At 44.8% G+C, this 882439-nt stretch overlaps 3 protein-coding genes, 5 long non-coding RNA genes, 1 other non-coding gene and 2 pseudogenes across 33 annotated transcripts; 5 read left to right on the top strand and 6 right to left on the bottom strand.

Moving 5' to 3' along the window:
• Positions 1 to 50917: 50917 nt before the first annotated feature.
• LOC129136054 (uncharacterized) lies at positions 50918 to 54314 on the bottom strand. The gene is made up of 2 exons (XR_008537329.1): positions 53326 to 54314; positions 50918 to 52650 (listed from the first exon to the last, which is right to left on the bottom strand). It is a non-coding gene; the product is annotated as an uncharacterized LOC129136054 (long non-coding RNA).
• Positions 54315 to 69148: 14834 nt separating this feature from the next.
• On the top strand, positions 69149 to 94401 carry CRB2 (crumbs cell polarity complex component 2). Of its 4 annotated transcripts, XR_008537330.2 has the most exons (14): positions 70222 to 70405; positions 76914 to 77237; positions 80004 to 80199; positions 80314 to 80453; positions 81261 to 81446; positions 81660 to 81773; positions 84188 to 85060; positions 85150 to 85658; positions 86257 to 86422; positions 87212 to 87998; positions 88659 to 88775; positions 89297 to 89423; positions 90937 to 93050; positions 93662 to 94401. XR_008537330.2 is itself a non-coding variant. In XM_009457262.5 (13 exons), exons 2-13 carry the CDS (start codon positions 77015 to 77017, stop codon positions 91159 to 91161), a joined length of 3663 nt encoding a protein of 1220 aa, XP_009455537.4. In that variant the 5' UTR covers positions 69149 to 69332; positions 76914 to 77014; the 3' UTR covers positions 91162 to 94401. The 4 variants fall into 4 exon arrangements, 3 of the variants coding, with proteins under 3 accessions (XP_009455537.4, XP_024201641.2, XP_528426.5); XM_009457262.5 differs by lacking the exon at positions 70222 to 70405 and adding an exon at positions 69149 to 69332 and having other exon boundaries at positions 90937 to 94401; XM_024345873.2 differs by having other exon boundaries at positions 86257 to 86395; positions 90937 to 94401.
• DENND1A (DENN domain containing 1A) lies at positions 93740 to 636710 on the bottom strand. Of its 20 annotated transcripts, none has more exons than XM_009457264.5 (24): positions 636473 to 636710; positions 591964 to 592034; positions 505614 to 505657; positions 482473 to 482522; positions 470660 to 470779; positions 389644 to 389713; positions 384225 to 384305; positions 379959 to 380012; positions 364956 to 365066; positions 343353 to 343453; positions 322103 to 322148; positions 295896 to 295997; positions 270277 to 270402; positions 170679 to 170783; positions 170234 to 170321; positions 167660 to 167700; positions 165199 to 165270; positions 163613 to 163669; positions 153276 to 153407; positions 124684 to 124737; positions 117796 to 117884; positions 102102 to 102230; positions 97957 to 98215; positions 93740 to 96718 (listed from the first exon to the last, which is right to left on the bottom strand). In XM_009457264.5, the coding sequence occupies exons 1-24, from the start codon at positions 636487 to 636489 to the stop codon at positions 95525 to 95527; spliced, it is 3213 nt and encodes a 1070-aa protein (XP_009455539.1). In that variant the 5' UTR covers positions 636490 to 636710; the 3' UTR covers positions 93740 to 95524. The 20 variants fall into 20 exon arrangements, 19 of the variants coding, with proteins under 19 accessions (XP_009455539.1, XP_063644409.1, XP_054515045.1 ...); XM_063788339.1 differs by lacking the exon at positions 636473 to 636710 and adding an exon at positions 629767 to 630492; XR_010148858.1 differs by lacking the exons at positions 102102 to 102230; positions 124684 to 124737 and adding an exon at positions 165749 to 165831 and having other exon boundaries at positions 636473 to 636604.
• Positions 116921 to 116998, bottom strand: MIR601 (microRNA mir-601). The gene has a single exon (NR_035937.1). It is a non-coding gene; the product is annotated as a microRNA mir-601 (primary transcript).
• On the top strand, positions 555483 to 555539 carry LOC112204455 (U7 small nuclear RNA; annotated as a pseudogene).
• LOC107976770 (phosphatidylinositol-glycan biosynthesis class F protein-like) lies at positions 556096 to 556746 on the top strand (annotated as a pseudogene).
• Positions 636711 to 699978: 63268 nt separating the features above from the next.
• Positions 699979 to 704563, bottom strand: LOC107976771 (uncharacterized). Of its 3 annotated transcripts, none has more exons than XR_001721001.4 (3): positions 704120 to 704563; positions 702522 to 703173; positions 699979 to 700410 (listed from the first exon to the last, which is right to left on the bottom strand). It is a non-coding gene; the product is annotated as an uncharacterized LOC107976771 (long non-coding RNA). The 3 variants fall into 3 exon arrangements; XR_001721002.4 differs by having other exon boundaries at positions 702522 to 703133; positions 704120 to 704562; XR_001721000.4 differs by lacking the exon at positions 704120 to 704563 and having other exon boundaries at positions 702522 to 703453.
• Positions 704564 to 711566: 7003 nt separating this feature from the next.
• On the bottom strand, positions 711567 to 713356 carry LOC134807629 (uncharacterized). Its single transcript, XR_010148569.1, has 2 exons — positions 712958 to 713356; positions 711567 to 711983 (listed from the first exon to the last, which is right to left on the bottom strand). It is a non-coding gene; the product is annotated as an uncharacterized LOC134807629 (long non-coding RNA).
• Positions 713357 to 715496: 2140 nt separating this feature from the next.
• Positions 715497 to 737204, top strand: LHX2 (LIM homeobox 2). The gene is made up of 5 exons (XM_016961627.3): positions 715497 to 716360; positions 717854 to 718056; positions 719012 to 719415; positions 724991 to 725196; positions 736318 to 737204. Exons 1-5 carry the CDS (start codon positions 716241 to 716243, stop codon positions 736603 to 736605), a joined length of 1221 nt encoding a protein of 406 aa, XP_016817116.1. The 5' UTR covers positions 715497 to 716240; the 3' UTR covers positions 736606 to 737204.
• On the bottom strand, positions 735520 to 736319 carry LOC129136055 (uncharacterized). Its single transcript, XR_008537331.2, has 2 exons — positions 736188 to 736319; positions 735520 to 735967 (listed from the first exon to the last, which is right to left on the bottom strand). It is a non-coding gene; the product is annotated as an uncharacterized LOC129136055 (long non-coding RNA).
• Positions 737205 to 829406: 92202 nt separating the features above from the next.
• Positions 829407 to 831638, top strand: LOC134807599 (uncharacterized). The gene is made up of 3 exons (XR_010148486.1): positions 829407 to 829585; positions 831218 to 831429; positions 831533 to 831638. It is a non-coding gene; the product is annotated as an uncharacterized LOC134807599 (long non-coding RNA).
• Positions 831639 to 882439: the final 50801 nt, after the last annotated feature.

Raw genomic sequence — 882439 nt, 5'->3', positions numbered from 1 at the left:
TCTTTCTGAGTCTAGTTCTTAGTCTGTCCCTTTAATTCAGTCATCTACACCACAGACTTGCTATTAATCCCCCTTTTGACTCATGAGGCTGAGTAGGTTTCTGTTGCTGGTGACTACAAAACCCTAAATAATTAAAGTCTTGTTATGCCTGCTTGCAGGTGAGAGGTCTGATGCTCTGGAGAGGTGAACAGATGAAAATCACTAGCTACTAATAGTAATAATAATAATAGCAACGGTAATAATGATAGTAACAGATAACATTTATTTGAGTTACTTAGCATTTAATGAGTTCTTACTACAAGGCAGGCTCTGTGCTAGGGAATTTTTATAAATTATCTCACTTAAACTTCCCGATAACCCTAAAAGGTAAAACTTTTTAAATTGAGATATAATTCACTTACCACAAAAATCACTCCGTGAAAGTGTACACTTCAGTGGATTTTAGAATATTCACAGGATTGAGCAACTATCACCACTATTTAATTCCAGAATATTTTCATCACCCCATATAGAAATCCTGTGCCCGTTAATTAGCCTTCAATCAGCCAGGCGCGGTGGCTCACACCTGTAATCCCAGCACTCTGGGAGGCCAAGGCGGGCGGATCATGAGATCAGGAGATCGAGACCATCCTGGCTAACATGGTGAAACCCCGACTCTACTAAAAAAAATTTTTTTTAATAAAAAAATTAGCCGGGCGTGGTGGCGGGCGCCTGTAATCCCAGCTACTCGGGAGGCTGAGGCAGGAGAATGGCGTGAACCCGGGAGGTGGAGCTTGCAGTGAGCTGATGTTGTGCCACAGCACTCCAGCCTGGGCGACAGAACGAGACTCCTCCATCTCAAAAAAAAAAAAAAAAAAAAATTAGCCTTCATTCTCCATTCTCCCCTACCCCCAACCCCTTGGCAACCGTGAATCTACTTTCTGTTTCTATGGATTTGCCTATTCCGGACATTTTATATAAATGGAATTATAAAATATGTGGTCTTTTATGACTGTCCTTTTTTCGCTCAGAACAATGTTTTCAAGGTTCATCCATGTTGTAATATTTTTTTTTTTTTTTTTTTTTTTGAGACGGAGTCTCACTCTGTCGCCCAGGCTGGAGTGCAGTGGCATGATCTTGGCTTACTGCAACCTCCACCTACCTGGTTCTAGCAATTCCCTTGACTCAGCCTCCTGAGTAGCTGGGATTATAGGCGCACACCACCACACCTGGCTAATTTTTTTTTTTTTTTTTGTATTTTTAGTAGAGACAGGGTTTCACCATGTTGGCCAGACTGGTCTTGAACTCCTGACCTCAGGCAACCCACCCGCCTCAGCCTCCCAAAATGTTGTGATTACATGCGTGAGCCACCGCGCCCAGCCCATTTTTTTTTAATTGTGGTAAATTATACAAAGTATTCATCATTTTAATCATTTGTAAATATAGAATTCAGCAGCATTAAACACATTTACAATGTTATGTAACCATCACCACTATTCATACCCAAAACTTTTTCAGACTCTCTAACATAAACTCAGTAACAATTAAACAAATAACTCCCCATCCCTCTCTCCCCACTGCCCCTGGTAACATCTGTACGATTTTCTGTCCCTAGGAAGTTGCCTATTCTTTTTTTTTTTTTCTTTTCTTTTTTTCCCGAGATGGAGTTTTGCTCTTGTTGCCCAGGCTGGAGTGCAATGGCAAAATCTTGGCTCACTGCAACCTCCACCTCCCAGGTTCAAATGATTCTCCTGCCTCAGCCTCCCAAGTAGCTGGGATTACAGGCAGGCACCACCATGCCTGGCTAATTTTGTATTTTTAGTAGAGACGGGGTTTCACCATGTTGGTCAGGCTGGTCTCAAACTCCTGATCTCAGGTGATCCACCTGCCTCGGCCTCCCAAAGTGCTGGGATTACAGGCATGAGCCACCGTGCCTGGCCAGAAGTTGCCTATTCTAAGTACTTCATACAAATGAAATCATACCACACTTGCATGTTCTTTGGGTTTAGTTTATTTCACTTCATATAATGTTTTCAAGGCCTATCCACATTGTAGCAAGTGTCAAAATGTCATTTGTTTTTGTGGCTGAATAATATTCCCTTGCATGCCTGTGACACATTTTGTTTTATCTACTCACCTGCTGATGGATGCTTTGGTCATTTCCATATTTTGGCTCCTGTGAGTAATGCTGCTGTGAACATCGGTGACACTTATCTGTTCAAGTCCCTGATTTTAATTCTTCTGGATGTACGTCTAGGCGTGGAACTGCTGGGTCATATGGTAGTTCTATCCTTAACTTCTGGAGGAGCTGCCACACTGTCTTCCACAGTGGCTGCACCAGTTTACATTCCCACCAGCAACACATGGGGGTTCTGTTTTCTGTCTTTTCAAGACTGAGTCTCGCTCTGTCACCCAGGTTGGAGTGCAGTGGTGCAATCTCGGCTCACTTCAACCTCCGCCTCCTGGGTTCAAGCAATTCTCTTGCCTCAGCCTCCTGAGTAGCTGGGATTACAGGTACCCGCCACCATGCCCAGCTAATTTTTTGTATTTTTAGTAGAGACAGGGTTTCACCATGATGGCCAGGCTGGTCTCGAACTCCTGACCTCAGGTGACCCACCTACCTCAGCCTCCCAAAGAGCTAGGATTACAGGCATGAGCCACTGCCCCCAGCCAGCGATTCTTGTGCCTCAGCCCTCTGAGTAAGTGAGACCACGGGCATGTGCCACCACTCCTGGCTAATTTTTGTATTTTTTGGTAGAGATGGGGTTTTACTATGTTGACCAGGCTGATCTCAAACTCCTGACCTCAAGCGATCTGCCCACCTCAGCCTCCCAAAGTGCTGGGATTTCAGGTATGAGCCAATGTGCCCAGCCCGCATGAGCATTCTGATTTCTCTACATGCTCACCATTATTTTTCCATTAAAAAAAAATTATAGCCATATCAATAGGTATAAGGTGGTATCTCATTGTGGGTTTGACAGACTTCATTCCTTTTAATGGCTGGATAATATTTCATTGTGTGGACATGCCACATTTTCTTATTCATTCGTCAGTTGGTAGAGATTTGGACTGTTCCCACTTTTTGGCTGTTATGAATGATGCTGCTATTATGAATGATGCATTTGAGGGCAAGTTTTTGTGGGGGCCTGTGTTTTCAATTTTCTAGAGACTGTAACTAGAAGTAGGATTGCCAGGTCATGTGGTAACTCCGTGTTTAACCTTTTGAGGAACTGGGTAGAACCATTTTTCTCCTCATGTTATATATAAAGAAATGAGGCCCTGAGAAGTTAGGTTGCCCAGAGCCATCCAACTAAAAAGTGGTTGCTGGCCGGGCACAGTGGCTCATGCCTGTAATCCCAGCACTTTGGGGGGCCAAGGCAGGTGGATCACAAGGTCAGGAGATCAAGACCATCCTGGCTAACACAGTGAAACCCCGTCTCTACTAAAAGTACAAAAAATTAGCTAGGCATGGTGGTGGGCACCTGTAGTCCCAGCTACTCGGGAGGCTGAGGCCAGAGAATGGCGTGAACCCGGGAGGTGGAGCTTGCAGTGAGCCGAGATCACGCCACTGCACTCCAGCCTGGGCGACAGAGTGAGACTCTGTCTCAAAAAAAAAAAAAAGAAAGAAAGAAAGAAAGAAAAAAGTGGTTGCTGGGCTTTGAGTCTGGTTGGCTGTCTCAGGAGATCAAAAACAGACAACACCATCCTTCCTGAGGAAAGCAACACTTGTTCTAAAAACAGTCACTAACAGTGTGGGATTTACCAGCAATTTTGACACCTGAAGAATTAATGCTACCATAACCCTCAGTAAAACAATTTAATTAAAATTAAAACGTTTTCATTTTTATTACCTTATTATTATTATTAGCTATTATTTGTGGGATGTCTGCTATGTGCCTAGTATTTTACACACTCTAAACCTTAAAACAGGGAAGGCTCGGGGGGCTTTGGAGTTAGACAGCCTCCAGGTTTGTGTCCTGCTCTGCCACTTGGGCAAGGAATGTAACCACTCTGAGTCTCACTGTCCTCATGTGGGGACAACAATATTAACTATCTTATAGAGTTATCATAAAGCTACATGAGTCAGCACCATAAGAAATCCACAAATACTACTTTTAACAATAAGCTTGTAAAAAAGCACTACCTCCCTGCACATTTTACAGATGAGAAAACTGAGGCTTGGCCGTTGATATGATCTGTCCATGGTTCTGAAGACAGAGGTGACAATGATGACGCTTTTTCATCTCTGCTGTTTCTGCTCCTGGTTCATCCCTTGTTCTGCCCATTCCATTTGTGGACAACACAAAACACCTGGGATTTCTCTACCCTATTCTTCTTATGAAAATCGAGCGAGTACAATCCTCTGGGGTCTCTACTGATTCCCTGCTCGCATCCCCTTTCCCTCCACATCAGACTGTCTGCATCTCCCAGGACAGAACTCCCGCATCTCCCAGGAGCTCCGGCTGCAGCTTCAACTTTCAGTACCTAGCAGCTGGGCTTACTCCAGGAAGACACTGGTGGAATGGAGAGAGAAGAGACTTCCAGTTCAAATTCTGACTCCATCACTCAGGCAAATAGCTAATCCCCCTGATCACCAGCTTCCTCAAAGGTCAAGTGAGGACAACTGTTATACTTCGCAGGATTGCTGCGAAGATGTGAGAGTGTATGGAAAGTATCTGGTTCAGGTACCTGATGCAATGTGGGTGCTCAATAAATGCTCATTACCCTTTTATAGCCCTGTTCCCCTTGTGGGGTGGCAAGGAGAGGTGGAGGCTTCTGGAAGACAAAGCTCAAAGATGGAGTCCACCAGGCTAGGAAATAGCTTGGCAGCTGGAGTGAGAGCAAGGGAGGATTCAGGGGTGGCAGAGATCAAAGGCTAAATTATGCAGATTATTCCTTTGTTCCTTGTAGTTTGCACTTGCTTTGGTGCCTCCTGGGGTGTGAGGAAAGACAAGCTCACATCATATGCACACAGATACACAAAAGTACACAGGGACAAACATACACATGAACCTAAATGCACATGAAAATAAACCCCACCACAAGACACACAAACACACATATGCATGCTCACAAGTGTGTGTATGCACTCTGAACACAAATTTATCTACGTGTTCAGGCAGTTGTTCAGAAGCTCATGTGCTCATGAACATGTGTAAATGCACAATCTTGTGTGTTCATGCAAGCACATATACAAACACACATGTTCACAACCACTAGTCCACACAGGCATGCATAAATGCTTGTCCACATGTGTGCACACTCCCTTTTCAAATCCCCAACTCAAAATAGAAGCATAAGGTGCAACATTTGTGCCTCTCTGTCGTTGAGAGAGAGGAGGCTTTAGAAAGACAGCTTTGCAAAAGAATGTAGAGAAATCGACAGGGATTCCATGCATTTCAGGAAAGGTTAAGAGGTGGAGGGTGTCCAATAGCAATAGCTGGATGAAAGGGTACAGAGGAAACTAGTTCAACCAATGTGGAAGTCAGTGTGGCGATTCCTCAGGGATCTAGAACTAGAAACACCATTTGACCCAGACATCCCATTACCAGGTATATACCCAAAGGACTATAAATCATGCTGCTATAAAGACACATGCACACATATGTTTATTGCGGCACTATTCACAATAGCAAAGACTTGGAACCAACCCAAATGTCCAACAATGATAGACTGGATTAAGAAAATGTGGCACATATACACCATGGAATACTATGCAGCCATAAAAAATGATGAGTTCATGTCCTTTGTAGGGACATGGATGAAATTGGAAATCATCATTCTCAGCAAACTATGGCAAGGACAAAAACCAAACACTGCATGTTCTCACTCATAGGTGGGAATTGAACAATGAGAACACATGGACACAGGAAGGGAACCATCACACTCTGGGGATTGTTGTGGGGTGGGGGGAGGGGGGAGGGATAGCATTAGGAGATATACCTAATGCTAAATGACGAGTTAATGGGTGCAGCACACCAGCATGGCACATGTATACATATGTAACTAACCTGCACATTGTGCACATGGTACCCTAAAACTTAAAGTATAATAATAATAAAAAAAAAAGAAAAAAAAAAAGAAAGGGTACAGAGGATAAGGTGGGTCTATTAGGGGGAGGGGATAACCCAAGGCATCCACTATCAACCTGAACCCAAATTAACCAAAGGTTTATGCCAGAGTCCCCCAACCAATTGATCACCATACTAGTCACAGCCAAATAAGGCTCAATTATGAACACGTAGCACCTCTGATAGGTCAAGCACTGTTTGAAGCCCTTTACACGTATTAACTTATTTAATCCTCAACAATAATATGGTAGTTTTTTTCTTTCAATTTTCAGACTGGGGAAACTGAGTCAGGGTACCTGGCCTCTCCAAAAGTTGAGACACCCAGATTCAAGCTTGACTTCCAACTTTTGACTCCTTCCCTAAACTTGTTCAGATGCCATCTCCAGATTCCCTACAGACTGGTCCCCTTCTCACTCCTGGAGTTTCTATGGCTCTTTACTTGGTCTGTAACCAGGGGTCATTGTTCTCTGTCCATAGACTGAACATCCTCTGTCCTCACTTATTCATTCATCACCATGCCGGACATCAATCATTTACTCGTTCTCATGGTTTATATTAGAGAAAGCTAACAAGGTTTTGAGGGTTTGGGAACAGGGATAGGGGAGCTCAAGACCTGTCTCACTGGGCAAGTGATTTCTTTTTACAGCTTCATTGAAGTAAAATTAATACGCAATAAACTGCACATTTATTGAATGTGTACAGTGTGATATATTTTGACATATGTATACACCCATAAAACCATCACCACAATCAAGTAAATAAGCGTAACCACCATCTCCAAAAGTAGGAAGTGACCTGTAAGATGAAACATGAAGCAGAAGTGGGCAGGTGAAGAGGGATCAGAAAGGGAAGAATATTTTAGGGAGAAGGGACCCTTTAGCTAAGGCTCTGGGGCAAGAGTGCAAATTTCAACTGAGAAACTGAAAGAAGCTCTGAATTCTAGAATGCAGTGTTGGGGCGGGGGCAGAGACAGGGAGAAGGGGGCTGAGTGATTTCAAGGGGTCCTATTATGACAGTCTGCACTGGGCCCAGCCTCTAGCCTCAGGCCAGCCCTTGTGGTCTAGGCCTCTTCCAGCCTCCCCCTCCTGCTACAGAACCGTTGGTCTGGTTGGGCTGGTACCCAGGATGCAGGCAAATGAAGTGTTTTTCGCATGGACCAAGAGAGAAGGGCTCTCAGGCATCCAGGGAAGCTCTTGTAGCCCATTCCTGGAGGCCAATCCTGCAAAACCTGTAATAGCACTCACTCTTGAGTCTGAGCACTCAGTCAGCCTGTTAACTGGTGGGTGGCTTTTAAAAAAAAATCTTGGCTGGGCACAGTGGCTCACGCCTGTAATCCCGGCACTTTGGGAGGCTGAGGCAGGCAGATCACGAGGTCAGGAGATGGAGACCATCCTGGCCAACATGGTGAAACCCCTTCATGCCTGCCTGTAGTCCCAGCTACTCAGGAGGCTGAGGCAGGAGAATTGCTTGAACCCAGGAGGCGGAGACTGCAGTGAGCCGAGATCGCTCCACTGCACTCCAGCCTGGGTGACAGAGTGAGATTCTGTCTCAAAAAAAAAAAAAACAAAAAACCTCTATTTAATTTTTTTTATTGCCTTTTTTTTTTTTTGAGACAGGGTCTCACTCTGTCATGTAGGCTGAAGTGCAGTGGCATGATCACAGCTCACTGCAGCCTCAACTTCCAGGGCTCAAGAGATCCTCCCCACCTTAGCCTCCCGAGTAGCTGGGACCACAGATGGGCACCACTACACCCGGCTAATTTTAAAATTTTTTTGTAGCAATAGGGGCTCCCTATGTTGCCCAGGCTGGTCTCAAACTCCTGGGCTCAAGCAATCTTCCCACCTCAGCCTCCCAAAGTGCTGAGATTACAGGTGTGAATCACCTTGTCTGGCCTTAAATTGGTTTTGAGATGATTATTTTGGAGGTATTTTAAAATAGCAATAATCCCATCTAATCAGATATGACCAATATTAGCACTTAGATGTATCTTGGAAATCTGTTTTGTATAGCTAATTATTCTCTCTCTCTCTGACTCTATTCACATATATTTATATATGTACCTGCATTTGGTATATATAAAAAAGGAATAAATTTTAAAGGGATTACCAAATGCAAGTTATCTGTATTTTAAAATTTAGTAATATATTAAACACATGTTTACACATCCATAAATGTAATTCCATAATATCAAACAATTTTTTCCAGTGTGTTAAGAAAATGCAGTGATAGGCTTTCTTGCTCATGTACCTGTACACAATTCTTTAGTATTTTCCTTAAAATATCTGAAGAATAGAATTATATATCTTTAAAATAAACTTCATTGAGAAATTACACATTTTAAAGCATTTTGATATATATCGCCAAAATGCTCTTCAGAAAGTCTTAACAGAATTGTACTCACATTTGCAGTATACAAATGTTTCTCTTACCATACTGTTGCTAGTACATATTGCGTATTAGCAGGTTTTATTATTCTAAAGTTCACGGACTAAAACATATCATCACAATCTGATTTAATTTACATTGTAATAATTAACAAGGTTGTACTTTTTTATGTTTAATACCCATTTGTATCATTTCTACATTCATGGATTTCCTTTGCTTTTTTTAAACTTAAAATATAATCTCATTGCTTTGTTTAGCTTTTTAACACTACATGTTAATTGCAGAAAATTTAGAAAATAACAATATAAGAAATAAAACAAAATTTAGCCAGATACTCAGCCATATTGTAGATATTTTTTAGAAAGAGAGATTTAGAAACAGAAATCACATACTTATCACATATACCAAATAATATTATGCCCTTTGTAGCTTTATAGACTGCTTTTGAATTATAGAACAGTTATTTTCCTATGTTATTAGGTATTGTTTTTAAAACACGATTTTTATATGTGCACAAATGTATTTATATCTTAATTTACTTGATAATCGTCCTAACTTGGACACATAGGTTTCTTCCAAGTTTTGCTTTCATAAATAACAGAGTAATAAACATCTTTATCCTCAAGTTTTTTTCATCTTTTACTATTATCCTCAGGATAAATTCCTGGAGGCAACATTTCTATATAAAAAGTCATGAAGAGGTTTTTTTTTGAGGCTTTTGATATATATCGTCAAACCCTATTCCAGCGTACACGGTCACCACCAAGCGGAAAAGTGTCTGTTTTGCGGCACTCTTGCCAAACTGGGTATTAAAATGTTAGGTGAAATTTGGCACCTCATTGTTATTTTCATGTTTGTTTCTTTGCTTACAATGAGCCTGACCACGCGTCTTCTGTTTCCAATCTAACAGGCCGCAGCGGGGAGTGGAGAAAGTGGGTTTTCTATGCTTGGCTTTTTCCTCCACCACTTGTTACAGAGTTGGGCAAAATGTTTTTAAACCATGTTTGTTAGTTAATTAGAATTTTAAAATAATTTTAGTAATGTTAATAGCTTTCACTAAAAACCTACCATTCTTTTCTGCCTTCAGCCTTACCCTCTTATAAGTCACTCTCCACATATCATCAGAGTGGTCTTTCCAAAACACAGACCTGATTGTTTCACCCCCTCTGCCTACAACCTTCAGTGGCTCACTATTACCTACAGGATAGAGTTCAAGCTCCTTGTCCTGACATTTGAAGCCTTCACGGTTTTACCTCAACGTTCCTTTCCAGCCTCATCTCCTACAGATGCCCCAGACCTCCCCTTCCTGATGCCATGACTAATGTGTTACCCACATTACTCCTACTTGCTGTTTTTATTTCAGATGTAAGGCCTTTGTTCACACTGTTCCCCTTGCCTGAAATACCTTCTCTCTTTTTCACCTGGCAAAGGCTTTCTGAGCCTTTGAGATTTAGCTCAATGTCTGCTTTCCTGCTTCCCCGCTTCCCCGAAGAGAGAGCACTTTGGTCCTGTCCCTGTGTCTCATAACACAATGTTCACATCTCGTCATTATTTGTGCGTGTTCCCAGCTCCTCCACTACACTTTGAGTCCTTAAGGGCAGGAACTTAGCACACACATTTACCTCCCCGGTGCATAGACTAGCGCCTGGCAGAGAGTAAGGGCCTTGGAAATGTTTGCTGTTGGAGAACTGTGTCTCTCAGATAATTTAATATTTGATTATAAAGCTCACACTCTGACACAAAAGCTGTCATTGAAGACATATAAATTAAAACACAAAATTCTTCATCAAAATGTCTCCCAGGAATGGCTGGGTCAGAGCAGTTGGCTAGCTGCTAAGGTGTTTAATAAAACCCCAGTTAATTAACAAGAAAAAGATTCCTTTGTGGTTTGCTTCACGGCGGAGGACAGCAAGAAGCTTATGCTGGAGACAGGTCTGGGTTTCATTTCAGGTTTCTTTCAGAAATTTTAGGGATAGAAGAGTAAAGGGGAGATAGGAGCTGTTTTTGACCCAGGCCAAGCTACTGAAGGGTTGCCCTAATTCCCCTGAGTCTGCAGTTCCCAGTCTGCCACACACTCTTGTTTCCCTGATGCTGGGAGAATAAATTAGTGCAATCTCTTTGAAGAGCAATGTGACAGTATGACAATGTGTACCCACTTTGACCTAGCATTCTACTGCTAGGAATCCAAGCTACAGAAATAACAGCTCAAATATGAAAGGAAATGGGTGTGATGATGTGTTGTTATTTCATTGCTTGGGGTAAGAATAAGCAATCTAAGGCCGGGTGTGGTGGTTCACGCCTGTAATCCCAGCACTTTGGGAGGCTGAGGCGGGTGGATCACGAGGTCAGGAGATCAAGACCATCCTGGCTAACACGGTGAAGCCCTGTCTCTACTAAAAATACAAAAAAATTTGCCAGGCGTGGCGGTGGGCGCCTGTAGTCCCAGCTACTCGGGAGGCTGAGGCAGGAGAATGGCGTGGACCTGGGAGGCGGAGCTGGCAGTGAGCCGAGATCGCGCCACTGCACTCCAGCCAGGATGACAGAGCAAGACTCCGTCTCAAAAAAAAAAAAAAAAAAAAAGAAAAAAGAAAAGAAAAAGAAAAAAAGAATAAGCAATCTAAGCTTTATCCAACTACAGAATCCACGGAAATGTTAAAAAGAATAAGGTAGATTTGTATGTTCTGAGATGAAAGTGACAGCAGATACAGGATTCCATTTTGCAAAACAACAACAAAACTTTGTACATGAACACACACACACACATACACACACACACATACACATACACACAGAGTTTGCCAAGCTATTAAGAAAGATCTAGTAGGATACACATCTAACTTCTAGGGAGCACATTATGGAAGAATCAAAGGAATACTTTCATTGTTTATTCTCACAAATATGTATTGTTTCAATTTTTACAAGCATTTATTAATTTTGAAGTTAAAGAGAAAATAAAGCACTTTATAAAGCTGGTTCCCAACTATCTTTTCAATTCTGACTCACATGGCTTCCGAATCGTGTTTTCTTTTTAAGCATATCCTATCTATTATGTGGTTTGATTGTCACAACAGACCCATGGTACATATCATTATTATCATTTCCATTTTACACATCAGGAAACTTGAATTCATGAATTCTGGTCTTTAATGCATCAAATTCACGATGAGAAAAGACCATAGCCAATGGTAGTACAAATGCTAAGAAAATAGCACCCTCTATTCTGCTAGTGAGAGAATAAATCCATACAAGCCTTCTAGGGAGCAATATGACAATAACATATCAACATTCTTTAAAATCTGCATATCCTTTATCCTAGCAATTCCTTTTCTGGAAATTTATCCGAAGGACATAATTAAGGATGTGCACAGAGTTTCTGCTACAAGGATGTTCATTTAAGAAGATGCTTACGATACTAAAAAATTGGAAACCACTGAAGTATCCAAGAATAGAAAATTACTTAAATAAATTATGTTCCATTCATACAAGAGAATACTATAAAGTCATTAAGTAGCAGTGAAAAGGCATATTTAATGGCAGGGAACACAATTCATGATACATTTTTAAAAGTAGGTCACAAACAGGCCTAGTGCAGTGGCACATGCCTATAATCCCAGTACTTTGGGAGGCCGAGGCAGGAGGATCACTTGAGCCTAGGCATTCGAGGCTGCAGTGAGCTATTATTACGGCACTGCACTCTGGCCTGGGTGACAGAGTAAAACTCTGTCTCTGGGAAAAAAAAAAAAAAGTAGGTCACAAACAGTCCATATTACATGAGTCCATTTTTGTTTTTGTTTTTTAACATATTTAGGCCGGGTGCAGTGGCTCATGCCTGCAATCCCAGCACTTTGGGAGGCCAAGGCAGGCAGATCACTTGAGGTTGGGAGTTCAAGACCAGCCTGGCCAACATGGCGAAACACCGTCTCTACTAAAAACACAAAAATTAGCCGGGCGTGGTGACACGTGCCTGTAGTCCCACCTACTTGGGAGGCTGAGGCAGGAGAATTGCTTGAACCCAGGAGGCAGGGGTTGCAGTGAGCCAAGATCACACCACTGCACTCTAGCCTGGATGACAGAGAGATCCTGTCTCAAAAACAAACAACAAAAACAAAAACATATGTAATATGCTTTTTTAAAAAATGGAAGAAAAACACACCAAAATGTTCATACTAATTACCCCTAGCGACTGAGAATATAGGAGATTTTTTTTTTCATTTTCTCCTTTTCTTAGCTGTATTTTCACGACTCCCTCCGGCTAAATTTCTTACAATGAAAATGCATCGCTTTGAATAAGACAAAAATTGTATTGATTTGTTTTCAAGAAGATGCATCTTCTTATTCCTCCCCCGAAGCAAGTTTTGTAGTCTTGCCTATGTGCCTCCTTTCCTCCTAGATCAATGACCTATCCATAGCTACCCCGGCATTCTATAAAGCCAGCTCCTCCAGGAAGTCTGCCATGATCTCTGTGGCTGCTGGGCTTCCTAGCTTACATTCAGCTTTCTGTCTGCTTGCACGGTAGTGTGACACTTACTGCCAAAGCCTGCTGGGATATGGCTTATCAGCCCAGGAAGCTTAAGGCATCCCCAAAGCGGCTGCTCAGTCCCTGTTTCTTTAAATAGATCTGGCTGCTTACAAAGCAGGTATTGGAGTGCCTAAAAGCCCAGTGGCCTTCAGAAGCCCCTGCCTCTGGCATTCGCTGGAGACTTTCCCACTCAACTGGTGTCACTCTGTTCTTCATGCTCAGCTTACAGAAGCCTTGGCTCGGTCTCAATGCTTCCCGCACCCTGTGGCTCCCCTTGCCCCGGCCACTGGTCTACATGTGCTTTGGAGTTCACCTTCCGGTCGCATTGATGCTCCAGATAATAATCAAAGCCATCTCCCCCAGGCCCTCAAACCCTGCGCCACTCACCCACACAAAGACAGGGGATGATAAAAACCATAGTTCTTGTGTGCTAAGCACCTGCTATATGCTTGGCACTTTACATGCCTATCTCCTTTACTCTGTAAAAATAATAACCGTAGCTATCATTGAGTCCTTTTTCTGTGCCAGCTACTGTACTCTTTATATGCATCTGCATTTCCCAGAGTATGAAAGAGAGGCTCAGAGGAGTAAAGTGAGTTGTCCAAGGTCACAGAGCTAGTAAGGAAGTGGTGGTGCCTCATTTCAAACCAACCCTTGTCTGACTGCCAGCCTCATGCCCCTAATCCCTACCCTGTGCTGCTCTTATAACCACCCTGTGGGATAGGCAGGAAAGATGAGAAAACTGGGTTTCAGCAAGGTTAAATCTCAGTTCAGGGTCATTTTAACACAGCGTCAGAGGGGCCTGAGAGCTTGCAGTGAGAAGATGCTGGTCTGGGTAAGGAACTGGGTGAATAGGAAGGTCACAGAAGGTGAGAGTCTGGTGTGGGTGAGGAATGGGGCTAGGTCCTCCACCAGGGAGGCAGGGATCCAAGGCTGGGCTCTAATCCTGGCAGGAGAAGTGCAGGCTGGGAAGGCAGCTTCCCAGGGCTCCCCTCCACCCCGGAAACACTACCCACCCATCTGGGACAGCATAGCCATTTCTCGATCATATCTGCCATTGTCCTTTGTCCCGGGGCTCAGGGACCATGTGGGGTTGTGTGTGCTGACAGAGGTGGAGGAGGGGGACTCAGGGCCTCTGGTGTCTGGGAGGCTCAGATAGGCCAGGGTGTTCTCTGTTCACCTGCTGGACACTGGGCTGCTATGCTCAGGGACAATGGCTCATACCACATCTCCTCTATCTGGAGTGTAATAAAAAGATTCAGGTGCCTAAGGCAGCAAGGTGAATCTGGGCCCCAAAGTTCTTGGCTCAAGTCCTGGTCTACCACTGACTTGCCTGGGACTCCAGGTACATCACTTTCTGTCTTGGCATTGTAACAGCTCCTGTTGGGGCTGTGGAGCACTGGTGTGTGGGAAAGTGTTGTGAGAAGTAGAGTCAAGAGTAGCTGGTGTCAGCTGCCACGGTAGCTGCGATCCTAGCACTTTGGGAGGCCAAGGCAAGTGAATCTCTTGAACCCAGAAGTTCAAGACCAGCTGGAACAACATGGCAAAACTCTGTCTCTACAGAAAATACTAAAAATTAGCCAGGTGTGTTGGTGTGCACCTACAGCCCCAGCCACTCTGGAGACTGAGGCTGGAGGATTGCTTGAACCCAAGAAGTTGAGGCTGCAGTAAGCTGTGATTGTGCCACTGCACATTCCAGCCTGGGTAACAGAGTGAGACCCTGTCAAAAAAAAAAAAAAAAAAAAAAAAAAAAAAAAAAAAAAAAGCAGGTGTGTGACTTTGGAAAACAGTCTGGCAGTTCATCTAAAAGTTAAACATAGCATCTCCGTGTGGCCCAGCGGTTGCACTCCTAGGTATACACCCAACAGAAATGAAAACACATGTTCACACAAAAACTTTTACACGACTGTTCATAGCAGCATTATTCACAGTAGTCAAAAAGTAGAAATAACCCAAAGCCACCAACCAATGAATGGATACACAAAATGCAGTATTTCCATATAATAGAATATTATTCAGCCATAAAAAAGAATGAAGTACTGATGTGTGTTATGACATGGAAGAATCTTGAAAACAGAAGCTAGGCACGAAAGGTCACATACTGTATGATTCCATTTTTATGACTGGCCAGAATAGGCCAATCCACAGAGACAGAAAGTAGGAGCAGGGGAAATTGGGAGGAGGGACAGCTAATGGGTACAAGGTTTCTTTTGGGGTATTGAAAATGTTCTGGAAATAGTGATGATGGGTGCACAACCTTATGAATAGAATAAAAACCACTGAATTGTACACTTTAAGGAAGAATTTAAATGACAGGAGAATGGTTTTTGTTTTAGAGACAAAGTCTTTCTCTGTCACCCGGGCTGCTGTGCAGTGGCGTGATCTCAGCTCGCTGCAACTTCCACCTCCCGGGTTCAAGTGATTCTCCTGCCTTAGTCTCCTGCAGAGCTGGGACTACAGGCACCCACCACCACGCCTGGCTAATTTTTGTATTTTAGTAGAGACAGGGTTTCACCATGTTGGCCAGGCTGATCTTGAACTCCTGACCTCAAGTGATCTGCCTGCCTCGGCCTCCAAAGTGCTGGGAGAATGTTTTTAAAAGAGAGAATAGGGAGCATTTCCTTCTCCAGATTCCATGCTAAGCACTTCCCATGTGCCTTGTGTAATCCCCACATCAAGCCTAGAAGAGAAGAACCCTCATTATGCTTATTTCATAGGTGAGGAAACTGAGGCAGGGAGCGGTTCAATAGCTTCCCCAAGGTGGCACAGCTCTGGTGCCACATGCAAATGCAAGGTCAGTGTGGACGGCATTGCACCTCCACTGAGACAACAGGGTACTTTGTACAAGCTTTTCATGGGGACAGTCTCCTTGTTCATCTTCCCTATCAGCCCATGCGGGCCTGGAGAGCAGACACCTTATTCAGCGACTCCCTACAACACAGCTCAAGGCCTAGCTCATAGACGTCTGTTGAATGGAAGGAGCACTGCACTATCTTTGCCCTCTCGGCTGGTTTGCAGAGAAATCGACTTTTCACAAAAGCACAGCATCCGCTGTGAAATCTTCAGGCTGCCAGAGGCTGCTTCACGCTCACCCTGAGGTTGCTGAGATGAGAGGCAAGAACCACCTCAAGTCGAGACAAAATGCATTTGTGGTTTTGAAGGAAAGTCGTTAGAAGACAAAGTCTGTCTTCCAAGGCCAAGGTTGCTCCAATTCCGTTTACTTAAAGTAGAAAGAAGACAATCCCTGCCCCGATGGGTCTGCGCTGGCTTGTAGGAAGGAGAGATTTTGCTGAGTATCCAACACTAACCGCAGGAGAGAGCAGAGGGGAGACAGTGGGAGCCAAAGCAAACATTCTGAAGTCAGAGATAATGGGAGAAGGTAAGAGGAAGAATAGGCTTGGAGGCCAAGCAGGAAGCAGGTCTGAAAGGAAGGGTGGGAAGGCAGGAAGCGTCCCGAGCACTTATGAGAAGACGGCCCTCCAGAGTCTGAGGGGGAGGTCCTGGAGGAACCTGGGCTGGCTGAGCTGGAGTCACAGCTGGCCTGGCCAAGACTCCTCCAACAGTCTGCTCCTGGGCCTCCCTGACTTGGGCCTCGCCCTGTCCTGTCATCCTCCATTTGAACCCAAAGTGTCCTTTCAACACACAGATTGTTCCTGTCCCAAAACCCTTCCATGGCTCCCCACTGAGAAGCATTCACATGAGGCACTCCAGGCTTCAGGGTCCAAATGAAGTCGCAGGCCAGGCGCGGTGGCTCATGCCTGTAATCCCAGCACTTTGGGAGGCCAAGGCAGGAGAATTACTTGAGTCCAGGAGTTTGAGACCAGCCTGGTCAATATGGTGAAACCCCATCTCTACTAAAAATACAAAAATTAGCCTGGCGTGGTGGCGCACGCCTATAATCCCAGCTACACAGGAGGCTGAGGCATGAGAATCACTTGAACCCGGGAGGCAGAGGTTGCAGTGGGCCGAGATCATGCCATTGCACTCCAGCCAGGGTGACAGAGCGAGAGCCTCCCTTTGTCCTTTCAGCTTCCCTTCCCCACTTCTCTCTGTGGCAATCCCCTAGGATCTCATGCACCAACCTTCTTATTCTTCCCCAAGTGAACTCCGCCTTTCCTACTTTTTCCGTATTTTCTCTTTTTCCCAGATATGTCTCATCTCCTCCAATAGCCCCTTGTGGGACTATTTTCTCCACTTCTTTGAATCTCCCTCAATGTCTAATCTGGGGCTGGCCATGGACGCATGCTCAGTAACTACCAGAAAAACGAATCCAGTAGCCAGAAGGATGGAACACAGAAGGATCCTGGGCAATTGACCTGCCTAGTCCACGCTTATAGAGCTTGATGTGTTAGGCTGGGTTCACAGGTTTGCCAGGAAACAGACCCTGAGGAAAGGGTGGGGTCTAAATGGCATATCTGGGAGGTGGACGCTAACACAGAGTACGTTTGAGGGTAGCCACCTTTCTGAGCACCTCGGGCTCCATCCTGCTGAGGTCCTCTAGGAAATGGGAGAAAGCACAACTTCTAGTTGTCCCACCTGGTAAGTAAAGGATGCTGAAGTATTTACCTCCCATCTCCCACTCACCTGGCTCAGGGCAGTTCCTGGGGTGTTTACACCTGTGGCCTGCTCCTGGCTCAGGCTGAAGGACACCTGTGGTGTGAGAGTCAGATGCTTGCAGCAGGACCCCATAGGCAGGCTCCAGATGAGTGGGAGGGGATCAGACAGGCCCCCACTCTCCCAGCCTCTGTGCCTTTGCTGTACTATTCCATCCCTGAACTGCCCTCTTCCAGGTCTCTTCTCCACTAGCAGTGAGCTCCTACACCTCCTTCGAGGCCCAGCTAAACGTTCTCCCTCTGGGAGGCTTCGCCTGACCACCCCAGAAGAGTTAGGGCCTCTCTCCTGTGGACTCCCACCAGCACCCTTCCTCTCTCTTTTTAAATTTTATTTTATCATCATTATTATTTTTTTTGAGATGGGGTCTCATTCTGTTGTCAGGCTGGAGTGCAGTGGCACGATCTTGGCTCACTGCAGCCTTGAATTCCTGGGCTCAAGCGATCCTCCCACTTCACCCTTCTTCTCTTATCACTTTGTGCAGTGGCTCCCACGACAGCCACCCGCTGTTATCACCTTGCAACCGTGGTCTTGTCTGCCTGCCTCCCGGACTGCGAACTCCGCAAGGGTGAGGTCTCCGTCTGATTCATTGTGCCCCTAGCAGCAGCAGAGAGAAGGTGTCCTGTGAGTGACTGCATGAGAACAGCTGAATGAATAAGCGACAATAATAACCAACTATGTGCCGGACTCTGAGCTAACTTCCTTACACGTGACGCTTGTTTAATCTACCCAGACACTTACAAGGTAGGTGCTACTGTCACTGTTGACTTACAGATGCGGCGGCAGAAGCACAGAGGGCAAAAGGAACTTGCCCCAGGGCCCCCGCCCCACCAAAAAAACAAGCAGCTGAGTGAGGAATGATGGAGAGGCCCCTCCCAGTCCCTTGGGAGAGCTGTACTCACCCCCTGCAAGTCGAGGATAGGAGACTATTAGCTCCGCCCCTTGGCTCACGATGGCTCTTCAAAGCTGCTTTGGGCTAGGAAAGGATCTGCTGAGTCTGCTGGGAGGATGTAGAGAAAGGAAGATAAATGGGGCAGCAGAGAGGGAGGGTCCTGGAGCCTGCCCACCTGTGAGCAGTGAGTTTGAGGAGCTGGGTGGGGGGTGCTGTAGGAGCAGCCGGGGGTGAAGTGCTGGATGAGGGTTGTTGGGCCACACAGTCACTGGGAGGGCAGGCGTGACAGTAGACACTCCCAGCCACACAGCCCCTTCCAGAGTTCTTTCTTCCTTTCCTTTCCTTCCTTTTCCTTTCCCTTTCCCTTTCCCCTTCCCCTTCCCTTCTTTTCCTTTCCTTTCTTTTTTGAGACGGAGTTCCACTCTGTCGCCCAGGCTGGAGTGCAATGGCGTGATCTCGGCTCACTGCAACCGAGAAAAGGAGATAACTATCCTTTTCTTATAAGGTGTGATAAGGATAGAATGAATTTTTTTTTTTTGAGGCAGAGTCTCACTCACTCTGTTGTTGTAATAAACTCTGCCTCCCAGGTTCAAATGATGCTCCTGCCTCAGCCTCCTGAGTAGCTGGGATTACAGGCACCCACCACCATGCCTGGCTAATTTTTGTATTTTTAGTAGAGACAGGGTTTCACCACATTGGCCAGGCTGGTCTCGAACTCCTGACCTCAGGTGATCCACCTGCCTCGGCCTCCCAAAATGTTGGGATTACAGGCGTGAGCCACTGCACCTGGCTGCCTTCCAGATTTCTAAGCAGTTTCTTACCCATAATCCCATGTGCTCCTCACTTCACCCCAGCCTGGGTGGCATGGGAAGGTGTGGGTTAGATGAGTCTGCACAAGATCACGAGCCAGAGCTGGGACTTCAAATTAGGTCACTTGGTCTGACCCCAAGTGCAGTATTCTTTCCACTGCCTCGTAGCTCTCAGTCCAGCCAGGATGGACCTTGTGGGTCAGAATCTTGCTTTCCTGGAGGGACATTTGGGATCATGGGGAGAGAGAGCCAACATTAGTGCATACCAGACAAATTTCATTCCATCCTTGCCAGGAGCGGTGGCTCACACCTAATCCCAGCACTTTGGGAGGCCAACGTGGGTGGATCACTAGAGGCCAGGAGTTGAAGACCAATCTGGCCAAAATAGTGAAACCCTGTCTCTACTAAAAATACAAAAACTAGCTGGGCATGGTGGTGCACGCCTGCAATCCCAGCTACTTGGGTGGCTGAGGCAGGAGAATCTCTTGAACCTGGGAGGTGGAGGTTGCAGTGAGCTAAGATGATGCCACTGCACTCCAGCCTGGGCAACAGAGTGAGTGAGACTCTGTCTCAAAAAAAAAAAAATTAATTCCATCCTTATCACACCTTATGAGAAAAGGATCATTATCTCCTTTTCACAGTTGGAGAACCTGAGGCCCAGAGAGGTTCAGCAACTCAGCCAAAGACACAGCAAGCGATTAGAGGGCTAGGATGGGGACCCAGTTTGAACAGGCCCCAGAGCGGTTCAGCAACTCAGCAAGCGATTAGAGGGCTAGGATGGGGACCCAGTTTGAACAGGCCCCAGAGCATAGGGTCTAACAGGCAGATGGGAGAAGAGGGCATTGGAAGGATTCATAAATTAGGATTTTTCCAGCTGGGTTTGGCAACTGCACAGTTTACCTACAATCTACTCACCTTGATGGAGTTTATACCTAGAGATCCCTCACCCTGCAGAACAGGAGACAGACTCCCTGAGAGACCTGCAACTCACAGTTCACCCAAGAGCAGGCATGAGACACCCAGCCAAGGTCACAAGTAAGAGGCGGGTACTCATTGCTTCTGTGGCCACAGGCAACTGAGTGGACTAGCCACAAACACAGTGGTCACTAAGGGTTACACCTCAGGAGCTAGGGGGCCTCTGTCTGCTTCCTCTGAGGCCCAGGGATGGACAGAGGTGCACAGCGGTGCCTCAGAGGGCGAGCAAGGATTTTGTTAGCCTCTATCTAGATCCCGACTGTTTTATGAAATTTGATTTGGCCTCTGGGGAAAAACTAGCTGTGATCCAACAAGGGCAAAAGCACAGATGCCGGGGGGGAAAAACTTGTCTCTTAAAATGCAAAAGCTTGAAGGTGCTTTCTGAAGATTGCAGTGAGATAATTCAATGGTAAAAGAGACATCCGTTCAGAACGGATAAAAATTTTGCAGGAATCACAGGGCAGGTTTAGGAAAGATGTTTTTGTAAGTAATATGAGACTAAGCTTGCAGGGACTGTTGAAGTTAGCTTTTAAGGAGAGGTGGAATTTTCCTTATTACATTAGGAAGATTTGGAATGAATAGAGAATCCTCCATGCAGTTAGGGTGGAAGGCACATAGGAAATACCAAAAGTATTGAAAAATTAAAAACCAAAAGCTACAATTGTTTTTGTCTTTGCAGAGTTGTCCAAACACATTCATTTCCCTGGTATTATGTGATCTGCGTGACCTTATTATGGCAAAAGAATAGTAAACATTACACCCTTTAAAAAAAAAAGCAGCTTCAATGAGGTGTAATTCACAGACCATACCGTTCAACCATTTAAAGTGTGTAATTTGCCGGGCGCAGTGGCTCCCACCTGTAATCCCAGTACTTTGGGAGGCCAAGGCAGGAGGATCACTTGAGGTTAGGAGTTTGAGACCAGCCTGGCCAACATGGTGAAACCCCGTCTCTACTAAAAATACAAAAATTAGTCGGGCGTGGCAGTGGGTGCCTGTAATCCCAGCTAGTCTGGAGGCTGAGGCAGGAGAATGGCTTGAGTCCAAGAGGCGGAAATTGCAGTGAGTCGAGATTGGGCCGCTGCACACCAGTTTGGGCAACAGAGCAAGACTCTATCTCAAAACAAAAACAAAAACAGGGTGTAATTCATTGAATTTTAGTATCGTAGTCCCCCTTATCTGTAGAGAATATGTTCCAAGACCCTCAGTGGATGACTGAAACTGTAGATACCACTAGACTTGCTTGTTCTGTTTTTTCCTCTTTGTACATACCTAGAAAAAGTTTAATTTATAAATGAGGGATGGCAAGAGGTTAACAACAGTAACTAATAATAAAATAGAACAATTTTAACAATAAGCCAGCATCACTACTCTTGCATTCTGCGGGCATTATTAAGTAAAATAAGGGGTTACTTAAACATAAGCACTGCAGTATCAATACTGGCACTGATAACCAAGGCGGCTATTAAGTGACTTAAGGTGGGTGTTCATACAGCATGGAGATGCTGGACAAAGGAATGATTTGCATGCCAAGTGGGATGGGCTGAGACGACACAGGATTTCATCACACCACTCAGAACGGAATACAATGTAAAACTTATGAATTGTTTCTTTCTGGAACTTTTTTTTTTTTTTTTCGGATGGAGTCTCTCTCTGTCACCCAGGCTGGAGTGCAGTGGCGCGATCTTGGCTCACTGCAACCTCCACCTCCTGGGTTCAAGGGATTCTCCTGCCTCAGTCTCCCGAATAGCTGGGACTACAAGCGACCGCCACCATGCCTGGCTAATTTTTGTATTATTAGTAGAGATGGGCTTTCACCATGTTGGCCAGGCTGGTCTCGAACTCCTCACCTCAGGTGATCTGCCCACCTCAGCCTCCCAAAGTGCTGGGATTACAGGTGTGAGCCACCACGCCTGGCCTGGAATTTTTTATTTAATATTTTTGGGCCACAGTTGACTATGGGTAACTGAAACCACAGAAAATAAAGCCACTTGCCCTGTTTTGTGTTTGCTTACACTCTTATTGCTCCCTGAGTTTTTTTTTTTTTTTTTTTTTTTGAGGCAGGATCTCCCTCTTTCACCCAGGCTGGAGTGCAGTGGTGCAGTCATGACTTACTGCAGCGTCAACCTCCCAGGGTCAAGTGTTCCTCCCACCTCAGCCTCCTGAGTATCTGGGACTACAGGCGTGTACCATCACACTCAGCTAATATTTAAATGCTTTAAATAGAGACAGGGTATCACTTTGTTGCCCAGGCTGGTCTCAAACTCCTGGGCTCAAGTGATCCTCCCACCTCAGCCTCCCAAAGTGCTGAGATTACAGACGTGAGCCCCACGCCCAGCCTCCCTGAACATATTTTATGAGTGTATTGCTTACTTGCCAGACTGTATTCACATAGGTGTTCTAATTTCGGAACATTTTTAAAAAATGAACTCTGTATCCATTAGCAGTCATTCCCAATTTCCTTTTTTTCCCAGCCACTGGCAAGCACTAATCTTCTTTCTATCTCTCTGGATTTACCTATTCTGGACATTTTATACAAATGGAATCTTACAACATGTGGTATTATGGGTTGAATCATGTCTCCCCCACCCCTACCAAATTCATAAATTGAAGTCTTAACACCAGTATCTCGGAATGTGGCCTTATTTGAAAACAGGGTCATTGCAGATGCAATTAGTTTAAGAGAGGGTCATTAGAATGGGCCTTAATCCAGTATGTCTGGTGTCCTTATAAAAAGGGGAAATTTAGATATGAAGATACACACAGGGAGAACATCACGTGAAGATGAAAGCAGAGATTGAGGTTATGTTTCTCTACACCAAGGAACACCAAAGATTGCCAGCAAACACCAGAAATTAGGCGTGAGTCATAGAACATGTCTCCTTCACAGTCCTCAGGGGAAAGCAACTCTGCATACCTTGATCTTAGACTTTCAGCCTCCAGGACTGTGACACAATAAATTTCTGTTTCTTAAGCCAGCCAGTTTGTGCTACTTTGTTATGGCAGCCCTGGGAAACTAATACATAATGGTCTTTTGTGTCTGGCTTTTTTCACTTAGCATAATGTTTTTTTTTTTCTTTACTTTTCTTTTCTTTTTTTTTGAGATGGAGTCTTGCTCCATGGCCCAGACTGGAGTGCAGTGGCGCGATCTCTGCTTACTGCAACCTCCACCTCCTGGGTTCAAGCGATTCTCCTGCCTCAGCCTCCTGAGTAGCTGGGACTACAGGCGTGCACCAGCATGCCTGGCAAATCCTTGTATTTTTAGTAGAGATGGGGTTTTGCCATGTTGGCCAGGCTGGTCTCGAACTCATGACCTCAGGTGATCTGCCCACCTCAGCCTCCCAAAGCACTGGGATTACAGGCGCAAACACCGTGCCCAGCTAGCATAATGTTTATAAGGCTTTTTTCACTTAGCATAATGTTGTAGCCTATATTAATTCTTCATCCCTTTTTATGAATTAATAACATTCCACGGTATGGATGTAACACCTTTTATTTATCCATTCATCAGTCAATGAACATTTAATTGGTTTCCAGCTTTGGTTTATAATTTTAAAAGCCGGTTGCGCATGGTGGCTCATGCCTGTAATCCCAACACTTTGGGAGGCCAAGGCAGGAGGATCACTTAAGCCCAGGAGTTCAAGGCTGCAATGAGCTATTATTACATCACTGCACTCCAGCCTGGGTGACAGAGAGAGACCCCACTCCTAAAAAAAAAAAAAAAACTGCCATGAATATTCATGTACAAGTTTTATTAAATTATTATTAGAGACAGGGTCTTGCTATGTTGCCCAGGCTGGTCTCAAACTCCTGCGCTCAAGTGATCCCCCTGCCTCAGCCTCAGTCCCCTGAAGTGCTGGGATTATAGGTGAGAGCCACTGCACTTGGCCCATGTACAAGTTTTTGCTGTATGTACATATGTTTACATGTCTCTTGGATATATACCTATATTTTTGCTTTATGGGTGTGGAAACTGAGGCCCCAAGAGGTCACTTACTCAAAGTTACCAGCTAGAACTCAAACGAACTGTCCCTTTAACCTAAATGTGTTTGATTTCCAACTCAGAGCTCTTTCAACTATATCACACACACACACACACACACACGCACTCACATGCATGTAAATTCATTCACATGCATGTAAATTCATTCACACATACACACACCAGCACCAGTCAACAAACGCTCCTTTGAGCCCTTTGCTTTGTCCAGAGTGCAAAAGTTCAAGAGAGGCAAACAGAAGTGGCACGATGCTGAGAGAGATAAATGAGGCTTCCAAAGAATAAATAAGTCAGAACATTGATTTGAATATTACCAAGGGATAGACCAGAAACATTTAACGGATTATAAAGAGGTTAGTGAAGAGCGAATGGCCCAAATTTGGCCTTAGGAGCATGCACACCACTCCTATTGATTGCGATGAGATTTCTGGAAGTGAACGCACTTTACCAGAAAAATAGTATGCAAGTCAAAGATGTTGCTGTGGAGAGAGCCGCACTGGAAATCAGGACATGGCCCTGCTCATGGAAGGCTGTGACCACCCAGTTATTTACTCCCAGAGAGCGGGGGCAGCTTACATCAGGAAAGTTGCTTACTCTCAGGGTTAGTACAGGAAGATTTGATTTCACCGTTTCTGTGAGTGAGCCGGATCAGAAGCTATTCTGAGCGTCCTCAAAGGAAATGTGCCAGAAATCATAAATAAAGAAGTCAAGCGCATCCAGTGGCCATATCAAATGTGACATTCCTGAAGAATATGGGAACATGCTATCTTTCAAGCTGCTGATTCTTAAAAAAGGAAAAAGTAGAAAATACCTTAGTCCCAGGGAACAAGAGAAGCCTCTAGAGTTAAAATCTAAACCGAGACAACATAATTCAGGATGTAAAGAGAAAAGCAGTGTTTATCAAAGTGCGAGACTCAGCCATTCGTTGAACATATCTTTATTTTTGACAGTCTCTGCACCAGTCACTCTGTCCCCACTGTTCTCTAGCCCCCGGCTCTGCTTTATTTTTTCTTTCTTACAGTAGTATTTTGTACAGGTTTATTGTTCCCTGGACACATTGTATAAGTGTATTGTTGACTTGCTTATTGTTTATCTCCCAGGCAGGAACTAAAAGTTCTAGGACAGAAACCTGTTTCTTCTTACTCACCTCACTTCCAGATGTTGATTCCAATTTCCTAATTCACCCCCCTGGCTCTTTTGACCTCTTTCCAATCCATTTTCCTGAAACCAGGCTTGTCATTTCCCTGCTAAAAGTCTTCAGGGTGTCCCCTGGCCTGTGGGACCTTGAGGTTGCATGCTGAAAGGGGCCTGGGCTCCCCATTCTTGGCTACCTGACATCAGGAGGTTCCAGATGAAAACACTTTTTGACCCCCATCTCTGGCTTAGGGCATTTGACATTTTTCCAGGAGCTCTCACCTCTCAGGGCTACTCTCCCCTGATTTCAGCATACTCCCTTGGGTGAGAAGGAAGGAAGGAAGGAAGGAAGGAAGGAAGGAAGGAAGGAAGGAAGGAAGGAAGGAAGGAAGGAAAGAAGGAAGGGAGGGAGGGAGGGAGGGAGGGGAGAGGGAGGGAGGATTTTTTCACCATGCTTTGATTTAATTTGCTCAGCTACTAATCAAGGTGTTGCTCATCTCTCCTGGGACATATCCCTGAACTGTCCAGGCTGAAGGCAGATGACGCCTCGACTGATGCCATTGCATTGCAGAAGGGTCCTTCCTGCAGTCAGCCCCTGACAGTGCCCCCTCTGGGGAAGAGTGGGTCCAGGGACAGACGAGAGGAAGCACCTTGCTGAGTTGTGCTGACACTGGCCAGGAGTGGCCTCGCTCTGCTGAGTCATTGTATGGGGTATGTGTGGCTGCATTAAGGAATAGAGACCACTCTGGTGGCTGCTGTTGAGGATGGCCAAGATCATCAGAGGACAGGAAGCTAAGCCACCTGGCTACTCTCTCTGGAGCTCAGAATGGTGTTCAGGACCAGGAACATCCTTCAGGGGCCAGTGCTGTTCTAGTGTCCTCCAGGCTTTGGGGTGCCACCTGCCAGAGGCATTCTCTGCTCTAAGGCCCCTCCATCAGCTCCTCCACCTCCATGGCCCAGATGGGGCCATGGGTCCTTCCCCTGTCCACTAATGTCTCTCTCCTACCTTCATCCCTGACTTCTGCTTCTACTTCTCATTTATTCTTAGCTTCCTCTTGCTACCTTCTGTATGTGTCATTTGGCTTCTGCCTTTGGGAAACCAGAGTCCTGCCTCTCTCCAGAGGCTCACTCTCAAACTCTGCCACAGAGGCTGTGTGGGCTCAGCTGGTCACCCATACACCTGCAGTGCTGCCCCAGAAGTCACTACCCTGTTCGTGGGGTGGCTGCCTTTGCAACAAGCCCCTACCTTAATCCAGTGTGCAAGGGGTGGGTACATGGGTAGCTTTTTTCTAGAAGGGGCTTTGGGCATGGCAATTCCTTTTTTTTTTTGAGACGGAGTTTTGCTCTTGTTGCCCAGGCTGGAGTGCAATGGCATGATCTCTTCTCACTGCAACCTCTGCCTCCCGGGTTCAAGCAATTCTCCTGCCTCAGCCTCCCGAGTAGCTGGAATTACAGGCAGGCGCCACCATGCCCGGCTGATTTTGTATTTTTAGTAAAGACAGGGTTTCTCCATGTTCGTCAGGCTGGTCTCGAACTCCCAACCTCAGGTGATCCGCCCGCCTCAGCCTCCCAAAGTGCTGGGATTACAGACCTGAGCCACCACACCTGGCCCCCATGGCAACTCTTAGAACATAATACGTCTTTCTCACAGCCAGCTGCTGCGGCTCATGCCTGCAATCCCAGCACTTCAGGAGGCCAAGGTGGGAGGATAGCTTGAGCCCAGAAGTTCGAGCCCAGCCTGGGCAACATAGGGAGACCCCCCATCTCCACAAAAAATACAAAATTAGCTAGGTGTGGTGGTGTGTGTCTGTGGTCCCAGCTACTTGGGAGGCTTAGGCAGGAAGATCACTTGAGCCTGAGAGGTCGAGGCTGCAGTGAACTGTGATCGCACCACTGCATTCCAGCCTGGGTGACAGAGCGAGACTCTGTCTCTAAACAAAATTTAAAAATTAAAAAAAACACATCTTTTCCCAATATAGATGGCAAAGGAGCAAATGAGATGGTGGAGGTGGATATGCTTTGGAAGGTATAACAGGCTGTATTGGTACAAAATAATATTAATTGTTGATAATTATTGATAATTAACGTAGCCATTATTGTGGCTACTAATGAAAGTTTTGCTTCCCTGGAACTTGTGGACCAAGGGCAGTGGTTACCAATGGCCATGGTCTTTGATTCCCAAACTCTTGCCAGGAAAGTTGCTGGGACACCAGCCTCCCTCTGCCACCCTGCATTAAAGCTGCTTCATCTAGAATCCTCTGAACCTGCCTCCCCGTCTCACTGTTGCTCCTCTGGTGGCTCAGGGCTCCCCCCATCCCAAAGTACACAGATCTTCAGGCCCCAAAGATTCCCAGGTGCTTTCATTTCAGAGCTACTTCCACCAAGGACCCACAACCTTCCAAAGGGCTGGGACCAGCTTGCTCTTCTTCTCAGCCCTGCCCAGGGGATGGGCAAATGGGTCATGGCTGCCCACAACCCCTAGTCCACATACTCCAGCCCCATGGAGAGAAGGACTCTTCCTCTATCGAAGTCTTAAATTCCAGATACGTGACAATGGCTGATTGAGCTTGAATCAGAGGTCCACACTGGGTAATCAGCTACAACCAAGGGCCATGTTGTACAAACATAGCTGCCAGGAGCCCACCTCTGAGACAGGGAGTGGGCAATGGTTGAGGGAGTCATTCAGGGCCAAGCAGATACCCCTGATGAGGTCCTTTACACCAAGGAAGCTGGCGTACATCAGAGGGCTTGGAGCCTGTCGCAGTAACACGCTGCCACTAGATCTCTCCTAGCGCCTTGGGTTTTCTCTACTGTGGAGCTCACAGCTCACAGCAGGACCTGTGTAGGAGACAGTATTCCGTGTAATGGAATTCCCCACAAAAAAATTCATGTAATGTGGCATTTACAACTCAAATGATGCCACAGAAGGGTTGCATGTTATGGTCAAAGTCAAAACCGGTTTCCCTCTGGCAATGTGGTGTGATTGGTGAAGATTATTTTTAATTTTTATTTTATGTATTCATTTATTTTTGAGACAGAGTCTCGCTCTGTCGCCAGGCTGGAGTGCAGTGGCACAATCTCAGCTCACTGCAACCTCCGTCTCCTGGAGTGCAGTGGCACAATCTCGGCTCACTGCAACCTCCGTCTCCTGGAGTGCAGTGGCACAATCTCGGCTCACCGCAACCTCCGCCTCCTGGGTCAAGCGATTCTCCTGCCTCAGCCTCCCGAGTAGCTGGGACTACAGGCGTGCACCACCACACCTGGCTATTTTTTGTATTTTTAGTAGAGATGGGATTTCACCATATTGGTCTCGATCTGTTGACCTCGTGATCCACCTGCCTCGGCCTCCCAAAGTGCTGGGATTACAGGCGTGAACCACCACGCCCGGCCGATTGACGATGATATTAAAGAAAGCCTAAGCAAAACCAGCTCCCAGGACCTGTTGCCACCGGAGCCACTCCCCTGGTTCCAGGTGCTGGGCCTGTGCTTAGTCAGGGCTTGGTTAGTCATAAAACAGAAATTCACTGAACTCCTGGGAGTGATCGCCTGTTGCTTTTGCCTATTTGGATTCTTTTCCCATTATTCTGAAAACGGGCGCTGTGATTTCTTTTTTTAAAGGATTCTTCACCCTATCTTAGTCTGTTTGGCTTAGGTGGGCCTGACCCCAATCCTCAGATACAGAGGTAAGTACATGGATTGCAATAGGTCAAGGGGGTCGTGTGACCCAGTCTGGGCCAAAGACAGTCAGCCCTGTGACCTTTTCCAGATGAGCCAATGGGTCAGCAGAAACCCTGGTCTGCAGAGTAAAAGGACCAGATATGCAGAGAAAAGCAGAAATGGGATATTGTGTGGAGGAAGAACGAGAGAGAGAGAGAGAGAGAGAGAAATGGAGGCAGAAGCAACCTTCTCATTCCTGTGATTTCTGGTTATTCTTTCTATAGCAGGAGTCCATGTGACTTTCCCCTTTGCTTTCTAATGACCTCCATTTTTAGTTGAAATTCTCTATTAGTCAAGATTCATTCAATTTTTACACTACAGGAACTCAGATTAAATTAGTTTAAACAAGAAAACGGGAATGTATTGGTTCATATAATTGGAAATCTCAAGGTATGAATTCAGGTATGGCTGGATCTAGGGCTTCAAATGATATCACCAAGATACTGTCTTTTAGCTGAATGCGGTGGTGACTCATGACTGTAGTTCCAGGTACTTGGGAGGCTGAGGCAGGAGGGTCACTTGAGCCCAGGAGTTCGAGGCTGCAAAGAGCTATGATCTTGCCACTGCACTCCAGTGTGAGTGACAGAATGAGACCCCATCTCAAAAAAAACAAAACAAAACAAAACAAAACAAAAGACACTTCTTTTTCTTTTTCTTTGCGTTGGCTTCATTATTTGTTAGGTTTTCCCCATGAGGTAGAAAAGATGGCCCCCAGTAACTCCAGGCTTACATAAAAACCCCTGAAAGACAACACCTCTTTCCTAATAGTTTGGCAAAGTCCAGGCTGACTCCCCTGCTGTTGGTCATGGCTGTTTGCTTTCAACGCAGTGGGGATGGGGGTTGGAAGGTGCAGAGAAAGAGGAAGGAAGGGCATGACATGTTTTTAGTGTCCACGAATATGAAGTCCCTGTCAAGCCCATTTACATGTGACAGTGACAGAGCCCATTTACAACCTCAACAAGGAGGGCCAGTCTTGTGCAATGAAACCTCCTCTTTCTGAGCTCTTCATGGGCTTGTATTTTAAAATAACATATATATTTATATATTATAAAATTATATTAAATATGTTTTATATAGATAACATATTAATATAATATATAATATATAATATATAATATATAACATATCTAGTATAATTTTATTATATTAATAATTATTAATATATAATTATACATTATAATTATATAAATATATAAAATATAAAATATAAACATTATATATAATATAATTATAATATAAATATTATATAATATAATTATAAATATTATATATAATATAATTATAAATATTATATAAGTATAATATAAATATTATATATATTTATATTATAAATATATTATATATAATATTTATAATATAAATATTATATATTTATATATTATATATAATATATTTATAATATAAATATATATAATATAATTATAATATAAATATAATATAAATATTATATATAATATATATAATTATATATTACATATATAATTTGAGAGAGACAGAGAGAGGCATGTCTCGCAATGTTGCCTAGGCTGGTCTTGAACTTCTGGCCTTAAATGATCCTCTTGCCTTGGCCTCGCAAAGTGCTGGGATTACAAGTGTGAGCCACCACACCCTGCCTCTTCATTCGAATAGGCAAAGACGGGCAGGATTTGGGAAAGGGTATGGGAAGAATTTGAAGGGGTGAACAACAGCAGCAACAGCTAACATGGTGGAGCTGGCGCTGTGCTAAGTGTTTCTCATAACTGATGAAATCCTCACCACCAACCTACTATCTTCAACTTTTATTATCCTCACTTGCAGATGCGATTAAGGTTCAGAGAGGTTAGGTAACTCTGCTATGATCACACAGCTGATAAAATGCAGAGCCAGGCCGGGCACGATGGCTCATGCCTGTAATCCCAACACTTTGGGAGGCTGAGATGGGCGGATCACGAGGTCAGGAGTTCAAGATCAGCCTGGCCAACATAGTGAAACCCCGTCTCTACTAAAAATACAAAAAATTAGCTGGGTGTCGTGGCGGGTGACTGTAATGCCAGCTACTCAGGAGTCTGAGGCAGGAGAATCACTTGAACCTAGGAGGAGCGGGGGTTGCAGTGAGCGGAGATTGCGTCACTGCACTCCAGCCTGGGCGACAGTGAGACTCTGTCTCAAAAAAAAAAAGCAGAGCCAGGTTCACAGTCAGGCCATGTGGGAGCAGAACGCTTGCATTTAACCACGGCACTGTCTTGCCTCTCAAGGGAGAGAGATGCACAAAGGATGAAGGAAAAAGCCTGAGGAGGCTGGGAGTTGTGGCGCCATGGGAGGTAAAGGTGCCAGGGAAAACTTCCTGAAGGGGGAGTTAACAAAAGAACTTTTATTTATTTTTTATTTTAATTTTTTTTGAGATGGAGTCTCGCTCTGTTGCCCAGGCTGGAGTGCAGTGGCTTGATCTCAGATCACTGCAACCTCTGCCTCCTGGGTCCAAGCGATTCTCCTGCCTCCACCTCCTGAGTAGCTGGGATTACAGGCACCTGCCACCACACCCAGCTAATTTTTGTATTTTTAGTGGAGATGGGGTTTCGCCATGTTGGCCTGGCTGGTCTCGAACTCCTGACCTCAGGTGATCTGCCCACCTTGGCCTCCCAAAGTGTTGGGATTATAGGCGTGAGCCACCACGCCCGGCCACAAAAGAACTTTTAAGAACAGGATTGTACAGTGTTCATTGGAAGGTATATGAATTGCAGCACTTCTTAAAACCATCCTTCTGACCTCCCTAAATCTCCCTCTGCCTGCTTTGTACACAAATACCTTCTGAGATGGGTTTCTGGTGAAATAGAGGAAGGTGCTGGCTGAGTTCCACGTCTCAGTCAGAGCTGTGTCAAAATGAAACAGCAGGCCTGGGTCAGCGGCCCAAGCCAGACACTAAACGAATTTAGCAGAAGCTGCAGCTCTGATGCAGAGGGGAGTATGAAAAGGCAAGCCATTCCAGAACTCTCCGAAATATTGGGGACAGCGTTGCACTTCCATAGGGTGTGAAATATGCATTTGAACTGATATTTTTGAAATAGTCAAGAGGAAGGGAGGCCCCAGCTGACAAATGGATTACACAAAGATGGTAAACTGATGCCCCAAACCCTGGGAACATCAGCTACCTCTCTACGCCCCCATGCCTCCTCTTGGGCTGGAGTTGGAGGATGAAGACTCTGGGGTATGTTTGGCATGGGGTGGGCTGATGATATATGCAAGAAAAAGGCCAGAGAGCGGCTTGGAGTCCTTGGGTCTCCGTTTCTGGAGGCAAAAACCTTCTTATTGGTACTGGGGCATAAGGACAGTCAAATGAACTTCTAAGGGGAGGGTCCTTGATGCTGGCTCCCAGATCCTGGGCTGACTTTGCTGCCATTAATGGAAGGGTCCCAGGGCTTGGCGTGGAGCTGACTCTGAAGGCAGGCCTCAATTGGCTCCTGTTCTAAGGAGAAGGGAAGAGAGGGGCAGGGAGCCAGGCAGAACTTGGCAAGGGACAGGGAGGAGGGAATGAGACCAGGCTGGTAAACTCTGATGAGAAAGTCTGGAGCGCTGGGCCTGGAATGGGAGGGCAGCATGGGCCTGGAGGGGCTGCCTCAGAAGCAGCCGAAGCAGCAGCCAGAGCCGGCGAGAGGGAGATGGCAGGAAGCAGGGAGGTAAACTTGTCCCGCTGCCCACCTGGGCAGACTCAAAAGCCATTAGGTTTCCCAGAGCAGCAGGCTTGGTGAGAGATGCATCTTGTCTGCTGCCAGAGGGGAGGTCTGGCCAGGAAGACAGCCAGGAGCCAGATCTCCCAGCTGCAGAGCTCTTAGGTGAGTTCCTAGCTTTGCTCCCTTCCCTCGGTGTCAGCTTCTCCCAGGCTCCGTTTGTTCTTCTTGCTGCCGCTTCTCTCCCTCTATGCTCTCCCTCCGAGGCTTGCAGTGTCACCTGCATCCTGACAACTACCAGAGTTCCAGCTTCTTCCCTGAGTTCTCTCCTGGGAGCCCCTGATCTGGCATCCTTCACCCCATGCTGTGCCACAGACCCTCAAATTCAGGGGGTACCAAATTGAATTCTTCTGCCTCCCTGGGGATAGGGAGCAAAAGGTGACAAGTGCTCTTTTCTTCGTCCCCCAACCCCCACCCGCAAAGGGGAGAGCTACGCGCCAGACCTCAAGCCCCCTGGCGGAGCCAGCTTCCCAGGAATCCGACCCCACCCTTGGCCTCGCGCCTCTCTGCCTCATGCTGGTGCTCTCCTTCCTTTCCATCCAATCTGGGCTCTCCCTCTCGGCTGCCTTCGCACCGTGCTGTGGAAGCCACGGCCCCCGCTCCCCGGGAAAACGCAAGGTGAGGGGATCCTGAGATTTGGTTTGGCCTTGGAGGGAGAGGCCATCCTGAGCTTTAAGTCAACCTAGGAAGGGCATGGGACAGAGGACAGAAACCCAACCGACAGCACAGGGACCTGTTTCCTTCAATTCTCTGTTCCCTGCAGAGATGGCTCCTTGGGGACTGCGCAGAGAAGAGTGAAGGGAAAGACGGTGTCAGACCTTCCTGGGTCCCTCTGTCTAAAACCTCTCAATAAAACCTCATTCCACCCTTATCTCCAACAATCTTTCCCCCTTCAAATCCACTCTTGCTTTTGTATTTACTTTGTAAACAGCTGAGGACCTTCAGCTCTTAGGTTTCCAATTATGACACAATTTTATTTTTCTAGTAACTGCCAACAACAGGACTCCAAGAAGCCCTCTGCCTGGCTGGGAGTTATGTGTCTTTGACCACACCTGGGTTCCATTTCTTTCAGATGGTTTTGGCTATAAGAACAGTCTTATTCTAGTTAAGACCTGGTAATTTTAAAACTTCAGGCTCAGGCCGGGCATGGTGGCTCACACCTGCAATCTCAGCACTTTGGGAGGCCGAGGCAGGCAAATCACCTGAGGTCAGGAGTTCGAGACCAGCCTGGTCAACATGGTGAAACCCCGTTTCTACTAAAAATACAAAAATTAGCTGGGCGTGGTGGCGGGCACCTGTAATCCCAGCTACTCGGGAGGCTGAGGCAGGAGAATCGCAGACCCAGGAGGCAGAGGTTGCAATGAGCCGAGATCATGCCATTGCACTCCAGCCTGGGCAACAAGAGCGAAACTCTGCCTCAAAAACAAATAAACAAAACAAAACAAACAACAACGAAAAACCTTCAGGCTCAGATCTGTCTCAAAATTTAGTTCTTCCTCTGCAAGGCAAGCTGGGCTGGGAGCTCTAAGGGCTTGAAGTGTGAGTGTGTGTGTGTTTTGGGGAGTTCAGAGGTCACACGCACACACATTCACACCCCTTCTCTGGGCTCACCCCTAGGGTTGGGGCTTGAGGAGAAGAAAGAAGGATACAGCTGTCTCTGGACTGACCCTTGGCTAGAAGATTGTGTGGTGCCCCTTCTGTAACCCATGGCTGTGGTGGGCTGAGCTCAAAGCCTGACACCTGGCGGTTGTAGGTGAAGGCCCCTATAGGCCCCACTGATCAGGGACTCAATTCCAGGCCCCTTCCTCAGGCACTGGTGGTTTCTCCCCAGAGAAGTGACACCTTCCAGTTAATCTTTGGCCGGCCCCTGTGCCACACCCCTCCCTTATGTTGAGATTCTTGGACCCGTGCTGAGAGGGTCCAAGCATGGGTTCAAGAATCTGCAGCCCCCGAGTCTTACCTTCCATAGCCTCTGCTCCCAGACCCCCGTGTCTCCCAGGAACCGGAAGCCCAGGGGCCTTTCCCTGGCACTGCTCTCCACAACCCCATCTGATGGCCCTGGGGCTGAGCAGATGTCCGGCCAGGGAATGACACGTGAGTCCCCCCGCTTCTTACAGTCACCCCCAGACTTGATCAGCAGATCAAGTCTCCCCTCCTCTGCAGAGTTCTGAGGGGTAGAGAAGACATTTTTATGTCTGAAAAGGTGTATATGTTCAAATTCTGGTGTCTCTCAGGGTAAAGCTCAACCAGACCGATTTGGCCTTTCTCCCCCTGGGGGACAGAGTCTCAGGGTGGCTCTCACTGGTGACCTCTGGAACACAAGATTCCTATCAGGACCTCCCATGGTGCCTTTACACCAGCCTTGCCCACAGCATCTTCCCAGACACAGGGCTAGACATCCGGAAGTCAGGGCATCATCCTAACTGCCCTCTCCTCTTTCCTGCCCCACAACATCTCCTCGGTCACCAGACCTACTTCTCTGCTCCTGGTTCAGGTTCAGGTTCATGGCCTGGATGTCGGCACGGGTTTCACTAGTTTCCCTGCCCAAGTTCCTCCCCTCCACTGGCAGTGACCTTCCTAAGCCTTAGTCTTAGTTTCATCACTTCCCTTCACATCTGATGGCTCCCTATTACCCAGAGAATCATATTTCAACTTCTTACTTTCAAATTCTAGGCTTCTCTTGATGTGATCTTCACCCTCATCTCCAGCCAGGTACACACAGTGTGACAGTTGGTAATGACTGGCCCCAGAGCACTGTGTTGAGGGCTGTGAGGGTTGAATCAGGGTTCAGTGGGAAGGAGAGTGCGGTGATCAATTAGTGATGCCTGCCATGGACGCAGGGGCGGCAGAACTGCAAGGTTTTTGCCACCCTGTGCTAGTCATATTAAACTGTCCACATTTTCCCACCTGGAATCCAGCTGGACTCTCCTTCTTTCCTTTCTCCATGGCTCAGGATTGGGGTATGAAGACCCATGTCTCAGGTTATTGCCACCATGAACTCACCATTCTCCCCCAAACTTGCCAAATATTTACACATGCTGTTCCCCGCTGCTGAGACTCCCTTCCATTTGTCCTCCATTGGACAAATCTCTCCTCATTTTTCTGTCCTAATGAACTCAGGTGACCATGTTTCTCAGTTGCCTGGGCTTGCACTGTGGTGCTGGCATTATTAATAACCAATCATTATTAATAGCACCGCTTTCACTTTCACACGTGTCTCAGTTTGCACTATGAATCATCCATGCTTACCTGGATTCTAGCACACATGATGCCAAAGACCCTTGTGTCATTTAGGTCTGTCTTGTCAACACTCATCCCAGTGTCTGGCACAGATAGGATCGTTGGAGTGGAGTGGAATTGAGCTGATGGGAAGAAGGAGAGAAAGCAGGCAGAAGGGTGAGGTGGGGAGACCCAGTGGCCCCAGTCAGAGGAGTGGAATAGTCAATAACAACATCAGAGAAGAAACCAGGGCTTCCAATCAGGCCTGCAGATCATGCCTGGGAGGGGAGGGGCCGTGATAGAGACACCGATGGGGTAGAACATAAACAATCTGATGAGGAAGGCCCAGACCTTGCTGGCTCACTCATGGCATCGGAAAGTAAGAGATCTAAAAATAAAGCTGGCAGACAGAGAGGAAGTGGGCCCAGCTGAGGCGCAGCCCTGTGCCTCTGGCTGCCGGCTCCCTGTGGCCAGGCTCCGAGGGGGTCCTGGTGACAGGGCTGAAGCCTCAGGGTCTCTACACATGCAGTTCTCACTGCTTGGAATGCGCCTTTCCTGAGCCCTTCCCCCAGCAAACTCCTCTTCCTGAAGACTTCAGCTTAAAGGACCCTTCTAATCATTCTCTGACTCTCACCCCCTCCTGCAACCCACATCCTGGATAGATCAGTCCTCCCTGTTATACTCCCCGCGATCTTTCCTCCATGGTTCTGTCATTAGATCTTACTTACGTGATCATCTACCTAACGTCTACCGAACTCCTTCACACGACTTTGAGCAGAGGCTGAGAGCAGGGGCTTGAAATCCAATGCCTGGGCTCAAATTCTGCTCTGTTTACACAGCCTGTGTGACCTTGGGCATCTCTTTGTACCTCTCTGTGCCTCATCTGTAAAATCTTTCCTTGTCTAAAATGGAGATAACACTCTGGGCATGGTGGCTCATACCTGTAATCCCAGCACTTTGGGAGGCCGAGGCGGACAGATCACTTGAGCCCAGGAGTTCAAGACCAGCCTGGGCAACCTGGTGAAACCCCATGTCTACTAAATATACAAAAACTAGCCAGACATGATGGCACATACCTGTGGTCCCAGCTACTCAGGAGGCTGAGGCTGGAGGATCACTTGAGCCTGGGAGGTCGGCACTGCAGTGAGCCATGATTGCATCACTTCATTCTAGCCTAGGCGACAGAGTGAGACCTAGTGTCAAAAATAAAAAAAAATAAAATAAAATAAAATAAAAATGGAGACAATGCCAGCAGCTGCTTGTCAGCATTGTTGTAAGGATAATGTGTGTTGAAGCACATGGGGTATTTAGAACCTGCCATCCCTGACACATGGCAGGCCCCTTTACTAGTGGCGTTCAGTACTGTTATCACCGGAGGCCAGGGTCAAATCTGTATTCTTACCTCACTTTGCAGCACCTAGCAAAGTGCCTGGCAAGCTCAGTAATGACTGCTGAATGAATGTGTCTTTATTTATGCACCACCTTGTTCCAAAAAAGACTTGAGGCTGCAAGATGACATATGTCATTGAGAGCATTGTGATTTTTTTTTTTTTTTTTTAGACAGGGTCTCACTCTGTCACCCAGGCTGGAGTACAGTGGCATGATCATAGCTTACTTCAGCCTCAACCTCCTGGGTTCAAGCTATCCTCCCACCTCAGCCTCCTAAGTAGCCGGGACCACAGCCATGCGCCACCACATCCAGCTAGTTTTTAAATATTTTTATAGAGATGGGGTCCTGCTATGTTGCCCACGCTGGTCTTGAACTCTTGGGCTCAAGCCATCCACCCACCTCAGCCTCCCAAATTGTTGGGATTACAGGCGTGAGCCAAAATGCCCCACTAGCACTGTGAATTGTAAAGCACATTCAAAAATCTAGTTGTTACCATCAATAGCCCTTGACTCTCCCCATGGATAGTCTTCCTAATGAGTCTGTCCGGAGTGTCACACACCTGTGTGGTTGACTAGCTCCCTGCCTCCCAGAGTGTCTGTTTTTGTCTGGTGATAAGAAAAGTCTGGGTCTCAACTGCTCATGAGGCTGACGCAGGAGAATCGCTTGAACCTGGGACGTTGTAACACTGCATCACAGCCTGGGCAACAGAGACTCTATCTCAAAAAAAAAAAAAAAAAAAAAAGAGGAAAGAAAAGTCTGGGTCTTGCAGAACAGCAGAACGGAACCGAAACCTGCCTCAGGTAACTTCTGGTGGCCGGTCCCAGTTCTGCCCTCAGGGCTTCAGCCCTTTCAGCCCAGGACCTCCTCCAAGGGATTTGAGGACCAGTAAGCTCCAGTCTGATCTGTGAGCTAGAAAGGGGAGTGAGGGGCTGGGGCAGATGTGTGCTTGGCCGCCCGGGGAGGTGCCCTGGCTGTCCACCCGCACCCAGGCCTCTGAGGGCAAGTTGGGGGTGTGAGGACAATGGAGCTGTGTTTTAGTTAAACCATAGCTCTTGGTGAAATCCCAGGGAGCCTGAATAATTGACAGTGCGGTCAGCAGCTGACCGCTGACTTCCAGGCGTGGCGGAAATCGATCTGGTCAACATTTACTGCCCTGGCCCCGGGAGGCCTGGGGGTCGGAGGTGAAAAGTATTGCCCCATCCTGAGTCCTAATCAAACGGTGTGGAGTTGGAGTTAGGTGGACTCACCTGCGTGACTGCGAGCTGCCCTTCTCTGAGCCTGTTTCCTTCTACCTTCAATGTGGCTAGGAATCCGGTCCTCACGGGGAGACTGAATGGGAAAGAGCTGTGTGCATCGTAATGAGGGGAAGAGGATAAATCTGGTTTGGGATGTGTCTGAGTCTAAGGGCCCATGGGGAAGCCTGGAGGTGAAGGTTCAGCCACTGGATAACTGGGTCTGGAGCTGGCGGGAAGCAGAAGGTTAGAAGTCCCATCTCTAAGTGGTCTCTGCAGCCACAAGAATGGATGAAGTTGTACAGCATGGACATCGAGCCAGGAGAGGACCCAGCACAGACACTGGGAGGCCACCCACTTCTAAGGTACAGTTGTGGCCCCAGGAAGGGGAGACACACAGAGGGGCAGAGGAGCCACTGGGAAGGAACAGTGTGGGTCAAGTCAGAATGTGGAAGGCGGCAGAAAGGTCAGGAAGAATCAGGACTGAAAAGGGTTGGCTGGACTCAGCCACAGGGAGGCTTCGCAGTGCACTCTGTGAGGGCAATTTCAGGAGAGTTGTTGGGACTGTGGGAGGAGAACCGGGTTTTCTCAATAGCAGGATTTCTAGGGGTGAGGAGACACGGGGAGCATACAGGCACCCACGTCTTCACTTCCATGGATGACGTTCTGCATGGACCTCTGGCCATTTTGTGTTTTTGTTTTTGAAACAGAGTCTTGCTCTGTTGCCCAGGCTGGAGTGCAGCTGCGTGATCTCAGCTCACTGCAACGTCTGCCTCCCGGGTTCAAGCAATTCTACCTCAGTCTCCCGAGTAGCTCAGATTACAGGCACCTGCCACCACACCTGGCTTTTTAAAGTAGCAATGGAGTTTCACCATGTTGGTCAGGCTGGTCTCAAACTCCTGACCTCAGGTGATCTGCCCACCTCCCAAAGTGCTGGGATTACAGGCATGAGCCACCGTGCCCAACCCGAGCTCTGGCCATTTTTAGGAACACCCAGGCTTTAGACCTAGCTCAGCCACAAGTTGTAAAGTCATTTCCAGTCTGATAGTTAAGCCTTTTTTCAATCTAGTCTCAGCTGTTTTCTTTAGCCTCAATTACCGTCCCTCCCCATCTCCCCCACCATAGCCATCCAGAAACCTCCTCTCACCTTTGAATGTCACCTCCCACCCCAGCAGTTCCTGACATCCCCCCATGGAGACTTAATTCCTCTCTTCTCTGGACCTTGTACACTTTTTCCAATGCCTGTGTTTGTACAGTCACTTGTTCACAGATGTTAGCTGTACACCTACTATGTGTCTGGCTCTGTGCAGACTCTGGGATTCAGCAGAACAAGACAGGCAGTGGCAAACTCCATCTCTAACTAACTGGGGCAAGAAGGGGTGAAATTAAGGAGGCAATAAATAACCATACTGCCAGAAGGGCAGGGCCACGGCCAGACCCCGGACGGATGGACGGACTGCGAATGCAGCCAGCTCCCTCCCCTCCCCACTCTCCTCTCTTCTCCCCACCTCTCCTCTCCCTGTCAGCATCAGCGTCCTTCTGCTACTCATTTGGCTTCCCCAACTTTGTGGAAAACAAGAGAGCTCTCAGCTCCAAAGGCCTCACCAGGGAGAGTATAACTGTTTCACCCCAAGTTCCAGTTTAAAACGAAACCAAAAACAACTGCGGGAAAGGACCTGGTTGGCCTGGCTTGGGCCAGCAGCCCACTCCTCCTGAGCCAGTAGCTATGGCTGGAGGGTGAGGTCATGTGCCAGCTCCTGTAACATGAGGTCATATGGCAACATGAGGCCATGTGACAACTGCAGGGCCCACCTGCCTAGACAGGGTGGGGAGAGGAGCTGGGCTCAAAAAGGAGGAAGTGCTTTTGACAAGGAATGGTGTGGGGAGGGTGGGTTGGCCCTCAAACCAGTAGGGATCTCACAAGGCCAGCGGGGTGCTTGTTGTGGAGCCTTTGGGAGGCTGCAGTCCCAAGCGATCCTTATCTTTTTGGTGCCCTCGACCCCTTTGGCATCGAGTGAAGCCTCTGGACCCTTTCTCAGGATTTTTTGTTTGTTTATTTTGTTTTTGAGACAGAGTTTTGCTCTTGCTGCCCAGGCTGGAGTGCAGTAGCACGATCTTAGCTCACTGCAATCTCTGCCTCCCAGGTTCAAGCAATTCTCCTGCCTCAGCCTCCTGAGTAGCTGGGATTACAGGCAAGCACCACCATGCCCAGCTAATTTTTGTGTTTTTAGTAGAGACTGGGTTTCGCCATGTTGGCCAGTCTGGTCTTGAGTTCCTGACCTCAGGTGATCCACCTGCCTTGGCCTTCCAAAGTGCTGGGATTAGAGGCATGAGCCACCACACCAAGCCACTCAGGATCATATTTTCAAATGCATCAAATAAAATATCTAGCATCGTAGAGTAAACCAATTACATTGGTTCTGTCCACAGCCCCCTTGAGGACTCAATATTGAAGGAGTGTGAAAAGACAGGTTAATTAGAGATTTGCTCAGACATCTCCTGGAGGAAGGTGGTGGGAGCTGTGGCCTTTCCCTTGAGGGTGGAAGTTGGTGGACCCGTCTGGGTCTGGGGTGGCCCTGGGGAAGCTGGTAGTGAAGGGAAATGGGAGTGGGTTGACTGCTAAGACAAAGGTGACACCAGTCAGGGAGCTTGGCTGCTGGTGGCAAGCACAGACTCCAGCTAACCTGAAGGAGTGGTTTGTAAAAGTATCGGACTCCAGCTAACCTGAAGGAGTGGTTTGTAAAAGTATCAGGTAGCTCATGCAATTGACAGAGAAACTAGAGAAACAGGCTTGACGAGAACCCAGAGAGTTAAGATCTGCCAAGCTGCCACCTGGGAGCTGACTGCTGGCCAGCTGGTCACTGTGGCCCCATCTGACACCTCCAGCCATGGAGATGATGCCCACACAGCACGAGATGTCCTTCTATGGCGGCACCCTTTAAATGGCAGACTGACTCTGTGCCTCAATGTCACTCTACAGAGTCCTGGGAGGGCATGTCCAGCTGGCCACACTCTAGGCTGCACGTCCATATTCTAGTCACTGGAAGCACAGAAGATCTGTCCCAGGCAGCTTCTGTGGGGAGAGGCAGGGGGGTCCTTCCACTAGCTTGGGATTCTCCTAATAGATGCTGGTCAACCAAAGGGGTGAATGTCTGATGGCTGGTTCTGAGGTGTGTGTGTATGTATACACAGAGAATATGTGTGTATGTGTACATCGGGCCAGGTGTCATGGCTCACGCCTATAATCCAAGCCAGGAGTTCAAGACCAGCCTGGGCAATATGGTGAAATCCCATTTCTACTAAAAATACAAAAATTAGGTGTGGTGGTACATGCTTGTAATCCCAGCTACTTGGGTGGCTGAGGCATGAGAATTGCTTGAACCTGGAGGTGGAGGTTGCAGTGAGCCAAGATTGTGCCACTGCACTCCAGCCAGCCTGGGGGACAGGGTGAGACTGTCTTTAAAAAAAAAAAAAAAAAAAGCGTACGTGAACTAAGCTATGTCCCCTCTTAAGTGCTGTTTTGTTGGGATTTCAGGCCTGTGGCATTATCTAATGACGTGAATCTCAGGATACAGGCTCCTACCTTTCCCCTCGAAAAGGAAATACTGCTGGGCTTGAGACAGAGAATAGGATGAATAGGACCTTTCAGGAAATAAACCAGACCTTCCAGCTTTTTCTCTGCAATCTTTTAGAAACCAGGACTGCTGGCTGGGCGTGGTGGCTCATGCCTGTAATCCCAACACTTTGGGAGGCTGAGGTGGACAGATCACGAGGTCAGGAGTTCAAGACCAGCCTGGCCAACTTGGTGAAACCCCATCTCTACTAAAAATACAAAATTAGCCAGGCGTGGTGGTGGGCACCTGTAATCCCAGCTACTCAGGAGGCTGAGGCAAGAGAATAGCTTGAACCCAGGAGGCAGAGGTTGCAGTGAGCAGAGATTGCGCCACTGCACTCTAGCCTGGGTGACAGTGCGAGACTCTGTCTGAAAGAAAACAAACAAACAAACAAAAAACAGGACTGCTGACTTCTTTTGGACTGACCTAGGAAGGACACTGGGAGTCTTGAACTTACCCTGGCATGGGACTTCTCTCTTGTGAGAAGTAAATGGACTTCTGGTGATCAATGGGACGAGGGTGCAAAAAGATGGTCCTTATTCTGAACCTCAAGCTGGGGACATGGGACATAAGTGACCTGTGTTTGCTGTTGCTCCCCCATCCCCATCTCACAACACTGGACTGTGAGCTCTGGGAGGGCAGGTCTGCTGTCTCATTCCTCTGCTCATGCATCTTCCAGCCCAGGCACCAAGACGTGGCCAGTTGTTCACCAGCCTTTCTCTTCCTCCTGGGCACAGAGCCAGGTGACACCTCCCGGCTTCCCTGTGGTTAGGCATGACATGTGACTGAGGCTTGACTAGTGGGACATGGATGGAAGTGACATGGGCCACTTCTGGCCTGGACCATAAAAACCTTCAATGTGTAATCCTCCAAATTCTTCCCTCATCCAGATGAAAGCAGGTGATTCTGAGTTCTAGGAAAAGGTGTCACCACAATAAGGAGGGAGGCTGGGTCCCTGAATCACGTAGTGGAAGGCTCATTGACCAACCAGGAACTCTGTCCTGTGAGCAAGAAAAGTCTATTGTGTTACTGGGGTGGGGGTGTTTATTAGAGCAGCTAAGGTGATACTAATATGCTCAGAAAATAGTTGCTGAACCGAGTTGTTCTGTGGTCCTGGATAAAGCACTGCCCTGTCTGGGCCTCAGTTTCCTCAACTATATGAGAAGGCTGGACCAGGTAATCCCTAGGCACCCTTGCTCCTGGGAAAAAGGAGGACTTTAGCTACACACACACACACACACACACACACACACACTCGCACTCACACTGTCACGCACACTCCTGCAGTGGGGCTGTTTCCATAGGGACAGGTCCTGAAATGCCTTTCTGGATACAATTTCTCACGAGCACCCAAACAAGGACAACGTTCCAGAACCTTGTTTCTAACAAATGTCGGTAAAACAAAAACACCCGCTACAGACCCATAAAATGTGAAGACCAACTCCAGTGATAAAATATGTTCGTTTCTATGTATTTTTATAGCTTTCCGGATAATAAAAGGAACCGCGTTCTAATCGGATGCTTTTGTTAAATCAGTGTGCAGTGCCTCTACCCTCCTCTTCATGCACAGAGAGCGCTGCAGGGAGACAGGAAGTAGCAGCTTTTGTTATTACCTTGGGAACCTTTGGGACCAAAGGCCATCCTTATTGCTGTTTTCCCAACTCCTCCAGGAATGGTGGGAAGCAGTGTGCATCAGGGAAGGTAGGAACAGCAGAAGTTGTCAAAGATGCTTCTTCCCTAGCTTCTAGGACAGTTTCTCTCTATATTCTCATGGGGAGAGAGGTACCAGGGTTGCTGCAGAGATGGGCTGGGGCTTGGTCAGGTAGGCTCTGGGATCACGACGGGGGTTCACACATACGTGCCAGGCACCGTTCTAAATGCTTTGGATATATAATACTAACGTTAAAAAAATAACTTCAGCTTTTATTTTAGATACAGGAGGTACATGTGCAGGTTTGTTACATGGGTATATTGACTAGTCTAAACTTCATGATAACCTTTGTGTAGGCCCTCATTTTACAGAGAGGGAAACTGAGGCATAAGGAGGTTGACAACTTGGCCAAGGTCACACAGCCAGTGAGTAGAGAAGTTGGTATTCCCACGCAGCCAGCTTTGTCTCCAGATCTGCCTCTCTACGCTAAGGCTAAGGGTTTTCTTGTTTGTTTGTTTGTTAGTTTTTTTGAGACGGAGTCTCACTCTGTCATCCAGGCTGGAGTGCAGTGGTGCAATCTCTGTTGCAGAGACCACAATCTCTGTCTCCTGGGTTCAAGTGATTCTCATGTCTCAATCTCCTAAGTAGCTAGGATTACAGGCACATGCCACCATGCCCAGCTAATTTTTAAAATATTTTTAGTAGAGATGGGGTTTCTCTATGTTGGGCAGACTCCGGACGTCAGGTGATCTGCCCACCTCAGCCTCCCAAAGTGTTGGGATTACAGGTGTGAGCCACCATGCCTGGCCTAAGAGAAGGGTTTTAATCCATATCCTAAAAGCAGAGGAAGACAGCAGCAAAGTGAACACAGACTGTATACTGTGGTCTGTGATTCTGCCCCACAGGTGACACTGGGCAACATCTTGAGACATGTTTGGTTGTCACAAGTGGGGATGAGGTGCTACTGGCATCTGGTACATAGAGGCCAGGGATGCTACAAAACACCTGGCACTGCACAGAACAGCTCCCGACACAAAGAATGCTCCAGCCCCAAATGTCAGTAACCCAAGACTGAGAAACCCTGCTCAGAGGTCAGACGGGCTGCAGCCTCTGCCACTCTCCAGCTGTGTGGCCCTGGGCAACTGACTTCCCCTCTCTGAACCTCAATGACTTTAGGAGAACTTTGGGTAAGGCAATCATGAGACAAAGCCTGACACATAGGAAGTACCCAATAAATAACAACAATGACTGTTTTCCTCTGATTCTCCCCTGCCCATCGCCATCTCTCACCCTGCCCCAGGCCCTGCCACATTTCTTGACCAAAAAACAGAACCAAGCTCTTAACAGTGAACTTGGGAGAGTTATGAGTTTATATTCCCCTGCTCCCTTCTAGCTCTGCCGACGTCTTCAGCTCCTCTAATTACTTATTTAAAGACTATCGATTCCTTGGGCTGCTGCTGGGAGGCCTCGCAGAATTGCATGTCTCGCAAATAGCAAGAGAGCCGTGGCCTAGCGACTGGGGCTGCAGCCTGACATAACCAGGCAGGGGGTTATTTTCGCCCGGGATGCTTGTGAAATATTCATGTGCTGATTTAAATACTGAGGATGTCAGAGCTGGAAAGGGCCAGAGAGATCATATCGGCAGAGTTTGCCCTCACTGGAGACTAGGCAGCTAGATGGGGTAGGGAGGGTGCCTGGCAGAGATGGGCACTGGCAGAAGCAGGTTCAAGATGGATACCAAGGCCTCAGACTCAGTGCGTTGTGACCTTGGGCAGGTCACTTGCCCTTTCTGGGCCGTTGATCCCTCATCTGTAATGAAAGGGAGTTGTGAGGCTGAAATGGGATGGATATGTAAGAATAACTCAGTATAGAGTGGGCCTGCAAAATGTAATTGCATTTGAAGTCAGCAAGCCTGTCTGAGCCTGGATTTCCTCCTCTGGAAACTTCCTGGGGCTGATCAAGTTATATAAGATGACAGATGTGTGAACACTTTATACCAAGCAAAGTGATGGCTGACAAATGTTAAGTGTGTTTAATTAGCATGTGTGAGTGCCCACTATGTCCCAGGTGTTGTGCTAAGTGCTTAAAAAAACAGGCAATAGCTTTCTGAAACTCCCAACACGCATGGCGGAAGGTATCATTATCTGAGTTCCAGTGGTGTGCTGGTAAACTGCTGGGGGAAGGTGAGGGGGGATTCCTGATGTGTAATGTTTGCCAATTTCCTTGGTGTAAATACTCCCACTATGGTTGATTTCAAGCTACCAATATGATATCACTGAACACAGAATTGGGAAGAATCTGCACCAATGGATCTCTATCTTACAGAGGAGGAAACTGAGGTCCAAAGAGGTAGGTTGAGTGCCTTGCCCCAGATAATTGGCTGAACCAGGTCAATCTCCCCCTAAATCTCACCTCTTAACTACCTCCTAGGGTTGAGTCAAATGGGGTCGCTGAGCCTCAGAGATGGGAGTGACTTGGCCAAGGTCACACCTCATGATGGTCTAGAACTAGGACAGGGCCACACCTCCTTTCTCCCAGTCCAGTGTTCTTCCCATCAAGGGCTCAGGCCAATGTGGGGGCCACACTTGCCCTCCCCTCCTACCCCAAGCTTGCTCAGGAAGGCAACAGAACCTCACTTTACAAAGCGCCAACCCTAGGCTGGGCCCTGTGCCAGATAATTACATACGACATTCTCTCATTGATTATTCCCAGCCGACCTGTGAGGCAGGAATTCTGATTGCTAATTGATGGAGGAGGAAGCCCAGGCTCAGATTGGTGAAGTGACTTTCCCAAGGCTACAGAGCTAGGACGTTGTAAAATTCAAACCCACATCTACAGTCACTCCAAAGCCCACATGCTTTCCTCTCCAGCATTCAGCCGGGCCCTCATCCAGCCCACAGACTGCCTGACTCATGGAGGGCTTCAGATGGAAAGCCCGCAGGCATTCATAGACCCATTTGTTAAAAAACAAAACAAAACAAAAAAAAAACAGTACCTTTCTCTGCCTCAGTGATTTTTTTTCTTTTTCTTTATTCTTTCTTTCTTTTTTGAGATGGAATCTTGCTTTGTCATCCAGGCTGGAGTGCAATGGCACAATCTCGGCTCACTGCAACCTCCACCTCCTGGGTTCAAGCAATTCTCCTGCCTCAGCCTCCTGTGTAGCTGGGATTACAGGCACGTACCACCATGCCCAGCTAATTTTTGTGTTTTTAGTAGAGGCAGGGTTTCACCATGTTGGCCAGGCTGGTCTCAAACTCCCGACCTCAGGTGATCCACCTGCCTCAGCCTCCCAAAGTGCTGGGATTATAGGCATGAGCCACCACACCTGGCCGTCAGTGATATAATTTTGAATCAGCTATGATTTTTAAACAAATCAGTTATCAGGCCCCACACCAGACCATTTGAATCAGGATCTCGGGGGAACCTGACCTCCAAGTGGCTCTGGTGTTCCAAAGCTTCCCAGGGGCTTCTGATGTGCAGCTGGTTTGGGGAACCACTGTCCTGTGTCTTAGTCACTCTTGGTGGCAATTGCTGATGGGAAAGCATCAGACCTGAGGGTGAAGAAGGATCCCCAAGTGTTAATAGGCACATGACCCTTGAAAAGGCCAAGACTGTATTGGGCAGGTAGTTATTTCTGAGGTCTGAAATGGACATACATCAGTATCAGCCTCTTCCTGACTGCAGTGGGGACCAAATCAGTCCTCTTGCCACAGAACTGACCTGAGAGCTGAGGGCACTGGACAACCACATGATTCTTCCCCAGCTCAAGAGCGTCTTTCCCTGTCGTGTATTAATTTACTCACCGCGTGTTTCAGATCTGCCTCTTGGGGGCCAGATATTGCACTGGGTGTTGGGGAAGCAACAGTGAACAAGGCACATAGCCGCATCCCTCAAGGGGTATACAGACTCATGGTTGTAACTGGACGAAGATGACTATGTTCACCACAATTCCTGGGAAGAGAGGCTGCAGTGTAGACCCCTCTCCCGTTAATGAAATCTATAGCAGAGGGTGTATTGTTCATGCCTGGCTTGTGACAGGCTCAAGAAGGAGTTGAGTTTCACATTGAGGTTGACATCTTGCAGATAGAGATATGAGTAGAGGAGAGGGAGCTGTGGAAAAGGGGTCTCAGGGGGGTTTGCAGAAATAGCAGGGGTGGCAGGTTCTGGCTGGGTCCAGAAGCTTTTAATCTATTACTTGCAAGCATGAGGAAACACCAGAAGGAGACGTGTGTGATATGATGGAATACAATGAGACTGTCAAACTAGCCTGGGGAGGTGGGGGAATCATCGTGACCATTCATTGAGCCGTGATTGTGTGCCAGGTTTTGTGCCACACATGCCATATGCATCATGTCTCAAGTCCTTGTAAATACTTTACAAGATAGACTATTATGCTCATCCTATGGGTCGAGGAAATAGAGGCTCAGAAAGGTAATATGACCTGCCTAAAGACACACAGCTGGTTTGTTGCACAGCCAGAAGTTTTGTTTGTTTTATTTTTTGTTTTGAGACAGGGTCTCACTCTGTCACTCAGGCTGGAGTGCAGTGGTGTGATCTTGGCTCATGGCAAACTTCGTCTCCTGGGCTCAAGCGATCCTCCCTGCTACTCTGGGATTGTAGGCGTTAATCCTTAACCTCCAGAGTAGCTGGGACTATAGGAGTGTGCCACCATGCCCAACTAATTTTTAAATTTTTTATAGAGACTAGGTTTTGCCATGTTGTCCAGGCTAGTCTGGAACTCCTGGGCTTAAGTGATCTGATCTGCCTGCCTCAGCCTCCCCAAATGCTGAGATTACAGGCGTGAACCACCGGGCCTGGCCAGAGCCAGGATTTGAACCCAAGTTTTTATGATTTGAAAACTCATGCTCAAAGCCCCTACACTGTAGAAGCTGCCTTGGTATCTATTTCTCCCTTACTAGAAGGCCCTCATGCCTACAGTTAGAGGAAGGGACAGAACTTGCATGCACACCAGGCCACCTAACGATGACATACAAGATGAGCATTGTCAACCCCATGTTATGGCTGAGGGACTCAGCCTCAGAGAAGTAAATGAACTTGCCCAAGGTCATAGATGAGAAATAGCAGAACTGGGATTGGAGCCCAGGGTCTTTGCCTGGCCCCACCTGCCCTCTGCCCTCACAGCCCTATTACTCCTTCCATGATGGGGGTGGCAGACATCCCAGGCTGGGTCTCCAGAGCAGGCCCAAGTCTGGGCCTCAGGGCAAGGTCATCAGGAGGCCAAAGAGGGAAATCTTTAAATGGTGTCAGGTTCATTGCCTTTGTGGCAGAAGGAAGAAAAAAGAAGAGGCACAGAAGCAAGGAAGATGGAGCTGATTCCTGCTTAACTCACACCCTCTCGTTTGGCTGAGTCAGCGATGCAGGGAGGCCTCCCTGGCCTCAGCACAGAATTGCAGGAATCTGCAGATCTGCTGGAATTTCTCTGCACTGGCTGGCACGGGAGGTGACGAGAGCAGAGGAAAACGACTGCTGTTTTTATTCTCTGGGGCTGGTTTCTTTCTCTCCCCACTCCCCTCCGGCTTCTTGCTCATGTCTTTGAAAGGCCACTTGTCTCTGACTTGCACAGCACTCAACAGTCTAGAAAGCCCCTACAAAGAGCTCTTCGGTCCCCAAAGTGATTTATGATTTTGAAGTGCTTTTTGGATTATGAAAGGCTAACCTACAATAGCCTCCTCACTGCGGCAACATTTACAAAGTGCTTTGCAAGTCACAGGGCATTTTATAGTTTGCAACATTCTTTGCAGCCAAAAGGTGCTTACCTCTCCAGAGGGGACTTCAGAGTTTGCAAACCCTGGTCACACCTCTTCCTTTATTTAAACTGCAGTACAGCTCTGTGATAAAGGCTGATAATAATATCTATCACTCATATGGTGTTCACAGTGTCCTAGATATTCTTATGAGCGCTTTACATACGTTCACACATTAATGGTTCGACAACCCTGCAAGGTTGCCACTATTATGATACCCATTTATAAATAAGGATGTTGAGGCACAGCCAGGTAAACCTTGCCCAAGATCACAGGGCTGTTAAGTAGTGGAGCTTGGATTTGAGGCATTGATGTTTGATAGGATGACGACACATTTTGTATCTATTTTTCAGATGAGAAAAACAGAGGTCTAGGGCAGTAGCCAGTTCTGTCATGCCCCCCGTGTGACCTCAGACTGGTCTTGGCATGTCTCTTGGTCTCTTTTATCCTTCTCTGCAGAACTGAAAGGATAAGCCCCGCCCTGCTCTCTTCTCAACTCTGAACAAATGTGAGGTGTGGGGGTGATGATGCTGGAGGGAGGAGGCCAAGCCTCAGCACCCCCACCCTGGTCTTGCTGCCTGTGCCAAGGTACCAAGCCTTGCCTCAGCTTTCCCCTCTTGGGTGTGGCTCCACTCTGTACAGAAGGCCACCTGGAGGCCTTTCCTGAGACCTCCTGTCTTACAGGTGGAGGGAGAGTAGGGTGATAGGGTGGCATGGAGGAGGGAACTTCACCGAGGGCCCAACTCCCATCTTCTGGGTAAAGTCCTCTAGTGAGAGCCCAGAAAAATCACAAGAGTCCAGCCCCCCAGCCATTGACCAGATGGAGAAACTGAGGCCCCAAAAGTGGAGGTACTCACAGTCACTCAGAGAAGTGGGTGCAGAGGTGGGGCTGGAATTCATCTCCATGCCCTTCCCATGGCCTGTGCTGGGAGTGTGGCTTCAGATCTGAGAAGGCCTTAGGTCATTTGTTCATTCCTTCATTCATTTGTTCATTCATTCTTTCATTCAGCTAGTCAGTCAACAAACATTTCTTGAGTGTCCACTCTGTGTCAGATGCTAGATTTAATAATTGTGGGTATGGCTTGGTCCCTGCCCTCACGGAGTTTATAGTCTAGCACTGTGCTGCCCAGTGCAGTAGCCTCTGGCCATATGTGGCTGTTGAGCAGTTGAAATGCAGCTGTTCCAAACTGAGATGTGTTACAAGTGTGAAATACACACTGGATTTTGAAGACTTAGTATGGAAGAAAAAAGTAAGATATCTCAATGATTATTTATTTATTATTATTATTTTTTTAGACAGAGTGTTGCTCTGTTGCCCAGGCTAGAGTGCAGCAGTGCAATCTTGGCTCACTGTAGACTCTGCCTCCTAAGATCAATCAATTCTCCTGTCTCAGCCTTTTGAGTAGCTGGGACTACAGGCACACGCCACCAAGCCTGGCTAATTTTTGTATTTTTAGTAGAGACAGGGTTTCACCACGTTGGTCAGGCTGGTCTTGAACTCCTGACCCTAGGTGATCTGCCTGCCTCGGCCTCTCAAAATGCTGGGATTACAGGCGTGAGCCATGGCACCCAGCCATTAATAATTTTTTTATCTTGATTACATGTAGGAATGATATTTGGAGTATAGTGGGTTAAACAAAATATTAGATTAACTTCTTCTGCATCTTTTTACTTTCTTAAACAGTGGTTACAGGGGACGGTGGTTCATGTCTGTAATCCCAGCACTTTGGAAGGCTGAGGCAGGAGGATTGCTTAAGTCCAGGAGTTTGAGACCAGCCTAAGCTATATAGGAAGACTCCACCTCTACAAGAAATAGAAAAAATTAGCTAGGTGTGGTGGCACACGACTGTAGTCCCAGCTACTCAGGAGGCTGAGGTGGGAGGATTGCTTGAGCCGGGGAGTTCGAGACTGCAGTGAGCAGTGATTGTGCCACTGTACTCTAGCTCTGCTCATTCTTCCGAGAGGAGGTGGCTTCTTCCTCTTGCCAGTGAGGAGGTCTCTTGGGGCCCATGTGAGCAGCCGAGTACTTGGGGGCACCAGCTCTGTGGCTGTACCACCTGGACCTGGTCTTGATTCTGCCACTCACCAGCTGTGACTCACCACCCCACAATGACCCACATGATTACAATTGTGCTATGGGTCTTTTTTTTTTTTTTTTTTTGAGACAGGGTCTTGCTCTGTTACCCAGGCGGGAGTGCAGTGGTGTGATCACAGCTCACTGCAGCCTCGAACTCCTGGGCTCAAGCTACCCCCTCGCCTTAAGCTCCCGAGTAGCTGGGACTACAGGTGTGCTCCACTACGCCCGGCTAATTTTTTAAAAAATAGAGACAGGATCTCACTTTGTTGCCCAGGCTGGTTTTGAACTCCTGGGCTCGAACAGTCGTCCTACCTTGGCCTCCCAAAGTGCTGGGATTACAGGCATGAGCCACTGTGCCCGGCCTGTGCTGAGTTTTGCAGGGAGAGCACTCGAGCAGGTTAATGGCAGCGTCCGGCCAGTGGAGGAGGTGGCATTTGAGTGGAGGCCCCCAGGGTAAGGAGAAGCAACTAGAGGGGAACAGCATGCTGGACCAAGGGAACAGCAGGGATGGAGATCGGCCCTGTTGAGGCCCTGAGAGAAGCAGGTCAGCGTGGCCGAGGCTCAGAGATCTGGCAGGAGGGGGGCCCTGGTGGTGGACAGAGGCCAGATCACAGGACCTCAAGGGCCACACTGAGGAGTTTGTTCTTTATCTGGAGGGCAGCTGGGAGCCATGGAAGGTGTGTAAGCATAGGAGTGCCTGGAAGCCTCAAGCGCTCTCTGGCCTTGTATAAGGATTGAGAGAGGCAGAGTCTGAAGCTGGCTTTCTCTTCCTCCAGAGAGGTGGCCCATGGCAGGGCTTGAATTCTCGCCAGGTGGAGCTTGCTGGAACTCCGGCTTCACTGCTCTCTCGCCGCGTGGCTGTGTGACCTCAGCCAGATGACCTGCCTCTCTGTGCTTCGGTTTCCTTATCTGTAAAACAGGAATAACGGTGGTGAGTCACTCGAGGGTTCTGCGAAGACTTGGTGACGTAACGCTTGCGAAGTGCTTGGCACAGGGCAGGTCCACGAATAGTTGTCCCTTTTCCTTTTCCCTTCCTGAGTCCCCCCACCCCACCTGTCAAACACCATGCCCCCGCTCCTCAGGCGGCAGGAAGCAGGATCGGAGGAGCGTTTCTGCACCCGTCAGAGTATTTATAGCTGTGTGCTGTCAGCCCGATGTTGTTTTTCGGTTGCATATATATTTTTACATTTTCCACCGTCACACATGGTTTCTCAGTGTGGTTGAGAAGCAGCGGGGGTGGAGGGTGGTGGATGCAGAGAGTGGAGAGTGTAGGAGGCGGAGCCGGATGGCCCAGGACAGTACCGAGGGACGGCCTGGGTCACTTCTGTCTCAGCTCAGAAGCCATCGATGGTGCCCTCTTACCCTCTGCCCGCAGCCCGGGCTCTTTCGCCATGGGTCCAGGCCCTCTCGAGAAGGATTACATGTAGGAATGATACTGCGCACCGTAGCTGCGTTTCTCCCCACTGGCTCTCTCCACTCCCCGCGTCTGAGCCACTTTCTTCCCCGAGTGCATAACCAGGGGAAAGCGAACCGGACGTAGCTCTGCTACTCACCAGCTGCGTGACCTCAAGCAAGTTTCTTTACCTTTCTGAGCCAACGTTTCCTTTCCTGTGAGACAGGAGCACTGACTCCAGTGTCCTGGAGCTGCCGTGAGGATTGAGTGTACAGGCGCCTGCCCGTGAATCCATGGTAGCCATTGTTAGGCGCGCCTCAGTCGCGTGTCTCCAGGCCTTTGCACAGGCCGTTCCCTCTGCCAGGAATCCCCAGGCCACCTCTTCAGGGAGTCCTCCAGGCCTACTGCTCCCCCGCACCTCAGCCCATCCACTCTGGGAGGGGACTAGGAGAGTTCTTTGTAACGAAATTCTTTCTCCTCTAAAAATAGATGTCACACTCCTTGCTTATAAAAATAATCCGTACCCTCCCAGTACCAAGCCTTCCCGTGTTCCTGCTCTATCCTCACACACTTCCCCGGGAAGTGGGTACCATGTCTCCATTCTACAGGTGTGGGAAGTGGATTCGGGAAGGGAAGTGACTCATCCCAGCTCTACTCAAACTCAGACTTCAGACTCAAGGCCCCGTGGTTCTTGCTACGCGCAGCCTGACATGGCCTCCCTCCCCTACACAAGGCAGAGTTGTCTTCAGAATCTGTCACGTGGATGATCATGCGACCCCACGGGGTGTTCTGAGGAAGCAGAGGGGCCCTGAACTAGATGCCATGGCTTGGTGCCCAGGGCACACTCCCTTTCCTCGCAGGTCACTGCCTCCAGTCTCAGAACCCACCCAGGCTCCTCTCTGCTCTCTGACCTCCTTCTCCCAACTTGGGAGCCCAGGGCCCCCCACTCCCTGCCTGCCAAAGGCCGGGCCCTCAGAGCTGGCTGTGTACCCCTAGCCTTGGCGTCTGAAGTGGGTGGAGCTGGCCGTAGAGGGCACTGTTGCTAGGCAACAGTCTGGCAAAGAGTATCAGGCGCCCTGAGAGGAAATGAAAAGGGGCCTTTCCTTGGGGGCTGGAGGGGAACAAGTTGGGGATGGAAAGAAGAAGGGCCTCCACCTTTTCTCCATGCTGCCAAGACCTATACCTCATCTTCACCCTCTCCATCCCCACTTCAACCTCTCACTTATTATTATTATTTTTTGAGATGGAGTTTCATTCTTGTTGCCCAGGCTGGAGTGCAGTGGTGCAATCTCGGCTCACTGCAACCTCTGCCTCCTAGGTTCAAGCAATTCTCCTGCCTCAGCCTCCCAAGTAGCTGAGATTACAGGCACCACGCCTGGCTAATTTTTTTGTATGTGGTAGAGACAGGGTTTCACCATGTTGGTCAGGCTGGTCTTGAACTCCTGACCTCAGGTGATCCACCCGTCTTGGCCTCCCAAAGTGCTGGGATTACAGGCTTGAGCCACTTTGCCTGGCCTCAACCCCTCACTTATTTACTCATCTCTACTCTCATTCATTCATTCATCATTACACTCACTCGTTAATTAGCTTGTTAATTTATTTACTTGCTGTCTGGTGAATCACGGCTTCACTACTTGCTGCGACTCCGTTACCCCATCTGTGAAATGGGAATAATGACTGTATAGATTTCATAGGGTTGTGTTTACATCGCCCATGGTGAGCACATTATAAATGTTTGTTCTTATGATGATGAGTTATTCACAATACTTCCTAAGCACCAGTTCTGTGCCTAGCGTCACGCGGGGCTCTGCGGTGACGGAGGTAAATGAGCTCTCAGCTCAGTGGGAGAGACAGATAAGACCACAGGTGGAGCTGGCATGGGCCTTGCCCATCACCTCCAGATTTCCTCCGATTGTTTTGTGGGCACATAGGGGAGTGTTAAGGGCAGGGGCTGTGGAGCCCTGCACCATGGAATTGTAGGCTGACCCTTTACTTACTAATGCTGCACTCTTGGGTGACAGATTTAACCCCTCTGACCTTGGTTTTCCATCTGCAAAGTGGGACCTGGCAGTAAACATCTTCCTGGATCTAGAGAGGATGCAATGAGATCATGTGTGACCCTTTCTGGGCACTGGGTCAGCTTGCAACAGGGCAGCAATTATTGTTATTGGTGCACGGTGGGAACCGGGTCTCCCCAGGGTGCCGTGAAGTCTCTGAGGGCCGGGACCCAGTTTCTCCTCCTTTTTCTCTCTTTGCTCCACCTTTCTGGGTCTGCCTACTGTTTTCCACCTCCAGCCGTATGCTCATGCCGTTCCCTCTTCCTGAAATAATCTTTCTCGTTATTTCTCCTAAAGCTCTAATATAGTTCTTGGAGGCTTCAGGCCCCAGCTGGGACGACTCACAAAGTGAATCTGGGGTAGATTTTCAATAAACTCCTCACTTATCTCCTGCTGCAGCCAAGCCCCCAGGACCCCATCTCCTTGGAGGAGCCAAGTGGGGTGGCTGCAGCCTCTGCAAGTGAGCTGACTCCTTTGGGGCATAATTCACCCTTTCTCGTAGCCTCTGTCCCCCGAGGCTAAGCCTACACGGTCCATCTCTGCAGATTTTCTGCCCACGAGTTCCCTGGAATCCAGAGAACACTCCCAAGAGAGACAGTCCTTGTCACACCACTCATGATCTCCCAGGCTGCTTCTCCCCAGTGCTTAGCACATGGAGATGCATTCATTTCTTGTGAGCACGTTGATTGACTGTGTGGCTCCCCTGCCAGCCTGAACACTCCGCAAGGTCAGGCTCTGCCTCTGGTTCCCCACTCAGTCCCCAGCACCCAGCCCAGACCTGGTGCATAGAAGATGCTTGTCACACAGATGCTGTGTGGGTGGATGGACAGATGCATGAAGAATCCGTGGTGTGGAGCACATGGGGAAGTGGCCTTTGTTCTTCCATATAGAACGGCAGAGGCTGGAAGACCAAGGATCAGAAATTCCAGAGGTGAGTTTCAACTCTGTGAGCCCAGACAAGTGGGATCCCCTTTTGGGGGGCTCGGTTTCCTTACCTGTGCCATGTCTGCATAATAGTGCCTACCTTATGGAGATGACTCTGAGCATCCAATGATAGGAACTGGGACACCCAGAAGGGAATGATGGCCTGCCAGAATTTGGGGCTGGATCAGTTGCACAGATTCATGTGCCACTCACTACCCTTCCCCGACACCCCTGCTGCCCTGGGCAAGACTTAGGAACTTGGTGACTAGCTAGTTCAGGTGACAGAGGGGCCTGGATGCTCCTTATGAGTCTCCCTTTGGGAGATGAGCCTCTGATTGAGCCTAGATCCTATAGAAATACAGTGTGGGCCAGAGGCCAAGTCATGCATGCCTCTCAGCCTTGGCCACTTTGTCTATAAAAGGCACCATAATATAGGATGAGTGTGGTGGCTTATGCCTGTAATCCTAGCACTCTGGGAGGCCAAGGTGGGAGGATCGCTTGAGCCCAGGAGTTTGAGAACAGCCTGGGCCACATACGGAGACTGTGTCTCTACAAAAAATAATAAAACTGATGATGTGTGGTGGCACATGCCTGTGGTCCCAGATACTTGGGAGGCTGAGGCAGGAGGGTCGCTTGAGCCTGGGAGTTAGAAGTTGCAGTGAGCTGTGATTGCACCACTGCACTCCAGCCTGGGTGACAGAGCAAGACCCTGTCTCAAAATAAATACAATATAACACAATAATAAAGCACTGAAATAAAATGAAATGGGTGATAATAGAACTCTACAGGGTTGTCCCGAGGAAGCAGAGGGACCTGGAAGTAGATCCCATGGCTTGGTGCCCACAGCTATTAGGATTTTTCTTGTCAGTCGTGGTAGATTTTGGTTCTTCCATAAAGAGGAACCCATTTAGGTGTTTTTTAGAAATACCTCTCTGTGAATTGAGATTCCGTGACTCTGACTTCCTGGCTGACCGGGTGAGTCTGGCTCAGTTCTCAGTGTAAGCCACACCCCAGTCTTCTACCTCCCACGCAGCCTCTCTTCATTTTGTCTCAAATGGCCCTCTGCTTTCCATGGGAGGCCTGGGCTCAGTCTGGGACTAGGATCTGAGCTTAGACTGGGGTGGAAACTAGGCTCCGTCTGTAAGCAGTATTGAGGTTCAGTCTGCCTGGGAACGACGAGTCTGCGGATGACCTGGGTTGGGTCTCATTCAATGCCAGGATTGTCTGTGACAAGTATTTCAGCCTGGGTTCCTGGAAACAGATTCTGGACTGCACGTGTGTTTCTTGGGGCATGTCCTTGGGAGATCCACCTGGAAGGAAGGAGCAAGGCTGACTGGGCAGAAGGAGACTGACCCACCGTGAGGTTGCAACTGAGGTCCCTACGAGGACCCCTGGAGCTGACGATCCCCTAGGGTTTCCTAGTTGAGAAGGAGCCGTGCCTCTGCAGCCACACATGGGTCAGGCACTGGCCACAGGCTGTCCCTGGCATGGGGTATAACCCAGTGAGGTAACAGCAGTCCCAGCAGCTTGGCCCTGAAGAGGGGCTCTGGAGCACAGAGTAGTCCCCACAACCCACCCCAAAGCTCAGGCTCACACCAGTGTTTCAGTCAGACGCTGGATGTCCCCACAGGACAGGATCTTTGTCCCCAGCATCTAGCACAGGGCCTGGAGGGGCAGCACAAGCCTCAGCCTGCAAATGGAGGAAGAAGAGGAAGTGTGAAGTGGTGCCCTGTGCCGCATTGTGTGGGCCAGCTGCTCAGCCTCCCCCAGAGGTTCAGAGAGGGCTGGCCACCTGCCTAAGGTCACACAGCTGCTCAGGGCAGAGCCAGGATTGGAACCCAGGACTGGCTGAGTCCAGAGCTTATGGTCTCCCAGCAACATCAGACTGTGAGCTTATTAGAAAGCAAGGGCCGGGGGAAAGGAAAAGAGAGCCGCTCCTCCCAGTTCCCGGAGCAGGGCACTGGAGCGGGGCCCACCAACTCTGGCCGCCTCTGGCCAACCTGCCAGGACCCATGGCCAGGGGAGGGAGTGGCATCTTGCGGGCGGGCAGCCTTTCTTGGGTAATGAGGCCCAGCCGGCGGTTTGCAGGCCTTACCATGTGAATAATTCATTTGCAACCAAGTCTGGGAATTAGAAACCGTTACTGGATGATTTATTTAACAGGGGCTGCTGCTGGGGAGAGGGGAGGAGGATTTTGAACTATAAAAGGGAAGTGCATACCTTGTAGATAGATTCAGAGAGTCCCACAGACCTGGGTTTCAGTCCAGGTCTGCCTTCTACCAGTTGTGTGACCTTGAATAAGTGACTGGACCTCTCTGTGCCTCAGTTTTCTTTGTTGCAAAAAGGGGATAATAATAGAGTTGCTAAAAGGATTGAATGAGGTAGAATTTGGAGAGCACTTAGAATCATGCCTGGTTCATAGTAAGTGCTCAGTGTTTGATGTATGAATACATGAGAGCCTATATAGAATAGGAGCTTAATTGAGCATGTACTTTGTGACAGGCCCAGTTCTTTTTTTTTTTTTTTTTTTTTTTTTTGAGACAGAGTCGCTCTGACGCCAAGGCTGGAGTGCAGTGCTGCAATCTCGGCTCACTGCAAACTCTGCCTCCAGGGTTCACGCTATTGCCTCAGCCTTCCAAGTAGCTGGGACTACAGGCACCCGCCACCACGCCTGGCTAATTTTTTGTATTTTTAGTAGAGACCGTGTTAGCCAGGATGATCTCGATCTCCTGACCTTGTGATCCGCCCGCCTCGGGCTCCTAAAGTGCTGGGATTACAGGCGTGAGCCATGGCGCCTGGCCGGCAGGCCCTGTTCTAAGAGCTTAACATGCGTTATCTCATAGCACTCATGTAAATTGGATATTATTATTATTGCATCTATATTAGAGATGAGAAAATAGAAGCTCAAGCTGGAGCTCAGACAGCTAGTCCTGGCAAAGCAGGGATCTGAACCCAGCCAAGACTCCCTGACTCCAGGGCCCATGCAGTTAACCACATTCCCATATCACAGATCTGATGCACAGCCTAGCACAGACCTGGCTCTCATTTTAAGAAAAATGTCCCTGTCCCCGCTAAGCGTTGCCACTTTCATCATGACATTTGATTCTATTAACAAACCCGACAGGTGGTCAGGGAGCATGTGGTCTCTCTCAGCTGAGGAAGCTGAGGCTCAGAGAAGGACGTGAATCGTTCAATGTCCCACAGCCCCAGATGAAAGCCAGGCCTCCCTGAGGCCTCCTAGCAATGATCACAATGTGTCTTATAACAGCTCAACCCCAGGCGTGTCTGCTCACGCCAAGACTGCACTCCTGGAAGGCAGAGGCTGTGTCTTGGTTTTGCCCGATTCACTAAAGGTCCTTATTAAATAGCAGAGGAAGGAAGGAAGAGAGGGAGAGAGGCAGGAAGGGAAGGAGGGAGCAAGGGAGGGAGGTAAGCAGGCTGATATAGCAGGTAAACTGTCTCTTGTCATCTTTATGCTGCTCCTGCCATAGCTCCCCACACACCCCCCCACCCAGTAAAACACACACTGGAACACATGCTCACACGCTCCTGTCCAGGGTGAGGTCAGTGTGGCCCCTGAGCCAGGCTGCCTGGCACGTGGCTGTGAATCGACCCAGGCGCTTCTGAGGGGCCAGGTGTCCTTGGCCTCCCACAGGAGGTGGCACTTTGCCAGACCCTTGCAGAGGGTGGCGGGGTCTCCAGGCCTGTCCCTGGATGTGAGCACAGGGACACGGCAGCTCTGCCCTGTCCACCGGCTGCTGGCGGGCCTCCCGGGCTGTGCGGTGCGCTGGGTACACAGGTGTTTGGGCTTTTATGATTGCATAGGGGTCTGTGTGTCTGTGGATGTGGGACTGGTGTGTTTGTAGATGTGTACTGAGGATATTTTTGAATCTTGTAGGTGTGTTGTGTATCTCTGCACATATTTGCATTTGTGTGGGGGGTGTGTTCTGTGAGGGTTCTGTATCTGGGTATTTCGATTTCGAGTGTTGGGATAGGTGTGTGCATGTGGATGTGAATATGTTTGTGTGTATTTGGGTGCTCTGGGGGGCATTGTGTGGATGTACACACACATCTATCCAGACTAGTGCATGTCTGTGTTAGCCAGTCTGTGTGTGTTTGTAGAATCTTGCATGTATACAGATATTTGCGTATCTGAATTTGGAGAGCATTTCCGGCATGTGGGAGGGTGTGTGTGTGTGTGTGTGTGTGTGTGTGTGTGTGTGCGCGTGTGTGCGCGCGCGCGCGCTACGTGATGCGTGTGTGATGTCGGATGTCTGTGGGGGTGTATGTGTCATATGTGTGGTTTGTAAGGTGTGGAGTGCTGTGTGTATGGTGTGTATGTGGTCTGTGATGTGTAGGGGTTATGATTGTGTGCGTGTGCATGCTGTGATGTGTGTGGCATGTGATGAATGTGTGTGGCATGTGATGTGTGTGCTTATGCGATATATATGGTGTGTGATGTGTGGGGGTTGTGTGGTGTGTATAGGTGGTGTGTGATGTGTGGGTATTGTGTGTGATGTATGTGTTGTGATGTATGTGTACACTGTGTGATGTGTGGGGGTGTGATGTGTGCAGGTGTGTAGTGTATGCTGTGTGTTAGGTGTGTGTGTATGGTGTGTGCGGTGTGATGTGTGTGGGTTGTTTGTAGTGTGTTGAGGTGTGTGTTGGTGTGTGTATGAGGGTGTGTGGTGTGTGTGTTGTGATGTGTGCAGGTGTGTGGTGTGTGATGCACCTGTGTGGGTGTGTTATGTGTGCAGGTGTATATTGTGTGTGATGTGTGTGGGTTGCATATGTGTAGTATGTGTGTTATGTGTATGCTGGTGTGTGTGTGTGATGTGTGTGGAGGGTGTGGTGTGTGTGTGGGTTGTATGTTGTGTAGTGATGTATGTAATGTATGTTGTGTATGATGTGTGTGTTGTGTGATATGTATGGGAGTGTGTGTTGCATATTATGTATGTGTTGGTGTATGAGTGTGGTGTGTGTGGGTATGTGTATATGATGTGTGTGTTGTGTGATGTGTGTGTGTTGTGTACAGGTGTATGGTGTGTGATGTCTGCAGGTGTGTGTTGTGTGTTATGTGTATGGTGTGTGTGAAGTGTGGGGGTTGTATGTGTTGTGATGTATGTGGATGTGAAATGTGTGTGTTATGTGCAGGTGTGTGTTATGTGTGTTGTGTGTGTGGTGTGTGATGTGTGGGGGTTGTATGTAGTGTGTGTGTTGTGTGATGTGTGGGTATGTGTGTAGTGTATGTTGTATGTGTTGGTGTGTGTATAAGTGTGGGGGTTGTATGTGTGTGGTGTGATGTATGTGGGTGTGTAATGTGTGGGTGTGTGTTGTGATATGTGCAGGTGTGATGTGTGTTGTGTGATGTGTGGGGCTTGTATATGTGTAGTGTGTGTTATGTATGTGTGGTGTGTGATGCATGTGTGGGTGTGATATGTGCAGGTGTGTGTTATGTGTGTTATGTGTGTGTGGTGTGTGATGTGTGGGGTTATATGTGTGTAGTGTGTGTGTTGTGATGTATGTGGGTGGTGTATGTGATGTGCAGGGGTTGCGTGTGTGGTGTGTGGGTGTTGTGATATGTGCAGGTGTGTGTTATACATGTGTGTTTGTGTGGTGTGTGATGTCTGGGGGTTGTATATGTGTAGTGTGTGTTGTGATGTATGTGGGTGTGTGATGCGTGCGTGGGTGTGTGTGATATGTGCAGGTGTGTGTGTTGTGTGTGTGGCGTGTGATGTGTGGGGTTGTATGCATGTAGTGTGTGTGCGTTGTGATGTATGTGTGTGACGTGTGGGGGTGTGGACGGGCATGACGTGTACAGAGAGAGGTCCAAGCATGAAGATCAGGAGTCTTTGTTCCAACTTTGGCATGTGACGTGGGTCAGCCCCTGCCCCTACCAAGCCTCAGTTTCCCTGTCTGGGCAGTGAGCGCCATGTTGTTCAAGGGGGCCTGCATTTCGGGGTGCTCAGCCGCACAGAGAAGGCAGCTTCCAGGGAGCTCTGCCACGTCGCGGGCATGTCTCCTTGCAGGTTGTAAAATCCTTTTGGCAGGATTTGGGCTTGGGCTTGCTCTTTCCATCAGATTTTAATAGGAAAAGGGTTTCCTGTTTCGGTGTCTCCGTTTGTTATTCATTTCTTGTTTTCATAAAATGTTAAAAGACTGTGCCATTTAGACAAGTAGAGATGCCAGTCACTTTCCCTAAAATTGTCATCCTGTCACTCCCTGCTCTGCAGCTGGGGTGATCCTTCCCAAATGCCAAGCTGCCATGACACCGCCCTGCGGAGATTCTTCCCAGGATCCCCTCCTCTCCGGTGGCCGTGGACTCCCAGTGGCCCCCTCCTCTCCAGCTGCCTCCCTGCTCTCTGCACCGCAGCCTTGCCACTCTCTGTCCCCTTCTATCCGTGTCTCTGCCAGCCTCCCCTGCCTCCAGCCTCTGTCCAGGGATATTCCCTTGTCCTGGAATGCTGCTCTCCTGACTCCCATCTCTCCCCTCATTTCCTCTGGCTAACTCCTCTCCATCCTTCCCCCTCTGGATGCTCTGAGGAGGATCAAGTCTGACTGTGAGCTCCCCAAGGACGGGCAATCTGGTTCTCCCTAGTAATCTCAGCACCTACCATGTTGCCCAGCACACAGGAGGTGTTTAATAAACACTTGGTGAGTGAACGAATGCATTATGAATGAACGGATGATGTCCTGTCCAGCTTTAGCTCCAGTGGCCGGAAGACCCGAACCCAGGGTGAGGACTCAGATGGCATCTCCATCAGAAGCAACTGCCTCCAGCTTCAAACTGTCCTGAGCCCTGACCCTGGGCTGACTGAGCCCTGATCCTGGACTCAGACTAAGCCCTGACTTCAGCCCCAGACTGAGTCCTGACCTGAGACATTTAGCTTTGACTCCAGACACAGACCGAGTTTAACCCCTTCCATGAAATCATTGCTGGGGAGAGTTCTGGGCTGGGAGTTAGAGGTCTCAGTTTGAGCCTTAGCTCTGCCACAGTTCTCTGGGTGACCCCAGAAGGTCCTAACCCCCTGGACCTCAGCCTCACAGCAAAATAGGTGCATCTCCAGAAAGTACAGAACACGATTGAAATATGGCAGCCAGTCCGAGCGTGGGGGCCCCTTCCTGTAATCCCAACACTTTGGGAGGCCAAGGTAGGAGGATCACTTGAATCCAGGGGTTTGAGACTGACCTGGACAACATAGCAAGAACCCATCTCTACAAAAATAAAAATGAAAAAATTAGCTGGGCATGGTGGCACACACCTGTAGTCCCAACTGCCTGGGAGGCTGAGGCAGGAGGATCCCTTGAGCCTGGGAAGTTGAACCTGCAGTGAGCCAAGATCATGCCACCGCACTCCAGCTTGGGTGGCAGCAGAGACCCTGTTTCTAAAAAATAAAGTTTAAAAAATGTGGCAGCCATTCATGCTCGGGCCCCACCCACGAAGTTGCTGTTAATCCCAACCCCAGAACATTCCTGCGGGGTAAAGGTGTCCCAGGATTCTGGGGCGGGGGGTGGCTCACAGGAATCCCCCCTTACCTTGGTTTTTGTAGGAAGGCTCAGGAAGGGGTTTGGAAGGGCTGCTGTGCTCTTTCCGCTCAAGAGTCCATTCCATCCCACCTGGGGTGCTCTGTCCATGCGACCTTGGGTGAGTCACTCCCCTTCTCCCGTAGGGGCAGGGGGCGGGAACAGGGTTAGAAGGGTCCAGCCTGGCTGTACTTGTCTGCAGTTCCTAAAGTCTGCCCCCGCCTGCTCCCGCCTCAAAAAGACCCCTCTCCGCTGCCAATTTGGTGGCTGAAGGAGGAGGTGGCCCAGAGACAGTGAGGCCACTGGACTTAGGCGAGGCTCCGATAGGACCCCCAGGACCTGCATCTGAACGGTGAGCTGGGTTCAATCCCCCTCCCAGAGCGGGTGGAAGCTAAGCTGGTTGGAGAGGGGAGCCTGGGCCTATCCTGGAGCTCCCTCTAGTGTCTGAAAAGGGGCCTGCAGCCTAACCTTCATCCAGGGGAGGACTGGGGGTTGTTTGTCCTGGCCACCCTCCCCACGGTGTTTTGCCAGCCCCCAGTCTCTACCCTCACTCCTGGGGGTTCACCAAGCTGAGATCCTGGGGATACACTAGGGCTATTTCCCTTGTTTCAACCCCAGCGGACACCAAATTCTATTGTTCCTGATGCCCAAATGCCCACTCCTGCTCTCTGTGACTCCACCCAACCCCGTCCTGATTCAAGCTTCGTGGCCTCTCCCTGGGTGATTTCAACGCATGCACTCCTTCAGTGCAGCTTTCACTCTTCCCAGAGGGAACTCTGCCACATGCAAACCTGGCCACGTCGTTCCTCTTCTTTCACCTCTTCTATGGTTCCCCAGTGCCCTCAGGACACAATCCAAATCCTTAGCACCTTACAAAGACTGTGCCATCTGTCCTCTGCCGACCCACCAGCCTCACTTCTAATCATTGCTGTTTTGCATCCTGACCCCGGGTAACAATGACCTGTCTGCAGTTCTTGCAGGTACAGTGCCCTCTCTCACACCTGACCTTGGACCATCCTTGGTTTTCAGCCAGGTATGCCTTCTGCCTCTTCTCCACTTGGAAACTCCTGTTCTTACTCCATGGTGGTACCTCCCCTGGGGAATTGCCCTTTTGCAGCTGGCTTTCTCTTGGGCTTCCCACTGGGCTCTAAGCCAGCCCCTCTCTGCCTTGTCCTTGAGTCTGTTCCTCTAGACATGAGCTCCCCAGTGGTGAGGGCTGAGTGAGTCTCATCTGTGTATTCATCACCCTACCACATGCCTGCCTTAGGATGGGTACGGATGTCTACACTGGTGAGGAGAACAGGGCAGGATCAGTGCTGGGGGCCTTACAGGAAGCCCAGGGGTCTGTCGGAGCCTAGAAGAGGCCCCGACCAAGCCTGGGGATGGGGGGAGGAGCAGAGAAGTCTTCTCTGAGGAGATGATGCCAGAGTTGGAGTCTTCAAGGATCAGTGCAGTGTCAAGAGGCACTCAGTCAGGTGGGGGCAGGGCGGGCATTCCAGGGAGCAGACCCTGGCATCAAAGACTTGTCGGCAAAACCTGGCCACTGGCCCAGGGGTGTGTGTGCATGTGTGTGTGTATGTGTGTGTGAGAGAGAGAGATTTTAGTAGGGGCAGAGGGAGAGACGCTGAACGGTAGAGAGGTGGGCAGAGGAGCTGGGGGCTGAGGATATTGATTTGTGTTTGTGCCAGGGACTGACTGAGTTATGAAGCATTCTGGGCATGAGTCTCAGGAATTTAGACTTGGCCTTCGTGCAACTGGGGGTCATCAGGCAAGAGACACATTTGAGATTTGAAAAAAATCCCTCTGGCAATTGGTGTAGAACCCAGGGGCCTCCTGGGCATCGTTTTGGGCATTTGTGGGGTGCTTTCAGTTATCACGATGACTGGGGGGCACTACTGTGAGTTAGTGGATGGGGCCTGGGATGCCAAACACCCTGTGATGTTGGGAACAGTCCACATCATGAAGGGTTGGCCCATGTGCCATTTGATTTTGCATTTCCCGCCAGGCACGCGTGCAGAGGGAAAACACCTGTCTGTAATTGTCTAAGATTAGAGCATATGTCTGGCTTGCATAGAAACGGAGAGCATCTTTGCGTGGTTTTTAGCGAAGACTGATTTGCCAGAACTACGCCTTCCATGCACATTTTAGGAAGATTGCGCCTTATCTTGTTTGGAGCCTTACCCAGATTCGCCACCATTTTGAAAAACTACATACTTCATGGCAGATCTTCTCATGGGATTTGAGCGGCCAACGGGACCTTCCCCACATTGGTGTGCATCTGTGGCTGTCACCTTCAGTGGAGTTCTGTGTAGGCACACACTTCTCATTGTTTTATTGTGTCTGCTAGCTTAGCGTACTCAACAAGAGCATTTACAATTTGAAATAATGGATCACCTTAAATTACCCTTGTTATGTATTCTTTTTTTTTTTTTTTTTTTTTTTTTTTTTCGAGACGGAGTCTCACTCTGTCTCCCAGGCTGGAATGCAGTGGCACAATCTCAGCTCACTGCAACCTCTGCCTCCCGGGTTCAAGCGATTCTCCTGCCTCAGCCTCCTGAGTAGCTGGGATTGCAGGTGCCCGCCACCATGCCTGGATAAGTTTTGTATTTTTAGTAGAGACGGGGTTTTGCCATGTTGGCCAGGCTGGTCTCGAACTCCTGACCTCAGGTGATCCACCCACCTCGGCTTCCAAAGTGCTGGGATTACAGGCATGAGACACAGCGCCCAGCCCTTTATGTATTAATTTAACCAACACTCATTTAACTCTTGACATTGCCAGACACTTTTCTAAATGCTTGATGAGTAATTATTTAATCCTCAAGACAAGTTTATGCAGTAAGGTGCAGTTGCTGTCTCTTTTTTTACCAGGGAGCTAACTGAGGCACAGAGAGGTGACTTACCCAAGGCTGGAGTCGGGGAGACCCAACTCGAATCCTGCCAGGCACTGGTGCTGGGCCAACCTCACTTCTCTGTGCCTTGGTTTCCTCATCCGTAGAATGGGGCCAGTGCTGACCTTGCAGTGCTGCTGGGAAGTGGACAAGCCGGGATTTGAATCAGCATCTGTGCACCTCACCACTGGCCTATAGTGTCTGCCTCTGATGTTTCAGTTAGGGCTTTGGGTTGGTTTTCTTTTGGAAGTTACAAACATACATATGTTGAGACAAGGTTAAGTGCCACTGGTGGAGAGCCCGTGAGAGCTGGGCTGGGAGGGAGTGGAGGTCTGGTCACTGAAGCTGGGGCATGGACACGCTTGCCCAGGGAGGAATGTGGAGTGAGGAGGGCAGGGGGCTGGAGACAGACCCGGACGGGTCCCAACATTCTGGGAGGAGGAGTGAGGAATGGTTAACAAGGTAGAGAGACCAGGGTAGCAGGGGTTGGGGAGCCCACAGGGACAGAGTTCCAAGAAAGAGGGCATGGGTGACAATGGAGAAGGCCTTAGAGAAACCCAGTGAGGTCAGGGCTGATGGTGGCCCCAGACTTAGACACAGAGGGAGCAGGGGGACCTGGGCCGTGAGAGCCGAAGGGGCCTCAGCTGGAGCTGCAGTCACTCTGACCCCAATACCCAATGCAGGGAAAAGGAGGGGAAGAAACACCCCAACCTCCATCTCCTCTCTCCCTGGCATCTCTGGCCTGTGCCTCCCACTGGCCCACCTTTCCAGGAAGCAGATGGAAGGAAGCCAGCATGACACAGCCCACAGGTGCCAGCAGGGCAAGGGTGGCTCTGGGTGGGGAGTAGGGACAAACAGAACAACCAGTGAGACCCTGAGAAGGGAGATGTGAGACCCTGGGGGATGATCCAGAGCAGGAGTCACCTGGAAGGGTCTGAAGGGGTTCCTTCTGGTGGGCTCCTCAGTGGGGAGGGTCACTATCCTCCCACGACGAGGCTCGGGCAGCAGCCGCCCAGTCCTTGCAATGTTCTCAGGCAGATGCTGTGATGATCCCATTTACAGATGGGAGAACTAAGACGCAGAAAAGGAACAGACCAACAAAAGCTCACCTAAGGGCAGAGAGCAGGAACCGGATTCAAACCCAGGTCTGCCTGATGCCAAAGCTGGGACTCCCAACCACTGAACTTTGCTGTCGCATGTGCCCATCAGCTTGAGAGTTGGTGGGAATCCCGGCCCAGGACAGCGTCCCCTCAGCCAGGGAGGTGGCAGCAAGTCATGCTCAGGCTAGTGGAGGGGCACTTAGTAACCTGCAGTCGGAGGTTCATCAGTGGAAAGGCTGGAGTCGGGCAGACCCAACTCGAATCCTGCCAGGCACTGGTGCTGGGCTGCTCACCTCTCTGTGCCTCGGTTTCCTCATCCATAGAATGGGGCCGATGCTGACTTTGCAGTGCTGCTGGTGGGGGGGGGGGGGTAAACTGAGGTTATGTCGATTCCCTTCCCAGGTGGGTAGGACAGGGGAAGTGGATGCACCTGGGGGACCGTCTCAGAGGAGCTGGCCCACTCTTACTGCCTTCTCCAGATCCGGACCAGGGAGCGGTCAAGATGGTGTGCCCTTGTCTGACCTCCGTCCTGCCTGCTGTCCAGCGACTCCCTGGCTTCCTCCCCGTCACGTGGGACTCATGTACCCGGTGCTGTCGGGGGAGCCCCCCTCCATACCCTCCAGACCTCACAAGACACTTCCAGGTCTGGCCACAAGGTGGAGTGTGGCGGCTGCAGGACAGTGCTGGGGGCCGGGCTGCAGAGGAGACTGGACCTGCGCCGGGTGACCTCCCCGCTCTGTGAAAGTGTGGGAGGTTGTGTCTGTGCATCCAGAGAACCAGAGGGTGGTGGTTGACTTGCCATGCTCCCCCCAGCCCCCCACTGGGATTGCCTGGGTCTCTGGGGGATCACTGAGAAGCTGGATAAAGAGAGCTGGCACTGTCGCCTTGGCTCACTAACGCCACCATTTTACAGGTGAGGAGACTGAGGCCCAGAGAAGGAAGTCACGTGCTGAGGTCACTGGCTAATCAGTGGCTGAGCTGGGCTCGAACCCAGATCTCTTAAGCTGTGACGCCTCTGCATTTCCTGTGGCATGGAGAGGGGCTTCTCCCACCTGGGAGAGGGATCCTGTTGTATTGGAGAGGCAGGGGATTAAAGATGGACTGAGAGAGGTTAGTGTCCCAGAAACCAAGGGGCAATCCCTGCCCTGGAGAGAATAGGCCTCAAGGGCAGGGATGGGGCAGGGGCAGTGGATAAGGAGTCTACCCAGGCCTTTTTGGGTTCCCTCCTTTGGTCCCTGGGGACCCAGGGCTGTGGCACTTGCCCCGGGCTAGAGGGTCGGCCGGGGCCTGTGTGGTGCCCACTGCTCCCTCCCCTGCACTGCAGGGGACCCTTGCCCATCCCTCTAGCTCGTCTGGACCTCCCTCAATGGCTCCTGCTGTCTTTCCAGGCTGTGTCCTCCCGTGTCAGGGACACATCCCAGAGCCCAGGGCCTGCGTGGGCTGTATCCACGGTTACGGAATAGGGACAAACAGGCATGTATTGGCAGGGGCCGGTGGCTCATTTCAGGAAAGTCCCTTCAGCAAGAGGATTCTCTCCCCACTGGGGCTGAGGGCAGTAGAAGAAAGGAATGTTGTTCTATGTTGTAGTGTCTCTGAGATGACCTGGCTTCCTGAACCAGGTCCCCCTGAAGAGCTCCTCCTGTCCACCCCAACAAGAGGCCAGCTGGAGAGCAAGCAAACATCGAGTGCAGCAGGAGACTATAAGGTTAGACAACAAGAAGGACTTCCTGGCAGGGGAGAGCAATGCTTGCTTGGTTAGAGCTGCCGTTCAGTAGAATGGGCTGCTTTGGATTGCAGTGAGGTCGCTGGAGTTGCAAACAGCAGAGCCAGAGATCAAGGTCAAGTGGAAGAAAGCTGGGAAAGGTTCAGTTTGGCTGGTGAAGGGTGGAGAGGGTAAAGGGAGGCAGGGGCCACCGTGGTGCAGGGGTGAGGTGCCCTGCAGGGAGCTGATCCTGAGGCCGATGGTGGGAGGAGCTGTGTGTGGCAGGGTGGGATGGGGTGGGGACAGCAGGAGACACTGAGAAGGTGGCATGGCCAGGAGCTAGAGGCTGACCGAGTGTGGGGAGTGGGGAGGGGGAGGTGGGAGTGGGGAGGGGCGTTGGGCTGCCCGATGGGAGGTGCCTTGGCTCCGTTGGGAGCACTGGGGAGCAGCAGGTGGGTGGGAGGGGCCGCAGCTTCCCAGCAGAGACAGGGTCTGGGAGGCGACTGGACTTGAAGGCCTGGGCTTGGGAGAGAGGCCCGGGCTGGAGAAGTGGGGAGGGGGGATCCAGGAGAGGGGATAACTAAGGACTTGGGAGTAGCTGGCATCACCTGGTGAGACGAGAGTCCTGAACAGCCCCCTCTCCAAGGACAGAAATTTCTCCAAGGAGGCTGACCTGAGAGGTGGGAGGAGAGTGGGGCAGAGAGTCAGGAGGGAGAAACCAGTGGGTGCCAAGACCAGGTCGGCCCCACAGGCTGGGGGGCTTGAGGACTTGGGGCTGATGTCTAGGGACGTCCACGAGGTGGAGCAGCCCAGGAGGCCTGGGTGGGAGGAGGAGGCGGTGGCGGGGAGGGGAGGGAGGGGCTGGGCCTCTGTCCACAGCATTAGTGCTGGTTGGAGGGACGAGGGGGGTGCGGAGCCAGCCAGGCCGCCCTCCCGTTCCCACAGCAGCCGAGCAGAGCGGGCTGCCATGGCGCTGGCCAGGCCTGGGACCCCGGACCCCCAGGCCCTGGCCTCCCAGGCCCTGGCCTCTGTCCTGCTGCTGCTGCTCTGGGCCCCTGCCCTTTCCCTCCTGGCTGGTGAGTTGGGGCCTATGTCTGGGGGGGCCTGGGAGAGGGTCTGTCCCCCAAGACAGTTACCCCAAGCCTTGGCTGCTGGGGTGGTGGGTGGGCTGGTCCGCGTGGGTGCAGGCCTGAGCTGTGGGGTGCACAGGAGTGCGCGGCTGTGGCCCCCAGACTCTGTGGGGCTCCACGGAGGTGAGTGTGTTCTGAGGCTCGGGGCTGTTTCATGTTGAGGGGGGTTGTAAGTTTCAGGGTTGGGGGATCGGGGGCTGGGCATGATTTGAGGGAGCTGATGCGGGTGAGGGATGGGGTGCGTGTTTTGGGAGGTGCTGTGTTGCATCCCGTAAAGGGCTGGGGTTTGGGGCTGGGGGACTTCTGGGTTTCTAGGGGCTGAGTTTGGGGAGTTGCAGGTGGCATAAGCCTCACCCCAGAGCCTGTTCTGTGTCGCATGCTGGGTTGTGGGGCACAGGTTGTGGGTGTGTTAGAGTTGGGAGGTGGATGAGCTGTCTGGGGTGAGCCGTGAGTTGTGTCTGAGGAGTTGGGTGTGGTGAGCTGTGTCCTAGCACACGCTGTGGGGTGTAGGTTGTCCAGGGTTGAACTAGGTCTTTGCTCTCAACATGAGGGGTGTGGGATGTGCACAGCCGACCCCAACTGAGGGGACTGAGTGGAGAAGCGTGAGGGAGACTCAGGGAGCTGGGTGCCTGCCCGCACCCCTCCATTTGTGCGGTAGCCCTGCCTGTGCTGGGGGCTGCTGGGGATGCTCTGGGTCCCTGTGGGGTGGCTGGGGATTTGGGAACATGTGTGTGTCCCCTGCTGCCTCCTCCCCAGCATTCCAAGGCCAATCTGAAAGGGCTCCCTGAAGCCAGACCACGTTTGCCAAGCCCTTTTTGCTTTTGTCCAAGCTCTCGGAGCCTGGAATTCCTCCTGGGGGGTCCAAGGGAACGCTTGGTGTTAGTTACTATAGTTACAGGGGCCGGGCCTGGGAAGTCCCCTGCCCCCACCACCACAGGCTGGGGAGGGAGCCAAGGAGGGCCTGGGCTCTCCTGAGGCTGGGGGAGCCCTCCCTGCCCCAGAGCTCCACAGGCTATAGGGTGTGGGGGCCAAGTGTCTCCCAGTCCCACCTGGGGACCCTCTGTCTCCCTGCACTCACAAAGCTTTCATTTCCTATCCTCTCTATGGGGCCCTAGGGAGGATGAGGACCCCATTTTGCAGTGAAGGAAACCAAGGCTCAGAGAGGGACGGGGACTTATGAGCTGGGCTCTGCTGGCAGGCGACTTGGGCTCCGTAGAGGGGCGGGGCATGGTGGCGGGGGGGCGGGGTGGCTGCTCCTCTCTGTTCTCTGCATGCAAAGCACGTGAGATCCCGGTCTGCGGATCAGTGCTCTGTCCCCTGCCCTGTGATGCTCACACACCCACAGTCCGCACACCCGTGTGGCACGCCCAAGGGCACACAGCACCACAGGGACAGGTGCCACAGACACATGTGGATCTACCAGCACATGCACCTACCTACACACATGGCATGTGCCTGCACACCAATGTGCACACCCCAACACGCATGTGTGGACATGTGTGCATTCACACTCAGTGTGCACTCACAGGAGACCTGGAGGCACAGAGTGGTTGGAGGCTGTGGGGGGTCTGGATACTGGTGTGTACACTCACCCCATCAGGCCTGCTGGGGTGCCCAGGGGCAGCCTTTCCTCTGCCATTTCTGTGCTGGGAGCGCCATCCCTGGGGATCCCTAAAAGTTGGGGGACACTGCAGGCATGACCATTTCTGCATGCTGGTACCCTAGACTGCCTGCCGGGAGGGGAGGGACTGGGGATTTTGTCACTTGAAAACCAATTTCCATCCTGGAGGGGATGGGGGCTTCTGGAGGCCACAGGCCCCTGGCTTTTCTCCCCACCCCTGCCAGGCCCTGAGCTGGGCCCCTCCATCCTGGGCCCAATTTGCCACAAAGGCCCGGCTGGTTGCCATGGAGAGGACCAAGCATCTTGGAGTACAATGGGGCACGTTGGGCTCTCATATCCACCCTCCCTTCCCCAAACACCCAGGGAGCCCAGCAGACAAAGGGGCAGTGAGTCCAGGCCCCAAGTCCGGCCCCTCCTCCAGCCAGAAGGGGGTGGGGGCCTGCAGGACAGAAGCAGAGATGGAGCAGAAAGCCACACACATTCAACCCAATGTCAGGATCCTTTGGACAGTGGGTGTCTGCCTCAAGTAAAGAATTGTTAATGAGTAAGATCAGCCACTCCATGGCAGGCACTGTGCTATTATTAACGAGGTCTAATTTAATTCTCCCAACAGCCTATGAAGTCAGCTCTGACACCCCCAGTTTACAGAGGAGTTAAACGAGGCCCAGAGATGGCCAGTCCCAGAGCCAGGCAGCCCCAGAGCCAGTGCTGGGATTTCATAGTACACTGTGCTACTTGCCTAGGCAAAGTCATGTCTCTTCTCTGTCTCTACAAAACGAGGACAGACTGGCTCACTCCGAGCGCTGGTATAAGGATTCGAAGAGAATGCAGTGAGCGGTTCCCCACCCCAGGTTTTGGCATGGAACCCCCAATTTCAAGGGAAATTTTAGATGGAAGCCCATGAATAGTTAAAATTGTTAAAAGTGGCCTGTTTGGGTGGCAGGTGGGGAACCCCAGCTGCTCTGTCTCCCCCTCACTTCAGGAGGTAACTCCCTGGAACTGTGCTCTAAGCCCAAACTCTCAAGGGTTGGTCAGTGCCAGGCACAGGGTAGGTGCTCCGTCCCTGACAGCTATTGTTGCAATTACTGTTATCAAAATTATGTCTTTTTAACCTCAGAAGGTAAACATTTTTGAAAAAGAGTATGCCAAATTATTCTGCCCAAAAGAGAATTTCACCCTTTCCTGATGACTGAGTGAGTGTCTGCAAGCCTCCATGGTTATTCAGCCCTACCCTTGTAGGGTAGAGCCTTGGGGCCCAGGGATATTAGATGAACAATTTCTTCCCCTATGCTAGAAGTTCCCACGCCTTATGAGATCTTAGGTCGCTTCTTAGAAATATTCTGTCTCTTGATTTGTTGGGACAGGAAGCTTCCCCAGTAAATGCTTCTTTTTTTGTTTGTGGTTTTTCGTTTTTGTTTTGTTTTGTTTTTGTTTTTTTAAGAAAGGGTCTCACCCTGTTGCCCTGGCTGCAGTGCAGTGGCAAAATCATAGCCCACTGTAGCCTTGACATCCTGGGCTCAAGCCATCCTCCCACCTCAGCCTCCCAAGCAGCTGGGACTACAGGGACCCACCCCATGCTTGGCTCATTTTGTTTTGTTTTCATAGAGCCAGCGTCTCACTATGTTTGCACAGGCTGGTCTTGAGCTCCTGGCCTGAAGTGATCCTCCCACCTCAGCTTCCCAAAGTGCTGGGATTACAGGTGTGAGCCACTGCACCTGGCTTCAGTAAAACACTTCTCATCAGTTGTTGGCTGTTATAAACAGGCCCATTCTAAGTGCATGAAAGGTAGGAGTTACTAATGAGTGAGGCCTGAGACACAGTGGGATTACTGACAGCTGGGTTCTGGATAGATGGGGAAGATTGCCTGCTCTGCCCAGGCTGATATTGGAAGCTGTATTCCTGTGAAAACCTTTAGAGATTTTTTTTTTTCCTGGGTGAGGCAGCTGTAATGTACTAAAGCGACAATATGTGAGTGGCAATTTAGGGTTTGTAAAGTGGAAATTTCATATGCATTGTGAGATGTGGACCTCTGGGAAATCAGGAGCTGATCCGATTCTTCGTCTCAACCTGGGCAAAATTATCAACCTCTCTGAGTTACAAAAACAGAAATTTTCTTAATGGCACCCACCTTTTCTGGTCTGAATCAAGTATAACAATGTAATAATAGATGCACAGGCCCAAGCACATAGTACACACTCAGTAAACAGCTGGGTCCTCCTGCCCCTCCCCAGGACAGGGCAGCAGGTCGAAGGGGAGGGGCGGGCGTCGGTTAATCCCTCCCTGCCAGGTCGGCCCAGGCAGCCTGAGGTCAGGAGGGATTTGTAAAGATAAGCACAGGCCCCTCGTTGCCCTGGCAACAGGCCCCGCCCCTCCAGCCTGGCCCGGGGAGGGGGGACAGCCCCTCCTCCGCCCTGCTGCCCTCCACACCCCGCCCCTCCTTGCCTCTCCTGTCTGGCCTGGGCTATCGTGGCCTCCTAGGCTCACTTCTGGAAGACAGAGACAATCTGAGGTCAGCGGTTCCCACACCTAAAAGTGAAAGGAATCCCCCAGGAGCAGGTTGCGATGCAGATTCTCAGGCTCAGGGCCCAGTGGTTCTAAATTTGGGGTCTGGAGTGGGTTCCCGGAATCTGTATTCTTAATGTGGGCCCGTGATTCCGGGAAGCTTGGAGTGAGGCCCTGGGTTTGGATTCCAGCCTCCCTCGGGCTGTGGACTGTGAGGCTGCTTCCAGTCTCCTTTTCCTGAGCTGTAAAACAGGCATCATGGTCCTATCCACCTCGGAGGTAAATGCCAAGATCAACCGAGATGACACATGAAAGATGGCTGTCCCTCCCAGGCAGGACTGTGGCACTATTGCATGCCTCCCAGGACGGGCAGCTCCTTCCCTTCCTGCCTGGCTCTGACTGGAGAAATTCCTTCCTCCCATGGGGTTGGACTCTGTCTCCCGGGCTCTGTCATTTAGAGCCCATCTGCTCCCACGGTCCTGGGAAGATCCCTTGTGACAAGGCACCTCCCCCGCCCCCCAGGATCCTTTCCCCGGTGCTGCCTCCCCAGCGTGGTCCCAGCTGCTCCGAGACAGGGGGCAAAGCTTCAGATTGGATGGGCGGGGGGGGGGGGGTTCCTTGCACTGCACAGGTGAGGGACAGTGCTCTGTGGGAATTAAGCGAGGGACCTGTGGGCACAGGTGCTGGCAGCCGGGGCCCTTTACCATGGGTTATGAGTGCTGCACCCTCCTGAGCAGTGCTGGCCACACCCAGTCCCAGGGCTGTGCCCTGCATCACCTTGGTGAATCCTTTCAACACCTCCACGAGATGGGCACTTTTTGCACCCCAGATACAAACCAGGACTGCCCGATGCCCCAAACCTGTGCCCTTTCCTGGGGTAGCTGGAAGGATGCGGGTCAGGCCACAGGACAGCCCTGCCTGGAATGCGGATGACGCCTGAGAGGCTGCCAGCCTTATCTGGGGGGCTTCACCAGAGTGGGGGAGGGAAGGGTGCAGGGTCTGAGCTGTTCTGGGGTCTGGTGAGTGTCTAGATGACAACCTGGGTGGGGGAGGGGCACCTTTGGGAGCTCTGGGTGGGGGTGGGGGGAGGAATGGAGGCTGTGTCTTCTGGAGGCTCTCCTCCCCCATCCCTTACCGAGTTCTTACCAAAAGCAGCCCTTGACTGCGGTGCTGAGGAGTTGAATAGTTCGGCATTTGATGAGGGGATTCTTTTATGATCTAATTTTCAGACTGGGAAACGGAGGCTCTGTAGGAGAAATGACTTACCCAGGGTCTCATAGCTAGGAACTTTCTGAGCTGAAATTGAACCCAGGTCTGTTTCACTTCAAAGCCCAAGTTATCACCGGGGCATTGTGGTGACAAGGCTCTCAGGAAGGCAGGAGGAGAGGAAGGGGGATGAGGATCTCTGGGCGTGGCTTCCAAGCCAGTTGGTGACCCTCTGTTAGAGCTCCGGTGCTGGAAGCATCATGGTGGCCAGGGGCAGGTGTCCGTGAGCCATCTCAATACCTGCTCTGTACCACGTGACCTTGGCCAGGCCAGCCACTCAGGTGTTTGCTGATGGGGGATGAAATTAGGGCCAGGGACCCTCTAGAAGTTCCTAGGCCAGTGGCTGGCAGGGGGTGGGTAGTGATGTGGAGAAGGGGTAGGAATGAGACCAGCGGAGCACACGATCCCTGCCTTTGAAGTTGTCCACCCAACCTCCCGAGGTTGAGGTCGGGCCCATCTCCAGTTTCACCCAGGGATGGAGTTACCAGACCCCTGGCAGAAGAGGTGGAGGGGGCAGTGGGAGGAGCCTCACCCTCTGGGGCCTCCTTGGATGGATGGGGCCTGCAGGAGGGAGACCCCTCCCCAGGTGGAGCTGAAATAATCCAGATAGACCTTGAAGCCTGTCCCAGCGAACACTAACTTGCTGTGTGAAGTGGGCAGGGCTGGGCAGGCTCAGCAAGCCTTCACTTTCTTTCCTGGGCCTCCTTTTGCTGTCTGGTGCAATGGGCATGACGGATACTGCCTCAAAGGGGGACTGCAGGGACAAGACAGTGGAGGGAAGCTCACGGGGCTCAGGGAACCTCTGCCCACTAATCCTGCCCAGAAGCCAGACATCCTTGGTGCTATTTCTCTGCTATATAGGCTCTCCTAAAACCGTTCCCAGTTCTGGGTGCAGATGTGTGCAGCTTACTGGGACCTGGCTTGCAGACCCCCGGCCCTCTGTCCATACTGTGCAGGCAGAGACCCACGTTGCTTTTGGGGTCTGGGGTGGGCCTGAGAGGGTGGGGAGGAGATTGTCCTTGTAACCTCTGCCCACCCTGCCCAGCCAGTTTCTTCTTTCTACAGGGACGGTGCCTTCAGAGCCCCCCAGTGCCTGTGCCTCAGACCCGTGCGCTCCAGGGACCGAGTGCCAGGCTACCGAGAGTGGTGGCTATACCTGTGGGCCCATGGAGCCCCGGGGCTGTGCCACCCAGCCATGCCACCACGGCGCTCTGTGTGTGCCCCAGGGTCCAGATCCCAACGGCTTCCGCTGCTACTGCGTGCCGGGTTTCCAGGGCCCACGCTGCGAGCTGGACATCGATGAGTGTGCATCCCGGCCATGCCACCATGGGGCCACCTGCCGCAACCTGGCCGATCGCTACGAGTGCCATTGCCCCCTTGGCTATGCAGGTAACAGCCTGGGCCGCCCTGGGAGGAGGTCTGTAATGCAGATCGCATCAGCTGCTCAGAGTGTAAGCATCATGGCTTCAGCTTTGCCTTTCGTGTAGGGACGCCCCCAGGCATCCGGGCAGCTCTAGGGTATATCCACTTGGTCTGACTACAGAACTGATGCCTGGCAGCTCTGGGTGAGAGTATGTATGTGCGGGTGCTGGCGTGGTGTGTGGCGCATCTCAGGCACTCGGTAAATGTGATTTCAGTCCAGCCTAGAGTCCAGTTTGGCTGCGGGGGTGGAATACCCCTCATTCATCTCTGGCAGTGTGAACCTGCCTGGCATGACTTTAATGAGGATGCCCAGATAGTCTTTCTAGCACTTCAGGCCTGTGCCAAGCTGTGCCAAGCTGTCATGTAGACACTGTCTACATGACAGTCACCATCAGCTCATCTGAACACTCCTGATGTGGTCTGGAGTGCAATGTGGTCCCCTGGCCCCTGGGTCTCCCCCAGAGTTCTAGCATAGACATACAAGGTCTCGTTCAAACTGTAGTGTTGACGTACCCCAGGGATCGCTGCTGTCTGGAGTGGGGTAATATATATGGAGGTGCTCAGAAAAGTGACTGGCACTGAGGGTACCTTCTCCAGAGTGTGGCCCGTCCCAGGCCCACCCATGGTCTGAGCCGAGAGCATCCTGGAGCGGCTTCCCAGAGAGGCCTGAAGTCGGGAAGGAGGGCGCAGCTGGGGACAGATCTGGGAGCGAAGCTGAGTCCAGGGCAGAGTCTGAGTCTGTGGTCTAGATGCTCTGGATCCTACTTCAATCCTGAATTCAGACAACTGTACTCTGAGGGCAGAGGGCAGTTTGAAGTCACTTCAGAGCAAGAGGTACAGATTGTGGGGCTGGGTTCCAGGGCAGGGGGCCTACAGCGAAGAGATGGCAGCTGATGAAGAGAGATTTGGGAAGCTGGTTCCATGCATCTTTCTCATCGTTCCAGTGTCTCAGCGTCTGGCTGTATTAGTGTACATGCCAGTGCAGGTCACATTCGTCCATGTGTCTCCTAGTTCCAAGTTCTGTTTTGCATCTGTAAAGATCTGCCAGTACCTGGGGGTGTCTGCAGTCTGAGTGCATGTGTGGGCAGTGGGTTGTTCGGGCAGTGGGTTGTGTGGGCAGTGGGTTGTGTGGGCAGTGGGTTGTGCGGGCAGTGAGTTGTTCGGGCAGTGGGTTGTGTGGGCAGTGGGTTGTGCGGGCAGTGGATTGTGCATCCGGATGTGTAGCACTCACACACTTCGGGTGACTCTTCCTGGGTAAGCTGTGGATGTGAGTGGGGGCAGCATCTGCCGTGACTCATTCTCTCCTCTTTCCATTCCAAGCCGGGTGGGGGAGTTTGGGATTTCCAGACAAGGCCTGGCTCCCCCTGGCACAGAGGGTGGGAGTGGGGATGGGGAGGGAGGAGAGAAGGGTCATGGGAAGGTGGGGCCATGTTTTGTGCTCAATGAACTGAGAAGGGGGAGGGGTCCAGCTGGAGTCAGCTGGGCCTCTGGCCCCCCTTGACCAAACCCACTTAGGGAGTGTACAGTGACACGTGAGTCCAGGATGATCTCAGGCAGCGTATCTGAAACCCTGGGACTCCCCATCTCCCTTCCTCTTCACCCTCACCCTGGGAGAGCCACTCAGCTGTCTTGATTCGCCCAGGACTGTGAGGGTTCCGGGGACTTGGTACTTTCAGTTCTAAAACCAGGACAGTGCAGGGACACTGGGAGGAGTGATTACCCTACTCAAGCATCTCCTGCCTCTCTGGGATCTGAAAGCCACCAGAGTGGGCCTTCTAAAAAGTAGGTAGGGCCAGGTGTGGTGGCTCACGCCTGTAATCCCAGCACTTCGGGAGGCTGAGGTGGGTGGATCACTTGAGGCCAGGAGTTGGAGACCAACCTAGCCAACATGGTGAAACCCCTTTTCTACAAAAAAATACAAAAATTAGCCGGGTGAGGTGGCATGCACCTGTAATCCCAGCTACTCTGCAGGCTGAGGCACAAGAATCACTTGAACCCGGTGGGCAGAGATTGCAGTGGGCTAAGATTGCACCACTGCACTCCAGCCTGGGCGACAGAGTGAGACTCTGTCTCAAAAAAATAAAAAACAAAAACAAAAACAAACCCAAAACAACTAACTAAAATGTAGGTGGGACCAAGTCACTTACCTGTCTGAAACTTTCAGGATGGACCCAGAGGTTACCTGGTCCCCAAGGCACTGACACCTCCCACCGGACTCACCTCCACCACCCTCTCCCTTGCTTCCAACCCTCCAATAACCCCGCCTAGGGCATCATGGCCCTGCCCCTAGTGGAACTTGCCTCCTGCTGCAGTCTCTTTGGAATCCACCTGCTGCCCACAGTCCCCTATCTGAATCCTTCAAAAGCCTCTTCTTCTAAGAAGCCTTCCCTGAACAGAGCAGACCCCGGCTATTGCTTTCCCAAGACCCAACCCCTTTCCTTGTTGAACTTGGCAACATCACCTAGCTCATTTAGGTAATTACTGGCTGAATCACCCCCCACCATGTCCTGGCCTAGACTGCTGTGAGCCCCATGAGGGCAGGGCTGTCTGTCTCGTTTCTCTCCCTGCGGTTGCTGGCGTGACCCGTCCCCCACCCCCCAACCACCACCACCACCACCCGGCTCTGAATGAATGAATCCACGAGTCTCTAACTCTGGAGCAGGCCTGGCGCGACCTCTTCCGCCCTGCTCTGGGTGTCCATCCTGCACCCTGTGTGTCCCCTGCCCTGTCCAGGCGTGACCTGCGAGACGGAGGTGGACGAGTGCGCCTCAGCGCCCTGCCTGCACGGGGGCTCGTGCCTGGACGGCGTGGGCTCCTTCCGCTGTGTGTGCGCGCCAGGCTACGGGGGCACCCGTTGCCAGCTGGACCTCGACGAGTGCCAGAGCCAGCCGTGCGCACATGGGGGCACGTGCCACGACCTGGTCAACGGGTGAGCGAGCGGCAGGGCAGGCGGCCGGGGCGCCGGGTGCCCGAGGGCGGGGAGGCCAGGCGCGGGGCAGAAGGGGCAGGCGCGCGCTCAGCTCCGCCGGTGCGCCCTCCCCAGGTTCCGGTGCGACTGCGCGGGCACCGGCTACGAGGGCGCGCACTGCGAGCGGGAGGTGCTGGAGTGCGCATCGGCGCCCTGCGCGCACAACGCGTCCTGCCTCGAGGGCCTCGGGAGCTTCCGCTGCCTCTGTTGGCCAGGTGTGTGCGTGCAGGTGCGCGGCCTGCGGGGGGAGGGGTAGGTGTGCGCCTGTGCGGCCTGGGGAGGTGGGGCAGGTGTGTGGCTGTGCGCGAGTGAGTGCCCGCTGGGTCCTCGGGACCAGAGTGTGTGTGTGATTGCAACCTGTCGGAGCCTCAGTTTCCTGATCAACAAAATAGGGCTGATCGTAGCGCCTGCTCCTGGGGTTGCTGCAGGGAGCTCGAAGGTGCGACACCTGGGAAGCCCTTGGGGAGGGCCTGACAGCTGCAAAGGGCTCAGTAATTAATGCTAGTAATAGTAGTAAGACTAGGCCGGGCGCGGTGGCTCGAGCCTGTAATCCCAGCACTTTGGGAGGCTGAGGCGGGCGGATCACGAGGTCAGGAGTTCGAGACCAGCCTGGCCAACATTGTGAAACCCCATCTCTACTAAAAATACAAAAATTAGCCGAGCATGGTGGCATGTGCCTGTAGTCCCAGCTACTCGGGAAGCTGAGGCAGGAGAATCGCTTGAACCTGGGAGGTGGAGGTGAGCGGAGATCATGCCGCTGCACTCCAGCCTGGGCAACAGAGTGAGATTCTATCTCAAAAAAAAAAAAAAAAATTAGTAGTAAGACTAGTAATAGCAGTAATAGGCCACTGCTGCTGAAGGCTGCCGTGGTCATTCCTGCTGCCCTTAGTGTGTCCCTCCCTCGCCATTCGTGGCTTATTCCGAGCTGCGGTCCCTTGCTGGCCCTCGCTAGCCTGGTCACAGTGAAGAGGTGCTGCCCGGCAACCCCGTGAGACCTGATGTCCGTGTGTGTGTGCCCCCAGGCTACAGCGGCGAGCTGTGCGAGGTGGACGAGGACGAGTGTGCATCGAGCCCCTGCCAGCATGGGGGCCGATGCCTGCAGCGCTCTGACCCGGCCCTCTACGGGGGTGTCCAGGCCACCTTCCCTGGCGCCTTCAGCTTCCGCCATGCTGTGGGTTTCCTGTGCCACTGCCCTCCTGGCTTTGAGGGTAAGCCCCTGCTGGGGAAGCGGTCAGCCCATGTCCAGATGCCCAGGGAAGGATCTTGTGCCCACCACCCCACCCCCCCACCCCACACCCCACACCCCACACCCGAGTCTGCCCTCTCCCTTGGACTCAGTCTCTCTAGCTATAGAATGGACCCTCTCAGCCCCTGCCTGGCTCTGAGGGTGCAGGTGGGACCCACAGCTGGGCCTCTTACAGGAGCCAACTGCGGTGTGGAGGTGGACGAGTGTGCCTCACGGCCATGCCTCAACGGAGGCCACTGCCAGGACCTGCCCAATGGCTTCCAGTGTCACTGCCCAGATGGCTACGCAGGTGTCTGGGGTGGGGTGGGCCCTGGGACCATCAGAATTGGTGGTCCTCAGGTGAGAAGGTCCCTTCTGTCTGGATGTGTGGATTGATGGGGTCAAGGAGATCAGGGAGGAGGTGGGTATGGGGGCCCAGGTGACCGCTGAGGGTGGCTGAACTGGGACTCGCTTTGGAGGTGAGACTGGGGCTCAGGAGTGTAGTCCCGGCAGCTGGGGCCATAGTGGGCTGAGGTTGTCTGGGAGAACGTGTGGAGGGATGGTCTTCAGGGAAGACGGAGGTGGTTCAGCCAGGACAGAGAAGGAAAGGGGGGCTATTGCAGAGAGTTAGGGGGCAGCATCTGTAGAAGGATGACTCTGACCTTTGGGGAGCTGGGGCCTGTCAGGAGTTGGGGGTTCAGAAGTCTGCCTCTGCCTTGGGTACACGCAGATGCACAGACACAGGACCCCGGTGAGCCCAGGGAGCTCCACCGCCAACACTGAACGTCCCTGCCCCCTCTGGAATGCCTGCGACACCTCCCTCACACCCGCCCGCATTCCTGCTGGGGCACACTGCCTCCTCCCCCTGGCAGGCTCCTGGGCACAGGCTCCTCCACCAGGGGAAAGAGATGGTGGTCACCTCTTCCCCTCTCTCACTCACCTGAAGATGGTGGGACTCAGTGTCCCCTAGCCCGGGACGGCTGACACTCCTGGGGGTCCCGAAGGCCCATCCACTGCCTCCATGGGCCGAGGTTCCCCAAGTCCTGCTCTAAGAGCCATGGCCTCCTGGGTACCTGGCACACAGTGGGCCCACACAGCACGTCTGGCCTCTGGGAAGCATTTGCTCTGCATTTTGTTTTTTCCTTGCCACAGCCCCTTGAGGCAGGGGTTTAAAACCCCATCTTACAGCTGAGAGGATGAGGGGGTGTCATCCCCCAGGTTCACCACTATCAGCGGGAACCCGGCTCCTCTCCCAGTTGAGCTCACTGTTGGGTGACAGGGAGGGCAGACCTCTGAGGTCAGAGCCAGGGAGGGGGGACCCCAGCTGCAGGGCTGGGCTTTTTGCCCATCCTCCCTCCCTTTAGGCCATGCTGGGCATGGGGGAGGCCAGTGCCTGGCATTCCTGAGCAGGCTCCGAAGGAGGCAGCTGGGCCAGGCAGGGAGCTCTGCCCCCTCCCCACTTCCCCAGCCTCAGTGCCCGCCCACCACTCTCAACCTGTCTGGAGGGCATGGCAATGGAGCCGGGGGCTCTGTGGACCTTCCTGGGCCACCTGTGGCTCCTGGCAGGTATGGAGGAATGTGGGCCCTGGGCAGGGGGAGGTTGGTGGGTGGTGGTTCCTAGGAAGAGGCTGTGGTGTTTGTGAGCTGATCGAGGCTGGGCTTCAAACCCTGGTGACTTCTCTGGGCCTGGGTTCCTCCAGCTGGGATGTGGCTCTGGCTGAGCTACAGTGGGCTATGGCTTCTGGACCCAAGCTGGGGCCTGAGCACTTGAAGGGATCCCTAGAGGGAGGATGAGGCAGCCCCTTCACAGCCAGTGTGGGGGCGCTGGGGCAGAGGGACTGAGGGGTTAGAGCCTGGGGGGCCACTCAGAGTGCCTTGGGTACGTGCACTACCCCACTAGCTCCTCCATGCCATCACTCTGTCCATAAAAGCCATGCCAGGCCCTTTGCTGGGCACCAAGGACATATTCAGGTCCCTGAAGATCTCAGCTGAGTAAACACTTTTAATACAGGGTTCTGGGGAGCTGTGCCTGGGACTGCAGAGTGACACAGTAGTTTGAGGTTGGGAGTTAGGGAAAGCCTCTGGGCCCTTTGAGTTTGGGCTTTGCAGGATGAGTAGGAGTTTGAAAGGAAGGGTAAGGGTGAATGAGGCATTCCAAGCAGACAGAACAGTATGAGCAAAGCCCCAGAGTCAGGACTTTGCAGGAAATGCTTGGAGGAATGGGAAGTTCAAGATTTGTGGGAAGTAGGATTGAGGCTTGAGAGCCTGGTAGGACCCAGCCCATGAGGTTGTCTTAAATGTCAGGGTGAGTGATTGGACTTTAGGCGGCAGAGGAACCCGGCCTGGCGAGGCTTTAGAAATGGACCTCTGGCTACTGGTGGAGATGGATGGGAGAGGGCTTCTGAAGGCTGGCGAACTGGGGGATGCGGGATGGTAGCCCAGACAGCTGGTAAGGCAGGAGATGGGGGGTGGGAGAAAGGGGGCATTGGAGAATGTTTAGGAGATTAAATCTACAGGGCCTGGACACTCACCAGACATGAGAAGGGAAGGGGCATCTTGGCTTCTGGCCTACGGGGGGACTTGAGGGGACCATGAGAAATCCTTTGGGAATTGGTTTGGCTGATAGGTACTGAGGTCCCCATCGTAAGAGGCATGTAAGTTCTGGGTCAGTACTGTGATTCTGGCCCCAGACATTACTGAACCTTGGCTTTGTCTCTCCCAAAGGGCCGACATGTGAGGAAGACGTGGAGGAATGCCTGTCGGATCCCTGCCTGCACGGCGGAACCTGCAGTGACACTGTGGCAGGCTATATCTGCAGGTGCCCAGAGACCTGGGGCGGGCGCGACTGTTCTGTGCAGCTCACTGGCTGCCAGGGCCACACCTGCCCGCTGGCTGCCACCTGCATCCCTACCTTCGAGTCTGGGGTCCACAGTTATGTCTGCCACTGCCCACCTGGTACCCATGGACCGTTCTGTGGCCAGAATACCACCTTCTCTGTGATGGCTGGGAGCCCCATTCAGGCATCAGTGCCAGCTGGTGGCCCCCTGGGTCTGGCACTGAGGTTTCGCACCACACTGCCCGCTGGGACCTTGGCCACTCGCAATGACACCAAGGAAAGCTTGGAGCTGGCATTGGTGGCAGCCACACTTCAGGCCACACTCTGGAGCTACAGCACCACTGTGCTTGTCCTGAGACTGCCGGACCTGGCCCTAAACGATGGCCATTGGCACCAGGTGGAGGTTGTGCTCCATCTAGCGACCCTGGAGCTACGGCTCTGGCATGAGGGCTGCCCTGCCCGGCTCTGTGTGGCCTCTGGTCCTGTGGCCCTGGCTTCCACGGCTTCGGCAACTCCGCTGCCTGCCGGGATCTCCTCTGCCCAGCTGGGAGACGCGACCTTTGCAGGCTGCCTCCAGGACGTGCGTGTGGATGGCCACCTCCTGCTGCCTGAGGATCTCGGTGAGAACGTCCTCCTGGGCTGTGAGCGCCGAGAGCAGTGCCAGCCTCTGCCTTGTGTCCACGGAGGGTCCTGTGTGGATCTGTGGACTCATTTCCGTTGCGACTGTGCCCGGCCCCATAGAGGTCCCACGTGCGCTGATGGTGAGGAATAAGCCAGGTGGGAAGGCAGCACCTAAGATCTGCCTCCCTCAGCCTGCAGGCCTCACACCTGGCACCTTCTCTCCCTGCAGAGATTCCTGCTGCCACCTTTGGCTTGGGAGGCGCCCCAAGCTCTGCCTCCTTTCTGCTCCAAGAGCTGCCAGGTCCCAACCTCACAGTGTCTTTCCTTCTCCGCACTCGGGAGCCCGCTGGCCTGTTGCTCCAGTTTGCCAATGACTCCGCAGCTGGCCTAACAGTATTCCTGAGTGAGGGTCGGATCCGGGCTGAGGCGCCGGGCAGTCCTGCGGTAGTGCTCCCTGGGCGCTGGGATGATGGGCTCCGTCACCTGGTGATGCTCAGCTTCGGGCCTGACCAGCTGCAGGACCTGGGGCAGCACGTGCACGTGGGTGGGAGGCTCCTTGCTGCAGACAGCCAGCCCTGGGGTGGGCCCTTCCGAGGCTGCCTCCAGGACCTGCGACTCGATGGCTGCCACCTCCCCTTCTTTCCTCTGCCACTGGATAACTCAAGCCAGCCCAGCGAGCTCGGTGGCAGGCAGTCCTGGAACCTCACTGCGGGCTGCGTCTCCGAGGACATGTGCAGTGTAAGTGTCTGGTGGCGGTGGTGGTGGTGGGGTGGGGGGTCCTTTTCCCAGGATCTGTCCTGTGTCACCGGGGCTTAGTGTGTCCTTTTGCTGATGAGGAAACTGAGGCTCAGGAGGTGAAGTGACCTGCCCAGGGTCCCACTACAGGAGGGTGGCAGGGCAGATTTACATCTGTCTCTTCAGCCCAGCTGCTCCTACCCTCTGGCGGTCCCCATGTCTCCCCGAGCTAGTCCTGGTGTGAGAGAGACACCCTGACCGAGATAGAGAGCTGCCTGAGCCTTTCTGCAGGAGCTACTTGGGGAGCAGGACACGCTTTTGATCATAAACAGAATTCCACCAACCCTGGAGTTAGAACAACTTGGGCATGAATTCTGGTTCCTCTCTTTACTGGCTGGGTGACTCAGGCAAGTGGCTTTGCATCACTGAGCCTCAGTTTTCTCATCTGTAAAATGGGGATCTTAGCGACTTCCTCTCCCCTCGTTTGTGAGGAGATACTGTGTCTGTAGTAGGTGCTCAGCGAAGAAGCACTGCAATGCCAGTTATGGTGGGTGATGCTCACTGCAGTCCTGAGCCAACCCCTGCCCTGCCTCTCCCACAGCCTGACCCCTGTTTCAATGGTGGGACTTGCCTCGTCACCTGGAATGACTTCCACTGTACCTGCCCTGCCAATTTCACGGGGCCTACGTGTGCCCAGCAGCTGTGGTGTCCCGGCCAGCCCTGTCTCCCACCTGCCACGTGTGAGGAGGTCCCTGATGGCTTTGTGTGTGAGTGTGTGTCCTGGGCAGCTCCCGTGCTGGGTGCTGGACACCTAAGCTGGTTAGATCCCATCTGCACTCTCAGGGCTTGTAGGATACTGGTGGACCAGGCATGCCAAGCCCCAGGGCAGTGTGGCGGGGCCACCGCATGTAGAGGGACAGAATTTCTGGAGAAGGTGAGCCTGTACTGGGCTTCAGGGCCAGACTCAGAGCCACAGGGGGAAGGATATTTTATGGAGTGGCATAGCATGTGCCAAGTCCCTGAGGTCTGCAAGGACAGTGGAAGTTCAAGGGGGTGAGCAGGAATGGGGTGGGAAAGTTGGTAGGGGCTTTGAGGACACACAGCTAGGCGGCTCTGACTTTATTCCAAGGACAGCGGGGAGCCTCTGGAGGGTTTTAAACAGGAGAGGGGCATGACCAGATCTGCATTTTACAAAGATGACTGGCTGCAGTGAAGGGCAAGCTTCAGCCATGAGGTGGGGCAGCTTCACGGAGAAGGGAAGGGGCCAGATTCTGCCAGGAGTTGCTGTTGCCTGGCTTGTGACCTGGAGGGTCGCCTAGGCATCACGCCCCACCCTCCAGCACTGGCCGGGAACTGCTCCTCCATGGGTAGGAAATACATTGGGAGTAGAAGTGAGGGTGGTGGGGGCGGCTGCAGTTTCCAGGATTAGATGATAGGTGGGTACGTGTGCCCCACCCCAAGTAAGTGGCTGTCTGCCACTCGCTGGGGGAAGTGGGGAGGTGGCATTTCTGGAGAAGGCTCCGTGGGCTATTCCCTGAGGCTCCTTCTCTCCGCAGGTGTGGCGGAGGCCACGTTCCGCGAGGGTCCCCCCGCCGCGTTCAGCGGGCACAACGCGTCGTCAGGGCGCTTGCTCGGCGGCCTGTCGCTGGCCTTTCGCACGCGAGACTCCGAGGCCTGGCTGCTGCGTGCCGCGGCGGGCGCCCTGGAAGGCGTGTGGCTGGCGGTGCGCAATGGCTCGCTGGCGGGGGGCGTGCGCGGAGGCCACGGCCTGCCCGGCGCTGTGCTGCCCATACCGGGGCCGCGCGTGGCCGATGGTGCCTGGCACCGCGTGCGTCTGGCCATGGAGCGCCCGGCGGCTGCCACCTCGCGCTGGCTGCTGTGGCTGGATGGTGCCGCCACCCCGGTGGCGCTGCGCGGTCTGGCCAGTGACCTGGGCTTCCTGCAGGGCCCGGGTGCTGTGCGCATCCTGCTGGCCGAGAACTTCACCGGCTGCTTGGGCCGCGTGGCGCTGGGCGGCCTGCCCCTGCCCTTGGCGCGGCCCCGGCCCGGCGCGGCCCCCGGCGCCCGAGAGCACTTCGCGTCTTGGCCTGGGACGCCGGCCCCGATCCTCGGCTGCCGCGGCGCGCCCGTGTGTGCGCCCTCGCCCTGTCTGCACGACGGTGCCTGCCGTGACCTCTTCGACGCCTTTGCCTGCGCCTGCGGCCCGGGGTGGGAGGGCCCGCGCTGCGAAGCCCACGTCGACCCCTGTCACTCCGCCCCCTGCGCCCGTGGCCGCTGTCACACCCACCCCGACGGCCGCTTCGAGTGCCGCTGCCCGCCTGGCTTCGGGGGCCCGCGCTGCAGGTGGGACGGCTGGGCAGGCGGGTGGGCTGCGAATGCCCCCTGGGGCTGTGGTGGGGCAGAGAAGTCTGCCAGGTCTGTTGGACGAGTCGCTTCCCTTCCCTGGTCCTCATGTCCTTATCTGTGACATGAGGAGAACAGTTTAATTTGATAAATTTCCTGATAAAATACAGATCAAAACACAACCAGTTAGCCTGGAATTTCAGATAAACAGCGCTGTGGTCTGGGGCTGGGAGCTGCCTGCCGCTTACACGGAGGTTCATCCCTATTGGTGGCTGGTTGGGGTGGAGGGAGGGGGTCAGGCTTTGGCGCTTCCCTTATTCATCTCGCAGTGGCTCTCCCGGGAGCCCAGCGTGTGGAAGGGGATCTGGCTGTGGCCTGACCCCTCCCTCTCCCCTCAAGGAATGTCCAGGCGTTGTGTTTAGGAGCTGCTTTTGTTCAGAGTCCTTACACTTTGTTGTCCTGAGTCCTCTGAGACTCTGGAAAGCGAGTGACAACCCTGTGTCCCTTCCCTCCCATCAGGGACCTCAATCCCATGACCGATAGAAGAAGGCCCTGAATTCCATACATGAGAACAGAAGCTCAGGTGGCCCACGGTCACAGCGCTGGGGAGGGCAGGTCCCAGGTGTCCTGCACCCACTCCAGCCTCTGCTCTCTCCCCAGGTTGCCTGTCCCATCCAAGGAGTGCGGCCTGAATGTCACCTGCCTCGATGGCAGCCCATGTGAGGGTGGCTCTCCCGCTGCCAACTGCAGCTGCCTGGAGGGTCTTGCTGGCCAGAGGTGGGTCTGGGGGCCTGGGAACTGTGAGGAGGTCCAATGAATGTGGAGGGCTGTTCCTCCAGCCAGGGTGGGGCGGGGGTCCTCGCCCACCTTCTCACCCCTCCCTGGTATCACAGTCACCATTGTCACTTGAGTTTCCTTCCATGACTCGCAAGACCATCCTCTGTGATACAGACTGCTGCTGGGCGGTGGTTGCCTGGTGGCAGTTCTGGAAACCCAGCCTCAGCCCGCCTGTGGGAGACCATAAAAGTGCAGATTCTGGGCCCTGCAGACAGTGGCGTCAGCGTCTGGGGCACCTGCCTTCACACAGGCTCCCGTCACCCTAATGGGATGAGAGTCCTTCTCAGTGATGGCTGCTCAGGTGGTCACCTGGCAGGGCCCAGCTGGGCAGGAGCAGTGCATGGGGACAGTGGATGGATAAGCTCTGATGCTTGCTGAAGTGGGGATGGGCAGCAGAGCAGCTGGGAGCACAGGAGGCAGCCATGGGGGAAGCCGCTTTCTCAGCCCCCCTCCCTCTCCAGGTGTCAGGTCCCCACTCTCCCCTGTGAAGCCAACCCCTGCTTGAATGGGGGCACCTGCCGGGCAGCTGGAGGGGTGTCTGAATGTATCTGCAATGCCAGATTCTCCGGCCAGTTCTGTGAAGTGGCGGTGAGTGTTGTCAGGGGTGAGGGGCCGTGGACGTGGCCTGCTGGGCCCTTGGTGAGATGCTGCTGGGGAGAGAGTGCAGCACCATGGGGCTGTTCCTGGGCCACTCTGTCATGGGGTGGGGCAGTGAGAGGAGCCTCAGGTCCCTTCCACACCCCCCACACAAGAGGCATTTCCACTGCAGGGAGAGCTTTGGGGGCTATCACCGTCTATTGACAAGAGCACAAGGCTCCTAGCTTGGGTCAGGGGCTTCCCCAGAGTGCCCAGGGCAGTGGCAGTGAGGACAGATGGTCTCTGCCAATCCAACCAGGACTCAGGGCCAAGAGGATGTTGGTGTTCTGGGATTTAGGTTGGTGAATCCAGGAGACTCATCTCCAGGGGTTTCTGAGCCAGTGTCCTGAGTAGGAAGACACGGAGGGGCAGGGGGCCTGGGAGTCTGCACGGGGCCTGGGAGTCTGCACTGGAGCAGGCTCGGCCTGCTGTGCAGGCTGGCCCCAGCCCCGGGTGGCTCAGCCCAGGAGGAGCCTGGACAGACGAAGGCAGCAGGCGCTGGAGCTGTGAACCTCCCCGCCACACCCCTTCCTGGGGCCGGGTGGGGGGAGTGGGTGCTGGCGAGGAGAGGCTTGGAAGGGAAGTCTGGGGAGCAGCCTTGATCTCCACAGGCTTCTGGCAGCCTGGGTCATAAACCACAGATCCCCTCCGCTTACGGGGAATGTTTCCTTTCAAGTTGAACTTTTACAGCCTCTGGCTTCCCCACCCAGCCACCTCCCAGGGCAGGGGGAGGAAATGGCTTTACAGCTCCTCCCTCAAAATGTCCAGCGGTGGAGGCTGGCAGGACCCTCTCAGGACCAGAGGAACTTTCCTGTCTAGTTTTAGGACCCAGGTCACAGTGGGCTGAGAAGCCTGGAGGTACAGAGGGAGGCTGGTGAGTCCCAGAGCCCATGCCTCTGGAATCCTCGCATCCTGGGACTTCAGAGTCCCAGGCATGTAGAGGCTTTGATGGGGAATCCTGGGAGCCTGTGACTGGAGACACCAGGGAGGTTTGCTGGGCTCCCCGAAGCCTGGGCCGAGGTTCGCAGGGACAAGCTGTCATAACAGCCCCTCGGCACCCCTGCCACCCTGCCCCCGCAGGTGGGCCCCAGTGGATTCTGACCTTGCTATTGTGGCAGGGGGCCGCTCAGCCTGCCCCTGCTCCGCCTCATCAGACCCTTGTAGGCTTCTGTGAAACCCACGCACCCTGCTTTGCTCCTGCCGGGTGTTCAATAAATGCCCATCTCTGTCCTTCTAGCCAGAACTCCTTTGTTGTACAGGACTCCTCGAGCAGTGGCTGTGACAGGTGGTTTCCTGGCACTTGCCTGCACACCCCTGGGGCTAGGTCTTCACCGCTCCCAGGGCAGCCTGCTCCCAGCTCTGATTTTCTCTGAGTAGGTCCTTGTGCTGCGCTCTCTGCTCTCTGAGGGCCCCGGCGTCCTCCCCTTCTCTGCGGTCTTAGGACTCGGTGTCGTGTCTCTTGCAGAAGGGCCTGCCCCTGCCGCTGCCATTCCCACTGCTGGAGGTGGCCGTGCCTGCAGCCTGTGCCTGCCTCCTCCTGCTCCTCCTGGGCCTCCTTTCAGGGATCCTGGCAGCCCGAAAGCGCCGCCAGTCTGAGGGCACCTACAGCCCAAGCCAGCAGGAGGTGGCTGGGGCCCGGCTGGAGATGGACAGTGTCCTCAAGGTGCCACCGGAGGAGAGACTCATCTAGGCCGGCCTGGCTGCCGGCACCAGCACCTGGAGGTCCTGAATGGTTTCTACCTGGAGACCCAAGGAAGCTGCTTCCAGGGCTCGGGACATTGCTATGGAAGTGTCCCCTTGGCTGGCAGCCTCTGCCTCTGCCCCATCCTGGATGGAGGACGAGGGGAGCAACTCAGGGAAACAGAGGCCTAGAGAGGCTGCGGACTTCTCCATCCCACCCTCGGGGTTCCGCCTTGGCAGGTGTACGGCTGTGCGTGGGAGGGCACACGTGGGTTCACATAGTGTGTTCAGGAGTGTGTGTATCTGGAGGAGTGTGTGTGTGTGTGTGTGTGTGTACCTGGGCCTGTGTTAGTCTGCAGATGCTAGTGTGAGTGTGTCCTGACATGGCTCCAGGGCGTGTCTGCTGTGTTTACTGTGTGTCTATGACTGTGATGGGTGTAGCTGATCCCAGGAGGTGGCGGCTGCGCCATGGGGTCAACCATTACAGTCCTAGGGCAGGGGCGGCCCAAGGCTGCATGTTCTCCAGGAGGCCAGGCCGGGGTTGCCCAGGCACCTCCTTCCCCGCCTCTGGGGGCTGCTCCTGCTGTGGAGGCAGCTAGGAAGTCAGGGAAGGCCACTAGCAGAGGCTGAGTGGGCTTCTGGCTCCTAGAACAAATGTCCCTTCAGGCAGGTCTGTCTGCCAGAAGCCAGAGCCAGTCATGCGAGGGAACCACAGACCCACCCGCCCCCTCAGCCGGAGCAGCCCGAGGGAGCAGAGGAGGGGCTGCCTGGAGCTTCCCACCCTGCTGTGGTCATTTGTCAAAGGGAGAAGGCACCCACTGCCTACCTCACAGGGCTGTTGTGAGGATCAGAGAGGACGACAGTGGGGAAAGAATCTGGAAGTCTTCAACTGCCGTCTGATGGGAAGGACGGTCTGGGTGTCCTCCTGGGATGAGGATGACAGAGCAACCCTTCTCCTGCCCTGAACCCCCCCAGCTCACCTGACCACCTCTGGTTCTCCAGCTCCGGTCCTCCCTAGCAGCCTGGTGAGCTCACTCCTTCCCCTGATGACTGGTTGCCTCTACACAGACTCGGCGAGAGGACTTGAAGGAAGCCCTCTGGGTTGTCTGCTGAGTACAGGGGCTCAGTGAACACTGGCGCTGCCTCTGAGTCGGGGCTGGGCCTGCAGAGGCCGACTCAGAGGAGACTCTGCTGCTTGCTCCCAGCCCCTTCCCCGGCGATGCCCATCACACTGTGACCTCCCATCCCTGAAGGGCACCTGCCTGAGGGCCTGGCCTCCTTCCAGCTTCATGGACCTGGAGATGTGCCCTTTCGTCCTTCCTGCTTCCCAGGCCAGTAGATCCGTTTACACTTTTGGGTCGACAGTCAGCTTTTCCTTTCGGTTTTGGCGGGTCCCAGAGGCATGGGTGTCCAGTCCAATGTGGGGAGCCACGTGACAACGTGGGGGACTGGGACATGGGACTGGGAAGTCAGCAGACGCTGGGATAGAGAGGGCCCTGAACACCAGGCTCAGGGGCTTGCTTGGTCCTTATCCTGTAGGAGGTGGGACCACCTTTCCCTGAACTTTCTCTACAACCCTTGGGAACGTGGGGAGGAGGCGGCTGGTTCCAGGGTCAATTTACTAAGTTAGAGATTTGGAAAACCTGTGTCAGCTGTAACTCCTAGGATATTTTATGTGGAACCTAACATGCAGATGAAAGCTGGCTATCCCCTGTCCTCTTCCTGGCTCCTGTGGGTTCGGGTGCCTGTTTTATTTTTTTGGTTTTTTTTTTTTTGAGATGGAGTCTAGCTCTGTCACCCAGGCTGGAGTGCCGTGGCGAGATCTCGGCTCACTGCAACCTCCGCCTCCCAGGTTCAAGCAATTCCCTGCCTCAGCCTCTGGAGTAGCTGGGATTACAGGTGCCTGCTTTTAGTAGAGACGGGGCTTCACCATCTTGGCCAGGCTGGTCTTGAACTCCTGACCTCGTGATCCACCTGCCCCGGCCTCCCAAAGTGTTGGGATTGTAGGTGTGGGATGACAGGTGTGAGCCACCGCGCCCGGCCCGCGTGCCTGTTGTTTTCAGCCTGTCAGTCCTGCAAGTGGGGGCATGGTCAGATGATGGGCGAGTCGGAGGGGGTGGGTGGTGTGACTGGGCATGTTCCACGCTCACTATGGGTGGTCGATTGGTCTGCATTCCCCCGCCCGCCTCCCCGCAAACACACACCAGCGTCCAACAGAGGCAGAGTCCCAGGCTCTGTTCTTGCTAATGAGAGACCTGTGGGGGCGACTTGCCAGGTGTCCCCTTGAACTCTTTCCTGGCTCCTGGGTGCCCTCAACGTCGTTGGTGGCCTGCATTCTGCCCCATGGCCCCCGCAGGGCTGAGCAGGCCTGTTGCCAGCCCAACCCCGTGCCTGGTCTGTGAGGGGCAGAGCATGAGCTGGCTTAGAGCCCTGAGTGGGCACCGGCTTGGGAGGGTGCGGGGAGTTGACTCCTTCCCTAACTGCTCTGCGCCTGGCCCCTGCCTCTACAGGAGCAGGTGGTGAGGATGGCTCCGGGCCCATGTGGGGCCTCCCTGACCCAAAAGCTTCAAGGACACGGGGATGCCAGCCTCTTCCCCAAGATGATTTTATTGAATGCACACAAAGTTCATCCTTGGGTTTGCAAAGTCCCACAAGTGAAGAGGCAGCAGTGCTCATGTGAACATGGAGCGCTCACCCCAGCCCCTCAGCACAGCCAGGGGGCCTTGGGGTACACACCCTCCTTCCCTGGGGCCACCAGCACCTCCTCTGCCCTATCCCGGATGGGGCCTGGGGGTCTGCCCAGGGAGTGAAACTGGAATCTATGCTGAAACACCTAAGTGCCCGCGAGGTGCCCCCATGGCCCAGGAGTGACACGGCTCCCCCAGCAGCCAGAGCCCATTCCTGAGCCAGACAGGTCACGGTTGACCCAGGAAGAGCCATGTGCCAGGACGGCCGCCAAGCCTCACTGAGCATGTGCAGCAGTGGCGGCCTCTCAGACATAGAGGGGGCTCCCTGGGTGACATCTCCAGAGACCCCTCAGATACCCCTGGGTAGACTGTGTTTGACCCTTCACAAATAGGAAATGAGAGCTTGGGTCGAAATGCTCACAATTTCCTGCGTGTCTCAGATGGTTGTTTTCTTAAATGGTCGGGCCATACTTTAACTTGGTTTATGGAAATGAATCCATTTCAAGATTCATCAAATCAATAAGGTAAAAAGGAAAAAGATAATAAACATTCAATCTAACTAACTTTGGTGACGTTGGCCTCAGGAATTTCTGTGCTGGCCTGGAGCTCTGGGCAGGTGGGGAGGGACTGGCTTCTAGCCCTCCTCCTGCTTCTCCGAGGCAGAGACCAAGTTTGTCCTTTCTACCTGGCCCTGGAGCCTTCTCCAGGGCCTGGAGGGCCACTGCCTCGTTCCAACCCAGGAAGGCCAGCTGCCTTCCACATCAGTCTGAGGCATTCAGCTTGACCTTTTTGGGTTGAAATCTGGGTCGCAGCTTCTCAGCTTTGCCCACAAAGCTCCAGATGACAAGAGGCTGAGCCCCAGCTTTGACAGTGAGGGGAGTACCTGGAGGTATCAGCGTGCCGTGCCAGAGCTGGATGAGGGCTGGGGGCTCCTCCCAAAATACTCAGATGGGGGTTTCCATTTTCCTTCTATAAATCAAAGTTGCTGGTGCTCGCAGCCCCCGTGCAGGGTGGCTGGGGCTGTGTATCACAAGGCAGCCCAAGACCCCCTGGTCCCCAGATCCTCCCAGGTCAGAATCAACTGAAGTTTTGGGGTGAAGACACAGGAAAGAACGTGTGCTGTATATTGCTAGAAACAGTCTGGAAGTGCCCCACCAGGTAAATCCTCCAGCCCAGGAGGAGTCCTAACTTCAACCCCAAGCCACCCGTGTCTCATGCAGATGAGCTCAAACTGGAGAGTAACCCTGTCACCTGTGTCCGAGGAGGTGGGCGTGCAGGGCCTGGCTGTGGAGGAGACAGGAGAGCTGGGCTCGGAGGGGAGGCCTTCGGAGCCTCTCGGGACACTTCCAGGGGGAAGGTGGGTAGGACTCGGTCTGGAGCAGTATCATCATTGGCCCAGCTGACCTCTTTAGTGCAAAACCTAATCAAGGGTGCCGAGGAGGGGCAACCGCGGGGTGGGATGGGCACTCAGGAACTGGGTTGATTCCCAGGCTGGAACTGGTGCCATTCCCCAGGGCCAGACCTCAGAGATGGGCAGTGTGGAGGGGAGGAGGGGGCAGCAGAGAGGGGTCCCATCCCTTCCCACCAGCAGAACCTGGGCAGAGAGAGAGTGGCGGGGGAGCCTTGGAACCGCAGCAGTGGACGGACCCTCGGGCCTCGGTGCATCCCCCACCCTCAGGGCCCGGCTCACTCGAAGGTCTCCCACTGCTTCCTGAGCTGCTCCACCGAGTCTGGGGCCGGGGCCAGGGCCGGACTCGGGCTCACGTCTTGCTTGGTTTTCTGTAACAAATCCTCAAAGGGGTCTCTGGCCTGTTGAGGAGCAGAGGGCTGCAGTGTTGGCTCCAGGCCTTGAGGGGGCCTGGGAGGCAGAAGCGGGGGGTCTCCAGGCCTCAGGGCCAGCCCCTGCTTGGTCTCAGCAGCCCTGGCACTTGAGCGGGCCAGGGGCAACGTTCGGATCCTCGACGGGGCAACTGCTGGGGGACCCAGCGGCTGTAGGGGGCTCGTGTGGGTGCCCATGGGCATCTGGCCAAAGAGGTTGGGCATGGAGAGGGCGGAGAGGTTGGGCTGAGACCTGTGAGGGGCACAGAAGCCAGCACTGGACAGCAGGAGGCCGGATGCAAAAGCCGGCCCCAGGGAAGCTGGAGGGGCCCCGAAAGGCCCGGCTGGTGTGGAGACCAGGGGCAGGGTGGGTGGGGCTGCTGGCATGGATGGGACAAAGGGGTTGAGTGGTGGCTGTGGGAATGGGGTGGGTGTCCCCGCAGGGGGGAAGCTGAATTGGGGGGTGAATGGGGTGGCTACATTCGGGGTGGCGGGGCGTGGCGGGAGGGTGCTGCCTGACCAGGCTGTGCTGAGCGGGTCCAGGAGGGCGAGCAGGGCGTCACTGCTCGTGCCTGCAGCCCCGGGGCCAGGGCTGAGCGGCTGGAGCAGTTCAGTGGGGCCTTGGGAGACAACGCCAGGCGGGAGCCCTGGACTCAGGGCGGCTCGCCTGTCCCGATCCGTCTGCAGCCGCTCTGAGAAGTCACCAAGTGCGGCGCCGGCAGCCTGGAGCTTGGCCGGGCGGGGAATGGGCGGTGGAGGCACGATGCCCAGCTCTGGGGTCTTCCTGCCTTGGGGCCGGGGGATGGTGATGCTGCCCAGAGTAGGGGTGGGCACCTCCTCCTTGTCACTGGGGTTCAGGATGCTGTCCCGGTTCTGGGGCCTTCGAGGCAGGGCCAGGGAGTTCCCGAGCAGGGCCGAGGGCTTCTCAGGGGAGGCAGCTGGGGGCTTGCTGGGGATGGCCATGTCGTCCTGGCCCAGGCTCCAGAGCTTGTTGTACGGGTGGGTAAGCTTCAAGGCCACTGTCACCCCGCGGCTCCTCTCACTCCCGCCCAGATCCAGCCTCTGTTGGGAGGGAAGGAGGGCGGCAGTGGCCACGGGCTGAGTTGGGACGTGTGTGTGCCCATTCCCACGCCACTTCTGCGTGCTGATGTGTGCCCATTCCCACGCCACTTCTGCGTGCTGATGTGTGCCCATTCCCACGCCACTTCTGCGTGCTGATGTGTGCCCATTCCCACGCCACTTCTACGTGCTGATGTGTGCCCATTCCCACGCCACTTCTGTGTGCTGATGTGTGCCCATTCCCACGCCACTTCTGTGTGCTGATGTGTGCCCATTCCCACGCCACTTCTGTGTGCTGAATGTGTGCTGGGCCTAGTTGTGTGGCTGATCAGCTCCTCGGACTTGGAACAGCTGGGGGCTCCCCCAGGTTACCAGCAGAGGACCCACGTGTGCTGGGACTCCAAGCCTGTGCTCCGGGAACTCAAGACAAAGCTCTCGTCCCTTTACGCCAGTGGCGGTTGCCAAGGAGTTTTAGGAAAGTGACTCCAGCTACCGGCTGGCCCTTTTTACTTTTTAGATCGCAGGCACCCGCAATCACCTGTAAGCCCGGGAGGGCGAGTGAGACTCAGGGCCTGGTAGGAGGCACCTTGGCTGGGGAGGAAGGAGGAGGCCAAGTTGGAGTCCTGGCTCTGCCACTTGCAAGCCACACGGCCCGGGCGCCAGTCCCTTTCTCCTGGCCCAGGTCCTCGTTCCCAGCAGGGAACACTCATGAATGACTGGAGCTCTGTGAACCCCACGGTGTGACCCAGTGATGCAAAGTCAGAAGCCCCCACTTGCAAGTGAGGAAACTGAGGCACCGAGCGGGGATGTGATAGATTAGACGTCACAGTGGAATTACACACTGATTTGCATTCATAATGCAGAGCCAAGAACTTGCATCCACAGGCTCTGCCAAGGAGCCCTGGCAGGGATGGACGCAATCCCGGTTCCAGCAGGGGCTGCAGCCCTGCCTGGGGGTGCGAGGAGAGTGGCTGGCAGCACCCGCCCCCCCGTCTGATGCACACACAGAGTGGGGCAAGTTTCCATCGGGCTCTAGCATCTTCTCCTACCGTCACTGTTAGGGTGGTGTGGGCCCCGGCACCCTGGGAGGTGTTTACAGTCACACTGACCCTGAGCATTGGCTGAGGGTCTTGGAAAGTCACTGTTTCTCCCTTAGTCTCTTCCACTGTCACATGGGGGTCCCACCTCGTGTGTGGACAGTGCCGGCCCCCGGCAGATACCCTCCCTTGCCCATGCCATACCTGATAGTCAAAGGTCCCTGGCTGCTCCCTCAGGTCTTTGGGGGCACGAAGGTCCTCCAAGCTCTTGGCCTGGCCCAGTGGCTGCAGTGCGGCCTCCATGTCCAGGTTGCTGAAGACGTCTTCCAGAAGGTCGATGCTGGCAGCCCGGTCAGGGGGAGCTGGGACAGGGCCTGTGGGCTTCCGCACTTGCTGCTCTGGACTCTCTGTCTCGTCGCCTTCCGCGCTGTCTGACTCCCTGAGTGTCCGATATGGCTGCGGCCTGTGGGGGACAGAGCAGGCTGCACTCTCCCACCCAGGCCTTCAGGGGAGGAGCAAGCAGCCTCCAGCCCAAGCACATTGAGGGCTTGAGGGGTGCACGCAGGGGCCTGCAGGACAGGAGAGTGTCCCGGGGTCTCCGTGAGGGCAGGAGTCTGGGAGGCTGCGAGGGTGCAAGCTGGGCATGCCGATGGGCCTGGGGCTGTGAACCAGGGCAACTCGCTTTGGCTCTCACTTGCACTCAGGGGACCCAATTAGTGCCCCCCAAACTATAGGTCCTTTCATAAAACTGGCTAGTGGGCTTGTGAGCCATTCAGACAAGGTGTGAGGAACAGACAGGACTGGAAGGGGGCTCACAGGCCAGCAGTCATGCTCCTCTTGCTCCCGCCCTGCTCTGCTGTTTGTTTGGTGGCCTAGGCACAGCCACAGTCAGGTTCTGTGAACAGCCCATGGGGAACTGGGCTGGGGAAGCTCTCCAGGGGAGCTGCCTGGGCCTAAGCTTGCCCTGCTAACCTTGGTTCCACCTCTGGTCATGCTATTTCTTGCTGTGGGACCTTTGGCAGGTCACTTAACTCTCTGAGCCTCAGGTGCTCAGGTGGTGGTGGTGGTTACATGAGCAAATGCGGTGCCCGGCACACAGCAGACACGCACGGGTTGGTTACAGCATCCATCGCCCACCAGTGAGCACGGCTGTCACACAGGCTCTTCTGCTAGCAGCTTTCGGTACTTTTACACATCAAAACCTTGCAGTCATTGGCTGGGCATGGTGGCTCACGCCTGTAATCCCAGCACTTTGGGAGGCCGAGGCGGGCGGATCACTTGAGTTCAGGAGTTCGAGACCAGCCTGGCCAACATGGTGAAACCCTGTCTCTATTAAAAACACAAAAATTTGCGGGGTGTGGTGGTGCGTGCCTATAGTCTCAGCTACTCGGGTGGCTGAGGCATGGGAATTGCTTGAACCTGGGAGGTGGAGGTTGCAGTGAGCCAAGATCACAACACTGCACTCCAGCCTAGGCGACAGAGCGAGACCCTGTCTCAAAACAAAAAAGCAAAAAACAAAACAAAACAAAAACCCAAAAAACCCTACACCACTACTTTGCAGCTGATCCAAGTATAGGTAACAAAGGGTTCCACTTGCCTTCCCTTCCCATGGACCTGAGTCCCAGGGCACCACTGGGTAGATGGAGAGGCAGCGCTTGGGTCAACCCTTACCTCTAGTGGAGCCCCAGTGGGAAGTGCATCTCGAAGTGCATCTCGCCTTTTTTATATTTTTATTTTTCAGACGGAGTTTCACTCTTGTCTCCCAGGCTGGAGTGCAATGGCACAGTCTCGGCTCACTGCAACCTCCGCCTCCCAGGTTCAAGCAATTCTCTTGCCTTAGCCTCCTGAGTAGATGGAATTACAGGCTCCTGCCGTTTGCCCGGCTAATTTTTTGTATTTTTAGTAGAGACGGGGTTTCACTATGTTGGCCAGGCTGGTCTCGAACTCCTGACCTCGTGATCCGCCCGCCTCAGCCTCCCAAAGTGCTGAGATTACAGGTGTGAGCCACTGCGCCTGGCCACATCTCGCCTCTTCTAACCCCAAGTCTGGGGCTGGTGGTGGCCCTACGTCAGGCGGAGATGGGGCCCGTGGCACTGGTAAAGTGGGGGAAGGGCACCACCTGGCGGTCAAGGGTAGAATCACAGTGAAGGCACCAGGGTGGGGGACATGGGAGGGCTCATCAAACAGTCCCAGTGATGGGCAGGGACTCCATCATGTACTCTCTCGCTGAAGCAATGCAAGCAGGCCAGGAAGTCGGACTTACACCCCCACCTTATGGATGAGGAATGAAGCTCAGAGATGTTAAATAACTCACCTATGTCACACAGCACCCGCAAGAGGTGGAAATGGAAGCCAAGCTTGAGAGGCTTCAAACGTCCCTCACTCACCCTGACCAAGGAATTAGAGACCCTTTAATAAAGATGAGCACAATGAAAGGGTTTAATAAAGGGTTTAATAAAGGGTTTAATTAAAGGGTTTAATAAACCCTTTAATAAAGATGAGCACAATGAAGTCAGTCAGTGTGCTTCTGGAACTTCAGGAAATAGTGTTCTTTTGAGACCATTTTGAGTTTCTTTTCAAACACACACACAAAGGCCTGTACTGACTTCTGAGGTCATGGGCTAAGGAAGCGAGCCCTCGCCGTTATTTAAATAATTAAGGCATCAGTTAGTTCAGAGACGATATGATGGAGCTGGGCCTTGGACATGACCTGGTGGACTCCTGGCTGGGAGCAGGGTGCCTTTTCCCAAAAGGTGTTTTAAGTTGACACATAGATGAACATTTCTTATGCTAAAGGTTCTATTTTTGTTCTAATTAGCAACAGAAATAATAACTAATACATTAAGCCTATGATATCATAGATATTATTGCTTAGGAGAAGGCTAATTTTAAAATCTTTTGAAAAAAAATCGAAACAAAGATTTGACATACAGCAAAAGTCACGTGTGATGCTAGGATGACACCAGCTTAGGCCACTACTTTCTTTTCTTTTCTTTTCTTTTTTTTTTTTTAAAGGCAGAGTCTCGTTCTGTCACCCAGGTTGGAGTACAGCAGTGTGATCTCGGCTCACTGCAACCTCCGCCTCCCGGGTTCCAGTGATTCTCGTGCCTCGGCCTCCTGAGTAGCTGGGATTACAGGTGTGCGCCACCATGCCCAGCTCATTTTTGTATTTTTTAAGTAGTGATGGGGTTTCACCATGTTGGCCAGGCTGGTCTCGAACTCCTGGCTTCAAGTGATCCACCCGCTTTGGCCTCCCAAAGTGCTGGGATTACAGGTGTGAGCCACTGCGCTCGGCAAGGCCACTACTTTCTAAGTGAGGACACTGGGAGGGGAGTGACTTGTCTGGGTCCCCAGTGACCTGCTGGCAGGAAAGGATCAGGACCCTCTGACCCTGTGGGGTCAATGACAGAGGGCCGAGCAGCCTGGGGTTTATAAGGTCCCCAGAGGAACCCACAGGCCATCCTAGGGAGAGGGACCTGATGCTGGGGTTTGGGAACAGGGAGAGGGTGCAGGGGACATGAGGGAGAGGGAGGGAAAGGCATCTCCTCTTCTGTGCAATGACCAAAACGATTAACGTGCCCCCTGGAAGGTTGCTGTGGGCACCATGGGCATCCCGCAAAGGGCAGTTTCCATTTCCTTAAAGGCTCCCATTAAAAACACACAACCGTGTTAACAAGGGCAAACAGACAAAAGCTGTCTCTCTGCTCAATGCCAGCTCTGAAACACTTGTGGGTGGAGGGGCAAGAACAGGTAAAGAAAGGAGGGCGACAGCAGCTTAACTTTAGGGGTGGCTGGATGGTGGGTGAAACTTTTAAAAATCGCTACTTGTAATTGGTATGAGGCTGAGGCTATAAATAATAATGATTAAATTATCTTTAAAAAGTCAGGCAGATCAGAACACTTGGATAGGCTGGCATTTAATATACACATTTCATATGAGGAACGTTTTCTTTTTTAACTTAAACTCTGATTCCCATCTCTATGGCTTTCCAAGACGTGCTGAGATAAAGAAGGACTTGGAGATCAACAACAACTTGGTGACTAATTGTAGTCACCAGTTCCACTAGCAATCAAGCACATTTCATCTCTAAGGGGACCAATGCTCGCGTATCACCCTGTCACCTCTCTATTGTCACAGCCTCTGTGGAGCTGGCAGAACGGATGCCCTGAGAGGTGGCACGCAGAGGTGGTGTCCACCCTGCATGTTGGCACTGGGGCACCGGCAGGCAGCAGCTCCAGACACCCTCCCCCCGACACAAAGGCAAGCAGCACCAGCCCCCCGCTTTCCCCATGCAGCCCCGCAGAGTCACCAAGCCGAGCTCAGGGAAATGGAAGAAGGAAGGAGAGACCATTCAAAGGGAGCGGAGAAGAAAAAGCTCTCGGTGAAGCCAGAGCTCGGGCCCTCTTCCCGCTGGCATTCATCATCAGAGGAGTCTTCGGAGAGGAAGACCGCATAGTGTCGCAAGGGCTTTACCAGGCTGGGGCAGAGGAAGACAAAAGAGAAGAGAACAGGCAGTTAGGGGTGCCCTCAGAACTTCACGTGCAGGCGGGAAGCAGGCCTCTGGGCTCCACGCCTGGCCCTGCCTCTGTGTGCCAGCCTGGGGTGGGGGCTCCCAGGAGAGGAAGCTCGTTCCAGATAGAAAAGAAACTAAATTTGCCATGTGTCCAGAGCCTTAAACTCATGATCCATCACATAGGACCTAGTAATTCCCCTTCCATTTGGTTAACCCTCAAAGTTGGCAAAGAATCACACTGGAAGATAGTCATCACTGCTGTTTATAATATTAAAACATGGAACAACCTACACTGTCAGCAACAACTAGCTGGTGCAGTGGCTGAATCTTGTCCTCCCATGAAACGTCATGCTTATGAAGACAAATTTAAAGATCAGGATGCAGAACTGCAATCACACCGCATTCGCTGTCATCTGCTTATGGAAAAATTCATAGAAAAAAGACTGGAAAGGTTCATGGCTAAACGTCAATAACAGCCAGTGGAATCATGGGTGATTTCTTTCCCCTCTGCTGCTTTTTATTTTTCTGTGTCTTATACATTTTCTACAATGAGCATATCTATTCCAATAATCAGGAAGAAATAAAAAATAAAAAAGTTCAAGAAAAAAGTGAGCCGTGCGGAAAAGCTCTCGCGAGAAGGCCCTTTTCTGATTAGCGGCTGCTCTCTGGAGTTTCCCTCAGATGCCTCTTCAGAGAGTCTTTTTCATCTGTGATGTGGAAATTAAATATTCATTGTTATAAAAAATGCATCTCCCTTGTCAGCCACCTGTGAGCTCTACCTCTATAAACACCAACACATACACAGCCTGGAGAAACTCCACGCCCGGCTCCCATGAATTATATACTGACCAGGGCCCACCAGAGGCCATGTGCTCAGCAGGGGCGAGCTGGACCAGGCAGATCTGGGTTCAAATCCCGGCCCTTGTGCTGGGGAGTAGGTGTCTCTGTGCACCCCACCAAGAGGCACTTTGAGCCTGCTTGGTGTGAGCAGACCCGGGGTGTTCCACACCCCTGCCCCATTCTGTGGGCTGGCTTGCTCTGAGGCGAGTGAAGTCTGGGGAGAATGTGGGGTACGGGGGCTGGCATGGGCTACCTCCTCTTCCCTCACCCCGCAGCTAAAGCCGTCTCCCTTCTCTGCTCTGTATGCTAGAATTCTTTTGAGGGTTTATTTTAGGAAAGGGCAACGTGTCCAAAAAAAAGGACATGAGAACCACAGCTGGAGGGTGAGTGAGAGACAGTGGCTGCGCAGGGGGACGGGGCAAGTGGCCTGTGCCTGCACTTTGCTGCAATCCGCCAGGGCTGGTGCCCATCCCAGCACTTGCACATCAGAACCCTCACTTCCTCCCAGAGGCTGGCCAGGCAAAGAGTTTTGTCCTCGAACTACAGTGGAGGTTGAGGCTCAGGAGGGGAAGCCAGTAGCCCAGGGTTACACAACAGGAGGCAGCGAGTCCCAGTGCTGGGCTCTTCTCTGCTCCCAGGCTGCCTTGCTGGCTGTTGGGGCAAGACACAACTCAGCCCTTCCTGGACTCGAGGGGGCTCCTGGTCCAGGGGGCATTTCCCCGCCTCAGTGGAGAGGTCAGGAAGACCTGACTTGCAGGAATCTCAGGGCCAGGGCACCACCTGGCTCCTGCCACTTCCATAGCAAAGAAGACAGAGCAGAAAGGCTACTCTCCATACAGCCACCAGAGTCTCTTTCAATCACAAACCCACACTTGTCACTCTCCTGCTAAAACCTATAAATCTGCCATTCTGAATTGTGATCTTGCTGCAGTTGGTGGTATGGTGAGTAAATAAATCTGTGGAGCAAAGGGTTAGGAATAATAATGTTCAGACATTTGCAGGGACTTGTTTCAAAGTGAGGGGGAGCCCACTCTCACTCTGCAGCACTGACTGCTCTCCTGAGCAGGTGAGGGGCAGAGGGTGGGCAGGCCGTGGGCTTCTGCTGCACTCTGGGGAGCTCGTGGGATGCACTGCTGAGCGGCCATGCCGAGCTCCGAGCAGGGCAGTCTCCATGCTGTGTGTTGGCTCTGCCTACCTCTGTGGCCCTCTCCTGGCCTCCCCTGCGGCCATGCTTACCATCTCTGACCACACTGGGCCCTGGATATTCCCCCTCCCTGTCACCTTTGCTTGGAGCACTGACTGCTCTTCCGTCTTGAAGACTCAGCTCAGCGGGACTTCTATGAAGCCCACTGGAGGCTAGGAGAGCTCCCTGGCTGTGCCTCTTCGCACTTCATAGATACCATTTAACCTCTTGCCACTCTGTTTCTGAGTCAAGTTCCTCAAGGGCAGGGCCTGCCTTGTTCTTCTCTTTCTCCCCAGCTGGGGTACAGCATGAATGCTGTGGAAGTTTGCGAATGAATGAAAGCCAGCCTGCTGGGGGAACCCCCACTTTACCATCTTCCTGGAGCTGCACCACACTGTCCCCTTTCCCCAGACTGTGGCTGTGGTACAAAAGTGCTCCCCCTCTGGGCTCCCATCTGTTCTGAGATGCTAAGACGTGAAGAATGGGACGACGTTTGAAGGTGAGGGTGTCAGGTAGGTAGGGGCAGGCAGAAAGTGTTTAAAATGATATCAACAAGCAGGTACCGTGCTTTATAGAGGCCATTTCTACCCCTCACAAGAGCCTAACAAGAAGGTGTCGCCATACTGATTTTCTAGAGGGTGAGGGCTTCATGAGTCCACCCATCCATCTGTCCATCTGTGCACCCAACCAAGAGGCGCTTTGAGCCTACTTGGTGTGAGCAGACCCAGGCTAGCTGTGCACTGGGGCATCACTGGTGAAGAGGTGACCATGTGGCCAAGAAGTGGAGAACGGGGACTGCAGCCCGGATGGTCCACCCCCAGGGGCCTCACCCTCTCCTGTGAGCGGGGCTCGGAGTAGATGCACATGAGGGGACACCAGCCCCGGCTCGGGCCAAATGGAGGGAGGCTCTCCAGTCGCCCTCACGTCCACCTTGGTTGCCTTTCCGACACCTATCCAAGCACGGGCCCCCACCTCTGGCTCTGACAAGAGAGCACAGATCACAGCTTGACATGTTGGTGCAACGCCACTCAACCTGCCAGGAATTTCCGGCTTCACCCAGGAGCAAGGAACCTCTGTGCCGGGCTGTGCCCTGGCTTTGCTAAATCCAACTGCCGCAGTTCAGGCCACTGTCGCAATCCAGCGCTGCCCACACTGCTGTGATGGTGGAGGGGGCTGGGGGCTTCCACACTGGCGTGACTGTGGTGGGCGGGGCAAGAGAGGGAACCGCAGTTTCCAGTTCAGGAGCCACTTTCCTTCTCCAGTTGGATGTACTGGCTGGGCCAGGCTGGTTGGGCAGTGATTTCCACAGGAGGCCTAGCTGTCTCCAGAATATACCACCTGTCTCTTGAAAGTGGCAGGGTACATCCAGGTGAGAAGTTTGTCATCTGATGTGGTCAGATCAGAGCTTTGTCAAGTCCAGGCCACATGGATGGCGATAACACTAGCAGTAATTACAAGCCTTGGGCGAAATGCTGTCCATACAATTTCTCATGAATTCTTTATTGCAACCCCATTTTGCAGACAAAGTAGCCAAGGCTCAGAGAGGGGGAGTCACTTGCCCGGGGTCACACAGCAGCTAAAGGTAGAGCTAGGAACTGAATGTGGATTTGCCAACTTTCAACCACTACGGGATCTTGCCTCTTCAGTTTCCTGGGTCGGAAACAACGAAATAAGAGATAGGGTGTTTCCTCTTTTACTTTTAATGAAAGGTGAGGTTTCAAAATAAACTTACTTAAATTCAGCTGCCCATGTTCTCCCATGAAACACACAGTCAGATATTTGTCAGAGATAAAGGATGAACCATTGAAAACGTCCAGGCTTAAATTTTTTATTAGCTTAAGGCAGAATATGAAAAAAAAAAAAAAAAAAAAAAGCACCTTTTCCCTCATTAACCCAATTCAGCTACTCCCCTGCGGTCTGCCACCCACCACTTGCCTGGATTTTATTACACACAAAGAGCTGTCTGTGAAAAGGCAGTTTGCGGCAAACTTGGCTGCCCAGTGAGGGCTGCCAGAGTCTTGGTGCAGAAGAAAGGCTGGCCGTCCGTCATGGATCAGACCCCATCATCCCCCACGGCTGCTCCCGCCTCTGCCCACCTTGTCTCCGCATGGAGTTCCCATGCAGATGACTTCCCGAACCCCTTCTAATGTTTGGTTTAACGTGTTGCCGGTTAACGCGCGCGTGTGACAGTGGTGACAGGCGAGGCTGTTCCTTTTTAAATACCATGTCAGAGACACGGCGTCAGGAAGCGGGGACGTGCTCCATGCTCTCTGCCGTGCCGGGATCGCACCGGCTTATTTTTTAATGAGGAAGATCTGCATCTCGGGAGTTTTTTTCATGTGTCACATCGCGTGGACAAATCAGCAGCACGTCACGCTGGCCCAAAATGAAATGCTGACAAATGTAGATATTTCAAATTTAATTGACATTTAAATGTACTTGAGATAAAGACGGGGAAAAATCAGCCAGGACTTGGTCTCCGGAGGTGGTGAAGGGGAGCTGGTGATCATTTTTGAAAGGATCACTTCACTCAGGCACAAAGGATCCTCGCTTTGTAAATGTCTTGGCTACGCTGTGTCCCTCTGTCACGTGGCTCCAGTGGGCAGGTGCTGATGAGCAGGGACAGCCCCCAGGGTGAGGCCAGGTCCTGCCTGTCCGGTGGGTGCCAGTCTGTCTAACCGTCCACTACCCTCCCCTTCCTAGTCAGGCTACCTTGGAAAAGTCACTTCATCTCCCTGAACCTAACTTTCTTGTTTAATTTTCTATTTCCATAGGTTTTTGGGGAACAGGTGGTATTCGGATACATGAGTAATTTCTTTAGCTGTGATTTGTGAGATTTTGGTGCACCCATCACCCGAGCAGTATACACTGAACCTAATTTGTAATCTTTTATCCCTCACCCCCTTCCTACCCTTTCCCTGCCGAGGCCCCAGAGTTCCTTGTATCATTCTTATGCCTTTGCATCCTCAAAGCTTAGTTCCCACTTATGAGTGAGAACATATGATGTTTGGTTTTCCATTCCTGAGTTACTTCACTGAGAATAAGAGTCTCCAATCCCATCCAGGTTGCTGTGGATGCCATTAATTCATTCCTTTTTATGACTGAGTAGTATTCCATCATAGATATACCACAGTTTCTTTATCCACTTGCTGATTGATGGGCCTTTGGGCTGGTTCCACATCTTTGCAACCTTATTTTCTTATCTGTAAAATGGAGATTCTGTAGCCCTCCTGAGAGTCTTATGGGAAAACTTAAATGCACGTATTCGTAAAGGGCTTTGCATGGTGCTGAGCACACAGTGACTAATCCACTACTGTCCACATGCCACATTCACCTGCCAACAAGTAGATTCTGGGCATCTGTATCCTGTGCGGGGTCTTTCCTAGGTGTTCAAGGATGAGTAAGGCAGTCCCTGCCTTCCCAGAACTTTCCAGGCATGGTTAGTGGTCCTCAGCTGAACGTATCTCAGCACATCAGAACCATCTGGGAACCCCCGTCTCCTGCCAGAGATTCCACAGCAAAGGAATCTCTGAAGTTCCAGCTACTCAAGAGGCAGAGGTGGGAGGATTGCTTCAGCCCAGGAGTTCTAGGCCAGCCTGGGCAACACAGCTAGACCTCATCTTAAAAAAAAAAAAAAAAAAAAAAAAAAAAAAAAGTAGGTGGCTCTGAACCAAGACTGCAGGGTCTCTGGGGGTACACAGTGGCACACGCCCCATAGAGGAAACTCTGGAATTAGACTGGAGCTGTTCTCTGAGCGACCCAGGATAAGGGCTAGGACTGTTCTCAGGGAGGAAGCAATGGAGACAGAGGAAGCTACTGTACATAGGAACCTGTAAACTCAGTTGCAGGTGAATATCTACTTAAAAGCAACGACGATAAGAATTATTGTTGCCACAAGTCACGATCACCAGCATGCTCTGCCTGTTCTGCCTGTCCAGTGAACTGGTTTAGGGGAGGTGGGAGAGATGGGTGAGTGTGAGATACCAGGTCCTTCCTGCCCCACTGGGGACTTGCTTTGCCGGAGGACAGTGGTGGGGGCGTGCCTGGCTCAAGGGCTCTTGGACAAGGCTCCATTTGGGAGGTGATGTGGGAGCCGGACTTTTTTTTTTTTTGAGACGGAGTCTCACTCTGTTGCCCAGGCTGGAGTGCAGTGGCACAATCTCGGCTCACTGCAACCTCCGACTCATGTGTTCAAGCGATTCTCCTGCCTCAGCCTCCAGAGTAGCTGGGACTATAGGCATGTGCTACCATGCCTGGCTATTTTTTTTATTTTTTATTTTAGTAGAGATGGGGTTTCACCATGTTGCCTAGGCTGGTCTTGAACTCCTAAACTTAGGCAATCCATCCGCCTCGGCCTCCCAAAGTGCCTGGCCAGAGCTGGACTTTTAATCCTGAGTATGGGAGAGGATCATAATGACCTGGAGGCATCTCCGAGAGGGGCAGGCACAGGGAACTCCATGTCCGGGTGGGGAGTTCAAGAGAAGAGGCTGGAGGTTGGCAGGGACCAGGTCGTGGAGGGCCTGGAGCCAGCGCAAGGATGAGAGGTGACGTGCAAGTCTGGGGGTGGTGCAAGGCCTTGGGGTGGCTGCAGTCAAGCAGGAAGCATGCCTGGCTGCCCATCCCCCTCTCTTGGGTTATGCCCTTGGCTTCTTCAGCCTTTATTCGGGCATTTATTTGATTACTTCTCAGTCTGTAGGTTCACTCCTTCCTTCTTTCAACAAAAATCATGAATGCCAATTTCACACATCCATACCCGTGCCCCAGCATGCCCCGAGAAGCCCTTCCACGGCCACTGGCTGGACACTCACATAGGCAGTGGCCCCAGCACAGGATGTGGGCTTCAGGCTCTGCGGTGGAGGGAAGATGGGGCTGGGAATGCCTTGGGGGCACTTTCCTCTGCAGGGAAGAGGCACTGTGCAGAACACCTGCCCCTCACCCTGAGGACAGCCTCTGCATCCTGGAGCCCAGATCTGGAGACTGAGTTCTGGGAACTGTGGGAGCAGTGGTGGGGGCAAGAAAGTAGTGGCTGTGGGACCTGGCTGCCCGGATGCACATCCTGGACTGAGGGTGCGTCATTCCACTGGCTACAGCCGTGGCTCCCTCATGGCTGAATGCCCAGGCTGCGAAGATTTTTTGGGGAGCAGGGAGCTTAGCCAAGACAACACGTGTGAAATTGCTGGGCACAAAAAAGGCAGTTGAGAAATGGCGATGTGGCATCTGGAAGAGGCAGAGGGCTAGGTGGGAAGGCAAAGCCTTTCAGGGGTGACTGAAATCAGTCATGTCTTGAGGATGAGGCCCCTGTTCCTAAAGCATCCCCAAGGCTTGGTTTCCAGTTAACTCCCCGTGGTGACAGCTCCTGGGAAAAGTCCTTCCCTCCGATTTGCCAGGCAGAAGAGGCGACAAATGGGTCCTGTGTCTTCCGGGGCTGCTGCAGATCCTTGGGGGGATCCTGGGTGGGCAGAGGTGAGGTATTCTTGGCACTTCCTGCTCTTCCAGTTTAGGCTCAGGCTCCACGGCTGGCTTTAGGCTTGGTTTTGTCTCCAGGGCCCAGAATCTACTGTGTGTGTGTGTGTGTGTGTGTGTGTGTGTGTGTGAGAGTGAGACAGAGAGAGAGAGTGAGAGTGAGAGGCCTCTAGCCCTGCTAATTGGGTCTGTGACCTTCTGCTCATGTGTTTGGATGGCTGGCTGCTAAGGGAGTGGGCCCTGGCAGCCTGCCAGGGGGTAGAGCCCAGACAGCTGCCCCTACCCCCTGGGGCCGAGGGCCCAGCTGGCATCTTGGAGACTTGCTCCTGGGGCTGAGCACAGTTCCTGGCTCTTAGAGGGCTGGGGATGCACTGGAAGCTTCATACGCACGTCCTAATCACACCTGGCACACAGTAGGTGCTCTTTATCTGTTTGTGGTTGTTACCGGACGCCCCTACCCCGCCTCCCAGGTGCTTGACTGCAAGCCGCACTCTGCCTTCAGATTCCTTTGTTCATTCACCCAGGAAACATCTCAGAGCAGAGGTCTGGGCTCGGATGTGGTCCAGGAGTTGGAGAGTCAAAGCTGAGGAAGAGCTCACAGACTACTGGTGTGCCTGGTGTGTGTGTGTGTGCGCGCGTGCATGAGACAAAGAGAAAACTACAACATGGCCGGTCACCGCCAGATCAGGAGACGCACAGGGGATTGTGGGCGTGGGAGGGAGGAGAGTGGGTGGTTCGTGGGGGAGGTGTTGGGGTGTCGGAGGGCTGAGATAAGGCCAGGAGGGAGGCCACGCGCTCTGCTCACTCAGGATGCCAGTGCCTCCTGTGGGCCTTTTCCCCAGCCACACTCCTGGAGATGTTAATAGGCATCATGTTAAGAAAGGAGGACCAGGAGACATGCCCATAGCCTCCAGGCTGGTGCCTGGTGGGCCAGGAGGCTGACTCAGGCCTGTTGGATGCCAGAGCTCTGCCCATGCACCAGGCCGCCATCCAAATGATGGGCCCACGCCCCCAGGGCAGCTGTGGGGCTGTGCAGGAGGGAAAGTGCTCTACCCCTGTGTGATCCAGAGCTGGGAGCAACTGATCTGCTGAGGCTATGCTGAGCCTAGGCCCGAGGAGGGCAAGGCCGTTGAACGTGCACAAGCGGCACGCCAGCTTTTGCCAGAGCATGTGTGTGAGTGCCCAGAGTCCATTGCAAAGTGTTCTGAGACCTGGGCTTCGGGCGGGGTTTTCTCACTAAATGCTTCTGGCAGCTTCTTCTGATCTTATTTTAATCTTCTGGGGCTTTGGTGCTGGGGTCACGCAGTGCAATTCAGAGGATCAGACACTCCAATTCCTAGGCAGCAAGGGTCGGGCATTTGGGGTAGAGACTGTCTACCTAGCTAGCATGGCCTGCAGAAGTTTTCCTTGTCCAGAAGGATTCGGACACGTGTTTGAATGCCAGTCACATGTTTCTCTGGGTCCCTCAGAATCAGATGTCCGGGAGTCCAGTTCTGGTGAGGGTATAAGGTGGTACAATTCTTCAGAAAGTTATATAGCAATATGGAGCAGAAATCTTCTTACAACTGGTTAAGGGTAAAGGCTTTTGGTATTAACAAGGCATGTTTGAGGCTCAGGTCTGCTACTAACTAGCTGTGTGACCAAGGGCAGTGACAATCTCTTGAAGTCTCAGCTATTTCTATAAAATAGATCTCATAAGACCTCCCCCTACATATTTCTTGTGAGGATTCAATGAAATGGTGTATGTAAAGTGCTTAGCACATTCCCAGTTAATGGGAGTTGTCAATAATTCCGTTTCTTTTTTCTTTTTTTTTAGAGTCTCACTCTGTTGCCCAGGCTGGAGGGCAGTGGCATGATCTCTGCTCCCTGCAACCTCTGCCTCCTGGGTTCAAATGATTCTCCTGCCTCAGGCTTCCGAGTAGCTGAGATTATAAGTGTGTGCAACCAAGACCGGCTGATTTTTGTATGTTTAGTAGAGACGGAGTTTTGCCATGTTGGCCAGGCTGGTGTCGAACTCCTGACCTCAAGTGATCCACCCACCTTGGCCTCCCAAAGTACTGGGATACAAGCATGAGCCACCGTGCCCAGCCTAGAATAAGGATATTTACCCTGGCATTTTTTATATTAATGAAAACCTGGAAAGGATCTAAAGATCCAGTATGAGGGCAATAGTTAGGCAGACCATGAGCATACGCACAATGAGATCCTCTGCAGTCACAGACAATAGGGGTTACAGAGACACACGGAACAAGTCCACATGCTGGCATATTGCAAGGAAGTTGCAGCTCTATAAAAGACATGCAGGATAAAGACTGGGCATGGATCTCCAGGAATGCTAATATGTAGTGGAATGAAAGTAATGGGATTCAGAATGAATTTGTCTCTTTTCCCTAACATTCCAGATTGTCTATCAGGCTACCAGGTAATTTTTACAAACCAAAAATTACCTGAAAAGAGCAGATTTTGCATGGATCTGGCCAGAGAAGTGAGCTGGGCAGCAGCCCTGGACCCTGGTGGCTGAGTTTGGACCCTTCTTACTTAGTACAGTGGAACTTCAAATAACCAGGATGCAGCCAGTCAAGACCCTCGTGTGACTGGAGAGTGTTCAGTGTCTCACCCATTAGGAGACAAGGTGTGCAGTCGAAAGCACTTGGCTCTGCATGCAGGTGGTCAGGAGGGGCACCTCAGATCCACAACCAGCTGCAAGCCCCTTAATCCTTAAGACTCAGAAGACAGCCCTACATCCGGGCTGTGAAGATTAAACAGGTGGCAGATGCCTATAATTATCTCCCTCCATACTCTCAGCAACTCTGTGAGGGCCAGTGCCCCAGCACCTACTGCCACCTCCCAGCAGGGAACAAATGACTAGCTGCCTGGCAGAGAGATGCACCCCGGGATCAGTGTGTGACTCCCTGCCTTGGCCTTAGTCTGCACACAGTGTGCCATCATGAGGGGCCCGGCGGCTCAGACCACAGTGCTGCCTTTCAGAGCCTGCCATTGGCTTTGTTTTTTCTTTTTCTTTTTTATTTGAGATGGCGTCTCGCTCTGTCACCCAGGCTAGAGTGCAGTGGTGCGATCTTGGCTCACTGCCAGCTCCGCCTCCCGGGTTCATGCCATTCTCCTGCCTCAGCCTCCTGAGTAGCTGGGACTACAGGGATCCACCACCATGCCTGGCTAATTTTTTGTATTTTTTTTAGTAGAGACGGGGTTTCACTGTGTTAGCCAGGATGGTCTTGATCTCCTGACCTCGTGATCCGCCCGCCTCGGCCTCCCAAAGTGCTGGGATAACAGGCGTGAGCCACCGCGCCCGGCCACCATTGGCTCTTTCTAAGCACCCAGTTGGGTGGGCAATTTCCCTATACCTGGCAGACCAAAAGGAAGATAACTTGGGGCCTCGCAGCTGTGCGCACCCCATGGAAACCACCACACAGCATTTTTTTTTTTTTGGAGACAGAGTCTCGTTCTGTTACTCAGGCTGGAGTGCAATGGTGTGATCTCGGCTCACTGCAAGCTCCACCTACTAGGTTCAAGCGATTCTCCTGCCTCAGCCTCCCTAGTAACTGGGATTACAAGCATGTATCACCACACCCAGCTAATTTTTTGTGTTTTTAGTAGAGACGGGGTTTCACTGTTAGCCAGGCTGGTCTTGAACTCCTGACCTCAAGTGATCCGCCCGCCTCAGACTCCCAAGGTGCTGGGATTACAGGTGTGAGCCACCGTGCCCGGCCGCGGCCTGCTTTTAATAGGAGGGGAGCTGTGAACCTCACTGTGCTCACTGCCGTAGCCATCGTCCCCACCAGTCAGAGAAGCACGTGAGGATAATTAGGTCTTAACAAAAAGCCTGGATAGTAGAGAAGAATGGACCAGGCTTCTGTCATCAGACAGCCGATCCTACCATTTTCTGGCCCTGAGAAACCTCGGGCAAGTTATGAAAGTCTCTCTGAGCCTCAGTTTTTCTGTCTGTTCAATGGGAAAGCTACCACCTACCTTTGACAATCTTTTTTATTTTATTTTTTGAGATAGGGTCTCGCTCTGAGGCCCAGGGTGGTGTGCAGTGTCATGATCTCAGCTCACTGCAACCTTCAACTCCCCAGGGCTCATGCAATTCTCATGCCTCAGCCTCCCGACTAGCTGGGACTACAGGTACACGCCACCATGCCCGGCTAATACCTCTGACAATCTTAAGGGATGTTGGTGAATGTCATTCCTCTTTCCTTCCCCAAGAAGAAACACTCAGGCACCAGTGCACATGGTTTCTTTGGCGGTGAGAAGACTGAACAGATCCGGTTCCCAACTCCAGCCTTCAGGGAGCCAGAGAGGGAGGGTGGCCTGCTGGGCAGGCCATCATCTCATTTTAGGATGTGGAGCTGTCTCTCTGGGCAAAGCCAGACTAAAGATGAACCCTGAAGGGCCCCGTTCCAAGGACAGATCAGAATGTCATGGAGAGAATGAAATCAAGAATTCTGAATGCTGGCCTGGCCACTTTTCAACTGGGTGACCTTGGGAAGACTGGTCAAATCCACATTCTGGGCCTGAGCTCCCACTCGGGAAGAAACGATGCTAGCCCAAGAGGGCCTAGAAATCAATGGGTGCTCCACCGCGCCCCCTGCTGACTGGTGTCTGACCCACAGCCTCTCATGCAGGATCCCTCCTACCCCGATCCCTGCCCCACGGAAGCCCCTGGGCGTCACATCAGCTGTGCTCTGAATAGTAATGGAAGTAGCCAGTACTTCTTGAAGAGATTTAGTAACTGAATATTAACCAAGTAATGTTACCTGAAAAGTAGAGGGAATGTTTCCCCCAGAAATCTTCAAAAAAGTCTTCTTCCAATTGCCAACGGCCAGTTTTAAGGGACTAGGAAACCTATCATTGATTCAGAAAGAAAATTTGACACAGGAAAATTTCATTTTGGGAAAATGCAAGTTAACCAAGAGTCAGCATGGGGACTCCCTTTTAAGGCCTCCTTTAAAAAAATCGTCCGTGCTTGCGCCTAGTAGGTTTTCAAAGATACTTGCTGAATGAATGAATGCACGAATGGACAGATGGAACGATGGTGGGATGGACATCAGCTGGGAAGGAAGAAATGAACTTCACGGGTGGACTGGCCAGAGAGTGGCTGGCTACTGTTTCTGGGCCCTGATGAGTCCCAGGATGCTCAGCTACTCCAGGAGACAGTCTTACTCTTAATGAGCCCCATCTTGCTGTCCACAAAGCTGGTTATTTTATTTTTGAGACAGAGTCTCACTCTGTTGCACAGGCTGGAGTGTGGTGGTGTGATCTCAGCTCACGGCAGCCTCCGCCTCCTGGGTTCAAGTGATTCTCATGCCTCAGCCTCCCGAGTAGCTGGAATTACAGGGGTGCGCCACCACACTCAGCTAATTTTTGTATTTTTAGTAGAGACGGGGTTTCGCCATGTTGCCCAGGCTGGTCTCGAACCCCTGACCTCAGGTGATCCGCTCGCCTTGGCCTCCCAAAGTGCTGGGATTATTTAATGTGCAATTGGAAGTGAGAGTTGGGGCAAGAAGTCAGGAGGAATCAATCTCTCCTCTCCACTTCAAAGATCCTGCATCCCCTTCTGCTGCCCCAGTCTTCTAAGTTTCCCAAGCACTTTGATATTCCCAGTGGAGATGAAGATCTGTGATTCAAGAAAACCCAGGCCAGATTAAAGGGCCAGGCACCAAGTCCGTGTGCCCAACACGGAACCACCACCTGACAAAGGCCCATTAGGATCGGGCCCCTGCTGCCAGCCTGGCTTCTCACATCTCCCAATACAATGCCGACAGATTGGTGGAGCCGGTTTCTTCCCCCTCCCCCGAACAATATTTTATGAGGAGTCTGTTTTATTAAAATATTTTCCGCTGGATGCTTCCTGTGTTTCAAGAAGTTGGTCCTGCCAGCTGGAGCTGATGACAGTTGAGAAAAACACATCCAAGTGCTGTTGTGACATGGCATTTGGAAGGGGCGGAGCACAGTGGGGGGGGGGGGGTGGGGAAGCAGCATGGGAAGAGGCGTAGAAAAACACCCGGGTTGCACTAGAAATACCACTGGTATTATGGGAGAACAACTTCCCCTTCCTTGTTAAACAAACGTGAACAGAAACCCTTGGAATGATGTGCTGAAACGTACCCCTCTGTCTCCTTGTGGGCCCGAGCCACTGTGACGTACGCTCACAGAAAACCTGTCATTTGTTTTCTATCACTGTTAGTTTGCCAACCACCAAACTGGCTCCCATGCTCCCACTGGTTTATTTCAACCCCAAATATTTTCCAACAGAAGTAGAAAACAGGGCATATTAAACAAACAACAAACCAACCAACCAACAAAACTAAAAGTGATACTGACACAGTTCAGGTGATAATCAGGAAAATGGGATTATCAGACACCGGCTCTTTGGCACACACTGCGAAGTCAGCCCCTCTGCCCAGTCTGGAAAAGCAACGGCGTAAGTCAATGTGATGAAGAGGTCCAGCCTCTCGTCGGGAACTTGGCCGCAAAATGGGTAATGCTTTTCTGTAGGATGTGGAGTGTAGCTGGTGTTGCAATGGTGTTTCTGTGTAATGCAAGAATATTCTGGGTTTACATCTCAATATCAACAGGCCTGTGACCCTGTATCCTGGTACAGTGTCTAAAAGGTTTAGTCCAGTCCCCCCTCTTTGAAGAGGGGACTTCAAAGAAATGTGACAAATTTCATCCCCTTAAGGAGGAATCTTTAGTCCGAGGCACTCAGGTGCCATGCAGCGTTCTCTCCATAAGGGGGCAATCATAATCCATCCCTCATGTTCCCACCAGGCTATTGTGCAGAGCAAAAGTTAAACTTAACCCAGCTTCAGGAGTCCTCTCTTCCAAATGTCTAATAACTGAGCATCCTTGTGTGTGAGCGCACACGTGCGCACGCACACACACACACACACGCACACATATAATTCTGGAACTTTCTGGGCAAAGTCTGAGGGCTGTCTGGGTGGGCTGGTTCCTTAAAGACCGTACCCTCACTATCAACCAGAAAATCCTGGAGAGCTGAAGTGAACTGCAACTTGGGTTAGGCCCCAGCTTGACAGCTCGAAATCATTTTTTTCCTTCTTGCTCCAACTCTGACTGGGACCTGCCATGTCCCTTACCTTCTTTCTCATTTTCTGAGAGCCAGACAGACATGGGGGCCTCCCCCTTTCCACCCAAAGGACTTCAGGATCCCTGGGGTAGTTTTTCTGACTCCTCCAACAATCCTAGACCAAGATGAACTCATGCACTTTTTCAAGGCATCACAGGAAGTCAGATTGTAGCCGCTGAGTTGTCTGGATAGAGACTGAGGGCTGTGCTCCTTTTGCGGACAAAGGGAAGCAGTGCTACCTTCTGCAGATGGCTCTGGTCTGGACTCGGGGCTATCTGCAGCCTTCTGCCTCACCCCACCACAGGCAGGTCCACTTCAGTCCACTGCTTGTCTTTCTGCCCCCCTCATTCACTTCATCTACCCCACGCCTCCTGAGCAGGTGACTCTAGGCCAGCCCTACGGGAGGTGCTGGGCATAACACCCAGGGAGCTCCGCATCTCAGGGAGATGGGTAAGAAAAACCACAGTAACATAAATGCTCCGGCACAGGTGGGCAAAGGGTCCTGGTGGGGCTGGGGCAGTGGATGAGGGCAGTCCTGTATATAGTTCTCGGCCATGGAGGCCTAGGAAGGTGGGTGGATCCAGTTCAACACTTGGCCTCCTTCACCAGGTTCTAACCCTCACCTACTGACTCGGCATCTTCGGCACAAGGGGCCTAGGACCTTCTTCTGAACCCAGCAAAGTACGCTTTGGACCCCACCCCTCGAAATCCAGCCCAAGTGCCCGGCTCCCTGGCCTCTGGGGCCTCCCACTGGTGTGACAACCAGACCGAGTAAAAGATCAAGTCCTGTTCCCTGAATGACCCCTTTGTGAAACACCCGCTGGGAGCCCCGGGGAAGCCTCACAAAGGCCGGGGCTACACGCTTGGGCTTCACAAAGTGCTGGCTCCGCAGACACAGGGTTCTTGCAGACAGAGGGGAGAGGCACAATACTCACTGCTCAGGGCTCGGCACAGACGTCCTCCGGCCTTCCACTGCGATGTTGCTCTTTGGTCTCTTAACAACATGTGGACGAGGTGGGCGCACCTAGAGGAGGTACAGGGGGAGAGCCCCAAGAAGGAGTGAGTTGGAAAAGCCATACAGGTACATTCTGAACATCTGGATAAACGGCCCCCCCAAAAAACGTTTAGGGATTTTCAAAGCTACAGGCTACAAAAGCCCAGCCTATCACAGAAACATCACCATCTAATAGGCAGCAGACAGACACATTAACTGGAATTCTGTGGCCTATTCAAATCAGAAGGGTGCTCCTGGAAAGCTCGGTTTCTTCATCTGCAAGATGAGGATAGTTCCATTGGCCTCCTTGCAGGGCTGCGGTGAGGGTCCAATGAGATGATGTCTACATAGGACCCGGAACAAAGAGGCCCTTATCAATGACAATTCCCTCTCATCTTCCTCTGATGCCCAGAAGCTGGTTTTGTAGAAAGAAAAGGTTGCGCTCACACTTGTTTTTAGGGTGAACATGCTTAGTTTGCTCTTTTTACAACAGAATCACAGGGTGCTTCTTTTCCTCTCTAAATAACAGAGGCATGAGAGAGTGCCACTACAAATCGTCTTTCTGCTTCCCAGAGCATCCCTGTGCTAGTCCTCCCAGCAGGGTTCAGCCTGGATGCTGCCCATCTTGTGTAGCTACATGCACTGAGCAGACCTAGTGGGAGGGTCTGCAGTGGGCACATCAGGAAGGACCCAACTTCCTAACCCCACAGCTGCTGCAGCAGCGGGATGGGTTTTTCTGACCCGCTGTCTCTGAAAGCGAAGATGAGGGCCCACAGAGAAAGACACCCTCATCCCCTGCCAGAGTTCGTGATGGATGTTAGGCTGAGAATTTCTAGGTGCCCTTAGAAGGATACTCATTTGGTCCAGTCGACATTACATGGCTTTAAATTTGGCATGGCCATCTCTGTACACTCCCAGTGCCCGAGAGGGACGGGTTGAGAGCTAAGCTGAGAAAGTCTATCTCTGAATTTCATTGCTGATAAAAACAACCGAGCCTGCCGGGGCAGGGGGCTTGCTTTCTCCACGGATGGGATGCCACAACTGCTGAGTTTCCAGGACAAGACAGGGAAGGAAAGCAGGCACACACTCCATTTCCTGCCCACCCTTTTTCCTGAACATCGCACCCCCCACCCCCCAGAAGCTTGTGGGTGACACGGCACGGTGGCTTAGGAACACAGATGACAGAAGCTGGCTGCATCTGTCTTTACGGAGTCTTGTCAAGCCCTCAAGTCTGCGCACGTCTGATCTAACCAAAGTTTTTCCTGTGGAGTGGCCAGTCTGATCTCAGACAGGTTTGGCATATCAGGGATGTGGTAAACACCAAAGGCATTCCACCAAACTGGCTGTCTTCATCTGTGGGGTGATTGTGAAGCCCAGATACAGGGAAAGCCCCCCCAAGGGGTCTGGTACACAATGGGGGCTCAATAAATGCTCATCCTGCTCCTCTGTGACCTGCATGTCCCTTCTTGTCAACAACAAAAGGAAGACGACGAGTGGGTGTCTCTGAATTAGAAGATGAGTTTTAGGATTCTCTTACCCCTGCCTCGCATTCTGTGGACTGCCTGGTATGTCATGGTCGCTCAGCAAGATTTTTAGAAACAAATGAATGTTGCTGCTCAGAATCTGAGAAGTGCATAATGACGTTGCGAGTATCATCGTGATTAGAACTGTGCCTGCCACACAGCTCACATTCAGTCAACATGTGCTGAAGAAACAAGTGGATATCCCTGCACCCCTTCTAACTCTGCACTGGCTTCCCCAGCTCTGGCAGCTGGTCAACAGAGTCACCTGGCTGGAATGATCCCCACCCCCAACTTCTCCCCACAAAAGCAGGAGTGTGGGTAGGGTGAAGGAGCAGTTCTGCCCCTGCCCCGTGGGGCCCCGGGGCAGAGCTTTCAGGAAAGGTCAGACTTTAAGGCCTGTCAGCTCATCCTTGCACAGGGCTGCTCCTTGCTACAATAAAGGCGGGTTAAGAATGTGAACTTGTGGCTGAAATGGGGGGATTAAGTTTGTGGCAACTTCAACTGAACTTGCAACGTGGTGAAACATGGGGAAAAAGAACAACAGAGCTAATTAGACGAGCTGAGCTGTCAGAGTGCCGCTGAATGGCTCAGCGCCAACAAACAAAAGGAATGGGTTGGCAATCAGCGGGATCGGTGGAGGAGACTGCTTCATTAGGGATGATAAAACAGACAGAGCAGGGGGGGAGGGGCGGGGGGGTGGGGAGCACGGAGCTGGAGCCTCGGAGGCTGGGGAGGGAGAGAAAGACACGCCAGACCCAGAGGCGGTTGGTCACCAGCACGGCTGCCGACCCACCCAGAGTCACACACACCTGACTAGTGTGGACAAAGCCAGACACAAAATTACACTCACAGACATGACCATCCCGAGATACATCGAGGCCTCCAGACTTCCATGTACACACTGTCTCACAAATACACACTCACGGAGGCACGCGCAAGAGGTGAAGGCACACGTACGACTCACACACTCACACACACACCCCCTCACACACACACGGTGGCAGACCACAACCAGGCACAGACACACACAGACAAAACGGTTTAATGAAGCCCGAATCACAGACGATGCAGACAAGTCTTGTCATATTTCAGCGATCACACCCATCTTTCGGGGGTGCTTAGGAAGGGTGGGTACTGGGGATGAAGGAAGAAACCCACAGGCACACACAACAGTGACTGGCCCCACCGGTGTGAGGATCCCAGCCGCGTCAGGGGAGAAAATGCTAAACAGAGATTTCCAGCTCTGTTCAAGGGGGACTGGAGGGGAAACTTGGGAAGCCAGCCAATTCCCCACTGGATTTAAAACCTGAGAAATCTAAGTCGGCAGGGTTAAATGTGTATTGAATACAAAAGCACTGAGTACATTTGATTTTAATGGTGAGCAAGAAATAATAAATACAGAGCTTATAAAGTGCTTCACACGCAGGCCGACGGCAGCCTGCCTTTCCCTGGCAGGCCCCAACCCATGCCCCTTCGTCCAGGAGACACTGGCATGGTTTTCTTCTGCTCTTTCTTTTTTCTTCTTTTTAAAAAGAAAACCCAAATCCTCGGGTAACATCTGAACTCCAGCCACAGGTGCCAGGCTACAAAGCTCCTTCCAGAAAGGCTGAATGGCTAGACCCTCCCCCGCCCCTGCTACCCTGGGCCAACGGCTGCACTTCTGTCTGGAAAGTTTGTGGCTACGTGACCCAGCAAAGCCACACTGGAGGCTGATGGCTCCTGACATGGGAGCTTGGTAGGCTGTTCTCTTCGAGGCCCTTGTGGGTTCCATATGCCGAGTCTCCCCGGTTCCCACCTAGTCTGTAGCAGTGTCCACTGGAAATGCTTGCATAAATGCATTTAGAATAAATGGTCCTTAGGGGCCCAGAAAGCACAAATCTTCTATGACTCCCAAATTGGCCTCTTAGTGGTGATGCTTGGCAGTGTAAGTTCGGGGGACATGCCAGGGACTGTGCTAGGTGCTATACATACACAACCTCATTACCCTTACCAGGTGGTATTGTTAAACCCATTTTACAGATGATGAAACTAAGGCTCAGAGAAGGTGAGGATCCTGCCTAAGGTCGCACAGCCAGGAAGTGGCCAAGCTGTAATTCAAAACAGGGCAGGCCTCTCTGACTTCCAAGCCTAGGAGAGCTGGTTCTCCTAGGCATCCTGCCTCTTCAGCATGCCATCAACCCAGGAGGTCCAGCCAAAGCTAGCGCCAGGCTAGTCACCTCCTGCATTAGCTCAGCGCCTGAGGCAGCTGCTACTCCGTGTCTCTCTCAGCGTCTGTCTCCCAAGTCCTCAGTTGCCAATGGATGTGGCAGCCCACCCCGCAATCTGCACAGATCCCCACACCAGTGAGACAACACAGAGTCCACTGTAGCTGTCTCCAATACTTGAATTTTTCCAAGGGGAATGATCCTTCCCTGAATCATGGCTTCCAAGATTCCCTGCCCGCCTTGGATCCCAAGCCTCGAAGGGGAATTCTGAGAGCTACCTGCTGCTGACTTTGGCTTAAGGGGAGGCTGTTTGGTAGAAAACAAAGAGAGACAGTGGAGAGAGGCAAGCTGGGCTCAAAGGCAGGACTTATCATCAGGCCTGTCATCATCCCTGTGGTGTTGGCTACAAATTAGGGAGATGGCATCTGCCTGCTCTGGGCTGGACAAATGAGACAATAATTACAGAAGTGCCTAGCACAGTCCTAGGCACCATAAAAGGTGCTCAATGAATATTAATTCTCTTCTCCTCTGTGTCTCTGCCAGACCTAACATGGCACTGGAGATTCCACAGACAGTTCAGCCGCTACTGATTCATTTTTTTCTTGACTGAATTTTTTTTCTTCCCGCAGCATTTTATATAGGTTGAGCATCCCTAATCTGAAAATCCGAGATCTGAAACACCCCAAAATCCAAGACTTTTTGAGCCCCAACATGATGCTAAAGGAAATGCTCACTGGAGTATTCTGGATTTTGGATTAGGGGCACACAACCAGGAAGTATCATGCAAATATTCTAAAATCCGAAACAAACTGAAAGCTGAAACTATTCTGCTCCCAAGCAGAAGACGGAGGGTCCAGAGAGCTTGGAATACTGGCAAGACCACAGGTTCTAGAGTCCAGATGACCTTATTTGCAGTTGAGGAACCTGGGTTAAGTTACCAAGCATCAGTTTTCTCATTGCTAAACTGAGTGGTGACAATGCCTACTTCACTGAGCGACTGTGAGGCGCAGCTGGGATGAGGTACCTAAGAATGATTTGCTGACTATAAAATCCTACGCAAGTGATGGTTATTAATAAACTGGGCCATTCCTTAGAAGCTGTAATATGCAAAAACCTGTTAAGAATAAGAACCATTGGCCGGGTGCGGTGGCTCACGTCTGTAATCCCAGCACTTTGGGAGGCTGAGGCGGGCGGATCACAAGGTCAGGAGATCGAGACCATTCTGGCTAACACAGTGAAACCCCGTCTCTATTAAAAATACAAAAAAATTAGCCGTGCATGGTGGCGGGCACCTGTTGTCCCAGCTACTCAGGAGGCTGAGGCAGGAAAATGGCGTGAATCCAGCAGGAGGCGGAGCCTGCAGTGAGCTGAGATTGCACCACTGCACTCCAGCCTGAGTGACAGAGTAAGACTCCATCTCAAAACAAACAAACAAACAAACAAAAACTCTTACTGTGTGTGTTCTGCAAATGACAAATGTCATCCACTTTCCTTCTCACAAAACCCCTCTAGGAATGAGGGCACAGCCCCGGAGGTGAAATCAGACTCAGAGAGCTTCAGTGCTCGCCAGAGTGACATGACTTCAGCATTCAAGCCTAGCTCTGTCGGCCTCCCAAATCTGTACTGAAACTCTCACTAGTCACACAAGGTTCAGCCTAGAAAGGGGCCTCCTGTCCCCCAAAGCAGTTTCTTTTTGCTGCTTGTGTCTTCTTTCCAGTGACAGTGAGCAGACATATTCTAGCTCCTTGCCAGCTGTGCCGATGGGGGGTTTGGGCCAACCACAGTTTGATGGAGATACGGGATGGATCCACTGTCACGTGTGGCTGGGAGTGTGGACTCGCGGCGGTCACAAGGGAAGGCATCTAAGTCCGCCCAGCCTCCCATCTAGCCCTCTAATTCCCACCCACAGCGGGGAAGGGAAGGGAAGGAAAACTGTGCCACAGAATGGCCAACACCCACCCAGAGAGCAGCTACCCAGTGGATGCTGGGTGCATCTCCCCAGGTGAACAGACACAGTTCACCTGGTCACCTGCAGGCCCCGGCCTCTTTGCCTTCACAAGATGGATTTGGACACGTGTGTTGCAGAGGGCGGGAGGACTAGGACACTGGGTTGTGGGGTACTCTTTGGTTGGCCACAGAGTGGTGGCCACACTGAATGGTAGATGGAGAAACTTTTCCCTTGGTAAACAGCCCCCACCGAAAGGTCCTGGATGGTTTCCCACTTTCAAAGCACCTGCTAAAGTTCGCATGCCTCAGCATGGCCGGAGTCTGACCTACCAAGGAAAACGACTCCACTGATGCTTAACACGGGTCCCAGACCCAATATTTTTCCATGGACGGATCTCTCTCGCCCTCCCACCCCATTCCCAGGTGGTGGTGGGTTTATCACATTTTGCCCTGCTTCTCCATCCTTACTTGGCTTTTTTTTTTCTTTTAAGAGACAGGGTCTTGCTCTGTCATCCAGGCTGGAGTGCAGTGGTGCAATCATAGCTCACTGTAGCCTCAACCTCCTGGGCTCAAGTGATCCTCCCATCTTAGCCTCCTGAGTAGCTAGGACTACAGGCATGCACCACCACGCCCCTTACTTGGCACTTAATATGGGAAAGTGGATCTCCAAGGAAGGCCTGGCAGGGCAGCGGTACCTGTATCCATATGAGCTGGCTCCATACTCCCTGGACATAGCCTCCACCCCTGGGGAGGTACAAATGCATTTCCAGACCAAGATCTGGTGGGAATGAGACCCTTGCCCCCGGACTTCCGCTTCCTTTGTGAGGAACAGGCGTATGGAGGAAGGCTTTCAACCCGTTGCTCACCCTGGGAGACTTGCTCAAATGATGCACACACAGCACACACACCACACAGGGGCCCCCTTGCTACCTATGGCTCTGATCTGCAAGTCACCAAACTTATTCACAAAAAAGCAAGAGAAGCCCAGAAAATGCAAGCTCAAGTTCATGCCACACAGAGAGGGAAGCTGAAAAACCCAATTCCCAGTTTTCTTTTGCCAGGCAGGAGGGTCCAAACTCTGGAGGTTTAGTCAGGCTGAGGGGAGAATGGCTCAGGCAGTGTTAGGTGGGGAGGGCAGAACCACCAGCTACTCACGGGCCTCGAGCGCTGTATCTTGGGAGGCGGTCGGGTGGGACGCAGTCTCTGCAGCTGCATTAAAGTGGAAACTTAAAACATCAGGACACACTGAGAAGGCTCAATGCATTTCCACACACGTCCTGGGGGAAGGCACCCAGTCACCTAAGCCAGAGCCAGAGGGCCAACCTCGACGCCCCCTGCCTCGCCCCCACTGTCCACCTTTTGAGGCCATCTCCTCTGCTCATTCTTTCCTTCTAACCTTGTCTCCAGCCTGGGTTACTGCAATCATCTCCCAACAGGGCTCCCAGCTCCGCCCTCCACCATGCTCCACACAGGCTGGGGGCCCTTCCCAGGTGCAATAGGGCGAGCCCACCCCCTCTCCAGACCTCTCATGCCCCCTCCTGTCCTTGGGCACTTGCTCAAGGCTAGAGGCTGGCACTGCATGTCCCCCAAGACCGGGACTCCACTGTGCCCCACACAGACCTTTCTCAACCTTCACCCATGCCTGCCCTGGGCAGACCCTTTAAGTAGCACTGGGCTCTCATGCCTTGTTTGCCACCCGCCCTCCGGGTGGAATGAGCTGCTCCAGCTGGACTGGCCTGGCAAACGTGTGCCTGTCCTTCAAGAGCTCGTCGGCTCGGATGCTGCCTCATGCCTCCTGCTATGTGGGACTCAGCGTGGGGTCCCTCACCCCTGCCCCCATGGGACCTTTTACAGGTCCGTCTCCAAGGGGGTTCATCCCTGTGCCTGCAGGCTCTGTGAGACCTGGGGAAAAAATCTGCTCAACAAGCGTCTGATGAACAAATAAAATTTGTCCAAAATGATTGGCTTTTGAAATCAGGATTTGAATCAAAACCAGTAGAGCACAGACTTCTCGGCTCTCCCCTCAAACCCTTTATCTTGAAAGCCCAGCAGTGTCCTTTCAACAGCCTGCCTGTCTTGATGCTCTCGCAGGCATGGGAGACAGGGAGGCTGAGTAAGGAAAGTAAAAATTCATGCGAGACCCAGGCCGCGGACCCACAGCAATCCCCGGGAGGCTTCCGGTTGTTTCCTGCCCATTCTGTCACTCAGGTCACAAAGATACATCTAACTGGACCAAATCCAGACTTGCCCCAGCCAAAAGGGGAGCCAATGTCCCATGTGTCTGGTCCACGTTAAGATGTGCTCTAAATCCCAGCACTTTGGGAGGCCGAGGCGGGCGGACCACCTGAGGTCAGGAGTTCGAGACCAGCCTGGCCAACATGGTGAAACCCCATCTATACAAAAATACAAAAATTAGCCAGGCATGATGGCACATGCCTGTAATCCCACGTACTCGGGAGGCTAGGACAGAAGAATTGCTTGAACCCGGAAGGCGGAGGTTGCAGTGAGCCAAGATCGTGCCATTGCAATCCAGCCTGGGCGACAGAGTGAGACTGTCTCAAAACAAAACCAAAAAACATGTGTTATAAGTGCAAAACACTGGACTTCAGAGACTCGGCACGAGGAAAGAATGTCAGACGCCTCAGTAATAATTTTTAGACTGATTACATGTTGAAATAATATTTTGGATATATTGGGTTCATTATATTAAAATCAATTTCACCTGTTTATGTTTCACATTCGGAATTCCACATGTGACTCCCGTATGAAGCTCCCATTATGTTTTCCTTGGACAGTGCTGATATAGGGCTCTACTGAGTGGGAGTGACACTTCAGATCTCAAATCTGCCTTAGAATTTGTTTTCTGAACCTGCCCCACTACTCCTGGAGGGCAGGGCCTGTGTCCCAGTTGTCCCTGGGTCCCTGGTGCTCTGCATGGAACCTGTCGGGGCAGCCTGAGGGGAAAGCGGGTCCAGGGACTTGGTGGAGGGTTCCCTGGCGGCACATGGAGAACACGATGGGATAGAATGACACCGTGGCTTCCCAGATCCTATGCCATTAGCTGGGCGTGAGGGCTGATCCATGCTTGGTGACCCTTCTTCAGCTGACAGCTACCCGGGAGTTGGGGGTGCTGCCTAGGGATGGGCAAGGCCATCATGTTTTTTCCCCTTCCTGGCTTACAGGAAGTGTGTGGGGTAAAGGGGAACAGCCCCCCCACCCCTCAATTCACACCATTCATCAAGAGGAAGAGGTGATCAGGGAGAGGGGAGCCCACCCCCTCCACCGGTGCACAGGCTGCTACCCTGTCTAGACACCCAGCTCTCCTACACCACTCCCCACAATACTGCTTCTCTTATGCTTGGCCTTTCTACTTCGGGGGAACCATCTTCTCCAGCCCCACTGTCTTCACTCTGGCTTGGGCTATTTCCATTCCTGCTGGGTGGCAGTGCACCAGAGCGCTCGGGAGGCAGCCTCTAGGGGTCAGACAGTTTTGGAGAGAACCCCAGTTCTCCCATTTACTCCCTGGGTTACTCCAGGCCCACGATTTGACCATTCCAAGCCTTACTGTCCTCATCTGTGAAGTACAGGTAACAGCACTGCCTACCCGAGTGTGCTGTTAGGAAGATTCAACGAGATGACGGACGTCAGGTTCTTTGCACAGTGCCGCCAACAGACATTAGCAACCATTACCATCAGCAGGTTCCCTGCCTCCAGCCTCTCCCCCTCCCAGTCCATCGCCTACATTTGTTTCCAGAGAGGACTTAAAAAAATGTCCGCCCAGTCTTGGCACTTGGCAGATGAAATCATCTCAGTGGAAGGCCGGCATCTCACAGGGTGTCTGCTGAGAAACACCATCCTGGGAGACACATTGTGTGAAGGGAAAAAAGGAGGTTCCCCAGCCAGGCAAATCTGAGAAATGCTGTCTTCTGTCTTGCTCCTTTTGGGGATTCACAACGCCTGTTAGCATAGCAAAGGCTGGTGAGTCTTGCAAGAAAAAAACCCACCCAAACCAGGCAAAAACCTATTAACTCTTTTTTAAAAAGTCCTGTTTCCCAAGTTTATTTGAACATAGACTTGCTTTTCCTATACCACCCATGAACATCCCCTGGAAAATGCTGTCTGAAGTGTTCAAAGCCCTCCAGATTCAGGGCCCCGCCATCCACCTCCGCAATCTCATCTCTTGTAAAACCCCGCCTCACATCCACAGCACACCGGCTGTCGTTATCAGCTCACTCACTTCTCTATTTACCATAGGGTCTAGTAGAGTACTTGATACCTAATAGGTGCTCAGCAAATTACTTTTGGCTTAAACTTCCTGGCACATGTAAAAACACACCAAATGTCAATTCTCCAGATTCTTCAATTAACTCATTTTCTTTTGCTTGTCATCGGGAAGTCCTGGCTGTTTTGCAACTGAATTGATAAATGGTGGGAAGAAAGCAGCCTCTTGACCACACCCGTTCTAAAAGTTAGCAGAGTGAGCCAGGGGGATATAAAGATGCCAAGAAAGAGTAACGCGGTACAGATGTCCTGGCGCGCCCAGTCAGATAAAACCCAACAACGGCAACCAAGAACAGGAAGCCGCATTGCCCCTTCTGACACTCGGGGAGTTTTCCCTGCGGGTTTTCGGCACGAGGGGATCCTGTCACCAGAGGAAACACACAGGGACGGGGGCTGCACTCACCGATCCTGGGCTTGTTGTGATGCTGGAGCATATGATGGGGACACCTCCTGTAGGGTGGCCGCCAGGAAGAGAAAGGTGAACTCCCAGGGGGTGTGCATTGAAGACCCTCCACCCTGGGGCTGGGGGGAGGGAGAAGGGGAGGGCTGCACTAATTATCAGGATGCCCTGCCAGGAGTGTGCAGGCCCTGGGGACCAGAGCTGAGGCTGGGGACAGGTGAGCAGCTGGATTGTCACCAGCGGATTAGACAGTAATCCCGTGGGAAGCAGTCTCAGATTTCGGACACTAGAACATCTGATTGTGTGCAGGGCCCTCCTGCTCCCACCGCAGGGTCTCCAGGCCTAGCTGGTTTGCTGAGTGACTTTGGCAAGCAAGTGACTTCCCTGGGCCTCTGTGTCCTCATCTGTGAGGCCAGTCACGAGGGCCCTGCTGCAGGGATGCGGGGCATCTGATGGCACTTCACGCAGGGCCAGGGGCACAATGGACACGCTGCTGGGGAGGCCTCTGCTTCCTAGACAGGGCGTGGCGGGGCCATCAGCCATGGTGGTTGCAGTTTCCCAAATAAGCTGGGGTGTCCCCAGCTGGGGACACAGATGGGGAAGAGTAGTCTGGAGACCATTAAACACTGTAGGAGGTGAGTAGTAGTGATTTGGGTGGGAAGAGGGGGTAAGGAGATGAGCTAGGAAAGGATCAACTCAGAAAAGCATGCTCTCTTCCAGAGAGTGGCCCCGGTGCTCTGGAAGCTGAAGCCAGCACTAGCTCAATGTAGGGACTACAACAGTGTGGTGTGAGGCCCGAGAGGACGGCAGAGCTGGCCAGGACTCAGTGAAAGTTATTCTGAACCTGGAGTGGTTCCTCTCCCATCTGACTCAGCTCTGGTTGTCTGCATCCCCAGCCCACAGCCCAGGGCTGGGCCCCCGAGCCTGCTCCTCTTTCACCCTGGTGCTCCTGGCCTTGCTAAGTGTCCTAGTGGCCATGGAAAAGGGAACAGATTGGAGGGAGGTAAAGCGAGCTGCTCAACACCCCCAGCTGGTAATGGGCAGAGCTGGGAGCGTTGGTTGTCATCGGGAAGGCCTCTTGACCGCTGACCGCTTGAGCGCTCTTTCCACCGCTGAAGGAAAGGAAGGTAAAACTGGAAGAGCTTTAAAGTAGAAGCAGCAGAGAATTGAAGCAGTCTGGGCATCTTTGCATTGAGGTCATGTTATATGTGATCCTCTGTCCCCTGGCCGGGTTGAAATGTGGCTACACAGACTGCTGCTTCTTAAGTCAGTTCAAAAAGACTGGGCCTTTGGCGATCTTTTGCTAAGGAGAGTTCAATTCGACAGTTCCTCCGGCACTTCCCGAGCTGGGCCAGGGCAGGAGGGGAGAGAGGGCCGGCGAAGCGGGGAGAAGGCCGGAGGTTTCTTCGATGGTCAACGCAAAGTGCCTGCTTTCCTGAAAAACACGTCTGGAGGGGAAGCAGATGGACTGTCACAGAGTGGAAGGATTCCTCCTGTGTGTCTTTATGGAACAACTAAGTATTTGGGGGCCAGGACCAGGGGGATTCAGAGAATAAGACACAGTCCTTGTCCTTGAGGACTGCAGAGTCTGGTGGGATTTGACCTACATCATGGGAAAATAACTTCTTAAAGTGAAAGAAATATTGGTGGGGTAAACCCCAAGAAATAGACTTCGGGTTAGAAACCCATGGGTTCACGAGTTGGTTCTGTCATTTTCTAGTTGACTTCAGTATTGGTTCTGCCACTTAGGCGAGTTATTTAATCTCTCTTAAGTCTCAGTGAACTCTTCTGTAAAATGGCAAAACTCCCAGGTTACAAGCATCGGTGTGAGGATGAGAGTACAGTTACAGCCGCACGAGGTTCTGGTTTGATATCCCGAAGATGAAACGGGACCACTCCATCTTCCATCTCCCCATGGTACCCACAGGTCTTTCCAGAAAAGTCCTATGGACGTGAGGACCCTGGTTTTCCAAAGCTGTGTGCTATCAGCAAGGTTCTGTTGAAGGAGACTGGATTTTAATAATAATCTCTTCTATTTATATGATGTGTTTTCCTTTCAAAGCATTTTAACTTCTGTTCTTTCTTTTGAACCTCACAGTCCCTGGTGAGGCAAGTTAGAGAAGGATTATTTCCCTGTTACAGAGACAGGAAACAGGAGGCCCAGAGAGGTTAAGGGACTAGTATGAGGTCACACAGCTAGTAGCGAAAACTAAAACAAGCAGGTATTCTTAGCCCATTGTGCTATCCTTGTCAACTAAAATTTCCAAAGTCACCTGGAATCCTTTCTGACACAGTTCTTCTAATCCTTGTCCCTTCTGAAGTTAGAATCTGTTGTTAGAGATCTGTGCCTCAGAGAAAAGTCTGATGAGAGAGTAACTGACACCTTCTCCTTCTTTCCTTATTTGAGCATCTTTTTGTGGTGCTTTCCAAAGGAGGCACGTGATTCATTTGTCCATTCATTCAACAAACAGTGCGTGGCATCCCAGGCACAGGGGCACATGTCTCAACAAGACTCTGGTAGAGGGCGCTGTCATGCAGGGGGTACACAGGAAGGTCTCTGCCATAGATTGGTGGGGGGGCGGTGGTAGGGAGTGCGGGGACAGGGGACCCACAGTGGTCCAATCAGACAAGAGTGAGGCTGAATATGAGGACAGGGCAGGCCAGGACCTGGGAGGGGCTGGGGGAGGTCAGGTAAAAAGAGGGCCTTGAGTGTCAGGCTGAGAATTGCGGATTTTCTTCTGAGCTCAGTGGGAGGGATATAATCAGAGACACAATAAGAGGAACCTTGACGTCCTTGGTATAGAAAATGCACTGGAGGAGGATGGGTGTGCTTCTGAGAACAGACACTCCCCTCCAATCACAGGAGCCTGCCCAGGCCTCCATATTGTCAACCCACCGGCCCTGGCCACACCACTGCTGGGAGATGTGAACACAAGAGAGGGTAAGACCGAAGGCATGATTGACACAAAAGTCCCTGAGAAGAGGGGACCTCTTTGGCCTTTGTTGGTCTCTGCCTGGCCCTCGGCATCTCTATCTGTCAGCTGTGTGGGCCAGGTGAGTATGCTCATTGGATATGAAACCGGCATTTATGAGGACAGCATCTGATTTGCAGTTAATTTGTTGATGCAGCAAAACACATTGTTTCCAAAAGGTCAGGAGGGGAAGGCGTGTTGGAATAGCAACTTAATTACCTGGGTGGCATGGATGAGTGGGCGCCCCGCACAGGGCTGCAGGGTGGAAAATGCTCGACTGCCAGGTGGTGACTTGGGGGCAGAGAGCGCAGTGTGTAGGGGAGGAGAGGTGGTGTCCCTGCTGCCTGGGAGCCAGCCTGCCTGTGCTGTGGGCAGAGCCAAGGCACTTTCTGCTGCCGGTGCTTCCAGGGCCTGAGCAGCCGCTGCACACTCACCAGCGCAAGGCTCCTCTGCAGGGAACGAGGGCTGCTACCCATTTCACAGATGAGGGCAAGCAAGGACTTGCCCAGGGTTGCCCAGAGCAAGTGGATAACAGGCCCTGAGAAGAGGGCCAGTGAGCTCATCCTGAGTTAATTATGGGCTGGGGCAGGGGTGCTATGATGTTTGTGCATGGGGCAGAGGGCAGGCAGCTGTTTAGGGATGGACCCGTGGATTCACTCAGTCCCCAGTGAAGGGGACATCTGGGACCATCCCTTCAATATCCTTGTGCCGTCAGAATAAGCATCTCCACTTCACTGCTGGGACAGCAGGGCCACACAGAAGGTGAAATGTCAAAGTTGGCAGGAGACAGGCCAGACCCCAACCGGGGAGTGGTACAGGTGAGAAAATAGAATAGTACAGATGCTGGAGGCCACAGGGACCAACCAGGTTCACTAAAGGCTGAGGACTGTGCATGCAAAGATTGGGGTGGCTGGTGAGGGGAGGCCAAGAAGGTGGGATGTGCCTGATGGCAGCTGGCGCATGACAGAGCTAGCCTCTGAAGCTGGCCCCAAAGGGGGTCTCAGATCCTCTGTGTGCAATGTGTACTCTGAATTGTCCCTTCCCTGCCAGGTGCCTACCTGCCTTGAATGGAGGAGGCCTGGCCCCAGAGGGGGAAGCGGGATAGGCCCTGCCATTTCTCAGTTTGTCCCGGGCACACGCCCCAGTCAAATACGTGGCCAGGAATGGAGATGGGGAAGAGAGCAAATTCACAATTAAACTCTGTCGCTGTTTAACAAGGAGAGTGTTCACCTGGTTAATTTTTCCTGGCTAGTAGCCACATCAATGCTCTGACATATGCATGAAACAGACCCAGTTGGGAGGGAAGACAAAGCCTTCTGTAGCTTTACAAAGGGCCTCTGCGCCGAGAGCAAGGCTCCTCTACACTTTGGGACTGGAAATCTGCTATTATGCAAGGCATGGAAATAAAAGAGGGCTGCTTTTGATATGCCTCCAAAAAGGAGTGCATTGAAGCGATATTTTTGTGGAGTGTCTCCTTTGAGATGCCCAAGAAGCTCTCTTGCAGTCACAGCTCTCACCTAGCCCCCAGCGCCCATCGCTGTCTCCGATCCTCTCTGTCCGCCCTGGACGAGGGCTGTGCTGCTTGTGGGGGAGGATCAAATACTTGCCTCCACTTCAGAGCTTCAGCCAGGGCAGCTGGAGAAGACCAGGCCCTGGTGTCATGTAGCGTACAGCATGCTCCTTGCCTGAGCCACTCAGCGGGGCACCCAGAGGAAATGTGGGGATCCTGAGGCCTGAAGCATTTGCAGAGGTAACAAGCTGTCACTCTAGAGGGATATTCCTTGCAAGATGCTGTACAGGAAGGACTTCCACGTCACGCTGAGGAAGAGGTTTCCACGTGCTGAGAGTCCACTCACACAGGGCAACAAGGACCTGTTTCTTCAGGGAAAGGAAGGGAGGCTGGGAGGGGCCGGGTATTACTCAGGATATCCCAGTGGTCCTGGCGACTCTGAGACAGAGGCTCTATTATGATTGCCGCTCTGTAGACAGGGAAAGGGAGCCCCTTGCCCAAAGGCACAGCACATAGGTAGGACGCAGAGAGGTCGGGCTGGGCTTCACTCTGAATGGCAGACTCCACAGTGAGGTTTCTGGGTGCCCCACAACTTGCCCTCCAGAGGCGCCACCTGCGAGGGGGATGAGGGGGTGCTCAGGATCGAAGGGGGTCCTGGAAGAAAAGCCGCAGCACCTGCCGCGGGGTCTCGCAGAGATGATCTCCGGAGAGAGCGCGCTCAGGATTCAGGGGCTCGCCAGTCCTGTCAACGACTCTCTCCGGCTGGGTCCGGGCACTCTCTTTGCCGTGAGTGAGTGCTGAGCTGAAAGACGTCTCAGACTGGTCCTGAAGAGCAGTGCATTCTTCCCCGATGTTGACAGGAGTAGTATTTTGTAGTGGTGCTGGTTAATTTGTAGTGGCATTTGTGGTTTGAAGCCTTGTCAAGATCCCTGATTACTTCCCGTGCAAGGAGCTCGGCTGACGGGGAAGTTCACATGCTGAACAAAAGCAGCGAGGCAGCTGTGAGGGAAGGCTGCGTGGGGGCCGGGTGACCCTAGCCGCTTGGGGGACAGAGGCGGGGGAGGGAGGAGGGCCAGCAGTGGGGCAGGGGGAGGGGAGCCCTTTGTTTTTAGTCGGGTGCAGGTGCACAGTCTGAATAGGTGGCATCCCATTGGTGGCCGGAGGTCGGGCACCAGATGTGGCTGGTGCCTGGGCAGGGGCAGGGACCTCGCTGACGTATGCCATTCTTTGCCCAGACAGAAGCAGGAGGCAGGCGCCTTGCTGCTGGGATGCATCTAGGATGCCGTCGAGGGTGCCTGGGTGACATTCCCAGGAGGAGGGGGACACGAGGTGAGGTTAGAGGGGCTTCCAGATGTTGGGGGAAATGATCTCCTCTCTGGGGCTACTATTTTCTGACACTTGCTAGGTACCAGGCCCCGTGCTAGGAGATCTACATGCGAGGTCTCTATTCATCTCAGCAACCCTCCAAGAATGTGAAAGATGAAGAAACCGAGGCCATGTCACTCAGTGACTTGCCCAGGCCCGGCCTGACAGCTAACTGGTGGCACAGCCAGGATCCAAGCCCAAGTACGCCTGACTCCAAAGAAGCCCATGCTGCTCCCAGGAGACCCGACATACCAACAGCAGAAGAAGATGTTAAAACGTATCTCCTCGGGTCCGCTCCTCTCTCTCCCCAGAAAGTCCTCCCTCTGACATCCTTTGAGACTTTTGTCCTGCTAAGTCTGTTCTGACCACACAGAAAGGTTTGTCTTTGCAGCCGCCTGCATTTCACCAGGCCCGAGTCCCTACTCGGTGAGAATTTGCTCAGTACATTTAAGGGCCAGGGCCAGCTCAGCAAAACCAGGCTCATTTATCATCTCTGGAATGATGTCCACCCTAACAGGATGCAACTAGGAAATGAGAAGCATTCTCCTCATTTTGCAGAGGTCCAGAGAGGAGTGCATAGCACCCTCTATCTAGAAAGGGAGTCCAGGACTCCTTGGCCAGGCCACCACGAGCCTCCAACTGCTTTCCCTGCCACTGGCAGCCCAGGGGAGTTGCTCACATCCCTGTCCCCAGCATGCCATTCAAGACCTGGCCCTTCCCCCGATAAACCCCACCACAAGAAGCCCCTTCTTTCCAGCCAGCCCCCTCACGGGCCATGGCCCTTCACAACACACATGCTGGTCCTATAAGCCCTTCCCTCACTCACCCACCTGATGGATCCCTGCATCCCTCACGACTCTGTTCCCTTCCCCCAGAAGTTCTCTCTCTATTCCTGGCTCACAAAAGTCGGGCACTCCTACCTCTGTCCTTCCCCTAAGAAGGTGAGTCCTTGAGGGTTCACATCTGGCTCCTGGCACAAGGCCTGGCACGCGGTCAAGTTAAAGTAAATGGCTGCCCAAGAGTGGGGAACTAGCATCAAATTATCAGTGAAGCCATCACCCAGTATCTGAATAATGCCAGACCCGCCAGTCATTGTCCCCATGATTTGAGTTACTTTGTCTGCAAGACTGGCAACATTCCTGGCATGCTTCTGATCAGGAAAAACCCTCTACCTACAGGTTTCCTAGCCTAACAGGTTGAGCCCCAGGGCCATCCCCCAAAGCAATAGACTTTTTGAGTGGAATGCAAACGTGGAAGCAATGGGAAGCTTAGATATGAAATATCCCAAAATTTCCCTAGTGTGTCTGTTAAAGAAAGATAGTCAGGTTCACCAGACAGAAGGTTTTCTTTTTTTTTTCCTTCCCTCAGAACAAATGGACGGAGAACCTGGTTTTAAAATTCCTGGACCTTGGAATACATTTCTATCTGTGTCAAAGTCTACCCATCCACCGCCTCAGCAGAGTTTAAAATCCTAGCTAATAGGTTAACAACTGTTTTTCTTCAGCTTCAAATGAAGAATATCAGAAGGCTGGGGGAATATGCGGCTCTCCAATTTGTACGGACTGCACACAGCTCCCTGCAATGTGTGTTTGACAGGACTGACATTTTGTACCGCTGTGAGATGGGAAAACGTGTGACATTTTTATTCATGGTGGCGTACGCCCTTGTAATGATCAGCTCTGGTCGATGTGCTTACCGCAGCAGCCCCTGAGCCCTCGGAGAACAAACAGGAACCCAAGGTGCCAGCAGTTCGACTGCCTTATTAAACACCGCCAGGATCCTAACGAAGACCAACTGCTGGAAAATCTCACTGTCAAATCCTCAAGGACATTGTCAGCGCACAGCTAACTGCATATATTTTTCATTTAAAATACTGAAATCCAGCATTGCGCCATTACAACCAAGGGGAGGGGCGCCCACTGCAGCGGCCATTCTGTCAGCTGCTTCTTCCAAGCTCCAGATGCTACAGCCGGATGCCCGGTGGGGTTCAGAGCTCAAAATGGGGCAGCAGAGACGGGACACTGACTTCCCGAAAGCTCAGCCCTGCCTTCAGGGTGAATGGCTGAAAGTTACAGGGCTCCGGTAAGAGTCCCCTGGAAAGGCAACTCACCGGCTCCTTTTGCAAGCCAAAGTGAATCTGCATAATTAGGAAATCTCTCCCTCCTCCAGCCAGCCCTCTTCCTGTAGGTACAACCCATTACGTCCTGCAACTCGGTGCTCATCAGCCTTCTGCTTGGCGGTAGACCTTAAGACATCTGCAGGAACACATGGCTGTGGTAGGTTTCACACCTTGGCAGAAAAGCTGTGTGTCAGGGTGCCCACCTGCAATCTCACCACTTGCCTCAATGCAAAGGCCTCAAGGTCAGCGTGCAGGAGGACCCCCTCCCTTTGACGGTCATTTCTAATGCTGGTGCACACTGATGGATGGAAGCTGATCACTTGGCAGACCCTCAAAGCTTTCCGTGGTTGTTAAGCTAGGTGCTTTGGTTATGGCTGCACACACTCATGTATGGGATATATTTATTTTGTAAATATGCATTATTTATACAGTACTTCTATTTCCATACTCCAGCCCTGATGCACCAAGATACATGCTACTATTTATTTATGGGGTCCTTGGCGTAACAGGCCTAACAAGAGGCCCGTGTGTGGTTCTTGCAAGTTTGCAACAAACTGTAAGTGGTTGGCTAAACAACTGGATGTTCTCCATCCATCATAGGTACAGGCCTGCATTTTAAGGGGCTGCCCATAAAGTTGGTTTAGCATAATACTGTACATCATCCTTGGTGGAAATGACCTGGGGGCTGAAGAACTGGCTACCTGGAGGGAAGGAGCCATAACATTCCACACCCTAGGCTGGGGAGAGGGGGTGGAGTAAGTTACGGGTATCCTGGTGCTTACAGCACTCTGGGAGAGTATAAAAAGGAAGGTGGTTGGTAGACAGCCCTGGGGAAAATGCAAGGACAGTGAGGGTTGGGGGAGCTGTACCCTCTTTCCTCCAAGCAGGCTATTCTGCCCCTGAGCAGAAACTTCTAGTCTGGGTTGCTGAGGGAGGGTGTCCATCAATCCTGCACACCCCAAGGGACATCCCTTCCTCACGGACTGTACTTCAAGCCTCACTGGGGCATGCTGGCTGGATGAAGAGGAACACAGCCTGTGTCCAGCCCTGTGCTATTCTACAATCAGCTTCAACAGTTCCCACGCAGGACATCCGGCTGCCCGCCAAGTTCTGTCCTTTGGGTCTCCTAAATGTCTCTCGGATGATTTTCTCATCTTTACCCCCAGAAGCAGTGTCCTAGATTAGGCTCCCACCAGCCCTGGCCTGAGCAATGTCCGTGGGATCATCAGTGGTCTCTCTGCCTCAACTACTTCCATCCCCTTCCACAGTGGCCCAGCATACATATTCCCAGCTGCTATTTCTCTGAATACAACCCTCGTTGGCTCCTAGGCACCTATGGGATAAAATTCAAGCTCCCCCACCTGGGGTGGGGAGAGCCCAGGTTCCAGCATTAGATAGGCCTGGATTTTAATTCTTGCTCTGCCACTTACTGTGTGACCTTGGGCAAGGTGCTTAACCTCTCTGAGCATCAGCTATCTGGGGATCATCATAACTGCATCAGTCTTAGAGGGCTGTTGAGAACATTAAGTGAGACGAAGTTTGTGAAGGGGCTTGGCTGAGACACAGGAGGTCTACATTGTAATGAAAACCCCTAGGTCCACCTAACCCCTTTTTACTCTCCATCTCTTGGTTAGTCCTTGCCATCCCTTCCTCTGGGCACAGCCAGGTTAATAATTTCCTTAGCCCGCAGGCACTACCTGGCTCTGCCAGGGCTAGGGACTGATAGTGGATGTGCGACAAGCAGCCTCTGGCACAGCACTCCTGTGACCATGGGGCGGGGACTCCCTGCACAGCCACAGATACAGGGCTGACTCTCTCAGGGGATCTCGCATGTGGTATATAATTTATTTTCAATATTTTATGTTTTATTTCCCCTTCCCTGCTGTGATAAACTCCCCACCTCTGGCACAGAGAATTCTAATCTAAGAAAATGTCTCCTCTGGTCTCGCTGAATCAGATTTCCTGCTCTTGTCCTGTTGGGCTCAATATCTCCCCGGCAGGGAGCTGGATTCTGAGCAGCTCCGACACAGACCTTTAAAGAAATGCTGTTTGTAGGCTCTGGCCAGTGCTTTGGCAGAGAAGCCCCGCTGTCACACCGCTGAAGGTGGAGCCTTGGGGGACTCAGGATCCGGTCTCTCACAACCTGGCGCCGTGTGCGGGGATTCTAAAGCGCATGCAGGCGCCGCAGAACAAGTTACTGCCTTTTGCTGGATTTCTCTTGCTCTGCTGAACCGACTGACTACTCAAGGGCACAAGGAGTGAGTGGACCTGGCCTCGCCTCTTCCCCACGTCACTGCCTTTCCTGCCCGCACTCATTCACCACTTGGTCATTCCCCAAACTCTCATGGGGCAGCTCGTCTGTGCCAGGCCCTGTGAGGGTGCCAAGGATACAGAGAAGGCCAATTCTGTCCTTTTCTGTGGGACGGGGTATAAATGCATCCCCAGCAAGCCAGCATAGGGACAGTGCCGGCTCAGAGCAGCAAGGGAATGACTGGGCTTGGAGAAGTCGGTGGAGGTGGGGGCTTGTCAAGGGAAGGCGATGCCTGAGCAGGGCCTTGAAGGGTTGGGAGGATTTTCTGTTCAGGTGGAACAGAAGAGGAAAATCATTCCTGGCAGCAGAGATGGTAGGGGCTGATTCATCCCTGGGTCCCCCAGTGCAGATGCCCATGAAGAGCTGGTGAACAAATAAATACGAGGTGCTAGGGACTAGAGAAGAAGAGACTCTGCCCAGGGAAGGGGCACTTCACAGAGTCCTGGAGGGTGGGCAGGAACTGCCAGGAGTGGAGGATGGCAGGGAGCTCCAGACTAGAAGGCCTAGCTGTGGTCAGGGTGGGCTTGGCAGGGGTGGTGGTGATTTCTGGCAGGGAGGGTCCTGGAGGCTGGGTACGTCCTCTTGACCATGCAGGCAAACCAGTGGTCAGGGAGAGAATCCTGGAGAGGTGCCCACATTCGGGAGGCTGCAGGCCCTGCCTATCTCAACATGTGCTGATGCTTTCTGATACCCATTGTGCCTCACAGACCAGTCGAGGAGAGAGACACAGGACCCCAGGGATATGAGGAATGTATGGGTGCAGAGGGGCTGACACCTTGGTGGAACTGGGGTACAGCTGGTTTGGGAAGTCTGACTAAGACATTCTAGTAGCTGAAGCTTGTGAAACAGGAATGAGCTAGAAACAGAAACCTGGAGCTCCCAGAACAAAGGTGGTGCTAGAAACCACAGGTAGAGCGCCTCGTGGCTGTTAAGGGAGTAGAGTTAGAGGCAGAATGGAGCCAGGGAGGAGCTCCATCTAAGGGAAGGGAGGACCAAACACAGGTCCTAGGTGCAAAGCCCAGCTCAGACCTCCCTCTCTGGCTGGACTCTACAGGGCAATCAGTCAGCCATTCTGCAGCCAGCCTAGTTTCTGTTCCTCTTTGTGTATTTTAGTTGAGCTTTTCTGGAGACCATAACTTGCACCAAAGAAATTATTTAAAAGGTGAGAAATGTCCATTGCAACTGGCTGGGGAAAGCAAGTGGGGACGCCTGGACCAGGGGCAGATACTTAACATGAAATCAGTTGCCACCTCATCGCAGAACAGCCTGGAACAGCCACCGTGTTTAGTTTCTCTGGTTTGGAACCCTCCCCATGCATCTCAGACACAGCCTGAAGAAGATGCACACTCCCATCTTAGAAAGACAAGCTCTCTGCCTAGTCCTTGAAGCAGATAAAAAGCAAGGGTGTTAACAAAACATTCCATCTATTTCACAGTGATCTCTAGCAAGCTGGCCGTGAGGAGCTGATGGGCACCTCATGAGAATGCTGGTGGGGAGACCACCCTGAGGACCAAACTTGTTGGAGTTTAGAACAAACAAAAAGGGCACTTAGAGATGCCCTATGGCATGATCACACAAGCACAAATCTGGGCCTTTCAAAACTATCAGATGGATTCTGTCCATCAGGATTAAGTTGAACCACTCACCACGAGAATGTTAGACCCCTGAAGTCAGGAACCGTGTCATTGCCATCTCTGTTTTCACAGATGTGGCACAGAGTAGGCATCAGTGATGATTTGCTGAACGAATGACCTAGGTTCTTAGCTTCTACCCTTCTCTTCTCCTAGCCCCGGGATTGCAGTGGACTTTGTCACACTTGAGTCTCCAGAAGCTATCACAGGCAACGGCAGACAGCTGTACCCATCTCTACACCCTGCCTCCTACCTCCCTGGTCTGCCATGCGCTAACCTGCCATTTCTCTTCTGTCCCTCCTCTATCTGGTGCCCTGGTTAATGTCTGACCTTGACTCTCAGCCCTGCATGCTCTCTCGGTTTTAGGATCCCCACAGCTCTGGTATGAACCATTCTCTGCTGTGAGACAAGTGGACAAAGAGCTGAGACAGTGTCTCCTGTTTGGCTTCTGTGCACATTGTCAACTTGATCTTCTCTCCCTTCTTTTGATAATGGCCCCAATTTCCCTTTCAGGAATGACCCCTTAGGTATATGCTTCAGGTGGGGCCCTACCTGCGGCACACAAAAAACCCTTGGCCTCAATAATTGGTTCCGATGGGCATATAATCAGTCAGTCCAGCGAGTCAATGCCATGCCTTGTGTGGGAGTTACTAGGAAGTGACAGTCACTTTCCTGTTGGTCTTGCACCTGGAAGGATTGCAGGCATCTTGCCACCAGGAGGGGAAAGCCTGCCTGAGAATGGCCGTAGCAGAAGAGGCAAGGCCAATAAATGAAGCAAAAAAAAAAAAAAAAAAAAAAAAAATGGGGTCTAGGTTGGGCGCAGTGGCTCACGCCTGTAATCCCAGCACTCTGGGAGGCTGAGGCAGGCGGATCGCTTGAGCTCAGGAGTTCGAGACCAGCCTCGGCAACATGATGAAACCCTGTCTCTACAAAAAATACAAAAATTAAACAAGCCAAAACGAATCCAGCAGCACATCAAAAACTTATCCACCATGATCAAGTTGGCTTCATCCCCAGGAAGCAAGGATGGTTCAACATACACAAATCAATAAATGTAATTCATCACATAAACAGAACTAAAGACAAAAACCACATGATTATCTCAATAGATGCAGAAAAGGGCTTTGATGAAGTTCAACATTCCTTCATGTTAAAAACTCCCAATAAACCAGGTATTGAAAAAATATACCTCAAAATAGTAAGAGCCATATATGACAAACCCACAGCCAATATCATACTGAATGGGCAAACACTGGTAACATTCCCCTTGAAAACCAGCACAAGACAGGGATGCCCTCTCTCACCACTCCTATTCAACACAGTATTGGAAGTTCTGGCCAGGGCAATCAGGCAAGAGAAAGAAATAAAGGGCATTCAAATAGAAAGACAGGAAGTCAAATTATCTTTATTTGCAGATGACATGATCCTATATATAGAAAACCCCATCGTCTCAGCCCAAAAGCTTCTTAAGCTGATAAGCAACTTCAGCAAAGTCTCAGGATACAAAATCAATGTGCAAAAATAGCTAGCATTCCTATACACAAAGCAGAGAGCCAAATCATGAATGAACTCCCATTCACAATTGCTACAAAAGAATAAAATATATAGGAAGACAGCTATCAAGGGAAGTGAAGGACCTCTTCAAGGAGAACCACAAACCACTGTTCAAGGAAATAAGAGAGGACACAAGCACATGGAAAAACACTCATGCTCATGGATAGAAAGAATCAATATCATGAAAATGGCCATACTACCCAAAGTACTTTATAGATTCAATGCTAATCCCATTAAACTACCATTGACATTCTTCACAGAATTAGAAAAAACTATTTTAAAATTCATATAGAACCAAAAAAGAGCCCGAATAGCCAAGACAATCATAAGCAAAAGGAACAAAGCTGGAGGCATCATGCTACTTGACTTCAAACTATACTACAAGGCTACAGTAACCAAAACAGCATGGTACTTGTACAAAAACAGATATAGACCAATGGAACAGAATATAACCTCAGAAATAAAACTGCACACCTACAACCATCTGATCTTCAACAAACAAGCAATAGGGGCCAGGTGCAGTGGCTTGTGCCTGTAATCCCAGCACTTTTGGAGGCCGGGGAGGGTGGACCAGTTGAGGCTGGGAGTTCAAGACCAGCCTGGCTAACATGGTGAAACCCCATCTCTACTAAAAAATACAAAAATTAGCTGAGTATGGTGGCACACACCTATAATCCGATACTTGGGAGGCTGAGGTATGAGAATCGCTTGAACCTGGGATGTGGAGGTTGCAGTGAGCCGAGATTGCATCACTGCCCCCCAGCCTGGGTGACACAGCAAGGCTCTGTCTCAAACAAACAAACAAACAAACAAAAACCCAAAAAGCAATGGGGAAAGGATTCCCTATTTAACAAATGGTGCTGGGAGAAGTGGCTAGCGATATGCAGAAAATTGAAAGTAGACCCCTTCCTTACACTACATATACAAAAATTAACCCAAGATGGATTAAAGACCTAATTGTATAATGCAAAACTACAAAAATCCTAGAAGAAAATCTGGGCAATACCATTCAGGACATAGGTATGGGCAAAAATTTCATGACGAAAATGCCAAAAGCAATGTGCAACAAAAGCAAAAATTGACAAATGGGATCTAATTAAATTAAAGAGCTTCTGCACAGCAAAATAAATTATCATCAGAGTGAACAGACAACCTACAGAATGGGAGAAAATTTTTGCAATCGATCCATTGACAAAGGCCTAATATCCAGAGTCTACAAGGGACTTGAACAAATTTACAAGAAAAAAAAATTCCATTAAGAAGTGAGCAAAGGACATGGGCACTTCTCAAAAGAAGACATTCACGTGGCCAATGAACATATGAAAAAAAGCTCAACATCAGTGGTCATTAGAGAAATGCAAATCAAAACCACAATGAGATACCATCTCACACCAGTCAGAATAGCGATTATTAAAAAGTCAAGAAACAACAGATGCTGGAGAGGTTGTAGAGAAAAAGGAACACTTTTATATGGTTGGTGGGAGTGTAAATTAGTTCAACCATTGTGGAAGACAGTGTGGTGATTCCACAAAGATCTAAAGCATAAATACTATTTGACCCAGCAATCCATTACTGGTTATATGCCCAAAGGAATATCAATTATTCTACTATAAAGATACATGCACATGTCACTGTAGCACTATTCACAATAGCAAAGACATGGAGTCAACCCAAATGCTCATCAATGATAGACTGAAAAAAGAAAATGTACACCATGGAATACTATGCAGCCATAAAAAGAAATGAGGTCATGTCCTTCGCAGGGACATGGATGGAGTTGGAAACCATTATCCTCAGCAAACTAGTGCAGGAATACAAAACCAAACACCGCACGTTCTCACTTACAAGTGGGAGCTGAATGATGAGAACACATGGACACACTGGGGGAATAACACATAACACATACTGGAGCCTGTCAGTGGCGGGTGGGGAGGCGAGCCAGAGCATCAGGAAGAATAGCTAAGGGATGCTGGGCTTAATACCTAGGTGATGGGTTCATCTGTGCAGCAAACCACCATGGCACATGTTTACCTATGTAACAAGCCCGCATATCCTGCATGTGTACCCTGGAACTTAAAGTAAATATTGAAGAAGAAAAAATTAGCCAGGTGCGGTGGTGTGCACCTGTATAGTCCCAGCAACTTGGGAGCTGAGGCAGGAGGATGGCTTGAGCCTGGAACGTTGAGGCTGCAGTGAGCCGAGATCATACCACTGCACTCTAGCCTGGGTGACAGAGTGAGGCCCTGTCTCAAGCAAAACAAAAGCAAAAAACAAAAACCAAAAAACTGGGGTCTGATGAACATGACTGGATACCAAGCCATACCTGAAGCTAGCATAAGCCAACAATTTCTCTTTTGGATTTTATGTCTCATGTACCCTAACTAAATGTAGACACCGCTAAATGTATTAGGTTGATGCCAAAGTAATTGTGGGTATGGGGTTGGACTGCCCTCTGGTACCTCCAGTGCTAGCTCCCACACATGCTCAGTTTTTACCCTGCATTCTACTCTCTCACACACACCAGAAAATCATCCAACATGCCTTTGGGGTCTAGGGCTAAGTTTGAGCCTACATCAGGTACAGGATACCAGCTTACTTGTCTTGGTTCCAACTGAGGCCCAGAAACATTAAGGAGGGCCTAAGATCTGTAAGAATACCAGAACAGTCTCACTTGTGGTCCACCCTCCTGGGATCCTGAGCCACCTGCCCAGGTGGCTGCACTGGCCCTCTCACTACAACCCAGGAAACTGCCATGTTCTCAGCACAGAGTTGGGCAAGAACCCAAGCTTTAGAATAAACAATGTAGCTTTGAATCCTGTTGCTTCTGACTTGTGTAACCTTGACTAAGGCCCATTCTCTGTGAGCCTGTCTCCTCCTCTCCAAGAGAGGATACCACCTGAGCCCCTTACAGGTTGGCTGGAGGGATACAGTAGGCTAACCTACTGGAATGGCCTAGCATGCTCCCTGGAGCTGGAACAGAGACCCATTCCCTCCAGGTCTCAGTGTGGAGCTTGGTGGGCAGTGAGCAATTCATCTCCATGCCCCTCCCACACTACTCTTAGGCCATCCCAACACCTAGCACATACAGGATGCTTAAATTGACCTTATAGTGCTCAAGTCCTAGAAGGAGGGATGGTCTGGAAGGTCTGGAGGGGTGGACTGAGCTTGGTCCCTAGCCCTTCTGCAGCCAACATGAACTTGGGCTGAACAGAGGTGGTACAGCTTAGAGAGCAAATTATTATTTTGCATCTGGATTTTCACTCAGCTGCTGACATTTCTCAGTTCTTCCATGGTACATCAGGAGCCCTGGCCTCACCGTGGAGCTCTCTGGCCTTCTCCAGCTCTCTATAACGAGAGGAATACCACCCGAGGAGGCCACGCTGAATGCCTAATCACATAGCTCCCGAATGTTCAACTCAATCATTATGAATGTCCAGAATCTGATTTCTCTTTTTTGATTGGCAAGTTTTTCCTCCCGAAATCAAATATGTCTGCTCAAAGGAGCAAACCCCAGCCTTGTTAACCTTTCATCAGAAAGCTGTCTCTGGGCTAGCCTGGACTCTGAAAAGGTGAGTGCACGTGGAAAGACAGGCCTAGCCAGCCACCCTCATCAGGGAGACCTGACAAATGCACCACCAATTAGGGGCCACGCTGCTCTTGGTCATGGCAGCGAATGAGTCCAAACAACTCTGGACAGCCACCCCATGGGGACCGAAGGGAGGGTAGTGTCACGGTCACCCTATAGTGGGCACAGAGGCTGGATCAGAGCAGGAGGAGCTGGAGGGAGCGGAGTGGGGAGATCACCACTGTACCTCTGCTCACTCGCACAAAGACATGGATGAGAGGGGAAGAAACAGGGGCAACGGAAAAGGAGAAATATGCTTTGGAAACAACAGGGGTTGAAAGAGAGGTGTGCAGGGTGTACTGCCTCATGGACTGTGGGCGCGTGACTGGGATGGGCAGAAAAAATGACTGGATTGTAGACCGCAATGCCCACCACTAGGTACCTTCTGCCCCAACCTGCCCCATAGCCCCTTCTTTCCACATGTTTGACTCAGGCTTGGGCAGCATTATCCACTCTTGCTGGTACCAGCTCCTGGCCTGCTCCCTCTGCCTGGTGGCACTGGGCCTCCTCTGGGCTTGGGTTTTGCCTTTCCCACCCAGAGGTGTAGGGACACAGGTCAGTTGCCATGTGTGCATGCATAGGGCCGCCCCTGAGGGACTGCGCGCTCTGAGAGCCTCGGTGAAGGCCAAGCACTGGGCAGACAGGGTTGGGTAGGAGGCAGTGTCAGCAAATGATTGACAGCCAGCTCCACTCTTGCACAATGGGGAAAGAGACTGATATTTACCAGGGGCCTGTGTGCCAGCGCTGAGCTAGGTACTAAAGGCAATATCTCATTTAATCCTTATAGCAACCTATGACGTGGACCCCTCTAGAGATGTGGAAACGGAATTTCACTGAGGCTAAGTAACTTACTGAAGGTCACCAGCTAGTGAGTGGCACAGCTGAAACTTAAGTCCAGAACTGCCCGATTCTAAAACCTGTGCTTCATCCACTCTAACTCATTGTCTCCAGGAACTGATCCACATTTGCCTTTCAGCAGGTACATCTTGGGGAAACAGGAGATTATATTTGCTTTCTCTCTCTTCTCTACAAATGGATCTTATATATGTGTGAGCCTGTGTGTGTACATGATGTGTAATGTTTTTTCAAATACCATTTGAAAGTAAGTTGCAAGCATCGTGTTACTTCACTCCACAGACTTCAGCCTGCCTCTCCTAGGAATAAAGATAAACCCCTACAAAACTATCATATTAACATTAATCCCACATCATCATCTAACATTCCAGTCCATCTTCAAATTTTCCAACTTTCCCAAGAATGTCTTTAAAGCTTTTTTTCTTTTTTCTTTTTTTAAAAAAAACAACAACACATAATCCAAGTTAGGTTCACACTTTGCACTTGGTCATGTATCCTAGTCTCTTTCACAGATAAAATCTTTACGCCTAATTTATCCTGTTGCTTGCTTCGCTTGATGTGACTCAAGGGATGATGGGCCCCTCCCTTCCCCTGACTGCTTTCCCCACTGTGCTGCTCCTGCACAGCTCTGCCCATCCTTGGGCACAGGAGAAGGGGGGTCCCAGTCCCCTGCCTCATTCCTCTCCATTCCCTTCCAGGGACACCTATGACTGACCTTAGGAACTAGGAAAAACACACAAAATAAAATGAGACAGGATCTAAATTGCTATAACACAAAGCTGTTTCTATTTGGAAACAAAATCCTTTTTTTTGAGATGGAGTCTCACTCTGTCACCCAGGCTGGAGTGCGGTGGCACAATCTCGGCTCACTGCAACCTCTGCCTCCCGGGTTCAAGCAATTCTCCTGCCTCAGCCTCCTGAGAAGCTGGGACTACAGGCACATGCCATCATGCCTGGCTAATTTTTGTATTTTTAGTAGAGACAGGGTTTCACCATGTTGGCCAGGCTGGTCTTGAACTCCTGACCTCAGGTGATCCACCTGCCTTGGCCTCCCACAGTGCTGGGATTACAGGCGTGAGCCACCACGCCCGGCCTCACTTCAAAATCCTTCTTTATGGAAAGTGAATTTGGAAATAGTTTGTGACCACTAAGGGAATGTTCATTTTTCTTCTTCAAATGAATTAGAATTACAAGCATAGCAACAGAAATGAAACCAAATAACTTGCTGAATGCACAGCAAGTGCTTCAACAACAATCAATTATTCCTTAATTTAAACATCCACACCAATAATAAAACCCCAGGATGTGCACTGACTGCCAGCTCAGTGCCAGGCCCTGCAGTGGACTTTATGGTGGGAAGGCAAGCATTAAAGAAAAATTGCAGGGCTGCGTGACAAGCAGCGTGTGCATAGTTCTGGGGTAGCACGAGGACAGAAGCAACTCACTCTTCCTAGGGGAGTTGGGAGAATTTACCAGGAGGCCTGCTCTGGGATTGGACAGGCAGGTCACAAAGGGGCCAAGGAGGAAGATGGAGTCTTTAGGAGAGGCTGGGAGCGGGGGTGAGGCGGCCACTAGTGCATGCTTACAGTAAGTGCATGCTTACAGTGGACCCGGCTTACAGTGGACCCGGCAAGGCCACATGGGGACTACAGGGAGTACCAGTTAGGAGCCTGTGAAACAGTCCAGGTGAATGATTATGCTGCCTGCATCACAGCTGTGGCAAAGGTGATGGAGAGGAGAGGATGAAGTAGTGTTCAGGGGTGGAAGGAGAGGATCTGGGGAGAAGGAGGGTGGAGTCTGGCTCTGGATGGCCAGCCTGTGTCATTCACTGGGGTGGAAGATGGAGGAGTGAGTTTGGTGGGGAGTGTATGTTCAGACCAGAGGCCTGGGGTGTGCAGTATCCTGAGAACATGGGAGCACCTGCTGGAGGTGGTGAGGAGGCAATGGCTGAAGTGAAGGGAATTGCGTGTGGCTTCCAAGCTCAGTGGGGCAAGAGGACTCTCTCAGGGCACTCAGAGCCAAGGGTGCTGAGAAGGCATTTGCTAGCTCGGCATCTTCTCCAGCCTAGCATGGGATTGGCACTAAATGACCTGGCTCATGACCCTGATGCCAGAATTCTCCATACGCAGAGACAAGCCGGCAACCACATCCCAAGAGCTGTTCCTGGGGCTGCTATCCAGACCTCCCTGCTGCAGTTCTCTGGAAGCCACGGTGGTGCTTGGTTTTGGTTTTGGTTTAACCAGCTTTTCAAACTTTACATTAAAGAGGTTTAGAAACCTTTGTTCAGATGGGAGAAGAACAGAGGCAGCACCTTTCAATACATGCTTTTTGCAATCTATCAGATTGGAAGGCAGGCAACTACTTTGTTTGCAGATCAGTCATTTGGAGGAAATACAAAGAAGGGGGCCCTGGAAGGGGTTTGCTGTGATATTCTCAGGGAAGCCTCAGTCTCTAGCCTTGGCTATCTGCACCTAGGACTAGGCTCCAGTGTCACTGAACTCACACAATCAGGCCATTCTCCTAGCAAGGAGGGAGAGCTGCACACAGCCAAGAGAAGCAGAGGTGCTGCTGCTGCTGGATTTGGAGTAGGAATTAGCTACTCATTCCAGCAACGCCGTTCCAGTGTGCCTCCTCATGTGTACGATGGGTAAAATGATTTCTTCCTCACCCGCTGATGGCAAAGTCTCAAGTCAGTGCTCACGGATGTGAAAGCATCTATGGCTCACCCATCTTATTAAATGTAGGGAGCAGAGCAGTTTCCACAGGGGTCCTCGGGAGGGAAGCCGGTCAAGGCCAGCCATTCTAACCAAGGGGTGCCCAGGGCTGCCGGCGAGGACACCGCTCACTCACTCCTTCTATAGCTGTGGGAAGGAGGAGCTTCCATTTCCTACCCTAGGAGAGAAAACCAGGGGGGAATCCTTGGCTTGGCCACGCACCCTCTTGTTCAACCCCTCCCAGAGGAAGAGGAAGAATGCCTTCCCGGGGAGTCTGGGAGAAGGAACTGAGCTCCATCACCCCTTCCAGCTCCCTCCTGGGGAGCAGCCAGGGCAACGCCCTCCCGCAGCTCCTCCTTGCTAGGAGTCTATGGGCAGCTCCAACCTGGAGAGACCTGCCATTGTCCACTTATCTCGAGTGGAGAAACGCGGTCTTCACATTCTCAGGTGAAGTGTTTGCAACATTTGCCTTCAGGTCTAATGCAATATTCTCCTTTCAGGCTTATCAATAAACACAGCTGGCACTTTTATCTCATTTGACTGTCCCCTGGGCTTTGTTTCCCAAATGATACTAAACTTGAGAAGGGGAAAACAGTAATTTAAAGCCTCTCTAAACTGCGACATCTTCCAAGGCAGGAATAGGCATTCTCAAGTTGACACTTTTGAATTCTTAAAGAAACTACGTGATCAGGAGGCAGAGGCTAACTAGAAACCTATTTACTTTGCTCTTATAAGCTGAGTGGCCTAACATATGTCTGCTTTAGAAAACAAATTATTAGCGAGTTCAGTTTGTTGACAAAATATCTTTTTTTTTTTTTTGAGACAGGGTCTCGCTCTGTCACTCAGGCTGGAGTGCAGTGGTGCGATCTCAGCTCACTGCAGCCTCTGCATCCTGGGTTCAAGCAATTCTCATGCCTCACCCTTCCGAGCAGCTGGGATTACAGGTGCCTGCCATGACACCCGGCCAATTTTTGTATTTTTAGTAGAGACAGGGTTTCACCATGTTGGTCAGGCTACTGACAAAAGCATCTTTTAATTAAAGTGTCCAACTTGGGACTATGAGGTGGACTATGACTGACTATGAAGTGACTATGACTATGAAGTGGGCCTGGAGATGAAGAGGGAGCCTCTGGGGGGCCCTGGGAGTGCTTGGAGCCTACTTCCCTCATTGTCTTTATCCCTCTGATTGGGCCTGTCCATCTGCTGGTCTGTCTCATCATTATGCCCCTCAATGGTAGGGACTGAGAACTTATTTATCTTACACATGGTAGGTCTCAACAGACAGATGAATAGATGATACTTAAATGGAGGAATGATCACAGCCTGGAAAGAGGAACTCCACTGAGGCAGAGGGCAAGGCAGCACCTTCTCTCCCCTGGCAGCAGCAGCTCTTGCCTCGACACTAAGCTCCCCTCTTGCCAGCCCCCGCTGCAGAGCTGCCGTCAGAGGTCTCCATGGAGCTGCCCTGGCTAGCTGCACAGGCACCGGCTTTGCCAGGTGGTGAGATGAAGGCAACCGTCTCAACGGTCTCCATCCCCACTGGCAAGCTAAGTCTTCTTAAAGAACGAAATCCACAGAAACACAGACCCAAGGCGAGGATTTTTTTGAGGTTAAAATAGGTGCTCTCTCTGGCTGGTTAAGATGATTTTGCCAGGGCAGGGTACAGTAGCTTTAATAGACATATCACATGGCTGCAGTCCCTGCTTGTTTTGAGAGCTGGTGTGGGCTCGAGAGGAGGTGCTGGGCTTGGGTTTCCAAGCTGGTGAAGTGGCCCTGGGCAGGTTCTCTCATGTCTCTGAGCTCCAGCTCTGGGTCAATAAAATGGGGCTAATGGTCCCTTCCTCAAAGGGATGTGGTGGAGACAACAAAAAAGATACCAAGGAGTCTGTTGGTTTCCAAAAAAAGAGAATATATATCATTAGGGCTACGTGAGTGCATTAGGTGATTCATAGATGAACACTTAAAATTGTTTTATATGTTAGGAAAAACTGGAACTAGTATATCAAGCCTATAATTTTACCAATGGCATCTCTGAAGGTGAGGCTAAGATGCTATAGATGTCAGGTCTGAGTCTTGTTTAAAGAAAACTATCAAGTAAAGAAAATAGTATAGATGGTAAGAGAGTGTGGTAAAAACTTCTGAAATGAAACTCAAGAGACTGTTCTTTGGGAAGAATATCAAGTCCTTAAAACTCGTGCCTGCCGGTAGTAGGTGCTCTAGAAACGGTACTTCTTACGGTCAACAGCCCATCAAACCAGGGACCCGGGAAAAGACTCAAGGACAACCTACCATAAGGGCAAAGCTGGAAAGAGTTAAAAGAAAGGGGTCTGTGGTTTCCCTGGCTCAAGCCCCCCTCCCTCTGCAGCTAATCTGTCACCTAATGAAGAAGGGGCCGGCATAAGTGAGCTAGCTGGCAGTTCACTTACAGCAAACTGATTAAGAATGTTCAACCAACAGCAGACTGTAGACCTTTCCAGAGAAAATAAATAGAGTGTAGACTGTATGCAAATGTGTTTGTCACTTTGACAGCACGTCTCAATTAAGGCATCTCGCGGCTGTGGGTAGGCTCTGCGGCTGCAGCTGGAAGGGAGAGCCCGCTGCATGGCTGATACTAGGGGCTTGACCTTAATCCGCATGCATGCATTAAAAAAAAAAAAATCCTGCCTTCCTGTACACTTGCATAATGCTGGCAGCCACGTGAGGGAAGTGACAAACAGGGAAAAAAAGCCACTTTCATCCTCTCCAGTTTGCAGACCTGTGAAGGCACAGACAGCTCTTATTTCAACAGAGTTTGGGGTGGCTTTTTTAATTGTTTATCCCCCACCCGTGCACACACACATACTCTTATTCTGCATTTAGCTGGGAATGACATTAAAGAATCTCTACTTCTGGCTGAAATGGAAAGAAGGTCTTTCTCCATTTCAGATAGGGCCTCCTTTTTTTGTGTTTCGAAAATGGAATGTTTAACACCATGAAATCCCTCTCCCCCGCCCCCTCTTTCTCTGTAATGGGCTCCAAACTCCAGTGAGGGGCTCCTTTCATGGGAAGGTTAGTGTGTGCAGGAATGAGGACAAAGGAAAGCAGGAAGCTGACTCTGGAATGCCACGCTGGCGACAACCAGGGGCTGTGCTTTCAGCAAACACAGCCAGGGAACTGGGGTGCAGATTGCTCCAACAGGGCCTGAGCCTGGGGCTGGGGGGAGGCAGCTCTTCAGGGGAGCAGACACCAGTGCAATTTGAAAATACTTATTAACTAAATGAGTATCACCCTGTGGATTCTTCTTTCTTGCGTTTCAATTTTTATAACATCCTTTTAAGTATAAAATCAGAAAAGGGGATGAACCTCCCCAAGTTAAAGATGTATAAACGTATATTATCTGAAAATATTGATTAGAGAAGAGTGACTTTTATGTTCCAACCAACTCACCCCTTACAGTAGTAACCTGGAGCAAGAATTTTGTGAGTTTCGTTCATTCCTGAATAGCTCAATGCCTGGTGCATAGTAGGCACCTGATAAAGGTCTGTTTAAAACAGGAATGTAGGCTTCTAGGTCCTTTACATGTGGTGAAATAGCAATCACATTTAAGATAAAAATCATGAAGACTCTTAATCATGCGTCATCTAATAAATGGCTACAGAATCAGGTGATTTAAAAATAACCTTGCAAATTCTTGTTACAGCCATATCTTGCTAAAAGAGCCATTTCTCATAAATCTCTCCAAATGACGACTTTCGCTAACCAAAAGTCAATTCAGGACAGGTAGGAAAGGGTACATAATCTTTTTTAACCAAAAATATAATTACAAGTAGGAAGGGGATACAAAATTTTAGTTTCTATACAGAGTGGAATGTTTTACTTAAGGGAAAAAAAATTAAATGGACAATTTTTCTAATGCTCAGGTAGTTGAAAACGGTTGCTTAAAAAATTGAATCTCTAGAATTGTAGCACGGGTGTTTACTCTCAGAAGCACGACTCCTGATATTGATTTTCAGGAAGTACATTAATAAAGAACTCCTAATTGATTTTTTTTAAGACTTCGCTTGTTGCCTTTTATTTGAAGGTGCAAAGAAGGGCCTGGGATGCTAAAGTGTTCTAATGAGATGCTTAGCTAACAGAGGCACCTTAAGCAGAGTGCCTTGGAGTAGGGGAGGCAGCAGTGCATTTAATGACTTCATTCAACAGTCCCGCTCATTTATGACCTCAGCCGTGCTGTCTCCTCAAAATTTTTGAAAATTTGCCTGCAAAACATGTTTGCACCAAATAAACATTTAAAGATGTGAAAACCTCCATGGAGCTGCACTGCCAAAGAGAACTAAAATGAAAAACCGTCTGCTGCATGTGCTACTGCTGCTAAAAACAAAAATAAAAAAAAAAACCAAAACGGACAGGTAGGAGGGCCAGGGTACACACCTGTCCAAAGTGGACTGTGATTGGCCGCCGGTCTTCTCGGAGCTTGGGGTCCTTGGCCTCCACCAGTGGGGACGGTGCAGTCTTTGGCAGCTGCTCTTCTGGGGTGGGGGCGCAGCCATTCTCGGCAATGTCCTGTAGGGAGAAGGATAGTCAGGGGTTGGCACTGGGGTTCTGGCACCCATGTTCCCTCTCACCCCACAACGAAGAGGCCTGCCAGGCGACTCTCTCCGTGACATTCTGAGCCTGACCTCTTGATGAAGATGGAAGGAATGGAGGGCTAACTTGGCTCTTTGACTTTTAAGAACTAGAGAAACCCAAACCATCCATGTGAAGTTATAAAGATAACATCATAATTCACAACAGTGGGGAAAACAATTATTATTGTTCATCCTACTCTCTTACACAGCCATTTTCATTTTTATATATTTACTTTGTCCACATGCAGACGTTTAAAAATTACTTGCAATCACAGCTCATGCATAATTTTATATCCTGCTTTTCCCCACTATATTATAAGCATTTTCATGTTGCTACAAAGTCATTACAAAAATAATTTTACTGAATGCATATTTCATTGAGCGGATATACAATAATTTAATATACCACGATTCAATATTCCACTACTATTGGGCATTTAGGATTCTAATTTTTTTTTAAACATTCAAAATGCCAGTGATATATACTGCAGTTTTTCTTTCTTTCATATTATTTCTTTTTATGGAAATCCCCAGGAATGAAATTACTAGGTCAACAGATATAAACATTTTCAAGGGTTTTTATTCATCCTATCAAATTGCTTTCCAATTTACACCAACTACCAACAATGGATGCATTACCAGTTTCACGGTACTTGTGAGCTGTATCATTTTAAAAATGTATCGCTAATTTAATAGGTGAAAAATTTGACTTGTTGCTTTAATTTGCATTACTTTAATTATGAGTATGGACAGTTTTTCCACATTTGTTTACTGATGATGTTGTTGTTTATGAATAAGATGTGTTTGTTCCTACCCCTTCTTACCCCTCATCTTTCTGGCAGAAAATAAAAAGATTGAAGTCTGACTCAGGACTCTATGACTTGGGAAACATTTAGGGACCAAAGAAATCTTTTTAAATCCAGAAATTTACATTTAATTTGTGCTTCTGATGACTGAAGTCAAATTATCAGGAAAAGAAAAACCACAATGTGCAAAAGGCAGGCCATGGCTCCGGTGGCTGAAGCTGGCAGCTGACTATACACGTGGGTCATTTGGAACATGGATGGGGCCACTCATGCAATAAGGGTCCCGTGTTTTATTCAAGTCAAGGAAGTTGCTTAAACCTTCATTGGAACAAGGCAGAGAATACATGTACAAATAAATATTTAAATAATCATGTTTCTTACCAAATAAAAATAACTCAGCCAGAATTATATAATGAACACAAGTTCCAATTATTTTCATTGCAAAACAAATATACACTTTGATCAACAAAACATATCCCCTTAGTACTCATTAAATTCTGCACATGAGAAACTTGATACTTGGTTGCTCCTAACTTCTCAGCTAAGAGAGAATGGTGGGACATGGAGGAAAGTAATCCCTTATTGAAAAATTATGCATTAAGGAAGAAACATATATACATCTCTAAGACTCAGTTTCCTCATCTGTGAAATGGGCATATGGTAGCATGAAGATTAAAGGAGACAGATAATACAACTGAGTGTCAAGAATATTATTAGCTATTCAGTAAATTATAGGAATTACCATACTACTACCAATTACTACCATTACTACCAATATTTGACCTCACACATCCAGCTGCCTACCAGCTGGCCTCCTTTCCTAAGGAATCAAGGCTGCCTGTAGAGGCCAGACCTGAGAAGTCTGTACTGCTTGGTAAACAACAAAGGGAGATGATGACCTCCTGGCTTTACTGGGAGGGCTTGGATCAGGTGGCCCACGTTTGATCAACCAGTCTCAGCCAGGCTGAGGCTCAGTGATGAAAGAGGCTGTCGATGGCCAAACAGAAACAGCTCTTTTGGAAAGGGGCTGTCCAAAGGTGCTCAGGTCAAGTGGAAAAAGATGGGGAGGGGTTCCATCTGTGCTAGAAAACAACAATGGGCAAAAGGGGCATTTTGGATCCAGGTGAAGATCCTACAAGATAGATATGAGAGAATGAATAAGGTCAAACATGAACAAATTCACTTTTGGTTCAGGTAAAATTTTGTGCGTGGGTGTGTGTGCCTGTTTGTGTTTGGCTGAAAAAAAAATGAAGCTGCAAGGTAATATGGTAAGAAAATCTGGGTATTAGTAGAAAACTCTAAGGTAATAGTTATTTAGAAAAAAAGAACAATTCATGTAGTAGTTTTGGAAAAAGCATCTTAGTTCACGCTTATAAGTAAAAATACTATCGTCTAGTTTTGTTTTTCCCATTAACTAGTTGTCTAATCTTTCCAATTCACTCAACCTCTCTGCACCTATTGCCTTATTTTTGCAATGGGAGACTACCACCTGCTTGGCAAACATCAAAGCTACTGGGAGAATGGGTGAAATGAGATAGGAGGAAGCTTTGAAAAATGTCACAGCACTGTGCAAATTGAACCTCAATTTGCAAAACGGAGAGAGCACCTGCTAAAAAGAAGAGTTTCCCTGTGTGGATGGCCTACCCCTGCGCTTTTCCAGACCCTTGACCTTCATTCTCACACTTAGTTCCCACAATGATCACAAGGTAAATGGGATTATCCTGCTTTTATAGGTGAGGAAATAGGGCTCAGAAGGGGTAACTTACCCAAAGCCACATAGTTAGAAGGTGGAATAACCCAGAGCTATGGGAGTCCTGGTGCTTTTATGCCCTATCAACCCATAACGACAGCACAAGTGAAGGTATTCTGAATTAAGGAGCTGCTCAAAAAGTGCTCAGATGTAATCTTCTCCTCGGAAGCTCCTGGCTACACTGATCATAGGCTGCCATGCTTAGCACTATCTTATTTTTGTATCTCTATCAACTGTAAGTTTGTTGGGGTCTGGGTTCTCTAACCTAGAGCCTTGAATCTAGCACATGCTGTCAAATAAATCTTTGTAAAGTGGAGTTAAACATTTGGAAGGGAAATGTGTCCAATACACAGATGTACCTGCGTGTCAAAAAGCAGTGCTGCACCTTCACTTATTAGAAGATCCAAAGATGCAAAAGGTTTCTTATAAAGTCCTGTGGTGCAGGCCACCAATTTATTAGCCTCTTTACTATTTCCTCCACCTGAAGAAGGACAACAGCTTCCTCTCAGGATGCCACAGGCAGCACAAGAGGAGGAGCCCAAGTCAAGGAAGAAATAAGAGGCTGGGTGTGGAGGCTCACGCCGGTAATCCCAGCACTTTAGGGGGTCGAGGTGGAAGGATCACTTGAGCCCAGGAGTTTGAGACCAGCTTGAGCAACATGGGGAAACCCCACATCTACAAAAAAATATAAAAATTAGCTGGATGCGGCAGTGTATGCCTGAATTCCCAGCTGCTTGGGAGGCTGAAATGGGAGGATCACCAGAGCTTGGGGAGGTTGAGGCTGTAGTGAGCTGTGATCAGGCCACTGCACTCCAGCCTGGGCAACAGAGTGAGACCCTGTCTCAAGAAAAAAAAAAGGTGGGGGGCATTCAAATTCTCTGTTCCATCTCCTGGTAGAGATCTTATACGTAGTAGGGAGCTAATAACAGCAACTTTTGATACCCATGATTAAAGAAACTGTGGCCTAAGCACTAATGTAGCTGTCAGCAAAGGGCTTGAGAAACAGGTACTCTCATCCCCTTCTCATGGGAATATAAATTGGCAATTTATATGAAAAACCTAAAAGATGTATATGTCCTTTGGCCCACTGCTCCCATTTTTAGAAATTTATCCTAATGAAATAATACGAATTTCTTCTAAGTCTTACCTATGTGGATATTTGTCTAGAAAAAATTGGAACTCATGTAAGGGTCCAACAATGGGAATATTAAATAATGTATATATGTCCATCAGATAAAATCTGATGTAGTCATTTAAAATAATGACATGTGGGCCTGGTGCAGTAATCCTAGCACTTTGGGAGGCCAAGGTGGGCAGATCGCTTGAGGTCAGGAGTTTGAGACCAGCCTGGCCAACGTGGTGAAACCCCATCTCTACCAAAAATACAAAAATTAGCCAGGCATGGTGGCGGACGCCTGTAATCCCAGCTATTTGGGAGGCTGAGGCAAGAAAATTGCATGAACCAGGGAGGCAGAGGTTGCAGTGAGCCGAGACTGCGCCAGGCAACAGAGTAAGACTCCGTCTCAAAAAATAAAACAAAACAAAATAAAATAAAGACATGGGGAAGAAGTATTTAGTGGTCTGGGAAATGCCCAGGATATAGTACATGAAAATGCAGGTTATAAAATGAGATTATTTTTTGTTCCTCTGATTTGCTGAGTTTTCCTCAATAAACATGAATTTTGTTTGAAACAGGAAAAAACCCGACCTTCTAAATGTCATTTTTAAAAAGCAGAAACAAGAAGCTAGCAGGAGGGTTAAACCTGCTTCTTCCCGAAGGGTCGCACAGGAGGAAGACGCCAGACAGAGCTACATATCAGGGGCCACCACAGGGTGGCAAATCTCTTCCTGGAGCCCCGAGGCTCAGCTCCGAGAGTTACGGGGGTCCTGCCAGTTCCCGTCCCTCGGTAAAGCAAGGCAGTCAGAAAGTCATTGTATTCCTATTATTTTCCTTGAGTGTTTACTGGAATCAGAAGCCATGACTATGCTCTAACCTCCAGCCCTCTGAGAAGAAGGCAGGCACGGCATATGGTAAGTCTCTGGACATGAGTCTCCATGAGAAATCGGGGAGGTAAGGACCCAGGGTCTCGGGAGACTAGAGGACAAAGAGGGTTCTGGGTGGCCTTGGGTAGGGGTTGGGGTGGGAGCTGAGGAAAGGACTTATGAGCCGGTGATGAGAGAGTAGAGCCCCAGGCCCAGGGAGGCAGACAGCAGGGCCTGCTGTGGCCCAGCGGCCAGGGCATTCCACCCCTGGGCTGCCCCCAGGCAAGGAGGTGGAAGGTTTGAAAGGTCTGAAATGTTTTAACCAAGGGAGTGACTTGGTCAGTGCTGGGTCCTACAAAGATTCCCCTGGTGGTTGTATGGACAACCTCAAGGGAGGTGATCCATTCACGCTGGACATGGTCTCCAGGTGTGTGCACGTGGGTATGTGGGCAGACTGGCTGTTCCAGATGTGGGACATAAGAAGACAGAGAGGGCCACATGCAGTGGCTCATGCCTGTAATCCCAGCATGTTGGGAGGCCGAGGCGGGCGGATCACCTAAGGTCAGGAGTTCGAGACCAGCCTGGCCAACATGGCAAAACCCCGTCTCTACAAAAATACAAAAATTAGCCAGGTGTGGTGGGTGCCTGTAATCCCAGCTACTCGGGTGGCTGAAGCAGGAGAATCACTTGAACCTGGGAGGTGGAGGTTGCAGTGAGCTGAGATCACACCACTGCACTCCAGCCTGGGCAACAGAGTGAGACGCCATCTCAAAAACAAACAAACAAAAGACAGACAAAAGGGAAACTCTCAATTATTCAGTGCCTACTAAGTGTTGCTGTCTCAACACATTATCTCTTCTACTCCTTCCAACGATCCAGCAAAAACCTGTATTTCCCCTAGTTTACAGATGAGAAAAACTAGGTTCAGTGAGGTCGTGTAACTTACCCAAGGTCACATAGTTAATATCCTACACAACCAGCACTGAGTCCCGCTTGCCTGCCTCAGAAGCCCAAACAACACATCACCATGTGGGGGAGTTGAAAAGCCCCTATGGGCAGAGGCCTTCCCGTCTGACTCATGCTGCGGGTGTGAGAACTCCCGTCTCCATTTACAGACTCGTGCCGCACCCTTCTTTTCCCAGGCCACCTCACAGCACAGCAAATGCAAATTAAAATATGAATATTGATATCAAAATAGTAACCAAGGTTGGAATTTCTGTGATTGAGGCTGCAGCGTATTTTAATGTGTCGGGAGACAGGGAGCTGACAGTTGTGTGATAAGGTGTGAAAATGTCTGTTCTACAAGTCTACCTAGCTCTCCCGGCCCCACGCATGCTTACTCACTCCCTTCAATGGGAACAGTTTGGCCAGAAATTTAAGCCTCTGTGAAACCAACTGTGAATTTGCTCCTTTCAATCACAGAGACTCTAAATCAACGAGCTCGATTTGTCTTAAAGATCAAAGATTTGTAATCCCAGCACTTTGAGAGGCCTAGGAGGGAGGATCACTTGAGCCCAGGAGTTTGAGACCAGTATGGGCAACACAGCAAAACTCTGTCCCTAAAAAAAATTAGCCAGGCATGGTGGTGCATGCCTGTCGTCCTAGCTACTCTGGAGGTTGAGGCGGGAGGATCCCTTGAGCCTGGGAAGTCAAGGCTGCAGTGATTGTGCCACTGCACTGGGAGACAGAGTGAGACCCTGTTTCAGAACAAAGAAAAACAAAATAAAAAAAAGAAAAGAAGAAGATCAAAGATTCAGAAACTTTACAAAGGGCTGTGAAATGGGCCCATTTGGCTAAATCATTTTGATACCGAAGAAAAAAGAGAAAAATTTCAGGGGTTCCTCAATAGGCAAAAGAGGACATCCCTACGTGCCTATCTTAACGTTGCCTGCAGGTGAGGAGAAATGGATTTGCAGCCACTGCTTTTAAAGCAGGGCATTCTCATGCCAGCCCTGCATGGTGCTGCAGTGGGATGCAATTTGTTGACAGTCATGAGCCCATCCAGGAGGCATTCTTCTGGCAGGGAGACACTCCAGATGAAAGCACTACACTCTTCCTTAGAAAGCAATGGCTGGGTAGCATCTTTGCCATTTCTTCTTTTTCCCAATTTTGAGCAAGTCAGACTTCAAAGGAGGCCAAGCTATAGAAGAACCTGACCACCTTGCTCCATTTATCTAGAGAAATATGTTATCCATCCTTCTTTTTTTGTTGTTGGGTTGAAGCAGAGCAGGTATGGAATAAAGTCACACCATCGGATCTATTAACAATTATTTGCCAATGGTCACACAGATATCCCCAAAGCTCCAATTTCAAATGCTTTGAAAATCTGCAGCACAAATGAACAAGGGATGGAGAAGGGGCCCGGCTCAGTCATATTAGAGATGGACCCTCCATACACCATGGTGACCTCTCCACAGGTCGGCCCCACATTTTCTATTTGCAATTCAAACCCAAGGCGAGGGTGAAGAGGGCAAGCTTGGGTTCTTGATTATATCTGCAAGGTCACCATTGCTATGCAGAGTTAGAGGAGGCCAGGTGGCAACCCAGCACATTTGAAAATTGGATCTTTGTTGGAAACTGCCTCGATTTCATGGCAGAAACCAAACTTGAGATGTCTATATTAGAGGCATCTGGGGAGTCACGAGGTACATTCGTTGCCAGATAAAGGGGAGGAGGGAAAGGGGAGAAGGACAAAAAAAAAAAAAAAAAAAACCAAGGAAATATTTTCTACTGCTATGTGAGAGATCAGGTGCAGCCAAATCCTAAATTAGCTCAAGAAAGGGCGCTGGAGAGTGCTGGAGCCCCAAGTCCCGTAGATGCGAACAATGCTAGAGTTTCAATTACAAAATAGCTCTCTTCCAAGAACAACTGCAAAATATCAAGTCTGTGGAAATCTGTACGACCGAAGGGGGGAAAAGTGAAAATTGAAAAGGGTGCACTAATAGATCTGTCAACAGTCCGATGGTGACAAGCCACATTTCTATAAAATGCCTTCACCATTTGTGTCACCTGAAATGTACTGACACTCTCTATAGAACATTATCTCCTGAAGCTATTCTTGAAAAGACTGGCAGGGGGAAGGGAAGGGGAGGGAGACATCTGCTTTAGATACTATCAAGGAACAGAAAGGGAGAGAGAGTGGAAGGAAAGTGATCTAGATTGTTTAAACAAATCTTTGAACAACCACATTAAAAAATCTGAGCTTAACTGGTTATTTGCAGAAATGTTACTTATCATAAGAAGGGGATTTTCCTAAGGCCAGAGGCTTGCACATACAAGTAGGGAGGTAAGGTGATGTCTGTAGCTTAACGGTCTGCAGAGAGTGGATCTGACCAATGAGGGCGCATGGGGCCTTTGCCTGAGGAGGGACCCCTTTCTTTGCTTACTTCAGGGGATATTCTGATACCAACGAGCCTACGATCCAGGCATCAAGGAGGGAAAACTCTCCGCTCCCTGCCACTCCATTTTATATCTGCAATCCATTTCAGCTACATGCAACTGGGATGGGAGATAAAAAGGTATATTTAGGGACTTAAATAACATCCAAGTAAAGAATGCCACCTGCCAGTCTCTGGCAGGGTGCAAACAGACTACAGTTTAAGGTCTATCTGGATTTACATTACAGAGCTTTTATTTCAGGATGTGAATCTCAGCTGTTAAAAATCCACTCTCAGCTGAAACTAAGAATTTAAATGCTTAGAGCAAATTATTTTCCAATTAAAAGAAAGGAATCAATTCCTTCGACCCTTTCAAGTTAATTAGAGGTCCTTTCTGACTTCAGAAAATTAAAACTGCTTTCAATTTTTTAAAAATTGCAGAGCTAGACAAAGGGCCTTATTAGAGTGGTACGTTTGGGGGCATAGGGATAATGAAGTAGGTGATCCCAAACATCTTTTGGAAAACAAAACACTTGTTTGAGGAAGGCAGTGTGCAATGCAGTAGCGGTAAGAACACACAGCCACCAGAAGTCGATGGAGCTAGAATCCAATTCTGGCTCTGCTAGGCTCAAGGTGGCCCTGGGCAAATGACTTCACTTCTGAACTGTGGTCTGTTTACTCACGAAATGGGAACAATACTCCACAGGGCTGTTCTGAGGATTAAGTGTGAAAGCTCCTAGTCTGGACCACCCTTAAGAGGAGCTTAAAGAAGGGTGGCAACAGGCCAGACACGGTGGCTCACACCTGTAATCCCAGCATTTTGGGAGGCCAAGGCAGGTGGATCACGAGGTCAGGAGATCGAGACCATCCTGGCCAACATGGCGAAACCCCGTCTCTAATAAAAATACAAAAATTAGCCAGATGTGGTAGCACGTGCCTGTAGTCCCAGCTACTTGGGAGGCTGAGGCAGGAGAATCACTTGAACCTGGGAGGCGGAGGTTGCAGTGAGCTGAGATTGCACCATTGCACTCCAGCCTGGCAACACAGTGAGACTCCGTCTCAAAAAAAAAAAAAAAAAAGGTGGCAACAATAATTATGATGTAATTATGATGATGGCATTCATAATAATATAAAAAAGCCCTCCCTCTTACAGTAACCTCACTGTCTAAGTCCAGAAATTCAATCTGGGGGCATAAAAAGGAATGAATTAATGGCACTTGCAGCAGCCTGGATGGGATTGGAGACTCTTATTCTAAGTGAAATAACTCAGGAATGGAAAACCAAACATTGTATGTTATCACTCACAAGTGGGAACTAAGCTATGAGGATGCAAAGGCGTAAGAATGAGACAATAGACTTTGCGGACTCGGGGAAAGGCTGGGAAGGGGGTGAGGGATAAAAGACTACAAATTGGGTTCAGTGTACGCTGCTCAGGTGATGGGTGCACCAAAATCTCACAAATCTCAGCTAAAGAACTTACTCATGTATCCAAATACCACCTGTTTCCCCCAAAGGCTATGGAAATAAAAAAATTAAAATAAAATAAAATACAAAAGAAGTCAGATAAAAAAAGGAAAAAAAAAAAAAAAAAAGGAGATTCAGGCTGGGGGAATCTTAGCCAGGACATAGCTGGGATGATATCCCACTTTTACTGACGGCTGGTGAAGACAATCAGAGCCCTCCCCTGCCCACTCAGAGTCTCAACAGCGCCCACTGGGTTCTGCTCACTTGGTCCCCCAGGGTGAGGTAAGCCCACGGCATTCTGCTCAGCCCCACCCCCTATGCTGTGTCTGGGCGGTGGCCACGTGCATGCTGGACCATGGCAATCATTCCCTAGAGATGCTCCTTGGTTTTGGTTACAACCGGCCCTGGGGCAGAGGTCAGCCATAGCGGGTGGGCAGGTGCCAGATGGGAACACCAAGCCAATTTCTATAGACGCCTGTGAACTCAGGCCTGGTGGGGTGGGCAAGGGACAGCCCGACAGTGGCAACTCTGAACTTGCTCGCCTTTGTGGGTTTAAGCCAGAGTCTTAATGTTATTTGAAGACAGTTTTTTGTCTGTGAATATTTATAACAGTGTGAAAACTCCCGGACAGCTGGTAATGCATTTTGAAGTGTGTTAACAACACTGTATCAAACAGCCCTCTATTGATCCCCTCATACTTTTTTGTGGCCATGCATTTCATACATGGTGCTTATACATTTTGAATAAGAACTTCAAGTACCTTTTGCTTCAAGCGGTTTTTCACCTCTTTTATTCCCATTTTTGCATGATCTTTTGCCTGCATGAAAAATTAATTTAAGTTAAGATTCCCTTTCTGTTTCCAGCAGGGACTATGCTTGATTTCAGTCCGTCGAGAATCACCTTCTCTGATTACTAGAAAAAGGAAGGAAAAATGGGATCATCAAGTCGAAAACATAATGGCTATGAAAACAAATACAACGGTAAAAGGTTAAAAAAAAACCCTTAAAGAGGCTGCAGAGATTTTATTTTCTGCATTTTGATGGCACAGATTTTTTTTTTTTTCTTTCCCTTCCAAAGCCCTTCTTCTGCTCTCTATAATTATTTATCTCAGCAGCCTGGTGACAGCTACCAGTAAGAGTACGGCAGCCATGTTTCTGGCTGGAAGATTCAGAATATCCACTCTATTTCACCAGGGCAGGGCCCCAGGACCAATTTTCTGCCCAGGCTGAATGGCCAGAACAGACACATTGCTGGGTTTCTACAGTGCCATTTCCTAAATCTCATTTTGGCAGACACCCTGGCTTTGATTTCAGGTCATTTTAGACCTGTGTGGTTCTGCTGGCAGCCACCCATCCTGCTAAAATAACTACAGCTTAAGCACAGAGAGGACTAACAAAATTAAAAATGGAAATAAAATAAAACCACCCCGCTTCAGTGGCTCACGGTCAAATTAGCAAGCAAGAGAAGTCACAAGAAAAAATACTTGATGCTTGTGAAAGATGGAGCGCCGGGAACAGATGTGCTCTCCTATTTTCACTCCACTGTGGACACCAGTCTTACAAATAATGCATTTCCTATAGGGCAGTGATCAGAGAGATGATGAAGAATTTGGGACAAAAATTAAGTGGTGTATGCCACCACGAACACGCTTCAGGAAACTGCAAAGGAGCTGCTTTATTTTGACCCAATAATGGGGATTCCTGCAGGAAGGCTTTGCCAGACACCAGATAGACCATGCTTCCGGGTCTCAGAAACAGAGGCAGGGTGCAGCCACCTAGTCTACATTTTAAAAGCTAAAACCAGTAGCCTCCCATTTCTGTACTGTGGCAAATGTGAGCACCAACACTATAAATTAAAAATGTCACTGAACCGGTTATAATAATCTGCTAAATAATTTGAAGAACATTGAGACCTTTAGGAAAGAGCTCAGCAGCCTGAGTCATCTCTGCAATAGAGGACAAGGTATACTTAAGAGTCTCATCGCTTGGCTGGGTGCAGCAGCTCATGCTGGTAATCCCAGCACTTTGGGAGGCCGAGGCAGGAGGATTGCTTGAGCCCAGGAGTTCAAGACCAGCCTGGGTAACATACTGAGACCTGTCTCTCCAAAAAAAAAAAAAAGCCAGGCGTGGTGGTGCACACCTGTAGTCCTAGCTACTGGGGAGGCTGAGGTGGGAGGATTGCTTGAGCCCTGGAGGTCAAGGCCTCAGTGAGCTGTGATTGCACCACTGCACTCCAGCCTGGGCAACAGAGCAAGACCCAGTTTCAAAAGTAAGTAAATAAATAAAGAGTCTCATCATGCTAAGGGACTGATCTGTTTTGGCTCCTGACAGCAAGACCAGTACTTACGAACTTGTAGACAGTCTTCATGGCCGGATTTGCTTTGGTCTTTACAGTATTCAGAATTGCTCCACTTCCTTTCTATAATAAAAACGTCAATTAGCAATTTGGGCTGAAGACAGAGTCATCCAACACCAACAAAGACTGCTTCTCTTCAATCGAGTTAAGCAACATTTGAAAGGTATGTAGATGCACATCGAGAAATAGGCCTGGATGATAACTGGTCCCTGCCAGTCAGTTATGGTCATGACGGAAGGACTCTCGGTGGGAGCTGTGGGTGGGTGTGTGTGGACTGGGGATGAGGAGTGTGAATGGGCGGAGGGAGACTCTAGACTCAGTGCTCTGCTTGGCACCTGTTCCCTGGCTGGAGGGAACTGCATCACAGGCTGCCTAAGGCAAGGGCTTCCCTATGGGCATCTGTGGCTTTTCAAGATATTTTAGTTACCACGGGTGACACTCAGGTAAGTTTAATAACCGTGGACTCCATAGCTGACACCAAGCCGGGGCAGAAAGTGGGGCCCTGATCAGCCAGGATCGTTGGGAAATACATTGCCCTCACCGTGCAACTTCCTTTTCTTTCCTTGGTTTTCTGTGGTGTTTTTTTAAATCTCTCTGGTAGGCTGCCTTCCTTAACATCTAAATCTTGAAAAAAGGAAAGAATGAATAGCCACAAATGTTCACCATGGCTTTAGTTAAATCCAACACAGCAATTTCTCGCTCACTTTCTTTAGGAGCAAAAGTGGGAGGAAGGAGGAGGGAAGGCCTCCCGCTCCTAAAGAGGCAGTGGAGGGACCTGAAGTGCACAGGGCACGTTTTCATAGCTGTCCGTGAATCCATTTCTCAGTCTCATCCCTGCAGACACGTCGTGAGGGTTCTGAAGGCACCAGGCCAAGGGAGGCCTGATCTCTGCCTTCCAAAACCTCCAGTTGGAGAGGCAGGACAGCACAGTAAATAATTACAACAGCGTGTGATGACGGCTGTAATGGCTGTGTGCACAGGGAGCGTGGAGACTTGGAAGATCAGGGAAGGCCCTGGAGGATGAAACACTGGACCTGGTCCATGAAGGATAAATAGGAGTTGATGTAGGAGACAGGAGGAGAACATTCTAGGGACAGGAAATAGCACATAAAAGAAAGTGCAGAAGCTGAAAAGCCATGGCGTATGCTGTAACAAGTGGCTGCTGTACTGCGCCATGACACACTCCCATGAGTGTATCATCAGAGAAGCAGTAAGTGAGGCTGGGAGGCCAGATGGGGCCAGCTCGTGAAGGGCCCGGAATGCCAGGCTAAGGGGTCTACACTACGGAGCGTTTTTAATCAAATTCATCACAGAATCAGGTCTGTGGTGGTTTAAAAAAACTGATTCGGATGGAGAGAGGCTGGAACCAGTGGGTACCTAAGAGAATAAGATATAGTAATATAATTATCGGTCTTAACTTTTAGCACAGTTTTTGGTAACTGCCCACATTAGAAATTTTGAGCTTTAATTAAAAACATTACAATTTGACCTAGAAAGCATTCTATGTTGTAGGACAATGGGAAATTTTCACCCACTCATTTATTCCATACTGCTTTCCAAAATTACTCAGTATCCCATTTAAATGGTCCTTTGGAGTATTGAAACTCCCTTTATCAATCAATCAACAAGTCCTTATTACTCCTCTCTGATTTGCCAAGTGCTGTGTTTGGCCATACAAGAGGAACAAAGGAAGTCTTTCATGAAGGAATTGCTTACTCTCCGCCAACTGCAGCCACTTCCAAGGGACTCGCCTGGCAGCAGTGCACTGACGCATTAGCAGGAGGGAACACTTATCACTTGATGCTGGAGTTGCCTGCTTCGTGCCCGCCTCCCCAGCAAGACAGGGAGCTCCCGCAGGGCAGGGCCTGTACCCTGCTCCCTGCTGCATCCCCAGTACCCAGCAGGGTGCCTGGCACACAGTAGGCCTTCAGGACACCTCAATTATAAACTGATGGAAGGGAAAGGCAAGATTTCGAATTCTTTAGAGACGTTGGAAGCCCTATGCCCCTGGCTCCTGACACATCAAGACACTTCACAACAACAGTCAACCTCCCAGTGATGTGTTCTCCATCTTCCCAGGAGCTTTGCTGTGAAAGAGGTTACACAGCAGCAATTTTTGGTTTGCCCATGATCATGACAATTGCTCTGGCCCTAGAAGGAGACCCCCCCGAATGCTCTAAGACAGCAACATTCCATTCAGCTCTCCTTGGCTGGTTTCCTGCAGAGGAGGAAGCCTCTCATGCCTTTTTCAGCCCCCACCAAGTGATGGCTTTGGACAATCCCACCCTTCTAGTCTCCATCTGGCATGAGAAGAGCCTGGCTTTACAAACAAAGGCATCTCCAGCAGAGAGAATGGAGTGCTCCGGGATGGAAGGGGAAGCACAGGGAAGCGGAAGGCTGCCAGGAAGCTAAGGAGGGAGTCCAGGGGGCTCAGAATTGGGTGCATGCTTACCCGGACAGTGGAGAGCCACTGATGGTACAGTTTGTCACTGCCTGGGGAAAGAGAATTCAGAGAAGCTGTCACTTAAAGATGTGATTTGTCCTTGGGAGTCCTTAAAATTGCTTTTTTTTTTTTTTTTTTGAGACGGAGTCTCACGCTGTCTCCCAGACTGGAGTGCAGTGGTGCGATCTCAGCTCCTGGGTTCAAGCAATTCTCCTGCCTCAGTCTCCCGGATTACAGGTGCCTGCCACCACACCTGGCTAATTTTTGTATTTTTACTAGAGACGGGGTTTCACCATGTTGGCTAGGCTGGTCTCGAACTCCTGACCTCAAGTGATCCACCCGCCTTGGCCTCCCAAAGTGCTGGGATTACAGTCGTGAGCCACCACGGTTGGCCGAAATTGCTTTCAGCATTCAGGACTTGGAGAACCCGGTGGAGGGTCCCATGTCCTGTTCTTAAAGGAGGCGGCAGCGAGTCACTGCCAGAGGGTTTCCTTCTCAAACAGAGCTGATCATGCAGTACCCTGACTGCAAACTCAGCAGCCACCTCACTGCCTGCTGGCTGGAGGTCAGGCTCCGAGGCAGCCGTGCCACTCTCCTCCAGTCGCGCCTCACGGCCTCTCCATCCTGTGCTGCTGTGATGCTGCACCACCTTATGTCCCACCACGGGGAACTACTTAAGGGACCACGGGGTCCGTAAACCAGCATCCTCGCAGGCCTGCAGGCCCTTGCAAATGCCGCTCCCTTGCCTAGTCACCACGCCCTACTCTCTCTGCTTAGTAAACTTGACAGCTCAGATGTGATGTCCTCTGGAGGCTTCTCCTTCCTCTGAACAGCCCTCGGGAATAGGTAACAGCCACTGAGACATCCATACTCTGGGAAGTACTGTGAGGGGCACCAGAACAGGAACCCCCAGGGCTGTGTGTCCCATTGAAAGGACCCTGCTGGACACACATTGAACCCTCGGAGAGTGAGACAGAAAGAAAATGGATGTGTTGTTGGTAAACTCTGTTCATTTTAAATGGTGGGTCTTAACCTACTGAATAAGTGAACTCAGTTTAACAACATCTAAAGCCTTTCTTCCTGGAACTCACATGCAACCGTTAGAACACAACTCCAGCCCAGCCTCCTTTGTCACGCCCTCACATTACACAGCGAGGATTAACACAGCCCTAGTCTAACTGCACCGAAATGTGTTTCTACTCCTTTTCCTGAATTGGTTTAATTTCTGATTGTCTTTAGTCATGCATTTCTCTCTCCTACCTAACACTCCTTGAGGGCAGAACTGGGTCCTCCGCTTTTTACTCTATGGGGCTCTGGACCTAGCAGGTGTTCAGGAAATGCTTATCAGTGACTGGCTATTGCTGTTTGTAGACTTCATGGTGATTTTCTTAACTGTGCTCTCCATGCAGCACAGGCTGGGAGGGCCTGCAATGTTTATAGGTGTATACTGTGCCTTGCTCTGTGAGCTTACAAACTGCCAATTGGATTATCACAGTAGTCCAGAATAGACACACACCCAGCAATAAAAGGGGGCCAGCAGCATGGGTGTTATTTTGCATCTGGTTTTGCCTTCGCTGCCAAAGACTGAGGCGATGGGATTTGGAAAGAGGGTCAGACTGGGATTCAGGAGGTAGACTCAGCCACCAACACCTCTCTGGGCCTTAGATGCCTCCTCTGAAAAATGAGAAGACAAGACCTTCAGTTCTTCAGATCTGCAGGGACCAGGCACTCAACAATAATTTGTCATATTTTAAAGAAACAGGGCTGGGTACGGTGGCTCACACACCTGTAATCCCAGCACTTTGAGAGGCTGAGGCAGGTGGATCACCTGAGGTCAGGAGTTTGAGACCAGCCTGACCAACATGGCGAAACCCTGTCTCTACTAAAATACAAAAATTAGCTGGGCGTGGTGACACGTGCCTGTAATCCCAGCTACTCGGGAGTCTGAGGTGGGAGAATCACTTGAACCTGAGAGGCAGAGGTTGCAGCAGTGAGCCAAGATCGTGCCACTGCACCCCAGCCTGGACAACAGAGCAAGACTCTGTCTCAAAAAAAAAACAAAAAACAAAAACAAAAAAAAACTTACTGCACACAGTCCCCATGCCAGGAACTGTCCTGGATGACTGCACAAACCTTTCCTCATGTACTCTGATTTAATCTCAACAGGAATCCTGTGAGGTGGGACACGGTACCCTCAGGACATGGATAGGAACTTTAGCTACAGAAGGGGAAATGACTCAACCAGGGTCTTGCAGCTTGTGAGGAGGCAGAGTCCTAACTTGAATCCAGGCCTCCTAACTGAATACTGCATGTGCTTCCCAGTGGACCACGCTGGCTACTACTTTAACTAGACTTTGTCTACACAGGGGAAGCAACTGATCCTAGGCTGGGCGACTTCATATGGGCCAGTGTGCACTTTGTCAGAAAACGAAGAGGAATTCTTCAAACATTTCAAGGCCAAGCTTGAAAGCAGTCTCTTCCTAAGCCCCAATAAAGGAAAAGCAAGTCACTGCCCCTCCTTGTCAAATATGCCCTAAATGATAGCAGCCTGCAGCCCCGGAAGGAAAATCAGTTGCTTCTCACCAGCGTACTCGCCCATGTTGATTTCCTCTTCAAAAACATCACTGAAACCTTCGCCGGAATTGAGAAGATCTAATCGACCATCAATAAACTATAGAAAGAAAGAACAAAAGCACAACAGCTCATACAAAGAAAAGGGGGAAAAACCATTCAGCTGGGCACCTTACTGTATCCAAGGTAGGAGTTTTCAAAAAGTAAGGTTCAACAGGCAAGTTTCTTTCTAAAATACCGGCTGCATATTTATGATAACTTGGAAAACCACATGGCAGATTTGCAAAGGGTCTGTCTGGTCAGTGACTGCTCTCTTCATCCAATCCCCCTCCCCTGAGCCTCTTTTGCCTGGGGCCTGAGTCCCATCCATGCCTGCGGCCTCAGTGCTTAGAGTGGAGACAGCTGCAGAAATCCCCGCCAGGGAGCCAGACCCAGGCCAGACCAGGGAGGGAGGCACCTGCTTGAAGAGCTGCAGCTGTGTGGCGTTCTGCAGGAACTGCCTCATGGCTCCGGAGCGGTAGTGGGACACGAAGGCTTCCTCACAGAAAGTGATCGGCTCCTCCTGGGAAGTGCAGAGGGGAGAGGTGGGTCAGTGGCACGGTGCAAGAGCCATCAGTTTTGAAATTCCTATTTGCAGAGCTTCTCCATCTGCTATTTTTTTTTCTTTTCCTTTTTTTTTTTTTTTTTTTTTTGAGATGGAGTCTCACTCTGTCACCCAGGCTGGAGTACAGTGGTGCCATCTTGGCTCAGTGCAACCTCTGCCTCCCAAGTTCAAGCGATTCTCCTGCCTCAGCCTCCCGGGTAGCTGGGATTACAGCTGCCCCCCACCACAAGTGGCTAATTTTTGTAGTTTTAGTAGAGATGAGGTTTCACCATGTTGGTCAGGCTGGTCTCGAACTCCTGAACTCAAGTGATCCACCCATCTTGGCCTTCCAAAGTGCTGGGATTACAGGTGTGAGCCACCGTGCCTGGCCCCCATCTGCTAACTTTTCTAACCCTCTGATAGTTAGAAATAGCTAGCTATTTCTAACTATCTAATATTATTATCTAATAACAGAAATATCTAACTATTTCTAACTAGCTAATAGTGAAGTAGCCATTATCAAGAAATTCATTTTCTTTTATGGATGAGGAAGCTGTTTCAGAGAGGAAGAGTCATCCCGCAAAGTCACAGAGAGGGTGGAAGGCAGAGCAGGAACCAACAGTCAGATTCTACACCCCACATCCCCCTCCATACCCCAAGGGCTATTTAGGGAGACATGCCCTCCAATGTGAAGATTTCTAAACTTTTCACTTTTTTCACTTTTAGCAGCGGAACCCTTTATTCAGATAGGATTTTATGCAGAAGCAGCCCTGCTAGGCCAGGCGCGGTGGCTCATGCCTGTAATCCCAGCACTTTGGGAGGCCAAGGCAGGTGGATCACCTGAGGTTGGGAGTTTAAGACCAGGCTGACCAACCTGCAGAAACCCCGTCTCTACTGAAAATACAAAATTAGCCAGGCGTGGTGGTGCATGTCTGTAATCCCAGTTACTTAGGAAAGCTGAGGCAGGAGAATCGCTTGAACCTGGAGGCAGAGGTTGCGGTGAGCCAAGATCATGCCACTGTACTCCAGCCTAGGCAATAAGAGCAAAACTCCATCTCAAAACAAACAAACAAACAAACCAAAAAAACAAAAACCCAAAAATGAGCTGAGCCAAGTGTGTTGGCAGGTGCCTGTAAGCCCAGCTACTCGGGAGGCTGAGGAGAGAATTGCTTGAACCTGGGAGGCAGAGGTTGCAGTGAACTGAGATGGCGCCATTGCACTCCAGCCTGGGCAACAGAGTGAGACTCCATCTCAGAAAAAAATAAGATTTTATACAGAAGGAACCCTGTTAGCTGAGTTCCATAATGCAGAGATCAGCTGCTCTGGAGGACCTGGGGGTAGAGCAGGGGTGCTGGCTGGGTTCTCCAGGCTTGGCCACCTTCTCATCCCCCCACATCCCAGGCATCTTTGCAGTCCCTAGGCCACTGGCTGTGGGGCATACTTTGAAAACCATTTACACAGTGATCTTAAACAATAGCAAACTGAAATTTTAAAATAATTAAAGAACAGGGATGATCAAAAATAAAATATACTATCCAATCGATTTTATGCTTATGCTGTTTGATAAGCAAGTTTGCTTTTACCAAACCACGTTTTATTAGTCAAGAAGACGATACCCTGAGTTAAAAAAAAAAAAAAAATCCTATCCGTATAGAGCTAACACCTCACTTTTTCTTTGAACATGTTTGGAGTGCTTATCTACACAGACAAGTCTTTAATTTCAGCGGTGTATTCTCAATTCTGAAAGATCAGACTTTCAGATCTTGAGCTGAATTAAGGGTAACACCCCACCCCCCAGCCCTGGTAGCAAACACAGAGATGTTTGAAGCTCCACTTTTATCCTATTTTAATGAGTTGCATGAGTGTTAAATTTACTGTCGAGCTTCCGTAAGTTCTAAGAGTTCTTCCTGCTTAAATCTAGCCAATATTAACTCAGAAACTGGGCAGACTTATTGCACAAGGGCTGTGAGGATGACCCAAAAATATTAGGGTAAGGAGAATATTTATTTTTATACAGTTACACCCTACCTAATTTTACAAAGGATCTGAGGCAGCTTATATGAGCATCTAAAACAACAAAGAAAAACATCAGGGCTGCCAAATACATAGATATATAAAAAGTATTTATTTGGGAAAAAAGTAGCTGGGTATGTAGGTCCTATGTGGCGTCTAAGTTAAGTTACAAAATTAGCTCTGAGCTTCCTGGCTGCTGGAGCAAGAAGGAAAACAATGCAAACTTTATTTTGTGTACGAGAAAAAAACCCCACGCTAGTTCCTTGGGAAAAATAGCTTTATGTGCCATTTATTACTTTGGCATGGGTTTACATCTTCCTTGCTCAACAGCTGAGAAACCAGCTAGTGATAACTAACACAAGCTCAGCTAGAATTCCATTCCTGTGGCTTGGAAGTTTTGTTCTCACTCTTGGGACCAGAGCAGGGCAATTAATTCTCTCTCCAGGTGATCTCATCCATGCACACAGCATCACTCATCCACTGATGACTCCTGACAAATCCTGGCAGCTCAGACACCTTTCCGAAGCTCTATACCCATCCATCTCAACCTCCACCTGATGGCCTGCTGGCGTCTCAAACTCAAAATAGCTTGAAACTTCCAATTACTATCCCATCAACACTGCGCCCCAAATCTATTTTTTTCTTAACTGTCATTATCCACAGTTACCCACAGTGGACCTATCAGACTTTCTAACTCCTTCCTATTTTACCTGTGAATTGTCTCACGCTCACCCCCGGCTCTCCATCTGCGCCTACCTTGGCGTAGGCCTGGACAGGCTTAAATCACGGTGGAGGTTTAACTCCACGCTCCTCTCCTGTTTCGTCCCTCTTCTACTCCAGCTCTTCTGGCTAGAGTGCTTTCTAAAATGCAAATTAGACCACGTCACTATCCTACTCAGGAACTCTGCATAGATGTTACCTTTGTGTGATTATTTGACTGATGTCTCTTTTTCCCACTAGACTATATGCTTCACGCAGGCCGGAATGGTGTCTGTTTTGTTCAACATTGTGCACCTGGCAACATATGTGGCACACACAAGGGCCCAATAGGGGTGAGGAAAGGGAGAGCTCCTTAACCAGCAAACGCACCCTCCCAAAGCTGACCCTGGCTTCCTTTCCTAGAGTCCTTCTGTGTCACTTTGCCTCTGCTCTTCCACATACCTCATGCTCCAAACGCATCCCGTGATCACACACCACATCCTTCCTTCCTCACCTTCTTCATTGCTTTTGCCAGTTCTATTCCTTCTGCCTGGACTGTCCTCCTGACACATGCAGGCCTCTGAGTGGCAGTCACTCATCCCAGTGCCGTGTGTACTCCTGGGTGCTGGGATAGTCTTCACTGGTATCCCCTCTCACCAGGAGCTCAAGGGGCCAGAGGCTGAACTCATCTCTGTACACCCCAGGAAGAGCCCAGCCCCTAATCAGAAGCTCAGGGATGCTGGTTAAAGAACCACGAAATGAGCTGAACCCTGCTTCCAGCCACAGGAGCCTTGTGGTCTCAGTGTGTCTCTGACACTGCTTGGCCTGATGGTAAAGAGGTCTCAGAGCTCGATGCCAGGCAAGTGGCACCCATGCACAGGGAGTTGAGCTGCTCCAAGGAAATGCTCACTGAAGTGGCTGGCAGTCACTCCTGGAGCTTTGGCTCAGGGTTGCCAGGAAGAAGTCTGCTGAGGGCCCGATACATTCAAGAGAGTTTGCAGCCAGATTTGTAGATGAGGGTAGTCTGAGGCAGAATTTAGCTGCAGGAGAGCAGAAAGAATCTCGCCTTTGGGGAGACATAAACATTTTGGGCCTGTTGTGTGCTCATGGGAGGTGATATCCCCCGGACAAGATGTCTGCGCCCTAAAAATGCAACAGGACATGGGCATGGAAGGGAAAGAGTCAGGGGAAATGTGACAAGGGGCTTTTTCTGAAAAGAGCTTAAAGAACAGCATCAGATGTGTGAATTAGACATGGGAAGAAAGTCTATCACATGGTGTAGTGTTAGCAGGGTGGGGTGGGGTGGGGGGTAAAGTGTCCACAGGAGTCCAAAGAGGAAACGGCAAATTCTCCAGGGCGGCAGGTCAGAAAACATGGTAAGTGGACACTTCGGCTGGGCCTGGAAGGGTGAATAGGAGTTAGGTGAGCAAATCCTGTCTGTTCAGGGCCCAACTCTTCTATCTTAATCCTGCTGCAAGGCAGTGACGTTGTCACCCAGAACCACGCATAAAGGTCTGAATGGCACCAGGCACAGAGGGCTCTTTTCCCTGGAGCAACTCACCTTGTAAGACAAAGGCAATAATCATAGTTTAACTCTGTGTGAGGCACAGTGCTACGCACTTCACAACTCTTTTTAACATTCTGGAAACTTTCATGAAGTCGAAATTACACTCAAATTTTACAGAGGAATAACTGAGGTAAAGACATCTGCCCAGGTGACAGGATTCAGACATTGCAGAGTCAGGGTTAACAGCTGGTGGCTTCCCAAACCCAGGAGTGCAGCATGCATGTGGTCTACTGCAGGCCTGGCTTCTCCCTGCGGCCTCAGTCCTAACTGCTTGCCCTCAGACCTCCCTGGACAGGAGAGTTCTCTTTAAAATTGGAACCCTGGCCGGGCACGGTGGCTCACGTCTGTAATCTCAGCAATTTGGGAGGCTGAGGCGGGCGGATCACCTGAGGTCAGGAGTTCAAGACCAGCTTGATCAACATGGTGAAACCCTGTCTCTACTAAAAATACAAAAATTAGCTGGGCGTGTTGGTGCACGCCTGTAACCCCAGCTACTTGGGAGGCTGAGGCAGGAGAATCACTTGAACCCAGGAGGCGGAGGTTGCAGTCAGCCAAGATCACACCATTGCACTCCAGCCCGGGCAACAAGAGCGAAACTCCATCTCAAAAAATAAAAACAAAAAAATTAAAATTGGAACCCTTTAGGTTCTCCTGCACACAAAGCACCAGCCCTTCAGAGACAAACAGCTCCTGGGAGTAAACAAACCGCTGTCAAGGCTCTTTCTGCCACAGGCCCAAGGCGAGGTGCCAAGCCACTCCCACCAGCTCGTCCACCTGCGTCCTGCAAGTAGAAATGGCGGCCCCCACTCCACTGTGCATGGAGAAGAGTAAGGCAAGGTGTCTCATTATTCTCCCCTGAAGTGCTGATTTAGTTCTACGAGGCTGATTAAGCCCTTTGTCTTCTTAGGTGACACTCTAGGCGCTGGGGCTACTGGCTGATAGCAATGTTAATTCAGGGAATTCAGGCCGTGAGCGTTCAAGCTTAGATCACATTAGCAGAGTTTTCCAAGTATGACCTGAAGGACAGTAAAACACAGCTGCTTAACCCTGTCGAGAACTTTGTTACAAAAAGACAAGTTTTACTCCTGGATTATCTTCTTGACATATGGAATCCATTGGAAACACTATCATTAATAAGTTGAATCCTTGTTAACAGGTAAAATTGGTGATTTCAAAGGTTTTTGATACTTCCAGAAATAAATGACTCTATCCACAGCATTGCTGATATTTTTATTGGCATAAAAATAAAATCTCTCATCAGATTTTTCAGCAAGTTTCCTTGTTCTGAAGACCCATAGAGTATTACATTCTTCCTTTACTGATTTAATTTTTATCAAAATTCTATGTGCACATTTATGAGATTCTTATGAGAAATGGAAAGAATCTCAGACCTCTTTATGGACCTTGCTTAACATTTAAAAGAGTTAATGTCGGCCAGGAGTGGTGGTTCACGCCTGTAATCCTGGCACTTTGGGAGGCTGAGGTGGGCGGATCAACTGATGTCAGGAGTTCAAGACCAGCCTGGCCAACATGGTGAAACCCCATCTCTACAAAAATACAAAAATTAGCCAGGCATAATGGCAGGTGCCTGTAATCCCAACTACTTGGGAGGCTGAGGCAGGAGAATCACTTGAACTCGGGAGGCAGAGATTGCAGCGAGCCCAGATCACACCATTGCACTCCAGCCTGGGAGACAGAGCGAGACTCCATCTCAAAAATAAAATAAATAAATAAATAAATAAATAAAAACAAAAACAGCTGATGCCTGCTGGGCTTCATACCTAGGTGATGGGTTGATAGGTATAGCAAACCACCATGGCACATGTTTACCTGTGTAATAAACCTGTACATCTTGCACATGTACCCTATAACTTAAAAATAAAATACAAATTAAAATTAAGAAAACACATACTTTTGGAAGATCCATCCACACACCCAAACATTTTTATAGCACTTACTATGGTCTAGGCTCTGTGTTAGGGGAATGCAAACACGAATAAAATAGAGTTGGTACAAACAGTAATAACTAAATGAGGGATGAGAAGTGGATGAAAATATAGATAATGTAAGAACGGCAGAACATTATGTTCATAGCAGCTCTACTCACATCAGCCAAAAGATGGAAGCAACCCAAGGGTTCATCTGTGGAGGAGCGGATAAACAAAGTGTGGCATATACACACAAGGGAATATTATTCAGCCCTAAAAAGTAAGAGATCTGATACATGCTGTAACATAAAGGAATCTTGAAGACATTACGTGAAGTGAAATAAGCCAGTCGCAAATAGATCAACGCTGCGTGGTTCCACTTGTATGAGATACCTAGGGTAGTCAAACTCACAGAGACAGAAAGAATGGTGCTTGCCAATAGCTGGGGCAGGGGGAAGGGTGAGTTTTTTAATGGGTACTGAGTTTCAGTTTCGCCAGACAAAAAAACTTCTGGAGATGGAACAATGTGAATATACTTAATGCCACTAAACTGTGCACTTAAAAATAGTTAAGATGGCAAATTTTATGTATATTTAAGGACAATCAAAATTTTTAATTAAAACTTTTTTTTAACTTAAAAAATAGAATAATGGAATATTTATAGCAGTGGAAGCTGGGAGATGGGTTCACTGACTTTGTATAAGTTTGAAATTTTCCATAATAAAAAGTTAAAAAGGCCGGGCACAATGGCTCATGCCTGTAATCCCAGCACTTTGGGAGGCCGAGGCAGGCGAACCGTCTGAGGTCAGGAGTTTGAGACCAGCCTGGCCAACATGACAAAAACCCATTTCTACTAAAAAAAAAAAAAAAAAAAAAAAAATTTGCCAGGCGTGGTGGTGCACACCTGTAGTCCCAGCTACTCAGCCAGCTACTCGAGAGGCTGAGGCAGGAGAATCGCTTGAACCCGGGAGGTGGAGGTTGCAGTGAGCCAACATTGTGGCACTGCACTCCAGCCTGGGCAACAGAGCAAGACTACGTCTCAAAAAAAAAAAGAAAAAAAAAACATTAAAAAGAAAAGCTCCTGTATCAAAGAATCCTGTCTAGTTCAGGGAGCAAATAACAACAGTACAGTGTGACAGCTAGCACACCAGAGGGCTGGTTTTTGTCTTTGATTTTTTTTTTTTTTTTTGGTAGAGGCATCTGTATGGAAACTTAAAACTCTGTTTCTATTTGATCAATTTAGATGACACAACATGGTGGAGTGAGAATGTGTCTTGGGTGGAAAGACCTGCATTTGAACCTTGACCCTGACTGTACTAGCTATGTGCTCTTAGGTGACTAACTTGTCCCTCCTCATCTGTGACAATTATACAATGCCAACCTACCTCACAGGGTTGCTTTGAAGATTAAAACAGATTATAAACAAATAGATTCTTTCACAAGAGACTTTCAACAAATAACTCTTTCCCCTGAGGGTGGAGATTGGGTCTTACCAGGGCTGGCAACATAATATGCAAGACCAAATATAAAATAAATATGCAGGAAAAAAGTGCTGTTAAAATATAGAAGTGCCGAACTAAAATATATACCTTTTTTCTTTTATGGTGTCTTTTTAGACCTATCATGATGCTTTTAAATTTACTATTTAATGTCATTATAAGAAAAAATAAAAATGTAAATTATATTGGCATGAACTTTGTCATTTAGTTTGGCCTTGTGCAATGCCAGTTTTAAATGCTAACTCATATGTACAATTGTATTTTATAGCTTGTACATGCATTTATACATTTGTATTTTGTTCTCATCAGACAGCGGAAACACTGCACAAAACTAACTCCATTGTTTTTATTTCTTTTTTTCTTTTTTAATTTTTTTAGAGATGGAGTCTCGCTCTGTCACCCAGGCTGGAGTGCAGTGGCGCGATCTCGGCTCACTGCAAGCTCCACCTCAGGTTCACGCCATTCTCCTGCCTCAGCCTCCTGAGTAGCTGGGACTACAGGCGCCAGCCACCACACCCGGCTAATTTTTGTATTTTTAGTAGAGGTGAGGTTTCACCATGTTAGCCAGGATGGTCTCCATCTCCTAACCTCATGATCCTCTTGCCTCAGCCTCCCAAAATGCTGGGATTACAAGCATGAGCCACCGCGCCTGCCTTTTTATTTATTTATTTTTTTTGAGACGGAGTCTACCTCTTTCTCCCAGGCAAGAGAGCAGCGATGTGATATCTGCTCACTGCAACCTCTGCCTCCTGGGTTCAAGTGATTATCCTGCCTCAGCCTCCTGAGTAGCTGGGATTACAGGCACCTGCCACCACACCCAGCTAATTTTTGCATTTTTCATAGAGATAGGTTTTCACCATGTTGGTCAGGCTGGTCTCAAACTGACCTCAAGTGATCCACCTGCCTCGGCCTCCCAAAGTGCTGGGATGACAGGCGTGAGCCACTGCACCTGGCCTATTTCACTTCTTGCTATCTGCACATTCTCTATCTATCTCCAGCTTACTGATGAGAAAGGTAAAGGAACCATGGTTGTTTTATCTTTGCCTTTCCTTCTATGTCATCATTTTCAGGATAAATGGTTGGCTAAGTACAAAGTAACACAAATAAGAAATATGATAGGTTTCCTTGGTCATTCATATTTCTTAGAACATCACAGGCTGAGTGGGGAGGATCTCTTGAGCCCAGGAGTTTGAGACCAGCCTGGGCAACACAGAGAGACCCCGTCTAGACCCCATCTCTTAAAAAAAAAAAAAACTAGCCGGGCTTGGCTAGTGGCTCAAGCCTGTCATGCCAGCTACTCAGGACGCTGAGGCAGGAAGAAGTCTTGAGCCCAGGGCGTCAAGCCTGCAGTGAGCCATGATCACACCACTGCACTCCAGCCTGGGTGACAGAGCAAGACGTCTCAGGAAAAAAACCCCAAAAAACAAAAACAAAACAAAACAAAACAAAACAAAACAAAAAAACATTATTGCCTTCTTTCTGTATTTGAAGCAAGTTCTGGTTCTAATGGAAAGTGTGGCCTCTTGGGGCTGTCAGACATGGACATGTTTACTTTGTGAGCACGTAGAGTCCTGCTGAATGTCCCCACATCCTGGGTCCACTGGAATTCGGTGCTGCAGGCACTAGAAAATTGTATGGGGTTGGGATGGCGAGGCCCCATGGAGACACATGTTCTGTGCATGTCTCCTTTGCTAATGTCCTTACTCTACTGTCCCATTTATAAAACACCAGTTCAGGCCAGGTGTGGTGGCTCACGCCTGTAATCCCAGCACTTTGGGAGGCTGAGGTGGGTGGCTCACGAGGTCAAGAGATGGAGACCATCCTGGCCAACATGGTGAAGCCCCATCTCTACTAAAAATACAAAAAATTAGCCAGGCATATTGGCGGGCACCTGTAATCCCAGCTACTCAGGAGGCTGAGGCAGGAGAATCGCTTGAAATCAGAAGGCAGAGGTTGCAGTGAGCCGAGATCGCGCCACTGCACTCCAGCTTGGGCAACAAGAGAGAAACTCCGTCTCGAAACAAAACAAACAAAACATCCCCACACCAGTTCAAAAGGTAAAAATGTTAGGAATTTCAGGACGGTGACAGCAGAGCATTAAGCCAAGCCTGGGGCCCTGTGTGACTGCACAGGTCCATGCAGGTGGGGCCAGCCTGGTTCCTGAGCATGACACTCAAGGCTCTAAGTGACCTTCTCCAGCTGCCTTTCTTGCTTATGACACCCTGTCCACCTCATTCACACACACATCTCCTCCTGCAGAGGTTCTGGGCTGTCCACCACACCCTGAGCATTTTGTGCACTCTCACTCCTGGCTGCCTTCTTCATGGTACTTCCTTGGGGAAACCTTACTTGAATCATTCAGATGAAGAGGACCTCATTTCCCCCTCAATGTCTCCACCAACCACCACCTGTGCCCAGGTGGACTGTCCCCAGCACACTGCAAGTTCCTAGAAGGCAGGCTCTGATTCATGGTCACTCCGAGAAGTGGCAGATTGGGGGGTTCCACTCTCAGCTCTGCTCCTTGCTGCTCTTGGTGCCACCCTGGGGAAGTGACTACACCTCTTAGATCCTCATTCTTGTCACATGTAATGTGGGTAGAGCTACCTGCCTCCGGGGACTGCTGGGGGATTAAGCAGGGATGAAGGAGATGGTGGAGGTTCACAGATCTCATCCTTGGCTATGCACCAGAATTACCTGGGTTATTTTAATCCCCAATGCCAGAGTCACAGATTTTGAAATTCCCCAACTGACTCCAGTGCAGCTAAGGCGGACAACCCCTGGTACAGGTGAAAGTGACCAGCACAGAGCCTGGACCCACTTGACAGTCCTTTTTAAAAACTTAAGAATAAAGCAAGCTGGGGAATTTGGCCCTATTTCTCACCAGCAGTCCCATCTCAGTTGCATTTTGTTTAAATGCCTCCAAATTCCCTGCTGGGGCCTCAGCATCCCTCCCAGAGCTGGGAGGAGAATGCTGTGCTGGTCTGATGGCTTCTTCTTACAGGGTCAGCTGTGGCGGCTGCCAAGGAGCCAGGGTGAGGTCCCGGCCAACATGGAAAAAGCTAGTGTGGTGTCTGGCCTAAAGAATGCCAAGACCTTGTTTACCAGAAAGCTGAGAGAGTGGGGACAGCAGGCTTAGATGACAATAACTTCAGGTTAGCCAGACACTGGCGTGAGTGTGAGGAGAAGGCAGCCAAGGTCTGCTGAGCTCCTGTTTGGGACCAGATGACCTGCATCCTTCACTCACCAAATCCTCGCCAGAAGGGAGATCTTCTGAAATGATTTCCAGTTCATGGATAAGGAAGGGATGCTCATACAGGTGAAGCACATTGCCTAAGGTCCCAGGGCTCATGGTCTAATGACCCCTGAGCCCACACACACTCCTTCCCTGCCCTCAGAGGGCCTGGGTTACCAGGGATCCCAGGACCATCAGGTGGACTTGGGAAGGTGGGTCACTGCATGGCTATAGTCAGATGACTCTGGCTGGGCTGGGTGGGGACATGCCACATTTTGGGGTGACAGGACCAAGGCAGCTTTCTGAACCATTTGCACGGTGGCCGAGGCACGTCAGAAATAGACTCCCAGTCTGGGCCCCTGTCACTATAACAAGCCCTAAACAAAGAATCAATGTCTCATCGTGAAGCCAGCTCACTGTTCAGATGATTTAAGTTAGGGGAAATGTGGGTGTCAGCCCAGAGCTACTCTGATGATTTGCAGGGGCAGGCATGGCCGGGCTGCCAGTATTTGCCCATTCTGGCCGGCCGCTCTGGTATTGACAGAAGCCCCCACACGCGCTTGCTAGATTACAGTAAAGACATTCAAATCACAGGCGTGTCGGCCCACGCCTCGGCTCCTCTGTGCCAGCAGCCCCTTCCTTCTGCATTAACCGAGACAAACAGGGAGAAGTCAGGAAATTCTGATTAGCGCAGGAACGGCAGATGAGCTGGGAGGCCTGTGGAAGCTAAGGAGACACAATGAAGGTGGTCTTCATGCATACTAGCGTAAGATTTTCTTCCCATAAGAAATGCAGATGGGAATCGGCTCTAAGAGGAAAGCAGGTGCAGTGATTAAAAACAGCTACCGCTTGCTGAGCCCTAAACCAGCACTGGGTGGTTTTACATGCATTAGCTCACTTACTCCTCACAGCATCGCGTGAGGTAGGTAGGATGATGATCTCCATTTTACAGATAAGGAAATCAAGGCTCTGAAAGGGGACGTCACTTGCCTGAGGGTGAAGAACTGGGCAATGACAGGGCCAGAGTTTGAAACGAAGTCTGTCTGGCCCTGGGGCTCATGCAGCACAATATTATTTATGTTTGATTAAGAGAGGTAATCACAAGATTGTATTTGACATATCAATGGCCACTCAGGGCTGCCCTATTAGCAATTCAGACAGGGATTCTAAGGTGATGTTGAACAGAAAGGGCTTTGGAGAAATGAAGTGGGTTTTGGCTGCACTCTATGCCTGCTGTAGCCATCTCGGCTCTTGGAGCCTCTGTTTCTTACAGATACAATGGAGGTAATAGCTATGTCATGCTCTACGCATTCAACCCCATTACATAGGGTGAGTCCACAGCGCAGTGGTGGCGCAAGGTGAGAGCTGACATGAGTGAGACGGTGACGACCCCTGTGCTGCCGCAGAGCTACAGCTCTCTCCCTAGCACAGAAACCAAATGGGGGCCCACTGAAATCTCAACCTCAAACACCTGCTGGCTCAACCACGTGGCCAGCGCCAGGGCTTGCCTCATTCTCAACAGGGGCCAGATTCCCGGTTTCAACACAATGACACTTGCATCCAAAGTCCCAAGAAAGGAAGCGCCAAGCTGATTAGAGATTTCCGTTTCCCTAGTGAGGAGAACACGGTTTGAGGAAGTGCACTGGAGAGAGGACAGGTGTCAGGGACCTGATAGGCCCCTAGAGCAACAGAATCTATCCGAAACGCAATCAGCAGCAGAACCAACGTAGCTGCAGCAATGGGAATATGAGACTCATGGATCTCAAGGTAAAAAAGGACAAGGTGATAAAACAGAAGAGGCACAAAGTCGTCTCTACAAATGAAAAGCCCTAACCCCCTAACTGAGGAGACAGGCCCCCCTGAAGGTGTGCTGCCCACCCATCGCTTGGTGACACAGTCCTCTGGGGGTGCTCTGTGGCACTGTCCACATGATTAATTGTCAGACTTATTTATTAGCCCCATGACTCCCTTATTTATTATCACTCCTCCTCCGAACGTCACTCATGCAGGGCTGAGTCTCTGGTGTTGAAACGGGCCTGGTACACAGGAGACTTCGGTAGGAAGTTTCTAGTCGTGAGCACGTGGCAGCATCAGAAACTGGAAAGAGCACCAGGGGAGTCAAATGCCTGACTTGGTCTGGATTCCTTTTCCTTGCCTAGGCCTCGGTTTCTTCCTCTGTAAAATGGGAAGCTTGGAAAGTCTCCAAGGTGCTTTCTAATGTGAATGTGTTGTTTCTAGATATAGAAGAGGCTTTTCTTTACGAGGTCTGCCACAACCTCTCATGGAGAAATGTGTCACGATGCACAGTGCATGATGGGAGAGTCGGGAACAGTGAAAGACACTGCGTGGGAATGCAGGCTCTGCCACTTAACATGTCTGGAACGTGGGGCAAGTCCCTAACCCCTCAGAGACCACCTTCTCATCTGCCGAATGGGGGAGCTACTTCCTACTTCACAGGGCTGTGTGGGGATTGACAATCGAGGCATGGAAAGTGCCTATTGGGGGGCTTGACTCTTAGCGGAGGGGCTAAGAAAGGATCTGTTTTCCACCCCAAATTAGGATGGTTTCCTGCCCAAAGCAGATGGCAAGTGATTGTACTTAAGCAGCCCCATTTCAGTGTATGTGACACGCGCTACCTGTGCAGGACATGTGACAGGGCAGTGGAGGCGAGACCGCAATGTACAGCAAGAAGAAAAGGAACCTCCACAAAGCTGCCTGCTAGGGCTGGGACGCCACAGGACATGGCAACTCTCTGTGGCTGCACGTTGACTTCTCGTAAGAACCCTACAAAGACAGGCTCTTGAGCCTCATCTTAGAGAGGAAGGAGCTGTGACTTGACCAAGGCCACAGAGCTGAAGAACCATAGTCGCACTTGAAGTCAGTTCTCTGACCCCAAAGTCCAGGCTCCTCCCACGACACCCCCGAGCTCTGAGCACGCTCAGTTACCCAAACACAGTTTTCCCCTGGGCTTCTAGGAAATCCAAGATATGTCAGATGATTTTCTACACAAAAATGTCCTTTTCCATGTTCTGCAGCTGCAGTCCCAGACCGAGGAATCCAGAATCTCTGGATGGGGATTCTGTACCGCCCAGGGGCTCTGAAGAAATGGGGAAGCAAGTGAATTTCCCTGAGCTCAGTTGCCTCAGCTATAAATTGGGGAAACTACCTAACTTCCTATTGTGAGGTTTAAGGTGATATGGTGTGTGTCAAGCTGCCCGTACTGTGGAGCACACAGCAGGTGCTCAGGGGAGATCAACGTCCTTTGTGGCTCTTTTGAGATGCCCTTTGTGAGCTGGGCATCATGTCTTGGATGGGGCCTTCTGTACCTGTCATTCCACAAATATGTGTGACTGAGGTGACTCTGTCCAGGTGGGGTGGGGTCCAAGAAAGGCCACTGGGGGAGGGGGAGACATAAAAACCAAGGACCAGGAAGAAGCAAGTGCTCCCTAACTGGGAAGCAGGTGGAGGGCCTGGTGGGGCAGCCAGCCGGCGGTTCACAGTGAGGAGCTGTGTCACTGGGGCTGGCGGGCACGTCATGGACAGGGTGAGCAAGGGAGTTGCTGGTTCCCCTCTTCCTCATTTGGGGGCATCTTTCTTGAGAGCCAGAGGTCTGAGATGTGGTGGGTGCCAGACCCTCAAAATACACACAAAAAAATAGCTCCTCAACATGTCCGGTACACCCCGCCCAGCCCTGAACAGTGCCTCGAGTGTCCAGGGCAGGACTGCATCGAGGGAAACATGCCCAGGAGGCTTCATTCACTCAGGGCCCCTTGTCCCCCTCAGGCAGCCACTGAGTTGCTCCCATTTCCTTGGCTTTCAGTGCCTGCAGAAGCAAGCAGAGTATGGAGTTGGGGAGAAGCCCCCCAAGGTGTGACCCTGCCCACCCCGCCCACCGCGGCTCCTCATTCCCCAAACTTCCTGCATTCCCATAACACGGGGCCAGCCACAGGTCTCCAGGTAGGTCTGTAAGTCTCCTGCCTTTGTGTGTGCTGGGCCCTCTGTGGGGAGGCCACTCAGGCTGGGGAGTCCCCCTTGCCCTTCACCCTTGGAGGATTAACCCAGGGCGAGCTGCCCTGGGATGCTTTCTCCTTGCCCGGGGCTGGGTCAGTGTCCCTCCTCTGGGCTCTGCAGCCCTATGCTCACCTCTGCTGTAGCATTTATTGCCATGCATTACATTGCCTGGCTGCCCGTCAGTTCCTTACTAGATGGTGACCTCCTCAGGGGCAGGCCGTGTCTGACTCGCCTCTGCACCTCCAGCTTCTAGCCCCATGCCTGGGTCAGAGCAAGCACTCTGATGCTTGTTGCATGAATTATTCTACTGCAAATCAGGCAACAGGAACATTTCTGAAGAAGAGGCATACAGGGTGGAGAGCCAGACAGGCTGACTGAGGATGCAAGGAGGAGGGGTGCAGGGAGGGATGGAAAAGAGAGAATGTATGTGTGTGCTGGGAGGGGCAGGGGAGGGCGGAGGGAGACAGGGAACACCGTTTAATTAGACCACATGTGCAGAGCAGCATCTGGCTCCAAGCGCAGCCGTTTACACCGCTCCTGGAGTTGTCGTGGAGACAACCACATGACCAGCCTGGAGCCGAGACTCAGGGGCAGCAATCCAGATGCACCCCTAACATATTCTGACAGAGAGCAGATGGGCAGCTATTTGCAGGGCCAAAAAATGCCAACTCCGCTCCTCTCCAGACCTGTGTGCCCTCACTGATCATTTTCATCTTGTAAAGTCATTCTTATCTGCCCTGGAACCACCCGTTCCTCTTGTGTAGGAAGCAGTATGAGGGCTGCTATTTTTGTAGTTCTCTGACCACCACAACTTCCGGCCTGTTCCTCTGGTGAGATGTCACCACCTATAATGAGGGGGTCCTCCAGGGCCAGGCTCCCCTGCTGGCTTCCCACCCCAGTCTCTTTCTCCACTAAAAGTCCCTAAATCTCCGTTTAGGCCCCATCTAAGAGATCCAGGCCTTGGAGCAACACTGCGCCCAGTATGGGGAGGACGCAGGCTTCGGTGGCTGAGCTTCTGCTCTGCTGGTATTGGCCATGGGTTTGCACTCAGCCTCTCCAAGCTCAGGGTTCCGCTCTGTAAAATGGGGTAACGTTTACTTTCTTTCTTTCTTTCTTTTTTTTTTTTTGAGATGGAGTCTCGCTCTGTCTCCCAGGCTGGAGTGCAATGGTGTAATCTTGGCTGACTGCAACCTCTGCCTCCTGGGTTCAAGTAATTCTCCTGCCTCAGCCTCCTGAGTAGCTGGGATTACAGGCATGCACCACCATGCCCAGCTAATTTTTGTATTTTTAGTAGAGATGGGGTTTCACAATGTTAGTCAGGCTGGTCTCGAATTCCTGACATCAAGTGATCCACCCGCCTCGGCCTCCCAAAGTGTTGGGATTACAGGCGTGAGCCACCTTGCCCAGCCTGTAACATTTACTTTCACAGCATTATTTTAAGGATCAAATAATTACAGAAGAACCCTGACAATTATAAAACTCTCTATAAACATCAGCTGTTATTATCGTGGCAGTTTTTGACTGGGATAAAAATTTTTAAGCAAAAAGTTTAAAATTTTAAGCAAAAATTTTTAAGCAAAAAGCTCAAATATTTTAAGCAAAAAGCTCATGCAGCACAGTAGGAAAATGAGAAAATCCTAGGGTCTATATAATGTGATGCTTTATTACCCACATGTATGGCAAATGTCCCTCATTAATGCCTTTGATAAGGTGGGAAACTGTCTGGTGTTGGAGGATCAGGCTGGGTTTGAATTCTGGCTGGTAAGCTTAATAGCAGTGTGATGGTGAGCAAGTGACTTCAAACTCTCTAGAGCCTTGGTTTCTTCCTCTGTAAAATGGGAATCATTGTTTTAGCTCCCATGAGCTTATTCCAGTTGTGAGAAGTAACTGGGGCAATGTATGTAAACTGCCTAGCATATACCTTCACCCTGTTCCTTTAATGGAATAAAAAAAGGCTGAGGCTGAGGAAGAGGACAGTGAAAAGCATGGGTTCAGCCAGGCTAGGTTAGAATCTCACTTGCTCACTGCATGACCTTGGGGAGGCACTCATCTTTTCCGAGCCTCAGTTTCCTTTTCTGGGAAAGCAGGATAAAAATAGGACCTACTTTGTCACACCGCTGTGTGGGTTTTTTAATTAATTTATTTTCTTTTGAGACAGAGTCTTGCTCTGTTGCCCAGGTGGAGTGCAGTGGCCCGATCTCAGCTCACTGCAGCCTCTGCCTCCTGGGTTCAAGTGATTCTCCTGCCTCAGTCTCCTGAGTAGCTGGAATTACAGGCGCCCGCCAACACGCCTGGCTAATTTTTGTATTTTTAGTAGAGACAGGGTTTTGTCATGTTGGCCAAACCGGCCTCGAACTCCTGGCCTCAAGTGATCCGCCCAACTCGGCCTCCCAAAGTGCTGGGGTTACAGGCATGAACCACCGCACCTGGCCTGTTGCGTGGTTTAAAAGAAACAACGAACATAAATAAGTTATTAATAGCATCCGATAAATGGTTATTATGATCCCCCTCTCCCTTACTGAAGAAATCCTCAACCACTTCAGGAAAAATCATACCTTTTCGGCAGGTCTAGCCTGGGGTAGATGCCACACTGTGTCGAGGGACAGAGTTGCATTTTTAGTGTTTGGAAAGAAAAGCAAAGTGTGGACACCCACTGAAGCGCGGGCTGCTCCGAGTGCACATTGTGACCCCATCCAAGGCCCCCCTGGCCTGCTGCCTGAGTGGTCCAGGTGCAGGCAGAGGCTTATTTATAAAGCACTGTGGGGGTTCCCGCTGCTGCACACTCGCCTGCCATCGCAGGTGTGGGGAAGGCCTGGCTAAAAATATTGCTAACGTGGGCTTCGTGTCGCCCAGCAGAGACTAATGATTGTTTTAAGTAAATATTAATTATAAGAGTTGCCCAGATAGAATGCCAGAGTGGCATGCATACTCCTCCATATACGTATGTAGGTGAGGTGATGATCTGGGGGGACAGCTTCTTATACGCCTCCTTCAGGGAGTTTAAATGTTTGGGTGGGCTGGGCATGGTGGCTCATGCCTGGAATCCCAGCACTTTGGGAGGCCAAGGCGGGCAGATCACTTGAGGTCAGGAGTTCAAGACCAGCCTGGCCAATATGGTGAAACCCTGTCCCCTACCAGAAGTACAAAAATTAGCTGGGCGTGGTGGTGTACTCCTGTAATCCCAGCTACTTTGGAGGCTGAGGCAGAAGAATGCTTGAACTTGGGAGGTGGAGGCTACAGTGAGCTGAGATCGCACGATTGCACTACAGCCTGGGTGACAGAGAGGGACCACATCTCAAAAAAAAAAAAAAAAAATGTTCGGGAGATTCCTGGTTACAATATTTGGTAAGTGTCTTAATATTGAGATACAGGGATTTCCTTATATGAGAGATGATCTCCTCCAGCTGATAAAGGGGTCACGATGGTGTGGAGAACCCAGATTTGGTTTAAGGCCCAGCAGGCTGGGCTGACTGATCTTGGGCAAGTGTCTACCCAAGAGCCTGGATGTGGGAGTCTCCAGCCTTCCATGGTGTTCTAGTTCTAGCACTTCCTAGCTGTGTCTTCCTGAGCATGCTCCTTCCCTGTGAGTTTCAGCTTCTGTACCTGTGTTTTGGAACCCAACATTTGTTGGTCACCTGATCAGTGGTTCCTACAGCCGGCAGCACATGGAGATTCCCCTAGGAGGTTCTTTTCAATGCCCGTTCCTGGGCCCTGGGTTAGACCTTCACAAAGTTGCTCAGATGATTCTAACACATTTGGGAACCAGGTGTGGGAGGCGGTAGTGGTGGTGGTCTAGTAGTACAAGGGTAACAGACACTTGTATGCTCTTACCATGTGCCAGGTACCCTTCTAGGTGTTTTACATGTATTCACTCATTTAATTCTTGTAACCACCCATGAGTTAGATATTGTTGCTGTGTCCACTTTACAATTGGGAAACTGAGCCACATAACTTCTCTAGATTCACATGGGCAGGATTTAAACCGAGGTGGTCATGCTTGGCTCCGTGCCTGACCCAGACGGTAGCATAAGAGGGCGGTGGCTCTACTTCTCTTCCTCATGGCTGCATCCCCAATGCCCCAGATAGAACCTTCCAGGGTAGGTGGTCAATATGTCAATGAAACCATTAGGCCCCTTGGCACAGGCTCTATCTTACTACATCCCAAGGAAGCTGGTCTCACTACTCTCCATTTTCAGATGAAGAAACTGAGGGCAGGGTATTCCATGAGCAGCTGAAGGTCATTTCAATAGTGAGTGCAGAGACTGGAATTTGAGGCCAAGCCTGGCTTGCTCCTTTATCTCCTGCTGCAACCTAATGGGACGTGAGAGCAAATTCCTGCTCCAGAAGATGGGTGTAGATTAAATATGCCAGGTACAGTGGCTCACGCCTGTGATCCCAGTGCGTTGGGTGGCCAAGGCAAGATTGCTTTGGGCCAAGGCGGGAGAATCGCTTTAGGCCAGGAGTTTGAGACCAGCCTGGGCAACAGAGTGAGATCCCATCTCTATAAATTTTTTTTTTTTTTAATTAGCTGGATGTGATAGCATGCCCCTGTAGTTCCAGCTACTTGGGAGGCTGAGGCGGGGTATCACTTGAGCCCGTGAGGTTAAGGCTGCAGTGAGCTATGATCATGCCACTGCACTCCACCAGCCTGGGTGACATAACATGGACACAGTGAGGGGAACAACACACTCTGGGGACTGTCGGGGGAGGGTGGTGGCTGGGGGATAGCATTAGGGAAAAGAGCGAATGCATGCTGGGCTTAATACCTAGGTGATGTGTTGAAAGGTGCAGCAAACCACCATGGCACACGTTTACCTATGTAACAAACACATCCTGTACATGTACCGTGGAACTTAAAAAAAATAATTAAAAAAAAAAGATTAAATGAACACGAGTGCCTCCCCCCTCCCCCCAGCCCCTTTTAAATGAAATTGCTTTCCAAATCCTGCTCGGGGACTGCCTCAGTTTCTCCCAAGGTTGTTAACTTCAAAGGCAAGGGTGCTCAATGGTATTTGTTGATAGAACGTGAACACATGAATTGAGATGATGGCTCCACGTGGTTCTTGGAAAAGTGCAAGTTCTCAGAGGGGTCTGTTCATCCCTGGGCTCTTCACTGGGACATGTGGAAAATACCAGTCCTAGGCAAGGCCAAGGCATTTGCTGGTCAGGGTCCCAGATTCTGAGTTTCTAGAACCTGGATTTATGATCTCCTAATCTCCGTGTCCCTTCTGAGATAGGCAATGCCGAGAAAAGAGGGTTGGGACTGCATCTGGACAAGTAGGACCTGACACGGACTGAACCCAGATAACCAAACTCAACTGTGCTCTGCAGAAATCCACCATGAGAATCCCAACCTCCCTTGTTCCAGTCACATTATTAAGTCTTCAAAAGGCTTTTGGCGGTTGTTAGGGGAATAAGCGTCCAGGGCATAGGGCCGAAGTCTGTGCCTGGGGGCACCATGGTAGCTGTCACTCCCAGCCATTTCCCTGCCCGAGGCTAGCCTGTGAAATAACAGCAGTCTGGTTCCTGGGAAATGGTGGCCCTTCCCAACACTGGCTAGCAGGTGTCTCATTTTGGGAAGACTGAATTGCCATGAGTTTCCCTCCCTCCTTTCCAATAACCAAAATAGCAGTGAACATTTACTGAGTGCCTGCTACTCACGTTCAAACAGTATTTACTCTAGTTACTGATAGACATGCTGAATGGTTTACGGTAAAGTGTACTGATGTCTGTGACTTACTCAGAAATGCAAGAAAAATGAGATGCATTGATAGATGCATAGATGGACAGATATAGGATAAAGGAAGTCTAGTAAAATGTTAATGGTACAACCTAGATGGTAGGTATGCAGGTATTCACCATAAAATTCTTTCCACTTTTCGGTATGTTTGTAAATTTTTATAATAAAATGTTGGGGAAAGACCCACAAGGGGACATGAAGAGCCAGAACCTCAAGGGATGCGAGTGGTAGCTGACTGTGTTATTCCACAACTGACACCAAATGAGACTTCGTGTTAATCCAGTTTACTGCTGATGCAGTGACAGGGAGGTATTAAAAGTGAGTGATAAATGAAAACCAAACTATTTATTGTACACCTATTACAGGCTAGGCACTGCTTAAGCACCAGAATGGTAATGAATAAACCAGCCAAGGTCTCTCCTCTCAGAGAGGGTGGGGAGGTCACATAAACAAGCAAATAAATATGTGACAGGCATGGTAAGGCATCTACCATCTTTTCACAGATCTGGAAATAATGCTCTGAAAAGCCAGGCGACTTGCCCAAGTCCACATGACAAGCAGTTGGGGCCAGGTTCACGTGAGACATGTCTGAGTCTAAAGTCTGGGTTCTTTCCTCTGTCACCTGCCACCTTTCAAAAGGTCACCAACATGATCGCCTCTCATTTGCTCTTGATGAGAGGAGCTACAAGGAAACTGACATCCCAGGATCACTCCTGAACTCCATTATAGCCATGCTTTTCAGCCCTGCTTCTCATCAGACTGTCTTAGAAAGCTGGGAAATGGATGGCTGCTGTTGAAATTCTTTTCATTTGGGAAACCTTTCGGCTTTTCAGGTGGCTTCCCAATCACTACCTCATTTAACCTGCACACAGCCCTGAAAGATAGCCTGGAATTCCTGTAGTTTTCAGCCCGTTTGACCTGTGAGGTCTGAAGTGACAGGTTGTTTGCCCAGCCCTCTGCTCCCCTCTGTCCCACGGCTACTGAAACACGTAGGGACTGGTTAGTTGGGTGGAAAGAGAAGTGGCCCCAAGAGAGCATCTGGATGCCAGAGTTTTGACTAGATAGTGCCATGCCTTTCCCTGTCTGCCCACTTGGCCTGTCTGCCCCTGCAGGACCCCAAACGCCTTTTGGCAAAACCCCCCTACAAGGATCGAACGAATCTTCCACTTGCTCTGGTGGTATTACACATTGGGAGCCTCTTGCTTCTTGCTTCCTTTAGACGCTAACTGCAGGGTGATTTGTGGTTCTGGCCAGGGGACTGTCAAAAGACCATTCCAAGAAACTCAGAAAAGAGCTTTCATTTAGTCATGATGAATGGGGAAGGCAAATGTCAGCTGAATTCATTTAACTAGCAACATATTCCCTAGTGTCAGGGCAGACTCCCCTGCCCAAGTAGGAGCTGATAATCTGAGGTACTCATGAACAAGGTTGTTTTGGGAGAAATACAAAATAACAGACCTTCTGCCAATGGGCTATTTTACTTTCTAAATGTTCTTATCCCCTGAGCCCTCCATCTGACTCTGTGAGGGTTCCCAGGCCTCCCCATCTTCTGCCTGGACAGCGGCAATTGCCTCCTCCCAGGGCCCCTGCTTCCAGACTCTCTCCACCCAACCCTGTGTCTCGACACTCCCGAGAGACCTCCTCAAGGCACCACTCTGGACATGTGCTCACGCCACGCCTGCGGAAGCCCTGCACTGCCCTTGTGAGAGGCTTCAAGGCTCTTCTTAGCTTAGCGTGCCAGTCCCCCAAGGCCCCTCCAGCCACACCTCTTGACATTAGCCCTGCAAACCAGAAGTCTCAATCATTGCTACAGGCCTGGAGCTTCCCATACGCTGTGCTTTCAAACCTCTTTGCTTTTGCTCACGGTATTCCCTCTGCTTAGAATAGAATGCCTCTTCCTCCATTCTTTGTTAGGCTAACATCTCATCTTACAAGCCATGCTCAGGTGCCATAGTTCCAGGAAGTTGTCCCTGCCCCCACAGCCATCCCTCTTGGGGTCTTCCTCTGGGGTCCCATAGCACTCTAAGCTTACCTCTATCCTATTAAATAAAAGTCACCTGCTTATCCGCCAGCCTCCCCCTTGAGGATGTGAACTCTCTACAGATAGGGAGGGAACTGTCTTCATGACCTTACCAAGCATACAGCCTGGCACACAATGGCACACTGAACACACGTGTGTCGAATGAATGAATACGCTACACTCTCGTATGGGAGTGAGTCCCATGAAATGAAGCTGCTTTCCGAAAAGTAAAAGGATACCAAGATAGTTTCAAACAGACATACACTGTCCCAGAATTCTTCCTGAAGCAGACGGCGTCACAGCAAGGCTGCAATTATAGACATGCGCACACATTGTTTAAAAAAATTCATAGAATGCACTTCACACTGACTTTTTTTTTCTTATTGGAAACCTGTTTACAATCTTGTCCACTGTCAGTCTTAAATGTCACTTTTCAGAAAGCTGGCTGCTGCCAGCAGAAATTTATTTTCAACTTGAATCACAGCATGTTCATGCAGAGAAGCGCCTCTTTTGAATCTCCAAATTGGAGGGAATTCAGGGAAGAGAAAGTGAGGTGATTAGAATCTGCAGAGGCCGACTCAGGAAGAAAAATTATGAGGCTAAAATATGCATGTGTGAGCTAAACAGCAGCTATTAGTTGGTGGAGGTGGCAATGGTGGGGATGGCAACTACCTAGAAACCTACCAGGACAGTGAGGCTGCATAGCAACACGTGGAAAGAAGGAAGCGGGAGCGGGAGGAAGAAACAGTGAGGGAAGCCCAGGCACCAGGAAGGACACGTGCATTTACAGACGGCCCTCCTGTGCCAGGTGCTGCCGAAGAGGCCGTCCTTCACTCAGCCTTTGCCCAGCAGCTATCATCATTCCTATTTTAAAGGTGAGGAAACTGAGGTTCTGAGAGATTAAGAAACCCAAATAAGGAGTGGTGGGGTCAGGTCCTACCAGCCACCTGCCATCAGCTAGTCACTAAGTAGAGGTCTGCAGTAGGCATCATTGCCCCTGCTATTTACAGGTGGGGTGATCAGGGAAGACTTCCTGGAGGGGGAACACTTGAGCTGAATTTGATTATGCTTCTTTATGCCTATTCAGAAAAGGGGTGTCAGCTTTTAGGAAAGTTGTAATTCAATATGCATATTTTCTTTTTTTTTCTTTCTTTTTTTTTTTTTTTTTTTTGAGACAGAGACTTGCTCTGTTGCCCAGGCTGGAGTGCAGTGGCGTGATCTCTGCTCACTGCAACCTCTGCCTTCCAGGTTCAGGCAATTCTCATGCCTCAGCTACCTGAGTAGCTGGGATTACAGATGTGTGCCACCATGTCTGGCTATTTTTTTTTCTTTTGTATTTTTAGTAGAGATTGGATTTGGCCATGTTGGTCAGGCTGGTCTCGAACTCCTGGCACCAAGTGATCCACCTGCCTTGGCCTCTCAAAGGGCTGGGATTACAGGCATGAGTGGCAGTGCTTGGCCTTTATTCTTTTTCAGACAGAGTCTTGCTCTGTTGCCCAGGCTGGAGCGCAGTGGCGCGATCTTGGTTCACTGCAACCTCTGCCTCCCAGGTTCAAGTGATTCTTGTGCCTCAGCCTCCCAAGTAGCTGGGATTACAGGTGTGCACCACCATGAATGGCTAACTTTTGTATTTTTGGTAGAGTCAGGGTTTTGTGATGTTGGCCGGGCTGGTCTTGAACTCCTAGTCTCAAGTGATCTGCCTACCTCAGCCTCCCAAAGTGTTGGGATTACAGGCGTGAACCACCGCACCCAGCCCATTATCTTTATTTTTTAACACAAACACACACATGGTCAAATCAAATACCTCTTGCCTATCATTCCCTTGGCCTGGCAAACATGGACTCAGGACCCAACTCAAAGGTCTCTGCCTATGGGAAGCCTTTCCCAAATTTGTGAGGAAGGGTGGCTGTTTTTGCCTTTCATTCACTGATTCAGTGAGTAGTTGTTGAGAGCCTACTGGGTATCAGCCCCTGGAGCTAACACAGTCAGCTACCTGAGGATGGTCAAGCAGCCCCATAAAGGAACAATTACCCCCTGGGACAATGGCCTTGAAGCAGAGGTTCCTGCTGTGCAGAGAACAAAGAACAAGGTCCCAAGAAGACACCTGGAGGCTGCAGAAAGCATTCCTGGGAAAGTAACCTGTGTGCTCAGAGGGGAAGGTGGGCAGAAGCCCCAGGCCTCTGTGGGATGGAGGAGTGCCAGGGGAACTGAGAGAGGCTGGAACAGGACAGCAGAGGGGGAGGGGCTCCAACCAAGCCTGGGCATGGATCGTGCAGGTCTTTTTAGGTCATGTTGTCCTAAAGCAACAGGGAACCCTAAAACTTGGGTGGCTGGGGGAAGGGAGTGTAGATATTTGCACTTCAAAAGGATCATTCTGATCTCAGTGAGGCCAGTGGTCTGCCAAGGAAGCACTGTGTCCACTGAGGCAGCTGCCAGGCAGGAATGGAAAGGGAGGAATTCAAGAGAGGCTTTAGGAGACAAGAGTTGACTTGGATGCAAGAGTTGATGGATCTAGCCAACTGACCACCTCCCCCTACTACACTGAGTGCTTTGGAGAGGCAAGTAGGACCAGGTAGTACTCGCCAGGGTCTCCTCCTTCCTAAGAGTCCAGCAGAGGCCCCATGCAGGGACTATGTTTTCAGTACCTTGGAATCCCTACCCCAAGAGCAGGGGCTGGCATGCCGATGGTGCTCCAGAGATGCTGGGGGGCCATGCCACCGCTGCTGCTCCAGTCCTCCCTTGGCTGCCAGATGACCCCCACCATGGCAGGCTCCAGGAACTCAGGAGACAAATCCCAAGCAGAGCAAAGCCTGGGTCTTGCAGGCCAGCCTCTGTGTGCAGACAGTCTCTATCCAGAACACACAGGCTTCCCAGGCCTAGCACTTGCTGGGTTCCCCAGCTCTGGGCTGACCAGACGCATGCACACACCGAGTCTGCCAGGGTCTGTTCCGGGCTCCATGTGTGGTGACTGATGTCTTGTGATGGATAGCTTCTGAGGGACAGTGTATCCTGGGGCGGCTCCGGCTCTGCAGTGGGACAGGCTGGGCTGAGACTCCTGGCTCTGTCGCTCATTATCCATGTGACTGTGGGGAAGTCTTTAGCTCCCCAAGTCACAGGTCAGTTGTTTGTAAGATGGGGATAATTCCATCTACCTCCCAGAGTTGCTGCGAGGCACAGACAGATTTCACATAAAGTACCTGCCCCAGGGCCAGATGTGTAAGAGAGACTCAGTTGTGGGTTGTTGTTCTTTGTTTGAGACACAGCTTAGTTTTTTTTGTGTTTTTTTTAAAATGATTTTTAGTCTCCTAGGACTTGTAGCAAACGGGTTAGTGTCTCCTGGTCATCGGAGCCATGCCATACATGCTATTAAATATTACATCAATTCATTTAACATTCTGTCTAAATCTGGTCAGAGGGACTTGGTTCTGTCTGAGCAGCTCTGGTGTTTTAGAAACCTGTGCTCCTATCCTGAAAGTTTCTCATTCAGAATCCTAGCAGCCATGGTGGGAAACTCTTGTCTTTCTGTTCTAAGCTATTTAGTATATTATCTTCTATCTAGCAGGACACAAGGTGAAGGAGACAGAGCTGGGTTTTTGCAGACACAAAGATCTGGGTTTAATCGCACCTCTAACACTGAGCAACTAGACAGCCTAGCGCAGACCTCTCGACTGGGGCAAAGGGCTGTGGTGAGGACTTTGCCCTTGAATCTCAGTGTTCAGAGAGTAAGCCGCCCAGAGATTCTTCCAGACAGCCCTCTGGTACTGTCCCTCCCCTGCCTTAAATCCTTCAATGGTTATCATGCCTTTAGCATGACTGTCCCTCCATTCATCCACATGTACTGACCTGCTATGTACTGGGTGCTTTGTGAGGTACTGGGGAGGGTGCAGTGGATAGGAAGTCCAGGGTCTTTCCCCTGCATTTAGGACCCTGCCCCGGCCCCTGCCTGTCCTTCCTGCCTTGTTGCCCCTTGCTCCGCACCCCATAGTGCACCTTCTAGCCACACTGAGTGCTTGCAGGTCTATGAATGCACAAGGCATTCAGTTCTCCCCTGAGCCTCTGCTCCTGTTCCTTCTGTTGTTACTCACATAGTCCTGTTTCCTCCTAACCTCACCGTGTCCTGCAGTGACTTCACTGTGGCCCTCAGTACAGTCTGGCATGCAAGGGAGCTTCTGGGCAACAGTGGGGTGCACACTGGCCATGGAGCCCAGCAGACCTGATCCCACTCTCCTCACACCCTCCCTAGCTGTGGTACCTGGGGCAAGTGACATCCTCCCTCTGCGCCCCCTCCCCTCTTCTGTAACATGGAGGTAGTAACATCTGCCTCAAAGTTTTATTTCGAGGGCTACAGGCGACCTGATGTAGGGAAGTGGTGAGTGGTAGCCACTATAATTGTCTGTGCAGTTTCTAGCCTGTCACTCTTCCTAGACTGTGCACTCCCTCAGGGCAGGAGCTGCACTTCTGCTGCCTCAGGATCCCCAGTGTTGGGAGAGCAGAGCCTGGCGTGCATGCATGAAATGAGCATGTGTGAAGTCTTGGGGAAACATGTCTCTTGAAATCAGAAGGCTTTTTGGCATTGAAACAGTTAAAATCTGCTCGTGATTATAAACAAGCTCCATTTCAGCTCAGTACTATCACTAGGTGTGAGTCACAAGGCTTAGCAGGTGTGGGCAATAATTAAAGGCTTCAGCAATCTACCTGGGCAAGGTATTTTTGCCTCTTATTCCAAAGAGGAAACTCTCTCTATGGAGAGCAGAGGAGCTCATTAATGAGAGTAATTAGGTGTAAAGGGGGTAGGGGCTGGCATCAGCTGCAGCTTGGAGGAGCTAATCATTAAGCTCTGTAATCTCCTCCGCTGAACACCAGCAGATCAGGTTCGGGGCTGCGAGCAGGGCTCCCCCACCTGAGTACCTGACCATGGGCTTTGGAGAGGCTGAAAGACCTTACCTCTCCCCCTGCCAGGTTCCACCAGGGGACACTGCGTGTGTGTGTGTGCGTACACACACACACACACACACACACACACACACGCAGTGTGGGGTCAGCTGCCAGGGAAAGAAGCCTGAGCATCCAAGAAGACGCTTTGCTCTCAGTTTGCACTCACCTTTGAGGAGCATGTGCTGGTTTTACAAAGTTTCCTGGATATAAGGAATGGATCAAAGACTCTGTTTTTGGCCTCCACATGCGGAGGCTAAAACTCTCATGCCTAGGCTTCTGGATTTTCTAGCCATTGCTAACATTTAGCTAGCACTGCAGCAGATTTCATTTTCTGAATCCATCTCCCTGGCCCATGGGCTCTGTGACTTGGGAACAAGGGGTTGATTCCCCTGGATCTTCAGTGGCTGGCATACCCCGGGTGCCATAGATCACTGGCTGCATGGTGGGGTGCATGGGAGCAGGTGGGAAGAGAAGAGATCGATGGATTTTGGCATTGTCACTTTTCTCAGTTCTGTGGCTTTGGCCAAGTCACAACCTCTCTGAGCCCTAATTTCCTCCTCTGTAAAAGAAGCTCAATTATAAATACGTTTAAAATTTCAGTAAAAATGGGGAGAGGCTGAATGTCAGGCAAGTGGGCAGGTAAATCCAATGAAGGCCCCACCCTGAACTTGAGCTAGTCAGAGGGCAACGTGTCCCAGGTCAAGGCTACAGGAACAGAGACTCGCCCCCGGAACACTGTGCTCTCAGATGCCAGCACTGTGGGGCATCTCTGCACTGTTCACAGACAGCGTCACCTTGGCTCTGGGCTCTGCCGCCAGCCCCAGAGCTGCTAGCCCAGCCCTGGAATCTTTCTGCCTCAGCTTGATATACACCAAGACTTCTGGGAGGCCGGGAAGGAAGCAGCTGGCTCCTGCATCCCCCATGAGTCCCACTCCCTAAAGCACCCCTTTGATCTTCTAACCTGTAGCCATGGCCAACAGGAGCCTCTTGGAAAGTTGGCACCAACTAAACGGCACGTGTCCAGCCAGCAAGCCTTGAGCATGAGTGTGCTGGCATCGTCTTCCTTGTCCTTAGAGCCCAGTGCTGGTGCAAGCACCTTGGTGAAACCATCCCTGATATGCAACTCCTCACCTCCACCTCATATGTTAGTTCCCATACCTTCCATGGTCCCCCAACCTTCTGGGCACCCTCCACCCTCCTATTGACCACACATTTGCCTCTTACACTCCTCTGGGAATAGGTAATAAAACTCTCTTTTCCCATTGGGACTGATCCTGCCAACCCCCTGCCCAGCCACAGGGGTGGGCATGCGACCCTGGGAGCCGACTGGAGGACTCCATCCTCTGGTCACACCAATGAGTTTAGGGTAGCCCAGAAGTGATCGACACTAACTTGAGCAGTCTCCACTGAGAGTTGCTGCACAGACACTGGAGTTGAGAGGGACTCACTTCAAGCTAGAAGGACCATAGAGGCCCCCATATTTCTATAGCAAAGCAAGAGAATGTTTGAAAATAAAACAGATAATGAAAAGCAAAGCCTAACAGAGGTCACTGAGAGTCTAGACATCATTTGAGCTCCTGGATCCAGCCATGCTGGTAGCAAGACAAGTCCGGGATGTCTCAGTTATATAAGCCAAGAAATTCTCCCTCCTATCCTTTTTGCTCAAGTTCGTTTAAGTTGGGCTTCTACCATCTACAATCAAGGGAAGCCAAGCCAGAGTTTAACCAAGTCTAGGGCCCAAGTCAGCTGGCAGGTTTGTTTACTTGCCCCCTCCCCACCAATATTATTGCTGGTAACTAGAGCAGGGTCTTCAGAATGTTTTCTCTCTTGTGCCTTTTAGTTACGAGCCAAGGTCACAGTTCTTGGTTTTCTCCCTGAACCATGAGCAAAGATACGGCAGGACCTGAGGCTACTCTCAGACCAACGCGCATGGCCCCCAAATGGCTTTCCTGAATGCGATTGTCCTGTGGACACTTTCTTGTCCCACATGCTCCTTATAAAGACCCCTGTTTCTCAAAGGTCTTTCCTGAGATCCCTTTGAATCTTTTCTACCATTTTCCTAGTCTGGACAACAGAGACCACAGAAATATAAACATACACAATGTCCTGCAGAATCAACAGCTTTAAAAGAATTGAAAAAAAGAGGGGGGCTGGGGGAACAAAAGACTTGTTCCCATTAAATGTTAAGTACCAAGCACTCTGAAAGGGGACTGCTGATATTTCTGGAGCCCTTATGTTTGATGTACTATCCCTATTTTACAGGTGAAGAACAGATGAAGAAACTGAGGCTCAGAGGTTAATTTGCTTTCCAACACAGAGCTGGGCAAATGCCTCCTCCTCTTCCTTCAAGGCCCAGCCAGTGTTGCCTCCCATGTGACCTGAAGCCTCCTTCCCGGAACCAGTGGCAGATCCTATCCGCCAGCACAAGGCTTAGCCTGGACAGGGCTGCAATGAATGCTTGCTGGAGTAAACACACGGACAATGGAGTCATGATGTGAACCCTGCTTGTTCAATTGTGAGACAGTGCTTCCCCCTCCCCCAGCTGCCTCCGAGCCTCCCTCTTGTTCTCCCTGGAGGGAGTCAGGCTGGGTAGCAGAAGTGGTTACAAGACCAGAGGGAGCATGGACAATGGTAATAAATATGTAAAATCCAGAATTCATTACATCCAGCTAATTCCAAATGCAAAAGACACCACAGCCTCTGAGACAGATCCCAATGAAGGAGTCTGATTTGTAACTGACAATTTGAAAAGTGGACCAGAATTGTTTGGTCTAAATCATGAAATCATTCTCTTCTTGATGGGCAAGATTAGTAAATACACAACCTCTACTAATTTGGGGCTCAAGGGCTTATCCCCCAGCCTGCCTCAGTTTTAGTTCTGTAAGAGACCCTCTGTGAGGTCCTTAGGGGGCCTCCCCACTCCACGTCCCTGGACTAGAGACCTCTGGACATGAACCTCAAATCTCCAAAGCAGAGGATGTAGTTCTCTTAAGGAGACAGCATTAAAGCAAGACGTTAACATTACATAAAGTAAACTCTGTCCTCTGGGGGAGAGATGCTCCACAAACCGAGATAAAGTGAGTATCCCTCATGCAGTGCGCTTGAAAACAGGCACCTTTGCGTGGTGCCTGCCTTCATCTATCATCCCCAAAGAAAGGGAGAGAGGGCCTGCCGAGCCACCCGGGAAAGACAGCTAATGCTTACAATTCGGCCAGGCAGGAGGTCTGCAAATGCTCCCCTCTAGCCTCCCACACTCAAAACATTTCCTACAGCGAAGGCTTCAAAGGTAGAGAAGCGAATAAAGATTTCCCCTCTGCCCTATGCCAGCTGAGAGAATATCTTCCTCTTCCCTCTGTTACACACACACACACCCACACACCTCAGACATGCACACATACAGCTGCAGGCGAGAACCAAAACCACAGACCTAGCTCGAATGGAGGGGACTATGTTTGAGACCACAGATAAAGGTCATGCCAAAAGCAAGTGATCTGAAGTTAGAAGTTCTAGTCCTATTCCCAAAGCTTACTATGATGAAAGGAGAGTAAGGGAGAGAGAGTTTAGGTGGAGGCACTCCGTGTGAGCCGCTAGCACAGCAGTGGCACACACAGGAAATGCTTCCATCCATGAATCCTGGCACTGAGTAGATGATCCTGACCAGGTCTCCACCACTAGCTGCAGGAAGCCTCATCCTTCGGCAAGAGCAATGAGAAATGGCCTGAAGGGCACTGAACTTTTTCCTCGCCTAAGTCCCCCAACTTTTTCTCTATTAACTCTGCCTCAGTGGCATAAGCTCCACATAAATTTCTTCCTCTGCCTGTGGTACCGAAGGCCCCAGTTACAGCTTGTTGTTGTTTCACATAAAAGTCAAGTTTGGCTCTTATCAGTCACTAACACTAGTGAAAATTAGTTCATCCATTTGGTGTCTAAAAGCAGTGAAGGGCAAGTTTCTTTTATTAATAGGTGGTGAGGTGGCTTGGGAGTGGGGCTTGGGTTCAGTGGGACGAGGCTACTTTAGACACAGCACAAGCTGGTGTCAGTGAGATAACTGGAGAAACTCAGTCTCCTTATGGGCAAAATGGAAAAACATGGGCTGAACAGCCACAGCTAGACGGTGGGTTAGTAGCTGTTGTCAACACTGCTGGTGAAGGTGCTTTGTATGCTCCCTGCATGTTCTGATCCCAACCGACACCATCAGTAGTCACCTAGGTTAAAACACAGAAAACGCTGATAAAATCTGTAAAGAAGCTGGTGACAAAAAGGACCAGAAAAATTCTCAGGAGACTGGAACAATAGGCTGAAACTAACAAGTTGAGGTGTATTTGGGACAATTGTGAATTCCTACACTTTGGTTAAAAAAAATCATCTTTAGAAGTACTAGTTAAGGCCGGCCTGTTTTGAAAACAATTTCCATGGTAGGTGTACAAGGTGCAAAGTTTTATGTTTAATACATGGTTCAGCAATGGCCAGTGTAGGATATAGTTCAAACAAAAGAATAATGCGACCCACTACATTCACAGAAGTAGAAAATCCTGAGCTGTACTCAAGTGTGGTGGAGTCCATTAAAAACAGGAATATAATCAGCCAGGCAAGGTGGCTCACGCCTGTAATCCCAGCACTGTCGGAGGCAGAGGTGGGCAAATCACCTGAGGTCAGGAGTTCGAGACCAGCCTGGCCAACATGGTAAAACCCCGTCTCTACTAAAAATACAAAAAAAATTAGCCAGGCATGGTGGGGGGCACCTGTAATCCCAGCTACTGGGGAGGGTGAGGCAGGAGAATCGCTTGAACCCAGGGGACAGAGGTTGTAGTGAGCCAAGATCATGCCACTGCACTCCAGCCTGGGTGACATAGCAAGACTCCATCTAAAAATAAAACAAAAAAACAAAAACAAAAAAAACCCAGGAATATAATGTGAGTCACATACATAATTTTCAATTGTCTAGTAGCATATTAAAAAAAAACAAGGTAAATTAATCTTCATAATGTATTTTATTTTATACAATATATGCTATAATTTCAATACTTAATCGATATAGAAAATTATTAATGAGAGTTACATTGTTTTTTTCATCCTAGGCCACAGGAAACTGCTGTGTATTCCGCCTTTGCGGCACATCTCCATTTGGGTGAGGCACATTGCAAGTGCTCTGCAGCCACATGTAGCCAGAGGCCACTGTACTGAATGCGACAAGGCTGGAGTAGGGGTGGAGATAAGTCCACTGCACTGTGTTTTCAACAGAACCACATCCAGAATATCTGGTATTTCAGGTCTTTTAGGAGGGACAATGATAAACCAGAGCCTGGCTAAGACTATCTGAAGGACTGGGAGTGAGAATGCTTAGTGGAAAAGAACTGGATCCTTCTAGCACTAGTGGGGAAATCACCAGCAATGATCCGGTGTTATGTGGCTGCAGAGTGCAGAACTAGGACTAGGGCATGAAAACCGTGATGATGACATTTGGGCCCTTTTTAGAACGAGGTTCCCTGACACCAGAAGGAACGGTGTAGGCCAAAGCCAGAGAGCCTGCAAAAGAGGCTATCTGTGTGGATAGGAAGCTGATGTCCTCTCTGATCTGAGGCTCTGAGATGCTAAGTACAACCTGAAGGAAAATGACTGGCTGCCTAGCCAACAAACCAGAATGTACACACCCAGAGACATTTCCTCCTTCAGGTAGTCTTCTGGGAGGTCAAGGCTTGTTCTGGCCAGCCTCACAGGTAATTCCAGTGGCTGGATACCGGCATTGTGGGGCCTTACTTTGCACAGCTGCTGCCTTCAAGGAGCTTATAAGTGAGGGTTTGCCATGAACGCTCTAGTATAATGTTAGCTCGCTGGGTCTCAGCTGACTAGTGAACAGAAAGAACAAGAAGGGTCTCTGAGCTCCTCCCCACTTACAGATCCTGTGTGACTCCTCTTCCTGCATCTCACAGAAAAAGAACATTTCCAGTTGTTCTCACGGACTTCAAGGCTAGAGGTCCTCCAGCCCATCCAGGACCCTGGGAGCCCTAGATCTCTCCAGCACTCTCCTTTGAATGTCTATCTACTAATCATCTCTACCTGAATGTGCTGTGTCAACATCAACGTGTCCCAAACCAAACTCCTTATCTCCTGTCCTCACCCTCCAACACACTCCTCTGTAACCCTAGACTTGGGTGGAGTGGGAGGGGAGTTTGCTATTGGGCCAGTTGGCTTTGTCTTTGACCACTGGGTGCTGGATCTTACTACCTTACGGGAGAGGGACACGTAACTCTAAAGAAACAGCTGGAAGAGAAGATTTCCGAGGGACTCCTTCGGAGCAAGAGAGGAAGACAGAGATGAATTCTACATAGAAAGCCTGAGAAGGCCTCTCAGAGATGGCTTCCTTGCCCTCCCCAGATGTTCACAGGGTTAACTGTGAGTTAGGCTCTGTGCTGGGCACTAGGGGCCACCAAGGACTCCAGCGTGGCTTCTGTTACTGAGGTGCTTTCAGCCTCATGGGAGAGACAGACAGGCACATGAGGGCACTGCCTGGCCCAGGTGTCAGGACAGAGGCTTGCTGGGTATAAAGGAGGCACAAAGGAAGAGAGGGGGTCACTCCCAGGCACACAGTCAGGAAGAGCTTCACAGAGGACCAGAGAGGGAGGGAAGCGTGTGCTGAGCCTTGACAGCCTGGCTGGGCAGACCACAGAGGGTGTTCTAGGCAAAGAGAATGCAGGTGGGAACAGCCCAAGGCACTCAGGAACATAGCTGCACCAGGGGACTTGGGGTGATGGGAGGAGAATGTGAAGGGAATTGAAAGTGGAGATCATGGGCCAGGTTGTGAAGGTCTTGGATGCCAGGCCAAGGAGTGAGACACCATCATATAGGGACTAGGGGACATAGGAGAGTTTTAGGATGAGATCTGTCAGGAGTAATTGTACACTTTTTTAATACAAGAATTTTTCTTGTTCTGCCTTCATTTTAGTAAAAACGAGGCATCATGGAGCTGGCAAATCATCTCTGCATCCCAAAGACAGTGCGACATGTGATAATGACTGTGAAGCGCAGCTAAGCCCGTTAGCAGGAATGACCAGGGAGTGAGAGGCAGCGCTGGAGCGTCACCCTCCAACATCGTCTCTTTGTTTGAGGATCACTAGGAAAGGAGCCATTAGAAAAACGCTAGCCTGGTAATAGGAGGGAAATGGATCTTGGCAGGGCTGTGTTACCCATTGAGAAATTAGCAAAAAACATTCAGGGAAGAAAGCAGGGGCTTCTGTGCTTACCCATTGAGGCTCTTGGGGAATAATGACACATGGTTACCACCTGAGGAACCCCTGCTGAGGCAGCTGACTTGCCCAGTGGTCTACTACAGGCTCAGGTGAGTAGGAGGGTCCTTCCCAGGAGGGGCAGTGATGCTCAGGCAGGGCTGGGATGCTCAGGCTCCTTGCAAGAGCTGATCCTCAAGTCTGAACCACTCCCCAGGCACTGTGTCAGGTACTAGGGATGGGGCCGTGACTAAGACATGGCTTCATCCTCAGGAAGCTCACACTCCCTGACATGGTGGCACTGGAGCCTTGAGGGAGGCAGGACAGACCTCATCACCCCCATTCCACATCTGTGGGCAACCAGGGAGGTTGGGGGGAGACTTGGTTTCTTTGTGAATCGATTCTTTGCTACTTTGCTTAGCATCAAGTTCCTCTTGTCATGGCAATCACTCAGAATACCGAGAGGGTGAAAGAGGATGGGCGGTGCAGGGGGTCCGGATGAAAACTCGGAGGGGTGGGAACTGCTATGATGCCAACTGACAGTGCCCAGAGAGCGGGGCCATCACACCAGAAATGCCTGCTCCATTGCCAGTTCTCTCAGATGTCAGACACTCCTTCATCCAGAAGACATCCACAGAGTGTCCGTTACAGGGAGTCCCTGCCCTATGCTCTTCCATCCAGTGTGGTGAAGAATCTCTAGTCCCCAGAGGAATTTGGCTTGGATCAGGGATCTGATTTCTGGGGGTCAAATTTGGACACTTTGCCCCTAGTGGTACCGAAGAATAGCCCGAGAAGCCCAGCTGCGGGTGATGAACTGTCACTCAGGGACTACGGGTGGAGGCTGCCAGGGCGGAGGGGAAGGCATGCACGCTGAAGCACCAGGGGACCATTGCTTGGACCGCCCCCGCCCCCGCCCCCCCCCGCCCGCCATTGCTTCACCAATAGCTTCTGGCTCTCTTTCCTGAGAGCAATTTGAAAGAAAAGCAAACATCTTGGGAGAAGCTGGGATGATCTGTCTCCAGGACTCTAAAAAGACTCCGAGGTTTCTGGGGGGAAATTCTCTGCACCAGGGATGCTACATCCCAGGAAAACAGGAGTCTGGGCAAGTAGCCAGAGGCCACCCACATTTCCTAGAGGAATGGCACATTCCCCTAGGAAATTGCTTTGAGTGGGCAGGGCTCAGGGTCTCTCAAATGACAGCTGCTTCAGTGTCAGGCGTTTTCATGTCACCTTGTACTGCTGGAAGAGGCTCCAAAGATGAGGCTGGATGGCCTAGAGCTTCCTACTTGCTAATAAAACTGACTTTTTTACACTGGCTGTCCAAAGGAACCTGGAGCAGTGCGAAGCATATGGGCCTGGAGTTGGCCTAATCTGAGTTTAACTCCTGGTTTTGCCATTCCCCGGAAGTCTGGAGGTCCTGGGAATACACCCGCACCCTCTTGGTTCAAACCTGGGCCATCTATGAAGCTGGCAGGGTGGGGGTACGTCAGTTTCATAGATGAGACAACTGAAGCCAAATGACTTTTAAGGGATAGACCTAGGACTAGAAACCAGGACTCCTGATACTGAGTTCAAGATTTTCCAGAGCCTCTTAGGAGCCTTGGTCAGGGGTGGCTCAAGGTTACAGAACACACCCTTAAAAGTGCAGCTAAGAATACGATTTCCATCTGGTCCTCAGATGGATCTTTAAGCCAGATCATCCCTATTAAAGGAAACACAGTCTGATGATCCCATTTCCTGGCCTATGCACAACTGCCTACTCTGCCTAGAAGCCTTACCCCACCTTCTAACTATTCAATAAGCTCCTAATCATCTTTTAGGACCTGCCTCACTTATTACCTCTTCCACTGAGAAGCCTTCAGGCCCTTTTTTTGTGCTTCTTTTTTTTTTTTTTTTGAGACAGAGTCTTACTCTGTTGCCCAGGTTGGAGTGCAGTGGTGCAATCTCGGCTCACTGCAACCTCTGCCTCCCGGGTTGAAGCGATTCTCATGCCTCAGCCTCCTGAGTAGCTGGAATTACAGGTGTGTGCCACCACACCAGGATAATTTTTGTATTTTTAGTAGAGACGGGGTTTTGCCATGTTGCCCAGGCTGGTCTTGAACTCCTGACCTCAGGTGATCTGCCCATCTTGGCCTCTCAAAGTGCTAGGATTACAGGCACGAGCCACTGCACCTGGCCTTTTGTACTTCTCTTGTATGTCTATCTATTACGACCCATCATTGTCTCTTTCTCTCTCTCTCTCTCTCTTTTTTAATGTCTGTTTCCCTCACAGGGCTTGAGGAGTTTGGGGACAAGGGGCCATGCCTTATTCACCTCTTTATCACCAGTAGCCAGCAGTGCTGGACACTGGGAGCCAAACGAATGTGTTGAGTGCACAGTCTCAGTAAATCCAGGAATTCTGAGAGCTGGGAATAGCTCCGAGAGGATGAGCTTTCATTAACACATGCAGCTCTTCCTGCCTTGGGTGGACATTCAAATGGCCCATGTGGCTAAGTCACAACACCACGAGTCAAAGGCCCACTTTCCTTCTCAAAGGAAACATTTAAAAAACCACGGGTGTTACAAATGGCCACTTTCTCCAGGATGAAAGACATCTGGGGGAGGAGGCAAAGAGGAGAGAGCAAAATATCCGGTCTGTGTGGTCACAGCCCATGATACTTCTACATCTTGAGAGAACCCACCGATCAATATGAAGCAAGTGATTTCTCAATTCCTTTAGAAGGACCGTAGGTTAGACTGTTAGATTCTTTTAAAGACAAGCAAGAATCCTGCTGTTACAGACTCCTCCAGTTCTTGTCCATCCCTTTTCTTCTAACTTCCCACACTAAGCTATCTTCATGGCCCATGACACGTATGGAAAGTAACTATCCAAGTATTTTAAAGCACTATTTTCCTATTGTTATAATGGCCCCAATAAGGGCACCATTGTTCCTTAGCGGTATACACGCTTCATTCTAGTAATTAGCTGTCAGAGAGGACCCGACAGCAGCCTAATGTTGTCCGCTCAAATCATATTAATGAAATGCAATCCACTCAAATGTCCTGAATGCATATCTGTAATTGCGTTAAGCAGAGAGGCTGGGGACATCAGGATCAAACTTCAGTCTCTGAACAGAGCATTACGATCAAGCACATTAATCCATTATTTCTTCAGAATCTGACAGCCAATTAATATACCCGGCCTTCATACACCAGGCAAAGGATTGATGTCCCTGTCATGATTTTGTTTTTAAAAAAACCATTAAAATGACTGTTTGTACTCAGGGATGTCAAAGTAAATGCTCGGTGTAATGTTTCTAATCAAAATCAATTGTTCAAAGGTGCAAAGGTAAGAAACAAACTTTGGAGGAGCATTGTCATCGCTTCCAAAAAAGGAGATTTAAAGATCTGAAAGTCTCACTGCTTTTCCTGGTGCTTTTAACAAAAAAGTAGCTAAAATTAAGTACTAGTCAGAGTTCAAATAACTCAGTTCTGGCAAGTGATTTTGAAGAGGACATGCATGGTAAGGGTTTTTATTTTTATTTTTAACACAGACAGGTCTTCATTTCAAAGATTTCACTGGTATTTACAACTAAGCATATAAATACCCAAAGCGAGACTCCCCAGTCCTGAGTTTTCCTGCTTCACTTCACAGAACACACTTTGTTAATTACCAAAGCCGCCGTCCACAAATTAGAACTTCTGCTGGACTGGGAAGGCAGAAATGAGAATAAATACCTCTTCAAATCTGCAAATCTGCAGAACTGCGCAAATGTCCTGTGAATCGGACCCACTTGGAAGAGTGTGTGGGTCAGCGGCGCATTCAGGACTGTGATAAAATTTAATTAGAAGCTGCTATTGGGACACCGTTATTGATGCGCTGGTGCACGTAGGGGGAAAACCGCAGCCTGTGTGCTGCCGGTGCCCTTGGTGGGAGCTGTCTTCATGGGGCTGCTCACATAGTGCTGAAATCAAACTCACTGGTCATACTGCCCACTGTCATTTTGGGTTGAGGACCAGAATGTGCATTTCTGGGCTTCCCCAAATCTGGACCCTGTCTGTTCCTACCACTCCCTATCTCCCCTGGTATGTTCCAGCCACACAACACCGCTGCTGCTTACCTCCGTGACTGGGTCCCTACACAAATTTCCTTTGAGTGACAACTTTTAACATGAACCCAGGCATCCCTGTTCCAGGCTGAGTTTGATGTCTTCTGTGGGGCTCCACAGTCCCCATCAGGGCAGCACAGACCACGCAGTGTTGGAAGTGTTTGCATCTACAGCCGACTTCCTTTACTCAAGTGTGCACATTTAGAACTTAGGGATGACTGCCCAACACAGGGCCAGGCACAGTGCAGTGACTCAGAAAACGCTTCCTGAAGCTGACAGAGCACGAACAATTGTAAGGCTCTTTTATTTACTTATTTTTTAAGAGATGAGGTCCCACTTTGTCACCCAGGCTGCTGGAGAGTAGTGGGCATGATCATGAGTTGCTGTAGCCTCAAACTCCTGGGCTCAAGGGATCCTCCCAGCTCAGCTCCCCAAGTAGCTGGGACTACAGATGCACAACACCATGTCCAGCTAAATCTTTCTTTTTAATTTTTATAGAGATGGGGTCTCACTATATTGACCACGCTGGTATCGAACTCCTGGTCTCAAGTGATCCTCCTGCCTCAGCTTCCCAAAGTGCTGGGATAGAAGGGCATGAGTCACTGTGCCTGGCCATTTCTAAGACTGTTGATATAAACTGCTAAGTGACTTCAACACTCCTATCAGTAGCACAGAAGAGCCTTATGATCATTATTTCAACCCAAAAAACTACGTTAGCACTATCCTCATCTATCTTCTGTTTCACCATATAGAAATACAGGCTATTTCTAGTTTTATTTCCACAGTCCAATCTCTCTTCCATCCAAAAAAAAAAAAAAAGAAAAAATCTATCATTCTACTCCTCAAGTAAGGCTCAAACCTTAGGAAATGGGACACTGATTTTATAAGCAAAGCCACAAAAGTAGCAGTTACTTCATCAACCCAGACCCCATGCTAGCAGAGAGAAAGGTTGTAATTACTGTGCAAGGAGCCTTAAGAATGTGTGTGGAGATGCACAGGGATGAAGAAAGATATGCGCAATTTTAGGGCTCATGTCAGAAAGACACTTGTAATAGAAGAATTTCCATGCTGACAACTAAGAGATAGCTTAAATATGTAAAGCCTTGGGTGAAATAGCCACTGGGGAATTCTAATTATAAAGAAGAGTTCTGTACAACATAGGAGGGTGGGAAAAATGGAGGAACACTTCACATTTATAGGGTCCCTATTATGTGCACTTGGTACAGACTAGCTTTCTACACGTTCTCTCATTTTGTCTTTAAGACCATCCCTGTGGGGAAGGAATTCTTATTTCTGTCTTACTGAGGAGGCTCAGGGAAGTAACTTGTATAAAGAGCAGAACTTGTCCAAGATCACCAGCGTGCTGGTCAACAGCTGAGCTTGTCCAACATCAGCAGAGCGCTGGTCAAGATCAGAGCTGGGATTTCAATCCAGGTCTCTCTTATCTCTAAGCCCATTCTTTTACTCCGTACCATGTCTTACCAAAGGTCAACAATTTTTTTCTTATGAAAAGAGTTTCAACTACCATTAAAGCCAAACACTATTCAAAATATCTGGGAGCTTGGAAGAAGGGGCACAGTAAAGATGGGGGCCAGGGCTTTGGGGTCCAATGGGCAAGTGTAGTCCCTTATTAGATGCAATTTTGGGCAAATCACTTAACCAGTCTCTCTCTCTCTCTCTCTTTTTTTTTTTTTCTTGAGACGAAGTCTCGCTCTGTCTCCCAGGCTGGAGTACAGTGGCGTGATCTCGGCTCATTGCAATCTCCACCTCCTGGGTTAAAGTGATTCTCCCACCTCAGCCTCTCCAGTAGCTGGGATTACAGGCACACACCCCCATGCCTGGCTAGTTTTTGTATTTTTAGTAGAGACAGGGTTTCACCATGTTGGCCAGGCTGGTCTTGAACTCCTGACCTCAAGTGATCTGCCCACCTTGGCCTCCTAAAGTGCTGGGATTACAGGCATGAGCCACTGTGCCCAGCCTTTTTAAAAAAAATCTTTTCTTTTTTGTTTGAGACTGAGTTTCACTCTGTTGCCCAGGCTGGAGTGCAGTGTCGTGATCTTGGCTCACTGCAAGCTCCACCTCCCAGGTTCAAGCTATTCTCCCGCCTCAGCCTCCCGAGTAGCTGGGATTACAGGCACACGCCACCACGCCTGGCTAATTTTTGTATTTTTAGTAGAGAGGGGGTTTCACCACGTTGGCCAGGCTGGTCTTGAACTCCTGACCTCAGGTGATCCACCCGCCTCGGCCTCCCAAAGTGCTGGGATTACAGGCGTGAGCCAGCAGGCTCGGCCTCACTTAGCCATTCTCTCAATACTTGATTTCCTCATCTGAATTATAGGAAAAAGACCAGAATATCATAAAGGGTTGTGGGGAGGAGCTAACGTACTTAGCAAATGGCATATGGTACACGGCAGTATTGCTTACTTTTCCCCCAGCCCTTGCTGAGCACCAGGCAGCGCTCTCATCACTTTATATATATTAACTCAACCCTCACAACAACCCCAAGAGGTAGAGATGATTACAATTCCCATTTTGTATGACGAGACAAAGCACAAAGATATTAAAAACTTACCAAGGACACTAAGGGCTGACAGTTGGAGCCTGCAATTTACCACCAAACCCACACACTTCACCACCATCTTCTCTTGCTTATGGTGGATGGTTATGACAGTGGTGTTGATGTTGGAAATTCATCCTTCAAGGCTCAGCTCAGGCATCTTTCAGGGAAGTGCTGCCGAGCAACCTCTCTACCTCTCTGCTGGCTGAGCTGGCTGCTCCCACAGCTCTTCCAGCTCACAGCAAACGCTCCTGACTCCTCTACCTGTCTATGCGCACCTGGCAAGCAGGATCTGGTCCTCTCCTCTCTGTACGCTTGGCACCCAGCACAGAGCGAGCATCCTGCCACTGCCGAATGAATCGATGAGCAAGGAAGCATGGGCTCCCTTCACACTGGGCAAAGGAAAGCCCCATACCCCTTTGGGCCAGTCTACATAGGGGTTTAATTACTAACTAAAGATAACTAGTGAGTACTGGCCTTAATACCTAGGTGATGAAATGATCTGTGCAACAAACTTTCACATGTACCCCTCAACCTAAAATAAAAGTTAAGGAAAGTCTAAAAATTCACTTATTTTTTCCCAGGTTCCATCGTTTGAACTATTTTAAATGAAGCAGGCCACCTGGATATGCCATGATCTTTGTCTCAAAATGAACAAACACTTGTAAATGTCATTCAGAGAAGACAGATACAAAAGCCCTTCATAGGCCACCATGTCTCAGGATTCCAATCACATCAGCTTGGCAGATAGGGTGGAATTAGATTTTTCTTAAAAGGAAACTGAGGCAACAAGGGTACCAATTTCAAGCTGTCAATGTGTTCTGCTATTGTTCTGAAGTGAATCTTCAATATTCAGTCCAAGAAAGAAAAATGAAATTGTCAGGCATTTCCCCCCTTCATTGTCTGGTCTATGAACTCCTACTCATCCCTTAAAACCCACTGTTGACATAACACCTGTGAAGCCTATCCTGCTCTCTCAAATGGAGTTAATCTCTCCCCCTTCTGGGTCACTTGAACAGGCTTCTATTTGCACTTAACACCTGCACTGAGAGTTCTCCACATGCCTCTCCCTCTTAGCATGAAGGGCAAAGACAGTGTTCTGTTCACTCATGTTTCTAGCTCAGTGCCAGGATGAGGGTAGGAGCTCAGTAACACACAATGAATTGAATGCAAAAACGCTGTCACACAAAGACAGAACCATACTCAAATCTGGGTGTTTCATCTCCAGTATCAAGGGCAGGATCTAACCAGTGGGCTCAACTTAGCTCAGAGTGCTAGAGGGTTGCTGCATCAAAAATAATGTCTACTAACTTTCTTTTTTGTCCAATTTTTAAACTGTGTTAAGATACATATAGCATAAAATTTACCGCCGATTATTTTTAAGTGTACGGTTAGTTCAGTGATATTACATGCATTCATACTATTGTGTAACCATTATCACCATCTATCTCCAGAACTCTTTTCATCTTATAAAACTGAAATTCTGTATGCCTGAAATAATAACTCCCCATTTCCCTCTCCTCCCAGCACCTGGCAACCACCCGTCCACTGTCTGTCTCTATGATTTTGACTACGTTCCTCGTACAAGTAGAATCATATACTATTCGTTCTTTTGTGACTGGCTAAATGTATGTAGCATAATGTCCTCCAGGTTCATCCATGATGTAGCATGTGTCAGAATTTCCTCTCTTTTTAAGGCTGTGCAATATTCCATTATTTGTATATACCACATTTTGTTATCCACTCATCTGTGGATGGACACCTGGGTTGCTTCCACATTTTAGCTATTGTGAATAGTGCTGCTCTGAACATGGTACCAAATATAACATGGGTATACAGATATCTCTTTGAGACCCTCCTTGCTTTCAGTTCCTTTGGGTATATATTCAGTAGTGAAACTGCAGGATCATATGGCGACTGTATTTTTAGTTTTTTGAGGAACCATCATACTGTTTTCCACAGCAGCCGTACAATTTTACATTCCCATCAACAGTACCCAAAGGTTCTGTGACGGTTAATACTGAGTGTCAACTTGATTGAATTGAAGGATGCAAAGTATTGATCCTGGGTGTGTCTGTGAGGGTGTTGTCAAAAACGATTAACATTTGAGTCAGTGGGCTGGGGAAGGCAGATCCACCCTTAATCTGGTGGGCACCAGAATCTAATCAGCTGCCAGTGAATATAAAGCAGGCAGGAAAACGTGAAAAGGAGAGATGGGCCTAGCCTCCCAGCCTACATCTTTCTCTCGTGCTAGATTGTTTCCTAGCCTTGAAGATCAGACTCCAAGTTCTTCAGTTTTGGGACTCAGACTGGCTCTCCTTGCTCCTCAGCTTGCAAACAGCCCATCGTGGGACCTTGTGATAGTGTAAGTTAATACTTAATAAACTCCCCTTGATATATATATATATATATATATATATATATATATATATCTCCTATTGGTTCTGTCCCTCTAGATAACCCTAATACAGGCTCCATATCTCTGTCTCTATCTCCTATTAGTTCTGTCCCTCTAGAGAACCCTGACTATAATACAGGCTCCATATCTATATATCTATATCTACATATATATCTCCTGTTAGTTCTGTCCCTCTAGAGAACCCTGACTAATACAGGCTCCATATCTCTATCTCCTGTTAGTTCTGTCCCTCTAGAGAACCCTGACTATAATACAGGCTCCATATATCTATATCTATATCTGTATCTATAATCTGTATCTATATCTATATCTACATCTACATCTATACCTACATACATATGTCCTGTTAGTTCTGTCCCTCTAGAGAACCCTGACTAATACAGGTTCTAATTTCTGAGTCCTTTTTAACACTTGTTATTTTCTGCTTTTTTAACAGTAGCCATCTTAATGGGTGTGAGGTGGTATCTCATTGTCATTTTGATTTGATTTCCTGAATGATTAGTGATGAACATATGCTTATTGGCCATTTGTACATTTTCTTTGGAGAAATATCGAGTCAGGTCTTTTGCCTATGTTTGAATCAGTTGTTTGTTCTTCTGTTGTTGAGTTTTAGGAATTCTCTATATAGTCTGGATATTAATCCCTTACCAGATATATGCTTTAAAAACATTTTCACCCATTCTGTGGGTTACCTTTTTAAGCTGTTGACATTGTCTTTTTGATAGACAAAATTTTTAAGTTTTCACGAAGTCCAATTTGTCTAGTTTTTCTTTCGTAGCCTGTGCCTTTGGTGTCATAGCCAAGAAGCCATTGCTAAAACCAGTGTCGTGAAGCTTTTGCCCAATGTTTTCTTCCACAGGTTTTCATAGTTTTAGGTCTTAAATTTAGGTCTTGATCTATTTTGAGCCCACTAACTTTCTAACATGGCTACAGAGAAACATTTCTGAGCAACATGAATAACTTTCTAAAAATTATTTAGGGGGAGTAGTGAGCAGACAGACTGAAGCTCAGTTCCCAGCTTTGCAAGATCTAGCCGTGACCATGGCTGCTATGATGAAGCCTTAGTTTGCTCATTGATTTAGCAGGGATAATACCACTCACCTCTTAGGCTTTTTGGGGAGAGTACATTAAATATCATTATGTCAGGTGCTTCACATAATACCTGGCAGGTGGTCAGTGCTTTGAGATGGAGGTTATCTATGGCATGCTATCTACAGAAGCGCAGTGTTAAGATGATGGATTTAGGAGTTAGTCAGATGGATTTGAGACCTGAATATCAGCCATGTGACCTTGGCATAGTCAACTACTCTCTTTATGCCTCTGTCTCCTTATTCATCAAAGTGGAACAACAGCAATATCTTTTTAGATGGTTTCAAGGAATAGCTGGGATTTAAGAGTACTTCGTACAGCCCCTGGCACTGGTATGCCCTCAACAAATGGCTTCAAAGAGCCATGGAAATCTTTAACATCAGTCTTCATCTTCTGCCTGCAACCTCTTAACACTCAGCCCATTCCTGTAACAGCCACCAATGTTATCTATGAGCTCTTGAAAGGCTGCCAGGCAGATGACTTTAAATAGCAGCATCTGGCCAGTCTTGAGCTCATCGGACTCATATCAGCATTGAGAAGGTGTAGATTACATTCAGAGGAGATTCTCCTTGAAATGTACCCTGAAAAACTTCAAGTGCAACTAGATGTCTAATGCCTGATACTTTCTGATACTATGACATCTTCCCTTCCCATTTCCCACCCCTGTAAGCCAGCATAGTCTTTCTAAAATGCTGATTGGATTCTGTGTTTCTAATGACTAGAGCTCCAGTGCATCTCCCCATCACCAACAGGTCTTCTGCCTCAGGAGGGCTTGATGGTCAATGAGTCTGAGACACACTGGGTTAAGCCAAGTTCAGTCTGGGCAATGGCTGAGGGTCCTGTCGGGTCTTTATCATTCCCTGTGTGCTTCTGACAGGGGAACTGAGTCATCTGTACTCCCAGGGTCTTGGCTCTTTTTATTCAAAGAATACCCATTTCTACCAGTTTGAAAAACATTGGCCATACTCCTTTGAAAGGAACTTCTATGATTTTGAGGTTTTTCACAAGCCTTCCTTTCTGGTTTTATCGCTCTCTTTGCTTCTTTCTCAGCCCACTTCCATGTTGCAAGCACACAGAAATGATCATTTTGCCCCAGTAGGCTGTGCCGTCTATTCTTGAGCATTTCAGCCTGGAATGAGTTGCCCTTCGCCATCTGGTGAAACTGCACTCGCCCTTCGAGGTCCGGCCAAAATATCCCCTCCTCTGGGACACCTGCCCCTCACCTCATCTCACCTACCCTACCCTGTTGTACTTTAACAAGGGATGACTTCTTGACTCTCTTTTCACTCCCACTGGGAGGTAAGCTCCTGGAAGGCAGGACCATGAATGGTTTGTCTTTGTATACCTGACACTAGGCCTGCATGGGATGCATGCTTATAACATTGACCAAATGCTCACAGAACATCAGAAGGAGCCACTGGAAAATGACAGAGTGTTTTTAAGTCTGATTTAAATGTCTTAGGTTTTATACAGTTAAAAAAATTTTCATTTCTCAGAATATAAATCCTTAGCATCTGACTACAAATTCTTAGTGGATTTCAGAACATCATGTACTTTCTGCTCTACTGAATACAGAATCTGAGGGAGGCAGAGCCATGGGTCTTTGGAGACCTGCTGACCCCGTGCTGTCATTTTAAAGATGAAGAAACTGAAGCCCAGAGAAGAGAGGGGCTCAGGCAGGGCCGGCACTCCTGATGCCCAGGCCAGCAGTTCCCTACAGCTCCGTGGACTACCGAGGCGATTCTTCAGGGGCATGGAGGTGACCAATCAGGGCCTCACAATCCAAATGCCTCCCCATGCCTAGCTAAGCTGAAGAGAACTTCTCCATAATGACACCAACATGTTCTGCTTGGTAATTATGGACCCAATAGTCACGATGAACCACAGCACATACAGAAAAGACTAAAAGAAAGCGGCGACAGCATGACACAAGAACCCACCCCCCTTGTAAAAGAAGAGTTTTGCTGGTGTTCACTCTTAATGTTAAATGATGAAGTCTTTAGACAGTCACATATTTCTGCAAGATAACTCTGAAGGAACTCTGTGATAATTTGGCATCAATATCCAACTTATGTTACCTAACATATTTTAGCAGCTACAACTCCCTGCGTGAGATATTCTATATGGACAGATCTATGGTGACTGGTAAATTACAATATGTACAAGTACAAATGCTTCTAGGAAATGGGGCTTTATGTAAATATGTGATATTTTGTACAGAATCCATGCTACTTACTTACATACACAGGTTGCTATAGTGGAGATGTAAACAGATATACCTTGGAGAAGATAATGTTTGTCTTTAAAGTGACTTGGGCTTATTTCTTCTTTAAACAATGGATTGCGAAGTGGGATTCACAAGCACCCTCCACATTTTGAGGCATGTAGGCAACATAGCTTTAAAAGAGTTAACATATCCCTACCAGAAGTCCTAACAAATTGAATCTTATTTAATTAGATATTGTATTTGGGGGGAAAAATGAAATAAAATTCTTTCATTAACTAAACCAAACTCCCTTAAAGGCAACAATATGTTCCTCTCTGTCAGGACAGAATGGAATGAAATCTTTATTTTAATTGGGGTCAGATGAGGAGCCATTTGGCTTCAGATGCTTTGTTTATCAGCCCTGAGCTTTATGGCTGAACCGGAACGTGAAATATTCCATTACACAACCGTTCCACTTAAAAGCCCACTTTCCCAATGATTTTTCATATGTTAAATGCTGTAAATATAGCCCAAACTAGCTTTGAAATTTAGAAATAGAATATTTAAAGGTCCCCCAGCGACACGAGGCTCTCGGATGGCCTTGGGTCAGAGATGCTATTTCTTCTCTTCAACAATGTGGCCTCCCTTAGACAAGTGCCCTGTGATCAAGAGGAGCAGGCTAGGAATGCCATCCTCTGTGCCGCTGCTCCTCAACGTGAGTGACTGTGCCCCCTTCATGCGCCTGAGCCGAAAGTTTCCAGAAATGACAAGCATTCACCAAACACCTCCGAGAGCCCACACAGTATGGTGATTAAGAGCAAGGACTTTGGAGCTAGACATTTTGCATTAGAATTCTGACCTTAACGCTTCCTAGCTGTGTTACCTCGGGCAAATCAATTAACTTTTCTGTGCTTTAGTTTTTTCATCTGCACAACAGAAGAAATAATATTATTTACCTCACAGGGTGGTTGTGAGGATTAAATGAGTAATATGTATAAAGTGCTTTAATTAGTGCCCCGCACAGAGTAAGCACTATTTAAGAATTATTGGCCAGGCAGTGGCTCACGCCTGTAATCCCAGAACTTTGGGTGGCCGAAGTGGGCGGATCACTAGGTCAAGAGATCGAGACCATCCTGGGCAACATGGTGAAACCTTGTCTCTACTAAAAATACAAAAATTGGCTGGGCATGGTGGCGTGCACCTGTAGTCCCAGCTACTTGGGAGGCTGAGGCAGGAAAATCAATTGAACCTGGGAGGCGGAGGTTGCAGTGAGCCGAGATCGTGCCATTGCACTCCAGCCTGGCGACAGAGTGAGACTCTGTCTCAAAAAAAAAAAAAAAAAAAAAAAAAGAATTATTACTATGATGATTATTAATAAGTGTATCCACATTTATCCTCATAACAACTTACAGAGATTAGGGTAATTATGACTGTTTCACAAACAAGGAAATAGGCTCAGAGAGATTAAATTACCTGTACAGGGTCACATAGCCAGAAAGTCACAGGAGTGGGGTTGAACCCACGTTTGTCTTCAGTCCAGGGTTCTTCCCACTAAAAGATGTTGCTTTGAGGGCAAACAGAATAAACACATATTCAAGCTTCAGAACCCAGAGATGGCTCAAAATTTCCTTATGCTCTTTCAAAAAAAGGCTGGGCACAGTGGCTTAACGCCTATAATCACAGCACTTTGGGATGCTGAGGCAGGCAGATAACTTGAGGTCAGGAGTTTGAGACCAGCCTGGCCAACATGGTGAAACTCCGTCTCTACTAAAAACAATACAAAAATTAGCTGGGCATGGTGGCACGTGCCTGTAATCCCAGCTACTTGGGAGGCTGAGGCACGAGAATAGCTTGAACCTGGGAGATGGGGGTTGCAGTGAGCTAAGATTGTACCATTGCACTCCAGCCTGGGCGACAGAGTGAGACTCCGTCTCAAAAAGACAAAGAAAGAAAGAAAGAAAAGAAACATAATATTTTTACACGGGTAACTGTGCTAAGAGGAACAAGTTTGTAACCACTACTGTTTTTCTTATGAGATCTAGAACTTCTGGCCAAAAAGGAATTCTAAATAGATCTTATTATATACAAAAGGATGACCTAAGTCATCTGATGTAGTAAATGATCTGAATTTTAAAGTTTGCATCTTTATAATCACTGAGGCTAACAATAGTTATAATTAGCAGACCAACTCATTCATTAGGCAGTTATGTGCAAGGTTCTAGGCTGAGAGCCCTTCCAGATATGTGAGATTACAAGTTCTCCCTCCCAAGTGGACTAACGCAGAAAATTTTGACATAAGAACTACTTTTTGCTGGGCACAGTGGCTCACGCCTGTAATCCCAGCACTTTGGGAGGCCGAGGGGGGCAGCTCGCTTAAACCCAGGAGTTTGAGACCAGTCTGGGCAACATAGCAGGACCCTCATCTCTTAAAAAAAAAAAGAAAATTAGCCAGGCGTGGTTGCAGACTCCTGCAGCCCTCAGCTACTTGGGGGGCTGAGGCTGTAGTGAGCCATGATCAGGCCACTGCACTGCAGCCTGGGCAATGGGAGTGAGAACCTATCTCAAAATAAATAAATAAATAAATAAATAAATAAATATTTTTTGTCTTAAAATTACTAGTGTTCAGAGAGTTAAAAGACAGTTTCCATTGCTACTGTGAAGCTTTGACTTTATTCAGTTCCTCTTAAAATGCATTGACTCAGAAAACAACTTGCTTTTTATCTTTCAAGTTCTAGCATCAAAATCCATCTAGAGTTTCAGTATTCTTTTTCAAGCACATCGGCGATGGGTTAACGGTGACATTATCTGACAGCTCCCAGATAACACAGGCAAAGAGAGATGGGACTCATCAAGAAACACTGCCTCAGCTAGACTTAGTAAGTCCAGAGCCAGTGTTATACAAGACAAGGCTCCTAAAATGAAACTGGAAAAGTAGCAAAAGTTTTGGCAAAAAGCACATTTTTAACTTTCGTTTTTGGTGATGACAACGGGATCATATTGTCTGGACCTGATAGGACAGAGTCAAATTCCACTGTGTCTTTGCCATTTGCATTCATACATGCTTACAGAAAATACAGCCATTTTAAATTAAATGCATTATTCATGGTTCGTAAATTCTAAGACGACACCCATGAAGATATCTCTAAGCATTTTCCCATCTTCTGTGAAATGTGCTGTTCTAGAAACTGTAATAAAATGAGCTGTTTCTGCAACTTCACAGCAGGTATTTTGATTTGATGATAATCACTTTTCTTTACAATTTTCTTGTAATTGTGCCATGATCTTTTGACAAATAAAAAAAGACAAGTGGACATCCACATGTATGTAATTCGCTAATTGCACATCTTCAGTGAGGAAAAATGCTTGTTTTAAAAGTTATTCTCTTAACCACAGAGTTCAAAGTGAACGTGGCATGAACATCTAAATAAATATCAAGGAAGTGTCAAAGGTAACTGAGGAGAGATCAGGTGAAGTGTGAAGTGTTAATTGTATCTAAAAAAAAGTATAAAAGAATAGAGGGAAAAGACAGATATACTGAACTCCCAATTATCATAATGTTGTCTTTTTCCTAACACATTTTCAAACTTGAAAAGAACACTGAAGCCAGAGGAATTCAGAGCAGAGTACCCCCGGCTGTGTCCTCCAAATATCTCACACTCTGTGTGCACACAGTTTATTTAAATACAAAATAAAATTATGACTTACAAAATGCACATGTACGTCACCATACAAAATCAGCCTCTAGAAGGCACCGTGAAGGAATGGAACGTGAAACGAAGAAGGAAAGAAAGAGACAGGAAGAGGCCCTGTGCCTCTGCTTGATCTGATATACTAGGGGCACTGTCTTAAAGGTGAGCAGGGGATGGCTCACACGATCATCCTCACACTCAAACACAAGCCCGTACACACAGAGCAGCTGCAAAATTAAGATGGCTCATGGATCCTGAATGTACTGTGGACAAATTTTGGCTCTGAGGGAAAAGAAGCGAGGCAAACAAGGCTTCGCAGAAGATGTTCTCACCAACAGAAAGCACGAGATGGGACACCTGGCTTTCCTGGACAGTACATGGAGTTGGAGAGTCAGACAGGTCTGTCTTCTAAATTGCCACTTGCCAGCTGACTAAGCCTGTCTGAACCTCAGGTTCTGTAAAGAGCGAGGAGAAACACTGGGAAGGGCTGCTGGGAGCATTAGGGGTCATGTAGCATAGCATCTTACACGGGAGAGGTGCTCTTGCACCATCTTCCTTTATGGCCTCGTTTTGGAGCCTTCTCTCTGGGTCACAGATGGATGGCACATCCCCAGTGAACATGCAAGAAAGGTCACTTGCATTTTCAGTCCTTTACTACTCTTGGGTGGCACCAAGCAAGCCCCTCAAATTATAGAAGAGCCTGAACATGAGATGAGAGCTTTCCAATTCTCCAGCTCCAGGCCAGACTTTCCTCCTGAACTGCAAGACCTGTTCTATCCATTGCATGCTGGATGCTTACACTTGGAGGACCCACATGTTTCTCAAACTCCACACTCCAATCCTGAACACTTCTTTCCCCCACCCTTTGGCCTGCTGCACTCTTGACCTCAGGCAAGGAAATCTCCACTGATTGACTCATTGGATTCTATGACCAGGGTCATCTCCAATGCCTCTATCTCCTTCTCCTTATGAGAAGTTGCCTACCTCAGATGAACCTACCTGTAAGGTGTCGACAAGACATCTCTGCCTCCTCATGCCTTGTCATTCCTCTCGTGGACGAGAAAGCTGTCCCCTTCAAAGACTTGGCTCAAAAATACAGAGTAATGTCCTATGACTGCACTGCCCGCCATGGCCCCAGCAGTGCGGCCTGCCCTGTGAGTCGCACCTTCCCACTTCTCTGCTGTAGCCCAGGAAAACACAGTCGCTACACAACCTCCTCCTCATCTCTCACCACCCTGGAGTTCCTCAAAGGCAGAGACAACCTCTTATTGGTCCTCGTGCTCCTTGTATTACCCCAGAGCTGGACCCAGAGTGGGTGTCTAGGCAAGTGGGTTGAACCTGTTGATTACATCCTTATACATGTTATGCGGTCATATTAACTCATCTGATAAAGGGAAATACAGAATAGAATGATCAGTGTGAGCACACATGGGCACATCCGCAACTGTGTCCCATCACAACAGGATACAGAGGGGAAACATTTGTGTGGCCCTTTCCATTTTAAGCAGCATGTATGCACCTGCCATTTTTTGTGAATAGCAGCCACATGAGATGGGCAGAGAAGGGACTGGTGTTCCCATTCTACAGGTGAGGAAGTTTGGAGGAGGAAAGTGACCTGTATGGGGGCACACAGCACAGGTGGTAGAGTGAGATGTGACCCAGGCCTTTTAGACTCCATACCACAGGCCATCCCCTGCCATGTCACTCTCTGCAACTAGAAATGCAGAAGCCTCAGTTCCTGCTCACAGTTCAGCCAAAGGTACCCACTGCTTCCAAGGATAGGAGATGTGGCCTTGAGGCTTTCTTAACACAGAAGGTGGAGGAGCAGAAAGGGGATGCTTTACACTAAAATAAGAAAACATTCCTAAAAACAGGAGCATTTCAAAGATGGAAAGGTTGCTTCAGAAGGAAGTAAGTTCCCTGGCACCAGAGGTATGCAAGAGAAGCTGGAAAGCCTCATGGGAGGATGTTGTAGGGGAGACTCGAGCATGGAATAGGCAATAAGGCCACACAATCCTTCCAGTCTTGGGATTCTCAGATGCAAAATGTTGCTTAGGAAAACACTGTGACCTCAGAACAGGCCCAGAAGCAGGCTGTGCAGAGGCCAGCTACATTCCCCTCCTTCTTCTGATTCCCAAACCTCCATGCATCCCTCAAGGCCCCAGATATCCCCACTCCTAGGAAGACTTCCCAGAGTCCCTCTCTGGGTAGGGACTTCTGCCATGCTTCCACAGTCCTATGCAGGTAACTCTTCAGTTAAGGGCTCAGATGTCTGAGGCCTTCGAACTTGGGCTCCAGTCCTGGCTCTGGCATCAGAAGGGTGGCTTTGGGGAAGCTACTTCACTGTCCTGAGCCTAGGCTATGGTGAGGATCTGAGGGCTAACACAGTGGGGGTGCTAGGTGCCATGTCAGGCACAGAGTCAGTGCTCAGGAAGCACCTGCTGCCACAGTGCACAGTGCAGTTGCCTGTTGCACGGGACTAGACTGTGCTGGGAACAAGAAGCATGTCCGATTTAACTCAGAATCCCTGTCTCATCCCCAGCACAGGGCTGAGGACAGCAGCTGCTCGGTCACTGTTGGCTGAGGATGGTGAAGTTAGCAATCAACTGACCACCATAGCAGCAGCGCAAGGCCTGGCTTCAGGGCTGGACACTTATGAGCTCTGAATGCCAGAAAAAAATCATCTCATATTTCCACTCCTCAGTTTCTCCCATTGAAAAACGTGACTGATGCTAGTATTTGCACCCCCACCCCCTTCCAGTTTTCCGTGAGCATTACAGAAGGCTTTGTGAACCACAGAGTGCCAAGCCAACAACAGTTACTGAATGTTGCAGCGCCAGGCGGGAATGGGGACAGGAGAGACAGAAAAGCTGCAGCCCAGCTTGGCTGGGGGTTGCGGGGATTGTCTGTGGTCCAGTGTCCCTTGGCTCCCAAAACAAAACCCAGCAGTTATCAGGGTCTCGTGACTTGAGGGTCTCCACTCTGCTTACATGTGGAAGCCGTGTGCAGTCAATCACAAGGGGAACCAAAATCAGAGAGGAAAATGACAAAGGGAGAGAGGAGAAGAATACAGAGGATCGAGTAGGTCACCGTGTTCCTGGAAACTAAAAGCTCCAAACAAGAACCAGCAGAATGGCAAAAAGGCAAACAGGTGATCAAAGGCAAAAGAACAAAATGCAGGCCAGGAAGTCAGTGCCAAAGAATTGATTAGTCAAACATATGAATCTCTCATGCTGCAGCAGAAATATCACAGCCCCGGCTCCTCACTGTGGAGCCCTCTCCTCATAATGGGAGATATGAAGAGGCCGGGGAATAAAGCAACTTTCATTTTCCCTCCGTGAACGCAGAGGGCCAGGCCCCATGAGGACCTCGCCTTGTGCTGGCTTCGAGGGGGAGCGTGGCCCCTGGCCATGGGAGTGGGGTGCGACTGAATGGGCTGGCACTCGGCTCACTTCACTTGAAAGCTCCGAGGCCTCTATAGATACAGGTCTCGGGCAAGAACAGCATCCTGGGACTTGGACTTGGAGATTCAAATGAGGAGAGGTGAGTGTCCTCCTCAGCATCGTGGGGACTAGAGTTCCTTCGCGGCACTTTTCAGTGCTCCTTCCTGCTGCACGGTCCCACTGGCTATTCTGCAGCCAGCACTGACAGAACGTCGCAGACCTCCCCAAAGCAGGAGCCAGAAGCCTAGTGGCATGGATGCAACTGGAAGCTTCTCGAATATGTGGGGTGGGCATGTGCATAAGTTTGGCTGGCCACCTTAAAGAACTGAAGGTGACTTGGGAGAGTGGAAGGAGGGGCAGATTTGGAGTCAGCAGACACTGGTTCAAATACCAGCTTTGCTGGTAATGGTTGAAATTCCTCTACCTCTCTGAGTCTCAGTTTCCTAAGCTGGAAAATGGGGATAATAATACGTGCCCTTAAGGGCTGCTGTGAGGATTACATTAAATGAGATGTGAGGGTGTCTGAAAGCGTGTCTGCCTCACAGATGTGCAACTCAGGTAAAAGACATGCTACCATATCTTAAAACAGTCTCAGAATTCTGGAAGCCAGAAAAAGAGATACATAACCTGTAGCTCTTCTCTGAATATGCTATAGGAATGTGGATCGTTCAAGTTGATTACTACCGAAATGTCATTCAAGGCCTGTTTACCTGTTGGCCCTTCTTCTCCGGAGTCCAGTGAGGTGGCCGTGGCCTGACCTCTGGGTGGAAGGGCTCCTCTGTTGACTGTGATTCTCAGGGCAGCCCGGTCCTCCTTGTTCACCCCACACCCACACGAGAATCAGCCTGGCACACTGAATGGAGCTCAGGCTTCAGAGCCAGAGACTGAGATTGGAAGCCCCAGCCTCCCACTGACTCACTGTGATAAAAGGTCTGTTTCTAAGTCCTCTTTATACGTCGGATGCATGTTACTCAAACTTTCAAGTAAGAAACACTTTTTAGGGTGGGTCCCAGAGGACAGGTGAGATCCTACAGAACCGAGGCACTGGAATTTTCTCTACAGACTTGAGTGCTATCCTTTAATTTTCTCAGTTGAGATCGGCACATCTTTCCCTGGTTGCTAAGAGGATACACCAAGGCCCAGGGTCTGAGGACGCCAGAGCGGGAAGAGCCGCTGGGTGTCATACAATCCATCTCTTCCTTTCACTGCTGGAAGCACTGAGGACCAAAAGAGGGATTGGAAGAACTGCTTTGGGTTGATGCTGCCCTGTTCTGGGCCCAAAGACAGCATCATACCAAAACTTGCTCTTGATGACTGACAGGAAGCAGCTAGCCGGGCACTTGACAGACGGGCTGGGCTGGTCAATCCAGATGGATTTACTGCAACTAACAGAAAAATGACTGTGCAGAACAGTGTCACATACCCTTTTGATCATGTCCTGCACTGCCCACTATGATGTCTGCTTCAGGTAGATCTTAAATGAGAACTTAAAAGCTTTCTCCCCTCCTAACTGGAGCCTGCCCAACATGGATCCCCAAAGGCTTAACTGTTTGCAAAGTGCTGGTCACCAGATTAGAACATGAGGGAAGAATTTTTATTAAAAACAGAATTCCCTCCCCAAGTCCAAAAGTCATTGGAAAGGTTGGGCAAGGTAGGGTTCTATTTTGAGGTGTGTGTGTGTGTGTGTGTGTGTGTGTGTGTATGTGTGTGTGTCTGTGTCTGTGTGTGTGTCTCTGACACCCAGCATGGGGTGTCTCACCCTAAGGTGGGTGACTAAGGTATCTGTTTGGGTCATGGACCCAACATGCTTATCAGACCTTGAATGGTGCAATGAGGAATGCACCACATGGAATGGTCCACGTGGAAGGGATGGCAGGGCAAGGAGGGCCTGAGCCAGGGGGCAGCCTGGCTCAGGGTGTCAGAGCCTGAGGGAGATGAGGAGGATGTTTATGTGAGAGAGTGGAGGTGGTGGGTTGGCATGGGATGTTGGAACTTAAGTAGGATCTAGAAGAATCCATGTGAGAAGGGAGGCAGTGGCAGTGGTCCAGCGCTGGGGTGCTAGAGCCTGAGGTGAGGAAGTAGACAGAGGAGGCCCAACCTCGGATGTCAGAGTCAGGGAGGGCAAGGAGAGCATCTGGGTGGGGATGGAGGCAGGGGCAGCGACAGAAGGGTGGTTCCACACAAATAACCAAATATATTAGGAAAATATAGGCCAGGTTTTTCACTTTTGTAGAAAGTAGTCACAGATATGTAAAGGGAGAAAACTAGAATAATTCCTATGTTGGACTGGAATAGGAACCATTGGTGTGAACCCACGGCCTTCAGTATGGGAAGATGGATACAGAAACAGAGACATAAAGTGCCTATCGTGGGTCTGGGTGTGTTACACATTCCTTGGCTGTATCAACTAGAAGGGCCTAGCATCAGTAATACCAAGTAGGAATGAGTATACCTGGTGCCTAGATCTTGGTTTCTAAGTATCACTCCCTACTAAAAGGAATCAGGACTCACGGAGGAAAGGGCTGACTCCAGATCTGAGACAGGAAATGCACAAGATGAACCTCAGGCAGTTTGGCAGGGTGGAATATGGTCATGTGTTAACAGTCACATAATCACATTGTGGGGTAGGCTACAAGACAACTGGTCTGGACTCTTCAAAAATGTAAATGCCTTGGAAGACCAAAACATAACAAAAAGCAAGAGAGACTATCCTACATGAAACGGTACTAAAGAGACATAACAACCAAAGGCAATGTGTGATCCTCGATTTGAGCCCAAGTACATTAAGCAAGAAAGATGATTAGAAAAGATATTTTGGAGTCAACTGGGAAAACTGTATGTAGATTACAGATTGTCTATTAGGTTGGTGCAAAAGTAACTGCGATTTTTGCTATTAAAAGTGATATTTCCATTACACAATATTATTGTAACAATTTCAAATATCTTGAGAATAATAATGGCTTTATGATTAGGATAGAGAATGTCCTATCTTCTTAGAAAATACAGGCTGAAATACTTAGGAGTGAAGTGTCATAATAACTTACTTTAAAATGGTTCTGCAAAAATAAAGCAAACAAAATGAAAACAAAAACAAAACAAAAGGCACGGTGTGCATATATTTAGAAATACAACGCACATTTGTAAAACATTAATTATCAGTGAACATAGGTGAAGGGTAAATGGGTATTCACTGTACTATTCTTTCAACTTTTCCATAGGTTTGAATTTTTTTAAATGAAAAGTTGAAGGAAAAAGAAAATGTCAAATTTTTATTTTTTAGAGATGCTTACTAATTAATATAACTTAAGGATGAAATGAAGTACTTAAATTGTTCTTAAAATATTCCAGCAAAAAAAGTGAGGAGTGGCAGGTGTGGTGGCTCACACCTATAGTAACAGCACTTTGGGAGGCTGAGGTGGGCGGATCCCTTGAGCCCAGGAAGGAGGTGGGTAGATCCCTTGAGCCCAGGAGTTTGAGACCAGTCTGGGCAACATGAGGAAACCCTGTCCTTACAAAAAATAAAAAATAAAAACCCAAAAATCAGCCAGGCATGGTGGTGCACACCTGTTGTCCCAGCTACTTGGGAGGTGGGAGGATCACCTGAGCCTGGGAGGTTGAGGTTGCAGTGAGCCATGATTGTGCCACTGCACTCCAGCCTGGCAGACAGAGTGAGACCCTGTCTCAATTATATATATATAGATATATATACACACACATACACACACACACACACACACACACACACACACACACACACACACACACACACATAAAGGTTGGGGGAGAGTAGGGTAGAAAACAAATGAAACAGATATGACAAAATGTCAATGGTGGTTGAAGCTGTGTGATGGGTACATGGGGGGGTGTGTACTCTGTACTTTTGCGTGTATTTGGGCTGGGGTGGGGAATCCCAGTCCAGAAAGATATATTTGTTACAATTTTATAAGAAGGTTAATACTAAAAAATATAAAAAGAGCTTATGTAAATAAAAATAAGACAACACTGAGAGCCCAGTAGAGAAGTGTCAGGTTCATAATGAAAAAACAAACACCTGGCAAATAAACATGAATAACAGTTCAATGTCACTAGTAATCAAGGAAACGAAAATTAAAACAGAATTCATTTCTCTTTGCCTATTAAATTGGCAAATATAAAAAATAAAAACTCCTAGTTGTAGTCAAGAGTGGCCATCTATGGAATGTTAATAAGAATGGACAATAGTAGGCCAGGCACAGTGGCTCATGCCTGGAATCCCAGCACTTTGAGAGGCCAAGGTGGGCAGATCACGAGGTCAGGAGATCGAGACTATCCTGGCCAACATGGTGAAATCCCATCTCTACTAAAAATACAAAAATTAGCTGGGCAGTGGTGTGTGCCTGTAATCCCAGCTACTTGGGAGGCTGAGGCAGGAGAATCACTTGAACCCGGGAGGCAGAAGTTGCAGTGAGTTGAGATCACACACCACTGCACTCCAGCCTGGTGACAGAGTGAGACTCTGTCTCAAAAAAAAAAAAAAAAAAAAAAAAAAAGAATGGACAATAGTAAAACATTTATGAAATGAAACTTGTCAAGTGTCTCAAGGACCTTAAAAATAATCATATCCTTTAATCCAGAACTGGAATTGCTGGGAATTTTGTTTAAGGAAAAACTCTAAAATTCAATGAATCTTTATGTATAAGGTGAAACCCTGTCTCTACTAAAAATACAAAAAAGTTAGCCAGGTGTGGTGGCGGGCACCTGTAGTCCCAGCTACTTGGGAGGCTGAGGCAGGAGAATGGTGTGAACCTGGGATGTGGAGCTTGCAGTGAGCCGAGATCGCACCACTGCACTCCAGCCTGGGCAACAGAGCAAGACTCCGTCTCAGAAAAAAAAAAAAAAAAAACCCACAAACCCCCCCCAAAAAAACCCATTCATATCACAACAACAAAAATTTAAACAGGAAGGGAGGGCCGGGCATGGTGGCTCATGCCTGTAATCCCAGCACTCGGGAGGCCAAGGTGGGTGGATCACTTGAGGTCAGGAGTTTGAGACCAGCCTGGCTAACATGGTGAAACCCTGTCTCTGCTAAAAATACAAAAAATTAGCCGAGCATGGTGGTGCGCCTGAATTCCCAGTTATTTGGGAGGCTGAGACAGGAGAATTGCTTGAACCCAGGAGGGGGAGGTTGCAGTCAGCTGAGACCGTACCACTGCATTCCAGCCTGGGCAACAGAGCAAGACCCTGTCTCAAAAAAACAACAACAAAACAAAACAAACAAACAAAAAAAAAACAAGAGGGGCACAGTTAAATAAACTGTGGCACAGTGAGGCAAATTCAAGCAGAGGAATTGCACAACCATTTACAACTGATTATTTACACACAATATCTCATAGTGTGAGGAAAATCCATATAATTGCATGAAAAAGGAAGAAAAATGATATTGACTGAACTCAATTATTTAAAAAGGCATAAAAAACACTTGTAAAGAGAAGTAGCAAAATTGAATGCGGAATGCCTCTGGGTGGTGGAAATGTGAGTGACCTTTCTTTCTCTATGCTTTTCTGTCTTTTCCAAATTTTCTGCATTAAAAATGTTACTTTTATAATCAGAAAAAAATATATATTATTATTTTTTAGGTGTTGTCTCAAGCTGACCCTTTTTTCCTGGCATAAATTTTCATGATTTCTCTTGTTATTACAAGAAGAGAAACTTTCCAAGTGACTGAGTAGCCCTGAGCGGCATTAGGGATTCACCTACACGGGGTAGATTTAAACTGGCACAAAGGACCTTATAAGTAGGAATATTCAAAGGCAATTAGCTGGTAACAATATTATAATAGAAAGGGAGCCAAATAAATGTTTCCTCGACATCATTAATTTAGTTGTAAAATAGACTCAGAGTTACTCTGATAACCCCATATAAAGAAGGCACTCATTATAAAGACAGCCATGTGTTGAACAAGAAAATGTAGATGCAGAGATGGCTTTGCTGTACACAACTAAGATATTCCCACGGAGACAGCAGTTCTCAAAATATCACCCTCAAAAACAAAAGCTTCATCTAGGAAAACAATCCCAGTAAAATGCTAATTGAGTTGGTCCTGCCCACCTACCCCAGAATCCAGCTGTCCTACTCCTCCCTACGCTGGCTCAGCTAAATGCTGTGACCCAGGGCAGGCCACTCCTCAGAACTTTCTTATTTGCAAAGGGGATATAATAATTTATTTTAAAAAATGACTGTCTAGGCATACAGAGAAGACTGGACAAGAGATCCCATGGGAATGGAGCTAGCACAGTACCTGGCAAGTCCTACTGATCCCATCTCCAAAAAAGCTCTTTCCTCTCCATTTCCACTGACACCACAGTCCATGCCACCCCCACCTGTCTAGGTGGTCTAGGTGATCATCACAGGGACCTTCCAATTGTTCTCTGTGCTTTCATAAAGCCATCCTCTGAGCAGCCAGCAGGACTTTTAACAAATATAAAATTAACTGTGTCACACCCATTTTAAAAAGCCCTACACTGGCCTTCCACTGATTTTGAATAAAACCCAAACTCCTTTCTATGGCCTCTAAAACCTTGCATGACATGAACCTGCCTAAATCTCTAACTTCAAGTCAAGCCACTCACCTTGCTTGCTACATCCTGGGCTCCCCCGTTCCCTTCGTTCCCTCCTAGGGGCCGTGTTGCCTCCCTTCTCTGCCTGGAACATTTTCTCCCCTCCACTCAACATGGTTGGCTGATGTCAGCTCCAAGAGGACTTCCCTGACGCACCATCTGAAGGAGAAGCACCAAACTCTGCTCACCTCCTATACAGCGCAGATGGAACTGTAAATGGTACATCGGTCTGTCTCCTTGTTTACTATTGTATTTCCCTACAGTGTAAGCTCCTTGAAGGAGGGGATCATCTGTCTCCAGTCACTATTGTTGGCTGCCCACCCAGCCCTCATTCCCTCCTCTCTCTAGCCTAACAGAACCCCCAATTTGTTCATGCCTCCCTCCTCCTCCATGAGGCTGACTCTTTCAGATCCCATCCCCAGAGCTGGGCTGGGTCCTCACATCTTTTTAAATTTTTTTTTTTTTGAGGCAGAGTCTCACCCTGCTGCCCAGGCTGGAATGTGGTAGCACGATCTTGGTTCACCGCAACTTCCACCTGCCAGGTTCAAGTGATCCTTGCATCTCAGCCTCCTGAATAACTAGGATTACAGGCTAATTTTTATATTTTTAGTCAAGAAAGGTTTTTGTCATGTTGGCCAGGCCTGTCTTGAACTCTTGGTCTTAAGTGATTTGCCTGCCTGACCTCCCAAAGTGCTTTGATTACAGATGTGAGCCACCACACCTGGCCTGGGTCCTCATATCTAAGTTAACCTGGTGGCCTCACTTCCTTGCCAGTGATGGGCTGGAGCAGAGGCATGGCATGTGACTCAATTCTGATCAATGGCACTGGAGGAGAAGTCACCAGGAGAGCATCTGGGAAAGCCCTTCTGAATCTTAAGAAATACCCAGGCTGGGCGCGGTGGCTCACACCTGTCATCTCAGCACTTTGGGAGGCTGAGGTGTATGGATTACTTGAGCCCTGGAGTTTGAAACCAGCCTGGGTGACAAAGTGAGACCTTGTTTCTACAAAAAATTAAAAAATTAGCTGGGTGTGATGGTGCACGCCTGTGGTCCCAATTACATGGGAGGCAGAGGCAGGAGGACTGCCTGAGCTCATGAGGCTGCAGTTTTGACTACCACCGTACTCTAGCCTGGGAAACAGAGCAAGATCCTGTCTCAAAAAAAAAAAAAAAAAAAAAAAAAAAAAAGGCCACCTGTGGTGGCTTATGCCTGTAATCCCAGCATTTTCAGAGGCTGAGGTGGGTGGATCACCTGAGTTCAGGAGTTCAAGATCAGCCTGGCCAACATGGTGAAACCCTGTCTCTACTAAAAGTACAAAAAAATTAGCCGGGCATGGTGACAGGTGCCTGTAATCTCAGCTACTCGGGAGGCTGAGGCAGGAGAACTGCTGGAACCTGGGAGGTTGCAGTGAGCCGAGATCGTGTCATTGCACTACAGCCTGGCCAACAACAGCGAGACTCCATCTCAACAACAACAAAAATAAATAGGAAAAAAGGTCTTTTTGCTGCCTTTGGAAATTGTGGTGAGGGTGTAAGGCCCACAGGTGAAATAGCAGCCACCCTGAGCTCATGAGCAAAGCCTGCCTGATGGCATGTAGGCTGATGCCTGCAGACTCAAGAATGAAAGGATAGGAAAGTCAGATTTCTTGAGAGTCAGATTTGGATGTGAATCCTGGCTCTGATATTGCGATATAATCAGTGAGTTTCTCAATCAGCCAATCACTGAACTGCCTGCCTCTGACCTTCCAATGATCGATAATCAAGTTCATAATCATTTCAGCCAGATTTCTGTTACCCACAACTGAATGCTTCCTGGTACCTGACTCTGTTCCCACTACCTAAAGTGGTGTCTGGCACGCAGTAGGCATTTAGAAACCCTTGTTCAAATGAATTCATCAGGGTTTAATGTAGATTATTAAGAGAAAAACCTTGCTGTTAGTGTAGGTTCACTTCTATGAGAACAGTGTCTGGTTTTTGTTTCTTTTCCCTCTCACCTTTTTACTGTACAAACTACCTTAAAATAAAAAGGAAGAAAAGAGGGAGAAAGAAGAAATTTCAAACACGGTTCTACCATGTATGACAGGACTGAGCTGCTGGAGTACAGGTTCTTATTGTAAACACAGATCCTCATGCCGAGACACATTACCGAGACCCGGTTCCCCAGATGAAATTTCATCCAGCTCCCCTGTGTGCCCATGCTACGCTTCTGCCTTTAGGGGCCAGTGCACCGGGTAAGTTTAATTTTTACAAATATCTCAGGAATAGGAAGACAATTTTTCTGTTGGTTATCAGGATTCTTGGAGTATTATCACGAAAGGTTTCAAATACATATGCAACACCCATGCTCAAATAAGCCCGTGGGAGGCAGCCTCGTGGTTAAGGGGCTTGAGAGTCCAATTTGGATTTTTATCTTGGCTCTGCCACCCCTATTGTTACAACTTTGGGCAAGTCACTTACCTTCTTTGGGCATCGACTTCCCCATTTGTAAAAAATAAGATTAAGTGAGATACCCATATGACATTTAGCTTGGAGCTTGGTATAGTATCAGTGTTCCAAACAAGCTATAATTACAATAAAATTGTTCATAAGATAATCCTTAAGTTTCATGATTCCTTAAAGAAGGGCCTTCCATGTGGAAGGACAGGGGAGCTGGCTAAATGCCAGTCCACTGAAATCTGGCTTCTCTGTGTCACCAAAGGCTGGCCTCCTTCCTAGAGGAAGTGTGGCCCAATGAAAAGAACACAGGTCTCAGAATCCGTCACAGTGATTCTAAGACTGGGATCAGACTGGGATCTAATCCCAGCCATATACTCACTGGCTGTTACCATGGGTTCCATACTAAATCTCTGCCCTTCAGCTTCCTCATCTGTAACAGGGATGCTACCATCCCCCGACCTATCCCGACCCACTGCCCAGTGAATCTGTGTAAGAAATGACAATGCACGGGAAGTGTCTAGTACACTGCCTGGCACACAGGAGGGACACCACACATGCCGGCTCCCTTCCATTTCTTCTAATATCAGTTCTCCCCAGTTACATTCAGGTTAAAACCAGAAGTTCTCAGTACACAATGAATGGGGCCCTCATGGCAGGAGGGCACAGGAATGGTATGGTTGGCTTTAAAAAGATGACTAAATTGCCCAACAATGGCAAATATATATAATAAACCTACCCCACAAATGTTTTATTTGGTTTCAAGGCCCTGCTGAGCCTGCATCCTGCTACCCCCTTGGACATGGGGTCTGTGTTGCTCACTCACACAGGGAAAATTGGCGGAACCCTCTCTCCCACCCAGAGCTGCTTCTTGTGCCCTCTGCCAGAGGATGGCAATGTCACAGGAGCAAGGGAGCTGCACAATGCCCAGAGGTTTATGAAAATACGTATCTGAAAAAGGGAACGCTGTGCAGAGAGTGGTCGTGTGGGCAGGCCTGGTGCATGGGAGCAATTAGAGCTGGTTTGCAACAACTAGTGCTGTTCTATTCAATTGCTTAAAGAATTGCCATAGCAACAGCAGCCACACATATTAAAGTGGCAGCAAGATGGAGCAAACACTTGAAAAAGACCCTCTTTTACTAACCCTCCTCCCTTCCCCAAAATGAATAAAGGGCCATTTTGTTTCTCTGAAATAGTCTTCCAATCAATGTCCATACTTCACACCAAAGTGGGTGACCAGATGCCCATTTTTATTTTCTTCTTCTTCTTGGTGTTAATGATTACAACTGCAGCTCAGCTACCTTTTAATGAGCTCCTACTATGTCCTGGGCTCCGGGCTGATGAAAATATCACTTAATTCCTTCAGCTGACACTGACTGGGAGCATACTATATCTGCATTGGAAACATGAGACGTCCCGGATGCTGTCACAGCCTGCAAGAAGCTTGAAGTCTAGAGAGATGGAGCCACAAGCAGATTTGCTTTTGATAAGTGGCAGCATCTGAGCCAAGTCTTGAACAAACACTTTAAGAGGCCCCACTATGTGCTAGGAATACAGACGTGAATAAGAACTGAGCTCTCTTTTCCTTCCAAAAGCTCACAGTCTAGTGGGGCAGAGAAACATGGAGGCAAAGCATTAATGTGAGGCCACATCTAATTGCTAACATATGGGAGTTAGGAGACCACATTTGGTAACATACTTAACAAACCAAAACAGATTTCAGGAGGGGTAAAGGAGGGAGGGTTAAATGTTTAGAGAGTGTTGCCTCCGATCAGTCCATGGGCTAGGTCTGTTAGCTGTGTTGTGGATGAACAATACTCTAACCCCCTTACATGTGACAGCAACAGGATGGAGGCCACTTAGGCTAATCCCCAACAGCATGCCATGTGCTCTGCTCAGCACTCCACATTCCTCATCTTGTGGAGGCCTGCCCCAAAAGAACCGTGCGAGGCGGTAACTCTTATTCCATGTGTATAAGAAGATACAGAACCAAAGCTCAAATCGTTGACTTGCTTTTACAGCTACACAGATAATAAGTTACAGAGTTAGAGATCTGAACTCAAGTCATCCCAATTAAGGAACCTGTAGTATTTGTGTGTTAGGCTACAGATTCAGATCGATGGGTCACCAGGTGAAAAAGCTCACAGCTTGTTCTTGGAATATTAGAGTTGAAATTGAAAAACTATACTTTCATACTGTAAAGTTAACCTATTTCTCATGAAAAGGAAAACTAGCCAAAAACTTACAGTGGCAGCTTGTGGAAGAGCAAAGGCCAGGAATGTTGGTGGCTCAGTGCAAAGGGCTCTGCTTCTCCATCTACTTTGACTTGGAAATGAGAATATGATTCCAAGGTCAGGCTTTAGAATCAACTGGCCTGAAAAGTATTCAATGTATGGGCTATATGCAGAAAGCACCTCGGTCTGCTCTTCGAATCAATATTATAGTTGATAAGCATGAAAACTCTTCTAGTCCAGAAGCTTGAGTTTCTATGAGGTGATCACGGGCAGAGGACCTGAAACTCCCTCAACAACTAGAATCTCTCTAACAATTAAGGAAACAAGAGAACAGGCCCTTTTGTGCCTGCTGAAAGAGCGTGATGACAGAAGGGATGACTGGAGCATGTGGTATTAGAGAAAAAGAGTGAAGAATCTGCTGGCATGTCAGGGATGAAAAATACACGTAACCCAGGGTGCTGCCTTGGTAGTGAATGCCAGGTCTTTATTATACTTACCCAGGGGGAAACCTTACTTTTTCCTGATGTCTGTGGAGAAGAGGCCACTTGATGGGGCTTCCTCTGGATGCTCAGAGATACTGAGAGTAGGGCATCCTACACTGCACAGAGTAGGCACTCAGTAAATAGTCTTTGGATAATAAACGAATCATGCTGTCAACAATATGCTTCAGCAAACACAATAAAAGGATTCAAAACCTCTTTCAATGATATCTGCGGGTTGGATGGTCGGGCTTACGATAGGAATAAGTCCAGGGTGGATCTAGAAAGAAAGGCTGCAAACACAAAAGCCTTCATGGGTCCACAAGGAATAGAAATGAGTGAAGGGGGCAGGGTGTAAGACAACAGTGAGTGGTGGCCAACACAGATGAGCCATGCCCTGTCTCCAAATATTTAGAAGCATCCAATTAAAAAAAGGTTACAAACACAGCACTTGACAAACAAAACACATTTAAGGGCTGAATTTGCTGAATCTGGCCTGCAGGCTGCCAGTTTGACCTCTGGTAAAGTGGCAGATGAACCAGGGCGGTCTTCCCGACTGGAATCTCTTCAATGACAATGTCTCAGGCTGCCCTCTGATGGAGGCTGGGCAGTAACAGTTGAGGCTGTCTTTCAAGAGGGGGTCACTGTCCCACGTACTCAACATTTGTACCTTTGTGCTCTTTACTGATTGGTGAGCAGACAGTGGTATGTGCTCTTGTTACGGCAACTGGGGAATATAACCAAATGCCTACCTCCAACTTAGCTACCTTGCAGGAGGAGATGGGAAGAATTTCAACCCAGACTGTTTCACACCTGGAAAGCCAGAGAATTGCATTTTAATAACTGAAAAATGAGGGAAGGACAGGGAGTAGACAGGCACTGCATACCTCTTATCGCTAAGGCGTTCCATAGCCCTTGGTTCACTAGCTTCTCTGACTACCTTGGGAAACAGGCATAGTCACTCTACTTGATAGATAAGAATGCTGAGGCTCCGAAAAAGGAGGAGACATGTTCGAGGTCACACTGCAAGTGAGCAGCAGAGCCAAGATCTGAAACCAGGCAAGCTGTCCTTCTAAGCACACCTTCTATTTCTATGGAAAGGCTGCATGGGAACCAGGACCCAGGGAGCAGCCCTCTTCAGAGACAAAGTTCTATGCTAACTTTTAGGGCCTGCTATTAGGTAGATTCTGGCCTGCTGGGTTAAATTTACTCTTGTTGGGGGTAAGTGGGAAGATGACTACAAGGAAGGAACACAGCAAGAATCCCAGCCTCCTTTTTCTAGGGCATCTCTGAAAAACATGCTAACCATCAAAACTCCAAGAGAGAAGACACTGTTTGAGTTAGCCTCAATCACCTGTATACTCGTGTAGGTAGCAGATAAATGCCACAAGCCAGAAGGACAGAGAGAAGACAGCTTTAACCGGATCCGTTTCTCACTGATCAATAACTCACTGAACAATACCGGCTGGCACTATGACCCTGCTCTACAGGAGCTAAAGGGGAAAATAAGAACACACTCCAAACACAGTACAAAACAAGGCAGCTGGTGGAAAGTCCACTTTCTCCTCACAAATGGGTAAATCCCCCAGCATTAGGGCCAAAGAAAACAATAAACTTAGGTTCACCCAGCTAGTGCAGTCTACCATTTTTTTTTTTTTTTTTTTTTTTGAGACAGGGTCTCGCTCTGTGACGTAGGCTGGAGTGCAGTGGTGTGATTATGATTCACTGCAGCCTCAACCTCCCAGGCTCCAGTGATTCTCCCACCTCAGCCCCTTAGTCACTGGGACTACAGGTGCACACCACCATACCAGCTAATTAAAAAAAATTTTTTTGTAGAGACAGGGTCTATGTCACCCAGGCTGGTCTCAAACTCCTGGGCTCAAGTGATCCTCCCACATTGGCCTCCCAAAGTGCTGGGATTACAGGTATGAGCTGCTGCACTCAGCCACTCCACCATTCTTTATTCAAACCTTCTCCAGTCTCCCCATACCACTGACCCTTCTCCCTCTATGCCAGTATCACTGCCCAACACATGCACACACATGCACACACCTGCACATGTGCACACACACACACACACATATGCGTACACACACCCCCATGCCTGCTGTTAGATGGAAATTCCCTCTGACTCCTCATCCTTTCCCTGGATCTGGTCTCTTCTGGCTTCCTTTCCCATTGATACTCAAGAGAGCCTGCATTCTCAGTCCCACGGCCAATCCACTCACCTGGCTTCGCCATACCCCTTCCATCCCAGGGCCCTGGTCCTACCGAATACGTTTATCTCCCCAGGTGCTCTCTCATCAGCATTTCCATGTGCTCAAGTCTCTTCCAATGTTAATACAACCAACAAACACTGGAACTCCCATGTCTTCCCTCAGCCCTACATGACCATCTGGTTGTCATCATTTTCCCTCTCCCCCAGCCACAATGCCCCGAGGGCTTGTCTGGACTCTACCTCCGCCACCTCGGCATTGAAACTGGTCTCACCCAAGATCCCCAAGACTTTCTAATGGCTAAAACACACAGGGGACTTTTTGTCTTTATCTGATTAACCTCTCTTTGGTGGCCCTAGACATTCGCATCCCTTGGCGTTGGCATGTTATCCTGGATTTATCCTCACTTTTCTGAAGATTCCTTTTCTGACTTCTTTGCCAGCTCCTCTTTCTTTGGTAGTCTCTTAAATATACATTAGCTGTTCTCTGGTTTATGCTCTTTTCTTCTTACTTTGTACCTTTTCTCTAGCTAATTACCATCTATATGTTGATACAACTCAAATCCGTATCTTCATCTCACTCTTCCCCTCTGGTCTCCTAGATTCTCATTCAAAGCTGCCCAAGTGGACATCTCTTGGCTGTCCACTGACATATCAAACTCAACACGAATAAGCTTGAAGTCATCTTCTCTCCCAAACTGGTTCTTCTCCCTTCATCCTAGTGGGTGGGAATGGCCTCACCCAGTTACCTGGGTTGGTCTTGTTTTACTTTTCTCTCTCTTCTCTATTCACTCAAATTCTAAGCCCTGTGGATCCTATCCCTTCTCATTTACCAAGCCCATCCATTTCTCTCCATCCCTACAGTCACTTCCCCAGTCCAGGCCACCATCTTCTTTCTGCTGGATTATGGTGACAGCCTCCTTGGCGGCTTCTTTCTCTGAGCTTGCCTACTGTTAATCATTTCTCTTTTCACACTACTACCATAGCCACCTTAAAAAATTCCTGTGTATTCATATAACTTCCCTCCCTTACAAACTCTTTCTCCACAGCTGTCCAATGACCTAAGGATTCATTTTAAGCTTCTTGATGTAGCTTATAAGGTCCTCTCTGATCTGGTCCAAGACTGCCTTTCAGGTTCATCTCTTGCCACACCCTCCGTTGTGTCTGCTTCTCCTTCTGCCTGGAGGATGTTCCCTCTCACCTATCCCTGGCTACCCCACTCATTTATTCTTCATCTCTCAGCTTGGGTATCACTTCCTCCAGGGCACTTTGCTGAGCCCCAATTCCTAGTTGGGTACCCCCCTTGGATCTCCCGCATCATCTACCACACCCATCTGGAGGACTCATTAAGCCGTATTATAACTGCCTCTATGCTTGTCATTTTCTGCACGGTCTGACCCATTCCCTGCCATCAACCCAGTGCCCAATGTGGTTACTATACTAACACACAAGAGGAGCTATGTATGATTAAAACAATGAATGGATGAATGAACAAAAATCTCAAAGAAAGATGAATGCTAGAAAAGAGTTTGAATCAGCTTCTAACCTTGATTCTGCAACTAACTTGTGTTGTGCTCTGCGACTGATTGTTTAATGTCTCAGAATCTGTTCCTCATCTGTAAAACTGATGTTGCTATCTATCTCTCAGGTTGCTGTATTAAATGAGATGACATGTGAACGCACCTGCCATCACACATGGCTCATAAAAGGCATCAGACATGTTTTAAAAATTAAGTGAAAAAGTCTAATTATTCAAAGAGAACATTTTGGGGAACATGAGAATAGAGCTGGCTAGTAAGACACACATGACCAGCACTCCATCTGCAATGATGAAAGAACGCTAAAGGCAGGAGTCATGAACTCAATATCAAAGCTATTCTCTGCAAAGGAGCCGATTCCTCCAAAGATATTAAATTAGAGGAACTAAGTTTCGAAACCTTATTCTCATTACTTTCCTAGCAAGCCACTGAGAAAGTGAAGCCATTTTCTTCTTGGGCAGCTTCTCCAGTATACTGTTCTTGGGGGAAACCAATATTCTTTATTTCCTCCAGGACTGGGAGTTGCTTGGCAGAAACTGAGATAAAAGCAGAAATATTTGCCATATATTTATTGCTGGAGGCTTATGGTGTGAAAAAAATCTCCACATGGATCCCTAGCTAGAATTTTAGAAGTTATCCTAGACCATTCCCTTTCCCTCCAGCTGCACATTTTTTGACTGACTGATTCTCTTCAATCTCCCTCAGATGTGTTCTTCTCACTCATTTCCACTGATCAGAGTTTTGAGCTGGTTTTGCTTCCCAGAGCTAATATAATGCCCTTCTCACTGGCCTCTGCCATGCTGTCATCTTCCAACCAGCTTCCTCCCTGCCTCCAGAAAGGGAAATGTTCCCTGTTTTAAACCCTTAAGTGGCTTTACTAACCACAAGGACACCCAAGCTTTTGGGTGGCAGCTGGTAAGGCATTCAAACAATTCCAAACTAGCCCCTCTTAGTGTCGTCTTTCAAAGACACACTTCATAGTCCAGCCACGGAGAACAACTTCGGTTTTTCCTAAATGTTTACCCATGCCATTCCCTCTATTTGAAGTAACTGTTTGCTTTCTGGAAAACTTCTCCTTCAAGACCCATTTCGAGTGAGTATCTCCTCCTCTGCCTTTGACTTACTCTGGCAGAGTTAATCACATCCTCGTTGTGTCACTCCCTTATTTAGCAGCTTCTTTCATTATAGTCTTCATCATATTGCATTGCAACTGTGTTTCATGTTTGTTTTCCTTATAGGCCTGTGAGTTCCCCTGTCAAATAACATATGACCAATGCAATATTTTTTTAAACAAATGAATGAATGACAAAGTAATGTATGTGTCACCCTCACCTTTGGCCATATTGCCCAAGCTGGGTGGTATGAGGACCTAAAAAATGTTACTGAACTATTTGAGACAAGTAATAGATACATTAAAAACAAATGATAAGAAATGTGATTTACAAAGAAACAATCTGTGTGAGCTTAGACCCTTTCTCCCCCGACTGTAGTGATACTCAGCACTCAGCACTCTGTGGGCGCTTAACAAACGTTGAATAACAACAATAGACTTTTTTTATATTTATAGACTAGCATTGTAAACATTTCATCACTTCCCTGTTGCTGAAAAATTCTAAGTTTAACAACATCTGCCGAATAAAATAAAACCAAAATTCTGCTACCGAGAAGAGACAAGTGGTATACAAACAAACCTCAGTAAACAGTCTATTTAGACAGCCAAAAGAACGTGAAAGATGGAAATTCTGCGCATCATAAAAGATAAAAAGGAACTAAAGTTTTCTTTCTGAGAAACAAGTTAGAATGAAAATGGAAAAGAGGCCAGATATAACTCTTGACACTTCTCAGGTCTTCTGGCACATGACATCCCGCAGTCTGGGTCTGAAGTCACATTCATCTTCCCAATTCATCCACCGACATGACAGAATAATGCAGTGATGTGAAGCTACTTCACTATGCTAGGGTTTTAACTTTAAGGATGAACTCATGAATTCACAAAGGACAGAATACAGGTCAGGTGTTAGGCAGACATGGATTCAGATCCAGGCTCTACCTCTTACTAGCTATTTTACCTCGGGAAAAATCCAATCTGAAATTTTTCTTGTTTGCTTGTTTTTAATCCAGAAAATTAGGACACTATCACCTATTCTGAAAGATAATACTAAAGAGTTCGCCAGAACAAATAACAGAGAGATCAAGGGTAAAGAAAGATGAAAGAGCAGGTAAGAGCATGGCTAATAAATTGGGAAATGCCGACATGTTTATATAGGAGTTTCCAGAATAAAAAAACAAAAAACTAGCCTTGGCAGAGAAGTAGTATTTGAAGAGATAATGCCTGAGAATATTCTAGAATTGAAGAAAGACATGAGCCCTAGGTATCAAGTATGATAAATAAATCTACTTAGATGCAGCAGGGTAAAATCACAGAATATAAGGTGAAAGAGAACATCTTCAGAGTTCCTGGAGAGAAAAGATGGATTTTTCACAAAAGAATGATGACTGGATTGATAACAGACTGTTTGCCAATAAAAACAGATGAGAGAAGACAAATCTTCAAGGGGCAAAAGGAAAATAATTGTCAATGTACCGTTTCATACCCAGATAAACTATCCTTCAGGCGTCATAGCAAAATAAAGACATTTTAGTTTGTAGACTCTCACTGAAAGAAATATTAAAAGATATAATTCAGCAAGAAGAAAAGTAAACTCATGGGAAAATGATAGTGAACATGGATGTTGACTGTACAACTAACTACTGTCAATATTTTGTTAGTTTTTTTAAAAGTGAAGATAAAATTGCAATAACACTAAGATTTGTACATGTGAGTGTCCAATTAGTAAAGCACAGTAGTCCCCTCTTTATCTGCAGGGGATGTGTTCCATGACCCTCAGTGTATACCTGAAACTGCAGATAGTATCGAACCCTAAACATACTATGTTTTTCCTAAACATACATACCTATGATAAAGTTTAATTTACAAATTAGCCACATTAAGAGATTAACAATAATTAATAAAATAAATAGAACCATTATAACAATATATGGTAATAAAAGATATGTAAATGTGGTCTTTTTCTCTCTTTCCAAATTTCTTATTGTACGTAATATTTTTATGGTTGACCTTGATAACTGAAGTCATGGAAAGTGAAACTGCAGATAAGTGGAGACTACTGTATATCAAAGTCTTTGTATTGTTAGGAAGAGATAAAGATATTAAATACATTTAGAATTGTTAATTTATATGATTTCCATATATGTGGGTCTATTCTGTTTTTTACTATTCTGGGTTAGACTTCCAAAAAAATCTTTCTGGGAAAGCAAAATGTTTCTTTCCCATTTTGTAGCCGTAGTATTCCTATGATATTTTACAAACAGCTTGCATCAAACTAAACTCATGTTCTAATCCACTTCGTAGAAGGTTTGTTTAAGATCCTCTCTCCCACTCTGCTTTCATTATTTTCCCAGCTGAATCATTTTCCCTTTCCTTTTGCCTTCCTTAGTTTTTTACATTTGGACTTCATTTTTAAAAAATCTTTTCCATTCCCTGAGTCTTTTTCTTCCTTTCACCTTTTTATTATGACATAGTTTCAGATTTATGAAAAAGTTGCAAGAATAATAGAAAGAATTACCACCGACCTTTCACCCAGATTACCCAAAATGTTAACAGTTTACCACATTGGCTTTATCCTTCTCTTCCCCCCTCTCTACACACACACACACACACACACACACACACACACACACACACACACAGAAGGCAATTGTATGTGTTTTACATATAAAATGTCTTCCTAAAACATTTAAGAAAAAATTGCAGACATGATATCCTTTTACCCTCAAATACTTAAGCATTCCTAAAAATCATCACATTTTCACCACACTCAAAAACTTCAGTGACATGCTAGAAATAAGAAACTTAAAAATGGTAGCATACTTTTACACATAGCAAATGGTTAAGAAATATATAAACCTCATAATAAATATGTCATTTTACCTTGAAAAAGATCTACAGTTTGTTTGTGGAAGGGGCAGAGGGTTGCAGCTTGTGAGTATATGGTGAAGTGGCGAGAAGAGGACAGAAAATCATAGCACCAGACATGGGCAGGACAGATGTGGCTCATAACACGTGATGAACGGAGGTAATTGGCAAATACCTGAAGGGTGTGCATGTGTGTTCTGTGCATGTACATCTTGGCTAAGCTGGGGGCAATTTTCTTCATTCACTTAGAATTTTTCATAGGTGAAACCCTGTACAATCAAATGAATCAAATGAAATGAAATTCACATTATGCTCAAATTGCTCCCTGACATACTGATGGCATTGGAACAACATTGTGTTGTCAAAACAGGCATTATAACAAACTGACTATATTTCCTAAAATCAAGAATGTCCTCTTACATAACCATAGTGCAATGATCAAAATTAGAAAATTAACATTGATACAATACAAATCTAAAATTTGGACTTGATTCAGAATTCACCAACTGTCCCAATAATGACTTTTTATACCAAAAGAAAATCCTGGATCACACACCACGTTCCGTTGTCCTGTCCTTTAGCCTCCTTTAATCTAGAATAGTTCTTGGGTTGTCCTTTGTTGCAAGACATTAACATTTTGAAGAGTACAGGCCAGCTATGTTGTAGAATGTCCCTCAATTCAGGTCAAACCCTCTAGTCTTACCTCAATCTGTCATTGTTAGTGAAAGCACTGTTAATGACTGAAATCTTCCTGAAAGTGATTCAAGTATGAAGGTAGGCTCTATGTCTTTTATCATAGCACCCCTTTGAAAAATCAAGTGAAATCTACATTGGGAAACCTAGAAAATGGCAGTTACCCAACTGCCCTTAAAATAAAAGTCCCTTCTTTTAAGAGAATTAAAAACTAAAAGATGCACAGAAAACCCATCTGCCACAGAAAGTAAACTGGCTTCCTATAGCCCAAAGTATAGGAAGTACCTATCACTCACCAGACAGTTGTTTTTAGAGGTCTCACTATATCTTCTAAGAGCTGCAATGTGTATTAATCAACAAAAAGAAACTAATAAGGCTGCAGGCCAGAGCTCAGCATGAATCAAAGAAGCTGCATCTTAAACCTGGATAAATAATGCAGATGGTAGCTTCACCCGGAGTTGGCACTCACAAACAACAATCATGCACACGAGTACACATAGGACGTTTTATGTAGGAAATGCAGGGTTACAGCTTAATGTATATCAAAATGAGAAAGAAAGATCTCATTCTGGCTTTCTCTATCTCTGCTGTTGAATTCTCCTGCAAAAGGAAACTCACATTTTCTACAGAATCAAGTCCTATCTCTGAATCCTAATTCTACCACCTACTAGCCACGTGGTCAGAGAGTGCCTAGCTCTGTGCCAAGCACATAGAAGGTGCTCAAGATATGTTTTGGAACACATTTTGAGAATGCTTTTACTCTATTTTCATGGTGGGCTTCTTTCCCCCACCTGGATTTTTATCTTGATTAAAAATAAAAAGGCACAAATTCATTCGCCCACTCTCTTTAGCACAAGAAAAACATGGCTATGGAATCCATGGGACTATTCCAGTATCTTTGGGCATTCTGAGTTTTAGAACAGGAGAGGAAGAAAAGGTACTGCACTCAAGCCTGGCTTTCTCAGAGCCCAGAGCTCACCTGCCATTTGCTGCACATCCATGGACTGCAGAAAGACAGACCTCTTGGATTTTGGAGGTTGGTGTCTGGTGTCTGTGTACTTGTACAATGTCTGAAGCACTGCGAACTGGAGGGAGAGAGTCTTCCAACCAGTCAGGTAGGTGGAGAGTGCTGGATGCTGCCACTACAGAGGGGGATCCATTGGAGATGCTCTGTTGAAAGCTGCAGGAAGGAATTTACTTGTCCAATAGAGTTTCTGAATTCTTTCTAGAAAGGTCAGTAAAGGGTAAGGGCTGTGAGTGGGATTTCCTGTGTTTAGTTACTAAAAATGTGGGAAAGAATGTTTACGTACATTCAAGCTGAACCACTCCCTCTCCTCCACGGCCATTGTGGAAACCCAGAACCTCAATATATGGAGTCAAGTCATATTTCAAGATCCTTGGAAAGTTTGAAATGTGTTACACTAGAGGGGTCTAGACCTCAGAATTTTTGAGCTGGATTTTAAACATGATATTATGAAAGACAAGATTTGGAAATTATTAATACTTCATCTATTTTGTAATTCCATTGAATGTCATTTATCACACAATTTATATGTGAAAGACTATATGGAACTTATATTAAGCAACATAGCATAACACAATAAGCATCTGCGAACCTACCCTCCTAAAGAAACAGACATTTTCGTCTTCCTCACATTGTCTTAAGAGTTTTTCCACTGCCTCCTCTTGCCTCTTCCTGCTGACCCTACTAAGACTTATTCTCAATTCTGTTTCTGAGAATTTCAAAGTTTTACCACACATGTATGTATGTAGCTCAAATAATGTTTAGTTTTGCTTACTGTTGGGCCTTAAAAATCAGTATCATGCTGTATGCTTCTAAGATACATTCATGTTGTTGTTTATAGCTTAAAGTAACTAGTTTTCGTGGCTGTATATTTCATTGCATCAATATTATTCATCTACTATCTTTCAACATATATTTGAATTGCTTCCAGTTTTTTGCTGATAAGAACATTTTTTGTGTATGTTTCCTAGCCTAAATGTGCAAGAGTTTCAACTTTATAAGATAATGCCAAATTGTTTTCCAAAATTCTGGTACCAATTTACACTGCTGTCAGCAAAATGAGAGTTCTTGTTGCTCCACACACCTCAGCAATATAAGTATCTGCCTTCCCGATTTTTGCTAATTGAATGTGTGCAAAACAAAACACTGTCTTGGTCTTGTTTCCTTGATTATTAGTTGAGTGTATTTTCCTAAGTTTATAAACCATTCATGTTAACTCTCCTGTGAAACGTCTGATCATATCTTTCCCCTGTTTTAGTCTTCATTGATTTATAGAAATACTTTATATGATCTTGGACGCCAAGCCTTTTTTGTCAGCTAAAGTTGCAAGTATTATCTTCCTGTCTGTGGCTTTTTCCCCCCCTCCACTTGCTTTATAGTGACTATTTAGGACCAAGGTGCTACCTGGCCTTCTCTTAAGATTCAAAAGGACAAAAAGTTGGAGGCAGACCAAGAACCCAGAAGACATCCTTAATTCTTCTCTTTCCCTCATCGAACACATCAGCAAATCCTGTCACCTCTACCCAAATAACACCCCAAATCTGACCACTTCTCACCATTTCCACTGACCACAGTTGTCTCTCCCTAGACCCTTGACTATTACCTGACGTTCACTCTGTTGTCCCTACAGCCCTTTTCCCACACAACAGCCAAAATAAGTGTCTTAAAACTTAAGCTGGATCATTCTACCCTTCTGCTTAAAGTCACTCCAATGGTTTCCACGGTACTTAGATTAAAATCCAGACTCTCACAGCTGGGCATGGTGGTGTGCATCTGTAGTCCCAGGTACTCAGGAGGCCGGGGTGGGAGGATCACTTGAGTCCAGGAGTTTGAGGCTGTGGTGAGCTATGATCGTGCCACTGCACTCCAGCCTGGGTGACACAAGAAACCCTGTCTCTAAAAAAACCCCCAACAATTGAAACTCTTCCCCAGCCCACAAGACCCTTCACAATCTGGCCCCTGCCTCTCTTGGCCTCTGTCTCCTATGTTTCTCTCTGTGTTCACTCTGCTTTAGCCATGCTGCCTTGTTTTCCATCTCTGAAACAGGCCAAACTTGTGTCTACCTCGGGTTTCTGTACTTGCTGTCTGTTCTGCCTAGAATGCTCAGATCCCAGCTATTTGAATGCCGGTGACTTCTCATCACTCAGGTTTCAGCTCAGATACCACCTCTTTGGAGAAGAGTACCAGAAAAACATCTCCCCTGGCTTTGCTACCCCTTTACAGTGGTTTTTCTTCATGGCACGCATCACTATCTGAACTCATCTTCTTCTATTTTTTGTTCATGTTTATTCTCTGTCTTCCTCCACTAGAATGTAAATTCCAAGAGGGCACTTACTACACTCATGAAAGATATTTTACCTTTCCTAGGATTTCTAAGGAAAAATTGGGAAAACAGAAAAGGGGGATTCTGGGAATCTGGCAGTGGTAGCAGCAGTGGTAGTATAGTTGTTCAACCTCTTCAAACCTCCACATAAAAAAGGCAAACTGACTATATAGCAAAACCTCAAATATGTGCAATAGTTACAACAAAACCAGGTGAACAATGAACCCCCAAATGCAAGCAGGCAAGTACAAACCACCACCAAACTGGCTTCATGTTGGTATTTGCACTGACAGACCTCAGCACAAGTAGACCTCAAAACATTGGACAGGCGTAGTAGCTCACATTCCGGCACTTTGGGAGGCCAAGGCAGGTGGCTCACTTGAGGTCAGGGGTTCAAGACCAGCCTGGCCAACATTGTGAAACCTCGTCTCTACTAAAAATACAAAAATTAGCCGGGCGTGGTGGCACACGCCTGTAGTCCCAGCTATTCGGGAGGCTGAGGCAGGAGAATTGCTTGAACCCGGGAGGCAGAAGTTGCAGTGAGCTAAGATTATACCACTCCAGCCTGGGCAAAAAGAACAAAACTCTGTCTCCAAAAAAAAAAAAAAAAGAAAGAAAAAGAAAAGCTGTCACCGACTTGCAGAAAGCTCAGTGAGTCAATCTGAGAACAGCTTCTACAAGTGGAAGTGTTTTGGCCTCTGCAACAGCAGGTCAGTGTGAGGGGCCCATGGTAAGTAGGACTGAAGGAGACTGAGCCGTCCAGCCCCCGCAAACGCTAGGAGTTCCTAGGAACTCCCGAGAAAATGCATAAGGACCTCCTTCCAGGACAGGGGTCCACAACGGGGAGAAACTGCTGGGAATGGAACCAAGATTGAGCAGGACAGATACGAGAGAGAGAGAGGACAGGAAATGGAGGTCTAGATCAAAGTAGGGGAAGGGAACCCACAAAACACCAGAAAGCAGCTGTCACATTATTGACCACCACTAAAAACAACAGAAGAGCTGTTAACTCAGTGAAGTTAGAAAAGCTTTCTGGAACTTCTTCTCATTCTAAAGTCAGGAAACCTAATTTCACATAAAAATGAACAACAACAACAAAACACTGAGATCAAATCCCACATAAGGTTATTATAAGAAAAATAAAAAGAGACAGAATAACAGCCCTGTACACAATGACAGCACGCCTGAGAGGTATGCCCACAAAACAGATTAAAACTACAACCTACTGTGTCAAAATGAGCTAAAGACACTAAGAAAATGGCATAAAGCATGAAAAACCAACATAAATCTGAATTACAAAAACCTAAAAATGAGGGGATAGAACTCAGGAGAATATTAGAAATGAAAACTCTTTTCAGAAATAAGAACTATATAAGAAAAAAAGAACTAGATTATTCTATTCAGAATAAAGGAATATAAGAACAAATCAACTCAACAGACAATGCCTTAATAAAAACAAAAGAAAACCAGAAAACTTCAAAATTCAAAAATACAGCAAAAGGAATAACATCTCAATAATATATTTAAAAAGAAATAAAGAGATAAAAGAGATTTTAAAGAAGGTGAAAAATATTGAAAATAGGCAAAGAAGATTGAATATATGGCTAACTGGAGTGCCTGAAGAAGAAAAAGTAATAATCAGAACCAATGTTAATTCAAGAAAAGTTTCCTGAAATTAAAAAAAAAAAGATGTATGAAATTGTATTCCTGGTCTACAGAACCAGAACGACTACCAAAGTCAATCTAATAAAATTGCTGAACTTAAAAACAAAAAAACAAAGAAAAAACTCTTGGGCATGTAGTTTAAAAAAAAAAAGTGACTTATTAACAAAAGAAAATTGAGATTATCATTAGACTTTGACAGCAACACTTTGCCAGAAGAAAATGAAGTAACACATTCAAGATACTCAAAATAGAATGTATGAGCCAAGGATCTTCCATCCAGCAAAACTGACTTACATGTTTAAAGGACATAGAAAAGTGATTATCAACTTTTAACAACGGACAGAATATTGTTCCCAGGAACTTTCCTAGGGAATTTACCAGGGAGCAAGTGTCAGGCAATAAAAAAATGACTGCAGAGGCATCACCATTAGGACTGGCGGTAACAGACAGAGTCCCCCGAAGACTGAGAGGGAGAGAGTGTCTTGCATAATGGCTGCATGCTCTAGCAATGTAAATACAGCGGAACCAGTCAAAAATGGAGGAAAGAACATACCAAAAAATAGTTAAAAGGTTTTCTGTAATTATGCTCATGGTAGTATTTGTATTATTTTTGGAGATTATGAAACTAAATTAGTAATTCTGGAGTATTTTATTATTCCTTCTGCCCTTGAGAATCAGAATTTTCATATGGGAGAGAGGAAATACAAATGTAATAGAGAAGAGGTTAAGTAAAAGCTCTGTAGTCTTGAATTTTAATTGGAAGTATCAATATGAACGACAAGAGATTTACGTACATAAGCATATGTTTCCTAGCTCTGTTCAATGAAAAGGCCTAGAAACAATGGCCAACTCAGTAGCAATGAGTATCCTAAGCCAGGTTTTGGTCTTGAGATATAATTTCTCACTAAAAAGAAACCAGTGCTTCCTGAAGAAATGTCTGATTCCAGGTTTGGGGGTAGGATGTACAAGATAAGCCTGGAACCTCTTGTAATATCAGATAGCAAGAGAGCTATCAAAGACTACTAGGTTCATGTAGAAAAAAGTACTCAGGTGTCAACCTGAAGTATTTCTCACTGACCAAAGATGGGAGGGTTTGAGTTTAATAAAATAATTATTTTAAAAATTAAAAATTAAAAATAATTAAATAAAAAATGATAATCGCAATGAACCAAAATCCATCAAATATGTTGAAATCCACCAGGCAATTATGTGTGTGTGTGTGTGTGTGTGTGTGTGTGTGTGTATGAATCCAAAGGTGACAACTCATATATATATATATATATATATATATATATATATATATATATATGAATTCATACATATTTATGTATGTATCAATTGTCACCTTTGGAGGATGATAGGGAACCAACAATTCATTATATTAAAAAGTGGTAAATAAAGAGAAAGAGTCAAACATTTATTTTGCTTTGGCTTGTATGAACGCTAACACTGAGTAAATATTAAATGAGAGAAACTGTCTCTTTATAAAAATATACCAACCAATAAATGAAAAACAAAGTATAAATTTAGAATATCACCATTTTTCAACTCCCAGTGAATAAACAGGTATAGATATTAAACACATTGGTTACTAAGATCACTAAAACAGACAAAACAAGACCTGGTATGCCTCCTACAGTCTTGCAAAAGGGACTGAACCTCAGTCTATCCAATCTCTGGATCAACTGTCAATTAGCAGGAAATACAGGGGACAGAGGAACATGGTGAACTGCACCAAGATTATGCCATCAGCAAAACTCACAGAGCGGGAAATCGCCACAGGCTTGAGTTCATACACAAATAAATTGTAAGTAAATGAAAGAGGTGGAGGAGGAACCTATAAGTTGAAAGAGAATTAAAAGTCATATATTTTTAAAACAGAAAAAGTCACCTATAGTTTCCAGGCATAAACATTTGGGTAATAAAACTATTTTTTTTTTAATGCAAGGAAGTGATTACCATGAAATCAAGATAGTGGTTACTTATGGAGAAAAGGAAAGAGTTGGGATGAAAGGGGATTCTAGGGTGGGCAGGAAAGTTCTGTTTCTTGTTTTGGAAAGTGTTGGTCTTATAAAAATTCATGCACTTTGGGAGGCCGAGGTGGGTGGATCACGAGGTCAGGAGAGTGAGACCATCCTGGCTAACACGGTGAAACCCTGTCTCTACTAAAAATACAAAAAATTAGCTGGGCGCGGTGGCGGGCGCCTGTAGTCCCAGCTACTCAGGAGGCTGAGGCAGGAGAACGGCGTGAACCCGGGAGGCAGAGCTTGCAGTGAGCCGAGATCGCGCCACTGCACTCCAGCTTGGGTGAAAAAGTGAGACTCCGTCTCAAAAAAAAAAAAAAAAGTCATTATATCACCCACTTGATTAAGGCAGTTTTATGTTTTATTTTGTAATAAATAGATTTTTAAAGGTATAGCGGTACCTACCTAGTGGGAAATACACTATAAAGATTGAATGCCAACACTTCTTTGTAAACAGTGTCAGCATGATGAGGATTATTACTGTATTTTCCACTAAAATACATACACTTTGAGAAAGAAAATCTTGTATCTACCCAACTGTTTCCTCATAGGACAAAATGTAAACTCAGCTATAAATTAAATGGTTACTGTGGTATATTTTAAAAACTAATATTAAGCTCTTATGAAGAGCCAGGTACCATGCTGTATTATCTAACTTAATCTTCACACCAATCCTGTGAGGCAGATTACATTTATACTTCCCATTTTACAGATGACAAAACTGAAGCTAAGGAGTTAAGTAGCATGCCCAAAATTACATAAATAGAAAAGTGGTACTTGGAACCCAGGTCTGGCTGACTCCTGTTAAGTAGGTTCCATCTCTTTTCTTCAGTGCCTGCCACTGGGCCTGGTACAGAGGAGGTGGCAGCATTTTTTAAAACAGAATTAGACTGTCTTGCTGAGTCCTAAAGATCAGGAAACAGGTATTAAGATGACATAAGCCACTCCCTGGAGCATCACTTTTTGGAAGAAGAGAAAAAAGAAGTGATGAGTTCCTTTGAGCCCAGCAGTCACAGAGACCCTCCTTTAGGACAGACTGGTCTCCTCAGCACTAGGGCTCGAGTCCAAGCTGGCAAGATGCTTTCTGCATCAAGATTAAATGTGTCTGTGAAACCAAAGAGACGAAAGAAACAGCTACATGCTGCTGACAGCAGGGAGTACGGCAAAAATGTTTTCTGTACCCCAGGAATGCAAAGTCACCACCCTGACACATTGAATTATCAGCTTTAGACTAAGAAGCAAGATGCTAGAGGAGTTCATGTTTCCTCCCTAGATGCTGGAAACCATCACCAAAGAGGATCGGAAGCAGCATGGGACCAGTGGAAAAACCGTGAGTTCTAGAGGCAGACAGACCTGGCTCTAGTCCGACTCCTTCTTCTTGGCACCTACCTCACCCAGGAGCTTTCTCTATCTTCTTCCTTAGCTTTCTTTTTCTGCATAACACTTATTACCATCAGACATATTATATGTTGATTTTCATCTTTGTTTACTCTCTGTGTCTTCCTAAAGTAGAAGAGATTTGAGGACTAGGACTTCATTTTGTTCACTGCTGCAATTCCAAGCATCTAGAATAGTCCCCTGGTTTAGTAGGGTCTTGGTAAATGTTTGAGCAAAGTTGTTGCATTAAGTAATTTCAATTCTCTCTGCTTTATGTTTCTTATTTAGCAAGTTGGGGATAATACTGTGTACATTTAACCAAGAAAATATACATAAAGGGCAAGAAGTAGGAGTTCAGTGAGTACCAGGTTTTTCCCACCCCTACTTCTTTTGCATAAACACTTATCAACCCAGGATAAAACTAATCAACCCGGGATAAAAGTTTCCCTTCAGAGAACAGATAATGACCTTTTAAGCTGGCAGCTGACTTGCTCAAGACAACCTCAAAACCTCCAGACCATTTTATTGTGAAGACGAGAGTGAACATTCCTCGCAGTAGGAATATGAGCAAAGAAAAGTCCCAAGCAACTGGCTTATGAATAATGCCAGTGAGCTGTGACTGATGGAAACAGTGTTGAGTGGAGACCTGCCAGGTCACATCACTAACAGGGACCAGCAAGCCAAACATAAATAATCTCCAGTTAAAGCGTTTCCAAAAATCCTGCCACGCCTCCATGGAATGTGACTGCTGGTGAATTGGGCATTCACTGGATAAAAAGTTTGCTGTGGAGGGCAGGAAAGATGCACAGAGGACGAGTACTTCCCATCTGCCATCGCATTTAATTCTGAAAACAATTTTACGAGGGTGGCATTTTTATCCCCACTTAACAAATGAAAAACCTGCGGTTCAGGGAGGAGGGAGGGCTTCCCAAAGTTTCATAGCTCTGAAAAAGTAGCTCTCCTGGAATCTCAACCTTCTTTAGCCAGTACCAAACTACAGTGCACACACAGTGCCTCTCCAACACTCAAATATTCCATCGAACACTTTGCAAGCTTTCCTCTACCCGTGTGCCTCCAGAAAGAGAATACATTAAGAAATTAGACATCTGTTAGATAATAATTGGTAGCTAATAAAACGTCAGCAAATTCACTGAAGTTTGGGGGGTAGTCAATCAACATATGTGAATTTTTGACATTCCTGTTAGCTCCAGGCTAAGCCCATAAAGTTTTAAATACCTCATTCTTATTTCATTATAAAATAGAAACCAGCCAGACACATGTCAAGGAAGCTCTATGAAGGTATCGTTTAAGTCGAGATTCCCTTACCTATTGTACAGTTGAGGTAATAGGGTTCAGAAAGGTATAGTAACTTGCGTAGAGTCACACAGCTTAGAAAAGGCAGAGTCCAGGTTAGCATCAAGTCTAACTTCAAGTCAAGGGGTCTTTCACTTCATTATGCTATTCATTTGCCTGGGGAAGGGATGAGGGGGAGCGATCACCAAATAGCCTTACTCTCTGGGATCTGGCAGTGCTGGTTCTCAGCCTGCTTGACCTCAGACTCACCCCACTTTTCTGCTCTGCTCTCTACAGACAGGAGGGTGACCTTTGCACACTGAGTTCCCCGGGCTCCCAGATCAGCTGGTTTCCGCTTGGTTTGGCCCATGCAAGGCACCAGCGAGAGATTAGGAGGAGGAAAGTGGAAGGGAAAAGTTTGAGTATCTCTTCACGCTCTCTCTGCTTGGGTGGGCTGTCTAGCAATGGTTCACCTCCTCCCTGACTCACGCACCCACTGCACAGACCCACAGGGACCAGCTGTGGTCAAGTGACCCTGGCCTCTGGCCTCACGAACACCACCTCTGCTGTTACTAATCTCTGGATTGCCTCCTTGTCTTCTTTTGAATTTCAGCTCCTCCATCACTTGTGTAACCACTTCCTTGCATTATTTCCCCTCTGTTGTAAACAACGAAAGCAGTCTCTGTTGTCCTTAGATCCTGACTGACACACTGATTAAGCTGCTGGACCTAGAGGACCAAGTAGAGCAGCCTGCCGTCCTGAGCTGGGAAAGCCGAATGGCGGCTCAGCTCTGCGTCTCAAGACCACCTGTTGGCCCCAAACCTCTGTCTGGCCAGACAAGAAATGCTTTGGAAAAACAATGTGCTTTCCTGTTTTTGAGATTCCCAGTCATGGAACGGGTAAAAATGAACCCAGCTGGTATCCTAATTCCATGGTCTTAGAGCAAGAAAAATTAACCATCAACCATTAGCTCTAGCAGTGCTTCCTAAACTGCTGTGAGGAGTACTAGATGCATGGAATGCTAATATGTATTTTGTGGAAAAGGCCTGAAAAATGCTGGGTTAAACAAAGTGATCCAGATTTCTTTACAGCTGGGCTGCAGTAGTGTACATTGTTAATATATTTAAAAAGTTACAGTAGATGTAAAGTGTAACAATTCCAAATTCTATGGGATCAGAAAATATATCAATATCTTTGGGTCTAATAGTTCAAGGAACAGGGTTCTGGAAATGCTGGCTTATGACATTAGTGCTGAATCCTGTAGAGGCCAACACAGTCTCTTACGGCCTGGAAACTGACCACTCCTCTGCTTCGTCCTCAGCCACGCTCCTTCTGTCCCTGCTTCAGCCACAGGGGCACTCACAGTACCCGACCGTGCCACACGCTGTCAAGGCCGCTTGCCTCTGCATGTGCTACTTCCTGCCCCCTGCTCCTGGGGAGCTCCTATTCCTCCTGTAAGGCCTTATTCCAGACACATCCGTCCCTGGGAAGCTTCCCCGCAGCACCCAATCTGCAGTGATTAGCCCTGTGCTGAAATGTCTCCCAGCTTGCACATTCTACTACAGCAGTTCCCACCCCTTACTGCAACTCTCTGCTTCCTTTCCTTCTCTGCCTCTCACTGTCTTTAACAGTGACCAGGTCTTATTTGTCAGTGTGTGCAAGTCAGTGCCCTGGTCAGGTCTGCGGTGGGGACCACTACTGTAAGATTTCAAATGCTTGTTCCATGTTGTGCTAACAAGGCTTGACTATAATAGACTTCAAATTCACTATAAATCAAAATTCCATTGTTAATACAATCCCTAATAAATAAACCTTATATGAATGTGGCTTTTATCATGATTGTCAATAATTTGCTTTTGTAAAATCCTAACATCAACTGAAAAACAACCAACAAGAAATATGGATTAACACTGCTGTGAGAAAGCTAGCCACTAGGTGTCAGCCCAGGAAAAGAGGAGGAAGGGCTACACTTCCCAGCGTTTTAAGTTTTCATCCAATTATCACTACAAATATCAAATATTTAAACAACAAAATATTAGCCAATTAAAATTATCTATTAAAGGAATGTTTTAAAAAAGATATATAAAATTTTGACATTACCCCTTGCAAAATAGTTTATAAAGGTTGTTAGTTTAACCTGTATTTGTCAAGAAACACTTGTATAGATTAGAGAAATTGACTCCTAAGAGGGAACCAGCTCAGTTTTCTTCTGAAATGCCCTCAAATCACATGTAATATGAACCATATGGTAAGCACCATTGTGGAGTGCAGTCAGAGAAAAGAGCATGGTCACCAGAACCAGGCAGATGGAGGGGCCAATCCTGGCTCTGCCACTTCTTAAAAAGTGACAATCTTTCCCAGCCTCAGTTTCTCATCAGTAAAATGGGGCTGTGCATGCTCTCCACAGGGGGGCTGTAAAAAGGGGAATATATATAAAGAGCCTAGCATATAACAAATGCTGTTCTTTTCTTTTCCTTAAGACTTCAGGTCTTAATGATTTATTTAACGAAGCTGTTTTATAGCTCCCAAACAACTAAGGACATTATAAATAAGAACTATGTGCCAGGCGTGGTGGCTCACGCCTGTAATCCCAGCACTCTGGGAAGCCAAGGTGGGCGGATCACCAGGTCAGGAGATCAAGACCATCCTGGCTAACACGGTGAAACCCCGTCTCTACTAAAAACACAAAAAATTAGCCGGTCGTGGTGGCGGGCGCCTGTAGTCCTAGCTACTTGGGAGGCTGAGGCAGGAGAATGGCGTGAACCCGGGAGGTGGAGCTTGCAGTGAGCCGAGAACGCACCACTGTACTCCAGCCTGGGCGACAGAGCAAGACTCCGTCTCAAAAAGAAAAAAAAAAAGAACTATGACAACTTCATTCATTCACATCCTACTGAGCACCTTCTATGTATCAGGCTCTGTGCCAAGGATACATGAGTAAACATGACATTCCACTGTCTTCTGGAGAAGGCTTCAATTTTCTTGTGGAAGGGTAGCCTAAGCCTGAATGTCATGTAGTCATATATTTCAGAGAATGCAACCACACCCCACAGAAAATCAGTGAAGATATATATCCAAGAACTGAGGGTGGGGATGAAATCAACACAACTGTATCCTCTAATCATTACAGATATCATAATGTCCTATACAGAACAAATCCACCATCCCTCCATCGACTGTGTGCTGGGGGCATAGGAATAAGATCTCCTGTCTCCTGTTCTTTTTTTTTTTTTTTGAGACAGAGTCTCGCTCTGTCGCCCAGGCTGGAGTGCAGTGGCACGATCTCAGCTCACTGCAAGCTCCGCCTCCCGGGTTCACACCATTCTCCTGCCTCAGCCTCCTGAGTAGCTGGGACTACAGGTGCCCGCCACCACACCTGGCTAATTTTTTGTATTTTTAGTAGAGACGGGGTTTCACTGTGTTAGCCAGGATGGTCTTGATCTCCTGACCTCATGATCCGCCCACCTCAGCCTCCCAAAGTGCTGGGATTACAGGTGTGAGACACCACGCCCATTCCCAAGATCTCCTGTTCTTAAGAAGTTCATAGTCTAGCTATGCATATGAAGTCACTTAGCACCATTTCAGGCTGCAAATTGTCAAATGTTATCATTGCTTGAAAATGGATCAGAAAGATTTCCTTTTCAGAGTCTCACTGAAAAAGTGAGAGACCCTAAAGTGAGAACATCTGATTTTAAAACACCAGTAGCAGCAACCGTTTCTCTTTGCCACTGCTTCCACAAAGATAGAGTATTTAAAACTGCCGTGGTGGCTTCAGCTTAATCCATGACTATAGTCCTCTCTTGTGTATTTCTAACTAGAAGAGAATATTTACTGATCATGACAATTCTGCAGGAGATGATCCTCCCTAACTCTAAATGCCTATGGTTAGCCACCATGCAGCTGCTGGGCTGTGCCTTCGCTTTACATTTACACATTCGTGATGTGGTGTTTGTGTGGCTTATTCCTCTCAGGTTCTAAGATGAAGATGCAGCTGATACGTTTTAAAACTAAGTATTGGCCGGGCGAGGTGGCTCACACCTGTAATCCCAGCACTTTGGGAGGCCAAGGTGGGCAGATCACCAGGTCAGGAGATCAAGACCATCCTGGCTAACACAGTGAAACCCCGTCTCTACTAAAAATACAAAAAAAAAAGTAGCCGGGCGTGGTGGTAGGCGCCTGTAGTCCCAGCTACTTGGGAGGCTGAGGCAGGAGAATGGTGTGAACCTCGGAGGCGGAGCTTGCAGTGAGCCTAGATCGCACCACTGCACTCCAGCCTGGGTGACAGAGCGAGACTCCATCTCAAAAAAAAACAACAACTAAGTATCTCTATTGTGCAACACTGAAATATGACCACCAGCCTTTCTGATGTATAGCATGGGGAAACAGGTATCAGTCATTCATTTGTTCATCCAGTCAGTCAACATTTAATGAGCACCTACTAATACCAGACTATGTGAGGGACATCAATGTGTATAAAACATGGCCCCATGCTTTAAAGGAGCAAAGTAAGAAAGGAGCCAGGATTATTAAATGAGATCAAGTTAAAGCCTAGAATTCCTCCAGGATGGTGCAAGATATACTAGCTATGTTTTATTTTTCAAGTATTTCATATGAATTTCATTTGAACATATGGGAAATTTCATTTTGATCATATTCAGTTATGCTCTTTGAAATCATTCAGTTGAGATTGATCATAGTGTTTAAGTGGATTTCCTGCTAGTTCCCATCTTCTCTCACTTAGAGAGCTACTTTTTACTTGGGCAGTCTACTTCTAGAACAATGGTTCCCAGTTCATTGATCATTTATTGTGTGACTCCGAGGTAACAAGACTCTCAAACTGGGTTCTGAACAACATCAGTGTCCCTGTGACGTGGACAGTGGAGATTTGGTGCCAATATTGAACAATGGTCATTTTTTCTCAATAGGCAACAAATGTTTTGATGAATTAAGCCTCAATTATATTTTCTCATATGCATTTAAAAAACTGACTGTAGGGCCGGGTGTGGTGGCTCACGCCTGTAATCCCAGCACTTTGGGAGGCCAAGGCAGGCAGATCACCTGAGGTTGGGAGTTTGGGACCAGCCTGATCAACAGGGAGAAACCCTGTTTCTACTAAAAATACAAAATTAGCTGGGCATGGTGGTGCATGCCTGTAATCTCAGCTACTCAGGAGGCTGAGGCAGGAGAATCACTTGAACTTGGGAGGCGGAGGTTGTGGTGAGCTGAGATGTCGCCATTGCACTCCAGCCTGGGCAACAAGAGTGAAGCTCTGTCTCAAAACAAAAACAAAACCTGACTGTAATTTTTTAAATGACTCTGATTTTCAACTCTTGGTACCTTCCACCCCTATTTGTCTATAATTGCTGGTGGGCAATAAAATGAATGAATAAATAAATAAATATTAAAGGAAATAATTAAATATGTGATTTATTTCAAATCCTTTATGTACCATTTGAGATAAAAGCCATACTTTCACAATTAGTTCAAAAGAAAGAATTAAATGGGCCAGAATAATTTCAGTGTGTTTTGCATGGCTCCAGGTTCTTGGGCACTTGCTGAACAAGTATGGACACCACTATTCTAGAATGTCGCAGTCTCATCTTTCCCTTCCTCCTTTACTTTGTCACCCAGGGATGGTCACTACCATTTAGTTAACATCTACTATCAGCAAGGCACTATGCTGGTGTATGGTGCATATTATTGCTATTTTTCTCAAGAGTCCTGCTAGCTAGGCATTATTCACATTTTACACATGAGAAAAGTGAGTCTCAGGATGGTGAAGTAACTTCCAGAGTCATCTTCTAGTAGATGACAGAACCAGAATTAAAACCCAGGTGATTCCAAAGGCCATACTCCTTCCACCACATTCGGTGGCCTCCTTAGCCACTTAGAGCCACAGAGCTATAGTGATGGTCCCTGAAGTCCTGGGGCAGAAGCACCTCCCCTTATCCTTGCTTCATTCCCAGGACATGATCTTGACTTCAGATGACCACTAAAATGGGAAAAAATGTTAATTAGCAAGTTACCAGCCCCTTCTGCAGTCCCCTTTACACTCCCCCATCAATGAATCTGCTTAGCTCCGGCCTGTAGGTTTTGGCTATAATTCCTTATCCACTTGCCTAAAATATACCGGAAAATAAAACAAATGTTTCATGAACTTTTCCTACAGATATTCTTGGGTCCATATTCATGCTTCCCACAGACACTGCTACCCACTTAACAAAAGCACGGACTCTGTGAAAAACATTTTGGAGGTTCCTCAAAAAGTTAAACGTAGAATTACCAGATGACCCACAACTGCGCTTTTAGGTATATAGCCAAATGACTTGCAAGCAGGTGTTCAAACTATTAATTATACACACACATTCACAGCAGCACTACTCATAACAGCCAAAACATAGAAACAACCCAGGTGTCCATTAACAAGTGAGTGGATAAACAAAATATGGTATATACAGATAGTGGAATATTATTCAGTCTTAAAGAGGGCTGAAGTTCTGATGCATGCTATAACATGGATGAACCTGGTGAACATGATGCTACCAAAATAAGCCAGGCAAAGGGACAAATATTGAATGATTCCGCTTCTATGAACTATCTAGAATAGGCAAATTCATAGAGACAGAAAGTAGAATAGAGGTTACTAAGGGCTGGGGGAAAGGGAAATGAGAAGTTCTTGCTCACTGGATACAGAGGTTCTGTTGGGAGTGATGAAAAATGTTGCAAATAGACAGTAGTGATGGTTGCACATTGCGAATGCCATTCATGCCAATGAACTGTATACTTAACAATGGTTAAAATAGCACATCTTATGTTATACGTATTTTTTACATTTTTTCTCCTTAAAGCATGGGCTCTTTAGACAGACCTGGGTGTGATGGGGTGAGTCCCAGCTCCACCACTCCCAACCTGTGTGGAGGGTCACAGAGCCTCACGCAGACACACAGCTGCACACACACATCAGTCCCTTCCAGGCGTCATGCAGTTTCCTCTTTCTCCCGGTTTCCTTGCTTCCTTATCTCTCATCTTGCTGTACTGTACATAGTGTCTTAAGGTTCCTCAAACCTATTTTCAGCACAAGATGGGGGCACAGACAAATTAGTCACATCCCTTACGTGTGTTCTGGGAATCCTCTGCTTGTCTGTGTGGAGGGCAGGGAGTGCGCACCCTCCCACCCATCAAGGGTTCTTGATTCTTTTTCCATCTTGAGCCACCGCGAGGCTGAGTCAACTGAAATCTGCTTTCTTGCGATGCTGTGACAAGTTGGCCCCCACAGTCAGGCTCCTGCTCACAGACTCAGTTCTTCCACTCAGAAGGCTTTGAAATACAGCATTTCAAAGCTTTATTCACAAAGATGTTTAGTGGAGTATTACTTATAATATCAAAAGACTGGAAATAACCTAAATGTCCAACAAGGGAGGGTGGTTATGGAAATTATGGTAGTTATATTTGATGGAATATTCTGCAGTTATGTAAAAATGCATATGAAATCTTGTTAAATGGGGGCGGGGAACTAACCTTTAACTGAGATTTGCTTGTACCTATGTAAACCCTTTGCATAATGAAAAAATAAAGAGTAAATACAAAAGGCATATGTAGTAAAAATCAGTGGGACTATGGTGCTGTTTTGATTTTACTACTTTAAAAATATTTTTCTGTTTTCCACTATACCAAAAACAAATCAGAAAACAGTTTTTATTGTTTTTTCATAAACAACGTGAGACCAACAGGGTTACTCAATCAGGACACAGATATATGTGGTGTTTTTCCAACCTGCTCCAACACAACCTCGTGCATTCATCCTTGAAAGCCAGGCTATCAATCTGCTTTTATCTCAACTTCTGCGTCCTCAAGGGGTTTTAGGTGGATAAATATGACTCAGCAGAATCACGTGCAAAATCATGGGCTATAAGGTGGATGATAACAGTGTACCCACAGCTGAATCTGGAAGCTGGCCTCTTGGGATGAACTAAGCAAGTGGGACCAGAGTGAGCTGGCTGCTGCCTGTTTAAACAGTTTGCTTACTGCCCCCACCCAGCATTCGCTCCCTGTGGGCAGTAGCTCTGTTCCCTTTATCTTAGGGAAGCCCAGCTAGCAGGTTGGCCCAGAGAGGGCCACACAAGCTAGCTGAATAAACAGCTCCCATAGTGCTCCATCTACACTGGCCTTTCCACAGACACTGGCACAGAAGAGGACGCGTCTTCAAACACCAATACCCATGGGTTTTGCTCTTTAACCTAACATATACCAAGGACCTGCAGTGGGCCAGACATGGGGAGAGGAACCCTCACATGCACCGTCATGCAGCATGGGTTATGAAATAAGAAACTCTAAGCAGAAAAGGGGATGAATTGAAAGCACACAAATCTATCTGCGAAAGTTCTTTAAAACTGAGACCAGCGTGTGTGAAATGTGTTTCGAAGGGGGTGTATTAGCCTTATTCAGATTTCATGATGATATAATTTTAAACAAAGGAGTGAGGTAAAAGATTGTTTAAAAAATTCTTTCGTTCTCTCTAGAAAGGAGGAATATTCAAGGCAAATTTTAGAACCATACTGCTATACATATCCTCCAAAAGTTGCAATCTTCTACCATGCAGAGAAAGGACCCTTGGCCTAGCAATTAAACTCATTTGTCTTTTATCCCCTTCTTGCCAAAAAGGACCCCAGCCCTAACTAGTTAATCCCTAACACACACTGCTACTCCCAGAGTTGCCTGGCAACTGCTAGGAGGCGTGTCAGAGAGCAAGAAAGGCCTAAATAAATGAGCTGGAGCCTGGGCTGCCGCTTGACATGGATAAAGGGGGTTTCTCTGGATGGGGCTGCCTGGCTGCTGGTAGCTCTGTCATTTAAGTCGAGAAGGACAAGTTGGTTTGACTGATATTGTTAAATATCTTGGGCTTTGCATCTGATTTTCTCCAGGTGACTGAAAAATGGGTCACATGCCCTTGTGATTTGCAGACACCCTCCCCTCTATCAGGAAGCAGCAACCTCTGAAGCCCAAAGATAGGACAGGATGCAATGTGTATGCACCAGAGGCCAAGTGGAGCCCCTCTGCCTCAAATGCTTCCCTATTCCCTAATTTCCTTCACCCATTCTCCCGTCTATTATTCCAAAATATATTCACTGATACCTACACACGGTGCCACGACCTGTGCCTGGTACTGGAAATGCAGAGAGTTACTGACACGGAACATGTGGAAACTAGAACAAAGACAGGCGGGAGGATGTGTTGGAGGGAACCTGGGTTCGGAGGCTGTCTGCTGGCTCTGCTGCTTCCTAGGAATCACTGCAGCCTTCACTCCATCCCTTGTGTGTAAAGGGCTAGTGAGGGGCTGGGATGGAGAATTACTGAGAGCATGGATGGGAAGCAACTCGGAGTTGAACTGAGTGCTGACCCTGTGGGAGGCCACTGAGGTGAACTTGGCAGTGACTGGACACCCCTGGCATCTCAGTTTCTGACCCTGAGAGAGTCCTTTGGAATAATTCACCCGGCCCTGAAGACACACATCACCAGGGAGCCAACACTGGCCCTCCCCGCCCTGAGCCGGGCACCCAGCCTCCCCAACAAACCCGCAGAAAGCACAGATGGGGAGGAGAAGCCTAGCTCCTGGCACAGGGCTGGGCCTCAGCAAGCGGCCCCCTTCCTTCTTCCTTCTGGATCTGGTAAAGAAAACAAAGCTCAGGAGTCCCCCAGCCAGCTGCATTCTGAATTTTTTCATTAGGAAAGAAAGAGAGAGAGAGAGAGAGAGAGAAAGGCCAAGGTGGTAAAAATCTCAAGGGAGCTCTGAGCCAGGGAAAAGGTCTTCAGACGTGACTGCAGAGGAGGAGATGCCCACCTCTGCTTCTCAGGCCAGAGCTCGACCCCTCCTTACAGAGCCAGGCAGGCCACGGACTGGAGCTGTCCCCCAACGGGCTCCAGACTGGCAGGGTCCTCCTCAGAGGGAGGAGGTGGGCGAGGGCAGGGTTCTGCCCATCTTCCCAGGGCCGTCAGGACAGGCATCGTGCTGGTCTTATTTAAGCCTCACTACACTCCTGCAAGGAGGGGATTACACATCCACCTTATGGAAGGGGAACTGAGGATTGGAGAGGTGAATAACTGCTCAGGGTCCAGGGAGGCAGAAGCAGAGCAGACAGGAGCCCGCTTAGGTCCCTCATGTTTCTGTTTCCAACAAAACACAACACTGTGACTGCAATAACCTGACAGCCATGACCCCACCTCCACCTGTATGGGCAGTACCCCAGGACCCTGCATGGTGGGCGCTGTTGTGGAAGCACTGTGAAGCAGGGAGCACAGGTGAGCCAGAGGGCTGGTAGCACTGCAGCTGGGCTGCCCTGCGTGGCGTTCACATACCTGGCCTTCTACCCTGCAGGCTCATTCTGCCCCCAGCGACCTACTGTTCTCAGGCCCTGCCCTGGCACCCGCCTCAGGGGCCGTTCCCTGCAGACATCCCCCTGTGTCTGCTCACCAGCTTTCTCTCACACCTTATGTGCCAAAGGCCTTAAATGGACTCACATCCGTTGACCCAGTAAATCCATGTCAAGGAATCCGCCTAAGAAAATAATTCAAACCATGCATGAAGATTTATATAAAGATGTTTATCACAGTGTGGTTTAAAATCATGAAACATTACTGACAATCAAAAAGACCAGCATGCCGGGCACGGTGGCTCATACCTGTAATCTCAGCACGAGATTTGGGAGTCTGGGGCTGGAGGATCACTCGAGCCCATAGCAAGACCTTATCTCTACAAAAATTAAAAATAAATTAGCTGAGTTCAGTGGCATGCACCTGTAGTCCCAGCTAGCTGGGAGGCTGATGTGGGAGGATCACTTCAGCCTAGGAGGTTGAGGCTGCCATGAGCCATGATCATGCCACTCCAGCCTAGGCAATAGAGCGAGACCCCGTCTCAAAATAATAATCATAATACAATAGTAAAATAATTTTTTTTTTTAAAGACCAGCACTAGGAAAAGATGGTGGGCCTTGGCTCTGATTTCAGATCACAGGAACTTGACAGAAATCTCTGAGGGGGGCCTGGACATTTGCCTTTTTAAAAGCCCCCCCGCTCCTCACCCCCCCGTGATTCTGATCCGCGGCCAGGGTTGGGAACCACAAGGGTCACCTGATAGGCTCTGCTCAGCCACTGTCAGTGATGTCTAAGAAGAGTTTTTATGTGGTGTGGAAAATGCTTACACAAACTAAAAGGCAAAAAAAATGTTAATAACTAGGATACTGGATTGCTTTCTCAGGCATATCTCATCTGCCTCGAAGAAAGTTAAAAAACCAAAACCCAAAAATGTAAAAACAAAAGAAACGAAAAATCCTAGAAGCTGGATGGAAACCTGCCACCACTGTATCTCACCTCGCGACCATAGGATTATGGGTGGTGCTTTCTCATTTCTAGTCCTGTTACTTCAAACCTTTTTTTTTTTTTTTTTTTTTAAGAGTTAGTCTCGCTCTGTCACCAGGCTGGAGTACAGTGGCACAATCTTGGCTCACTGCAACCTCTGCTTCCTGGGTTCAAGTGATTCTCCTGCCTCAGCCTCCTGAGTAGCTGGGACTACAGGTGTGCGCCACCACGCCCAACTAATTTTTGTATTTTTAGTAGAGACAGGATGTCACCACATTGGCCAGGATGGTCTCAATCTCTTGACCTTGTGATCCACCTCTCTCGGCTCCCCAAAGTGTTGGGATTATAGGCGTGAGCCGATGAAGAGCAGGTGCTATTTTTATAACCAGAGAAACAACAAAAAGACAAGTGGCCTTGGGGAGGGCCTCAGCACTGTGTTGTCTGCACCCTGGCAGGCTCACTCAAGGCACCATCCTCCCCCCGATGCAGCCAACGCCTCCTCCCTATTTCTTGGGCTCATATGTACTTTGCAGTCATTATTTTAAACTAATCCGCTCAACATTTTTAAAAGACAGGGTCTCACCCTGTTGCCCAGGCTGGAATGCAGTGGCACCATCTTGGCCTACTGCAGCCTCAAACTCCTGGGCTGAAGTGGTCCTCCTGTCAGCCTCCCAAGTAGCTGGGACCACAGGCATGTGATACTACATCTAGCTAATTTATTTTTTGTAGAGATGGGGTCTCTCTATGTTGCCCAGGCTGGTCTTCAATGTGCCACCATGCCTGGCTGCCCCAAGCAATCTTACATGGGGAATGTTGTTACATCATATTTTAGAAGAGGAGAATTTGCCAAAATTAAATCTATAGTTTAAAAACCATCTAGGTGACATGGTGATGACCACGGCTTGAAGCTTGGTTGGAAAATTCCAGGCCTTCTGGTTTCCTTCTCCACCTTACGGAAGAAAGCCATTGTGGTTCAGATGAACGGGAGTGAAAGGCTGACAGGTCTGCCATATTTCATTGATTCTAAGATGAAAATTACTTCCCATTGTAACATTTCTGAAATCTGGATGTGTCTTATAATTGGTGGCATCCTTCGATTATAACTGGCACCACTCTTTTCCCTTTCTTAATGGTACATAAACTAATAGTACATCTTATGACTGAACAGCATCTTACATTCAAGGACAAGTGCCATGTCTCCATCTAAATCCATCATGTTATCTCTAAGCTGATAGAATATTACATAGCCATTAAAACTATCATAAGACAGACTTTAATTTATTTCACCAGTTACCTAACATGGATACTCAGTATACTCCAGTGTTTTACCATTAGAAATGCTGCTACTGTGAACACCTTGGCATTAAGCATTCCCTTTTGCAACTAGGGGTGTCTTCATCCTCTCCTAGGCTCCAAATCTTGGGAGACATTTTGACACTTCTTGCTGTTCATCTCCCATATTTGATCTATTGCGGAGTCTTGCTACTTCCTCCTTCATGGTCCCTGTTCCTGGTGGAGCCACCCGGGGCTCTCTTCTGAGTTCCCATAACACTCCTCTAACTGGTTTCTCTGCCTCCAGCTCTCCTTTTAGTCCATCACTGTACTACTGCTCAAAGGCAACTTCAGTCATGTCACATTTCTGCTCAAAAACTTACACTCCTCACAGGGTAAAGTTCACTCTCTTAGCGTAGCATCCAAGGCTCTGCCAAATTTGGCTCTATCCTCTCCTGCAGCCCCATTTCACCACCCAATTGCTCCAAAGAAAATGGCGCACTCACTGGCTATGAGGGGCCCTGTCTCCAAGCCTTTGCTTCCTCAGTTACCTCCACCCTCACTCTAGGAAGGGATGCTCCCTTCTTTCTTTTCCCAAACCTTACTCATCAGACCCAGTCCAAGTTTCACCTTCCTGATGAAATGTGTTATGGCTCAATTGATCCTCAGGAAGGACAGGCAGGCTTATCCTCATTTCACAGATGAAGAAACTGAAGTTTAAATGGATTAAATGGCTTGCTCAACTTTTAGACAGCTAAGAAGTGCAGAGCCAGGCTTGAAACTCCAGGGCTTCTGTCCTTAAATCCAGTGCCTTCCAGCACCTTGTGCAAGTACAACGATAAACTCCTCCCATGGAGGAGCCTGTGCCCAGATCCTGCAGCAGCAATATGCCCCGAACTTCAGCTGCCTTTGGATTCCAGATGCACACAGGCCAACAATGAGATCACTGCAAGAGTGAAAATACTTCAAGTCTGTCCATTCCCAGCAACCCAAGCAAAGGATTGGGCCAGTTGTCCTATTCATTCCCATTTTAAAGGGGGGAAGACAACTGTATTTTCCTTGAATTGTGCCAGCTGTCACTGCTTTGAACCTGATTGGTTTGGCTGGACCCAAGATCGTGACAAGTAATCAGAGCCATGTCACTTTGAGACTAGCAGGACACTATCAAGAACTGGCTTTAAGCTGAAGGGCTTTCGAGAAACCTAAGGGAAATATGTCTCAGGAAGCAAAAAGAGTGTATCCCTTCTGCTATGTGAGCACACAGTGACGATGGCACTGCCCAAAGCTCAGGCAGCCTAGAGAGTAAGGCCTAAGTGCTAGATGGATAAAAAGGAGTAGGAGGGTGGGGTTAGGACGCTGCTCCCTGAGCACCCACTGCCCCGGCCACTTCACAGAGAGCAGGTCCTGGGTGATGGGGAAACAAGGTGTTTGCTGTTACTCTTTGTGTTTTACTTGAATACACGACGGAGTCAGAGCAGTAAAGATACTTACCAATGTATAATTGCGGCTTACAAGGAAGCGTGACCCCTGCTCACAATCAGAATTTCTATAAAGAATGCATTGTCTCACATCCCCTCATCTTTTGTGATTTGATCTAATTAAATGCTATAGGTTAAAGTAAAAATAGAAACAAACAGCCCCGGCCTACAGGCAGTGAAGCCAGTGCTGGTCCCTTACACCCAACTCTGATTCTGACTCCGACTAGGCTGGGTGTGACAGCATCACTCACCCGTTCAAGACGAAAGCAGCCCTGTGCTCCTGGGAGAACAGGCCTGTCAGCAAGGTTTCCCTCCAACATTCTCCCCTCTGCAGGGTGACCCAGGTCCCTAGGCCAGTTCCTGCATTCTCCTCAACCAGAAAGCCAAGAGTAGGCCGAGGAGAGAAACAGCAAAGAAGAACTTCTCTCTGAAGCTAAGAGGACTGCTACTGCCCTTGGTTTCAGAGAAGACCTGCTGTCTTCACATCCTTGCAATCACGAGTCACTTCCTGAGGCAGGCAGGGGACATAGATAAGTCAACGAGGCCCAGAAAGGGGGAAGGGCCAGAGGTGGGCAAGGTCACTTCCCGGTCTTCATTGTGGTCACTTACACCAAAACCACTCTCAGGAGCCATGAGGCGTGAGACCCAGGAGGCTCTGCTTTCTCAAGCATGGAGGAGCGGTCTCGTGAAAGAACAGGGGTGGCGAGGCCCAGTGGGAAAGCAGGGGCTCCGGGGCCATCTGGCTTTTCCGGGCTAAGTTGTTTCTCTTCCCTGAGTCTTGGTTTCCTCATTTGTAAAGTGGAGCTGATCACCGCTACTGCACAGGTGCACTGTGAAGCCCCAGGGAGAGCAGGTGAGTGTGAGGGGCCTGGCGCTGCATCTGACACGCGGTTGGGGCTTACTGTCTAGGGTGGCGCACAGGGCATAACAGCCCCCAGAGCAGTTGAGGGCCTCACACATGATAGCACAGCCTCCTTGTGTTGAGAGGTATGGCAAGGGGAGTACACTGTCCCCCACCACAAACACACACAAGCTCTTCTAGATGAATCTGGAAACCAGAAGAATCATGGCATTTCTTGTGGCCCCTGAGGTATGCTTCTCAGCCCTGACCAAACACAGGCTCTGTGACATGCCAAGGCTACTCACCGGCTCGATTTTCAGAGCGTTTCGGTAGCTACCGAAGAAAGCGGCCTGGGCCTTGAGGAACGCTCTGGCCACACCATCCCCAGTGGTTGTGGAGACCTTTTTCAGCCTGTTCTTCAGGGAAGAGATCTGGTGATGGAGAGAAGGAAAACACAGGTTGAGGACAGGGTCAAAGTAGGGTGGCTGACTAAGCCCACTACATATGGAGCCCTGGAAGATCCTACGGATGGCAGGATCCATTTGATACCTCAGTTACTGGGAGGACAAAAACGTGTTCAGGCTGGGTGCAGTGGCACACACCTGTAGTCCCAGCTACTTGGGAAGCTGAGGCACGAGAATCACTGGAACCCGGGAGGCAGAGGCTACAGTGAGCCGAGATTGCGCCATTGCACTCCAGCCTGGGCGACAGAGAGAGACTCAGTCTCAAAAAAAAAAAAAAAAGTGTTCAGAATTAGGGCATGTTTTTGAAATTTAAATGAATGTTGTTCCTATTAGAACATGTCTAATAAAAACAAAAACAATTTTTAATGACTTACTCTATGCCAGGTAAGCACTTTTGCATACATTTTACAATTTAGTTATTTTAACAATCCGGTGAGGAAGGGATTAATGTTCCCATCTTACAAGGGTAAAACAGCCTCAGGGAGGTTAGGCTACATACCTAGCAACAAACTCAAGACATGGCCACATTCCAATCAAAGTCTTGTAGTCTGGGCCCAAACTCAGACTTTCAGTTCCCATTCTATCCCCTCTTAAAGCTACTTACAAATGTTAGAATAAAGGCTTATGTATATTTCTCACACATCATACTCTAAAGGAAGTGTGGCAGCTTATACTAATAGACATGTACTCAAGAGGTTAAAACAAAAAACTTGGAAGTGATGGTAATGGGCAAAGAAGCACGTAATACATTTGGTATATAAATGTAAGCCACCAGGTCTTACATGGTGGCTAGAAATGAGCTTAAATTTGACTTAAAAGCCTCCTAGTAGCCAAAGCAAGGAGGGAAAGATGAAGGTTGTGAGACTCCACAGGTCCACGTACTACAAACAAACCCGTTGGCCAAATGGAATAAAGATTTTCCTGAAAAGTGAGACATAAAAAACAATGTAGGAAAGACTGTGTGACATGGTGGCTGTTGCCCTCAACATCAAGCTTCCTGGACTATTTCTAACATGCCCTTCATTCATCTCAAGATGCCACGCTTCAGAGCACACCTTTCATGCTGCGTTCCCCATAAGAGGAATTGTGCGACGTGGTGACCTCGAGTTATCCATTCACTCAGCAAATATTTATTATTTCCTATGTACCGAGGACTATGTTAGGTGTTGAGAATGCAAGGGATACAATGAAACCACACATGGGTCTTGCCCTCACTCAGCTGACATTCTAGTGAGAAAAACAGGAATGCATGTGCCATTGCTACTGTGACGAGCCTGTAACAGAGCTTGTCAAGAAGGTCAAGGAAGGCTTCCTGGAGGGCAACAAGCTTGCACTAAGATCTGAAGGATGGGTGAGGGTGGTTAACTCAGCAAAGAGGGGTGAGCACCGCGTGCTAAGTACGGGGAGTGGTGTGCAAAGGCCCTGCAGCGAAGAAGAGTTCAGGGAACAGAAAGAACCCTGGCTTCGGTGGCGAAAATGAGGGGAATATGGCTTGAAATGAGGCTGGAGAGAAAGGCAGGGGCCTGAAGGGATTTTTTTCCTTCATCTTGAGAGAGAAACAGAAAACTAATGATTGGTTTTAAGCATGCAGGTAACATATCAAGAGCACGTTTCACAGAAACTAATTCTGTAAGAGACCAGCTACTGGTATGACATCATTTAAAGACAAAACTTAGGATAAAATAGAAAATTAGATTTAGGTGGTCCACGAATCCTTTACAGATTTTTAGTATGAATGAGTGAAGATTATTTTTCTGGGCGCAGGATCCACAGCTTTCCTCAGATTCCTAAAGGTGCCTGTGACCCTAGAAATATTAAGAATCACTTGCTGAGAAGTCTGGGGAAAAAAATCCGACCTGGGAAGGACTAGATCATACTTTAGAAATGATCCACGCACATTATGTCTTGTTCCCAAGCTTCTGATAAGAAAAACTTTTAATAGCTTATTGAGACATATTTCACATATAAAATTCATTCATTTAAAGTACACAGTTCGGTGGTTTTTAGTGTAGTCACAAGACTGTACAACCATCACTACTAACTCCAGAACATTTTTATTACCCCCGAAAGAAACCTCATACTCATTAGCTGTCACTCCCCATTACCTACCAATTTTACCCCCACACCAGACCCAAGCAACCACTCACCTTCCTTCTGTCTCTACAGGTTGGCCTACTCTGGACATTTCATATAAATGGAATTAACAATAGGTAGTCTTTTGCCATCAGATTATTTCCCTTAGCACAGTGCTTTTATGAACAAGGTTCGTCCATGTTGTAGCATGTGTCAAGACTTCACACTTTTTATGGCTAAATAATATTCCACTGTATGGATAGACCACATTTTATCAATCTGTTCATCTGCAGATGGACATTTGGGCTGTTTCTACTTCTTGGCTGTTATGAATAATGCTGCTACGAAGATTCATGTGCAAGCTTTTGTGTGGAGACAACGGAAATTTTGAGGTGACAATCTGAAAAGCAAAAATCCTCTGCCAGACCTTATGCAATGAAGACAAGCTGGAAGGATACATGAAGTCACCAAGCACAGTGCTCAGTGCCTAGGAAGCCATTCATAAATGTGAACTGTGTACAGGAAATCCTTTGCTGTTGATAAAGGGTGTGCCTCATGTTTGGACACTAAACTGAGTGAAGATGGGACTGATACCCTCCTCTGATAAGTTAGAAGCCATGGGGACGTGCCCAGCGCTTTGGGAAGCTGAGGCAGGAGGATCGTTTGAGGCCAGGAGTTCAAAACCAGCCTGGGCAACACAGTGAGATCCCATCTCTATAAAAAATATAAAAAGATTTAGCCAGCCATGGTGGCACCTGCCTGTAGTCTCAGCTACTTAGAAGGCTGAGGTGGGAGGACTGCTTGAGCCCAGGAGTTTGAGGTTGCAATGAGCTATGATTGCACCGTGGCACTCCAGCCTGGGTGACAGAGTGAGACCCTGTCTCAAAAAAAAAAAAAAAAAAAAAGGAAAAGTAAAAAGCCCTGGGAACATACACTGAGGGGGTAGTTATCCCACCTCTACTCCAAGAGGGGACCATAGAAAACAATTTCTTTGGAAGCAGTTTGAAGTCTATCTCAACATCCGGGTATCTATAACTGGTTTATTATGACCTCCCCTTATCAAGGACACATGAGCCCCAGCCCCACAGTGATGAGAGCCCCTGAGGAGCAATGCAGGCCACTCAGCACCCAGGCTGACTCTGCCATGGACTTCCACCTACAAAGAGAAGTATGAAAAAGCAGCATGCTCTATTAACATGCTAAAAATACTACCCACTCCCTGTCCCTGCCCCCAAAATAAAAATAAAAATCCTGCCCCTCCCAGGGACTACAGTGACATTTCCATCCTTTGAAATGGTGCAAGCCACTGTCGCTCTCCTTCTGGCTCCTCAAGGGCCTTGGGCCACCTGTGCCGCAGATTATTCCTCACTTAACCTTCCCTGGCCTTTCTCTTTCATTCGGGAGGTGTTTAATTACCTTGGATTCACAACGCTGCACTTCAGGTGAGCCTCTCCTAATGGCCTCATTACCATTTTACACAAAGAAGGAGTCGTTGATTGTAACTGAGCAAATACGAGTGTGTTCCTTCCTGCCTGCCCCAGCTGGTCTGAAACTAGCCAAGTGGTCCTGGGCTCCTGATGCCCCTGTGACCACTTAGGCCAGGACTTCTGAAGACCTCTTGTCACCCTGAAACATGGAGAAGCTTTTGTCTTGACCTGCCAGCACCTCAAACTTTGAAACTGCAAGTATCTGTGCATCTGATCGCTGGGGAGTAGCATTTGTCCTTTAAATAAAAGTGAGGGAAGACAATTTCAGGTTTAAACAACACAGAGTCATATACCTAAAGCTGAACTTGCCCTCAGTACCCCGAGGGGTGCTGGTCAAATCACTAACATCGGGATTCATCGGGGGTAATTTGGGTGTGTTGTAAGTGCTGGTGAGGATGGCTTCCTCCCTTAATCGGGTGTTATAGGAGGAAGACAAGGCATAGGAAAGAGGGGGCAAAACGGAACTTGCCAGCTTCTGTCTAAGGCGCCCTTTCCCCTCTGTGTGCCATCTTGGTTACCGCAGCACCATCCGGCCAGTCTCCTGGGCCAGGCGTCAGATGTCAGATTCCCTACTTCTCCCTCCTTCCCACAAACATTCTCCACATCTCCTCAACACCAACCCAGATATGCCCTGAATCCATCCTCTCCTCTCAGTGCCCATGACATTGGCCCTGCAAATTCAGCTCCATCACCCTCTCTGGCCCAGACTAGTGGAGCAGTTTCCTCAGTGGGCCTTCTTCTGCCTTCAGTTTCTCCTCAATGCCATTCACCCATATCTGTCCTAGTAATCTTGGAAAAATCCAAATCCAATCACTTTGATCCTCCATCAAAACCCTTCGGTGCCCCCGCCCTTCACCATCATCACCTTCAGAAAAACATCCAAACTTCCACGAGCAGACTGTGCAGGCTGTCCTCCATCAGCCTCACTTCCACCTGCCCCACTTAATGTTAAACTTGGATGTCCAGAAGCACAGGCTACTCTTCAGCCCATTTCCATGTCAGTAGCTCAGTCCTGGCTGTCTCTTGTCCCTTCCTGTCCTGCTTGTGAACATCTATTCAACCTCTGAGAGACCATCCAAGTCTCCATCAATGGGGGCCTCTGAAATACATTATCCCGCATCCTCACCAGGAAATATCACATAGCTGCTAAAAAGGACATGGTGGTACTCTATGAACTGACACAAAAAGATGTCTGTCAAATACTGTCGAGTGAGGAAAAACATGCAGGTTGCAGAGTAACATGTACAGCATGAACCATTTACAAATTATATATAAATATATATGCAGTAAAAATCTAAAATGCTACATTACCAAACTTTAACCATGCAAGGATGCTTTCACTTTCTATTTTACACACTTGATTGTTTTGATTATCCTTTATAAAAAAGCATATGTTACTTTTATAATAAAGAATTAAAATGAGGTATTTTTCTTTAATAGTCAAATTACCCATTGCCTTGGGTTAAGCGAAAGAGGGAATCCAGATGTCCCCCCATCTGTGAAGCCTGCCCTGACCACTAAGTCTGGGCCTCCTTGGACTGAGCAGGTGGTTCCATGGTGAGCTGCAGTTTCTACCTCCTTTCCTGATGGACTGAGTTCCCTGCAGGGCCAGCAGCCAGCACAGTTCTTGACTCAGTGTACTCATGCAGTACTTTCTGCCAAATGAAAGAACGAATGAGCAAGTGCTTGACATTGTGAAAGGCATTTTCAGTGGCTGAGCCTCTCTGCTTGGAGGAAAGTCTAGGATCACATTCTTTAGTGACGGATCATTAGAAGAAACTGGTCTCTGTTGGAAAGGATGGGAAGAGAAAGTGATATTCATTCCTCTTCTGTAGAATGCCATTGCTAAGACACAACCACAATGGCAGGAGAAATGAACATCTATCTGCATGCTGAATGAGTCAGAGGGAACAAGGAGACTGGTCTTATACAACCACAAACTTACCACATCCAGTAACACACAGTATTGCCCCGGCCCCGCCTTCACCCGACCGTGTACCCCTGTTCCTCCTTTCACTGGTCACTGTTCTCAACCTCTCAGGTCCCCTGGCTTCATCTACTCCTCTGTCCCCCACTGCACTCCTCAGGCAGTAAAGCATAGAGTTTGAATCACAGAAGCCTAGGTCTAAGATTGGCTTCACTGGACCTGGCTTCCCTACTTTCTTAACCTTTCTGAGCTTTAGTTCTTTGGCTGTAAAATGAAGTATGTACAACATGTATACATTGTGAGGAGTAAAATATAATGGATATAAAATGAAGAATGGATGTAGTAGAGTGCCTGGCTTTTTTTAGTTTAGATTCATCTTTTACCAGTACTATTACAACAGTCTTTGAGCTCGTATCTCTTCCTCTATTCTCTTCCTAGTCTAATTCATCCTTTGCACTGAATTACCTCCCTAAAACAAGAGGTTATATCACGTCATTCCCTCTAAAATTTTTAGTGGCTCCCTACTGTGAATATAATAAAGTCTAAATTCCTTAGCACAACATTTAAGGCCTGTTATGGGCTTGGCTCAAGCTCCATTTGCACCTTTGTCTTCTACTTGATTTCAAAGGCCTCAAAACCCATTCGCAAACCTGGGATATTCTTTATCGTATTCTCTAACAAACTTTTTATTAAAAAATACAAGCCTCCAACTTTCTGTCAGAACAAATAGCTCTTTCTCAGGGCATGATGGCCTATTCCTTTGTTGATTCCTAATCTTTGCAGGTCCCATGCTGGAGATGTGCTGGAAACGGAACTGCAGAGGAGGGAGGGCCTGTCTCCCAAGGACTTCCAGTTTAGCCCCTACAAATCGGCTACAAGTTAGCTTACTGCTACTTCAGAAGGGGTTCTCATGTTGTATAAACCATCATCCTATTCTTTAGCCCTTTATATACCAGCAGTTTACATGTCTTTCTCCCCAGGAGAATGAAAATACCCTTTTAATACACATTAGTGCTCAACAAGTAGAGTGTTTTTCCTTTATCACTTGGTTGCAACTTCTGGGGCCTGGGAGTGGATGGCAGACTATTGAGTGTTCACCTCTAAGACAATCCTATCTATCTCTTTCCATCAATGCTGGCACCTTAAGATTTCTCAGCTCTTCTCCACTGCTCTGGAGAAAAAGACTAAAGCCCTAGCCTGGCCTGCAAGCCCCGTTTGATTTGGCCAGTCTCTGAGATGAGAGGCTCTTGCGTCCTCCTTTGTGGCTTTAGCCACCCACGCTGGGCTCCAGTCCCACTGGCCTCCCCCTTACCCCAGGACCTTTGCATAGGTTATTTCCGGTGTGGAGTGCTCTCACCCACCATTGCCCCCATGCCTAGAATTCTGCATTGTCCAACAGAACTTTCTGCAGTGATGGAAATAATCTATCTTCTGTCCAATGCCATCCAATATGCTAGCTACTACTGAGCACTTGAAATGTGGCTGGTGTGACTGAGAAGCTGAAACTTTTATTCTATTTCATTTCAATCCATTTAAATTTAAATAGCCATATGTGAATAGTGGCTACCATACTGGACAACACAGGGCCCTAGGTTTACTACTATACATCCTTCAGGTCTCAGTTCAAATATCACTTCCTCAGTTGAACTGCTGAGGCTAGACGAAGGTTCCCCTATTATACATTCTCACTGTGTCTTTCGTTTAGGGACACACAACAATGTATAATGATGCATTCTGCAAGAATCCAATTAATGTCTGTCCCTTCTTTTTTTTTTTTTTTTTTTCAGATGGAGTCTCACTTACTCTGTTGCCCAGGCTGGAGTGCAGTGGCACCATCTTGGCTCACTGCAACCTCCGCTTCCTGGGTTCAAGCAATTCTCCTGCCTCAGCCTCCCGAGTAGCTGGGATTACAGGCATGTGCCACCACGCCCAGCTAATTTTTGTATTTTTAGTGGAGATGGAGTTTCACCATGTTGGCCAGGCTGGTCTCAAACTCCTGACCTGAAGTGATCCACCCCCATTGGCCTCCCAAAGTGCTGGGATTACAGGCGTGAGCCACCGCACCCGGCCTAATGTCTGTCTCTTCTATTAGACTGACCAGTCTAGGAAAGCAGGAACCATGTCCACCCTCAGTGCTGGCGCACCTCATTGAGAGGTACAGTTCTAAAAGCCCGGCTCAAGTTAGTCTGTGCAGGTACTGCTTCTCTTTCCTGGGAGTTGCATTAACTGCTGGGTGTCACAGTTGGAGTTGAAAGATTTTTTATTATTATTATTACAAATTAGACACACAGCAGCAGGTGTGGAGGGGCAACAGAGTCACATTTTCCTCCCCTCTTTAAGGACTAAGGCAAGTTGATTAATTCTTCCTTACCTGGATAAAGTAGGCATCAAGGCTTTTTTCTAAAATCCCATAGGGAATGTGTGCGTCTGGAGAGGCGAGAAAGGATTAGTGACTTGTTTTCCCATCCTCAGGGGCACAAAAACATTGGCTCCCTCTGCCACTTTCACACTGGCAATGAGAAATGGCAAATTGTCACTCCATTACATAAGCATATCTACCTATGCCTTCCTTAGTTCTTGCCTCAAATTCAAAACAAAAAGTCTTAATATGTCAAAGCAATAACACCCTAGTCTCTTTCCCAGGAATAGTTTCTGTAAGAACAAGAAATTTATCAGGAGAAAGGAACAGAAACCAGTATTTATCAAGCACCCTACTAGTTCCCAAATGACAATGACAAGTATTTTCATATCCAGTATTGTATTAAAATTTCAGAACAAATGGCCTAGGTAGGCACAGCTATCCCCACTACACAGATGAGGAAAGTGAGACCCAGTTCCACGTCACACTGACAGTAAGGCAAGGGTGGAAGCCAAAGTCAAGTCCAAGTCTGTCTTACTCCAGAGTCTGTGCTAGTCCATTGATTCTCACTGCTGCCAGGGTTTCTTAGACCACCAAATTAGATATGTCCATGACACTGGTTTATTTTTTCCCTGATTTAATATATCTCCATTATTGTTTCCTCTCATTCCTTGCTTTTCTGCTTCTTTCTTGAGAACACGGTTGTACCTTGACCTCAGTTGGCTTTAATTGCTTCTTCTGCATCCCATTTTCCCCTCAAAGATCCTGGTTCTCCATGGGGGAGTGAGGGCTGTGCTATTTATGTGGAGTTCCATGCTGGAGCTGGCTATGACCCTACGAGCCCGGGTCTCTGCTCCCTCCCTCTCCCCTGACAACTTGTGGGCTGTGTATACCTCAGAAAGTTAGTGGCAAGAGTTAGAATTCCAGGCAGCTTTTTGTCAGACAAAAGCATCAATTATCATTATGTGAATGGCTACTTCGTTATGTGCTATAGTGGCTCTGCTGAGCATCCCATGAATAAGCTATCAAATCCTTAGAATGACATCCTTGGAGTAAAAAAGTGCAATTTTAAAACAAAACCAAAAAAGGCCTATTTCCACTATCTGCCAAATAAAGCTCAGGAGGAGTCTTGCCCACACATATACACTCCAGCCCTCTCCCCATGAGATTAATCTGAGTATCTCACCATTTGAAACTGAAACACACAGTAGTGAAGACTTTTGTGTTTTTCTATTTGTAAACCTTACCTTCCTCCAAATACTTTTTTTTGTTGGCCCAGAGTAAGTGAAATTATCTTTGTTTTCCTTATACAACAATTTAGCTTTAACACACTACACACACACACACACACACACACACAAACACACACACACAATTAATGTAGCTAGAAAATCCTACCCAAGCTACAGGAGACTACAAGATCTGAGCTCAAAGTAAATGTGTATTTATATTATTAGGTGGTCATTCCATAAAAAGATTGCTTCTAACCAAATATGTGCATGCATGTATGCATACACATACACACACATATATTTATCCGGGGAGTGTTTTCAAAGAAGGGTTTTCTCCCCATACTTCTGGCAGTTCAGGTTTAAAGGTCAGATTTAAACTATCACCATGTTTCACAATGCAATCTGTGCAGTGCCGCGTAATGAAATGGTTCAGTAAAGGTGCTCATGGAAATTCTTTTAATTAGGTCTAAGGCTTTCAGTTGTCAACATGAATAAACCAAGAAGCATTCTCTTGCAAACACAACACACAAAATTAAAGTGTAAGTTACCTTTGAAAAAACTGATATGCACTTGCAAAAGGAAACTTATATGTTTTTTACAACACAACATCCACCAATTTTTTTTTAAAAAAAGTGGACCAATATCTTTCAAGAACAAAATGGACTGCAAACCAAAAATAAAAGGATTGCTCTATTTCTAATGAACCAGAACATTAATGCCTTTTCTAATGGAAAGTATTTGGAGGAAGACTAAAGTTAATCATAATTAAAAATGTTTATCAAGAGACTAACGACTTTCTTCATGAGCAAAAGCCACCTTTCCATTTAACTATAATTAATTCTACAGATCAGCAGTATCTCAGTCAGACATGTGAATGTCTCACAATGACTCTGGCAAATTGAATGACATATATTAAAAATGAACCAAAATGCACTTCTGCCCTCAGAGCCACTATCTGAGGCCCAAAAGATGAGCATATCACAGCAGGAATGCCACCAAGATGCCTGCTTCCCTAAAGCCGTGTTAACAAACTAAACCATAGAGGTTTAGCAATTTTAACCATCAGTTCACAGCTAGAAATTGAAATTCACAAAACTCTAAGAAAACAGTAGGTTGCTTGGGGCACTTGGGTTGTATTTGCACTGAGCTTTGAGAGAAAAGCAAAACTAAAACTATTCCAGTCACCACCAGGAGTTCAGATTTAGATGAGTACAAAGGTGTTCACAAATGCCAACCAAACTTCAGACCTGACATGGAATGAGACAACTCAGATGGAGCAATGGCAGCATGTCATAAACATGTATAATAAATCAATGTCTTGATTGATCAATGGATGAATATATTCTAGTGAACTCTAGGCATGAGGGGACCACACTTTACAGTATATGGATTTACTCTGGGCTCAGACAGACCTGAGTTCAAATTCTGGTTTTCCTCCTGGCTATTATCTGGATGCCTCTAGGCAAGTTACTTGGCCCCTTTTCTTCATCTATAAAAAGGGGATAAAGTACCCTCCCCTTCTTTTTTTTGCAGGATTCTTATGTAGATTAAATGTCAAGATTTTCAAATCCCCTAGTACAGTGCCTGGCACACAGTAGGGGCCTAATCGATGGTGACTATTCTTCTGCGCTAGCTCAGCTCCAAAGCCAAAACTACCCAAGCCTTTATTTTAGCATCGAAAAGAATCATGGGTTCACAATTAACATATTCTAGGGCATCAATTACTGAAATGTCACTCATTATGCTGAGCCTAGTGGATTTATTTAGTGACCCAAACTTGGTGTGTATTTGGGAGTTAATGAAGAGCTTGGTGTTTACAAAGATAAAAGTGGGGTTTGTCTCAGCCACAATCCTGGGCTGAATGGATATAGATTTCCCTGCTTAGGGATGTGGCCAGGCCGGATTCATGGTGGATCACATGGATACATCCACACAGAGCGAGATATCTCCCAAGGGGATCCGGGCATCTCCACCTCCTCAGGGGAGGAAAAAAAAAAAAACAAAACAGGAAGGGGGGTGGGAAGTGTGTATAATAGATGTGTTTCACAGTGTCCCCGCTGTGATGAACAACTTGATCCACTTACAGTTCCAAACACATGATGCATAAAAGAGCTGACAGAAATTCAATTCTTGCAAAGAAAAGCATCTGCTCTCTAGTGGGAACGGCCAAATATTAAGCAGTTTTAAGGCAGGGCAAAGACCTAGAGGAGCACACTTCATTATCTAGATAGCTAGAGTAAAGAAATGCAGAGGATTACAAACGAACGAAAAAGTAGCCAAGATTCCAAGCATTAATTACCCGGGGTAAAATGATTCAAGTTAAATCTTTGTTACGACAAATATTAAACCCAGCTGTGTTTATGTAGCAGTTGTGAAAAAGAAGAAAAAAAGAAATCCGTGTACAATATCTGTGAGCTCTGCCAGTTAATTGAATTCGCTGGCAGCACTTCCTCCACCACGAGCCAAACATCCTCAAAGATAAAATGTAGCTTTTAAACAGACCTGGGAAAAACAGAATCAAGAAATTTCAACCAATAAAACACAACTCTTTACTGGTATGAAAGTAAAGTAAAATTCAGTAATGAAAGGAAGGAAGTCTCTTAAACATTTACTGCATTCCAAAGCTTGGAATTGTGGTTTATTGCTGAGGTCTCTTCTGATGTCCCACAGTGCTCCTGCTCCAGCATCTTTAATGAAGTCCCATAAACTCCCATAAAATCCTCGATCGTTGACAAATCATACACACACGCTTAGGGCAAGGCTCACTGGATCACGATGCTCCCTTCCTGAATGAATGAAATTTACAAGTCACAGCATGGACAGTGTCGCCAAGTGGCCCAAGACAGAACAGGGATGGACAAACAACTCCTGAAAAGCACAAGGGATGAATGACTGGATGCTGGTCACAGGTGATACTAAGAATTCTCTCTAGCACACTGTCCCCTGACCCCAAGTCCAATATCAGTAGACGTGGGGTGGGGGAAAGCTTTGGTCAGATTCTAGCAACCAGCAAAGCAGCAAGAGGTGGGATCCAACACTCGACCCTTAGTCTGGGACTCCTGGTAGCATGAATTTTATCACATCATTCCCTGGCTTAATCACCTTAGTAGATGCCCCACTGCCCCAAACTTGAAGTCCAAACTTGTTTTTGTGACCATTCCCAATCTGGTCCCTCCTGTCTATTTGGGTCTCATCTTCTGTCCCTCCCAACCACACACCCTATGTTCTAGCCGTAATAAACTGTTAATTCCTGGTTCACACCTCCAACCTCCATGCATTCAATTCTCATCCCCCAGTGTGCTCATCACTCCTTTCCAGGAAGGATGACTGTTTCTCAAGTGTTTCCATGTCCCCATGGCTCAATACACTGAGCATACACCCAAAAAACTTTGGCTAAATGAATAATGAACAAATAATCTCCACACCTGAAGTGGCTATAGATCTGCCCATCTGGAAGACTCTGAACTAGAAACATCCAGAATCTCCTGTGTATGGAAGCAAAGCTGTCAGTAAAAAGTATAAATGGGTAGAAGAGCAATGGCAAGAGATGAGGTAGGAGAGATGGGCAGAAAGTGGATTACAAAGGCCCATATTATGGAGCCTGAATTTCACCAAGAGAAAAATGAGGCGCCACTAAAGGTTTTCAGGTGGAGAGTGGTCTCCATGTTCTGTAATACGCCTTTGTTTATAGCCTGGAGGATGGATGGGGACTGGAGAAGTGGGGGCAAGACTGGCAGTCCAGCCTGCATTAGCTTTTCTACTAACCAGCCTGGGACCTCACTGAGAATAAAGGTTATGTCTTAATCACCTCCATACTCATTATACCCAATATAAAGCCTAGCACATAGTAGGTGCTCAGGAAATGCCTGCTGAATGAATAAACACTCTATCAGAAAATACTAACAAAAATGCATTAACAGGGTAGAAGTATCAAGTCCATAAAAAGGCCTAGTCCCTCGCTTCTGGATTCAAATGCATTGTTGACTCACAGGGAAAGATCACACACCAGTTCCTACAAGCCCTGTAGAGTATCTCGAGAGTCTGAGAGTTCTGGGCCTTTGAAGAAATATGGCGTGGAGAAGGCCAGGGCTTGAGATAAACATGAAGCCTGTAAACAGGCCTTTAGATCTAAAAGAAGGAGTATTCTTGCCATATTTTTCCTCCAAAATCCATAGCTAGGGAACAATGCAATATTGTCAGTGAAAACACTACTTTGGCAACTTTCATGGAACATAGCAAGGTATAAGGCATTAACCTTGCCAACCTCATTTTTTTTTTTAGGGTAAAAAAAAGCTAACTCAGACAAGATTATACATTTGAGACTAAATTGTCTAGGCATCTAGCACAAAGCCAAGCCATCCTGCCTCCAAAGTAACCCTTTGCTCATGTACATAAATCATCTAAAAATCAGCAGAGTTGTTCTGAAAGCTACTTAATATTGGAACTCCACCTTTAAAATTAATTTCCAAGGCTGCTACTTTTAAAAATTAACTAAGTCATAACTGATATATAATAGAATGCATACACTTAAAAAGCACAGTCCAGTGAGTTTTGACCAATGTCTACACGTGTGTAACCACCTCCACAATCAAGAAACAGAACAGTTCCTTCACCACAAAAGGTTGGTTGGTGCCCCTTGGCAGTCAGGCCCTGCCTCCTCCATCCCAGCCCAAGGCAACCACTGATCTGCTTTCAGCCACTATAGACTAGCTTTCTCTCTTCTATTTTTACATACATGAAATCCTACAGTGCTGTGTGTCTGGTTTCTTTTGCTCAGTGTGAATTAAGATTCATTCATGTTGCTTGGTGTATCAAACGTTTGTTACTACAGAATACTGAGTAAATACATAAACATAAGGGATATAATACATTGTTTATTTATCCATCTACCACTTGATAGACATTTCGGTTACTTTCAGTTATTGTTCTCTATGAATACAGCTGCCATAAACATTCATGTACAAGCCTGTTTGGATATAGTTTCATTTCTCTTGGGTGAATAGCCAGGTGTGGGATTGTTGGGTTGTGTGGTAGGCGTAAGTTTAACTTCATGAGATATTGACAAACTGTTTTCCAAAGTGGTTGTACCGTATTATACTCCCATCAGCCGTGATGAAAGCTCCACATAAATGCTTCCACATCTTTGACAATACTTGGTGTTGCCAGTGTTTAAATAATTTTAAAGTCAGGTTTATTGAGGTATGATTTACATACCTTAAGATTCACCATCTTTAGTGAATAGTTCTAAGAATTTTGAAAGATACATGCAGTCATATATCTATCACCACAATCAAGATACAGACGATCCATCATCCCCCAAATTTCCCTTGTTCCACTTTTAGTCCTGGCAACCACTCAGCTGTTTCTAGCTTTATAGTTTTGCCTGTTCCAGAATATAAAATAAATGGATTCTGTCACTTCTAATGTATTTGAGATTCATCCATTTTGTGGAACAGATCAGTGGTTAGTTTCTTCTTCCTGATTGTGGAGTAGCCTTCTATTTTATGGGTATACCACTGATTGTTTTTATATTAACCAGTTGGGGGACGTCTGTATTGTTTCTGGTTTGGGTTGCTAAAAACATACACATACATACATTTTCCTTTTCTTGGGCAAATACCTAGGTGTGGGATCGCCTGGTCATACAGTAAACATATGTTTAAAATATACATCTATAAGAAATTCAGCCTTTTAATTTTAGCTGTACCAGTGGGTATGCAGTAGAACCTTGTTGTGACATTAATTTGTACCCTCATGACTAACGATGCGGAGTATCTTTTCATGTGCGTATTGGCTATTTTAATATCTTTTTGTGATGTGTTTCTTCAAATATTTTACCCATTTTAATTGAGCTATCTTCTTGCTATTGAGTTTCGGAATTTTTAAATATATTTTGGATAAAAGTCCTTTTTTAGGTATAAGTGTTAAGAATATTTTATCTCATTTTGTCTGTGGCTTGCCTCTTCATTTTTTAAATGATGCTTTTGGGGAGCATAAGTTTTTACCTTTCATGACGTCCAATTTATCACTTTTTTATTTATGATGTGTGCTTTTTATGTCCTAAGAAATTTTGCCTACCCCCAATTCATGAGGATTCCCCTCTCATATTTTTTTTCTAGTCATTTGATTGTTTTTGCTTCTATTTTTAGGTCTATAATCTATTTTGAGCTAATATTTGCATGAGGTAAAAGTCAAGGCTTCTTTTTTTTCCATATAGATATCCAGTTGTTCCAGCACATTTGTTGGAAAAAAAGATCCCTCTTCTTTCCCTTTTGAATTACTTTGGCATATTTGTTGAAAAATCAATTGACCACTTATGTGTAGGTCTAATTCTGGACTCTTAATTTTGTTCTATTGATTTATATGTCTTTCTACACTGTCTTGATTACTGTAACTTTATAGTGAGTCTTGCAAACAGGTAATATAAGTCCTACAACTTTGTTCTTCTCTTTCAACATTGTTTTGGCTATTCTAGATCTCTTGCATATTCATATACATTTTAGAATCAGCTTGTGAAGTTTACCAAAAAGAAAGCCATCTGGAATTTGGGTTGGGATTATATTGAATCTATAGATCAATTTAGGGAAAATTAACATCTTAAAAATATTGAGTAAAAAAATATTGAGTCTTCCAATCCAAAACATGGAATAGCTCTCCATTTATTTAGGTCTTTTAAATTTTTTTTCAGAAATGTTTCATAGCTTTCAGGATACAAATTTTCAACATATTTTCTTAAATTTATTCCTAAGTATTTTGTGTTTTGTATGCTATTTTAAATGGTACTTTAAAAAATCTCATTTTCAATTGCTTGTTACTAGTATATAGAAATACATTTGATTTTTGTATACTGACTTTATCCTGCACCCTTGCTAAATTCATTTATGAGACTCCTTAGAATTTTCCATATACGCGATCAAGTTGTCTGAATAAAGAGAATTTCACTTCTTTCTAATCATTAAGGCTTTACCTCTTTTCCCTGTCTTAGTGAACTGGTGGGAACCTCCAGTACAATGTTGAATAGAAATAAGAAGAGCAGATACCTTTTTTTCATTCTCAGGGGGAAAGAAATCAGTCTTTCCCCATTAAGTATGATGTGAGCTGTAGGTCTTTTCTAGATGCTCTCTATCACAGTGAGAATACTTCATTTTCTAGGAGTTCTTATCATGAATACTGCCGAATTTTTCCTAAAATTTTTTTTCATATATCTTATTATTTTCCTTTTCATTTTACTGATATAATAGATTACATGGTTTTTCAAATATTTAGCCAACCTGTATTCACATCTTTTAAAAAGGTTATTATCCTTTTTTATATATTGCTGGATTCAATTTGATAATATATTGTTAAAGATTTTTGCATCTATATTGGTCTGTAGTTTCCTTTTTTTTTTTTTTTTTTTTGTAAATTATTTATCTGATTTTCAAGTTGGGGTAAAGCTGACCTCATAAAATAAGATGAGACATCTTCCTTTTACTTCTGTTTTTTGAAAAAGTTGGTGATAAGATTGTATTAGTTCTTCTTAAATATATGATAGAATTCACCAGGGAGGCTTTCTGGGCCTAGGGTTTTCTTTGTGGGAAAGTTTTACAGATTTAATTCTTTAATAGAAATAGTGCCATTTTTCTATTTCTTCTTGAGTCACTTTCTGTAATTCAAGGAATTTGTTCATTTTACCTAATTTGTCAAAATTGTAGACATAAAGTTATTCATAATACTCCCTTCTTTTTCTAAAATGAACTTTCATTTTGAAATATTTTTAGATTTACAGAAAAGTTACAAAGATAGTACAAAGAGGACCCATATTCTCCTTACCCAGTTTCAGTTTCCCCTAAACAGGGGTGTTGAAGGGAGAGAATGCAGTCATGGGTTCTTAGTTTGTTTCTGGTTGGGCCGGCAAGGCCTCTTCCTCATCCCTCTTTTCCACTTATCACTAGAGAGAGAAACTAAAAGCTATGGCTTTGGGCTGCTAAAAGCCTAAAACAAAACAGAACAGCCACAACAACAAAGTGGGGTGGGTTGGACAAGCTTGCATATCTTAGATTACCACCACACATTTGTCAAAACTAAGAAACTAACAATAGCACATTAGTATTAACTAAACTCCAGACTTTATTGTGATTTCATCAGTTTTCCATTCATGCCATTTTTCTATCCCAAGATCCAATCCAGGATCCCACATTGCATTTAGTTGTCACGTCTCCTTAGTCTCCTCTGGTTTAGAACAGTTTGTCTTTCCTTTGTTATGACCTTGACAGTTGTGAGAAATGCTGGTCAGATATTTTGTAGAACAGCAGTCCCACAACATTTTTGGCACCAGGGACCAGTTTCATGGAAGACAATCTTTTCATGGACTGCTGGGGGTGGTGGAGAGGTGCAAGGGAGGATGGTTTTGGGATGAAACTCTTCCACCTCAGATCATCAGGCATTAGATTCTCATAAGGAGCACACAACCTACATCCCTTGCATACAAAGTTCACAACAGGGTTCACGGTCCTTTGAGAATCCAATGCCGCTGCTGATCTGACAGGAGGTAGAGTGCTCAGGTGGTCATGCTCACTCGCTGCTCACCTCCTACTGTATGGCTGGGTTCTGAACAGGCCATGAACTGGCACCAATCCACAGCCCAGGGGTTGGAGACCCCTGTTGCAGAATGTTCCCAAATTTGAATTTCTCAGAAGTCTCTGCATGATTAGAGTGGATTTTTGGAAAGAATACCACAGAAGTGAAATATCCTCATTATATCACATCAGTGGTTATATGATATCCACATGACATCACTGGTGATGTTAAAATTGATCGTTTGGTTAAGGTAGTGTCTGCCAGTTTCTCCACTAAAGTTACTCTTTTTCTCTTTACACACACAGTTTTTTAGGAATAAATACATTCTAGCCCACACCCAAGTAGGGGCAAGGAGCGATTAAGCCCCTTCTGGACAGGACAGTATTTACAAATATTATTTGGTATACTTGTATAAGGATGATTTGTTTCTCTGCCCAACTCTCTTTTGATCAGCATTTGGCTGGTATATCTTTTTTATCCTTTTACTTTTCATCTATTTGACTCTTCATATTTAAAGTAGAATTCTTACAGAAATTATACAATTGGGTCTTGCTTTTTTATATAATAACCTCCGTAAATTGGAGTGTCTAGACAATGTATGTTTAATGTAAAAACCAACATAGTTGAATAAATCTATCATCTTGCTAACTTTTCTATTTGTTCCATCTGTTGTCATGTTTACTCTTTCCCCACAAAATGTTTTGGACCTTCAATACTGGCTTATTAGCTATATATCTCTGTCTTATTTTTTCCTCCCTTAGTGGCCCTTGTAAAGTTTACAACATAAATCTCTAACTTAATACAGTCTACCTTCAAATAATATTATGCCAGTTTTTGTATACAGGTAACATAACAACCTTTAAACAGAATACTTCTATTCTCCACCCCCTACTGGTATTATTATCAGCAGAATACCTCCACTGGTATTATTTTTACTTGAAATACTCAATTAACTTTTTTAGAAATTACAAATGAGAAAGTAAATTTCTTACATGTATCCATATATTTACTATCTGTGGTTCTCTCTTCACTTCCTTACAATTCAGATTTCCCTATAATATCATTTTTCCCCACTGAAGAACTTCTTTTGTAGTGCAGGTCTGCTGACAATGATTTCTCCAATTTTGTATCTGTTTTAAAAAGTCCTAGTTTTGCCTTTTTTTTTTTTGAGATGGATACTAGCTCTGTTTCCCAGGCTGGAGTGCAGTGGGGCAGCCTCGGCTCACTGAAACCTCTGCCTCCTGGGTTCAAGCGATTCTGCCACCTCAGCCTCCTGAGTAGCTGGGATTACAGGCACCCGCCATCATGACTGGCTAATTTTTGTAGAGACGGGGTTTCACCATGTTGGCCAGGCTGGTCTTGAACTCCTGACCTCAGGTGATCCACCTGCCTCAGTGCTTTCATTTTTGAGGGATATTTTCACTGGATATAGAATTCTGGGTTGATAAAAATTATCTTTCATTACTTTAAAAATGTCATTCCATTGTCTTCTGCCTTAAATGGTCTCTGGCAATAAGTCTGCTAGAATTACTTCTCATACCTTTTTCTCTCTGGCTAATTTAAGCTTTTCTTGGTTTTGAGCAATTAATCAAAATGTATCTTTGTGTGGTTTTGTTTGGGTCCATTGTGTTTCAGGTTTATTGAGCTTGGAGCTCTGAGTATAATTTCATCAAAATTGAAAAAAAATCAGCTATAATCTTTTAAAATATTTTTTCTGTCTTTCCTCACCTTCCTTACCTTCTGGGACTCCAGTTGCAAGTATGTTAGCCCTCTTGATATTATGCTATAGGATCACTGAGTTTTGTTAACTTTTTCCAGTCTTTTTTCTTTCTTGGCTTCATATTGAGGAGTTTTTATTGCTATATCTTCAAATTCACTGATGTTTTATTCAGTGGTATCTCATATCCTCTTAATCCCATAAGTGATTTTTTTTTCATTCTAGGTGTATTTTTTGCTTATAGATGTTCCCTTTCATTTTTAAATATCTTCCATTTCTCCCTTCATTTAATCAGGTCTTCCTTTAAATTCATGAACATATTTATAGTCTTCATAAAATCTACTTTAAAGTCTTTATCTGCTAGTTCTATCATATCTGTCACTTCTGAGTCTGTTTCTATTGACTAATTTTCCTCTTGTTAGGGGTGACATTTTCCTCATTCTCAACATGTCTTGCACTTTTAAAATAAGATGTTAGATACTGTGAATGTTATGTTATCGAATATTGGATTGTGTTGCCTTCTTTTAAAGAGGGTTGAAGTTTATTTTGACACAAGGTTAGATTTCTTGCACATCAGATTGATCTTTTAAAGACTTCTTTAAAAAGAAATAGGCTTGTTTAAAACTTTTTATCGAAGTTTAACATACACACATAAAAATGCACACACCACTGGTGCTCAGCTTGACGAATTCACCCCCATGTAACTGGCACTCAGATTAAAATCCAGCACATTTTAGGACCCCTAAAGCCCTCTCTTGTGCCTCTCAAAGCTTAATTTTAAGCTCTTTCAGGGCAGGGCTAAAATGATCTTTATAGCTAATTTAGATGTACTATCAAGTCATGCCCTACTGGTGTCTCTTATCATTGTCCTGAATGACCAACAAGATCTCTGACTCTGGTTGGTCAGAACCTGCAGGATTCCTAGACTTGTGTGAGCTCTGAGAACTGTTCATCTTATAGTTTCCTGTCAGGAGTTTTACCCTACATATGGGCAGATTAGTCTTCAGCAGGTTTGTCAATTCAGGTTTCTGGAGCTCTTCAGCTGAGTAGCTCCCTCCTATCTGATACTCTCACTTGCAAATGTAAACCATCTCCCCTTCAAACTGTTCTTTAATCTTTCAGCTCCCCAAGACTGTTGTGCTTTGCTGGGGATTCCCCTTCTAGTACCAATATCCAGAAAATGCCTCAAGGCAGAAAGCCAGTGGGATAGTAGGCCTCACCTCACTGGCTTCCTTTCACTCAGGGATAACAATCTTGTCTTGTCTGTTGTCCAACATGTGAAAACAGCTGTTTTCATATTTGTCCAGAGTTTTAAATTGTGGGAGGATTAATCCAGTTCCAATTATTCTATCATGGCTGGAGAGCAGTGGCACAATCACAGCTCACTGCAAACTTGAATTCTTGGCCTCAAGCAATTCTTCTGCCTCAGACTCCCAAAATGCTGGGATTATAGGCATGAGCCACCATGTCTGGCCCCAAGCCTCTTTTAATAAAGTTTCCAGCATAGATGCCATGTTTTACAAGATTTCATCTACCATAATAACCCAATCCATATGTGCCTTCCATCCTTCCATCTATCTATTCAGTGGCTGCTAGATTCTTGGAAAACAAAGATGAATAAAACTCAATTACTGCTACCCCAAAAAACTGACAAGTAAAAGGGAAATGGGCAATAAATCAGTACAATTACACAAGGTACACAAGGGGCTGTGGGGACATAGAGAAAGATATGGTCAAATCTACGTGAAGGTCAGAAAAGATTCTGTGTGTGTTTGTGTGTGTGTGTGTGTGTGCATGTGTTTGTGTGTGTGTGTGATTAAATACTTGAGAGCAGGTCTTGAAGAATGAGTGAGAGATTAATAGATGAGGTAAGACACTGGGACAAAAGAAATGCTGCATACAAAGTATGAACTTATGAAACAACATGTAAATTTGGGACAACCATTAACAGTTCTAAAAACCTACAGTACAGAGTTTAAAGCAGGGAGGAGAGAGAACTACAGCTATGGAGAAACAAAAACAGGGGGGTATCATGAAGGAGGGCTGAATGCCCTGTGGATCATAATTCACATCCATAATTCATCATCATCAGCTACTGTCGATTGTGCTGATAGGATATGTGTTTTAAATATATTATATATATTACATTTAATTCTCAAACAACCTTATGTTGAAATTAAGTCTTAGAGAGCTTAAGTAATTTTGCCCAAGATCACACGGACATGAAGTGAGGAAGCCAGGATGTGAAAACAGGTCTGTTTGATTTCAAAGCCAACAAAGGGAAGTTGTCTTGAATCTCTAGGTAATGGGAAGTTATAGGAGAATTTTTTTGTCCTTAAATGTTTTTTTGAAAAATTACATTCACTGATGGAATAGTTTTAGTTAGGTGGGAAATGGAGTTTATGTTTTTAGAAAGGTCACTCTGGGGCATGAGGCGGAAAGATTGGAGGGATGAGGCTGGAGTCAGATGAGCCAGTTTTGAGTCTGCTGGTAATAATGCAGGAGGGAAATAAAAGCTTAGATTAGGTGGTGTTTAGGAGGGATGAGGAAGAGGATGTGGATTTACCAAATGTTTAAGAAGCAGAATCTGTCAGAGTAAACACACAACTTTGGCCAAAGGGGAGATTTTAAGGTCAACGATGGATAGGCTGATACACTAAAATTACCAGGTCCTATGCCAAATGCAGGGGACACAAAGACAGGCAGGGCACAATTTCTCCTCTTGATAGCTCATGTAGCATCACAGAATCAAAGCTGTGAATTCCATTGAAATACAATAAATACCTTACAGACCACATCTCCCCCCATTACAATCTTCAGAATCCTTAATGAGTATAGAGGCCCAAGCTGGAAACCACTGCTGTAGAACATTCTCAACCCTGTTACAAACCAGCTTGCATATAGGAGGTCCCATTTGTGCACGCTGAGACTGTCAGGACATAGAGGTTATTAACTGTCCTCCAATCTTGCCTATAATTATCAGCAACAATTTTATTAAAAACAAATGCAGGTACCATTTCTTGAATGCTGACAACATGCAAGCACTGTGCCAAGCATTTGATAATCATTACCATAGCTGTTCGCCATAATAATCCTCAGAGCAAGCCTGGTACTCCTCTTTAATGTGGAAAACTGAGGCTCAAAGAGGGAAAATAACTCACCCAAGTTACTTTGGTTCCCTGAGGCTACCTCATTTTGTCATTTAAAAGGCATCTTGGAATTTGCCATCTTCAGAAAGACTCCATTATCCTCCCCAAAATTTTGTTACTCTCTCTCTCCTGGGCCCTTCTGTGCCCGACTCCTATTTCCCCGTGGTCTCTATTATGCTATACTGTAATAGATATGTAATTGACATATCTGTTTCCTTTACTGACATACAATCTTTGAAGATCTGCTTTCTCTTTGCTGCTCAGTGCCAGCACAGGGTCAGAGCAGTGCAGGTGGGACCAGTAAGTCCACTCCATGGTTTCTGAGCTGCCAGTCACTCATCTCATGCTGCCCCAGGGCCCTTGGCCATTTCCTGCACCTAACAGACCTCAGGTTCACTTCCCACATTCACTAGGCATTTGCCTGGTCCACGCCTGAGATATCCATGGCTTCAAGAGGTGCTTGTCCACTGAAAGGAAACAGGGATGGGAGCCTCAGATTCCTTGGACCAAAAGAACTCAAATTATAGCTAGTAGGCCCTAAGGTACCAACCATGTACTACCCTGTCCTGACATGATTCTCACACCTCACAGGTCCTCACGCCTGTCTGACACTTTAAATTTTCCTAAGTTCTGTCATCTCTTGCTGCCTCAGAGGGAGGCGGGATACACAGAGTAGAAGCAGCACAGACTGGGGGTCCAATCTCAGCTGTGCCCCTAATCACTTACAGGATTTCAGGCAAGGCACGTGCTCTCTGAGGTTCTCTCCTCTCTGTAGAAAGGAGAGATCACCTGTTCCAAAGGGCTACAACACTAACTGTCATTCAGGATGAATGACATCCTAAACGCAGAAGACACCTAGTAGGGCAGAGGGGCCATGTGGGCTCTGCAGACCCACGGGGTTGAGTTCATGCCTTGGCTCCTCCTCTCTCTAGCTCTGTGGGTCAAGCGGGAGTAAGGAAAAGACCATCCTCAGAGTGGCATGAAGAGTAAATGAGAGGTCAATGACGGGAGCTCAGTGCAGTGAGCCAGTGAATGGCAGCCATCGTTGAATTATAAGTGGAGCACTGCTGTAGGGCACAAATGACTCCCCCAAAATCTCACAGTGAGTTAGGTGGAGAGAAGTTTGAAATCCTGTTACGGCTGGGCACAGTGGCTCATGCTTGTAATCCCAGCACTTAGGGAGGCTGAGATGGGCAGATTGCTTGAGCCCAGGAGTATGAGACCAGTCTGAGCAACACAGCAAGACTCCATCTCTACAAAACGTAGCTGGGTGTGGTGGCATGTGCCTACAGTCCCAGCCACTTGGGAGGCTGAGGTAGGAGGATCAGTTGAGCCCAGGAGGCAGAGGCTGCAGTGAGCTAAGATAGTGCCACTGCACTCCAGCCTGCGTGACAGAGCCAGACACTGTTTCAAAAAAAAAAAAAGAAAGAAATTCTCCTGCAAGACTTCATCAACTAATAGCAATCCTTTCAGAACAGCTACCCACAGGGTGCCACTGGGCCTTCTGGCAGTGATGGTGCACCAATGCCCACCAGGTAAAACACTTTCCCGACCAGGACACATACGAGCACCACATAGCCAGGAACAACAACCTGTTTCACTCTGGAAGTCAGGATAACTCTATAGATCTTTTTGCAGGCAGAGCTACGGAGGCCAAAGCAGAAACAGCAAAACCACACTTGCCGGTGAGGCCCAATCCTCACTGGCATGGACAAGGGGAGAATGGGTCTACCTCACACAGCTGCCTACAGGGCAGCTCCAAGTAGCAACAGAAGACAGGTGTATAGGCAGATGTTAGCATGGCAAATGTGGCAGCCAGCTACTTTTTGCTCAATAGAACCCACATTCTGTGTAGACCTGAGGCAACAAAGTGCGATGCGGAGGGTGCACAGCCACACTGACAGCACTGCCACCCGATACTCTACCATGTTCTAGATGGTCTAGGAAAAAAATGTAGGTTTGAAGTACCCCAAATTGTTCACACTGAAAACCCCGCCAGCTGCCTTCTGTGGTGTTACTTGGAGGGAGCTGCCCTGATCTCTAGAGGTGGCAACGTGCTGGGGAGAGGTGGCGAGACCCTCAGACTCCCACAGGAAGAGGAGAGGTCTGGACACTAAGGTCACTTCACAGTCTTTCTGATGAAAGTTCAAGTCAAAATAGACTCAAGAAATAAACCATCTTCTTTCTTTTTTTTTTTTTTTTTTTTGAGATGGAGTCTTGCTCTGTCACCCAGACTGGAGTGCAGTGGCACGATCTCAGCTCACTGCAACCGCTGCCTCCTGGGTTCAAGCAATTCTCCTGCCTCAGTCTCCTGAGTAGCTGGGACTACAGGCACATGCCACCACGCTCAGTTAATTTTTTGTATTTTTAGTAGAGACTGTGTTTCACCATGTTAGCCAGGATGGTCTCACTTTCCTGACCTCATGATCTGCCCGCCTTGGCCTCCCAAAGTGCTGGGATTACAGGTGTGAGCCACTGTGCCCGGCCATTTCTTTTTTATTTTTTTGAGATGGAGTCTCGCTCTGTCACCCAGGCTGGAGTGCAGTGGCGCAATCTCAGCTCAATGCAACCTCCACCTCCTGGGTTCAAGTGATTCTCCTGCCTCAGCTCCCGAGTAGCTGGGATTACAGGCATGTACCACCATGCCTGGCTAATTTTTGTATTTTTAGTAGAAACAGGGTTTCACCATGTTGCCCAGGCTGGTCTCGAACTCCTGACCTCAGGTGATCCACCCGCCTCGGCCTCCCAAAGTGCTGGGATTACAGGTGTGAGCCACCATGCCTGGCCACCTTCCAACTTTCTACACTGAGACAAAGGTTTCAATGGAGAAACAAACTGCAGTTCTCAGGTCACAGGAAAACCCTCGCTATTTCCCCTCCTTCCCCATTCCCCAAAGTCACGTTCATTTCCTTTGCAGGAGCTCACAGAAGTGAGATCCTCGCGAGCTCATTACCTACCACGTCGTTTGGGAGGCTCTGGAGGTCATCGAAGGGGGTTTCCAGGGTGTTGGTGTCCACATTCAGGATCACGACATCATCCAGGGCCATGTTTCTGACTTTCTGCAAGGAGAAAAAAATCCACAAGAGAAGGTCATTGAGGTGCCATCAAGACACACTTCCCCTGCCTTCTGTGGGGAAGAGGCATAGAGAAGAAAAGTGACATTTGACAAAGTCTTACTCTGCAGCAGGCCCAATGGTAGGAGGTTCACATTTGTTAGCTCACTGAACTCTCATAAAATCTCTGTGAGCTTGCATGATTATCCCCAAGTCCCAGGAGTGAAAAGGGTTCACAGAGGCTCAGTAACATGCCCCAGGTCACACAGCCAGAAAGTAAGAGGAATCATTACACCCCATCATCATTTTTCCCCTATATATTTAACAGACGCTGAGGTCAAAGCTCTGGCCCCAGGAATGCTGATATACGGCTATGTTCTTATGATATCCCCATTCAATCCAACCCCCTAATTTAACAAAGGCTACTTGCCCATCTCTCTTTTGGATCCTGTCATTCTTGGGTATGGAATATTGTGTGTGGCCTACTGTTAACACTTCCCTTAAACGCCAAGTAGGAAGGTCACACTTTCAATTTGGTTCCATTTTCCACAGATATCCAGCTAGTAATGGCTCAGAAGCTCTGGCCATAAGCCATTATTCTACTGGCACAGTAATAGAAAAGATGAGGGAAACTCATGCCTACAAGGTTTTCATGCTTGGTGACAGGAGAAGGGATGAACGGACAATATGGAGAAAAAAAGAATCCTGCCCCCAATCTGGCAGCAATTCCCCATAGCCTATGTGAGTCCAAGACAGGGTGTAGCCTGAGTTTTAAATTTTTAATCACACTATTTATCCGCTACTAAGATCCATCTTTGTGTTTCTCCTGCCTACTCTCCACTCCAGGTCCCATTCAATCCTCCTTCCCCATCACATATCAAGCGTATTCCTTTTGAGTCAGAGGCATTAGAACTATTGTCTTTATTTTATTTTGCGTAGAAAGAGCCTATCATTTGCTGTCTAAACTGGGATACATTTGGATGTGAAAGACCTCATCTTACACCAGGGCAACAGGCACACGATGGGACCTGTGGTCACTGCATATAAAGGATCAATTCCATTACTGGTCAACCTCTGAGCATGCTGCATGTGGCTGCGCAGATATGCATTCCTCAGATGCCAACCACCTAAGCTAGGACTGAAATCTGCCAACTCACGTGCCTGCCGAGTGGCACTAGTCGGGGAATGGGGGCAGATGCCTTTTCCTAATTCACCCCAGAGCATGGTGTAGGCTGGCAACAGAGGCAGACATCCAATGGCTGCTCAAGCTCCAGTTTCCAATGCCCTGGAAATGGACAAGTAGCATATACTAGAAGCTTCCTAGCTCTTGCTCTGTGCTTTACTCACCTTATTTCATTTAATTCTTATCAACCCCTGTGAAGTGGATGTTATTGCCCTCAATGTTTGAAACTTGAGGAAGATGAGGTTCAGAGCACTGAGGTAAGAGGCAGAGGCAACCACAGGCCTGGCTGCCTCCCCAGGCCATGCTCTGTGCACTGCACCATCCACCTCCTCATTGTCAGACACCCGCAGGGAGACTGACCTCCGCACAGCCCTTGTCACTCTGAGCCCCAGCACCTCTCTGCCTGCCTGCCTCCCCTGCTGGGGTGTGGGCTCCTTCAGGGGCTCATCTGTGGCTCACCACTGCAAAATAACCAGCCCCTGACAACATGACTGGCACCTGGTAAGTGCACACTAATACTGGTTGACATTCACTCTCTTAAACCACAGCCTCTAGGGCAGAACTGGTACCTAAGTAAATATTTCAAGATTCTTCCCAGCAGGAGGGTGGAGCCACACTGGTCACAAGCCTCGTAGGGATGAAGAAACACTCCCAGGCAGCAGAATCCCAGAACCTTTCCACTTAACACCATCAGAGCCTCCAACTCCTTCTGCTATCCACTAACTTCTCCACGCCTCTGGGGCTCGTCCATAAACCTATCCATCAATTCCTAAACATAGTTTACTAAGTGCTTACTATGGGCTGAGAACCACAGAGGAGGGACACAATTGCCAATGTAGGAGTTTATTCTTTCCTCCAAACCCCAACACCCATTATTACCTGCTGCCTTATTTATAGGGTAAAAAGATATCAGCGAATGTACAACTTTGATTGTATTAGGTTAGTGCAAAAGTAATTGCAGTTTTTACCAAAGTAATGGCAAAGAATGTACTTTTGCACCAACCTAATGATACAAAAAACGAGTTCGTATTTTACAGCGCTTTTGTTATATGAAGCACAATCTCCATTTTACACATGAGAATGCTGAGATTCACAGGGGATTGTCCAGGACTCTCTAGCTGCCTCACTCTGCAACCCAACAGGTTAAATGCCCAGCAGTGTGCTAGCAGGAAGGTACAAAAACAGCATCAATGGCCCTCTTTTTCACTGATGTCACACTTCAGGCTCACACAGCACTGCCACACAGATGCTTTCATTCCATCAATGGGGCTGGAGGTGAGATACCATTATCCCCATTTCAGAGATGAGTAACTGAGGCTCCAAGAAGTAGCTTGCCCAAGGTTATGTGTCTATTAAGTGGCTGCGTCTGTAAAATTAAAATGCTAACTGTGGCCACCCTGCTTCTCTCACTTCCCCTAGGGCTGCTGTGATGAGAGCAAACACACCCACAATGCTGGCCACACAGTAGGATGTAATAAATCGTGGCTATTATTACTACTTTTTAATACACACAATAGCCACAGCCAGTCTGGAAGGCTGCAGTGGCAATGGCCCGAGGGCAAAAATCCTTGGGGCCCCTTCTTGCTTGGTCTCTCACTTCAAAGGCTATGCACAGTCACAGGAAACAGAATCAGAGAAGGAGTCACAACATCCTGGAGGACGTGATGCCTCCAGGACACAGCAGAGGACCGTGCACCCCAGAATCAACTACTTTGCCTCATCTGACCTTCCAAATAGTCCCAAACAGAAGGGAGCAGGAGATGATGGCCATTGGAGAGAAGCCTCCAGGGCTGAATGGCCCCATGAATGGGATGTTGATTCTGGACCAGAATCAGGCCTTGTTTCTGTGCTCCCATTGGGCCCCAGTGGCACAGACCAGCCCTTGTAGGCTCTCCACGGCTGGGCTGGAATAGGCTTTTGATTTCTTCCCACTCCTGGCTGGAGGACTTGCCGGTTAAGCTCTGTGGAGTGTTTACTTTTTCAACAATGGCAGCAGGCTGAAGAATAGGAAAAAACCTGGCCCCTTTTTCTAACTTAGCAGGCCAGGGTCCCCTTAGTAACCAAAATGCCCCAAGCACCAGGCTCCAGGCAGGAGCTGGGACGGCACAGTTTCCTCTTGAAGGACAATGCTGCCCTCCTGGTGGCAAGGCCTCTTCCAAAAGGGCTGGCGTGGACTCAAGGGCCTTCCTGAAGCTCACTGTTCCCAAGGAAAGAATTGGAGCCCAGCTCGCTGGACAGTGCCCGGTCCCCCAAAGGATCAAGGCAACTAGGGGAATGAAGAAAGGCAAGAAAAACTCAAACTGGGGGTAGGGACAGGAAGCGCGGATGAGAAGAAAGCCAGACCGTCGCCAGGTGCCAGTGCCTCTCATCTTAACCATGCCATCAGTCAGGGACACTAGCATCTCCGCATGGGAACAAAGTGGGGGCGCAGAGAGGTCAAACAAGCTGCCGAAAGTCAGAGCTAGGAAGCAGCAGTCAACTTTTGAACACAGTCTTATTGCAGGATCTGGCCATCAGCCCGCAATGCAACGGGGCTCTCTCTTTGTTCCCAGGTGGATCGGCAGGTTGAGAAATAATAGACACACACGAGATAGTGAAAGCTGGGTCCAGGGGGGTCACCACCTTCTGGTCCTGCGGTGCCAACAATGCACTGGATATACCAGCATTTATTATTAAGTTTAGTGAAGGCGGGGGTAGGTTAGTGAGGTATTTAGGGTCATTTGATTATGAGGTGAGATGGTCACATGGGGATGAAGTAATTCTTTAACATAGCATTTGTATGTAGAAGTACAGAGCATAACTGAGTGGCTCAGTATATAGAGTTCACAGAGATAAGAATTTACAATATAGTGTGTGCATCAGTAATTTCTAACAGAGCCTTAAAACAGAAACACAATCTTTCCATAACCTATGATTAGCAAAATATTAATCAGCAGTAACAATTGCAACAAAAGCTGGTTACAAACAATCCATGGAAACAGGACGTGAAGCTAGACAACCAGTTAGACCAGAAATTCTCAGAAGGGAGTATGCCCTAACCCTAAAGAGGCCTAGAAGAGCCGTGGCAAGATGAGGGCATTTATAGCCCTAACTTATCCATATGGACAGGCGTCCCCCCATGCATCCGTTTATAGGCTCTCCACAAGGGTCGTATTCCATTCCCAGAGCTATGAACATCTTGGTGATGTGAAACCTCCCTGACTGCACGTCCATTCATAGGTTCTCTGCAGGGGGAAGCACATCACACACTGTTGGCTCATTTTGGCAGTCCAACCTGGCATTGTCTTTACACAATCCTGCATGCAATTTTGTATTTACAATAATCAGGAGCATTTCATCTTTTATTCTGTAGCAATAGTTTCAGGGGGTCTCCCTAAACAGTCTGACCCCAGAGCTGACTTTCTTCTGAAGATACCCCTAATCCGATCGCTCAGACATCAGAATGAGTACCTAACTGTTCAGGACACATGGTTATATCAACATGCTCAGAGTCTGCTTTCTCTTACATAAAATACTACTTTCCTTTTTATCATAAAAAATAGGATGGGCATGGTGGCTCACACCTGTAATCCCAGCACTTTGGGAGGCCGAGGTGAGCGGATCACCAGAGGTCAGGAGTTCGAGACCAGCCTGACCAATGGAGAAACCCCATCTCTACTAAAAATACAAAATTAGCCGGGCATGGTGTTACATTCCTGTAATCCCAGCTACTCGGGAGGCTGAGGCAGGAGAATTACTTGAACCTGGGAGGTGGAGGTTGCAGTGAGCCGAGATTCAGCCATTGCACTCCAGCACTCCAGCTTGGACAACAAGAGTGAAACTCTGTCTCAAAAAAAAAAAAAAAAAAAAATTATAAATGCCTACTATTAAAAAATGGGAAAGGCCGGCCACGATGGCTCACGTTTGTAATCTCAGCACTTTGGGAGGCTGAGGCGGGTGGATCACCTGAGGTCAGGAGTTCGAGACCAGCCTAGACAACATGGCGAAACCCTGTCTCTACTAAAAATACAAAAAATTAGCCGGGTGTGGTGGCGGGTGCCTGTAATCCCAGCTACTTGGGAGGCTGAGGAAGGAGAATTGCTTGGACCTGGGAGGCGGAGGTTGCAGAGAGCTGAGATTGCACCATTGCACTCCAGCCTGGGTGACAAGAGTGAAACTCCATCTCAAAAAAAAAAAGGGGGGGGGGAAAGAAAAAAGTTTAAAGAAGAAAATTACAGTTATCCCAGTCCCTCCATTTGGAGACAATGTTTTGGTCTATTTCCTTCCATATTCTCCCTTCCTACGTGTTAAAGCAAAGTTGAAATAATTCTTTTTTTTTTTTTTTTTTTTTTTTGAGATGGAGTCTCGCTCTGTTGCCAGGCTGGAGTGCAGTGGCATGATCTTGGCTCACTGCAACCTCTGCCTCCTGGGTTCAAGCTATTCTTATGCCTCCGCCTCCTGAGTAGCTGGGATTACAGGCGCACGCCACCATACCCAGCTAATTTTTTTATTTTTACTAGAGATGGGGTTTCACCATGTTGGCCAAAGTGGTCTTGATCTCCTGATCTCGTGATCCACCCACCTCGGCCTCCCAAAGTGCTGGGATGACAGGTGTGAGCCACTGCGTTTGGCCAGTTGAAATAATTCTTAACACTTCTGATTTTCTCACTGATTCCGATATAAGCAGTGATCCACTTAATTAAGAACTTTGTGTGGATCATTACTAACTGCGACAGAGTGCCCTACTACATGGAAACAAACTCAACCAAGCCCCTTTTGTGGGATGTTATTTCCAGTTTTGAAGAAATTACTGTATATAATATCGTCATGAAATCTGTAGGCATAAAGCTTTGTGCTTTAGGATGCATTCCTAGAAGTGGAATTTAGTTTCCACTTCTTAAAAAGTGTCCCTCTCAAATTCGACTTTGAGAGAGATATCTTTACTTCCAATTATTTTAAAGTCATTTTATCCACAGCTTGTGTTTCCTACTATAAGTGAAGAAAAATCAGCAAAGACACGAGCAGATGTCAAAATAGTCCTCCAAAAACCCTACCCAATTAAAACACTTACTAGTACTGCGGCACACCGAGACAGCTCTCCGGTAGCTTGTCCCACCAACACATTCCCTCTCTTTTTAGTTACAGCATATGCCAAAGCTCCTGCCAGCTGCAAACCCTTCCCCCCACCAGACTCTATAGGCTTTTTCTCAGAATGAAAAAAAAAAAAAAAAAAAAAAAACTGACATGCACACTGGCTTTCCAAATGGCATTTCTTACATAGAGAAACACACACACAAAATGGCACTTTCCCATATATGTTGTTAATGAAGAATGTCTTCCTCTTTCTGCTTTGTCACAGACAGTCTGAACTTGACCCCTGCCTTTCAGGCCAGGGAAGGGAAAACCCATAGTATGGGGAGTGGTCAGGGGCAGGTGAGAGGACACCAGCTCTAGTATTTCACCTCTGGCTTGTCCCCGACCAGGGGGCTTACTGTAGGCAACTGACTTGACTGCATAAATCCTCCAGGTTTTCATCTGTAGAATGGAGATCATAACACCACCTATCTCACAGAGTTGTGTGAGGCTTTGATAAGCTAATGTATGTAAAAGATTCAGCATAATTCCCAGAATAGCCCTAACAGGCACTCATCAGTTCTCTTGCTTGCCCGTCCCCTCTCCTTGGATGGTTCCTAGACCTCAGCCATGCCTGGCTAGAGAGACTGAGGCAGCGGCAAGCCTCCCATGACCTGTGCTCCCCTACGGTTTATCTGCACAATTAGAATAACATGTTGACTGTGACTTACTTAGGTAGGTATCTGATTCCTTCCCTAGTCTACGGGCTTTTGGGGGTTGGGAATCAGATTTCTCTACTCTCAGCTCCTAGTCCAATATTTGCCCAAGAGCAGACAATTCGTGAATGAATGAATGAGAGGCAGCAGAGCCCAGAGGTGAAGAACATAGATCCAAAGCCAGTCTGGGTTCTAATTAATCTCTACCATCCACCAGCTGTGCCAACTTGGATATGTCACTTAATCTTTCTGTGCCTCAGTTTCCTCCTTGATAAATGGGGGATGATAACCGTACCTACCTCACAGATTTGTGAAGATTCAATGGGTTAATATTTTAAAGTACTTGGAGTAGTGCCTGGCACATGGGAAGTGCAAGATAAGTGTTTGTTAAATAAAAACAAATGATCTTTTGTGGGTGATGAAAATATTCTGTATCTTTATTGTGGTGGTTTCATGATCGTATAAAACTGTCAAAATGCATTGAACCATATACTTTAAATGGATGGGTTGTGATAAATATACCCCAATGAAGGTATTCATTGAACCATATACTTTAAGTGGATGGGTTGTGATCAGTTATACCTCAATGAAGTTGATAAACACATTAGCACTCTCTCCAGAACACAGAATAAAATCATAGCCAACCATACAAGGTAAGAGTGTGCGAACAATGGTGAATGAATGCCACGCTACAAGGCGACTCTCCCCAGGGCCACCACCCAGTGTACATTCTGATCTGTGGCTGTGTTTGGCTCCCTGTCCCCTAACTTTTTCATCTAGTCCAGGATTTTTAACTTTTTCAATTCAAGCCCTCTTAGGATAAACATAAAAAGCCAATGTCCCTAGAGATTCTGATAGACTTCCCTATACAAAGGAGGGGGTCTGTTTGATAAACACTCTGTCTTTGGTGTCTTTTCTGTAGCCAAGATGGTATTCAGCCTTACTTTCTAGAGTTGGTTGTATGAAAACAATGGGATTTCCTCCCTAAAATATAAAATAAAATAATATCAGCTACACTAATTAAAACCACACCAGCTGCCCACACAGATTGGTGCGGGGGAGTGTCCTACCTGTCCAAGGAGGGAATTGGGCAGCTAGTGACAAAAGGTAGTACTTAAAAGCAAGCCACAAGATGAAAGGCAAGGGTGTGCACTGGCAATGTCAGCCGGGGGATCTGAAGAGTGGCCAGGAGCATGCAGCACTCAGCCGGGTTGGGAGCGTGGGGCTGGACATTGAGGAGCAGGGGCTCAGTTCTGCCTCTGCTCCTCCAACAGCTGTGCAGCAAGACAGGACACCCTCTCTAGGATGGAGGTTGTGTGGTTCAGGGAGGTGACATGCATAGAGTAAACAGGCCAGCACTGAGTGAATCTTTTCTGCCGTCCTTAGACCAGGACCATCTCCAGGGCAGAGCTGTGTCTTATTTGTCTCCAGTGTCCAGCACAGTGCCTGACACAAGGCAAGTGCTCATTAACTGGGGAATGAGAAACGACTGTGGCTAGATCCACTCTACTGGGAGGTCTGCCTGGCCGCAGATGTCAATGTAAGCCCGAATGGACAATGTCAGCTCAACGAAAGCAAATCGGAGTCTGCTCAAGGAAGTGCAATGGGAATAATAATAATAATGATGGCAATGATAACAATCATGTAAAATTAGCATGATTAATTAGTGTAGAATTAATTCACAGTGGACACAGAAAGCCAGATAGGAGTTAACATAGCGATTAAGACTGTGGGTCTGGAACAAGACAGCCAGATTCAAGCCCTGCTTCTGTACTGTGTAAACATCAGCAAGTTCTTTACTTCTGAGCCTCAGTGTTCTTATCAATAAAATAGGGATAATACTGCACAGCTGTGTTGCGAGGATTTAGTGAGATACTAGGTATGAAGATTTTAACACAATGTCTGATTGCAATTAGTGATCAATAAATGTGGGGCTATTAAAGGCAAGTTTCTATCCTTGCAATTTGCAAGTTATGTCAATAAAATGGATTAGAGTTCTAAGACTAAGGAATTAAACAGCTGATTTTCAGAACAAAGGAAAATGCGAATAAGTCTCTACTATTATACTCTCATGCTATTAAAAATTAAACTACCACCAAGCGATTGTTCTTTTCTTGGCTATGTCTCATATAAAAGTGCATTCTCTGGAGCCAGACTGCCTGAGTCTGAATCCTAACTCTGCCAATTAAAACTGTGCTACCTTGGGCAAATTATTTAGACTTCCTGTGCCTCAGTTTCCCTATCTGTATAATGAGATAAAAACAGCACTGACATCCAGGACAGTGGTCATCCTTGGGCTGGGGGGAAACTGACTAGAATAGGGTACAAGAGGAGTTTCTGGGGGGCTGGTAATATTTTGTTTCAATATCTGGGTGGTGGTTACATGTATATGTCCACCTTGTAAAAACTCAACTAGCTGTACATTTAGTGGGTTTCTGTGTTGGTTTGGATTTATTTTATTTTATTTTGAGAGATGAGGTCTTGCTGTGTTGCCCAGGCTGGACTTGAACTCCTGGGCTCAAGTGATCCTCCCGCCTCAGCCTCCTGAGCAGCTGGCACTACAGGTGCATGCCACTGTGCCCAGCTTTAACTGTACATTTAGGATGGGTGCATCTTTCCCTCACACTTCAAGAAAATGTTTACCACAAAAAAAAAAAAAAAATACGGACTTCACCAGATTATTTTGGCAATTAAATGAGTTAATATATGTGTAATACCTAGGATAGTGTCTGGTGTATCAGAAGCACTAGGTATTAGTTATTATTACAAAAAATCAAGATAGCAATAATTCTATAATAGAAATGACTCAATTGAGATTCTATTTCACTGTTAGAAAATGTGTTTGTGAAGGCAGACAGCCCCAGGACACACACTGCTTCTCAGTCTGCATTGCCTCCCTCCAGGGAAGGGCAAAGCTGCAACATTGTTGGGGTCCTTCTGAGACGTCTTTGCAGTCCTGAGGAGGAGCAGGAGTCAGGTAGATTGGGCTTGGGATTTTATCTTCCTCAATTCCTAGTTACAGGACCCAGGGTAAATGATTTAATCCTAGCTGAACCTCAATTTCTTTATCCATAAAATGGGTCTATAACAACTTGTTACATAGGGTTGTGAGAGGATTAAGTAAAAAATTCTCTTCTGGGTGACGCCCAAAGCCAGTAAGCATCATCTACTCTCATGGCCAAGACAGCACCCAAGGCAGCACCTCTGAGAGCAGTAATGGGACCTCCAAGCAAAGGGGAAGGGTCTAGGCTGGCTTCCTGCAAAGACACTTTGCTCTGAGAGGGCACAGTGTCATGTGTTATTATCATGCCCACAACATGCTTTGCATTTGTTCAAACTAAGTCTAAGTTGATCCCTCTGTGAGAGGGGCACACTTGATGTGGCTCCTGACATTATACTATATGTCCCCTGTAAGTATGACTTCTTGGGAGCTTTTCTTTTTCTTTTTTTTAAAGGGAGAGAATATGGCTAAAATTAAACCAAAAATGACATCTTAGTAGCTTGTTAATCAAAATTTTATTCTAAATGACTGTTGCTGGGTTCCAAGCAGGTGCCTTGATACAGTGTGGCTCTGTGTTCCCACCCAGATCTCACGCCCTCTTGTAATTCCCAGTGTCGGAGGAGGGGCCTGGTGGGAGGTGACTGGATCGTGGGGGCTGATTTCCCCCTTGCTGTTCTTGTGATGGTGAGTGAGTTCTCCCAAGATCTGGTTGTTTGAAAGTGTGTAGCATTCCCCTCTCTCTCTCTTTCTCCTGCTGGCCATGTGGGATGTGCCAGCTTCCCCCATCGCCTTCTACCATGATTGCAAGTTTCCTGGGGCCTCCCCAGCCATGCTTCCTGTACAGCCTGCAGAACCCTGAGCCAATTAAACCTCTTTATAAATTGCCCAGTCTCAAGTAGTTCTTTATAGTCGTGTGAGAATGGACTAATACATGCCTCTCTTCTCCAACTGCACTCCTATGGCTACGTATCAGTCCAAGCCACAGCCAATGTTACAGAGGCCTGTGTGTATCAGGAACTGTGTGACATGCTCTGCATCCATCATCTTACTGACACACACAACAACAAAATTACAGCCACTAGCTGTTGTGTTTCTCCCACAGCCCAACTCCTTACAAGTATCATTTAATGTAATTCCCATGAAGTCCCTGTGGAGAGAGATGGAAACTGAGGGTCAGAGAGGTAAAATAACTCGTCGGAAGTCACATGGCTAAGAAACACTGGCTGTAGGCATTGAGATGAACAGCAATACCTTTATTCTACCCCAAGGCATGGCATTATTTGCTCTGACACATTGTTTCAATCAACAAACATACTGAGCAACTAATATAACGGACCTTTGTTAGGCATACCAGATTAATCAAGCCCTTAAGTATTTTGATGCCTGGCCCAGACTCCACTAAAATTCCCAGGGAGGGGAGACTTTCCTACAGAATCATACCCATTTGATGGATGAGGAAACAATGCTAGAGATTAAATAATTTGCCCGTGTTCTTACAACTGGATGCATCAGAGAAAGGATTTGAATCTGGGTTCCATGAGCCAGTGTTCCTTCCACTACACAGCACGCACAAAATGTGCCCAAATGCATGCGCATATATATGAGTACATAACAAAGAACAGCATGGGAAGCTGGTGGCCTCCTAGGAGGAAAGGAAAGAGAAATAAGAGGGAAAGTGGATAGGACAGGAAAGGAAAGGCAAACATTCAGGTATTCTAAACTCTTTATTCCCTCCTGAAATCTCAGATGCACACAGAGGGAAGAGTGACATTTTCCTTCCCTTCCTCAGGCCCCAAAGGTCACCAAGCTGCCAAGCAGTTGATGAACGCAGTGGCTTTTCTTTGGAGCCAAGAGTCGCTGATTTGCTCCTTCCTGCTCCACAAAATTAAAAATCTAAGCCTGACAGTTCAGAGGAGCCCTGAAAACACCGCTGGAATTTCCCAGTGTGCTTTAAACAGAAACAGAAGCTTGGCAGAGGAGGGAAGTGGTGTAAGCACCTCCCAGGTCAGGCCAAATCCACCCCTCACAAGGTAACAGGCACTGACTCTCATTAACAAGTCCAGGGATTCTCAAGCCAGGTCAGCAAAGGGGCTCTTCCTCTAATGGCCCCTTTCCTGGCCATCGATCCACTGGGTGTTCATTCACTCACTCATTTGGTACATCACGTATGGAGCCGTCATTCATGTCAACTTTACGCTAGGTCTTAGGGACACAGAGACGATTAAACCATGATCTCTGAACTCAAGGGGCTCCCCGCCTCTCCTTGTGGATGGGCTGTGGGTAGATCTGAGAAAGGGCACAGTAGTATGCAGCAGACCAGTGGACCATTCCCACTCACCCACCAGCCCCATTCTCTCCCGGACATGGTCCTGGGCCCAGGGCCAGAAAGTCTCCAGGCTGGGGTCCTGGCCTTTTCACTTACCAGCTAGGCAGCTTCAGGCAAGGCACTCAGCCTTCTCTAGCACCAGTTTCCCTTGCTGTGAGCCGAGGTCATGCTCCTTACCTTCAGGGTTGTTGAAAAGATTGGGGGAGACACTGGGAACACATGTTTCATACAGAGTCCACCATCAAGCAGACGCTCGGTCAGTGCCAGCTGGCCCCCCTCTGGGAGCTGGGTTCTGCCAGTCCTCCTAGCAATCCACTCTAGAAATCCACCACAACACAGAACCTCCATCCAGCCTGGCCTCCACTCCGCCATCCAGAACAGAGTGGGGAGCCTACTCACACTCTGACTCTGCTGGTGTTTTGTCTCAAACTGAAGCAGGCTTCCCACTGCTGCAGACTCAGTTTCCTCATGTGTAAAAAGAGGACAAGAAAGGTGTCAACACCTTTCCCCACAGCTGCAAAGCACAAACATGCGATGATATGGCAGAGCACTCCATAAGATGAGAAGCATGGCCCAGAGATAGCTCGCCACGTTACTGCCACCCACCAGATCCTGCTCTTCTAGAAAACCCTCCTGACTACTCCTATCCCCGCCTCAGGTTGTCATCTCTAAACCCCATGCCAAGCACAGTGAACAACAGATTCTTTGGCCTGCAGTTAAAACTTGTTTAGTGATGTTTCCTGTGCGCTATCACTTTCCCCTTAAAATAACTGCTTTAAACCTTACGCTATTCACATACACTGCGGTAATGTTTACCACTGGTACCTGTAAAGCAGTGTTGAATTTTTGAACATATCATATTTTATATTTACCTATATTTTAGAATATATTATTTTGAAATATCCTCAAAGCAACCTCTTGAAATGAGCTTTATTATTCACATTTTACAGAAGAACAACCTGAAGCTCCAAGAGGTACAGTAATTTGCCCCAGATCATAGAGTATCAGAGTTAAGATTTGAGCTTGGGACTGCCTGACCCCAAAGCCTGGTGCCTTTCTCCTCGCTGTGCAGCCTCCTCCACTTTCCAGGCACAGAGCTGGTGCTAAGCAAATACTGAGGACAGTGGCCACTTCCACACGTCTCTTGTGACCTCCATGTATAGACTTACCAGAGTGCTGAAACACAGTGGCAAGCAAGCCCTAAAAGTAGGGCCAGTATAATAGTTTTCTTTTGTACACACTAAACTGCTTCATGCAATGAAATAACTGTGTTTGAATCCTGCTCCTCCTAATTATGTGTGTGACTTTGGACAAGTTACTTAACCTCTCTGTGCCTATATTTCATCATCTGTAAAATAGGGGCCCCACTACCAGAGCACAGATGCATTATGAAAATTAAATAATGAGCATAACGTGTCTGGCAGTAGTTCAAAATAGCATCCATCCAAAGTGAAACAATAGAACTTGAATTTAAGAGTTTCACTGGGAGTGTGGGGGATATTGATTCCCTAGTCCCCAAATGGTTTGGGGTCACCCTATCATAAAATAGGACCTCATTCCTCCCACACAACTGCCACTTGCCATCATTCATTCATCACTAAGCACCACAAAGCCCGACTCCCATCTCCACCTGCCTTTTATTTGAAATGTCAATTTTTAAAGAGTGGAGAGGTTGGAAACCCAATTTAACAAGCACGCTGAAACATTGTTTATTGCCCCCATAAACATGGCTTAGTGAGAATTACGGACTTAATCATAGTGAACTTATCTTGCGGTGAAAAGGAACACTTTAAATTTCAGAAATGGCACCTTCACTGTGAAAATCTCTTAACTTTTCAAACAAACTACAGGGGGTCTTAAACATATGGGCAATAAAGGGGCAGCCATTACTTTGATTTGTCCTACCCAAGAGCCTAGGAGCCCTCACAGTCCTTAACAACTTTAAGATCTAGGAAAAATACTTGGAAAATCATATTCAGGAGACATGTCTCTAAAAGCACCCAAAAGGTCTGCAGAGTGAGAAGTGAGACCTGTATAGCTGCTCTTGGGGTTATTCAAAAGGATGGGCCCTAGGGTCATTAGAACAGGGGCTATTTAATAAGCAGCAGCAGTGAGAAAGTGCACCCCTCCTCCTAAGATTAAACATTTAGCAATAGGTAATATTTTGCTGACCTGCTTTTCAGAAGAGAGGTGCTACACAAATCTAAAAGGCTGCTAAATGGTTTGTGTGGGTCTTCTTTATTTATAAACCCCCTCCCTCCTGCCGAGGATGAGGTCCTATGAACCCCAACTTCCCAATCTGAGGCTTCATTAATGCTACTCAGATCATTCCAGGGAAGGTTTTCATAAAGACGCCCCCATCTTGCAGACAACGTATCAGCCTGGCTGCCAGAGGCAGGAAAGGCAATAGATATAAAATTTTATTATTTCAATGCCCCAGTAGCAGCCAGGAGGACTTAATGAAATCGCCAAGATTTACAATCTGAAATAGCTATTGCACAGACAGATACGGTTAAGGGAGCTGAGCCCTCTGACCTTTCAACCCTTTGATCTTCACTCGGCAGGTGGCCTGGAGCCCCCTCCTGGGCATCTTCCCTCTCTTCCGACACTGCCAAACCTTGATGTGCAATAAGCCTGACCCTACACAGGTGACTCTCCCGGTGCTTATCACCAGCAGCTGCTGCTAATGGCACGGCCAAAATCACTCCGAGGCAGGGAAGGGGAATATGCTGTGCAGTGTCCAAATGGTGCTGAAACAAGGCTCAATAACTCAGCCCCAAGTCCAGTTGTGCAGCAGTGCATAATGATGTCATTACCCAAAAGTGTCCTTAGAAAATGGAACTCTGATCTCCCCTGATTTACACTTTGAGGTTGGGGGAGGGGGGAAATCACCTTTTAAAACTCAATCACAAATCTCAAAAAAAAAAAAAAAAAAAATCAACCCCAAAGTCCCAAATGCATCTCTCAGAACTTCCCCAAAACCATGTGCAGCAAATTTATACCAGCGAAAATCTAAACAATTTTTGGAAACCTAAAATTGACTGTTTTCAGTTCCATGAAATTTCATTTAAAAAACCCCATATGCCAAAATGTCCAAATTCTCTTATTTTTAAAAATTGGGATGACATCCAAAAATCATAGCTATCTTTTTCTTTCTTTCTTTTTTTTTCCCCCCTTCTTCTAAAGCTAGGGATGGGTAGTGTGCATATGTACTTATCAAGCTTCATAATTTAACCCATTCGGTCAGTACAAAATATTTGCAGTTAAATGCTGAAGAGGGAGGATATAAATTTATTACCACTGGATCTTTGGAAACAACGGACTCCTAGGCACCAAGGTTTAGCAGACATTATATTTGGCCAAGGAAGTGTCCAGGAGTCTAGGCACAGCTCCAATCTGCACCTTTTAGCTTTTGTCAATATTTGGGTTTATGGAGGGAAGGATTTTAGACAAGACACATAAACCACTCTCAGGGATGTTGATAACTTCCAACCACAAAACAAAACTTCAGTGCCACTGTTCATCATACTTCAGAAAAGCCCCCAGTCAATGCCTTTGTTTCTAAACAAACATAGAATGGTGGTCCCAAGCTTTACCTGCAAAGGCCTGAACTTAGATCATAAATGTTTGAATCCAATAGCCAAAGAAAAAACCTACTTCTTTTGTAGCCTAAACGGCATATCTCTTAAGTATCCAACTTTAAGATCATCTTGAAATCAGCTGAGAATCAAACAATATGTAAAGAGAGATCTATAGACTCCATTTTTAATCACACTTTTCTCTCTGGATGTTTAACTTTAGTACAGAGAGTAGTGTGTGGAGAAATTAGTTTAGCAGGGGGGAAAAAAGGCATGGTTACTACATCACAGTTTGACCTCTTTGTATAAAACGACTGTTGAGCTATCTTCTTGAGATGCCTATTGGAAATATTTTATTCATAATAATAGCTACCAGAGGGTGATGGCCTAGTAATGTTCATGGCACTTCGGTCATATTATTTCTAATTGTCATCACTTTATGGCAGGTGTCCTCATTTTGCTGATGGGGATATTAAGGCACACACCCACAGAAGCTCAGCGACTTGCCCAAATTACAGATAGATAAATGGCAGAGCTGGGATTCAAACTCAGGTTCACTGACTGCTCAAAAAGCCCATGGTCCAGCCACATTTTCCCCAACAAAAGCAAAACACGAACAAACAGAACAAGAACATGCATTAATTTGTGCAGAAAATGCCGGATTTCGGCTTGCTTACACATTGCCCTGGCCCATTTAACAGCCTTCCAAATCAATTATTTTAGGTCATTAAGAGGAAGTTTAATTTGGTTGACAAACACCCCTACTGTGGTGACCTCACATATCAACAACAAATGCCTGATGGTCACAAACCCATACCATGAGTCGGCTGAGCATGGTGTTAAACAAAACCACATGCGCCCAGATTTCAAGTGGGATTTGTCTAGGCCAAGGGTACGGCTCTTCAATCATCACACTGCTGGTCTCTGAGCTCCCACAATGGCCCCGCCCCTAATCACTTGCAAGGAGTTTATGAAGTCAACAGTCCCATGTGGCCGGGCTCAGTTAAAAAGTAAGTTTAAGTTAATGTCAGTTTAGAAAAAGTCACTCATTAGAAAAATAAAAACAGGTTGAAAAAGGAGGGCAGAGTCAATCTTAGGTAGATAAGTCTTTTAGTTTCTTTGTAAGGGAAGGATATCAATTCTACACCTAAATAATATTGATAATCACTTCCATTTATTTGGCACTCACCATGTGTCAGACACCAATCTGAGTGTTTTCATGTACCTTCTTATTTACTCCTCATTGAAAACTCCTATGAAATGGGGCAACTACCTATTTTACCAGTGAGGAGTCTGGGGCTCAAAGAGGCACCTTAACGTACCCATCTGCAAAACAGGGGCACCTCTCTCAGAGTGGTGGCAGTTAGAAATTACACGGCCAAAGTGGCATGCACATTAGTAGACCCTCATTCAATGGTCAAGATTATTATGTATAGGTATTTCCAACAGGAATCTTTTAAGAGGATAGCAAAAGAATAGTTTTGTGCAAAGTGGTCAAACTGTGTGATGTAGTAACCATACCCTTTTCCTCTGAGAAACTGATTTCTGATTTAAACAAAGGAGTTTGCTTAGGCCGGGTGTGGTGGTGCACACCTGTAGTCCCAGCTACTTGGGACGCTGAGGCAGGAGAATCGCTTGAACCCAGGAGGCGGAGGATGCAGTGAGCTGAGATGGCACCACTGCACTCTAGCCTGGGCAACAAAGCAAGACTCCATCATAAAAAAAAAAAGGTGCTTGTTTAAAGTGATCTAGTAGTGGTGAAACTAGAATATGAACTCAGATCCATATGACTCCAGTGCCCACGAGCTCTCTGTTACACAGTCCCCCTGCTCACTGCCCACTGCTCCTTACCTCAATCTGGCAGGAATTTGACTCATTCAAGCTTCTCTTGGTAACAATTTATAAACTTTTAAGTTTTCTCTGAAGTCAGTTTTAACATTGCTAAATGCAACCTATATATAATGACATAAATGATGATAGGAAAATATGAAAACAAAAGCATCAATGATGGTTTCACATTTTTTACTGGGATTCTCCTCATCATTACTGAGTTTTTCTCATCTGTAACAGAGGGCTATTCCATCTCACGTGAGAATGTTTCCATCATGACTAGTTAGACTGAAAACGTACTGACTGCAAGAGATACTTAACTCAGCCAGAAGTACTTGTTCCCTTTGATTACATAAATTACTACTAGAGCTTTAAATTGTTTTATATTAAGTAATTCCAACATTAGGATAAGTGGCATTTGAGATTCATATTCATTTTAAAAGCAAATGCTTACTGTGAAGAGGAGACAGCTTCTAAGGGAAATCTATCCACTCAATCCAGGGCCTTCCTCGAGGCCTAAGGTGAGCAGAGCCTGCTGCGTTTGCAGTAGGAAGCTTCTGGATGGTACGAGACTCATAAGTGATGACTGTGCATGAGAACACATAGCACGCTAAGGAAATTCCAGGGCCAAGCCACCGTTCAATTACCTTTTTCTTTACAAAATAAAGCAATCTCCATCCAGGGTTTCACTGGTATAAACTGTGCCTCTTATTTTTATACTACTAACTAGAAAGATGAATGTTTGGCATAGTATTTTTAAAAAGCTCTTCATATTTGATTTAATTGAATAACTATATCAGTTAATTCTCACAAGTCTTTTATATGGATAATATCAATTTAATTTTACAGATAAGAGTGGACCAGATAAGAGTGGACCAGATAAGTTAACCAGGTCCCAGTCAAAGTATACTCAGAGCTTGTCTCTGGAGGAATATGGGGCCACCAGCTGTAAGCCCTCCTTTCCCCTCCTCACCACAATCCCCAGCACACAGCACTGAGAAGGAAAAGCCCAGGACAGGTGGGGACTCTGCCCAGGACTGGGGTGGCACAGGCATAATCCACATGGCCTGATGGGAGGGTACGCAGATCAGAGGCTCTGATAAACCCCTTGCAGCTGAAGGCCTGAGTACAAATTACAGTCATCTCTCAGTATCTGAGGGGGATTGGTTCCAGGGCCCCTGTGGATACCAACATCTGCAGATGCTCAAGTCTCTGATACCAAAGGGTATAATGTTTGCATATAAACAATGCGCATACTCCTGTATGCTTTAAATTGTCTCTAGATTACTTACAATACCTAATACAATGTAAATGTTAAATAGCTGTGATACTGTATATAACAACTATTATACAACAATTATACAAATATTATACAAAAATAGCCAATACCATATTGGCTTTTTAATTTATATTCTTTCATATATTTTTTTCCAAATATTTTTGATCTGTGGTTGGATGAATCTGTGGACATGGAACCTGTGGATGCAGAGCGCCAATTGTATGTTACCTCTCAGAGCCTCAGCTTCCCTATCTGCAAGTGTGAATATCTCCTACTTCGCAGAGAGTGTCTGAGGAACGCTCAAACATGAAAACAGGTTAAGTCCTCAGCACAGTGGTTGGCAAGTACTCAAAAGATGTTAAAGTCTCCTCCAACCCTTTCCCTTTCTTGCCATGAGCCTATGAATGAAACTATCAGGTGAGATTTTTCATGCAAATATCACTTTTTATTTCATTTTATTTTGAGACAGGGTCTTTGTCACCCAGGCTGGAGCGCGGTGGCACAATTATGGCTCACTGCAGCCTCTAACTCCTGGGCTTGGCTTGAGTGATCCTCTTGCCTCAGCCTTCTGAGTAGCTGGAACTATAGCTGTGTGTCACCACACCTGGCTAGTTTTGTTGTTGTTGTTGTTTTTAATTTTACGTAGAGATGAGGTCTCACTGTGTTGCCCAGGCTGTTTTTTAATAAAGCAAGAATAGGATCACTTGGCACTAATAAATGTCACATGGAACATCTCTGTTCTTGTGAGGACACATATACAAGTCACCACTTATACCTGGATGTAACTATGGCTCAGAATTTTGCATCAATTGCAGCATTAACAAATGTGAACTACATCTTACTTCTGTCTACATGTGGAGTCATACAAAGAAGCAAAATGGTACAATGGTAAACAAGAAACACTCTTCTTTACTCTGTTTAAAAATAAATATCAAAAAAAGAGAAAGGAACAAAGCATGAAAGACTTTCTATGCCAGGGGAAAAATGAAAAGAAAAAACTAGTTAAAATAGTGCCAACTCAATTGACAGAAATTCCAGTTCTTTGAAATGCAAAGGAAAAAAAACCCCATTACTTTCCCCTTGCCTGTAAATAAATGAATCCTATATTATTTTGTGTAAAAGCTCCATAGTTAAATTGGGAACCTTGTTGTAGACATAGACAAATGTGGCCTCTGGATCCCGAGACCAAGATGAGCTTTGATTTGGCACCTGGATGCTGTCCTCTGAATGGAGGCTCAGTGCTGTTTTAAGCACTTGTATATTTGCAAAACCAGGCTTCTAGGGACCCATGGCTAAGCATTCCTAGGTAAAAGATGGTGAAAGCAGCAGAATGCCAGGAGCTCCCCATGCACCCATCACACATCTCTTGAAATTGCATTAGAGGGGAGAAGCAGCTGGGGGCCCCCCAACTGGTCCCTGGGTCTCACTCCCCCTGCTCCTACTGCCTTGAACTACCACATAGTACATAAAATACACTCATACCCTTAAACTGAGGTGTAGAAAAAATAACTAATTCATAAAAAGTACTTGAAAACAGAGAAGAAAAGACACAATCTAGTAAAAGTGGTGCTAATACTTTGAAGAAAGCCATCACTACAAACACCTCTGTCACAGCTTGGTAGCAAAGAAGCTCAGGTTTGGGACACTGAACCATCTGAATTTTATGTACATGTTTTTGATGTGTAATTTCCTAAAGAATTACCTTGATCTTTGCAAATATCAATTTACTTTATTAACATGGTTAAGTGGTTTCCAAGCATTTTATACGGAAGGACTGTGTTTCTAATGGCCCAGAAGGAGAAGGCCTGACCATGTCCCTCCTCTATTTACACCCTTCAATGGCTCTCCATTGCCCTATAAAGTTCAAACTCTTTACTGCAGCCTCCAAGGCCCTGGATGGGCTGGGCCTGGCCTGCTTACCTCAGCTCATGCTCCTATCGGAGGCTGAACTACTCATATCTCCTGGAAAGCCCCCTTTGCCTACACCTAAGTCTTTGCAGATGCTGCTCTCTGCTCCCTGGTTTACCTAATTCTTATATTTATCTGCTAGGTTTCAGTGTGGGCATTCTCTTCCTCTGAGAAGCATTATTCTCAAGGCTAGGGTCAGCATCTCTCCTCCCAGAGCCTACATCATCCCAAATTCACTACAATTACTTTATATTTTTCTGCATCTGGTCTACACACAACCCTGTGAAGGTGGATATTATATCACATTTGCCATTTTTATACAGAGCCCCTAGTATAAACATGGTGCCCCGTACACAGAAAGCTCTCAAAACTCTGTTGCAGAAAGGAATGTATATTGTGTCCCCACCACATGCCAGACACTGGGATATGCTGTCCATATACAGGACTCAGCTCTTAGGAAGAAAGCAAGATACAGAAAGATGAAGTATCATGGCTGGAGTTAGCACAGCAGGGAAGTGGTCAAGCAGGGGTTTGGAAGTACATTTGTCAAATTCTACAGAAGTGTCACTCCCAAGCCTGGTACCGTGCCTCTGCATTGCAGACCAGGAGAAAACGAGGCAGGCACAAACCAATTGTGTTGAAACTGTCTTTCCCTAGGACATGAGGATGATGATCCTGGGAACCCAAGAGCTCCTAAAACACAGTTTCAAAGCCATCAGCTTAAAAATGGAAACGGCTTGAAGGCCACTAAAGAAGTAAAACCAGCTCTTTATGTGCAGGCACTGTGCTGGGCATCTCATAGGCATTATCTCACTGGATCCTCCCAGTGATCCCATAAGCGAGACACAGCCATTATCCTCAGTTTACAGGTGAGAAAATAGAGACTCAGAGGTCAATTACCTTGCCCACGATCAAGTAAGCAGGAAGTAGAGGTGTCACATTCTAACTGCTCTACTTCACTGCCCCTGTGTATGGGTGGAACTTCATTTACAAGCCACCTGAGCCTCTGTCTGGAACTGTCATTGCTGTCACCTTTCCCTTCTCCTTCCTGACCATCCCACCACCAAGGAGGATAGAAAATACCTTCTGGATGCATCCCTCATGTCACTCTGAGGTCTGTACACAAAGCATTGTTTGTGAGGCTTGAGGAGGAAGGTCTTCATTTATCAAACAGGAGAAGCACCATCGACCAGACATGACCTGGCACCTGCTACCAGAGATGGCACAGAAGAGGGGCTGCATAAATGTCTCTTGAACTAAATTGAGATCGCTTGAATGAAAGGACAGTCACTGTGGAATCTGGCCGTGTTTTGGGATTTCCTAGCTGCCAGCTAACATGATCATTCTCTCCAAGAAGAAACGAGGTCTATGCCAATACCCTTGGCTATTCTGCTAACATGCCACTAGCCTCAGATTGCTTAAATGAGAGAGAAACTATAAACAGGCAGAAGGAGAGAGAAGAATGGCGATCAGGTATACACTTGTCACTTTGGGAGGAAGGCGGACTCTGTAAGGTGACTAGGTTATCATTTAATGGCATCTTGTAAGAGCATGAACCAGAATTAGGTCTTTCCCCAAAATAACCTTTTTAAAAATAACAATGCAAGTTTGTAATTTATATTTCTTTTTGTGCAACAAATTTGAGTGTCATAAAAATGGTTAAAAAGTCTTCCTATGGTAGCTTTTTCTAAACTTTTATGAACATCTGCCACATTCATTTGAAGTTTAAAAAATTCTGGCACATATGCAAAGGCATAATAAGGTGCCTATAGCTTTCAAGAAAAAATAACAAGACAGTCAAAAATAAGCCTTTTGCTGAATTGCCAGTAAGAAAACTAGTGTAGCGAGAGGAGATGGGCCTTCCTGAGCACCTTCCGTAAACAGCTTTCCTTTGGCCCCAGGTCTGAGCTACAGGTTCCTGCAGGAAACCGCAGAAGGAGCATCCCTTTCACCTGAAGGGTACAATCGAACTAGATAAACCCCATCAGAAGGCACAACTAGAGCACTCGGAATCTGAGCTGAAATTCCAGGGAGGAGGTCAGGAGACTGAATTCTAAGATTCAGTAGTTCACGGCTGCCCTACACACTCAGGAAACACTTCTTTGTTCAGAAAGTGTCTTGGCTGGTTTCAAGAGTGGGGCAACTCCCATTTTTGTTTTTATTTTTGTGCTGACTACACAGGAGTTCAGCACAGCAAACTCCTCCCCAGCCTCCGTCAATCAGCAGGGCTAAGATCTATCTGGGCCAGTGCTTCCTAAGCCTTCTCCCTTAACGCCCTTCAAAGGCTGAGCAGAAGAGACCTGCACCCATTCATGTAAGTGCAAAACTCTGTCTCAAGTTTCAGCTGCAAAATGTACGCATATTTTACATTGCATGTTTTACTACAAAAGGCCTTATTTTAAATTACTTACAATTATATAAAAAGTAAAAAATTCACTTCCCGCACCTGTAAGTAAAATTATGGCATTGGGTTGCCTGAAAACAGTGATGCCTATTAGAGGGCTTCTAAATGTGCTCCCAATTACAGCTTTCCAAGCATTCACTCAACGCTTCTTTTCACAAAGCATTTGCTCAGAGAATATCACCTGTGTGGCATCCTGTTAGGTTCTGAGGACACCACAGTGAATGGGAACAGTCCTTGTTCCCAAAGAAGTCATGCTCCAGGGGATGATGGAGAGGAACAAGGAAGCAAACAGCTATTATTCAGAGCAAGAGGCACCATAAGTGAAAGAAGAAAACAGAGCAGGAGGACTTCTTGGAAGAGGTGGAGAAGGGCAGGGCTGATGCTTGCAGAGGGGTGGGAATGTGGATATGTTTAGGGATCAGCAGGAGCACAAGCTAACATGGGTCAGTGACCAGCCAGAAGGCTTGACAGTAGTGGAGAGATTGTGCAGAACCCAGGGACTGTGTAGGGGAGGCTGGAAGGCTCCTCCTCGAGCATTATGTAGCCCATGGTTATCAAGTGACCAGCTGGAGGGCAACCCATGCAATGTTGTGACTATGCACTGAACTTTATATTCATCTCCATACCTCCAGGACCTAGCAAAATGCTTGGAACATAAGAGGCCCTCATGTTGTTTATCAAATGAATAAGGCTTTTGCAAGAATCCAAGAAAGCAAAGAAAAGTGTCAATGAAGGCAGTGAGGAAAGAACAGGGCGAGAGACGTTTTAGAGCTCTGTGAGTATTTAGAGAGGATGAGGAAGAAGAGCATTCAGCCATGATCAGTGTGTCCCACTTAGGTGCCATTGAAGGCAGTAGTGCCATTCACAGGGACCAGGAACAGTGGAAGGGGAGTGGAGTGGCTTAGAGAGAGAGAGAGCGACACAGACACACACACACACACACACAGAGAGAGTGTGTGTGCGTGTGTGTGTGTGTGTGCAGATAATAAATTGTTTGGGGAAGACTGGGGGAGACATCCGTAGTACATCCAGGTGAAATCCAATTGGCACTTTAAACTTTGGACCTGAAGTTCAGAGAGAGGCAGACCAGCGTTAGAATCCCAGCTGAGTCATTGACATTGACCTGGTAGCTGAAGCAAAAGGCCTTAAACAAGGTGACTAGAGGGCACATAGAAAAGAAGAGAAAGACAAAACTAGAAACTTGGAGAATGCTGAGGCGCTGGGACATAAAAAGGAATCTGAAAAAGCCTGTGCTGGAGCAGTCTGGAAGGCAGGAGGAGAGGCAGGCGGGAGGGAACTGTGGACTCCGATAGACCAAATAGTCGTTATATTAGTGTTTCAAACTCTACAGCAATTGGCACTAACGGTCCATTGGTAAGTATTTACTTTGAATTTCAATTTTTCATAAGGGAGCTTTGAATAGACCCCCAAACTTGACAAACAAAGGTAAAACACAGAAGAAATCTCTTCAATCTGATCTAAATACATCATCCCAGATAGTCCATAAACTGTGTACTGTATGTGCTTAGGGCTGGGTGATGACAAGGAGGAACTGTTAACAGAATGTAGGAGCCACATGGCCGGCCTGTCAAATTAGAAATTTGAGCAGATTTCTGTGGTCTATTTTGATCAAGATTCTCAATGTCAAACAAACAGGTTTTTCGATAACCAACTTCTTTCATTTTCGTAAGCACAATAGCACAGTGTGCAACAGTTAGTGAAGCAGGTGGTCCTCGTCGACGTGAAATGAAGGGAACAGAAGAAGAGAAGTAGCACTTCCTTCAAGACATGCAAAGCACCACCGCAGACGGACATGGCTGTAGATTTTCCCTCTGAGAGCTTATCTCCTGTGCAACACAGGCAAGCACCCTCCCCACGCCTCATTTTGCTCTAGTACAAATTAAAACTCTCTCCTGAGGAGGAAAGGGCTTAGGGTCCATGTCTACAAACTAATGACACTTACAAAAGCACAGAAAAGTCCTTTAAAAGAATTGCTATCTAATTGGTACAGCCATACAGAAAGCAATCTGGCATCCGATGCATAGCTTTGACCAAGCATTTCTACTTTAGGGGTTCTATGCTAGGGAAATGAGGCAAAATGCAGATAAAGCCTTATGCATAAAGATGTTCACTGAAATGCTATTTATAATAGTGAAAAATTATAAACAACCTCAGTGTCCAACAGTAGGAAAACAGTTACGTTGTGGTATATCCAAATAGTGGGAATGATAGGTGGCAAATTAAAAATTATTACTGAGAGTAGATAAAAACATGTAGAGATTCCAAAGCCATGTTAATTAAAATAAAGACACAAAATTATAAAGTATATCAATTATGCATATTTATACAAAACATATATTTAGAGACTAAAGACCAAGAGGGAGATTAGTAAAATGCTAACAATGGTTCAATCTGGAATAATGGCATTGTGCATAATTTTAATTTCCCTCTTCATGATTCTATATACATTTTATATCACATTTACTACAATGAAGAATGCAATATTGCTATAGCGATTAGAACAAACATTTTGAAAAGCAAATCATTTCCCTTCCCTCGTTCAAACCCTTAAAGAACCCTTTCCTCCTGCCTCCTTGACTCTCACTCCCTCAACCCATGAAAATCCACAGTCTCTCGGCAAAGTGGGAAAACCCTGAAAACAGAGCCCAGTGCACAGCGTCCAAACCGAACGCTCAGCTCTGTACGCTGGGAGGTGCTGCTTCAGCATGCTCCCACGTGCAGAGCTGTGACTGCTGAGACTGGGTCTCTCCACCGCCACACAATGAAACAAAGCCCCAGGTAGAGCCATCTGGGGAGGAAAGAAGCCAACTTACCTCCATTAAACTTAAATGGATTCCTATGAGGTAGGGCATGGGAGCACTGTGAAGAGAAACAGAGACACACAGCTGCTTTAATGTCTGTTGCTTCTGACAGAAAATTACAGATGGTTCACTATTTGGAGAAAAACTGTTTTAATAAACGTATGCATAGTTACATTTCCTTTCACAACAAAAATCCTAATATGACATTTTGTTCCCAAGCCTAGAAACTTCAGAAGAATTTCAAAACGTGGGCAGCATTGGAAACAGCATGGGTATCAACCTTGATATTAGCCCCTAAAGAGCGGCTCTGCAACTGCACAGCCTCAGTTGCCTTATCTTTAAAATGGAATCCTGGATTCCAGCCAGCACGTTGTTACTAGAATCAAAGAAAATATACGTTAAATGATCAGCAGAGTTCTAATACAGATGGGAACGATTATTGCCATGATTACAACAGAAAAAGCAGTTAAGGTTGGATGAAGGGCATAATGTGTTTCGAAGAAGAATATTTTGTATTTGCTGCTTCCTCTGTCATCAAGAGATGTGATCTAACTGTCCACTCTGATTGGACAAAGTACTTGGAGAGCTGCCAGCAAGCATCTCCTCCCCAGTTGCACACATGCCATCCCATGACACTATAATTCAGAAAGCCTCTGCCAACTGCTTCATTCACGGAGCCATGGGTTGCCTAAGTCAGTGACTGAGCAAAGGCATGAGAACTAAACTCCAATGGGCTTAAAACCTGGGCATTTTGGATACACCGGTCCTGCCGTTGATTTCAGGGGTCGGTGTGTATGTGTGTGTGTGTATACATTATCATTTATGTTACCTACCAATAACAAATGTGCTAGACATTATATGAGGAACTTTAAATTCATCTATTCTAATCCACATAACAACTTTGCAATACCCATAGATACAATACCCATTTTACAGAGAAGGGACTAGGCCTAAAGAGGTTAAATCACTTACCTAATACCACAAAACAAAGTCAGTGGTAGACCTGGGATTTGATTCCCAAGTATGCATTTCTTCCTTTGTGCCACACTGACTTTGTGATATAGAACCTGAAATCCCCCAGCTCACTCCCCATGCAATGCTTTCCTTTGGGTTAGGGGAAGGAGGTCAAGGGATAGCGAGGAAGGGTGTGATGGGCAACTTTTCCATCTGTCTCTGTAGTATGGGATATATTCTATGAAATGTGCAGAAGGTATTTTGTGAACCTAGAGAAAAGACACCTGACTCAGACTGGGGTGACCAGGTACTTTTCTTCTGGGGCAGCTGGTAGAGTAGAGGTGGATGGACAAGGATGGCTCTTTGGGGACAAAGTTGGAGAAACGAGGAGTGGTAAGTAATGAGACAGGAGAGGTTTGCTTCCAACTGAATACTAAGGAGTTTAGGCTTTATCCTGAAAGCAATGGATAGGCAAGGGAGGTTTCCAAACATCACATATATATTTTTAAATTGCTCAAACATTTAAAAATAAGAAAGGACACAATTCCCTCATTACCATTCAACAAATAAAATTCAAGCAAAAATCCTTTCTTTCCCCAGAATATAAAATGTCCTCCTTACTACAGATCTCAGCAGTAATATAATACGTCTTGGGAACATGTAAAACAGACTTGAATATTAGCAGCTCAGTTTGCTAACTATTCTAGGAGACTTTTGTATTTGATAATAGCTAAAGAAAGAACTATACACACAATTGCAGTGAAAGTGGAGTTGTCTTTTCTTCTTCTTCTTTTTTTTTTTTTTAGGTATCTGCTGTGTGTATTCAGCTTCTCTTTGCTTCTAGGGGCAAGGAAATGCCCTGTGATATTTTTTTTCCCCTTAAACTGTAAACCATTAGTTTAGCTGCCAGCTACACAAATGCTCAAACTTCCCAGTGTGCCTGGCTCTGCTGTCCAAGCTTTTTCCAGTGTACACTGAAATGAATGTGTTTCTAATTAAGTAGCTTCAGGAACACGACAGCTTCAATGTCAAAAATACAAAGTCTGAACCCTGGCAGGAAGTCTTAAGACTGCAAATGTCTCATCTAGTGGAACCTTGCCTAATGTAATGAAAGGAAGCAGGAAGAGTACAAATTCCAGAAAAATGGCCACTTATTAATGTGACCAGAAGCACAGCCTAACACATAGAAGGGAGAAAGCACAAATCCATAATATTTAACTAAATCTTATCACCCTTCCCATCTCCTACATTTAATCATGCAATTGACCAGTGACCATGGGTTTTAACCAGAATTGTAGAACTGAAATTCCAACAAATGAGTTAATATACAGAAAAAGACATTCAAACGGCTGAAAACAAATATGTATAGCAAAACCCCTCTGTATAACTTAACCATAGGATCTTATGTATGTAGACTTTAATGCTACGCCCTTTTGTCCTACAATAAAAATCAATGATACCCTGAAAGGAAAAAGGGACCTCATGGAAGAGACTGAAGAGGCAAGAAAGGGCAAAATGGAACTCACTCTTCAAGTATCTTTAGATAGGCATTTTTTAAAGCCCAATAATTATCCAAAGAGTAATTACAGCCTATCGCAGAAATGTAGTTTTCTTAGCCAAGTATTGTTAGAACTGCAACAGCTCTGTATTTAGAAAATATTTAAAACACATTTATTCTGAAATCATAGCAGCTCCATGTTTTGTATGAATGCAAATTTGGACAAATACCTTTTACATTGTCATCATTTACGTATCAAGCCTCAGATACTTCCCTGAATCTACTGCATGTTTACTCTGCAAATATATAATTATGAATTCCAAGTGGTGAGAGGGAGAGGGAAGAAAAAGAAACCCAGAATTTCCTGAACATCTCAATGTGGTACTTATCCAATTGGGTAATTCTAGGTACAGTCTGAAAACAATTTCTATTCTCACTATATCTCAATAATTATTGTAGCTACTGACTCAGTTCCTTGGAATCTCTTCTTTGTCTTTTTATTTTTAAAAGAAATGTTTGGGGAGAAAAACACCTACCCATGATTATATTATCCTAACACAATTACTTTTTCTTTTGCATTCCTTTCTAATACTGGCTCACATTAACGGCTTTATATCTTTGAAATTATAAAGTGCATACATTGTTTTATTTTCTCATTGGCTACATGAACATTTCCCAGATTGTTCTATAATTTTTGTGATTATTAAAGACTGCATAATATTCCACCAAATACGGATGTATCATAATTTATCGAATGCTATCCCTAGAGTAGACATTAAGTTGCTTCCAATTTTCTATAAGTATCACTGTGATAAAAATGAACACCTTCATGTTGCATGAACTCCTAGACACCGAATTACTAAAAATTAAAGGACAGGGCTGTTTCTTATCTTTTGTTATATCCTAGCAAAGCATTTTCCAATAAGGCAGTACCTGGCCTAGTAGAAATCTTTCAGGATTGTTGTAGAGATTAGAGACAACCTCTGACGTACCTGGCACAGCAGCAGCACATGGTAGGGTTTTCTCTGAGCCCCTGGCATGGCTGGCACCATTGGACCCACTCTCCTATTACCCACAGAATGGTTTCTTGTTCCAGCTCTGGTTCTGTAGGATACCCGCTCTAGGGTACCTGGTAAACTGCTGGTAAGAATGGTCAAGATGCCATGAAGAATGGGAGGTGCTTGACAGGCACACACCATCTCTACGCATGGATTTCTGACTCCTAAGCACACTCTTGTCTCCCGGGTACTCCACTGAGTTCAGGAGGGTTGCTCATCACTCTCGTCAGGAGGGTGCCTTTCCTTTCTAATGTACCACCAATAACGGAAAAACTATCAATGAAACAATGGTTCATGACTTTCTGATCACTTGGACACATTTTTAAAAACCTCTTATCACTCTTGAGCATACATTAAAAATAAAACATAGCAAAATAAATTGGGTAAGCTATTTAAAAAAAAAACTTCTTCATATTCAGAATCCAACACATCTGAATCCTTTTCTAATTCAGAGGCATAAACGTCCATGTTTTTCCAAGGGTATCTCAGTTACAAAACCAAACCAAAATCCATCTACTAGAAGTGATCTTCCTGTTTAGGTTCAAGAAAGAACTTATTTGTTGCTGTTCTAGAAAACGTGAATGGAAATATCTGCATCAGTAATAGCAAATGTATATACTCTGCTTCTCTTCTCCAGAGCCTTTTAGCATTCACAGTGACTTTACCTTTCAATATTGAATCATAGTGCAATTTTGAAGACATTTTAAACGGCAATTAAACAACATGTGCAGAACCAACAATACACATAATTAAATTAAAGTGGTGATAATATTAACAGTTATAACCAAACTTATGCATAGGCAGGTCATGACAACCATGTCACAACTGCTGTATGACTGACAGTGATTGTAGGATGCTATTGTACATCCTGGAATAGCAGAATGGGGCATATACGTATGAAGCTTTTGTTCTCTGGGAATTACTGCACTATCTGATTTCATCAGTTACAAACCGGAGAGTAAAAGTGACTCTTTTTTTCCTTCTCCCCTGAAAAGGAAAAGGGCTCTGTTGCTGGTGTTGAGGCAGACACAACAGAATAACCTTTACCTGGAAGATATCTTTAGTTTGAATCCTCTTAAGAGGAAAAGGAACTTTTATTGAGCTACTATAATTCAGTCACTTTTACGCATTACACACATAATGCTCAAGGGAACTCTGCAAGGTGGTGCTATCATCCATATTTTCAGGTTAGGAAACAGGCTCAGAAAGATAAAATTTGCCAAGATCGCACAGCTGGTCAGTGGTGAAGCCGTACTTCAGACGCAAGGCTGCTGAACAGACAGCCCAAGCTCTGCACATGAGGTCACACAGCACATACTCAGTACTTAAGCTGAAAGGAAAAGAGCGCTGGGGTACCAAAAGGGCTATTCGCCAGTCCTCTTGGTTCCAGGCCTGTGATGCCGAGCGCTTCTCTGACAGGTAAGTCCTATGGCATGAGCTTATTCCCAGCAAGGAAGAAGCAAGAATATGGAAACTGCAGACTTACTAACGATCCTGTAGTCCTTGTTCATTATTACCGCACTTTCACAATTTGTTTAATTCCTTTCCCCCAGATAACCAGGGCTCTGTTAATCATGTTCCCCTGAGGTGAGCAGCTACTAATTGGAAATGAGTCCAGTGAAATAAAGGAACACTGGCTGCTTAAAAAAATAAAAATAAAAAATACAGCTTCCCAAGACAAAGTGGGAGGGGAGAGGAAACAAGGGAGAGGCGGTCCCTCCACCTCCAGGTGGGCAACACCTCTGCTATCATGAAGGAACACAGCTTAGGGCAGCCCAGGGATTTGGAAAGATCACTGTTTACACATAGGTATCCACGTTACAATATACACATCACAGTGTCACCTTACCTCTCAGAGGCCCACCACCTTCTTAATTAAATACCCTGATCAGGCAAAGGGGATCCCACAGTCAGAAAGAAAAACTCTGAAGGAGGTCTTATGTGAGCTTTTCTTTCTTTTTTTGTAAAAGACACAAACGTGTAAACACAGATTGTCTTGTGGTTTTAAATTCTGCTCGAAATAATGAGCCTGGCTTTATTAGAGAGGTTAAAGGACAAGAGAACGGGAAAAAGAAAAAGAACAGACACCAGAGAACATATCTTGCTGGAGAATGCGAATGATCATGGTTTTGGGCTTACTGAGAGCGATGAGACAGCTGCTCTTCAGGCTAAGGTAACTGCCAGTGTAGGAGAGGAAGCCAGTAAGAGCAGCCACCACTGACTGCAAATTTGCCAAGAGCCAGCATAGGCTAAGGCATTTTCCTCATTAGATTCTCACCATAGCAGCACAAGGAGGGTACTATCAGAACTACCATTTCACAGATGGAAAAACTAAGATTGGAAAAGCTAAATCATTCATCTGACGTCACACAGCTAGTAAGTGGCAGAACTGGGACTAGAACCCAAGCCCATGATACGGGGATAAAGCAAGCTTCTTATTTCCTGGAGACCAGCATTCCCACAGCCTGCAGAGGAAGGAGGTTAGGTGGTTTTCTCTAACCTGCTCCCTAAGGGCTGGCCTGCAGCTGTGAAAAGACCTAGAAGCTTCTACATTCTGTCTGAGCTCCTCCTCCCCTGCTACCTTTTCCATCACAGGAAGCTTCTGGTCCCTGAAGTGCCTCTGAGCTCATCTCAGTCACATGGTGGCCCCACAGGCCTCAGCTTCACTATTCCTTCAAGTCCTACTGAAGCCATGCTGCCTGCCTCTCAGATCGCCCAGTGGTGGCTAACACCTCTCTTGGTAGGGGCTTTTGTCCGGGTTACCCATTTGGCATAAAGCATGTGCTGATTTGAAGGGTGACTCTAGATTGTCAGTCACAAAAGCACAGAATCCTATTTCCCAGAGCCTCCCATGGTGCCATGTGCAGAGCAGGAAGGGTAAAACAGTCGAGCTATTTACTGAGCACACACCACATTTCAAGGGCTGCATGGGAGGCTCCAGCCACCTTATCTCATTTAATCCTCAAATAACCCAATTTACACCATCCATTTTACAGCTTTTTTTTGAGACAGAGTCTTGCTCTGTTGCCCAGGCTAGAGTGCAGTGGTGCGATCTTGGCCCACTGCAACCTCTGTCTCCTGGGTTCAAGTGATTCTCCTGCCTCAGTCCCTCGAGTTGCTGGGATTACAGGTGCGTACTACCACGCCTGGCTGGTTTTTGTATTTTTAGTGGAGACAGGGTTTCACCATGTTGCCCAGCTTGGTCTCGAACTCCTGACCTCAGGTGATCCACCTGCCTTGGCCTTCCAAAGTACTGGGATTATGGGCGTGAGCCACTGTGCCTGGCCATTTTATAGACTTAAAAAGGTATTCTCAAAAACGTGCCTATGGGATCACCCAGTTAATGGTGATCCCAGCCCAAATCCTTCTACTTCCAAGTCTCTTACGCTACTCTTACTTGCTAGTGACTTCTCTTAACCATTATGCTACTGTCGACAAAAAATGGTTACTGGAGGCCGGACACGGTGGCTCACGCCTGTAATCCCAGCACTTTGGGAGGCCGAGGCGGGTGGATTACAAGGTCAGGAGATCGAGACCATCCTGGCTAACACGGTGAAACCCCATCTCTACTAAAAATACAAAAAATAAGCCGGGCGTGGTGGCGGGTGCCTGTAGTCCCAGCTACTCGGGAGGCTGAGGCAGGAGAATGGCGTGAACCTGGGAGGCGGAGCTTGCAGTGAGCTGAGATCGCGCCACTGTACTCCAGCCTGGGCGACAGAGCAAGACTCCGTCTCAAAAAAAAAAAAAAATGGTTACTGGATAATTATAGCTAAAAAAGTAAAATAGCTAGTGGGTTCATAGTCAGAATAAAACTATATTTGCCTTACTAGCTGGAATTGACTGATACTCTTTTCTGTTCTAAGCGGGATTTAAGGCAATTTATATGAATATTTGCAACATAGCAACAAAAGTATGAAAAGAAATAGGAGCTAAGGGGGAAAAAAAGGAAGCTGTGGCAAGGTTAGTGTTTCTATTTCATGCTGGGACACCTGCTGGGATGGTCACAGGTTTGGCTCTGAGCACTCTGGCCACCAACCCAAAAGGGAAACAAGACTGTGAGGTGTTTTGTGGTGTCCACAGGAGAAAAATAAACCAGCCACCCAGGAGCTTGAATTTTCAAAAGGCTCCTGGGGAGGGAAAAGTGTTTTCCACAGGCCGGTTAGTCAGTCAGTCAACAGGTATCACTAATATCAGGCACCATGCTGGCCTGGGGCAAGAGGATAGAATAGATCTGGTCCCCATGTGAAGCTCACAGTTAATGGCAGATCAAATAAGCACATTATTGCATATGCGCAAACCGCTACAAGGAGATGCACAGGTTGTTGTCGGGTACACAACGGAAGGGCCTGGGATGACCTCATTGCATCTCGCAGCAATCTTGAAAGGTGGGTCTCCATAATTCACAGAGGAACCCATGGCTCAAAGAGGTTAAGTGACTCGACAAAGGTCACAGCTGGTGAGAAGTAGAAAGTATGGGGTAACTGCCATGAGGTAGGCAAGCTTTTTTCTTTTTAGGGGAAAAAGTATTTAATGTCTTTCCTGGTGTCCAACCCAGCCCTCTCCGATTTATGAGCAACAACAGAGGATGACGATTCATGAGGAGACCAGGAATAATTCTGGATTAGGAGAGAAGGCAGAGATGGCCTAGTTTCCATTTGTGGTTTCGACAGCAAGAGCACGGGGCCCTGTGACAGCAGAGGTGAGCTCAGTGTGCACTGATGTCCAGTGGGCACTGGAGATGGTTTGCTAATGCAAGACACGTGTATCACTGGAGCTGATCAGTGACTGGGAAAGGGAGGACAATGCCCTTCTGAGTGTGGCTTTGTGGCTTCCTGGGGTAACCTATGCAGGTGGGGGTGGCGGAGATGCCTTCTAGAGCCCCAAGCCACTGGACCCAACAGAAATGAACACATGAGTTACAAAGATAACACCTGGACAAAATTCTGGAGAGGTCAACATCAAAGCCTGGGGTAGCCCACCCTTTTGAGCCTCCTTGGCCTACCGGAAGGCGACAGACTCGGAAAACATCAGGAAGGCTCCGTGGCTAAGACCACTGCGGCAGGAGAAGTTAATCACAGAGCAAAGGTCAGGAGACAGGGCTCTCTGCTGCCACAGAGAATTCAATGAGAACCGTAACAGCTAAAGCCAGACACAGAAAGGACATCTCAAGTTGTGAGCCACAAGCAGCCCATGAGAGCCTGTGGAAACACATGAATGAATGAGCCACAAAATAAATAAGAGAAAAAGAGAAAGAGGCTTATGGAGAAATAAATGAAGAGAAAGTAACAGAAAAAAAAGGATAAAAAATAGCGCAACTGATAATAAAAGGAGATTTTCTCTTGCTGTTTTTCCAGGACTCATCCCATGTGCCAAGATGCATAGCATCCAATTACCTTTGCAGCCTCGCCTTTCCATTCATCACGTTTTAAAGGGAAGACGAACCCGCACTTGCTGAGAGGTCACTCAGAGCCTATCACTATGCTGGTGCTGCACATACTGCCCCTGGTGCCAGCACCTGAAAGAGGCAGGCACACTATCTCCAGAAGCCCTGCCATGAGATCACTTGCTGCACTGCTGAAACTTCCTGTGACCCTGATGTTACTTGGTCTGTGGCCTCTGCCTTATGGGTGAACTATGGCTCCCAGGAACATATCTAGAGTGTCGTTGCTATAGAGCCCCCTATACTGTGCCCCAGAATGTCCAGAGTTTTCTAAGTGTTGGGTTCAAGCCAGGCTCCAAATCAGGGAGGAGTGAGGAATGTGTCACTCACATACAGAATGTGTCATGAGAAATGGAAAACCAGGCCAATGCTCAGGCAGGTAGGCAGGAGTCGGGGCCAGCAACGTTGCATGGAGGCCAGCAGAAACTAGGGCAGGGGAGGCGGGCTGTTGCCCCTCCTGACATCAGGCAGCAGGAGGGGGCTGGGGAAGGTGGGAGCGGCAGGGCAGGTCCAGAGGCTCAGAGGCAGATACAGTAGCCAGGAGGTGGTTAGGCTGTGGTCCAGACAGCTCCCCAAAGGGTGGGTGGCTGAGCCAACAAGCACCATTCCCCTATCTGGGAAGGTCACTCCTGTGTTAAAGGGACACCTTGTCTTCTTTAACCCTGAAAGTCTCAGTAACGCTGGGAGTGACACTGCTGAGGCCAGTGAGAGCTGTCCCGCTATACTCCTGACATCGGTGCCTTCCGGGGTGCCTCTAGAGGGACAGGGCTAAAGGCTGAATGGCAACCATCTACACAGACTAACCCATTTTTACAGACCTTTTGCTTTTTGCTATATGTACTTTAAAAGGCTAAAAAAGTTTTTTATTTATTATTATTATTATTTTTGAGACAGAGTCTCGTTCTGTCACCCAGGCTGGAGTGCAGTGACGCGATCTCAGCTCACTGCAACCTCCGCCTCTCAGGTTCAAGTGATTCTCCTGCCTCAGCCTCAGAGTAGCTGGGATTACAGGCACACGCCACCACGCCCAGCTAATTTTTGCATTTTTAGTAGAGACGGGGTCTCACCATGTTAGCCAAGCTGGTCTTGAACTCCTGATCTCAGGTGATCCACCCACCTGGGCCTCCCAAAGCGCTGGGATTACAGGCATGAGCCACCGCACCCAGCCTAAAAAAGTTTTTTATAATAAGAATGTATTACTTTACTAACAATATAGACTGTATTAAAAATCGAATGTGTCTGGAATTAGTGGTGGTGATATATCTATTAGATGGATAGTGGATTAGATAGTTGGAATAGAATTAGATAGTTGGAATAGACTACAAACCACTGATCTGTATACATACATTGATTGATTGATTGATTGATTGAGACAGAGTCTCACTCTCCTCGACCAGGTTGGAGTGCAATGGCGTGATCACAGCTCGTTGCAGCCTCAACTTTCCACGTTCAGGTGATTCTTCTACTTCAGCCTCACGGAGAGCTGGGACTACAGGTACACACCATCACACCTGGCTAATTTTTGTATTTGTTTTACAGGGACATGATTTTGCCATGTTGCCCAGGATTGGTCTCGAACTCCTGGGCTCAAGCAATCTGCCCACCTCCCAAAGTGCTGGCATTACAGGTGTGAGCCACTGCAGTTCGGGCCAGAACTGTATACTTTTAAAAGGGTGAATTTTGTGGTATGTGGATTAAATTTCAACTTAAAAAATGTAGCAGAGAAATTGAAAAGACAGTTTTCCTATAGAGTCTTCAGTATAGAGATCAGCACAGAATCTGTAACATAGATAATACAAAGGGCCTCTTCTTTACCTAATTTTTCCACCTGGAAAACAGTTCACATTGAAATTGTCCAGTCTGGGCATGGTGGCTTACACCTGTAATCACAGCACTTTGGGAGGCCAAGGTGGGCGGATCATTTGAGGTCAGGAGTTTGAGACCAGCCTGACCAACATAGTGAAGCCCCTTCTCTACTAAAAATACAAAAAATTAGCTGGGTGTGGTGGCGCACACCTGTAATCTCAGCTACTTGGGAGGCTGAGGCAGAAGAATTGCTTGAACCCAGGAGGCGAAGGTTGCAGTGAGCTGAGATCGCACCACTGCACTCCAGCCTGGGTGAGAGAGTAAGACTCCATCTCAAAAAAAAAAAAAAAAAAAAAAAAAAGAAAAAAGAAAAGAAAAAGAGAAAAAGGAAAAAAGAAATCATCCAAAGCTTCCCCACAAGGCTCTTGGCACATTCAGTCTTGGGTGCTGCTCAAGGAAATGAAGGTGCATCTCAGTGTAGGGCTCAGTGACTGTTATCACCTCAAAACATTTTTCCAGCTGCCTACTTGGTGCCAGGCTCCTCATGTACAGCAATGTTTTTAGCTATCTCCCTGGCAATGACTTAGCAAAAGACACTGAGGCCCAGGCAGGAGATGTGACTCACTCAAAGTCACATCTTTAGTAGGACCAGAGTCTAGGATTTGGACCCAAGACTTTGACTTCCAAATCTGAACTGTTTTCTCTCACTTGGCCTCTCTGTTCAAGCCTCAGGGTCAAGTTTAGCCAAATCTCAGTTGAGGAATTACCTAACTAGTAATCTATGATTTCTGATCATTAAACCAACACACATTTGTGTATGTGTGTGTGCATTTCCTAACCATCAGTCCCACCACAGCCCAGCTTCCCTTCCTCTTCTGTCTGAAACTAAATTCCTGGTCCTTATCCCCTCCCACCCCTCCCAGATGAGCTCTGTCACAGTGGCACCATTCCACTCTTGGCGTCTTGCTGCTTCTTAGCTTAAAAAAAAAAATCTCTATTCTCCATATCTTGACTGGATGCTTGAGTTCTTTGGTGAAGTAGTGTTTCCTCAGATCCAGAACCATCTATGTCCACCTATCTTCCTATGCCCACTGCCAGGAATATAGTAAGTATTCATAAGCACTTGCTGCAAAATGGCAATGACATACAACTTTTGCTTACTTACTGGAACCCAATCTTTAACAAAAGCTAGAAAGCCCAGAGTTTGGCATATATAAGAGAATTTTGGCCACAACTATCCATCTAATCCACTTCCATTCTGTGTGTTAAGTCTATATATTTAGTTGATGCAAAAAAAAAATTCAGTTGAAATTCTTTTTTTTTTTTTTTTTTTCCAAGACAGGGTCTTGCTCTACTGCCCAGGCTGGAGTGCAGTGGCACGATCTTGGCTCACTGTAACCATCATCCCCCAGGTTCAAGCAATTCTCGTGCTTCAGCCTCCTGAGTAGCTGGGATTACAGGCATGTACCACCATGCCTAGCTAATTTTTTCTATTTTTTGTAGAGATGGGGTTTCACTATGTTGCCCAGGCTGGTCTTGAACTCTTGGCCCCAAGTGATCCACCCCCTTGGCCTCCCAAAGTGCTGGGATTATAGGTGTGAGCCACCATACCTGGCCTCAGTTGAAATTCTTAGCACCAGAGATACATTAATATATATTGACTATATATACAGCTATATAGCTATGAATAACACAAAGATAGTATTTACTATTTACAGAGCACCTGCTTTGTGTCAGTAGTAATCACTATTCACCTCCACCTGAAAACATTGGCTCAGTTACCTCCAATCTAGTAAATGGGGAAGCCAGGTGAGGGCCAGACATTTCTGCTTCCGCCGCACCACACTTTCATTTGAGTTCTGTCCCTGCCATCAAGAATATCAACAATTCCACTTAATCTAGCATTGATCTATTTCCTATGCAAAATTTCATGGCATCGATGAAGACAGTGATTGGAATCGGCGCAGATCTGATTAACTGGATGTTACTTCAGAATTGTGTCCAGATTGATGCCCCATCACCTATGTGGACTGTGCATCTTTTGTTGAAAATCCTACATGGAATATGTGATGCACCATGTGGGGGCTGATTCAGAACCCTACATACAGCACACAAAGGGCCTGAAGCTAGCATCTCTCAGAGAGATCTGAGCATCCCCACTCTGAGAGGAAGAACGGCTTCCAGAGTCATCTGGAAATGCCAAGAAATATGAGGCATTTTACAAAGTCAAATGCAAAATCGAAACCTTCACTGTACATATCCTATTTGACTTCTCAGTTCAACAATGCCCTCAAAAAGCATCAGGAGCTAGCTACTAACTTGGCTTTTGACCTGACTGTCCTTTGGGGGAAAAGCATGAGCTTGTCTTGATCTGCTTTGAAAATATTTTATCACAAATGTGTGTTAATAAGTGCCTAGAATAAACCAAATATACAATTCAAGTTGGGAATTGATTTGTGGTCCCTATTTAGGACTACTTCTGAAGGAGGAAGGGGGAAAAAGAAATTTACATGGGAAATACCATATGGTTTCTACTGGGACCTTTTATTAGCAAAATTTAATTAGCATAGTGCCTGGTACATAATAAGTGCTCTATAAATATTTGCTGAATAAATGCATAATTAATGAATGACAACATACGTCTACAATTAGCAAGTCATCAAGAAGCCGACATGAAGAATTTTTTCATAAAATCTCGGTGATGGGTACAATTTATTCTCTAACACTTCAGAGGATATTAGTAAGGAAAGCTTTAATATCAGATGGCCTTGGATTTCAAGTGCAGGCTCCACTATTTCTTGGCTGTGTGACAGTAGGTAAGTTATTAAACCTCTCTGAGCTTCAATTTCCTAATATATACAATGGAGCTATATTTACCTTGCAGCTTGATTTTGAAGATTTGCAATAATGTTTATAAAGAGCTTGTCACACACACAGTACTCAATAGATGGTGATTATTATGAAAGGGAATGCTGATTCTCATTAGCAAGTTAATGCTTTTCTCCCAGAAACAGGAAGGCTTTCCCAACACTGGCCAAGGTCAAGGCCACCATCAGCTAAGGTAGGGAACATTCTCGTTTTCACTTTCAAAGTCAAAGGAATGGCACAGATCTAAAGTAGAAAGGAACCAGCAGCACATGTTTTTAAATATTCATAAGGGCTGGAAATGTCTTACTCCTTTCGTTTTCTCTGCCATCTGCTTTTGTTTCTTTTCTTTTCATTCTTATGCCACAGCTGCAAATGAAAACAACCATACAATAACTCAAGTTAAATAAAAAAAAAATCAAAATAAAAACAATCTGAGGGATAAAAAGAGAAGATGAATTATAAAGTTTTCCCCTGAGCTCTCAAGGCAACAGAAGTAAGAATAATGTTTAATGTGAGTTAAACCTTCTGGAAACCAAAATCCATGTCCCATGTTTATAATAATGGTGAAAAAAGCAATCATCATTTACTAATGGCCCCTAGGTGCCACTTGACTAATAACTCTAATTGCTATAGCCACTTTTCAAAGTAGGTAAGTTATACCCATTTTACAGAAAGATATTGCAGATCAGAGAGTTAAAACAGATTTTTAATGGTTACATAGTTAATAAGAGATAAGACTAAGATTTGAATCCAGGTCTGCCTGAATCCAAAACCTAGGCACTTTCCACACTATTGTCCACTCCAAAAATAGGAAGGGACACACAAAAAAAAAATTTGAGAAATATTTAGGGCAGCCCATTTGTACTAAACTGATTTTTTCCAGATAATTAAAATCTGTGATTATAGCTCTAATTAAAGTTAACTCAGATGATTGTATGTTGTATTTGTGAATGTGCAATTGGTCCTCCACATAATGGTAGGGTTTTCAGTATCCTACTTTTCATTTATTAACTGCATGCAAACTAGAGCTTTGCTGTCATGGCCTCTGGTCTACAAAAAGCTGCAATACAGCTTTTGGGGTTTCTGGACTCAATGACTGTGACCTGTGATACCAACAGCAGGGTCTGGGCTCAGCTCCATTTAACATGTCTTTGTCCAGAAGTCAATGAAGACTTCATCTTCAGGCGCCATGTAAAAAGCTCTTATGGCCTACACTGTTGTCCTGAAAACTCCTAGCAGCATGTACCTGAAGAAAAACTGGCAGCAGTGGTCCTCATGTGTTAATTACACTTGTGAAGTCTATTATGCATAGAAAGGGCACCTGCTGGCAGTGAAAATGACTAGAATCCGCCCTTCCTGTGCAGTGAGTAAATTGAGAGTTCATTTCTACAGGAGATAATAGTTTTCAGATTCCATTTTGTGTATCCCCTGCATGGGGACATACTTAACATTTAAATCATCTGCAGAGTAGCAAACCTCCTTCAAATTTACATGTTTCAGGCTCCTAGCACTTTACTTAAAATGCTAGTTATCCCTGCTGGCTCTTACCACCAAGGATTAAACTCAATGGTGGTGAAAGTTACTGGGCATAATAGAATGAAGTTATTAGCATTGACTCAAATTTCATGACATTTGTAGTCTCTGACAAAAGCAGTGGTAGTGGCTGAAGGTGGTCAAATCAACCCTTCATTATGGAAGCTGTGTTTTTTCTCTTGGAGTCTTTCATTTCATCATTCTTACATCTTACAGTTAACAAACAGACACCAATCCCCACCGGCCTGTAATCATCCTTTGGTCATATGTCAGAAAGTTCTTTCACGGAAACAAGAGACCAGGAGAAAGACTGCTATTACAGAAACAAACTTCCAAGATGGTGCCTCCTCTCAAAACTCACTCAGGCACCAGTAAATACAAAACTCAACCTTAATTTTCTGGAGTGGAAATTTAGGATGACAAGGACTTAGCAGCCTTCCTTGCCAAGTCTTCTCTTCTAAGTTAGACCTTCCAACATCAATGCCCTTGGTCAGGCTGGTAACAGTTTTTCAGAGTGCTAGAGTTAGAGAAGGTTGAAAAAACGATCTTGGATCAACTTTCACAGGAAAATAAAACATCTAATGTATCTCCAAGAAAACATGAAAGGAGAAATGAATGGCAGCTGGAAAGAACAATTGGCTAGAAAAAACACTGATTTGTGAAAATAAAGCTTTTAATTATAAAAACCATACTTTTTCATTGTAGAAATATTGGAAAATATGGAAAATAAAAAGCATGCAGAAATCCTCTCCCGCCTCCCCATCACGGGTCTCTGTTAAACATTTTGGTGTATTTCTTTCCAGATTTCTGCCTCTCCATATGTATACATATATACATCCGATTTTTTGTGTATTATGTGTCCATATAATTATCTTAATAAAAATTTGATCATAGAGTATAATACATAACATCTATATCAGGAAAAGTTATTAAAGCTCTTGGGGCCTTGGTCTACCAATCATCTGCGAAATGGGGTTAATAGTATCTGCCTTGCAGGGTTGTTGGAAGAATTCAACGCCATCACAGATGTAAAGGAGATGGACCAGTGTTCAACAATGGCAGCTGTCTTCATCACTTATGTTACTGACAGAGCATTTCCCCCTCCACAGTTCCAGGAATGTAAGCTACCTGTTTTAAACTAGCTAACAATTTAGCAACCAAAACTTTTCAAATAATAGAAAGCTGAAGTTGGGCCACACATGGTAGCTCATGCCTGTAATCCCAGTACTTTGGGAGGCTGAGGCAGGTGGATCACCTGAAGTCAGGAGTTAGAGACCAGCCTGGCCAACATGGCGAAACCCTGTCTCTACTAAAAATACAAAAATTAGCCAGGCATGGTGGTATGCACCTGTGATTCCAGCTACTAGGGAGGCAGAGGCAGGAGAATCGCTTGAACCCAGGAGGCTGAGGGTGCAGTGAGCCAAGATCGTGCCACTGCATTCCAGCCTGGGTGACAAAGCAAGACCTTGTCTCATAAAATAAAATAAGATAAATATTTAAAAAATAAAATTATACTACCACTTGGCAGAGGAACTATATTGATTTTTCCAGCTCTACCAATCCCTGCAGAAGCCCCGGATATTCCTCCCTGAAGCACGGCATGAAAACCCACTGGTGAATCTCTTCCAGGGGGAACCGTGCGACAGGGTCTCATCCTGTCACCCAGACTGGAGGGCAGTGGCTCAATTGCGGCTCACTGTAGCCTTGACCTCCTGGGCTCAAGCAATCCTCCCACCTCAACCTCCTGCGTAGCTGGGACTACAGTTGTGTGCCACTATGGCTGGGTTTTTGTTTTGTTTTGTTTTGTTTTGTTTTCTGTGGAGATGGGGATCTCACAATTTGCCCAGGCTGGTCTCAAACTCCTAGGCTCAAGTGATCCTCCTGCCTTGGCCTCCCAAAGTGCTGAGATTACAGGCATAAGCTACCGCATTTGACCTGAGGCTACCTTTTAGAGCACACATCTGGCGTGTGGTGTGTATGGGCGGGGGGTGTCTCTCCCTGTGGAAGACCCTGAGACATGTCTATGGGGAAAGGACCTATGTCTATGAAGGTGGGCGCGTCTGTGTGGGGTCAATTCCTGTGAGCGTACTGTGTGTCTTGGGGGAGAGGGGATGGCAGCAGGTTCTACATGCTAAGGGGGCTGGATGTCACTCCAGGACTCTGTCTCGGGTGATGTGTGTCTCCTTTCTACCTTCTCCTGCTTTTTCTCACTCTCTCTCTCCCTTCCGTCTTCCTTGGGTGTGTGTTTTGTTCCTTCTCCTCCCCTCTAGTTCCCCTCATCTCCTTCCTCCTCTCTGAGTGTCAAGTGTCTGCCTCTGCCCAGCCCTCAAGCTTTCATTTGAACAACAACAAACACTACTGGATAGTAAACAGGGTCCTTTTGGTCCTTTCCTTGGAGATATATGGCAGTGAGAAGAAACCAAGAGAGTTGGCTCAGAAGCTCAAGCACAGGGAGTTTAAGGAAAGGTTGAATCTGAGGAATGGGGCACCTAAGCACATGTGCAGGAGAGGCGGGAGGCAGCAGAAAGGGGTGTTTAATGATACCCAAGAAAACAGAGTTCTAGATGGGTCCCAGAGAACCCTCAGGAGACAGCACCCAGGCCCAGGTGAAGTCAATGGCTTTGGACAGACTGCTCTTCCTCCCTCAGGAATGGCAGGAGAGGAAGAGGCAGACAGGCAGCAATTAACCAGCACCAGCCTTGGGTGAGAAGGAGGGCAGTTGTGGGAACACAGACCCTATGTCCCCCTCTTCTTGCCAGATGTGACAATGCATCCCCATCCCTGAGCCTGCGCATGGTGGGGAGAGTGAGGGCTCAGGGGTGACTGCAGAGAAGGAGGGCAAGCCAAGGTTAGGCAGCACCACTCTCTAGCAGGTCCTCTCTGCAAAGGCTCTCAGACTTTCACCAGCAGTATCTTCCAGACAAGGAGCAGATAAGAAAATGGTAGGGGTGCCCAGGGTCAGTGGCAAGGCCAGGGAAGCAACAGCCTGCAGGGAACTGGTGAAAAACCCAGGAGCAGTTCTGGCCTGTCTATGGGCCTGTGTCTTCGACACCCAATTGTTTGAGTTCCTTCTGCTGGAAATTGACTCTCATCCCTGTCTTCCCAGCACTTAGTGCAGTGCCTAAGATATGGCCAGCATCGGGAAACATCTGCTCTACTGAAAAAGCTCACAACAACAGGCACGGTGGCTCACGTCTGTAATCGCAGCCCTTCGGGAGGCCGAGGCGGGTGGATCATGAAGTCAGGAGATTGAGACCATCCTGGCTAACAAGGGAAACTCCGTCTCTACTAAAATTACAAATAATTAGCCAAGTGTGATGGTGCGCGCCTGTAATCCCAGCTACTCAGGAGGCTGAGGCAGGAGAATCGCTTGAACCTGGGAGGCAGAGGTTGCAGTGAGCCCAGATTGTGCCACTGCACTCCAGGCTGGGCAACAGAGCAAAACTCTGTCTCAAAAAAAAAAAAAAAAAGAGAGAGAGAGCGAGCGAGAGCGAGCGAGAGAGAGAGAGAGAGAGCAAGCTCACAAAGACTTGAAGCAAGGAGGCCAGCAGGAAACCAGAGGGGGCTGAGTGAGCTTCAGACGGTTAATGACACAGGTGTCACCCTGCTGGGTGGCTGATAGCGCTTTTCGGTCTATAAAGTGCATTAGCACATACGTTATTTTATTTCATCCTAGAAAGAGTTTAAAGAACAGGTTGCAGTATTTTCAGCCCTCAACAGAGAAGAGATTCAGAGAGGCAAAGGCACTTGCTCTAAGCTACACAGCCAGGCAGTAATGGAGCGGAGACAGGGACTCAGGCGTCCTCCTCTTAGCCCCGTCCTATCCTTGTGTGTGCTACTCCATGGCCTCTCTGAGGGAGTGAAGTAATCTCACTATAGATGACAAAACAGTGCAAATGTGAGCTCAGTGGGAATAAGGGGAGGCCAGTAGTGTGGATTCTGAAGCCACTGAAGACAGCAGGGAATAAGATGGGAAGGAGATGTGGACATCTCAACAAACAGGTGATGAAGATCCCAGAGACAAGCAGATGACAGTGACATGGGAGGGAGGAAGGTTCCTAGGGGCTGTGCTAGAAGCCAGATAACAGGGTAGAGCTCACACCAGACCATGACAGCGGGGACAGGAGTCTAACAATCTTCCCTTTGAAGTCTGGGAGCAGAAGGAGCAGCCTCACTAGGGCAGAGTCCAGCATTCCCTAGAGTCTCCAATGGAAGGAGAGAGGCTGGAGACCTGGGTACAGGGGAGGGGTCTGGGATGGGCCCAGGGGTTTGAAAACACTCCCTGAGGAACACAGCAAACGCTAACATTTAACGTCACATGGTGAATTTGTTATAAGGGGTTTACATCCTTATCCTTTCCTATCTGCAAACATTACTTTATCTCCTACCCACTCAAGAAGGGATGAACACCAAAATCTAGACCAGCAGTACCTGGACGTCACCATTAACTGAAAATAGTTTCCAAAATAAACCAAAGTATGAAGAGACACAGTGAAAAAAATGTGGGGTTCAGCCATTGATGAATCAAGAAGAAATTCAAAATTAGCCAGGATTCTATACTCCACATGGTAGAAAACATATTGCCCCTTAATCTCATAAGAGGTGGGAGAAAGGCACAAATAAGATAACTCACCTTGATAAGAAAGACATATAATAAAGAGAGACTCAGGCCCATTCACTTACTGCTATGCATGAGAGAGGGCCACTGATTTTCACATGATGGCCCTGAGTTACGTCCTTGTTATCTCCATGGCTTCTTGGGAAGAGGGTGAGCCCAGCACGTTCCAATTAGGAGTGACTGTGGAATGCCTTCAAGCTCCTTGGACAATCTGGCTACTTGGGTGGACCTTTCCAGTGAGATGATTGCAAAATGGGATGGAGATCCCAGCAAAAGTATGACTGACCTGGACTCAATCACTCCGAACCAGTGGTCAGTGTCCCGTGTCATCTGTCCTTAAGCAACAGGGCTATGACCCTCAAATGGCTTCCCTTCTCCTGAAGCTCTCAATATCCGGCACGCAGTTAGTGCCTTTCCCTGTCTGTGTACCATGCTCCCTTACGGACTTCTGTTGACTTGAACTGTTTGGAGACAATGTCTTTAACTGCATTACACTAGAGAAAGAAATTATTCATGAGGAAAAGGGATCCAAATCGGTCACAAAGACAGTCTGTTTTGGTAATCTATTGAAGACAGATAGTGAGGACGATGATGTGTCTGCGGAAACATTTTCCGAGCTACCACGAGCCAGCTTTTCTACATGGGGTCCTTTCATATGTTATCTTGTTTCATCTTTGTATGATTATGTATTGAACAACTTCCTTTTACAGATGAGTAAACAAAGTCTTAAAGCCAAGTGACTTGCCCAAGATGGTAGGGCTGTCGCCAAAACCTTTGTTTCTTCCTTCTACTAAAGTCTGTTTCACTGAACAGTGAAATTCTCCTCAAAGAACTTCAGACAGTTTAGCGCTGCCTGGCTTGTGCTCCCAAACCACAGTGAGCACAAGTCTTAAGGAATGTGCCAGGGCATGGCTGAAACTTGAAGACCTTGGAGATCTCAATTGTTTTTGTCCCCAGTTTACAATTTGTCTTAGGAAAAAACAAACAAACAAACACGCAACCTTTTGGTGCATTGCTTCCCCCAAACTGAGAAATGTGAAAAGTTACTACCTATTCTCTTGTACTCTTCAGAGTGTCATGACATATAAGAAAACTGGAAATGAAAGGGCCGTGCAATCAGATGGTCTTAAATCCATGCCACTTAGAAGTTAGTATTATTATTATTATTATTGAGACAGAGTCTCACTCTGTTGCCCCGGATGGAGTGCAGTGGCACAATTATAGCTCACTATAGCCTCAACCTCTCTGGCTCAAATGATCCCACCAACTCAGCCTCCTGAGTAGCTGGGACTACACGTATGTGCCACCATGACTGGCTTTTTTTTTTTTTTTTTTTTTGTACAGATGGATTCTCACTATTTTGTCCAGGCTGGATGAAGTTAATATTTTTAATGTAGAGTCACCAACTGCATTAACAAGTGACACACCTAACACGCCCAGTCAGATCAGGGCAAAGGAGAAGCAGAGGACAGGGCCAGCCACCTTACCAGCAGTAGTCCAGCAGATGCGGCGGCAGCACGGGGATGTACACGTGCTGCCAGTACATGGGGTAGAGCATCGCCGCAGACCCGTGGATGCAGGCAGTCAGCTGGAACAGAGCAAAGCAGAGATCAATGAACAAATCCAAGGGAGGAGACACCGCCATTTGATTTCAGCAATACAATTCTATAATTCTTCAACATGTTTACATGATAAGCTGAAAAACCTGGAGAAATCATTCTAAGTTAACTCAATCACCCTAATTCAAATTTAGTAAGAGCTTTCTTTTCAAAAAATCTTTTTTTCTGATGATAAAGCTAATATACGAAATAGAAAATTTTTAAAATGGTGAAAGGGATTAAAATAAATGCCACCACCATCAGAAGATTTAACATTGTAGGTTATTACACACACAAGCACATATATTCCCCTTTTAAATACAATTAGGATGACTATACAGTATTCTTTTGTGTTTCTTAAAAGTGAACATTATTTGATGCCATTTTCCTTTAAATATTCTTAGAAAAAGATATCTCTTAATGATGCTTTAAAGGCACAAATCCAGAATATTCTTTAAATATTCTTAGAAAAAATATCTTTTAATGATACTCGATGAATTTCCCATGCTATTAATATATTTAACTACTCTACTACCATTAAGTAATATCATCATACAGGTCAATAATTTGTATCTATAGTTCCTAAATGTAGAATTCAGAGACAAAGGTTATAAACATTTGAAGGCACTTAATAAATACATATCTCATAAATATGTTAGTAAAATGAATAGATGAAGGATGGAGGCTCTTTACACCCCCGACCCCCAGCCATACACCACGATTCTGGCCTCCCTGCCCCTCACCAGCACTACTCCTTGTAGTCAAGTTAGTAGCTTTAAAATTGTACCTATTTTACTTTTATTTTTATTCTGATCAGGACTAAGGTTGAACATTTTGTCATATGTTTCTTCACTATATTTATATAATAGACAAATGGTCTATTCATATTCTTAGCCCACTTTAAAAATGAGTATTAGTAATTTTTACTGGTTTATAAGCAATCACTGATGAAATGCAAAGAATACCCAGCCTTTGTAATGTTTTGAAAATAATTTATCCTTAATTTTCTTTGAATTTCTGGGCAAAGAGAAGGTCTAAATAATTACGTAGACAAATATTTTCTTCCATGATGGTTTCTACTGCTTTTATCCCAAGAAAGTCCTCCAAATTTTCCCCTAGCATTTAACTCTTCAGTCCATCTGGAATTACTTTAGGTTTAAGGACTGAGGTGAGAATTTATTTTTTCCACATAGGTAATCAATTGCTCTGGCACTGTTTACTGACTAATCCTTCCTCTCCACAGTCTTTTGACTTGCCCCTATTTTGTATTCCTTTTGTTTCTTGAGAGCTAGAGACATCATACAATCAGTATTTGATGCAATTAAAAATTTAGGAAACAAAGATACTACAAAGGGATACAATTGCTACAAAATTCAATATAGTGAAAAGAAAGGGAAAAAAACAACTTTTGGAGATATAGCTATGAAGTGACAAAAGCCAACAACACATATTTCCTTCTGTCTTTTTTTCTTTAATGTTTCTTTGGTTTCAGGGAAGCCTGTTCCCATGAGGACTTTGCTTCTTTTGGAAGCTGTTAACTGGCCTTTGCTGACAGAAGGACATTTACGTGGCGAAAGAGTGACGTGCCAAGGCCCAGTTAAAAGAATCCCAGAGGTTAGTGTAACATGAACAGCTTTAAATTGGATATTCTGCTGATGTTTCACAGTTGTGAGAGCTGTGTGTTAAAGCCAGGGCTGCTACTCCCCACCCCCACCTGCCCTGACTCTTTCCTCCAGGCCCTGTTCTTGAAGCCAGGTCCATGCCATGAACTGGATCTGATTCAGCAGGCACCCAAGAACAGTTCCCAGTGACCCCGTCAAGGCTCGCAGGTTTAACCCATCCCTTCACATTCTATTTCCATAGGTACCCATATAAAGGAGGGTGATATAGATATATATATCTCACATATAAAAATATACATATATAAAACTAATCCCTTCAGGGCTTCTTAGAGATGAAAAGTCCTTGCTGGTGTTGAGTGAGTGGAGAATGAACCAACTCTGACCTGATTCCACCCTGAAGTCAGGCTGGAGGGTTCCACTGGCCCTGGGTCTCAGCTCTTTCTGCTCATCTTTAACTAGCTGCCAGAGCGCTCCTCCTCAAGTGCAGGTTCCGGCCCATCACTTCCTACTCAGAAGTCTTTGGGGACAAGCCTGGCCCGGATGGCTCCACCAGCCCACGGTCTAGCTTTACAGCAGCCATCTGTAGCCACACTCTGTACCATCTTCTCCAAGTCTGTCCTTGGAATACATCACTTAGATAGAGTCATGTACTCCTTTTCCTCCCATCCCTTTCCACCCGTCCCCCAAACTGGCCTGGATTTGTGCCTCTAGCAAACTCCTCCCTCAGGTCTCTGTGTAAGTACTTCCTCTTCAAAGTCTTCCCTGGTTCCCTGTGCATAGGCACCTATTATTATTATAATATTATTATTATTATTATTATTATTGAGACAGGGTCTCACTCTGTCACCCAGGCTGGAGTGCAGTGGCACGATCTCGGCTCACTACAACGTCCGCCTCCCAGGTTCAAGCAATTCTCCTGCCTCAGCCTTCTGAGTAGCTGGGACTACAGGTGTGTGCCACCATGCCCGGCTAATTTTTGTATATTTTGTAGAGACGGGGTTTCGCCATGTTGGCCAGGCTGGTCTCGAACTCCTGACCTCAAGTGACCCACCCATCTCGGCCTCCCAAAGTCTTGGGATTACAGGCGTGAGCCACTGCGCCCAGCCCATAGGCACCCATTATTAACTGGACCATAACTGGCTGCATGTTTGTCTCCTGACTGTAAAGTACAGGAAGATCCTGTCCTCACCTCCATGTTCTCAGTGGCCCAGAACACACAACACACACACGTGCACTAGTTAATGGGATGTGTCCTGAATAAATAAAATATGATTTTTACTTAGAATATACTCACAGTACAAAGACAGTTTAGTAACTTGGCTTTTAACAGAAGTGTATCAACATTCCCATGAGTCTCACAGAGTAAGGTACATGACTCAAAGTCTAAAACAGATTGGGTGCGGTGGCTCACACCTGTGATCCCAGCTCTTTGGGAGGCTGAGGTGGGCGGATCACTTGAGATCAGGAGTTCAAGACCAGCCTGGCCAACATGGCAAAACCCCATCTCTACTAAAAATACAGAAAAATAGCCAGGCATGGTGGCACATGCCTGTAGTCCCAGCTACTCGGGAGGCTGAGGCAGGAGAATTGCTTGAACCCAGGAGGCAGAGGTTGCAGTGGGCTGAGATCACACCACTACACTCCAGCCTAGGCAACAGAGCAAGACTCTGTCCCCCCAAAAAAGAAAGAAAGGAAAAAATGTCTAAAACAAAAACAGCAAGCTTAGACACACAAGCACGGCACTTTTGGAAAACCAAGTCATTCATTCATCCATTCGCTCATTCATTCAATCATATGCCTACTCTCTAACTCCACAACATATAAATAAATAAATAAAAGCACTTCAAAATCTACAAGGTCCCATACAAATGAAGGTAACATCATCACATGAATTAATTTGTGATTTTCTTTGAAAAAGTCATTTAATAGAACGAACCTGGTTAAGACAGAACTTGATTATGTGACTCTTTTTAGGTTAAACTGGTTTGGGTCAAAAGCCTATTTAAACATAAAGTAGCAGAGATCTCATCTTCAGATAATGTTCTTTTCATGTCTTTTTAACCTCAAAAGCAAACCCACCAACCTCAATGCCAAGATTTTAAAATTACTTATCCTTCACAAAAAAAACAAAAAATCAAGCTTTTAAGGTGTTTGCCCATTTCATTAGTGGGTTTTCTAAGGGCCAAATTTCTGCAATCGGGGTAAAACGCATTACTCATTTGATTAAGAAAACAAACAAAACAGGGAATTATTTGGCTCTTTTCCAAAATACTAAATGACATAAACTATGTGCATCATTACTTAAAGACAGTCAGTTGATTACAAGACTTACTATATATCTATACTCAATCAGAAATAATGCACTCTGTTCTATAAAGTATCACTTGCCACTAATTTTTAAAATAACTCTAAACTCTGTTTCTAAAAATAAAAGTCCTAAAGGCCTATGTTCATTCCTTACAGAATACAAACTTTAAAAGTAAAGAAAGTATGTAATTTGGAGTGTAGACAACAAAGGGATATTGTAAATATATAACTGAAGTGCAAGTTGAAGGAAATGATTCTATCAAAATCTCACTCAGTGAGAGAATGGAAAGATAGTATGTGTAAAATTTGCCCAAAGTCATTAGTCACAATGGATATTCATCAGAAGCCAATTATCAATCTCATTTAATGACACCCCAAAAGATTTTGCCCTGAAGCAGCTGAACAGCCTAAGACTCCAGACAAAACTAGACAAATTATACAGCCAACAGCCAGTCTAGCCAGGACACAGACTGTACAGTAAACCACTGGTGGATTTTTGGATGCACTTTAGCAAATTCTGTCCTCAATTAAAGGTGCACAAGGTCATTTATATCTCAGAGCTTTCTCTATGGCTCCATTAGTTTTCTCTGAGGCAAAGGGAGACAAGGAGAAGGCAGTGGGAGTAGGACATGAACGGAGAGTGATCAATGACGGAGTGGGAAAAATCACAAGACACATTTTTTTTTTCAGTCATTTCTCAGAGATAAAGCCCAGATTGTCACAATCTTAGATTCCAATGCCTCCGCTGAATCCTAATAGTAGCTCTGCAACTTGACGTGAAATAAAAATAAGAACGCCCCCTCCAAAGACAAAACCACAATATGTGTAGGTACCATGTTGGGGTTTAGACCCTTGCAAAGTATTGTTTTAAAGGAAAGTATGCGTGTGTGTTGATACACATATACACTCATCACCACATTTCACAGATAAGGAAACAGTTTCAGAGGTGAAATAACTTGCCCAAGGCCACATTGACAGTAAGTGACAGAACTGGGACTCACATCCAGGTCTGTCAGAATATAACGGCCACTGTGTTTCCACAATGCATAATAAACTCAAAAAGTATTCAAGTGTATACCCTGTGCCATCCACAGGGTGGAGGACTCTGAAATAGATGAGGTAACAATACCTGCTGACATTGTTAAATGACACAGATATGCATTTGCCTTGCTGCTAGATGTCCAAATGTCTCGGACAAAATACCAATGACAGAAAATAATCATTTTTAAAACAAACACAGATCTGATCATTTCCTGGGGATTAGTTACATTTAACTAAGGTGTTGTAGTGTCTTTAACCCACAGGAAATTCTAGACAATGAAGTAATTATTATTAGTCAAAGAGAAAGGTTTACATTCCATTTTGAGTACATACATCTGACAGGCTGGCTTGAAAGTGTTGGAAAGTCTTGCTTTTTGTCATGTTCCCTTTCACATACTTGCTCCGAGTCTTCTGCTAACTTTTTGACCTGGGCAAGCCACTTCCTTTCCTAGGTCTCAATTTGTCCTGTATGTAAAACAAGAGACTAGGCTACAAGATTTCTGTGTTCCTTTCCAGCTTTGACAACTCACAATTCTAGAGGAATTGCTATCCTTTGAAGTGAAGAAGGCTCCTCCTCTGCCCCAGTTTACCTTCTTCACCTGTACTAAGCCGAAGCAAATCAGGGTCTGTCTTTAAGCTGGTCTTGCTTTCTCAGCTCTGCAGCTCCAGGGCCCAGCTGGAATTCATGAGCTATGTAGGAACCACCACTTTTAGGTCACCCCATCTCCATCACCTGACCAGGGCACAGCCGTCTTCCTTACTTGGCCCCTGATACTCTGAAGAACTCAGATGTAGATGACCCCAGGTGACCAGGAACATGACGGCTATGGATTTGAGCTGTTCAAGGACCAAGACCACATCGGATTCCTCTTTTTTTTTTTTTTTTTGAGATGGAGTCTCGCTCTGTCACCCAGACTGGAGTGCAGTGGTGGGACCTCAGCTCACTGCAACCTCTGCCTCCCACGTTCAAGTGATTCTCCTGCCTCAGCCTCCTGAATAGCTGGGATTACAGGCACCTGCTACCACACCCAATTAATGTTTGTATTTTTAGCAAAGACAGGGTTTCGCCAAATTGGCCAGGCTGGTCTCGAACTCCTGACCTCAGGTGATCCACCCTCCTCGGCCTCCCAAATATTCCTCTTCTTACCTCCTACTATGTTTGACACAGAGTCGGTGCTGAGTAAATGTTTGGGGAATGGAGAATGCCTCCAGATTCACACCATGAGGAAGAATAGGCAAGATTACCAGACTTTTTTTTTTTTTTTTTTTTTTGAGACAGAGTTTCACTCTTGTTGCCCAGGCTGGAGTGCAATGGCGCAATCTCAGCTCACCACAACCTCTGCCTGCCAGGTTCAACTCTCCTGCCTCAGCCTCCCGAGTCGCTGGGATTACAGGCATGCGCCACCATGCCCAGCTAATTTTGTATTTTTAATAGAGATGGGGTTTCTCCATGTTGGTCAGGCTGGTCTCGAACTCCTGACCTCACGTGATCCGCCCGCCTCCCAAAGTGCCTGGATTATAGGCGTGAGCCACTGCGCCCGGCCCCAGACATTTAACAAATTGCAATTGCCTAATAGATCACAACTAGAGGCTGTACAGTTTTGAAAAAGTATTAAGATTCCAAGCTCTAAAAGCTGGCAGAGGAAGACAATCAGATGGTCACAGTCATTCTTTCCATCCTAGAATTCAGAATGTTAAATAATCAAACCAACACCTGCTTCACAGGGTTAGAGGCATTTGGATTTCCCCTCTGAACATAAACGCAAAGAAATGAATAAAATGATAAATACAGAAAGGATACCAGATTACTGACTTTAAAGGGAGGTCATTCTTAAGTTTGTTCATTTTGACCAGGGATCATCTTATTTAGAGCAGCTGTAGAAAATGCTGTGTGTCTTGGGAAGTTGTTCCCTTTCTCAGTTTGAGAACTTGATTCCTTTATTTAATTATAAACCATCTTCGTAGTATCATGGTGCCATGATTCAAACACTGCTGTGGTTTTTGTTTGTTTTGATTATAATTTATTCTTAAATGACAAATCCTCTCTAAAATCATCAAAACGTTTTAAGCAAAATCTGCAGGGACTCTGTGAAGTTAACCTATTTCAACCCTTCCATGGGTGTGAGAAAAACCTTTAATTATAAAGGGTTCAGCTATGTTCAAATTGTAGTTACTGTATTTAGTGGGGGAAGAATAGGCTTTCAAGAAACTATCAAAGATACTCTAGCAGAAAGGCAACTTAGAACATCTCAGAAATCAAAGAACCTTCAGCTAGTCTAGACAGATGCCGGACATGTGAGTAGAAGGAAAGAGCAAACAGTGTCTTGCTTTTCTTAGCAGCTGAAATGCAGGGCTGCTTTTCAGGGGGTAATGGCAACAATCGTTCTTCCAGTAGTTTCATTTTCAGCTGGGTGGAACTCATCTTACTTTTTCCTTCTCCATTATCTTTTGGGAAAGGGAAGGAATAAACACACACACACACCAAAAAAACCCACCCAACAAGGAGTGAAGGAAAGCGTCTTCCCCCAAAAGCAATATCACCTAGTCAGGAGGAAGCTTACACAGGCAATCAACCGCCTGCTTAATCACTTCTCTCCATTTTTTTTTTTTTAAAGCTATCTACTAGAGTAATTAGAGTAAGTTATTAACCAGGGCAACAAGCTTTCATGCCAAGATTTGACACTTTAAAACATCAAAGCAACTAAAACTGCCAGAGAAAAGCTTTAGCTACCAAAGCAGAAGCAGAAAACGATGGTGTGGTAAACCACACTGTAAATAAGCCCACAGCACCATGAGTGAGGAAAGAGCTTTCTTTCCTCTTTAAGATGAAAAAGAAAAAGGCAAGGTTACATGGGGGACTGATAACAATGTATTCAATACAGGGACAGCCAATGTGCCACCACTCCTCCAAGCCATATCTGTGACAGACATTACTAACTGATCACAGAGTCGGGATGTGGCCCACAATCCTTCCTCACATGCACTTTTTTGTTGTTGTTGTTGTTATACAGAATCTCGTTCTGCCACCCAGGCTGGCGTTGCAGTGGTGCAATCTCGGCTCACTGCAACCTCTGCCTCCTGGATTGAAGTGATTCTCCTGCCTCAGCCTCCCGGAGTAGCTGGGTGAATGCCACCACGCCCAGCTAATTTTTGTGTTTTTAGTAGAGACGGAGTTTCACCATGTTGGCCAGGCTGGTCTCGATCTCCTGACCTCACACTTGAGGTCACCTCAGCCTCCCACAGTGCTGAGATTACAGGTGTGAGCTACCATGCCCAGCCTCACATGCACCTTTGATCAACGGATCAAAGTGGGCACTCAAGAAGACATCGATTTGCCACCTCAAATCTAGTCTAAGTGGATATTTCTATTTCTTTGACAATATAAACCATAATTTATGTTTAGCTAATGGATCTATACTATTGCTTTAATAAAGAATCATACTTTTAAAAAGAAAGCATAACTGAACATGGAATTGTGAGTACCTATCTGTCAGGTACCCACACATGAAGAAACTAAGGAACCTTCAGGTGGTGAGTTACTAAATTTGCATGAGTAGTAAAAAAAAAAAAAAAAAGAAAGAAAGAAAAAAAAAAGAAAAAGAAAAAGAAAAAGGACTGTTCCCTGTAGTTTTCTTTGGCAAATTTAACCTTAGAAAGTGACTGTAGGCCGCAGGTGGTAGCTCATGCCTGTAATCCCAGCACTTTGGGAGGCCAAGGCGGGTGGATCACTTCAGGTCAGGAGTTCGAGACCAGCCTGGCCAACAGAGTGAAACCTTTTCTCTACCAAAAAATACAAAAATTAGCTGGGTGTGGTGACAGGCGCCTGTAGTCCCAGCTACTTGGGAGGCTGAGGCACGAGTATCAGTTGAACCCGAGAGGCAGATGTTGCAGTGAGCAAAGATAACCCCACTATACTCCAGCCTGGGCAACAGAATGAGCCTCCGTATCCCCCCCAACCCCCACCAAAAAAAAAAAAAAAAAAACAAACCTCAGAAGAAAGATTCAAGCTATAAAACAGCCACACTCATGCCTGTAATCCCCAGCACTTTGGGAGGCTGAGGCGGGCGGATCACCTGAGGTTGGGAGTTCAAGACTAGCCTGACCAACATGGAAAAACCCCGTCTCTACTAAAAATACAAAATTAGCCAGGCGTGGTGGCACATGCCTGTAATCTCGGCTACTAGGGAGGCTGAGGCAGAAGAATCACTTGAACCCGGGAGGTAGAGGTTGTGGTGAGCCAAGATCTCGCCACTGCACTCCAGCCTGGGCAACAAGAACGAAACTCCATCTCGAAAAACAAAAACAAAAACAAAAAACAGCCACCACCATGACCACTGAATTCACATTACTATCTGCCAATCACTGAGAACAGTGCTTCACATATATTTAACTCACTTAATTTTCACAACAGCCCTATAAGGTAGGTAGCATTATTGTCCCCATTTTATAGATGAGGAAACTGAGGCTCCTGGGTGTTGAGGAACCTGTATAAGGTCACAGCTATTGGCAGAACTAGGATATGAACCTAGGGAAGTTGAGCTCTGGATTCTGTGCTCTTAGCCCCCATGAAACTGCTTCTGTGCTCTGATCTATATTAATCCCACAATTACTGAGTATCCACTATGTGCACACGCCATGCCCTCAAGCAATTTAAAATAGAGAGAGAAAGATCAAAATGCAAACAATCAACTTCCACACAAAAGCATTATGAAAGAGATGCTATAATAGAGGTTCAAGTGTGTTAGCATATAAAGAAAGAATCATTAATTCTGCCTGGGGCAAGAATCAGGCCTGCTTCACAGAGACAGAGACATCAGAGCCCTGAAGGTTGAAGACAGAGAAGCTGCTAGTCCTCCTCCCAGCTACAGGCCAGTCAGGGGGTAAGGGTGGGTCAAGAGAACACAGCAGCTTCTTAGGCCACTCAAGCTCTGTGAGGACTTGAATGAGAAATGACCATTTATTCAATGACTAAATGACTAGGGAGAAGTGGTCCGTACGCAAAACCTCATGGGAGTTGCCGTGACTATTCTGTTTTGCTTGGATTCACTCCCTATCTGCTATTACGGCGATCCTAATATTCAGAAGTCTCCTAGGATCTTTATCGCTCTCCTTGTTTCTGAGAGTCAAATCGGGGTTTATGGCCTGCAAGGATGAGATTCAGCCTCAGGTAACATTTACAGAGTGAATAGTGCGCCCAGAGCTGGGCTCTGTGCTTTCATATCTGGATGGTCACTGGATCTTTTTAACCACCTTGAGGTAGGTGTGAATACTATCCCCATTTTCACAGAAAAGGACAGAGGGACTCCAAGAGGTCAAGTAACTTGCCCAAGGCCATATGGCTAGAAAGTGGCACATGGTGGATTAAGAACAAGGCGGAGGCAGAAGTGGAACAAAGCCATCCTGACTTGCAGTCTGATACTCTCTCCTCCACTCCTGCTGTCTTTTTTCTTGGGAAAAGATACCTCCAGCAGGGCTGTCTGACACATCCAGCTGGTAGACTCTGAAGCTATCAAGGTAGCAGAAAAGAACAAATGTGAACGTGCTCCGTGTCTGCACTTACCCATGATTTCATGGTCTAACCTCATATCACACTACCTTGGTTCACCAAAGTGACCACACTTTCAGTCTGCAGAAACAACACAGGAAATTATGAGTCCTTGCTCCCAGTGTCATAAGCACCTAGTAGGCGCTCAAAATTTCTTTTATGACAGCCATGTCTGCCAAAGTGGGTGCCATTTAGGGCTTTTTAAGTAGATTAAGATGCCAATGACTTAAATATTATCCTTTAAAATTCTGATTCATAAGAGTCATATGAGAAGCTATCAGTCCTGCAATCTAAGGAAGACACAGTTTATTTCATGACTTGACCACATTACTAAAATAATAAAATTTTCTGCCATGGCAGAAATCGGATGAATTTAATGAAATGGCAAAAAAAAAAAAAAAAAAAAAGAACATCACCTGTTTACACACATGCACCCCAAATTACACCGGTGGACTGCACTGGTATTCCGTAAAATTACTGAGAGCCTGAGCAGATTATACTCAGCTATGGCCCTTTTCTAGGCTAGCCAAGGCCCCAATCAAAGCTCTCCCAAAGAGAATATGGAAACAAAGAGCTTTTTAAGTGCCAGTCGGTACGCATAAACATCTTCTAAATGAACTTGATCAGTCTCTATTATGTCGTCTCAACATGAAAATGAGTCTAACGATGCAAAATAACAGCCACCAAAGAATAAATATTGTTTTTGTCTTAGAGAACTGTCTATTCACTGGTTCCAAATCAGGCTGTGTATCAATCATCCGGGGAACCTCAAAAAATACACATTCCATGGTTCCATACTAGACTTTGTGAACCAGAATGTCTGGAGATGGTGCCCAAGAACCTGCATTTTAACAAGTTTTCTGGGTGGTTCTAACATAATGCTAATCCATGGATCAGAACTGGGGAATCACTGACAATCTGAATCCTGTGCCTCATCCAAAGTGCTTGATGTTTGTTGAAGCAATGGGAGAAGAGGCAGGAGAGGAAGGTAAGAGCTAGCAGAGAGACCATGGCTGGTTGAAGTCACATCAAAGTGTCACAAATTAACCTGTTGATACTCTGTATTACAGAGTCTCTATGGTATCTCAAGGTTCTTCATTCCAATTAGAGTTTAACATGAATAAGAGAAAACCAATTCACACATAATTAAATGAAGAATATAGTTCAACAAGCAATTAATTATCTATACATTTTAAAGCCAGAGAATGCCCGTATAAGTAAAACCCACCAATCTTCTCTCCTACTTTCTGTCCATGGAAGTTCCTTTATTTTTTAACAGTTTTAAATATTCTCTGGACCACAATAAAATTGTATATAACGGAGATTAGAGAGGCTGTGTTGCTTGGAAGTTTGGCTGCAAAGCCTCTATTCCATGCCACTTCATTATAATTTCTTAAGGATTTCCCTCTTCACCAAAAGGATTAGTTTTCTTCTCACTTCTTTGAATACTCTTCTCAGGTTGTTAGTGTGAACTAGGTTACTCTCTCTCCTTTTTAACATATAAAAGATAAACACAATGTTCGATTTATTTTATTTTTTAAATAGAACACTAAATTTAGTCTTAAAATTCTCTGTTTGGTAAGTTTCCAGTTACAAGGTCTTGGCTTCCCTTGAGCACAGTTTGAAACAAAATAATGCAGTTTGTTCCTACGGCTGGAACATGCAGAGTGGAGTGTGCAGGCAAAGAGGCCTTGGCTCTGCTCCAGGATTTCAAACCTCCTTCAACTGCCACTCTCATCTCTGCTTCAAGGGCGGCAGATAAGCAAACAGGATTAGTGTTTTCTAGTCCAGAAGAGCTAGGAAAGCTTTGCACACATCATTCAGGTGCTCAGCTCATCACACAGGCTGGCATCAACATGACAAGGTGGCGTTCGTCAGGAAAGTAGCAAAAACGAAGCCAAATCTGAAAAGCTGCCCAGTCCACAAACTGGCCCTTTCTTAGGGCTCAAGACCAGATGGTACTCAGACAATGGATGCTGTCGGTGGGAGTGGTGGAACAGGACTGGGGCAAGGCTGGAAAAGTCTCCATGTTCCACTCGAATACTGAAACATCTCCTAAGGACCAGACTGTGTGCTGGTGGGGAGATGGAAGTATCCCCCACCACTCCTCAGGCCACAGGGTACCCGGTCCTGCCCAGCTCCCACATGCCTGGGGACTAATTTTTGTTGACGCAGTTAGGAAGAAACTGACAGAGAGAGGGTGCCAGTTTATTTTTTTTGTCTTCCTTCAATGAGATACCATCAGAAAAGTAATAATGGTTTTCGGTTATGGGTGTAGAGGCTAATTAGGTCGTGGTCTTGCCACCATACAATATTTCCTTCTGAAAAGCATCCACTGGGTAAAACAAATAGATGTTTCTCAGGAAAGTAAATATGCCTTTGTCATTATTTAACTGGATATTCTTAGTTGTCCAAATTTCTTTCAGTATCCCTAAATTAGAAAGGGGGTGATTAGGACCAAGATACACTGCTCGAAGGAACTGCAACATATGAACCCTGGAAGGTTCTTTATTCTTTATTATATAGGACAAAGATACATAGCTGCAATATATGAACCCTGAAACCACAGTGAGTTACAGAAGATACGCCCCACGGCTCCACCAAGGCCGCACTCATGGTAGGAGTAGGGTGCAGGAGCTGCTGGGAGACAGCCAAGTCTAAGAAGGCATAGGCAGACGGAATGGAATCTGAAGTGTTTAAGGAAATGGAGCTGTGGCTAACAGACTGGGTGTGTCAATGGGAATTCACAGATCTGCCTCCTGTTTCTTGGTGCCTAGAGTAGTGTCAGGCGCACAGACAGGGCTTGCCGAATCTGAAGTAAAAAGCTTAGGTTTGCGTTCAAAGGTGACGACGACCAGGCAGAGGTTCTTTATATTATTTTAGATCCATGGCCAACAGGGTCATGCTAAGAATATTTCTCTAAGTACAAGTGTCACAGGGAATTCATGACAATGGAGAGTTACCAAGAAGGTAGTATGAGGCAGCAAGGATGCTGGCCTGGTTTTAATTCCATCTCTGCTGCTCATCTTAGACAAGGCACATCAACTTTTGGGGGTGCTAACATTCCCATCTGCAAAGGGAGAAGAAAACCCACAAGCTCTTAGGGTTGCTGCAAGAACGAATGAAAAAAATGATCACATACATGATTAGCATAGTGCCTGTCACATAGGAAGTGGATGGCTCAAAAGGTTAACTTAAAAGAACTTTAAAAGGGTGGGGGAGAACGGGGGGGGGGGGGCTCCCATATAAAGTACTGAGGATGAATCTACTTAAGGATATTCTTACACATTTATTCTGTGAATGCTCTTTGGTGGTCTTGGAGCTTTACAAGCTACAAAAAAAAAAAAAAAAAAAAAACCTCTAAGTACTATACAATCAGGTCTTATTTTTCACCCAAACCAATAGCACCTAGCTCCACTAGTTACCTTATCCACCAGATTTGGCTCAGGGTATCTTTTTGGCTCTTTACAAGAATTTTCAAATTCCTTTAGTGGGGTGGCTATTCCTAACAACATGCCTCTGGCTCCTGTGACAGTTCCCGCACAAGGGACTGGAAAATGGTGTAAGTAATGGCACCCAATAGACATAACCTGGTTCCCAGGCATGCACTTCGAAGGGGCTACGATTAGTTTGTGTGTAATCCCTGGATGTTTCTCCCTTTCCAGAAGCCAAAGCCTCCTTCCCCTGACACTGCATCATAATGACCTATATTCATGGCCACCTCTCCTATTGACTAGGACATGACCTTGGGCAAGTTATTCCGCCTTTCCAAATGGACTGGCTGTTCTGTAAAATGGGAATAATATCTATCTTCTAGGAATGCTGATGGAATCGTATTATCTCTATTAAGATCTTTGACCTACTTGCTCTCCATGGAGTTCCAAAAAGCACTATGAATTAAACTCAGATATGAAAATATGGAAGAAAAATGGGGCCTTTGTGCTACAGGGAATCACACTGAAGTATTTACATTAGAGAACAAGATTTAGTTAAGCCTTCCCTATTTATCATTTATAAAGGAAAACAATCAATATACATTAACTGAGCAAAGAGAACAAAAACTTACATTTTTCTTATACAGAATATCACAATGTTATTGACCGAGAAACCCTGAAATGCATATTACCTGCCTCTGAACTAAATATTGTTGAGTTTGTCTCTATTGACACAGCCATTTTTATAGAAGACAGCACTCGAGTGCTCGACAGCTTTTATCTTTCACGTGCTTGGTGGCTCTGAGGAGCATTAAGCCTCCATCTTATCAAACACAATTGAGAAAAATGTGGTTTGTCAAGTATTGCAGGCCACATCAGGATCTGTCAAGAGAGGTTCCTCAAAAAATCTCAGGCTGAGATGGCCTTTGCATATCCCCCTCCGCACCAGCCCCCATCTAAAAGATAATAAAAAGCCACTCTTAAGGAAATAAAAGGCAACAATTGGGAAACTTTCAAATTCTGAATTTGAAGAGGCCCAAAGGTGTGAATACAACAGAAGTCTGCTCAGCTACGTCATCCCCAAACTCCGCAGAACCTCTCAGGATGCTGCCAACTGCACGTGACATACAAGGAGAACCCCACCTCCCCCAGAGAGGCTTCTACCAGCAATCCATGAAACTTTGAACCCAGTTAAGAATCAACTCTTTGTTAAGAAAAGCCTTTTAAAAGTCAAAGTAATACATATTCATAGATTTCAAAACAAAAGAGAAAGTAGTCAAGGCTTATCATGAAAAGGAACAGTCCACTTCACCATTCTTCTTACACCCTTCACTCGAAGTAATCACATTCGACACAGGATTTATCTCCTTATTTCTAAATCACGAATTCTTGGTTTCACATTTTCCACATTAAGACTTGGATTCTGCCTTCCCTTTGCAAATGAACTGTTATCCTCTCAGAGGCCAGTCACCCCGCTTATCCGGTTGTCTTCATTCCACAAATATTTATCGTGGTGTTACCACAGGCACTGGGGGCACAGCAGTGAACGAAACGGGCAACAAACCCTGTCTTCATGACGTTTACATTCCTACAGGGTAGGCCCTTAATAAACTGGACAATAAAATTTGATTTCCCATTACAGAATTTATTAATTTATTATAAACGTCTGCAAAAGCTACGTACCAGGCTGTGTTCTGAGAGCTATGCAAGTATTAACTCATTTTAATTTTACTTCAAAGGAGGTCACTGGTGACTGGAAAAAGACACTAAAACAAGTCCACCTGTTTTAGTGGACAGGTGGGGACTGAATCCTAATGGAAGACTGAGGAGAGAATGAGACAAGAGGAATTAGTAAATAGGTAACTCTCTTGAGGAATTCTGTTCTGAAAGGGAGACTAGAAATGGGATAAAGGGGATATGGGTCAAGAAAGTTTTGTTTTGAAGTCTGGGAGCTTCTATAGCATGTTGGCATGCTCATAAGAATGTGCCAGGAGAGAAGAGAAAATAATAATAGATGCAGGAGAGAAGAGCTTGCTTACTGCTGGAGTAATTTCCTTCAAGGAAACCACAGTGTCGCCTTCCCTGTTGGCATTCTGAGGCCATCTACCTAAAACTGCAATCCCTGCCACTCTCCACTCCCCATCTGCTCTCTTCGGCTTTATTTTACTCCTTAGTACTTTCCATTTCCTACTGTACGAGATATTTAACTCCTCTGACTTATCGAGGGCCTATGATACTAGAATGCAAGCTTCATGAGGACAGGGATTGTTGCCTGTTTTGTTCACTGCCGTAATCCCCAGGGCCTATGGCAATGTCACGATAAATATTTGCAGAATGAAGTAAGTTGGACAAGCAGAGTGACTGGCCTCAGAGAGGACAGATGGTTCATCCACAAAGGGAAGGCAGAGTCCAGGAGTACAGGCCCAGGAAGCTGAGCAAAGTGGTGTGGGATCTTGGCACTCTCTCCTGAGGGCTTCCATTAGATGGGTATAGAATTCTAGGTTAGAAATCATTTTCCCTTAGAAGGTCAAGACACTGCTTCACTGTCTTCTGGTTTCCAGAACTGCCACTGCCAAATCTCAGGCAATGTTGATTCTTAATCTTTGTATAAGAACTGCTTTGTCTCTATCCCTGATATTCTAAAATCTCACGATGAAGGAGCTCTGTACCTTCTTTTTAGGCCTCTAAAAAATTTTGAAATATATTAAGTATGTATGTCATATAAACAACTTTCAAAGAAAAAAAAATGTAAGAACCCCAAACCTACCACCTTGGCTCAGGGGTCAGCAAACTACAGTGAAAAGGCTAAGCCTGGCCTGCTGCCTGTATTTGGCAATAAAGCTTTGTTGGCACACAATCATACACTTAGTTTACCTCTGTTCGATTACAAGGTTGGAGCCCAGCAGTGGCAACAAGGACCACATGACCTGCAAAGGCGTATTTATTATTTGACCCTTTATAGCAAAATGTGTTAGTTCCTCACCTGGCTTAAGACAGAAAGCAAAACTTTTGATGTCCCTTATATGACTCTTCCCAAACCAGTCTTTTCTCTCCCTGTGAGGAAACCATTACCTAAATTTTGTGTTAATTATTTCTTTTTACCTTTGTAGTTTGTGTGAATCCCTAAACAAGATACCATTTAGTTTTTCTAGCTTGAACTTTATATTAATGAAATCATACTGAACAGTATATCCTTGTGCAACCCAGTTCCTCACTCAGCTTCTACATTAGAGACATAATCATATTGATAGTGCAGTTCATTTTCATTGATCCGATCGATATTCCACTGTGTGACTACACCACAGCCTATCAGTTCTCTGTTGGTAGTCATGAGAACTATTTCCAGGATTTAAATAAAACCTAAAAAAAAGCCACTGTGAACATTTTTATACATGTATCCTACCATACATGACCAAGGGGTGTGTGTATACACACAAAATTCCACCTAGGAGTAGAATTGCTGAGTGATGGGCATACGTAAATAGTTTTGTAGCACATACCCTTCAAATAGTAGTAAATGACATTCTCTAATACATGTCCAATATAACACCTGGCTTTGTCAGCCATGAAATTTTTTGTAAACCTAGTGTTTCACTGCTGGTTTTGTTTTTTTTTTAGAGACAAGGTCTCACTCTGTTGTCCATGCTGGAGTGAAGTGGTATGATCATAGCTTACTGCAAAGCCATGATCCTGGGCTCAAGTGATCTTCCCGCCTCAGCATCCCAAGGAGCTAGGAGTACAGGCGCGTTCTACCACGCTCATTTTTTAATTTTCTTTGTAGAGACAGGGCTCTCACTGTGTTGCCCAGGCTGTTCTTGAACTCCTGGCCTTAAGCAATCCTCCCACTTTGGCCTCCCAAATGTTGGGATTATAGGTGTAAGTCATTGTGCCCAGCCATAATCACTGTAGTTTTAACGTGCTTTTTGATTATTACTAATGTGGTTGAGTATCTTTCCATACAGATGTTGGCCATTTGTATTTCTTCTGTGAAATGCTAATTCATGCCTTTTGCCAATTTTTCCATCGACAGGCTTGTCTTCTTTTTAATTGTCATAGTTCTGTACTTATTTCCGATACTAATTTTCTGTCAGTTTTTTTATATGGCAAATCTCAGCTTGTGACTTTTCAGTCAGAGAAAAGTATCTTTTAATGAATAAAATTTCATGATTTTAATATTTTCTTTTATACAATGTATATTTTGGACCACCTTTAAATAAGCCTTTCTCTACTCCAAAGATCATCAAGTATTATTCTATTTTGTCTTCTAAATGTTTTTAAATTTTGCCTTTCACATTTAAGTTCTTGATCCATTTGGAATTTATTTTTGTGTGTGTACGATAGAAACGGTCTTCCTTTTTTTTTCCTATGTGGACAGCCAATTATTGAAAAGTCCATTGATTCCCCAGAGATGCTACAATGCCACCTTTTATAAAATAAAGAGCCCATATACATGTGATCTGTTTTTGGGCTCTCTATTCTGTTCCATCAGCCCATATGTGTATCCTCATCCCACTACTAGCATCGTAATTACTACAGCTTTATAGAAAGTTTTGATATCTGGTAAAGCAAGCTTCCGCAACCCATTCTTTTTTGTCAAGTATGTTGTGGCTCTTTCTCTGGCTTTTCCATATTAATTTTAGAATTAGCTTGTCAGGTACTACGTAAAACCCTATGGGGGTTTTGAATATAATTGTATACAATCTATACATCATTTTGAAATGAAATAACATCTTCAAGATATCAAATCTTCTTATTCATAAACATGGTAGTGCTTTCCATCCCTCTATTGAGGACCATAAAAGTTTTCCCATTTAATATGTCAATATGTAAGTTATATTAATAGATTTTCTAGTATCATCAATCATTTGCTTCCTAATTGAGGATTTTTACCCCTACCTTAATGAGTGACACTGGCTGCTAATTTTTCTTTCTTGTGCAGTCTTTGTGTTGAATGTCAAGGTTATACAAGTGTCGCAGGAAAAGTTGGGTTTCATTTCCTCTTGTTCTAGACTCTTAAGGAGTTTGTCTAAGATTGAAATAATCTTTTCCTTGAGATGTTTGATAAAACACACTTGTGAAACCCCCTGGGATGAGTGTTTTATCTGGAAAAATATGTAAAGATATTGATTCAATTTCTGTAAGTTAAATAACCTATTTAATTTTTCTATTTCTTCTGGAGTCAACTTTGCTAAGCTATTTTCTTCTATTTTGCCTTAGTTTTCAAATGCTGGCATAAAGTTGCTAACAGTGTTTTCTTACTATTTTAAAAATTCCTGCTGCATCTGTTCTTTGTGTTTGTAGATTTATTCCTTTATTTCATTTTAGTTTTGGGAGGAAGCAGAAATAATTTTGTGTGTTTAATCCACCACATTTATGAGAGCAAAATCACACAGAAGGTTCATTCTTCCTTATCTATAAGATGGAAGTAATTACAGAACCCACTAAGGCTGTCGTAGTAAGGATTAAATGAGTTCATACATGAAAAGTGCTTAGGACAGTGCATGGCACACAGTAAGGGATCAAAAACATCATGATTAAATGATAAGGAATTCATTTCCACTGAGACGATGTCATGTTTTTGTTGACTGAAATTTAATAATCTAAAGCAACAGTAACTGGTTATGGACTAGACTCTTTCAAAGAGGTGATGGTAGATGTGGTTGACAATATTCTCATTCTGAAACTCAGTCTGGGTGTTCGTGCCCTGAAATTACGAACTGCACGTATGGTGTAAAATAAAATGTAAAACAAAGCAAGAGGTCTACTATAGGCTATTCTTAACACATACTAGGCAATTAAAAAAAAACTGAGTTCTTGATGAGCAATCAATAACCAAAGAAATAATAAAATAATGAAGGTATAATAAAAACTGTAAGGAAAACTCTAGTAGTCTCAGAGAGTTTTCATTATTAGGTGCCTTTTATTCATAAGTAAACACATAACTTGATTTTATCCATAGGCCCTTCATTAGGGAACTCTCCACTTATAAAAATATTTTTCTACTCTCTCTAACAGAGGGATGCCTATTAGGCATTCTACTCCCAGTCAATTTCTGTATATAAGTTTTGTCTACAAACAAAAACAACAACAAACTCAGCAAACAGATATTGAATTATTTAGGGGAAAGTAAAGTGACGCCTGTGATTTACTTTGAAATGCATAAAAAATAAGATGGATCACCTGTAATCCCAGCATTTTGGGAGGCTGAGGTGGGTGGATCACTTGAGGTCAAGAGTTCGAGACCAGCCTGGTCAACATGGCAAAACCCCATCTCTACTAAAAATAAAAAAATTAGCTGGGTGTGGTAGTGTGTGCCTGTAACCCCAACTACTTGGGTGACTGAGGCAAGAGAATTACTTGTACCTGGGAGGTGGAGGTTGCAGTGAGCCGAGATAGCGCCACTGAACTCCAGCCTGGGTGACAGAGTAAGACTCTGTCTCCAAAAAAAAAAAAAAAAAAAAAAGATGGATTAATGGATGCTATGGATGATAAATAGTTGAATAAATACATGATAAAGCAACTGATACAATGTCACTAGTAGAATTTTGATGGAAGTATATCAGCATTCACTGTAAAATTATTTCAGCTTTCTATAATGGCTTAAGAATTTTCATAAAAAATATTGGGGAAAATGTGAACTCTTATACTTAGCAAGTGAAAAACTAAAATAAAAGGAATATAAAAATATTTATATTATACACACAGCAAAAGTTATATAGAAAGTTCATTATAATTAATAAAAAATCAAGACACCTATAAAATAAATGTGAAAGGATATTAACAAAATACAAATAAAAAAAAAAACCCATGGAAAATATTCAGTTACCTCTAACCAAAGAGGTAATTTTAAAATTAAAGCAAGCCTGAAATACCATAGCACATCTACTTTCTTAGCAAAATTAAAACACCTGAGCACACGCACGTACACACGTGCACACATGCACGCACACACACTCTCTCTCTTTCCTGGCAAAGCTGCGGTGAAAATGGTGCACTCATCTACAGCTGGCAGCCTTCACTGTAAACAAGCACCGCCTGTTTGCAAAGCAATTTGGCAGTCCCTAAGTCATAGTGCTTATCAAGCCCTTTGACCTAGTGTCCCACTCCTTAGAATATAACTGTAACAGTCAAAAGAAGCCAAAAGATGTTCATTGCAGTATTATCTACTAAAAGGATTAAATCATAATGAACAACCTAAATGGCCATCAAGAGAAGGATTTAGTAAATAATGACACACCCGTATCATGAAATATGGTGTAGACATTAAAAAATGACAATTGAAGCTCATGTAGAAACCTGCAAAATGTTCATAACACACAATCAAATGGAAAGCTATTTATAATTGACTGTGCAACTACAGGAATAAATGAAATGTGCATTGGCACTGTAAAAAAAAAAAAAAGAACAATTAATGAAAATGACATGCTGCCATATAAAGGGACTGTAGCTGACTCCTTTTTCTAAAATTTTCTTTCATCTTGCTGATGTATCTTTCAATTAAAATTAGATCATTAAAAAGCCAGTCTTAAGACTGTCTACTCACAGTGCTGAGTTTGCTGCAAATGATGAGTATCCGGCGTTCGTACAGCATACTGGCGTACAGATGCAACATGTTGTTAACATCCACAGCCACAAAATATTCTGTCAGATTTCTCTAGGAGAAAGAAGAAGGCACGGTTTGTGGCTGATTTCCTTTGTTCTTATTATAACTGTATCTAATAAGAGCATAAGAAACATAAAATAATCAGAAAGTATACTCTGTTCTTTCCCTGTCCTTTTCTTTCTACCTGGGAGGCCAAATCCCCCACATGTGTAAAATCATGAAGGGTAAAGTTGGAAGACACCTTACAGAGGAAGGAGCCTGAGCAATTACATCTTTGTGTGGTGATTACAACATGAGGTCGCATCCAGCACTTAGGTCAGTTCCTAAAGGTGAGCAGAACAGGAATTCTACATATCTTACAAATGAGGAAACCAAGACTCAAAGAGATTCTCCAAGATGGAACAGTCTAATAAGCAATGAAGACAGGACTGCTGCTCAAATCTTTGGGCCCCAGATCCTAGAACCTTCCCGATGTGCTGTGCCATACGCCTAAGCAAAAGAAAGTACCCAGGGACCAAAATGCTTCTGGCACTGAGCCCGTTTCTGTGCAGGAGATGCCACCCACGAAGGCCAGGCGAGCTCCTCTCCCGTCATCACTGCTGGTATCCCCTCCTTCACAGTTTACATTTGCTAAAACGGCTCAGCTGGAATTAAGGCAATTTCGAACATTTACAATTTCCAGGTATTTCACTCAAAAGGGGAAAAAAAATTGAAGACAAACAGCAGCAAGTTGTGACAAAGCAGTGTTTTAACTAGCTTTTTTCCACCCCTGTAGCCTGGGCTTCAGTCTTTTAATTAGTACTATAGATTGCTACTCTTCAGATTTCAGAAAAAAAATGGAATGTGTTTCATTTATACAACGCTTTCTATACCCACCTGACTTTAATAATACACATGAATATGCTAATTTCTTCAATGTTACAGGTTTTCAATGCCATACAATATAATCCTCTGAAAATGAAAGGGGTTTGGGAGGGAAGGAATGCTATTGCCAGGCGTTGCAGTTTATAATGATTAAAGATCTATAACCCATAAATTGAAGTAAACCAGGTGGATTTTACATGCAAAATAGCACAAAGTGCTTTTCAACAATATTATGGGCTGGGAGTAAAAATGGGCACTTATCTTATAATTTATTATTGTTTGACTGAAGTACCAAGTTAACCATCAACCTTTACAAATACAGAGCAAGTGAATTAACAGCTCTATATACTAACTACCTATCAAGTGCCAGCCACTGTACCAGACACTGTGGATGTGTAATTGTGCAGTCTTCACAAAAATCCAGTGAGGCGTTATTCTTTCCAATATAAAGTCTGGGAGAGGTCAGCAACTGGCGAAGTCAGATCTGACTCCATGGCCTATACGCTTTCCCGTACACCACACTGTCCCTCTTATGCACATCTATTGTTTGAAAGATTCACATCTATTATTAAACATGTCACTTAATCTTCAAACTGTTCCTTGAACTAAGTATTATTATCCCTCTACGAAGATGAGAAAACAGTGGCACAGAGAAGTTGTGTAATTTGACAGAGGTCACGCAGTAAGTGGATGTGACATGATTCAGTCCTGAGTGGGTCTGTCTCTAAATCCGTGCTCTTTTTATTCCACACAAAATTGTAGGTAAAACTCATATTTGGAAAAAGAAATGAAACAAGATCAAGTATGCCTAAAGAAAGGAAAATGCTTCTGTTAAAAATTACTGTTACCCCATTCACGGAGTGATCTGTATGTGGCAGGCAACAGGTGCTTTTCCTGTGTTCTTTCCAATCTTCCCAACAAGCTTGAGACAGGCATTATCATCTCCATTATATAGATGAGAGAAAAAAAAAAAAACAAAAAAAACTGGAGGCTCAGGAAGTCTCAGTAGACTTCTAAAGGTCACCCAGCTAGAAAGGGGAGAGCCATGTTTCAAAACTAGATCTCCTCAATCCAAAACTCATACCCTAACCACCACACCAACTTGCCTCTTAACAAACTCAGTGAAAAACAAAACAGCAAACACCAAAGGCAGTCGGAAGGAGTCAACCAGTGTATCTTGGTTCCTCCACTGGACGGAGGAACACAGAGCTAATGATGTAAGGGTGGGGTTTGCTCTGAAGACGGTGACATGGCACAGCTCTCCTCACAAACAAAAATACGAGGCCCTTCACTGAGCATTTCAGTAAAAAGCTTAACTGCTGATGAATTACATGAATTTTTCTTTTAGGAGAGGATGGAAGTAAAAAGAAAATAGAAATGAGGAGCTTAAAGAAGGCCAGAAAGCCCATTAGCACTTTTGACAGATCCAAAGATAACTCTGAAGCCACCAAAACGTGGCCTCAAGAGTCTGCCAAGAAGCTTCACGCTGGGGAGAAATATGTTACACAGCTTGCCGTCCAAATAGGGAGACACAGCGTCAGAGACAAATCCTGCGCCTTATTTTGGTGGGAGAAAAAAAAAAAATCACAAGGATACTTTTGTGGATGGGAAGGGAACATTTCTGAAATAAAAACACCATTTGATTGAGGCATGTCCCCCATCTCCAATCAGATTCTGAGGGACTCAGGTGCTTGTTCCAAAAACTCTACACAGGTATGTTAAAAATACGTAACATTTAGCCAAATTCTCTCTAAACTGTCATGTACTTTTTTTGGTATTTCTCATCCCATCTGTGCTGATTACCAAGATATTTGTGTCTAAACAGAAGCTGTCTTTCTTATCTGCTTCCTCCCCTGCCTCTTTCCTTCTGGGATGCCACCCGCCTGAGCGGGTGGGAGTGGGTGGGAGTGCCAACAGCCCTGGGAACCTCGCTCAGCCGTGGGAGCACCTGTGGGGCAGAGCGGGGCCCCAGGAGCAGCTGCAGGGAGCACTCGCAGTTCCCATCAAGCCTCAGTTCAGAAGCACGCCCCATGGAGTCAGGAATCTCCCTCCCCCAGCCACACCAATCCTTACTCTCTCAGGCCTGCCATGTCCTGAGAGACAATTGAGTGAAATACCTGGAAATTGTAATTACTTCTGCTGTGTCCTCTGCCTCGAATGCCCCACTCTTCCTTGAGGACACCCGCTTACTTTTCAAGGCCCAGCTCCATTGTCACCTCCTCCCGGGAGACTTCCTCAATTCATTTGTCAAGTTCTCCTGTATGCTTCCATTGTCCCCATCTTACAGTAACTCAGTTTTAAGTATGTTTTTGCCACGAGACGGGGTCCTGTTAGGTGAAGCTGCTTCTCCCATCATCCAGCAGTTTGATGACAGCAAGCTCGGTGCACGGAGGAAGCAATGGCTGAGGGTGCTGGTCCCTCACTCAGGCGAGAACAGTGCAGTGAGGAATGCACCAGCCCAGAAGATGGACCAGGTGGGACATTAGGAAGAACGTAGCATGTGACTCCAGAAAACCTGGCTCTGAGCCGGATGAAGCAATTGATTACTCAGTAATGGTGAAGAACCCGCAGAAAAAGAACTGCCACTGGAAGCTACACAAAGACCGGTAAGTAACTGGGGATGGCGGAGGGAGGGAGGGGTGACTTTTCATGGTAGCTGTGGCTACATGTATTAAAAATGTAAATAAATTAGTGGTTTATCAGGTAACTGGGGTGAGGGCTGTACACAGAAGCATGTGTTCATTTCACAGCCAGGCCAAGCATATTTCTCCGATGGGTAAGATCAGAGGATAGAAGGGAGGGCTTCCGCGGCAGGCTGTCCTCAGTCAAGACTACAGCCAGAACACATTATGAGCCTCTGCTGATAAAAGACACAAGATAAGCCACTCTCCCAGCACTTTGCTTCTCCTGTGGACTAAATCCTCATCCTCTCATTTCTATCTCCTATAATCAGGCAATCGACACACACTTATTTAACTCCTACTATGTGCCTAGCACCCTCCTGGGAGCTAGGCCTGCAGAGATAAACTAACTGTGATCTCCATCTTCCTGCTTACTCTGGGGTGGGAGGGACATTAGACTCAGAAATCCAGTATGCAACATACTGTGGTTGAGGCTACACTCCAGGCATGGCTGAGAAGCCTCACTCCCCTTGACGGATATGCAGGGGAAGGCTGGAGAAAGTGTGACAGAGAAGACACTTGGTCTGGGCCTCCAAACAGGGGTTCACTCAGTGGACGAGGGAAGAAGCATATTCTAGGCAGAGGCAAAGACAGGGTGGGGAGAGGAGCGCACATGCAGGGAAGAGAGTGAGAGGCAGGGCGGGGAGGGAGAGCAGGGGGCAGGGGAGCTAGGGACAGGGCAGTGCTGAAGGATCCTGACATGACCCTATTTGTGTTTCAGAAAAATCTTCCTAGAGACTCTGTGGAGGACAGATAAGAGGGCAAACAGGAGGCAGGACAGTCAACTAACAGGCTGCTGCCATATTCTGGGAAAGAAATGATTAAAATATACATTAAAAAACCAATTCAGACAAAAGCTTTGGGTGTAGATGTCAGGGATATCCATAAAGTAGAATCACAGGACTTGACGATGAATTAGACTTGGGGAGGGAAGGAGAAAAAAATCTCAAGTGACCCCTGGACTACTAGATTACTATGCATCATACTAGTCTACTTGCCCAAATAGGTTTTTAAAGGGAGAGTCCATTCTTTTAATAAAGGATAAATCCTCCTTCTAAAGCGCCATAATTCCTGTCAAACATGGTGTCCCTGGCCACCTCTTCCTAGGCTTAGTGTCCTGGGCTGTAACGCCACCATGGCTGAGCCTAAGTAACCACTTTCTTCATTCTCTGCCAATTACTTCTCTGTGTGACTCACCTACTTGGAAAGGAAAACCTTGCTTCAAGGACTAGTTCCCAGTTTCTGTGCTCAAAAGGTCTCGGTTTTCTTAGTGCCAGTAAGTTTTTAGGCTTGAGGATATTCCTTTCCTACTCATGGAGTTTAAACATTATTTCAGTTACACATACATTTATGTCCCCATGAGCATGTGCCTCTCCACCTAGCATCTCTTCTGGCCACACTCTCTAGGGCTGGGTAGCACAGCTACAAAGCTATCCCCCACCCAGGCTGGAAAGGGCTCAAATCTGAGGAAGGTCTCTGGACAGAGCAGCCTGCAAGGTGCACTTCAGAAGAAGCCTGCAACGCACAAGCTCCTTAGACTCTTGGCTCCCACTTCTCATCTCTGCAAAGAAACGTTGGTAAGCGTCAGGTCAAGTGCGAACCCCCTGTGGCTCTAAATCCAGACAAAGAGAAAGGGAATGGCACCTGGCAAAACCCCCATCCTCCCAGGAGAAGCCTTATAATGGCTGCTCCCTTCTAGCTGTCCCTGCTGGCTCCTGCACCAATCCAGGTGGCTGGGGACTTGAGGCTCACTGTGATCCATGCCTGAGGTTACGAAGCAGGTGGGGGTGGTGGCGATGGGGGGAGTTGGAGTCGGGTGGGGATGGGAGGGGATATAGTGGGGCTTAGAGAGAAAGCGTCTTAGGTTCAATACCTTAGGGAAATGAGATAATCCTCAAACCAAAGAACTGACTCTAAGCTGGGTACTCCTTGGAGCCTTCGAAACAGATGCTAGTCTGCCCCACTGTCTGTCATTTTATTAGTCTTTGTGACTTTCCACTTCATACATGGTACACATGATAAAGATCTACTGTCTTGTGTCTGAAGGCAGCTTCCAAGGCAAGAGGCTTGGTTTTGTCAGTGGGTCTTGTTTACTGAAATAACTCCTATTCAAATTATTTTACCATAATAAAAATTTTTAAAACCCTCAACTGATTTTTTTTTTTTTTTAAGAATTTAGGTAACCTTAGTTGGGAGGGATTCTTTAAAGGGAATTATAAATTTGGATTCTAAAACAATCTGCTTAAAAAAGAATCCCAGAAATTCACATAAGCAATCAAATCAGAGAAGAGTATTCTAAAAAGGAAAGCAGAGTTTACTCAGAGGTCAACTTTCATCCCTCCATGTGAATAGAAAAACCATTAGAATAAACAATTACCTGACAACTCTTAAGAGCAACAATGGAATTCTCTATAATCGCAGTTCTTGATAATAGGTCTTCCACTACCACTTCAACTTTGTTTATGTTTGAAAGTCATCATGAGTTCATAAATCTTTTCTATATCATGGCGCATCTTTTGACAAAGTGGAGTCTGGGCAATGTTATATGTAACTGTCCATTCTAACTGCTTTCCTCGCATCATTAACCACTTGGTATGACACCAACGAGATAATTAAGACAGGTTTGTTTAATATTCCAAATGAAGGTCTATATGATTATCCATTAATCAAAAGTAAACTTCAAAACCTGGACACTAAAAAAAAATCCTTTATACAGCTGGTTTACAATGTAATTATTACTACATAACTGTTCATGATCTGTGACTTTTTTTTAAATGCAGGTCAACTGTTTAAAATTTATAAAGATTTATGCTCATTTAATTATTGCCTGCATAAAATTCACTCCTACATGTGTTATCTTGATAGACAGAGAAAACCCTGATGAGCAATTACAGAGTGATAGTTTTTCAGTGAAAAGAAAGAAAATATTTTTACAAAGAAATTGTAGAAATAATGAGAATTAACTTCAATGGGGATCTGAAAGGGAAAAGAATTAATTTTTTACGTTTGCTTTTCATTAATGTCTTGCAGACAAATTGGCCCAAAGGCCAACTGAAAGGAATTGTTCTTTTTTCTTCTCCTGGGGGTGGCTACATGTTCATTCATTCATTCAGTCATTCGTTCAGTCAATAAATACATATTGGGCATCTATTCTGTTCTGGGTACAGTGCTACAGTGAAAAAAAATACTGATCCCTGTCCTTAGAGAAGGAGAGAGGACATTTTACCAAACGTTCATTCAATTAATTATATAACTTACACGTATGATGAGCAATTTCTTAGATGGGCAGAGGGAACCACGGAGCCAGGGCCCAGACCAAGCAGCATCTCAATGCTCAGATCATACCCAATGAAGTGTGAATCCTGGTTTTAGCACTTCCTGGTTTGGCAAGTTACCTCACTTCTCTGGGCTTCATTTCCTCTCCAGAACAGAGATAACAACCATACTATAAGGCTGTTGTGAAGATTTCATAACATAACAAACAGTGCCCGATCTGATCCACAGTGGATGCTCAATAAATACCAGCTCCTTCCTCTCTTTTTTCACACTAACACTTCTCTGAAGCTGTCCAGGAGAACAGGATTATCTGGTGATAGAACATTATTAAGTTCCACATCCCAAAGCCTATTTATCCTTTTTGTTGCTTATGTTCCTTAGAGGAGATAATCAATAAATATTTACAAACCATCTATATTACAGGCAGCGGAGCCCTGGGCTCCATCTGCCACACTAGTTCCAAGCTTCAGACATTCTGGTGTGAAAAGGGCCTGCTAAGACACTTTCAAGGCCCCATGAAATATATGCCCCATAAAAGGAAAAGAATTAATCTCCATAACCATGAATATGAGAAAAATCTAGAAAAGATGTGCTCCAAAAATAATGTTCTTCAGCCCTCAGCCACAACTCAGATCTCAAGGGAGGTTAAGACTAGAATTCTGGGAGAGCCAAGAAAAGGAGAAAAAGAAACAGACCATTGAAAGCAGCATCTCCATCAAACCAGACATTGTCCTTGGAACGCTACATTTAATACTTCATGAGTTTCTCACATTTTCCTTTTGTAGATAAGGACCTAGAGGCTCCAAGAGTATAAGTACATTGCCCCAAAGTCCCAGGGTAGCAAAGCCCAGAGTCTGGTTGTCTCTAAAATTCATGGTCTTTCCACTACACCAGATCATAAAGGATTAACAACCCCACAGTTACTGCTTGTTTCAATTTGCAATGCAGCAATTTAGTAATTTTAAATTAATCCTTGAAAAATCATCAAGAGATTAATATGCAAATTTCAACACTGCTAGAGCTCAATAGTGATTCTGTGTCAAAAACCACATAAATTGGTCCTACAAAAGTTCAGATTCTCCTTAGAGGAAAGGCTTTCCTGCTTCATTTTGTAATTTGCTATATATTTAAAAAAACATTTCTTTTCTTTTTTTCCTCATGAATAGAACACATCAATTCCAGGGAGGCAGTGGGGTACAACAGGAACAAAAGCTTACAAACCTGGGTCGCTACACTGTGCTTACGAGCAGACCTTGCCACCTCAGCTCTGTGAGCTCTGGGCTCCCTGTCTAAAACGGGGCTCAGGTCTACCCCTTTCGGAGTAGCTCTAAGGATTAAAGTGGAATCATGTACAGTAGGAGTCTGGCAGATTGGTATTACCATTCCGCTTAGAAACAAACAACGCTAGCCTTTTACTGGTTTGCAAAGGAGGATTTAGGGACAATGGGTCATGCACAGGGAATTGGTTCATTAGTAGCAAAACCAGCAGAAGGAATGTAAATTTTTAAAATAGTGGGGGCAGGAGAGGTAGCATACCATGCAGACAGGCTTTGGAGGTAAGGCTATGAGAAGACTTAAAAAAAAAAACTTCCTAATCTCAATTGTGGTTTTGAAAAATTAGAAATGATCAGAATTTCCAAGTACCTTAAAATGAAGTTCTTAAGAAATTATTTATTCTTAAAAGAAAAAAAAATTTTTTTAATGAACCTAACCTAGGCAATCATTTTTATCATAACATTATTTATAGTAGAAAATGTAAATGTCTATTAGTAGGAAAAGCACAGTTAAAACAGTTAAATACAGTGAATTAAACATACATTTATCTTTTCTCTCTCCTGATACCAGCCTCCCAGAAAAAGTCAAAGTAAAAGAATTTTAAAAGGCACAAACGCCAAAAAACAGGAGAAGAATTAGTAATGGAAGAAAGAGATCAAATTTTTGAAAGCCAAAAAGCAGATGTGACTAAAGAAGTGGTTTTCAAGCTGGGGCCATTAGTCCCCCAGGGGATATTTGGCAATGCCTGGGGACATTTTTGGTTGTCACAGCTGGAGGGGAATGTGCTACCATCATATAGTGAGTAGAGCCCAGAGATGCTTGCTAAATATCCTACGATGTATAAAACAGCCCCATTCAACAAAGAATGATCTGGCCCAAGCTGACAAGCATGCGACTGAGGTTGAGAAGAAAAGCTTAAAGCTACAGATAAGGTGGGCAGGCACAGCACCGAGCATTCAGCCCAACTCATAGCACAAAAAGAATTCCAAAAAGGAACTGGAGACACCCAGAATCTCTGAAGGCTAGGAGAGGGGGTGCAAATAAAAATAGGAGTAATTCAATCCCAAGGATCTCCTCTCCCAGCTCAATGAGCTACTTAACAGACTTTCCCACACCTCTCCAGAGGAATATGTGTTTACTTTCTAGAAGAACTGAACCAGAAAGGCCTGGGGACACCAGGTATAGTTGAGGACGGGCAATAAAGCCTTTGACAGGCAATAAAGGCTTACACTGAAAATGAGTACTAAACGAAGGTATAGATATTAGATGCTGATATGTCATAACCTACCATTCCTACTCAGCTTCCAGAACACTGATAATAAAGCATACACTACCTAGGCAAAGAAAACGGACCAAATCCAAAGAAAAAGATTCTGATACTGATATTTGAGAGGCCACTGCCCCCAAAATAGCCACACTAGTTCCAAGCTCCAGAAATGACTGACAGAGCATTCAGCCAGCTTTTTAGTGCCTCACTCTTATATGTGATGGGGCAGCCATTTGAGGAAAGGCTCTACAGTGAAAGTTAAGGAATAAAACCAACAGAAGATAGGAATGTTGAGCAGGAAAATAATACAAGGAGAAGAACACTTTTTAAAATCTATAAATAACAGTCTCACAGATGAGTGAAAATATTAATATAATGGCAGAAGTAAATTTCCAAAGATGGAAAGATTTGCTGAAGAAAGTAGAGAGAAAACGAAAAGAGAGAGATGGAAAATAGGAGAGAAAAAACAAGAAAATTAGAGGATTAACATTCTATCATAGAGGCCCCAGAGAAAGAAAGAAAAATGAAGAATATTTTTTCAAAGAAATAATGTAAGAAAAGTTCTCAGCTCTAAAGGACATGAGTTTCCGTATTAAATGGAACCACCAAGTGCCCAGCACAATAGATGAAAACAGGCCCCTAACAAGGCGCATCACTGCAATTTCAGGATACCAGGAGAGACCACCAAAGGATGGTTACAATAAGTAAATCACAGGAATCGGAATGGCTGAGACTTCTTAGTTGCAACAGCAAAGCTAGAAGTCAGTGGAGAAACATCTTCAAAGTTGGGAAGATAGAGTAATTTCCAACCTAGAGTTCTATACCCAGTCAAACTATCAAAAGAAGAATAAAGAGGCTGGACTCACACTTGTAATTCCAGCACTTTGGGAGGCCAAGGCAGGTGGATCAATTGAGGTCAGGAGTTCAAGACCAGCCTGGCCAACATGGTGAAACCCCATCTGTACTAAAATATACAAAAATTAGCCAGGTGTGGTGGTGTGTACCTGTAGCCACAACTATTTGGGAGGCTGAGACAGGACAATCGCTTGAGCCCAGGAGGTGGAGTTTGCAGTGAGCCAAGATTGTGCCACTGCACTCCAGCCTGAACGACAGAGCGAGACTGTCTCAAAAAAAGAAGAAGAGAGTTATTTTTAGTCATGCTAGGTCTAAAAATGTTGCCTCTAACAAGCACTTTCTCAAGAAAACTACTGGTGCATGTCTCACCAAAATGAGGGAGTGAAATCAAGAATGAGGAAGATGTGAAACCCAAGAATGCTTATGTGACAAAAAGTTGTATAAGAAAGGAAAGGTAACCTACTAACTACTTCAGTATGCTCATTAAAATGTAAACATTAACTTCTGATTTAATGTAAAAATTTTCTAAAGGCATAGAAAGAATGGGAGAGGGGAAATATGTGACTGAGAGAACGTTATTCTGTGTGTTTCGGGGTGGGGAGTGTTATAGGTGGTAAAAGACCAAAACTCTCATCTTCTATAGGAAAATCAATAAGTGATATCTGTAACAGAAAAAAATAAGATTTAGCAATATGAATAAGTTACTCAAAAATACAGAGGGAAACACAGCTGCTAAAAACTTGAAAGTAGCTGGGCAACTTGAAAATTGCAGGTTTTCATCAACAACTGTGTAGTACTACATGTTTTTAAGCTATTAATATGCATTACTTTCATAAGACTAAAAATACCACTAAATAAGTATGTCATTAAAAAGGAAGAAGTAGGTAGATATGAACACTTTTTAGCATACATTAAACTAAAAAATGAGTTGCTAAACAAGTATGAATAGCATCATATTTATGTTTAAAAACCATCTACAACACACACAGGCCACATCCCTAAGGTACTTGTTTAGTGTCCTCATTGTCATTAATTTCTAAATAATAACTAATTTCAATTTGTATCATCTTTGATCCTACTGCTATTTCAAATAGATGAATATTTTTAAACCATTAATTAATTATTATAGTTTTCGTTCACCGCCATAAAAGAGTGACCTGTGAGAGTTTAGTATGCTCTATTCTGAAATTTTTGGTGTGATTTAGTACATGATCAATTCTTATAAATGTCCCATGGCATTTTAAAATAATCCTTCAGTAGCCTCCTTCATAGCTACACATAACACTAAATTCCTAGAGAAAGGTTTCATCAAACACTGGAGGGAGAGTGGGATTGGGGTTGGAGGGAGAGTGGGATTGGGGTTGGAGGGGATGGTGGTAATGGGGGCCTTTCATTTTTTTCTCTATGTATCAGTATTAATCTTTTACAACAAAATATTTGTAAAGAATTTTTAATGACACAGGTAAATGTTCATGGTACATTGTTACAAGAAAAACAGATATAAAGTGTGTACATTTTGTGTGCTTTTAAAAATGTAAGTTTTGAAACTTAACAAAAAAAAAAAAACCAAAAGAATACTTCTGTCTCAAACAAAGTATTACTCAAACCCCAGTGTAAGCAGTGGAAATTAACCTGCTCTGAATAAAATAGGAGCAGGGATCCAGTGCTCTGATCAGTTAGCCATCTACCTCTGTGAGGCCTTCCAGGGCTCCCAAAGCAACACTGGGGTTCCCGGTTGCACACTTTGAAAACTACATGTCATAAAAAGGAAGGATGAAAAAACTCAGAAACAGATCTCTGAGATGGGAGACTATGCCTGATTTTTCTTTTGCTGTTGTGTGATACACATACACACATACCTTTCCTATGATTTGGTACTGTTTAAGTAATAATTATCTGTTCCTGAAACACCTTAACCACCTAAACCTGATAGATTTTTTTGAAGGATGGAGATTGAAATAGAGCTTTATTAATCTTTTCAAGTTATAATTCTATATTCATATTGCCTATTTCTCAGGCCAACTATCATTTGTCTTTTTCTAGAAAATTTTCTCTTTTCACAATCTTTAAATTTATCGAATAAGTTTAAAATTTTATTCTTTTCACAAATTCAGTTTTTAAAAACTACTATTTTTCAATTTTACTTTAACAATATTCCCTAATAAATTAAATTATAATTTCTTTTTCTAGTTTTGGTTATTTTTTATTACTATTCTTTTTTTTTAGCTTCTTGAAAGTCAAGTTCATTGTTTTCTAAATTTTTTATTTATATAAAAGCATTCAAAGCTATGAATTTTCCCCAGAGTGTGGTTTTGGCCACATCCCTAAGGCACTTGTTTAGTGTCCTCATTGTCATTAATTTCTAAATAATAACTAATTTCAATTTGTATCATCTTTGATCCAACTGCTATTTCAAATAGATGAATATTTTTAAACCTTTAATTTATTATTATAGTTTTTGTTCACCACCATAAAAGACAGTGACCTGTGAGAGTTTAGTATGCTCTATTTTGAAATTTTTGGTGTGATTTAGTACATGATCAATTCTTATAAATGTCCCATGGCATTTTAAAATAATCCTTCAGTAGCCTCCTTCATAGGCAGAGTATGCCTCTGCTTCTGCTCTTCCTGCATTACTTTCCCACTTCTTTTTGGATTTCTCCACTGTCTATACTGAATTGACTGCAACTATCAGTAATCATCTCCTTTATATTATGTAAATTCCCAAACTTTCTGGCTCATGGTAGCTTCCTCTGTCATTAGGGAAATATTTTTCTCCTTTCGTTCATCATTTCAATGGAATTTTCTGAGAGATGAAAGGTAAAAATCACAGGCTCAAAGTATAGCACGTTTTGTAAGAGCTCAGTCTCAAGAATCCAGAAAGACCAATATTTCAATTCTGATTTTACCATTTATTTCCTGTAGGATATTGAATATGTGACTTAAATTTTCAGGGCTTCTGTTTCCTTATATTAAATAATTATGGTAGTTACCATGTAAGCTTGTTGAGAGAGCTAAATGAGAAAATGGAGAAAAGCACCAAATATATAATATTTCGAGTAGTAGTACTCAATCAACATTAGCTATTGTTGTTGAAATGGGAACTCTGGTCTGAATTTTTCATTAGTTAATGTCAAACAAAAAGGATGCAACATTTTCTACCACAGTCTGATCATACAGATAATATACTACATGGATATGCTTGATAATCCCAACTTATCAAGACTGTTATCTAATCACAATACTACAGCTAACTTCATTCATTACATTTGATCACCTGACATTTGTAACCTGTTCTATAGAAGACACTTGGAAAAATTTCCTTTCTGTGAATCTACAATAGTTATGAAAAGGTATACCACATATTCCAGTACTTTTCTTATCAAGTATTCAAGTATATCCCCAAAAGAATTGAAAGCAGAGACTCAAACAGGCATTTGTACGCCAATGTTCAAAGCAGTAATACTGATAATAGCCAAAGGGTAAAAACAATATCTATTGATCTCAGCATCTATCGCTGGATGAACAGATACGCAAAATGTGGTCTACACCTACAATGGAATATCATTCAGCCTCAAAAAGGCAGGCAATTGTGACACATGCTTCAACGCAGATGAACTTTGAAGGTATTATGCTAAGTGAAATAACTCAGAACAAAAGGACAAATATTGTATGATTTCACTTATGTGAAGTACTATATGGAGAGTAGTCAAATTCACAGAGACAGAAAGCAGATTGATGGTTGCCAGGGGTTGCGGAGACAGGGTAATGGGGAATTGCTTAATGAGTACAGAGTTTCAGTTTTGTAAGATACAAAAAGTTCTGGACATTGACTGTACAAAATATGAATGCATTCAAAACCACTGAGCTGTACACTTAAAAATGATTAACATGGTAAATTTTATGTTATGTATTTGTTACAATTTTAAAAAAAGTAATCAAGTGTCTAAGTGGTAGACATTCTTTATCTGATTCTACACAGTACTATTTATAATCATAGTAAAACATTTTGAAAACATGTCATGCAGCTAGACTAGATATGTCATTCAGCTTGTTCAGAAGGCAAACATCAACCTTCTGCTCTCTCACACTCTAGTTCACTGCTCCTACGTCCTTTGGAGGTCGGGATGGAGGCCCTCATGCTTCACCCACAAATACTTTATTTTATTCTCTGAAAGGTAAATATACAAAGGTAAAAAGTAGAAGAGTAATTCTGCTTGAGTAGATCTACCCTAATAAACCTCTATTTGGAAAATTCTTTATATGGAAACATTTCACTTATAATAGCAGAAATGAGAAACAATCTAAATGTTCTACAGTGAGAGAATGGCTAAACTACAGAGTAAATGGAATATTAGATAGTTGACAAAAATAAGTCATATGAATGAAAATGGAAAAGATGTTTTTATAATAGGTGATTTAACTATGTAAAAATACATTCTAAAAAGAGGGAATCAAATATCATATTAATACATAATTACCTTTGAGAAATAGGAATAACAATCCTTCCTTGTCTTTATACTTTCTATACTTTGCAAATATTCTCTATTTGTTTTTGTTTTTATAATACACTTCAGTTCTTATACTTTTGTTTTTATAATGTGTTTTTTAAAAACCATAATTTTTATAATGATACTTTAAATCACATCCTTTATTTATTCAAACAAATAGGCAGAAAACAGAGAAGAATAAAAATTTAATTTTTTCTTCTTCCCAAGTACTTACATTCTCAGGTATGCTGGGAAGTTCTCTGGTATCAGGCACAGTAAAATAAGAATGCTAGAAAAGACAAGCAAAAGTGATTTATTTCTGCTAAAATGTGTAACAATTGCATTACTCAGAATTCAGGTAAATGATTGGAAAATATTTCCTTACTCAGAAAAGGAAACGGTTTCACTCAGAAGAAACACCCATGGAATATTTTCTTTGGATAATGTCAGATTGAACCAGATGCATTAAATCATCACTTTGGTAGATGGAGTTCTTTTCTATGAGAGGAGAACTTCTTTGGGAGATATAAATGAAGAGTTCAGGCCAGGAGTGTTGGCTCACACCTGTAATCTCAGCATTTCGGGAGGCCAAGGCAGGTGGATCACATGAGGTCAGGAGTTCGAGACCAGCCTGGCCAACATGGTGAAACCCCGTTTATACTGAAAATACAAAAAAATTAGCCAGGTGTGGTGGCGGGCACCTGTAATCCCAGACACTCAGGAAGCTAAAGCAGGAGAATCGTTTGAACCCGGGAGGTGGAGGTTGCAGTGAGCTGAGATTGTGCCACTGCACTCCAGCCTGGGCGACAAGAATGAAACTCTGTCTCTAAATAAATAAATAAATAGTTCAAAGAAGTTAAATGGCTAAACACATGAAAAAGGCGTTGGTTTCATAATTTATTGTTCACTGAGGCAAGTGTATTCTAGGAACAAAATATCACCAGATTCACTCAGTGATTATTTTTACCAACCAAACCTGTCATCTCATTTCAGCATCTGAGATTATATTCATCTACAAAATGTGGCCAAAATCTGCCCCAAAGGCCTAAGTGATGTTAGGAAGAGTTCCAGTTGCTGGAGCACTGGAGCTGAGACCATTGCAGATGACTAAGAGTGGAGAAATTCTGCCCCCGAAGCCCACTCCACCATAAGCCTCCTGACTGGAGACTCAGCGGAGTTGAAAAATTGACCTCTTCAAAGAACGTCCAATGAGTCATCTCCATATGCAACAAGCATGCATCCCTGAGTTAAATGACAACAGGCTGAACTGATGGCACCTCCTTTGCTGCTATTAAAGACTCAGAAGACAATGGCAAGCAGGAACGGAAAGAGCTTGGTGCCGGCCAATTAAAGATGGGATTGTGCAAAGGCCAGGAAAGGTCACATGCAGAGAAGGTCAGCGTAGCCATGGCCTAAGTTCAAACCTGGACCCCCAAGTGACATTTCAGGAAGTTGTCCACCCCAACCCCCAATCTTGGGTGATTGCAAAATAGGTAGGTGTGTAGAAGAATGAGTTGTATAGGCTTTCTGAAATGAAAGGCCTTGGGGACAATCATAATGATGATGGTGACAACAATAATAGTATAAGGTACTTGTCTAATAATCAACAGATATTTGTTGAATACCTGCTACATGAAAGGCATTATGTCTAGTACTCTGTAAATGTTATCTCTAATTCCCACAACAAATTTTGAGATAGATATTATCTCCATATTACAAATGGGTAAATTAATGCTCACAGAGGTCAAGTAGTCAGTCAAAGGTCACACAGCTAGTACATGGCAGAATATGGACCAAAACTAAATCTGTGTAACTAGAGCTGTGCTCTTTCCACCATGACAGACTGTTATACCTGTGCTTTTTATGGCAAATGACAGCTAAAGGGGCTTGAACAAATAAAAAAGTAAAAAATAAAAAGTATAAAAAAGATAACTTAAAAAAGCCTTCTTTGATGCATTATTCCAAAATCTGTGTGTATATCAAAATACTACCTATGAAGTATTACAGTAGAGACGGTGTAGCGTGGGAACTAGTGATTAATTCAACAATGAGGATTAAAACAGGAAAAGTAATATGCAAGGTTCCAGTATGACTCCATGAGATACCAACTTCTATACCAAAGGGCTAGAAGTTTAGTTGAGTAACAAATGGCCATGTGGTGATTATGTAGCTCAGCAAATTCACTTAATAGCACAGAACCTGTTTTTGAATCTATAAATGGGAATCATATTATCTACTTCAAAACTGTTATGAAGAATAAATGTTATATATATGAAATGCTTACCATTCAATAAATGGTATTTTAATATAAAATTATTATTGCTGTGAACTGCTAGTTCATATTACTATTTTTATCATCACTCATATCAGACACACAGAAACATACTCTTGCAGAGAGTGACTAGAGACAAAAAGTCCAGGATTACCATTTTATCAACATTTCAGGATGTATAACCTAGATGAGAGTAGCCCTTCACAATCAGAAATGCAATATGGAGAGAGGAATTCCCAGTGAAAAGGAAAGAAAAAAAAATCTGCCTTTACAGACGCAATTGATAGTAAATAGTGAGCCAACACAATTCCAAAACCAAGTAGTCCCCAGGCTGTCCTTTGAGATTCTGTCTTGCTCCATTGCCCATGAAATGCTGGGGACCAGGGGAGGTCAGAAACATTCCTAGAAACCACTGGCATGAAACAGCTGCGCCACCCCAGCAGTTCCTGCTGCCCCTGAGATGGCTTGTCCTTGAGGCCTAGCATGCATGCTGCCTGAGCAGCCATTTGAAGGAAGGAGTGGACCTTCCTCCCTAGCAGCTGGTGACCCAGCCAGGCTACTCCACAGCTACCTGTCGGATGTCATTACGGACTGAAGTGGTGAGATCAAGCTGCTTAGGAAAAAGGACAGAGACAAAGGCAGGGTTGCTTAGCTATACAGCAAGGACTGGGGCAGGTTTAAAGCTCATTTTTTCATCTTTTCCAGATGGTATCCCCTGCTGTATGAGAATTTTTGTAACAAGGTTTCTTTCTTTCTTTCCTATGCTCTATTAAAATGGGCAAAAGTCTCTGTAAATTCATTTTTTTCTTCCTTCCTTCCTTCTCTCCCTCTCCTTCCACACGAATGGCACAGTGGAAAGACCATAGGCTTCAAGTTAGCCCTGGCTTTGAAAACTCAAGTCTTATCTCTTATTAACTACACGACCTTGGAAGGGCAGGTATCTTTCCCTCTTGAAACCTCATCCATGAAATGGGAATGTTAATATCTATTTTGTAAACCTGTTTTGAATATTAGAGATACATATTTAGTATAAATTAGGAACTTATTAAAATAGTAGATCTATTATTAATTACTGGTAGTAACACTGCTTTCAATTTTATCATCATTCTGAAAAAACCTACAAGGAATATTAATTTTCTTTAGGAGGGGAGATACCTTTCTACCACTGAATACCAACACTGTACTTGGTTCTAATGAAGATGAAAGACAAAACTCTTAAAATTTTCAGGCCCCATGACATAAGGGAAATAGCTCCTGGATAATAATCAATACTTGGTCAAAGTATGTCCATCTGAGAATTCTGATGAAGGTGGTGACAAGGGCTTGAGGGTTTGACCTAGGGAATTAGAGAATTCCTGGAACCAAAATATGGAAAAGATCTCCTACACCTCTTCTGATGCCTTATCTGACAGATGAGGAAATTGAAGCCCACGAGGTTAAAGGTCCTGATTAAGATCACTCAGGTCATTGGCAAGACAATGACTAGGATGGAAATCTCCCAATTGGTATTTCGGAGCACAGTGCAGAACATGTAATAGCAGTATATATTTATAGGCATTCAAAGAAACTATTACTATAGGCCAGGAACAACATTAAGCACTCTCCTGCTCTGTCCTCAAGGGACACACAGTCCAGTGAGGGGGACAGGAAAAGGAATCATTCCAATAGGGTGTAACTAAGTACCACAAAGTGTGCAAGATGCTTGGAGCAAAGGAGGTAATCTTAGCAAAACCTACGAGGTATCAAGGGAGGATTTCTCTGGAAATAAAATCAGAGTTGAGTTCTGAAGGAAGAATATGTGTTACCCTGGCAAACAGGGGAGAGGCAATGTTGAAAGCTGAGGGTGCAGGATGGGCTTCAGCAAAGGGACATGCACAGCAGTGCTGGGGGACGAGGGTGATACAGGCAGGCTGGGACAGGGAGTGAAGAAGCAGGTGGAGCCAGCTGTCCTATTTCAGCCCAGCATCTGTGATCCAAGAGATGCTGGTGATGGGATGATGGCCACAGAGGAGGGTGGGGACATTCAGGACATGTCTGTTTCTTATAGAATCTCAGAGAAAGGAAGAAATTCTACTCCCTGGCCTATCTGGAACTCAGAGGTCTCAGAGTATTTGGGGGTAGGGTTAGGGGAGGTATGGGTGACAAAATACAATCCTGTTCAGCTAGCTCCCTCTTACTGTCAATAATGAAATGGGTTCTCAGTGATGGCTAATACTCTGCCCCACTTACCACGCTGAGATGGACAGACACTCCTGGGTCAGGGATGGGAAGTTTGTGCAGAGTTTCAAGAAGCTCATTCCACTGATTTTCCTGAAAGAAATAAAAGGCCTAAGTAACAAAAGCAAGGCTGAGCCCTTAGTAAGATACCTGCAGGGAGGTCTGGGCACACATGACTGAGGGGGCTGGGGAGATGCTGGCCCCAGTACAGAAATAGGTTTGATATTCATGTAGGGTTTGACAAAAGACACCACGTATGCCTCAAACATAAAGAGCCAAATAGATCCTCCTACACCAAGTTTGACATTTTCTACTCAGTGAGACACCTACCATGACCGCCTTTTATGGATCATATACCATAAGCTCTCAGCAAATCTATCCCCTAAACTCCATAGCAACAACTTTTAAATGCAAACAATCCTAGCTTACAGGGCGGGGGTGGTTAGGAGAAATAACGATGACACTATAGATCTTGTCTTCATCATCATTACCCTCAATTAATTTTATTGAGTGTTCACCGGATACACATGGCAGCCTCCAATTATGGAAAGTTAGAAATGAACTAAGTACAACAGCATGCAATATAGGATGGTGGCTATACATTCTAATTTGTGAAATTGAGCAACATGATGACATACAAAGCAATACAAATTATTTGATTGAAAATGGATTCACCTCTAAAATGCTCAAAAGAACACTGCTCACAGAATTATCCAAATGCTATTTCTCCCACCATGTGGAATTCTTTGTGCTAATACTGGTAAGTGTATATTTGTATCTATTCACCCTCTATTTGATCCTCTCAACTACCCACTTCAACAATGTGAAAACTGAGGCTCCAAAAGGTGAAGCAACTTGTCTCAAATCAGCCCTTTAGTAAGTTGCACAGCTAAGGGGTGAAATGCAAGCTCCAGAGCCCTCCTGGCTTCACTACAGCTGTCTTTAAGTAGTGAATTTAAGGAGAGGAAAAAGAAGATGCACCCAGACTACAAGCTTGTTTCAATCTGAGCTCTGACAAATCAAACAAGCTTCTCAGAGAGGAGAGAGATGAACTTGTGGGTGTGTGTGCATGTGTTTAGTTTTGCTCTGAAACAATCTCAAACTTACTGAACAGTTGTAGAAATTGTTAAAAAAAAAAAAAGTTTTTATTATTTCCTGACCTATTTGAGAATGAGCTGCCAAGATTATGCCCCATCATCCATAGATACAAACAAGGACATTCTCCTAAATCACCACAATTAATTATTGCTGTGGTTTAAATGTTCCCCCCAAAAGTTCATGTGTTGACAATTTAAATATCATTGTAACAGTATTAAGAGGCAGGATCTTTAAGAGTGAGTACATCATGAATTAATGCCATTATTGTGAGAGTGGGCTTCGGATAAAGGATAAATTTGGCGCCTAACTTGTGTCTCTTGTCTTGAGTACTGCATGGTATGACCCAGCAAGAAGGTCCTCACCAGATGCCAGCACCAGGCTCTTGGACTTCCCAGCCTCCAGAACTGTGAGCCAAATACATCTTTTTTCTTTATAAATTACCCAGTCTGTGGTATTCTGTTATAGCAGCAGAAAACAAACTAAGAGAATCATAATAATCTGGAAATTAACACTGATGCAGAATTACCACCTTATCCTCAAGTTTTGCCAACTGTGCCAATAATATCCTTGGCAGCAAACAATCCACTTCAGAATCACATGTTGCAGTTAGTAGTTATAACCCTCTACTCATCCTCAGTCTGGAACAGCTCCTCAGTCTTTTCTAGATTTGTACGGCCTTGACGATGAGACCACCCATTTTGTAGAATAACTTTCAATTGTCTAACGTTTTGTCTAATGTTGATGTCAATGTCCCTTCACTCATGTTTGCTTTCATCAATTGATTAATTCACTTGATATCTCTACAGTAACATTATTCTTTCTCTTTGCAGTAAATAACCGTTTTGTGGATTCACACTTTGTGTAAATATCCCATTCCTCAAACTTTCAATGTATTCATTTACTTATTTATTTTACCATGGGTCCATAGTTTCCTGTTTTATTCAGTGTGATATAATCCTTTAATATCCTAATTTGTTTTGATGCTCAAATTGTTCCAGATATGACTAGAGGGAGCACTCTTACTGCTTTTGTGTCCTTCTGACATGTTCCCATCATGATCATGTTTTTAGCAATTCCTTACTTTTTGGCACAAAAGATATTTCAGGTTCATCTTATACTTTCCCTGCCTCAGCCCCAGAATCAGGTTATTTCTTCAATGAGTCTGGGTTCCTTTTAGTGGGCAATGGTATTTAGAAACCAAGATCTGGGCACCATGTGTGCTCACTGCTCCTTAGTATTGCTCATGCCAGGCCCTTTCAGTCAATTGAGCCAGGGAATATATAACACACACATGGAATCACAATAGGCACTTCACATCTCTATTTATTTCTATATTCATCTTCCCATATTGAAAACCATGGGTTCACACCAATGGCTCCTATTCCAATCCAATATAGAAATTATTCTAGTTTTCTCCCTCTACATATCTGTGACTTCATCCTACGAAAGTGAAAAACCTTGCCTGTATTTTCTTTTTATATTTGGTTATTTGTATGGAACCACTCTTCTATTGCCATCCCTGCAAAGGGACATCCTTCCCTGTCCAGATGCCCTCCCTTCCCTCCCCAACACTGACATCCAGGGCTGGGCCTCTACTGCCCAACCCCTCACACAAATGCCTTCCTTACCTCAGGATCCAACACACCAGCACTGGGCCACAGCTGCTGCCTCCCTTCTCACATGGATTCTTCTAGATCCTATTTGAGTTCTGACAACCCATGCTGAGCCTCTACCACCATGCTCCCACATAAACATCCTTCTCTCCCTCAGGCTCCGACACCCTGAGGCAGGCTGCTCCCTGGCTCAGATGCTTGCCTTGCCCTGCCATCCCTTCCACAAGGGTGCCCATTCAAGGTCTGATGAGCATGATGGGTCCATGGCCCAAACAGATATCCCAGTTACTCACACCTTGGTCTCCCACACCCCATGCTTAGCCATCACAATCTCTCTGTCTCTGTCTCTCTCTCTGTCACACACACACACACACACACACACACACACACACACACACACACACAATAGAAGCCTATCTTGCTTCCCAACCTTCCCAATGACTTTTGGATGAGAGAAGGTTTCAGCCCTGGGGCAGGAGGTAGATTCTGTTTCTTTAAATAAAAAATCTCTTCCTGTTCTAATCTGGTGACTAAAACCTTGCAAACAATTAAGCCAATTATAGGCAGATTTCCTATCATCTGTGTCATAATTCTTTTAACCAAAGGGGGAAGAAAAGAGTACTGAATTCAAGAGAAACAGACTCCAACTAAAACATGTTACTGATCTCAGTCCGACATCCCAAGAGGCAGAGTCCTGCTGAAGCAATCGCCCAGAGGAAAGGTTCACCAGTTTTACACGGTAATAATCCAATCTCCCATATGTGTAGGTTGTACCTACCCTTTTATAATCTTTCCCAAATCACATGTTTTAAAAAGTGTCCTAAGTTCTTTGTTTTGCTGAGTTTTTTTCTCTTTTTTTTGGACTGGAACATATGGAGGGAAAAAAATGTGAGTCAATCTCCAATTCAAACCTGTTAAGAGCCTACATATTATACAATTCTGTTTATTAAAGACACCTTTCAAATATGAGTGAAAACCTGAATGTTTGACTAAAGGTAACTGTGAATCAGAAATAGATGAACAGACCCAAGGTGACCTCCTAACTCATTCATCAAAGAGTAATCCACTTCTTTTACGACAGAATCCCCTGACATCTAAGCTTCTTTTCACAGTGAGTGTAGTGATCAAGGAAGCCGTTTCTATTAGTTATTCCTTCCATTTACTGTGACCTGGAATACATTTGCCAGTGAGTAAATCTATCTCTAAAAAAATGATTTAGTCATTATACACACAATTTCCCCCTTTCCTCCAAAACAGCATTTCCCAAAGTGTGTTCCAGGAAACACTGCTATCTCAGAATGCTAAGATTTATCACAGAATTAAAGGGGTTTGGGGCAAAACAAGATGGGAAGCACAGGCGACCCAGGTTTCTCCAATGCAAGACTTCGTAGAGCTTACATTAAATGAATCTTAAGGAGATGAAAATGAAACACAGCTTTCCCTCCCCTGGACCCCAGTGTGACTGAACTGGCACCCTTTTCATGGACCATTTCTCAGAACTAACACTCAAATTGCTCAAAACGTTCAACAGAAAAAAATTAAGGGAAATTTTTCCTTAACATTTAATAATAATGGATCAGTTTAATTAAAAATCTTAGGCCATTAACAAAAAGAAAAATATAAGACATTATATATGTAGACAAATATCCAACTCATTAATAATCAAAGAAATGCAATTAAAACAATGAGACTTTTTTACTTGTCAAACAACAAATTCAACAAATGATCCTGATGAGAGTATCGTGACCCAGGCACTCTCTTACATTGCTGGTAAAGGGTATCCTTTAAGAAAACAGCAGAATTATTTTGGAAAGCAGTTTGACAAATGTTTTAAAAATGTTTATGTCCACTGATCTTACAGTGGCCCATCTGGGATTCTCCTTTTAAGGAAACAATCCAAAATGAAGAAAATGCTTTACCCTCACAGATGCGAATGGTTACACTTCTCATAACAGTAGAAAAATCCCAAACAATTAACAATTTCCAATAATAGGAAAATGCTTTGGTAAATCAAGGTACATGACAAAATGCTATGCAGCCATGAAAAATATTTATAACATTTTTAATAGTGTGGGAGGCATGCTCATTATAATGGTATCTGAAAACGTGGGCTACAAAAATCTACATAAAGGTCCAATTGGCCTTTGACATCCATGGAAGACACCTTACCTTACCACTTCTTCCAAAAGTACAGCAAGGTACAGACGAATTTTTAACGTAATTTTCAGACCCCTACAAAAGTTACTGTAAAAGCAGCACAAAGCTTTATTGAAATGGGAACTCAGGACAGCTGGGTAGGTCACTTGCCGGTTAAGTGTTTTACTTGCAAACCCCAGATCTGCAGCATGACATGAGCAATTCAAACATGTGCCTCAGCAAAATTATAATTTAATACACGTCACAAACTTTCCGGGCTGCTTGGGAATATTAGAAATTGAACATTAACTCTGTGAACGTTAAGGGTCTATTTATCATTTCTTTAATGCAAAGAAAAACTTAAAAAAGAAAACAACCCAAAATGCTAGGAATATTTATTTTAGGGAAGGGAGTGGGGCAAATTAAAAGTGATTTTCTTTTCCTTCCTATTATTTTCTGAATTTCCCAAACTTTCTATAATGGGCATGCATCACTTTTTTGGTAAAATATAAGGCATGTTTTACTTTTTCATCATAAAATTAAAGCTTATTCGTTTAAAAGAATTATTTTAAAAAGGTAAATACCTGTCTTTTTGTCGTGTAATCTGCCAGGATGTTAAGCAGCTTATAAAATACCTCGAACCAGGGGAGATAGCTGGAGGAAGAAGAGGAAACACATGAAATATTAGTATGCAGGTCAAAAACTTTAACCAGGTTCTAATTCAAGACTGATACATTTCAGTTTTGCTCTACATCCTGAAGAGTCTTCCTGTCACAGACTGGTGGAAACACAAACTGGCGAAATGCTAATTATTTCTGAGAGTTTAAAAAATTGCCTGTGCAAGGCAGAGGATTAAATGTCCATTATAAATTATTCCCATGCCTCAGAGCTAGAACAGTTCACAGAGAAGAAATTCAAAGCTGACTCCACAATCAGGCACCATCTCTGAGAAGTCCCCTGGCCTCTCCCAGCACACCCACCCTTTCCAGGAAAGCTTCTATTCAGTTTCTCATGATGGGACAGACACAGACACACACACACTGACACACACACAGCATTCCCACTGCAGGCATGTGCAAAGGGTCCCAATGCCCCCATGAGCCCAAAGCCATCCATGTTGCTGCAACAGACATTCTACCCATCACACACCATCTCTCTATCTACTTCAAGATGAGTTCCACTTCCCCATCCCCACTGCCCTCCACCAGGTCCTGGCCATTGCTCCCCTTCACTCAGAGCAGACTGGCTGCTGACCTCAGTCCTGTGGTCCACTCTGTGTGGCTTGTTTTTTGTTTGTTTGTTTGTTTGTTTTTTTGAGATGGAGTCTCACTCTGACACCCAGGCCGGAGTGCAGTGGCATGATCTCGGCTCACTGCAACCCCTGCCTCCCTGGTTCAAGTGATTCTCCTGCCTCAGCCTTCTGAGTAGCTGGGACTACAGGTGTGCGCCACCATGCCTGGCTAATTTTTGTATTTTTAATAGAGACGGGGTTTCACCATACTGGCCAGGCTGGTCTCGAACTCCTGAACTCAGGTGATCTGCCTGCCTCGGCCTCCCAAACTGCTGGGATTATAGGCGTGAGCCACCTGGCCACGGCTCTTAGAATGGTTTTTCTAAAATGCAAATCTCCATCGCACATTGTACTTAATTGCTGCAATGATGCCCGTCACTCCAGGATCCAGTCCACATTTGTTAGGATGGACTTCTGGGGCTCTTTACTGCCAGGCCCTTGCCCACTTTTCTGGTTGTCCTCTGTCTACTTCCCCATAGATATGCTCCCCTCACTCCTCTCACTCCGCAACGTCCTGGTATCTTTGAGCCTGCCTGGGCTTACATACACTGGGCCCTTTTCTCCCCGACCTCTGTGGGTCTAGTCTAGCTGATTTCTACTCATCCTCCTAACTGTCCCTCACCCCCTCCCCACCCCCACTTCATGTGCCCTAATTCTCTCTTTTCTGTGCTGCCCTGGTCATGAGAATGCTGCTCTCAGAACATTCCCCACATGATGCAGTCCTCAATGGCATGTCTGTTTTCTCAACAGACCACATGCAAACAGAGAGGAAGGGGCCTATCTTTCTTCACTTTGTCTTTCCGGTGCCAAGAATGGCACCTGGCACACCGTCAGTGCTCAGCGTTTACTGAGCAAATAAAACCAGACAAAGACTGACGGCAAGGGTGCACGCATCCTATGGAATTGTTGAAAAGTATCCACACCCCCAAGCAGTTTTGCCACTTACTTTCAATGGCTTTGTTCTCTAGAAGGAAATTTTCCAAAGCTACATCTAACAGCAACCGAGAAGAAGGTTGTACCAAGCGCTTGCCGGCCTGGTCATGTCTGCCCTGCTGCGCTAACAGAGTCCAATACCGACAGATATGGACACGAGGTAGCGCACAGATGTGATATCCTGCCAGGGAGAGGGGAATCAGCACCCTGTACAGATTACCGGCTGCGCCACTGAGGGTAATAAATGAAGTGAGAGGCAACAAAGAGAACAGATAAAGTGCACAGTCCTCTGTCATTAACGTCTGTCTAAAGCCAGCACATGCTACTGTAAAATTTAAGTAGCTTATCAAAATACACTGATAAGCAACTTAACTTTTCACTTCTATGACAGTATTATCACTTATGTTAATATGTTTCAATCAGCCCTGGCAGCTGCATATTGACTATTACATAGCAAATGACTGCTGCCACTTTGCACAGCATTTACTTTGGCAGAGTAATGTAAACATTCAAGAGGGATTAGGGAGCAGATAAGTTTCTCCTTTCCTATTCTGTTAAATAAACCTCGGCCGAGTTAAAAGCCATTATAGTATGAACGAGAAATCCCCTCAGAAGAAAACTCTTGCACACATTAGACGACTCAGTAAACAAATTTGACCAAGGATTACAAATTTTTTTTTCCTGAAAGCAAAATACCACTAGTTAAATCCAGCCACTGAAAGTCAGGAGGCATTGGGGAAAAAGCAAGAAGGGGAAATAGAATCTTGCAAGAAAACTGTGACTTCAAGTAAACAAGAGAAAAATGGAATCATTTTAGAAATATTTGGTGAAGTGATATGGGGCAGGCTGGGTGCTCTGACAGTTTAGGACTACAGAATCCATCGAAGTAGTTTTGGATGAGTAGGTTCAACTGACCAATGTGGCTTGGGCACAGAAGCTCCAGCCTCCGCGTTGTCACCTGCTGTGAGGATGAAGGAGGTGACGTGGGAAGGAGCTCCTAGCCTACTATAGACGGCACCCTGGTTCTCACACTCAGCCTCAGCCTCAGCCTCACCAAGTCAATTCTTTTTGGCTGTGCTAAGCAGAACCACTGGCCACAAGAAGTTTTGCAGTTACCCTGGAAATCAGCCATTTCTTTCTCCCTTTGGCCTGACCGGACACAACTGTTCCCCACATGTTGTCCCCTGTACACTCACAGATGAATATCTAGTGATGGCAGTGTTAAGGTTTTGAAACCGAAACCCAGCTGTCTTCTTCTTCAAAGGGCCCCTGTTTTCCCCTGTTGGGAGGCCAGGGTTCACAGCGGAGCTCTATCCAGCGGCGTTTCCTGTCCTGCTTCATTAGAGCCGCCACAACAGCTTGCGCGGCCTGCTAGGCTGCAGGTGAGGCTGCAGGGACCCTGCACTCCAGTCTGCGTGTGTCTGTCATCATTGAATAAACAATCCTTCCCAGCCCAAAGACAGAAACAAACACTCTAGTACACTGCACCACCTTGGACATCTAACGGGGTGCGACCATCCGTGGTCCGCCTCTGCCTGCTGCCTTTGTGTGACGGCTTGAGTCCCCACTGCGGAGTACCACAGTTGGGACTATGGTGGGCTCTGTCCAAGGCTGTGGCACAAAGGGTCCTCCTGCACTCAAGAAAGCTATGGTCCTCATCAGAAAGAGACACACCCACAACAGAGTAACAGTTTGGGTGGAAGGAGCTGGAAGTCCTTCCCAAGTGCTTTATTTAGTTTAGGCTTTTGGACTGATGTAGAAGATGATCATGGAGCATCATCATGACCCAATCAGAAGACAGAGAAAAGCGAAAAGGAACAGCCTGCTCCCCAGGCACCTGCCTGGATCCCGACTTCTCTCCCTTCTCACCCACTGTGGCTCAGGTAACTCTGTCCCAGGCTGTGCCCTCACTCCCAGGCCTGAGAGTCAAATGGAGAGGCTTGTGTTTCATAGGAGGTAATAAGTTTTAAACTTGAGAAGTTTCCTCCACCCACTGCCTTCCCGATCCGGGGTCCCACCGGCCCTTGTAAGGAGGGCAAGGGCAGGTTCTAAAGACAGCACTTATGGCAGCAACAGCCCATAGTCAAAATCACCCTGAAAAAGCCCTTAAATTACCTCGAAATATGGCGGACATGGTCTGTGTAAACACAAAGTAGTTAACCTGAGTTGTGGGGTCAGGCTGAATGACAGCATCCTGCATCTAAATCTGTCGACCGGGTGAGCTGCTGGCTCTTGAGCTGAACTGAGAGCAGAGGACTCCCTTTTCTAATCTCACTCCACTTGGGATGATGATCACTCCAACTGGTGAGTTTGTGTACACGTGGATGACTGGCCTTGTGTAAGTTCAGCATGAATATAAAGGGATTCCACTTCTTTAAGTATTAAAACAGAAAACCATTAAAAAATGTTAAGAGCTCTCCGACACCTCTTTCTACTAGTTCAGTTCAAAGCTATGAGATGGGACCAGGCAAGGTAGGTATGGAAGAGAGCAGGGGGCAGGGATGGTGGGAGAGGCTGACCAAGTCGAGGAAGGCAGCAACCACCTGGGAGAATGCTGGTCCACAGCAGGACATCAGACTCAGGTGAGGAGAGGAGGCTGTCCTCCCGAAGGGGCAACCTGGTGTTAGAGTCCAAGTGGGAGGAGAAGGGTGTCCCACTGAGGGGTCATCGGGCATAGTGTGCTGGGGCCCAAGCAGAGTGAGGGGCCTAGTAAGGGAAAGTCAGCGTCTGAGCAGGATGAGGAGGGAGTCTCATGGGGGAGGCCTGACTTGGAGTTTCATGACTCAAGGGGGCAAGGAGGGGTTAGACCTGGCATGGGATAAAGACAGCATCTATGTGGAGTGGAGGGCCTGACCAGCAATGGTATTAGAACCCAGAAGAGTACAAAGAACATCTGGAAGGCAGTTCAATGTGGGATGTCAGAGCCTGAGGGGTGGGACGGCTTCCACCAAAGTGGGGGTCGGGGGAGGGGAGGGAGGCGAGGCAGAGTCCATGTGGTTGAGAATGCTGTCCATGATAGGAAGGGGCAGCAGCAGCTCTGCCTAAGGTGCCACAGTTCAAACAGTAGCACATGCTACTGTAAAAACAGGGTGAGGAGGGTGGCGCTGTGTAGGAAGGGGGCTGCAGCAGAGGGCCACTGGTTACAAACAAGGAACAGATCAAGACTGACCAAGCTGGTAAATATATAATGGGAACCAGGTGTCTTACTATCAGAAGAGAGTTACAAATCCAGTTAGGGAAAGAATGAGAATGAACCCCACGGTGTCAAACTGGAACTGAATGTAACTGTGGGGCATCATGATGTTCAGTAGGTAGGTAGGAAAGTAGAGAGAGATAAAATAAATAGAAATACAAATCTATGTACATATATACCTTCTCTAGTTTTAGTCACTGAGAGGGCCTGGAAGCAGAGATATCCCAATTATAATGAGCACACTTAGTGCCCAGATATTGGTTTCTAAATACTATTCTCCAGTAATAGGAACCTGGGCTCCTTGAAAAAAAAAGTGTGATTCCAGGGCTGGGGCTGGGAAATGCTGTGTTGGGTTAGGGAAAAAAAAAAAAAAAATAGCAGTGCTCAACACATGATCAGGACATATCAACAGGACACGAAAGCCAGTGAGGAGGGGCTTCCACTGACAAAATCTGCATGACAGGCAGAAGAAAGCGCATGAGCGATGGCTTTAGAACCAGGTGGGAAGTAATTCTTTCCCCTTATCTTGACCTCAGCAGAGCCCAGTGGATTTCAGCCTTATCAGAACCAGCATCTACTTTGCTATCCTAAAAACAAAATCTTAATGTAATCTAGTCATTGACAAAACCAAAATAATGCTCTGGCTCTCCTATAAAAGAGAAATAAAAATAAAAGTAATTTGCAATAAAATTTTAGGATTTAACACTCAGGCACCATTAGAATAGATGATACAATGAAGCAGTGCCTCCCGGGGGAAGACTTGCGGCAGAGCTGCTTGTGTTCATGTCGGGACTGATGAGTTTAAAAGTAACATGACACAGGGTCTTTCAGTTGCTTTTGGTGACTTGCTACTGTCTGAGGAGCTCCTGACATTCCATGTTGAATACCTGAGGAGAGGTATCCCTTTCTTTCTGTCAGCAGATTTTGCCAACGTGTTTCCAATGGCAAAGCATCCCTTGGTTAAGACCATTCAGCACTCAATATTTAAAGCCTTCCTATTAAAACAAAACAAAACAAAACAAAAAAACCTCCTCCCCAATGTTAAAAAGCAGAGCAGCATGGCACATGCTGGGGAGAACACTGGCTTGAGTCTGGTAACCCCGAGTTTGAATCTTAGTTCTGCTCCTTTCTAGATGTGACACCTCGAGAAAGCGGTCTTCCCAAAACTCAGTTTCCTCCTCTATGAAAAGATATACACCACCTGCTAATGTACCTGATGGACATGACAGCCACCAATCCAGAACACGCTTCCTGTCCCCCTTGGCAATCTCAGCTTTGGGAATCTCTCTTTGATTCCTGGTGTCTGGGTCAGAGGCTCCTCCAGAATTCTACAGAAATTCCTCATACCATGTGGTCAACCAGAATGGGCAGGAAAACAGAAGCTCTTATAAGAGGAAAATACTCACCAACAATGTGACTGCTTCAAACAACATGACCCTTCTCCACCCTTCCAGTTTCCAGACAATACGTCCCCTATCCACCCTTTCAGTTTCACCTAGCATCTATCCCTGCTCCTCTGTCTGTATCTCAGCCAAACATCTATAATAAAATGCAAATTTGCCATAAAGTAAAACTACAACTCTTGCAAAGGAGACTGGATTTTATGAAGCCCATGTTGGACATGCTGGATACCTGCTCAGAGTTGAGGCAAAGTCACTGACAAATGAAGACCTGGCTGTATTAGACCACTTAACAAGACATGAAGAGAAAAATCAAGAAAAACAAGGATAGTAACACAACAGTCACATCAAAAGAAAATGATTTCAATATGAAAGGATAAAAGAGACCTTTGGGAAACTGAAGTCCTCAAATACTTTTGGAAAAAAATGACTCCTTTTATGATTATGCTGTGAAAGTCAACTATGAACTGTTATTAAGTCAGAAAAATTATAACCTCCTCTCCCCACAATACTTGATGCGTTATTCTTTCTAAGAATTACTGCATTGTTGGAATTAAGAGACAGAGTTTGTTGAGGTAAATTTATACTTTTTTATACTTTTTCTAGATAAAATCCTAACCTTTTCCTCATTTTTACTATGAGCTTTTGGTCCCCATTTAAATTGATGCATTTTATCCCCAGAATATGAAGACCTCCTGGGCTTACTAGACATTAAAACTCCCCATCGTTTATAATACATGCTTGTTTGCCTGTCTTCTCCATTGGTGTCAACTCCATGAGATCAAGGACGGTGACTGTGTATTGACTATTTAACCCCTAATTATTCCTGGCACATGTGAGACATTCAATAAATCATAGCTTCCCTTGACAGACGTAACTCATCTCTATAGGTTCTATTAAGGCCATTAATTACCACTAGAGCTACAGAGTAACAGTCAACCAACTCTAGTCGGGATGTGGGGATCCAAATTTAGCAGGCAGCATTTGGGTTTGGAAAATGACCTGGTTTTTAAAAAACAATTCCTGCAAATGTCCTGCTGGAGTCTGGGATAAATAACGAGTATAGAGCAAATGATTATTCAAAGTAGATCAACGAATACTTACAAACAAGATTTCTTGCCCTTTGCCCATCTCCTCAACACAAGTAAACCCCACCATCTACTCTTTTTGTTCCCATTTCAATTGCTATGGAAAAAGTTCACAAAACCAGGCTGATTACAATCATCTGAAAACCTAATTTTTCAAGCACACGTGAACCCTTAAAATTGTTCAAGAATCCTCTAATCTGTAGTGCAACAGGCCTCCTGTTGCCCACCCCCTCCAGTCTGCTCCAAACATTTTTCCTCTTCTGTCCCTCTCTTCAGAAGACACTCTTCTCTCCAAACTCACCAAAGAGAAAAGCTTTCACATGAGCTCTTCCACTCCTATACTTCTCATTCCTTTCCCTCTCCCTCCTAACTCGAGGTGAGAAGGAGGAAAGACCCCAGAGCCCAACTGCACTGCCTTCTGTAAGACACATCTTCTCCCCTATTATACTCAGCCAGCAAGCATTCCCACCTTTAAGCACAACAGAAATCACTCATGTGTGCTGGTCTATGATTCTCAAACCACAACCTTAGCACCAAGGTTATATGTGGTTCCTCCCTAAGGGAAAAGCACACCTCATCTTCCTGAGATAACCACATTTAGCTTCAATGAACATTTTTACAGAATTTAAAACTGAGATGTTTCCAGTCCAAACATCACACATTTCTAGATGATTCATTTTTCAAATGTTCCATCAATGGCATCTACCCACATATTTTCCCATGCTTATTAAGACCCACCAGTATATGCCTGGCCCTCTGCTAGGTACATGGGGGAATAAGGCCCATGTCTCAGTATCTGGGGAGCTCACAGTCTAAAGAGGGAAGCAGACACACTGGCAGATGTCAGCAGCACTGGGTCAGTGCTTTGATAGAGGTTCACAAAGGGAACACAGAAGAGATTCTGGAAAGTCTTCCAAGAGGAAGTGACACCTCACTGATCAGCTTGACACTGACTGCAAAGTCAGGAGACCCACCTGGGTTTGAGTACCAGCTCTGTTACTTACTGGCTGTGGCCTGAGCCATGCTCTTCCTTCCCTACATGTGAAATGGGGATATAATATCTACCCTCACATGGTTCTTTTGAGGCTGAAACATATGTAAATGCACCTATCACAGTGCCTGAAACTGAGTACAATTTGTTTCACCCTGATAATACCGTACTCTCTGATAACATCAAAAGTCAAAGGAACCTCAATAAGAGAAAAACACAATCCTCTTTGGGAGCTCTAAGCCAGTCTCACCCAGTCTGGGCATTCTGCTTTGCTCACAGCTGCTAATCTCAAACTGTAAATTGATTACGATATTTAGTTAAGCTCAAGAATCTCTGATTTATGTCCATAATTAATGTCTCATTGTGATACCTATTATATCTATGCAGGAAAATATATGTACTGAATGAGTAGAAATATTAATTTGCATTATAAAGAAACACCAAAAACTCCCATAAAACATCTGTGCTTATATAAATCTACCCAAACATACACTTGGATTTGATTTTGGAAACAAGGCTCTTTTCTTTCTTGATGGGCATTCAATAATTGTTGCTTTTAGAGAGTGGCTTTGTCATCTTCTTTTCTATGAGAGTATTACTTTGATTGAAGGAGATTGCTCAGGAGGAAAGCACAGAGGCACTTTTCTGTTATCACCGGTGAAGTGTTGGTAACATGAGATCTTTGGAATAATGGCACCTGCACTGACAATTCAGTGTAATTCTCAATATTTTCCATTGAGCCCAGGCAGGGTGAGCACATAGGCCTTTCATCATTTTCCTAGGAGAGTTTATGATGCTGCCTACTCCTGTATTCACACACCTGCAAGACTTTCCCCATTCAGAGTATCTTATTTTATGGTTTAAATTACTACTGTAATATAATGTAATGGGTTAGTGAGGTTCTAACTAAGGCCCACCCTACTGGAGCTTTCATAGCCTAGGAAATACACTGTCTCTACTAGAAAAAAAAAAAAAAAATACAACAAAAGGAAGAAATGGCTACACGAGGAGCCCTGTCCTACTTGCAGTAATAGACAAAAAAATCAATGATCCCAGTCAGATGCCATTTGATATTAACCTCATTTCAGGGCTAGAGAGTAGAAGCTAATGCAGTAAGGGGGTAAACTATGTATCAAGTGTTAGGTGCTTTGAAATATTACTCTTCATAACTCTGTGAGATGAATTATCCCATTTTACAGATGAGAAAATTGAGTCGTAGAGAAGTGAAGTAATTTCCCTAAGATGACACAGCTACTAAAACCACAGATCAGACACAAAACCAGTCCAGCATGATTTCTAAGTCTGACCTGCTCTAAACAGTACAATAGTAGTATGATCACATACAATGATAAATCCTGAGATTAGGATATAAAATCCTTACCTTGTGGTTCTCACTGTAGTGCTTGATAAGATAAAGGAAAGCTTGCCTCCAAAAGCCCCTCGGCTCCAAGTGTTCTGAGCAATCTAACTCTGGCTGCCTCCCAACAATTCAGCGTGTTTTCTTACTTTGCCAGCTCCAGGGACACTAGTCATGTGTCAGCTCTTTATTGCTTCAGGAATTAGTGTACATGTTATATTCAGAAACACAAATATAAATAGCTCAATTTAAAATGTTTTAATCAAACACAGCAGAAGAGTATTTTAAGTTTCCAGTGTTTCGTGTCAAGACCCAGTGCCTCTGCTATACCCTAAATGCATATTTTTAAGAACTTTTTCTAGAAAAACTATGGCCTATGTCTTAGATTCTTAAACAGACTGTGTTGCCTTTTTTAATTTAAAGTATAAAGCTTTAAATGTATGCTTATGGTGACAATTAAGGAAATGCTAGATTAGACAGGGCATCAGCTTTCCACAAATAGTACTCATTTAAGTTCATTTCCACCCCAGATCTCTGCTTGAATGTTATATCATTCAATCGCAAATCTCTCTATAAAAGTGTCTGGCTGTCTCTTAAACCCATTTACGCTCTATGCTTCAATGCCTTTCCTTGGCAACTTTTTCCATATGCTTAACTTCTTTCAGGGAAGCAGTTCTGTCTCAATTCACAGAACAGCACACCAATCAACACAAGCAGGCAGGCAGGTAAAGAAAGGAAGAAGGAGAGACGGGCACATAGAGAAAGTAGGATATGAATGAAGCTAGTCCAATAAAAATAATGTTTTAGGAGGCAGAGTTTTAGCCCAAAATAAAATGAACCTCGCACCTACCCCCAAGCAATCAGAGAGCTCTGAACTTGAATTTATAACCCAAACACTCCGTACCATATGCAACTTGAGACACACAACTGGTGGCACTACTGGGGATTTATGACTTATGACTTGTTCATATTTAATTTGTAACCAAACACTTCCCCTTCCTCTTAGCTACTTTAGAACTCTTGATTAACTCTTGTTTCCACAGGTCAGAGGTTAAATAAAGGAAGGGAAGCATTCTGGGGTGAGATTGCCCAGAGCACCACATCCAAGAATGACCCTGTGCAAGGAACATTAAAATAAGCGATAAGGCCAGAGATTGTTCCAGACAGCTGATGTTCAAAGCCTCCTTCGGGTACGAAGCAGAACCTTTCAACTAGAGAGCTGGCAACAAAGACAGACGGGAAACTGGTCTGCTCTCAAGTTACCTTTAGTGACGAAGCAACTCTTTCACCGAGAAGTTTTTCCCAAAATGTTTCTGAAAATGAAACCAAGGGGTTTTTAGAGAGAGTAAAGCAAGAATTTGTGCAAGGCAAGCAGCCCTTCTTCTTGCTTCACTCTGCCATGGGATTCTGTCTGGCCCACCAGATTCTCCTATTCTGAGGAAAAGCTTCACGGCTAATTTTGCAGCAGACCTGGGTCAGGCTGAGGGAAGCAAAATTATCTGTACACAATTAATTACATGGAAGCCCAGCAATCCTGAAGAGGACTGAATCTATTCAACTACAACTACAAGATCCACCTAGGTGCAAGCACATTGACTGCTGTGCACCAAACCGATCAAAGTATTAGAAGTAGAGTGGTAAATATTTTAATAGTAGTGGAGACCATTTATTCAGGAATTTACCAAATGCCAGGAGCATTACATGCCTTTGCTTATTTACTCATTGTAATTCTAGATAGGGTACCATTATATCCCCAGATACTGAATGGCAAAACTGACACCCAGAAAAGCTAACTTGCTCACAGTCACACAGCCACAAAGTAGATGAGGGTCGAATCCAGTTCTGTGTGACTTCCTATACTAGTAAGTACTTTTCTGGAAAAAAATCCCTGGGAATGGTTTCAGTAAAGTGTATGTTACACAGTGATTATAGTTTACATTTGATTAGGTGTTGTCAAAATGAGATAATAATTAAGCTCATTTGTGTTATAGACAGCATTCATTCACTCATTCATTGCCTAATATATATAAGTCAGGCACTGAGTAGAGAGTGGAACATGGCATAACTTCCACTAAAGTTGGTCCCTGGTTTAGATTTGTGCGAGAAGTCATCATGGCATCAGGAATGATCTGATAGAGGCAACAGGCGCAGAGCTTGGAAAATGTGGTAAGTAATGGTTGGGCCGCCCTGAAAAGAGGTATGATGCGCATTCCTTCTGTACCCAAACCACCCAGCAGCCACAGCATGAAATAGGCAGGTTTCTCAAATGAACCTTTCAACAGAACAGAGGGCCCCAAACACGAGGAGGCTGAAGAGCTGGGAATCCACGACAAGGCACCCAAAGCTACAACATAAAATGCCACTGGTCACTCTCTGTTGCGACCCTGATGGAACTCTTACCCTCAGCCACTCCCGATTTTTAAAATAACCTTTGTACAGATGGCACTGCTTTACTATAAGCCATGAAAAGCAGTCCATAATGTTACAAAACCCTAATTTGTTGTTAAAAAAAACTCCCTCAAATTAAGGCTGTATTTATAATTTTCAAAACAGAAACCCTAAAAACTAAATTTTAGAGAAAAGATGCTCAGTCAGCAAACCTCCTGGCAGAAATACGTTTCTCTGATGTAAATTCTTTTTTATTTTTTCCGAGACAGAGTCTTGCTCTGTCGCCTAGGCTGGAGTGCAGTGGCGTGATCTCGGCTCACTGCAACCTCCACCTTCCAGCTTCAAGCGATCCTCCCACCTCAGCCTCCCAAGTAGCTGGGATTACAGGTGCATGCCACCATGCCCAGCTAAATTGCGTATTTTTAGTAAAGACGGGGTTTCATCATATTGGCCAGGCTGGTCTCGAACTTTTGACCTCAAGTGATCCACCTGCCTTGGCCTCCCAAAGTACTGAGATTAAAGGTGTGAGCCACTGCACCTGGCCTCTGATGTAAATTCATAAACTCATATAGGATTGAATGAATGCAGGAAAGTTGCCTTTTAATGAGTTACTACAAAAAGTAGAAAATTAAAACGAAGGGCAGAAAAATGTACGCATGAATCATTTTTACTATGTTTTTACCGGCATTAAATATTGTGACAATTTTTTTGGTAATATATTTTAAATGATAGTTCTTTTATTACTTATAACAGCACAACACACACATGCACACACACACTTCTCTAAACATGTGCTAAGAGAATGGCTAGAGAGATTACAGCAAATCCAGGCAACAGAAAATTATATTTTAGATTATTTTTAATCATATGGGAAAATGTCCATAAAATAATAGTGGTTGAAAAGAATGGCCAGGTGTGGTGGCTCACGCCTATAAACCCAGCACTTTCAGAGGCCAAGGTGGGTGGGTCACTTGAGCCCAGGAATTCAAGACCAGCCTGGGCAACATGGGGAAACCCTGTCTCTACAAAAAAATACAAAAGTTAGCTGGGTGTGGTGGCGCCTGCCTGTAGTCACTGTAATCCTGTATGCCTCAGCTACTCAGGAGGCTGAGGTGGGAAGATGGCTTGAGTCCAAGAGTTGGAGGTTCCAGTGAGCCAAGATCGCGCCACTGTACTCCAGCCTGAGTGACACAGCAAGAGTCTGCACCAAAAAGGAAAAGGGAAAGGGAAAGGAGGGAAGGAGGGAGGGAAGAAAAGGAGGGAAGAAGGAAAGGAGGGAGGGAGGGAGGGAAGAAGGAAAGGAGGGAGGGAGGGAGGGAGGGAGGAAGAAAAAGGAGGGAGGGGGAAGAAGAAAAGGAGGGAGGGAGGGAGGGAGGGAGGGAGGGAGGAAGGAGGAGGGAAAACAAGGGGTATACACCACTATGTGTCACATGCAATCATATATGCTCCTAGAAAGACCAGAAGAAAAGACAAACTAATAGTGGTTTTTCTAGATTATGGGATTGTAGATAATCTTTTTCTTCTGCATTCTTTTCTATGTCTTCTACAGCTTATGTATTGAGCATGCAGTGCCTTAAAATTTAAGAAAAAAATGTTGCCTGTTAAGTACTGTTATTCATAATTGAAAATACTTGAAAGCAACCTAAATGTACAATAATAGAATGATTACAATATATTATGAACTATCAAAATGATGGAATATTATATATTCATTAAAATCAGACTATAGAAGAATACTTAACATGGAAAAACATTTACAATATATTTAGATATAAAAGCAGGCTCTATAATATATATGAATGATTTTTTCATTTTAATTTTTGTGTTTTCCTATATTCTCCAAACTTTCTACAGTCTACATGTATTATTTTATTAACTGTTAATAAAATATCCCCCCTCCTTTTCTTTCTTTAAAAAACAAACAAACAGCCACAGGTATGATTCCCCACTGGCTACCAACTTCCAAGTGGTCTTGCCGAAGGGCTAGGGAGGTGGATTGGTCAGGGAGAATAGAATGAAGAGGCAACAGCCTTCCTGCTTCTGTGAGTGAGCTTAGTAACTGTGATGACCCAGTTCCAAAATGGGCTTTCTGGATGAAGCGGAAGTTTGTACTCTCTAACAAACTGGTCACACCAGAGCCTCATGCTCTTCCTCCTGCGCCATGCTTATCATGGATCTCAGTTCAGGGCAAGGATGGTGAGCTAATAAGGTTTTCAGTGACCTTTCCTTAATGTGGGTACAGTCAGCCTCAATAAACCCTGGCAGGCTCAGGAAGACAGCAACCCTCCCTTATCTAAGGTCACTCTTAGTTGAGAGGGAATAAATGGGGGATCAGAAGCTATTTTTTCCCTGTTAGATTTTCAGGCCAAATCTGCAAGGCTGGATCATTCATACAAACATTTAGTAAGCATAAATGTGTGCCAGCCCTGTCCTAGACAGCTAGGATAAATAAATGAACAAGACACAGTGCTGTCTGTCCTCAAGGAACTATTAAGTCTCTTGGGGAAGAGACCTGCAAAGGATGGATCACAATGCTACGTGATGATGCTGCAACACAGGTGGGCAAAGGGCCGTGGCAGCACCGAGGAAGGGCATCTCCACTAGACTGCAGTATCAGCTAAGTGAGGAAGAGGAACTGGATGAAACGGAAGCACATTCTGTCTGGAGGAAACCAAAAATTACAGAGGCAAAGAAACAAAGAATTACAAATGGCTCGGGGTTACTGGATCCCAGAGTAAGGGTAGAGCGGGGTGTCTCTTTGTGTGATTTTTTTTTTTTTTTTTTTGGAGGGTGGGGATGGGTGGAGAGAGGATCTTTGGCAGTAGTAGAGATGAAACTAGAGCAGTCCAAAGAGCCCAGCTTGTAAGAAATTTACATGCTGGGCCATGGAGTTTAACTCTTTTCCTGAAATCAAAGAAGGGTTTCAAGCAGTGGACAGATCTGATGGGTTTTGTCTTTGTAAAAAGACTGCTTTAGAAGGAGAATAGTCTGGAATCAGATAAACTCAACAATTTTAAGACCAATGTGGCTGGTGAAAGTCCTCAAGGAAGAAGGAGTTTCCAAAAATGAGGGCCTCCGTCAGTGCTCTTTTACTTACTGAATAAAATTTTAAAAACAGATTTGACTCTGGGAGAAGAGAGCTAACAAAGGAGCTCCTGTCATGTAGAAGATTGACCTGAATTTGTTAGGCAGAGGGTTGCCTGCTTCCTTCAGAAGCAGTGTCCATTGTGAGACATGGCAGGAGAGGAGGGGAGCTGGACCATCCAGAGCAGCAGGTGCGGTCCTCCCATTGACAAGCAGGCTCCCCCAAGAGCTGTTCCTTCATCTCTCCGAGGCTACTTTCCTCTGCAAAAGGGCAACACTTCCTGTTTACCTAACAAAGTGGTGGTATGGAACAAATTAAGCAAAATAACACAAAGTACCTATCACAGTTCACAAAACAAACCAGAGACTCAAAAATAGGTAGCTTCTGTTATGACTGTTAGGTAGATGTCTACTCTCTTAGGAGAAAGAATGGTTCTCAATCACATTTTGAATGATTTTTAAATGTTGGGTGCCACAAGCACACAGATATTCTTTCCAGTTACTTTTAAGATTGCGTCAATCACAAAAGAGTGGGCTGGGCCAATAGGGATTTCTAAAATTAATATTTATTCCCCTAACCCAAGATAAAGATTTCATTTCAAAGACAGAATGAAAGCAAATTAAAAAAAGATGGGGATTATAAATGGGTCACTAGTACTTTTTCAATCATTCCTCAATGAATGACTCTTTCCGAGCTAACACTACAAGTAATTCCCTGTGCTTTCCTGACTGAAGGAACAGCGTATATTATTCTTAGTTAACTAATTAAATATGACTTAACCCTAGAAGATTTAGCATGCTATAGTGATATAAAAGATAGCAAAGCTAATAAGATTCTAAGAGCTACTATTAAACAAACATATGGATGGTAACATTTTTACCTTTCACAAATGTTTGAACTTAACTTTTATTATGACTCTAAAATAGGGCAGCTTCAGTTAATTTAAAGACCAGTTCTGTGCTCTGGGCCATTTTTGGGATGAAAATGAAAATATCTGGTACCTTAGCTCCATCAGGCATTATTTCTATTCCTCACCTCAACTATGTGAGATGGGTATTTTTAGCTATAATGTAGAGATGAGGAAAGTGAGGCTCAGAGACATGAAGTGACTTGCTCAAGATCACCAAGCAAGTAAAGAAATGGTCAAGATTTGAAGTATGGTCTCTGGTTCCAAAGCTCATGATCCTTTTTCTTTTTTAAAAATCAACTTTGAATTTTAATTTATATCAAATAAACTCCACCCATTCTATGTGTATATATAGATGAATTTTGGCAACTGCATACAGCTATGTAACCACCACCCGCAATGAATCCATACAACATTTCCAGGACCCCTATATGTTTGCTTGTGCGCCATCCAACAGAATCTCCCTCACTGTCTATTTATGTGTCATAGCTCTTAGCACACAGCACTGAGATCATCTGTTTTCCACCTGTCCTTCCCACCATCTCTCTTTTAAAAATTCACTTCTTTTAAACATGCAGTAAAAGTCACTCTTTTGACAAATGCCCACATTGGTGTAACAACCACAGACAATCAAGATATAGAACACTTCCATCACACCCCGTCCAGCCTGCTTGTGTTGCTCCTTTGTGGCCAACCTTGCCTCCCCAAATCTCAGCCCTGGCAACCACTGATCTCTTTCCTATTCCTATAATTTCGCTTTTTTTTCAGAACAGCATAGAAATGGAATAATACAGTACATAGCCTTTTAAGTCTGGCTTCTATCATGATCTTTTAAGCTACACTGTATATTTTAGCTTTTTCCCCAACTGCTGACCAATGAAGGACAAGTTTTCATGGCAATAGAGTTCCATGGACATGCCCATGTATCACAACCCCATGGTGCTAGCTGCCACTCCACCTCAAGTGAAGGGGTAGTATAGGAATGTCTTCAGTCCACCTAATGTATTAAAACAGTATATCATCCACAAGTTTCACTAGCTATATTATTATTATTATCATTATTAATTATTATTATTTTGAGACAGAATCTCTCTCTTTCACCAGGCTGGAGTGCAGTGGCGCAATCTCAGCTCACTGCAACATCTGACTCCCAGGTTCCAGCAATCCTCCTGCCTTAGCCTCCCGAGTAGTTGGGACTTCAGGCGTGTGCCACCGCACCCGGCTAATTTTTGTTATTTTTTTTTTTTTTAGTAGAGACAGGGTTTCACCATGTTGGCCAGGATGGTCTCAATCTCTTGACCTTGTGATATGCCTGCCTTGGCCTCCCAAAGTGCTGCGATTACAGGCGTGAGCCACTGCACCTGGCCTAGCTATATTATTTAACACTAACAAATTATTTGTGAAACATCTCACAAGTGAGTGAAATAAACCAAGTCTGTCTATGTATGCTGGGGTTGAGAACCTCCTTATTATACCAAGCTCTCTCCTAGCTAAGAAATCATGCCCATCCCAGAGGTCTGGCCATAATACCATGAGTGGTGCCAAGGGTTTGCTCCTTGAAAAGAAAAGGTAAAACCCAAGCTCTTTGTCATCAAGCCCAACCAGGTGAGGCAAAGAAAGTGGGAGATCAGCCAGTTGCTCTAAACTGTTTAACTCTCTCATTTTGTAGCAAAAGAAAGATGAGCTGAGAGAACATAAGGGACTTACCTAGAGTCACACATCTGCATAGCCTAAAGGACATCCTGACAAACCCAAAAGTAGATCTTTCTGTGCCCATTGAATGGCAATCTCCCAATATTACTCTGTCCTTTCCTCTTCTGCCCTATCTCCCACCAAAAGTACATGGTTTCTCTTGTCTGAATGTATAGTAGTGCAGTCGCTGTTTTCAATATCTAGAATTGTCCTAAAACATCAAAATCTCAATTGGATTCCATAAGCAATTCCCAATCTCTTAATTAACCAGGATTCGAAATGATGTCTCTTTAGCTCCAAAGCTGATGATCTTTTTGTCTGCTGCACATTTTGGTATCTACTCGGACACCCATTTGGCTTACCAGTTGTGATGGTTAATACTGAGTGTCAACTTGATTGAATTGAAGGATACAAAGTATTGATCCTGGGTGTGTCTGTGAGGGTGTTGCCAAAAGAGATTAACATTTGAATCAGTGGGCTAGGGAAGGCAGATCCACCCTTAATCTGGTGGGCACCATCTAATAAGCTGCCAATGAATATAAAGCAGGCAGAAAAACATGAAAAGGAGAGAGAGACTGGCCTAGCCTCCCAGCCTACATCTTTCTCTCATGCTGGATTGTTTCCTGGCCTCAAACGTCAGACTCCAAGTTCTTCAGTTTTGGGACTCGGACTGGCTCTCCTTGCTCCTCAGCTTGCAGACAGACTGTTGTGAGACCTTGTGATTGTGTAAGTTAATACTTAATAACTCTCCATATATATATGGAGAAACAAAAGTTCTCTAAGAATATAAGCCTTAACTTCAAAAGAAATTCAAATAAGATTGTTGTCAGCACATTACTGTTAAAAGTCCATATGCTAAATATTATTGAAATTATAAATCATTCTATTTCAACACAGAATTTGTTAATCCTGTCTTGATGTCAGCTTCTTGGAGGATTCAAGCTAACAAGGATACCAATTTTCAAAACACTATTAGAGATAAGAATACTATAGATTCTAAAGAATATGATGTCACTGAGTTATATATATATATATATATATATATATATATATATATATATATATCCTATTAGTGTGTCCCTCTAGAGAACTCTGACTAATACAGCATTCTATAGCTCATTGGTCATAAACCATTGACTGACTGTGAGGTCCTTTGCTGGGTCCTGGGGCTAACAGGCGATTCTGATACAATCTCTAGTTTCAAAGAGCTCAGTGTCTAGTGGGGGATTCAGACTTGTAAATCAACAAGTGTAATTACTAAGATTAATGCTATGAGAGAAGTATGCACAGGCAACAACTCTCTCTCATACTAGTGTGGGCACACACCCGTGGCAGACTACCAACCCCGGCCAACATGACAGAATTTCTTTCAGCTCTAACAGAGGCAGTTAATAATTCTAAAATTAAGTAGAAATGGTCACATTAGAAGATAATTTTATAGAAGGACAGTTGAATAAAGGTTACTGGAACACAGAATCCAACAGTGATGCCCAAAAAAGGCAAACTGATTTTTATGAACAATTTTCTTCTTCCTTTTTCTGTTAATACAAAAAAAAAAAAAAAAAAAAAAAACCCACACCAAAAAACTGGCACCTTTGTCTGGGTCCGGAATATAAAATCAGGAAATAAAATGGCAAGTCTTACAACTGTGAACTTCAAAATCAGCTCATTACAAACCCAAGAGACATATTTGAATGCATGTTGCTACATTCATTTACCTATTCTGCCAAGCCATTCAATTACACGATTTCAGATTTTGTATAAAAAAATACAGCCATGTTTCTTTCAAAAGCTGGTATTTGGAGAAAAGTGATTAGAACAGCATGCTATGATACGTTAATACAGTGGTTTCATTTAACGGACAATGGCAGTTCCTGTACTTTAAATTATTGCACTTAGAATTCATGACTACAAGGTGTCTCAACTTTTTTCTTTACTGCTGTACAATATACTCCATTGCCACTGTGAATGCAAACAAAACACATTATCGGAAGAGTTTTGTTAGCATTTGTAATCTTAAGGAAAGTCATTTTTAAAGGTGGAGAGCGGGTACAGTAGGTTGTTCAAATCCTATGAACACTGAGTAGAATAAAGCATTACAACTGGGGAAAGAGGAAGAGTGGGAGAGAAAAAGCTAAAGCAAGAGAAAATCTTAAACCAAAATTTAACATCCCTTTGGAGAGACAGGGCACAAAGGAGGAGACAGAGTTTATTCTAACCAGAAGCAGCTGCTGCTGTGCGAATTAGGAAGCATTCCTAATGAATCAGCAGTTCTTATAATAAATATACTCCCCTTTGAAATGTGAGGATTCTGCGATGAGAATTTCTTTTGATATATTTTTTACATGAACTCATTAGACAGCGAAGGGGCAGGGATAGAGCGTGTTCCTTTCTAAATTACTATAGTGATCTGATCATGTCCTCTCCAGCTTAGTTGGACAGGGCATAGGAAAATAAAGAAATAAGAACACAACTAAAAAGGTCTCTATTCACCAGTATTCTTTGTTGATCACTCAAAATAAACTTTGTAAGGTGCTACGTATCAGCCACATCTTACAAAATACCTGCCACTGTGCCGGTTAAATTTAAAATGGAAATTGGAGCTATACAAACCATAAAAGGGGCATTTCTTTTGCATTAAGAGTAATCCCCAAATTCTAACATGGTGAAGATCCGCTTGCAGAATATATCTGTTCCCCAGATATTTTGCTTGCCATTTTAACAGGAGAAAAGGGAAAAAATTATGCACACATGCACATTTATTTAATCCCCACCTAGGTTCCATATTCCACTTTTTTCTTGGATCAAAAAACAACCATTTTAAACAAAGGTTTCTCTAGGCAAAAATCAGTGTGTCTTTAGTCATACAAGACAAAATTAATTTAAAAGTACAACTTCCCATATTATTCTACCCACCAGCTATCTTTCTCCAACTTTTTTGTTGTTGTTATAGAATTTTATTTTATTTTTATTTTTCCATAAGTTATTGGGATACAGGTGGTACTTGGTTACATGAGTAAGTTCTTTAGTGGTTATTTGTGAGATTTTGGTGCACCCATCACTCAAGCAGTATACACTGCACCCTATTTGTAGTCTTTTATCTCTTGCCCCGTCCCATTCTTCCCCTCAAGTCCCCGAAGTCCATTGTATCATTCTTATGCCTTTGCATCCTCATAGCTTAGCTCCCACGTATCAGTGAGAACATACGGTGTTTGGTTTTCCATTCCTGAGTTACTTCACAGTCTCCCTCCTCCTTCCTTCCTCCCCCTTCCCCCACTTCTGCAGTGAGTTTCCAGGGTTCCTGGAGCCTCAATGCGAAAAACCAGGAACCCCAGAAGGAGTCATGGAGTGACACAAGGTGTACTGGAGAGACTATTAGAGCTGCTGTGCTTTTTTGTTTTTACCCTAACACTAATGGTATATTAGTGTTAAGCCTTTAATATGGAAATGAAAGTGAAAAGACATTCTAAATATAAACACAACCTTTAGGCTGTTTAAAAACAACTCTTCACAAATTTAGACATGGCCTCCTGTCTTACTTAGGCCACTTTTGCTGTCAACAACAGGTTAAGAGAATGCAAAAGATAGGCAGACCTGCAGATAATAGAAGTTAAGGACTGAGAAGATTTAACTCTATCCTTATCATATCATACAGAATAAGCAGAAATAAGTTGCTTATTAGAGAAAAGAAGCCTTAGATCATATGGGGGTTGTGGAGGGGTAGAGGACCCTGATTCTTCTACAAAATCACAGCCCAAATAAGGTGAGGAAAAGTCCAAAGAACAAACCAAGGAGTCGTGAGAAGAGATCCCTTGCTTAAAGATCAGTGTGTGCTTGTTTTATATTCCAAGTAATTAGAAAACCGGAGCTCAAAAAGACTCAGGAAATTTGTCTGAAATCATTTGGTAAGCTATAAATGGTTTAGAGCTATATCTGAACCTAAATCTCTCTAGCTTCAAGGCTATACCACAAGTGTAGTAGTACTGCCCCCTTAGTGACATCCAAATCATCAACAGGTATGATTTTGCTCATTAGTCAATACTACCTCTTTAGGGCATCTTACTTGGAGACAAAGCTCTAACTTAGTGCTCTTCTCTCAGATGGAAAAGCCAAGGCAGAGGGTTAAGTCACTGGACCAACATTATATAATTTCATTTAAAAATGTCCTAGGGTACAGACTACTAAAGTTGTTTCTCCTTCGTTTTACAACATGAGTCTAACCCCCAAATAGTTAGCTCTACGGATCCCTTAGATTCGTTCCCCAGAAGATATGCATTCCTATAGAAATGCCCATCATGGTCTGGTGCTGTTTGGCTCAAGCCGCTGGCAACCAAAAGAACAGCTTGGCAGTTTGTGCACTGCTTTGCCCTGCGTGCTACGTTGCACACCTACACAGGCTTTGAAAATATTTCATTCAGTGAAGATGGATCAAACATATAAAGGACTAGCAGAAGAGAAGAAGTTCAGATGTCTGAAATGTAGACAGTAATTTCTACACAAAGATATCTGCCTCAGAATTTACGGTGGCAAAAAACTATAAAAAGCCTAAAGAATGGCAGTATATTTTTCTCAGGTATTGGAATAAAAGACAATTAATTATAAATCTAAGCTTCACACATTAGAGACAGGCATGTGACTTAACCCTTGGTTCCCCCTGCTTTTTTTTTAATGGAGCCAACTAACTGAAAGAGCTGTCATAAGGATTAAATAATACAATTCATATAACCTGCTTAGCATAGTTTCCAGGTAGAAAGTAATCAATAAATGGCAGCTACTATTACTATCACTATTGTTAATTCCAACAGTTGAGAATCATTAGGTAAAATATGGAACACCTTCATGACTTAGTATCATATGGTCATTCAAATGTCCTTCAGATGGAAAGCTGTGATGTTATAAAAATACGTAAAAAGCAAATCCAGTAAAAAGGTTTTCAAACATGTAAATTTAAAAATATATACATTTAAGTTATCTGTATATTACATATATTATAAGACAACATCTAACAGAAAACACCACAATATCTATCTTTGGATGATGAAATTAAAGGTAATTATTTTCGACCTCTCCCTCAAGCTCACCCCGTCCCCATCTTCCAGGTTCCCCCCTCACCCTGGCTCCCTGTGCCCATCTCTGAAATAATAAGATAATTATTTTCTTCTTCTGTATTGGAAAAAGTGATTTCATCCAAAAATCAGTTCCTTTTTTTTCCCTGCGGATACCCAACTGCTCCATCGACATTTTTTAATAGACTACCCTTTCATTCTTTTTTTTTTTTTTTTTTTTTTTAATTGGAGACAGAATCTCGTTCTGTCACCCAGGCTGGAGTGCAGTGGCATGATCTCAGCTTACTGCAACCTTTGCCTCCCAGGTTCAAGTGATTCTCCTGCCTCAGCCTCCCAAGTAGCTGGGATTACAGGCATGTGCCAACACACCCAGCTAATTTTTGTATTTTCAGAAGAAACGGAGTTTCGCCATGTTGGCCAGGCTGGTCTCAAACTCCCAACCTCAGGTGATCCACCCACCTCAGCCTCCCAAAGTGCTGGGATTACAGGTGTGAGCCACTATGCCTGCCCTACCCTTTCATTTTTTAACAGACTACCCTTTGAATTACCTTGGCACCTTTCTAAAAAATATATCTAGATATCAGTTGATTCTCTATTCTGTTCTACTAATCCGTATGGTCTACCCTTGTGCCAATACCACAATGTCTCAATTACTGTAGCTCTACAATAAAACTGGAGATCAGGTAATATGTGTCCTCCAACTTTATTCTTCTTTTAAAAAGTTACTTTGCCTAAGTTCTTTGCCACAAAAATCTTCATATAGATTTTAGAATCAGCTTGCCCAATTCTGAAGGAAAAAAAGGCCTGGTGGTATTATTGCATTGACTCTATAGATCAATTTGGGGAGAACTGACATCTGTATCAGTAACAGTCCTCCAGAGAAACAGAATAGACTATTGTATGCATGCGTGTGTGTGTGTATAAAGAGATTTATGTTAAGGAACTGGTTGAGGCAAGTTTGAAATCTACAGGACAGGCCAGTGGGCTGGAAACTCAGGTAACAACTGATGTTGCAGTCCTGAGTCCAAAATTTGTAGGGCAGGCCAGCAAGCTGGGAACTCAGGAAGGATTTTTAAATTACAGTCTTGAAGCAGAATTCCTTCTTCTCTGGAAAACCTCAGTTTCTGCTCTGAAGGCTTTAAACTGATTGGATGAGGACCACCAACATTATGGAGGGTGATCTCCTTTACTAAAAGTCAATGATTATAAATGTTAGTTACGTTTAAAATACCTTCACAGTACCATCTATACTAGTGTTTGACCAAATAATTAGGTACCATAGCCTAGACAAGCTGACACACAAGATTAACCATCATAACATCTTGACAACATGGAATCCTTGAATCCATCAGCCTGGTATATCTATTTAGATCTTTTTAAAAAAATGTATCTCAGCAATGTTTTGTATTTTTCAGTGCACAGGTCAGGCAAATATTTTGTTCAATGTATCCCTTGGTATTTCATATTTTGATGCTATTATAAAAGCTTCTGTTTTATTAATTTGAACTTACAATTTTAATACCAATTTCCTTACCTCACACTACATACAAAAATTTATAGAAATGGACTGAAGACCTAAGTATAAGAGATAAACCTACAAAATGTCTATAAGACAATATAGGGGAAAATCTCTGTGCTCTTAAGTTATGCAGAGATTTCATAGAACACAAAAAGCATGAACTCAGAAGTAAAAATTGATAGAAGGTAGAGCAAAATGGCAGAAATGAACTCTCCAGGGATTATCCCCACACAGAAACATAAATTTAAACAGTTCAAAATACCCTCACAAGAGCTAAAGAAACCATGTAACAGATTATATTATATTGCGCCTGGTTATAGCACAATAATAAGAAAGACACATCAAAGAGGGTAGAAAGGACAATTTTGCATTACCCATGTCATCCCTCCCCTTACCTCAGGCAGTGGAAAGAGATACCATCTGCCTGGGGGAAAGAGAAATAAGTCTAAGACTTTGTCTAGGTCCCCAATACTGAGCCTGCCACCATAAAACCCAGCATCAGGCAGACCTCTAGGGCCTCTAACTCCAGGCCGATACCTGTGAACTGAGCTTCTAGACCCATCCCAGCACCAGAGACCTGCAGCCCCTATAACACAGATTTGAGTTCTGGCCTGCATCACTGCCAGCTGACTACAGTGGCCTTAGGCTATGAATAACCCACAGCGACAGGCAGGCTCTCAGTAGCCAAGAGCTTCAGGTATATCCCAGTGCTGTACCAGCCTTGGTAGCCATGGGCTTAGCATGCTAAGCTACCACAGCTACAGCAATCTGAGGATTAGGGACCAGACCAGACAACCTGCCTAGAAACTCTGAACAGGCTTACTTTTGAAGGAGGTTCCAAAACAAAGCCACAAAAGCTTACAAAGACTGGAATAAGTACCTACTTCTTCAATGTACAGAAGGTCAATGCATGACTACAAGGATCAGGGAAACACATTGTCACTAAACAGACAAAATGAGGTACTAGTGACTGACCATAAAGAGACAGAGATGTATGTACTGCCTGATAGAGAATCCAAAATAGCTATTTTAAAGGTGCTCAATAAACAATTCAATGAAATGAGAAACATAATAAGTGACCAGAATTAGAAATTTAACAGAGCCTAAAATAATTTTTAAAAACATTTTTCAGGAGTTGAAAAATACAAAAATAAATAAATAAATAAAAACACAATAGAGAAAATCAATAGCAGACCTGATTAAGCAGAAGGAAAAAAATCTGTGAAGTCAAAGACAGGTTATTTGAAAATATACAATCAGAGGATAAAAAAGGAAAAAAAAGGAATGAAGAAAGCTTATGAGATTTACGGAATGGCAACAAAAGAGCAAATGTATGAGTTGCTGGTATTCAAGAAGGGGTAGAGAAAGATAAAGAAGTAGGAAAGCTTATTTAAATAAATAATAGCAAAAAATATACCAAACCTACAGAAAGATACAAATATCCAGGTACAGAAAGGTCAAAAGCCTCCAATCAGATTCAATTCAAATAAGACTACCCCAGGATAGAATCTAATCAAACTGTCAAAGATCAAAGACAAAGAGAAAATCCTGAAAGCAGCAAGACAAAAGAAGCAAATAATATATAAGAGAGTTCCAAGACACCCAGCAGCAAACTTCTGAGAATAAACATTATAAGCCAGGAAAGACTGGGATGATATATTTATAGTGCTGAAGGAAAAATACTGTCAACCAAGAATACTGTACCCAGCAAATCTGTCCTACAGAAATGAAGGAGAGAGAAAGATTTTTCCAGACAAACAAAAGCTAAGGGAGTTCACTATCACCAGACCTGTCTTACAAGCAGTGCCAAAGGGAGTTCCTTAAGCTGAAAGAAAAGGATGCTAATAAATAACATAAAACATCTGAAAGTAAAAGTAAGTATACAGTCAAATTTATAATACTCTAATGCCATAATGGTGGTATGTAAGTCCCTTATATCAAGTATATAGGTTAAAAGACAAAACTATTTTAAAAATAACTACAGTGATTTTCTTTTCTTTTGATACAGAGTCTTTCCCTGTAGCCCAGGCTGGAGTGTAGTGGCGCGATCTCGGCTCACTGCAACTTCTGCCTCCAGGGTTCAAGTGATTCTCCTGGCTCAGCCCCCCAAGTAGCTGGGACCACAGGCACACACCACCACACATGGCTAATTTCTTTGTTTTGTATTTGTAGTAGAGATGGGGTTTCACTATGTTACCCAGGTTGGTCTCAAACTCCTGGACTCAAGTGATCCATCCACCTAGGATTACAGGTGTGAGCCACTGCACCCAGCCTAAAAAATAACTACAATAATTTAAGAGATATACGTTATAAAAAGATGTAAATTATGACATCAAATTTCAAAATGTCAGGGGAGGATGTACAGTTAAACTACAGAGTTTTTTGGTCTCCATGTGATCAAAGTTAAGTTGTTATTATCAGCTTAAAATAACCTGTTATAGTTATGTTTTTTATATGCTTCATGGTAACTACAAAGCAAAAAACTATAATAGATACACTAAAAATAAAAAGCAAAGAATCAAAACACACTACTATAGAAAAATCACTCAACCACAAAGGAAACAGTAAGAGAGGAGGAAAGAAAGGACCTAGAAAACAATGAAAATGGCAGTAATAAGTCCTTACCAAAAAGAACAAGCTACTCATATATAAATAACTTGAATGAATCTCAAAAATGTTACGCTGAGCAAAAGAAGCTAGACACAAAGGAGTACATATTGTACTCCTTTCCATTTAAATAAAATTCTAGGAAAGATAAAGTTAATTGACAATGAAAGAAAACAGATTTGTGCTTGCCTAGGGCCAGGGGAGGTTGGGGTGACTAAAAAGGGGCACAGAGAACTTTTGGGAGTGACAGAAACGTTCTGTATCTTGACCCTGGTAGTGGTTATACATCTGTATACATTTGTCAAACTCATTAAATTGTACACTTAAAATTGATGAATTTTAGTGTATGTAAATATATATTTTATATTTATATACGTTTTCATTTCTTTAGTTCATCCATTTTGGCCTATGGAAGATTAGATATTTTTAAAACCCTCCCAACTGATACAATTAAATGCCAGACTATATATTTTCATGTACCATCTTTAAAAATATTGCTAATCTGGTAAAAAGTAAACACTCTAGAGGCCCTAAAAATAAAATGAAAAAAAAATGGAACTCAGAAAAGTAAACAGGCAATAAAGCTAGTTTTTACCCCTGAAGCTCTTTGCCAAACCGTGAACACTTTGAGCTCCCAAAATGATGGAGACACAGGTCAGAGGTGAAAGGAGATAAAGCCTAGAAATCTCTTAAGTACACAACAGCCTAATACTTAGGTAGTCAAGGGCTACATCTTTAGTGTAAGGATAAAATATTCTGACTAAATTCTATCAGCAGAAAATTCTTCATTCTTGATGCTGTTGCAGGGTACAAGCAAATATCTCCAGTGACACGTCTAACTAAAAGTATGCTTTCACATGGAGTTGCAATCCAAATTCACCCATCATGGTCTCATAAAATGGCAAACATATTTATAGAGAACCCAAATTATTAGCATTCCTAGGTAATAGCCAGAAGCATAGTTGAAATATAAATATACTCTAGAGGGATTCAAATTGAGCCAAGCCCCACCCCCCCAATTCCTACAAATAAAGCTTTGTGGACAACTAAAATAATCAGAAACAGAATAAAACAGTGTTTAATGCATGTAAAAAACTTAGTTTCTCATTTTTTAAAGGAATGATTGACAATGGTGGGGAAAAAAGACTACCAACAGCCAAGCAGATCTATAAAAGAACCAAATGGAATATCACAAAATGAAAAGATTAGACAGGAGTAAAGGTGGCATTAGTGAGCTGGAAGATAAACCCAGATATGTTATTCATAATGGATCTAAATAGACAAGAAGAAGAAATAATTGAAAAAGGAAAATAAGCAACGTGAAAGAGAGTGAAAAAGCTTAATGTATTCTAATCAAATTTCCAGAAGGATATAATAAGACAAAGAAGCATCAAAAGTCAAAGAAATAATGGTTGAGAATGTTCCAGAATTGCTGAAATCCCACGCAAGATGAATTTAAAAAAAAAAAAAAAAACATGAGAGACAAAGCACTGTGAAGACAGCAAGAACAAATAAGTGAATTAGTTTAAGAGTAACAATTAGACATACTCATTTGTGGCAAGTAAATAAAACAAGAGCAAAAAAGAATCTCCTTAATCTAAGACAGAATATCTATTTACGACTTATTGGAGAAATGCTAATATACTTTCTTTAAAATGAAGAACAATAAGAGTATATTCATTATCTTTACTTCTGCTCAACGTTGTACTGAAGATATTAAGCAGCACAGCTGGACAAGAAAAGGAAATAAAGGGTACAAAGAATAGGAAAGGGGAAAAAAGGTAAAGTGGTTATTTATAAATTACATAATTTTATATCTGAAATCCAAAAGGATATATAATAAACTACTAGAATTAGGTAGCTGGGCAAAAGATCAATATTCAGAAATCAATTGAGTTTCTAAACAACACGAGAAGAGAAAAATGTAATAAAAAATATATGCCATTTATAGAACCCGTAAAAACATAGGTCCTTAGGGGAAAAAAATGAAGCAAAGATATGTAGGACCATTATGGAAGAAATTTTGAAGTGTTTTTAAAAGATATTAAAATAAAATCTAAATAAACTGACACCATGTTCAGGAATTGGGCAGGAAAACTCACTAACATAAAGGTGTCAATTCATTCCAGACTTATCTGTATTCAGTGAAAATTTCAACCTGGTTTTTATGAGACTTGATAATATTACTGAATCTAAAATTTACATGGAAAGGCACAATACCAAGAAAAGCAGAACATTCAAGAAGAAAAGAAGACGTAGAGAACTAGATAGATATTAAGACCACAGTAATCGACACAGCAAAAATAATATGTACCATCCTTGGGAGAACTGAGAAAACAGTGTCATTCAAATCCTGTTTTGTGTTCTGGGATCAGATGAGAAATGCAGTATGAGAAAAGCTGCATCTAGGAGGTTAAGATTAGAAACAGGGAAAACAGTTCTAACAATGCAGCAAGAAATGGTGTTGGCTTGGACCAGGGTGGTAGTGGTGGAGGTGGAGCTACATCAACAGATACTAGATATTTTTTCTTTTTTTTTTTTTCTTTTTTGAGACAGAGTTTTGCACTGTCGCCCAGGCTGGAGTGCAGTGGCGCGATCTCGGCTCACTGCAACCTCCACCTCCCTGGTTCAAGCTAGTCTCCTGCCTCAGCCTTCCAAATAGCTGGGATTACAGGCGTCCGCCACCATGCCCAGCTAATTTTTTGTATTTTTAGTAGAGACGAGGTTTCACTATGTTGGCCAGGCTGGTCTCAAATTCCTGACCTCATGATCTGCCCACTTTGGCCTCCCAGGATATTTTTCAACATAAGATATGGCTGAATTTGTGGATGGCTTGGATATAGAGTATGTGGACAAAAAAGAGAAGGGTCGGCCGGGCGCGGTGGCTCACGCCTGTAATCCCAGCACTTTGGGAGGCCGAGACGGGCGGATCACGAGGTCAGGAAATCGAGACCATCCTGGCTAACACAGCGAAACCCGGTCTCTACTAAAAATACAAAAAATTAGCCAGGCGTGGTGGCGGGCGCCTGTCGTCCCAGCTACTCGGGAGGCTGAGGCAGGAGAATGGCGTGAACCCAGGAGGGGGAGCTTGCAGTGAGCCGAGATCACGCCACTGCACTCCAGTCTGAGTGACAGAGCAAGACTCCGTCTCAAAAAAAAAAAAAAAAAAAATAGAGAGAAGGGTCAAAAACAACTCCAAGGTTTTTGGCATTATCAAATGGAAAAAAATAGTATTGTCCTGCCCTTAACTGAGATGGGGAAGACTAAGAATAGAGTTGAGGAGAAAAATTAGAAGCTGAATTTTGGATGTGTTATATAAAAATGCCTATCAGTAGCCAAGAGAAGGTGTAAGCAGCTGGAGTTCAAGGGAAAAGTCCATGTCTGAGATTGCTATTTAATTCTGGGAGTTGTCAGAAGGTGTTAATAGACATGACATGATACTGGGTGCAATGAAGGGAGTAAATATATTTAAAGAAAAGAAGCTCAGGGCCGGGCGCGGTGGCTCACGCCTGTAATCCCAGCACTTTGGGAGGCCAAGGCAGGCGGATCACCTGATATCAGGAGTTTGAGACCAGCCTGATCAACATCGAGAAACCTCGTCTCTACTAAAAATACAAAATTAGTCAGGCATGGTGGCGCATGCCTGTAATCCCAGCTACTTGGGAGGCTGAGGCAGGAGAATCACTTGAACCTGGGAGGCGGAGGTTGCAGTGAGCCAAGATCCCGCCATTGCACTCCAGCCTGGGGAACAAGAGCGTTAACTCCATCTCAAAAAGGAAAAAAAAAAAAAGAAGCCCAAGGACTGAGCCCTGGAAGGGAGCACCGTTTAACACTTTGGGGAGGTATGGAATAACTGGCAAAGGAGACAGAAAGAAAAGCCAAGGAAGTAGCAGGAAATCAGGAAAACAGGGTTCCCTTCCCTGGAAGTCATATGAGGAAAATATATCAAAGAGAAGGCAGTGATTGTGTCAAACAGATCAAGAAAGAGGAGAACTGAGAATTAATCACATTTTTGGTCACTGATAAACATGACAAAAGCAGATTCAGAGGGGTGGTGGGAGTGGAAGCCTGATTGGAATGACTTCAGTGGAGAACTGAAGACAACAAATTCAGCAACTTTTTAAAGGAATTTTGCTGTAAAGGGAAGAGGAAATAGAGACCTAATGGGAGAACAGTATTAGTTCAAGAGGATGTTTTCCTACTCCCATCCACTAAGATAGGAGAAATAGCTACATGCTTCCACAATAAGGGGAAGATCAAGTAGAGAGGGGGAAATAATTCAGAATGGGAAGAAGAGAACTGATGGAATCATGTCTTGAGTAGACGAAAGGGGATGGAATCTAGTGCATGGATGCGTGGTTTTGTTCTTGCTAGGAATCTGGAAAATGCACCCATGATAACAGGGGAGAAGGTAGCGTATACGGGTGAAGTTGTAGGTGGGTGAGATGTGGTGATAGCAGATTGCAGAATTTCTTCTCTGAGGCTTCATAATAGCAGTGTTTGTTATAGCAAAAACAAAAAAAAAGAGAGAAGAAAAAATTGGGAACAACCCATGTGGTCCACCAACAGGAGTGGTTTTAATGCTAATGGTCATATTCTTTAGTTGGGCAATAGACTCTCCAGTGTTTATTTTATCATTATCTTACATATATTCTATATAATTAGATGCATATGAAAGAATATATGTAATAATTATGTATAAGAGTTCTATTCTGGATAGAGGACTGGAATTGAGAGGTGATCAAAGGAAACCTGCATTATACCTATATTAATTACATATTTATATGTTATTTTAACTATTTACAAGAAAAATATTGATGCATTGCTTGCACAATATTTTTGGAAGCCTAAATTCTCTGGGTAGATGGAATTTTGGGCCATTTTCTTCAGTTTTTTAGCATGTTGCACATTTACTTCAGAGTCTAAGTATATTCATGACCAGAAAAATAAATTTTAAGTAACAACATATAAAATATTACGAGTATATAAAAAATAAAAGAATATGTCATCATTGTTGCATGCAGATGGTAGGGTTATGTGGGGTTTTTTCTTCTTCTAGTTTCTTATAGCACCTTCAGTTTGGCAGGGGGAGTAGGATGAGCAATGAGCATGTATTGATTACATAATTGGGAATTTTTAAAAACAAAAAAAGAAAAGACTACCGGAGCCTTCTGTTTTAGCATTCTCAGTACCTAAGACTTGAATTTTGCTTTTAACTGAATTCTAACCTCTTAAGAAAACACCACTTGATTTCTTCAGGAGGTCATTGGCTTTGACTTTACTGTTATGTATGATACACTAAATAGATGACCATGGGTTAAACATACTTGAATTTCATTTACAGTATTGGGATAACTCCCCCGCCTCAGCCCTTTTTGGCTATCAGTAGGCTGCCTACCATTCCCCTGGAATCGACTTTGAGCCAGCTGGTCAGCATATCAAGGGCTGTCACTCTACAACCCAGCAGGACTGAAAGTGGTCAAGTCTGTTCTATGTCTAAAAAGTGGAGATGCTAGCATTTCTGCAACCCTATCAGGAAGAAGGCCTAAATGGAGCAGACAGATCCCCTGCCAGTTTAGCAGACTCTGTAACTAAGGCCTCCTCTGTTCCCAGGACTTCTCTTTCCCAATCCTACTCCCGACCCAGGCCCCCCTCTGAGCACCAGTGCCCCAGTTTCTAGGTGAGAAGGTATGTTCTTTGTTCTTGTGCCTTTTGGATAGAATTCTCGTAATGATCAAGCACTGATTCTTATACTGGGATCAACTCTGCTCTAACACATTCTCTTGCCTCATTTTCCCCATTATGAATTCCCCTTGAGTCTCTATACTTGGCTTGGCACTGATTCTGCTTTGGCACAGTCTGAACTTGACCTCAGAGAACAATGTCAGAGGCCTCTTACCCTCCACCCCTGATCTCTTACTTCCCCATGTCCCTTTAAGTTTTCCGTAGATCTTGCCTTCCTCCTGCATCCTAGCTTGCTACTGCCTTGCTATATGGCCTGCTGCTCAGTGATGGCCCACCTATACACCCTCACGTCTGCAGGGGCCAATTTCAGCAGACACCATGTGCCTGCATTGTAAACTGCACTGCTGATGGTCCCTACTGAAATTTCTCCTAAAAACTAGCCACACTCATGAAAGCTGCAAAATATATGACAGTTTCCATTTGGAATTTCTAAGGAACTTGGAAAACCAAGATTTCTTCAAGACAAAGGATCCAAAATTCACTTGAATAATGGGAAGAGGGGTATTGGAAAGGAAAAGTTAGTATTGGTTCGGCAACCACTGTGTGCCATATATTTACCTACCCTAGTCACAACTCAATGAATTAAGAATTATCACTAGAGATAAAGAATCCAACACTCAGGAAAGTTTAATAACTTTCTCACAATAGCCAAGTGGTAGCAAGTGGTAGAACTAGTATTTGAACCAGGTCTTTCTGCTTTCAAAGTTAATACTCTTTTCCTCACATCATGATGACGTCCAAATTTCCAACATACCTAAGAACTACGAAAGCACTTCCAAATCTTTACCTAGCTCTAAATAATCCTTGCATACATACAAATGTTTTTCACTAATTTAAAAAGTGTGTGCGTCTAAAGATATAAAATCTAAGAAAAGGTAATACTAGGGTATTGTGATATAAGGGCTTTTGCGTGTCCTGTTTTGTCTTTTTATGCCACCAACAAAATTTTGCAAAAACGCACCATGTAATAAGAGTTTTGAAGGCCTTTTGTTTAGTTACAGGCAACAATCAACTGGGAAATCCCTACTGGAGTTTGAATGCTGAATTCTGAAGGCTGAGTTCAACAAGGCTACCACTTTAGAGAATCCTTTCTAGTCACTCACCAACCAAGAAAAGATAACTTGAGTGCAGCTACGCTGCTGAGTCATCTATAAAGCCTCATTAAACACACACACACACACACACACACACACACACACACACACACACACACTGGCATCATACAAATTTGCTTTGAGCTTTTTAAGAAATTCTGATAATTTTTAAATGTTGTTAGGGACAAGCTGTACTCCCTAAAGATTATAATTTAATGAAAAATCTTGGAGGTTTTTTTTTTTTTTTTGAGACAGAGGTTCACTCTTGTTGCCCAGGCTGGAGTGCAGTAGCATGATCTTGACTCACTGCAACCTCCATCTCCCGGCTTCAAGCAATTCTGCTGCCTCAGCCTCCCAAGTAGCTGGGATTACAGGTGTGTGCCACCATGCCAGGCTAATTTTTGTATTTTTAGTAGAGACAGGGTTTCACCATGTTGGCCAGGCTGGTCTCAAACCCCTGACCTCACATGATCCACCTGCCTCGGCCTCTCAATGTGCTGGGATTACAGGCGTGAGCCACCATGCCCAGCCGGAAGAGATCTTTTTAATGTATTTCCCCTATCTATCTTGGATGAGTAATGTATATTTGAGAATATTTACACAAAAAGGAGTAAACAAATACACATTATATTGATAAGTTAAATAGCTTGATTTAGCTATTCTACAATATATACATGTATCAAAACCTCATGCTATACAGTATAAATATATACAGTTTTTGTCAATTACAAAATATATAGAGGCCGGGTGCGGTGGCTCACACCTGTAATCCCAGCACTTTGTGAGGCTGAGGCGAGTGGATCACCTGAGGTCAGGAGTTCAAAACCAGCCTGGCCAACATGGTGAAACCTTGTTTCTACTAAAAATACAAAAATTAGCCAGGCGTGGTGGCGGGTGCCTATAATCACAGCTACTCAGAGAGGCTGAGGCAGGAGAATAGCTTGAACCCAGGAGGCAGATGTTGCAGTGAGCCAAGATCACGCCACTGCACTCCAGCCTGGAGGACAGAAGGAGACTCCATCTCAAAATAATAATAAATTAAAATATATATATATATATATATAAATTCAACAAAGCAATGTTTTCAAGTCCACTGCTACTGTGACATCCTACCTACTGCAAACCTAAAGCATAACTACCATGTGCACAGCTGATGGGGGCAGTCATTCAACACCCTGGCTCTCAGGGGCTTCAATGACCTCATCATTCTGACCTCCTTCTTTACTGTATCCCAGCCACATTCTTTAGTCTCCCCTTAACCTTCCCATTACCAAACCCAGCCTGCCTCTAAAATCACTAATTAAGACTTCCCAAATCTGAAACTAGTTTCTTATCCTTGGTGTTCGTTCATCTTACAGCTCCTTTTCTACCTGTTCTTAACCCTTATCACTAATGGTCTCTTCATTTTCCTCAAGTATGAGACTCTCCTTTCTTCACCACTGGCTTATCCAGCTCAGTTCTGTGGTCCATCATATCCAGACCATAAAGGCATGTGTCTCTTTTCCTTTCATCCCTGATGCATGGAAATGCCTTATTCTTGAATGAATGCAACTATTTACCTTCTCTGTGCCTCCATTAGGCTAATATGCATAGCTAGGGAAAAATTCCACACAAACATATTATGCCTCTAGGAATTCTACATTTATAAAATCTACAACATCAACTAAGTCTTCAACACTGTCTAGCCTTTTCCACTAGTTGGCCTACATGACTATTCCATATCTACTCAAATCTTTAATCTTCATACTCTCTCTTCCTCACCCTCAGTATCTGATCTTACCACCTACTTCATCAAGAAAACAGAAGTTTAGACAGGAGTTACCTCAACTTTCCAACAACACATTCATTCATTCAATACATATTTACATATTCATTAAACACTTTTGGAAGTCTGGGCTCTGGAACCAGATCACCAGTGTTCTTACTCTAGCTCTGTCCCTTGGGTAAATTATTTAACCTCTTTGTGCTCCTGTTCATTCATTTCTAAACTGGAGATAACAGTAGTACCAACTTCACAGGGTTGTGATGGAGATTTAAAAAGACAAGTATATGGAGCATTTAGAATAGTGCCTGGCATAGAGTAAACATGCCATAAGCATTAGCTGTTACCACCACCATGACGACAATGACATAGACCAGGCACCAGATGTACATATGGAAATCTGTAGCCACTGGTTCCTCCTCCCTGCTTCTGTTATAACAGTGGAAATGTTGGCTTCTTTTAACTGGGTTTAGGAGAGAAATTAATTAATTAACAAAACAGGCTAATGTGAAAAGACTTAAGTAACTAGCCCAAGGTGAAAAGGATATTAAAATGTAGAGCTGGCATTAGAAATCAAGTTCAACTCTGTAACTACAACATTCTGCCTTCGATATTTCCAACAGATTTAATCTGGCAGAAAGTTCTACCTAAATACCTCAGCTCCTGCTACAGAAGCAAAGCTCAGGTTGGACAAAGGCGAATGTCCCCCAAAGTACAAATGGGCCTTTAAAGGTCTGAAACTACAAGTATGCATAAAACACTCTAAATGATGGAAAAGGGAGTACTGAACTCCTAAGGTAGTCAGGGAAAACTTCACCGCCTATACGATGCCAACGAGAATATTTTGAAGAGAAGTATGCAGAAAATCCCTGACCGAGAGTTAACAAGGGGCAGAGAATGCCTTGATGGTGAGAAAAAGTTATAGCTGCTACCAGCAGGAAATCTCTTGGACATGACAAAACCTGTTTAATAAAAAAGGAGAACATATTAAAACTATTTGGCATGTGGGCCCAAATCAAACGGTACAGCATGAAAGTCTGGAGATCACCTGAGGACTAAAAGCAGAGTCCCTTCAAGTAGGGAGTTAGAGTTCCAACAGCTGTCAAGGAATCTCGATCCTTCAAATACTATTAAAGAGGTAATATAAAAGAACTTTAAGGAGTAACTGTGGATGTGGCAGATAAGAGATTTCGCTATGTTCAGAACACCTGGAATCACTTAAGAGACATCTGTTATCATCTGGGAATCAGAGATTAGAGCACAGGACCACTGGTTAGGTCAATTCAGAATAGCATTTCCATGTCTCCACAGCAACTGCTCATAGGAGTGGGACCACGGGACTTTGGGCTTTTCATCATACCTTTCCACATACTCCTTATGATGGCACTGAAACCTACACGGTTTTCCACAAGTTAGGGTAAATAACAATGAATACATTTTAAAATAAAGATAATTAGAAAAAAAAAACTAGACTCTCCTGAAATTCACACTATGTTGATAATTCTTAGATACATTATCATATTTAATTTTGACAATAAGAATATTATTACTAATAACATTATTGTCACTATTCCATCAACAGAAACACTGAAATTCAGAGGTGAAATATCTTTCCCAAGGTCATACAGTTTATGAAAGACGGGGCTGAGATTTGACTCTAGATCTGTCTGACTTTGCCACTATACCTTTACATATGGAGAGAAGAGTTAAAAAAAAAATCACAAATTATGCCATGATGCCCCTCATAAGAGCCATCTAAAAATTGGAATTTACTTTTAACAGTACTTAAAAATTAGTGTGTACAGTTAGAAGCATGCTTGCCTAGCAAGTATATTAGAATTGATTGAGTAAAGGAAAGACAAAGCAGTGGCATTTTATGCTCGAGAAAGGATCGGCAGTTTTATCAGAACACTCCAAAGAAATCACTCTGGTGGGCTGGGACTAGCGTCCTCTCACATTGCAGCTAACCCTGTTTCAGCCACAGATACCAGCCCCAGCAGTGGGGAATGCTGTCTGTGCAGGTAGCTCCTGCCAGGCGACCTTGTCTACCATCATGTTGCAGGGACAAAAACTCTCAGCATTGGCCGGGTGCAATGGCTCACACCTGTAATCCCAGCACTTTGAGAGGCTGAGTTGGGTGGATCACTTAAGGTCAGGAGTTCGAGACTGGCCTGGCCAACATGGTGAAACCCCATCTCCACTAAAAATACAAAAATTAGCCGGGTGTGGTGGTGCATGCCTGTAATCCCAGCTACCAGGGAGGCTGAAGAAGGAGAATTGCTTGAACCCAGGAGGCAGAGATTGCAGTGAGCCAAGAACATGCCACTGCACTCCAGCCTAGGGGACAGGGTGAGACTTCATCTCAAAATACAAAAACAAAAACAAAAACCTACTCTCAGAGTCAGCCCTACTGTAAGAGAACCAGAAGTGCTCTAGCATGAGAAAAGCAGCACAGTTTCACATACATTCACGTGCCTTTAAATGATCATAACTATAAAACAATGGAGGAAGTGGGGGGAACAGACAAATTGAAAATTGATTCCATCCTAGGTTCTTTCTCTGAGTCCACAGGTTGGTTGCTAGGAATATATTTCTCCACAGTCAGGTTTCATTGGCTTCTTAAAAATTATTTTTCAGTAACTTCTAAAATATGTTTTGTTTACGTCCAGGCACAGTGGCTCATGCCTGTAATCCCAGCACTTTGGGAGGCTGAGGCAGGCAAATCACCTGAGGTCAGGAGTTCGAGACCAGCCTGGCCAACATGGCGAAACCCCGTCTCTACTAAAAAATAAAAAAATTAGCCAGGCATGGTGGCGGGCACCTGTAATCCCAGCTACTTAGGAGGCTGAGAGAGGGAGAATTGCTTGAACCTGGGAGGTGGAGGTTGCAGTGAGCCAAGATCGCGCCACTGCACTTCAGCCTGGGCGACAGAGACTCTGTCTCCAAAATAATAATAATAATAATAATAATAATAAATAAATGTTTTGTTTACAACTTAACTTTTCTGGATTAGCAAGACAAATGAGAATACTCAATTCTTGCAAAAAATAACTGTGACTTATAGACTCTGGGTTGGCAGTATATCCCACTGGCACGAGGTTCTAAAATTCACTCACATAAAAAGAGCCTTGGTCAGATCATCTTATCAGAGACTGTGAGCTGCCTGAAGACAGAAAGTACAACTCTCATTCATCCACTGACTCATATAAGACTTCCTTTCTTCATTCATTCACCCACATCAATGACTGAACAAAGGAGACACTTAACACAGGCTTCATTAATGAATGAGTGAGTAAAGTTATTTAGCAAACTACCTAGAGCTAGTTTGCAGCTGTTAAGCAGCAACTAAACTAAATCTAACCTAAAGTACTCAGACTCCAGGATCATCAACTATATGTCTAGAGCTCAGAGAAATTAATGCTATAGGCACTGGATCTGTTTTTTATTGTTGCTTTTTGTTTTTTTGTTTTTGAGACAGGATATCACTCCCATGGCCCAGCGTGGAGTGCGGTGGTACAACCTCAGCTCACTGCAGCCTTGACTCCAGTGATCCTCTCAACTCAGCCTACTGAGTAGCTGGGACGAGAGGCGGCGCCACCATGCCCAACTAATTTTTGTATTTTTAATAGAGATGGGGTTTTGCCATGTTGCCCAGGGTGGTCTCAAACTCCTGGCCTCAAGCGATCCCCCCACCTCAGCCTCCCAAAGTGCTGGGATTACAGGTATGAGCCACCACACCTGGGTAGGCACTGGATCTTAAAGCCACAACAAATGCCCTTTAACAGCATGACTTGTGCTGCTCTGGAGCACTCCAGGGAGCAGCCTCTTTTAGGATACACGTGATCTTGGCTACTACCAAAAGATGGCAAGAAAAGTAAATTTTCACCTGTTCCTTTCACAAAGATACTGTAAGCAATTCTAGGGAGTGGTAGAAAGGCACAGCATAAGAACAAGGGAAATTATTTTCCCTGCAATCATTGTTTTTCAGTTAGCATCTTCACAGATCTCTACTCCTGGGTCAAATTAGATCTGATCAAGTAGAGAGTAGACCCATGCACAACACTTACCTTCAAAGAGGAAAGAACACTTAGGATGCCCATTTGCTTTTAAAAGTTCCCATATAGTAACAGTATTAAGCTCTCATTTTCAGCATTAGCTAAAAGAGTGTTCAAAGCTTTAAAAGGACGAAGGAGGGGGGAACCAAGGGAGCCTGCAGAGCCATCACAGCTGCCTTGAAAGCTGGAAGACCGCTGTAGTCACAGTCCATCAGTTTCATGCCTGTGGTTTCCTTTCATTCTCAGAGTCAATTTAAATTACTAATAATCAGGAAACCTACATGACAAGACATCCATTAAAGACAACTACTAATAAAATCAAAACTAAATATCAAATCGGATCATGGTACGGCTGGCTCCTGGGTTATAATTTAAGCTTGCAAAAAGTACAAACGAATGCAATGGAGGTACTGCTCTGAAGAACAAAATTAATTGCCTTTGTGACTTCTCCTAACTCACAAAACTCCTTCAGGGAAGTTACTGCTTTTTTAACAAACAGTAGCCACTTTAAATCCCAGATGCTGTGAGTATCACGTACATGCTTGACGGGGCAGAGGCAAGGGGAGTAAATTTTTATTTAAACTCCTCAATAAACAATGCCAACATTTTTAGCAGGGCCCACCTTACTATAACCACATGAACCGTAAGTGCAAATGACTAATCTAGTTTTTAAGTTTGATACTAATAACTTGGACTAGTTAATTGTGGTTACTTTTTACTTTTCCTTTTGCCTTCTAAAGTTACCACCCAAAATATACTGAGAAATAGTAAATACATAGTCACACCGCGCCTAGGAAACATAGCAGTATTACATATAAAATTTATTTGAGAGACCCGGTGGCCAGGCGACCCAGATACTACTATCAGATCTGGTCAGATAGTTGGCAAGTGACAGCTTCTCTGGGCGTCATTAGTAAACTGAGGGACAAAGGGGATCTGACACTAAGCTTGACTGTAAAATCATGAGAGTGGAGAGGTTCTTGATCACTACTGTAGTCCTGTTTGTTGAAAGAATCAATGGGGTCTATACCATGGGCCATGCCTTAACTAGGAGATACGTATAATGTATGTGACTCATTTAATCCTTATAACAATACTCTGAAGGGGAATGATTATCCCCACTTTACAGATAAGGAAAGAGAGATAAAAAAGAAAGGCAACTGTACAAGATTACACAGCTACTGGGTAGAGTAAGGATTCCAACCTAGGTTTGTCTGATGCCAAAACCTAACGTACTTCCTGTTTTCTTCCACTAAGAGAAAAATTAATATTTCTGAGAAATGGAATTATTCTACTTATACTACACAAGTCTCAAATCATTTTAGCTCATTATAGAAAAGAGGATATACCTCCAGTTTAAATTCCTAAGCCCTATTTTAATGTAAGGCTTTTATATCTTGTTCACATTTATGTAACCTAGTGGGCAGAGCATCATAGGAGCCCTTGACAGTCTCCCAGAGGTTGCCCTGTGTCCACTGCATTTCCTCACAGACTTTGCCAGAGTACACAGTTTGTTCCCTACCACTCTAATCAGTTGCTGAAATGCTAAACAGTGTGTAGTTGGAATAGCCCAGTATCCCTCCAGCATGCATGGTCCAAATTTTTGCAAAGCAGCTACAAAGACAATTTTGGAAACACACAACTCTTAACAACTCTCCCATCTGGTTTTCACACCAGCTCCTTCCTCCATAAGCCCACAGAAGTCACAGTCAGCTCCTGTTTTCTGGGAAACTAGCTGTCTTTTCATCTTGCTGGGTGTATGTTATGTCTGTCTGTCAGCAAATTGGGAAATGGCCTCCATCCTGACAGATACATTTTGTAAAGCCTTAAAAGCACATACACTAATGTGAAGAAAAAAAGAACTTTTTCTATTTTGGACTCTGGCTATTTGCTCTTTATAGCTGAAGTGTCAAGGGAATGGGATTTCCCAGGTAGATGTACTAATGTAAAATGCATTAGTGTTAAGGTGGGGGCTCCCAATCCACCCAGGGCCAAAGGGTTAATACAAAATGACAGAATTTAATGACTGCTATTATGGTTGCCAAGCAACCAAAAGAAGGTGTGCCATAAAGGCCTAATTAATGAATGAGGTAGCAAGAGTTTCTGTTAAGTTGGTAAGCAGTTCACAGTTCACCATTGCCTAGCTTTGCCCAGATGGTAATACTCTTAAGCTTTCTTAGCTCCACTGAGCAGCAGCAAAATAATGTGATTATATTGCAGCTCTGGCTAAAGTTCTGACATCCTTTCCATACTCAGTGAAATTTCTTAAGTCAGTTGAAACAACAGCCTCCTGTAGATTCACAGTGAGGATTGTATGCTTGCATTTTGTTACTCATATGAGATCCAGGTCCAGAAGAACACTGGAATGATTCTCTTCTGGACTCTCTTGGCTGCAGGAACATTAAGACTCATCAAAATTTGGGACTCAAACTGAACTGCCATTGGAACTACAGACTCTGTGGGGACAATGTTCTTTTCAAAGGAAAGCCCAGACAAAAGTAACAAAGGACTACACCCAGAGTGTCCACAACTTGCTAAGCTCTGTACAAGTGGTAATATGGTTTGGCTGTGTCCTCACCCAAATATCATTTTGAAATGTAGCTCCCATAATTCCCACATGTTGTGGGATGGACCCGGTGGGAGATAACTGAATCACGGGGGCAGTTTCCCCCATACTGTTCTCGTGGTAGTGAATAAGTCTCACGAGATCTGACAGTTTTATAAGGGGAAACCCCTTTTGCTTGGTTCTCATTCTCTCTCTTGCCTGCCGCCATGTAAGAAGTGCCTTTGACCTTCCACCATGATTGTGAGGCCTCCCCAGGCATGAGGAACTGTGAGTCCATTAAACCTCTTTTTCTTTAAAAATTACCCAGTCTCAGGTATGTCCTTATAGGCAGTGTGAAAATAGACTAACACTGTGGTTACATTATCCCAAGTTTTCGTAGCCCTGTAAGGTAGGAATTACGACTCCCATTTGATAAGCTAAGGCTCAGAGGTACCTTGCTCAGTATCACAAACACTGCTAAAGTGCAGCTGAGCCAGGATTCAAACCCTGTTCTGACACCTGAGACTATCCTCTCCCCACTGCATTATGGCTGCCACTGCTGTGGATGGCAATCAGGAAGAGAACTGAACTGTCCGCCTGGGAGTGCTCTCTAGGTATCACACACGGAGCTGGCACTTAGACATCTATTATCTTGTTTAATCATCATCCTTGCAACAACTGAGACTCTGCTGCTATTATTAATCCTCATTTTAAAGAGAGTGAATACCAGGCTCAGTTAAATCGCAGACTGAGTTGTCTTATCTGAAATGCCTGGGACCAGAAGTGTTAAAGGTTTTCAGATTTTTTTTTTTTTGAATTTTGAAGTATTTGCATATATAGAGCAAGATAATCCTGAGGATGGGACCCAAGTCTAAACATCAAATTCATTTATGTTTCATATACACCTCATAACACATAGCCTGAAGGTACTTCTATAGAATATTTTTTAATCATTTTGTGCAAGAAACAAAGTTTTGACTAAATTTTGATGGCAACCCATCACATAATGTCAGGTGTGGAATTTCCCACTTGTGGTGTCATGCCCCTCAAAAAGTTTCCAACTCTAGAACATTTTGGATTTTGAATTTTCAGATAAGGGATGCTCAACCTGTAGCAAATGAAGATAGCAATACTTGAACTCAAGTCTGTGGCTTCAAAGCCTGCTCTCCTTTCACCATGCCACGCTGCCTAAGTAATGACCACAAATCATAAAGGCTTGCTCTGATTTAATTTCCATACTGAAAATGGATAATATACTCAATTACCCAGTTCCCTCCATGCCACAATAAGCAATTAAATACGTGAGCTTTTCTTTCAAGAGTGAACCTTCTACATCTGAATGTAGCTCAAAATCACCACGTATTCAAACAGGGAGGGCCCCTGAGAGCAGGTGTAACAGATTGGCAACCACCAGCTAAGTCTTGAAGATAACAACAGGGCAGCGGGAGTGAGGGATGACAGAAGAGGCAGCTGCCTCAGCCTGGGCTCCGAGGGAAAATGCTCTTATTCTTTAATGGAGGAGGGTCTGTGCATGCTGGGGGGGGCAAAAGGGGGGCCCCAAATGAACAAAGGTAAAGAGAAGAGGAAGAAAGATTGGTCTGAGACCAGTTAAAGTGTTCTCATTAATAGGCCTGCGACTTCAAATGTAATCAAAGTGGAAGACCCAGCTCAGCCTAGCAAAGGATCAGGAGATTTGCCCCTCTGATCCTTTCATTCACCAAAATACAATCTCTTTACTAGGCCCAGCAACTGGTACAGACACACGTTCACCCTTCTATCAGGGCTATTCAAAATACATGCAAACTCTTTTCAGACTAATCTTAGCAGAGTTAACTTTATCATTGCCAACACTGTCTCTTATGGGTTGGGCCATGATTATTTGCAGCTGATTCTTATCTATGGCAATTTCTGAAATCCAAGATTGACTTCCTGCTGCCATCCAGCATGCGTGGGCTGCCTCCATCTTGCTGGGAGTAAACACTTGGGGAACACAAACAACTCAAGGCTAGTTTAGGCAAAATGGAATTAGAAGAGTAAACCAGTCTTTACCTAAAAGAAATGGCATTCATGCATTCATTTATCAAACATCCCGTGATCATTTAAAAAGCAGAATGCTAGGGAATTAGGTATGAAAAGCAGAACTTTCAGATTATAAATGATACTCCTTCTAAGTGTCTGACCCAGAACTGTCTTCAGCCTTAGAGTGCAAGCTCACCTGCTTGCTCACTTACTCTCCACACCAACTCTTCCCCTCCCTCTCTGCCCCAATGCAGATCCCCACAACTTCTCACCTCACCTGTAAGTGGTTCCTCTATGCTAGAGCCAAAATGATTTTCTAACACACAAATCTGATTATGTCATCCCTTTACTTAAGATTCTCCAAGTCACTCTTCATTGACTTTAGGATCAAGTCCAAAAGCCACCACATGGCCTTTGAGGTCCTTGCTCTCTGGTCCTTCCAGCCTCATTTCCTGCCATTCTCCTCTGCTCCAGGCATACTGAATGCTCCACCACTCTGCAGAAGCACTGTGCTCCCTTGGTCCTGGGCCTCTGCCCGTGCTGTCCAACCTGCCTATCATGCTCTGCCTTCTCTCCCATTCCTGTCCCACCTCCCCATCCACCTGGGTAACATTCTTAGTTGCTCTTCAGGTTTCATCCCATTTCCCATCTCCACCAACAAAAGTGAGCTACCTCATGATATGGTTTGGCTGTGTCCCCACCCAAATCTCATTTTTAATTGTAACTCCCACAATTCCCATATGTCGTGGGAGCAACCCTGTGGGAGGCGATCAAATCATGGCGGCAGGTCTTTCCCATGCTGTTCTGATGATAATGAATCAGTCTCATGAGATCTAATGGCTATAAAAATGGGAGTTTCCCTGTACCAGCTGTCTTTACCTGCTTCCATCCATGTAAGACATGACTTACTCCTTCTTGCCTTCCGCCATGATTGTGAGGCCTCCCCAGCCATATGGAACTGTAAGTCCATTAAACCTCTTTTTCTTCCCATTCTTGGGTATGTCTTTATCAGCAGTGTGAAAACAGACTAATACAGTAAATTGGTACCAGTAGAGTGGGGCATTGCTGAAAAGATACCCAAAAATGTGGAAGTGACTTTGGAACTGGGTAACAGGCAGAGATTGGAACAGTTTGGAGGGCTCAGAAGAAGAGAGGAAAATGTGGAAAAGTTTGGAACTTCCTAGAGACTTGTTGAATGGCTTTGACAACAATGCTGATCATGATATGAAAAATAAGGTCCAGGATGAGGTGGTCTCAAAACGAGATGAGGAACCTGCTGGGAACTGGAGCAAAAGTGACTCTTGTTATGTTTTAGCAAAGAGACTGGCAGCATTTTGCTCCTGCTTTAGAGATTTGTGGAACTTTGTACTTGAGAAAGATGATTTAGGGTATCCGGCAGAAGAAATTTCTAAGCAGCAAAGCATTCAAGAGGTGACTTGGGTGCTGTTAAAGGCATTCAGTTTTAAAAGGGAAATAAAACATAAAAGTTTGAAAAATTTGCAGCCTGACAATACAATAGAAAAGAAAATCCCATTTTTCTGAGGAGAAATTCAAGCCAGCTGCAGAAATTTGCATAAACGGGGAGCTGAATGTTAATCACCAAGACAATGGGGAAAATGTCTCCAAGGCATGTCAGAGATCTTTGCGACAGCTCCTTCCATCACAGGCCCGGAGGTTTAGGAGGAAAAAATGGTTTCATGGTCCGAGCCCTGGGTCCCTCTACTGGGTGCAGTCTAGGGACTTGGTGACCTGTGTCCCAGTCACTCCAGCTGTGACTAAAAGGGTCCAAAGTACAGCTCAGGCTGTTGCTTCATAGGGTGGAAGCCCCAAGCCTTGGCAGCTTCCACATGGTGTTAAGCCTGCAGGTGCAGAGAAGTCAAGAATTGAGGTTTGGAAACCTCTGCCTAGATTTCAGAGTACGTATGGAAATACCTGGATGCCCAGGCAGAAGTTTGCTGCAGGAGTGGGGCCCTCATGGAGAACTTCTGCTAGGGCAGTGCAGAAGGGAAATGTGGGTTGGAGCTCCCACACAGAGTCCCTACTGAGGCACTGCCTAGTGGAGCTGTGAGAAAAGGGCCACCATCCTCCAGACCCCAGAATGGCAGATCCACTGACGGCTTGCACTGTGTGCCTAGAAAAAGCTGAAGATACTCAATACCAGCCCATGAAAGCAGCCAGGAGGGTGGCTGTACCCTGCAAAGCCACAGGGGCAGAGCTGCCCAAGACCATGGGAACCCACCTCTTGCATCAGCATGACCTGGATGTGAGACATGGAGTCAATGGAGATAATTTTGGAACTTTAGGATTTGACTGCCCTGCTGGATTGTAGACTTGCATGGGGCCTACAGCCCCTCTGTTTTGGCCAATTTCTCCCATTCAGAATGGCTGTATTTACCCAATTTCTGTACCCCCAATGTATCCAGGAAGTAACTAACTTGCTTTTGATTTTACAGGTTCATAGGCAGAAGGGACTTGCCTTGTCCCACATGAGACTTTGGACTGTGGACTTTCGAGTTAATGAAGAAATCAGTTAAGACTTTGGGGGACTGTAGGGAAGGCATGATTAGTTTTGAAATGTGAATACATGAGATTTGGGAGGGGCTGGGGTGGAATGATATGGTTTGGCTGCATTCCCACCCAAATCTCATCTTTAACTGTAACTCCCACAGTTCCCATGTGTCATGGGAGCAACCCTGTGGGAGGTAACTTATTCATGGGGGTGGTCTTTCCCATGCTGTTCTCGTGATAATGAATAAGTCTCATGAAATCTGATGGCCTTAAAAATGGGAGTTTCCCTGCACCAGCTCTATTTGCTTGCTGCCATCCATGTAAGATGTGATTTGCTCCCCCTTGCCTTCCGCCATGATTGTGAGGCCTCCCCAGCCAGGTGGAACTGTAAGTCCATTAAACCTCTTTTACTTCCCAGTCTCAGGTATATCTTTATCAGCAGTATGAAAACAGACTAATACACCTCCCTCAGGGCTTCATGCTTTTATACCCTTATCACATCAAGGTTTTTAGTCTGACCATCTCTCCTGCAAGGACATGTCATCTCTCTGACTCCAGTGTCAACTACATTGCTTGGTTCATAGTAGAATGCAGTAGATGTTGACTAAGGCAATATTTATTGAATGAATGAATAGGTGATACCTAACGCCCACCATATTCTAGTGTGATCTTTATTTGCTGCTCAGCTTGTTAAAGAAGAACATCCAAATTTCCCTCCCTTCTTCCCTTCCCTCCTCAAAGACACTGAACTAGTCTAACCTTTGTAGTCATAACGCTTGGTGCTCACTTCCATTCTTAGAGTCAACTGGGTTGCTCTTATTAACCTGCATTTCTCATCCTAACCCCAGACTTGGAAATTGAGAGCCACAATAGAAAAGAAGCACAACTCATTGAGGGAGGCTGAAGGGAGGGAGCATCCAGGAGATCAAATCTGTGGAGCATCTAATCAGCTTCTAAAACCACACATACCTAAATTTCCTAATGAGACTTCAGCATGAATCTCAACCTTTAGAGGTACTGAAAAATAAACACACTGAATTCTCAATGTTGGCTCCAGGCCAAATCTGACTTCAACTTTGGCACAAAGAGTTAACCACCTGGAGTGAGGGGAAGGAGAGGGGAGGAGAAGAGAGAAATAAAAGACAGGACAGAGAAGCATAAAATTAAAAAAAAAAAAATTCATTGAGCAGACTTCTGAAGAAAAGCCTGGTTGATTTAAAATGAAAGCTAGGATGCAGACAGGAGGTGGCAGCATGGACTTGAGGTCTGAGCATCAAAATGTCTGGCCAGGCCTCCCCAGCTTTCTCTTCAAGGCTGTGCCACAGAAGCCAAACCATAACCTCTCTGAGCACAGGTCATCTTCCAAAAAGGGAGAAGCAACTCGCCTTTCTTAGACTAAGGGATATTCTGAAAATAAAGACTAAGAAGAATAGCAATTCTCAAACGACTCAAGCTGTAAAAAACACAAATCATCCCCAAGTGCTTTGATAGCTGATAAAAAAATTTTCCAAATCTGAACTTCCATTCTAATTTTGACAAATATTCTAAATTGGCTTCTAATGATACAAAAATATGAGATGACTTTATTGCATACCATTTCAATCTGGCTCAAAACCCATTAACAAATGCATCTTCAGGAAAATTCTTAGCAAGAGAAATTCAAAAGCAACTCTTACTCATTTTTGAAATCTGTTTCAATGAGTTCTAAATTTATAGTAAAACATCTCTACAATTGTAACGCCATTCAGAGCACAATGACACCAATTATGCCCAAGCTTCACTAATTGTTAAAGCTTTAGATAAAGCTAAAAATTTAGAAGTTGGATATGAAACACTCTTGTGACCCTCATTATATTTTTCTCAAAAATGTTCAATATCAGTAGCAGAACTGTGAGTTAAATGCTAAAATTCAGTGACAGACAGAGAAGGAATTTATGAAGCCTTTTAAAACACTTAAAAGCTGAATGGCTCAGGTCTTTGATGTGACTCAGGGCTTTGCAAACCAACTTGAGAAAAGTTTCCTTCTGTCCCGCATGCAAAGGCAGCTGCCCGGGACTACAGGTTCTAGAGTGTGATTTGGAAACATTTCAGCATCACACTCCCTATAATTCAAACCCTGTTTTGTGTCTGTCTTTATAGGTCATTGTTGGCCAGATGGAAAATATTAAGGAAAAGAGATTGCAACTAAACCAGTAGGCTGTGGTACACAGTTGCAAGGCCGCACTTAACCAGAGCAGAACTGCAGGCAGGCTTTGCTTAGCTGCAAGCAAAGCTCTGGCGCATCCTCGGCCCAGCAGCAGGAGGGCCCCTGGCCAGCCGAGAGCAGTCACTGTGCCAAACAGACTGTACGGGCCTCACTGCTCGGATGCTTCCAGAGAAAGAAGGAGAATCGATGGGTTCCTTTGTAAACAACTTCTTGTGCTTTCGGGCTGTGACCGACTTCAAAGGTGGCATAACTTAATTCTGTCACAAATTATGCCATGGAAATCCTGAGGAAGTTATCTTCCTGAGGAAATACCTATGTGGCCCCTTATAAACTAAATTCTAACAGGTAAACAACAAACAACAAAAGAAAAACACGTTCAGCTTTTAATAAGAAAAACTGCACAACCTAATATAATTTCTACTCACGACTTAAACCAGTTTTTAGTAAAATCTTATTGGGCATTAGTGAATGCAGACCTTAAATATCAAAGTTTGTGTTGCACTATGACACGACTTTATACATCCATCTCTATTAATGGGACCTGACTCACAGCATTGATTTCCCTCTCAAATATTTGTTGAATAAAATGTGTTAATTGTTAATAATGGGAAACCTTTATTAATGGCTTAGTCTGCAACAAGTGTTCTTCTCAGGACTTTACATGTATTTCATTTTCAGAAGAAGTCATTTTTACCAAGAAAAGCTCTCATTTGTAAAGGATGTAAGGTAGGCGTTAGCATCACTATTCCCTTGACACAAAAGCCCCTCAGATAATTCAATAATAACGTCTCTCACATTGAATCCAAGCCTGACTATGAATCCAGACTCTTCCACCACACTCCATGCTGCCTCTCTCTATCACACGAACATACTTTAGCCATTCCAAACATGACCATTTCCGAAATGCACCAGACCATGAAGTCCTTGAGGACAGGGATAGTGCTTTATTCACAGCTGAATCCCCAGTACACAGCACAGAGCATTAAAGAATGAATGAAGAGAATAAAGGGAGGATCCTCTGGCTTTTACCAGTTGCTCACACACAAGCACCCACAATAGGTAGTGTGAAATTTGCTCCCTGGTATCATAGAAGAGGTATACAGTACTTGGGTAATTCTTAATAATGGTGAAAAAAACAGCAAGTAAAGAAAAGATCTTAAATATGGATTTTTAGCCTATGATCCAGAGACCATAGAAGGGGTTCTGTGAAAATCTATAATGTCTATGGAACTTTTTAAGGAAACCCACATAAACATTTTTTTGGAGACAGTTCCTGGAGCTTTCAGCAGATTTGCAAAGGTATCCTATCCTCCCAAAAAGTTTGCCTTCTAAGAGTCTTCTCCAATTTTATTGTCATGGGGCTGAGTGGGAAAGGCCAGGGACTCTGTGGTAGAGGGCTTATGTTCAAGTCATGTCCTCCAAGCAGTCATAGAACCTTGGTCAGGTGACTCTGAAGCTCAGTGTTGTCACGTGTAATTTACCCAGTTGTCACAAGATCTAAACGGGATGATCAGCATTAAAGTATTCAACACAATACCTTCTCTCTACTTGGCTAGTGTGTAAGGTATACAACAATAAAACATGAACAGGAGATGGTACAGAACCACTGAAGGAAATATAATGAGAGTACCAGCTGCTCTTCTTTTCCCAGAAAATGTTTTCTTGTTTAGTCATCTAAGAGAAAAGAGCCAGAAAACATCCACTTTTCCTGGAATGCCTACTACAGAGCCTCATTTATATCAAGCTAAAAGTTAATATCCATACTTCAAACTAGATTTTCTGAAGTAAAAGAAATTAAATGATATTCTCATAGGCAAAACAAAAGAAATTCTAAAACACCTATGACACTCAAGGAAAGAAACATGGATTCTGTCTCAAATCTAACCCACCTATCCAGAGAAGAGCACTTTTCAGATCCTCCAGATGTATCCTTTGAAGCTACTTGCTTTGACATCATAATTACAAAATGGTGCAAGGGCTGTGAAATCATAAACAGATGATGACTCAAAGGACAAACATCAAGAAACAATCTTTTACTTGCTAAAGACCTTAAATGATAGGAAAACACCTTCAGAAAGCCAAGAATGAAAGTAATAAAAACTTAGTATTTCATTATTAGCTGTACCATTCATATTAGCACCAATAAGGGAAAGAAAAAAAAAAGGGAATAAATATTTAGGTATAAATCTAACAATACGGGTGTAGGAACTGTGTGCTAAAAACCACAAAACACCAAAGAAAGAAATCAAAGAATCCCTAAATAGGCCAGGCGCGGTGGCTCACGCCTGTAATCCCAGCACTTTGGGAGGCTGAGGCAGGTGGATCATGAGGTCAGGAGATCGAGACCATCCTGGCTAACACAGTGAAACCCCATCTCTACTAAAAATACAAAATATTAGCCAGGCGTTGTGGCAGGCTCCTGTAGTCCCAGTTACTCGGGAGGCAGGAGAATGGCGTGAACCCAGAAGGCTGAGCTTGCAGTGAGCCAAGATCGCACCACTGCACTCCAGCCTGGGCAACAGAGTGAGACTCCGTCTCAAAAAAAAAAAAAAGAATCCCTAAGTAGATGGAGAGATGTACTATGTTCATGGACTGAAAGACCCAAATATTGTAAAAAGGTTATCTTTGCAGCTGGGCGCAGTGGTTCACACCTGTAATCCCAGCACTTTGGGAGGCCAAGGCGGGCAGACCACCTGAGGTCAGGAGTGAGAGACTAGTCTGACCAACATGAAGAAACCCTGTCTCTACTAAAAATACAAAATTAGCCAGGCATGGTGGCACATGCCTGTAATCCCAGCTACTCAGGAGGCTGAGGCAGGAGAACTGCTTGAACCCAGGAGGCAGAGGTTGCAGTGAGCCGAGATCGTGCCATTGCACTCCTGCCTGGGCAACAATTGCAAAACTCTGTCTCCAAAAAAAAAAAAAAAAAACAAAAAACCAGTCATCAGTCATCTTTACCCAAGTCATTTTATACATTCAATCCAATGTCAAACCAAATCACAGTGGGATTTTCTATAGCTATTAAAGGTCAAGAAACTAGAAGAGCAAAATTTATGTGGAAAAGCAAAGAAACTAGAATAGCTAAGACAATTTTAAAAATGAAAAACACAGCTGGAAGATTAATGCTATCTGATTTGAAGAATTACTATGATGCCACGATTAAGACAGTAAAGTATTGATAGATACATAGATGCTACATCAGCATAATCCTGATACCAAAACCTGGCAGAGACACAACAAAAAAAGGAAATTTCAGGCCAATATCCCTGATGAATATCGATGCGAAAATCCTCAATAAAATACTGGCAAACCAAATCCAGCAGCACATTAAAAAGCTTATCCACCACGATCAAGTCAGCTTCATCCCTGGGATGCAAGGCTGGTTCAACATACACAAATCAATAAACGTAATCCATCACATAAACAGAACCAATGACAAAATCCATGTGATTATCTTAACAGATGCAGAAAAGGCCTTCAACAAATTCAACCCCCCTACATGCTAAAAACACTCAATAAACTAGATATTGATGGAATGTATCTCAAAATAATAAGAGCTATTTATTACAAACCCACAGCCACTATCATGCTGAATGGGCAAAAACTGGAAGCATTCCCTTTGAAAACCAGCACAAGGACAAAGATGCCCCCTCTCTCACCACTCCTATTCAACACAGTATTGGAAGTTCTGGCCAGGGCAATCAGGCAAAAGAAAGAAATAAAGGGCATTCAAATAGGAAGAGAGGAAATCAAATTATCTCTGTTTGCAGATGACATGATTATATATTTAGAAAATCCCATCGTCTCAGCTCAAAATCTCCTTAAGCTGATAAGCAACTTCAGCAAAGTCTCAGGATACAAAATCCACATGCAAAAACAAGCATTCCTATATACCAATAATGGACAAACAGAGAGCCAAATCATGAGTGAACTCCCATTCACAATTGCTACAAAGAGAATAAAATACCTAGGAATACAACTTACAAGGGATGTGAAGGACCTCTTCAAGGAGAACTACAAACCACTGCTCAAGGAAATAAGAGAGGACACAAACAAATGGAAGAACATTCCATCCTCATGGATAGAAGAATCAGTATCATGAAAATAGCCATACTGCCCAAAGTAATGTATAGATTTAATGCTATCCCTATCAAGCTACCACTGACTTTCTTCGCAGCATTAGAAAAAACTACTTTAAATTTCACATGGAACCAAAAAAGAGCCCACATAGCCAAGACAATCCTAAGCAAAAAGAACAAAGCTGGAGGGATCGCACTACCTGACTTCAAACTATACTATAAGGCTACAGTAACCAAAACAGCATGGTACTGATACCAAAACAGATATATAGACCAATGGAACAGAACAGAGGCCTTAGAAATCATGCCACACATCTACAACCAACTGATCTTTGAAAAACCTGAGAAAAACAAGCAATGGGAAAAGGATTCCCTATTTAATAAATGGTGTTGTGAAAACTGGCTAGCCATATGCAGGAAACTAAAACTGGACCCCTTCCTTACACCTTATACAAAAATTAACTCGAGATGGATTAAAGACTTAAATGTAAGACCTAAAACCACAAAAACCCTAGAATAAAGTCTAGACAATACCATTCAGGACATAGGCATGGGCAAAGACTTCATGACTAAAACAGCAAAAGCAATGGCAACAAAAGCCAAAATTGGCAAATGGGATCTAATTAAACTAAAGAGCTTCTGCACAGCAAAACAGACTATCATCAGAGTGAACAGGCAACCTACAGAATGGGAGAAAATTTTTGCAACCTATCCATCTGACAAAGGGCTAATATCCAGAATATATAGAGAACTTAAATTTACAAGAAAAAAAACAACCCCATCAAAAAGAGGGCAAAGGATATGAACAGACAGTTTTCAAAAGAAGACATTTATACAGCCAACAAACATATGAAAAAAAGCTCAACATCACTGGCCATCAGAGAAATGCAAATCAAAACCACAATGAGATACCATCTCACCCCAGTTAGAATGGCAATCATTAAAAAGTCAGGAAACAACAGATGCAGGAGAGGATGTGTAGAAGTAGGAACGCTTTTACTCTGTTGGTGGGAGTGTAAATGAGTTCAACCATTGTGGAAGACAGTGTGGCTATTCCTCAAGGATCTAGAACCAGAAATACCATTTGACCCAGCAATCCCATTATTGGCTATATACCCAAAGGATTATAAATCATTCTACTATAAAGACACATGCACACATATGTTTATTGCGGCACTGCTCACAACAGCAAAGACTTGGAACCAACCCAAATGCCCATCAATGATAGACTGGATAAAGAAAATGTGGCACATAAACATCATGGAATACTATGCAGCCATAAAAAAAAGATGAGTTCATGTTCTTTGCAGCGACATGGATGAAGCTGGAAACCATCATTCTCGGCAAACTAACACACAAACAGAAAACCAAACACTGCATGTTTTCACTCATAAGTGGGAGTTGAACAGTGAGAACACATGGACACGGAGGGGAACGTCACACACCGGGGTCTGTTGTGGGGGTGGGGAGCTAGGGGAGGAATAGCATTAGGAGAAATACCTAATGTAGATGACGGGTTGATGGGTGCAGCAAACCACCATGGCACGTGTATACCTATGTAACAAACCTGCACGTTCTGCATATGTATCCCAGAACTTAAAGAATAATTTAAAAAAAAATTTTTAATGAAAAACACAGCTGGAAGATTAATGCTATCTGATTTCAAGACTTACTGTGAAGCCACAATCAAGACAGTATAATACTGATGGATACACAGGACAATGGAACAGAATAGAGTCCAGAAACAGATCCACACAAACACTGCGTAGTCCATTAATTTTTGCGAAGGCACAAGGATGACTCAATCGAGAAAAGATGGTCTTTTCAACAAATGGTGCTGGAACAACTAGATGCTCATATGCAAAACAAAAACAATCTACAAAAAAATTCAACCTATACCTTATACCTTAAAAATAATTAACTCTAAATGGATCACAGACCTACAGATAAAACATAAAACTATAAAACTTTGAGAAGAAAAGATAGGAGAAAATCTTTGTGACCTTGGGATAGGCAAAGAGTTCCTAGATATGACACCAAAAACATGATCCATAAAAGGTAAGATTGATGTGTTATGATTTTATCAAAATTAAAACCATTTGTTCTGTAGAAAATCACTGTTAAGAGAATGAAAAGAGAAATCACAGGCTGGGACAATATGTGATTTGCAAATCATATATCTGAAAAAAGATTTATGTCAAGAAACTTAAAGAACACTTGAAACTCAACAATAAGGAAACAAATCAATTTTTTTAAATGGGCAAAAGATTTGAATACTTTACCAAAGAAGATACACAAATGACAAATAAGCACGATATGCCCCAATCACTGATTATTAGGAAAACGCAAATTAAAAAATCACAATAGCTCCTACTACACACATAGAATAGCTAAAATGCTTGTGAGTATGTGGGACAACTGGAACTCTGATACCTTGCTTGTGGGAATGCCAACTGATACAACAACCACTTTGGAAAGCAGGCAGTTTCTTACAAAGTTGAACGTATGCTTGGCAACATACACCCAGCAATTCCACTCTTAGGTATTCGTACGAAAGAAATAAAAACTTGTGTTCACACCAAAATCTGTGTGCAAATGTTTGTAACAGTTTTATTCATAATCATAAAACCCCCAAACAACCTAAATGTCCTTCAATAGTGAATAAACAAACTATGAACACATTCTACAGTGGAATACCTACTCAATAATAAAAGGGAATAAATCACAGATACACACACCAACATGGATGGATCTCAAATGCATTTTACTATGTGAAAGAAGACAGTCTCCAAAAGGTAATACCATATGATTACATTTTGGTGACATTGTGGAAAAGGTAAAACTATAGAGACGGAGAAGAGGGGTTAAGAGTAGGAGAAGGGTTTGACTACAAAGGGGCAACACAAGAGAACTGGAGTGGGAGATGACAGAAGTGCTCGTATGGTGGTTATGGTGGTAGATATATGACTACATATTTGTCAAAACTCAGTAAATTATACAAAATGAGGAAATTTTACTGTACACAAATTAAAAATAAAAATAGAAAAGTCTCACCAAATCTATTAATTTTGAAAAATGAATACATTGCAACTCTTCTAATACACTTATCTGATTGAATTTAGTTAGGAATAGAGGCTCTGGAATGAGAATCCTGCCAAGGTTTTGCTGTATCACTTTTGGCAAGTTACTTAATCTGTCCAAACCTAGGTTTCTTCATCTGTATAATGGGGGCCATAGTGCTGTCTCAAAGAGTTTTTAATGAGGATTAAATGAGAGAGCGCATGGACAGCACTAAGCAAATAGTAAGCATTCAATAAATGAGTTGCTACTAAGTTTGTTGTTGTTGTTTTGAGATGGGAGTTTTGCTCTTGTTGCCCAGGTTGGAGTGCAACGGCGTGATCTCGGCTCACCGCAACCTCTGCCTCCTGGGTTCAAGCAATTCTCCTGACTCAGCCTCCCAAGTAGCTGGGATTATAGGCACACGCCACCACTCTCGGCTAATTTTGTATTTTTAGTAGAGACGGGGTTTCTCCATGTAGGTCAGGCGGGTCTCAAACTCCCAACCTCAGGTGACCTACACGCCTCAGCCTCCCAAAGTGCTGGGATTACAGGTGTGAGCCACCGCACCCGGCCAGTTTGTTTGTTTTTTAAAGACAGGATCTGGCTCTGTTGCCCAGGCTGGAGTGCAGTGGTGTGATCATAGGTTTCTGTAGCCTCAAACTCCTGGGCTCAAGTGATCCTCCCATCTCAGCCTCCTAAGTAATTGGGACTACAGGTATGTGCTACCACACCCAGCTAATTTTTATATTTTTTATTTTTAGTAGAAACAGGGTCTCACTATGTTGGCCAGGCTGGTCTCAAACTCCTGGCCTCAAGTGATCCTCCCACCTTGGCCTTCCAAAGCACTGAGATTACAGGCAGGAGCCATCACATCCAGCCTTGCTTTCACTTTCTTAATTTTTAAGAACTTCCTTTTTTTATTCCTGAATGTTACTTTTTATAGAATCATATTCTTGTTGGCTATTTTTTTTTTTTTGAGACAGAGTCTTGCTCTGTTGCCCAGGCTGGAGTGCAATGGCACAATCTTGGCTCACTGCAACCTCCATCTCCTGGGTTCAAGCAATTCTCCTGCCTCAGCCTCCCAAGCAGCTGAGACTACAGGCACATGCCACCATGACCAGCTAATTTTTTGTACTTTTTAGCAGAGACAGGGTTTCACCATGTTGGCCAGGCTGGTCTCGAAGTCCTGACCTCGTAATCCACCCGCCTCAGCTTCCCAAAGTGCTGGTATTACAGGCATGAGCCACCGCGCCAGGCCTCTTGTTTGCTTCTTTTCAAGACAGTCTCACTCTGCTGCCCAGGCTAGAGTACAGAGAGGCACATAGTTCATAGTTCACTGTAGCCTCGAACTCCTGGACTCAAGTGATCCTCCCACCTCAGTCTCCCAAGTAGCTGAGACTACAGATGTCTGCCACCAAGCCCAGGTAACATTTTTATTTTTTTATGTAGAGGCAGAGTCATTATTAAGTTTTTATTCATATTTTAGCAAGATAAGTTATGGAAATACAGGATGTTACATTCACCCCAAAAGGAGAACTACTTTAAGATTATGTGATACCCTGAAACCAACAGAAGTCACCTATTCAGAGGAAATTGCCTGTTTAAAATACACAGATGACTACTCATTTACATAATAATTTAATTTTCTTTATCAGAGTTCAATATTGCAACTAATTGTTTAATTATATGTCTGCCTTCAGATCCTGGGCCATGTGAAAGTGGGGAAAGTGCATGTCTTGGGGATCACTGCATCCTCAGTGTCTGCAGTGGAGTATAGGACACCTACAGACACCAAATAACAATACATGTTTCCTTAGCCTAAGTCAAATAAGGCACCAAGTTTGGGATGGGGGCAAGACAAAAGAATGGGAGGAACATGGACTTCAGAGTCAAACAGAGCTAGGTTCAAATACTGACAATATCAGCTAATAATGATTCTCTAAGGTTCCTTTTCCTCTTCTGTAAGACGAGGATAATTCTTCCTCTGCGGGACTGCTGTGAAGAGTGGAGGAGAGAATGCACGTGAATGTTCAGGGCACTTGGTTCTAGACGTACGATGGGTGTGTATTACAGCAAGTTTCTGCCTCATCCTCTCACATGAGCACATCCCGAGAGAGGGCTTGGGAAAATAATTTTTTTTATTTTTTAAAAAAAGCCGTATTAGCTTTCAAGTTGTCACTAGGTAAAACTTGTGTAGGAACCAGTTACTACTACCAGGCAGCATCATACGTTATGATTTGATCCTCGCTACAATCCTCTGAGGACTTATGATTGCCCTCATTACGTAGATGGAGAAGGAGAAGCCAGAAAAGTTGGAGATGCTCATGGAGATGTTGCTGGGAAAAGAGGAGATGGGATTTGAACCTTCTGAGTTTATATTCTAAGCTTTTCTCCCCCCAAGAAAATCAAGGAAGATATCAAAGGGCACATCTATCTAAAGGCTCAGTGAACTTCCCAATATTAACCAGGTGATAAAAATTAAAATACCCCTATTTCCACTATGACTATTTCTAGATGTTCTAAACCAGCTCATCCAGGAAGGAACGAGTTCATGGAGTCCCCACTATATATCAGACACTCTGCTGAATAATTTGTACACACTCTCTCTCTCGCAACCCTTTGAGGTGAGTCCTTATCTCTGAATGTCAAAGATGACAAAAATAAGTTGCAAGATGTTAGGTAAGAAGATCATAAGTGGGCAAGAGCTGGTAAGCAAATGCAAACCCCTCTGACTCCACAGCTCACACTCTCTGCACTCACTTGCAGAGACTTCCCGATGCTCCCATGATCTCTGAAGTCCTAGTCAAAAAAGCCAGCATCATGATTTCCTCAGGTCGTCCGTGACACATACCACACTCAGTATTTGCCTGATATTCTAGAAATTGTCCTCTCATGAGTAACAAAACAGTAAGTGGTGAGATGTTTCCTTTTTTAAAGTTTTTATTGTTAATCAAGAATTCTGAATTCCCAAAACAACAGTCACCTTTTAGAAAAAAATACTGAAGCTTGGCTGGGCGTGGTGGCTCACACCTATAATCCCAGCACTTTGGGAGGCCAAGATGGGTGGATCACTTGAGGTCAGGAGTTCAAGACCAGCCTGGCCAACATGGTGAAACCCTGTCTCTTCCAAAAATACAAAAATTAGCCGGGCATGATGGTGTACACCTGTAGTCCCAGCTACTCGGGAGGCTGTGGTGGGAGAATTGCTTGAACCTGGGAGGCAGAGGTTGCAGTGAGCCGAGATTGTGCCACTGCCACTGCACTCCATCCTGGGTGACAGAGTAAGGCCCTGTCTCCAAAAAAAGAAAAAAGAAAAATCACTGAAGCTAGCTAGTTAGACTGCACCTTCTCTACCAATGTACTCATAGCTGGATAAGTAGTTCTGATGAGAACTAAAAATCCTTATAGTAACTATACACACCAATAGCAGTTTTGTCTTTATCAAGGCTAAAGGTACAAATAAACAAAAGAAGGTCTTCAAGTCAGTGTATGAGAACACATGACCTGTAAGAGCTATGTTGTAAGCTCAGAAGGGCTAATGTTATCATTTCCATTTTCTGGAAGGAGAGAAGCCCAGAATCATACCCAAAGTCAGAGTCCAACAGGCTCCGGGCGGAGTCTAGATTGAGGGTCTCTCTGCCAACCTAGTGGTTCTTTCCTTACTACATCAGAATTCCAGGCCAGGTCATGCTATGATGTCACAAGGAAAAAGTCCCTTGCCCTGTGTCTTAGCTTCCTCAGGAGAGCTGTTAGGGAAGGTAAGAGAACAGCATAGAGTCACTGTTCCTATATTTTAAGGAATAAATGAGGTCTCATATTTAATGTCCTATCTAAAAGTGATGACAATGCTGATAATAAGATGCAATTACATTTTTTTTTTAGAAATACTGCCATGCATTAGCAAGACTGCACTAAAACTTCTGTAATCCCTCTGATCATGCATCTCAAACACATTCATGGGAATAAGAAAACAATTGTCAAAAAAATGAATTATGGCAATAAAGCCCTAATGAGCTCATTGGAATTTAATAACATTATTTTGATTTGAATTTTTTTGAATCACAGAATATCTCAGTCTTAAGGGACACTGACAACCCTCATTTTTCAGATGAGGTAGATACAGGTCAGACATCTTGCCCAATGTCACTGGGCCTATTGGCAGTATATACAGGACTTGAATCCAGGTCCTAAAACTCCTCATCTTTCTGCTATCCTACACTGATAACAATGAAGATTACCTTAATGGACTAACTACCAATGCTGTGAGCTTACTGATCTAGAAGTTATAAAATGTCAATATAATTTATTCGGTATTTTTTAAGACAAAAATTCCACTGAAGTCAATGAGGTGAGCTAATGGAGAATAGGAGTTAATCCTGCCTGGGTTAAAATTATTATTGTGCTAGGTTAGAATTAATATTGGCATCTCATATGGAATATATTTAAAATGTTTAATTTAACCTTTAATTCAACTCAGTTTTGGTTGTTGTTGTTGTACTTGTTTATTTTTAAGAGACAGGGTCTCACTCTGTCGCCCACACTGGAGTGCAGTGGTGCAATCATAGCTCACTGCATCCTTGAACTCCTGGGGCTCAAGCAATCTTCCTTCCTCAGCCTCCCAAGTAGCTGGAACTACAGGTGTGCACTACCATGCCTGGCTAATTTTTTGTAAACATGGGGTCTCATTATGTTGCTCAGGCTGTTCTCGAACTCCTGGGTTCAGGTAACCCTCCTGCCTTGACCTCCCAGAGCACTAGGATTACAGATGTGAGCCACCACACCCAGCCTGAACTCAGTTTTTAAAGGGCAACCCACTATACAACTGAGTAGTCCAAATTAAATTTACTGAGAAAGTTTAGTTGTGTTTGGAAAAAACGTAGCAGAAGCAAAGATTTTTGTACACATTCCTCGATCTTTAAAAGAGTATTATGTGGCAAAAGTACTCCCCGCTCCTCCCATCCCCAAAATGAAATTTCAAAATCCACTCTTTCCAGGGGTCTTAGCAGCCATCAGCAGCACTTCAAAGGGGGTAGACAAGAGACAGGTATAAATCATAAGCAATGCTCATCTTTCAAAATATTTTGAAAACAATACTGTTAAAACAAAGACACCTGAATTCCAAGATAATTAATCCCCTCAAATGTGAGTAAATGGACTGCCATTTGGGAGCTGTTATTGAAGTTTTGCCACTTACATTCTAAGCCATTTTCTAACCCCAAAATACTGATATCCTTCTGGGAAATTTATATGAGAAAATTCTTTCAAACACCATTTAAAAGAGCCCACTAGTTTGACAGTCTTAGCTGAGAAAACTTCCTAGAAGAGTAAGAAATTGAAATAAGAGAAACGCTATCCTGAATGTAAAGCACTGAACATGTTAACATCTGTCAAGGGACTCATAACCAGTATTTGTTAAAGAGGATTTTAAGATTAATAGCTAAAATGAAATTAAATGTAAAACATATTTAAACTAATATATATGTTTGTTCGTTGCATACACAAAATGTCAAAAACAGCCATTAAATACAGCTTATGACTCTAAACAATTGTTTGTGGATTCTCCTTTTACAAAATAAAAATCTGAAGATAAATAATCATCACAAGGCTGCACACTGCTGACATCTGGGCCAGATTACATCAAACATTGCCTTCCTGTTCAACACAGCACAAGAGAATAAAAAATTTTTTCCCAATTTAAACTTGTCCCTAGAGCCATAAAGAATGAAAAACTGCCGTGTCAACAGCTTCTGTGTGTGTGTGTGTGTGTGTGTGTGTGTGTAGTGATGTTTTTGTTTGCTTGCTTTTCATTTTTTTATTTCATGCATTTTCAATACATCTACGTACTTTTCTCTTCCCTCTTTCACCATTCATTGGCTATGTAAAGCTCCAAAAGCTGGCACTCTGATGGAACAAGCCTCATATCCTAAAGTGCTGAAAGAATTGGCTACCGGTATGAAACCATTTCAAGGATACCAGCAACTTTTGTTAAGGCTATTGTTTTATAGTTAAATGCCATTCAGAGCAACTTGAACTGGACCTGTCTACTATCAAAGAGAGTAATTCACTGGGTTGCCTGGGATTTGGCTGCCAGGCCATCCTAATATTTATCTGGGGACAACTTTCACCTTTGGCTAGAAAATACTAACACAGAGCTTGAAATTGAGCAAAGTAAGAAAAGTAAATACTATGGAAAAGAATTGGGATTTGATGTGGCTATTACTCAAACGATGGAACCTGCAACATTTTGCAATAACTTGTTCACAAGCATGCATATGTACATATACACAAAAAAGGAGCTAAAAACCTTTCGTGTGGCTTTTAGATAGAATGTCACATTCCAGCCTTCATAGGGATCTAGAATTTTTTTTCAAAAATAAAATCTGAAGGACATAATCATTGTTCTCCATACTCTCAAGAAATCTGTTCAACCACTCTGATTTCAGGGTTGCTTTTCATTAGCAAAAGTTAGGAAGAGGAGGATTTGTGGAGTTTTCAGGGCTGACTTATGAGTTTCAAATAATTACCTTATAGACACTGGAGCAGGCAGTGCAGTGAGAGGGTATTAATAAGGCCTCGCACAAAAAGTGCGCAGAAAGAGAGGGAAAATAACAAGCAGACCCCGGGCTTTCTTCCTAAGTTTCCAGAGTCCTGATTTTCTTATTAAAAATAAGTGTTAAAATATTTATCTTTCCTAACCTCTACAACTAACTTTGTATTCTGAATAAAGATAACTTTCAGTTATAAACAAAACTAAGAGAGAAAGTCAGATTTTAGAGCACCTGGGAGTGATGAATTGAGAAAAGAAATGCGGTAACCAACAGAAAAATCTCAGTCCAGCTTAGATATGACTTGCAGCTGAAAGTTATCTCAGGTTTTCAGGTCCTACTCTTCTAAGATGATGAACTCATACTATCTTTTAATGAGAGGCTCATATCTGCCTTTGATGTGTGAAAGACACTCCCAGCTGGAGGAGAGTACAAGAAAGATCTAAAATATTTGCTTCAGCTGCAAAGAGCTATTAATGAAAGTTTAGAAAATGCGGTAGCATTAGGGGGAAAATCTTTAGAAAAAAAGATGACATACTCTCATCTTATGAAATCTTAAGGGAATATATTCCAGTAAAATAAAATCTGACAAAAAAGTTCTTCCCTCTTCTACACACCAGAGTTCTTCATCCTTTTCCAGAGTGTGTTCTTAATTCCCTGGTACATAGTAGGAAAAAAAAAAAAAAGGCTTCATATAATTTGCTATTCACACAAAACACCAAGGGTTAGAGTCACATAATGTACACAGAGGTTATAAGACCACATGGATGTATCAGCTTACATTCGGGAGAGTTTTAGAATTAATTCTTACAAAACCACCTTTAAGTGTGTTTAAGAAGGGGAGCACTTACAGTGCAATCTTGCGCAACACGTTTACCTATGTAACAACCCTGCATGTCCTGTGCATGTGCCCCTCTACGTAAAAGTTGGAAATTAAAAAAAAATCCTGTGCAAAACAGAACTTAAGTTCAGATAATTCTCCACAATTCTCTATGCTGTTTAATGTTCTGAGATTATCTTTTTATCAAAAAAGCAGCAAAAATAGAAATCTGGTTTTCTTAATAACCTGTCTAAATATATTTTCTAACGATCTAACCTACTCTCAGTATAGAGCACAGGTACAGAAGATAAGCATTAAACAACTCCCATAGGCTATTATAAATCTCTCATTTAGAGTCTGGGACACTTTCAATTACTCTTAGCTGGTCTACCCAGTAACTACTTTCCCTGAATAAGCAAGGAGATCTGTAGAGGTAGCAAAGTCTTTGAGACCTTTTCTTATTATTCCCTTTGATAGAGAGCAGGAGAAAAAGCATATGTGGAAAAACATAAGAAATTCCTTCTTAGAAAAAAAAAATTCTCTGTTGCTAACTCCTAAATTAGGTATCTTATATAACATATTTACACATATGTTAACAACTTTACAAAGTAGGCCTCATTATCTTTCTTTTACAGATGTGGGAAACAAGGATCAGACAAGTCAAGTTATATGATTTGTCACATGGCTCGTAAGTCAGAATTTGAATCTAGGTCTCAATCTACAAGCTGTGCTTTAGAATGTTAGGTAATTAAACATGATGGCATCACCTACTTTCTGCGGAAGAAATAAATGTTCTAAGGTAAAGAAAGATGTTGAGGAAGGGAAAGTGAGAGAGAGAGAGAGAGAGAGAGAGAGAGAGAGAGAGAGAGAGAGAGTATGGACAGGCAAGTACCAGGACTAGGAAATAGTTATTTCAGCAACTTTTATTCATTCAATAAGTACTTATGTAGAATCTACGAGGGGTCAGCTACTCTCAAGGGTTCTCTCAATGGCATCTAAATTCTTGTACCCTCTCAAGGAAATTATATAATTTCTTCTTTCAAAGTTTCCATATTCCTAGGCCAATGTGACATTCCTTTTTTCTCCTCACACATGCCTGGCTGAAATCATGCCAAACCTCAGCAACTTTTAAAAGTGATAAGTCTGCTAGAGTATTTATGTTAAAAACAATTTCAACGGCATACCTGGAAATAAATATTCTACTCCAACAACCAAAATTTTACAAGTGATTAAGTGGAAAGAGATATGAACGGATATGATCGGATATCTCAGAATGACAATCCATAACTAAGCTAGCTTCCCTACCCACTCTCAATGTCAACAATGTCAAAGGAAACTCTGTAAGCAGAATAACTACTTCCTCTTTTTAGCCTGATCCATTTATCCATTTTTCAAAATTTCAGGTATTTCAGACAATGCAGTCTTTTGGATTAAAGACAAGAACTAAGGAAAATATTAATTTCTATCTCAGTTACTATGCTGGTTTACAGAGGCAGCATCATAATTGTTTAAGGCCTTTCCTTGGGGTTCTTTTGATAGGAAAGGAGAAGAAATTGCTTAACTTCCTCATTGCTCAGTCTCCTCAATGAGTAAAACAGACAGATATCCTGGTTATCCCTTCACCTTGATATGAAACTAAACTTTGTTAAATAAAGCTCCAGAGTGAGTGGGTGCTGAGTGTCATTCAACAAATGATAATTCCCCAATCCGAGTTTCAAGTTCTCATTTTATATTTGAGCAACATAGCACAACGCTGACAAAAAGAGGATTAAATCAAGGATTCTGAGCAGAGAGGGGAAAGGCCATGATCATTCCTATCAAAAAAGAAAGGGCAGTTATTTTCTCTTTTCTTTCCTTTAAAAAGAAAGTACTGAGGGATAATTCTGATGTGTCTATTCCAGCAGAACATTTGAAAGACGTGTCCAATTCAGGCCAGAGCGTTGCTCTCAGAGCGAAGGGTATCACCATGCTCTAGAGTTCAGTCTCCTCTGCACATACATAAACACAAGTGCATAGCGCCCCAACGCTGTTTGTCCCCTCGGCCTCACAGCTCTGCCAGTTGGCAAACCCAAGCCAGGAAGTTGTCAATTCCAATTGCGTTTAGGCCATGTAGTCTTATTAAAGAAGGCCTGCTGGTTAAGGGGCGTCCTCTGTTTCCAAAGCATGGGAAAAAAAAAAAAAAAAAGGCTATGCTTAGATTGGAGCTGGCAACTTTCACTGACTAAAGTTTTCAAGGAGCTATGAATGAGTTTAACAAAGGAGGTCTGTGGCTAGTTTCTGGCTGAAGTCCATGTCAACAGTTTTTAAGGTCACAGGCCACACTAACTAACATTTATTCCCAGCAGACCCCGTTCTAAACACAAGCTGTAAGTAGTACAAATTTGGAATTTTTCTGTAATCCCTTGAGATATTCCTGATCCTTCCACATGTTTCTGCTCAATTAAAAACAATTCTCACTTTGCACCACAAGAGAGGCCATGCTCAGCAATCTCAGTTCATCCTTAGGGTAGATGAACAAAAACCTGGCAAATCAAAGGGCTTGAGTGGGGAAGGGAAGGAATTCAGCTGGATCACACTGAAAAGTGCAGACAGCTCCCCAGGGGCTCAGTTTGTGAAAGCATAAAACGGGTTATGACAGAGATCCTGAGGCCATAAAAAGCAGGTTTGAGGCATGCATTGGGAATAGGTTCCTAGTCATTTTACAGAAATAAGATAAAAATTTCTGAGAAAATTAAAAGGTCAACTAGGTGAGTAGAGAATGGTGATAATGCATAGGACAGATGCTAAATATCCCACTTGGAAATTAATACTAACATTTCTCAATTAAGAGGAACTCCTTTAACATCTCTGAAATCAAAATGCATTTTGGGAACAAACTAAAAATTTAACACAGTCATTTCTCCCCCTGAAAAAATATTTTTACATCAATGGTGCAGTGTATAACTAATGGTATTTTTAAGTCTTGGCAGACAACATGGGAATAACTGCCTTGGACTGAGTACCAAAGATGTGCTATGCACTGCGTGGTATGTCCATTAAAAAAAAATCTCTCCTGAGCGAGGCATGGTGGCTCACACCTGTAATCCCAGCACTTTAGGAGGTTGAGACAGGCAGATCACTTGAGGTCAGGAGTTCAAGGTCAGCCTGGCCAACATGACAAAACCCTGTCTCCACTAAAAATAAATTAGCTGGATATGGTGTCGTGCACCTGTAATCCCAGCTACTTGGGAGGCTGAGGTGGGAGAATCACTTGAACTCAGGAGGCAGAGGCTGCAGTGAGCCGAGATCGTGCCACTGCACTCCAGCCTGAGTGATGGAGTGAGACTCAGTCCCAAAAGATAAATAAATAAATAAATAAATAAATAAATAAATAATAAAAATAAAAACATAGGCCGGGCGCGGTGGCTCACTCCTGTAATCCCAGCACTTTGGGAGGCTGGGGTGGGTGCATCACCTGAGGTCAGGGGTTTGAGACCAGCCTGACCAATATGGTGAAACCCTGTCTCTACTAAAAATACAAAACTTAGCTGAGCATGGTCGTGGGTGCCTGTAAGCTCAGCTACTTGGGAGGCTGAGGCAGGAGAATCACTTGAACCTGGAAGGCAGAGGTTGCAGTGAGCTGAGACCACACAATTGCACTCCAACCTGGGCAACAAAAGTGAAACTCCATCTCAAAAAAAAATAAAAAATAAAAAAAATTAAATTTAAATTAAAAATATATATACCTCATAATCGTTAAGGCTACCATGAGATGTACTTTCTGTTTTACAGTTAAGGAAACAGGCTCAGAAAGGTGACATGACATGTTTTGGCCTTAGATCTAGTAAGGGGTAGAATCAAAATTTGAACACAGTTCTGATTTCAGAGCGTAAGTCCATTTCACAAACTTAGTGGGGAAACACACACTAGAGTATCAGTTACTATTTTGGTAGCTAAAGTACTGCCGTTTGTGGCATTCTATATTTGAAATCATGAGATAGATATATGAAGGTGGTTATAATTTTTCCAAACTAAAAAATATGTAAATTATTGTGCAGTGAATATTTGGATTGGGCTTGATAGAACAGCCAGGATAACTACTTCATTAAAGAGAATTAAAAACACCCATGATAACATTACTTAACTATTCTCATTAATACTTTGGGATCCGATCCCCCACGTCATTTTTTTCTACATACTTTTTACAAAATGGAGATCACATCACATATAAAAATTTGTCTCTTGCTTTTCTTCTATAAGTACTGGATATTTTCCATGTCATCAAATAATCACCAAAACCAATTTTAATGGCTACATGGTATCTAATTAAATTTAACTATCCTCTATTTCTAGGCTGTAAAATTGTTTCTAACTTTTCACTCTATATGCTAAATGTCCTTGTCCATATATCCGTACTTATATTTCTGAGTTTTTCATAAAACAGATTCCCCAAAGTGGAAAAAATGTTAAAGGTTTTGAATATATATTGCCAATTGTTTTCCAAGAATGTTGGACCATTTTACAACCTGATCAACAGTGTGTAAGTGCCTACCTCATTACCAAGTGTCATCTGCAAGCTAGCATAACCTAGGCTCATGTACACTTTGTCACATGTATGCCCACATACATCTCACCTATGACAATTGGTCTACCTTTCAATATCTACTATACTATGTGATGTGGTGAGATGTCCACGACCACCTTACCAATATTCTTTACTTATATTAGCTCTTTTTTTTTTTTTTTTTTTGGACACAGAGTCTTGCTCCTATCGCCCAGGCTGGAGTGCAATGGTGCAATCTCAGCTCACTGCAACCTCCGCCTCCCAGGTTCAAGCAATTCTTCTGCCTCAGTCTCCCGAGTAGCTGGGATTACAGGTGCACACCACCATGCCCAGCTAATTTTTGTATTTTTAGGAGAGACAGGGTTTCACCATGTTGGCCAGGCTGGTCTCGAATTCCCGACCTCAGGTGATCGACCCGCCTCGGCCTCCCAAAGTGCTGGGATTACAGGCGTGAGCCACCGTGCCTGGCCTACTTATATTATCTCTAATCCTCACCAAAAAAGTAGATATGAGGAAATTAAGGCTCAGACAGAGTAAATGGAGTAATCAGAAGCTCATTTCCAAATCAGGAGGACTGGAATGCAGGCCCTACTCTGACACTAGACCACACTCTTATGCCATGCCACCGTGTAACTCATTTTACCTTTCAGATAATGATCAACTTTCTCTCACAACTCCAGGGACTGCCTCTTTCTCTAGCAACACCTCTGCAAACGATGAGACCAGATTAATGTTTGGAGAAGTAAATAAGGGCAATAATACCTAGATCTCATGGGCTTTGAGAAAAGTGAAGTGTATGCTGGCGAGTCTTCTTTAAAAAGCAAGGAGCTAGTGGCAGCAGTGTGGTGCATGGAATGCTCATGCACAGCTTGCAGAAGCAGAAAATGGTGAAACCACTTAAGGAAACAATTTGGCATTATCCCAATAAGGTTGATTGAGCTTAATAGAATAAAATTGCCCAATTTGGCATTTATCCCAATGAAGTCAACGATACACATGTCCTATGACACAACTATTCAACTCCTTAGGTACATACAGTACACAGAAGTTAAGTCTATGTGCACCAGTATAGCTCTTCAAGAATGTTCATAAAAGTCACACGCTAGAAACAGTCCAAATGGCCACCTACAGTTACATGCATAAACAATTCAACCCCTTTATCTCTACAATGGAGATAATTTCATAAGATTGCTATAAAAATAAATGAAAATTACATAAACCAGCTGTGGTATATCATCATACAACACAGAACACTAGATAGCAAAGAAGACAGACTATAACCATAAGCAACAGCATGGGTGAATCTCAAGGTTAAGCAAAAGAAGTAAGATTGAAAATAACAATTCTAAATTGCATAATGCAACTCACAGAGTTCAAAACCAAACAAAGCTATACTATACTATTTAGGGATGTATACATAGGTGAAAAAATTAATATCAGGGTGCTAGTAATTTCTGAACTTCAATGGTGATTACATGGGTATTTGCTGTATATTTATGTTTACTTATGTGTGTATAATGTGTATATGTATATTTGACACCCTTTTCTGTTTGCAGGTTATATTTCACAATTTACAAAAGGGAAAAACACAGGGTTGTGATCAAACATTTACACAATAGATATAACATACAGGGACTTTATCAAGTATTTACTGTTTTATTTAATCTTTAGAACAATATTCTGCATTAGTATTGTCCACAATTTGCCACTGAAATAACTGAGACAAAAACCAAATGACAGCCAAGTAAAAATATTTTTATTATAAATCCATGTTTTAAAAAGATAGAAAAAAAATCAAAGTATAGCACCAATGTTTGTTTCATTACAACACAAAAACAGTTTGAATATCCCTTATCCAAAACATACGGGACCAGAAATGTTTCAGATTTTAGATTTGTTTGGATTTTGGAATATTTGCAGAATATATACCAGTTGAGCACCGCTAATTTGGAAATCCAAAATGCTCCGATGGACATTTCATTTGAGCATCATGTTGGTGCTCAAAAAGCTTTTAGAGCATTTTGAATTTTGGATGTTCAGATTAGGGATACTTGAGTACACTAAATCTGAGGAACGCACAAGTTCGTGGGAGTCCTTGAAAGTTAAACTGTCCCTTCAAACAAAAAGACCTAGAATTGCAATCTCTGGAGAATGTTAACAAAGAGTACAATGAAAAGATATTTATAAAAGTTTTGTTTTCAGTGGTCACGGGACAACAGTTATCTTTACTCAATAAGGATAATCAATATTGGCTATATTTTTCACATACTAATAAAAAAGAAAAAGCACAAATTAAATTTTCTCCAAAGTTGGTATCCAAAATTACAAAATTTACAAAAGTGACAGTAAAAATCCTAGCTCAGCAGAAAACAGTATACTAGCAAACATACATTCTTTAGAGTCTGTTTTGGCTTGGGGTTGTTTTTGTTTGCAGTGTTTTTTTGTTTTTTAACCACTTAAAAACTTGTTTTCTGATGGGACCAGAATTTTAAAATTAAAAACTTAAAATAAAAAAAAAATCAGTCAGTCATCCCAAGGAGCTTAGACAACAAACTGCAGGACACTGAATTTCACCCAACTTCTTCTCCCACCACACTCTTAAATCGGTTTTTAAAAAATGTAAAATTTTTCAAGTCAAGCATTTTTGCTGTATTTTGGGTCCATTAATTCACATAAAGAGGTAGTTAAAATACCAGACTGCATAAATGAACAATGGGACAATTAACCTCATATGCAAAACTCCACCACTTTACTTCAAAGGCATCTGAAATAGAATGGATTAGAAACCATAAATGATGCCTCTCAGAATTAATTCTGTAATAAATATTGCTTTGTATTATAGATAAGGGATTTAAAATCTCTATGTGGTAGTTTAAGACTTGTGGATTGAGCTAAAGCACAACAATTGCCCTTGGTTTTGCGTAAGATCACTGGTAGATTCAAGTCCATGAGTAGAAAATAAAAACCTACTTAATTTCCACTGCATACTACAATATATAGAATTTAATTTTCTCCACAATGTTTAAAAATTCCATAAGTTTACGTAAAGTTTTAAGATACATGTAATTTGCTTTCACTTAGAATGCAATATATTCTAATTTCAAAATTATATTGCTATCTAACTTCAAAAGTGCTCCCTTAATGTTACAATTTGCATTTTACAACTCATGCTAATAAAAATTACTTACTCTGAAGATGTAAATATACAAAATAAAATATGGAAACGTAAACTCAACACATTATTTGCCACTTGATTTTAACCAAGACTTTTGATACTATTTCCATACTCTTCTGTTCATTGTTTCAGAAGCTAGTAACTATTCTTCATTGTCAAGAATCAGGTAATAGCTCACATGTTAAGATAAAAAAAAAAAAAGTTGAGTGTTTCTTTTAAAAAAATACCAAGTAGTTAGCTGAATGACAACATTATAGCAAATGCATTTTTAAAAAGAAGATAAGCCTTAGCAAGAAATATTCTTTCACATTACTAAGAGCTTCTTTCCTTGTATTATAAATCAATCTCACACAAATAAATTATGTAGTTAAAAACACTCTCAGGAAAGAATATTTAATGACATGTAAAGATGGTTACAATTTAATAAGTGAAAAAGCTAGATACAAAGTTATACCTACAGCACCATCCCAATTCAGGGAAGGAAACACCCTTAGTCATTATCAGCATGGTGGGATGAGAGATTTCTTTTCTTTTCTGCAGTTTTCTAAATTTCTCTAATGAGAAAGTGTATCTTTATAATCTTAAAAAATAACATCCTAAAAATAAGTGGCTCATAATTGATTGCTAGAATTGTAGAGTCTTCGAACTTCTTCAAACTTCAATCATGGTACTATGATTTTTCTGTAAAGAAGTACCTATTATTGCAGTCTTATGGGGCCTCTCCATGATGGAGAGAATGTTAGGCTTCCTACTGCTTCTAAAACTGATCCCTGAAAGGGCCAGACAACTTAAATTCAGACTCCTGTATTCACAAATCCATCTTGCTCTTAAGAGTGTAGCTTAGAAGCAAAGGGCAATTTTAGGAGTGAGGTGTATTTTGAGCCATTTTCTTTTCTACCTCCCACCCAGTGAAAAGCAAAGATCAGGCTCAGATAAATGCCTTCTGCTTATTGCTGTTGAAGGAAAGTGGCTGGCTTGCAGGGAGGTCCAAGAAAAATTGTTGACACTCAAACTCAATCAAAAAGCACCAAGGAGCCTCTCCTGTAGAATGCTTTTTCATCTCCCAAAAAGGGTCCCTCATGTGGAATTCTGAGATCCTTTCAAAAGACAGGCTCTATTTCACTGGTTTTCCATTCAAACATACCTTGCATCGGATTTAAACAGAACTGATCATCTTGTTCACTCTATAATCACATAGTTGGATTATTCACATTGCTCATAATGATGCTAACCAAAAGGGAATGTGACTCCTTGACACTAACCAGGGGCTACCGAGTCTTGAAAAAACATTAGTTCCAGCTGGCCTTGGGCTCATTCTCCTGAGTTGGAAGAATCATTGCCATATCACGGGCAAAACCCTGGGTTGGAGGTCAGAAGACTGTCATTCACCAGCCAAAGAGCTTGGAACAAAAATCTTCCTGTCTCATTCGTGTTTCATTTTCATCATTTATAAGATGAAGGTGAGCTGTAGAACATTATTTCTGAAAGCTCTTTAAGCTCACCTCTGAGTTCATTCTGCAAGGGCAAACTACCCATTATGTCTTTTTAAACTAAGTATATACATATAGAAAGAGAGGACGAATAACCTTTTGAAAGCAGTAAAAGTTGCTTTGGTGGCAGGAAGACAGAATTTGCAGTTGAGAGTATAAATTTTGGGTTGGATTTTAGCTTCCAAACCAGATTCCTTAACTTTCTCCTTGAGATCTTGGGCAAGTCACTGTATCTCTCTCAGTCTCAATCCCTTTATCTCTACAATGGAGATAATTTCATAAGATTGCTATAAAAATAAATGAAAATTACATTAACCAGCTGGCATATTAAATAAATGCTGATAAATGTTAATTCCTGCCTTCCACTCCAAATCCTCTGTAGTGAGTTATCCAGAGTTAGTCTATCCATGTTCAAAATGATGAAGTAACATGAGCCATCAGCAGCAGTCACTAGAGGTAGCAAGATGATTGAAGAATGGGGGGTGGGTAGAGAGCAAAAAACAAGGCAGAACTACACTCCTGGAGTTCTTGAGGTGGTTTCACTTCCTGCCGTGTACTAAGCTTCATGAGGATTAATGACAAGGAAGTGTTCTGTTTCCAAAACAGAGTGAGAAAGTATCACATCTCTTGTAAGGTTTAGAATTCACTCCGTCTCAAAAATAAAAAATCCCTTTTAGCCAAAGTCTTAGAGTTACAAATACCCTACAACCCTAGGGTCAGGTTGCTTGAGGGAAGGCTGTGCCAGGTTGGTGTCCTCTGAAAAGAATCAGGAGGAGAAAGGGAGCTTCCTCCTGCAGTGGACAGCCTGAGGTTGGCTGCTTGTTCCAGCCCCCATGGCCACTGCAGAAGACACACCTGTCCTTCCAACTGTGCAGCTTCCCAGACCTCAAATCAACCTCCAACAGCAGGCCACTGGGAGTGCAAGGGCAGTTTCGGCTATTTCTCTTTCTTCTCTTCAAAGGTGATATTCTTTAAACTGTACAGCTTGTTACTATTGTTGAGTTGTGGCTCCCCAGAGGATTATATATGTTTCTAAGTATGAAGGCATCTGTATGGCAATAAAACATGCAACATTCCCCAACCACTTCATTTTTTTAGTTCAGAAAAACTAGTTATAACCTCCCACAAACTGATGTTCTGAAGAGCACCCCATGCCCTGCACCCACACAAGCCTTTCAAAATACTGAGGAACTCAGAAGGGCCCTGGGCCTAGGAAAGAGCAGACTCCCTGGCCCATCCTCTATGTTCAGCTTCTGACAGATGCCATGTTCTGAGACCCACAGTCGGTGAAATTATCAATCTGCCTTAGCAGTGGGGCCTTCTGCCAACTGACCATCCAGAGAATAACAAGAACAACACAGTATCCAGCTTACTTTTAAGGAGAAGAATTAAAAAGAAATCAAACAGTTCCAGAGAGACAGAAACACTCAAAAGGCAAAGGAAAGTCCTCTGTTAAACGGTATGAAAGACCCAGGTTTCCAGAATGGCATTTAAGGCACTGGGAAGAAAGGCTGATTTCTCCCAGAGGGGCCCCGGCTTTGATGCCCAACTGCCCTCAAACATCAGGCTGTGCATTTTTGTATAGCAGGGTACCCTCGGGCGAGACAACCATAAATAGCTTAAAACAAGAATAGGAGATTCCATCTGTTTCTGGAATATTTCAGCAGCACCTGCTTTCAAGGTAAAAATCTGGGAGCTGTCCCCACAGCCTTTCTCCCCGACTCCCTCCCCCACCTCCCAAACACTTATTTTAAACTAAAGCAGCTAACACACAACCCAAAAGGGCTTCTGCCACCGCACCTGCCTGAGGAAACAGAGTCCTTTGATTTTATTCCTGAACTGTATGTGTTGTTTAAAAACACTGGAACAGTCAGCAAGGGAAGCCAAAGTTCTTAAAGCCAGACTCCTTTATTACTTCTAGCTTCTTTTTTGCTCCGTGGAAATGGAGCTTTTCTGTGTTTCGAGTGAAAATGAATGTAACACAGCTGAGAATGGATGCAATGGTCATTCCAGTCGAGATCAGAAAGTGCTCCAGAAGGAAGAAGGTTGTCACTGAACACCACTCAGGTTTAGAATCAAGTCCATATGCCAACTAGCATGGAAGGAGGGATGATCACTATCCTTGTTTTTAAAAGAAAACAAAACAAAACCCCTGCAGTTGAGGTTTGAAAAATCCAGTCTAAATCTGGGTGCTACCTCCAAAGTGACACGCAACATCCCTTCAAACAATAACCAGAAAAACCCAAGCACATTTCACGTTCAAAAAATCACTTTTGCCTTGGTCTAAAAACATCAGCATCTCTAATGTCTACCCGAAACCAGCTGACAGTATTCCATTTGCTACCGGATAAATCTAAAATCTTGAGCACGCCCCACAAGCACTCACAATTGGACCCCAGACTTCCATGGTATCATCTCTTGCTATTGCTCCCTCACTGCATTCTCAGCATCCTTTCATCTTGCTATACCTTTCATTTCTTGGGGACTTTGTGTATCAGTTCTCACTGCCTAGAGAGCTGTTCTCCCATTTTCCTCCAGGCAAGCCCCCACTCATTCTGCAAGACTCAGTTTAACTGGAACTCATCAGCAACACTTTCCCTTATTCTCAAGTTAGAGATGGGCACTGTCTAATCTGTGACTTTGAAGAACCTTACACATAAATATGTTTTCTTAAAACAACACTGATCGCATTATGTTTTCATTACTTGTTTACATTTTCCCACCCCAAAGATTGAGCAGTTCCTAAAAGAGTGAGGGTAGCAGAAGTGCAGTGGGAGATGGATATCAAAATCAGAGGTGGTCCATGAACAGTGCACCTAGAAGCACATTAGATTTTATATTTGGTAAATGACAAGAAATACTTTTTTTTTTCATTTTGTACTACCAAGTTCAGAAAGTTCAGCTCATCAAAATCTTGGATGAGTGTGATATCTGAAAAGTTTGCAAATGGAGATCTGGGGCTAGATCTCTGTGTTCATGTTAAGGGACCTTGAAACAAGTGAAGGCCAGAGACCAAGTGTTATGTATTGCCCATTCTGGGTATATACTAGGTACTCAGATACTTTTTAATTGAATAAAAATTTAAAAAGTTAAACTAAAAAAATTTAGACAGCATCTTGAGGAAAAAAAGTTTTTTCTTTCCAAAATGTATAACAAAAATAGTTTTATTTGGGTGTAAGGACAGTTACTCAAGCTTTCTTAAGAGCTTCAATAAGATCCCAATGGAAGCAGGAGAAAACTGTAGGGCAAATATTTGTGTAGTTCCTTTATAAAAGACAAAAGGTATTTAATTATTGTATGACATATCTCCCCATAACCCTCAAACACAAATTTAAAGCTTTGAACTCTTGTGTTCCTTCTGTTGATCCAGAACTAGAAGTTGGCTAGAAATAGCATCTTTCATTACAGTTTTGGCCTTGATGGAGTATGTGCCATTGGGGCAAATCAAATATCAAGTGCCATAACCAATTTCAATTCTAGGTCACTTTGTTTTATAATATTTAAAGATTTCAGAGGTAAATGCATATATTGCATCAGACTCAGATGGTGCAATATGAAAATGCTAAAATGCTCTCACATCCCTGTGTTTATGATGGAGACTAACTAATCCGTAACTACTGTTCTCCTAGCTGGTGTTTTTAATTTAGTATCAACTCCCATCCAGGAACTCATTAAATAATGTGGCAAATCTCAAGGAGGAGTAAAATTCTTCAGTGGCAGGAACTAGTCAACCATGGGAGGAAATAATGCATTTGATTTATAGTGGCATTTGTGTTAATAGGACTTGTTTGGTACGACTAGGTTTCTGCCAAGGTTAGCTGTTAATAAGAGTTCATACCAAAGTTTCTAATGTTTTTTAATAAACATGGGCTTATTTCCCCATTCATTCCTTCATAAAACAAGTACTAGCTAAGTCCTTGTCCTTGAAGAGTTCCCAGACTAGCTGGGAATGTCAGCTATGTGCCAGAATATTCTTCAATAAACTTCGGATGTATTTGTGGGAGGAGAAAAAAACATAAAAATTCCCAGCCTTCATGGAGCTCATGCCCTAGTGGGGAGGAACAGAAAATAAAAAGGAACCTAATAAGTAGGTTATGTTGCATAAAGGGTGTCTAAAAACCTTTCATTGTGAAATTAAGTTTAAATTTTAAAATACAGATGGCTTAACCCTTCATGGACAAAATGTCTATCACTCAATATTGAACCTCCATTGTGAGATTAAAAGGTGCATCTCTTACAACTAGCATGAAATGAGTTTGGTAATGTGAACTACACTTCTTCCAACAACTATTTCTTATTTCCTCTCTGAATTTACGTCCCATGACACCTGTCCTCTCATTCAAAGTCTTTGGTGCCCTGCCCTCCCATTCTTGATGCATTTCCCTTTCTCTGATCCCAATGCACACAACATCTTGGATAAGCACTACACTAACTGCTGGAGATACATAGTTAATTAAGATCCAGCCTTTACCCCTGGAGAGTTGACCTTCCAATAGGAGGAAAACAAAGGAGGACCAAGGTTATGAGTGTGTAACTAAAGAATGCAAAGCACACTGGGTGTGCCAGAGAGGGAATGATTACCTCTACGTGGGGAAGGCTACTCTGCAGAGGTGCCTAGGCTGAGTCTGGGAGGATGGGTAAACATGTGAAAGCAGAGACTGTCGAGTGGTTCATATGGACCAGAAAGCATAGAAGTTTGGAATGTCAGACAAGGAGGAAGTGAAGCTAAATCCTGGAACCACAGGGGCTACGTCTGCACAGATGCCATAACTGAGAGCTACATCCCTTGAGAAGAAATGGAAAGCAAAAGTAGAGGTAGTTTATGAGCAGACTATAGCCCTGGGCACACTGTGAAGGGTGATTGGACCTCAAGGCACAGGTTAACTAAAGAGAAAGTATCTAAAGAAAGCAAGGAGACTGAGCAGCAGAAGAGGACAATACAACAATGTAACCTAGATCCAAACTGAGCTCTCATTCTCTTGGCAGACCTCTCCACTCCCCAGTGGATACACCACCAACCAGTCATCCAGCTTTAACAGTAAACCCTTCCATTTACATGCTAGTCTCAGCCTAGCAATGTTCCCTAACCCAACAGAGGGAAAGTGTCAGTGGGTGTGCCCTTTATTTCCACACAAGCTGGAAAAGATAGCTTCTCTACCCTCATATTAAATACTCATAAAATTCATGTTCCACAATTCATCTAGGACTCTTTTATTTTTAGCCACAGTCACTATCCTCTGGCACTAGAAAAGCAACAGCAAGAAGACACTATGCCTTGGGATCATTCTGTGTATTAGATACAGCATACTGTATTGTGATCATCCATCTCCCCAGCTAGTCTGGGAACTACTCAAGGACAGTGACTAGCTAATAGTAGGAATTCAATTAAGAACTGACACACAAATGAATGAATTAACCCACCGAATTTTTCTCCATAGTTCTAACCTACTATAACAGATTTTAAAAACACATCAATTGCTGCCATTTTTCATTCTAAAGGATGAAAGCACGAAGACTATTCAACTGGCTTCTCACAAATATGAAATCCATGACCCTACTTGTATAGGCACACAAAGTCACACATCAGAATCAGAGACAAGCAAATTTAAATGTAAATTTTTAAATGAATACTTTTCTCTTATCAAAATTTGCTGAGTGATAGTGCCAGTTTAGAATATACATATACATACACACACACAGCTTAGAAAGAAACACTGTAACCCAAACATATTATAGAGAAAAACCTTTTTGCAAAACTCTAAGAACTCAGTTTAAGCCTCACCACCTCCAAATGAATACATAGTTCACCTTGGACAACACAGGCTTGAGCTGCTGAGGTCCAGTTATACACAGATTTTTTTTTTTTTTTTTTTGAGACAGATTCTTGCTCTGTCACCCAGACTGGAGTGAAGTGGCATGATCTCAGCTCACTGCAACCTCCACCTCCTGGGTTCAAGCGATTCTCATGCCTCAGCCACGCAAGTAGTTGGGATTACAGGCACCTGCCACCACTCCGGCTAATTTTTGTATTTTCTTTCTTTTTTTTTTTTTTTTTTTCAGTAGAGATGGGGTTTTGCCATGTGGGCCAGGCTGTTCTTGAACTCCTGACCTCAGGTGATCTGCCCACCTCAGCCTCCCAAACTGCTAGGATTACGGGAGTCAGCCCACATGCCTGGCCAATATGTGGATTTTTTTAAAGTAAAAGTTATACCTTCCTCTCCTGCCTCCCTTCTGCCTCTTCCACCTCAGCCTCCCAAACTGCTAGGATTACAGGAGTGAGCCCACGTGCCTGGCCAATATGTGGATTTTTTTAAAGTAAAAGTTATACCTTCCTCTCCTGCCTCCCTTCCACCTCTTCCATCTCTGCTACCTCTGAGACAGCAAGACCAACCCCTCCTCTTCTTCCTCGGTGTGAAGGTGATGAGGATGAAGGCCTTTAAGATGATCCACTTCCACTTAATGAACAGTACATATATTTTCTCTTCCTTATGATTTTCTTAATAACTTTTCCCTTCCTTAATTATTGTAAGAATACAGTATATAAGACATGCAACATACAAATATGTGTTAGTCAACTGTTTATGTTACAGGTAAGGCTACCAGTAAACAGTAGGCTATGGAATAGTAGTTAAGTTTTTGTGGGTTTTGTGTTGTTTTGTTTTTGAGATGGAGTTTCGCTCTTGTCACTCAAGCTAGAGTACAGTGGCACGATCTTGGCTCACTGCAACCTCCACGTCTCGGATTCAAGCAATTCTCCTGCCTCAGCCTCCCAAGTAGCTGGGATTATAGGCATGTGCCATCACACCCAGCTAATTTTTGTATTTTTTAGTTAGAGACAGGTTTCTCCATGTTGCTCAGGCTGGTCTCGAACTCCTGACCACAGGTGATCCACCCACCTCAGCGTCCCAAAGTGCTAGGATTACAGTCGTGAGCTACCGTGCCCGGCCATAGTTGAGTTTTTGAGGAGTCAAAGTTATATGTGGATTTTCAGCTGTGTGAGGTACCAGTACCCTTAAACCCATATTGCTCAAGGGTCAACTGTATAAATATGCAGTGGCCTGGCCAGGGCTGAAATGTAACAGACAAAACTGAAAGAGAAATTTTTCTTTAAAAAGAAAAAGACTGCACTGTTAAATCCAAATGTAAATAATCATTTACATCAAATTCTAATGCTCTGGGCAGGTAATTCTTGGGCCTGGGCTACTAAGGCGTGCTTGAGAACAACAGAACACACAGAATCTCCCAAAGCAGCCTCCTTCCTAAAGCCTCCCCAGCAGTCATCCTCCTGTGCCCAGGTTATAAATGCTATGCTTGGTGCAGAACAGAGTCGACTTCACTGATTAAAAGCACTAATGATACTAAGATTTGTGTAGAGAAATGCAAATGTATAGCAGTCCAGATTGACAGTTAGTGAGCTTGGGAACTTCCAAAGTCAGCCCCTCCTCCCCTGTGGTGTGAGGGTGTGTGGGTTTGGGGAACAGGGGTCGGTGGGGGAGTCTTTTCTTGATGAGAAGAAGAAAGTGCAGAGACTAGTGCCGCAGAGAGCTACCCTTTCTGGAATCCATAGAGGGTCTGGCCTTTTATTCCCAGGCCCAGGCCCAACCCAAGCCTGGGGGCCCGGGTTTTGTCATGGGCACCTCCTGCTGCCGTGCCCTGGCTGTTCCACACGAGCAGAGAAAGACAGGAGGCAGGCCCCTCTGACACCTACTTAACCAAGGCAGATGGAGAGGGGAGCATGGGGGATGCCTTTACTTCCCCCTCAGGAGGAGCCCAGCAGGAGTCCACAGAGCCAGCAGCTCCAAAATCGGATTTCCACACATCCTCCCACCTCAGAACATGCCTTACCCCTCTGGCAGGAGGAAACAGAGCCTTAAGCAAGTGTGGCTCTGGTGTATGAGGGGCTTTTAGAAGACCTGAAGAAGCCTTCTTACACGATTCTTAATTTTTTCAAACCTCTACAGAGGTAGCCAAAATGGGACACAGTTCTTCATTCACCGACCCAAAGGGGGCAAGGGTGTTACTTTAAGGCGGACACAGTCCGTGTCTGCAAGATGTCCTGAGCTGCAGACACATACTTTATTAATAATCTTACATACACAAAATGTCCAAGAGAAAGTCTAACAGGCTAATTTCTGACAGCTCCAGATAACAGCAGAAGGCACTGAAGCCACACTGACTCTCTGGCTTCCACAAACTACTCAGAAGAGATGGTCCCCTTTCCCACCCAAGGGATGTGATACAAATAAATAAATACAATTATCTGCAGAACTTACAGTGCAAGAACAACACTGTGAAGTCCTTCTCCCCAAATGCAGTGACTTGTGGGAAACAGATAGGAAAATGAAATGAACAGCTGGAAGATTTAATTACGGAAGAGCAATGCAGAAGCTGACATTGCTTCAGAGAACAAGCCAACAGCCCAAGCCTTCTCCCTTACCTTAAGATACAGAAGCAGCTCTTCGCTCCTGAAGATAAGCGGCAGAACCCGAATCTCTGTTTGCTGTCAATGTCAGTGAGCACGAACGTGAAGTTCTGGCCAACTTGGCTAACTGTGAGGCTGCAGCAAAGGCAGAACAAAGGGGAAAATGAATGTGCAGTAAGTTTCTTGATAAAGTATCTAATCACAATGAGTCGTTGAACTTATAACATTTCCTCTCTCAGTGGAACTCTTAAAATTTACACATTTCAAGGGAACAGACTGTAAGCTATTTAAAAAAAAAAAAAAAAAAAAAGACAGCCGGCAGCCTATTCTAGTGACCACCTCAGAAATCAAATAATCAAAGCTATCATACCTTCTCCTTACTGAGTTCAGTCTCTGAGGCAGCTCTGTTAGTCAGCCCATCAATTCCGAAAGCTGCCCTCTATTAACCTCATTTTGCTGATGAAGAAATAGTCTAGAGAGGCATTGCCTAAGGTCAGCTGATCAGTGGCAAAAAGCTGGATTTTAACCCTCGTGCTGATTCCACAGGCCACTCTACCAGCTTGCTGCTAACAATCCTCACCTGAGAACTTCCCTAGTTCAGAAAATAAGAGTGCTTGCCGGAGCAAAAGGTAAATGTTACTATGTGCCAGCCACAAAGTTAGACATCATATATGCGTAGACCATCTCCCTGACTCTCAGGACAACCATGGAATTTAGAGGATGTTCCCATTTTACAGAAAAGGAAACGAAGGACCAGAATACATCCTTAGTAACTGAATCACGTTCACACAGCTACAAAGAGGAGGAGCTGAAATTGAAACTGGAAAGAAAAGAGGGCAAGTTTAGGTGTTACTTTCCTAAATTCCTATATCTTTCATAATTTCTGAATTTATGAGAAACATATTTCCTATTTTAGAGGACAGAAATAACCAAAATGTCTAGCATTGCATGGTGTTTTCTAAGAAATGGAAACAACATTTTAAAGAAAGACATTAAAGGAAAGAAGCTAAAAATATATCAATACAAAAATTTAAAAACCACACATAAACGCAACATTAAAATATCTATTTTTAAAAAGTTTAAAAACAATACTAATCAGATTACAGAAACTCTTTGTTTTGTTTTTCTGTTTTGAGATGTAGTCTCGCTCTGTTGCCAGGCTGGAGTGCAGTGGTGTGATCTCAGCTCACTGCAACCTCCACCTCCCGGGTTCACACAATTCTCCTGCCCCAGCGTCCCGAGTACCTGGAACTACAGGTGCCTGCCACCATGCCCGGCTAATTTTTTTATATTTTTAGTAGAGATGGGGTTTCTCCATGTTAGCCAGGATAGTCTTGATCTCCTGACCTCGTGATCCACCTGCCTCGGCCTCCCAAAGTGCTGGGATTACAGGCGTGAGCCACCGCGCCCGGCCAAACTCTTTTTTTAAAGTTGTAAAATGTCTAAAAATCCAGTTTTTAAAATCAGTTTACCAGTTAGCTTGGATTTCATTCCATTTTAAAAATTTAAACATCCCGCTTCCGTCACAGTTATGGCGGCTAAGGCTACCACCTACTTGCCCAGCTGTTGCTGCTAGAGCTTGTAGACAAATGTATAGGCTCAAGAATTCACATTGTGGTGAAGAGTCATTAAGAAATCGTGGGTACTCTTCTAGGAGTTGATGACTTTGTCAATATGGACTAGAAGAGGTCACTGAGTTTGAAATCACACCAGAAGGAAGAAGTACTATTGTTGTTATTATTATTACTATTACTTTGAGACACAGTCTTGTTCTGTCACCCAGGCTGGGGTACAGTGGCACAATATTGGCTCACTGCAACCTCTGCCTCCCGGGTTCAAGTGATTCTCATGTCTCAGCCTCCTAAGTAGCTGGAATTTCAAGCGGGCACCAACACGCCCAGCTAATTTTTGCATTTTTAGTAGACAGAAGGTTTTGCCATGTTGGCCAGGCTGGTCTCAAACTACTGGCCTCAAGTGATCCGCTTGCCTCAGCCTCTCAAAGTGCTGGGATTACCGCCTGGCCAGGAAAAAGTATAATTAAATTAGAGCAGATTTTGCTAAGTGGAAATAATATAACAATGCTGGTTCCTGTCAGAGAAGAACCTGAAGAGTGAATGGGTTTCCCTACCTTATGCTAGATTCAGTTTTGTTTTATAATGGCAACAAAATAGAATTTGCTTTTTACCTTTAAATGCTTAGATCCCATAAAGCTAAATTTCGCATTAAAGGGAAATCCTTTGAAGATGTATATCCATTTTTGTAAGTTACAGTAATTATCTCAGAAAAAGAAGAAAAGAGTTTTTTCTCTGAAGATTAAAATAAAGGTATTTTTGGTTAAAAAATCCAAATTCTAATACATGAGTTTATATTAACGTAATATGCTAGAATTCAACACTGAGTTATTCAAAGGAACTCATCAACTCATATTGTATTTTACAAAGTGTATTCAAATTGGTAAAATAGTCAAATCTATGCTATCAATTATTACTTTATAAATTATCAGAAGAAATTTAAAAATCATGGTTTACCAAGCTTTTTCCAAAGGTAGAATTCTTATTGAGTCTTTGGATATGATATGAATAAAGTTTTCAAAGATAGGGTAGACTTTCTAAAACTCCCTTATACAGCCACAAAAATAATTAAAATTAAAGGAATTTTCAAGGTATTCCAATACAAAGGTCAATGGACTCTGCCTGGTCATATTTAAGGAGACAACTCCATCTCTTAGAGAGTGGTTAGAGAGTACAAGAAAATAATTCAGAAAGAAAAAGTGTTCCAGTCTCCTTATTTAACTAGGAAGGTGAACAAAAACAAGGTGGCAATTTAAAAGCAACGTGGTCATAAAGCAGGTGTAAGTAATGCTATCCCTCCACCTTACACAGCCAGGAGAAGAAACACATTTCTATAAAAGTTATAGGGCCGTCAAGGGGACACCAAATGCTACCTTCCTATGCCTGTTATGTTTTATCTATAAAGCTTGGATACTGTGTTACTATGGTGATTTAATACTATGTTTTAAAGGGGGATTATATGATTAATTTTAACAAGGTTGAGAACTGAAGATGTGTGAGAAACAGCATTCTAGCTCACATAATTAAAGTGATTGGGGAGAAAAGTGGGCCTCAATGGGGGAGGGGAAATCCTGTTTTATTAAAATATTTAAAGCAACAGGTCTGGATGATTCCAAGTTACAAATAAGGTTGTGCTTTTAAGAAACACTACTACGTGATCATACAAAATATGATTGTTCAGTGTTTTAACTCAGGTTTTGATTTCACTTCTAGAATGTTTAAAATGAATACTAAGTATCATCCTAGAAAGGAAGGGTATTGATAGGACTCGATGAAAAGAAAACACCCAGGATTCTCCAGGAAAAAGACAGAGAATGAATGCACCTGACTTGTGAATTGTGTGTCATTAATTTCCTACTCTCTTTTTACTCCTATTAAAAATGCTGGAAATGTGTTTAGCTACCCTACAGGCTCAGAGAAAGAATACATTACTCATTTACCTGGTTCAAATCCCAACTCAATCACTGACTAAATTTAGCAAGTTACTTAAAACCTTTAAGCACCTGAGTTTCTTCACCTGGAATAACAATGAGACACTACCATCCAACCCAAAGGATGTTTTGAGAATAAATGGAAAAGAATTTAGTATAAAGGTCAGTCCAGAGTAGGAACAATTAAAAAGAGGGACGCAAGCTGTTGCCAACTGTGAAAACTAAAACTCACATTAAAAACCAGGCCTTTGCTTAGAATCTTCCTGATTCAGCTTTATAATATCTGTGAGTAGAGGAAGAAGTCTGCTTTCTTTTCTCTCTTGCCTGTTGCATATTTTTCAGGAAAGGCTAGTCCTCTGGGTGACCAAGTGACTGATGCTTGCCTTACAGTGAAAAAGATTCTTTTTGGGGTGCCACAGCTTACCAGGAGGTACTTATTCTCAATTGATTCCCTTTTTTAATTCCTGGCAGGGTGAAGTAGAAGTCGACAAAAGCCCAAAACCAGTAGGCTCTAAAAGATTGTTTCCTTGGACAATTTCCAATAAACTAAAGGTCTGGCAAGGGAAGTCAAACAGGTTAACTTAAAAGGGTTCTGAATCTCCAAGGAATTTATCATTCTCTCTCTCCTACTTGCTGGGGTAGTCTATGGGAGTGTTCACTATTTCTCCATAAAAATGACCTTGGGGAAAGGGTCTGCTTCCTTAAAGTCTGCAGTTTGAGTTTACCTCAGCATCCATAATTTCCAAAGGAATCAGAGATTTCAGGATGATGGAAGCTAGAAGAAACCATCTCACCCAATTCTCATGTTTCACAGATGAGAAAACTGATATTTAGGGTTTACTTTCATTTTGTTTTCCAAGGTTATCAGGACTAGGACAAAAATCCAAGCCAACTTCTGGTTCAAAGTCCTTTCCATTCTGCCACGCTGCACTAAACACAATGAAAATCCTCCCTGGGAAGCTTTCAACTCGGTTTAAGGAACTAAGGTATGCGAGGAATTCAGATAGTTGTCTTAACAAAAAACCATATTTTTCACTAAGCTAGGGAGACCACATTTGAAGATCTCCAGAAATAAACCCAGGAGACCAGGGCCAAGACCAGCCTTAGCTGTGCTTCTTGTAGCTTCCCGTGCCTAGGTGAATATGAAAAACAAGGGAGAAAAGCAATAGCTATTCAAGCCACAGACCTAAACCTTCATGCTTCCTTTTAAATGCCTATCAGCCATTCAGGGCCTCTCCAGTAGCATTTTGCTTAATCTTGAAGTTGTTTACAGGGCCAGTGCATGAATGGTATGAAGCATGAGGATGGACAGTTTGATTCTAGTCTCCCAGTGAGAAACAAACTTTTACATGTGAGCTTCACTTTAAGTTTCATTATCCATTTTGCAAATTGAGCTACAACTACACTGGGCACTGTAACAAGTGCTGGATATACAACACTGAACAATATAGGCAGGGCCCCTGCCTTTGCAGGCTTTCTGTCTAGATAGAGACAAGTAATAAAGAAGTATACCACAAAACATACAGCTTGTAATAGTGGTATTACAAAACCAAAGAAGAAATGAAGATAGAGGAAAACGGAAGGGAAGGAAAGGCCCTACTGAGATAATGTGGTCAGAGGTAGCTTCTCAGGGATGTCAACAATATTGACCAAAGGATGAAATGGAACAGCCACTCAAGAAACAGGGCACTGGGTTGTTTCAGGCAGAGAAAAGAACTAGGCAGAGATTCTGGGGACTGGAAAGAGCTAGTTATGATCAAGGAACCAAAAGGACAGGAGTCCTGCTAATGCACAGGAGATAAAGGGGAAAGTGGCATCACATTAAGCTGCTAGATAAAGCAAGCTCCAGATCACACAGAGAGTCCCACAGGTCATGGTAAAGAATTCAGATTTTTTTTTTTTTTTTTGGCGGTGGGGGGAGGCAATAGAATGCCACTGAATGATTTTGATCAAGAGAAAAACACAGTCTGGTTTATAGCTTCAAATATTTCAACTGACTTACACAGAGAGCAGTTTGGAAGAAGGGGTAAGTAGGAGTAGAGAAAATAATCTGGAAGTGATTGCAGTAGTCCAGGTGAGACTGGATGGTGGCTTAACTCATGTAGGAAGAGTATAGATGGAGAGGGATGGATAGTTCAAGTTATAGTTAGCAGATATGAATGACAGGCTTGCAGATGGACTGGGAATTGGGGAGCAAAAAGGCAGAATATTACCATTTGAAGATAGGAAAGACTAACAAGTTTGGGGGAAGATCCAAGAGTTCCATTTGGGATATGTTAAGTCTGAGAAGCCTGTAAAACATCTAAATAGAAATGTCAAGTACAGAGTTGAATACACTAGTTAGGAAATCAGAGGAAACGTTTGGATTGAAACTACAAATTTGGAAGTCATCTACACACAGATGGTATTTAACACCATGGTAAAGACTGGGATCACTTAGGGAGGGAGTTCAGAGAAACAAAAGAGGATCCAGGACTAATTTATAGAAACACCAATTTAGAAGATGGGTGGAGAAGAGACCAAAGAAAGGAGAATAGCCAGCAGAACAAACAAGAGGGAGTGGTCAACTGTATTGATGCATCAAAGATGAGAAGAAGAAAAAACAATGTCTACTGAATTAAGCAATATGGAGGTTTTAGATGACCTCGATAAAAACAGCTCTAGTTGAATGACAGAAACAGAAGACAAGCTGAAGAAGGCTGAAGGATAAGTTGAAGTGTGTAGATAACTCGTTCAAAAAATAGAGAATCAGAAAGCAACTGAGTGGTGGTTATTATTTTTAGGATGAATACCAGAACTTGTTTTTAAGCTGTTGGAAATGATTCAGCAGAGGCAGAGATTTATGATGCAGGACAGAAGAGAAAACATTAAGGCCTGGACCTTACATCAGAATCCCAGACATGTTACTCAGCAGTTATGTGGGCATAGACAAGTTATTATACTTCTCTGATCTCATCTGTAAATCATCAGAATAATCACATCACTTTGCAGAGTGGTTGCAGATTAGAGATAATGTATACAAGATAACTAGCATACAGTAGGTACCTGACAAAAATGATCATCACTACTGTTATGCAATTATAAAATTCAAGAGATAGAACTGAAGCATTTTGTCCCCCTCTATGTATTATAGCTTACCGACAATTATCTGTTGTCCATGGCAGGGCACCTAACAGACACTTTTCCTTTCCTTCAGTGCGTATGAGGCATGAGGCAGGAATGAAGCTTCATCAAACTACCACATCTCCCAGTCTTTAGTTCCGTAAGCCTCAAAGCTTCCTTCCACAAACACACCTTACATCTGCCTAGGCCTCAAGTTTCTCACCTTCCCTGCTCAAAGATTCAAGTGGTGAGAATGACATGGACCCAAAATATGAGGGGACCAACAGTAAGTGACACACTTCGAGACAGAACGCAATGCCTACCTGCTGGAGAAACTCACCAGACAATTCTAAGAGCAGAGCTCTGTCCATTCCCTCTACATGAGCCTGACAAAGTCAACATGAAGCATAACTGCAGAATTTAAAAGTATCAAAAGCAGAAGGAACAGCAGAGATCGATGGAATCCAATTCCCTCATTTTATCCATGAAGAAATGAAGAACCTCAGGGGAGAAGTCACTTGCCTCACAGCACAGAGCAGGGCAGTGGTAAAACCAAAACCAAAACCCAGATCTCCTGCTTGCTGCCTACAATAGTCTGTCCACTAAGGCCCAGCTGTTTCGTTGTCATCAACACTGTAGAAAATAATCATGGGGCACAGCTGAACCTATATTGTATGCTAAACCAAGGGACTTCAAGGGCCCAGTGAGTTCAGGTTTAGAAAGGAGAGCAGGGTGAATCTGCAGAGGAGAGGTCTGGGAAGATAAGATGTTAATACACTGGTCCTATGTCAGTGTGGGTTTCATTTTTTTCTTTCTCTCAATTTCCTACTTCTCTACAATAAATATATATTGCTTTATTGCTTTTGAAATAAAACCGTTTGTTAGGCTACTTATGCTGTGATGGATCTTATGGAGGCAGTATGGTAAAACAGGGAAAGTATGGTGGAGTTGGAGGTCAGACAAATGAGGGTTCTGCAAGCAGCTATACCACTAACTGGTAGTGAGACCTTGGGTAGTTATCAAGCCTATCTGAGCCTCTGTTTCCTCCTGTGTGGCATGAGGATAATGGTAACCTTACAAATTTGTAACCTTTTATTACAGGAAAAGAACATAGGGCAATGCCTGGCACAAAACAGATGCCCAATAAAATGGTAAGTAGCATTTGAGCCACATTTGCATCTGGGGTTACATCCTGACCATTAAATGATGCCTCTGGCCCTGAAAAGATTATTTCATTGCATTTGACTATCCTGTCAGTTGTGTGTGCCAGTATAATTTACAGGAAAATGGAATGGTAGCTGACTTTCAGGGTTCTGAAAGAGGATAAACACAAAAATGGAAGAGAATAGCTTTTCCATCATCCAATGCATGTCTCAAGTGCTTTGAGTAACTGAAGCTGGTTGTCAGCTATCAAGGGCAAGCAAGTAGCAAACATGATATGGAATGGTACAAGTCTTTTTTTAAGAGACTATTTTTATTAGTAATAATGAGTTTTTGAGATTGATACAGGAATCTCAACACTGACACTTCACTACTCCCTCTCACCAACAGCTTCACGTACACTGTAGGGTAGAAATAACTCTGGATTAGGAATACAGTACCGGTGCCTTTCCTGGCCCTGTAAATTATATAGTTGTGACCATAAGCAAGTCATTTCACCTCTGTGGATCATGGTTTTCCTTCTATAAAATGGGGAGTTTGAACCAGATGAATTTCAGTTTTAAAATCCTGTGGTCTTGTTTCCACACATTTTCAAGGCCTCCTGTGGCCAGAGCCCAGGTTCTCACAGTCACCCTCTCCCCAGCGAGCTCCATCTGCTCTGGCTGAACAAGCTCTAGGCTCACTCGGGGCTTCTCCTCTGCTTTGCTTTTCAGTGCTGATGGGGTGTTAGGCTCTCCCTCCCACTTGCCCACTTCTTGCTGTCCTGGCAGACTCAATACAAGTCTCCCCCACCATAAGAAGTTTTCTCTGACCATTTTGGTCTTCTCTAACCTCACTATCCTTTGGGTCGATCCTGTTTAATATGTCTTTATAATTCCTGGACTAGACTGGGAGGGCAGGGCTCCAAGTCTGAGACCATTTCCGTTATCCCCCATATTACGCAACACAATGCTCTACATCCTGAACCTTCCTTTGCTCTTTTGTAAAAAAGATACCACCATCTATCTCCTAGAGCTTCTAGGAAGAATAAATGAGACAGTGATGTGGCAGCATCCAGCACTTTGACTAGAATCGATAAGGAAATCAAACCTCGTTTCCTTCCTTTCCTTCTTCTCTATATATTTGGTGACTGGTCTTCCCTGCAAGGTGGTCTACTGAAACGTATTTGTCTGGGAGATGGAAATCTAGGTTGTGCTCAGAGAACCTTGGGCAAGTCCCAATTTCTCTGCAGCTTAGAATTTTGTTCAAATGAAGATAATGGCACCTGCTCTTATCTCTTATGATAGGAGGATAAAATGAGATAATATATGAGGAAGCACATTCTTTTGAAAAGCTACTGGCTTTATTATTTTTCCTAAGTCCTAGTTTCAAAAAGAAAAATCTTAAAACAACACACGAGACAGCAAGATGTCAATGTTAACGGGTGATTTGATGATGACTGTGAAAATCCCCCTCTTGATATAGACTAGAAATGTCAGAAAGTTTTATGACTGTTCCTTGGAGTAGAAAAGCACAGATACTGAAAAGATCAGGAAGCTTTCTTTTTTGAACGCAATCACCTGGGGCATTACTTGTCTCCCAGGCTGGCATATTTTCTAAGTCAAACAATATCATAAACCCATCTAGGGGACTTTATGGGCCTCAGAATCTGGGGATATCCATTTGACAGTGCTAACTGCAAACTAATAAAAAAATTAAGACATTGAAACCTTTATATTTCTTACAAATGAACTTTATTCATTATTATTATCTCTTCTGTATTAAAGTATACCAAGGTTAGAGGTGGGGGAACAGAAAGAAAATATATAGTCCCCACATAAAATGATTTTTTGGTATCAATAAAAGTTATCAACACCCATAGGGTATGTAATATAATACAATGTAAGAAAGAACTATTGTACATGGTAAGGAATGAAATATTCAAAAAGAAACATTTCTGTCCTCAAATCCTTTTGTAAAAAAGAAAAAAAAAGGAACATGATTAGGGGAACATAATTTGGAGAGAAGGATTCTGGAAGAAAAACATATTTCTAACAACAACAAAAAGGCATCAGATATTTTTGGTAACAAAAAAGATTTTAGAATTATCACTTAAGGACTCTGCTTTTCTTCCATTTCAGAATGTAATCAGCCAGACAGGTAGGTAAGTAGAAGTGTGTGTATGGTATACATCTAAGAAAAAGAAATATGAATCAGTGTGTGTATGTGTGTATGCACACACACACCTGCACATGTGTGTTGGTGGGGAAGACAGAGGTTTAATCTCTATGCATTTCTTCTAACATTAGTAAACATTAATAGGATTACTCTAAAATATTTTCTCTTGCTCACTTCCTTAAGCAGTTAACAAAGTCAATTAAGAAACACCTATCCAAAACAAATCACCACTCTAACAAGAAATCATGTAAAAATGTATTCTCTTATTTTTCTTTATTAAACACCTAACTGCATTTATAAAACATTTCAGTTTCATTACTTTTTATAAATATGTCTTTGCCATAATTTGTCATACATTTTATAAGTGGCTGGAGGAGATTTCATGCATTGCTAATTCATACATATAAATGTGAAGTTTGCATTAAATATCTCTAAACAAAACCCTACTTCCTTGCATTTTTAGGAGGAATAGGCTAAAGAAGAGACAAGAAGACTCCCATTACAAAGACTGACCCTCTTAGAATTAAGGCTATTCTTTTTTGAGCATCAACCTGCTACTGAAATATTCCTGGTACCAGGATTTACAAGGTCTGAGTCTGGAAATACTATAATGGTTGATTGGCTTAAGAAAAAATAAAATGTTAGAACCAGGGAGAGCAGTGATTAGAAGTGGCTGGCAACATTCCAGAGTTGCTTTTTAGTACCTTTTAAACTCCTTTGGCTACCAATTCTCATCTCATACCATTTTTAGGTTTATGCCAAATAAACCAGGACAGTGGTATTACAATGTGTAGAAAAGATGCAAACAGCATACTACCCACATATACTCTAAATCACTGAAATCTTACAGGCTTTGCCTTGTTTGGGTACACTAAAATACATGATAGAATCTTCCTGAAGATAAGCACAAATTTTATAGCTTTCTTGGACCATATTATGGCATTTCTTACTTACAATGTTATTTTCTACAACCTTTCTGTCAATAAAAGTGGGTTTGTTAAGATGTAATGTATGTACAGTTTCATAGTTCAAATTTCCATTAAGAGAAAACTGAAGAGACAACAATCAAATGGGCAAATAAATGAATGTAAAAAACTAATGCTTCAACTGTAATGAAAAAGAGTAGACATTTTTTGAAAATAAAATAATTGTTATTTTATTAATATAGTTAATACATTAGTTTTATAAAGTAAAAAAAAAAAAGCTCCTCTAAAATTCTTATCATTAACCAGTGGCTCGTTAAAAAGAAAAAAAAAAACCTCAGACTATTTTAATTGTCTTAGAGTTCTCATATTTGTACCTATCTAAGAAACAGTTTATCACAATGTAAATACTAAGGAAATGTTTAGGTGGTTTTGTACTTTTAATCTCAAAATCTATAGAAAATTCTCTTTTTCCCAGAGATACCATTCTTAGCCACTTAAACAAAATATAAAGTACTATTTAGCAATATTCCCTGCTGAATACTTTTAAACAAGATAGGGCTAGGCTGATTTAAATTATAAGTTGAAGTCTAGGAAAAACAAAGTCTATATAATACAAAACGTTGGAATCAAGTAATATTACTTGTTTAAGCCAAATATATTCATATTTAAATAACAATTAAATAGCAAGAGATTAAATACCAACCATTCTTAATCACAGTTTAAGTCTGATAACAAAATCAAAAATTTAATGCCATACAAAATACATCTCACAAACTAACCAATGCAAAGCTCTAAGCTTTAAACTTTTTGACAGTGTCAATAAAAACCCCAGGAAGGGAGAATATTGCAACTCTCCTTGGAACACAGGTATCTTAAATCATGGTTAAACAGACAGAATGTTAAGAATGGTATGGTTTTTATTTTCTATAGCAGGTTTATCGACACTTTTTTTCTAGTAAAGTTTGAAAATCTGACACTACCTGTCCACATAGAAGGGGAAACAAAACTTGGTCAAAGTCTGTAGAACTTCCTGTGGAGAGAAAGAGAGATAATTTATACATCTAATGGGACCAGTAAATCTAACATTAACCACAGCACACAATCTAGCAACTTTACCCTAAAGAAAGAGGAGACAGATGAAGAAATATGGGCTTTATCAATTACATGGGAGGAGTACCAGGCAGTCAATCATGAGAAATAATAAACATGATCAAACTTCATTAAAAATGAAAAATTAATCAAGAATCACACATGGGCAAGCAGCAGGAGCCATGCAGGAAAGCTCTGAAGGGAGGGAGGCGGTTGGGTTGCTGAGTGTTAACACCCCTCCAGGGAACATCTCCAGCCTGACCATATGGATCAGAGTGAATAACACCGAGCCACATGGGTTTGGCCTGGCAGGGCCGCTGTTGCTGGCACCGTTTTTGCCTGTTACCTAGGAACAGAGGGGGCCGGGATTAGACAACGCTTCCCAACATCAATAGGCCAAATCACAGCAGAATCGAAAGCCAACTTGAAGATAATTGTCCCTGAACACTGTCAGCTACATTTTTTAGAGTTTAAAACTTCATTTACTTACTTTACAAAGAAGTTGCCATTTTGGGCATACATTTATTTTGGAACCAAACTGTAACAGTTTTAAGTATATACTATTCTTATTGAAATATCACCATATTTGAACATACTCACCTAATTTTAATGTATTAAAATCTAAAGCAAACTACCAGTTTAAATGTCTTTTTAAAAAAATACATATATAGGTACATAAAGCCAAGCACATTATTCAGGATTAGGGTACACAAAGTAAGGTGACATTTTAACAACTTATTCATAGAAGACAATCTTCTTACATTACCACAGAAAAAAACAGTACATGACACACAATAAACAGTGGTGTATAACTTTCCCTAAAAGACACATTTCATATATATAACACATATACACACAGCTAACCACATAGACAGGTAGTTAGTTACTATTTCCTTCACAGAATTTTCCTTAGCTTAACTTAATTTAACTGCAGACTTGGACAGCCCACGGTTGGTGCTTATCATAAGTTCATAGACCAATGTTATAAATTTTAAAAAAGTATTCCTTTCATGCACTTGATTTGCTTTTTAACTATTTAAAATCCCAACTTCAAGACAAAATGAAGAACACATTTTTCAGTCATTGAGAAGCTGGTTCAAATTAAAACAAACCTGCCCATTGCAAACCCTAATCCAAGTGATAAATTAAAGATCAGCTTACAAATGTAGCACTTTTCTAACCAATAATAATGAATTATCAATGCTAACTGAATTGATGCTTCTCGCTTCATTTATTTTTAAAACCAGTTCTATCATTCAAGAAATAAACCACATCAATCTAATAACCCACTCAATGAAGCAGAAAGCACATTGACTTGCTCTGCCAGAGCATGTTCCGCCTACATAATTCAATTGAGCATATCCTATTTTTTAATATCATCTTGGATTGGTACTATGTATATCACAGCACTGCTAAGACATGTCATGAAATAATGTAATTAATGAATAGGAAACTAAGAAGTGAAAAAGAGTGGATGAGAACACCTCAGCATATCCTAAGAAACATTACTTATATATTAGTTAACTTTATAATGTGGCATTCAGGCATATATATTGTTTATAAACTAATCATGCTTAGATAAACTGCAACAGGTAATACAGAATCAGAACAAAGGCAATTTTTCAGTGCATAATGTTATTATCAGGCAAAGATAGGAAAACAGATCACATAAAACATTTAATGCCTGCTGTGCTAATTATAAAGTGTACTATAATTCACATACACAAAACCCTTATGATTTACACACACACAAATTCCTTACAAATTTCCTTCCACTTCAAGTTGTGAATAGTAACAGAAAGCATCTCTTAACTTCAGTATATGAAACAGCCATTCTTTAAAACTCAGTATTCAGTGCTCACTCATTGCCAATATCAGCTACAAAGACAGCTATCTTTTACCCCTCAAAAGTTATAGGTGCAGAAAGCACTTCTCTACTCTATGCTGGAGTTGTACTGGCAAAAGCCCTCAAAGATTTTTGAAAGAAAGGACCCCCTTGGCTATGAGAAGGCATTGTGCTTTACAGCAGAGTCAAAGGAATCTAATATGCCCAACTTATTACTCACTACAATATAGAAACTTCTTACCACTCTCTAATGTCAAGAGTAATAACCAACCTTGAACTTGTCTGTCAGATAATATTAGAACAAATATCAAAATACCCAATGTAGGCTGAGTGTAACCACCCACCAGCTTTCCTTTTTATCTAAGCAAACAGCAGTAAATCTAATTAAGCAATAGGATGGGGGGAGGGGAGGGGAAAAGGGAATATAGGCAATGTAGGCACATGTTGGTACATTACAATATGTTCCTTCATGTTTGTGATATTACAAGAGCTTGATATTCCAATTTAAGTCAAACAAGATGGTGGTGTGCTGTCAGAAGAAAAAACAAAAATGAGCATCTACTCTGTGTTCTGCATATTCACATATTATCGCAATCGGAACTGAGGTATCTACTTCTTAATTTGAGAAGGGGAGGACAGGAAGAGGGAGGGAAAAACAAGCAATGTTCTCTGTAAATAAAAACTGCAATAAACCAATTTAATAAACCAATTAAATAAACCCATTTTCTTAATACTGATGTTTTCCTTACACATAAACATTCATGCCTTATCATCTTTTCCCAAAGAAAAATAAAATTATTCGAATAAAGTACCACTCTCCAAGAGTGGGGGCTTTAAAATCCTGATTTAAATATATTTTGAGTACCACATTCATGGCAGTGTCCCACAGTCTTTCAATATTAACTTTATTGGGACAACAGTCATTAACCAGTTACCAACCCCTTTTTCTCTCTAGAACTTGTGTCTTTGGCTAGGGCACTTTCTTTGTAGAAGGTAATTTTCTTGTTCTCTTTCCCGTTTCTCTTGCCTACACAAGCTCTTTTAGACAACCAGCCTCGGTGCAACTTCAACTACTGCCACATAAATCGGATCTTGGGGATGCTGCACAGCTGATGAAATGTAAATGACCTCATTGCTAAGGCAGGGGGTGGGGAGGACTGTGTGCCAGCTCTCCAGATCAATTCCCAAGTTTATATTTTCACAAATCTTTTTATGTACAGTTTGATTTTTTAACATTTTAATGAGCAAAAAAGTGAATCTATAGTAGCCAGTCACCACAGTTAAAGTGCAGGGCATGAACTAGATCCCAGGAGGAAACCAGTCCACCATGTCATCACTGGCTTTAGGACATTCGCCACCTGGTTCCATGTCCCCAGGTTCCAACTCTTTTCATAATCAAAACACTGCTGACATTATAAACCCCAGACGGGTTTTCTAAAATCCCTCCCAATCAATATATCCAACACATAACTTATTGGAGACAACACTGAGCTCATTGATTAAGGTGAGTTCAGTAGCAAAGTTTTCAAAATAAATGAGACAAGAATACAGCATTCAACCCCTTTGTGTCACCAGACAATTTATGAAATAGGCAATTTCCAAAAGGGCTTTTCTTCCTAACAAAAGATATGATACTTCCTGTAGGAAGAAATAAGAGCAGAGGGGGCAGGGAGGAAGCGTGTTAGAGAGGCAGTTGCACAAATCTTTCAGTTATGCATACATGAAGCCGCAGATTGCATAGTGTAATAGAAAAGTAACATCTACAAAGCTCTGCCCACAAGAGACACCAAGCCTCAGAGTATGAACCAAAATATGAAATTAACACACCTAACGCTGGATACACTTGCAAACGAAATTCAGAAATGAACTCAAGATTCATTTCAGTCTACTTTGGATTCACGTCATCCAATTCTAATTCTCATCCGGTCAGAAGGCCCGAATTTACTCCAATCTGGAGAAATTAGATTACATTCTGTTGATACTGAGCCTAAGAACCCAGTAAAGTTTTAAATGTATAATATTATCCATTATAGAATCCTATCTGGAAGCAAAATCTCGAAGACCAAATTCAATGAAGTTAACTGGGATTATTAATGAGAAGGCTAGACTAATTCACCCTGACCTTGGGGTGCTAGGTAGGGGGCTATAGGAAATCCTGCAACGACCAACATTCCAGATGTCAAATACTTTGTTTTCATTGCTTCATTGAAACTTATAAACAAAAATTAGCTTTATTTGGCAGATGAAAACAACTGACAGTCAGACACAGACATACACACCCCATAAATAAATGCCATGTGAAAGATAAAAGTGCAGAGTGATTATAGTGTCCACTGGAGTTACAGAATGCAGGGAGATGAGGCATATTTGCAATAGTTCAAAGGGAAAAACATGGTGCAGGAAAACATTTAAATAAAGAGAAGAGATAGCTTGAATAAATGAATGTATTTTAAAATATGTAAAGCCACAATTAGCCTCTTTGTGGCTTGCTGAAAGCCGATATAGCAGTTGATAATTTACCTTTGTCCAAAAACGACAGTGAAAGAGGAAGGGGAAGGGAAACCGTGGGAGAACATTTCCTGGGTTTCTTATATCTAATTTATTTGTTCATTTCAAAATGTAGGTGTGTGATGAAAAGATCAGTGGAGCTCAAATTCCTAAAATACTCCCTATGTTTAATTTTTTTTAATACCATAAGGGAAATGCTGACCCTCTAAGTCCTGCAATTGCAAGCAGTGCCACTGACTTGAAAGAAAAGCCTGATTGATGATCTTAAAACTCAAGTTGAAAGTTAAAAACAGAACACACGCAAAATCCAAACATACAAAAAAGCTAACAAAAGTTCTACCTTAAGCCATTTCAAGTTAAAACCAGGGGCTCCCAGTGAAAGCTCACAAAGGTTTTAAATGCTTATGATTAAGATGGGTAAAGCAGTTGTTCCTGGAAGCTTAATTAGCACCAAGTTCAAGAATGTTGATCAGAAGTTTCCTAAATGTGAACACAGGAAATAAAATTTTTCTCCTTCACTATAAGTGTCAAATTAAATCTAAGATCCATAGTATAATTACAACCAAATTTTTATTTTTTTTCAGTGGGAAAAAGAAGCCTGGAATAAGGGGTTTTACAGAAAGGCCTTTCAACACCCAAACATAAAAGCCGGGTCAAATTTCTAACATGCTGCTCAAATGCTACAGAGTCTGCTTCCTTTCTTTGGTACATTTCAATATTTACCCCTAGTTTACTTTTTATAAACTTCAGTTAATTGAGTCATATACATGTTATAATTATGCAATTTTATATGTAATACCTAATATGCAGTATTAATGTTGTAATTCAAAGATAAATATAATAAATTCATCATACTCTATAAACATGTTTCATATAAACTGTGTATCTAAATTATCAAGGACATTAAGTGCAGAAGAAGAAGGCTTTCAACAGTGAAAGAGACCCCTCTGAAACCACTTTATACACCTTCATGACCTTTGAAGTCTGAAGCAAAAATACTCCATCTTATTTTTAAAACTTTTTAACAAAATTACTTTATCCTTTTGCATCCTCCTCTTTCTCAAACTTAGCTAAAACAAAGTTGTTCCATAATCATGATATTATATACCATCCTCTATTCCAAGATTCCTTTTATTAATTTTAAATCTTACACAAAGTGGTTGAAAATGAGAGCTATATTTATAAGGTCAGCATGAAATGCCAATAAAATTCTTCACACATGCTTCAAATACTGTACTTCCAAGATGAACAAATGATTTGGTTATGATCTCTTACAATTAGCATTCAGTGGCTAATCAGAATTCAGTGGTAATTCCTTGGACTTAATATGATTACTCTAAAATAGTTTCTCTTGCTCATTTCCTTAAGCATTTAAATTCCTGTTATCTGAACATTTATGTTATCAATATTTCTGAAAGGAAGGGGGGAGGAGGGGACACAAGTCAGAACATACCAAAGGAATAGGGGTCCCAACAGTAAAACTGCAAACATGATTTCATTGAAGAGGCAACTTGCCCTTAGGAAGATACTATTTTAAAAGAAAAGGGAAAAAAAAAAGAGCACTGATAGAAATACTATTTTGTAAGCATATTAAAAGCTGTCAGCTTTTAAATATTTTAAATGCACACAAAAATGTGCACAGATGGACAACTTTTCTGCTCACATTAGTCTAGAGAAAAATCTTTCATTATCAAGCTCAAAGTCCTTGAATTTTTTAAACTTAATTGTGCCTCTATTTCTTAGAATTCACACCCCAAGGCCAAAGCTTTCCTGCCACCAGTCCTTCAAATCTGACTTGGACATTACACGGGAGGAGGCTCCAAGCCTCCCTGAGGTCTCACTCCTTTTACAACACACGAAAAAGCAGTCGATAATGGGCCCATGCTGAATTCGCTGCTCTCCACGTCTCCTCTTGGGACACAAGCCTAGCAGATGTGATAAAAACTGTGTCAGAGAAGTGGCTCTAGTTTGTGCCTTAATGACAACTTAAACCTCTAAACCAATACAACCAAAGGACTAACAGAACTGGCTGTTACCTCTCTCTCCTGCCAATCTTCAAATATCTCTGAACTAAATTAGCACCTCTACCCACAACTTCCCCTGCCACCCCACAAAATCCATTCTCATTTTAAAAGATAAATGAATTCAGCAAACACCCGTCGGTGGCATAAGTGTCTGGGCGCTGTGTATGTGTGTCCTATAATTAAGCCCTAACACATACTTCATGTAGTTTATATTTTCTCAAGGTATGATTGAGCATTCAGATATCTTAAAGGACTGCCTGGTAAATTCCCTCTGATCACCACCCCAGTAACCGTATTAACGCATACAACTGGTAGAGTTACAGTTTCCAAAAAGTACCTAAAGGTCTAAAAATTATTTTTAAATATGTTCAAACATAGGGAAGAAAAGTGATATACTGAGTTATTGAAACATTCTAATTATTAAAATTTATACAGGATAATTTTTTAAACCATGGGTGGCTATACTTTTAACTTGTAAGAATGCTTTGTCTTACCTAATGATATGGTACCAAAAAATAGATTTAAATGTGTACTTCTGATAACATTTTCTAAATTCTATAATTCAGCCTTCAGATGATAGGTCTTTTTACTCAGAATCTTGAAAGCCTATTCAGTCACAATTGCATACCCACTTAATCAGCAATCATTGTTCTGGGATGCAGGACTCTGTTGTCAAGACAAGCACCAAAACCTTAAAAAAATTTTTTTTCAGAACTGGCATAAGAAAAAAGTGATCTTTGTCAGACAAGGACAAATTTATGCAAATCTTTTATAAACATTCACAAACATTTATTTAGCTTTTGAAATGTTGGCCTCATTTGAGAGCATGAAAATGAGGGGGAAGTAGGAAAACGCAAAGGACAGCTTAGAAGCTGGCACGCTACATAAATATTCAGAAGGAAGATTATAGGATTCATGTTAGGCTGTCTTAGGCTTCTCCAAAGTCCACACAGAATAGCAAAGAACAAAACTAACGAGAAGTACAGCAGATGTTAGACAATGCATCAGCCTCTTTTCCTCTCTCACTTGGCTATACTTGGACGCTTTTATATTTTCTTTCAATATGGTTAGGTCATTCAAGGATTCTCCTATAGACTCTGTATTGTGGCTACAGATCTATAAGCTGAAGGTCTGTCAGCTTTCCAAAAGTTTCCAATGAAAAGGCATTATGCAAATTCTACCTCTCTTACCCTCTTTCAGGGGGGAAAAAGGCCTCCAGTATGCAGTCATTGGAGTATTGGAAGCCCCAGCCTTCATTTCTGTATAGCTGTGTTTGCCTCAGGGCCACGCTGCTTGTTTTGACAGTGGATCCCCCTAGATAGTTGGGATTAGTCGAGCTTGTTTAGATAAACTTGAAATCAAGGCCTTCTCTAGGTAGACAGCTAGATGTAGCTACCGAGTTTCCAGCTGCCTCTTCCTTTCATCCCAAAACAACTGCAGCTTCACAGTAGCTATCACAGCCACAGGCTATGTCACATACATAAGTACAAAATTAAAGGCTGCTAAAAGAAGCTTTTGTAAGTCTTAGTGCTAAAATAAGGAATCTGTACTGCTTGGTTTATACAAATTATTCTAGCACTACCAATATGGAACTGAAATCATCAGTTAACAAGGCATATTAATCAAGGTTCCTGGTTTCTTCTGATAGACAGGATCATAGTTTGGTAATATACCTAACCTTCTGCTTATTAGCTCTTGTATGAGAATAATAGCCTAAAATGTTGAAAAGGAAATAATAGGCTTTATTTATCCAGTGGCAGGGAATGTTAGCCACCGTCAACAAACACTGTGAGCAGAATATGAAAATCAAAATGTAAATATCAAATCTGCTTTTGAGAGAGAATTATTTAGCAATTGATTAGAACGTCTCACTAAACAGTCATCTGTTTAGTGTTACAGAACTGTTTCAAATCAACTTTTATTTCCTACAACTTGCAGATTCTGATAGAAAGAATAGGAAGATATAAGGAGGATAAGGAGGATTCAGAACTGAAAAAAATTATGCTCAGAACAGATTGATGACATTTCATTACAAAGACAGAAGGAGGTGATATGAAACACTACTGAAATAAAGAAATTATATAATTCAAAAAGTTTTCTAACATCTAACACTCAAGGGTTTTAATTTTTTGCAAGTAGAAAAAAAAGTCCCTTCAGAAGTCCAGCAAAATACAATAAAATAATACAATCTCACATACATATTTCATTTTACTTTGCATATCTTGCTGCAACAAACAGATTCTAGTGTTTACCTGAGGCTGCCTCGGACAAATTAAACACAACAATGGTACCAGAGTACATTCAGACACTTTACAGAACTATTCTGAAACATCATACAGTACAGAAGTTCTTTTACCATCTGACTGTACTGTCAAATCATACAAGGCAGTCTTTCAATCAAGTCTTCATTTCACCACCAAAAATGTGTTCTCCTGATTCAACAGGTAAGTCACTCTTTCAAAGTGTTAAGACATTCTGGAATTGAAGTCATCAGTTTGAGCTTATCCTATGAAATTTTGGATTCCTTTCATGTGTAACTTATAACCTAAGGAAGGAGCCGGCAAACTTTTCTCAAAAGGGCCAGATTGTAAATATTTTAGGCTTTGCGGGCCACTTATGGTCTCTGTCACATGTTCTTGTTTGTTTTTTTTACAATCCTTAACAAGGGTAAAAAACCTTCTTACCTCACAGGCCATACAAAATCCAGCCCCGGGCAGGATGTGACCAGCTGGCTTCAGGCTATAGTCTGCCAAACCCGATCTAGAGTGTTAAGGAGCCTGGCCACACCGCATAACCCAAACAAACTCACCAACACCCAAAAACCCAAATTCAGAAATCCTAAAAGGTAAAATGCCAATGCCAGTCATGTTGGTTCTCTGGTAATTCAACGATTCACATGTGATTGTTGCCAAACGACCAAATGCCTACCGCATACAAATATGCTATTTTTAAAAAAATGTTTAAAGTATAAATAATTAAAAATAAAACATGTTTCCACCACCCAAAACTCACAACTGTTTTGTGGCATGGACTCTTCATAGAGACAATTCTTAGATCAATATAGTTCATTTCTATAGGTAAGGTCCATGGGTTTTCTTGACAGATAAATGAATTCATGCTCTACGGATAATGGAGAGCTCTTCAATTTGGGGTTTGTTTGGCTTAGAATATTTTTAAAGCAATATTGAAAGAGCAGAAAGCCTTTTCTGGTGCTCTACTCCCCACTCACTCAAAACACATTGCTTGTCCAATGACGTTCCATTAGATGAAGACTACAGAAGGGCCTCCTCCTGCCTCTCTCACTGCTCTATTTCTGGGCCCCTTCTCAACTCCTTTCCAGGACTTTATCTTTCTCCTTCTCTCTCTGCGTCCTCCTCTATTAGCAGTTTACCTACACCTTAGTTTCAATTAACAGCACAAGGTAAATGACTCTCAAATTCAAGTGTTCACTTCTGAACTACCTCTCCAGCTCCGGGTTCCTATTCTTTTTTGTTTTGTTTTGTAAAATACAAAACAAAACAGGGTCTCACTGTGTTGCCCATGCTGGAGGGAAGTGGTGCAATCTTGGCTCACTGCAATCTCTGCCTCCTGGGCTCAAGCAGTCCTCTCGCCTCAGCCTCCTGAGTACCTGAGACCATAGGCGCGCACTACCACGCTTGGCTAATTTTTGTATTTTTGGTAGAGATGGGGTTTTGCCATGTTGCTCAGGCTGACCTAGAACTCCTGAACTCAAGCGATTCACCCACTTCTGCTCCTTGGCACATTCAAGGAACTGAAAAGCAGCCTGGCATTCTGGAACAGAGGAGACTAGACAGGGTGGCAGGGGCCAGATCATGGATTAGATCCTTTCACATTCCACTTGCATGAGACTTTTTTTTTTTTTTTTTTTTTTTTTTTTTTTTTTTTTTTTTTTTTTTTTTTGAGACGGAGTCTCGCTCTGTCACCCAGGCTGGAGTGCAGTGGTGAGATCTCGGCTCACTGCAACCCAGGGTTCAACCGATTTTCCTGCCTCAGCCTCCTGAGTAGCTGGGATTACAGGCGCCCCCCACCACGCCAGCTAATTTTTGTATTTTTAGTAGAGACAGGGTTTCGCCATGTTGGCCAGGCTAGTCTCGAACTCCTGACGTCAAGTGATCTGCCTGCCTCAGCGTCCCAAAGTACTGGGATTACAGGCGTGAGCCACCATGCCCAGTCTTGCACAAGACTTTCTAACCCTCCGTCTACCCCACATGTTCCAGACCCCAGGAGGACTTTGAGGCTATTCTCAGTGAGCTTCTCGCCTCTCCCAAGTTGACACCCCAGAATCCTGTCCTGTGTCTATCATTCCTATCATCAAATTGACCATTATCTCTAGAATAAGTTAAGAATGATGGGGGTTACACTCATTACCAGTGTTCCCCAGAGTATCTGGCACAGAGGAAACATCCAGTGAATGATGGTGCTGAAAAAAATGATTGGATGATAGTTTGGATTAAGAAGGGAAGAAATAGCATTGACTGAGCACTTACTATTGCCATGCACTGTGCTAAAGTCTACATGCCTCCTTGTTTAATCCTCATAGGAAGCAGTGAGACCACATGGGCCAAAGCAAAGACTTGAATTGATCAGAGAATCAAACTTTAAATATTTATTCTTGACATTGAAAATGAAAGGAATGGGGAAGACTATTAAAGTTTGTATAAATGTAATATCACATTTTTGTCAAAGGTTTACCATTTTTGCCTAATAACATGAATTATATATATAAAGTATCTAAATTGACCTATAGGAGTTTCTTCTGATTGTGGAACTAACCTATTTAGACTTTATTTGGTTCCTCATCTACCAATGGTTATCTTTTCTTGGGGCGGCTGTGGGTGGGGGGGTTAAGTAACAAGTGGAAAGGGACTGATAAAGCAACTACTATGTGTCAGGTCTTGCTAGAAGTGTTACATACTCAGTGATCCTACCACTAATTTTATGCAGATATTATCCTCCTATCGATGGAATGCACCTTGAAAACTAAGTAAAATTAGTTTCAGGTAGACTGGTGAAGTAACTTGCCTACCTCTCTACTAAAGGATGGAGATTGAGAACCTTGATTAGCATTCTGTCTCCAGGGTCACAGGCATTCACACAGCTAAGATTTTGTGCAGTACTAGCCCTCCATGTTGAATGCAGATAAAGCCTTTCTCCAACCTCACTTCCAACTTGCAGGAGTAGAGTGAAATGTTTGTGCTGTTCTGTTGAAGGGCCTTAGGGTAGGGTAACCTCACCTGCCAGTTTGCCCAGGACATCCCAGTTATGCCCACGATTTCTGTGTAGTCACAGTGCTCCCTTTCAGTCTCAAAAGTATCCTGGATTGGATGCTATGGCCACCAGAATCTTAGAGGGGAAACCATGGCTTGTCTGGAGGGCAATAAAATAATAAACAGTTGTTTCATCTGCCTTGTGATGAGAAACTGGATAGTGGTGCTAAAATAGTGAGGTTTTATCACTGGACTTCAGGCTCTTTAGCTACAGGAAGGACTTATCTACATTCTGGGATGTAGATACAATATCAGACATCATCAATTACACAGAAGCATCAAACTTCTTTTTCCTCATACTACATCAGAAAACATTTATTAAACTAGATGAATTCAGGTATTATGTAAACATTATGGCTACTTTTCCTGCCAATTCTACAAAGTTAGTATTATTAATACTTTTTCATTTTACAGATGAAAAAGATGAAGCCAAAAAATGTAGTCTTTGCCCAAAGTGTCATATCAAAAGTCAAATCTCATATAACATGGGGATATTTGCCTCCTAACTTTTCTTTGAGTTAAACATTTTATTTAAAAAAAGGCCGAGCACGGTGGCTCATGCCTATAATCCCAGCACTTTGGGAGGCCAAGGTGGGTGGATCACCTGAGGTCAGGAGTTCAAGACCAGTCTGGGCAACATGGCAAAACCCTGTCTCTACTAAAAATACAAAAATTAGCCAGGCGTGGTGACACATGCCTGTAGTCCCAGCTACTCAGGAGGATGAGGAAGAAGAATCGCTTGAACCTGGGAGACAGAGGTTGCAGTGAGCCAAGATCACACCACTGTACATTAGCCTGGGTGACTGGGTAAGACTCTGTCTAAAAAATAATAATAATAAAAATAAAAATGTAATATTTTAAGGGGTAGGGGATATTTCTTAAGACATAAATAATACATGAATAATAAAAAGTATTTCTAGCTGCCATTAAATCTGAAAGCTATTTCTCAATTTGCCAGGGGTTTAGATCTCCAGAAATGATAAGCATCTGGCAGGTTGGAAGAGTGCTCTGATAAAAAACGTTCTCAACACTTTACAAGTTATACCGCTAAAACTAGATACTACACAAAGAGGCATCATGTCCGATATACACTCAAATATGAGAATCATAAACACATCTGGTTAAGCCTCTCTAGGTAAAATGGGATTTAATAAAGGTATGTCTTGGTTTGTCCTACCTAGCTTAAATTCTGAGCCCAAAGATTACAGTGTGAAGACTATTCAGTCACTTATTATATATTAAATACTTGGCCTCCTAACAGCCATGCACAGTTACCAGGTCCTAGAGATCTGGACACGAAGCCGGCAAGAATCTCTGACTTCCTGCCTGGGAAAGGGAGAGGACAGGTAAACAAGTATAAAGTGGTTTAGGTTTTCTGACAGAAATCTACCTGGGGGATGTAAAAGATTCCTCAAAGGAGGTGGCATTTGAACTAACTTTTGAAAAACCAATTAGTATCTTCTAGACAAACAACCTAGATAAGAATATTCCAGGGATAAAAGCACTGTGAAACAACATTATATCACATAATTTATGTAAATAATCTTTGATAAATCAATTTTAAGAGATTCCCATTTTACAAACACCTTTTCATTTCTACCTACCAACCCCCATCTCCCCCCCCCCTCACATATACATACATACATATATTCAGGCCCACAGTCTGGGCTTCATGTTATACCACTTCTGAAATCTGAAACTGACTGAAGTTACACAGTTGAAAATTATAATAGTCAGAGGAATCTTTACTGTACTGTATATAAGTATTTGAAAAATGAAAGCTACCGCAGTAATACAAAATACTACACACAACCAAAAGGGCTCATTTACAAGGACAGTGGTCCCATTACTAAATTTCTGAAGTTTTGAACATGGGAATCTCAACATATAGATTTCACAACTGGAATAAAATAAATAAAAAGTAATTATCTGAAACCCCTTCATCACCATTTAAAGGGTTTTTATATTTTCAGTACATTTTAGAACATAAATATTCAGGAATTGTTTCTGATTATGTCTCTTCATCCTTACTTGACAAAATATTCACTTTTACCTTTGTGACTTCTCTAAATTTTGTTCTGAAACACTGTGGGTTTAGAAAGGGAGGCATTTCCAGAATCCTTCCTGGATCAGTCTGAAATTCTAGAGGCAAAGGTTATCATACACAACCCTAACACCTGACAAAGGCACCAAAACCAGGTTACTTTGCTGCCTTACTTAAATCTATGCCCAGTAATAGGAGACACGACATAATTATTGGTTATGATTTGGTGTCAGGTGTTATTCTAAGCACTTCACACATTTTAAATCATGACACCCTCATAGCTATCCTACAAGGTAGTTACTATGACTATCTCTACTTTCTAGATGAGGAAATCAAATCCCCAAGTGGTAAACCCCTGTAAATGGCAGAGCCAGGATTCAGACCCTAGCAGTCTCGCTCCAAAGTCCAAGCTCTTAATCACCACAATCATTCCTCTGCACTCTTTCTGGAATCTTAACTCTTAAGCAATTACATCTGTGTATCACATACCTCATGTTGTTCACTAAGCCCCCAATCTGTCCTAGCTGCTCAAAGGGGTCTGTAACATTGGCCATAGCCACTTCTACATTCGAAGCGTTCACAGATTGATGAAGATACAGATATACAAGCAAGACGACATAGGCGTGGATCCTCCCATTGCTGCCTAAAAGCTAAGGCTGAAGTGACTAATTTCATCAGGGCAAGTTTCACAGAGAAGGTGAGACAAGGTGTATAAACAGAAGTATACTGAGGTAGGAGTTGCAGGACAGCAAGGAGAAAAATATTTCAACCAAAAGCCAGTTTGGACAAAAAATATACAGGAGAGGAAAAGCCAAGCAAGCTGGGAAATGATGAGGCATCCTATGTCTGGGCTGTAAGGGGAGGCGGCAGGAGACAAGACTAGAGGCTGGGTCAAAGTCAGACTGTGACCAGCCTTAAATCCAAGTTAAGAGATTTGGAGTTGATCTTTAAGGTACCAGGGAACCATCAAGAGTTTTGACTAAAGAGAAGTTATGTGCTTTGATTTAGGTTTTAGAAAGTCATCTCCGGCCATCTTAGAGAGGGTGGTGATTGTAGCGTCACTGGCTTGTAGACCATTAGGAAGAGTCCATGTGAGAGAAGCTTTGAATGTGAATGCAGAGGGAAACAGAAGAATAGGACAGACTAGAGAGCAGTTTAGGAAAAATAATGAACAGGACTTGTAGGTGTGTCCAAGGAGCAACCGGAACTGATTCTATGAGGCTAAGACAAAACAGAGACTGCCTCTCTCAAAAGCAGACATGGTCCATTTAGTTTTAATCATAGCATAACTTACTAGAAACAAGACCATCCAATAGTACTCAACAGACAAAAATTTAGTGGGGCTTTTTGGGATCTAGAATAAACCCAAGAGAACATTCTCATAAGAATGTGTAAGTAAGGATTGCATAATTACCATTTCCTGGAGTCAGATTCAAATAAGTAGTAGTACAACATAGCTGTATAGCTTGGCGTGCTTTCAGAAAGAATGGCTCAAAAAGAATTTGTCTTTTTAATGAGTTCCTTCTACATAACTGTAACAGCTGGGGAGTGACCAAATTGGGAAGAAATCTTCAACTTAAAAGAAAAGCCTTAAGTCAGAAAATGTCTCAATTTTTCAATTGAGTTTGGCTAAATGTTTAAGGTTGAAATATACTTTCGTTAAGATGTCAGTTCAACCCCATCCCATTCTTAAATTCACCCTTCTCTGGAAATGGACAAAAACTCAGCATATGGATATTACTGAATAGTACCTCTTATATACAAAGTAGTTTTTCTGAGGCTGAGCATGGAATCCCAGCACTTTGGGAGGCCGAGGGAAGAGGATTGCTTGAGGCCAAGAGTTGAAGGTCAGCCTGGGCAACATAGTAAGACCCCCGTCTCTAAAAAAAGATTTTTTTTTTAAATTAGGCAGCATGGTGGTACACACCCTGAAGTCCCAGCTACTCGGGAGGCTGAGGTAGGAGAATTGCCTGAGACCAGTCCAGATGTTTGAGGATACAGTGAGCTATGATTGCACCACTGCACTCCAGCTTGGGTGACAGACTGAGATGAGACCCCAACTCTAAAACACAAAACCAAACAAAAAAGTGTTTTTTCTTCAGCAAACACTTTAAAAAGCACCTTGACATTTGTCCAAGGTGATATATTTTACTAGTAACAACACGGGGAAAAATAAGAGGCAACCTGTGATAGACTATTTTTTTTTTTACCTATCTATGAACCTATACTTAGAAAACATTTAAACTAGCTAATTGTCAACAATGGGACACTTTTAAACATATACAAAAGAAGCAGATATTTAAGCTGGGATGTATTTCTACATCTGTAATCTATCAATGAACCTTAGAAATCTGTAATGCAGTCCTTCAGAACAGCTACATTTGGTGGCATTCACGAATACTGATATCCACTTCAAGAAACCTGCTTCAGCAGAGCACCCTGTGGCTATCATGCCAACAATCAGCTCTTAGGCTGAATAGTCTAAAGAGATTGAGAGTTTATACCTGCAGATGAAAAAATTACATTTCCACCTACGTTTCCAGACTGCCAAGTTACTAAGAAATACGGAAAGTGAGGTTTTTGGGCAAGAGGTTGAAAAACCCAAGAATCAACAGTGACTCTTAGAAAAGCACACATCTGGCCGGGCACTGCGGCTTACACCTGAAATCTTAGCACTTCAGGAGGCCAAGGTGTGAGGATCACCTGAGGTCAGGAGATGGAGACCAGCCTGGTCAACATGATGAAACCCCATCTCTACTAAAAATACAAAAATTAGCAGAGTATGTTGGCACACACTTGTAATTCCAGCTACTCGGGAGGCTGAGACATAAGAATTGCTTGAACCTAGGAGGTGGAGGTTGGCAGTGATCTGAGATTGTGCCATTGTACTCCAGTCTAGGCAACAGAGCAAGACTGTCTCAAAAAAAAAAAGAAAAAAAAAAAAGAAAGAAAGAAATGCACATATCTAAAACAACCTAAAAGGTGACCTTTAAGGGCAGCTCCAAGACTTTCCACTTGCTTCTCTATACCACTTAACTCTACTAACTTCTACGGCTTCATGTGACAGAGAACAAGAAATTGCAGGAATGTGATCATGGCAGCACCACCCAAGGGTCCTAGTTTTCAGAGACATTCCCAGTTTCAAGTGTTGTGGCCATGCCATTATTCCACAAAACATCCTAGACATGCATTACTCCATAGCCTACTAGGCAGTAAGTTCCTTCAAGGGAGAGACGGAATCTACTTCTCTCCTCCTCTTTACCTGCTACGTTGTCTGGCTCAAAGTCTGCAGATAGTACACTCATCAATCTCTCAATTAATATACAAAATCAGACCTCGTCTCCTAGACTGTTTCTGCTGCCAAAAACAGATATGATGAAAAAAGAATCAGAACATATCGTCACTTGTAACCATAAGTTGCTCTTTTTAAGACCAGATTATAGAACCATTTTAAAATGTGATCCATTTGACCCTTATATAAGTCCTTTGGATGAGAGTCAAATGAATTTACAAATTCTGTTCCATGGTATACAGTGCCATAAAAAGTTTCCAAGATCAAAGGCGACCTCACCATTTAAAGTGGATCTAGTTTGAAGAGAACCTGCGAGTACTGGAAGCATGACAACACCCACTTTGGAAAAGAATTAAAAAAAAAAAACAAGAAAGCTCAAAAGTTTCCAAGAGAAATGGGATACACGCAAGTTCAATTCCATTCTTTGTGAGCTTGGTGAATACAAGGCCCCAAGGACCACAAACCCAAAATCTCAATTCCAATGTGAAGACCCATGGTTTAAACAAGCCACTGTCGAAAGACTGGCAGAACCTTTGTGGAATCAAAGTCACATTTTATACACCACACTGCTGCTTATGTTTCTCTGCCTAATAATGATGCAAAAAAAAAAAAAAAAAAAAATCAAAATTTGTCATTTGTTTTATACTTCCTGTAAATATTATACATTTGTGTCATACAATGTTGGTATAATGTGGCTTCTTTTCATAGTAACAAAAATTTAGGAACTAGATTATATCTATAATTTTCTTATGAAATAGTATTCTTTCAATTAATCAGGGCATGAGTAAGTTTTACAATAGAAATGTTTTATCTCTGGCTTATAAAAATTTTGAAGAAAGTAACATGAAAGTTTTCATACACAGGAGCTCTCACCAAAAGAACAAGGCAATCTTCAACATACAAGTTGCAAGTCTTGTTTAAATATTATCTCTACCGTCTCTCTAATCAGAATCTTCCAGTTGATTTACATTGGTTATATTGTGAATAACTATAAGCTTAAGAAATGTTTTGCATGGAGCATACCTCAAGCATGAACAGATGAAAACTCCATATTTAAGCAATTACATGCAACTCAGAAATGCCAATTTCCATCACAATTAGCCTGAGTTATGCAACATATTTTTGTTCCTTTTTAGTATATAGTTGGTATATGTTTTTATAATTTGTTTAACTGCCTATAGTGAAATTTTGAAATCACACAGGCAATATAAAACCTTAAGAGAAAGGGCACCTTTTAATTTTTCCCAATGTGCCATGTTTCTACATTGCTTATAGAGCTTGTACAAGAAACACTGTTAGTTTCTATATAAAGATTTCCATAAAATTGTTATAGTTTCTATAAATGCATAAAGATTGTTGGTTTCATTATAACACTCTGTTTCAGTGCCAGTGGAAAGAAAAATTACCTGCAACTCTAAACAGCAATCTACATATACAGGGGTAGGTAACTGTGCCTGGACCACTCTTTAAAGGGCTCTAAGAGGCTCACCGTATTCCATCAAAGTGTGGATGAGCACACTGGAGAAGCAACTTTTAGCACACTCAACTCTAATTGCCACTCTTAGAAAAAACAGGCTATGAAAGTACAATTGTGAGGACAAATTATTAATTCTACGTGTTTTCGTATAAGAAGTAATCATATTATAACTAATACATTTCAAAACGGTATGTGTAATACCTATTATACTTGACACATTACAAGACTATTTATGGAAATCTCTCCGATAGGTTATTATCTCTTAATTTCAAACCATCCCATACTAAATATTATAATTAATAAAGGCTCATGTTTTTTAATCTGAAAAAATCATATAATGTTTTGAGACCAAAGATGGGATTTTGATGAGAGTGGTGACCATAATTTGCTAACATGTTAATTTAACCATTCTTTTCTCCCTTAATTCAATTAGTATTCATTAAAACTGAACTAATCACAATAAGTAAAGTTTTACCAATTATTTCCATAACTATGAATGAACACAGTAAACATAATAGAATAATTATAAACCCACTTAATTAACTACAAGACTATTTTCAGCAGGGAAGGCTATTCATTTTTTTCTTACTTTTAATGTCTGATTGACATGTTGATATATTTGAGAAACCAATTTCTAGAAATGAAAGAAATACATTATTATTGTGCTTCAGTCCTTTAACAAAATTTTCCAATTGGCTTTTATTAAGAGCCACATTACCTAAAGTTATAGTAAGAGACTGAAAAGAATCTAGTCCAAGCTATGCAAATCCAAAGTAACTGAAAACTTACACTGTAATTTAGTAATCTTAACCCTAAAAAGACATTTTAGACTACGTCATATTACAGTTAAGGGAGATAGAATTTAAGAAAATTTCATAAGTAAGCTGTTATTAAAATTTTTCAAAAATACAGGATTCTTTTCAAGTCAGGATCCTACCAATGTTGAAGTTTTAGTATTTAAACTAGCTAAGCATTAAACAAAAGCAGATGAATAAATAATATGAACTCTGAAAAACCCCTGCTTTTGCCTTGTTTTTTTTTTTTCTTTTAAAAAAAATATAGGCAACGCATGACTTTCAGGAATTAACAAAGCCTGTATTTCCAGGTTTAAAGATAGCAGGCTTACCAGATTTTAAATGAAATATTGAGTGCTACAGTGATTTAATGGTTTTAAACCATAGATGTCATTGTGGTCTGAGGGTGTCACAGACAACTTAAGGAGGAAAAAAAATGGGGCACAGAGAAATCACTTTGTCAGTAATTACAATCAGGCTGCTCATTACTTCTTCCTTCTGTATCGAGACCCTTATTTACATTTCAGATTACATTTTTTATGAAACAGTAAGATCTATCAGAGCTGAGAGGACTGAAATAATGAGGGGAAAACATTTTAATAAAACGTGTTGGGTCTGCATTACTTCCGTGACAGAAAGAAAGGCTTCTTCTGTAGTGATGGATCATTTATTCTGCTTCTAAACGAGAAGCAAAAAGATGAAACTGATGAACTTTTACTGCCTATTTGTCTTTAGCAGACAATTAAGACAGAGAAGATCAAAATGGATTATCATCCCACGCAGACAACTGGCCCAACAGTAATACATCTCCGGGACCACAGATTTGTAACTCTCTTTTATCCCTCCCCTTTCTTCTTACTTCTTTTTCCACTCTAAAGGCAGTGCTAGCTTTGTGGCTCAAGGAGAGCCAAAAGGCTGGTCATCATTATTCAGTCACAGATGTCAATCTAACCTCCCTTTTTTCTCAGTTTCTAAAGCAGTGAGCCACAATAATTTGTGACAGATTCTTTTACTGTAAGGTACAAAGAACACACAGAATAAAACATCTAGCAGCAGCAAGCGTCTCTGATCAATGTGCTGGTACATGGGAAATACACTATATGTAAAAACAAGCACTGGTAGTTTAGGCGAATGAGAAAAACTGGGGGAGGGGGAATTTGTGTGTGTGTGTGTGTGTGTCTGTGTGTCTGTGTGGTAATAAGTGCTACACTTTGTGGTGAATTATCTCAAATATTCCTTAAGGATTACATCATAAATGTTTTAATACTAGAAATGTTGTCGAGATTAAGTGCATATTCAGCATTTAAGGTTTGTATGTAATAGAAATATTTCTAAGAATTCCTTTATAATAGTTTTACTGTAGGAAAAGATAATTTAACAAATGTGAAGAAGAAAAAACTAAGATTACAACCTAAATGATAAAAAGATAAATTAAAAAACACACAGTTCTCACTTTCTTTCCCAGTAGATACAACTCTCAAACATATTTCTGGGAATTTGAAGATAATGTCTACAAAACAAAGTAGATCCTTCATTAATCATTTCTTGGGTTATAGGAGGCGAAAAAAAAAAGGAAATCGTATGTGTCAAGTTGGAGGAGATAAATAAATCTCTGCTAAGTGAGGCTGAGTTGTGTGCACTCTTATAAGTCTACCTCTGGTCCATGAGGACCATTCTCCAAATTTCAAAACGATGTCAATGATTTCAACAAAGAAAACAAATACTACTGTACTATGCGCACCTTTAAAATAACTAAAGCTATCATTATTATTTAGGTTCCTACTATAATTCTAATAATTCCAACTTCAATATATGAAATACTTGTAAGACCATCCATTAACTAAAGCAAAGAGAATTACATTCATAACATAATATCTAATCAGTCAACTGAGCTCTGTATACAATGATGGAATTGATAATAGCCTATATTTCTCTCAGTACACACATATGCAAGAATAGTACATGTATGCATATACGTACACATACACTCTCCTTAAACGCACAAACTTCTATGTGTACTCAGGGAAATAAACATGGAAAGATAAACATCAAATTGTTACAGTGGTTATCTCTGTGCAGTATAATAACTGATGATTTGTATTTTCTTTCTTTTCATTCTTTTGTAAATTTATTTTTGCTTTATCTATAGTTTCTACATGTTTTGTCATGAACATATTACCCATGCAGTTTTTTAAAGTTATACTAAAAAAGAAATCATGTTGTTCAAAAACTTTCAGATATAGTAAGAAACTATGTTGAACGGAATAGACCCAGATGGTAACTATGCTATTTTAAGTTTCTCCTATAAAATTCCCTCTCACTGAGAATTCAGATCATGGAACTACAAAGGTTATTTACCTAGACACAAGACTTTAGAACAATAATTTTGTTAAAATCTGTGGACTCAAGTGTACTCTAAATAATACGTTAAGATTTTCCAGCCTTTATATATTGTCTAAAGAAAGGAAATTCCTTAATGAAAAGGTCCTATAATCCTTGGATTGTGTAGTTTGAATCTAAAGAGCCCAATCTCATAGAAATTTAAGATAAAATAAAAATTTAACTCTCCTGGTAGAAGATGAAGGAAGAGACAGAGTCAGAAGATTTTAATATTTTTTAAAATCTTATTTAAAAGTCTTGAGATCAAACACAAAGCAAACCATACCAGTTCTCTTGGGTTCTTGTACTATAAGATCTCATTACAAAGCATCTCATTATACTGATTATCCAGTTCTATTCCTGGTCACATTATGTCCCCTTTATTCATAAAGATGTATCAGATACCTTGCTCTCTATACAACAAGACACACTGCAAAGGTGTTACTATCACTGTATTGGGTATTTCTATTCTATTGTACTTATCCTCATTCAAAGACTTTTAATAAAAAAATTAAATAGATGTGCTTAAGGAACATGCTTTTACTGTATATGGTATTTCACATGTGAAAGGTTTTATAAAGTTGTCTTATTCAGTGTAATCAAGAATGCTTTTATTTCAAAGCTGCTTTAAAAAGTATACCAAATTGCATATTTGAACTAAAAATGTAAGGTGCCCCAAAAAAGCTACAAAACATCTTCAATATCTCTCAAGATAGAAACTAGAATCCTGAATGTATAACCTAGAACTAATTATAAAAAATTCAGCAACATCAGAACTTCAGCACTATCTTGTGAGTAAAATCGTTCCTTCTACCCCATTCTATGCTTGCAGAATGCTGTCAATTCAAGATGGCAGAGCCAACTGGCCAACCTTAACTCACTACCCTCATCAGCACCACCCTCACCCTTAAGTCCATTTCTGCACGTGCATCTTCTCCTTCCAGTACTACCATAACACATAATTTCATCATCTATTTCAAATTCCAGGAAATGTTATAAACTTCCCTCTTCCCTCTTTTTTGTTACACTGCTTCTTGACTCCTGAAATAGCATTTTTTTAAAAAGTTCACAGGCAATGCAAAAAGGATTTCCTAATGAAGTGTAGACTGTAGCAAACCTCAAAGTGAAGAGTAAAATTTGTGATAGGTTTTCTTCCTTATTTTGTGTTCATTTTCTCCCTGAAGGAAACACCCCAAATCTAGCACCAATATTTTCAGTCCTACTTCAATATATTTTACTTTTTGTCTTTGGTTCCTAATTACTGCTTTTCTTCCCTTCTAAAAATTCATTTATCTCTTTCAGTAAAAAGAACAGTAATAATATGTTGAACAACTCTGAAATAAATTTTGTCATGTAAAAAATTAATTACGCATTCCGAACCTGGTCACTGTAGTCCTCCGGGAATTGCCTCTGCACCTCAGGATCTGTAAATAATTGACAGATAATATTAATTGGCTTTGGATTAGTGAGCAAGCAGAGGATCACACATTAATATTTGATCAGAAGATGATAGCAGCCCTGGCAGGGGATCCAAGGGGGGCAGCTGAGGCTGCTATGTTGATGAGCACAAGGAAGGACTCGGCAAGGCACTCCCATTACCCTCCTCCAGAAATATAAAAAAGAAAAATTTTAAAGACCTGATGCTACTGTTAACTTTAGACTATTACCTAATGCAAAAATCTTGCCAGCTGCAAATTGCCCTCAATATATTTTTCCAGAGAAAATGAGTCTTAAATCTGCTTGACTTTTCTTCTCTAATCAGAAGCCTCCTTTGCATAGTTACAGATGTGGGCTTGATAAACCACCTTAAGCACTGGTTTCAGACTGGGGAGAAAGGGGGAGTGAGAGAATTCTTTCAAGGAATAAATGCAAAACTCATCGCTTTAATAAATGAAATATATCCTTCTCAAAATGCTTGTACACTCTTATGAAAATGCAGATAAAACTGGATGGAAGTTTTCTTCAAAAGAGGACCAACGCTTTTGGCTTGTCAGTGTAAACAAAATATGAAAAAATTATGTTCCAGCTGACATAATTAAACTTGCTCAGAAACCATACAAATACATGGCAGAAAATACCTTTTATGATCACCTATTTAAAATGGAGGTACTAAAGGGATCACTTTATTCTTAAATCATAAGCAAGATGATCCAATGCCATCTTCTGTAAGTCAATACAGAAGTGAACAAATTAAAAGCTATTAGCATTCCATTTACTATCGATTAGGAAAACATTCAATCAGTTCTAATAAGGAAAAGATATGATTCCCTTGAGACATGTTAAGGGAAGTGATCAGAGGTCAGAATAATATCTATTTGAGAAATCATGTATCAATTCAAAGGCTTATGGAAAATCATAGATTTGAGGGTCTCCCGTCTAACAGTGATCACAATATATGCTACCCATGGCTACCTTTAAACACCATACTAAAACACTAATTTACATCCTTGTGAAAATGAATCCACGTAAAAGTTCACTGCAGTCCATTTCTTCAGTGAATAATCAAGAAGGGAAAAAACTAAGGGCCTATTCACAAACTACTAGGATCCTAGAAATACCAGTTTTCAAGTCATTAAAACCAATGTGTATTATTTTTTAAAACACAAGACTAATAATAAAAGCAGGAATATTCAAAAGGTTATGCCAAAAGTAGAGCCTCTCGAAATGAGTGGTGCAAAAAAGTTGAAACTATCTGCAAGTGATTTCAACTCTTGACGTGTATTTTGGTTGACTTAAAAGCTGGGAATCAATTTCTTTCTTCACCCTCATCTTCAACTACTGGGAAGGAATCAATGATGTGTCTAGACCGACTAGAGAACTCTGGAGTAATGCCCCTGCAGTACCAATTCAGGGCTTCCCTGATAGGCAGCAGTTTCTTCACTTGACCTGTCTTTGGCCTGAAGGACTGAAACTGCCCAAGGACTCAGCCCTCGTGAGAGAGGAGGCCAGCGGGCACCAAGAGTGTGGCAGGAAAAGGACTAGGCTGGCGGAGAAGAATTCGCCAGCAGGAGACAAAGGGGCAGCCTGTTGCCCAAGAATCCTCTACCAGTGTACAGTGAGGGGAAAAGGGGGTGAACAAAGGGGAACAAGGGGACTAAAAAAGAGGGCAGTGGCTATAATTCCTAAAACATACATAAATAACTTAAAATTTGGTCCAGAGACCCAAAAAATGTAGCTCTAAGCCACTGAGGGACATAATAAAACAGAGGTTGGGAAAGCCACTAAATCATCTAAGGCTTATTCTTTTTCTTCCAATTGACATGTGGTTTAACACTTATTCTTCAGCTACCAAACTTCATACAAAAATTACTTTCATGCCAATCGTTACTATCACGCCCTCTTTCTTGCAGTAATTTGTGCTTCTTGGGAACTACAAAATACCCATGAAAACAAAATCAAAGACTACTTTTCTATCACCATTTTGTGAAAGACTATATGTCCGAAACCAAAATTTGTAGTATATTCTTCAATTTTTAAAAATACCATTCTTATTCATAGGTGGCAGATGCTTCTTAAATCTTTTCAGTCAACTATATTAATAAGAAACCATAATAAACTCATTTAAAAAATATTTTTGATTAATATATACAATATAGCATTGAAAAAAGCATGGGAAAATTAATGAAAAGAAAAAAAATCAACCTATCTTAACACATTGAAGATAAAGATGACTATGGAATGCCAAGAAGGAGGCCATTCAAACTGTATCATTCCAAATACTGCCTCAATGGAAAGCAATATAAACGCCATCAATTAGATTCCTTCAATTGTCCTAAGACTCTCTACAATGAAATTACCAGGTTTTAACACAATAACGTTCCAAGACAATACATGCATTATTAGTTACTATGATTCAAGTATACAACTCTTGGTTTCTTTTCATTAAGGCCACTAACATTTACAAAAAACAAACTTCATAGGTCTTTAACATTCACCAAAGCAATATAATACATTTTTAAAAAGAAAGAAAAGCAATGCTTTTTAAAACCAAGTCAACCTATAAAGTTCCATTCAATTAGCTCAAAGATTCAGTCCGATAGTTCATAAAACTACGAAAGCCATTTTGGAAAGATTAACACAAAAACTGCAAATAATTTATTTGAATTTTCTTAAAATGTCTAACACAGGAGGCTGAAATCTTTTTCCACATTGAGTCAATCGCAATGCCATAATGTCACCAAAATATCGACATTGGAAACATCTGAGTTAAAAAGGTCCAAATACAATCTGCTTTTCTCAAGCAACACAACACCCGCCTTACTAACAGTTTCAGCATGGCACATGTACAAAACCTAGCACCCTGCAGTTAAGCAAACCGCCTTTAAATTTTCTGTCTGGCAGCAATCCACTTGCGTGTCTGTATGTTTTTACAAGTACTCTATGTATTTCATTGCGTCAGCTGCATTTCTTTGAGTTTTAAATGGTCTGGGAACATTTTATGAAATGTTCTATATCTTTATATGGAAAATAACATACACTGGAAAACTGTGCATCGGTCTAATATTTATATATCTATTTCTTTATCCACCACTCAATGCTATAATTGCTAATGTTCCAAAACACCTTCTCACATTCATAAGTTCACCATCAAATGCAGTGTCACCAAACAGCTAACTTTCAACACAAAAATCTGCAGGGAAGAGTACTACCATGGAAGAAAATAACATAATTTGCTTAGGCGATTGGCAGTAAGAATAATCAGCGTATGTCAAGCTTTTACCCAAGAATTGTCCCGCTGACAGAAAATTAAGAATCTAGTGGTACATAGCACACCCTTCTTTCCTTATCCTTTTCTCTTTTCTCTCAACAACTTTCTCCTACTTCAGGCAATAGATAACTCACAAACTTAAAAATCAATGTCATCAACTCCCAGGAAAATACTTTTCAACAGGAAAAAAATATTGTATTTAAAATATCTTGCTAATAATATGTACACTCTAATAGAGTCCATGCATCTCTTAACCAAAGAGACAGGTAGCTCTCAGACAAGGTTTTGTATCATGTCATTGTGATGTCACAGCACCATGGCCATCAAAGAGGCTGTCCCCACAGAAAAGTGTGCATCACTTTCACTGAAGGCCACAAGAAGCATTTCCATATTTGAACACACACATTTCACAGTATAGGACTCCCAAAAGCACAATCTCACTCAGGCACAGAACATGACCATGCTTAAAAAGCTATGTCTTCACAGCAGGAAAAAACTGATCTCCTAAACAAACATGTCTAACATTTTTTCTTTTAAGAAAGGCTAATCTTCTTCCATCTCAACAGTCTATGTTTTCCAGTCTTCTACTATACATACTTTTAAATCTTTAAGATATACCAGATTGCCACAGAATGTTTAATTAATAGAATAAGAGTGTGGGCAAGACTTACTGGAAAGGTGCTATAAATTATTTTACACAGGCTCCAAAAACCCTGAGTTCTGCCTTAGGCTTAAAGTTCCTAGAAAACGTGGTAGACAGATCTTTTACAACAGAAATGCAAAATAATTCATAAAAGTGCTGTGGTTACATATGAGGGCTCATTTGTACATTGGTAACTCCTATGTGTACATACACACACACACACACACACACACATCTTACCAAATTATTTTCCTGTTTCCCTCTGTCATACCAATGACTTCATTTAAAGAGTCAAGGCATGACATATTTTTAAACTGATTAAAAAATACACCGACTTCACTTTGTACAAAACATGTTAACAACTGCATACTAACCAAACGCCATCATCTCCTATAATAGGACCTCTTTTAGGAAATTTAAGAGAAACTGCAAATGTAGCAGTTAACACGGGAATCTACACTGCTTTCACTTTTAACATGTTAGGTATTCAAGGCAGAAAACATTACATTTAATGCCCGCTGAATTTACCCAATCATTATCTCTAGGCTACTTCAATCAATAAGAGACAAAATATTGAACATATTTAAAGCTTACAATTACAAATTCTGCCCTTTAAGAAGCAGGACTTTAACATTAGCTATAAACCATATAATCTCATTGTTCGATTTCATGGAGTTTGAGATACTATCTTCCTCTCCCCACAACCATAAATGTTAATCCAAGCTGTAATCAGATTTAATTTTCCAGATGAGAAGATGGGAATATGCTGCAAACAGGATAACAGTCCACTACACTGCTCTTTCACTAATGACATTTCCAAATTTTATAAACTAAAAATGCAGACTTTCAGAAAATAGTCTAAGAAGTTGTATAGTTTGAGAACAAGCTCAAATTTTCCCCAAAATACACCCAGAAATAAGCTTTCTTTTAATCCTCAAGAAGAAAATTTTTTTGTATTATGCAAAATTAAAGTTTCTTGATAAGATGACCGCAAACTGGACTGCATTAAATATAGCGTTTCAAGGACACTAGTAAACTTACTATAGCTATAAAAACTCAGCTTCATTTATTTTACATTGTAAAATACCTGACTCATTAGGTTAGCATTTTGTAATAACTAAACACAATTATTCTAGTAAATTATATTGTTCGATTGTTAAAATTTACTTGTTACAAATAATATATTTTTGAAAAGAATGTTTGAAATGTTTTACAGAGTTTAAAAATCACCAGCATGTTTTCCTTTTTTTGACAATGAAACAAAAAGGTTTAGGTTGTTTTTCCTTTTAAATTTTTTTAATTAAAAATTACTCTTTTCAAAAAATACTGATTCTAAAATGCAGATTTGACTCTAAAATTTGGAAGATGTCTAATTCATAAATTAGAAAAAAAATCATTTTGAAGGACTATAAATGAACATTTATTTGGATTCCATGTACAAATGAAATTTGTTACTTAAAAAAAATCTATTCTAGGTGTAACTTTTTGCTTTAGCACATGAAGGCTGTAAGACATAAAAACTTTAAATCATCCCAATTTTTAACCATGAGTCTAGTCTAGCATTTTCCCCCAACACTGGCATTTAAAGTATAATCAAATGCAATTTCACAGCAGCCAGCCTGATAACATAGGAACAGTTAACCATCAACACCCATAATAAAAACACAAATAACATTATTCAAGGAAAGACAGCAAAAACCCACCTCAGTATGGCAAGCAATGGAGCCATTCACATGCCAGATTCCTCCTCAGACTAACATATTCTGCCTTTCAGACATATCCTGCTCCGATGTGACTATTTATGCATAAACAGCAGACACTGACCTATTGTTTTCAGTTGTTGAAGTTATGAATGTAGTACAGTTACCAATTAAGTGAATCAACAAGTCCTAAATACATCAGCTGTTGTACAAATAATGAGTCCATTGACATTATACAGTAAAATCTAGGGAGTTTCATCTTTCTTTCTGGAGAATATGGAAGGATTTTAACCAGCAAATGCCACTACTTACTGATAGTTTGAAATATTTTTTATAACTTCATCTACAAAAGGAATATAAGTCTGATCCTTAAACAAATTTATGCTATGTGAATCCAAAAATCAAACATAAGTGAAATTCCAAAGGGAGCTTTAAAATGCAAAAGGAAGGTAGGGTGTGCTGGAGGCAAAAAAAAAAAAAAATCAAAAGGATATGTTCACTTACATTTACCTTTTTCTCTACTGAATATCTTAGTTTTCAACTTTCATTATTACTTAAATTTAAATATTTGGAATTTTTTTAAATTACTTCAAAATTATTGGAAACAATTCCTAAAATCTATCAAATTGATAGATAATTATAGATGAGTTTTTTTATGATTATAATCTCAGGCTTCCATGTAATTTCTCTATGAGTTAGGATTCATTTTATCCCACTTTTTTGAATGAGTAACCTGAAGTGTCACATTTTTATGCCAATATGAATAATTACTTTATACTTTGCCTAAACGACAGCTGTGCCCTTTATGTATTACAAATATGACATCACTCCATATGGTCTTCATAAATAGATGTATCATATGTGTCAAATTTGGTGAAAAGAGATAACTTATTTATTCAAATATAAAAAAACTATTTGATGGAACACCCACTATTTGCCAGGCACTGTGACAGGCATTTTAGAGAAATTTTCTGATTTTACCTTCCTGACAAAGCTATGCTATAGAGACTATCAAATCAATTTTATCATAGTTAAAGCAATAGGTTATCACTTGTCCAAAGTTAGAAAATTAGTAGTCACTCGTGGAACAAATGCTCTGCTGTGGCTGGCCCTGTTGATAAATAAGACACAGTCCTCACCCTCCAGGAGTTTACAGTCTAGCCCTAATGGAGAACACACAGAATTAAACAAGCAGGTACCATGGGGCTTGGTAAGTGTGATACTAGGAGTTAATCAGCACAGGGGCATCTGGCCTTGTCCTAAGGGGGCAGAAAAAGGTTCTACGAAGAAGTAGTAGAGCCAGGGGTAGAGTCCAGGACTAGATCAGGGCTCATCCCGTAACACGGCACGCCCACTTCTGAAGCATATACAATATAGTGAATAGGTCTGTTATGAGGCCAAGTTCCATGTCTTACTTAACTTTGTCTCCTACAAAATGTCTTAACTGTTATAAATACCGAACAAATATTTGGAGTGTAATAGAATTAATAGAACAAAATAAACTCATTAAACACCCTGTGTCTCCAAGTGGATAAAAGGCCAATTTCCAAATATCCAAATGAAAACAAGCCTTTGAATGCTACAGACTTCCTAAAGATCACACTGACATGTCATAAGCACACAATAAATATTAGTTGTTGTTATATTATTAACCCCAATGGAGAAATAAGCAAGCACTATAAATTCAATGACTACAGATGTATAGGTGTGCCTCAAATTGGAAATACATGTGTTCCTGAAATAAACTTTTATAAACCCAATTAAAATTTTCCCATTGCCTTCTACTGCTTACTTAGAAACACTATAACTTTATCAGAAACTGATTTTCTCTACATTGTCAGTAGTTCCAAAATCTTTAAGCTACAGTTTATTCGCCTCCTGGCATCTGTTTTGCTAATGATCTGTAAACATCAAATACACAAGGGACTCCCCCAGATTTACAGAAACCCTGAGGTGAATCTGTATAAATTGAAGGACCCTTCTGCTAATTCCTTTGCTTTCTAAGTTTGCATACTGGGTTTCAGGAAGAGTCCCACTAAACATTTTTGCAGTAACAATTATAATACTACCAGCTACCTCTTAGGTATACCATTGCCATAGGTGGCTTAATTTTTATCCTATTTCATCAAAATGACTCTTCCAGGTAAGTAGAAGCTCTCTATTTAATAAATAAGAAGAGTGAGGCTCACAATGAACAAATTCAGAGTTAAGTAACAGAGCTGGGATTCAGCCTGAATCCATCAGGCTCCAAAGAATCCAACACTGGCTTTTCTTTTTGGCTTTATTTATTTACATCCTCCTGTTGATCTGTCTTCTAGTCATTACTGTGACTCAACAATAAGAATACATCTGGACAAATAACTACAACATGTTTTCATGAAACAGGCCTTAGCGGATTATGAATGAGAGCTTTCCAATTTCTTTATTTATAGTCCTCTGCCAAGTTCAGGATATAAATAAAATGACTCCAAAGTAACTAGCACTCTATTCAACTAGTAAATACAATATTTAAAAGATGAATTCATATTAAAAACTTAGAATAATTTTGAAGGCTAGAGTTATCCTTATCTCATCTATGAAAAAAATTGCTAAACAAATAGAGTAAATAAGAACACAGAGAAAATGTCTTCCTACTTAAGAAAACATGTTCTCATCGTGTGTTCTAAACCACAATGAGAACCCCAATGCTGGAGTTCCCATTCATACAGGAGAGACAATGCGGACATCTCTGCAGGGGAAGCACATGCCCATCAAACAGAGCCTTCCTTATACCAAAATCCTGTCTTCCCCACTCCACCCTGCTTCCAGGGAACAAGCCACTGCTGCCTAGCCCTTATCTGTACCATTAGAGAAGCAGTGCTTATGTCCTTTGAGACTTTTGTTGTTGTAGTAAAATATACATACAATTTACTATTTTGACCATCTTTAAGTACCATGTTGTGACATTGAGTACATTCACATTGTTGTGCCACAATCACCACTATCCATCTCCAGAAATTTCTCATCTTCCCCAACTGAAACCTTGAATCCATTAAACACCAACTCTTCATTATCTCCTTCTCCCAGCCCCTGGCAACCACCAATCTACTTTCTGTCTCTATGAATTTGAATAGTCTAGTTACATGATATAAGTGGAATCACTTAGCATGATGTCTTCAGGGTTCATTCATGATGTTGCATGTGTCACAATTCCCTTCCTTTTCACAGATGAGTAACATTCCATTGTATGTAGATACCACATTGCTTATTATTCCATCAATGGACATATGGGTTATTTCCACCTTTTGGCTATTGTGAATAATGCTGCTATGAACATGCATGTGCAAATGTCTATTCAGGTCCCTGCTTTCACTTCTTTTGCATATATATCCACATGTCAAATTACTGGATCATATAATAATTCTACATTAATTTTTTGAGGACCTTTACCATTTTTAATGTTTTAAGAACTTTATGTAGTAAAGCTATCCTAACAGCCTACAATCCTTAGTGCAGACATTAAGACCAACCCAGCCAATTTCATATCTGTGTCTTAAATATAAATCCCTAAACCTGGCCAGCTTAATCATTTAACTTTCCCACAAAACTTGACATGCTCTATTCACCTTTCTCATCTTCCCACTATCCAAATCTTTCAAAAGATGCACTTAGGCATCACTCATAAATGTGACCAATTGTATATTCTTACATGAATTAACAGTCAATCATACCAACACTTTTTAAAAATTCAAAAGACAAAGAACTATGTCTTCCATCAAAAGTACACTGAATTTTTAATGAGGTTGCCACAGGAACAGCAAAACTGGCACACTCACGTCTATGGCTCCCCAACTCACAAAACTAACTTGCTTTTGGCACTCCTGGTCAGCCAGAAGCAAAACCTGCAACCTCTTCTAAGCTCCCTTTACATCCTTACCTTCTTACTGCAACTGAATGCTCACTTCCTCTGGGGTCCTTTCAAGAGTTGGATGTTTCTTCCCTACCTCTCCTCCCACTGGCCTGGAGGTGGGATAGATGGCCTCTGTTCATTAGAGCCACTTACAGGCCATTCACCTTCCTTACTCTCCAAAACCCTAGATTTTAACCTCTGGTCACCAGACCATGCCCTCCTCCCTACCACACCAACACCACCACCACCATTCTGCTTTGTTGTCACCTACTAATCCCAGGGTTATTCCTCATCCTTGACTCTTGGGGATCATACTGCATTGCCACTCACTCTAACACTACTCCCACCACAATCTTCCCGATTTTACTATTCACACAGATGAGCCTTCCAAATCCCTATAACTCTTGATTCCTAGGCCACTCCCCACAACAATCTCACCCTCTACTCCTACGGTCACACCCTAAACTCTACCACTACCAATAATTGAAATCCCCTTAGTAATTGCAAATTTCAAGCATCTCAGTCTCCAACCATGATCCACCTTCTCTCTTTCCATTCAACCCCTGTAGCACTCTTCCTTCTTCTATTCCACAGGGGCATATACTCTATCCATCTTTTCACTACTGCCTTTTTTTTTTTTTTTTGACACAGAGTTTCACGCTTGTTGCCCAGGCTGGGTTCAATGGCGCGATCTCGGCTCACCGCAACCTTCGCCTCCCGGGTTCAAGCGATTCTCCTGCCTCAGCCTCCCAAGTAGCTGGGATTACAGGCAGGCACCACCACACCCCACTAATTTTGTACTTTTAGTAGAGTCGGGGTTTCTCTGTGTTGGTCAGGCTGGTCTCTAACTCCCAACCTCAGGTGATCCGCCCTCCTCAGCCTCCCAAAGTGCTGGGATTACAGGCGTGAGCCACCACACTCAGCCCTTTTCACTGCCTTTGATCCACCTCAGGTCTACATGATTCTCCTTACATAGCTTAAATTCTATTGTTATAACTGTTCCTTTATACACATTCTCATCTGCCTTGTGCCTCTTTGTCATCCTCTCTTGGCAAACTCCAGTCATTGTTAAATCCAACTACCCACCTGCACCCATATAGCTAACAGGGGGTCCATTTTCATAGCTGTTTCATGTATACTTGGAAACTCCTGACACCTTATAGTTTAAGGTATGTGGCTGGACAAAAACACACAGCTATGCTGATTAATCTCACCTTAAATCTGTGGTTAGTAACTGTAAGTGAGCTTTAATGCAACTCAGTAATTATAACACATTTTCCTTCATTCATTCACTTTCTTTTTCTCTCTCTCCTTGGTGACTATTTTACACTTTCTTCTCTTCCCTCAAACCTTCTCCAACCTCAATTGCCACTGATTCCCTTACTGGCCACTTCCCTGAGAAAACAGAGGAATCAGAAGAGAACTCCCACAAGCCCCACCACCACCTCTATTCTCCCACCACCTCTGCCCCACAGACTCTGCCTTCGTCTTATTACGTGCCCCTTGCAAAGGTCCTTTGTCCACTTGTGAAAGAGGACTCCATCCCCTCTTGCCAACTCAGACAGAGCTCCACCAATCCTCCTGTTTTATTCATTTTACCTCTCTATAGGATCTTTCCCATCAGCATAGAAACATGCTGTTATTTCTACAGATATTTCTTAAAAGGTCAAGCCCACTTTCCAACAGCTACCACCCCATTTCTCTCCTTTTCTTTGTAGCTATATTCTTTGAAACAGTGTCTATACCCACAGTCACCACTTTGTCGCCTCCTACTCTCTTGGACCCATGACAACCAAGCTTTCACCTCACCGCTTCTCTGAAACTACTCACATACCAACAGCCACACCAATGACCTTCTTTTACTGCTAACATCAATTATCAATCTTTAGTCTTGATCTACAAGCACAATTTCACACCCATGATTGCTTCTTCCTTGATACGGTTTGGCTGTGTCCCCAACCAAATCTCATCTTGAATTGTAACTCCCGCAATTCCCACATGTTATGGGAGGAACCCCGTGGAAGGTGATTGAATTATAAGGGTGGGTCTTTCCTGCAATGTTCTCGTGATAGTGAATGAGTCTCATGAGATCTGATGGTTTTAAAAATGGGAATTTCCATGCACAAGCTCTGTCTTTGCCTGCTGCCATCCATGTAATACGTGACTTGTTCCTCCTTGCCTTCTACCATGATTGTGAGGCCTCCCCAGGCATGTGGAACTGTAAGTCTCATTAAACCTCTTTCTTTTATAAATTGCCCAGTCTCAGGTATGTCTTTATAGCAGCATGAAAATGGACCAATACACTCCTGGAGTCACTTTCTTTCTTCAGGTGGCTTCCAAAGCATCCCACTCTCCTGCCTCACTGGCTTCTGCAGGCTCCTTGCTGATCTCTCCCTATTGAAGAGCTCCAGAACTCAGTCCTTGGACTTGACTTTCTTTCCTTTGCTGGTCCTCTTTCAGTCCCATCACTTCAAATATGCACTATCAATTTTAAATTTATTTCTCCAGCTCCTATCTCTTCCAATTCTAGACTCATTTATCTAACTGTCTACTCAACATCTCCACTTGACGTCTCAAATTTAACATATCCAAAATGGAACTCCTGATCTTTCTCTCACATCCCAGAGCCGATGTATCAGCCACTCCTGCCAACTAAATCTTCAAAATATATTCAAATTCTGACCATTTCACTCTATCTCCACCACTAACACCCTGATTTAAGCCACCATCATTTTCCACCTGGATTAACTACCAATAGCTTCCTAACAGGTTTTCCTGCTTCTGGTTCCAATTTCCTGTAGTCTGTTCTCAAATAGCATCTAGAGGAATCCTGTAAAACTCAATACAGGGCCTCCTCTACAATGTCCTCCCTTCACCAGCATACCTCTGCACTCACTTCCTAACTCTCCTCTCCAAACTTTGTTCCCGCCTTGCTGGTCTGCTTGCTGCTTCTCAAACATGCATGCCATGCTTCCACTTCATGGCCTATACCCACACAATTCACTCTGTCTGATAAAATATCAAGGAATAAGGCATGTGCTATCAGATTTTATTCACAAGGTAGTTTCCCAATGTGGCCTTCCCTAATCACCTTATTTAAATTTATAATTTTCCTATCCCCACCATTCCTCATTCCATTTTCCTGGGTTATGTTTCTCTTTAGTGCATTTCACCATGCAACATACTATATACAGGTAGAGTAGCTTCTCTTTTTCAAAATGCTTGGGACTAGAAGTGTTTTTTCAGATTTTGTAATATTTCATATACATAATGAGATATCTTGAGGATGGGCCCCAAGTCTAAATGCAAAATTTATATTTCATATATACCATATACACATAGCCTGAAGGTAATTTATACAATTTTTTTTTTTTTTTGAGACAGAGTCTCACTCTGTCACCCAAGATGGACTGTAATGGCATGATCTCAGCTCACTGCAACTTCTGCCTCCTGGGTTCAAGCGACTATCCTGCCTTAGCCTCCCGAGTAGTTGGGATTACAGGCGCCTGCCACCATGCCCAGCTAATTTTTGAATTATTATTAGAGTCGGGGTTTCATCGTGTTGGCCAGGCTGGTCTCGAACTCCTGACCTCAAGTGACCTGCCCACCTTGACCTCCGAAAGCACTGGGATTACAGGTGGGAGCCACTGCACCATCCTATATATTATTTTAATAATTTTGTGCATTAAACAAAGTTTGTACAATTAACCATCAGAAAGCAAAGATGTCACTGTCTTAGCCACCCATGTGGACAATCTGTGGTTTGGCATCACCATCATTCCCAACTGTGAATTTATATGCTACCAATAAGCAATTATTTTCTTGTACCTATTTACGTATAAGTACCTAACAGTAAAAAATATGACATACTGGTTTTGGGGGGTTGTTTTTTGTTTTCAGATGGAGTCTGGCTCTATCACCCAGGCTGGAGTGCAGTGGCACTATCTCTCCTCACTGCAACCTCCACCTTCCAGGTTCAAGTGATTCTCCTGCCTCAGCCTCCCAAGTAGCTGGGATTACAAGCACTCGCCACCATGCCTGGCTAATTTTTGTATTTTTAGTAGAGATGGGGTTTTGCCATGTTGGGCAGGCTGGTCTTGAACTCCTGACCTCAAGGGATCCACCCGCCTCAGCCTCCCAAAGTGCTGGGATTATGGCCACCATGCCTGGCCAACATACTGTTTGTTTGTTGTTTTATTGAGACGGAGTCTTGCTCTGTCACCGAGGCTGGAGTGCAGTGGCGTGATCTTGGCTCACTGCAACCTCTGCCTCCTGGGTTCAAGCGATTCTCCCGCCTCAGCCTCCCCGAGTAGTTGGGATTACAGGTGCCCGCCACTACGCCCAGCTAATATTTGCATTTTTAGTAGAGACGGGGTTTCACCACGTTGGCCAGGTTGGTCTCGAACTCCTGACCTCAGGTGATCTGCCCGCCTCGGTCTCCCAAAGTGCTGGGATTACAGGTGTGAGCCACCGTGCCCAGCCCTGACATACTGTTAATAGAGTGAAAAAATAACATGTTCAGAGTAACTTGTGACATCACATCAGCACTCAGGAAGTTTCGGATTTTGGAGCATTTTGGATTTTCAGATTAGGAATGCTTAACCTGTACTTATTATCTGTTTTCCTCTCCTAAATTATACACTTTATAAAGGCAAGGATCTTTGCTTATTTTGTTCACTACTGTATCCCCAGCGCCTGGAAAAAGGCCTAGCATATAAATACTGAATGAAAAAAAGAAGGAATGAAGGAATAAAGGGAGTAATACCCTTTCTTCTCAAATACCTCTTTTGGCAACATGTACCAAAAGCATTATCAATGTCCTCACTCTATACCCTAGTAATTCCAAACCTTAAAATCTATCTGAAGGAAATAGTCTGAAATGTAGGTACTTTTTAAAAATTTTTTCAAGCATCATTGCAAAAATTGAAAGAGTGTTAATAAGTTCAAGTGATGCAATATTTACATCACCATAACATGTGGAAATACATCATTGCATTATGAAGAATTAACTCAAAATACAAAGATTTATCATACTGTAATAGCAGTTATCATTTTTTAATGTTCTAAATCCAGACTGAAATTTAACTCATCAAAATATCTAGCCATGAGTGAGTTGTAGGATTATTGGTGATTTTTTTTGGCCTTATATTCTGAATTTTCTATATTTTTAATAAGATTCATAATTTTTTAAATGAACTTTGCAAATAAATATGTTCCTGGGAAATTAGATTTACATTACCACAGTTTATAATGTCCCCATCTGCCTCTTCCAGGAATCCATCCCTGACTACGTCAGCCCACATTTGACTGGTCTCCTCCCTAAGCTTCTGTAATATTCGCTACTTTGGCAGCATAATAAATGACTAAGCACCTGATTATGCACCTAATCATTTCCCGTCTTCGACTGTTAATTCTTTCATTTAAGTACTTGTCTCCCCAGTAAGTAAAATAAGCCACTCCAATGACCAGAACCCATGTCTCCTTACCATCTGTGCTCTTCCCACAGATAAAGGCACCACAGACTTCAAGCACAGTGCACAGCACAGAGTAGGCTGCCTTCCATACATGTTTGCTGAATTGAATTCTATCTGAATTGCCCTTATTAAATTTCCTGGGATAGATTAATTCAGGGGCACTCCAGCCAACTCTCCTTCAACAGACTTCATGGAATGCCTATTCTGTGTCACACACTGTGATAAGCATAGTCCATGTCATGCCACTTAAGCTTCACAACTCTGTAACTCTACAAGGTAAGTATTGCTATCCCCAGAAGATCAGGAGAGATGAAATTCCTGGCTCATAATCACACCAATGGTAAATGCAAAAGCTAAGATTCAAACTCAGATTTAACTTTAAAACCTATATTCTTGGCCGGGCACAGTAGCTCACACCTGCAATCCCAGCACTTTGGGAGGCCGAGGCAGGAGGATCCCTTGAGGTCAGGAGTTCGAGACCAGCCTGCCCAACATGGTGAAACCACGTCTCTACTAAAAATACAAAAAGCCGGGTGTGGTGGTGGGCACCTGTAATCCCAACTACTCAGGAGGCTGAGGCAGGAGAATTGCTTGAACTCGGGGGTCAGAAGTTGCAGTGAGCTGAGATCATGCCATTGTACCCCAGCCTAGGTGACAAGAGCAAAACTCCGTCTCCAACAAAAAACAAACCAAAAAAAACACCAAAAAACCTATCATCTTAATCATTATGCTTACATGGCAGAGGTTATCAGCCTTTAGCATGCATCAAAGTCACCTGATGGGCTTGATCAGTTTCTGTTTCAGTAAGTCTAAAATAGTATCCAATAATTTGCTTTTTTTTTTTTTTAAGACAGTCTCACTCTGTCACCCAAGCTGCAATGCAGTGGCAGGATCACAGTTCACTGCAGCCTCAAACTCCTGGGCTCAAACGATCCTCCCGCCTCAGCCTCCCAAGTAGCTGGACCTACAGGCAAACGCCACCATGCCTGACTAATATTTGTATTTTTTTGTAGAGGCAGGGTTTTGCCATGTTGCCCAGGCTGGTCTCAAACACCTGAGATCAAGCAATCCCCCTGCCTAATTTTCATTTCTAAGTTCCCAGGTGATGTTGATGCTACTGGTCTGGGGGACTACACTTTGAGAATTACTGTTATACAGACTTGATAAAAAAACTAGCAACAGGAATCCACTCATCAAAGTTCCTTAGAAAAGGTGAGACATCTTCAACTCCATCCTTCTAGTCTCAGCTCAGGTTCTATAATACTTCCCAGTGAAAGCTCTCAAGCCAACAACCCCACACTGGCAGGTTCAGTGCCCCTCCTATGTGTTAACCCTAAGCATTCTGCAGACTGGCTCACTCTATCTCTCTCACAACATTCTGTGGGCCCTCCAGTATCACAGAAGCTGGAAAGCTACAAACTATTTTCCAAAAAGCCCCTGCAACTAAGATCCTGGGTATGATTTAGGTTCTGGCCAGTCAGATCCACCTAGTGAGACCTGAAAGCTCAGGGATGTGGGGAGACAGGAGGCAACAGGAGGAACCCATTTTTCTGATACAAACCTAGAAGGAACGGCACGATGGTTTCTATTATCTTCAGCTGGACCATGACTGATGCACTGCCCCCTGCATGTTCCTCCGAGTACTTATTTATCTTCCTATCTGCTATGCCTAGAACAATATTAGACTCATAGCACACAATCATTTTTAGTAAGCTTTCAGAAAATCACAATAGCCATTATAATATTTAAAAGATTTGGCATGAATCTTAAAATGTTGGACTGGAAATCAGCAGACCTAGATTCTGCCACTATCTGATCTTAAATACATCTCTAAACCTGAATTCTCTCACATATAAACTAAAAATGTTTACTGAGTTTTCTTGACTCTAAAATTCTATCATTCTATGATCTAAAAGCCTGAGACGACTCATTGCTTTGGTAAAACATCAATGCCTATAAGTATCCTATAAAGGAAAATGGCCCTGAGGAAAAGTACTTCTTTCTGGTTTTCTGTGTGGCTAACCACTCTGTAGAGTTAACAAGCCTCTCACAAAAGAAAGAAAACAATTATTAAAGATTTTTCAATGGAGAAAAATTCTAAATTTAAGCAGCAGTGGCTACTTAAATGTCATTCTATTTATGCCTTCTTGCTCTGTCACCCAGACTGTAGTGCAGTGGCATGATCTCGGATCACTGCAACCTCCACCCCCTGAGTTCCAGCAATTCTCGTGCCTCAGCCTCCAGAGTAGCTGGGATTACAGGCATGCATCACCCTGCCCAGCTAATTTCTGTATTTTTACTAGAGACAGGGTTTCACCATGTCGGCCAGGCTGGTCTCGAACTCCTGAACTTGATCAAGTGATCCGCCTACCTCAGCTTCCCAAAGTGCTAGGATTATAGGCAGGAGCCACCGGTCTGGTCAACAATGAGAATTTTAAAGGCTCCTTTTGTCCTGTCTGCCTGACTTTGCTTCATGATTTTCACTTCATTATCTGGAGGGGTTTCCTCCCTCTTGCTATTAATGTAAAATCTGCATTTCTGTAAAGACCTCCTTTTCGAGGACCAATAAAACCTATATGGAATAACAAAGATTACTGGCCTGGGGTAATTCTACCTTAAAAGATCTCTCCTCCTCAATTTGCATTTCCTCCATCATCTCATGTTTTGGCCTCATGGTGTTGGCCATCACGTCTCTCTTTCATGTCACAAGGCAACTCTTTTCTGGGTGGAACTCCTCAGGCTGTCTCTTGCCTCTGAACTCTGCATCCATGCTGACTGACAGGTGAGATGCCAGGGCTTGAGAAGCAGAGCACACAGGAAATGTGGGGTATTGGGGAAGGCAGGTACACAAACAAAGTTTTGAAAAAGAGAAAGAAAAGGCCAGGAATGGTGGCTCACACCTGTAATCCCAGCATTTTGGGAGGCCGAGGAGGGAGGATCACTTGAGCTCAAGAGATCGAGACCAGCCTGAGCAACATGGTGAAAACCATGTCTCTACAAAAAAAAAAAAACATACTAATGAAAGCTGATAAGCTAAAGGAAAAAAAAACTATTAATATTTTAAGAAAATTTACAAATTTGTGTTAAGCCACATTGAAAGCCATCCTGGGCCACATACAGCCCCAGGCCATGGGTTGGACAAACTTGATCTAGAATTACCTAGGAAGCCAACATTTCAATTTGAACTTAAATCCCCCCCCTTTTTTTTTTTGAGACGAAGTCTCACTCTTGTCACCCAGGCTGGAGTGCAGTGGTGCAATCTTGGCTCACTGCAACCTCTGCCTCCCGGGTTCAAGCGATTCTCCTGCCTCAGCCTCCCGAGTAGCTAGAATTACAGGCACCTACCACCACGCCCGGCTAATTTTTGTACTTTTAGTAGAGACAGGGTTTCACCATGTTGGCCAGGCTGGTCTTGATCCCCTGACCTCAGGTGATGCACCCACCTCAGCCTCCCAAAGTGCTGGGATTACAGGCGTGAGCCACCACGCCCGGCCAAATCCCTGAACCTTTTCATCCATCTTGCTTGAAGCCTGGACTAGACCCTGTTTTGCATTCAATCTGCTCTCTCCTACTCACAGCCTCCAAAGTTGAACACATTTCTCAAAATGATGGAATGCCAGATCCAACACTTTACCATCTTGAAAGATGCCAAAAAAGGGATGCAAATAGGTGCTCAAGTTTTATAATCTTATAACTCATGTCATTTTTCCCCATAAGACTGGCAAAGGTTAGAAGTGTGGGAAACATCTGGAGACGGAAGGATCTGGGGAAATAAGCAGTCTCCTATAATTGATAACTAAGAGTATGGTTGGATGGAAAGTAATTTGGTACAATTTTCTGCAGCACAAATAGAATGAATTTTAAATTTCCATGCCTTATAATCCACCAATTTCACTTACAAGAAAGCATCCACGGCTGGGCACGGTGGCTCATGCCTGTAATCCCAGCACTTTGGGAGGCTGAGGCAGGCAGATCACAAGGTCAGGAGATCGAGACCATTGTGGCTAACATGGTGAAACCCTGTCTCTACTAAACATACAAAAAATTAGCCAGGCGTGGTGGTGGGCGCCTGTAGTCCTAGCTACTTGGGAGGCTGAGGCAGGAGAACGGCGTGAACCTGGAAGGCGGAGCTTGCAGTGAGCGGAGATCACACCACTGCATTCCAGCCAGGGCGACAGAGCAAGACTCCATCTCAAAAATAAAAATAAAAAAGGTTTGTGGGTTTGCCTCTTTGCAAAACATCCATCAATATATTTTTAAAATAAAGTGATTTAGAACTATAAATGACATGGAAAGTTGCCCTTTTTAATAATTTGTAATTGGACCTCTGAAATACAGTGATGTGTCACTTAACAATGAGAATGCACCCTGAGAAATGCATCATTAGGCAATGTTGTCATTATGTGAATATCATAGAGTGTACTTAACAAGCTTAGAATGATATAGTCTACTACACATCTACACTATATGGTATAGCTAAAGCACCACCTTCCACCCCTTATCCCATTATCCTCCTCCTTCCCTTTCCAGAAGTAACCATTTTTTAAGGTTGGCATGCAGTCTTTCCATCCATACTGTTGTACTTTTAATATATATAAATGCACCCATGATAAAATAGAGTTGTTTTGTATTTTTAACATTTATATATCTGATATTTTGCAGACAGTACTTTTAGCCTGTTTTTCTAATTCAAAATTATGTTTTTGAGAATTACTCATGTTGCTTCAAGCAGATTGGATCCATTCCTTTTAATTGCTATAAAATTCTTCTATTCAGCTATATAATTCTTTATTCTATATTAGTAAGTCACAATTTATCCATTTTTTCCCTGTTGATGATCATTTAGGTTTTAAGGATTTTTCAGTTACAAAAAAAAAAAAACATGCTATGAACATTCTTGATATGACACTTTGTACACAAATGAGAATTTCACTGCAATATACAGTGAGTGGAATGAGTGGTTGCTAGAACGTGAGCACCTTCCACTTCACTAGATATTATCAAAGCACATAAGAGTTTTTGCCCTTCCACATTCTTATTAATACTGGTACTGGTTGATTTTTGACATTTTCTGCCACTCTCATGTATAAAATACTCTCTTAGGATTTTAATTTATATTTCCTTCATTTTAGTGATAGAATCATAATCTTTTTAAATGACTCTTAACTACTTGGATTTATTATTTTATTATTTCATCTAATATTTTTTGCCTATCTAAAAAATTTCTTTCTTTCGAGTACCTTATGTATTCTGGATCCTAAGCCTTGCAAAAATTTTCAATCTAATAATTGTCTTTTTATTTTGTTAATAGTTCTTTTTTGCCATACCAAAGTTTCAGATTTTAGTGTACTCAAATCAAGAGTCAAGTCTTATTCATCATGGTTTGTGATGTTTCTTTGTGGTTTTTGGAAAGGGTCTCACTCTATCTTCCAGGCTGGAGGGCAGTGGCATGATCATGGCTCACTGCAGCCTTGACCTCCAGACTCAAGGGATCCTCCCACCTCAGCCTCTCCCGTAGCTGGGACCACAGGCGCACACCACCACATGCACCTGTGGTCTCAGCTAATTTTTTGGTTTTCTGTAGAGACAGGGATCTCACTATGTTGTCCAGGCTGGTCTCGAACTCCTGAGCTCAAGCAATCTTCCTGTCTCAGCCTCCCAATATGTGGGATTACAGGTGTAAGCCACTGTATCCGGCTTTGTTTGTGCTTTTTTACATCTTAGTCAAGAAATCCTTTCCTAAGACTTCTAAAAATATTTTCACATTTTCTATGAACTTCTGTTTTTTAATGTACACCTTTAATCTACTTGTAATTTATTTTTATCAAGGCTGTGAGTAGGACTTTTTTTTTTTCCAAAGGACCAGTAAATTCTCTCTCAAATAGAGGAATTGCCTGGTGATAACCTTTTTATTTCTAATTCCTAAGGGCAGCTGGCAAAGCCCTTCTCATTTAAAAAAAAAAAATTAGGGAAAAGGTGTACTATTTAATACTTAAATATGACAAGTCATAACTAATGACATTTGGTAGGACAGAACATACCAGAATATACTGAGTCGGCTTTACTTAGACCCGAAAAAAAAGATCTGCGTTCACAATTATCCAAAGAAAAGCACAAAGAATCCAAACAGATACTGGATTGTCTAATAAGTAAAAAAAATTAGGCAAAAGTAAAACAGACATTTCTACCAGCTTTTTCAATACTCATAAGATACCAAGTTTTAAGAGAGTTTCGTGCAGACACATAAACAAACTTTTTACCTAGCCCTCAAAATTCACAATCTCACATCAGTTTTCCACTCCTTTCCAAAACTTAGATTTAGAAAAGGGCCACTTAGGAAGATGCTTACCTCAATAGTTACAGCATTAAGAAGAGAAATGCCTAACTGATACTACTGCAATCATCACTAAATTTGATTGTGATATTCTTGCATAAGCTAACCAAAATTATTTTACTGATATAAATCCTGTATAACTACTTACAGATTTTTACATAATGTTACATTTACCATAATAATTTACATATTGTAACTAGTATCAACCAGCTAAATTTGAATTCTTTGTTCTCTTGAAAAAGAACACCATTTTAAGTTAATAATATGTTTCTGAATACGACACTATAAGGTATTCTTAAGAGGGTATGTAACACGGACATTAATAATTTACCAAATAAATTCATTGTGATCAATTCTATTATAAAAATTCACAGGAACTCTTAATAAAAGCAAATGTTAATTTAATATTTTTACCCCTTCTTCATCCAGCCATCTATTAGAACCTAACTTATTGAGAATATCATTTTTAACAGCATTTCTTTGCAAATGTTATACTGCAGCTGCTATATAATTATCTTTCAGGCTGCAAATTTTCAGCATTGTACATATTTTATAGCGTATTTTTTATATACTTAAAAACAAACTCAATGGTCAAGTAAACAAAAAAGGTACTCTTTGGTTCAAAAAATTCATTAAGCATAATAAATTCAATTAGACACAGTATGAGGTTTTCCTCAAAGCCATACAATAATAATACAAGTATTGTATTGTTCAAATATTCTCATTGTTATATAGGTTGTCACATTTCACTTTTAATAGGAACTGACTCAAAGAGACCTTGGAACAAAAGTATCCTAACCAAGTAGCAGTTCTCAAAGTGTCATGCTAAAAAAACATTACTCTCCAATTCACACAATCCAAACAATCAAATCAGAGAACAACCACTTCTTTATTAATGGAAAAATGCACTCTAGTTTCCTGTGTCCAAGTGACGCTACCTAAAAAATACTTAAACAAGGAAAGCTAAAGATGCAATCATTGGAATAGCATCAATACTAATAAAATGTTTTTAGAACTGATCAATTAGATATTATTCATTGAATGATAGTTTTGAGAGTTTAACAATAATTCCAATGTTTGCTGAAAGCAAATGAAATTAAAGGAATTCCTAATGCTGACAATCTTCTTCATTAAAATATAAAACTAAAAACAATTCTGCCTACAAAGACAAAATCTCACTAGAAAAGAAAGCGATGTGGTTAGGCGGGAAATTAAATCTTACTCAAACTGTGGGTGGAAATAAAACAGTACCTTCATAATAAAGATATCACAAACAGCTGTATTCTTTACAATTATTTGCTCAAGATATAATTTGCTCTCCTGCAGTGTCAGATGCTAATGCAACTGAATTTATACAATCTAAGCACTGTCTACAGATGCACCTTTTGTTTTTAAATCAGCAGGAACCACTGACCAGCAGACGAAATATTCCTAACTAATCAGCAAACGTGTAAAGTCTGACATCCCCCTGCAAAATACACATCTGACCATATAACTGTCTCAGTAAATTCACATGACTAGAAACAACTTTAACACACTAAACAAATTCTACTCAAAAAGGATCAGAAGGTCAGTCACTGCAAACAGCCACTGTGCTATAGACCAGAAATAACTTCTAATAAGCCCCCTTCAAAAACTTTGCAGCCTGAACGATAATTACATAGCACTTGCAGTATAACATTTGCAAAGAAATACTGTTTAAAATGATATTCTCAATAAGTTAAGTTCTAATAGATAGCTGGGAAAGGAAGGGGTAAAAATATTAATTCAATATTTACTTTATTACTTAAAACTAAATAGTTTTAGCGTATTAAAATCACATTTTCTAAGAAAATTCCCGAAGATACACATTATGATCTACATAATTTTCCAAATTGACCGTATTCTCCTTTATTGTATAACATTCTACAATGTGAGGAGGCTAAAACGTATCCGTAATTTCGTATTTCAGGACAATCTAGAAGTCTGTGCAAAACATAACCCAACTGCTATAATAACTCAAAAAGAACAGAAAACTTACAGCTACATGTTCAAAGAGAGTAAGCAGAAAAAGAAACAACAATTATCAAGAACCTATTTGGCACTGGGCCCCCAAAGTGACTGTACTTTTTTTTTTTTTTTTTTTTTTGAGACAGTGTCTCACTGTGTCACCCAGGCTGGAGTGCAGTGGCACAATCCTGGCTCACTGTAACCTCGACCTCCTGGGCTCAAGCGGTCCTCCCACTTTAGCCTCCTGAGTAGCTGGGGCCAAAGGCTTGCGCCACCACACCCAACTAATTTTTGTATTTTTTGGTAGAGATGGGGTTTCACCATGTTTGTCAGGCTGGTCTCGAACTCCTGGGTTCAAGTGATCTGCCAGCCTTGACATCCCAAAGTCCTGGGGTTATAGGTATGAGCCACCACGCCCAGCTGAAACCAAATCTTACAAGTTCACTAATTTCCCCAAGGTCACACATCTATTCAGTGTCAGAGTGAGGATTTAATCTCAGGTTTGTATGATTCCAAATTTCAAACTTTCATCTGCACCAAGCTCTCCCCACAATAAAATGGGTGATATAGGCTTCCTGGTCTAGCCGGAAAGGTTAAATGCTGTGGATGAAGTTTTAAGGGAGGTTTATAAATCAACTTCCAAATAGTGTTTTACAAACTTATTATAATATAATATGATCCTTTCTTAAATTGGGAATGTTTGAAAGAACACAAATCTGTGAGATCACTAACAAATATTAGAAATCAATTTGGAAAAATAATTACCTGGTCCTCTCACACTACCCTTGAGGGCCAATGAGTAAGTCATTTCAATAGTGCCTTGAATAGGACCAAATGCAATGTTATTTTGAATTCACAAAACTCTGTACAACTTTCCAAGCTCTTTCACATTCTTTAGAATTCATAAAGTCCTCCAAAAACTACATTGAAAGGGTTAAAGGAACATAGTAGATACATAAAAGAGGAAAATAGAGAGGTACTGTAAATGCAGACAGTAGTACCTGTCAGTTCCAGGGCGAACTCCATTCCTATACCTTCTCAGGGGCAAAAATACAGCCACTAGAAGGTAAGGACCTGTAGACAGCTAACTAGTCTCTTATCTGCAGTCCCTCTTCAAGGCCAGAGGAAGCAGGTTACTTCCTGGCAGAATTCCATGGGCTCCAAAAAGGAAATAACACTCTGTTCCAGTGATACCCAACCTCTCTATAATAACCTCAATGGTAACCCCGATGGTAATGTTACCCAATGGTAACATTGAGGTTTAAAGCCTAGGTGTTCTCCATGGTCAAAATATAAGTGAAAAGGGACAAAGATTTGCACCCAGTCTTTGTCCCTCAAGATCAGAGATTATTACCTTCCCTAGAACTGCTTTGAGCCCTATGAAAGATGACTCATCTTTATACCAAATTACAATAGGCAATGTAAAATTTCAGTGGGATTTCACTGTAGGAGGTTAAAAAAGATAAATGTGTTGGTCCACACGCCGGGGGGTTTAAGGAAACAATAGACACTTTTATCTGAACACTTAAAAATGTTAATCATCCACGTGCAAGGTATAACTGTAAGATAAGGCAACCAACATTTTAATATATTAGAATTTTTACATGCAAATGAGTATTGCCCTCACAAGATAATAACCTTAATGAGCCAATGCACATATTTCCATGTTAAATTATTTTGGGAGTCCCCTTTTGAAAACTTCCCTCAGAGACCTCAGAACGTTAACTTAAATTTCTCATGTTTTCCTAGTTGGAATATAAAGGATACGGCTCTCTGGAATATGATTAGGTATTACATTATAAAAATCTTAAAAATGTGTACTAACCCTTTGACCAGGTAACTCAACTTTTAGAAATATACTATAGAAAATGCTGGCTGGGCGTGGTGGCTCATGCCTGTAATCCCAGCACTTTGGGAGGCCGAGGTGGGTGGATCACCTGAGGTCAGGAATTCGAGACCAGCCTGGCCAACAAGGTGAAACCTCCTCTATACCAAAAATACAAAAATTAGCCAGGCTTGGTGGCAGGCGCCTGTAATCCCAGCTACTTGGGAAGCTGAGGCAGGAGAATCGCTTAAACCTGGGAGGCGGAAGTTGCGGTGAGCCGACATCACACCACTGCACTCCAGCCTGACCAACAGAGTGAGACTCCGTTAAAAAGAAAAGAAAAGAAAAGAAATATACTATAAGAAAATTCAAATAAATGTGTATAATTTATTGGTCATTATAGTATTGTTTTTTGTTTTGTTTTGTTTTGAGACAGAGTCTCGCTGTCGCCCAGGCTGGAGTGCAGTGGCGCGATCTCGGCTCACTGCAAGCTCCGCCTCCCAGGTTCACACCATTCTCCTGCCTCAGCCTCCCGAGGAGCTGGGACTACAGGCACCTGCCACCACACCCGGCTAATTTTTTGTATTTTTAGTACAGACGGGGTTTCACCGTGTTAGCAGGGATGGTCTTGATCTCCTGACCTTATAATCCGCCCGCCTAGGCCTCTCAAAGTGCTGGGATTACAGGCGTGAGCCACCGCACCTGGCCTATAGTATTGTTAATACAGGTTGAGTATCCCTTATCCGAAACACTTGAGATCAGAAGTGATTCAGATTTCAGATTTTTTTTGGATTTTGGAATATTGGCATATATATACATACATATATATATATATATATACACACACACACACACAAACATATATATATATATATATATAATATATATAAAATGAGATTTTGGAATGGCACCCAAGTCTAAACACAAAATTCATTTACATTTCATACATACCTTACACACATAGTCTGAAGGTAATTTCATATATTTTTAATAATTTTGCACATGAAACAAAGTTTGTGTTAAGTACTCATGTGTGGAATCGTCCATTTGTGGCATCATGTCAGCACCACAAGGCGTCAGATTCTGCAGCATTTTGGAGCATTTTGGATTTCAAATTTTTAGATTAGGGATGTTCAACCTGTAATAACAAAACTATTTAGACTACTAAGTGTCTTATAAGGGACTGATTAAACGAATTATGATGCATTTATGTGATAAACCACAATATATCCATTAAAAGTCATATCGTAGAACAGAAGTTCTCAAAGTGTCATCCGTAGGCCAGCAAGTCAGCATCACCTACAAACTTGTTAAAAATACAAATTCTTAGGCCCACACAAGACCTACTTAATCCATCTCTGGGCATGGGGTCCAGGAAGCTGGGCTTCAACAAGCTCTTCAGGTGATTATCATGCACAGTAAAGTTTTGGAACACTGCAGAGTATTTAACAACAATCCACTGAGACTGTTTTCCCTTCTAAATTTTTAAAAGGAATGTTACTATATAATACTCTACCTCCTTTTCTTAACATTACACACCATACAAACACATGCACACACACAAAAGTATCCTTCACTATCCAAACTCTCATCATCCTAACAGAGTCAAATGTTTGGCTGAATCCCTCACAAATCGGAATTCTTGCTATGTATAATCCAAAATTCAGAAACTGAATACTATAGATCCAGATAATGTGATAGCCCTTGCCACTGAAAGAGATTCAGAGAACAACAGATACATGATATGAATTTGGGGTGGGTACACAGGTATTAACATATCCCAGAATATTACCAATGATTATATCTTAAAGACTGGGATTAAAAAATATTTTATTTTTTTATTTTTGAGACAGGGTCTCACTCTGTTGCCCAGGTGGGGGTTCAGTGGCTAGAGTTAGTGGCACGATCTTGGCTCACTGCAACCTCTGCCTCCTGGGTTCAAGCAATTCTCCTGCCTCGGCCTCGCAAGTAGCTAGGACTACAGGTGCATGCCACCATGACTGGCTAAGTTTTGTATTTTTAGTAGAGACAGGGTTTCACCATGTTGTCCACGCTGGTCTCAAACTCCTGGCCTCAGGTGATAAGCCCACCTCGGATCCTAGAGTGCTAGGCTTACAGGTGTGAGCCACCATGCCCAGCTGGGATTAGAAGATATTTTAATTTTTCTCTTTTACTTTGCTGAATTTTATAAATAATCTTCAAATAAATAATTATTCTAAATTGAAACTTAAAATTTTAAGAAATAAATGCATATCAATCATGTAAAACTAAATGACACTATTTGGAGATACCTACATATATGGTAAAAAAGAAATAACGGAAAGCAAGAAAATGATGAAACAATATTGGGAGGGAAAAACATATTGAGAGGGGACGGTGATGATCTGGGGGTAAAAGTGAGGGACAAAAAGAGGGCAGAAAGAGGCACATAGAGGGCTTTAGGCTTAGTAATGTTCTATGTAAGCCAGTACGACAGGTTGCCTTCAAAAATGTCACCAACATTAGTCCCATCCCTATGGCACATGCCAATTCTCCCATCAAGCCATGGAGTCTGTTTCCAGTCTCCTTCAAGGGGGCTGACTTCGTGACTTGCTTTGAACCATAGAATACAGCAGGAATTATGCCGAGTCATTATTGGGCATAGGCCTTTAGAGACTTGGCAACTTCTGCTTTCATCCTTTTAGGGTCTGGCTGCTGTGTGTCTCAGGCTGGACTTCTGAATGCAGAGAGGCCACATGGACAATGAAAGGCCCAGACCAGAGTCCTACTGTTCCAGGCACCCAGGTGAAGTATGAGACATGTGAGCTGAATCCATCTTGGACACGGCAAGCTCCCTGCTGAATGACTGACCCCAGCTTACATCTCATGGAGCAGAACCACCCAAGGTAGCCCAGCCAATCCACAGAAGCATGAGAGATAATAAATCATTGTTGTGTTAAGTCACTGAGTTTTGGGGTACTTTTTTTCTTTTTAGGTACTGATAACTAAAAATTAAATTTTTTTATTGTTATTTCCCATATCTTATATGTGATCATCTTTTGTAGGATTAAAGTTTTAATTTATGTCATTTTTATCCATAGCAAATAATGTAATAGCAATTGTTCATATCACAAAATTGATTTTCTTGTGGAGCTTCAAAAAATCATTGGAGCAATAGCGCAATCACTGCTTATCCATGTCAGTTCCCTTGTCATAATTAAGACTAGCCTGCACTTTCTTTTCTGTCTTACCTTTTGCCTTAACATTTTCATATTTGGGTTACAACTTAGTAAAATGAAGAAGCATACCATTGAAAAAATATTTTAGAACAGTTTGAATAGCACAGGCATTATCTGCAAAGATGTGAATACTGACAAGCTAAACCATCTGGAACTGGCAACTTTTTAGGAATACTGTTTTGACAACTTTATCAAATTCTTCCATGAATATTGTTCCAGGTAAGTTTTTTTAAATCTCTTTTTGAGTTAACTTGACTAATGTGTATTTTCCCTAAAAATATTCATTTCATCTCAAATTCATCAGAAAAAAAAATGCAGTATTCTCTTACATATAAATAGACAATAGACTGAAATATAATAAAGTAACAGGAAATATCTGAGTGTTGGAAAATTATATATATATCTCTTACATTTTTTATTTTCTAAATTTTCCAAAATAAATGTCATTTTCAAAATGAAAAAAAATTATGTGAAGAATAAACAAGAAACCATTGTGTAGCTTCTGTTCTAAGAATACGACAGCATCTAGCTTACTAGTCTGTCATGGCTAACAGAAACCAGTTGTAAGAAAATGTGAAAACTGAATTATGTGACTTGACCACAATCTTTCCTTATGGTGGATTAGAGGTAACAATCTGTATTATTTGAACATTTGCCATTAATGTCTACAAAACAGATTAACTATAAGAAAGGAGACAACCTAAGCTTTCATGAGATTTCATAAGAGTCCCAGAATAATGTTACTCCATCAACTCTACCAGTTTCAAACAGACCACTTAACAGGACTGCTTTCTGATGCTGTTTATAATTCATTGTTGTCTCCAGCTTTGCGGAGGACAGGATCTAGTTCCTCAGTCCAACAATATGCAGAGGACAAGCACACAAATACCATCCCTGTGGACACAATAATGCAGCAGCAACCACCGGGCTCCAGCCCTCCCCTTGTTGCCATTATCATAATTTATGCATCCTTGGAGACTAGAGTATAAAACAATGATTAATGCTGAGAAAGTCAACAGCATCAAAGGTTTTGAACTGACCACTGGCCTTAAAGAAGAAAATCATAGTTCAGTAACACAAATGTTTACCAACCTGATGTAAAGAATTAACTGAAAAATGAAATCACTTACCAAGCTACCACAATCATAACTATTATTGTCTTAATCCTTACACGCTTTGGCTTCCTTTTGTCTGGGTCTGGCTTTCTATGTCCCCATGTATAATCTGAGTTTTTATATATCTGTATAGCACTGGCTTTCTATCAAACTGATAATACTAAAGCCTATAAAGTCACTAAAGCAATAAAATTTAATAAGAGCAATAATTTGAGCTATCAGAGAATTTCATTATGATAAACACAATATAATGTTACTACCATCACTATATACTTTATATGAGACAGGTGTCCCAATACTAAATATTAACAATATTGAAGATATCTTTTCAACATAGTGGAAAAGGCCATGGTATACAACATATAGAAGTAAAAATTACTTTGAAAATACACAGGTTAGAAATGGATACAGCCTCTATAGAAGGGGGGAAATTAGTAATCACAGGAGCTTTTGTAGATGCATTTACGACTAAGGAGGATTCTAGGACCCTGAACCTTGTACTAAGTCAGCAAAGGCAGAATTACATTTCTTTAAAAATGGGATATATCCTCATTTAGCTGCACTAACTCAAACACAGGATTGCCTAAAGGCTACATGACACTGAGCTATTTGTTACAATGGTGGCTTTCAAAATTTTTAACCATTGCCCACATTAAGATACATATGACACCTACTACCTAAACACATTCACACACAGAAAGTTTCAGAAAACTATACCTGTCCTTACTATATGTTATTTTCTCTGATAATTGCTAATTTATTCCATTTCATTTTTAAAAATTCACTTCAAGACCCACTAAACTGGTTTTATTACCCACCAGCAGGTCACAATCTATTGTTTGGCAACTACTTGTGGGCCTTTCTTAACGCTTACGATACAGGGGGCAGGGAGAAAAGAAAAGAAGAGAATATTACAAACCCACTGTGTGCTATCTAATATACAGTAAGACACCTTTTGTGTCCCAATTTAAGTCTCACGTCAACTCTATGAGGCAAGTAATGCTCATTTATTTACTCATCCTTTCAACAGATACTTATTGTGTACTTACTATGTCTCAGGTACTGTGCTAAACTCGGGAACAACTGAGCAGTGAATAAAACACAGTCTATACCCTCAAAAAACTAGAGTGTATGGAAGGAAAACATTAAATGGGAGGTAAACGCAAAAAAGAAAAAGCACAGCATGCTTTATAAAAATACGTAACAAAGAGATTCAACTTTGAGAAGAATTAAAAGGCTTCCCCAGGAATTATCCCACGAGTAGCCTTGATGGATGCAAAGGAATTGGATAGGCAAAAGTAGGGAAAAGGAAAGTGGTCTGGGCAGATGGAACAGCACTGACTATAGGCAGACTTGAGGCAGGAAGGAATGCGGGTCAAAAGAAGAAAGAACAGAAGCCCAATATGTTGATCACTGAGCACAAGGGAGCCAGAGGTAAGAAATAAGGCCAGAGAAGGAAGCTTGTGCCAAGTCACACAGGGTCTCATGGGGCACACTAAGGACTGAGGACTTCATTCGGGTATAAAAGGAAGCCCCTGAGAAGTTTTAAGCAAAAAGGAGTAAAAGGTAGCGAAAAGATCCCATGTGTCTTCCAAACATAACTCTAGCTGTTCTGTGGAGAATGGACTGGAATTAGGCAAAATGAAATAAAAGATTAGCTGGGTAACCACAGTAGCCTGAGTGGGAAGTGGTGCAGGACTTGATGCAGGTGATGGCGTGGGAGCAGAAGGAAGTCAGCCGACTTGAGATGATAGAACTGAATGGGAAAGGTGAGTGAGTATGTAAGACAGAAGAGACACCAAGAGAGACGGAGGGAAAAGAGAACAATTCCCAGGTTTCTGGCACAAGAAACTCTAAGAGGGGAACCCTGTTGAATAAGCAAAATTAGGAGAATGATCCTAAGTTCAATTTGAGATGTCTATGAGAAGAAAGTCAAGAAGAGCCATTGAGTAGGCACTGTGGTATCGCACACCTAATAAACATCAGAACTGAAATCTGGCCAGGTCTATTTGACATGAAAATCAAAGTTCTTTCATAACACTGAAATGAAGATGAGAATTATCAAGGTGATAATTCTCATTATCACCAGCTAACATTTACTGAACATCTACAATGTGCTAGGTATTCACAGTAACCCTACAGAAGAAACTGAGGCTCAGAGAGGTAAAGTAGGGAGAATCTGACAAAGGAGCAGAACCAGGACTTAATCTCAGATCTAGAAACACTCCAAAACTTAAGCTCTTACACTCTAAACCACAGTACCACTCAAATCCAGAGTGGGGTAACAAGACCTTTAACTCGCAATCACTTGCCAACAATAGATTGAAAGTTCTCTGAAGGCGGGACAGTGGTGTTCTATTCATCTTTGTAAATTCTAACATAATATCTCAGTAGTTGTTTGCTGAATGCGATGTGAAGAAATTTTGTATAGTACTTGCTGGTAAATCAATTTTTGGATTTGGAAAATCACCAATGGACTACATACTGTTAACTTTTTTTTTTTACCAATATATGTAATTTAAATTCAGAATACATTGGTAGCTTCAAAACTGAGAAAGCCAAAAAGTAAAGAAAAGAAAGATGTCAAAATGGCTATTTTTCCAAATGGGTGTTTATAGAGTTCATCTGATTTTTTAATAACACCAGCATACCTCCCAATCTATATCTAAGGTACTACTGTAAACTGTTAATTTATTGGGGAAAAAAGCTTTAGCTATCGATTCTAGTGTAAGATTAAATGATTAGAAAATAAAATAAAACCTATCTCCTTACTAAAAGTTTACTGTTCTGGAGAAAAAGATTAACTTCATTATGTGGTACCAAACAATAGAATAAAATTTCATTTCAAGAACATAGGTTTTACCTATCTCTTATAAATTTTATTTAAAGCTAGAATGAGTAAAATTAGTTCAAAGTTCATTTTAAAATATGTCCTATAAGAAGGCCTTCTAAGAAAGAAAGCTTGGCTCCATTTACCCAATAAATAATGAATATTTTTAAGTGGGCAAGAAGCAAGTTACCATATTTCAGAGTCTAAGTGCCACTGAAAATAAAATGCACCATTAGTCATGAAACACCAAAACAAAAAAGAAGAGAGAGCAATTAAAGTTTGGTACCATGGTTTCTTATCATGTAAAATTAACTTACACTTATTGATACAGTTCTCTAGATTTTTTATATAATACTACTATACATACATAAAAAGTAAAACATAAGCACAATCAATTAGTGAAAGTATTCATGTTCCCAGTGCTCCTGGGAACACTGATGACACAGCTCTTCTTAAAAAAAAAAAAAAAGAAAGAAAGAAAAGAAAAAAGAAGAAAAGCGCAACTACTGCCTCTGAGATTTTTTTCTCAAGCTGGTGACACCCATTCTGTAATGGATGCTGATCTTACTAGGGGGTGTCAACAGAAAATTTTCAAATGAAAGTCAGGACTCATATTCCTTTCTCAAATGATCCTGAAATGTCAATGGTTGCAGGTGTCCAATCCTATCACCAGGACTAGCAGCCAAGTTCTTTCATGCCTAGGCAATGACATCACAACAGCTGCCTGGCTTGCAGTGATTATAAGACCCCATCTACTGTAAGATGCATCACGATTTCAGACCTTAACTCGGGAGAAAATGCGTATCTTAAAAGCCAATATAAAATGGTAAATTGTATCTAATTCTGTAAGAGTGTATATTTATCACATGTAAAGTTTCATCCAGAAAGGAAGATGTGGTTGACTGTAATTTTGTATCCGATTTTTCACCCCTCTTTCCTGGAGAAAATTATACATCCTTGCCTGTTGGCATGTGACTTACAGTGCCCTTCTCTGTGAAAGCAGTGGCCAAAGAAATGTGAATGCAAGTGGCCTGTGCCAATTTGCAGCTAAAGCTTTACGAGCTATCACATGGTTCCATCAGTTTTCTTTTTCTTCTGCCATGAGAAAAGGATGTCCCAGATGAGGGCTGCTCTTTCAGCTTGGATACCTGAGTGAGAGTCAAAGCTGACCCTAGAGCAGAGCTATAACCAAAAGGTACTGTAGGAATGTAATGAACTTTTGTTTTTCTCAGTCCCCTGAGATTTCTGGGGTCCTTTTTGTTAATTTCTTCAGGCAGCATAAGCTAGGGGAAGTTAACTAATACAAAAGATCCTTGATATGAACTATGGGCTCTAAAAATTATTTCCACAGCCTGGGCAACAAAGTGAGACCCCTATCTCTACAAAAAATACAAATATTAGCCAGGTGCAGTGGTTTGCACCTGTAGTCCCAACTTCTCAGGAGGCTGGAGTCAGAGGACTGCTTGAGCCTGGGAGGTGGAGGATGCAATGAACTGTGATCACTCCACTGCACTACAGCACAATGACAGAGCGAGACCCTGTCTCTATAAAAATAAAAATAAAATAAATAAAAAGTATTTCCTAATGTCCTGGGCCAGAAAGACTCCTATAAGCCACCATGTTCTCCCCCATGCCCCTCCAGCCACTGCTGCAATACACATTTCCATTCCTCCACCTTACTTCCAGAATACTTGTATCAAACCATTCCTCACACCACATTCCATGATACCCTTGATTCTCTTGGCTGAGGTTCTCAGTATTAGCTCTCCCCTTTTCACCTTGCCTCTCAGACTTGGTTCAAGATACCATCTTCCCTTGGCTTCCCCTCTAATTAAACCTATTCTCCACTCTGTCCCATCTGCCATGTTCCCAAAACCTGCAACTTCTGCACAGCCCTGTGGACAAGCATCTCACCCATTTATCAGGTGTGAGGATTAAGCACCAACTAGATTCTCTTAGTGGGAGGCCTATCAAAAAGCATTCTTTAAACTCTTCTTTTAAACTGATGATGGTACAAAGCACTATAGAAACAGACAAGGAAATACAAAGTATGACTCTAGAAATAAGTAATAATGTAAACCTAACTTAAAGCTAGAAAATAACTTCTGTAATTCCAACAAACCCATGATTAATTATACAGTGTGGATTTAAAAGTATACATCTACACGTAGAGAGCTTAAAAAAAAATCAAAGCTTGTAATGTATGACAAATTCCTGAAAAAATATTTTTCCATTGAAAAAGAACTCAACACAACTCAACTAATTATGTGGGAGGATTCATATGCAGTTATTCATGCATATAAAATTAATTATAGGTTTTCTGCAGTCTATATTACACATATACACCCACATCACATGCATCCTATTTGGCCTCTTTTCTCTTTCACTTATAGTTCCTGTATACCTGCCTTATAATGTCAGGGTACTTGTTAGCCTAAAGTCCTAAGTCTGAAAGAAAAGAAGAACTAGAATAAGATTATTTAGTGCCTCAGGAAAACGATTTTGTTGTGACCTTGAATAATTTCATTAATGGATATATAATATATATATATAGGTGGGAGGAACACTGACCCTGGGAGGTCGAGGCTGGTGATGCAGTGAGCCATGATCATGCCACTGCACTCCAGCCTGGGCAACCAGAGTGAGACCTTGTCACACACACATGTACATGTACACACAGACACAAAATTCTAGCATTTAAGAACATGTTTCTCCCAAGGATATGGGCTGATTACTGAAGAGGCAACTAAGGGGCTCAAAGGTGATCAGAGGTTTCAAATCCCCAACAGGATGAAGAAGACAAAACTGTAATTTTTTGTAGGGCCCACAGAATAGAAGAGGTCCCAGTAAGTGCTTTAGGCTTTGGGTTGGACCTCAAATAATTATACCTCATGAGATGAGTAAAAAGGAAATAGATGAATCCTCAGAGACTAAGCCCATCTTCAAATCACCTAAACCCCTAATTGGGAAGGAAGGAAGGATGGAGCAAGGGGATGAGACAATTGCTAGCATGACTAGCCTTAAAAAACAAAATTAATATAAATCCTCTCTGGAGGAGGATAATATTACCCTAGACCTTAAAATATACCTGGTTTTGAATATACAACAATTGGCACTCAATAAAAAATAACCAAGCAAACAGGGACAAAAGAAAGGTGACAACAGAGATGCAAAGCAATAGAAACAGACCCAGAAGGGATTCAAATAATACTGGCCTCAGACACAGACACTGAAATAACTTTGCTCAATATGAGAAAGAAAGAAAGATGTGGAAGGGAGAGAGAGAGGGAGATAAGATGGAAGACAGGGAGGGGAAGAAAGTTTAAAAAGATTGAGAATTTTGCAAAAAATTAAAACTGATAAATTAGATTTTAGAACAAAAAAATGAATTAATAACTCAATGGACAGTAGATTAGTTGAAGAAAACAACAAGTGAACAGATAGGTCAGAAAAAAATATCCAGATTAAGCCCAAATGGATAACACTGAAAAAGAGAAGGGAGAGTAAGTTATATATGAACTACTGTGAATAGGTCTAACTTGTATGTCATTGGGAGTCCCAGAAGAAAGATAAAAAGAGAATTGGCTTACAAGAAATAATAAGTAATGTTAAGAAATACCCAAAATTAATACCAAAAAATCAGATCCCAGATTTAAGAAACACTCTAAACCTCAAGCAGGACAAATGCAAAGACATTAACACCTACACTAATGGTAGTGCAACTGCTAAAAATAAAAAATGAAAAGGAAAAACTTAAAAGTAGCCCAAAAAAAAGAAGAAAAAATTGCCATTAAAGGAACACCCATAAGACTTACAGATGGCTTTCCAGCAGAAACAATGTAAGCCAGAAGACAATGAGATGATATTTTAAAGATCCTGAAAGAAAATAAATGCCAAGCTAGATTTCTATACCCAATGAAAATATCAAAAACCAAAATGAGATTCTGACAAGAAGGTTGCAGAACTGTCATACAGTTTCTAAAACTCTGAGTTCCCAAAGATAGGGATCTCTTCTAGGACAAGGACCTACAGCAAAGTGAACCTTCTGGAAGTAAAATCAAAATTGAACAGTATAGAGACCATAGAACTGAAATAAAGAAAAAGTTCAGGAAAAGGCAGGAGAAGGGAACAGAGCCAGGCAAGATTAGGCCACAAATCATATGCTTTTAAGCATCACAGGAAAACTTCACAAGAGATAGCTCAGTGAAGTATAACAGCTACCTACTTCTCCTCCTAAAAGTTCAGAAAAACTAATTTCACATATAAATGAGCAATAAATGAGTGTTAATGTAAGATCCTATAGGAAGTTATGATTAGAAAAAGCAGAATAAGATTCAGACTAATGTCCCTAGAGACAATGAAGGCATGATAGACAAACATCAACACAAAATAAAAACCATAACCTTCCTTTCAAATTAGTTAAAATACTTTAAGAAAATTACACATGACATGAAATAATACACAAATCAGAATTATAAAAATGTAAAACTGAGGTGATGAACTCAGGAAAAAAATTCAGACTTAAAAGAAAAAAATCATTTCCAATATGAAAACCAATTAGAGAAAACACAGTAACAACAACAACAACAACAACAACAACAACAACAAACCACAACAGATAATGCCTTAAGAGAAACAGAAGGTAAAAGGAGATAAATTCAAAAAATCCTGAGGAAATAGCTAAAAAGGATTCAAAGTAAAGTGACAAATATTGAATATAGGAAAAGAAAATCAAACAGATGGACAATAAAAGGCAAAAGAAGAAATCAAAAACAAGGAAACAAATACAAAAAAAAAAACTGATACAAGAAGAAATAGAAAACCTGAATAGGTATAATAACTATTAAATAAAGGGAACACATAATTAAGACATGTTTAATGGAGAAAACTACAAGCTCTTATGGCTTCATTAGTAAGTTCTTCCAACCTTTTAAGGAACAACACATATCAATATCACACCAAATTTTCCAGAGAATAGAGAAAGAGGAAACACTCGTTTTGAGGCCAGTAAAACCTTGATACTAAAATCTAAAGACAATGCAAGAAAGGAAATTTATCCCTCATTTAAACATTGATGTGAAAATTCTAAACAAAATTTTAGCAAAAGGAATGCAGCAATATATTAAATAATAATAGATGACAACCTACTTGAGTTTATTCCAATAACACAAAGGAGATGCCTTAATCTGATAAAGGTTATCTATTTTTAAAAACTGTGTCTCACCTGAATGTTCATCAAAATGGATAAGCAAATTATAATATTTATACAATGGAATACTACTTACCAATAAAAAGAATAAACTGCTGATAGGTGAAGCAATATGGATGATTCTCAAAAAATCTTTATGTTGAGTGAAAGAAGCCAGAACCAAGAGAATTCCATTTCTATAAGGAAATGCTATAGAATACCATTTCTATAAGGTTTAAGAAAAGCAAAACTAATCTATGGTAACATAAATCAGAACAGTTGTTGTCTCTGGTGGGGTAAAAGAATTGGAAATAAAGAAAGAGAAGAGTATATGGGAAACTGAGCTACATCTTGATGAGGTGTTAATTACACAGGTGTATACATGTTTCAAAATTCAAACTGTATGCTTAAGATTTGTTCATTTTACTATATGTGAGTTATAAATCAATCAAAAAACTCAATTAAAAAAACCTATAGCCACCGTGGTACTGAAAGGTGAAATGTGGAAAGTTTTCCCTTCAAAACAGGGAAAAGAGGGCCGGGCACAGTGGCTCACAACTGTAATCCCAGCACTTTGGGAGGCCGAGGGGGGCAGATCACCTGCGGTCAGGGTTGGAGACCAGCCTGGCCAACATGGTGAAACCCCATCTCTACTAAAAATACAAAACAATTAGTTGGGCATGGTGGCAGACGCCTGTAATCCCAGCTACTCGGGAGGCTGAGACAGGAGAATCACTTGAACCCAGGAGGCAGAGGTTGCAGGGAGCCGAGATCACCCCACTGCACTCCAGCCTGGGTGACAAGAGTGAAATTTCATCTCAAAAATGGAAGAAAAAAAAAACAGAAAAGAATAGGAAATCCTGCCATCATCAATCTCATTAAACATTATACTGCTGGTCTTAAGCCCACGTAATAAGAACAAGAAAGGAAGGCATAAGGATTAGAAGAGGAAATAAAACTATTATTTGCTGGCAACATGATTGTGTTTAAAAAAATACAATATCTACAGATAAATTATTGGAATCAATAAGACAGCTTAGCAAATGTGCTGGATACTATGTCAGGTTTCAAAATTTAACTGTATTTCAACACATCCACAAATATTTAGAGTATGAAATTCAAAGATACCATTTACAATAGCAGAGAACACCAAATACCCAGAAATAAATATAATGAAAATAAGCAAGACTTATACACGAATATCTATAATAACTGAAAGAAATGACAAAAGGACCTAAATTACATAAAGGAATCTGTCATGTTCCTTATATAGTCTTCATGTGAAGACTAAATATGTAAATAATCAAATCTCCTCACATTTATATCAATTCAATGAAATCCCAATACAAATCTTAGCAAGGCACTTTAAGGGAAATTAACAAACCAATTCAAAAATTATATGAAACTACAAAGACCAATAATAACCAAGAAAAAACTTTTAACAATTACAAAATGGGAAGACTTAGTCTACCAGGTATCAGAACTTATTATAAAGCTTCAATAATTCATTCAGCTGGTAGTGGTACAATAGATAAAGAGACCAGGAAGAGACCCCTGCATACATGGACATTTGATTAATGAAAGGGGCAATGCGGAAAAGTAGAGAAAGGATGATCTTTGCAATAAATAGTGCTATGCCTACTGAAGATTCATATGGCAAAATAATAATCTCAGCACTCTGGGAGGCTGAGGTGGGCAGATCACTTGAGGTCAGGTGTTCAAGACCAGCCTGGCCAACATGGTGAAACCCTGTCTGTACTAAAAGTACAAAAATGAGACAGGCACGGTGATGAGCGCCTGTAATCCCAGCTACTCGGGAGGCTGAGGCAGGAGAATCTCTTGAACCCTGGAGGCGGAGGTTGCAGTGAGCTGACATCATGCCACTGCACTCCAGCCTGGGCAACAGAGTGAGACTCCATCTCCAAAAAAACACAAAAACAATAATAATAATAAGTGAGGTGATAGACATGTTGATTCACTTGATTTAATCATTCCACATTGTATACATATATCAAAACATCACATTGTACTCTATAAATATACAAAATTATGATGTCAATTAAAAATAAGATTAACTTTTAAAAGAGTGGAAAGATAAGGCACAAAGTACAAGGTAAATTATAACACATAACCAAAGAAACTGTATCTAGAGTATACAAAGAATTCCTTAAAAATAACAACAAAACAACATAGCCAAATAACCAGCAGGTACATTAAAAGATGTTCAACTTCACAGGTAATCAGGAAAATGCAAATTAAAACCAAAGCAAAATACACTACCCATTCATTCAGAATGGCTAAAATTAAAAAGACCTTTAATAGTAAGTGTTGGTGATGATATAGAGCAAGAGGAGCTCACACAGCAGATGAGTATGCAAATCAGTTCCACCACATTGGAAAACTTGGCATTTTATGCTAAACATACACAAACAATATGACCCAGAAATTTCACTCCTATGTACATACCAAACAAAAGTGGGAGTATACAAACACCAGATATATGTACTATAATGTCATAGCTCCATTATTTGAAATAACCAAAACCAAAGGGGAAACATAAATGTCTACAGACAGTAGAATGGATGGATTGTGGCATATTCATATTACAGAATAGTGTATAGCAATGAAAAGGAGCAAACTACAGGTGCACACAAGGATAATCTCACAAATATAATTGTTGAGCAAAAGAAACCAAGTAAAATATTAAATATACTCATGACTCCATCTATATAACTCCATGTATATATGTTGAACAACAGGTAAAAATGATCAATGCTATTAGAAGTTAAGATAATGGTTTTAGCTGGGCACATTTGCTCATACTGTAATTATAGCTACTCAGAAGATTGAGGTGGGAAGACCATTTGAACCCAGGAGTTCAAGACCAGCCTGGGCAGCACGGCAGGAAATTAGCCAGGTTGGGGGTCCGGGGGAGCGGTCCATGCCTGTAATCACGACTACTCAGGAAGCTGAAGTAGGCGGGTCCTCTGAGCCCAGGAGTTTGAGGCTACAGTGTGCTATGATTGCGCCACTGCACTCTGGTCTGAACAACAGTGAGACCTCATCTCAAAAAAAAAAAAAAAAAAGGGAAAGGAAAGAAAAAAAAACAAAAAGGTAATGGTTCTCTAATTGAGGGAATGGTGTTTGGAAAGACACATAAGGATGGCTGGCAAGATGCTTACTAATGTTCTATGTCTTGACCTGGATGTTTTAACTTTGTGATAATCCATCAAACTGTTAACTTGTATTTCTGCATTTTCCTGTTTGTTCCTGTTTTTTATGTTATAAAAAAGTTTTTCTAAACATAAAAACAAAAACAATTAGCTGGAAAAAAAATCAGAATTTTACACTTTTTGGCAGACAATTTTTTTCTCCACAAATTCCTTGGGGGGGAGAAATGTGAAATTTCCTATAATGATCAAGTGAGAACCCTGTCAATTCCTAATTCCCAAGACATACTCTGAGCTTTTTTAGGCATAATACATGAATTTCAGAAATGGTTAGTAAAAAAAAGTCATCATGAGTTTCACTAGCAGTAAATATTCCTGAATGTGCCTCCATGTTTGATGTAATTATTTAACTGGGAAAAAGAAATAGCCTATATATTTTTCTGCACCTAAGCTTTCTGGTAAGCAAATGAGAGATATTCACCTTTCAGACTTTAGAAAGACCTTTTGTATTGATAACTCACATCAATGGGTCTTAAAACCAGCTTCAGGCCGGGCACAGTGGCTCATGACTGTAATCCCAGCACTTTGGGAGGCCAAGATGGGCAGATCACAAGGTCAAGAAATCGAGACCATCCTGGCCAACACGGTGAAACCCCATCTCTAAAAATACAAAAATTAGCTGGGCATGGTGGCACATGCTTGTAGTCCCAGCTACTCGGGAGGCTGAGGCAGGAGAATTGCTTGAACCTGGGAGGCGGGGGTTGCAGGAAGCTGAGATCACGCCGCTGCACTCCAGCCTGGCGAAAGAGCAAGACTCTGTCTCAAAAAAAACAGGCTCAAATAGAATACAGTTGTCTATTTTTTATTATCACTACTGTTAAATGAACAAATGCTTGATTTTTAAATCCTTGATACAAATTGAGACATTTGATATCTTTGCCAAAAGAAAATAGATAAAAGGAATCTACCTCCTCCACAATTCAGCAAGCACCAAAAGAAGTTAATTTATTCAACACATAAGGGTCACAACAGAATAATAAAAGCAGTCATCATTTACTGAGCTTTACTGTGTTCTGGACACTTGCTAAGTATATAAGAAACTCACTTCATCCTCACAACAATACTATGAGGAGGAATAAATTATCTTCCCCCATTTTACAGATAAGGAAATTGAGGCTTAGAGACATCAAATAATTTGCACAATTAACAAAGCAAGTAGCAGAGGGAGCTTTCAATCAGTTCATTGGTTTGGTGTGAAATACCTGATTTCTATTTTCTACTTTGTGTCTTTATTTTAAAATTTTAAGCCTAAGGACTACGAAATGCAGAGAACACGTATATATATGCTTACATAGATACACACGCATAGGGGTTTTAAAGGCCCCAAACTACTCACACGTCATAAGCCCTGTATATAGCTCTGCACCAGAACAGAGCTTAGGTTTTCTCCAAGAAACAAAACGGACTTCTCAATGATAGACGAGCAAGCCAAAGCACCGCATATAGTAAGTCTACAAAGCATTAACTGGATTAATTAGCAAGGGATTTGAGAAGCAGCTTGGAGCTAGGAAACCAAAACACTAAATTGTTTAAATACTTTGGCAAAAGATCAAGGTTTCTAGGCAGCACTGGGTCTCCTTCCATCCTTTTCGTTCCATGTTTTAACACATTTAACCTGTCTGAGGTAGTTTTTCATGAGATATGAATGACATTGTCAAAATACCAAAAAGAAAAGAGAATTTAAAAAATACTGCAAGCTGTTACCAATTCTGCCAACAGGCAAGAGCCCAGGCAACATTAATTACAAATCAATCGCTCAGGACATAAACAGCTCTTATCACTGGTAAACTCTCCCTCTAAAATAACTTGCTTTAGAGGGAAAAAAAAGCAAATGTCTCTTCTATTATACTCGGTGAACTAATCAGGACAATGAAACCAAATAAAACAGGAGAAAATGCACCAAATAGCAAACGTGAAAAAGGAATCCTAGCTAGATGAACGCCTGGAATGCTACCAGAATAGCACTGTCATTTAGAAATAACGAAGAGGAAGTGGTCAGGGTAGGGACACTAGCTGAATGGGTTTCTGGTTTCCAGGAAGTAAGAATTTTTACAACGCAGCTGATTTTCACAAACACATATGGCAGCAAAATGATAAAAGGCGGCTTTCAACAATACAATCATGGTAGAGGTGGGAGGAATCTGTGTCCCTCTAGTAATGAAGGTAGTTTTATAATGGTCAAGCACACTCATCACAGCCCTCACCACTGCCACACACACAACTATCCAATCATAATAATACATTTCAAAAATCAAAGGATCCTTCCAGAAGTCTAGTTCATCTAGACCCTATCCACAAACTACTATTCGTTTACCTAACTCTTTATCTTGGATATCTGCATTTTCCTCTTGATTTCCAGGGAAAAAAAAATAGAAAAAACCTGAATACCTTTCTACTGCAAAAACTCTCAAAACACACTCCTCCACCACACACTTCGTTCACTCCGATAGAAAAAAATTAATAGAAAAGAATCACTAACTTTCCATCAAAATACATTCTGACTTCTGTTAGGTCCTTTGGGTTTCCTGAGGATATGGTAAAAAGTGGTATATGGTATATATGCTATATAAAAGTGGGGAGAGCTTCAGCTATGAAGCCTGGCAAAAGTGAGATGGTTAGGGGTTGTTTTCTCAACCTCCCTCAATAAAATGAGGAAGAAGGGCTATCTCAGAATTTGAGAATGAGAGATCTGTGTGTAAAGTATCCAGCAGGGTGTCTGACACACAGTAGGTGTTTGGCAGTTACTATTATTATTTCTCCTTGGTTCCGGGGACATGGTATGTTAAGTTTCAGGATAACATAAATTCTTTCCTGAACCAGAAATTTTATTGACAATTAGATAAACAAGCTGCTAGCAGATTACAGTAGGGTGCTATCTGTTGATTTTGAACAAAATTTACCTCAGTATGTCCAGGGCACTGTCTCCAAAGGTTTCACAACACTCTCACATTAATTGTGCACTTTCATAAAATAACTATGAGGAAAGGCTAATGGGCAATAATACCCCTGGGCTCACATATGAATTAACAAGACTGAAGGAAATCAGGGAGTTCACAGTGCAGCCAAGCTCACACAAATTTCTTGACTATGGGTATTTTATTCACCAGACTTGGCTTAATATGAGAGAAAAAGTAACACAAGTTCATTTCTTCGGTCAAATTATAGAGGGGAAAAATACGGTTAAGAAGAAAAAAGCTAATATACTTTTTTACACAAATAAAAAGGATATATAATAAAATACCAAAAGAAAGGTAGCCAAAAAGGTGGTTAAGTAAAATATATTATAGTTTGAGTCTAAGTTTTTCATATCTCATATTAGAGAATTTTTAAGTGACTTAATATCACATGCTATTCATTTCAAATTTGAGGAAATACTAAAATGTTACTGCATATAACAAATTTCTATACAGAAAAATGTATACAGGTATACATTTTTATAAATAATTTTTAATGTTATCTTACAAATAAAAGTTGTTTATTCACGTTACAAAATTTCCCAGACTTTTTCAAAAGAAGTTCATTCCCTTTCTGTTTCATTTAACAGATAATTTACAAAAATAGTAATATAAAACGTTTTGGAATATTTATTGCATAAAATAGGCTACAATACAACTACATTTGTTATCTTCTATAGTTCCCTTACTAAACATATATTGAATACCTACTACGAGGAAAGTACTCTGAATACCTCATATTATTACATTTCTTATGCCATTAAATTCTCAAGATAATAAAATAGGAAGGGGATAGTAATTCCATATTACTGATGAGAAAACTGAGATCCAAAAAGGTCAAGTGCCTTGTCCAAGTCAGTTTACTGGCCAAGAAAGGGTCAGGATTTAAACTCCTCCCAACCGAGGATAAAGCCTGTGCATCTTATGTTTTGCATGCTGCTTTCCTATGTTCCTAGATTGTCTGCAATTAGAATAATCAAACGATCCCACCGTTCCACTACATTCACAGACACCAGTGTCTCATCACTCAACAAAGATACTTCACAATTAGCACCCCCTTGCCTGCCCCCAAGAGGATCGACCATCTTTCAACAAACCAGGTCAAGTTAAAGGAGAAAACACAACTTCAAAATAGTCCTGTTGCATTAGCATAACCCAGAAACAATCAGATACCTATCCAGGGGTAAGGTATGGATACAAACATTATATATATGTAGTTTTTCTGAAAACTGAAAAACCAAACTATTTTAAAATTACTGTTCAACCAGATACTACTATCCAGGGATAAGGTATGAATAAAAACGTTATACATATGTAGTTTTTCTGAAAACTGAGACACCAAACTATTTTAAAATTATTGTTCAACACTATATAAAGAAGGCTAAAAGCACAATTTGGGAGCCCTGACTCTATCAATGGCAATCTCAACCTAAACCTCAAGGTCAGCACCTCTTTTCCTAAAGAAAAGGAAAAAACTGAGAAAGTGGAGAACCTGCCCAAATGTAAAGACCAAGAAAAACAGTGCTAGTCTACTTTGACTTCAGCTAATCCAACCTGATGGCATAAAACATATAAACCAATGCAATTTCTACATTATTCTGACACTGCTCCTGCACATGTTGTGGCAAAAAGACTGTACTATTTCTTTCATTCCTCCTATGAAACCTCTATGATGGGACCCATTAATCATCCCATTTTATAAATTAAAAATACGAAACAACTTGTACATCCTATCGTCACACAGCTTATAAACTGGCTGTACCAGAACCAGAATTTACGCTTTTAACCAACCCATACTGATGCAAAACCTTGTTCCAACAGAGAAGTTGAGCATTCCAGAAACACAACCTAACCATTAACCTTAAGCAGAGCTATTATAGACACAGGAAGCACAGTACAGACCTAGAATCGAATCAACAATCCACTACTTACTAGCTGTATTACCTTAAGGCAAGTTACTTCATCTTTCTGTGCGTTGGTTTGTAACACTTATAAAATGAGGACAATAATTAATCTCTTATGGGCTCCAGGAAGAATAAGAAAAAATACACACATACTTGTTCATCTGTGTATATATGTATATGTCTGTGTATGTGTATATGTGTGTGTATACATATAATATGTATATACATATATATAAAGCAAATAGAAGCTTAACAAATGTTAAGTTACAGCCACGAGCTTTGCTCCATTTCAATACTCAGTTATAAGAAAAATGATGATACTTGAGGAGCAATTGCAGAATCTGCTAGTGCTTTAACTGAATCCTTAGAAAACTGAAATTTGGACAACTTAAAAAAAATAGCCATATCAAGAATCATTAGTAACAATAGATCAGACCCAAAGATTTCCCAAATGTCCTTAAATTGCATTAGATATGTTGGCCAATCAATCATTCAAGGCGGTACCTGGAAAGAAAACCTAACAAAGAAAATTTCTTTTTCCTTCTACATTCAGTTTCCTTGTACAGTGGCAAGTAGGATCCAATTATGGATTTAGACCCTCAGGAAGCCCTACCTAGGAAAACCTCATTCTGAAAGAAAATCACTTCACCCTCACTCAGTGGCAGTGCCCAAATCCTCCCACTGTTTCCTCAGTTTGCAAATACAGCAGATAACGGAAATATTTTATTTATAGGGAAGTCCATAGCACATTTAAGTAGAAATAATCTTTTTAGGTGTATTATCATCTCCACAAAAAGCCACACATGGGCAAGAGCCATATCTTTTTCCATGCAGACATGTTTCACTCTGCTCACGCGGAAGGGGCAGTGCAGCAGAGCACCTGGAGGCCACGGGGACCATCCAGGTCTGGGCTGAGTCACATGCTCGAATCGACCTTGGGTACAGACAAAAAGTGTCTGTTAACGGTGGGAAGCCAAGCTTGAAAGATCATACAGACCACTTTGAACCATTACCAAGATAAGTGGTGAACGAAGGAAGCCAGCAGAGGCAAAGCCATGATGAAAGAGATGAAGCCACCCTGGTGCATGACTTTCCGGTTCCAATTGGTCCTCATGAAGCCCAGCTGGTTTTGCTTCCTGTCCTTCACTGTACAACAGACCTCTCCACCTCTATCCCTGCCCTTCCTGAGCTAGTTTTAGTGAAATTCCACCCCTTGTATTCAAAAACGCCTTAACAAGGACATTAGCCCACTGCCTGGCACACAGAAGGGATTCAATTAAACACATTTAAAAAACAGGAGTACAAACCTTATAAAATACATGGTGTTAGATGGGGCGTTCTCATAATTACAGTTTCCGCGACAGACAGGCCAATTTCCCTTAATCCACTTATCCAATAATTGTTAAGGAAATAAACAGTATTTGACACAATACGACACTTTATTCCAATTTATCATCTAATAATAATTAAGCATTCAAAGCTTACAATGAAAGCACAGCTCCACAGTTCATATTGTTCTTTTAAATTGAATAATTTGGAATCCTGTGAAGAGTTCCACCTTACAGCAGATTCCCTCATTCTTGTGCAAATACAATCTGTCTATCAACATATTAGCATTTCAATCACCCTTGTTTTTTTCATAACTGGGAGAAGCTGTCTTCATTTATTCCTATTGAGCATCTACCACCTATGAATTATTTCTGAAGCTAAGCAGTAAAATTGAATTTAAATCCAAGTAAATGAGAAACCGAAACTATTTTCAAAAATAAATGTAGGACACTGGTTCCAGTTGCATACTCCCAAATATTATAAATGTTCTTTAATGATTAATTTACTTTAAGGTGAAAATAATTTCTTTTGAATTAAATTGTTATAATAGTTAGAAATGGAACATCGACCCCATGTTTCAAGGGTTTTTGTCTATTTTTTTTTTTCAAGAATTCTGGATCAATTTATATTCCTGGAGTAAATACATCCACCACTCAAAAAAAATTTTTTAAGTCCCCTTTAAGCATCCCTTTAAGGTACTGACCATAAATGGTGTAATTTGCCCTGGACATCATTAAAATGTAAAGTTAATGAGGATTCAGCTGAAAACAGAAGGAATGTAACCTATTTTCAGGCAAAAGTTCTAACACAGCAATCAGAGGAAAAAGCTCTTTGATGTTTCTTTGTCTCTTCTCATTAATTTTTTTTGTCTCAAAAAAAAAGACTATTTAAACTTAAAAAAAAGCACCAAAGTTTAAACATGATAATTATAACAGAACTCCAATGAGGTCGTTAGAATTTTTTATGAGATAAACAAGAATCAGTCACATATACATGGAGATAACACCACCTACCTGGCAGAGTTATTATATTTACAAATATTGTAAGTAAAATGTATAGCAGAATAGCTGACACATGAAAGGTACTCACTTGTATTATCTCCCTCTTTGTCACACTCTGTCCCCAAGGGCCTAGCACAGTGCCGGTACAAAAATAGTAATCAAAGAGTCGCCATTATTATTATCACATATGCTGTATTTTTTTTCCTACTGAAGAACTCACTATATTAACCCTAACCTTCTTTCCAAGATTTATGCAAGACTCAGCACCTCCTGTCACTAGGCAGGTGGGGCGTTATCCAAATAACCAGCATGGAGTAAACAGTCTCGTGTGACATTTTATCATGTGAAGTGCCTACACAGGTATAAATATTATATCTTTTCTGGTTTTATTGCCTCATTTTACAATTATGCTACTAAAGAGCAAAATAGCATGCAGAATGTTAAGTGGCATTCTGCTGCTTGGAATTTCATCCCAAGGCTCCATTCAGAATAACAAATGTGGAAGCTATTTCATCTCTGCTCTATTGTGAAGAAAGTCATCACCTTTACTTAAATATATACGAGAGTTTGACTTTCTGCAACCCATTTTGTGCTAAGTGAAATCTTAAACCAAATGTGATAATTACCAAGGTGATGTCATTTAGAAAGTAGTATAGTGCTTTCCAGAGAGACCCTACCGTACACTTTGTTATTGTTATACCAATTCCATAATTCCAGTAAACAAAGCCTAATCAGCAATAAGTGGATCTATCCAAGATGATGCACCCTTAAATACCATGAGAATTTAGAATTTTTCACTCAAACAAAAAATTATAAATTCAATAAACTAATCACAGTTATTTTAAATGTTAAGAGATCATCAAAATAATGTTTCTCCAGTAATTTTCATTTTAAAGGCATTTCCACATAAATTACCTAATTTTCAGTGTTTGTTCATTCCATAAATATTCACTAAATCTTCTTAATATTGAGATCTGGTCATACAGTGGTGAAGAAAATACTGGGTGATCACTACCCTCACAGAGTTTAAGGTCCAGTACAGAAGCTCAGGCAAACTAACAACTGCACAAGTAATGTAACTATAAGCTATGATAACTGCCACAAGACTATACAGTGTAAGAACAAGCTTACTTTGGGGATCTGAAAAGGTTCCCCCCTAAGGATGATTTAATGTCTGAAGTGAGACCTGAAGGAATTGGTGCAGGGGGGGTGGGGGAAGGTGAGAAAGAGGTTTAGGATAATGATAGTTGAGAAGAAATACCTAGTTTTTAAAGATATTTAGGTAAATCAATCAAATTTTTCTGATATATTGAATATAGAGGGTGACCAGGAAGGCAGGTGACCAGGATGAAGGCAATAGGTTTTTAGCTTGCATACCTGATTTTTTAAATGTGCTGCTCAGTGGAAGGGGACCAGAGCTTCATTCAGTTTAATGAGCAGATCATGAGTTAGAATTCAGACATTTTGAATTTCAGATACTTTTCAGGCATCCAAACAGGTTGAGAGCTCAGAAGAAATGTTTCATACCTCATTCATTTATTCAACATGCAATTCCCAAGAAACAATTTGTATTAAGTCCCATGTTTCTCGTTAGGGAAAAGAAGGTGAACAGGATGCTCAGCTGCCCTTTGAAAGAAACAAGTACGTTGACAGATGTGTAGAAGTACATCAGAATTCAAAGGAAGGAAAGACTGAGTCTGTCTGGACAATCAGGGAAGGCAGCATGAAGAAAATTATCTTGAAGATAAATGCCAATTCCTCCAATGAGGCAAGAGAAAAGACATTTCAGACAAAGAAACAGCATCTGAAAATGACAATTACTTTGCAGTGGCTGCAAGTACAATGTATGAGAGGTGAGAAGTAAAAGAAAAAACCATGAGGACCATATTTGCAGAAATACAGAGGAGCAAGAAAATATTAATGTTACAGCTCTTTCAGAATTTGTCTAGGTTTTCTGGTTTAGCAGAAAAAAAAAAAGAGAGAGAGAGAGAATGCTATGAACAAATGTGTGCCAACAAATTAGATATATGAAATGGACAAATCTCTAGAAAAATACAAACTACCAAAACTGATTCAAGAAGAAACAGAAAATCTGAATAGACCTATAGCAAGAGATTGAATTACTAATTTGAAAACTTCCCACCAAAACAGATGAACTCAGATGACTTTACTGGAGAATTCTACCAAACATTTAAAGAAGAATGAATACCAATTCTTCATAAACTCTTTCAAAAACTAAAATATGAAGAAAAACTTTCCAATTCATTCTATAAGGCCAGTATTATGCTGATACCAAAAGCAAACAAATATAAGAAAACTAAAAATGCAAAAATACTCAATATATTAGTAATAGCAAACCAAATCCAGCAACACAAAAAAAGGATTACACACCATGACCAAGTGAGATTTATCCTAAGAATGCAAGGGTGCCTGCATTAGGGCCAGGACAGCCCTTCCCACATGACAGTAGGATGCAGTAGTTCCCCAAGTCCCTTCCCCAAGCAAGAGAGATAGCCACTCAAGAAAATACCATGAAAGATACTGACATCAAAAAACTACTTTATACCCATATTTTATGCATATTTTCAATTATCCTAAGTGTCTTCATTCCATCATTCTTCTTGGAGAACTTCTCAATATTGTAAACACACTTGACATGGTTGTGCATATGTTCTGGTTTTGTAGCTGCTGTCAATCTAGTATTATATTTAGTAGTGAAACCAAATGCATCCCCTAAAAAAGTTCATTATCACACAAGGTAACTTGATTTTTGAAATGCTGTGTCTACCTTCTTTTGTCCTGTTTCTCCTTCCATGTAATTTTTGTTCTATATGGAGCTAATAGAGTTGGTGTTGGAAACATTTTTATTTGCAGTCATTTTGTCTACTTTTACCACTGTACCTTATGTTTGTTAGAACCAAATCTCAAAAGCATAGCTTAGAGTTTTCAGTAGAAATGGAGTTACAGCCATTTGGGAGAATAGTCTCCAGATCATTACAATTTCTAGTTTTGTAGGAGCATAACTTGAAGCACTGCCAATACCACTGAGTGGAGAAAGACCATGGCAGGTATGGCCCATCTCCTATATGCTTGGAGTGACCTTTAGCAACATGGATGGACTTGTTATTTTACCATTCTGGATATACTGGAATATAAAGCAATTTCTATACAAGAACAATTAATTGGAGCAAAGGGAGAAAATATTCCTTTGCATATATTCCATAGGGCTGTGCAAAAATGTATATAATCAAAGTCAAGTAGTTCCATTACAGCACTGTGTTTTACGTAGTTACAACATGATGTAATTGTAGCTTTTTAAACCATGAAACTCCTTGGAGATTGTATCTTCTAGTTAAAATAAAGTACTTATGATAGAATTTTTAAAAACAAGAATGCAAGGTTGGTTTAATATCCAAAAATAGATTAATGTAATAAGCCGTATCTAGAGAATGATGAACAAAAATCACACAATCATCTCAAAAGACACAGAAAAAGCATCTGACAAAATCCAATATCCTTTCATAATAAAAAAAATTAAACAAACTAGAAGCAAAACAGAACTTCATCAAGCTGATAAAGGGCATCTAAAAAACCTATAATTAATATCATAATTATGCCAAAAGACTAAATGTTTCTCTTTAAGATGCGGATGAAGAAAAGAATATTCATTTCTGCCACTTCTATTCAACACTGTATTGGAGGTTCTAGCCAGGGTAATTAGGTATGAAAAAGAAATAAAAGTCATCAAGAATAGAAAGAAAGAAGTAGTACTATCTTGATTTGTACATTACATAATCTTACACAAAGAAAATCCTAAGAAATTCACTAAAAACCTATTAGAACTAATAAACTAGTTCATCAAATCTGCAGGATAATAGATCAATATTTTAAAAAATCAATTCTATTTCTATACACTAACAAAGAACAATACAAAAATGAAATTCAAAATTTCCATTTACAATAACATCAAAAAGATTAAGAAAAATAGGAATAAATTTAACAAGGGAATTGCAAAACTTATACTCTGAAAACTACAAAACATTATGGGGAAAAAAACCCTAAACATTACCTTAATAAATGGAAAGATATCCTATATTCATGGATTGGAACACAATATTGTTAAGCTGACAATCCTCCCCAAATGAATCTACAGATTCAATTAAATCCCTACCAAAATCCCAGCTGGGCTTTTTGCAGAAATTGATAAGCTAATACTAAAATTCATATGGAGATGCAAGGGACCCAGAATAGTCAAACAATCTTTAAAAAGAACAAAATTGGAGGACTCATACTTCTCAATTTTAAAATTTACTACAAATCTACAGTAATCAAGACAGTATAGTACAGCATTAGGATATGAACAGGATTCAGAGTCCAGAAATAAATATTTGCAATTGTCAATTACAATTGTCAATTAATTTTCAACAAGGGGCCAGGCACGGTGGCTTATGCCTGTAATCCCAGCACTTTGGGAGGCTGAGGTGGACAGATCACTTGAAGCCAGTAGTTCAAGACCAGGCTGGCCAACATGGCGAAACACCATCTCTACCAAAAATACAAAAAATTAGCTGGGCATGCTGGCACGCACCTGTAGTCCCAGCTACTCAGGAGGCTGAGACACAAGAATCTCTTGAACCCGGGAGGCAGAGGTTGCAGTGAGCCAAGGTTGTGCCACTACACTCCAGCCTGGGCAAGAGAGCAAGGCTCTGTCTCCAAAAAACAAAAAAAAAAATCAACAAGGAAACCAAAACAACTCAATGGAGAATTAATACTTTTCAACAGAAGGTGCAGGGGCAATTGACTATCTACATTTGAAAGAATAAAGTTAGACTCCTTCCTTATAAGCATATATAAAAATCAACTTGATTTGGATTGTAGGCTGGGGATACTGGTTCATGCCTTTAATCCCAACACTTTGGGAAGCTGAGGCAGAAGAATCACTTGAGGCCAGGAGTTCAAGACCAGCCTGGCCAAAATAGCGAAACCTCATCTCTCCCTACCCACCCCCCAAAAAATTAAGTGGGTGTGGTGGCATACACCTGTAGTCCCAGCTACTTGCAAAGCGGAGGTGGGAAGACTGTTTGAGCCTGGGAAGTTGAGGTTGCAGTGAGCTAAGTTCATGCCACTGTATTCCAGCCTGGGTGACCAAGTGAGAACCTGTCTCCAAAAAAAAAAAAAAAAAAAAAAAGGAATGGATTATAGACCCAAATGTAAGAGCTAAAACCTAATAAACAAACAAATAAACAAACAAACAAACTTAGAAGAAAACACAGAAATAAATCATTGTAACTTTAGGATGGGCAATGGTTTCTTAGGTACCATACTAAAGAACAAACAACAAAAGAAATATTAGATAAATAGGACTTCACTGAAATGAAAACTTCTGTTTCAGATGACACAATCAAGAAAGAGAAAAGTTAACCTACAAAGTGGGAGAAAGTACTTGCAAGTCACATATCTGATAACAGGTTTGTATCTAGAATATATGAAGAACCCTTATAACCTGGTAATTTTTTAAATGACCAGACTGGATAGGTATTTCTCCATAGAAAATATACAAGAAGCACACTAAAAGATGCTCAATATAATTAGGCATTAGAGAAAGGCAAATCAAAACAACAATGATATGTCACTTCATCCCCACTAGAATGGCTATAATAAAAGAGACAGACAACAGTATCCACTGACAAGAATGTAGAGAAATTGGAACCTTACACATTGCTGGTGGCTATATAAAATGGTGCAGCTGTTATGGAAAACAGCTTGGCAGTTACTCAAAAAGCTAAAAAATAGAATTATCATATGATCCAGCAATGCCATTCCTAGGTATATACCCAAAGGAATTGAAAGCAGAAATGCAAACATATACCAACAATGAATGACATTGTTGATTGCAGCATTATTCACAATTGCTGAAAAGTGGAGATAACCAAATTGTCCATCAACAGATGAATGGATAAACAACATGCAGTATATACATCTAATGGATAAATATTCAGCCATAAAGAGGAATGAAGTTCTGTACATACTACAACATGAATAAAGCTTGAAAACATTAGGGTAAGTGAAATAAACCAGACAGAAAAGGACAAATAATATATGATTCCACTTATATGAGGAAACTAGAATAGGCAAATTCATAGAGACAGAAAATAGGATAGAGGTTACCAGAGGTTAGGAAGGAGGGGAAAATGGGAAATTATTGTTAATGATTACAAAGTTTTTATTTGAGGTGTTGAAAAGATTTTAATAACAGATAGTGGTGATGGCTGCACAACAGTGTTAAACATAATTAATACCACTAAATTTACACTTAAAAATATTTAAAATGGCAAATTTTGTTTTATATATACACATATTACTCCACAATTTAAATAATATACCAAAACCATTAATTATATCTTTTATTAATGGGCAAATTGTATGGTTTGTGAATATCTCAAGAAACTTATTAAAAATAATTAAAATTAAACACTAAATCAATGGGTTTTTTGTTTGTTTTCATTTTTGTAGAGACAGGGTCTCACTATTTGCCCAGACTGATCTTGAATTCCTGGCCTCAAGCAATCCTTTCACATTGGCCTCCCAAAGTGCTAGGTTACTGGTGTGTGCCACTGTGCCTGGCCATAAATGGATGGTTTTAAAAGCAATTAGACACAGCTGAAGAGAGAACTAGTAAACTGGAAGGAAGACTTGAAGAAGTTATTGAATATATCAGAGAGAAACAGATTGAAAACACACAAAAAAAAATGGTTTAAAACTGTAAAGGACAAAAAGAGAATGTCAGACATATGTGTAATCAAAGCTCCAAAAAAAAAAGAAGTTCTAAGTCCTCAGATTCAAAAAACTGGTCCTAACCAAGATATATAAGAAGAAAACTCCACTGCTAGACATGTATCATTGCTAAACTAGAAAACAAGACACAAAAATATTAATTATAATGGAAAGGGACTTCAACAGCAATATAGGAAGCCAGAAGACAATGAAATGACATCTCCAATATGAGGTTAGAATAAGGACATCTTCAGATAAACAAAACTAAGATATTTGCCACTAACAAAGAATATTATTCAAGCAAGAAGATTAGCCCAGATGAAAAAACTCTGAGATGCAAGAAGACATAAAGAACAAAGAAAATGGCCAGGCACAGTGGCTCACACTTGTAATCCCAGCACTTTGGGAGGCCGAGGCGGCCAGATCACTTGAGGGCAGGAGTTTGAGACCTGCCTGGCCAATATGGCAAAACCTTGTCTCTACCAAAAATACAGAAATTAGCTGGGCGTGGTGGCGTGCACCTGTAATCCCAGCTACTCAGGAAGCTGAGGCAGGAGAATTGTTTGAACCAGGAGGCGGAGGTTGCAGTGAGCCGAGATAGCCCCACTGTACTCCAGCTTGGGCGACAGAGCGAGACTTCATCTCAAAAAAATAAAAAACAAAGAACAAAGAAAATAGAAAATACACAGATAAATCTAAACAAGCATTGGTTATATAAAAAAATCAATAATATCTTACAGGTTTAAAGTAAAATACACAACAATAAAAACCATATAAACAAGGAGGGGAATGATTAAAGTCAAAACAATATACAATCTTGTACTGTATTAAATAAACATGCAAAAATTTCTCAGAAACTGTTGATTTGTATGGGCATACTTTGTTTTATTGCACTTCAAAGATACTGCTTTAAAAAACAAAAACAAAAACAAAAAAAAAAAACAAATTGAAAGTATATGACAACCCTGGATAGAGCAAGTCATTTCATGTCTCTGTGTCACATTTTGGGAATTTTTTGCAATATTTCAAACTCTTCAAATTATTATTATATCTGTTATGATGATCAGTGATCAATGATCTTTGATGTTGCTGTTGTAATTGTTTTGGGGTGCCATAAACCATGCCCATATAAGATGGCAAACTTCATCAATAAATGTGTGTGTGTTCTGACTGTTCCACCAACCAGCCATTCTCCCATCTTTCTCTTCCTTGGGCCTCCTTATTCCTTGAGACACAATAATATTGACATTAAGCCAATAATTCACCCTACAATGGCCTCTGAGTATTCAACTGAAAGGAGGAGTTGCATGTCTTTAAATCAAAAGCTAAACATAATTAAGCTTAGCAGTGACGAAGGCATATTGAAAGTCAAGATAGGCTCAAAGTTAGTCTTCTTGTACCAAACAGCCCAACTGTGAATCCAAAGGAAATGTTCTTGAAGAAAAAGAAAAGTACTACTTCAGTAACACATGAATGATAATAAAGTGAAACAGCCTGATTGCTGATACATGAAAGTTTTAGTGGTCTGGACAGATCAAACCAGCCACAACATTCCCTTACACAAAAGCCTGATCCACATCAAGGCCCTGACTCTCTTCAATTCTATGAAGGCTGAGAGAGGTGAGGAAGCTGCAGGAGAGTTTGAAACTAGCAGAGGTTGGTTCATGAGGTTTAAGGGAAAATGCCATCTCCATAACATAAAAAAGTGCAAGGTGAAGCTGCAAATCCTGGTGCAGAAGCTGCAACAAGTTATCCAGAAGTTCAAGCTAAGATCATTGATAAAGGTGGCTACACTAACAAAAGATTTTCAATGTAGATGAAACCACCTTATATTAGAAGAAAATGCCATCTAGGACTTTCATAGCTAGAGAGGAGATGTCAAAACCAGCTTCAAAGGACAGGACGAATCTTTTGTTAGGAGCTAATGCAGCTGGTGACTTTAAATTCAAACCAATGCTCATCGACCATTCTGAAAATCCTAGGGTTCTTAAGTATAATATTATGCTAAATCTACTCTGCCTGTGCTCTATAAATGGAACAAAGCCTGGATGCCAGCACATCATTTTACAGCATGTATTACTATTTAGGTTGGTGCAAAAATTATTCTGGTTTTTGCCATTGAGTAATGACACAAACCACAATTACTTTTGCACCAACATAATAAATAGTCTAAACCCACTGTTGAAACCTACTACTCAGAAAAAAAGACAATGCACCTGGTCATCCAAGAGCTCTGATGGAGATATACAAAGAGATGAAGGTTGTTGCCAGGCCTGCTAACACAACATCCATTCTGCAGCCCCTGGATCAAGGAGTAATTTTGACTTTGAAGTCTAAGAAATACATAAGGCTATAGCTGCAATATATAGTTATTCCTCTGATGGGTTTGGGCAAAATAAATTGAAAACCTTCTGGAAAGAATTCACCATTCTAGATGCCATTAAGAACAATTGTGATTTGTGGGAGGTCAAAATACCAACATTAACAAGAGTTTGGAAGAAGCTGATTCCAGCCCTCCTGGATGACATTGAGGTATTTAAGACTTCAGTGGAGGAAGTAATGCAGATGTGATAGAAGCTACAAGAGAACCAGAACTAAAAGCAGAACCTGAAAATGGGACTGAATTGCTGCGATCTCATGATAAAATTTGAATGGATGAGAAGTTGCTTCTTACAAATGAGCAAAGAATGTCCTTTCCTGAGATGGAAACTACTTTTGGTGAAAATATTGTAAACATTGTTGAAATGACAAGAAAGCATTTATAATATTACACAAACCTGGTTGATAAACCAGTAGCAGCGTTTGAGAGGTTTCCGATTCTAAAAGGAGTTTGACTGGGGGTAAAATGCTATCAAAGAGCATCACATCCTACAGAGTAATCTTTCGTGAAAGGAAGAGTCAATCAATGCAGCAAACTTCATTGCTGTCTTACGTTAAAAAATTGCCACAGCCATCCCAGCCTTCAGCAGCCACCATCCTGACCAGCCGGTAGCCATCAACATTTAGACAAGATCGTTTGCGATCAAAAAGATTACAAGTTGATTGTTAGCAATTTTTAGCAATAAAATATTTTTAAATCATGATATGTACCTTTTTAAACATAATGCTATTATATAATTAATAGACAATAGTAGAGTATAAACATAACTTTACATGCATTGGGACACCAAATAAATTTGTGACTCACTTTATTGCGCTATTCACTTTATTGTGGTCTGCAACTAAACTGAACCTGCAATATCTCTGAGGTATGCCTGTATTAGTTAACATTATGGACACTGAAAGCACACGACCTGGGTTCAAATCCCAGCCCTACTACTTGATAGCTCTGTGGCCTTGGACAGATTACATAAGCTCGCCATGCCATGGTTTCCCCATCTGTAAAATTGAGACAGTAACAGTATCTATCCCATAGGGTTTTTGTGATGATTAAAAGAGTTAATATAGGTAAAGCATATAAAACAATGACTGGTATAAAGTAAGCACTACTAAATCATAGCCACCATTATTTTCAGTGTATCAGTTAAAGGCACAGAAATAGTATTTAAGTCCCAAATGATAAAAGGGAAAAAACTGAATGATTAAAATGCTTAAATAATCCAAAAGAAAGTAATAAAAAAAGAAGCATAAAAAGCATTTCCAGTAAAAAATACAGGTAAAGATGACTGGATTTTAAAATATCCAACTATATATTGCTTTCAAGAGACACGTCTTCGACACAAGAATGAAAAAAAAATAAGAAAACACAAGCATGGAAGTGTATAATTTGATGAGTTTTGACATATGTGTACATCCATTAAACCATCACCACAATCAATCAACCCCAAAAGTTTCTTTGTGCTCCTCCGTAATCTATCCCTCCTGCTGCACTCCCCACCACCCATCCCTAGGGAACCACTGGTGTGCTTTCTGTCACTATAGATTAGTTTGTACTTTCTAGGCTTTTATATAAATGGAATCAGAAAGTATGTACTCTTTTTGTCTGGACTCTTTCACTCAAGATAATTATGTTGAGATCCATCCATGTTGTTGAATATAGCAATACCTTGTTCCTTTTTATTACTACTATTCTATGTATAGAACTCAATTTGTTTACTCATTTCTAGCCTCTCCAGACAATAAATGATGTTAAAATTAAGAAATGGCCTCTGGGTAAAGATCAAATCCAGGGTACTCTTAGGATAAGAAAAAGCTAAGGGGGTGATTTTAAAATTCTTTGCAAGACCTCCAAAAGATCTAAGGTGGTACCATCATAGAGAACCATTCAGTTAAACAACAGGGCTTCTAAGAAGCTTACAACTGTTGTTCCTCAGTGGTCTCACTAGAAAACCAAAGTAGAAAAGGCGGGCTTATCTCAAAGACATTTGTGGGTATGAATATTATGTGAAGGAGTAAACTCCAGCAGATTCACAGGACAACAAAGGAGTTTTTAAGAGGCTCCTATGGGGAGAAACACAGCTAGCCTGGACTGAAAGGGACAAAGAAAATACAAATGAAAAAACAATAGGCTGTTGACTCACTAAACTTTACAGACCAGAAGCAGGCTGAGAAACCACTCAGTTGCAAACACAGGTTCTCTTTTATTTAAAGAAGGATGATTCAGAATCCAAAAGCCCAGAAGGTAGAACTAAGAGCCATGGTGAGCCACTCTCAGGCTAGAGCAGGACTGAGTCTCCATCAGGAAACTTCCAACATTTGCCCAGCGTATTTGGGGACCGCTATTGAGTGCTATGTGCTCCAACGTGCCTCCTGCTGGCCCCCTTTTAAACAATCAGTGTCTTCGGCAGTTATCTTCTGCCTGTCCCGCCATTACACTCTGGGGAAGAGTGGTGGTGGTAGGGACAGGGAACAGTTAACTTCTCTCTTTAGTTTACAAATTGAGAGGGCCTGTACTTGAGAAGCTATACTTAAGAAGTCATATCTAAGTTTCTCATCCTCACCTAAGCCTGATTTAGTTCCGGAGATTGAGGGGTCTGAGCTGCTGATGTAAGGATGGCACTTTTGGGGACCTTGGGAGAGGCTGAGGATACACAGATTTCCATAGCAACTGGGTATAAAACTGTTTGCTCCCTGCTGCCTCTGCTGAGCTGCCACAGCACTTTGTGCCTGTCTCTATTTATCCCAAATAATGTATGGCTACTGGTTGACTATTTATTTCCCTCATCAGATGTAAACTCCTCAAAAAGAAAGTGTTTTATTTATATCCATAGCATTAAGTCCCTCAAAGACTTGTTTGAATTTATGAATAAGTATATGAAGAAAGCCAGTCTGTCATGGACTCAGGCCATCCAAAGCCACACTAATGAATATAACAGCACATTCCCAGTGCACTTATGCGACGGGCCTCAGTTAAACATTTAGGAAAGCTAAGCAATTAAAAATAAGAATGTTCACCTTATCCACCACAGCAGCAGAGGGAATACTGAAACTCAGGACTGATTCTCAGGAACATCCTGAAAACACCACCCTATAAACCTGCATTTTAATAGCCTGACACAGCTCAAAAACATTGGCTGATAAGAGTGCAACTAGTTTTTAAAAAGAAAGAAAAAACCTTCCAAAGATGTTTCATTTTAAATTGTTTTTCTTTCTTTTTTTTTTTCTTTTTTGGTTTTGAGATGGAATCCTGCTCTGTCACCCAGGCTAGAATGCAGTGGCATAATCTTGGCTCACTGCAACCTCCACCGCCTGGGTTAAAGCCATTCTCCTGCCTCAGCCTCCCCAAGTAACTGGGATTACAGGTGAACACCACCACATCCAGCTAATTTTATTATTTTTAGTAGACACGAGGTTTCACCATGTTGGCCAGGCTGGTCTCGAACTTCTGACCTCATGATCCGCCGGTCTCAGCCTCCCAAAGTGCTGGGATTACGGGCATGAGCCACCACGCCCAGCCTTTAAATTTTATTATAAATAACCAGTGATCAGTTATCAATAAGGCAAGTATAGGTTGACTCCTCAACTGTTGTACAAAAGAATAGAAGCGGGGGAGAAAATATTTCATTTGGAACACTTTTGTAAAAACCCCTTAAATTGAGGAGACTGAAATTATGAGCTCTAGGCCGGGCATGGTGGCTCACACCTGTAATCCCAGCACTTTGGGAGGGTGAGGTAGGCGGATGACTTGAGTTCAGGAGTTCGAGACCAGCCTGGCCAACCTGGTAAAACCCCATCTCTACTAAAAATACAGAAATTAGCCAGGCATGGTGGCAGGCGCCTGTAATCCCAGCTACATGGGAGGCTGAGGCATGAGAATCACTTGAACCTGGGAGACAGAGGTTGCAGTGAGCCGAGATCACACCACTGTACTCCAGCCTGGGTGACAGAGTGAGACTCTGTCTCAAAAAAACACAAAAATTATGAGCTCTAGCTAGCACTCAGGTTTTAGGAAACAAATCTTTCTGTGAGGGTCTCCAAGAGATTTGTTTTTTGACACAATAAGGGCTTAATGACAGAGTAAAGAAATCATTCAGTAGCACTCCAGGGCAATACTTAGAGACATCTTTCTATCTTGAGATGCCAGCCTCTCAAAAAAGCTACTGTTCCTCTCAATGGGCCGGAAAATGTCTCAGATTAAGAAGCATTTCCTTTAGGTAACTATTACAATACACCTACTTCTAAGATATTTTCATGGGAAAAAAAAATATATGTATCATCACCTTTAGAATATTAGGATATATTAGTATATATCAACACCTTTAGAAAGTCAATCACACTGTACACATAATTTGCAGGAAAAGAGAAACCGTGGGTGAAACAAATATTAGGCAGCAATAACTGAGGCAGATGAAAGTATTTACAAATTCATTTTTAACCCACTGCATTATCTCATTTTGAGCAAGATCATTCTTTGTACATTTCTGCTGGCAAAAATCAACCTTGCTGGTCTCTCAACACAAATGGCAACATTCATCCTAGCCCTCAGCTGATTCTCCTGCCCAGGAACTTCAGACTGTTCCTTGATCCCAATCACAACATTTGTAAAGAACGTCTACATGTAATAGGACCCAGATGTTTAATATTTTGTCTCAGATTTAAAAATAAAATTCAAAATGACCCAGAAAGCAAAGTAAAACAAAAAAATAAAAAATGAAGCTGGGCACGGTGGTTCACACCTGTAATCCCAGCACTTTGGGAGGCTGAGGTGGGTGGATCACCTGAGGTCAGGAGTTTGAGACCAGCCTGGCCAACATAGTAAAACCTAGCTCTACTAAAAATACAAAAATTAGCCGGGTATGGTGGCATGCACCTGTAGTCCCAGCTACTCAGGAGGCTGAGGCAGGAGAATCACTTGAACCCAGGACGCAGAGGGTGCAGTGAGCCGAGATCACGCCATTGCACTCCAGCCTGGGTAACAGAGTGATACTCTGTCTCAAAAAAATAAATAAATAAAAATAAGTAAAATGAAATAAAAAATGAAGCAACTAATTTAATCAATTTAAGCAAATGGTTACCAGTTCAAATGAAGTTTCTCTCTCCTCTTCTGTCTCTTGGTCGAATATATCTTCATCTTATCAGCTACCGAGACAGTACCAGACATTGCCACAACCTACTGCATGCAAAGTGGTAATAAATGCAGTGGAAGGGAAATAGAAGATAATGAACCGATCCTTCATATACTCTAAATCTCTTTTCTACCTTGCTAAGAAAAACAAGATAAGTCCCTGGAGATACTCTAGAAGTAAATGTAACCATAGGTAAAACCCCACTCTAAAAAACACAATTATAATGTCCAGTTCTATGTAAATGGAGCTATTTCAAAAGCCTCACAAACAACTGATACTAACATTGCCTTGCTTATTTGGACATAACAAATTCCACTGAATGAGATATTTTTAAATATCTCTTCATTTAGCTAGCTACCTACTGAATAGGATTATTCTTCAAGGGAGAATTCAAGCAAGAAGGTTCCTGCCCTCAAGAATAACGGAAAAGACAATTATAATACGATATGCAGGTTGCCAAGAGGGAGGGTATCTAACCAAGTCTGTGAAGGACGGCAGAGAGGGGGAAGCAAGGGTAGACAGAAAAAAATGGAGGATTAGAGAAGGCCTCCTAAAAGAGGTGGCACCTTGTCTAAGTTATAAAGGACAATGGAAATAAACCAGGAAAATAGGGAGAAAGAGTATTGTACAGAAAAGAGAAAGACCAGATCCTAAGGTATGGAAGAAAATAGACTAAAGTGGCTCAGCTAGTGCAGAAGGTCAATGACAGGCAGTAGTGAGCGACAAAGGAGGAGAGGTCAGCCAAGTGATGAGGAGCCTTCTGTGCCACGCTAAGATTTGAGTATTACCCTGTAGGTAATGAAGAGGCATTATAAGGTTTAAGCAGAAGACTGGCATGATTATATTTGTTTAAAACACACATTATGACAGCAGGACAGAAGAAAAGGGGTTGGAAGGGATAAGACTCCAGCTAAGAAAACCAATTAAGTGTCCAGGTGCAGCGGCTCACACCTGTAATCCCAGCACTTTGGGAGGCTGAGGCAGGCGGATCACCTGAGGTCGGGAGTTCAAGACCAGCCTGACCAACATGGAGAAACCCCACCTCTGCTAAAAATAGAAAATTAGTCAGGCATGGTGGCACATGCCTGTAATCCCAGCTACTCGGGAGGCTGAGGCAGGAAAATCGCTTGAACCCGGGAGGCGGAGGTTGCATTGAGCCAAGATCGCGCCATTGCACTCCAGCCTGGGCAACAAGAGCAAAACTCCGTCTCAAAAATAAAGAAAACCAATTAAGTGGCAGTAATCCAAGAAAGAATAAGGGAGGCCAGAACTAAGTCAATGGCAATGAATTGGATAACAAGGGAGAAAAAAACATAGGAAAAGATCAAGAAATTAGACTTTACTTTCTCTTCCTAATTGACAATTTAATCCTTAAGTCGAGGTACACGTCCATACTTGGTGAGAAGTAGCCACAGTAGTCCAGAGTAGGTAAGGATGGCATCCACATAGGAGGGCTTGCACAATATGGGAACTCAGAGTGCAACCAGTGCGAGAAGAGCACCCACACTGTCTAATCTAACATAGGGTGTCAGAACCCGATTGTGACAAGGGTGCCCACAGAGGAGAGTGAGCTAGTGTGGGGAGAAAAAGCCCAAGCAGGGATACACAGTCACCCACAGGGAACAGCTGCATGGCAGGGGGTGTCAGTGTCAACGCAGTTTGAGAAGCGTGTCCATGTTAAAAGATGATCTGGTGTGAGGTGTCAGAGCACCTGAGCAGGGTAAGGAACTTTCCACGCAGGGGCCACCTGATAGGGTGTCAGATCCTGAGGAGGATTATGCAGGGAACAACATGGAAGGACATGGCAGCCATGCACGGGGTGTCAAAATTCAAAGTGAAGAGAGCACCCACACAGAAGGACCAGCCTGGCAGGGCTTGTCAAAGACCAAGGTGGATGAGGTGGGCATTCAGGCAGAAGAGGCAGAGCGACACAGGGTATCAGAGCCCCAATTGAGTTAAGGAAGACATCCACACTGGGTAGGCATTGGTGGCAGCCATGATGACAGAGTAGTCATGTACAAGGGATTAATAAGTAAATATATTAAGGATAATGGGAACCAGGCTTCTCACAGTTGAAGAGAGAAGTTACAAATATGGAAAGGGAGAAAACTTGAATGAATCGGTGGTATTGGTTGAAATTGGAAGTACTGGTGTGGACTCACACTTTTCAATATACACAGATAGATGCAGAAATACATATAGATGTACTCTCTGACCCTGACCACCAAGAAGGCCTAGAAGCAGCAACACCACCATAGCAATGAACACACATAGAATCAAAATTTTGGCTTTTAAATAGCATTCTCCACCAAAAGGAACCTTGGGAAAATGGCAGATTTCATGGCTAAGGAAAAGAAACTAAAAGATGAGCACAGAACATCTTGCACCAGAAAGCAAAGAAGAACCCAGAGAATGATGAGGACCAGTCAAAAGAACACAAGAGCCCTTCAAGTTGGCTCCTAATGATCAAAGCTGGAACAAATTGAATAATTCAATTCACTCAAATAATTTGAACAATTCAGTAACAACCTTGAATAAGAAAGGAGTAAGTCCAAAGTCAAATAAACAAATAAACTGAAAGTTTAATGAGAAATGGAATATTTACATAATTTCAAAGTACTTTCCCCCAAAACAATTGTTAATTACAAAGGAGTAAGTAAGGAGGAACTTTTCAGTAGACAAACCTGGCAAAGACTACTTTAATCAAGTGATCAAAAGATCATCACCAGTAAAGGGCCAAATCAAAATTGCGTATTATGTGATATAACAAGAAAAGCACAGCATCTCTTCTATAATATTTCCACTCAAGATGCTCAACCTAAACCTAATCATAAGGAAACACCAGACAAACCCAAATTGAGGCTTGTAACCTTCAAATGTCAAGGTCATCAAAGTCAAGGAAAGACTGAGAACCTTTCTAAGGGAGACTAAAGAAACATTAAAGTGGCCGGGCGCAGTGGCTCACACCTGTAATCCCAGCATTTTGGGAGGCCGAGGTGGGTGGATCACGAGGTCAGGAGATCGAGACCATCCTGGCTAACACAGTGAAACCCCATCTCTACTAAAAATACAAAAAATTAGCTGGGCGTGGTGGTGGACGCCTGTAGTCCCAGCTACTCAGGAGGCTGAGGCAGGAGAATGGCGTGAACCCGGGAGGCGGAGCTTGCAGTGAGCAGAGATCTTGCCACTGCACTCCAGCCTGGGCGACAGAGCGAGACTCCATCTCAAAAAAAAAAAAAAAAGAAAAGAAAGAAAGAAACATTAAATAAACTAAATGCAATTTGTGATTCTGAACAGAATCCTTTTGCTTTAAAGAACATTACTGGGACAAGTGCCAAAACTGAGAATTAGATGGTAGTACGGTATCAATGTTAATTTCCTCACTTTTATACTACATTGTGGTTGTGCAGGAGAATCACCTTGTTTGCAGTAGTCGACGTAGTCGACTGACGTAGTCAAGGTTGAGATCAGCAACTTATTCCCAAATTGTGCAGAAGAAAAAATTATTTGCAGTGCAATTACAACTTTTCTGTAACTTTGATATTGTTTAAAATCTTTCTAAAGCTTTTTTAAAATCTTTTAAAAATACTCAGGTTTAATTGGATGTAGGGTGAGAGTCTAGGGTGACTTTCAGGCTTCTAGCATTAGTAAGTGAGTGGGTACAAATGCCCTTCAACAAGACCCTGGATAGAAGGAACAGTTTAGGATTAGGATCGGCATTTCCATTTTGTTTTGCTAGGTGACTGGCAGTGGGGGTAAAAGGTTGGTCGAGGGGAGGAGGTTAAATTCAATTTGAGATGCCCATGTAGGATGGAGAAACAGCTACGGACAGAGAGCTGAGGACCCAGGTCTGGCACTCGGAAGTCAGGGCCAAAGACACAAGCTGAGAAATGATCAGTCTGTAGGCAATAGGAGAAACCAAGTGTGACTGAGATCTTACTTGGAGAATTTATCATCCACCACATTCCATAAACAATTTGAAATGACTTACAAAAATACTTATAGTTAAAAGATTAAAAATACACATGTAAACCGAGGGTGTAAGGACAAAGGGAAAATAAAAGGAGGAAAGATTATGCCAGGGATTATAATAGCATACAAAAATGCATACCAAAAAAATCCATACAAAAATAATAACATACTAAAATAGTCATGTGTAGTTCACAGAGCTAGAAGGCAAATATAGCCCTAAGGTTCTTGAGAACCAATCCAGGAAGAATGCATAGCAAAAAGGAACCTCTAGATACTGTATCTGAACATTCACCTACCATACAGTATGTGCACCTTTGTTAGCACTTACTAACAGTATAAACCTGACATTTTCTTTATAAAAGGAAACAATAGTATACAGTTTTCTGTATGCTAACAAAATAGGCTTACACTTTTCTACATAAATAAAAACAGTTCTGATGTCCTTTTAGTCATTAAAACACAAATCTATCTATATCCATGAACACTTTCTCTTCATTTACAGGACCTGGAATAAATTAAGAATATTAATAACAGGAACTAACATTTGCATGGGGTTTACATTTTGAATGGTATTTCTATTTACTACACATTATTTCATTATTTTGCCATCTAGTGTGACAGACAAGGCAGGTATAGACCTAATTTTACAGATTAGCAAATAGGTTCAGAGAGGTTAAATTACCTATTTAAAATTACATGGTTAATAAGAATTTGGACTGTAACTCCAGTTTTCTGACTCCATGGACCACTCATTCATTTATTCATCCATCCATCCAAATATTCATCAAGCATCTCCCAGAAAACATTGCCCATTCTGCATCGTTGCTGTGAAGATTAAATAAAAGAACATGGGAATGCTTACAAAGTGTGAAGCCTATACAAATGCTAGCCATTTTCAAAGCCATCATCATTAGATTCCCCATTTTAAAGATATCAGACCTTCTTACATTTGGGGGAAGCCAAATATAATATGGAAATTTAAAAAAATGTATGAAATTTGGTTGAGACATATTGGGAAATGCATATTTAAAAGGAGAGGAGAGGAGTGGACTAAGATGAAGCTGGATAGGGAAAGGATGGAGCATGGAAGACCTCATTTGCCCTGCTAATGAGCTTGACTTTAGCTTGGGGTGACAGAGGACCACAGAAAGGTGTTACAAGGGGAATATTGTGGTCTCAGCTGTGTTTTTAAAAGATTGCTGAGATGACAGCATTAAATATGGATGTGAAGGAAAGCATAAAGGGCAGTTAGAAGGCCATGGTAATCAGCTAGGAAAGAGAAGGTGCACGCCTGAGCTAAGTGAGGGTGGCCACTTAACTTTATGCTCATTTTAATCTGCAACGTTACGTTGTCTCTGGTCTCTAAATACTTTAGGGAAACTGAGGTAGGTCAATAAGCCCTTAGAACAAATTTTAGACAACCTAGACAAATATACCACGGACAACTGAAAAACTAAAACAGAATCACCCCTGATATTTTGTTTTGTTACATAGTATAATGACTATTCTTATATTATTCTATTATTCTACAGGGAGCCTACTCTAGTCATTCGTTCATTGTTTGTTTTTAATCTGAATGATTCCCAGTAATTAAAGTTTCTATCAGTTACAGAATTCTCCATAGTGAGATAGAACAGCTGACATCAGATCTCTTATGCTTTAAGCAAAAACTAACACTCATTAACAAGATTACCTATTGTGATTAAATAAATACAAACTGTTTGCAAAGTTTGTAAATGAGTACAACAGCACAAAAGTAAGACTTACCACTCTACACAAACCTTATTTTCTTAACTCTTCAAGCCCATGGAACAGACAAGGCAGTCCCTCATTTTTCACAGCTTCCCATTTCCCCAGTGCATTGCCTAATAAACACCTATACTTCATCTCTGCTGCTTTAGCTTACTCAGTTGTATCTGCTAATAATGCCTAAGCATGTGGAACAAAACAGCAGTACATGAAAGAAAGCCTATGTCCTCCGCTTTACAGTGCTCGGCACCACACAATAGAGTTTCTCATAATGCATTGGGCCATAAAAGTTGTGCATATTGTGAAATCTCAAGATGGCTATCTTTTCGTAATTAATGTTTTGTGGAAAACATCAATAACATTTACAAAAAGCTCTTAAATCTTTAGTAAAGGCTGCAATTAATTTATGAAGCCATGAAAAGTCTACAAAGGGTAATCAGTGATAATACTACGGAAGGGGAAAGAGTTTCATCTGGCCTTAAACTGCAAAGTTCATGTCTAATTTGACTAGTAAGAGTCAGACCACATTCTCTTTATCAAACTTGGAAGGGATCTTAAGGTAGTCCAGTCCAATGCCTATTCCTCCCCCAACCCCCTTCCAGGATAAAAATCCCATGTAAGACCCTGACCAGTGCTTATAAGGCCTATTCTGCCATCTCAATTTATTTAAGAAAAATTCTCCTTCAAATATTCAAGTTTCAATTTGGCAGTTAATTTCAGTCTGCAGTTAAAAGGCACTAGCTGTCAGTCAGATCTCTCACCCAGTTCCCTCCTGAAAAGAAAAACTGACAGATCACAGGAGCTTTCTTTTGTAAACCAATTCTGGAACTTTCATGCTTCTTATTTGTTAGGTTAAAGGTTAAATTGCTGACCTGTGCCCTCCTGCTTAGCGGCCTTCCCCTTTTTCTGTAAAGCTTTATTTTGGGGCTGTATTTACATGGATTAGTCCCTTTTCACGCTAAGAAGGAATCTGTTCACAGCCAAAGCCTTAGTTCTGGTTGTACAAAAAGCAGCCACAATTATTCACCACCAGACAATGACCATATTGTGGATTTACAAAAAACCCACCCCAGCCATGGAAAGATCTGTTCTTGCTGCACAAAACAATAGAAGAAAAATCTTATCAAGCATTCAAGAGAAAGCAAACAAAGCAAGCCCACTGTGAACTTGATGAAGATGTCAAGCTCCTTTAAAAAATATATATATAAATCAACAAAGAGGGGTTTTCTTGTAAAGTCTTGGGAGTGAGACTTTTTCTACTCTGAGTTTCCCTTTCTGGTTAAACACAGTTAGGAGCAGCAAGACATTGACAGCCAAGACCAGCAAATGCTGCCATTTTCTAAGCACACTTACAGACACTTTTTTTAAATGCACAACACAAAGAGGCTTTCCTTTCCAAATATGCCCAGTGCAAATGCCAGGCAAATCATTTTAAGCTAGTACCATACTACACAGGCTCTTTCAGCAAAAGCAAAATTCTTGTCCCAACCGCTAAGGAATGAACATAAGCTACTTCCAAGCTCTAACGTACTAATTCCTAATAAAAAAAAATTTTTTTTAATTCTTAAAGGCCATTGGGTTTAATTAAACACTAGCTCCAACAAGAGTTCTTCATCTGACACCCATAAAGTATATTATATACATTCCATTTCTTTGGGATGGGTTTCAATGATGGTCCCTAGTCACATAAATAAACTTTTAGCAGGAACATTTTATGTTTGTAAGGTGAGGATCTCACAGCTGCTACAAAAGCAAAATCCAGTCCTGAGTCCGGAACACAGCTGTCTAACAAGATATGAGAGCAAATACAAAGAATTTCTCCCACCAAGTCTTTAGGTAGATGGTTTCTATTTTCTTTGAGCTAACATGACCTAAATCCTCCATCAGAAGAATGTTCTTCAAGTAAAATTAAAAAGTAAAACATAGAAGCAGGTATTAAAAGAACCTAAAGATCCATAAATGTGGCTTTTTAAAAAGTAGTGGTGCTTTCATTCACCACAGAGCAAAACACTAACACAAGTTTACACATTTTTGATCTCAGAAAATGGCTCACTTTAAGGTTTCTTATAGATTTTGGACTTAGAAAAAAACATTTCCATCTGTAACATAGTTTATCTTTGGCACAGTCAGCCTCTCTCTGTTCCTCTACCTTCCTTCCCATCCACCACCCCTCACCCCCGAAAAAAGGCAGTACCAAAGATTTGGCCACAGAAGTCCACAAATAAGAGAGTAGTATTAACTGGTCTTATTTTAAAGGAGCTGATTTATATGTATAACAATCAGGAGCTAGTTGATCAAACTATAAAACTCTGATGCAGCCATGAAAAACTGATGAAAATGTTTGTGGTCAACATTAAGATCTTGCTTTCTCTCATTTAAACTGTACCTCAACTGCAAATACATCAAATGGGAATCTTCAAAACTTGAAAATAGGATTGTGATGGAGGTGCTTATATTTTATCTCTTTTTCAAACTTTCTGTAGTATTTGGTCTTTTTTATAGCATTTTTAGCATGGTAATAAGTGCGATGACAATGAGACAATTCTGGCCAATGGCCCTACTTAGAGAACTTTGACAACTACAGAAAATATTTCCATGCATAGCCAAGGCACCGTGTCCAGTTTGCTTACTTTGAATTACGAAATGTATGATCCCCAGGAAAATTAGGATGGCACTACAAGGACCAGAACACAAAGTAGGAAGTACTTAAACTCCTCACCAACTTCTAGAAGGAATGAGATTAGGGCACAAGCTACACTCAGAGTTGATTCAAATGTAAATGCTCTGCTTCCTCTCAAACAATGATAAACTCCCTCAGAGTTAATAGTTTCTCCCTAAGAGATTCATCTCTCTTTTCAACTTAAAGGTATGTTTTGGAGAAAAGGAAGAAACACATGGTGGGGCTTAGAGCAAAACCTTTTAAATTCTTTGTCATAAAAGCTGCAGAGTAAACTACATTTCCTTTACTAATCCTTCGAACACTTGTTAAACTCGAGTGTGCTGACAAATTTGCCACTGCAATCACATTTTGGTTTCTAACAAGTTAAAAAAAAAAAAAAAAAAACTTTGGTTGTACTAAATTGTATTACCATCTTCCTTGAACACCAAGTGAGAATTTATGCTGCCTTCGCAAACTGTTGAAAGAGGCACTCCCTAGGGAGAAATAACTTTTGGCACATTGCATAGCAAAGCTAAAGTTACAAAAGCAGGCTAAAATATCTCTTTCACCACACATATATTTTTCTCTCTCTCCCCAAAGCTTAAACATGCTATGTCCTCTATAGGAAGCTGAGTATGGGCACAAGAACTATATCCGAAGATCCTGACTTTAGGTTCATAGTCTGGAAAAGTTTTAAATTAAATATATGAGATTTTTTTTTTAAAGGACTGTTTCCATGTCATTGAAAATATATTAACAAAACTCCATATTGCTTCACTCAAAAAAAAACACACAGAAAATCATTATCAAGAGTTTCAAAGACTCTATAGTCCTCTACACTATGAAAAATAATATAGCTGTCCTTTTGTGCCAAGAAGCTAAAAGAGTGGAAAACAATGATTTGATGTGACAGGAGAAGAAAACTAACCAGGCACTGTTAATTATTTTATGGTTAGTATTTTATTTAATCCTCATGGCAATTCTAAAAGATAAGCATTATCCAAGTTTTATTTGCAAATGAGAAAATTCAACCAAAAAAAGATGAATAATTTCCCCAAGGTCAGATCACTGTTAGTTGCAGAGCCATAATTAAAACCCAAGTCCAAAGCTCTTCCTGCTGTATACACACACTGCTTCTGCTAGAGGAGAGGGTGGGGAAACAGCTTTTAGTGACACAAATTCCCATGATTCCAGACCACAGGGCAGTTTCCCAGGGGTGGCAGAAAAAGCCTAAAATGTAAAAAGTACAGGCTGACGCCGAGGCCCGGGGTAAATGCCTCATTGTACTGTGGGAAGTCTGATGGACACTTGGTAAATGGGGAGGAAAAGGCATTCCTCGCCCAGGGAGACGAATGTGAGAGCGCCTTCCTTTAAACTTTTCGTCCTAAGCACGTCTGCTCATAGAAAAGGCAGAATAACATCTTCCAGAAAAATCGCGGGAGAGAAAACTGCAGCAGAACTCCTGCCGCTAATATAAATGCCCTCCCCCTAGACCTACCCATAAATTTCCATTAAAAAAACAATACAGCAAATGGAGTAGCCATTCAACCCACTGGAAATGAGATATTTATCAACAATAAAACTGTGGAGATGAATCAAAATATCTAGGTTCTCTGCAATCAGTTGGAATTGTGTCAACTCATTTATTGGTCCAACAAATACACACTGAGTGCCTACTACATTCCAGTCACTGTTCTAGGTGCTGGGGACACATCAGTGAACCAAGTAAATGAAGATCCTTGCCCTCTTGGAGCTGATATTCTTAGACTGAGCATGACTGTACAGGGTCCCTACATACTAATCAGAACCTGAGTCATATTTTTGATTAATGAAAAGAAAATTAAATATCCCTCCATAGCTTTGCAGATGCTCTTCCTTCTGCTGGAATGTCCTCACCCATCCCCAGCACCTTTTGCATTTATAATAAATATTGCTGAATAAACTGTGTAATTAAAAAAAAGCTTTCAAAACAAGAAGTGAAAAATGTAGCAGTGGTCAGCTCTAAATCTAAATCTCAACTTCAATTGGGTCTAGACCTGAGCTTTGATCCTGCAGCAGGCCCCACGAAGCCTAAATAAAACCCAAGTCAACTCAATCTCCATTCAGCAAAAACAAGAGAAATTAGGTCAGCTTGTTCCAGGGTCCACCCCAGGGATTAAGAACTTTTTTAAAGCCTAAACTGGACTTGCTGGGGCTGTTAGAGGTAAGAAAGAAACCTAAAGCAGCATTCCCAAGGCCCTGGGCCTGGAACTGCCTTAGGACTGGTCCCAGGGCCCCTCCACCATGTGTGCAGAATGAGAAGGCTCAGAATGAGGAGGACAGGATCAGGGGATGTCCCCCCAGGGCAGACTCCTGATGATCCTCAATTTCCAGTTTGAAGGATCAAAACAAATTTCATGTTTTTCTTCATGATAGTTCAAACTGAGAGAAACTCTGTGCCATGCCCTGTGCTTAATTCTTTAAATACTGTGTTTCTGAATCCTCAAATATGATGATAAATATGAGATATTATCATCATCCCCATTTATCCCCATTTTACAGCATAGGGAACTAAAACAAGGAAGGAAATTAAGTAATTTGCCCAAAATTACACAGGGATATGTCCTAAGTAGGGGAGCCAGAATTTTGACCCACATGACCTGACTCTAGAAACCATCCTCTAAACCGAATTTCTCTAACTATATTTTGGGGGCATTTTGGGGGGATGTATTTCCGTTAACCAAAATACTAGAAAGAGGAAATGAATGTTCCACTTAGCACTTAGCTGATTTTCTACTTCCTGGATGGCCATGATGAAAATATTTTTCATTTTGGTCTGTGTATAAAATCTTTCCCAAATACTTTTGTCACTTTTCCTTTCATGGTAAGCACAACCTAACAAACCAATGGAAAATGTGCTTTATGTTCAAGAAGTCAATTCTATCATTCTGAGTATCAGGATCATTACTGCTGAGGACAGAAAACTGGGCTAAATACACACAAACTTTAGACCATATTCCAGAAATGGGTTGTTTTAATACATTTCTAATCCTAGCTTATTTTCTCAGCATCTGGCTCTTTCTCACAAGTAGACAGTTTAAATAAAAACTCTGGTAGCTGAGGATTGATCACTGGGTTCTTGTTAAACTGTGACACATAAGTGGAAGAAAAAAATATATAGGTTGAATTATTCATGTGCCCAAAGTGTGTTTTTCTGGGAACAACTCAGAATTAATTCTACATTTTCTGAAAAAGAAAATTAGTCAGTTCAGGCAGTGTTCTTTTTATCAAGCTGTCATATCTTTCATATAGTAATAATGACTATCATTCTAATATTTGAATCCCTTCAAAAAGGAATTTACATAAATTCTATCACAAAAATTTCATTTCTTAATGATAGCACAATTTCCGGAAGTTGTGTTGTTCGATTTTGGTTTGGAGTTTAGGGTTTTTATGTTTTTAATTTAAGGGCGACGTTAAATTACATCACCACAAGAATGCTGGTTTGTACCACTTCCTGTGCTGAGCATTTTAGTACATATTATCTCTAATTTACAAAACAACCTGCCAAGTAGATAGAAGTCCCACTTAAACAATGGACAAACCAGAATTTAGTTTAAATAGCTTTCCCAAAGTCAAACAATTAGTGAGTGGCAAAAGAAATCTGAACCTAAGTCTGTTTGATTTCAAAGTCTACAGACTGGCCATTATACTGTTTTTATTACAAATTATTCAAAGATAATTAAGGACATTGTTATAATCTAGACAGCAATTTATCTGCATCTATTTTCTCCTCAAATAAGGCTTCGTGATAGCAGAAAATTCTAATGTCTAAGAACACAGTAAAGGTAAGAAAACTGTCTTTAAATTGAGCAACTTATTAAAGTCTGCTGCTGGGCAAAGCAAGCTCACAGTGATATCTTCAGTAAAGCTTTCTTTTTCTAAAGAAAGCCTTTGAGTGGACTGCATGTTTTCAATGTAACATAAAGAAGGAAATGCAAAATGTGTTGTGAAATAATACCAAAAGAAGTTCAAAAGCTAGAATGTAACTTCCTAAAGGTTTTTTTTAAAAAAAGTCTTCTAAGCATTTAAAACATGAGGTCTAGTTCCTGTTTTATAGGGTGAACGTTCCACTCTCTACAGAGTCTAGCACAGTCTAAAGTGAACACTCAAAGAATAGGTGATTAATGATTTAGAAGTGTGATAATAAGACCTCGGGCATGTAGACTCCTGGGGAAATCAGTCTTACATGGCAGTTTTCAAGAAACCTGAAGATCGGTATTTTTAAGCATTAAAACTTGATTTAAATCATTTTAGTTATAAATGTTTCCAAGCTTCATTATTATCTCACTGCTTTTTTGGAAAGAATATTTTGAATCAAACATTTTCTTGATGGCTGCAGTAGACATCTGTTTTGGCGGCCCAGCATCCGTTCTCCCTTCCTCCAGTAATAGCACCAGATTTTCCTCTGAGGAACCACCCTGCCCCATTCTCAGGCTATAGGATCCAGGTGGTCCTGAACAGCTCCCCCAATTCTCCCCCTGCTCCCCCAACACACTCCCTTATCCTCCAATCAACAACTCAAAAGTCATGGTTATTGGTTCATGAATGGGTACGTGATCCAAACAGGGCCTATTAGAGTCAGCCTTAGGACTATGGCTCAAAATACTGTAAGACACTCTTTTTCTATTTGGGTGTTAAACTGATGGAACATAAGCTTGGATTTGTTCATAACCATCTTTGCCACTCTATAGGGAGCACCTGCCCAGAAATGAACCCAACACAGAAGACAGAGAATCAAGAGATAGGGAAAATTTCTGAAAATATGAGTAGAAGACCTAGATTCAGCAAAACCTAAATGGACTTCTCAGTGTTAAGAGCCAGTAAATTCCCTTTGTTGTTCAAGTCGGATTTCACTGGGTTTCTGTCACTTCCAGTGAAAAGGATCCTGACTGATGCAATGATTGATGTCATTGACACGATCAGTAACTGCTGAGCAATATTGCACAGAGAAATCTTCCCGGCATACTAAAGCACTCAGGGCATAAGCTGAGGGCTTTTCTATGATTAAAGAACTTAAGTTTTAATGGATGGACTCTGAGAAATCTACTTTGTCTAGTTACTTTTACTTTCTGTTTTTCAGTTATGTCAATTTGATAACAGTTGCTGAGTAGCAGAGTTCCACACAGATATAAACTCTTGCTTTAAACAAAAATAAGTTAAAATAACAGCTCCCATTTATAAAGAACTTTCCATGTCCCATGCATGGTGCACTCCCATTTAATCTTTCAACTAAAATAGGTACTATTAGTGCCCCATTTTAGAGTTGAGAAAATGAGGCTCTGAGATTGGCATGTGGAGGGAATTTTAAAAATTCAACAAACTCACTGCTCAAAAGGATTTCAAAGTTTAGTAAATCAATGAATTCCTGGTCCACCATAGAAGGCCTGAGGCCTAATACTGTGAACCACTAACACAGCAAGAAGAACAACAGTGTCATGAATAAAGCAAAAATTGTAAGGCTCCCCTATATCATAATTTATACCCAGATGGCCCCTAAATTGCACACTTTAGGAAAAAGAAGAAATCTGGGATCTGCTTCAAATAACTAAGCATTAAGAAAAGAAAATATATGGCTCACTCTGTTACTTCCTAAGAACAGCAATTCAAACTCATTCTATATAACCAATTTAGAGCATCACCATAGTATATAAAAAGCACAAGCTTCAAGCAGGGATATACAATTAACGTAAAATTCAAAATGTGATCTCAGTAGAGAAAGGCAAATTGAGAGAGGCATAAATGGAGTACTCAAAGATACAAAATGTTCTGTTTTCTAAGTTGAGTGGTGGATATGTGCATTTCCATTTATTCTTTAAACTGTATACATACATATGTATTATATAATTTGTGTGATAGTTTTCATAAATTTCTTTAAAGAATACAGTCACACTAGAATTCAAATCCCAACTCAGTCACTCTGTCCTTTGGACAAGTTGCTTCCTAGCTCTAAGATTTAATCATTCAATACTTGAGGGCCTAATGTATGCCAGGCACTCTTCTAGCTACCAAAGTATACAAGTGCAAGCAAGACATAATCTCTGCACTCATGGAGCCCTCTTTTTCTTACCTATATAATTAGAATAATATTTCTTACTTCATTAGGTGGTAGGCAAGAGTTTTATTATAATGAGCTCTCATTAGGCTCACCTCTAGTTTAAAGAAATAATCATTATTACAGCAATCTTGAGAAAAAGAGACAAAGCATATTACAAGCTCATAGTGATATCTTGAGTAAAGCTTTCTTTTTCTAAACAAGTCAGCTATCCCTGACTTTAAAATCAGTTGAAAAAAGCACAGTTAGATGAATTTCCACATCTCTATCCCAAACAAGACTTTTTCTAACTAGCATGTCAAGTACTTAGAGCCAGGAAAATTTACAAAAATGTTTTTAATAATCCATGTCTTTTGAGTGAGTGGCAATTTGTCCCAACTATAGTATCAAGAATCAGGGTCCAGGCCAGGTGCGGTGGCTCATGCCTGTAATCCCAACACTTTGGGAGGCTGAGGTGGGAGGATCTCTTGAGCCCAGGAGTTCGTGACCAGCCTGGGCAACATGGCAAGACCCTAGCTCTACAAAAAATTAGCTGAGTGTGGTGGTGTGCACCTGTAGTCCCAGCTACTGGGGAGGCTGAGGTGGGAGGATCACCTGAATCTGGAAGGTCAAAGCTGCAGTGAACCATGATCACGCCATTGAAAGTGTTATATAAGAGTGCCTGGGTGATGAGAGCAAGACCCTGTCTCAAAAAAAAAAAAAGAATCAGGGCCCAGACCTAACACTCCATAAGATGGATTCACTTTCACTGGAAAATGCAAGATAAAAAAAAATATAGAATAGCTGAAGTAATAGTGCTGACTTAACAGACAAATGTAAGAATTCCTTGTATAGTTCATGAATAAAACCACATATCCCCTGATTTTCTGTACAATCCTGATTTATCTGCCCCCACATTAACCTTATCTGACTGTTCTAACCACTGCACATGCAGGTAATATTAATCAGCTTTTTTTTTTTTTTTTTTTTTTTCTGAGATGGAGTCTCGCTCTGTCGCCCCAGCTGGAATACAGTGGTGTGATCGCGGCTCACTGCAACCTCCACCTCCCAGGTTCAAGCCATTTTCCTGCCTCAGCCTCCTAAGTAGCTGAGATTACAAGTGCCCACCACCATGCCCGGCTAATTTTTTTTTTTTTTTTTTTTTTTGAGACAGAGTCTTGCTTTGTTGCCAGGCTGGAGTGCAGTGGCGTGATCTGGGTTCACTGCAATCTCTGCCTCCCAGGTTCAAGCGATTCTCCTGCCTCAGCCTCCTGAGTAGCTTGAATTACAGGTGCATGCCACCACACCCAGCTGATTTTTGTATTTTTAGTAGAGACGGGGTTTCACCATGTTGACCAGGATGGTCTCGATCTCCTGACCTCGTGATCCGCCCACCTCGGCCTCCCAAAGTGCTGGGATTATAGGTGTGAACCACCATGGCTGGCCTCACCAGCTATTTTTTCATGGTTCTACGACTTTGTGGTTGTCCCACCTGGGCAAGTAAACCTCTTTGAGTCTCAGTTTCCTCAAACATAAGAGCCATCTTTAGAGAATTGTTCGAGCTTTAAGAAAGTAATATTAAGAAAAGTGCCTGGGGCATAATAAGGACTCAAGGAAAGTTAGCTATTCTATTGCCATTCCTCAAGCTTGCTGTCATTATTATTGAAAAAAATAAGATGAATTTAATTAATATCTCTCTAGAACATTTTAATCTGGAATAAAATTTGACTCTCAAAAGAGCTCCCCCCACCATACCACTTCTCAGGAGACAGCAAGTTGTTTTTAATCTTATTATTATTATTGAGACAGGGTCTAGGTCTGTTGCCTGGGCTATAGTGCAGTGGCACAATCTTGGTTCACTGCAACATCTACCTCCTGGACTCAAGTGATCTCACACCTCAGCCTTCTGAGTAGCTAGGACCACAGGCGTGCACCACCATACCCAGCTATGTTTTTGTATGTTTAGTAAAGACGGGGTTTCATCATGTTGCCCAGGCTGGTCTTGAACTCCTGAGCTCCAGCAATCCACCTGCCTCAGCCTCCCAAAGTGCTAGGATTACAGGCGTGAGACACTACCCCCAGCCAGCATCATGTTTTTTAAATCAGCTTTTTAAAAATGTCTAATAATTTTGAGTATCCATTGTGATCACAGATATTCAGGTGAAGCTCCTAGACCACAATTTACAGTCCTGTAAAATGAAAGTTAAACTTCAGAATAACAAATCTGGCTCTCAATATTTTAAGTCAGCAAAAACTCAGTTTTCTTCATGATACTGCTAATATAGAAATGTGTATAGTTAGTTAAGAGATTCTAAGCAAAGATTTTTTTTTTTATGTTGCTGCTTAACACCCACGTATCTGAGAAACTCAGCAACCAAAGCACCATGTCTTAGGCATGCCTTTCAGAGTTCCCCGACAGTTTCTCAACCTAACCACCGCATTCTTTTTAAAAAGTGGCCATTGGGCTAATGCACTGAAAATGCTGGGGGTTGGGGTAGGGGGATGTGGGGTAGACACAGGAGGAAGCTGGTCTGCCAAGCATTTCTGAAGAACCTGATGCTGCCAGTCTCCCAGTGCTAAGCATCTGCCCAAGAAGAGTGCCCGCTGCAGGCTAAGATGCCAGCTGTAATGAGACACTTGTGTTTGAAATGCATTCCAGAGTTTTTGTGTGGCCAGTGCCATCTGATCATGGGACCTTGCAGGCTGATCTCTCTTACAAGAGCACCCTCTTCCGAGACCTTTGGTCGCACAGGCTGAATTCAGACTTCAGAGTTTTTGCAATTTGAGCTAACTGTCTTGATTTTCTGGGATCCCTATGTAAAGGTACTTGAACAAATACACCAATTGGAGTCACAAAACGAAGTGTGGCAAAAAAAAATAAGCATACAAAAATTAAGAACAAAGTAGATCAAAGATGTCCTCAAAATGATATGACTTTTTTTAAGCATTTAAATTACATACATAAACTGACAAGCATTATACACAAAGATGTTCACTACATCATTTATAACAAGAGAACTTTGGAAACAACCTAAAGATTCCATTATAAGTAAATGTAGCACATAAACATGATGTAATAATTCATAGCAACTAAAATGATTTCTGCAAATCAACATTAATAATTTTAGGGAAAGCTTAATGAATAATTGGAGAGAGTGAGGAAAACACATATAGCTGAGAGTTCAGAAAAAAAGTTTTTATATTTTATTTACACACACATTCACACACACAAAAGAAGACAATAAGGAAATAAATATACTGAAACATTAACAGTAGTTATTGAGTGATAATTTTTCTCTTGTTCATCATTTTCCAAGAAGTTTAAAATTTTACATACTCAAGAACTAATCAGAAAACAAGCTACTAAAAATTTAAAGACAAATGGAAAAAAACACACACACCAGGATAATCTGTCAGTATGCACTAAATAACAAGAAAAATTTGAGTATATGTACTTTAATTTACAATGAAAATATAACATACCACAGTATAAGAAAAATTGTAAGAATGAAACTCCCACAGAAGTTTATAGAACAAAATGTATACTAAATCCTCCAATTAAAGACCCATAAAGTAGTTTCAGTGCTTTCTAACCCACCTTCTCACAGCAGGGAATTAATCCCTCTAGGGGGATGCAAACAAACTTCAAAGGGAATATTATGCCCAGACACTAGTACTGTACAGCGTAAGGTTTATATCTAAGTTTTTCAGATACTTTGGCACAGATCAGAGATGCAGATCCCAGGAACAAAGACTAATCTTAAAGCAGATTCTTTGTAATCATCTAAAATGGCAAAAATAATGCATTAAATATTAGAAAAAGGCAAACATAAGTTGTATTAAAAACAAATAAAGCTGTAGAAGCCGACAAAGGTACCTGAAATCAAATATTAAGTGACAGTTTATTCACTGGTAACTAGTAACCAGAAAATCTTATGAATTCCTAAAATATGGAGTTCAGCTTGTGTACTCAAATTTTATTTGTACAATCTTTGGAAAGTGTTCCAATTCAGTGTTAGGGGTCTTAATGCAATTTCTAAGTAGAACTGACAGATCACATGCCCTTCCACAGATGTCATGAGATGCTCTTCAGAGCACAGAACACATGAGGGACAGTTTACAATACATGACTTCACTAGTGTAGACATTAAAAGCAATCAATGGAAAAAAGAACTGTCCTCAAAGTTTACCCTTTCTCACCTCACATCTTTTTATCATTAGGTAATGTTTTAGGTATGGTTTGAAGTACCTGATCACTTTATAAAATGTTTTAAGTACAGACATAGCATATTGTAGTAAATAAGTTTTATTTAGTTTCCCAATTTTTAAAAATCACCGATGAGGAATCAAATTTAGAGGTTAACTTTTCTGAATATTAATCATCCAATAGAAAACTAATATCCTTAGTAAAGACTTAGATGTAAAAGGCAAAATTATCTATCTCTTTTTTTTTTTTTTTTTTTGAGACGGAGTCTCACTCTGTCACCCAGGCTGGAGTACAGTGGCACAATCGCAGCTCACTGCAAGCTCTGCCTCCCAGGTTCAAGCGATCCTCCTGCCTCAGCCACCCGAGCAGCTGGGACTACAGGCATGCACCACCATGCCTGGCTAGTTTTTGCATTTTTAATAGAGACAGGGTTTTACCATGTTGACTAGGCTGGTCTCGAACTCTTGACCTTGTGATCCGCCCACCTTGACCTCTCAAAGTGCTGGGATTACAGGCGTAAGCCACTGCACCCGGCCCTATCTATCCCTTAAAAGAAAATATTGGGCCTGGAGAGGTGGCTCACATCCATAATCCCAACACTTTGGAGTCTGAAGTGGGAGGATCGCTTGATCCAGGAGTTTGATATCAGCCTGGGCAACAAAGTAAGAGCCCATCTCTACATAAAATTTAAAAAGTAAAAAAAAAAAAAAAAAACGAAAAAAAGGAAATATTGGAAAATATCTTTGTATCTGTAGAGTAGGAAAATATTGATAAATTATACCATATTAAAACCAAGAAGTTTTGGTCAAAGATACAAAGACAAACCATAGAAGATATCTATAACACATATAACCAGATAATTAATATCTATAGTATATAAACAATTTCTTATAAACCAATGAGGAAAAGGTAGAAAACTCAATTTTAAAAATGAGCAAGTAGCCTGAATGAGTACTTTATAAAAGATATTCACGAGGCCAATAAGCCTATACCAGCTACTAAGGAGGCTAGTACCATCTACTAAGGAGGCTAAGGTGGGAGGAACACTTGAGCCCAGGAGTTCGAGGCTGCAATGAACTATGATCACGCCACTGCACTTCAGCTGGGCAAAGGAGCAAGACTTTGTCTCTAACTAATAAACAAACAAATAAGTAAGAAGCCAGTAAGCATATAAGAAGGGGTTCAATCTCATTAGTCTTCAACAAAATGCAAATAAAAAACAACAAGGAGATACTACTACATAACCATCAGGTTGGCAAAAGTCAAATCTAACTGTACCAAGGGCTGATGAAGTTGTAGAGCAGTAAGTGTAGACTACCAAACACTGCAGGTGGGAGTACAGACTGGCACAATCCATTTTGTAAAAGTATGGCATGATTCAGTAATCAAGTATGTTCTATATGGAAATGTATGTTTACATGTGCCAGGATTCATACGTAGGAAAGGTCACAGTAGCATGGCTTATAGTAGCCAAAAACTGCAAACAACTTCAAAGGTCAACAGTAGAATGGATAACTAAATTCTGAAATAATTCTATAGTACACTACACAGCAATGAAAATCTATGACTGCAGTTACACACAACATGGAAGACCCTTTCAAACATAATTGAGCAAAAAAGCAGCAGAGCTACATACAGAATAATTCCATTTCTATAAAATTCAGAAGGCGGCACAATTCAATTATATTTTTTCAATGAGGTATACTTATGTAGCAAAACTATGAAGAAAAACAAAGAGATGATTATCATAAAAGTCAGGATAGTAGTTACCTCTGAAGGGAGGGAGGGAGGGGCCTCTGGGGTGCTGGGCAAACCCACCTGTAACATTTACAGGGCTTAGGCAAGGGTTCAAATAGAGACCTACAGACCATACATCTGAATATTTAAATATTTAAAAGTTTTAAAACAAGCATACAAACTATTAAATATTTTCTATCCTCCTGCCATAATAAATATACCTTTACAACTGACTAGAAGGCGAGGTTCATATTGTGTTTTTGTATTTTGCATTCCATGGAGAAAAGCAGTGGTGCAGGGCAAATTGGCCATTGGCTCACTGCCCACTGCCCCCTCTCCATCCTGTACTGCAAGCTCTATCCCATACCCTATTCCCCACTGACAGCTATCCTTAGGCCACCCTTAGACCTAGGGATGTATACACCAGTAGCATAGTCCACTCCCAGGAGGACAGACCCCAGGGGAGAGACTCACACAGGCTCCAGAAACAAGCTCAAGGCCATTTGGGCAAGAAGTTCTGAGATGCTGGGTGCTCAAAGCATGGTCTAGGATGGAAGGGTTTAGTCTCCAAGTGACCATGTTCCGTAGGCCCCAGAGACTCCTTGCCCTGTGGAAAGGGCATTGGTAGAGGAGGGACAAAGCAGATCCTTCTAAAGCATCAGGCCAAGGCAGGGGTCCCTCTTGCCACGACCAGTATTTCTGAAGAACTGGATAACATTATATTTCTTAACCTGGATCATAATAACATGGTTACTCAATTTATACTTATTTGTTAAACTATACATATGTTTTATGTACTTTTTCACAAATAACAGGACAGATATCATGTGTCTGCTTACTGGATGCACTGAAAAATACATAACACTTTTGAGATACTTTTACCAAAAACCCATAACCTGCATCTAATCATGAAGATCCAATCAGACAGATACAAATCCAGGAACTTTCTACAAAACAACAGACCCAAATTCTTCAAAAACATGTCAAAAAAGACAAAGAAAGGCTGTAAAAATTATTCTAGGCTGAAAGGAAGTAAACTGACATGAAAACTAAATGGACTGCATGATTCCGGATTGGATTCTGGGTCATAGGGAAAATGCTATAAAGGACATGATATAACAATTGATTAAATTTAAATATGGACAACTGACATTATATCAATATTAAATTTTCTGATTTCAACCATTATACTAGGGGTATATAAGAATATGTCTTTATTCTTAGGAGATATATCCAGAATATCTCCTGGATATGCAGGGGTGAAGGGTCATAATGTCTGCAACTCACTCTTAAATGATTCAGCAATAATTCTGTGTGTGTATACTCACATGCACACATACGTGCTTGTGTATGTATTGGGGGGGTGATAAAGCAAATGCAGCAAAATAATAACAATTGACAAATCTAAGGAAAGAGCATACGCACTGGACTGTCCTTGTAACTCTTAAAATAGTCTCAAAACAATTCATTCGATCCAGCAATCCCATTACCGAGTATATACCCAAAGGAAAATAAATCATATTAAAAAGATAACTGCATTCATATTTTTACAGAAGCACTATTTACAATAGCAAAGATACAGAATCAATATAAGTGTCCACCAATGGGCAATTGGATAAAGAAAATGTGGAATACTACTCAGCCATAAAAAAGAATGAAATAATGTCTTTTGCAGTTCCATGGATGGAACTGGAGGCCATTCTTTTAAGTGAAATAGAAAGTCAAATACAGCATGTTCTCACCTATAAGTGGGAACTAAATGATGTGTACACATGGTCATAGAGTGTGGAATAATAGGCACTGGAGACTCAGAAGGGTGGGAGGGGCTGAGGGATAAGAAATTACTTAATGGGTACAATGTACACTATTCAGGTGATGGGTACACTAAAAGCCCAGACTTCACCACTATGCAATATATGCATGTAACACAACTGCTCTTGTAACCCCTAAACTTATACTAATTAAAAAATAAGGGCCAGGCGCGGTGGCTCACGCCTGTAAGTAATCCCAATACTTTGGGAGGCTGAGGCAGGCGGATAACGAGGTCAAGAGTTCGAGACAGCCTGGCCAACATAGTGAAACCCCGTCTCTACTAAAAATACAAAAAATTAGCCGGACGTGGTGGTGGGCACCTGTAATCCCAGCTACTTGGAAGGCTGAGGCAGAAGAATTGCTTGAATCTGGGAGGCGGAGGTTGCAGTGAGCCGAGATCATGCCATTGCACTCCAGCCTGGGCGACAGTGCAAGATGCCGTCTCAAAAATAATAATAATAAAATAAAATACTTGCAAAACAAAAAGTTAAAAAAACAGGCCGGGCATGGTGGCTCATACCTGTAATCCCAGCACTTTGGGAGGCCGAGGTGGGTAGATCACCTGAGGTCAGGAGCTCAAGACCAGCCTGGCCAACATGGTGAAACCTGTCTCTACTAAAAATATAAAAGTTAGCTGGGAGTGGTGGCGGGTGCCTGTAATCCCAGCTACTTGGGAGGCTGAGGCAGGAGAACTACTTGACCCAGGAGGCGGAAGCTGCAGTGAGCCGAGATTGTGCCATTGCACTCCAGCCTGGGTGACAAGAGAGCAACTCCATCTCATGAAAATAAATACATAAAATAAAAGTTTAAAAAATAAACTGTAGAGTTAAACAAAGGTGTTGTCTATGGGGAGAGGAATTAGATGGCTGAAACAGGAAGTAGTATAAATGCTATTCACTTTGTTCATTCTTCCATTTCATCTGTACCTTTCAGATTTTGTTCATATTAACAAATGCCTTCTCCGTGCCTGACCAACACGGAGAAGCCCTGTCTCTATTAAAAATACAAAATTAGCTGGGCGTGGTGGCACATGCCTGTAATCCCAGCTACTCGGGAGGCTGAGACAGGAGAATTGCTTGAACCCGGGAGGCAGAGGTTGCGGTGAGCCAAGATCACGCCATTGCACTCCAGCCTGGGCAACAAGAGCAAAACTCCATCTCAAAAAATATATATATATATTATTATATGCAGGTGTTTTTGTGGGTGGACCAAGAGTCCTAAACATACCTTTGGCAAAATGTATCACCTCTTAGGCACCAAGAAAAAGAACACTAGATCATAAGGTTATTTTTCTCATTAACCAAGAAAGATTTTAAGTTAAGAAGCAATATATGCTGCCTGCACAAGATACCCTGGTCTTTCCTAGGACCCTCTTGTCCAGGAACACATATTCAAATTAGCCCAAAAGCTAAAGCCAGAGGAGGTGTTTCCTTCAACTAATTTTCAACCTTCTTTTGCCAGCAGACATAAAATTTACTAAATTGAGTCCAAGCATCTCCTTCTAGATTAGTGGCAGAGAATTTCCTTTATATTATTTTGTATCCTATAATCTAATTCTACCATTAGATTGGTAGACTAGAGGTGAAGCCGTGCTCATTAGCAAGGTGACAATATTTCACACTAAATAGTTGACTTCCAGGCATCTGTGAAAGATGCAAACCAAGACCCAATGATTACAATGAATAAAGCCATACTTCAAGCCTATTATGCTTGAACTCTTAATTCAGACTATTCACTGTGTTTTCATTCTCCATTCTTCCTAGGATAATGTGGGCATGAATAAAAGGGAAAAGGCACTTAAACATACTTAAAGACAAATAACAATTTACTCATATTCACATATTATCTCATGTGCATGGCTATCTCAAACAATAAGTAACACACCATATCATAATCAAACATGCAAAGTACCTGAAAGAGTGCCACCTGTCCTGGGATAGGCCACTTCAACGTATACTTCAAATGTGGTCTCTGGATTCTGCCTACAAAAGAAACAGATCATGATTACTGACAAAGATTGAGGCAGCATGGTATAAAACATGTGGGCTATGGTATTAAACAGATCTTCCTTGAAATCATTAGCTCACAACTTAATGGCCATGGAACTTTGGACAAGCTACACTATTTCTCTGAGCCCATGCCTTCCTAAACTACAAAATGAAAACACCTAGCCAAAGAATTACTGTAAAACTTGAAATATATATATATATACAGGTCAGGTGTGGTGGCTCACACCTGTAATCCCAGCACTTTGGGAGGCCAAGGTGGGAGGATCACTTGAGGCCAGGTGTTCAAAACCAGCCTGGGCAATATAGCAAAACGCTGTCTCTACTAAAAATGCAAAAATCAGCCAGACATGGTGGTGCACACCTATAATGCAAGCTACTTGGGAGGCTAAGGTGGGAGGATCACTTGAGCCCAGGAGGCAGAGGTTGCAGTGAGCTAAGATCACGCTACTGCACTCCAGCCTGGGTAACAGAGTGAGACGCTGTCTCAAAAATGAATAATAAAATTATACACACACACACACACACACACACACACAAATTGTCTAGGCATGATGTCTGGCACATAATAGGCTAGCCATTACTATGGTTTTACAGATGTCACATTTCCAATTTCCACAGCTGGATCACCAAACCCAGAGGTAGAAATTTGAGGAAACTCAGACCAAGGCAACACCAGCACAAATTAGCCCTCTCCTCAGTATATTCCAGAATAAAACACGAATGTGACAAGATTAACTTGCTTATGTACAGGTTTTCAAGACTTAAACAAGAGGAACAGTGTATCTCACTAGACTACTGTGAAGACAAGATGCCAATCTAAACGTAAGACACTGTTCCCACATAGCTATATAACCTTGATAAGTTCACGATCTTCAGGATTCAATGGGCCTTCACCTGTATTGGCAATGGTAACTGTATGAATTTTCATTATTATACTCTTACTTGTTTATTTCATAACAGTTCATAAATTTGTTTATTTACGTATTTATTTTGAGACAGAGTCTCACTCTGTCATCCAGGCTGAAGTGCAGTGGCACAATCTCAGCTCACTGCAACCTCTGCTTCCTGGGTTCAAGCGATTCTCCTGCCTCAGCCTCCCAAGTAGCTTGGATTACAGGAACACACCACCACGCCCAGCTAATCTTCTGTATTTTAGTAGAGATGGGGTTTCACCATGTTGCCCAGGCTGGTCTCGAATTCCTGACCTCAAGTAATCCACCCGCCTTGGCCTCCCAAAGTGCTGGGAGCCACTGCACCCAGCCAATAGTTCATAAATTTTTAAAAGATCACAGAACAGAATGTTTATGGTTAATTCTAGATAATAAGAATACTGTGGTTATATTATTTTTACATTTTCTCTTTAATTTCAAAACTACCATAAAAAGATGTTTCCAGATGAAATAAAAATCATGTAGCAGAAGAAAATGTTGTACTTTCAAATATCTGTAACTTAATTCTATTTTAAATCTGACAACAAACATGAGGTAAGAAACCTTCTGAGTTGCCTAATCATCTCTAAGGATTTATTTACATCAAATAAATACTTTTAATATGCCCAGCGGCATCTACTTTTCAAAATGGCAATCTCAGTTATCTCATTTCATTGTCATCATAATCCTGAGAGATAGGTGTGTCAGGATTACTCCAACCATACAAATGAGCAACCTTATGCAAAGGGAGTCTAAAGTGACTTGTCTAGAAACATGGCCAGGACCAGAACTCATGCCTCCTGTTTCTCAAATCCTATTTCACTCGATTCTAGAATGAACTGTTTCCCCCCACGTTTTCATATCTCTTACAACCGACAGCATTTTACAATTCTAAGAGCCGGCATTTTTTCTTAGTAATACCTTAAATAAAGGCTTATATTATAAATAATGGCATTTTACACTCACTAAAAAATGGTAATACTCCCTCTACTTCCTTAGGAGGGGAAAGAAAAATAAGTGTTTTGTGAATCAGGAATCTACTTATTTCGGGGGTGTAAAATCGTCATTTCTCCCACAGAGAGAAACATGGGCTTTTGCTTTCAAGTGTCTGTAGCAAAGACCTGGCTGCTCTAAAATTCAAGGTATTTAAATATACCTTGTCAAACTGAGTTATTTTTAAAATCAGACATTAAGTCACAGTATCTTACTTAAAAAAATTAAGTAAACTGAAGTTTCAAGAGGACCTTAAAAAATTGTTGTGCTCTTTTTTCCCTGCAAGAGGGTACAAAATGATCTTGGCATCTTTGGCATATGGGACCAAATATTTGTGGAAAATACCATATGCAAACACCCCTTTCATTCAAAGGATCTTAAGGTAGAACATTTGATGAAAGAAAGGGAAGTTCAAAGGTCATCTTTCATGAGTAATAGGTAGTATAATCTGAAGAGCATCAGGAAGATTCTCTCTGAAACCTCAAAATGTCTTTCTTAAGCCTAGTTTGCAAATGGCTGAATTTCATCTCAGAATTTCATTCCTTTGGATTAATATACCAGCCTTCAAAGTGTGTTCTTCAGGACCCTAGGACTTCATGGAGGTTCTTTAGAGCTTCCCACATTTTTACTCAAGTTTCCATTTTTAATTTATTTTCATGCATTTTAAAAATTGAAATAAAATGAGCATGCAAAGGTGTTATATCCAAACTTTAAAACACGGGGACACCAACACATTATCCTGTACCACAGGGTGTTTTGTACAGCCCTGCTATCTAAGTGAAAAATGGCCTAATGTATATACTCATTGTTTCTGCTGCTTCTTCCTTTCTCTAACATACTCCAACCAGGCTTCTGAACCCACGACACCACTGAAACAACTTGGTCAAGGTAACCACAGACCTCTGCATTGCTAAAATGTATTTAAATGCTCAATTCTCAGTGCTCATCTTACTCGGCCTGTCAATAGCATTTGATAGTTGATCCATCTGCCCTCCTCCTTGAATGTCTTTCTTTTCTTGGCTTCCAGGACGTTGCTCTCTGTTGATCCTCTTCCTACCTCACTGGCTACTCCTTTGGGAATTCCTTCTCAGGTTAGCTCTCCTACTGTCCCTGTCTCCACTCATTGCTTAGATGATCTCATTCAGTCTCTGGGCTTTCATTACCATGCATACAAGCCCCAGTCACATCTCCAACCTGACTACTTCTTCCCTGACTCCAGACTCCCTTACCCAGCTGCCTACTCAACATCCCCACTGGGCCAGGCATGGTGGGGGATGCCCAGCTACTGGAGAGGCCAACGCAGGAGGATTGTTTGAGGCCAGGAGTTTGAGACCAGCCTGAGCAACATAGCAAAATCTTGTTTCAAAAAAAAAAAAAAAAAAAATCCCATTTGGGCATCTAAGAAGCATTTCTAATTTAGCATATCATATTTTTCTCACTCAAACCTGCATCTCCTGAACTCTACTAGTTGCTGAGACTAACAAAACTTAATGTCATCCTCGACTCCCCTGTTTCATATGCCATAGTCAACCAATCCGAAAATTCTACTGATTCTACCATCAAAATACATCCAGAATCTCAACGTTTCTCAGCACCCCCAAATACAACCATCCTTGATAGATCACTATCATATCACCTCGATTACTGCAGCACCCTCCTGATGGGTCTCCCTGCTTTCTTCCTTGCCCCTCTATAGAGTCAGATCAGAACATTAACAGACAGTAATCCTTTTATTCTGAAGTTCAGGTTATGTCACTTCTTTGCTCAAATCTCCTAAAAGCTCCCCACACCACTCAAAGTCAAGTCAAAGTTGTAGTCCTGGAGCTGCACATTGATAATTGTTGCCCCACAATATGAATATACATAATACCTTTGAACTGTACACTTGAACGTGGTTAAGATGGGAAGTCTTATGTGAAATTTACCACAATTTAAACAAACAAAACAAAAAAAGAAGGTGGCAGTCCTTAGCAATGCCTACAAAGTCCTACATGATCTGGCCTCTGCCTACCTGTCCAACTTCATTTTATACCTCTCTCCCCTTGCCCACTGAAATCCAGCCACAATGACCTTCTTTCTGCTCCTCAAACACACCAAAGAGAAGTCCCATCTTACAGTCCTTTATATTGATCTTCACACAGGTGGTCCTTCTTGGCATTGAAAACTCAGCTTATATTTGGCCTCCTCAGAAAGACCTTCCCCAACACACACTCTATCACCTAACTGTAATTCTCCACATTATACCTGCCATAATCTTGGTTTACAGTCAGTCTCCTTTCTCTAAATGTAAGCTGCTGGAGAGCAGGGATCTTGTCTATCATGTCAAGGAGTGTTTCCCTGGTGCCTGGGAAGTGACTGGCACACAGCCAGTGCCACCTAAATACTGGGTAGAAGGCATAAAGAATAGAGTTGCCTTCCTGAGGTCTAAAAGATTTCAATAAATGATGGGTGTGATCATCCAGTTCCACGATTCTCAAACTTTAGCAAGTACTATAGTCATCCGGTTCCACGATTCTCAAACTTTAGCAAGTACTATAGTCACCTGGAGGGCTTAACTAAAAGATTTCAGTTCCCATCCCCAGAGTGTCTCAGGTGGGACCCAAGAATTAGTATTTCTAACAAGTCTCCAAGTCATCCTGATGCTGCTGGACCCGTGACCATACTTTAAGAACTACCAGTTAAGTAGAATTCTTCCAGATAATTTAGAATATACATCATAAACATAGGGGATACCACAGTAATCCATTATTTCAATAGTGCATTTGCAATAAAAGATAAATTTCAAAGAAAAAAGGCATTTGTGGAAACAAGGAAGGTTATTCCTCTTCTTCTACCACTATCTGTAGTTACTGCCTCACTCTAATGAGTCATAATAAAGCCACCTAAGATTCTTACTTAGTTCAAACAGCTGGTAGAGTTCTATTCCATTACACGGAGCCAAGGATTATGACAGTCTCAAAAAAAAAAAAAAAAGAGCTAAAATGCTAAGAACAAATTGGTCTATAATTATAAGTTATGGTCATGCTTATCCATGATCATTTCCATGTTGCCTTATGGAAGAAGTGGTGAGTAATGTTGTGACAAGTTATGTAACATACCAACAAATATACATCAGTTATTTTAAGGGCCAGGGAAGCCAACGCAGATAGAAGCATTCTCTATTTCTCTGCAAATAAAAAATTAAAAAGTGCCTCCTCTAAATGCAAATAGCCAAGCAACCCCCTTAGTTGGTATTTTCATTAAGCCTGTAAACAATTAAGACTATAACAATTTCCAGAGGCTCTCTGCGACCACCTTGAGATTGCTTATCCCTCCATTACTCTTCAGGATGTTTAATATTTTTAACTTCTTGGCTAAAGGAACTGAAAATCCTATTTCTGTCCTATTAACACTCACTGCTAATTTGGTACATGTAATGATGCTGAGAATGCCACATTCAGAGCCAATTTTCCAATATGGACCCAAGTTTTCCCAGAACACTTCATGATACATCTTAAGATATTACCATGGAAATGTCCTGGTTCTGCCATGATATCCCATTATTAATTGTTTCATTCTCCTACAGACTCCTAACCCTGCCCACCTGCCAAGCATTTTTTTTGCCTCCCACCCCCCATCTTCTTCAGTCTTGTACCCTACAATCCAGCCATATAGATCTACTTGTAGCTCTCTAAGCAAACCATGCATGCATGCCCTAATTCTAGGACAATTATACCATTTCCTTACAGCTAACACCACTTACTGCTTCCTATGTGCCAGCCATGATCCTAAGCACTTCACATGCATTACCTCAATTAGTCCTCAACAACCCCACAGGTAATACTACTCCCGGTTTAGAGATGAGGACACTGAAGCTCACAGAGAATAAATTGGCCAAAGACAAAATGACCAAGCAGCAGAATCAGCATGGAACTAACTCCAAAGACAATAACCACTTCACTATTCTACATTATTCAATTGCTTTTTTGCCAAGAACAGTCTTTCCAGGCTTTTTCACTTGACAAACTCAGGCACTTCCTCTTCTCTAGGAAGTATTATTGTTCAACAACCCTCCCATCTCCCACCTGACCTGCGAGCGCGCGCGCGCACGTGCGCGCGCGCACACACACACACACTCTCTCTCTCTCACACACACACACACAGACGCACGCACACAGCCTAGACTGGGTTAAGTGCCCCACCTCTATGCTCCCAAGCACCCTGTACTTCCCACTCTCCAGGCTCTCACCATATCCAACCCTGGTACAATTACAATTACCTGGGGGGCTTTTAAAAATCCTGATGCCCAGTCTATATCGCAGACCAATTAAATCAGAATCTCCAGGCACTGATACTTTTTAACTCCTAAACTTATTCCAAAGTACAGCCAAGGTTGAGAACCACTGGTGTGTCTCAGATAAAATATAATACATTCTTCCCCACTAGACTGGCAGCTCCTTGAGGGTACCAACTGTGTCTTCTCATAACCCTTGTCTGACACCTGGCTCAGTAAGTGTTTCATGAATGAGTTTTCCTCCAACATCTGACATGTTTCCAGCTCCCACTAATCACTTCTCTTTCTCTGACAAGAGGTAATTTACAGAATACACACTGCTTACACCTATTACTCTGTAAAGATGTTTTCCTTTGGAGTAAAAGTTCTCAATAAGTCACACCTGCTGACAACAGCCTCAGCTCTTAAATACTGAAAAATGGCAAATACAAACAGCTAAAACGTTTTTGAAAGAAGGGAGGTCTGCTCAGTTTTTGCTTCTGGGAGAATGAAGGCTGAGAGTAAGCCAATAGAGCATTTCTATTCAAGATCTCTCTGCTGAACACAGTTCTCAGTGATTCACCGGAAGGGTCATGCTCAGTGCTCAGGACCATGTTCTTTTTTTTTCTTTTCGAGATAGTCTCACTCTGTTGCCCAGGCTGGAGTGCAGTGGCATGATCTCAGCTCACTGCAACCTCCGCCTCCTGGGTTCAAGTGATTATCCTGCCTCATCCTCCCGAGTAGCTGGGATTACAGGCACCTGCCACCATGTCCGAGATTTTTGTAATTTTAGGAGAGATGGGGTTTCACCATGTTGCCCAGGCTGGTCCTGAACTCTTGACCTCAAGTTATCTGCCCGTCTCAGCCTCCCAAAGTTCTGGGATTACAGGCGTGAGCCACCACACCCAGCCAGGACCATGTTCTCAAAAAGATTAAGTACACTCAGCTTGAAGCCATGAAATAGACAAAGGCTTTGACAGTATTTAGGCAGCAGCAAACCTTAATGGCGTTTTTTGTTTTGTTTTTTTTTCAAGGCATCATGCTATTGATCACTCTGCTGGATCATCAGCTTTTAATTAGGATCTACTTTTCCTCAATTAGAATATATGAGATTAGGAGAAAAATGTAACATTAACTCCTCATAAAATGAATCTGTGTTGCATATGGTAACCATGCCACAGTGGTAGGCCCTAGTCCTTTTAAGGGTAATTTAGAGCTACAGACCTGAAACGAAATAGTTATTAGGACCCCTTACTCATTTCACGGTCTTCAAAACTTCAAACCAGCTTCAGCGCAGTGTTTCCTTAGTTACAAACTTACATGCTGAAGGGGCTGAGGTGTACTGTTTAAAAATTCATACCAATTGAACTCTCTTAAACTTGACAACATGGTCAAAAGAAACTGTATACACTTCAGAACGCACTAGCAAACATCACCTAATAAACATTGATTCCTTTAAGCTAGAAAAACAAGCAAAAAGGTAGTGTTAAAATTTCCAACAAGTCTTCATTTGTTTCACTGGACTCTGAAATTAAAGCCTTTTTTTCCAGGCTGAAAACATTGTATCAAAGAGTGCTTTCTAGCCCATAACAAGTTAACACCTCCATAGGAGAATGCAGTCATTGTTGAGACTTGTTAGAAAATTAACTTAGTTGTGTAATTACACAAACAAGTCGTTTCAAGACTACACTTAACTTCATTTCTAATAATGTTCTCAGGATCAGATTAATGAAGATACGCAGATATTGCTACGAAAAGAGTCACAAAGGTTTACCTTCCATATATCCCTACGGGAAGATTCTTAAGCCTCTAAGTGCAAGCAAGGTAACTGGAGGAGGGTTAGCTGCATTCCAAGCAGAGAGACAAGGCCTGAACACCCCTCAGCAATGTGCAGTACAACACACAGTGTTAATAAGTTGTCTCATATGCTGAGCTGCAGTGTAAAATCTAGGCTTTACCCATTAAGGGCATTTGCAAAGGTGATATTTATCTCATTATCAATAAACATTTTTGACCTTACAAAAATGTAAAAACCTCCCCTTCCCTTTCTGAACAGTTTAGTCCTAAACCTGTTAGGTAGGCAGAGTGAGGTAGACGTTCATGCTGGTGACAGCCCAGTGTGAGATGTCAGAGCCTGGGCGGGGCAAGGAAGGTGTCCCTATGAAGGGGCAACATCCATGCTGAGGGATGTCCTGGCATAAGATGCACAATCCAACTGGATGAGGAAGACATCTACTCAGGGAACAACCTGGTGTGGGAAGTCAGAACCTGAGTGGGGTGGAAGGGTATTCACGCACAGCACAGCTGGGCCTGGGGTGTTGAAGCACAGGCAGAATGAGGGGGTACCCATGTGAGGGCATCCCAACACAGGGTGTCAGAGCTGCAGAGGGTGAGGAGCATGTCTAAGCATTAGGGCCCCCGAGAATGGAGGCCAGTGCCCAAGCAGGCATGAGGAGATCGTCCATGTTGGTAGGAGGAGGCTTCCCACAGTGAGTGGGAGTCAGAGTCCAAGCAGGGCAGTGGGGCAGGAGGTGTGGAGAACCACCATCAAGTCCTTGTGATGCCAAGAAAGCAAGGTGAAGAAGGAGGCGAGCATGCACACAGGGTGGAGGTGGAGGTGCCGTGTGCCTAATCTGAACCCAAGGCTACTTGGAAGACATGGGGAAGGCTGGTTTCTTACAGTTGAAGTTAACAGAAAACCAACATGACTTATACAAAGTTGGATTTGAACTGAAGATATTAGAATGTGCTCAAGGTTTATATGTATATATATAACTTGATAGAAAAATAAAGCATAAATGTAACCTGACTTTTCACATGCACACATATTTCCCAGCTCTGGCTACTGGGAGGGCCTGGGAGCAGCAACACCCCAACAGCAATGAGCACACCTAATTCCCAGGCCTTGGCTTCTAAATACAATTCTCCTCTAAAAGGAACCAGGGCTCCTAGGAGAAATAGCTGATTCTAGCACTAAGACAGGGAACGTGCTAGATGAACTTGGAACATTTTTTGTGCCAGGCAGCAAAGAAGTGCTCAAAGAATGATGGGGATACATTGAAGGGACATGGGAGCAAGCCTGAAAGGGCTTCCACTGGCCAAATCTGGGGCAGTCTGAGCATCCAAATCAGTAAGGATATTAACAGATTTGGATCCATCAAATAAAACAAGAAGCCATGAGTTCATATGCATCTAAATAAGGGAATAAATTGAAAAGTTTAATGAGAAATGGTATATTTACACAGTTTCAAAGTACCTCCCCCACAAAATACTGAATACAAGGGAGAAGAGAGTAACTTTCAATGCAGAAGTTTGGCAAAAACCTAGTCAAGTCAAAGTGATCACCATCAGTAATGGAAGAAACTGCTGGACCGCAAAGAGCAGGGCACAGCATCACTGCTGCGATATTCCTGTCGGAGATGCTACACCTGAAGAAACATCAGACAAAACCAAGTGGAAGGACCTTCTAGAAAATATCTGGCCTTAATCTTCAAAAGTGTCAACATCATGAAAATCAAGGAAAGGCTGAAAATCTCTTCCAGACTAAAGTAAACTAAAGAGAAATGACAACTAAATGCAATGTGTGATTCTTTTGCTGTAAAGGATGTTATTGGGACCACTAGTGAAACCTGAATGCAGTCTTAGGATTAGACGTAGTAACAAATTGCCATTAACTGGCTGATTTTGATGTTTGCATTGCGTTAGAGGGGAGAATAACCTTGTTTGTAGGAGAAGCACACTGAAACATTCAAGGGTGATGATGCATCAGGTCAATACCGTGCTTTAAACTGTGTGTGTGTGTGTGTGTGTGTGTGTGTGTGTGTGTGTGTGTGTGTATTTTAAGTTCTTTACACTGTACTGCCAACTTTTCTATAAGATTCTAGTTCCTGGAAAAATATTTTATAAAATCATTCATTAAATACCAATTTCTCTGACCTTCCTTTTACCAAGACTTTCTCACAGGAATGACATGTGGTTCTATGGAAAGAACCCCAAACTAAACATCAGGAGGCTTGGGTTCAAATCCCAGGTAGATCCCTTACTTGTTATGGGATTAGGACAAGCCATTTAACCTTTCGGCTTCCTCCTCTGTCAATACCTGCCCTGCTCATCTCAAAAGTTGTTTCAGGGATCAAATGAGAGAAAAATGAGAAAGTGCTTTGTAAACTAAAAGATGTTAAACTAATGTAAAGGGTATTATCACGTATCATATAAAAATAAAATGGCTTCACCTTACCAATAATAGGCTTTATAAGTAATCCACATATTACTGTGTATTTCAAAGACTCAAAACCATTAAGCTTTCAAATACCGTCACTAAAAGCAATCCAGAAAATAGGGAACTATCCGAATAGAAACATTAGTCTAGGCAATAAATAAAGGGATTTTAAGAACAAGGGATTGATTGTGCAGTCAGAAAGAAATTCTCGTTTTACCAAAACTGAAGAAAAAGTCTCTCCTCTACAGAGGAAAAAAAATACTGAATAAATGCAATGTATAAAAATCAAAAGAGGCCGGGCGTGGTGGCTCATACCTGTAATTCCAGCACTTTGGGAGGCCGAGGCAGGTAGATCACCTGAGGTCAGGAGTTCAAGACCAGCCTGGCCAACATGGTGAAACCCCGTCTCTACTAAAAATACAAAAATTAGCCAGGCCTGGTGGACACAGCTGTAACCCCAGCTACTTGGGAGGCTGAATCAGGAGAATCGCTTGAACCTGGAAGGCAGAGGCTGCAGTCAGCCAAGACTGCACCATTGCACTCCAGCCTGGGCAACAAGAGTGAAACTCCATCTTCGGGAAAAAAAAAAAAAATTCAAAAGAGTCCATGGATGTGCAACTTATGCCCCTCAGTCAGTAATAAAGTGAACATCTGTAAAATACTTTATGGTTACCTTAGAACTCACATATGTTTCTGAAGCTGATTGTCAAAACCGTGTCAGGTAATAAGATGGTGGTATTTTCCTTGTTTTACAGTAAGGGAAACTGAGGCCAGGAAGTGGTAGAACTCCAACTGAACCCTGGTTTTAAGATTCCAAAACCCATGCCTTTTCCACCACACCATGTTGCCTGTCCAAAAATTACTCACACCTGTTTAGAGTGGCTGGGGGAATGGTGGGCCACAGACTTCTCTGAGGAGGCCATGAAAAGCTTCACCATCTCCCCAGAAAAATGTGCTTAAATGGAATATTTTTTACATAAAAATGTCAAGGGGTTCATGAAGCTATTTATGGAGAAATATGCAACAAGAACCCCTTGTTTCATTGATGACTTGCTTTTATGTTCTTTCTTATTTAACCCTCCCGCCAAGCCTGTGAGAGGAAGGTTATTTCCATTACCCCATCTAAGAAGAGTAGATATTCTGCAGAAGACCAAGTCACTTCTAAACCTTGTTAATATGTACTAAACACTTAAATATGTGTCAGGTATTTTTCCAAGCACTTTTCATCTATTATTTCACTTAACCTTCCCAACAACTCTATGAAAGAACTACTATTACCACCATTCTCATTTTACAGATGAGGAAACTGAAATACAAGTTCAGAAGCTTGTCCAAGTTCACACAGCTTGTAAGAGATAGAGCTAGAATTTGAACCCAGAGAGTGTGGCTCTAGAGTCTATATTCTTGAATTTTTAAAATCAACTTTATACCTCCAACATATAATTGTATCCTCACAATTACATGTATGCTAATATACATACACTAAAATGCACTCATTGTAAGTGTCTAGTTCAAGGAACTTGGGCAACTGCATATACCCATGTAACCCCTATTCCACTAATTTTTTTTTAATGAACCTTATTATAGGCCCAATTGTTTTTCTCCTCCACACACCCTTCAAAAACCATAGTGTCTGGCTGTTGTGTTAGCACCTAAGGGCAACTGAAAAGGCCTTCAGAACAGTGAGCTCAGGTTCTCAGCACTCCTTGAGTAGTCCTTTGAGCCATCCAGAGAGCTCACAACCTGACTTCAGGAAGATCCAAAATTACAGAGTGGTGCCTTCCCCATGTCTCCCAGAAGCACTGAGCTCCTCTCTCCTTCATGGTCCCAAGTTCCCTTTTCTGACAAGAACTTGCCTCTCCCTCTGCCACTGCTCCATTTGGACCTTAGTGAGTTGTCATCATAGATCACAGTCACCATGGAACTCGTGCTCTTAACAACGTAACGTACACTATACTGACTCAGTCTCAAATCACCTAGAAGTTTTTAAAATCAGATTCCCAGGTTCTACCACTGAAGACTGATTCATTAGGTGGGAAATAAAGCCCAGGTATCTATTTTCTGAAAAGTGATTTTGATAATCTATTGATCTATGAACCTATTTTCCTAAGTGATTCTGATCAGTTGGATTTTGGAACTACTATAAAAGAACAGTAGTTCTTCTCAATGTGCCAAGATGGCAGACAACCTAGAAATCGTGAGACTCTTTAGAAGACCTTGAAATATACACTTTAATAATAATAAATAAAATCGTACTAAATCAGATACCATCTTATACAGGCAGTAGCAGGCTATCAAAAATTTAAATAAGTGTATAACAAATTTACTGGAATCTCAAATCCAGCAGAGATGGAGTAACATGGACCACATTCACCCTTCCATCTGAAACAACCAAAATTCCATCGATCCATCCATCCTTCTCTCGAACAATGTTTTTCAAGAGACTGGAGAACAGACAACAAAGCACAGTGATCCCTGAGAGAAGTAAACAAGTGAGCTGAGCCCTCTGATGCCCCAGCTCACCACTTTGAGAGTTTCCAGATTATGGTGCAAGGAGGGGGGACCTAAGCAAAGCCCAGCAAACACCTGGAGCTGAGAGACAGAGCTAAGCGTCCAGGGAAACCAAGGCAGTTGAGTTTGCAGCACAGAGTGCTGGAGTGAAGAGAGCTGCACAGAGAAAGAACTCCAGAGATCTGCAAGAGCCCCCTCAAGTATATAGCTAAGTACTGATTAGCATGTGTATGTGAGGAAATAACTTAAGCCTGCACAAAGAACCAGCAAAAAAGATTACAGGTAGCAGCGGCTGGTACTCACACGGGGTTAGAAATAATGCCTATTCCCCCCAGCCGAAGTGGAAAACTCATGTTCATGGTGCATTGGATAGAGTACACAATAGAGTATTACCTTAGAAATGGAGAATAAAATTCTAGGTTGCCTAGTCTAGCCCTAGACTGAGCACAACTCCAATCCCACTTAACAAACCTTAAAAAGCAAGACTTGGAAGGAGCACATTATTTCAAAGTAACATAGATAAAACATATGAAACAATGGTTTTCAAGACATTAGGCAACAAAGTGCAGCAATGCCTTGAAAGATGGAAAAGAAAGAAGTGAGCCTATGACTGCCTCAGATTACTCCCCTGAGGAAACCCAAGAATATTTATAAGAATACAAAAACAGAGGGAGCGCATCAGGGTAAATAGCTAATACATGTGGGGCTTAATACCTAGGTGATGGATTGACAGGTGCAGCAAACCACCATGGCACACATTTACCTATGTAACAAACCTGCACATCCTGCACATGTATCCCAGAAGGTAAAATAAAATAATATCCCAGCACTTTGAGATGCCAAGGCAGGTGGATCACTTGAGGTCAGGAGTTGAAGACCAGCCTGGCCAACATGGTGAAACCCTGTCTCTACTAAAAATACAAAAATTAGCCGGGTGTGGTGGTGGGCACCTGTAATCCCAGCTACTCAAGTGGCTGAGGCAGGAGAATTGCTTGAACCTGAGAGGCAGAGGTTGCGGGGAGCCGAGATCGTGCCACTGCACTCCAGCCTGGGTGACAGAGTGAGATGCCGTCTCAAAAATAATAAGAATAATAATAATAAAGAATAAGAATAAAAAAGAATAAAGAATAAGAATAAAGAATGGTCTGGGCATGGTGGCTCATGGCCCACTGGCCCACTATACGTACAGGATTATATGTTTTTTAAAAAAAAAGTGATTCAAAGAGCATTGTACAAACAAAACAAGATAAACATTTAAGATAGATATGATTATCATCCAGTTTACCAATGAAGAAACTAAGGAACAGATCAGTTAAAGTCAAACATTTAGTAAGTGAGACAGCTGGGACTAGAACCCAGGCAGATTTGGCTCCAGAGTCCATGTCCCTAATCACTATGCTACAGCTCAGCATGCCACTGCATAGTTTAAAAAAGAAAAGACAAAAACACAATGTAAACGTCAAAGGCTCCCAAATGCATTCAGGAGTTAAAAGACCGTCATTAGCAGGACATGCCATGCAAGACTATTTGCAATTTAGCCTCAGTGAGACCAGACCTATCAGCTTCATCTGCCCACCACCCCCTACCAACCCACATGCCCCCACATTTTAGTCATGTTAATCTTACCATCAGGCCTCAATCACTTACATGCCTTGTATATACATTTGTCACTTATTGCACTATTTCAGAGGGGCTGGGCACTGTGCTAAGCTTAATTTTATATACAGCACCTCACTTCACCCACATGACATACTGTGAGGGAGGGAGGATCTACAGCACTTTACAAAAGTAAGAATCTTCTAGAAATTGAATTGCTTGCCCAAAGACAAATATCTAGTAAGTGGCAGTGTATGAACTCAAGCCCAGGTCTGTTCTTACTTCAAAGGGCATGCTCTTTATCGTAATTTCCCCACCTAAAATGTGTTCCATCTCCTAACAATATCCTATTTATTCAAGATGCATCTAGAACAGTGCTTGGCAAGTAGTAGGCACTTAAGAGATATTTGCTGAATGAATGGAAAGTGAATGAACAAATGCCTCCTCCTCTCTGGAGGCTTCTCTCACCCCCTTACAAAGCTCAGTTGCTCTCTCCACACCGTCACAAAACTGGTTTCAAAGCCCTGTTATAAGGCTTCCCAGGTGGTATTCTATGCTTTGTACTTATATATACATATTACCTACTACACTGGGAACTTTGTTTCACTTCACCTCTGTATTCCCAGATCCCTAACAAAAGGCCTGGTTTTTAAACAAGCGCTTGGTGAATTTGTTAAGTGAATGAAATTCCCTGAGGAGGAGAGAGATGAGTAAGTGACTCATGATTCACATTAAAACTTCTTTTTCCTCCAGAAGTAAATAACGTTCAGAACTGTGATATACTCAAATGCGTGCTCTATAAATATTGCTAGGTTTCAACCATCATCCGAGGTATCTAAATTTAACTCATTCAACACATATTTATGAGTAATCTAAATACACACAGATAATGGCTCCTAAGGAGCTTACAACCAAGTCAAGGAGACAAAACATAAAATGTAAACAGCCAAACATGGGCTGTTTGAAATCAATAGAAATAAATGACTGGCTGCCACGAATTGATAAAACAAAATGCTGTGGGTTTGCAAATTGAAGACATCATTCTGAGCTAAGGTTGTGGTCCTGATTATCAGCAGATAGGATGCAATGAGGCTTTTTCTAATCAGTAGCAAAATGAGAAAAACGGGGACAATACAGTGTACTTTCCATATAAAGATATTTAATTCAATTATAAAAACTATCCTTAATTGGACATCATATTCCTCCTGCCTTTTAGATATGAAAATGTAATTTCTTTTCAAAAATAATGGTGACAGGAGATGATCATTTTGATGTAACTCCACAAAATTTGTTTTTAAGTCTGTACTTTAAAATATTCCAAACATTTGGGAACCAGTGAGCTACAGCATTCAAGAGAAGCACCATGAAGAGGTGAAACTTGATTGTTCACATTGCAGAATGAACTGGGTTTGGCTAGGTGGAGAGGAGTGGGGGGATTTTAAACAGGGGACACATGCTGAGCAAAGTACAGAGGTATGAATGCTCATGCAGAGGCTGGAGAATGCTAGCAGAATCACCCTGATTGAAACTCGGAAACACTGCAGCTGCAAGTTCCTTTTTTTTTTTTTTTTTTAAGAGACAGGGTGCTGCCATATTGCCTGGGCTGGGGTGCACTGACTATTCACAGGCATGATCATAGCACACTGCACCCTTGAACTGCCAGCCTCAAGCAATCCTCCCACTTTAGCCTCCCTAGGTGCTGGGACCATAGCCGCATGCCACTTGCAAATTCCTACTAAGTACCCTTCAGATCCTCCACTGAAAACTATAAATAATGGTTTTTTTCCATCTTCTCAGATAAATACATTGATGAGCTTGCAAGAAAATAACAAAGATTCGGTCGGGTGTGGTGGCTCACACCTGTAATCCCAGCACTTTGAGAGGCCAAGGCGGGTGGATCACTTGAGATCAGGAGTTCAAGACCAGCCTGGCCAACATAGTGAAGCCCCATCTCTACTAAAAATATAAAAAATTAGCCAGGCATAGTAGCATGTGCCTGTAATCCCAGCTACTTGGGAGGCTGAGGTAGGAGAATCACTTGAACCCAGGAGGTGGAGGTGGCACTGAGCCGAGATTATGCCACTGCACACCAGCCTGGGCGATAGAGTGAGACTCTGACTCAAAAAAAAAAAAAAAAAAAAGAAAAAAAGAAAAGAACAAAGATTCAGACAAAGAACTAAGTGAAGATAGAAACCTAACAGGGTTACCAAAACACAAAAACTCACTTTCTCCTTGAAGATATTTATATAGTCCAATGCATGCTCCATTCTCCCAATCTAAGGGGCTCAAGGAATTCAAGACAAAATGAACATTCAGCCTAAGGAGAAAAGTGTAACAGACATCCCTCTCCCACCATTTAAAGTGGGATGACCAAGGTGATGAAGAAAGAAACCCATCCACACACATACACATCTCAGGAACTGTCATAAAAACCACTAGCCTCAAAACTCAGCACTGAGAAAGGGAAATTTTTCCACCAGTTCAAACACAAGCAGGCCCTCACAAGGGACTGCTACTGAGTGGTCATAAAAATCTCAACAGGCCGGGCATGGTGGCTCACATCTGTAATTCTAGCACTTGGGTAAGCTGAGCCCAGGAATATGAGACCAGCCTGGTTAGCAGAGCAAGACCCCAGCTCCATCAGGAAAAAATTTTAAAAAATTAAAAAATCAGCAGGGCATGGTGGTACACGCCTGTAGTCTTGGCTACTCGGGAGGCTGAGGCAGGATGTTAGCTTGAGCCCAGGAGTTCAAGGCTGCAGTGAGCCAGGATACTGCCACTGCACTCCACCCTAGGCAACAGAGTGAGACTCTCTGAAAACAAACAAACAAACAAACAAAAACCCTCAACCCCAGAATTTAAACCGAAGTGGTCCCAAACTAAGAGTGGCTTCAGGATACTAACAAAAGAATATGTAAACCTTCTCTGGAAAAATCCACTTCAAACTCAGCTTCAAAATTATTCTCACAGAAAGCTCCAAGAAATATGAGCTCACTGGCAAAAATCAGAAAACCCTGGGGAAACAAGGCCCATAAATAAGAACCTCAGAAATAAAAGATGGCAGAGTCGGACCTTCAGACTTCAGGTATTAGAATTATGGGAGACAGAATATGGAATATTTAATAAACTTAAATAAATTTTTAAAAGATTAAAAATGAGTAAAGAGTAAGAAACTATGACATGACCAAGCAAAATTGAAAAAGAACAAAATATTTCTCAAAATAAGAATGAATAACTGAACGGATGACTTAAGAGCAGGAAAGATACAACCAGGGAGAGAATTCATGAACTTAAATAAATGATACAAAATAGAGTTCAAAAAGAAAAACAGAAAATAGAAAACAAAAGCTACACAAGATAAATGCAGAAGTAAAACATTAAGACAAATCAATACTCTGGAAGAGAAGAGGATGAGACACAGCCAACAGCTGTTTTTAATACTCTAGCTATCTCTTAAGATTTCTACCTTAACTTCATTCTTGGTCTGAAAATACCAGAGAACTTCCCAGAACTAACAACAGATACACATTCACACATTTAAAAGGACCAATGAACGCAAAGCAAAATAAATAAAAAGAAATCTAGAAGTTCTGGCTCCCAGTAACAGGCACACTCCACCTTGTCTCTCCACAACGAGAAAATACCTCTATAAAACCAGGGGAGAATTCATGGAGCGCTATTTGAGGAACCTAGAAAGTAGAGTAGCAGATGAAATGGGATAGAAGATTCTAATTAAAAGTACCACCAAACCAGTGGTGTGTTTGAGTTTGTTCCTCCATTATCACTCAGCATAGACTCAAGGCAGCCCAAATACTGGACGTGGACATCAGCATGAATAACTTCCAAGAGAAGCCGTCTAGTTCAGGCTCAAGAAGTAGAAAAGAGGCAGCAGCCTACAGGTACCTAAAGCATTGAGTGAGGGAAGGAACCTTTCCCTACAACCAGAGGAAGTGTGGCCTTAAGAGGACAGGGCAAACCCCTATTACTTTCTTTTCTACTCTGTCCTCTCACTGCGAAGCCCAGGCTACATACACAATCATGGGAAGTACACAGCAGAGCAGGGTTAAATAAAGGGAGCCGCAGGGCACTGAGGAGATGGCAAGAGAGGGCAGTTCAAGAAAATGACCTCAGAAAGCTGATTTTGAACTCCAGGGCTCACCTCGGAGCCTACCAGCAATGCATAAAGGTCTGGCCCAGTGCAGTGGCTCACACCTGTAAACTCAACACTTTGAGAGGCCAAAAGAGAGGATCGCTTGAGGCCAGGAGTTCAAGACCAGCCTGGGGAGCATAGCAAGACCCAGTCTCCACCAAAAATTTAAAAATTAGGCAGATGTGGCAGTGTGCACAGCTACTTAAGAGGACTGCTTGAGCCCAGGAGTTCAAGGCTGCAGTGAGCCATGGTTCTGCCACTCCACTCCACTCTGGGCAACAGAGTAGGACCCTGTCTCAAGCGGAAAAAAAAAAAAAAAAGGTCCACAGGTCCTCTTCTACATACATACATCCTAGTCAACATCTAAAAAAAATTTTTTTTTAATTTAAAGGTAGCGTCTCAAAGTCCTGTATCCTTGAGCAATCCTCCCACCTAAGTGTAAGCCCTGTGCCCAGCCCAGACTTTGTAATTTTAGCCATTCTATTGGGGGCGTAGGAGCTTTCTCACTGTAGTTTTAATTTGCATTTTCCTAATGACTAAAATGATGCTGAGCATTTTTTCTTGCACTTATTTTCCATTTGTATATCTTCTTTAGTACTCTTTTCAAATCTTTTGTCCATTTTTATTGGATTGTCTTATTGAGTTATGAGGGTCTCATATGTACATATAATATGATAAGTTTTATTTTTTATTTTATTTTTTGAGACAGGGTCTCACTCTGTAGCCCAGGCTGGAGTGCAATGACATGATCACAGCTTACTGCAGCCTCAACCTCCTGGCTCAAGCAATCCTTCCCCTTCAGCCTCCCAAGTAGCCAGAACTACAGCCATGCACCACCACGCCCAGCTATTTTTTTTTTCTTTTGTAAAGACAGGGTCTCCCTATTTGCCCAGGCTAGTCTCAAACTCCTAGGCTCATGCAATCTTCCTGCCTCAGCCTCCCAAAATTACAGGCGTGAGCCAACATGCCCAGCTGATATATGTTTTACATGAAGGTGGAAATGGAAATAGAAAGAACTGGCCAAATGTATGTGTTTTTTAGAAGTCTGTGGTTTGTCTTTTCATTTTCTTAATGACAGGTTTTGAAGAGCAAAAGACTTCAATTTTGATAAAGTTCAGTTTACTCTTTTACAGTGTGCTCTTTGTGTCCTACTTAAGAAGGTAAACTTGACAGGACCTTATCAATAGATTAGGGGGATAAAATAACATGGAAGGTATCAAAGGTAATTCCTAGATTTCTGCTTTAGATGAATGAATAAAGGCAACACATTACTGAGACTATATCTCCTCACAGAACATCCACAACCCACCATTAAACCAAATCACCCTTTCTGAATTTCCACTTCCACTGACTTCCCAACAGCATTCTACAAGGCTTAACTTTGTCTCTTCTATTCCCCGAGGCTCAAACCTTGAAACTCACTTCGCTATATTCAGCCTGAAAACAGTTCTTATTCATTCATGCCAATAATTTCCAAATCTCTAAACTATCTTCCTGGTGACAAATGGCAGCCAATAATTATTGAGAACCATGCTAGGTGACAGGCACTGTGCCTCTCTTCTGTCTACTGCATCTCTCTCCTCAGCCTATCATTAGTTTACACTCAACCAAATTCACCCTTCTCGACCTCAATGCCAGTTCTCCCTCCTGACTCGCCAGTGTCTATGAAGGGTATTATGAGGCCCAAATTGGAAACCTTGATATCATCACCTTTCATTTCAGCTTCTCCTCTCTCCCCCATATTCAATTAATTTAATGGTTCTCTAACTACACTACCTTAAATGCTGGAGGTTTGGAAGCTAGACAAAGGTGCCAAAAATGGCCTTTTCCCAATTTGTATGAAAAAATAAGGTAATATAATTTTAAGTTTTCTTACCACAAATTTTTCTTAAACCTTTATCACCTGCTACTCCCTGTCTATTCTGGAATGTAATATAAAATAATATCTGATTTAGGGGAAAAATGTAAAGTTTAATATATAAATATTTCATAGTATTCCACAGAATACCATGACTTTTAGGTACTTCATCACCTGAACATGCTTGAGCACCACTGAACTAATAATTTGCAACTTATATTCCTGCTAAATTGTTCTTTCCTGTGCAATGTGAAACTTTTCCTATGAGGAAGTCAGACCAAGGTAGGAAAGGTCAGACCAATTTGCCTGAGAAAATATTAAAAAGTAGGCCATTGGGACACTATAAATTTCTTTCTCCTCAATTCCAGGCTATAACTACTTATCCTGTGGTAGCAAAGAGAATAACCAGCTTATAGGTGGAATAGGAATAACTTTCAATGATCACTGTAAGAATAACTGACTTTGTATTCTAGTCACAAGTGAGACAGCCTAGGCTACATTCACCAGTTAAACCAGCACGTTCTGGATTGCCATTCTCTTCTGATTATCAGTATTTACACCATAGATAAAGCACAACATTAGCCTAAGAAAAATAACAGAAATATAAATATTTATACTCCTAAAGCGGATTGCTAAAGCCACATGATTTGGGGATTATCAGTTATCTGGAACCATCACAAATATAAATCCTGGGAGTTAAACATATAAATAGACTACTGATTATATTCTTTTAAGAACGAAACCCAGTCAACACCAAACTGCATCACTGAGTTAAACATTTATGTAATTATGCAATATACAGCAACTGAGTACCGTTATGTGCCACATACAGTGCAAGTCACTCAAGGTTTAACAGTGAGCAAGAGGCTCACAGTACCTGACTTCATGAAGCCCACACACTATGAGAAAGACAATCAAAGAACACTAACAGCCAGTGATGATAACAAAGTGCCTTCAAGTGCGGAAGCAGGGTAAAGGGGATGCTTGCTGAAGGGTTCTCAGCCAGAGCTCTAATTGAGCTGAAACCTAAAGAATGAGCAGAAGTTAAACAAGGGTATCTACACGTGTGATTAAGGTGAGAGGTGAGGGGTGCTATGAATGAGGCTGCGGTCAGACTAGCATGGAAGACAAAATACACTCACAAACACATCGATCTGGGCTCCAGTCGCAGCTCCACCACACAAACGGCCTAACATCTCTGACTTCAGTCACTTCATTTGTAAAGGGCAGTGATAACAATACTTACTTCATAGGATTATGGAGAGGATTAAATAACATAATGATGTAAATTTATTCATTCCACACTTGATAGCTCTGTGACCTTGTGCAACTGGAAACCTCTCTGTGACTTTCTCATCTGTAAAATGGGGATCTAACAGTACCTTCTCCATAGGATTGTTAATAAGGATAAACTCAAAGAATAAACGTGAAAATTTAATGAGACAACAAATATAAACTATTTGGAATAAGTTCTAATGTTCAAAAGAGTTCAATAAATTTTGGTTATTGAATTTGTGTTATTTTTATACTAACAGACAGAGTTGAGGTCTCAAAGGGCCTTAAAGCCATATTAGGTGTATGGATTTTAATCTGGAAGCATGGAGAGCAGCTGAAGTATTTTAAGCAGTCAACTGACATGTTCATATTGGTCTTCTGGAAGGCTCACCCTGGATACTGTACAGAGACTGGACTGGAAGAGTCAAAGTGGTAGAAAGAGCCCAGTCAGGAGGAATTACAGCCATTAAGGTAGGAGAAGATGGTGCCCTGGACCAAGGGAACATCAGCGGAGAGATGAGTGCATGAAGCAACAAGGCTAGATATTTGCATTTAGGATGTGAGATGTCCCCAACATCTTACAGACTCTTCCCTCTCTCCTGCCCTCTACCCTCCTATTAAAAATTCATGAAGTTTCTTTCATTCCCACTATCACCACACTCTGCGATTCCCAAACTATAACTTTAGTTTCCACTGTCATGAACTTCATTCAGGTCTAAATGTCACCTGCCCCTGGAAAGCTCCTCACACTTAATATAACCCATATCAAACCAATCATTTATTTCCCTAGAAAAATCTCAATTTCCCTATTTTTAATCCTAGTTCTGCCACGTCTTTCTCTCAATCACCCAGGCTACAAACTCTAGAGTCCTCATCATGTGGTTGTGAAGACCTTCTAATCTTCTGATGCTACATCTTGATAATTCTCACTGACACCTGGACTCTTTAAAATAAAGGTGATGTCCGCCTGTAATCCCAGCACTTTGGGAGGCTGAGGCGGGTGGATCATGAGGTCGGAAGATCGAGACCATCCTGGCTAACACAGTGAAACTTCATCTCTGCTAAAAATACAAAAAAAATTAGCTGGGCACGGTGGTGGGCGCCTGTAGTCCCAGCTACTCGAGAGGCTGAGGCAGGAGAATGGTGTGAACCCGGGAGACGGAGCTTGCAGTGAGCCCAGATCGCGCCACTGCACTCTAGCCTGGGAGACAGAGCGAGACTCCGTCTCAAAAATAAATAAATAAATAAAAATAAAGGTGATATCATGTAAAGCAAAAGAAAATATCCAAATATCGGCCCTCATGACCTCTCTTCTATAATAACAGGTTCATTTGTCTTCCACCTTCAGTCATTTTACCCTTCAGTCCTGGTTATACTCATGGGTCACACACACACACACACACACACATACACACACACGTAGAGACAGAGAGAGACTAATAAACAGGCAGAGCTACCTAATCTCTTGAATTAAAATTAGTTACATTGGTTATAATAATTACACACAAAAAGTTCAGTGAAAGCAGAGACAGGAATAATTCTAACAGAATGCACTCTAGAAATTTCAGCTTATTCTGTAAGGCAATAAAGTTCTACCTTAGTGGTGCAAATGCCTGCTAGTTACTAGGAATTCAACTGCGAACAATGAACATAAACCAGTTCTTCAGCCACAGATCTGAGAAGGGGATCTGACCATCACTCGCAAGCACAAAGAACAGTGCCCATGGTAACCCATTCAACCACCTGTGGCAAAACAGCAAATCTAGATAGAGCTCTCCTTACTCAAGAAAGCAAGTGAAAAATAAAAGATCTCTCAAAAAAAAATTGCAAATGAGAGAAAAGCATCAACATCTCTTGGAAGAATAATATATTTCTGAAAAAGATTAAGAAATATGCTTCAGGAAACTGACATCCTTAAATAGAACAGAAAAAAAAAAAAACACCACCTCTATAAAACAGGAACAAAAAGCTGCAAGGAAGAGGAGAACAAGACAAGTAACAACAGCTGTTTTTTTTTTTTTTTTAAAAAAAGGCCAATGTAACCTTGATATCAAAATCTGACAAGATTACAAAAAAAAATTGTAGCCAAAATCTCTTATGAATACAGATGTAAACATAAAACAAAATATTAGTAAATGGAATATAATAATATCCAAAAAAGAATAGTATAACATGACCAAGTGGGTTTATCCCAGGAATGCAAGGCTGGTTTAACATTTGAAAATAAATGTAATTCACTACATAAAACTGGAAAAAAGAAAAATTATAATCGTCTCAAGAGATGCAGAAAAGGCATTTGGTAAAATTCAACATCCATTCATGACAAAAACTCTCAGCAACGTAAAAATGGACAGAAACTTCTCAAACTGATCAAGGGCATCTAAGAAAAACAGCTATCAACATACTGGTTGACACTGATGAGATGGTAAGATATTAAGCACTTTTCCTCTGAATTCAGGTATAAGACCACTATATCTGTACTCAGATGAACCTATTCATCATATCAGAGGTCTTACCCAGTGAAATAAGGCAAGAAATAAAAAGTATAAAGATCAAAAACTAGGAAGTAAAATTGTCATTCACAGAAAACCTGACTGTATACATATAAAATAAAAAAAAACCTAAAAACATCATTAGAATTAAGTACATTTAGCAAGGTTGCTGGATACAATGTCAACATACAAGAGAAATCTACTGTATTTCTATATGCTAGTAACAACTAGAAAATGACATTTAAAAAGCAATGCCATTTACAATAGTATGGGGAAAAAAATCAAAGAACTACAAATAAATCTAACAAAAGATGTTCAGGACCCTGGACTAAAAACTACAAAATGCTGCTGAAAAAAAATTGAAGATATGTAAGGAGAGATATGTCATCTTCATTAACTAGAAGACTCAATATTGTTAATATCAACTCTCTACAAATTAGGGATGCAATGCAACTCCATCAAAATTGTGGAATTTCACAAGCTGATTATAAAATGTATATGGTCATGCAAAGGACCTAGAATAGTCCCAAACAATTTGAATAACAAAATTGAAAGAATTCCACTATTAAATAACAAGACTTACTTTAAAGGCACAGTAATTAAGATTGCATGGTATTAATGCAATGGAAAGAACAGAGTCCGGAAATACAAATGTATACCTGATTTACAAGAAAGATGCCATTGAAATTGAGTGGGAAAAGAATGGTCTTGATAAATGTTAAGTCAATTGGACAACCACATGAGGGAAGAAAAGGAATTAACCTCGATGTATAACTTACATCATACATAAAAATTCATATGAAATGGATCACATCACGGAACTAAAATTAAAATGTAAAACAAAGCTTCTAGGATAAAACAAACAAAAGTATATTCATGGTCTTTGGTTAGGCAAAGATTTCTTAAACAGAACACATTAAAAAGTAAAGAAAGGAAAGGATCAATAAAATAGACTTAAGATCTCTTGTTAATCAAAAAGCACTATTAAGTGGCTGGGCCCAGTGGCTCACGCCTGTAATCCCAGCACTTTGGGAGGCTGAGGCAGGCAGATCATTTGAGGTCAGGAGTTCAAGACCAGGCTGGACAACATGGTGAAACCCTGTCTCTACTAAAAGTACAAGAATTATCCAGGCGTGGTGGCACACACCTGTAATCCCAGCTACTCAGGAGGTTAAGGCATAAGAATCACTTGAACCTGGGAGGCAGAGGTTGCAGTGAGCCTAGATGAAGCCATTGCATTCCAGTCTGGGCAACGAAGCAAGACTCCATCTCAAAAACAAAAACAAAAACAAGCACTATTAAGTGTAAAAAGGCAAGCTGCAGACCGAAGAAAGATTTTTGTAATACTTATGTCTGACAAAGTACTCACATTCAGTAATATAAAGAATGCCTACCAATCAGTAAGAAAAGAACAGAGAACATAGTGAAAAACAGGAAAAGACCTGAATAGGTACCTCACAAAAGAAGATATCCAAATGGCCAAGAAGCATATGAAAAGGTGCTTAACATGAGTAGTCAGTCATCAGGGAAATGCAGATTAAAACCACAATGAGCTACGAAAACATGACATTAATGGCTAATAATATGGCTAAAAAAGACTAACAATATAAAGTGTTGGATATGAAACAAGTGGAACTGTCATATATAGCTGATGAGGTATGAATTGGCACACAATTTGGAAAACTGTCAGAATCTACTAAAGCTAAACATATTTATAAATTTTGAACAAGCAATTCCAATCCTGGGTAAAAACCTAACAGAAAGGAACACTTTTGTTAACTGTAAGACATCTATAAGAATATTCATAACAACTTTATTCATAATAGCCAAAAATGGGAATCGTACTACGCAGCAATGAAAAACAATGAACTACAATTACATACAACAACACAGATGAATTCTACCAACACAATGTAGAACAGAAGAAGCCACACCCATGAGCATATACTGCAAGATTCCATTTATATGAAGTTCAAGAATGGGCAAAATTGCTACAGTGACAGAAATCAGAATAGTGATTTTTTTTTTCTTTTTTTTTGAGGCGGAGTCTTGCTCTCGCCTAGGCTGGACTGCAGTGGTGCGATCTCGGCTCGCTGCAAGCTCCGCTTCCTGGGTTCACGCCATTCCCCTGCCTCAGCCTCCCAAGTAGCTGGGACTACAGGTGCCCGCCACCATGCCCAGCTAATTTTTTTTTGTATTTTTAGTAGAGAACGGGGTTTCACCATGTTAGCCAGGATGGTCTCAATCTCCTGACCTCGTGATCCGCCCACCTTGGCCTCCCAAAGTGCTGGGATTACAGGCTTGAGCCACCGCGCCCTGCCGTGATTATTTTTAAATAGGTATTGACTGGAAGGGGCATGAAGAGCCTTATACTATGCTGGAGATAGCCTGTATCTTGATCTGGATGGTGATTACACGAGTATATAACCATTAAAAATTAATCAAGTGGTATCCTTAAAATCTGTGTACTTTACTGTATGTAAATGATATAACAGCAAAAAATTTAAGTTTAAAAATATGTGTAATGGCAGAAGAAAATCTACATTAGAAATAACAAAAAACTCCGCACATTACATTTAAGACAAACATAAGATGGTTCTGAAAGGCAGAGAGAGAAGCAGAACAGCTAGTGACCTCAGGACCCAAGGAGTGAGCAGAGATGAGTTCTCTGGGTTTTTCCTTGCCTCATGTATCACATTATTGGAGCCAGAGAAGTCAGCAACCTGGAAATGCCAATTGATGCAGACCCAAAAATGCTCAAACAAAAGCCAGCTTTCTTCTAGCCAAAGGACCAAAAAGGGCAGCTAATAAGTCAAAAAATTTTTTAAGAAAATACTCACCAAACACCACAGAAAACCCTGTCGTCCCACCCTCACCCAAATCCATAAAAGACAAGGAGAAAGCCTAGGTTTCTGGGCTGTGATGAGGAACACCATCCAGCCCACCCCCGCCAGAGTAGTGCTACAGAAAGCTAAGCAGGGAGCTGGGGATTGCATCATCCCCCACCAGGCAGTAACAATGAACCCATCAATGTGGTTTCAGTGGAGACCCTGGACTTCCACCGCCTCTGGCAGTAACGAGGCTCCCCTTTCCCATGTCCACTTGGATCATGTGGAGGAGACCTACCAGAGACTAAGGATTTTTATCACCTCCCAGTGATGAAATGGGACAAGACCACTCCCCTCCACCCCGTGGTGTCTGTTGAGTCCCCAGTGGGAGCAAGAATAAGGCATTACCCCACCCAGCCATGGAGGTTTCCGTGGAGGCCTACTAGGGAGCCAGAACTCCCACCCTACAGTGTAGTAACGGAATCCTTCACCTTGGATGTCAACGGAAGCAGAGTAGGGAACCTGAATGTACACCCCAACTTTGCAAAAGCAAAGAAGAGCAGCCTCCTTCCCTTTCAGAGCAGTGTCAGAGAAAGCCAGACAGAAGACAGTTTAAAAAAAAAAAAAAAAAAAACCTTCAAAGTTCAGCAGGAAATTTTGTCAACCTAGAACTCCATGCCCATACAAACTACTAATCCCCTGGGAGAAAGCAGACATTTTTCAGACATGTGAGAACCCACAGTTTACTTTTTATGTACTCTTTCTGCAAGGGTGCTACTGGGGCTATCTCCTATAAGAACCTGAATATGTACTCCAGAGAACAAATAAAAGCAAAATGATCACACAGGGCCAGGAAATAGTCAAATCAACCTTGAAAAGTGATGAGAGGACATTCCAGGGTTATAACAATAGAGCCAATTTTATAAGGATTTAACAGGAAGGTGGGAGGGAACCATCAGGGGTACAGGGAAGCCTGGAAAAACTGCAAGTATAATTTCAAGTGTGGAAAAAATTAAGGATACAATAAAAGCAAATAATGCAAGAGGGAAAAAAAGATTTAAGAAACTCTGGAAGAGGGAGAAGAAGAGAAAGAATACTGCTTTAAAATATCAAAATCCGACCGGGCATGGTGGCTCACGCCTGTAATCCCAGCTACTCGGGAGGCTGAGGCAGGAGAATCGCTTGAACTCGGAGGCGGAGGTTGTGGTGAGCTGAGATCACGCCATTGCACTCCAGCCTGGGCTCGAAACTCCTATCTCAAAAAAAAAAAATCAAAAGCCAGATATGGACCTTTATTTTCCAGTCTCAGGCACTTTCTGCACTGCAGGCAGCAGTGCAGACATGGTCAGGTCCGAGAACTATACCACACATAACCAGTTCCAAACAGAAATGGCATCGATAGGCCCTGATCATAAAGATATCTTTTAAGCGGGTAGAACCTTAGTTCTTAAGGATCATGCACTTTGCCAAGAAACACAAGAAGGGTCAAAAGACACAGGCCAATAAAATGAAGACCATCAAGGCCTTTGTCAAGCTCAAGGTCTTGAAGGGCACCTGTGTTGGTCTGTTCCCGCCATTGCTATAAAGTACCTGCAACTTCTTTATAGCAATGCCGGGCGCAGTGTCTCACCCCTGTAATCCCAGCACTTTGGGAGGCCGAGGTGGGTGGATCACGAGGTCAGGAGATCGAGACTATCCTGGCTAACACAGTGAAACCCCGTCTCTACTAAAAATACAAAAAAAAATTAGCCGAGCGTGGTGGCGAGCACCTGTATGTAGTTCCAGCCACTCTGGAGGCTGAGGCAGGAGAATGGCATGAACCCGGAAGGCCAAGCTTGCAATGAGCCGAGATCGTGCCACTGCACTCCAGCCTGGGCAACAGAGCAAGACTCCATCTCAAAAAAAAAAAAAAAAAAAAAAAAGAAATACCTGAGACTGGGTAATTGATAAAGAAAAGAGGTTTAATTGGCTCATAGTTCTGTAGGCTCACAGTGCTGGCATCTGCTTCTGGAGAGGCCTCAGGAAGTTTACAATCATGGCTGAAGGTGACAGGGAGCCAGCGTGTCACATAGTGAGAGTGAAACAAGGGAGGGAGGGGGAGGAGCCACACTCTTTTAAACAACCAGATCATGAACTACTAGAGCAAGAACTCAGTCATCACCAAGGGGATGATGCCAAGCCATTCATGAGGGCCCACCCCCACGATCCCGATCACTTCCCACCAGGTCCCACCTCCAACACTGGGAATCACATTTCCACATGGGATTTGGAGGCGACAAACATCCAAACCATCTCAACCTGAGTCCCAAGCTCAGGAGCCATGCTGATTATGACATCATCAGTTGCCAGGTTCTGCTGGCCAAAAGCTAGCACCCAGGCCAAGGCCCCCACAAAGGCTGCAAAGTAGAGGTTTCCATCCTGCCAACATGAGGATGAAAGCACTTGCATGATCTCCTGGGCTGCTCTCTCTACAGGGCTAGTGTACAAATAATTTGCTGTTTTGTACAAATATATGCAAACTTATCCATATATGATGCCAAAGACATTTAGCATAATTTTCAATTCTGGATGGATTGCAAGAAAAAAATTACTGTGACCCTGATGTTATTAACATTCTCCTTCAAATGGGATGAAAATGTTATTTTAGCACCCTACCCGATCTAGTGGAGTTAAATACTTATATTTAAATATTCATAATAACATTCCACTTTTAGAATTAACCAAAATACAAATCACAGAAGATTTGATTCTGGTCATGGATCAAAATTTAAATGACCACATAAATGTTAAAGCATAGCTTTGAAAAGGTAGAAGGAAGAGCTAGGATAATACCCTTCCCCTTACAAAGTGTGAAATCAAAAGACAGTGTTGAGGGTTAAAGGAACAATAAAGAGGTTTAAGTTAATAACCATTATAAAAATTAAAGTAACACAAAATAGATAAAATATCAGATGAGTAGAAGAGAGAAGTACTATAAAGTTACTTGTCTTTCATTTCAAGGAGTTAACAGATACTGTCTAAAGTTAATTAACAGAGAGAGATTTATCTATGGTTATGAGTTAACAACCAGAAAAACTAAAAATAGGGTCAGTTAATAAGAGTCTGTCTCCAAAGAGTGGGACTAGGGAAGAATAGGGTAGAGGATTGTTGCTTATCACAGGCTCTTATTAAGTATTTGATTCGTGACCATATATGTTTGTAACTTTGCATGCACTTGTAACTGATAAAAATAATTTTTAAAGTTTGACAAACACACTCTGTTGATGAAGCTGTATGACAACAAGCATTCTCGTGTGGGAATATGAATTGGCACAATCTCTATGGAGGAGAATTTGACAATATCTAGCAAAATTACATACAAAATTACCCTTTGACCCAAATTCCACTTGGAAAAATCTATTGCAATGGTATAATGGTAAAAATACAAAAAGGTGCATACACAAGACTATTCATTACTGCACCATTTGTAATAATAAAAGACTAGAAGCAACCTAAATGCCCGTCAGTATGAGATGGGTTGAATAAACCATAGTCCATCCATCCAATAGAGTACTATTGCTGTCCTACAGAGAAATGAGGAAGAGCCCCACATTCCCTGTATTTTTCCAGGAGAGACCTCTTTACAGGATATATTATAAAATGAGAAAAGTTAAGGGGAGAAAAGTATACATGGAATGCTATCACTTATCTGAGGGCCTGGCAAGAGGAGATGTGAATATATCTACGTATTTGCCTTTTTTTTTTTTTTTTTTTTTTTTTTTGAGACAGAGTTTTGCTCTTGTTGCCCAGGCTAGAGTACAATGGCACAATCTCGGCTCACCGCAACCTCTGCCTCTCAGGTTCAAGCAGTTCTCCTGCCTCAGCCTCCCGAGTAGCTGGGATTACAGGCATGTGCCACCACGCCCAGCTTATTTTTGTATTTTTAGTAGAGACAGGGTTTCTCCATGTTGGTCAGGCTGGTCTCGAACTCCCGACCTCAGGTGATCTGCCCACCTTGGCCACCGAGAGTGCTGGGATTAAAGGCGTGAGCCACTGTGCCCGGCTGCCTTTTTTGTTTTAATGGAAGGACAAATGAAAATCTAAAATCAAACTCGGTACCTATGTCAGGGAAGGAACATGGTGGTAGGCAGGGATAGAAGTTAGACTTATGAATATGCCTGTTTTGTAGCTTTGGCTTTGAAACAATATAAATATTTTAAGTAATTGTTTTAAAAATCAAATTATTTTTAAACAGTAATTCCAACAGATTAAAAGAAAAAATTATAAAAACCTAACTATGGGCCAGGTGTGGTGGCTCCTGCCTGTAATCCCAGCACTTTGGGAGGCCAAAGTGGGCAGATCACTTGAGGTCAGGAGACCAGCCTGGCCAAAAAAGTGAAACCCTGTCTCTACTAAAAATACAAACATCAGCTGGGCATGGTGGCAGTTACCCGTAGTCCCAGGTACTCAAGAGGCTGAAGCAGGAGAATCACTCGAACACAGGAGGCAGAAATTGCAGTGAGCCGAAATCGTGCCACTGCACTCCAGCCCAGGCGACTGAGCAAGACCCTGTCTCAAAAAACAAAACAACAACAACAACAACAAAAAACTAACTTTGTATTGAGTTGGAGACACAACCACAGAAACAAACCAATTCTACTGACTTTAAAACAGTAATTTGATTACAGTCCTAGTGAAATATATCCTAACGACCCAAAGAACTGCCAAGTTTTAAAAAGCCAAAAACATAACTATTTTCAGTAATCGCATTGTTGACGGTAATGTTAGTGCTGCTGTTGAGCTGTCTAGGTATTGCGGGATAAAGCAAAAGAGTAATGGTGTTGGTGCTGTTGGAAATCAAGACTTTGATATAGGTATGGAAAATTCCAATGTAAAAGTGATGAGGTTAAATAAAACTGCTATAGTCTAGAACTGGAAAAAGCAATATGAACACATAATGCAATTTACCTTTAAAAACACACACACATATTCCCAAATTCTGACCCCTGGAGAATCCTAGAAATTATGACTGACCTGGTAGCAAACCCACCCCATCCCCAAAAGTCCTAAATCCCAGGCTGTGATTTCTAATACTATTTCCCACCAAAAGGAACCAGGACTCCTTAGAGAAACACTGGGTCTGGAGGAGGAAACACAGAAGATGAGCCTGGGACACTCTGTCATACCAAAAGGCAAGGGAGCTATTAGAAACTACTGGGATCCTGGCCAGGAACAGTGGCTCAAGCCTGTAATCTCAGCACTTTGGGAGGCCGAGGCGGGCAGATCACAAGGTCAGGAGATCGAGACCATCCTGGCTAACACGGTGAAACCCCATCTCTACTAAAAATACAAAAAAAAAATTAGCCGGGTGTGGTGGCGGGCACCTGTAGTCCCAGCTACTTGGAAGCCTGAGGCAGGAGAATAGCGTGAGCCCGGGAGGCAGAGCTTGCAGTGAGCCAAGATCGCATCACTGCACTCCAGCCTGGTCAACAGGATGAGACTCTGTCTCAAATAAATAAATAAATAAATAAATAAATAAATAAATAAAAGAAAAGAAACTACTGGGATCCTGTTAAAAGGACTTCAGAGTTCACTTGAAATTCCCACTGGACAAACTGGGCATGGTGGCTCATGCCTGTAATTCCAGCAGTTTGGGAGGCCAAGGCGGGCAGATCATGAGGTCAGGAGATCGAGACCATCCTGGCTAACACAGTGAAACCCCATCTCTACTTAAAATACAAAAAATTAGCCGGGCGTGGTGGCGGGCACCTGTACTCCCAGCTACTCGTGAGGCTGAAGCAGAAGAATGGCGTGAACCCGGGAGGCGGAGCTTGCAGTGAGCTGAGATCATGCCACTGCTCTCCAGCCTGGGCAATAGAGGGAGACTCCGTCTCAGAAAAAAAAAAAAAAAAAAAGAAATTCCCACTGGACAAAGATAGGACAAATTAAACATCAGTGAGGACAGTAACTACAGCAGATTGAAATATAGCCAATAAGTTTAAATACATCCATTTAAAGTGACACTCCCCTCTCTCAAAAATTAGTTACCTTTTGAAAATGTTTAAAAAATTAATAAAATCAAGCATTTACCCTGCCTTTCCTATATGAACTGTATCTCAGAGCAACCAAATGGTTGATATGGAAAAGGTTTCTTTTTACAAGTATCCCAGCTAGTATGAAGAAGAAGTGATAGAAACAAAATATCACCATTTTATAACCTCTAATTAATGAACAGATCAAAGAGAGATAACCAGACATAATGTACCTCTTGATGGAAGTACCTATCACCACTTTTAAAATATTCTTGCCAAGAAAGTGAACTTGAATCTCATCAAGTCACTTAATCCAACTACCAATTTGTAGGAAATAAAGGGGACAGAGGAATACATTAAACAAACCTTAAGGATGCAACGGAAATCATATAGGACAAATAACCCAGTTCTTCAAAAAATAAACTGCATGGGGGAAAAAGACAGCAAATATCAACCAATTGCAATGTATGAACTTCGCTGATTCAAACGAATCCACCGTTTTTTTTAAATTTGACATAACTGAAAAACTTTGAACACTGACTGGATATTTAATAACATTAAAATTTTTTGACCGGGTGCAGTGGCTCATGCCTGTAATCCCAGCACTTTGGGAGGCCTAGGTGGGTGGACTGCTTGGGGTCAGGAGTTTGAAACCAGCCTGACCAACATGGTGAAACCCTGTCTCTACTAAAAACACAAAAATTAGCTGGGCATGGTGGCGCACACCTGTAATCCCAGCTACTGGGGAGGTTGAGGCAGGAGAATCGCTTGAACCCAGGAGGCAGAGGTTGCAGTGAGCCGAGATCACACCACTGCACTCCAGCTTGGGTGACAAAGTACAACTTCAACTAAAAAAAAAAAATTAAAAATTAAATTTTTTGGTTAACTTTTTAGGTGTGAAAATGTTATGTTTTTTAAAAAGAAAATCTACCTTTTAGAGGCACATATGGAAGTATTTAAGAATGATATGACATCTGGGGCCTGGAATGGTGGCTCACACCTGTAATCCCAGCACTTTGGGAGGTGGAGGCAGGCAGATCACTTGAGGTCAGGTGTTTGAGATCAGCCTGGCCAAAATGGTGAAATCTCATCTCTACCAACAATACAAAAATTAGCCAGGCATGGTGGTGTGCACCTGTAATCCCAGCTACTGGGGAGGCTGAGGCACGAGAATCACTTGAACCTGGGAGGTGGAGGTTGCAGCGTGCCGAGATTGCATCACTGCACTCCAGCCTGGGCGACAGAGTGAGACTCTGTCTCAGGAAAAAAAAAAAAAAAAAAAAAAAAGGATGATATGACAACATCTGGGATTTGCTTCAAAATAATCCAGGACTAGAGAGCAGGGGAGGGAGTTACAGTCAGTTATCTATAAATAAAACTAGGTAAAACATAAATTAAGTGTTGAAACTGGTTGATGGGAATTTGGGGGCTCATTATACTATTCTACTTTTATAGATGTTTAAAATTTTCCAAAATAAAGTTTAAAAATAGGTTCAAGCACCAAGAAGAAAAAGAATAAAAAATCACTTTAAGGCCGGGCATGGTGGCTCAAGCCTGTAATCCCAGCACTTTGGGAGGCCGAGGCGGGCGGATCACCTGAGGTCAGGAGTTTGAGACCAGCCTGGCCAAACTGGAGAAATCCGTCTCTACTAAAAGTACGAAAAATTAGCCGGACATGGTGGCAGGTGCCTGTAATCCCAGCTACTCAGGAGGCTGAAGCAGAGGAAGCTTGAATCCAGGAGGTAGTAATTGCAGTGAACCAAGATCGTGCCACTGCACTCCAGCCTGGGCGACAAGAGCAAGGCTCTGTCACACACACACACACACAAAAAACACTTTAAAAAGGCTGAAAAGTAGTACCAGTTAAACAGAGATAAATATAAATTATTTGTATAAATCTTTTATAAAACTGAATAGATTTCCAATATTTATGATAAAGGGAACATTAAGTGGTTTTTTTTACTTCAAGACAGGGTCTTGCTCTGTTGCCCAAGCTAGAGTACAGTGGTGCAATCTCAGCTCACTGCAACCTCCCCTTCCCGGGTTCAAGCAGTTCTCACACCTCAGCCTCCCAAGTAGCTGGGATTACAGGCATGCGCCACCATGCCCAGCTAATTTTTGTAATTTTTTTTTTTTTTTTAGTAGAGATGGGGTTTTGCCATGTTGGCCCAACTGATCTCGAACTCCTGACCTCAAATGATCTGCCTGCTTCAGCCTCCCAAAGTGATGAGATTACAGGTGTGAGCTACCGGGCCTGGCTGGGGACATAAGTGTTCTTAAATGTTATAATTCTAATTGTTTGCACGCTCATCTTACCTGTCTTAGTAGACTATAGGCTTCCTTTCTTCCCAACCAGCAAGAGCAATAGTGCTTTGTATATATCAGCATCTCAATCTTTCAAACAAATTCAGTGAAATACACTACACGTCATCCTAACATTCTTACTGAAAGGAAGCAAATACCTTGGTTTTTAAAAACAAAACCAAAAAAAAAAAAACTGTAATACTATAAAAAGGAACATACTTGCTGTTTTTTAACTTGTTTTTTAACTCCAGGTTGTTCAGACAACTGTGTTTTCTCCTCTCCAAGCAATATTAATGATAGCTGCCATTTACTAAGCAGTCATATCTCCACTGAGAACTAGGCACAATATCTCTTTTAATTATCACAACAACCCTGTAGGTTAATTTATTAGCTTCCTTCCATAAATATTATTTTTTTAACCTGAAGCTCAGAAATTTAGAACTCAGAGGGAGAATGTATAGTTCTGGGAACTCAGTACTCCAATGCTCACGTACCCCTGGCTCCTCTCACACCCCGGAGTTCAAGAACTGCCAGCATGGAGTCAAACAGTATCTTCTCTAGATTGGTTTCCTTCCTTCCATTTATTCATACAGCCTATGCGAGATCAATGCAACACCCTCAAACCTTTCCTGTGGCTAAAGTGAATTCAAAAGGTGGTTTTTCTTTTCCCCCTCTCTAAATCTACCATGAACAGATTTGCCTTCAGCAATTTAGTCCAGCCCACTTCACGTCTTACTTATTTAATAAAGCACACACATTCACTACGGATCCCTCAAAGATTCCTTCCATTCTCAATGCAGACTAAAATGCCTTATCCCAATTATAACTTTTCACTTTTCCTCAGAAAAGCAAACATATAACCAGTCCTCACCTCACAAATACTCCATTTGTAACATAACTCTGCTAACCTTGGCAAGTCATCTTTGATTCTTCTTTTGCCTCTTACATGTAATTTGTCACCAAGTCTTGTCATTTCTACTTAAAATCTCTCAAAGCCATCCTTTTGTTTTTTTTTTTCTTTTTTCTTTTTGAGACAGGGTCTCACTCTGTCACCCAGGCTGGAATGCAGTGGCGTGATCTTGACTCACTGCAACCTCTGTCTCCTGAGCTCTGTGGGAGCTCAAGTGATCCTCCCACCTCAGCCTCCCAAGTAGCTGGGACCACAGATACATGCCACCACACCTGGCTAATTGTTGTATTTTTTTGTAAAGACAGAGTTTCATCATGTTGCCCATGCTGGTCTCAACTTCCTGGACTCAAGCCATCCACCCTCCTTAGCCTCCCAAAGTGCTGGCATTACAGGCATGAGCCACCACGCCCGGCCTGTCATTCCTTTTCTTTACACTGCCAAAACCTTGCTCTGGACCTTGATCTTCAGCAGTAAAAACTATTTACACAGTTCCACAATCCAGTGGCCTCCCATTTTTTCCATGCATTCTTCCTATCAGTAAAAAAGTGAGCATACATCTGATAAATATCCATAAATTATAATAATGCTTACTATACTAACACATACATTAAAAAATACAAAAACAAACTTTGAAGGTTGATATAAAAATAAATACAATTTCTAACATATTCTCACGTTCCAATGCGTCATCTTGTAAAAGCCAGAGATATCACTGTTCTAAACTGCTGCTGCCAGGGTAATCTACCTAAAAACCCAAATCTGATCATGTTACATCCCCAGTTCAACCCTTCAATGGCATCATATCCCACTGGCACATGCCTACTTCATCAACTTCCTCTCCTGTAATCTTTATCCTTATATCCTGTATTTCAGCTTTACCTTTTATCTCCCCATGACTTTTGCATACACAGTTCCCTATATCTGGAATGCCCTTGCCCTTAACAGTTACTGATTTGTACATAACAGTATCTTGAAGAGGGAAACACATTCTAAATGTCATAACCAACGTCCAAATGAACTTTTGGAATGTCACCTCTCTTTTCTATAGGAACATATATGTATTTTAACATATCTTTTCTTACTTTATTTGGCTCCTTTTCAAGTCCTGAATACTCGGAAAGAATGGGTACGGATTCCAAAACAAGTAGAGAACAAAACAACTTCATTTTGTTTATTTTTCTTCCTTGTTTATCTTTCCATGTCCCCACAAAGCCCCTTTAAGCAAAAAGGATGTTACGAACCCAGAGATTAGTTCTCCCTAGGGCCAGGAAAAAGGCTGGACCTTTGCAACTGCAACCGGAACTCCAGCCAGGAACTTACACATATTTAATAACTGAATGCAAACATACTTTCCTAGAGCAATACTCCAGGTCTTACCTTCTGTTTCAACCTTCCTATCTGCTGTACAATTCCCTCTAAGTTGACTACAATGGCTAAGAAAAGAGTGATGGAGTAGCACCAACATGTTTTCCAGAAAAGTCATGAAAATTCAAGTGGCTGACTCTGAGCACTAATGATGGAGAGCTTGGTCTTCAAAGAGACTTTTATTCCACCACTCCAAGTCTTTCTACATTCTCCTTTGCGGACTGGGAGGACAGCACTGTGGCGGAGAAAGGGAAGAGGGGAATAGGCATTAGAGGAAGAAGGCCTGGAAGGAAGTCACATTCCAATTCTTGGTCTCATCACAAAGCAGAGAGATACGTTAGTTGTGCTATACAACAGGCCTCAAGAAAAAGCAACCTTTTTGTGTATTTTGGCAATGGGATCCTTTAAAGAACAGTCAAAACAAACTGGAGCAGAGCTATCATAAGCCAAGACTGCTCCTCTATTCTTGAAATGAGATCGGTTTATCCTCACTTTCAAGTCATATAACTTCCACTTGTCTTCCTTTGGTAATCCCCCTCCATTCTCCAAATCTCCCCTTTCTTTCAGTTCAAGTTCCAACCTCTTCCTAGAAACCTATCTCCATCTACTCTGATCTTTTCTATGTAACTCATTTGGGCCAAATCAAAACCACAATAAAATACCACTTTACACAAAGTGGTACAGCTGCTTTAGGCAACAATTTTAACAGTTTCTCAAAATGTTACATAGAGTTACCAAAAGATCCAGCAATTCCACTCCTAAGTATATACCCAAGCGAAATAAAAACGTATGTCCACACAAAATGTTCATAGCAACATCATTCATAATGATGAAAAGGGGAAACAACCCAAATACCTAACAACTGACAAATGGATGAGTAAAATGTGTTATGTCCATACAATGGAATATTATTCAGCAGTAAAAAGTAATGAAACACTCATGCATGCTCCAACATGGATAAATCTTGAAATCATTAAGTGAAAGAAGCCACGCAGGAAGGGTTATATATGATTCTATTTATTAATATATGAAATGCCCATAAAAGGCAAATCTATAGCAAGTAGATTAGTGATTGCCTAGGACTGAAGGGTTTGGGGGAATGAGGAGTGTCTAACAGGCATGGGGTTTCTTTCTGGGGTGATGAAAAAGTTCTGGAATTAGTGGTAATCAATCACCCTTGTGAATATACTTAAAACCACTTAAAAAAGTAAATTTTAGGGCTGGGCACAGTGGCTCATGCCTGTAATCCCAGCACTTTGGGAGGCCAAGGCAGTCGGATCATCAGGAGTTTGAGACTAGCCTGGCCAACATGGTGAAACTAAAAATACAAAAACTAGTCAGGCATGGTGGCAGGCACCTGCAGTCCCAGCTACTTGGGAGGCTGAGGCATAAGAATCACCTGAACCCAGGAGGCAGAGGTAGCAGTGAGCCAAGATCACACCACTGCACTCCAGCCTGGGGGACAGAGTGAAACTGTCTCAAAAAAAAAAAAAAAGTAAATATTATAGTATGTGAATCTTATGTTGTAATCTTATAAGATTCACATACTATAAAATTTCGTATCTTAAACAGTTTTCAGATTACCACAACCTACAAGGCCCTGCCCAGGTTCTCTCCCTCTGACCTCACCACAAGCCTCTCTGCCATCAGTCACTACTCAAACCCACTGGCCTTCTGTCCGTTCCTGAAATATGCCTAGGGTTTTCTTGCCTCAAGGCCTGGAATAAAAAGTCTTGCCTAGTCTCTTTAGGTGACTAATACCTCCTCATCCTTTAAGTCTCAGCTCAAATGTCATCTCCACGGTGAGGCCTTCCCTCGCCACTCTATCTAAAATAGGACAGTCGCTCCCATCATTTTCTCTGAGGCATCTCATGTGCTTCCTTTATAGAACATCCACATAGCTTTATGTGAATTCACCTGGTTTTTTTAATGTCAGGTCCACAAGACTGTATGCACCGTGAGGAGTGAATCTGTATTATTCACCATCGTAATTCCCAATGTCTAACACAATTCCTGGCATTTAAGTGTCTAATAAATGGTAATATTTTTATTTCCCTAATATGCCATGTCCTCATATGTACTGCTCCCTCTGCTGATACCACCACCATCACTACTGCCTCTACTCCCTCTGCTAACCACCCCTACCTATCTCTCAGCTGAAACATGATCCCCTTGGTAATGGCTTCCTTTCCTGACCCTCCCTCCTCCCCAGAAGACAGTCTCTCCTTCACTTACTCACCTATTGTCACCAGTGGCATCTCCACCATTGCAATTAACTTATACTGTATTATACTTGTGTTTTTGTTGTTGTTGTTGTTTTGTTTTGTTTTGGTGGGGAGGGAGTCTGGAAGGGATTGTTTTTGTTTTACATTAGCGTCCACTACTTTAGAAAGCCTTAAAGAAAAATATTTGTTCATCTTTGTGTCCCCAGTACTTAGCACACTGCCAGGCACAGTATTGCCACTAATTATGATAATAATGGCTAACATTTATTGTTTAATACGTGCTTAATCTTCTTAGTTCTACAGTAGGTAAATGGATGAATAAATGGATAAATTTCTTGGTCACTAACCTCACAGAGGTCACAGTTTGACAGGGACAGAAGACAGGTATACAGGCTAATGTAGAATAATCACCACCACAAGGCCAAATTAGTTGCCCTGCCCTGTTCCTATGCCTCAAGTCTTAGAGTATGCTTTTCTCTGAGTCCATAAATGTCACGTTTCTTCAAACTCACTTAGAAAACTTCCTTCGATTACTTACAGCCCACTTCCTGCACTTGGTGCCTGGAAGCAATTTCTAGGATGTCACCACAAGCAATATTAAACTGCCACATAGTTTCCTGCTGTGTGTCTGCATTATCAGTTAAATTGCTTCATATTAACCACATTCCAGTCCACTGGGATCATTCAAACACTAAATAAGATTTTAAAATACCTGTTGAAGATTGTCAGTTACCACTGCTCCTTTTATTCTTCTAGATAAATGTCCATACAGACGTAACATTTAGGTTTCCAGGGTGCTACCTGCATACTGGTGACCTTCTCTTTTTTTGTCCATTAAATGTTGATTTGAGGCAAGACAATGTTCCTTTATTAAAATAAACATGAGGCTGGGCACGGTGGCTCACATCACACCTGTAATCCCAGCACTTTCGGAGGCCAAGGCAGGCAGATCACCTGAGGCTGGGAGTTCAAGACTAGCCTGACCAACACGGGAGAAACCCGTCTCTACCAAATAAAGAAAATTAGCCAGGCATGGTGTCTCATGCATGTAATCCCAACTACTGGGGAAGCTGAGGCAGGAGAATCGCTTGAACCCGGGGGTTGGAGGTTGTGATGAGCCAAGATCATGCCATTGCACTCCAGCCTGGGCAACAAGAGCAAAACTCCATCTCAAAAAAAAAAAAAAAAAAAAAAGAACTAAATAATCTAGTAAAAGGCCTGCCTAAACCATATAATTTGCCTTAAAAATTTATAAAATATAAAACTTTTCTTCCTCAAGGGTTTTTTTTTTAACTCGATAAACACTCAACTCGGTCTTAATTAGAATCTTAATGTAGATCCTAATGTATTTCTTAAATGCATTCCATGAACTCTTCTCAAACAACCATGTGCCAGGCATTGAGTCTGACACAGGGAACTCAAAGATAAATAAGACAGTCCTTCCTCTCAAGAAGTTTATGTCCAGCATGGTACGGGAGACAGACAAGAAACGAGATTCAGTATTGTGACTGCGATAAACACAAGGGGCCACAGAAACACGGATGAAGGGCACCTGGCCTAGACTGGAACAGGAGGGGGTGGGGGTGGCAACAGGAAACTGGCATCAAGGCAGGCGTCTGGGGGATGGCATCTGATCTTAGGCCTATAAACTCCCATTCTCTCATTTGAAAAATGTGGTTAATAAATAGCATCGCCACCACTGGACAGTAGTGAGGGTTTCATGAAATGGTTCACATTAAGGATTTCCACGGTACCTGACAGAGATTGTGTTCAACCAGGCTTAAACTTAAAAGAGAAGTCTGATCAAACACGAAATCTCAACACCTGTGCCTAGCAACTCACGTGCTTTACCACTGATCCCACAACAGACACCAGCTTCACAATTACACACAATATTGTTTTAAATCAACTTTTATTTTTTAATAATGAGACAATGTTAAGCCCTACTCTGCATGTTAACAGCCTAATTCCTTGGTCATTAAAATTTTCTTCTCCATTACCTTAAACATACCTTTCTCTGACATTTCTAATATACAGTAATGTTCTTAGTCTTTTGATACAGAAGGTGAAAAAAAAGAAAAAAACCTAACAATTACTGAGTTTTTAACATGGACCTGACATTTACATTGATACCGTGTTCAATGCTCATAATAACCCTACAACCTGGACACAGTCCTCCCCATTTTACCTTCAGGGAAACTGAGGTTGAAAAGGCAGTCTGTGTAAAGTTTCATAATTAGCATTAAAAAGAGCTGGAATTTGAACCTAGACCTGATTCCACCTAGTCAACTGACTTGCTGCATCAGAGATAAGCAAGAGAAAACAAAAGGAACCCCTCCCCCTTGTCCCTACCTCCAAGACTATCCTATTCAATGGAACCTGCACACTTAGATTTCACCACAGCCAGGAGAACACCTTGAACGCCCTGCCAGGAGGGAAAGCCAGCCAGTAGTAACCAAAGCTCTGTCTTCTCCAACAACTAGAGAAGCACTTAAGTGGGTAATTTCCTGTCCATCCCCATTCCTAGCTACAGGCAGAAGTTGCATAATCAACAGTCACTATAAATCACAACTACTTTTCATAACTTCTCTCTTCATATTCTTTCGGTTTCACCACAAGCTAACATATTTCCCAAGCCTAAGTTTTTATCACAGAGTAGTCTAGTTTCAAGATCAATAAGGCTATTCTTCATACTCATTTCACGCTTAATACAATTCCATGCCTTAGTAAATTCCCTAACCCAAGTGCTCAGAATTAGCGATGGGTTCCACAAAACACATTTGAGAAATGTATTTGTCAACTTGCTACCTTGGAGAGCAACAGAGAGATTTGATGGCTAGCCATCTGAACTTTTACTTGCTGGATTTTAATACTGGTTCTGACACTCACTGCTTCATGTCAGGCAAGTTTCTGAACTTTTCTGTAACAAGAAGGGTAAGTGTCCTCACGCATACTCTGCAACTCTAAGTTGGCTTCTGGAAAGTGTTTCTAAGTGCTATTGAAATCCAAGTTTACAACTCTTACTTGGAAGCAGGAGCTAAACTTGAGTGCCTCTTTAATCCCAATGTTTCACAAACGACATCTTTTTACCTCCCAAGCCTCTCAAGCTCTTGTTTGGAGCATGCTTCTAACTTTTTTCTCATTTCCACAAAAATAAAGATTTAACAGAGTGTTCATGCGACTCTTCCATTTTCATTACCATAAGCAAACTTTTCTAGTTTCATTCAGCAGATGTCTCAAGGCTGCTGCAGCGCATCTCATACATATTTTGTAAATGAGAAGCCTAACCACACGGGGGACTGCAAGGCTGGGCAAGGGTCACACTGCACGGGCATCACCTGGACATGAGATGCAATGTTTGAATAATTATTAGTTTCACCCTTAAGGCCCTTCTCCTTTCAAACTTCCCTAGTACAATTCTCAAAATGCTGAAATAAACACATTCCACAGACTTTCCTGTAAGAGGGTTTAAAGTGTCCTAGGAAAGTTGTTTTACAGAAAAGCCTATGCTGTCAACTTTGCTTTTTAATGCCCTTAAACAATTCTATTAATCACAGAGGAAAAAGTGAACATTTGTTAGTAATTAGAGATAAAACATCTCCAGTTCTGGGGCAGAGGAAGGGAGAGGCCACAAGAGGACCTGGCTGGGAGGGGAGATAGAGTCGAAAGCCACACACCCAAATTGGACCGCTTAAGAGTTGCACTTTCCAAAGTCAACTTCTAAGTCTACAAGGACAGCAACAATGTTTCAGTGGATTCTGAAGTTACATGTATCAACAATTTCCCCGGAAAGCTAACCCTCCACCGGGAACTCCAGGTGAATGAATGAGTGAGGGAATTCGCCAGATTGAGTTACAAAGCCTTTCCAACGATTATCAAGAGCAGGTGCTCGGTTACAACACAGAGGTATCCTCCTTCACAGCCTTTGGACCTTGCTGCGTGGAGATTTTCACAGATAAGAGGGGGGAAATAGAGAGACAGGCCTTCCTCCCCGGCCATCCACACCTTAGGTGGCCACACCATGAGCGGCCCCTCCCTCTAAGAACCTCACGCGACTTCTGTGGGGGCCGCAGGCCTCAAGCGGCCAGGCTGCAACCTCTCCGGACCTGCCAACTCTCAGGGGCGCCCCAAACATGCCCAAACATGGGGAGGTGCTTCCGGGGCTTTCCCACTCCCCTTCCCCACAGTTGAAGGACAATTTTCAGGGGCTCTCCGTAAACCCGGGGAGGGGGCCGCCCTGTAATCTCAGCTGTTCCGACCCCCAGGTGAGGAGGGGGCACCTGGCCCCCGGCGCCCTGCCATCCCACGCGCACCCCGCCCCCGCGCCTCCCTGGATCGCCATAGCAACAGTCCCCCTCCCCGCGTGACGCCGGCACGCGGGGCGCCCCTCTGGTCTCGGCAACAAGTCCCCCGCGCGGCCCGCGGCCTGCAGCCCTGGCCCGGCCTCGCCGCCCCGCGCCCGGCCCGGCTCCGCCCGGCCCGGCCGCACTCACTTGATCCTGGAGCCCATGGTCCCCGGGCCTCCTCATGGGCCCGCGGGCCCCGCTCGGCGCTGCGCTGCCCGCCCGCCCGCGGCCGACCGGCCTCCCTCTGGCGCTCTCCCCGCCCCTTCCTCCCTTCCCTCAGGCTGGGGCCCGCCCGCTCGAGGCTCGCTCCCTCGCCGCCGCCGCCGCCTCCAGGGGTTAATGTACTCGCTCCAGCCGGGCGAACGCCATGGTCGCCGGCGCGCGTGCCCGGCGCGCGCCGCCCCCTCCGCCTCTCACCACCGCCCCTCCCGCCCGCGCTGCCGCCGCCGCTGCCCGCTGGGGCTGCTGGGAAGTGTAGTCCGCTCGCGGGGGCGGGGCCGTGGCCGGTGGGGGCGGGGCGGGAGCGCGGTCACCCGCACGTCTCCCAGGGCGCGGGCCCCGGAGGACTCTGGCGTTCCTGTGCAGGCCCTTACACATCTACACCCCACTGCGCCCCGCTGGAAACCTCCACTCACAGCCGCCCTGAAGAGACCCTAATCCTCTCATGGAGACCCCCAGCCCTCCCGATGAAACCGCCACCCATCCTCCCCTTGGAGGCCTCCCACCCAGCCCTTCTAACAGAGAGCTAATCCCCCGCCCAGGCCTCCATGAAAACACGTTTTCCCTTTAACATCCCGCACCTTCCAGTAAGTCCCGTGCAGAACCTCTTCTGCATCACACCGTCCACTTCCCCATCTGAAGGCCTTTCCTCTTCCTTTCCCCTTAGAGCTTGAAGGAGACCCCACATACCTACAGGAAAGCCACCTGGAGGCTTCGTGGACCCACGTGGTGGCTCAGCTCTGCCCTCCCCCTGAGGACCTCTGCCTCCCTTTATCAGCCGTTTTGGGAACTCCAACATTGAAGCCTCCTGTTAACACAACAGTCCCTGATAGAGATTAACTCAATGCAAATGAAAGGATTTGAGAGCCGAGATCACCGGCCTGCTACCTACCCCTGCTCCCCCTTGGGATTCACTTCCATGAACACCTCAATTTCATCCCCCTCGGGGCTCACTTCCATGAACACCTCAATTTCATCCCCTCTAGGGCCAGAGGGATCATAAAGGAAGCAATAATCACAGCTACCATTAGCCACCCTTTAATGAGCGGGTGAGTGCCCTTTCTGCATCAGACACAGTATTTCCGTACATCATTAGTGCCAATCCTCACAATAATCCTATGTTCATCTCCCTAATTTACAAAGAGGAAACTGAGCCACATTCCCAAGATCACATAACTAGCAACGAGTGAAGAAGCCAAGATTAGTGTCCAGACTGAATCATTCCAGACACCTGTGACATTAGTCATGCTTTAAGGTGGCACCTTAGGCCACAAGTCCAAAGACACTTTTAATATTAGGCTTTTTTTCCTTTTTTTTTTTTTTTCCAATTTTCTGTCCTGAAATGCCATTCATCACTTCTGCCATTTCAGTTCTTATAAATGCATAGAGTGCCTCCCCACCCTACCCCCACCCCATAGCCTCTATGTAACTGGTCCTGCGTCCTAGCTCCCGGCCAGGCTGGGAGCAAAGAAAGCAAGAAGATACGTCGTAGAAGACTTCTTCTGTTGGAGTCACCTTCTGAATAAAGATAGTTTCTCCCTTTTGCCTCTGCCTTGAGGTTGTTGAAGTCAAAGGGTAAACTTTTTAAAATTAAAACCAAAAAAAAAGTGAAAATGTCCAAACTGTCATTTTGAATTTAAAGTCTTATGCACCCAGACACCAATACCGACTTGTAAACACCCCCAGGAGCAAATCTCTGCTAGACAGGCAGGAGCTCTGTGGTGTTTATTCACCTATGAAACTTCTCCAAGGAACAGTTGTTATCAAGATCTTCCCTGGAATGGGCAGCCAGTTCAAAAGCTCTGAGCAGGAGACTATAAATAAAACAAAGTTATTGGTGGAGGGCAAAGCTGGCTGCTTTTCAAAGGAGGTTGTAGCCATCCTGGCCACAAAAATGTCTGGGTGCCTGCTGGGTGGGGTGTGTGTGTGTGTGTGTGTGTGTGTGTGTGTGTGTGTGTGTGTTGGAAAGGGAGGTAGAAGGTGGGGATTATGTGTCTGCTCAGGTGGCCTCAGAGACAGCAGGGTGGTCTGAGGAGAAAGCACTGGACTGGGAGTTAGGAACGTGGCTTCTAATTCTGGCTTCAGCATTGACTGGCAGATTTTATGCAAATGATTAGACAAGTGTATGTTTCAGTTTCCTCCCCCGTAAAATGGGCATAGAGAGTGATGAGAAGCTTCCATCGTAAGAGCGAGTGTAACATAGGAGCAAAGAGCACAGGCTCTAGAACCAGACTGCCAGGGTTTAAATCTCAGCTCTACCTCTTACTAAATATATGGCCTTGGGTGAATTATTCCTTCTCTGTGTGTCTCAGGTTCTCTGTCTGTAAAATGGAAATGGTAATAATAGACCTATTTTAGTGAGTTGACACGAGGATTAAGTGAGTTAGTGACATTTATAAAGTATTTAAACAGTGATTATCACATATTAAGGACTCAAAAATTAAAAGCAACTATTATATACAAAACACTTAGCACAGTTTGGCTTTTATTATTAAAATTAATAAGGCAACCAGTGGCCGGGCATGGTGGCTCACACCTGTAATCCCAGCACTTTGGGAGGCCAAGGCGAGTGGATCACTTGAGGCCAGGAGTTCAAGACCAGCCTGACCACCAACATGGTGAAAACCCATCTCTACTAAAAAATAGAAAAAATTTAGCTGGGTGTGGTGGCATGTGCCTGTAATCCTAGCTACTCAAGAGGCTGAGGCAGAAGAATCGCTTGAACCCAGGAGGCAGAAGTTGTAGTGAGCCGAGATCACGCCACTGCACTCCAGCCTGGGCAACAGAGCAAGACTGTCTCAAAGGAAAAACAAAGGCCAGGTGTGATGGCTCATGCCTGTAATCCCAGGACTTTGGGAGGCTGAGGCGGGCAGATCACGAGGTCAGGAGATGGAGACCATCCTGGCTAACTTGGTGAAACCCCGTCTGTACTAAAAAAAATACCAATAATTAGCTGGGCGTGGTGGTGGGCACCTGTAGTCCCCGCTACACGGGAGGCTGAGGCAGGAGAATGGCATGAACCCAGGAGGCGGATTTTGCAGTGAGCCAAGATCATGCCACTGCACTCCAGCCTGGGCGACAGAGCAAAACTCCGTCTCAAAAAAAAGTACCCGGATCCGTGGCTTGTTCCTGTAGTGCCAGCTACTCAGGAGGCTGAGCCCAGGAGTTTAAGGCTGAGCCTAGGATTTTGAGGCTGCAGCACACTATGATCATGCCCATGAATAGCCACTGCACTCCAGCCTGAGCAACATAGCGAGGCCCCATCTCTGAAATAAATAAATACATTTTGTAAAAGTGATCAACATAATAATAAAGAGTACCATGCTTGGATTCGGGAGACCTGAGTTCTCAGCCCAACTTGTTTGTTCACATTCTGTATCAGTTAGAATTCAATTCAACTGTAAATGATAGAGAAATGAAATAACAATTGTTGAAAAAAATAGAATTTTATTTCTCTTTCACATAAAGTCTGGCGATTAACATTCCAGAGCTGGTATGACAATTCTATAATTAATGGAGACCCAGAATTCTATCTTATTGCTCTCCGATTCTCCAAAAAGAATTTCCACCTCATAGTCCAGGATGGCTGCTTAAACTCTAGCTATCAAATCTGCAGCCCAGCCTGCAGGAAGGAAGAAGGAACTGTCCACGTCAAACTCTGACCTTTAAGTGTACTTCCCAGGAATTACTCACACCACTTCTATTTACATCCCAGTGGCCAGAATTTAGTCATGCAACCACACCTCACTAGAAAATACAGCCTTTATTCCAGACAACCAGACAATAAGGTCCGCAGCTGAAAGGTAGGGAGAAGGGAATGGCATTTCCAGGAAAGAAGCGGAGGATAGATATTGCAAGACACCCAGCAGGCTCAGCCATGCTTGGCTATGTGATTTTGAGCAAGCCACAGATTTGACCAAAATAAGAGAATCAGGCCAGGTGACCTCCTTCCAAAGTCCTTTTGGGTTCTAAAGTTCTATAATTCAGTGGCTGATTGATTTTATAATTCCTTTAAACCTAGGTGAATCTGACGTCATTCAAATGAAATGAGACCTCTGTGCCAAATACGTGCCATAATCAATTGTTGGAATGTAAATCTTCCGGTGAAGAGAAAGGATTTAGGAACTTTGCCTTCTTGACTGTTGTCAAAATAGGCTAAGCAGATCTAGCAGATAAAAGTCCAACGGTAGGGATGATACCACCTGCATTGACACTTTGATGCTCCTCAGTTTCCAAGCTTGCTCTTGCTCTTTTGTACCTGTTTGGTTTCTCTGCTTGGAATTTAGGGAGCTGTGTTTATTGAGGGGAAGACAGCAACCCCAGGGAGCTCTATTGGCCCCCAATTATACAATACGAAATAGCAGAACAAATGGTCTGTGTGCCAGGATTCAGTGGTCTGTTGTTCCTAATACGTTAAATTGTGATTATATTATTTTTTATTGAAATGTAGTTCACCAACCATACAATTTACCACTTTAAATGTGTACATTTCAGTGGTTTTAGCTGATGGACATTTGGATTGTTTTCTTTTTTTTGAGTCTCACTCTGTCACCAGGCTGGAGTGCAGTGACGCAATCTCGGCTCACTTCTCAGCTCACTGCAACCTCCGCCTACCGGGTTCAAGGTATTCTCTTGCCTCAGCCACATGAGTAGCTGGAACTACAGGCGTGTGCCACCACGCCCAGCTAATTTTTGTATTTTTAGTAGAGACAGGGTTTCACCATGTTGGCCAGGCTGGTCTCAATCTCTTGACCTTGTGATCTGCCCACCTCGGCCTCCCAAAGTGCTGGGATTACAGGCGTGAGCCACGGCGCCCATCCTGGATTGCTTTCTCCTTTTGGTTATTATGACTCTGGAGCCAGATGGACCCAGGTTGCTAGTTGGGTGAACTTGGAGAATGTTACTTAAATTTTCTGAGCCTTGGTTTCTTCTTCTTTAATAAGAGGATGATAATACCCACTTTACAAAGATAAAACAAAATGAAGAACTTAAGCTTCTTGCTCTATATTTGGTTTTCAATGAATGGGAATATTATTCTGCTAAATGGTCTAATTGATAAAGACAGGAACCACATCAGGTTTGTCCATACCTACTTCTCAACATCTAGTACAGAGCCTAGCACGCAGGCAGTGACCGGTAAATATTTTTTGAAAAAATAACTAAACAACCACAAAACCCTTATTTTGAGGCACATTCCTCAAGAATAATAAGCCACGGAACAAGATTTGGGAAGTGCTTTCTTAAATGTGAACTTAGTATATTCAGTTGGTGCATTTGCTCACCTTCTATTTTTTATACATTTTTAAAAATTGTGGTAAAATGTGCATAACAGAAAGTTGACCCCTGTAACCATTTTTAAAGTGTACATTTCAATGGCATTAAGTACATTCACGTTGTTATACATCCATCACCACCGTCCTCCTCCAGCACTTTTTTCATCTTCCCAAACTGAAACTTTATACCCATTAAATGGCACAACAACTCCCCCTCCCATCCTCCCTTCCCTCCACTTTATTCCTGGCAACCACTATTCTAGTTTCTGCCTATGAATTTGACCACTCTCATATAACCTCATGTAAGTGGAATCATACATTATTTGTTTGTGACTGGCTTATTTCACTTAGCATAATGTCTTCAATGTCCATTCAAGTTGAAGTATATGTCACAATTTCCTTCCTTTTTAAGGAATAGTAGTTCATGGTATGTATAGATCACATTGTGTTTCTCCATTCATCTGCCAATGGACACTTGGGTTGTTTCTACCTTTTGGCTCTTGTGAATAATGCTGCTGTGAACGTGAGTGTACAAATATCTCTTCAAGACCCTGCTTTCAGTTCTTTGGGATAATACCCATAAGTGGAATTGCTGGATCATGTGGTAATTCTTTTAAAATTTTCTGAGGAACTATTCTACTGTTTTCCATAGCAGTTGCCCCATTTTACATTTCCATCAGCAGTGCACCAGGGTTTCAATTTCCCCACTTCCTCACCAACACTTGTTATTTTGGGGTTTGGGGTTTCTTTTTTCTTTTTTCCTAATAGCTATCCTAATGGGTGTGAGGCGGTATCTCACTGTAGTGTGGTTTTAATTTGCATTTCTCTAATGATTAGTGATTTGAGCATCCTTTCAAGTGCTTGTTGTCCACTTGTATATCTTCTCTGGGGAAATGTCTATTCAAGTCTTTTGCCCATTTTGCAATCAGATTGGGTTTTTTGTCATTGTTAAGTTGTAGGAGTTATTGATATACTTTGGATGTTAATTCCTTATCAGATATATGATTTGTAATATTTTCTCCCATTCAGTGTATTGGTTTTTCACTCTGTTGATAGTGTCCTTTGATGCAGAAAGGCTTTTAATTTTGATGTAATTCAGCTTATTTTTTCTTTTGTTGCTGGTGCCTTTGGTGTCATATCCAAGAAATCACTGCCAAATCCAATGTCATGAAGTCTCTTCCTTTTCTCCTAAGAGTTTTATCATTTTAACTCTTAGACATTTAGGTATTTGATCCATTTTGAGTAATTTTTTTGTGTGTATGAGATAAGTAAGACTCATTATCTCCTTTTGAGAACTAAGTATGAGTGCCTGAGCCTTTCCTCATTTGTGATTAGTAATCCCAGACTGGACACTCACCTGTTCTCTGGATAGATGTTCATTATTTTACTATTGTTAATAATACCATTGTCTTAGGCTGTTCTTATACTGCTGATAAAGACATGTCCGAGACTGGTCAATTTACAACAGAAAGAGGTTTAATGGACTTACAGTTCCGCATGGCTGGGGAAGCCTCACAACCATGGTGGAAGGCAAGGAGGAGCAAGTCACATCTTACATGGATGGCAGCAGGCAAAAAGAGAGAGCTCATGCAGGGAAATTCCCCTTTATAAAACCATCAGATCTCGTGAGACTTATTCACTATCATGAGAACAGCAGGGGAAAGACCTGCCCCCATGGTTCAATTACCTCCCACCAGGTCCCTGCCACAACACATGGGAATTCAAGATGAGATTTGGGTGGGGACACAGTCAAACCATATCAACTACCTTGCAGATACTTAATAGTTTATATTTTCCCAACTGCTCAATAATCAGGGAGAGCTATTGTCTGTGGTTTAAAAGTGAAAATTCTGGCCTGAAATGCTGGCTCATGCCTATAATCCCAGTGCTTTGGGAGGCCAAGGTGGAAGGATTGCTCTAGGCCAGGAGTTTGAGACCAGCCTGGTCAACATAGCAAGACCTCATTTTTACAAAACATAATTAAAAAGAAAATTAGCCGGGCATGGTGGTCCACACCTGTCGTCCCAGCTACTCTGAAGGCTGAGGTGGAAGGATCGCTTGAGCCCAGGAGTTCAAGGTTGCAGTAAGCTATGATTCTGCCACTGCTCTCCAGCTTGGGCAACAGGCTAAATAAATAAAATAAAATAAAATAAAATAAAATAAAAAGATTCTGATACAGAGCAGGCTTGAATGACTTACCTGAGATCTAATGGCCAGCAAGCCATGAAAACTTAGCTCAGATGGCCTAACTCCTGATTCTGGGATCATTGGTTAGTTCCCTAAGATACAATGTTTTATCTTGCTGTGGTTTTCCTTCACTGATTTATTCATTAATTCATCAAACATTATTTTTCTTAGTAATAACTATATTGTTAGTATAACTATATTGTTAGTATAACTAATATAGTATAACTATATTGTATATTGTATATAGTGTACTATATTGTTAAAAAATACAAAACAAGAATAAATAGCACATGTAATTTCTTTGCAGTCCCCTCTTCTCCTGACTATACATGGACTTATTTTTATTTTATTTTATTTTATTTTATTTTTGAGAAAAAGTCTCACTCTGTCGCCCAGGCTGGAGTGCAGTGGCATGATCTCAGCTCACTGCAACCTCCGCCTCCCAGGCTCAAGCGATTCTTGTGTCTCAGCCTCCCAGATAGCTGGGATTACAGGTGCATACCACCACGCCCAGCTAATTTTTGTATTTTTAGTAGAGATAGGGTTTCCCCATGTTGGCCAGGCTAGTCTTGAACTCCTGACCTCAGGTGATCTGCCCTCCTCAGCCTCCCAAAGTGCTGGGATTACAGGTGTGAGCCACCACACTTGACCTATACATGGATTTAAAGTGATATACTTAAGTCTCTTCTCATGGAAGCTGAGAGAATGGGCTCTGGAGCCAGACTGCCTGGCTATGTGTGTGAGACCTTAGGAAAATTATTAACCTCTCTCAGACTGAGTTTTCTTATTTGTAAAATGGAAAGAATAGTCCCTTCCTCATAGAATCATTGTGAAAGTTAAATGTGTTAATGCATGGGAAGTACATGATTAATCTTATTGCAATGGCTCAATGTTAACTATTATATATTTGTCTTCTTAACAACCAACCAACTGACCAATAAAAGCCGAATTCTAAGAACGGCCAGAGAGAATTCATGGTTTAAAGCCTTGGTTCCCCTATTTAGCTGTGTGTACCAGTATCACCTGTGATGCTTGTCTGTAACATGGAGTCTAGAGTCCGGTCTTGGAAATTCTACTTCAGAAGGGAGATAAGAAGCGCTGTGTTTTAACAAATTCCACAAGTGATGCAGATCCACGAACAGGTGTGGAACCACTGACTTAAGCCTGACCCAGATGCCAGTATGAATGGCATTCCCATGAGTACCCACAGGGCCTCAGCAGCCTGCTTGCTTCTCCCTCGCATGTCACCAGCCTTCAGCTCTGAATCCTGCATCCCACTGGCTTAGGCTGACTTCCTAAGGGGCAGTCAGTGGAACTTAGGTTGCATTTGGTTGGCTGAACTAGAAGACCCAAGCAAGGTGTCATGAACGATCCATTCACCCTTCTTCCAAGTCCCTCCTGTGTGCCAGGTCCTGTGATTAGGACTTTCTTGCTCCACATTTCTCTCCCCAGTCTGGCAGCAGAGCATTCAGCAGACATTTCCAGTGGGCTCACTCTGTACTTGGTGCCTCATGCTTGGTGTTGGGGACACAGACACAGTTCAGAACCTGGCCTGGTGTAGCCTCTTCAGCCACCTTGCTTATCTACTATGGCTCAGGCTGGACACCCTGTAAAAGGACCTCTGTGTGCTTGAACTTGCTTCCGCACCTCCTACCTGGCCATTCCTTCTCCCTCATCTCTAGGATTTGATACATGCCTTGTTTTCCCAGGCCTGACCTTGACTCTTCCCAACTCACTTTGGATATTAATTCTACTTGTCAGGACTTCTAGGACCCCCTCCCCTGGGGCTGTTCCCATTTCCACCTGATTGGCTCAGTCTTTTAGGCAAGACCCAAGCCTAAACTCCAGAGGCCCAGTTCTCTTCCATTTTGAAAATAGTCACCATATGGCTCTAACATTTTGAAAGTGTGTTGGACTCTTGGACTCTCGGCTAAAGTTTTTCTTTATACTTTTTTCATGCATGCACGTGTGCACACACGCACGTGTATCTTGTTTATTTTAATTGCCCCTTCTAGACAGACACCTCACATAACCATTTTTGTGTTTTAATTGTTAGTAGAAATTTTAGTTGTCTGAATTCCAAAGCTTTTTTTTTTTTGAGATGGAGTCTTGCTTTGTCGCCCAGTCTGGGGTGCAGTGGTGTGGTCTTGGCTCACTGCAACCTTCGTATCCCAGGTTCAAGCAATACTCCTGCCTCAGCCTACTGAGTAGCTGGGATTATAGGCACCTGCCACCAAGCCTGACTAATTTTTGTATTTTCAGTAGAGACACGGTTTTGCCATGTTGGCCAGGCTGGTCTCGAATTCCTGACCTCAGGTGATCCGCCCGCCTCAGCCTCCCCAAGTGCTGGGATTACAGGCATGAGCCACCACACCCAGTGAATTCTAAAGCTTTTGTCCCAGTATTTCTCCTATGTCGCAAATCAAGGCACACAAAATGAGTGACAGTGATTGACTTACCTTAGCGTCTGAGTAGAGATTAAGAGCCCATTACTTTTAATGGCAAAAACTGCAATTACCTTTGCACCAACCTAGTACTTCATGGGATGGTGGTGAGGATAAAATGGTTATATCCGTAAACACTGAAGGCTCAGCAATAATAAATATTTGATAAATGAATAATTATCCTAGGTACAGCTGGTGACTACTGACTATGTGTTTTACTCACATTATCTTCAATCTTGACAATGCTCGTGGAAGATTGGTACTATGATACACACTTCCAGAGAAGAGAGATGATCCCTGCTTCCAACCCCACTTCATGTCACCCAACCAAAAGTGGCAAGAGCTGAGGCTTGTGGTAAGAGCTGAGGCTTGTGCTAGGGCCTGATTCCCAAGCTGTCTCTCCTCTTCTTCCAAAACAAGTTCTACCAAGCTCCCGTCTCTCTCTCTCTCCACTCAGCTAAAAATATCCTGAACAGCATCCTCATTAGCTAATATGCATAAATTATTTTTTGCTTTTTGAAAATAATTGGCTCATTCTAGGCCAGGCGCGGTGGCTCATGCCTGTAATCCCAGCACTTTGGGAAGTTGAGGTGGGTGGATCACCTGAGGTCAGGAGTTTGAGACCAGCCTGGCCAACATGGTGAAACCCTGTCTCTACTGAAAAAAAAAAAAAAAAAAAAAAAAAAAAAAAAAATTAGCCAGGCATGGTGGCAGATGCCTGTAATCCCAGCTACTCAGGAGGCTAAGGCAGGAGAATCACTTAACTCCAGGAGGCAGAGGTTGCAGTGAGCCAAGATCACGCCATTGTACTCCAGCCTGGGTAACAAGAGCAAGACTCTGTCTAAAAACAAAACAAAACAAAACAAAATAAAAACAACCTTGCTGAAAATAATTGGCTCATTCAAAGGAAAGGCTTCCACCTCCATGAAGGAAGGAGCTGGGTTGCTCCGTGAAGGCTGTTCTGAATTCAGCAAAGGCAGCTGCCTGTGGAAGCTCCCCCTGCTTCTGGGCCTGTGCTGCTAGCCGGATGGCAGCTTAGCAGAGTGGAAAACCAACTCCCTTTGTTCACATTCCTGCTGCATTTGAGCTAGGGGACTTTGGGCAAGTCCCTTCCAGTTTCCCAAGCGTCAGTCTCCTCAGCTATTACATCGAGATCATAGAAGTGCTTGCCTTATAGGGTTGTGGTGAGGATGAAATGAGATCATCCATGGGGCCTGACATGTAATATGTGGCCCTTCAAAAGCTGGGAGCTCCCATGATGTTGGGTATGAAGTAAACCACTGACATTTGCAGCTGAGGCAGGATAGCCTAGTGGTTAAGAGCATAAGGTTTGGAGCTGGAAAGTTCGTACCTCAAACCCCAGCAGGTACCATGTTCTGGTTCTGTGACAGCCTCCTTCTCTCTCTAAGACTCTGGTAGTAAAAAAGATACAATACATATAAGGAACTCCGGAATGAACAGTGGCTGCGATCACAGCAAGCCTGCCCAACCAGATCATCCCTCTAATAGCCGTTGGAGTAATTGATTTCTGCTTCTAGGGCAAATGCACACAGACACCATCGAGTGTTCTTCTTGAGGCAGAGCACGTGTGCTCCAGGGCAGCTAAAGCCAAACTGTCTGCCCCGACTTCTCCTGCTGGTTATGTGGCCAATGACAGCTTAATGGACTCTTTACCCTTGAATGCTAAGGGGAAAATAACTCACAGCATTATAACATATGAATGTGATGTAGGTTTTTTTTCTTGAGCAATGCAGAGAGCGAGCCAGAAACATATGTAGACTTGAACCTCCCTTTTCCTGGCCCTGTCTGTATAGGAGACAGATTTAGCCATTGCAATTACCCATATCATTCATGGTTGTAAAATATAGCCACATCCATCCGTGTGTGTGTGTATGTGTGTGTGTGTGTGTTTTCCTGAATGATCTGAGGCTAACAAAACAGAGTATGTAGTCATCTTATTATGTGAGGACTGTGAATGCCTCTAAATTATTGATTTTCCAGGGACAAGCCGTTCCTCTTGGAATAAACGGATGGCCGTGCACACACACACACATACACACACATGCACCCACACACACACACACACAGACTTTGTTGTTACGAGGAAGCTAGTCAAAGATCTACCTGTGCAACTTTTAGAAAGCCATACAGGCGCAGTGGCTCACACCTGTAATCCCAGCATTCTGGGAGGCCAAGGCAGGTGGATCACTTGAGGTCAGAAGTTTGAGACCAGCCTGGCCAACATGGGGAAACCTTGTCTCTACCAAAAATACAAAAAAAGTTGGCCAGACGTGGTGACGTGTGCTTGTGGTCCCAGATACTCAGGAGGCTAAGGCATGAGAATCTCTTCAGCCCAGGTGGTGGAGGTTGCAGTGAGCCAAGATTGTACCACTGCACTCCAGCCTGGGCAATAAAGGGAGACTCTGTGTCAAAAAAAAAAAAAAAAAAAAGACAGAAAGAAAGAAAGAAAGCTGTGCTGTCCTGACCAGATAGTCAGGGAATCTCCTCTGTGGGAAGCTAAAAATGTCCTCAGCTGCACAGTCTGAGGGAGGAGACAGTCAGTGGCAGCCACGGAGGCCTCCTTGAGGCTGAGAGGGGAGGGTGAGGCAGGGGACAAGGGCAACGGGGGTGTGGGACACTGGTGAGACCATAGACTTGAGAAGTCAGGCTGAACTGACCTGGGCTCAAATCCACCATCCTGACTTGAGGCAAGTATCTTCCTTATCTTGGAGCCTCAGTTTCCCCAGCTGTGACATGTACTTTGTATGGTGCTATGAGGACTGATGATAAACCAGGCTCAGGCCAGGCAAGACGTGAGGCACAGTGCCAGGCCCAGGGCGGTGCCGGGTACAAAGTGGCTCTTCTCCTTTGGGAGGAGATTCAGGCCAGGCAGAAGGCGTGCAGCGTCCCAGGTCCCAGGCAGTGCCAGGAATGTCCGCTGCAGCCACCCAGAGCCTCCCGGAATAGGAAGTGTGCGGAAGCGCGCGGCTCTCCATCTGGTTAATGTTCGCTTGTGTTTCCTGCTGGAGAGCATCACTTTTTTCACCTCACCTGGTTTGTTTACCCAAACAAGCTGCTCATTAACAACACGAATTGCATTTTCTGCAATTCTGTTGACAGCACAAATGTCTGCAGTCAGCTTGGGAGTTTGGTGGGAACTGTTGCTGGATCTTGCGCGGCCTAGCCAGCATAGCTTTTGAAGAAAGAAATCAAGGCCACACTGGGGTCTGGGGGAGGAGCATGGTGGCCTGGCTGGGGTCTGCTGGCAAGTCCAGCCCCAGGTCTCCAGCCTCTGAATGGGGACAGGGCCCTGCGCCCTCCCAGGAGAGGTAAGACACTTGGCAAAAAACAAAAACAGACAGGAGATTTTCAGGTGTGGGGCATAGGGGTGGGGATGGAAACAGATGTGACAGAGATGAAACCCTAGACAGAGGTGCAGACCTGGGGGGCCCAGCCTCCAGCAGAGAGACCCTGAGGGGCTTCCCTCATGGGCCTGGCAAACCCTATGTTCAGCTGCCTTCAGCACCCCCAAGCAACAAGAAGTGGATGAGAAAAATAATTATCCCAGCTGGGTGCAGTGGCTCATGCCTGTAGTTCCAACATTTTGGGAGGCCAAGGCAGGCAGATGGCTTGAGCTCAGGAGTTTGAGACCAGGCTGGGCAAAATGGCGAAACCCCATCTCTACAAAAAAAAAAAACCACAAAAAAATTAGCCAAGCATAGGGGTGCACACCTGTGGTCCCAGCTACTCAGGATGCTGAAATGGGAGGATTGCTTGAGCCCAGGAGGTCAAGGCTCCAATGCACTGAGATCACACTACTGCACTCCAGCCTGAGTGACTGGATAATAAATTATTATTATTAATAATATTATTATTCCTTTCCTTGGTTTTGCCCCAAAAGATTGAGCTCAATCTGGTTTGCCAAAGCCCTGCCCTCTCATCTCAGCTGCTCAAAAAGAAGGACAAGGCCTAGTGCAATGGCTCATACTTGTAGTTCCAGTGCTTTTGGAGACCAAGGCGGGAGGATTGCTTGAGGCCAGGAATTCGAGACCAATCTGGGCAACATAGCAAGACCCTGTCTCTATAAAAAAAAAAAAAAGAAAAAAAAACCACATTGTTTTAATTAGCTGGGTGTGGTGTTGCATACCTGTAGTCCTAGCTACTGGGGAGGCTAAGGTAGGGGGATGGCTTGAGCCCAGGAGTTTGAGGCTGCAGCGAGCTATGATTGTGCTACTGCACTCCAGCCTGGGCAACAGAGCAAGACTGTGTCAGGAAAGAAAGAAAGAAAGAAAGAAGGAAGGAGGGAAAGAGAGAAAGAAGGGAAGGAGGGAAGGAAGGGAGAGAGAGAGAAAGAAAGAGAAAGACAAGGTTTTTAATGCATGTGTTTGTTTATTTTACATTATTGCCCTCAGAATGCTTTCTCTTCTGCCTGTTTCCTCATTCAATACATTTCTATTGAAGGCTAATTGCACAGCAATGGGAGCTGAGGGATATTAAAGTGAAAAAACACATACCTTCCCCTCATGGCATTTACAGTCTAGCAGAAGGGATGATATTAAATAGCGTAACATTCACAATAGCAAAGACTTGGAACCAACCCAAATGTCCATCAATGATAGGCTGGATTAAGAAAATGTGGCACATATGCACCATGGAATACTATGCAGCCATAAAAAAGGATGAGTTCATGTCCTTTGTAGGGACATGGATGAAGCTGGAAACAATCGTTCTGAGCAAACTATCGCAAGGACAAAAAACCAAACACCGCATGTTCTCACTCATAGGTGGGAACCGAACAATGAGAACGCTTGGACACAGGGTGGGGAACAGCACACACCAGGGCCTGTCGTGGGGTGAGGGGAGGGGGGAGGGATAGCATTAGGAGGAATACCTAATGTAAATGACGAGTTAATGGGTGCAGCACACAAACATGGCACATGTATACATATGTAACAAACCTGCACGTTGTGCAAATGTACCCTAGAACTTTAAGTATAATAAAAAAATTTAAAAAGTAAATAAACAAAATAAATAGCGTAACAAATAATCACAGTTGCAAGCCTGATGAATCAGAGGAGAGAGAAGTCCAGGATATGAAGGAAACTGGTAACCGGGGACCTGACTTCTGGCAGTGACTGTCAATGGTGTTGGAGAGAAAAGAAATATCTTTCCTTCCCATCGCCGAGTTCATGGCTGAGGTATCTATAACAAAAGACAGATTAACTACAGAAAAGCACACAAATGTATTTAATATGTTTTATGTGGGCCGGGCGAGGTGGCTCATGCCTGTAATGTCAGCACTTTAGGAGGCCCAGGCGGGTGGATCACGAGGTCAGGAGATCCAGACCATCCTGGCTAACGTGGTGAAACCTCGTCTCTACTAAAAATACAAAAAATCAGCCGGGCATGGTGGCAGACACCTGTAGGCCCAGCTACTTGGGAGGCTGAGGCAGGAGAATGGTGTGAACCCGGGAGGCAGAGCTTGCGGTGAGCCGAGATCGCGCCACTGCACTCCAGCCTGGGTGAAAGAGCGAGACTCCGTCTCAAAAATAAATAAATAAATAAAAAATAAAAAATTAGCTGGGCGTGGTGGCGGGTGCCTGTAATATCAGCTACTCGGGAGGCTGAGGAAGGAGAATTGCTTGAACCCGAGAGGCGGAGGTTGCAGTGAGCGGAGATTGCGCCACTGCATTCCAGCCTGGCGACAGAGTATCCATACACTTAGTTTTGAGAAGAAGCACAGTTGGAGAACAAGCATATGATCTCATGGTAGTCACTGGAGGAATCTGAGCAAGGCCTGTTTGTTCAGATTCTTCTTGGCATCTCTGTGTCTTTAGAGATAAACACGTTCCTTTCTTCCCGCTGCAGGGAGGGCACTCTTGGATGAGGTTTTTATGGCCTGCTTCAGGGAAAAGGGCGAGGGGAAGGGCAGAGCGATCTTCCTGCTTTTGCTGTTTTCTCAAATGCCAAGGTTTGGGGTAGTGTGTCCTGAAACCCCATCAGTGTCTTCTAGAAAAGGTGAGGTTTATGCTGACACCCTAATGAAGAGAAGTTATCTAGCTGAAGAGCGGCAAAGGAAAATGGATCCACGTGTTTGGTTTCAAATTTCATAAAGACATCAGAGAAAGTCTGTCCCTCTGTCTGGGAGGCAGCTTGTATGGAACCTGGAAAATAGCACCTACCTTGTTGTTTTCTCCAGGAGGCAGGGACCCAGCCACCACCACGTGCCCGGTGTGTAGTAAATGCTCAACATATAAACATACTTGTTCATTGAAAACGAAAAGAGCAGGCGTCGGGGTGGGGATTCCATGGAGGGAACAGCATATGCAAAAATGAAATACACACCCACCCCTCCCCTCCTCTGTGCCTGAATATTAACAATCAACCAACAAATGATACTATTTAACGTGTACCTACAATGGTTCTCTCTCTCTCTCCACACACACACACACACACACACATATATAAAATACACACACACACACACACACATATATACTTTTCTTCAGAGTTCAGACTCACAGCTAGGAAGAACTAAATTCTGAATTCTTCAGCTGTTTCATGATGTTAATTCACAATGTGCTCATGTCCCACCCCCTACCCTGGCAGGCCAGGTTCTTAACACAGCTCTTATCTCAAGAATGAGCCGGGCAAGGTCCCTCATGCCTGTAATCCCAGCACTTTGGGAGGCCAGGGCAGGCGGACTGCTTGAGGCCAGGAGTTCCAGACCAGTCTGAGCAACATGGAAAAACCCTGTCTCTACAAAAAATACAAAAAAATTAGCCTAGTGTAATGGCACACACATGTAGTCCCCGTAGCTCAGGAGGCTGAGGTGGGAGGATCACCTGAGCCCAGGGAGGTTGAGGCTGCAGTGAGCTGTGATTGTGCCACTGTACTCCAGCCTGAGGGACAGAGAGACTGTATCAGGGAAAAAAAAAAAAAGAAGAAGTGATGCCAGTTGTGAGATTTTTTTTTTTTTTTTTTTTTTTTTTTTTGAGATGGAGTCTCACTCTGTCACCCAGGCTGGAGTGCAGTGGTGTGATCTTGGCTCACTGCAACCTCTGTCTCTCAGGTTCAAGCGATTCTCGTGCCTCAGCCTCCAGACTAGCTGGGATTATAGGCACACACCACCAGGCCCGTGTAATTTTTTTGTTTTTCTAGTAGAGACAGGGTTTCACCATGTTGGCCAGGCTGGTCTTGAACTCCTGACCTCAGGTGATCCGCCTGCCTTGGCCTCTAAAAGTGCTGGGATTACAGGTGTGAGCCATCTCGCCCAGTCCAGTTGTCAGATTTTATTAACTCATTTAATCTTCACACCCAGCCCATGAGGAAGACACTTGATCATCTCCCCTTTACAGATGAGGAAACTGAGGCACCAAGATATTAGGTGACTAGTGGACAATAGTACCCATCAAACCTCTTTCACTCTTGACCCTCCTCAATTCTTTCTGGTTATTACCTTCTATGCACCGGCACTGTATACACATTGTTTCACTTAATCCTCACATGGAGCACCAGGTGGGAAGTGGTTCTTATACCCATTTTACAGAGGAGAAAATTGAGGCTCAGAGAAAGAAGTGGCTCATCCCAGGCTTCTGGGTTAGAGAAGATTTTGAACCCAGGTCTACTTGATTCCAAAGCTCATGTGCTCACCCCGGCTGCCAAGTCAGACAAAATTCTAGTGCAAAGAACACAGAATTCAGGAAAACAAAATTGCCAGCTCCTTCTTTCTTGCCTCCCATTTGCCCATTCCGCTATCTCTTGCAATCCTTACCCAGGTATATATGCATATATATTATATCTATAGTTGTATTATCACCCTCCATACAGCTTGGAAAAGCTAAGAAAATTAGACAAAAGAGCATTCGGCCTAGCCTCAATCCCCTCACTAGAAAATGGAGATAAAAATCTCCAAATCCCAGGATTAGGCCGGGCACAGTGGCTCATGCCTATATCCCAGCACTTCGGGAGGCTGAGGCAGGCAGATCGCTTGAGGTCAGGAGTTTGAGACCAGCCTGGCCAACATGATGAAACCCTGTCTGCACTAAAAATACAAAACAATTAGCTGGGGGTGGTGCATGCCTATAATCCTAGCTGCTCGGGAGGCTGAGTTGGGAGGATTGCTTGAACCTGGGAGGTGGAGGTTACAGTGAGCCGAGATTGCACCACTGCACTCCAGCCTGGGTGATAGAGCAAGACTCTGCTACAAAAAAAAAAAATCACAGGATTATTTTGCAGATTAAATGAGATCATGTCTGTATAATAGTGGGCACATGGAGGCACTTTGAAAATCCTCCTTCTCTCCCGTTTCCCAACTCATTCTTTCCAGCTAGTCAGACCTTCTTGGTTTGTGTGAGTGAGTCTTTGTGGTTTCGATGGGCACTAATTTCCACCAGCAGTCAATGCAGGATGTCCCTGGAAGGCAGAAACGTTGCCCTCTGTTCCAGCCATCTCCTGACATTGTAAAGTGCTGTGTACACCTATGGCCTTGTACAAATAATCACTAATAGCAGTAATAAACTATACAGCCTTCATTTGCCGCCAAGCATGACATATTCTGACATGTCTCCCTAGAAAGGCAAGCCTGTGGCTGCACAGACATGGGAAGTCATTTTCCAAATGGGTATTTTCTTCAGAAGAAACTAATTTAGCTTCATTTCCAGTAGGCTGCATTCCTGAGGCCTATAAGTACAGAGGGGCAGACTGGCTGGGGTTTATCCTGGACTCAAGTGGGGGTCAATGTCCAAGAGAAAGGAGACCCTCAACTCCAAGAAGCATGCATTGGCTGGAACACATCATAACAGGTGGGGAAACTGAGACCCAGAGATGAGGAAAACTAAGCAACAATATCATCATCCCAACTACCTAGCTAGAGACACCTTACCTAGCTAGAGATGATGGCAGAGGTATTTTGAGAAGAAAGTTTCCTCAAACAGGAAGCAGTCAGCCACCAGTTAGAACAAGCTAAGTAAGCCCAAACATTCTCAAGTCTGATAATAAACGTTTTGCAGCCTTTTCAGAAAGCAATATATTATTACATGTGTCAAAAGCCTTTAAAAAGTGCACGCTCTTTGACATAGCCGTTTTCCCTCCAGAATCTGTCTGACGTTAACAATCAACAATGTGAACAAAATAAATGCACAGAGATGGCCACTGCAGCATTACTTATATATGACAATTTTTTCTTGAACACCTACTGTGTGCCAGCCAGTGGTCCATGGTACTGTCCTGAGATAGTTTAGGCCTTAGCATGCCCAGGGCTGTTCAATTCCTTTTCTTACTTGGGGAAGTGATATGGCAGGATAAAAGAAGCCTAACAGTGGAAAACACCTGGATGTTTAAATTCATTTATTCTTTCTTTTACTCACTCACTGTTCATTTATTTTGCAAATTTTTTAAAATTAATTATTATTATTTTTTTTGAGATGGAGTTTTGCTCTTGTCACCCAGGCTGGAGTGCAGTGGCGCGATCTCGACTCACTGTAACCTTCGCCTCCCGGGTTCAAGCAATTCTCCTGCCTCAGCCTCCCGAATAGCTGGAATTACCGGCAAGCACCACCACGCCCGGTTAATTTTTTGTATTTTTAGTAGAGACAGGGTTTTGCCATTTTGGGCAGGCTGGTCTTGAACTCTTGACCTCAGGTGATCCACCAGCCTCAGCCTCCCAAAATGCTGGAATTACAGGCGTGAGCCACCGTGCCTGACCTCCACAAATATTTATTAAAAGCCCCTATATTGGTCAGGCAACATGGCTCATGCCTGTAATCCCAACACTTTGGGAAGCTGAGGCAGAAGGATCCTTGAGGTCAGGAGTCCTTGAGACCAGCCTGGGTGACATAGTGAGACCTTACAAAAATAAAAAATTAGCTGGACATGGTGGTGTACAACTGTAGTTCCAGCTACTCATGAGGCTGACGCAGGAGAATAGATTGAGCCCAGGATTCAAGGTTGCAGTGAGCCATGATTGTGCCACTGCATTCCAGCCTGGGTGACACAGCAAGAACCTGCCTGTCAAAAAATAATAATAATAAAACAAGTGTTCTCAAAAAAAAGTTTTACTATTACATTATTTGTTCTATTCTATGTTCTATATGTAGACATAGAATCACCGTATGACCTCACAAGTCTACTCCTAGATATATACCCAAAGTAATTCAAAACAGGTATTCAAGCAAATATTTATACACTTTTTTTTTGAATTTAGGAGCAGAGGTTTAATAGGCAGAAGAAGAGAGAAGGAAAAAGAGAGGAAAACAGTTATCTCTCTAGTGAGAGAGAGGGGACTTTCTAGAGGAAAAGGCCCAAATACTTATACACGTATGTTCATATCAGCATTATTTATAATAGCCAAAAAGTGGAAATATCATATCCATCAACAGATGAATGGGCTAGGCTCGATGGCTCACACCTATAATTCCAGTACTTTGGAGGGCTGAGGCAGGTGGATTGCTTGAGCTCAGGAGTTGGAGATCAGCCTGGGCAACATGGCACAAACCCCATCTCTACACAAAACACAAAAATTCACTGGGTGTGGTAGTGTGCAACTGTTGTCCCAGCTACTTGGGAGGCTGAGGTGGGAGGATCACTTGAGCTTGGGAGGTCGAGGCTGCAGTGAGCCGAGATGGCACCACTGCCCTCCGGCCTGGGCGACGGAGTGAGACCCTGCCTCAAAACAAAAACAACAACAAAACAGATGAATGGATAAACAAAATGTGGTACAGATGCGTAAAAAAATTATCCAGCCATAAAAAGGAATGAAGTACCGATCTATGGTCCAAAGTGGATGAGCCCGAAAACATGCTAAGTGAAAGAAGCCAGACACAAAAGTTCACATAGTGTACGCTTCCATTCATAGGGAATGTCCAGAAAAGGTAAATCCATAGGGGGAGAAAGCACACTGGTGATGACCAGGGGTTGAGGGAGGAGGGAATGGGGAGTGACTACTTAATGGGGACAGGGTTTCCTTTTGGGTGATGAAAATGTTTTGGAACCAGATAGAGATGATAATTGAACAACACTGAGAATGTACTAAATGTCACTGCATCGTACACTTTAAGATGGTTAATTTTACGTTAGGTGAATCTCTTCTCAGTTTGTAAAAAATTTCCATGTGCTAGGAATATGTTCTGAGAGCGAGACAAAATCTCTGCCTCCATGGAGCCTGGGCAGGCAGTCAATAAGTAAGTAAACAAACAATAAAAAAAAAAAGATAATTTCAGCTTGTGATAAGGATAACACAGGGTAAGGAACTAGAAAAGGCTGGGCGCTCCGGGGAGGGCTCTCTGAAGAGGTGGCATTTAACAAAGATCTGAATGAGGAGAGAAATGGAATGATGCAGATATCTAGTGGGGAGAATGTTCCAGGCAGGGGGAAGAGCAGGCACAAAGGTGCTGGCACAAGGATGAGTTTGGCAAGTTCTAGCTAAGCAAAGAAGCTGGAGCCACGGTGGTGGGAGCAGAGGGAATGAGGGAGGCCCTGGAAGGGGGAAGTGCTTCTAGCCCGCCTGGGATGCCTTCTCTAAACAGAATCCCCATTTGTAAAAATGGTACCAGACTCTCCACCTTGAAGGTCAGCTGCAAGGATAAGAAAAGTTCCCAGACTTCACCTCCTGTGAGAACAAGTGCATTGCTACCCAAAATCTGGTGGGTTTGAGTCTTCTCTTTCTTGATTCCAAAAGCCCAGACTTTCACAGTCCTGAGCAATTCTGGGGTTCTCAGGGGGTGCTTGCATGTGTCCCCATCACAGACCTGGACATTGCTGACTCCTCTGGACAGGCTAGGTAGGGCCCCACACCTGCATAGAGAGGCACTTCAGGTGGGCCCCTGGGCCTGCAGCTTGGGCCACCATCTAGGGGCCAGGGGTCCAGGCGTCAGGGGACCTGGAAAGCTGGAAGCCCCCCTCGTCACCCTTGTGAGGTGGAAATACTTCTCCTGTGCTATGCTGGGTTGGTGGGGATGGGTCCCCACAACAAGGCAGTTTGTGCCCTGAATTTCACATAATTCAGTGATGTACTTATGTTCTTTCTTTTTGTCGTTGTTTTATTTTTTTGAGACAGTCTCTTTCTGTTGCTCAGGCTGGAGTGCAGTGGCACAATCTCAGCTCACTGCAACCTCTGCCTCCTGGGTTCCAGCAAGTCTCTTGCCTCAGCCTCCTGAGTAGCTGGGACTACAGGTGCGCACCACCATACCCGGCTAATTTTTTTGGATTTTTAGTAAAGATGAGGTTTCACCATATTGTCCAGGCTGGTCTGGAACTCCTGACCTCAAGTGATCCACCCGCCTTGGCCTCCCAAAGTGCTGGGATTACAGGCATGAGCAACCGTGCCTGGCCTACTTAGGTTCTTTCAGAGCACTTTGCTCCCCGGGACACACAACCCACCCCCCCGCAACGGTGTTGGGGTCCCAGGATGAATTTCACTAGCGCTTCATTGTGGGATCTAAAACCATGGATCCCCCCACAGCTCACCCTCCTTGTCAAGTCTCCCTCATGATGCCAGTAACTTGATGGTAAATTCTTTCAGGGCCTTTCTCCTTAAACCTGCAGTGCAGCTCTTGCAGGGTCTCCACCCCCCATGCCTATCTTGCTGGGGTGTGTCCAGACCTCAGTGGTGGCCAGGCTTCAGTGTCAGATGGATGTTCCCCATTTACTCCCAGGGGGTCAGGATCCCTGACTGCTGGCTGAGTGCAGTCAACGCATAGGACCACCAGAAGACCAGAGGGCTGTTAGTGGGGGAGAGGGGACATAAATCCCTGCCCACTGTGGCTTGGCAGAGGCTGTCTTCTCCCTGTGGCCACAGCCCCCATTGGTGGCACCTGTTCTCAGCTACGACTCTCATCAAATTCCAGTATCCTCCCCCTCTCCTTGCCTTTTCACATCTAAGAATAGTAACGGTTGCCTGCTATTACTCATTCTGGGGTGCTTCGCCATCCCTTAACCCTGCCCACTCTTGGAAATTGTGCTTCATGAAACTCTTTAAGTGTCTTCTTTGGAACGTGTTCCGTCTCTCTTCCCCGGACCCTGATTGATACAAAGGTTTGTTCCCAGGTGCCCCTCAGCTCCTGTGCAATCAGTGACTGTAAGCAAACAACTCATCAACTCAAGCCCTATTTTCAGTCCAGACAAGCCGCCTTGCTACTAGCAGAAGTGAAGAGTGAGTGCTTTTGGAAGCAGGTTAGAGATGAAGAAAGGCTAAGAATAAGCACTTGGAAAGACATCTGAGGATGAGCTCCTTTCAAAGCAAGCAAGGCTTTGGAATGATGGTGAATTTTGTTATGACTGGGGAAAGCAGGGCTGGAGCACAGCTCACAGACATCTCAGCCTGGTTTCTCGGTCCTCCAGTTCCAACTTGCACAGACATTCTGTGCAAGAGGAAAGGCTAGAATGACTGCAGCTAAAATCCCACATCTGACTGGGGACAAGATGACAGAATACTATCAAGTTGGAAAGGCCCAAGTTAAATAGTTGGATTTCTCTCAGCTTTTCAAAGAGAAAAAAGAAGCAAAGGTGAGATTTTTATTTTCAAAGCAAGCAACATATTTCTTATGACAATATCTCCATTTAATGGTCCTGTCATGTCTAATAACTTAAGAGATAAAATACGTTTCTTTGATCTTAGCTAGTCAAGAAGAGTGACAGCTGGCACTCTGCACAAAAATTTAGTGCCTTGTCTAATTGTGTTGACTTCTCATTATTGGAAAGTCTCACAACCAGTAAAGGATTTGTTTAACTTTATCAAACTGTTAACCATTTCCTAGCTCCTCCCCCTCACACCCACGTGGAACTGAAAAACTTTCCGGACTGGAATCAAAGTTGAGCATGACTTGGCTGTAGTCTGCAACTTACATCAGGGGCTCTAGGGAGTTTTACTGAGCAAGAAGTGAGTCCTCTGCCTCACTGCATGCATCTCCTCTTGCAGCTTGGGGTGGTAATGCCCATTTGATGAGAGCATTCACTGGGCTCATTTTTAATTGATGTTTATGGTCTATATTTAGCCAGCAGAGGTCACAGAGCATTTGTTGCATGTCAGGCTCGATACTAAAGTCTGAACAATAGAAATGCATCAGTCTTGGTCCCTGCTGAGAAGGACTCACTATCTAGTAGGAGGGACAGGCACAAAAACAATTGCAGTGCTATGCGATTAGAATCCTAACTCAGTTGGCTGAGTGCGGTGGCTCATGCCTGTAATCCCAGCACTTTGGGAGGCCGAGGCGGGTGGATCACCTGAAGTCAGGAATTTGAGACCAGCCTGGCCAACATAGTGAAACCCTGTCTCTACTAAAAATACAAAAATTAGCTGGGCGTGGTGACAGGTGCTGTAATCCCAGCTACTCAAGAGGCTGAGGCAGGAGAATCACGTGAACCCAGGCGGGGGAGGCTGCAGTGAGCCGAGATCATGCCATTGCACTACAGCCTGGGCAACAGAGTGAGACTCCATCTCAAAAAAAAAAAAAGAATTCTAACTCAGTCATTCCCTCCCTGGGTGACCTTGAGGGTGTCACCTTCTTTCCTGGTGCCTCAGTTTCCCCAAAGCAAAATCAGTCTCCTCACACAGCAATAGTTTGTAAACTTTAGATTACATTAGAAGCACCTGGAGGTCTTTGTGAAAACACAGGTTGCTGAGCAACAGTGTCTGGGATTCAGTAGGTCTGAGTTGAAGCCTGAGAATTTGCATTTCAAACAAGCTCCCAGAAGATGCTGATGCTGGTGGGAGGATCCCACTTCGAGAACCACTCTCATAGGCTGATGGGGAGGACTCTGTGTGCTAAGGTGAGTAAGAGGCCCAGAGGCAGCACCTGCCTGGGTTCTGCTCAGTACGTTTTCTCTAGAAACCACAGACCTACAGGGCACAGTAGGAGCCCAGTGGGCTCAGGGAGAAGAGGTCTTCTTAGAGGAGGTGATTTGGCAACAGAAGCCTGAGGGAAGAAGTGGACAGCACAGTTCATCTGGGGGTCAGCCAGCCTTCTGCTGAGGAAGACTGTTTAGCATTTGTCTCTTGAGGCAGTGGCTCTCAACGTCTTTACTGTGAACCCCCGGGAAGAAACATGATTTACATCACGACCCTGAACACACACACGCCTATGTGTTATAACGGAAACATAAAACAGGACTTTTCCTGTCTCTGAGATACACTCTAAGACTGTCTGTGTTATTTGGCTTTAAAAATATTGATTGCGCAACTCGGTGAGATTGGCTAACTGAAATTCTGGGATAGATGACACACAGGGTGCATCTCAGTCCGATTTAGAGAGGCATTTAAATCAGAATTGGGGCTGGGGGAGCAAGGAGGCAGGGAAGATTTTTTGTAATAACTAACCCTGTGAGATGCTCACTGTGAGTTGGGCTCAGTTATAAAGTCAAGCTAAGTTCCAGATCAATAGATACACGCACACACACGCACGCACGTGCATTTGTGCATTTGATTCATTTATTCCTCACACCAACTCTCTGAGATAGAAATTATCATTATAGGCTGAGCGCGGTGGCTCACGCCTGTAATCCCAGCACTTTGAGAGGCCAAGGCAGGTGGATCACGAGGTCAGGAGATCGAGACCATCCTGGCTAACATGGTGAAATCCTGTCTCTACTAAAAATACAAAAAAATTAGCCAGGCATGGTGGCGGGTGCCTATAGTCCCAGCTACTCGGGGGGCTGAGGCAGGAGAATGGTGTGAACTCGGGAGGCGGAGCTTGCAGTGAGCTGATATAGCGCCACTGCACTCCAGCCTGGGCGACTGAGCAAGACTCCATCTCAAAAAAAAAAAAAAAAGAAAAAGAAATTATCATCATCTCCAGCCCCATTATACAGAGGAAGTTAAGTGACCTGCTCAAGGTCATACAGTCAGTAGGTGGCAGAGTTTTGACTATATAACTTAAGAACCCCAGCCCAGGTTCTGTTCTGTCAGCCACTATGGTGCACTGATTCTCTGCTGATAGATTGCAACCCACAGACTAGAAATCTTTCCGCAGAGAATCTACTCATGGCCCATCTGTTGGGTCAACAAACATTTAGAGAGCTTCCAAGTGCCAGAGTCCTCCACGTTGGCCCAGATCTAAATAAATTGATTAATTTCTGGCCAGGCATGGTGTCTCAAGTGTGTAATCCCAACACTCTGGGAGGCCAGAGCAGGAGGATTGCTTGAGGCCTCAGGAGTTTGAGACCAGCCTGGGCAACATAGGGAGACCCCGTTTCTACAAAAAAAAAAAAAAATTAGACAGGCATGGTGGCACATACCTGTAGTCCCAGCTACTCGGGAAGCTGAAGTGGGAGGAACACTTGAGCTCACGAGGTCAAGGCTGCAGTGAGCTATGATCATGCCACTGCACTCCAGCCTGGGTGACAGAGTGAGACCCTGTCTCTAAATAAATAAATAAATAAATAATTTCTTTTAAAATATTTTATTTATTTTTGAGACAGGGTCTTGCTCTGTCACCCAGGCTAGAGTGCAGTGGCACAACCTTGGCTCACTGCAACCTCCACCTCCCGGGTTCAAGTGATTCTCCTGCCTCAGCCTCCCGAGTAGCTGGGATTACCGGCATGCACCACCACGCCTGGCTAATTTTTGTTATTTTCAGTAGAGACGGTGTTTCGCCATGTTGGCCAGGCTGGTCTCAAACTCCTGACCTCATGTGATCCACCCGCCTCGGCCTCCCAAAGTGCTGGGATTCCAGGCATGAGCTACCACACCCAACTCTCCTTGTCTCTCTCTCTCTCTTTTTTTTTTTTTTAGACGGAGTCTCACTTTGTCGCCCAGGCTAGAGTGCAATGGCACCGATCTCGGCTCAGTGCAACCTCTGCCTCCTGGGTTCAAGCTATTCTCCTGCCTCAGCCTCCTGAGAAGCTGGGACTACAGGCGTGTGCCACCACACCTGGCTAATTTTTGTATTTTTAGTAGAGATGGGGTTTTGCCATGTTGCCCAGGCTGGTCTCGAACTCCTGACCTCAAGTGATCCACCTGCCTTGGCCTTCCAAAGTGCTGGGATTATAGGCGTGAGCCACCATGCCAAGCCAAATTAATTAATTTCTTACTGGAGTACATGCAAATTAGTTAAATTCATTAATTCACTTGGTCACACACTCAACATATAGTCGCCAGCGCCTGCTCTGTGGCTGGCCGTGGGCTGCATCAGCCATACCTGAACTTGACACCCAGAATTTGAGGGTCTAGGCAGGATCAGGGGCCCTCTTTAAGTTTTGCATGTACTGAACTGGCTGATCCATCTAGATCCTTTCTTTTTCCCCAAAGAAACAGAACACCAGGATCCCCCTACTTGTTTCTCCATCCCTGGAGCTTGGACACATAAAATGCTAGGCAAGCAGAGATGATGTGTGTGGTGGGTCATTTGAGTGATTGCTTTGGTTGCAGCTACCTCACTGTGTTCTCTGGCCAGAGGAAGCCACCAAGAAACACCTGTTAGGTGAGTTCTGTGGTCCTGTCTTTGGCCGCCATCCTGCTGACTCCCCACCTCTCTTAGGATGCTCTGCCACGGGCTTTGCTGCCAGGGAGCAGGCACTCTAGTCTGACCATGTGGAGAATCCCCTCTGCCAGCGTCTAAGCCAGAGCTTAGCTTGATCCCTTCACGAGACTCCCAAGGTGCAGGCTCAGCAGCCTGAGTCTCTTCCTCATGGAACTGATTGCCTGGACTTTGACGATGGTTCGAGTGGATCATTCTGAGTTAGTATTCTGCAGCTGTAAACCCACTTCTCCATGCTTTAGTCGTTTCTCCCCCGAGTTCCTTATTCTCTGCATGCTGATCTGATTCAGAACACTGGATTTCTGTCTGATGATTGCTTTATGAAGGGAAAAGACTTGGGCTTTGGGTCAGATAGACCTGGAGTTGAATTCTAACTCTACCACCTACTGGCTGTGTGACCTTAATCATGTTAGCCTAGTTCCCTCAACAGAAAATGAAGATGAAAGAGTGGGTGTAAAGATCAACAGATGCTAAGGCGACACGATGACTAAATGCAATGCTGCATCCTGGATTGAATCATGGAAAAGAAAAAGGACATTGGTGAGAAAAGGGACGAAATATGAATGAAGTCTGTAGTTTAGTTACTAGTATCATACCAATATTAATTTCTTAGTTTTGACCAATGTACTTTGCTTATGCCAGATGTTAACCTTAGGGGAAGCTGGCTGGAAGCTATACAAGAGCTCTCTGTGCTATTTTTCCAATTTTTTTGTAGATCTAAAATTATTTCAAAATGAAAAGTAAAAATGAAATTAGGCCGGGTATGGTGGCTCACGCCTGAAGTCTCAGCATTTTGGGAGGCACAGGCGGGCAAATTGTTTGAGCTCAGGAGTATGAGACCAACTTGGGCAACATAGCAAGATCCCTTCTCTACAAAAAGAACCCAATCAACCAAACAAACAAAAATTAGCTGGGTGCGGTAGTGTGCACCTGTAGCCACAGCTACTCAGGAGGCTGAGGTGGGAGGATTGCTTGAATCTGGGAGGCAGAGATTGCAGTGAGCTGTGATGGTGCCACTGCATTCCAGCCTGGGTGACAAAGTGAGACCCTGTCTCAAAAAGAAAGAAAGAGGCTGGGGAGACAAGGATGCATTTAAAGTTCTGAGCTTAGCTCAATATGTGGACCAAGTATATTCTTTAAAAATGTGAGTTATTATCATGGTGATGATTATCTCATTTATTCCTCAAAACAACCCTATGATGTAGGCTCTACGTTGCAGATTTGGAAATGGAAGCACAGAGAGGTGAAATGCTTACCCAAGCTCACACAGCTAGGAAGTGGCAGCTCCCAGATTCAAACCCAGCTACAATCTAGTTCTGCCAGCCATGCTGTTATCCCTCTGCCTTCCACTCTGCAGTGCTATCGTTATAATAAACGAGGATAAGTCATGAGGGGGAGAGGGGCAGCAGGGTTTGAAACAAATAGAGTTTAGACCCAGAAAGACCTGGGTTCAAGAGCTACCTCTGCTGTGAATCGTGGGCAAGTTCTCTAACCTCTCTGAGCCCCAGATCCTTCATCATCATCAACATAGAAATCAACTCTTAGGTATAACTGAGATGGTAGAAAAGGGGCCGATACACAGAAGGAGCTCAGTTAATACTAGTTCCTGTTCCAGCAGTGTATTTGATCACCTCATTTGCACAGCTCAGGGAAATGAAGAGGGGTTCTCACCTGGCTATCAGACCTTGCCACTTACTCACAGCCTTGGGCAAGTGGCTTCACATCTCTGAGTGCCGGATTGCTCAAATATAAACTGAAGACAAAAGTCCCTGCTTCAGAGGATTGTTGAGGGCATTAAGGAATCTATCCGAAAAGCCCTCCGTACAATCCCTGACACTGTACTGCTAAGTGCTCAGTGAATGGCAGACACCATTCGACACCACACGTATTTCTGAATCTCCCTCCTCCTAGGCTCACAGTAGGGTTGTCCTTCTTGGCCCCCAGGTGGTTGGGAGGAGTCATGTGACATGTTCTGGCCCATGAATTGTAAGCAAAAAGTGACATGTATCACTTCCAAGCCAGAGCACATAATTATCACTGGGAAGCCATCCAAATTCCTCTTTCCCACTGGACAGAGTGATCAGAAACAAGATGGTGGCTGTTCCCTCAGTCTGGGCGCCTGCATGACCACAGTGAAAAGCATCTCTTCATTAACCCGTGATGGACCTGGAACAGGAGTGAGAAGTCAACATTTTTATGTGTTAAGCCACTGAAGTTATAGGTTGCTTATTGTTAGAGCAAAACCTTGCTTATGCTGACCCATATAACAGTTATATTTAATAACTACTATCGTTTTTACTTCCTAGAATTCTAAAAAGGAGGTAAGAAAGTAACACATTTTATCATCTCAACAAGCCTGTGGTTCATCTCCATTTTACAAATGCAGACATGACGTCAAAGACACTTGTCCAAGGTCACACAGCTGGAAAGAAACTGGGTCTGGACTTCAACCTGGCTTCAGTTCTTCAAATCTGCCTATTTATAGCAGAGTTTCTTGCCACAAGCTGTACCATTCAAGATGAAGTTAGGTTGGAAATTTGGACCCTTGAGAGATTTCTGGGAAGGGAACTGTGGTAAAGAGAGGTGATGACAAGGTTGAACTTTACTTTGTTCTCTTTCCATCTCTGCCTCTCACATCTTGCATTGCTCTTTCATAATTTTAATATCTGAAACCTCACACCAACCATGGAAGTGATGTGAATGTTTTCAGAAAACATGTGCTGGACATATGATTTCAGTTTAAACTCGGGTGCTTTGTAATATCCTTATTTTTTCAACCAGGCAGACGCTTCTCCGCCCTGCAGCTCCACTGGGTGTTGTGTCTTCACTGTGAGTTTATTTTATCCAAAGCCTCTTACTCTTTCCATGGCCCCAGATAAATTAATCACCTCTGCAAACTTTGTCTGTGAAGTGGGTTCATAAAACCTACCTCCCATGTCTAACGCGAAAGATGGGCATCGGTGAAAAGCATTTTGCAATTTCTGTGGAGCACCGTACATGGGTTGGGGATTATCTAGCACATTACTTATTTATTCAACAGCAAACATTTATTGAGCACCTCCTGTATGTTGTACTGGGGGGGCTAAAGATAAGAAATGAATGAGATTCTGTGCATGTCCTCAAGGAGGCAGTGTGTTGTCATCGTTAAGAGTACAGGTGGTGGAGTCGGAAAAACCTGGGTTCCATTTCTTACTCTAGCACTGCTCTTGCCCTGAGTCTTTTTCCTTCAACTGCAAAATGGTGACGATGTTAATATTTACTTAAAGCACTGCTATAAAGTTCAAATGAGATGATGCATGGAAGTGTAGTTTCTGATGGGTGGTGAACATCAAATAGGGCCATTGTAATTAATCTATGTTTGAGGACATAGTAGGAGCTCTATGAATGTTTGTGAAGGAAAAAATGGAAGGTTGCAAATGAATGAGCAAAAGTCTTGGCTTCCATTGAGGGATCTGGCCAAGCTGACCTTGAAATGAGCCAAGGTGAGCCCCCTGGGCCTAGACCCAAAGGCTCTGCAGCCTTGAGCCTCTCCAACTGTTGAAGTACAACTCAGGTTTCAGGGGTACCTGAAGCTTCCAGGATGTTTTTGGCCCCACCTAATGTGTAAGAAAACACACTGTAGACAGCATTCCCCATTTGGGCAAGCAAGTGTTAACATCACCAGGAAATGAGAAGCAAACATAGAGGATGCCAATGTCATGCAGAAATGTAGGGTTAAACAACTCCATGGCGTGAGAGCTCCACCTTCCAGCTCCTGTTAGAAGGAGCTCCCTCTTTCTCTGCTTGGGTTGAGTATGACTGCAACTTCTGGTTTTAGAAAACAAGCTTCTGGTCGGGCATGATGGCTCACGCCTGTAATCCCAGAACTTTGGGAGGCTGAGGCAGGCGGATCATTTGAGGTCAGGAGTTCGAGACCAGCTGGGCATGGTGTCGGTGTCGCATACCTGTAATCCTAGATACTCGGAAGGCTGAGGCAGGAGAATTTCTTGAACCCAGGAGGCAGGACTTGCAGTGAGCCAAGATTGCGCCACTCTGCACTCCAGCCTGGGTGATAGAGCGAGACTCAGTCTCAAAAAAAAAAAAAGAAAGAAAAAGAAAAAGAAAAAGAAAACAAGCTTCTATCCAGGGGGGATGCCACATGTGGGTGACCAGGGATTTGGGGGCAGGCAGATCCAGGTTTGAATCCTGGCACACTACTTTCCTTCTGAAAGATCATGGCAGGACACGCCGGCCCTCTGAGGCTTGGACTCCTTTGTCAAGTGACAATGATACCACCTCTTTCACTGGGTTTGGTCGTGTTATTATTGATAGCTAACATTTATTGAGTACTTTTAATGGGCATTTCCTGCATCCACTCAACTAATCCTGACAGTAACCCTGACAGGGGTTATGATTATCCTTGGTTGACAGATTGGGAAACTGAGGCTCAAAGAAGTTACATAACTTGCCTATAGCCAGAGAGAGGCTCAGCTGGCATCTGAATTCAGGTCCGTCTGACACTAACGCTAATACTTTCTCCATTAAACACACTTAGCTCATACTTCTTCCACTTTGAATATCTCTAAATCTGAGAAGATATGGGGGGAAGAAACCCAATTTTTTAAACCAATTTGAATAATTAAATTTGGCAGCAAAAAGCTCAGTACCGGAAGTACATTCACCATGCTGTTGCTGAATCTGTTTAATGTGTTTTAAACCAGCTTAGCTCCGTGAGTTAGGAAATGGAGCTAGCGTTTAAATTTTAAAACTAGCAATGAGGAGTCCATCTCTGTGGTGTTAGATGAAGTCTGCACTAAATCTTTGCTTCCCATAAGAGTTGTGGTGAGGTCACCCTCACCTCTGAACTCATCTGGGGCCCTTGGAAGACAAGAACATCCAGAGAGAAGACACGAAGGCAGAAAAGACTTCGCGTCTCAAGCCATTTATTTCCATAACAAGCATGTTTCATCTTCAATGCCCTTTACAAGCCATCATTAATCTTCGCAGCACCTTAGTGAGCTGGGTGCATATCATTACCTGGGTTTTATAGGCCCAGGTGGCCCAGGGGAGGCCTTTGGACAGTGAGTGACTCGTGGATACCAGCCTCAAGAGGAACGATTAGGCTACCCCACCTCAGCCTGGCAGGCCCATTCCTGCATTGCCCAATTCCACTCAATCTCTATAGATGTTTCCTGATGTGAAAGAAGATAGGTAGGAAGGGGAAGAGGCAGAACTGGGAACGCACGCAAAATGTAAAGAAAGCCTGGTGTTAGTGCCACTTAATGCATTTGATTTTACTGGAATTATGAATTAAGTTTATTTAAATAACTGTTAATAATAACTCATATTTACATACGCATATTTAGATTTTCAAGGCCCTTTTACATGTGGTAATTCTTTGCAATAGTCATTTTATTCTCTCTCTCTTGATGTACATATATATTTTGTTTGTTTGTTTGTTTAATTTTCAAGACACAGTTTCTCTCTGTCATCCAGGCTGGAGTGCAGTGGCACAATCTCGGCTCACTGCAACCTCTGCCTCTCGGGTTCAAGCAATTCTCATGCCTCAGCCTCCTGAGTAGCTGGGATTACAGGCGTACACCACTATGCCAGGCTAATTTTTGTATTTTTAGTAGAGACAGAGTTTCACCATGTTGGCCAGGCTGATTTTGAACTCCTGACTTCAAGTGATCCGCCTGCCTTGGCCTCCCAAAATGGTGGGTTTACAGGTGTGAGCCATGCAGTCTAGTGTGAGAAGCCTCCACCTGTAAGATAGGGTCCTTATTCCCTGCCCACCCCCCGCCCCTTTGTTTCTTTCTTTTTTTTTTTTTTTGAGACAGAGTCTCTCTGTGTCACCCAGGCTGGAGCGCAGTGGCATGATCTCTGCTCACTGCAAGCTCCGCCTCCTGGGTTCATGCCATTCTCCTGCCTCAGCCTCCCGAGTAGCTGGGACTACAGGCGCCCACCACCACGCCCAGCTAATTTTTTTTGTATTTTTTTAGTAGAGACGGGGTTTCACCGTGTTAGCCAGGATGGTCTCGATCTCCTGACCTCGTGATCCGCCCGCCTCAGTCTCCCAAAATTCTGGGATTACAGGCGTGAGCCACCGTGCCTGGTCTCCCCTTTCTTTTAACAGATGACAGAACAGAGGTTTAAGGTCACACAGTGAGCAGGTGATGGAAGCTGAACTCAATTCCAGGTTCAGTTGATTGTGAAGTTTGTGTTCTAGCCAAGTAAAAAGATGTTCACTGCAATATTATTTAAAATGACCAAGTGTATCCATTGGTAGGGACATGGATAAATGAAACGTGGGAAAGGCATGAGATGAAATATTGTACCAGTCAAAGGGAATGACTTACATCTACTTAGAGATAATGCCAAAGGCCAAAAGTGGAATTAGATGAATAACATGGTCTTACTTCCACAGATTTTAAAATGCATACTCAAAGTGATGCTATATACTTACATATATAATGATATTTGGCCAGGCATGGTGGCTCATGCCTGTAATCCCAGCACTTTGGGAGGCTGAGGCAGGTGGATCACTTGAGATCAGGAGTTCAAGACCAGCCTGACCATCATGGTGAAGCCCCATCTCTTTGGAAAATACAAAAAATTAGTCTGGTGTGGTGGCACACGCTTGTAATCCCAGTTATTCAGGAGTCTGAGGCAGGAGAATAGCTTGAGTCTGGGAGGCAGAGGTTGTAGTGAGCCAAGATCATGCCACTGCACTCCAGCCTGGGTGAAAGAGCGAGACTCCATCTCAAAAAAAAAAAAATTACATGTATAAGGATATAGAAGATGGATTGAGCTGGATGCAGTGGCTCTCACCTGTAATCCCAGAACTTTGGGAGGCCGAGGCGGGCAGATCACCTGAGGTCAGGAGTTCGAGACCAGCCTGACCAACATACAGAAACCCTGTCTCTACTAAAACTACAAAATTAGCTAGGCATGGTGGCACATGCCTGTAATCCCAGCTACTTGGGAGGCTGAGGCCAGAGAATTGCTTGAACCTGGGAGGCAGAGGTTGAAGTGAGCTGAGATTACGCCACTGCACTGCAGCCTGGGCAACAAGAGCGAAACTCTGTCTCAAAAAAAAAAAAAAAAAAAGAAGAAGATGGATTGCAAGGCCACACATTAGGTACATAAAAGTAGATGGCTTGTGAGTAGAGACAGGGTTATGAATTAAGAGCAGGAGACCATTAATTTGGTGCGGGGGTGGGGGGCTCATGCTAGATGAAGACAGTGAGGCGCCACGAACCTGGCTGGCGGACTCAATTCGTGTATGCGCCTTCCCAGGGCCCCTCTAAAACTAATAACAACACAAAGCACACACATCCTTTGCTCTTTTACAGGCTACATTCTCTCCCTTCAATCTCAGTGTTGAAATTGCCTGTCGAATTTGAACCAGCCAAAAAATCTAAACGAAAAACAGGAACAAAAAGAGCAAAATTTGAAACCAACTTGAGAAGTGAACAGTGTCTGTTTGGGCTGCACGTGGGTGCTGTCAAGTGTGCATGACAGACGTCATGGAGCAGAGACCGGGAGCAGCTGAGCTGTGAGCCCTTCCGTGGCCTGGCCTGCCTCGTGGACCAGGTCAGCCACGATGCCTTAGAGGCCGCAAGGCAGTGGTGGAAATCATGGTTGGAGGTTGCCCACAGAACCTTGCTTCCCGACTTCTCAAAGCCACACTTGCCTGCTTCTTTGTTGGTTTCCTGCCATGACATGATCGATTACAGATACATTTTTCTAGAAGTTGAGTTGTGCCAGGCAAACTATGCCAAAGCAGCCTCATTTCCATGTGTGGTCTGGGTGGATTGGGGGAGGCTGTAGGCAGAGCAATGCTGGATTTCAGCAAGGCACTTAGAGGAGCATCTCTTGTTTAAGGTCTCCCTAAAACACGAATCTGACCTGGTCCTCCCCTTGCTAAAACCGACAGCTTCATCTTGCCTGCCAGATAACTGGGAACTCCTCAGCTGTGCACGCAAGACCCTCAGTGTACTTGGTCTCTGCCAAACCTCCCAGCTCCTCACCCTGGTGCTCTCCCAGCAGCCTCTCTCCGCCAGCTAGGCAGAACCACTGCAGACCCACAATACAGTCCCTATTTTTTTTTTTTTTTTTTTTGAGACAGAGTCTCGATCTGTTGCCAGGCTGGAGTGCAGCGGCGCAATCTCGGCTCACTGCAACCTCTGACCCCCTGGTTCAAGCGATTCTCCTGACTCAGCCTCCTGAGCAGCTGGGACTACAGGCACGCACCACCACCCCAGCTAATTTTGGTATTTTTAGTAGAGACGGGGTTTCACCACGTTGGCCAGGATGGTCTCAATCTCCTGACCTCGTGATCTGCCCACTTTGGCCTCCCAAAGTGCTGGGATTACCACGACACCCAGCCCTACAGTCCCCATTTTTATTCCTCTGAGTTCTGCATAGGCTGCCACTGCCAGCCAGAATGCCCTTCCTTGCCTTGGTCCCACAGTTAATCTTTACTCAGCTTCCAGACTCAGCTGAACTGTCACCTCCCCATGAAACTTCCCAGATCTTTCCCCTTCTTCTGCCCCACCCAATCAGGAAGAACTGACACATGGACTGAATAAGTTATGACATGCAAAGTGCTTAGGACAGTAGCTTGGGGTTAGATGTGGCTTGAAAGTCAGAATTTTTCAGATTTTATAAAAGATAGAAAGTTCATATACCATATATTGTGAAAGAGCTTAAGCAGACTATGGAGCACGTCTCCATAACAAAGCTCATTAACGCTCCTGCAGGAAATGCATGAATAGTCGCACACTAGATGAAGACTATAAATAGTTTCAGTCAGGTCAGGGAGGGGTTTGCCACTGAATTTGTGAAAGAAAATGTTGGTGTTGTTTTCCAGGGCATTTAGAATTTTGGAATTGTGGGCCCATAGTATTAATATTATTAAGTCCATCCTTTGTTCTACTAATGTAAAAATAATTCTTAGGACTAATGCAAGCACTTAACATTCACTAAGCGTTATGCAAAGCAATTGACATGAATGATCTCATCCTTTCTTTTTCTTTTTTTTTTTTAAGACAGGATCTTGCTCTGTCACCCAGACTGGAGTGCAGTGGAACGGATGATCATGGCTCACTGTAGCCTCGACCTCCTGGGCTCAAGCAATGCTCCTGCCTCAGCCCTCCGGAGTAGCTGGGACTACAGGTGCACCCCACCACATCTGACTAACTTTTGTATTTTCTATAGAGCTGGTTTCACCATGTTGCCCAGGCTGGTCTCAAACTCCTGGGCTCAAGAGATATGCCCATCGTGGACTCCCAAACTGCTGGGATTACAGGCGTGAGCCACCGCACCCGGCCTCTGATCTCATTCTTATGCCATCGTGAGGTGCAAAGCGATAACCTGCCGAAGTAAGTGGGAGACATGGGACTTAAACTCACAGCTTTTCTGATGCCAAAGTCCACACTTGTAGCCACAACCCTATACTGCAGTCCCTCACTGCGCTTTATACATCCGGGCACTTATCTCCTTTGGCTGTGATTCATTCTTTATGAGTTTGTCTCCCCAACTTGGTGGTGAGCTCCTCAACTGTGGGGACCCGAGCTGATCCATCTCTACCTGTGAATGAATCAATGAAGTTCACTTGCACAGGATGGTGAATCGTTGTATGGTTAAGAGGACTGTCACGGCCGTGCATCATGTGTTAATGAGTAGACTGATACCAACACATGTTCATGCACCAACATTAATTGCACAGCTGCCTGCTAAGCACCCTAAAGGCAGGCAGAGAAATCAAGCCAGATTCCCTGTCCTCAAGGGGTCTACGGTCTAGGAGGAGAGATAGTAGACATCTCCATACCACAGTAACATGAGGCTAAGGCAAGCAAAAGAACTGGCTACATAATGCTTGGAAACTGAAGAGAAGTGAGCCAATCCTTCAGGGGATCACAGAAGGTTTCCTAGATACAGGCATTTGTTCTTGCTGTAGAATACCATCCCAACATGTAGTGGCTTAAAATAACAAGTTCTTTAACTCCTGAATATCCAGGTTAGCTAGGCAGTTCTGCTGACCCAGGCCAGGCTTGGCTGATCTTTCCTGGGTTCACTCAGGCATCCATGGTCAGTTCATGGATGGGCTGGGGCTGGCTGGTCTAGGATGGCCTTGGCTGGACAACTCAGCAGTCCTCCACAGGTTTCTCCTCCAGCGGGCTAGTCCCAACTATGCACATGGCAGAAGCAGGGGAGGAGGAAACAACAGAGACTAAAGAACTATGCAGAGCTCCTTGAGGCCCAAATTCCTACCTTGGGCCAATTGGGAGGACTAACTGAGCTGATGTAGGAAGGGTGTCAGGCACAGACAGAATCAACTCTCAGTGGGCATAAGGGTCACTGTGAGCCCCTGGCAATGAGGTTAGGTTTTTTTTCTTTTTTGGAGAAATATAACAAGTGTATGGATTAGAAGATTCAATATTATATCAATTTTCTCCAAATTAATCATCTATCGACTCAATAGAATCATGATACAAATATAATAGTTTAAGTTGTTGCTGAACTTGGCAAAGTGATTCTAAAGTTTATAAGGAACTGGAAAGGTCCAAGAAAGTTGAGACCCCCTTTTTAAAAAAATTGTGATAAGGACAGGTGCGGTGACTCATGTCTTGTAATCCCAGCACTTTGGGAGGTTGAGGTGGGCAGATCACTTGAGGTCAGGAGTTCGAGATCAGCTTGCTAACATGGTGAAAACCCCGTCTCTACCAAAACTACAAAAATTAGTCGGGCATGGTGGCGCATGCCTGTAGTCCCAGCTACTCAGGAGGCTGAAGCAGGAGAATCACTTGAACCCGGGAGGTAGCGGTTGCAGTGAGCCAAGATCACGCCACTGCACTCCAGCCTGGGTGACAGAGCAAGACTCTGTCTAAAAAAAATTGTGATAAAATACACATAACATAAAATTTGCTAGTTTAACAATTTTTAAGTGTACAGTTCAATGGCATTCAGTACATTCACATTGTTGTATAACCAGGACTCTCTAGAATTCTTTTCATCTTGCAAAACTAAAACTCTGTCCCCATTAAACAATAACTCCCCATTCCCCCCTCCCTCCAGCTCCTGGCAACTACCATTCTGCTTTCTCTCTATGGATTTGACTACTCCAGGGACCTCATGCATTTGAATACAATATTTGTCTTTTTGTGGCTGGCTTATTTCATTTAGCATAATGCCCTCAAGGGTTGTTGCTGTTGAGGCATGTGTCAGAATTGCCTTCCTTTTTAGGGCTGAATAATATTCCATTGTGTGTATAGACCACATTTTGTTTATCCATTCGTCACTCTATGGACACTTGGTTTATTTCTACCTTTTGGCTATTGTGAATAATGCTGTTATAAATGTGGGTGTACAAATAGCTCTTTCTTTATTTTATTTTATTTATTTATTTTTTGAGATGGAGTCTTGCTCCGTCACCCAGGCTGGAGTGCAGTGGCGCAATCTCAGCTCACTGCAACCTCTGCCTCCCAGGTTCAAGCCATTCTCCTGCCTTAGCCTCCCAAGTAGCTGGGATTACAGGTGTGTGCCACCATGCTGGCTAAGTTTTGTATTTTCAGTAGAGATGGGGTTTTACCATGTTAACCAGGCTGGTCTCGAACTCCTGACCTCAGGTGATCTGCCAGCCTTGGCCTTCCAAAGTGCTGGGATTACAGACTTGAGCCACTGCGCCCAGTCTCTTCCCTCCCTCCCTCCTTTCTTTCTTTCTTTCCTTCCTTCCTTCCTTCCTTCCTGCCTGCCTGCCTGCCTGCCTGCCTCCCTCCCTTCCTTCCTTCCTCTTTCTCTCTTTCTTTCTTTTTGTGACAGTCTCACTCTGTTGCCCAGGCTGGAGTGCAGTGGTGTGATCTTGGCTCATTGTAACCTCCGCCTCCCAGGTTCAAGCAATTCTTGTGCCTCAGCCTCCTGAGTAGCTGGGACTACAGATGCACGCCACCATGCCTGACTAGTTTTTGTATTTTTAGTAGAGATGGGGTTTCATCATGTTGGCCAGGTTGGTCTTGAACTCCTGGCCTCAAGTGATCTACCCATCTCGGCCTCCCAAAGTGCTGGTATTACAGGCATGAGCCATCGCTCCTGGCCCAAATGTCTTTTCAAGACCCTGCTTTCAACTCTTTTGGATAAATGGTGTACTCAAAAGTGGAATTGCTGGAGCATATGGTAATTCTATAATTAATTTTTTGAGGAACTGCCATACTATTTTCCATGGCAGCTGCACCATTTTACATCCTTAAGAGCAGGGCACAAGGGTTCCAATTTCTCCACATCCTCACCAACACTTGTTATTTTCTGTTTTTCTGAAAGTACTGATCCTAATGGGTGTGAGGTGGTATTTCATTGTGGTTTTGATTTATATTTCCCTAATGACTAGTGACATTGAGCATCTTCTCCTGTGCTTCTTGGCCATTTGTATTTCTTGTTGGAGAATTGTCTATTCAAGTCCTTTGACATTTGTCAATTTGGTTATTTTTTTCTTTTCTGACTAAACTTTTCATTGAAGTGTCACTTACCTACAGAAAAATGTGCAAATGTATTTTTAGTAGAGACGGGGTTTCCCCATGTTGGCCAGGCTGGTCTTGAACTCCTGACCTCAGGTTATCCACCAACCTCGGCCTCCCAAAGTGCTGGGATTACAAGTGTGAGCCACTGTGCCCGGCCCAATGTTTCACTGTTTTATCTTCTAGATCTGAGTAAATTATCTTCCCCTGTGAATTTGCTGACACCCCCTGAGCCCAGCCCCACTCTTTCTCATATGCAAAGCACTGCGATGCCCATCACCTTTCTTCCTTATGTTGTGCAGCTGGTGAGGAAGAAAGTCCATCTTCCTCTCAGAACTCAGGATTGTAGGCAAAGTGAGCGGGGAGGTACTGGCTGCACGTGCAGCCCATTCGGGGCTGGGATCCTCTCAAGGGAGAGCCCAAGGCTGGTGTTCCTCAAAGGCACACCCCATCCCCACTCCAACATGGCTTATCCAAGGGAGTGGTCAGGGCTCCTCCTAGGGTGTGCAGGGCCCGCGTAGATGCAAGTCTTGAAGCTCCTCAGGGCATTTGGTTAAGGGGATAAATGGATGCTAAAGTCCACGAAGATCAAGCCTGAGTTCAGGGTGCCCCACCTAGATGGCACAGGCAGCCTGGCCAGTCCCAGCCATGGGAGGCGGCTTAGGAAATTTCCAGGCACTCCAAAGCATGGGGCTCCACTGAGGAGCAGGGTCTAAGGGTGGTTCTGGCTATGGTCGTCCCAGGGTGTGATCAGGGTATCAGGGTGCTCTGCGAGGCCTTCCCTGATGAAGCCTCACACTCCAGTTTCCTGTCTCATCTCCTTCTCCTGCTCTCCTTCCTGTAGGTTCTGTGTTACCTGCAAGTCCCACTGTCTGGCTGAATTCTCAGTCTATCGGCTTTCTAGCTTACAGCTGTGCTGCATAAAGTCACAGCCTCATTTCCATTCCTCCTCTGGATGAATGGTACCTCCTCTCCTCCCCTCCCCTTCCCTCCCTTCCTCTCTACTCCTCTCCCCTCCCTCTCCATCCCCATCTCACGTTCTTCTCGTGACTCCTCTCTCTTTCATTCTCCCTCCCCCTCTTTCACCTTCCTTCTTTCCTCCCTCATTCATCTCTCTTCTTTTCCCTCTATTCTCCACCCTTTCTGCCCCACCAGATGCATGCACACACATGCCCGTGAACCTGTAACTAACATACTTATACACACCCTTTGAGTCCTGAAGCCCCCAGAGCCCTCTCGGCTCAGTCCCTCTCCCAGGCAGTCAGGGGGACGTGCAGACCATATGTGGTGCCAGGAATAAGCAGGAGCCAGGCGGATGTGGCGTGGCAGCCTGGTAACCATTCGTTTCCACCTGGTCCTCATGCTGCTAACATGTTGGAGCATCTCAACGCTTTAACCCTCTTGCTGCCAGCTGCACAGTCCTGAAGGAAGAGATGGGAGGAGAAGAGTAAGGGAGAGGCTTTGGGGTCCCATTGTTTGTTCATCCAGTCACTCAGTCACCATTGACTGCGCCCTTACCTGTCTTCCACAGGGCTGGGATGGGTGCAGGGGAGGTAGAGGTGAGGCAGGCTTGGTCGGCCTGAGAGGAGAAGCTCACAGTCCAGCGAGGGAGATGCACAGCAACACAGTTCCAATCCAGCCTGATAGAGCAGCGATGGAGGGAGGAGGTGGAGCTGGAACACCAAGGAGGGCACCTAGTCCAGCATCAGGGCAGGCGAGGCTTGGCAAGGAAGTTTTGCCAGAGCTGAGCTGTGAAGTAAACATGAAGGTCAGGTAGGAGCTAGGTGGGCAAAGCAGGGGGCCAGAACATTCTAGGCAAAGGGAGCAGCAGGTGGAAAGACTCTTAAGAGAGCTTGTTGTAGCCAGGAAACCGCATTCAAGTGGCTGTGGCAGTGTGTATGAATATGAGTGTGTGAGTGCAACTGCATGTGTGTGAGAGAATGTGAGTGTGTGTGTGAGAGAATGTGTGAGTGCAAGTGAAAGAATGTGAGTGTGTGAGTGTGAGTGCGTGTGAGAAAATGTGAGTGTGTGACTGCATGTGAGAATGTGTGAGTGTGAGTGCATTTGAGTGAGAGAATATGTGAGCATGAGTGCATGTGAGTGAATGCATGTGTGTGAGAGAATGTGTGTGAGTGCATGTGTGAGAATGTGAGTGTGAGTGTGTGGGAGTGAATGTGAGTGAGTGCGTGTGAGAGAATGTGAGAGTGTGTGAGTGTGAGAATGAGTGTGTGAGAATGTGTGTGAGTGAATGTGAGTGTGATAATGTGAGTGTGTGTGTGAGACAATGTGAGTATGAGTGTGTGAGTGCGTTTGAGAGAATGTAAGTGTGTGAGTGCATGTGAGAGAATGAGTGCATGTGTGTGAGAATGTGAGTGTGTGTGTGAATGTGTGTGCGTTTGAGAGAATGTGAGTGTGTGAGTGCATGTGAGTGAATGAGTCTGAGTGCATGTGAGAGAATGTGAGTGTGTGAGTGCATGTGAGTGAATGTATTGAGTGAATGTGAGTGTGTGAGTGCATGTGAGTGAGAGAATGTGTGGGTGAGAGAATGTGAGTGCGAGAATGTGACTGTGTAGGTGTGTGAGAATGTGAGTGTGAGTGCGTGTGAGTGAATGTGTGAGTGCAAGAATGTGAGTGCGTTTGAGAGTATGAGTGTGTGAGAGACGTGAGTGTGTGAGTGCGTGTGAGAATGTGTGTGCGTTTGAGAGAATGTGAGTGTGTGAGTGCAAGTGAGAGAATGTGAGTGTGTGAGTGAATGTCAGTGAATGAGTGTGATAATGTGAGTGTGTCAGTGTGTGAGAGAGAATGTGAGTATGAGTCTGTGACTGCATGTGAGAGAATGTGTGTGAGTGCATTGGAGAATGTGAGTGTGTGAGTGCATGTGAGAAAATGTGTGTGAGTGCGTTTGAGAGAATGTGTGTGTGAGAATGTGAGTGTGTGTGTGAGAATGTGAGTGCGTTTGAATGTGTGTGAGTGTGTGTGAGTGAATGTGAGTGTGTGAGTGCGTGTGAGTGAATGTGTGAGTGCAAGAATGTGAGTGCGTTTGAGAGCATGTGAGTGTGTGAGATGTGAGTGTGTGAGTGCATGAGAGAATGTGAGTGCGTGTGAGAGAATGTGAGTGTGTGAGTGAATGTCAGTGAGAGAATGAGTGTGATAATGTGAGTGTGTCAGTGCGTGTGAGAGAATGTGAGTATGAGTGTGAGTGCATTGAGAGAATGTGTGTGAGTGCATTGGAGAATGTGAGTGCATGTGAAAATGTGTGAGTGCGTTTGAGAGAATGTGTGTGAGAATGAGTGTGTGTGAGAGAAGGTGTGTGAGTGCATTTGAGAGAATGTGTGTGAGTGCGTGTGAGAATGTGTGGGAGTGCGTTTGAGAGAATGTGTTAGTGTGTGTGAGTGAGAGAATGTGAGTGTGTGAGTGAATGTCAGTGAGAGAATGAGTGTGATGTGAGCGTGTCAGTGCATGTGAGAGAATGCGAGTATGTGTGTGAGTGCATGTGAAAGAATGCGCGAGTGCGTTTGAGAATGTGTGTGAGTGCGTGTGAGAGAATGTGTGAGTGCGTTTGAGAGACTGAGTGTGAGTGCGTGTGAGTGAATGTGAGTGTGAGTGCGTGTGAGTGAATGTGGGAGTGCATGAGTGAATGTGAATTGTGAGTGCACGTGAGTGAATGTGTGAGTGCGTTTGAAAGAATGTGTGTGAGTGAATATGAGTGTGTTTGAATGTGTGTGAGTGCGTGTGAGAGAATTTGTGTGTGACTCCGTGTGAGTGAATGTGTGAGTGCGTTTGAGAGAATGTGAGTGTGTGAGAGAATGTGAGTGTGTGAGTGCGTGTGAGAGAATGTGAGAGTGCGAATGAAAGTGTGTGAGTGCATGTGAGAAAAATGTGAGTGTGTGAGTGTGTCTGAGAGAATGTGAGTGTGTGAGTGAATGTGTGTGAGAGAATATGTGTGCATTGAGTGAGAATGTGAGTGTGAGAATGTGTGAGAGAATGTGAGTGTGAAAGAATGTGAGTGTATGTGTGTATGAGTGCAAGTGCATGTCTGTGTGTGAATGTGACTGAATGTGTCAGTGTGTGTTAGTGTGTGTGTGAGAATGTGTGTCTGAGTGCGAGTGAATGTGAGTTCATGGAGTGTGTGACCCCCCCGATGTGTATGTGAGTGCAAGTGAGTGTGTGAGTGCCAGTGCATGTGTGTGAGTGTGTGAATGCACGAGTGCGTTGAGTGTGTGTGGTTGTGTGGGTGTAAGTGTGTGTTTGGAGTAGGGGTGGAGGATATGATAGGAAATGAGGCCAGAGAGGAAGCCAAGGGCCAGGTGACACTCAGGACCTTGAATGCTGGCTAAATAGCCAGGACTTTATCCCTGAAGGTGATGAGGAGGTATTAAAGGCCATTAACTAGAGTGATAGAGTCAGATTCGTGTTCAGAAAAAGCCCATGACTTCAGGGTAAAAGAGGAATGGGAAGGGGAGGGGTGAGTGGCAGGGGACCAGAAAGGAGTCCCTGTCTCTCTCTAACCTCCCTGCCCTCTCCAGTGGGGACCATGGGAGCCCCTCCCATCAGCCTCTACCTGCGCTCAGGCTTGATGTGCCCGGGGCCAGCTAATTACTGGGTACCTTCTCCTTGAAGACCATCAGAGCAAGCCCAGAGGGGCAGCCCCAAGCTGGGCTTTCCTGGCCCCTAACTGCAGCCTCCACCTGCTAGGTTTCTGGGCCTGTCCTGACCAGGGTGGGCGGCGCAGGAAATGAGCAGCGGCCCCACCCCTCCGGCAGGTGGGGCCCAGAAAGTCTTGCAGTCACCCATCTGGTACCCGCCTGTCTGCGGGAAGCTTTAGCGCCCCAGGTCCCTGCTGTGCTCAACTCGTGAGCTGCTGGCTGAGACTGAGCTTGGGAGGATTCAGACGGACAGCAGGACCTGACTCCTGTCTTACACCGTCAACCTCTCCTGCGTGGGCTTAGGGAAACCACTGCACCTCTGGGCCGCTTTTCTTCTCTGTAAAATGAGATTCTAGTGTTTACCTTGAAGACTTGGGAGGTTCACAGGAGAGGACTTAAGCATTTTGCACAAAGTCAGTCACCTGTGGGCACTAAGTGAATGGGGCTGTGACTGTCATCCTCATATTCTCTGGTGGCCCTGGTTGGAGTCCTTACAAGTTGTGTGACCTTGGGTAAGTTACCCTCAGTGGGACTCAGTTTCTTCACTTGTAAAATGACCATAACACCAGCATGTATTGTGGGGAATTGTGAGTTAATTCAGGTAAAGGTCTTACAACAGTGCCTGATTTATAGTAAACACACAATCATAGATTCTTGAGTTTCTCACAAGAATTGTTTTTTCTCTGATTTGGAGTTCACCACGCAAGCCAGAACCCCGTAAATAGTGCCCTGAGAACCAGTTTAGGCCCACGAAACCCCCAGCCTCCATATAATGCAACAATTTTAGTGATGCAAAGTGCTAGTAAATGCCAGGTGTGGTGGTTCATGTAATCCCAGCACTTTGGGAGGCCGAGGTGGGAGGATCGCTAGAGCTCAGGAGCTCGAGATGAGCCCAAGCAACATGGCAAAACCCCATCTCTACAAAAAAATACAAAAAATTAGCCAGGCATGGCGGCACACGCCTGTAGTCCCAGCTACTGAGGAGGCTGAGGTGGGAGGATCACTTGAGCCTGGGAGGTCAAGGCTGCAGTGAGCTGTGGTAGTGCTCCTGCACTCCAGCCTGGGCAACAGAGGGAGACCCTGTCTTGCAAAAAAAAAAAAAAAAAAAAAAGCTAGCAACTATTGGTTGAAGACTTACTGTGTACTGATCCTGAGCTTTACAGATTAGCTGAGGCTCTGCTATGGATAAACTGGCCGCGTCGTTTCCTGCTTCCATTGCTGGCCAACTTCAATGAATGCTGCTGCCCCTTCCTCTCCCAAAAATTGATGACAGCTTGAACCAAGCTGAAATTCAGCACACAGCTCTGGGCACTGGGCGCTGGTACTCAGGATACCTCCTCGGAGGGCTGGGGAGCCCTCTTGCCTTCCCACTATCCTGGCTGAGATCCCAGCATGGCTTGACCCAAACCCTCAGTGTGTCTTGGAAAGTCTTGGAAAGTGTCTGAGGACTGAGGTCAGCTGTGCCCACTGAATTTTTCCCTTTCTGCACCTCGAGGCCAGGGCTTTCTCCAGCTTTCACTTCCCACCCTTTTCTTCAAGCCAGAGCCCTGGACATTATCTCAAGTGGTTTTAACTGGTCCATAGCTTAAGCCAGCCTCACTGCCTTTTCCCTTACCACAAGACATTAGATGGGGAAGTGTGCCTGGTGGATTTCACAGTCAATTATACCGAGATGATTTGGGAAGTGAGATGTGGATTTTGTTCAGTGAATTGTTCAGCTGAGCTTCACACCTGGTGACAGCCATAAGCCACTTCTTGGTAGGAGTAGGCCGTTCATTTATTCAGTTGCCAAACTCTGATACCTTCTCCGTGCCAGAGGGGGATGCCGAGGGAAGCACACTGAAATTACTGCTTCTTATTGACGAGCAGACATGTTACTTAATTTTCTTAGGTAGATGATGTAAGCAAACTTCATTTCTCTGCAGGAAGAGCCAAGAGCAAAATTATTTCTCCTCTTCCAACAATTCCATATGATGCTTCCAGGTCTGGCAAAAGCATTCCCTCTGTTTAGAACCCACCGAGTATTTGCTTTCCAAGAGAATTCTAATGTCGCAGTTCATTTAATCAGCAAACACTCCTATCAGAAAGAGATCATTATGTCTCTCCTACAGGTGAGAAAACAGGCCCACGGACCTACCCAGATCACCAGCCAGAGAATGGCAGAGCTGGGATTAGGCCCACCCCTTCCCAGCGTTGAAGTTCACACTCCATTCACTGTTGGCCTCCAAGAACCCCCTCCGTTCCCTAATTACTGTGATTCTTTCCCATTTGAGAGTCTAGCCCCTGGTGGAAGAAACTTTGTCTTCAAGAAGGAAGATCTGGCTCTTTGAACAGCCTTGATTCCAGATGGCTGAAGAGTCTCAAAAATAATCAGCATCAGTTTTTTCCCCCCAAGTCTGTACTTTTTTCCTTCTCACTAAGGTAATGCATGTCTATTTTTAACAATTCAAACATTATTTGAATGTTGTTAAAATGAGAGTCACAGGTATTCCCCTCCCCCAAAATAGCAGCTGTTGACAATATGAGACATATTCTTCCAGTCTTCTCCCATGCAAATATTAATAACACACATAAAAATCATAATAATTTTTAGAATTACTAAATCAAATATGCTATACACCTTTCTAAAAATTTAACACTGGTCAGGCACAGCGGCTCACACCTGTAATCCCAACACTTTGGGAGGCCAAGGAGGGTGGATCGCTTGAACCCAGGAGTTTGAGACCAGCCTGGCCAATATGGTGAAACCCTGCCTCTACAAAAAATGAGGAGGACTTGTTGGCGCATGCCTGTAGTCCTAGCTACTCTGGAGTCTCAGGTAGGGGGATTGCTTGAGCCTGGAAAGTCAAGGCTGCCATGAGCTGTGATTACACCACTGCACTCCAGCCTGGGTGACAGAGCAAGACCCTGTCTCAAAAACAAATACAGATGCAAATAAAAATTTAACACCATACTTAGGATATCTTTCACTGTTGATTCATATAACCTTCCTTCTTTTTTTTCCTCTTCTTCTTCTTTTGAGACAGGATCTCCCTCTGTCACCTAGGCTGGAGTGCAGTGGTGCGAGTTTGGCTCACTGCAACCTCCGCCTCCCAGGCTCAAGCCATCCTCTGACTTCAGCCTCTCAGGTAGCTGGGACTACAGGCACATGCCACCACACCTGGCTAATTTTTTTTTTCTTTGAGACGGAGTATCGCTCTGTGGCCCAGGCTGGAGTACAGTGGCGTGATCTCAGCTCACTGCGAGCTCTGTCTCCCGGGTTCACGCCATTCTCCTGCCTCAGCCTCCCGAGTAGCTGGGACTACAGGTGCCTGCCACCACGCCCGGCTAATTTTTTTGTATTTTTAGTAAAGACGGGGTTTCACCATGTTAGCCAGGATGGTTAGCCAGGATGGTCTCGATCTTCTGACCTCGTGATCCGCTTGCCTCTGCCTCCCAAAGTGCTGGGATTACAGGCTTGAGCCACAGCGCCCAGCCACCCGGCTAATTTTTGTATTTTTTTGTAGAGATGGGGTTTTGCCATGTTGCCCAGGCTGGTCTTGAACTCCTGAGCTCGAACGATCTGCCTGCCTCGGCCTCCCAAAGTGCTGAGATTACAGGTGTGAGCCACTGTGCCTGACCTGCCTTCTTTTAAATAAATACATGGTAAATCAAAGTATGGATGCACCACAGTTATCCTTGCTACTCTCCTGGGGATGGATATTTGGGCTGCTGCCTTTTATTCACTTGCAAAAAACATTGCTAGAAGAATTTGTGACCCCTGTCCCACCATACCATGTGCTCCTCACTTGAAGTACTTTGAGTAATTTCAACTAAGGATTTCCGTTAATGCCCATTCAATGTCTCTCTCCTCTGTGAAGTTCTGTCATTTCTAAGGGAACCCAAGGGATCACGTCTGTGTGTTCAGGGAAATATCTCAGGACCTGGTTCAGTCCCTGGCACTCGGAAGATCTCAAGAGATCATTTTGCATGAGCAACTGAAAGAACCAGTTACTGAATGGATGTGTGTGTGCTCATGTTCGTGTCTGCAGGGCATGTGCGTATAACGAGAAACACCGGGCTGAAAGGTATGCATAATTGGAAGTGTTTTTTCCAGCCTGCAAAGTTGCCTCCTGAAAAGAGCGAAACAACGTGAGGGAATGAGAGGGCAAGGAAGACACTTTTAGGGGACGTGAGAGCACAGAGTCATATTCCATTTGGTGTCATCAAGGTTCTGGGGCCCCAGTGGGAAATCTTCCCACCCTGCCCTTGAGGAGCTCTCACCTGCTACAGGAGAAAAGAGAAAAAGGAGAGATGAACTTGCTTTGCCCCAGCAGGGGAGACAGCTCCACCCCAATCCCAGTAGGTGCTGCCTGTTCCCCGCTGGGCCCCACCCTACCTCCAGCCCTTTGGCTTCCCAGCTGCCAGTCTTCTCCCATGCAAGTATTAATAACGCACATAAAAATCATAATAATTGTTAGAATTACTAAATCGAATATGCTATACACTTTTCTAAAAATTTAACACTGGCCAGGCGCAGCAGCTCACACCTGTAATCCCAACACTTTGGGAGGCCAAGGCGGGTGGATCGCTTGAACCCAGGAGTTTGAGACCAGCCTGGCCAATATGGTGAAACCCTGCCTCTACAAAACATTTTGTAACAGCAAAACAGCAGTCAAAGACAAAGCCTTTGAAGTCTGTGGCTGCCCTGCCAGCCTTCGGATGGCTGCCGCATGCCCTCTCCTCAAAGGCAGGACAGAAGCAACACCCAGGCCAGCTTTTAAAACTGGTGATTACACCACAGCTGCCCGGGGCTGGAAGCTCGGGCATTGAACAGGGTTTAGATGCCTGGAGCCAGCAGTCAGCTGAGCAAAGAGATGGCCCTGTAGGTCCCCTCTGCTCTCATAGCGAGTGCTGTCTTCTGACCTAAGGGACGGCTCCATGTGGTTCCACGTGCATGTGTGCACTGAGAACAGGAGTGTCCTAGAGGTACAGCTGTCCCACACCCTGCTCTACAGATGTCCAGCCCCAACCTTTAGAGAAGCCATGAGAAGGGCAAGAAGGTTGAGACCCATGGCTTGGTCGGTGGACAGGAAATAGCTGAATCTCCCCTCATTTAGGCTGCACTCCTCTTAGGTGAGAGTCACATCTTACCTTTCACTCATTCATTCAACAGCTATGCACTGAGCATCTGCTATGTGCCAGGGTCGCAGCAGGCCAGGTGGGGTCTGTGTATGAAGCTCTCGTGAACTTTACATTTTAGAAGAGGCAGACTATCGGCACATAAGCAAATACATGAGTTAAGTAACGTCAGATGGAAAGTACTTTGAAGAGAATCAAACAGACTGTGCAATAAAGAGGGCAGTACAGAGTTCCTTTTGACTGGAAGGCCTCCCCAAGGAGGTAGCATTTGAGCTGGGGCTAGAATGAAGAGAGGCAGCCAGCCCAGGGATGAACTGGAAACAGAATGTTCCAGGAGGAGGGCATGACAGGTGCAAAGGCCCTGACGCAAGAATGAACTTAGTGCCTTTGATAACTGAACGATGGTCAGAACTGGAACATGGTGGGTAGGGGCCAGATCAGGCAGGGCCATGTAGACTGTGGGAAAGAGTTTGGACTTTTTTTTTTTTTTTTTTTGAGACAGAGTCTTGCTCTGTCGCATAGGCTGGAGTACAGTGGCACAATCTCGGCTCACTGCAAACTCCGCCTGCCGGGTTCAAGAGAGTCTCATGCCTCAGCCTCCCAAGTAGCTGGGATTGCAGGCACGCACCACCATGCCCGGCTAATTTTTTGTATTTTTAGTAGAGACAGGGTTTTGCCATGTTGCTCAGGCTGGTCTCGAACTCCTGACCTCAGGCAATCTGCCTGCCTCGGCCTCTCAAAGTGCTGGGATTACAGGCATGAGCCACCAGGCCTGACCAAGAGTTTGGATTTTGAAGTATAGCAGGAGACCATTGGCTACACAGTGTGCCAGTTATTGTGAGACATCCATTCATTTATTTGCTCACTCAGTCACTCAGTCAATCAGTCAGCCCATCAGTTAACGATCCTTTTCTGAGCACAAGTGCAGGGACTGGAGACATAGAGATGAATGAGACACAGTCCCCAGCCCTCAAAAGGCTCATAGTCTAGTGGCCAAAGTTAGTGTGGACACACACACTTAAAACCCAAAGTGACAAGCAGAGGGACATCCAAGGTGCTGGGAATCAGAGCAGGGAGCGTTTGTTTCTAAGTGGGAGGACCAGAGAAGGTCTTCAAGAATACGTGATATTTGTGCTGGATCTTGAAACCCCAAGCACTGTGCTGGCACGTCGAGGTGCTTTGTAAATATTTGTTAAATGAAAGAATTAAGAGAGGGAGGAAGAGAAGGAAGAAGGAAAGATGGGAATTTGCCAAGTGCTGAAGAGTTTAGATGACATGAGACAGTGTGGAGAAGGAGTCACTGATCCTGTCCAGAGGCACAGGAGGCTTCTCAGAGGTGGCATGTGAGCAGAACACATCCCACCTCCTGCTCTGGAACTCCTACTGTGCGAGGCACATAGTAGCTGCACAGTAAATGTCGACAGGTGTGGTGGTATTTAATGCTATTTGCTCAACGTTTTCACCTCTCTGCTTTCCAGGCACTTGCCAGGATTGCACTTCCTCTGCCACCTGTAAAGTTAGGTGTAGTCACATGACTTGCCTTGGCCAGTGACATATGAGCAAAAGTGACATGGGTCACCTCTGAACATGTTTCGAGAGCTAGTGAGCAATTTATCATGTCCCCTTTGGAGGCTAATATAGAGAAGAGGTCCCCTGCCAGTCTTCAGTGGGCATACAGTAGGAGCCACTGACATTCTGGCGTGGTTGTTACTGCAGCGGAATCTGTCCTATCCTGACTTATGGAACGAGTGAGTCAGTGGATCCCAGGGAGGATTTTTGAGTTAAGGCAGGGGCATGAGGCCCCTTTGGAAGTCACAGGTGTGGTGAGGCTGCAAAGGAATGAATCATCCTGAAGCCCATTAAAAACATTTCTTGAGAAAAGAATCTTGGGGCCCCAGTCTTTGTTCAGCCAAAGGGAGCTGGAGTGTGCCTCCAGCATGCTGACCTTTCCCACAGCCCCTCGCCCTCTTCTTTCCTAGGGGCAGCATTTTGAGCCTCCTGTTATCACGTCTGTAACCCTTGTTCATTCCACTGGGTCATTCATTCATTCCCAAACATTTCTCGTAACCTGCTCTGTGCTGGACCTTGTGCTTGGGGCTGGGGAGACCAAGGTGGATGAAACTGGGCACCAGGTCTCAGGAAGCTCAGAGCCTAGACAACAACACAGACATAGAAACAAATGCACTGCAATACAAATGGGTGGATGCATGCACACACACACGTGCACACACACACACAGAGGTGCCCCAAGTAGGAGAGATTGAGTTGGCTTGTCTGATACTTGAGCTAGCTGCTGAAGAATGGCTGGAGTTCATCAATTGGGAAAGACAGGAAGGATGTTCCAGGAAGTTGTGTAGGGTTATGAAAGAGAAGTAGGGCCAGGTGCGGTGGCTCAGGCCTGCAATCCCAGCACTTTGGGAGGCCGAGGTGGGTGGATCACTTGAGGGCAGAAGCTTGAGACCACCCTGGGCAACATGGTGAAACCCCATCTCTACCAAAAAATACAAAAATTAGCCAGGTGTGGTGGCATGCATCTGTAATTCCAGCTACTTGGGAGGCAGAGATTTCAGTGAGCCAAGATTGTACCACTGCACCCCAGCCTAGGTGACAGAGTGAGACCTTGTCTCAGAAAAAATAGAGAAGTGATTCTCTCAGGTAGACTTAGCGGCAAGGGTAGAGCTAGGGGATTAGGTGCAGAGATCTCGTGAAGGACCTAGGGTGCCAGGCTGAGGGATCTGGACTTTGTCTTAATGTCAACAGGGAGCCAGCAAATGTCTTTGGGTAGAGGACGGCCTGGGTGAGAGCTGAGTTTTTGGCTGTGGGAAATACCAGGCTGCCAGTCTCCAGCTGGGTGACTTGGCAAGTGATGTAACTTCTGTGTGCCTCAGTTTCTTCATCTGTAAAGTGAGACTGACAATTGTATATATCTCATAATGTAGGAAAGGGGAATATTCCAAGGAAAGCTTTTGGCAAGGTGCCTACCACAGCGTAAGGGTCAGCAAATGGTGGCTGTGATTATTACTGGCAAAATGTAACATCATGGGGAACAAGAGTGGTGTTGAAGGGCACTGGGAAGGAGGGGATGTCACATTTATCCAGCCACCTTGCAAACTCTTTGGGCCCTTACAGCTTGCATCCTATATGCCTTGCATCTTCACAAAAGCCAGCATCTCCCTGTGTCCCGGAGGATGGACTAGCCAGGCGGATGGAAGGTTTGCAGCAGGCACATCTCCATGAGCACAAGGTCATAGGTCTGTGTCACTGTGGTGATAAACCCTGGGACCAGGGATGGGCAGCTTTGATGTGCAGCTACAAAGGCCCAGCTGCCCCTGCAGAGATGCCAGGTCTTCACAGGTGATGACACCCCACCCATTTTGAAGCATGTCTTTAATAAGGGCTGTTGGAGAGGCCAGGCTGCGCTCTGGAAGGTCCCAAAGGCCGCTTCTGGAATAGGTCTGGTTAATACGGGCACAGAACAGAGAGAGCACTACTCACACCCAAATCCTTCAGATAATTGGGATAAATTTTCCTTTAGGCCCAAAGAGGAAGGACGTCAGCTTTGGTTGTGTGCCTACTACGTGCTGGGACTTGCGCGTCTAGAATCTCAGCAAATCCTCCCAGCTCCCTTGCAAGTTGGTCTTACTGTCCCTGACCTGCAGATGAGCACTCGAGGCTTTGAAGGGCCAGCCACTTGTCACACGGTCAAAGGAGAGGACCCAGGTGGGAAGCAAGTTCTACCTGACCCTGAAACCCAATGACTCTTGTTTCTATGGACTTAGGGGGAAAATGTGTTGTGTGTGTTTTTTCCTTTATGTTTTCATTAAGAGGCAGCATCTCACTCTGTCCTGCAGGATTCTCCCCTCCACCCAAATCTCTGCCTGGGAAACGCTTACTTTTCTTGCTTGACAGAGCTCAAGCATCACCTGTCTGAGAAGCCACCCTCGGGTCTCCCCACCATTGCCCTGGCCAGTCTCTGTTATGGCCTATTTGGCGCCTTTCTCTCCCATTGGACTGTAAAGTCCTTGAAGACAAAAGTGCTTCTGCGCCTCAAACCTCTAGTTCAGGAGACTCACAGATTTCCTAAGCAGATACTCATCTCTGCACACTTGAAGACAAAAGTGCTTCTGAGCCTCAAACTTCTAGTTCAGGAGACTCACAGATTTCCTAAGCAGATACTCATCTCTGCACATGGTATTTTCCTCGGTAGGAGGGGCTTGAGGGGTAAGGTCAGGGCACGTGCTTCCAGGCAGTAATAGGACCTGACTAAGGCCCACTAAAGTCCCCATCATGACTCAGGTGCAGTGCCTGGCACGTGACATAGACTCTCTCATGCACTCCAAATACCTTGTGAGGAAGGTTCTTTTTTGATACCCACTTTGCCCAGGAGAAATCTGAGTCCTGGGGAGCCCAAGACCTTTCCAGCTGCTTAATGGCAAATCTCTGATTGCTAACTGAATCTGAATGTATTTTTACAGATTTATTCAATCAATCAACATGTCCTTAGGGTCTGCCCTGTGCCAGGTTCTGTTTTAGGCACTGGGGACACAGCCATGAATAGTAGGTGAGGCCTGTGTGAGCGTGTGGGTGTGAGTGTGTGTGAGTGTGTGTGTGTGAGTGTGGTAGAGGGGGCCGGAGGTGAACAGGCTGAGGATCAGGAAAGGCTTCCAGGAGAAGAAATGAGTTGGGGTTAGGTCAGCAAAGTTGGGCGGGGTTAGAAAGGCCAGAGGAGGGGAGCAGCAGAGACCAAGGCCTGAGTGGGAGTGAGCACAGGGGCTGGGAAGAGTTGGAGGAGGGGATTGGGCAGAGGATGGCAAGAGATGGGGCTGGAGAGGGAGACGCGCTCAGATCAGATCCTGAGGGCCTTCCTGAGAAGAGTCACCTACACAGGTTGTTAATGACCCAGCAATCCAGTGCCCTTCGGGGCAGGAAAAAAAGGTTTTCTGCATATTTTATATCATGGAGATTTCCTGTGCCCACACCCCTGCCAAGTATATCTCCATGAGAAGACAGAGAAGGGGTCCCCCAAGGCAGGGAGGGAGGCAATCCCGGCTCTCAGAGAGCTCTGCAGTGGAGTATCTGCTGGGTCCTCAGCCAGAAGCCAGACACCCTGGGGTTTTTTAGACCTTGGGTGCCAACCTGCTGTGTGGGCCTGGGCAAGTTGCTTTGCCTCTCTGAGCCAAAGATGATTATTCTGTGTGAAACGAAGAGACAAATCCCTATGTAAGTGTCGTAGAAAAACCTGCCCCTTCATTTCCTCCTGGAAAAAGGAGCTTATTTTGCCCAAGAGGGCCAGCTCAGGGTAGAATAAAACATTTATTGGATATGCTCGGATTCCTTGCAACTCCCAGCAGGCAGTTAAATGCAGGGCGGAGAAGCTGTCCCAGGAACTTTCTAAGATGAAAGGGTGTCCTCTGTAAGGACGGCTCCCCACTGGCCCTCTTTGCCAGCCTCCAGGATGCCTCTCCACTCTGCGTAGAGGTCAAGCATGCCAAGGGCTTTGTTTTTTTCCCACTTCTTCACTCTGCCTCTGTGCCAAGGAGAGTCTAACAAGCCCGATGCCGCCTGCCCATGTCTAGATGTACGTTTCTGAGCCAGTCTCATCCCCGGCTGAGCACAGCGGTTAAGGGCATGGATTCAAGCTACTTCCTAGCTGTAAGGCTTGCGGGGAGTAGCTGTGAGACTCAGTTTCCTCATCTGGAAAAGGGAGAAATAATGACCACTGTGACTGTTGCAAAAGACTAAACAGATGACAAATGGAACGTGTTCAGTAAGTTGCCTGACACATGGGGAGCACACAAATAAAGATTAAAAAAATAAAGATTAAAAAATGTAGCATGGTTTTTTGTTTTTGTTTTTTTAGTCTAGGAAGAATTTTTATTAGAAGTAGGAAGAAATGTCAGGTTCTTTTATTGTGGGGGAAACACACATAATATGGAACTAACTGGCTTAACCATTTTTAAATGTACATTTCAGGGATGTTAAGTACATTCGCATGTGCAACCGTCACCACCATCCATCTCTAAAAGTTTTTCATCTTCCCAACTGAACCTCTAAACCCAATAAACAATAACTTCTTGCTCCTCCCTTTCCTCTAGTCTATGTCAACCACCATTCTTTCTTCTGTTTCTATGAATTTGGCTATTCTAGGTATCTCACATAAGTGAAATCATACAGTATCTGCCTTCTTGTGACTAGCTTATTTTACTTAGCGTGATGTCCTCAGGGTTCACCCATGATGTAGCATCTGTCAGAATTTCCTTCCTTTGTATGGCCAAATAAGATTCCCTTGTATGTATAGACCACATCATGTTTCTCCATTCATCCATCAATGAATTCCACTTTTGGGCTACTGTGAATAATGCTGCTAAGAACATAAGTGTGCAAATATCTGTTTGAGCCCCTGCTTTCTGTCCTTTTGGATAAATGTCTAAGACTGAAATTGCTGGTTCATATGGTGAATCTGGGTTTAATTTTTATATTACTCATATAGTAAGTTTTAAAGCCTCCATTTCTTCAGCTTAAACAGGGGCCCATGGCAAATGGGGACTTCTCCTCCATCCCTCCCCCCTTGCCCAGCACAGAGTCAATACAGGCTCTGCCCACCTCTAGACTGTGGTGCCTAACCCGAGGCTCCTCTGAGCTATGCTGGCCTCCATGGTGGTGAGTGTAGTTGGTGTGTTCCTGGCCCGGTGCAGACACACAGCATCCAGCCATCCCTAGTGGAGCAGCTCCTGCCTCTGTTTCTCCTTCAAAAAAGAATCCAGGTACACCTCCTGTTTCATGGAGCTGTCTGGATGAAGCACCACTTCCAGGGAGCACTGCTACCTTGGAGTAGCACCACATGGAAGAATTACCTCTGCCTGCTGTCAGCCCAGGGACCCCAGCCCTAGGGCACCATTGTCTTCATGGCCTCACTGGCCCTTCACAGTCTGCACCCAGGCAGGTTGGTGTCCTGGTTACAAGGACTTTGGGATCAGATAGATCCAGGCTTGAGACCAGGCTCTGGCAGTTGCCAGCTCTGTGAGTTTGAGAAAGACACATCTCTCCTCTTTGCCTGTTTCCTAATCTACAGAAGGGGATAATAGCTGACTCTGTTAACAGGAAAATTAAGCGAATGCTTGGAAATCCCTGAGCCCTCTGTCTGGCACAGAGCAAACAGTCAGTGATTAGAGTTTTCAAGACCATGTCATTACCTGGTTAGACACAAGAGTGAAGGAGGCAGAGCTTCCAGGACTGAGGGTGGAGAGGAGGTGAGATAGTGAGGTAGTTCTGAGCAGGGTTTTAAGGGTTCTAGCTGAGGACACTTGGGAGAAGATTCTGGGTCAGCCAAGCCAAACCCTTCCCCTCCCCACGGCTCTACCTTCATTGAAATTTCCTTTCCTTACTATGAGTTGAAGGTAGGGAAGGAAGCACACATTTGTGAAATATCATTGTATGCCTTATGGTATCTTATGGAAAAAAATGTCAGCCATTACAGCTTAGTTAATCCTTTCATAATTGAATAAAAGAATGTTTATGAGAAAATTCTTTTCTCATAATGTTTTTTTGCCACTAAACTATTACTAAAGGGCATTTCCAGGAAGCAGTAATATGGAGGTTGCTTCTTATATCTTCCTTTAAATCCTTGTATTTGAACAGGGCTTTAATGCTCACACAATTTTTTCACATGGTGCATTGATCATCTTGACCCATTTACAGATGGGGGAACTGAGCCTCTGAGAAGTCAGAAGGGTGCCATAGAGAACTGGAGTTGGAAAAAGCTCTTTCTCTTTTAGGCAGTCCTCACTGAGCACTGGTCATGTGCCAGGCCCTGAGCTAGGGACAGGGTCTGAGAGATGGTGATGATGTGGGCTCACCGTCTTCCTCCTTCCTATGTGATATGGTTTGGCTGTGTGTCCCCACCCAAATCTCATCTTGAATTGTAATAATCCCCATGTGTCGAGGGCAGGACCAGGTGGAGATACCTGAATCATGGGGGCAGTTTCCTCCATGATGTTCTCGTGATAGTGACTGAGTTCTCACGAGATCTGATGGTTTTATAAGGGGCTTTCCCCCTTTACTCGGCACTTTTCCTTCCTGCCGCCATGTAAAGAAAGACATGTTTGCTTCCCCTTCTGCCATGATTGTAAGTTTCCTGAGCCCTCCCCAGCCATGAGGAACTGTGAGTCTTTATAAAACTCTTTCCTTTATAAACTACCCAGTCTCGGGCAGTTCTTTGTGGCAGCATGAGAATGGGCTAATACACTATGCTTGTAGGATTTCTTCTGTCCTTGGCCTAGGAGTAGATAAATTTCCCAGCAAGGTCAGCTGCGCTGCATCCCATACACTCTCTACCCCACGTGCTGCTCTACAGTGATTCCTAGGGCTCCTAAGTCACAGTCAGCTGCAACTTGGCCTGGGGCAAGGCTGGTAGGCACTTTACTGCCTCCCTCAGAGCCATCCCCTCTGCAACCCTTGGCTTTCTGGTTGTCACCTTGTAAAACAGGATGATTCCAAAACTCTTTCTATTTCTGCCTCTAATTGTCCCTAGCATTGTCATTACCTGCTACCGCACTATCGAATCCTCCCCTTTGCTGCTCTGTATGGCTGAAAGGCTACATGTGAAATTCGAGTGTAGATCAGCTCTCCAAACTTGGCAGGGCCCATGTCCCCTCACACATCGCTGCCCTCTCCACTTCACTCCAACCACTACTGACCCAGGGCTCCCTTCTCCTGAGGTGACACTGTTGGTTTTTTAGAACCAGGGACAGGTGTTTCTATTTTTCCATGTCTCCTCTCATCTTGGAAACCCATCCTGCCACAGTCATTTGGGATGCTTATTACACTAAATGTGCTTGCCTGAGTCCCCTACAGAACAGTAAGTTCCATGAGAGTAGCTATACCTCTCTCTCTCTCTGTCTTATTCACCATTATTCTGCCTGAGCCAAACTCAGTGCCTGGCAAAGTAGGCGCTCAAAGAAAAAGGAGCTCTATTTCCCAACATAATGTGTGCTTCTTCCTCCCTCAAACCATCTGCCAATTGGACAAGTGGGCCTCCCACTGTTTACCATTGTCTCATGTAACTTGGATGGGCAGAACAGGACCTAGCAGAGGACCTCAGGCACCTCACTACAGGAGACAGAGACCTATCGGTTAATTCCCTTCCCTTATGGGCAGTCAATTTCCTAATCGTCTTTGAATCCATCACACGTTTTCTCTGTCCTGTTTACAAGAAGACCACCACAAGCTGGCCTCATTCTGATCACTCATCACACCATCCCTAAGTCTACCCATCCAGTGAACCTAACAAAGAAAGAAATAAGGCTGATCTGGCATGACTTGTTCTTAAGGAATCAGTGTGGGGTCCTGGGAATTACTTTCCTTCCTAGGTGCTCACCAAGCCCTGAGTTTTCTGGAACCTTGCCCAGAGTGATGTTAAGCTCACAACTCCATGTATTTGCAGAATCTCTTGACTTCCAGATTTTGAAAATGCAAAGCACCCTTGTCCATTCCTTAGGCTCTTGCTCTCTCTGGTTCTCCTAGGTTCCCTAGGAAATCCTGTGCACAAGTTCTTTTGATGTCCTAAAATGGACTCCTCCCAGCCCAGAGGTTTCCATTTCTGTGCCTCCCAGTGCCCTCTGAGCATTGCCTCACCTCCCCTGGCCTCCTGTTCCCTTTCATAATATTCACTCTAGTCTTTTGGTCTGGTGGTCATTTTCCTTGCTAGTTGTGGTGGGTTGAATGGTGACCCCCAAAAAGATATGTTTGTGTTCTGGAATCTGTGAATGTAACTTCATTTGGAAAAAAGAGTCTTTGCAGAAGTAATTAAGGATCTTGAGATGAGATCCTCCTAGATTACACAGGCAGGCCCAAAATCCAATAACAAGTGGTCTTATAAGAGACAGACAAGGAGAAGACACAGACACAGAGGAGAAGAAAGCCACATGAAGATGGAAGCAGAAATTGGAGGGCTGCAGCTACAAGCCAGTGAACACATGGAGCCACCAGAAGCTGGAGGAAGAATTCTTTGTTGAGAATTCTCTCTTAAAAGGCCAGGTGTGGTGGCTCATGCCTGTAATCCCAGCACTTTGGGAGGCCAAGGAGGGAGGATCATTTGAGCTCAGGAGTTCGAGACCAGCCTTGGCAACATGGTAAAACTACATCTCTACTCAAATCAAAGTACAAAAATAAAAATAAAAATAAAAATTATCCGGGTGTGGTGGTGGGTGCCTATAATCCCAGCTACTCAGGAGGCTGAGGCAGGAGAATCACGTGAACCCGGGAGGTGGAGGTTGCAGTGAGCCGAGATCACACCACTGCACTTCAGCACTTCAGCCTGGGCAATAAGAGTAAGTCTCTGTCTCAGAAAGAAAGAAAGAAAAAAAAAGAATTATCCTTCACAGCCTTCAGAAGGAAGGCTCTACTGACACCGTGATTTTGGACTCCTGGCCTCCAGAACCATGAGAAAATAAATTTCTCTTGTTTTCAGCCACCCAATTTATGGCGATTTGTTACGGCATCCTCAGGAAGCGAATCCAGCGGCGGAGACCAGAGCTGCTAGTTCTGCCTCCTCTTGGTCACGAGCCTTCTTTGGGATGACCATGTCGGCCTCCCCACTGGCGTGGCTGCCTCCAACCTCACTCCCTCCAGTCCCTCTGCTGCACCACGGCTGCCGGAGTGACATTACTAAAACACATGACGGCGTTGCATTCCTGTTTGAAACCTGTATCAGCTAGAAAGCTTTCTGTTCCAAGTAACAGAAAACCCAACCTAAACTGGCTTAAAGAAAAAGGAATTTATTGGATCATAAACTCAAAAAGGCCAGGGACTGGGGCTGGCTTCATCTCGGCTGGATTTGGGGCTCAAACGACGTCACTGGAACTCATTTCGCTCCACCGTGCTGCTGCCTTCTGCTGTGTTGGCTTCGGTCTCAGAAGCCCCATGGTTTTGAGGTGGTGACAGCGGCCCCAGCCCCTACATCCTGTCAGATTAGAGACCAGCAGAAGGGATCAAAGACCTCTCCCAGGTCCTCAAGCCAAAGCCCAGGATGGGCTCCCATTGGGCCGGATTGCCAGTCCCTCAGCCAATCACTGTGGCCACAGCAGTGGAATGCGCGGATTGGCTTAGGTTTGGGTCACATGCCGCTTCCCCTGGAGTCCTGGTGGAACTGCTTCTACCAGAACCACTGGACCGGGAGGAAAGAAGGGGGGGGAAAGGAGTAGGACGCAATCCCCAAGGTCCCACCCTAAATATAGTAAAGGCATGCAGAGCAGCCAGGAAAAAACCCCAGCATCCCTCCAAATGCTCTTCCATCGTCCCTGCCAAGGCTCATCAAGATCTAAGTCCCTGGTCTTCAGCCTCAACTCCAACTTGCTTGACAGCCCCGGCCATATCCTGTCTTTTCCTGCCTATGTGCCTTTGCATGGTCCCCTTTGCCTGGACCACTCTTTTCCCCTCCCCGAGCCCTGATCTGACTAGTTTTTACTCCTCCTGCTTCGCTGGAGGCTTTCGCTCCACTTTGGGCCCCAGAGCATCCTTCACCCCTTCGACAGAACTTGACTGCTAACGAGTCTGTCTCCTTGACTGAACTCTGCACTTCATAAGGGCAGAGACTTACTTTATTTTTATTTTTAACAAACACATAGAGCCCTTTCCAAGGGTCAACCACCATTTAAGCTCTTGACAAGCATTAACTCATTTAATCCTCATCATAAATATGTGAAGTAGGTTCTGTTATTAACCCTACTTTTAAAGATGGGGAAACTGAGGTAGCGAAAGGTCATATCTGATTTATCTGTGTATTTGTTTTTTATTTTTTTGACAGAGTCTCTTGCTCTGTCACCCAGGCTCGAGTGGAGCGCAGTGGTGTGATCACAACTCACTGTAACCTCAAACTCCTGGGCTTGGGTGATCCTCTCGCCTCAGCCTCCCCAGTAGCTGGGACTAGAGGGTCATCTTTGTATTTCCCAGGTCCAGCCCAGGGCTAAGCACCTGGTAGGTATTCAAAAAATACTTATCTTTCAGATTGTCTCTCCTGGTCTCTGCCCCCAGTCCTACCAGGATGTATCTTCTGATTTTCCCATTTCCCGAAGTTGCTCACATTCTGGATCTTCCCAGACTGGAAAGAGGGTGTTGCTAAGGCAGCCTCAGCATCTGGTGTCCAGGCCAGCAACCCAAAGGCTGGCACAGAGGCCTGTGACATGAGGAAGGAGCCCCATCTGGACCCTTTAGGGCTATGAAAGCCCTGTGGTGGGAGGATGAGCCCAGGAGTCCTCCAGGTGGCCCTCTGCCTCAGTACTCATGATCACTCCCCCTGTGTTCCTGATCCCAGTCCAGGGATTCCATCCTGACAGTCATTTACCTGCCCAGACTGCTGAGGACCGCTGTGTTCCCAGAATCCTAACCTGAAAGCTCCCGAGCTTTAACTGGCTCCAAATGAAAATATGCATGTATAGTCCTCACAGGAGCAATGATTGAACGATGACCCACAGCCTCCACCTCTGCAGATCGGCCTGGTTCTCTCTTCTGCCTCCCTCTCCTCACTCAGCTGGTTCCCCATCCCTCCTCCATCACTGTCAGAGCTGCCTCGCTTTCCCTCCCTCTGCAGCTCCTTTCTCTGTCTGTCCCTGTCTGATTGTCCATCTCTGGCCTTGGCCAGACTCCTCTCCCTCACTGCTCTTCTGCCTGTCTCTTTCTCCTTTCTTTTCTTTTCCTTTTCTTTCTTTCTTTCTTTCTTTCTTTCTTTTTCTTTTCTTTCTTTCCTTTCTTTCTATTTTGAGACAGAGTCTCACTCTGTCACCCAGGCTGGAGTGCAATGGCACAGTCTTGGCTCACTGCAACCTCTGACTCCCAGGTTCAAGCAATTCTCCTGCCTCAGCCTCCTGAGTAGCTGGGATTACAGGTGTGCACCACCATGCCCAGCTAATTTTGTATTTTTAGTAGACACAGGGTTTAGCCATGTTGGCCAGGCTGTTCTCAAACTCCTAACCTCAAGTGATCCACCTGCCTTGGCCTCCCAAAGTGCTGGGATTATAGGCATGAGCCACTGTGCCCAACTCTCCTTCTCTCTCTCTCTCTTTTTTTTTTTTTTGAGACGGAGTCTCACTTTGTTGCCCAGGCTAGACTGCAGTGGTACCAATCTTGGCTCATTGCAACCTCTGTCTCCTAGGTTCAAGCAATTCTCCTGCCTCAGCCTCCTGAGTAGCTGGGACTACAGGTGTGCGCCACCATGCCTGCCTAATTCTTTTGTATTTTTAATAAAGACAGCGTTTCACCATGTTAGCCAGGCTGGTCTCGAACTCCTGACCTCAGGTTATCCACCAGCCTCAGCCTCCCTAAGTGCTGGGATTACAGGCGTGAGCCACCGCACCCAGCTCTCCTTGTCTCTTAATGCTTGACTCTTCTCTACTGTGCCCCCTGCAGTGCATCTGCCTGTTTATATTCCCTGGATATCGGGCTGTCTGTCTGTCTTCCAGCTGCCTTCACCCCATCCTTGGTTACCTGGGCTGTCCAGTAACGAGCCTGGGACCTCTTTCCCATCAGAGTGAGAGGACCCCTCTGTAGCAGGGCAGCCTCAGAGACCCCCATCCATGACTCGCTTCCATTCTCTGAGCCTCCTTCTGAATCACTTTACTCCTTGGGGTCCCTCTGCCCAGCCCAGGAGGCAGGAACCCTCAGAGCCACATGGGCAGGGTGGCTGTTTGCTGCCCTGAGGACCAGGTCCCGGCAGCCTCCCTTAATGAGCGTGCCTTCGGTGACACATTCATTATTCCTGTTCGGTCGCTTCGAGTCAAAACTGATTAGTTACACTTACCACCGCAAAGATGTAATGATTTTATTGTTTATCTTCAATTTATTTTGATTAACATCTCCGTTCTTTTCATTGCAAGTGCAATTAGGTGCAATCTAACAGCGACTACTTTAATTTTGTTGAAATTAAGATGAATAAGTGACGGCTTATGGTGCTTTGTTTAACAAATAAATCATAGTTAAGAGGAGTGTATTAGTAATAAATGAAAAAAGACAGCTTAATTAAAATGCATGGAGCCAGCCTCTTGATGTACATCCAAAATCCAAATCTGAATTCCAAAAATCAGAGGGAGCTGAGGGTTAGGAAGACCCTTGCTGCCTCTCGAAATGGTGACCAGAGGAGACAGACGGTGTAGCCTAGTTTTGAGACTGCTGTGCAGAGAAGAGCAAGGAGTACATCTTGATCCTCATGAGGTGGTCGCATCTTGTCCACAAAAGCCACCTGGAACCCAGATAGAAACAGACTTGGGAGGATACAGGAAGAGAGGCCTTATCCCCCCTGGGGACCCTGGGGACGGAGGGGGGGGGTAGGGGGGGACTGGCTGCCAAGCCCACACACTGAATTCTTCCTGGGAACCCATTTCGGGCAGGGGACAGGGCCCCACACCCCTACATCTGGGGATCAGCCCATTTGCCCTATTGAGGAGCTCAGTGCCAAGCCAAAAACCCTAGGGCTAGTCTCGCAGTGTGATCTCCTCCCCGCTGGGCTGAGAGGGACTTCCCCATCTCTTGATTTGGAAACAAAGTGCAAAAAGTCAGCCCTGGAAAGTTTCCCGTGTGAAGTTTAAAAGCGCCTGTGCTGAAGAGGCCGACTTTGAAGCAGCTTGCCGGGGCCCCTCGGCAGGCTCCTGCGAGTCAGAGGGCCGGCCTCGCCTCAGATCCGCTGCACCTGCCTCTGCAGGGCTGGGAAATGGGAATTGTTTTTAAGTTGAAAAATTACTCATGGAGCTCACTCCTTTGCCACTGCTCTTCTTTTGTTCTCAGTCGTCGCCTTCCTCTGCCTTCTCCTCCTCTTTTCCTTCCTCCTTTTAGTAAAGAGGAGCAGGCGGACCAGGGTTCAAATCCGGGCTCAGGCTCTTACTGGCTGTGTGACCTCAAGCCTGTGACGCAACCCCTCTGGACCCTAGCGCTTTAACAGAAAAGTGGGGCCAATGGTGCCCTCGAGGCGGGGCGCTGTGGAGGTTGGCCCAGGGAACTGCACAAAAGTGCCCAGCACCTGCCTGGCCCCAGGAGGAGGAGCCCCAGAAGCATCAGCTCCCTCCCACTACAGAGCCCTTTGCCTCCTCCTTACAGAGCTTCAGAGGCAGGTCTCCTCCCCCTTTCTTGTGGCTCTCTGAGCTCCTACTGAGCCTTCATCCTTCTGTGTTTAAACTCCACTTTTCTTTTTAATCTTCCAAATACGTGTTTCTGAGTGTCTGCCTTGGTGCCAGGCACAGTGCCACACCCTGATGACGATGCCAGGTGAGAAAACACACGATGGACCTGCCCTCAAAGAGCTTCCAGCCCCATGCCTCAGGTCCCCCATGAGACTCCTTCATCATGGTCATTGCATCCCTGTGTGCTCAAAAGTGTCTTCCCAGAAAAAGGAGTGCTTTGTGAGGACAGGGGCCATGCCCAGCACAGGGCCTGGCACAGAACAGGGGATCAGTGGCCAAGGACGATGCCTCCTGTGGGCCTGACTTTAAGGGCACAGACAGAAACCAAGCCTGAGTGTGTGCTGCCAGGGAGGCCCTCGGGTGGGGGCATGGCTGTCATAGTAGGCAATGACATCTTTGGGTGCACAGTGCTGGGACATAGCAAAGGAGAGGACAAGAGATGGCAGCCCCCAGGAATAACCAAAGGCAAAGAATGAGTCTGCATGCTGGCCTGGCTTCTTCCTTCCAGCTCAGAAAAGGGGAAATCGGGACTCATGTGGTTGAGGGTTCATGAGAGCAGTTTCTGTGCGCTGAGGCCGGGACTTCCCAGCACAGCCTACAAGACACTGCCTGCCCACGCCTGGCCCCGCCCACCTCTGCAGCCTCATCCCGCTCCCTACCCCACACCGGCCACTCCGGCTTTCCCGCTGGCCTTACTCCCTCGTGCCAGGAACGCTCTCCCTCCACCACCTCTTTTAGCACCCCCTGCCCACTTCCTACCAACTGCAATCCTGGTGCCCCAATTGACTTCAGGTCTCAGCTTCGATGTCATCACACTTTGGGAAAGGCCTTCCTGAGCCCCAGACCAGGTCAGTTTCCCTGGATATCTGGTCTTATCGTACTCTATATGTTCCATGGCACTTGTATAACTGTCATGAAATTCTGTAATTGCTGTCCACAGTCTGTCTGCCTCCTAGAATGCAAGTTGCATGAAGGCAGAGACCATGCCTGCCTCGTGAATTGCTGTCTCCTCAGTGCTAAGCAAAAAGCTTGAATAAAAGCTGGACAGAATAAATAACCTGTGGGCTGGGCACTTTATGGATTCCACGAATGATCTCAATGGCAATCCTGAAAAAGAGGTGGTTATTGCTCCCATTTCACAGATGAAGAAACTGAAACTTGGAGCAGTGTGACTTACCTAAGCAAGTGGTCTTGAACTCACATCTCTCTGACTCTGAAGCCACACTCGGTCCGGGAAACATCCCTGAAGCTTAAAAGCCAATCACGGTGTGATGGGGAATGGGGAGGGAAGGAGGGAGGGTAGATTTTTCTCCTGCTTGGGTCTAAGGACAGGGAGAGAGCATTGCCCCTCTGCTTGGTGTCAACCAGGGAGGAACCAGCAGGTGACAGGGCCTATCAGATCCAGCTTAGGTTGTGCCCACTCAAAACCTGAGGACAGGGGGAGGGGAACCACAGTCACTTTTCAGGAGGGGCTTTAGGGACCCTGGAGGAAACCACCATTAACTTTTCCCGCGGAACTGGCCTGTGGTACTTGTCCTCGAGGCTGAGGAAAGGTGTTTTGTGGGGCACATATGGCACCCAGCGAGCGCTGGGTGGCCGCTGCATTTGAGGAGGCGTGAACTTCAACAGGGGACCACAGGCACGGGGCACCTCCTGAGTCCCCCATCGCCACCCCACCTAGAGCTGCTCATCAACTCCTTTTAGAGACAGGAAACTGCAGCCCTGGCAGGGAGTGACTTGTCCGACGTCTCAGAGCAGGGAAATGGCTTCAGTTGCATTCTGGGGGCCGCTGTTCCAAGGAGAGACAGAGAAAGAGATAGCGAGTCCCCCTGAGCAAGGCGAGAAAGGGGGGAGAGTGAGGGGAGGTAGAAGGAAGCCGGAGAGGGAGGGAGGAAGTGGTGAGAGCAGCCGAGGAGAGAGGGGTAAGAGAAAAAGAGAGAGGCAGTGAGGAAGAGAGCCGGGGACAGCCAGAGAGGCCGGGAGAGGCGAGGAAGGAGGCAGAGAAACGCCGCAGGGACCGGGAGATGGAAAGAGACAGGGGGAGGCGGGCGGGGACGGCCGGGGGGACCGGCCGGTGACAGCCACGGAGCGGGGGGCGGGGAACGCCGAGCGCTAGCGGGCGCGGGACGGCGGCGGGCGGGGTGGGGAGGCCGGGGACGCGGGGGACGCGGGGGACGCCGCGCCGCCCCCTCCCGGCGCTCGCCGCCGCCCCCGCCCCCGCCCCCGGCCGCACGCGCCCGCAGCCTAATGACCGCAGCCAGCCCGCGCCACGGCCCGCGCCCACTCCAGGCGGCCGGCAGCTGGCAGCGCGGGGCGAGCGGGGAGCCGCGCGCCGCAGCCGGGGTGGCAGCTCCCGGCGCCCGGCCGGCCCTGATTGATTTGTCAGCCGAGGCAAGAAAAACGGCCCCTCTGATCCGCGCGCCCAGTCCTCGGCTCCCCGGGCGCCGGGCCTCCCTCCCGCGCGCCTAGCCCGGCTCCGGGCCGGCCCCGCAGGCTGGAGCACCCCGCCCGCCCCAGGAGGGAGCCCTCCGCCCTCCGGCCCGGGCCCCGGCGCCCCTCCCCGGCCCCGCACGCCGCGCACCTCCTCCGGCTCGGCCCGGCCCGCCCGAGGGCCCTGGGGCTGCCGACGGCCCCCTCACCCCCGCTGGGCACCGTGCCCGCGCCCCCAGCCCTCACCCTGCCGCTCCCCCCAAGCCCGGCACCCCCGCCCCCCGCCCCCCGGCCCTGGCCCGGGGCCGCCCGCAGAGCCGGCCACACCCGCTGCGGAGGACTCACCAAGGTAAGGAAGCGCCTCGGCGCGCCCCGGGGGCCTGGAGGGCTGCGCGTGGTGCGGGCAGGGCCACGGCAGGCACCCGCGGACCCGGACCGGGAACCGCCGCTGCCACTGAGCCGGGAGCACGGGAGGGCCCCGTCGGGGCCGGGAGGGCTTTGGGCGAGTTGGGCTTGGCAAAGGGAGGACCTGGTGGCAAGTGGCTGGCAGTTGCCGCTCTGTCTGGAGCGTGGGGGAGTCTCACGCTCAGGTACAGAGATCTTCTGTCCAGATCTTTTTCTCTTTTAAGGAATTCTCTTCCTCTGTCACTATCCTCTCCGAATCCCTAAAATTTTATAGACATTATTTTCCAGTGTCTCTTTTGAGGAATCACCTCTTTGCCACCCTTCTTCTCAAGCAGAAGGAGTCTTTTCCCATTCCTCTTCCCCAATTAAGCACATCCCCTCCCTCCTCCAATTTAGAAGGATTTTCTTCCTCTTTCTCACTCCCCAGTTTAAAAGGAAATTCTCTCTCCCCACAATTTGGAACCACCTTCTGTGGCTCACTTTCCCATTTCCAAGGCTAGACCCATTCCTATGCTGCCCTTCACCCCCATAATCCTGGCTGTGCAGACCAATTTGTCTTCAGCTGGAGGGATCTACCTTGTGTTTTTCTAGTGCAGGGGCCAGCTGTGGGGACTCCTCACCCAAAGCAGGGCACCAGCAATCCGTAGTAGCCCGCAGGAAAGGGGCAGCTCCCCAGCCGCAGCCCAGGTGCATGGGGCATTTGTTTCCACGGGGCAAGCAAGGAAGACTTTACCCTGAAACAAAGAATTGAGACCAACCGAGACTGTCCCAGCCTCTTCGATGGCAGAGGAATCTCAGCTTCTGGACTGAGGGGCTACATCTATCCCCCTCCCCCACCTCTTTAACTTTAAAATAGTTTAATGAACACAGAGAGAGAAATCATTTTTTTTTTCTGCGTGGTGAGCAGTCTACAAAGAGAAATGGGAAAGGAGGGAGAGAGCTTTAACTCTGATCCCCGCAATTAGTTCCCTGGGATTGTTGGTGTGTGTTGGGGGGGGCAACCCGGGAGCCTCAGTTCTTCAGATACAAAAGCATTTAGATCGCTTTAGACCGGTTAATCCTGAGTCTGGCTCGGGTCTCTTTTGTTTCCCAACTCCATTGTGGGTTTTGTGCAGTTTCTCTCTGTTCGCGTGATTGACTAGCCAATAGATGGTAATTATCCAAATGTCCCCTCTGTCCTTTGACTGACTTCTCTGTATTATGGGCAACTGTCATGCATTCTGTCATTCCATATCATATTACACATATTATCATATGAAGTCTCCCCCCACCCTTTAAAGGAGGGAGCCTCAGCCCAGATGCTGCTGCTTTTAAAAGGAAGAGCCCCGAATAATTTGTGCGGGGCACGGTCGGGAATACAGAGCAGGGGACTCCCGAGATGGGAGGTTCTGCAGGTAATTTGTTTTGCTGGCTGGGGGTGGGGGGGGTAGGGGTGGTCTCTGAGGTAGGAGTTATAAGAACTGTGCTGGGGGCTTGGAGCACGCTTGTGCCAGCTTGTATTCCTCTGCCCAGGATCTTGGAGTAGTTTGGATGGATCTGGGATACCTTCTGGAGAAACTTGGAATCCATTTTTTGACCCCAGAATATCAGAAAAATCTGCAGGATCGGGTCCTTTGGGAGTAATTAGTTCTTAGCGACACATGCTCAAGACAACAACCCTTGGGATCCCAAAATATATCTCTTCTACCTGTGGCCCCTCACAGGATCAGTCCTTTGGACTCTTGCCCCGGTTTGCTGCCAAGCAGGCTGGGGATGGAGGAGCCAGCTGTGTCTGTTTCAAACCCCCACAAGCTGATGCTGAAGCTCTGAGAAGGGACAAGCTTTTCCAGTGATGCTTTTGCACAGATAAACTTAGTGCCCCTTGGTGCAATTGTGCTTGCCATCACTTAAGAGGGAGGCAGGATTTATAACAAGGAGACTTTGCAGGCAGAGACTCTGGGGTCCTCTGAATCTGTGGGCAGGACTAGCCTTTCTTTTGCTAAAATGTGAAAAAAGTGTTTTATTATTGCAATGGATATGAAGTGCCGCCCAGATGTACAGCCTCGCAGGCAGTTAATTACCTTGTTCTTCATCAAATATATGAGCAATAAATTCTCCAGGAAGGGAAATGTGTGTGTGTGTGTGGGTGTGTGTGTGTGTGTGTGTAGATAAATAGGTGGATAGATAGATAAATGCAGGAGAGAGAAAAACACACTCTTTTAAGACCACAGAAAGAGGCAGACTATTTTATGGGAAGCTTGATGCACGGCTGCAAGATGCTTTGAATTTTTCAATGATCAAATATACATGATCAAGCTGTGCATGTTAGGGTGCGAGGTGCACCGATGGTCAATGGCTATTGATCAGGCTGTTAAGTATTTCTGTTCAGTTTTATAAATATAGATGGATCCCAGATGATTTAAACAACTAGATTGTTAAGAAACTAGCCTTCTACATTTATTTGGAGAAGGGGAAATGGCTGGTCAGTTGCATAAACCCAAACCATTGTTCACCCCCATACTTCCTCCCTGCCCCCAAAATACCTTGGAAAATGTGAGGCTTTTCAAGAGTGTTCAAAAATAGAGTAAAAATATTCCAAATGTTTTGTTTGGGGTCTGCCAATAATAGTCACCTTACCTGAGCCTAGCCTTATTCACAGGCTGGGAGTTTTCTTCTCTCTCTCTCTCTCTCTCACACACACACACACACACACACACACACACACACACAATTTTGCAACCACAATTTTGATCCAGACTGCCAGAGAGATGGGGAGGGTGCCATTTCTAGGAGTGGGTCTAAGGTCCCTAAAACCCTTCTGGTTAGGAACCTGGTAAGCCAACCACATGACCCTTCCCAATGAACTAATTTCTCACTAGTCTAAAGATCTATTTAGAAAGGTGTGGAGGGGGTGAAGGATGGAGATTTAAAGGTAACCTCTAATTGGTCTGGAAAAATTAAGCTGATGACACCTTGAAAATCTCTCTGTTTCTTTTTCATTCTCTGTCTCTCCACCATCAAGAGATGACATCTTGAAAATCTCTGTTTCTTTTTCATTCTCTCTCTCTTTTCTATTTTTCTCTGATATTACCTTCTAGAAATAAAAAGTGGACTTGAAAGAAAAGGGCAATGAAAAACAGTGGGGGGAGGAGAGAAAGCGAACTTTTTATTTTTTTTGTGGTGCGTAGCAATCTTAATTATAACCACCCAATTAGCTATTTTGTATTTTGTAAAAGGATTCAAGAAATCAGCCTTCTCCCAGATCGGTAAAACTTAAGCATACAGACAATTGATAGTTATGTTTTGTTTCCACATCTTAAAAAAACAAAGTGAAGATTTTTGATTTTTCTATCTGCAGACCAGTCTTTACCAGCTAAGTGCCCCTCACCGGAGGAGCTGAGGCATCCCTATTGATAAAACCCCCTGGAAATTGAACCAAAATTGGCATCCCTCAAAAAAGTTGATCCACCTAGAAACGGATGAATCAGTCCTGATTGGGTGGACATGCCCTTTCACCTCATTGTGTCTGACCTATCACTTAATTAATCTCTCCCAGAGCAGAGCTGTTGACAATACCAAAGATAAGCAGTATTTTGAACAAAGCAGGAAGCTTTTAAAAGAACAAGCCACAGTGAGGTTTGAGGCTCTTAAAAATGTGTAAATCATCAGCATTAGGATGTAAGGTACCTTTATAACGTAGCTGAAGCTCAGAGATGATCCCACCTTTGCCAGAAACTTTCTGTGCCTTTCTTTAGCCATGGATGTCTTTAGACATTCATATTCTGCCTCTCCCCTCTGCTGCTGGTTCCCTTTCTCCTGTCTTTCCCTTTCTCTGGATTCATACTCTCCATGGTTACTTTCCTGAAAATTGTCCTCTGCTTTCCAGCCTTGCCTTTGGCTTTTCACATCCTTTTTTTAGTGTTAGGGCTATCGAGGTAGTCAGCTTCTAAGGCTTTGGGGGACAAACTATCGACTGCATCTGCTGGTACCTATGAAGGAGGACATTTGTGCTGCAGGCACCTTGGTGACATACAGGGAATAGTTCATTAATTAAAAGACTTGCTAATTGCTGCTTGAATTACTGTACAGAAGGAATGAAATGAGTTTGTAAAAGATGACGATTTGGAGAATGCATTTTTTTTGTTTAAAATATTTTTATAAACAGCTCCTAGAAAATGTGTTGCTTTTGCTGTTGACTCTATCGTCAACAATTCAACTGAGCTTCAATTAATGATAATATATGGTCTGGGATCCTTCGCTGGGCCCGACTGATGGAAGAGCTTTGTTGAATTTGGTGCAGGTGGCACTGTTTAATAAGCACAGGAAAGAGTGAATAATGTAGTGCTTGCAAAGAGAAGTAAATGCAAAATAGATCGCTCTAATTATGGCAGCCCCCAGAAATGGAGATGCAAGCTGAAATGGCCAAGTAGCTGGGAAATTCTAAATAGTGTCGATTGTCCCCTGCCTTTTTACTTTCAAGGGCTGACATGGTAGCTTAAAAGTAAATTTGGGTGAGCTCATCTCACCCAACACAAACAGAAATTCAAAACCTGAGTCTGATGACCTATCAATGTTTGCCTTCACTGTCTAGAATCCATTACCAGATAGTAAAACTCAGCACTAAAACAGGGCCATCTGAACATTTCTTCCTGCAAGAGATCGGCACAAGCTCTTTACAACTAGCATTCATATTTTATTGCAAAGTGCCAGGAGATTTTGTTTTTGTTTTTGTTTTGTTTTGTTTGAATTTCTTTATGCTTGAGAAAATTAGCCTATAGGAAATCAAAGTGTGAATACTTAAGCAAACAGAATTTCTCATATACCTGCAAGGGCTTGTAATGATTTTCATTCATGCAAAGATAATCAATGGGACATTAGTTGTTTTAATTAATGGAAGAATAAAAATGTTGGGGAGGGGTGCCAAGGGACTGGGCTTCAGCTGAAGCATATGTGGGAAATGACTCATTCCTCACCTAAAGAGACAATGCCAACTTCCCAAAAGCAGTAGAGATTTGCTAATCAAACCAGTGGAAAGTTGGACTCGGGTATGGGAGGGGTCCTGTTGAAAGTGTAGGGGGAGAGATGGTGGTCACACTGGGCATTTTTCCTCCCCTGCAACCTCAGTGTTCCCCTTGGAAAACTAACACATCCTACATCATCTTCTAGGAGAGGAATTGTCTTACTTCCTAGGAAGTTGCACTTTGTGCTGGGAGCCTAGTATGCTTTGTGATGGTAAAATAGTGCCAGTGGCTGGGAAGCTCAAATCAACATTCTTTAGCCTGGACTAAAGAGAGGCTGGGGCTGAATGGGTGTGCTAGACATGGGGTGATCTGTAAAGCGTGGCTCCAGCAAGTGGGTAGAGACCCTCGTCCTCTGATTGAGAACCCAAGGAGGAGCCAAGTCCAGCATCTTTAGCTAAAAACTCCTTTTTTGTTATGTAGAAATGTTTACCAAACCCAACTCCAATCAGTGCTGGCTGGGCACTCTAGTCGATTGGTGTTAGTGTATGGGAAGCTCATAAAAGCTTTATGGGGAAACCTGTGCTTAGAAATGGAGTTTAGAGGTGTCCTGCTGTCAGAGAAGGATGGCAGAGATGCCTTTGAATGAAGAAGGCTGTGATAGGAAAAATTTTTAGTCTCAAGTGCATGGAAATATGAGTTGTCAGCCAGTCAAGGGTTCATCTGCTTCCTCCTCTTCCCCCATCCCCACTTTTTCCATACAAAATCTTTTGGATTCTCCTTTAAGTAAAATGTGGTTTCCTATGTGAGGAAATTTGTTGCTGGTTTTTTTTGTGCTTCAACCCGAAAGGCTGGCAGAGCAACCAGGTTAGCAAAATGGCCCTACTAGTACTGGATATCATTCTGGGCTAGATTAAAAAGAAATGATTGTCAATAAATGACTGTAGTTATACCAGTTGGGGAAAAAATGGCATCTTTTTGCAACATTTACTTTTTTTGGTTTTGCTTCCAGGGAAATTTACATCATTGCGTGGAAATTAGCCGTGAGGGGATGTAATTAGCTATAGTGTATTTTGTTACAATTGTTCTTTAAGAAAAATCTGATCTGACAGATTTATATTGTTGACAATGTGATTTAAGCAGGACCTAGATACATACTTTCCGCACCCTAATCAATAATGGTAAATCCTTTTGCTGAGGTGAACAATCTCTGACCTAGTATTCATATTTCTTTTACCAATTCCCTGTAATAAAATTGAACATTTTGTCACCACTTTGAGAAACACTGCCAAACACCTTAAAACACATGTCACATGCCAGCAGCCCCTCATTTCCCTCCTCCGGGAGTTTCTACATCTGGAATCATAATCACAGATAAAAACCTTGACAAAATTGCATCTGAGCACATTCCTCTCCGCAGCCTTTACTTTCTCATAACATTTAATACAATATTAATACCTGCTACTGAAAAGCAGGAGGGAGGAAAAGGGCTGCCAACCTCCACGTTTCCTGATGCATCATGTTCAAACCTGAAATTCACACTTCGTGTTTCATTTTAAGTTCAGTGCATTTAACAGGGCCCTAGAGAGAGAGCCCTGGTTAGTTCCCCAACCTGCTCAGCTGACGCCCAGGGAGGCGGTTTCAGAATTGTTCAGATCGCTGCAGGGAGAAGAGGAGGAGGAATTGGGCTTCTCTCTGCTTGCAACAGGCCAAGCCACTTATCTATTCTAATGTCACAGACACGGGGTTCCTCTTCGGAAACAACTAAGGCTCCACTAATTTTTATTGTCGATAGCGGTGATAAGCAGATTTTCTGTGTAGTGTGACCAAGGCAATGAGCTGATTTCGTAAAGAAAGAGATAGCTATGCCTGAACTGATTTACTGCTGACTGACAGCCTCTCGCATCAATATAAAACACTCCCTGCTTTGCTGAATGAGGCCCACAAGCCTGGGAAAGGTGTGTGTGTGTGGGTCCTCATTGAAGATACAGAGCTTTTCTGCTCTCCCTGTGACTCAGCCTCACCCCACCCTTTCTTGGAGATAACCCTAACCCTGCATTCCTGTGCAGTGGCAAGGAATCACCCTTCCTCTGCCTTACAAACAGGAGACAGAGGTTAGAGAGAAGGGGAAAGTGCAGGAAGCATATCCCACTGGGGGTTTCCTGGGGGCATGCATGATACTCTGGAGATGGACTTTTGCATGTTGGTGGCTTTGTTCAGTCCCTGTCACTCTAACCAGAATTGGGATTGTGACAGTCCAGGAGTGTCCCCTCCCTTTACAAAATGTAACCTCCAGGATTCTGGAAGGTTTAAATCGGTAACATCTCTAACAGCAGCCTCAGTGCAGAGGGGACACACACACACACACACACACACACACTCTTTCCTGAGCATTCCCACTTTGGTAAGGAAGGAGTATAATTTGCTGAATGGTGCAAGCAAGCCAGGAGGACAGAAGATGTTACACTTTACTCAGGGAACAGAGGCGGGCAACTGGCCCTGTGACTGCAGCCAACAGCTTTAAGAACACAGTCTTTTCTGCTTCAAGGTTAGGGAGACGTTCTCGCCTCTTTCTTCTTTGCAGTTATTATTCAAGAGGCTTCCCCCGACCCCAGTCCCCAGCACCATCCTCAGAGCTTCAGACCATACATTGACAGTGAGCAAAGGGGGCCCCAGGCAGGCGGGTCTGGGGCCAAGGAGGGCGGCTCCCCTGCGCGGATCCTTCCCTGGTGGCTCTCAAATCCGGCGTTTTCTCTGCCGCCTCTCCCTCGGGGGAGACTCGGAAAGGCTGCAAAAATCTGGGCGCCCGTTCGCTCGCTTGTCAAGAAGCAAACTGTCTTCACATTCTCCAAGAGCAACATCCCTGCCTAGGAAGAGGAAGGAAGAGGCAAAATAAATAAAACCAGTTAATGTTGTAGTTAACTTGCAAATCAAGTAAATCTGTTGGTGCCGTATTTGAGAAATAAACCATCACAGCGTCACAGCAAACACACACTTCTGAACGTCTTCATTTTGATTTAATGGTATATCAGCGTCAACTATCGCTTCCTCTGCTGGTACACACGGCCTGATGCCGCGGGAGGAGGGTGCCCATGTTTATCACCGAGTGAGATGACTAATTACACCTTGTCAATCACCGGCTATGAAGACATAAAACCAGCGCGCACAATGAAGTAGTTGCCTGCAGCGTCAATTAGTTGGCGATTCTGAGGTTATTGCGTGGCCCTGCTTTGGCCGCCTCTAATAACGGGACAGAGCGCCGGGCACCGCGCACTGATCAATCACCCTCCTTCCGCGGCCGCCCGGCTCCCTCCCCTCTCCCCCGCCGGGTCTGGCCTCACTTTCTCCGGGCGGCTTGCGCTTCCTCCCTCCGCGGCCCCGGCTCCGTGGCGCCGGCAGCCCCGGGAGCCCCGGGAAGTTTGCGCGCGGCAGCTCCGCAGCCGGCAGCCGGGAGCCCCGCAGCCTTCGGGGAGCGCCGGGGCTGGTGGCCCCTTTGTTGGAGGAGGCGTGGAGGGAGCGCTTTTGTTCTGAGTTAGTCACGGTGGCCGGCTGGAGGCTGCTACCTCATTATGCGCCGGGTCTGCTTGTCTGCGAGGAAGCAGATGGTGGGGAGGTAGGCAGCGGCGAGAGTGGCCAGACCTGAATTCCGTTCACCTGTCACCTCCCACAAAAGGCAGGTTCGGGGGACTTAGGGATTCGTTGCCACTTTCGGGGGGAGGGGGAGGTCGAGGGGCCGCCGTTTCCGGCGCCTGCGAAGGTTCCGTACCTGTAGGTGCCCGCTCCCCCCACCCCTTGCCTTTCCCTTGGCTGCAGCTTCTCGCACCGCGTAAATGTCACTCACGTGTCAGGATGTGTGTTTACAGCCTGTTCCTCTGCTTGTTTAGTCTCGGCGGACAGGGCTCAGCGGTTGCGCGACATTCCCCGCCGCTGGGGGAGATTAGCAAAGTTACCCGCCTCTGGACCCCGGGGCCTGGGCCCCTAGATCCCGCCCCGCGGCGGGAGATGCGTTTGAGCCTTTTACAGACGGAGCGCGTCCCAGCCTGACGCAGAGGGATGAATAGACAAGCGCACCGGGCGGGAATCCCGACTGCCTGTGTATCTGGGGTCGGCCCAGCGTTGGACGTGGGCTGCTGGTCCGAGAGGTGGCGACGGAATCGCGTGCCTATATGTATGGGGGAGTGGAAAGTCGCAGGGTGTGTTTCCACGTTTCTTGAGCAGCCCGCGGCAAGAGTTGCTGAGTACCCCACCCCCCGCCCCCAGATCCTAAGGCAGCCCCTCGAGCTTTCCAAACGTATTGTATCCAGCCCTCCCGGGAGTGGAGTTGCACCAAGGACAAACACTCTAGCGTCATTACAAATTTTTTCTACCCCTTGGGCGACCTCCAGATGAACCCTGGTGACTCTCAGATTGGATTTTCATTCCTTACTTTCTTTGAAAGAAAGTGCCCCAGATGCGTCAATAAAACATGCCTATGTATTCGTGTAGGCGTCCGCATGCCTGCGCGCCGGCCGTGTGCAGGCGCCGAAGCACACGTCTGTGTGAACACAGGGGCACGCGCGTCTTTGGGTTTAGTGGTCCTTCCCTCGCGTTGGGGCATCTGTACACATGCAGAATATACACATATGATTGTAACTTCAAGTTTTTTCAAATATGCAAAACGACCTCGTAGGAGCACTTGCAGTGATTTAAGTAGAATCGCCTGAGCACGCAAGTGCAGGTATAACGTGCAATTTACCATTTGGCAGTTGCATCCTTCTTTCCAGCTCTAGACACTTACACCTGATGCGCATGTGTAAGACCCTAGCTCTACAGTGGTGCTGGCTGTGATTTTGCCAACAGAGATAAAATTCGTGCTGGCTGTGTTATTGCCAACAGAGATAAACATGTGTATTTGCACACATGAACACAAGTTCATGTGCTTGGGCATTACACGCATACATATATTTGTGCACACATATATTTGTGTGTGAAAGTTACTTACACACGTGAAAAACATGATTTCATGCCTCAACTCTGTACCCTGTGAGGTAAACCGCAGGTCCTGACTATCCCCTTACCTGTCCTGGCAAACAAGTCATTTCAGACTGACACCCGCCTTGTCCCTATTAGACGGAGCCAAACCTGCCTCCGAAGCAGACCCAGATGGGACTCTGTAACCGAAGTGCTTATTCAGTTTTTGTCTACAATCATTTTATTTCCTAAATCCCTCCCCCACCAGACACCTGGGTATTTCCCTCCAGTCCCCAGGAGACTCTAGGGTGAGCCTGAAACCTGGAGGCTGGGGGTAGCAGTTGGGATTTACCCAGCACGCTACTTTGTTGGCCCCTGGGGAGGTGGTGCAGCCAGGCGGGTAAGGAGGACTCGCGCCATCAGCGGGGTCTGAGACATGGTGTGCCCAGTGGGCAGAGAATAGGCCTGTGGTTTTTAAGAACCTCACTGATATCGAATGTGTCTTGGAGTGAGAAAGTTTTTAATGGAAAAGGAGCAAGAGGGAGTGATGAAACAATTTGCTAAGTGCCTACTATGTTCCAGGCATTTTACATCCACAGTCTCTTTCAATCATCACGTCCATGCGGAGGAGAGCTTCTTGTCGCCCATTATAAAGGTCAGAAACAGGCTAAGGGAGGATAAGTCACTGCCTAAGGTTACAGTGCATGTAAATGGCAGAGCTAGGATTCGAACCCTGGCCTTTCTGAGTTCCTAAAGCCATGCTCGCCCCCACTCTTCCAGGCTGGGGAGAGACCGGGAAGAGCGAGAAGCTACATGCTGGGCTGCAGATTGGGCCCTAGCGGGCTTGGAGCGTGGATATGCTGGCTGGCCCCCCTCCCCGGGAGTCACAGCTCTCGCCGGTCTCGCCACTCAGGCTCTGCCGGGTACCCAGGAGGCTTGCACGGCCGCCTGCAGCCCGCTGTGCAGAGCCCGGGCCGAAGGCGGAGCTCGATGGGAAACGGCCGGCCGAAGGCTCTTGCAACTCTGCCACAGGCCTGCCTTCCCGGGCCTCCCAGGCGGGTGCCTGAGGCCGCGGCTCCAGGCCGAAGGGAGACCGCAGTGAGACGAGCATCCCCTTGCTGCGCCTTCTTAGGATAGAGGGTTTAATTTTCCTTTCTGAAGATATCGCAGGAAGCTGTTCGTATCTTAAAAACTCCAAACCCCGCGCTCTCCCTCCTCCCTGCCTCCCTCCCACCCCCGCCCTCCAGCCTCGCCCACCAGCTCCCACCATCTCGACTCTCCTCTGCTCCTCTTGCCTCTCCCCTCCCTCTTGGGTCTCCCGCCTTCCCGGAGCACGCGCTGCCAGGGCCTGGGGCGCCGAGCGGCCAATGGCACGGCGGCAGGACGTGATGTCAGGCGCGGCTGTAGAAAAGGCGCGGAGGCTTGCGCTGGCGCGGACTGCAGAGCCGGGGCTGGGCTAGGCGCGCGCTTGGAGAGCATTGCGCGCGGCTGGGCCCGCGGCCGGCGGCTCCTCCTCCCACTCTGCTCCTCCTCTTTTTTCTCCTCCTCCACCTCCTCCTCCGCCTCCTCCTCCTCCTCTTCCTCCTCCTCTTCAATTCTCCCGGTGGCTCGACTCGGCTCGCAGGCTTCGGAGAAACCCCTACTCCAGTCGCCGACTCAGCGCCCAAGAGGGTCGCCTTGGGCTGGGGGCGCACGCCAGGGAGGGGAGGGGTCCAGGCAGCTGGGCCGCCGCGGACACCTAGCAGCTTCTGGGTGAACCCCGACCGCAGCCGTCGCCGCCTCGGGCAGAGTTTGCGCCCTTGCTTTGCGCCCCGGGCGCTGAAGCCGGGCGGGCGATGCCCGCGGCGTGAAAGCGCCCGCGGCGGGCGCCGACCTCTGCCCTAGTCTCCTGCTCCCCCCGCCCCGCTTGTCCCGTGCCCTTGTGACCCTGGCTTTGGCGCCGTCGCCCAGGCGCCCCGCAATGTAGCTGCCCCCGCGCCTCGGCGGGAGGCGTCCTGCCCCGCGAGCGCCCGGGGCCCGGAGCCCGGCCTGGGGGCTCAGCCGAGCTCGGGCGGGGCCGGGGCCGCGGTGGCGATGCACCGGGCCCGTTAGCGCCAGGAGCGCCAGGCAGCTGAGGCGGGGGGCAAGCCCTCCCTCGGAGGAGCCGCGCCCCCGGCCCCGCCGGTCCCGCCGCGATGCTGTTCCACAGTCTGTCGGGCCCCGAGGTGCACGGGGTCATCGACGAGATGGACCGCAGGGCCAAGAGCGAGGCTCCCGCCATCAGCTCCGCCATCGACCGCGGCGACACCGAGACGGTAGGCGCGCGGCTGTGGGGTCGGGGCTGAGAGCTGGGATGGGGCCGGGCCAGTCAGCGCCTCTGCTCCCCGAAGTTTGGGGAGCGTCCTTCGTGCCGCACGGGACTGGGTGCTGGGGATCCTCGGTCAGAATGCAAGGCCGGTGGCTCCCGGTTCGGGGGAAACCCGGCTGCTGGGACGCAGAAGGGAAACAAGGTTGAAACCGAAATCTCGGCCCTGGGGGTAGAGGAGAGCGTTTCTTCCGAACTGGAAGCGAAGTCCCATCCGCGGCCCGGGGCGGCTCCCTTCTCACCTTGCCCGGTGCCGGGGTCGACAGCCCCGCGCTCTCCTCCACCTCTCGGCTCCGGTTGCTGGCGGCGCCGCAAGCGGCGCCAGGGAAGGGCGAACCAGCTGGGAGCATTGGAGCTCCAGCCGGCTTGGGCCGCTCCCAGCTTTCCGGCAATCGGGGATCCTCCTCAACCCCCAGCGTGGTTTCAGAGGCCGAAGTCTTCGGCGCCAACATTTGTCGTTGATCGCGTCCCCAGACCCTTGACTGGTCAGACTTAGCCAGGCCAGGGCTGGGAGTTCAGGCTCCGGCCTGGCCCTCGCCGAAGGAGACTCCATTTGGATCTCTACACCTGGCTCCGCGGGCCCAGCCCCAAATAGCCAGTTCCTCGCCTCAGGCCTCCCTGGGGGCCAGACAAGCAGACACTGCCCGACCAGCGGGCCCAGAAGTGACCTTTAGGAGGCCGCGGAGGTGGGGAGCACGAGAGAAGCTTCTCTGCTCCGGGAGCAGGAGCAGCGGCGCCAGTGTCCTCCCGGCCTCTGAGCCCTTCTTCGGTTAGACCTTCTCTGCTGGTCAGTTTGGATAGGGAAGTATTTGGGTTGAACCTGTCCTTCACCCAGGGACTTTGAGGGTGTCCCTGCACCCCACTTACCTCATCCCCGGACCCAAGAGGGCCCCAGCCCGTGTGGCAGAGGAGCCAGAAGTTGGCTGACTTGTCCTGGCCTTAACCTCTGGTCTAAGGATCCAGGGATCACTGGAGCTGGGGCCCAGGAACTCCGCTGTCTCTCCAAAGAGGATTCTGTGTGGAGGGTGACTTAATGGTCACCTTATCCCCCGGGTGGCTCATTTAAGAAGCAGTTTAGGGAAAGCTCTTGGAGGGCTTGACTGGAGTAGCTGTCCTGGTCCCTAAACACAGCCCGAGCATTTTGGGGGAAAGGACAGGGAGGACTGGAAGGAAGAGAGGTAAGCACCAGAGCCATTTAGGCCAGGAGCCCGGCCTGGGCCCGTGGCTGGCGAGGGCTGCGCAGGCAGGCCTGGGTTCTGAACCGCCCAGAAATGGAAATGGGCCTTTTGGGGTGGGGGGAAGCGCGCCGCATGTCCTGGCAGCCCCCTCCGCGTTCAGGGCTAGCCAAGGCCACAGAGGGAGCTGTGGGTGCCGGTTTCCCGGCGGCGGAGGGGCCGCTGGCTGACGCAGGCGCTGCTGTCTTCCGCCTCCCTCCCTTCGCAGACCATGCCGTCCATCAGCAGTGACCGCGCCGCGCTGTGCGCCGGCTGCGGGGGCAAGATCTCGGACCGCTACTACCTGCTGGCGGTGGACAAGCAGTGGCACATGCGCTGCCTCAAGTGCTGCGAGTGCAAGCTCAACCTGGAGTCGGAGCTCACCTGTTTCAGCAAGGACGGTAGCATCTACTGCAAGGAAGACTACTACAGGTAGCCCCCCCACCCAACTGCCCCTCAGGACCCCTCCCCCCAATCTCAGGCACAATCTTACGGTTTGGCCCTCTCCTTTCCGTTTAGTCCCAGGAGAGGGTTCACTACTCAGGACTCCCCCGCTCCCCGCCAACTTCTCCAAGCCAGCACAAATTGGGTGATAACCTTTTAAAGCAGCAATTTGGGGAGCTCTTGGAAAGGTCTACGAAGTAGGAGAACGAGAAAAAAAGCAGAAGCTGCCCTCCCGCTCGGAGCTTAGAACACAAAAAAGCTTGAGTTGGGATCCTTGCTCCCCTCTCTTTGAAGTTTCTTGAGTTAATCCGAGGTTATAGAAACAGGCACCCCCAAACCTAGGCAGCCCAAGCTGGAGTGAAACACAGCTGGAAAGAGAGCTGTGGGAGTGGGTGCATTTCCAGGTCTTTTGAGAAAATGGGAATGAAAGGTGGCCAAGATCAAAGAACCAGAATCACTAGTAGACTCCAAGTTCTCGGTTTCTCCTTCTCCCCAGTTTTAGGATTAGGGTCTATGTATATTCTCTCTGTCTCTGTCTCTGCGTCTGTGTCTCTCTCTCTTTCCCTGTCTCTGTGTTTCTTCCAAATTATAAAAGTCAGTAGGATTCCCAGGCGCTGGTTTGGAGGGAGGAGTAAAGGTTGAGGAGGGGGTAAGTGGTAAGTGTCTCCCTCCACTCCCAGGTAAAGGCTTTCCTAGGGCTTGCGGAGACTCTGGGTGAAGTAGAAGTCTCTGTAGGCATAAGTGTGTTAAGGGAAACTATTTTAGGACAGGACCAGGCCTGGGTCAAAATCTAGTTCTTTCTCCCCCCCATCCTCCAAATAAAGGCCGGGTTGTTCCTCTTGAGGAGGGGATTGCCCCCCGCAGCAGCAGCGGCACCTGGAGGAGGAAAAGGGGGGTACCCAACCGTGTGTTCCCACAGCCCCTCCCTCCATGGTCCCTACAGGCGCTTCTCTGTGCAGCGCTGCGCCCGCTGCCACCTGGGCATCTCGGCCTCGGAGATGGTGATGCGCGCTCGGGACTTGGTTTATCACCTCAACTGCTTCACGTGCACCACGTGTAACAAGATGCTGACCACGGGCGACCACTTCGGCATGAAGGACAGCCTGGTCTACTGCCGCTTGCACTTCGAGGCGCTGCTGCAGGGCGAGTACCCCGCACACTTCAACCATGCCGACGTGGCAGCGGCGGCCGCTGCGGCCGCGGCGGCCAAGAGCGCGGGGCTGGGCGCAGCAGGGGCCAACCCTCTGGGTCTTCCCTACTACAATGGCGTGGGCACTGTGCAGAAGGGGCGGCCGAGGAAACGTAAGAGCCCGGGTCCCGGTGCGGATCTGGCGGCCTACAACGCTGGTGAGTGCGCGGCGCACGAAGCGCCCCCATAGGGTTGGGGGAAAGTGTGCGGCCTCGACGGCCGGGAGCTGGATTGAATCTCTGTGTGCTGGGCAAATAGCGAGCCTTAAGCACCGGACGGCCTCGCAGAAGGGACATTAGCCCCCTGGGTTTCCAGACTGTGCGTCCTCGGCTGGAGCGGGAGGAGAGGGTGCAGTGGTCCCTTGCTGCCCCGGGTGCAGGGCCTTGTCTCTGATAAATTGTTTTTTTGGAGATGGCTTTTTGGTTTGGGCCTTTGCCCCACTTTGCTAGGCAGGAAGTGCAGGGATGGCGAAAGCAAGGCGGCGCTGACGCCAAACAGGTTTTGGGTTGGCGCGGCTGAGGGCAGGGAACTGGGGCGGCGAAGGAACGAGGCAGGGCGGCGAGGGTCCCAAGAGAAAGGGCTGGCTGTGGCCCGGGGCGCCGAGCTCGGCCTGGAGTGCGGCCTGACCTCGTGAGATGTCCCAAGGGCGGCAGGCTTGGGGAACTCGGGCTTGGGGAACTCAGGAAAGCAAAGGCTGCGGTTCCTTTTGCTCGGCCCGATCCTCCTTTAAAGACAGGTCTCAGTTTTCCCGGACTTTTTCCTCCGAGTTTCCTGGCGCCTGCTGGGGTGAGGGCTGCGACCCTCGGAAGCGGGCGCCCGGGCGGGGACGAGACCGGAGCAGGCCTGGCCTCGCGCCGGGGTGGGGTGGGGTGGGGTGAGGTGGGGGGCTCGGTTCGGATTTCCGGCATCTTTGAACCCCAGGCCATTCCCGGAGAAGCTCTGCCCCCTCCCGCGCCCCTCCCTGCTCAGGACAGCTGCAGAGGTTCTGAGTCCCGGCAAATGAGCCGTCAACATCTGCCCGAAGTCTGCAAGGCCCGGAAAGGTTTATGACTCTCCGGGCTTCCGAACTAGAGTTTATGTGCAATTATTTTCTTTCTTTCGTTTGCAACAGAATTAGATTTGGAGATTTTGTGTTCTTCTTCCTTTTCCCTTTAGTCTAATGCACAAGCAGAAAAAAACAAAAACAAAAACAAACCCAAGACTGTGCAGAGGGTGCTACGACGGGAAGAAGTCAGTTATTTTCATCTTAAAGAATCTGAGTTGAATAGAGAGGGAAATGAGGGGTGGGTGTTCGCTCCAACGAAATCGCTTGGAGGATCATGGGGCGTGTGTCTCTGTGTGCGGAACTGGGAGGAAAACGCAGCCCCCAGTTTGGTAAATGGTGAAGCAGCGGTAGGCCGGTCGGTCGCGCGGATTGAAGATTTGCTGAAGGCACTACCACAGATGTAGCTCTCTGGAACTTCCATCCCTCCTGTCCTACCACCCCGAAAAAAAAGACAAAACCGAGTTCAGACCGGCTCCCCCCACACCAAGCCGCTTCTATTTATCAAGTGGGGTCAACTTCCACTCGGAAGCACCTCGCGGGGCTCGGCTCCAGGGCACCTGGTGGCTGGGGAGCTGTATTGTTTTCCTGGGCACGGAGGTTCGGCGCCGGTTGTAGGATTGTGCAAAAAGAGAGTAGAAGGTACAGAGATTTATTTCTGCTTTTTGCTGTTCAGCCGCCGTTTCCCCCAGCGAGGTGGGCTGGAGGCTGAAATTCAAGCCTTGTTTAACCTCTACAAGAGACACCCTCCATTCAGCCATCTCACTTTCTCTCTGGCCTCCCTCTCTCTTTTTTTCCTTTCCGCTCTCTCCGTCCTTTCTCTCTATCTCTGTCTCTGTGTGTGTCGTGTTTGTTCCCGTGCCCTCCTCTCCGACCTTGGCCGGGGCTCCTAGTCCTGAGAGAAACGGCGTTCGGTGCGCCGGCGCTGGCTATGCGGTTGGCTCTTTCGGGGCTCCCGGGACTAGGTTGGGGAAAGAGGGCATCTCCCCGGCCTCTCGGGGCCCAGCCCAGTCTTCCTAGATCTGGCGTCCGCCCTTCCCTCCCCTCCCGCACTGGCAGGAGAGAAATGGCCGCAGTGTGGGCCGCGGGGCAGCTAGGACTGGAAAGCGGGGGCCCTGGAGGGTGCGATCGCGGACGGGGTGTGCGGGCGCGGGTCGTGTGCGTGTGCGTGCAGGGTTCCGACCACGGGGACACGAGCTTGTTTGTGGCAGTGTCCCACATCCTGTGGCCCAGCCACGCCGACCCCTTGCAAAGCCTCTTGCTCTGGGGACAGTCCCTCCGAGGCGCGGCGGCACCTTACTGAAGGGCGGCGAGCTGGGGGCCGAGTGGGGAGGGGGCGCCGTCGGGGCGCCGAGCGCTGGGCTTACAGCAGAGCCGCGGGCCGCGGGGTCGGAAAGTCCTTCCGGGGCGGGGCCGCAGCGGCCTCTTCCCGCAGCCCCTCGGGCCCGGGCCCCGGTGGAACGGAAACCTCCCCCTACCCCGGGCGGGGCTGCCAGCGGGCTGGGGGCGCGAAAACGGCGGCAGGAGCGGGCGAGGGGCCCGGGCCGCGCACTTTGCGCCTGGGTTTGCGCGCCGCGGCCGCGGGAGTCCCGCGCGGACCCGCCGGACGCCCGGCCTCCCCCAGCCCCTGCTTTTTGTGTGTGTGTGCCTGGCGGCGTAATTACTGATTTGATTCCAATCCATTATTTAGACAATTGAACCTACAATCTCGTCTTTAGTAAAATGAGGCGAAGTCAGATTTGATTACAGGTTCAGTCCCAGCGACAAGAGCTCGAAACCCGATGGGTTAATAACAGATCACGAGTAAATTATTCATGATTTTACGAGCTCTTTAGCTCCATTGAATCGGCCTAATTGAGAGGAAAAAAAAAAAAAAAAGGAGAGAGAAAGCCCGGGTCCTCCCCCTCCCCTCGGCCCCTCGCTCCTCCCCGGATCCGATCCTGGGGAATCTCGACCCGCCCCCGGGCACTGGGAGCGGGAGTGAGGGGGTTCGGGGCGCCGGCCAAACCTGGGCCCCACGGCTGCCTCCCCCGCCGCCGCCCCCTGCCCTTGCCTCTGGCCGGCCTCGGCCTCGCTACTTAGGGCCGGCTCCTTTCCCTTTTTCTCCACTCCCCTTCTTTCCCCTTTTCACTACTCCCCCGCCAATAACGGCTTCGGAAAAGGCCTCCCCCGCAGGGACCGGGTCTCCCGGAGCCCCGGGATTCAGCTCGGCCACCGGACCCTCGCCACAAGCTGCGCCTGTTTCCGGGACTCGCTTTCCCCTCCGCTCTCCCTATTTCTTGCTGTCTTTGTAGCTGTCTCTCTGTGGTTCTCCTGGCTCCTTCGCTTTCTTTTCCTCTGTCTCTCCTCTCTTTTTCCTGGCTCTGTCCATCTTCCGTCCCTACCCCCTCTCTCTTTCTCTCCCTCCATTCTGCCTTTCCGTGTTTGTCTTTTTCTCTCCTTTCTCTGCCCTTTCTGTCCCCCTCCCCCGCACTACTACCCCACCTAGGCGGCACTCAGGGCAGGTCCCTTGGGCCCATGGGGGCGCCGGGGTCCCCACGGAGCTCATTAACAGCAGCCAGGCCCAGGCGGGGGCTCGGTGGAGGGATGGGCCCAAAGATACCCCGTAGGGAGGCTGCCCCACCCCCAGTGGAGCTGGGGACTGGGGGAAAGAAAAGGGTTGCTCACCTTAGCGGGTTCCAAGCAGTTCTGGTGGATCAGGTTCAGAGGCATCCTCTGATCCCCTTTAAATTGCCGGACCCGCGCTCTTCACTCTGGGCGTGCTCTCTGTGGGAATGCAGCCCCGGGGGTGAGGGGACCTGAGTGCCGGTGGAAAGAGGCCCCTAGGAGGTGTAGCCCCTAGCTAACAGCTCCAAAGGCAGGGGCAAGACTTGTATCTTGCAAATTCTCTCTGCAAGGGGCTCTTCCCCATCTGGGCAGGGGAAGGGGGAGGTCACCAGCAGAGTAAAAGTCCTTTGGAGGTAGTGTGGCCAGGCAAAATGCAGCATCCCCAGTTAAATTGGAATTTTGGGTACGTAACAAATACATTTTTAGTGTAAGTGTCCCCGGCAATATTTGCATTTTGGAAAAATAACGAATAAATTTGAAATTTGTAGTATAAGTGTCCCGTGTAATATTCGAATTTTAGATAAATGACAATTTTTTAGCATAGCTATATCACCTGTAGTATTTGAATTTCAGGTAAACAACAAATACATTTTTAGTATAGGTATGTCCCGTGCAATATTTAGGACATGCTTATACTAAAAAATTACTTATTATTTTTCTGAAATTTATATTTAACTGGGCAACCTGTATTTTCGTTTGCTAAATCTAGAGCTCTGTTATGGGTATGTGATGAGGGCACAAGATACCTTCTCAGTTCTCACTTTAGGCGGACTGAATGTACACTCCTTATGAGGCTTACCCCAAGGCAAGACCTTAAGTGTGGCATGGCTCGGGAGGTGCCATGAGGAGGCGACCTTGGGAGGGGTCCTGCAGGTCCCCGTCAGCTGCCAGGTGGCTGAGCAATTTTCTGAGGCCCAGGTTTTCACCCATATTCCCCACCCCCAATGCCAGCCAGGCATTGGCAGCCTGGCCCCCATGAGGCCCCCTGTGGATAGGGACAGGCTCCCTCCTCCCTTCGTGGTGTAGTGGAAGAAAACAAGGAGTACTCCAGTGCTACATCTAGGCTCAACAGATCAAGATCAATCTAGCTGGTTACTGGTGGTGTGGCAGTGTGCACGTGGCTTCATTTCCCTTAGCTTTAGTTTCCACATCTCTAAAATGGGAATAGTCATAGCCACCTCTCTGAGCGGTAATGATGTACAGTGACATTAGTAAAGCCAAACACACACCATAGGTGTCTACTACATGTTTATTTCTGCCTCGGACTTCCTTCCCCTTCCACTCTGCCGCTCTCTGTGGACTGCCGCAGATCTCTGAACTTCCCCGAGCCTAATTTGCTCCACTTGTTCAACGGAGAAACAACCATCTTACAGGGTAGCGATGAGGATTAAACTGCAAAATGCAGTTTCCAACCTTTGGCCCAGTGCCCGAGGCCCAGGGGTCCCTCAGTACTTTTGGGTGTGGCAAAATGAACGTGAGTCTCTGTCTCAGCAGTTTCTAGGTGCCGGTCCCAGACACGGTAGGGGGAGATGGCAGAAAGCACTCCTCTTTAGAGTGCCTTGGAAAACAGGAGGAGGGCAGGCCCAGAGACCCTGTCCTGCTGTGTCCAAAGTCAAGTGACTTCCCTTGCTAAGCCTCAGTTTCAACATCTGTAAAAACGGGAAAAATAATACCTGGTGCTCCTAGGATTGTTTTAAGTACCTAAAGAAAATGTGCCTGGAAAGCCCTTTAACACATCACCTGGAGTTCAATCAGCCATCAACAAGTCGTAGCTGTTGTTGTTGCTGCTGCTGCTGCTGCTACTATTGTTTTTATTATAACATAATGGCTCAGAATGATTTTTGGATTCTCCCAGAGCCGGGATTCAGTGCTGCAGTTCTTAGCAGTGTGATCCTGGGTGGATCGCTGTCTCTGAGCCTCAGTGTCTCCATCTATAAAATGGGGATGATGTCCCCCTTTCATTGTGGCGCAGACATGCAGCAGGGTTAAGGATTGAAATGTTTGGCAGTGGGTGGGGCGAGTGTGGATTTGGCATGGGGGGCGGGTCAGGAACTTCACCCACCGGCTCTGTGTCTCCTCCCTAGCGCTAAGCTGCAACGAAAACGACGCAGAGCACCTGGACCGTGACCAGCCATACCCGAGCAGCCAGAAGACCAAGCGCATGCGCACGTCCTTCAAGCACCACCAGCTTCGGACCATGAAGTCTTACTTTGCCATTAACCACAACCCCGACGCCAAGGACTTGAAGCAGCTCGCGCAAAAGACGGGCCTCACCAAGCGGGTCCTCCAGGTCAGCCAGGGCCAGGGGTGAGGGCATCTGCGACCACCAGGGACTGGGGTGGAACCCTGCACCCCCCGCCGTGGGCCTTGGAAGGACCTTCCACCCTGTGTCTGCTTCTCTGTGTGTTTATCTTTCTCATTCTCTTTCTTCACCTCTCCAGCCTGTCTCCATCTGTATTTCAGTCTTTTTTTTTCTTACTTTGTCTTTTCTCTTTTTCAGTTTTTGCCTCTCTGTTTTTCTGTTTGCGTATCGCTCCATCCTCATTGTCTCCACACTCGGTCTCTTTTCTTTCTTGTAAGCAATTCTTAGTTTCTGTTTATTATTCAAGTGACACTCATTTTACACACATTCACGTCATAAAAGGTTCAAACATTTCAGACAAATCTAGAGGCCGCCCCACCCCATCCCAGGACGTACACCCAAGGTGACTATCATTAGCTCCTGCTTCTTGCTTCTTACCCACTCTAGTTTCTCTTCTCTTGCTGTCTGCCTCTGTCTCACTCCCCCCTCTCTCTTCCTTCAGGCATCTCTCTAGATTTATCTTCTGCCTCCCAGACTCTCCTGGAAGCAAGGTTTGGTGGTGGGGATGTGTGTGGGCAGATTCCCTGGGTGGGCAGGTGGGGGCGGGACTGCCCAGAGGACATGGTGGGGTGGGGGAGCGGCTGGGTGCCTGTGAAACTCAGCAGAACTGCACTTACATGTGTGAGTAACTTCTTAATAGAGAAGATCCAGAACTTTCACCAGATTTTCACACCCCTAGAGATGTTAAGAACCCTAGTCTGGAGGCACAGGAGCAGGTCCCAGGCTCCTGCATGACCCAAAGTTGTGGCAGAGTCGTGGGCCACATCTCAAACGGTCAGCTCCTCCTTTTACTCATTTTAGGGTCTTAGGCAAGTCACTTGACTTTTTGTAGCCTGTTTCCTCATACAAGAAATGGATACAATAAATTATGCTGCCGGGTTATCCAAGGAGCCACTGAAATGACGTGCCTGTGGTGCGACCTGACACTTCGTTGCTCAGTGGATGGTAGCCAATAACAGCATTAACTAGATTCATTAGCTGGCATGATTCACCAGTATGAGCAATTATTCTGGTAGTGGACATCAGTTTCCCCATTCGTACAAAGAGAAGGCAAGACAATGCCTCCCTTTATAGCAAGTTTAACCAATTTATTCTTCAGAACGTGTGGTTACAGTGCCAGCGACACACATTTTGAGGGAAGAAAACCGAGGGATGAAGTAACCGGACAGCCTCACAACAGGAGGGGAGGTGGTGGGATTCGAGTCCAGGCCAGTCTGACCCACCCTCCAGCCCCAGGTCTCTGGGATTGAGGGCTGGGAGGTGACATAGAGGGATGACGAAGACGGAGGGCTGTGCAGCTGCCCTGAGAAAGTTCTTGTGAGTTTGTCAGAAACAAAAAACAAACAAAAAATGCCCTCTGTGGGGCGGGTTGAGGCTGTGACGCGGCGCAACTGCAGCTGCAGCTGCGGGGGGAGCCGGGAGTTGGGGCCCCTAGGCTCCCGAGGCGCCCCCTTGAGCAGCGCTGCCCACGGGGAGCGGGCGAGGGGCTGCGGGCGGGGCAGCGGGCGAGGGGCTGCGGGCGAGGGAGGACTGGGTGACGTAGCCGAGGGAGGGAGCGTCGGCCAATGGGATGCCGATGCGCCCCTCTGGGCCCGCCCCTCCCTCATGGTCTGTTTTGCTTTGGAGTCCCAGTGGCCTGAGCTCCTGGTGGATGGAGGACTTGACTACACTGGCTGGGGTAGCAGGTCCCTCTCGTCTGTTTCGTTCGTTGTTTGCCTTCTTGGGGTTAGGTCAAGGACCCTCTTTGGCGTCCCCTCCCTTCAGCCGTGGGTGAGTTCGGACTGAGGACTTGGGGTTGGGCTGCCTTTTCTCTGCTTAGTAGGACCCTTCGTCCTTCCCCAACCCAGTTGCTCTGTGGCAGGGGTGTCCAATCTTTTGGCTTCCCTGGGCCACATTGGAAGAAGAAGAATTGTTTTGGGTTACACATAAAATACACTAACGTGAACGATAGTTGTTGAGCTAAAATAATAATAATAATAATAATGTTTTAAGACAGTTTATAAATTTGTGTTGGGCCACATTCAAAGCCCTCCTGGGCATAGACAGGCTCGCTCTATGGAGTGGGGCCAGGGGAGGGAGGGCAGTTCTGTGAATTAATGCTTGAGCTGGGGATGGAACCAGGTTCAGGAAGACCTGGGCTGGGTTCACTGGCTGTGTGTCTTGGACAAATTAGTTACCCTCTCTGAGCCATAGATTTCTCATCTGTAGAAAGGGCACCATTAGGGCACAAACCTCTCTCAGTTATCCAGATTAAATGAAATGAAGAGTAAGTACCCATAGTTGAATCAGAATCTCCAGTGAGGAGCCAGTCTCTGTTGGCCTTGGGGAGGCAGAAGGCTTGGTCACCTGACATAGGAACAAATCAGATTTCCAGGAGAGTCACCTCTTATTCTTTCATCTGATGAAACATATATTGGCACCAGGCCCTGGGGACACAGAGATGAACAAACCATGGTCCTGGCCCTGAGGAAATTCACCTGTTAGGTATAGACACAGACCCATGTACAGTTTCCTCATGGTGTGATCCATTGGGGCACCTACTGAGGGAGCCCAGAGAAAGGACCAACCATGCTGTGTACCAGGCATCATGATCCCTCTTCCCCCACCATCCAGATGAGAAGGCGGAGGCCCAAATGATCTCCACTTGCCCCAAATCACACTTTGCTAGTTACCTGCAGAGCTGGATCCAAATCCAGGCCTGCCTGATCAATGGACATAGTTCTTTCTTCTTTGAGCCAATCTGGCAATGATTGTCTGAGTGTGAGTTTCATTTAGGGTCTGTATACTGGGGGTGGGGCATACGTGTAGCACTGTTCTCCCTTTTCCCCAGACCACATTTGCACAAATCCCAAATATTCCTATTGCACATGGTGATGCAGCAGTTTACAAAGCATTATCTTTCCAGCCACGTATCTACCTTACCTTAAGATTTTTCCACCCATTTTACAGATGAGAAGCTTAAGACCTAGTAAGATGAGGTGATCTGCTGCTGGATACAGGAGCCAGGCATTGGCAGGGTGGGGCTTGCCCCCAGGTGCCCTGAATGCTGATGGGGAATCTGGCAGAAGTGGGATGGGAACAGTTTGAGGCAGTTGGTAGCATGGCTTTGAAAGGTAACAGACTGGTTTTAATCCTGTTTGACTTACCAGCAGTGAGATTTGGGTGTTTTAATTTCTCCTCTCTGAGCCTAATTCCTTATCTATGAAATGGGGATGAGAAGGATACCTTACTGGTGGTTGCATGGAGTAAATAAGATGACATACAGTATAATTTACAGAGTATAGAGTCAGGACCCAGGCATGCTGATCTCATGTACTCATTTATACAGTACAGTTCAGTCTCCTGCAGTCATTTACACAGTACAGTTCATTCTGCAACCCTCTTTGCACACATTTTAAAAATGTGATTATCTTTATTTTGCAGATGATGAAACTGAGGTTCTGAGAGTCTAGAACCCTGGCCCTGAGTCTCACAGCTAGTAAGTGATGAAGCCAGGAGTCAAGTTCAGATTGGTTTGAAATTTCCAAAGCTCTTTCCAATATTGCACACGAAGGGATTTTGACTTTTTTCCCTTGGATCTGGATGCAGAGTGCAGCAGTACAGTGGGAGAGGAGGGAAGGTGTGGGTCACAGATGCCATGTCTTGGTAGGGAAGCAGAAACCTCTAGTAAAGTGCTCATCACATAAAAGGTGCTCACATTTGCCATCAGCAGCAGCATGGCAACTACAATACTCACTATCAGTGGGCAAGGTGACTAGGAGACAGAATGGCCCCTTAGACGGAGGTCCTTTAAGACTTTAAGCCTTGGCCCGGCACTGTGGCTCACGCCTGTAATCCCAGCACTTTGGGAGGCAGGCCGAGGCGGGTGGATTACAAGGTCGGGAGATCGAAACCATCCTGGCTAACACAGAGAAACCCCATCTCTACTAAAAATACAAAAATTAGCCGGGCGTGGTGGCATGTGCCTGTAGTCCCAGCTGCTGGGGAGGCTGAGGCAGGAGAATGGCGTGAACCCAGGAGGCGGAGCTTGCAGTGAGCCAAGATTGCGCCACTGCACTCCAGCCTGGGCGACAGAGCGAGACTCTGTCTCAAAAAAAAAAAAAAAAAAAAAAAAAGACTTTAAGCCTTACAAATGCATGGAGACCATTTCTCACCACATAGAAGTCTCTCTGAGTTGCTTTCCTTCCTTCCTGTGGAAGGGCCAGGGAAGCAGCATATTAAGATGCCCTAAGCTTGGGGAAGTGAGTGATGAGCTGATTGATTTGGGTGGGTAAAGTTCTCCATAGGGGTTCCCTGGTGTGACTTTGGAAGAAAATACATTTTAACCACCAACAGCTTAAAAAGCATCTTTCAGGCTGGGTGTGGTGGCTCACACCTATAATCCCAGTACTTTGGGAGGCTGAAGTGGGCAGATCACTTGAGGCCAGGCATTTGAGACCAGCCTGGCCAACATGGTGAAAACCCGTTCCCTACTAAAAATACAAAAATTAGCCAGGCATGGTGGCACACACCTGTAGTCCCAGGTACTCGGGAGGCTGAGGCAGGAGAATCACTTGAACCCGGGAGGTGAAGGTTGCAGTGAGCTGAGATTGTGCCACTGCACTCCAGCCTGGGCAACAGAGCAAGACTCTGTCTCCAAAATAAATAAATAAATAGCATCTTTCAGGTGACTAGTTAGTTGTTATTAACCTGTGTGAGAATTTAGGAGTTGAGAACTCTAGCTTTCCTCTGGCCACTCACTTGTTTGACAGATATATTGACCTGCCATGTGCCAGGCAGGGCTGGAGGCACTGAGGATTCAGTGGGGAACAAGACAATGAACAAGACTGGCTGGGCGTGGTGGCTTACGCCTGTAATTCCAGCACTTTGGGAGGCGGAGGCGGGTGGATCACCTGAGGTCAGGAGTTCAAGACCAGCCTCGCCAACATGGTGAAACCCGTCTCTACTAAAAACACAAAAATTAGCTGGGCACGGTGGCATGTGCCTGTAATCCCAGCTACTTGGGAGGCTGAGGCAGGAGGAGGATTGCTTGAGCCCAGGAGGTGGAGGTTGCAGTGAGCCAAGGTTGCACCACTGCACTCCAGCCAGGGTGACAGAGCAAGACTCTGTCTCAAAAAAAAAAAAAAAAAAAAGACATTGAACAAGACCCCACTGGAACATCCACCCAGAGGGCATGTGGAGCAAGGTGTGGGATAAACAATTGACAAGGTGCTAAGATTAATCTCTGTGTTTTTCTTTTAAATGATTCTAAGATCAAATAGGTTTGGGAAAGGCTCAAGGTTGACTATGTCTTTCTCTTGGAGATCAGAGCATGTTAGCATTAATACAGGCATTGAGAAATCTGGAAGAGACTCAACTTTGTCTAATCTAACATTTCCCAAATTTTATCTGGACATATAATTCTTATTTAACTCTTGTAAAGAAATAAAATGGTAGACATGCTAGGTAGGAAAAATGCAAGGGTACAAGGAGAGCACAGAGACCTGACCTGCTGAAGGAGGTAGTCAGGGAAAGCTTCCCTGAGGAGGAGGTGTGGTTTATATCAGGGCAAGTCACTTCATTACTTTGAACCTCCATTTCCCCACCTGTAAAGTGGTCTTTTTCCTGCCTGTCTACCACCCAGGTCGGTGATGAGTGTCCAATCTAGTCCTGGATGGCCTAAGCTGTATGGAGTTTCACAGACGATTTGGCCTAAACCTCTCAGTTCAAAGGAAAGGAAATCAAGACTCAGAGAGGTGGAGTGACTTTCCCAAGAACCACAGCAAAGTGGTTCTAGGCCTGGGGCTGGAACCAAGGGTTTCTGATTTCCAGTTCAGTGCTTATTACTTTTGGTTCTTTAAAGAAAACCTCTTTAAAAGTTTACAAAATACTAGAACTGCCATACCAACAGTTTAGAAAAATAGGAAAAACACAAAACAACAACAGCAAAACAAGCCAAAAAAAAACCTTACCCTTCTAAGAGCACAGGAATCCAATAATTAAAGTGTGTGATTTAGAGGTTAAGTAGTGGTTAAGGGCATAGAACCAGTCTGTTGGAAGTCACATCTCAATTCTGGCTGTGCAGTAAGAGGCACACAGTCTCTACTCCTGCAAATTGGCAATAATATTCACATCTACCGCATAGGGTTATTATAAGGACCAAATGAGTTAATGTGTAAAGTGCTTAGGACGTTGCTTATAAAATGCCTGGCACTGGCTGGGTGTGGTGTCTCCTGCCTGTAATCCCAGCACTTTGGGAGGCCAAGGTGGGCAGATCACAAGGTCAGGAGGTGGAGACCATCCTGGCTAATACAGTGAAACCCATCTCTACTAAAAAATATAAAAAATTAGCCGGGCATGGTGCCACATGCTTGTATTCCCAGCTACTTGGGAGGCTGAGGCAGGAGAATTGCTTGAACCCGGGAGGCAGAGGTTGCAGTGAGCTGAGATCGCACTACTGTACTCCAGCCTGGGCAACAGAGCGAGACTTCATCTCAAAAAAAAAGATGCCTGGCACTTCGTGAGGAATAGTATTCATCATTATTATTTGCTTTATGAAGGTACAATACCAGAGGGCATAGTTTTTTTTATCCTTTTTTTCACCTAACAGCCATCACAAGACATTTCCCCTGTGGCATCGTGGAGTGGCTGTGTCATGACTCCCACTTGCCGCATCTGAGTGGACACTTTGGATGCAGCCATTAGTTTGATGTTATTAAAAATGCCATGATGGGCATGAAGCTTTCATCTTTTGGCTGATTTCCTTAGCATCCCAGGTGGGGATTTGCTGGGGGCAAAATGGGTTTCCCACTGGCCCTCCTGGCTTTCTTGATGAAAGAATTCTGGGGAAGGAGGTTTGTGAGGCAAAACACAACTTGCATGGTCAGGTAGTGCCTGGGAAGGGGCAAGAAGCAACGTGTGCTTCTTCATCTACCCAGGACTTATTGGAGATCTACCGCGCACCAGGCTGGGGCACCCCGGCCTGGTGTTAGTTGTGTCCTGATGATTCTCTGTCTGAACTTCGCCTTCTTGTCCCAGACACAGTCCAGAGAACTTGAGGCATGTGAAAAGAGAAGGCCTGTCAGTTTCAGAAGATGGGTGGGTGGGGCAGACTGCACCTTGTTGCTTGCAGCTGCCTAAGAATCCCAGCCCGTCAGAACCCTGAGAGCCATAGAGATCGTATGATGTGGTCTAACCCTCTTGTTGTACAAGTGAAGAAACTGAGGCCAGTCCAGAGGTGAGGGACAAACCCGAGGTCACGTGGTAGTCCCAGGACTGGAAGCTGCTCTTTCCACTGCACTATAGTTGCTTCTCTGTTTCTTCATCCATTTATTCACTCATTCATGGACTTGCTACCTCCCTCAGGACCATGTGGCAGGGAGAGCATGGACTCTTTTAGGGCAAGTGGTCCTGGATTCCAGTCTCAGGTTGCCCTCTGTGTGACCTTTGGCAAGCGGCTTTACCACTCTGACCCTCTCTGGTTTTTAAATCTATACAGTGAGGGCAGGCACGGTGGCTCATGCCTATAATCCCAGAACTTTGGGAGGCCAAGGTGGGCGGATCACCTGAGGTCAGGAGTTCAAGACCAGCCTGGCCAACATGGTGAAACTCCGTCTGTACTAAAAATACAAAAAAATTAGCCAGGCATGGTGGCGGGTGCCTGTAATCCCAGCCACTCAGGAGACTGAGGCAGGAGAGAATCACTTGAACCTGGGAGGCAGAGGTTGAAATGAGCTGAGATTGTGCCACTGCACTCCAGCCTGGGTGACAGAGCAAGACTCTGTCTCAAAAATAATAATAATAATAATAATAGTCAATAAATAAATCTATAAAATGGGAATAATAATAGTCGAATCCACCTACTTGGCTTTTCATGGGAATAACCTGTGGCAGTGCATGCTGGAGGGTGGCATGGAGCCTGGCACATAGTAAAAGGTACATACATGTCAGCCATTCCTATGAATACATATTACTGATTCTTAATCTCTGCCAGTCTCTGCCATGCACCGGGGGACATGAAGATAGCATAGAAAGGGTCCCTGCCCCCATCAAACTCTCAGGAGTGGACTTTTTGAAATACCTGGGAGAGAATTCTAGTGAAGCCCTGACAACATGAAGAACAAACCCCACACAACCCCAGAGCAGCCGGGCTTTTAATGAAGTTGTTGAATTTTCATCTACCAGATTCCCAGTGCCTCAGCTCTGGAAAGCAGAGAAGGTAGTTGTGGACGATGGTGTCATTGTTTACAAGCCCACTGTTAGGGGCAACAGCCTGAGAAATAGCAAACAGCCGGCAACTAACCGGGTCCAGCCCTGCCCGAGGTCTTGGAGCCCCGGATGGATGAGCAAATGAGCACCCGGCAAAGCACCCTCAACCCTCGACCCAGGCTCCCCGCTCCAGCTACTGCTCTGAGAGTCAGACGCACAGAGCACAGGCTGCTCAGGGGTCACACGCACACAGGCCAGGACAGTGGCAAGGCGGCGGCACCAAGGCTCCGGCCTTCTCCACCCCAATCTGCATGACTTTGGGGAAGTCACTTCCTCTCTCTGAGGGCCTCTGGGGGCTTCCCCATCCATTTTCTTTAGGCCACCAGGACACAGTCTCTCCCCTACAGATTTCTGCTGGCCGGGAAAGGGAAGGACCCCCCCACCCCAGGGAAAGCATGTCGAGGGTGGTCTGAGAAGCACTGTACTTATTTGCCAGCCCCCAGAAGGGGTGATGGGCTTTCTTTGGGCAGAGAGCCAGGGAAAATGTGCCTTCTTCCTGGGAAGATCCAGCACTGAGGAGGGAGCTTGGTTTCTCCACTTCACAGGGTCTGGATCTCCCACTTTACTCCAAGATTCTTGTGGATTTGCTTTTAATTGAGCCCAAATTGTGTTACGCCACCAGAAACGGGGGTTTGAGGCCACAGGCCCCTGCAGCCGGGGTGGTCCCAAGGGGTGCGTGGGGCCAGGAGTCAGCCCTCCCTCTCCTGCCGGAGACACTGGGAAGACAGGCAGATGCAGGACATCTGGAAATGCGCAACTGGACACCCCAGAATCTGCAGAGTGCCCTGAGGCCCTTTGTTTTATGGGGAGGCTTCTGGCAGGTGTTTTCCTCACGCAAAGGGAAGTGAAGGGGCCCTGCCTTTCGGGCCTTTTTCCTTGGAAGGTTCAACGCCCCCCACAGTGGCCTGGATTTCCTAAGCCCCTCCCAAAGTACTTCGTGGACCTCTGGGTACAGCGGGTCCCTGTGTTTGTGCTGTTAGATGGGTGGTTGTACTTGGGTGCTGGCTGTGTAGATGAATTTCATTTTTCTTTTTTTTGAGACGGAGTCTTGCTCTGTGGCCCAGGCTGGAGTGCAGTGGTGGGATCTTGGCTCACTGCATCCTCCGCCTCCCGGGTTCAAGCAGTTCTTCTGTCTCAGCCTCCCGAGTAGCTGAGATTACAGGAGCGCACCATCACACCCAGCTAATTTTTTATATTTTTAGTAGAGATGGGGTTTCACCATGTTGGACAGGCTGGTCTCGAACTGCTGACCTCAAGTGATCCACCTGCCTCGGCCTCCCAAAGTGCTGGGATTACGGGCTTGAGCCACTGTGCCCGTCCTTAGATGAATTTCTGTGTGTCTTCCTGAATGCATACAGGCGTGTGCGCAAAGATATGGGAGTGGACGCGTGTGTGTCTGTGCCCAAGGAAAAATGAAAGTAAACCCATGTTCTCTCACTGACATTCTTTTCACACAGAGCTCAGCCCCAGCTCTGCGCCCCACCGCACGTCCCTCATAAGTCGATACGGGATGCAGCAGGTCGGGAGAGAGACTCTGCGGGTTTCAACTTCCCTGGCCTCGCTTTAATTTGGCTGCCGTTCCCACGCTGCTTACCTCCACCCACCTCCACCCTGGGACCTGACACCCAGTGGCCCAGGGTACCTGGTGGCTCCCCCAACCGATGATGGGGATAGGTTCCGTGTCTTTCACTTCCTCTTAGTAACTCATTATTATTGCCTGATTCTCATGTGTTCTTTATCCCATTCCCAGACTTACTGACCACAAAACATTTAAAAAATTTTACCAACAAGAACTTGTGGGGTTTATTGTCTGCTGAAAGGCAACTGCCAAAAAAGGAAAAAGAAAAAAAAAAAGGAATGTCTCAAAGAACCATTAGGAAAAGGATCAAGATTTGTCTGGTGTGTGTGTTCGGTGTGTCTGATAGAAATGCAACATGAGGCACACATTTAATTTTAAGTTTTAAATGTCCTAGTAGCCTCCTTGAAGAAATGAAGAGAGACAAGTAAAAGTAAAATTAATTTTAATAATGTATTTTGTTTAACTCAGTATAGCCAAACTATTAATCATTTCGACATGTAATCAATATAAAAATTATTGAGATATTCTACCTGCTTTTTTTTCATATTCAGCCTTCAGATAGGTTGTGTGTTTTCACCTGCAGACTGGTTGAATTTGGGCTAATGCCATTTTAAGTGCTCAGCAGCCATACGTGGCTCGTGGCTGTGATATTCGGGAGTACAGCTCAGCTCTGGAACCTCCTATCAGAAAGAGAAGCCCAGCCGTAGCCCATTAGATAGAGTGAAATTTTTGTTTTATTTTATTAAGAGCAAAATATTGGCCAGGTGCAGTGGCTCACATCTGTAATCCCAACGCTTTAGGAGGCTGAGGCAGGAGGATCACTTGAAGCCTGGAGTTTGAGACCAGCCTGGGCAACATTGCAAGACCCCGTCTCTACAAAAAATAACTTAAAAAGTTAGCGGGGCCGGTGGTGCTCACCTATATAGCCCCAGCTACCCAGGAGGCTGAGGCGGGAGGATCGCTTGATCCCAGGAGTTAGAAGCTGCAGTGAGTCGAGATCGTGTCACTGCACTTCAGCCTGGGGGACCAAGCCAGACCCTGTCTCCAAACAAAAACAAAAACAAAAAAACCAAAAAAGCAAAATATTGCCAACCTGACTTTTTGGATCCTCTTGGCAAAACGCGGATCAGCGTCCCCAGAGGCAGCAGAGCTCTGAGTGAAGCAGTCGGGGGGATGCTCTGCCTGCCTTCCGCTCACCAGCCCTTCCCTGTCGTCCCCCGCAGGTCTGGTTCCAGAACGCCCGAGCCAAGTTCAGGCGCAACCTCTTACGGCAGGAAAACACGGGCGTGGACAAGTCGACAGACGCGGCGCTGCAGACAGGGACGCCATCGGGCCCGGCCTCGGAGCTCTCCAACGCCTCGCTCAGCCCCTCCAGCACGCCCACCACCCTGACAGACTTGACTAGCCCCACCCTGCCAACTGTGACGTCCGTCTTAACTTCTGTGCCTGGCAACCTGGAGGGCCATGAGCCTCACAGCCCCTCACAAACGACTCTTACCAACCTTTTCTAATGACTCGCAACCCCTCACCCCACAATTTCTTTAAAAAAGAAATTATCTTTAGTTGAATTCCAAGTGTATTTTAAAATAGAGGCTTTGAGCAACTAACTAACCACATTTTAGGATCTCGCCTGGAAACAGAGGAAAAAAAAAGAAGTGTGCGCCCGGCTAATGCAGCGGTGTGGACCGAGGAACAACTTGGAAGATCTACCTGCAACACAACATTTGTGTCACTGTACAGTTTTGTGGACTGAGCGAGGAAAAACAACAAATAATTTAAGTTGGCTAGAGCTTCTGTATTTTCAAAGACTGCCACGTGCCTTAGGAATACTGTTTTATCTCCATACTTTGGATGACTTGTTCATTTTTCTCTCCCTCTTTTTCTCTGTATATTTATGACCAGAGCAAAAATGTAAAAAACAAAAAAACAACAAAAAAAAGTTTGTTACTTTGAATAGTCCTAAAAAGAAAAAAAGAAAAAAAAAAAAAAAAAGGAAAAATCAAACCCCCTCCAACGGTCGCTTTGTTGTTTTAGAATTTTAAGGTGGAAGTCTGTTCGAATATCAGAATTTGTAAAATCTAACCAGTAATAAAACCACTTATTGAAACTACTTGGGGCTGCTGCCATTTGGTTGGGTGTGAAATTCACAGGACCTAAGAGTTTTACTGAGGCCCAGAGATCAATTCTAGGTCTTCACATATTCATCAGATATTCCTGGGGCTCCTGTCTTGTGCCAGGCTTTGGACGGATTACAGAGATGCAGAGACAAAGATCCAATTCCTGCTCTCAAGGAATCAGAATGGTGACACGGGACAGACAAAAGATATCTTAACAGGGTGTGATATGTGCTCAAGTGGAGGATATGCAACATCCCATTCATTTATTCATTCATTCTTTCTTTCAAATATTTAATGAGCACACCCTGCCAGATGCTTGTGATGCAGAGGTCAGAGGCCCTTTTCTGCTCCTGGCTGGGCTGGAAAGAAGGCATGTCAGGCGATGAGGGAGGCCTCCTGAAAAACCTGCAGCTTTTCCCTACGAGGAGTGAACGCAGTTAACAAAGGGCAGCTTAAGCTCCAGTTTTCCTAATGACACAAAATTTCAAGATCGCTAGAGAGGGCAAAAGCAAATGAATTCTGTTCCTTTCCTAAAGTTTCAGGGAACCTCAGAAACCCAGAGAAAAGACACACCCAGAGAGGAGGGAGGGTTGGAGCCAGGCAGAATGAAGTTGGAATTCCTACTATTGAGCAGCGTGAGCTGAAGGAAGTCATTTCACTTCATTGGGTGTCAGTTTCCTCAGTTATGAGCTGAAGATAATGAATGGCCCTTGCATGGCAGTTGTAGTGGGGGCAAAAGGTAAGATGTGTTGAAGAGCCCAGCAGAAGGCCTGACACAGAGTAGGGCTCGATGCATTGTAGTGAATGACAGACAGGTGATGTGAGGACTCTGGGTGGAGAGCAGGAATGTGTGTATCCAGGCACCCTCTGGCATTGCTGAATGCACCAAGCAGGTGTGGTGTCCGTCCCCCAGACATCTGACACCCCTCATTTCTCACTCTGAGCCCTGCTTCGGAGTACTCTGCTACCAGTTTCATTGGATGTCAGCAGTTACCAACCCAAATGCCCCTGCAATGGCCCACCAACTTGATCATCCAGATGGAAAATCATGGCCACCTGGAGGAGGAAATAGCCAGGCAAGAGTGGGCAGAGGAACCGTCCAGCCCAGGACTGGGGTCTCTCTCTCCTCCTCCCTCTGCCATCATTGTTGGGATAGGGTGGAGGGAGTGAGTGGGGCAGGAACGGGCTGAGTGTGCTTCAAGCCCAGACTCACTCACTTTCTGAAATGTTTTTTGAAAACCCCAAGCACATTGCGTGCGTGCACACACACACACACACACACACACAAACAAACAAAAAAACACTGTTGTTATTGCTATAATGTCTGGCAAACAGTAGGAGCCCAATAAAATTTTTGTAAACTTTTATATTACATATACAGTGTACACAAGTCTGTAATAAACAGCCTGATTAATGTCTTTCAAATGAACACACCCATTTAACTACCACTCAAATCAAGGTATAGGACACTTTCAGCACCCAGAAGTCTCCCTTAAGGCCCCTTCCTTCAATCCCTCCCAAGATAGCTCCTATTTAAAAAAATCTGTTTTTGATCGATACATTTTTTGCTGAATGAATTCAGGAGGCTTAGCAAGATTAGCCTACTTACAGCTAGTGATGGAAGAGCCAAGCTTTGAGCCAGGTCTATGCCCTCAGATCCAAGGCTCTTACCCTCAAGCAGACACATGTTCATAGTCACCCACGCAAGCAAGAGGGTTAAGAACCTCAACTTTTCTACCTGCCCAATGGGGTCATGGAATCTCTCTCCCATTGATGACTCTGTGAGGGAATGCAATCAGAGGGCCTGGACTGCAGACAGACAGACACCATGACGCCAGTTACCCCCAGCAACTCATACGGGTGCCCACAGACACACACGCACGCATGCACGTTCTTGAGGCATTCATGGATAGATAGACCCACAGGCTAAGGTCCTCACACCCAGACAGCACCACACAACGTCACACACACACAGATGCTCGCAGACAGACGTAAACAGGCCCAGACGCTCATCAATCCACCTAGACAGACACCCAGACCACCCCACACAGGGAGACCCGCTCATAAACCCGGGTGTGCACACATGCAGATGCTCACAGGCACCCAGACGCCCCCGCGTAGCCCGCTGTGCCCCTTGCTCAGGCCCCAACAAAGCTGAGTCTGATTCCTATCTTGTCTGTCAGCACTGGCACCCAGTTGGAGAGGGCCCTGGAATGATGCCCGGGGGTCCCCCACCCCTGCATAAGAGCACGTTGAGGAGCCAGGGCTGCTGTTGGGCCAGGGGTGGGGACACCTTGGACGGGGCATCGCTCTCCCCAGGCTCAGAGACTAAGACACAGACAGACTTGGGAAGATAGGAACAGAGACAGGGACAGAGACAGAGATACAGAGGCAGAGAGAGAGAGAGAGAGACATAGGCAGAGAGAGAGGCAGAAAGGCAGTAGACAGGGAGAGAGAGGAAGGGAATAAAACAGCAACACAGACAGTGATGAGGCAGAGACCCACAGGGATGGAGACAGAGACACAGGAGAGATGGTGAGACACAGAAAGATTGAGATTGAGAAGGAAGACTTGGTAAAGGGAGACCCTGGGACAGACTCAGAGGCTGAGAGAGACCAAGACTGAGAGACAGCAGGAGAAACAGAGATGGCTCCTGTGAGGCGGGGAAGGAGAGACACTGAGGGAGAGGGAGAGGTGAGCTCAAAAGCCAGACAGAGGCGGAGCGCGGTGGCTCACGCCTGTAATCCCAGCGCTTTGGGAGGCCGAGGTGGGTGGATCACGAGGTCAAGAGATAGAGACCATCCTGGCCAACATGGTGAAACCCCATCTCTACTAAAAATACAAAAATTAGCTGGGCGTGGTGACATGTGCCTGTAGTCTCAGCTACTCGGGAGGCTGAGGCAGGAGAATCGCTTGAACCCAGGAGGCAGAGGTTGCAGTCAGCCGAGATCGCGCCACTGCACTCCGGCCTGGTGACAGAGCAAGACTAGGTCTCAAAAAAAAAAAAAGCCAGACAGGTAAATCAGCGGCAACTCAGACTGAGTGACAGCAGGTGAAGGGAGGCAGGTGCTGAGGCTGGTAGGCCAGCTCTGTCCACCATGATGGGAGGGAGGGAGACAGTACCATCGCCACAGCCACCTGCAGCTCTTGGGACCTATCCAAACCTCCCCGCATGCTGACTGCAGTGGGGATCGGGGGCCACCCAACCCTCTATGAATATGGAGAGACACCTTGTTCTTGAGACCCACACCCAGGCCTGGCATTAGGTGGTCTTCAGGGGCTGGGGTCTCCACCCTAGCCCTACCCCACCCTGCCAAGTCTCCCTTCCTCCAAGGTGGGCAGGTCTGGAGCACAGGGAAGAGACCTTCGCACTCTTCTCTGCTCTGAAAGTTTTGGCAAGATACTAAGCCACTCTGAATCTCAGTCTCATAATCTGTAAAATGGGACCAATGGTGTTCACTTGCAGGGTGCTGTGGGGATTCAGCGAAAGTCTATGTACCTGCTTTATTCATGGTGTGACTAACTCCCAGGGGGCCACAGTGATGGTGTGAGAAATTGTCTCAAAGTTGAAAGAGGAGATGGGTTGGGTTGGGCTCTTGAATGAACAGAAGGTGATCAGATGGAGAAGGGAGCCAGGGAGGATTCCTGACTGAGGAGCAGCCCAGGTCACAGGCAAGAGGATGTGCCGCAGGCTCATGAGTGGAGGGCAGTTTCCCGGGTGGGGATGCCCTGGAGAGGCTGGTGAAACTCAGCTCACAGGGGGCCTTATCTAAGGCTGTGGAACGTGATGAGGCCAGGGGCCTGGAGGTCCAGCAGGACTCCCCTGCTCTTCCTTGGGTGACAGGACCCCTCTCCTCCTTGTACTTATGCTGGAGTCCCATGTGGCAGCACTGGCTTCCTGGAGAGCAGTGTTTGTTGCTGTGGGCTGCATGACCTGCTGGCAAAGATGGACAACTCCAGCCTACACCTGCCAGCCGCTGCCCCAGGGAGGGACACTGTGGGCTCTTTGGCTCCTGGGGACTCTGTGTGGTGTGACCTCGGCTCACTGCAACCTCCTCCTCCCAGGTTCAAGTAATTCTCCTGTCTCAGCCTCCCCAGTAGCTGGGATTACAGGCGTGTACCACCACACCTGGCTAATTTCTGTATTTTTAGTAGAGATGCAGTTCCATCATTTTGGCTGGGCTGGTCTCAAACTCCTGACCTCAAGTGATCTGCCTGCCTCGGCCTCCCAAAATGTTGGGATCACAGGCTTGAGCCACTGCGCCCGGCCTGCCAGCAGGCCCTTTATACCTTCCTTTTTACTCTTTGTCCCTCCCTCTCTCCTCAACCCAGTGCTGGGCAGCCGAGACTGGTGATGTGGAGATGATTTGGCCAACAGCCCTTCCCTCTGGCTCCCAGGCTCTCTGGGAGACAGGTACAATAGCCAGCTACTGTCCAGCAGGAAGGAAGCCTGGGAATTATGGGAGCCCAAGGTGGGAGAGTCTCGTTCTGCAAGTGGTGAAAGTCCTGTGTAACACTCTGCAACTGGCGATGCGTTCTTACAGTTATTATCTCATTGAATCCTTGCCTCTGGGAGGCAGGGATGAGCACTTCGTTTCACACAGAAGGAAGCCAAGGAGAAGCCACTTGCCCAGGATCACACAGTTCAGGGGCCACAGAGACATTTCCATGGCAATTCAATTGAATTCAGCCAGCATGAGTCAATTCGTCCCTGGCGCCAGGCATGGTGGCTAGGGGTACCTAGGAAATTGCGATCCTTGCTAGGGGCTGGCAGATGCAGACCAGGTGCGAGGGCAGCTGGGACTAGGCATTCAAGAAGGCAAGGAGTCCAGAAGAGGCTGCCAATACAGACTGGTGGTTGGGGGTACTTTTTGAGCTGGAAGAGCAGGCAATTGATCTAGAAGTGTTTGAGTCGGGGGGAGGGACTTGGGGAGAGGGCAGAAGCACATGCTCAGGGTGTGGTATTTTTCCACTAGTGAACAGCACCCATGTGGACAGGAGAAAGAGAATCACTGCTAATTCTTTGGAGCTGGAAGCAGCCTAGAAGAGCCTCTGGCCGGAGCTGCTCGTCAGAACCACTCCAGCGGCGTTTCCACATTCCCCTGCTGGCTCGCCACCACTTCCTGGGGAGGAGCCCAGGCTGGTGTGTCTTATAAAAAACTTGTTATCATGGAAAATTTCAAACATATACAAAGTAAACAGAAGGGTACAATGAACCTCCATGTACTCCCTGCTCAGCTTCCAGTTATCAACATTCACTCAGTCTTTTTTTTTTTTTGAGACTTAGTCTAGCTCTGTCACCCAGGCTGGAGTGCAGTGGTGCGATCTTGGCTCACTGCAAGCTCTGCCTCCCGGGTTCAAGCGATTCTCCTGCCTCAGCCTCCCGAGTAGCTGGGATTACAGGTGCCTGCCACCATGCCTGGCTATTTTTTTTTGTATTTTTAGTAGAGACAGGGTTTCACTGTGTTGGCCAGGCTGGTCTCGAACTCCTGACCTTGTGATCCGCCCACCTCAGCCTCCCAAAATCCTGGGATTACAGGCGTAAGCCACCGTGCCTGGCCAACATCCACTCACTCTTGTAACCTCTATACTCCACCCACTCCCTGGTTCCAACTTGATGATGATGATTGATGACAATGACCTGTGCATTTTTTAAAAGTCCCTCAGGGATTCGGACAGGCACATCCTTCATCTTAGGGATGATCAGGGTAAGCTCAAAGAGGGGAAGGGGCTTACATGTGGGCACCTAGCCGGGATGCAGCAGAGAGGGGGTTGTCTGGCTGAGGGACACTTAGTGAGTGCCAGGCCCTCTGCTGGGCAGTGGGGTCATGAGCGAATATGATGGTCCCTGTCTTCATGGAGCTCAGAATCTACCAAGGGAGACAAATGCCAAACAACCTCAAAAGTACTTACTGATGTTTGTGATGAGGCCTATGTGAGACCATGAGAGTGTATACACGGGCAAGGAAAAGGAGAGCTTCTTGGAGAAAAGCATCAGTAAGAGACCAGCTAAGTGTATGGAAATTAACTCGCAAGTGGGAGGAGGGGAGAAAGGAGTAATAGAATGTGCAAAGGCCCTGAGGCTCAGAGGTCCACAGCACTAAAAGGTGGCCAGTGTGGCCGGAGCTCTCAGAGCAAGGGCCAAGGTGGTGGGAGGTGGGGCTGAGGACACAGCCAGGGGCTTTCCAGGCAGCAGGTCTGGGCCTCAATTCCAAGAGCACCAGGAAGCTAGAAATGAAGGCAGGGGAGGAGGAGGCAGGGGGTGGATGTGAGGGGCCTCTTAAAGCTGCCAGGTAATGGGACATCTGGCTAGGTGGAGGCAGAGGGAATGGACCAGCTATGGGGGGAGGGAGAGCCAGGAGGGATCAGGATCATAACCAGGTGGATGCTGTGGCCCTTCACTGCAATGAGGAAAGTCATCAGGAAGAGGAAGGGGGAAGATGCTCGGGGATTTGTGGTTTAAGTTTGCTGAGTTTTTGATGGCTTTGAGACATCCAAGTGCTGGCCTGGTCTTTCCCCTCAAGGGGCTCCCAGTCAGAAGGAGGAGGCATGAAAGGGACCTGGGACACTTACCCGGTGCTTCTCTTCTTTGAATTTCCCAGCTATCCTGAGCAAGCATGTCCTCAAGCTGGCATTTGAGGCTTGGTCACAAGTTAGTAGTCCCTGCCCACTTCTCTGGTGCAGGACTTGGGACCTACCTACCCACCTTTGGGCTTAAAGCCAGCCAGGTGCACCAAACTCACCAGTGCTTTGCGCACCGGGTGGGCTCTCTGCCTGAGGGTCTTCTCAAAAACTCCTGCTCAAATGTCCCCTCCTCTCTGGAATCTTCTCTGCTGTCATTTCCACCCTTCTCACCATGCAGGGCTGGAGGGGGCAGGGGTGGATGTGAGGGGGCTCCTAAAGCCACCAGGTAATGGGACATCTGGCTAGGTGGAGGAAGAGGGAATAAACCAACTGTAGTTGTCTGTTCTCCCCGCATCCCTACCCCAACGCCAACAGGGCCACATGGGGCTGGCCTGTGACTGCCCGGTTCAGTATGAATCTGTGGGTTCTTGTTTTGAAAGTATGTTATACTCTTCTCTTTCCTGCTAGTGTAAGCTCCATGACTCAGCCTCTCCATCTTCACATTACTCCTGGCCCGGATGAGTCCCTCCTAAATAGTTCCTAAGTCCTGGAGAGGGTAAATGTTAGCATAAGCGTTCACTATGGTTGAGAGTCTAGTCCTTAGGGGTTCGGTGCTGGATTCTGTTCTGCCACTTACTGCTGTGGGATCCTGGGCAAAGTACTGAATCTCTCTGAGCTTCCAGGATTTGTCGTCTGTATAACGGGGGTAGTGATGACACCTACTTCTTAGGGTTTCGTGAACGTTGAATGGTGTAACTCACGCAGCCATAGCGTTTAGCAGAGTGCCTGGCTCATCGCAGTGCTCAGTTCCTGGGAGCTGTTGCTATTTATTCAGCTCCGTCTTTCCATTCAGGCACCTCTAGCGTGCTTGCCCCTTGAAAAGAGGCGAGGGAGGGCTCCCACTCTGGGACGGCCGCAGTGGTTCTCAGAGCTTGGGGTGGAGGTGGGCTTGGGGCGGTTCCGGGCATGGGGGTGGCCGCGGGCCTGGAGCTGTAAGAGGAGGTCCCTGGGGACTGGGGAGAGGGGGGCGGAAGCCGGAGCCGAGGTCGGATCCGGCGAGGTGGGCAGAGCAGACATCCTGCGGGGGCGCCCCCCGCCCGGACCGAGGCACGGTCCCGGGGGAGCCGGCCCGGGCACCGCGGCCATCGGAGCTGGGACGCCGGGTCTGGGGCTGCAGAGCCGCCGCAGGGGCCGGACGAGGGCGCCCCCTGGCGGGGCACCGCGGCATCGCCCCGGGTCTCTCACTCTTCCTCAGCAGGCTGGGTGGGGTCTTCGCGGAGGAAATTCCCCTCAGGGAGGGGTGACGGGGACTCCGGAGAGCTGTTTCGGGCTCCGGACGCTTTCCTGGGCTCCAAAACTGGGAGTGACGCTTTTGAGCCCTCACGTGTGCCGCGTACTGCATTAGGCAGATGGCAGCTCACGGCACAGGCATTGGCACGCGGTGGGTCCCCCAGGGTCCTCTTCTCCCTTAGCCTCATTCCTCGGGCTTCTGGGCAGGGGTGTTGGGCTCAAGCCTGAGAGGGTCCTCCGGTATGGAAGGGGTGAGGGTTGTGCAGCTCCAGACCGCCATCCTGGGTGCCCCCAGGGCTCACTCTCCCTGCGGGCCCCCCCTCCCCGCAGGACTGGCGTGTGATGAGTGGGGGTGGGGCTGCGGTGGGGCTGGGCGGAGGTCTGTGATGTGTGCTGCTGTCAGGGAATCTGAGTGTGGCTGTGCCGTGGTGTTAGTGTGGGAGCGTCTGTATGTGTTGAGACGTGTGTGTTTTTGTATATTTTTAGGGGGATGTGTACAAGTATGTCCGACTGCGAGTGCGTCTGTGATCAGCGGTGTGTGTGTGTAATCAGATGTGTGTGTACTCAGATGTGTGTGTCTGTGTTCAGAGGTTTGTGTGAGTCCGTGTGATGACTGTTCAGGTGTACACAGCTGTTCAGGGTGGCTTCTGCTCGTGTGATGCAGGTTGGGGTGTGTGTTGGGGCTGAGGGGTGAGCTGAGCCTGCCTGAGGAGGGAGCGAAAGCCCTAATCAATTTCCACCTAACAGAAGGGTGGCAGCCCCCCTGTCCTGTCTGCTTCCCTCAGCCCCATCAGGACCAATATTTTCCTTCCTGTCTCCCCTGACCCCCACCTGCACCAAAGGCCAGCTCTTTATGCCTCATTTTAGAGACAAGAAAGCCAGGCTGAAGTGCTGGGGCACTGGCCCAGGAACACTCGGCCAGAAAGCAGTGGAGCCAGGGTCTTGGCTGGAATCCCAACTCCAGCCTGAATTCTTGCTTCTCCCAGGAGGGCCCTGTGCACCCTTCGCCCAGCCCGAGGCTGGGGTGAGGACGACTTTCTGGGCTGGGCTGCGTGGGGAGCAGGACACAAAAGGCCCAGTGTCTGCCCCTGCCTCCCTCTCCTGGCCCTGCCCTGCTCCAGGAGCCGGGTGGGTGTCCAATGCCAGACTGGGCAAAGAGGGGCACGTGATACTCATGCTCACGAGGGCACCCAGCCCCAGCACTGGACCCACCTGCCCCCCGCACCGTTCCATGGGCTGGCTCAGGTTGGGTGTGACGAGGAAACAAAGCTCTGGCCGCATTTTAGGATCCTGGCGCCAGCTCTCAAAGCGCTCCAGCTTGCCCTGCTCTGGGAAGGGATTGATGAGTAATTAAGATCATGATGATATCAACACAACATATTAAAAGAAACAATGATTGCTACTGTTTGCTGAGGCCTGACTATGTGCTGTTGCTAAGTTCTGGGGAGGCAGTGATGCAGGCTGGTGAGGACCTTGGACCTCACCAGAGCCAGGATTATTTCCCAGCAATGTTGTCCAGCTGTGTTACCTCGGGCAAGTTGCTTAAAGTCTCTGCTTCAATTTCCCCACTGTAAAATGACAGGAGGTGAATATATATATATATATATATATATATATATATATACACACACACACACACACACATATACTTTAAAACCCATCCTGCCATTGAATACGTGCAGCAAGTATTTGCCCTTATTTTTGCGATCTTTTTGGCTCCCTGTGGTGACCTAGGAGGTAGGTATTGTTATTCCCACTCTACAGACAAGAAAACTGAGGCTGAGCCATTTGCTATAGGTCACAAAACAAGGGGTGTCCGGTCTGGATTCTGATGCCAGGTCCTGTATCCCAGGCTGTATTCTCCCACTGACATTGATAGGTTAGGTCATTGCTGATAGTGTTAACCCTCTAAGAGTCCAGAAAGTGCTTCCATGTGCATTGACTTTGACTCTTTGACTCTCATCAGTCTTTTTTTTTTTTTTTTTTTTTTTTTGAGGTGGAGTTTCTCTCTTGTTGCCCAGGCTGGAGTGCAGTGGCTCAATCTCGGCTCACCCCAACCTCTGCCTCCCGGGTTCAAGTGATTCTCCTGCCTCAGCCTCCCGAGTAGCTGGGATTACAGGCATGTGCCCCCACGCCCGGCTAATTTTTGTATTTTTAACAAAGACGGGTTTCTCCATGTTGGTCAGGCTGGTCTCGAGCTCCCAACCTCAGGTGATCTGCCCACCTCAGCCTCCCAAAGTGCTGGGATTACAGGTGTGAGCCACTGCGCCCGGCAACTCTCATCAGAGTCTTAAGATGAGTATTTAATATTAGCATCTCCCTTGGATGAATGGGGAAAATTGAGGCCCAGAAAGAGACAGTGCTTTGTCCAAGGTTACACAGCAAGTAAATGGCAGAGTCAGCATTCTAGGTCTCTCTATTAATAAACAACATGATTGTAGGCAATTATGGTTTGGGGGTATGCTTCCTGTGCTACTGTGTGTCGGGCTGCTTGCTAACGCTGTGCCCACATGATCCTTTGCTTGCTAATGCTGTGCCCACATGATCCTTTGTGATTCTTTTTTTTTTGGAGATAGAGTCTCACTCTGTTGCCCAGGCTGGATTGCAGTGGTGTGATCTTGGCTCACTGCAACCTCCATCTCCCCATTTCAGGCGATTCTCCTGCCTCAGACTCCCGAGTAGCTGGGACTACAGGCACCCCCCACCATGATGCCCGGCTAATTTTTTTTTTTTTTTTTGTATTTTCACTAGAGACGGGGTTTCACCGTGTTAGCCAGGATGGTCTCTATCTCCTGACCTCATGATCCGCCCGCCTCGGCCTCCCAAAGTGCTGGAATTACAGGCGTGAGCCACCGTGCCCGGCCGATCCTTTGTGATTCTTATAACATCCTCTAGTCATTCCAAATTCTACTGGGTTTCTTCACTGGTCCTGGCTCTGTGTATACATGTATCTCCACCCCTCTGAACTTGGACCCCCAGAGGACCCGACCAAAATGTGATTTATCATGGAGTGCCCAGGGCCAGCACTGGGCCTGGCACAAAGTAGGTGCCCAGGCTGGCAGGGAATACATGGTTCCACAGGCAAGAGAGGTTATCAAGAGAAGTGGGTTGATGGGAGGCTGGGTGTGGTGGCTCACACCTGCAATCCCAGAGTTTTAGGAGGTCAAGGCAGGAGGATCACTTGTAGGACTTCGAGGCTACAGGGAGCTGTGATTACACCACTGCACTCTAGCCTGGTGGCAGATTGAGGCCCTGTCTCTAAAAAGGAAAAAGAAGAAAAGAGGGGGTTGATGGGAACTGGTGAGGGAATATAACTGGACCACTGGACCAGTGGACTCAGGATGGGAGGTCATGAGGCCACCCTGAAAGACACATGTCTGTGCTGAGACAGAAAGGGCAGGTGGCTGTGACATATTTACATTCCACGGTGACGTGGTCCTGTGGGATATTTTGTGCCAGACATGAGTTATGATTTTAAGGGTGTAGTATTTATCTCTTTTAATCCTCGAAATGTCTCACTTAATTCTCAAAACTTGAGACTGGTACTTAATTCTCAAAACTTGAGGTTGGTACAAGTATTAGTCTCCTTTTACAGATAAAGAGATTTAGGTATAAGGTGGAGGTTATGCAACTGACAGAGTTGGGATTTGAACCCCGGCCATCCGCCTCCCTCCAGGCAAAGATGGATGTGGGTGGGGGTGAGACACACCCTCACTTGTCCACTTTCATTCGTCCCACAATTCTGTGAAGGTCTGCCTTAGCTCTCCTTTTCTTTTTTCTTTTTTTCTTTTTTTTGAAACAGTCTCACTTTGTCTCCCAGGCTGGAGGGCAGAGGCGCGATCTCGGCTCACTACAGCCTCCGCCTCCCGGATTCAAGCGATCCTCCCACCTCAGCCTCCTGAGTAGCTAGCTTTCCTCAATTTTAAATGAGGAAAGCAGGCTCCGTATATAGAGGAGTTCTCCCCTAATTTTCTCTCAGCACAGGCCCAGTCCGCCGTTCCTTCCTGGTTCCCATCCCTCCCTCACCGCCGCCCGTGAGCAGGGCCGGGCACGCAGCAGGCATTCATGGAGTGCTGCTGATGGATGCCTGGACCGGGTCCCCTGGGCTCTGAGCCCGGGGCGGGGGTGGGGCCAGAGCCGGGCCCCGGAGGGGTTGGGATGGCGCGGAGGGGAGGGGCGCAGGGGGTGCGGGTTGGGGGTGCGCAGGCGGTGCGTCTGGGGCTGGCAGGAGAAGGGTTAAGAACAAGCACTCATTAACTGCCTCCCGCTTGCTGGGCCCACGTGCAGGGTGGCCTGGGCTTAGGGTGCAGGGAGCCTTTGGGTGGCCCCCTGAGAGCTGGTCTTCCAACACATGGGACCCGCGGAGTTCAGCCCGAGCCCCCGGGGAGCTGTCGGGACGGGTCCTCTCTGGGGTGAGCCAGCGTCTGGGGCCCGCGGCTCCCCGCGAGCAGGCCGGGAAACGCCTGTTGCTGCTTTTGTTTTTCCATCAACAACCGGGCTTACGTAAACTCCTCGCCGGCTCTGGGCTGCCAGCGCGGGGGAGGCGGCCTTATCTGATAGGGGCTGTGCCAGGGCCGGGGTTCCCTGCGTGTCCCGGCACAGGCCCCGCGGAGAGAGCCCGCGCGGTGGGCGGGGGGCGGGGATTGGCACCCCCGGGGGGGTCTGTCCTACCAGTCCCAGAGGGGACAGCTGGGTCCTCTCCCTGCAAGACATAACCAGGGGCAGTGGTCCTCAACCTCCGACCTGCAGGGGTCCGGCAGGAAAAGGACCCTCTTCACCCGCGCGCACAGAGAGGGGTAAGGGGCCTGTAGTGACGCTGGGGTGGCCTCGTCACCAGGGTCACCTGGCTTCCAACCCCAGCTTTATGCTAGGCTGGTGGCGCTCGGAGTACAATGTGCTTGGAAAAAAGGGTCCAGGAATCAGGGGAGGAGGGAGGAGGGGGAGACGGCGGAAATTTTTGTTTTGAATTTTTTTCAAAATTCCAGAAATGCGCGATAGTACAATGAACTCGTACGTGCCCTTCCTAGATTCACCAAGTGTCAACCTTCTGACACTTTTGCACGCTTGCTGTCTCTCCCCATCCCCTCCCCATGTATATCCTTGAGGTGGACAATATTTTTATCCCCATTTTACAGGTGGGGAAACTAAGGTTTAGATAGCGGAGATAACTTGTCCAAGAAAGTATCGAAGCTGGCATTTAATCTCAGATCTCAGATGAAAACTTTTACTCTTTTGCTTTCTTGGTGATTTTTCTGAGTTATATACATTTCCTTCTCTCTCTCTCTTTTTTTTTTCTGAGCGGTTACCACATACACATAGCATGTGTAAAATACGCAGTTTCCCTAGCCCGACATCCTAGTTCCTTACTTAAAAGCAGGCTCTGTTACCTGTTTCTTGCCCATCTTTCCAGAGACATTCTATGCCTGTGAAGACATGTTCATAAAACGTATTTTACAAAATGGTATTTGTGTGTGTGTGTGTGTGTGTGTGTTTTGTTGTTGTTGTTTTGAGACAGAGTCTCTCACTGTACTCCCAGGCTGGCGTACAGTGACACGATCATGGCTCCCTGCAGCCTCCACCTCCCAGGATCCAAGCGATCCTCCCACCTCAGCCTCCCTAGTAGCTGGGACCAGAAAGTGCACCACCATGCCTGGCTAATTTTTCTATTTTTTGTAGAAATGGGGTTTCGCCATACTTGTCAGGCTGGTCTTGAACTCCTTGGCTCAAGCAATCCTCCTGCCTCAGCCTCACAAAGTGCTGGGATTACAAGTGTGAGCCACTGTAGCCAACCTTACAAAATGATATTGCATTGGACACATTTTTCTGCACTTTGCTTCCTGCTCCCTGCCCCTTAACTATCATATAACAGAGACTTCTCCATACTGGAAATATAAAATGCTCCCTTCTTTTAAACCAGTGCATCGTGTTCCACTGAACACATGTTCCAGAATTGATTTCACCATCCCCTATGGACAGGAAATTAGGCTGTTTCCCATCTATTGTTATTATAAGCAAAACTGCAACACATATCCACATTCATACATCAATTTGCATGTGCACAAGTGTATTTGTATGGTAAATTCCTAGAAGTGGAAATGCTGGGTTAAAGGGTATGCGGATTTTGAATTTACTTAGATATTGCCAAATCGCTCTTCAGGGAGGTTGCACCAATCTGCCCTCCCACTCACAATGAATGAGAATGTCTGTTTCCCACACTCTTGCCAACACAGCGTGTTATCGAACCTTTTTATCTTTGTCAATCTGTTAGATATAAAATAATATCTCGTAGCTGTAATCTCATTTCTCCTACTACAAGAGAGGTTGACCATGTTTTCATATGACTAAGAATCATTTACATTTCCTTTCCTGGGAACTGTTTGTTTATATCCTTCGCCTATCTTTTAATTAGGTTGGTTTTTTTTTCTTCCTGATATGTAGGAGCTCTTAATATCAGCCCTTTGTTGATAACATATGATATGTCTATACTATATGTGTCTTTTGACTTTATTTATATTATTTGTATGCAGAATTAAAAATAATTTTTTGTGGCTAAATTTATCAATCTTTTTCTTGCTGGATTCAGTTTTTTAAAATCCATACTTTAAAAGGCCTTCTTTACTGTATGAATGTAAAGTACTCCCAGGTTTTCTTCATTCTAGAATTTGTTTTTGTGGAAGATGTGAGGTAGGGATTCTGCTCTTTCTCTCTGGGTGACTCTGGTTGTCCCAACACTATTGATTGAATAATCTATCTTTTTGTCATTGATTAGCAATGCCACTTTTATCATATACTAAATTCCTGTAATATATGTAGCATTTGAGTGCTTTAGCAGTTTCCCTGGGCTATCCTAACACATTCCCACAAACTGGCTAGCTGAAAACAACAGAAATTCATTCTCTCAAAGTTCAGGAGGCTGTAAATTTAAATTAAGGTGTCCGCAGGGCCACGTTTCTTCTGGTGTTGCTGGTGAACAGACCGTGCCACACATTTCTCCTAGCAGCCGGTGGTTGTGGGCATTCCTGAGGTTGTGGCAGCTTCACCCTAATCTCTGCCTCTGTCTTCACATGGCCTTCTCTCTGTGTTTATGTCTGTGTCCAAATTTCACTCATTTTGTGAGGACACCAACCATTGGATTAGGGTCTAATCCAATATGTCCTTCATCCAGTATAGCCTCATCATGATTTAATTACATCTACAATGACACTGTTTCTAGTTAAGGGCATGTTTGCAGTACCAGGGGTTAGGACTTCAATGTATCTTTTATTGGAGGGGCACAATTCTACCCATTACAACTATGCATTCTTTTTTTTTTTTTTTTTTTTTTTTCCTTTTGAGATGGAGTCGCACTCTGTCACCCAGGCTGGAGTGCAGTGTCTCTGCTCACTGCAACCTCCGCCTCCTGGGTTCAAGCAATTCTCCTGCCTCAGCCTCCTGAGTGGCTGGGATTACAGGCATGCTCTACCACGTCTGGCTAATTTTTGTATTTTTAGCAGAGATAGTGTTTCACCATGTTGGCCAGGCTGGTCTCCAACTTCCAGCCTCAGGTGGTCTGCCTGCCTCAGCCTCCCAAAGTGCTGGGATTACAGAAGTGAGCCACTGCACCTGGCCACTTTCAATTTTTCTATTCTGTTCTATTGATCCATCTGTGTAAAATGCACCAATACCAGTGTTTAAAATATCATAGATTGATCTTATGTTCTAATATGTGTTAGACTAGTACCCACTCATTACTCTTTTCTTTCAAAATTTTCTTGTTTATATTTTCCTTGTTTATATCATATTCGTTGTTTATATGGAGTTTAGAATCAACTTATCGGCTTGCTTATTTTTAAAAATCCTATTGGTGTTTTTATCAGAACACACGCATACCATTTTACATGCTCAAGTTTTCATTTGTGCCGCTCAGCAATTTATTAATGTTCACTTCCAATAAATCTCATACATTTTATTTTTGTTACATTGATTTCTAAATATTTTACCTTTTTGGCTGCTATCATAAACAGGAACTTCTCTTTCACTATCTCTTCTAACTGGTTCTTTACCTTGATGAGGACTATTAATTACAAGATACTAATTTTGCAATCAACCACCATACTGAGTTTTTGTATTATTATTATGTATTATTATGTATTTTGAGACAGGGTCTCACTCTGTTGCCCAGGCTGCAGTGCAATGTTCATGGTCATCCCCGCAGCCATGAACTCATGGGCTCAAGCAATCCTCCTGCCTCAGCCTCCTGAGTAGCTGGGACTACGGGCATACACCACCATGCCTGGCTAATTTTTTAATTGTTTGTGGAGATAGGGTCTTGCTATATTGCCCAGGCTGGTCTTTTTTTTTTTTTTTGAGACGGAGTCTCGCTCTGTCGCCCAGGCTGGAGTTCAGTGGCGTGATCTCGGCTCACCGCAAGCTCTGCCTCCTGGGTTCATGCCATTCTCCTGCCTCAGCCTCCCCAGCAGCTGGGACTACAGGCGGCTGCCACCACACCCAGCTAATTTTTTTGTATTTTTAGTAGAGATGGGGTTTCACTGTGTTAGCCAGGATGGTCTCCATCTGCCTTGTGATCCTTGTGATCCTCCTGCCTTGGCCTCCCAAAGTGTTGGGATTACAGGTGTGAGCCACTGCGCCCGGCTGCCCAGGCTGGTCTTGAACTCCAGGCCTTAAGCAATCCTTCCATCTTGGCCTCCCAAAGTGCCGGGATTACAGGCATGAGCTACCATACCAGGCCTCTTATATTATGTATAGTGGCTTTTCAGTTTATTCTGTAAATAATAACCCATTTTTCTCCTCCTTTCTAATTCTTACACTTCTCATTTCTTTTCCTTGTCTAATTGTGTAGGCTGGTACTTTGTCAGAACAATGTTAAGTAACAGTGTTAATAACAGATGGCCAGGCACGGTGGCTCACGCCTGTAATCCCAGCACTTTAGGAGGCCGAGGCGGGTAGATCACCTGAGGTCTTCAGTTCAAGGCCAGCCTGGCCAACATGGTGAAACCCCATCTCTACTAAAAATACAAAAATTAGCCAGTCGTGATGGTGGGCGCCTGCAATCCCAGCTACTCGGGAAGCTGAGGCAGGAGAATTGCTGGAACCCGAGAGGCGGAGTTTGCAGTGAGCCAAGATCGCGCCATTGCACTCCAGCTCAGGCCGATGACAGCGAGACTCCGTCTCAAACAAACAAACAAACCACAAAACAAAACAAAAAATACAGACACACTTTCTTACTCTTGATCATAATGGGAATGCTTTCAGTGTTTCGTCTTTAAGCATGATGCTGGCTTTTGGGTTGAAATCAGTATTTTATCGTGTTTAAACATTTTCCTATTTTATTAAGAAAGAAAAGCTCTTTCTAAACTTTCTAGGCCATCTCCTTCTCTGGCCTCCTCTACGTGCAACCCAGACCCTGCAGTACTGAGTTAGTCACTCACCTCCTGAGTGTGCCATGTTGTATAAGGCATTCTAGCCATTGCCCCTTGCTAGTCCCTCTTCATGGAATGCCCTTCCCCCAAGCTTCTCTCAGGCAAGGCCCAGATAAATATCATCTCCTCTGGGAAGCTTCCCAGGCAGTTCTGCCCTTGACCTTGTCTCCTCCGAGCCCTTCTCATGATGACCTATATATAATTGCCTGCGTTCACCTCCGCTCTCCACACCAGCCTGTGAGCATCCTGGTGTGTGTGTGGGCATGGAGGTGACACGTCTGGGTTACTTCTGTGTGCTTGGACTAGGGCCCCGATAGAGTAAATACATGATCAATGTGGTTTTGGATGAATGAATACTAAATAAAAGCTAACATTTACCAAGTACTCAGTAAGTGCCAGGCCCCAGGGTAAGCACTTCCCACTCACTGTCTAATTTAATACAACACCCCTTAGAGGTAGAAGTGTATTGTCTCCAACTTGAGATGAGCAAGTGAAATCTCAGAGAGGTTAAGTAACATATGCAAGGTCACACAGCCAGGAAGTGAATCCAGGTTGGTTTGACTCCAGGGCTGAGGCTTTAAGTCTCTAGGCCATTCTGAATGGCTATAAATGTTAGCTTTTATAGCCATTAATACAGTACATGTATGAATGAACAAATAAATACAGTAAATGTATGAATGAACAAATGGCACGCAGTGAGGCCTGGGAGAGTGAAGTGGTGCTAGGCTTGGACATGGCACCTGTCCAAGTGCCATAGAGAGGAGCCCTGAGATGGTGATTCCTTTATGTTTTTTCTTTTTTTGGTAAATACAAACCCTTGTGTCAAGGGCTGACTTTCAATAGATTGCAGCGAGGGAGCTGCTCTGCTATGTACGAAACCCTGACGAGATGATGATTTTTTTTTTAGACTGAGTCTTGTTTTGTTGCCAGGCTGGAGGATGATGGTGCGATCTCGGCTCACTGCAGCCTCCGCCTCCCTGGTTCAAGCAATTCTCCTGCCTTACCTTCCTGAGTAGCTGGGACTACAGGCACGCGCCACCATGCCCGGGTTATTTTTGTATTTTAGTAGAGATGGGATTTCACCATGTTTGCCAGGCTGGTCTCGAACTCTTGACCTCAGGTGATCCACCTGCCTCGGCGTCCCAAAGTGCTGGGATTACAGGCATGAGCCACTGCTCCCGGCCGAGATGATGTTCTTAAGTGACCCAGAGGGTGGAGCTAGGTGTGGGTGCAGGGGTGGGATAATGGGACTACCTGATCTCGTTGGCTCAGGACTGAGGGTTTTCCTGGAATACTGGACTTTCTAGTGCTAAAGTCAGAAAAGCCCTGGCCAAACCTGGTTGAGGTGGTCATGCGAGAGGTGCAGCCAGAAGCTCCGGATTTCCTCTCTGTGTGAGCAAAGGATTCTCATGGTCAGGACTAACTAGGGAGCGGGGAGGCAGCCCTAGCAGAGAGTGAGCTCCCTGTCATGCGAGGTATAAAAACAGGACAGGGGACACTTTCACTTTCATATTTTCCCCTCATCTCTTTGGGATTCTTGGGTGATCTTAACTTGGGGTGTGGGCTCCCAGAATGGTTCTGCTTTGTCCCAAGCTGGAGGGTTCCTGGAAAGGACTGAGACAGGCTGAAGGCCCAGTTGCTCACCGTTTGATGGCTGAATGCTCCTCTGGATGGCCTAGGAGGTGTGTAAGTGGGCAGAATTGACAACGTGTGTCACATGAACCTCCTGCCAAGCCCAGGAGCTCCTCCTCCTAATAGCCCTCCTGAGGAAACCACCCAGGAAAGGGGGACAGAAAACTGGGACTCAGAGGGGTGAATGAGGAGATGGGGTGGGCGGGGGAGCAGGAGCTTGAGTCACCCACCTCCATCAATTGAGTGATGCCACTCCCAGGCAGGAAAACCCACCTGGTCCATCTCCCAGGACCCGGAGTGGACTTTAAGCTCAGCAGAGCCCCGGGCACAGGCCCTGGAACTCTCCTGGCGATGTCACAGCAGCAGGATAGGCAAGTCTTGCAGGGGAGGGCTGATGGGGGGAGCAGGTCCCCAGCAGGGTGTCTCCTCAGGGCCTGAAGTTTCTCCAGGTTGCAGCTGGGGATAGACACACAGGAATAAGAGAGAGAAATGGCTGGTGTTCGGGGTGGGGAGAGCTGGAATTTATTTAAAGGCCTCTGTACTTGTTGACTAACAGTGAGCTTGTATTTCGTTTTGTTTTGTTTTGGCTGATATACACTTTACAAAATTATGTTTGAAAGTGGCATATAACATGCATACAGCAAAGTGTACTTATGAGTGTATAGTTTGATGATTTTTTACATGTGTATGTACACCCATGTAATCACACCCACATCAAAGTATAGACATTTCCAGTGCCCCAGGAAGTTCCTTTTTACCTTTTCCTGGTCTATATCTGCCTTCAGAGGTAACTATGGTCCTGTCTTTTATCATCTTGAAATAGTTTTGCCTGTTCTTGAACTTCGTGGACATGGAATAATACAGTAAAATGCTCTTTTGTGCCTGGAGTTTCGACTCCGTGTTATTGATAGTGACAGGAGGCAGCCAAATGCCTAGGCAGATAGGGGTGGGTCTCCAGTGACACCTGACCTTCCAGCCACAGACAGTCCTGGGTAAATCCTCAGACCGGATTGAAAACCCACCTTCCATTTGGCATGCTTTCCTCTGATTGATCCTAATCCTTCACCTATTTTACCTACCCTTTCCTAATTGGTTTTCTACAATGTCATGCCCACCTTTGAGTGGTGTCTTTGCCTTAACCTTTTTTGCATACTCAAAAACCAGTCAGCATGCATTCCCTGTTATGATCCCATAAAAAGCCCTGGGCTCAGCCATATTGGGGACTTTTCCACCTTCGGGTAGGAGAACCATCCCTCATGTCACCTCTTTTTGCTGAGAGCTTTCCTTTCACTTAATAAATTCTACTCCACTCACTCTCTGGTGTCTGCATGCTTAATTCTTCCTGGTCATGAGACAAGACCCTGGACCTAGCTGAGCTAAGGAGCAGAAAGATAGCATCATTATAATGGTGTGATTCACCCATGGTGTTGCACGTATCAGTGGTTTGTTCCTTTTTTACTGCTGTGTAGTTCTCCATTGTAGAAATGTGTCATGAATCATTGATCCGGTCTCCTATTGATGGGCATTTGGGTTGTTTCCAGTTTGCCAGTTTGGGCCATTATGAACAAGTCTGCTATGAACATATGTGTCAGGCCTTTTGGTGGCACTCACATCTTGGGTGTATACCCAGGAGTGGAATTGCTGGGTCATAGCTGAGGTGTATATTTAACAAAGCCTGTACTTAGTACTTTTGTTATAAGAGAAACTTGGAAAAATCAACGAGAGATTTTTTATAACTTTAAAAGGAGTACATACAAAAAGTTGTTTGGGAGGTGAGCCCAGAGTTCTCTGGGGCCCCAGTGGCAGCTTCTGGAGTGTGTGGCTTGGATTCCTGACGGGAAGGTCAAGTTGGGCATGGAGCAGGGAGGGAATGGGCTATACCTGGGCCCTTTCAGGCCCCTCCCAGGGAAGGGAGGGTAAGGTCTGCCAGGATGCTATCACGAGGGGCAGATCTGATAGGTGCTCCTATAAAGAGTCTGACTGGGGACCTCACTCTCACCACCTGTGCAATGGGCTAGTGCATGGTGGACTCAGTGGCTTCTGAGCCTCTGATGTCTTTGGGCATCTGCTTGGGAGCCTCCTCTTTCAGCCCCTACATTACGATCTGTGGCAATACCGACTCTGGCAGGTTTTAAGGATCGGGGGATGGTCCCTGAGCCCCAAAGCTTCTGCCAGGGTGAACCCTGTGGATCAGGGCCCCAGAGGCCTCCTCCCACCCCCAGCCTTGCCCCAGCTGTGCCTCAGGCTCTCTGGGAGCTGGGGGGAGACAATGGGAGCCAGGCTCAGTTTTTTTCATGAAGCCGGAGCAGCTGCTGCCCAGAGTTTGGGAAGCTGTTGTTCTGCCAGTGGGGTTCCCCAAGGGAAATACCAGTGCCAGGGCCCTGAGCACAGCCGGGTGATCCAATCACCCCCAATGAGCTCAGGGCTTGCCCCCATGCCTAGCAGCTGAGCAGAAGCACTTAGCAGCCCAATCAAATACTTCTCAGTCTGGTGAAAACACTCAGCAGTGTGTTTAAATGACTCAGCCACCCAGCGGCAGTGCTCAGAGGACCAGTGAAGTTACTCGCTGAAACTAGAGTAATGCTTATCAGTCTACAGTAGCATTCATTCATTTGGGGGAAAAACAAACCCCAAAAACTAAACCAATAACCACAGAATGGTTCTGAGTCCTTATCTTGGCCCTGGCCCTTTTTTGCTGTGGTTTCCTTGTAGGGATGTCCACCCTCTTTGTGGTTTGTTGGGATAAGTCAATGCGCTAATGTCTAGAAAGGGCTTCTCGTAGTGGTTGGCACGCAGTGGGCTTTCAGCAATATTTACCGAGGGCCTGGTGTAAGCCAGATCCTATTGTTGCAATTACTCTGGCCCTTGGGGAGGCAGTCCTGGGAGGCGGAGCTTTGGGCAGGGACAGTTTCTATGAACAAAATGCATGAGCTTTAGTCATGGCTTGAAACATTATGTGAGCCTTCAGAATTCTTTTGTTCATTTAATTAATTTATTTTTTTGAGACGGAGTCTCGCTCTGTCACCCAGGCTGGAGTGCAATGGCGTGATCTTGGCTCACTGTAACCTCCGCCTCACAGGTTTGAGTAATTCTCCCTGCCTCAGCCTCCCAAGTAGCTGGGATTACAGGCAACTGCCACCACGCCTAGCTAATTTTTGTATTTTTAGTAGAGACGGGGTTTTGCCATGTTGGCCAGGCTGGTCTCGAACTCCCAACCTCAGGTGATCCGCCTGCCTCGGCCTCCCAAGGTGCAGGGATTACAGGCGTGAGCCACTGTGCCCAGCTCAGAATCCTTTTACAGTGTTCTCTCTGGTCCTCCATTGGCTGTGGTTTAGAAAGCCCAGATTCATTCCTCCTGCCTTCCCATTCTCCCTTCTCAACCTCACCCACTGTCAAGTTCTCTTCTGGATACTGGGCTTCAGAGATATTGGATTTGGGCCCTGTGAAAACAGGTGATTAGAACACACTAGAAGGTGTAGTGAATCTACTGACAATATAAATACAGTTAAGTTTCTGTCTGCCCATTTGTCTGGTTCCACATCATGAGCAAATAGCTGGAGGAATTACTTGAAGGGTATGTTTGGTTTGATCTGACTTGGTGGCTCAGGATATAGGGGGAGTGGGCCAAATAGATGGGCAGGGGTCTTCCAGGGTTTCTCAAATCGATGGCTGATGACAGGCTATTTATTTGTTGATTGTGAGGCCGTGTATATTAAAATGGCATAGACAAAGAAAACAAATGGGTTTTAAACGTGAGCTCCAAATGGGCAGACAATATGGGTGTTAATTCGTGATCAAGCTGCTGATTACTGGCAACTCCAGATAGCTTCTTAATGATGAGTAGAAGTAGGCATTGATTTCTTTTACTATGGATAATGATCTCCCCAGCTATGCAGGAGAAGCCAGTTAGTAGCAATTACAGGAACAAGCGTCAATTAAACACTCTCTTTGTGTGATGCACCATGCTAGGCACTTGAATGCATTTTGTCTCCCTGACTCCTCACAATAGCCTGGGGGTGGGAATGCTTATTAATTCAGAGAGGTTAAGTAACTTATCCACCTAGTAAGTGGCAGATCCAGGATTCAAACCCAGGTTTACCTGTCAGATGGCAACGTCCATGCTCTAAATCCCTTGTCTACACTGCATTCTGCCTTGGGACGCTGCAAACTCATCAAATTCAAAACTCTCTCTCCTTCTGTCTGGAACTATAAAGTGAAGAAATTAGGGTTGCTGGATTTGAAATCAACCTAGAAAATCCACAGTGTGCTACAAGCAATGACCAATTAGAAAATGTAGCTGGGGGCGGTGGCTCACACCTGTAATCCCAGCACTTTGGGAGGCCGAGGCGGGTGGATCACGAGGTCAGGAGATCGAGACCATCCTGGCTAACATGGTGAAACCTTGTCTCTACTAAAATACAAAAAAAAAAAAAAAAAAAAAAAAAGGAGCCGGGCATGGTGGCCGGCGCCTGTAGTCCCAGCTACTCGGGAGGCTGAGGTAAGAGAATGGCATGAGCCTGGGAGGCGGAGGTTGCAGTGAGCCGAGATCAAGCCACTGCACTCCAGCCTGGGCGACTGAGCAAGACTCCGTCTCAAAAAAAGAAAAGAAAATGTAAATGTAACAGAAAGAAAGATGATATGAAAAGTGTAAGGGCCCAGTAATCAACTAACAAAATGTGTGTAACAACTCTATGGATAAAATACAAAGTATTATTGAAGAACACACACACTCAAGAATAAATGAAGGTATGTATCATATTCATGGAAAACAAGACTCAATATCATCAAATGTACTTTAATTTTTCCCGATTGATTCATAAAATCAGTGCAATTAACTAAAATTCCAATAAGATTTGTCATCAAACTTGTTAAGCTGATTCTAAAATTAACACAGAAGGATAAAAGGGCAAGAATAGTGAAGGCCAATCTGAGATAGAACAAGGTAGGGGTCTTGCCCAAACCAATATCCTTATTTATTTATTTATTTATTTATTTATTTATTTATTTATTGAGACAGATTTTCACTCTCGTTGCCCAGGCTGGAGTGTAATGGCATGATCCCGGCTCACTGCAACCTCCGCCTCCTGGGTTCAAGCGATTCTCATGCCTCGGCCTCCCAGGTAGCTGGGATTACAGGCACCTGCCACCACGACCAGCTAATTTTTTGTATTTTTAGTAGAGAGGGGGGTTTCATCATGTTGGCCAGGCTGGTTGCGAACTCCTGACCTCAGGTGATCTACCCGCCTCAGCCTCCCAAAGTGCTAGGGATTACAGGCATGAACCACCACGCCCAGCCAATGTTCTAATTTATGATAAAGCTTTGATAATAAACACATCCTGCTTGTTAACACAGCGATAGACAAATAATGGAACAGAAAAGGGAACCCAGAAATTGATCCAAGTTATATGGGACCTTGGTGTATGATCAAAAGGCATTACAAATCTGTGGAGGGGAAGCATGGACTATTCAAAAATGGGGTTTAGAAAAGTAGCTATCCCTATGTAAAAATTAACCTTAGATCCTGTCTCACATCACACACAAAAATAAACTTGAGATGAATTAATGACCTAAATGTGAAAAACAGCTTACAGAAGAAAAGTTGGAAAATTTCCCTATGTCTTGGGATAGGGAAGGAGCCCTTAAGTCACAAAAGCTAGGCGTCATAAAGGAAAATATGAAGTTTAAGCTCAGCCGCATCAAATATTTCTGTATAACAGATAAACTACCTGCAAAGTTAAAATTCCAACAATAGTCTGTGGGAAGGCATTTGCAGCATATGTAACAGATATAGGGTTAACATCCAAAAGATACAAAGAACTCCTATAAATCGACAAGAAAAAGACAAACAACCCAATAGAAAAATGGGCAGAAGACCTGAACACAAAAAAGGAAACAGGGAGAGTGAATAAGCATAAGAATCAAAGATGCTTAACCTCTCTTTGTTGATGATTAAACAACAAAGAGAGGCCAGGCGAGGTGGCCCAACACTTTGGGAGGCCGAAGTGGAAGGACCACTTGAGCCCAGGAGTTTGAGACCAGCCTGGGCAACATAGTGAGACCCTGTCTCCAAAAAAATTTTTTAAAAATTTTTAAATTTTAACCAGACATGGTGGTGGATGCCTGTAGTTTCAGCTGCTTGGGAGTCTAAGGTGGGAGGATCACTTGAGCCCAGGAGGTTTAGGCTGTACTGAGCCGAGACCGTGCCACTGCACTCTAGCCCGGATGATAGAGTGACACCCTGTCTCAAAAAAACAAACAAAAAATCCCCACAAAACGACAAAGAGATTCCATTTTATACCCCTCAGATTCACACAAGTTGGAAGGTTTGACACTATTAAGTTGGTGAAGATGCTGGGAAAGCTGAACTACTGCATTCGAAGATACTACAATTTGACGATACCTATAAAAGTCAGAAATATGCACACCGTGTGACTAGTAGGTCTGCTGCTGAGAATGAACTCTAAAACCCTAGCACATTGGTCAAGGAAGCTTTGTGGACGTTAAACTTGGAATAACTCACATGTCTGTCAGCAGAGGAATTAAATAAATCTGTTACCTATTTATTTATTTATTTTTATTTTTACTTGTTTTTTGGGATGGAGTTTTACTCTGTAGCCCAGGCTAGGGTGCAGTGGCATCATCTCAGCTCACGGCAACCTCTGCCTCCCAGGTTCAAGTGATTCTCCTGCCTCAGCATCGCAAGTAGCTGGGATTACAGGCATGCACCACCACACCCAACTAATTTTTGTATATTTTTAGTAGACAGGGGGTTTCACCATGTTGGCCAGGCTGACCTCAGGTGAACCACTTGCCTTTGCCTCCCAAAGTGCTGGGATTACAGGCGTAAGCCACCGCACCTGGCTTGTGTTATCATTTATAAAGTAGAACACCATACAGTAAACTAAATTGAGCTACATATTGCGTTTTGTAATTGAGTTACATATTTGAAATCTGGTTAATTATTTAAAAGTATAATTTTGATTTTTAAAAGTGTTATGGGTTGAATTGTGTCCTCTATAAAGGCATGTTAAAGTCCTAATTCCAGGTACCTAGGAATGTGGCCTTATGTGGAAAGAGGGTCTTGTCAGATGTATTCAAGTGAAGAGGAGGTCATTGGATTAGACCCTAATCCAATATGACTGATATCCTCATAAGAAGAGAGATGTTTAGACATGGACACACACAGAGAGGAGAATGCTATGTGATGGCAAAGGCAAGAATTGGAGTGACACAACTCCAAGCCGAGGGACGACGAGGATTGTTGGCCATCAACAGAAGTCAGAAGAGGCAAGGAAGGATTTTACCCAGAGTCTCAGAGAGCACATGGCCCTGGTGACACCTTGCCTTCAGACTTCTAGCTCCTAGAACTGGGACAGGATAAATTTCTGTTATTTGAAGCCACATGGTTTGTGATACCTCTTATAGCATCCCTAAGAAACGAATACAAAAGTAAGTTGAAAGATTATAATATGACACTGTATTTGACTGTTCTCATATTGCTGTAAGGAAATACTCAAGACTGGGCAACTTATAAAGGAAAGAGGTTTAATTGGCTCACAGTTCCACATGTCTGGGGAGGCCTCAGGGAACTTACAGTCATAGCGGAAGGCACAGGAGAAGCAAGGCACCTTCTTCACAAGGCAGCAGGAAGGAGAAGTGTCGAGTGATGCAGGAAGAGCCCCTTATAAAGCCATTGGATCTCATGATCACTCATTCACTATCATGAGAATAACATGGGGGAACCACTCCCACGATTCAATTATCTCCACCTGGTCTTTCCCTGGACATGTGGGGATTATGGGAATTACAATTCAAACCGAGATTTGGGTGAGGACACAAAACCTAACCATATCAGACACTATTTATTTAAAAATGTTAAAGCATACAAATAGCAGTACTATATATTGTTTATGGTTTTAATGAACTTAGAGGCTGGGTGCAGTGGCTCACGCCTGTAATCCCAGCACTTTGGATGGCGAAGGTGGGAGGATTGCTTGAGCCCAGGAGTTCAAGTTTAGCCTGGGCAACATAGCGAGACTCCTGTCTCTACAAAAAATTAAAAAATTAGCAGGCGTTGTGGTATGTGCCTGTGGTCCCAGCATTTGGGAAGCTGAGGCAGGAGGATCTCTTGAGCCCAGGAGATTGAGGCTGCAGTGAGCCATGATCGCATTATGGCACTCCAGCCTCTGGCTCTGCCTCTGTGTAGAGAAGGGAAATGAAACAGAGGGGGATGAAAAGGATTTCAATTAAAATATCTTCAGCCGGGCAAGGTGGCTCACGTCTGTAATTCCAGCACTTTGGGAGGCTGAGGAGGGCGGATCACCTGAGGTCAGGAGTTCGAGACCAGCCTGGCCAACATGGTGAAACCCCATCTCTACTAAAAATACAAAAATTAGCCAGGTGTGGTGGCGTGCGCCTGTAGTCCCAGCTATTCAGGAGGCTGAGGCAGGAGAATCACTTGAACCTGGGAGGCACAGATTACAGTGAGCTGAGACTGCACCATGGCACTCCAGCCTCCAGCCTGGGCAGCAGCGGGAGGTTCTGTCTCAAGGAAAAAAAAATCTTCAACATCTGTTTCTTTTATTTAAAAATGTCTAAAACAAAACTAACAAATTGTTAACATGTATTGACTCGAGTGGTGGGTGCATGGACATTTGTTACACTCTATTCTCTGGATTCTCTGTTACTATATGTATCTGTGACCATATAGGTATCTGTGTACAAAAGTGAATTTCCAATATTTGCTCAATGGGTGTGTGCATCTGTGTGTGTTTCCCGTGTTCCTGCTGGCTCTGGCGGTCTTGCTGGTGTCTGCTGTATAAACTCACGTGCTGCCCCGGGCGAGGTGGGAGCAGCCTTGTTGGGTCTGCACCCGGAGACCGTGGGTGAGGAGTACAGCTAGATGGTATACCAAAGGCCTGCTTTCTTCCTACCTCTCCCTGGTGCAGCTCTTGAGTTTCCTGGATAACACAAATATTACAGTGAGAGGCCATGGGGGCAGAGGCAAGGCCAGGGGCTGCCTCTTGACCAACTCCTCAGTCCCCTCTGAATGACTGGCTTCCTAGCAGCCAGGACCATCGATGGCAGAGGCACCGAGTTAAGAAAGCAGAAATGATGCAGGGTCAGGCGGGGAGAGAGCTGGGCCGGGCAGGGTCTTCCCTTGCCAAACACTGTCTCCTTTGGGACCATAAGCAAGTGGCTCCCGTCTCTAAGCCACGCACTTGGTCAGGCAGATGACTGGAAACAGGTTGACCAAAGTCACACGTCGCTACGTCACGCTCCTGCATCCGTGGAAGGCATCGCTCAGCAATCACAGCACGTTTTCTGTCTGAGGTTCCATGCAGTCTCCAAGCCCTTCTCCAGCAGGTCTCAGAGACCCACCCCACGGCCTCAGGGAAGAGGGAAACCTTCCCGGGCTGCAGAGCGAGGAGCGCTCAGGGTCTTTCTGACTTGAACGCTTTTTCACTTCAACCTCCTGGGGGCAGAAAGACCCTGGAAGCCCTCAGTTACCTCATCTGGAAGATGGGGATGAGGCTCCTCTTTGCCTTCCCACGCTGCTGTTAGACTAAAGGAGACACGAGATGCAAAACACACACTCAGCCGATGACACCGAGCCTGCGGGAGGGACGCATGTGTAGAGGCTGGCACAGTGACTGGAAGGTTCCTGGGTCTGTCCTTATTGTGTCTTCCCTCCCTTCCCCCCTAGGCTGGAAGGGGCAGCCAAGATGTCCTGGGCTCCATCAGACACTGCTGATTCCATTCCGTGTCATGCTCACTCGAACCCTGCAAGGTAAAAAATAATAATAATAAGGAAAGAGTAATAAACACACAGAGCACTTCCACCTCCTGTGGGCATGCATCTCCTAAGGATTTCACATATATGAACTCATTTAACCCTCATAGGCACCTTAAGAAGTAGATACTATTAGTTCCCCATTTTGTGGATGAGAAAAACTAAAGCACAGAGAGGGTGAGCCACTTGCACAAGTTCACACAGCTAGCAAATGTCAGAATGAATGTTTGAACCCAGGTAGCCCTGAGTGTGAGCCTTTCCTGCCTTTCATAAGGCCAGTGTTGCCACTCCCATTTCACAGATGGTGAGGCTGAGCCTTGGAGAGGACAAGCACCCATGTCTCCCAGGCCACAGGTGGGCAGTGGTGAGTTCAAGCCTGCCTGCCTTTCCCCAAGCACCATCCCAATTTGCCCTGGGTCCTTCATGTTCTAGGGAAGAATTGCAGGACTCAGGGGCCCCAAATTGCAGGAATTTAGACACAATGCAGACCCACTGCCCTCTGGGAAACGGTGAGGCTGCCACCTGGAAGGATGGAAATGTCTGGGGGGCCCACGTGGACAGCCTTTTGGGGGCTGAGGAGGGAACAGGGTCTGAGATTGCCAATGTGGCTGGGCCCCTCTTAGGCAGGCTGACCACCTCTTACTGTCTTTGGCCAGGAAGGCAGGTGATGTGGGGTCATTTCTGGGTTGTGCCCTATTTGTCTATGCACACTTGAGAGAGACCAAGTGTCTTGTCCAAGATCACATAGCTGAGAAGTCCTGGTGTTGAAACCCGGCCTCGGTGGCTCCTGAGCCAGGGTCTTCCTGCCCCTGCTTGTCTACGCACAAGCCTCCTCCTTGGACCCCAGATCTTTGCAGCTCCTCCCACAGGGTTATCTAGACCTGTCTCTACACAGAGCAGATGCCATAGGGCCATGGGGATGGCGGCCATGCTGGAGGGACCAGGACTGGCTTCGGAGCCTCATACGCAACCCCCAACCCCCAAACTCACACATAGTCTCATGCAGTCACCGCAGACACTCTCAGTCACCACATGACTGGCACACCCTCACACTCAGTCTCGGGCTCACACTCATAAATGCACTATTAGTGGCCACTACTGGGGCAGGAAGACCCTGGCTCAGGAGCCACCCAGGCCGGGGTTCGACACCAGGACTTCTCAGCTATGTGACCTTGGCCAAGACACTTGGTCTCTCTCAGCCTTATTCTCATCTGTAAAATGGGAATAATGAGGCCCGGCACAGTGGCTCACGCCTGTAATCCCAGCACTTTGGGAAGCCAAGGTGGCTGTCATCTGAGGTCAGGAGTTTGAGACCATCCTGGCCAACATGGGCCCCTCCTTAGGATCTGGCAGGGGTGACCACCTCTTGCCCTCCTGGGCCAGGAGGGCAGGTGAGGTGGGGTCATTTCTGGGCTGAAATGACCCCATCTCTACTAAAAATTACAAAAAAAATTAGCTGGGCGTGGTGGCCCATGCCTGTAATCCCAGCTACTCAGGAGGCTGAGGCAGGAGAATCGCTTGAATCTGGAAGGCAGAGGTTGCAATGAGCCAAGATTGTGACACTGCACTCCAGCCTTGGAGACAGAATGAGACTCCATATCAAAATAAGTAAATAAATGAATAAATAAATAAATAAATAAATAGGGCGTAATGACCCACTAGAAACCTCTCAGCGAAACTGATTGGTTCCAAGTCCTTGGTCAGGTAATCAAAAGGTTGGCAGAAAAGGTAGCGGGGTACATGGCTCACGCCTGTAATCCCATCACTTTGGGAGGCTGAGGTGAGAGGATCACTTGAGGTCAGGAGTTCAAGACCAGCCTGACCAACATGGTGAAACCCCATCTCTACTAAAAATACAAAAATTAGCCCGGCCTGGTGGCAGATGCCTGTAATCCTAGCTACCCGGGAGGCTGAGGTGGGAGAATTGCTTGAACCCAGGAGGCGGAGGTTGCTGTGAGCAGAGATCGCACCACTGCACTCCAGCCTGGGCGACAGAGCAAGAGTCCATCTCAAAAAAAAAAAGAGAGAATCTTAAAAATAGATTCACAAATACCTTAACCGTTTGATATAACATGAAACAATCTGTGTAGGCCAAAGCTGCTGCTTTGAGTTCAGGTCTCCTGGCTGGAGTTCTGCCTTGTTTGTTTTGACTGTACCCATTGGCCTTGCTGACGATTTTCAGTCCTTTTTAAAATGATTTGTAAGTGGAATGCAAGGACACTGGCAAAGCAGTTTGTATCTGGAATTCTACATTGTTATTATCCCCCTCCCACCCCAAATCTCTCCCAAAACTAAATCAACAGATTTATTTTTAGCAATGCATCTTTATTGCATATTTCCAAAGCATTAGATTTAGTTTTTCTCAAAACATTACTTTCTTTTGCAGTCAGATTTCATTACTTTTTGTTTGTTTAGCTAACTATAATTACGACAATAGACACAAATTAGCCAAAGCTTTTTGAGTACACACTTTCCTGATTCTGGCAGCTGACAGCTGAGTCAGTGGGAGGAGAGCTTGGGCAGGGTCGAGAATGCTCTAGAAGCTTAAGCCATCAGCATTTCTGGGCAGCATCCGTGTGCCTTGGCAGGGGGATGGAGGGCAGCCATTGGTCCAGCGAGTTGGTTAAGTGCAGGCTGGTTAAGATAACACCTGCCGGACCCACCTCACAAGGCTACTGGGAGGATCAGACACAATTTAGGTCTCTCACCCAGCATGTGAGGGCCTGCAATGACCTGCCGCTCAGGCTACTGCCAGGCATCCCAGGCCCCTTGCACATCTTGTCATAGCACTTGTCGCTCCGGCCTGTGAGGGTTTCTTTTTGTGTGTGTGTGTGTGTGTGTGTTTTTTTTTTCTGAGACAGATTCTCGCTCTGTCACCCAGGCTGGAGTGCAGTGGCGTGATCTCGGCTCACTGCAAGCTCTGCCTCCCGGGTTCACGCCATTCTCCTGCCTCAGCCTCCTGAGTAGCTGGGACTACAGGCGACCACCACCACGCCTGGCTAATTTTTTGTATTTTTAGTAGAGATGGGGTTTCACCATGTTAGCTATGATGGTCTCGATCTCCCGACCTTGTGATCTGCCCACCTTGGCTTCCCAAAGTGCTGGGATTACAGGCATGAACCACCGTGCCTGGCCGAGGGCTTCTTGAGGACAGAGATGGGGTGTCCTTCCTCTCTGTGTCCTCAGGGTCAAGTGCTGGGGTCTGCTGTGGAGTCTGGTACTTTACCACACACCATGGGCTGCACACACCTGCACAGGTAGGGGAGGGGTGAGGCACTGGCCAATGCCAGGCATCCTTTTGGAGACCGGGGAAAGACCCTGCCTTCACCATCCCATATTCAATTCTCCTGTGAGTGCCTGCATGCTGGGGCCTGCAGCCCAGGTGGAGTTCAGGCAGCTGTGGGCTGAGCCAACCTCATGTGCCAGCCCTGAATGGAGGGAGGGAGGCAGGTGGGCCAGACCCTCCATCTGGCACCCCACAGTGGTCCCTGGGGTTCATGCCTTTCTGTGACCTTCCAAGTTGACATGCCCCAGGCCCCCTCTGGGTGACCCTGGGCAGATGCCCAGCAGGAAGAGATGGTCTGGGGCAGGGCAGAGGGTCCCATTATATTCAGCAGCCCCAGCCTCCAGGGTCCCTTTGCTGCGGAACAGGTGCTGGTATTGTTCCCTCCTCCTGCCCCAGACGGATGGGGGTGTTTGCCCATTTGCGGTGAGGTAGGGAGGAGGAGGCGGGGAAAGGGCAGGGAGAGCTGTCACTCATTAGAGAGGGATGGTTACTCATTTGACCTCTTATTTTATGTATGTATATTTTCCTCATTATAAAAGTAAAATGCAATTGCTAAGTATATGAGAAGATGCTCAACATCATTTGTCATTAGAGAAATGCAAATTAAAACCACCATGAGAGGCTGGGCGTGGTGGCTCACGCCTGTAATCCCAACACTTTGGGATGTTGAGGTGGGCAGATCACTTGAGGCCAGGAATTCGAGACCAGCCTAGCCAACATGGTGAAACCCCCTCTCTATTAAAAATACAAAAATTAGTTAGGCATGGTGCCGAGCACCTGTAATCCCAGCTACTCAGTAGGTTGAGGCAGGAGAATTGCTTGAACCCGGAGGGTGGAGGCTACAGTGAGCCGAGATCATGCCACTGCACTCTGGCCTGGGCAATAGAGCGAGACTCTGTCTCAAAAAACAAAACAATGGCAACAAAAAAACCACCATGAGATATTGCACACCCACTAGAATGGTATAATAAATAAAACAGGCACGGTAGCTCAAGCCTGTAATCCCAGCACTTTGGGAGGTCGAGGCAGGCGGATCACTTGAGGTCAGGAGTTTGAGACCAGCCTTGCCAACACGGTGAAACCTTGTCTCTACTAAAAATACAAAATTTAGGTGGGTCTGGTGGCGAGCGCCTGTAATCCCAGCTACTTGGGAGGCTGAGGCAGTAGAATCGCTTGCACCTGGGAGGCAGAGCTTGCAGTGAGCCGAGATCGTGCCATTGCACTCCAGTCTGGGCGACAAGATTGAAACTCCATCTCAAAAAACACAAAAACAAAAACAAATAAGACCCACAATATTAGGGAGGATGTGGAGAGGCAGGAACCCTTGTGCATTACTCGGGGGAATGTATAAACTGAAGCAGCCACTTTGGAAAGCAAGTTGGCAGTTTCTCAAAAAACATAAAACTACCATACAACCCACCAAGTCCTCTCTGAGGTGCGGCTTCTACCCAAGAGTGAAGACATGTTCACAAAAACACTAACGCGTGAACATTCTTAGCAGCATTGCTCATAATAGCCCCAAACTAGAAACAATCTAAATCGCCCATCAACTGGTGAATGGGGATAGACAAAACTTGGTATATCCGCACAATGGAATATTACTCAGCAATTAACGGGAACAAACCACTGACTCATGCTATGGCAGGGACAAGCCTTTAGAAAGATGCCAGATACAAGAGGCCACATATTGTGTGATTCCATTTCTAGGAAATGTCCGGAATTGGCAAATCCATAGAGACCGGACGCAGATTAGTGGTCATGCATAGCTGGAGGTGGTGGGAATGGAGATTAACAGCCAACAGGCCAGAGGGAACTTAAGGAGGGATAGAAATGTTCTAAAACTGATTTATGATGATGGTTATACTGCTAGGTAAAGTTACTAAAGCCATTGGATTGCATATTAGAAGTGTACGAATTTTATGGTATGTAAAATATATCTCCAAAAAGTCGTTTCGAAAGATAAAGTGCATATTTATAATAAAAATGCTGACACGAGATGGACCATATACTAGTCAATATATGTTGAGTACTTACCCTATGTCAGGTGCTACAGCTTAGAAGGTAGTTGTATTAATAAGTACTTATAGTAAGGGAGTTAAATTAATCCTTATTTTATGGACGGTGAATCTGAGATACAGAGAGCTTAAGAGACTTGCCTAACCCTGCTGAGGGTCGAAACAGGGGATTGATTCAACTAATTGAGTTTGCCTGGTACCCTTGTAGTGCCACTAACTAGCACAGTGACTTTGGCAAGCCATTTGATAATTGCCTGTCTCCATTTCCTCTTCTGCAAAGTGGAAGTAATGATATTTATCTCAGGGAATAATGACGGTTAAACGAGACGGTAAAACAAGAGGTTACAGAATATAGAGGTCCTCGTCATGCCCACTCAGCTGCCAGGCACAGCAAGATTGTCCTTGGCTGTCCCCTGAAGATGTCCAAAATGCCCTCTAATCTGTAGGGGAGAAATGGGAGCCAGAGGTAGGGGGGTAAGATTCCCCCTTCCCCATCTCTTTTTTTTTTTTTTTTGAGACAGAGTCTCACACTGTCGCCCAGGCTGGAGTGCAGTGGTGCCGTCTCGGTTCACTGCAACCTCTGCCTCGCACATTGAAGTGATTCTCCTTCCTCAGCCTCCTGAGTAGCTGAGATTACAGGTACCCATCACCATGCCCGGCTAATCTTTTGTATTTTTAGTAGAGACGGGGTTTCACTATGTTGGTCAGGCTGGTCTTGAACTCCTGACCTTGTGATCCTCCTGCCTTGGCCTCCCAAAGTGCTGGGATTACAGGCGTGAGCCTCCACTCCCGGGCCTGGGTTACTCTTTGTCTGATGGGCCCAGAAGCAGCACTACCTGGGCCTAGGGCCTCGTTGGATCTATCTGAATCCCAGTTCCTTCAGCCTCTTGGGCCTGGATCTATCCAATTCCAGTTCCTTCAGCCTCTGGGCCTATCTCTCTCCCATAGACATCTGTAGAAAACAGGATGGTTGCTCCTAACTCTTCACTCACTCTGTGTATAATTGGGTTACACAATCACACGCTTTGCCACATGACTTTGCAGTGCCTCCCAGTAGAGCAGGCAGTGTCCATCGCCACCTGATTTGGGATTTGGCCCTGTGACCTGCTTCAGCCAAGGAAAGGTTAGCAGTCATGATGCACCCAGAGCTTTAAAAGTACTTGTGTCGTTTGCTTGGCCTCTTGGGCATCTTACAGTGGTCATGAAAAGAGCATGCTCAGGGTAGCTGCTGCCCCCAAAATGAGAGTCATGTGGAGCTGACTTGAACCTGACCTGAAGCCTGGAGAAAGCCAGCCAACCCCAGAAAATCCCATAGCACAGCCACAGGCTCATGAGTAAAAAGCAAGTACTTCTTATTTGCCATTGAGTTTGGGAACTGTTTGTTATGCAGTCAATAGCTGACTAATGCATGACTCAAAACCATCACTTTCACCATGAGGTCTTTGTACCACCACACTCCCTTCTCTAGGCTCTTCTACATCCAAAATAACTTCATCTGGCCAGGCGTGGTGGCTCACACCTGTAATGCCAGCACTTTGGGAGGCTGAGGTGGGTGGATCACCTGAAGTCAGGAGTTTGAGACCAGCCTGGTCAATATGGCGAAACCCCGTCTCTACTAAAAATACAAAAAATTAACCGGGCATGGTGGTGGGTGCCTGTAATCACAGCTACCTGGGAGGTTGAGGCAGAATTGCTTGAACCTGGGAGGTGAAGGTTCCAGTGAGCCAAGATCGCGCCACTGCTCTCCAGCCTGGGTGACAGAGCAAGACTGTCTCAAAAAAACAAAAACAAAACCAAAAACAAACAAAATAACTTCTTTTCGACAATCATGAACCCAATACTAAAACTTCCACAATTTCTAACTCATGCTAAAGATGACCAGCTTAGCAGTTCCACAACCAACCAGACTCTAATTTCTGCTTTGGGCTCAGCTGTTCTACACAGTAATAGCAATGGCTATTCTTCTTGAGGACTTTCTGGCATAAAAAGCCCTTTCCTGGCCGGGCATGGTGGCTCACGTCTGTAATCCTAGCACTTTGGGAGGCCGAGGCGGGTGGATCACGAGGTCACAAGATCGAGACCATCCTGGCTAACACGGTGAAACCCTGTCTCTACTAAAAATACTAAAAATTAGCCGGGAGTGGTGGCGGGCGCCTGTAGTCCCAGCTACTCAGGAGGCTGAGGCAGGAGAATGGTGTGAACCCAGTAGGCGGAGCTTGCAGTGAGCCGAGATCGCGCCACTGCACTCCAGCCTGGGCATCAGAGCAAGACTCCGTCTGAAAAAAAAAAAAAGAAAAAAGCCCTTTCCCAGCCTAAATCACCACTGATGTTCACAAATAGCCTCACGAGGCAGGTCTCATCATCTCCATCTTGCAGATTAGAAAATTGAGATGACTTGATCAGGGCTCCAGGTGGTGCCTTGCAGGGTCTCTGAGAAGTGGTGGATGCTATGTCTTCTTCATTAAGTCATCCATCCTATACATGCATTCTCCTCAATTCCATCTGAGTTCTCTTTCTGTCGCCCACCAGGTCGTTAAGGAAGCTGTGTCTTATCCAAGCCTCTTTCTTCTTTTCTATGCTGCAGGCAAATGGAGCCTTTCTCTCCCCGCCTCTTGGTTTTATCTTGCTCACCTCCATGACTTTCTCAACACGTTCTCTCTGCCTGGAATTTACTTCTTCCTCATCTCCATATGTCTAAATCCTGCCCATTCTTTTTTTTATTTTGGTAAAATATACATAACATAAAATTTACCATCTTAACCATTTTTTAAGTGTATAGTTCAGTAGCGTTAAGTACGTTCACATTGTGGTGCAACCGATGTCTTGCAAAACTGAACCTGTTTTCATTTTGCAAAAGTGATCCCTCTGTCAACACTAAACAATTCCCCATTCTCCTCTCCCCTAGTCCCTGGCAGCCGCCATTTTACTTTCTGTCCCTATAAATTCGAGTACTCTAGGAACCTCATGTAAGTAGGATCATACTGTATTTGTTTTTTTGCGACTGGCTGTTTCCCATAGCAGAATATCCTCCAAGTTCACCCATGTTGTAGCTTGGGTCAGGGGTTCCTTCATTTTTATTTTTATTGTTATTTTTTGAGACAAGGTCTCAGTCTCACCGAAGCTGGAGTGCAGTGGTGTGATCACAGCTCACTGCAGCCTTGACCTCCTAGGCTCCAGTGATCCTCCCACCTCAGCCTTCCAAGTAGCTGGGACTACAGGTGTGCACCTTCATGCCTGGCTAGTTTTTGCATTATTCCTAGAGAAAGGGTTTCACCATGTTGGCCAGGCTGGTCTCAAACTCCTGGGCTTAAACAATCCAACCACTTTGGCCTCCCAAAGTGCTGGGACTACAGGCATGAAGCACCGTGCCTGGCTCCCTTCATTTTTAAGGCTGAAGAATATACCATTGTATGTATATGCTACATTTTGTTTACCCATTCAACTGTTGGTGGATGCTTGGGTTGTTTTCGTATTTTCATTTTGTGAATAATACTGCTGTGAACATGAGTATACAGATATCTTTTTGAGACCCTGCTTTCAATTCTTTTGGGTATATAGCAAGAAGTGGAGTTGCTGGATCCTGTGATATTCTATTATTAGTTTTCTGAGGAACTGCTGTACTCTTTTCCATGATGGCTACACCATTTCACATTCCCACCAATAGTGCACCAGTGTGCCACATCCTTGCCAACACTTGTTATTTTCTGTTTTGTTTCATTTTGAGTTTTTTTTTTTTTTTGATAGTAGCCATTCTAATGGGTGTGAGCCATCCTAGTGGGTCGTTGTGGGTTTTTGTTTTATTTTGTTTTGTTTTGTTTTGACAGAGTTTCACTCTTGTCACTCAGGCTGGAGTGCAAGGGTGCAGCCTCGGTTCACTGCAACCTCTGCCTCCTGGGTTCAAGTGATTCTCCTGTCTCAGCCTCCTGAGTAGCGGGGATTACTGGTGCCTACCACCATGCCCGGCTAATTTTTGTATTTTTAGTAGAGACAGGGTTTCACTATGTTTAACAGGCTGGTCTTGAACTCCTGACCTCAAGTGATCCGCCCACCTCAGCCTCCCAAAGTGTTGGGATTACAAGCATGAGCCACCGCACCCAGGCCCCATTGTGGTTTTGATTTGCATTTCCCTAATAAATCCTACTCATTCTTCAAAGCCCGGTCCAGACGTTACCTCCTTCATATAGTTCTCCCATATCTTCCTGCCCTCATATGATTCCTCTAAGAGTGTGATATATATGTGTGATCATTCTCCTTCTTCCTCTCCTTCTCCTTCTCCCTCCCCCTTCCTCCTCTTCCTCCCTTTCCTCCCCCTCCTTCTCCTTCTTCCTCCCTTCTCCTTGTTCTTTTTCTTCCTCCCTTTCTCCTCCTCCTCTTCTTTCTCCTCCTCCTTACTCCTCTCCTTTGCTTCTACTGTCTATGGTTTGCATCTCTTTGAAGGTCCTCATGATTTGCATTTTCTCTTGGAGTCATTCTTGACTATGTCTCTCTCCCCCACCAGACTGTCAGCTCTTAGAGGACAGGGATCTTAACTCAGTCACCTCTGGGTCTCCAGAATCCAACAGTGTCTTGCACAGACTGGGTTCCAAGACTATTTTGAGTAATTGAATAAATGAATGGACTGGATACATGCCTGGATGGGTGGTAGGAGAGGGAAGCATGAATGAGTGGGTGGATGGAAGGGTAGATGAATAAGAAGGATGGAAGATAGAAGTGTGAATGGTAAGAGGCTGTCTGGTTCCTCTCTGCCAAATTCTTGGGCCAAAAATGCTCTCCTGTCACTTCCAGACACTGAGAGACTTCATGATTCTGCTTGTGGGAGCTCCAAAAACAGACCCTATGAGGAACTCTCCTGCTTCCTGTTGAACCTTCAAACCGTGCTTTTTTTTTCTCTTCTGATTCACATCCCTTCTCAATGTTGCCAAGTGAGGAGGGAAAGAACACCTGAAAGCCAGCTGTCGCTCGTCTTGCCAAGCTGCTCACCCTGCTAAGAGCTTCAGCCATCACCAGGGAGGAGTGTCCTTTCCTTTACATCCACGATTCAACTGTGGCCGAGCTTAGGGGGCTTCCAGGGTCCAGAGGGGTGCTTTTTCCTAGATGGGGTGAAGACACTCGTTAGGTAATAGGTGGCTCCCTCCCTACAGCTTCTCCCTTTCTGCCCTTATTCCTCTCATTCCCTTCATCTTCCTCTGTCTCCTGCTCCTAGCCATCTCCTCTTCCTTTTTTCACTCTTCTTCGCTATTTGACTTGGTGAAAAGATTCAAGACTTCGGATTTAGAAAGACTTGAACTTTAAGCCAGCCATGTCTTTGATCAAGTCACCGCACCTCTCTGAGTCCCAGTTTCCCTGTCTGTAAAATGGAGTTAACAGTTCCCAACCATCAGGTTTGTCATGTGAATCAAATGACATCATGTGTTCAAAGCGCCTGGTAGCTATTGCTTTTATCAACACCGTTGTCACCATCAGCTTTCCTTACAATTTGCAAAATCTTGCAATGTCTGCAAAGAAGAAAAAAAAAAGCTGCACTTCCTATCATGATGCATGCCTTCTATGCATCTACTGTGTTCCTTCTGCCCTTTTCCGGGAGCCCCTCTTCTCTTCTTCATCTTTTTTTTTTAATTGAACCTTTAACCTTATACACATATCTGTTAAATAAAATGCCAGGCATAGGTCCATGTTAGTCTCATCTAAAAAAAAATGAGTCTTTCAGCTTCCAAATGCTTCATGTCACTTCACTCAACCAACATGGGTTGCCATTGTGAGAACATCATGATCCATTCTTCTTTCTCAATGGGGTGCAGAAAGAGGGGTCAGCCCAAGTGTAATGTCATGAGGGCCAGGCTTGTGTTGGTCACTTGTCTCTGCAGCTTCAGTGCCCAAGACAGGGCCTGGCACAGAGGGACTCCTACAAGGATTTGTTGAATGTGAAAAGTGTGGCCATGGGGCTTCAGCACATGCGGTGGGCACCCTGCTTCTCTCTTTAGGCTAACCCCGAGATCACCTGTAGACATTTCCCTGCAAGCAGCGCTTCCTGTATCTCCCCACCTGTGGGAGCTCTCTGGGGATGCTCGGCCCACCTTTGAGGAGTTGGGAGTGCTGGAGGGTTATTTCCCCAGAACAGTCCTCAAAAATGAAGGATGAGGCCAGAGGCAGTGGCTCATGCTTGTAATTCCAGCACTTTGGGAGGCCAAGGCAGGAGGATCACTTGAGGCCAGAAATTCAAGACCAGCCTGGGCAACATAGAGAGACCCTCATCTCTACAATAAATAAGTAAGTAAATAAATAAATAAATATTCTGGGCGTGGTGACCTGTGCCTGTAGTCCCAGCTACTTGGGAGGCTGAGGTGGGAGGATTGCTTGAGCCCAGGAGGTTGAGGCTGCAGTGAGCAGTGATCGTGCCGCTGCACTTGCTGGGCAACAAAGTGAGACCCTGTCTCAAAAAGAACAGGAACTGGTGAATAAATACCCCAGCTGCCTTGCTCGTCAGCTGGACACTTTCGAGGCATGTTCTATGCAGTCTCTTGCAGACCCTCAGTGGTCTTAAGCCCCAGTTATCCACAGTGGTCACCCTGAATCACCATATCCTTTGTCAACTTTGTTCCTTTCCCGGTCTCACTTCTCTTTCTCACCATGCTTCCTGGCACCATCTCCCAAATAAATCATTTGAACCCAAATCACTCTCTTGAGGAGTCCAAACTAAGACAAATGACATGAATGTTATGTTTTTTAGCACATGAATCACTCAATGTAGGAAAGTTTATTTGTTTGAGTGGTTAAGAATCAACCCATGGTTCTAGGAGAAAAAGTAGTTATGATGGTTTTTTTTTTTTTTTTTGAGATGGAGTTTCGCTCTTGTCGCCCAGGCTGGAGTGCAATGGCACGATCTCGGCTCACCGCAACCTCAGGCTCCCAGGTTCAAGCAATTCTCTTGCCTCAGCCTCCCGAGTTGCTGGGATTACAGGCATGCACCACCACACCCGGCTAATTTTTTGTATTTTTAGTAGAGACAGGGTTTCTCCATGTGGAGGCTGGTCTCGAACTCCTGACCTCAGGTGATCTGCCCACCTCAGACTCCCAAAGTGCTGGGATTACAGGCATGAGCCACCGTGCCTGGCAGTTATGATGTTTTAACCTGACATTTGTAATCTCTCCACAATCTCTAAATGCACTAGAATTTCCCTGTATATAAGATTTCTAAACCGACCTGACTCCAATTATTAAGCACAACCTGACTCCAATTACTAAACACGTTTCAAATAAATAACACAGGGTGACTTGAAGCAAAGTGTTTTCAACAAGTGATTGCATGAAGACCTGTGCAGATGGTACATCCATTGGGTCACCACAGAATGTCCTGGAGAAGGCAAATTCTATAGTCAGATCAGCCTGGCTCAAATCCCAGTTTTGCTCCTCCCAGTGGGGCCTTGGGTAAAGACATTACACCTCTCTGAGCCTCAGTATCCCTGTCTATTCAGAAAGAATGTAAATAATTTCAACCTCTCCAGGCTGTTGTGATAATCAGAGCAGATAATGGAAGTGAAAGCCTTTTGAAAGCTGCAAAGCAGGATTCCTGCAATTGTTGCAATGATTCTTGAAAGTCAAACCAAAAAGCAGAGAGCAGTGGGGAAGAACATGGGCTTTGGAATCAGGGTTTGCCATCCACTGGTTGGGTGGCTGATGAGAAGTCACTTTGCCTCCCTGAACCTCAGCTTCTCGGTTTATAAAATGGAGATAATTACCCTATTCAGTGGGTCTCAAACATTTGGTCTCTGAACCCCTTTATACTTATAAAATGTATTATAGGTCAAAGAGTTTTTATTCATGTTGTATATATTTATTGATATTTACCATATTAACAATTAAAACTAAAAACTTTAAAATATGTATTTATTGACCGGGTGTGGTGACTCACCCCTGTAATCTCAACAATTTAGGAGGCCGAGGTGGGTGGATCACTAGAGGTCAGCAGTTCGAGACCAGACTGGCCAACAGGGTGAAACCCCATCTCTACTAAAAATACAAAAATTAGCCAGGTGTGGTGGCGCCTGTAGTCCCAGCTACTTAGGAGGCTGAGGCAGGAGAATCGCTTGAACTGGGGAAGTGGAGTTGCAGTGAGCCAAGATTTCACCACCACACTCCAGCCTGGGTGACAGAGCAAGACTCTGCCTCAAAAAAAAAAAAAAGTATTTATTCATTGAAAAAGAACAATCCATTACCTGCTAACATAAAAAGCCCAATTCTTATGAAAAACAACATTTTCCAAAACAATAGTTTAGTGAGAAGCGTGGCATTGTTTTACATTTTTGCAAATCTCTCTAATGTTTTGCTTAATAGAAGAAAACTCGATTGTTGTATTTGCTGTGGCGTTCAGTCTGTCGTGATGTGTTGTTTGGATTGAAGTATATGGAAAAAAATCTGGTCTCATGCAAACATGTAGTTGGAAAAGGGAGGAGTATTTTCCTAGCTTTTTAAGACAAATTATGGATATTATGCTTTGATAGTACACCAAAACTTGACAAGTAGTAGCCTTTTCAACGTTAGTTGCAATGTAGACTTTGAATCCTATCAATAAACTTTTCATGATGTTCCATGAAATCCACCTTGCATTCTGAATGGATCTTTTACTTATGCATGATTTTGTAACACCGTGAATTGTCATTTGGAAAATACTGGTTTACTGAATTATGCAGATTTTCCAAATATTGACACATCCCAATAGACAATATTTAAAAAATCACACTTGACAATATCTCATCAGTCTTTAAGTATAAAGAAGCTATTAAACTCAGTTTTCTCTTGAAACTTCAAATTTTATTGTTGGCAATGAATACTAATAGTTGATTTCCTTAAAGTGACAGACTCACTTCTTTGACTTTTGAGAAAATGTCTGCCAAATACCCAAGTCTGATTAACCCAAATTTATCTCTTAATCATGCTTTCAAGTACAAGTGTTGTTGTAGGAAAGAAGTGGGTGGTTCAGCTGTAATTCACATAATCATACAAGTGCTTTTTATTGAGACAACCATTGTACTGAAATTTGCAACAGAAGGGCTTTATATGCTACTTCCCATTTTTTCACACAGTGTAGTAAAAAGAAGTGTCTAGGGTTTAATATTAGTCATAATATTTATTGATTCATCAGGGCATTTTTTAAAAACCACAGTGTTAAAAGTGTGTGGTGGTGAAGGTTGCAATGATTGTTAGTGCAGTTTGGTGCCACTGCCTGGATCTGTGTAACTACCATTGTTTGTGCACCAGCAGTGTACATGTCAGACTTCGAAAAAAGCAAATAATTTTTTTGTTTTTCTTCTTTTTTTTTTTTTTTTTGAGATGGAGTCCTGCTCTGTCACCAGGCTGGAGTGCAATGGCATGATCTTGGCTCACTGCAAGCTCCACCTCCCCAGTTCAAGTGATTCTCCTGCTTCAGCTTCCCGAGCAGCTGGAATTACAGGCATGCGCCATCACGCCTGGCTAATTTTTGTATTTTTAGTAAAGACAAGGTTTCACCATGTTGGCCAGGCTGGTCTCGAACTCCTGACCTCGGGTGATCCACCCATCTCAGCCTCCCAAAGTGCTAGGATTACAGGTGTGAGCCAACGTGTCCAGCCTTGCCTATGCTATGCTTTCAATACATCAAAAGTAAAATAAATACGATGTATGTTTTTAATAAGTTAAACATAAGCATCTGAATTTTACATATCCACAAAGCTGGTTTCTATCAGAGTGCTATCAAATAGCAGGAATATGCTAGAGAAGTCAGACAGAATGACAGAGAGTAACGGAACCACAGGGAATCCATTATGCATATTTTGGGCCATTCAGAGCTTTTTTTTTTTTTTTTTTTTTGAGACAGAGTCTCCCTCTGTTGCCCCGGCTGGAGTGCAATGGGGTGATCACAGCTCACTGCAACCTCTGCCTGCTGGGTTCAAGTGATTCTCCTCCCTCAGCCTCCCGAGCAGCTGGGATTACAGTGCTCACCACCACACCCGATGAATTTTTGTATTTTTAGTACAGACAGGGTTTCACCATGTTGGCCAGGCTGGTCTCGAACCCATGACCTCAAGTGATCTGCCCACCTCAGCCTCCCAAAGCACTGGGGTTACAGGCGTGAGCCACCGCACCCAGCCTCAAAGCTTTTGTAAACATTAGGAAAGTGCTTCTTGTCTGAGTTTACTTCCAATTCTGCTTTATTGTTAAATCTCATTGTTAACAATATTTCCCAACTCCTTCCTTCCCTCCTCCTTCCTTTTTTGCCAACATCTCTAAGAAAGTTGGATGGCATACAAGTCCTTCATGTGTCATTATGAACATGTTTAATCATGTTGCTTTTCCAACATCCAAGACAATTGGTCTCAATTAGAGTAAAAGAATTTCTCTGGAGGTTAAGGGAGAAATAAGTTATTTTGAAGCCTTGGGCCCCCGAGAGAGAGAGAGAGAGCCTGGTGGGTGATTTATGCATCAGAGAGGCAGCAGGACTGGGTGTGATAGTGGGAAGGTGAGGTGGCCCAGAAAGGATGGAAGTAAGATCTTGAAGACAAACTTGGCTGAATTTTATGAATTACTAGAGGTTGGCTTCTAATTAGGCCTGGAACTCAATGCCATGCTGGTGTCATTCTTTCCTTTTGCTTCTCTGGGGACAGCCTGGCCTTCTGGGCCAGGGCCCATTAGTGAGTCACCGTGCAGGGCATTCATTCACTAAACATTCCTTCAGAACCTGTTCTGTTTCAGGTTCTGAGTTGGATGCTGGGAAAACAGACATTGCTCAGCCTCTGTTCCTGCCACTAGTGAGCTCTTGAACTTGTAAAGAGAATCATATCATTAATTTTAACTTACTAGACCAAGGGATGTCCAAGAGAGCCTGTGAGCCCCAGATTAGTGACTCTGTTTCTGAGAGGGACTGATATCAGAGTGGGGTCTTGAAGGATGCATAGGAGTTTGACAGGCAGAGAAATGTCCTTCTAGGCAAAAGCACATGCAAAAGTATATGGAGGTATGAAAGAATATAGCTTACTCAGGGAGAATGAGACATTACAGGATCAGCGGTTAATGGAACAAGATGGGGGACGAGCAAGAAAAGGTATAAAGAGGCAGAATGATGAACAGCCTTAAATGACACTGTTTGGAGTTTGGACAGGGTAGAGAGATCAGCTAGAGAGCAGGGGTCAAACTTGGGCCTAGGTTTGCTGAACTCTCAAGGCGCCAACTTGAAAGAGTGAGAAGTCCCCTTCTCTGACCAGAAGCAACTTACATACTTCCTGGTGGAGTAGAAACCAATTCCAGCATGGGGGAAGCCCCCAGAGCAGCTGTACAGGGCAGGCACATGGTGCTCCTGGATCTGAAAGGAAGGGAAAAGGATGGAACAATTCAGTGCACTTCTAAGTTATCCAAAACAATGTGAGTCATTTAACAAATATTTGTTTCGCTCCTACTGTATGCAAGACAGAGGTTGTCAGTGTGTTCAAGCCAAAGATCAAATACCCATGCCTCAAACCTGGGCTCAGATCCCAGCTCTGCCACTGATTTTCTGCATGGACGTGGGCAAATTGCTTCTCCTTTCTGGGCCGAAGTTTCTCCATTGGTACAATATGGGTGTTAGATTTGAAGATTTTGATCATGATGTCCTGCTCTCATATTCTGCAATTCTGACTTGCTCTGTGATCTTGGGCCAGCCCCTGCCCCTGTCATGGCCTCAGTTTCCTCATCTGTAAAATGGAAGGTAGGAAGAGATTTAGCTTGAGATACATGGAGCCTGTATCTTGGTCACCCGAGCCTTCCCTACACCCAGCCCAGGGTCCTGAGCTACTCTCCCCACCCCCAGCACACTCTAGCTTCCTCTACATTTCTCATCAAGATGCAACATACTTTAAATAGCATCTGCATGACTGGCTGGTTTTTTCCTTCCCGGAGAAGCTCTCTACAAAGTGTGCCAAGTGGCAGCTGTCAGGGCCGAGGTGGCATTTCCCTCAGTGATGCTGACAGCAGCTGTCCCGGCGCAGGCTGAATGGAATGGAAATGACATCATGTTTATTCAGGAAAGATGTTCCCAGACCCAGATCAGTGTCAGCAAGATGCTGGGATGCTTGAGGAGGGAAAACACGACCGAGACCAGGCACTGGGTCTCCTCTTCTGGAACACACACTGCGCCATACGCCACCCATCTCACACACATTCCGCACACACATGCTCACACACCCACACCACTCACACAGACGGGCCTCCATATATACCACACCCTCTCGCACACGCACGAAAACACAGATGAACACGTGTCACATGCTATACAGGCTCCCCCCTCCCCCGCACACAATCGCACCACAGGTACATATCAATACACGCCACCATGACAGCGCACACATACACCACATGCTCACAGATACACAGACACCTAGAGAGACATAGACAGACAGCTGCATGTCACATATGCATTCAGGTAGGGGTGCAGCTATTGGGGTGGAGGACAAGCTTCGGGACCCCATGCATAGAATCGGATCTTTCTTCTTTCTCCCTGGGTCTGTTTCTTCTCTGAAATGGGTGTTGTGTCATCCAGCCCTAGGCTGTTCCAAAGACTAAACAGTAGAGGCAATATCTTGCTCTCAGAAGACAGTAGGTTTTTAAAATTTTTATTTTATTTTTTAATTTTTATTGAGACAGGGTCTTGCTCTGTCTCCCAGGATGGAGTGCAGTGCCACAATCTTGGCTCACTGCAACCTCTGCCTCCGGGCTCAAGCAATCCTCCCACCTCAGCCTCCCAAGTAACTGGGACTACACGCGTGCACCACCAAGTTCGGCTAATTTTCAGATTTTTTTTTTTTTGGTGGGGTAGAGACAGGGGTCTCACTATATTGCCCAGGCTGGTCTCAAACTCCTAGGCTCAAGCAATCCTCCCACCTTGACCTCTCGAAGTGCTGGGATTACAGGCATGAGCCACCTTGCCCAGCCAACCCCAGGTCTTGAAGCTAGGTAGGCCTTACCTGGTTGATCCTGCCAGTAGCAAAAACAAAGGAAAAAGAAAAGAAGTTAGGCAGACTTTGAATTGAATCCAGATTCCATAAATCCTAGCTATGACCCTGGGCGTGTTATTTATCACTCTGAGCCTCTGTTTCCACATCATTAAAATGGGATGTTTTGGATACCTATTGCTGCATAACAACCAGCCCCCAAATTTATGCTTTAAAAAAACAGCTATTTTCTATTTCTCATTATACTATGGGTTGGCCAGGTAATAATCCTGCTCCAAGTAGTGTAAGCTGAGGTCCTGGGAGGCGTGGGCTATCCAAAATCGCCTCCCTTACAGAGCTGACAGTGGATGCACCTGGAATCTTTACCTGAGCTATAGGCCAGGGACCTCTGTTTTCTTCCACATGGACCTCTCCACATGGCTGCCTGAGCTTCCTCACAGCATGGTGGCGGGATTCCAAGGAGGGGCATTTCAAGAAGTGAAGGTGGAAGCTGCAGATCTCTTAAGATTTAGCATGGGAATCACAAAATGTCACTTCTAGTGCATTCTATTAGTCAGAGTAAGCCCCAGGGTGAGGCACGTAGTGAAGGCCTAGATTATGGCAGTCATTATTCATAGTCATTATTACTGCAGAGCCAGCGCTGTAATGGAGTCTGGACCAGGGACATCCTGAATTCCCAGTGCTGGGGGTTTACAGTCACTGAGACACTAAAGAATGGATAAGATATGAGGCCAGGTGCGGTGGCTCACGCCTGTAATGCCAGCACTTTGGGAGGCCGAGGTCAGGAGTTTGAGACCAGCCTGGGCAACATGGTGAAACCCCATCTCTACTAAAAGTGCAAAAATTAGCCTGGTGTGGTGGCATAGGCCTGTAATACCAGCTACTTGGAAGGCTGAGGCAGGAGATTCACTTGAACCCAGGAGGCAGAGGTTGCAGTGAGCTGAGATCGCACCACTGCACTCCAGCCTGGGTGACAGAGCGATACTCCGCCTAAAAAAAAAAAAAAAAAGGACAAGGTCTCTGGACTTCTAAAGAGCTCCACCCCAACCAAACAAGGCTCCTCCCAGATGGGTTTGGCTCTCCCTACTCTGCCTACCCCCTACCCCACCCTAACTGCTGCACTTAGATTTGCCTGCAGATTCATCCAAAAAGTCAATATGACTTTCCTGTTCTTAAAAAAAGAAGTAATGGCTACCATTTACGGAGCACCTACCATGTGCCAGGCATTTTTCATTTTTTGTATTCTTGGAACCCAACAATGATTCTATGAGTTAGTCTTATTCCCACTTGACAAAGGAGAAATCTGAAGTTAAGAGAGAGACATCGACCTGCCTAAGGTCACAGTCAGCTGTAGCAGAACACCTGCTTCAGGCTCTCCATCCTGGCACAGGCAGCTCTTAGCCTCCCTGGTTCAACACTCATTCCAAGATGAGTCAACCAGCCCACTTTCTGGCGAAGGAGGATGGCAAGAGGCATAGTGTTGGGATTGGGGTTTGCTGGTGGGAACATGGGAGCATCCTTCTTTATCCTTCTTTGGCAAGCAGCTGAGGATAGTATAAAAACACAGAATCTGGGCCGGGCATGGTGGCTCGCACCTGTAATCCCAGCACTTTGGGAGGTTGAGGCAGGCAGATCACTTGAGGTCAGGAATTTGAGACCAGCCTGGCCAATATGGTGAAACCTTGTCTCTACTAAAAAAAAATACAAAAATTAACCAGGCGTGGTGGTGTGCATATGTAATCCCAGCTACTCGGGAGGCTGAGGCACGAGAATCGCTTGAACCTAGGAGGTGGAGGTTGCAGTGAGCTGAGACTGTACCACTGCACTCCTGTCTGGGCGACACAGCAAGGCTATCTCAAACAACAACAACACTCAGGATCTGGAATCAAAGGGTCCTGGGTTTGAATTCCAGCATTGCTGCCTCTTTAGGAAAGTGACCTTATCTCTTTGAGCCTCAGTGTCCTCGTCTGAAAAATGGGGTTAAGTGGAGCACTTACATCATGGGCTTGTTCTAAGGATTCCACAAGATCACGTAGGTAAGCATAGAGTTGAGCACGTGGTGGTATGGATTGCATACATGAAACAAGACTAGGAAAACATTGATAGCAGTTGAAGCTGGCATAGGTACATAGTGCGGTCATTAGACCATCCTGTCTACTTTTGTGGGTGTTTAAAATGTTCTATAATAAAAAATATATATTGGCCTAGCGCAGTGGCTCACACCTGTAATCCCAGAACTTTGGGAGGCTGAGGTGGGAGGAGCCCTTGAGGCCAGGAGTCTGAGACCAGTCTGGGCAACATAAAGAAACCCCGTCTCTACAAAACACAAAAATAAAAAATTAGCCAAGCATGGTGGTGCATGCCTCTGGTCCTAATTGGGAGGCTGAGGTGAGAGGATTGCTTGAGCCCAGGAGGTCAAGGCTGCAGTGAGCTGTGATTGCACCACTGCACTCCAGGCTGGATGACAGACGAGATCCTGTCTCAAAAGCAAAGACAATTTGGTAAGGGTTTATCCCAGTGCCTGCCATGAATGTTAACTGTTATTCCAAGAGGAGCCTGGCTGGGTACAGTGGCTCATGCCTATAATTCCATCATTTTGGGAGGCTGAGGCAAGCAGATCACTTGAGGTCAGGGGTTTGAGACCAGCCTGGCCAGCATGGTGAAACCCCGTCTCTACTAAAAATACAAAAATTAGCCAGGCATGGTGGCTCACATCTGTAATGTAATCCCAGCTATTCGGGAGGCTGAGGCAGGAGAACCACTTGAACCTGGGAGATGGAGGTTGCAGTGAGCTGAGACCATGCCACTCCAGCCTGGGTGACAGAGCAAGACTCCATCTCAACAACAACAATAACAAAAAAGTGGAGCCTGTTCTTGGGAGGTAGGGGTGGGTGAGGGTGGGAGGAGCTTTCCCAGGAGAGGACCACATCCTGCCCCAGCCTGGGGGAAGGTGGGCACAGCCACCATAAAGCAAGGATTACTGCCACTCTAAGTCAGGTATGGCCACCCAAAGGATAGGGGTAACTGTTAAAATGACTCACTGACTTGTCCTCTTGGTCCTGTCTCCTCCTGTGCACCCACCTCCCTACTCCTGATAAGGACTCTCTTGTCCCCACCCCTACTTCAGCTGGCCCTGGTTCTCCCCTCTCCATCCATCCCATCACTGAACCACGACCAAGATATTCTAGTTTCATGACCTCTTTTTATTCCCAACTAGCTTTCCTCTTTCTTTTCTTTTAAAAACTAGTTTTATTGAGATAGAATTCACATACTGGCCATTGTATACCTTCTTTGAAGAAATGTCTATCCGGATCCTTTGTCCAGTTGTTTTCTTTTTCTGTTTTTGAGAGAGGGTCTCACTCTGTTGTCCAGGCTGGAGTGCAGTGGCTCCATCTCGGCTCACTGCAGCCTCGACCTCCCAGGCTTAAGTGATCCTCTCACCTCAGCCTCCTGAGTAGCTGGGACTATAGGTTCGTGCCACCCTGCCTGGCTAATTTTTATGTTTTTTGTAGAGGTGGGGTTTTGCTGTGTTTCCCGGGCTGGTCTTTGACTCCTGGGCTCAAGCAGTCTGCCAGCATTGGTCTCCCAAATTGCTGGGATTACAGGTGAGAGCCACTGCACCTGGCCCTTTGCCCAGTTTTTCATTTAGTTATTTGTGTTTTTACTATTGAGTTGTAGAGATTTTTATATATTTTGGATACAAATTTCTTATGAAACATATGATTTACAAAGATTTTCTCTAGTTTATAGGTTCAGGCCCTTTTAAATTGAAGTTTGTCTTCCAGATTCTACCCTGACCTCAGCCCTGCTAAATCCTGGAAACTTACCTGGGAGATGCTACTTCCCGACTGTGTGTCCTTGAACAAGTCATTCAATCTCTCTCATCTTCCGTTTTCTCATCTGCAAAGAGCTGGCAATGACTCATTGGATCATTGTGAGAGGTGGCCGTGGTAAGGAATTCAAAGCCATCTTTTAAATGTAGTTCCCAGCAGCCATTAGAATTTAGAACCTACTTTAAATCTATTTAAATTCTGTAAAGGCAGTACCATTTAGTGGAAAGACATTTGCTTCGTGTAAATTGCATGATTTTAAGTTACCTTATACAAAACTACTTTATTTTCATGTAAACTCGTTGCTATTTAAAATCTGTGAAATGAGGTGCCCACCAGTCACTGCTATTGGAATCCAGGCATTCAGCACTCCCAGGTCAAGATAGACCAGCAGGCCCAGCCTTTGTCTCCCATTGCTCCTGATGCACCACCAAAATAAAAGTGGAGAAGTTAAAAAAGGAATAATTCCCCAGGAACAAATGTGGGGGATGGTGGTTTCACCATTTTTCTCTTGAAACAAGAGATTTCAGCAAATGTGTGAAAGGTAGAAAACAGATGGGAGTGGGCTGCTGATGGAATGGGCCCAGCCTAGAATTCACTCCAGGAGGGTCACAGGGGAGGTGGGAGTAGAGGCCCACGGGGAGATTCTGCCCTAGAACTGCCAGCTTTGGTGGAATGCAGAAGAGAAGGAGGGGCTGAGGACAGGGCATTACCTGCAGGTCTGTACATGGGGTTAGGACTGTCTCTCTAGCCCCATCCATTACCGTGTGTTGAAAGCAGCCTGCAGCTTTTACCCCAGGGCTAAAAAGCAGAAAGCTCTTCTCTAAAGAGAGTGAGCAAGTTGCCTGGGAAAGCTAAGACTCCTGGTATGCATTTTCATGACTCAAAATGAAGGTCTCCTCTTTCTGGCATTTGGGGGACCTGATATACAGCTGGCTTTTGGCATACTTACCTTAAATGAAGCCTGTCAGTTGCACTGCTCATCCCACCCGACACAGACCACACGGTCAAAACCTTCAGTTGGTGAGAGGCCTAGCAGAAAACTAACCCTGCTTACAAAACAGAAGAAACCCACACCAGATGCCCAGTTCTGTTGTAAATATGAACAGACACCCAAGGAGCTGCAGGTATATGAAGGGAATCCACATCATGAAAGAGAAAGATCAAGCTCAGCAGAAAAATTGACCTGGGAGGAAATAGAACTAATTCAGAGAGCAGAAGATTATATTAGAAAATGTTACAGCCATAAAACAAAGACAGGTTTTCATGAAAAGTGATCAGAAGACAGGAGATAATTCTGAAGGATTAAAACTTGATTGTGGGGAAAAAAAGCTGGAAAGCCTGAAACAAAGTTGAAGATGTCTTCCAGAATATAGGTCACAATGTCAAAGATGAGCTCTACATGGACCATCTTGAGCCCTAGAAAGAGTGAGCAGAAAATGGAGAGGAGGAAATAGTCAAAGAACCAGCAAGAGAATCCCCCAGAGCTGAAAGGCAGTCTTTACATAGAAAGGACCCACCAGGTACCCAGCACAATGGATGAGAATACATCTTCACCTGGACACATCTTCATGAAATATCAGGGTAAAGAGGAAATTCTACAAATGTTCAAAGAGAAAAGAAATCAACCAATGAAGGAATTGAGTCAGACTAACTCTAGCTATCCCAGCAACACTGTGTTCTAAAAGATGGAGAATGAATACTTGTAACATTCTTAAGGAAAATGATTTTCAACTTAGATTCTTTACCTGTCACCATCAGTCAAAGGTGAGGGAGAGAATATTTTCAAACATGCAATGATATAGAAAATTTACTTTTCATGACCCCCTTTTAATGGCTTATCTGAAGTTGTATTCTAGCAAAATAAAGCAATAAACCAAGAAAGAGGAAGACACAGGATTCAGAAATACTGGGTCCAACCCAAGACCACAATGATGGAAAGTCCCAGGATGACAGTGAGATTGCAGGGTTAGAAAACAGCCTGTCCAGGAGGGAGTAAGAGAATGGATGGGTCAGAAAGGGAAGTGTCCAAGGAAATGGGAGACATGATTAAGTAGTAGAGTCACAGAAAATTTGAAACATTTGAAGATACAATAAAGTGTAAAAAAGAAAAGATGGTCAGGCACAGTGGCTCACACCTGTAATCCCAGCACTTTGGAAGGCTGAAGCAGGCAGATCACTTGAGGTCAGGTGTTTGAGACCAGGCAACATGGTGAAATCCCATCTCTACTAAAAAATATCAAAATTAGCCAGGTGTGGTGGTGCATACCTGTAATCCCAGCTACTTGGGAGGCTGAGGCAGAACTGCTTGAACCTGGGAGGCAGAGGTTGTGGTGAGCCGAGATCACACCACTGCACTCCAGCCTGGGTGACAGAGCAAGCAAGACTCAGTCTCCAAAATAAAACAGTGTAAGAAGGAAAAGAAAGGCAATTGGAAACTCCAGGAAAAATGAAAGTGTATAAGAAAGTCCAAATACATGGTCCAAATACAAAGCAAACTAAAGTGTGGCAATGTTTTGAGTGTTTGATAAAGCATAAGAAAAGAGGTTCAATTTGACCACAATGCTAGGAAGAGTTTCTTATCAGTCACTCAGGGGTCCTGACATTTGATTTTAAGAGAAGGAATAGAATCCTAAGGTATTACTTGACTCAGCAATGGTAATATTTAAACAGTCATAATAGCATAAACTTTTGGAGTCAAACTATGGACAAAGCATAGAGGTGTTGGTTGTGGCTGATGATCAGAACATAAGTACTAGTGACCTGCACAATGCAAAAATAAATGCAGTTGACAGGAAGACCAAAGGGTAGGGGTGCAAAAATCCTCACTTTCAAAATGGGGAGTCAAGTTTTTTTTTTTTTTTGAGATGGAGTTTTGCTCTTGTTGCCCAGGCTGGAATGCAATGGTGTGACCTCGGCTCACTGCAACTTCTGCCTCCCAGGTTTCAGGAGTTGTGAACAAGAAACAATGGTTTAAGTAAATCATTTACATATCACTTAAAATTTCGAAAGTAACAAATAGAAGGTTTAAAAATAATTTTTTACTCAGGAGGCTGAGGTGGGAGGACTGCTTGAGCCCGGGAGGTCGAGGCTGTGGTGAACCGAGATCATGCCACCTGCACTCCACCCTGGGCAACAGAGTGAGATCCTGCCTCAAAAAATGAATAAATAAATAAATAAATAAAAATAACTTTTAAATTTCAAACATTGGGAGGAAAACAAGAAAGGTAGACTGGCTATATTCCCATCTTTCAGATCATGGGGTTGATATTATATAAGAACAGCAAATAAACTAGAAATAGTTACCTACCAGAACGGCAAATTAACTAGTGCCATAGTTACCCACCAGAGAGAGAGGCAAATAGCAGTGTTTTTTTTTTCCTTGTTTTTGAGACAAGGTCTCACTCTGTCACCCAGGCTGGAGTGCAGTGGCATGATCATGGGTCACTGCAGCCTCAGTCTCCCCAGGCTCAGTTGATCCGCCCCGCACAGCCTCCTAAGAAGCTGGGAGCACAAGTGCACACCACCACACACGGCTAATTTATATATATATATGTATATATATGTATATATATATATATATATATTTTTGTAGATACGGGGTTTCACCATGTTGCCCAGGCTGGTCTTCAACTCCCAGACTCAAGTGATCCTCCTGCGTCAGCCTCCCAAAGTGCTGGGATTACAGTCGTGAGCCCCTGTGCCTGGCTTTTTTCTTTTTTAAGTTGCTTTTTCCAGGTTGAATGGGCATAGGGTGGGGCAGGATGAGAACAATGTGTTTTGATCACAACCTTTTGTGTACTATTTGAGTTGTTACTATGTACATGTAGTGCTATGACCCCAAAGATGTTATTTAACAGGAAAAAGAAGGATTCTAGGTATCCCAAAGAAACACCTCAGGGGAGTATCAAGATGCCCTGTCTGCCATATGGCTGCCATTTAAACAATTTCCCTTTCTGTTGAAATCTCATCTGTGCACCTCCCCCCCACCCTTTTTTTTGGAGACAGAGTCTCTCTGTTGCCCGGGCTGGAGTGCAGTGGCCTGATCCTGGCTCACTGCAGCCTCCACCTCCCAGGTTCAAGTGATTCTCACGCCTCAGCCTCCCAAGTCACTGGGATTACAGGTGTGCAGCACCATGTCCAGCTCATTTTTGTATTTTTAGTAGAGATGGGGGTCTCATCATGTTGACCAGGCTGGTCTCGAACTCCTGGCCTCAAGTAATCTGCCCACCTTGGCCTCCCAAAGTGCTAGGACGACAGGTGTGAGCCACTGCCTGGCCTCATCTGTGCCTTCTGACAGCTCTTTGATTTGGGCATGTCACTTTTTTCAGCCTCAATTTTATCCCCTGTGAAAAGGGGGACAGTATCTACCCATGTAGGTTTCGGTACAGATGACATGATAATATATAAGCATCCCAGTGCCTCCCTTCTTCCCTCCCTGCCTTTCTACCCCCCTCCCTCCATTCTCAGGGGTGTTTGGAACCTGAGGTGTAAGACTGGCTTAAAAAATTTGATAGGAAAAAAAAGGCCTCAGTCCCCGAGAAACGATCTCTGCAGCACAGCGGTGAACGGATGTTTTGCCTCGGTGCTGCTCCTGCCTTCCAAGGAACGATCTGGACCAGCTGGTGTGTGCCTGCGTGTGTGTGTGCGTGTGCGTGTGTGTGTATCACAGCCTAGTGGTCCCTATTTAATACTTGGGAAGGGGGTGTCAGCTGGAGGCTGCCGTGCTGCAAGCTTCTCCCTGAAAACGGAGGGCAAGGGGGTGACTGCTTAATGACTAGATGTTAAATGTTCCAAACAATTTATACATTTAGAATCCTAAGTTTTCAAAACTCAGCCCGCCGCGCGGTTCTGCAGATCTTGTTTATAACACATTCGGCTAAAATTATCCCAGTGCACGCTGCACCTCCTATGGCACAGATGCTCCGGAACCTGCGGCTCTGTTTTGATTCCAGATATTCGTGTTAAAGCTATTTGTGTTCGCCGTAAATGAAACACGAAACCGAGGAACGGTAGCTCTGGTGATTTTTATAAATATATGCCTAATCTTCGCAGCGGGCACTGGGGTTCAAGTTTTATTTATGTGTGTTTTGCCTCCCGGTGCCCCAAGGGGCTTGTTTTCCCAGGCGCCTACAGGGGCTTCTGCCTGTTCAGGGAGGAGGAGCCAGGATGGAGCTGTGTCTCATTCCTGGGGACTCTGTCCTTGCCCAGGGAGGCAGCTCAGAGCAGGACAAAGGACACGGGCTTTGCACTCTGCTGCTTACTTTCTGCAATTCTTCCTCCACCCGAGCCTTACCTTCCCACGTCTGTGAAATGGGGATGATACTAATTCACACTCAGAGGGTGGTGGTTGGGATTATATGAAATGCTCAAGACATATAGGCTCATTTATTCAATGGGTATTTACCAAGCACAAGACTAGGTGGTGGTAGTGGTGTGTGTGTGTGTGTGTGTGTTTTTTTTTTTTAAGCCCTCCTGTGCATTAGGATCACATGGCGAGCTTTAAAATAATCCAGACATGCAGGCCCTTCCCCAAGTCACATACATCAGAATCTCTAGGGGTGGGACCCAGGCATCAGTAGTTTTTAAAATTCCCCAGGAGATTTCAATGTGCAAACAAGTTTGAGAACCACTGACCTAGATAAGTGCTTCTCAGATTTACGTGTACACAAGTCCCCTGGGATTTGTTAAATAACAGCTTATAGTGGAGTAGGTGGGAGGGGGTGCTGGGCTGCTAGGAGCTGCATTTCTTTTTTTTTTTTTTTGAGACAGTTTCACTTTGTCACCCAGGCTGGAGTGCAATGGTAAAATCTTGGCTCACTGCAACCTCCACCTCCCCGGTTCAAGTGATTCTCCTACCCCAGCCTCCTGAGTAGTTGGGATTACAGGCACGCACCACCACACCCAGCTAATTTTGGTATTTATACTAGAGTTGGGGTTTCGTCATGTTGGCCAGGCTGGTCTTTAACTCCTGACCTCAAGTGATCTGCCCGCCTTGGCCTCCCAAAGTGCCAGGATTACAGGCGTGAGTCACCACACCCGGCCAGAAGCTGCCTTTCTCTTTCTTTCTTTTCTTTCTTTCTTTTCTTTCTTTCTTTCCTTCCTTTCTTTCTTTGTTTCTCTTCCTTTCTTTCTTCTATTTTTCATTCATTCTTTCCCTTTCTTTCCCTTCCTTCCTTCCTTTCTTTCTTTCTTTCCTTCTTTTGTTTTCTTGCTTTCCCTTTCTTTCTTTCTCCTTCCCTCCTTCCTTCCTTTCTTCCTTCTCTCTCTTTCTCTCTTTCTTTCTTTCCTTCCTTCCTTCTTTGTTTCTTTCTTTCTTTCTTTTCTGAGAAGGAGTTTCACTCTTGTTGCCCAGGCTGAAGTGCAATGGTGCGATCTTGGCTCACTGCAACCTCCGCCTCCCAGGTTCCAGCAATTCTCCTGCCTCAGCCTCCCGAGTAGCTGGGATTACAGGCATGCGCCACCACGCCCGGCTAACTTTGTAATTTTAGTAGAGACCAGGTTTCGCCTTGTTGGTCAGGCTGGTCTTGAACTCCTGACCTCACGTGATATGCCCGCCTTGGCCTCTCAAAGTGCTGGGATTACAGGCGTGAGCCACCGTCCCTGGCCCAGGAGATGCATTTGTGATGCTGCTAGGGCTGGTGGTCCGCAGGCCACTTCTAGGCACTCTAGTAGGACCTGCTGGTACCCAGTTAGGCTGACCAGAGGCAGTTGCTGCCTACATAGACTTTATGAGGACTACAGACAGTTAAACAGATGATGACAATGATCAATGTTTGACAAGAGAATTGCATGGCCCTATGGACCTGCCTTTGGGAGTGCAGGTGGGAGGGAATCAGGACAAACCTCCTGTAGGAAGCTGAGTGTTAGCCAGAAGAAAGGGGAGGGAGCTGGGGAAATGATGCCGGCAGAAGGAATAGCATGTGCAGAGGCTCAGAGGCAAGGGAAGGGAGCCAGGGCTGGTAATTCGGGGTAGTTGGAGTTTCCAGGTGAAGCTGGAACTGCAGGAAGAGCACAGGTCAGGAAGCAGCTGATTGACCCTTAAGGTTATGGGGCTTGAGCTTGACCTTGACCTTTATCTCAGGGTAAATGGATGGGAAAAGTAGTGAAAAGTTTAAAGGGGGAGAGATGCAATCAGCTTTGCCTTGTAGGATTACCACTCATTCTATTTGTCCCTTCTGCTCACCAAGCTGCCATCAGCAAAGCACACCTGCAGAATACAACTGAATCACTAGCAACCCATAAGAAGGGCCGTTAAAGCCTCTACTATGTGCAGTGCTCAAGTGGGGAGGCAGACACACAGATCTGTTGGCAGTACAGTTCTGTGGGTGCATGGTAGATCCTGGGAGAGCAAGATCTGGGTGTGGCAGTAGGAATAAAAGTGGCAGAGGGAGGGTCCACATGAACTGGGGGGGTCTGAGGTTTCTGATGGGAGGAGGAGTTTTGGGGCCTGGTGTCTTTTCGTTGTTGCTGTGTTGTTTTGTTTTGTTTTTTGAGACAGAAGCTCGCTCTGTCGCCCAGGCTGGAGTACAATGGTGCGATCTCAGTTCACTGCAACCTCTTCCTCCTGGGTTCAAGCGATTCTCCTGCCTCAGCCTCCCCAATAGCTGGGATTACAGGTGCCCGCCACCACGCCTGGCTAATATTTGGCATTTTTGGTAGAGATAAGATTTTGCCATGTTGGCCAGGCTGGTTTGGAACTCCTGTCCTCAAGTGATCCACCCACCTCAGCCTCCCAAAGTGCTGAGATTACAGGCGTGAGTCATTGTGCCCAGCCTGGGGCCTGGTGACTTTAACTGGTCAGAGAAGAAAGGAAAGGACATCCCAGAGGGAATGGCCTCACTTGGGGGCATACTGAGAAAATGGTGACCAGACCAGCACTGCTGCATGAAGGAGGCAGAAGGCAGAGGCCAGTGCTGTCGTCAACACCATTGATGCCCCAGCACCTGGCACAGAATTGGTACTCATAGATGTTTGTTTAGTGAATGTTGAAGGTAGGATGATGCTATGGACTGAATGTTTGTGTCCCCCCAAATTCGCATGTAGAAGTTCTAATCCCCAATATGATGATATTTGGAGATGGAGCCTTTGGAAGATAATAGGGTTCAATGAGGTCACGAGGGTGGGGCCCTCATGATGGGATTAATGCCCTTATTGAAAGTCTTTCTCCGTATATATACCATGTGAGAACACAGCAAGAAGGAGGCGGTCTGCAAGCCAGGAAGAGATCCCTCACCAGGAACCAAATTGACTGTCACATTGATTTTGGACTTCCCAGCCTGCAGAACAGGGATAAATGAAGTTCTGTTGTTTAAGCCCCTCAGCCTATGGTATTTTGTTACGACAGCCCAAGCAGACCACTACAGGAGGAGTGAGAGGGTGATGGGCTGGGCTGCATAGGTCAGTTCTGCTGGCAATCAGGGATCATTTCAGTTGGCATCTTCTTAAGATATTATAACACTTCAGTTCAGTTGGTACATAAGTTGCTGGCACAAGTCCCTGGAGAGCCCACCACTGCCACCCCTGACACCAGGCCACTGTGGCTTTCCCCTGGGATGTCTGGACCTCTCTGCTCTCCAGCAACTAAAGGGTTAATGACCTGACCATGAGGAGACCTTTGGGACCTTACCCAGGGCCAATGACACTGATGATCAGGGCCACAGGCCCAACTGTTAAACATTGGACATCTCACCCCTGGCTGCTACCAGAAGTCATAGGAACCACCTGCGGGAAGCTCCAGTCCAAGTGGAGGTGCGGCGAAGGACCCAGCTGGCTCACTGAGGAAATGCCTGGTGCTGGAGCTGGCGGACTCTATCCCATGCTCTCCTTCTCTCCGGGCTCCTGCTCTGCTCCCCTTCCTCTCTGACACCTGGCTTTTTCTTCTCCTGGGTCCATATGGCAGAACATGGCCCACAAGGCCACTCAAGTTTTCATGTCCTAAGAGCCAGCTATCCAGAGAGCCTGGTCTCTCATTTCAGTTCCAGATCCGAAGCTCCAGGGAAGGCCTCTGACTGTTCTGGCTTGAGCCCTTGTCCAGCCCTGGGCCAATTAACAGTGGCTTAGGATGGGGTTCTATTGACTATCAAGGTTGCTCATGCCACCATCTTGGGTGGAATGATGGGTGTGAGTATATGTGTGTGTTTGTGTCTGTGTGTGTGTGTGTGTTGGGAGTAGGAGATTAAGGAGAAGTTTCTAGAAGGAGGACAGGAGTCCCAGAAATGGAAGGAGACTGGGTGGCCAAGTAGTAAGGTCTGCTACACTAAGCCAAGGAGTATGGGCTTTACAAATAGGCCATGGGGAGCCATGGAAGGTTTTGGAGGTATGGCATGGCTGGATTTAGGGAAGATTATTCCAGTGGTGACATAGAGGAAGAATGGAGGTGACAGGAAGAACCAGCGTCGGCCACTGCAGTTGTCCAGGAAAGGAGTGATGAGGACGTGCATTAGGATCATGAAGCTGCAGAAGAAGTGAGGGATGCAGGAAACTGACCAGCATGAGAGATCGGAAGGAGTCCATGCGAATTCCATCTGTGGTCTTGGTGGTGTGGGGCCCATTCATTTTTTTGGAGTCATCACTCTGTATGGTCATGGGAATGACCCCTGGAGAAGGCCAACCTTTCACATTTGGAGTCCACCTGAATCCCTTCATTGCCAGGGTGGCTGAACAGGGAAGGGAGTCTGAAATGAATTCTCATTGCCAGGAGGAAGCAGGTGGTATGATTTTGTTAATCTCACAAAAGGATTCTGGGCCTGCTGTTTTCATAGCACCAAGAGGCCCAAGGAGCTTCTCAAAGCCTGGGCTATCTTCCATGTCAGAGGCCGGCAAACCAAGCCTGTCTTGTCAATAATGGCACTGTAGTTTTATTAGAACACAACCTCAACCGTTCGTGTAAAGATTGTTTTGTTAGCAAAGCCCAAAATATTTACCATCTGCTCTTTCACAGAGAAAAATTTGCCAACCCCTGTTCCACGTCAACTTATCCCAGCTTTGCTCCTGTTGTCACTGTCGCCTGGCTCCAGAGCTGAGGGACTGCAAATCTCTTCTTCCACCAGGTGGAACTCCGACAGCTTTCATCTCCTTTTTTTTTTTTTTTTTTGAGACGGAGTCTCGCTCTGTGACCCGAGCTGGAGTGCAGTGGTGTAGTCTCAGCTCACTGCAACCTCCACCTCGTGATTTTCCTGGCTCAGCCTCCCGAGTAGCTGGGATTACAGGTGCTCACCACCATGCCCAGCTAATTTTTGTATTTTAGTAGAGATAGGGTTTCACCATGTTGGCCAGGCTGGACTTGAACTCCTCACCTCAGGTGATCCACCTGCCTTGGCCTCCCAAAATGCTGGGACTACAGGCATGAGCCACTGCGCCCGGCGTCATCTTCATTTTTAATTCAAATGTGTGAATCCTGATTTATCAGGCCCACTGGTCAGCTCCAAAGTCATTACTGGGTTTTATTCCCTGAGGCCTGGTGAGCCCACTGACACACAGGTGTCTGGGTGTCCCCTCATCTCCGGCAGTGCTCAGGTCTGCCTGCTCTCACAGTTTTTGGAAGAGTGGATGTCAGAGAATCCACAGGAAAGCGGAGGCTGATGATGAAGTTGCAGGATGCATGAGATAGCAGAATCTCAGAGAGGAAATTCTGACAATCCAACTGTGACGGACGGACGAGGACAGGAGGGACAGCCGGAGACTGTGAATGCCCAGAGCTTTCGGCGGACAGAGGAGCATAATTAGGAAGGATTCCCAAGGAGCAGGGGAGGGTTGGGATGTGGGTTTGAAGGTTTAAAGGCCGGAGAAAAGGCAAAACTTGTGGAAAATGTTTAGAACCAAGCCAAAGATGCTTCACAGTATGTCTGGGGAGAGAGACAACCTGGGGACCACTGCTTGGTGCAAGGCCAATGCTAACACTAGACGGAACATTCTGGTTTCCTTTCAACCCCCTCGTGAAGTAGAACATTCTTCAGAAAGGAGAAGAAAAAAGCTAGGCTTAACAGAGTGGCTAGGATGTACCAGGTGCAAACCAGGCGTGAGGCATTCTTTTGGTATTTTGGAGTTTTTTTTTTTTTTGAGACAGAGTCTCGCTCTGTTGCCCAGGCTGTAGTGCAGCGGCGCGATCTTGGCTCACTGCAAGCTCTGCCTCCTGGGTTCATGCCATTCTCCTGCCTCATCCTCCTGAATAGCTGGGACTACAGGGGCCCGCCACCACACCCGGCTAATTTTTTGTATTTTTTTAGTAGAGACAGGGTTTCACCGTGTTAGCCAGGATGGTCTTGATCTCTTGACCTCGTGATCCACCTGCCTCAGCCTCCCAAAGTGCTGAGGTTGCAGGCATGAGCCACCGTGCCCGGCCGGTTTTTTTTTTTTTTTAATTGAAGTAAAACACAGGTACAGAAAAGTGCACAAATCCTGGGTGCATAGCTCAATGGCTTTTCTCGAATTGAACACACTCTGTAACCTGAATCCCTATGTCCCCTTCCCAGTCACCATCTCCCCAAGGGTGGCTGCTACCCTGACTTTTTTTTTTAAGACAGGGTCTCATTCTGTCATCCAGGCTGGAGTGCAGTGGTGTGATCATAGCTCACTGCAGCCTCAACATCCCAGGCTCAAGAGATCCTCCCACCTTAGCCTCCCAAGTAGCTGGGACCACAGGTGTGCCACTATGCCTGGCTAATTTTTTTATTTTCTTGTAGAGATGGGGTTTCGCCATGTTGCCCAGCCTGGTCTAAAATCCCTGGGCTCTAGCAATCTGCCTGCCTCAGCCTCCCAATGTGCTGGGATTACAGGCGTGAGTCACTGTGCCTGGCTCCTCACCCTGACTTCTAACACCATAGCTTGGCATTGCCTATTTTTGAACGCCCTCTGTATGGAATCACAGTGTGTGTTCCCTTTTGTATGAGGACTTTTACCCTCAGCATGATGAGATCACCCATGTTGATGCACAGGGATGTCCAAGTTTTTGTTGTTGCTGGATGGAGTGAATGTTCCACAATGTGTGTCTCCGTTCTTTTCGGATGGCATGCGTTTTGTTTTCCATTTGGTACTGTTATGAATAGTCCTGCCATGAACATTCTAGAACTGTGCTTTGATGGACACATGTGTGCATTTCTGTGGTGATGATACTTGGAAGTGAAGCTGTCAGGTCACAGGATAGATGTATGTTTGTGTTTAGCTTTATTGATACTGATTAAGCATAATTCTTATTCACATTTTATAAACCAGGGGACTGAGCCTCAGAGAAGGGAAAGGACTTGCCCAACAACACTCCACTTCCCGGGGCTCCAAAACCTCTGCCATTTCCTCCCGTGAGATCAGCCTTTGGAGCGGTCTCTAGGGATGTGCCACAGGATTCTGCACTGTTTTTTCATTTTTGTTTTTGTTTTGAGACAAGGTCTTGCTCTGTCGTTCAGGCTGGAGTGCAGTGGTGTGATCTCAGCTCACTGCAGCATCAAGCAGTCCTCCCCTCTCAACATCCTCCATCCCCACTAGCTGGGACTACAAACACACACACCACCACACCTGGCTCATTTTTGTATTTTTTTGTAGAGACAGGGTTTCAGTATGTTTCCCAGCCTGGTCTTGAACTCCTGGGCTCAAGGGATCCTCCTGCCTTGGCCTCCCAAAGCATGTGCTGAGATTACAAGGGTGAGCCACCGTGCCCGACTGATCCTGCATTGTTTTTTTTTTGTCTTTTTTTTGTTTTTTTTTTGAGATGGAGTCTCGCTCTGTCGCCTGGGCTGGAGTGCAGTGGCACGATTTCGGCTTACTGCAAGCTCTGCAATCTCTGCCTCCCAGGTTCACGCCATTCTCCTGCCTCAGCCTTCCGAGTAGCTGGGACTACAGGTGCCCGCCACTGTGCCCAGCTAATTTTTTGTATTTTTAGTAGAGACGGGATTTCACCGTGTTAGCCAGGATAGTCTCGATCTCCTGACCTCATGATCCGCCCGCCTCGGCCTCCCAAAGTGCTGGGATTACAGGCGTGAGCCACCGCGCCCGGCCTTGATCCTACATTGTTAATCAACATTTTCAAACAATCGAATAAACTTGTCAAAGACAGGAAAACACTGATCTGTGCTGAAGCTATGGGGGATAGTGCAAGTGCTGGAAATTCACAAAGTGTTGTGAATTTTACTTTAACAGGAATAGCCAGTCCCACTAGGTCGCGTCCAGGCTGTGATGAGACCCAGCAGGGACTCTGTGGGGCCGGGGCTGGGAGTGGGAGTGGACATCAGATTCAGTCTAGGATGGGGGTGGAGTCGAGGGACAAAGCCCAAGTGGATGCCGGGACTGTGAGCAGAAGGTGGAGGAGAGGTGGGGACGAGGACGGACCTGGAGGTGGAAGCCAGAAAAGGCTGCAAGCGGTGGTAACAGGGGCAGAGGACTCGAGGCAGTGGCTTTGCTTTGTTTTGGGTGGTGTCTGGACCATGAGGTATTTTTACTGTCAGGGACTCCCCTGTCTGTGGAGGCTCTATGGAACCTTCAAGGGTGGCCTGAAGGCTGCCGAGTGCATGGACCAGAGTTGGTGAAAGGGTTGGCAAATGAGCTTCTGTGGCACATGATCTTCAAGCGTGTGCATCCGAGGTGTGATCCAAGCACGGGAGCTGGTGTTGCAGACAGACCAACGGTGGCACCGGGATTCACACCTGCATCAGCTCTTGCCTTTGAGTGTGTGAAGGACCTCTGACTTCTAACCAAGACAAGATGGCAAAGGTGACTAGGATACCACACACACATACAGGCACACATACCCATGTACAGACACACATACATGTACATACATGACACTGTCTTGCTGGCATGAACTAGAGAAATTCTTCTCACTGAAGAAGCTACTGGGCACATTAAAAAAGCCCACAGAATCAGGAAATTCAGGTAGCTTTCAGCCACCAGCCAGCAAAAAAAACCGTGGCCCTGAGCCATGCAGCCACAAAGAGATGAATTCTGCCAACAGCCTGAGTGAGTTTGCAAGGGGAGTTTTCCCCAGTAGAGCCTCCAGATGAAATGCAGCCCACCCATCTCCTTGAATGCAGCCAACCAGACCCCCAGGAGAGGACTCAACTTAGTCACACCCAGACTCCTGACCGGCAAAAACCACGAGATGAGAAATATGTGTTATGGGAAGCCACCAAGGTTGTGGTAATTTGAGATGTAGCAATAGGAAGCCAATACAGTCAGGGCATATGTGGGCTTGTGCTAGGTGTGTGGTCACCCTGGGGGTTATATGTCAGTGGGTGTGGATTTAGATGGCATGTGCCTGAATGTGTTTGTGTGTTTGAGCATGTGTCTGGGTGTGTGGATGTTTGGGAATGTGTGTGTGTGTGTGTGTGATAGTGTGTGTTGGAGTGGCCAAGGGGTGCGAATGGGTGTGCCGATTATTGACACATGTACAGTGTACACGTCTATGCATGAGCAAGTGTGTGCACACACACGCGTGTGCAGTGCCTCTACTCCCCCATCCTCTTTTATGACTTCCTCCCTGGGTTTGATGTTGTGGGTGAATAAAATTTAAAGAGCTCTAAATTTTTTTTAAAGAGCCCTAAAGGGAGTGGAGCTTTTTGTGCATGAGTCATTACCAGGAACACCTGTGAACTGTTGGTTTTAATTGGGCCACAGCTGTCAGGTTGCAGAGGGGGAGGGATGGGTCTCTCGGCTTGTCTGTCTCCAGCCCCCACCTCCTGTTGGATCTTTGGGTAGGTGGCAGGGGCAGGAGGCAGGATGGCCCCTGGAACCAGGATGGACTTTGGTGTCCCTGGGAAGCAGTGGAGAGTTGCTGGGCCTGGGTCTAGCCTCAGCTGCTCCGGCTTTGGCTTCATGCTCACCACAGGGCTCAGGTCTGCCACCCTTCTGTGTCTGACTTCCCTGTCCCAGGAATCACCACCCTGAGACTGGGCACTCGCACTTCTGCAAGGGGGTTCGACACACACATGCTCATCTATGCAGGCTCACACATCAGTAACGACAATGGCAAATGCTCATGGAGCGCTTACCACATGTCAGGCACTGTTCCAAGTGCTCTACACACACCCACCATTGCATTGAATGCTTGCAACACTCTCTGAGGTGGGTACTCAGGATCCCCCTTTTACCAATGAGGAAACTGAGGCACAGAGGAGTTAAGTAACTTGTCCAAGGTCTCACAGTTAGTAATGCATAGTCACAGGTGCACTGACACACACACACACACACACAGACTTGTATACTCCCGCACCCTCCAAGTATAGCCTACACACACACAAAACGACACCTGCAAATGAGTGACCTCAAGCACATAGGTGTATCCACCACCCACGTGTAAGCACACCTGGCCCACTCACCCTCCCATAAACACATCACATCCCCCCTGGAACAACCTCACAATACACACCCAGCACTCTCACTAACCACAAACATGGTGTTGCGTGGGTGCCCACACACAATAGCAATCACAGAACCCCTCTCAGGCTGGCAGTCTTACCTTTCTCACAACACAGATCTGTCTATACCCCCCACAGAAATGCACACCCACACACAGACCTGCACTCCCCGCAGGTCTTCATATCCCCCATCTTTACACCTCTCAGACCCTCACACCACGCCAGCCACCCCCTGAGGGCAGGGAGTTTACTTCTTTGTGGTCTCGGGGTGTACAGCACCAATACCCACAGTGAGTAAGATTTTGTCACTCTCACACCTGCTGGTCTGCAAGGGCTGGATGAGTAGGTGCCTCTCAGGGCCCCAGGAGATGGCAGAACCCTGTCCATCGTCCGCACCAGTCCAGTCTATTGTCTATGTCCATACCTGTGAGATAGGACATTTTTTTTTACTGTCACATACGTGACCCATGGCATGACACAGGGACCTGGCGTATGCAGGCCCTGGCTGAAATGTCACCCCTTTCCCTCTTCTACTCAAGAAACCAAACAGATAGCAAGTAAGTAATGATGTCATCACAGAGGTGACCCTAAATCATCTGGCATGTGACATTATTAGTACTGCCCATAGGCCCTCAAGGCCTTCATGATTTGGGGGTCACCATTACCCTCAATATCTAAAGACACTGCACCCCTGGCCCATGAACAGCAGGACCTAGCCTCCCTTCTGCTTCTGCCCCGACATTGGCCCTGCCCCTCGAGGTCACCTTCTCACTTTACTTCGCTCTATTTAGAGAAGGGGGTCGCCTCGAGCCCAAATTGCACCCATTTCTCCCATGGCTTCAAGTCTTACTACCCAGGTCCCTCCCAAGCCACCACTCCCCAGGCTGCTGGGCACAGCCTGGCACCCTGCATGGCCATCTGTCTTCCTTCATGCCCCATTAAACAACTCGCTCAAAGCTGCTGAGTGTAACAGGCGAAGAAGGAAACAGTGAGGAACCCCTGAGCCGAGCAGGGAGCAACTCTGCATGGAAGTCAGCCCCGGTCCCTCCGGAACACACATCAGACCCTCTCACCATGCAGCACTCACCGACTGCCTCTACGTAGCCTCCTTGGCTGCAGTGGGTCTCTCTCTGGGTCTTTCTCCTCTTCCATAGTGCCCATGAGCAGCTCTAAATTCCCATTATGGGTAGGGCCATTTGACTCTTAGCTGTCTGAACTCCTCCCGGTCCTGCCCAGAGGCACTGCCTGACCAAACAGGCCCATGGGGGAGTTTTCCTTGATAAAGATGCAGTGTTTCCCCAGGAAGGGTGTCTGCACCCTCCCAGGCCAGCCAGCTCCCAGCTGCGGCCTTCTCTCCTAGAGGTACTTTCCCCTCTCTCATTACATTATAACAAATGGCCTGCCACATGCCACACACTGATCACAATGTAGTTAAGGAATGCTGACCACGGTCACCTGCCTGAGGCCATCCCTGTGAGGTGGGGGAGAAACTGGGACGTGAACCCACACCCCTACCCACAGGAAGGGCAAACAAGTCTGCGCCCAGTGAGAGACCCATCTGATTACAGAAGGAAAATTAATGCTGACAATTACATCACGGCTGCAGTCATAAAGAGAAGGGCTCATCTCTCCCTCTCCTCCGATGATCTCCTCGGATGATCAACTCCATTCATTTGTTCAACAAACTCTCAGAGACTCCTCCTCTGTGCCAGGAAAAGGGGACAGAGAAGAATCAAAGCGGGGAGCCAGTGGGCAAGTGACACACAGCCATTATAACATAGTGAGAGTCATGCAGTGATGGAGAGAGAAGGGGGTGTGGGCACCAGATGTATACAGAGGAAAAAGCCAGGAAGGCTCCCCAAGGGAGGCATGTAGGCTGTGCAAGGAGTAACAGTGCATCCAGAAGATTTATGCAAAGTGCCTGGCACTGCCTTAAAGCCTTTCTTCCTCCTCCGCTCAAGAAATCACACAGAAGCCAGGCATGGTGTGGTCCTAGCCACTCAGGGGGCCAAGGAGGGAGAATCGCTTGAGCCCAGTTCAAGGCTGCAGTGAGCTGTGATCATGCTACTGCACTCCAGCCCAGGCAACAGGGCCAGACCCTTGCCTAAGAAGGAAGGGAAGGGAAGGGAAGGGAAGGGGGGGGAGAGAGAGAGAGAGGGAGAGAGAGAGAGAAAGGAAGGAAGGAAGGAAGAGAGGGAGAGAGAGAGAGAAAGGAAGGAAGGAAGGAAGAGAGGGAGAGAGAGAGAGAAAGGAAGAAAGGAAGGAAGGGAAAGGAATAAAGAAAGAGAGAGAAAGAAGGGAAGAAAGAAAAGAAAGAAAGAGGAAGGAAGGTATGAAGGAAGGAGATGAAGAAAGAAGGAAAGAAAGAAAGAAGAAAGGAAGAAAAAAATCACAGAAAGGGCAAGAAAGGGCAAGTGGGAGGGAAACTCAAGCTTTGGCACAAATGTCTCCGGATCTCTTGCAAGTTCCAGGCTGATGTGTCTAAAGGCAAAGTGGACCTTTCCTGCCTTGGTGCCACAGCACCGCAGCCTCCCACAGCCAACTTTGAATTAATCACCGTCCCCAAATCTGCTTGTCCTGCGGGTCTTCCATTTCCACAAAACGTGTTGTGGAGGTCATGCCTGAGTGACTCTCTGATTGGTGAATTTGGGAAGAATACACTGAGCTCGGCACTGCCCACCGGGAGAGGGAATTCCCCTTTGCTCCTTTACGCCATGGGAGTTTCCTGGGCAGGATCCCAGGGGGGTACATGTGTCCCCTGCTGGGGTTCAGCAATGGGCCCACTTGCCTCTCATCCAAACCTGTGTCCTACCCCTGGCCTGGATCAAGAACTAAGGTGACATTGACTTTCATAAGTCTTGGTTTTGTTTCTTAAATTGATCAGGACTCAGAGGGGCAAGAGAGTGATTTTTCTTGGAGTTTCTCAAGGACACCAACAAAAGGCCCCGCCATCCACCCTTCCCTTCAATAAGACCTCTTGCCTCCTCCTTCCCCTCCATGCCCACGTTTACCAATGCCTGGCAGTGCCACCTCACCTCTTTTCTCAGCTTTAACCACTTCCCTCATTGCCACACTCCTTCTCTTGTCTGGGTGCTGCCAGCTTCCAGGCAGACACAGCCTCCCCACTGCTCCCCTTGCTTCTTGCGTCCCTGCCCCTTGTCCCCTGCTCTCCTGGCAGGTGACAGGGGCTCAGGGAGGTCTGCCTCACTCACCACTTGAAGAAGCAGCCACATTCTATTCCAAGGGGAACATGCCTCATTTCTCCCCCTCCTTTTTTTCTCACTTTCTCTCTGGACAAGGAGTCTATTTTTATTTTATTTCATGGAATTTGTCTTTTGAAATAATTAACCACCTTCTTGAAGCAATTTTTCTTCACCCAGGAATGCAAAATCACATAACACATTGGAATATTTTTTAACACTGCTTTAAATTATGCAGTTGCTGTATTGTGATAAATATGTAGATGGGGGAAGTTGGGGGGATGTGTCCTGGACTTGGAGCTGGGCTCCCCTCATTCCAGTTCACAGAGGAGGATGGCTGGGGGAAGGGTGGGGCCCAGCCAAGCTCCCCAGTGGCCAAAAGCAAGAGCCATCCTGGGGTTTTCCTTCCTGCACAAATCCCAGAGGCCCAGAATACAGCTGAGCCAGCCACTGCTTCCTTCACTGGGCAGGTGCTTTAGGTGCCCTACCCTATGCTCCCAATAAACTCGCAACATAGGAATTAGGACTCCAAGTTTACAGATGTGCAAACTGAGGCTCAAAGTGGCCAAGAAATTTGCCCAGGGTACTTTGGCTAGGAAGTGGGCTCTCAACCCCACCCGGCTACTCAGAAAGCTTCCTGGCCAAGATGACTCTTCTGTGACTCCCAGATGACTATTGTATACCTTTATTTTTCTCTTCAGATGTCTCTCTCTTCTCCTCCTCATGCTCAGGTGGTAACCTTATCTTTTTTTTTTTTTTTTTTTGAGGCAGGGTCTCATGCTGTCACCCAGGCTGAAGTCCAGTGACACAATCATAGCTCACTGCAGCCTCGACCTCTTGGGCTCGAGCTATTCTCCCGCCTTGGCCTCTGGAGTAACTGGGACTACAGGCACACACCACCATGCGCAGTTAATTTTTAAATTTTTTTTTGTAGAGACAGGATCTCCCTATGTTGCTCAGGCTGGTCTCACCCTCCTGGGCTCAGGCAATTCTCCTGCCTCAGCCTTCCAAAGTGCTGGAATTACAGGCCTAAGCCACTGCACCTGGCCTCATCTTACTTCACTGAGAACATAAATGTTTAACAACTGGCTCAGGCTGGGCACAGTGGCTCACGCCTGTAATCCCAGCACTTTGGGAGGCCAAGGTGGGAGGATCGCTTGAGCCCAGGAGTTTAAATTAAGACCAGCCCGGGCAACATGGCAAAACCCCATCTCTACAAAAAATACAAAAATTAGCTGGGCATAGTGGCACACACCTGTAGTCCCAGCTACTTGGGAGGCTGAGGTGGGAGGATTGATTGAGCCTGGGGAGGCAAGGCTGCAGTGAGCCATGATCATGCCACTGCATTCCAGCCTGGGTGACAGAGGGAGACCCTGTCTCAAACAAACAAACAAGCAAAACAACAGGCTCACTGGATTAAAAGGCCCTGATCTGTAGCATTTGCCACTTTCCATGGTGTAAACGTTCCCACCATAGCCTGACTCGAGCTGCCAATGGTTTCATTACTAGCTAACATAAGTCCTGAAAATTTGGCCATTTGTTTTTCTTTCTTTCTTTCTTTCTTTTTTTTTTTTTTTTTAAATGGAGTCTCACTCTGTCTGACCCAGGCTGGAATGCAGTGGTGTGATCTCGGCTCACTGCAACTTCCGCTTCCTGGGTCCAAGCCATTCTCCTGTCTCAGCCTCCTGAGTAGCTGGGATTACAGGCATGTGCCACTGCACCCAGCTAATTTTGTATTTTTAGTAGAGACAGGGTTTCACCATGTTGGCCAGGCTGGTCTTGAACTCCTGACCTCAGATGATCCACCTGCCTCGGCCTCCCAAATTGCTGGGATTATAGGCATGAGCCACTGTGCCTGGCTGCCATTTGCTCTTCTGAGACAGCCTGTGCACACCATTGGGCCCCCAAGCCTTCCTGCATCAGTGGATCCACCTGTTCACTACCTTTCTTGCTCAAGGCGTGGGAATGCCCCAAAACTCTCCTCTTATCCAGCAAGAATTTGCTGTCTGCAATGATCTCCTCTCCTTCCTGAACCATCACTTTCTCCCTCCACTAGATGCCTCCCATCATCATACAAACATGCCATGATGTCCTCTGGAAGAAAGCCTTCCCGTGACCCCACATCCCCCTCCAAGGGCCACCTATTTATTTGATCTCCTTTTCAGCAAAAATTCTTCTCCTTTTTTTTTTTTTTCAAACAGAGTCTTGCTCTGTCTCCCAGGCTGGAGTGCAGTGGCATGTCCTCGGCTCACTGCAACCTCCACCACCTGGGTTCAAGCAATTCTCTTTCCTCAGCCTCCTGAGTAGCTGGGATTACAGGCATGTGCCATCACACTCGGCTATTTTTTTAATTATTATTTTTAGTAGAGATGATGTTTCGCCATGTTGGCCAGGCTGGTCTTGAACTCCTGACCTCAAGAAATCCACCCACCTCAGCCTCCCAAAGTGCTGGGATTACAACTGTAAGCCACCGTGCCCAGCCTCAGCAAACATTTCTGAAAGAATTCAAGGAATTGCTGTTTCTTCTCCTCCTCTCCCCTTTCCTCCTCAGCCTGCCCCGGTCAGGCCTTCATCCCCACCACTCCAGTGGGCATTCTAGGTCCAAGTCACCAGCAATGTCGGGGAACTGTGGCTTCTGGTTCTTTGGCCCCAGCCCTCTGGAAGGGGCTGGAAATCAGCTCTGAGCCTGTCCACCACTGCCGCCAACATAGCTGGCAAGGCCCACTGTGACACAGCCCCTGCCTGCCTCATCTGCTGTCACCCTCCCTCCCTTGCTCTCTGGCTGGCTGGCCTCCTTCCACTCCTCAAGCAATGACAAGCTCATGATGCCTCCAAGCCTTGGCCCTTGCTGTTCCCATTACCAGGGACATTGCCACAGGTCAGTTCCTCACTGCCTCCACGTTTCTGCCTCACTTCAGGGCACCAGGAATACATCAGTGACTGAAATGTGGCCGGGCTGTTCTCGAACTCCTGACCTCAAGAAATCCTTGACCACCTGGTCTAAAAAAGCATCCCTTCTTCCCTCTGTGTCCCCTTCTCTGCTCTATTTCCCTCTATGGCACTCAGCACTGTCTGGTATGTTACACGTTTATGAGTTTGTTCACTGGGTATGGCAGGATGCAAGGTCTAGGGGAGCAAGGGCTTCACATTTTGGTCACTGATGTATTCCCTGTGCCCCGAGCAGTACATGGCACATAGTAGGTGTTCAGGAAATATGTGTTAGCTGACAGAATCAATGAATGCATGAATAAAATAATGGAGCTAAAATTCAAACCCAGATCTGTTTGACTGCACAGCTTGTGTGTACTTCTCTGCTGCATGGCCTTCTCTGGAGCCATTTCCATGTGCTGGAGGCCACAGGGAGCCACCCCTAAGATTTGCATGTGATGTTGTTAGCTTGTTTTTTCTTTTGGGTACCTGTAGTTAGAGACCTGTTGCTCTCTTGCTTGAAACTTTTTATGGTACTGCATGGATGCCTTTAGGAAAAATCTAGAATCTTCAGCCTGGCGTGCATAGCCCACCGTGTTTGGATCCCTACATTTTCCTCCTCTCCTCTCCTCTCCTCTCCTCTCCTCTCCTCTCCTCTCGTCTCTTCTCCTCTCGTCTCCTCCCCTCCCCTCCCCTCGCCTCCCCTCCCCTCCCCTCGCCTCCCCTCCCCTCGCCTCCCCTCCCCTCCCCTCCCCTCCCCTCCCCTCTCCTCTCCTCCCTCTTCGCTTCGCTTCGCTTCTCTTGCTCTGTTGCCCAGGCTGGAGTGCAGTGGTGCGATCTGGGCTCACCACAATGTCCGCCTCTCAAGCTCAAATGATTCTTGCGCCTCAGCCTCCAGAGTAGCTGGGATGACAGGCACATGTCACCACACCTGGCTACTTTTTGTATTTTTAGTAGAGAAAGGGCTGCACTAGCCACCTTTCCTGGCCTCTGACAGTCCCCTGCACCGCCCTCCCTGCCTCAGTGGTCAAGCTGGGTTTGAAGCACTGTTTTTTATGTTTCCACTTCCTTCATTAGAGTGTGAGGTTTTTGAGTTCAGACCCACCCTGGATCTCTCTGTGCACCCAGCGCAGGCCTGGCACACAGTAGGCGTTTAAGACATGTCTGAGGAGAGGCGAAAGAACTAAAAGGAAGCAGGGAAGAAACACGTTGGTGACGAATTTCTTCCTGTTGCCAAAACCTCTCTGCCTCTTACTGTCTTCTGAAACAACACCCTGGGGTGGATTAAATGACAAACTGCCCAGAACTGTGAAATCTTTCAAGCTCCACAGCCAAGGATGAGAGTTCCTTCTGGCTTTTTCTTTTCTTTTCTTTTCTTTTTTTCTCCTTCCTTCCTTCCTTTCTCTCTCTCTCTTTCTTTCTTTCTTTCTTTCTTCTTTCTTTCTTTTTGACAGAGTCTTGTGCTGGAGTGTGGTGGAGTGATCTTGGCTCACTGCAACCTCTGCCTCCTGGGTCCAAGCGATTCTCCTGCCTCAGCCTCCCAAGTAGTTGGGACTATAGACATGTGCCACCATACCTGGCTAATTTTTTTTGTATTTTAGTAGAGATGGTGTTTCACCATGTTGCCCAGGCTGGTCTCGAACTCCTGAACTCAGGCAATCCACCCACCTCGGCCTCCCAAAGTACTAGGATTACAGGCATAAGCCACTGTGCCTGGATCCTTCTGGCTTTTTCTAGAGGCAACTCACTGTGTCTTGGGAAACAGAGGCCACAGAGACCCATTGGAGTTCATTCTGACCACCTTGGCCAGCTGGCTTTGTGAGCCTGGTTTGCAGCTCACTTCACTATAAGCATTCATTTCCCTAAGGCAAATGGACATCATGGCCCCTGCCCTGTTACGGGAACCAGATAAAACAATGGGTGGCTACGTGCTTTGAAAAAACTGTGCTCTGTTCTAACGAAGGGAGTATATGATGTTATGTTATGTTATTGTTACAGAATTCTAAATGGTGACATAGAAATTATTTCCCTTGAGTATATAGTACATATTGCTGCTAAATAATAGAACTTGCCTGATTGGTATGGGGGGTGGGGTTTGTGAATTAGTGATAAGTCAGAATTATGGGACATTGCAAAAATTTTATTGCTTTCAAATTAATGCAAAATAATGACTAGCCCTGTATTGTTGAGACACAGTCCCTTAGGAGGGTTGCTTTAATGAACAGATAAGAATCACTGGTGGCCGGGCGCAGTGGCTCACGTCTGTAATCCCAGCACTTTGGGAGGCCGAGTGGGGCAGATCACCTGAGGTTGGGAGTTCGAGACCTGCCTGACCAACATGGAGAAACCCCATCTCTACTAAAAATACAAAATTAGCCGGCCATGGTGGCACATGCCTGTAATCCCAGCTACTTGGGAGGCTGAGGCAGGAGAATCGCTTGAACCCTGGAGACAGAGGTTGCGGTGAGCCGAGATTGCGCCATTGCACTCCAGCCTGGGCAACGAGAGCAAAACCTCATCTCAAAAAAAAAAAAAAAAAAAGAGAGAGAGAGAAAGAATCATTGGTGATTGGGCACTCTGGGCACTCGCTGTAAACAAGGGGTTCAAACCGAGTGGTTTTTAAAGTTCTGGAAAACTTTTTCTTTTAAAAGCTAATCATCTTTTCAGTATTATTGGTGTGCTTGGCCAAACTTTTCATAATCCCTCACCTGAGTCAGATTGTGGGAAATTCTGAGCAAGCAGGATTTGGAATCACTGAAGCATGGTTATTCCTAAAACAACAGGCGGGGGGTGCTGCTCAGAGTGGCAGGTGCTAGCAGTCAGTAACCTCTTGAATTGCCCAGGAGCCCCACGCCTGCAGATGGCTGAAGAGTTGACATCCTGTCCAACAGCTGCACCCCCGCCACACACATACACAGTCGTACCATTTGCACCATTTCTCATTTGCACAAATTGTTGCATACCCAGTTACATGTTCACTTTCATGAAAGTCACAGTCATGTGACACACCTATTCCCACACTCACAGGAATACATGCACACAATCTTACGCATGCACACATACACACATGCACACACCCACAACGTAAGGACAACCACAGAGGCTGAACATTCCACTGAGGATCCCAACCTAATATACGAGATAAAGATTCCCAGAGACCTGGCCTCAGCAACCACAGGACATGCTCCCTGTATGTCTTCCCCCTATACATGAGGTACACTAGGTGGGCTCCAAATGCAGGTGTTTACTCTGCTTCCAAAGAGGGGACAGTAGCTTGAGGTATGACCCTCTAATCTCCAACTTGTCAGAGAGGAGGCAGAGCATCCCTAGAAAAGGACAGCAGAAATAAAAATCAGGAAAGGACAGTGGAAATAAAAACCAGGAAACTGAGAACAACAATAATGGCTAATCAGTGATGGACATTTGCCATTGCATCTGTGCTAAGACTTTTCTCCTTGCAACAGCATCACAAGGATGGGGATACTATCATCACCATTTTACTGATGAGAAAACTGAGGCTAGACAGGTTCAATAACATGCTGAAAGAGCAGCAACGAGTCAGCACTGATCCAGCATTCAAACCCAAACTGTTTGAGATTCAGAAGAGCTGGCCTCAAATCAAACCAGAGTTGCTGAGGTACAGCAGTCCATGGGAGTGGGAGAGAAGCCAGTCCTCATAGGAGAGCCCCCAGCACTAGGGAGCCTGCAGCTGACTTCATAGGAAGACATAAAATGGTTGGTGTCTCCCTTTTGAGAGGCTCAGATGCTTGACATGATAATAGCTACCACTTTATGAAGGATTTACTGGGATATTGTTGACACTTTAGGAGCAACCCCTCCTTTGGTTCTCCTGATAGCCTTATAGATGAGGTACAGTTATTAACCTCACTGTGTAGGTGAGAAAACTGAGGCTTGGCCAGGCGCGATGTCTCACACCTGTGATCCTAGCATTTTGGGAGGACGAGGCAGGTGGATTGCCTGAGCTCAGGAGTTCGAAACCAGCCTGGGAAACACGGTGAAACCCTGTCTCTACTAAAATACAAGAAAATTAGCTGGGCATGGTGGCGTGCACCTGTAATCCCAGTTACTTGGGAGGCTGAGGCAGGAGAATTGCTTGAATCCAGGAGGTGGAGGTTGCAGTGAGCCGAGATCGCACCATTGCACTCCAGCCTGCGTGACACAGCAAGACTCTGTCTCAAAAGAAGTTGCTGAAGTCACTGAACTAGTGAGTGACAGAGCTGGGATACAAATGCAGGAATTCAAGTCCAACTGGAATTCAAATCCAACTCTAAGTTCCATGCTCGTTTTCTGCTGTGTGTGTCCTGACTCATCCTGCTGGAAGATGTGCTGAGAATCATGGCAGCTCTAACCACCTCCCTGCCTGGAGCAATGGGTAGGAGCTGAGAGATGTGGGAACCCTGCTGCTTATCCCATCCCTTCCTGCTACAGATTACCAGAAATGAAGAGGAAGAAGAGGCAGCAAGAATGTTTCACGTGCTGTTGACAATACTTAGATTTCTGGACAATGGTTTATGAGACTGGAGTGATGGGAGGGCTTGGTTAACAATCAGTGGTCAATAAATATCATTGTGTTTTGTCTTTGTTTTTAATATAACTATACTTACTGAGCTCAGTCTCTTGGACCCAACACAAAGGGCATTCAATGAAATATACAGGAGGAAAATGAACAAGTCTACCACCACAGGAAGGATAGCCTTCATTCTACAACTGTATTTTGAGCCTATTGACAAATGTCTAAGAGAAAATTGTGAAAGTAGCATGCACACCACCCCCCTTGATCTCTGAGACGTCTGAGAACGTCACAGAGGCCGATGAACTTGCAGACACGGGGAAGAATGGTAGAGATTGTAATCTTTTATCAGCACCGCGGACAGCAGCCAGGCAGGGATCGGGGAGCTGTCCTGGGTGCTAGTGCTAACTGCCAGTAGAGGCAGACACTGATCAAGCTTGTCTGCTGTATGCCAGGCACCATTCCAATGCTGTGCGTATATCATATCATTTAGTGTGCCCAATGAATTTGCAACGTAGGCATCCTTTACCACATTGATATGGTTTGGCTGTGTCCCCACTCAAATCTCATCTTGAATTGTAGCTCCCATAATTCCCATGTGTCATGGGAGGGACTCAATGGGAGGTAATTGAATCATGGTGGCAGGTCTTTCTTGTGCTGTTCTCATGATAGCGAATGAGTCTCACGAGATCTGACGGTTTTATAAAGGGGAGTTCCCCTATACAAGCTCTCTCTCTTTGCCTGCCACCACGTAAGACGTCGCTTTGCTCTCTCTTGCCTTCTGCCATAATTGTGAGGCCTCCCCACCCATGTGGAACTGTGAGTCCATTAAACCGCTTTCTTTTATAAATTACCCAGTATCTGGTATGTCTTTATTAGCAGCATGAAAGTGGACTAATCCACCCATTTTGCAGATTCAGAGACTGAAGATCGGTGATACAGAGCATCTTGTCCAAGTGCACATGGCAGTAGAGCTGGAACTTGAATCTGGAATTATCTGGCTAGTGATCTAGCTCTTCTTCCATGCTGTCTCCACACATCTTCAAAGTCGTCCCACCTCACATTCTCAGCAGGGTGAGGAATCCACCCAGGATCACTCTAGGACAATAATCAAACACAAGTGATATTGAGCCAAGTCCAGTGATGGGCTGATTTGTAGGCCTCTGTCAGTACTGGGAGTGGGAAACTGGAAAGTTGAGTGTCTTGTTCATTTCCAGCCACATGCCTGCCTTCAAAGCATGGCCAAGACTTTGGTTGGGGGAGATGGTGGCAGCCCTAGCTGAGAAAGAGGAGGAGGTGTCACACAGGCCACCTAAGATGGAGCCAGAGAGGTCTCCACCCATAGGCTCTGGTCACCCATCCTGGAGCCCTTTCAGAGCAGTACAGGTTATGGGGCATCAGTGGCCTCCATCCCCCTCCTCCAGGGGAGCAGCCCAATTGATGTCTAACAGCACCTGCTCCCTGGGCTCACTGCCGAGCCCACCCCCTGCTGTGGGCAAGATGGATCTGAAGAGTGGGGCTGAGGCCCCATTTAGAAGATCCTTGAATTGTAAACTAAAGAATTTATATTTTTTCCCACAGAAAATATGGAACTACCTAAAAAATCACTATCCATTTTTAGAACCTTTACTAAGAGCCAAGCATGGTGCTTGGCCACTTCCACCCATTTTCTCATTTAGTCTTTATTACAACCTTATTACTGCCTTGAGGTGGTTACATCATCCCATTCTGACATGTGAAGACCCAGATAGGGGAAAGGACTTAACCAAGGCCACGGAGCTGGTAATGGGGCAGAGCTAGGATGAAAATATGGTCTGTATAATCCCTGATCCTGCACTCATTCTCTCCTGACCAGAAGTCTGTCGCCCCTTGGAGGGCCAAGGATCTAGGGCTCAGGTGAAGGCCTGAGCTGCAGGCTGGGCAGAAGCCCGGCAGGGAGTTCCTTCTGTTTCATTAAGGGTGGAGTCACCATGCTCGCAGCCATAAACCTGCCTCACAGAGAAATTATCTGGGACTTATAAAACTCAGTGGCATTTTCTGGATTCTGAGATTTATCTGGAGCTGTCTACACAGATGTGGGAGACTCTGGACTCTCAGGAAGGGGGCTGGAGCTGAGAGTGGCATGAAGCAAAGTCAAGAGTGCCATGGAGATCAGAGGAGCAGAGATTCACTCCCACCCAAGGGAATCTGGCCTCAAAGTTTTTGAGTCTCCCTTTCCCAGGCCCCTCAGTCTCTCTAGTTCTCCCTGCCTCTCCCAGGTCCTGGGACCATCCTGCCAAGCTACTTTTCCAGTTACTCCCAAAGGAACTTTTTTTGTGGCCAGCTCTGGACCAGTCATATCCTTGCTTTAAAAAGTCACCTCTGCAAGGCCAAGCGCGGTGTCTCACAACTGTAATCGCAGCACTTAGGGAGGCTGAGGCGGGTGGATTACGAGGTCAGGAGATCGAGACCATCCTGGCTAACACGGTGAAACCCCGTCCCTACTAAAAATACAAAAAATGAGCCGGGCGTGGTGGCGGGCGCCTATAGTCCCAGCTACTCGGGAGGCTGAGGCAGGAGAATGGCATGAACCTGGGAGGTGGAGCTTGCAGTGAGCTGAGATCGCGCCACTGTACTCCAGCCTGGGCGACAGAGCGAGACTCAGTATCAAAAAAAAAAAAAAAAAAAAGTCACCTCTACAAATCTTGATTTCCTCATTTGAAGAATGGGATTAGGAATATCCACCCAGCAGTGCCATTGACCTGGTTCATGAGGGCAAGCATGGCCAGTGAGTTGGCCAAACAAGCCCTGGGCTGCCCAGGGGCCCCAGAGTAGTGAGCCAGTGTCTTGAGGTCTGAGACAGCATCAGTGGCTGTGCTTCGTGTTCTGGGGGCTGCTGTGGCAGCTGCCCTGGGCCTTTGTAGTTCTGAGCTCACCCCTACCCCCCTAGAAAGGCCCAGTCTTGCAGAGCACAAAGCAGCCCCTAACCAAGAGTTTTGATCACTACAATCCTTTTTGTTCCCCTTCCATCCAAATGAATCAATTGCAAGTCCCCGAAGATGTTATTGTCTCTCACTTCTGGGAATTTGTACATGCTGCCCTCTGGCTACAGCTCTCTTCTTGTCTGAATTGCCTGAACAATTCCTGTTCAGCCTTTAGGTTAAGAGCCCAGTGGAGACACCCCTACCCTCAGGAAGCCTTCCTTGACCCCTAGGCTGGAGAAGTAGGGATTGCTGCTCTGTGCTCCACGTGCATTGCCGTGCGTGATGTCTTGGGGGAGGGATAAATGGAACATGAGGCAGGAGAGGTGGGGGTGGGGGGCACCACCTCCATAATCCACACCTGTGGCTGCAGAGGGAGCTAGGAGCAGCAAGAGGCATGAACCAGGGCTGGGGAGCACCACTGTGCTGGCCACCTGGAGGTTTCCTGAGCTCAGCCTCTGCTGGAAGGGGCCCAGGTGTGGCGCTTTGTGATGCCAGCCCCAAGGGTGGCTCTGCATAACTGCTGCATGGGAGCAGGAGGCAGCAGCCTGTCCCTGGAGGATCTGAGCCATCAGCTGGCAGGGATCAACACAGCACTGCCCAACCCCAAGCTCTTACCTGCTAAGAGGCAACAGGGCAGGCAGAGAGGGGAGGGAAGTCTGTGCCAAGTCTCAGATCTAAGTCTAGGACCTAGCTCTGCACATTCGTATCAGTAAACCCAGTGTATGCAACTGCATGTGGTCTACATTACTACATGTGTCTCTGAGTCTGGTAATATCAGACTATGTGTTTATGCATATATGTGTGTCTTTATGTCTCTGTACACAAGTATGCCATCAGGGGTGTCCCTGTGCATCCATGTGCCTACACATGTATATCAATGTGTCAGTACATGTGATTGCTGTGTAAATTCACAAGCATGTGATGTATGCAATTGTGTGTTAACAAATAGTGTATGCACTCTGGCCTTCTACTTACACCCACTGGGGTTCAAATCCCAGCTCAGCCACTTACCAGCTTGGGCAAGTCACTTCACTTCGCTGAGCCTTATTTTCCTCATCTGTAAAATGGGAATGAAAATTATAATGCCCATCTTGATTGATTTTTGTAAAAGGATTAAATAGAGCAATGTACTGTTTTTAGAATACTTAACACAGTGGCTGGTCTATCTGAAACAATAAATATCCGCATTTATGATTTGTTTTGTGTGTGTTTGTGGTATGTGGGTATGTGGTTGTCTATGGATTTATATGCCTATCTAAGATGTGTTTATGAGCCAGTCTGGGGTTAAGTGCATAGTCTGGTGCATTTACACATAAGCACATGTGTGTCAGCATGGGCATATGTCTTTATTTCAGCTTTTTTTTTTTTTTTAACTTTTCATGATCCTCTGAAAGCTCAGGGTCCTGGGCAGCCATGACAAATGAGATTGAAGCTCTCAACACTATTTAAAACCTCCTCTGCTGATTCTTGGTCTTTGAAAACAGACAATTATTCTCTTAAAAAAAATCAAATTTGGACTTACCTGGAACACAGACACACGCACCCCAACTGCCCCCCACCCACCCAGGTAACATATATGGTGCACATGCATGCACATATATGTGAACACACATGTTGGCACCCATGATCATCCATGGCTCACTTGTGTATCCCCAGCCTTCAGCCCAGGAGCCAACGCAAGGTGAGCAACACTTAGTTCTTCTTGACTGGGTGACTGTATCTTGATCTTGGAAACAGGTGGAAGTTTCTGCAAGAATCCCGAGCATGACGGCTAGAGAGGGGCAGGTCCTGCATCCTGCCTCTAGCTCAGAAGCCAGTGACAAGGGGGCTATGGCTACTGCATGTACTTTCCAGCGAGGAGCAGGGATTTGGAGTCACCCAGATGTGGGTTCCAGCCCTCCTCCCCAACTGTCCCATTGGATGCAAGAGGATTGCTCTTGGTTGCAGGGATTTGGAGTCACACAGATGTGGGCTCAAGCCCTCCTCCTTGACTGTCCCTTTGGACACAGGAGGATTGCACTTGGTTGCGTGTTCTCCAAGCCCCTTACCTGGGCCTGATCCCAACCCCAAGGCTGCAAACAGAGGAGACTCTGAGCTAGGCCAACCCTTGGGAGCTCCAGATTCCAAGCAGGCCACACAGCAGGGTGTGGCACAGCCCAGGGAAGTGTAGGGTGAGATGAGAGAGGGGAGTAAATCCAGTCTGTGGGCTCAGGAAAGATAGATTCTGGCCAGCCCAGGGACCAGGCCAGCTGTTACTCAAAAGTCAGACCAGGGAGATGGACAGCAAAATTAAGAGTAAGTGCTTAGCAAATTGACAAGGTGATCTTATGTTTGTTGAATCTAATAATTTTAAAAATATGGGGCCTGCATTCATACACTAGTATTCATAGCAGTATTATTCACAATAGCCAACTGGCAGAAACAACTCAAATGTCCCCTGACAGATGAATGCATAAACCAAATGTGGCATATGTGTACAATGGAATATTATTCAGCCTTACAAAAGAACAAAGTGTTGTCACATGCTACAACAGGGATGGATCTTGAAAACATGATGCTAAGTGAAAGAAGCCGGTCACAAAAGGGCATACTATATGGTTACAAGTACCTAGAACAGTCAAATCCATGGAGACAGAAAGTAGAGGGTGGTTACCAGGGGCTGGAGGGAGAGGGCAATGGGGAATTAGTGTTTAATAGGGACAGAGTTTCAGTTTAGGATGATGGAAAAGGATGGGTGATGGTTGCACAGCAATGTGAATGTACTTAAGGCCACTGAATTTTACACTTAAAAGGGGTTGGGCCGGGTGCGATGGCTCACGTCTGTAATCCCAACACTTTGGGAGGCCCAGGCGGGTGGATCACGAGGTCAGGAGTTTGAGACCAGCCTGACCAACATGGTGAAACCCCTTCTCTAGTAAAAATACAAAAAATTAGCTGGGCGTGGTGGCACCCGCCTGTAGTCCCAACTACTCGGGAGGCTGAGGCAAGAGAATCACTTGAACCCAGGAGACCATTGTGGAAAGCAGTGTGGTGATTCCTCAAAGAGCTAAAAGTAGAACTACCACTCGACCCAGGAATCTCATTACTGGGTATATAACCAGAGGAATATAAATTGTTCTACCATAAAGACACATGCATGCGTGTGTTCATTGAAGCACTGTTCACAATAGCAAAGACATGGAGTCAACCTAAATGCCCATCAGCTACAGATGGGAGAAAGAAAATGTGGTACATATACACCATGGAACACTATGCAGCCATAAAAAAGGATGAGATCATGTATTTTACCAGAACATGGATGGAGCTGGAGGCCATTATCTTTAGCAAACTAACGCAGGAACAGAAAACCAAATACCACATGTTCACACTTGTAAATGGGAGCTAAATGATGAGAACACGTGAATACATAGAAGGGAACAACAGACACTGGGGTCTACTCTGGGCGGGAGGGTGGCAGGAGCGAGAGGAACAGAAAAGATAACTATTGGATACTGAGCTTAATACCTGGGTGATGAAATAATCTGAACAACAAACCTCCATGACAAGAGTTTACCTATGTAATAAATCTTTACATGTACCCCTGAGCCTAAAATAAAAGTTAAAAAAAATGGAAAATTTATGTTTGCATATATTAACACAGTTAAAAAGGGGATTTCATCTGTATTTTTTAAAGTCAGGTTTATTGGCATATAATTTACATGCAGTAAAATTCACCCTTTGGAGTGTGTAGTTCTATTAATGTTGACAACCTTGTACAGTCATGTGACCCCCAGCACAACCAAGACACAGAACAGCGCCATGCTTCTCAAAGTTCCTCATGCTGCTTTGCCATCATTTCCCCCCTCCCCTCAAATTAGCCCCTAGCAACCACTGATCTGTTTTCTGTCCCTATCATTTTTTGTTTTTCTTTTTCGCAAAATGTCATCCTACAGAATATAATCTCTTGAGTTGCGCTGCCTTCACCTAGCATAACGTGTCCGAGAGCCATCCATGTTGCATATATCAATAATTCTTTCCTTTTCATTGCTGAATAGTATTCCCTTGTATGGATGTACCACAGTTTGCTTCTCCATTTGCCATTGAAGGACAGTTGAGTTGTTGGCAATTATAAATAAAACCACTGAAAACATTCACATACAGGCTTTTGCATGGACATGTGTTCTCATTTCTCTTGCCAGGTCATATGGTAAGTGAATGTTTAACTTTATAAGAAACATTTATAATAAACATTTAACTTTATAAGAAACTGCTCAGCTATTATCCAAGGTTATATCATTTTGTTTTTTAATTTCTTTTTTTAGTACTTCAATTTTATTGCTGTTCTACAAAAACATAGATCCACAATGGATCAGAATTAAAAAGCAACCTGGTCCTACCCTACAGTAAGTTTTAGGAGCTCTAGTTTGCAAAGAGTCAGTAGATGAAGCATTGGGGAAAAGGCTTATCAGCAAAGACAGCAACACTTGCAAATGTCTAGGGGCACCTACAGGACTGAGAGCTTGGAATGGAGAGGGTGGCTGGTGAACAGGGAGGCTGAGGATGGGGTCAGGGACCAGATGGTGCGAGATTCTGGGGGTTAAGCTGGGACTTTATCTGGAGGAGTGTTTGGAAAGCCATTGAAAGCTCTTAGGCAGAAGAAAATGATTTGATTTACATTTCAGAAAGATCCCTCTGGCTGAGAGTGGCAGCTCCCTGTGACTCCCGCAGGCCTCCAGGCCAAAGAAGAGGAGACCCAGACTGGGATGTTGGCAGCAGTGGGCTTAGAAAGTACAATGGATAGAATTTGGGGGTGTACTAGATGGGGGTGGGGGGCAAGGCTTTGAATGGAGTGAAGGGGACTCAGCTGCTCTGGCTTAAGCTGGAGCTCCCTTTAGGGGAGTCAGTGGGATCAGGAGGGGCCTGTGTGGGGTGGGAGTCAGTCAGAGATGGAGACCTCCTAGCTCTGCCTCCAGGAGTGCCTGCCCCGCCCAATCTGGATTCAATTCAGCTGTCACTCAGGCAGGCCTCTGAAATGTCCCCAAACAGCCAGTGATTTGTGCAGGCCTGGCCAGCCCGTTGTTTCGCTGGGATGTGGTCTTTGCCAAGATTAACAAAGGGCTCTGGGGGTGTTGGGGGGCATGGGAGGAGGTGGCCAGGGAGAGGGGGCTCATCTCAGGCCCAGCTGCCGCCAGTGAAGGGTGTTGATTTCAGCCTTCGTCTTAAGTATACGTGGGCCTCTGGGCTTTTGAGGTTGTGTGCACACAGCTTTCAGTTGCATGTAGGCGATTCAGTGCACTCGTGGGTATGTGTGCATCGGGCATCTCTCTCGGGGTGCCTGCGTCACTGTGCACTGATGGGGATCTCCATACATGCAGCGGTATCTTCTCTGTCTGCCCCTCCAAATCTACCCTCTGCCCTGCTCTGTGCCCCAAGGAGGCTGACGCTATGCAGCACATCAGCCAGGTTCCTTGTTGTCTGGGTTCAACCAGGGGGAGGCTTGGCCAGGAGATCAGAGGGCAGGGAGGGATGGGACAGGTTGGCTCCTTCCCCATGGGGCTGTGGCTCGGGTGCTGTCTCTCTCCCACAGCCACAATTTCCACTGGACAATCCTCTCCAAAGCCACAGCTCTTACCAGCTCCTGCAATTGTTCACTCCCCTGGACCCTTCAGGCCTAGCACTCTCCGCTATGGCCAGCCTCCAGGTGCTTCGCTGTGGCTTTGGGGTCTCCCTTAGCCCTGCCCTCACCCTTGTAAATGGCCCCTTGATAAAATTTTCCTCACCTTGTTTGTGCTGATTGTTCCCTGCTGGGGTCCTGGCTGAGACAGCCCGTGCATACATGTGGGTACGTGTGCAAGTGTTCATAGTGCATCGCTTGAATGGGCCTGCACACATATCTGAGTGTATTTGTGCACACATCTGCATGTACTTTGTCCATGTGGGCATCCTTAAATGTGCCTATATAACCATTTGAGAATATGGGCACATGTGTATGCATGTATGCCCATGTGGGTGTGTGCATTGTCTCGTGTGTTTCACATGTGCATGCTTTTGGGTGGGAATGGCTGCATGTGGCTATGAGTGTATGCTGCCAAAGCCAGAATAAGGGCAGAGACTGATAGTTGCAGGTACAGGCGGCTTCTCCTACAGGCTCCCAGACAGCCAAGTATCACAGGGCAGCTCCTCTCAGGTTCCCCCATGGGGCCTCTTAAGAAGCTTTGCCCCTCCAAAGGGAACTGTTCCCAGGAGTTCAGCTTGTTTTGTTCAAAAAATATCACTGGGGCCCCTGCTGCCTCCATCATTACCCTCTGAGGCACTCCCCTCCCCATGTCAGGTAGCCTCCTTCGGCTGCAGTCTCAGGACCTCAAACCACTTGCAGCTTCAGATGATGCTCAGAGAGCAAGACCCACCTTTACTGAAAGGGTTATTATCTTTGCTCCATAACAGTCTTTTGCAAGAACTCAGAAGTTATCAAGAAAATCCAACTCGGCCAGGCACGGTGGTTCATGCCTGTAATCCCAGCTCTTTGGGAGGCTGAGGGGGGTGGATTGTTTGAGGACAGAAGCTCAAGACCAGCCTGGACAACATGGCAAAACCCCGTTTCTACTAAGAATACAAAATAGTAGTTGGGCACAGTGGTGCACACCTGTAATCCCAGTTACTCAGGAGGCTAAGGTGGGAGAATTGCTTGAACCCAAGAGGCAGAGGTTGCAGTGAGCCGAGATCACGCCACTGTACTCCAGCCTAGATGACAGAGCGAGAGTCTGTCTCAAAAAAAAGAAAAAGAAAGAAAATCCAACTCAAACTCTATAAACCAACTCTATAAAAATGAAAGATTTCTGTGCAGCAAAAGGAATCAAATAAATTTAAAAGACACACAAATTTACTAGAAATAATTATCTATAATTTATATTATAGACTAAGAGTAATATCTATGACATGCAAAGAGTTCCTGCAAACAAATAAGAAAATAATAACAACCTGATAGTAAATGGGCTGACATATTGTCAAGTATTTCAAAAAGAAATATTACCAAAAGCCAGTAAATAGATGAAGAAAGCTTACACTGTCGAGTAACAATGAAAATTAAAATGTGTGATACAATCACTTTTTGCCCAACAGGTTTACTAAACTAAAAAACGTAATATTCAATGACAAAGGGGGTGTGGGGAACTGAGCACACTCACGTGCTGTGGGAGGGGATATAAATTGATATTGGAGGGGAGGGGACAATTTAATAGTATCTGTCAAAATTGATAGATTTGGGGATTACAGTGCACATCCTATACCCAAGCAATTTCACTTGCAAAAATCTATGTTGCACAATCACTAGCACATGCATGCAAAGATATGTCTGTAAGGTTATTCCTTAAAGAATCAGTAATGTAAAAAATGTATTACACTGGTGCAAAAGTAATGGCAAAAACCGCAATTACTTTTGCACCAACATAATATTTATAAACAACTTAAATGTTGTTTAGAGGAAATATGGATGACTAAATTTTGGTATATCTATACTCTGGAATACTATAGCACTATTTTAAAAAGTGAAGTAGGCCAGGCGTGGTGCTCACGCCTGTAATCCCAGCACTTTGGGAGGCTGAGGCAGGTAGATTGCCTGAGGTCAGGAGTTCGAGACTAGCCTGGCCAACATGGCGAAACCCCATCTCTACTAAAAATACAAAAATTAGCTGGGCATGGTGGCAGATACCTGCAATCCCAGCTACTTGGGAGGCTGAGGCAAGAGAATTGCTTGAACCCGGGAGGCAGAGGTTGCAGTGGGACAAGATTGTGCCACTGCTCTCCAGCCTGGGTGACAGAGTGAGATTCTGCCTAAAAAAAAGAAAAGAAAAGAAAAAAGAAAAAGAATGAAATAGATCTGTAGTATGGACACAGAATCTATAAAATTCATAATACATTTTCTAATATAAAAAGAAAAATTGAAAACAATATATTATTAACCCTTAATAGTTTAAGATAACAGGTTAAAAAACAAACAAAAGAGGCTGATTCTTTTGTTTGCTCATGCAAACAAATGGTGGCTCATGCCTGTAATCCCAGCAATTTGGGAGGCCGAGGCAGGTGGATCACCTGAGGTCAGGAGTTCGAGACCAGCCTGGCCAACATGGTGAAACCTCGTCTCTACTAAAAATACAACAATTAGCTGGGAGTGGTGGTGGGTGCCTATAATCCCAGCTACTTGGGAGACTGAGGCAGGAGAATCGCTTGAACCCAGGAGGCAGATGTTGCGGTGAGGTGAGATCATACCGAGACACTCCAGCTTGGGCAACAGAGTGAGACTCCGTCTCAAAAAAAAAAAAAAAGAAAGAAAAGAAAAGAGAAAGCAATGTGTTAGACAACCCCATTTTTGTTTCTGAAAAAAAAAAAACAACTGTGTGTGAATGGGTTTAATATTTTGAAAAGTATTAATGTGGTTATAAAAATATTTTCTGAGTATGCAATAATGGGTCAGGGAACCAACCATCTGCCTTGAAAAGATAGTCCAGAGCAAAGGGCAGTCATGCCTTGCTCACAAGTCATGCCAGAATGTGAGAGCTCTTAGTCTGTTCAAGCTGCCATAGCAAAGTGCCATAGACTGGGGGGCATAAACAACAGAACTTTATTTCTCACAATGCTGGAGGCTGTCAGTTCAAGGTCAAGGTGCCAGACAATTTGGTTGCTGGTGAGGGCTCTCTTCCTGGCTTGCAGATGGCCACCTTCTCACTGTGTCCTCACATGGTGGGAAGAGAGAACGAGAGGGAGATTGCTTCTTCTTCTCATAAGGCCACCAATCTGGTTGGATTAGGGCCCCATCCTTCTGATCTCATTTAGCCTTAATTACCTCCAGAAAGCCCTGCCTTCAAATACAGTCACATTGGGGGTTAGGACTCCAACATATGAATTTGGGGGGACACAAATCTATAGCAAGCTTCATGGGGAATTGTGTTGCAACAGGGACTACCCAAGAAGGTGACCAATAATGGCCATCTTGGAGTCTGGCTACCACAGCCCATGTTTTGTGGCATCTTTGGATAATTTCTTTCTGATGCAAACAGCCTTGGAAGACAGGCAGAGTCTCTCCCTCTAGAGCCAAAAGCAGCCATGCTCACTGCCCATTAGAGAAGGCTTGGGCTTCCTAAACTCGGGGTTCCTCTCCTGTGACACAGTCCACTGTGTGTTCCCAGGGTTTCTGGGGCTCTTCATGTTGATATGTGGGAATTTAGGCTTGGAAACCAATGAGAAAATGCTGATACTCTGGCTTCTGCTATTGCTGTGAGTCATGACCTGTCCTTTGTGTCAGACCCTGGAGCCTCATGTCTTCTACCAGCATCCATGAAGCTGTGGCAGGCTAACTTGTTAGCTTGCAAGTAGGGTAAAATCTCACACCCTAGACAGTGCTTGACAGTCCTCTGTTACACTGAGTCAGGGTTCACCCTTGTGGCCAGAATACGGCAGAAGTGATGTTATGTAACCTCAAGACTATGTCATCAGGATAGCGTAGCTTCTGTCTGGTTCTCTTAGGATTCTCACTCTCGGATCCCAGATACCATGCTGTGAGGAAGCTCAAGTTGCTCTATGGAGAGGCCCCCATAGAGAGGAGCTGATAGCCCATGCTAGCTTGCCGGAAATATGAGGGAGCCAACTTAAAACAGATCCTCCAGCCCAGTCCAACCTGCAGATCATTTGCAGCCCTGCTGACATCTTACTAAAATCTCAGGAGCAACTCCGCCAGAACTGCCCAGCCAACTCCCCCTCACCAAATTCCCAACTCAGAGGAATCAGGAGAGATATTACATGATGACTGCTGTTTGAAGCCATTACATTTTGGGTTGATTTATTATGAGGGTTGATTATTAACACATGGGACTCTTGGCTCAGCCCCCTAGTAGCAGTGGCAGCCAGCAGAGGGAGACTCGAAGCTTTCCTGTGTTGTTCAGAGGAAATATGGATGACTAAATTTTGGTATATCTATACTCTGGTATACTGTAGCACTATTAAAAAAAATGAAGTAGGCCAGGCACAGTGGCTCACGCCCATAATCCCAGCACTTTGGGAGACTTGAAGCTTTCCTGTGTTGTGTAGAGGCAGTGGTAAGAGCCAGGGCCACTGCGAGGCAAGAGAGGGTGACTTCAGGCCAGAGGGAAGCTGGGTGGGGCTTTTGGGCTATGGCCTGGATGGAGGATGAGAAATTACAGTAACCTCAGCCTTCAGTCTGAACACTTGTAGGGCACATGGCAACCAGGGAGAGGGACACAGTCCCAGAGGCCAAAGAAGGCAGATGGTGACTCTGAGCCTATGGCCCCAACTCTCCCTCCCCCACACAAGGCCACTGATATGTTTTGGCTGTGTCCCTACTCAAATCTCATCTTGAATTATAGTTCCCATAATCCCCAAGTGTCATGGGAGGGAGCCGGTGGAAGGTAATGGAATCATGGTGGTGATGGTTTATAAATGGCTTTTACCCTCTTCACTCAGCTCTCATTCTCTCTCCTGCCACCCTGTGAAGAGGTGTCTTCCACCATGATTGTAAGTTTCCTGAGGCCTCCCAGCCATGTAGAACTGTGAGTCAATTAAATCTCTTTTCTTTATAAATTACCCAGTCTTGGGTATTTCTTCATAGCAGCATAAGAATGGACTAATACAGCCACGTAAGCCACACTTCCCCTTAAGCATCCAGGCACAACCACTGGAGAGAAGCGAGACAAGGGAGCTATCTGGGGAGATCAGGAACTACAAGAAGGACCAGTTTAGATGATTGGACTGGACAAATGGAATCCACACATAGGGGAAAGTGTCCTATTGTTCCCACTGGCCAATGGTTGTGGGGCTCAAGAAGACAAAATAAAGAAACAACGTTTATCCACATTTCCAAGTTGTAATATGAATAACATTTGTGATCTTGCGAGCTACACACACACACACACACACACACACACACACACATGCACATGTAAATAGAAAACATCTGAAAGGATCTATGATCAATTGATAACAGTGATTACTCCTAGAGAGAGATTTTTTACTCTATTGGTTTTGTTTTTATTTTTAAAAATGTATTTATCTCTCTTTTTTTGCTAAAAGCATTGAAGGGGGAGAGAGAAGAAGAAAGTATCAGGTGGTGGAGGAATACGTCTGAAAATGATCGTTGGGTAGGCAGGTCTGGGTTAGGAATCCTGGATCCACAACTTACCTGCTGTGTGTTGGAGGGCAAGTTAATAAATCCCTCTGAGCCTCAGTTTCCCCATCTATACAATGGGGGATGGCAATAGGACCTCCTTCCTAGGACAACGGTAAATATTCAGTGAAATAACCCATGTAAAGCATTCAGATCAGCATCTGACATGAAGTCAATGTTAACTTTTGTGTATAACAAATCCCATCATCAGCATGTTTTGCTTTTGTTCATTATTTTGAAAGATTAGAAATTCAGAAAAATCAAGAGAATAGTATAATAATCACACATAATCATTCCACCTAGATTCACAGCAAATATACAGGCATGTGTTCTCCCTTTTAAAAATGAACCAAACATTACAGATCAAGCTGCAGCCCTCCCAGCCACCCCCGGGCTCCCCTCTGGCCTCCTTTCTCCTGGGCAGGTCCCAGCAGGAGTGTCATGCATTTGCTTTTGCTCCAGTCATTCTCCCAAGTGCAGCTCCCGTGCTGGGTGGTTGGAGGCCTTATCCCCTGAACCCAATGATGCAGAGAGGGACGCCTAGAGACACAGGTGGCAGGTGAGCAGCAGGTGAGGCAGGAGGAGCCATCCAAGGGAGGGCCCCATGAGCTGCCCCAGAGAAGGAGAGGTGAGAAGAGGGCCGGAAGCTGTTCCAGGTGCCTGATGGGCTCTGAGATCTGCCAGTTTCCTGACAATGGTTTAGTCATGATCACCTGCACACAGTCCCAGGGCCACTTGCAATGTCACCTGCACAGTTAGCCCCACCTCCCAGTGTCACCAATACAGTCACAGAGTCACACAGAATGTTCCCTGTACCATCAGGCCCATCACCCCATGTCAATCCAACACATACAACGTCACCTGCCCATTAGCGAGTCTCACTATGCACAGCCAACACTCACTCATGCTGTCACCTGCACAGCCACGCAGTCACTCACGACCTCACCTGCTCATGCCCAGTCCCATCGCAGTGTCACAGGCACAGTCATGCAATTTCCACAGCAGCGTCCACACAGTCCCTCATGTTGTTGCCTGCACACAGCCACACAGTGTCCCAGGCACAGTCACACACAATCCCACAGAGTCACCTGCCTGCAACCAGCCACGCACGGTCATTTGCCATCCCATGCTTGCCGTCCCCCAGCCTTGCCAGGGGGTCTGACATCACAAACAGTGTCACAGGCAGACCCCTCCCCTGCAGAGCCCTGCCCACAGACCCACTGCCCACCATGTGCCCGCCGGTCAGCCTGGGCTGGGGCTGCCCTGGTCAGAGGCCTGGGCCTGCCTTTGCCCTCAAGCTGGCTCTTCAGGAGCAGCTTGGGTTCCACTTGAGCCCCAAGGATGAGACTGGAGCCGGGGGCCTGCTGCTGCTGGAAGCAGAGCCAACGCAAAGAAAAGCCTTTGTTCTTGGTGGGTCGGTCATTAAGAGGAGCCAGAATCCCTCTGCCAGCCCCTCCCCTCCAACAAAGGAACAAAACAGCAGCTATTTTTAGACTCGTGTCAAACTCCCCCTCAGACCCTGGGTGGGGAGTCCCGGTAGAGGGGCGTCTTTGAGGGCTCTAATGAGCCTGCGGCCGGCAGGTCCTGCTCTCCAGGCAGCTGGCCCTTGGCTCTGCCAGGGGAGAAGCGAGCCCAGGATACTCCCGAGACAAAGAGGAGGGCCAGACAATGAGAACAATGCCCGGAGCCCCAGGATGCCCACTTCCAGAGAGCAACCCCCACTCTTTGGAAGGAGGTCTCCCTGGACACAGGGCAAGGGCATCAGGACACCCCCTACCTTGTGTAATCCTCCAGGCACCTCACTGGCTCCGTGTCCCAGAGGAGGCAAGTGACTTGCTTGGAGGGGCAGGTGATTTCTGCTACATGAACCTTGTGTGATGGGATACTCTGGATGGCCCAGATCCAAGTCTGATGGTCCAGATCCCAGCTCTGCCCCTTACACTTGTGTGGCCTCAGGCCTCAGTTCCCCCACCTGTAAAATGGAGATAAGGCCAGTCACGGTGGCTCACACCTGTAATCCCAGCACTTTGGGAGGCCAAGGTGGGCGGATCAACTGAGGTCAGGAGTTTGAGATGAGCCTGGGTAACATGGTGAAACCCCGTCTCTACTAAAAATACAAAAATTATCTGGGCATGGTGGCGCGCACCTGTAATCCCAGCTACTCAGGAGGCTAAGGCAGGAGAATTGCTTGAACCTGGGAGAGAGAGGTTGCAGTGAGCCAATATCGCACCACTGCTCTCCAGCCTGGGCAATAGAGTGAGACTGTCTCAAAAAATAAAATAATATAAATAAATAAAATGGAGATGATAATTCTCGCCTCCACAGTTGCTTTGAAGAGTCTGGGGGATAAGACCTGGGCACATAGCAGGTCCTCAGCCAGTCCGAGAGCCCTGGATTGTGTGGGCTCCTTGCCAAGCAAGGGCTTTGTCTTGTTCAAAGCTGGATCCAAGGGCCCAACGCACTGCCGGGCACATAGTAGGTGCTCAATAAATATTTGCTCAAGAGGTTAATGAAGGGTCCTTACCAGCCTTCAGCCCTACAGGCTTGACCCAACTTAAGCCACTTTCTTCCCAAGCGCTGCTCCCCAGCCTCCTCTTGGAAAGAAACTTGCTGGCTAGGGTGGAGCCCTCGTCTGCAGGTAAGAAGCTGCCTCCCCAGGCTGGAAGTCCCATGCTGCAATGACAGCGTTCTGACACCAGGGGGCGCGGTCTCTTAAGGTTTCCACAGCAGCCTGGGTCCTTCCCGCGGGGGCCTGGAGGGCTGGAGAGGATGCGGCCCACCCGGTGGGGCACCTGCCCACCCTCGTTAGCGGAGATCTACGGGGTCGTTCTAAAACTCTATGGAGCAGCAGCATTACAACCGAGTCATCATCCCTCAAAGCTTAGAAAGAAGCACTTCTTCAGGTCTCGCCTCCTCCACTGACTTTAAGCCACTTTCTAGTGCCCTGTCCTCAAAGATTATCTATGGTGATCCCCTTGCTCCCCAATTCTTGCCTGACCAGACTTCAAGATTCCTTGTTCTGTCATCCTTCTGTTCCCGCAGCTGGGGAAGCCCAGACCATCAGAGCCGGAAGGGTCTTCCTAGTTGATCTCATGGTCTTCCAGCCCATTCTACAGATGGGAACACTGAGGCCCACAGAACAGAACTGCATCTTCCAGGCTGAACAGCAAGGAGGAAGCAGCCAAGACCCATGCCCAGGCTCTCTTTTTCAGCTGGCGCCATTTTGCTCATGGATTGTTTCACTGTTGTTCCAGGTAAAGGGAGAATGGGGGAAAAGGAGGGAAGAGAAGGGGAAAAAGGGAAGGGAAAAGGGAAAAAGGAGGAAGAAAGATCCTGAGCCTTCTTATTCTGTTCCAGACCCTAGGCATTCCTCTTCACCCTCGGCATTTCCCTGAGTCCTCTACAAACCCTTGAAAAACAACCCATGATTATCTCCATTGATGGATGAGGAAAGTGAGGCCGGGTGAGGTTGCCCCAAGTTTCACAGCTAACAAATAACAGTACCAGTATTTGCCCCAGGGCCATCTGATTCCCAAATTGTATATGGTTCAACCTAATACAGCAGAAAGAAATTCCCACATTCTTTCTGCTGTATTAGGTTGAACTGCATAAAATTGCTGTTCCCATGGCCAGGCATGGTGGCTCAAGCCTGTAATCCCAGCACTTTGGGAGACCAAGGCAGGTGGATCACTTGAGGTCAGGAGTTCAAGACCAGCCTGGCCAACATGGTGAAACCCTGGCTCTACTAAAAATTAGCCAGGCGTGGTGGCACGTGCCTGTAATCCCAGCTACTTGGGAGGCTGAGGCAGGAGAATCGCTTGAACCTGGGGAGGGGGAGGCTGCAGTGAGCTGAGATCACCCCACTGCACTCCAGCCTGGGTGACAGAGTGAGACTCCATCTCAAAAAAAAGTAAAAAATAAAATAAAATAAAATTGCTGTTCCTGTAGGTCGAAATTTTTCAAATATCTGGTATGCTTAAACTCAACACTATGCCAAGGGAAACCCTTATCCTGAAGGTAAGAGCCATTTACTAGAATACTCTGGTGGCAGTGGGGGAGGGGAAAACCTATTTCTTTAGGTGCAAAACACCCTGGGGAGACTGCTATTCCCTCCACCCCACCCCCAAAGCCCAGATCAAGATCCTGGAGTGGCCGCCTGACTCTAGAGGCCCAAGTTCAAGAACTTCTGACCACAGAGGGGTCACACAGCATGGGCAGGAGGAGCTTTAGGGTGAAGAGTCCTGGGGCGGGAATGTGACTTCTCCAATGATGCCAGGGAGGACCCTTGGAAGAGAGATGAATCTACATGGTATAAACTTAGAATGTCACAGAATATCATGACTAGAATGCCACAGAATATCATGACTAGAATGCCACAGAGTGCTATAGAATGTCCAGGAATGTCGTAAAATGCTCTGGAATGTCAAAGAATGTCACGGGGTATTGTGAATTCTTGTAAATGTCAACGGATGTCATAGAATGCTGCAGATCATTGTAAATGTCATGGAATGTCAAGGACCACCTTCCGAAGACAACGTCATCAGAGAGTGCTGCAGATAGCTGTAAATGTCATGGAATGACTTAGAACATCATCATGCTAGACCGTTGTCGGGTGTTACAGAATGTCAGCACCACAGAATGTCACAGAAACTTTGAGACAGCCGGAAAGGACTTTGGTGATCACCCAGGTTCACCTGCTCATTTTGCAGATGGGAAAACTGAGGTCCGGAGAGAGAAAGGGCCTTGTCTAGTGAAGCTCAAGCAGATGGTCGTTGGCGAATACAGATTCAAAATCTGGGTCTCTGGACTCTCCACCCAGAGCAGCCTCCCTCGGCTCAAGGCTCTTGGGGACTAATTAACCCTGTGATGGAAACAATGGTGCCTAGTGGGTATTAAGCAAAACTCCCAGTTCTGACTGGCACTAGCCTTAAGTCAGAATGGGGAATTAACTCCACATGTGGGGCTTTCTGGTCTGGGAAGCAAAATAATGAGTTATTTGCACTGAAATCAACATTCCTGCTCTGCAGCAGAAAGAGGGTGGGTGTGTTAGGGGAGCCCTCGGAGGCCGCTCCCCAGGCCCTGTGCCAGAAAAGGTGCCCCCTGGCTTTCCCAGGAGACACTCCTGGCACAGACAAGGACTCCAAGGTGCCCAATCTTGTCAACAACTCTTGGCAGAGGCCCAGGGGCCCAGGAGGCTGCGAGGTGAGGGAGCAAGAAAGGGACCCCGGAGGGGGAACATCTGATGTCACATTGGGTCTTTCCAGCCAGATGTCAGACAGCCAGGAAGAGCATTGAGTGGATGGAAGTTAGTGGGAAGCATTGGAGGAACCCTTTGGCTCTCTTGGCAAGTTTATAGGTGAGAGATGATGGAGGAAGGAACAAGAGGGCAAGATGGGCCAGGCGCAGCGGCTCAAGCCTGTAATCCCAGCACTTTAGGAGGCCGAAGCAGGCAGATCACTTGAGGTCAGGAGTTTGAGACCAGCCTGGCCAACATGGTGAAACCCCATCTCTATCACAAATAGAAAAAATTAGCCGGGCATGGTGGCACGTGCCTGTAATCCCAGCTACTGGGGAGGCCAATGGAGGAGAATCGCTTGAACCCGGGAGGCAGAGGTTGCAGTGAGTTGAGATCATGCCACTGCACTCCAGCCTGGGAGACAGAGTGAGACCCTGTCTCAAAAAAAAAAAAAAAAAGAGGATAAGATGAACGTGGGTCTAGGAGGTGATCTTCCCTGGCCTCTGCACCTGACAGGCAACTCAACCATCAGAAGACATGCTCTGCTTCTCTCCTTTGTTTCCCAAGCCCCACGTCTTCCCTCTCCCTCCCTCTCTCTGGTGCCAAGAGCTCCAGGACTAGTCCCTCTCCCTCCAGCCTCCTGGGTAGGCCCCTTGGTCCCATAGCCCACCCTGCAAGTCCTCTGATCCTTACAGATGAACAAAGCCCTGAAGCTGCCTGCTCTAAAGGGAGATGTCAAACAGGGAGAATTTCGGGATCTGCCCCCATCGCTGATGCAGAATCCCTCCCCCTGGGTGCTGGTCTGTGGACCTTTCTGGGTTCAGAGCCCAGAGCCTGCCCAGGGTGTTCCCGTCCGTGAGGGGAGACTGGGCAGTGGCACTGAGCCAGCTTGCCAGGAAGGTCCCTCGGGCAGTCCCCGGGCTGGTCCTGGCTGACTAGAGCCACCATCACAGCTGAGCCGGGGAAACCTTGCCCCTTGGGAACTGGGCTGGCAGTGGCTCAGGGCATTACGCACCTACCCTCTTAGCAAAGCCATCCCTTCTCTCCGAGAGTTTCCTCCCTGAAGCTGTAAAAATAACAAGGTTCCTGCAGAGCCTGGTGGCAGAGCTGAGTTCAGGAAAGGGCACAAAGAAAAAATATACAGAAGGGAGAGGGTGAAGGGTCTCCAGCAGGGGCAGGCTGTGGTGCAGGAGGGTAGGCGAGGCCAGGGGTCATGGAGGACCACACTGGGGAGCTGCGGGGTGGTGCTCCTTTCCTTTGTCTGCACTAGTGAAGCTTTTCTCATGGGGCTCACGCCTGTGTGCTGCCAGACACTGTCCATGTGGACACATGTGGCCCGGGTGCATGTGCTCGTGTGTACACGCACCTCTGGGGTCATTCCGCATGCTGGAGTCTATGTAGGTGACACAGGATTGCTGCAAGAGCTGAGGATAAATATGATAATGATATGCCAATTGTGTGTGAGGCTTAGGAATAAGAGTAATAGAAGGCAGTGTTGGGTGCTCCTGGACCAGTCCCCTATGTGCAGGTTGGGCGCCATATTTATTCTTGTGCCAATGTCATATACATTCCCTACCCCACCCCCCACTCCATCCACCCTTTGCCACCCGGGCTCCCACCTCCTGAGTTATGATGAACTGGAAGAAAGGCATAGAGAGGCAGGAGCCCAGAGAGGGAGGGAAGGGGAGGGCAAGAGGAGAGAGGCTAAGATCAACGCGATGAAGAACTGAGATAAAGGAAGAAGAAGGAAGAGAAAAACAATAAGGGAAACGGGGAACGTGGGGATTCCGTGTGTGAATCCCCACCCCCAAAGCCCAGATCAAGATTCTGGAGTGGCCGCCTGGCTCTAGAGGCCCAAGTCCAGGTGTGGGGTGAGAGATGGGGAAGCAGAGGGGAGCGGGGGAAGGTACTGTGGTGAGTTCTAACCTGGACACTTCTTAACGATCTTGAAATTCAAGTAAAGGCTGAGTTTAGTTTAGTTTAGTTTAGTTTAGTTTAGTTTAGTTTAGTTTAGTTTAGTTCAGTTCAGTTCAGTTCAGTTTAGTTTTGTTTTGTTTTGTTTGAGACAGAGTTTCACTCTGTCGCCCAGGCTGGAGTGCAGTGGTGTGATCTCGGCTCACTGCAACTTCCGCCCCTGGGTTCAAGCAATTCCCCTATCTCAGCCTCCCGAGTAGCTGGGATTCCAGGCACGCTCTGTCATGCCCAGATAATTTTTTTTGTTTTTTGTTTTTTGTTTTTAGTGGAGACAGGGTTTCACCATGTTGGCCGGGCTGGTCTCAAATCCCTGACCTCAAGTGATCCACCCGCCTCGGCCTCCCAAAATGCTGAGATTACGGGCATAAGCCACCACACCTGCCCTGAGACTCTTTTAAAATTACTGTGTAATGGCTGGGTTTTGTGTTTTTGTGATTCTATGCTGAGACCAGGTCATTTGGGGCTACCAGCTATAGTCTCATCAGCTGTGTCCAGGGGAGATGGTTTGCATCTGGGTGGGAAAGCAGTTTTGAGAGTAAGGGGCCTTGTGAGCTAGATAGATGCTGCTCAGAGGTGTCTTTCAATGAAGGACATTCCCAACCTCGGTATCACAGCTTCCTCCCTGAGCACGTGCTTTTTTGTCCCCAGGCCTTCCAGGCAAACAGAAATGCTAGAGAGCATCTAGGGACTCTGGGATTAGGGCTACTTGGGACTTCCAACCTCATTTCCATATGGTCTCATCCTCAAAGAGCTTATATTCTTTTTTTTTTTTTTTTTTTTTTTTTTTTTTTTTTTTTGAGACAGAGTCTTGTTCTGTTGCCCAGGCTGGAGTGCAGTGGTGTGATCTCAGCTCATTGCAACCTCCACCTCCCGGGTTCAAGCAATTCTCCTACCTCAGCCTCCCAAGTAGCTGGGATTACAAGCATGCACCACCATGCCTGGCCTAATTTTTGTGTCTTTAGTAGAGATGGGTTTCACCATGTTGGCCAGGCTGGTCTCAAACTCCTGGCCTCAAGTGATCCACCTGCCTCGGCCCCCCAAAGTGCTGGGATTACAGGTGTGAGCCACCACGCCTGGCCAAGAAGCTTATATTCTAATAGGGGACATAGAAACCCCAACTCCAGCTGACATGGCAAGAAGAATAGTAAAGACATTACAAGGCAGGAGTGGAGGGGAGTGCGTTGGCTGATTCGCCTGCGGGGAGAGAAGAGAAGCCACAAAGGTGGTGACCTTGAACTTGAGGAGGTATGAGCTGGAGATAGCCTACTGGGCATGGTAGAGGATTTCTTCCCGGGGCATGGGAACAGCATGTGCAGAGACAAGGGTGTTGAGGGGCCTGGCTCATCAGAGAAAGGCAAGTGAGGACTAGGAGCAGGAGGGGAGGGGGTAAGGCGTGAGAGGAGAGGGTGGGGAATGAGCTGGTCATGTCAGGAAGGCCCAGAATCCCGGGGTCAAGAGAGAGCATTTTATCTTGAAAGCAATGAGGCGCCTTGGAGAGATGTGGAAGGTTTTTATCAGGGAATAATTAAGGGACCAAGACGGAATTTTAGGAAGATGACTCAGCCTGCTGGGTGGTACATGGGAGCGGAGATGGAGGCGGAAGGGTCAGTCAGCGATGAGATAGTAGCTCACATTCACTGAGCGCCATGCTGTGCCAAGTACGATGGAAGCCCTTTATGTGCATAGTTTCCTCTTCCCTTCTCCACAGGCCGAGACAAGATCGGCACCCACACCATGCAGATGAAGAAACTGAGACTCAAGAAATGGAGTGAGGCCAGGCATGGTGGTGTGCGCCTGTAATCCCAGCACTTTGGGAGGCCAAGGCAGGTGGATTACTTGAGGTTAGGAGTTCGAGCCCAGCCTGGCCAACATGGTAAAACCCCATCTCCAGTAAAAATTAAAAAATTAGCCAGGCATGGAGGCACACAACTGTAATCCCAGCTACTGGAAAGGCTGAGGCACGAGAATCGCTGGGACCAGAGTGACAGAGGTTGCAGTGAGCCGAGATCACACCACTGCACTCCAGCCTAGGGGACAGAGTGAGACTCAGTCTCAAAAAAAAAAAAAAAAGAGAGCGAGAGATGGGGTGAATTTCCTAAGGCCATGCAGCTCGCAGACGGCTGCTGTGAGAGATCTGTCTGATTCCAGATCTCTCATTTTCTGTCTCCAAGCCTGGGGTGGAGCCTTTGGGCTCTGGATCCAGGCTGCCTGTGTTTGAGTCCTGTCTTCATCACTAATGTCACTGTGACATCCGGCAATTGACAGGTGAGCCCTGGTCCTTAAGGTCTTCCTCTGGAAAATGGGGTCCTAATAGCATCCACCTCACGTGGTTGTGAGAATGAAAGGCATTGATATGGGCAAAGTGCTCAGCACTGTGCCTGGAGGCGGTGAGCATGCATTCTGTCAGGATCCCTAGGGGGCATGCGTTGTCCATTGTGGAGCAGCCACAGCAGTCAGCATCGGCAGGAGGGCTGAAAGCTAGACAGGAAAAGTAGCTTGGAGGCTGGGTGCAGTGGCTCATGCCTGTAATCTCAGCACTTTGGGAGGCTGAGGCTGGAGGATTGCCTGAGGCCAGGAGTTCGAGACCAGCCTGGGCAACACAGTGGGACCCCATCTCTACGAAAAAAAAAAAAAAAAAAATCAAAGGCCGGGTGAGGTGGCTCACGCTTGTAATCCTAGCACTTTGGGAGGCCGAGGTGGGCAGATCACGAGTCCAGGAGATTGAGCCCATCCTGGCCAACATGGTGAAACCCCGTGTCTACTAAAAATACAAAAAATTAGCCAGGCATGGTGGCGGGCGCCTGTAGTCCCAGCTACTCAGGAGGCTGAGGCAGGAGAATGGTGTGAACCCGGGAGGCGGAGCTTGCAGTGAGCCGAGATCACGCCACTGCATTCTAGCCTGGGTGACAAAGTGAGACTCCGTCAAAAAAAAAAAAAAAATTTAGCCAGATATGGTGGCTCATGCTGTGGTCCCAGCTACTCAGGAGGCTAAGACAGGAGGATCACTTGAGCCCAGGAGGCAGAGGATTCAGTGAGCCGAGATCACTGCACTGCACTCCAGCCTGGGTGACAGAGCGAGACCCTGTCTCAAAAACAAACAAACAACAACAACAACAAGCAGCTTGGGATGGAGACAAATGGGAGACCCTGAGAGATGGGAGTGGCATGGATGGGATGCTGAGAAAGAGAGGGGAGGGACAAGTCAAGGATGTGTCCCAACTCTGGCCTGGGGTCCTGGGCTGGCAATGCTGTTCACTCAGCCCGGGGGCCTCAGAGGATGAGCAGGTACGTGCAGGGCAGGCAGGTGGGCTGCCCTGGGGGTGACAAGGCTGTGGCTCCTGAGGCAACCTCCCCCCCCACCCCATCTCTATCTCCTCTCAGCCAGGGAAGAAACCCGCCCACTTCCTCCCCTACTCTGACCAGCAAAGGCCTCCTCTGACTAGAGTCCCCAAGGAGTCCTGTGTGCCTGGCAGAGTCAAAGGGTGGACGCAGTCTCACCACACCCAGCCAGGTTCTCGATCCAGCCTCAGGGATATTCCCAGGCGCCTGCTGGATTCTGGCATCAACCCATGCTGAATTCACCTTGGACCCTGCCAGGGCAGGGAACGCTTAGAGTACCGTGGTATTTTCCATGCGTGATTTATTTCAATGTTCTCTCCTGAATCAATATTAATACCACTACCAAAAAAGCCAGACCTTTTAAAAATGAGGGGTCTACTCTTAGTTCATAATTCTGGTATTATTAGGGGGTGTGAAAGCCTTTTCAGTGTGTTAGGGAAGAATGGCTATAAGAGTGAAGAAGGCCGTGCACCTGCTGCTTTCTTCCGAGTGCTCCAAGTGTCTTTTTCTTTCTTTTCTTTTCTTTCCTTCCTTCCTTCCTTCCTTCTTTCCTTCCTTCCTTCATTTCTTTCTTTCTTTTCTTTTTTCTTTGACACTGAGTCTCACTCTGTCGCCCAGGCTGGAGCACAGTGGGGCGATCTTGGCTCACTGCAACCTCTTGATGGAGCTTGCAATCCTCCTGCCTCAGCCTCCAGGACAGATGGACAGATAGAGTAGCTGGGATTGCAGGCATGTGCCACAATGCCTGGCTAATTTTGTATTTTTAGTAGAGATGGGTTTCACCATGTTGGCCAGGCTGGTCTCAAATTCCTAGCCTCAGGTGATCCACTCCCTTGGCCTCCCAAAGTGCTGGGATTACAGGTGTGAGCTGCCGTGCCCAGCCCCAAATGCCATTTTTTAAAGATTAAAATAAATAAAAGTAACATTTATTTAAGTGATTCATGAGAAACAAAAATATTCACTGTGCAAGGTTCACATGGCACAGAATGATAAAAGAAAACAAAAGTCAGAAAAAGCCTACTTCCAAACATTACTAGTAACACCTTGGTGTATTTTCCTCCATAATTATTTTTTACATCTATCTATCTATCTATCTATCTATCTATCTATCTATCTATCATCTATCTATCTATCTATCTATCATCTTTCTCTGTCTATTTCTATCTGTCTGTCTGTATCTATCTATCTCTATATCTATCTATCATCTATCCATCCATCCTTTTGATCATCCATTCATCCATCCATCTACCTACCTACCTACCTGGCTATCTGTCCATCCATCTACCCATCCATCCATCTATCCGTCCATTCATCCATTCATCCATTCATCTATCCATTTATCTACCTACCTTCCTGACTATCCATCCATCCATCCATCCATCCATCCATCCATCCATCCATCTACCTACCTACCTGTCTGTCTGTTCATCCATCCATCCATCCATCCATCCATACATCCACCCACAAAGTGGCATCATAGTATACTTAATGATTTTCAATCTGCCTTTTCCCATAATGACATGGGCAAGCATTTTTCATGTTATTTAACATGCTTCTATAACATCTTTCCCTATTTTTATTTCATCTCCTAAAATAAATGTATAGCTTTATGAAATGTAATAAACAAACACCCTTGTAACCACTACCTGGTTCAAGATTGAGAACTTCCACAGCCTCCTGAAGACTTCCCTGTTTCCTGCCTAGTCACCAAGGCTCCCCACTCACTCCGCAAAAAATAACCCACTATCCTGACATCTGTGGCAATTGCTTCTTGGCATTTCTTTGTAGCTTTATCAATCAAGTGGACATACTTAGACACTATAGTTTAGTTCTGGCCATTTTTAAAAATTGGGGTGTCTTTTATGTTGTTTTAGTCTACAGTTTCTCCCTCCATCTTGTTCTTTTCCTTAAAAGCAGCCTGTAGCCAGGCATGGTGGCTCACGCCTGTAATCCCAACACTTTGGGAGGCCGAGGCGGGTGGATCACCTGAGGTCAGGAGTTCGAGACCAGCCTGGTCAAAATGGTAAAACCCCATCTCTACTAAAAATACAAAAATTAGCCAGGCGTGATGGCGGGAGCCTGTAATTCCAGCTACTCAAGAGACTGAGGCAGGAGAATTGCTTGAACCCGGGAGGCAGAAGTTGCAGTGAGCTGAGATCACGCCATTGCACTCCAACCTGGGCAACAGAGTGAGAAACAGTCTCAAAAAAAAAAAAAAAAAGGCAGCCTGTAGGGGATCACTGGTCAATGCCACTTGACGGTAGAATTTCCCACAGCCTGGATTTCACCCACTGCAGTTCCATATGCCCTCTGTAATTCCTGCAAATGACTCTTTTTAATGGTCACACCGTGATTTGTAACCAATGCCTTACAATTGCCCAGCTTACAGTTCTGAATCGCTAGAATAGTTACCACTAAGATGAACATCCTTGTGTATATTTTTTGTATGTTTGTGGACGCCTTGTTCTCATGGGGCACATCGCCCTCCCCTTCCCTGATCCCCTTGGGTTGGGAACACCGCTGTCTCCCCTTCAGGTCAGCCTGCCCAGCACTTTAAAGCTAGGTCAGCATCCTCAGCTGCCTCGCAGCCAGGGCCACTGCCTGCCAAGTCACTCCATTTCCTCACACTCTGTGTCCCACCCCCATCTGAGTCTGACACACTCTTGCCCCCTGGAGACTTCTTCCCGTGTGGGCCAGCTTCTAGTCCTTCCTTCCCCACACATCGTATTTCTGAAGTCCCAGACTGCTTTGGGCATGAATCTACCCAAAATACAACATGTATGTTTTTGTTAGTATGTGGTTGAGGTATTTACATATTTAAAAAAACACAATGCAACCAATGCTATTTCTGGCACACACCAGATCTGCTTAACCCACCTCTAATTTCGACTGCAGCTGGGGCGGACATTTAGGGTTTTTCCAAGGCAGCTGGAAAGTCCGGAGAGTTGACTGTCTTGGGGTCAACTTTCAGCCAACAAAGGTGTTGGGAGGTTGTTGGGGAACCAGTGGACAAATGTCTCTCTCTGTCAGCTGTCCTTTAGAGACCGTGGAGACCAAGGGAAGATTTCCCCTTCCCCCCTTGAAGGTTCACTGAAAAATCAATTCAGAAAAGTCAGATTAATTGGAGAAAAGGCACACAAATATTATTCACAGGTACATGGAGGCTTCAGAATGAAGACCCAAGTCTACAGGGGAAATTGTCCATTTTTAAGTTTAAATTCAACCAAGTATGGACAGCCATGTGGAAATACGAGTGGACACAAAGGGAATGATCTAATGCTAACAGATGGAGTGGGGAAAGCCAGCAGGGCCTGTCTGTCTAGATTCTTCTTGCCCTTTCTGAACAGCGCTCCTTCCTTCTGAGTATGGGACAGGACCTCCTCTGGAATGGGGATCTTATGACCTACAAGCCAAACAAAGCAAGTCAGATAATTTCTTTATGGCCAGTTTTTACATAGAAAGCAGAGGGAAAGTTGGAGTAATATTTTTAAGGTTTTATGGTTGGCTTCGGGGAAAAGGGGTTCTGGTTTCTATGAACCACCTTAGGGAAGAAGGATTCTAGTTTCTATGGCTAGCCTTGGGGGAGAATGGGACTTAGAGACAGAAGGGCAGGAGAAAGCCAGAGAAAAAAATTTTGCCTCAGTGGCTTAGGCCTGTAATCCCAGCACTTTGGGAGGCCAAGGCAGGCGGATCACCTCAGGTCAGGAGCTCAAGACCAGCCTGGCCAACATGGTGAAACCCCGTCTCTACTAAAAATACAAAAAATAACCAGGCGTAGTGGTGACATCTGTAATCCCAGAAACTCAGGAGGCTGAGGCACGAGAATTGCTTGAACCCAGGAGGTGGAGGTGGTAGTGAGTCGCCAAGATGGCGCCACTGCACACCAGCCTGGGAGATAAAGTTAGACTCTGTCTCAAAAAAATAAAAGAGAAAAAGAAAAAAAGAAAAACTTTTGCTTCTGAGGCCTTCATTTTGGGCTCTTGTTTTCTGATCCTAGCAAGACACAGTTCTCAGTGCATTCTATAAAGTTCCTTGGGCCGGGTGCGGTGGCCCATGCCTGTAATCCCAGCTCTTAGGGAGGTAGGAGTAGGAGGATGGCTTGAGCCCAGGAGTTCGAGACCTGCCTGGGCAATATAGTGAGACCCCATTCTCCACAAAAAGGAAAAAAAAAAGGACAAAAAATGAAATAAAGTTCCTTGGGGAGTCCCCAGCTAAGGTCGACCCTCATTTGCCCAGTTCAATAACACACCCTTTCCTGGCACTGCTCCTCCCCTGGCTCATTCCTCCTTCTCCCTTGCTTCAGTTCCTGGTGTTACTAAACTCCCAGTCCCCAAGTCCTTGTCTCAGGCTCTGTTTTGGAGAAAGCTCAAACTAAGACATGAAGGGTGGTATCTAGTGAAGTCACAGCCTACTGACTAAGCTAACCAGAATCCTCCAGAAGTGGGCAGCTGACAGATTGCAACAGAAAGGGCCGAAACTCACCAGACATCTAGGGTCAGGAGAATCTGTTCTTGGAAAATAGGCTGCCAGTGAGGTGCCCATCTCCTGCCCCCTGAACACAGGATTTGAACCTGAGAAAGGGGACTTGTCATTTGTCGGGGACCATAGAAGTATACTTACTTTAACTGCTCCCAGATGATGGCACATAAAGTTGCCTGGGGGAGACCTAGAACTAGAGGAAAGAGACCAAGGAACATCACCTGTGAGTCCACCTGGAGTAAGTGGGCAGAGGAGAGTGGCTTGGCAACATGAGGCTCAGGGAAGTTGGTCTTTTTAAGTGCTTTTTTTTTTTTTTTTTTTAGTTTTTGTGTTTCATTTTTGAACTAGTTTGTTTGTTTGTTTTTGTTGTTTGTGTTTTTCTGTTTTTGAGATGGAGTCTCACTCTTGTCGCCCAGGCTGGAGTGCAGTGGTACAATCTTGGCTCACTGCAACCTCCGCCCTCGGGTTAGGCTGGGCACGGTGGCTCACGCCTGTAATCCTAGCACTTAGGGAGGCCCAGGCAGGAGGATCATGAGGTCAGGAGTTTGAGACCAACCTGACCAACATGGTGAAGCCGTGTGTCTACTAAAAATACCAAAATTAGCCCGGCGTGGTGATGCGTGCCTGCAATCCCAGCTACTCAGGAGGCTGAGGCAGCAGAATCGCTTGAACCCAGGAGGCGGAGGTTGCAGTGAGCTGAGATCGCACCATTGCACTCCAGCCTGGGCGATAGAAGGAGACACTATCTCAAAAAACAAAACAAAACAAAACAAAACCTCCACCTCCTGGGTTCAAGCAATTCTCCTGCCTCAGTCTCCTGAATAGCTGGGATTAGAGGTGCCTGCCACCAAACCCAACTGCTTTTTGTATTTTTAGTAGAGACCAGGTTTCACCATGTTTGCCAGGCTGGTCTTGAACTCCTGACCTCAAGTGATCTGTCTGCCTTGGCCTCCCAAAGTGCCGGGATTACAGGCGTGAGCCACCACACTCAGCCATGTGTTTTGTTTTTTGAGACAAAGTCTCACTCTGTTGCCCAGGCTGGAGTGCAGTGGCACAATCTTGGCTCACTGCAACCTCCACCTCCCAGGCTCAAGCAGTCCTCCCACCTCAGCCTCCCAAGTAGCTGGGACTTACAGGTGTGTGCCACCATGCCCAGCTAATTTATGTGTTTTTTGTAGGGATGTGTTTTCACTCTGTTGCCCAGACTGGTCTCAAACTCCTGGCCTCAAGTGATCCACCCACCTCAGCCTCACAAAGTGCTGGGATTACAGGCATGAGCCCTTTTTTTTTTCTATTTATTTTATTTTATTTTTTTTGAGATGGAGTTTTTCTCTTGCTGCCCAGGATAGAGTGCAATGGCGCAATCTCGGCTCACTGCAGCCTCTGCCTCCCAGGTTCAAGCAATTCTCCTGCCTCAGCCTCCCAAGTAGCTGAGATTACAGGCGTCCACCACCACACCCGGCTAATTTTTTGTATTTTTAGTAGAGACGGTTTCATCATGTTGGCCAAGCTGGTCTTGAACTCCTGGCCTCAGGTCATCCGCCCGCCTTGGCCTCCCAAAGTGCTGGGATTACAGGCGTGAGCCACCGCGCCTGGCCTTTTTTTTTTCTTTTTTTAATGTTGCTTTGACAGAAAACAGTTGTTATCTTTAAACCTAGAAGAGATCATTGGATCAATAAAACATTTTAGAAAGCTAATGGAAAAGTGAACCAAAAACCTGAAAAAAAAAAAAAATCACAGTAAAATAAAGACAAATGACCAAGAGAAAAAAATGAAAATGTCAAAGGAATTCAAACCAGAGTGACTCCATCTTGAATAGGGGCTGGATAAAATAAGGTTGAGACCTCCTGGACTGCATTCCCAGGAGGTTAGTTAGTTGGCACAAGGTCATAAAGCGCTTGCTGATAAAACAGGTTGTGGTAAAGAAGCCGGCCAAAACCCACCAAAACAAAGATGGCAACGAAAATGACCTCTTGTTGTCCTCACCGCTCATTATACACTAATTATAATGCATTAGCAAACTAAGAGAGATTCCCACCAATGCCATGACAGTTTACAGATGCCAAGGCGACATCAGGAAGTTACCCTATATGGTCTAAAAGGGGGAGGAACACTCAGTTCTGTGAATTCCCTGCCCCTTTCCTGGAAAACTCATGAATAATCCACCCCTTATTTAGCATATAATCAAGAAATAACTATAAGTATACACAGTTGAGCAGCCCATGCTGCTGTTCTGCCAATGGAATAGCCATCCTTTTATTCCTTTACTTTCTTTTCTTTCTTTCTTTTTTTTTCTTTTGAGATGGAATCTCACTCTTGTCGCCCAGGCAGGAGTGCAATGGCGCGTTCTCGGCTCACTACAATGTCTGCCTCCCGGGTTCAAGCGATTCTCGTTACTCAGCCTCCCAAGTAGCTGGGATTACAGGCTCCCGTGACCACGCCCAGCTGATATTTGTATTTTTAGTAGAGACGGGGTTTCCCCATGTTGGCCAGGCTGGTCTCGAACTCCCTACCTCAGGTGATCTACCCACCTCGGCCTCCCAAAGTGCTGGAATTACAGGTGTGAGCCACGTGGTGTCCAGCCCTTTTTTTTTTTTGAGACGGAGTTTTGCTCTTGTCGCCCAGGCTGGAGTGCAATGGCACCATTTTGGCTCACTGCAACCTCTACCTCCTGGATTCAAGCGATTTTCCAGCCTCAGCCTCCAGAGTAGCTGGGATTACAGGCACTTGCCACCACGCCCAGCTAATTTTTGTATTTTTAGTAGAGACGGGGTTTCGCCATGTTGGCAAGGCTGGTCTCGAACTTCTGACCCCAGGTGATCTGCGCATCTCGGCCTCCCAAAGTGCTGGGATTATGGGTGTGAGCCACCACATCCGGCCTTTCCTTTACTTTCTTAATAAACTTGCTTTCACTTTATGGACCCCAAATTCTTTCTTGTGCAAGTTTCAAAAAGCTTCTCTTGGGGTCTAGATTAGAACCCCTTTCCAGTAACAAAAGGATGTTTAATTATTTCTAGTAGGCAAAAAAGGCAAAGTAGGCCGGGTACGGTGGCTCATGCCTGTAATCCCACCACTTTGGGAGGCTGAGGAAGGTGGATCTTCTGAGGTCAGGAGTTCGAGACCAACTTGGCCAACATGGTGAAACCCTGACTCTATTAAAAATACAGGAATTAGCTGGGCGTGGTGGCAGCTGCCTGTAATCCTAGCTACTCGGGAGGCTGAGGCCGGAGAATTGCTTGAACCCGGGAGGTGGAGGTTGCAGTGAGCCAAGATGGTGCCACTGCACTCCAGCCTGGGTGACAGAGTGAGACTCCGTCTCAAAAAAAAAAAAAAAAAAGGCAAATTGATATGTCAAAATACTGTCTTTTGCCTATCAAACTGGCAATGATTTTAAAATGTTAGTGCCTAGCACAATGTGACAGATTGCTATTACTATTATCATCATTATTGTTTTAAGAGATGGGATCTAGCTATATTGCCCAGGTTAGACTCTGGACTCAAGTAGTCCTCCCACCTCAGTCTCCTGAGTAGCTGGGACTACAGGCATGTGCCACAGCACCCAGTTCACACTGCTGTTTATTCCCTCAAAATACATTCTATCTTCCATAGTAACAGAATTTCTGGTGGCATAAGAATGCTCAGATACAGACTGTATTTCCTAAACTACTCTGTAGCAGATATGGTCATATGACTAAGCTCTCATCAATGGAATGTGCCGGGAGTGATTGTCAGGCCTCTGAGCCCAAGCTAAGCCATCATATCCCCTGTGACCTGCACGTAGACATCCAGATGGCCTGAAGCAACTGAAGATCCACAAAACAAGTGAAAACAGCCTTTACTGATGACATTCTGCCATTGTGATTTATTTCTGCCCCAACCTAACTGATCAATGTACTTTGTAATCTCCCCCACCCTTTAGAAGGTTCTTTGTAATTCTCCCCACCCTTGAGAATGTACTTTGTGAGATCCACCCCCTGCCCACAAAACATTGCTCCTAACTACCGCCTATCCCCAAACCTGTAAGAACTAATGATAATCCCACCACCCTTTGCTGACTCTCTTTTCGGACTCAGCCCGCCTGCACCCAGGTGAAATAAATAGCCTTGTTGCTCACACAAAGCCTGTTTGGTGGTCTCTTCACACGGACATGTGAGACATTGATGTGTTTCATTTTAGTTTCATTTGTGCTAGTTGGGGTCCCAGCAGGAAAGGGATGGTACCCTCAAATTGAGTAATTTGAGGAGAGTTTAAAAAAAAAAGGAAAATTTACAAAGGTGTGTGTCAGGCCTCTGAGCCCAAGCTAAGCCATCATATCCCCTGTGAACTGCATGTAGACATCCAGACGGCCTGAAGCAACTGAAGATCCACAAAACAAGTGAAAATAGCCTTAACTGATGACATTCCACCATTGTGATTTGTTTCTGCCCCACCCTAACTGATCAATGTACTTTGTAATCTCCCCAACCCTTAAGAAGGTTCTTTGTAATTCTCCCCACCCTTGAGAATGTACTTTGTGAGATCCAACCCCTGCCCGCAAAACATTGCTCCTAATTCCACCGCCTATCCCAAAAACCTATAAGAACTAATGATAATCCCACCACCCTTTGCTGACTCCTTTTTTGGACTCAGACAGCCTGTACCCAGGTGAAATAAACAGCCTTGTTGCTCACACAAAGCCTGTTCGGTGGTCTCTTCACACGGACGCATGAGACAGTGTGGACAGTATATAATAAATAATTTGTTGGCCCAGGAGGTCAAGGCTGCAGTGAGTCATGATTGCACCACTGTACTCCAGCCTGAGTGACAAAGCAAGAACCTTTCTCCCTCTCTCTCTCTTTTTTTTTTTTTTTTTTTGAGACTGAGTCTCACTCTGTCACCCAGGCTGGAGTGCAGTGGCTCGATCTCGGCTCACTGCAGCCTCTGCCTCCTGGGTTGAAGCGATTCTCCTGCCTCAGCCTCCTGAGTAGCTGGGATTACAGGCATGTGCCACCATGCCGGGCAAATTTTTGTATATATTTTTTTCTTTCTTTCTTTTTTTTTTTTTTTGAGACGGAATCTGGCTCTGTCGCCCAGGCTGGAGTGCAGTGGCGCAATCTCGGCTCACTGCAAGCTCCGCCTCCCAGGATCACGCCATTCTCCTGCCTCAGCCTCCCGAGTAGCTGGGACCACAGGCGCCTGCCACCACGCCTGGCTACTTTTTTGTATTTTTAGTAGAGACGGCGTTTCACTGTGTTAGCCAGGATGGTCTTGATCTCCTGGCCTTGTGATCCGCCCACCTCGGCCTCCCAAAGTGCTGGGATCACAGGCGTGAGCCACCGCACCCGGCCAAATTTTTGTATTTTTAGTAGAGATGGGCTTCACCATGTTGGCCAGGCTGGTCTCGAACTCCTGGCTTCAAGTGATCTGCCTGCCTCAGCCTCCCAAAGTGCTGGGATTACAGGCATGAGTCACCTCGCTCGATCCTTTCTCAAAACAAACAAAAAGAATTTGCTGGCCTCGGCTCCTGGTTCCTGGGAGGTAATCTTCAAATCCCTGGAACTTCCTGAGTAAAAAAAGTATCTTTGATATTCATGATGGCTCCCATGGGCCACACATGATGGTTTAGGTAACTAATGCTTCCTAGGAAGTTTATGCTAATCAGAAGACAAGGTAGGGTCAGGGTGGAGACTGACTATGCCAGAAAGTCCAACCGTTTGATAAGACGGCTGGGGCTTTGAGTCACCTGATATCAGCCCTACCTCTGGGGAGAGCTAGGGGAGTAAAGGTTGAGTTCAACCTCATGGCCATGATTTAATCAGCCTATGAAATAAAGCCCCAATAGAAAGTCTGGACACTGTCATTTAAGTGAGCTTCCCTGGTTGTCCATACCATGCATATTGATGTGCTGGGAGGGTAACGGCTCCCCGAGGATGATGGAAGCTTGATGTTTGGGACCCTTCCAGACCTTGCCCTATGCATCTTTTTCTTTGGCTGATTCTGGTTTGTATCTTCTTGCTAATCATATGTATCATGCTATCCTGAATTCTATGAGTTATTGAAACTGCCTTTGCAAAATTATGACTGAGACAGTGAAAGAGACCTAATTTAACCAACTCCATCTTGTTTGTTTCTTTCTTTTTCTTTTTCTTTTTTTTCTTTTTTCTTTTCTCTTTTTTCTTTCTTTTTTTTTTTTTTTTTGAGACAGAATCTCTTTGGCACCAGGCTGGAGTGCAATGGCGCGATCTCGGCTCACTGCAACCTCCGCCTCCCAGGTTCAAGGGATTCTCCTGCCTCAGCATCCCGAGTAGCTGGGACTACAGGCGCGCACCACCATGCCTGGCTAATTTTTTGTGTTTTTAGTAGAGACGGGGTTTCACCATGTTGTCCAGGCTGGTCTTGAACTCCTGACCTCAGGTGATCCACCTGCCTTGGCCTCCCAAAGTGCTGGGATTACAGGCGTGAGCCACTGCACCTGGCACCCCATCTTGCTTCTAACCTCCAAACTGTCCTTGTTCATTCCTGGGTGTAGGCTGAACTATCTTTGAGAGAAACCCAGTTTATAGTTTATAGTTTAAAACGAAGACATTAACAGCCCTTTCCCAAAGCAGACCTTCTTGCTTGGGGACTAGATTGCCTTTGTAGGACTAACATTAGCCACAACATTAGAAATTATGGTTTAGGAGTCATGCAGCTGGAGGTTACAAGATTATAACCCTCCCTAGACTGCTCCTAAGGTCAGTGCTTGAGATATTTTGCAGACCCTGCACTTGATGGATCAGCTGGCATCACCCAGACCAATAAACTGGCTCATCTGACCTTATGGTCCCTACCCAGGAACTGACTCAGCACAATAAGGCAGCTTTGACTTTCTGTAATTTCATCCCTGACCAATCAGCACTCCTGGCTCACTGGCTTCCCCCCACCCACCAAGTTGTCCTTAAAAACTCTGCTCCCCAAATGCCCGGGGAGACTGATTTGAGTAATAAGAAAACTCCAGTTTCCTACACAGCCGGCTCTGTGTGAATTATTCTTTCTCTATTACAATTCCCATGTCTTGAGAAATCAGCTCTGTCTAGGCAGGGGGGAAGGTGAACCCCTTGCACAGTTACATTATTCTAGAATGTTTGAACCTGAGGGAGTAGTGAGGATCCCTGGATTTGTAGTCAGCTGGTTAGAAGTGGGGGTAGTCTAGGAAACCCCAAACTTGCAGCTGCTGTCTGAGTCTTCTAGAGGACTGTGCTCTTTACCTTGTGAAATTTGGCCAGACTATGAGCAGCTGGTGTCAGAAGTCACTGCAGGCAGAGGGTTTAGGAAAAGTAACAGGAGGTGATGCAGTACCCCCGGGTGAGCATCAACGGGGAGCTCTTACCTTCTCCAGGCCTTAAAGACTGGAGAAAGGAGCAAATAGAAGCTCAGAGAGGATGACATGGAGCAGACCATCCGACAGGAGCTGTGGCTTTCTTTTCTTTTCTTTTCTTTTTTTCTTTCTTTTTTTTTTTTTTTTGAGACAGTTTCGCTTTTTCACCCAGGCTGGAGTGAAGTGGTGCGATCTTGGCTCACTGCAACCTTCACCCACCGGGTTCAAGAGATTCTCCTACCTCAGCCTCCTGAGTAGCTGAGACTACAGGTGCCTGCCACCACAACTGGCTAATTTTTGTGTTTTTAGTAAAGACAGGGTTTTGCCATGTCGGCCAGGCTGGTCTTGAACTCCTGACCTCAGGTGATTCACCCACCTCGGTCTCCCAAAGCGTTAGGATTACAGGCGTGAGCCACTGTGTCTGGCCAGGAGCTATGGCTTTCAGTAAAGGGACACAGGCAACTCCCAGCAAGGAGTGAGCCAGAGCACTTGGTGCCCTGATCTCTTGACTCCATCCTCTGATCTCTTACTGATGTCTTCCATTGGCTGAACTAAACTGGAAGCCAAAGGACAAGGAAATCTATAGAGGTCAGCTCCAAGGCACAGAGCAGAACAGAGCATGGATCTGGAGAGGCTAACATCCAGTTCACTTGCCCCAAACAAAATCATCTGCTCTCTACCGCCTTTCCCTCTCCTTTCTTGCAGAATAAAATCAAATGAGGACCTGGAGGGCCTTTGATCACAGAGTTGGAGACAGTCCCCCAGGGGATGGCAGATGAAGATGAAGGAACTACAGTCCCAGAATGTTTTCAGTGAGAAATGCCTCCTCAGCTTGGGGCTTCTTAGCTTTAGATTCTTATGTGAAAAAGAAAGAAATGTCCAGCTTGCTTGAGTAACTGTGTTTTCTGATCTTTTTGCTATGGCAGTTTAGCCTGTATCCTAACTGATGTCGTTGGTATGGACATGATAATCCAGGCTGTCTGCTACATTGGAGAGAGGGTAAATGGGTACACTATCTCTCAAACACAATCGAACATGATATATCAGGAGCTTTAAAAGTTTAGATCCTGTAGTTCATGATTCTATTTCTTGGAGTTTAAGAAAATAGAAATATTGGCACAAGTATATTCAATTACATACCATTGATGTGATTTTCATAAAAAAATCAAGAATAGAAGCAACCTTAAAATACATACAATAATAAAAGAACAATTAATAGATTATGGTCCAGCCTGGCCAACATGGCAAAACCTGTCTCTGCCAAAAAAAAAAAAAAAATCCAAAAAAAATTAGCCAGACGTGGTGGCACACATCTGTAATCCCAGCTACTCAAGAGACTAAGGCACGAGAATCACTTGAGCCTGGGAAGCAGAGGTTGCAGTGAGCAGAGATTGTGCCACTGCACTCCAGCCTAGGTGACAGGGTGAGACTCCGTCTCAAAAAAAAAAAAAAAATAGGTTATGGTTCATCCATACATGATGCTATGTGATACAACCAGTACAAATGGTTCTTATTTTTTATTTTATTTTATTTTATTTTACTTTATTTATTTGGAGACAGAGTCTTGCTCTGTCACCCAGGCTGGAGTGAAGTGGTATGATCTCAGCTCACTGCAACCTCTGCCTCCTGGGTTCAAGCAATTCTCCTGCCTCAGCCTCCTGAGTAGCTGGGATTACAGGCACATGCCACCACACCTGACTAACTTGTATTTTTAGTAGAGATGGGGTTTCATCATATTGGCCAGGGTGGTATCGAACTCCTGACCTCAGGTGATCCGTCTGCCTCAGCCTCCCAAAGTGCTGGCATTACAGGCATGAGCCACCATGCCTGGCCATTTATTCATTTATTTTAGGGACAGGATTTCACTCTTGCTCAGGCTGGCATGCAATGGCACCATCATAGCTCACCATAACCATGAATCCCTGGTCTCAAGCCATCCTCCTGCCTCAGCCTTCCAAGTAACTAGAACTACAAGCATGCATGACCAACCACTCCCCAATAATTTTTAAATATATATTTGTTTAAAGATGGGGTCTTTTTATGTTGTCCAGGCTGGTCTCAAACTCCTGGGCTCAAACGGTCCTCCCACCTTGACCTCCCTATGTGCTGGGATTACAGGGGCAAATCACTGCACCTGGCCACAAATGATTTTTATATAGATCTTTAAATATGAGAAGATGCTAATAACATAATGTTAAATGAAAAACTGAGATGTAAAAGTATCATCTCAAGTATGTCAATATTCAAAGAAAAAAGACGAATGAAATATGCCAAAATAACAACAGTGATTGTCTCTGGATTGTGGGCAATATCTTTCCCCTTATTTCTACTTTTGTTTTCTTCCCAATGTTCCTACCATAACTATATATTATTTTTAAAAATAAGACAAAATGTCCCGTTAAAAAGTATCTTTGAAGAAATAAGTATCCATGAACCAAGAAAAATCTGTCCAGTAGAATTTCATCAATGTCCATGTGTCTTAGTCCCTTTGGGCTGCTATAAAAGAATACCATAGACTTGGTGGCTTATGAATGACAGAAATTTATTTCTCACAGTTCTGGGGTCTAGGAAGTCCAAGATCAAGGCACCAGCAGAGTTGGTGTCTAGTGAGGACATGCCTACTGTTCCATAGATGGCATCTTCTAGCTGTTTCCTCACATGGTGGAAGGGGCGAGGGGGCTCTCTAGAGTCTTCTTTTTATAGAGGCATTAATCCCATTCATGAGGCTCCATCCTTATGACTTAATCATCTACCAAGGGCCCCACCTCTTTTTTTTTTTTTTCTTTGAGACGGAGTCTCGCTCTGTCGCCCAGGCTGGAGTGCAGCGGCACCATCTCTGCTCACTGCAAGCTCCACCCCCTGGGTTCACGCCATTCTCCCGCCTCAGCCTCCTAAGCAGCTGGGACTACAGGCGCCCGCCACCACGCCCAGCTAATTTTTTGCATTTTTAGTAGAGACGGGGTTTCACCGTGTTAGCCAGGATGGTCTCGATCTCCTGACCTCATGATCTGCCCACTTCAGCCTCCCAAAGTGCTGGGATTACAGGTGTGAGCCACTGTGCCCGGCCGGGCCCCACCTCTTAATGCCATCACATTGGGGATTACAATTTCAAGGTATGAATTTTGGGGGACACAAACATTAAGTCTTTGGCACCATGTGATTCTGTCTCACTTGCCTTTCCTAGTGCCTGAATTTGGTTCTGATTTCCTATCTCTGAGACCTGCCCCATCTTCACTGTCTTCTAGTGGTACTATACGTTGTTAACCTTGAATTTTCTTCTCAACTTCACTCATGATTTGAAGGATGTTCTAGTGCTCATCCATTGCTTCTCTGATATGGACTCCCACGGTTACCTGGGTGCTGACCTTGTTAGAGCCTACCTCCTAACAACTCCCAACATATCCCTTTCAGAATTATTTACTGCCAAATCCTTTTCATCCCTCAGAAGTCTGGGTTCTGTTTATTTACAAGGTGTATCTCTAGCTACTATGGAAAGTTTGATCCATGTCAACAATGGTGGCAGGGTTGGAAGTGGCAGGCTCTGTAGGGAAATGCAGACCAATTTTCAGCACCAAGGAGAGTTCTGAGGAAGCTGTCTCTGGGATGATCTCCTCATGACAGAATCCTTTTACCCTGGGGAGCTCATAAATACCCTGTAGGTCACATCCACAGGGAAGAATTGTGTACTATATCCCTAGGGTATCAAATGATTTCATCTTCCTATGTTAACTATAAGTGACTGCTAGTGGCTTCCCAAAGAGCTCTCTTGGGGAGAACAATGAAATCTTGTGTATGTTCAACAGGAAATTATTCCAAGATTGATTAACGACTAATTAATTAATTTCCATAGGTGGAAAATGAGTGAGCCATGAAATGGTTGCTAGGCATTTGCCAATGCTAGTCTAACCCTTAGAATATCATGATTCTTAGCTGAATAAATCAATCCTATCCTTCAACAATCCTAATTCTTCATATTTGTTATTTGGCAAATATCTTGCTGCAGGCTTGAACTTGTGCTTCACTTATTGACAGTTTTCTCTATTATCTTCCACTAGATGACTGAGCGTCTGCCTCGCTTTTTCTGTTCAATACTTTGGCTCCCTGAACCCTAATCCACCAAGCTGAGACCTTGGACTTCCATTTTGGCTTTGATATCCTCCCAGGTGTCTGCCATTATCTATGACAGTCTGTGTCCTAAGAGTGGTCTTATTTCAATCTAGATGGACTTTTCTCCCAGTCAGAACTGCAACACCTCTTTGCATGCCTCTGTTTATGTTAATCAAGGGATCAACCCTAGGAATATCAATTCCATCCCAGGCCAGGAGCAAGCACCTAGGCACCTTTAGGCTCTTTGATTTGATCTCTTTTCCTCCTGCTTTACTTTTCCATTTGTCTTTCCAGTCCTGACCATGCTGAATGCCAGCATCCTCCTGCATCTTCTCTGTTTTCCTTGAATACTGAGGAGCTCCAGTTTAGAAGAGGCTACATTCAGAGCATGCTCCAACCCCTGACCACCATCTCACCTATCTCCTATCTGGACTCCTGGCAGGATGCTCAGACTGCAAACACAAATATAGACCTCTGTGCCTGGCACAACAAGACATTGATCTCATGAGTCTCAACACCATTTCTTGTTCCCTCTGGGTATCTATGCTCAGGACTCCCCCACAGCCTTCTGAGTTCCATTCACTGAGAGACTCTCAAGGGTCAAAGAACAGGGATGCTTCCCTATAGAAAGGAGGAACAGAGCATGCTGAAATGGGTCTCTGGGATCTCCTGCCCATCTTGGAATCATATTCCCTTCATATATAATCAGACACTCTGACATTATCTTAGTTTATAACTATTATAACAGGAAGGCTGGGATGTTGGTCAGAATGGAGAGACTTGGGCCCTGTGGGAATCTGGGTACAATGATCAGCAGGATCTTGAGGAAGCATCTGAGCACAGAGCTGGGCTGTCGCCCGTAGGTTCAACTTCCGCAGTCTTTTGCTCTTTATCTTTTTTCTGTCTCTCTCAGAACTCCAGGCTTCGTGTCTTCCCTTTCTCCTTTTCTTACTCCTCCCTCTGTTCCCTCTGCTTTTCTTCCTTGAAAATAACTTTTAATTAATCTTGTTCTTATTTTAAAGTGATCTTTTTATTTGGAAAATACAGTAAAACACCAATAACTGAAAATTCCATCATTCAGAGGCATCCACTATTACCACCTGCCATATTCTTCCAGTCTCTTTCCTTTTTTTCTTTTTTTTAACAGAATGATTTCAAATTTGTTTATTAATACAACAATAAGCGATCCCATCTTGGTTGTCAAATATTTCAACGATAGAAATACAGACAGTAAAATTGAAGTGTTCCCTTTATACTCCTCCAACTTCAACTCCTTCTTAGAGGTAACCACTGCAATCTTTTGGGTTGTATATATTCTGGGTACTTAAATTTTACATGCTTATGTATTAGTTGGAAATTATGTTTAGCCTCTTGAAAGAGACTGATGGAAGTAGAAACAGAAGCAGAGAAGAGTATTGTCTTCTCCTGGAAAAGCATTCTGAAGGTAGGTACCACAGCAGCTTCATGGTTGTAAGGGACCTGGACTCCTCTGAACTTTCTGCTCTTCTGTTCTTGGCTTTGGCTTCCATGACCCCATGGTCCAGAAGGTCTGTGGGGGTTCCAGCCACCATGTCCTTATTCAAGACAGAAGGAAGGGCCAGGTATGGTGCCTCCTGCCTGTAATCCCAGCACTTTGGAAGGCTGAGACAAGAGGATTGCTTGAGCCCAGGAGTTCAAGACCAGTTCAAGACAAACATAGAGAGAACCCATTTCTACCCCCACCAAAAAAAAATTAGCTGGGCATGGTGGTGCGCACCTGTAGTCCTATCTACTTGGGAGGCTGAAGCAGGAGGATTGCTTGAGCCCAGGAATTCAAGGCTGCAATGAACCATGATTATACCACTGCCCACCAGGTTGGGCAACAGAGTGAGACCCTATCTCAAGGAAAAAAAGAAAGGAGGGAGAAGGAAAAATGGAATGACAAAGAGAGAGTGCCTTGGCTGTCAGTTTTCCTTTTAAAGAGCCTTCCCAGAAGACTGTCCTAATAACTTCTGTTTATATATTATTGGACAGAACTTAGTCATACAACTATCCCTACCTACAAGGGAGGCTGGGATCTGTGGTCTTTTAGCTAGTTATGTTGTACTTCTATTACTAAGGAAGAAAGGAAAATGACACTAGCTAAATAATTACATCTTTCTGTCACAATGTATATTTTTTATTTTTACATAAATGTGATTATATCATATTTATAGATTTTCAACTTCATTTTTTCACCTTCAGTTTACCTTGAGAATTTTTTCAATATCACAATATATAGTTCTCTCCTAGTCTTTTAAACTGACATCTGGCATTTCATCAGTTTATATTACGATTTATTTAACTACTCCTCCACTGATAAAAATTTAAGTGCAGACTCCTTGTGCAATGATTCTACAGAATAGATTCTTGAAAAAAGTTTGCTCAAAGAGTATGTACATTTAAATTTTGGATAGATACTGCCAAATTTTCATCCAAAAATGCTTTATAAATTTACAGATCTGCCAACCATATATAAAAGGACTTGTTTTTTTCACATTATCTCCATCACTGGATATTACTATTTTATAGTTTATTAATTTGGAGGTAAAATGTCATTGAATATTATATTAATTTCTAATTTCTATAATTATTTAAAGTTTAGGCGAATTTTACATTTATTCATAATTATTTGTATTTCTTCTTTTTGAATTTACTGTTCAGTTTTTTTGCACATTTCTTGTTGAGTTGTTTCCTACAGATTTGTAGTAGTTCTTCACGTATACTGAGTATTGATCTTTTTTTTTTTTTTTTGAGATGGAGTCTTGCTCTGTCTCCCAGGCTGGAGTGCAGTGGCACAATCTCAGCTCACTGCAAGCTCCGCCTCCCGGGTTCATGCCATTCTCCTGCCTCAGCCTCCCAAGTAGCTGGGACTACAGGCGCCCACCACCATGCCTGGCTAACTTTTTGTATTCTTAGTAGAGACAGGGTTTCACCGTGTTAGCCAGGGTGGTCTCGATCTCCTGACCTTGTGATCCGCCTGCTTCGGCCTTCCAAAGTGCTGGGGTTACAGGCGTGAGCACTGTGCCTGTCCGAGTATTGATCTTTTATGTGTTATATACATTACAAATATTTCTCTCATTCTGTTGGTTTTCTCTTAATATTATTTATGTGATATTTCATTATACAGAAATTTTATATGTATTGTCATATCTGTCCATCTTTTTCACATAAGCTTGTCTTTTTAATGGAGACTTTCCTGCCATGAAATATTCTTCACGGAAGTTTTTCTGCCAAGAGATTTTAAAAATATTCTTCTACTTTTTCTTCTTAAATTTTTATATTTATTTTTAAAGTTCCATATGTTTCATTGGTCCATTCATATCTTCTCTCATCAATACCATAGAGTGTTAATAACTGTAATGTTGTACTTTGGTATCTTGTAGTGAAAGTCTTCATTATTGTTCTCTTTTTAAAGTTTCTTGGCTATTCTTATACGTTTCCTCTTGCAAAAACTTTAGAATCATCAATCAGTAATAAAAACATTTCCCAACCAAAAAAAAGCTCATGACAGCCATTTTCACAGACAAATTCTACCAGATGTACAAAGAGCTGGTACCAACCCTACTGAAACTGTTCCAAAAGATCAAGGAGGAGGGAGTCTTCCCTAACTCATTCTACAAAGCCAGTATCACCCTAACAACGCTAGGCAAGAACACAACAACAAAAAAGGAAACCACAAGCCAATATCCCTGATGAACACAGATGCAAAAATCCTCAGCAAAATACTAGCGAACTCAATTCAATAGTACATCAAAAAGATAATAAACTAAGATCAAGCAGATTTTATTCCAGGATGCAAGGATGGTTCAACATACGCAAATCAATAAATGTGATTCACCACATAAATAGAATTAAAAACAAAAAGCATATGATCATCTCAATAGATGCAGAAAAGGCATTCAATAAAATTCTGCATCACTTCATGATAAAAATCCTCAACAAAGTAGGCATAGAGTAAATATACCTCAAAATAGTAAAAGCCACATATGATAAACCCATAGCCAATGTCATACTGAATGGGAAAAAGTTAAAAGCATTCCCCTTAAGAAGTGGAATAAGACAAAGATGCCCATTTTCACTACTCCCACTCAACACGGTACTGGAAGTCCTAGCTAGAGCAATAAGGCAAGAGAAAGAATAAAAGGCATTTGCCAGTCACAGTGGCTCAAGCCTGTAATCCCAGCACTTTCGGAGGCCCAGGCGGGTGGATCACATGAGGTCAGGAGTTTGAGACCAGCCTGGCCAACATGGTGAAACCCCTGTCTCAACTAAAAATACAAAATTAGCCGCGTGTGGTGATGCATGCCTGTAGTCCCAGCTACTTGGGAGGCAGAGCCAGGGGAATCGCTTGAACCTAGGAGGCCGAGGCTGCTGAAGTGAACCGAGATCGCACCACTGCACTCCAGCCTGGGCAAGACAGAGCAAGACTCCGTCTCAATAAAAAAAGAAAGAAAAGAGAGAGAAAGAATATTCTTTTCCTCCTGAGGGTCTTGGGAAATTCCCCTTCCCACCTCTCTGATCTTTTTACTGCCTCCATAAGTCTAAAGTGATTTGATATTTAACACTACTACCAACAATATATGAGAATTTCAGTTGCTCTGCATGTTTTCCTCTGCAAGTTTTATAGTTTTAACTTTCATGTTTAGGGTTTTTTGTTTTTGTTTTAGAGATGGGATCTTGCTCTGTTGCCCAGGCTGGAGTGCAGTGACACCACTATAGCTCACTGCAGTCTCCAATGCCTGGGTTCAAGCAATCTTCCCATTTCAGCCTTCTGAGTAGCTGGGATTGCAGGTATGAGCCACTGTACCCAGCTATGCTTAGGTTTTAAAACATATATATTTCAGGTCAATTTTTGTGTATGATGTGAAATGGGTAAAGGTTTATTTTTCCATATGGATATCCAGTTGTCCCAGCTCCATTTGTTGACAAGACTTACCTTTCCCCATTGGATTACTTTGGTGCTCTTATTTAAAATTAAGTATTAGAGCTCTCTATTTTGTTCCATTGATACATTGTTGCCCTTATAGTCCTTATAAATCTTATAGAGTCCTTGTAGCAGTACCATAATCTTAATTACTTGAGGTTAGGTAGGAAAGCCTTCCAAATTTATCTTCTGGACTGCTTTGCCTATTCTAAGTCATTTGCATTTCCAAATAACTTTTGAATTAGTTGACATATTGCTACCAAATATTCTTTGTGGGATTATAACTGAGATTAAGTTAAATTTATAGATCAGTTTGGGGAGAATTGATATGTTAATATTTTTGTGTCTTTCAATTCATGAACATCTTATATATTTCCATTTATTTAGGTCTTCTTCAATTTCATTCAGAAATGTATTATACTTTTCAGTATAGATATCTCACATAATTTTTGTTAAATTTATTCTTATGATTATATGTATTTTAATCCTTTTGTAAGTCAACTTGTTTTTTAGACTTTATTTTCCAACTGTTTCATACAGTATATAAATATCTAGTTAATTTTTGTATATTACCCTTCTGTATGTGACCTCACTAAATTCAGGTGTTAGTTCTAGTAGTTGTTTTATAGCTTACCTGAGATTTTCTGCCTAAACAATTATGTTATGCCATCTGCAAATAGAGAAGATTGTATTTCTTTTTATTGCCTTATTGCAATGCTTAGGATCTTTGGGACCCTATTGATTAGAATTGGGTGAGTGTGCGCTTATCTTGGTCAGTTTGGACTAAATATCAAATATACCATAGACTGGGTGGCTCAAATAACAAGCATTTATTTCTCACAATTCTGAAGGCAGGTAAGCCCAAGATCAGGTGCCAGCAGATCCAGTGTGTGGTGAGGGACCCACTTCCTCCCCCTCCTCCTCCTCCTCCTCTTCTTCATCTTCTTCTTTCTTCTTCTTCTTCCTCCTTCTCCTCTTCTTTCTCTTCTTTCTTTTTTATTTATTACTATTATTATTATTATTATTATTATTTTGAGATGGAGTTTTGCTCTGTCGCCCAGGGCTGGAGTGCAATGGCGAGATCTTGGCTCACTGCAACCTCTGCCTCAAAGGTTCAGGCGATTCTCCTGTCTCAGCCTCCCAAATAGCTGGGATTACAGGTGCCTACCACCATGCCGAGCTAATTTTTTTGTATTTTTAGTAGAGACAGGGTTTCACCATGTTGGTCAGGCTAGTCTCGAACTCCTGACCTCCGGTGATCCACCCACCTGGGCTCCCAAAGTGCTGGGATTACAGGTGTGAGCCATCGTACCCAGCCCTTCTTTTTTCTAAGACGAGGCCTCACTGTCTTTGCCCAGCTGGAGCATAGAGGCAGGATCATTGCTCACTGCAGCCTCAATCTCCCAGCCTCAGGTGAACCTCCCAACTCAGCATCCTGAGCAACTGGGACTACAGGAATGTGCCACCATGTCAGGCTAATTTTTTTTTTTTTAATTTTTTGTAGAGACGAGGTTTTACTATGTAGCCCAGGCTGGTCTCAGACTGCTGGGCTCAAGCAATCCTCCTGCCTCAGCCTCCCAAAGTGCTGGGATTGCAGGCATAAGCCACTGCACCTGGCCTCTGGATATCTTCATATGTCCTTATATTCTTATGGAGGAGAAAGAAAGCAAGTTCTGTCGTGTTTTTCCTTAAAAACGCACTAATCTCATTCATGAGGGCTCTACCCTTATGATCTATTTACCTCCTGAAGGCCCCATCTCTAAATACCATCGTACTGGGCATTAGTCTTCAACATAGAATGTTGAGGATTCACATTCAGTTCATAGCCGCATCCTTGCCTTGTTTCTGACGTTAGGGGGAAAGTGTTTAATTTTCCTCACTAAGTATTATGTTAGCTCCATGATTTTCTCAGATGCCCTTTATAAGATTAAGAAAGTTTACTTCTATTCCTAGTTTGCAGGGTGCTCCTTTATTTTGATTTTTTTTTTTTAATTGAGACAGGATCTCGCCATGTTGCCCAGGCTGGTCTTGAACTCTTGGCCTCAAGCAATCCTCCCGCCTCAGCCACCCAAAGTGCTGGGATTACAGGCATGAGCCACTATGCCTGGCTTGAGTGTTCTTTTTAAAAATCCTGAATGGGTGCTGGATTTTGTCAAATGCTTTTTCTGCATCTACTGAAAGTGATCATATGGTTTTTTTTTTTTTTCCTTTCTAGTCTGTTAATCAGTGAATTACATTGACTGATTTTTGAATGCTAAACCAACCTTGTATTCCTGAGATAAATCACAATTGGTCATGATGCATTACTCTTTTTAAATATGTCATTGAGTTTTATTTGCTAATGTTTTGTTATTTTTTTGGTCTATGTTCATGGGAGATGTGGCTCTGTAATTTTCTCTTTTTTTTCCATAATGGGTTTGTCAGGTTTTGGTAATTGGATTGTGATGGGCTCATAAAATAATTTGGAAAGTTTTCTTACCCCCTTTGTTTTCTGTAAGAGTTGCATGAGGTTGCTCTTCTTTCTTTCTTAAAGAAAGCTAGGACTCACTCATGAAATTATTTGGGCCTGGAACTTTCCTTGTGGAAAGGTTTTCAATAACAAATTCAATTTCTTTAATATTTATGGATATTTATATTTTCTGTCTCACTTCGGGTCATTTTTGATTATTAGTCTTTCAAGGAATTCATACATTTTATTTAAATTGTTGAATTTATTGACAAAGTTATTCATAATATTATCACTTTATTTTTCAATGTTTGTGACATTTGTAGTGCTAACTCCTCTTTCATTCCTGATATTTGATAATTTGTGGGGTTTTTCTTCTTTTTTCTTGATATCTGAGTAGGGGTTTATCAATTTTTAAAAATCTTTTAAGGCCAGCACGATGGCTCACACCCGTAATTCCAGCACTGCGGGAAGCCAATCAAGGGGGATAGTTTGAGCCCAGGAGTTTGAGACCAGCCTGCACAACATAAGGAGATCCCATTGCTACGAAAATTTAAAAATTAGTCAGGTGTGGTGATGTGGACTTATAGTCCTAGCTACTCAGGAGGCTGAGGCAGGAGGGTTACTTGAGCCCAGGAATTTGAGGCTGCAGTTTGTTATGATTGCACCATTGCACTCCAGCCCAAATGACAGCAAGACACTATCTCTAAAACATAAAATCGTTTAAAAGATTTAACTCTTCACTTTGTTAATTTTCTCTGTTGTTTGTCTGTTTTCTGTAGCATTGATTTCTACTTTTATTATTTTCTTCTTCTAATTAATTTGGTTTACTTTTCTTGTTTGTTTGTTTGTTTGTTTGTTTTTGAGACAGAGTCTCACTCTGTCACCTAGGCTGGAGTCTGGAGTGTAGTGGTGCGATCTCAGCTCACTGCAACCTCCATCTGGGTTCAAGTGATTCTCGTGCCTCAGCCTCCCAAGTAGCTGGAATTACATGTGCCCACCACCACGCCTGGCTAATTTTTGTATGTTTAGTAGAGATGGGGTTTCACCATGTTGGCCAGGCTGGTCTTGAACTCCTGACCTCAGGAGATCTGCCCACCTTGGCCTCCCAAAGTGCTGGGATTACAGGTGTGAGCTACTGTGCCCGGCCTCTTAGATTTTAATGTGAAACCATAAGTAATTAATTTTAAATCTTTCTTTTTTTCTAATACAAACATTTAAACTTTCTTCTTTTCTAATATAAGTATTTAAACTATAATTTTCCCCCTAATGACTGCTTTAGCTGCATCTCACAGATCTTTATATGTTACATTTTTATTATCATTCAATACAAAATATTACATAATTTATTTTGGGTTTTATTATTTGACTCGTGGACTATTTAGAAGTATATTGTTTGGGCCGGGTGCGGTGGCAGTGGCTCACGACTGTAATCCCAGCACTTTGGGAGGCCGAGATGGGTGGATCAACCACTTCTGAGGTCAGGAGTTCGAGATCAGCCTGGCCAACATGGTGAAACCCCATCTCTACTAAAAATACAAAAATTAGCTGGGCATGGTGGCAGGTGTCTGTAATCCCAGCTACTCAGGAGGCTGAAGCAGGAGAATCGCTTGAACTTGGGAGACAGAGGTTGCAGTCAGCCAAGATCGCTCCATTGCACTCCAGCCTGGGCAACAAGAGCAAAACTCCTTCTCAAAAAAAAAAAAAAGAGAGAGAGAGAAAGAAGAAGTACATTATTTAATTGCTGGATATCTTATTTTTATTGATTCTCAATAAAATTTCTATTGTGGTCAGAAAACATATTCTGTGTAACTTCACTTCTTTAAAATGCATTGAGTCTTGCTTCACGGTCTAGCATATGATATGTACTAGTGAATATGCTATGGCCGTTTGAAAAGTTCTATGTCTATTCTGCAATTGTTAGATGTAGTGCATATATACTGCATTTTTATTGATTTATTTTTGGTCTAATTGTTCTATTAAGTGCTGAAAGAGGGGTGTAAAAATCTTCAACTATGATTATGAAATTGTCTCCTTTTTCCTTTAATTTTATGAATTTTTGCTTGATGTACTTCAGACCTCTATTCTTAGGAACATACACATTTATGATTTTTACCCCCCCTATAATAATGAAATGCTTCCTTTATCTCTGGAAATATTCTTTTTCTTGAAGTCTATTTGATATTAATATAACCACTCCAGCTTTCTTATACTTACTTTTCACAACATGTAACTTTTTTTTTTTGTATTTACTTTCAACCTATATTTAAAGTGGGTCTTTTGTAGATGGCATATTATGGGTTTTGTTTTTTATTCATTAAGGCAATATGACTTTTAATTATAGTGTTTAGTGCATTAACATTAATGTAAATATTGATATAGTTAGACTTGGGGACAGCATTTTATGCCTTGATTTTTTTTTTCTTTTTGAGGAGTCTCCTTTAACATTTCATGCAGTACATAACCTATTTGTGATATTTTCTCCCCTTTGAAAAAAATATGAACACACCTTTATTTTGCCTTTATTATCAAAGGATATTTTCACTACATATAATATCCTAGGTTGCTAGGATTTTTTAAAGCTTTTTTTGTTTGTTTGTTTGTTTGTTTGTTTTTTGAGACAGAGTCTCCCTCTCTCACCCAGGCTGGAGTGAAGTGGTGTGATCTCGGCTCACTGAAACCTCTGCCTCCCAGGTTCAAGTGATTCTTCTGCCTCAGCCTCCCAAGTAGCTGGGATTACAGGTGCCCGCTGCCAAGCCCAGCTAATTTTTGTATTTCGAGTAGAGACTGGGTTTCACCATGTTGGCCAGGCTGGTCTCGAACTCCTAGCCTCAAGTGAACCGCCCACCTCAGCCCCCCAAAGTGTTCGGATTACAGGTGTGAGCCACTGCGCCCAGCCTAAAGCATTTTTTCTTTAAGCAAATTTTTAAAGCATTTTTGACCTCCATAGTCTTTAATAAGAATTCAGTGGCCAGGTGCAGTGGCTCACACCTGTAATACCAGCACTTTGGGAGGTCGAGGCAGGCAGATAATGAGGTCAAGCATCTGAGACCAGTCTGGCCAACACGGTGAAACCCCGTCTCTACTAAAAATACCAAAAAACAAACAAACAAACAAAAAACTGGCCGGGCATGGTGGTGGGCGCCTGTAATCCCAGCTACTCGGGAGGCTGAGGCAGGAGAATGGAGTGAACCCGGGAGGCGGAGCTTGCAGTGAGCCGAGATTGCACCACTGCACTCCAGCCTGGGTGACAGAGCAAGACTCCACCTCAAAAAAAAAAAAAATTCAGTGGTCATTAAAATAATTGTTCCCTTATATGTAATATATTAGTTTTTCTTGCTCCCTTTAAGATTTTCTCTTTACTTTTGGTTCTCAAGAGGTTGATAACGATGTGCTTGAGAGTAGTTTATTGTATTCATTTTGCTTGGTATTTACTGAGGTCCTTGAATCTGTAAATTTGTTTTTCAAAAAAATTTGGTACATTTTAAACCATTCTTTCTTTCTTTTTTTGTTTGAGACAGGGTCTTTCTCGGTTGCCCAGGATGGAATGCAGTGGTGCAAACAAGGCTCATTACAACCTTGACCTCCTGAGCTCAAGCAATCCTCCTGCCTCAGCCTCCTGAGTAGCTGGGACCACAGGCATGCATAACCACATCCAGCTAATTTTTATTTATTGGTTGATTGATGGTGATGGGGTCTTGCCATGTTGCCCAGGCTGGTCTTGAATTCCTGGGCTCAAGTGATCCTCCTTTCTTGACCTCCCAAAGTGCTGGGCTTATCGGCATGAACCACCACACCTGGAACCATTATTTCTTCACATATGTTTTCTGCTCTCATCCTACCCCTCTCCTTCTGGTATTCCATTTACATGGATGTTAATCTTTCTGATATGATGTCTTGGGTACCTGAGGCTCTGTTCTTCAGCCTGGATAATTCCCATTGATTTATCTTCAAATTCACTGACTTTTCTCCTTTTCGCTCATCTTCAATAAGTTCCCAGTACATTTTTTACTTCAGATATTGTATTTTTCAGTTATACAACTTCTATTTCGTTCTTTTTTTCTTTTCTTTTCTTTTTTTCTTTTTTCTTTTTTTTTTTTTTTTGAGTTTTGCTCTATCACCCAGGCTGGAGTGTGGAGTGCAGTGGTGTGATCTCGGCTCACTGCAACCTCTGCCTCCCAGGTTCAAGCGATTCTCATGCTTCAGCCTCCCAAGTAGCTGTGCTACCGGTGTGCACCATCACACTCAGCTAATTTTTGTATTTTTAGTAGAGATGGGGTTTCACCATGTTGGCAGGCTGGTCTTGAGCCCCTGGTCTCAAGTGATCCACCTGCCATGGACTCCCAAAGTGTTGGGATTAGAGGCATGAGCCACTGCACCCAGCCTATTTCCTATATTTTATTCATTATAAGTGTATTTTCCCTTATGATATGGAGCATAGTTAAAATAGCTGTCTTAAAACACTTTTCTGCTGATTCCAACATCTGGGTCATCTTAAGGGCATTCTCCATGAATTATTTTTTCTTCTAGAATGGGTCATGTTTTCTTTTTTCTTATGTACCAAGTAGCTTGGGATTATATCCTGGACTTTGTGAGTGATAAGCTGTAGAAATTTTGGATTCTAGTATGTGTCTCTTAAAAGTGCTGTTTTTGTTGTTTTGTATTTTTTTAAATAAACAATTGCCTTGGCTGAATCCAAACTGTAAATTCTGTCTCCTCTGTGGTGGGTGGCAGCTGAAATGTCAGCTCAGTTATTTTAGTCTTGGATGCATTGTTTGGAACCTGCCCAGTGGATGCTGGTTCAGGAGGCATCCAGAGACTTGGGCATAGTTTACACATAGAATTTGGGGCTCCCCTTACCTAGTTCTCTCCTTTCTGGGAGTTACTCCCTCAATTTCCGGCTACAGTGGAAACTCTGTCTTTTGATTCTTATGTGAGTAAGACTGGATTTTCTTTTTTCTTTTTTTCTTTCTTTTTATTTTTTTTTTGAGATGGAGTCTTACTCTGTTGCCCAGGCTGGAGTACAATGGCACAATCTCGGCTTACTGCAACCTCTGCCTCCTGGGTTCAAGCAGTTCCCCTGCCTCAGCCTCCTGAGTAGCTGGGATTACAGGCGTGCGCCACCATGCCTGGCTAAATTTTTGTATTTTTATTAGTGACAGGGTTTCACCATGTTGGCCAGGCTGGTCTCGAACTCCTAACCTCAAGTGATCTGCCCACCTTGGCCTCCCAAAGTGCTGGGATTACAGGCATGAGCCACTGTAACCGGCCAAGACTGGATTTTCTATCCAAGTTTTAGCAACTCCATAGAGGGCAGATTATGCTTTTCTTTTCTTTTGTGCAAAGAGCTGTTGAAATATGCAGATCACCCAGTGCCTTTCCCTTCTTTCAAATGTCTTTTCCCTTCAGTTTCTGCCTGCTTGTTGGTTGCTGTCTGTGGCTTTCAGATATTTGTTTACTATATTTTGCAAGAGTCTATGGTTGTTATCTGAGGCAGGATTGGTTTGATAGAGATTCAAACTACTCAGCTCTTGGCAAAAGTTGAACCTATTTTTACCTGCTTTTTATTCTCTTGGTTTTCAATCAAAGCTTGTCTTTTGTGGACCTGGTTTTTATTGATTGAGTGCTGGGCATTGTGTATGAAAAAATTATAGAAATAATTTGAAGCTGTGGATGATGTGATCTTTCTCCAGAGAGGATGTTCTTTTGCTTTTGGCAGACGGATAAGCTAGAGGCAGCTCATCTTATTCCAATTGGGGAGGAATTGAGATGATTCAAAGTTGGACTTCATCCTTGTGAGGGCTGATCTATTTCCAGGGTTCATTCAAAGGAAGCTGGGAATGTTTACCTGGTTCCCCATCTTTCACAGATCCTCAACTCCAATTTTTTTCCCCTAGCCTCTGAGACTGCTGAAATTTCTGCTCAGCTTCTTGGCCTCCAAACTGTTACTTCAATTTTTAAATTAGCAAGTCCCTTGAGTGGAAATTTGCTGCCAAATACTGGGCTCACCTATCTTATATTTCCTCCCACTCCAGATCTTGGCCCTAAACTTACACTATCTTGGTAGCTCTCCAATGCCTTCAAACGTAGTTTTTAATCCAGATTTTCTGGTTGTTTTTTCTCAGTGGGAGGGCTGATCCAAAACAAGCTATTCAGACTTTGCTGGATGTGGAATGCTACCACTCATTTCTAAATATTGCTATTTTCTCAACAGTTTCAGTTTAAAAAAATTTCTGGACTAAGAGTTAATTTTGATGTTGTTTATTTCTACTTCCATCTCATCAAACTCAGAGGAAGTGACCTATATAATTTATGATATGTGTTAAGATTTATTTTAAGGGATAATACAGTCAGCATTTTGTTTCATGGATGATTGAAAAGAGTATCTATTTTCTGTTTCATAGGTAGAAAATTACATCTATCATCTGTCTAATAAATTAAACTTGTTTAGTGTGCTATTCAACTCCCTGTATCCTTATTTACTTATTTTCAATTTATTTATTTTTTATGTCATTTCTGAGAGAGGTGGATACTAAAACATACCATCATTTTGGGGATTTATTTATTTCTCATTTCTTTTCAATCAGTATTTGCTTTGTGTATTTTTAAGTCATGGTAAAATTACATAGTTCAGTTGTTTTATTTTTCTGGTGGTTTGTCATATTTTCTCCTTTAATAAGTTTTACCCAAATTAATTTTTCTACATTTGTACAAATACTACCTTCTGATTGTTATCATTTGTGTGGTAGAGTTTCCAAATATGGTTGCCAACAATTCTTCTTGTCCCTATAAGTGCATCTGCCTGCAGAAGTGGAGTCTAATTCCCTTGACCTGAAATCCAGGCTGGCCTTGTGACTTGCTTTGGCTTACAGAATGTGGCAGAAGTGACACAGTGCCAATTCCTTGCCTAGCCCTTAAGCAGTTCCGGGAGCTTTCAACATCGTGCTTTGGCAACACTACTGCCACGAAGTACAGACATTCACGCAAGACTGAGTGATGGGACATGGTGTGGAGAGAGCCTTCATATTGGAGCAGGTGCCAGATGTAAGCAAAGCTTCTTTGACCTTCCAGCCCAGCCACATACTGAATACAACCATGTGAGGGTCACCAGATGAGTCCACATGCAGCAGAAGGACAGCCCAGCCCAGCCCTGACAGAAATCTTGACCCATACGATACTGAGAAATAAGAAATCGTTACTGTTTTCCACTACTACGTGTTTGGGAGTTATTTGGTACTCAGCAATAAAGAGCTGAAACAATTTGTTTGGTATATTTTCTCCCATTTATTCAAATCTTGAGACCATATTTTTATTAGGTTGTATGTTTTCTCATTATTAAATTTTGGGAGTTCCTTCTTATCCTGGATACAAATCCTTGGTAAGATATACAAGCTGAAAATATTTTTTCTCGGTCTGTGGTTGTCTTTTCATTCTTTCAATAGTGTCTTTAGGCCAGGCATGGTAGCTCAAGCCTGTAATCCCAACACTTTGGGAGGCCAAGGTGGGTGGATTACCTGAGGTCAGGAGTTCAAGACAAGCCTGGCCAACATGTGGAAATCCTGTCTCTACTAAAACTACAAAAATTAGCCAGGCATGGTGGCGCACACCTGTAGTCCCAGCTACTAGGGAGGCTGAGGCAGGAGGGCTGCTTGAACCTGGGAGGCAGAGGTCGCAGTGAGCCGAGATCTTGCTACCGCACTCCAGCCTGGGCTACAGAGTGAGACCCTGCCTCAAAAAACAACAAACAAACAAACCAATAGTGTCTTTAAAAAAGGAGGAGTTCTTAATTTTGGTGAAATTCAATTTTTCATTTTTTGTTTCTCTCATGGATCATGCTTTTGGTGTCATAGCTGAGAGAACTTTGCTCATCCAAGGTAACAAAGATTTCTGCATAGTTTTCTTCTAGAAGTTTTATAGTATTAGGTTTTACACTTACACCTATGATTCATTTTGAGTATGGTGAACAGTATGGATGGAGGTTCATTTTTTTCCATATGGATATGCAATTGTTTCATTACTGTTTATTGAAAAGACTATCCTTTCTCAGTTTAACTGCCTTGCATATTTGTTGAAAATCAACTGACCATGTATAGGTAGGTCTATTTCAGAACTCTACTCTGTTCCATTGTTCTTTGTATCTATCATTCCTCTAACACCAACTGTTTTGACTACTGGAGTTTTATAATGAATCTTTTTAAAAAAATAATTTCAACTTTTATTTTAGATTCAGGGGTACTTGTGTTAGTTTGTTACCCGAATATATTGCATGATGCTGAGGTTTGGGATATGACTGATCCCAAGTCTTGAAACCAGGTAATATGAGTCTTTCAATTTTACTTTTTTTTCCAAAATTACTTTGGGTATCCAAGTTCTGTTGCCTTTCCACTTAACATTTTCAATCAGCTCATTCTGTTGAGATTTCAGTTAGAATAGTGTTGAGTCTATAGATCAGTTTAAGGAGAATTGACATCTTAAATATATTGAATTTTTCAATATATGAATAATGTATACCTCTCCATTTATACACATTTTCTTTGATTTCTTTCATCAGTGTTCTGTAGTTTTCAGAATACATATCTTGCACACATTTTGTTAGATTTATACCAAAGCATTTTATGTTTGCCGATACCATTGTAATTGGTACATTTTATTTTGATTTACAATTGTTCATTGCTATTATACTGAAACACAATTGATTTTAATGTATTACATTGTATCCTGAAAACTTCATAACTTCATTCACTTTAGTTCTTGTATCTTTTGTTAGATTCTTTGAGATTTTTCTGCTAGACAATCATGTCCTCTCTGAATGGTGGTGTATTTCTTACTTTCCAAACTGTGTGTCTTTTATTTCTCTTTCTTGCCTCATTGCACCGTCTGGGACTTCATGAACAACATTGAATAGGAGCAGCAGTAGTTGACACCCTTGCCTTGTAGTGGGGCAGTGGTTGACATCCTTGCCTTGTTCTTCACCTTAGCCAGGAAGTATTCAGTCTTCCGCCATTAAATACAATGTTACTTGTAAGAGCCTTGTTGATGCCGTTTGCCAGGTTGAGGAACTTCTGTTAGTTTGCTGAGAGATTTTTTAATCCTAAGTAGATGCTGAATTTTATTTCAAAAAATTTATTCATATAATGAAATCATCATGTTTTTTTCTTCCTTTGTCTTTTAATTTAGTAAATTAAATTGATTGTTTTATAAATGTTAAACTGACCTTGTGTTTCCATGAGAAATCCCACTAAGCCATACTTCTGTTTATATATTGTTGGATTTGATTTTCTAGTATTTCATGGAAGATTTTTGCCGCTATGTTCATGAGCGATATTAGTTTGCAGTTTTCCTTGCTGTCTTCACAAAATGAGTTGGAAACTGGTCCCTATTCCTTTTTTGTTTTTTAACTTTTATTTTAGGTTTAGGGGTACATGTTATATAGGTGTCACAGGGGGTTTGTTGTACAGATTATTTGTCACCCAGATACTAAGCCTAGTACCCAGTAGTTATTTTTTCTGCTCCTCTCCCTCCTCCTACCCTCCACCCTTAAGTAGACCGCAGTGTCTGTTGTTCCCTTGTGTTCATGAGTTCTCGTCATTTAGCTCCCACTTGTAAGTGAGAACATGCTGTATTGGTTTTCTGTTCCTGTGTTAGTTTGCTAAGGATCATGGTCTCCAACTCCATCCATATTCCCACAAAAGACAGATCCTGTCGTTTTTTAATGGCTGCATAGTATTCCATGTTGCATATGTACCACATTTTCTTTCTCCAGTCTGTCATTGATGGGCATTTAGGTTGATTTCATGCCTTTGCTATTGTGAACGGTGTTGCAATGAACATTCATGTGCGTGTCTTTATGGTAGAATGACTTATATCTCTGGGTATATACCCAGTAATGTGATTGCTCGGTTGAATGGTAGTTCTGTTTTTAGGTCTTTGAGGAATTGCCACACTGCTTTCCACAATGGTTGAACTAATTTACACTCCCACCAACAGTGTATAAGCGTTCCCTTTTCTCCACAACCTCACCAGCATGTTATTTTTTGACTTTTTAGTAATAGCCACTCTGACTGGTGTGAGATGGTGTCTCACTGTTGTTTTGATTTGCATTTCTCTAATGATCAGTGATATTTAGCTTTTTTCATATTCTTGTTGACTACATGTATGTCTTCTTTAGAAAAGTGTCTATTCATGTTCTTTGCCCACTTTTTTAATGTTTTCTTTTTCCTGTAAATTTGTTTAAGTTCCTTACAGATGCTGGATATTAGAACTTTGTCAGATGCTTAGTTTGCAAATATTTTCTCCTATTCTGTACACTGTCTGTTTACTCTGCTGATAGTTTATTTTGATGTGCAGAAGCTTTTACATTTAATTAGATCCCATTTGTCAGCTTTTGCTTTTGTTGCGATTGCTTTTGGCATCTTTGTCATGAAATCTTTGTCCCTTTCTATGTCCAAGATGGTATTGCCTAGGCCCATATTCTTATATATTATGGAAAAGTTCTTCCTTATATTCTTATATATATATTCTTATATATAATTGGTGTTAGTTCTTCTTTAAATATTAGATATAATTCTCCAATAAAGCCAACTGGGCTTGAAGTTATCTTTGCTGTAAGTTTTAACATTGAAACTATGAATTCGATTTTCTTAATAGATATCGGACTAATCAGGTTATTTATTTCTTCTTTAGTGAGCTTTGATAGTTGATACCTTTCCTTTCAAGGAATTTGTCCATTTTATCTAAGTGGTTAAATTTATGAAGATATAATTTTTTGTCAAATTATCTTATTATTTCTTTAATGTCTGTAGCATCTAAAGTCATATCCTAGCTTTCATTTCTAATATTTGTAACTTATATTTTCTCTCCCTTTATTCTTGGCCAGGTTGATTAGAGATCTATGAATGCTGGTAATGTATTCAATGACAAGCTAATAGTTTCATTTGATTACTTTTCTACTCTCAATTTCATTGATTTCTGCTCATATCTTTATCATTTCTTTTCTTCTATTTGATTTGTGTTTAATTTGATCCTCTTTCTGGTTTATTGACTTAGGAACTTAGATAATTGATTTGAAACTCTATTCTTTTCTGATATAAATATTTGATGCTATACATTTTCTCTAAATACTGCTTTAGCTGCATCCAATAAATTTTGATATATAGTATTTTCATTTTCATTTTGTTATGTTGTATTTTCATTTTTATTCACTTTAAAATATTTTCTTATTGTCCTTGTGACTTATACTTTGACCCAGGGGTCATCTATAAATGTATGGTTTCATTTCCAACCATTTTCCAATTATCTTTCTGTTACTGATCTTTTCTTTTTTGTATTTTTTTAAATTTTTTTCGTAGCCTATTATTGATCTTCAGTTCGATTCCATTATATATGATAACGTATTTTGTGTAAATTCAATTATTTTAAATTTGTTTTTACTTTTTGGCCCAGAATATGGTCTATCTTGATTAATGTTTCATGTGCACCTGAACAGAATATATATTCTTCTGTTGCTGGGCAGGGTATTCTTTAAAATTGAATTAGGTGAGGTTTCACGACATTTTGTCTATAATTTTTCTGGTTTTTGTCTACTTATTATTTTTATTACTAGAGGAAAATGTTGAAATCTCCATGTATAATTGTGGACTTGTCCATTTCTCCTCTCAATTCTATCAAATTTTGCTTCATGTATTTTTGAACCTCTGTTGTTACGTGTTGTTATGTCTTCTTGGTGAATTGACTTCTTTACTGTTATGTAATTTCCTTCTTTATCCACAGCAATACTCCTTGTTCTGATGTCTATTTTGTCTGATATTAATATAGCCACTCTAATTTTCTTTTAATTAGTGTTTGGAAGGTCTATCTTTTCTAACTCTTATTTTTACCCTGTCTATGCTTTTATATTTAAAGTGGGTTTCTTGTAGACAGAATATAGTTGGGTCTTGCTATTTTTTTAAATCCAACCTGACAATATTTTTCTTTATTTGGTGTATTTAGACTCTGTGCCTTAATAAAATCATTGAAATGGCCAAAGTAAAATATAGCATTTTGCTTGCTGTTTTTTATTTGTTCCATCTGTTCTGTTTCTTTTTTCCCCCTTCTTTTGGGTTGATTTTTTTTATGATGCTCACTAGTGGCTTATTATTTATACAGCTTTAAAAATATGTTGGTAGTTGCCCTATGGTTTATAATACACATATATGATTGATATCAATCTACTTTCAAACAATATTATACTGTTTCATGTGTAGTGTAAGGAACATACAATGGTATACTTCTGATTTCTCTCTCCTATCCTTTGTGCTATTTTAACATACATTTTACTTTTGCATATACTATAAACCCATAATACATTGAATTTTATATTTAATTTAATTTAGGCTATTTCCATCACTTCATTTCTTAGTACAGATCCAAGCTGCTATCTGGTATTGTGTTAGTCCATTTTGCATTGCTGTAAAGGAATATCTGAGACTGGATAATGTAAAAGAAAAGAGATTTAATTGGCTCACAGTGCTGCAGGCTGTACAGGAGGCATAGTGCCAGCATCTGCTTCTGGGGAGGCCCTCAGCAAGCTTACAATCATGGCAGAAGGCAAAGAGGGAGCAGGCAAATCATGTGATGAGAGAGGGAGCAAGAGAGAGAAGAGGGAGGTGCCACTTTTTCTTTTTTTTTTTTTTTTTTGAGATGGAGTCTTGCTCTGTTGCCCAGACTGGAGTGCAGTGGTGCCATCTTGGCCCACTGCAACCTCCGCCTTCTGGGTTCAAGCGATTCTCCTGCCTCAGCCTCCCAAGTAGCTGGGATTACAGGTGTGTGCCACCACGCCTGACTAATTTTTTGTATTTTTTTAGTACAGATGGGGTTTCATCATGTTAGCCAGGATGGTCTTGATCTGCTGAACTCATGATCTGCCCGCCTCCGCCTCCCAAAGTGCTGGGATTACAGGCATAAGCCACCACACCTGGCTGAGGTGCCACATTTTTAAACAACCAGACCTCACGTGAACTGCCAGAGTGAGAACTCACTCATCACCAAGGGGATGGTGCTAAGCCACTCATTAGGAATCCTCCCCCATGATCCAAACACCTCTCAGCAGGCCCACCTCCAACACTGAGGATTACATCTCAACATGAGATTTGGACGGAAGAAACATCCAAACCATCTCAGATATCTTACTCCTTCTACCTAAAAAAGTTCTTTTAACATGTGTTCAGTGAAGATCTGCCAGTAATAAATGTTCTCAGTCTTTGTCTAAAAAGTTCTCATTTCTCCTAAGTTTTTTGAAAGATATTCTTACTAGGTAGAAAATTTTAGATTGACAGGTATGTTATCTTTCAATACTTTAATGATGTTACTCTAAGAACTTCTGAACTTGTGTAGTTTCTGCTGAGAGATCTGCTGTAGTTCCCATCCTTGTACTTTTGAATGTAATGTGCCTTTTATTTCTGGCTGCCTGTAAGATTCAAGATTTTCTCATAAATTTTCAGGGGTTTGAATATGATGTAATTCTCTCTTTAAAAAATTATCCTCCTTGGCATTCTCTGAGCTTCCTGGATCTGTGATTTGTTATTTGTTGTCTTTCATTAATTTTAGGGAAATTCTCAGCCATTATCTCTTTAAATATTTCTTCTGACCTGTTTCCTCTCTCTCTCTTCTACTTCTGGGATTCCAATTATAGGCATATTAGACCGTTTGACATTGTCCCACATCTGTAGGTATTAACTTAGTCCTTTTACCACTTCCTAGATGATGCAGTTTCCTGAAGTAAATAATTTAACTCCATTTACCTCCTTGTGATCTTTATGATATTGTTATCATATATTTTACTTTCATTTATGTATAAACTTCACAACACATTTGTATCATTGTTACAAACAGTTTAAAAATATTTGCCCTGGTATTTGTCTATTTTTCTTCATTCTTTCCTGAAGTTCCGTACATCTCTCTGGACTCAGTTTCCTAATCTGAAGAAGACTTCTTTACTCTGTGAAGCTTCCGGCAATAAATTTTTCAACCTTTGTTTATTTGAAATATTATTGTTTCACCTTCAGTATTTTTTTTCAAATTTTTGGAGAAACATTAAGAGGACATCACCTTCAGTTTTGAAGAGTATTTTGTTGTGTGTAGCATTCTAAGTTGCCAGAATTTTCCCTTCTATACTTTAACAATTTCGTTATGCTGTGTTCTGTCTTCTGTGATTTCCACTGAAAAGTTAGCTTTACATCTTACTGTCTTTGAAGATGGATAATGTGTCTTTTTCCTCCCTGTGTCTCTTTCTATTTTAAAATAATCTCTATCTTTTGTTTTCAACAATTTATCTATAATGCCCTTTTATGTGGTTTTCCTTATTTTTAACCTCCTGGGTTTGCTGAACTTCCTGTATGTTTTGCAGTTTACTCCCATTTTGCAGTTCTGAAAAATTCTCAGTCATTATCTCTTCAAATGTTTTTCTGCTCCATTTTCTTTCTTCTCTATTCCTGGAACTATAATTATACAGTGATAATAGAGAAAAGAGAGTTAGGCTTTTTTTTTTTTTTCACTGTGTCACCTATGTCTTCGTTCTATATTTTCCATTCATTTGCCTTCTTCCATGTTTCTGACCTATCTAAATATTTTCTTTGGACCTATTTCCCTCTTCACTAATTACCTTTTCAGCTGTATCTAAACTACTGTTAAGCTCATTTAATGAGTTTTTTAGTTTTGATATTCTTATTTTCACTTGATTATGCTTGTACATTTCAAATATCTGTTAATATTCTCCATCTTTGCATTCATTTTGTCCATCTTTTCCACAATTTTATTTAACACACTAATTGTAGTTATTTTAAAGCCCTTGTCTAATAACTCCTTTATCTAGTTTATCTATGGCTTTGCTTCTATTGTTTTTTTTCTTCTATTGATTATTTGGTCACATTTTCCTGTCACTGTACATATCTAACAATTTAAAAAATTATGCCACACATTGTGCATAAAAGAATCATAGAGGCTCCAGATTTCCCCATTCCTCTGTTAAGCAGATAGAATGGGGAAGCTGCTTACCTCAGTACAATCAGGAATCGAGGTGGGTCAAGACCTAGTTGCACTTTTAGTAAGTCTCAGACTATCTCTGATTCACTCCTGTTCTTTGGGTCTGGTTCTCCTGGGCTTCTGATTGAGAGGTTGGAAGATCTCTATCTTGTCCACTCTAAATGACGGTGAGAGATTCAGATCCTCCCTTTGGAGGTTTGAGCTTAGTTCTTTAGTCTCTTGATGGGAGGGATCCCCTGTGTTGGTGGCAGTCCCCTCCCTCTGTTGGGATTCAGCACAGTGAAACCACAGGAGATTTCACTCCACTTTCCAGAAGTTTTTGGCCCAGCCACTCAGCCTCCAAGCAGACCCAAAACTCAAATAATGCTCTGCGAGGAACACCAGCCACACATTGGGAATTCCTTTAGTTTTCACCCATCACATGGGCATTGTAAGAAAGCCACCAAAAGCTTTTTTGGCTTCTCTTTCCTTCAGCACAGCCTCTCAGCCTGAGTCAAGCAAGATCTTCAGTCCAAGCCTAGAAGTGGGAAACTCTACCAGAGAGGAAAACAGCTACTGTAACCCCCCAAGGGGCTCGCCTTGCCTGCTGCCTAGACAGAGCAGATTTAGTAAGACAGGGGAATTGCAATAGAGAGTAATTCACGCAGAGCCGGCTGTGCAGGAGATTGGATTTTTATTACTACTTAAATTAGCCTCCCTGAGCATTTGGGGAGCAGGGTTTTTAAGGACAACTTGGTGGGTGGGGGGAAGCCAGTGAGCTGGGAGTGCTGATTGGTCAGGGATGAAATCACCGGAAGTAGAAGCTGCCTTCTTGTGCTGAGTGGGTTCCTGGGTGGGGGTCAAAAGATCAGATGAGCCAGTTTATTGATCTGAATGGTGCCAGCTGATCCATCAAGTGTAGGGTCTGCAAAATATCTCAAACACTGATCTTAGGGGCAGTTTAGGGAGGGTCAGAATCTTGAAGCCTCCAGCTGCGTGACTCCTAAACCATAATTTCTAATCTTGTGGCCGATGTTAGTCCTACAAGGGCAATCTAGTCCCCAGGCAAGAAGGAGGTCTTCTTTGGGAAAGGGCTGCTTTAAACTTTAAACTTTGTTTTAAACTATAAAGTATAAACTAAGTTTCTCCCAAAGTTAGTTCAGCCTACGCCCAGGAATGAACAAGGACAGCTTGGAGGTTAGAAGCAACAGGGAGTCGATTAAGTTAGATCTCTTTCACTTTCTCAGTCATAATTTTGCAAAGGCGGTCTCATCATGATCCCCAACTTACCTAGGGAGAATTCTTCCCTCTCTGGATTTTAGTTCATCTTGACCTCCTTACCATAGCTCAGTGATGCCTCTAATGACTTTGCAATTTATTTCCTTTTTACCTAATTAATGAAGTGAGAGGACTGGCCAGCCATAACCTACAATATCCTACCGAGAAACAGAAATCTCCTTCCAATAAATGTTTAAGACTATTTAAACTTGCATTTTTCTATGTATGTCTAGAGTTCCTCCGTGTTTCTGTCCTCTCCTTGAAGAAGTTAGTGACACTTTCACTCCCCATCCTTACTCCTGAATACATTCCGCATTGAAATCATGTGGGGTTTTTTTTCCTACGTTGCTATTGTCATCATTGCTATTGCTGTGCTAGCTGTTGCTGCTATTATGTTATGCAAATATTAGACTTAGCTACAAAGTTTTACTTTTTTTTAAATCACTGTTTCCTGTACTCTATGTCTTTTTTGGCCTTGTATTCACTTTCTTTTTCTTGAATACATTCTCGAGCAGTTCCTTTAGAGTCTGTGAGTAATAAATTTGTTTAGAGAGAATCTGTCCAAAACATTTTCATTTTCATCTCACTTTTTTTTTTTTTTAATTGAGACAGTCTGGCTCTGTCGCCCAGGCTGGAGTGCAGTGGCACCATCTCAGCTCAATGCAGCCTCCGCCACCCGGGTTCAAGCGATTCTCATGCCTCAGCCTCACCAGTAGCTGGGACTACAGGTGCGCGCCACCATGCCTGGCTAATTTTTTTGTATTTTTAGTAGAGACAGGATTTTGCCATGTTGACAAGGCTGGTCTCGAACTCCTGACCTCAGGTGATCTGCCCGCCTCGGCCTCCCAAAATGCTGGGATTACAGGTGTAAGCCACTGTGCGGGGCCTCCTCTCACTTCTGAAGTCTAGTTAGGATAGGTACACGATCTTAGGATCAAAATCATTTCCTAGAGAATTTGAATCTCTTTTTCCATTGCCTTCCAATGTTGTTAAAGAGAAGCCACTTGCCCATCTAATTCTTATTTCTCTGAGAATAAGTAATCTCGCTCTCTGTCTCTCTCAAGAATTTTCTCACTGAAATTTTACCCATGTCTAGGAATCCCTGTACCTCTGACCCTGCCCCCCAAAATTCTCTTACTTAGCACCTGATTGATCCTCTCAATCTACAGATTCTTGTATTTGTTCACTTTGAGGAAATGTCCTCTATTGATTGATTATCTTTTCTCCATTTTCTCCTTATGGGAACTTCTACTAAGTACTAGATAAATATTGAAACTTCTGTGTGTAGTCTCTATGCCATTTAATTGTGTGGGGTTTTTGCACTACAGTCTGAGAGAAACCCTCAGCTTATTTTAAATTAATTCATTCTTTCAAGAGCTGTTTTGAAATATGTCCACAATTCAGAAAAATATAAAGAATAAGTAGTATAATAAACAGACTAGTACATATCACCCAACCACCCAACCTTGTCAGATTGTAACATTTCCCCATATTTGATTCCTATCTTTATTTTATTTTATTTTGTGTGTAGTGTGTGTGTGTGTGTGTGTGTGTGTGTGTGTGTGTTTTGAGACAGAGTCTCGCTCTGTCACCAGGCTGGAGTGCAGTGGTGCAATCTTGGCTCACTACAACCTCAACCTATTAGGTTAAAGTGATTCTCCTGCCTCAGCCTCCCGAGTAGCTGGGACTACAGGCACATGCCACCATGCCTGGCCAATTTTTGTATTTTTTATTAGAGACGGGGTTTCACCATGTTGGCCAGGCTGGTATTGAACTCCTGACCTCAATTGTTCTGCCTGCCTCAGCCTCCCAAAATGCTGGGATTACAGGCATGAGCCACCATGCCCGACCTGGTCTTTGTGATTTCTAATTACCTTTTTTATCATATGGTACACTTAAAATAAGTGAGTCCTATCATTGTATAGGATAGGATGCATTTATTACAAATTAAGTATTATTTGTATATGATAGAATTCACTTATTTTTTAAGTGTACCATATGATGACTTTGGTCATTGTGTGAAATTCTGTAACCATCAGCACAATCAAAATATAAAACAATTCTGCCACCCAAAAAAGTTTTCTCCTGCCCCTTTGCAGTTGATCCCCTGCTCCTTTCCTGGCCTTAGACAACAACTGCTTTCTGTCACTATAGTTTTGCCTTTTCTGGCATTTTCTGTAAATGGAATCAAGCAGCACAGTCTTTTATGTTTGATTTCTTTCACTTGGCATAATATTTCTGAGATTCAACCGTGTTTTTGCATGTGTTATGAATGGTTCATACTTTTTATTGCTGAGTAGTATTCCCAAGTATGGATAATACGATTAATTTATCCAGGTACTAGTTGACAAACATTTGAGTCACTTCCAGTTTGGGGCTATTCTGAATAATACAATTATGAATATCTTTTTTTTTTTTTTTTGAGATGGAGTCTTACTCTATCACTCAGGCTGGAGTGCAGTGGTGTGATCTCGGCTCACTACAACCTCTGCCTCCTGGGCTCAAGCAATTCCCTGCCTCAGCCTCCCAAGCAGCTGGGATTACAGGCTCACACCACCACACCTGGCTAATTTTTTTGTATTTTTAGTAGAGATGGGTTTTCGCCATGTTGGCCAGGCCGGTCTCAAACTCCTGACCTCAAGTGATCTGCCCGCCTTGGCCTCCCAAAGTGCTGGGATTACAGGCGTGAGCCACCATGCCTGGCCAAATATCTGCGTATTAATCTTTGTGTGGACATATATTTTAATTTCTCTTGGGTAAATACTTGGAAGTAGAATTGCTGTGTTACAGGGCAAGTTTATGTTTAACTTTATAAGATGATAGCATACTCTTTTCCAAAGTGGCTGTGCCATTTTGCATTTCCACCAGCAATCTATGAGAGTTCCAGTTGCTCCATATCCTTGCCAACACTTGGTATTGCCAGTATTTTTAAGTTTAGTGTGTAGTGATACTTCGTTATTATTTTAATTTCATGTAATTATTGTCATTCATGTATCTTCTTTTGTGAAATTTCTGTTCAAATCTTTTGCCCATCTTTGTCTTACCACATTGTAAAGATTCTTTATATATTTTGGGTATGCACTCTCCATATATGCTTTTGTTTTTGTTTTTGAGATGCAATCTTGCTTTATCACCCAGGCTGGATTGCAGTGGTACAATCTTCACTGCAACCTCCACCTCCCAGGTTCAAGCAATTCTCCCACTTCAGCCTCCCAAGTAGCTGAGATTACAGGAGCACATCATCGCGCCCAGCTAATTTTTGTATTTTAGTAGAGATTGGGTTTCGACACGTTGGCCAGGCTGGTCTCAAACTCCTGACCTCAGGTGATCCACCCACCTTGGCCTACCAAAGGGCTGGGATTACAGGCGTGAGCCACCGCGCCCGACCTTTGCTTTTGTTTTGAGACAGGTCTTGCTATGTTGCCAGGCTGGTTTTGAATTTCTGGCCTTAAGTGATCCTCCTGCCTCAGCCTCCTGAGTAGCTGGGACTAGAGGTGCATCACTGCTCCTGGCTCCATATATGTTTTTTAATGTAAATTTAATTGAAGTATAATCATCCAAGTTATACTGACTGCATCAAAAAAGGTATATAGTGGGCTGGGCATGGTGGCTCATGCCTGTGATCCCAGCATTTTGGGAGCCCAAGGCAGACAGATCACCTGAGGTCAGGAGTTCGAGACCAGGCTGGCCAACATGGTGAAACCCCATCTCTATTAAAAATACAAAAGTTAGCCGGGTGTGGTGGCATGCGCCTGTAGTCCCAGCTACTCGGGAGGCTGAGGCAGGAGAATTACTTGAACTCAGGAGGCAGAGGTTGCAGTGAGCCAAAAGCATGCCACTGCACTCCAGCCTGGGCAACAGAAAACAGAGCAAGACTCTGTCTCCAAAAAAAAAAAAAAAAAGTAAAATCTGTCATTCTGCAATTGCCTATTTTCCTCCACTAGGCCTCATATTTTTAAAATGTATCCCTGTGGATACATGTTGCTCTAGGTAATTCATTTTACCTGTTGTATAGGATTCTGTAATGGGATCAAAACATGATTTATTTATCCGTTCTCTGTTGAATGATAGGTTGCTTCCAATTTTTTGCTATTTCAAACAGTTCTGCAGTGAACACTTTTATGCAT

Source organism: Pan troglodytes, chromosome 11, assembly GCF_028858775.2.
Source record: "Pan troglodytes isolate AG18354 chromosome 11, NHGRI_mPanTro3-v2.0_pri, whole genome shotgun sequence".
Lineage (NCBI taxonomy): Eukaryota > Metazoa > Chordata > Mammalia > Primates > Hominidae > Pan > Pan troglodytes.
Note: the sequence above shows the minus strand (reverse complement) of the source record. Positions and strands in the feature narration are given on the sequence as shown.

Bases quoted from the DNA above. Each gene is read 5' to 3' on its own strand.
- CRB2 (XM_528426.7), top strand. From the start codon at position 70,297: ATGGCGCTGGCCAGGCCTGGGACCCCGGACCCCCAGGCCCTGGCCTCC. The intron at 77,238-80,003 runs GTAACAGCCTGG...TGCCCTGTCCAG, and splicing joins TTGCCCCCTTGGCTATGCAG to GCGTGACCTGCGAGACGGAG. The intron at 89,424-90,936 runs GTGAGTGTTGTC...TGTCTCTTGCAG, and splicing joins GCCAGTTCTGTGAAGTGGCG to AAGGGCCTGCCCCTGCCGCT.
- LHX2 (XM_016961627.3), top strand. From the start codon at position 716,241: ATGCTGTTCCACAGTCTGTCGGGCCCCGAGGTGCACGGGGTCATCGAC. The intron at 716,361-717,853 runs GTAGGCGCGCGG...CTCCCTTCGCAG, and splicing joins ACCGCGGCGACACCGAGACG to ACCATGCCGTCCATCAGCAG. The intron at 719,416-724,990 runs GTGAGTGCGCGG...TCTCCTCCCTAG, and splicing joins TCTGGCGGCCTACAACGCTG to CGCTAAGCTGCAACGAAAAC.
- DENND1A (XM_016961620.4), bottom strand. From the start codon at position 629,872: ATGACTTTTCTGGAAAACATGTTGGTGCTACTCCATCACTCTTTTCTT. The intron at 322,149-343,352 runs GTAAGGTGGCTG...TTCTCTTCACAG, and splicing joins CATCTGCTGGACTACTGCTG to TGCTCCCATGCCCTACCTCA. The intron at 167,701-170,233 runs GTGAGAAGCAAC...CTCTTTCCCCAG, and splicing joins CAACATGGGCGAGTACGCTG to GCAGTGACAAACTGTACCAT.